At 43.7% G+C, this 1,153,433-nt stretch overlaps 1 pseudogene; it reads right to left on the bottom strand.

Moving 5' to 3' along the window:
• Window positions 1-102,619: 102,619 nt before the first annotated feature.
• Window positions 102,620-102,737, bottom strand: LOC126093177 (5S ribosomal RNA; annotated as a pseudogene).
• Window positions 102,738-1,153,433: the final 1,050,696 nt, after the last annotated feature.

Below are 1,153,433 nucleotides of genomic sequence, written 5' to 3'. Positions count from 1 at the left end.
TATCCAACCGCCATACGCTGTTGCCATTTTTCGGGGTGCACTCAGCCTCGTGATGCCAATCGAGGAGCTACTCGACCGAATAGTAGCGGCTTCGGTATACCATCATAACGACTGGGAGAGCGGCGTGCAGATCCCATGCCCCTCCTATCTGCGTCCTCCTCTGACGATGACACGGCGATCGGACGGTCCCGGTAGGCCACTCGTGGCCTGAGGACGGAGTGCTATTCCAACATGACAATGCCAGACCACACACGAGTGTTGCGAGCCGACCCCTTAGGTTCACTGTCATCAATTACCCTCCATGCAGTCCCGACTTGTCCACATCCAATTTTTCATGTTTCGAAAAGTGAAAGAACACTTCACTGTAATAGAAATGAAGCGGTGCAAGCAGAGGTGAGGTTGTGGCTACGTCAACAAAGTGAAACATTCTACAATGACGGTATCAACAAAGTGATCTCTCGTCTGGGGAGGGGGGGGGGGGGGGGCGACGTGTTCGTCATCAGGGTGGGTGGCTATGTTCAGAAATAAATACGTAGACATATAGAATGGAAATAACATTTGTTTTATTTAAAAAGCTTTAAAAGTTTCGTCATAAAAAAAATTGGTGGCTTACTTTTCAGCTGGCCCTGGTGTTTTATCACTCGACAGCAGTAACTTATCTTGTATTTCATGTTGTTTGACGTGGGTTACAATATTGCGGTGTAAGTCATTGTAAATGACTTAAGATATGAAACTTCGTGGCATATTAAGACTGTGTGCCGAATCGAGACTCGAACTCGAGTCCTTTGGCTTCCGCAGGCAAGTGTTCTACTGGACTCGACATTTGGTCGGGAGGACGTCTCATGACACCTGTACATGATGATCGTTGAAAATTTCGCACAGCTTTTTTGTTACATAGAGCAACCAGCCGTCTGACCGAACAGCTGAGCTACCGTGCCGGCACTGAGCTACCCCAGCACAACTACCACCGTACTCAAAGATTTTCTGCCGGCAGTACCTCGTCTCCTACATTCCAAACTTCTCCTGCGGAACTTGCAAGACTAACACTCCTGGAAGAAAGGATAGAGCGGAGACACGGCTTAGCCACAACTTGGGAGTCGTTTCCAGAATGAAATTTTCACTCTGCAGCGGAGTGTACGCTGATATGAAAGTTCCTGGACAGGCAAAGGCTGAGCCATGTCTCCACTGTATCTTTTCTTCCAGGAGTGTTAGACTTGCAAGTTTCGTAGAAGAGCTTCTGTGAAGTTCGGAAGGTGGGGGACGAAATACTGGCAGAAGTAAAACGGTTTGGATCGATCGTGAGGCGTGCTTGGGTACCTCAGTCGGTATGCTTATTTCTGTTTTCAAGAAATATTGTTTATTTTAATTTTCAAACAATAGAGATTTTAATTTTTGTCTCATTACCTGCAACATTTTGCTCATGTATCTGGTGTTCATTTTTTGTTCTCTACAAGGAAGGCATTATTATTTATTTCAAGAAGAGATCATTTTTTACTTCATTCAAGACGCTTCTGTTATGGGAATGGTAAAAAAAAGTCGGTAGAGGACTTTTCCGTGAAAGGCAAAGGCCTCGAGTTCGATTCTCGATCCGATATACAGTTTTAATCTGTCAGGAAGTTTAATGTCAGCGCACACTTCGCTCTGGACATTAAGATAACTAATGATATCTCATGCCAATATTTTACGTTCCGTTGGGGCCCCTGCATAGATTACGTCAGTATAAGACACAATGAAAATGAATGCCCCAGAACTAGCTGCAAGAAGGTAACACAGTTTCTTTACATATTTTACACGACAGGCGTGTTTCGTCTTATTACCGATAATAAGTGACCTGCGAAAATGACATTAGTAAGATTCTCTACACGTAAATCGTGGCTGTTTTATGTTTACAACTGCATTGGTACTTAGGTCTAGTTGGAAGTGACGACCGTATTGCATTTGTAGTAAGTATTTTCTGTCGCGTCTTCGTAAGTATTTAGCTTTTTGTAGTTACGGAACGTAAAAATACGTTCTTGTCAGGTACTTTTATAGTACTTTACTACGATGCTATACGTTTACAAAGTATATACAGCTTACAAGAGATGATGTTTCATTTGATTGTTTTTATTTCCCTTTAAATTTTATCTGTGATGTGTGTAAGTTTCGTTCATCATATAACTACTTCTTCTCGTATTCTGTTATGTCAATAAAGTTCTCGAGATAGTTTTTATGTTTAAAATCTGTGCGTTCATTTAGAATTTCGTGTATTTCCTTGTATGAATTAAAATTTCCAGTTCTTCGAGAATATCCAAAGTAAGTCCTTTCGTTATATTGTGTAATATTTCTAACACGATTTCAATTTTTTCAGGTTTGTGGTATTGAGTTTTTAGATGTAAAAAGAAGCTTGAGGGCTTACTATCACTGTTTCTAGTATGTTCTTTAAATTTGGTGTTAAAATTTCGCCCGTTTGACCAGTATAGAAATTGTTACAATCGTCACAAGTGATTTTTGTATATTCCGGAAATGGCATATTCTGAGATTTTTGTCGTGCTTTAACGTAATTTCGTTATAAGGCTGTTGTTTGTTCGGAAAGCCACTTGTTGTGTGTGGTATTTAATAGTACATTTATCTTATTTGGTATTCGTAATAGGTAAATTGTGGGTGTGTAGGTTGTTCTACGTTTTGTCAAGGTTTCTCTTGTAAGATGTATGACGTTATGTTCCGAGATGTGTTTGAGTTTTGTGTGTTTTTTATGTAATTTTGTTACTATATCTGGGCGAAAAAGACAGAAAAATGAAACTGCGCCAGAGATATTAATACCGAAAGGACTTATAACGAAAATTGTCAAAGAACTGAAAATTTGCATCGATAGAAGGAAATATTCACACGAAATTCCTAATGAACAAACGGGTTTTAGAGATAAATATTGTCTGAGAAACTTTATTGGTATAACAGAATACGAAAAAAAAAAATAGTCTCATAGTAAGCAAAACTTACATAGACCATAGATAAAATTTAAAGAAAAATAAGAACATCGCGCAGACTTAAATTACTTGACTGGCAATACCGTTTACAGTATCACTGGTGTCACTGAAGCCAGCAGTTTAGGATAGCAATATGGCGACGAGCGCAAAGGCCGTGTAAGCAGCTGTTTATTTACTGATAAAACATTCTTAAGAAATGAGAATAAACTGGTTCTAGTACGTTATCTTTAGAGTTTTGACATAATGGTCAAGACAAGCGTCGTGTGTAGCTGTAATTTTTCGTGCAGTAGACGGATGCTGCAAAGAAAGGAACATAACTCAGTGCACGCATAACTATATAGATCTTATGTGTTTTTATTTTTGTACTGTATTTAAGCGTAAATAATAACATTACAATTTGTCTTATCCGACATACCGGCAGTATTTAAATAGTTCATATATATTTTAGGGGTTTAATAATCTAGTATTGACAGACATAAGTAAATGATGTGATTTTCACCATTTTTGATCAACTTCGGCTTTTCTTACGTCCTCGTTATGAAAGTGCTCCTATAAGTAGAACGTGCTACTTGTCTTCGTTATCAAGTTTCTTTATTCATTTGAGTGTTCTTACGAAAACTACAGTCTGCTTTACACGCTTATGTATGTAACTTGATTCTCTTCTCAGAACACGATTCTACATTGAATGGGTTGAACTCAACTAGTACGCAAATATTTGCTCAGCTGCAGAAAGTCTGTAAACCACCTCGTGAAGCTTACAATGTCATTTCATTTGAGAAAATCATGTTAATACCACGTACATACTTCCTGATGTCACCATCTTTCCTCACCACACGTCAGACTTTAATAAAAGTTTGGTCTTTGCCAGTCTAGTAATGTATGTTTGCGGAACAACGAAACGTAACGTCATCTCTGGCAAGCTGTATATACTTTGTAAACATATAGCTTCGTAGTAAAGAACTGTCAAAATTGAACTGTCAAAATATCTGATAAAAACGTATTTTTACATTTCGTAACTACAAAAAGTAATATGCTTACTACAAGATGACAGAAAAAACTTACTATAGATGCAATGTGGTCGTCTCTTCCGACTAGACATAAGTACCAATGCAGTTGTAAACATAAAACAGCCACGAATTATGTGTAGATGATCTTACCAATGGAAATAAGCCAAAACAGTTCTGTCGTGCAAAATAGGAAAATATTTTTAAAAATGTTGCTTATTGCAGCTGGTTTTGGAGCGTTCATTTTTATTATGTCTCGTACTGATTATCTGATTATTAAAACCGGTGGTGCTAAAGCGCTGTTTACTACCACTCCTCGGCGGTGGAACTATGATGTTTCTGCTGAGGGCCGTGAGTTGCCAGACAGTAGAGCTGGTGCACCCTGAGAGATATTTCCCGTCGCCAGAGACGGTCGCCTCGGTGCCAGAGTTTTGAGGCCGCGCTTGCACAGAACGCCTGTGGGTCATTACGAAATGCCATTACAGACGGAAAATCGTGACCCCCTGGTGGGAAGCCGAGGCAGTCTAGCTCGCGGTGCGCGGGACAGGACACCTCCCAGGCCCGTAATTGGCCGCTAATGAAGTCAGCGCAATTAGCGGCGGGCAACGCAGCTGGTGGAGCGGCGCCGGGACTGCGACCCCAACAGCTGACAGCAGTCTTCACCGGTCGACGCATCGTATAAGTTAATAGCAGACACTATTAATTACTGCTACTTCGTGGATATGCATATCGCAGCTTACGTCTGCGTCAGTCATACTGTAACAAAGATAAAAATATCGCGTCTGTCGCACAACTGTCTTCTATAGGGCTTCTACCGCAATGAGACATAAAACAATTGAAAAAAAATGTTGAGTACATTTTCACTTCTGTAAAGCTGCTAAATAATTCGTCACACAAACTAGGAGCACAGCACTCTGTGTGATCTGCTCAGATCTAACAATTGCGTGTCTTACAATGGAGGGGCAGTTGTCTGTGAGAGTGTGACAAATCACTTCACGCAGGAAAGTGTGCCCAACTGTTCGAGACACTACTTAAAAAGGGCGTCACACCAATGGGGTCCATTAACTGCTTGCACGTGGGAAAAGATTGACGAGAAATGGGTACCACAGACAGCGTCAGGCTACGATAAGCAGAGCAGAATTCGAATACATTGAAAAAATTAAGGCAGAGATGCATAAGAACAAAAGTTCCGTCACCAGTAGCCTTGTGTGTGATACATGGTACAGTTACCGACCAGTGGAATATCCAAGAAGACTGCAGAGACTGCACTTACATTTCCTATCGTGGATGTTTGTTTATGGAGAACAGCAAGGGAAGTGTACAATCCAGACTTATCCCAACTATGAAACATGGTTGACTTTCAGTACTTATTTGGGCAATTACATCCTGGTTTTTGGTGTAATTCCAGTGCAGATCCCATGATGATAATGTCCCCATGTCCAAGATCGTTTAGATACACATGGTAACGGAAGAAACCCTGTCCTGTTCTCCAGAGTTATTGTCAAATCGGCCTGCATGTGACAGGAACCGAATGGGGGCTATTCCGGAATCTTTAGCCAAGACACTTTTTTAATTACAGATCACATGTGCTGTGGATACACGCTATGTGTCATTAATACAGTGGTTTCCATTGCCTTCTGTATTCTCATGCCCCTGATAATTGCTGATCCTCCCACTCCTCCGCCCTCTTTGACGAGGTCGGACATGTCCGAAAGAACAGATACCATTGGTGACCATGCAGCTCTCTTAGAATGAAATGATATTTAAATCAAGACCCTAAGCTGCCTACAGGCGTTGATATACATCAACGGGAACAGTTAGAAATGTGTGCCCCGATCGGGACTCGAACCCTTCTTCTTCTGTGCTGGATGCAGACGTATTGCCCGAACTCTTACGGGACTTGGTAAGATTGTCTGCCGTGAGTAATGAATGTAATGGGCAGGGGCATTACGAACGTAGTGTGTGGACCTTACGTTGGGAATGTGGGTTAAAATGGCTCTGAGCTCTTTAGGACTTAACTTCTGAGGTCATCAGTGCCCTAGAACTTAGAACTATTTAAACCTAACTAACCTAAGGACATCATACACATCCATGCCCGAGGCAGGATCCGAACCTGCGACCGTAGCGGTCGCGCGGTACAAGATTGTAGCGCCTAGAACCGCTCGGCCACTCCAGCCGGCGGGAATGTTGGTCTTACGGGGAGCGTGCAAGGGATAAATCCCTGCAGTCGCACTATCCACTGTGCCCTCGGTGGCTCAGATGGATAGAGCGTCTGCCATGTAAACAGGAGATCCCGGGTTCGAGTCCCGGTCGGGACACACATTTTCAACTGTCCCTGTTGATGTATATCAACGCCTGTCAACAGCTTAGCGTCTTGATTTCATCATCACTTCTTTCTAAGAGAGCTGCATGGTGACCGATGGTACATGTTCTTCCGAACATGTCCTAAAGGACAGATAACATCTTCATATATTAATGTAAATGGGCTATCTCTACGCCTTTACGTCTCAACAGCATAAAGGGTGCCATTGAGCTTAACATCCCCCCGAGGTATGGATCACCATTGGGCAGTACCAAATGCCCTCCTCCCGAGGCAAGCTGCAATGCTAACGAAGCGCATTAATGTAACGAGAAATGAATGCCACGAACTCCTTTACCCGTTGTTACTATATAATACGGTAAGTGATTTTACCTTGAGGATTCGATCCAATTACTCGTACATTCCAATTAGGAAGCAGGTGTCACAGCTGCATAGACGGAGGGCAGTGGATCTCTACCAGTTAGCAGGCTGCTGCTTGAGCGTCTTTGAGGAACGAGTTTAGAGAAACATCGCTGCCGTGGACTATACGGGTTGATATACGTGAAGCGCCAAAGAAACTGGTATAGGCATGCGTATTCAAATACAGAGATATGTAAACAGGCAGAATATGACGCTGCGGTCGGCAACGCCTATATGAGACAACAAGTGTCTGGCGCAGTTGTTAGATCGGTTACTGCTGTTACAATGGCAAGTTACCGAGATTTAGGAGAGTTTGAACGTGGTGTTACAGTCGGCGCACGAGCGATGGGACACAACATCTCCGAGGTAGCGATGAAGTGGTGATTTTCCCGTACGACCGTTTCACGAGTGTGCTGTGAATATCAGGAATCCGGTAAAACCTCAGATCTCCGACATCGATGAGACTGGGGAAAGATCCTGCAAGAACGTGACCAATGACGACTGAAGAGAATCGTTCAGTGTGACAGAAATGCAACCCTTCGGCAAACCGCTGCAGGTCTTAATGCTGGGCCATCAACAAGTGTCAGCGTGCGAACATTTAACGAAACATCATCCATATGGGCTTTCCGAGCCGAAGGCCCGTCCTTGTACCCTTGATGACAGCAAGAAACAAAACTTCATGCCTCGCCTGGGCCCGTCAACACCGACATCGGATTGTTGAAGACTGGAAACATGTTGCTTGGTAGGACGAGTCTCGTTTCAAATAGTGTCAAGCGGATAGATAAGGGCATGGAGGCAACCCCTTGAATCCGTGGACCCTGCATGTCAGCAGGGGGACTGTTCAAGCTGGTGGAGGCTCTGTAATGGTGTGGGGCTTATGGAGTTGGAGTGATATGGGATCCCCTCATACGTCTAGGTACGACTCTGACAGGTGACACGTACGCAAGCATTTTGTCTGATCACCTGCATCCGTTCAAGTCCACTGTACATTGGGCAGTTCGAGCAGAACAATGCGACACCCCACACGTCCAGAATTGCTTCGGAGCGGCTCCAGGGATACCCATCTCACTTTAAGTACTTCCGCCACCAAACTCCCCAGAGATGAATATTATTGAGCACTGAGCGTATCTGGGTTGCCTTACAATGTACTGTTCAGAAGAGAACTCCACCCCCTCGTACGCTTAGGGATTTATGGACAGCCGTACAGGATTCATCGAGTGAGTTCCCTGCAGCACTATTTCAGACATTACTCGAGTCCATGCCACGTCGTGTTGCGGCACTTTTGCACGCTCGTGGACGCCCTACACGATATTAGGCAAGTGTACCAGTTTCTTTGTCTCTTCAGTGTGAAGCTTAGGTGTTAATTCAAATTTATGGAAGTTATTTCAAAGGATAATATAGGAAGGATATTAATTAATCGCCCCTACCAAGAATTTATGTTTAAACCACCCATATCCTCTTACGGAGTAAGAGGCAAGTCGAGTGACCTCTATTCCGCAAATGTAATTTCACATTTGTGAAGCTGGTAGTAAGTGACTGTTAGTGATTCTTGCACTCACATATAAAGAAAGTGAGAAAAGTACAGACGGGCCAATCGACCACCGTGTCATCTTCAACCAGTGGCGCCATCGAACTGCGGTATGGACTGGCGTGGGCTAAGCACACCACTGTCCCGGCCGTTGTCGGGTTAGCAGGCCTGGTGCCGCTGGTTTTCACTGAAATAACTCCTCAGCTTGCACCGCTAGGTCGTGTGGACCCCATTCCAGTCCTCACACCAAGGAGAAATCCCTGGCAACACCGTGAATCGAATCTGAGCTCCCCGCATCAGACGTTCAAGCTGGTGGAGACTCTGTAATGGTGTGTAGCGTGTGCAGTTGGAGCGATATGGGACGCCTGATATGTCTAGGCATGATTCTGGCATGTGACACGTACTTAACTATCCTGTCTGATCACCTGCATCCATTCATGTCCATTGTGCATTCTGACGGACTTGTACAATTCCAACAGGACAGTTCGACATTCCACACGTCCAGAATTGCTACAGAGTGGCCCCAGGGATATCCTTCTGAGTTCAAGCACTTCCGCTGACCGCCGGACTCTACAGACGTGAGTATTATTGAGCATATTTGAGTATTTCTAGATTTCCGGAAAGCGTTTGACACCGTTCCTCACAAGCGATTTCTAATCAAGCTGCGGGCCTATGGGGTATCGTCTCAGTTGTGCGACTGGATTCGTGATTTCCTGTCAGGAAGGTCGCAGTTCGTAGTAATAGACGGCAAATCATCGAGTAAAACTGAAGTGATATCAGGTGTTCCCCAGGGAAGCGTCCTGGGACCTCTGCTGTTCCTGATCTATATAAATGACCTGGGTGACAATCTGAGCAGTTCTCTTAGGTTGCTCGCAGATGATGCTGTAATTTACCGTCTAGTAAGGTCATCCGAAAACCAGTATCAGTTGCAAAGCGATTTAGAAAAGATTGCTGTATGGTGTGGCAGGTGGAAGTTGACGCTAAATAACGAAAAGTGTGAGGTGATCCACATGAGTTCCAAAAGAATCCGTTGGAATTCGATTACTCGATAAATAGTACAATTCTCAAGGCTGTCAATTCAACTAAGTACCTGGGTGTTAAAATTACGAACAACTTCAGTTGGAAAGACGACATAGATAATATTGTGGGGAAGGCGAGCCAAAGGTTGCGTTTCATTGGCAGGACACTTAGAAGATGCAACAAGTCCACTAAAGAGACAGCTTACACTACAATCGTCCGTCCTCTGTTAGAATATTCCTGCGCGGTGTGGGATCCTTACCAGGTGGGATTGACGGAGGACATCGAAAGGGTGCAAAAAAGGGCAGCTCGTTTTGTATTATCACGTAATAGGGGAGAGTGTGTGGCAGTTATGATACGCGAGTAGGGATGGAAGTCATTAAAGCAAAGACGTTTTCCGTCGCGGCGAGATCTATTTACGAAATTTCAGTCACCAACTTTCTCTTCCGACTGCGAAAATATTTTGTTGAGCCCAACCTACATAGGTAGGAATGATCATCAAAATAAAATAAGAGAAGTCAGAGCTCGAACAGAAAGGTTTAGGTGTTCGTTTTTCCCACGCGCTGTTCGGGAGTGGAATGGTAGGGAGATAGTATGATTGTGGTTCGATGAACCTTCTGCCAGGCAGTTAAATGTGAATTGCAGAGTAATCATGTAGATGTGGATGTAGATATCTGTGATGCCTTGCAACGTACTGTTCAGAGGAGATTCCCCCCCCCCCCCCCTCCTCGTACTCTTACGGAGTACAGCCCTGCAGGATCCATGGTGTCAATTTGTCAGTTCCGTCCAGCACTACTTCAGACATTCTACATCTACATCTACATCCATACTCCGCAAGCCACCTGACGGTGTGTGGCGGAGGGTACCTTGAGTACCTCTATCGGTTCTCCCTTCTATTCCAGTCTCGTATTGTTCGTGGGAAGAAGGATTGTCGGTATGCCTCTGTGTGGGCTCTAATCTCTCTGATTTTATCCTCATGGTCTCTTCGCGAGATATACGTAGGAGGGAGCAATATACTGCTTGACTCTTCGGTGAAGGTATGTTCTCGAAACTTTGACAAAAGCCCGTACCGAGCTACTGAGCGTCTCTCCTGCAGACTCTTCCACTGGAGTTTATCTATCATCTCCGTAACGCTTTCGCGATTACTAAATGATCCTGTAACGAAGCGCGCTGCTCTCCGTTGGATCTTCCCTATCTCTTCTATCAACCCTATCTGGTACGGATCCCACACTGCTGAGCAGTATTCAAGCAGTGGGCGAACTGTAACCTACTTCCTTTGTTTTCGGATTGCATTTCCTTAGGATTCTTCCAATGAATCTCAGTCTGGCATCTGCTTTACCGACGATCAACATTATATGATCACTCCATTTTAAATCACTCCTAATGCGTACTCCCAGATAATTTATGGTATTAACTGCTTCCAGTTGCTGACCTGCTATTTTGTAGCTAAGTGATAAAGGATCTATCTTTCTGTGTATTCGCAGCACATTACACTTGTCTACATTGAGATTCAATTGCCATTCCCTGCACCATGCGTCAATTCGCTGCAGATCCTCCTGCATTTCAGTACAATTTTCCATTGTTACAACCTCTCGATACACCACAGCATCGTCCGCCCCGGTAGCTGAGTGGTCAGCGTGACAGACTGTCAATCCTAAGGGCCCGGGTTCGATTCCCGGCTGGGTCGGAAATTTTCTCCGCTCAGGGACTGGGTGTTGTGTTGTCCTAATCATCATCATTTCATCCCCATCGACGCGCAGGTCGCCGAAGTGGCGTCAAATCGAAAGAGCTGCACCAGGCGAACGGTCTACCCGACGGGAGGCCCTAGCCACACGACATTTCCATTTCCATTACCACAGCATCGTCTGCAAAAAGCCTCAGTGAACTTCCGATGTCATCCACCAGGTCATTTATGTATATTGTGAATAGCAACGGTCCTATGACACTCCCCTGCGGCACACCTGAAATCACTCTTACTTCGGAAGACTTCTCTCCATTGAGAATGACATGCTGCGTCCTGTTATCTAGGAACTCCTCAATCCAATCACACAATTGGTCTGACAGTTCATATGCTCTTACTTTGTTCATTAAACGACTGTGGGGAACCGAGTCCCTGCCACGTCGTGCTGCGGTACTTCTGCGTGTTCTCGGCGACCCTACACGATATTAGGCAGGTGTTGCAGTTTCTTTGGCTCCGCAGTGCACCTTCAGTACGAGGTCCCCAGCGAACACAGAGGCGCCGCCGGACAGGAGAGGTGTTCTGAGCTGCCAGTAGCTGATCCGCGGACAGCCCGCTGCGCGACACGCCCGCGACACGGAGGCGGGAATACGGAATGAGGCGGCGGGCCGCTCGCCAGGTCGCCGGCGATTCAGGCGTCAGTCAGGCTCGCGCGGCGGCCGCCCACGTGCCGCGCCGGCAGCGACGCTGCGCTCGCACTGCCAGCACACCCACACCTCCTCTGAAAAGCCGGACGAGGCTGCCGAGCGAAGCACAATGCGTGTGAGGTCCCACACAACTTCTTACAAGCTCGTATTCATAAACACTGAGCTTTTCTTTTGAACCAATGTGATACATGATGTACTTGATTCCATAAAGCTGACGATAATAGGAAAAGCGGTAATAACTCAAGAAATTTATATGCTGAATACCATTAAGGTAGGGACAGGCACGGACACGTGATACAGTGTGAATACAAAAACGCCGCACTGGGAGATTTTATTGAAACTTATGACTCTGATCATACAATGAAGGCTTTCACGACCGGATGTTTCAGATGCTGAGAATTTCTCCGGGTTGTACGGCCGTGGTCCATGGAACTCTTCAATCACTGACCTTTCGTACAAGGCTATGTTGGACGAAAGGTCAGTGACTGAAGAGTTCCATGGACCACGGTCGTACAACCCGGAAAAATTCTCAGCAGCTTATGACGCTGGACCAGTACAGTGTGGGTGTTTCAATTTGGTGCGGCACAAACGACATTAATATTGAACGTGGAGGCGTCGAATTGGAATTTACCATCAGCAAAGGCCGTGACTAGGCAACGGCCTTGACGCAGTGGATACACCAGTTCCCGTGAGATCACCGAAGTTGAGCGCTGTCGGGCGTAGTCGGCACTTGGATAGTTGACCATCCAGGCCACCGTGCGCTGTTGTCGTTCTTCCGGGTACACTCAGCCTCGTGATGCCAATTGAGGAGCTACTCGACCGAACAGCTGCGGCTTCGGTCAAGAATACCATCATAACGACCGGGAGAGCGGTGTGCTGACCTCACGCCACTCCTATCCGCATCCTCCACTGAGGACGACACGGCGGTCGGATGGTCCTCGTAGGCCACTCTTGGCCTGAAGACAGAGAGCTTTTATATGGTGTGACTGGAGGTTGCGAAGGTGTAACTATAATCTAGCCTTGATGTCGTTGTTAACAAAATTACTGTCAAACGTAATCAGTAAAATACATGGCGTTTCAAAATGAATGTACGGGTTCCAAGGCTCTGCGCAATTTATTACATTCAACTTATAAATAACACATCGGATGAAAGAGCAGCTGAAACAGTTTTTCCTACGTGTGTTCAATGAGACCACCATTCGTCTGAAATCGAGTCGGTATGGGAGTTCTTCCCAAACCTCGATCCGTCGGTCCGGTATAATTGTTGGAACGATGCTGTTTCTAAAGTCATGTGGCTCAGTAGGTAGCGGAGACACATACACAAGATCCGTTATGAATTCCCAAATGGAAAAATCGCGTTGAGTCAGCTCGTGTGTGAACGTGGAGGTCATGCAAAACATTCGGTCTCTTGTGCCAAATCCAGCGTTAAGGTAGAACGTCAAAAAATGGTTCAAATGGCTCTAAGCACTATGGGACTTAACATCTGAGGTCATCAGTCCCCTAGACTTAGAACTACTTAAACCTAACTAACGTAAGGACATCACACACATCTATGGCTGAGGCAGGATTCGAACCTGCGACCGTAGCAGCAGCTGAAGCGCCTAGAACCGCTCGGCCACAATGGCCGGCGGTAGAACGTCGTTTAACCAATCGCGCACTGAATTATGTCAATGAAGAGGCGCGCCATACTGCTGCCAAATAAAGTTCTGTGCTTCAGCTTCTTCCATTTGCGGAAAAGAACGATAATTCTAGAGCATCAAGATAAGAAACATCAGTTACAGTTGCATCACCGAAATAGAAAGGCTCATGAACTTTCCGCCGGAATACGACACAGAAAAATTCAGGGTAGTCTCTTTCCAACCATAATACCTAATGGTGACTTATTGACCCCAGATGCGCACTTTACTTGTGTTCACATTTCCACTAAAGTGAAATGTTCGAATCTTCACTGAAGACAACACGATCCTGAAAAATCTTCATTGCCATGCAGCAGCGTTTCGTTTGCAAATTTTGCACTAAACCGTATCTTGTAGGCTTTAGAGCTTGTAACAACTGCAAACGATGAGGACGTAGTTGTTAGCGTCTCCTTAAAAGTCTCCGCACACACTTCACTGGAACTACTACTTGACGACTAGACTTCCGAACTGGTTTCTTGGGGCTACGCGCGAAAGACTCTCACTCATTTAACACGTTCTTCAGTAACTCTTGGCTAATTCCATTCTATTCCCTTTGCGTACAAGTGCACAAACAAAACTGTTTCAGTTGCTCTTTCATTTGGTGTATTATTTATAATTGTAAGTTGAATGTATTAATTGCTACAAACCCTTAAAATGCGTATACTCATTTTGAAACATCCTGTATAAGCAAAACTCCACGACAATTATTGTTAAAGGGGCACAATAACTAAAAGAAAAATCTTACAGCTCTAAATCAATAATAATAACATTAATAATAATAATAATATCCAAAACAATAATACAAAAAATGGATCTGATATTGATCTTCGGCCGGACATGGCTGCTTGTCCTGTTCCAGAGGTTGCCCCTCAGTCTGCAAGATCCGGGCGGTCGCAGAGGGTGGGCTTACTGGTAGTTGGGAGTTCCAACGTCAGGCGCGTAATGGGGCCCCTTAGGGATATGGCAGCAAGAGAGGGGAAGAAAACCAATGTGCACTCCGTGTGCATACCGGGGGGAGTCATTCCAGATGTGGAAAAGGTCCTTCCGAATGCCATGAAGGGTACAGGGTGCACTGCAGGTGGTCGCTGATGTCGGCACCAATGATGTGTGTCGCTATGGATCGGAGGAAATCCCCTCTGGCTTCCGGCGGCTATCTGATTTGGTGAAGACTGCAAGTCTCGCTAGCGGGATGAAAGCAGAGCTCACCATCTGCAGCATCGTCGACAAGACTGACTACGGACCTTTGGTACAGAGCCGAGTGGAGGGTCTGAAGCAGAGGCTGAGACGGTTCTGCGACCGTGTGGGCTGCAGATACCTAGACTTGCGCCATAGGGTGGTGGGTTTGGGGATCCGCTGGATAGGTCAGGAGTCCACTACACGCAGCAAGCGGCTACACGGGTAGCAGGGGTTGTGTGGCGTGGACTGGGCGGTTTTTTAGGTTAGATGGCCTCGGGCAAGTATAGAAAGGGCAGCAGCCTCAAAGGGTGCGGGGCAAAGTCAGGACATGCGGGGACCAAGCAGCAATCGGTATTGTAATTGTAAACTGTCGAAGCTGCATTGGTAAAGTACCGGAACTTCAAGCGCTGATAGAAAGCACCGAAGCAGAAATCGTTATAGGTACAGAAAGCTGGCTGAAGCCAGAGATAAATTCTGCCGAAATTTTTACAAAGGCACAGACGGTGTTTAGAAAGGATAGACTGCATGCAACCGGTGGCGGCGTATTTGTCGCTGTTAGTAGTAGTTTATCCTGTAGTGAAGTAGAAGTGGATAGTCCCTGTGAATTATTATGGGTGGAGGTTACACTCAACAACCGGGCTAAGTTAATAGTTGGCTCCTTTTATCGACCTCCCGACTCAGCAGCATTAGTGGCAGAACAACTGAGAGAACATTTGGAATACATTTCACATAAATGTTCTCAGCATGTTATAGTCTTAGGTGGAGATTCCAATTTACCAGATATAGACTGGGACACTCAGATGTTTAGGACGGGTGGTAGGGACAGAGCATCGAGTGACATTATACTGTGTGCACTATCCGAAAATTACCTCGAGCAATTAAACAGAGAACCGACTCGTGGAGATAACATCTTGGACCTACTGATAACAAACAGACCCGAACTTTTCGACTCTGTAAGTGCAGAACAGGGAATCAGTGATCATAAGGCCGTTGCAGCGTCCCTGAGTATGGAAGTTAATAGGAATATAAAAAAAGGGAGGAAGGTTTATCTGTTTAGCAAGAGTAATAGAAGGCAGATTTCAGACTACCTAACATATCAAAACGAAAATTTGTGTTCAGACACTGACAATGTTGAGTGTTTATTGAAAAAGTTCAAGGCAATCGTAAAATGCGTTTGAGACAGGTACGTGCCGAGTAAAGCTGTGAGGGACGGGAAAAACCCACCGTGGTTCAACAACAAAGTTAGGAAACTACTGCGAAAGCAAAGAGAGCTTCACTCCAAGTGTAAACGCAGCCAAAACCTCTCAGACAAACAGAAGCTAAACGATGTCAAAGTTAGCGTAAGGAGGGCTTTGCGTGAAGCGTTCAGTGAATTCGAAAGTAAAATTCTATGTACCGACTTGACAGAAAATCCTAGGAAGTTCTGGCCTTACGTTAAATCAGTAAGTGACTCGAAACAGCATATCCAGACACTCCGGGATGATGATGGCATTGAAACAGAGGATGACTCGCGTAAAGCTGAAATACTAAACACCTTTTTCCAAAGCTGTTTCACAGAGGAAGACCGCACTGCAGTTCCTTCTCTAAATCCTCGCACAAACGAAAAAATGGCTGACATCGAAATAAGTGTCCAAGGAATAGAAAAGCAACTGGAATCACTCGACAGAGGAAAGTCCACTGGACCTGACGGGATACCAATTCGATTCTATACAGAGTACGCGAAGGAACTTGCCCCCCTTGTAACAGCCGTGTACCGCAAGTCTCTAGAGGAACGGAAGGTTCCAAATGATTGGAAAAGAGCACAGGTAGTCCCAATATTCAAGAAGGGTCGTCGAGCAGATGCGCAAAACCATAGAACTATATCTCTGACGTCGATCTGTTGTAGAATTTTAGAACATGTTTTTTGCTCGCGTATCATGTCGTTTTTGGAAACCCAGAATCTGCTCTGTAGGAATCAACATGGATTCCGGAAACAGCGATCGTGTGAGACCCAACTCGCTTTATTTGTTCGTGAGACCCAGAAAATATTAGATACAGGCTCCGAGGTAGATGCTATTTTCCTTGACTTCCGGAAGGCGTTCGATACAGTTCCGCACTGATGAACAAAGTAAGAGCCTACGGAATATCAGACCAGCTGTGTGGCTGGATTGAAGAGTTTTTAGCAGACAGAACACAGCATGTTGTTATCAATGGAGAGACGTCTACAGACGTTAAAGTAACCTCTGGCGTTCCACAGGGGAGTGTTATGGGACCATTGCTTTTCACAATATATATAAATGACCCAGTAGATAGTGTCGGAAGTTCCATGCGGCTTTTCGCGGATGATGCTGTAGTATACAGAGAAGTTGCAGCATTAGAAAATTGTAGCGAAATGCAGGAAGATCTGCAACGGATGGGCACTTAGTGCAGATAGTGGCAACTGACCCTTAACATAGACAAATGTAATGTATTGCGAATACATAGAAAGAAGGATCCTTTATTTTATGAGTATATGATAGCGGAACAAACACTGGTAGCAGTTACTTCTGTAAAATATCTGGGAGTATGCGTGCGGAACGATTTGAAGTGGAATGATCATATAAAATTGATTGTTGGTAAGGCGGGTACCAGGTTGAGATTCATTGGGAGAGTCCTTAGAAAATATAGTCCATCAACAAAGGAGGTGGCTTGCAAAACACTCGTTCGACCTATACTTGAGTATTGCTCATCAGTGTGGGATCCATATCAGATCGGGTTGACGGAGGAGATAGGGAAGATCCAAAGAAGAGCGGCGCGTTTCGTCACAGGGTTATTTGGTAAGCGTGATAGCTTTACGGAGATGTTTAGCAAACTCAAGTGGCAGACTCTGCAAGAGAGGCGCTCTGCATATCGGTGTAGCTTGCTCGCCAGGTTTCGAGAGGGTGCGTTTCTGGGTGAGGTATCGAATATATTGCTTCCCCCTACTTATACCTCCCGAGGAGATCACGAATGTAAAATTAGAGAGATTCGAGCGCGCACGGAGGCTTCCCGCGAACCACACGCGACTGGAACAGAAAAGGGAGGTAATGACAGTGGCACGTAAAGTGCCCTCCGCCACACACCGGTCGGTGGCTAGCGGAGTATAAATGTAGATGTAGATGTAGTCACTCTTTAACATCGCTTACAAAACCTCACAAGCCATAATTGAGTCCTAGAAACACTCAGTCACGGCTAACTCAACAAGTTATCACTGAAATCATAATCTAAGAGGCATTGCAAATGTAAGACTTTAAAACTTAAATTACACTGAATAGCCGGCCGGAGTGGCCGAGCTGTTCTAGGCGCTACAGTCTCGAATTGCGCGACCGCTACGGTCGCAGGTTCGAATGCTGCCTCGGGCATGGATGTGTGTGATGTCCTTAGGTTAATTAGGTTTAAGTAGTTCTAAGTTCTAGGTGGCTGATGACCTAAGCAGATTAGTCCCATAGTGCTCAGAGCCATACACTGAATAATACAATATGCAACGAGGCATTATATGCAACAAGGCACTGACAACCGCTGAGCCCAGCCCCCTCGCCGCTAACGAAGTGATTGCTGTACTGCTAGCTTGAGACAAATTATCACACTAAATGAAAACATTCCTCCTCACACACATACATGTCGTCCAAGATTATCAAAGCCATCCGATAGTAAGAATACAAGCCCCTAACAAGGCTGTACATCAATGCGGAAAGGTATCTTCATACCAAACACAAAACTTGGTAATTTAAGAAACAATGTTTTAACAGTATCAACACGAATCTTCCCCACGACCTTCCCCCAAACAGGTTGCAGTGAGACACATCAAGCTAGACTGTGCAGTAACGATAGACTGTCAGCAATCGCTTCCTTGTATTTTTTATTCGCTGTTATATTTTTATTTATTTACTGAGTCATCAGTCCTCTGACTGTACTGATGCGGCCCGCCACAAATTTCTCTTGTGTGCCAACCTCTTCATCTCAGAATAGCACTTGCAACCTACATCCTGAATTATTTGCTGGATGTATTCCAATCTCTATCTTCCTTTACCGTTTTTGCCCTCTACTGCTCCCTCTAGCAACATTGAAGCTATTACGGGACGTCCTAACGCGTGTCCTATACTGTCCCTTCTTCTTGTAAGTGTTTTCCACATGTTCCTTTCTTCTCCCACTCTACAGAGAACATCTTCATTCCTTACCTTACCAGTGCAGCGAATTTTCAACATTTTCCTGTAGCACCACATCTCAAATACTCGAATCTCTTCTGTTTCGTTTTCCCACAATCTGTGACTCACTACCATACGATGGTCCAAATATACATCCTCAGAAATATCGTCATCAATTTAAGGCATATATATGTTACCAGTAGACTTATCTTGGCCAAAAAAGGCCCTTTTTTGTATGTGCTCGTCTGCTTTTTATCTCGTCCTTTCTTCGTCCATTATGCGTCATTTTGCTTCGAAGGTAGCAGAATTCTTAAACTTCGTCTACTTCATTAGTACCAATTTTCATGTTATGCTCACTTTTCTGCTACTGTTACTTCTTTCGTCTTTACTCTGTTTACTTTCAATCCACTTTCTGTACTCATTAGGCTGTCTGTTTTATTCTTCAGATCCTGTAACTCTTCTTCACCTTCACTGAAGATAGCAATGTCAGTAACAATGTTATCATAGATATCCTTTCACGATCAGTTTTAATCCCACTCTTTAATCTTCCTTCTATATCCGTCATTGGTTCTTCGATGTATATATTGAGCAGCGAGGGTGAAAGACTACATTCCTGTCACATTCCCTTTTTAATCCAGTCTTATTGTTCCTCTTGGTTCTTGTATGTATTGTATATTACCCGTTTTGGCCCTCGGCGTACACCCATATTTCTCAGAATTTCGAACATGTTGCTGTCGAATACCTCCTCCAAGTCGACAAATCGTATTGGAGTTGTATTCTGCCCACACCTCTAGTATAGGGCACCTAGGAAATCGGCTTGCTCGATCGCTAAAAAATGGCGACTTGCAAACAGTGTTCTTCAGTATACACAATTCCAAAACAAGCAAAACTATACAGTTCATAAGTCACTGCTGTAGCGTCCGGAGGACAGCTCGTCTTCAATTCGGGCCGCGGCTGGGCGGAGCGGCGCTTATATTCCCTTTGTGTGGAGCCCGATCCTGTCTGGGTCGTCCTAGAGAGGGGCGCGCCAGCCTTCTATTGGCTGACGTCGTCTCACTGCCCTCTCTGCTGTATCGTTCTCGGTCGTCCATTGCGTTTATTTTTCCGCCCTTCTTCTAATTTCATTGATAGTTATTTTGACTTTTCTATATTTCTGAGTCAACGATCATTTTCTTTTCTATTTATTCACATTTTTCCTGCAGCCACTACGCCTCGGTCTCGTTGCACTTCGTGTTTATTCCATTTTGTTCTCTTTTTGCGGTCATCTGTCTTCTGGCTGCTTTGATGCAGCCCACCGAGAATTTCTCTCCTGTGCCAACCTCTTCGGGCTAGTCTTGTGTTTATCTAGTTTGGGCTGATTTTACCAGATATGTCGTGCTCGTACAGCAATGTGCTGGGTTCCTAGAAGACGTTAATTTTGTACCATTTGCATCAATGTTAAGCAAAAATACTGAACTGTTTATTTGTCATCCTGCACAGTATGTAGCAAAATGATATTAATGGTCTAAGAACATTTTACTCGATAATTATGTGAAAGCCGTAATATAGATTGTACAAAAGAAAAATACAGTTACGTACAAACAAATGGCAGTGGATTTTTTTAAACTGCTACGACACGGACATGTAAGAAGGTTGAAGGACGGAAGACGGCCCGAGTAAATACTGTAGTACTGACGAGAAAGACTCAGAAAAAGCGCTTCGCCAAGAAAACCTGGATTGGAAGGAGTGAGAGGGAGTATGCGGGTATGCGGGAGAGAGACCTACAGACGAAAGAGAAAAATGTGGCGTTCAGGATACGGGAAGCAAAAGAAGAAAGACTGGAGTTTAATGTGTTGTCGACGTGATTAAAACAGAATAAAAGCTTCACGTCATTTAAGGAAACCACGAAAAAACTAAATGTGGATCTTGGGTGGTGGTTTGAACCATCGGTCTCGCGAATCCGAATCCAAAGTGCGTCTTCGCCGTCAATCATACGAGAAGCGGACCAATCCGTATGATTTCCCATCCAAAAATTATAAAAAATTATGAAGTTAAGAGCTATTAGAATATCCGAATGTAGAAAGTTGTCGAAAATCTTTACCAGAATACAACGAAATTTACAGGAACATGTGCTACATGATGCATGAGTAGTTGTTAGTGTTATAAAGATAGGGGAAAACGTTTAGAGCACACAAACATTAGAACATTTAAAACAGTCATTTTATCTGATGGATACACAGATATGGAGAGATTAGCACAAGGTATGAAGCGACATGACTGAAAACAATAAAACTCGGCTTACTGTTGGATAAATCAAAACGGCAGTTATCGCGATTTAAAATTAGAAACAATTTTTTGTTTCTAAGCGCAATTACTGACACGAACAAGACACAGGATCGATATTTTTTCTCATTCTATTTTTGTCTAACTCGCAGGAACGTGTTTGCCTTATGCGCCCGCAGGGGCAGCCGACTTAAAGAGCGTCAGTGACGCTCGTGTGGTCACTCGTGTGCTGGAATTAGTTGGGATACTTACAACGGTGATGAGCTACAGGCGCTTCACTGCCGTATGACGTCATGTTGTTGCCGAGTGAGAAAGTTCTGTTTAGCGCCTTTTACTTCCGGTGCTGTTCCTGGAGGCTATTCCTGGCTGTTAACTAGCAGAAGCATCTTAAGAAGGAAATTATTCTTACAATAAGTTGGTCAGTGTTGGGCACACGACGTGGTCGGCTATGAAACCATTACTCCAGGACTATCACAAGAAAACGAAACTGTTTGGTGACAACTTTATGCTAAAATTATGCCTGTAGATCTCACCGTAAAACTGGCTCTCAACATCCACTTATTGCTGCTTGCCATGTTTGATATTTCATGAGTGTGTTTATCGCTTTCATTTACTGTGAGTGGTTACATTTTCCTTACCTCTCTCTCTGGGTCGAAAGATAACTGTTGAATACAGCATTAAATCTTTTAAATTATTATCTCAACTGAAGACCTTTCATGGTTATGAAAGGTCTGTTTATATAAATTATGTGATAATTTCAGGAATGTCGATACAGATCATAGTTTCTTCAGCACTTAAGAACAACAGTGTTGTGTATATTTGCTGCAACCTTTAAATTTGTCAATGTACATAATTTCATCTCCCGTGTGTTGGTAAGCAGATTGCATCACTTGTTTAAACTGCCGTTTTAACATCGTAAACCCTCATTCTACTGGTGCTTCCTCCTCTCCGTTATAGTTCAACATTATTTATTTCACTGACTGGCTGTTATTACTATTCCAAGGCTCCAGTGGACTTGTTATGATAATGCCAGTGACCCACAAGTATCTCGTTGCTTTTCTGAAATAAAATTGTTCAGTTAAATCAATTTTATAGATACTACTTGAATCGAATGAAGTAAATGTTTACTTTTACAATTAAAGGCTATATTACACTGAAGCGCCAAAGAAACTGATATAGGCATGCGTACTCAAATACAGAGGGATGTAAACAGGTAGAATACTGCGCTGCGATTGGCAACGCCTATATAAGGCAACAAGTGTCTGGTGAAGTTGTTAGATCGGTTACTGCTGCTACCATGGCGGGTTACCAAGATTTAAGTGAGTTTTAACGTGATATTGTATTTCGCGTACGAGCGATGGGACACTGCATCTCCGAGGTGGCGATGAAGAGGGGATTTTCCCGTACGAACATTTCACGAGTGTACCGTGAATATCAAGAATCCGGTAAAACATCAGATCTCCGATATCGCTGCCGCCGGAAAAATCCTGCAAGAACAGGACCAACGACGACTGAAGAGAAGCGTTCACCGTGACAGAAGTGCAACCCTTCCTCAAATTTCTGCAGGTTTCAATCGTGGGCTATCAACAAGGGTCAGCGTGTGAACCATTCAATGAAACATCGATATGGGCTTTCGCAGCCGCCGGCTCATATACTCTTAAGGACTGCATGACTCAAAGCTTTACGCCTCGTCTGGGCCAGTCATCACCGACGTTGGACTGTTGATGACTGGAAACATACTGCCTGGTCGGACGAGTCTCGTTTCAAATTGTATCGAGTGGATGTACGCTTGTACGGTTATGGAGACATCCTCATGAATCCATGGATCCTGCATGTCAGCAGGGGACTGTTCAAGATGGTACAGGTTCCGTAATGGTGTGGGACGTGTGATATGGGACCCCTGATACGTCTAGACACGACTGTGACAGGTGACATGTACGTAAGCATCCTGTCTGATCACCTACATCCATTCACGTCCATTGTGCATTCCGACGGACTTGAGCAGTTCCTGCAGGACAATACGACACCTCACACGTCCAGAATTGCTACAGAGTGGCTCCAGGAACACTCTCTCTTGAGTTTAAACACTTCCACTGACCAACAGACTCGCCAAGCATGGACATTATTAAGCATATCTGGGATGCCATGCAACGTGCTGTTCAGAAGAGGTCTCCACCCCCTCTTACTCTTACGGATTTATGGACAGTCCTGCAGGAGTCATGGTGTCATCTCACTCCAGCACTACTTGAGACATTAGTCGAGTCCATGCCACGCCACGTTGTGTCACTTCTGCGTGCTCGCGGGGGCCCTGCACGATATTGGGCAGGTGTACCAGTTTGTTTGGCTCTTCGATGTAAATGTAAATTGAAGGTGGAAGAGGAAAAATGGAAAGGAATTACTGTCAGCTCCATCAGCACTTTACGCGAAATAAGCGGCGACGAGTGAATAGGCTTGCGAGACCTGCACTTGAACCGAGAAGCTCCTGCTGACTGGAAAGGTGCACTGACCACTGCGCCACCGGCGACACAGCGTTCATCGCAACTGCACGTAGTACCTCGGCACGCCTCACGGCCGATACACTCCCACCGAGTGGCTCCTACCCGCAGTCCCCGTCTATTTTCTCCATGCTCGTTACTCTGAGATTCCCGCAGGAGGTCGTACGTGCTTCTGCATCTGCAATGAAGAAGGTGGATCCACTGCGCAGCTAAGTGAATCAGTTTTATGAACGCTTGGTGTCTGCTCTTTCGGGCATGTTCGAAAACAATTCATATAAATGTCTATATGTTTTTTTCAGAAACTGTATGATTGTTATTTAGGGTCGAAGGCTAAGCTAATAAAATTTGATGCTAATTTCCTGGTCAGAATTATTTCTGGCACCTTGCCATTTACTTGTCTTCTACCTGTCAATTATAATGTACCTGTTAAAGAGATGTTCCACTTTTCACATGACACTTTTTGAACGAAAATGTGGACAAAAGTGCAATGTCAGGCTATTAAACGCTGTGAGGAGATTTTTTTGTATGTCTTCTAGCCGCCCGGCTAACAACAAAATGACGGATTTTTCCAGCAGCGTAGCACTAGTATTCAGTATTCAAGCAGAATTGTTCATTATTCATGCAGTTATTCGTTCGATAAAGTGATGTCGTGTCAATATTCTTGAAGTCACCCAGTTGATGCGCGTTATTCGTTTTGCCCAGCGTCTCTGTAAGAAACAAATTATGGACACGTAGTATTTACGTAGTGATTATTCTATGATAAAGGAAGCAGTCGAAAAATGGAAAAGAGTAAGGATACTCACGTAGAGAGTCACAACTGCTAAAACAATGCAAAGGGAACAGGCAGTGGCAGTGGCAGTGGGCGAGAAAACAAGTCAGACCGCTAGCTTTATCTGAATGCGAGTGCGTGCGTGCGTGCGTGTGAGCGTGTGTATATGTGTGACCGTTGTGGGAGGGAGCGCGTGCCGACTCGTTGCAGTACCACAGGGGCCTTCGGACCGGTATCTGCCCGGCTACTGAGTCGCCTACTATCTGAACACGCTTGCTTCAAGACGTTCCCCTCCCACTCCCCACCCCCATCAGTTTTCAGAAATGGTTCAAATGGCTCTGAGCACTATGGGACTTAACATCTGAGATCATCAGTCACCTAACTAACCTAAGGACATCACACACAGCCATGCCCGAGGCAGGATTCGAACCTGCGACCGTAGCAGCAGCGCGGTTCCGGACTGAAGCGCCTAGAACCGCTCGGCCACAGCGGCCGGCCCCATCAGTTTATAAAGACATGTAACGTTAACTCAGACGTTTAGTACTTCTTTAGCTGAAAAACGAGGTGACATTTCTAAGGAAGTAGCATTTCTGTAGATGAGTGTTGCTACGCCAAAATAAGATATAAACATTTCTACGTCTACATCTACATACATACTCCGCGATCCACCATAAGGTGCGTGGCGGAGGGTACCTCGTACCACAACTAGCATCTTCTCTCCCTGTTCCACTCCCAAACAGAACGAGGGAAAAATGACTGCCTATATGCCTCTGTACGAGCTCTAATCTCTCTTATCTCATCTTTGTGGTCTTTCCGCGAAATATAAGTTGGCGGCAGTAAAATTGTGCTGCAGTCAGCCTCAAATGCCGGTTCTCTAAATTTCCTCAGTAGCGATTCACGAAATGAACGCCTCCTTTCCTCCAGAGACTCCCACCCGAGTTCCTGAAGCATTTCCGTAACACTCGCGTGATGATCGAACCTACCAGTAACAAATCTAGCATCCCGCCTCTGAATTGCTTCTGTGTTCCCCTCAATCCGACCTGATAGGTATTCCAAACGCTCGAGCAATACTCAAGAATAGGTCGTATTAGTGTTTTATAAGCGGTCTCCTTTACAGATGAACCACATCTTCCCAAAATTCTACCAATGAACCGAAGACGACTATCCGCCTTACCCACAACTGCCATTACATGCTTGTCCCACTTCATATCGCTCTGCAATGCTACGCCCAAATAATTAATCGACGTGACTGTGTCAAGCGCTACACTACTAACGGAGTATTCAAACATTACGGGGTATTTTTTCCTATTCATCTGCATTAATTTACATTCATCTATGTTTAGAGTTAGCTGCCATTCTTTACACCAATCACAAAGCCTGTCCAAATCATCTTGTATTCTACAGTCACTCACATTTATTTAGAACAGACACTGACTTCAGATACGCAATACGTCATCAGTCTCCAGAGCGGTATTATGCAATGAGAAAACGTTTTATTGCTCCACTGATGCAAATAGCTCAGTGACCTCAGAGACAGCAATGCACTATGTGCTTGAGAGGCTGACAAGAAGTTATGTTCACATGCTCCCTCAATGAGTTTGGCAGATTCCGAACGACACGATGCTGTAGAATCCTTTCTTCCGAAATTGTTTCACTCATTTTCCCTTCGAGTGGTATGTCATACTTGTAACAAAACTTCCTTTGATAAAGTTTCACTTTCGAATTTTGACCACGTTAGTGATTAAATATTTAACTCGGGGTCGTAATGAAGTAAAATTTAACGATTTTTTAGACCCTGAAGATCTCGTATTGCTATCAAAGTTACTGTAAAGATCACGGTAGAATTTAGTATACAAAATCTAAAAAAAAGACATAAATTACAAAAATGTCACATACCTTTGAAAGAAATATTAAAAATTTGCAATATCACCCAAGGATAACCGCAAACCAAGTAAGCACACTCACGACTTTGAGAATACTGCAATATGACGAGTTCCAGAACATAAACATAAGTTCCGTTCATCATACAGCTGTCAAATTTAAAATTCACACTGTGTTTGTTCAAAAATGGTAAAATGGCTCTGAGCACTATGCGACTTAACTTCTGAGGTCATCAGTCGCTTAGAACTTAGAACTAATTAAACCTAACTAACCTAAGGACATCACACACATCCATGCCCGAGGCAGGATTCGAACCTGCGACCGTAGCGGCCACGTGGTTCCAGACTGAAGCGCCTTTAACCGCACGGCCACACCGGCCGGCACTGTGTTTGTACCTTGCTCTAAAGAGAAATGACTTGTTTTATTATGATTGGTCGTAGCCAGAAAATGAATGATGGATGCAACAGCTCACGCAAATATAACATTTAAATTTAATGGTTAGGCAGAGATTTAAGAACCAGATTTTAAGTTGTAAGACATTTCCTGGGGCAGACGTGGACTGGTCACATATTATTGGTCATGAACTGTAGATTAAAACTGAAGAAATTTGAAAAAGGTATGACATCAAGGAGATAGTACCTGGATAAAATGAATGAACCAGAGGCTGTTGAGAGCTCCAGAGGGAGACTTGAAGAGGGGGAAGGAATAAGTGGAAGACGAATGCGTAGCTTTAAGAAATGAGGTAGCGAAGGCAGCAGAAGATCAGATGGGTACAAAGACAACGTCGAGTAGGAATCCTTGGACATCACAATATATATTGAATTTAACTGACGAAACAAGGAAGTTTTAAAATCTAGTAAGTGAAGCAGGCCAAAGGGAAGACAAACATTTAAGAAATGAGATTGACTGGAGGTGCAAATTGCTGAGCAGGAATGGCTAGAGGATTTAGAAGAATATTTCATTAAGGGAAAGATAGATACCGCCTGCAGGCAAATTATAGAGAGCTTTTGGGAAAAGAGATGCAGCCGTATGAATATGAAGAGCTCAGATGGGAAACAAGTCCTAAGCAAAGAAGGGAAAGCTGAAAGAAGGAGTATATAGAGGATCAATAAAAAGGACATGTACTTAAGGGCAATATTATAGAAATAGAAGAGGACGTAGGTGAAGAGGAGATGGGAGGTACGATATTGCGAGAAGAATTTGACAAAGATTTGTAACATCTAAGTCGAAGTAAGGGAGTAGTCGATATTCCGTCAGAAGTACTGACAGCGTTGGGGAGATAGCCACGACAGAACTCTTCGATCCGGTGTGCAAGACATTAAGACAGGTGAAATACCTTCAGGCTTCAAGAAGAATATAGTAATTCCAATTCCGTAGAAAGTAGTTGCTGACCGGTGTCAAAGTTACCGAACAATCAGTTTAACAAGTAATCAGAAGCAGACATCAGCGAAGATCAGTATGGGTTCCAGACAAATATAGGAACACGCGAGACAATATTGACCCTACGAATTCCCTTAGAAGATAGGTTAAGGAAAGTCAAACCTACATTTATAGCATTTGTGTATTTAGACAAAGCTTTTGACAATTGGACTGGAATACTCTCTTTATATTTCTGAAGGTAGCAGAGGTAAAATACAGCGAGCGAAACGCTATTTACAACTTGTACAGAAAACAGATGGCAGTTATAAGAGTCAAGGGGGTTGAAAGGGAAGCAGAGGTTGAGAAGGGAGTGAGACAGGGTTGTAGCCTATCCCAGATGTTACTAAATATGTACATTGAACAAGGAGTAAAGAAAACCAAAGAAAAATTTGGTGTAGGTTAAAGTCTAGGGAGAAGAAATAAAAAGTTTCACGTTTGCCAGTGACATTATAATTCTGTCAGAGACGGCAAAGGACTTGGAAAATCAATTGAACGGAATGGACAGTGAAACTTCCTGGCAGATTAAAACGGTGTGCCGGACCGAGACTCAAACTCGGGACCCCGAGATGGAGTCTCGGTCCGGCACACAATTTTATTCTGCCAGGAAGTTTCATATCAGAGCACACTCCGCTGCAGGGTGAAAATCTCATTCTGTAATGGACAGTGTCCCGAAAGGAGGGTATCAGATGAACATCAACAAAAGGAAAACAAGGAGTAACCAAAATAAGAATAGAGTGAAGTTAGCAAAATGGCATGGTAGGCAAACTAGGAGTATAGTATATCAAATTTACCATCCACTCACTATTAACACAACATTTACTGAGAGAAACACATATTTCATTAAGTTCGTAAACAAAATGAAATTACGTTAAAATGCCTGGAATTGCTTTCCTTGTCTTGAGTTAGGGAGAGATTATTGGTGGTGGAAGTTGCTTATCTGTGTATGGCAAGTCATGTAGCTGTACGTAGTCAACTGCTAGGCGCTGCCGTAAGCGAAATTCCTGTAGAGCCGTGAGCAGTAAATTGCAGCCGTTACATCCCCCTACCGGCTGTATGATCTACGTGGCGGTAATATTACAGCTTCGTCGACTCTCGTTGGTTACAGGCTGGTCGGAATCAAAATATTACTATATACGAGAGCTATCCAGAAATCAGATTACGTTTTGGTATTAAAATAAATAAATAAAATGAAATAAAGTATAGGAAAAAAGATGTTTTACTCATTTGAAAGCTACATTTAAATACTGCTTTTCTGCATCGTCTCGAAACAAATTTAGTAGTTAAATTATATCGGCGAACAAGCTTAGAAATTCCATTGTCATAAAACTCTGCCGCCTGAGACATTAACCAGTTAGCAGCTGCGCGTGGTCGCCAAAGAGCTGCGTTGTGAGCCAGGCCTTCATAGTTGCAAGATGCAGACTGCACGGCGGATGCGGAAATACCTCCCACATTGAAGCATAGAGTACTTCTCGTGTGTGATTATCCATGTGTTCAAAATGAGATTTTCACTCAGCAGTGGAGTGTGCGCTGATATGAAACTTCCTGGCACCATCTTTTTTCATAGCAATCCAGAAATGGCATTGCTGTAGCCATACGTTTTTCTTGTGGTCTTCTGTAAAGTTTTGTGATATCCTAGCTTCTGTGCAACGATTTGATGCAACAAATTCTGTAAAGTTTGTGGATGACTGATCGAGAGCTCTGGCATTGTCGATCGGCGGTTTTCTTTAATCTTCTCATCAACTTTTGCGACTAGTTCATCAGTCATAATGCAAGGTTGTTCATCTCGCTCTTCATCACGAACATCAGTTTGACCACTTTTAAACCTAATCCACCACTGGCGCATTTCATCTTCAGTGATTACGTCGTTTCCGTACACTTAAGAATCATTTCTAGCGCAAAAATCGCAATTTAATAAAATGTTACCGGAGAATTTTTGTTTTACAAAAAAACATACTTCTTGTATTTGAATACGAGCTACACACAGTTGCCGATACTTTCAATCGACTTGTGGTTTCTTGCCAACAGAAACCCTCTTACTAACAGTACTTCACAACTCGCTGGATTTTCTGTTGCGGCACACATTTAAAATTTTGGTTATGATGAAGTCCCATCTTAACAGAGCGTAGGGGAACGATGAGGGAGACCCGCACCGCCATACTACGCAAGGTCCTAATGGAGGTGGGTTGCCGTTACCTTCCTCCGACCGTAATGGGGATGAACGATGATGGTGAAGACGACAAAACAACACCTCGTCATCTCGAGGCAGGTGAAAATCCCTGACCCCGTCGGCAATCGAACCCGGGACCTCGTGCTCGGGAAGCGAGAACTTTACCGCGAGACCACGTGGTGCGGAGTTTAAAAATTTTATTATGGAATAACAGGAAACGACACGAAGCTCTCGCTGGCACCGCTGGATGTCGACTGAACCACTGTTGCCAAGTCACTTTCCACCACTTCCCTACACATGTGAAAAGCCACTGTTTTCTAGCAAAATATTCACAATGTTATTTGGGAAGCTTGCTGCTGTTAGCCTCTGCGCCATATGCGGCAGTACAACATTTTGTGTTTCCTACGAACGGTACCAACAGATGCAGCTAAATGAAGTCTGCCTTTAGGAAATGACGCAATAAATTTTTATTTCTTCAAATGACTAGTTTCGTTATTTGACGTCAAATGACTAGTTTCTTTATTTCAGAAAGTCCCAATCTTCTGATTATTATATTGTCAAGCCCCGAAATAATTATTTGAAGAAATACAAATTTTCATCTGAAAACTGATCTTTTTTTGTGGTAATGGTAAAACAAAACAGGAGCAGGGTGAACGCTGAAACTAGTACTACTGCCAAGATTCTCAAAATATTCCGGAGTTCTAATAACTTACTGAGCTCGCGATTCTTATCGAACACTTGCTGTGACGAAGCACAGAAGTATCAGCGTTTGATAAAACCGTATTACACGGACGTTCATGCACATCTGTGTTAGCATATTCACGTGGGGTAAATATGAAAGCTTCTTTTAAACTATTTTATTATTTCGCACCACTGGTTTCGGGCCCTACTGCGCATCTTACACACTTCACTAACGTACAGCTCGTTGTGAGATAGGAAGTACTTGACAACGTAAAGGTATGTCCACATGCTGCGTCTTTCTTTGTGCGCAGTCTCTGACGTATGGGAACAAAAGGGCACAAAGATTAGTCGCCGAAAGAACGCACGTAAGCATGCGCGTTCTCGCGTCCAGAATTTGCTCACTGTGCAAGCGGTCTGCTATACACCTGTTACTTTGCTCGGCAATTTGTATTGCGTTTATTGCGATGAAAGGCGACAGAAAACAGGAACACAAGACGACTATGGATAAAATAGCAACTAAATAGCAGAGATACGAGAAAGGGATAATGTCGTTTTGTTAGCATCTTTCCAGGAAAGTTGGGCGTAGAGAGATTTTAGGATTTCTGCTTAGGAAAAATGTAGGTAAGGCTAACTTCCCCAAGAAATTGTACCTTATGAGGCAGCAACTCATCAGCTGGAGGAGTGCTAACCAACAAACAAATCAGTATCTCCCCTGTCACGCACCCTCTCGAGACAGTGGCTAAAATGCATGCTTTCTGCATTTCGTTTCGTCACTGAGGTGGGCCCTTATAGGCCATCTTTCCTTACGTAACCGTGTCAGATGTGTACAATGTTTAAAATTTATACCGATTGGTAACATTTTCTTTTTTAATTTCTTATTTTGTGATTTTCCTTTCTTGACATAAAAGTCCCTACGTTTCGCAGAGGGATCGGAAAGCCGTCACTATGTCCTAACATTTTGGAAAAATAAGAGACAAAAGTCCCTAGGGACGTGTTCCTAGGGTTGGCAACCATAGACTGATAGGACAAACGCTCAGACAATAATATGACCGCGCTAGTCTCGCCCATTGTTGCTGTAGGCGAAAACGTAATCTGCTTTCCGGATAGCTCTCGTTGATCAATTTATGTGTAAGATGACATGTCTGACACGCCATACAGTTATTAATGTCAAGTACATAGTTTTTTTGTTTTTAACTGTGCAAAATTCACGTCAGCTCCTGATTTTGAAGCAAGAGTCGCCCGCGTTGCCACATATGCGAATTCGCACTCGGGGGAACAACTATCAAATGTGGAAAAGTGCTTAACTGTTTTGAAAGCGACTGTTACTATCTTAACGAGCGCGGATCGTTCTTAGGTTTCAAATGAAAAGTTTTAGTGCACATTGGTTGTTTTGCATCTCACGCCACAGCAAGCAATTCAGTCGAGCGGAGAACAATCAAAGCTTACCCGCTTTTGCGTAGCAATTCAGTCTGCAACCAGTCACGAAACTCTGCCCACTCTAAACAGTCCAACAGTTTCTTTCCGCAGTGTCTATCTCGATATTAAGATAATGCCGCGTTAGGAAGATCGTGCGGCGGTGTTTGGCGTACGTTTCATTCAGACATCGACTGCTGCTCGCTGCTTAAACGAGAACTCGCACCCACACTCTGCTCTCGCTCACCCGCGCCCTCCCTATTCTCAAAGCAATTCACTTCTCTGCATTACATTCTTAAAATTTTGCTAGAAACATAAAATTAAAATTATTGCGTACCCAAAAGTGAATATAATCCTATTGACAAGAAACTCGCACCTAATATAAAAAAAATAAGAAGCTTAGTTGCACTTTACACCATAGAACAAGACGTATACAGTGAATGTTAACGTTGTTTTGGAGAGACTGGCTAACAACTGACAACTTTAAAAAAATATCACTCGGAATTAGCAACGTTGTCGTTCTAGGAGACGCTTAATTCACGTCCGCCAGAGGAAACCAAGCAGTCGTAGCGATGTGCGGCGCGAGAGGCTAATTATTACTCATCCGGAGATTCGCATGCAGACATTTATCGGCGGATCCTGGTTACGTCTCAGCGCTGCCAAACCTTATGAAATTGTTTAATAACGCTCGCCAGCCCCACTTTGACCCATGGCCCACGTTTTATATTCTCAGTACCCTAACAGCAACTACTCTAACAGCAATGATTAGTGCCCTTTATCTATATAATTGCATTTAGAAAGATTCCGAGATACGATCATCGGACAGAAAGACGGACGGTGCTCTCAATACTCTGCCACCACGTAGTACCTAGCAATTTCTGTCGATGATCTCCTAGAAGACAAAACACGATAACAGTTCAAAGTCAACAGGTGAGCAGTTGCACAAAAACACCACTCTTAAAGTATCTTTTGGAAGAAATGTGATTTATTGGCAGCAATTTGATCTCCACAAATCTGTCCCTTTAAATAAACGGCACCTCCAGGTAGCTAACGTTTCCAAATTCCCTACCGAGCCCACGGACAGTCACTAAACACCAAAAGGTGCCAAGAAAAGAGGAGAACCCCACGCTCGCACACGGGAACGCGCTCTCAGATTCTTGTAGGCTTACTTTGTAGGAGTCCGTCTCCGTAGCTGAGCGGTCCAAGTCTGATGATGATGATGATGATGATTGGTTTTTGGGGCGCTCAACTGCGCGGTGATCAGGCTCTGTACAAAGTCTCAAACTTTGCTCAGTCCAAACTCGCCACTTTTATGAATGATGATGAAATAATGAGAACAACACAAACACCCAATCATCTAGACGCAGGTGAGAATCCCCGACCCCGCCGGGAATCGTACCAGGGACCCCGTGCTCGGGAAGCGAGAACGCGACCGCGAGACCACGAGCTGCGAACGTCTGATGCGGAGAACTCGGATTCGATTCACGGTGTTGGCAAGGAATTTCTCCTTGGTGTGAGGACTGGAATGGGGTCCACACAACCTGGCGATGCAAGCTGAGGAGTTATTTCAGTGAGAACCAGCGGCACCAGGCCTGCTAACCCGACGACGGCCGGGACAGTGGTGTGCTTAGCCCACGCCAGTCCATACCACAGTTCGATGGCGCCACTGGTTGAAGATGACACGGTGGTCGATTGGCCCGTCTGTACTTTTCCCACTTTCTTTATATGTGAGTACAAGAATCACTAACAGTCACTTACTACCAGCTTCACAAATGTGAAATTACGTTTGCGGAATAGAGGTCACTCGACTTGCCTCTTACACCTTCTGAGGATATGAGTGGTTAAAACACAAATTGTTGGTACGGGTTATTAATTAATATCCTTTCTACATTATGCCTTGAAAGAATTTCCATAAATTTCAATTAATTACTAAGCTTCACACTGAAGAGCCAAAGAAACTGGTACACTTGCCTAATATCGTGTAGGGCGTCCACGAGCGTGCAAAAGTGCCGCAACACGACGTGGCATGCACTCGAGTAGTGTCTGAAATAGTGGTGGAGGGAACTGACTCGATGGATCCTGCACGGCTGTTCGTAACTCTTCTGAGCAGTACGTTGCAAGGCAGCCCACATATGCTCAGTACTCAATAATGTTCATGTCTGTGGAGTCTGGTGGCCAGACGAGGTATTTAAACTGTGAAGGGTATTCCTAGAGCCGCTCCGAAGCAGTTATGAACGTATGGGGTGTCGCATTGTTCTGCTGGAACTGCCCAATGTCCAGTGGACTTGAATGGATGCAGGTGATCAGACAGGATGCTTGCGTACGTGTCACCTGTCAGAGTCGTGCCTAGACCTATGAGGGGTCCCATATCACTCCAACTGCACACGTCCGACACCCGTCCACACGCGGAGTCATGAGGTAGTTCCCATATCGGTACGCGTCCATCCGCTCGACACAATTTGAAACGAGACTCCTCCGACCAGGCAACATGTTCTCAGTCATCAACAACCCGATGTCAGTGTTAACGGGACCAGGCGACACGTGAAGTTTTGTTTCTTGCAGTCTTAAATGGTACACGAGTGGGCCTTCGGCTCCGAAAGCCCATATCGATGTTTCGTTGAATGGTTCGCACGCTGACACTTGTTGAAGGCCCAGCATTGAAATCTATAGCAATTTGCGGAAGGGTTGCACTTCTGTCACATTGAACGATTCTCTTCAGTCGTCGTCGGTCCCGTTCTTGCAGGATCTTTTTCCGGCCGCAGCGATGTCGGAGGCTTGATGTTCTACCGGGTTCCTGGTATTCACGGTACACTCGTGGAATGGTCGTGCGGGAAATCTCGAGTTCATCGCTACCTCGGAGATAGCTGTGTCTCATCGCTCGTGCGTCGACTACAACAGCACGTTCAAACTCACTTAAATCTTGGTAACCTGCCATTGTAGCAGCAGTAACCGATCTGACAACTGCACCAGATACTTGTTGTCTGACATAGGCGTTGCCGACCACAGCGCCGTATTTTTCCTGTTTACATATCTCTGTACTTCGATACGCATGGCTATACCAGTTTCTCTGGCGCTTCAGTGTATTACATGGTGCATCTTGAGAAAATACTACACATCCAATTGAACATTGGAGGTTTGTACATCTTTCTTTTTCATGTTTGTCATTGTTATTTCTTACATCCTTGGAAATCCCTAGTGGTGGTGTAATCTGAGGTGTGTTCCTTGGCAGTTGCACGCACTACGTAGTGTGACGTAGGGATGTCAGTTGATGAACTCCAACCGCCGCGCACCATTCAAGGGAGACATCATAAGAAAATTTAAATAAATAACTAATATCGTATGTCATTTAAATAAAAATAGCGCATTTCTCTGCTTTTTCTTTACCATAAACTCCACAATAAAATTAGTTGTAGACACGCTGGCTCATTTATGCCAGAAGCCATACGATACAGAAAATTTCGTCCCCCAAATGCTTTTGGGGAAGAATTCCAAATTTAATTCAGCTACGTTCTGTACCCTCAAAATCTGGGAGAGCTGCTGACCGACTAATTGATCTCACGAGGTGCCAGCTACTCGAGAAAATGTTGAGGCATTACGGCCACCAGCCAGCCTCAGGAGCAGAATGTAAGTACAGGGTTATTACAAATGATTGAAGCGATTTCACAACTCTACAATAACTTTATTATTTGAGATACTTTGCCGGCCGAAGTGGCCGCGCGGTTCTGGCGCTGCAGTCTGGAACCGCGAGACCACTACGGTCGCAGGTTCGAATCCTGCCTCGGGCATGGATTTGTGTGATGTCCTTAGGTTAGTTAGGTTTAACTAGTTCTAAGTTCTAGGGGACTAATGACCTCAGCAGTTGAGTCCGATAGTGCGCAGAGCCATTTGAACCATTTGAGATATTTTCAAAATGCTTTGCACACACATACAAAAATTCAAAAAGTTTTTTTAGGCATTCACAAATGTTCGATATGTGCTCCTTTAGTAATTCGGCAGACATCAAGCCGATAATCAAGTTCCTCCCACACTCGGCGCAGCATGTCCCCGTCAATGAGTTCGAAAGCATCGTTGATGCGAGCTCGCAGTTCTGGCACGTTTCTTGGTAGAGGAGGTTTAAACACTGAATCTTTCACATAACCCCACAGAAAGAAATCGCATGGGGTTAAGTCGGGAGAGCGTGGAGGCCATGACATGAATTGCTGATCATGATCTCCACCACGACCGATCCATCGGTTTTCCAATCTCCTGTTTAAGAAATGCCTAAAATCGTGATGGAAGTGCGGTGGAGCACCATCCTGTTGAAAGATGAAGTCGGCGCTGTCGGTCTCCAGTTGTGGCATGAGCCAATTTTCCGCGGGCTACGCGTGAAACTTGCCCGCACGCGTTCAACCTTTTCTTCGCTCATTGCAGGCCGACCCGTTGATTTCCCCTTGCAGAGGCATCCAGAAGTTTTAAACTGCGCATACCATCGCCGAATGGAGTTAGCAGTTCGTGGATCTTTGTTGAACTTCGTCCTGAAGTGTCGTTGCACTATTATGACTGACTGATGTGAGTGCATTTCAAGCACGACATACGCTTTCTCGGCTCCTGTCGCCATTTTGTCTCACTGCGCTCTCGAGCGCTCTGACGGCAGAAACCTGAAGTGCAGCTTCAGCCGAACAAAACTTTATGAGTTTTTCTACGTATCTGTAGTGTGTCGTGACCATATGTCAATGAATGGAGCTACAGTGAATTTATGAAATCGCTTCAATCATTTGTAATAGCCCTGTATATGTGTTCCTCATTTCCTCTTGCCGCCAACAGCACTACTCTGGAAAGAACTGCTTCACTCCAGGACATTTCACAAGTTTATTTACAATTCGTGCTGGAAAATATCCACTGTTGTAGTTCTGGAGCCAGCGTAATATCCTTCAACCACAACGCACTTTAAACGCGTTAGAGGAGATCCATCAGCTACGTGGTCGGCAAGGCTCCTAGTTCCACTGGATGCCATATGCCATTCCTGTCTCCCAAACAGCCACGTACACGACCCGATAGCGTAGCCGGGAACTATATGTTACATGGAAATGAGCGTACGGCATAGTGGGCCTCCATTCGTGGAAGTTCGGCAGCCGAGGCAAGTACTTATTGCATTCGACGCCACATTGGGCGACTTGCGCGTCAGAGATGGGGATGCAATGGTAATGAGAACAACACAACACCCAGTCCCCGAGCGGAGAAAATCTCCTACCCCAGCCGGGAATCGAACCCGGGCCCCTAGGCGTCGCATTCCTCCGCGCTGACCACTCAGCTGAACGGGGCGGACATATACACTCCTGGAAATGGAAAAAAGAACACATTGACACCAGTGTGTCAGACCCACCATACTTGCTCCGGACACTGCGAGAGGGCTGTACAAGCAATGATCACACGCACGGCACAGCGGACACACCAGGAACCGCGGTGTTGGCCGTCGAATGGCGCTAGCTGCGCAGCATTTGTGCACCGCCGCCGTCAGTGTCAGCCAGTTTGCCGTGGCATACGGAGCTCCATCGCAGTCTGTAACACTGGTAGCATGCCGCGACAGCGTAGACGTGAACCGTATGTGCAGTTGACGGACTTTGAGCGAGGGCGTGTAGTGGGCATGCGGGAGGCCGGGTGGACGTACCGCCGAATTGCTCAACACGTGGGGCGTGAGGTCTCCACAGTACATCGATGTTGTCGCCAGTGGTCGGCGGAAGGTGCACGTGCCCGTCGACCTGGGACCGGACCGCAGCGACGCACGGATGCACGCCAAGACCGTAGGATCCTACGCAGTGCCGTAGGGGACCGCACCGCCACTTCCCAGCAAATTAGGGACACTGTTGCTCCTGGGGTATCGGCAAGGACCATTCGCAACCGTCTCCATGAAGCTGGGCTACGGTCCCGCACACCGTTAGGCCGTCTTCCGCTCACGCTCCAACATCGTGCAGCCCGCCTCCAGTGGTGTCGCGACAGGCGTGAATGGAGGGACGAATGGAGACGTCTCGTCTTCAGCGATGAGAGTCGCTTCTGCCTTGGTGCCAATGATGGTCGTATGCGTGTTTGGCGCCGTGCAGGTGAGCGCCACAATCAGGACTGCATACGACCGAGGCACACAGGGCCAACACCCGGCATCATGGTGTGGGGAGCGATCTCCTACACTGGCCGTACACCACTGGTGATCGTCGAGGGGACACTGAATAGTGCACGGTACATCCAAACCGTCATCGAACCCATCGTTCTACCATTCCTAGACCGGCAAGGGAACTTGCTGTTCCAACAGGGCAATGCACGTCCGCATGTATCCCGTGCCACCCAACGTGCTCTAGAAGGTGTAAGTCAACTACCCTGGCCAGCAAGATCTCCGGATCTGTCCCCCATTGAGCATGTTTGGGACTGGATGAAGCGTCGTCTCACGCGGTCTGCACGTCCAGCACGAACGCTGGTCCAACTGAGGCGCCAGGTGGAAATGGCATGGCAAGCCGTTCCACAGGACTACATCCAGCATCTCTACGATCGTCTCCATGGGAGAATAGCAGCCTGCATTGCTGCGAAAGGTGGATATACACTGTACTAGTGCCGACATTGTGCATGCTCTGTTGCCTGTGTCTATGTGCCTGTGGTTCTGTCAGTGTGATCATGTGATGTATCTGACCCCAGGAATGTGTCAATAAAGTTTCCCCTTCCTGGGACAATGAATTCACGGTGTTCTTATTTCAATTTCCAGGAGTGTATGATTGTGTGGGAATCTACTTCGTCGATTACCAAAGGAAATCAGGGCTCACAGCACAGTGTTGTTCATAGAACTGATCATTACACCTCGATTCTACTTCCACCGTAACTGCCATGTTCCACGACGTTTTGGTCATGTCAAAGTATTCCGCCTTCTCCGTACAGTAGCTGATGTCCAGAACCAAGGCTACATTGATCTGACGTTCACCACAAAATGTTGCATTTGCTCGCTGCCGTTGGCCTTAGCGGAGATTTAGCTTACATCACAGTCAAGTGGAACGTACATTATGGTCTTATTAGCTTCAAATTAGACAGCGCATAGTCATTGCGAATGGCCTTCTGGGATGCTTCGATGGCTTAGTTATCAGGAAGATCTGGAATTCTCCTGTAATAGCACCAAGCGAGGTGGCGCAGTGGTTAGCACACTGGACTCGCATTCGGGAGGACGACGGTTCAATCCCGTCTCCGGCCATCCTGATTTAGGTTTTCCGTGATTTCCCTAAATCACTTCAGGCAAATGCCGGGATGGTTCCTTTGAAAGGGCACGGCCGATTTCCTTCCCCATCCTTCTCTTACCCGAGCTTGCGCTCCGTCTCTAATGACCTCGTTGTCGACGGGACGTTAAACACTAATCTCCTCCTCCTCCTCCTGTAATAGCGAACCTGCCTTTTATATATTGCCAGTTAAGCTGTCTATGTATCTTGCCTCATGTACAGCTTTCATGTATATTACTATGTGCAGGGACAACTCGTCCTCCGGTAAACCAGATTTCCTCAGTGGTAAGATCACTATTTTTAGTATCGGCATCCTACACACGAATACTGTGCGATAATGCTGTATATTTAAATACCATAAGCTTCTAAAAAATGTGACATTTAGGCGCATCTTAAGAAAACTTTGAAAATGCGTTACTGTCGTAATATAAAAGGGCGGAGTCTGCAAACTTAGTGACTGCCATAATGGTACAGTAAGGTTTTAGGCTGTAGGTTTTAGTCTATCGCAGAGTGGCTGGCTCATCTGTTTTATTCCAGCGATCAGCCAACTGCACATTTCTGATGTCTTTCTTAAATTCTTAACTACTTTTACCTTTCTTGCTGAATGTTAGACCCGACAACGTGATTTTCGTTGTTTTGTGTGTGTGTGTCGTCTCGGAAGGCGGGAGTGTGCACAACATGCTCCCACATTTTGGTTCAAATGGTTCAAATGGCTCTGAGCACTATGGGACTTAACATCTATGGTCATCAGTCCCCTAGAACTTAGAACTACTTAAACCTAACTAACCTAAGGACAGCACACAACACCCAGCCATCACGAGGCAGAGAAAATCCCTGACCCCGCCGGGAATCGAACCCGGGAACCCGGGCGTGGGAAGCGAGAACGTTACCGCACGACCACGAGATGCGGGCCCTGGCGCACCCACATTTGATTACCGAGAATTTTGAAATAAACATACCGGTCTTGTCCACGCTAAACTGAAAGAGCGCACCCAAGTCATGTCACGAAAACTACCTTCAAAACTTCACAGCGTCACCTCCGGCCCGAACTACACTCACCACTCACTGCGGGATACACACCTCATTATGCTTTCGGTGCAGTCGACCCCTTCCACCATACTGCATACTGTGCGTGTACAGTCCAGCAACTACTTCAGACGGTAAGTTTTTGATCGCCCTTTTATTAATGCGAAACATTGAAAGAGGACTGTTCTATTTACCATCTCGATTGTAAAGAAGTTTCGGCGACACTTGTGAATTAAGACGCGAATTTGACAAATGTACTCAGTCTCTGCAATATCGATATAATCATATTCTTTGTAAAACTGTGAGAGCAGAGATATTGGGCAGAGTGAGTCAAAGAGTAGTTGCAGTGTGTGTTGGACAGTCTGGCGATGTACTTTGTTTGAAAGTAGCTGGTCTATCGTGTAGTGGAAACAGCTTTATTTAAGAAAGATTTTGTAATAACATGTTTTGAGGAAAAATGTTGAGTAAATGACATGGTATGAATGGAAGAATGACAAAAGTAAATTTTTAAGGTAATCCAGTCTTAAATTTGTAACTGTGTAATTTCTTATTGTTGGAACATTGCGTATGGTTTGAAATTCTATGTAGAAATCTTGTAATGCAACATATGCTTTTGTCTTACAGCTGAAGCAAGTTTCAAAGAAGGTTACTGTACACAGTAAAGTTATGAAGAAATATTTTATTAATTTGTCTAGCTCTGTTGTCATGGCTTAATTAAGTGTAGTTAAACTTAGTATTGTTCTCATTTATCATTCGTTAAAATTATTTCCCCATCTTCGTTTACTTTCATGACAGTGTCTGCATAGTCGTGTTGCACATCATTAGTTGTGTACTGAGAACCATTTCTATGAAAGCTGGTAAGACACCGTCTTGCATTGCACATCGCAATTATGGCAAATGAAATTTGGCTTTTGACAGTCACATCATTATTCTTAATAGCAGCAGGTTGCATAAAGAACAGGTACAAAGTGACACAAGTGTTATACATCAGTTGAAACACGAATAACAGTACCTACATGCAAACATATGTACAAAGCTTCCAGTAATAAATCATTTCACATGTTTGTCATGGTACAGAAGACATAGCATAACAAGATCCTTCCTGTGGTAAATCAGTAATCTAGTTCAGTAAAAAATAATGGCATACATACAGTAAGTTTTCAATAAGGTACAAAGCATTACGTAGACATTGCAATTAGCTGTACAAATGTTTAAAAAAAATCTTATTAAGACAAGTTCGAATTCCCGTCAATTCAGATGAAGTAAGAAATATATACACATTTCATGCGACATCGTAGAAAGCTTTACAAAAAATTTACTATTATCTGTACAAATGTTTAAGAAAATCTTCTGATGACAAGTGAGTATTCTAGTCAGTTAGGTGAGAAATTATCATCTTTTCACTATGGTACAAAACTTTATAAAACTTAGCACAATTAATTGTTCAAATGCTCAAGAAAGATACTCATTTACAGTACGATACAAAAATACTTAGAATTTTCTGTTCAAAATAATTGAGAAAGCATATGAGGACAATATTATGCAATTGGGGGAAAATCATCAACATCATTATTTTCTTGGGCCTTTGTCCCACTTAAATGCGGGTTCGGCCCTGTTACTATAGATTTGGCAATGTTGGTGTCAGAGGGCGGGCAGATTCCCTTCCTGTCACCACCCCATACCCTCTGGGATGGAAGTAGTGTACCCCAGCTGTCTCCATCTAGTGTAAGCTATGAAACAGTGTAAACGTTTTCAAATGTCTGTGAGTCATGTAACTAAGGCGGGACATGGGGACCAGTCCAGTATTCGCCTAGTGGGATGTGGAAAACCGCCTAAAAACCACATACAGGCTGGCCAGCACACCGGCCCTCTTCATTAAACTGCCTGGCTGGCGCGCCTACCCGAGTCCAGAAAGCAGCACATTAGTGCTCTCAGCTGACCTGGCAGGTATGCAATCGGGGGAAAATATCACAAAAAATGTCACATGCATCACTGTTTTGTAACACACACAAGTATCATAGCTGCATCAACATGGTAGCATGCGCACATTCTGGGGCACACTTAGGGCATGGTACGTTGCCTTCAGTTTCTCCACTGACAATCCACAGAGCTGAAGATAAGTATGTTATCCAGGCAGACAGGGAGGGTATAGTGTCTTGTCACAACCTCCACTGACAACCAAGAATTAGAAGAGCTACAGTCATTGCTAGAGAATTTCTATAATGAGCAATGTTTCCATTGGTCCATCTTTCATAAGATGAGACATGGTGTGACACCCAACTTAGTGCCACAGTAAATTCTATATAGTCACCCAGTGTCATTACTTCCATTAGGCTTTGTGTGTGAATTTTAACTAAAATCAGCTCCCACGCATGTTGAGAATACATGAAACAAATTTACAAAGGAATTAGGTAACTACACTCCTGGAAATGGAAAAAAGAACACATTGATACCGGTGTGTCAGACCCACCATACTTGCTCCGGACACTGCGAGAGGGCTGTACAAGCAATGATCACACGCACGGCACAGCGGACACACCAGGAACCGCGGTGTTGGCCGTCGAATGGCGCTAGCTGCGCAGCATTTGTGCACCGCCGCCGTCAGTGTCAGCCAGTTTGCCGTGGCATACGGAGCAGTCTTTAACACTGGTAGCATGCCGCCACAGCGTGGACGTGAACCGTATGTGCAGTTGACGGACTTTGAGCGAGGGCGTATAGTGGGCATGCGGGAGGCCGGGTGAACGTACCGCCGAATTGCTCAACACGTGGGGCGTGAGGTCTCCACAGTACATCGATGTTGTCGCCAGTGGTCGGCGGAAGGTGCACGTGCCCGTCGACCTGGGACCGGACCGCAGCGACGCACGGATGCACGCCAAGACCGTAGGATCCTACGCAGTGCCGTAGGGGACCGCACCGCCACTTCCCAGCAAATTAGGGACACTGTTGCTCCTGGGGTATCGGCGAGGACCATTCGCAACCGTCTCCATGAAGCTGGGCTACGGTCCCGCACACCGTTAGGCCGTCTTCCGCTCACGCCCCAACATCGTGCAGCCCGCCTCCAGTGGTGTCGCGACAGGCGTGAATGGAGGGACGAATGGAGACGTGTCGTCTTCAGCGATGAGAGTCGCTTCTGCCTTGGTGCCAATGATGGTCGTATGCGTGTTTGGCGCCGTGCAGGTGAGCGCCACAATCAGGACTGCATACGACCGAGGCACACAGGGCCAACACCCGGCATCGTGGTGTGGGGAGCGATCTCCTACACTGGCCGTACACCACTGGTGATCGTCGAGGGGACACTGAATAGTGCACGGTACATCCAAACCGTCATCGAACCCATCGTTCTACCATTCCTAGACCGGCAAGGGAACTTGCTGTTCCAACAGGACAATGCACGTCCGCATGTATCCCGTGCCACCCAACATGCTCTAGAAGGTGTAAGTCAACTACCCTGGCCAGCAAGATCTCCGGATCTGTCCCCCATTGAGCATGTTTGGGACTGGATGAAGCGTCGTCTCACGCGGTCTGCACGTCCAGAACGAACGCTGGTCCAACTGAGGCGCCAGGTGGAAATGGCATGGCAAGCCGTTCCACAGGACTACATCCAGCATCTCTACGATCGTCTCCATGGGAGAATAGCAGCCTGCATTGCTGCGAAAGGTGGATATACACTGTACTAGTGCCGACATTGTGCATGCTCTGTTGCCTGTGTCTATGTGCCTGTGGTTCTGTCAGTGTGATCATGTGATGTATCTGACCCCAGGAATGTGTCAATAAAGTTTCCCCTTCCTGGGACAATGAATTCACGGTGTTCTTATTTCAATTTCCAGGAGTGTAGTTACACATATTTTAGTGCCAAATTGAATTGTCCTGAAAAACATTGTAATTTCCTGTACATGTGCCTTATCCAAAAATCCTCATCTCACATACATACAGTAGAAATGGTTATCTTATAAAATTGGCATCATATAAATTGCGTAAGGCTTGCCAGTAAAGTTTTGGTGTCATTTAAACAGTTGCTTAAACAAGTACACTGTTAATCAAAATATCCACGGGTGTACTGCCGGTCTACAGTGTCCAACGGGCACAATATTTCGGCGATCATGCATGTCGCCATCATCAGGTGAACTGGGTTCGGTCGCCTCGACCCTGTTCCCTCTAAGCAGCCATATCGTACGGATCTCCGTGCCGGCACGTTCACAGGAGCTCAGTCCGTCAGTTCACCTGATGATGGCGACATGCATGATCGCCGAAATATTGTGCCCGTTGGACACTGTAGACCGGCAATACACCCGCGGATATTTTGATTATCAAATATGCTGGGAGAAGCTTAAGAATCACAAGTACACTGTTAATCATCAGTCTGTCATCAGATGTGAATCTTGAACTCTTACATTCATTTTACAGTACCTCACGCAAATGAAAAGACTGTGGTCCAGTTTCTTAAGTTATGTACATTTATTTATCCAGCCAGAATGGTAACTACCACGTAGCTCGTATACAATAACATCATGAATATGTATGGCGATCACCAAAATAGCTAATTATACACACTGAGAATAGTAAACCTTACTATAGCACAATTAATGTCAGTCAAACATCAGTCGACATTTCATACTATTGGAGCAAAAATCTCAGTTGTAACATCACCTTAGCATTTGTAAAATTCACTGATATCATTAAAACTCCAAAACCATTGCCATTTCCCGTGATAAAAGAATAACATGTTAATTATGATTTCATTAACAAACTGCACGTTCCTAAAAATTCAAATATCGGGTGTCAACCACAAAGCAGCTCTATGATCTTGTGAGTGAATTCCTCACAAAGACTACATACAGAACACAGTTCTGAACCAAAAATATTTTCGTTCAATGTATTTTGGTTCTTGTTTCCGCTGCTACACAGCGAACCTGTAAAGTTAATATTAAACCACAAACATCATTACTGAAGCAAAAAACTTCCTTTACCCCTTATTGAGTACCTGAAATAATAATCCATAAAAACATCCACATATATCATCACTGCTGAAATAACATCATCCTCTACTCCTCATGGGCTTCCTGATATACTTATTCTTAAAAGTATACACACACACACACACACACACACACACACACACACACACACACACACACCATAATTCAATGCGTATTATTCCTTCAGTACTCCTCAGCACAAGTATGATTTACATTATTGTATAATATCCACATCTTATTATATCACGCAAAAACAGCTACATTTTAAGCATATCATTTCTTAACTTTCAGCGTCAGTATTTTTTTGCATAAATGTGGTACTGTACCCTTTTTCTGTCATTGTTTACACTGTGTACAGTTTCTCACAATATACAGGTCTAGCGGAAAAACTGTCACTTAATATCACTATATTAATCAGTAGCTGAGGATTGTTAGCTTCATTTGACCATTTTAAAATATCTCAAAATGGCATCAATACAGTAGACTTCCGAAACATCACTCGCAAATTACCAAAAGTTCAATGCAAATTACATTTACCATCAGTTAAGAACCTAATTTCTTGTAATGGATGGCCAACCAGTCTTCAAAATAACTTCGCTATACTTACACTATGATGGTAGAAACGAGTTACTTATACTTATTACCTACAAAGAACTGTAGAAGCATAGTTAAACTTGGAGTCTTGTTCTCATTTATCATTCATTTCATTTATTTTCGTGGCTGTGTTTGCATAGTCGCATTACACATCACGAGTTGTGTACTGAGAAGCATTTTTACGAAAAATGGTAAGATACCGTCTTTCATTGCACGTCGCAATTACTGCAAATGAAATTTGGTTTTTAACAATCACATCATTATTACTAACAGCAGCAGGCTGCAGAGCAGACGAGCGCTCCGTGCGGACAGGTATGCCAATAGATTTAATTACCGTCAAAGTTCTTGTCCATTGTAAGACAGTGATTGTCAGACCGAAACCGGTGTCTGATGACAAAAAAATTTGTGACCATAGACGTGAACTAAAGGAAATTTATTCTATATTCGGGTCACTGTTCAACTCGCGACCATTCGCAGCTTGTAAAAATATGTAAATGTCTTTGAAAACGGATCGCTTTCTCGCTTGATATATCGGCTAGTCTGGATTTCGCATTGTGTAGCGTGAGCCCCACTTCCTTCTACTAAAAATTAAATTTTCGTGTAGTACTGTGCCCTGCGCCGAAGATTACTTATTTCAATATGAAAATAAATTTTACAAATTTTTTTTTGATTCCAACTTCACACTACAAACACGAGTTTAGAAGTATAGCAAGAAACATTCAACATTGTTACCTAAAATCTCTAAAGTTCTTCGATGTACTTCAGATTTTTACACCAAAAAGGTGCAACCTGTGACGCAGTGAGATCCTTGGTGCGAAGTCAGTCACAAGGATTGCATGGACTCGTTGTGAGCCGGCCGAAGTGGCCGTGCGGTTAAAGGCGCTGCAGCCTGGAACCGCGAGACCGCTACGGTCGCAGGTTCGAATCCTGCCTCGGGCATGGTTGTTTGTGATGTCACTAGGTTAGTTAGGTTTAACTAGTTCTAAGTTCTAGGGGACTAATGACCTCAGCAGTTGAGTCCCATAGTGCTCAGAACCATTTTTTTGACTCGTTGTGGGTGTTACGGGTGTAATTATTGTTCGTGGAGCACTTGCCACACGCTAGTGTGTGTGGCCCCATTTCACGTTCAATACAACGAGTACTTGTTGTGGGGTCAAAGTGGTCTTCCGTTTCCAGGGCCCTCGTTTCTTCTTTCCAACGAAACAGTGTCCCCCATTAGTCGATCGAGTGAAATAAACACTCGCCACGACGGATGATGCCTGTTAGGAAGTAGTTCCCTGCATAGCCTTTCACCAGTGTCAGCATTGCAACGTACTTACCCATACAAAAGGTGCATGTCTGTGAGCTCCGCGAACCTGTACCGGTATTGCTCCATCGTCTTGTATTGTACGTCTCTGAATAGAACTGAGTAATGAATGGGTCTGTCGTTGATTCATAGCACGTTCTGTCATGGGACAATGTAAATACAACAGAGCCACCTTACGGGCAAGTAAAGTAAATAAGACCTGCATCATGACTTCCTAATAATCAGGCTCATTCTCCTTCTTTCGTTACAGCAAATAAAGAATGTACATTTAAACAAACAGCACAGTACATGTAAACTTGTACGCACCTCAGTTTGTAAGTAAGCTGTAAAGCAGAAATGGTCGACAAAGCAGTAGACAAGTTCCTTCTACATTTCCTTCTGCTGGCTTCTCCGATCCCAAGTTCCCTATCTCAAATTGTTAAGTCTATATCCTGTTTCATTTTTGCCCGCTCTTACGGAAAAACCCTGTGTGTGAGGATAATCACAGTTTAATTAAAGAATGATAAAATAAACGTATGTTATGTAAAGTAAATCACTGTTTCCTTAAACAATAATAAAAAAAACTTCCATTGCGTTACTCTGTTGCCGCGTGCAAGTATTACCTCACAGTGATGACCCATTCGGAGCATTAAACGGCGCAGTTGCATCAGATCCCAGCCAAACGCTTATTTGATAACTACACTCCTGGAAATGGAAAAAAGAACACATTGACACCGGTGTGTCAGACCGGACACTGCGGGAGGGCTGTACAAGCAATGATCACACGCACGGCACAGCGGACACACCAGGAACCGCGGTGTTGGCTGTCGAATGGCGCTAGCTGCGCAGCATTTGTGCACCGCCGCCGTCAGTGTCAGCCAGTTTGCCGTGGCATACGGAGCTCCATCGCAGTCTTTAACACTGGTAGCATGCCGCGACAGCGTGGACGTGAACCGTATGTGCAGTTGACGGACTTTGAGCGAGGGCGTATAGTGGGCATGCGGGAGGCCGGGTGGACGTACCGCCGAATTGCTCAACACGTGGGGCTTGAGGTCTCCACAGTACATCGATGTTGTCGCCAGTGGTCGGCGGAAGGTGCACGTGCCCGTCGACCTGGGACCGGACCGCAGCGACGCACGGATGCACGCCAAGACCGTAGGATCCTACGCAGTGCCGTAGGGGACCGCACCGCCACTTCCCAGCAAATTAGGGACACTGTTGCTCCTGGGGTATCGGCGAGGACCATTCGCAACCGTCTCCATGAAGCTGGGCTACGGTCCCGCACACCGTTAGGCCGTCTTCCGCTCACGCCCCAACATCGTGCAGCCCGCCTCCAGTGGTGTCGCGACAGGCGTGAATGGAGGGACGAATGGAGACGTGTCGTCTTCAGCGATGAGAGTCGCTTCTGCCTTGCTGCCAATGATGGTCGTGTGCGTGTTTGGCGCCGTGCAGGTGAGCGCCACAATCAGGACTGCATACGACCGAGGCACACAGGGCCAACACCCGGTATCATGGTGTGGGGAGCGATCTCCTACACTGGCCGTACACCACTGGTGATCGTCGAGGGGACACTGAATAGTGCACGGTACATCCAAACCGTCATCGAACCCATCGTTCTACCATTCCTAGACCGGCAAGGGAACTTGCTGTTCCAACAGGACAATGCACGTCCGCATGTATCCCGTGCCACCCAACATGCTCTAGAAGGTGTAAGTCAACTACCCTGGCCAGCAAGATCTCCGGATCTGTCCCCCATTGAGCATGTTTGGGAGTGGATGAAGCGTCGTCTCACGCGGTCTGCACGTCCAGCACGAACGCTGGTCCAACTGAGGCGCCAGGTGGAAATGGCATGGCAAGCCGTTCCACAGGACTACATACAGCATCTCTACGATCGTCTCCATGGGAGAATAGCAGCCTGCATTGCTGCGAAAGGTGGATATACACTGTACTAGTGCCGACATTGTGCATACTCTGTTGCCTGTGTCTATGTGCCTGTGGTTCTGTCAGTGTGATCATGTGATGTATCTGACCCCAGGAATGTGTCAATAAAGTTTCCCCTTCCAGGGACAATGAATTCACGGTGTTCTTATTTCAATTTCCAGGAGTATAATTAGCTTGTAGACAACTGCCTCGTTATGGGGTTGAGCTGCTAGCTCGGGATCTGTGGCATTTTCTGCGTGGTTCGTATTTTTTTTCTCATCTAGCTCGCTCTTTGTTTATAGAAGAGTTGCTCACTTGGAGGTACGACGTTAAAATCGTTGTTTGCTGAAGCTATAACATAGATTCAAATATGTACACGCAGTTGCAAAACATCATTAAAACCTAAGAACAATAAAACGTTTGAAAACAATTGCACATATGGTAAATTTCTTTTACGTAATGCCGTGTTTACTTGACGGTTATATGACAATGTACAGATTTGCTGTTAAAACTGACTGCGAGAAAGGATATACCGTGCTGTGCTGTGGAAATGTATGGTTTCGTTTACTTTCTTGCAGTCTGTTTCATCTACGATAATAAGGCATGTAAGCCGTTAGACGTACTCTTTCTCACATGTATGTTATTTCTCCCCATATATAATTTCGAACAAATATTGTATACGGAACAGTGTGCTGTTTTATTTTTTTCTCGCTATCGGTTCTACAGAAAAGCTGTATCTATGACTTGTCGGTTTATGATCAGAATACTATGGACTCTGAAACGCACGAAACTTTAATCCTACCCATTTGCAGATTAAAACTAAGCAAATAATGTCATTGAAGCTCCTATCCTCACAGATGCAGCAGCACAAGAGGTCTCTCTCATTATAAAGCAATGACCCGAACCGGTTTACCCACTCGTTTCAAACTACCTCAATTCCCAACGAAGGTTTTGTTTGCAATAACAATAAACAAGACTCAGACACAGAAAGAGAATATATGGAGACGTGGGGGAAGAGGTGACGAGCAGAGAGAGGGCGGAAGAACTGATGGGACAGAGGGAGGGGAGTGTAGGTGATGCACAGAGAGGAGAAGATGGATAAATAGAGAGGGTAGGAGGAGATGACTACACAGAGAGGGGAGGAGGAGATGGGCAGAGAGGGGAGGGGGCGAAGGAGTTTAGTATGTATATCCAATTCCCATACATATTTAGCCATTTGTAATATTTCTCGCTTTGTAGCCATCACGTACAGGTAGAAGGCAGAAGTGGTAAGATGACATAATGTGGTGTGAGGTACTGGTGACAGATGGTTTATTAGTTACTGGTATCGTGAGAAAGACCACCTAAATTGTGGTCCCTCTCTGCGACTGGTTGTTGGGTTCGGAAGTTGCGCGCCAAAATGGTAATATTCTATTATTAATATTAGACAAACTAAACAGCGTATTTACTTGAACTTCAAATTAAAGAATCTCTCAATAGCGTGCCACCATTCCATTATTTCACCAATAGCGTGCCACCATTCCATTATTTCACAAGTATTAATAACCAGCCGAATTATAAACAACTGCTAAACGAAAAGGTAGACGAAGCACTTCGGTGATCTTCGGATCGCGCCTAACTTGGATGGCGGGCGAACTGGTTCGTCTGTAAGATAAGAGATCGTTCGGCAGTGTCGGAGGACAGACATGTTGTTTGCCGCGGTTAGTGTCACGTTAAGACTTTATTAGCAATGTGTGGTTATATGGACGTGTAGTTGAGAACATTATAATAGTAATTGCAGAAATTCGCACTTCGTTAATTTGTTGCAGAACACAAATTATTTGTGACTCTAAAGTGGAATGTAATTGTGCAGTTTCTCGTGTTCTGCTAATAAAAAGCGAGTGGCATCCCATATAAACAAACTGATTGGAAATTTAATTATTTGTAAAATAAAAAGCCTCAAGCTAACAGATTCACGACCGAAGTGCTGTTAAGACAACAACTACAGAAGACTGCAGGTTGGTGGACATTTATTAGAATTTATGCACTCCACCCAGGGCGGTGGAAGCAAATAGGCACTTCGTGTGTACTGCAATCTTAGTACAAGTCAGATCAGTGACACTTCATCTGTGGTAACGCAGTGGAGGTATGAAGGAGAGAAATAGTTTTGAGGGCAGAGGCTTATAATAATTCAAGTATTTACCCACGAGTATCTCCCTCTCTCCGTAAATTGTGACGCAGTGCGCGTTCATTAGTCTACCATAAAGCTTGGATGTGTTCTTTCGAGTGTACTGCAATAGCTCTGTCAGGTGCAACTGAGTCCGGAATCAGGACGCCATCACAAGGTGTTTTTTGCCACCGACAAATGGCAAATTGCTCTTGTGCAGCAAAGGCAGAGGCAGTCGAGATGAAAATTGGGTACAGACGACTGGTATTATAATGCTGCCACGTCTATGTTTGGGAGTCGGCGATGAGGTCCGTGCGCCAGTGTATTCGACTAGTTCATTTTTTCAACGCGGTGATGGCTGAACAAGGAAGCGACTGGAAACACATTATTTTGGCACGGGTCTGAAAATGTTCACATCCACTTTGACTGCAGATCAGCGCCGAAACCGCAGCCACACTGAGAAACAGGCATAATTTCCTGCGAACAGAGCGACAACTAAGAAAATCCAAGATTTCTAAGGCTACGGTATTTCTCGTCGCAGATGATAATGTTAAACACGCAATGGAGTCGCAGTCTTGGACTGCTAGAAATTCGAGAAAATTCTATGATGAATAAAAGCGCTATAACGACATTCCAGAAGGGACGCGTATCGTTTTGCGATCATTGTTCGTACGCCATGTTAATGACTGCGAGTGATACGCTAGTCCTTGTAGGGCCTTCGTTGCTTCACCGACAAATCGCACCAGGATGTGGTCGTAGGGACGTCCAATACGATACCTGCTTTCTGCCACTGTGTCACGTCACGGCGTCAACCCATATTACTGCACTGATTGCTTGTAACCGACAGGCGCATACACACCGCCTCAGTGCCCACGAGCTACGTCAGCAGTAGAGAATCACGTGACTTCTGCTAGGGGATCAGCAAGACGTACTGTGCTCCAAAAGCGACCTGGGTGTTCTTTTAAAGGGGACCGGAAGGGGCTGGGGATGGGGGTGATAAATATGTTGTCCGGTGTACGTATGTAAATTGTGGCTAACAGTACAGGGATTTTCTTCACACCGAGACTGCGTTGGGACAAATGCTGCGGTGTGACATCGCCGATAGTGGTTGTGGCAGTGTGGCAGCTGAAGCTGCGGCAGCCTCCAGAGCGGCGGCGGAAGGGCCCGGCCTTCCGGCAGATGCGCAGTTGTCGGCGTGTGGGCCCAAGGCCGCCGGCTTGCCTAGCCTCACCTAGGCGGGCCTCGCCTAGACGAGTCGCCTAGCCTCGAGGCAGGCCGCCGCAGAACAAAGCCCGCCGCAGGGGCTCGCCGCCTGCCTCATCGCGCTCTCGCTTTCCAGCCGCACGTTTCGCTATTTCAGCCCGCGGTAGGATAAACACTTCACCGTCTAGCATACTAAAGGCAGTTCTAAGCAGTGTTAATGCTTACCAGATATGAATTCCGTAGGCGACTCGAACTGTGGGTGGTGACCTTGGGGACTTGTCGACTGACAAAACGCAACACTTTTGAACTTGGAAGAAGAATGCGTTACAGAAACGTAAGTTATTTAGGATGTTCGTCAGGGCAAATGTAAATACCGATTTTACTGTTGGCGGGGATATCCACTGTGGGTGGAGCTCCATAAGTACGAAATCGCAAATTACCATATGTTCCAGTTTTCGGGACAGTTCCCCTACCAGGTTAAGGAATTCAGTGTTCCAAAAAAATAATTTCGGGGCGGCAGTTTGTCCTGGATTTCGGATTTCAGAGATATATTGTCACATCGCCCACTTTTTCCCCAAATTTTGCATGGATTTATATTTCAGCTTCCGCTGGTAAGCTAAATAAGCATTATTACGTAGTAACGCTGCTGAGTTTCTATTATTGTCCCTTATCTCGGGTCACTTTGCGCCTTGCAATAATGTGATTCTCTGTTTCACTGCTTCAGTCGTGTAGCGCTTAATTTTTTATTAAAATGGTTGGTTTTTCGAGAGAACTCAAAATGCCAAAGAGGAAGTGTTTCTCCCAAGGAAAATAATTAGAAGAGTGATTGTTCGTAAAACAATGCACAAGTAACTATTAAGTAAGCCAGCCCGGTTAGCCGAGCGGTCTAACGCACGACTTTCCGGAGCGGGAAGGAGCCCCTGGGTCCCCGGCAAGAATCCGCCCGGTGGACTAGTGTCGAAGTCCGGTGAGCCGGCCAGTCTGTGGATGGTTTTCGGCCGTTTTCCCATCTGCCTCTGTGAATGCGGACTGGTTCCCCTTATTCCGCCTCAGCTACACTATGTAGGCGATTGCTGCGCAAACAAGTTCTCCACGTACGCATACACCACCATTACTCTACCACGCAAACATAGGGTTTACACTCGTCTGGTGAGAGACGTTCCCTGGGTAGGTCCAACGGGGGCCGAACCGCACAATAACCCTGGGTTCGGTGCGGGGTGGCGGAGGGGTGAAGTGGTCTGCGGTAGTTGTCGTGGGGTTGTGGACCACTGCAACTGCGGAGGGGACGGAGCCTCTCCGTCGTTTCTAGGCCCCCGGTTAACATACTTACAACTATGAAGTAGAATACTATGGAGTAGAATATGTAATCTGTTTTGCGTTGCTATTGCACATGGGGGAACTGAAGATGCTACGAAACATTTAACTAGCGTAAAGCATAAATCAAACCTGTACTCCGCAAGCACTTCAAAAACTGGACAGTCATTTTGTTTTAAATTCTTTTAAAAAGGGCAAATTAGTGACAACCGCGGAATTAGCAATGTACACTCCTGGAAATTGAAATAAGAACACCGTGAATTCATTGTCCCAGGGAGGGGAAACTTTATTGACACATTCCTGGGGTCAGATACATCACATGATCACACTGACAGAACCACAGGCACATAGACACAGGCAACAGAGCATGCACAATGTCGGCACTAGTACAGTGTATATCCACCTTTCGCAGCAATGCAGGCCGCTATTCTCCCATGGAGACGATCGTAGAGATGCTGGATGTAGTCCTGTGGAACGGCTTGCCATGCCATTTCCACCTGGCGCCTCAGTTGGACCAGCGTTCGTGCTGGACGTGCAGACCGCGTGAGACGACGCTTCATCCAGTCCCAAACATGCTCAATGGGGGACAGATCCGGAGATCTTGCTGGCCAGGGTAGTTGACTTACACCTTCTAGAGCACGTTGGGTGGCACGAGATACATGCGGACGTGCATTGTCCTGTTGGAACAGCAAGTTCCCTTGCCGGTCTAGGAATGGTAGAACGATGGGTTCGATGACGGTTTGGATGTACCGTGCACTATTCAGTGTCCCCTCGACGATCACCAGTGGTGTACGGCCAGTGTAGGAGATCGCTCCCCACACAATGATGCCGGGTGTTAGCCCTGTGTGCCTCGGTCGTATGCAGTCCTGATTGTGGCGCTCACCTGCACGGCACCAAACACGCATACGACCATCATTGGCACCAAGGCAGAAGCGACTCTCATCGCTGAAGACGACACGTCTCCATTCGTCCCTCCATTCACGCCTGTCGCGACACCACTGGAGGCGGGCTGCACGATGTTGGGGCGTGAGCGGAAGACGGCCTAACGGTGTGCGGGACCGTAGCCCAGCTTCATGGAGACGGTTGCGAATGGTCCTCGCCGATACTCCAGGAGCAACAGTGTCCCTAATTTGCTGGGAAGTGGCGGTGCGGTCCCCTACGGCACTGCGTAGGATCCTACGGTCTTGGCGTGCATCCGTGCGTCGCTGCGGTCCGGTCCCAGGTCGACGGGCACGTGCACCTTCCGCCGACCACTGGCGACAACATCGATGTACTGTGGAGACCTCACGCCCCACGTGTTGAGCAATTCGGCGGTACGTCCACCCGGCCTCCCGCATGCCCACTATACGCCCTCGCTCGAAGTCCGTCAACTGCACATACGGTTCACGTCCACGCTGTCGCGGCATGCTACCAGTGTTAAAGACTGCGATGGAGCTCCGTATGCCACGGCAAACTGGCTGACACTGACGGCGGCGGTGCACAAATGCTGCGCAGCTAGCGCCATTCGACGGCCAACACCGCGGTTCCTGGTGTGTCCGCTGTGCCGTGCGTGTGATCATTGCTTGTACAGCCCTCTCGCAGTGTCCGGAGCAAGTATGGTGGGTCTGACACACCGGTGTCAATGTGTTCTTTTTTCCATTTCCAGGAGTGTATTATCATACCGTTAAGCATGAAATGTCTTTAAAATTAGTGGACTATACATCTATGCTAAGCTCCAAAGTTTTCAGTGATTCCGAAGCAACAAAAGGTCTGACTTAAGGCAAAACAAAATTAACAGTAGTTGTGAAATCAGTGTTAGTGCCGTACAAATATGCGATGATCTTTCAAAGGTACGTTGGGAATGCTTCAGATGATAGTAATCCCAAAGTCGAGAAAATAATTAATTCACTTTTTTAAGCTTAAGAGATATGTCCTGATATGTCCCCGAAAATTATCTCCAGTTTTAGTCAGTTTAGGAGAAATGACCCGGTTTAGCAGACAGAAGTTATGGCAAGTCTAAGCGTGAGTGATCTTTTCAACTATGTTGTTTTTTTAACAAAATTTGTTAATTATAATTTTACAAAATATAGCACATAGTGAATTACAACAAAGGGTTAACTTTCAGAAGTACAAAAAATTTTTGGCTTGCGATCTATCGAGGATTTCTTCTGCCATGTGCATGAACTATCAACACTTTGCATCACTTCATTCTCAACCAACCATTGTTGCAGTTCCTCTTTCTTCTTCTTTTTCCTTTTTTTCCTTCTGCTTCGCCGACTTCTTTTCAATTATGGTGCTCTGACCAGATTACCAAATAATTCTGCATAATGCTTATGCAGACTTACCGTTCGATGTTCTAATTGTATGTACAGTATGAAATCGGCTGGCTTATTTGGAACAATATACATAGCCCTGTGTCCGATCATCCAAATTGCCGTGTTCCTTTTGGATCGTGTGAAAGGGAGCTTTTGCAGCCTTCTCGTTTCCATTATAATCATTATTGTTATTATTATTATAATTATTGTGAGCCATAGATCTTCTGATTGGTTTGATGCGGTCCGCAACGAATTCTTCACATGCGCCAACGTCTTCATCTCGGAGTAGCACTTGCACTGTACATCCTCAGTTATCTGTAGTACGTGTTCAAATCTCTTCTGCCCCTACAGTTTTCAGCCTCTGCAGGCCCCTCTAGTACCACAAAGGTTATTCCCTCATGTGACACATGTCCTATCGTCCTGTTCCTTCTTCTTGTCAGTGTTTTCCATGTATTCCCTTCTTCGTTGATTCTGCGCAGTACCTCCTCATTTCTTATACTATCAGTTCACATAATTTTCAGTAGTCTTCTGCAGCACCACGTGTCAAACGTTTCTCTTCTCCTCTGTTTCAATTATCCCACTGTCCACGATTTACTGCTGTACAATGCTGTAGCTCAACGTACATTCTCAGAAATTTCTTCCTCAAATTAAGGCCTATGTTGGGTAAAAATAGATTTCTCTGTTACGAATGCCCTCTTTCCCTGTGCTAGCCTGCTTTTTGTGTCCTTGCATCGTCTGCCAAGCGTAAATTTGTATCCAACGTAGCGGAATTCGTTTACTTCGTGTGCTTCGTGAGCACCAATTTCGACATTAAGTTTCACGGTATTCTCGTATCTGCTGTATCGCAATACATTTGTCTTTGTCCGCTTTACTCTCAATCCATATTCTGTAATCGTTAGATTGTTCATACCATCCAACGGATGTTGTAATTCTTCTTCACATTCACGAAGGATAGCAATGTCATCGACGAATTCTCATCAGAGATATCCTCTCACCCTGAATTTTAATCCACCCTTGAATTTTTCTTTTATTTCCGTCGCTGCTTCTTCGATACGTAGAAGTAAGAGAGAAAGACTGCGTGCCTGTCTCACACACTTTTCAAACCGAGCAGTTCGTCCTTCGAGTTCCAAACTAACTATTCCCTCTCGCTTCTTATACATGTCGCGTATCACCAATCTTCCCCTATATAGCCGGCCGCGGTGGTCTAGCGGTTCTGGCGCTGCAGTCCGGAACCGCGGGACTGCTACGGTCGCAGGTTCGAATCCTGCCTCGGGCATGGGTGTGTGTGATGTCCTTAGGTTAGTTAGGTTTAAGTAGTTCTAAGTTCTAGGGGACTTATGACCTAAGATGTTGAGTCCCATAGTGCTCAGAGCCATTTGAACCATTTTTCCCCTATATTCTCACCGTTACGAAGATCTTGCACCAGTTCATACTGTCAAACGCTTCTCCTACGTGGACGAATCCTATAAGCATGCCTTTATTTCTCTTCAGCCTTCTTCCATTATCAAGTATAGCGTCGGAACTGCATCTCTAGTGCCATTACCTGTTCTAAAGCCAAATCGACCGTCATCTTTTCTAGTCTTGTATACTATTCTTGTTAGCAGCTTGGATGCATGAGCTGCTAGTCTGTCTGGGCGATAGTTTTCGCACTTACACTAAGTGATCAAAAGTATCCGGACACCCCCAGAAACATACGTTTTTCTTATTAGGTGCATTGTGCTGTCACCTACTGCCAGGTACCCCATGTCAGCGACCTCTGTAGTCATTAGACATAGTGAGAGAGCAGAATAGGGCGCTCCGCGGAACTCACGGACTTCGAACGTGGAAAGGTGATTGGGTGTCACTTGCGTCATACGTCTGTACGCGAGTTTTCCACACTCCTAAACATCCCGAGGTCCACTGTTTACGATTTGATAGTGAAGTGGAAACTTCATGATGCTGGCAACAATCAGAGCAAAATGCCTCGGACCTTTAGAGGTGACGGAGTGCCAACTCTAACTGACAAACCAGGGATTCCTAAGATGCGACTTGGCAAACAAATGGTAATGAGATGGGGAGCTATTAATATCAGTGGGGGCTTCTCTGGGAAGAAGGTAGAGCTGGCAGAGGCTGCAAGTAAGATGGGGCTGGACGTTTTAGCTGTTAGTGACATTCGGGTAAGGGGTGAGAAAGAAGAGGAAGTGGGAGAATACAATGTCTACCTGTCAGGAGTCAAATCAGGAATAGCACAATGGGGTGTAGGGCTTTACATCAGGAAAGAAATGGAACCCAGCGTAGTTGCAATAAGGTATGTAAACGAACGACTGATGTGGATAGATTTGACAGTGTCTAGCAAGAAAATTAGGATTGTGTCAGTATATTCGCATTGTGACGGGGCAGATCAAGATAAGATGGATAGTTTTTATGAGGCACTCAGTGATGTAGTTGTTAGAGTTAAGGAAAATGACAGTGTTCTGCTCATGGGTGATTTTAACGCCAGGATTGGAAATCGAACAGAAGGGTATAAAAAGGTTATGGGTAAATTTGGAGAGGATGTGGAGGCCAACAGGAACGGGAAACAACTCTTGGATTTCTGTGCCAGAATGGGCTTAGTAATCACAAACCCCTTTTTTTAAACATAAGAACATTCACCGGTATACTTGGGAAGGCAGGCCCGCATCTCGTGGTCGTGCGGTAGCGATCTCGCTTCCCACGCCCGGGTACCCGGGTTCGATTCCCGGCGGGGTCAGGGATTTTCTCTGCCTCGTGATGGCTGGGTGTTGTGTGATGTCCTTAGGTTAGTTAGGTTTAAGTAGTTCTAAGTTCTAGGGGACTGACGACCTAAGATTATAAGTCCCATAGCGCTTTGAACCATTTGAACTTGGGAAGGCAGGGGAACCAGATCTGTCATTGACTATATAGTAACAGATCAGGAATTCAGGAAGGCTGTGAGGGACACACGTGTATTCAGGGGATTCTTTGATGACACTGATCATTATTTAATCTGCAGTGAAATTGGGATTGTGAGGCCGAAAGTGCAGGACGTCAGGTCCATATGTAGGAGGATAAGAGTGGAGAAACTTCAGGATAAGGAAATCAGGCACAAGTACATAACAGCGATGTCAGGAAGTTACCAGTTAGTTGAATGTAGTCAATTACAGTCATTGGAAATGGAATGGACAAGGTACAGGGACACAGTACTAGAAGTGGCTAAAGAATGTCTTGGAACAGTAGTGTGTAAAAGTAGGATGAAGCAAACAGCTTGGTGGAATGACACAGTCAAGGCAGCCTGTAAAAGGAAAAAGAAGGCGTATCAAAAATGGCTACATACTAGAACTCAGGTAGTCAGAGAAAGTTATGTTGAAGAAAGAAACAAAGCCAAACAGATAATTGCAGCATCCAAGAAGAAATCTTGGGAAGACTTTGGAAACAGGTTGGAGACTATGGGTCAGGCTGCTGGAAAACCATTCTGGAGTGTAATTAGCAGTCTTCGAAAGGGAGGTAAGAAGGAAATGACAAGTGTTTTGGACAGGTCAGGAAAACTGCTGGTGAATCCTGTGGATGCCTTGGGCAGATGGAGGGAATATTTTGAAGAGTTGCTCAATGTAGGTGAAAATACGATGAGTAATGTTTCAGATTTCGAGGTAGAATGGGATAGGAATGATGATGGAAATAGGATCACATTTGAGGAAATGGAGAAAATGGTCAATAGATTGCAGTGCAATAAAGCAGCTGAGGTGGATGAAATTAAGTCGGAACTCATCAAATACAGTGGAATGTCAGGTCTTAAATGGCTACACAGGATAATTGAAATGGCCTGGGAGTCGGGACAGGTTCCATCAGACTGGACAAAAGCAGTAATCACACCAATGTTTAAACGTGGAAACAGAAAAGATTGTAACAACTACAGAGTTATCTCTTTAATCAGCGTTGTGGGTAAAATATTCTCAGGTATTGTTGAAAGAAAAGTGCGAGTATTAGTTGAGGACCAATTGGATGAAAATCAGTGTGGGTTTAGACCTCTTAGAGGTTGTCAGGACCATCATCAGATCATTAGCTTACGGCAAATAATGGAGAAGTGTTATAAGTGGAACAGGGAATTGTATCTGTGCTTTATAGATCTAGAAAAGGCATATGACCGGGTTCCTAGGAGGAAGTTATTGTCTGTTCTACGAGATTATGGAATAGGAGGCAAACTTTGCAAGCAATTAAAGGTCTTTACATAGATAGTCAGGCAGCAGTTAGAGTTGACGGTAAATTGAGTTCATGGTACAGAGTAGTTTCACGGGTAAGACAAGGTTGCAACCTGTCTCCACTGTTGTTCATATTATTTATGGATCATATGTTGAAAACAATAGACTGGCTGGGTGAGATTAAGATACGTGAACACACAATAAGCAGTCTCGTATATGCGGATGACTTAGTTGTGATGGCAGATTCGATTGAAAGTTTGCAAAGTAATATTTCAGAGCTAGATCAGAAATGTAACTACTATGGTATGGAGATTAGCATCTCCAAAACGAAAGTAATGTCAGTGGGAAAGAAATATAAACGGACTGAGTGCCAAATAGGAGGAACAAAGTTAGAACAGGTGGACGGTTTCAAGTACTTAGGATGTATATTCTCACAGGATGGCAACATAGTGAAAGATCTGGAAGCGAGGAGTAGCAAAGCTAATGCAGTGAGCGCTCAGCTACGATCTACTCTTTTCTGCAAGAAGGAAGTCAGTACCAATACTAAGCTATCTGTGCACCGTTCAATCTTTCGACCAACGTTGTTGTATGGGAGCGAAAGCTGGGTGGATTCAGGTTACCTTATCAACAAGGTTGAGGTTACGGATATGAAACTAGCTAGGATGATTGCAGGTACTAGTAGATGGGAACAATGGCAGGAGGGTGTCCACAATGAGGAAATCAAAGAAAAACTGGGAATGAACTCTATAGATGTAGCAGTCAGGGCGAACAGGCTTAGATGATGGGGTCATGTTACACGCATGGGAGAAGCAAGGTTACCCAAGAGACTGATGGATTCAGCAGTAGAGGGTAGGAGGAGTCGGGGCAGACCAAGGAGAAGGTACCTGGATTCGATTAAGAATGATTTTGAAGTAACAGACTGAACGCTGAAAGGCATAATCAGTCTTAAATGATGATGATGATGGTGGTGGTGGTGGTGGTGGTGGAAACTTGAAGGGATACGTAAAGCACAAAAGCATACAGGCCAACTTCGTCTGTTGGTTGACGGAGACCGCCGACAGTTGAAGAGGATCGTAATGTGCAGTAGGCAGACATCTATCCAGATTATCACACAGGAATTGCAAACTGCATCAGGATCGTCTGCACGTACTATGCCAGTTAGGCGAGGGGTGAGAAAACTTGTATTTCATGGTCGTGCATTTGCTCAAAAGCCACACATCACGCCTCGCTTGGTGTAAGGAGCGTAAACATTGGACGACTGATCAGTGGAAAATCGTTGCGTGGAGTGACGAATCGCGGTACACACGATGTGGCGATCCGACGGCAGAGTGTGGGTATGGCGAATTCCTGGTGAACGTCATCTGCCTGAGTTAGTGCCAACAGTAAAATTCGGAGGCTGTGGTGTTATGGTGTGGTCGTGTTTTTCGTGGTGGGACCTTACACCCCCTGTTGTTTTGCGTGGCACTATCACAGCACAGGCCTACATTGAGGTTTTAAACACCTTCTTGCTTCCTACTATTGAAGAGCAATTCGGGGATGGCGATTGCATCTTTCAAGACAATCGAGCACCTGTTCATAACGCACGGCCTGTGACGGAGTGGTTACACGGCAGTATCATCCCTGTAATGAATGGACTGGCTTGCACAGAGTCCTGACCTTAATCCTATAGAACACCTCTGGGTTGTTTTGGAACGCCGACTTCGTGCCAGGCCTCACCGACCGATATCGCAGCATTACGTGAAGAATGGGCTGTCATTCACCAAGAAACCTTTCAGTGACTGATTGAACGTATGCCCGAGAGAGTAGAAGCTGTCATCAAGGCTAAAGGTAGCCAACACTATATTGAATTCCAGTATTACCGATGGGGGGTGCCACGAACTTGTAAGTCATTTTCAGCCAGGTGTCCGGATACTTTTGATCACATAGTGTATCTGCCCTTCCTATCTTCGGAACTGTGTGGATAATATTTTTCCCGAAAGTCTGATGGAACGTAGATTCTAAACATCAACTTGAAGGAGGTCTTGGACGTACTTCATCCTCCTGTTCGTTCTCTTTTCTGCGTTTAACAGTGGAATTCACGCTCAATGTTATGACAATTTCACCGAACGTTCTTTCGACTTTTATATACGCTGAGACAGCCGTCCCCGACAGTCAAATCTTTTTCGATTTCTTCACATCTTTCTTGCAGCGACATCGTTTTGGCTGCCCTGCACTTGCTACTGATTTTGCTCAGTGGTTTCAGTTCTGTGTTCCTGTCTTTCCCTGAACATTTCTTTATCTTTTACGCATCGATCAATTGAAGTATTTCATTTGTTACCCAAGGTTTCTTCACTGTTACCTTCCTTGTACCTTTGTCTCTGTCTGTCCAACATCTGTGATTGCCCTCATCAGAGATGTCTACTTCTCTTAGCTGAACTGCCTACTCTGCTGTTCCTTGTTGCAGTATGCACATCCTCAGCCAACTTAAAATGAGTCTCGTCATTCCTCAATACTTGAATATTCCACTTTATTTCGGAATCTCTGCGTGAGCATGATGTATTCCAACGGAAATCTTTCCGTTCCTGCAGGTCTTCCCCAATTATACAACTTCACCTTGTGATTCTCGAACAGAGTATTCACTATTACCGTGTGAAATTTATTGCTAAACTCATTTAGTCTGTCTGATTCCTAGTACCCTGCCCATATTCTCCCGTAACCCGCTCTTCTGTTCCTTCCTCACATACTTTCTCTATCTCTTCATCTTCTCTTCCGACGTTGGCATGTATACTTGAGCTATGATCGGTGTCAGTTTGTTGTCGAATCTGTTGAGGACAGACGTATCACTGAACTGTATACGGTAGCCTACTCTCTACTTTCGTATTCATTATGAATCTTGATCCTGTTATGTCATTCCTGCGGTTGTTGATATTACCCTACATTCGACTGGCTGAAAACATTAACTTCTTTCCTTTTTACGTAACTGATCCCCCTACATCTAGAGTGAGCCTGTGCACTTCCCTTTTCAGGATTTATAGCTTTCCTACAACATTCGAACTTCTGACATTCCATGCACCGACTCGCAGAATGTTATCCCGCCGTTATTTTTCCCAACTTTTTCTCATGGTCACCTCCCCATTTGCAGTCTCCTCACGGAGATCCGAATGGGGGAACGAATACGGAATACAACTTTTTCTAAGGATGGTTTCCCACCACAAGGGCAGGAGAGTGCACTGAACCTGCGTCCGCTCCTCCTGCCTGCCTCTTTGATGAGGCCGTTGGCAGAACGTTGGTGACATCTTATGACTAAAGTCTTCGGCTGCCATTGCTGACGAATTTTATTCAAAATTTAAGCAATGTCTTAGTTCTAACCTGTGACCCAACACGTTTGATTAGCAAAGCCGCTATCAGTAGAGGAGCACGGGTCCGTTATAGCAATGCAGCTTGGGGTTCTACGATCAATGATTCGAGGTTCCACAGATGAAACTGAATGTGCCAACGAGACAACGTGTTCCACATGTGAAAGTAGTGCTGAGGTGAACTGCATGAGTGGTCGTGCGGTAGCGTTCTCGCTTCCCACGCCCGGGTTCCCGGGTTCGATTCCCGGCGGGTTCAGGGATTTTCTCTGCCTCGTGATGACTGGGTGTTGTGTGCTGTCCTTAGGTTAGTTAGGTTTAAGTAGTTCTAGGGGCTGATGACCATAGATGTGAAGTCCCATAGTGCTCAGAGCCATTTGAACCATTTTTTGAACTGCATGATTTTTCGTTAGTTGCTATGTTTTCTTTGACGATCACGTACCAGATGACTGTAACAATGGGTGATAGAACATTGCTGTGTAAATTGCTCCAGATGATATTCCGATTTATCTGAGGGTAGATTCTCTCTCTTGATTTTCTTGCTTTTCTTCATTAAAATATCATAGATCTGTTTGTCTGGTAATATATAATACTTCTTCTGTATGTACATGAACTTGAAATAAGTACGACATATCGTGTGTTAAGGCTCTTGCTACCGTTATTATGTCGACTGGCACCTGCATGATTACTTGCTGCCGTCTGATAATTCTACGGCACCCGTTACACGCACTATTTTGCATCTGGTTGATCAGGAAAGAATTGCATTTTGTTTCACATTCTTTAGGGCTAGATCTCACCTCATGGTTGCCAGCGTTAAAGCGTCGCAATGCACTTTAAAAATATTCCCCCTCATGATAAACCTGCATAAACTCGTCGGATGTTATCTACAATGGCACCAGGCGCTAGAAATATCTGCGCCAAGTGCAACGTAGCCTGGTTTTAAATGAATTGAAAAACTGGCAGGAGTCGCAAAATTTAGGGTGCCCTCCAAAATAATCAATGAGGAAGCTTAAGTCTGCTAAATGAGACACGAATCACAATTAATTTGATTTATTGCGATAAAATTATTGAGAAAACAATGATAATCAATGGGAACGTTAATAAAATAAGGCCTTGGCGTATCCGACATAGCAATCGGTGTTTGGGTGGGGTGGGGGAGGGGGGGGGGGTGAGAGGTGCTAATAATCACGCAAGTTACCAGCGGTAGTTGTGGAGTTAAATGTGTCAGACTTGCGGTTGGGGTTGAAAGCAGATTGTTTATAGATTCGAAATGCAAGAGTTCGAAGTGAAGCTTGAAGTGATTGAAATGTTATGAAATGGCTCAAATGGCTCTGAGCACTATGGGACTCAACATCTTAGGTTATAAGTCCCCTAGAACTTAGAACTACTTAAACCTAACTAACCTAAGGACATCACACACACCCATGCCCGAGGCAGGATTCGAACCTGCGACCGTAGCAGTCCCGCGGTTCCGGACTGCAGCTTGTTATGAAATGTCTTTAATTTCCCTGTATATCGTCTCGCTGTTGCGGCTCAATTTCATCACAGTGTTGCAGGTGGGGCTAAAATGGCTGCAAAATAAGTCACTGGCGGCACCAATGACCACGCCAACGGCAAAGTGCAATTCAACCCCAAATATCTCAAAGTCCCTCGATATACCAGTTCTGGCGGTGGCAAGCTAGCAGAGGCCTGCTGTAGCATTGGAGACTCCCAAAGAGCCAGAGGAGTAGAAGTTCAATCTGGAGAAGAAACTGAAGTTATTTCTGCTCGAATGTTTACTACACGCTATTTTACGTATCTTATTACTGTATGATTCTTACGTCGTATGATTTTTTGGTCAACATTTCTAGTTGTGTCTCACGTCTCCAAAGACCCAAAACTGCGGCCCCCTTTCCATTTTAGAGATTATTATCTGTGGCGTCTGGCGCTATCCACAGAAAAACTCTTTCTGCTTTTGTGCACAGTAGTGCTTTCTGTTAAAACATTTCACTCTTTCTGGGTAGAAAGATTTGGCGGTGGGAGCAGGCGCCATGGGACGTCCAATCTCCGTGTCCATGAAGTTTTATGTACCCCAGGGTGATGTCACAAAGCACTGTCTGGCCGTGGGATTTTGCACCTTGCCTCTCCCTCGGGAGACCTTCTGCCAAATGGCTCTGAGGGCGGTGACCAATTCTTAGTGTCCCACCACTTCCCAGAACGTTTTCAATGTTGTGTCTCAAAAGTCATGCAAATCTGAATCAAGAGTAAATGAAGAGTAATGTTACATTAATCAGTTACTATCCACCATAAAATATGTTCTTCAGATGAGTCTTTCATTACGAGTTTTCACAAAAACGGTCACGTAGCAAAAGTAACTAAGTTCAATTAATAATGAGATTTTTACTGGTCGCACCTTTTTGTAACAATTTCTGCTACCTGTCGGAGTACAATTTGCATTGGCTCCAGGGGTGTGTAGCATGTCTGTCGAATTTCGTGCTGACAACTTTCGGATATTGCTTCTAGGTGTGTACTGAGGGTTTTTTTTGGCAGCTGCTTTGTCGATATGAGTCATAAAGTCCTGAGTCACTGATGCCTCTATCGACGTGCAGAATGGATGCTTTATGTAGCTTAGCACCCATTGCAACAGTAGAATCACTGAGGATTGGGTCTGCCAAAACGAGATGTTTTGACGATGATATGGCATACGTGTGTCATCAGGAAGCTCAGCAAAATTTTCTAACTTTTCTGGCGCTCATACCAGGTGATGTGGCCGTGGTGTTAGTTAAGAGGGGCTCTGCACTGATCCATCGGAATTGGGCATTCTTGCTCAGAAATATCTTACTTTTTTAATGTTTCGTGGATGATGGCATTAGAAACAGTGTCTATCTCGGATTGCGGCAGAGTAGTTTTTCAAAACAACGATTTTGGCATTTGCCTCGAGCTATTTTGGGAATTTACGGAAATGTAAACATAGGTGGCTGGATTGTAATATGAGTCCCGATCATGAGGCAGTGAAACTCAGTGCAGATAATTAAAAAAAAAATTACAAGGTGCCGCAAATACTTGACGAATGCTAAGCAGGGACTGTGAGGTATTTTGAGTGAATTTCATAACCAATTTTGTTGAATGGGTTTTACGTTCTGTTGCATCAATTCTGCCCTTACTTACCTCATATTTCTGTATGTACCGCATGAGAATCAGTGTTTTCCACATCGATAAGTATCAGTGTTTTTGTATTTCATATGCAGCACTTCAGATACTGGTGAATAAATCGTGACGATTTTTTTCTGTTGGTACTGACCGGTTTGGTTGTTAAACCAACAGCAGACCAAAATTAAAGTACTCATATCCGCCGCCGTTTAGGCCTACCATCAGGAGTTAGCCGTCATTAACAGCTTTGGCAATGACAAATTTTTATATATGTAGTCCGCTGAGCTTCTCACATGAACTTAATCGGGAATTCAGTTTCTTTCCTGAGGTGACAATTTGTGTCCGGAAATCTGCGTCCACATTTTTATTCTATAGATAATTTCGAACGCGTTCACCTTTCCTTTTGAAACTTCCTGACAGATTAAAACTGTGTGCCCGACCGAGACTCGAACTTGGGACCTTTGCCTTTCGCGAGCAAGGGCTCTATCATCTGAGCTACCGAAGCACGACTCTCGCCCGGTACTCACAGCTTTACTTCTGCCAGTATCTCGTCTCCTATCTTCCAAACTTTACAGAAGCTCTCCTGCGAACCTTGCAGAACTAGCACTCCTGAAAGAAAGGATATTGCGGAGACTTGGCTTAGCCACAGCCTGTGGGAGGTTTCCAGAATGAGATTTTCACTCTGCAGCGGAGTGTGCGCTGATATGAAACTGCTTCTGTAAAGTTTGGAAGGTAGGAGACGAGATACTGGCAGAAGTAAAGCTGTGAGTACCGAGCGAGAGTCGTGCTTCGGTAGCTCAGATGGTAGAGCACTTGCCCGCGAAAGGCAAAGGTCCCGAGTTCGAGTCTCGGTCGGGCACACAGTTTTAATCTGCCAGGAAGTTTCATATCAGCGCACACTCCGCTGCGGAGTGAAAATCTCATTCTGGAAACCTTTCCTTTTATTTAATTTTTTTAAATACCGACTTGCTATGCCTAACTCAGCTCTTGTCATTCATTTTGAGACAGAAATTTCAGCCTGCCACCTGCTTAGAAGATGTCTTAATTTTGGTTGTTGACAAAATTAGTTACAGTTTGGGAAACCAATGTAAAATTTTAAAATTTGTGGAACACAACGAAAACCATCTCCAGTGGGATATTCCCAAATTATAACGACACTGTGTGTCTCGGACGTTTTGGGTCAAATTCAAACATGCGACAGTGGGTTGAATCGATTGTATTGAGATAGAGAACCAATAGCCGAAAATGCGTATTTGTTGAGTTATGGACATACACAGCGTACACCGCATTGCTACAGTGTAGCTCGTAGTAACTGTTCAAAGCAACTACCGCCAGTCTGAGTGCACGTATTGCAGTGTCTGGAGTAAGGACGATTGCCACGCTACCCACTACCCACATCGGTGGCCACCATCAGCGATTCTCTGTCAGTTTATCGGGGACATTGTCCTACGTCACCTAATACGACATTATTTGTTGCTTCTTCGTTTGACCGGTCCACATTACCTGCGAGATGTGCTTCCACAGCTCTAGAAGACTGTATACTTTGCCGTACGTGAAATGACAGGGTTTCAACATGGCAATGCACCAGCACGCTTCAATGTTAATGTCCGCGAGCACCTGAACAACACATACCCTCACTGTTAGGTTGGAATTGCCGGATCTCACACCTCTTAGATTATTTCCAAACTTTGGTGTATGAAACCCTCGTAGAAGCGCATGAAGACCTGCTACCTAGGGTCCAGGCGCCTGTCTCATGGTACAGCAGACACCAGGGATCTTTGAGAGAGTACAGCAGAACTTCATGCGCCATTGCCATGCAAACTTTGAGACTGCCGGTCGTCACCATGTATAGCTGTGTGCATTTTCGACCATTGGTTCCCTACCCAAATGTAACTGGTTTTGAACCCTCTGTTTCAATTTGACCTAAATGGTTTGAGACACCCTGTGTATTGGGTAACATGTGTCTCGGCTCTTGGGGAATAGCTACTGCCTATGTTCACAAGCGCAAACGGAATCGACACCTTGGTCTGTCTGACGATGGTAGTGTTCCGCCTCGGTGGTAACCTCCAATGGGGCCTTTATCGTCTGGCTGAGCCGTCACTGGGTCGCTGATGCAACACTGCGCCGCCGCCGCCGCCGCGTATCACACGGAGAAAGGAGCGAGCAGTAATTGCGAGCCGCGGCGGTTCAGCTTAGCCCGGTAGCCGCGTTTGCCAACCGTCGCGCCGCCAGCGCAGCCCCAGCTGCCTGCGTTTCGGAGGCGGCGCTTCACTCGCAGCTCTTAATAAACGGTGAAAGCGAGCCGGCGCGCCTCTGATGCGGGGGCGGCCTGATTGTGGCGTGGCCAGGTGCCGCGGTGGGGCGGCGGCGCCGCAGTTACGTCACACTGAGGCGGTTAGATGTGGCCCGCCACCAATTCCTCTCTTTCTCGAACTTCTTCGTCTCAGAGTATAATTTGCACCGTAAATACCAATTATTTGTTGGTTGTTTTCCAATATCTGTCTTCCTCTACATATTTCAACTTCTATATTTCCCTCCAGTACCATGGACATTATTCCCTGATGTGTTATTCTGTTTGATGTCTTCCATCAAAATGGTTCAAATGGCTCTGAGCACTATGGGACTTAACTTCTGAGGTCATTAGTCCCCTAGACTTAGAACTACTTAAACCTAACTAACCTAATGACATCACAAACATCCATGCCCGAGGCAGGATTCGAACCTGCGACCGTAGCGGTCGAGTGGTTCCAGACTGTAGGGCCTAGAACCGCTCAGCCCCCCCCCCCCCCCCCCCCCCCCCCGGCTGGCCGGCTGGCTCCTCTTACTTCAAGGTTCAGTTCTGAAGTGTACCGTGCTACCCTAAGGAAAATGAAAAAACGTCTTCAGCTTGGTCGTCACCACAAAAATGCAAACGAACTTCTACTCCTCTACCACAAGCAAGCCTTCACACGAATCTGTGCTCCCTAGAGGGGCTCACAGACCTTTATTGGAATGTTCTTCCTTATCCATCCTACAGCCAGGATCTCCCACCTTCCGACTTCCATCTGTTTGACCCAACGAAGGATGGACTCCGCGAGAAGCAGAAAGTGAATAATTGGGAAGTTACTGATGGAGAAAGACGTTGTCTCCGACGTCGATCCAGAGTGGTACCATGCGGGCATACAGGCCCTCCCATTAAGGTGGAGTAAGGCCATCACATTGAACGGAGATTATTATTATTATTATTATTATGTAGTATTCTGCCTAGTGGCAGGTCCATGTCTTCGTACGGAGAATTTCTGATTCCACTGTTTCCTTCCTTCAGCTTCTTCCTTGAGTCTGTTGTATCTCCTTCCATCTTTCATGTCGTCCAGATGTTGAATTCTTCTTCTTCCCGGCCGCGGTGGCCGAGCGGTTCTAGACGCTTCAGTCCGGAACCGCGCGACTGCTACGGTCGCAGGTTCGAATCCTGCCTCGGACATGGATGTGTGTGATGTCCTTAGGTTAGTTAGGTTTAAGTAGTTCTACGTTCTAGGGGACTGATGACCTCAGGTGTTAAGTCCCATAGTGCTCAGATCCATTTGAACCAGTTCTTCTTCTTCCCCGTTCTGCGTTTCGTCTGAGTTTCCCTTCGATGACATCATGTATGAGTCCTTCGTGTCTAAGTACATGGCCAATCCAGTTGGCCTTTCTCTGAAGAACTGTACGCAGAATACTTCTCTTCTCTCCTACTCTTCGCAGTACATCGTCATTTTTTATGCGATCTGTCCACTTGATCTTTCCCATTCTCCTCCAGCACCACATTTCAAAGCTCTCTAAGTATTTTTTCTCCTTCTTTTTCATGGTTCATGTCTCTGCTCCATACAGTGCAATGCTCCAAATGCAGCACTTTATCAGTTTTTTCCTCAATGCCAAAACAACTTGCTGGTCAGCAGAGTCCTCTTCTTATTGAAATCAGCTTTGGCCATGGCGATTATTGCTCGTATTTCGTTGGTGCAGTGGGCATCCTATGTGATAAAACTTCCCAGGTACTTGAACTGATTCAAATTTTCCAGTTCCCGATTGTCAACACTTATCTTCAAGTGTTTCTCACGTTTTGGTATGCGCATCAGTTTTGATTTTTCGATGTTGATTTCCATGCCGTATTTTCTTCCCGTTTCCAACAAACTGTTCATCATGTGTCGCAGCTGTCTCTGATTTTTGGCGAGCACTACCAGGTCGTCTGCATACTTGATGGTGTTGATGAGACGTCCTCCTACTTTGAAGTTTCCGCATCCTTTCAGCGCTTCTCTAACCAGCATTTCTCCATACAGGTTGAAGAGACTTGGCGACAGACAACATCCTTGTCTCACTCCTCTTCCTATTTCCATTTATTCATAGTTCAGTCGTACCATTACCCTTTGTCCCAGGTACAAGTTTCTTATAAGTCTCCGATCTCTGCAGTTGATTCCTATTTCCTTGAGGATGTTTATCAATATATTGCAATTGACTATGTGAAAGGCCTTCTGCCAGTCTATAAAACAAGCGCAAACTTCTTCGTTAACGGCCAAAACTCTCTCTGACAATATCCTCGTCATGCAAATAGCGTCTCTGGTCCCTTTTCCTTTCCTGAAGCCAAACTGGTCTTCTCCCATCACTTCTTCAATTTTGTTTTCCAACCGTCTATTTAGTATTCTTGCAATGATCTTTGCCACATGTGATATCAGACTAATTGTCCTATAATCACTACACTTCTTGGCTTGCTTTTTCTTCTCAAGAATAACCATTGTGATGTCCAAAAAGTCTGCAGGCCATTCTCCAGTTTCATAGATTTTGTTTATGAGTTGTGTCAGAACTTTCAAACTTTCATTTCCGATTTCTTTAAGCAAATCCACTGGTATGTCGTCATCCCCTGTAGCTATCCTACCCTCTACGTCCTTTATCGCCTTCTCTACTTCCCTTGTTAGTATACTGGTCCCTATTTCATCTTCGTCAATAGCTTCCTCTGGTTCTATGTCGATGTCACCTGGCCGATGTTCTGTATCATATAGTTTCCTTATATGTTCTTCCCATGTTTTCAGCACTTTCACTTGTTCAATAATCACTTGTCCTCTAGAATCTTCTGTTCCGAACGTCCTTACACTTTTGTTCTCTCCTTCTCCCAGTTCCTTCGCTTTCTGGTACATGAGGTCGTACCTTCCTTTACTTTGTAGTTCTTTTATTTCGTCACACATTTCTTCTAAGTACTTTTCCTTCGCTTTGTCTGTTTCCCTCCTGAGGGCGTTGTTAAGTCTTTTGTATTCCTCTTTATTAACATTTTTACACTTCCTCCTTTCCTCCATCTTCTCCAGCATCTCATTGGTGTTCCAGGGTTTTCTCGCTCTCTTTGTTTCCCTCCCAACTTCACTCTTCAGATTATTTAACAAAACCATTTTAACATTTTGCCACTGATCTTCCGCACTTGCACTTGTATTTTTGTGTCTCACTTCGTTAAATTTTCCTCTAACAATTCTATTACTGCCACGTTATTCTCTCTTAGTTTTTCCAAGTCCCATCTCTGTTTTCTCCTTCCATGCTGTCGGATCTTCTTCAGTCTTATGCTGATATCTGCAACCAAAAGGTTGTGATCCGAGTCGATGTCGGCAGCCGACATAGTCTTTGCGTCGTTCACAGTGCCCCTAAACCTCTGTTTGACGAACGGAGATTATGTTGAAAAATAGGATTTGGCACCCGTAAGAGTGGGGGAATAATGTGGCGTATTGGAATTCTGAACAAAACCAACTTGAGAATTTGTGTCGAGGAGGGAGACGTGCCAGGGTAATCCGTGCAGTTATGTGGACCGCTGTGCCAAGGTGGCTTAGTGGCTAACGTGTCTGCCTGGTAAGCAGGAGACCTGTGTCCGATTCTCAATCACTTCTGTCTTTATACATAAAACCAACCTGTTTTCAGAAAAAAAAATGTGTTGCATAGCTTATTGAACGCCCCTCGTATAGCGTCCAAGCAGTTAAGATGCGGTTAAGCAACTTGACGTTGATCTCGGTTGTAAAGGTCTGCATCTCGGCTGTTGATGAGAGATTCCGCATCGAAAATCACTTCGTCGTCAGTCTCGAAATACCTGCAACACTGTTGTTTGTTCGAGGAAAGACAAAGCACTTACTGGGTGCAGTGTAAAGAGAATACCTGATAGCCCAAAGAAAAAGCCTGTGCGGAATGAGACGGAGCGCTGTCGTGGAGGAAATCATAGACAGCTTATCGTCACGTTTTGGCTTGACAGCCTCACATAATCTCGTCAGGAAAACTCGACAGCGTTCTTTTGTGGAGCTTTACATCTTATGAGCGTAATTTGTCAACATCATACCATGGCAACTCCAGAAGATAATCAGTATCACCTAGTCCGATGATGGTTGGGTGTTTGCTTTTTAGTGGGATGATGAATCCACATGTTTCCGCTGCCTGCATTGTTACTATGTGTTGGGGCATAGTGATGTGCCCAAATCTCGTCCATGGTGGTCAGATGACTAAATATATCATCTAGATTGGCCGGATGCAGCTACAACGTTTCCAATTCTATCTTGTTTCGGGGTGGTTTTTCAATGGGTCAGAGCAGTCATAGAATTCAGCAGATGGCGACTTCGTAATGTCCAAAATTTCGCGCAAGATGTTGACAACTAATTCATGATCGATCTTCACTATTTTTTTACTATGGCCTCCACTTTTCAAACGATTCCCGGTGCTTGAGAGGCATGCAGTCTGCCACTTGATTCTTAATCATTCAGAGTTACGTGAGCACACTGGGAACGTGTATGCTACCTAGCAAACTCAACTCTGTTGTTCCCCTTCAAATACAGAAAACAAAACACAATATTCCATTTTATTAATGGCCTGTGCCATTTTGATTCGGCTTTAAGGGCTTGTTACGTTGCGGTGGCAGAGGGATTTCAGTGTGTACCAGCACTACAGACGTGGACCTGAAAACAAGAAAAAAAATAATTACGTAACTTCTTTCCGAGTTATAATTCAAAACTATGGCTACCCGATCGTATGCACGGATTTCCTTACCTCTTCATTCAATATCGACGACTTATTTCAGATAATGAACATTGTCATATTTGGTCTTATCGTGTTCGCTCTTTACTTTTCCAAGGTAGTGCGATGAGACTAGTCTCCAGCGGCGAATTTGTATTAACTGACCCGTTCCACAGCATTTCGATGAAAACAAATTTTTAAAATGATCATGGAACTTGTAACTAAGAACCTGCGTTAATGATTTACACGTCTGTTTGGACTCTTTCCATGTCATTGCAATAAAGACAAATCGTTAAAAATGATGGATGGAACATACAAGTAGCTAAACTAACTACTTAAATGTATCTTTCAAAATTAAGTACAATGAGCGCCTTTTACCACAGAATGCATACTTCTCCCTATAACATTCTCATGGGCATCTAATTGTGTGTTTAGTCCACACTGGATCAATTATGCATCTTCGCGCTAGTAATATAAAATCCTACTGCTTACACTCTTCGAAAACCGTCCATGTCTCTCACCGATTTCTCAAAAGCTCTCAAAGATTCTCAACTTCTGTCATTAGACACATGATTCGGATTCCACCTTAGACTATAGGTGCCCTTTCCTCGGCTAGATAACAGCCAGGGTAAGTTAGGGACACAAAAGTCGTCGAAGTTGCGTCCAATAGAAATACTTGCTCGACCATTGAGTCCCCTTCCCTCCCTAAACCACACACCTCACTAGGGTGTTGCTCCTGAACGCTCTGCTCATTTAAGTAACTTCCCTCTGTGGACAGAAATTTGTGAGAGGTCTTTCTGAATTCACAGTTACCGCAGACTGGACCAAATTTTTTCACCAGTTACGAAGACGTGTTCAAACTGGATGAATTGTGAACAAAGTAGTATTGTACAACACTTGTAGTAGCAAGTGTTAGACGATCGTGTTTTAATTTCTGACGAGAGGAATGACTTATCAATCAAGCAGTCCTATGAATGGATATATAAAACGTAACAGATAAATGTCATAGACAATGAGACAGTGAGACGATCACGCAAAGTAATGCAAATTCTTATTGCAAAGAGTGGTTGTGATCGTAGTAGACTTCGCAACGACGGAGACTGTATCGTATTTATTAAATATTGTGGAAATTGCTTGCAATTAATAGTAGATGCTTGGCGTTAATAATAGATATACGAAGGAAGAATAACGTTAGAAACTTTATTATGCTACACATTTTTCAGTTACCAATATGGTTTGTATATTTTAGGGTAATTGGGGGGGGGGGGGACGCAACTGTTATTTGTGGCGGCCGCACCGTACCCTCAGTTTGGCGCATATACAGGGTGTTTCAAAAATGACCGGTTTTTTTGAAACGGCAATTAAAACTAAACGAGCAGCGATAGAAATACACCGTTTGTTGCAATATGCTTGGGACAACAGTACATTTTCAGGCGGACAAACTTTCGAAATTACAGTAGTTACAATTTTCAACAACAGATGGCGCTGCAAGTGATGTGAAAGATATAGAAGACAACGCAGTCTGTGGGTGCGCCATTCTGTACGTCGTCTTTCTGCTGTAAGCCTGTGCTGTTCACAACGTGCAAGTGTGCTGTAGACAACATGGTTTATTCCTTAGAACAGAGGATTTTTCTGGTGTTGGAATTCCACCGCCTAGAACACAGTGTTGTTGCAACAAGACGAAGTTTTCAGCGCAGGTTTAATGTAACCAAAGGACCGAAAAGCGATACAATAAAGGATATGTTTGAAAATTTTCAACGGACTGGGAACGTGACGGATGAATCGTGCTGGAAAGGTAGGGCGACCGCGTACGGCAACCACAGAGGGCAACGCGCAGCTAGTGCAGCAGGTGATCCAACAGCGGCCTCGGGTTTCCGTTCGCCGTGTTGCAGCTGCGGTCCAAATGACGCCAACGTCCACGTATCGTCTCATGCGCCAGAGTTTACACCTCTATCCATACAAAATTCAAACGCGGCAACCCCTCAGCGCCTCTACCATTGCTGCACGAGAGACATTCGCTAACGATATAGTGCACAGGATTGATGACGGCGATATGCATGTGGGCAGCATTTGGTTTACTGACGAAGCTTATTTTTACCTGGACGGCTTCGTCAATAAACAGAACTGGCGCATATGGGGAACCGAAAAGCCCCATGTTGCAGTCCCATCGTCCCTGCATCCTCAAAAAGTACTGGTCTGGGCCGCCATTTCTTCCAAAGGAATCATTGGCCCATTTTTCAGATCCGAAAGGATTACTGCATCACGCTATCTGGACATTCTTCGTGAATTTGTGGCGGTACAAACTGCCTTAGACGACACTGCGAACACCTCGTGGTTTACGCAAGATGGTGCCCGGCCACATCGCACGGCCGACGTCTTTAATTTCCTGAATGAATATTTCGATGATCGTGTGATTGCTTTGGGCTATCCGAAACATACAGGAGGCGGCGTGGATTGGCCTCCCTATTCGCCAGACATGAACCCCTGTGACTTCTTTCTGTGGGGACACTCGAAAGACCAGGTGTACCGCCAGAATCCAGAAACAATTGAACAGCTGAAGCAGTACATCTCATCTGCACGTGAAGCCATTCCGCCAGACACGTTGTCAAAGGTTTCGGGTAATTTCATTCAGAGACTACGCCATATTATTGCTACGCATGGTGGATATGTGGCAAATATCGTACTATAGAGTTTCCTAGACCGCAGCGCCATCTGTTGTTGAAAATTGTAACTACTGTAATTTCGAAAGTTTGTCTGCCTGAAAATGTACTGTTGTCCCAAGCATATTGCAACAAACGGTGTATTTCTATCGCTGCTCGTTTAGTTTTTATTGCCGTTTCAAATATACCGGTCATTTTTGAAACACCCTGTAAATACTGGCCGTCCGGCCAGGCTGCTCTTATAAGCGGCGACTCATCGAATCGGCGAGTCATCGAGTCAGCGTCTGATGTACTGTGAGTCTCCACTGGTTGGCCATCTTGACCGCTGCCAGGTGTTCCAGCCACAGCGTTGATGGGCCGAACGCTGGACTGAGGTCCTCCGAGCCACTGAGCCACCAGGCATCAACCAACACTGAGCGATAGCGATGGAAATGTTACCGATGATGGTGCCACTAAAGCTGAGTTACTAAATACACTTTTCCGTAATTCCTTCACGAAAGAAGACGAAGTAAATATTCCAGAATTCGAAACCAGAACATCTGTGAGTGACATAAAAATATATATCTTAGGTGTTGCGAAACAACTCATATCACTTAAGAAAGGCGTCTTCACGTCCAGGTGGTATACCAGTCAGGTTCCTCTCAGAGAACACATACACAATAGCGCCTTTGTTATCAATCATATAAACCGCTCACCTGACGAAATGTCTATTCCTACAGACTGGAAAGTACAACAGGTCACACCAACATTCAAGAAAGGAGATGGGAGTAACCCATTGAATTACAGACCCATATCACTGACCTAATTTGCAGTAGGATTTTGGAGCATATCCTGTACTCAAACATTATGAATCACCTTGAAGAAAATGACTTATTGATACATAAGCAACGCGGATTCAGAAAATATCGTTCTTGTGCAACACGTGAAGTAATGAGTGCTGTCGACAAGGGATCTCAGGTCGATTCCATATTCCTAGATTTCCAGAAGGTTTTTGATACCGTTCCTCACAAGCGACAATTAATCACATTGCGTGCATATGGAGTATCGTCTCAGTTGTGTGACTGGATTCGAGATTTCCTCTCACATAGTTCATAGACGGTAAATCATCGAGTAGAATAGAAGTGATATTTGGCCTTCCGCAAGGAAGTGTCATAGGGCCTCTGCTGTTCCTGATTTATATAAATGATCTACGTGGTAATCTGAGCAGCCCCCTTAGATCGTTTGCAGATGACGCTGTAACCTACCATCTAGTAAAATCATCAGACGATCGATTCCAATTACAATTAATCTAGAGAGAATTTCAGTATGGTGCGAAAAGTGGCAATTAGCACTAAACAAAGAAAAGTGCGAGGTCATCCACATGGGTGCTAAAAGAAATCTGATAAATTTTGGGTATACGATAAATCGCACAAATCTAAGGGCTGTCAGTTCGACTAAATACCTAGGAATTACAATTACGAGCAACTGAAATTGGAAAAACCACTTAGATAATATTGTGGGGAAGGCGAAACTGTAAGAACGCTGTTTAGGATTTTATGTTGGTAACGCCACGTAGCGCTCTATATGAAAATCACTGACTGTGCTGTGTGAAGTCTGTGGCTGGTTGGCATTGTCGGAATAGTCGCTATTGTAGTGTTGGGCAGTTAGATGTGAACAGCGCGTAGCGTTGCGCAGTTGGAGGTGAGGCGCCATCAGTGGTGGATGTGGGGAGAGAAATGGCGGAGTTTTGAGAGCGGATGATCTGGACGTTTTCCATCAGAGAGAGTAAATTTGTAAGACTAGATATTATATATATATAATGACTTTTGAACACTATTGTCGTCCTTGTCGTGGTCTTCAGTCCTGAGACTGGTTTGATGCAGCTCTCCATGCTACTCTATCCTGTGCAAGCTTCTTCATCCCCCAGTACCTACTGCAACCTACATCCTTCTGAATATGCTTATGCTTAGTGTATTCATCTCTTGGTCTCCCCCTACGATTTCTACCCTCCACGTTGCCCTCCAATACTAAATTGGTGATCCCTTGATGCCTCAGAACATGTCCTACCAACCGATATCTTCTTTTAGTCAAGTTGTGCCACAAATTTCTCTCATTAGTTACGTGATCTACCCATATAATTTTCAGCATGGTTCTGTAGCACCACATTTCGAAAGCTTCTATTCTCTTCTTGTCCAAACTATTTACCGTCCATGTTTCACTTCCATACATGGCTACTCTCCATACAAATACTTTCAGAAATGACTTCCTGACACTTAAATCTATACTCGATGTTAACAAATTTCTCTTCTTCAGAAACGCTTCCCTTGCCATTGCCAGTCTACATTTTATATCCTCTCTACTTTGACCAAAATCAGTTATTTTGCTCCCCAAATAGAAAAACTGCTTTACTACTTTAAGTGTCTCATTTCCTAATTTAATTCCTTCAGCATCACCCGAGTTAATTCGACTACATTCCATTATCCTCGTTTTGCTTTTGTTGATGTTCATCTTATATCCTCCTTTCAAGACATTGTCCATTCCGTTCAACTGCTCTTCCAGGTCCTTTGCTGTCTCTGACAGAACTACAATGTCGTCGGCAAACCTCAAGGTTTTTATTTCTTCTCCATGGATTTTAATACCTACTCCGAATTTTTCTTTTGTTTCCTTTACTGCTTGCTCAATATACAGATTGAATAACATCGGGGAGAGGCTACAACCCTGTCTTACGTCTTACTCCCTTCCCAACCACTGCTTCCCTTTCATCTCCCTCGACTCTTATAACTGCCATCTGGTTTCTGTACAAACTGTAAATAGCCTTTCGCTCTCTGTATTTTACCCCTGCCAGCTTTAGAATTTGAAAGAGAGTATTCCAGTCAACATTGTCAAAAGCTTTCTCTAAGTCTACAAATGCTAGAAACGTAGGTTTGCCTTTCCTTAATCTTTCTTCTAAGATAAGTCGTAAGGTCAGTATTGCCTCACGTGTTCCAGTATTTCTACGGAATCCAAACTGATCTTCACCGAGGTCGGCTTCTACTAGTTTTTCCATTCGTCTGTAGAGAATTCGCGTTAGTATTTTGCAGCTGTGGCTTATTAAACTGATTGTTCGGTAATTTTCACATCTGTCAACACCTGCTTTCTTTGGGATTGGAATTATTATATTCTTCTTGAAGTCTGAGGGTATTTCGCCTGTTTTATACATCTTGCTCACCAGATGGTAGAGTTTTGTCAGGACTGGCTCTCCCAAGGCCGTCAGTAGTTCCAATGGAATGTTGTCTACTCCGTGGGCCTTGTTTCGACTCAGGGCTTTGAGTGCTCTGTCAAACTCTTCACGCAGTATCGTATCTCCCATTTCATCTTCATCTACATCCTCTTCCATTTCCATAATATTGTCCTCAAGTACATCGCCCTTGTATAGACCCTCTATATACTCCTTCCACCTTTCTGCTTTCCCTTCTTTGCTTAGAACTGGGTTTCCATCTGAGCTCTTGATGCTCATACAAGTGGTTCTCTTATCTCCAAAGGTCTCTTTAATTTTCCTGTAGGCAGTATCTATCTTACCCCTAGTGAGATAAGCGTCTACATCCTTACATTTGTCCTCTAGCCATCCCTGCTTAGCCATTTTGCACTTCATGTCGATCTCATTTTTGAGACGTTTGTATTCCTTTTTGCCTGCTTCATTAACTGCATTTTTATATTTTCTCCTTTCATCAATTAAATTCAATATTTCTTCTGTTACCCAAGGATTTCTAAGAGCCCTGGTCTTTTTACCTACTTGTTCCTCTGCTGCCTTCACTACTTCATCCCTCAAAGCTACCCATTCTTCTTCTATTGTATTTCTTTCCCACATTCCTGTCAATTGTTCCCTTATGCTCTCCCTAAAACTCTGTACAACCTCTGGTTCTTTCAATTTATCCAGGTCCCATCTCCTTAAATTCCCACCTTTTTGCAGTTTCTTCAGTTTTAATCTACAGGTCATAACCAATAGATTGTGGTCAGAGTCCACATCTGCCCCTGGAAATGTCTTACAATTTAAAACCTGGTTCCTAAATCTCTGTCTTACCATTATATAATCTATCTGATACCTTTTAGCATCTCCAGGGTTCTTCCATGTATACAACCTTCTATCATGATTCTTAAACCAAGTGTTAGCTATAATTAAGTTGTGCTCTGTGCAAAATTCTACCAGGCGGCTTCCTCTTTCGTTTCTTAGCCCCAATCCATATTCACCTACTACGTTTCCTTCTCTCCCTTTTCCTACACTCGAATTCCAGTCACCCATGACTATTAAATTTTCGTCTCCCTTCACTATCTGAATAATTTATTTTATATCATCATACATTTCTTCAATTTCTTCATCGTCTACAGAGCTAGTTGGCATATAAACTTGTACTACTGTAGTAGGCGTGGGCTTCGTGTCTATCTTGGCCACAATAATGCGTTCACTATGCTGTTTGTAGTAGCTTACCCGCATTCCTATTTTCCTATTCATTATTAAACCTACTCCTGCATTACCCCTATTTGACTTTGTGTTTATAACCCTGTAGTCACCTGACCAGAAGTCTTGTTCCTCCTGCCACCGAACTTCACTAATTCCCACTATATCTAACTTTAACCTATCCATTTCCCTTTTTAAATTTTCTAACCTACCTGCCCGATTAAGGGATCTGACATTCCACGCTCCGATCCGTAGGACGCCAGTTTTCTTTCTCCTGATAACGACATCCTCTTGAGTAGTCCCCGCCCGGAGATCCGAATGGGGGACTATTTTACCTCCGGAATATTTTACCCAAGAGGACGCCATCATCATTTAATCATACAGTAAAGCTGCATGCCCTCGGGAAAAATTACGGCCGTAGTTTCCCCTTGCTTTCAGCCGTTCGCAGTACCAGCACAGCAATGCCGTTTTGGTTATTGTTACAAGGCCAAATCAGTCAATCATCCAGACTGTTGCCCTTGCAACTACTGAAAAGGCTGCTGCCCCTCTTCAGGAACCACACGTTTGTCTGGCCTCTCAACAGATACCCCTCCATTGTGGTTGTACCTACGGTACCGCCATCTGTATCGCTGAGGCACGCAAGCCTCCCCACCAACGGCAAGGTCCATGGTTCATGGGGGGGGGGTGAACACTATTAAGGTAAATAAATTGTTTGTTCTCTATCAAAATCTTTCATTTGCTAACTATGCCTATCAGTAGTTAGTGCCTTCAGTAGTTAGAATCTTTTATTTAGCTGACAGTATTGGCGCTCGCTGTATTGCAGTAGTTCGAGTAACGAAGATTTTTGTGAGGTAAGTGATTCATGAAAGGTATAGGTACTGTCAGTCATGGCCATTCTTTTGTAGGGATTATTGAAAGTCAGATTGCGTTGCGCTAAAAATATCGTGTGTCAGTTTAGTGATGATCAGAATAAGTAAAGAGAGAAATGTCTGAGTACGTTTAGTTCTGCTCAGCTGTTTGAAAATCAAATAACGTCAGAGGTTTATCAGGACAGTAATTCATAATATTTCTAAGGGGACGTTTCAAAACAAAGACTGCGCTTTGTTGGCATAACACTTAGAAGATGCGACAATCCCACTGAAGAGACAGCCTACATTACATTTGTCCGTCCTCTGCTGGAATATTGCTGCGCGGTATGGGATCCTTAGCAGTTAACGATTGACGGAGGACATCGAAAAAGTGCAAAGAGGGCATCTCGTCTCGTGTTATCGCGCAATAGGGTGAGAGTGTCACTGATATGATACGCGAATCACTGAAACAGTGGCGGTTTTCTTTGTGGCAAGATCTATTTACGAAATTTCAATCACAAACTTTCTCTTCCTAATGCGTAAGTATTTTGTTGACACCCACCTGCATAGGGAGATATGATCATCATAATAAAATAAGAGAAGTTTGAGCTCGAACTGAAAGATTTAAGTGTTCCTTTCTCTCACCCGCCATTCGAGAGTGGGATGGTAAAGAAGTAGTATGAAAATGGTTCGATGAACCCTCTGCCAGGCACTTAAGTGTGAATTGCAGAGTAACCTAGTAGATGTAGATGTAGACACCAGGTACCCAAAGCCAGACTGTGGTCTGTTGTTCATACCAGTGTATGTAGGCTGTTTATGTTTTCTTTATGTAAGTAGGCTGTTTATGTTTTCTTATCGGCAACGTTACGTAGCGCTCAGTATGAAAATCACTGGTTGTGCTGTGTGCAGTCTGTGGCTAGTTTGCATTGTTGTCTGCCATTGTAGTGTTGGGCAGGGGCAGCTGGATGTGAACAGCGCGTAGCGTTGCGCAGTTGGAGGTGAGCCGCCAGCAGTGGTGGATGTGGGGAGAGAGATGGCGGCGTTTTGAAATGTGTAATACTGGATGGCATGAACTGTTACATATATTATGATTATTAAGGTAAATACATTGTTTGTTCTCTATTAAAATCTTTCATTTGCTAACTATGCCTATCAGTAGTTAGTGCCTTCTGTAGTTTGAATCTTTTATTTAGCTGGCAGTAGTGGCGCTCGCTGTATTGCAGTAGTTCCAGTAACGAAGATTTTTGTGAGGTAAGTGATTTGTGAAAGGTATAGGTTAATGTTAGTCAGGGCCATTCTTTTGTAGGGATTATTGGAAGTCAGATTGCGTTGCGCTAAAAATATTGTGTGTCAGTTTAAGCACAGTCCTGTACTATTTTTCTAAGGGGACGTTTCACCAGGAAGCCTTCATCACGCCACACCGAGTCGACCTCCCGCCAGCCTCACCTACAACTACACCCAGCCGCGCCACCTCGTCCTGCGATTGAGCCGGTACCACCAGCCGCCAGGATATGCACACATGGTCTCCTCTCCGCTATGCTGAATTAGACGAGCAGCAGTCACCTATGTCACCTCATCGCACCGTACACCATAGTCTGTGGGGATTGACGCCTACCGCCAGACGCTGCCTAACAAAGGCACGTGTTACCAGTTTACCGGGTGATCAAAAAGTCAATATAAATTTGAAAACTGAATAAATCACGGAATAATGTAGATACAGAGGTACAAATTGACACACATGCTTGGAATGAGATGGGGTTTTATTAGAACCAAACAAATACGAAAGTTCAAAAAATGTCCGACAGATGGCGCTTCATCTGATCAGAATAGCAATAATTAGCATAACAAAGTAAGACAAAGCAAAGATGATGTTCTTTACAGGAAATGCCAAATATGTCCACCATCGTTCCTCAACAATAGCTGCAGTCGAGGAATAATGTTGTGAACAGCACTGTAAAACATGTCCGTAGTAATGGTGAGGCATTGGCGTCGGATGTTGTCTTTCAGCATCCCTAGAGATGTCGGTCGATCACGATAATACACTTGCGACTTCAGGTAACCGCAAAGGACTGAGGTCTGGGGACCTGGGAGGCCAAGCACGACGAAAGTGGCGGCTGAGCACACGATCATCACCAAATGACGCGCGCAAGAGATCTTTCACGCGTCTAGCAATATGGGGTGGAGCGCCATCCTGCATAAACATCGTACGTTCCAGCAGGTGTTTATTGGACAGGCTGCGGATGATGCGATTCTGTAACATATCGGCGTACCTCTCACCCGTCAAGATAGCAGTTAAAAAAAATCAGAATCACGCATTTCCTCGAAGGAAAAAGGCCCGATAACGGTAGATGTGATAAATTCAACCCATACCGTGTCTTTCTCGTCGTGCAATGGAGTTTCCACGACAGTTCTAGGATTTTCGGCAGCCCAAATTCTGCAGGTGTGGGCGTTGACTGACCCTCGGTGCGTGAAATGAGGTTCGTCGGACCACAACACGTTACTCAACCAATCGTCATGTTCCGCCATCTTTTGAAACGCCCACACCGCAAATGCCCTCCGCTTCAAAAATAGTTCAAATGGCTCTGAGCACTATGGGACTCAACTGCTGTGGTCATAAGTCCCCTAGAACTTAGAACTACTTAAACCGAACTAACCTAAGGATAGCACACAACACCCAGCCATCACGAGGCAGAGAAAATCCCTGACCCCACCGGGAATCGAACCCGGGAGCCCGGGCGTGGCAAGCGAGAACGCTACCGCACGACCACGAGATGCGGGCCCCCTCCGCTTCACTAAATCGCCACGTAACAGTTCATGATTCCGATGGATTTTGCGCGGATAGCATCGGAGGGTACGCCTCAGCGCCAACCAAACAGTAGTGTATGGAATGCCGGTGCGACGTGCGACTGCACGAGCGCTCACTTCCCCGTACATAGACGAACCCGCTACAGTCTCCATTTCTTCCTGAACTGTCTCAGCAGCATTACGCCTTGTGCTCGGTCGGCCACTACGGGTCTATCGTCTAAACAACCCGTGGCTTCGAACTTCGAAATCATTCTCGCCACAGCCGCATTTGTCAACGGACCTTTACCCGTTCGTATCCCCTTCCTATGGCGATAGGATCGCAACGCTGAACTAGCACATTGCCCAATCTGATAATACAGCTTCACTAAAAGCGCCTTTTCAGGTAACGTCAACATGCTGCGACTGCTGGCGCATCGGATTCTCTCTCTCATTACAGCTCCTTTTATACACGATTGTCATGCCCAGTCACTGACGTTTTGCTGTCCAGCGCAATATGTAGGACATTTTGTGAACTTTTTTCTTTGGTTCTAAAAAAAACCCCCATCACATTCCAAGCATGTGTGTCAATTTGTACCTCTCTATCTACATTATTCCGTGGTTTATTAAGTGTTAAAATTAATACTGACATTTTGATGACCCGGTATACCGTTGGGACGTAAACAAAGGCTTCTCCTGTCAACGTAGTTGTTTTGACACATCCTGACCCACCAACCTACACCAGAGGACACCAGCAGCAGCTACACTGAGATATTGGAGTAAGGATTTATTTTAGCAAGCGTGGTAGTGTGGGGAATTTTGCTATAATTTTTGCAGTGACGAGACGCGGGCCCTGTCCCGTGGCAGTGGCTTGGAGGGAGCCCGCTGTTGGCTGCGCAGCGGCTCGTCGGTATGCGCCGGCGGCAGCGCGGCCTCTGGCGCTGAGCAGGCGGCCGGCGGCCAGCAGCCAGCGGCGCCCACGTGCGGCAGCGCCGCCCCTGCCAAGTCGGCCGCTCTAGCCTGCAGCCTAGGCTAGGCACGTGGCGCGCAATGCAGCCTCCAGCAGGCGCAGCAGCGCCAAACACACCAGCTCTTTGGATCGAACAAGTAGTCCAACATGTCGTTTGGCTATGCGAATAAAGTACAGTAGAGTGTCGATTATCCGAAGTAATTGGGGGACATGGGTGTTCGGAAAACTGGTTTGTTCGGATAATCGAACTGTACATGTTTATTTGCCAAAAATTTGTTCAAAATCTGCAGATGTAGAGGTAATTTCGGGAGTACCGCAAGGAAGCGTGATAGGACCTTTATTGTTTACAATATACATAAATGACTTAGTTGACAACATCGGTAGCTCCGTGAGGCTATTTGCAGATGACACGGTTGTCTACAAGAAAGTAGCAACATCAGAAGACTCGTACGTACTCCAGGAAGACCTGCAGAGGATTAATGCATGGTGCGACAGCTGGCAGCTTTCCCTAAACGTAGATAAATGTAATATAATGCGCATACATAAGGGGAGAAATCCATTCCAGTACGATTATGCCATAGGTGGTAAATCATTGGAAGCGGTAACGACCGTAAAATACTTAGGAGTTACTATCCGGAGCGATCTGAAGTGGAATGATCACATAAAACAAATAGTGGGAAAAGCAGGCGCCAGGTTGAGATTCATAGGAAGAATTCTAAGAAAATGTGACTCATCGACGAAAGAAGTAGCTTACAAAACGCTTGTTCGTCCGATTCTTGAGTATTGCTCATCAGTATGGGACCCTTACCAGGTTGGATTAATAGAAGAGATAGACATGATCCAGCGAAAAGCAGCGCGATTCGTCATGGGGACATTTAGTCAGCGCGAGAGCGTTACGGAGATGCTGAACAAGCTCCAGTGGCGGACACTTCAAGAAAGGCGTTACGCAATACGGAGAGGGTTATTATCGAAATTACGAGAGAGCACATTCCGGGAAGAGATGGGCAACATATTACTACCGCCCACATATATCTCGCGTAATGATCACAACGAAAAGATCCGAGAAATTAGAGCAAATACGGAGACTTACAAGCAGTCGTTCTTCCCACGCACAATTCGTGAATGGAACAGGGAAGGGGGGATCAGATAGTGGTACAAAGTACCCTCCGCCACACACCGTAAGGTGGCTCGCGGAGTATAGATGTAGATGTAGATGTAGAAAAAGGAGTACTGTACAGCAAATTTATCCATAAAAACAGACATTTCCATTAACAATACAAACAGTATACAAAATTAAAATTGGATAAAGTGGTTGCAGATTCACCTTCTTCTAACCTTTTAATAATCTCGTAGTTGTCCCTCATAGGAAGGACAACACGTTTACGTTTAAGCATTTTGTATCGTCAAGTTCACTTCTTCACGCAGCAGCACACGAGTGGTCGTAGCAGAGAACAGAAGGTGACTGTTTACACTGTGAGAAGCTCTTCTTGGGGGCGCGCAATCCTTTAAACTGCGCGGAGCGGCACTCCTCAACTGTAAGCCGGCGCAGCTGTTGCTGTGAACAGCTTCGATACTGCCACTACTTCTACTGCCAGTGCCAAGCCGGCAGAAGTGTGCTGATTGTTGAAACACAGCGACTGGCGGCTTGGCCGGTCAGCAGCGCCTTGTGAAGGCCCCATTAGAAGCAATGTTCCGCCAGCGGTGGCCCAGTGCGGCGACTACTGTGGGAAACTTGGCTTGGGAGAGATGGGGATGATGGACGGTAAGTTGGGAGAGTAACAGGTGCGAGCGAGTACACAGTTCGGTTAAGCGGTCGTTCAGTTGATCGACGTTCGGATAATCGACGCTCTACTGTACTAATTTCCGAGGAGTATATCCAAAAACATTCCACATATGCAGTTGAAAAAAAAATTAAACAATTTTTCTTTTTAAAATTCAGTCTTGATCGCACCACGTATACTACAAGAACATAGGTGACAGGTTTCGGTCATATCACATGACCATCATCAGACCTGTAATTTAATTTAGAAAGTAATAGAAACCTTACTACACTATTGGCCATTAAAATTGCTACACCACGAAGATGACGTGGTACAGACGCGAAATTTAACCGACAGTAAGAAAATGCTGTGATATGTAAATGATTAGCTTCTCAGAGGATTCACACAAGGTTGGCGCCCGTGGCAACACCTACAACCTGCTGACATGAGGAGAGTTTCCAACCGATTTCTCATACACAAACAGCAGTTGACCGGCGTTGCCTGGTGAAACGTTGTTGTGATGCCTTGTCTAAGGAAGAGAAACGCGTACCATCACGTTTCCGACTTTGATAAAGGTCGGATTGTAGCCTATCGCGATTGAGGTTTATCGTATCACGACATTGCTGCTCGTTCCGACGATGTTTGCAGCAGCATGGACTATCAGCTCGGAGACCATGGCTGCGGTTACCCTTGACGCTGCATCACAGACAGGAGCGCCTGTGATGGTTTACTTAACGACGAACCTGGGTGCACGAATGGCAAAACATCATTTTTTTCGGATGAATCCAGATTCTGTTTACAGCATCAAGATGGTCGCATCCGTGATTGACGACATCGTGGTGAACGCATATTGGAAGCGTGTATTCGTCATCGCCGTACTGGCGAAACACCCAGCGTGATGGTATGGGGTGCCATTAGTTACACGTCTCGATCACCTCTTGTTCGCATTGACGGCACTTCGAACAGTGGACGTTACGTTTCAGATGTGGCTCTACCCTTCATTCGATCCCTGCGAAACCCTGCATTTCAGCAGGATAATGCACGACCGCATGTTGCAGGTCCTGTACGGGCCTTTGTGGATACAGAAAATGTTCAACTGCTGCCCTGGCCAGTACATTCTCCAGATCTCTCACCAATTGAAAACGTCTGGTCAATGGTGGCCGAGCAACTGGCTCGTCACAATACGTCAGTCACTACTTCAAGTGGCTCTGAGCACTATGGGACTTAACATTTGAGGTCATCGGTCCCCTAGAACTTAGAACTACTTAACCTACCTAATTAACATAAGGACATCACACACATCTATGCCCGAGGCAGGATTCGAACCTGCGACCGTAGCGGTCGCGCGGGTCCAGACTGAAGCGCCTAGAACCGCTCTGCCACAGCGGCCGGCCCAGTCACTACTCTTGATGAACTGTGGTATCGTGTTGAAGCTGCATGGGTAGCTGTACCTGAACACGCCATCCAAGCTCTGTGTGACTCAATGCCGAGGCGTATCAAGGCCGTTGTTACGGCCAGAGGTGGTTGTTCAGGGTACTGATTTCTCAGGATCTTTGCACCAAAATTGCGTGAAAATGTAATCACATGTCAGTTCTAGTATAATATATTTGTCCAATGAATACCCGTTTATCATCTGCATTTCTTCTTGGTGTAGCAATTTTAATGGTCAGTAGTGTAGATTGACAATAAAATATGACAAAATGCTTGTAAGAATAAAATATAATAAGACTTGTTATACCCATGACATCCTTCGAAGATAGTAGGTGGAGCAATCTTTTCAGCTGCTGTGATGTCAGCTGGTGCCAGAAAGTGACAGGCATACGGTTAAATACGAAGATGCTGCGCCTATCTCTTCTCCCTCTTCCTCACGGCAACCAATCATTGTAAGATGAGTTCACATAATCGTCAAAACGTCAAAAGAAGGACAATAATAACATAAAACTAGTTATGTATAAACTATCTCTTTACAGGTGGTGGTTAGTGTTTAACGTCTCGTCGACACCGAGGTCATTAGAGACGGAGCGCAAGCTCGGGTTAGGGAAGGATTGGGAAGGAAATCGGCCGTGCCCTTGCAAAGGAACCATCCCGGCATTTGCCTGAAACAATTTAGGGAAATCACGGAAAACCTAAATCAGGATGGCCGGAGACGGGATTGAACCGTCGTCCTCCCGAATGCGAGTCCAGTGTGCTAACCACTGCGCCACCGCGCTCGGTTATCTCTTTACAACCATGGAACTACTTAAACAGGCCGGAGCTTTACTATACGATACAAAGAACATACATCAGGTACCGCACGATCAAAATCAGTCTTCGGCCATCATATAACTTTTAATAAGCATGCCGAAGGGACGGTACAACAGTATTTGCAAGTCCTTCATTACGCTAATAAAGGCTTATTATTAAATATTTTGGAGGAGATCGAGATATATGCCCATTATAGAGATGAACCGTCAGTGCTTCTCAATGAACAGTTGGATTTTCGTGAAAAACATTTTTATGATCTCTCTGACGAAATTCTGTGAACACGTATGTACTCTTTTCTTCAGAAAATTGGAAGAACCAGTTGTATCGACGGCAGAAATGTACCTTAGAACAGTACGTAAATATTTATATTACAATCTTAAACTTCCAACTAGAAACATGACTCCATTTTTAATAAATCAGTGTTTTGACATTTTAAAAAGTGTATGTAATATCATACCACTCTGCAGCTGATCATTCCATTATACATATGTCACCAGTGGCAAATAAAGTTAATATCAGACAGACTGAATCTAGCATAGGTGTATACTTGCAGTCGAGTTACAACTCACATATCGATATGACGCCACAATGCCAAAGACCTTCACAACATCGTTGACTTTGAAACCATTGTGGTAGCACCGCCTTAGCCCATAGAGAGCACACTGAATATACATCGTCTGTACAGTTATTTTAAAGTTTTTAATTGATATTTTATGCAGTATTTAAGTAGTTCCGTGGTTGTAAAGAGATGTTTTATACATAACTATTTTTATGTTATTATTGTACTTTGCGAAGGAACCGACTAAGAGGAAGACCAAGGGATAAAAGACTGAAAGGGGTGGAGGAGTGTGTTAAAAGAGGTGAGGACTGAGCCAGAGTGAACAGAGAAAAATGGTGAGAAAACAGGACTAGAATGGCGGGTCTTACGTTCCAAACAAACCCAGCCTGGGGCCGGAAACTGTTGAAGATGATGGTGATAATTATCGATGGCAGATAGTATATGTATACCAAATACATTAATAAAAGATGGTACTGATTACTCATGGTACACAAAACACTATTACAGAAGCAACAAAGAAGCAGGCAAATTTAAAAGAATGTAAAATCCCATATATTGGTGGAGTTTTACAGAAGTTCGAAATTTAGAGCGCAATAGTGACGGTTATGTTAGCAGACTTACTAATCGTGGTTTTCCGAAGTTCCTTCAACGAAGAAGACGAAGCAAATTTTCCAGAATTCTAATCAAGAGCAGCTGCCAACAAGAGTAACTTAGGCGTAGGTGTCCTCGGGTAGCGAAACACTGTGATCATTTAATAAAGGCAAGGCCTTTGGTCCAGAATTGAATACCAGTTAAGTTCCTTTCATTGTATGCTAATATAATAGCTCTATACTTAACAGTCATTTACAACCAGTCGCCAGTCGAAAGATTTGTAGCTAAGTACAGGAAGTTACACTGGTGAACCAATACTCACGAAAGAAAATATGTAGAATCCGCTGAATTACAAACCCATGTCACTAAGTCATTTTGGATTCTGGAACATGTGCTGCCTTCGAACATTATAAATTACCTTTATATATTGATAAATAGCCAATACGCATTCAGCAAAAATCGTTCTTATTGAACACAATTAGCTCTTTATTCGTAGGAAGTAATGAGTACTATCGAAAGTTATGTCAAATTGAGTGCGTATTTTTGGATTCCCAGGAGGCTTTTGACGGGAAGTCATAGTCTAAAGGAGAAGTGACACTTGGAGGTCGCCAAGGAAGTGTTACAGACCCTCTGCTCTAATTGCTCTACATGAAAGACTTAGGAGACAATCTGAGCAGCCCTCTTAGATTCTTTGCAGACAATTCTGTCACTTACAATCTAGCTAAGTCATCAGAAGATCAAAACCAACTGTAAAATTATTTACTCAGGATATTATATAATGTGTGTGAGAAGTGGCAGCTGACTTTAATTAATGAAAAGTTTGAAGTCTTTCACACTAGTACTAAAAGAAATTTGCCAAATTTACATATCACTATAAATCACGCAAATGTAAAGGCTGTAAATTCAATACTTAGGGACTACAATTACGAATGGTTTAAACTGGAACGATCACGTAGATAATATTGTGGGGAAAGCGAATCAAGGCTGCGATTTATTGCCAGAACACTCAGAAAATTCAGCAAGTCTTCTAAAGGGACCAGCTACACTACACTCTTCCGTCCTCTTCTGAAGTAATACTGTGTGAGATCAGCATCAGACAGGATTGATTGAGGACATCGAAAAGTTCAAAAAGGGGCAGCTTACTATGTATTCTCACGAAATAGGGGAGAGAGTGCCACAGGTATGATACGCCGATTGGCGTAGTTACGATCAAAACAAAGGCGTTTTCTGTTACGGCAGGGTCCTCTCATGAAATTACAACGACCAGCTGTCTCCTCCGAATGTGAAAATGCTGGCGCCCACCTACACAGGGAGCAATGACGATTGTAATAATGCAAGTTAAATCAGGCAGAGCTCGTGCGGGAAGATTTATGCGTCCGTTTCTCCAGCGCGCACTTTCCGAGTGGAATTGTAGAGAAATAAACTTCATTGTATATGACCGTCAGCTATTTATTTTTGTGCTGAATACTACCGGTAGCACAGAGCATAAAAATGAACAGCTGTTGGTTATCTACAATGAAGTTTCACAATTATATGACAGCTGTAAAACCCCACCTCAAAACAAATGTAGAGAAATAGCTTGAAGGTGGTTCTAGGAACCATCTGCCAGGTATTTAATTGTGAACTGCAGAGTAATCATTTTGATGTAGATGTAGACGTACATATTTAACCCACAGGTGGACAACCTGGCGAAGACCTTTGTTATAGCAGTCTGAATTTGGCTTTTACAGAAATGTTCCACCTCAAAAATGACCACACTGTGATTCTTGAAAAGCCAGCTTTCTTCATTCGAGATCCAGTCTGTTATTTTAACCAAACAGGAACAAGTCACTCGGTGCCACGTGAGGAGAGCACCAAAGACAGGGAAAATTTATCGCCCAAGGAAGCAGGCCTTACTGAACAGATGTGAGCAGCCAACGAACCTAGTGCCAGAGCCCTTTATCATTTTCAAAATGTTATGCAAGATGAAAACTGTCGCAGAACCGGTTTTCACTCTTTTTCTAAGACGGTGCAGTATTGACATACACTTCCACCAACTTAACATGGACTGTTGCAGCGTTGTTTCCCTTCATATGGAGAAAATAGCTATCGCAAGATATTACATTTCATAGAACGGGCTGCTCGTTTCATACTGGCTGTTCTAGTCGTGGTAATGTGGCGCCAGGATTTCGCTGTGTGCTGGGACTGCAGGCATGTAGCCGAAAACAAACTAGAAAGTACTTACTATTGGTAAACCTTTCGCTATACAAGGACGTGGTCCACGAAACACTTCTGTTCTTAACGTTTCGTCCAGAACTGCACTGGATATTTTCAGAGGTGTTGCTCCTCCACTGAGTCCTGCCGACTGACTGGTCGGATGTCTGCGAGCGACATATGTAGTCCACAAGAGGGGTCGAGGGCGGAGTTACAGGTAATAAGCAGAGATGATCTCTATCAAAGATGAAACTTAACTATCAATTGTCGTCTTGTCAGCGATAAAAAAAAACTTTCTAGCGATTCTGCAGAGCTACTGTCAATGTGTCGCTAAGTTTCATGGTCTCTTCTTTCGCATTAAAATTATCCCTATGTTTATATAGTTCATCCCTATGTTTATATATTTCATAGCCATAGATAACAGTTTGTCGCCGAAGATAAAATGTTTTTCAGAAAACTTCACTTCGTGACTTTGGATAGCATGCTCCGCTACTGCCAATTGTCAAAAATTCCTAGTCGGCAAAGACTTTCGTGTTCCTTTAGCTGTGTGTTCGCGCTTCTCTTGGTTGGTCCAATATATACTTTACCACATTTACACGGAATTTTATTTATGCCACATGTGGATAGAGGAGGGTGTTTCTCCTTTACAGATAGGTCTGCTTGACCTATTTTCTTTGTTGGTCTAAAAACCGTCTAATGTCATGTTTCTGTAAAATCTCTCCGATCCGATCTATTACTTTATTTATTAAAAGGGAGAGAGACTGTACTCTTCCCGTGTTGTTTTTCATGGTTGTCCTTCGGCCTTGCGTTATTTGGTCTCCGTTATTTGATAGTAGAATTCTGTTTATTTCTTTCCTCGAGTAGCCATTTTCCTCGAAAACCTGCTTCAGATGTTTTAATTCAGCGTCCAGGTATTCCGGCGGGCAAATCCTTGGAACAGTTTTACACATTTGTAGAAACGTTACTTATACGGAGTATTTTTTTGTAATTTCGGAGAAACACTACAGCTAACATAAAGTGGATGCTATTATTTCAAAATGGAATAAGAAAACATATTTAATTTCTGTTACAGAGCTGGCAAAGGAGAAGGTCTGAAAAGTGTTCCAAGGTACAACGTTATCCGCCACTCATGACAACTTACGTCGATGAAAATCGAAATCATGCGGTTATAAAAGGAACGGTTCCGTATTTGCTATACGACAAACCGAAATGCGAGTCTTTTAGAAAAAAAGCGTGGGAGTCTGTTGAATAAATGTAAAGAACCGGTATTCGAGATATACTGCCCAAGTACTTCCATCATATGCGTCACGTAGTCATCGTAGGAGTTAAAAAAAGAACGGAGTGGACTTTCGGTATCGCGACAGTCATTTTTTCAATTTCTGTTAGCGAATGGAGTAGAAACGTGTAGCTAGTACTGGAGGAAAATACTCTCCAGCACGTGCAGAGTACACTCCTGATTATAAAACTATTATAAAATATCACTGGGGTCTTTAGATGCTCACAAGGTTTATCAGTAAGAATAAAAAGCGCATTTTAAGGAAAAGCAACACCACAAGCAATATTAAAACGTCATATCAAGAACAGAACACCATCGATCACCCTTTAATGCAATGTCATCACGGCTCAAATTTACTGCATTCCTTAATCTCATATAGTTGTCGGATCATTGAACCGTACCTTTGTTTTCTTAGTGTGTACGTCCGAAAAAAGCTAAATGATGTATGGAAATGGGTATTTCTTTCCGCAAATAATATACTGCTTGTGTAATAAAAGATTCCACATGTTTGTATGACCACTGTAAGGCATAACACATTACAAATTACAGACTAACATTACATTGCCTTGGTGACTGTTTCCATGTCTGCTGGCGGCTTCATCTCTCACTGAATTCTACTATGCACTTTGCGCTGGAGGCAGGGACGCTGTTACGTTCCGAGGTACGGTTAAGCTTATTTACTGCTGGCGATACCCTGCAATTTCAGTGCGTTTTACTGGCAGCGTGGGTGTGGCGCAATTCCAAGACGCTAGTCGCGTTTCGAAACTGCAAAGTCACGGCAAACAGTCCGTCCCGCCTAGCACTTGCGATGAGGAACAGCTCGTCTTTAACTTGCTCGTTTCTGACTTCATTAACGACGTGCAATCCCAGCAATTAATTATTAAAAATACGAAAATACTGAGCTACCTGCTGGCTTAGTGGTAAGACACTGGCACCTTTGAAGGAACAACTGTTAAAAAATTCCCATTATCAAGATTCAAGTTTTCCATGCCTTCTACAACTGCCTTTTGATAATGACTTGGCCGATTTCCTACCCAGTACTTTCCTAGACCAATCATGTGCTTTGTCTCCAATGACCAAGTCATCAACAGAGTGTCAAAACGTATCTTTCCTTCTGAGACCGATGTCCACAGGTATGCAGCACCAGTCTAATGGAATGTAACAATAAGAAAATACAGTTCCATTGACCTTCTGGCTATAGTTTCTTAACGAGAAGAAAAAGGTAAATATTTTATCAGGTCTAGTGGAGCGTTAGGTTTATACTATGGGATAAAAAGAAGTGCAGTTTTTCATGTTGTTGAAGGATACTTTTTAAAAATTTATGTATCTGATCGTGTGAAAAATACTGTGACATTATTGTCTCATACCGCTGTGTGATATTGCTTCATTTTCTGCCACTATCTGATCATGTTACCTTGGGAGGAAGGCTTTTGCATTTTTCGTGCTGTTAAGTTGCTCCTTCGGTGTGGTCTCAGCATCCTGTTGTCAGCAGAAGGCAGTCAGTGAATCTCACTAGGAGAGGCAGGCCTACCCAAGGAGAGAGTCTTCACGGAAGTGAGGCTGTGGCTTGCTTCGTGCTTGTGTGGGCAGATGCGGCGTCAGGGCTGAGGGCAGGAGATGTCGTGCCACCACTGTCATCCCCAAAGAATAACCAAGAGTGGCATTTTTGCCTTTTCTACAGAAACATCAAAGGTCGAGACGCCATGGTGCTACCTGCCCTCCCTAACAAGCTGACCAATCGAAGAGAGAATGCTCTGTCAGTACCTACCTCGTATTGACAAGAGTGCATAGTTTCTAATGCGTTCTTCTGTTGTTTTTTTCCATTAAATAAGCGATATTCTAGTCCATCACATACTGGGTCATCCTCTCGGTGAGGAGTTTGTAACGTATTACTATGTTTACGACGTTTCTCATCGAGACATATACGTTATCTCGGATTTCTAGCTGCTTCTCTCACAGAAATAATGATAAAAATTCAGAAATTCAGGGTCTCCACCAGCCCAAGCCCTTCCTAACCATTAAGGAAAAAACGGAGCTGGAAAATTATTAGTTTAATTACTTTAATAATTTAATTACAAGTACGCAAATTTCTTTAAGCAACCAGATAAATAGCACTCCATGTCGTGCATGAAGCAACTTGATTAATTCAGGAATGGAAATCAGAGTAAGGGGGTAAGATCGACACCAAAGAATTTATCTTTCAAGTAAATTATTTATTGTAACTAAATTTCTGGTTGCACATCCTAACTACACGTAACTGGTGCCTGACTCGAAATATTTAAGTAAGAATTACGTGAGAATGAAACAGAGTACAATTTAACTACAGCAAGAAGAAACACAGAAGACGGGGTGGGAGACAATTATACTATAATCTCCTTTGCATTAATACCATAAATATATCTAAGTGAGATTTGCATTACGATTCTACGCATGCTCTATTCTGGACAGAGGTTTAACCAATACACAAGGCTGTGCGATAAATATTTAATATACTAACTGCGTCTGCTGCTTGCAAACGGCCGAACTAGAGCACGTGGTGCATTCTGACTCAAACTGTTGTGCTGCTTTGTAGAAAGCGCACGAAAGAACAGATATTCTTGCAGAAATTGTAGCTCATTAAACAAGCAAGCTGGTAAAATAAAGCATATTGCGGTGCCGTGGTGAACCAGAAGGGTCACTGATGACCAAACACGTGGCACAAAATCGACACACAAAGACAAAAGCAATTTCCACAAAATATAAGATTAAAAATCATTAAAAAAAATAACTCGCTTCTCACGCTTCAGATAAGCTAAATTTCTTAAGTATTTCACCAGTTAAACATAACGAAGTCCTAACTCAACCTGATTCCTATTACCTGAAACCCCCCTTAAGAGCTACGATCCGTACTCACCAAGCGTTCACCGAAGAGTGCCCCTTTCTCTTTAGAGATTTCCCAGCTCCCCGTGCAGCGGAAGCTACCAGAGGGGTAGCCCTCCGTCACCAACCTCACACACAAAAACAGCCTTTGACACAGCCCTCGACTAAGATGGGTAAACTTCTCTGTTCAGGTATTGGAAACCTAAGTTGGTCATCCTGTACTCTCCTTCGAACGAGAAGCAACATCGTCTGCTCCCAGCAGACGCTGATCAACTCAGCGTTTCCCACAAAACAAAACCGAAACCCCACATTAAAACACACATATAACATTCACTAGGCCTTACTTGAGTGCTCAGTCTTTCTGGAAGAGTTCATGAATTGAGCTGAAATCAGGTAGTAAAGTGAATAAGTTGTAACGAATTCGACAAGCTTCTCATGAAACGACTTCACCGAGATGTTTCTAGTTTTTTGAAACTACAGAGCAGAGGAGGGAGAAGTAAGTTTCACTGAGTTTGTTTTCCAGTCACCATGCGACCGGTCTCCCAGCCACCATCCGGTGCTGATGGGTCCACGCCTTTGCGATTTTGGGGAAATTTGAGTTTTGTAATCTGCAGTGGAGTGATCCGTACTTTAAGCAGATCGCTACTTACTTTTTCTGACACTCTACTTGAATTACCTATTTCACTATAATTTGTGATTCTGTTTCATTAAAGTTGAGTTCGTGAGCTGCTCACTAAAGGACAACTTGCAGCATTTCTCCATGCAGCCTTCCTTGTAATTTCGTGCCTTCCCACAATGTTAGCATCATTTTGTGTCAGTTGTGTACTGTGTCCAATAGTGCGAGAAATTAAAACTACTGTATGTTGTAATCAGTTTAAATTAGAAGATCGTTTAAATTGTCCTACAAGTTTTCTATGATTAGGTGGCATGTGCAGCCTGTTGCACACCTAAGCTTGCTGTACTCGCTGTGACGGGGTTACAATCTTTAACGAGTATTGCACTTGATTATAAGTCTGTGTATTGACTAGGGAGAGCTGTGTCGATTTCCGCTAGGGTTAAAACTTTGTTGGTATTGTCTCATAACTATTTGGTTATCCAAAGACCATTCTACTGTAGTCAAAGAGATTCCAGGCCGAAAACCTGTCTCGAGACGCCCCGGTCAGCGATGGGATGCAAACTTGTCGTCAGCCATACGGCCCTTCATCTAGGAGTAATAGTCTGAGTTGCCATTTCTTTTCGTAGCAAGACCCTTTTGGTTTTCATCCGCGGCACGCTTACAGCATGGCGGTACGTCGAGGACATTCTACGTCTCTTTTTGTTGCACTTCATAGCAAACCATCCTTGACTTACGTTTCAGCACGATAATTTCCGCCTGTCTTCGTGCTTGCCAGTTCCTACCCTGGCCAACAACGTCACCGGATCTCTGGCCAATTGTGAACGTGTCGAGCATTATAGGCAGGGCCTTCCAACAACCTCGAGATCTAACTACCCGATTGGACAGACGTAATAAGCAACAACGTTTTATTGCAACGCCATAGCATAACGCAGATCCAGGCTCACTGCCCACGCAACAGCTCAAACTTGCAACAGAGCTCCTATCCTCGTGAAAGATTGGCATTTTGTGCCGAAAGTGCTGTAGACATGTAACTCAGCTATCTTCTGCGATACCAACATCATTAAAGCAGATATTTGTACATCGGATAGACAGGCACCAAACCATCGTTGTATTAAAAAATGTACTGTTGTTACATATTCGTAACTAAAAAAGTTACAATAAAGGTACTCAAGCTAGCTGATGTCCAACTGGTAGCTGAACAACGTCTGAAACGTTATTTGAGTACTGAAGATAAATTGCACAGCCAGTGTTTACACTTTATTCATTTTTGTGTGTGCTTTTCAATCGCTTTAGATTAACATTGGGATGTTTCCTGTATCAAAGCCACGGTTGTTTCCATTCCCCCATCCTCTGCGACAAACGTTTATTTTTATTACGCTTCAGTCAGAGCCTATTTCACGATATAGAATTATTGCATATAATAGATTTCATCCTGTCTCTCCTGTCTTGTGGTTATGAGTCGTCAACCTCTCAATTTTCTCCGCGTCTTTCTGCCGAATGCCACGACAGACACTGTCATTTAGCTCCCTGGTCCAGATGCTTTGGATCCCTCATGTTGCGCAAGAGAAATCACCTCAAAGGTCATCAAGCACTCCTAGGACAATGGCGTTTCTCCTGGCAACATCAGAACAACGCTATATCTATCGCTTTTTAATCATCCGTATTACCTCATAAGCCCTCCGGTCAAAACGCGGCCAGGCGCCTACGGTAAAGGTTTCGTTTACTGACCGTGGGAGAATTTCACACAGGCCTCGTCATTGCCGATCCCGCAAAGCAATGAGAGTAGCTCAAAACAACCGGTTCTCACGTGAAACTAGATTCCCTTCTAGAGATATCTGCACACTTGGTCACTGGCGAATTCTTCTCTGTATCGACTTTGTTGTGGTGGCTTGTTGCTGTTCTCCAGCACGCCACAAACTATGGGTTATTATACGCACTGGGGACAGCAATAAAGGCAGTGTTACAGGATAATACGCATTCGGCAATAATAACGAGAGGGCAGAGCACGGCAATAAATTTCAAATAGTAATAAGAAATACGTTGGTCAAACTATGACACGAGAAGGAGGTATAGTTGAAAATGACTCGTAGACACGACAAATACGAGCTGCATATCCGCGCCACTATACAGGGTGATTCAAAAAGAATACCACAACTTTAAAAATGTGTATTTAATGAAAGAAACATAATATAACCTGTTATACATCATTACAAAGAGTATTTAAAAAGGTTTTTTTTTCACTCAAAAACAAGTTCAGAGATGTTCAATATGGACCCCTCCAGACACTCGAGCAATATCAACCCGATACTCCAACTCGTTCCACACTCTCTGTAGCATATCAGGCGTAACAGTTTGGATAGCTGCTGTTATTTCTCGTTTCAAATCATCAATGGTGGCTGGGAGAGGTGGCCGAAACACCATATCCTTAACATACCCCCATAAGAAAAAATCGCAGGGGGTAAGATCAGGGCTTCTTGGAGGCCAGTGATGAAGTGCTCTGTCACGGGCTGCCTGGCGGCCGATCCATCGCCTCGGGTAGTTGACGTTCAGGTAGTTACGGACAGATAAGTGCCAATGTGGTGGCAGCTCTCTGCTACCTCTGCGAGTCGATTTTCCTGGGCTGCGAACAAATGCTTGCTGGATGCGTGCTACATTTTCATCACTCGTTCTCGGCCGTCCAGAACTTTTCCCTTTGCACAAACACCCATTCTCTGTAAACTGTTTATACCAACGTTTAATACACCACCTATCAGGAGGTTTAACACCATACTTCGTTCGAAATGCACGCTGAACAACTGTCGTCGATTCACTTCTGCCGTACTCAATAACACAAAAAGCTTTCTGTTGAGCGGTCGCCATCTTAGCATCAACTGACGCTGACGCCTAGTCAACAGCGCCTCAAGCGAACAAATGTACAACTAAATGAAACTTTATAGCTCCCTTAATTCGCCGACAGATAGTGCTTAGCTCTGTCTTTTGTCGTTGCAGAGTTTTAAATTCCTAAAGTTGTGGTATTCTTTTTGAATCACCCTGTATAATTTCGAATCGACTACTAGATGTCACGAAAGGTGGGGTATCCAGTATAGACAAAGACGGGAACTGTTGTATTGTCAGTAAATGGCATGGTATTTTCAGCAGAAATGGTTGGTCAGGAGAGCGATCGTGGACTGTCATTGTGTGTCATCTGAGTAACAAATCCATCAGAGGCTGTCAACCTCTCTTAAGCTGCCCAACGCGAATGAACAGACACAGCTAAACAAGATCAACCAGACATCATGTACTGACAAACAGGCATCGTCGAGAATTGCAGACGGTAGTTGTAAAGAATCACGTGAAATCGGCTAAAGGAATTGTTCGTCAGTTCCAGAGTGCTTCCAGGAGTTCAGCTAGCACGACGAGTGTACTTAGGGAATTTTGGAAATTTGTGATAAGTTCCTATGGAACCAAACTGTTGAGGTCATCGATCCCTAAGCTTACACACTACTTAATCTAACTTAAACTACCTTGGAGTAAGGGCAGCACACATACCAATGCCCGAGGGAGGACTCGAACCTACGGTGGGGGCAGCCGCGCGAATCGTGGCAAGGCGTTACCCCGCGCAGCTTTAGGGAATTGAAAAGAAAGGTGTACAGTGATCGAGCAGCTACTCATAAGTCATACATTTTTGCACAGTGCTAAGTGACGCTTGATGTAAAGAGCGATGGCACTAGAGAGTGTATAATTGGAATCGTGTGATTTGGATTGATGAATCACGTATATCATGTGGTAATGTGATAGAAGCGCTGGATCTGGAGAAATGCACAACGTACAGTAGAGGAAAAATTAGGAGACAATGAATATATCAGCATTATAGTGCACCTCATCATAAATCAACATCTGTAAAAAATAAATTGCGGACATTAACATTCCCGAAACGGCTGATCGACCCAGAGTCCCGACCTGAATCCAATGGAAGACCTTGGCATAAGTTAGAACGTCGTCTTTAATCCACACAGCAGCGTCCAACATCAGTACATTCTCTGGGTTCGACGATAAAGGAAGAATGTACTGCCATTCCTCGACAGACATTAAGAAACCTCACTGAAAGCGTCGCTAGCACAGTTAAAGCCGTAATAACGGGGAAGGATGGACACATCCCTTGTCATTGTCGACTAATAGATGTTCGGTACATTTTACCTGATCAGAAGACGCCCCTATCTAATTTAGAATTAACCACTAGATGTAATGAGAGGCGGACCCGCGGACCCGAGAGTGTAAAACGAGGTGGAGAGCGCTGTGTTTTAGTAGAGAGGAAAGAAACTCATATGCAGACTTCCGGTAATACGACCTTGGTTGGCTGCCAGGGCACTTGGAGCGCTGCAAGTTTATCAGTCCATGGAATCGCATTCTTATAGACTGATATATAGTCTTCCATGTTTGTTTTCCTTCCATAGTTAACAGATGTTGGATTGGTAACATTATACTTCTGCTTATTACTTCTTGTGTGTGACGCTCTCTGTGACCTCCACCGCAAATATTTTGCTCGTATTCTGCTTGCGTTCTTCTCACATCCGTAATATTTGGTGAGGTAAATGTTATCATATTTTATTCGTTGCATGATGTTCTGTGGATCTATATGCAGGCCACTGTGGCCGAGCGGTTCTAGGCACTTCAGTCCGGAACCATGCGGCTGGTACGGTCGCAGGTTCGAATCCTTCCTCGGGCATGGACGTGTGTGATGTCCTGAGGTTAATTAGGTTAAAGTAGTTCTAAGTCTAGGGGACTGATGACCTCAGATGTTAGTGGTTAGAGCCATTCGAACCATTTTTTGCACCTATATCGAACTGTTATTGCTTACGAATCGGTGTGTGAACTCGATTTAAATGCGTTGTAAGTATATTGCATATTGCTCCATTCTACATTATTTCTGTTTGCATCCATTTTGCCTAACTTCTCGCATTTAATGGATAACTCCATGTTAACAGATTTTGACAGTATTGGGAATCAATTTTATTACACCTTGTCACGGATTGAGTATGTGTTTCTGCTTTGAATGGTATTTCTTATTGCCACAGAGTGCCATGCTTCCCACAGCGGCTTGCAGAGTATGAATTTTCGTAGATGTTTGCAGTCTTGGTGACTAGAGCATTCTTCCCTGCAAAGGTTAAAATGGCGATAGTAGTTATGAAAATGTAGGTGGTCTCCATAGATGGGAGAGTAAGAAAAAAGGGCTGGGAAAGAAACAGAATACAAGCAATGTACTGACTGTATATTTAAACTGAGCAGTTCACATCTGGACACGTAAGCAATAACAAATAAACGTGAGTCCTTAGAACATCATGGACAAAACCAGCTTCTGTTTCATAAAAAGAACTCAGTCTTCAGGTCACGAGTGGCCTACCGGGACCATCCGACCGCCGTGTCATCCTCAGTTGAGGATGCGGATAGGAGGGGTGGGGGGTCAGCACACCGCTCTCCTTGTCGTTATGATGGTATTCTTGACCGAAGCCGCTACTATTCGGTCGAGTAGCTCCTCAATTGGCATCACGAGGCTGAGTGTACCCCGAAAAATGGCGACAGCGCATGGCGGCGTGGATGGTCACCCATCCAAGTGCTGACCACGCCCGACAGCGCTTAACTTCGGTGATCTCACGGGAACCGGTGTAGCCACTGCGGCAAGGCCGTTGCCCGGAGTTTCTGTTTCATATGAAACAAAAACAAATCTGGATCGTTTACCCACCAGTATTACGGATGAGAGCAAAAACCCAATATTATCATGTAGCGCTTGTTTTTGACGAAGCAAGAGTACAGATCAATAGCGCCATATTTTCCCGAATTCGAAGTTCACTGCCAGGCCACCCAGAGCGCTAATGTCGATCTCCGTTTCTGTATCGTTACATGGGCCTTGCACTTCTGTTATTCTGGCGGTCCGCGGGGAGGGAGTAGCAGCAGAAAAGGTCACGGCCACACACCCGGTCGAGGTACGAGTTTCGTGTGAACGAGAAATTCGTGTCCGAATGTACAGGTGTACCGGTATGAAATGAGCGTTAAGATACAAATATGTCGATAGAGAACATTTGTTGTGAACGAGCCTTAATTTTTTGTTTGTTTGGTTGGTGTGACATCTGTCAAAGATATTTAGTATACATCAAGTCATGGAACAAACAACATCATATGTTTTAATCGTGTTAACAATGTCGAATTTTGTACCAGAAAGTGATGATTTGCGAAAAATATTAATTTTTTGATTTCATTTTTTAAAAAAAGTGCTAAAGAGTCGCATCGAATGCTTGTCGAGATATATGGTTATCATGCTCTATCAGAAGCAACATGCAAAAGATGGTTTCAACGGTTCAGAAATAATGATTTTGATGTAAGAAATGAAGAACGTGGAAGACCACCAGAAAAGTTCGAAGACGCCGAATTGCAAGCAATATTGGATGAAGATGATACTTTGAGTCAGAAGCAAATGGCAGCAATGGTAAGTGTTGCACAACAAAAAATTTCTTACCGTTTGAAAGCTATGGGAAAGATCCAAAAGTGTGGGAAATGAGTGCCACACGAATTGAATGAAAAACAGATGGAAAACCGAAAAACAATTTTACAAATTTTGCTTCAAAGACATGAAAGAAAATCAATTTTGCATCGAACTGTTCCTGGCGATGAAAAATGGAATTATTTTAAGAATCCTAAAGGGGAAAAATCATGGATTAATCCGGGACAACCATCAACGTCGACTGCAAAACCAGTTCGATTCGGCAAGAAGACAATACTCTGTGTTTGGTGGGATCAGAAATATGTGGTGTATCATGAGCTTCTAAAACCCGGTGACTCTGTGAATACTAATCGCTACAAACAACAAATGATCAATTTGAACTATGCATTGATCGAAAAAAGACCAGAATGGGTCAGAAGACATGGCAAAGCAATTTGTTTTATACTACAATGCACCTGCACACAAAGCAAAACTGGTTCAGGATACAATCAAAACACTTGGCTGGGAGCTCCAATTCACCAGACTTGGCCCCTTCCGACTACCATTTGTTTTCATCAATGGGACACGCATTGGCTGACCAACATTTCGATTCCTACGAAGAAGTCGAAAATTGGGTGTCTGATTGGTTTGCTTCAAAAGATTAACATTTCTATTGACGTGATGTCCAGAAATTGCCAAAAAGGTGGTCAAAATGTATAGGAAGCAATGGTCAGTACTTTGAATAAATTGTTTTTACTTTTCAATTCAAAATTAGTGTTTCATTTTCATAAAAAAAACCTCTCATTTCATACCGGTACACATGGTATGTGTGTGTGGAGACCTTGCCCCAGTGTTGGGAGCGGTGTGGGCGGCGTGGGCAGCCGGACATCTGGAGCTGTGGTGAGGTGCGCCAGTAGCGGGCCAGTGGCCGCCCTCGCCCTCGCCCTCCCCCATGCCCTCGCCACGCGGCTTTACGAGCGGCCCACGAGGCGGTAAACACGGACAGGTACAGAGCGTTCACCCGGCCGCCGGCCACGCGTCCGCTCGTCCACCTGCCGGCTCGTGCCTTATTTACGCCCGGCCAGAGATATGCGACATGTTTACTGCCACGCCGCGTGTCTAGAGGCTCGTAACCGTCCGTCCGCCTGGGCGATTACGCAACTTCGCTGCACTCTCATCTGCACGTCCCCGACTGCACGACGGCCGGGCATGGCGCTTAGACAAATGCGTCCTCTCGCCGTCATATTATGTCGATCTCTAAAATCAAGCTGAAGCTTAGCGATACACTGTGGAAATCGACGTGTGAAATACGGAACGTCTACGGCGAGTAGCGTTAATATTCGTACATGATGAGAACTTTACTTTGTAGACTCATTACTTTACTCTTACCAAAACAAACATTATAACCAAATATACTGAAGAGTCAAAGAAACTGGTAGATCTGCCTAATATGACATAGAGACACGTAGAAGTGCCGCAACACGACGTGGCATGGACTCGACTAACATCTGAAGTAGTGCGAGGTTTTCACTCTGCAGCGGAGTGTGCGCTGATATGAAACCTTATGGCAGGTTAAAACTGTGTTCCGGACAGAGACTCGAACTCGGGACCTTTGCCTTTCACGGGCAAGTACTCTAGCAAGGACGACTCACAACCAAGGACGACTCACAACCCGTCCTCAAAGCCACAATTCTGCCAGCACCTCGTCTCCTACTTTTCCAGACTTCACAGAAGCTCTCTTAAGATTTGCATTGTCCTACTGGAATGTCCCATTTCCTTCTGAATGCACAGTGGACTTGAATTCCTGCAGGTGATCAGAGAGGATGCTTAAGTAAGTGTCACCTGCCAGAGTCGTACCTTAAGGTTCACAGAAGAGCTTCTGTGACATTTGGAAAAGTATGAGGCGAGGTACTGGTAGAATTGAAGCTGTGAGGGCAGCTCGAGAGTCGTGCATGGATAGCTCAGTTGGTAGAGCACTTGCCTGCGAAAGGCAAAGGTCCCGAGTTCGAGTCTCGGTCCGGCACACAGTTTTAATCTTCCACTAAGTTTCATCTGAAGTAGTGCTCGAGGGAATTGACACCATTAATCCTGCAGAGCTGTCCATAAATCCGTAAGAGTTGGGTTGGTTTGTTGTGGGGGAGGAGACCAGACAGCGAGGTCATCGGTCTCATCGGATTGGCAAAGTAAGTCGGCCGTGCCCCTTCGAAGGAACCATCCCGGCATTTGCCTGGAGCGATTTAGGGAAATCACGGAAAACCTAAATCAGAACGGCCGGACACGGGATTGAACCGTCGTCCTCCCCAATGCGAGTCCAGTGTGCTAGCCACTGCGCCACCTCGCTCGGTTCGTAAGAGTACGAGGGGAGATATCTGCTGAGCAGCTCGTTGCAAGGCGTACCAAATAGCCTCAATAATGTTCATGTCTGGGGTGTTTGGTGGCCAGATGAAGTGTTTAAACTCAGAAGTGTATTCCTGGAGCCACTCTGTAGCAATTCTTGACGTGTGGGGTGTCGCATTGCCCTTCTGGAATTGCCCAATAAGTTTTTTTTAGTTTTTCACATGTGCCTTAAAAGTTTGAACAATAAATATTTTTTAGATAAAATTAGAGTTTCATCTCACACCTTATGTCGTTCTCCGCATCCTGTGCTTGCATTGAACCAAAAGGTACATTAAAGTAAAGTTCCCATGAGTAAAGCCAATAATTTCATTTATCAGAGTAAAATAATCTATATGCCATTGCACAGTTGGCAAATTATTCAGATCAGGACAGAATTTTTATTAAGTAACAAACAGAGCCAAAATGTGTAAAGTTATCTAGAATGACAATTTTATGCCATTGCACTACGGCTGAGTTGAATATATGTTTTATTATCGGCTAAACGGGAAGGAGTGCACGAGCTAAGTCCACAGACGCAGTCAGATGCAGGTTGGTGACTTTCATTTATTGTTACCACTAAACTTTCATGCAGTCAGATGTGTATTTTTAGTATTAATTTTCCAACAATATTTTCATGCAGTCAGAAAAAGTTAGGTTTAGTTAAATACGCAGTCAGATGCAAGTTTGATTAAAGACTAAAGCAGTCACATGCAGTTCAGTCTAGGTTAAATAGAGAAGTTTTATTAACAACACTTTCAAAGTCCTTCTGAATGCAAAATGGACTTGAATCGATGCAGATGACCAGACAGGCTGCTTATGTACGTGTCACCCACCAGAGTCGTATCCAGAGGTATCAAGGGTCCCATGTCACTCCAGCTGCACACCGCCCACACTATTACAGAGCCTTCACAAGCTTGAACAGTATCCTGCTGACATGCGGGGACCATGGATTTATCAGGTTGTCTCCATACCCATACATACAGGGTGTTTCAAAAATGACCCGTATATTTGAAACGGCAATAAAAACTAAACGAGCAGCGATAGAAATACACCGTTTGTTGCAATATGCTTGGGACAAGAGTACATTTTCAGGCAGACAAACTTTCGAAATTACAGTAGTTACAATTTTCAACAACAGATGGCGCTGCGGTCTGGGAAACTCTATAGTACGATATTTTCCACATATCCACCATGCGTAGCAATAATATGGCGTAGTCTCTGAATGAAATTACCCGAAACCTTTGACAACGTGTCTGGCGGAATGGCTTCACATGCAGATGAGATGTACTGCTTCAGCTGTTCAATTGTTTCTGGATTCTGGCGGTACACTTGGTCTTTCAAGTGTCCCCCACAGAAAGAAGTCACAGGGGTTCATGTCTGGCGAATAGGGAGGCCAATCCACGCCGCCTCCTGTATGTTTCGGATAGCCCAAAGCAATCACACGATCATCGAAATATTCATTCAGGAAATTAAAGACGTCGGCCGTGTGATGTGGCCGGGCACCATCTTGCATAAACCACGAGGTGTTCGCAGTGTCGTCTAAGGCAGTTTGTACCGCCACAAATTCACGAAGAATGTCCAGATAGCGTGATGCAGTAATCGTTTCGGATCTGAAAAATGGGCCAATGATTCCTTTGGAAGAAATGGCGGCCCAGACCAGTACCTTTTGAGGATGCAGGGACGATGGGACTGCAACATGGGGCTTTTCGGTTCCCCATATGCGCCAGTTCTGTTTATTGACGAAGCCGTCCAGGTAAAAATAAGCTTCGTCAGTAAACCAAATGCTGCCCACATGCATATCGCCGTCATCAATCCTGTGCACTATATCGTTAGCAAATGTCTCTCGTGCAGCAATGGTAGCGGCGCTGAGGGGTTGCCGCGTTTGAATTTTGTATGGATAGAGGTGTAAACTCTGGCGCATGAGACGATACGTGGACGTTGGCGTCATTTGGACCGCAGCTGCAACACGGCGAACGGAAACCCGAGGCCGCTGTTGGATCACCTGCTGCACTAGCTGCGCGTTGCCCTCTGTGGTTGCCGTACGCGGTCGCCCTACCTTTCCAGCACGTTCATCCATCACGTTCCCAGTCCGTTGAAAATTTTCAAACAGATCCTTTATTGTATCGCTTTTCGGTCCTTTGGTTACATTAAACCTCCGTTGAAAACTTCGTGTTGTTGCAACAACACTGTGTTCTAGGCGGTGGAATTCCAACACCAGAAAAATCCTCTGTTCTAAGGAATAAACCATGTTGTCTACAGCACACTTGCACGTTGTGAACAGCACACGCTTACAGCAGAAAGACGACGTACAGAATGGCGCACCCACAGACTGCGTTGTCTTCTATATCTTTCACATCACTTCGGGTAATTTCATTCAGAGACTACGCCATATTATTGCTACGCATGGTGGATATGTGGAAAATATCGTACTATAGAGTTTCCCAGACCGCAGCGCCATCTGTTGTTGAAAATTGTAATTACTGTAATTTCGAAAGTTTGTCCGCCTGAAAATGTACTGTTGTCCCAAGCATATTGCAACAAACGGTGTATTTCTATCGCTGCTCGTTTAGTTTTTATTGCCGTTTCAAATATACCGGTCATTTTTGAAACATCCTGTATTTATCCGCTCGATACAATTTGAAATGAGACTCGTCCGACCAGGCAACATGTTTCCAGTCATCAACAGTCCAATGTCGGTGTTGACGGGCCCAGGCGATGAGTAAAGCTTTGTGTCGTGCAGTCACCAAGGGTACAAGAGTGGGCCTTCGGCTCCGAAAGCCCATATCGACGGTGTTTCGTTAAATGGTGCGCACGCTGACACTTGTTGATGGCCCAACACTGAAACCAGCAGCAGTTTGCGGAAGTGTTGCAGTTCTGTCAAGTTGAACGATTCTCTTCAGTCGTCGTTGGTTCCGTTCTTGCAGGACCTTTTTCCGGCAGCAGCGGTATCGGGGAATTGTTGTTTTACCTGATTACTGATATTCACAGTACACTCGTGGAATGGTCGTACAGGAAAATCCCCAGTTCATCGCTACCTCGGAGATGATGTGTCCCATCGCTCGTGCGCCGACGTTCAAACTCAATTAAATCTGGATAACTTGCCATTGTAGGAGCAGCAACCGATCTAACAACTGCGCCAGACACTCGTTGCCTTATATAGGCATTGCCGAGCGTGGTTTCGTATTATGCCTGTTTACACATCTCATACCTCTGTATTCGAATACGCATTCCTGTACCAGTTCTTTTGGCGGTTCAGTGGATGTCTTGTGAATAATAGCATAAATGTTATTAACATAACTTACAAAAGTCATTTAATAACAAGATTCAAACAAAATTTGGAAAGTTTTCACGTTACATTAATATACGGACTCTTTTCAGAAGTAATTATTTCAAGACAAATTTTTGCGAAAATTGTATACTGAGGTAAAGTAAGTCATGGATAACGACATGCACATATACAGATGATGATAGTGTGGGGTACACAAGGTATAAAATAGCAGTCATTTGTACTCATCTGAATCATAATGAAGCGGTTTTCGATGTGATTATGGCCGCATGATGGGAATTAACAAACTCTGAATGCGGAGTGGTAGTTGTGCATTTCGGAAATCGTTTGCGATTTCAACGTTCCGAGATCCACAAACTCAAGAGTGTGACGAGAATGCCAAATGTGAGGCATTAGCTCTCACCGCGGACAACTCATTGGCCGACGGCCTTCACTTAACGACCGAGAACAACGGCGTTTGCCTAGAGCTGTCAGTGCCAACAGACAAGCGACACTGTATGAAATAACCACAGGAATCAATGTGGGGCGTAAGAGGAACGGCGCAATTTGGCGTTAATGGGTTATGGCAACAGAAGACCGATGCTAGTGCCTTGGTATCAGAAGGACAGCGCCTGCAGCGCCGTCTCTGGGCTCGGGACCATATCGGTCGGATCCTAGACGACTGAAAAAACGTGGCCAGGTCAGACGAGCCCCGATTTCAGTTGGTGAGATGTGAGGGTACGGTTCGAGTATGGCACAGACCGCAAGAAGCCACTGACCAAAGTTGTCAACAAGGCACAGTGTAGGGTGATGGTGGCCACATAAGGTGTGGGCTGTGTTTACATGGAATAGACTGGGTCCTTTGGTCCAGCTGAACCGGTCACTGTCTGTAAGTGGTTATATTGGGCTGCCTGGAGATGATTTTCAGCCATTCATGGACTTCATGTTCCCAAACAACGATTGTAACTGTCTCTGGGTCACTATTGTTTGCGATTATTTTGAAGTACATTCTGGACAGTTCGAGCGAATGATTTGACCACCCAAATCGCCCTGTATGAACGTCATCGAACATTTAACGGACGTAGTCGAGAGATCAGTCTGTGCTTAAAATCCTGCACCTGGAACACTTTCGCGATTATGGTCATCTATAGAGGAAGGATGGTTCAGTATTTTTACAGGCGACTTTCGATTATTTGTTGACAAATTACACGTCGAGTTGCTGCACTAGGCCGGGCGAACGGAAGATGTTCAAATGGGTGTGAATTCCTAAGGGACCAAACTGCTGAGGTCATCGATCCCTTGACTTACACAATTTAAACTATGCTAAAAACAACACACACACCCATGCCCGAGGGAGGACTCGAACCTCCGGCGGTAGGAGCCGCGCAGTCCTTGACATGGCGCCCTAAACCGCACGGCCACTCCGCGCGGCGGGCGAAAGGAAATCCGACACAATGTTAGGAGATCACCTCAGTGTACGTTTCGGTGTCTTGTGAGGTATCCATTCTGCTATACCACTTCTTCCAGATGTTGCGGTATTCTGCTAATGATCTTTTTTAAATAGCCCGTTCCATTCTTCTTTTAATCGACGCTTCGAAGTTTCTTTAGAAGATATTGGTGTTGTTCTAAAACGTAGTTCTAGTTCTCCTCACACATTCTCAATAGGGTTGACGTGTGCTGACTGAGGTGGTGGTTGTAAGAATTTCAGGAAATTGTGCATCAAGTATTCCTGCATAGTGCAAGCCTTATGTTGCCGGTCATTGGGCTGGTAAAACTTGAACGTGTTTGATATCCCCATTTCTCAGCACTTTTGCGTAAATTGTTTTTTAATAAGTTCAGGTAGACATATTTGTCCATAATACTGTCGGTGAACATTAATTCACCTGGTCCAAATGCGGATATACAGCCGAAGTAGAAACACTGCCACCTCCATGCTTTGTTCAAATGTTCAAATGTGTGTGAAATCTTATGGGACTTAACTGCCATGGTCATCAGTCCCTAAGCTTACACACTACTTAACCTAAATTATCCTAAGGACAAACACACACACCCATGCCCGAGGGAGGACTCGAACCTCCGCCGGGACCAGCCGCACAGTCCATGACTGTAGCGCCTGAGACCGCTCGGCTAATCCCGCGCGGCCCTCCATGCTTTACTGTCGGCTTAACGTCTGTGACTTTAAATTTTTCATCCTGCCTTCGACACACGATCCTCCGTCCATCCGAACCAAAAACGTTAAATTTACTTTCGTCGGTAAGAATTACGTCGTTCCTCCATGTTTACTCCTTCGCAACACACTATTTAGCAAAGTCTAATATGTTCCCACGATTCTATTCATTCACGAACGGTTTCTCCGTAGCCATTCTTCCCTTGTAGCCACCATCTTTCAGTGCTCTGCGAATCGTTTGAGGACGCACCTTTCTTCCAGTCTCATTTAGAAGCTCACTTGCTAATTTTGGTGCACTTCGTGTCGGATCCTTCTTTATTTTTCGTATTAGATTTTTCTAGTCACACGCATCCAAATTCTTTGGTCGACGCTCTTAAGATATAAAGAGTCTATATGGTAGTCGTTTTTGAATCGTCTCACCATGTCTGCCACAGTACTCTTACTCACGTTGAGCATGGCAGCAATTTGTCTATCTCATTTACCTTTCGCGCTGTGAAAAACCACAAGCTGTTTTGTATCACATCTCGTATTAGTTTTGCGTGGCATTGTAACGTCATGACTGTCGACCGCGCTTGTAAACAAACACTGCCTTCTAACTCAGAGTAAGTAACTAGGCGTGAGTGATCAAAACAAGTACTACACTGTCAAACCCTTGAATATTTAAAGTAGCGTAAAAATCGAACGGTGAAAAGTTCATACTGTTATTTACTGGGCATTTGCCTTAATATAATACTTGATTATTTTTATTTTTGTTTCGTTAAGAAAAAAACTTACGATGCTACTAGGCAAAAGCCTCAGTGTGTCGGAATATTAACGCTACTCACAGTTTATCTGAGAGACTACTCTCCAATTCTCGCAGAAGTTTTTGACAAAGGGTTCACAGGAACACTTGCACACCATTTCTCAGCCGTTCCACTTTCAAACAGCAGTTGATAAAAATGAAAACCCAAATATTTCCGTGCAAATGCTCATGTCTCTTATAAGATTACGACAGCCATTTCTACCTATGCAGATGGAAGTCAAAAGAATATTTTGACATTCGGAGGAGAAAGATGGTGACTGAAATTTCCTGAAGAGATTACGCTACAATGAAAAACGCTTTGGTTTTAATATCTGAAACGTCCCCTTAGAAAAATTGTATACGACTGTGCTTAAACTGACACACAATATTTTTAGCGCAACGCAGTCTGACTTTCAAAAATCCCTACAAAAGAATGGCCCTGACTAACATTAACCTATACCTTTCACAAATCACTCACCTCACAAAAATCTTCATTACTCGAACTACTGCAATACAGCGAGCGCCACTACTGCCAGCTAAATAAAAGATTCAAACTACGGAAGGCACTAACTACTGATAGGGATAGTTAGCAAATGAAAGATTTTAATAGAGAACAAACAATGTATTTACCTTAATAGTCATAATATATATAGCAGTTCATGACATCCAGTCTTACAAATTTCAAAACTCCGCCATCTCTCTCCCCACATCCACCACTGCTGGCGGCTCACCTCCAACTGCGCAACGCTACGCGCTGTTCACATCCAGCTGCCCAACACTACAATGGCTGACAACAATGCAAACTGGCCACAGACTGCACACAGCACAGCCAGTGATTTTCATACAGAGCGCTACGTAACGTTGCCAATAAGAAAACATAAACAGCCTACTTACATATCTTCCAGTCCAATCTGCGTGTCCACTTTGTCCCCTGTTTGGCGACAGCCGCCCTTTCTTGAAGGATCAAATACCGCACAGCAACACTGCGAAAGGGGGAGAGGGGGAGACAAACGTAGTAGATTTGTTGGATCTTCTAAGATGCACTTTCATGATCGCTTTCTGCACTTTTTATGTGACGGTTCAAATTTAATATGCTCGTAATTGTAATCCTTGCATTTGGTTGAATCGACAACTTTTAAATTTTTGTGATTTGTTGGGTAACAGAAATTTAACTGATACTTTGTAGTACTTGAGCCGTGCTTGGCTAGTGTTCCCACCATCGTGTATTTTACACCTTGTTTTTAACGTACTTCCACCTCACAACGTTAATTTAAATTACTACTGTCACTGAGATGACGCTTTGGCTATCCGTGAGCGGTGTTAGCAGCGCGTATCGATATATCCCCTCTCGTACTATATTTGCTCGACTGTGTAAGAGGTCCATGAGTAGGGAATTTATTGCTAGCGCACTCGGACAGATATACATAATTTCGATAGATTGCTCACGCGCTGCCTGCGATATGTAAGCTATAAGAGAATCGCAGACCAGAGAGCAGTGCCGGCAGCAGTAGTAGCTGTAGCTCTAGCAGTAGGAGTGCGTAGTAGCTACCAGTCTGGATTTGGCGGGGCCAGTCGTGGGGAGCGATGTAGTATAAGGTAAAAGCAGCCGCGCGCATGTGTAGTTTGTTGCAACTAAATTTGTACTATTGTTATATCAAGTCCATGTAAATGTTGTAAAACATCTTTTAATAATAATATTTTTTATAAAATTAACTCTTTGACAATCATTCATCTTAATTTAAAGAATTTACTAATTTCTGCAATCCATGGTCATCCCGATTAACGTAAGGAAAAATCAGTTGTTTCTTTTTATACATGACAGATCTAGCGGCCGGCATTGCACTGGGCTGTACCAGAAAAATTTCTTACAGGAGCAGATATATATGCGTTATACCGGCCGCGGTGGTCTAGCGGTTCTAGGCGCTCAGTCCGGAACCGCGCGACTGCTACGGTCGCAGGTTCGAATCCTACCTCGGGCATGGATGTGTGTGATGTCCTTAGGTTAGTTAGGTTTAAGTAGTTCTAAGTACTAGGGGACTGATGACCACAGATGTTTAGTCCCATGTGCTCAGAGCCATTTGAACCATTTAATATGCGTTATCCGGCGACTTCGTTGAGGTAAGAATTTTCAATTTATTCAGAATGATCTTTCAGGGCAATGACGCAGCACTGCTGACGTCCAAATTTACCAGTTTGTATTCACAGCCAGTTAATTATTGAAAGGTTATATATGAGTCACATTTTTTATTAGGTGGTTAGTCACGTTATTATTGCGAGGTTACGGAATAATAAACTGTTGGGAGGTTACACTGAATGTGAATGCTATACATATTTTTAATGTTGGGAAGTTACAACTGCTATTACTTCCCTGTCGTTGTCGGTCGTAAGCGAGTTGCGTGCCCAGTTCGGGTCTGCCGGTCAGTTGGAACGCGTTTGGAGCGCAGTCCGGACCTGCCAATCGGGGAGTTGCAATGCAGCACTAGTGCAGTCGGGTTGGAGTAGCAGTGAGGCCTGCGTCGACCTGACTAGCCCGGCCATTGACGCCACGCATCACTTGACGCGGGCCTGACTTTTGGTGGATTGTTGGTCGTTCGGTTCGTCCGAGGACATCGTGCGGCGTAATCGACTGGGCCCCTGGCAGTCTCTGCGCGGTGTCGGAATCTGTCTGAAGCTGTCCGATCGGTACGAGCATCGTCGCTCGCCGACCCAGGACGTGAAGGTTGAGTGGTTTTGAGCATTACGTTGTTGGTTCCGGGATTTCTGTTGTGGAGGTTTTCCTGTGAGCAACAGCGAGTGAAGTGCTCGAGATAGCCGCCGTCAGGTGGAATGGTTCAAATTAATTTATCCATAGTCAAGTGTACCAGCAGAATTTTCTGCCCTGGCTGCTAACGCAGTTTTTAGGCAGTGTCTTTTCCTCACCTGTTGTTGCTGCCCAACATGATGTGTAGTTTTGGCAGCACAGTTTTCAGACGCGTTTGTTTGGGGATAGTGATACTTGTAATTTTTTTTTTTTGGGGGGGGGGGCTTTGAATTCTCATGTACTCCTTGGTGGTAAGCAAGCGGTTGGACGATCAGTCCGTGGCTGTCCCTTGGTTGGGTTCGCACGAATTAAGTGCAGTTGGACTCACCACCTGTCTGACCTAAGTGAACGAGGGCAGACCCATCCACTGGAGACTCCTGAGTGCCGTTCTCTTAATTATCCCTTTGGCAGTATTAATGTTGTTGTAATTTAACTGTATTTTATATTTTTAATTTGGCAAGGTTAGTTGTGGACCTTCAGTCCTGGAAACATATTCTCAGAGTTTACTTCAAGTCCAAACATTCTCGCCTTCTGCTCTTGAAAGGTTATTATGATTTCCTATGAAAGATTTTACAAGTTATTGTGGGCCTTCCGCCGTTGGTGTTGCAAAAGGAAATTCTTAAACTTAATACATTGTTTTACCGATTGTTGCAATATATATTTCCTTAATTTGCAGGATTTAACCTTTTGGCCTTCAGCCATCTTATTGCGTTTGTTTATCTTTCTGTGCACCTTGTGGGCCATCAGCCCTGTTACAATCTTAAAACATTGTGGCCTTCTACCTTCAGTAATCATCATAGTATATTTGAAATTTTAAAGATTTAATCCGGCGGCCTTCAGCCTCTCCGCATGCTGATGTCATATATGTAAACGATTTATCTTATTTGTAAATTTAACTGTGTGTCATATTTTTTCAAAATTGAACTTATGCTGAAGCATCTGTTTGGAGGCCTTCAGCCGCGAAGCAAATTTAATTCTTTCAAAAGTGTATTTGTGAACTAAATGATAAAAAATTACAATTGTAAAATGAATCCGACCGCAACTCCTTTGCTCCTTTCCACAATCCTAATCACCCGTTAGCCCTGCGTGATTTAGCGAGAGTTTCAGTACTTACGTGGAGGACCTCATGCTTCTTGTTTTTTATGGTCGATTGCCACTTTTCGCATCGTACAGACATGTGTTTAAATAATTTTGCGATTTGTCTCAACTTCTAATGACTTGACTAGACGGTAAACTAGAGCATCATCTGTAAATAGTATAAGAGGGCTGCTCAGATTTCCTCAATCGTTTATGTACATTGGGAACTGAGGGAAAAGCGATATCGCTTCTGTTTCACTAGATGATATCCTGTCAGTTACAACGGACTGTGATCTTTCTGACAGGAAATCGTGAATCCAGTCGCACAAGTGAGACGATACCCCTCAGGCACGCAATCTGAACAATTGGATTCAAGGTAAAAAAACTGCGGAATAAGTCCTTCCTAGTACTGTCTGTTCCTCCCAAAATCGGCATCTCCTTAAAACTTCTTTTCTCTAAAGTGAGCCAGTAATCAATTTCTTATCGTACTTTCAAGTTTAATGAACCTTAGCCTCTCGCTTAAACAGTGTGGTTATGATCGAATTACTAACAGTAACTAAGAGCAGGAGGGGACATCGCAACTCTGTATAAATAAGATTCGTCGACAGACTCAAAGAAAGAGATTCACAGAACCTCCTGATACAGCCACAAGAATTTCTCTTATTGTTACTCGAGTAATGTACTGAAACAAGAGGGAAAACAGAATATTACAGGAAATTTTACAGTATGCGATAAAATAAACGTAAAGGACAGAAGAGAGCGGTTAGTTGGAAATATTACATTAAGGGCTACTATGAGGGAGAGGATGTTTATGATGACGTGATAGCAGAAGAAATAGAAGTCGATAAGGAAGGGATAAAAGATCCAATATTAGAATCCGAATTTAAAATAGCTTTGGAAGACTTAATATCGAATAAGGCAGAAAGGATAACATTATATCAGAATTTTTAAGGCCGTTGGGGGAAGTGGCAACAAAACTACTATTTACGGTTGTGTGTAGAGTATATGAGTCCGGCGATATGCCATCGGACTTTCGGAAAAACTTCATCCATACAATTCTGAAGACTGCGAGAGCCACCAAGTGCGAGAATTATCGTACAATCAGCTGAACAGCTCATGCATCCAAGTTACTGGCGAGAGTAATATACACAAGGATGGAAAAGAAAATCGGGGATCCGTTAGACGACGCTCAGTTTGGCTTTAGAAAAGAGAAAGGCACAAGAGAGGTAGTTCTGACGTTGCAGTTGATAATGGAACAAGCCTAAAGAAAATTAGAGACACGTTCATGGAATTTTTCGACGTGGAAGAAGCTTTCGATAACGTCAAACGATTCAAGTTGTTCGCAGTTCTGAAAAAAAAATAGGGGTTAGCTGTAAGGAAAGATGGGTAACATACAATGTGTACAAAATCCAGGAGGGAACATAGGAATGGAAGACCAAGAAGGGATTCCTTGGATTAAACATGGTGTAAGACAGGGATGTAGTCTTCTGCCCCTACTGCTCAATCTTCATATGGAAGAAACAATGATGGAAATAAAAGTAAGGTTTAAGAATATTTACTATTAAAAATAGTCTTGATCGCAATTTATTTAGTACGGTGACCGGTTTCGACCACTACTGTGGTCATCTTCAGACCAATGAGTAAGAACCTCCTTCTGCTAGAGAATCACTACTAGTAGTGATTCTCTAGCAGAAGGAGGTTCTTACTCATTCGTCTGAAGATGACCACAATAGTGGTCGAAACCGGTCACCGTACTAAGTAAATTGTGATCAAGACTGTTTTTAATAGTAAATATTTGTAACATATTGACCACTGTCACTCCCATAATGTATTCAAAAGTAAGGTTTAAGCGTTTATTAAAAATGCAACGTGAGTGATAAGATTCGATGATGACACTGCTATCCTCCGTGAAAGTGAAGCTGTATTACAGGGCCTGCTGAATGGAGTGAACAGTCGAAGGAGTACAAAGTACGGATTGAGAGTAAATCGAGGAAAATCGATAGTAATGAGAAGTATCAGAAATGAGAACAGCGTGGAACTTAACATTAGCATTGATGGTCACGAAGTAGATAAGGCATTCTGCTACCTAGGCAGCATAATAACCCGTGATGGACGGAGCAAGAAAGACCTAAAAAGCATATTAACACTGGAAAAAAGGGCATGCCCTACCAAGATAAGTCTACTAGTATCAAACATAGACCTTGACATAAGGAAGAAATTTCTGAGAATGTGCGTTTGGAGCACACCATTGTATGGTAGTGAAACATGGGCTGTGGGAGTAATGGAACAGAAGAGAATCGAAGGATTTGAAATGAGGTACAGGACAATCTTGAAAATTAAGCAGACTGATAAGTTAAGGAATGAAAAAGTTCTCCGCCAAATAGGCGTGGAACGTAAGATATGGGAAACAGTGATAAGAAGAGGGGAAGGATTATAGGACCTCTGTTAAGACATCAGGGAATAACTTCCATGGTACTAGAGGGAGCTGTAGAAGGTAACAGATGCAGAAGACGACAGAGACTGGAATACATCCAGCAAATAATTGAGGACGTAGGTTGCAAGTGCTACTCTAAGATGAAGAAGTTGGCACAGGAGAATAATTCGTCGCGGGCTGCTGGAGGGATGTGTTGACACCACGCCCCTCCAAAACGCATCCAATGACGCGATTGGCGGACGTTAACACGTTGGTAAGTCGGTACCGATGAACTCGCCAGAGCCTTTGGATGGAGTTTACGTTTACATGTCCCATGTAATACAAAAGCTACTCCCAAAATTCAAGACATCTAAATAAATAGATCTGATCCCCAAAAAGATAATCTGGGAAGATTAATCACGTTTTCAAAACCGCGGATAATATAAAATGAAATGAAAAGTAAAGTAGCGTGTGGGAGGTACACGACCGTGATTGGCTGGCGGAAACGTTCTTTGTGCGAGCCAGTATGGAGACGATACTGCTTGAGAAAGGCATTGCATCCAGGGCTCTAGTGAGCGGCAGACCCACAAGTCTCCTTGGAGTATAGGTCTGAGTATTTTACAGCATTGATGAGATGTTGTGTATCAGTTACCTTGCTCCATTGTTATTTGTTTTCCCTGTCCAGGAACAATTTTTGACCTAGCCGTTGTAGTGTAAAATTATTAGTCTAACACATAAATAGTGCTTCCAAAAGATTAAACAAAAATGTGTCCTCGATTGTTTGTTAGTACTGTGATAAAGTAAGTCTTATTCTGACTTAGATTTGCTTTTTCCAGGTTGCGCTCCAGTGGCTACTTTGGCATTTTTATAAGTTCCTGCTAGGTAAATAGAGCTGATTTCCAAACAAATCATCTGTAAAGATCAACCATATATAACCACTCGCTAGACGAAAGATCCGTATACAGAGAGTGGAACGTTACACAGGTCACACGTTATTCAAGGAAGGTAGTAGAAGTAATCCACTAAACTACAGGCTCACATCATTGACGTCGATATGCAGCAGGATTTTGGAACATGTATTGTGTTCGAGCATTATGAATTACTTCGAAGAGAACATTGACACACGGTCAATACGGATTTAGAAAACATGGTTCTTTTGAAACACAACTAGATCTTTACACACACGAAATGTTGAGTGGTGTTGACAAGGGATTTCACACTGATTCCGTATTTCTAGATTTCCAGAGGGCTTTTGACACTGTACCACACAAGCGGCTTGTAGTGAAATTGCGTGCTTAGGGAATATCGTCTCAGGTGTAGGACTGGATTGGTGATTTCCTTTCAAAGAGGTCAGGTTCGTAGTAATTGACGGAAAGTCATCGAGTAAAACAGAAGTGATTTCTGGCGTTTGCTGTTTCTGGCCGTCTGCTGTTTCTTACCTTTACAAACGATTTAGTAGACAATCTGAGCAGCCGTCTTAGGGTGTTTGCTGTCATTTATCGTCTAGTAAAGTCATCAGAAAATAAAAAAAATTGCGAAACTATTTAGAAAAGATACCTGTATGGTGCGAAAAGTGACACTTGACCCCAAAATAATGAAAAGTGTGAGGTTATCCATATGAGAGCTAAGAGGAATCCTTTAAACTTTTGTTACACAATAAATGGTTCAAATGGCTCTGAGCACTATGCGACTTAACTTCTGAGGTCATCAGTCGCCTAGAACTTAGAACTAATTAAACCTAACTAACCTAACGACATCACACACATCCATGCCCGAGGCAGGATTCGAACCTGCGACCGTAGCGGTCACGCGGTTCCAGACTGATGCGCCTAGAACCGCACGGCCACACCGGCCGGCCACACAATAAATCCTTCAAATCTAAAGGCAATGCGTTGGGGAAGAACACATAGAAAATGTTGTGGGGAAGGCAAACCAAAGACTGCGTTTTGTTGGCAGAACGCTTAGAGAATGTAACAAATTTACTAGACTGCCTACACTGAGCTTGTCCGTCCTCTTTTGGAGTACTGCTGCGAAGTCTGGGATCTTTACCAGATAGGATTAACGGAGTACATCGCGAAATGGGGAAGAAAGAGTCGCGGACATAGTACAGGATTTGGTGTGGACATCATCAAAACAAAGGCGTTTTTCGTTGCGGTGAAGTCTTCTCACGAAATTTCAGTCACCAACTTTCTCCTCCAAATGTGAAAATGTTTTGCTGACGCCGACCTTCATAGGGAGGAAATGTCATCATAATAAAATAAGGGAAATCAGAGCCCACACGGAAAGATATAGGTGTTCGCTTTTTCCGCGCGCTATTCGAGATTGGTATAACAGAGAATTATTGTGAAGGTCGTTCGATGAACCCTCTGCCAGGCACTTAAGTGTGATTTGCAGAATACCCATGTAGATGTAGATGTTGTTGCACATGCTACGTGCAGAGTGTTGGATGTATCCGTTGTGCGATATGGCACTGGGGTGAAGGTACACATGGGGGTCAACTGTGCTTGAGCAGCACAAAGCAAGTCAAGTCTGTTGCTTTCCGCAGGTTAAAGAATCCGCACGCACAAATACAATAAAACAGCCGACTTCTGAACTCCTAGTGCGTGAGTCTTTCTATCATAGCACGTGAAGTATTCCTTTTATCTGAATGATCCATTAAGGCCTCTACATGTGGTCTACGTGCTCCCGACGAGTGAATCCATCACCATCCCATGACTGACTACTCGACTGTCAGCAAAGAAAAAAAAAATTGTTGGCGTACACAGATCACCCGCCTCCAGTTGTAACCAGTCTGTTGCACCCTGTTACCATTTATCAGCGCTCAGAAATAATGCGATGCGCCCACTGCTTATGAAGATTTAAATCGGTAGGCCCATCTGAACTAGGAGTTCTATCCGTGTTACTCACACCTCTCTCTGTTGCTCCTTTGAGTCCTCCCTCGATAGTTCTCCGTAAATCAACGTCTCCAGTCAAGGGTCCCCGAAGCCCAGTAAAGAAAATATGGTTGAGAACAATAATAGCGTCATTGCTGGATCAACCCGGAGACAAAGCAAAAATAAAAATATTTACCGAAGACTGGTGAGCAAGAGCGAGTCTAAGAATGAAGGACTGCTTGCGAACGGAAAAGACATTTAAAAAGTCGAGTCAGTTATGTAATGGCAGTCCATGGGTAGCGGTCACAATCAAAAGATATTTTAAAAAATCAATATCTAACGCAGTAATCAGCGAGTACGAAATGATAACTGATTTCCACTACGCTAACTTGTAGCTTATGAGAAAGAGAAATAACAGACAAACTTAATAGGAATAATCGGTATGTTCTAAACGTTGATGTAATGTGTCTGTCATGATGGGAACGTCGTCGTTCAATTTGTGCCGTGATGGATACGACACCGTTCAACTTGCATTAACCTGGCAGCATTATCGGGCGGGCCCTCTGCAGTCATAGAAGGTGCTGTTGCCCTCCCAGTGGCCGAGGTGGACGCATATTCACCGCCCACAAGGAGTCTTCAGCGGGACTTCTAGACTGGACAGCAACCAGCAAGCCTGCGTGACCCACCTGGCGAGTTTGCGTTGGTGGCTGGGGAACTGAATGACTTTGCCGATGAGGACAACCATGTGTCGGCTATCCAGCCCTAAATTTTTGGGTTCACCCACGGCACGTCATTTTAAATTGCGGACAGAAGCAGCCAAATTTCAAAATTTTAGAGGTCACGACTGGTTTCGTGTCAACTGAAGACGCATGCTCAGATGACTTCCACAAAAAATTAATAAGCAAAAAAAACTTAGAAAGAATTCTTAACAATGGTTTGAAAAATAGGAATACTGAAGTTTGGTGTCTTATACCAGTACCTGAAAAGTACTCACAAAGATTCTGTTTCACAACTCATAGCGGGAAGCTTATTGCCTTACGCCCATTCCCCTTGATCACGTCAAGTTAAAAAACATGTGTGAATTCGTAAGGGATCAAACTGCGCAGGTCATCGGTCTGTAGACCCGAGGGAGGACTCGAACCTACGGCGGGCTGGGCCGCGCAATCCGTGACATGGCGTCTCAAACCACACGGCCACTCGACGTGGCTCACGTCAAGTTACAAACACATAGCGTGCTAGAAGCGGTACACCATAGTTAAAATTTTGGGTATACCACGAATAAAGATCATGTGCGACAGACAAAGCTTTAGGCCTGTAACGCACCTAGACAGTTTCACTTTGTGAATCCAGTCAACGATAAGAGTCTTACGGAGGTTGACAAGCGGCAGCAGACAAGGCAGTACTGACCGCTCTGCAATACAGAAGATGTTTAAAGGTTTTATTAATATGTTACATTTCAATTGTCCTCTTTCAGTTACTTATAAACGGGGCTCAATCTTTTCTGTACTGTGTTACATACACTCCTGGAAATTGAAATAAGAACACCGTCAATTCATTGTCCCAGGAAGGGGAAACTTTATTGACACATTCCTGGGGTCAGATACATCACATGATCACACAGACAGAACCACAGGCACATAGACAAAGGCAACAGAGCATGCACAATGTCGGCACTAGTACAGTGTATATCCACCTTTCGCAGCAATGCAGGCTGCTATTCTCCCATGGAGACGATCGTAGTGATGCTGGATGTAGTCCTGTGGAACAGCTTGCCATGCCATTTCCACCTGGCGCCTCAGTTGGACCAGCGTTCGTGCTGGACGTGCAGACCGCGTGAGACGACGCTTCATCCAGTCCCAAACATGCTCAATGGGGGACAGATCCGGAGATCTTGCTGGCCAGGGTAGTTGACTTACACCTTCTAGAGCACGTTGGGTGGCACGGGATACATGCGGACGTGCATTGTCCTGTTGGAACAGCAAGTTCCCTTGCCGGTATAGGAATGGTAGAACGATGGGTTCGATGACGGTTTGGATGTACCGTGCACTATTCAGTGTCCCCTCGACGATCACCAGTGGTGTACGGCCAGTTTAGGAGATCGCTCCCCACACCATGATGCCGGGTGTTGGCCCTGTGTGCCTCGGTCGTATGCAGTCCTGATTGTGGCGCTCACCTGCACGGCGCCAAACACGCATACGACCATCATTGGCACCAAGGCAGAAGCGACTCTCATCGCTGAAGACGACACGTCTCCATTCGTCCCTCCATTCACGCCTGTCGCGACACCACTGGAGGCGGGCTGCACGATGTTGGGGCGTGAGCGGAAGACGGCCTAACGGTGTGCGGGACCGTAGCCCAGCTTCATGGAGACGGTTGCGAATGGTCCTCGCCGATACCCCAGGAGCAACAGTGTCCCTAATTTGCTGGGAAGTGGCGGTGCGGTCCCCTACGGCACTGCGTAAGATCCTACGGTCTTGGCGTGCATCCGTGCGTCGCTGCGGTCCGGTCCCAGGTCGACGGGCACGTGCACCTTACGCCGACCACTGGCGACAACATCGATGTACTGTGGAGACCTCACGCCCCACGTGTTGAGCAATTCGGCGGTACGTCCACCCGGCCTTCCGCATGCCCACTATACGCCCTCGCTCAAAGTCCGTCAACTGCACATACGGTTCACGTCCACGCTGTCGCGGCATGCTACCAGTGTTAAAGACTGCGATGGAGCTCCGTATGCCACGGCAAACTGGCTGACACTGACGGCGGCGGTGCACAAATGCTGCGCAGCTAGCGTCATTCGACGGCCAACACCGCGGTTCCTGGTGTGTCCGCTGTGCCGTGCGTGTGATCATTGCTTGTACAGCCCTCTCGCAGTGTCCGGAGCACGTATGGTGGGTCTGACACACCGGTGTCAATGTGTTCTTTTTTCCATTTCCAGGAGTGTATTTTTAAGTAGTTTAGCCTCTGTGCAGCCATCCCCCACCCACCACACCCTTCACGCCTTATTTGCAGATCGGTCAGTATTGCCTTGCCAGCTGCTGCTCAACCACATTCCTGTTGTAAGGGTCTTCTCGTGTACTGAGTTCATATGGCGCTGAGCACTATGGGACTTAACTTCTGAGATCATCAGTCCCCTAGAACTCAGAACTACTTAAACCTAACCTAAGGACATCACACACAACCATGCCAGAGCAGGATTCGAACCTGCGACCGTAGCGGTCGCGCGGTTCCAGACTGCAGCGCCTAGAACCGCTCGGCCACCCCGGCCGTCTGTACTGAGTTCATGCACTGAAGTTGTCTAGATGCTTTACCAATCTACACCTCTGTTTGTCCCACATGGTCTTTATTCAGGTTCTATTTCTAAAGATTCCATGCTTTCCCATCATTTTAACTATGGCATACCGCTTTTAGCGCTCTATGTGTTTGTAACATGACGTGAATGATGGGGAATGGCTATGTGGCAGTTACCTTCCCCCTATGAGTTGTGAAGTGGAATCTTTGTGGGTATTTTTCAAGTACAGTTACACGATACTGTACGTAAGTATCCGTTTATTGTTCATACTGTTTGTAAATTTTTTTCCTATATTAATTTTTGTACATATCACCTGAGGATGTGTCTTCGGTTGACGCGAGGTCAGTCGTGACTTTGAGTAAAAATATTCTCCAGCCACGTCGAATCATTTCATTCCAAATCTCCCGCGGCGATTACGTGTGATGTGGGTTTGTCGTTCGAAGTAATTTTGTTGATTAAGTCACTTCCGCTGCGTCACAACAGTCAAGACTTCCAGCCTTAAGTGTCGGTTTCTCTCGTCAGCGTTCTGCTGATGGAATCTTGCTCACGTTTGCCCACTTTTTATGACATCTGTAACTAAGCTGATGCCTAGCTGATCTTGTATATGAAATTAATTTAATACTATGAAACACTGATTAAGAGGTTCGCCCAGAAAGTAATTCACTAAATTTCTTTCTCAGCCGAAAACAATGCTACGAATTCGAAACACTATGCATACAGGGTTATTACAAATGATTGAAGCGATTTCACAGCTCTACAATAACTTTATTATTTGAGATATTTTCACAATGCTTTGCACACACATACAAAAACTCAAAAAGTTTTTTTAGCCATTCACAAATGTTCGATATGTGCCCCGTTAGTGATTCGGCAGACATCAAGCCGATAATCAAGTTCCTCCCACACTCGGCGCAGTATGTCCCCATCAATGAGTTCGAAAGCATCGTTGATGCGAGCTCGCAGTTCTGGCATGTTTCTTGGTAGAGGAGGTTTAAACACTGAATCTTTCACATAAACCCACAGAAAGAAGTTGCATGGGGTTAAGTCGGGAGAGCGTGGAGGCCATGACATGAATTGCTGATCATGATCTCCACCACGACAGATCCATCGGTTTTCCAATCTCCTGTTTAAGAAATGCCGAACATCATGATGGAAGTGCGGTGGAGCACCATCCTGTGGTACGTTTAGCTCCCTGCTTGCTTTATTCGTCGACTTCCACGGGCTACGCGTGAAACTTGCCCGCACGCGTTCAACCGTTTCTTCGCTCACTGCAGGCCGACCCGTTGATTTCCCCTTACAGAGGCATCCAGAAGCTTTAAACTGCGCATACCATCGCCGAATGGAGTTAGCAGTTCGTGGATCTTTGTTGAACTTCGTCCTGAAGTGTCGTTGCACTGTTATGACTGACTGATGTGAGTGCTTTTCAAGCACGACATACGCTTTCTTGGCTCCTGTCACCATTTTGTCTCACTGCGTTCTCGAGCGCTCTGGCGGCAGAAACCTGAAGTGCGGCTTCAGCCGAACAAAACTTTATGAGTTTTTCTACGTATCTGTAGTGTGTCGTGACCATATGTCAATGAAAGGAGCTACAGTGAATTTATGAAATCGCTTCAATCATTTGTAATAGCCCTGTATATTACCTGAAGTCTCCTGAGTGAGCGCGCCAAGTTTCTGTCACTTCCGACAGATAGCGTCACACCTGACCCAGCCGCCTCGGATTTCCACCATTTGGGCCATTAAAGGATGCCATTCCTGGAAGACATTTTGAGTACGATGAGGAGGTGATTCACACAATGAAGTACTGGCTCCGTCACGAGGACAAAGATTGGTACCGACAGGGCATACACACCCTTGTTTCGCGCTCGAGGAAGGCCATCATAGAACGGGACGGAGATAATTATGTTCAGTAAAGAATAGTTGAAGAAAAGAAATGTGTTGAATTACTTTCTGGTGCTCTGAGCACTATGCGACTTAACTTCTGAGGTCATCAGTCGCCTAGAATATAGAACTAATTAAACCTAACTAACCTAAGGACATCATTCACATCCATGCCCAAGGCCGGATTCGAACCTGCGACCGTAGCGGTCGCTCGGCTCCAGACTGTAGCGCCTAGAACGGCACGGCCACTCCGGCCGGCATTTCTTTCTGCGCAGCCCTCATAAATCGGTTAGTTTATGAGAAAAGTTTTGCCTTTAAGGTGATGATAGGTATACAATTCTACTGAAACATCAGGTTACCTTCCATTCCGAAAGCTGTTGCTCTCAGTGACTGTTATATTGGCTTGTAAATTATATATTGCAGCGATCAGTCGTTCTATTTAAATTTTATTGTGCAGATCTAGATTTCGGCAAGAAGCTAGCCATTCTCAATGCACTATTATTTTCGCTCAATGCATGTTATGCCTGTTGGTCGGGCTTCATCCATAGTTAATTGAATATTACCCTGAATGAAATGTGGATGAAGCCCAACCAACAAGCATTACTTGCATTGAGCGAAAATAATAGTGCAATGAGAATGGCTAGCCTGTAGCCGAAATCTACACTACTGGCCATTAAAATTGATGCACCACGAAGATGACGTCCTACAGAGGCGAAATTTAACCGACAGGAAGAAGATGCTGTGATACGCAAATGATTAGCTTTTCAGAGCATTCACAAAAGGCTGGCGCCGCTGGCGACACCTACAATGTGCTGACATGAGGGAAGTTTCTAACCGATTTCTCATACACAAACAGCAGTTGACCGGCGTTGCCTGGTGAAACTTTGTTGTGATGCCTCGTGTAAGGAGGAGGAATGCATACCATCACGTTTCCGACTTTGATAAAGGTCGGATTGTAGCCTATCGCGATTGCGGTTTATCGTATCGCGACATTGCTGCTCGTATTGGTCGAGATCCAATGACTGTTAGCAGAATATGGAATCGGTAGGTTCAGGAGGGTAATACGGAACGCCGTGCTGGATCCCGACGGCCTCGTATCACTAGCAGGCGCTGACAGGCGTCTTATCAGCATGGCTGTAACGGATCGTACAGCCACGTCTCGATCCCTGAGTCAACAGATGGGGCGTTTGCAAGACAACAACCATCTGCACGAACAGTTCGGCGACGTTTGCAGCAGCATGGACTATCAGCTCGGAGACCATGGCTACGGTTACCCTTGACGCTGCATCACAGACAGGTGTGCCTGCGATGGTGTACTCAACAACGAACTTGGGTGCTCGAATGGCAAAACATCATTTTTTCGGATGAATTCAGGTTCTGTTTACAGCATCATGATGGTCGCATCCGTGTTTGACGACATCGCGGTGAACGCACATTGGAAACGTTTATTCATCATCGCCATACTGGCGTATCACCCGGCGTGATGGTATGGGGTGCCATTGGTTACACGTCTCGGCCAGCTCTTGTTTGCATTGACGGCACTTTAAACAGTGGACGTTACATTTCAGATGTGTTACGACCCGTGGCTCTACCCTTCATTCGATCACTGCGAAACCCTACATTTCACCAGGATAATGCACGACCGTATGTTGCAGGTCCTGTATGGCCCTTTCTGGGTACAGAAAATGTTCGACTGCTGCCCTAGCCAGCACATTCTCTCACCAATTGAAAACGTCTGGTCAATGGTGGCCAAACAACTGGCTCGTCACAATACGCCAGTCACTACTCTTGATGAACTGTGGTATCGTGTTGAAACTGCATGGGCAGCTGTGCCTGTACACGCCATCCAAGCTCTGTTTGACTCAATGCCCAGACATATCAAGGCCGTTATTACGGCCAGAGGTGGTTGTTCTGGGTACTGATTTCTCAGGATCTATGCACCCAAATTGCGTGAAAATGTAATCACATGTCAGTTCTAGTATAATATATTTGTCCAATGAATACGCGTTTATCATCTGCATTTCTTCTTGGTGTAGCAGTTTTAATGGCCAGTAGTGTGGATTGTACAATAAAATTTAAAATGGACGACTGATCGCTGCAATCTATAATTTACAAATTCTACTAAAAGTTCCACGCATCATTCACGTCATGTATGGAAGTGAAACATGGACAATAAATAGTTTGGACAAGAAGAGAATAGAAGCTTTCGAAATGTGGTGCTACAGAAGAATGTTGAAGATTAAGTGGGTAGATCACGTAACTAATGAGGAGGTATTGAATAGGATTGGGGACAAGAGAAGTTTGTGGTACAACTTGTCTAGAAGGAGGGATCGGTTGGTAGGACAACTCCCGAGGCATCAAGGGATCACCAATTTAGTATTGGAGGGCAGCGTGGAGGGTAAAAATCGTAGAGGGAGACCAAGAGATGAATACACTAAGCAGATTCAGAAGGATGTAGGTTGCAGTAGGTACTGGGAGATGAAGGAGCTTGCACAGGATAGGTTAGCATGGAGAGCTGCATCAAACCAGTCTCAGGACTGAAGACAACAACAACAACAACAAAAACAACTAAAAGTTGCAAAATTAATTCCTGATTTTCAAAATAATTCGTTATTGTTAAATGGAATTTGCTGTTTTCTCAGTGTTACATATTTTGTTTAGTTTAAAGGTTGAATTCTCAATTTCGGAGCAAATGAGGCTGCCGGGCATAAACATTTTAATTATAATTGTAAAGGTGTTGTTTATAGCCACTGCCTAGTTCTCCCATCCCACTTGTGCTTTGAATCATGTATCAATGTCTGCTAATGCCAGAATACCAGGTTGAAACCAAACTGAAAATATAAAGTCGCATTAAATATGACACAAGAAACAGTGATTTAAATTTAAGTTATGAGCATATTACTGGTAGAAAAACTATTTGGTTCTGCTGCCGCTTCAATATAATCGTTTGGCCGTGTTACTATGCTCGATGGATATGGATCTGCTGTGACGCCGCCCGCTCGTTTAGTGCGAGTGAAGACTGCGATGTCGGGCCACAACTCAAGGAGGCGCGAGGTGAGGAACTGACGCGGCTTCACCACTCAGCCCAAGCGATCATGTCTTAACGAGTATTTATACCCCAAAGGCTTGTGCGTAAACTGGACAGAAACCTGTTCCAGAGACGGACGTGACAGATACTGCTTGCGTAGGCGACAGAATATGAATTACTGCCGCTCGCCGGTGCTGTTAGTGAAACAATTTGGGCCCTGGTGGCCACTTAAAGTGTTACTGCTCCTAAGTTGCGTGTCGCTGCACTGCCACACCTCGAAATTAATTCTTCAAGTATACAACATGCATTTAAAAACTGACGATTTACAGCACGTGCAAAGTTAAACAACATTATTACCGTTTGTGTCAGTTTTGTCACTAATTAGTACAAGGAAAACAGTAATTTGTTGTTTCTGAAGTGTGCTCGCATTTGTCAGACTAATAAAAGTCTACCTCCACCATTAAGGTCAATATATCGTGGATTTGTAACACATAAGACGTAAGGTGGGACAAGCCAGAAAAACACGGCGAGAATGCGGAACTTAGACTTGTCTCAAACGATGTATAATAAACAGTATACGCAGACTGCTCGGCTGTAACATGGCGCCGCGCCGATATCATTTCACCCGACTGAATATTAAGGTACTCTTTTATTTACACACACACACACACACACACACACACACATCCACATCGCCATATCTTGACTGTACTGCTGTCTGAACAAGTTTACATGTCTATAACGTAATTATTTCCAAGCATAAGAATACAAATTGTAACCTTGCCGTAGTTGTAGCCGTAACCCGTTATTCTAATGACATTCGGATTAATGCGAACAGTATTGTCAGCACTAAAATCGAACGGAGCGTTTGTTGTCACAGCACAATAGAAATCATGCTTCCACCGCCTCAAATTAGTTATGGTCAACAAAGTTTACGAAGAATAAACTGTCAGCTAATTTCCACACAGACTGAGAGATGCTGGTTCAATAGTATTCTTGTTTACAATGTCGTTTAACTAGCAACATGTATTTTGATGTTAAGATGACTCACTGACTTGCGCATTCGTTTAAACATACGTCAACCAGGTAGCTACTAAGGGCACGGAACTACACCCCTGGAAATGGAAAAAAGAACACATTGACACCGGTGTGTCAGACCCACCATACTTGCTCCGGACACTGCGAGAGGGCTGTACAAGCAATGATCACACGCACGGCACAGCGGACACACCAGGAACCGCGGTGTTGGCCGTCGAATGGCGCTAGCTGCGCAGCATTTGTGCACCGCCGCCGTCAGTATCAGCCAGTTTGCCGTGGCATACGGAGCTCCATCGCAGTCTTTAACACTGGTAGCATGCCGCGACAGCGTGGACGTGAACCGTATGTGCAGTTGACGGACTTTGAGCGAGGGCGTATAGTGGGCATGCGGGAGGCCGGGTGGACGTACCGCCGAATTGCTCAACACGTGGGGCGTGAGGTCTCCACAGTACATCGATGTTGTCGCCAGTGGTCGGCGGAAGGTGCACGTGCCCGTCGACCTGGGACCGGACCGCAGCGACGCACGGATGCACGCCAAGACCGTAGGATCCTACGCAGTGCCGTAGGGGACCGCACCGCCACTTCCCAGCAAATTAGGGACACTGTTGCTCCTGGGGTATCGGCGAAGACCATTCGCAACCGTCTCCATGAAGCTGGGCTACGGTCCCGCACACCGTTAGGCCGTCTTCCGCTCACGCCCCAACATCGTGCAGCCCGCCTCCAGTGGTGTCGCGACAGGCGTGAATGGAGGGACGAATGGAGATGTGTCGTCTTCAGCGATGAGAGTCGCTTCTGCCTTGGTGCCAATGATGGTCGTATGCGTGTTTGGCGCCGTGCAGGTGAGCGCCACAATCAGGACTGCATACGACCGAGGCACACAGGGCCAACACCCGGCATCATGGTGTGGGGAGCGATCTCCTACACTGGCCGTACACCACTGGTGATCGTCGAGGGGACACTGAATAGTGCACGGTACATCCAAACCGTCATCGAACCCATCGTTCTACCATTCCTAGACCGGCAAGGGAACTTGCTGTTCCAACAGGACAATGCACGTCCGCATGTATCCCGTGCCACCCAACGTGCTCTAGAAGGTGTAAGTCAACTACCCTGGCCAGCAAGATCTCCGGATCTGTCCCCCATTGAGCATGTTTGGGACTGGATGAAGCGTCGTCTCACGCGGTCTGCACGTCCAGCACGAACGCTGGTCCAACTGAGGCGCCAGGTGGAAATGGCATGGCAAGCCGTTCCACAGGACTACATCCAGCATCTCTACGATCGTCTCCATGGGAGAATAGCAGCCTGCATTGCTGCGAAAGGTGGATATACACTGTACTAGTGCCGACATTGTGCATGCTCTGTTGCCTGTGTCTATGTGCCTGTGGTTCTGTCAGTGTGATCATGTGATGTATCTGACCCCAGGAATGTGTCAATAAAGTTTCCCCTTCCTGGGACAATGAATTCACGGTGTTCTTACTTCAATTTCCAGGAGTGTATGTAAAGCCGGCCGGTGTGGCCAAGCGGTTCTAGGCGCTTCAGTCTGGAACCGAGCGACCACTACGGTCGCAGGTTCGAATCCTGCCTCGGGCATGGATGTGTGTGATGTCCTTAGGTTAGTTAGGTTTAAGTAGTTCAAAGTTTTAGGGGACTGATAACCTCAGATGCTAAGTCCCATAGTGCTCAGAGCCATTTGGACCTTTTGAACCAACTATATAAACATCTATCGGGACAGAACATTCAATACAAGTTAACAAGAAGCCACTATTGAGCAATGTCTATGGATTTGCTGCGACATTGTGTAAATGCAATTCAACAGTTACACTGCAAATTTCAATAGACTTTATTTGAATGTGTTGCTGAATGCTTTAGTTAACGATATCAACAGTATTTTAATCAAAGACGGTATTTAGTAAATGGTATATGGGTAGGACACAGGGGGAAGATGGCGCAGTGGGTACCACACTGTATTCACATTCAGAAAGACGCCGTTTAAATTCCGTCGGACCATCCAGACATAAGTTTTCAGTAGTTTCCTTAATTAGCTTGAGGCTTGAAGACGGTCCACTTCGTAAGACTTCAATCCAAGCTTGTGTTCTGTGTCTAATGGCATCGTCTTCGGCAGAGTGTTAAATCCCAATCTGCCTCCTACAGAAGAAAGTAGGAATGAGTCAGGGGGAAAACATCAAACCGGTAAACATCAATGTGAGCCAATCCTGGGTTGCTTAGTAAACAGAGATGAATTTTCTCTTCAGTGATCCACTGTTGTGGCGATACCTGTGAACTACAGATGAATCACGTGAAGAATTTTGTCATTGAACAGTAACTGCGGCCTCGTGGGGTAGCCGCATGGTCTTGGGCGTCCTGTCACGGTTCGCGACGCTGCCCCCGTCGGAGGTTCGAGTCCCCCCTCGGGCTTGTGTGTGTGTGTGTGTGTGTGTGTGTGTGTGTGTGTTTGTGTGTGTGTTGTCCATAACGTAAGTTAGATTAAGTAGAGTGTAAGCTTTGGGAGCGATGACCTCAGCAGTTTGGTCCCATAAAATCTTACCACAAATTTCCAATTTACAGTAATTACGGAGGTTTTCGTGAAACGGTGATTTTGATAAGATATGCATCGTTTCGTATTATTATTGTCAAAACAACACAACAACACTGTGCAAATCAACTTCAGTTCAGAACGTGTAACAGATACGTTACCGAATATGAGATGGTTGGTTGGTTGGTTCTGGGGGAGGGGACCAAACAGCGAGGTCATCGGTTCACTTCGGATTAGGGAATGATGGGGAAGGAAATCGGCAGTACCCTTTCAGAGGAACTATCCCGGCTTTTGCCTGAAGCGATTTAGGGAAGTCACGGAAAATCTACATCAGGGTGGGCAGACGCGGGTTTGCAGCATCGTCATCCCGAATGCGGGTCCAGTGTGCTGACCATTGCGCCACCTCGCTCGGTAGATATTGGTTCTCGAAATGTCTTTTGTAATAAGACTTATTAAACTATGGTTACCGCGTATAATACGTTGGTATTGTGATATTTTTTTAGAAATAAATCACTAGTCTACCATAGAAGTTTTCTGATTAAGACTATACTGCTGCTTAAAAATTGATTAGTAGTAAGCGTTACCTTCTTACGCACCGTTAGAGAAAGACACGTGTCGGTTACTGTTTTTGACCAATTTCTTCCCGTAAACGATAGCTTATTCACTGACTTTGCATAGCTCATTCACTATGATTTACTCAATGAGATTTTGAGAGAAACAAATTTCACCGCCATACATCACGATTCTGCCACGTGCCTCAGTACTTCACCATGTTTAGCAATGAGATGGTTTCATTAGCATTACAATAGAAGCAGGCTGTAGGTGGTGTTAGGAGTAAGGTATGACACACTTTTCGCTTTGGCGTCATTTTGGTGAAGCCATATCTGAACACATGCCGTACGAAGACTGATAGTTTGAGAGCACTGTCACGCTGTTTCTCTTGGTAATTTTGCTGTTGATGCCTGCCTTCTGTCAAGTGATTTCCATAGGGTGCAGCACTGAAACCTTTGTCCTACACGGACGTGATGCAAACTCCAGAAAGTTTATGGTATCTGCTAATGAAATGTTCAGAGAAATCTGTACCCTTAAACATGCCTTATAAAATATTTACGTAATATATAAAAGATCAATAATTCATCTCTACAATAATAAGTTGCAGTGTTCGTGGCGAGAAAGCTCCTTTTGCAGAGTATCTACTGTAGTCGTCCTGTTGGTCTAGATACGGCCCATGTGACATGGCTATGACTGTTACTGGTAGCACTGAAATCAGTGTAGTTCATTTTCCGAAAGCAATGTAGTTCATTTTCCACTTCTCTCATCATATTGCACACATTCACTGTATACACAATGGGTTTATCCCTCGCTAAGCAGTGTGGCAAATACACTCCTGGAAATGGAAAAAAGAACACATTGACACCGGTGTGTCAGACCCACCATACTTGCTCCGGACACTGCGAGAGGGCTGTACAAGCAATGATCACACGCACGGCACAGCGGACACACCAGGAACCGCGGTGTTGGCCGTCGAATGGCGCTAGCTGCGCAGCATTTGTGCACCGCCGCCGTCAGTGTCAGCCAGTTTGCCGTGGCATACGGAGCTCCATCGCAGTCTTTAACACTGGTAGCACGCCGCGACAGCGTGGACGTGAACCGTATGTGCAGTTGACGGACTTTGAGCGAGGGCGCATAGTGGGCATGCGGGAGGCCGGGTGGACGTACCGCCGAATTGCTCAACACGTGGGGCGTGAGGTCTCCACAGTATATCGATGTTGTCGCCAGTGGTCGGCGGAAGGTGCACGTGCCCGTCGACCTGGGACCGGACCGCAGCGACGCACGGATGCACGCCAAGACCGTAGGATCCTACGCAGTGCCGTAGGGAACCGCACCGCCACTTCCCAGCAAATTAGGGACACTGTTGCTCCTGGGGTATCGGCGAGGACCATTCGCAACCGTCTCCATGAAGCTGGGCTACGGTCCCGCACACCGTTAGGCCGTCTTCCGCTCATGCCCAAACATCGTGCAGCCCGCCTCCAGTGGTGTCGCGACAGGCGTGAATGGAGGGACGAATGGAGACGTGTCGTCTTCAGCGATGAGAGTCGCTTCTGCCTTGGTGCCAATGATGGTCGTATGCGTGTTTGGCGCCGTGCAGGTGAGCGCCACAATCAGGACTGCATACGACCGAGGCACACAGGGCCAACACCCGGCATCATGGTGTGGGGAGCGATCTCCTACACTGGCCGTACACCACTGGTGATCGTCGAGGGGACACTGAATAGTGCACGGTACATCCAAACCGTCATCGAACCCATCGTTCTACCACTCCTAGACCGGCAAGGGAATTTGCTGTTCCAACAGGACAATGCACGTCCGCATGTATCCCGTGCCACCCAACGTGCTCTAGAAGGTGTAAGTTAACTACCCTGGCCAGCAAGATCTCCGGATCTGTCCCCCATTGAGCATGTTTGGGACTGGATGAAGCGTCGTCTCACGCGGTCTGCACGTCCAGCACGAACGCTGGTCCAACTGAGGCGCCAGGTGGAAATGGCATGGCAAGCCGTTCCACAGGACTACATCCAGCATCTCTACGATCGTCTCCATGGGAGAATAGCAGCCTGCATTGCTGCGAAAGGTGGATATACACTGTACTAGTGCCGACATTGTGCATGCTCTGTTGCCTTTGTCTATGTGCCTGTGGTTCTGTCAGTGTGATCATGTGATGTATCTGACCCCAGGAATGTGTCAATAAAGTTTCCCCTTCCTGGGACAATGAATTCACGGTGTTCTTATTTCAATTTTCAGGAGTGTATATCGCTTGTCGCTTGGATGACCTACTGCTTTGAGGCGAATTTTGCGGGAGATGGTTGATGGGGAAGTGAATACAACATGGAGCCCGAGACTAACAGGGAGTTACCACTAACTGTCTTTGTTTATTCTTCTGTTTCCTGTCATTATGCTGCAGTATAATCAGTATGAAGTCACATATTTTCCTGAGCTTTTTAGATGGCATGTATGTCTGAGGAATAATCAGGGCCATGTAGTGTGAAGGAGAAATCAATGGACATCAGGACGTTTTTTGGGCTTAAAGCTTTTCGTGCACCGGCCTGATGATATTGTTGAAAGCCATGCGGGCTTGTCACGACACTTCAGTACACAGTACAATAGTTCTTCCCTTCTTTGATGTGTGATTACTCATATCACCCTCAGGATGATGAGATGACTCAAAGGCTGCCGGGTGAGCTTACACTAGCTATTGTTATGACAGATTTGGAACTGCGTTTACATTTGGTGTAATACTGCAGCACAGCTCTGTAAGATTTGTTCTCACTTTTGTCAGTTACTGGTTTTAGTCAAGTGACCTCTATCTACACCTGGAAAACGATGTAATAAATATATCTTCAACGGCGCCGGCCGCTGTGGCCGAGCGATGCTAGGCGCTTCAGTCCGGAACCATGCGGCTGCTACGGTCGCAGATTCGAAGCCTACTTCGGGCATAGATGTGTGTGATGTCCTTAGGTTAGTTAGGTTTAAATGGTTCTAAGTCTAGGGGACTGATGACCTCAGATGTTAAGTCCCGTGGTGCTTAGAGCCATTTGAACCATTTTATCCTCAACGTTTTACTCATGCGCTTTGTGTCTTCTGGCTATGCTTTTATTTACTTCTTTATCTATTTTGTGTCATTTCCACATATTTACGACAGCATAATTAAATACATAATTCGGCTCAACTTAGTTCAGAGACCCTTATTAACGTTGTACGGAATGTACCAGAGATAATTTTCCAGGTTGTTGTAATTATTAAACTGCAGTTAGTCACGAAAGCCCAGTGTTTACTGCCAGTTTTATCCGCTAGGTGCGAATCTGGATCTGTACATTGTTTCCATGGCGGTATTCATCGACGCCGTCATTCTACAAGCCGTAACATGAGTGAACATTACGGCTATCGAGAAGAGAGACCGTGCGCTGTTAGTGAAATTGTTTTACGTGAATGCCAGCAAGAATAGTGCTGCAATGAAAAAGTATCGCCGACTGAAAGGTCTGAGGATTAGCGGGATGTCATTAAATTGCTTAAAAAAGATGATAATGAAATTCGAAAACACGGTGAGCTTGGGGTGACACCTGGAAGAAGAAGGCATCCTATTCCAGTGGAAGTTATTGAAGAGGTTGCTATTGCGTAACTGACCATGCAGCACGTGCCCTGGTTAGTGTTAGCGTTCGTGCAGTGGCACGAGAATTTTCCATCTCATGGTCAACGATACGGAAAGTTCTGCGGTTACGCATGTATCCGTCCAAGATCCAGGTGGTGCAGCAACTGAAACCTCGTGGTCCATTGCATCGTTCTGAATTCACTCTTCGGTTCCTGGCAGCAGTAGAAGTTGATGATACGTGGCCGCGCAATATTTAGTGGAGTGACGAAGCACATTTTACACAACAGAGTGCAGCGAATACACAGAATTGCCGAATTTGGGGTGCTATTAAACCGCGTGTTGTGCACGAGCAGCCATTGAATTCTCCATATGTGACGGAGTAGTGTGCTTTTTCCAGCACCTTTATTCAGAAATGGTTCAAATGCCTCTGAGCACTATGGGTCTTAACATCCGAGGTCATCAGTCCCCTAGAACTTAGAAGTACTTAAACCTAACTAGCCTAAGGACATCACACACATCCATGCCCGAGGCAGGATTCGAGCCTGCGACCGTAGCGGTCGCGCGGTTCCAGACTGAAGCGCCTACAACCGCTCGACCACTCCGGCCGGCTCAGCACCTTTATTCTCCGTCCGTTCTTCTTTGAAGAGAATACAACCAAAGCACCGGTCAAGTGTACAGTGATGTCTGCGCGTTACCGAGACCTTATACAGCATGTGATTCCTGCTGCGGAAGAGCGAACCTGTGTTGAAACGGCTCTTATCATGCAGGATGGTTAATAATAAAATTAACATTATTCTTTCCTCACTTGTTTGACCTTTTCTCCCTACGTCCCGTTCCTAATCCACTACGCATGGAAACACTTCTATACGTCTTTCTTGCATTCACAGCTCCAGATTTGCACCTAGTGACCAAACTTTGAACTAATCTTTTCAAGTGTAAAGGAGTTTCACATTAACGCGTTAGCACTGGACCTGTACTTTGCAGCACTTTATTAATAGCCAACCAGGGTGTTAGACAGATGGGAAATTCGGGAACAGTAATTCGGCAGTCCATTGAGACATTCTGCTACCAGTTTGAAACATGCCTCCACTGCTGTAAACGGCCACAGGTCACTTAGTGTAGACCATGCAGATGTAGGTTTAGTGTCGTCTCAAGGATATTTGATGACAGGAATGACATTCTCCCTGGGTAGATGCTCTGGCGAGAACTTTGTACCTCACTTGCGCCACGCCATCTCATTAATAACTATCTGTTATCTCTACAATGTCCCGTGATGGCTCGACAAACGCAACAGTTGAACAAATAGGTAGTGTTCACGGTAAATGATAACAGCCAAACAGTGCAGGATAAAGATTTATTGAAATCCTTGACCACGGTTTCGATGTCTCTAAATATACCTTGATCAGAATGAAAAATACACCTTAACAAGACGACACCTTCATCAGAAAAAAAAAAAAAACTTAACATCATAACTGAGATAAAGGAGGGGAAAAACGCTTATAGATATAAGTAACCATAAAATTACCAAAGTGCTTAGCCTGTGAACTAGCGTGAAGAGGGTGTTGATGCACTAGCGCAGACAGTTTCACCGAGAGGGGGTACTTGGGGTATGCGCGAGACACTCGCGCACAATAAAACCCGGGATACACGCTCATGCGCATCAAAATTTTTAAGGTTGTGCTAAATCAAACCGTCTGTCTTAATAAATAAAACATATCAGAACCATTTAAAACACCTGCATACAGTATAAAATATGAACACCAATTTGCCTGCGTCCTGGTGTCAAGCAGGTGAAGGAACATATTCAACCAGAGAGGGCACTAGCGTTATAAGCGAGGATCTCGCGCAAATTAAAGGCTATGATACATATTAGCGAAAAAGAACAAAATTTTGTAGTAAATTGAAACCATCTGTCGTCATGAATAAAAAACCTAACAGAATCGTTTAAACCACACATACACATCGAAAACCGCTAACAACAATCATCAAAATACGCAAAATTCCAACAAGACAGGAAAGGAGCATCTCACTAGCATCAGCAGACAAGAAAACTATCTTCTAGTCAGCCAGACTATATTACTTTACAGCAAGAAGGGTTATTTTAATTTTACCTACTGACGACGCTTTGGCACGATTGTTTCATGCATGTCCACTGCAGGATGTGATTTTAGTAAGTGATTAAAAGTTTTTGTGCTTCTAATACTTTGGTAATTTTCATGGTTACTTACAGCTATAAGTGTTTGTTTTTTCTTCTATTTCATATATACCGAAACCGTGGTCAAGGATTTCAGTAAATCTATATCCTGCAACTGTTTGGCTGTTATCGTTTACCGTGAAGATTTTCAAAAGTTGCTACTTCAGCCATGTTTATGGGACCACAGATTTACGCGAGCCGCAGCTGATCTCCACTGACGAGCGATCTTGGTAGGCGCTAGTAACGAGCGACGTTGCACTTTTCCTAGTGATATGCAATTTCAGCGCGCCTTGACATATGCGCGACGCTGCAGCCCTCGACTTACGCATGACTCTGTAGCCCCAAAATAATCTACGACACCACTCTTTCGAGCCTCGATTGAGATGAGTCTTGTTGCCACACGATTGTGACACTCAGTAGTGACTGCCGATTCTATGAGAAATTTGTCTGATTGTAACGCCGGAAATGTATATCCTCCTATTTCCATCTATTGTACTATAATTTTTTTTTCCTTGCTTTGTTACCTGAAGATATGACATTTCTGTCTCTTTATATATTGTAATTGTTTTACTGTTTGTATATATATATTTATGCATTTATGTTGGTTTGTTTTGTGAATATTATTTGTATTTATACGCTGGGTCTGGCCTAGGGAAAACTATACTATCGAACGAATACATCGATAGGTCGTGTGGAGAACGAAAGTGTTTAGGATCTTTGGTACAGTTAACTCTGTCGCGTGGAGCGCGGGCAGAGGGGGAGTCTGGCTGGAGTAGCGAGTGGAGCAGGTGTGTTGTGTGAAGCTCCCGCGAGTTGCCGCGCCTTCGGGATTTGGCAGCATGTAATTGCGCTCGACTTGCGATGATAGTTTCTGACATGGTGTCGCGGACGGGAAGCATTCTGGCGCACATCAAGAGCCCGTCTCGTCTGGTGACCGTGTCGAGAAGAAGGCGCGCCAACATCCAGCTTCTGCAACAGCGACGGCCGACAATGAGTGACTGTCGCCACCTCCTCGATCGACGGCTTCAAACCTTCAATCAACCAACAAGGAAGACTGGAAGCACGTAAAGTTTTAGAACTGTATGGCAGACCTCAGCTTTTCAAACTTTTAAAATTGTTGCATCACAAAATTACAGCTACTTAGCATGAACCTTTGTTGCTCATTGTCCCAATTGCATAACCAAGCAGGGTCCCTTCCTTTTCCGGAATGAACCCGAGTGTCGTTGAAATTCAGACGCCAGCATTAAAATACAATCATTCCATTTCAGTACTTTAATTTCAAAGTTCAGTTAAAGTATTCATAGCTGGCTACAATACTTAGATTACACAAGCACAAATTAAGAGTGCTAGTTTTGTTACCATATTTTAGCTTACCTGTGACTGCAGCTCAGCTTGGTACGTACTAAATTTTACTATTGTTAATTGTTCAGAATCATTTAATTCAAGTTCAAAGTTAAATCCCTTATTTCTAAATTGCGTAGATTCAAGTAGCTTTTGAAATGATTGTTGAGGTAGTCCAAGACTAACCGCATTTTACTGAATTTCGTTGTGCTTCAGAAACAAAGCTCACTGTTAATTTCAGTCACTAAGTTAACTTTCAATTTTCCGGTTTTATTAATTCTTTTGCTAAATTAAGTCAGAGTGTAGCGAAATTTATTACTTCCGACAAACTTTCAGTTTTCACACTACACGTGTCAACCTTCAGTTGCTACGCTTCTAGTGCTAATTATATGTGTAATAACCTTTCTTTTTCAGTTACTATAGGAATTGTCCTTAGCACTGGCGACCGTAATTTCCCACAAAAATCAAATACCTAACTACCGCTAATTAATTGTTAACGTAACGTCCGCACATTTACTTTCTTTATTAACTTTACCCCTTTTTCAAAATTAATTTCCACTAGTTTCATTAGCATTTTTACTTTCATTTAGATGTAACCCTTTCCTCCCTCTTTATCGACAAATTAACCTCGGTGACGATTGCTTTTCCCAAATTTCCATTAGGTACACGCGGTTTAATTCTTCACTGTCATTAAGGTCGATAAGTGAGGGGGAGGTTACACGATGCATGACTCTGTGAGGGACGAACAATGCGTCGTTGTGCGATACACCGTACTACAGACCCAAAAATACAAGATTTTATTACTCCCATCCCCCCAATGAAATGCGAGTGATGAACAGCTTTGTGGTGCAGTAGCAGTTCAACACTCTCGAGTGTACCCGATGTCATGACACGATTACTACACAGTTCAGTGTTCCCTCTAGTGTATACTGTGGCCTCTAACAAAATTACAGCTCTTAGTTTTTATGTGACTCTGTGGTCTGCAACTAAAGCGCAACTGTGTAATCCCAAGTAAACCATGACCGCCTGCTTGAGTAATGTTGCCGCCCTGTCGGCTGTAATCCATCAGTGCTGATTGATGCAAGACTCTGTTGCCTATTGAGTCTACCGAATGTTGTCACTTTCAACTGATGTGCAATTATGTGTCTCCTGGAGTCATATACAATGCTAATTCCCTCGACTATTGCGCAGCTCTGTGACTTCAGACTGGTGTCTCAACTGCAGTGTAAGCAACCTTCTAGCCGTCATGACTCGGTACCTCTTTGAGCGATGTGCAACTCTGAAACGCACCCTAACCCTGCCCCCCCCCCACCCCCACCCCCCGCGCCGACACCAATAAACGAGTGATTTTCCACCCAACTAATGTGAAACTATTCAACATTTCCACTGAGCAGCCCCTACTTATGCAGTACTTCTTAGCCCAGATTCCTGATCCCAATTAGATAGGGACTCATGATTGCATTTGTACTAGCTAGGACAATATCTCATTCTGAAGTCAGCAGTGGCTTGCAACCAGCTCGTTTGCAGACCGGTGTTTTACTGGAACTTTTTACGTGTGTTGTCTATACCATCTGTGTCAGGTTTCGCTTCTAATTACGGTACACGCAGTGAATTACACCCACCACCTACACACACGCGCGCGCGCGCCCACACACACACACACACACACACACACACACACACACACACACACACACGCACGCACACTGCCGTGTCGAATGATACAATTTATTTCTCTGCTGCCAGGGATTCATTTTAGTGGAGTGTCACACTGCAGCAAGAGAGGGCGGACATGGACACATGATAGTGAAGACAATCGTCGTCACAGCTGAGGTGGATGCAAGCACGAACAGCGTTGTGGTCAGCCAGCTGCATATAACGGAATTAGCAACATATGGAAGTCAGCACCATCACCATTGTCTTCAACGCATCACCAGGGGCTGGGTTGATGAGAAGGCCAAGGTATCCATAATGGTGGGCTGGGCCTGAAGGTGGTATCGTCAGTCGCTGCATAGAGATGTATGAGTGAGTTCTGGGTAGCACCTCTTGCCACAGCCTCCAGAACCAGGTGTGCTGTGGCTCTGTCAGCTGGATATCACTATTGTCTTTACGGGTCATGGCCCACTGTGTGGACACAACAGTGTCCTGGAGTAATTGGTGTCTTTTCCTGGCTGAACGCATAGCGACCCCACTGGAGGTGGATAAAAGGGATTCTACATGACAAGAGGAGCACAACCTGTGTGCTTTGGCAGCTGACAGTTGCACAATGGTGGTATCATGGCTAATACAGTATATTGTGTGCTATACAAGTGATGTGTTGTGTGTATTATTTGCTCTTGACAACATTCAAACGAAGTCTGTGGTTGTCATGTGACTACTTGTGGTTGTTTATTGAAAGATGAGTGCAGGCGTTGGCGCTGTGAGTGGCTCTAGGCGCTACAGTCTGGAACCACGCGACCGCTACGTCGCAGGTTCGAATCCTGCCTCGGACATGGATGTGTGTGATGTCCTTAGGTTAGTTAGGTTTAAGTAGTTCTAAGTTCTAGGGGACTGATGACCTCAGCAGTTAAGTCCCATAGTGCTCAGAGCCATTTGAACCATTTTTGAACCCAGCGTTGGCAGGCTGTTGTAAATAGCGAAGTCTCTATTATATGTGTCTGTTGTGTTTATTACACTTACGGAAAAACGCTACGAACCTATGTAGCAACCCAATATGTGTTATGTCGTTCAATATATTACTATATATTTATTTTATGTGTAAGAGAAATGAAGTAGTAATGATGAGGATGTAAATGGTAAGTAGGTGGGGAGGGAGGTGGTCAGAATGTGGGAGGGTGGAAGGGTACGCAAAGGTGAGTGAACAGTAAATTCAAAGTAGGGAAATTGAAGGTGAGTTGGTAATGACATGGAGAAAATGGGTGAGAGAGAAGAAGTGAAATGAAATGGGGATGGCGCGAAGAGGAAGCAGGAATGGAGAGATACACTGACAAAGAGTAAGCGGCCGGGAAGGAAGGCATCAAACAAAGAGGCAAAAGCTAAAACTTAGAGAAGCAAAAGCAATGTCCATGAATAAAAGGAAAATGTTTTTCTCAGTCCAGACTGAAGTAAGGAAACAGTGTGGTCAGGAGCTGCATGTGGAGCGTATTACTTTGTGGAGACAGGACAGTAGGCAGAAATGAAAGGTAATCTGTGGGATTATTTGAGTTATGGTGCTAGAGACTACCGTTAAAGAGGATAGATAAAATCGCCAACCAGGCAAAAATGGTTCAAAGGGCTCTAAGCACTACGGGACTTAACATAGGAGGTCATCAGTCCCCTAGACTTAAAACTACTTAAACCTAACTAACCTTAGGACATCACACACATCCATGCCCGACGCAGCATTCGAACCTGCGACCGTAGCGGTCGCGAGGTTCCGAACTGAAGCGCCTAGAACCGCTCGGCCACAGCGGCCAGCGCCAATCAGGAAGTCCTGCAAAGAGCTGCTGAAGGAAGGTCATTTAGGAGAACAATAGAACGGAAAAGACATGAGTGGACTGGTTACAGAATGCAACACAACTAGTTTCTTGTAACTGTAGTAGGTACAAGGAAAGATAGCTCGAGGAAGATCGTGAGTGGCATCTTTAAAACGAGCTTTGCATTATGTATGAGTCTGATGTAGATGGAGAGCTACCAACCAATCGAAAGATTTACGGTGATGAAGAAGTTAGATAGTTAGTAGATGGAGGTGAGCTTTAGCCCAAGATATTTTAGTGTGTTTGTAAGATTGATGGAATGGTTAACATATACTGAGGTGAGAAACGTCGTCGGACAGCGATATGCACCTATATATATGGCGTCAGTATCGCGTACAGAAGATATGTGGGCAGTGCATTGCTGGAGCTGTCATTTGTTCTGAGGTGAATCATGTGAAAAACGTGTCCGACGTGACTATGGCCGCACAGTGGGAATTTACAGACTTTGAACTCGGAATGGCAGATTTAGCTAGATGCGCGGGACATTTCATTTCGGAGATCGTTAGGAAATTCAGTATTCCGAGATCCACAGTGCCAAGAGAATACCAAATTTCAGGCATTTCTTCTCACCACGGACAGCGCAGCGGCCGACAGCCTTCACTTAACGACCGAGAGAGCGGCGTTTGCATAGTGTTGTCAGTGCTAACAGACAAACACCATTATGTGAAATAACTGTAGAAATAAATGCGGGACATATCCTTTAAGATAGCGTGGCGAAAATTGTCGTTAATGGGCTATGACAACAGACAACCGACGTGAGTTCCTTTGCTGACAGCATGCACTGCCTAGCCTCGTGACTGTACTGGCTAGAACATAGACGAATGGAAAACCGTGACCTGGTCAGATGAGTCACAGTTTCAGTTGATAAGAGCTGATGGTTGGGTTTGAGTATGACACAGATCTCTCTCTCTCCCCCCCCCCCCCCCTCCTCCACGAAGCCATGGGCCCAAGTTTTCAACAAGGCACTGTGCTAGCTGGTGGTCTACATCTACGTCTACATCTACATGGATATTCTGCAAATCACATTTAAGTGCCTGGCAGAGGGTTCGTCGAACCACCTTCACAATTCTCTATTATTCCAATCTCGCATAGCGCGCGGGAAGAACGAACACATATATTTTTGCGTACGAGCTCTGACTTCTCTTATTTTATCGTGGTGATCGTTTCTCCCTATGTAGGTCGGTATCAACAAAATATTTTCGCATTCGGAGGAGAAAGTTGGTGATTTGAATTTCGTGAGAAGATTCCGTCGCAACGAAAAACACCTTTCTTTTAATGATGTCCAGCCCAAATCCTGTATCCTTTCTGTCGCACTCTCTCCCATATTTCGCGATAATACAAAACGTGCTGCTCTTCTTTGAACTTTTTCGATGTACTCGGTCAGTCCTATCTGACAAGGATGTCACACGGCGCAGCAGTATTCTAAAAGAGGACTCACAAGTGTTGTGTAGGCAGTCTCCTTAGTAGGTCTGTTACATTTTCTAAGTGTCCTGCCAATAACACGCAGTCTGTGGTTAGCCTTCCGCACAACAGTTTCTATGTGTTCCGTCCAATTTAAGTTGTACATAATTGTAATACCTAGGTATTTAGTTGAATTTACGGCTTTGACATTACACTGATTTATCGTGTAACCGAAATTTAACGAATTCCTTTTACCACTCATGTGGATGGCCTCACACTTTTCGTTATTTAAGGCTCAACTGCCAATTTTCGCACCATTCAGATATCTTTTCTAAATCGTTTTACAATTTGTTTTGATCTTCTGATGACTATATTAGTCGATAAACGACAGCGTCATCTGCAAGCAACCTAAGACGGCTGCTCAGATCGTCTCCCAAGTCGTTTATATAGATACGGAACAGCAAACGACCTATAACACTACCTTGGTGAACGCCAGGAATCACTTTTGTTTTACTCGATGGCTTTCCGTCAATTACTACTAACTGTGATCTCTCTGACAGGAAATCACAAATCCAGTCACATAACTGAGACGATGTTCCATAAGCACGCAATTTCACTACAAGCTGCTTATGTGCGTACAGTGTCAAAAGCCTTCCGGAAATCCAGAAATACGGAATCGATGTGAAATCCCTGGTCAGTAGCACTCAGCACCTCATGGGAATAAAGAACTAGCTGTGTTTCACAGGAACGATGTTTTATAAACCCATGTTGACTGTGTCAATAGACACTTTTCTTCGAGGTAATTCATAGTGTTTGAACACAATATATGTTCTAAAATCCTGCTGCATATCGACGTTAATGATATGGGACACTAATTTAGTGGATTACTCCTACTACCTTTCTTGAATATTGGTGTGGCTTATGCAACATTCCAGTGTTTGGGTACGGATCTTTCGTCGAGCAAACTGTTGTTTATGATTGTAAAGTATGAAGCTATTGCATCAGCATACTCCGAAAGGAACCTAATTGGTATACCGTCGGGACCAGAACACATGCTTTTATTCAGTGATTTAAGTTGCTTCACTACTCCGAGGATATTTACTTCTACGTTAGTCATGTTGGCAGCTGTTCTCGATTCGAACTCTGCAATATTTACTTCGTCTTCCTTTGTAAAGGCATTTCGGAAGGCTGTGTTTACTAACTCTCCTTTGGCAGCACTGTATCCGATAGTATCTCCATTGCTACTGCGCAGAGAAGGTGACTCTATAATAGTATGGACTGTGTTTACACGGGATAGACTGGGTCCTCTGGTCCAACTAAAACGGTCATTGACTGTAAACGGTTATGTTCGGCTACTTAAGAGACAATTTTCAGTCATTCAGTGACTTTGTGATCCCAAACAGCGACGGAATATTTTTTTCTGGATAATGGACCGTGTCGCCGGACCACAACTGTTCGCGATGGTTTGAAGAACATTCTGGACGATTTGAAGAAATCATTTGGCTACCCTTCGAACATTAGGAGGGTGCAACATAACTGAGAGGTCAGCTCATGCACAAAATTTTGCACCGGCAACACTGTCACAATTATGGAAGGCTTTAGAGCAGCATTGGTCATTATTTCTCCAGAGGGCTTCCAGTGACTTGTTGGGTCTGCAGCTGAACTGTATCGGACAAAAGAATGTCCGACACGATATTAGGAGGTACTTCATGACATTTGTCACCTCAGTGTAAACGCTAGTGTGGACAGTTTATTTCTTAGTTCGTTGTGGAATGTGGTTCCCATTTACCAGTCCAGGTGGAAGTCAAAACTCGTTACCAGTGGGCGAGAAGTGAGCGACGCCGGAGCAAGCCGCGCCGCTGTGTTCGGGTCGCGCCGGCCGGCTGCGGGCCGCGAGGAAGTGCCGCTTAGGCGGCTAACTCCCCGCGTCCGCTGCCGCTGCCGCATCCGACCTGTCCCCGCATTCCTGCGCCGTCGCGGCCGCCTGCGCAGAAAACCTACAGAGCCACCTGCCGCCTCAGGCTCGCTCCGAACCACTTCCTCATTGCTGGCCACTCAAACTGAAGCACCATCCAGACTTCAAATTGGTAGGAACGACTAACACCAACAGTATTGTTTTATGTAAACTGAGGTGGAGGTGGTGGAAAGCAGAGAAACGGAACTAATGATATCAACAAAATCGGGCCTTAATGAGGAATCAGCGGCGAAATGAAAATCTGTGCCTTACCGGAACTCGAACCCGGGATCTCCTGCTTACTAGGCCGTTGCGTTAACCACTGCGCCACTCGGACTACCTGGGCACGCTTCCCGGCCGACCCACACTCCCACCTGGCACCACTTATCGCATCCCTTACCGTTTCCTCCATGCCCACTAATTTTAGATTCCTGCTGGAGGTCAAACGTAAATCTGCGTTCGCACTGAAGGTCCAAAAGAACAGACACCACGCATGCACATGATTGATTGGCCTCGATGGGCAATGAATCCACAACATTCTACATCTACATCTACATTCCGCAAGCCACCCCTTCTATTCCACTCTCGTATTGTTCGTGGAAAGAAAGATTGTCGGTATGCTTCTGTGTGGGCTCTAATCTCTCTGATTTTATCCTCATGGTCTCTTCGCGAGATATACGTGGGAGGGAGCAATATATTGCTTGACTCCTCGGTGAAGGTATGTTCTCGAAACTTTAACAAAAGCCCGTACCGAGCTACCGAGCGCCTCTCCTGCAGAGTCTTCCACTGGAGTTTATCTATCATCTCCGTAACGCTTTCGCGATTACTAAATGATCCTGTAACGAAGCGCGCTGCTCTCCGTTGGATCTTCTCTATCTCTTCTATCAGCCCTATCTGGTACGGATCCCACACTGGTGAGCAGTATTCAAGCAGCGGGCGAACAAGTGTACTGTAACCTACTTCCTTTGTTTTCGGATTGCATTTCCTTAGGATTCTTCCAATGAATCTCAGTCTGGCATCTGCTTTACCGACGATCAACTTTATATGATCATTCCATTTTAACACATTCCTAATACTTACTCCCAGATAATTTATAGAATTAACTGCTTCCAGTTGCTGACCTGATATATTGTAGCTAAGTGATAAGGGATCTTTCTTTCTATGTATTCGCAGCACATTACACTTGTCTACATTGAGATTCAATTGCCATTCCCTCCACCATGCGTCAATTCGCTGCAGATCCTCCTGCATTTCAGTACAATTTTCAATTGTTACAACCTCTCGATATATCACAGCATCATCCGCAAAAAGCCTCAGTGAGCTTTCGACCGCCGGCCGCGGTGGTCTAGCAATTCTAGGCGCTCAGTCCGGAACCGCGCGACTGCTACGGTCGCAGGTTCGAATCCTGCCTCGGGCATGGATGTGTGTGATGTCCTTAGGTTAGTTTGGTTTAAGTAGTTCTAAGTTCTAGGGGACTGATGACCACAGATGTTACGTCCCATAGTGCTCAGAGCCATTTGAACCATTTGAATTTTGAGCTTTCGATGTTATCCTCAAGGTCATTTATGAATAAAGTGAATAACAACGGTCCTACGACGCTCCCCTGTGGCACACTTGGAATCACTCTTACTTCGGAAGACTTCTCTCCATTGAGAATGAACATTCAATGCAGACGCACATTTACATTCGACCTCCAGTGGGAAGCTAAAATTACTGAGCATGAAGGACACGGACTGCGAATACGTATCGCTCGGTGGGAGTGTGCGCCAGCCGGGGAGCGTGCTGCGACTGTCTGCACATTTGCAATAAACACAGTGTCTGGGTGGTGCACACTACCTAGTGTGCAGGAAATCCCGGTTTTGAGTCTCGGTCGGGCACACACTTTCGCTCATCGCCGCTTATTCCACAAAAAGTCACTATGCAGCTGATATCATTACTTCCTTCCCTTTCTTCCCCCCCCCCTCCCCAATAGATCTCCAGTTTAGATAATATGTATCACACCTGTGGATTCCAAGTGTAGTGTCTATCCTTCTCGACATGTTCTCTATGGAACCCTTTCTAATGCAGAAATCGTATCTGATTGTTGTTTGGATGTGAGAGCGTCGTGTTGCATCCCATATAAGAAGACGAAACGTCTGCCAGCACGTATGGAATTTCGTCAGTGCTTTATAATTCCGCGATTCTGCGGCTCCCCTCGGTCGGCATCCCACCACCGCTGTGTGGATTTGGAATCCATAGATTCAGGAGAGCCATACTCAGCGATATACAGAATCTCAGTGATCCCAAGTAACTAGTGCTGAGAGGAACGACATATTGTTCGCCAGGCTGACAGCACCGTATAGTCACGCCACATACCTTGAGTCGGCCAGTGGACGTTTTTGCAGCAAGTATCCACACAGACAGTACGACGACGTCTGGAGCACTATAGACCTTCAGCTCGGTGGCCACTGTTGTTTCTTCCCTTCCGTTGCCAGCACAGTCTGCTGTTGAGAATGATGGGTCCAGCTACAATACTGGACACACGTGTCACCGTGTTGACTTTACGGGCGAGTCCCAATTCAGCACACAGCCTTATGATGCGCATATCCATCTATGCAGTCTCTCAGGACAACAAACATTTCCACAGTGCATTTGTCACACACAACCATCAGAAGCAATGGCATTGGTTGCTGTATGACGCACAATACGGTCATCTCTGGTTTGTAAGACTACGAGTTTAACGTGTTCTGCTGACCTACCGCGATACAGGGGAAGTTGGAATACTGCGCTAATCAGCACATTCCATTAAAACGTCTGGTCATGGTTTGCTGACATAATGTTCCACCACCATTGTCGGATACTACGATTATTCAACTCTGACAGAGTTGAAGCAGCATGGAATGACATAGATTCATGTCGTCCAAGCTCAGTTCGACTCGATGCTCAACCGTTTGAGAGCCATTGTTGCTGGTACCTCTTTACTAAATTTTGTATCTTGTATACTCCTCAGTCGCCTACAAGTTTAATCGAGCATTTATTTCTATACTGTATAAGCACAATAAATGTCTGCAATTGATACTGTTTATGTTATTTTCAAAAATGTTCACCATTCTCAGACTGTTGACCATAAGTTCTACTGTGACTTATTTTAGATACGATATATTATAAAAGTCAGAATCGGTGGATAAGGGAATATATAGAAAACAGTGACCAGAAGAAGGGACACTCAAGATCGTTTACAAAATTACAGTGCTGCTGTCTTCACTATAAGAATAATCTCTGTCACTGAAACACGAAGGCCTGTGTACTTTGGTTACTTTTACCATATTATCACCTATGGTCGTCTCTGAGAAAGGTTATCACAAAAGTTGGACTGACAAATAATAGGCGAAATGACTGCAGGAAAAATGTAAAGAAATCGAAAGAGAAATGATCATCAGAAGGGCTGATTCAGCATACAGATTAGTCGATACGACGTTTTGCGAAATTTAAAGTAAGGTGAAAAGCGGTAAGCTAATTGGCGTGCCCCGATTCGTTTAATATGAGAATTACATTCAACTAAGAGCATAATCAGTAGAAGGAATATTACAACTGTAGCTTAGGAAAGCAAACTGCAGCGTAGTCACTGTATGTACTGACCTCTAAATTCTTGCCTTAACCACATTTAATATGGTGTGGGTCTTCGGTTTTTCTTTGGTTTCTGAAAGTGTTTAGGAACAGGGCACACGCTGGATTTTTGGCAGGCAAGACAGTGTCCATAGTAAAGATAAAGTGGGCCTGATCAGCGAGCAGGGACTCAGGCATTCGCAGAAGACAGAGCAGGTAGTACGAGGTGTTGTCAGTGTGAAAATTGCATCACTGGGAGAGTTTCTGGGAGACCAGTGCTATCCTTTATAACACGCCTCCAGCCTAGCGGATGAGCATTACCGAGCGAAAGAAAACTTTTATCAGTGGGAGACTGGTGTTCTGTCGTGTTCAGAGTAGTGTCTCCATCAGAAAATCATCTCGCGCTTTCCAGAAGAAATATGAGAGGTCGCAGAATAAGAGCCTAGTTACGAACACAGATTTTTAATTTTTTAGAACCCGTAGTTTAGGGGCAACGTCTTTGATTTATAATCACAACGTCATCAATCCCTGGTTGGAAGCCAACCATCACTTAAATTATGATTCACAATCAGCATTGGCAGCCGAAGACTTCCGGCATAACAAGTCACTCTCATTCTGCTAAGGGTCCTGTCGAAGAGGGTGGAGGAGCGGACGGAGGTTCAGGGCTACCTCTTGTCTTTGGGGTGGGAAACTGCCTCTAAAGGCGAAGTATCAGCAATGAGCCACGGCACTGGGATGCTGTGTTAAAGACACATAACGTGTATCCACAGGACATGTAGCCTGTAATTGAAAAAGTGTCATGATGATCTCTCCATTGGCAAGAGATTCCACAGATTCGGATCTCCGGGGGTGGTCTACCGAGGGGATGTGACCATTAGAAAAAAGACTGAATAATCAACGAAAGGATATCATTCTATGACTCAGGGCGTGGAATGTCAGAAGCTTGAACGTGATAGGAAGTTAGAAAATCTGAAAAGGGAAATTCAAAGGTTCAGTCTGGATATAATTGGGGTCAGTGAAGCTAAATGGAAGTAAAACAAGGGTTTATGGTCAGATGAGTATAGGATAATATCAACAGCAGCAATAAATGATATAACAAGGGTAGGATTCGTTATCAGTAGGAACGTAGGGCAGAGAGCGCGTTACTGTGAACATTTCAGTGATAGGATTGTTCTTATCAGAATCGACAGCAAACCAACACCGACAATGACAGTTGAGATATACGTGCCGACGTCGCAACATGAAGATGAAGAGATAGAGAAAGTATTCGAGCATATTGAAAGGGTAATTCAGTACGTAAAGGGAGATGAAAATCCAGTAGTCTTGGGGAACTGGAATCCAGTCATGGAAGGAGTAGAAGTAAGGGTTACAGGAGAAAATGGAATCGGGTCAAGGAGTAGGAGTGTGATAAATTTCAGCCAACAATAGCGAATATCTGTTCAAGAATCACAAGAGGAGGAGGTATACATGGAAAAGGCCTGGTGATAAGGAAAAATTTCAGTTAGATTACATCATAGAGAGATAGAGATTTCGGAATCAGATACTGGATTGTTAGGCGTACCCAGGAGCAGACAAAGACTCAGATCACAATGTATTAGTAATGAAGATTAGGCTGAAGTTTAGGAGATTAGTCAGTAAGAATCAATACGCAAAGAAGTTGGATACGGAAGTACTAAGGAATGACGAGATACACTTGACGTTCACTAACGCTGTAGATACAGCAATAAGGAATGCTTCTGTAGGCAGTACAGTCGAAGTGAAATGGATATCTTTAGAAATGGCGATCACAGAAGATGGGTACAAAGGAGGTAACTACCAAGAAACCATGGGTAACAGAAGAAATGCTTCAGTTAATCGATGAAAGAAGGAAGTACAAAAATGTTCAGGGAAACTCTGTTAACAGAAATACAACGGAAATAAATGGGAAGTGCATGGAAGCTAAGATAAAACGGCTGCATGAAAAATGTGAAGAAATCGAAAAGGAAACAATTGTCGGAAAGACTGACTAAGCATATACGTAAGTCGAAACAACCTTCGGTGAAATTAAAAGCAAGAGCGGTAACATCAAGAGTGCAACCGGAATACCACTGGTAAATGCGGAGGAGAGAGCGGATATGTGGAAAGGGTACATTGCAGGCATCTATGAGGAGGAAGATTTGTCTGATGTGATGGAAGAAGAAACAGGAGTAGATTTAGAAGAGATAGGGAATCCAGTATTAGAATTTAAAGCAGATTTGGAAGACTTAAGATCGAATGAGGCAGAAGGGATTCCGTCACAATTTCTGAAATCATTTGGGGAAGTGGTAACAAAACGATTATTCACGATGGGGTGTAGAATGTATGAATCTGGCGATATGCCATCAAATTTTCGGAAAAACTTCATCCATACAATTCCGAAGACTGCAAGAGCCGACAAGTGGGATAATTATCGCACAATCAACTCAACAGCTCATGCATCCAAGTTACTGACAAGAATAACATACAGAAAAATGGAAAGAAAATTGAGAAATTGAGGCTGTGTTAGACGATGATCAGTTTGGCTTAGGAAAGGTAAAGGCAACAGAGAGGCAATTCTGACGTTGCGGTTGATAATGCAAGCGCGACTAAAGAAAAATACAGACACGTTCATAGGATTTGTTGACCTGGAAAAAGCGTTCGACAATGTAAAATGGTGCAAGATGTTCGAAATTCTGAGAAAGACAGAGGTAAAGTATAGAGAGGGACGGGTAATATACAACATACAGAAGGGCCAAGAAGAAATAACAAAAGTTGACGACCAAGAACGAAGACCTCGTATTAAAAAGGGTGTAGGACAGGGATGTAGACTTTCGCCCCTAGTGTTCAATCTCCACATGGATGAAGTGATGACTGAAATAAAAGAAAGGTTCCGAAGTGGAATGTAAAATCCAAGGTGAAAGGATATCAATACGATTCGCTGATGGCATTGCTATCCTGAGTAAAACGACAAAGAATTATATGATCTGCTGAGTACAGAACATGGAGAGTTAACCGAAGAAAGACAAAAGTAATGATAAGAAGCAGAAATGAGGATAATAAGAAACTTAACATCGGGTTGATGGTCACGAAGTAGATAAAGTGAAGAAGCTCTGCTACTTCGGCAGCAAAATAACCATTGACGAAGGAAGCGAGGAGGACTTCAGAAGTAGACTAGCACTGGCAAAGAGGGCATTCCTGGCCAAGAGGAGTCTACTAGCATCAAACATAGGTCTTAATCTGAGGAAGAAGTTTCTGAGAATGTACGTTTGGAGCACCGCATTGCATGGTAGCAAAATATGGACTGTGGGAAAATCTCAACAGAAGAGAATCGAAGCGTATGAGATGTGGTCCTGTAGACGAATGTTGAAAATTATATGGACTAATAAGGTAAGGAACGCGAAGGTTCTGCACAGAATAGGAGAGGAGAGGAATATGTGGAAATCACCGATACGGCGAAGGGCCAGGATGAAAGGACATGAGTTAAGACATCAGGGAATAACTTCCATGGTACCAAAGGGAGCTTTAGAGGGCAAAAATTGTAGAGGAAAACAAAGATTGGAATACATCCAGCAAATAATTGAGGGCATAAATAAAAAAAACACTTCTCACTTCAGGAGGAAGGGTTATAGGGGGAAGCTTTTTGGAAAAGTGTGGTAAATCGAAAAGTCATTGGAGTTTTAATGCGACCCGTTTTTCGTGGCAGGATGTTTGTGGAAAAATCAATTATGGCATTGGTACATTGGGAGTGTTTAAACAATGATAGGCGGTCATGTCTTGCTTGGCACGAAGGAAATAACTGGCTGCACGATTCAGTTAGAAGATTCGGCGTTCAACGCTGCTGTTGGCACTGAACACATCTCTGTGCTGTGTGGACTGCACTCGAGCTGTTGACTTGGAGTCCACAGTTTGTGTCAGTGGAAGCACAATCATCACCTTGTACTTCATAGAGTAAGTTGCAATGGTAGCACTCTGCACATCCAACAGGATAACGCTTGTCCACTACCACTGCTCTACAGAATGTTGACATGTTGCCTTGGGCTGCTCGATCACCAGGTTTGTCTCCAATCGAGTACATATGCAACATCATCGTAGGACAAATACAGCGCCAGACACAACCAGCGTTAACCGTCCCTGGATTGAACGACCAAGTGCAACAGGCGTGGAACTCCCAACCCACATACTGACACCCGGCACGTACCCAACACAATGCATGAACTATTGCAAGTTTGCGTTCAATATTCTCGCAGCTACATCGATTGTTAATGTACAAGCACTTGACTTTTGCAATGACAGCACGCGCTTACATTAACCTGTGATCTTGCAGCGTTAATCACATAACTATGTTACCTAGACAAATGCAATCCACAAATTTCATTACTCTACATTAATTATTTTTTTGGTGTTGCGTTATTTTCCGTCATTATACAAGTCCAGTTTAAACCTAGCTCAAATAATTCCGACCGACGATAACAGGAACAAGTTCACAGGTGGAAGCAGTTTAGCGCCAAACAATAAATGATGAACGGTCTTCCAGTCTGTCGACGGCACTAACAAACACCAAGTACGAAAATGACTGCAGACTAGTAGGCGGTATAGTTCCAGCAAACAGCACTAAAACAGGATTGGACTGCACGATAACGTCGGCACGGGAGATGTTGTGAAACGTGCTCACCGAGTTCAGTTCTTTTTGGTAGAACAGGTGCTATTCCGTGTGGTACCTGGTACACCAGTTTTCCTTTGGTCGCACCCCGCAACCTGATGAATCCTTCGCCCCCAAGCGCAGCCGCCAACTTCGCCAACCTGTCCACAATCTCGTAAAGCCACCATGCCGGTGTCGTGCACTCATCCACGTGGTGTTCAGGAGGCGCCGACTCGGAATGGACTCCGAGCTACCCAGTACACCTGTAAAAGGTGTACTCGGGAGACGGCCGCGAAGCCGTAACTGGGTAACAGCCAAAGAGTTTAAGCAAATCTGATTTCAAACGACTGGCACACCTTGAGAACAATATGTATGGAAGATGAAGAACGAAGTACTCGGATTAAAAAAGAGTAAGGCAGGGATGTAGTCTTTTGCTCCTACTGCCGGCCAGAGTGGCCGAGCGGTTCTAGGCGCTACAGTCTGGAACCGCGCGACCGCTACGGTCGCAGGATCGAATCCTGCCTCGGGCATGCATGTGTGTGCTGTCCTTAGGTTAGTTACGGTTTAAGTAGTTCTAAATCTAGGAGACTGCTGACCTCAGCATAGTCCCATAGTGCTCAGAGCTATTTGAACAATTTTTTTTTTATGCCCCTACTATTCAATCTATACATCGAGAAAGCAATGGCAGAAGTAAACGGAAGGTTTGAGAGTGGAATTAAAAAGGAAGGGTATCAATGAGAATATTTACAAATAATCTATATCATATATAAAAGGGGGAAAGTGTTATTGTGTCTGCTGAACTGAAAGAACTGTTTTAAGGGTACAGAAAGTGGATTGAGAATAAACTGAAGAAACACGAAACTAATGAAGAGTAACATCAAAATTACTTGTAGTAGACTAAGTGAAGGGATTCTGCTATCTTGGAGACAAAATAACCCATGAAGGACGAAGCAAGGATGTTATAAAAGGCAGTCTAATACTGAGAAAGAGGGCATTCCTGGCCAAGAAAAGAGTGCGAGTATTAAACATATCCCTTAATTTGAAGAAGTAGTTTCTTAGAATGTAAGTTTGGAGTACAGCTTTATTTGAAAGTGAGTTATGGACTGTGGGGAAATGGCAAAAGAAGGGAATCAAAGCTTCTGAGATGCGAAGCTACAGAATGCTATTGAAAATTAGGTGAACAAAGTAAGAAGTGAAGAGTTTCTGTACAGACCTAGCCACGAAAGTAATATATGAAAAACATTAACAAGAGGAAGGGAAAGGATGGTATGATATGTTTTAAAACACCAGGGAATGGTACTAGAGGAAGCTGTAGAGGGTAAGAACTGTAGGGGAAGCCAGAGACCTGAATACAAGCACATCTAACAAATAATTGTGGCAGTCGGATGGAAGTGGTATTCTGTGATGTACAGGACGCAAGAATTATTAGCAAGTTCAACCAAAACAAAACAAAAAATTGTGACATCTTTGCTCATTCAACAAGAATATTCTTATCTCAGAAAAGGGCGGTGAGGCAAATCTGCAGTGTCAGTTCGTGAACTTCGTGTAGGCTTTGTTTATACGTGTGGAATGCTAACTCAGTCCCCTGTACATACACGCCACCATTTGTTGTTGAAGATACCGACTCATTCTCAAGAATTTGCAACTTCCATTCCGTGAACACAAAAAAGATTTTCCCCCTGTGTGGGGCTTCAACTTCTTATGTGAGACGAACGTTGGAGTAGCGAAAACAATTTGCAGTTTTTCGGAAACGATAGTTCTTTAAACTTCAAACCTTTTGAGGCTTTAGTGGGCATTTATTGACGTATTGCCGGTTGGCGTCTGTCTCCGAATCTTGGGCCGAAGTCTGTTGCTAACGTTTCGCCAGCGTGAGGGGTTGGCATTCTTAGAGGTTCACCATCGACTATCCCCCACCAGCAGTGTAGGCTGAATCTTAGACAATGGCCACTACTCGTGATGGCGAAGCGTAGCAAAACTAGGTAGACGTCAGTCGAAGATACCGAGAAGCCAATAGGAAATACGCCTCTAAACTTTCTCGATAGCGCATAAGGAAATGGTTGTCCTTTTCCCTAGAAAGATTTCCGTCTAACGTCAAGAGTCATTTCCGTAACATTCTCCTAACGGTCATATGGGGGGGGGGGGTTGCAGATTTAGCAATACATCTCTGAATCGCATCGCTGCCTTCGTTCAGTCCGACCCGATAGGTATTTCAAACCTTCGAGCATTAATAATATTTCGCACAACCGGTTTCCAGCTATAAGTGCTCTCAACCTTCTCAGAATTCCGCCGGTCAGTCATAATCAGCCATTTGCCATCCCTACAACTGACGGTATGTAATGTATAATATTAGAAGCCAAGATCACTTCCCGTTAACCGGTTTATTTCATGATCGGTTTCGACAGTAACTAGATATCATTCTCAGATTCTCAGATCTCCCAGAAATGTGTTCCAATTATATATTCCCAGTGGAGTCGACAAGACCTGAGTAGTCATATTTCTGGGAGATCAGGAATCTGAGGATGACAACTAGCCATTATTTAAATTATCCGATCTTGGCTTCTAGTGTGATAAACTGACGCGACAAAGAAACTGGTGTAGGAATGCGTATTCAAATAAAGAGATACATAAACAGGTAGAATACTGCGCTGTGGTCCGCAGTGCCTATAGTAGACAACAAGTGTTTGGCACAGTTGTTCGATCGGTTCTTGCTTCTACAATGGCAGGTAATCAAGTTTTAACTGAGTTGTAACGTGGCGTTATTGTTGGCGCACCAGCGATGGGGCACAGCAGCTCCGAGGTAGCGATGAAGTGGGGATTTTCCCGTACGACCATTTCACGAGTGTACTGTGAATATAAAAAAAATCCGGTAAAACATCAGTCTCCGACATCGCCGTGGCCGGAAAAAGCTCCTGCAAGAAAGGGGCCAACGACGACTGAAGAGAATCGTTTAACGTGACAGAAGTACAACCCTTCCGCAAATTGCTCCAGATTTCACTGCTGGGCCATCAACAAGTGTCAGCGTGTGAACCATTTAACGAAACGTCAATCATATGGGTGTTCGGAGTCTAAGGCCCACTCATGTACCTTTCATGAATGCACTATACAAAGCTTTACTCCTCGCCTGGATCCGTCAACATCGATATTGGACTATTGATGACTAGAAACATGTTGCGTGGTCGGACGAGTCTCATTTCAAATTCTATCGAGTGGATGGACGTGTTCGATTACGGAGAGAACCTCATGAATCCATGGACCGTGCATGTCAGCAGGGGACTGTTCAAGCTCGTAGAGGCTCTGTAATGGTGTGGGGCGTGCGCAGTTCCAGTGATATGGGACCTCTGATACGTCTAAGTACGACTCTGACAGGTGACATGTATGTAAGCATCCTATCTGGTCACCTGCATCACGTCATATCCATTGTGCGTTCCAACGGACTTGGGCAGTTCCAGTAGGACAATGAGCCACCCAACACATCAAGAATTGCTACGGAGTGGCTCCAGAAACACTCTTCTGAGTACAAAAACTTTCACAGGCCACCAAACTCCCCAGAAATGAATACTACACTACTGGGCATTAAAATTGCTACACCACGAACATGACGTGCTACAGACGCTGACAGGAATAAAATGCTGTGATATGCAAATGACTAGCTTTGTAGAGTATTCACTCAAGATTGGCGCCGGTAGCCACACCTATACGTGCTGACATAAGGAAAGTTTCCAACCGATTTCTCATACACAAACAGCATGTGCCCGGCGTTGCCTGGTGAAACGTTGTTGTGATGCCTCGTGCAAGGAGGAGAAATGCGTACCATCGCGTTTCCGAGTTTGATTAAGGTCGGATTGTAGCCTATCGCGATTGCGGTTTATCGTATCACGACATTGCTGCTGAGGTTGGTCGAGATCCAATGACTGTTAGCAGAATACGGAATCGGTAGGTTCAGGAGGGTAATACGGAACGCCGTGCTGGATCCCAACGGCTTCGAATCACTAGCAGTCGAGCTGACAGGCATCTTATACGCATGGTTGTAACGGATCGTGCAGCCACGTCTCGATCCCTGAGTCAGCAGATGTGGACGTTTGCAAGACAACAACGATATGCACGAACAGTTCGACGACGTTTGCAACAGCATGGACTATCAGCTCGCAGACCATGGCTGCGGTTACCCTTGACACTGCATCACAGGCAGGAGCGCCTGCGATGGTACTCAACGACGAACCTGGGTGCACCAATGGCAAAACGTCATTTTTTCAGATGTTTACAGCTTCATGATGGCCGTATCCATTTTTGGTGACATCTCGGTGAACGCACATTAGAAGCGTGTATTCGTCATCGCCATACTGGCGTATCACCAGGCGTGATGGTATGGGGTGCCATTGGTGTCTCGGTCACCTCTTGTTCGCATTGACGGCAGTTTGAACAGCAGACGTGGCTCTACCCTTCACTCGATGCCTGCGAAACCCTACATCTCAGCAGGATAATGCACGACCGCATGTTGCAGGTCCTGTACGGACCTTTCTGGATACAGAAAATGTTCGACTGCTGCCCTGGCCAAAACACTCTGAGATCTCTCACCAATTGAAAACGTCTGGTCAATGGTGGCCGAGCAACTGGCTCGTCACAATACGCCAGTCACTACTCTTGATGGACTGTGGTATCATGTTGAAGCTGCATGGGCAGCTGTACCTGTACACGCCATCCAAGCTCTGACTCAATGCCCAGGCGTAACACGGCCGTTATTACGGCCGGAGGTGGTTGTTTTGGGTACTGATTTCTAAGGATCTATGCACCCAAATAGCGTGAAAATGTAATCACATGTCAGTTCATCTACATCTACATCCATACTCCGCAAGCCACCTGACGGTGTGTGGCGGAGGGTACCTTGAGTACCTCTATCGGTTCTCCCTTCTATTCCAGTCTCGTATTGTTCGTGGAAAGAAGGATTGTCGGTATGCCTCTGTGTGGGCTCTAATCTCACTGATTTTATCCTCATGGTCTCTTCGCGAGATATACGTAGGAGGGAGCAATATACTGCTTGACTCTTCGGTGAAGGTATGTTCTCGAAACTTTGACAAAAACCCGTACCGAGCTACTGAGCGTCTCTCCTGCAGAGTCTTCCACTGGAGTTTATCTATCATCTCCGTAACGCTTTCGCGATTACTAAATGATCCTGTAACGAAGCGCGCTGCTCTCCGTTGGATCTTCTCTATATCTTCTATCAACCCTATCTGGTACGGATCCCACACTGCTGAGCAGTATTCAAGCAGTGGGCGAACTAGCGTACTGTAACCTACTTCCTTCTAGTATAATATATTTTTGCAATGAATACCCTTTTATCATCTGCATTTCTTCTTGGTGTAGCAATTTTAATGGCCAGTTGTGTACTTTCCTTACTGTAGCTCCTGAGCGTCACGCTCCAGGGACTCTCATTCTCACGGTGGGCAGCCGTCGGAAAGTCCATCGGCGTAGACGGCGGACACCGAGGTATCAGCAGAGGATGCTGGCTGCAGCCACTGGCTGGAAGATGCGGCTCGGCTGCGTGGAGGCATAGCGCACGGCGGCGGCCGCCTTGCGTAAGAGCGGCGAGTGAAAGGCGGTCGCGAGATCGCATCTCTTCCTTTCTTCCCGCCGCGCCCCTTCCCGTCAGGCACAGCCAGCCCGCTAGCTGCGAGCTGCGACCCACTTTCCGCGCCGCCTTCCGAGCTCATTAAACGGCTGTCACATTGACTACAGTACCCCGTAATATGCCGTAAAATCTCGGCCGCTTTGCAGAGGTTACAATAAAATTCCTTACGCGGAAGTAGTAAGAGTAGGTTGTCTGAATCCATGAAGAGAATAAGTATTTGGAATATCATGATTATTCACACAGCTTCTTTATTCTAACTACCAGCCTGAGAACGTACACTGCAAATACTTCGTTAAATCAACTTCGTTTCTGATTTGAATCACAATTTAACACATTGTTTGAAGTGCTGTATCGAGTATTGCAACCGTTTATTTGAATTTTATCTAGAGAATGATCAAAGAGGAAGTTCTTACGGCATTATGACAACGACAGCGATACTCAAGAACGAATCATAGGATTTATTGAACTACAAAATGCATATGACAAAATGGGAATCTAAGATCTTTTAAATACTCAAGAAAGTAGATGTATGCTTTAGGGAACGACGGTCAACAAAAACGGAAGACCAACGGTGGAGTACTGGGACTAAAAATAGGACAAACCAAGGACGACGTTATTCTTCTCTACTGTTCAACATGTGTGACACAGAAGTAGGATTAAGACTCAGACTACGTAATATCAATCCTAAGATTCCCTAATGATAGTGCTATCCTCTGCTAAAGTATGGAGGAACTGCAGGACCTGTTGAACAGAATGTGCTGTATAATGAGAATACATATGAATTAAGAGTGAACTATTTTATTTTCATCAACAGCATTAGTGGAACAGTACGCAAAAGAAGGAACTACAAGATGAGGAAATAGACTATCAAGAAAGTGACTGACGACTAATTTAATATGAAAATAGGGATCAGATTGTAGCTGAAACGGAACAATTCCACTACCTTGAAAGACAAGTAATGCGTGACGGTCAAAGCAAGCGGAATAGAAGTGCCATCCTAGCACAGGGAAAGAGAGCATCCTCTCCAAATGAAGTTTAATAGTATAAGGAAAAGGCCTTGACTTTAGAAAGAAATTTCTGAAAATGTGAAACTGGCCTACAGTGTTGTGCAGAAACCGAAAATTGTGTAGAAACCGAAAACGAAAAGGCTCGAGGCGTTGAAACCTCCCCTTAGAAAAATTAATGAATTACTGCGCTGATAAACCTCTTACGTTATTTGATTTGCAAACAGCTGAACAGAACTGAACGTACTCAGACATTTCTCGCTTTACTTATTCTGATCAACACAAACTGACACACAATATTTTTAGCGCAACGCAATCTGACTTTCAATAATCCCTACAAAAGAATGGCCCTGACTAACAATAACCTATACCTTTCATGGGTCACTTACCTCACAAATTTCTTCGCTACTCTAACTACTGCAATACAGCGAGTGCTAATACTGCCAGCTAAATAAAAGATTCTAACTACTGAAGACAGTAACTGCTGATAGGCATACTTAGCAAATGAAAGATTTTGATAGAGAACAAACAATGTATTTACCTTAATAGTGTTCAAAAGTCATAATATATATATCAGTTCATGACATCCAGTCTTACAATTTTACTGTCTCTGATGGACATACGTCCAGATCATCCGCTCTCAAAACTCCGCCATCTCTCTCCCCACATCCACCAGTGCTGGCGGCTCACCTCCAACTGCGCAACGCTACGCGCTGTTCACATCCAACTGCCCAACACTACAATAGCGAATATTCCAACAATGCCGACCAGCCACAGACTGCACACAGCACAGCCAATGATTTTCATACAGAGCGCTACTTGGCGTTACCAACATAAAAACCTAAACAGGCTACTTACATAGCCCCCATGCTCCCCACAAAAAATTTTACAAATTGTTTTGGGCAGTGGCCAATAATGATTTCGAAAAATTTTTCATAATTACAATAACAAAGATATCAAATGCACACACGTAGTGATGCACTGTTGGTGCAAAGCAAAAATTGTTCTCATAAAGACAGTCCTGATCATTTATTACAATAGTGATTGCGTTGCACAAAGTCTGATCAGAAAAAGAAAATGCACATGGAAGTAGTGGATTTCCATGCAGTCTTGAAGAAGTAGTGCTGTCCTTCCAACGGAAAGACAGTGCTGACTCTTGACATGCAGACAGGTAATGGGCCATAACAGAGCAAACCCACAGCAGAGTCAGTCGAAGTTTTGAAGAATATTGGTAGGTAGGTCATCACAGAGCAGACCCACTGTAGTCCTGATAGAGAGTGTGGTATTGGTGGGCCACCAGAGGTGCAGACCCACTGGAGTCCTTGTAGAAATAATGGTATTGGTGGGTCATCAATGGTGTAGACTTACTGTAGTTCTTGTAGACGTGGCCAGCAGCCATCTGTTGCGACTGTGCAGGTGCCCTATCACCATCGAAGAGTCTTGAGGACAATATAGCAAGTCCATAAACCACCACTTGGGCACTCACAAAGTTTTTGGAATTGTCCTTAGAACCAGCAATGCTGTTAACCAGTCCCTTGCTGAATTATTAACACACATGCAAACAATAACAGTCCCAACTTCTCACATATTGTGCATATACTATGACCAACAGAAGTGTGTGCACTGAAATGAATGCTTACAAGTTACTTAATTTGATGAACTGTTGTCAATTACAACTTTTATAACATGAGAATACAATCACAAAGGTACATAAAACATCATAAAAAACATAATAGTACAGATAACATTTGTATTAATACAGGCTTTACAAAAGAATAGAAATAAATATGTACATCAGAGTTACAGGAATTATGACATAAGTAAATAATTAAAATAATGAGAAGAGCTTTCGAAACATTAATTTCACACATGAGCATTAAAATAGAACAGAATAAATAATGTCTAAACATCTTTACAAAGTAAATAACATATTATTTAAAAAATTCTACAAAATAACTCTTATCAGATAAACACATAAAGACAGGAAAAACACAAATACACAAGAGTACACAAACACATAGATGAATAATACGAAAGGAAAGGACAGGGTTTGTTTTACTGCAGTTTTTTTGCAAACAAAACTTTCTTTACTTCTTGGAGATCTCCCTTCGTTCATCATTATTCCCAAAAAGTCCTATCTATACCAGTTGTCCCAAAACCCTACTGTTTTGTTCATATCTTCTTTCAAAATAATTATTCTTCAATGTAAACTACTCTTTTGGCCCATATCTTTTTCATATACCTTCTCAATGCATTTCTTCCAGTTCATCACAACTCATTCTCTTATAGCCTACCCCCTCTGAAGCTAACTTAAACCTACTGAGCTCAGATGCATAAACTAAGGGACGAGGCAATGCAACAGCACAAAACAACTAACACAAATAGCAATGACAAAAAAATGCAAATTGGCAAATCAAGCAGCAGTATATCTAAATTAGCAAAACAAATGCAACATTACAACGAATATGAGCCAATGTGCAGCAGAAAGAAAAATAAATCAGTAGTAAAACTGTCTTAACAGATTAATACAAAGTGAAATTTAGTAGCACTATGCCTGGCAAACAGCAGCAGCAAATGCTATAACATATACCTAAACATGACAAAGCTCAAGGAGAAAAAATATTACTGTAACGATGGCCATGTCTAATACCTATGTCACATCTTAACACTAGAGTGATGCATCACGATAACTTAATCTAGCAGAAAAGTTACCAAATCGTAAAAAAAATTATTTATGCAATTCCTGTGAAGGGAAATGTCCATTTGTGTTCCCCCCCCCCTTTTTTTAAGAAAGTGGATCATAAAATTATTGTCTAATGGATCTGTAGACAGAAAATACTTACATTAGTACATCTATTAAATTTTATTTTTACCAATGCTGCAGTGCAGCTAGAAACTAGATATTGAACAATATGGCATATCATAAGGCAGTAAAAAAATCTCTCAACTAGAAAGACAAAAATGGTTGGTTCAGATGGCTCTGAGCACTATGGGACTTAACACCTTAGATCATCAGTCCCTAGAACTTAGAACTACTTAAACCTAACTAACCTAAAGGCATCACACACATCCATGCCCAAGGCAGGATTCGAACCTGCGAGCGTAGCAGTCCTGCGGTTCCGAACTGCAGCGCCTAGAACCGCACGGCCACTGCGGCCGGCTAACTAGAAAGACAGTAGTCATAATCAGGTGTATAGACATAAAATATTTCTCATTATTTCCGTAGGCATTTCAGTAAATATCAGAAAGTATGAGCTCAAAACTGTAATCATATGTTTCAAGTATGAGCGTGTCTTATTTGAAATGCTTTCTACAAAGAAATGTCAATAGCGAGGTTAATGGCCTCTTTTTTTCACCTAATGGCTTTTTCTCCAGGCGACTGGCACAGCTGGGCGTCCATAACGTATTACGTCAAGGTCACTTAGCTTTCTTACCGAAATATTTACGACAGCAGTTAGCGCTACAGTGACAGTTTCATATAAATTTCATTGGTCGAGAATTTGCGTTACAAATGTGTAGAAACAAAATCCCATAAATATAACAGTGTTCAAAAAATTTTCGTCGACATTGTGATACATTCACGCATTTACACACATTTCATAACTCTTAAAGTACGATTCTTGGTTTCCAAAATCCTTTTTCACAAATCAGAGCCCCTAACCACTACTCATTATTCATTACCTTATAACACATATACATATTTGTCGACACTTCTTCAATATTTCATTATAATAAATACATAGCATAATCAAACTCCTCATATAGCATCAGCTTATTGATCATAATCATACCTCAACAGCATAATGGTCATCTTTCTGCAATAATTTCAAAACCTAAAAAAAATTCTCTGCTCATTTCAATAGTGTCATCTACCTCAAATGTACTTTAAAAATAATGGTCCCATATCAAATACATCATTCAAAGCTCTTATCGTATCACAATGGTTCCAAAAAAATATGAGCAGTTCGCAAAGTACAGACAAAATATACTTTCATAAGTGTCAGGTTATCCAACTGTGTAATTACGTAAACACCTGTCACTGACGTAGTAAAAAAAAAAATTGTCTCTCTCAGTTAAATGATAGAGAGAGCTGTGTAATTATGTGTTAGAGAAATTTGGTACCGATGCGTAAAGTTGTATAAGCAAATACCATATTAGCTAGAGCTCCTTGTGCTTGCCAAACACATGGTACACAAAGTAAGCGTGTACCCCCCTGAGGATTAATGTAATTATACCCTTAGGTGTTACAGATTACAGCAATGGAATGAAATGTATCACAGAAAACCTTTGTATCATTGTAATTCAAAAATCTTTAAAAATAAATGTTTTAAGTACAAAATTAATCACTTAAATACGTATACTGTAGCGCCAAACTGTGCATCTGGTTGTAAGATAATCTCTGTCATTACTTAAGGGTAAGAAATGTGCCAATGTCGTAATTATCGTCGTCTGTAAGCAAAGTTCTGTAGAAGTCAATGTACTTACCTCGTAATAAGCAAAAGTGAAATGCTATGCGTATAGATATCGTAGTTATTACGTACATTACCGTGATCAAGAAAGTACTATACTGTAACATATTGTTGTGCTACGAAAAAGGCTGTCTCATTGTAGCTAAACCACAAAAGTTACTACTAAACATGTTTTACTTTCCAGAAGAATTAAGAAAAACTGTGAAGATACAAAACAGATAAAGCACAAAAGCAATAATATAAATTGTGTCACTCATTAGTAGCTTCGTGATATAATCGTGTAGCTGTCAAATAAACTAACCACTGGGTCATCTGGTATCTTTCAGAAAATACTTTAAATCGAGAATGCATTTTCAAGTAAACCAAAATGTTGCATTAAAATCTCATTAGCAGTGCCGGTATATTTTCTAAGTATGTGAACCTTATAGTCGTTACGTAATCGTCCAACTAACACGCAAGGATGTACACACACAATAACACTGTGTCATCTGTTCACTATAAAAATGCATTCGTAATTACTGTCTACACCATTATTTGCCGCCCGCTCCATTTCCGTATGCACAATTACCAAATTACTACTTTGAATGTCTGTTAATTCATTACGCGGTGGTGCTGATAATCTACAATCGTCGTCACTATCATTTCTCAGTTAACTTTGGAGCCTAGTGTTACGTTTTTCACACGCCATAATTATCAAGTGTTTCACACGGTAGCAAGAAAAGCACGATCTGAAGAGCAAAATCAAGAAAACACATTAGTATAGCACAGAAAGTAATATCTCGTTAATTGCAAGCGCAGCTGCGAAATACTTGGTGCAAATCTACATGCATGCCACAACTTTTTTACTGTACAGCAATGAAAATCAACAACTACAAAGGAAATTCTCTCTATAATTACGCGCTAGCAATAAACAATAGCTACACTAATTACACACACTACAAGAAAAAATCAGAAGACTCCAGTAAGGTATCCTCGGCTACGGGTCGACATATGAAACATCCCCTTAGAAAAATTAATGAATTACTGGGCTGATAAACCTCTTACGTTATTTGATTTTCAAACAGCTGAGCAGAACTGAACGTACTCAGACATTTCTCGCTTTACTTATTCTGATCAACACTAAACTGACACACAATATTTTTAGCGCAACGCAGTCTGACTTTCAATAACCCTACAAAAGAATGGCCCTGACTAACAATAACCTATACCTTTCATGAGTCACTTATCTCACAAATTTCTTCGCTACTCTAACTACTGCAATACAGTGAGTGCTAATACTGCTAGCTAAATAAAAGATTCTAACTACTGAAGACACTAACTACTGATAGGCATACTTAGCAAATGAAAGATTTTGATAGAGAACAAACAATGTATTTTCTTTAATAGTGTTCAAAAGTCATAATATATATATCAATTCATGACATCCAGTCTTACAGTTTTACTGTCTCTGATGGACACACGCTCTCAAAACTCCGCCATCTCTCTCCCCACATCCACCACTGCTGGCGGCTCACCTCCAACTGCACAACGCTACGCGCTGTTCACATCCAACTGCCCAACACTACAATAGCGAATCTTCCAACAATGTCAAGCAGCCACAGACTGCACACAGCACAGTCAGTGATTTTCATACAGAGCGCTACGTGGCGTTACCAACATTAGAACCTAAACAGCCTACTTACAGCGTCTGAGATGTGGAGTTACAAACAGGTGCTGAAAATTGTTGTGGACTCATAAAACAACAGGAGATTCTCCACATATTGGCAGAAGAGGAAATAGGGTGGATACATGTTACGACACCAGAGAATAAGTTCCATGGCGTTAAGGGGCGCTGTAGAGCGCAAAGGTTGACATATATATAGCAAATCATCAGAGCCGTTAGGTCTAAGCGCCACTCCAACATGTACAGGTTGGCACAGGAGAGTACGGGCCGTATCAGACTAGTCAGAAGACTGGTCATCCAGAGAAAAATGTCATCTGTGAGCTAAAGAGGGTCTGTATAGTAATTAATGAGCAACTCATTCAATCAGTGGAACAGTATGAATTAGTTTTACGTCATCCTGTGGGTAGCAGAGTCGCATGAAAAAAAACAAAAAATAAAAATAAAAATAAAATAAAATAAAATAAATTAAAAAATCTTTCCACTCTGCTTTTCTCATAATAGTAAGTAATGGTACGTAAATCAATGGATATTGATGATAATGATAATAATAATAATAAGAAGAAGAAGAAGAAGAAGAAGAAGAAGAAAAGCAATGGAATGCTGTGTCGCTAACTCATGTTGCAGGCACGCTCCTTACAGCAAGGCAAGTTATTCTGCGAGGATATAAATATTTGCGTACGAATTACGTTCTCTCTCTCTCTCTCTCTCTCTCTCTCTCGCGCGCGCGCGCAATTGCTTGTGTAAAAATATTACGGCAACACTACACCAATTCCTTAAATCCGTTACTCTCCTGTATCAACATCAGCTCACATAGAATATCACTAACAATGAGATAACAAAGGTGCACTGCAATTAAATACACAAGAACTAAAATTTTTCTTCTTTGATTAGCTTTCTGATGGAACGTCAACATTACATAAATGACGTCTTCCTGAGTCAGTCTCTCAACAGACGTTTACTTCAGTAAGTGCATTTATATATATGAATGATGAGACTAGTCGAAATTTGCGCTCTGCTCCTACGAAGACTCATACAGGAAGAATAGCGACAGAGAGGCGAAAAGCTCTCGCATCTGAAAAGAAGCGCTAGGCGATGGACTCGCATCAGCGATTTAACATTAACTTTGGATTTGCTGATCTTCTGTAACCTATTACTTCGTTTAAATTAAAAAATATTTAGACAAAAATTACATTCAAAATATTGATGGATGCTGCTGGTCAACAGTAATTTTACCAGGTCCTTTGCCTAATTCAGTTCAGTTAATACGCTAAGAAAACGTAGCATGGTCGATTGTTGTGACGGCCGCTACATGACCAAAGTCAGCCATTACATCTTTGACCTCATATGAAGAACGAAGGCTGTACAGTGAAGAAAAATGCACCTGGATTACGAACAATTTTCCCAGTCATTACGTTCACCTGAATGTTGTAATTTATTTTAGTGAGTTTTACAAAGTTCCTGAGGTATGACGCTCCTATTTCTTCTGTAGCATGTATCAGTTGGGACGACAGAGAGAACGCTTATACAGCATAGTTTTCTATTTGGAGTGTTGTCGTTCATTACGAAAATTTAAGAATATGGTTGGAGAAAACTCGTAGCCCGGCCATACTAGATGCGAATGAAGGGGAGACGTCTGGGCTGTCTGACATATTCACTGCTGAAATAACAACACGTGGGCGTCGTGGACTATAAGTTGATTGAGAAGGTCCAAAGAAGAGCGGCAAGATTCGTGACTGGTACACTTAGCCATCGGGAGAGCGCTACAAATCTCATAGAAAGATTGAAATGGAGCACTCTTGCAGATAGACGGCGCGCTAAACGGAAGGGCTGCTCACTAAATTCTGAAACCCGATCTTCACCGAGGATGTAGAGCATATGTTATTACCACCAACTTTCAAATCGCGCAATTATCACCATTGAAAGATAAGGGAAATTAGAGCTCGTACTGAGGCGTTCAGACAGTCGTCTTTCCCTCGGTCTATCCGCGAGTGGGACAGAGGGATGGAAATATGACTTTGGCGAGAATTGTGCCCTCCGCCACACACCACTTGGTGGCTATCGGAGTATATATGTAGATGTAGATATGTTTCTTCTGCCAGTCGTATCCGCTAATGGAAGTCAATGCCGAAACCCGAACATCAGTCGACCTTTCTCGATACAGCACTCTGTTTAGTTCTTTACTGTCCAGTCTTGGAAAATCCATATGCCCATTCTGAATGCGTTGCATTACAGTCTACTTTACAGTTCTGTAATAAATTCAAGTTCGCTGAAATGACAAGGAATATTTCCTAGCTTGTATCGATATGTAAACCCACTGATTTATAGTATACATTACATTGATCAATTGCTGTAGCTCATCTGCATTATCAGAGATTCGGACCGCGTCGTCAGCAAAGCGGATGTTGTTAAGTTACTTTATTTTCACCTTATATCTGTACCCATAACCATACTTGGCAAGCCAGTTTTTGATGTCGGGCTAATTGTACTCCTCGTACTACTATCTATTTCCCCTTTTCCTGTTCCATTCGCGAAAGGCGTGTTGGAAGAATGATCGTCGGCATACATCTTCATTAGCCTTAATTTTTCTGATTATCTCGTGCTGATCATGTAGCGAGATGTATCTGGATAGAATAATATGATGCTTATCTCTTTGTGGAACGTGCGCTTTCAGAATGACAACAGAAAACCTCGCCATGATGCACACCGTCTTTCTTGTAGCATATTCCAAATGAAAGAGAGCTGTCCTATTTGCCATGACGATTTTCAGTGAGCTCTGGCCGTAAATGTGAATGATGTTGCGAATTTGAGAAATTTACTCAATCACTGTAGTATCGATATAACCATTTTCTTTGCAAGACTGTGTTTGAGACCAGAGATGATGGTCAGAGTAAGTCAGAGACTATCAGTCAGTGTATGCGTTGGACAGTCTGGCGATTTACTTGGTTTGAAAAGGATTGGCCTGCTATGTAGTGGAGACTTTTAGCCGGCCGCTGTGGCCGAGCCGTTCTAGGCGCTTCAGTGTGGAATCGCGCGACCGCTACAGTCACAGGTTCGAATCCTGCCTCGGGCATGGATGTGTGTGATGTCCTAGGTTAGTTAGATTTAAGTAGTTCTAAGTTCTAGGGGACTGATAACCTCAGATGTTAAGCCCCATAGTGCTCAGAAGCATTTGAACCATTTTTTATACAGCTTTTTTTCAGAAAGGATATTGTAATGATATGTTTTGAGGGAAGATCTTGGGCAAATGAGATTGTATTAATGGAAGAATTGTAGAGTCTTGTTTTGCAAGGAAGCAAGGCATAAGATGTTGTTATAGGTGGCCGGTATCCCCTTTCTAGAACACAAATACACACATGAATTAACATGGTTCTTTATTTACTTTTACCGGATACTTAAGTTGAATAGAGTCCACGTGTTGTGGTGCAAGCTCATCAGTGATGGTCCTCTTGCAGATAATATCGGTAACATTGCTATTACAAACTTTAGTCTCACTGCTAGTCCCGCTATGGTCACCAATCTGGTACGTACACCGTAATGTGTGACGTGAACTGAGCCCGCTCCGCGATTGAACTGACAGACACCAAACTGGAGTAGTGAGTCGAGTGAGGCCTGTTCACATCCAACTGCCCAACACTACAATAGCGAATATTCCAACAATGCCGACCAGCCACAGACTGCACACAGCACAGCCAGTGATTTTCATACAGAGCGCTAATTGGCGTTACCAACATAAAAACCTAAAAAGGCTACTTACATAGCCCCCGTGCTCCCCACAAAAAAATTTACAGATTGTTTTGGGCAGTGGCCAATAATGATTTCATAAAATTTTTCATAATTACACTCCTGGAAATTGAAATAAGAACACCGTGAATTCATTGTCTCAGGAAGGGGAAACTTTATTGACACATTCCTGGGGTCAGATACATCACATGATCACACTGACAGAACCACAGGCACATAGACACAGGCGACAGAGCATGCACAATGTCGGCACTAGTACAGTGTATATCCACCTTTCGCAGCAATGCAGGCTGCTATTCTCCCATGGAGACGATCGTAGAGATATTGGATGTAGTCCTGTGGAACGGCTTGCCATGCCATTTCCACTTGGCGCCTCAGTTGGACCAGCGTTCGTGCTGGACGTGCAGACCGCGTGAGACGACGCTTCATCCAGTCCCAAACATGCGCAATGGGGGACAGATCCGGAGATCTTGTTGGCCATGGTAGTTGACTTACACCTTCTAGAGCACGTTGGGTGGCACGGGATACATGCGGACGTGCATTGTCCTGTTGGAACAGCAAGTTCCCTTGCCGGTCTAGGAATGGTAGAACGATGGGTTCGATAACGGTTTGGATGTACCGTGCACTATTCAGTGTCCCCTCGACGATCACCAGTGGTGTACGGCCAGTGTAGGAGATCGCTCCCCACACCATGATGCCGGGTGTTGGCCCTGTGTGCCTCGGTCGTATGCAGTCCTGATTGTGGCGCTCACCTGCACGGCGCCAAACACGCATACGACCATCATTGGCACCAAGGCAGAAGCGACTCTCATCGCTGAAGACGACACGTCTCCATTCGTCCCTCCATTCACGCCTGTTGCGACACCACTGGAGGCGGGCTGCACGATGTTGGGGCGTGAGCGGAAGACGGCCTGACGGTGTGCGGGACCGTAGCCCAGCTTCATGGAGACGGTTGCGAATGGTCCTCGCCGATAGCCCAGGAGCAACAGTGTCCCTAATTTGCTGGGAAGTGGCGGTGCGGTCCCCTACGGCACTGCGTAGGATCCTACGGTCTTGGCGTGCATCCGTGCGTCGCTGCGGTCCGGTCCCAGGTCGACGGGCACGTGCACCTTCCGCCGACCACTGGCGACAACATCGATGTACTGTGGAGACCTCACGCCCCACGTGTTGAGCAATTCGGCGGTACGTCCACCCGGCCTCCCGCATGCCCACTATACGCCCTCGCTCAAAGTCCGTCAACTGCACATACGGTTCACGTCCACGCTGTCGCGGCATGCTACCAGTGATAAAGACTGCGATGGAGCTCCGTATGCCACGGCAAACTGGCTGACACTGACGGCGGCGGTGCACAAATGCTGCGCAGCTAGCGCCATTCGACGGCCAACACCGCGGTTCCTGGTGTGTCCGCTGTGCCGTGCGTGTGATCATTGCTTGTACAGCCCTCTCGCAGTGTCCGGAGCAAGTATGGTGCGTCTGACACACCGGTGTCAATGTGTTCTTTTTTCCATTTCCAGGAGTGTACAATAACAAAGATATCAAATGCACACACGTAGTGATGCACTGTTGGTGCAAAGCAAAAATTGTTCTCATAAAGACAGTCCTGATCATTTATTACAATAGTGATTGCGTTGCACAAAGTCTGATCAGAAAAAGAAAATGCACATGGAAGTAGTGGATTTCCATGCAGTCTTGAAGAAGTAGTGCTGTCCTTCCAACGGAAAGACAGTGCTGACTCTTGACATGCAGACAGGTAATGGGCCATAACAGAGCAAACCCACAGCAGAGTCAGTCGAAGTTTTGAAGAATATTGGTAGGTAGGTCATCACAGAGCAGACCCACTGTAGTCCTGATAGAGAGTATGGTATTGGTGGGCCACCAGAGGTGCAGACCCACTGGAGTCCTTGTAGAAATAATGGTATTGGTGGGTCATCAATGGTGTAGACCCACTGTAGTTCTTGTAGAGATGGCCAGCAGCCATCTGTTGCGACTGTGCAGGTGCCCAATCACCATCGAAGAGTCTTGAGGACAATATAGCAAGTCCAAAACCACCACCTGGGCACTCACAAAGTTTTTGGAATTGTCCTTAGAACCAGCAATGTTGTTAACCAGTCCCTTGCTGAATTATTAACACACATGCAATAGATGTTTGCCCATCATGGGCAAACATCTATTAGGTGCACTACGAATGTAGTGATGTGGACATGTTGGGAATGTGGATCTCACGGGAAGCGTGCAAGGGATAAGTCCCTGCAGACGCACTATCCTCTGTGCCCGCAGTGGCTCAGATGGATAGAGCGTCTGCCATGTAAGCAGGAGATCCAGGGTTCGAGTCCCGGTCGGGACACGCATTTTCAACATGTCCCCAATGAAGTAAATCAACGCCTGTTTGCAGCTAGGGTGTCCATTTAATTATCGTTTCAAATTGAACTGCCATCAGAGTTCATGTCCACTGTAAGGCACAGGGATTGTCAGAGTATATTTGTGAAAATATCATATCAGTTAAGAGGCTTAATACCAGTAGAATATTTTAGTAAAGTGCTATCTTGTGAATTTTCAAGCAGTTTTACTGGAGCGTGAGACGCTTTAATTTTTTTGTTCATTTGATACAATGATTGTTTGCAAGACGAAAGATAAAGATCGGCAGTATCCAGGCCCAGGTTTTTAATCGTAATAGTTTTGTTCTGCAGTCAGATGCCATACGTAAATTTAATTGAAAATGAATTGCTTTCTCGCAGAGGAATTGTTTGATGTACCAGCTAGTCTGGATTTTGCATCGTGTAGCGAGAGCTCCAAGTATTTCCGTTCACAATTAAATTTTAGCGCAGTTCTGTTGCCCTGCACTAAGATTTACATATTTCGATATCTAAATAGGTTTTACACATTTCTCAGATACCAACTTGACACTTACAAACGCGAGCAAAAAAATCGATAAGAAACTTCACAAAACCTCATATGGTAGATCACGTGTGTGGAGGATGTTTCAGGAGGAAATGTCAGTATTAAGGCATATGGGTGGAACGATCATTCAAAGCAAAAATGTCTAGAAAACATGGATTCAAAAATGCATAGGTCAAGAGCTATGAGCACTTCTTCAGCTGTAAGTACTCCTCTATCTTAGATACTCTGAAATACGTCTCTTCTGCAAGCTCACTGCTTTCCGTATTTTTAGAGGTAGCAGAGGCTGCGCAAAATACCGTGGCCGGTAGATGCGCAGCCGGCAGGGTACACGTGGGGAAAGCAGTAGTGCTAGGGTTTGTGAGGAGGCACTGTAGGGAAAATGCCGAGCGCTCGAGGGAAGTGCTGTTCTAAACTGAAACTCGTATTTCTTGTAAACATTAAGTGGAGCCCCTCCACACCCACACTTGCGTGGTGACCACTCAATAAGATCTGTGAGCTCTGCGTTGGTTAGTATCTAAAGAAAAACCAGTTGCAAATGCAGCGATTTTTTTTCGTTTTGCTTGTTAACCATTTGTAACTTTGAGGGAAGTGTCCTGAGAGGCTAATTTTGAGTAGAACTTACACATTTCTCTTGTTGTCATGTTAAAATTTACTTCTTTTGCCAAGACACAGCAGAGTTTGCAAAATGTCACCTCACTAACCTGCTGTGCAGACAGAATTGCGAGAGACTTTTTAAACAGTGGTTTAATAAGTTTGCTAAGTGAGGAACTAAGGAAAAGTAAGGTAAGTAGTTCATCAAAAAGAGTACTCGCGGTACAAAATATGCGTCTAATATCTTAAATTACGTTGTTACCAAACCAATAGCATTTCTCTTTTCGCCAGCTATCGATGACCCTTAAAAATTAATTTCTTTCACTAAAAAGCCTGTAGTTAGTGGAATAACACCGTAGATAACGAAGTTTTGCATAATAAACATGTGGCAAAATACTCTTCTATTCGCGTGCTATCATTTGCCAAAATCCCTTTTCTACATCTCAGATATGAGGAATGGTTTTATCGCCGGCATGTCGTGATCGCTACATCAGACGAATTTTCTCGAGATTGGTGACAGATTGTGACCTACATCCGAATCGAAAGAAAAAGTCGAAATGTTAGCGTAATTTCATACACAACATCATGTTATGTAATATGCAGCAAATGCAAAAACATAGCGACCCCTAGTTTTCATTGCAAACTTTTCCAAATTTTTCCCAGTGTCTTAGTTAAGCGTAAATATCACTATAACTGTCACCGTTAACGAAATAGTGGGCACATCATCATGAACCTGACGTATAAAGCTATAAGTAACGAAAGATGAATTTTTTGTACCGAATAGTTTCACGCCCAAAGGCGGAAAACACTGTCTACCTCCCCTTTTGAACAAACAAATAAATTCAGCCAGCGCTTTGGACGGAATTTGGTCACTGTGTATAGGTCACGATATCCTGTACGCACTCTAGTTTGGACCGGAAGATGTGTGAGAACTAGTTCATCTTCTGTTCAGTGAAACACATCTGTTCTACTACTGTCAGTTCTTAAGCCAAGCATTTTAGAGCTCATGTTTACCAGACAATTTTTTCTTGTTTTGATCCATACTATCTACTCTCAAGATTTGTAAAGCAAGGAACTCAGAATGGAAGATTTCCCGGGACACTCTGCACGCGACTTGTATTGTCAGCATACATAATCAATTGCGACGTTATTTCATAAAGGTTCAGGAAATACTCCATAGACAGATTGTTCCATGCTCTGTAGATTTGAATAATTCTTGTATCGAAATGATGTGGAGCGAATCAGTTAACACGAAATGTATACATGGTTAGTGTCAGCATTAATGAATATTTTTTAATCCTACTCATGCATCTACAGTTAAAACCAGTCTTCTCTTGTTCACAGACTACCAGTTATTAAATAAAGAATTCGACCTTGGAGTAAGAAGTTTCCAGGAGAGATGACGTAGAGTTAGATTTGAAATTTGCGTTTCTACCTGTCAAAAACTTAATGCTATTGGCCAAATGATCAAAAATTTTTCTTGCTGAATATTGAACACCTTCGAGCCACTGACAGCTTTAATAATGGGAATGAAGGTAGTTTTATCCTTTTTTGTTTCGGGTATGATCATAAATATTGTAGGTGTGGACGTAAATATTCTTATCAAATTGTGATGGAGTATTTATAACGTATTTCGTTACTGAATATATGTGTTGTGATGGTCCAATTAAATCGTCTAAATAGTTGAAGAGGTACCTGCAAGATGACTGCTGGTGAACACCACATGTTATTCTTACCTCTCGCTTTTATGCTATCAGTACTTTATTTCTAAAAAACGAATTGCAACAGAGAGTTTTTCTACAAGACATTATTGAGTGGAAATAAGCAAAACATGTCAGTAGGCTCATAAGTTTCTTTCCAAGATTAGCAATTATATGAATAACAAAAGAAGCTGAACTTAATTGTTTAAGTAGCTCAATAATATGCTTCTTCCAATTGAAGCTACATAAATATGTGCACCCAAAAATTTGGATCACTTTACCCTATTTATTGACTCCTGTTTATGTGCTGTATTAATTGTTGGTATGACTCTATTTGTTGTACAGAGTCAAATATAGCGTATTTTCTCAAAAATTTAGGGATACGCCGTTTTCAGAGACCCACTTACTTATTCTATGTAAAACATCGTTCACAATCTGTTCTGTTGGTTTCTCTCTCATGTGATTTATTAAAACACTTGCCTCATTTGCAAAAAGTACCAATTCCGCTTACTGAATGTTAAGTGAATGGTCGTCCACAAATAGAAAGAGTGGGTGTGGAGCCATTATTGAATCCTGCGGTACTCCTTTTGTTGATTCCTCTACAGTCATTAAAATTATCTCATGTCACACCTTTCTCTGTCCTGGGACTTGGTGTTCATGTTGTCTTCATTATCATCGTCATCATATGTGACAGTTATTAGAGTGGAATGTGAAAAATTGGTCTGTGTGAAAATTGGGACTTTGTACAGTTGCCGATGACCGCGCAGTTGAGCGCCCCACAAACCAAACATCATCATCATCATCATCACGTCACACCATTGTTTGAACTATTCAGCACAATTTGTTCGCATTCTGTTTGTTAAGTGTGCTTAAAACCAGTTGTGTGTAAGGTCATCAACTTAAAAAAAAATTGTTTATAAGACAAGATACACAATCAAATGTCTTAGAAAGATCACAAAATATAACAAATTGCTTGTAATATTTGGTGTGTGAATATATAAATAGCATCCTCAGCTGATTAACCTCTCTGGAATTCAAACTCTGATGGGCTAAATAGACTGTTTCTACTTAAATGTGAGACTACTCTTCGGCACATTCATTGCTTTTTTTCAATAATCAGGAAAAAGATGTAAGGAAACCGTATGACAATTATTTTAGTCTTCCTTGTCATCTTTCTTATAACGGGGTTTAAAGATTGCATATTTTAACTTGTCTGGAAAAATCACCTGTGCCAATGATGCATTTCATCTATCACTGACCATATTACTAATTAAGTTGCAAAACTTTTTCGGAATTCTGTTTGAAATTCCAACAACACCATAAAAGGTTTCACTTTTTGAATTTTCAGAATTCTTTTAATGTAGAGGAGAAAGTAGGTGCTACTTCTATTTGCTTAAAGTTTTGTGGAATGACATATTTCATATATTCTTTCGCTTCTTTAGTTGAATTACTTAGCCCTACTATTATTGCTACAGGTAGAAGTGATTGTTGAGAATAATCACAACTTGTGAATTATCAGACGCAACATTGTCATTTAGTTTAACTATTATGGTATCTTATAAACTTTCTGGTTATCTTGTCTCACACTTGACAATATCCTATATAGTTTTAGTCTTAACTGTATTATTATTTTCTGTCAGGACGTGTTTATTACTGAACATTTTAATGAGTTTCCTTAGAAATTCTTTTTTTAGAATGCAAATAAAGCCCCCTTAAAAAAACACTGTACCCTGTTCTCATTAATAAGCCTCACTGTTTTGTGTCTCAGAAATGTAAGGTGCTACATAATCTTTTCCATGAATTGTGTATCATGGTCAAATAGTCCATTAAAAAGTAGGTACACATAAATTGTTTTAGCGGGAGCCCTGCAGCGAGGGTCCTGTTATCTTGCTGCACATGAGCAGCAATTAACTACTGAAATCAGATTGAAGCAAGCTAATAATGATTTCACTTCATTTTTCTTGGCAGACTCTTTTAAGAATTCTACATTGAACTCTTCAAAAAGTAATAACTGTTTTTGCTTGTCTAACAGGCAGTTCAATAGTGCATTTAGATTTCTCATAAGTAGATGAAAATTTCCAAAAGGGACCTGTAGAAAGTTCCAAGAGAAGTATTTTGCTTGTAAGATATGATCTACACAAAAATTGCTTGTTTCAGTATTTTTGACTTAGAGTCCAACTTTTACGTATGTTACGACACCTCCTTTTTCCATGTTAACTCTACACGAAAATGGTGGCAGGTTAAACATTACTTCATAGAAAGTGAAATAAAGGTATCGTAAAAGGATTTTTTTTTTTTGTCATCAGTCTTCTGACTGCTTTGATGCGGCTGGCCACGAATTCCTCAATTATTTGCTGGATGTATTTCAATCTCTGCCTTCCTCTACAGTTTTTGTCCTCTACAGCCCTCTCTAGTACCATGGAAGGTAATCTCTCATGCCTTAACAGATAGCCTATCATCCTGTCCCTTTTCCTTATCAGTGTTTTCCACATATTCTTCTCTTCTCCGATTCTGCGCAGAGCCTCTTCATTCCTTACCTTATCAGTCCACCTAATTTTCAACATTCGTCTGTAGCACCACTCTTCCCACAGTCCAGCTTTCACTACCATACAGTGCTGTACTCCAGACGTACATTTTCAGAAATTTATTCCTCAAATTAAGGCCGATATTTGATATTAGAACACTTCTCTTGGCTAGTAATGCCCTTTATTCCATTGCTAGTCTGCTTTTGAGATCCTCCGGTCTCCGTCCGTCATTGGTTATTTTACTGCCTAGGTAGCACGATTCCTTAACTTCATCTATTTCGTGATCGTCAATTCTGATGTTAAGTTTCTCGCGGTTCTCATTTCTACTGCTCCTCATTACCTTCGTCTTTCTTCGATTTATTGTCAATTCATACTCTGTACTCATTAGACTATTCATTCCGTTCAGCAGTTCATGTAATTCTTCATCAGTTCCACTCAGGATAGCAATGTCATCAGCGAATCGTATCATTGATATCCTTTCACCTTGAATTTTAATTCCACTCCTGAACCTTCCCTTTATTTCCATCATTGCTTCCTCTATGTACAGATCGAACAGTAGGGGTGAAAGGCTACATCCTTGCCTTATACCCTTTTTTATACTAGCATTTCGTTCTTGATCGTCCACTCTTATCATTCCCTCTTGGCTGTTGTACATATTGTATACGACCCGTCTCTCCCTATAGCTTACCCCTACTTGCCTTATACCCTTTTTTATACTAGCACTTCGTTCTTGATCGTCCACTCTATCATTCCCTCTTGGCTGTTGTACATATTGTATGCGACCCGTCTCTCCCTATAGCTTACCCCTACTTTTCTCAGAATTTCGAACATCTTGCACCATTTTAAATTGTCGACCGCTTTTTTCAGGTCGCAAATCCTATGAACATGTCTTGATTTTTCTTTAGTCTTGCTTCCATTATTAACCGGAACGTCAGAATTGCCTCTCTCGTGCCTTTACCTTTCCTAAAGCCACACTGATCGTCATCTAGCGCATCCTCAATTTTCTTTTACACTCTTCTGTATATTATTCTTGTAACCAACTTGGATGCTTGAGCTGTTAAGCTGATTGTGCGGTAATTCTCGCACTTGTCAGCTCTTGCCGTCTTCGTAATTGTGTGGATGATGCTTTTCCGAAAGTCAGACGGTATGTCGCCAGAGTCATACACTCTACACACCAACGTGAATAGTTGTTTTGTTGCCATTTCTCCCAATGATTTTAGAAATTCTTATGGAATGTTATCTATCCCTTCTGCCTTATTTGATCTTAAGTTCTTCAAAGCTCTTTTAAATTCTAATTCTAATACTGAATCATCTACCTCTTCTAAATCGACTCCTGTTTCTTCTTCTATCACATTAGTCAAATCTTCCCACTCATAGCGGCTTTCAATGTATTCTTTCCACCTATCCGCTCTCTCCTCTGCATTTAACGGTAGAAACCCCGTTTCGCTCCTGATGTTATAACTGTTGCTTGCAATGTCACCGAAGGTTGTTTGGACTTCCTTGTATGCTGAGTCTGTCCTTCCGACAATCATTTCTTTTTCGATGCCTTCACATTTTTCCTGCATCCATTTTGTCTTAGCTTCCTTGCACTTTCTATTTATTTCATTCCTCAGCGACCTCCTGACTGTGTCTTAAGCTTCAGCCTTCTCTTTATTATTTAACGAAATTGGAGCTATAGTGAATTACAGCAACATGTGTACACAACAAGAATACTAGAAACCGGAACATCGAAATCATTGTTATTCCTATGCTTCTCGCGACATTTTTGTACTTCCTCCTTTCATCGATCAATTGAAGTATTTCTTCTGTTATCCACCGTTTCTTCGCAGTTACCTTCTTTGTACCTATGTTTTCCTTCCCAACTTCTGTGATGGCCCTTTTTAGAGATGTTCATTCCTCTTCAACTGTACTGCCTACTGAGCTATTCCTTGTTGCTGTATCTACAGCCCTAGAGAACTTCAACCGTATCTCGTCATTCGATAGTACTTCCATATGTCACTTCTTTGTGCATTGATTCTTCCTGAATAAGTCTTAAACTTCTGCCTATTCTTTGTTATTCAGCGAAACTGGAGCAAATGTGTATGAAATCTTATGGGACTTAACTGCTAAGGTCATCAGTCCCTAAACTTAGACGCTACTTAACCTAAATTATCCTAAGGACTAACACACACACCCATGCCCGAGGGAGGACTCGAACCTCCGCCTGGACCAGCCGCGAAACTGGAGCAATAGTGAAGTACAGCATCATGTGTACACAACAAGATTACTATAAACCAGCACATCAAAATCATTGCTGAAGTATAAACCAAAAATATGGCAAAGGAAGATCACTCTGACAAACCATGTCAAGTAAATTGCTCTGCCCATCTGTTGCTTAACTGTTGATGGTGATGAATATTAGTACTATTCACTTACAATACAGGACACAACAGACTTTAGTGCAAGTGAAGCATCAATGCTGAAGTTTGCAAACAATCGTGTCCTTCCACTGGACGTAAGGATGGCTTGGAAGACATGCTGAAAGGAATGGACTACGTACGAGGGTCGTCCAATAAGTAACGCCCCACATTCTTTTAAAAGCCATTAATATAGATAAACATCCGTGTTGGTGCTTCACATTTATTCTGTGCGCCGGTGAAGTTTCGAACGGTTCTGACAGATGGCAGAGCCGTAGTACAGCGTCAAAACGGCTTCTACATATGACTGTCGTTACAAGCAGCGTGCTGTTATAAAATTCTTGTGTCCAGGAAAAGGAACCGTGGTAATATCCATAATCATGTATGTGCAATTTATGGCGATGCTGCAGTTATTAGGAGTACAGTTGGGCGATGGGTAAAGAAAGTTACGGCCTCAGGAAATGCAGAAACAGAGCTCCATGCTCAGACACGCTAGGAACGTCCTGTCACAACCACTGCTTCAGACATGCTGAATTTCAATCAACTCAAGAACCGTTTCCGACGTGTTCGATCTGACAAGAATCCAGCAGAAATCTAGCTCCAACACGGTAATGCACGCCCACATACACGTCTGAGAAATTTGCACATCCACCCTACAGTACCGACCTGGCATCCTCGGACTTCTATCTCTTTGGGCCGCTTAAAGATTCTCTACGGGGATCAGATTTTGGAGGTGAGTAGAGTATCAGTCACTCAGTGAAAACATGGCTACGACTACAGGACAAGATCTTTTACCAGCAGGGAATACATGGTCTTCCACAACATTGGCGTCTGGCCACAGAACGTGCGGGAGACTACGTAGAAAAATAGGACATGTTGATGTATATTGTCACCAAATTCTGACTCTTGACAATAAATACGTTCTGAGAAAAAAATATGGAGCATTACTTATTGGACGACCCTCGTACTTAGAGCAGCGTAAACGCCACCTAATCAAAAGTATCCGAACACTGTATGTCATGAGGAATTGACCACTAAATCTCACGAAATGCGGACCCGCCAGTATAAAATCAGGCAAGCATTATTCTGTTGTCAGTAAAGAAGCTGAAACAACAGAAGGGGTCGGTCAGTAGAGCTCACTGACTTCGAAAGCGGACGACTTATTGAATGTCACCTGGGTAACATGTCCTTCAGGGGGCCGGCCGAAGTGGCCGAACGGTTCTAGGCACTACAGTCTGGAACCGCGCGACCGCAATTTCGAATCCTGCCTCGAGCATGGATGTGTGTGATGTCATTAGGTTAGTTAGGTTTAAGTAGTTCTTAGTTCTAGGGGACTGATGACCACAGATGTTAAGTCCCATAGTGCTCAGAGCCATTTTTTTGTCCTTCAGGGATATTGCAACCCTTCTAAAGCTGCCAAGGCAGCTGTTGGTGATATCATCGTCAAGTGGAAACCCGAAGGAACAACCCCAGATAAACCCTGACCAGGCAGATCTCACTTAATCACGGCCAGGGACGATCGAATATTACAGACGGAGGTAGTAAAAATCGCATGAAATCAGTGGAAGGAATCACTCGTGTACTGCAGATTGGTACCAGTAGTCCAACTGACACAGTGCCTGAGCGAAGGGGGTTTAACGGTCGAACAGCTTCTAGTAAGCCACGCACTTCCGTAGTCAAGGCTAAGCGGCGCTTGATGTGGTGTACAGAGCGACGGCAGTGGACAGTAGATGACTGGAAACTACCAATGAAAACACGCTATACCCTTTGGCAGTCTGATGGACGAGTATGGGTGTGGCGAACGCCTGGAGAACGTTCTCTGCCCTTTGTAGTGGAGTGTGGAGGAGTTGCTTTTACGGTTGTTTGATCACCTCATCACGCTTAAGAAAACACTAAGTACGGAAGGGCATGAAGAAATTTTACACCAATGTGTACTGAGTACAGTGGAGGAACAGATAGGAGGTGACGACTGTATCAGTATGACACTGCACCGTGTCTTGAAGTAGCATCTGTGATGCAATGATTAGTGGACAATAACTTCTTCTGGAATGAACTGGCGTGCCTATATTTCCGACCTGAGTGAAATGGAACACCTTTGGGATGGGTTAGAACGTCTAACTCGCTCCAGACCCCAGTGTCTATCGTCACTACCTTTTCTGGATTCGCTCTTGAGAAAGAATGGGATGAAATACCTCTACAGACATTCAGACACCTCACTGGAAGTGTTCCCAGCAGAGGTTACTCCGTCAAAAAGACGGAGAGTGGACACACTTCCTATTAATGTTCACTAGTAATTTTGTGAACTCTCGTCGCCAAGTTGTATTGGTCTCGTCGTTAGCGCTTTGGAGGCCGAGTTGCCACTGTTGTTACAGTATGCCGAATTGGTGAGTTCGTGTAACGGCTTCTGGTACAGTGCACCGCTAAGACAATTTCTCCCTGTCACTATTACACAGTTATGTCCCAGGGTCAGGTAACAGGATAGGAGAACGAAGGTTGTACAACACTCCAACAAATTAGTAACAAAGTCACACAAATGAATTAAAAAGGAAAAATTTGGAAATTTGTGTTAAGGTCTTATGGGACCAAACTGCTGAGGTCATCGGTCCCTAGGCTTACGCACTATTTAATATAACTGAAACTAACTTACGCTAAGGACAACACCCACGCCCAGGCCCGAGAGAGGACTCGAACCTCCGACGGGGGGGGGGGGGGGGGGGAGGGGGAGGGGGAGCCGCGCGGACCGTGACAAGACGCCTCAGACCGCACGGCAGTTAAAAGGGTTTACTTGTCTTTGTGAATTGTCGAATAATGAAGTCTACAACACTGCATGTAATATAATACAAAAAAAGGCCCTTAGTAGCTAAGTGTAAATAACCTTGGGTAGACTTCACAGTACATAGCAAATGCAATGTACAACAACTGTCTGTTCACTTGTAAGAGTTCACTATACGATCTCTCCTGTCTAAGTCAGCCCTAGACGATGCTCTGTAAGCAAGTGGGCGAGAGTAGCTCTTCTATCTCCCGAGTTGGCTCCTGTCCGTTGTCGTCCGGACTGTACTCGGCTGGCAATTGGCCGAGGCGAAGTCGATACCTTTATTGTCAGCGCTGCCCGTGGCGCTGGTGGAACTCGCGCAAGTGGCGAGTCGCTACTGCCCTGCACCAGCTCGCACCTTTGCGCCCCTGTTGGGTTTGCCGTGGCTGTCTCTTGTTCGGGCGACACAGCAAGTAATTGTACAGATACTTTTGATCACATAGTGTACTTTACATCAACGTTGGCAACGACGCAGAAGTGGAATTGGTGAAAGATTTCTCCTTCTTAAGAAGTAAGATTTCACAGTACGGACAAAGCAAGAAAAACGTCAGTAGATCGGTACTGGTGTAGAAAGCTTTCTGAACTAAAAGTGTTATATGTGCACCACTTACTGATAATTAACTGAGGAAAAATTCCTGAATCTATTTTCTGCAAAACAGCTTCGTTTAGAAGTAAAAGATGGAAGGGAATGCGAAGACACTGTAAGCATCTGAAATATTTTGCTCCCGATGAGTCTTAGAATCTAAACGTAAACACAGGTTACGGAATGAAGAAGCGCCTAAAATTACAACTGAGAAAACAAGTCTGTTTTAGAGAAGAAGAGACAGTTTACTAGAACATGTGCTACTGCATCGAGTAATAGCTAACTTGGAGCTGGAAGGAGCAGTAAGCCGGAAAAATAGAAGGGGCAGACTAGATTATGCAAGATACACTGTCCAGTCACATGAATGTGGCCACCTGTTAAAAGCCTCAATAAGCATCTTTTGCAGCTCAGGCGACTGTGTGACGTGCAGGAAGAGAGTCATTGAGGTTCTGGTAGGCATCGACAGAGGAGTGGAACCACGGTGGCTACAGCGCTGTGGATATCTGCGCTAGGTTTTTTGGTTCAGGATCCGCGCCACGTACGGTCCAATCGAGCCGGTCCCATAGATTCTCGCCTGACTTCAAGTCCGGGGGATTTGGTGGCCATGGAATTCGGCAAATTCATCCTGGTGCTCTTCGAACCACGCACCTGCACTGCAAGGTGTCAGACAACTTGCACTGTTCTGATGGTAGATGCCATGGTGCCGAGGAAAAAAAAAAAAAAAGATCCAAATGGCTCTGAGCACTATGGGCCGTAACATCTGAGGTTATCAGTCCCCTAGACAGAAAAAATGGTTCACATGGCTCTGAGCACTATGGGACTTAACTTCTTAGGTCATCAGTCCTCTAGACCTTAGAACTACTTAAACCTAACTAACCTAAGGACGTCACACACATCCATGCTCGAGGCAGGATTCAAATCTGCGACCGTAGCGGTCGCGCAGTTCCAGACTAGTCTTAGCACTACTTAAACCTAACTAACCTAAGGACATCACACACATCCATGCCTGAGGCAGGATTCGAACCTGCGACCGTAGCAGCAGCGCGGTTCCAGACTGAAGCGCCTAGAACCGCTCGGCCACAACGGCCGGCTGCCGAGGAGAAACTAACTGGTTGGATGAACATGGTCCCCAAGGATACATACACACTTGGGTTGATCGACTGTGCCTACAGGAATTACGAGATCACCAGGGAAAGTCATAAAAACATTCCCCAGCCCAGAACTCCCCTTCCTCTGCCCTGGACCCTTTTGACGATTCTTACAGGATGTTTGCTTTCAGACGTTTCACGCCGTGCACGCCGACGGCCGTCTGTACCATGGAACGTAAAACGTGATTGATCTGAAAAGGTCACCTGTCGCAGCTCAGTGGACGTCCAGTTACGGTATTGGTGTGCAAATTCCAATCTTCGTTGTCGATGAACCGCAGTCAGCATGTCAGCACGGGTGCTTGAACCGAACGCCTGCTGCGGTGATCTCGTAATTCTGGTGGGCTCAGTCAATCAACCCTAGTGTGTATGTATCCTTGGGGACCATGTTCATCCAACCAGTTAGTTTCTCTTCGGCAGCTGGCCGTTGTGGCCGAGCGGTTCTAGTCGCTTCAGTTCTGGAACCGCGCGACCGCTACGGTTGCAGGTTCGAATCCTGCCTCGGGCATGGATGTGTGTGATGTCATTAGGTTAGTTAGGTTTAAGTAGTTCTAAATTCTAGGAGACTGATGACCTCAGATGTTAAGTTCCACAGTGCTCAGAGCCATTCCGTGTAGGAGCACCTGCTGTACAAAGGAACCCGGTCATAGTAAGAGCACAATACAGTTACGCAGAAGAAATCGGTCATTTCTGTTATTTAATAAGGATTGCATGACCTTAGCTGTTTTAGGACCAAAAAAATGGAAAACAAATAAGTTCTCTTAAACAATGGATTTATTTTTTCTAAATCGCTTCACAAGAAAAGTGAATATTTTCTCGAAATGAATGTATGAATAATTTCTTATTTAATGTTCAGATAAGAGTTAAGTTGTCTCTGCAAAATCTAACAAATCAAATTCCACAGTGCATGATGACGTGTCCACAAGTACAATAAATAATTGAACGAAGCTCGCTTCGGATGGACTGTTCTGCCAGTAAGTGGTGGACGCCTCTAAAATTGAGCAAACGATAGCTATGCAACTGTGTAAGTAGGCTGTTTATGTTTTCGTTATGTAAGTAGGCTGTTTATGTTTTCTTATTGGCAACGTTACGTAGCGCTCTATATTAAAATCACTGGCTGTGCTGTGTGCAGTCTGTGGCTAGTTTGCATTGTTGTCTGCCATTGTAGTGTTGGCCAGCGGCAGCTGGATGTTAACAGCGCATAGCGTTGGGCAGTTGGAGGTGAGCCGCCAGCAGTGGTGGATGTGGGGAGAGAGATGGCGGAGTTTTGTAATTTGTCATGAACTGCTATATAAATTATGACTATTAAGGTAAATACATTGTTTGTTCTCTTTTAAAATCTTTCATTTGCTAACTATCCCTATCAGTAGTTAGTGCCTTCAGTAGTTTGAATCTTTTATTTAGCTGGCAGTAGTGGCGCTCGCCGTATTGCAGTAGTTCGAGTATCGAAGATTTTTGTGAGGCAAGTGATTTGTGAAAGGTATAGGTTAATGTTAGTCAGGGCCATTCTTTTGTAGGGATTTTTGAAAGTCAGATTGCGTTGCGCTAAAAAAATATTGTGTGCCAGTTTAAGCACAGTCATGTATAAATTGTTCCAAGGGGACGTTACAACTGCAATTGGCTTTCCAAAATCTTCGTAGCTCGCAAACGCAAATTAAACCCGGATCCAAGATCCAAACAAGTAAAGACACAGAAAAGCAACACAAGTTGCGGAATTCACCTTGGGAATAGTGATCTGTTCAGCGTAAAAGCAGCATTAGCGCTGAAAAGCGACAGTTATTCGATCGGTTTAGCGAAAACTGCGCCAAGCTGCGAACGGATCTCTCTCTCTCTCTCTCTCTCTCTCTCTCTCTCTCGCTGTGACCTCTCGGCCGCATGTCACCACACCGACTCGACTCCTGGTACCTCTCCGCTCCAAGAAGAACACCGCTTGCAGGGCAGCATTCGCAACATTCGCCACAATGACAATGACGAAGAATTCCTCTCAACACCAACACATTAACTCCACAGAGGTTGGTACTCTGTATATGCTGTGTCGCCACTCATTGATCAGACATTTCCGATACAGCGCCTATGCCGATGACCCTTCTGATTGGCTGCCATCATCCGCACAGTTAGATTCTGGAATTTTCCCACATTGATCAGAGTACAATGTTGGCATAGCGTATTTACAACCACCGATAGGAAATGCAGATTCGTCACGCCAGAAATGCTCACGGGACCTCTGGTGACCCTGCTATGACTTTCAAGACCGCCTCGTTGACAACGGAATGGAACCAGCGTGCAGCCGCGAACATTTCTGCGAACCAGCCGAGCAGTTGGAAGGGGGAGGGGGGGGGGGGGATGCTTGAGCCGTTCCGCATTCTTAACGTTGCGACCAACCAGGCCGTCAGTACACCCTCTCAGGCCTTCCGAAGTGAAAGTATTTTCATGAATCTTACACTAGAAGTTATAAACGATGTGTTTACCTCCAATACAGTTAACAACATTAAATCGAAAAGCCATATATGTGGTGGTAATGTCACACTAGAAAGCTTATATCCTACACAACGTCAGTCGAAAGCTGTTGCCAAGAGGAAAAGGTATATACTATGTCTAGAATTTCTTCTTCTTCTTCTTCTTCTTCTTCTGCCTTCGTGGATTAGTTGATTTCAATTGTTCAGGTCAACAAGGGCCAGCCATCTCATCTGCGGCTGTCCCCTCTGCCTTGTTCCTTCACATTTGTAGTCAAGAATTTATTTGGAAGCCCATTTTGAAGCGCTCTATCTCCATGCTCCCACCAGCTGTCGCTGTTTAGATCTAATTCATTGTGCACTAAAATAACTTGTAATTCATTTCTGTCGTCTTCATTTCTAGAAGCAATATTCTCCAGTGCACTCCCTACCATTCCCGCAGCCTGGATCCTACTCACATACTTTTGTGTGGAAACCCAAGTTTCATATCCATGTAGCATGAATTAGTAAAACTCTATCTGAGTCTCTTCCTTGGCTCTTTATATAGCGTACTACTAATTCTTCCACAAACTACTTTCAACGTTCGCATCTTGTCATCAATCTCAGAGTCGAAATTTCATCCTGTGTCACAACCGAGAAACGGAAAGTGGATTACCTGTTCCAGTATTACACTACTTATCAAAATTTTCAGATCTTATGGGTGGTTTTCCTTTGAATCCCAGATCTTTCTTTTATTAGTGGTAATGTTAATGTTATATTTAGAAGTTACCAAATTAAGTTGATAGACGGCTCTTTGAAGATTATCTTCAGCGTATGCTACAGAATTTAAACACACCTCCATGTGATTTTTATGCCGTAGGTTATAGTTTGTTCCCGAGACCTGACTAGCTCATCTGTGTAGATACTGAAAAGAGTTGGAGACACGTCACATCCTTATCTCTTATCTAGACACATCCCGTGTGGTTGTCCATGGATGGGCAATGGTTTCGATCCGGCCCGCGGAAGTAATTCGTGGGAGACAAAGAGAGCGAGGCGCTTATATTGTTCTCCGCCCGGAATGCATTTTCAGGTATTCGCCACTCTGTTGTCGGCATCTCTCCAGTTTCGCTTCTGTGTAGTACAGCTTCTGTATAGTACAGCCGATAGGTAGTACGCTAAGTTCAATCAGTTTAAACTTTTTAAAATGAACAAAGAAATTGTGGCTTAATTTATTTAGTGTTACAGTAACAACTGAGGCCCAAGCGAACAGTTATAAAAAGTGCTTGCCAGTAGTGTTTGTGGATATTAACCCACTAAATTTCAAACACTCTAATGACCTGCGTGAGGCTACAAATAGCAAAGTTATTCATAAATTATTGTGGAGTGGGATTTCCTGTCTCATTGCTGTATTTTGCATTTCTTTTCTCTGTTGCATAAATATTGTCACGTATAAGAAGGTGTAATTAGATGAATGACGAACACTAACTTCACTTAACGAAGGTTTATTCAGCACTTGCACATACAAGAGCGCGAAGTGAACTGCCTCCAGCCAGAACACATACAGTATATATACAGCTACAGAATATTCCAGTACAATGATTCTTGACATTTGTGGGTACTTCTAGAATGTACTCGATCCGAATATAGAAATTAAAACTGTACAGTCCAGGTGTGTTTTGAACTCACGACTCTCCATGGAACAGTTTAGTATCACAATCACTATACCATGCAGCTACTTCCTTTTTTTTTTTTTTTTTTTTTAATCTGATTTTGTTCGTGTTTGTTCGTTGTATCTGCTCGGGGCGGACGTCGCAAGACACCCGTTTCAGTTCGTCGGTGACCCATTGACTCAGTTTTTTTTTTATTACAGAGGGCAGCTAACCCTCTGACCTTACACGCTGAAATTCTCCTGCGACGTTACTGTTAAGTAATTGCGGAAGTATTAGAACATTGCAACTGTTGAAATTGAAGGTAATTTAACGTGAATAGGCTACAGCCAATTGCAGCACGATGATATTTCATGATGCCTGGAATCCCATCTCCTGGTCTTTACATTTATTTACGTGTTGTGGACATTATCTCCTTACTAACGGCGTTGCTGAATTTTCGAACTGAAATTTGTGAGACAGCTACTGCAAAAAATCGCAAGTTTAGAAACAATGATCAATGACACGGTAAATGTAAACGTCTTAAGATGAGGTGAAAATAAAACGTATGTACGATAACAAGAGTGTGTTTTGGTGCACAGTTTGTTGAGGTGACGTTTCGGGAAAGGTGTGTCATTCATATTGGTGCGTTACCCAATTAACTTTAACGTAACGGACGCTATAGTTTTCACTTTACGCGCTAGGAGCGCTGCTGTTGCGTCACGTGACAATCGACCCGAGAGCTGAAATAAGTATCTGAATCAAGCCCGCGGGTCGCGAAAGGTTGCCGAAGTCTGCCGCAGGCCACATTTGTTTCCACGTTTTGACTGCGTCATCTGTGTAGATGCTGAATAGAGTTGGAGACAAGCCACATCGTTGTCTATCTCAATGTGTTGTCGACTGTTTAGACAAGTTATCTCCATCTTCGGTTATAAAAATGGTTCAAATGGCGCTGAGCACTATGGGACTTAACTTCTAAGGTCATCAGTCCCTTAGAACTTAGAACTACTTAAACCTAACTAACCTAAGGACATCACACACATCCATGCCCGAGGCAGGATTCGAACCTGCGACCGTAGCGGCCGCGCAGTTCCAGACTGTAGCGCCTTTAACCGCTTGGCCACCACGGCCGGCTCTTCGGTTATAATTATTGTCTCTCCATAAAGAGTTCTCACAGAGCTAATTACATGAACTGGATGCCTTTCTTTTCATAATTTGCCACAATAGCCATCTGCTGACTTCATCAAAAGCTTATTCACCATGTGCAAATACTGTGTTCATCTATAAGTTAAATTATTTCTTTTTCTCTGTCAGTTGTTTTAGTCTAAAAATACCATCAGATCTAGTTTCTTTAATTCGAGTCTACGGATATAAAAAATATCGTAAGACTAAAGACACAGGCAGATATATACGATACTGCAGTGCCTGTGTTATTAAGGAGATGGATGCAGTGTTCTGTTGGACATGCATGGATGGCACTGGGGCGACTACAGCTGTCATTAAATACATGGAATGTATTCGTAGTAGTGAATACAGACAACCATCAGCCGTTTAAGAATATGACGACAGTGAAAATATGTGCCGTATCGGGGTTTCGAACCCGGATTTCCCGCTTCACGCGTAAGGTCGCCTTCATCGCTTCCACGACATTTTAAATGAAAGTCGCTGCCCGCTTTCGGCGGATAAATACAATATTGCAGTGCCTGTGTTAAGAAGAACGACGCAGTTTTCCTTCGGACGTTTAAGACGACCGTTCAAGGAAAGCGGGAAATCCGGTTTCAAGTTCCTGTAGGGCCCAGATTTTCATTGTCGTCATTTCCTTATAAAGCTGATGGTTGTACGACTTCGCATCTACGAATACAGTTGATATATCTTCAGATATGGTTTAAGCAAGTGATGCCTTACTTTATCCTAATATGATTAATCCAAAGTGGCAAAATAGCTTAGAATTCTCAGGATAATGAAAGGCTTAAATCAGATCTGAAGATGTTCATTATAGACCGAAATCGAAAGTCTGAAAATTTTTGTGCTGACAGACTGGCACCAAGGAAACAAACTCTATAATTCGTGAATCACTGAATTTATTCGTACCATGCCGCAACTTGTAAATGCTGTTCTTGTAGTTGTGGGAAGGATATAATAAGCGCGAAGTACTTTTTGCTTATTATTTACGTGCTGGAGGAACGGAGTTACGTATGAGAACAAGCAGTCTTTTGTCACATACCACAGTCTACGCATCATAATCCTCCGAAGTTTCGCATTCTAGACACATGTGGTGTGGCGAGAGTCAGAGGCTGTAGCATCGTAAACTTCAAAGCTTCCAAGGGTAAAACGGATGGCCTTCCCCGATAGCGTCTTACGATCCCTCATTTCCTGTAGCGCAGTCACCAACAATTGACTCAACACTACCACGCGGGAACGTAAACTGCAAGGTCTCGGCCGCTCTCGAGTGCTCTGCCGTAAAACGAGACCGATAGCGCTGCATCGCCTTCTTAACGGCCGTGCCGCCGACGTTCTGCAAACAAGCGAAAATAATTTCTTATTATCTCGGTTGAAAGTCGTATTTCCCTCGTTCTGTGCCGAGTGTCGGGTTACGAGCATTCCTGTCCCGGCGCTGTGACAGCCGTGAACGGCTTGAGCACTTTGCCGAGAAATGGGTGCGTCGAAGGGGAAAAAAGACGGCACGTGGCAGAGGCCTTCCGCGAACGGAGGGCCGTAAAGCCGTCACCGCCGGCACTCCGTCCACTCCGGCTTTGAGCGCTCGCCGTGACTCACGTCCGGCCCGCGAAGGCGACTCGCGGCGGCCCGGTCCACCCCCGCCGCGGGGCATTATGGGGCACGCCTTGTCGCTCGGCTCTCCGCTGGCCGCAAGGCCGCTCGCTAATGCAACGACCCGAGCCCTGTCGCTCGAGCAAGGTCGTTGCCTCGCTGAGTCAATAGCAGGCGGCTGCTGTGCTGTGCCCGGTCAGCTGATCTGTCGGCGGCGCGCCCAGTCAGCGCTGATGCGGCGGGGCGGCTTGAAGGCTGCCTTTGTGCTCCGAGGATCAGTAAACACTCCGTCCGAGTCTGTCGCTAAGTCGCAGTAGTCGGTACCGTCGCATTTGTTTTACTTTTATTCCGTCAAACCAGTGTTAGTCTCTTGCAGGCGTATAAAATTCAACTTATACTTACTTACGACTTTTGACAGTATTTCGTTCTTATTTCTGTGTGTGTGTGTGTGATTTTTTTTTTTTTGAGGGGGGGGGGTGGGAGGAGACCTCGCCAAGAATCCTGCGATACAGATGGTATCGATAACTTCAGTTATATACACTGAAGAGCCAAAGAAACTAGTAGACCTGCCTAATATCGAGTAGGGTCTCCGCGAGCATGCAGAAGAGCCGCAGCACGACGTGACACAGTCTCGACTAATGTCTGAAGTAGTGATTGAGGGAACTGACACCACGAATCCTGCAGGGCTGTCCATAATTCCGTAACAGTACGAGGCGGTGGAGATATCTACTGAATAGCACATTGCAAGGCATCCCAGATATGTCCAATAATGTGCATGCCTGGGGAGTTTAGTGACCATCGGAAGTGTTTAAACTCATAAAAGTATCTCTGGAGCCACTCGGTATCAATTCTGGACGTGTGGGGTGTTGCATTGTCCTACTGGAATTGCCCAAGTCGTTCGGAATGCCCAATGGACATGAATGGATGCATCATACAGGATGCTTGCGTACGTGTCACCTGTCGGAGACGTATCTAGACGTATCGGGGGTCCCATATCATTCCAACTGCACACGCCCCATACCATTATGGAGCCTCCACCAGCTTGAACAGCCTCTGCTGAGATGCAGGGCCCATGGATTCTGCCCAATACAATTTGAAACGAGACTCGTCCAATCAGGCAACATGTTTCCAGTCATCAACAGTCCAATGTCGGCGGTGACAGGCCCAGGTGAAGCGTAAAGCTTTGTATCGTGCAGTCATAAAGGGTACACGAGCTGGTCTTCGGCTCTGAAATCCCATATCAATGATGTTTCATTGAATGGTTCACAGGCTAACGCTTGGTGATGGCCCAGCATTGAAATCTGCAGCAATGTGCGGAAGGGTTACACTTCTGTCACGTCGAAAGATTCTCTTCAGTCGTCGTTGGTCCTGTTCTTGCAGGATCCTTTCCCGACCGCAGCGATGTCGGAGATTTGCTGCTTTTCCAGCCGGCCGTTATGGCCGAACGGTTCTGCGCGCTTTAGTCCGGAACCGTGCGACCGCATGGATGTGTGTTAAGTCCTTAGTTTAGTTAGGTTTAAGTAGTTCTAAGCTCTAGGGGACTGATTACCTCAGATGTTAAGTCCCATAGTGCTCAGAGCCATCTGAACCATTTTGCTGTTTTTCCGGATTCCTGATGTTCGTGGTTCAAATGGCTCTGAGCACTATGGGACTCAACTGCTGAGGTCATTAGTCCCCTAGAACTTAGAACTAGTTAAACCTAACTAACCTAAGGACATCACACACATCCATGCCCGAGGCAGGATTCGAACCTGCGACCGTAGCGGTCTCGCGGTTCCAAACTGCAGCGCCAGAACCGCGCGGCCACTTCAGCCGGCGATGTTCGTGGTACACTGGTGAAATGGTCGTACGGGAAATTCCCCACTTCATCGCTACCTCGGAGATTCTGTGTCCTATCGCTCGTGCGCCGACTATACCATCATGTTCAAACTCACTTAAATGTTGATAATCTGTCATCGTAGCAGCAGTAACGGATCTTATAACTGCGCCAGACACATTTTGTCGTATATAGGAGTTGTCGACAGCAGCGCCGTATTCTGCCTGTTCACATATCTCTGTATTTGAATAGACATGCCTATACCAGTTTGTTTGGCGCCTCAGTGTATTTTACTTACAATTTTATAAATTCATTTCTTTAACTATTTTAAATGATGTACCAGCTATTGTTGTTGTCAAAGATATGAACCCTTCGATTTATGTGTTATATCTCTTGGCGGAAATGTATTTGTAAATGGAGAGCCGTGGCGGGAGGTTGTTTTCATACTTAAACATTCATATTCTTCATATTTATTTAATATTGAAGCGCTGTACTTAAAATTTTATAAATTCATTCCCTCGGCCCATGAATCAGGGACCTTGACAGTGGTGGTGAGGCTTGCGTGCCTCAGGGAAACAGATAGCCGTACCGTAGGTACAACCTCAGCAGAGGGGTATCTGTTGAGGGGCCAGGCTAACGTGAGGTTCCTGAAGAGGGGCAGCAGCCCTTTCAATAGTTGCAGTGGTAACAGTCTGGATGAGTGACCGAACTGGCGTTGTAACACAACAAAAAGGAATTTACTGTGCTGGTACTGCGAACGGCTGAAAGCAAGGGGAAACTACATCCGTAATTTTTCCCGAAGGCCTGGAGCTCTACTGTATGGGCATGGAAAGCTGCATCAAACCAGTCTTTGGACTACAGACCACAACAACAAATGCATTTCATTTATTGCTTTAAAACATGTACCAGCGATTGTTATTGTCAATGATGCCAACTCTTTGGTTTATATATTATATCTTGCGAGATGCCGGGGCTAGCAGTGTATGTAACACTAAATTCTTCTAGGATCTCCATATATGGAAATGATGCTCTAAGCCCCCCCCCCCCTCCCCCCTTTTCTAACTCCGACTTTTGCTGTTGCACATGGATTAAGAAGAAACACGAACTGAGTGTGATCGACCCTGCAAGTGGAGAAAAAAAGAGTTTGGCACCTGCAATAATTTAATTTGATATAAATTAATTAGATAAAGGAAAGTTTCATTAACATAGTGAGAAATGAAAGGGTTGTTATACCGATTAACAGAATGGAAGTTCTGTCCAAAATAACAAACTAAACTCAAAACAATAAAAAAAACACATGAAACATTTACAATACATCAAATTGGGTACTCAAATAAATGCTGTGAATGTAAGGTTGACCATAAACTAGATTGTGACATTTATGACCAAGTGGTATGTGGAGCCAATTCCTTGCAACTCAAATCTTAAGAGAAACACCCAGCCAACTCAACATTAATTGCTGCTACAGTAGTGAGAACTTACACAATGAACAACCAAGACAGGACAAAGTTAGAAGAGACGAACAGGCGCGCTCTGCTGAGCTCTGATTATCACCTAGCAAAATTTCCTAATCTGCTGGTGCTGCGGACATACATTACCAAGCTGTCTTCTTAACTGCAAGGACACGATATGGCGTACCGGAGGCGATGGCTGGTTGCTTCGATGTCCCGTCATGGTGAAGATAATTGTCGCCTGAAACAAATTATCCCGCTCTGGTTGTTCCAGACTAAAGACTTCCTAGCAATACAAATGCGCCTCTGAGGGAGACGAAGAAGGCCCGCCACACAGTCACTGATGGTACAGTGATTGATTTTAACAAGCGAACTCACACAGTAACTCTGATACAGTCAACTTCAGCCGAAACTGCTCAAGACAGACAACATAGGCCGTTTGTATGCAGAACGCTCAATTGCCTACTGTACTCAGAAAGTTACGTTGAAGTCTAAACTTCAGCAAATCCGTCAAACAGTGACAATTAAATGAAAGTATATTAGACAGCCAACGAAAGGCAGGCTGTCCAGAGCAGCGAGAGCTCAGTCTTGTAACCAACTATGACTGAAAGGCGAGAGTCGACCCCTCAAGAGCACCCATAAAAGCCGAACACAGAAGATTCCCGCCCCCACGACAGTGGCCTTGGTTAAACGTTCCAATCAGCAACTCGAAAACCGGCGGAAAATTCCACTCTATTGCCGACGCACTACTATTACACCAATGGAGATACTTGGCGCCAATATATGCGCTGATTTTGTTACGTCATGGAGCTATCCCGTGAGCAAGCCGATCACAGTTATGATTTTGCAGAAAACGTGGGAATTGGCCTGTCAAGACTGCCTGGTAACACAAGTCATTCCCACGCCTCGCTGGTAGCCCGCCAGAAAGTGTTTTCACTAAGTTTCTGTGAAGTAACGGAATCTCTAGCCCAGCCGTTCCGTCAGGCCCCTGTGAGCGTGTCGCTCCCGCTCTTATGACAATGTCGGCGTCCGCAAAGCATCCACTCGACTCCCTCACACCCGTCGGCTTAACCCTCTCAAGATCAGCAGTACCTGCCTGTCACCGGACCACATGGGTGATCAGAGACACTGTGTGGGAAGTCCGTGTGTGAAGGAATAGCAACTTTTCACCGCATGCAATTAGAGAGGAAAATCGAATTACTCAACGTAAGATATAAATATGAGAAGGGGCTCATGTCACCTCTGAATCCCTGTTCTTCTTCATTGTGCACCGTATTGGCGTGAATGTGGTTGTAAATGGACGGCCTTGGCGGAAAGTTGTACCAAATGGAGCTGGTGCGCATTTCAGAATTACTGAAGGCAGATTTACTTTGTATTATTAGCTCAGAGTGTGAAAATTGCTCACGTTAACTATTTCAAACTTCAGAAACTGTGTTTCGTTCATTGATGTTTAGAAGCCACTTGAATATCACAAACCTTTGATCAGTTAATGTTTTATTGTAAGAGAAGATGATCCGCAACCAACATAGTGTGCTGCAGAAGATGAGACCACCAACGAGATAATCAGTGAAGTTCAAAAAATGGTTCAAATGGCTCTGAGAACTATAGGACTTAACATCTGAGGTCATCAGTCCCCTAAAACTTAGAACTACTTAAACCTAACTAACCTAAGGACATCACACAACACCCATGCCCAAGGCAGGATTCGAACCTGCGACCTTAGCGGTCGTGCGGTTCCAGACTGAAGCGCCTAGAATCGCTCGGCTACACTGGCCGGCATAATCAGCGAAATAATTTCCTATAAATTTAAATGTGGATGCGCAATTCAATGCAGTTTACTTAAGAATATTGACTAAATTCCGGTCTGAGACAAGCCATTGGATATTAATCATTGCAGAAGTGCAACACAGTGTGACATTAGACAGAACGCTGACGTCGACAGGACACTGAACAACAGTCTTTCTTCCTTCCTTCCTAGAACACTGATAAACACATTTCCAACACAGCTAAGAAGGTACTAACATGAATGAAAGTGAGCAGGAAGTTGACAGGTAGTACACGGGGAGGAAATACATTACCTCCTCTTCTTTAATGAAGTCACGATAGCCATTAGCGGCACAGTCGCATCTACACCTAGACGCTGCCTGCTAGCAATCGAAGTACGTCCAGTTCAACGTCGCCGAAAGGCGGCTCTTTACAGTCTTTGCCCGCACATTTCTAACAATTGAATCAGTCTCTCTTCGAGATTTACTGTCGCTGCATAGAAAACGCTTCAAATCCAGCAGACCAGCATATCAAGAAGGCCAAATTCTTTCCACTGGGTTCATCCGGGACGCTGAATGGAAGCGCGAGTGGCAAGCCAGGAACTCTTTAAACCACGAAATTAATGACAACCCAACAACTAAAGTTCCAGGCTTTCATCACGCTAGGGAGGTGTGGCTAGAACTAAACAGATTTCGTACTGGAGAACCCACGTGCAAGTACAACGTGCACGAGTGAGTCTTTTATACTGACAGTCCGAGTGACTAGTGCTATTCACACAATGACCCACATTACCCTAACAGACTTTTCCCTGGTGGCATCAAACATCTAAATGAAGCATAGCTACGGTCGCAGGTTCGAATCCTGCCTCGGGAATGGATGTGTGTGACGTCCTTAAGTTGGTTAGGTTTAAGTAGTTCTAAGTTCTAGGGGACTGATGACCTCAGATGGTAATGTGCTCAGAGCCATTTGAACGAATGAAGCATAGGACGATGCGCTCCACTACACCGAGTCTTCCGACAATCGTGTATAGTCCGGCCCGTTGAACGGTTATCTAGTGTAAATGGCTGCACTTTTCTAACTTTTGCTTAAATGTACACAGAATTTGTTGTTGTAATTGATGCATGTGATAATAACAATAACAATAATAATAATAATAATAATAATAATGTGTTTCTAAGGCTGCGTTCATACACGCAACTTAATTCACACCACAGCTTTTGGCATAGGGTAAGGGCACTGCGACCTAACAGACTGCACGCCACAAATTCTACGCAGTGGCACGGTTTTCACTGTGGCGTCAGCTGAGGTGATTCGCGCTGGTATTAATGCTATAGTGCGTATTATAACTTTACAGCTACACAATAGTTAAACGCAAGATCCAAATATTACTTCCGACAAGGTATTTCATGAAGGAACGAATTGGAGGAAAACACACATTTATAAAAGCAATAAAAGACTGAAGTGCTGTCTGCTGTGGCAAACCAACCAATACTAGGCTTGTACACTTCACGTACAGACGCAGTACATTTCCGAGATTTCATAGTTTTAATGTATTAGATGCACACTGAATGATCTAATATTTATTTTCGAAACTGTCACGTCATTCTCGGGGGCTATTTCCGGCATACAGTACAGAATTCAGCAGTGTCTTGTCTCTAGATCACGATCTTCAAACAAATCTCATTTATAACAGTGATATTCAAATATCTTTCAGCACTAACAATAAGCTACAATAGCAATTATCCACTGCAGGAAAAAATCTGTCTCACAGCAAATCACAGCTGACAGTTGACAGTTATCCACAATTCTACATAGGCCAGGCAGGAAAGAGTTACTCTATAAGCTACCAGGAACACATGAGCACGTTCCGGCTAAATAATTTTGATAAATCCACTTCTGCAATACATCTGAAAGAACAAGACCACTCAGCCACATCCATTAAAGACAGAAAAGGAGAGAAAATTAATCTTCTTGACGAGCTCGAAATTTTCTTTCATAGCTCCAAGTCACTACACCTAATTCTCAATGAATAAGTACCCCTTGCATAACTTAATCATAGCTAACACTTGGTTCAAGAATCATGAAAGGAGGCTGTATACATGGAAGAAGCCTGGAGATACTGACAGGTTTCAGATAGATTATATAATGGTAAGACAGAGATTTAGGAACCAGGTTTTAAATTGTAAGACATTTCCAGGGGCAGATGTAGATTCTGACCACAATCTATTGGTTATGAACTGCAGATTGAAACTGAAGAAACTGCAAAAAGGTGGGAATTTAAGGAGATGGGACCTGGATAAACTGAAAGAACCAGAGGTTGTAGAGAGTTTCAGGGAGAGCATTAGGAAACAATTGACAGGAATGGGGGAAAGAAATACAGTAGAAGAAGAATGGGTAGCTCTGAGGGATGAAGTGGTGAAGGCAGCAGACGATCAAGTAGGTAAAAAGACGCGGGATAATAGAAATCCTTGGGTAACAGAAGAAATATTGAATTTAATTGATGAAAGGAGAAAATATAAAAATGCAGTAAATGAAGCAGCCAAAAAAGAGTACAAACGTCTCAAAAATGAGATCGACAGGAAGTGCAAAATGGCTAAGCAGGGATGGCTAGAGGACAAATGTAAGGATGTAGAGGCTTATCTCACTAGGGGTAAGATAGATACTGCCTACAGGAAAATTAAAAAGACCTTTGGAGAGAAGAGAACCACTTGTATGAATATCAAGAGCTCAGATGGCAACCCAGTTCTAAGCAAAGAAGGGAAAGCAGAAAGGTGGAAGGAGTATATAGAGGGTTTATACAAGGGCGATGTACTTCAGGACAATATTATGGAAATGGAAGAGGATGTAGATGAAGATGAAATGGGAGATACGATACTGCGTGAAGAGTTTGACAGAGCACTGAAAGACCTGAGTCAAAACAAGGCCCTGGGAGTAGACAACATTCCATTAGAACTACTGATGGCCTCAGGAGAGCCAGTCATGACAAAACTCTACCATCTGGTGAGCACGATGTATGAGATAGGCGAAATATCCTCAGACTTTAAGAAGAATATAATAATTCCAATCCCAATGAAAGCAGGTGTTGACAGATATGAAAGTTACCGAACTATCAGTTTAATAAGTCACAGCTGCAAAATACTAACGCGAATTCTTTACAGACGAATGGAAAAACTGGTAGAAGCCGACCTCGGGGAAGATCAGTTTGGATTCCGTAGAAATGTTGGAACACGTGAGGCAATACTGACCTTACGACTTATCTTGGAAGAAAGATTAAGAAAAGGCAAACCTACGTTTCTAGCATTTGTAGACTTAGAGAAAGCTTTTGACAATGTTGACTGGAATACTCTCTTTCAAATTCTGAAGGTGTCAGGGGTAAAATACAGGCAGCGAAAGGCTATTTACAATTTGTACAGAAACCAGATGGCAGTTATAAGAGTCGAGGGGCATGAAAGGGAAGCTGTGGTTGGGAAAGGAGTGAGACAGGGTTGTAGCCTCTCCCCGATGTTATTCAATCTGTATATTGAGCAAGCAGTAAAGGAAACAAAAGAAAAATTCGGAGTAGGTATTAAAATTCATGGAGAAGAAGTAAAAACTTTGAGGTTCGCCGATGACATTGTAATTCTGTCAGAGACAGCAAAGGACTTGGAAGAGCAGTTGAACGGAATGGACAGTGTCTTGAAAAGAGGATATAAGATGAACATCAACAAAAGCAAAACGAGGATAATGGAATGTAGTCAAATTAAGTCGGGTGATGCTGAGGGAATTAGATTAGGAAATGAGACACTTAAAGTGTCGAAGTAGAGAGGATATAAAATGTAGACTGGCAATGGCAAGGAAAGCGTTTCTCAAGAAGAGAAATTTGTTAACATCGAATATAGATTTAGGTGTCAGGAAGTCGTTTCTGAAAGTATTTGTATGGAGTGTAGCCATGTATGGAAGTGAGACATGGACGATAACGAGTTTGGACAAGAAGAGAATAGAAGCTTTCAAAATGTGGTGCTACAGAAGAATGCTGAAGATAAGGTGGGTAGATCACGTAACTAATGAGGAGGTATTGAATAGGATTGGGGAGAAGAGAAGTTTGTGGCACAACTTGACTAGAAGAAGGGATCGGTTGGTAGGACATGTTCTGAGGCATCGAGGGATCACAAATTTAGCATTGGAGGGCAGCGTGGAGCGTAAAAATCGTAGAGGGAGGCCAAGAGATCAATACACTAAGCAGATTCAGAAGGATGTAGGTTGCAGTAGGTACTGGGAGATGAAGAGGCTTGCACAGGATAGAGTAGCATGGAGAGCTGCATCAAACCAGTCTCAGGACTGAAGACCACAACAACAACAAGTACCCCTTGCAAGCAGGTCGTATCTACACATATTTAATGGAAAATTTTAAAAATCAAAAACAGCAACTTGGGACCACCACAAAACCAGCAATTTTTTTTAGAAAAAAACAGTCTAGTTACCCACAGCCATTATAGATATTACAAATGGAAGTGTGGTTCCACAGTCATGTAACAATTTCATTTTCATAATTTATAATATCTGTTATGTTCCTGTATGTGTAGCCTCTCTGTACCTGCTTGAGTTAAGGTCTTTGACCACAACCTCTGTTTTTAAAATGTAAAAACGTTGGATGATGTGAGTACATGTGTGTTTGAAGTTGCCAACATCTAAAGGGTCACTGCTGCATCAAAGACATATTATGGGAGCACCAATAATTAGCATGGTGACTAATATACATTTAACGTGTAAAAAAACGAAATAGTTTTGTAAAAAAATTTATAAATGTAATGTGGAAACGATATCGATACACCAGCTTTGAATAAGCACTATAATATATTGCAACACATGTCGCTTATCCAGTCCGAGATGTTACATTTGTGTCCACTTAGTCATCATCACATTATTTGTTTTTGATTTAAGCGTTGATCTCCGGCACTGAGTAGGAAAGCCTGTATCTGAATGTAAATCACCGGAAGATCGGAACAAGCCCGAAACCGGTTAAATAAAATCATCTTTCCTGTGACTTGACCTCTTATTATTGTATATCCTATAAAGGAATAGTCAGTGAGTTCAACTGCATCCACTATGGATTAAAAAAAAAAAACATTTAAATGTTACTGCAGTGCGCACAGGATACGTGACACTGAATCGTCGATCTAGGTAAACTTGTCCCCTCGTCGAATAAACTATGGTTTCTTGTCACACTACGTCGATAGTCGGATCCAGATATGACGTCAACCTGGTGAACTGTTGCTCGAAACATTCCAAGATGCTACTCCAGGAGGGTGTAAAAACAAATGAGAGAACAGAAAATAATAAACGCTAAAATGAAGATTTGGCCATGTCTGACTACCCCCTGAAGCAACAAAACCAAAATTTTGCTGACAACAATCAACAGTTTCAGCGCCTGTTATAAATTATTCTGATAACTCTGACTATTGCCGTACCGTCTGTTGTGGCTGTTATTAAGTGATTTGTTGTAATCTTGATTTCTATTGCCATTGTAACCTCTGTTGTTTCGAAAGACATTTTTGTCAACGAAAGAATAGTCAGACTTCTGAATATCAAGTAACTGAAGTAGCTCGCGAAATGCATTAATACCTTCTTTTTGCTGACCTGCGAGTAAAGAAACACGTAGTGAATGCGGAAATGTTGAGATACACAGCTGAATGAGAGCTGACTGACTGTGTGGCTCTGTTAAATGCTGATTCTACTGTAACATGCAACAACTGCGTAATTATCACTAACTGCGAATTTTCGAAATTGGGTAGGCTGATTAACTGATCCTTGGCGCCTCGTTGTGTTGTTTTCTACCAATACGCTGCTAAAAATGCGTTCTGGAATTATTCAACACAATACTATTGTATGGGTATTGGGCGCATTCACATGGCGGGTTCGCCTTCTAACAATATTCAAATGAACCCGTAATTTGTGAGTTGCTGGCCAAGCTGGAGGTAAAGAAAAATAGAACTGCTGGATCCAATCTAATGACTACAAGTCAGTATTTCCACTTTTAAAAACTTGGGATTTTCGTACAGAAAGAAAATGTTTATAATTGAATCCATCGTGTCTTGGAGAATTCTGCAGATCGTTTCTATTGTGAAATGTTTGCGGGTGTCGCTGTCCTGTTTCAAGATCCCTTACTTTTCTCATTCTGCCTACATTTTATTCATATGTAAATCCACATGACTGTCCATGAAACGTATTTGGAGAATCAAAATTTCGCAAGTTTGGCAAAATTACTTTTTAATCTGTTAATCTCCCGTGCGTTGATGTCTTTTACTATTTTCTGGTCATGTTGAAAACGCTGTAATGACAGAAATTGTGCTGTTTGTATAAAAGATGTGGGAAGTGTGTCTGACGAATTTGAGTCTGTGTTGAGCTCTAATTGTTCGACTTTCTGAGAAATGTATTGTATTTCTGCTGTTAGAGACTGTAATTGTCTGGTAGTGTCATTGTCGACTATAATTAATTTCCGATTCCTAATGACTGATGTGTTCCGAATGCTTGAGTGTTTTACGTTGTAGTCTGGCTACTGCAGCACTGGGGGCTGCTTTGTTTATTTTGTTAAGAAGAAAATCTTTTTCTTTGTGCATTGATACTTTAATATTTTAACTGATTATTTACTTCAACAACTCGCTGCGAAAATAAAGTATGAAAATTGTCAGGTTTTCTGCAACGGCTTCTGAATGATGAAAAATATTGTTTAATTTCGTGTCAGTGGGGTTTGTTAGACAATTCTCAATTGTTTCACTGTGCTTTCGTAATTTTTGGTCAATATAACTTGATAGAATTTTGTTACTTTCTTGTTGTTGAGTCACGAGAATTTTGTTCTTTTCTGCGAGAAAAATCTGAGGCATAGTAGAAGATGTTTGATCTGTAACGAAATGCCGTTAATCATTGTGTGATGAGCGGATTGTTCATCGGTATTCGCATTGTCTACTTCTGTAGTGACCTGACTTTGTAATATTTGTGTTGTAAATTGGAAGTAGGTGCATCTTTGATGTAAGAAATATTTAGACTTCCAAACACATTGCTATCCGATTTCGGTAACCTTTGCATATTTGTTGGAACATGACTGTCCATGGAGGAAGAATCTACCTTGTGCAATGTCGAGTTTGTACGATATTCTAAAATAGGATGCAATAATTCGTCAGAAATTGCAGCATTATTTTCTGTTGAACTGGGCATAGCTATTGGAGTGAGACATTCCTTTACATAAAAATGACTTGGATCGAGGATGTGGACAATGTTCTTAGTATATGGCTCTAAGCACGATGGGACTTAGGTCATCAGTCCCCTAGACTTAGAACTACTTAAACGCAACTAACCTAAGGACATCACACACATCCATGCCCGAGGCAGGATTCGAACCTGCGATCGTAGCAGCAGCGCGGTTCCGGGCTGAAACGCCTAGAACCGCTCGGCCACAGCTGCTCTTAGCATAAATATTCCCTTAACAAAATGTTTTTTGAATTATCTGTTACATTATTACTTGTCATTTCATGTTACAGCACATATTAACACCGACGAACATTGATAATGTAGTGTTACACTCACAAATGTTAGACCAATAATTAATAAACATGAAAAAAACCTTACAGTGAAAATTACTCAGTCCTTAATGGAAAATCTAAACTTCCCTGATATTGATGTCTCATTCAACAATGATTCTATCTATTCGCGACTGCAGTGCCAATAAATAACACTATTACCTTCATTCCTCTTCATACTCTTTTGCTTCTAGATCACTAATGAAATACTTCTCGTCGGTTTCTCAATATTCAAATAAAAATCATTTTATTTAAACACTGATGCACTTACCTTTGCCTCTACATAGCCACGAGCTCTCTGCTCGGCGTCTGTCTCATAACTCAAACGATAGAACTCCCACGCTCCTCGCTGCCAAGCAGCTATGACAAAAACAAAAACATCTTCCAGCGACAGAGCTAACCTGGCCAAAGACTGCGTGAGAATAATAAGCAATCCAAAAGTGTCACTTTGCATTTGAGACATCCATAGCACGTACAAACTCCAGAAATGCAAATAACAAACTCGCACCTGTTTCAGCTTAACACAGTTAAGTCACTTGAATATCTAGGTGTAACGTTGCAAAGCGATATGAAATGGAACGATATGATGTCGGTAGTAAGGAAGGCGAATGGCAACTGCCGTTTGTTGGTACTACTATAGAACAGTGTAACACATCTGTAGAGCCGAATCGATAAAGAAATCCAATGCGACCCATTCCTGAGTACAGCTCGAATGTTTAGGATCCTTATCAGGTCGAATTTGTGGAAACCCTTTGATATTTTTTGCCTCGTGAGTTTAGCACGCTCGTATCGCTGACGTATTGGAGCATAATCTTTGCCACTGTTGGCATAGTGACCTAGAGTTTAGAGTGTGAAAGTAACGAAATTTTAGAGTGTGAAAGTAATAAAAGTTATTCTGAACAACTGCGTATTATTCTACAGTTCGGGCGTATTAGAAAGTCGCCACAAATTAATGGAAGACGTCCAAACAGTTCAGACGCGTGCTACTAGATTCGTTAGCAGTATGGTCGACCAGCACGCGAGTGTTACGGAATTGCTTCGCGAACTCCAATGGGAATCCCTGGAAGGAATCATCATTGAGAAAATTTAGAGAATCGGTATTTTCGGATGGGTGTTGTAACGGAACATATTAAAGGCTTTACTATACCGAAGTATGCGATACCCTCCAAATTCAACCGGTTTAATGAGTATTTATGATTATAGAAAAGTTATTGTGTATGTTAACAATGATTGCATAACATGTCTGCATAAACAGTCAACCCATTAAATTATACTGAGTAACTGACCCACACAAAAGTTTATATCACTTGATCACTGATACAGCAAATGTCATCATGTAAAAACACTAAGTTCATCTTAAACAATTAATATGAAGTACGAAAATTAGTGGCCAACTTAGGTATTTTGGATCTCCTTAAATAAAAATCACCCAGTGAAACCTATTTGTTCACTAGGAGCGTTTTCACTCAGTATTCACGTAAGCAATCCTATTTTAGACGAAAACCAATGTAATTCTTAATAATTCATGTTGTTTACTTATTTATGCAAATTAGAGAAGTCAATTGACAAACTTCTAAAAAACGGCCTTTTTGTAACAAAGAATTATTCTGTCAAGTCAACAAATCTGTCTGTCATTTTAATAACATGTTAAATTATGTCACTCGATGCAAATTAATAACTTTTCTGCACAAATTATGATAACAGATGTACATGTGACTTGTAAACTATATCTCTTTTTAGTAGTTCTTTGACAATGTTATAAATACAAGCAGCAAGAACGGTCGGGAGGCAGTCGGAATGTCACTTCGCTAAAGTGTGTTTGTGTGTTATTGTTTGAGGTGGATAAACAATGCAAAGAACATGTAACAGAAGTATTACTTTGTGTTGTGTCATGGTCTTTGGTGGACAGTGGAATTAAGATGGCCACCAGAGTAATAAATATTTGAAGTTTACATATTTGTTGGTTTCGCTCGTTCTTTATCATCAAAAGCATACAAAAAACACGGGACCTCATGTTTTTAACCCTAGACAACCAGATATAGAGCCAGCATCAGCATCGAGACACAGCAGCGGTCCAGCAAGTAGCAGCGATTACCACAACACAATGCATTTTAATGGCGCCAACCTAACATCAAGTGCTAACAAGCTCCGTACATGGGAGTGAAATAGTGCGATTATAGCAATCAGCAATATCTACGACCAGGCGACCATTACAGTGTACAACGATTCTACGTACATTTCTCGTAATGACTGGAGACCAGATAAGAGAAATTAGGGCTCGTACAGAGGCAAATAGCAGTCGTTTCTCCCCCCCCTCCATTTTCTAGTGGAACAGCAAAGGAAATGAGTTGTTGTGATGAAAGGTACTCCCCAACGTACACCGCATGGACGGTTGCGGCGTATGTATGTAGATGTAAAAAGTGTGATAAACTTAGTACTGTTTTCTCATTGTGAATAACCTTCCATTTCCGATGGCTTAGTTGGACGAAGAGTACCGAAAGACAAACGATAAGGGACTGAGATTGGGTCCCCAGATGGCCGTGGAGATACAGGCTCAGTGCTGGACTGATTCATCGTGCACGTGTTGTCGCATCTTCAATTTGAGCACGCACGGAAGCGTTCGCGGAAGGTGCTCCATATACATTCCATTTGCATGGACGTGCGGCGCCTCAGGCGCTGGCTTCGGCTTGTGACTGTCTTTGGAGAAAATCCCTTTTCCTCCAAACAGGACTGGACAGCTGCTTTAGTATATGGCAAATGCTGTAATGGTGCACGACGTCTGGCTGCACCTTTACATTCCTCTTTAACATCTCGTTACCTACATTCAATCGAACAGCGAACACAACAAATAATTTCCATCTACGAATTCATCGCCTTTTTCTTGATGAAATGTTAGTATTCAGCTTTCCAGATTTTCACTTTTATACAAAGGCTTCTTCATTCTTACACTGTTTGCCGATGATGCTGTAGTCTACAGGAAAGTAGTATCACACGAAAGTTGTGAACAAATCAATGAGGATTTGCAGAAAATAAATACGTGGTGAAATGACTGGCAGTTATCTCTCAATATTAGTACGTGTAACCTACTGCGTATTGAAAGGTCTCTGTTGGATTCCTATCATGTTAATTTCTTAAATCTGTTGTCATTTATGGCATAAATTCCTCTTCTAAATTTACTGTGGCGTTTCTGACTAACTGGGAGGAGACCGAGCAGTGGAACGTGTTACTTTTACACATAAACAAGAGCGATCTGTCACACTACTACACTTCAAAACACAGTTTATATGTAATTCTTATATGTAATTCATGTCACACAGTCTCATACGGAACCTACATCCGCTTTCTTTTATATACTGTATATGATAAGATACTGTCATCCCCCTTCCCTTCTGTGTGAGAGGATGAATGAGCAAATGTATTTCTAGTTGCATGCTTGAGGGTAGCAGACAAGCCTGTCTGCTAGAGATCAGTAGGACCAACGTCGGAACAGGTAGCCACGCTTTCTAAAAGCAAAGAGGTTTCTATCCTTAGTATGGTCCTGTCCGTCTCTTGTCATGTTGGTATAGGAAGCTGCCCCTCTGGCCACTTCCGTTTGTATTTGTGAGCCACCCTCAGAAAGGGACCAGGTCAGCCTGTCCGTGGCGAGCGTCTGAAGTGGTAAGATCTCCGGCTAAGCGCGTGTCTGCTAAGTCCGTAGGACAATGGATTTCTTAAGTTCAGCCTAACTGAAAATTTAATCACCTTTATTTCAGGTTTAGCTCTAAAATATCTAATGTTATCTTAAATTGCAACGCAGTGTATTTCGAGTGTGCAGTTCAGAACATCTTCCAGTAGTTGCTTTGTCACTACCTTGTGAGTAAAGTGGAACCACGCGTTGATCAGTAACTCTAACTAAGATCATCAATCTTAAATGCGAGTGTGCGTGAGATTATAACATCTCGTCTTGACAATATTTTTCAACATAGCAACTTTTCTTTATGTTCAACCCACGTGGGGTGTACTTTGTGAGACCACTACCACGTGCTTATACAATTGTTTGACCCATCAAGTTAATAGTAAGACGTTAGTAACCAGTTCGAGGTTTTTCTTTTGTAAATTGCTTTTCGATCTAATTTATTTTAATTATCAAAATTATTGTGGAGTTGCACGCTTTGTGTAAACCAAGTTGACCACGTGAAGCATGTGGTGTAATCATCATAGTAGCCCTCAGCTATTCTTTTTGGGAAGATTTCACAGAGAGTTAGTATGAATTTAGTATACCAGTGTGTGGTAATTACATGACGTACAGGATTGTGCTACGAACGTAACTTCTTTGGGTGAAAATTGAATCGATTGGTTGTGGTTAATTTCCTCTTGCATATGTTTCAACGTTCTTCGTGTGTTATTTTATGAATGCAGTGTTGTATGCAGTCTCCCAATCTTGGCTCCATATTTGATGTGTTCCGTAAGATTACAAACTCACATTTTCCACAATTCTAAATAAGGCACCAGTTTAGTTATGAATCAAATTTAATATGCTGAAATTTCAATGATCAATGTTAAAATAAATTTCCAAATACAAACTGATTTATTTCTTTTTATTTAAATTCTCTTTATATATATATATATATATATATATATATATATATATATATATATATATATATATATATATATATATATAAATCACCGGTTGTCGTATGACTACTAAAAGATTATAATTAATGTTACTCTGGTTGGGAATTTGGTAAGCTAGACTGGATACCTGGTAAAACAGTTGCGCAGTAATGCAAGGTTAACTTCCCCAGACAGCTCACAGCTTTTAACCCGCTTTTATTGTCTATCAGCACCGCTTTCATAACAAATTAATGCAAAAATGGTTCAAATGGCTCTGAGCACTATGGGACTTAACAGCTGTGGTCATCAGTCCCCTAGAACTTAGAACTACTTAAACCTATCTAACCTAAGGACAGCACACAACACCCAGCCATCACGAGGCAGAGAAAATCCCTGACCCCGCCGGGAATCGAACCCGGGAACCCGTGCGTGGGAAGCGAGAACGCTACCGCACGACCACGAGATGCGGGCAAATTAATGCAACAACGTTACAGTATAACAAGGCGAAAATCCCCATTAATGTATGAATACAAAATAAATGATCAGTCCTTGGAAGCGGCAACATCAGTCAAGTATCTGGGTGTGACTATTCGAAATGATCTCAAATGGAATGATCAGATTACACAAGTAACGGGTAAGGCGAACTCTAGATTGAGGTTTATTGGTAGAATCCTGAAGCGATGCAGTCCTTCAACAAAGGAAATAGCTTACAATACGTTAGTTCGTCCAATCTTAGAGTATTATTCATCTGTATGGGACCCTTACCAGTTGGGTCTGATTCAAGAGATTGAGAAGATCCAAAGAAGAGCGGCAAGATTCGTGACTGGTACATTTAGACATCGCGAGAGCGTTACAAATCTCATGGAAAGTTTGAAGTGGGTCGCACTTGGAGATAGACGACGCGCTAAACGGAAGGGGCTGCTCACTAAATTCCGAAATACAATCTTCATCGAGGATGTAGAGCATATATTATTACCACCAACTTTCAAATCGCCCAATGATCACCATTCAAAGATAAGGGAAATAAGAGCTCGTACTGAGGCGTTCAGACAGTCGTTTTTCCCTCGCGCGATCCGCGAGTGGAACAGTGGAACGGGGGGGGGGGGGGGGGGGGTAATATGGCTTTGGCGCGAGTTGTGCCCTCCGCCACAGACCGCTTGGTGGCTAGCGGAGTATACATGTAGATGTAGATTGCGTTTTTCTGATATCATATGCAGCTTTGTTTTTACGTATACACGGTGTGCCTCCTAGGAGTCGTCAGGCGAATTTTCTCTGGTGGTTCAGAACGTATTTGCATTTTCTTTTTTGCTATGTGTAGCTGGAGTCGGCCCAAACAAATACATCTCGTCATGTCTTTCATGAGTTGCCCAGTGCCGACAAAAAGCGCTGTTCTCGTTACAAGCAAAATGAGATTTGAAGCGTGATTTTACTGTCCAGTTCTGTAGAATGGTCCCATATTAGTCTGGAACGAGACTAGTTTTGTCTACATGTAGCAACAGAGACAGTAAAATACGAAGACTAGCCAGTAGCTCGGCAACGACAGCACCATCCCCCCCCCCCCCCCCCCCCTCTTCACTGCTACCAGCATGCAGCAGCGCTGCTCAGTCGCTACTGGAGTACTAGTTATTCTTCGTGTTTTACTGCCCATGTTAATACATATTGATGAAATGAATGTCTCACTAGACTTATTTGGGACCGCTCTACTGAATGGCTAAAATTCCACCTTTAAAACCCATTAATTTTTTTTATAATCGGAAACAAATCGATGCTTTCCGTCGTCACTAGACGTGATGAGTATTATTTGTTTGAGCTGACTCCAGCTACAAGTAGCAAAACCTAAATTGTAGCTGTCTACTGAAGCATTAGAGAAAATGCACCTAACTACTCTTAGTAGCGACATTCCGTTTACGTGCACGTCCAAACTATTTCGAACAAATAAAACCGTGCTACCGTTATGTCCTGAAATTGTTTGCATTTTCTCTCAAGCGGCTGCTGACGCACTTCCTCTTAACATAAGACATTCTACAGATATTCTACAGATATTCATCTCGAAGTATTCTGTTTCATTATTTTACAACACATTTTCTTGCGTGTACTATATAACGGAAATACTTCACTAGTGATCCCACCCGACTGAATGTTAGATAACACGATTAGTGTGATGATTTTGACTGTAATTTTCTTGAGTTTTGTCCTGTTTACATGTAGAAGTGTTGCCAATCGCTGCCACTTTTTATTTTCATTGTTTTTGTGTGTCTGGGGAAGAAGGGTTGAACATTCCTTTAATAGCGAATGAGAGGATGAAATGCTTCTTAAAGAATGTTAAGATTGTGTCAGAACACACCAACGAACTTACAACAGATAAATTAGTTCGTTATGGTCAGGTTTGTAGGCTTATTGACGTAAGAAACACATCGTGACCACTATATTCGCCGTTGTATCGCATGGTTGAGAAGTAGTACTAGTTGTAGAGCAGCTGTCTACATGATATTGTAAGTCACTCCATTAATTACACTACTGACCATTAAATTTTCTACACCAAGAAGAAACGCAGATGATAAAGAGGTATTCATTGGACAAATACACTATACTAGAACTGACATGTGATTACATTTTCACGCAATTTCGGTGCATAAATCCTGAGAAATCGGTACCCAGAACAAACAAGTTGTGGCCGTAATACCGGCCTTGATACGCCTGGGCATTGAGTCAAACAGAGCTTGGCTGGCGTGTACACGTACAGCTGCCCATGCAGCTTCAACACGATACCACAGTTCATCAAGAGTAGTCACTGGCGTATTGTAACGAGCCAGTTGCTCGGCCACCATTGACCAGACGTTTTCAGTTGGTGAGAGATCTGGAGAATGTGCTGGCCAGGGCAGCAGTCGAACATTTTCTGTATCCAGAAAGGCCCGTACAGGACCTGGAACATCCGGTCGTGCATTATCCTGCTGAAATGTAGGGTTTCGCGGGGATCGAATGAAGGGTAGAGCCTCGGGTCGTAACACATCTGAAATGTAACATCCACTACTCAAAGTGCCCTCAATGCGAACAAGAGGTGACCGGGACGAGTAACCAATGGCATCCCATACCATCACGCCCTGTGATACGCCAGTATGGCGATGACGAATACACGCTTCCAATATGCGTTCACCGCGATGTTGCCAAATACGGATGCGACCATCATGATGCTGTAAACAGAACTTGGATTCATCCGAAAAAATGACGTTTTGCCAGTCATGCACCCAGGTTCGTCGTTGAGTACACCATCGCAGGTGCTCCTGTCTGTGATGCACCGTCAAGGTTAACCGCAGCCATGGTCTCCGAGCTGATAGTCCGTGCTGCTGCAAACGTCGTCGAACTGTTCGTGCAGATGGTTGTTGTCTTTCAAACGTCTCCATCTGTTGACTCAGGGATCGAGACGTGGCTGCAAGATCCGTTAGCGCCATGTGGATATGATGCCTGTCATCTCGACTGATAGTGATACGAGGCTGTTGGGATCCAGAACGGCGTTCCGTATTACTCTCCTGAACCCACCGATTCCATATTCTTCTAACAGTAATTGGATCTCGACGAACGTGAGCAGCAATGTTGCGATACGAGAAACCGCAATCTTGATAGGCTACTTACGACCATTATCAAAGTCGGAAACGTGATGGTACGCATTCCTCCTCCTTACACGGCGCATCACAACAACGTTTCACCAGGCAACGCCGCTCAACTGCTGTTTGTGTATGAGAAATCGGTTGGAAACTTTCCTCATGTCAGCACGTTGCAAGTGTCGCCACCGGCGCCAACCTTGTGTGAATGCTCTGAAAAGCTAATCATTTGCATATCACAGCATCTTTTTCCTGTCGGTTAAATTTCGCGTCTGTAGCACGTCATCTACGTGGTGTAGCCATTTTAATGGCCAGTAGCGTATTTGCGTACTCTAAGTATAGTATGACGCTGACTATATTCTAAGTATAGAATGAAGTTACCTGGAAAGGGCTCAGTCCTTGTGTGCGCTCGACTTTCTACCGAGCTGACAGTTTACAGTGTGTTGATACACGAGCCGCTGGACGACACGATACGGCGCTATAGGCACACTGATGACAACCGCATCTCGGCACATTTATATACGTGGTCAGACATCTGCGAGAAGATACGTCTTTTCATGTTGGCAGTTATTTCTTGTGAGTCTTGTTACTTGGAACTGTAATAAACAATGATTTGTGTAGCTCGCCTATCAATGCCAAACTGCTATAAGCACCGACGCAATGGTGGTATACACACGTGCCTTTGAAAAGCGTTTGCAAATATTCAAAAACTTCCCCATGTGATAGATGAAGTAGTTACGAAATGTGATTTCAGTTCCTTGTATCAGTAATCACCCTTAATTAAGTGAGAATATTTGTAAAGCATGGAATTTGTCTGCTACTGTTGTCTCGGATATCAACAGTTACCAAGAGCGATGCTGCACTCTCTGGATTCCGAGTATTCTCAGCGGCGACGACAGGAATCTGTTACGATACATCAATGCGTTTGTCAGAGCTATAATGTTCGCTTTTTTTTTTTTTTTTTTTGCGGTCAGCGGTCTTCTGACTGGAATGATGTGTCTCTCCACAATGCTCACTCCTATGCCAGTTTCATCTCTAAAGAGTATCATTTACACCCATATGTTGTACGAAATGCTTAGAATCTATGCGCGGCACAGCAAACAGAGCTACGTCCACTCACAGCGTGTGTAGATCAGGGTACGTCAGCAGGTAACTCGCCTGAGTCCATTAGCCAGTGCAGATGAACTTACATACCAGGTAGAAACTAACAGAGAAAAAGTCTGAATGTACGTCACGGTATTTAGAAACGCAATACGGTAGCTTTTTTGGGCATTTCACTACATTTATTTTTCGCAGCTAAGTATTTACATTCATTTTTGTGACTATTGCACACACACCTAATGATTAGTTCGTGATACTGACATCTTCAGCAAAGAAAGTAAAAAAAAAAAAAATACTCCTTGGGAGAAATGAATTAAAATGTTTTGTTTACATCACGAAGAAAACGTTCAAATGATATCGCAAATTGACAATACGAGGTGCATTCAGGTTCTAAGGCCTCCGATTTTTTTTCTCCAGACTGGAAAAAGATAGAAACGTGCGCATTGTTTTAAAATGAGGCCGCGTTCATTGTCAATACGTCCCAGAGATGGCAGCACCGTACGGAAGATGGAATTTTACCGCCAGCGGCGAGAATGAGAACTGTTTTAAATACTTAAAATGGCGACGTTTTCCTTACTTGAACAGCGTGCAATCATTCGTTTTCTGAATTTGCGTGGTGTGAAACCAATTGAAATTCATCGACAGTTGAAGGAGACATATGGTGATGGAGTTATGGATGTGACGAAAGTGCGTTCGTGGGTGCGACAGTGTAATGAAGGCAGAACATCATGTGATAACAAACCGAAACAACCTCGGGCTCGCACAAGCCGGTCTGACGACATGATCGAGAAAGTGGAGAGAATTGTTTTGGGGGATCGCCGAATGACTGTTGAACAGATCGCCTCCAGAGTTGGCATTTCTGTGGGTTCTGTGCACACAATCCTGCATGGCGACCTGAAAATGTGAAAAGTGTTATCCAGGTGGGTGCCACGAATGCTGATGGACGACCACATGGCTGCCCGTGTGGCATGTTGCCAAGCAATGTTGACGCGCAACGACAGCATGAATGGGACTTTCTTTTCGTCGGTTGTGACAATGGATGAGACGTGGATGCCATTTTTCAATCCACAAACAAAGCGCCAGTCAGCTCAATGGAAGCACACAGATTCACCGCCACCAAAAAACTTTCGGGTAGCCGCCAGTGCTGAAAAAATGATGGTGTCCATGTTCTGGGACAGCGAGGGCGTAATCCTTACCCATTGCGTTCCAAAGGGCACTACGGTAACAGGTGCATCCTACGAAAATGTTTTGAAGAACAAATTCCTTCCTGCACTGCAATAAAAACGTCCGGGAAGGGCTGCGCGTGTGCTGTTTCACCAAGACAACGCATCCGCACATCGAGCTGACGTTACGCAACAGTTTCTTCGTGATAACAACTTTGAAGTGATTCCTCATGCTTCCTACTCACCTGACCTGGCTCCTAGTGACTTTTGGCTTTTTCCAACAATGGAAGACACTCTCCGTGGCCGCACATTCACCAGCTGTGCTGCTATTGCCTCAGCGATTTTCCAGAGGTCAAAACAGACTCGTAAAGAAGCCTTCGCCGGTGCCATAGAATCATGGCGTCAGCGTTGTGAAAAATGTGTACGTCTGCAGGGCGATTACGTCGAAAAGTAACGCCAGTTTCATCGATTTCGGGTGAGTAGTTAATTAGAAAAAAAATCGGAGGCCTTAGAACTTGAATGCACCTCGTAATGCTATTCAGTCCTCCTACCACTGTCTATACGACTAATTAATGCGGTTTTAGTTTTTGTACTTATAGAAACGCTGGCTACACTTTTTTTTTAACTAAGGCGAAATTTACTGTGTGGTATTTAAGAATGAAGGAGGTAGAGCTACAGAAAAATAAATTTAATACATAATTTATCTTGAGATTGTAATTATCATAATGCTATCTTAAATCGCCAATATGAATCAGCAGTAATGTGTTTGTCATAGGGTAAGTTGTTATAATTTTAAAGTCGATGCTCTGGGGGAAAGTCACAAATACAGTGATACGTCCAGAGCAGCGTTATCTCCACAGGCTAAAGATAAATATCGTGTAGAAATATTCCGTTATTTTTACAAGTCCGTCTTGATCACACAGATTTCTTACACTTTATTACCGGTTTCGGCTACTGCGATCTTCAGATCTGTTACAAAAGTAAGTATTGTGTAAGCGACAGGTTCAATTAGTTGACGCCAAATCTAACAAGTACTAGTGGTACGTAAAATATAAAAGTAACAAGTATAAAATGTTTATAGCCACGTATAGTAGTCATACATACGATTAAAACATTCTGATGTAAATCATCGTCAAGTTAAACATGTGAGTACATGGTACCTGCTGGTAATACTCAGATTGCGTCTCGTATTTATACAAGAAACTAATGCCAGCAGAGGGCACTTTAGCTAGAGCGCATACTAAACCAGTGTCGCTAATGTGATGATTAAATTGCGGTATGAAGACATATCGTCTGTAATGCTATGACGTATTCTGAAGGTCAGCGCAATTCTGTCGGAAAACGGACCATTGTACGTCATAGCAACAAACTTCTTGCCCTCTGGTTCTATTGACTCCTTCCTCTTACATATCTTTAATTTTAGTTTGTAATGAAGTTTCATTACATCACGATCTTTATTTCCGTTTGCCTTATCTACTTGTCTAATCGCTATTAATTCTTCCACCTCATCATTAGGGGTAAGTGGCAGTTTTAGCATCCTGTTGATCATAGACCTAAAGTATGCCCATTTATGCTTCCTGGGGTGACAGGATTTCGCATTTATAATAGTGGCCGTTGCCTTCCTAAATATGCTAATCTTATGTCTTCCATCTCTTTTACTTAACCTAAGATTCAAAAAACTTATACTTCCTTCTTCTTCAAATTCCACTGTGTATTTAATATTTTCGTCCATCTCACCCACCCTTTCCGCTTTCTCGCGTATTTTACTTTAGTGACCTTTATGCAGTAGTGGATACCCCCTGAATATCGTCTGTAATAGACAATTTTCTCGCCGACGTCAGGTTTTAGTTCAAAAAACCTTATTTTCTAGCTCATTTACAAATATCTCAGCCAAAGTACCAGACAAACTGTTGCCCATTGCGAGTCCGTCCTTCTGATAAAAAATCTTGTTGTTAAATTTAAAATAATTAAATGACGACACAAGTTCTAAAACTTGCAAAAGTTCTACTATTTCACCCTGACGAATCTTCTTATACGTTAGCAAATTCTTCCTTATAATTTTTAACGTATCGTTTATTGGGACGTTGGTATATAGGTGAACAATGTCAAAAGAAGCCCAGGTAACTCCAGCTGGGATTGGTACATCTTTAAACTCATTCGAAAATTCATAACTATTTCTGACATTAAATTATTTTCTGTAAATATATGCTGCTCCTAGTTTCTTGTTGCATTCCCGGCTCAATTTGTAATTAGGAGACGACATAGTATTAACAATCGGCCGAATCAGTTCCCCTTTCTTGTGTAATTTCATTTGTGAACGAAGCGCAGCAATAAAGAGGTTCATCATTTTTAATCTACGTTTCTCTTTTACATCTGGGAACATAAATATACTTCTCTTAATTGCTTTCCTTATATGTGACTGAAATTTGTTCACAGGATTTCTCTTGACCTCAACTATGTTATTATCCGCAAGAAACTTTTCGGTTTTATGAATGTAATCGCAAACATAAATCATGGCAACCGAATTACCTTTGTCAGCCCTCATAACTAAAACCTTATCAATTTTCAATTTTTGATTCAGGCTTTCAACTGCTTTCAAATGTTTTGGATTTTTAACTAATGGCTGTGCATACCGTAATTTAATCATCACATTAGCGACACTGGTTTAGTATGCGCTCTAGCTAAAGTGCCCTCTGCTGGCATTAGTCTCTTGTACGCCGGCCGCTGTGGTCTAGCGGTTCTAGGCGCTCAGTCCGGAACCGCACGACTGCTACAGTCGCAGGTTCGAATCCTGCCTCGGGCATGGATGTGTGTGATGTCCTTAGGTTAGTTAGGTTTAAGTAGTTCTAAGTTCTGGGGGACTGATGACCACAGATGTTAAGTTCCATAGTGCTCAGAACCAACCAGTCTCTTGTACAAATATCAGACACAATCTGAGTATTACCAGCACGTACCATGTACTCACATGTTTAACTTGTCGATGATTTACATCAGAATATTTTGATCGTATGTATGGCTGCTATATGTAGCTATAAACATTTAATACTTTATACTTTTATATTTTATGTACCACTAGGATTTGTTAGTTTTAGCGTTCACTAATTGAACCTGTCGCTTACACAATACTTACTTTTGCAACAGATCTGAAGATAGCAGTAGCCGAAGCCGGTAATAAAGTGTAATAAATGTGTGTGATCGAGACGGACTTATAAAAATAAAGTGCAAAAAAATGATTGCGGACTCGTTTACAGACTTTGTCTTCAATGAATAAGAAATATTCCTAGCCAGACGAGTCCTCAGCATGAATTCCAGTACCAGTGTTACAAGTGCGCAACTGAAGAGCAGTTCAGGAGAAAGCAAGTCTGTATAAGGAGAAGCAGCGAGCAGGCTTGCATCGTTAACAGTAAACGTAATATTGGAGGTGTGCTGTCTTAAGTATATGTTTTCTACTATTACACGTAAAGTGGGTTGTTGTTCTGACCCAGTGTAAAGCCACAGTCTTTTCAGTCAAACACAGCGCGAGCTGATAGTGACGCGGAGATTGTCTCACAAGAGAATATTTGGGAGGGGATTTCCAGTTATGATGCGAGCCTCACAAATAAAGAAGTCTACTAGGAAACATTGCACACGACGTTGAGTTGGGGACAGATTTTAATTCAGTTCTGGCACAATGTGTCCCAAACAAAAATCGAGTACATATTTTTGTTAAGATGTACACAGAGTAAGGTCGATGTCTTGGTCGGCACGTGCAATGTGCCTACTTTGCTAGTGATCATAGAGAAAGCAGTCGACGGCGATGGTCGTGACTCTTTGCTGCCGATCCATCCTCTTTCCCTCAAAGTCACAGGCGGAGATGTTGCTCAGGAGGCGTGGTGGGGGCCGTGCTTACGGCAGTAGCTGGAACCACGAGTAACACTGACTTGCAAACGATGTGAAGCGCCCACATGTCTGATGCCAATGTACCTTCGTACAGGTGAACACCATCGGTGGATATGATGAGAGCTGCAGTTGTCTGTGGCAGATAGAATGGCCCCAAAAGTGCATTAGTGTTGTCCGTATTTTGTGTTCTTACTACGCCTGGCTGGTAGGGTGTATAAGGGGCGTGAACAATGTCAGATATTTTATGATCGCTGTGAAGGACACGGACAGGCCGCTATTCGTGTTAAAGTTATCAGCTCCTGACGGAGTCTGAAAGGGGCATCATTTTGTCTCCCACGTTTATCGGCTGGTCGAATCGTGGAATATCCAGATTTGTGTGGCATTATGATGTGTCAGTGGCCCGATGTTAGACCACACGGAACGTGAGGGTAGACGTATTCATCGTCGAAGTTCCAGTCGATCACGTCTGACCATCATACAGAGGATCACCTTATTGTGTTCCGAACCCATCGTAACCTTTCACATCTGCGCTTTTCATCCGAGTAAAAGCAATACACTCCCTGGAACGTAGTGTATCATTTCACACCATTTGAAACTTCTTTATTTAAATGAGTTTGTCTGTACTTAAATTGCTGAATGACTGAGACCAACAATATCCTAGCGCAACGCAATCTGACTGCTCAAAAAAAGATAACCTGACTTAAAATAATTAATTCAAAAGAATGGCCCTGACCAAAAAGAAATCCTAACAATAACCTATACATTTCATTAAGCACTTACCTCACAAAAATCTTCATTATGCGAGCTACTGCAATACAGTGAGCGTCAATAATGCCAGCTAAATAAAAGATTATAGCTACTAAAGCCACTAACTACTAATAGGCATGTGGTTAGCAAAGGAAAGGTTTTGTTATCTTAATAATGTTACATCCAGTTCAGACACGAATATAAATCGTCATTGACATCTAGTACAAAGGCCTATAATCATGAATAACATTCAATCTCCAAGTTGAACATGTACAGATCGTTAGGCTACGCTAACACTTCAGACCTCTACCCTCCATCAGTGCTAACTTCTCACATCTAACATCCATCACTCCTGGCTGTTCATCTCGAACTGCCGAACAGTACTTCCAACACTGCTGGCGACTAACTTCTAACTGCCCCACAGTGCTGGCGATTAACTTCCAACAAGAAGTCCACCCTGCCACAGAGTCTCTTACAAAGAAAGCGCAGTCAAGAGATCTAGTGCAAAGCGCTACACAGCGCTGCCAACACAGAAGCACCCCACTTACACATTCCCGTAGTCTTGGAGCAGAATCGCTGTCCCAGGAGTAGGGTGCTGTTAACACTGCAAATCAAACAGCTATGTTGGAGTGGTATAGTTTGCTGGTGCATGCTTTCGCATTGCGTTCAACGATGAGTCGCGGTTCTGCACTAACCCGGATGACGATTGTCGGAGATTACGGCGGCGGACTGCTGGGAGGTGCAATTCTTCCACAGCTGTGTTAATTCTACTCAGACGGCACGCTGGACATCCTGCAGCCTTACGCGTCTTCTCTTAAGCGACATTTTTCTCGTGCCTTTTTTCAACAGCGCATTGCTCGTCCACTCATGTCACCTGTCTCTAGGAACTATCTGTGAGACGGTGACGTACTCCAGTGGCCGACAAGATTTCCACATACGCCCCCGATAGAGCTGCTCAAACGTCATCTCCGTATCAAGGTACAGTAACGACAGCTGGGGGTAGGTTGCCTCAGGAATAGATACACTAGCTTTATGACACCATTATCAGCCCACTCTGTGAATGCATCCATGTCAGAAGGGGTACAACGCAATAAAATGTTCAATTGTGTGTGAAATCGTATGGGACTTAAGTGCTAAGGTCATCAGTCCCTAAGCTTACGCACTTCATCGGAGGTGAGGGTATCATCTGGAGTGCCCCAGGGAAGTGTGGTAGGTCCGCTGTTGTTTCTTATCTACATAAATGATCTTTTGGATAGGGTGGATAGCAATGTGCGGCTGTTTGCTGATGATGCTGTGGTGTACGGGAAGGTGTAGTCGTTGAGTGACTGTAGGAGGATACAAGATGACTTGGACAGGATTTGTGATTGGTGTAAAGAATTTGATACAGTCACGTCGATTAAATATTTGGGTGTAGCATTGCAGAGCGATATGAAGTGGGACAAGCATGTAATGGCAATTGTGGGGAAGGCGGATAGTCGTCTTCGGTTCATTGGTAGAATTTTTGGAAGATGTGGTTCATATGTAAAGGAGACTGCTTATAAAACACCAATACGACCTATTCTTGAGTACTGCTCGAGCGTTTGGGATCCCTATCAAGTCAGGTTGAGGGAGGACATAGAAGCAATTCAGAGGCAGGCTGCTGGATTTGTTACTGGTAGGTTTGATCATCACGCGAGTGTTACGGAAATGCTTCAGGAACGAAGAAAGAAATTCGTGGCGGACTGCATCAAACGAGTCCGCATGAAACCAGTCAGAAGACGGATGAATCAAAAATAAATAAATAAATAAATAAATAAAAATAAAAATAAAAAATATAAAAAATCTCTTGCTTCATATCACGTGTCAGTGTTTTTGCCTTCGAACTTCCGTTTTTTACTCATTATCACCTATCCCAATCGCAATTAATTAGCATACGCTATCCGAACATAAGCAAATACTTCCAAAGAAATCACATGTAGATCTTTCACGGAGAGATTCGTTGTAAGATGAATGGTATTGAAGAGAGTGTAAACTTGTGGGGAGATGTTACAAAATGCCAGACCGACTCATATAATTATAGATGGAACATTTAAAGTATTTATGTTCTTCGAGGGTTTTGCATTTTTTGTCTCCAATTTGGTTTATATCATATCAGATTTCTAGTCTGTATTCTGACGAACTGGCGAGAGTAAAAATTTGGATAGCTTTATTGTGAAATTTTAATTGTATCACGCCACGTAAAAAATGGAGAAGGAAATGTCAGTTTCACTGAAGGTACGCACTTCCCAATATCTATGAATGACGTAACTTTTTTCGGTTGTCGTGGCCAAAGTATTTGTTTTAATAATGAATTCGATAGGGGGTTAGGGGAGGTATGTAGGAAACGAAGATGTTGCTGTATTAGGTCATCGCTTTTACATGCTATCAGTTTACCAGCTGCATCTGTTTAGCCGTAGATTTCAAGTTAACACTTGTGATTGTAGTAAAAAATGAAAACGAAAAGTAGGAAAATAAAATATTTTTGTCCGTTCTGTGCACTAGTTTTTCTATTTTATCTTTCTCGTCTTCTTATTCACTTCATATATAAGACAAATTGCCTGGTACAGCGCTCCATCTCTTCTATGATCTTTCTACATTTCTCCTTCCAGTGCTTTTATAAGTGAGAGCGTTTACCGAGACTCTTTCTCCACCTTTACGGTCTACAGGTACCTTCTGTTTTCTCCTACTTTCCTTTACTTCCTCTTTTATGTTATGCATTCCTAAATATTCCTTATATCCTTATTTCTCTTTCGATCTTCTTTGCTCATCCATCCACTCTTCTTCGAAACCTCATTTCTTGAGCCTGTATTCTACTTTTTTGGTGACTTCTTGTTGTCCGTGCTTCACTTGCATAAGTAAGGTATGGTTCCACTATTGTTTTATAACTTCAACTGGTTTTTTTTCCTGACAAACTTTCTACTGTATTTCCACATATGGAAGTAAATCTATTTAACTTTTGTCCTAGACATGGTTATATACGTAAGTGACGTCGCATCTTAGATATTTAAAATGTTTCACTTGACCCAAGATTTTATGATTGAAGACTATTTTAGAGACACCGAGCGAGGCGTTGCAGTGGTTAGCACACTGAACCCTGCATTCGGCAGGATGACGGTTCAAACCTGCATCCGGCCATTCTGATTTAGGTTTTCTGTGATTTCCTAAACCGCTTCAGGCAAATGCCGGGATGGTTCCTTTGAAAGGGCAAGGTCGACTTCCTTCCCCATCCTTCCCTAATCCTATGGAACCTGTGACCTCGCTGTTTGGTCCCCTCCCCCAAATCAACCACCCAACCAACTATTTTAGATCTTACTAATTGTCTGACCTGAATCCCATCACTTTCGTTTTATTTACTGACAATGTTAGGCTGTAAATTTTCCAATTGCCTGCAACATCATGCATGTACAGGGGGCTCAAAAATTGTCCTTACAAACTTCTAGGACTTGTAGAGGGGACTGAGTAGATAATATTTTGGATTGGAGCCCATGTCCGGAAACGTACCGTTTTCGTGCTACAACCATTTGAAAACATGTTGGTGCGCGATAACTTTTACAAGTAATTTATGAGGCGTGACCCAGTATATCATATGTTTCACAATTTCACTTCTTAATAACCAAGGCAACAGAAAGGAAACTTAATCAATTTCCACAAACACTGTTGCATACTGTTCAACTTAAACCTTTTGTGTCATTTTCAAGGGAGGGTTAGCATTTTGATCCACTATAAGTAAGGTTCGATGTGGCGACCACCAAGTTCGGTGCACACATTTTATCTACGAATGATGACACATTCTATCACACCTGGTGTCTCTGCAGTCTGTCCTGCGACGATCACAACCAGTGCCACCAAATGTTCTTCTGTTTCAAGCAGGTTTCTCATAAACCAAACTCTCCATTCGACCCCAGAGGAAAGATTCAAATGGAGTCAAATCCAGTGATCGTGGAGGCCGTGCTATTGACTCTCCTCGGCCTATCCATCTGAACTTCGCCATACAGAAGGATCTTGTTGGTGTATTCTGCAAACGTGTACTCAACCATATTGCTCGAACAATCGCAGACTTGTGAATGAGGCTGGGAACAGAGTGCCGGATGTGAAATAACATCGGCCAATCAGATGTAAGCATCCTCAGCCATCAATACCCTCTTGCATACCTATCTACCAAACACGTTTCCAAACGGCTGTAGCACGGTAATAGTACGTTTCCGGAGGTTTGTACCAATTCAAATTATTGTCTACTCAGTCCCTTCTACAAGTCCGAGAAGTTTGTAGGGGGAATTTTGGAGCGCCCTGTGTATATTGAAAAGATGTACTGCATCATTCTTATAACCTTTCTTGTGTTTATTGACTCTGATGTTGCATTTCTCACCTCTGTAACAAGTTTGGTGTTTGTGTATAGACCCTTAATAGCAATTATAAAGTGAGAGAGATAACGTCGTTCAGCCATGAAATTCTATAGCATTTCTCTATTCTCATTGTGGATTTCTTTCTCAAACTCCACAAAAGCAAGTTGGGTTTCCTTATTAAACTCTCTTTCTTATAACTTCTTGCTGTGTAAAACATTGTTGACCGTCCTTTCCTATACCCTGATTATTCTTCATATATTAAGTTTTCCATTAAATTTTTAAATTTGCATTCAGGATTTCAGCAATTAATTTGTAGGCTAAATCCAGGAATTTTTATCGCCTTTTTAAAGACAGATATTACTTTATCTCTTAGCCACTCTTTTCGACCTAGTTATTTCTCCAACATAGATTAAATATGTGAAGATTAGATGTAGGAATAAGCCTCCGTATTTCTATTTTATTTTCTTTAAATTTTCTTTTCCTTCATTCTATAGCCAGTATGGCAACTGCGTGGCTAACGTTTCAACAATATCGAGGAACAGTTCTGTATTCTGATTTGTTACGAAAGTTCACGTAATGAGTACTTAGTGAAAGCGTATTTGTTATTTGTCTTCGTGTGTCCCTCGCGCATTACGCTTTAACTGTAGCGCGGCAGGACGATTCCCAGGAAGTGAGAGCGTATTTGCACGGCCCACAAGGACGGAGGCTTTCACCTTCATCCGTATGCATCGGCGCCGCCAATTCGCCATTAGGATGCGCGCCACCGATCTGGCAGCGCGGCGGAATGTCACATTGTTCCCCGGGCTAGTTCCAGAGCGTCTGATTTCGAGATGCGACAGATAACGAATGACAATACCGTATTTAAATTCCCCTGGATATTGGGCTCATGATGAATGCAAACACACAATTGTATCAGCCCTGGACTTACTCCTGAAGCATCGCTGTTTTTCAACACTACACCACAGTCCTCTAATACAGCATTACGCGACCCAATGCAGTGAAGTAATCTCTCAGGAAATGTAAGACCACTATGTAAACACTATTTGTTGGCAGTATTGCGTAGAAAAAGAAAAAATGAGTAAAGAATTATTTACCGCAGACTTGCCAGTGACATGTAATTAGGAAGGAACTACAGTAAGTACGGCAGTAAAGCGTTAATGAACTGATTCTGACTCATTACAACTGCTGATTGTTTTATTCTGTCGGTTACGGTAACATAATCACCTTTAGCTACAGGCATACATGGCAATACGTCATTCCATGTACACATCAAACAGCCATTTAATCTGAGGTGGCTGTGATTTACAGCCTCTAGAGATTCTTGAAAAATCATAGTTTTCCCACAGCTGTATTGTCACTTTTTTAAACAGCCAATTTTGGTTATAAACGGACCATCCTCAGGTATAACGTGATATAATTTATTGCGTGACAAATCACAACTATTAACAAGCATCATTCCATAAACCAACGCGTTAATTCAACCACGATCCTCGAGCACTTACAGAACACGGTAGGTCTGTCATGCCATGTGATACGTGCATCGCCACAGATCTACTGTGTACTACATGTGCTCCAGGATTATGGTTGAATTAATGTGTTGGCTTATGGCAACACGTATAGTCACTCATCAAGTTATGATGCCACACTACACCAGAGTATGATCAGTTTAAAACCAGAATGAGTTGTTGATTGACAGCATGACTGCGTACAAACCGTGATTTTTCAAATATACTTAAAAACATTAGTTTAAGGGTGTAAGGGAGATGCACAGGACAGAGGAAACTTGGGAGTGTCAGTTCTTTTCTACATTTATGGTTGTTCTCCACTTCGACTTACACGAAACTCTGCGTCTTAAATTGTGATTCTTCATCCGATTCAGCCAGCTGTGCTCGGTGAGCACCACACTTAACTGGATTCACTCTCTCCTCCTACTGTTCTGTATCTTGTTCCATTCTAAAGCTTCCTCTGTTACTTTTTCAGCATAAATATCGAAAAGTGTTCTCGTGATCGCAGCTTGAAGTGGAATAAATTAGAGTTGTGCTGAACGAGAATGAGTTTAATATGAGTGGCTAAGCACTGAAAATTAGAAAATAATCGTTTGGGCATTAGACTGCGGCATTACAAAATACTGAAACCAACTAAGAAAGCGAAGTAACCTCCTTCTTTAAAAAGGTCCTCCTCAGGGCGAGTTTTTAATGAAATATCCTATTGTCAGGGTCATGCTATCATCCGTGGTACACTCAACTTAATTATCGTCACACTCAGAGATGGTCATGTTTAAAAACAAAATTTTTATCATTATACCTAAAGATCCTGGTGGCTCTGCGCACTATGGGACTTAACATCTGAGGTCATCAGCCCCCTAGAACTTAGAACTACTTAAACCTAACTAACCTAAGAACATCACACACATCCATGCCCGAGGCACGATTCGAACCTGCAACCGTAGCGGTCTCGCGGTTCCGGACTGAAGCGCCTAGAACCGCTTGGCCACCGCGGCCGGCCTAAAGATCCTAATGGGGGCAGCACAGGCTACTGGTTTTCGTGTTAAACATGTCGTTCACTTTCCCATTCTACAGAGAGATATCTGAAACCGGGATAGTTACATAAACGGTTAGTGGTGTGTAGCAGATAAATGCAAATGCACAGGCTCATCCAAAGTATGTGGTTTCCTCCCAGTGGTTGTTACTGCGGTCTTTAGTCCGGACCTGGTTTGGCGCAGCTCTCCACGCTAGTTTATCTTATGCAATCCTTTTCGTCTCTGCACAGCTCATGCGAGCTACGTAGGTTTGGGTTACCTTACTACAATTTCTAATCCCGCCCTTCCCCCTCCCCCCCCCCCCCCCCCACAAACACACACGCACACACACTTTCAGCCCACCCATTGCCAAACTGAGATTACTTGATGCATCGGGATGTACTCTGTCAACAAGCCTCTTCTTTCAGTCAGGCTGTACCGTAAATAACTTTTTTTCCCAGTTAGATACATACCTTTTCATTAGTTATCCGAACTACCCAACTAATCTTCAGCTTTCTTCTCTAGCATCACATTTAAAGAAGCTTCCCTTCATGTGTGAGCTATTTCTCGTTCAGGTTCGCTTCCGTACAAGCCTTCAATCCCCGTAAATACCTTGAGAAATACTTGGTAACACATAGTTAATATCCGATGTTAATAAATATCACTTTTTCAGGAACAACTTTCTTCCAATTGTCGATCTCTATTTTATACCATCTCTACTTAGGACGCCATCAGCTATTTTCCTGTCAACATAGCAAAATTTATCAACTGGCTTCAGTAGTCACAGGTGTCCATAAACTGATCTGCAACTAAACCTTAGCAATAGCCGCGTTTCAAGATTACCGCTAGTAATAATTTGTTGGCATTGATTACAGAAGTTACTTAGAGTGGCTGCTTCTGTTCTTTAATACATAACTTGTTTCATTTCACATCCCTCAAGGTTGTCTCTCGTAATGTGACTATAGGAACACGAAGCGGGCATTGCATTTATTAAATTATTAATTTAGAGTTCTAAGTGGACTCTTTTGGTCCAAATATAGTTTATGCACCGTTCAAGATCAACAATCACATGCAAGGGTTGAAAAGTTTCATTAACATTAAAAATTATCGAATGAAAATTTTGCAACATGGACATAAATCTTTCAAGCAAGATTAGTCATCATTAAAAGTAGGTATTCGTACACTACATTAGCTACTCCTTGAATAACAGAGAAAAAATGATGAGAGGGGAAAAAAACTAAATAGTAAGAAGCCAACAGAGATAAGATTTGAGAGAGTCATCTACCTGGACGTAGGTGATACAGTAAAGTCTACTGAAAAACTAGCTCATCTATTTTAATGTACTTAGGGTCCTCAGAGCCGGCCGGTGTGGCCGAGCGCTCCTAGGCGCTTCAGTCTGGAACCGCGCGACCGCTACGGTCGCAGGTTCGAATCCTGCCTCGGGTATGGATGTGTGTGATGTCCTTAGGTTAGTTAGGTTTAAGTAGTTCTACGTTCTAGGGGACTGATGACCACAGATGTTGAGTCCCATAGTGCTCAGAGCCATTTGAACCATTTGTCCTCAGAAATAAGCTTGTAATGTTGTTGTGGTCTTCAGTCCAGTGACTGGTTTGATGCAGCTCTCCATGCTACTCTATCCTGTGCAAGCTTCGTCATCTCCCAGTACCTACTGCAACCTACATTCTTCTGCATCTTCTTAGTGTATTCATCTCTGGGTCTCCCTCTACGATTTTTACCCTCCACGCTGCCCTCCAATACTAAATTGGTGATCCCTTGATGCCTCAGAACATGTCCTACCAACCGATATCTTCTTCTAGTCAAGTTGTGCCACAAATTTCTCTCATTAGTTACGTGATCTACCCATGTAATTTTCAGCATTGTTCTGTAGCACCACATTTCGAAAGCTTCTATTCTCTTCTTGTCCAAACTATTTATCGTCCTTGTTTCACTTCCATAAATGGCTACACTCCATACAAATATTTTCAGAAACGATTTCCTGACACTTAAATCTATTCTCGATATTAACAAATTTCTCTTCTTCAGAAACGCTTTCCTTGCCATTGCCAGTCTACATTTTATATCCTCTCTACTTCGACCATCATCAGCTATTTTGCTCCCTAAATAGCAAAACTCCTTTACTACTTTAAGTGCCTCATTTCCTAATCTAATTCCCTCAGCATCGCCCGACTTAATTCGACTACATTCCATTATCCTCGTTTTGCTTTTGTTGATGTTCATCTTATATCCTCCTTTCAAGACACTGTCCATTCCGTTCAACTGCTCTTCCAAGTCCTTTGCTGTCTCTGACAGAATTACAATGTCATCGGCGAACCTCAAAGTTTTTATTTCTTCTCTATGAATTTTAACACCTACTCTGAATATTTCTTTTGTTTCCTTTACTGCTTGCTCAATATACAGATTGAATAACATCGGGGATAGGCTACAACCCTGTCTCACTCCCTTCCCAACCACTGCTTCCCTTTTAGATCCCTCGTCTCTTATAACTGCCAACTGGTTTCTGTACAAATTGTAAATAGCGTTTCGCTCCCTGTATTTTGCCCCAGCCACCTTCAGAATTTGAAAGAGAGTATTCCAGTCAACATTGTAAAAAGCTTTCTCTAAGTCTACAAATGCTAGAAACGTAGGTTTGCCTTTCCTTAATCTATCTTCTAGTATAAGTCGTAGGGTCAGTATTGCCTCACGTATTCCAAAATTTTTACGGAATCCAAACTGATCTTCTACCAGTTTTTCTATTCGTCTGTAAATAATTCGCGTTAGTATTTTGCAGCCGTGACTTATTAATCTAATAGTTCGGTAATTTTCATATCTGTCAACACCTGCCTTCTTTGGGATTGGAATTATTATATTCTTCTTGAAGTCTGAGGGTATTTCGCCAGTCATACATCTTGCTCACCAGATGGTAGAGTTTTGTCAGCAATGGCTCTCCAAAGGCTGTCAGTAGTTCTAATGGAATGTTGTCTTCTCCCGGGGCCTTGTTTCGACTTAGGTCTTTCAGTGCTCTGTCAAACTCTTCACGCAGTATCATATCTCCCATTTCATCTTCATCTACATCCTCTTCCATTTCCATAATATTGTCCTCAAGTACATCGCCCTTTTATACTCCTTCCACCTTTGTGCTTTCCCTTCTTTGCTTAGAACTGGGTTTCCATCTGAGCTCTTGATATTCATAAAAGTGCTTCTCCTTTCTCCAAAGGTCTCTTAAATTTTCCTGTAGGCAGTATCTATCTTACCCCTAGTGATATATGCCTCTACATCCTTACATTTGTCCTCTAACCATCGCTGCTTAGCCATTTTGCACTTCTTGTCGATCTCATTTTTGAGACGTTTGTATTCCTTCTTGCCTGCTTCATTTTTGTATTTTCTCCTTACATCAATTAAATTCAATATTTCTTCTGTTACCCAAGGATTTCTATTAGCCCCTGTTTTTTTACCTGCTTGACCCTCTGCTGCCTTCACTACTTCATCCCTCAAAGCTGCCCACTCTTCTTCTACTGTATTTATTCCCCACGTTCCTGTCAATCGTTCCCATATGCTCTCTCTGAAACACTGTACAACCTCTGATTTAGTCAGTTTATCCATGTACCATCTCCTTAAATTCCCACCGTTTTGCAGTTTCTTCAGTTTTAATCTGCAGTTCATAACCAATGGATTGTGGTCAGAGTACACAACTGCCCCTGGAAATGTCTTACAATTTAAAACCTGGTTCCTAAATCTCTGTCTTACCATTATATAATCTATCCGACACCTTCCAGTATCACAAGGCTTCTTCCATGAATACAACCTTCTTTTATGAGTCTTGAACCAAGTGTTAGCTATGATTAAGTTATGCTCTGTGCAAAATTCTACTAGGCGGCTTCCTCTTTAATTTCTTACTCCCTATCCATATTCACCTACTACGTTTCCTTCTCTCCCTTTTCCTACTGGCGAATTCCAGTCACCCATGACTATTAAATTTTCGTCTCTCTTCACTATCTACATAATTTGTTTTATGTCATCATACATTTCATCAATCTCTTCGTCATCTGCAGAGCCAGTTGGCATTTAAACTTGTACTACTGTAGTAGGCGTGAGCTTCGTGTCTATCTTGGCCACAATATTGCGTTTACTATGCTGTTTGTAGTAGCTTACGCTGACTCCTATTATTTTATTCATTATTAAACCTACTCCAGCATTTCCTCTATTTGATTTTGTATTTATTACCCAGTATTCACCTGACCAAAAGCCTTGTTCTTCCTGGCACCAGACTTCACTAATTCCTACTATATCTAACTTTAACATATCCATTGTAATACAAAACGCATTACATATTTGGGAGAAGGAAACGTGACCGAATTTAGTTCACATATTTAGGGAATAGCTACACTGTGTGATCAAAAGTATCCGGTTACCCCCAAAAACATACGTTTTGCATATTGCCATCTACTGCCAGGCGCTCCATATCAGCGACTTCAGTAGTCATTCGACATCGTGAGAGATCAGAATGGGGCGACCCGAGGAACTCACGGACTTCGAACGTGGTCAGACGATTGGGTGTAACTAGTGTCATACGTCTGTACGCGAGATTTCCATACTCCTAAACGTCCCTAGGTCCACTGTTTCCGATGTGATAGTGAAGTGGAAACGTGGAGGGACATGTACAGCACAAAAGCATACCTCGTCTGTTGACTGACAGAGACCGCCAACAGTTGAAGAGGCAGACATCTGTCCAGACCATCACACAGGAATTCCAAACAGCATCAGGATCAACTGCAAATACTATGACAGTTAAGCGGGAGGTCCGAAAACATGGATTTTATGGTCGTACGGCTGCTCATAAGCCATACGTCACGCCGGGAGATGGCAAACGACGCCTCGTTTGGTGTAAGGAGAGTGAACATTGGACGGTTGAACAGTGGAAAAACGTTGTGTGGAGTGACGAGTCACTATACACAACATGGCGATCCGATGGCAGCTTGTGCGTATGGCGAATACCTGGTGAACGTCATTTGCCAGCGTGTGTATTGCCAACAGTAACATTCGGAGGTTGTGGTGTTATGGCCTGGACGTGTTTTTCATGGAGGGGGCTTGCACCCCTTGTTGTTTGGTGTGACACTATGGCAGTAAAGGCCTACATTGATGTTTTAAGCGCCTCCTTGCTTCCCGCTGTTGAAGAGCAATTTGGGGATGGCAACTGCATATTTCAACAGGATCGAGCACCTGTTCATAATGCACGGCCTGTGGCGGAGTTGTTAAACGACAATAACATCCCTATAATGGACTGGCCTGCACAGAGTCCTGACCTGAATCCTATAGAACACCTCTGGCATGTTTTGGAACACTGATTACGTGCCAGATCCCACCGAACGACATCGATACCTCTCCTGTGTGCAGCACTCCGTGAAGGATGGGCTGCCATTCCCCAAGAAACTTACCAGCACCTGAGTGAGCGTATGCCTTCGAGAGTGGAAGCTGTCATCAAGGCGAAGGGTGGGCAACACCATATTGAATTCCAGAATTATCGATGGATGTCGCCACGAACTTTGAGCCAAGTGTACGGATACTTTTGATCACATAGTGTATGTTCGCATTACTAGATTGATTTTATGTTTGCACACTTGCTACTGTCTCTATGAAATATGAATATCTTTCCAGAAATCTGAATACCTTTGCAGTCTTGTACACTGCCTGGCAAAAAGTGTGAAGCACCCAGAAGACATGGTCAGATGTCAACGTAACTCCGTACACGTGCACACTATCGGCCGGTGTAAATTACTACATTTGCAACTCTCAGTGACACGTAGAACGGCCACCAGTGTGCATTAGTGCTGTTCAAGTTTACTGCTGTTACCAGGCCTGGTATGGAATGCAAGTGGCGTGAATAGCGTCACTCGTGTGAGACAGCGCCATCAGCACGTGACAGAGTTCGAAAAGGGTTACGTTGGTCTCCACTTGGTTGGCTGGTCCAGTCGCCCACTATCCAGATTTGTGGGGTATTTAGAAAGAGCAATGGCCCGACTGAATGAGAACGTGAGGACATGCATACGTGATGTCAAGATTCCGGTCGAACTCACAATAAAACTGACTCGCCGTATTGCGCACCAAATGCATCGTAGCCTTTTCACATATATCCTTGCAATCCGAGAACTGGTACACCTGCCTAATATCGTGTAGGGACCCCGCGAGCACGCAGAAGTGCCACATGGACTCGACTAATGTCCAGGGATGTCCATAAATCCGTAATAACACCAGCGTGCGGAGACCTCTTACGAACAGCGCGTTGCATGACATCTCAGATATGCTCAATACTGTTCATATCTGGGGAGTTTGATGCCCAGTGGAAGTATTTAAACTCAGAAAAGCGTTCTGGAGCCTCTCTGTAGTAATTCTGGACTTGTGGAGTGTCGCATTGTCCTGCTTGATGTAGCAGGGTTCCCGTATCATTCCAACGGCACACGTCCCACACCATTATAGAGCCTCCACCAGCTTGAACAGTCTCCTGGTGACATGCAGGGTCCATGGATTCATGAGGTTGTCTCCATACCCGTACACGTCCGTCCACTCGATGAAATTGAAACGAGACTTCTCCGGCCGGGCAACATGTTTCCAGTCAACAACAGTCCAATAACGGGCCCGCTGCGTAGCGTAAATATTTTTGTCGTGCGGTCATCAAGGGTACACGAGTGGGCCTTCAGCTCCGAAAGCCCACATCGATGATGTTTCGTTGAATGGTTCGCACGCTGACAGTTGTTGATGGCCCAGCACTGAAATCTGCAGCAGTTCGCGAAAGGGTTGCACTTCTGCAATATTGAACAATTCTTTTCAGTCGTCGTTGGTCCCGTATTTGCAGGATCGTTTTCCAGCCGCAGCGATGTCGGAGATCTGATGTTTTACCGGATTGCTGATACTCACGGTAGACTCGTGAAATGTTTGAATGGGAAAACCCCACTTCATCGCTACCTCGGAGATCCTGCGTCCCATCGCTCGTGCGCCGACTATAACACTACGTTCAAATTCACTTACATCTTGATAACTTGCCATTGCAGCACCAGTAGCCGTTGTAGCTCTAACAACTGCGCTAGACGTCTTATATAGGCGTTGCCGATCGCAGCGTCGTATTCTGCCTGTTTACATATCTCTGTATTTGAATACTCATGCCTCTACCAGTTTCTTTGGCGCTTCAGTGTACTCCAGGCCAGAGAGGGTGCAACTTTTTAATTACATAAATAATATCACACTTCACTTTTTGTCAGGCAGTGTAAGTGAACTATTTCTTACGACTGTGGCCACTGCCATACTCATTCTTAATTCACGTACTGGGTTCAAAAAAAATGGTTCAAATGGCTCTGAGCACTATGGGACTCAACTTCTGAGGTCATTAGTCCCCTAGAACTTAGAACTAGTTAAACCTAACTAACCTAAGGACATCACAAACATCCATGCCCGAGGCAGGATTCGAACCTGCGACCGTAGCGGTCTTGCGGTTCCAGACTGCAGCGCCTTTAACCGCACGGCCACTTCGGCCGGCTACGTACTGGGTACTATGTACAGTGGATGACCATATCGATTCATGCAAATGACTGTTGATGTTGGAAAGAGCTCCAGAGACGATATAATTTTGACTTTAATATCCAGTGAAGAAAGAGATATCAGCTGTGGCTTCATCAATTTACAGAGTGAACTGGGAGTATAGGATCAACGAAATATAGGTTAGGGAAGTAGGTATTACTTTGAACACCCGATGTTCTTCGCCATTGGGCACACAGTCTGATGCTAGACCCTTTACGAGCGATATCCGCTGTACTGGGTATCCGTTATACTGGTGTCTATGATAAAAAGTGCATGTATGTTGCGTCTCCATTAATGGAGCTTCTACTTACAGATTTGCACAAATCATGACAAAATTTTAGTCTGAGGGGGTTTTCTTCATGAAACCTGTCTTCGTAGGCGTTTGCCGGGTCAATAACTATATTTTGAGGTGTCCACCTTAAGAAAAATGTTGTTTTTTCTTTTTAGCATTACTTGTATCTGTCATGACACATCACATTCAATTGATTTTCTTTTATCATACTGAAAACCATATTTAGTTGTTCATATAGATGCCTGCAACGCGCATTACGGCTGGTCTTTCACACAGTTTGTCAATTGTAGTTTTGTTAGTGGTGACAGCGGTTCTCACAAAATTGTGACATTATAAAATGTTTTGATAATATACACTGTTTCTATGTTTACAACGCTGTTTCACCGTTTTCAATACGTTCAAGATGGAATAGATGAATGTGTCGGAAGCTGAAATACATAATCGATCCAACTTTCTTGCAGGAAATGTGCTGAAGTTGTGTGTTTGATGTGCTTCTAGCGCTTGATTCGAAAGAAGTTCTTGAGCAAACGCGCGATCAGATTTCGAACCCCGATACGGTCCACAGGTTCAAACTGCGACGCTTCTTAACGAGAAGTAGATACAATATCGACGCTATGGCAAGGTTACTGCGTTTCAGCATTTCACCAAACTTATCCTTGTAACTGTTCGGTATTTTGAACATTTTCATGATGTGTCATTTTAAAGTTACAACCACGCAATCGAAAGTCTGGGATTACTAGATTAACAACAATGTCTCATGTGATGAATGAAATATACTACCTTACAAAGACGACGTTTTAATATATTTCAGTGAAAGTAACAGGATACAAAACACAACCTCGTTAAAAGGGGAAACATTATCAAAACCATTTCGTCTTATTCCATCGTATTTAGTCAAGCCAGTCTCTCGAAACGAGGGTAATGCCAAAAGTAAGGTCTCCAATTTTTTTGTAAGTTCATAGACCTGTTTATTTCTACAATGGTTTACATCAGTTTACAGCTTGACCATTTAGCTATTTTTCCTCATAATCATCATTTCGGTCGATGCACTTCTGTAGACGCTGTGGCAGTTTTTGTATGCTCTTGTCATACCAGCTCGCCGCCATGCCGTTCAGAAAGTTATGAACCTCTTCTTTCATTTCGTCGTCGGAGCTGAATCGCTTCCCGGCCAAATGTTCTTTTAACCTAGGGAATAGGTGATTCCACTGTCACTGGGTGCCAAGTCAGGACTATAGGGTGAGTGGGTCATTATACTCCACTGAAACTGTTGCATGAGAGCAACGGTTTGCCGAGCGATGTGTGGGCGAGCGTTGTCATGGAGAATGTGTACGCACTTGCTCAACATTCATCTTCTCCGGTTCTGAATTTCCCGTTTGAGTTTTTTTTTTTAAGTCACAGTACCTGTCAGCGCTGGTTGTGGTCCCAGCGATTGAGCTCCGACGAAGAAGTGAAAGAAGAGGTTCATCACTTTATGAACAGCATGGTGGCGAGCTGGTATGACATGGCATACAAAAACTGCCACAGCATGTACAAAAATGCATCGACAGAAATGGTGATTATGTAGAAAAATAGCTACATGTTCAAGGTGTAAACTGATGTAAACCATTGTAAAAATAAACAGGTGTATGTACTAATAAGGAAACGGGAGACCTTACTTTTGGGATTACCATCGTAGAAATGAAATCATACGAAATTAGGTTCATAAGAAAATCTGTACTTCATACTTTCGCATGATTCAGCAAATACTTCCAGAAAATGCTTTCACAGTGCTTTGGCAGGTATATCTGTCTTGACATCTAATTTTCAGGTTCCTCATTTTCGGAATTATCGTGTGTTCACTGATGTATTCGAAGGAAAGTAATGTAGAATTTCCGAGAGGTTTTCGTCCTCATTTTGTAAATATCCGTGCTCTGTATATATTTGGTCGACGTTTTCTTCCGGAGGCCGAAGTGCGTGTTCAATCCAGAGGAATCTCCTTGCTATGATTTTGGATATGATGTCCAGATCTTTATGTAAATCACAGACGTCCCTTTTTGTTATTATGCACCATTGTTTTTTGGTTTTTATCTTAGATTCCTACAAATGTCTGTTTCAAAAGTTTCATTCGAAAGATGTTTATTTTTACCTCTTATGATTTAGTTAATGTCCAAGTATCACAAATGTATATTCAGAACAGAGTTTTATGCACGTATACCTTTGTTGGACTTAATAGAAAGCTAACATATAAAATTCTGTGTACGAATGTGACTCAACCCATTTGATAGGAACTGTGGACAGAAACAACTACAGTTTCTGATTTTAAAATTGTTGAAGTATCACATGACTTTGAATACCAAGAAAGCATATTGCGAACGATCGCTAACGGCTGCAGGACTAAATAGCAGTTGAGCGACAGGAAGTCGCCGGCACTTGTTTGTGGAAGCGCTTGGCGAGACTCGTACCGAAGCACGTTCGCAGAACGCCACTGATCCCTGGAAAGGACTCGTTGCCGGGGGCGGGGTGATAGTCCGTGCAGGAATTTTTGGGTAGCAACAGGTACCGCACTGCAGTCCTGAGTAAAGCGTCAGGAGCGGATGCACCGTGCTACGCGGCACGCGGACTTGTACGACCGTGGGACCGGAGGTCGTCGTATTTTCTGAGAAGCAGTGATGGAGACCGGCACAGACGCGCATGTGCAGCACAGTGAAAAATGCCAGAGTCATCAGCTGCTGAAGACGCAAGTCCTATAATCTTCGCAGCTTCTCTCCTTCAGACGTGACTGTAAATCAACAGATTAAAGTACCCACTACACCTGAGTTCGTAATTACCTGTCAGATATTATTAATTCAATTACCTGGCTCCCACATTCTCCTGCAATTCCTCATGGTGAGCAATTATCTAACCTGACGTCAGGGAGCAGCAGTAAAATAGCCGACCCCAACCAGAGCTCTGCAGGGGAAAGGCTTCACAAACGGCCAACATACCTCAACGCAACGCTCCAGCATTATTTAACTTCTGTTCTCCTCCTCTCACTTTTACGAGAGTTCTCATGTTCGTCTTGCACGGGAAAAATATCAGGTGGAGACCTCACTGAAAAACTACCTTGAACAAAATGCTTTGAAACCTGTCAAGATGTAACCTATTTTCCTTAAATCAAGGAAATATCAAAAACACACAGCACTTGCCTGGGAAATATAACGTCAGTGACTCAGTAGTTGAAATACACTGAAGCGCCAAAGAAACTGGTAAAGGCATATCCTATTCTAAAACAATGTAAAGAGGCAGAAACCGGCACTGTGGTCGGCAACATCTGCACACATCAAAAATCGTTATGCATCACCTCGGTTCCGAAAGTTGCGGAACCTGTACAGAAAATTGGAGTAGAGATCAACATAAATACCATTTCCGCCTTTTTTATCTATCATGAAAACCACATATTGCATGTTGAACCACCATACAGCGAAACCTTCAGAGGTGGTGGCACAGGTTACTGTACACACCGGTACCTCTAATACCCAGTAGCACGTCCTCTTGCACCGAAGCATGCCTGTATTCGTCGTGGCATAATATCCACAAGTTCATCGGGGCACTGTTGGCCCATATTGTTCCACACCTTAACGGTAATTCGGCGTAGATACCTCAGAGTGGTTGGTGGGTCCGTCGTCCAAAAATAGCCCTTTTCAAACTATCCCAGGCATGTACTATAGGATTCATGTCTCGAGAACATACTAGCCATTCTAGTCGAGCGATATCGTAAACCTGAAGAAAGTCATTCATAAGACGTGCGCGATGGGCGAGCGAATTGTCGTCCATGAAGACGAATGCTTCGCCAATATGATGCCGATATGGTTACACTATCGCTCGGAGGTTGACATTCACGTATCGTACAGCCGTTACGGCGTCTTTCATGACCACCAGCGGCGTACTTCGGCCCCACATAATGCCAACCCAAAACGGCAGGGAACCTGCACCTTGCTTCACTCGCTAGACAGTGTGTCTGAGGCGTTCAGCATGACCGGGTTGCCCCCAAAGATGTCTCCTACGATTGTCTGGTTGAAGGCATATGCGACACTCATCGGTGAAAAGAACGTGACGCCGATTCCGAGCGGTCCATTCGCCATGTTGTTGGTCCCATCTGTACCCCGGTGCATGGTGTCGTGATTGCAAAGAAGGACATCTTCATGGACATCGGGAGTGAAGCTGCGCTTCATGCAGCCTATTGCGAACAGTTTGAGTCGTAACACGACGTCCTGTGGTTGCAGGAAGAGCATTATTCAACTTGGTGGCGTTGCTGTCAGAATTCCTTACACCCATAATCCGCAGATAGCAGTAGTAGCCCTTGGACGGCCTGAGCGAAGCATGTTATCAACAGTTCCTGTCTCTCTGTATCTCCTCCAACGAACATCGCTTTGGTTCACTTCGGGACGCCTGGATCCTTCCCTTGTCGACATCCCTTCCTGGCAAAGTAACAATGCGGACACGATCTAACCGAGGTATTGACCGTCTAGGCATGGTTGAACCACAGACAACATGGGCCGTGTACGTGCATCCTGGTGGAATGACAGGAACTCATCGGCTACCGAACCCCCTCCGTCTAATAGGCGCTTCTCACGCATGGTTGTTTACATCTTTGGGCGGGTTTAGTGACATTTCTGAACACTCAAAGGGACTGTGTCTGTGATACAATATCCAGTCAACGTCTAGCTCCAGGAGTTCTGAGAACCGGGGTGATGCAGTACTCTTTTTTGATGTGTGTGTATAAGACAACATTTGTTTGACTGGTTACTGCTGCCACAATGGCAGGTTATCAAGATTGAAGTGAGCTTGATCGTGGTGTTACAGTCGGTGCACGACCGATGGTACGCAGCATCTCAGGGGTAGCTATGAAGAGGGGACTTTGCCGTACGACCATTTCATGAGTGTGCCGCGAATATCAGGAGTCCGCCAAAACATCAAAACTCCGGCATCGCTGCGGCCGGAAAAAGATCCTCCAAGAACGGACCAACGACAACTGAAGAGAATCGTTCAAAGTGACAGAAGCGCAGTCCTTCCGCAAATTGCTGCAGATTTCAGTGCTTGGCCATCAGCAAGTGTCAAAAGAAATATGATTTTTATGGGTTTTCAAGGCCCGCTCGTGTACCCTTGATGATTGCACATCACGAAGCTTGTAACCTCCCCGCAAAAAATAAAAAAAGTCGATGATAATAAAAATGTGCCAGAATGTTAAGTTCCTTACAAAATTAAAGAATGATGATTGATCATTAACCCACAATAAAATTAATTAGATAATGAAGCATGAACCGTGTGTAACATCTGAACAGAAATAATTAAACCTGATAAATTTTATAAGGACAACAACGCTGACCTTCGGCCCTGTATTCAGAATAAAAAAAAGCAAAAAATGTTACCTCAATAAAAAAAACTGCATCTATATCTGCTCTTAATTGTAGATTCTACTACACAGCTTCGTGCAATGCTGGCTTATATTTAATTTTGATTCTTGGAGGAAATGCATAGGAAATATTCTTTAAATTGCAATGAATGTTTTTCTTTAAAGGAGTTACTTTATAAAAGAAATTATTATTGGGGCATTTTTTGAACAAATTAATTACAATTAACATACATTATTAGATTTGCGCAATGCTGCTTCATTACCTTCTATAACAATATACATCGTCCCGAACCGTGACCAGAGTCGCGAGAAGAGGACGCCGCCGACGCATGCCGACGCCCGCCCAGTACAATCGTCCACTCGCTACTACTGTCGACTGACTACTACCTCTCCCGACTCGCTACATATAACAACTATTCCTGCCGACTCGCTACGTGCTACTGTTCCTGCCGACTCACTACACGCTACTACTGTCGTCTCGCGCGGTCAAGCGCAGACTAGCAACGATAAATAACTCTCTGGTCAGAGATTCTGTCATGCCTCGCCATCGCTGGTAATGAATACATACGCGTTTCAAGCTTCACGCTTCGCCTGGCCCCGTCAACACCGACATTAGACTGTTGATGACTGGAAATATATTTTCTGGTCGGACGAGTCTCGTTTCAAATTCTATCGAGCGGATGCACGTATACGGGTATGGTGACAATCTCATGAAACCATGGACCCAAGATGTCAGCTGGGGACTGTTCAAGCTGGTGGAGGCTTTTTAATGATATGGGGCGTGTGCAGTTGGAGTGACATGGGACCCCTGACAAGTCTAGATACGACACTGACAGGTGACACGTACGTAAACATTCTGTCTATTCATACCCATTGTGCGTTCCGACGGACTTGGGCAATTCCACAAGGACGATGTAAACCTCACACTCTTCTCAGTTTAAACACTTCGACTGGCCATCAACCCCTCAAAAATGAACATAATTGAGTATATCTGGGATGCTGTGCAACGTACTGTTGGTAAGAGATCTCGAACTCCCCCTACTCTTACGAATTTGTGAACAGCTCTGCAGGATTCATGGGGTCAGTTCCCTCCAGCACTACGTCAGACATTAGTTTAGTCCATGCCACGTTGTGTTGCGAGGCTCGAGGGGGCTGTACATGATATTAGGCAGGTGTAACAGTTTCTTTGGCTCTTCAGTGTATTTTACTAACCCAACAGTGACACAAGGACCTCGCTTGTGCATACCAACGGCATTGCATTCTCTGTACATAACGTGCAACAACAGGTCTGAGCCTAGGGATATAATTGCGCTGCGACACTGACTGGCGTCAGCTACGATGTACATCAACGAACAAAGGTGTCAGGTCATCATTTGATAGATGAGCTTAGTGGATGTACCGCCTCAGGTCACCATCGTATATACACTCCTGGAAATGGAAAAAAGAACACATTGACACCGGTGTGTCAGACCCACCATACTTCCTCCGGACACTGCGAGAGGGCTGTACAAGCAATGATCACACGCACGGCACAGCGGACACACCAGGAACCGCGGTGTTGGCCGTCGAATGGCGCTAGCTGCGCAGCATTTGTGCACCGCCGCCGTCACTGTCAGCCAGTTTGCCGTGGCATACAGAGCTCCATCGCAGTCTTTAACACTGGTAGCATGTCGCGACAGCGTGGACGTGAACCGTATGTGCAGTTGACGGACTTTGAGCGAGGGCGTATAGTGGGCATGCGGGAGGCCGGGTGGACGTACCGCCGAATTGCTCAACACGTGGGGCGTGAGGTCTCCACAGTACATCGATGTTGTCGCCAGTGGTCGGCGGAAGGTGCACGTGCCCGTCGATCTGGGACCGGACTGCAGCGACGCACGGATGCACGCCAAGACCGTAGGATCCTACGCAGTGCCGTAGGGGACCGCACCGCCACTTCCCAGCAAATTAGGGACACTGTTGCTCCTGGGGTATCGGCGAGGCCCATTCGCAACCGTCTCCATGAAGCTGGGCTACGGTCCCGCACACCGTTAGGCCGTCTTCCGCTCACGCCCCAACATCGTGCAGCCCGCCTCCAGTGGTGTCGCGACAGGCGTGAATGGAGGGACGAATGGAGACGTGTCGTCTTCAGCGATGAGAGTCGCTTCTGCCTTGGTGCCAATGATGGTCGTATGCGTGTTTGGCGCCGTGCAGGTGAGCGCCACAATCAGGACTGCATACGACCGAGGCACACAGGGCCAACACCCGGCATCATGGTGTGGGGAGCGATCTCCTACACTGGCCGTACACCACTGGTGATCGTCGAGGGGACACTGAATAGTGCACGGTACATCCAAACCGTCATCGAACCCATCGTTCTACCATTCCTAGACCGGCAAGGGAACTTGCTGTTCCAACAGGACAATGCACGTCCGCATGTATCCCGTGCCACCCAACGTGCTCTAGAAGGTGTAAGTCAACTACCCTGGCCAGCAAGATCTCCGGATCTGTCCCCCATTGAGCATGTTTGGGACTGAATGAAGCGTCGTCTCACGCGGTCTGCACGTCCAGCACGAACGCTGGTCCAACTGAGGCGGCAGGTGGAAATGGCATGGCAAGCCGTTCCACAGGACTACATCCAGCATCTCTACGATCGTCTCCATGGGAGAATAGCAGCCTGCATTGCTGCGAAAGGTGGATATACACTGTACTAGTGCCGACATTGTGCATGCTCTGTTGCCTGTGTCTATGTGCCTGTGGTTCTGTCAGTGTGATCATGTGATGTATCTGACCCCAGGAATGTGTCAATAAAGTTTCCCCTTCCTGGGACAATGAATTCACGGTGTTCTTATTTCAATTTCCAGGAGTGTAGTTATGTCTGGCAATGACGAAGCCCGAAAATTGTTTTAAAAATCATCATTAAGGCAAAATTTTATAAATAGTTTGTTAGAAGTGTAACACTACAACGCAGAGCCTCAGGTATTTTATTTTACTTTCACTTGATTCTATGGTTTTAAAAGTATTCTTTTTTTTTTGTGATGACATGAGGTTATGAGTGTTGTCAATAATTAGTGCGTATGAAAATGTACAAGAACAAGCAAGAAATAATGATGTCAAAGTTGTGTAGTAAAAGCGCTAGCAGTGTCAGGGAAATTTTCATTATGGACCTCAAAGAATATCTTTTAATGTAACAATATCATCGTTGGCAAAACGCTGTCAGTCATCATAGTGGAGGCAAAGAAGGGAGTTGCGAATCATTTGTGGTGGAACTCAGACGTGAACAGTTGGCGTGGTGATGCCAATATGGAGATTGTTCTGGAGTTGGTTTTGTAATATGTGGCAAGGCAAAATATATAAGTGAACGAGCTCTTGTGTGGGTACAGTACGTGGTTATAAGAAGGTTTGGGAATTAAAGAAGATTACTGTGTGACCCAAAGTTATTCACGCTGATCGTTAACCAAGAAGAGCCTGTTGCCAATAACAGACCAAATGAAAAGCATTACATCGCGCTACGAGCAACTCGTCGCAAAGTAAGGTCAAGCCAGTTATTTTGCAGTTGTGTACAAGGTTTGCCTGCGTATTAGTTAACTTTTTTAACATTATTGTGTTGTTTAGTCAAATCATAAACTTAGTGATTGAAGCTAATTGACCCTAGTCAGGGTCCCATCCTTTCAACAGTACTCTTCAGAAACTCACAAGAGAAAGAAATAATTAAAAGAAGATAAATTTAATTAATTTTACAGCTAACTTTCATTCAAATAATTATTGGAACCAAAGTCAGAAGAAATTACAGTACTTCATACAGGGTTTCACTACTACTGCCGACAATCAGTCAGACCAAAAGTTATTTAAAAGCAATTTATGTTTAGGTGACAAAAATACGTTGACTCTGTTGCAGCCAATGTAATTTCATGGTTTTGTGTTGTGTTTCACAAATAATTTCATGTGGCTATATCATCGAAGCACTGGCGTTGCCAAATTGTTATCACGACAAATGAATCCATTTGCGACCATAATTTTAGTAGTAAGCATTGAGGAACAATAATTATTTTTGATCATGTTTTAGAAAATTTTCTTACGCACTGTATTACCGCGTGTTCGTAATTTAGTACAGTTTCCATAAAGTTTAGCTGGTCACTACCTCTTATTGCTGTCCGAAACTACAAATAATATCAATATATTCCAAATCAACATTATTTTGTTCATTTTACACGCGTGTTTAACTTCTAAGCTCGCGCGAGTGGATTTTGTTCATTTGCTGCGTTAGTATTATGATTTCAAAGTCGCTTCAGTCATTAATTAAATTTGACGTTTGCTAGTTTTGAGCTGGCGACTAATTGTTCTACAACCTAAATTTACTCTACCTAACTACAGTGAATCATCCACTAATTATCGATTATTGTTGTTCTTAAAATTCCATGCGGTCCCGATCATAATATAAGTACTTTGATAATTTATGCAAATTCATACTCTTTCAGTTACAATTGACTGTATTTATTGAGAAATCGGAGAGAACACTTATCGACTCAGAAACACCTATATTTAGCAGTAGCAGAATGTAAACAAATACTAGTTCATACCTTTAGACGATAAGGACAAAACTGTGGCTCTTCCGCAGTATTAATTTATTTCCTCAACTGGTTTTTCGCCTTAGAATTTTATTCACCAGTACTGTATCCTCTTTTAGAGAGATAGTCTGTTGAAGTCTGGTGAAGGCCTTCTTCACCAGAGTCCAACAAACTACCGCCCCAAAAGAGGCTAAAATACTGGTGAATAAGATTCTAAAAATTATTACACAAAGAGTAAATGTCACCTTCGACACCGGTATTGTAAAAAAATTCAAAACGTTGAAGCTAAACAGAAAAGAAATACGAAGGGGCGAAACCAGAAAAACACCAACAGTAAATATGGAGAAGTGTGTGTGTGTGTGTGTGTGTGTGTGTGTGTCTGCTGGTGCGGACGCGTGCACTCGCGCTCGAAGATGAAGTGCAAGAAAAGAAAGATATTACCACCTATGAACTATAGTCAATAGAGGACGAGATGTAGAAGTGGTTTAACCAATCTCATAGCCTGTATAACAATTTAAATTAACAATCAGAATAAAATGAAATTAATGCAAGACTAGATTACTGGAGTATTTCTTGATGTGGTATTAAATACAAAAAGCTATGCAAGAAACAAGGAATTGACAATGGTAACAGCACACACATAAACTAAATTATATTCAGTAATACGGAAGACATACATATAGCAAAACAAGGGACAATGTGGAGGGCATAGACAATCACCATAAAATAAATAAATATATAAAACTAAATGGAAGGATAAGACGACGATAATTATGTAAGGTCTGACAGGGGCCTTGTAAGTCGAAAACCGGTTAACGAAATCAATTAATATTGTTGAATGTCCAGTGTTGTGTTTTTATTTATAATAGCTGGGGTACTCAGCTTCGCTCATGGAGGTGATATGAGGATAAACTTTAAAATAATAGGGGTAATAATGTTTTACGGACTACACTACTGGCCATTAAGATTGTGACACCTCGAAGATGACGTGCTACAGATGCGAAATTTAACCGACAGGAAGAAGATGCTGTGATATGCAAATGATTAGATTTACAGAGCATTCACACAAGGTCGGCGCCGGTGGCGACACCTACAACGTGCTGACATGAGGAAAGTTTCCAACCGATTTCTCATACACAAACAGCAGTTGAACGGCGTTGCCTGGTGAAACGTTGTTGTGATGCCTCGTGTAAGGAGGAGAAATGCGTACCATCATGTCTCCGACTTTGATAAAGGTAGGATTGTAGCCTATCGCGATAGCGATTTATCGTATCACGACATTGCTGCTCGCGTTGGTCGAGATCCAATGACTGTTGGCAGAATATGGAATCGGTGGGTTCGGGAGGGTAATACGGAATGCCGTGCTGTATCCCAACGGCCTCGTATCACTAGCAGTCGAGATGACAGGCATCTTATCCGCATGGCTGTAACGGATCGTGCTGCCACGTCTCGATCCCTGAGTCAACAGATGGGGACGTTTGCAAGACTACAACCATCTGTACGAACAGTTCGATAGCGTTTGCAGCAGCATGGACTATCAGCTCGGAGACCATGGCTGTATCACAGACAGGAGCGCCTGCGATGGTGTACTCAACGACGAACGTGGGTGCACGAATGGCAAAACGTCATTTCTTCGGATGAATCCAGGTTCTGTTTACAGCATCATGGGGGTCGCATCCGTGTTTGACGACATCGCGATGAACGCACATTGGAAGCGTGTATTCGTCATCGCCATACTGGCGTATTACCCAGCGTGATAGTATGGGGTGCCATTGGTTACACGTCTCTTTCACTTCTTGTTCGCATTGACGGCACTTTGAACAGTGCACGTTACATTTCAGATGTGTTATGATTCGTGGCTCTACCCATCATTCGATCCCAGCAAAACCCTACATTTCAGCAGGATAATGCACGACCGCATGTTGCAGGTCCTGTACGGGCTTTTCTGGATACAGAAAATATTGGACTGCCGCCCTGGCCAGCACATTCTCCAGATCTCTCACCAATTGAAAACGTCTGGTCGATGGTGGCCGAGCAACTGGCTCGTCACAATACGCCAGTCACTACTCTTGATGAACTGTGGTATCGTGTTGAAACTGCATGGGCATCTGTACCTATACACGCCATACAAGCTCTGTTTGACTCAATGCCCAGGCGTATCAAGGCCGGTATTACGGCCAGACGTGATTGTTGTGGGTACTGATTTCTCAGGATCTATGCAACCAAATTGCGTGAAAATGTAATCACATGTTAGTTGTAGTATAATATATTTGTCCAATGAATACCCGTTGATCATCTGGATTTCTTCTTGGTGTAGCAATTTTAATGGCCAGTAGTGTATTTACAATATTTGTTTATAAACAACATTTTTCTTTTGTTATCCGGGGGATACTTGTACAAATTTTTCGAATAAATCTGAGAGAAGAAGTAGTCTCAGTAGTTGATGCCGCAATATTTAAAAGTTTGTCCTGCCACTTTATTAATTATGAAACTGTAGGCTAATTTGATGGGAAATTACAGTCTTTTTAATTGGAATGGCAGTTTATTAGGGATCTGTAGTGTTCTGGGGATAATCAGAGAACGTACTTTTCAATTACCAGTCATAAGTTAGGCTTTCATGATGGTATTAGACAGCTGTTTGACGATCAGCCTTGTTCCATTACATTGTTTTGGTGAGTAGTAAGATCGAAGATCCACTTTTTAAGTCGAAGGGATTGTAGTGCCGTTCCTGGTACCTGCTAAGAGTTTAGAAATTCTGTAGGGATGAGTTCACACTTTCTTCAATGTCTACCATTGTGTCGATCGAGCTGTATATTCTCTTTTCACCGGGAATTTTCTTTTGAATATTAAAAGTTGATATCGTCGACAATATTATTTTTGGTTGTCCTTTCAAATAGCCAGTCCAAATTGGTATAGTTGTTAAGATTGTTTGAATAAATTTGGTCGATGAGTTCGTTTTCAATAGTGGATATGTTGCAGAAATCACTGTTGAGTTTAATGAGGCCGATGGTCTGGTCAGTAGGACATGTGCTTTCACCCATTTGTAAAAGTTGTTGAGCAAAATGTGCTGCCGTTTCGTCCTTCGACAGTTCGACTCTTATGTTTTTTGTTAGTTGCTGTACTTGAATGTGTGGCCAGAGATGTGATTTATTTTCTGCATGCATTGATCGCGACTGCTAGTGTTGACTGGGGGACAACTGGATGTGTTGGTCGAAAATCTCTTGAGAGTATGCTAAGAGCTCCTCCCATCACTTCAGAATTCCTCGTAAGTCTTGTAATGTTTGTCCATGGCTTCGAGTGATTTTTTATGTGCCATTGTGCATTCCTCCAGTCCAGATGCTCTTGAGATTTTACATATGTGAATTGTTCTTCGGCTATATTCAGCGGTAGTTGTAGGGCGGAATGGGCAGTTCGTCCTCCTTCCGTAAGTGTGGCTGCCGTGCTGGATGATGCAACTGCAAGTGCGATGTGTTGTTTAGCACGTATTCCCGCCAGCAATAAATTAATTAGAAACGTTTTCACGGTGCCATCTGGTGCGTCCAAGTAAATAATTCCCCCAATGTTGTTGTCGATCGAGTCCACGATAATGCTGTAAATTTCGTTTTGACTGTCACTGAGAAGTAGTTTGTTGTGAGCAATGTACTGAAGTAGTTTGTTGATGTTGTATGTTTTTGCCTTTGTAATTTCGAAGTTTATCGTACCGATAACATCTTTTCGTGGTGCTTGCATCCCAAGTTGTATTAAGGTCCGGTTGTTTATTGCTAAACATTTATCTTCTACGCGAATGAGTGTTTCATTGAAGATGTCTTTGATTTCCATGGTCAGTTCAGGATGAGCTTGTCGGATATTGTACAGTATATCATGTCTCATACGCTCTTTGAAAGTGTCCCATAGCTGTTTTGGATTCGATATTTACATGTTAGAATTATGGCGAACAAGTCTCCCATTTCTCTAGCTGAGGCTGTGAATGAGGTTTCTTGTAAGTGTTAATTCTCAGTGGTTGTCGTTTCGCAGTAGTCCTAAGCGTTGGCATGCTTCTCTGTACGTCTGGCATAGTAACCGTTAACAGTCTTGAGATCTGTGAAACATGTTGATCCCGTGCAACAACATCCTGAGATAAAAATATACGGCGTTGTTCGAATTTACGGTGTATACTCAGCCTAGTGGGGCAGTTTTTATGATTAGTGGATGATATTCTTCTGGAATTCCTTGTTTGCGTTGTTGAAAGATTTTTCTTGTTGTGTTCCACGTATACCAAGTAAGGACGTCGATATACAGTAATTTTTTCGCGAATGGATCCGTTTGGCACAGTTGGTAAAAAGCTGGTAATGTTTTGTTCTGAGGTGGTTCGCTTGCAGTTTTTCTGGTGGTGTCTTTTGTGAAGTGTACTCTCTGTCCATTCCCCAAATGTACTGCGAGTTGTTGCACAGTTGGTTCTCGTCCGTGTATGGGAAAACCGAAAATCCACAAAGCTGCTTCCTTACTGGTGTTGTGTCTTCCCATCCCATTTGTTACCTGAGGATCTCGTCGTTTCTTCTTCCTTTTTCATTTTTTTTTGTACGCAGTCTTTCCCTATTTGAAATATTGCCATGTCTCTGCCTTTGATCATATACTTTTGGTATTACCACTCTTATTATCTACTTCTAGTTCGTCGCTGGTTTGTATTCTTGTATATGCTGTGAAGTCACCCTTTTTGGCCGATTAATTTTGGATAGTTATTACTCGTAAGTACGATTTTGGGTATATTTTGTACATTTACCATCACTCATACACGGTGAATAGCCGTTTAATGACCCGCATGGTCCATGAATTGGAAAATTCAGCTTGGATGATTTTGTCGATATCCGTGGAATGAATCCTGTCGTGTAGCCATACGAGATTGTGTGAGTGAGGCAGTCCTCCTTTTTGCCATTAGATTGTGTACATTGAGCATCTAACGGTACCACAGATGTGGCGTTTTGTGGTGACTTCAATAAATCTCATTCGTTTTTGTCGGAAAACTCGGGCTGTTATTTCGTGTCGATGCATTGGGGCTTGTCTGTATCTTAGTTATTCTTTGATTACTGGCCACGACGGCTTGCATGTGAATGTTATGAAGAGGTCAGGTCGTCCTTATTTTCTTACATAGATCTTGGAATCTTGCATGTATTCGTGCACGTGTGTCGGACTTCCTATATATGATTATCATTATTCCAATGTCCTCAATGTTTCCATCTCGAAATATATTCTTCCGTGCGTGGTTCCTTCTGATTCAGTCTTATGTAAAGCATTTGTTCCGCTTCAGTTTATGCATATATATCTACCAGGAGTTGTGGGAATGGAAAATGGAAATGAGCATATGACATCGTTGGCCATGAGGCCCCATCCGGGACGTTCGGCCGCCAAGTGCAAGTCTTATTTCAGTCGACGCCACAATGGCCGATTTGCGCTCCCGTGATGAGGATGAAATGATGTTGAGGACGACACGACACCCAGTCCGCGAGCAAAGGAAATCTCCTACCCGGCCAGGAATCGAACCCGGACCCATTGGCATGGGAGGCGAGCACGTTACCACCCAGCTAAGCAGTCGGACATTGTTGGAATAAACGGCTAGTGCTGAGAATGTGGCTGTATCTTCCATCGTCTCTGTTCATTAAGCGGTAAGCACAGGACTCCTTGGAAGTGACTTTTTTTAGTTGTTTCCACGCCTGTTTCAGGATGAATTTGTTTCATATGAAAATGATATCCGTCCTCTCCGTGCAGAAATATTAACAGATATTGGAGGGCATCATACGAACGATGTGTCTCTGCAATGCGTTGTGGTCCATCTCTTCTTCGTTGTCCAATTATGTCACGGCTTGTATTTTCATTGTCCACGATTATGATGGTGGTTTCACGTCTCCGAGGTGCATTAAATCAACGTTCGTCTTCTCCAGGTGGTCTTGTAGCTTTGTAGTCATCAGAAATCATTCGGTCTAGTGCTGTTATGAATATGTAAATCAGTTGATTGTATTTGTGTAAGATTCTCTGTACATCTTGAACTATTTCTCGTCTCAGTCCACTGATATTTGTGCATCGTTGATCAGTTTCTCTTTCATTTCCGATAAAACATACTTGCAGAAATTTATGGTCTTCGTTGAGTAGTGGTAGTAACGATCCCATGTTGTGATAGATTTATTCTTGGACGGAAAGAAAACATAATCGATTTCATCTCTGACAGTGTTGATCAAAGTGACACTGACAGAAGTTATTTGGAAACAGTCGTTGTACGCTTGTATATTTTGATGAAAATGTTTTGATTCTGGGATTTCCCCGGTCATGTAATGTAATGCAGGTACTTCCAGTGGTGATAATCGAATTTTTCCATTCATGCAACAGAATCCTCGTGTTTCTCTACTGAATTTTTTCACGTTGCAATTTTTCCGATTACGACGTGTTTGTGTTTGTTATATTCTTTCGTCAGGTCGTAGTGGAATGTTTCATTTGTTAGGTTGTACTTTTTACTTGTCCGCGTCCGCGCTTCTCATAGTGATATTTTCATGGCTGGCTTGAGTTCGCAGTCTTTTGTTATTCGGTTTCTCTGCTTCTCACGTTGCTCATAGTCGTTCGTTGGAAACTTGAATGTGCTTCGCGCTCTCCGTCTGCTTCGTTTTCCCGCTGTTCTTTTCGTTTTCGCCGTTTTTCTTCAGAATTGGCAATATCTCCACCTCTTTCGTCTAGGCATTGTCTAACATATAAATCAAATCATCTGTTTGTTAACAAATACACTCTTCACACTTTATTTTCGATTTATATTTAGTCACTGTAGCACTTTGACTACTCACATTTCACTGTTTGTTTTTATTCGCTCAAAGCACTTTTTTTTCGGTTCCTCCCTCGTCACAGATAGGAAACTGACGTTCGAATCCACGACGGTTCTTTCTTTATGTACCCCTACTAATCGATAGCCCCCATTAGTGGCGAATTCCAGAACATACCAAAAAGACTTCGACTGCTTCCCGAACATTCTGGAATCTTCCCGAATGTCCTAGACTCTCCCGAACATTCTTATGACAGCATCATCTGCAAACAATCTAAGAATATCTCCTAAATCGTTTATATAGATTAGGAATAGGAGAGGGTCTATAACACTTCCTTCGGGAACGTCAGATATCACATCTGTTTTACTCAATGATATTACGAACTGTGACCTCTCTGACAGGAAATCATGACTCCAATTCCACAACTGAAACTGTACTCAATAAACATGCAATATGATAAGATGCCTCTCCTGGGAAACGGTATCGAAAGCCTTACGAAAGTATAGAAATATGGAAGCAGTTTAAATTAACCTGTCGATATCACTCATTACTTCGCGACAATAAAGGGCTAGTTGTGTCGCAAAAGAACGAGATTTTCTGAATCCGTGCTGACTGTGTGTCAACAGATCGTTTTCCTCGAGATAATCCATAATGTTCGAACAAGGTATATCTTCCAAAATCCTACTGGAAAACTGACATTAGGGATATGGGTCTGTGATTTATCGGATTATGTCCACTTCTTTTGTTGAATATTGATGCGATATGTGCAAGTTTCAAATCCATAGGTAAGGATAGTTCGTCGAGCGAGCGGTTGTACCCGATTGTTGAGTACAGAGGTATTACACTCAAGAGCCAAAGAAACTGGTACATCTGCCTATTATCGTGTATGGCCCCGCGAGCACGTAGAAGTGTCGCAACACGACATGTCATTGACTCGACTAATGTTTGAAGAAGTGCTGGACAGAACTGGCACAATGAATCCTGCAGGGTTGTCCGTAAACCCGTAAGAGTGCGAGTGGGTGGAGACCTCGTCTGAACAGCACGTAGCAAGACATCCCAGATGTGCTCAATAATGTTCGATTCCGGGGCAACAGAAGTGTTTAACCGCAGAAGAGTGTCTCTAGAGTCACTCTGTAGCAATTCTTGGAGAATGGGGTGTCGCATGGTCCTGCTGGAAATGCCCAAGACCGCTGGAATGTAGAATGGACATGAATGGATGCACGTGATCAGACAGGGTGCTTACGTACGTGTCACCTGTCACAGTCGTATCTTGACGTATCAGGGGTCCCACATCACTCCAATTGCACATGCCCCAAATCATTACAGAACCTCCACCAGCTTGAACAGTCCCCCTGCTGACATGCAGGGTCCACGGATTCATGAGGTTGTCTCCAGACCAGTACACACCCATCCGCTGGATTCAATTTGAAACGAGACTCGTACGACCAGTAAACATGTTTCCTGTCATCAACAGTCCAGTGTCGGTGTTGACGGTCCCAGGCAAGGCGTAAAGCTTTGTATGGTGGAGTGATCAAGGGTACACGAGGTGGGCCTTCGGGTCCGAAAGTCCATCTCGATGAAGTTTCGTTGAATGATTCGCACGCTGACATTTGTTGGTGACCTAGCATTGAAATCTGCAGTAATTTGCGGAAGGGTTGCACTTATGTCGCATTGAACAAATATTTTCTTCAGTTTTCGTTGGCCCCGTTCTAGCAGGATCTTTTTCCGGCCGCAGTGATGTCGGAGATTTGATGTTTTACCCGACTGCTGATGTCCACAGTACACTCGTGAATTGGTCGTACGGGAAAATCCCCACTTCATCGCTACTTCGGAGATGCTGTGTCCCATCGCTCGTGCGCCGACTATAACACTATGTTCAAATTCACTTAAATCTTGATAACTTGCCATTGCAGCACCAGTAGCCGTTGTAGCTCTAACAACTGCGCTAGACGTCTTATATAGGCGTTGCCGATCGCAGCGTCGTATTCTGCCTGTTTACATGCCTCTGTATTTGAATACGCGTGCCTGTACCAGTTTCTTTGGCGCTTCAGTGTATATCAGCATACTATGGAAGGAATGTAATAGGTATACAATCTGGACCGGAGGCCTTGCCTTTATTATGTGATTCAAGCTGCTTTGCTACTGTAAGTAGGCTGTTTATGTTTTCTTATTGGCAACGTTACATAGTGCTCTGTATGAAAATCACTGGCTGTGCTGTGCGCAGTCTGTGGCTAGTTTACATTGTTGTCTGCCATTGTAGTGTTGGGCTGTCGGCTGTTAACAGCGCGTAGCGTTGCGCAGTTATAGGTGAGCCGCCAGCAGTGGCGGATGTGGGGACAGAGATGGCGGAGTTTTGAAATTTGTAATACTGGATATTATGAACTGCTATGTATATTATGATTTTTCAGCACTATTAAGGTAAATACATTGTTTGTTCTCTATCAAAATCTTTCATTTGCTAACTATGCCTATCAGTAGTTATTGCCTTCCGTAGTTTGAATCTTTTATTTAGCTCGCAGTAGTGGCGCTCGCTGTATTGCAGTAGTTCGAGTAACCAAGATTTTTGTGAGGTAAGCGATTTGTGAAACGCATAGGTTAATGTTAGTCAGGGCCATTCTTTTGTAGGGATTTCTGAAAGTCAGATTGCGTTGCGCTAAAAATATTGTGTGTCACTTTAGTGAATGTTTGAGTACGTTCAGTTTTGCTCAGCTGTTTGAAAAGCAAATAATGTAAGAGGTTTATCAGCACAGTAATTCTGAAATTGTTCTAAGGGGACGTTTCACTACACGCAGGACATCTACTTCGTCTTTTCTGGTGAAATAATGTCGGGAAACGGTATTTAGTACCTCCGCTTTAGTGACACTGTCATCAAAAACATTGCCACCGCTGTCGCGCTCTGAAAGTATTGCTTGTTGTGCACTCCAAATACGACTAGAGTCTCTTTGGATTTTTTTACCAGATTTAACGACATAGTTTCGGTGTGTAAGCTGTTAAAAGTATCTCGCATTGAAGTTCGTGTTAAATTTCGAGCTTCTGTAAAGCTTCGCCAAAATTGGGGGTTTTGCTTTCTTTTAAATTTTGCCTGCTTTTTTTCATTTCTCCTGTTCTGTTTTGTTTACCATGGCGCATCAGTTCCGTCTCTTATTAATTTATTTGGTATAAATCTCTCCATTGCTGTCGATGGTATTTATTTGAATTCAGCCACATCTGGTCCACACTTTAATAGATACTTGGGAATGAATGGACACTGCTTCTTAGACAAACTTAGCATCAGAACTTGGTATCACAAAGTAGATGAAGTGAAGGAATCTTTGCTACCTTGGAAGGAGGTAATACACGATTGACCAAGCACCAAGGTCCTAAAATCTATTAGTAATGGCAAAGAGGGTATCCCATGTCAAAAGAAGAGTGCTCATATGAAACATAGGCTTTAATATCAAGAAAAGTTTCTGAGGATGTACATTTGGAGTATAACATTGTTTGGAAGTGAATGATGAGGTGTGGGAAAACTGGAAAACAAGAGAAATGAAAGGTTTGAGGTGTTGTGCTATAGAACGATGGTCAGAATAATGTGGGCTGATAAAGTAAGTAATGAAGAGGTTTTTTGTAGAACCGTCCGCAGCTCGTGGTCGTACGGTAGCGTTCTCGCTTCCCGCGCCCGGGTTCCCGGGTTCGATTCCCGGCGGGTGGTGTTCCCGGGGCGTTGTGTGATGTCCTTAGGTTAGTTGCGTTTAAGTGTTCTACGTTCTAGGGGACTGATGACCATAGATGTTAAGTCCATAGTGCTCAGAGCCATTTGAACCATTTTTTTTGTAGAACCGATGAGGAGAGTAACACGTGGACTAAATGATGTGGCAGGATGACAGGAAAGGACATGTGTTTGGATATCAAGAAATAATTTGCAGTAGCTAAACACTGTAGGGAAAGACATTATAATTTGCTGAGGACATTGGCTGCAAGTTCTATTCAAAGATGAAGAGGATTGCACAGAAGAGAAACTCAATGCAAGCCACATAAACTAGTAAAAATAATGGTAACTCAAAAAAAGTTGTAAGGTGGCAGAATAAATGGAGATAAATTTCGCACCTTACATAAGAGATTTATTCTTTTTTATCGTAATGGGAAGGTGAATATGACACCTAACTTACTTCGGCTGTCATGAGCTGATTTGCCTGCAAGTATGTAATGCAGAAAGGATGACACTCAATCGACGGTATTAACACACCGATCCTATATAATGCCTGTCAATGAGCAGAAGGTGAAACAGGCAGCGAGAGGAAACGTTTTGTGTGGAATCAAGTGTGGGCAGAAGCAGAGGCCGCACCATGGGAGGCACCATGGGAAGCTCTTCGGGGGCGTCCCGTGGCCGGAGTCAGTGATCGGACAGGTGACGCATACTGGAGCGCAAGTAATGGGCCACCAGAAGTAGGACAGAAAGAAGCTTTAGAAAACTGCGTGTCAGAATTCCAAATGGATACGAGCAAAACCAGTGATGCAGTTGTTAGGAGGAGGAGGAGATTAACGTCCCGTCGACAACGAGGTCATTAGAGACGGAGCGCAAGCTCGGGTGAGGGAAGGATGGGGAAGGAAATCGGCCGTGCCCTTTCAAAGGAACCATCCCGCCATTTGCCTGAAGCGATTTAGGGAAATCACGGAAAACCTAAATCAGGATGGCCGGAGACAGGATTGAACCGTCGTCCTCCCGAATGCGAGCCCATGCAGTTGTTTACGTGAATAATGAATAGTACACATATGATGTACACATGTAACTTTTAGGCGTCCGGAGTGGGCACAAAACGTCTGGTTGGCGGAAACGAAATAGGAAGGAGTAAGGTGCCGTGATTTCGACACAGTTCAATGGAAGGACCCTTGCGATTGGCAGAGAGACTTTCCACAAAATAAGAGGAACGCTCCTATTGGTCGAAAAAAGCCGTGACATGGACAACGAAGAACCCACGTGGAGAAACAGTTCGGTTATGATAAAAGGCAAGAGCGAAATTTTCAGGGACTCTTATCTGAACTGGTGTCAAGTGCAGAACGGGGCGCATAATGCTCTCTACGACGCAGAGGAGAAATTTGTGTGAACACTGCGGTCACTGTGGCTGACATTCAGCTAGATATTAGTTGAAGCGTCGTTGAGCTCCCACTGTGGAGAAACGAACTAGGCAGTCAGTTAATTGTTCTTTCAAGGACTGAGAGGGCATTTTAATATGCACGCTGCACCGGCCATGCGCGTGCATATTGACATATTCCAAGACTAGGGATGAGTACATGTTTTCTCGCATGACGAGAAACATAGGGAGCGTTTCTGCTGGAAAAATCAGCAAAGGCTTAATTAGTTTTTATAGGAGTTTCAGAGGATAAGAACAGCCATGCAGACAACAGCTCATCACAGCTAAGGTAAATACCACGAGCAGAGGTGTAAACTTCTTGGTTTACCAGTTTGCGTCCACTGTAAACTCGAGTGAACTTGGGTAATCTTCTGCTCAACTTGTCACAAAACTAACCATCATCTGATGATTGTCATCCTAAATAGTGCCGAACTTTGAACTGGGATCGGTTGATTTATCGTAATACTGGCCAACTTTAACATTTTTTAAATGTTAAGGATAATAAGTTGCCGTCTCTTCATCTAAGAATAGATGATGAATGCAGCTAGCCGCTAACTCTGTGTAATGTCTTGTCTGTATAGACGTGTATCTGTTGCCTTTAAGATCCCTTCACCTTCACACATAAATCTATACAGTAAAGTAAGGGCCTCCCATTTCTTGGCTGATCCTTGATAAGACAGCGAAAAGTTAGACTAATGGAGGATTATTAGTATTATTTTTATTTTCATTCGCTCTCTCTCTTTCTCTCCTTTATCTATGTACAGTTTTTAATATAATATTTCATTACGTGAAATCAGCCAAATAGAATCTTTGGCGGAGTCCTTCGTCTTGGTAATCAGCGGCTGGCTTGCTGTAAGAGATCTTTATATTTATTATTACTGTTAAACACTGCATTCAGTCGGGAGAATCAATCGGGTGGACAGTTTGTTCCTTTTACGAAAGATTGCGAATTCCAGATGTGTACGAAGCCTTTTTGGACGATTTAACACAGACTCAGTGATTGCAGGCTCTCTTCGACACAGCTGAAGCTTCCCCACTAATTACAGGGCCAACGTGATCATCAAATGATTCAGAAAACTCATTCGTTCATTCACTCCAGAACAAAAAAAGTCACAAACCTTATTTATGAAGGAAATTGTGTATTAAATCCATCTCCATTACATGTCCAGATCTCCGGTGATTCCACGTCTTAATTATTTCCCGTTTACAGTCTCTTTCTCTTCAAACAAACCGCTAGCGGCACAAATGTTAATCGGCTCGCTTTAGCGAGAAGAAAAGCAGAATATGTCTCTCTCAGAAACACGTAAATCCCTCAACAGATACTCCAGAAGCTGTTCTAGTTACCACTCTAACAACCATGGAGAATGCATCTATGCATCTCTGTTATTTCAAAGAATAAACGCACTAGAAAATACTTTGGCGTCGTCGAGCTGTCGCCGCATATGTTACGAGAAAATCAGATCAGATACTTTTCCAAAGTTAATGAATGTGGATGGTTTGATTGACAATGATTAATTGGTGCGTGGTAGAGGGTATTTTCTGTGGGGACATTGCACAACCTCACGACGTAGTTGTAAGAATAATTTGTAAAGTACTTCCTGTTAAATTACCATTGTTGTGTTTAGGATCATTTCAGTTTCTGAGGACGAGAGGCGTTCGTTTGACAACTGTCCTAATACTGTCACAGTGTAAACTGTGTAAATGCGTATATTTCTGTGATAAGATTGCAACATTAAAACAAAAAATATTTACAGCTTACACAGTTGTTGTTCTGACCTCAAAACCTTACAAAGTGAAAGAATATGTTCCTTGAATTTCGTTAAAGGACTGTGATGCACACCGACAGACGATTTCTACTAATCATCACTGGAAGATGTAGGACCTTGACCTATTGCCCTTATCGGCAGTGATAATCGTTTACTCATTTCAAACATAAATTGTAACATTTTGCACAATAAGTTACACGATTACAGTTTCTTTTTTGTGTTTCATGTGTACCGCAGTCGACACTTCTATAAAGATTCATCACATTCGATGTACAAATTTTTTGATTCTTGCTTGAGATGTTTCCCAGATTTATTTATTATGACATGGGCGTCGTTCAACATTTATTCTAACTTACGTGATGAAATTGATTAAGAACAGAAATTTCCTTATTTTCTGAGAGCGACATTGCTCCTGAGATATAGAAGTTGTCGAAGTCGTTAAATGGATATTTTTTTTTTAGATAGGATCACATTTTGTTTTAGGCACAGGCCTTCGCGAAAACTTTGGGGGCTGGACTACGTGGAGTGGTGGATGGGGGAAGGGGGGGGTATGGGGGGAGGGGGGGAGGGGGGGGAGGGGGGAGCGGAAATTGAAAATAATTTTAACTTGTTTCCAGGAAAATTTTGCCGCGTATCCCAGAAGACCGTGACTAGGGCAGTCGGATTTCCAATTACGATTAACAAGAAAAGGATTTCTAGTTCTGAGTGTTTTATTTTAAATCTGTGTTGAGCGGTGGGAGGCGGAGGATGGGGTGGGTTTATGTTCAATGCTGTAGAATGCTTTTCAGGCAAATGTACCAGTAGCCTGCGAGTGGGGCAGAGGGATCCTCAGTTTGGTATATTTAGGAGAAGATTTCCAGCCTTGACGATCACCTGATAGCCAGCAAAAACCTACTGAAAACTGTCTTCATAAATACCTTCGAACAACGACTGTTTAATGGGATCCCACCTGTACCTGCAATATTATATTTAAGGAACATTTACATCAAACGCACAACAAAATTAATAATTTCGGGCTCGAGTGATAGATATATCGGACACTTTTTTTTTCAAATATATTATAGTATTTCAGTACATTGGCCATTATGCAGGAGCTAATATTTTCTTATGGCTGGAAAAATTGAAACACGGTTTTCATCAACTTCTGTTATTAATTACCTTTTATTTTCGAAATATTAGGTTGTTGTTGTGGTCTTCAGTCCTGAGACTGGTTTGATGCAGCTCTCCATGCTAATCTATCCTGTGCAAGCTCGTTCATCTCCCAGTACCTACTGCAACCTACATCCTTCTGAACCTGCTTAGTGTATTCATCTCTTGGTCTCCCTCTACGATTTTTACCCCCCACGCCGCCCTCCAATGCTAAATTTGTGATCCCTTGATGCCTCAGGACATGTCCTACCAACCGATCCCTTCTTCTAGTCAAGTTGTGCCACAAATTTCTCTTCTCCCCAATCCTATTCAATACCTCCTCATTAGTTACGTGATCTACCCACCTAATCTACAACATTCTTCTGTAGCACCACATTTCGAAAGCTTCTACTCTCTTCTTGTATAAACTGTATATTGTCCATGTTTCACTTCCATACAAGGCTACACCCCATACAAATACTTTCAGAAACGACTTCCTGACACTTAAATCTGAACTCGATGTTAACAAATTTCTCTTCTTCAGAAACGCTTTCCTTGCCATTGCCAGTCTACATTTTATATCCTCTCTACTTCGACCATCATCAGTTATTTTGCTCCCCAAATAGCACAACTCCTTTACTACTTTAAGTGTCTCATTTCCTAATCTAATTCCCTCAGCATCACCCGACTTAATTCGACTACATTCCATTATCCTCGTTTTGCATTTGTTGATGTTCATCTTATATCCTCCTTTCAAGACACTGTCCATTCCGTTCAAGTGCTCTTCCAAGTCCTTTGCTGTCTCTGACAGAATTACAATGTCATCGGCGAACTTCAAAGTTTTTATTTCTTCTCCATGGATTTTAATGCCTACTCCGAACTTTTCCTTTGTTTCCTTTACTGCTTGCTCAATACACAGATTGAATAATATCGGGGAGAGGCTACAACCCTGTCTCACTCCCTTCCCAACCACTGCTTTCATGCCCCTCGACTCTTATGACTGCCATCTGGTTTCTGTAGAAATTGTAAATAGCCTTTTGCTCCCTGTATTTTACCCCTGCCACCTTTAGAATTTGAAAGAGAATATTCCAGTCAACATTGTCAAAAGCTTTCTCTAAGTCTACAAATGCTAGAAACGTAGGTTTGTCTTTCCTTAATCTTTCTTTTAAGATACGTCGTAGGGTCAGTATTGCCTCACGTGTTCCAACATTTCTACGGAATCCAAACTGATCTTTCCCCAAGGTCGGCTTCTACCAGTTTTTCCATATTTTTCCATATTAGGTAAAGGACATAATAAATGTGAAAACTGATATGCTGTACAACCACTGAAATTTATAGGTCTTCATTCATAAACGCTCCTTATACGGCATGAAACACTTTTTTAGGGAACAGTGTTCTAGCGTTCAACAACTTTATATGAAGTGCCTCGCCGTTGGCAGGATTTTCCGAGTCACCAGACAACGCTTTAACAGCTTTCGTCCTCTTCCTAGCTTGCCTCTCCAAGGTTTTCTTTCAGATTTCTTCTTCTTCTCATTGTATTTCATTTTGTGTATGTGGCAGTAACATGTATGCCAAAATGTAGAGTAATATTCTATCCACAGATCTTGAGCTTTACAATAGTTGCGTAAAAAGGATCCAAGCACATGGTAAAAATACAGCAGATACCAAGCACGAAAGCATGTTTACATATTTGACCCCAGTCTACTAAAAGCTTTCACGGAAACTATAAACCTAGTGTCAGAGATCTGATACTGAGACCTTGAAAAAATGTTTTCATGGTGGTAGAAAAAATGTTTTTGGGACTTTTTCTTGGTTCCAAACTGAAAGACGGAATTTGAAATACTCTTCCAGATATTCACAGTTGGGACCTCTTGCCCCACTACAAGCGAACTGGGATATTTCGCTAAAAGGATCAAAGTTTATTCTGTAACAGCCGGCCCAGCTCTCAGAAGTAGGGAGTGCGAAAAAGATTCCAATTTGTGTTTCCCTCTGCCCCACTCCCGGCTTGTTGTGATATTCGGCTGAAAAGTACGAACCGTCGCGCGGGCTAGCCGAGCGTTCAGAGGCGCCTAGTCACGGTTCGCGCAGCTCCCCCCGCCGGAGGTTCGAGTCCTCCCTCGGACATGGATGTGTGTGTGTTGTCCTTAGCGTAAGTTAGTTTGAGTTAGATTAAGTAGTGTGTAAGCTTAGGGACCGATGACCTCAGCAGTTTGGTCCCATAAGACCTTACCACAAATTACTAAAGTACGAACTTCTAAAAAAGGAGTTGAGGATGAAATATGCAGCGAATGGAAGATGAACATTCCCTGGTTCTGACCGACGTTTCCCTTGGTTTTTAGATGATGCCAGAACTGGAAGCCCCCTCCCAAATACTATCACCGGCAGTGCTGAGGCCCCCGATAGCTGAGTGGTCAGCGCGACAGAATGTCAATCCTAAGGACCCGGGTTCGATTCCCGACTGTGTCGGAGATTTTCTCCGCTCAGTGACTGGGTGTTGTGTTGTCCTAATCATCATCATTTCATCCCCATCGACGCGCAAGTCGCCCAAGTGGCGTCAAATCGAAAGACTTGCACCTGGCGAACGGTCTACCCGACGGGAGGCCCTAGTCACACGATGATAATGTAGTGCTGAGGCTGTGTGAGAGGAGCCATCAACTACAGCATCGTGGGCAGAAAATGTTCTTGGATGTGAGGACCGGAGACCTGGTCACGATCTCACTCTAATCCTATGTACGTCTATGAAGACAGACCACTTGAAACTCGGTTTATAATGCCCATGAAAGCCTTTAGTAGCCCATGGTTCTGGATGTGTGTATGGAGACATCAACTCCAACAACCAACGCAAAAAAGCTTCATTGATCTGGTGACCAGACTTGTGGTCCAACGGACATTCAGTGTTCTTCATTCTATGTTTTTCATTCTTCAACACATAAATCCAAATGTACGTGTGTGCATATTTTTCTGTTTTCTTTCTTTTTTTTTCAACTCTTGAAAGCAGTGCAGGCCGTTGTAGAACTTGGTTCTTTTCAGACATATATCTCAGCAAGCCTTGATTGGGGGAAGGGGATCCCAATTGGAATCTTTAGGAGGGTATTTCCACCTCCAGCATTTGTCTGTTGACCAAAGAAAAATTCCGGAAACCCTTTGTCGGGACCGAGTATTGGAACAATTTTAAATTACGGTCATATTCCTCATATAGGTCACCATAGTCGCGAATTTGTTAAAGGAAATGCTATGGTTCCACGTCAGCTGTTACTTGTTTTTTTATGTCATCAGTCTTTTGACTGGTTTGAGGTGGTCCACTACTAATTCCGCTCCTGCACCTACCTTTTCATTTCAGTGCAGCACTTGTACCCTTCGAGCCAATTATTTTCTGGATGTATTCCAATTTCTCCTCATGCCTTACTTTATCAGTTCACCAAATTTTCAACATTATTCAGTGGCACCACCCCTCAAACGCTTCGATTCACATCTGTAGCGTTCTTCTGATTCTCCATGGTACACTACCACACAATACTGTGCTCCAAACGTACATTCTCAGAAAATCCTTCCTCAAATTAAAGCTTATGTTTGACACTAACAGAATTATTTTGGCCAGGAACGTCCTTTTAGACTGTACATGTCCGCTTTTTTGTCCAGATTGCTTCGTCCATCATGGGTTATTTTGGTTCTAAGGTACGAGAATTCCTTAACTTCGTCTATTTCCTGAACACCAATTTTGATGTTTAGTTTCTCATAATCATGATTTCTGCTGCTTCTCATTATTTTTGATTTTCTCCGGTTTACTGTCAATCTATATTCTCTACTCAATTGACTGTTCATTCCATTCAACAGATCTCGTAATTCTTCATTACTTTCACATACTTAATTCATAAGTATTCATTTCCCACGATTGACCAGTTTTGACCTTGCAGTCCATTCTCAACAAGCTGCCATGTTATCAGTACCTATAACGCTTGAGAATGGCTTATAAGGCCATTATTGGCCAGTCGCGCAATTCATAATTAATACTCGTTAAGTGAGCAACAGCTGATAATGGACCATGACGTTCTCCGTTAACTTTTTTTTTAATTATTAGGAACACATTGTCCTATAAATACATTAATTTTTCTTTATGACGAGAAAAAATTCGCAACAGCAAAAAATTGTTGATGCAGAGTAATTAAATTAAAGTGGGAAGACATTTCTCGAGGTAACATCTTTAAGTGATTAACACTGGAAGATCATAGGTTAATGTAAGCTGGAGATAGCCTGCCCAGTTGGCCGTGCGGACTAACGCACGACTTTCCGGGCGGGAAGAAGCGCCTGGTCCCCGGCACGAATCCGCCCGGCGGCTTTGTGTCGAGGACTGGTTAACTGGCCAGTCTGTGGATGGTTTTTAGGCGGTTTTCCATCTGCCTCGGTGAATGCAGGCTGGTTCCCCTTATTCCGCCTCAGTTACACTATGTCGGCGATTACTGCGCAAACAAGTTCTCCACGTACGCGTACACCACCATTACTCTACCACGCAAACATAGGGGTACACTCGTCTGGTGTGAGACGTTCCCTGGGGGGTCCACCGGTGGCCGAACCGCACAATAACGCTGGGTTCGGTGTGGGGCGGCGGCGGGGTGAAGTGGACTGCGATAGACGCCGTGGGGTTGCGGACCATTGCGGCTGCGGCCGGGGACGGAGCGTCTCCATCGTGTCTAGGTCCCCGGTTAACATACAATACAATACAATACAAGCTTGAGATAGGCCATTGAAAATGTGAAATGCTGGTACGTTAACAACCAGTGTAATCGCCATAATTTTGAATGCAAGCATACAAACGTGCTTGAATTGTGTTCTACAGGTATCGGATGCCTGTTGCCCTTAGTCGGTCAATACAGGGACGGTTAGTGCTGTCTGTGGATGACACTGGAATTGTCGTTCGATGATGACCATTACATACTCGGTTGGAGACAGATTGGTGCTCGAACAGGCCAAGGTAACATGTCGACACTCTGTAGAGCATGTTGGATTACAACAGTGGCATGTGGGAGAGCGTTATCATTTTGGAAAACACTCCTGAAACGCTGTCCATGATTGACAGCAAAACAGCTCGAATATCCAGCTTTCATCAGAAAACACAGCAGATCTCCAGCTTGCCCTCTAACAAACTCTCCCTTTACACCACTGAAGTCTGGGTCAGTAAAATACACGGTATGGCGTGTCAGACTCGGAGCTGTCCTTGAAGTAACCGATCTGTAACAGTTCGTTGTATCACTATGGTGCCAACTGCTACTCAGATTGCAGCTGCAGATGCAACACGATGCGCCAGAGCCACAGGCCGAACACAATGGTCTTCTCTCTCCGTAGTGCCACGTGGCTCCCGCTTGTACATTCCCGTGACCACCGCTGCCAGCAATCTTGCACAGTGGCTACATGTGTCCCAAGTCTTTCGCAGAAGGGACATCCAACTTCTCGTAGCCCTATTACACGGTCTCTTCCAAAGTCAGTAAAGTACTGATAATGGCTTCTTTGTGACGTAAAGGCATTCTTGACTAACATCAACTCACCACTTCCAGGCTGGTTCAAATGGCTCTGAGCACTATGGGACTCAACTGCTGTGGTCATAAGTCTCAGAGAACTTAGAACTACTTAAACCTAACTAACCTATCACACACATCCATGCCCGAGGCAGGATTCGAACCTGCGACCGTAGCGGTCGTGCGGTTCCAGACTGTAGCGCCTTTAACCGCTCGGCCACTCCGGCCGGCTCACCACTTCCAGTCACGACGGTAATAACAGCCCACAACCATTACAGCATGTATTTAAAGTAAATCTGACTTGCATCCTCGTAGTGGCGCTACTTGTGCCGCCCTTATGTGACTGGCGCGAAAATGGAAACGACAACACCTTTCAGATATAGAAACACGCCAACTTCTTGGTGTTGCGGTTTTTTTCCGGCAATGCTTCGCATTTTCTTAATGCGGTATGCCTGGGAACTGGACACATGTCCTAATCTCCTTCTCCCCCCTCTCTCTATCCATCTACTCTTTCATCCTCCCTATGTACAATTGCTCCTCCCACAATTCTGCTGACTCGCATTCGGGAGGACATCTGTACAGTCCCGTGATTTCTCTAAATCGCTTCAGGCAAATGCAGGGATGGTGCCTTTGACAGGACACGGCCGACTTCCTACCCTAATCCCATGAGACCGATGACCTCGCTGTTTGGTCTCTTCCCCAAATCCACCCACCACCCACACCTCTGTGTCCACGGAGCCTTGAGCCTTGTTTAATGTTATTGTAAGTCTTGACTGGCATCTGAAGTTACTTAAAATTAGTCGGTCGTTGGTATATGGAGTATCAGAGAGACCTCTGCAGCTGCAGTGTCTGTGAAGATAGTACCTTCAATGACAGTATTTTGCGTAGTTTTAATTTGCGAACGGGTAGGATTATAAAATTCCGGACGATTGAGATTCCTTAGTTTTATTGTGACCTTAAGCTGGTAACCTATGAATAACGCTGTCCTGTTTTCTGTTTACACCAACTGCGACGAAGAAATGAAAGAAGCGTTTTTTGTGTATAATTCAACAACCTGCTCTGCTGCCCAGGGGGGAATAAGCACTAAGGCTCGCTCTTGCCACATATACTTGGAGGTACTCACAAACCTAAAAACATCCAACTTGTAATGGCTATAATTATTAATGTACACTACTGGCCATTAAAATTGCTACACCAAGAAGAAATGCAGATGATAAACGGGTATTCATTGGACAAATATATTATACTAGAACTGTCGTGATTACATTTTCACGCAATTTGGGTGCACAGATACTGAGACATCAGTCCCCAGAACAATCACCTCTGGCCCTAATAACGACCTTGGTACGCCTGGGCATTGAGTCAAACAGTTCATCGAGAGTAGTGACTGGCTTATTGTGACGCGCTAGTTGCTCGGCCACCTTTGACCAGAAGTTTTCAGTTGGTGAGAGATCAGGAGAACGTGCTGTCCAGGGCAGCAGTCTAACATTTTCTGTATCCAGAAAGGCCTGTACAGGACCTGCAACATGCGGTCATGCATTATCCTGCTGAAATGTAGGGTTCCGCAGGGATCGAATGGGCAGAGCCACGGGTCGCAACACATCTGACATGTAAACTCCCCTGTTCAATGTGTCGTCAATGCGAACAAGAGGTGACAGAGACGTGTAACCAATCCCATACCGTCACGCCGGGTGATACGCCAGTATGGCGATGACGAATACACGCTTCCAATGTGCGTTCACCGCGATGTCGCCAAACACGGATGGACCATCATTATGCTGTTAACAGAACCTGGATTCATCCGAAAAAATGACTTTTTGCCATTCGTGCACCCAGGTTCATCGCTGAGTACGCCATCGCAGGCGCTCCTGTCTGTGATGCAGCGTCAAGGTTAAGACCAGCCATGGTCTCCGCGCTGATACTCCATGCTCCTGCAAACGTCGACGAGGTGTTCGTGCAGATGGTTGTTATCTTGCAAACGTCCACATCGGTTGACTCAGGGATCGAGACGTGTCTGCACGATCCACTACAGCCACACGGATAAGATGCCTGTCATCTAGACTGCTAGTGATACGAGGCCATTTGGATCCAGCACGGCGTTCCGTATTACCCACCTTAACCCACCGATTCTGCTAACAGTCATTGGATCTCGACTAACGCGAGCGGCAATGTCGCGATACGATAAACCGCAATCACGATAGGCTACAATCCGACCTTTATCAACGTCGGAAACGTGATGGTACGTATTTCTTCTCCTTACACGAGGCATCACAACAACGTTTCACCAGGCAACGCCGGTCAACTGCTGTTTGTGTATAAGAAATCGGTTGGAAACTTTCCTCATGTCAGAACGTTGTAGGTGTCGCCACCGGCGCCAACCTTTTGTGAATGCTCTGAAAAGCTAATCATTTGCATATAACAGCATCTTCTTCCTGTCGGTTAAATTTCGCGGCTGTAGCTCGTCATCTTCATGGTGTAGCAATTTTAATGGCCAATAGTGTACAAATGACACAAGTACTGATGTATTGCTGTTCAGAACATCGTCTTCAGTCATCAGTACAACTGTCTGGACGTACACGCTATAGAGTCTGTGTGTGTGTGTGTGTGTGTGTGTGTGTGTGTGTTGTTGGAATTCTTTCCCGCTACCTTAACGCACCAGTGGCAATTGTTGCCTGGTGGCGGGCGTACGGGTCAATTCCGGGAGCGCGGGCAAGGAGTCCAAGGCCTGAGGTGGCGGCGGCTGGTTGTCTTGGAGGCTCCAGCCGCGGCGTGAGCGAGAGTGACGCCTGGGCACGGCCTCTGGAGGCCGCCAGCTGGACCGTTAGCCGCACGCCGGGGCCACCGGCCTCCCAGCCGATGACGGGCCCTCGTATTTATACCCCAGCCGGCTCGTTCTTTGGGCGATGACATTTATCCGACAATAAGCAACTAACTCATTCTCCGCGCCGCGCGTCACTTTCTATTGCGTTCCACACAGCTCAGCACGACAGCGCACACTCGGCAAGGAACTTTTAATTAGAGGTAAGTCGTTCCTCATATTGAAAGGCACGATTTATTAGCCATCTATTTTAATGAATAGCAGTATTTCTCGAAACCAGTGTCCTAGATTACTGTTTGAGCTTCATTACGCCTTGGTAAGTGGGCAAGTATTTATCTGCTTATTCTGGACGTATTGCACTATTGAACTAAGTAAGCAGAGTGTACTATACGACAGTGCTCGTTGTGCGCGTAGCATGATTCCATCCATGTAGTGTTTACTACGCTGAAGAGCTAAAGAAACTGGTACACCTGCCTAATATCGTGCGGTGCCCCTGCGAGCACGCTGAAGTGCCACAACTCGACGTGACTAGACTCGATTAACGTCTGATGTAGTGCTGGAGGGAACTGACACCGTGAATTCTGCAGGGCTGTCCATAAATCCGTAAAACTACTAGGGAGCGAAGATCTCTTCTGAACAGCACGTTGCGATGCATCCCAGGTACGCTCAGTAATGTTCATGTCTGGGCCGTTCGATGGCCAGCGGAAGTGTTTAAACTAAAGATTGTTCCTGGAGCCACTCTGTAGGAATTCTGGACATGTATGGTGTCGCACTGTCCTGCTGAAATTGCCCAAGTCCCCCGAAATGCGCAATGGACATGAATGGATTCAGGTTATCAGACAGGATGTCACCTGTCAGACTCGTATCAAGACGTAACAGGGGTCCCATATCACTGCAGCTGCACACGCCCCATAACATTACAGAACCTCGACCAGCTTGAACAGTCCCCTGCTGACATGCAGGGTCCATCAGTACAAGAGGCTGTACACATCCGTCTGCTCGATACAATTTGAAACGATATTCGTTCGACTAGGCAACATGTTTCCAGTCATCAACAGTCCAATGTCGGTGTTGAAGGGCCAAAGCTTTGTGTAGTGCAGTCATCAAGGGTACACGAATGGGCCTTCGGCTCCGAAAGCCCATATCGATGATGTTCCGTTGAATGGTTCGCACGCTGACACCTGTTCATGGCCCAGCACTGAAATCTGCAGCAGTTGGCGGAAGGGTTGCGCTTCAGTTGAACGATTCTCTTCAGTCGTCGATGGGCCTGTTCTTGTGGGACCTTTTTCCGGCGGAACCGCCGTCGGAGATTTGATGTTTTACCGGATACCTGATACTCACGGTACACTCGTGAAATAATCGTACGGGAATATCCCCACTTCATCGCTACCTCGCAGATGGTGTGACCCACCGCGCGCACGCCGACTATAACACGACGTTCAAACTCACTTAAATGTTGATAATCTGTCACTGTAGCAGCAGTAACCGATCTAAGAACTGCGTCAGCCGCTTGTTGTCTCATATAGGCCTTGCCGACCGCAGCGCCTTATTCTGCCTGTTTACATACCTCTGTATTTCAGTACGCATGTCTGCATCAGTTTCATCGGCGCTTCAATGCGTTGTATGCAATCAGCGCATTAACGTATGTCACGTGAAGAGGTGGAGAGATCCACTGTTATTCGATTACACTATTGGCGACAACTTACAGAAATAGTAACTACCATAAATTACCTTGGAGCACCCACGCGGAGCGAACTGCAGTGGAAAAGCGACATAAAAAAACTGCAGGTAAAGTAGATGCAGATTGAGATTACTGGGAGAATCTTACGGAAATGAAATTCATCCACGAGAGAAGCGGGTCTCAGGTCAGACGTCCAATCAATTCTTAAATATTTTTTAACACTCTGGGATCGTTACCCAGCTGAATTTATAGAAGTGATAGACAAGATCCAATGACGAGCAGCGCGTTTCGTCACGGGATCGTTTAATCGGCGGAGTATGTTACGGACATGCTTGTTGAACTCGGGTAGCCGACGGTATATGGAAGGCATTGTGCATCACGGAGAGATTTCCTGTTCACAATTAGAGAACTTACGGTCCAAGAAGAGTTAGACAACATATTATTTTCACCCACATCTCTTGAGAAATGATCATGACGAGAAAATTAGGAAAATTAAATGTCATAGGGAGATTTAGCAATAGTAATTTTTTCGACGCACCGTTCGTGAACAGAAATGTAGCATACATACCGTAATATAGCCTGCAGAAAATACACTGCACTAAATAATTAAATGGTCACTTTTTTAAAACCCTCCATCTTTTTCTCCCATTGCGGTGCAGAAGGTTGAAATTTGACTCAAAAGTCGCTACCACCGTCCTCTGTAAGAGCGTGGTGCTTAGTGACGACTCAGAGAGCAGGCTGTCGATACAGGCCAAAAAAAAAAAAGGCCAGAGGTCAGTTCATTTGAGGCTTAAGGTCGTTTAATGATGTCACCTTGACACCAAATTTGATCACAATTCTGTCCAACACCAAGGTGTTTGTGTCACACTATGGGAAAGCCATTATAATTCTCTTAACCCATATCTCACTCACTCCCTTGACACCTCCTCGAGGGTGGTCAGAACCGCGATGCCCAGTGTTGATATCGTAGATGACTGAGGAAACATTTCAGACACACAGCTGCTCAGAATAGAGACGAAAGGGCCTCATGAAATAGCGTTGAGGGAGTCAATGAAACCACCCCATCCCTTGGGGCGTTCATTTGCATAAATTTCGCGGTCTAAAACGCAAGTTTGCAGTGAGATGTGCAACAGAACAACCTTAAGGAAAACCTTTGACACTGTCAACACACACGAACGATTTGTCCTTTTTTTAACAACATGTAGCTGCATGTGCAATGGACACGATCTGACGCTTTGGAGTGTAGCACCACCCCAAGTTTTACTCTGTTGCAGGGTGGAACCACAAGGGCCCGTTCAAAACCATTCGACGAAATTTGAGCGTGATCCAATGCAGCCAAGAGTGTACGCTTTTTCAATCTTCGTAACTCCCCCTCCCGTGGCGTGATAATGGGGCGAGCGGCTGTGACATTGACACATGCATAAGACGGCAAAGGGTCCCTGTACGATCAGATCAGCCGCCCACCTTCGTTGAGAACTTCAAGAATGTTCCTCTACAGAGACAACTCTTGATAGATTCATATTTGCCCTTGGGCAGGCAATTCCTTCGACACTTCTCAACTTCCACGTGCCTGCAAGCAGGCAAAATTGTAGCGCCTCACAGCTGAAGAGTGTCGAAGGGATTACCTGCCCACAGGTGCCTAGACATCGTTCATTGGCTATGTCTGTAACTAGAAAGAGCAGTAATTATGTTGTTCCTTGTGTTCTAGTGGTAAAATGCGTGCCTTTGAAGCAAAAGACAACAGGATCGAATCCTTGTTGCGCAGCAGACTTTTTAGTAAGCAGTTTAACCTAGCATTCACCTCTCAGTGATGCAGAGAGTCGCCGTAAACAGCACACAATTGTCACCAGTTGGATAACCAGAGTAGGTTAGGGACACTCAAGTCACTGAAGTGGCATCCAATTGAAAGACTTACACCAGGAAATTAAGCCATAAGAAATTATTTTCATTAGAATCTACCCATTCTTTTTGCTCTGTGCCTATTACAAATTAAAATCGCCTCCCGCTATTACCTTTCTGCAGGTGAAGGCTAATCCCAGGAACTATTGCAGGGATTTTGGTAACGGCTTTTACTAGCAGAGGGACTAATTTCCAATATGCCAGACAAGTCGTTCGGCTGTAGATAATGTTGTCGAAGCAAAGCCGGTCTGGGTCACTGCTATATATTAATTCTAATAAAACATACCGTATAATAAGTGACCAACATTTATCGGTTACAAATATACAGCTGTTAGAAAAAAAACAAATAAAAATTCACAGAAGGTGTTAAGCAAAGGCAATTGAATAAGTTCCTTTTCATGAATTCCAACTAGGACATCAATGCGCTTTGAAATACTCTTAACAATAGACGATTTGCAGTTCGTTTATGGGGACAGCATTATTACTAATCCGTTGTCTCTTGCGTTTACTTAGTATATGTAGACTTTGCCATTCAACCATTCACACAAGCAAAAGTCTTAAGTGTTAAAGTACTGGAACTGTGGTGGCAACGAAACACTTATGCCTATCCGTCTTTCAGGTAATATAATATTTAGATTGTTTGTCGCATTACGACTGCAATACGCAGGGGCTCCGTCGCACCGGAACAACACACCCGTCGGTGTAGCCAGGCGAACCTCTTTCAGTACTGTTGGAAGTTCATTTTGAAGAGTCTAGATAACAGGATCTTGTAAGACGGTGGACTAACACAACAGTCGGAATTAACTGACTGTTTAATATTCCATTCCACACTTTTACAGAGAATTTCTTTTTAAAATGTACCTCCAGTAACGCCCAATCACGGGCAAGAGTGGCTTCATCGGAAAACAGTGTTAATGGGATTACTTGGCGATTTGCAAATGGCCAACGACAAAATACCCATCGTCTACCTTCACTCCACATCGAAGGTGTAAACTGTAAGGATAGGAGCCGGCCGTGGTGGCCGAGCGGTTCTAGGCGCTCAGTCCGGAACCGTGCTACGGTCGCAGGTTCGAATCCTGCCTCGGCCATAGATGTGTGTGATGTCCTTAGGTTGGTTAGGTTTAAGTAGTTACAAGTTCTAGGAGACTGATGACCAAAGCTGTTAAGTCCCACAGTACTCAGAGCCATTAGAACCATTTATTTGTAAGGGTAGGTGCCGTTCATAATGTCTGTCGTATTCTTGAATGTGGAAAACTTATATGTGTAGAAATACTACGAGTCCTTGTTGAAGGACAACGTTCTACCACATGAATAACTTTTATTCCTTCCACACTCTGTTCACTTCCACGTTTGAGATGAGATATAACTGTTGTGCACTGCATCAGACTGACGCAGTTTAGTGAAAATATGCATTTTCCATGACAAAATCCATACACAAATATCATATCGTTGTATTCAGAATTTGTAAATACGTGCGGCATGCATAAGCAATGCAGTACAACGTGCCAATAAAGCGTAATTACAACAAAGTTAAAAAGTTCAGTCATGTAAACTCAAGCACGACTCACAATTTAAACTTCAAAACAAAAATTCCAGTTGATAAATAAATCTATAGAAACTGGAGTGACAATACGTGAAATGAAAACTTATCTCTGTAACAAGCTGTATCTCTGTAAACAATAAAGATTGGATACGTTATATAGCATTTTTATACAAATTTGTCTATGTACAACCTTCCTGGCCATCCAGTCTAAGTTTACCGGTATTTCCCTAAATCACTTACACGGATGGTGATGTGTTTCCTTTGAAATGCACAGTCCATTTCTTTCCTCCTCTTTTTCCAGAGCTTATGCATAGTCTATAATGAAGTCGTTGACACTAATCTTTCTTCCTTCCTTCCACGTGTGCCTTGGGCTAGATGTGCTCGCTATGAAGCCGAGATCTCATAACTGGTTTTCTCAGATACACTTTGTGAGCTACAGATTTTACAATGCCGGCTGAAGGTTGGATTATAATTCTGCGAAGCTGGCTCAACAATTAAGACTTTCCGACGATACAGTCGAGAAGACAGACATCTTATCCGCATGGCTGTAACGGATCGTGCAGCCACGTCTCGAACCCTGAGTCAACAGATGGGGACGTTTGCAACACAACAAACATCTGCACGAACAGTTCGACGACGTTTGCAGCAGCATGGACTATCAGCTCAGAGATCATGGCTGCGGTTACCCTTGACGCTGCATCACTGACAGGAGCGCCTGCGATGGTGCACTCGGATGGATGCAGGTTCTGTTTACAGCATCATGATGGTCGCATCCGTGTTCGGTGACATCGCAGTGAACGCACATTGGAAGCGTGTATTCGTCATCGCCATACTGGCGTATCACTCGGCGTGACGGTATGGGGTGCCATTGGTTACACGTCTCGGTCACCTCTTGTTCGCATTGACGGCACGCTGAACAGAGGACGTTACACTTCAGATGTGTTGCTACCCGTGGCTCTACCCTCCATTCGATCCCTGCGAAACCCTACATTTCAGAAGGATAATTCCGACCGCACGTTGCAGGTCCTGTACAGGCCTTTCTGGATACAGAAAATGTTCGACCGCTGCCCTGGCCAGCACATTCTCCAGATCTCTCACCACTGAAAACGTCTGGTCAAAGGTGGCCGAGCAACTGGCTCGTCACAATACACCAGTCACTACTCTTGATGAACTGTGGTATCGTGTTGAAGCTGCATGGCCAGCTGTACCTGTACACGCCATCCAAGCTCTGTTTGACTGAATGCTCAGGCGTATCAAGGCCTTTATTACGGCCAGAGGTGGTTGTTCTGGGTACTGATTTCTCAGGATTTATGCAACCAAACTGGGTGAAAATGTAATCACATGTCAGTTCTAGTATAACATATTTGTCCAATAAATATCCGTTTATCATCTGCATTTCTTCTTGGTGTAGCAATTTTAATGGCCAGTAGTGTATATAAAAAAAGTCGAACTGTAGACAATTGTAGCGAAATGAAGAAAGGCCTACGGAGGACTGAGGATTGGTGCAGGTGTTGGCACTTTGCCCTCAACATAAACAATTGTAGCGTATTTCGGAAAAAAGGGCGGGAAGCTGCATTATTGCATGAATACACAATTGCCCAGCAAATACTGGAAGCAGTCAAACCCATTAATGTCTGCCAGTATGTATGCAAAGAGATTCAAAGTGGAAATGACATATAAAAAGTATCCTAGGAATGAGACTGGTTAGAAGAATCCTCACGAAGTGTATCCACCCAGAAGGTAGCTATCAAAACCCTCGTTCGAGAAATACTTCACTATTGCTCTGTCTTCTCGAACACTTATGACGAGGAATTGCAGAAGGTCCAAAGAAGAGCAACGCTCTTCGTCACAGTTTCGTTGAGTAAGAGCGAAAGCATTAAGTACATCCAGTTTCAGTCACAGGCGCTACAAGAGGAGCGTTGTGAAGCGCGATGTCTTGTTCTGTTAAAACTCGGAGAGCTAGTGTCCCTATAGGAGTCAACCAGTGTATCGTTTCCTCCAACGCGCACCACGCAGAAAGGCTTGGGGATAGACTCACACGGAGTCTTATAAAAAATGTTTCTTTCTTCCCGAGTGCTGTCGTCAGTTTCAACAGGAAAAAGGGAAAGTAACAATGGTACAGGAAGTTTGCAGAATACAGATGTAGATGTACACTGGAATGAGAGCAATGTTACTTTTAAACTGATGCATTTATTATAACATCTGGTGAATGCAGTGATTGTTTCAAATAGCGAGGAAGATCCAAAAGTTCTACCAGTCAGTCGGTTTGCAGTGGATAATTGTATTTGGGCACCGTTGTTTTGATGTGGCTTCATTCATTTCCATTTCATAAGAGGCAGTATGGGCAGACTAAAAGGAAGAACGAAGGAAGGAAGACTGGTTTTAACGTCCCGTCGACATCGAGGTCATTAGAGATGGAGCACAAGCTCGGCGAGGTCGTGCAGTGGTTAGCACACTGGACTCGCATTCGGGAGGACGACGGTTCAAAAAAATAGCTCTGAGCACTATGCGACTCAACTTCCGAGGTCATCAGTCGCCTACAACTTAGAAGTAATTAAACCTAACTAACCTAAGGACATCACACACATCCACGCCCGAGGCAGGATTCGAACCTGCGACCGTAGCGGTCGCTCGGTTCCAGACTGCAGCGCCTAGAACGGCACGGCCACTACGGTCGGCTGACGACGGTTCAATCCCGCGTCCGGCCATACTGATTTAGGTTTTCCGTGATTTCCCTAAATCGCTCCAGGCAAATGTCGGGATGGTTCCTTTGAAAGGGCACGGCCGACTTCCTTCCCCGTCCTTCCCTTATCCGATGAGACCGGTGACCTCGCTGTCTCGTCTCCTCCCACAAACAACCCAATACCCAACCCCACAAGCTCGGATTGTATCAAGGTTGGGGAAGGAAATCGGCCATGCCGTTTCAAAGGAAGCATCCCGGCATTTTCTTGGAGTGGTTTACAGAAATCACTGACAACCTAAATCTAGATGGCCGGGCACGGGTTTGAGCCGTCGTACTCCCGAATGCTAGGGCAGTGTGCTAACCACTGCGGCACCTCGCTCGGTGTGGGGAGACTATATGGCGGGAATCCGACGTAGCCGAGGTCACGAAGACTGGTACTGAACAGGCTCTGGGTGAACGGGGAACTGCAACTACAAGCTGCAGTTGGCATCGACAGCGGCCCTGCCCTTGACATTCGATAGCCGGGAACCCACACACGCTACTGCAGCTCTTTCCAGACCAGGGGGCTCTGGTCGGCCTTAGTACTGGCTGCCGGAGCCATCTACGGGCAGACTGCTAGTATGCCCACCAGGAAGGCCCGAGCCAGTGAATCCTACCACTTAATTCGTAGGATGAATCGTCCTTCGTTGTTGTCAGAATGCGGAGTCTCGCGGTGGTAACATTGAACAAAATATTCTCAAGCTTCCAGCCGCGTCAAGTCGTTAAAATGCCATGAGCTTTCGACCAAGCACTCGTAGACCATTTTCAAGTGGAATGACTGCTGATGGGCTGGTGGTAGGCCCATAGATACTCAAGCTGCTGGTGACGTCACTGGTTCACACGGCCATATGTTGGTATATGTTGACTCTGTGCGCCCGCTTCACCCACGCGAGGGCTGGTTCCCACACCGCGGTGAACTGAAGGCCGCCTTCTCTATTATGGGTGTTATTGGAGATTTTCTTTTCAAGAACTTCTCTAATTATACAGCCTCAGTGCGAGCTACGACAGTAGTTTCGCGAAATTTTATTCGGTCACCATTTTATAGAACACTCTCAGCTAAAACAAACTTTTAGGGTAGCGTAGGCGATGTCTCATGCTCCTTTCTTGCTCATTCTTGCGCTGTTTTACAGTGCTCACTGTTTATGCGGCGTAAGATTGGCCTCCCTCGCAACGTATCTTGTAGTCCCCAAATGTGCTCCATCTTGAACCGGTCTGAATAATCGCCGGAGTTTTGAAGGAGGTTTGTCTTGCACAACTCGGAGCCACAGAATGGCAAACATTATTTTCCTGCCCCGCGTCTGTGGTCTTATTATGACTCACTTATGAGAACACTTCATTTGCTGAAGAAAATTTTGGAAATTTGTGGAAGTTCCTATGGGACTAAACTGCTGAGGTCATCCGTCCCTAGGCCTACACGCTACTTAATCTTAAACTAACTTCCGCTGAGGACAGCACACATATACCCACGCCGAGGTGAGGACTCGAACCTCCGACGGGGATAGCCCTGCGAACTGTGACAAGGTCCCTCGGGGACCACGCGTCTTCCCAGCGCGGCCATTTGCTGAAGACCTTGCATCGGTGGCTCCCCTCATAGGGCACGTTAATGGCGTCTGATTTCGTTCTTTCTCGATGTACCAGTGTTTCTACCACAGTGCGCTTTTGCGCCGGTTAATGATGGCTCTTGCTATGTAAATAAAGATCGATGTGCGAAGGTTTTGTTTAGACTCTATAGCCAAGGTATCTATTTCGCTTGCAACGGACAAAGATGTCGAGGAAGGGCAATGCATCGGCTTTTTCTACTTCCATAGTAAAGTCGATGTTTCTGTTAATACTGTCGTGATATTCCAAGAACTCGTCAAGTTTTTTTCTGTGGGGCCATACGACGAACGTTTCGTTAACGAATCGGAAGAAACAACTAGACTTTAATAGACCTTATCGAAGGCAATATTCTCGAAAATCTCCACAAAGAGATTTGAAACAGCTAGAGCTAATGGGCTCTCCATCCCAACGCCGTCTGTCTGATCATAATACTGCCCTTTGCACAGAAAATAAACTAAGGTAAGAGTCTGTCAAAATACACTCCTGGAAATGGAAAAAAGAACACATTGACACCGGTGTGTCAGACCCACCATACATGCTCCGGACACTGCGAGAGGGCTGTACAAGCAATGATCACACGCACGGCACAGCGGACACACCAGGAACCGCGGTGTTGGCCGTCGAATGGCGCTAGCTGCGCAGCATTTGTGCACCGCCGCCGTCAGTGTCAGCCAGTTTGCCGTGGCATACGGAGCTCCATCGCAGTCTTTAACACTGGTAGCATGCCGCGACAGCGTGGACGTGAACCGTATGTGCAGTTGACGGACTTTGAGCGAGGGCGTATAGTGGGCATGCGGGAGGCCGGGTGGACGTACCGCCGAATTGCTCAACACGTAGGGCGTGAGGTCCCCACAGTACATCGATGTTGTCGCCAGTGGTCGGCGGAAGATGCACGTGCCCGTCGACCTGGGACCGGACCGCAGCGACGCACGGATGCACGCCAAGACCGTAGGATCCTACGCAGTGCCGTAGGGGACAGCACCGCCACTTCCCAGCAAATTAGGGACACTGTTGCTCCTGGGGTATCGGCGAGGACCATTCGCAACCGTCTCCATGAAGCTGGGCTACGGGCCCGCACACCGTTAGGCCGTCTTCCGCTCACGCCCCAACATCGTGCAGCCCGCCTCCAGTGGTGTCGCGACAGGCGTGGATGGAGGGACGAATGGAGACGTTTCGTCTTCAGCGATGAGAGTCGCTTCTGCCTTGGTGCCAATGATGGTCGTATGCGTGTTTGGCGCCGTGCAGGTGAGCGCCACAATCAGGACTGCATACGACCGAGGCACACAGGGCCAACACCCGGCATCATGGTGTGGGGAGCGATCTCCTACACTGGCCGTACACCACTGGTGACCGTCGAGGGGACACTGAATAGTGCACGGTACATCCAAACCGTCATCGAACCCATCGTTCTACCATTCCTAGACCGGCAAGGGAACTTGCTGTTCCAACAGGACAATGCACGTCCGCATGTATCCCGTGCCACCCAACGTGCTCTAGAAGGTGTAAGTCAACTACCCTGGCCAGCAAGATCTCCGGATCTGTCCCCCATTGAGCTTGTTTGGGACTGGATGAAGCGTCGTCTCACGCGGTCTGCACGTCCAGCACGAACGCTGGTCCAACTGAGGCGCCAGGTGGAAATGGCATGGCAAGCCGTTCCACAGGACTACATCCAGCATCTCTACGATCGTCTCCATGGGAGAATAGCAGCCTGCATTGCTGCGAAAGGTGGATATACACTGTACTAGTGCCGACATTGTGCATGCTCTGTTGCCTGTGTCTATGTGCCTGTGGTTCTGTCAGTGTGATCATGTGATGTATCTGACCCCAGGAATGTGTCAATAAAGTTTCCCCTTCCTGGGACAATGAATTCACGGTGTTCTTATTTCAATTTCCAGGAGTGTAGCTCAACTTCACTTTCCAAGAACTGCGTACTAGATCCAGAGAATTTCCTACAGGCACACCACCACAACAAAATGTAGCACAATGTCACTCTCACGAAGTCGAAGACTGTTAATTCGACTAATAAAATCGGCTGAGTTCTTAATAGGATGTTCACAGCGATATTTGTTCGGAGTGAGGAGATTGTCCAAGTACTGAGTTCTTAGTAGGATGTTCATAGCGATATTTGTTCGGAGTGAGGAGATTGTCCAAGTGCTTCATCGGCTTGTATGTCGGTGAAACAGTTGTGGATGAGACGTAGTGGTAGGACGTCCCATCCTTGTGGATCTTCGGTAGAGCATAGCCAGTAGGCAATCTAGGAGCCTGACGGAGAAGATTTTTGATTACAGTATCTTCCAGAGAAGAGCACTTAACAATCTCATATCCCTTTTTGAATGATTTCGTTATTCCTTCAGCTGCCATTCTCTTTATTTCATGAAGGACTATACAATTTCGGCCTTTGGCCATTTTCAAGTATCTGAAACGGAAGTATTACACATGGGATACATTCTGTCATTTTTTGTTATTGTGAACGTTGGATCGTGTGGAAGCTTCAGGTAAGTATCTTCCATTGTTGTTAATTCGTTTCGGATTAACGTTACGTCGTGTCAAACGGCATCACAATTTGCACAAATACGAGTGGAGGACCAACCCTCCTCACACAAACAGTAAGTCCCGCGCTGAGGGAACTGGAAGCACAGTAAGAGAAATATAAACCTCTGTGGAACGTAATATAACCTCTGTTCGGTTTGACCAACTGCAACTATTCTCCTTCACACTTTATTGCCAATATTAATTACTAACTTTGGCCCGCTGCTTCACTCGCATAGGCCTAAGGGCCTGCAGAGGTTTCTTTTGTTTTTATTTAATAAAAGTTTTCTGTCGTTCACAAATTGCAACACCTTCTAAGGTTTCCACACTAATTACGGTCTTAAAAAGCATGGGTTTTGCTGCTTCTACTTCTGACCAAAAAGCGATTCTGGTACCTTAAGTCCATAGTTTTTGTTAATCACGCATTTGCGTTCTTGTGGAGGTATTTCCATAGCAACTTTAATCATGTAACGAATATTTCTTTATATCTAACCGAGAAGCGAAATAAGTTTTCTTAAACTTGCCTTTAAAATTTATTTAATATAACACAACTTTTTATTAAAAATTTTCATCCCCTATTGTACTCCCTTAAGGGGTTGCATTTGCAGAAACACTGAAACACTTTTTTTTTTTTTTTGCTTCTAACCGAGACGTTAAATACCAGTTTCCGTAGATGTAGGCGTAAAAATCGTTTAGTAGTTCTCTAGTAATTACCCTCTTAATGGTTGAATTTTCGAAAATGGTGAAACGCGTATTTTCTATTTTCTGACTGAGAAACCAAATACTAGATTTCGTAGTTCTGCCTTCAGAATTCCCTTAATAGGGATATACGCTCAAAAAGCCTTTCGTCCACTATTTCATCCTCTTAGGAGTGGAACTACGAACAACCCCTTCTTAAGCGATCACTACAGTGTAAGATCCACACCTCCTTCAAACTTCAAATTTCTATCCTTAGCGTTTTGGGCTGGGCGATGATGAGTCAGTGAATCACTCTTACCCTGTTTCAGCCCTTTAGGGGTTGAATTTCCAAAAACAGTGAAACACGTACTTTTTCGTCTGTAACTGAGAACTCAAACATAGATTTTTAAAGTTTTAGCTTTAAAAATGGTTTCCCAATGAAATATTTTAATAAAACGTTTCGCCCCCTATTTCACAAGCTTAGAGGTTACATTTCCAAAAACAGTGACATGTACATGGCTTATTTCTAACGGAGAAACCAAATGCAAATTTTCATAGATTTAGTTTAACGGAGAAACCGAATGCAAATTTTCATAGATTTAGTTTCAAAAATGTTTCGCATTGAAATATTTCCATAAAAAATTTCATCCACTGTTTCATCCCCCTTGAATTTCCAAGAACAGTGAAACATATGTAGCTGTGAAGACAAAATTAAATGTTCATAGATTTAGCTTTAAAAATTATACATAATAAAATATTTTCATAAGAAATCTCCTCCCCTGTTTCAATCTCTTAGTGATTAAGTTCCTTAAAACATTGCACACACTTTTTTTATTTGTATCCGAGAAGTCAAATGCCAGTGTTCATAGATGTAGCTTTAAAATTATTTTAACTTTTCTGTACTAATTAAATATTTTAAAAAAAAAGCTAGCACGCGCTATTCCATCCAATAGGGTTAAATTTCCAAAAATTCTGACACACGTATTTCTTTATTTCTTTATTTCTGACCGAGAAACCAAATACAAATTTTCGTAGGTCTAGTTCAAATTTTTCGTAATAGCGTCATTTCTCAAAAGAACCTTTCATCCTGTATTTCACCCCCTTAGGGCCGGAATTTCGAAATATCCCGTCTTAAACAACGCCTGCTGTATAAAATCCACACCTTCTCCAGATTTCAGGCATCTATCCTTAGCGGTTTGTGTTAGGCGATGGTGAGTCAGTCAGTTAGTCAGGACATTGCCTTTTATACATTATTAATAATTGGCACACCCATACAGCATAATTATATTTCATGATAACACCAGTGTTTGAAGACCAAAGCACGAGAACTGCGTTCCCCCTGATTATGCAAAAAACGAATCTCTTTCTTGCCCAAACACAGCCCTTTTTACGACCACTTAAAGGAACACATTATTAATAATTGGCACACCCATACAGCATAATTATATTTCATTATAACGCCAGTGATGGAAGACCAAAGTAGGAGAACTGCGAACCCCTGATTACGCAAAAAACGAATCTCTTTCTTGCCCAAACACAGCCCTTTTTACGAACACTTAAAGGAACACATTATTAATAATTGGCACACCCATACAGCATAATTATATTTCATGATAACACCAGTGTTGGAAGACCAAAGTACGAGAACTGCGTTCCTCCTGATTATGCAAAAAACGAATCTCTTTCTTGCCCAAACACAGCCCTTTTTACGACCACTTAAAGGAACACATTAATAATTGGCACACCCATACAGCATAATTATATTTCATGATAACACCAGTGTTTGAAGACCAAAGTACGAGAACTGTGAACCTCTGATTATGCAAAAAACGAATCTCTTTCTTGCCCAAACACAGCCCTTTTTACGACCACTTAAAGGAACACATTATTAATAATTGGCACACCCATACAGTATAATTATATTTCATTATAACTCCAGTGTTTGAAGACCAAAGTACGAGAACTGTGAACTCCTGATTATGCAAAAAACGAATCTCTTTCTTGCCCAAACACAGCCCTTTTTACGAACACTTAAAGGAACACATTATTAATAATTGGCACGCCCATACAGCATAATTATATTTCATGATAACACCAGTGTTTGAAGACCAAAGTACGAGAACTGCGTTCCCCCTGATTATGCAAAAAACGAATCTCTTTCTTGCCCAAACACAGCCCTTTTTATGACCACTTAAAGGAACACATTATTAATAATTGGCACACCCCTACAGCATAATTATATTTCATGATAACACCAGTGTTTGAAGACCAAAGTACGAGAACTGCGTTCCCCCTGATTATGCAAAAAACGAATCTCTTTCTTGCCCAAACACAGCCCTTTTTATGACCACTTAAAGGAACACATTATTAATAATTGGCACACCCATACAGCATAATTATATTTCATGATAACACCAGTGTTTGAAGACCAAAGTACGAGAACTGCGTTCCCCCTGATTATGCAAAAAACGAATCTCTTTCTTGCCCAAACACAGTCGGCTTTACGACCACTTAAAGAAACACACCCAATTAATAAAGAAAGCTAAAATCCTACCGCAGCTTATACCAAAATCTTAGCTAAGTAGAAAGCTTCCAATAGCAGAAGGAAAACATTACAGAGGACTGCACTATGCTAGAGAGGGGGAGAGGAGAGGGGGTGAGCGAGTGTGTGTGTGTGTGTGTGTGTGTGTGTGTGTGTGTGTGTCAGAGAGAGAGAGAGAGAGAGAGAGAGAGGTGAAAAGCACTTGAGAAAACGAAAGTAAGTAAATGAAGCTCAACGCAGAAGTCGGGACCAAGCACAAAGCAGGAATGTAAACATTGTGTTTTGGAAGCTCAACGTTTTAATTCATTACTGCTGTTCACTAAAATAACACGCGCCGTTTTTCCGTGGCAGTTTCTGCAGAACAGGAATGTGCAGATGAGGGCAAAAACAACCAGAAAAACTGCAGGTAATCACTAAACACTATTTTGACATATGTTCGCGCAACGAAATTACTTTTAAAGAGAAAACGATTTGACCATCTATTTTCAAAAAAGCAGTATATTGCTGCCAATGGCAAATTGAACGACCATTTAAAGAAGGTCCTACAAGATGTAACCTTCTACAGGATGGTTATAGGTCACAATAATATATTCTGAGGTTTGAAATCTCATCAGATTCTTGAACTTTTTGCAAAGTAATGAACATTACACGAGGTTTCAGTATTCGGTATTCAACCATCATCGAAGTGTGTTTTACATTTCAACTTGATGATGGCTGAATGGTTGTCAGCGGAAATACCGTGACAAGATGTCGACGTCAGCCAGCCGAAATCCCGAAATCTAAAATTTCACTCAAGAATGATTCCGTATTATGTGCTGAATTTTCTAGTACCAAATAAAACATGACCCACTGATGAACGCACAAATTAAACATGTCTGAGCAATAATAAGATTAGTTGCTCGTGGTATCAGTCAGAACGCAGTTCCAGAAATATACAGGGTGTTACAAAAAGGTACGGTCAAACTTTCAGGAAACATTCCTCACACACAAATAAAGAAAAGATGTTATGTGGACATGTGTCCGGAAACGCTTAATTTCCATGTTAGAGCTCATTTTAGTTTCGTCAGTATGTACTGTACTTCCTCGATTCACCGCCAGTTGGCCCAATTGAAGGAAGGTAATGTTGACTTCGGTGCTTGTGTTGACATGCGACTCATTGCTCTACAGTACTAGCATCAAGCACATCGGTACGTAGCATCAACAGGTTAGTGTTCATCACGAACGTGGTTTTGCAGTCAGTGCAATGTTTACAAATGCGGAGTTGGCAGATGCCCATTTGATGTATAGATTAGCACGGGGCAATAGCCGTGGCGCGGTACGTTTGTATCGAGACAGATTTCCAGAACGAAGGTGTGCCGACACGAAGACGTTCGAAGCAATTGATCGGCGTCTTAGGGAGCACGGAACGTTCCAGCCTATGACTCGCGACTGGGGAAGACCTAGAACGACGAGGACACCTGCAATGGACGAAGCAATTCTTCGTGCAGTTGACGATAACCCTAATGTCAGCGTCAGATAAGTTGCTGCTGTACAAGGTAACGTTGACCACGTCACTGTATGGAGAGTGCTACGGGAGAACCAGTTGTTTCCGTACCATGTACAGCGTGTGCAGGCACTATCAGCAGCTGATTGGCCTCCACGGCTACACTTCTGCGAATAGTTCATCCAACAATGTGTCAATCCTCATTCCAGTGCAAATGTTCTCTTTACGGGTGAGGCTTCATTCCAACGAGATCAAATTGTAAATTTTCACAATCAACATGTGTGGGCTGACGAGAATCCGCACGCAATTGTGCAATCACGTCATCAACACAGATTTTCTGTGAACGTTTGGGCAGGCATTGTTGGTGATGTCTTGATTGGGCCCCATGTTCTTCCACCTACGCTCAATGGAGCGCATTATAATGATTTCATACGGGATACTCTACCTGTGCTGCTAGAACATGTGCCTTTACAAGTACGAGACAACATATGGTTCATGCATGATGGAGCTCCTGCGCATTTCAGTCGAAGTGTTCGTACACTTCTCAACAACAGATTCGGTGACCGATGGATTGGTAGAGGCGGACCAAGTCCATGGCCTCCACGCTCTCCTGACCTCAACCCTCTTGACTTTCATATATGGGGGCATTTGAAAGCTATCGTCTACGCAACCCCGGTACCAAATGTAGAGACTCTTCGTGCTCGTATTGTGGACGGCTGTGATACAATACGCTATTCTCCAGGGCTGCATCAGCGCATCAGGGATTCCATGCGACGGAGGGTGGATGCATGTATCCTCGCTAACGGAAGACATTTTGAACATTTCCTGTAACAAAGTGTTTGAAGTCACGCTGGTACGTTCTGTTGCTGTGTGTTTCCATTCCATGACTAATGTGATTTGAAGTGAAGTAATAAAATGAGCTCTAACATGGAAAGTAAGCGTTTCCGGACACTTGTCCATATAACATATTTTCTTTCTTTGTGTGTGAGGAATGGTTCCTGAAAGTTTGGCCGAACCTTTTTGTAACACCCTGTATGTAACACGCTCAATAGAACCTCTGAAAAGCTTGTGCTGCTACGTGTCGAATGGGTTTGTCGAATGTGTTACAAGTCGTATTCATCAGATTTAAACACCACGTTCGAGAGGCACAAAAAATTAAATCGTAATCGATTGTAAGATAAAGAATGGGTCGGGTCTAAATTAAAACTACAATAAAATTATAATACACACTCATGTTCAGAAAAAAACGAAACCTTGAACGACTGGAAGTAGGACGTTCATATTCACAGGACATGTTGTAAGTAGTTTGTTTATGTGTTTGTATGTTGGCAGTGCAATAGACTGCATTAATAACTGGCAGCGCTGAGCACCCTCTGTGAGAGACTCTGTGTGGCTGGTCGTACTCGCAGTTGGAGGTGAATAACTAGCAGCGATGGCAGTTGGGAGTGTATATTCAGCAGTGATGGAGGTTGGAAGTTAATAGTTAGCAGTTATGGAGGTTATAGGTATGAAGTGTTAGCGCGAGTGGACGGTCCTGCCGTGTGTCCGTCATGGAAACGTAAGATTGTTGGTGATCATATAATTATTTTTGGAACTGGATGTCATGGACTGTTATATAATTTTTTGAACTGGATGTCACATTATTAAGGCAAAATTCGCTAAATACTATGTTTGCTCCGCAACAAAATCTTTTCTTTGCTAACCACATGCCTATTAGTAGTTAGAGCCTACAGTAGTTAGCATCTTTTATTTAGCTGGCAGTATTGGTGATTGCTGTATCGCTGTAGTTCGTGTAATGAAGATTTTTTGTGAGGTAAGTGTCTTATGAAATGTTTAGGTTATTGTCAGGATTTCTTCTAACTCAGGTCCATTTATTTATGTTAATCATTTGAGCAGTCAGATTGCGTTTGAGTTGTATTTGTCAGGAATAATTCTGTGGGTCAGATATGAAATGGTAACTATTGCGACGTCGGCATGTATACCTGAACTACCGTTGTCGGCGATGGGTTACTATAAAATCCGATAAGAACAAATATATTATTCTAAGTTTCCCACTGCGTTCAAACTTCTTACATTCTATGCTCCGACTAGCGGAATGTCATCCCTTCATTGATTATTCCATCTTTTTCTCATGGTCACGTCTGCCTTGACGGTCCCCTCACGAAGATCCGGTTGGGTTCTAATCCGGAATCTTTTGCCAATGGAGAGTTCATCATGACACTTTTCAATTACAGGCCACATGCAGTGTGGATACACGTTATGTGTCTTTAACCAATGGTTACCATTGCCTTTTACATCCTCATGCCGTTGATCAGTTTCCACCTTTTAGGGCAATTTGCCACTCCAAGGGCAAGAGAGTGTCCTGAACCTCTGTCCTCTCGTTTGACAAAGCCACTGACAGAATGAAGGTAACATTATGCCGGAAGTCTTCGGACGCTATTGCTGATGAATATCGTTCGACGTATAAGCAATAGCTGAGTTCTAACGCGGGACCCAGGACGTTTTGATTACTAGTCAAAGACGCTACCCTACACTACAGTTGCTACAGTACTTATCTTACATACGTCACCTCTGATGTGTCAGTATTGTGGTGAAATTTTCAACAGGACAGTGAGGAAGTCATCTGTTGGCTAGGGAAGGCCCCAATTACCCAAATGCCGGGAACAGGCTCTGTTATCTGTTATTCCCAAAAACGAAGAGGAACAGACGGGTACGTCCAGCAATGATGCGTTTCAATGCTTATACGATTTTTGTGACTGAGAACAGTACACTGTAGATTCTACAGAAGGTCACAGTACACTGTAGATTGTACAGAAGGTCGATAGAAGAGGGTATGAAGAAGAGAAAGTGGATATGGACCAGAACAGCTTGAGGCAACCACAAACAGGTGGAAGATGCAACATCGGTGGGAACTGGACTGATGTTGAATGACAAAGTATATCTGTGGGGTATCCAGTAACTGTTGTGGAAAAGTGCAAAAGGTGTAGCTTGCTTCAGGTCGCTGTTTTGACCCTTAGAAGAGTTTTGGTAAATAAAATATCTGACGACGCCCTGAACGTATGTAGTGTGAAGAACGGCTGCAACTAAAATGGGCTCAGCAGCAACGGCCGCTTATCGGAGCTCTGCGTAGAGTTCCACCTGCTGGTGTGAGTAACAGAAAGGGAAAGGAACGCTGAGCGAGCAGAAATGCGAGGAGATGACGTTACGAGCGCGCGGCCTCTACAAGCCATTAGTGAGGAGAAATGCCTCGGTTATGAGATTGCTTCTCATGGCGGCGGCAAGGTCAGGATTTGGCCAGCAGTTCCACAGCGGCGAAGAACGGCTTTCGCGTGACCGGTGGTAATCATGAAGGCTTTACCGTTTCCGTTATGCGCTTTCAGGCGATCCGAATCACTTCTGGTAACAGCTAATAGTGTAAAACATCACAGGTGAAAACTCATCGCCTTAATGGCAACGTGCTAACAGTCCTGCTTGCGGTTTTACTGACCTTCTGAAGTGAGAAGAACCGGGACCACTTAACGTCCACGATTTCCTTTCCTGTTATTTTCTGTAGGAGTATTTGTCACAGGTGGACGGATGCAGTTAATCACTGAACCACACATGCGGTGCAAAGGCTGATGAGGAGACTGCTTTCGAACAACGGTATTTTTAAAACGCTTCTCATTAAAAGAAACTGATGGAATAATATTGTCAAAGTACGTTGTAATACGATGACTATCTAAAGTGTCAGTGCCATTCTTTATGATACTTAACACCAGCCAGAAGCAGTGCTTAAGCGCATGTATTTCGCTCACTCTTCAGTCCAATTTTTCCTGGTCGCTTGAGCCTGTATATTTGTAACAGTTGGCCTTAGTCTCTGGCATGACGTACACGTAACTTACGCAAATATTTTATCCTGCGACGCCTATTACAAATTTATGTTGACAAGAGCTTCTACCTGTAAGCATTTACTAGTGAGCATTCATTCTGAAGTATGATATTGTAAGTAGGCTGTTTAGGTTTTTATGTTGGTAACGCCACGTAGCGCTCTGTATGAAAATCACTGACTGTGCTGTGTGCAGTCTGTGGCTGGTTGGACTCATTGTTGGAATATTCGCTTGTGTAGTGTTGGGCAGTTGGATGTGAACAGCACGTAGCGTTGGGCACTTGGAGGTGAACCGCCAGCAATTTTTCAAAAAATGGTTCAAATGGCTCTGAGCACTATGGGACTTAACATCTATGGTCATCAGTCCCCTAGAATTTAGAACTACTTAAACCTAACTAACCTAAGGACATCACACATCACCCAGTCATCACGAGGCAGAGAAAATCCCTGACGCCGCCGGGAATCGAACCCGGGAACCCGGGCGTGGGAAGCGAGGAAGCAATTTTTCATTTGCTAACTATGCCTATCAGTAGTTAGTGTCTTCAGTAGTTAGAATCTTTTATTTCGCTGGCAGTATTGGCGCTCGCTTTATTGCAGTAGTTCGAGTAACGAAGATTTTTGTGAGGTAAGTGATTCATGAAAGGTATAGGTTATTATTAGTCAGGGCCATTCTTTTGTAGGGATTATTGAAAGTCAGATTGCGTTGCGCTAAAAATATTGTGTGTCAGTTTAGTCATGAATAAGTAAAGAGAAAACTGTCTGAGTACGTTGAGTTTTGCTAAGCTGTATGAAAATCAAATAACGTAGAAGTTTATCAGCACAGTCATTCATAATTTTTCAAGGAGACGTAATCTGGCTGCTATCTAAAGCCATGGCTTTGAATAATTCTTGTTTTGTCAATTTTATATATGACAAGAGCCACTCGGCTTCATCTAATCTAATGTACCATCATGTGATGTACCAAGTGCTTACCCTTACCTCACAAATATTTTTCTATTAATATTTTGTTATGTTTGTAATAATAATTTTGTAACTGGTTGTATATATTTTTAGGGCCCACTACTTCTGAAGAAGACATTTTTACAAATATAGAAACCTAGGTCAAGGGCTAATAAACTTTTGTTTGCAACAACACAAATGTATAACAGACGCAAATGTCGCATATATTTTGTTAAGATACTACAGTACGACAGTAAATTGACCCAGCAGTGGCAGTTATGAATTGAACCTTAAATTGTTTGTTAATCGTAGAATTTAATATATAGATGCTGGATAAAACGATGTAAACAGCTAAAATATGGGTATTATGAGCTAGTATAACGAACACTTAACTGTTGGCCATTGCGTAGAGCGAAAATGTGTCGTCCGCATGGAGTATTTTCCTATCAGAAAAGTGGTAATTGGTGCTAGTACGTCGTACCAGTTTAACCGTAATTTAGTTGCAGAGGTGGAACGTGGTTCACATAATGTTAACATTTCTTATTGCGTGAAGGAACAATAAACGTGAAGTTAAAGTTACGATTACGGCTTTTGATCACGTAGTTTAATCTTCTGCGGTATAAATTTTCTGATCTCCCACTTTCGTGAAGTGGTTTCGATAAATGTCCCAGCCGCAGTTACACCCGCGAGACAAATTTAGGCGGTAGCAGCTATTACACTACTTACTATTATGGATATCTGACTCCACTCAGATTCTATGGTCTGTTCACTGGACCACAAACAGAAACCAGCGTAATCACAAATCTGTTTTTTCGCTGCGCTAAAGTCGCTGGATAACACGAGATATCAGTCAGAACATTTGCAATGAATCACTCAGTTTAATTCTGAGTAAACAATCTGGTTTATTTCCACATTAGAAAATCGTACAAAGACTGTTTCATACGCTAACTGCTCCTGCAAAGAAAAATATTCTGTATTTTGCTCGGAAATATTGAAAAAACATAGCACTTCAGCGCCAAGAGCTGATAAAAAAACAAAAGCGTGTTAGTTCACCGGCAAGAATAATTACTATTTATAAGAATAATAATTATTTATATTATATTATTTATAATAAATATAAATAATTATTATTGTCAATAATAGTTATTCTTGCCGGTGAACTAAAATGCTTTTGTTTTTTTGGGTGTGTTCTACATTCCAACACAAACCAAACGTAGAATAATAAAGGGTATCTCAGTCTATCACAACTCACTTGCCTTCTACATCAGAAAGACTGATGTAAATCTGCTCCCGTAAAGGATGCGTAACTGCTATTTGACGATAATTCCCTACTTATGGAACGTGAAATTCCTATGGAGTGCGGTTACTGTTTTAGGAAAATGGACAATCATCGATTGTGTTCACTATGTTATATTTCCCAAACGACAAAAGGGTTTTCCACTAATTACCACGTCCTCAAAAATGACAACAGCTCTAAGATATTAACATTCCAGCCTTCTAGTTACAAGTTGTGACTACAGAGTAACTGGCTTTTGTCAAAATAACAGATATTACTCCAGAGTGTGTACCACCGACTGCCAGAGTTTCAAAGGTCACTGCATCAATGGGAATTTTTTTTAACAAATCGGACGCAGAATGTCTGCACGAGAGAGACCTGAAGACCAAGGAAAATACCTCATCAGACAACAGTGCTCCAGGTGAGGCTTCCTATGTCATTGAACCTGTGCAAGGGAGAGCCACTGGATTCGCCAATAGGTCAGGATGATGCGTGAGACTAAGGACAAGAAGAATTACAACTGAATAGAACACAGAGTTTGGAGATGTTGAAAGCATTACTTAGGAATTGTTTTAGATATACAATTCTTAGGAAGTGAGTGTTTCTCTTACAGTAATCGGGACGGTGTTAAGCAACAGTAACAAAAGTCGCTAACTAAGAAATCGAGCTGGGCAGTCAAATTCAACAAAATGCACTGTCGAAATTTGGAGTATTCCAGGTGAAAGAGGAGACAGAGAACTTTGCTGCCAGGACTGAAGTGAGGCATTTTAACTTCCGCTAGAAGATTGCTCCAAGCTGTGATTCTGTGTGCAAGTCAGAATCACTGCTGGCTCTCTACGTCCTGGCTGCTGCCACCATGCAAATGCAACTTCTACCTGGCACACAGCTCAACCACCACTCAACAGCAACTGCTGCCAACAGACCGGTCGTCGCCTGGGAATGGCATGCACTGAAGCACTCCAAGGCGTGGTAACAACCGATGATGCCAGGTTCCAGCTTGACAGCCCGATTAGAAGAATCAGCGTTTGAGAATGAGAATGTTACCACGAAATCGTCCGCAAAGAATCAAATAAATAAATAAAATAAAACAATGAAGTGAATCTTTGGAACTTTTATTTACAGAAGTCACTTTATGACCCACAGAACGCCAAATAAAATTCTCCCTCGAAAGTAATGACGAAGGTGCATCCAGGGCCGTAGCCTGTTTATGGGACAGCGCCACAAACATTTAAAATAAACAAGCCTTTGTTTTAATACTACAGTGTGGGCCCCTTGTAAAAGAATAGACGGGTTTATTTTGTAAAGATTTATTCGGCTGGTATGAATTACTCCAGCATCCACCGCTCAAACCTTGTGCTCCTCACAATGAATGCCCAGAGACTGCCGGCGAAATGTGTGGCTCTGCAGCTATCAAAACCACTAACAAATCTTTAAAAGAATAGTTAAAAGGATTTTGTCAGTTTGAAATGAGTTAGATTTTGAGAAAAACCGATTTCTTCCATAAATCATTTCATACAAATAAGGCCCGTAAAACGTCAAAGGTGTTTCCATAATGTCGAGACCGCTGTAAGAATCTACCCGTCACGCGTCACCTCAAACTGCAGTAGAAAAGGTCATTTTCAAAATAAAAGTTGATCAACTACGTCAATGTTAGAAACCAAGCTCAAAATGTTGCCTTCAATCAATAATGAAAGGCATGTTTTAAAACAACTAAGTTATGAACGTATTATAAGTAGCTTCATTAAGATGAGGCAAAGGTGCAAATCAATTTTAGATACTTAGGTTATATAAAACTTCCATTTTAAGCCTCATTACTCGGGATATATGTCGTTTCAATTAAATATTGGTAAATTTTTCTTGGTTGGTACATTAGTTTTATTGTCTCGAATTTGGCTATAAAATGTTTGCTTATAGTTACAATGATATTTTTAAAACTGAAATATTGATTTTTAGGACTCGTATCTCGACTTTTTGTTCAATTTTTGTTTTGGTTCAATATAATTTTTCATAGAAATTTTAATAAGTGGTGTTGAAATCTTTTCGTTTTTTAATCTCATAGATTCACTAAATCATAAATTGTGTAGTAACATACTATATAGTTGACTAATAAACGTTAAATCTTACGTTTAAGCTTTTAGTTCGAAACTACTCTAAAATTCAGTATTTTCGGGTCAGTTACTACCAAATTCTTTCGGAAAGGACCCACACCACCGGCACCTGGAGGTGCCCTGTCCACGACCATGCAAGACGAGATAGACTCAACTTACATTTACCAAGAAAAAACTCGAAACAGCATTTTCTACCAAGGAATAAAACTGTACAATAAATTACCAAAAGAGATTAAAGAACTCGCCAAAATACACTTATTTCAAAAGACAGCTAAAATGTAGCTGTTATGCAATACATTTTATACATTGAAGGATTACTTAGTTACGACAGAGCAGGGGTTTGATACAGAATGTTAGACAAATAAATAACAATAATAATGATTATAAAATATCCAACATTCCACATAACAAAAAAATGGCTCTGAGCACCATGGGACTCAACTTCTGAGGTCATCAGTCCCCTAGAACTTAGAACTACTTAAACCTAACTAACCTAAGGACATCACACAGATCCATTCCCGAGGCAGGATTCGATCCTGCGACCGTAGCGGTCGCGTGGTTCCAGACTGTAGCGCCTAGAACCTCTCGGCCACCCCGGCCGGCGGCATTCCACATAACACCTTCATTTTGTTTTGTTTTCCTTCTTTTTTCCTTTCTAGAAATGCTTACCCCCAAGCTTAGTTTTTTTTTTTTTTTTTTTTTTTTTTGTCATCAGTCTACTGACTGGTTTGATGTGGCCCGCCACAAATTCCTTTCCTGTGCTAGCCTCTTCATCTCAGAGTAGCACTTGCAACCTACGTCCTCAATTATTTGCTTGACGTATTCCAATCTCTGTCTTCCTCTGCAGTTTTTGCCCTCTACAGCTCCCTCTAGTACCATGGAAGTCATTCCCTCATGTCTTAGCAGATGTCCTATCATCCTGTCCCTTCTCCTTATCAGTGTTTTCCGCATATTCCTTTCCTCTCCGATTCTGGGTAGAACCTCCTCATTCCTTACCTTATCAGTCCACCTAATTTTCAACATTCGTCTATAGCGCCACATCTCAAATGCTTCGATTCTCTTCTGTTCCGGTTTTCCCACAGTCCATGTTTCACTACCATACAATGCTGTACTCCAGACGTACATCCTCAGAAATTTCTTCCTCAAATTAAGGCCGGTATTTGATATTAGTAGACTTCTCTTGGCCAGAAATGCCTTTTTTGCCATAGCGAAGCTGCTTTTGATGTCCTCGTTGCTCCGTCCGTCATTGGTTATTTTACTGCCTAGGTAGCAGAATTCCTTAACTTCATTGACTTCGTGACCATCAATCCTGATGTTAAGTTTCTCGCTGTTCTCATTTCTACTACTTCTCATTCCCTTCGTCTTTCTCCGATTTACTCTCAAACCATACTGTGTACTCATTATGTAGTGTTGGCAGAAGAGCCAACACTGTGTTGCTAGAGGAGGCCGAAATGCACGCGTTAAGCTCACGCAGACTGGCGTTAGGTCTGGAACAGTTAAAGGAGTTGAGTCTAGTAAATAAAGTACGTAGTTGCTTGAATACTTAACTTTAATCCATAATTGTAGAACATCGCTCTTGATGATACATAATTTGAATCTCAATATAAACTGGTAATGGCGCCTTGCTAGGTCGTAGCAAATGACGTAGCTGAAGGCTATGCTAACTTTCGTCTCGGCAAATGAGAGCGTATTTGTCAGTGTAGCTTCGCTAGCAAAGTCTGCTGTACAACTGGGACGAGTGCTAGGACGTCTCTCTAGACCTGCCGTGTGGCGGCGCTCGGTCTGCCATCACTGACAGTGGCACACGCGGGTCCGTCGTATACTAGCGGACCGCGGCCGATTTAAAGGCTACCACCTAGCAAGTGTGGTGTCTGGCGGTGACACCACACATTAGACTTGAAAGGTCTCTGTTGGATTCCTTTCATGTTTAATTTCTTAAATCTGTTGCCATTTATGGAATAAATTCCTCTTCTAAATGTACTGTGGCGTTTCTGACTATCTGGGAGGAGACTGAGCAGTGGAACGTGTTACTTTTACACATAAACAAGAACGATCTGTCACACTACTACACTTTAAAGCACAGTTTATATGTAATTCTTATATGCAATTCATGTCACACAGTCTCATACGGAACCTACATCCGCTTTCTTTTATATACTGTATATGATAAGATACTGTCATCCCCCTTCCCTTTTGTGTGAGAAGATGAATGAGCATATGTATTTCTAGTTGCATGCTTGAGGGTAGCAGACAAGCCTGTCTGCTAGAGAACAGTAGGACCAACGTCGGAACAGGTAGCTACGCTTTCTAAAAGCAAAGAGGTTTCTGTCCTTAGTATGGTCCTGTCCGTCCGTTGTCATGTTGGTATAGGAAGCTGCCCCTCTGGCCACTTCCGTTGGTCTTTGTGAGCCACCCTGAGGAAGCACGCTCGGCAGTAGGGAGTTGCAGGGTGGCCGTGGCGAGCGTCTGAAGTGGTAAGATCTCCGGCTAAGCGCGTGTCTGTTAAGTCCGTAGGACAATGGATTTCTTAAGTTCAGCCTAACTGAAAATTTAATCACTTTTATTTCGGGTTTAGGTCTAAAATATCCGATGTTAGCTTAAATTGCAGCGCAGTGTAATTATCGTGTGAAGTTCAGATTATTTTTCGGTAGTTGCTTTGTTACTACTTTGTGAGTAGAGTGGAACCACGTGTTGATCAGTAACTCTAACTAAGTTCATCAATCTTAAATCCGAATGTGCGTGAGATTATAACGTCTCGTCTTGAGAATATTTTTTTAATATAGCAACTTTTCTTTATGCTTTTCTTTATGTTAAACCCACGTGGGGTGTACTTTGCGAGACCAGTACCACGTGCTTATATAACTGTTTGACCCATCAGGTTAATAGTAAGACGTTAGTAACCAGTTCAAGGTTTTTCTTTTGTCAATTGCTTTTCGATCTAATGTATTTTAATTATCAAAATTATTGTGGAGTTGTACGCTTTGTGTAAACCAAGTAGACCACGTGAAGCATGTGGTGTAATCATCAAAGTAGCCCTCAGCTATTCTTTTTGCGAAGACTTCACAAAGAGTTAATATGAATTTAGTATACCAGTGTGTGGTAATTACATGACGGACAGGATTGTGGTATGAACGTAATTTCTTTGGGTAAAAACTGAATCTGTTGGTTGTGGTTAATTTCTTCTTGTTTATGTTTCAATGTTCTTCGTGTGTTATTTTATGAATGCAGTGTTGTATGCAGTTTTCCAAATCTTGGCTCCATATTTTATGTGTTCTGTAAGATTACAATCTCACATTCTTTTCAATCGTAAATAAGGCACCAGCTTAGTTATAACTCACGTATAATATGCTGAAATTTCAATGAACAATCTTAAAATAAATTTCCAAATATAAACTGATTTCTTTCTTTTTATTTAAATTCTCCTTTTTGTATATATATATTTTACCGGTTTTGTATGACTATTAAAAGATTAACATTAATGTTAGTCTGCTTGGTAAACCTAGACTAAATATCTGATGAAACAGTTGCCCAGTAATCCACGGTTAACGTCCCCAGACAGATCACGGCTTTTAACTCACTTTCATTGTCAATTAGCACCGATCTCAGCATACCAAATTAAAGTTACAACATTACAGACTGTTCATTCCGTTCAGCAGATCATTTAATTATTCTTCACTTTCACTCAGGATAGCAATGTTCAGTGAATCGTATCATTGCTATCCTTTCGCCTTGTATTTTAATTCCACACCTGAACCTTTCTTTTATTTCCATCATTGCTTCCTCGATGTACAGATTGAAGAGTAGGGGCGAAAGGCTACAGCCTTGTCTTACACCCTTCTTAATACGAGCACTTCGTTCTCGATCGTCCACTCTTATTATTCCCTCTTGGTTGTTGTACATATTGTATATGACCCGTCTCTCCCTATAGCTTACCCCTACTTTTTTCAGAATCTCGAACAGCTTGCACCATTTTATATTCTCGAACGCTTTTTCCAGGTCGACAAATCCTATGGAAGTGTCTTGATTTTTCTTTAGCCTTGCTTCCATTATTAGCCGTAACGTCAGACTTGCCTCCCTCGTCCCTTTACTTTTCCTAAAGCCAAACTGATCGTCACCTAGCGCATTCTCAATTTTCTTTTCCATTCTTCTGTATATTATTCTTGTAAGCAGCTTCGATGCATGAGCTGTTAAGCTGATTGTGCGATAATTCTCGCACTTGTCAGCTCTTACCGTCTTCGGAATTGTGTGGATGATGCTTTTCCGAAAGTCAGATGGTATATCGCCAGATTCATATATTTTACACACCAACGTGAATAGTCGTTTTGTTGCCACTTCGCCCAATGATTTTAGAAATTCTGATGTAATTTTATCTATCCCTTCGGCCTTATTATAACACTGGATCCCCTATCTCTTCTAAATCGACTCCTGTTTCTCCTTCTATCACATCAGACAAATCTTCACCCTCATAGAGGCTTTCAGTGAATTCTTTCCACCTATCTGCTCTGTCCTCCGCATTTAACAGTGGAATTCCCGTTGCATTCTTAATGTTACCACCGTTGCTTTTAATGTCACCAAAGGTTGTTTTGACTTTCCTGTATGCTGAATCTGTCCTTCCGACAATCATATCTTTTTCGATGTCTTCACATTTTTCCTGCAGCTATTTCGTCTTAGCTTTCCTGCACTTCCTATTTATTTCATTCCTCAGCGACTTGTATTTCTGTATTCCTGATCGTATCTCGTTATTCCTTAGTACTTCCGTATCCCACTTCTTTGCGTATTGATTCTTCCTGACTAATGTCTTGAACTTCAGCCTACTCTTCATCGCTACTATATTGTGATCTGAGTCTATATCTGCTCCTGGGTACGCCTTACAATCCAGTATCTGATTTCGGGATCTCTGTCTGACCATGATGTAATCTCATTGAAATCTTCTCGTATCTCCCGGCCTTTTCCAAGTATACCTCCTCCTCTTGTGATTCTTGAACAGGGTATTCGCTATTACTAGCTGAAACTTGTTACAGAACTCAATTAGTCTTTCTCCTCTTTCATTCCTTGTCCCAAGCCCATATTGTCCTGTAACCTTTCCTTCTACTCCTTCCCCTACAACTGCATTCCAGTCGCCCATGGCTATTAGATTTTCGTCCCCCTTTACATACTGCATTACCCTTTCAATATCCACATACACCTTCTCCATCTGTTCATCTTCAGCTTACGACGTCGGCATGTATACCTGAACTATCGTTGTCGGTGTTGGTCTGCTGTCGATTCTGATTAGAACAACCCAGTCACTGAACTGTTCACAGTAACACACCCTCTGCCCTACCTTCCTATTCATAACGAATCCTACACCTGTTATACCATTTTCTGCTGCTGTTGATATTACCCGATACCCATCTGACCAGAAATCCTTGTCTTCCTTCCACTTCCCTGACCCCTACTATATCTAGATTGAGCTTTTGCATTTCCCTTTTCAGATTTTCTAGTTTCCCTACCACGTTGAAGTTTCTGACATTCCACGCCCCGACTCGTAGAACGTTATCCTTTCTTAGATTATTCAATCTTTTTCTCATGGTAACCTCCCCCTTGGCAGTCCCCTCCCGGAGATCTGAATGGGGGACTATTCCGGAATCTTTTGCCAATGGAGAGATCATCATGACACTTCCTCAATTACAGGCCACATGTCCTGTGGATACACGTTACGTGTCTTTAATGCAGTGGTTTCCATTGCCTTCTGCATCCTCATGTCGTTGATCATTGCTGATTCTTCAGCCTTTAGGGGCAATTTCCCACCCCTAGGACAAGAGAGTGCCCTGAACCTCTATCCGCTCCTCCGCCCTCTTTGACAAGGCCGTTGGCAGAATGAGGCTGACTTCTTATGCCGGAATTCTTCGGCCGCCAATGCTGATTATTTATCAAAATTTAGGCAGTGGCGGGGATCGAACCCGTGACCGAAGACGTTTTGATAGTGAATCAAAGACGCTACACTTTTTTTTTTTTTTAATCTCATTTTGTTCGCTATTGTTCGTTGCATCTGCTCGGGGCGGACGTCGTAAGACATCCGTTTAAGTTCGTTGTTGATCGGTTAGCTCAGTTTTTTTTTATTACAGAGGGCTGCTAACCCTCTGACCGAACACGCTGAGCTACCGTGCCGGCATCCTCTGACCAGAGATTTATATATCGTTGCTAGTCTGCGCTTGACCGCGCGAGTTATGAAACGCGTACGTCGCGTATGTATTCTGTAACAGCGATGGCGAGGCATGACAGAATCTCTGACCAGAGAGTTATTTATCGTGGCTAGTCTGCGCTTGACCGCGCGAGTGCGGAGTTGCACTCTGTCTACAGTAGTAGTCAGTCAGTAGTTGTGAGTGAGGAGTCGGCGGGCGTCGACATGGGTCTCTGGTCACGGTTCTGGACGAGGTATATTGTTATCGAAGGTAATGAAGCAGCATTGCGCTCAGCTAACAACATATGTTAATTGTAATTAATTTGTTCAAGAATTGCCCCAATAATAATTTCTTATAAAGTAAATCTTTTAAAGAAAAGTAATCATTTCAATTTAAAGAATTTTTCCACCCTTTTGAAGAAAAAGATTCATTTCAATTCAAAGAATATTTCCTATGCATTTCCTCCAAGAATCAGAATTAAATATACGACAGCATTGCACGAAGCTGTGACAAAAATAAGAGCAGATGGAGTTTTACTGAGGTAAGAATTTCGGTTTCTCTATTCAGGTTTAATTATTGCACAGGGCCGAAGGTCAGCGCAGCTGCCCTTATAAAATTTATCAGGTTCATTTTAGCGTTAATTTTGTGGGAACTTAACATTTTTTGCACATTTTTATTATCATTGAATTTTATTACTGTGGGGAGTTTACATTTGGGCCATTATTATTCTTTAATTTTGCAAGCAGGTTACGCTTCGTTCATTTTTATTATTCACTTTTGTGGGAAGACAACATTTAGCACATTTTATATAATCATTGAATTTTTAACAATATTGCGGGGAGGTTACACTTGGCAACATCCGGACCGGGATCGTATTTCTTTGTGAATCTTTTGAGAAGTAGTCAGATATCTGCTCTTATTTACTTAATATAATTAGCATTTGGCGCAACGCTTTTACTAATTTTGTGTCTTCCTTTCACAGGTCATCGGCAATTCGTTGCTCTTTGTTGTATTTGTGTTTGTTGCTTTTTGCATTGTGCTTATTTCATTTGTGATTAATTTGTTTTGAGAAAAATGCCGCGAAAAACTGTTAATAGTACATCGCGAGGTATAATGAGTGAAATAACCGACTTAAACAACTTGACCGATAGTACTTGTGACATGCAGTGTAATGATGACAATCATTCAGTTTCAGACAATCAGTGCGTACCGACCACTAATAATGATTTTGATCTTAGAGATGAACAGACGAATTTAATTGTGTCCTCTGTTAATTTGCGACAATTGATGACGCGGGGCGTTCTGTTGTAATGAGCGCTGCCGAGCTCAACACAAGCGGTTTGCAAAATTTAAGTAATGAACAGACAAATTTGTCTAATGAAAATGAACAGTGTAATCAGAGTGCGTCGGATTTATTTAATTCTAAGGTAGGGACTAACAGTGCACATCCGAGTAGCAAACCTTTTCAGTTATCGCAGAATATCCAGATGGATACACAAAACGTGACAATTTTAGATACACCTTCACACAGCACACAGAATAGAAATGTTAATTTTGGGTCGGATCAAATTATGGCAGTGTTACTACAATTTAGGGAAGAATTCAAACAACAGAGTGAAAAACAAGACAACCTTAGTAAAAAATTAGACAACAATTCCAAACAACAGAGTGAAGATAACAAACAACTTAAAGAAGATCTCAAACAACAGCTTAATGAAAATAACGAAAATCTCAAACAACAACTTAATGAAAAATTAGACAACAATTCCAGACAGTTAAATGAAAAATGAGACAACAATTCCAGACAGCGTAGAGAACAGATTAGAGCCGTTGCCGCGCAGTGTCGTGATACTAAGGAACAATTGAAAAGGAAATTGAGACTTGCGCTAGGAAAATTAGTGAAGAAATTAGATCTGTTGCGCAAGAATTAAGAGATATGCAAACAACTGCAACAGAATCTCTTAGAGAAGAAATTAATGCAGTCGGTAAACAATGCTCTGAAAAAGCAACACAATTACGCGACGAGTTTAAAGTAATGACAGCAGAACTTTCGCGCACAATGGATGCAAAGATAGACGCGAAAGTCGAACAACAGAACAGTCAAATTGACGAGCGTTTTAATCACCACATACAAAACTGTGATACGCGTTTCCGTAAATTTATACAGGAACAGAATAAAGTAAAACGACAAGTCATGGAAACAATCACCGCACAGAGACAAGAAGATAAACGTAAATTGTTCGCGAAAGCAAAGACATACGTAGATAACAATATTGCTACAGTGTCCGACGAAATTAATACCATCAAGCGGTTGAACACAGAATTACGTGATGAAATTTCCGATCTTCAGTCGAAAACAGATACACACACAGTAGATTTTCAAACAGTGACCGACAGACTCGAACAATTAGAACTAACACAGGATTTCGATGTCGTCAAAGCTGACGTTAAAAAAATTGAACGAAACCACACGTAAATTACAAAAACAGATTAATGCTTCTGACACTAAGAACGATGATCAGGTAAAAATACTGACTGAAAAATGTGATGAATTGGCCAGTCGTATTGATATTATTGAAAGTAATAATGACAGCAAATCGGACGATACTGCACCGATTTTGTTTAGCCAAACACCTGAATTCCAAAATTTACTGCAGACAATCAATGAGATCGATTCGTCTAATAACACATTGCTTAGAAAATTGTCAAGTTTACAGCAAGAGGTAACAGAGATAAAAAATATTTCAGTCAATAACACATCACAGCAGACGCCACTTTGCGAACATTTGTCAGACCCACGCAGCGCGTATAATTTAGGTAATCTACAGAGAGTACGTGAGTTAGATTCAGAACAGTCACAGTCAAACAGATTCCCATACAATCCCGAACCTGTTCCGTCATACAGAGATGATAATTTTGATTACCAACATTTTCTGTCAGTGAGAAAATTTAAAGTGTTTAAAAATGACAGAACACAGATTCACCCACTGGATTGGATACAACAATTTAGCTTTGCTTTTCCACCGTCTTGGCCCGTAACGCATAAACTTGAATTTATTTGCAGTTTTTTGGAAGGCGAACCGGCAACTCGTATGAGACCGATCGCGAGGCAATGCAATTCGGTAGAAGAGTTTCAGAATGCTTTTCTGTCAGCGTGACATTACTGTTCCTACGACGAAAAAGCAACTACGCAGCTTTTTGGGCTTAATTAACTATTTTCGTAAATTTATTCATTACTCTGCTTTAGACACCCCCAGATTATGTCAATTGACAGGTAAAAACACTATTTGGTCCTGGGATAAGCAAGCACACTTTGAATTTATCAACCTGAAACATGCACCCAGACCTTACCAGAAATTTTTCCATTGCGACCGACAGTTCTAACACCGCTTTAGGCGTACATATTTTTCAGGAGTTTGAAGCAGATGGCTCTACAGTAATTAAAAACATCGCATTTGCAAGTCGCATTCTGTCACCTGCTGAACGAAATTATTCTGTTACAGAACTAGAAACATTATGTGTTGTTTGGGCTTTTACAAGATTTAGGCATTTTCTTTATGGAAGACATACCACCGTTTACACAGACTACAGAGCGATACAATTTTTACTTTCGGCTAAATTCACACACGACAGATTAAGCAGATGGAAACTTTATCTGCAGGAATTTAATTTTACAATAGTTCACATTCCCGGCACACAAAATGCTGTAGCAGACGCATTATCTCGTTCTCTTAGCAACAATCAGCAAGACGTCGCAACCAACTTCTGCAAAACAAATTCCAGCGTCATGTACATTCAACAAGTTGCATTTGAACATTTTATTTCGTCGTCATTACAGAACATAGCACAGGAGCAAAGTAAAGACAACGTGTGGAAAGAGATTAAACACCTCTGGCAAGATAGGAATAATGTTACGATTAGGAACCATTACACTGTACGCAATGACATTCTGTTTCGCCGCTCTCACCCTGACAGCAACAATTGGTTATTATGCATTCCTGACGAACTTGTTAACAATTTAATCTGGTACACTCATTTAAGTTACGCACATTACGGAGCTAGAAAATGTTTTCTTATACTGAGACAGAACTGTTATTTTACCAACATGGAGAAACGTATTCGACGAGTTCTTGCGTCATGTAAAATCTGCCAGAAAGCTAAGTCAGACACAATTTCACATATTCCTCCATTATATCCAATTGTACCTGTTAAATTGAGACATATGGCCGCTGTAGACATTTTTGGTCCGATTCCCAGAACTAATAGAGCTTTTTGCTACATCTTTGTCGCTGTTGAACTCACTTCAAAATTTACCTTCACTCCGTTACGCAAAGCAACTGCTAAAACTGTTTCGAAAGCATTTGTAAAACATTTTCTATTTCATGTAGGGCATGTGTTGAAAGTAATTTCCGACAATGGACCACAGTTTCTATCTGCTATATGGACACGTATGTTACGAGCTAGAAACATTTCTCCGATCTATATATCCAGGTACCATGCTTCTTCGAACCCTTGTGAACGATTAATGAAAGAAATTGGTAAACTGTGTAGAATATACTGCCATAAAAGACATATTGATTGGGACACACACATACACTCATTCCAGGATGTAATTAATTCCATACCAAATGAATCCACTATGCTATCTCCGTATGTTATACTGAAAAATGTTGAACCACCTAACGAAATTAAAGAATTAGGAAACTTTCCTATATCTCGTCGACTACGAAACCATGAAATAATTGACATTGCGCTGAACAACATCAAACGTGCCGCAGAGCGCCGGAGAAGACAACAAAAACAGGTTTGTATACGTCGTAACTTTCACATTGGACAGAAGATATTAGTACGTACACACCATTTATCTAATAAAGGAAAAGGTAGGTGCAGTAAGTTTGAGCTTCTATACGCAGGTCCATATCGGATTCGCAGCATTCCTCACCCCTATGTAGTACACGTCGAAACTTTGAGAACCAGAAAAACCAAAGGGAACTACCACGTCTCCAACATCAAACCTTTTATTGAATGAACATACATTATGATTTATCAAACTGTAGTGCCATTTCCTAAATTTTTTTTATGACCACTCATGCAATTATATTTATGTGAATACTTACTGATGTTTGTCGTATTTTTTCTTGGCAAGTGCCCGGCAAGGTAAGGTTAGCAGATCGCTTTTCTTGTCGTTACACATCAGACCGTGCACATTTTTCATTTTTTTCTGTATGTATGATTGTTTTCCTGTTTTGTTGTATGTGCTATGAAATATTTAAGATATAGCGAACACCAGTTGACTTTGACATTTTTGCCTTAAGATATCTCAACATCGTGACTATTTGTACATTTTTTGATGCTGCATTGTGATATTCTGAGTACATTTTTGCATTTGAACACTGTCTATATTTTTTTCGCATATTACGTTTTCTGTCATGTTATGCTGTATGCTTAATTATGTTACCATAAACCAGTCATTATTTAGTGAATATATGATGTAAATGCAAGACATTAATCTTTGTTCATCAATTTCAGAAAGAAATGATGCGTGAAAGAAAGAAATTAAACAAAAATGGGAATTTCACCTTCGGAATGGTCGAAAGAAGATGCAAACCTTGTGAGGAAGAGTAAATGGATCAGGATTAACAATCATTAACAAGAATATACTATACACATCGTAGAATAGCAGTCTTAACTATTTTTTTTCTTTCAGAATACGAGGCGATTGATGCAGGCTGTCAGACAGAACTACACATCTTAGTTTTAGTGATGAAATATTCTAGAGATAAGGAATAGTTGTATAATGAGTAATGAAGTGATTTTTTTTGCAGATGATAATGAATGATGATGAATAATGATGAAGAATATGCTACTATGAATAATGAAGTTTTTTCTTTACAGGTGATGATAATAATGGAGTTATGATAATATGGATAGTGAAGTGATGGATAATGAATTTTTTCTTTACAGATGAGGATAGTGTTGAAGTTATGTATTTATGCTATGTAGTTATTTAAGTATTTGTTGCAGTTCGTTTTTGACAGTATGTGTTTTATTGCATAGTAGGATGCATGAAGGTTTTGGAAGGGACAGCTATGGAACACATTTTATCCACATTTCACTGCCTGTTAATTCGAGGTCACTACTTAATGCGTTTCTTCCTTCGGATTAATAATCCATTATTTTTGTATATTTTTTGCAGGAGAAATTATTTATGAAATTAATGTGCTATAAGCAGTTGTTCATTAAGTCTGTCATTTATGAATGTGATCACATATACTCTACTTGTTTCATAACCTTGCTACAGCTGACTCATGACGAATGACGTTACACATCTTCATTTGCAGCAATAAGTCAAATGCAAATATTATTATCCCCCAGCAATTAGTTATCGATCTCAACGCAATGCATTGCTAGCAAATAAAAAAAATGTATATAATAATACTTTGTAACTAGGAAATGAGTGCCAATGTTCTCTGTAAATCATTATATGAATATTATTATGTAATGACTTCTGATGATTTATAATTAGGCAATGAGTGCCAATGTTCTTAATGACTTCTGATGATTTGTAATTGGGAAATGAGTACCAATGTTGTCTGTAAAGCACCACATGAATATAATGACTTCTGATGATTTATAATTAGGCAATGAGTGCCAATGTTCTGTGTAAAACGCCAATTTATGAACATTATTCTGTAATACTACATACATGGTACAGAAATGTTCAATAACTGGGCAATGAATGCCGCAAACTACTAATGTAATTCTCAGTGAAGACTAGTATGTAACTTAATGTCCTTCACCTTCTGGCCTAACTACCCTGAATTACTGCAATATCCGTTTATCCTGTATATCCACTTGATCATGGAGCACTATATTTGGTTTTGCACTAATTCTACGTTGGTGTACCCTACAAGAACGTGGTGTTGACACGACATGCTGTCCACCACCTTGAGCGATTGAGATGTTATTATGGTCCCACTGTTTGGTGTACCTAATGTACTGCTAAAATGATAACATAGAATATTACTACGACATTTCAGTGTCTTGGCTACGCTGATAAATACTTCTGGGAAAAGAAATGCAGAGTGTTTCACTTAGTGTTGTGCAACAGTAGAAAGATATGGACTTTCGGTGCAGCTGCGTGCAACCTAAAGTGCTACAACCATGATGCAATCCTTCCCTTTCCTATCCTAATTCTTGTAATATAGTGAAAATCATTTTTTTGCTAATATGATTTGTATTCATGACTAATACATTTTTTATTTGATTTGCTGATATGTTCTGAACTTCAATACATGTGCACTAATGTCATTTGTCAAGAAATTTGTACTCATTATGTCCATTTGTTGCGAAGACTTTGAAGAATTTTTCAGTGCATGTGCACTTATGTGTTAATATGTTTTGTGCTGAACGTTAGTAAGTGTGCACTTTTGTCATTTATCAATATGATTTGTATATACATTTTTCTGATTTGCTGATACGTTCTGTACTCATTGTATATATATTTTTTGTCATTGTCTGATATGTTATGTACTTGGTGCATGTCCACCATATTTACTTCATGTTCTACATCTGTATATTCTCTGTTTGTAAAGTTAATTAGTTAAGAAAAAATTTGTTGCTCGTGGCAAGTCCAAATGACTCACCATCGCTGCCAAATTTTTGCCCCCCCCCCCCCCCCCCAGTGGAGTGTTATGAAACGCGTACCTCGCGTATGTATTCTGTAACAGCGATGGCGAGGCATAACAGAATCTCTGACCAGAGAGTTATTTATCGTGGCTAGTCTGCGCTTGACCGCGCGAGTGCGGAGTTGCACTCTGTCTACAGTAGTAGTCAGTCAGTAGTTGTGAGTGAGGAGTCGGCGGGCGTCGACATGGGTCTCTGGTCACGGTTCTGGACGAGGTATATTGTTATCGAAGGTAATGAAGCAGCATTGCGCTCAGCTAACAACATATGTTAATTGTAATTAATTTGTTCAAGAATTGCCCCAATAATAATTTCTTATAAAGTAAATCTTTTAAAGAAAAGTAATCATTTCAATTTAAAGAATTTTTCCACCCTTTTGAAGAAAAAGATTCATTTCAATTCAAAGAATATTTCCTATGCATTTCCTCCAAGAATCAGAATTAAATATACGACAGCATTGCACGAAGCTGTGACAAAAATAAGAGCAGATGGAGTTTTACTGAGGTAAGAATTTCGGTTTCTCTATTCAGGTTTAATTATTGCACAGGGCCGAAGGTCAGCGCAGCTGCCCTTATAAAATTTATCAGGTTCATTTTAGCGTTAATTTTGTGGGAACTTAACATTTTTTGCACATTTTTATTATCACTGACTTTTATTACTGTGGGGAGGTTACATTTGGGCCATTATTATTCTTTAATTTTGCAAGCAGGTTACGCTTCGTTCATTTTTATTATTCACTTTTGTGGGAAGACAACATTTAGCACATTTTATATAATCATTGAATTTTTAACAATATTGCGGGGAGGTTACATCACCAGTGTGTGTGTGTTTGTGTGTGTGTGTGTGTGTGTGTGTGTGTGTGTGTGTAGTGTTATGAAACAATGTGTGTATAGTGTGTGCAATGACTGATAGCGAGATATGAGTGAACAATGTGGCATCACATTATATAATAAGTTATTTGTAAAAAAAGTATTGTATATCAGGAGTAAATCTAATGATTGTCTCTAACTAGACATCTGAAAATATATGTGTACATGAATTAGCTTATTTTAAATTGATCTAAATTTGTAAATACTTTGAGATGTCCTATATCCTTGCAAAAAGAGATCTACGGAAGAATAAAGCTACTACTACTACTACTACTACGGTAGACCCTAAGCACACGCCTGCATGCCATCAGTCGGAAGCACCTGCTGTGACCAACGTCTTGTCCGCTGTGCTCATGATTAACTGCATCTGACAGTGATGACGATTATGACGAATAGGTTGAGGAGGAAGAGGAGGAAAAGAGCTGTTAATGCCTAGGCAAAAGACAAAGAACGAACAAAAGCAAACTGCTTTCGTAGAATTCCAGTTGTGTTTGAAAATGCCCTGAACGACGTGTTACGACGTCAGCGCCCCCATGCCGTGTTGTTTGACAGGCAGGTGTTCGCCAGCTGCCGTGTGACACGTGAGTTGCAGCAGACAGAAATACTGCTTCAGTTGGTGTTCCGCTGCGTCACGCACGACATACCCTGCAGGCACGGAGAACGTCACTAATGATGTCCAAATGTAGAGCAGCAGATTTCTCTACCTCCGTTCATTAGTTCTTCGATAATTTCGCCGAACAGCTTGACCGTCATCGTGTCTAAGCTACAGGTTGGCGCTTATTGTATCAACCAACTTCAAAAGATAACAGAAACATAATGAACGCAGGTAGTAGTTTCACTGAGTCATGAAATACAAGTATATAAATTGGCAGTTACTGCAGTATGTAGCGCATATCGGGAGACCGCACTGCAACTTGAAACTAGCTTCCTCCAGATATACCCCCATTTGCCTGAATGTACTGCAGAAGTCGTCGGAGGTAGGCTTCCATAACACGCCTTAACATCTCCTAAGGAATGCCGAATGGCAGTGTGAAGTTCGTCAAACAGGTTGCCTGAAAACGACTGACAAAAGCTCTTTCCTTCACATAACCCCACAGGAACTAATCCGTGGCCTTTAAATCTGGGGAAAGGAATGGCAACGACACACCACCAAAAAAACGATATCATTTTGTTTGGAACCACTGCCAGAGTATTGCCATACTTTGACGTGTTGTGGGACCTGTTGCATCGACCAGCTGAAACCTAATGCCACTCAGTAACACTCTGGCCTGCAATTCTGGAATGAGAAAATTCTGCGGCTTTTGCTTTGCTGTCGGCATTCACGTCCGGCATCATCTTCAAAAAATAAGCGTAACTAATCCCACACATGCCAATTGCACACCCTACCATAGCTTTTGAACTTGCCTGCGCCTTTTAAACGCTGTGGATTCTCCTGAGACCTAATATAAAAAGTTTTACTTGTTAACATATGCAGTCATTAAAAAGTTTGCTTAATCGACTTCATTTGATGGACAAACAGTGGTTCTCATTTAATCATTGTAAGATTGCCAGTGGAGTTTGTAATTCTGTTTTGCCTATCCATGTATCTCAGCTACTGAACAGCCTATAGTTTACGAGAATGACAAACGTTCCTGTTATAGCTCAAAAAATGCGAATATGTCCTGGGCAGAATGAGGGATGCAAAAGAAGGGAACTAGCTTTTCGATATATCTGGCGGTTTCAAAGACATTTAAACATATCTGCGTTTTTTTACTTATTAGTATTAGCACCCATGTCATGTAACATAGTGTCAAGTAAAGTAACATGATGTCATGTCGTTTAACGTGACATATTCCGTCATTTCATCCATTATGGCATTTGTCATTTCGTCCAATATGTCACAACATGTCATTAAAGTTCAAGATGCGTGCGTCCCCACTCTGGGATACTTCCTATTGTTGATGTATTCCGATTCTGGGATACTTCTAATCACAGATGTACCTCGATTCTCGGATACTTCCCATTGTAGATGCACTCCAATCATTAGAGGCCCATAACTTTGTGTCTATTTGTTCTTACGCCTCTCACCACGCATGTAACAGAGGATGGACCTAAGAGAGCTCACTACTCTGCGGAAGTAGGCTTAACTCGTAAAAATGCGTGTAAATGTCCAGATGTTTCGATTTAAATGTTTTAGAAAGTATCAGATGTGTTGAAAAGCAAGTTCCCTTCTTTTACATCCCTAACTCTACCCAGGACAAATTCACCTTTTTTATAGCTTGGCAACCGAAGTAGATTTTTGTTGACTTGTCCGACGGCAGGTCCGGTATATGTTTTTTATTGTCTTTCGAATCATGATGCTTATATCGTGGCAACGGATAGAACTTTCACGAAACAACACGACGATCATTAATTACATTTATTTGTCTACCATCTTACAAAATTTGAACCAATTCGCACAGGTTGAAACATAGAAGTGACAGGCGTAAAAAACTCACAAGAAACCTATTTTTTGCGCATAAAATCCGAACGAAGCTAGACTTCTGTGCGCGAGTTTTCCATTTAATCATAATAATGCACTTTCCATTTATATGCTTCACTCTAAACCGTTTCCGCGCTTTCAGTTTACATAAAGACGAATTTTACAGGCTGCATTTGGCTCGACTTTAAACCATCGTTTCTCGACAATGGATTAAGATTACTGGACAAAAAAATTCATTTTGACTTTGTCCATATTTCTGCCTCCACGCAAAGTTTGCACCGATTTGTACAAGTTTAGGGCATACAAGTGGTGTCTTTCAAAAACTCCCAGAAAAACGTCTTTTTTTGCTCGTGAAATCCAAATGAAGCAAGATTTTTTCAAACGATTAAACCCTATTTTAGGTTATGGTCTATGAACTGGTGGACGAAATTTGAACAATCAGTCTCGCTCCAGTCTGGAGCTATTAAGGGTGACTGTTATTGCTCGTAAAATCCAAATGAGGGTGCACAAGATGGTGTACATACAAAACGTGCCATTAGCTGAGCCTTAATTTATGCCCAATTAAAAACCTTTGCAGAAGGAATTAACCGATCGCAAAATTTTCCTTGGAGCCAGGTCCGATTCGTCATTCAAATTTTGCTTAAATAACAAAATTCTGTAACATAGCTACAGCAAGAAAGATGTTCGAATGGCTGTATAATGGTCCAGGCTAAATCAAAAATTTCGTGACCCGTGTTCCTTGCCCAAATAGGAACCGAGCACCAAGACCCCTCAGACCGCGATTTTTCAGACATATCTGTTGCAGCTCTTCTTGTCCGTAACGATATGGATGAACTTCAAACCATCCGCTAGACGGCCCAACAAACGTCGCAATAGATGTAACGTTTATGCACGACTTCTGTTTTCAAAAGCCGCCATCACTCGTTCCAGGTTCTCACGTATTCGACCACTACTTTCTCGACCTGGTACCTGGTTGTTCAAAAGGCTACCAGCTGCCTTCCATTCTCTTACCCATCAGAGAATACTGTGTCTTTCCGTAACAGCAAAATGACAATTACTGTTCCGTCACAATGCTCGGTGAGACTGCATGATAGAAGCAGTTCGGATAAAGACTTCCTCCGTCGCATTTCGCGTGCGCACAGGCCACCACTCCATGGCGTACTGCTTGCCTGATGCCCTCCAATTCAGCTAAGTACGCAGACACAAAATTCAACGTATAATTGGTTAAGGCTGCCAACCGCATTTTCTAAATACAATACACCCACCCTGTATGCTCATGTAAGGGTATCAGAGTACTGGAGGGAAGGAGATTGGTAATCCATCGTTGGATAAATCAGAGTGTATATCCAGCTACTTACCTTGTATGTATACATACAAGGATCTGGAGTAACTCTCTGGGAAATTATGTGGTATAACAGCAATCTATTTCCAGTAAGCTTTCCATCAGAAATGAATGTATGAGAAAGTGAGAAATGTCATAATCCCTAATTCTCTTTATTAGTGAAATCCCTGAGCTAGTAGGACAGAGCGGATGCTGTTATATTAGTAGAAAAGGGCCAAAATAAGTTAGTGTCAGTTGCGCTCAACATATAAATTTATTTCTTAAAACACACAATCACATAAGCAACGAAAGACCTCCTTTGATGAAATTCGGCTGAAGGCCACATCGAAAATCCAAAGCACAAGGCCTAAGCAAGGAATTGAGGTACAGTTCTTCTGGAGGCTTCCTTCTTTAGAGAAAAAATTTTATCTTCAATACAAATAGGCTGAAAGCCTTAGCTTAAATTTTTCCCATAGAACTCGTCTGAAGGCCACACATTAATCAAGAACAGTGCTGCGGCTTAAGGCCGAGACAAAGATTTTAAAAGTTTAATCTAAATAGGCTAAAAAACTCGGCTGAAGGCCGCATATCAACAAAAAATTTAACGGCTTAAGGCCTAGGAACAAGAGCTTTCAATTTGAAAAGGGTGAAGGATTTATGTTAAAATATTTCGTGTAAAACTCGGCTGAAGGCCTCATACTAAAGAATAACAACCTAATGACTTAAGGACAAGACAAGGATTTTTAATTTTTAATTTAAAAGAGATTAAAACTCGGCTGAAGGCCACACACCATGCAGAAAACAATTTTACAGCTTAAGGCCTAGAGGGAAGAGCTTCTAAATTTCAACTAAAATAGGCTAAAGGCTTTATCCTAAAATGCTTCATATAACTCTCGGCTGAAGGCCACATATGAAATCCAAACAATCTCACGGCTTAAAGCCCCGACAAAGAAATTTCCAATTTTTAATTTAAGCTGGAGAACTCGGCTAAATACCACATAAAACTAGACAACATTTCTTGCGACTTAAGGCCTGGACAAAATTTTTCAACTTTTGATTTGAAAAGGCTGAAAACTCGCTTAACACCTAAGAAGAAAAGCCTTGCAATTTTAATGAGCTAAAACTCAGCAGAAGGCCACACAGCGTATCTAAGATTAAAAAGGAAATCACTATGTAAAACACAAGGAGCAGCGCTCGGAAGGTTCCAAGGATCGGCCTAGGAAGGTAACACTAACGGACGTTAAGTGAGACAGGCAGCCAGACCGACAACCTCTTAATCGGAAGGCAACCCAGCAGAAAGCCAGCCAACGAACCAAACAACAAGATCAGTTCTGCTCCACCCGACCAGCAAATCGACAACAAGATGTCAATAGCACAACGTTCTGGATACTGGTGCCCAATGCAGCCAGAATAAACGCCCAAAACTACCAAGAACACCTCAGCTGTCGAACTACACAACGTGCTCGACAGCGTCAATACACTGCCAAAAACGACGTCAACGACCAGGGCAGGTCACCGGAACGTCAACGGCCACAAGGCAGAAGATACAACTGGTACACTTTATTAATGAAGGAAAGAATTAAGTTAAACACCACACAGGAAGGCGGCTGCAATTCTAGCTGACTTCAATGTACACACGTTGTTGCTCGCAGGAATCTCTCAGAAAGCGAGAACCAGGATCAAACGAAGAGATGTGATAGCAGTTGAGGCTTGATAGTAGGTTAAGTGAGCACTCGACTTTAGTGTCCAGGATCGGCGGGCTACGAACTCTGCAACCCTCGCAAGAAAGTCCTCACAACTCCCATCGCACGTGCACGCCGCCATCGGCTCCGGCCTGACTACGCGCCACGGAGACTTCGTCGCTGCTCTGCCCCAACCGACCGACTGACACACACAGCACACCCGGAAAACATATTCACCAAACCAAAGATAGTAGAGCAGTACTAGTATCGATAAACGCTGCTGCTGCCACTCACGGAGAGAAGACAGCAGCGTTATGGCAGTAACTGAAGAAGAAATAAGACACCACTGGACTGCAACCAATAATAAAAGAACAAGGCATGACGTGAGCATGCCACGGCTCAAGTAGTGACAGGTCCATGCTACCATATAAATACGCGTGTCTTGCAGGAGCAGTTGTGCTTCAGCGTATAACAAAGAGCGGTGTTAAGTGTTCAGCAGTTCTCATCTACTCCCATTACAAGAAACTTCGATGTGCACCAACAGAGATCTAAGCAGCTGTTCAGGAAGAGTGGTGTTAGGGTTTCTTTGAGATTACAATGGCAATGCCAAACATACAAAGAGTCTACAGGCAAAATACTCTTATGATTTAAAGAAATTTTTGCTCAGTAATCTGCAGCTAGTTGCATGCTTGGTATATCATTTATTTGTTGTTGTTGTGGTCTTCAGTCCTGAGACTGGTTTGATGCAGCTCTCCATGCTACTCCATCCTGTGCAAGCTTCTTCATCTCCCAGAACCTACTGCAACCTACATCCTTCTGAATCTGCTTAGTGTATTCATCTCTTGGTCTCCCTCTACAATTTTTACCCTCCACGCTGCGCTCCAATACTAAGTTGGTGATCCCTTGATGCCTCAGAACATATCCACCAACCGATCCCTTCTTCTAGTCAAGTTGTGCCACAAGCTCCTCTTCACCCCAATTCTGTTCAATATCTCCTCATTAGGTATGTGATCTACTCATCTAATCGTCAGCATTCTTCTGTAGAACAACATTTCGAAAGCTTCTATTCTCTTCTTGTCCAAACTAGTTATCGTCCATGTTTCACTTCCTTACATGGCTACACTCCATACAAATACTTTTAGAAACGACTTCCTGACACTTAAATCTATACTCGATGCTAATAAATTTATATTCTTCAGAAACACTTTCCTTGCCATTGCCAGTCCACATTTTATATCCTCTCTACTTCGACCATCATCAGTTATTTTGCTCCCCAAATAGCAAAACTCCTTTACTACTTTAAGCGTATCATTTCCTAATCTAATTCCCGCAGCATCACCCGATTTAATTCGACTACATTCCATTATCCTCGTTTTGCTTTTGTTGACGTTCATCTTATATCATCCTTTCAAGACACTGTCCATTCCGTTCAACTGCTCTTCAAAGTCCTTTGCTGTCTCTGACAGAATTACAATGTCATCGGCGAACCTTAAAGTTTTTATTTCTTTTAGTAGCACACAGAAATGGAATTCTTATATATTAATTAATCCCTTAGTTGCAAATTTCAATTTAATCGTAACACAATGTGAGTGTGAAGCCTACAGATAATATAGCTCGAATTTTGCATACCTCAAAATTCTGTCGTTTGCATTGTCCTTACAATTATTTTCTTATTACTGGTCATAAACATTATGTCGTGGTAAAAGCGTCTGAAGCAGAACACTATCAGATCAATACAAGACTGCGATAGTTCATAACTAGAGTAATTACTTCCTTCATGGAAGCTGATAATTTCACAGTCTGGCTTGTGATTTTATTCCTCCTAATGGTATCAGAAAATGGAGTCTTCTCTGTATCTTTACTGCTTACTATACTGCGGGAACTTGACAAACATCTCCTACATTATTCCACGAAACCATTTCTGATCCCTTACACACGTATCTCTGCTGTCAAAATAAATCACATGTGGCACTCATTAGTTCAGATAACCTTTCTGAAACTCAGCATTTACTGTTCTGTTAAGAGAAGTAGGTTGTCCTATTAGCAGCAAGAGTTCCTGTAAAATTAATTGGCAACATTAATATTGGCAAGAAATGAATCACTTCAGATATCAAGTATGTAAAAATGAATTCTGCTTTAAAAATTCAAGAACATATCCTTATACACACTGATTTGTGTTTGTACTTGAGGAGTACTTGCATAGTTCATTAGTGATTTTTATCATCACGGGTGATATAGCTGAACAAAGAATATCATATTTGTTCTAGAAAAGACTACGTTGTTTGCGGCACTTGGTTTTAAGAAATACACGAAGACTGTTTAAAAACTTAACTAATACAGTATCTAATTCATCAATTTCTATTGCATTTCAGGGCATGGTTTTGCACGACAACGAATTTGTGAGTACAGGGTAAATAATATAGAGCAGAATCAGTTTTCCAATCAACGTCACAGTCCAGGTTGCACTCGAGTTTTGAAATGGTACAGAAGAACTGTCACCGTTTCAGTACTAATTCTGAAACAACTGACTTTGTCTTTCTGCACAAATCTGTAACATAACATGCAAAACGCTCATGTGGGCGCAGAACTGGAAAGTATTTATCTTCAAGGCTGCCATACTGGAATTAGAGAAGTAAAGACGTACCATAATAAATAAAAATACATTCGTATAGGTTCCAGCTTAATACCAAGAGTGCGAAGATCTTTGACCAGCACGCTGAGACAGTTACTGTTCAATATCCGCTTACATAGGAATCACGTAACATGAATGTCTACGGAATGAGCACATCGTACTGTGCACGTCAAGAGACATACTCATAACACTCTTTACATTTTAAGTAAGATTTAAGCTTTAACATTATACTTATTTGCTCTGTTTTTACCTATTTATTAGTAACCCCAGTGGTGAATAGCTTTGTCACCGGATCCAAATCGAAGTACGTCAAAAGAAGAGAAATTACTTTTCGTAGGCAAATACCATAAACGTCTAATTCCGATACCACGCCGAGAGAACCGGTTTATGCGTTGAAAAACTGAAATAATATGATCGTATCACAAGCGTAATTTATGTGATTGTATTGCTGCTACTGTATATACCAGGTGATCACAAAGTCAGCATAAATTTGAAAACTTAATAAACCACGGAATAATGTAGGTAGAGAGGTAAAAATTGATACACATGCTTGGAATGACATGGGTTTTTATTAGAACCGAAAATAAAACAAAGTTCAAAAATGTCCTACAGATGGCGCTGGACAGCAAAACGTCAGTGACTGCGCACGACAATCGAGTATAAAAGCAGCTGTAATGAGAGAGACAATCAGATGTGCCAGCAGTCGCAGCATGTTGATATTACCTGAAAAGGCACTTTTAGTGAAGCTGTATTATCAGAATGGGGAATGTGCTAGTTCAGCGTTATTATCCTATCGCCATACGAAGGGGATACGAACGGGTAAAGGTCCGTTGACAAATGCAGCTGTGGCGAGAATGATTTCGAAGTTCGAAGCCACGCGTTGTTTAGACGATAGACCCCGTAGTGGCCGACTGAGCACCAAGGCGTAAGGCTGCTGAGACAGTTCAGGAAGAAATGGAGACTGTAGCGGGTTCGTCTATGCACGGAGAAGTCTGCGCTCGTGCAGTCGCACCGGCATTCCATACACTACTGTTTGGTTGGCACTTATTCGTACCCTCCGATGCTGTCCGTACAAAATCCATCGGCATCATGAACTGTTACCTGGCGATTTAGTGAAGCGGAGGGCATTTGCGGTGTGGGTGTTTCAAAAGATGGCGGAAGATGACGATTGGTTGAGTAACGTGTTGTGGACCGACGAAGCTCATTTCACGCTCCGAGGGTCTGTCAACGCCCACAACTGCAGAATTTGGGCTACCGCAAATCCTAAACCTGTCGTGGAAACTCCATTGCACGACGAGAAAGACACGGTATGGGTTGAATTTATCACATGTACCGTTATCGGGCGTTTTTTCTTCGAGCAAATGCGTGATTCTGGTTTTGTAACTGTACCGTGACGGGTGAGAGGCACGCCGATATGTTACAGAATCGCATCATCCCCAGCCTGGCCGATAAACACCTGCTGGAACGTACGATATTTATGCAGGATGGCGCTCCACCCCATATTGCTAGACGCGTGAAAGATCTCTTGCGCACGTCGTTTGGTGATGATCGAGTGCTCAGCCGCCACTTTCGTTATGCTTGGCCTCCCAGGTCCCTAGACCTCAGGTCGTGCGATTATTGGCTTTGGGGTTACCTGAAGTCGCAAGTGTATCGTGATCGACCGACATCTCTAGGGATGCTGAAAGACAGCATCCGACACCAATGCCTCACCGTAACTCCGGATATGCTTTACAGTGCTGTTCACAACATTATTCCTCGATTACAGCTATTGTTGAGGAATGATGGTGGACATATTGAGTATTTCCTGTAAAGAACATCATCTGTGCTTTGTCTTACTTTGTTACGCTAATTATTGCTATTCTGATCAGATGAAGCGCCATCTGTCGGATATTGTTTGAACTTTTGTATTGTTTTTTTTTTTTTGTTCTAATAAAACCCCTTGTCATTCGAAGCATGTGTTTCAGTTTGTACCTCTATACCTACATTATTCCATGATTTATTGAGTTTTCAAATTTATACTGACTTTTTGGTCACCCGATTTATTTACGAGTAGCGCTAGATAAGAGGGCGTGCTGGAAAACAATGTCTCCGAATTTCTTACGTGAAAACTCTTAAAGTGTTTAAATAAAACAAACGTTATTAACATTCTACTTCTGTATTGTTCATGTACACGTATTCACCTCCTTCTGCTGCTCGAGGGCTCTGAAGTCTAGCGTGTAATATGACGGTGTCAAATGTAACTACGTCGGTACGGGAGAAACAGTATACTGTAATCGAGTTTCGTATTCGAAGGGTTCGTCCACATATAGAGCACCCTCTCCCTCAGCTTGACAGTGCCGGGCCACACACCAGCGCTGCGACATGTGCAATTATCCGACGTCTTGGGTTCAGTGTCATCGATTATCCTGCATACAGTCCCAACTTAGATCCACCCGAGTTTCATCTGTTTCCAAAACTTCGAGAACTTCGCTTTGGAAGTGATGAACCCGCGGATCCCATCCCAGAAAAATAGCTTCACCCTCAAGACAAACATTGTGCCTATTTTTCGAACACAACCTATGACCAGTTTAGAGACAGACGTGATGACACTTTCTGGAGGATCTGACCATCAATTTGTAGGGCAATGCTGAAGCAAGTACAGTGCAAGCTGTTACTGATTTGTTTGACTGATAGGGGCTGCTAACTGCTATACCACCTACTGCATTCCCCTGATTTAAGCCCTCGTGAGTTCAACTCGATTTCTAAACTGAAAGAAACACTCCAAGGCATTCGTTTCAGAACTGCTACAAATTCGTCGGACAATAATAGAGCTCGCCGCTCGAACTGTCAACACAACTGGCGCTGCTAAGAGTATCCTACGACTTCCACGTCGCTGGCAACGGGTCATACACAATGCTGGTGACTACTTCGAAGGTCAGTAAAACTTTGAGACACGTATCTATTTTGTACGAGGTGTAGATAAATAGTTGTAACTATTTAAGCTCCAACCCTCGTATATACTGAGCTATTCCTTCCGACAATCACTTCTTTTTCGATTTCTTCACATTTTTCATGCAGCCATTTCGCGTTAGCTTCCCTGCTCTATTTATCTCATTCCTAAGAGACTTGTATTTCTGTATTCCTCAGTTTCGCTGAACATTTTTGTACTTCCTACTTTCATCGATCAACTGAAGTATGTCTTCTGCTATTCATCGTGTTTTCGCCGTTACGTTCTTCGGACACGAAAGTACTATGGAATGAGGAGACACAACTGAAGTTCTCTGAGGCCTCAGAGAACATCAGCCGTGTCTCTTCATTCCTTACAAGGGAACCTCCCCATCGCACCCGCCTCAGATTTAGTTATAAGTTGGCACAGTGGATAGGCCTTGAAAAATTGAACACAGATCAATCGAGAAAACAGGAAGAAGTTGTGTGTAACTATGAAAAAATAAGCAAAATATACAAACTGAGTAGTCCATGCGAAAGATATGCAACATCAAGGATTGTGTGAGTTCAAGAGCACCGTGGTCCCGTGGTTAGCGTGAGCAGCTGCGGAAAGAGAGGTCCTTGGTTCAAGTCTTCCCTCGAGTGAAAAGTTTACTTTATTTATTTTCGCAAAGCTATGATCTGTCCGTTCGTTGATTGACGTCTCTGTTCACTGTAATAAGTTTAGTGTCTGTGTTTTGCGACCGCACCGCAAAACCGTGCGATTAGTAGACGAAAGGACGTGCCTCTCCAATGGGAACCGAAAACATTTGATCGCAAGGTCATAGGTCAACCGATTCCTCCACAGGAAAACACGTCTGACGTATTCTATACGACACTGGTGACGGCATGTGCGTCACATGACAGGAATATGTTGTCGACACACCTAACTTGTACACTTTGCGAATGGGTAAAAAGATTCTTCTACCTTGCCCGATTTAGGTTTTCTTGTGGATGAGATAATCACTCCCAAAAAAAGTGATGAAAACATAAGAGTTTGTCATATAAACTGCAACAAATGAATGCAACAGTTTCACAGTTTTCCCTGTGCTCTATCAGATAATAATTGTCTGCAAATAAAAAATTTAACTTTTCAGTCTAGGGAAGACATGCACCAAGGACTTCTCGTTCCGCAGCTGCTCACGCTAACCACGGGACCACGACGCTCCTGGGCTCACTCTCTCCTTGATGTTGCCTATCTTGCACATGGACTACTCACTTTGTGTATTTTGCTTATTTTTTTCATAGTTTCACACAACTTCTTCCTGTTTTCTCGATTGATCTGTGTTCAGTTTTTCGAGGTCGATCTACTGTGCCAACTTTAACTAAATCTGAGGCGGGTGCGATGGGGAGGTTCCCTTGTTAGTACTTTCGTGTTCCACTTTGCGCATTGATTCTTCTTGACCAGTCTCATAAAACTCAGCCCATTTCTTATCTTTACGAAATTGTGATATGATTTTATATCTGCTCCTGGGTACGCCTTACAATCCAGTATCTGATTTCGGGATCTCTGCCTAACCATGATGTAGTCTTCCGGTATGTCCCGGCCTTTTCCAAGTATACCTCCTCCTCCTGCGATTCTCGTACAGCGCACTCGTTGTTTCTAGCTAAAATTTATTGCGGTACTCAATTAGTCTTTCTCTTCTCTCATTCCTAGTACCAGGCCCATATTCTCCCGTAACCTTTCCTTCTTCTTTTTCCCCTGCAACCGAGCTCCAATCTGCCATGACTGTTAAGTTTCCATTTCCCTTGACATACTAAATTACCCATTCAGTGTCCTGAAATGCTTTCTTTATATCTTCATCCTCTAGTTGCAGTGTTGGCACGTATACCTGAACTAGCGTTGTCGGTGTTGGTTTGCTGCCGATTCTGATTAAACAACCCTACCACTGAACTGTTCACTGTAACTCACGGTGTGCCCAACCTTCCTATTCATAACGAACGCTACTCTCGTTATACCATTTTCTGCTGCAGTTGATATTACCATATACTCACATGATTAGATATCCTTGTCTTTTTCCCATTTCACTTCTCTGATCCATCTATATCTGGACTGTGTCTTAGTGTTTCCCGTTTCAAATTTTCTAGCTTCCATACCGCGTTGAAACTTCTGACGTTCCACGTTCCGACTCGTAGAACGTTATGCTTTCTTTGGTTATTCAATCTTTTTGTCATTCTCACCTCCGACTCGGCAGTCCCCTTTCCAAGAAATTCGAATGCGAGACTAGTCGGTACTCTCTTGCCAAAGGAGAGACCATCGTGACACCTTTTTAGTTACAAGCTACCTGTCATGTGAATGCACATTATACATCTTTAATGCAGGTGTTTCCATTGCCTTCTGCATCCTCATGCCGTTGGTTATTGATGATTCTTCCGCCTTTAGGGACAATTTCCCAACCCAAGGGCAAGAGAGTACCCTGAAATTCTAGCCCCTCCTCTACCCTCTTTTACAAGACTGAGGGTGACTTCTTATGCCGGAAATCATTTGCCGCTGTTGCGATTTTTTATTCAAAAATTATGCCTTGGGGATGGACGCGAGGGGTTCGAACCCGGGACCGAGGACGCTATTCGTAGAAAGGTTTAATGCAAATGTCGTATACAAATTGTTAAAACGGCAATAGAATACACGTATATAATTTATGGTACTTTTGAACTACATAAGTCTGTGATAGCAATGTAATATCATTCAAAACCAACATACCGCTTTTTAAGAAAACATTACGCCGCTCGACAACCACATGGCTTTTGAGGTAATGTATATTGGCGACAAAAATTCTGTACTGTGCCTCTGAATGCTCACTCATTAAATATTCCCAGACCATGATAGTCATTATTGACTACAATAGTGCTGTAGTATGTAATATGTATTGTCTAGCGATTGCTCTAAGAGCCGAAAACAATTTTTTAAGGAAAACTGACTCTGTGGAATATTCAGTTTGATGTTTCTTTCTAACAAAAGCCCGAACAGCTTCTTGAATTGCTCTACATTATTACACTGATTTTAAATATTATTTCGAGTGTTTTTTCCGGTTGGGTAGCCAACAAGTACGAGTTACAATTGTTTACATTTATTGATAGTAGTGTTCATTGTCCGATATGAAGATAATAACGGAATCGCCCGTTCGAAAATCTTCACTGAAGCTCGGTTTAAGTGTTTCTCGTCCTAAAATCTACGATTTCGAAATTATGGTATGACATTATTGACCGGAAGACCTCGACCGGGGTATTTCGGCAGCCTGGCGCCAATCTTTCTATTCAACGCTACATTGGCGAGTTGGATGATGACGACGAGATGACATGAGGAAGACAATATAAATAATTACCTGACCCTGTCGGCAATCTAAACCGGGACACTAGGATCTAGACGCGTGAATGCTATCCATCAGGACACGGGCTGCGGACGATTTGGATTCGTGGTTGCCTGAACAACGCTCAAATAATAAGTGTCATCGTACAGGAGACCGCAAGCTCCCCAGTGAAGTAGCTGACGAAATATTGCGTGAAAAGCAAAGCTACCAACACCCAACATGATTAAAGCTGAGCGCATGTCCTACGGGCGCTACGCAGTGATGAGAGCATTGTGGTTCCTCCTGTGGACAAGGGCAATACAGTCGTAAGTATGGAATACTATGATACGAAGAACTGCGCGCTCCTGGACGATATACGAGTACTTAACGGAAACTCTCATGCGGCGCTACATCGAGAATAATAAGAAAGACGTCCAAGGTTCTTAAACACTCTTTCGAAGAAGACGACGCGTTCAAGAATCTTCTCCGTCACGCACCTAGACCACCTGCTGTTTATGCTTTACCGAAGTTACGAAAGAATGGGACGCCCTCATCGTACCCACCGTTGGCTCACTGACATACTATCTGGCGAAGTATTTGGCTAACTCCTCGTTCCACATGTGGGACACTGTGAACATTATATTAATGATTTCAAGAGCCGAATTAACCGTCGTCAACTTAGTGAAGGTGACACTGTCGTCAGTTTTGATGAGGTGGCGCTGTTTATGCATATGCCTCTCAAAGACTATTTGGACATAGTATGCCAATTCTTTGTAAGTCGCCTAGTCGAACTATTTAGTCACTCAGACCCTTACGTTTTTCTTTTTTCTATACAACTGTCTGTATCACGATAAGGTGGATGGCGGTGGGATGGGATGGGTGAATTTCAAGGATATTGCCTTGACACAGCGCCATTAAAGCGTAGTTGTTTCTTCCGAAACTTTGATGATATGCTCGTCATTTGGCCCCACGGATGTGAAAAACTTGACTGCTTGGAACATTTCAACAGCATTAACAGCAACATTCAACTCGTCAAGGAGGTGGAAGAAGGCAATGCATTGTCCTTACTTGACCCCTCGTCCGTTGCAAGCGAACTGAATGCCTTGGCCAACAACGTCTTTAGAAAACCTACTCATATCGATCTGTACTTGCACACCATCAGCCATCGCCACCCGGCGCAGAAGCGCATTGCGTTACAAACATTGGTGCATTATGTAAGAACAATATCAGAAGCCGATAAACTGCCACGTGAGCTGAGCGACCTGGTCAAGGTCTTCAGGAACCACTGCTACAATGTTCACCAAATACATGATGTGATATCAAGCGAGAATCGCAATGAGACAACCGACGAAGAGCAGGAGAAGAGGAAGTGCATTTTTCCCGTTAAGGGACTCGTTGGGAAAGATAAGCTGTCTGCTAAAATGACGCAAGATCAGATCGATCTTCAGACATCCGACAAAAATGCGTCAACTACTAATACCAGTTAAAGATGACTCATGCCTCACAACACCTGGGGTCTACAACACACTTTGCAATTTGTCGCCAGCCTTGCGTGATACTAACACTACGCACAGTAGAAAAATTCAGGAAGGAGCTTAAAAGGTTAAATCGTCTAAGCTAATCTGAGAAGTCTGCTTGACTGACGTCTTTTGGAACTGTGCAATTAAAGAAGCCATTGAAATAAAAATCACCGGCAACACCTTCAACAGATATGGCGGCCTGCAGCACGGCACGTTGTGGAATCAAGCGATGGCGAAGTTAAAGTGGCACATAGGACGCCGAGTCAATATATGCCCATATGTGAGGATGCGACGAGCACCAGTGACGTCACAGCTGGCAGCTAGTGTATCCAAGAGGTCACCAGCAGCCCTTCGGCCGAGGAGAGTTTGGTCGAAAGCTCGTGGAATTTTAGCCACTTGACGAGGCTACAATCTCGAAAAATTTTTATTCAGGGTCACCGCCGCTGGCCGTTGTGGCCGAGCGGTTCTAGGCGCTTCAGTCTGGAACCGCGCTTCAGCTACGGTCGCAGGTTCGAATCCTGCCTCGGGCATGAACATGTGTGATGTCCTTAGGTTAGTTAGGTTTAAGTAGTTCTAAGTTCTAGGGGATTTATGACCTCAGATGTTAAGTCCCATAGTGCTCAGAGCCATTTGAACGAGGCTAACCGCAGCGAGACTGCATTTTTACATGGGGTTTACAAACATCAAAAAAAGTTTTGCATCACCACGGTTCCCAGAACTCCTGAAGATAGACGTTGACTGTCGATATTGTATCGCAGGATGTCGAGTCAACGTATGAAGACACAGTCCCTTTGACTGTTCAGAGATGTCACTAAACCCGCCCAAAGATATAAATAACAGTGCATGAGCAGCGCCTATTAGACGGAGGGGGTCCGACAGACGATCAGTTCCAGTCATTCCACCAGGAAAGAGGTACACGGCTCGTGTTGTCTGTAGTGCAACCACGCCTCGACGGTCAATACCGCGGTTCGACCGCGTACACATTGTTACTTTGTGCCAGGAAGGGCTCTCAACAAGGGAAGTGTCCAGTCGTCTCGGAGTAAACCAAAGCGATGTTGTTCGGATATGGAAGAGATACAGAGAGACAGGAACTGTCGATGATATGCCTCGCTCAGGCCGCTCCAAGGCTACTACTGCAGTGGACGACCGCTACCTACCTATTATGGCTTTGAGGAACCATGACAGCAACGCCACCATGTTGAATAGTGATTTTTGTGCAGCCACAGGACGTCGTGTTACGACTCAGACTGTGCACAATAGGCTGCATGATGCGCAACTTCACTCCCGACGTCCATGGCGAGGTCCATCATTGCAACCACGACACCATGCAGCGCGGTTCAAATGGGCTCAACAACCTGCCGAAAGGGACCCTCAGGATTGGTATCACGTTTCTTCACCGATGAGTGTCGCATATGCCTTCAACCAGACAATCGTCGGAGATGTGTTTGGAGGCAACCGGGTCGGGCTGAACGCTTTAGGCACACTGTCCAGCGAGTGCAGCAAGGTGGAGGTTCCCTGCTGTTTTGGTGTGACATTATGTGGGGCAGACGTACGCCGATAGTGGTCCCATGACCACCAAGGTGACGTAGCGGCTGTACGATACGTGAATGCCATCCTTTTACATATAGTGCAACCGTAGCGGCAGCATACTGGCGAGGCATTCGTCTTCATGGACGACAATTCGCGCCACCATCGTGCACATCTTGTGAATGACTTCCTTCAGGATAACGACATCGCTCGACTATAGTGACCAGCATGTTCTCCAGACATGAACCCTATCGAACGTTCCTGGAATAGATTGAAAAGGGCTGCCCGACGTGACCCACCAACCACTCTGAGGGATCTACTCAGAATCGCCGTTGAGGAGTGGGACAATCTGGACCAACACTGCCTCGATAAACTTGTGGATAGTATGCCACGACGAATATAGGCAGGAATCACTGCAAGAGGATGTGCTACTGGGTATGGGAGAGGTACAACAATCTGGACCATCACCTCTGAAGGTCTCGTTGTATGGTGGTACAACATGCAATGTGTGGTTTTCATAAGCAATAAAAATGGCGGAAATGATGTTTATGTTGACCTCTACTCCAATTTTCTGTACTGGTTCCGGAACTCTCAGAACCGAGGTGATAGCAAAACTTTTTTTGAAGTGTATAGATCGGTTAATCCTCATAACCTGTAGTATACAATAAACGATGTGGTAGCTTGGAATCACCGTCTCGGTTTGGTACAGTTTACATTGTTTATGCACTAAGTATTTTAGTGCTGAAAAAAATATCCGAGCCGTGTTGAGAGATCTAAAGAACGATATTCCATCCTTTGTGAATATGCTTGGGTTCAACACATTAGTCGTACACGAGAGGTAGCACCGTAGATGTACTACTTGTGAGCCGAATGCACCTGTTGAGCTGCCAGGACAGCGCAGTTCCCCCCCCCCCCCCCCCCACTCCCCCCTCCCATTCCTGTATCCAGTGGACTCATTTACACAGTCTTACGCCTATGCACAAGGAAGCAGATAAACTTTGACATGACGGAGTTTCCCGCTGTAGTCCCGGAATTCCGGTTCACTAAAGTATGCGCTTACACTCAGTGCAATCATGTGCTATTTGACGAAATATGTTGTACAAGGCCAAATAAAAGCTCATCAGGGAGGAGAATTTAGTAAGATCTTAGCTTAAATATAGAGTGTCAAATCACGTCTTCTCCGAATGGTTGGGTGTCGCAATCCGACTTTTGTGAACGATGTCACCGAAGAAGCAAAAAGTAAACTAGTAACCGAAATCATAGCCCACGAGAAATATTACTACAGCAGCCTCTACCACAAACAAGAGTTTAAGTAACACCTTTATGAGACGGTAACTGAATAATTTATCTGTCACCTTCTACCGAAGACGACATCAAAAATTCTCCGCAAAAGGAACACCACCGGATCCGGAGAGGCTTCCTGCAGAATTTCATTTACTAATTTTTTTATTTGTAAATAAATACTAGATACAAAATTTTTCTACTAAGCAGATACAGAAGACTCCGTTAGTTAACAAACGCAGCTCTCACGCTACCCTTCGGATTCGCTCACTAGTGTGCTATATTTGCGAAGTACATCAACGCTGTTGAAACATGCATTCGTTGTTTTGTATACGAGACAGTTTGTGTAAACTATCTTGGATTATGAAGAGGTGGAGACAGAATATCTACAGTTCGAGACCACTCTTGACAATCTATTTTGCAATATTCCAGCTGAAATTTTGATGTATGAATGTGAAGCCACAATCTGTATCAGTCGCTATGTCTGATGCGATATCGTACCTTTCGTTCAGAGCCCCCACACTCAGACACACACATTGCACAAAGGCAGCTGCACAGTCCTCTGGGCTCCGAGGGCAGTGCAGAGAGTAAGACGGTATTCGTGACACGAATACCTCCGTTCTGGAGAGCTGTCGTACTGGCTGCTGGAAAAAAAAGGAAAAAAAAGCCTCGTAACACGCCAGTGGAAGCCGGCCCTGCGGCAGTTAAGTGTTAGTGTTGGAGGGCATCCGTAAATTTGATAAGAACTAGGAAAGGACTCGCTGGTGGCCCTATTTGAAACCTGTTCTGGAATTCTCTTACGCTCGTTTACAGGAATAACATTACAGTGATCGGACCAGGAATGAAATCCCCATCCGCGGGATTGTTAAGTAGGGCATTTCATTACCGCAATTGTAGAGTCAGTTTGTGGCCGTTCCGTTAAAATACCTCATAATCCCTGGATGTTTTCGATCGTTGTTCTGTCGGTAGCAGCAGAGGCAGTGGTAATAGTATAGTATAGTTGTAGCAGTGCTAGTTCAGCTTGTGGTGCAGCAGGCATCTTTGTTGGGTGGCGACAGTGTTTATCGCACTGATATCTTAGCCTAACTGCTTACCGTAGTGCTAGGACATACGGTAATAATAAAGGCTGCCCCGTTTAATTCTTTATTAAATAACTCACCATCACGTTTGTTTGCTGCAATTTTGAGATGAATTGAGAAATATTATGTTCATAAATGCATAAAACAAGTTTCCCCTAAAAATGTACAGAAGCCACAAACTGAAGAGTTACATCAGATCTTCACTAAAAAAAAAAAAAAAAAAAGAGTAATGGAGGTTTTATTGTGTATGTGCGCTTTTACAATCGCAAAACATTCTTCATATTCGAGAACTGGAGCACCGACGGTTTTCTGTAAGAGCTATTTGGCACACAAGTATATATGCCACAATTATTCTATTATGAACGCATTTAATATATAGGGCACAATACAGAAGCCACTAATCCTGTTTTAGTGTGAATTATGCATTTTATCATCCAATGGAGATTAAGAAGACTAAGAGGGAGACCAAGAGATGAATACACTAAGCCGATTCAGAAGAAGTAAGTACTGAGAGATCAAGAAGCTTGCACAGGATAGAGTAGCATGGAGAGCTGCACCAAACCAGTCTCAGGACTGAAGACCACAACAATAACAACAAGTGTAAATAATTTGCGCCCACCTGCTGAAAATCACGATTTCCAGCGAGCAAATACAATTGAGTTTATCAAACTTCCGGCTGTTTACCGGAAATTACTCGGTTACATAATTATTACAGTGTTACTTTACTTCTTCGTCATCACCGCCTGTGACAACTCGACATCACTGTTTGATAAAAATCTCCCACTATTCAGTAAATAGAAGTCTTCAAATATATAAGTCTTCCTCCTCCATGTTGTGTAGTGCCATCCATTCACATCCCATTAAGTCTTTTATTTTCTACTGTCTTGGAATCCAGCTAGATCTTCCTTGGTTTATTGCCAAATCGCAGAACTGCATTACCCGCCCTGTTGCATTTTATTTTTCCTATAGCCTTTATTATGTCTTCCAGTCTGTTTTATGATTTACTTCATTGTTTTCCTGCTCCTCCCACTATTTTTCAACACATATCACTCCACACCTCATTAAGCAACCGTCAGTTACCTAAAGTTTTCTCACTAAAATCAATTTCTTCATGCCATAAGTCTAAACTGTTACATCATCATCTCAGAAATATCAGAAGTACATGTTTTTATAAGTTTTATAAATTCCCTGGAGCATTAATAAACACAGATTTGAATTTAAAATAACATTTTAACTTAGGTCAAAAAGCAAGAATAAATAAATTCTTATACCAACCCAACATGCAGCAGTCAGCATAAAGTAGCCCGTAATAAAAACATAATGATCTAATATACTCTATCGAATATGTAATGGGTCGCCGGGGGTAACTAACAACGAAATTCTAGCTGAATATTGGAGACTCTCAAACCTAGAGATTTAACAGAGTGAGTGGCATCCGTGGAATCAACGGTGAATCATCTGCTCGCCCTGCGATCGAGGAAGTCATATTGCCCAGTAACTTCGTTAAACAGTCTTGTAGAAATGCAGTTTTTAGCAGGTCTAGATATTGTACTAAAGCTATTGAGGATCGCAGTATAAATAAAAGTCGTTGTTGTGCCATATGACACGGATCTTACATATTTAGTTCCTTATAGAGAAAGTTCTGTGGACTTGCGTCGTTATCTAAAGGGAATCCAGAAAATTCTACAGAGTTCCACTACACCTAGTTTAAACATCATCTACACAATCACCAATGAGCCTTGTGACTCAAAAACCTATGAGTCCGACGCTATTATTGGTCATTTCCGATTAAAGGAACCGGGGGCATAATCGGGTATGGGGGTGATACTTGGAACCCTCATATTTCTCTTTACGATATTTTTCTTTATGAGTTGCTAATATTGTTTTTTAGTCGTTAGACCATGAAGACCACTGGCAACTTCAATACCATCATGAGACCTGGTACTGTCAGACGAGTTGTTGTTGAGAAAAATAATTTGTTAAATTTTTTTGGTTGTGTTTCTTACTTTGTGATGTTTTGTGTTCCATAACGAACTTTTACCGTCGTTCAGATGGTTCAAATGGCTCTGAACACTGTGGGACTTAACCCTGAGACCATCAGTCCCCTAGAACTTAGAACTACTTATACCTAACGAACGTAAGGACATCACACACATCCACGCCCTAGACAGGATTAGAACCTGCGGCCGTAGCGGTCGCACGGTTTCAGACTGAAGCGCCTAGAACCGCTCGGCCACTGCGGCCGGCTTTTGCCGTCGTATTAGACGTTGAAACTAGTAATACAGTGAATAATACTTTTAACGGACTCCATGAACATAGGCCACGTTAAACAATTATTCACCTTCTTTCTTAGGCAGAAGGAATTTGACAGGTTAAGTACAGTTGGGGTGAAACCGATTAGAAGCAATGAGGTAGAGCCGAACTACCTGATATTACCCCTTAACTTCGTACATATCATTTTTATCTGTGACATAAGTACTGTACGCTTCTAACGCACACTACTTACGTGTACACGTTTTAATAACTACAATAATTACATACAGAATTTACAATTACCTTGTGCCAATTTTTAGATTATTTTTTCACTAATAATTTGATTATCCCGTATCGAAGAGGTATATTTTCATTTGTGATAGGACCATTAAGTGCTTTATACAGCCAGGGTTAGTAGTCTTTCAGGAAGAGGTGGTAACCCAGTAACAAATAGCTCAGTTGTTCGGAATTCCGTATACTAGAACAGCAATAATGGAAAGTGATCTTTGTTTAAAAAGACGGGTATTTTTCCGTTTAATGGAAATATCTTTTACGAAAAGGAATTTTCACCATCGGATACAGTAGAAATAATAATGTCAGATTCCCAGAACACAATTGAGTCAGTTACGGCTTTTTCTCCACATCCTGATCCATGGACTGAGGTGCAGACACAGTCTTCATTAACTATATCACCGGAAAGTGTAAAGCCAGTTCCTCACTACGAGATACCATCGTCAACCAGGTGAAGAGAAAAATGAGCCATGATTACGGAGTCTCCCTACAAAAATAAACTCAATGGAACAAAAGCGTCTCCTCGGCAGATTAAAAAAATTGTTTGAGGCACACCGAGTCTAGACCATAAAAAATACTTAAAAGGGTCTGAAGACGTGTGAGGCAAACGGCTTTTCTGACGATGAGAATGAAATGCCTTGCCTTCTCTGCAAAGAGACCTACTCGTCAACAAGACAATCAGATGATTCGTTAAAGTATTTAAAGTGTGAAATGCGTAGCGTAGACAGAAGACGACTTGCATGAGTATCGATAAGTCACATGTCTCAGACAGAAAATGTAACACTGACTGTCCGAAAGTGTACCTGCTTTAACTCCAAGTTAGGGGGGGGGGGGGGGACAGCCATATACTGCAAGGCGCTGAGTAATAATTTAAACCACCAAAAACAAGTCATCAAAGTTCATTTAAAATATGGAGTTTCAGTCTTCGATCGCTATTCTTTATTTCCAATTACCGGTTTCGGGCTAGCTGCCCATCTTTAGATCATATGTTGTAGTTACAGAGTAACATGTCCGTACAGAACACACTGTTCACTGTCATAAGTAAAGTTTACTTTACTTATGACAGTGAACAGTGTGTTCTGTACGGACATGTTACTCTGTAACTACAACATATGATCTGAAGATGGGCAGCTAGCCCGAAACCGGTAATTGGAAATAAAGGTTCAAATGGCTCTGAGCACTATGGGACTCAACAGCTTAGGTCATAAGTCCCCTAGAACTTAGAACTACTTAAACCTAACTAACCTAAGGACATCACACACACCCATGCCCGAGGCAGGATTCGAACCTGCGACCGTAGCAGTCCCGCGGTTGGAAATAAAGAATAGCGATCGAAGACTGAAACTCCATATTTTACTTATTGAACGATCGCGGAATTCCCAGTGAGACAACTATGTCTAGTTTTGATAAAGTTCATTTATGTTGTTAATGCCTTTTATATGTTTCACTGAAATAAATTTGAAGTTTCATCAATGAAAATTGTCATCATTATGTAGCTTTCTGCTTAGCTACCCGATTATACTCCACCTTCCCCTGTCTGCACTCGTATGTATCAAATTTGACGGAAACTGTTACAGACGTTGACAGTTCCCACTCTCAGACCTGCCCTTAGGGGTGTAGGTAATCAGTTTCAGAATTACCAACCTCGTTCACAGCTGTAGGGGTGTCACAGGTGCCTCACCCTTACAGTATACTTGTATGGATAGCAAGAGTTACGTGTACCAAACACCAAATCTGATGGAAGTTACTACAGTGGTTATACAGCTACGCTGAAATAAATACCCTCAAATACACTCCTGGAAATTGAAATAAGAACACCGTGAATTCATTGTCCCAGGATGGGGAAACTTTATTGACACATTCCTGGGGTCAGATACATCACATGATCACACTGACAGAACCACATGCACATAGACACAGGCAACAGAGCATGCACAATGTCGGCACTAGTACAGTGTACATCCACCTTTCGCAGCAATGCAGGCTGCTATTCTCCCATGGAGACGATCGTAGAGATGCTGGATGTTGTCCTGTGGAACGGCTTGCCATGCCATTTCCACCTGGCGCCTCAGTTGGACCAGCGTTCGTGCTGGACGTGCAGACCGCGTGAGACGACGCTTCATCCAGTCCCAAACATGCTCAATGGGGGACAGATCCGGAGATCTTGCTGGCCAGGGTAGTTGACTTACACCTTCTAGAGCACGTTGGGTGGCACGGGATACATGCGGACGTGCATTGTCCTGTTGGAACAGCAAGTTCCCTTGCCGGTCTAGGAATGGTAGAACGATGGGTTCGATGACGGTTTGGATGTACCGTGCACTATTCAGTGTCCCCTCGACGATCACCAGTGGTGTACGGCCAGTGTAGGAGATCGCTCCCCACACCATGATGCCGGGTGTTGGCCCTGTGTGCCTCGGTCGTATGCAGTCCTGATTGTGGCGCTCGCCTGCACGGCGCCAAACACGCATAAGGCCATCATTGGCACCAAGGCAGAAGCGACTCTCATCGCTGAAGACGACACGTCTCCATTCGTCCCTCGTCCCTCCATTCACGCCTGTCGCGACACCACTGGAGGCGGGCTGCACGATATTGGGGCGTGAGCGGAAGACGGCCTAACGGTGTGCGGGACCGTAGCCCAGCTTCATGGAGACGGTTGCGAATGGTCCTCGCCGATACCCCAGGAGCAACAGTGTCCCTAATTTGCTGGGAAGTGGCGGTGCGGTCCCCTACGTCACTGCGTAGGATCCTACGGTCTTGGCGTGCATCCGTGCGTCGCTGCGGCCCGGTCCCAGGTCGACGGGCACGTGCACCTTCCGCCGACCACTGGCGACAACATCGATGTACTGTGGAGACCTCACGCCCCACGTTTGAGCAATTCGGCGGTACGTCCACCCGGCCTCCCGCATGCCCATTATACGCCCTCGCTCAAAGTCCGTCAACTGCACATACGGTTCACGTCCACGCTGTCGCGGCATGCTACCAGTGTTAAAGACTGCGATGGAGCTCCGTATGCCACGGCAAACTGGCTGACAGTGACGGCGGCGGTGCACAAATGCTGCGCAGCTAGCGCCATTCGACGGCCAACACCGCGGTTCCTGGTGTGTCCGCTGTGCCGTGCGTGTGATCATTGCTTGTACAGCCCTCTCGCAGTGTCCGGAGCAAGTATGGTGGGTCTGACACACCGGTGTCAATTTGTTCTTTTTTCCATTTCCAGGAGTGTATATGACAGGAAGAGGTGGACAATGAGTCTGGAATTAAGCTTTACAATCAACTTATGTGCCCTATTGCAATTTGTTCCTTGAGTCACTTGTTTGTAATCTTGTAGCTTCATTTAATTCTCAATTATGTACCTCTCTATTGGTTGCTGAATAATCTCCCTGTACCGTAAACCTTAACCGGTCTGCATCACTGATTGTAAACTTACAGCGTCAGACTTACCAGAAAAGGAACCTTTTGTGAAATCTAACCTGAGGCCGAAAAATGTTATCGCTAATAATCGTGCCTGAATCTAAATCAACATTCATACTCTGCAAACTGCTCGTATGATTTGTCTCACAGAGGGAATTTCCCATCGTACCACGATTAGAGTTTCTCCCCTTCCATTCGTGTATGCAGTGAGAAAAATGACTACTGAAAAGTTTTTGTGCCGGTAGTAATTGGTATAATCTTGTCTTCGCGCTTCTTTTGCTAAGGATACCCTAATAACACTAAGAAATTCGTAAGTTTCCGCGGTTTAGTAGGCCTCTCTCTATCCTCAAATGTCTCTCTATTCAAGTCAGCATTTTCGCGACGTTCTCCCTTGCATCTCACAAACCTGTTACCATTCATGGCAGCCATCTAAGTACTCGTTAAATAATCCCTGTTACTTGTATTTGGTGCGGGCCTTGTACTCTTCATCGGTATTCTAAAATGTGTTGCACGAATGTTTGTAAGCAATATTCTTTGTAGACTGGCTTCATTTCCCAGTATCTTACTAAAGCCACCTGCTTTCTATACTACTGAGCCACATGTTGTTACAAGCAAGTGTTTGTATCGATAACAGATTCCGATTGTGTCTCATTCATATTGTACTCATACCATGTATTTACGCTCTGTGGTGTGCAATTTGCCACTTCCGAGCATTGAAAGCAAGTTGCCTGCCTTTGCACTCATTTTAAACCTTATCAGAACCAGAAAAAAATTCCGTTATCAAGATCTGCCTGAATTTCTGTGCAGCCATTTTGAGACAGTACTTCATAGTAGATAACTGCATCATCCACAAAAAGTCTACGGTTGCAATTAATATCGACTACCATGATCAACAAGCGTCAGAACACACTTCCTTGGGGTACAGATTAATTTGCTTCTACATTTTACGATGACTCTCCATCCAAAATAACATGCTGTGTTATCCTCCCTACCAAGAAAAAGTCAATAAAGTTACAAATTTACTTGGATACTGCGTATGGTCGTACCCTTCGTAAATTTAGTTGTCGTTCTGAGTCAATAAATACAGCACCATAGATTCTACAACGGAAGGATGTCAGTGATACTGGATGATAGATCTGTGTGTCCGTTCTGCTACCCTTCTAAAGATTGTTTTCTCTTGCGCTTTCTTATAAAAATTGGGCACAGGCTTGTGTTCCAGGAATCTACGGTATAAAATTAGATGGAAGGTCAGTGTTGGCCGTAACTTTGATAATTTATTAACAGCAAAATCGATTTTCGATCACATAATGACCATCTTCAGTGCTGGAAGTTAAAAATTTTCACATAGCTATCAGCAAAGAAGAAACAAAAAACCACAAATACACCTGAGTATAAACCAAATGTTGGTAAGAATATACCTTTAGCGTACAAATTAAAGCTCGTGGGCACTGGCGTCTAGTTATTAGCAGTAACAGAAGCTATGAAACGATCACAATAACTGAAGCCGCTGTTTACACCCACCTATACAGCAGACCTCGGAGTGACATGGGCTTGGTACGCGCTCTATGTAACATGGGTAACGTGAAGATTTAATATTACTTTATTTGGCAAGAGATACCACAAAATACCGAATGTATACTTGCAAATAACCAGAGTGCGTTGTATTTCTTGGGACAAAGCTTTTATACTTTAAAGAGAATACTGTTTCCTTATACCCAAGGTCTGTTTGTATCATATGAGGAAATTTTTTCTGTAAATAATAGGTTTGGTAGTGGAGGTTTCTACTAGGCCGCTACGGTCGCAGGTTCGAATCCTGCCTCGGGCATGGATGTGTGTGATGTCCTTAGGTTAGTTAGGTTTAAGTAGTTCTAAGTTCTAGTTCAATCTATATATTGAGCAAGCAGTAAAGGAAACAAAAGAAAAATTCGGAGTAGGTATTAAAATCCATGGAGAAGAAATAAAAACTTTGAGGTTTGCCGATGACATTGTAATTCTGTCAGAGACAGCAAAGGACTTGGAAGAGCAGTTGAATGGAATGGATGGTGTCTTGAAAGGAGGATATAAGATGAACATCAACAAAAGCAAAACGAGGATAATGGAATGTAGTCGAATTAAGTCGGGTGATGCTGAGGGAAATAGATTAGGAAATGAGACACTTAAAGTAGTAAAGGAGTTTTGCTATTTGGGGAGCAAAATAACTGATGATTGTCGAAGTAGAGAGGATATAAAATGTAGACTGGCAATGGCAAGGAAAGCGTTTCTGAAGAAGAGAAATTTGTTAACATCGAGTGGAAGTGAAACATGGACGGTAAATAGTTTGGACAAGAAGAGAATAGAAGCTTTAGAAATGTGGTGCTAGAGAAGAATGCTGAAGATTAGACGAGTAGATCACATAACTAATGAGGAAGTATTGAATAGGATTGGGGAGAAGAGAAGTTTGTGGCACAACTTGACCAGAAGAAGGGATCGATTGGTAGGACATGTTCTGAGGCATCAAGGGATCACCAATTTAGAATTGGAGGGCATCGTGGAGGGTAAAAATCGTAGAGGGAGACAAAGAGATGAATACACTAAGCAGATTCAGAAGGATGTAGGCTGCAGTAGGTACTGGGAGTTGAAGCAGCTTGCACAGGATAGAGTAGCATGGAGAGCTGCATCAAACCAGTCTCAGGACTGAAGACCACAACAACAGTAACAAGTTCTAGGGGACTGATGACCTCAGAAGTTAAGTCCCATAGTGCTCAGAGCCATTTGAACTAGTTTTTTCTCCTAGGCTAGCGTATTTCGTACACTTGTCTCTAGCCAACATAGCACTAATTCTTTGAAATTTGTAACATGAGTGCGCTAAACGATCTCTGCATCCACAATGTGCTTTTATATCATTCTGCTTTTCATAATTACGATGATTTTTGTAATAAAGCCTCAGAAATAGTCATAATGTGCTAACATGTCCCGACGGGACGAATGAGATGTGTGCATCATCATGTCGTTAAATACGATAAAAAGTTGTTAGTCTGCACCCTAAAAAAATTTATAAAGCACAATGTGTTTCATGACAGTTTGACCTGTTAAATCGTGACATATATTGTATAGTCACCACTATTTATGTATCTGACTTCTTAGTTTCAACGTAATATTTTACGTAAATTAAGAACTTTGCAACTATGACTTCCCACGCCAGATGGCGGTTACTGTGCTATAACAAATTCTGTTATATCTGATGTCATGTTATTTCCTTTTACTAGTCCTGTAATCTGACACCTTATAATTTTACCTGTTGATTCTTATTCTTGCATGTTTTCTTCTAAGTTGTTTTGTAAGTATTACTTTACTGTAAGTTGGCAAGATGTGCATTTCCCCCTTCCTTTCTGCTATGCGTTTTTAATGTACAATTTTAAATTTGAAATATTCAATTAATGATTTGCAAGTGCACATTTGGTATTTTGTGGTAATCTCTTGCCAAATAAAGTAATATTAATTCTTCACGTGACACATGTCACATAGAGCGCGTGCCAAGCCCATGTCACTCTGAGGTCTGCTGTATAGGTGGACGTAAAGAGCGGCTTCAGTTATTGTGATCTGTTACTGCTAATAACTAGACACCAGTGGCTACGAGTTTTAATTTGTACGCTAAAGGTATGTTCTTACCAACAGTCGGTTTATACTCAGGTGTATTTGTGGTCTTTTGTTTCTTATTCACTGATCGCTATGTGAAAATTTTTAGCTTCCAGCACTGAAGATGATCATTATGTGATCGAAAATCGATTTTGCTGTTAATAAATCATCAAAATCACGACCAACGCTGACCTTCCTTCTAATTTTATTTATCATGTGGTCGTTGTGCACACAGCACTCTATGGAGTCGCCAATCAAATCTACGGTATGTTACTGTTAAAAAAGGCCCTGTCCTAATTCTCGCCGTTGCCTCTGGTGCATTCAGCTGGACAGAAAACAGAACTAAAATGTTGAAGCATTGTGGCTGAACTTTATAAGTTCTCAGATGCACGGAGTCACATCAGACTTTGGGCCTCATGGTGCAGAGAGTCACATGCCGTTCCTCGGCGCAGCGCTCACATTTTCTTTCCTGCTGGTGCCCTCAGTCAGCTCCGCTGGCGCCACGGGGCTTCTCCTAGACCCGTGTGGCTAGCGGCGCCCGCCGCGCGCCTATGACAGGCCGGAGGTGAGTGCTCCCGCGACCCACTTCACGCCGCACGTGCTCTGCGCCTGCGCAGATCTGCGCTCACGCTGAGACCACGGGATGTGGCAGATCACCCACTCACGCTCCGTGCGCGCGTCTCTGTCTTCCCTCTCCACTACACCACTCTCCTTGTCGAAAGGAACGGAATCTAAAAATGGTTCAAATGGCTCTGAGCACTATGGGACTTAACAGCTATGGTCATCAGTCCCCTAGAACTTAGAACTACTTAAACCTAACTAACCTAAGGACAACACACAACACCCAGTCATCAGGAGGCAGAGAAAATCCCTGACCCCGCCGGGAATCGAACCCGGGACCCCGTGCTCGGGAAGCGAGAACGCTACCGCGAGACCACGAGCTGCGGACACGGAATCTAAACAAAACACCTATGTATGTACCGGGCAACAATTATTGACCCATATCAAATAGGTAGGACACGTTCTGAGGCATCAATTTAGTATTGGAGGTAAGCTCGGAGCGTAAAAATCGTAGAGGGAGACCAAGGCTTGAATACACTAAACAGATTCAGAAAGATGTAGGGTGCAGTAGTTACTCGGAGATGAAGAAGCTTGCAAGGGATAGAATAGCACGGAGAGTTGCATCAAACCAGTCTACGGAGTGGAGACCACAAAAACAACAACATCAAATAAAATCGTAGCAACCTAAGGACCGTTTGCATTAGGACGTTAAAACTGCAGGGTTGGCCGCGGGGCATGATGAGAGTTGTATGGTTTGGTTTAGCAACGAACGACACTTTCAGGTGGATGAGTTCGTCAATAAGGAAAATTCGTTCATTTGGGGGACTGAGAGAGAAACCACATTTCGCGGTCGAGAAGTCTCTTCACCCTCCACACGTGACAGAGTGGTGTGCAATGTCCAGTAACGGAATAATCGGTGCGATATTCCTTGATAGCTCAGTGGCTACCTCTAGAGTTGGCTCAGTGCTTGCTGACCAGGTTCCAGGCGTCATCAGCTGCCCTTCCTGCAACTCGCCGCTATCAATACATAATCCAGCTGGAAAACTGCGGCCAACTTAACAACTCGCTGCTTCGCGAGCTCCACGCCGGGCAAGCAAGAGTGCCGCAAAAACCACCTCGCCAGCCACGTGCGCACCAAAACCCAACAAGACATTTACGGTCTATTGATAATTTTTACTTTTATGGACCGTCTGACAGCAACTGAATAAAACAGTTTTAGTGCCATACGCTTTTCGCCTTTATTTTCTGCAAGGCATCTTCAGTGGCCTGTAATATGTACATACGTTTCCTATTTCGTTTACATTTTGGTCACTGTGCCTATAGGTTACAAACAGTTCTGGTGGTTGGTATTTACTATTAAGTAGTAATGTTTTGAATTGAACTTACAGGTCGCGTGGACGATTTCCTACATATTACGCTCCTGTTGCATTTTTGGTGTTGTTGTTCTTCTTCTAAATACCAATTTGCGTTTTTTTTTCACATTTCACAGCACTATGAACTTGACACTTATTTCGATGCAATGTTTTGGTTTGTGTTGCCGACTGTCAGATTTTGTTGCCAAAGATCGAATGTTATTGCCTAATTACTGAAGTATCTGTGATCTGTTGGTGTAAAAGTGCAAAACTAAAAAACCGTTGAACTTGTTTATAAAATTGTCATTGGTCGCAACTCGCACTGTCTGCAGCAGTTGGCTGACAACATTGCTATGGTAGCAGAACCAGACAATTTTCGAAGAGCAGACAGAGACTTCGAAGTGTACACTTGCTTCAGGGACGCCATCGAGGGTACGCCTTAGACAGCCATATATCTTCCACTTAGAGCAAAGTACAGATCCGAAGCTGGACTCATAATTTTCTGCTGCTACTCCAGTTGTTTTCCACACCCACATCATTTGGTTGTAAGGGGGAGCCGTCGGCGCAGCCACAGAGGAGAGGAGGCTGCGAAGCGAGTAATTTACATCACGGTTTTGTTGCACAGATTTAACATTCACTGCCAACTAATTGCGTCCATCATCTGCTTACTTTTCCAGGTATCTTCCTTCAAGTCACTAACCATTTTTCCAACCTTTGGTCATATCTGAAATAAAGTTTCATATTATAGTTTCATATGTACACTCACCAGTGCAAGGCTATAGTTCGTAGTTTAACTCTCTTATCAACTTATTAAATGCTCAAATGCTTCATTCAGTGAATTAATAATTTTGTTTGATGTTTTAAGGTGCTAAACCAAACTATTATAGTGACTGCTTGTTTTCTTTTGTAGGTCGATGAATCCCTTTATTAATATACCTGTGTGAGATGTAATACCCATACTTTCAAACTAAGTTGGGCCACCCCTAATAATTTTTTTAACAGGACTTTAACCACTGCGTGACATTATTTCTCCTAAATTCGCATGATCTTATGGGAAACTTCGCTTCTCTCTAGATCACTGGGCACCAGACCTGTAGCACTTCAGGGGTATCCTAAACACCTCAACCGACACGTCACACAATAATTAACAAAAACTGACAAAAATATTTTTTCGTTGGTTTGTTGTCATTTTTTAATTATTTTCTTTTGCTAGGTTTATGTCCTTTTTCATTATTATAATTTTTATTTCATTACGATGGAAAATATCATACATTTCGAAAAACACTACAGTTTTCTTGTTATGTCAGTAAATACTAAAAAAAGAAGAAGACATCTATTTCTTTCCTTTGTGGCTGACATTGAGATGCGTCAGCCACTAATGTGGCAACAGGCCTCATAACTCGAGCCACATTAAGCTCCACAAAAGTGTAAAAGGAGGAAGAGATCCATATAGTTCAAGAAATGAATTTAGTAGAACTGAAGGCATGTTCCACATTCTTTTAGTAATATCAATCTGGCAGTAGTGGACAATTTCTTCTCCTAACGACTCGTAATAACTCCACCAACTTTAAAACGGAACTGCGCAGCCTGTCTTTGTTTCTGTGTTGCACACACGGCTCTTTGGCCAGAGAAGTCTGCGAAGCTGTAGAAATATTTTCTGACAAATCTGTCAGTAACAGGGTAACGGTAAAATAGCGAGAGGCAGGAACTGCTGTAGAGGAGCGCGTCCGCAGCTCGTGGTCGTGCGGTAGCGTTCTCGCTTCCCACGCCCGGGTTCCCGGGTTCGATTCCCGGCGGGGTCAGGGATTTTCTCTGCCTCGTGATGGCTGGGTGTTGTGTGCTGTCGTTAGGTTAGTTAGGTTTAAGTAGTTCTAAGTTCTAGGGGACTGATGACCTCGGAAGTTACGTCCCGTAGTGCTCAGAGCCATTTGAACCATTTTGTAGAGGAGCGAGTGGCCTCGCCAGTGGACAAAGGACACGTCTTCTTTAGTCGCGTCGAGGCGCGGATGCAAGTGTAGTTGGTCTCTTAACGAAAACTTTGGCTCGGAGCGAGGAGCTAGTGTGTTTTCTCCAACAAATTTTTGAGTGCTGTTTAACTGTGCAAGGTATTACAGAAGTGTTTTGATTTCTACATGTTCTGATCTAATTACGTAAACTGATGTAGTTTTCATTGTGCATTGAAACACGTGGCAGTAAGACAGGATGTTCACGTTATAATATCAGTAACTTTTTCGAAAATTGTTCCATACACTACCTTAAACCTCATTTCATATACAAACATCAAAAAAAGTTTTGCATCATCCCAATTCCTAGAACTTCTGAAGACAGACGTTGGCTGTGGAAATTGTATCACAGACGCAGTCCCTTTCACTATTCAGAGATATCACTAAACCCATCCAGAGATATAAACAACCTTGTTTGAGCAGCGCCTATTAGACGGAGGGTGTCCGACAGCCGATCAGTTCCAGTCATTCCACCAGGAAGGAGGTACACGGCTCGTGTTGTCTGTAGTTCAACCATGCCTAGACGGTCAACACCACGGTTCGATAGCGTCCGCACTGCTACTTCGTGCCAGAAAGGGCTCTCAACAAGGGAAGTGTCCAGGCATCTCGGAGTGAACCAAAGCGATTTTGTTCGGATATAGAGGAGATACAGAGAGACAGGAGCTGTCGATGACATGCCTCGCTCAGGCCACCCAAGGGCTACCTACGGATTAAGGCTCGAAGGAACCCTGACAGCAATGCCACCAAGTCGAATAATGCTTTATGTGCAGCCACAGGACGTCGTGTTACGACTCAGACTGTGTGCAATAGGCTGCATGATGCGCAACTTCACTCCCGACGTCCACAGCGAGGTCCATCTTTGGACCACGATACCATGCAGCGTGGTGCAGATGGGTCCAACAACACGCTGAAGGGACGCTCAGGATTGGCATCACGTTCTCTTCACTGATGAGTGTCGCATATGCCTTCAGTTCCCTGATGTTTTGGGGTGGCATTATGTGGGGTCGACGTACGCCACTGGTGGTCATGGAAGGCGCCGTGACGGCTGTACGATACGTGAATGCCATCTTCCGAGCGGTAGTAAAACCGTATCGGCACCATATTGGCGAGGCATTCGTCTTCATGGACGACAATTCGCACCCCCATCGTGCACATCTTGTGAATGAGTTCTTTCAGAATAACGGCATTGCTCGACTAGAGCGGCCAGCATGTTGTCCAGACATGAACCATATCGAACATGCCTGGGATAAAGAAACTTCCTGGCAGGTTGTTTGCCGGACCGAGACTGGAACTCGGGACCTTTGCCTTTCTCGGGCAAGTGCTCTACCAACTGAGCTACCCAAGGACGTCTCACGCCCCGTCCTCACAGCTTTACTTCCGCCAGTACCTCGTCTCCTACTTCCTAAGCTTTGGGATAGATTGAAAAGGGCTGTTTCTGGACGACGTGAACCACCAACCACTCTGAGGGATCTAAGCCGAATCACCGTTGAGGAAAGGGAGAATCTGGACCAACAGTGCCTTGATAAACTTGTGGATAGAATGCTACGATAAATACAGGCATGCATCAATCCAAGAGGACGTGCTACTTGGTATTAGAGGTACCGGTGTGTACAGCAGTCTGGACCACCACCTCTGATCGTCTCGCTGTATGGTGGTACAACATGTAATGTGTGGTTTTCATGAGCAATAAAAAGGGCGGAAATGATGTTTATGGTGATCTCTATTCCATTTTACTGTACAGGTTCCGAAACTCTCGGAACCGAGGTGATGCAAAAGATTTTTTGATGTGTGTAGATTAGTATTTAATGAAGTGTATTTATGCCACTTTTCTTGCATATTCGACCATGTGACAGTATTTTAGTTTAGGCTCTGTTAGAGTACGAGAGCAGGTTTCATAATCTTGTGTGTGTGTGTGTGTGTGTGTGTGTGTGTGTGTGTGTGTGTGTGTGTGTGTGTATGAGTATGCTTCTCGATTATCTGATAGCAAACAAGTACTCGTTTCTCCAATCTATTCAGTTTTTTATGTCGTGCAATAAATTGTCACCTATCAATTTTCCTGTCGACATCCGAAGCTTGTGTTCCGTTACTGTCGGTCGAAAACTTGGAAATGGACTATGGGACTAAACTGCTGAGGTCATCGGTCCCTAGGCCTACGCATACTTAATCGAACTTAAATTAACTTACATTAAGGACAATATCCACACACCCATGCTCGAGGGAGGTATCGAACCTCCGACGTGGGGACTGTGGGTGGAACGATGTGCTCTCCACCTACATATTTTGTTCCTAACAAATTGTTACCTTTTGTTTTAACGAATATTATCTCATGGGATTTATGATGATGGTTTCTAGTACACAGTTCAAGGTATCGACCCTGTAATCTCCCCCCTCCTTCCTAATTACATCTATTGTCCACATTAGTCCTTAATGAAGGTTTGAGAGGAGCGAATGTTACAGTAACCTTTCTAGTTTACTTAGCTTTCATGTAGAGTTGGCTCCAGTTATTCTTCTCTTGGGGTCCGATTCTTGAAGCTGAAAATGTCACATTTTAGGTCATACGGATGGATTTATCTAAATAAATTTGAAGATTGTTGTTGCAGAATTTTTGTTTTCACGCAAATCTGTTTTCTCGCATTTTAGTATGTCGTACAATTTTTACTGTTTTTTCACATTATCAAAGCCGAAATTACATAGTTCGTACAAAATACAAAAATACGATCACATCAGAGGCATGCTTACGACTCTCAAACACTGCGGAAATAACCATATTCCAAAGGGTTTAGAATTTATCTTAAAAAATGAATATCCACTGGTTTCTGTTACATTATTAATTTTGATTATTATTTCGTACGTGAATCCAAAAGAACACTAAAAGTTCATACAGTAATTCATTTTTATAAATTTTAGCTTGAAATATAACCCACTGTGTATAAAATTATAAGAAAGTTTTCAGAAAAGCAACTGAGAGAATACTGACGCGCCGGCCGCGGTGGTCTAGCGGTTCTAGGCGCTCAGTCCGGAACCGCGGGACTGCTACGGTCACAGGTTCGAATCCTGCCTCGGGCATGGATGTGTGTGATGTTCTTAGGTTAGTTAGGTTTAAGTAGTTCTAAGTTCTAGGGGACTGATGACCACAGATGTTAAGTCCCATAGTGCTCAGAGCCATTTGAACCAGCCAGCCAGAATATTGACCTCTACAAAATTCGAAATAAATACTGGCATCGACAGCTGCTGTTCAGGAAAAATAATTCTAGAGGAGGATGTCCCGTTACAACCTCAGGTATCCGTACAAGAAATTTCTTAATATGTCATTACTCTGTAACATATAAGCAGTACCCACTGCACCCTTTTGATAATGACTAATTCACCAAATTGCATGGTGGCTCTTTTATCATTCTCATTTTACAGGGAAAAAGTCTCCAATTTTTAAGCTGTACATTTTGCAACTTTCACAGAATTAAAAAGTCGAGTATTAGACTGCTTTCACACTCGATGTCCTAATCGTGTTTGCACATTTATTATGCAAAGCAACATGTGTTACTGGCTGCGATGAAGAGAGCCGTATGTTTGCACGGCACTGTCTCCCGTGACCCATAATGAAAGCGGCTCCTGTCACGCGTGACACGCATTGGACATTCCCTTACGCAGCCGCAAGTCTCGGATGAATAAATAATTGTTGGGCGACGCCCGGTGCGTTAAAGAAACATGCACGTATCGCGGGGTGACGCAAACTGTCGCCGCGAAGTCCCCCGCACAAAGGTGCGTTAGAGACGCAGACGTTGACGGTCGCCGCGTGACTGCGCCCGCAGGGCACGACCTGCGGCGGGAAAGTGGGCCACGAGTGCGTGTCAGCACACGCACCCAGATGCGTGATCTCGCGACGCCAACTGCGTATTATAGTGTAGTCGGCGGTTACTGCGTACGCGGGCGTCGTGGAACGCACGTCCTCTAGGTACACGCGGCGAAAGTGGGAATTAGTACAAGAGTTGCCAGAAACCAAGCTGACGTGTGAGGACAACAGTATCAGCAGGCCACAAGGGCCATGCACTATGACGATGGGGATGGAGTTTGCGGTCAAGATAGGAGTTTGTAATGTACATGGCAATATATATACTGAAGCGCCAAAGAAACTCGTGGAGCTGCCTAATATCTTGTAGGGCCCCCACGAGCTCGCAGAAGTGCCGCAACACGACGTAGCATGCACTCGACTAGTGTCTGAAGTAGTGCTGGAGAGAACTGACACAATTAATCCTGCAGGGCTGTCCACAAATCCGTAAGAGTACAAGAGGATGGAGATCTTTTATGAACAGCACGTTGCAAGGCATCCCAGATATGCTCAATAATGTTCATGTCTCGGCAGTTTGGTGGTGAGTGGAAGTGCTTAAACTCAGAAAGGTGTTCCTGGAGCCATTCTGTAATAATGCTGGACGTGTAGGGCGTCGCATTGTCCTGCTGGAATTGTCCAAGTCCGTCGGAATGGCCAATTGACATGAATGGATGCAGGTGATCAGAGAGGATGCTTACGTACGTGTCATCTGCCAGAGTCATATCTACACTTGTCAGGGGTCCCATATCACTCCAACTTTACACGTCCCACACCTCAAATCCTTCAAAAGCTTGAACAGTCCCCTGCTGACATGTAGGGTCCGTGGATTCATGAGGTTGTCTCCATACCCGTACACGTCCATCCACTCGATATAATTTGAAACGAGACTCGTCCGACCAGGCAACGTTTCCAGTCATCAACAATCCAATGTCGGTGTTGATGGACCCAGACGAGGTGTAAAGCTGTGAGTTGTGCAGTCATAATTGGTACACGGGTGGGATTTCGGCTCCGAAACTCCATATCGATTATGTTTCGTTGAATCGTTCGCCCGCTGACACTTGTTGATGGTGCAGCATTGAAATCTGCAGCAATTTGCGGAAGGATGCACATCTGTCACACTGAACGATTCTCTACAGTCGTTCTTGGTCCTGTTCTTGCACGATTTTTTCCTGCCGCAGCGATGTCGGAGGTTCGATATTTTACCCGATTTCTGATATTCACGGTACACTCGTGAAATGGTCGTACGGGAAAATCCCCCCTTCGTTGCTACCTCTGAGATGCTGTGTCCCACCGCTCGTGCGCCGAGTATGAGACCACGTTCAAAGTCACTTAAGTATTGATTAGCTGCCAATGCAGCAGCAGTAACCGATCTAATAAATACTTGTTGTCTTACGTTGGCGTTGTCCACCGCAGCGCCGTATTCTGCTGGGCTTATCGCTTAAAAAATTAAGTAATTTTCAGTCAAATGAGACACTGAAGATCCTCAAGATCCAGTTAAGTAATTCTCCTGCAGGGTGTTCAACGAATGAGTCACTGATTTTAAAATTAAATATCTCGAAAACTAAGATCGATAGACGAATACAACAAACGGTAGGTTTATTGCGATTGCACTTATTTCGGCACCCGGCTGGTCGATTCACTGTGGCTATTAGGTGGGGAAGCGTTGACATCTCTCCTAGAACTGGTTTAAGGTGAGTAGTTTGTACAGGACCAAATGAAAGTATTCTTCTACCTTGATAGCAGAATAACGCATGAAGGACGAAGCCAGGATAGGAGCCTGCTAGTATCATACAAGAGTTAATCTAGGGCGTGAGGTAAAAGCTTCCATGTTATTACAGAGAGTCTGAGGTAGAAATGGTCCAGAAACTCAAAGATAACCGTTTATGTAAGGAATAATTAAGGACGTTGTGTGTGTCACTTTAAGATGAAGCCTTTGGTGCATGAGAGGAAATGGTGACAGTTCACATCAAATCGTCTAAAGAAATGGCGTTCAGCAACGATTTATGTTTGATCTTAAGCTGTGTACACATTCCCGACATTGCTCACGCGTAGGCGCTTAAGTGACCATGCCAAAATGGAGCCGGCCTGTGTGGCCGAGCGGTTCTAGGCGCTTCAGTCTGTAACCGCGCGACCGCTACGGATGCAGGTTCAAATCCTGCCTCGGGCATGGATGTGTGTGATGTCTTTAGGTCAGTTAGGTTTAAGTACACCACTGGCCATTAAAACTGCTACACCACGAAGATGACGTGCTACAGACGCGAAATTTAACCGACAGGAAGAAGATCCTGTGATATGTAAATGATTATCTTCTCAGAGCATTCACACAAGGTTGGTACCAGTGGCGACACCTGCAACGTGCTGACATAAGGAAAGTTTCCAACCGATGTCTCATACACAAACAGTAGGTGACCGGCGGTGCCTAGTGAGGCGTTGTTGTGATGCCTCATGTAAGGACGAGAAATGCGTACCATCACGTTTCCGAATTTGATGAAGGTCGGATTGTAGCCTATCGCGATTGCGGTTTATCGTATCGCGACATTGCTGCTCGCGTTGGTCGAGATCCAATGACTGTTAGCAGAATATGGAATCGGTCGGTTCAGGAGGGTAATACAGAACGCCGTACTGGATGCCAAAGGCCTCGTATCACTAACAGTCGAGATGGAAAGCATCTTATCCGCATGGCTGTAACGGATCATGCAGCCACGTCTCGATCCCTGAGTCAACAGATGGGGACATTTTCAAGACAACAACCGTCTGCACGAGCAGTTCGACGACGTCTGCAGCAGCATGGACTATCAGCTCGGAGACCGTGGCTGCGGTTACCCTTGACGCTGCATCACAGATAGGAGCGCCTGCGATGGTGTACTCAACGACGAACCTGGATGCACGAATGGCAGAACGTCATTTTTTCGGATGTATCCCGGATCTGTTAATAGCATCGTGATGGTCACATCCGCGTTTGGTGACATCGCGGTGAACGCACATTGGAGGCTTGTATTCGTCATCGCCATACTGGCGTATCACTCCGCGTGATGGTATGGGGTGCCATTGGTTACACGTCTCGGTCACCACTTGTTCGCATTGACGGCACTTTGAACAGTGGACGTTACATTTCAGATGTGTTACGACCCGTGGCTCTACCCTTCATTCGATCCCTGCGAAACTCTACATTTTAGCAGTATAATGCGCGACCGCATGTTGCAGGTCCTGTACAGGCTCTTATAGATACAGAAAACGTTCGACTGTTGCCCTGGCTAACACATTCTGCAGAGCTCTCAGCAATTCAAAACGTCTGGTCAATGGTGGCCGAGCAACTGGCTCGTCACAATGCGCCAGTCACTACTCTTGATTAACTGTGGTATCGTGTTGAACCTGCATGTGCAGCTGTACCTGTACACGCCCTCCAAGCTTTAATTGACTGAACGCCCAGGTGTATCAAGGCCGTTGTTAGGGCCAGATGTTGTTGTTCTGGTTACTGATTTCTCAGGACCTATTCACCCAAATTACGTGAAAATGTAATCACATGTCAGTTCTGGTATAATATATTTATACAATGAATACCCGTTTATCATCTGCATTTCTTCTTGGTGTGGCAATTTTAATGGCCAGTAGTGTAGTTCTGAGTTTCAGGGGACTGATGAACTCAGATGTTAAGACCCATAGTGCTCAGAGCCATTTTTGAACCAGCCAAAATGGAACTTGTTCAGAGCATGTGTATGGACGAAAGTTTTACTGACATCACATGAAATTTGTTTTGTGTCACGACTATTTGACTATTTTTATGTTCTGATGTAACAGTTTACAAGTGGTAGTATACTTATTGTATTTTAGGGGCAAAATGGTTCTGTTGTAGATTTTTAAATCTGCCAAAACGTTTACAGTCACATTGCAATTATGATTTTAGCCTTCAATCTTTTTAGTTTCAATGTAACTGGTGCATCCGGTAGCAATATTCTGTCTTACGTACTCACATCTATGCCTTTCCCTTGCTTCATCCCTTCTACTGCAGTTGTCGGCAGTGACTCACGTAATGTGTGACCTATCACTCTATCACTTCGATTCATTACGTTCTTTATTAGGCATTTTTTATTGTATCACACTATAAAGCTTTCACAACGGCACGAAATAAAGGCGTTGCAACTTCGGTCGAAGCTCACTGGCATAAGAAAATTTCTAATTAGCGTACATCACCAAGCTCTTGCGCTAACGACTCCTGTGAATTATCTAACGGGTCATTCCTAATTAATACCTAGCCTATTGATTCGACTGTATTGTTATGCAAGCAAATTTCTTTGCTTTGTGCCGATCTTTTCTCGAAATGTCCATTATTATCCCTCTACTTCAAGCATTCATGACAGTTTCAAATGGTTCAAATGGCTCTAAGCACTTTAGGACTTAACATCTGAGGTCATCTGTCCCCTAGACTAGAACTAGTTAAACCTATCTAACCTAAGGACATCACACACATCCATGCTCGAGGCAGGATTCGAACCTGCGACCGTAGCAGCAGCATGGTTTGGGACAGAAGCGCCTAGAACCTCTCAGCCACAGCGGCCGGCCATGACAGTTTCATGGAAGTGTGTCTCCTACAAGGAAGACATTATCTGTTTCACCTGTTGTTAGCGGAAGATGAGTCATCCTGTGCTAAAGGCGTCGTTCGACGCGGGATATAGCGAACCATTTTGTTAGCACATTGTTCTCCTGGTAGTACATGCTCGCACTTGAAAAAAGCACCAACAAAAACTTCTCTCTTTAGCCGGACCCAATTCCAGTTCTTTCATAAAAAGTAAAAGAAAAGGAAACAATTAAAAATATTGACAACAGCAGAGAACTAGCGAGAGTTCTCGTTGAAGCAATCACACACACTAAACTCTCACTTCCTGAGGCGTACGAGGAGCATTCAAATGACTCAAAATACATTGAGGAAAAAAATCGCAAGAAGGAGTTGTGCGACATAAACGACAATTGGTAGCCATGTTTCTACATCTTAGAGATGGTGTCTGTTCAGATTTCGCGCCAGTCGCGTAAGAGTGGCTCTCGTAGCGTAGGTTTGATTTAAATAGACGCTGTAACGGTCGTGAGCATTAGTTTTGAGTTTGGACGTGATTAACTGACGTTATGTCTCTAAGGCAACAAAGACGTCTAAGGCAACGAAGAGTTTGACGAGGCCGTGTAATAGGGTTACGAGAGGCTGGATGTTCCTTCAGCGATACTGCAGTAAGACAAGGAAGGAATGTAGCAAACTTTACATGATTGCTGGCTGCGGTCGTCTCGAGAATGAACTTTCGCGAGAAGACCGAGCTCCGTACTGCCACACGCCACTACCGAGAGGGAAGACCACCGTCTTCGGCGTATGGCGTATGGCTTAGGCGCTTCTGCAGCAGCAATGTGAGCGGAAGTTGGCACCACAGAGTCACAACGAACTGATATAAATCGGCTATTTCAAGGACAGCTCCGAGACAGACGCCCTGAAGCGTGCATTCCACTGACCCTAAATCAACGTTATTTGCGACTCCAGTGGTGTCAAGAAAGAGCTGTTTGGAGACATGGTGGAGGTCAGTTGTGTTTTCTGATGAAAGCCGGTTCTACCTTAGAAGGAGGCCCGTTGAGGACCTGAAAACAACCTACCTGCGTGCTGGATGCACTGGTCCTATACCTGGGATTACGGTCTGGCGTGCGATTCCGTATGACAGCAGAATCACTCTTGTGGTTTCCAACGCACCCTGACTGCAAAACTGTACGTCAGTTTCGTGACTCAACGAGTTGTACTGGTATTAATGATCAGCATTCCAGCGGATGTTTAAAAACATGATAACGCTCGCCCACACACCGCTGTTGTAACCCAATATGCTCTACAGAGTGCCGACAAGTTGCCTTGGCCTTTTAGATCACCAGATCTGTCTCCAATTGAACACACATGGGTCATCATGGGACGACAACTCCAGCGTCATCCTCAAACAGGATTAATCGTCCCTGTACTGACCGACCAAGTGTAACAGGCATGGAACTCCATCGCAACAGAGTTCCTGCACGTTGGCATGCTTGCACTGAACTTTCTGGCAATTACACCGGTTATTAATGTACGAGCATTTCACAGTTTCAATAGCTTAACTCGCGCTTACACTAACCTGTGATCTTGCAATGTTAGTCACTTACATATGTTAGCTAGATAAATGTATTCCCGAAATTTCATTACTCAACATCAACTATTTTTGGGTGCACGGATTTTTTTCCATCAGTGTAGTTTTTCACCATCTGCATATCTATGAACGAGTGTGGCCATATATACAGTACGAGCAAGGAAAGAAAGAATAAGGCTTTTTTTTATTACGAAATAAAAATAAATTTAAAGAACGATCTTCGAAACGACACGTCTTTGTACATTAGTAAAATCAGACTCTGCTGGTGGGAAACATTCAGTTGTAGGTATCTACACTCTGATCATTATAAAGTGATGTGATGTCTAAGGCTTCTTCGGCGCACTTGTTTGACAGCGTGCTTGTCGGTGTTCTTCCGAGTTGTTGTTTCTATTTTCTGCAGTTTTGCGGCGATTGACCCAGTCGCCTGAAGAAGACTTCTGTGTCGGTCGTCGAACTGTGGTGCAGAAAATGGAAAGAACAATTCGGCGTAACACCCGAAAACATACTGTGAACCATTCTAACTTTCTTGAACCCTCCAAAGCAGACATCGCAGACCAGTCCATTCGCTCTATTTCTGCCTCCTGCAGGAATCTCGTAAGGAAATGTGATCGCGCATCATCGTCGATCGGCATTCAATCTGTATACTGAGCAAGCAGTAAAGGAAACAAAAGAAAAATTCGGAGTAGGTAATAAAATCCATGGAGAAGAAATAAAAACTTTGAGGTTCGCCGATGACACTGTAATTCTGTCAGAGACAGCAAAGGACTTGGAAGAACAGTTGAAAGGAATGGATGGTGTCTTCAAGGGAGGATATAAGATGAACATCAACAAAAGCAAAACGAGGATAATGGAATGTAGTCGAATTAAATCGGGTGATGCTGAGGGAATTAGATTAGGAAATGAGACACTTGAAGCAGTAAAGGAGTTTGGCTATTTGGGGAGCAAAATAACTGATGATTGTCGAAGTAGAGAGGATATAAAATGTAGACTGGCAATGACAAGGAAAGCGTTTCTGAAGAAGAGGAATTTGTTAACATCGAGTATAGATTTAAGTGACAGAAAGTCGTTTCTGAAAGTATTTGTATGGAGTGTAGCCATGTATGGAAGTGAAATATGGACGGTAAATAGTTTGGACAAGAAGAGAATAGAAGCTTTCGAAATGTGGTGCTACAGAAGAATGCTGAAGATTAGATGGGTAGATCACATAACTAATGAGGAGGTACTGAATAGGATTGGGGAGAAGAGGAGTTTGTGGCACAACTTGACCAGAAGAAGGGATTGGTTGGTAGGACATGTTCTGAGGCATCAAGGGATCACCAATTTAGTATTGGAGGGCAGCGTGGAGGGTAAAAATCGTAGGGGGAGACCAAGAGATGAATACACTAAGCAGATTCAGAAGGATGTAGGTTGCAGTGGGTACTGGGAGATGAAGAAGCTTGCACAGGATAGAGTAGCATGGAGAGCTGCATCGAACCAGTCTCAGGGCTGAAGACCACAACAACAACATCATCGTCTTGGAAGACGAACCCATCACTAAAATTATTTGGATAGAGCTGGAGAAGCAGGTTGGTGGCTCCTGCGCTGATACTGTGCACACTTGATCGCGATGGTAGGCATCACATATCAATAGATTATATTAGCCCAAAGTTAGCGAGAACGCATGCCTGCGACGGGCATTGATGACTTGGTTCCTCCATACATCTAGGCGTGTCTAAGAAAACTGTAAGCGACATGCGTTTTAAGATTGGTCGAAAATTCTTCAGAGTCTCCAGAGTTATACTTACATGACGCTCCCTGTTTCCCCAAATCTCAACCCATCCTACGGGTCTTAGTGGTGTCCTAGCCTCGAAGTGTTTTCCTCTCGAGTTTTGTCGAAATTGCTCCAAGCGTTCCACGCCTTCCTAATGCTTCCGACACCGTTATCGAATGGCAGTACACATTTACAAAATGAGAAGTATGTTACTAATGTAATCGTAGTTTCCTTTGCAGTGTACATTAGGTGGGAAATAGCACAGGGCAGGATAAGGAGTTTCGTTGGTTGGTTGATTTGGGGGAGAGGACCAAACAGCGAGGTCATCGGTCCTACATCTACATCTACATTTATACTCCGCAAGCCACCCAACGGTGTGTGGCGGAGGGCACTTTACGTGCCACTGTCATTACCTACCTTTCCTGTTCCATTCGCGTATGGTTCGCGGGAAGAACGACTGTCTGAAAGCCTCTGTGCGCGCTCTAATCTCTCTAATTTTACATTCGTGATCTCCTCGGGAGGTATAAGTAGGGGGAAGCAATATATTCGATACCTCATCCAGAAACGCACCCTCTCGAAACCTGGCGAGCAAGCTACACTGCGATGCAGAGCGCCTCTCTTGCAGAGTCTGCCACTTGAGTTTGTTAAACATCTCCGTAACGCTATCACGGTTACCAAATAACCCTGTGACGAAACGCGCCGCTCTTCTTTGAATCTTCTCTATCTCCTCCGTCAACCCGATCTGGTACGGATCCCACACTGATGAGCAATATTCAAGTATAGGTCGAACGAGTGTTTTGTAAGCCGCCTCCTTTGTTGATGGACTACATTTTCTAAGGACTCTCCCAATGAATCTCAACCTGGTACCCGCCTTACCAACAATTAATTTTATATGATCATTCCACTTCAAATCGTTCCGCACGCATACTCCCAGATATTTTACAGAAGTAACTGCTACCAGTGTTTGTTCCGCTATCATATAATCATACAATAAAGGATCCTTCTTTCTATGTATTCGCAATACATTACATTTGTCTATGTTAAGGGTCAGTTGCCACTCCCTGCACCAAGTGCCTATCCGCTGCAGATCTTCCTGCATTTCGCTACAATTTTCTAATGCTGCAACTTCTCTGTATACTACAGCATCATCCGCGAAAAGCCGCTTGGAACTTCCGACACTATCTACTAGGTCATTTATATATATTGTGAAAAGCAATGGTCCCATAACACTTCCCTGTGGCACACCAGAGGTTACTTTAACGTCTGTAGACGTCTCTCCGTTGATAACAACATGCTGTGTTCTGTTTGCTAAAAACTCTTCATTCCAGCCACACAGCTGGTCTGATATTCCGTAGGCTCTTACTTTGTTTATCAGGCGACAGTGCGGAACTGTATCGAACGCCTTCCGGAAGTCAAGAAAAATAGCATCCACCTGGGAGCCTGTATCTAATATTTTCTGGGTCTCATGAACAAATAAAGCTAGTTGGGTCTCACACGATCGCTGTTTCCGGAATCCATGTTGATTCCTACATAGTAGATTCTGAGTTTCCAAAAACGACATGATATTCGAGCAAAAAACATGTTCTAAAATTCTACAACAGATCGACGTCAGAGATATAGGTCTATAGTTTTGCGCATCTGCTCGACGACCCTTCTTGAAGACTGGGACTACCTGTGCTCTTTTCCAATCATTTGGAACCTTCCGTTCCTCTAGAGACTTGCGGTACACGGCTGTTAGAAGGGGGGCAAGTTCTTTCGCGTACTCTGTGTAGAATCGAATTGGTATCCCGTCAGGTCCAGTGGACTTTCCTCTGTTGAGTGATTCCAGTTGCTTTTCTATTCCTTGGACACTTATTTCGATGTCAGCCATTTTTTCGCTTGTGCGAGGATTTAGAGAAGGAACTGCAGTGCGGTCTTCCTCTGTGAAACAGCTTTGGAGAAAGGTGTTTAGTATTTCAGCTTTACGCTTGTCATCCTCTGTTTCAATGCCATCATCATCCCGGAGTGTCTGGATATGCTGTTTCGAGCCACTTACTGATTTAACGTAAGACCAGAACTTCCTAGGATTTTCTGTCAAGTCGGTACATAGAATTTTGCTTTCGAATTCACTGAACGCTTCACGCATAGCCCTCCTTACGCTAACTTTGACATCGTTTAGCTTCTTTTCTTCTGAGAGGTTTTGGCTGCGTTTAAACTTGCAGTGAAGCTCTCTTTGCTTTTGCAGTAGTTTCCTAACTTTGTTGTTGTACCACGGTGGGTTTTTCCCGTCCCTCACAGTTTTACTCGGCACGTACCTGTCTAAAACGCATTTTACGATTGCCTTGAACTTTTTCCATAAACACTCAACATTGTCAGTGTCGGAACAGAAATTTTCGTTTTGATCTGTTAGGTAGTCTGAAATCTGCCTTGTATTACTCTTGCTAAACAGATAAACCTTCCGCCCTTTTTTTATATTCCTATTAACTTCCATATTCAGGGATGCTGCAACGGCCTTATGATCACTGATTCCCTGTTCTGCACTTACAGAGTCGAAAAGTTCGGGTCTGTTTGTTACCAGTAGGTCCAAGATGTTATCTCCACGAGTCGGTTCTCTGTTTAATTGCTCGAGGTAATTTTCGGATTGTGCACTCAGTATAATGTCACTCGATGCTCTGTCCCTACCACCCGTCCTAAACATCTGAGTGTCCCAGTCTATATTCCCTGGGAATTAGTGAAGGATGGGGAAGCAAGTCGACCTTGGCCTTTCAAAGGAACCATTCCGGCATTTCCTGAAGAGATTTAGGGTAATCACGGAAAATCTAAATCAGGATGGCTGGACACGGGTTTGAACCGTCGATCTCCTGAATGCGAGTCCAGTGTGCTCACCACTGCGGTATCTTGCTCGATGGTCGTACTGTTCGTCAACATTATTGTGTCACAAATCGCAATGGAGCAATATCTCTAAATAATGTATTCAACTCATTTTCCAGTATGTTTTGAGGGAAAGAAAAGTGTGTGTAAAAAGAAATTCACTTGAAGGATCAGAGCTCTGACGACGTAACCGACATTCAAGCCATCGTGACCCCCGAACTGAACACTATCCCAAAGAACGACTTTTACAAATCCACGCGGTTATGCGAACGTTGTGTGCGTTTTGCTCAAGTGAGGGGAGGACACCTGAAGCAATGAAAGCACCATCTTAACTTTCCCCTATTTTTTGTTAATCCCGTACAAAAACTTTTTTGACTATTATACATATATCTACGGAATGGAAGCGAGCGAGTTTGTCAGTACGTAATACTGATTGCAACTGAAAGCACCAGGACCGAACACAACGTTATCATCCAACTTAATAGTGCACACGTTGTTGGGACTCAGTCTGGGACATTGGGCTAATACGATCCGCTTTGGATTACCATCTTTGCTCGTCTATCGCACCCATTATTAATGATGTCGGACATTAATGGTTCCACCATCATGATGTGAACCTTACACTGTCATGTTGAATTCGATAGCACTATTATTAGTTCTAATGCGGTCACATGTTGCATGTTACTGCACAAAACAGAATTGCATTGAATTTAATATCATTAATTGATAGTTTATTGCGGGTAAAAAAAGAAAAGAAAAGAAAAACGGAAACATGACTAACGCGATCTATTTACAAATGAAGGCCTATGAAAGTGTGTCGTGACTTCAGCAAACGGATTCGGTCATGAGGGAAGCAAGTCCTCGGGCCTTATGGCGAGTCGAGTATACAAAATGGTTTTATTAGCTGAGATGCTTACACAAGCGCGAGCACCGCTGACATTTGGAGCCGTAGGCATCGTTAGTTGGTGAATGGCTCGCTTCGATTCGCTCAGCCGCCAGCAACAGGGATTAAACGCCGCTGAGCGCAGACCACAGGCCTGCAGTGGGCCTTGAGAGGAGATCGGGGAGAAAGCAAATAGAATTCAATTGCCTGTGACAGTCAGCATATCCCATTAGAATCCCGTTTCCCCGATATTCAGCCAGGCATCAGTGAATTTATCGGCGACAGTAAACCTGACATAATTATGTTGTTGATTATCGAATGTGAAAAAAAAATTAGCTAGCAAATAATCGCTTATAGCAAAAACTTTCTGTTCGAGCATTGTACATCTTAACTACTGGCAATCTCAGTCTGTTCATATTTATATATTAGTTGCTATTTGTTTCACCACTCTTACATCTAAACAGCAATCCTTGGTGAGTGAACATTACAATAGGAATTATAACTGATACAGTAATGAATACATAGTACTTTAGAAACGCCAGTTTATTGACTTCATTCCAAGTAATTTCTTCAGCACATTCCTGCTGAACGTGAAACCATGGGAGGAATACAGAAGGAATCAAATCTGGAGAAAAAAACTGTTAAAGGAAAGACCGAGCTATACTAGGGAAGGATTAGGAGATGGTACAAAAATAGGCAAGTATGAGGAAAGCATGCGCCAGAAATTGTGGCACACTGTGGGATTGGAGAAGGACTGTTGGGACACTCGTGTAACTTACCGAGAGGAAAGCTGCGCCAATGATAAGCATTAATCTCATCTTGTACGCAGATTTGGATACGAAACGAGTTACCGTGTAATTTGTTCCATAATCATATGACTGAAATGAACAAGTAGATGAAGAAACATTTAGTGTTATATATGTCAGATGTTGTACTGCAGGAATTGAAACGTCCCCTTTGAACAATTATACAAGACTGTGCTTAAACTGACACACAATATTTTTAGCGCAACGCAATCTGACTTTAAAAATTCCTTACAAAAGAATGGCCCTGACTAACATTAACCTATACCTTTCACAAATCACTTACCTCACAAAAATCTTCATTACTCGAACTACTGCAATACAGCGAGCGCCACTACTGCCAGTTAAATAAAAGATTCAAACTACGGAAGGCACTAACTACTGATAGGGATAGTTAGCAAATAAAAGATATTAATAGAGAACAAACAATGTATTTACCTTAATAGTCATAATATACACTCCTGGAAATTGAAATAAGAACACCGTGAATTCATTGTCCCAGGAAGGGGAACCTTTATTGACACATTCCTGGGATCAGATACATCACATGATCACACTGACAGAACCACAGGCACATAGACACAGGCAACAGAGCATGCACAATGTCGGCACTAGTACAGTGTATATCCACCTTTCGCAGCAATGCAGGCTGCTATTCTCCCATGGAGACGATCGTAGAGATGCTGGATGTAGTCCTGTGGAACGGCTTGCCATGCCATTTCCACCTGGCGCCTCAGTTGGACCAGCGTTCGTGCTGGACGTGCAGACCGCGTGAGACGACGCTTCATCCAATCCCAAACATGCTCAATGGGGGACAGATCCGGAGATCTTGCTGGCCAGGGTAGTTGACTTACACCTTCTAGAGCACGTTGGGTGGCACGGGATACATGCGGACGTGCATTGTCCTGTTGGAACAGCAAGTTCCCTTGCCGGTCTAGGAATGGTAGAACGATGGGTTCGATGACGGTTTGGATGTACCGTGCACTATTCAGTGTCCCCTCGACGATCACCAGTGGTCTACGGCCAGTGTAGGAGATCGCTCCACACACCATGATGCCGGGTGTTGGCCCTGTGTGCCTCGGTCGTATGCAGTCCTGATTGTGGCGCTCACCTGCACGGCGCCAAACACGCATACGACCATCATTGGCACCAAGGCAGAAGCGACTCTCATCGCTGAAGACGACACGTCTCCATTCGTCCCTCCATTCACGCCTGTCGCGACACCACTGGAGGCGGGCTGCACGATGTTGGGGCGTGAGCGGAAGACGGCCTAACGGTGTGCGGGACCGTAGCCCAGCTTCATGGAGACGGTTGCGAATGGTCCTCGCCGATACCCCAGGAGCAACAGTGTCCCTAATTTGCTGGTAAGTGGCGGTGCGGTTCCCTACGGCACTGCGTAGGATCCTACGGTCTTGGCGTGCATCCGTGCGTCGCTGCGGTCCGGTCCCAGGTCGACGGGCACGTGCACCTTCCGCCGACCACTGGCGACAACATCGATGTACTGTGGAGACCTCACGCCCCACGTGTTGAGCAATTCGGCGGTACGTCCACCCGGCCTCCCGCATGCCCACTATACGCCCTCGCTCAAAGTCCGTCAACTGCACATACGGTTCACGTCCACGCTGTCGCGGCATGCTACCAGTGTTAAAGACTGCGATGGAGCTCCGTATGCCACGGCAAACTGGCTGACACTGACGGCGGCGGTGCACAAATGCTGCGCAGCTAGCGCCATTCGACGGTCAACACCGCGGTTCCTGGTGTGTCCGCTGTGCCGTGCATGTGATCATTGCTTGTACAGCCCTCTCGCAGTGTCCGGAGCAAGTATGGTGGGTCTGACACACCGGTGTCAATGTGTTCTTTTTTCCATTTCCAGGAGTGTATATAGCAGTTCATGACAAATTACGAAACTCCGCCATCTCTCTCCCCACATCCACCACTGCTGGCGGCTCACCTCCAACTGCGCAACGCTACGCGCTGTTCACATCCAGCTGCCGCTGCCCAACACTACAATGGCAGACAACAATGCAAACTAGCCACATACTGCACACAGCACAGCCAGTGGTTTTCATACAGAGCGCTACGTAACGTTGCCAATAAGAAAACATAAACAGCCTACTTACATAGCCCCCATACTCCCCACAAAAAATTTTACAAATTTTTTTGGGCAGTGGCCAATAATGATTTGATAAAATTTTTCATAATTACAATAACCAAGAAATCAAATGCACACACTTATTGATACAATGTTGGTCAAAAGCTAAAATTTTCTCACAGCCCATAAAGACAGTCCAGATTGTTCATCACAGTAAAATTTCAGTGGTTTTTTTTTTTTTTTTTTTTTTTTTTGCAAAGTCTGAGCAGTAAAAGACAATCCACACGGAAGTAATGGCAGACAACAATGCAAACTAGCCATATACCGCACACAGGACAGCTAGTGATTTTCATACAGAGCGCTACGTAACGTTGCCAATAAGAAAACATAAACAGCCTACTTACAGAATCAAAGTAAGAATTTGCTATGTGAGGAGTAGTACTGTGGAAATCAAAGAGTAAGAAACTGATTAACTAAGTGGAGAGTGTAAAAAACAAGTCGCATTTCCTGTCGCATCCACATTACCTGAGCGCAGCAAAGGCTGATGTGAGAAAACAACTGAATGTTACATTACGTACGCAAGCATTCATGGCTGATTCGAGTCATCTGGTATTTACACCCTCAAACTTTAACGAAAAAAATAAAAGCCGTAGAACTCCGTTGCATAGACGACTGAACAAAAACTCGAGTGAAAAAGGAAGGAAAATAGTTCCAGTGATGGAGAAATAGTGGCTGCAGTGAGATGAGTAACAATAATTTTATCCTCGACACAAATACGACCAGCCGTACGCAAGCCGCGTGCGAAGTGACGCTTGGAACAGAACAAGAATCTCAGTAAGTCACACTGAAGCGTTAAAGAAATTGGTATAGGCACGCGCATTCAAATACAGAGGTTTGTAAACATGCAGAAGACGTCACTGCGGTCAGCAACGCCTATATAAGACAACAAGTGTCTGGTGCAGTTGATAGATCGGTTACTGCTGCTACAATGGCAGCTTATCAAGCTTTAAGTAAATTTGAACGTGATGTTTTAGTCAGCATACGAACGATGGGACACAGAATCTCTGAGGTAGCGATGAAGTGGGGACTTTCCCGTTCGATCATTTAATGAGTGTACTGTGAATATCAGGAGTCCGGTAAAAATCCGAATCACCGACATCACTGCGGCCGGAAAAAGGATTCTGCAAGAACGAGACCAACGATGAGTCAAGAGAAGCCTTGAGCGTGACAGAAGTGCAACCCTTCCACAAATTTCTGCAGCTTTCAATGCTGGGCCATCAGCAACTGTCAGCGTGCACACCATTCAACGAAACATCTACAGGGCTATTACAAATGATTGAAGCGATTTCATAAATTCACTGTAGCTCCATTCATTGACATATGGTCACGACACACTACAGATACGTAGAAAAACTCATAAAGTTTTGTTCGGCTGAAGCCGCACTTCAGGTTTCTGCCGCCAGAGCGCTCGAGAGCGCAGTGAGACAAAATGGCGACAGGAGCCGAGAAAGCGTATGTCGTGCTTGAAATGCACTCGCATCAGTGAGTCATAACAGTGCAACGACACTTCAGGACGAAGTTCAACAAAGATCCACCAACTGCTAACTCCATTCGGCGATGGCATGCGCAGTTTAAAGCTTCTGGATGCCTCTGTAAGGGGAAATCAACGGGTCGGCCTGCAGTGAGCGAAGAAAAGGTTGAACGCGTGCGGGCAAGTTTCACGCATAGTGATGTGAAAGATTCAGTGTTTAATCCTCCTCTACCAAGAAACGTGCCAGAACCGCGAGCTCGCATCAACAATTCTTTCGAACTCATTGATGGGGACATGCTGCGCCGAGTGTGGGAGGAACTTGATTATCGGCTTGATGTCTGCGAATCACTAAAGGGGCACATATCGAACATTTGAGAATGCCTAAAAAAACTTTTTGAGTTTTTGTATGTGTGTGCAAAGCATTGTGAAAATATCTCAAATAATAAAGTTATTGTAGAACTGTGAAATCGCTTCAATCATTTGTAATAATCCTGTATATGGGTTTCGGAGCCGAAGGCCCATCCGTGTACCGTTTATGACTGCATGACACAAAGCTTTGCGCCTCGGTTGGTCTTGTCAACACCGACATTGGACTGTTGATGACTGGAAATATGTAGCCTGGTTTCAAATTGTATCGAGCGGATGACATGCGCGGATATGGAGACAAGCACATGAATCCATGGACCCTGCATGTCAGTAGGGGACTGTTCAAGCTGGAGAAGGCTCTGTAATGGTGTGGGGAGTGTGCAGTTGGCATGATGTGGGGCCCCTGATACGACTCTGACGTGTGACACGTACGTAAGCGTTCTGTCTGATCAGCTGCATCCATTCATGTCCACTGTGCATTCCGACGGACTTGGACAATTCCAGCGAGCCAATGTGACACCCCATACGCTCAGAATTGCTACAGAGTAGCTCTAGTGTCCGTGGCCACACCATTGGTCTGTAGTTTTTGCTCTGTCTATTCTGCACGATTTGTCTCACTTATTGGTTGACAGGGTAGTATTACAATGGTGTACTGGTTTTAAAACGTAAACTTTCATGGTCGTAAATGTCCCAGTTAATAAAATATTCAGGGCTATTATTCCGTGGTCGAATGGATTTCATTTTAAAACCTGCCGTTTCTTCCCCATCTGCGGAGGACATTTTCGAGGAGGGTCGTAGCTTTGTTGTTTAGTTTAAACACTTCCGCTGACCAGCAAACTCTTCAGACTTGAACATTATTGAGCTTATCTGGGATGCCTTGCAATGTGCTGTTCAAAGAGATCTCCGCGCCCTTGCATTCTTACGGATTTATGGATACCCCTGGTATCAGTTCCCTTCATCACTACTTGAGACACGGTAATTGCTGGTAATGCTGTTCAGATTGTTTCAATTAAATGTCCATCAAGTATGTTTCGGTTTGTAGCGCCGAAAAAACAAGTCTGAACAAGAATCGCAAACACAATCTTGCACGACCAGATGACACGTATAAAATCTGAACCTTCTTTTTGCCACAAGAGTGTGAAACGTCACTGTAGGGCACTTACAGCAATGAGCACAAAGAGGGAGAGAGTGAACGATCCACGGCTTGCTATTACCTCAGTCCAGAATGACAGCAGTACCATGCGACAACTCTGGAACAACTGATGTGGCCTCACGCCGTGCTACCGCATACCATCAGATGCAGACAATATTCACATTGTTCCGCGTCCGTTGATGCTGCACGTGACCCACCACACAAAGTTCATAGTTAATTTGTAGCGTCTGCTGTTGAGGCGCTTCCAGAGAATTACAGTCCTGGTCGCTACACACGCTATAGCGCCTCTTTCCACTGTAAGAAATTTTCTCTAAACCAGTAGCGAACCCTAGTCAAAACAACTAATCCGAGGCGCTCGCAGTAACAACAGCGATGGAACAGAATCCACGCCAATGCCAATTCTGCTGACCCGAGCGGGCCTACACAAGACAGCAAACAACTACGGCGACGAAGTTAACTCAAACACTGGTTAGCGAACCTAAGATAGGACACAAATCGATCAGACTCAATGTAAATGGATGGTCTCCATTCAGTAACCGGGTATTTGCTTTTTGCATCATACACTATTCATAATTAATAAAATGTTCTGGGCTATTATGCCGTGGACCTGGAAGAGCAGTTGAACGGAGTGGAGAGTGTATTGAAAGCAGGATATAAGATGAACATCAACAAAAGCAAAAAGAGGATAATGGAATGTAGTCGAATTAAATCAGGTGATGCTGAGGGAATTAGATTAGGAAATGAGACACTTACAGTAGTAGATGAGTTTTGCTATTTGCGGAACAAAATAACTGATGATGGTCGATGTAGAGAGGATATAAAATGTAGACTGGCAATGGCAAGGAAAGCGTTTCTGAAGAAGAGAAATTTGTTAGCATCGAATGTAGATTTACGTGTCAGGAAGTATTTTCTGAAAGTAGTTGCAAGGAGTGTAGTCATGTATGAAAGTGGAATATGGACGATAAATAGTTTAGACAAGAAGAGAATAGAAGCTTTCGAAATGTGGTGCTACAGAAGAGTGATGAAGATTAGATAGGTAGAGCACGTAACTAATGAGGAGGTACTGAATAGAATTGAGGAGAAGAGGAGTTTGTAGCACTACTTGAATAGAAGAAGGGATCGATTGGTAGGACACGTTCTGAGGCATCAAGGGATCATCAATTTAGTGTAGGCGGGAAGTGCAGAGGGTAAAAATTGTAGAGGGAGACAAAGCAGATGCAGAAGGATGTAGGTTGCAGTAGGTACTGGGAGATGAAGAAGCTTGCACAGGATAGAGTAGCACGTTGAGCTGCATCAAACCAGTCTCAGGACTGAAGACCACAAAAACACCATTATGGCCTGGTCGAAAGGAACTGAAAGGTGAGCCAGGGTGTGAATCGGACATTCAACAAAGCTACGACCCTCCTCGAAAATGTCCTCCGCAGATGGGGAAGAAACGGCGGGTTTTAAAATGAAATCCATTCGACCACGGAATAATAGCCCTGAATATTTTATTAACTGGGACATTTATGACCATGAAAGTTTACGTTTTAAAACCCGTACACTATTGTAATACTACCCTGTCAACCTATAAGTGAGACAAATCGTGCAGAATAGACAGAGCGGCGCTGCAGTCCGGAACCGCGGGACTGCTACGGTCGCAGGTTCGAATCCTGCCTCGGGCAAGGGTGTGTGTGATGTCCTTAGGTTAGTTAGGTTTAAGTAGTTCTAAGTTCTAGGGGACTTATGACCTAAGATGTTGAGTCCCATAGTGCTCAGAGCCATTTGAACCATTTGAATAGACAGAGCAAAAACTACAGACCAATGGTGTGGCCACGGACACCGGCCGGCCGCTGTGGCCGAGCGGTTCTACGCACTTCAGTTCGGAACCGCGCTCCTGCTACGGTCGCAAGTTCAAATTCTGTCTCGGGCATGAAAGTGTGCGATGTCGTTAGGTTAGTTAGGTTTAAGTAGTTCTAAGTCTAGGGGACTGATGACCTCAGATGTTAAGTCCCATAGTGTCAGAGCCATTTGAGCCACGGACACCGAACACTTACACCTTGCTCTGTTACGGCTGAGCCGCACTCCGGTACTTCTACGACGAACAGGGAGGTCTCACTCTCACTGAGCCACAGGGTCGGTCCTCGCCTCAGTAGTGCAACGCTTGTCCACCACAGTTGGTGCTCTCTCGGCAGACGAGAAGCTCGGTTGACGCTCAGCGCCTCCAAGTAGGCCGCCCACCTGGCAGACACGCGAATTCAATCCGATGAAGCGATGGACATCCGGCACAGATGGAAACGTGGAACTGACGATCTCTATGCCACCTGAAGTGAAAACATAACGATTTTGCATATACCGTACTGTACTGAGTACCGTACGTTGCTTGAAAGAAAGAGGAGAAGGAAACAAACAATGAATCCGGATACACCCAAGATTGGGAAAATGAGGGTCACATAAACGAGTTTGATTGAAACCAGTTGTGCATAAGCCCATAAATTCCGCATAACTTCAGCTCTTATAAGAGAGAGAGAGAGAGAGAGAGAGAGAGAGAGAGAGACTACCCACAGGCTGGAGAGGGTGATTTATCTGCATGTACCGATAGGTTTTATGCATCCCATAATGCCTTCAGAAACCACTTGCTAGATTTTCATATTTTCTCTCTCGCTGTACGTGAACTGTTAGCCTACAGAAAAAACTGTGCGGGACCTTTTTGTAGGAAATTTAATGTATCTAAATTTTGAACTGGAATACGTTTTCATTAAGCCACGATTTTCGAGTTGTTCAACAACAACAAAAACTGGTTTGAATGTTACTGTTACACATTTTTCTTGAATAATTCGAAAATTGCAGCCTCTAGTGAAAACGTATCTCAGAACAAAATTTAACTACATTTCATTTCCTACAAAAAGTTTATGTCCATAATCTCTGTAGGAGTAACAGTTTGCACGTTGCGAGCGAGAGAATTTGAAATTTTTGCATGTGGTATTTGAAGCCTTTGTGAGTAAGAGCAGCTGAATCGCCCTGCGTGTTAGCACGCAATCTGAATAAATATTTTGACTGTCAGTGGCGCCTAATTTTTGTTCTTTGCTTAAGAAATATTGTGAAACATTGCGGACATTATGTACTGCTACTTCCTTACAGATAATCTTACCTTTCATGTTACTTCACTCTCTGAAATTCAGTTGAGAAATCTGGAAATGGTTATATGTCTCTCTACACTTGTAGCATCAGTATTGTTATGTAGGCAAATAAGTTTGGGTAAAGATACTATACTGGGTTGTAACAATTTACTTGTGTTGTCAACTCACACGGCTACCTCTAAAATACGAGTGGTTTGTTTAAAACTGTAGTACTTAATGCCCGATAAATAAGTTTTATTGTAGAGAGAGACACGATATAATTCACCTACGTAGCTGCACAATTATTCTCAGTGTTATGTGAACTGTTCGTTGAACTCAGACTTTTTTATACTGTTAATTATGATTCGAATAATATTTACGGCAGTGAAAACAAAATTTCCACCAGTCGGTGATTTACTCATAAGCAAACATGAGCCTCGTGTTATTATTTATTATCTTTGCGTACGTCGTCTACATTTAATGAAACTTTTCCGAGAAAAAAAATTATTTTCCTGATAGAGAAAATATTTAAAGAATTTTTTCCTGTTATCTTGTGGATGAAGCCCGAAAATCTTGTGATTAGTTATATTTCCCGCGCTGGCTACCAATGCACCATTATTGCAAAAGAATGGCAGATGCCCAATGATAAAACTTGAGTTCTGGAGATAGTTAATTATTTTCACTTAATTATATTCACACGGAAGGAAAGGTACGAAATGGGATTACAGGGACAGATATTTTTCATACGTGTACTGCGAAAAACTGAAGTGCAATTAACAAAATCGTACGTTGAGAAGCAACCTCGTACAAAAGCATCTAATAGGTTCGAGAGCTGACACCAGAGTGATCATTTTATTCATCGAAGTCTTTATCCCACAATTGTACAGAAATTCCTTGACCTGATATAATCTTTGTTATTCTTTGAATTTGTTGCTCAGAAATATGTTTTTAATTTTTTTTTATTTATTTTCGTTACAGCCATCTATAGGCTACGTTTACTCAACTTCCCTCACTTTCTAAAGTTCTCTTCCTTCCTCTTTCGCCAGTCCTCCTTCATCCGTTGGCTCACTCGTGCACGCTCTTCTGCCGAGAATACTCTGTTCCTCTTCGTTTTCTCCTCGAAGAATTCCTTCACCTCCGTAACCTTTTTCCTAAGGATCTGCAAGTTTGCAATTTCTTCTGCCGTGATCCCGCATTTATCTAGGTCCCAATACATTTCTTTCACACATGGAACATGTGTCTTCCTATTCTCCTGGAAGAGAATAATCTTGCTGGCAAGCCTCTCTCATTCCATTCTTTTAATATAGCCACAGAAAGTTTTCTTTTCTTTATTCTGGAGGTGATATTTTCAAATCGTTGATAAAGTTCTTTATTTGAACTTAGGTGGAGCGTAAATTCATTTGATATTTTTCTGGGCCGAAGAATCTTTCTTAGGAATTTCCTTTCTTTCTTTTCCAAGTCTGAAAGCCCCTTCCTGGCCATTGTCTCAGATGCATATAAACATTCAGGTTTGACGACTGTGCTGTAGTGTTGGCATTTGGCCTGGTGTGAGAGTGATTTAGATTTGTATCTGTTCTGACACAATCTGAATGCTCTTTCCATTTTTCTTGCCCGTTCTTCAAATGCTACCTTTTTATTGAAGTTTGGAGGTACTTGAACCTCTGAACACTTTTCATGTCGCCATACTTGGTCCTCATTGTCCTGCCATTTATGTTCATATATTGTGTTTTCTCACAAGATATTTGCAATCCTGTCTTCACTGCTGTTTTCTTTAGGACTTCAATCTGTTTAGTTGCAATTTGCAGATTCTCTGCAAAAAAAACACTATATCATCTGCAAACGCGAGACGTTCAAATGTAAGCCAAACCTGTTTGCGGCCTAGCCTGATTCCCTTTGGAAAGTCGAACTGACTCATTTCTTTTTACCATTCACTGATAACCTTTTGTAAAATACAGTTAAACAAGATCGTCTACAGACTGTCTCCATGTCGCAAACCTGTTTTGATTTCAAATGGATCTGACAGTTCTCCTAAAAATTTAATTTGCAATTGGGTGTTTGTTAGTGTTTGTCTGATCATCTATTCCTAAATCTTTCAGCACTTCTAGTAATGTGTATCTATCTACGAAATCGTACGCTTTTTTAAAATCCACACATGTTGTGATCACTTTCTTATCAGCTACTAATGTCTTTGTTTTGATTAAGGTTTTGATGGTAAAGATCAGCTCTGCACACTTCCTGTCCTTTCTTATCAGCACTTCCTGTCCTAAAGTCGGCTTGATATTCACCTAGTTGTTGATCTATGTGTTGTTCTATTCTATGTTTGAGAGCAATGGCAAGGATCTTGTATGTAGAAGTGATATTCCTTTGTAATTATTGACATTGGATTTGTCTTCTTTCTTGTGTAATGGGAGGATGACAGCATCTCTCCATTCTTCTAGGGTCTCTTCCGCGAGCCAGATTTTTTGAAAGAGTCTTTCAAGTCATCCCAGGAAACTGTCTCCTGCGTACTTCAAAAGTTCTGCAACAATTGAATCTTTGCCAGACACTTTGTTGTTTTTCAAGCACCTGATGATCTCTCGTATTTCCCTTTTATCTGGTGGGGTGGAATCAGAAAGTTTGTTTTGTGGTTTCTGCAAAGTTAATTTTTCTGGTGGTGGGTCACAGTTGAGCAACTCTTTGAACTATCTAGCCAAGTGTTCACGATTCTGTTTGTTGTTCATAACCAATTTGCCCTGATCATTTTTTAAACAGGTGTTGGGTGATGAGTAACCCCTAAGTTTTAATTTAAATGCCTGATAGAAACTTCTGGTGTTGTTCTTCTGGAAATTCTCTTCTAGCTCAATTAATTGATTTCTTTCAAACTTTAGTTTGGCGTTCCTAAATACTTCTGCTGTCGTCTTCCTTTGCGTTTTAAATTCTTCGAAGTTCTGTTTGGTAGAATTCCACTTGTTTCAAGCTTCAGAACGTTTCCGTAAGGCATTTTCACATTGATCATCCCACCATGCATGTTTCTTTTTCTTAGCTAGGAAAATTATTTGTTTCACTGCTTTCTCAATCTTCTGAGCCATTTTGTCTCACTCGTTGGAGTTTAACGTGTCAAGTTCATGCTGATACTTGCACTACTATTTCTTCACTGATTTTCAGTTCTTCATTTCTGTACTTCTGTATTCTGAGGGTTTTCCTTTCCTATTACCAGGGATTGGCTTCACTTTGACCCTTGTCAGATAATGGTCGGAATCAAAATTAGCACCTTTCTGCACTATAACGTTCATTATTTCCTTCGGGCTGGTAGTCGCTACGTGATCAGTTCTCCTAACATGGGATTGGGAGATCGCCTTGTTTTCATCTGCTTTGGAGCCCTCTCAAACTGGGTGGACATAATTTTCATTCCAAATGATTCACAAACATCAGTCTTTCACCATTTCTGTTTGTCCTTCTGTGAGCTACAAATTTGTCCACAATGTTCCGGAATTTTCTCTCTTTTCCAATCTGGGCATTGAAGTCCCCCATAAGGATCTTGACGTGCTTGTCTGGGGTTCTGAATAGTTCTTCGAGTTGAGACCAAAATTCTTCTACCTTCTCTGGGTTCTTTCTAGTGGCTTCATTGATTGGCACATGGGCATTGAATATGGTGTATAATTCGTTTCCACTTGCAAGAGTTACTATAGACAGTCTACGAGATGGAGATCTGAACTCTACTATAGATTCAGTTATGGAATTATGAATGAAGAAGGCCGTTCCAAGGATTAACACTGCATTCTTCGTTTTCTCTGTTTTCTTAACCTTGATAGCTGGTCGTCCTTTCAGTATTGTCCATTGCTGACTCTTCATATTTTGTGAATTTTGTTTCTTGGACTGCCAGAAGTTTGATATTGTATTCCTCAAGAACTTTGATCAGTTCCTTTTGTTTTCCAATTTTCAATAGGGTGTTCAGGTTAAGAGTACCAAAGAAATGTTTTCCTTCGTTCTGAGATTGCGGGGTGATGGATCCTCCGACTGATCTAAACATGATGGTGTGGGGCCCCCGCCGGCCGAAGTGGCCGTGCGGTTCTAGGCGCTGCAGTCTGGAATCGCGAGACCGCTACGGTCGCAGGTTCGAATCCTGCCTCGGGCATGGATGTGTGTGATGTCCTTAGGTTAGTTATGTTTAACTAGTTCTAAGTTCTAGGGGACTAATGACCTCAGAAGTTGAGTCCCATAGTACTCATAGCCATTTGAACCATTTTTTGTGGCGCCCCCAGAATGCATTGCCCTTCTCGAACCAAAATTTTGTCCCCGGATTGAACCGGCTGGGGTACTAGTTTCCGTACGTTATGGCATCATGATAGTTGCGGGGGTTTAGATTTGTTGGATAGGGTGAAATCCTACTCAAAAATAAAACCAAGGTGGTGAGACCTGGAGAAACTAGAACAGCCGTCCTCAATATACAGGGTGGTCCATTGATCGTGACCTGGCCAAATATCTCAGGAAATGAGCGTCAAACGAAAAAACTACATAAAACGAAACTTGTCTAGATTGAAGGGGGAAAACAGATGGAGCTATGGTTGGCCCGCTAGATGGCGCTGCCATAGGTCAAACGGGTATCAACTGCGTTTATTAAAAATAGGAACCCCCATATTTTATAACATATTCGTGTAGTATGTAAAGAAATACGAATGTTTTAGTTGGACCACTTTTTTTGCTTTGTGACAGATGGCACTGTAATAGTCACAAACGTATGGCTCACAATTTTAGACGAACAGTTGGAAACAGGTAGGTTCTTTAAGTTAAAATACGGAACGTAGGTACATTTGAACATTTTATTTCGGTTGTTCTAATGTGATACATGTATGTTTGTGAACTTATCATTTCTGAGAACGCATGATGTTACAGCGTGATTACCTGTAAATGCCACATTAATGCAATAAATGCTCAAAATGATGTCCGTCAACCTCAATGCATTTGGCAATTTGTGTAACTACATTCCTCTCAACAGCGAGTAGTTCGCCTTCCTAAATGGATCACGATAGCAAATATCCTTCAACTTTCCCCACAGAAAGAAATCCGAGGACTTCAGAACGTGCGGGCCATGGTATGGTACTTCGACGAGCAATCCACCTGTCATGATATATGCTATTCAATAGCGCTTTAACCGCACGCGAGCTAAGTCCCGGACATCCATCATGTTGGAAGTACATCGCCATTCAGTCATGCAGTGAAACATTTTGTAGTAACATCGGTAGAACATTACGTAGGAAATCAGCATACATTGCACAATTTAGATTGCCATCGATAAAATGGGGGCCAATTATCCTTCCTCCCATAATGCTGCACCATACATTAACCCGCCAAGGTCGCTGATGTTCCACATGTCGTAGCCATCGTGGATTTTCCGTTGCCCAATAGTGCATATTATGCCGCTTTACGTTAATGCTGTTGGTGAATGACGCTTCGTCGCTAAAGAGAACGCATGTAGAAATTCTGTCATCGTCTCGTAATTTCTCTTGCGCCCAGTGGCAGAGCTCTACACGACGTTCAAAATCGTCGCTATGCAATTCCTGGTGCATAGAAATATGATACGGGTGCAATCGATATTGATGTAGCGTTCTCAACACCGACGTTTTTGGGATTCCCGATTCTCGCACAATTTGTCGACTGCTGATGTGCGGATTAGCCGCGACAGCAGCTAAACCATCTACTTGGGCATCATCATTTGTTGCAGGTCGTGGTTGACGTTTCACATGTGGCTGAACACTTCCTGTTTCCTTAAATAATGTAACTGTCCGGTGAACGGTCCGGACACTTGGATGATGTCGTCCAGGATACCGAGCAGCATACATAGCACACGCCCGTTGGGAATTTTGATCACAATAGCCATACATCAACACGATATCGACCTTTACCGCAGTTGGTAAACGGTCCATTTTAACACGGATAATGTATCACGAAGCAAATACCGTCCGTACTGGGGGAATGTTACGTGATACCACGTACTTATACGTTTGTTTATCTTCTCATGGTTGGGATTCACAGTCATATAATATTTCTTAAAAGACATCATAGTCGCCGTTGACTGTATAAAATATTTATTGTTACTATTGCTATTTCAGCCTTATGGCCATTTTCAAGTAACACTAACAAGTTACATTCTGTCAGAATATAATATTATCGGACATGGGTAGATGTCGTACTCATCAGATCTTGTGAGACTCTCACAGTCAAAAGGCTGCATTTTGACGACGATATGTACTCAGGTCAGATAGTTTTATATTCTGACAGAATATAACTTGGCAGTGTTACTTGAAAATGGCCATAAGGCCGAAATTGCAATAGTAACAATAAATATTTTATACAGTCAACGGTGACTATGATGTCTTTTAAGAAATATTATACGTTTGTGACTATTACAGCGCCATCTATCACAAAGCGAAAAAAGTGGTCCAACTAAAACGTTCATATTTCTTTACGTACTACACGAATATGTAATAAAACATGGGGGTTCCTATTTATTAAAACGCAGTTGATATCCGTTCAACCTATGGCAGTGCCATCTAGTAGACCAACCATAGCGGCATTTGGTTTACCCCTTCAAGTTAGACGAGTATTGTTGTTTGTAGTTTTTTCGTTTGATGCTTATTTCGTGCGATATATGACCCGGTCACTATCAATGAACCACCGTGTATTTATTATCAGTATTTTTATGCTCAAAGCACGTAAAGATGTAGAGTTTTTTGTTCCAAAATAACATTTAATCATTGATAGCACATTTACCCCATAAACAAGTAGTTTTTCTTCTTTATTGACACAGTTCACCTGTGGTTATCGTAATATTTTACTACGGTTTCTAGAAGGCTTTCCAGGTATCGGTGCATTGTATACGTCGAAACATAAATGGTTTTTCTGAGGGGGTGGGGTCACGACCCGCCTCGGACGCGCGCCAGCTGCAGCCGCAGATGTGAGCCGCGCGCGGGCCCGTGACGCGTCCACGGCCTTCCGCAGGAACAGCGACCCCGCACGCGGCAGGCCGCGGTGATGTAAGGAGCAGGGCCGATGAATTGGCAGTGCGGCGCTGCGCGAGTACTACGCGGCTCGCGTGTAAACACGTCTGGCCGCGGTATTTCGAGAACGCGGTTTCGACATGGCCCGTGCGCCGCCTCGTTCATCTGCGAATGCGACCGCCTCCAGAACCCCTCCCCCCCCCCCCTCCCACGCCCCTCGGCGCGCCAAAAAAAATCTGCAGCGCGTGTCCCAGTGCTTGTTGATGTCGGCGGCCGAGGTTCTCTGAACTGAGTGTGGAATGGCGTCGTTATAGTTGTCATATATCCACTCGGAACGTACGAGTACTTCTAAAGCAGTGCTACAGAACTGACAATTTTGCCTCGCAAGACAAATTTTGTAACCATTCACATACATCGTAACTAAGGACAGACTATGGCAATTAATACCTCCAAAAAATTTTGGAACCCAATGTCCTATTGGCATAGAGGTCATTGCAGAGTCATAGAATAAGGCGGATCAAACCAGAAATAGATCCTAAAACTAATAAAAGCCAACGTACAATACTACGAGAGTCATTCAAAATATAGCAGAAACTATTTTTTGTAAGGCATATACTTACAGATACAAACAAGATGTCATTTTTCAACATAACTATCTCATACCGCTGCACAATTTTTTTTACTCCATTCGAATAAAAGGATTTTCCAGAATGAGATTTTTACTCTGCAGCGGAGTGTGTGCCGATATGAAACTTGCTGGCAGATTAAAACTGTGTACCGGACCGATATTCGAACTCGGGAACTTTGCTCTACCAACTGAGCTACCCAAGAACGACTCACGCCCCGTCTTTGCAGCTTTACTTCCGCCAGTACCTCGTCTCCTACCTTCCAAACTTTACAGAAGCTCTCCTGCGAACCTTGCAAAACTAGCACTCCTGAAAAAAAAAGGATAAATCAGGAGACGAGGTATTGGAGGAAATAAAGATGTGAGGACGGGGCGTGAGTCGTACTTGGGTAGCTCAGTTGGTAGAGCACTTTCCCGCGAAAGGCAAAGTTCCCGAGCTCGAGTCTCGGTCCGGTACAAAGTTTTAATCTGCCAGGAAGTTTCAAAAGGATTTTCGGTGGTGCCCGCAACCAATAATGCATTTCTTCCTCATCAGCAATTTCAAATTGTCTTTCGCTGGGAGCGTCCTTCAGGGGTCCAAACACATGGAAATCCGAAGGAGCGAGATCAATGCTATGTGGCTGATGCAATGTGATCTGAAATCTCAATCTCCGAATAACGGCAAGAGTTGCAGCGTGTGCGTGGTGGCGCGCGTTGTCGTGAAGGAGAAGACCGCCTCTGGACAGGAGTCCTCTGCGACGGCTCCGTATTGCTGGCCTTAGCTCATACTCCAACACGGCGCTCTACCGGGCGCTGTCCACTGTATCACCCCTTTGCTAACAATGCTCCAAAATCGACACATTCTTATCCCACGACAGGGTGGAAAACACCTTTCCGGCAGAGGTCTGAGACTTGAATTTCTTCTTGGCTGAAGAATATGTGCGTCACCATTCTAAAGACCGTCTTTTACTTTCTGGTTTATGCTGATGCACCTAGGTTTCGTCTCCGGTGACGATACGTTTTAGGAAGGCATGTCGTCCAGCTCCTTCCGTCAACTGATGGAAGAAATTTGGGAGTATAACGAAAGCGTGATAATGGTTTTTATAGACATAGGAAAGGCATATGACTCAGTTAACAGGGAATGACTCTGGGAAGAAATGAAGAAGATAGATGTAGAAGATGGATACATTAATGTAATAAAGACAGTGTACAGAAGAGACAATTATAGAATTAGAATACCACTGCGGAACTCTGAATGTTTCGAAATAAGACAAGGACTTAAACAAGGAAGTATTCTATCTCCTGCACTTTTTAATGTTGTGATGGAGGGAATGAATGGGGCAGTTAAAGATATAGTAAAAGAAAAAGAGAAAAAGACGATTTTTGCAGATGATATGGCAATATGGGGTGATAAAAAGGTAGATGTACAGTTACAGCTTGAGGCGTGGAAGGAAATAATGAAAAGGTATCGATTAAAAATAAATAAAGATAAGAGTGATGTGGTGTCACCGCCAGACACCACACTTGCTAGGTGGTAGCTTTAAATCGGCCGCGGTCCATTAGTACATGTCGGACCCGCGTGTCACCACTGTCAGTAATTGCAGACCGAGCGCCACCACACGGCAGGTCTAGAGAGACGTACTAGGACTCGCCCCAGTGGTACGACGACTTTGCTAGCGACTACACTGACGAAGCCTTTCTCTCATTTGCCGAGAGACAGTTAGAATAGCCTTCAGCTAAGTCCATGGCTACGACCTAGCAAGGCGCACATTAACCATTTCTGGAGAGAGTCTCACTTGTATCATCAAGAATGCTGTATACAAATGATGGATTAAAGTTAAGTATTACAGAAGCTACGTACTTTTCTTTATAGCATTCATTACGTATCCTGTTTCAGACCTCAGCAAGCCTGCTTGAATTTAACGCGTGCATTTCGGCTACTTCCGAGTGGCGTGGCTGTCTTGATACGCCACAACAAGTGAAGTAATGCTATTTGGAAGAGAGAAAGGGATCAACGGAAATATTACCTTGAATGGAGAACCCCTCAAAGTGATAGAAAGTTTCACTTATTTAGGGAGTGAAATATCTACGGATGGAAGAATAACTAACGAAATTAATAGGAGGTTACAGAAGGGAGGCAATTTCTACCAAACAAAAAAACACCTGATTTGGAATAAGGAAGTTTCAGAAAAAGCAAAACTCCTTATGTATAACAATTATTACTTCGCTATTGTCACCTATGTTGGAGAAACATGGACAGTGACACAAAGGGGCTGGAGCAGACTGCAAGCAGGGGAAATGAAATCTCTCAGAGCAGTTAAGGGAAAAACAAGAAAGGACAGAGTAAGGAATATAGAGATTATAGAGGACCTTAAACAAGAAAGTATGAGAGAAGAAATTGAAAAGAAAGGAGATTAAGATGGTATGGGCATGTTAAGAGGATGCATGGGCAGAGACTCCCTAAAATTATGGAGAACTAAAGATGGATGGGAAAAGACGTAGAGGGCACCCTAGAAGACGGTGGAAAATGGGAGTGAGAATATCTGTAGAAAGGAGAGGTTTGACCTGGCAGCAAGTGGAGGAAGAAAAGTGGTGGTAGGTCCGAGCCAAATGGAGAGGACTCGTGAGCACCCAGACCCGGCAGTAGCTGGAGCGGGATTCGGATATAGATAGATGTCCTCCAGCGTTACATCGCGCCAGAAATGAAGTGGCAGCTTGAACACGCATCATCTTGTGTCCACCAGTGAGCATCCTAGGCACCCTTCGCATACACAGGCAACGGTACTTGAGAATTCTCTCAAAGCGTGCATCTTCACTTCCCGGAAGTTTCAAATGCCTCGCGTGTTAGTTGCATTTAATAATGGTAGTCTGCTGCTACTTTTTGAACTGTCCTCGTAGATAAATACACCAAACTGCACCAATAGACCGTACGAGAGACATTTTAGAGCCTTGAAGTGTGAAAAAATACGGTCAAAAGTGGAGAAACACGTAAGGAAAAATAATCACGAGCCAACAACTGAAGAGAAAATTGGAAATTTGTGGTAAGTTCCTATGGGACCAGACTGCTAAGGTCATCAGTCCCTAGGCCTACTTAATCTGACTTAAACTAACTTAGGCTAAGGACGACACACACACCCATGTCCGAGGGAGGACTCGAACCTCCGACGGGTGTAGCCGCGCGAACCGTGGCAAGGCGCCTTAAACCGCCAGGCTACCCCGCACGGCAACTGAAGAGAAAATATGACAGTCATCAGAACTGATAACAAAATACTTTAAGTTTACAATAGATTTCATTGAGATGACAAAAGTGATGAGGTACATCCTAAAATCGGACGTCCTTCTCCCCGGCTTAGCACATAAATCGACGAGGCATGGCCTCTACGAGTCGTGTATGTTCCCTGTAAGCCATCCTGCCTCTAAAGCCGCCCATAATTGCAAAACTGTTGTCGGCACAGGATTTTGTGCACGAACTGACCTCTTCATTATGTCCTATAAATGTTGGACGGGATTCTTGTCGGGCGATCTGGGTGGCCAAATCATTCACTCGATTGTCCAGAATGTTCTCGAAACCAATCGTGAACGATTGTGTCGCATTAACATGGGGCATTGCCATCCATAAAAATTCTATTATTGTTTGGAACATTAATGGCTGCAGACGGTTACTAAGTAGCCGAATGTAACTATTGCCAGTCAATCATCGGCTCAGTTCTAGAAGAGGACCCAGTTCATTCCATGTAAACAGTGCCCACACCAGCGTTCACAGTGCTTTGTTGACAAACTGGGTCCATGTCTTCCCTACCGTCAACGCTTACCAACTGAAATCAGAACTCGTCTGACCAGGGTTTTCCAGTAGTCTGGAGTCGAACAGATATCGTCACGAGCCCGCTTTAGCGGGCGCTTCAGTGTGTTTCTACCTGTGGCTTGACATGTATGAGCAGCCCATTGTGGCTCACATTCCATGTGTTCTTTTTCTTAATTTTGTGACTAAAGCTTTATCGCTTGACATTTACAGGGTGTTTCAAAAATGACCGGTATATTTGAAACGGCAATAAAAACTAAACGAGCAGCGATAGAAATACACCGTGATTTGCAATATGCTTGGAACAACAGTACACTTTCAGGCAGACAAACTTTCGAAATTACAGTAGTTACAATTTTCAACAACAGATGGCGCTGCGGTCTGGGAAACTCTATAGTACGATATTTTCCACATATCCACCATGCGTAGCAATAATATGGCGTAGTCTCTGAATGAAATTACCCGAAACCTTTGACAACGTGTCTGGCGGAATGGCTTCACATGCAGATGAGATGTACTGCTTCAGCTGTTCAATTGTTTCTGGATTCTGGCGGTACACCTGGTCTTTCAAGTGTCCCCACAGAAAGAAGTCACAGGGGTTCATGTCTGGCGAATAGGGAGGCCAATCCACGTCGCCTCCTGTATGTTTCGGATAGCCCAAAGCAATCACACGATCATCGAAATATTCATTCAGGAAATTAAAGACGTCGGCCGTGCGATGTGGCCGGGCACCATCTTGCATAAACCACGAGGTGTTCGCAGTGTCGTCTAAGGCAGTTTGTACCGCCACAAATTCAAGAATAATGTCCAGATAGCGTGATGCAGTAATCGTTTCGGATCTGAAAAATGGGCCAATGATTCCTTTGGAAGAAATGGCAGCCCAGACCAGTACTTTTTGAGGATGCAGGGACGATGGGACTGGGGCTTTTCGGTTCCCCATATGCGCCAGTTCTGTTTATTGACGAAGCCGTCCAGGTAAAAATAAGCTTCGTCAGTAAACCAAATGCTGCCACATGCATATCGCCATCATCAGTCCTGTGCACTATATCGTTAGCGAATGTCTCTCGTGCAGCAATGGTAGCGGCGCTGAGGGGTTGCCGCGTTTGAATTTTGTATGGATAGAGGTGTAAACTCTGGCGCATGAGACGATACGTTGACGTTGGCGTCATTTGGACCGCAGCTGCAACACGGCGAACGGAAACCCGAGGCCGCTGTTGGATCACCTGCTGCACTAGCTGCGCGTTGCCCTATGTGGTTGCCGTACGCGGTCGCCCTACCTTTCCAGCACGTTCATCCGTCACGTTCCCAGTCCGTTGAAATTTTTCAAACAGATCCTTTATTGTATCGCTTTTCGGTCCTTTGGTTACATTAAACCTCCGTTGAAAACTTCGTCTTGTTGCAATAACACTGTGTTCTAGGCGGTGGAATTCCAACACCAGAAAAATCCTCTGTTCTAAGGAATAAACCATGTTGTCCACAGAACACTTGCACGTTGTGAACAGCACACGCTTACAGCAGAAAGACGACGTACAGAATGACGCACCCACAGACTGCGTTGTCTTCTATATCGTTCACATCACTTGCAGCGCCATCTGTTGTTGAAAATTGTAACTACTGTAATTTCGAAAGTTTGTCCGCCTGAAAATGTACTGTTGTCCCAAGCATATTGCAACAAACGGTGTATTTCTATCACTGCTCGTTTAGATTTTATTGCCGTTTCAAATATACCGGTCATTTTTGAAACACCCTGTATTTTATACGTGACATGCCAATTTGAGTGTTTAATTTCTGGTGAAGGCACTCATAGAAATACCAAAACCAGGTCAAAAGACTTAATTTTTGCCACCGAGAGCTGTAATTGCTTTAACTGTCGTATACTCTGTCTCTCATTATCACTGGCACCTACCCACTTCCACTTCCTCTTTATTCCTCCTCCACCCTAGGACTTTCTCCTTCACTCTTTTGCTAGCATTGTTCGGTCACTGTCAACTATGTTCCACTGCCACTGTGACCCTCTCTTTCTCTCACGCTGCCATTATCTCCATTGCTCCTTCTATAACACAACAACTGTCTACTATCTTTCAATATACGAGGTGCGACAATAAAGTAATGAGACAGATTTTCTTTGCAAGATGTGGCAACCCTGCAGGCTTGCGTAGGCACAATATTTTTGACCTCGGTCTCTAAGCTGCTTCTAGTCCAAGCGGCACATCGATGCAACTGCTCAGTCGTGAATTGTGCTGTAATAAGTCAACACGTGTTTGCGTCTCTCATCACGGAAATGGAACCGCGCCTTGGTATATCATTTCTTCTGCGTTAAATTGGATGAAAACGCGACGACAACTTACGGCTAGCTTCAGTAGGCTTTTGGAGAGGAGGTTATGTCAAGAGCTAAAGATTTTAGTCGGCATAAAATGTTTAGTGAAGGCAGAACGAATGTTGAAGATGAAGACCGCAGTGGACGACCATCAACTTCACAGATGGATGTCAGCTTGGCCAGGGTGCGTGAACTCGTACGATCTGATCGAAGATTATCTGTGAAAATGATAGCACAAGAACGGAACATTATTCGAGAAACGGTTCGTCTAATAATAACAAAAGATCTTGGTATGAGAAAGATTTATGCAGAAGTGGTCCCCAAAAATCCAACACTACAACAGCAATTTTTAACCTCAAAACAAATTTCAGTGCTACCACAGCCACCTTATTCACCAGATATCACTCCGTGCGAGTCAAAACGACGGTCAAAGGACACCATTTTCAAACAACACAAGATGTCCAAAAAGCTGTGACGAGGGTCTTGGAGAATATTACACAAGATGATTTCCAGGATGTTACCATCAATGGCAGAAGCGCTGGAAAAAGTGTGTGCAATCAGAAGGGAACTACTCTGAAGGAGACAACACTAGATTTGGCTAAAACGGTGAGCAACTTTTTTTTCACATCAGGCTCATTACTTTATTGTCACACCTCGTATATTACTTTTCTGTCTCTTTGCCACTCCCATTGTCTGCATGAAAATGCACGAAGACGTTCGTATGCTGACACTGGACTCGCATTCGGGAGGACGACGGTTCAATCCCGCCTCCGGCCATCCTGATTTAGGTTTTCCGTGATTTCCCTAAAAATCGCTCCAGGCAAATGCCGGGATGGTTCCTTTCAAAGGGCACGGCCGACTTCCTTCCCCGTCCTTCCCTAATCCGATGAGACCGATGACCTCGCTGTCTGGTCTCTTTCCCCCAAAAAACGACAACGACAACGTTCGTATGCCAAAATTTTTGGGAAAATTTTTAAGGTTTCTGAGGAATGTAGAATAAAGCAGCTGGACCTCATTTTTCAGTTAGAGTATTTGAAATCAACAGGAACATATTCTAATTTTTTTGGACTGCGACAAGAGCATTTTTTGCAGATTCCCTTCTTTTCCTTGCTGCTGTTATGAAAAGAAATTTATTGATCAGTAAAATTTAGGTGGTTTACTTGTGTGAAATTGAAATAACGCAAAACCAATTTTACACCTCAGACCGGATTTTATGTGGCAAAAATTTTGCATGTGTTTCAGTACTACAAAAGTGGTTCTTAGATGATAAAGGAAACACTTTATAGTATATTTCTCTGTGCTACATCACTTTATCGCCTCACAGCGGATTTTACTTCGGTGTTTTACGTCTACAAGTCGGGTTACGTCGAACGTCTGTATCACGCAAACGGATAAACATAGGAAGAAAATTTACAAGGTTGTTCGAGGTCGGGATCTTAGAAATATATCGTTAAAATTTCAGTCATTTGATGCGCATAGCCACCCTGGAATACTCGGCTGGGTTTTGGTCCACTGGCGACGACGAAACTATAATGAAAAAACCCTTTTTACGGGGTTTTCCGAGGAACCGCCCTTGAAATAATGGTGCCTTTGTAAGTCCCATCAAGCCCCAATCCCACCTAGACCACATCAAATAGAGAAAGAATCAACCGATGTGCTGCATTTGCTAATGCAGGAGGATGTGTAATATTCATAGTTTGATCCTGCACTGCAGGTAAAGACACTAAGAAGATACTTCTGTTGGGTACACAAATGGTACCAAGCCCAAGGGCTATGCAAAACACTTGATCCTACCTTTTTGTCACCGATAGAAACCAAGGTATGAGCACTGGATAATCCCGTTTTTATGCGTGTCATTTTGGAACATATTACGTACTCATGCTGCCGTTTGCATACCGATTTTATTAAAAAAAAAGATTCAGGATATTCAGTGCATTTGTCTACGATTAATATATATAATATCAGAACCTACATAATATGAAAATGGTCCCGATCGTTCCTTTTGCATAAAGACGAAAGGACTTTGCAATAACAGATATCGAAATTGCAAAAGGAAAAAGCATTTTTACGAAATAATATTTATAGACAGTCACTTTTTTAAATAATTTTGCAAGTTAGTTAGAGAAAAGTCTGGTAATGAGGAACACGATACACCACCTCTCCTGTCCTTGCCCACCAAACAATTCTGAAGAAAATTTGTCTCATCACTAGGATTCGAAACGGATAACGGAGTCGAGCGCCGCCCCAATGGCGTGTCTTAGGGACATTACCGACAGTTTTGAAGATTTCTAATGCTACGGAGGCGGACAACATACGAATATTATCATTTTGTAGTCGGAATTGCTGTCATTTACCAGTTCCTGCAGTCGTATGTACAGGTGTCCTACTGTATCATCATAACTGAGTACATTGGTGCATAGACTGTAATTATTTCCATGGTAATTCTTTTTAAATTTTTAAAATTACTCTCGCTATTCTCCATGAATTTCATTCAAATTGGTAATATAATTTTTTATATTCTGGTGTTTCACTCTGAAAGACGAAAATTTATGGCAAGCGACTGGGATTCGTGTCGGCTGTCGGCTTCTGTAGCCCGTACGTTACGGTTGTTCCCATATGGTCTAGGGGAAAATTCGTTCCCAACGCCCCACATTCTGACTCACCGCAGATCGAAGATATCCCCGTACGGTCGTGGGAGACATGACGTCAGATCGTCAAACACTTGGTCCCTCTGTGTTGCATGTTTTTTGAGTCATCGCTCTCCTGACTAGTTTGAAGCGGCATGACACGAATTCCTCTTCTACACCAGTCTCTTCACCTCAGTACAGCACTTGCACGTTACGTCCTCAATTATTTGTTGGATGTATAGCTACTACTAAGTAAAACTAAACTAAAAACTATTCCAATCTCTGTCTTCCCCTACTGATTTTACACTCTCCAGCTCTCTCTAGTGCCAGGGAAGGTAGTTCCTAATGTCTCAGCATATGTACAATAATCCCGTATCTTCTACTGGACATTGCTTTAGACATGTCCCATCCTTCGCCCATTCTGCAGAGAACCTCCGAATTTGGCAGTCCAACAGATTTTCAATATTGTTGTATAGAACCACATCTAAGACATTTCAAAACTTTTTCTGTTTACCATAGCCTATTATTCACTAGCATAAAATGCAGTTCTCCAAACTATTCTCGGCAATTTCTTTGTCAATTGAAGGCTACTGTGTGATACCAATCGAATTCTCTTGGCCAGTAATGGCCCCTTAGGCTGCGCTAGTCTGCTTTTTCTGTTCTCGCGACGTACGCCATGCGTCATTTTGCTTCCAGGGCAGCAGAGTTCCTTAATATCATTCACTTCGTAGTTACCGAATTTGGTGTTTGGTTTCTGGCTGTTCTCATTTACATTACTTTTCATTATTTTCCGTCGTTATTCGGTGTACTCTTAATTTATATATTCTGTAGTCATTAGACTGTTCGTTCCTTACACACTGTATTCCTCTTCACCTTCACTGTGGATAGCAATGTCATCAACGAGTATTGTTATCTTTTTACACTGAAATTTAATCATGCACTTGCACTTTCTTTTATTTCCAGCATTGCTTCATCGATGTATAGATTCAACAGCAAGGGCGAAAGTCTGCGTTCCTGTCTAACACCGTTTTTAATCAGAGCATTTCTTTCAGTCTTATTCCTGGTTCTTGTAAATAGTGCATGTTACCCGCCTTGCGGTGCGGCATAGGTGTTTTCCTACTTCTCTCAGGATTTGGAACATTTTACACGATTTTACATTGTCAAACCCTTTTTATGTGTGGATAAATCTTAGGTTCTTGTCTTCATTTTCTTTCAGTCTTGCATCCACAATCAAGCGCTACGCCGCAACTACCGCTCTGGTGTGTTTACCTTTCCTAAAGCGAAACTGGGGCACCCTTCAGTTTCTTTTTCATTCTGCTGTATATTATTTTTGTCACCAGCTTTAATGCATGCCAAACATATTGTGTCATAATTCTTATCATTTAGCAGCGCTTGCTGTCTTCGAAATTGTGTGGATGCTATTTTCCGATGTCTGACGATATGTCTCCATAGATTCCAGACACCAACTTGAATAGCAGTGTGTTTGCCACTATTCCGTATCCGTTTCCCTTTCGCTTTATTTTAACTCTATTCTTCCAAAAGTCTGGTAAATTCTTATGCTTTATCCCTTGTTGTTGTTGTTGTTGTTGTGGTCTTCAGTCCAGAGACTGTTTTGATGCAGCTCCCCATGCAACTTTATCCTGTGCAAGCTTCTTCATCTCCCAGTACCTACTGCAATCTACATCCTTCTGAATCTGTTTAGTGTATTAATCTCTTGGTCTCTCTCTACGATTTTTACCCTACACGCTGCCTCCCCAATACTAAATTGGTGATCCCTTGATGCCTCAGAAGGTGTCCTACCAACCGATCCCTTCTTCTAGTCAAGTTGTACCAAAAACTCCTCTTCTCCCTAATCCTGTTCAATACCTCCTCATTAGTTATGTGATCTACCGATCTAATCTTCAGCATTCTTCAGTAGCACCACATTTCGAAAGCTTATATTTTCTTCTTGTCTAAACTATTTATCGTCCACGTCTCACTTCCATACATGGCTACACCCCATACAAATACTTTCAGAAACGACTTCCTAACACTTAAATCTATACTTGATGTTAACAAATTTCTCTTCTTGAGAAACACTTTCCTTGCCATTGCCAATCTTCATTTTATATCCTCTCTACTTCGATCATCATCAGTTACTTTGCTCCCCAAATAGCAGAACTCTTTGTAGCAAAACTCTTTTACTACTTTAAGTGCCTCATTTCCTGATCTAATTCCCTCATCATCACCCAGTTTCAAGCGACTATATTCCAATATCCTCGTTTTGCTTTTGTTGATGTTCATCTTATATCTTCCTTTCAAGACGCTGTCCATTCCGTTCAACTGTACTTCCAGGTCCGTTGCTGTCTCTGTCAGAATTACAATATCATCGGCGAACCTCAAAGTTTTTATGTCTTCTCCATGGATTTTGATTCCTACTCTGACTTTTTTTTTGTTTCTGTTGTGTCTAGACAAGACAGCCTAGACAATGAGAGGAAGCCGAAAGGCACGCGCTTAAACTCACGCAGGCTGGCGTGAGGTCTGAAACAGGATACGTAATGAATGCTATAAAGAAAAGTACGTAGCTTCTGGAATACTTAACTTTAATCCACATTTGTAGAACATCGCTCTTGATGATACATTAATAGAATCTCAATATCACTTGAATACGGCGCCTTGCTAGGTCGTAGCAAATGTAGCTGAAGGCTATGCTAACTATCGTCTCGGCAAATGAGAGCGTAGTTGTCAGTGAACCGTTCCTTGCAAAGTCGGCTGTACAACTGGGGACTAGTGCTAGTACGTCTCTCTAGACCTGCCGTGTGGTGGCGCTCGGTCTGCAATTACTGACAGTGGCGACACGCGGGTCCGACGTATACTAATGGACCGCGGCCGATTTAAAAGCTACCACCTAGCAAGTGTGGTGTCTGGCGGTGACACCACAGTTTCCTTTACTGCTTTCTCAGTATACAGATTGAATAACATCGGGGAGAGGCTACAACCCTGTCTCACTGCTTTCACAACCACTGCTTCGCTTTCATGCCCCTTGACTCTTATAACTGCCATCTTGTTTCTGTACAAATTGTAAATAGCCTTTCGCTCCCTGTATTTTACCCCTGCCACCTTCAGAATTTGAAAGAGGGTATTCCAGTCAAAATTGTCAAAAGCTTTCTCTAAGTCTACAAATGCTAGGAACGTAGGTTAGCCTTTCCTTAATCTATTTTCTAAGATAAGTCGTAGGGTCAGTAGCTTTATCATTATGTCTTCTATATTGATTCCCAATTTTTCTTCATGAGAGAAGTTCTCAGCGTAGAGGGCTTCAGTGTGTTTTTCTACCTATTCGCTCTGTCCCCTCAGTTTAAGAGCGGAATTCCCACTAAACTCTTAATGTTACTGTCCTTCCCTTGTTTTGATTTTTCTGTACGTCGAACCAGTAGTTCCGACGACTATTTCTTTTACATTTTTTTCGCATTTTTCCTGCAACCATTTCGCCTTGGCTTTCTTTTACTTTTTACTCTGCGTAACAGGATGAAGTATCACTTTTCCGAAACCCCATAATTGCCTCCCACAGCCACGCTTAAGCTTGAAATTTGGCTCAAGAGTACCTGCAATTCCCCCGTAATGGTGCAAAAGCGTGGCCCCTGTGACGTTACCCTGGGGATCGGCGACGCATCAGACAGCAAGACGTCGACACATTTCAGAATAAAACCACACATCGAAAGCTAATGTGGCCTGTAGGGTGGATTAATCATGTCACATTGGCACTAAATTTCACCACAATTCTGCTCAACGCCACCGTGGACGTATCACATCGTGAGAATGTCGTCACAGCACCTCTTACCCGTAGTTAACCTCTTCTTTTGACGTGTCTGCGATAGAAGTGAGAACCGCGACTAACAAAATAGTAATCACGCGATTTTCTTATGGGTTACCGAGGAAAACATTTCAAACACACCGCCGCTCAGAATCGACTCGGAGAGACCTCGGGGGGTGGAATAAAGGGCGTTAATTAAACCATCCCTTCCCTTAGGGCGTTGGTTCTCACACATTTCGTGTTCGAAAACGGCAGTTCGTAAGTCGATGAGCAACAGGAAATTGTTCTTGACAACTTTTGTCACTGCTGACAACCTCGAACGTTTCAGCCCTTCTCTAAAGACATTGTGCGGCTACATCCCCATTGAACATGATCCAACACCTTTGCAGTGTGGAGGACCGCAGTTTCTGCTCTCGTGTAAGATCGGAACCGCTAGCGGCCGTTCACCTTTCGACGAAATTTAAACGTAATCCACTGCATCAAAGGGTACCTACGCTTTTACAACGCTGTTTTCCTCTCTCCTCATACGTGACCACCAGAGACTGCAACATTAACATGTGCGTAAATAAAAAAAGCAAAAGCTCCCTCTAAAACCAAGATGATCGGCAGTACGCTAGGTGCCACCCACGTCACTTTGACGAGTAAGTTACAAATGTACCTGTCGGGAGATTCGGCACCAATGCAGCCTGGCGGCTGCTCTATCGCCTGAAGGTAGGAAAACCGCACCAAAGGAGTGTCGGAGGAGTTGCCTAACCCCAGGTGCTAGTGCAGCCGCCAAGCTGATTTGGTCTCAAAATTTCTGGAGGTACATTTGTAATGTGCTTCTCAAAATTTATTGGGTGGCATTGAGGGTGTTGCCAAATTCGGGGTCTAAGAGGGACCCCAGCCACGTCAGGACATTTCGGTAGTAAGCTCCTGTGTCAATTTGCCCTTTACGAGCACAATCTGACAACATAAGACCGTATCAGTTCCAGAAAACACCGAGTTGCAACTTGCCCGACGATGGTTGGGGTCTCCAACTTTTTCAGCTTTGCAGATCCACATGTTTCAAAAAAAATGGTTCAAATGGCTCTGAGCACTATGGGACTTAACATCTATGGTCATCAGTCACCTAGAACTTAGAACTACTTAAACCTAAGTAACCTAAGGACATCACACAACACCCAGCCATCACGAGGCAGAGAAAATCCCTGACCCCGCCGGGAATCGAACCCGGGAACCCGGGCGTGGGAAGCGAGAACGCTACCGCATGACCACCACATGTTTCCACTGCTTGCTTTACACCTTGCGCCGAGGTTATAGTAACACACAAAGCTCTCGTTTATGTGATAAGACATGTGAAGAAATCATCTAGACTGGCCTGGCACAGCTGCAACATTTCCACTGCTGCTGCAGTAGGGTGAGCAGTCGCGCAACCCAGCGGACGGCGACCTTCGTCATGTGCAGAATACCGCACTTTTGCAAAATGGATTCATGACTGATTTTCGCTTTCTGCTCTGTCGCCCTGATTTTGATACACTGGTCTTCGAGTACCAGGGGCTTTCCTACACTTTCGAATCCCAGTTCTTCTCACAGATGTGGTCTGCCACTTAGACTTTTGCCATTCATATTTATCTGACCACTCTGTAAGCTTCTGCGCCCCGTAAGGGCTGTATCATATGATGGTGCATTGTGAACGCACACTTCCACCACCTCACCAAAGACTGTTGCTGCTTTGTTCTCCTTCAATATTTGAAAACGAATTTCTAGGCAACATCAAATACAAACGAGATTTTACTATTTTTAAACAGAAAAATAAAAGTCAAAAACAATTTATTTTTCTACCTAAACTTTTCCCAACAAGAAGGAAGGTTTTTTTAACTCATCAACTGCGCACAAATCCCTACACGCCCTCATCGTTGCCCTCATAGAGCTTCTTTAAGCTTTCCCAGAAAAACGAAACTCGGGGGACGGTAGGTTCGGGCCGTAGGGAGGACGATCAGGTTGAATCCAGTGCATTTCTGCAGGTTCTGAGACCTGTAGAACTATAGTGTGGCGCGTGGCTTGTCGAGGGTGATATGGCCCCTCGGATCGGTTGGTCTCGACTTTTGTGGCGATATAGAGCCCTCACTTGATTCAGCAGCTCGCATTAGTAAACAACATTGATTGCACGTCACTCATGCAAAAATCTGCGAGAAAAATACCTCACCAGTCGAACAAAACGTTTGTAAGAACCTTACCAGCTGCTACCAAGACATCGAATGAAGCACTTCTGTAACGGTTTCAATTCACGAAATCAAGGGATACATGGCACCGCATGGCGTTATTGTTTAATTTGAGACATGCGTGTGACACCTGAAGGTGGCATAGTAGAATGCCGAAACTGGTTGTCGTCTCAATAAAACAACGTCTTGGTTACACGGTTATTGCAGAATTTCATTGATATTGCCTATTACCAAACGATAGTCGAATCTCGGCTTTCACTGGGGCTGTCCACCCTTACCTCCGCCACTCCATACTGTCTTGTTTTGAGTTGTGAGCATAGTGGTGCACCAATATTTCGCCGCAGGTGACGATCAGACAGACCTCCTAACGTCTCAACTTATGGTCAGCGGTCAAACGACGAGGAATCAGTCTGGCGCTGACTTTGTGGAACTTAAGGGCGATTGTGATGATCGCTTATTCCGACCTGTTCCGCAATTTCGGGTTCACTCATCCGTCGATCTTATTCAAGAATTTGTAGAACTAACGAATACCAACCACCACACTTTTTACAAATTGTATTAAGAACACTATCAGTTGCGGCACTACATTAGTGTCATCTTCAGATGCCAGGCTGAAAGGTGATATCTAATCCACGGTGCATTAGGACAGGTACCATGTATATCCATGAGACCAGTGAATATATATGGTACTTATCCTAGTACACCGAGGGTTGGATATTGGCTTTCAGTTTGGACAGGAGCCTGAAAACGGTTCAAATCGCTCTGAGCACTATGGGACTTAACTTCTAAGGTCATCAGTCCCCTAGAACTTAGAACTACTTGAACCTAACTAACCTAAGGACATCACACACATCTATGACTGAGGCAGGATTCGAACCTGCGACCGTAGCGGTCGAGTGGTTCCAGACCTTAGCGCCTAGAGCCGGCCGTTGTGGCCGAGCGGTTCTAGGCGCTTCAGTCCGGAACCGCGCTGCTGTTACGGTCGCAGGTTCGAAACCTACCTCGAGCTTGGATGTGTGTGATGTCCTTAGGTTAGTTAGGTTTAAGTTGGTCTAAGCTCTAGAGGACTGATGACCTCAGATGTTTAGTCCAATAGTGCTCAGAGCCATTTGAACCATTTTTTGTAGCGCCTAGAACCGCTCGGCCACCCCGGCCAGCTAGAGCCTGAAGATTACACTAATGTCGTGTCGAAATTGGTAGTGTAATTAATATACTTTATAAAAAGTATGATTCTTGGTATTCTTTATTTCTACAAGTTTATAATCTGTCACTGTCCCTCCTCCACTTAGTGATGGATCATCTAATTTTTCTAGAATGTCTCGAACCGTGCGTATCTATTCGTCAATATTGCTCGTCCGAGGAGGGGGATGTGTTCCTGATTGTGCGCTCGTTCTCGTACTTTTTTGAACTATCCAAGCGCACTAGAAACATAGACCTAATCCTACCAGCTATAGACACTAAGGCTCAAAAATCTCGTTTATATTTTATTTACCCTTGTACCGCACGATACTCCGCTTTACCAATGGACTGTATCGTTTCTTTTTGCTCGTTTAGGATATGCGATGTTACTGTGGTGTGGTGTCTGCAGTCATGTACCTGCAAATAAATAAAAAAAATAATTACGTAGCTTAATTTTTCGGGATGATGATTCAAACTATTGTCAACCCCACTTACACGGTTACATACACTACTGATCATTAAAATTGCTACTCCACGAAGATGACGGCTACAGACGCGAAATTTAACCCACAGAAGAAGATGTTGTGATATGCAACTGCTTAGCTCTTCAGAGCATTCACACAAGGTTGGCGACGGTTGCGACACCTACAACGTGCTGGCATGAGGAAAGTTTCCAACCGATTTCTCATACACAAACAGCAGTTGACCGGCGTTGCCTGGTGAAACGTTGTTGTGATGCCTCGTATAACGAGGAGAAATGCGTACCATCACGTTTCCGATTTTGATAAAGATCGGATTGTAGCCTATCGCGATTGCGGTTTTTCGTATCGCAACATCGCTGCTCGCGTTGGTCGAGATCCAATGACTGTTAGTAGAATATGGAATCGGTGGGTTCAGGAGAGTAATACGGAACGCCGTGCTGGATCCCAACGGCCTCCTATCACTCACTAACAGTCGAGATGACAGCCATTTTATCCACATGGCTGAAACGGATCCTGCAGCCACGTCTCGATCCCTGAATCAGCAGATGGGGACATTTGTAAGACAACAACCACCTGCACGAACAGTTCGACGACATTTGAAGCAGCATGGACTATCAGCTCGAAGACCATGGCTGCGGTTACCTTGACGCTGCATTACAGACATGAGCGCCTGCTATGGTGTACTCAGCGACGAACCTGGGTGCACGAATGGCAAAACGTCATTTTTTCGGATGAATCCAGGTTCTGTTTACAGCATCATGATGGTCGCATCCGTGTTTGGCGACATCGCGGTGAAAGCACATTGGAAGCGTGTATTCGTCTTCGCAATACTGGCGTATCACCCGGCGTGATGGTATGTGGTGCCATTGGTTACACGTCTCGGTCACCTCTTGTTCGCATTGACGCCACTTTGAACAGTGGACGTTACATTTCAGATGTATTACGACCCGTGGCTCTACCCTTCATTCGATCCCCGAGAAACCCTACATTTCAGCAGGATAATGCACGACCGCATGTTGCAGGTCCTGCACGGGCCTTTATGGAAACAGAAAAGTTCGACTGCTGCCCTGGCCAGCACATTCTCTAGATCTCTCACCAACTGAAAACTTCTGATGAATGGTGGCCGAGCAACTGGATCGTCACAATACGCCAGTCACTACTCTTGATGAACTGTGGTATCGTGTAGAAGCTGCATGGGCAGCCTTACCTGTACACGCCAGCCAAGCTCTGTTTGACTCAATTCCCAGGCTTATCAAGGCCGTTATTACGGCCAGATGTGGTTGTTCTGGGTACCGATTTCTCAGGATCTATGTACTCAAATTGCGTGAAAATGTAATCACATGTCAGTTCTAATATATTTGTTCATTGAATATCCGTTTATCATCTGCATTTCTTCTTGGTGTAGCAATTTTAATGGCCAGTAGTGTAGCTTGCGTATGGTATTCTGCTGAATATTGCCATAGGACCTCGCTTACTCCCTGAAAACATTTAAAATCGCACCCTAGTGAACCTTCAACGGCTCTGCAGTTAAGGCCAGATTTTTAAGAGAATGTAGTTATCTGGACTGAATTTTGAAGGGTATTGCACACAGCAAGTGTGTACAAGGCAGTGAAACTTTCTGCTGTAGCGAAAGCAGTGTCAAGGATAACCGCTACTGGCGAGTGAGATAACAGTGCCGGCTGGCTGGCTGGCATGTGCTTGGTCGCCCGGCGTGTCCTCGCAGGAAGCGTGGCTGCTGATAGGCCGCCGGCGGGGCGCGGTTCCAACACGTGCCGCTCCTCTAGACCACGTCCCAACTGCTGGCGTTTCACTCCTCAGCAGGTGCGCGCAGGTTGGCAGTCTGCTGAACATTCGGCGGACTCGGAGTGGTTTAAAAGCTGGCACCACCAAAAAGGCGCGCGGCGTACCCTTTGGGCCGATGAACGACAACCAGACCAACCGCTCCACTGGTCTAGATTTTCTCGGTGTGTACCGGAAAAAAAAAGCCTTGGTTGCGTTTTGGACTGCAGACGCTCGCATCAAACCGTTGGCGGTAGACCTAGCTTGGGACCCCTCTCTTAGTTTCGACGCCGGGTCTAACATTCGTTGCTTGAGTAGTGATTTGCTGTGTCCGTTCAAAAGATGTGTATTTATAGTATTTCAAAATACCGGACTGTGGAGTGGATTACAGAGAGAGAGTCACACAGCTGACTGAATTTTTTCGTGAACGGGAAATTTTAATCAGATCCTATAAACTGCGATTATAAAAACAAAATCGATAGATCAGACACTTGGTAATAAATCAGCTGTTAAAAAGTGATGTTCACGATGTGAAAATGAAAATGGAGACCTTACAGACATCTTTCCAAGGTCAACTTACCTTGTGCTCCTTGAATTATAGCTGAACATAGTTCAGGCACAATCTTGAATTTGAGCCGTTTTGATATTTTAAAGGTTTACAATTAAGCTGTCATTAGTTCTTAATATCTGATGCTGTTGGTGCCCCCCACGTCCTACCCCCTCCCCCCCACCCCCCCCCACAGCTATGAAAATCGCCAGTTTAGATTTCTGAAAACTTGTGATAAAACTTACAATGAGAAATTTTTTATCCAAATAATGTTCTGAAATTCAGTTTTTTAAAACACAATTTCCTATAATCAAAATAATAAAACCACAAGACTTAATATAAACAACAGGTTCTACCGTCCGTTCCCATAGCAGAGTCACTTTGCTCTCTGGTTCAGCTCGATATGCATCGGGACATCTCTGTGATTATGACGTCATGACAACCACAACGTTCCAACAGCTTTGTAGCTGCTCGGTGAACGTGTGCCCAGTACTAATTAATAAAGCATTTAGCGATGAATGACGATGAAGATATTCCTTACCTATCGGGGTCACGTACAATTTAGACTTCAGAAGAAGGAGGAAAAACAAAACAAGAGGCTCCGCTAAGCTATTAGCTGGCAGTTGAAAACAAAAGGTGGTATGTACCGATCACAACTTCGGATAGAAGCTCAATGTATCTTGGGTATAATGAATACGCACACACGCGCACACACACACACACACACACACACACACACACACACACAGTATCTCGTTCCACGCCTCTGCCCATCGCATCACGTATTGTCACGTTCACTGGCACCAGCGCAGTGGCAAATTATAATTACGTTGCGATTTAATACAGTGTATCATTTCTGTTCCAGTTACTTAAAAGAAATCACTGAAAAGTGCTTTAAGGTCTTGCAGCCGAAAATAACTCCTGACTGTTGTATGAGTTCCCAATAGCTAAATATTTCAGTGACCATTAACCTTTCTCCTATAGGTACATCGCTCGAAAAGAGTTGTCATCTTTGGAAATTTTAGGGCCTACACAATTCAATAACAATTCGAAATCTGTAGCTTTGTATCGGAAAAAATATAAATTATCCCCCTTAAAATTCATCTTTAAGGTACCTACCTTTTAAAAGTGATTTCGCCCAGCAGCGTCGTTTCTTCTTCTTTTTCTTGATGGTCAGCTTCTTGCAGTAACATAAATGCTCCACGCAACGACTCCTAAATTGTTTTCTTGTCTCATAGAATCAGACGGTGAAATTATAATAACTTTATAACAACAAAATGAGAGCAACATCGCCAAGTTACACGCGCCAACTGTGATGCTAGAATGAATGAGTCACTGTGTGTTGACGCAAGGAACATATTCGCAAAAAGAGCATATTACATTACATTTTGTACGAAAGAGGAAGCATCAAACTAACTGTCAATAGTTTCTCTAGACGAATTGTGGGTCATACACACAACTTTGAATAAATGTTTTAGAGTGATAGTGTATGTGGTGTGCGTACTATAAGACCTTCAGTACACACACCATCAGCTTATTTGACTTGTCGCTCTAACGAAGTAGGCGAGTGTCAGCAATATGTCTCGTGGTCTTATCGTGGCGTGTTTATCTTCTGCCGTTAGGTCAGACGATAGAAATGCCACTTGCACGCTTAGAGTAGCAGATTGACGGTGACCAACTTTAAACAGAACTTGATTAACTTTCACACACATTTATTAAAATAATAAAAAGCATAGATATTACGTAACTTGATTCTGGATGCTGTTTACAATTGATAATCTGAAGTTCCTTTGGTCCTGGTATGTTAATCTTATTCTCACATATCTCTGATACTTGACAAAGTGTCTATTCATTTATCTTCATGGCTATGTACAGGAATATGGTAATCTTATTAGGCGCAGACTGAAACTTGACTACAAACTAATGCAGACTAATGCAGACTGGTACAGACAGGTGCAGATAAATGCAGACTGACTAATCGGAGGTCTGTACACTCGTTATAATACCTCGAGCGTTTAGGTATCACTGCGCGACTGTGATCCGCAAGGAGAAGAGGTTCTACGTTAGCAGCAATCTCATTGGCTGCGTTACATATTAATACGCGGATAGGCGGAAGCAGAATTTGGTCCGCCTCTAAGACAGCGCTATCTCGTAGTGTGGAGAAGGACGAGAGCTGCGCCTGTGCTGTTGTGATTAGCGGGGCGCGCTCTGGTGGGAAAGTTGTGTACGCGCTGACTACGCGGAACTATGTACACAACAGTGTGCGAAGAGTATTTTAAAACAACAGTGCTTATCAATATTTAATTGTTCGAATGCAGGATTCCGATCTGTTTTCACATCCCCTCTATGGCCATAACAGGAAAACGCAGTACTACCATGTAGAAACGGAGAGAAAACAAAAATATATACAGATACAAGAAAAGCCGGATTTTTGGCGTTAATTAACGAGTACTAACCATCTCCTGTTTATTTCACTGACAAAATTTTGAAAATGATTCTCTTCCTTCATACCATCGAGACCTTTCCTGACAAATTCCAGACAGACCTAGACATCAGACTCCTCTCCGAGGTATCGAATTTAACAAAAGATGAAAGAAGTTAAGGCGACAATATGACATTACAAGTTTTGGCAGATACAGACTGCAAAGATTACCCACTAAATGAAAAGTGTATTAATATACTAAAATAGCGTGTTAAGATATTGCAGCTTCTGTAAGTTTATGGTCTGAATTTCATAATTTAAACTTTGATTTGTTTGTATCCTAAACGCTGAACAGTTTCTATAAACTGCAGCGGCTGTTTCACTGCATCGTTGACCGTCTTCCGCATTCCAATTCCCTTGCGTCTTTATTCGTACAAGAATCTTTTGCGAACTCTCTTTCCTGCAAGACCTCTGCAATTACTGCATTCCAGTCTTTCCTAGGCCTACCCCTTTTTTTCCTTTCTAGACGTCTCCATGCTCGTACTTTTTAAGGTATTCTATTTCCAAACATACATATCGTGTTGCCACACCTTTCTGGTTGTTTTGTACCTAACCCGCATCTGCTGACGGTATTTTATTGTTAGAATACTTTACAGCTACACTTCCTGGCGTTTTGTGAGAAAAATTGAATAGTAAAATTGAGCGAAAACTGTTAATATACAGACCAAAATGTAAATACGAGGGTTATTCGGAAAGTAAAGAACGATCGGTTGGGAAATGGAAACCACAGTGAAAATCCGATGAAGTTCTGCATAAGTCTGTTGGCCAGTGTCTCCTAGTATGCACGTCGATCGCGCTACGTCGTTCTTTTTAGTTCTGAGCACACAGGGAGCACATAAAGATAAGTAGAACAATAGTATCTCCCGCCAAGCACGAGGGCCTGGTGAGAAATTTCGCCTGAAGCTATGCAGCCAACATTGCATAAATGTCGTGCGTTTTCTTCCTCAAGACAATTCTCAACCGCATTCTGAAGGGGCAATGAAGGTGCTCCTGCATCGTTTTCAATTGTAAGTGTTTGATTACCCACAATATAGTCCGTAATTGTGTCCCTCAAAGTTTCATCTCTGCTTACATGAACCGCTGACTATGAAGACAATATTTTGGCGCAGATAACGAGCTGTAGGCCGGCATAGAGCATTGGTAGAAAGCACTGGCGACTGCCTTCTATAATGAGGGTATTGGAAAGTTGGTACAAGGCTCGACAAACGTCTACGTCGTATCGGCGACTGTGGAGATAAGTAGCTGAATTTGTAGCTAACTGTTGCAAATAAAACAGTTTTGATTTTCACTGTGGTTTCCATTTCGCGACCTATCAGAATTGTGCTACCAGTTTTATCCTGAAGCAAGGCAGACGACGCATGTCGCATAGGTGGACGCTTGTATTATTTGCGGAAAGGAGAAGACGAGCATAATAAGATGGTAGCTGATTGAGCCCTTGAGTGGGTGAAACGTTTTCTCGGAGATCGCTGTGAATTTATGCGTGTGTCTGAGACGTCTAGGGCAAAAAATTGAAAAATGATTATGGTTACTTTACTGTCAGGCAATATGCTGTGACACATAGCTTGTCACCAGAATCCATTAATATACCTGTAGCGTGTACGGGTCGGACGAGTGGCCGACGGATGGCTTCCCACCATATAGGTATACAGACCCGCAGTACGCAGTTGGCAGGTCCACTGCTTGCTGAGCCTATCCACCGTCTGACGGACATTGTACGTTCTCATCTGACGGTCTTCTAGCACTCCTGCCAGAATTGTATTAAAGTAACAAATACGACTTAAAACGTAGACTACTTGCGTCACCAACATCAGTTATTGTATGTACTCGCAGCAACTAGTTAATATCATGTTCCGACCATTCTTGGTAGGTATATTCTGAAATCGCAAGTATAATCAAAAAACTGACGACTTACTAATTGTAACAATTAGATGGAAATGTTTTGATGTTCAGCTCACTATCTGAACAAACCCGAGTATATGACCAATTTGTGACACATACTGCCATAGTACTGAAATATCAAAGTAGTAGATGAGGTTCCCTCTCAACTGGGAAAACACTCCATAATGAAATAATTGCACTTAATATGCAAGACCAGTAACAACACACCTCGACTCTTTAAAGAATCGAACTCCCATGAAGAAAGCAACTTCAAACGTCTCATTAATTTACGAATATAGTTAATGTATTAGATGTTTGTTGGAAGTTGGTAAGTGCTCCAATTATCAAACACTGGATGAATACAGTTGGGTTAATTTGCACCCCTTTTCAAGAAAAGCGAGTTGTTCTAGGGTCTTAGTGTTTATGGCGTTATACTTCCTCAAATTTGTGTCGTACAACGACATAATTTTTCAGGTACATTCAGTGGTATATACGGATACTGTCTGCAAAATGTGTTGCAATCAGAATTAGTAGAAAAAAAGTAATAAATTTAAACAGCTTGCTTGTAGCAGAAGTTTTACTGCACGAACATCGGCAATGTAATGAGTGATAAACATTTCTTCTTTCGTTATTTTGTGAGGAGTGTCAGCTTCGAAAAGATCTGAAATTATGTGCAACGCTTGTGGGAAGTCACTAACAAGGAAATCAACTGGACGTCATATTTTAAGGAGAGAAAAGCATATCTGCAAGATGTCAGCCTCAGCAATCGATCCCGAGCGAAATTTTGGGAGATAATTCTGATAGTACGGAGTTACGACCTTCCGAACTTACAGCTTTTAAACTTTCCGCGCCGCTTATTCGTCATTCGTGCCGCCCTTCTGCAGCCGCCTAATACCCGAGTGCGAAGTACTGTGCAATGGAGTGAGAACCAGAGCTCTTCTATTCGAGAGGTGAAGGCGAGGGAAGAGGTGGGGATTTTTAAATCTTGTCCGGGAACACTTGTTAGTCTATGTGAAAAATAGCAAGTAATATGAATACATAACATGTCAACCTCAAGCACGTATACATTTAACATTATTTTAATAGTGTTCTCGTAATGATATTCTGCCATTATATATATGCCTCAAAATCGGAATTAATAAATGATTTTCAGTTTAAAATTTCGTCGTCGAATCGCGTTGAAGAATAGAGTATCTCCTGCAAAAATACTTCACTTTAACGGCGCCAGGTTTAAAACCCAAAGACAACAACGCACAACGACGATGTTAATACTAAACAACTCCCCCTACTTCTTTAACGACACACTCATACGCTCCATTCATTTGAACTGCTCTTGTGGCTCGCAACATAAGAAGGTTAGAAACAAATAGCCCTATGGCAGCAGCTATAGGCTATTAGGAACTTCACACTCTGACGCAATGAAGAAAGCATGTTATCAACGTCAAAACAGTATTTCACAAACCTCTAACTCACTCCACTGTACAGTACTTGGCACTCGGGCATTAGGTAGCTGCAGTAATGCGGAGCTAGTGACAAACAAACAGTGTGCGTGAAAATTTAAAAGCTGTACTTTCAGCGGGTTATAACTACGTGCTATCGAAAATATGACCCAAATTTTCGCGCGAGTTCGATCACTGGAGCTGACGTCTTGCAACTGCGCTTCTTTCTCCTCCTGTAGTTTCCTTGTTTGTGATTTTATTCCTAAATACTGGATGAATATAGCCTGGGTAATTTGCACATCATGAATTACCACTGCCCCAGGCATATACACCGATTCCAACCTTATTACTTGCCTTACTGTGTTAAACATTTTGCAGAAGAGTAGACCTCTTAATGAGTAGATTATGATGGCAATGTAAAATTTTTAAATTCGATTAACAGTTATAAGAGATAGAGAAAATCAAACTTTTGTTGCTCGTGTAAGCTGTCAGACAGGCAATATGGGTGACTGGCTCACCGTTCTATCCGTATATATAGATATACGAGTTAGGCTGAATACCCGCAGACATCAAGAACAACGTAAAAATTTCAGTTCCAGATAATTTACTGGCTGACAAAAAATAAATAAATAAATAAATGTTGAGTTGTGTGTGAATTCCTAAGAGTCCAAACTGCTGAGGTCATCGGTTCCTAGACTCACACCCTACTTAAACTAACACACACGCCTATGCCAAAGGGAGGACTCGAACCTCCGCGGGGAAGGGCCGCAGTATCCGTGACATAGCGCCCTTAGACCGCGCGGCCACTCCGCGCGGTTGGTGGCTGACAGATGTGAATATTACCGAATAATCAATTTAATACGTCATGGTTGGCGAATACTCGTACAACCTATTTCCAGAGGAACAGAAAGACAGGTACACGACCACCTTGGAAAGGATCAATTTGGGTTCCGGGAAAATGAAAGAAAACGCTCAGCAATACTCGACTTATCTAAGGTAATAGACTAAAGCATGGCAAACCCATCTTTATAGCATTTTTAGATTTAGATGGCGCTTTTATGTTGTTGATTGGAATATTGACGATAGCAGGGATAAAATACAGATAACCAAAGACTATTTACAATTTATACAATAGCCTGAAAACAGTTACAAATGTCGAAGGACGTAAAAGAGAAGCAATAGCTGAGAAGGGAGTGAGACAGAGTTGTAACTCTCTAACATAATTCAGTCTGTGTATTGAGCGAGCACTATAGGAAATCAAGCATTAATTTTGATAGGAAGCTAAAGTTAACGGAGAAGAAATAAAACTTTGAAGTTCGCCGATAATATTGTAGCTCTGTCAGAGGTGGTAATGAAAATCAGTTGAACGAAATATATGTTGTTTTCAAAAGAGGTTATAAGTAAAACAAGGGTAATGGATTCTATTCGAATGAAACCAGGGGATGATGAGGGGCCGGCAACTGACTGTGGCCGAGTGGTTCTAGGAGCTTCAGTCCGGAACCGCGGTGCTGCTACGGTAGCAGGTTCGAATCCTGCCTCGATCATGGATGTGTGTGATGTCCTTAGGTTAGTTAGGTTTAAATAGTTTTAAGTTCTAGGGGACTGATGATCTCAGATGTTAAGTCCCATAGTTCTCAGAGCCATTTGAACCATTTGATGGTGAGCGAATTAGATTAATAACTGATCCTTACCGAGGTGGAGAGGGTATAAATGCAGATTGGCAAGACCACAGATAACGTTTATCAAAAACGGAAATTTAGTGACACTGAATATAAATTTATGGCAAGAATGTGTAGTCTTGCTCGTAAGATTAGTAAGTTATATCATTTGTCGGGTTTATTCCTAAATCATGTGTCACACTTTAGTGTAACAAACAGTCAGAAAATGTTAAATTCGTATAGATTTGTTTCCGCATTACAATAACATGGGATATCATTTGTGCTTTTAATGTTTGGAGGACTCATCATATCACTGAAGAGGAACGTTAAATTTGAACATTAATAACTGCACGCTGAAGACCCGGAACTGCTGCAAATACTAAAACGACAAGGCACAAAGCAAGACAGAATCACGGTGAACATCTGTAACACGATATTTCAGAATGATCAACAGAAAGTGTCTTATTTTTACTTAATACATTACTAAAAAGGCTTCAGTTTTACTTAATACATTACCGAACCAAAGCAGCGCCTCTGCACTCCGAAACACGTCGACCGGAAACCCAAGCAAGATTAGTTTTTGTTTCCTCCGCTTTAACGGGAAGCTTCTATTTGAAGACGCGGCGCGTACGTCTGTGATCGGCTGAAGTTACTATTCGCCGAAGTGCCTTTACCCCCACATATATCCCAACTAATTTCGTCAAAGGTAGTGGTACAGACATCGACTACTCGGTACAGCAACGTCCTTGCAGAATATTTGCTATTTAGAAAGCGCGGGGGAAAAAGCAGTTCTGAAAGTTGTGATTATGACAGACGACTTACAACGTACAGCACTTGGATCAAATGAAACTATATGGTTCGAGAAACCTTTTCAAGACACAGATATCTATGATGTATAATGAAGACTGAAGCGACGAATGAAAATTTGTACCAAGGCCGGGAATCAAACCCGGAGCTGAGGAGTGAATGGAAATCTGGTTTGAGGAGGGAAGTGTGCTAGAGCAGCCCGTGCAGTTGTGCAAAGCCAGTGTGCCAGTGTGACGTAGTAATTAGAGCATCTGCCCAGTGACCTGGAGGTCGGGTTTCGATTCCAGACTTCGGTAAAAATTTTGATACGTCGCTTCAGTCTACATATACAGGGTGGTCCATCAACCTCAATGCATTTGGCAATACGTGTAACGACATTCCTCCCAACAGCGAGTAGTTCGCCTTTCGTAATGTTCGCACATGCATTGACAATGCGCTGAAGCATGTTGTCAGACTTTGTCACTGGATCACGATAGCAAATATTCTTGAAATTTCCCCACAGAAAGAAATCCGGGGACGTCAGATCTGGTGAACGTGTGGGCCAATCCACCTGTCATGAAATATGCTATTCAATACCGCATCAACCGCACGCGAGCAATGTGCCGGACATCCATCATGTTGAAAGTACATCGGCATTCTGTCATGCAGTGAAACATCTTCTAGTAACATCGGTAGAACATTACGTACGAAATCAGCATACTTTCACCATTTAGATTCCCATCCATAAAATGGGGGGTAATTATCCTTCCTCCCATAATGCCGCACCATACATTAACCCGCCAAGGTTGCTGATGTCCCATTTGTCGCAGCCATCGTGCATTTTCCGGTGCCCAATAGTGCATATTATGCCGGTTTACGTTACCGCTGTTGGTGAATGACGCTTCGTCGCTAAACAGAACGCGTACAAAAATCTATCACTGTCTCGTAATTTCTCTTGTGCCCAGTGGCAGAACTGAACACGATGTTCAAAGTCGTCGTCAAGCAATTCCTGGTGAATAGAAATAGGGTACGGGTGCAATCGATGTTGATGTAGCATACTCGACACCGACGTTTTTGAGATTCCCGATTCTCGCGCAATTTATCTGCTACTTATGTACAGATTAGCCGCGAGAGCAGCTAAAACACCTACTTGGGCATCATCATTTGTTGCAGGTCGTGGTTGACGTTTCACATGTGGCTGAACACTTCCTGTTTCCTTAAATAACGTAACTATGCGGCGAACGGTCCGGACAGTTGGATGATGTCGTCCAGGATACCGAGCAGCATACATAGCACACTCCCGTTGGGCATTTTGATAACAATAGCCATACATCAACACGGTATCGACCTTTTCTGCGATTGGCAAATGCTCCATTTTTACACGGGAAATGTATCACGAAGCAAATACCGTCCGCACTGGCGGAATGTTACGTGATATCACGTACTTATACGTTTGTGACTATTACAGCGCCATCGATCACAAAGCGAAAATAGTGGTCCAACTAAAACATTCATATTTCTCTACGTAGAAGTAATCCATCGAACTACAGGCCTATATCATTGAAGTCAGTAGAGTTTTGGAGCATATACTGTATTCAAACATTATGAATCACCTCGAAGGGAACGATCTATTGATACGTAATCAGCATGGTTTCAGAAAACATCGTTCTTGTGCAACGCAGCCAGCCCTTTATTCGCACGAAGTAATGGCCGCTATCGACAGGGGATCTCAAGTTGATTCCGTATTGCCGGCCGCGGTGGCCGTGCGGTTCTGGCGCTGCAGTCCGGAACCGCGAGGCTGCTACGGTCGCAGGTTCGAATCCTGCCTCGGACATGGGCGTGTGTGATGCCCTTAGGTTAGTTAGGTTTAAGTAGTTCTAAGTTCTAGGGGACTTATGACCTAAGATGTTGAGTCCCATAGTGGTCAGAGCCATTTGAACCATTTTTTTTTATTCCGTATTTCTAGATTTCCGGAAACCTTTTGACACCGTTCCTCACAAGCGACTTCTAGTGAAGCTGCGGAGCTATGGGGTATCGTCTCAGTTGTGCGACTGGATTCGTGATTTCCTGTCAGGAAGGTCGCAGTTTGTAGTAATAGACGGCAAATCATCGAGTAAAACTGAAGTGATATCAGGTGTTCCTCAGAGAAGCGTCCTGGGACCTCTGCTATTCCTGATCTATATAAATGACCTGGGTGACAATCTGGGCAGTTCTCTTAGGTTGTTCGCAGATGATGCTGTAATTTACCGTCTAGTAAGGCCATCCGAAGACCAGTATCAGTTGCAAAGCGATTTAGAAGAGATTGCTGTATGGTGTGGCAGGTGGCAGTTGACGCTAAATAACGAGAAGTGTGAGGTGATCCACATGAGTTCCAAAAGAAATCCGTTGGAATTCGATTACTCGATAAATAGTACAATTCTCAAGGCTGTCAATTCAACTAAGTACCTGGGTGTTAAAATTACGAACAGCTTCAGTTGGAAAGACCACATAGATAATATTGTGGGGAAGGCGAGCCAAAGGTTGCGTTCCATTGGCAGGACACTTAGAAGATGCAACAAGTCCACTAAAGAGATAGCTTACACTACACTCGTTCGTCCTCTGTTAGAATATTTCTGCGCGGTGTGGGATCCTTACCAGGTGGGACTGACGGAGGACATCGAAAGGGTGCAAAAAATGGCAGCTCGTTTTGTATTATCACGTAATAGGGGAGAGAGTGTGGCAAATATGATAAGCGAGTTGGGATGGAAGTCATTAAAGCAAAGATGTTTTTCGTCGCGGCGAGATCTATTTACGAAATTTCAGTCACCAACTTTCTCGAATGCGAAAATATTTTGTTGAGCCCAACCTACATAAGTAGGAATGATCATCAAAATAAAATAAGAGAAATCAGAGCTGGAACAGAAAGGTTTAGGTGTTCGTTTTTCTCGCGCGCTGTTCGGGAGTGGAATGGTAGGGAGATAGTATGATTGTGGTTCGATGAACCTTCTGCCAAGCAGTTAAATGTGAATTGCAGAGTAATTATGTAGATGTAGATGTAGATTTTAAGAAACGCAGTTGATATCCGTTTGACCTGTGGAAGCGCCATCTAGCGCGCCAACCATAGCGCCACCTGGTTTCCCCCTTCAAGCTAGACGAGTTTCGTTCTTTGTATTTTTTTCGATTGATGCTTATTTCGTGAGATATTTGGCCCGGTCGCTATCAGTGGGTCAGTGGACCACCCTGTATACATCATAGAACACAGATGGACTGTATGTCCAAATTTTAGCCACACCCAACGTGCTGTGGAACAGGCTGTTCCAGCAGACCCTACAAGGTCTACGACCGCTCACTTTCAGAATCAACAGAAGGTACCGCGCCAATTGCTCAGTGGCAAAGACAAATCGGACGAGGAACACAGATGGACTGTATGTCCAAATTTTAGCCACACCCAACGTGCTGTGGAACAGGCTGTTCCAGCAGACGCTACAAGGTCTACGACCGTTCAGTTTCAGAATCAACAAAAGGTACCGCGCCAATTGCTCAGTGGCAAAGACAAATCGGACGAGAACATCACGAGCACACAGATGGCTGCACCCGTGGCCGGCAGGCATCGCTGACCGCAGCGGAGGGAGCCGCGAAAAGGCGCGCAGAGTGCAGGTGTGGTGTGAGGAGGCACGCGGCCGGCCGCTATTCCTGGAGCGTCTGCCGGCCGGGCGCGTGGGAAGTAGGTGCGCCGCCCGAAATACGCGCCGCGAGTGTTGGGGGCTGCGGCGGAGGCTGCGGCCGTGCCACGCCGTGACTCACGCTCAGACGCCGGCCGAGTGCCCCCAGGGCGCAGCCGCGCAGCTTCCGTCCCGCGCGGCCTGCCCGCCAAGTACGCAGATGCGGCGCTCGCGTCACGCCGAATACCTGCGAGCGAACGTCTCCGGGCTCCCAGCGGTGCTATTACCAGACACGTAATATGGCGTCTGTCATCTCGCTTTACTACACTACTGGCCATTAAAATTGCTACACCACGAAGATGACGTGCTACAGACTTGAAATTTAACCGACAAGAAGAAGATGCTGTGATATGCAAATGATTAGCTTTTCAGAGCATTCACACAAGGTTGGCGCCGGTGGCGACATCTACAACGTGCTGCCATGAGGAAAGTTTCCAACCCATCTCTCATACACAAACAGCAGTTGACCGGCGTTGCCTGGTGAAACGTTGTTGTGATGCCTCGTGTAAGGACGAGAAATGCGTACCATCACGTTTCCGACTTTGATAAAGGTCGGATTGTAGCCTATCGCGATTGCGGTTTATCGTATCGCGACATTGCTGCTCGCGTTGGTCGAGATCCAATGACTGTTAGCAGAATATGGAATCGGTAGGTTCAGGAGGGTAATACGGAACGCCTTGCTGTATCCCAACGGCCTCGTAACACTTCAGTCGAGATGACAGGCATCTTATCCGCATGGCTGTAACGGATCGTGCAGCCACGTCTCGATCTCAGTCAACACATGGGGACGTTTGCAAGACAACAAACACCTGCACGGACAGTTCGACGACGTTTGCAGCAGCATAGATTATCAGCTCGGAGACCATGGCTGCGGTTACCCTTGACGCTGCATCACAGGCAGGAGCGCCTGCGACGATGTACTCAACGACGAACCTGGGTGCACCAATAGCAAAACGTCATTTTTCGGATGAATCCAAGTTTTGTTTACAGCATCATGACGATCGCATCTGTGTTTGCCGACATCACGGTCAACGCACATTGGAAGCGTGTATTCGTCATCGCCATAATGGCGTATAACCCGGCGTGACGGTATGGGGTGCCTTTGGTTACACATCTAGGTCACCTCTTGTTCGCTTTGAAGGCACTTCGAACAGTGGTCGTTACATTTCAGATGTGATACGACCCGTGGCTCTACCCTTCATTTCAGCAGGATAATACACGACTGCTTGTTGCAGGTCCTGTACGTGTATTTCTGGATACAGGAAATGTTCGACTGCTGCCCTGGCCAGCACATTCTCCAGATCTCTCTGGTCAGTGTTGGCCGAGCAACTGGTACGTCACAATATGCGAGTCATTACTCTTGATGTACTGTGGTATCGTGTTGAAGCTGCATAGGCAGCCGTACCTGTACACGCCATCCAAGCTGTGTTTGACTCATGGCCCAGGAGCATCAAGGCCGTTATTACGGCCAGAAGTGGTTGTTCTGAGTACTGATTTCTCAGGATCTATGCACCCAAATTGCGTGAAACTGTAATCACATGTCAGTTCTAGTATAATATATTTGTCCAACGAATACCCGTTTATCATCGGCATTTCTTCTTGGTGCAGGAATGTTAATGGCCAGTAGTATACTAGTTGTTGTGTATGACTTTGTACACAGCAGTAAGGAGAGGTGGGTGGGAACTGTCATCGTAGGAAACTGGACGGGAACAGAAATGATTTTCGAAAACGTTGACAAAACAGAAGCTTTACTTAACCTGTATTTCTCCAAAGGTACGACGATTCATTTCAAATAATGCAGTAAGGAACAGAGTCCAGCTATCTCAGTGGCAACAAGAGTGAAGAAGGAACGAAGTTGTCGTAGGAGAGTATCTCCAAGCACAAATAGGCTGAGCGGCTACCACCGACCTCCCTATATTGCAGTGGCACAGGGCGCTCGTAGTACAGAGCTACTGCATGTGTGACTCAGTACACGCGCATCAAAAATGGCTCTGAGCACTATGGGACTAACATAAGGACATCACACACATCCATGCCCGAGGCAGGATTCGAACCTGCGACCGTTGCGGTCGCCCGGTTCCAGACTGTAGCGCCTAGAACCGCTCGCCCACACTGGCCGGCGGACGCGCATCATTCGGTCTGCCAGATCTCGCGCGATCGCTATCGGCCTCACAAGGGAATTTGCCTTTTCGGTACGAAACTTGATACACTGTGGGGTGGTACTGGTGCATGATACCACACTAGCACTCTACACGTACTCGCTGTGGACTTTGCACTAACGGAGTGATATGGACATTAGATACGTTACCAAAACAGCTAACAACCACTAACTTGACGATACTTTTCTTGCCATTACCAGTTTCGAACGTTTTTTTTTATTTTCAGTTGGCCACATTGTATTTACAGAACTACCTGTTCAAAAATGTTCAAATGTGTGTGAAATCCTATGGGACTTAACTGCTAAGCTTACACACTACTTAACCTAAATTATCCTATGGACAAACACACACCCATGACCGAGGGAGGACTCGAACCTCCGCCGGGATCAGCAGCATAGTCCATGACTGCAGCGCCTGAGACCGCTCGGCTAACCCCGCGCGACAACTACCTCTTAATTAGCTGTTGAACTGCTGTGAGTCTCATGGTGCCCTGCACTGAAAACATTCGAACCTCTTAAACTTTCACCGACCAGCCGAGCGGTTTTAGCCGCCTCAGTCTGGAACCGCGCGACCGCTACGGTCGCAGGTTCGAATCCTGCCTCGGGGAATCGATGTGTGTGATGTCCTTAGGTTAGTTAGGTTTAAGTAGTTCTAAGTTCTAGGGGACTGATGACCTCAGAAGTTGAGTCCCATAATGCTCAGAGCCATTTGGACCATTTGGATTTTAAATTTACGAAAACAAAATGATAATGGAAGATAACTTCAGCTTGGACTGTATAGTACATGTACGTGAAATAAATCTGTCGTAATTGTATTGAAGGCTCGATTATTTATCGATGTAGTACAAAGTACTCTATTGAATCAACATACAGGTATTACGATATTCCGAATTTCTTAATCACAATTACGAGTGCACTGAGTCGAAAGTGGAGTTGTTTATAAATTGACTTTCTTTTATTTATGTTTTACACTACGCGTTTTCGAAATGAATATCATTTTCGAGTGCGTTTTTCTCTGTAGACTACGCATTTTTTACGAAATGTTTTCTGATGTATGGCTTTCTGGTTTGTTCTGTTGACTTTACTGCGATATACAGAACTGGAGATATATTCACATTACAGAAATTATGTAGATGAAATATTAAACGAAAAACTTGAAACTGAATCAATGAATTCCTTCAGATGATTCGACAGTATATTTAAATGAAAATAGTAACACCACTGTAATAGTAAGCACCACTGTAAAATAGATACAAGCAAATTATGATCCAGATTGTTGAGGTAAATGCCTTCTCTGCAACAGTATATCGTACTCTATGGAAGGCCTATAACATTATCTCTGTCGACTACATCTGAAAAAAAAACTTCGTAACTGTTTGTTTATGCAAGTTATTGTCGATTTGTAACGTGCATAGAAAATTGCGTGCGTGTTTAATATCTGTGAGGCTCTGCACAAATAGACCACAAGAAAACTGCAAGAACAACTTCTTCCAAATTTCGCCACTAAGTACATATAAAGAGAGATAACCAACTACAAAACCAAAACCTTCGTGTTTTTCATGTATTGCAGTCAAGCCAAAAGAACAAAGCAGATCCACACACATTAAAAAAATTACCTATAATTGGCGTAGTACTCAGAGGCAAACGCACTTCCCGAAAAGCGTCGTGTAAAATATAAATAAAATAAAATAATGACTGACAGCAGAAAAGTCATTTATAAACAGACCCATTGTTTTCACAGTTGCAGGCTTTCACAAACGATTTATAATGCACGAAATCAGATTAAAAGTGGGTCGTTAAGTCTATGCAGGAGTTAGACAAAAATACGCAAATACTAAAAACATAACCCTTTACCACACCTAAAACGGTGTAGGGCAACCCTTGGCATTCAAAATATCTACCATTCGTCTAGGAATGGATAATGTCAGGTCCTGTGTGGTTTTCAAGGGTTTCTTACACCAGTCTTCTCACAAAATAGTGGCAAGTTCAGGTAGCCTTTCTCCAAAGTAAAGAACATGGCCTCAATAATACTGAGACCTGGTGACTGTGTTGGTCATTTGAGATGTGACAATCACCGTCGAGCTCATGAAACCAGTCATGGGCGACGTGAGCTGTGTGAACTGGGGACCCGTAATCCTGGAACACAGCATCCCCACGGGGAACAGACATTGTACCATGGGACGAACATAATGAACTAACATGGTGGCATAATACTTAGGCAATAATACGACCTTGCAGAGTAATCACTGGGGCCATGGAATATGGTTGCACAAATCTTCACCGAACTCCCGCCATGCTTCACTCTTGGGACGTGCACTCGACCAAAAGTTGGAAAAAGTGTGAAACAAGACTCATCCGACCAAATGACTTTCTTCCGTTGCTCCACACTCCAGGTTTTATGGCTTCCGCAGGCTTTTTTAACGGCAATTGCATCAGTGATGTGTGGTTTTGGAATTTCAGCTCGGCCGGCATTTCACTGCTTACGGGGCCTCCTTCGTGTTTCTTTGGTGCTAACAGGGCTCGCGAGTGTGATATTCAGCTCTGCAATGGCTTATGCAGCTGACACAATACTCTTCAGCGATCGTCTGCCACGATGTCTCAACAAACACTTTCGTCCGCATTGTAAATTAGCGGACGGTGTTTTTTTTTCTTGTATGCGGTATAAATCTTAGGTACAGTGCTTCTTTAATACCAAACACTTCGGCTCTTTGGGCACGGAATCACCCACCATATGAGGACAAATAATTTGCCCACGTTCGTATTCACTTAGCACTCACAACTATGCAGAATACAGTTCTGTCACCGACTGACACCCGGAACGCACTGCGGACATTGCACAGGTGTCGCCCGTGGTCAAATACAACAGTGCGACCTGGAGGCCTGGCTAGCATCTGCATATAAGTTCAAGTATGTATTTCTCGCGGTGTTTCTACATTTTTGTCCACCCTCTGTAAGTAGATATGGTGATTTTAAGCAGGTTCAAAAAAAAAAAAATGGTTCAAATGGCTCTGAGCACTATGCGACTTAACTTCTAAGGTCATCAGTCGCCTAGAACTTAGAACTACTTAAACCTAACTAACCTAAGGACATCACACACATCCATGCCCGAGGCAGGATTCGAACCTGCGACCGTTGCGGTCGCTCGGCTCCAGACTGTAGCGCCCAGACCCGCACGGGCACTCCGGCCGGCTAAGCAGGTTCAAAATGGTTCAAATGGCTCTGAGCACCATGGGACTTAACTTCTGAGGTCATCAGTCCCCTACCGAGCGGGGTGGCGCAGTGGTTAGACACTGGACTCGTACACGGGAGGACGACGGTTCAATCCCGCGTCCGGCCATCCTGATTTAGGTTTTCCGTGATTTCCCTAAATCGTTCCAGGCCAATGCCGGGATGGTTCCTCTGAAAGGGCACGGCCGACTTCCTTCGCAATCCTTCCCTAATCCGATGAGACCGATGACCACGCTGTCTGGTCTCCTTCCCCAAACCAACCAACCAATCATCAGTCCCCTAGAACTTAGAACTACTTCAACCTAACTAACCTAAGGACATCACACACATCCATGCTCGAGGCAGGATTGGAACCTGCGACCGTAGCGGTCACGCGGTTCCAGACTGAAGCGCCTAGAACCGCACGGGCACACCGGCCGGCTTTAAGCAGGTAATCGTGTTAAATCCAAATCCATGCTATTTAAATTTTTACTCTACTTGCGAAACACTACTGGGTAACAACGCAGTCACTTTCCCTCTATTGTTACCAGACATTAGTATGTACAAAATCTGCAACCACTTCGCTGTGAGATCGTAACAACGGAATACTAAACAAGTCTCTTTCCTTTTTATAACAGTGTTGACACCAAAAGTTGTGAAGCTGAAAAATGAGTTGACGTCTTCTGTTAACTGGTCGGTGAAGGTAAGTACTTTTGCAACAGACGAGTAGCCGCCTGATAATACCCGTAGCTGTTGCATAACCCTGTGGATTTCGCCGCCTGTTGAGCAATTCTGCTACATAGAATATCAGTTTGCTTTTCATTTTTTGTCGCAATGGAATATCTCGTCATTTTTGTTTCTTCAGTCATCAGTCTTCTCCCCGCCACAAATTCCTATGCTGTGCCAACCTCTTCATTTCATAGTAGCACTTGCAACCTACATTCTCGATTATTTGCTGAAAGTATTCCAGTTTCTGTCTTCCTCCACAGTTTTACCCTCTGCAGCTCCCTATTGTACCGTGGAAGCTATTCCTCGGTGTCTTAACAGATGTCCTATCATGCTGGCCCTTCTTCTTGTTAGTGTTTCCCATACATTCCTTCCCTCTTCAAATCTGCGCGGCACCTCCTAATTCCTTACCTTATCAGCCCCCTACTTTTCAACATTCTTCTGTAGCACCACATCTCAGACGCTTCGATTCTCTTTTTCTCCGGTGTTCCTACAGTAAATGTATCACTGCATAGAATGCCGTGCCTCAAACCTACATTCCCAGAAATTTATTCTTCAAATTAAGGCCTATGTTTGATACTAGCAGACTTCTCTTGGCCCAGAATGCTCTTTTTGCCAGTGGTTAGTCTGCTTCTTATGCACTCCTTGCTCTGTCCATCATTGGTTATTTTGCTGCATAGGCAGCAGAATTCCTCAACTTCATCTATTTCGTATCCTCAATCCTGATTGGTTATTTTGCTGCATAGGTAGCAGAATTCATCAACTTCATCTATTTCGTATCCTCAATCCTGATTGGTTAGTTTGCTGCATAGGTAGCAGAATTCATCAACTTCATCTATTTCGTATCCTCAATCCTGATGTTAAGTTGCTCGCTATTCTCATTTCTGATACTTCTAATTACTTTCGTCTTCGTTTTTCTTTCAATCCATATTCTGTACTTATTATTCATTCCATTCAGCATATCCTGTAATTCTTCTTGTTCAATTTCACTGTAGATTGCAATGTCATCAGCAAATCACGTCGTTGATGTCCTTTTACCTTGAAATTTAATTTCATCCTTGAACCCTTCTTTTACTTCCTTCATTGCTTCTTCGATATATAGATTGAACAGTAGGGGTGAAATACTACATCCCTAATTTACACTCATTTTAATCCGAGCAATTTGTTCTTGGTCTCCCACTCATTTGTTCCCTCTTGGGTCTTTTACATATTGTATATTACCTGTCTTTCCCTATATCTTACCCCATGTTTTTCTCAGAAATTTGAACATTTTGCACCATATGACGCTGTCGTCATTCTGCGGTATCAGAATAACGACATCTATGAAGCGTTTGCATCTAGTTATGTTTTGACTACTTTCCGGGAATTCCCAACTTTTTCAGGGATCTGTTTCACTGCCTAAATGAGAATGCAGCACATGATAATAGCCAGGATAAATTTGAAACAGGGCTCTGCACTCCCCTCTTCGAACACTTGCAACCTGTGCGAGAACACGTGCTGTCTCTCCAGTAAACGTTTACGTTTTCGAAACCGCCTGCCCCCCTCTGGCGAGCGCGTGTGTCCTTGGACAAGATCTAGAAAAACAATCGTCCACTGCTACTCGCCTAGACCTAGACAGTTGGCTGCTCGCAGGTGATCAGGCAATCACGCAAGCGGGTTCTCTATTTTCACCTCAGAGTGAGAGGCCGCACTGCGTTTAAATGGAGCGGAGCAGACTTTTTGTTTTGTTTAATCTCGCGCACATACAGAAGGAAGTAAAGGTAATTAACAGTACAGGACGTTATTTATCTGGCTGTGGGTGTCTGGGCTTTCTAGGTCGTAACATCACGATCATTTGCATTTAATGTGTAAGTTTTTTCTGTGGCAAAGCAGCAAACTGTGAGTGTGTTAATGAGTAGATTTAAAGACCTTAAACAAACATATTGCGAGAGTCACAGTAACGGAATGTATTTGGCGCCTCATTAAATGTGATTAGTCGTTGGAAAAAGACTAACAGCGCTATACAGTTATCAGCAACGAAATGGGAGAACGACTTTACGTGTGACGCCACAAGCCGCTCTCTTTAAGACTGCTAGAGAACAATTGTTGACCGGGAGGTGACATTTAGAGACAACGATGTTGACATTCAAGACAATTGCTAATGACTGTTTCCCGTCACGGCTACAAATACCTCTCTTTATATATATATATACAAGGTGGTTGGTAGAGGTAGCACCTTTGCTTGGGGTTGACTCAGTACTGGTCCTCACCACCCCAGGGATGAGCTGAGGAGGTATGCAAGACCTTTGCCTCCGAGGAAGCTACGTCCAAGACCGTCCGTGCGTGGTGAAGAGCCACATCCTACACGAGGTGACCCTGTTAACGCAGAACACGGCGGATCTATAGGAGAAAGCCTTGAAAAAAAATCTCACATTCCAAATCCTCAATGCGTCTGTACTCGAGTCGAGCGGCAGCGAGGTCAGCGTCTGTCCATCTAGTAGGTGCGGCTGTATTATATGCTCCAGGAACTGGAATCCCTGGTTCTAAACACCCAGTGGAAACACTGGACCAAAACTTACAAGCTATCATGATTCGTGAGAGTAATGACAGAATTACCCCAGGTGGTAACCAATCCACTCGTCGACAGACGACAACTGGGTTTTCGGATTCTGGGGAACCCGGGCCATCACGATCAGAGTTCTCAAGCAAACTTCGTCCCAAGGTTCCCATGTACATTGGTACCTTTAACATTCAGACCCTAATTCAACCTGGAAAATTACACAACTTAGTAACAGAGCTAGACCAACAAAAAATTAAGATCTTTGCGTTACAAGAAACTAGATTCACGGATGAAAATACAATAGACTATGGAAACTATCGCATCTTCAAGAGCAAGACTGACAAACGAATTGCCAATGGTACGCCACTCCTGGGCATGGCATTTGCGGTGCACAGAAATATATTAGGCTCAATTAGAGGGGTCTCTTCCATAAATAATCGCCTCATGACCATGCGTATCCAGTGCGCCAACAAGAAATACACATTGATAAATGTTCATGCACCCACAAACATAGACAACAAAAAACGCCAACTACAAACTGAAAAATTCTGGACTAAACTTGAAGATGTCATGGCCAAAATTCCCCGGGATGATATCAAAATCTTAATGGGAGATTTCAATGCACAAATTGGCAGAGAGAAAGAACACCAAAAAACTGTAGGAAAATATCCAGCACACAGATTCACCAACAGAAACGGACTAAGATTTATTGAACTATGCCAACAAAATAATCTAAAAATAATGTCTACATCTTTGAGAAAAAACCTAGAAAACAAAAGACCTGGAGGTCCCCCATACAAGAGATCGGCGAATATCAGATTGACCACATTGCCATCTCCTATTTCGTACAGAAAGTGATCCATGATGTCCAAGTCCGCAGAGGGGCGAACATTGACTCAGACCACTACTTAACACGCATTAAAGTGAAATTCACTCCAAAAAAATTCTATCCGAAGAAAACACACATGATGAAATTTGACACACGAACAATCAAAGAAACCAATCTGAAGGAGGAGTGGGAAAAGGAACCAGCTGACTCTTGGGAAAAATTTCGAACAAAAATTACAAAGAAGGCAAAAGAACTGATCCCATTGAAAAAGAACACAAAACACCCCTGGTGGGACTCTGGATGTGAAAAAGCGCTGGAAGAAAGAAAGAAAGCCTTTCTGAAGTATAACAGTAAAAAATCCCCAGAAAATCTAGATCACTTCCACAACACCAGAAGACAAGTGGCAAAAACAATCAGACAAGTCAAGAGGAAGTACCTCAAGGAACAGTGTGAGTCTATTGAAGAAAACTTCCGTAACTATAATGTACGAGACTTCTATAAGACCTTTGCTGGGAGAATCAATGGATACGGCTCACGAAATCTATGTTTCAGAAAACCAGATGGAAAACTAGCGCTCACAAATCGGGAAAATTGTGAGGAGCTGGCAAGATACTTTTCCGGACTCCTCAATTGCCCTGAACCTTCTTCAAGATTCCCTCAAGAAACTGCTATCTACACAAATCCAGAATCCCCACCACCTACACTAGAGGAGATCCAAAGACATATTCATAGACTGAAAAACAACAAGGCATCCGGAGAAGATAATATCACTGCAGAACTACTTAAAAATCTTGGACCAAATTCCCTCAAAGAACTCACTCAAATCATCACAGACATTTGGCAGACAGAAAAACTACCAGAATATTGGAAATGCGCTCTAATTCATCCACTGCATAAAAAGGGAGACATGACAGATATAAACAACTATCGAGGAATCTCCCTTCTCCAAGTCACTTATAAAATCCTCTCAGCTAGTCTTCTTCAACGAACACAAGAACAACTCGAACACAGTATTGGTGAATACCAAGCTGGCTTTCGCCCTCACCGATCCTGTGCAGAACAAATTTTCAATTTGAAGACAACACTAAAATACAAAGCAGTCAGAAACAGCCCGATCATTTGTTCCTTTGTTGATTTCGCAAAGGCTTATGATTCAGTCGATAGGCAATCTCTCTTTATTATCCTTGAGGAGCTAGGACTCAATCCGAAAACCCTAAACCTTATCAAAGAAACGCTCACAAACACAACTTCTAAGATAAAATTCCTGGGTGAAATATCAGAGCCCTTCCTGATCAAAACCGGCGTCAGACAAGGTGACGGCTTGTCTCCACTCCTCTTCAACCTTGTCTTAGACAAAGTCATCCGAGAATGGGAAAAAGAACTGAATAATCAAAATTACTGGAAGCCTATACAACTAGGAAGATCTAAAGATGGTATTAAAATTTCATGCTTGGCATTTGCAGATGACGTGGCCATTCTAGCAGAAAACGAGACCACAGCAATTAAACAGATAGACATTCTCAAAGAATGCGCCGAAAAAGTTAGGCTACAAATTTCCTTCCAAAAAAACAAATTCATCTGCTCAAAATTTGAAACTCAAAAACTGACTACAAAATATGGACAAATTGAGAGAGTTCCATTCTTTTAAATACTTAGGCGAGGTCCTAGAACCCACAGGGGGAGAGAAAACTGCACAAAAAGTTCGACTGCAAAAACTGAAAAGAGCATACTGGAAAACCCACAACATCTACAATAAAAAGTGTCTCTCCATTCACTCAAAAATACGACACTACAATACAGTAATCAAGCCCGAAGCACTATATGCCAGCGAAACACTCACACTCCATAGAAAAGGCGACCTGGAAGGCATCCTGAAAGAGGAACGCAAAATTATCAGAAAGATTCTTGGCCCAAAAAGAACGGAAGATGGATACAGGTTACAGTCTCGGAAAACTACAGAAAAATTATCTAACCTCGCCGCAGACATCCGGAAAAGAAGACTAAAATTTTACGGTCATATCCACAGACTCCCAACACCCAGACTCTCCCACAAAATTTTAATATACATTGAAAAATTGAAAACCATACCCTGGATACAAGAAACCAAAACAGATCTAGCAAATGCACAAATAAATTCTTCAGAAGTTATAAACAGAAATGTATACAGGCAAAAAATCAATAGTTGGAAAGTACTACCCGAGAATGAAGTTTGCAAGAGACAGGGGACAAAATGGACAGAGGAAAGAAAGAGAATTCATGGGGAAACAATGAGAGAAGTTTGGAGAATTAAAAAATTGAATCGGAAAAGCTTTGCGTGATCCGTATGGGTCCAATCGCACATAATATATATATATATATATATATATATATATATATATATATATATATGGTTCGTTTTATTAACGTTTAAGAACCCGCGACGTGATGTAGATGACACTGAGACAAGTAATTATTAATTGGACACACGGGGCTGCAAATGTCAGGAAATACCCCAAAGTAGATGAGAAATGATGAACATGTGCCGTCACCAGATGACGTACGTCGTCCCACGTGCAGCGGTTGGGTCTCATGTGTCTTCATCTGTCTCAGACTAAACTACTTGTCTCAGTGCTATCTACGTCGCCTCGACGGTTTTTAATGTATATTTACGCTCTTTTGGTCCATTTACTTGCAAGTCCAATAAAGTTTATAGAATATCTGATTGACCTACAACAGGTTATTTAAGTTGTAGTAAAATGTTACTGACACGCACAGTAAACTCCACCGAGTTAAGTAGTTCTAGGGGACTGATGACCTCAGAAGTTAAGTCCCATAGTGCTCAGAGCCATTTGAAGCCATTTAAACCTTCCTCTATCCAGTGACATACGCGACGTCTTTCTGTGTGTCATATTTTGTCAGTAATACAATGAAATCTGTTCGTTTTGAATCACGCCGTATATTATCTGTGTTTATACAACGAAGCGCCAAAGAAACTGGTACAGGCATGCATATATGCATATTCAAATACAGAGATATGTAAACAGGCAGAGTACGGCGGTGCGTTCGACAATGCCTGTATAAGACAACAAGTGTGTGGCGCAGTTGTTAGATCGATTACAGCTGCTATAATAGTAAGTTATCAAGATTTAAGTGAGTGATTTAAGTGAGTTTGATCGTGGTGACTTAGTCGGCGCAGGAGCGATGAGACACCGCAATTCCGTGGTAGCGATGAAGTGGGGATTTTTCAGTACGAACATTTGACGAGTGTACCGTAAATATTAGGTATCTAGTAAAACGACAAATCTCCGACAACGGTGCGCCCGTGAAACGAACCTGCAAGAACGGAACCAACGACGGCTGAAGAGAACCGCCAACGTAACGGAAGTTGCTGCAGATTTCAATGCTGGGACACCATCAAGTGTTAGCGTGCGCACCGTTCAACGAAACATCATCGATGTGGGCTTTCGGAGCCGAAGGCATGTCAGCAGGGGACTGTTCAAGCTGGTGGAGGCTCTGTAGAGGTGTGGGGCATGTGCAGCTGTGGTGATACGGACCCTCCGATACGTCTAGATATGACTGTGAAAGATGAGACGTACGTAAGCATCTTGTCTGATCACCTGCATCCATTCATGTCCATTGTGCATTCTGATGGACTTGGGCAATTCCAGCAGAACAAAGCGATACCCCACACTTGCAGAATTGCTACAGAGTCGCTCCAGAAACACTCATCTGTGGTGCCATTAAGTTAGTAGACTCTTCTGTCGGCGCCACTAGCTCAAGGATAGTATCCATGTACCCCTACAGAAAAAAAATCGCTAAGTGCTCAAAGTGGTGACCCGGGACACAGATACACTGGTGCACTCATTGAATGAAAGAATTATTTACTGCTTCCAGTGTTGTCTGCTGAAGATAATTACAAGCAAGCACGATACGTTCCTGCATGTCCTCTGGAGTTGTTGAAATATCGCGATAGATAACGTCTTTAATGCATCTCCAAAGAAAAAAGTCCAGAAGATTTAAATCAGGAGATCTATAAGGTCAAGTAACTGTTCCTCCTCGACCAGTCCATCTGTCAGGATACCTTCGGTTCAGAACACGACATGCACGCGAGGCATTATAGGCTGGACATCCATCGTGTTGATACCACATGAGCATTCTGGTTCTTAGCGGCACTTCATCCAGAAGAGGAAGAAGAATCCGTCTTAGGAAGTTGGCATACGCTGTGCCGTTGAAACTACCATTGCAGCACCAAGCATCACACGCCAGACGTTAACTCTCCATTGACGCTGATGCTCCACCTGTTGAAGACATCGTGGGTTGTCGCTGGACCAATAATGCATGTTCCTTGTATTTATCTGTCCTTTGTTTGAGAAGGAACATTAATTGGTAAACAGTACATTGAAGAAGTTAGCGTTGGCGGGGATTTGCTGCTGTGCCCACTGACAGAACTGTACACGATTCTGGAAATCATTCTCATGCAATTCTTGATGTAAGTGTCCATGGTAAGGATGGAACCGGTGACGTGTAAGAATACGATGTACACTGGTTTTAGGAATGCCAATCTTGTGTTCAATTGTCGTGTGCTCACATGTGGATTCATAGCAACGGAAGCGAGAACAGTAACTTCGACAGCTTCGTCTGTGTGAGTGCTAAGACGGGTGCGTTGTCGTGGGTTGAAACGTCCCGTAAAAAAAGTCATACCGCTGTTCACATCTTTGTAAAAAACAAAGCTACAATGAAAGAAATCATGCCGATTGATGTCCCTGTGACGGCTAAAGAACATTAGCTTGAAACATTTTGTAATTTGCATCTGGATAAACAGTTATTTAGGGTGGTCAAGGTAAATGGGACACCCTGTATATACGGGTTCCCTGGCCCGAGGAGAGAGACTCCAAGTTTGGGGATTGGCGGTAGAGTCGAGACAAGAGGCGGTCACGAGGTCCGAGCGGCCGAAGCCACGAGCTGCACAAGGAGGGCCTGCGCAGAGGAAGGATGCCGGAGTACTTCACCGCGGTTAGCGTCGACTACAAGCAGCAGGCCGATATCCTGTCGGTTGGTTGGCAATATTTGTCTTTTGAAAATTTGTTCTAATATTATATTGCCGCTCCTTTCTAGTTCATACCCGATCATTAATGTTTTAATGAATCAGCTCCTGGTCGGAAATACAGTCGGAACAATTGTACTAAGGTACAGGTTGCCGTTAAACAAACAGGGGTCTTGCGGTTACATTTAGACGTTAACCGGTTCAATTCCCTCATTGTAATTGTGTTTGAGATAGTCTGAACTACATGTTTTACTAATCTGTTCGTCCCTGTCTTTGAAAGACACCATTCGTGTCGGACGACCGCTCGTGGACTGGCTGCCCCCTTCTACCCGGGTGTCATCGGTAGCACTCAGTAACAGCCGCCACGCACCGTGGATCCATGGAGCTGCTTGCTTATAAAGGGAAGTGAAATTCTGTAATCCTCGTGGTGACTTGTGTCATTGTCTACCTGACCTAATTATTTTCTGCTTTGCACTCGATCCTCAGAGTTTTACTCGGTCGGCTCTTTGCTCGTAAATATAGAGCGTAGTATCGTAATAGGCGCTAGTTGTCTTTTGAAAATTTGTTCTAATATTATATTGCTGCTCCTTTCTAGTTCATACCCGATCATTAATGTTTTAATGAATCAGCTCCTGGTCGGAAATACAGTCGGAACAATTGTACTAAGGTACAGGTTGCCGTTAAACAAACAGGGGTCTTGTGGTTAGATTTAGACGTTAACCAGTTCAATTCCCTCATTGTAATTGTGTTTGAGATAGTCTGAACTACATGTTTTACTAATTTGTTCGTACCTGTCTTTGAAAGACCAGGTCATTACTGATGTATTTTCAACTGGATCCTGTGGGTTCCGCCGAGTGAGTTCTCTTGTAATAAGTGCTCATACGTAATGTTTTAAAACGTTCCTTCAGAGGGTCCTTCGTAACTGAGAAGCACCAACTGTCACCAAGGCTTTAGTCAGAATAAGATTGTCAAAAGGGACGGGTTGGGATCCAGTCGCACCTTGTTGCTGATTGAAATGAGAAGGTTGATCGCTTTGAAGCAAGCCTTATCATTTCGTAATTGTTTCCTGTTTTGTTTAACCTTTAAGCATAGGTATGCATCTTAACCCCGAACCTTTCTACATAGAGTTTCCATATAAAAAAATTACATATTTTGTTTGAGCAACTGAAACACGCTTATCATTAATATTACTTACATGTTTTCATGTGTTGCAGAAGGTCATTTAATATGAGAAACTGTGTCCAGCGCGGTAGTAAAGACCGCTGTTCTCCCGATAACGGGCGGGCTGCAGGTCCGGGCCCTTGTAATTATTGTCATGCTGTTCTTGTTTGGATTTCTCTTGTAAGAGCTTATTCTCATTTCACAAATTTGTTGATTTGTAAAGAAAACAAATTTATGATTATATGTTGTTAAATAAAAAGTTTGAGTGAAAAGAAAGTTACATTGGTGGTTCCTCGCTTCCACGTTTTCCTTAATACCAGTAAATATCACGTCTCAGCGTGAAATAGGAGATGGACAGTGGGTAAGGAGGAGGAAATGGACATAGAAAGTGGACATAGAGAGCGGATAGGAGTGGATGGAGAGAGGTGCTGGAGAAGATGAACAAAGAGAGGGGGGAGGAGGTGACAAAGAGGGGAAAGTAGGAGCAGATAGAGAGATGGAGGAGGAGAGAATATTAGGACACATCCGATTCCCATACTCTCTTATCTCTTTTTCATGTTTCACTGCATTGAGCCACAGTAATTCGTGGCGCGGAGCAGATAGTTGTAAATATATTCGTAAAGGTACTTTTCGTAATTTGTGATAATGTTCGAACCGTTTGACACTTTAATTAACGATTACTAGTGCACACTAATGGATAAAAAAATATGTTTATTGGTGTGCTTCCCGGTGTCCTGCAGAGATCATGTTTCCATTTTATGCACAAAAAGGGCCAAAAATGGAAGCACAGCATCACTCAATCACGCCAAGAACATAAAAGTCAAAAAAGATATTGTTTGATATTGCGTTAATGAGCCCAAATGCGCTTATATCTGTGCCTTTGGTTGGTACGTAACTCTAACGGTTCACATTTTATAAAAAGGAGCTTGTTTTGTAATCATCAGTTAACGATGATGGACTTGAAAATTGCAGTGCAGGGCTAGAAACAGATGATGGCCGGAAGCAGTGCTCTGGTTCTACCTGTGTTAGAGGCAGACCCCGCTCACACTGTGGAGAGATTGGTCCGTTTGCTATTAATACTCTAACATTTTCGAGTAGACTTTATGTGACTCAGAGTACGATAGAGTTTTGAAATTTTATTGAGGCACATGAACTGGGCTGCAGAGTTTAAATATTATGGATAAATTTGGTTCATATGGTACACGACTTTGTCATGGAAATTATTTACAAGACATTCTAGATAATTGCTCAAATGTATGAGATTCGTACCATAACAGGGGTTATTGAACATACACAAATAAGGGTAACAAAGTTCACAGATTTTTTTTGACCCACGGGAGAGCGTGACTGCGATGTTGAAAGCATTAACTCGCCAATTCTTGAAGATATGACGCCAACCCAACCATCCACCCACGAAAGTCTGTTTACGAAGTTTCAAAAAAGGAGTATTAAGTGAGGAATAGAGGAATATTCTATATCGCCTCCCTTGTAGACCACGAAAACGGAGAGCAGCGCACTTCGTTACAGGATCATTTAGTAATCGCGAAAGCGGTACGGAGATGATAGATAAACTCCAGTGGGAGACTCTGCAGGAGAGACGCTCAGTAGCTCGGTACGGGCTTTTGTTGAAGTTTCGAGAACATACCTTCACCGAGGAGTCAAGCGGTATATTGCTCCCTCCTACGTATATCTCGCGAAGAGACCATGAAGATAAAATCAGAGAGATTAGAGCCCACACAGAGGCATACCGACAATCCTTTCCACGAACAATACGAGACTGGAATAGAAGGGGAACCGATAGAGGTACTCAAGGTACCCTCCACCACACACCGTCAGGTGGCTTGCGGAGTATGGATGTAGATGCAAAGTAGATGTAAAACAAGATTAATTGCAGCTGGCAACAAAACATTTAAGAAATCATTCTACCAACGCACCACACGCGAATGAAACAGGAAGAAATGTTCATACGTTGTTCAGTGGGAAGTATCCTTTCTCATCAACCTCACAATGGCTTGCAGAATGTTGACATGGGCGTTATACTTTTAATGTTGTGTTGAGTGTGACCCACTTCATTTTCACGAGAACAAACTAAAAAACGTATCAAGCAAATTTTATTGATGAACCTAGGAGACATTAAGAATCATTGTTGCCTTTCTTGTAACTTTGTTCGTTATGATGACATGAAATAGCATACTGTATTTTTTAATTCCATAATCCACTTCCTCTCCTCAAGATCTTTTGAAAATCGTACCAACGTGTGCCATGACGTTATTAAAAACGAAACACAAAGTTAACTTTCGCTCTCTTGTATGAGCAAACAGTTCAGGCACCCTTGGGAACGAAGCTCGTCTACTTTCTGGATTTGATAATGATCAAATGGAATCACAAGGAAAATTGTAAATAAGAAAGTATTACTCCAATTACTGTTCTGGTAACTTACATTCCTCATAGATGAGTCTCATTTCTACTTCCTCTTCGTTAGTGTACATTGTATTCGCACAAGCCTTCAACTGAAGACGGTTGACTGATTGGCCGATGTGCATTTTCCTTGTGTTTCCATTTGTTTGCTCTGAACTCCACCAAGTGCACGAGTTACGTTACGCCGTGTACTTGCAATATGGCATATGTGCTAGTATCGGATAGTCCATAAATTCTGTGTTATGTTCTTTTTAACGTCTCGTTTACGAGAATATTGTGACTTTTGCATGCAAAGGAGATCAGGAAAATTACACTCCTGGAAATTGAAATAAGAACACCGTCAATTCATTGTCCCAGGAAGGGGAAACTTTATTGACACATTCCTGGGGTCAGATACATCACATGATCACACTGACAGAACCACAGGCACATAGACACAGGCAACAGAGCATGCACAATGTCGGCACTAGTACAGTGTATATCCACCTTTCGCAGCAATGCAGGCTGCTATTCTCCCATGGAGACGATCGTAGAGATGCTGGATGTAGTCCTGTGGAACGGCTTGCCATGCCATTTCCACCTGGCGCCTCAGTTGGACCAGCGTTCGTGCTGGACGTGCAGACCGCGTGAGACGACGCTTCATCCAGTCCCAAACATGCTCAATGGGGGACAGATCCGGAGATCTTGCTGGCCAGGGTAGTTGACTTACACCTTCTAGAGCACGTTGGTTGGCACGGGATACATGCGGACGTGCATTGTCCTGTTGGAACAGCAAGTTCCCTTGCCGGTCTAGGAATGGTAGAACGATGGGTTCGATGACGGTTTGAATGTACCGTGCACTATTCAGTGTCCCCTCGACGATCACCAGTGGTGTACGGCCAGTGTAGGAGATCGCTCCCCACACCATGATGCCGGGTGTTGGCCCTGTGTGCCTCGGTCGTATGCAGTCCTGATTGTGGCGCTCACCTGCACGGCGCCAAACACGCATACGACCATCATTGGCACCAAGGCAGAAGCGACTCTCATCGCTGAAGACGACACGTCTCCATTCGTCCCTCCATTCACGCCTGTCGCGACACCACTGGAGGCAGGCTGCACGATGTTGGGGCGTGAGCGGAAGACGGCCTAACGGTGTGCGGGACCGTAGCCCAGCTTCATGGAGACGGTTGCGAATGGTCCTCGCCGATACCCCAGGAGCAACAGTGTCCCTAATTTGCTGGGAAGTGGCGATGCGGTCCCCTACGGCACTGCGTAGGATCCTACGGTCTTGGCGTGCATCCGTGCGTCGCTGCGGTCCCGTCCCAGGTCGACGGGCACGTGCACCTTCCGCCGACCACTGGCGACAACATCGATGTACTGTGGAGACCTCACGCCCCACGTGTTGAGCAATTCGGCGGTACGTACACCCGGCCTCCCGCATGCCCACTATACGCCCTCGCTCAAAGTCCGTCAACTGCACATACGGTTCACGTCCACGCTGTCGCGGCATGCTACCAGTGTTAAAGACTGCGATGGAGCTCCGTATGCCACGGCAAACTGGCTGACACTGACGGCGGCGGTGCACAAATGCTGCGCAGCTAGCGCCATTCGACGGCCAACACCGCGGTTCCTGGTGTGTCCGCTGTGCCGTGCGTGTGATCATTGCTTGTACAGCCCTCTCGCAGTGTCCGGAGCAAGTATGGTGGGTCTGACACACCGGTGTCAATGTGTTCTTTTTTCCATTTCCAGGAGTGTATTATACTAGAACTGTCGTGATTACATTTTCACGCAATTTGGGTGCACAGATACTGAGACATCAGTCCCCAGAACAACCACCTTTGGCCCTAATAACGGCCTTGGTACGCCTGGACATTGAGTCAAACAGTTCATCGAGAGTAGTGACTGGCTTATTGTGACGCGCCAGTTGCTCGGCCACCTTTGACCAGAAGTTTTCAGTTGGTGAGACATCAGGAGAATGTGATGTCCAGGTCAGCAGTCTAACATTTTCTGTATCCAGAAAGGCCTGTACAGGACCTGCAACATGCGGTCGTGCATTATCCTGCTGAAATGTAGGGTTTCGCAGGGATCGAATGAAGGGTAGAGCCACGGGTCGCAACACACCTGAAATGTAACCTCCTCTGTTCAATGTGTCGGCAATGCGAACAAGAGGTGACAGAGACGTGTAACCAATGGCACCCCATACCGTCACGCCGGGTGATACGCCAGTATGGCGATGACGAATACACGCTTCCAATGTGCGTTCACTGCGATGTCGCCAAACACGGATGGACCATCATTATGCTGTAAACAGAACCTGGATTCATCCGAAAAAATGACCTTTTGCCATTCGTGCACCCAGGTTCATCGCTGAGTACGCCATCGCAGGCGCTCCTGTCGATGATGCAGCGTCAAGGTTAAGACCAGCCATGGTCTCCGAGCTGATAGTCCATGCTCCTGCAAACGTCGTCGAAGTGTTCGTGCAGATGGTTGTTGTCTTGCAAACGTCCACATCTGTTGACTCAGGGATCGAGACGTGGCTGCACGATGCACTACAGCCACACGGATAAGATGCCTGTCATCTCGACTGCTAGTGATACGAGGCCATTTGGATCCAGCACGGCGTTCCGTATTACCCACCTGAACCCACCGATTCTGCTAACAGTTATTGGATCTCGACTAACGCGAGCAGCAATGTCGCGATACGATAAACCGCAATCACGATAGACTACAATCCTACCTTTATCAACGTCGGAAACGTGATGGTACGCATTTCTTCTCCTTACACGAGGCATCACAACAACGTTTCACCCTCGCTCAAAGTCCGTCAACTGCACATACGGTTCACGTCCACGCTGTCGCGGCATGCTACCAGTGTTAAAGACTGCGATGGAGCTCCGTATGCCACGGCAAACTGGCTGACACTGACGGCGGCGGTGCACAAATGCTGCGCAGCTAGCGCCATTCGACGGCCAACACCGCGGTTCCTGGTGTGTCCGCTGTGCCGTGCATGTGATGATTGCTTGTACAGCCCTCTCGCAGTGTCCGGAGCAAGTATGGTGGGTCTGACACACCGGTGTCAATGTGTTCTTTTTTCCATTTCCAGGAGTGTAGATAGATTGACACACATGCTTGGAATGACATGGGGTTTTATTAGAACAAAAAAAGAGAAGTTCACAAAATGTCCGACAGATGACTCTGGACAGAAAAACGTCAGTGACTGCGCGTGACAATCGTGTATAAAAGGAGCTGTAATGAGAAGAGATGCGCCAGCAGTCGCAGCATGTTGACGTTACCTGAAAAGGCACTTTTAGTGAAGCTGTATTATCAGAATGGGGAATGTGCTAGTTAAGCGTTACGATCCTGTCGCCATAGGAAGCGGATTCGAACGGGTAAAGGTCCGTTGACAAATGCAGCTGTGGCGAGAATGATTTCGAAGTTCGAAACCACAGGTTGTTTAGACGATAGACCCCGTAGTGGCCGACCGAGCACAAGGCGTAATGCTGCTGAGGCAGTTCAGGAAGAAAAGGAGACTGTAGCGGGTTCGTCTATGCACGGGGAAGTCAGCGCTCGTGCAGTCGCACATCGCACCGGCATTCCATACACTACTGTTTGGTTGGCACTTAGGCGTACCCTCCGATGCTGTCCGTACAAAATCCATCGGCATCATGAACTGTTACCTGGCGATTTAGTGAAGCGGAGGGCATATGCGGTGTGGGCGTTTCAAAAGATGGCGGAAGATGACGATTGGTTGAGTAACGTGTTGTGGACCGACGAAGCTCATTTCACGCTCCGACGGTCTGTCAGCGCCCACAGCTGCAGCATTTTGGCTACCGAAAATCCTAGAACTGTCCATTGCACGACGAGAAAGTCACGGTATGGGTTGGATTTACCACATCTACCGTTATCGGGCCTGTTTTCTTCGAGGAAATGCGTGATTCTGGTTTTGTAACTGCTACCCTGACGGGTGAGAGGTACGCCGATATGTTACAGAATCGCAGCCTGGCTGATAAACACCTGCTGGAATGTACGATGTTTATGCAGGATGGCGTTCCACCCCATACTGCTAGACGCGTGAAAAATCACTTGCGCCCGTCATTTGGTGGTGATCGTGTGCTCAGCCGCCACTTTCGTCATGCATGGCCTCCCAGGTCCCCAGACCTGAAGTCGCAAGTGTATCGTGATCGACCGACATCTCTAGGGATGCTGAAAGACAACATCCGACGCCAGCGCCTCAACATAAGTCCGGACATGCTTTACAGTGCTGTTCACATTATTCCTCGACTACAGCTACTGTTGAGGAATGATGGTGGACATATTGAGTATTTCCTGTAAAGAACATCATCTTTGCTTTGTCTTACTTTGTAATGCTAATTATTGCTATTCAGATTAGATGAAGCGCCATCCATCGGACATTTTTTGAACTTTTGTATTTTTTTAGTTCTAATAAAACCCCATGTCATTCCACGCATGTGTCAATTTGTACCTCTCTATCTACATTATTCCGTAATTTATTCGGTTTTCAAATTTCTACTGACATTTTGATCACCCAGTATATGGGTTCATTCTCCCGTTAATAAATTCCAGGACAGTTCCTTTCATAAATACACGGCTGATTCTCCACTCCATCCTTCAACAGTCCGAGGTTGTGCGGCGCCTCTGATGGCCGCGTCGCCATCGCCACTCTAGACGCTGATCCTGCTTCCTCACGGCATGCGGAGGTCCGGTTTCGCGTCGCCGCTGGTGGACAGCCACGGGCAGCGTGATGCTGATGGCGAGGGGGAGGGGGAGGGGCGGCCGTTTTCGCGAGCGGCCCGGTGCGGCTGTGGCTGGTCGCGCGGCGCGGGTCCAGCTGGCGGAGAGTCAGCACGCTTTTAGCCGCAGCGGCAGCGGCAGCCGCGGCCAGAGCTCCAGCCAGCTCCGCAGGGGGCCGCCGCAGCGCGCCGTGACGGCTGCTGGCGGAAAAAGGCGATTGTCACCCTGGTGGCCAAGACAGCCGCAGCGGCCGCTCCGTCGCGAGCAGCAGCCGGTGGCAAGACTCGCGCTGCTGGGCTTTTGGCGAGCCCTAAATACCTCTGGACGTAGTCGTAGAACCAAGTGAGGGTGAGCGGGGAGGTATCATTATGGTCACTACCTCCAGCTAGAAACATTTTAGTTTAGTTAATAACCCGAGGACACACAGTGCAATAAGAGTGAAAGCAGGTAAAGGTAATGCTGTAGTTATCACAACTATACCGCACAACACAACTAACACATTTGCTTCAAAAATGAAACAAACATTGAAAAAATATAAAGCAATATTTTCGGATCAAAATAAGATATTATGTATTGTTACAAACTGCTGAACCCCATCCTTACATGCAAGCCCAAAATTCGTAAGGAATTGATCCCAGTGTCACTTGGGATGAGGGGTACACTTAGCATGGAAGGTCATTCCTTAACACAACAACTAGCAAATCAGTAATTCACTATTTATTCAAAACAAGCTTTTATAAAACGGATAAGAGGCAATCAACACGTGGCCGTGTTTATGACAATATCAAAATATACAATCACAACAGCTGACTTAAAAGATGATCCACGGATATTTCAATACTTAAGAAACATAAATTACAATCTGAAAGTAATTTTTTAAGGGATCCGGAAAGGCTCAAAATCATGAAAAGTTCAATTTTTACTTTTTTGCGTTTTCTGAATCTGCTGACTATTACCTTTTAATAGATATATAATTTATTCAATTCCGAAGACTACAACTATTTTTAAATTTTTTTTGAATTGTGTTCTACATGGGCGTGACCCACTGTGGCGCTGTTAAACTGCTGTCAAATGGTGTTATTATTAACGTCCGTGTTCATCACGTACATTTTAGTGATGTGAGATAAAGTATGTGTTGTGGCTAACCTATTTTCAGAGACTTAGCAGCACCTGAACTGTTGAAAAAGTGTATTCACGGAAAAACTCAAAACCCCAATGAAAGTGTAAATAGTGTTATATGGTCGAGAATCCCCAAGACTGTATTTGTTGGAATAGAAACACTTCACTTTGGTGTGTATGATGCTGTTGCGACTTTCAATGAAGGCAACATTGTAAGGTGCAAGGTTTTTAGAAATATGGGAATGAAGATAGGTTCTAACATGGTACGAGCGATGCTTGTTTTAGACAAGGAACGCCTTCGCGCTGCAGACAGGGCTGTAAAGAGTCTAGAAATACAAGCAAGAGTAAACAGGAGGAGGAACAAGAGGAAGCAGGAGGAGGAGTTTGCAGAGGATGAAGATAATCCATCCTATGGACCTGGAATGCACTAAAAAGTTAATCCAATCTTTGTCGCTCGATTCCCAAAACTTTTATTTTCTCATACTAATTACATGTTTTCTAAGGATCTTCCAAACATATTTGTTTCAAACTTTCAGTAAATGTTACACAGTACCTTCTGCATAATTTAACACAGCCTTTTTCCAAAAAACTGTATATTTTTTGATATATAAATAAAAAATTGCAAAAAAAGTTGTGAATTTTCATTACAATTGAAAAAAAATCATCTTTAATAACTGAACTAAAATTTTGTAAAATCCCTGTGTTAAGTTGTAGCCCATATTCCAATAAATAATCTGTAAAAAGTTCAACTTCCTACCTCAAATACTTTGTGAGGAAAGATGTAATTTATAAGCGTTATTTTAACATTGCAAGTATAGGGCGTTCCGGAGCCCCTTAAAAAGGTTGCATAGGTAGTTTTTGTAAGGCAATAATCTGCAGTATGAAAGTGATTTACAAGTACACCAGTTAGTTACGAACCAAAATAACACAAGGAGCACAACAAGTTAATTAATACAACTGATTCACAAGCAAATTAAAATCTCCTTTTTTTTACCTATACATGAAACAGGTTAAATGTCATCCATACAGGCGGTGACGCCAGGCTGGCCTGGGCAAAAGGTGACCTAATTTAAACGGCAGACCAGCAGTCCAAAACAACACCTTAACGCCGGGGCCCAACCGGGAGTCACTTCCCGTTAGACGACACGTCACAGATTCTGTGCACCGAAGCGGAACGTGGCGCCGCTCCCGCACACTGCAACTCATAGAAAACTGGAACACAAACAGACCGCAGAAAACACGGCAAACACCAACCAAACATCAATTAATATAAGTTAAGAGATCAATTAACAACAATATAAATGAAGAACCAATAAATGCCTTCAATAGAAGTGACTCAATACCTTAAAACATTTAAACTAAGAATTGTATACAAATCCAATGCTAAAAATATAGTATCAGACTTTTACAATCTCATAGTTTGCCAAACAATATTTCCACATATGATTGAGGCCGACAATGTGTACAAATATCAAATGGAAAAAATATCAAGATAATATGACGTTGTTCAAATGGACAACTTCACAACGAAACTAGGCTTTGTGCGCCTTCATTTCTTTTCATAGGTTTGTAATAAAGCTGCCAATTGTGTAAGCTTGGTATGCAGAAAATTACAACTAGACTATGTCATAATATCTTCAATACCTTACAGTTACTACATCATTTGGGAACACTGATTTTTTAAAGGAAGTAGTGACTGCTGTTCTCCATGCGGTCACACACCTTGCCGGCTGCTCTTACTTGAGCAACACGTACATTAGGGCAACCAACCAACAAGTACGCTCGATGCAACGCAAATCATTCAAGGAAACGAAGGCACAAAAATCACTTACACCTCCGGTGGAGAGCGTTGTTCGAGATGGTCTCGAGGGATGGGTCTCTCCTAGAAAACAGGCACCAAAGCAATGCGACGAACAACGCCCGGAGTTGACATCAGGCAGGTCCACCACAAACTCGCGACCGTCCTGCGAGGTAGATCGGCCGCGCCGCTGCTGGCCGAGCCCGTGTGTTTTCCTACTTCGTTCCGGCTAAAACGTCCTTCGGCCTCGTAGCGAGTGCGAACCCAACTGCCTCGACCGCGAAACAGCACCCAGATCGCACCAGGAGCAAAAATCGTAGTACAGCCGAGTAATCGATAGTGACGTGCCAAAGAGCTGGTGAGCCACAAAAGGCGCTCCACGGCTCGCCCAGTATGACCCATTATTAATTGCATTGCTACCCCAACCTGTATTTAATAATCGAGTTATATTGAGATGACAGAAAACACACAATAAAAATTCTAGAGTGTTATCTCTCACCAAAAAAGGCAAACTGATCCCCCAAAGAGAAAAATTTGTGTCATTCGATATAATCAACACAACGCAAATGTGCCGGTGACAAAACAATTGAGATAATAAAGAAACCCCTTTAAGCCACGGAAAGTATGTACTATCACACCATACGAAATAATATAATTTGTGGAACTCTCCCTATCATAAAACTATTTCCAATTTGAGAACGAAGTTTACAAACAATTGGAAGGAGTAGCAATGTGCAATTGCATTGCAAGCACAATTACTGCTATATTTATTAATACACTAGAAGAAAATATTTTCAGTTCGAAGCGGCTCAGAAACAGAGCTTACATCCTAAAACAAAATTCACAATAAAATTTGAACAAAACAAGTCAATAAACTTTCTGGACCTAACAATAAGCAGTAATACCAACCACCAAAGATCTGAGGTGTATAGGAAACTTAACACGACAGACATTACTATTACCAATCATTCCTATCATAAAAAGTCTTTAAACCAGTGATCATCCGCATCACGAAGTTATCACTCGACACCGACGAAACACGGACAGAAATAGATTGATACATAGCACAACAGAATTTTTTCAACCCTACAATAGTACTCTGAGTGTACGATCAATGCATACAACCAAAAATTCAAGTAAAGCTAATAAGAGAGGAAAAAAATAACAAAAAGCTATTTTCATAATGACACCACACATTGGTCACATTTCAGGTAAACTCAACAAAATCTTAAAAAGGCGAAGTTGAAAGTAGCAGTCGGTACCAGTACCACTTTTCAAACGAAATTACTTTCAGTAAAAACAAAGAGCCTAATTTTCTTGAAGCTAGGAATTCATAAAATCTCATCAGGTGATTATAACCATTTTACATTGAACAAACCGATAAGAACATCTCAGTTAGATTTACGTATGGTACGTCATGTCTGTGATTACATAATCGGGTCAAATTTACACAAACTTGGCAGTATAAGTATGGCAGTATCAGTATGATGTTGCATCTCCTATGACCTAAATGGATGCTCTGATTCATGCCATAAAGTCGTCGTGTTGTCTCCTGAGGCAAGATGGCCCACAGTTATTGTACCTGGTCCTTGATATCCCGGCTATTGGCACTGGGATGGAGCTGACGACCTAGTTCGTCTCACACATCTTCTATCAGAAACAGTTCTGGGGATCTTACTGGCCGTGGGCGTACCTCAACATCATGCACGCAGCTCTTAGAGACACCATGTGTCCTGTAACGTCCTGTTGAAAAATGTCACCCCTATGCTGTCACATGGGAAGTAACATATGAGGGCCCACGTTGTCCATGACGTATCACTGTTCCATCAGAGTTCCCTCAGTCACTACCAGCCGTTACCTGAAGTCACACACCATAGCGCGGTTGGAGTAAAACCACTGAGCCCCTCCAAAACGGCACCTCTTCCTAGGTCGCTGCCAGTGACGATGGCCATCTGGGTAGTGCACGTCCACGATTTCATCGCTGAATGCATTGCGATTCCATTCTTCAGCACTCCATGCCGCCTGGTCACAACTCCCCTCCTAATGTGGTTCAAAATGGTTCAAATGGCTCTAACCGTAGCAGTCGCACGGTTCCAGACTGAAGCGCCTAGAACCGCTCGGACACACCGGCCGGCGGACATACAAAAGCGTATGGAAGAGGACAGGAGCAGATTAACTTAGTGCTTCAGCGAAAGTAGAATCGGTCTCTGGCCATAGGGATCTCCGTTCGTTTCTGGTGTTGACGTAATTGTACTCGCACCCTATGATTGACCACCATCGGACTCTTCACTTGTGAGCCGTGGACGGCGCGCGTTTATCCCATTTATTGTTTTTCATCTTATTAAGGTACTGCCGCCTCGTTTTCTTATTCGATTTACTGGCGTCACTAACTTCCTGCCTTACTTGCCCGTGAGCGACAGCAGCAGTGCGTATCGATAAGTGTGATAAGCCCTGCTAAACCCCCAGGACAGGACAAGTATTAGGAATTGTGGAAGCGGGTCAGAATGAGCGGCTCTCAGTTACACTCTAAACATGACACTGTATTTAATTGTCCGAACATTATAGCGCAACTTCTAAGCTTGACTGCCGGCCAGTGTGGCCGAGCGGTTCTAGGCGCTACAGTCTGGAACCGCGCGACCGCTACGGTCGCAGGTTCGAATCCTGCCTCGGGCATGGATGTGTGTGGCGTCCTTAGGTTAGTTAGGTTTAAGTCGTTCTAAGTTTTAGGGGACTGATGACCTCAGCAGTTAAGTCCCATAGTGCTCAGAGCCATTTGAACCATTTTTTTCCTAAGCTTGACTATCTAGACAAAACGTCTTTAATTCTAAAAAGGTTGAAGGCCCATGAATTACATACAACTTATATATTGTGAGAGAAGGCTCTAAGATTTAACCTTAAATAGTATTTTAAGGCCAAGGGACGTAAGACTTGACTAGTCAGATAGATTACGTTTTTTTAAAAGACGCTGAAGGCCGATAAATTTAAAACAACTTAACTGCAATAACCTTTCAATAGTCAGAAGGCCCAAGCTTTATGACCAATAACAAACCTTACTCCAAAACGGCTGAAGGCCCTTGTTTAAAAAGAAAAAAAAACAACCAATTTTCCAAGGCAGAAGGCTCAAAGCTTTTAACCTTAAACAGTATTTAAGCCCAAGTGATGTAAGACTTGATAAGTAAGAATCCAAAATTTTAAAGCAGCTGAAGGCTCATCATTTTAAGAACAATACAACTACGATAAATTTTCAACAGGCAGACGGCCCACAGCTTTATCTTGAAAGAACGTAATACTTTATAAGTAAGAACCATGAAATTTAAAGCAGCTGAGGGCCCATGCTTTAAAGAAACAATACAACTACAATAAATTTTCACGAGCCAGAAAACCCACAGCTTTATCTTCCAAAAGCAACTGATGGCCGATACTTTAAAACAATTCAATAAATTTTCAACAGGCAGAAGGCCCAAGCATTATCTTCAGACAGTGTAAGACTTGCCCAATTTAGAAAAACTTACTTTTAAAACGGCTGAAGGCCTTTGATTTTAAAAACACAATTACAAGCATACAAATTCTAACCATCGACTATGGGCCATTAAAAATACACAATTAAACGCCAACAACAAAAGGCTTCTAGCCGATTTTTTGAATTAAACTTGTTCTGCTCTTAAGCTGTCAGATGGTTTGGGCCTTCAGTCCAATTCAAGAACTGTTTTACGTAAAGCCTTTCTCATTTTTAAAATTAATGTTATTGAGTCTTAAGTGTTGGGCGTTCAGCCGATTTTGAATTGTTTGCTCTTATTGTGTCAGATTCTTTGGGCCTCCAGCCCAATTAAGGAACTGTTTTATGATAAGGCTTTGCCTTTTAAATTTCTGATTTTGGTTGTGCTTTAAGTTATTGCCTTTCAGCCGTTTTTAAATTGAAGTGTTCTTGCTCTTAAGTCATGAGATTGTACGGCGCATTCAGCCGCTAGTTAAGTTCCAAAACTAAAGCTGTGTTTTTTTTAAATATTTTTTGACTTTTGTTTGATCAAATAAAAGGTTGTATGTTCGAGTGTACCTGACAGCCGCTTGTTTGGGCCCCTTTCCACAATTTAAACTACCTCTTCTGTCCCGCGGGTTTAGCAGGACGTCTCAACGTGTTTCAAAATAAGGTAAATAAGCAAGTGGCAAACTGTAACTCAAAGCAAAGCGGAGCGTGGGAAGTACAATTTCGGTGATGACTGCCACACAATTGCTTCTTTAGGTTGGCAACGTCTTAAACGAGGTAGTACCGGCTCGACTTCACGCAAACATACTTCAAAACACCCCTCACCTGAAACTGTCACGTTGAAGTCGCATTGAAGTTTATGCACAGTAGCAGACCAAGCACACTAGCGCGGATTCAAACTGGGTCTGGCTCGCAAGCTAGCGGGATAAGCTATACGCGCCGGCCAGTTGTCAAGCCGTACTACGACCAGATTTGAACGGATTGGAGAAGAGGGGAAGTGTTTAGTAGCGAGAGTGGATGACTTGTCAGACGTGAGGCAGGCCCGGAGGTGTCACGCAGTAGGCAGCGGCAGACGGCAGACGGAAACGGCAGCCGCCCCCGCGGGGAACAAATACGGCCCCGCCTGCCTCCGCCTCCGCCCCCGCCTTCCCGGAACCCCGTGCGTCTCATGGCGGACGCTGCCTCACGTGACCTACCGCAGCACTCACCAGCGCTATTTCTCACTCCCAGACAACCTGACCAGCACACCGCGTCGTATTACGCCACTGTTCCTCTCCGAATAAAATCCTTGTGGGCACAGTGTCATGTTGTGCTGTAAAACGAAATAAAATACACTGCCGGAGAAAAAAGCAACACATTCAAGGACAAGGTCATTTCATTGGCAAGCGAGGTCATAGGTAGTTCATCATTATAGGGGTATATGACAACAAGTTCAGGTCTAATGAAACACAAACAGTTTCATCAGTACAAGTAGTAGCGGCGACACTGGCGTGTAATCTCCCTTGCAAACGATCATAAAAGCGACGAATGGCATGCTGCAGTGAACTGTCACAAGCATCTTGCACTTTTTGTTGCAATCCGGCAATGATCCTTACCGGCCATGGAGAGCGACTAAGTTTCTACTTCTACATGTCCCATACGTGTCCAGATGGAGGGAGTTGTGGTGATCGTGATGGACAAGGCAAATTTTTGTACACGACGAAAAGCACGTTGCGTCACGCCAGCCATGGGCAGAAGTGCACTATCCTGCTTGATAAGGCACGTCATCTTCCTATCGAATAAATGGTAGTAGCTCCTGTGCAATATATCGAACACTGTTACTTTACCCTGCAGAAACATCAAATGTGACCGCTATTTGTAACTGATGCACCATTTACCCCAATACCATGAAGTCTAGGATGGGACCTGTGTGTCGCCGGCGAATGCACTCTGGGACAGGTCCGTGCCATACACGCGTCCGTCTGTCTTTCGCATACAGTCAGAACCTACACTCATCCCTGAAGACGATAGGGCGCTGTTACTCTCTGTAGCTACCTCTTTCATGACGTCAGAGTAGCCTTGCTTGGCAGTGTCGTGGTATCAGTGGTAGCGTAGTCAGAAGCACACGAGAAAGCAATCCTGCTGCAAGCAGACGGACACCAATGATACTTGATGATGTAGCAGGTACAACATGTTCCGGGACTTGGACGTCACTGGATGATGTTCGGGGCGTCTGTATCATGCGGACATCCAGAACCTGATCTACACGTGTGGAAATGTTCCACAGACCACTCGTGAAAACAGCAACAAACCACCGATACAATGAGCCCATCATGTGCAGCAATTCGTCAGTACGTCCATCCAGCTTCTCCTCAGGCCCATAATACGACTCCGTTCAGACGGCTGAAGCCGTTCAGCACGAGTACGTACTGGTCAGTGTGACATGGTTCTGCCACAGAATGAATGTTGCAAACACCGTACACCTCTAAACTAAGCACAGTTACTGCTTTGAGCCGAAAAAGATGGTGCACAGACAGGTCTCCCGAGAGCAATCTGATCGCCGAAGATCGTGACAAAAGAATCACCAACATTACAACCGCGCAGAAAGTACATACTATACTCTAGTGCAATTCAATACAGTGGTTGAATGTGCTGCATTTTTTCCGACAATGCAGTAGCCGGTGCTCGACACGGTCTCCTTTGGTGGGTCGTTGCGCTACTCTGCGATGTTCAAGTGTATTACGGGAATGCAGCCGAGTAATGTTGAAAGCTGAACACACCGCCATTTATAATTTGAAAATGACTAGACGTCCACCTGTCGAAATATCACCGGTTGTCACTGGGCTTACACGGCTGCATTCCCGTAAGTTATCTGAAAATTCGACATGCTGGAAGTAACTCAAGTTTCATATAAGATATTTTACACAAACAGGCACTGGCTTCAAAAGACTACTCGTAAACGTTATTCAGCTGTTATGACAAAAAATACCAGGTACACTATGTGATCAAAGGTATCCGGACACCCCCAAAAAGATCCGTATTTCATATTACGTGCGTTGTGCTGCCATCTATAGGCGGGTACTCCGTATCAACGACCTCAGTAGTCATTAGACATCGTGAGAGAGAAGCATGGGGCGCTCCGGGGAACTCATGACTTCGAACGTGGTTAGGTGGTTGGGTGTTACTTAAGTCATACGTCTGTAGGCGAGATTTCGACTAAACATCCCTAGGTCCACTGTTTCCGATGTGATAGTGAAGTGGAAACGTGAAGGGACACGTACGGCACAAAAGCGTTCAGGCCGACCTCGTCTGTTCAGTGACAGAGACCGCCGACAGGTGACAAGGCAGAATCTATACAGACCATCACACAGGAATTCCAAACTGCATCAGGATCAACTGCAAGTACAATGACAGTTAGACGGCAGGTGAGAAAACATGGATTTCATGGTCGAGCGGCTGCTCATAAGCCACACATGACACCGGTAAATGCCAAAAGACGCCTCGCTTGGTGTAAGGTGCGTAAACATTGGACGATTGAACAGTGGAAAAACATTGTGTGGAGTGACGAATCACGGTGCACAATGTGGCGATCCGATGGCAGAGTGTAGGTATGGCGAATGCCCGGCGAACGTCATCTGCCAGCCTGTGTGGTACAAACAGTAAAATTCGGAGGCGGTTGTGTTTATGGTGTGGTCGTGTTTCATGAATGGGGCTTGCACCCTTGTTGTTTTGCGTGGCACTATCACAGCACAGGCCTACACTGATGTTTTAAGCATCTTCTTGATTCCCACTGTTAAAGAGCAAGTCGGGGATGGCGATTGCATCTTTCAGCATCATCGAGCACCTGTGCATAATGCACCGCCTGTGGCGGTGTGGTTACACGACAATAACATCTCTGTAATGGACTGGCCTGCACAGAGTCCTGACTTCGTGCCAAGCATCACCGTCCGACATCGATACCTCTCGTCAGTGCAGCACTACGTGAAGAATAGGCTGCCATTCCCCAAGAAACCTTCCAGCACCTGATTGAACGAATGCCTGCGAGAGTGGAAGCTGTTGTCAAGGCTAAGGGAGGGCCAGCACCATACTGAATTCCAGCATTACCGAGAGAGAGTGCCACGAACTTGTAAGTCATTTTCAGCCACGTGTCCGGATACTTTTGATCACGTTATGTATCTTAATTCCAGAATGAATTTTCACTCTGCAATAGAACCTGTGCTCATATGAAACTTGTGAAGCTTCTGGGTTCGAATCCGGTCACAGCATATAGTTTTAATCTGCGTGGAAGTTTTATGTATCTTCATGTTTTCGCGGTACAATAACCAATCCATTAAACTGCGGGATTGCATCCATCTTCACATAGTGAGCTGACAAACTGAAGCTTCAGTAATCGTTCCGTAGTTTTAAAACGCAGATGCACAAGCTTCAGAGACGTGGATCGGCGTCGAAGGGTGAGCAAAAATTGACTTTGTCGCTACGAGGCCAGTCCGTGCCGGAATATCGATGTATCATTATTAGCCGTACTGTAGCGACGTGTTGAAGCAGCATGGAACATTGTATACATAATAGAGCGTCATGTGTTCCCACTATGTAATTGATATGTATGCACTTGAAATCTGGGAAGGTAAGTAATTTATTGTATTATATGCCAGCCAATTTCTGCAAAACTGTTACAGTATTTAAAAAAATCTCATTTTAATATTATTCAGATCAGATGATGACAGCAAGCTTCTGTCGGAACCGGATACAGCGATCTTGGCTTCAGAAGAAATGTATTTCCCAATACCCAATACATTGACCGACGGGACCCATCACACAAACGCGTGTAATCTACGTACCATTCGTTCTTTCAAAACCTGATCCTACTTTTGTGAGTACGGAATATTTGATTGCATCGTTTATATAGCTATTATCGATTCAGCGTGTAACTGATTCAATGGTACAAATGTTTTATGTGAAGTAAAGTTATGGGCAAATGACGACAGGTCACTGGGAGAAAATTATTTCCTTTTCTTGTAAAACTACTTTCTTCAGTGAAATATCTGGGAACAGGAAGAAGACTGCAGATTGCTCTAAGAGATTCCCATGACCAGAGGGTGTTTTCTGGAGCGCTGGTCAACTGGTTTACGTCTCACTTCAGTAAACTGGCTATCATTGAAGGAAACTGAACTCCTTACTAGAAGCTTTACGGTATATTCCCAATAGACTCATACTAAGCTGACAGCATATATTTATGAAGGCACTGAAACCACTAAATTGAGACTTGCCGAGGAAGATTTTTTGATGCGCAGACTTTTTGGAAGGAAATGTCTGGCCAGACGGTACATTCTGCAAACGTTTCATTGTTACTGGGAAACAGAAAAAAAAGTACCCAATTTCAAAAAGTATTACTTGCTGGAGAACACCTGTACTTAATAAACATGAACATTCACATATTCTCCGTTACAAATATTCATCTGATGAGCGCCCATTAAAGGTTATATTTGTTTGGTCTTGTCTTCACACTTGTACTGTCAGCTTCACTAAACTCTGAAGATATCTGCTTCTACATCTGCATAGATATTCCGAAAGCCACCGCACGGTGCGTGGCGGAGGGTAAACTGTACCACTAACAGTCATTTGCTTTCCCGCTCCACTCACAAATACAGCTAGGCAAAAATGACTGTCGGTATGTCTCCGTATGAGCCCTAATTTCTCGTGTCCTTACGCGCTATGTATGTTGGCGGCAGAAGAATCGTTTGACAGTCAGCTTCAAATGCCGGTTGTCTAAATTTTCTCAATAGTGTTTCTCGAAAAGAATACCGCCTTCCCTCCAGGAATTCCCATTTGAGTTCCTGAAGCAACTGCATAACACTTACGTGTTGTTCGAACCTACCGGCAACAAATCTAACAGGCCTCCTCTGAATTGCTTCGATTTCTTCCTTCAATCCATAACACTCGAATGCTATATGCGATCTCCTTTAAAGGTGATCCACTCTCTCTTAAAATTCTGCCAATAGAACGAAGTCGACCATTCGCCTTCCCTACCACAGTTCTTACGTGCTCGTTCCACCTCATATCGCTGTGCAACGTTACGCCCAGATATTTAAACGACTTGACTGTCTCAAGCAGGACACTAGCAATACTGTAACCGAACACTACAGGTCTGATCTACCTATTCATCCGCTAGCTGCTATTCATCAGATCAACTGGAAATTTTGTCTAAGTCGTCTCGTATTTTCCTACAGTCACTCAGCTTTGACGTATTATCGTTCACTACGGTATCCTCAGCAAACAACCGCAGGTTTCTGCCCTCCCTGTCAGCCAAATCATTTATGTATCTAGAGAGTCCGGATTTCATTTTTCAGTTATTCCTAATCCACGAACCTAATCCAGTCATCATCATCAGTTATCTGCTATATTAGCAGGTCCTTTGCCTCTCCATCTTCTGCGATCCATTGCTTCCTTCTTAAGCCTGCTGTATGTTGTACCGTCCATCATGTCATCCAGCATCTGGAATCTCTTCCTTCTTCGCTTTCTTTTCCCTTCTAGATAACCTTCTAAAACTTTTTTATCAGTCCGTCATTCTTTCTTAATATATGCCGAATCCAATTTCTTTTTCTTTTCTTTATTACATCTAGTAACTGTCTTTTCTTTCCTACTCTTCTCAGTACCTCTTCCTTTTTTACTCTGTCCATTAAACTTATTCTTTCCATTCTCCGCCATGTCTAGATCTCAAAAGTCTCCAGCCTTTCTCTTTCTTCCTCGAAGTCCATGTTTCAGCGCCATATAGAAGAACACTCCTTCTCTGTCCAGACCGCTGCAGAAAGTTCTCCTTTTCTTATAAAAGGCCTCTTTTGCCATTGCTATCCTTGTTTTAATTTCTGTGGTGCACTTCCAGTTGGTGTCTATCCTGCTTCCAAGATACTTAAAATTTTGCACCTGTTCTAGTATTTCTCCATTCACCATAATTTTTATTTCCTTATTTCCTCCTAGTGCCAATACTTTTGTTTTATTTGTGTTAATTTTCATTCGAAATTTTTTCCGTTAGTTTCAATGGTGTCCACCAAATCCTGTAATTCTTTTTCGCCTGTGACTAGAAGCACCATGTCATCAGCAAACCTCAAACACCCCTCTTCTTCCTCCAATTTCTACTCCTTCCTCATCTAATGAGCATTGGAGCATTGGTCAATCATATTTTCCAAGTAGAGGTTGAAAAGAGTAGGTGATACACAGCATCCTTGTCTTAATCCTTTTCCTAGTCCGATCCCGTTTGTACTTTCTCCTCTCACTTTAATTGAGGATTTTTGAATAAGATATAATGAGTTTACAAGTGTTCTGGTTTTCCTGTCCACTCTCTTTTCCCTCATTATATCCTCAGGGAGTCACACCTAGTGATTACGTGGCTGGCGACCATTGGGCCCAGAGCTGAGTCCTGGCATTGCTTCCACTTACTTATGCCAGGCTCCTCACTTTTATCTTTCCTATCTGGCCACCCTCGGCCAGCTCTTGTTCTTTTCCGACCCTGACGCTGTTAGGTTTCGAGGGCTGGGGGTCTTTCATTTTCCAACCTATACTTCTCATGCAGCGTCTGACCCGGAGCGGGCGGCTGCAAAAGGCGTCTGTATCCCATGTTAGGGGCGGCCTCCAGAACTGTGGAAGGCAACAGAATACCACCGCAGATTGTCTTCCCTGCATAATGCAGTCTCCATTTTATGCACAAAAATGGCTTCGTCTCATGTTAAATCAGTGTCCGGAGGTAAAATAGTCCCCCATTCGGAACTCCGGCGGAGGGGGGGGGGGGGGGGGGGCGGTGGAAGAAGGCAGGCAACTTGAAAGGAGGCAAAAATCAAAACAAGAATTTATACCTAATCCAGTGGGATGATTTAAACGATTTTTCACATTAATACTGGTACGTGACGTGATAACATACGGTAAGTGCGTCATGTGAGTTGTTATCACACGAAGGTAGGAATTTGCACTATCTTGAGTGTTCTGTGTAGATATTGTGACGTATACGTTTGCTTATAGGAGAAAAAGTTTGTTAATTGTAATTAATGACGCAGGTGGTTCTGCGTGTTACATTTGTTGCGGACCACCGGAAGACGTCAGCAGCAGTGGCGGCAGTGCTACGCCGAACCAGTGACGTAGCTGTGACGCATGGCGCAGCCTGCTTGTACTGGTTTTCGTTACAGTTAATCGGGTTGGTGCCAGACCGTCAGCGTCTTACCGTGAGGTCGATGTTCCTGCAGCGCTCCCAAAACTAAGCGACGCAAATCAGAACAATGCAGCGTTTTTTCTTTCGAAGAAATTGATGGCCATGCCACTTTTTCGAAGATTGGAGTGATTACAACAGGACAAAGGTACTCAAACGTAAAGGGGTTCAATTCAGTAAGCGAAGTAGAGACGAGAAAAGGTGTGTCTGCAGAGTACTGTTTAGTCCACCACAATTGCTGTTTACAGGTATAACAGAGCACAGCATTCGGAACGCTGGTTTATTCGTGGATTACGCTTTGGTAACATATGACACCTATGTTGATTTCTAGGGCAGCATCGACAATAGCTCGATTCGTTACGTACCTACCTGCAATCAGCTTCATCAGAGACAGTGCAGTCTCCTGCTGAGCAATGATTAACGCTGTCCCTACTAAGCGGCAAAGACCTTGGTTACCTAAACCAGAGAGGGCAGGCAAGAGTAACAGAATTTTGTGACTATTGCTTTTAAAATACCGCAACTGCAACAATTAGTAGATTTTTCTCTATCAGTGCCGGCCGGAGTGGCCGAGCAGTTCTACGTGCTACAGTCTGGAACCGCGTGACCACTACGGTCGCAGGTTCGAATCCTACCTCGGGCATGGATGTGTGTCATGTCCTTAGGTTAGTTAGGTTTAAGTAGTTCTACGTTCTAGGGTACTGATGACCTCAGCAGTTAAGTCCCATAGTGCTCAGAGCCATTGTTTCTTCTCTTTCATTTTCGCATCATTTTCATTCCCATTTTCAGGTGTAAACGTTCCATGCTTCATTGAATCCGTTCGAAGAACTTACACTACTGGCCATTAAAATTGCTAGACCACCAAGGTGACGTGCTACAGACGCAAAATTAAACCGACAGGAAGAAGATGCTGTGACACATAAATGATTAGCCTTTCAGACCATTCATACAAGGTTGGCGCCGGTGGCGACACCTACAACGTACTCACATGAGGAAAGTTTCCAACCGAATTCTCATACACAAACAGCAGCTGACCGGCGTTGCCTGGTGAGACGTTGTTGTGATGCCTCGTGTAACGAGGAGAAATGCGTACCATCACGTTTCCGACTGTGATAAAGGTCGGATTGTAGCCCATCGCGATTGCGGTTTATCGTATCGTGACATTGCTGATCGCGTTGGTCAAGATCCAATGACTGTTAGCAGAATATGGAATCGGTGGGTTCAGGAGGGTAACACGGAACGCCGTGCTGGATTCCTACGGCATCGTATCACTATCAGTCGAGATGACAGGCATCTTATCCGCATAGCTGTAATGGATCGTGCAGCCATGTTTCGATCCCTGAGTGAACAGATGGGGACATTTGCAAGACAGCAACCATCTGCACGAACAGTACGACGACGTTTGCAGCAGAATGGACTATCAGCTCGGAGACCGTGGCTGCGGTTAGCCTTGACGCTGCATCACAGACAGGAGCGCCAGCGATGGTGTACTCAACGACGAACCTGGGTGCACGAGTGGCAAAACGTCATTTTTTCGGATGAATCCAGGTTCTGTTTACAGCATCATGATGGTCGCATCCGTGTTTGGCGACATCGCGGTGAACGCACATTGGAAGCGTGTATTCGTCATCGCCGTACTGGCGTATCACCCGGCGTGATGGTATTGGGTGCCATTGGTTACACGTCTCGGTAACCTCTTGTTCATTTTGACAGCACTTTGAACAGTGGACGTTACATTTCAGATGTGTTACGACCCGTGGCTCTACCCTTCATTCGATCGCTGTGAAACCCTACATTTCAGCAGGATAATGCACGACCGCATGTTGCAGGTCCTGTACGGGCCTTTCTGGATACAGAAAATGTTCGACTGCTGCCCTGGCCAGCATATTCTCTAGATCTCTCACCAACAGAAAACGTCTGGTCAATGGTGGCCGAGCAACTGCCTCGTCATAATACACCAGTCCCTACTCTTGATGAACTGTGGTATCGTGTTGAAGTTGTATGGGCAGCTGTACCTGTACACGCCATCCAAGCTCTGTTTGACCCATTGCCCAGGCGTATCAAGACCGTTATTACGGCCAAAGGTGGTTGTTCTGGGTACTGTTTTCTCAGGATCTATGCACCCAAACTGCGTGAAAATGTAATCACATGTCAGTTCTAGTACAATATATCTGTCCAATGAATATCCGTTTATGATCTGCAATTCTTCTTGGAGTAGCAATTTTAATGGCCAGTAGTGTATAATGTTCCAGCGTGATAAAAGTTTGACACATTAATACATAAAGAAATATATGCCGAAAGTGGTTCCAAAAATAAATGGAAATTATGACAGGTGTGGTGTCTTAATACCCGTAATGCTAATTAGTCTGTTACCACAGCAACTACTTTAAAAACAAAAAATATGAACGTAACTGTTAATAAATTAAAACGCTAGGCTCAATATAAGACTAAAAGGCAGCGAGGCCACTTACCAATGAAGTGTAAAGATAGGATTGTAACAGCCGTTACTTTTATAGCTTCTTATTTAGTCTACCAGTTACGGCTCCTCAATAGAGTCATCTTCAGGCCCTGCAGTATGAACGACAAATGCATGCAGTCGTACAAATACACATTGACGTGACAAAAGTCTCAGTATACCTCCTAAAATTGTGTCGGATCTTCTTCTACCCGCCGTCGTGCAGCAACTCGACGCGACATGGACTCAACAAATCGCTGGAATACCCCTACAGAAATATCAAAAATGGTTCAAACTGCTCTGATCACTATGGAACTTAACACCTGAAGTCATCAGCCCCTAGAGCGTAGAACTACTTAAACCTAACTAACCTAAGGGCATCACACATATCCATGGAGGCAGGATTCGAACCTGCGACTGTAGCGGTCGCACGGTTTATAACGATATGTTTACGTAATGTGTATACATAAACATACAGTTATAAATGTCCCCGTTCGTAGTCGCTAATTATAACAATATGTTACTTTTGTGCTGTAACATATAGCTATAATCAGCGGTGGAAACATATTTGCGAACGCCGACTGTGTGCGGCTGTTTCTTGTTGGATCGTCTGATCAGTCGGAAGTTGCAGTGCAGAGGAGAGTAAACGCCTATTCAAAATATAATTATTTTGGATAGCTCAACATGAATTTCCTAAGGGACCGTAGTTTATCATGCATTTACCAGTAGAATATGGCGCGGAGAAAATATTTCGCCGCATGCAACTTCCGTCCGAACTCGACGAAAGAATTCGTGACTGTGAACTCTCTATTTGGCAGAAACATATAGAAAATTAAATAATTTCATGAAGAAGTGAGACATAGATTCTATAGTAAATGAGTAGTCCATACACCAGTTCCATTTAATTCTGAATTTATGGCAATTAATAGACGAAGTTACACTGCAATGAAGGATTTAACATGGATGTCGTTTTGACTGGAACTTCTCTTAATGAAAACAATTCCTTCGACGTTTTCACATACACGTCGCAAAATAAATCTACTGCTAGGCACTTTTAGTATTACACATTCACTTTTCACAAAAACAATATTATTTTTAACGATAATAATACGGCGGCAAGACATGCGCGTCCGACACAAGAGACAAGAGAAGAATGAGTAACTGTTCATCGAGAATATCTCGTACCTCAAAAAAAAAATGTGTAAAAGTGTTCTTCTTCTGTCTGTTTTTCGCGCCGCGGTTTTCAAAGTCAATAACTCACTGCATCTCTGACGGCGCTTCGACAATAAACAAGTTACGTCACAGGTCGTTCACCTTTTACATTCTCGTAACATTATTTGCTAACTGTAGCTGTTGCCGAGCGACTGCTCGATTAGTGAATGATTTAAAATGATAAGACAATCACATAATGTTACAGGTTCCAGACTGAAGCGCCCAGAACCGCTTGGCCGCAACGGCCTGCAGAAATATCAAGCCAAGCTGCCTCTATAGCCGCCGATAATTGAGAAAGTGTTGCCGATGCAGGATTTTATACACGAACCGACGTCCCAAAAATGTTCTATTGGATTCAGGTCGGCCTATCTGGATGGCCAAATTATTCGGTCAAATTGTCCAGAGTATTCTGACAAGGCTCACTGTTACCATAAAAATTCCATCGTTAGGAACATGAAGCTCATGAATGGCTGTAAACAATCTCCAAATAGCCAAACACAAACATTTCCAGTCAATAATCGGTTCACTTGGACCAGGGATCCAGTCCATTCCATATAAACACAGGCCACAGAGTTATGGAGCCACCGCCAGCTTGCACAATGCCTTGCTGACCATTTTGGTCCACGACTTCGTTAGGTCTGCGCCACTCTCGAACTCTACCATCAGCTCTTAGCAACGGGAATCGGATCTCATCCGACCAGCGCTCTAGAGTCCAACTTCACAGTCACGAACCTAGGAGAGGCGCAGCAGGCGATGTCGTACTGTTAGCAAAGGCACTCACATCGGTCTTCTACTGCTGTAGCCCATTAATGTTAAATCCCCCCCCCCCCCCCTCTCTGTCCAAACGGATACGTTCTTCATACGTCCCACATTGATTTCCGCGGTTATTTCAAGCAGTATTGCTTGTTTGTTACCACTGATAACGCTACGCAAACACCTCTGCTCTCGGTTGTTAAGTACAGGCCGTCTGCCACTACGTTGTCCGTGGTGAGAGATAAAATCAGAAATTTGGTATTCTCGGCACACTCTTGACACCGTGGATTTCAGAATATTAAATTCCTAACGATTTCCGAAATGGAATGTCCCATACGTCTTACACCAGCTACCATTCTGCGTTCAAAGTCTGTTAATAACCGTCCTGCGGCCATAAACACCGCAGAAATATTTTCAAGTGAATCACCAGCGCGCTAAAGACAGCTCTACCAACGCACTGCCTTTTTTTACGTCGTGTACGCGATCACAATGTTTCGTATTAATATGTCATTCAGTTATCTTTAATATAATGGCTAAACAAAGATGTATAATAGTTACAGAACAAATCACATGTTTTGACAGTCATTAGCCTACCTCTGAGCCTGTTGGGCCAGCTACGTCATCTCTCTGCGTCGTTTTCTCATCTACTTTTCGACGATGCCGTAGCTCTAGCATTCACTCGGCTCTGGACATTTTAGGATTTTTGGATTCCTTACGACGCGAGTTTTCCCTTGACTTACATTTTCTACAATTCCGAACATATTTACGAGTCAAAAACCGAGCGGGGTGGCGCCGTGGTTAGACACTGGACTCGCATTCGGGAGGACGACGGTTGAATCCCGCGTCCGGCCATCCTGATTTTGGTTTCCCGTGATTTCCCCAAATCACTCCAGGCAAATGCCGGGATGGTTCCTCTGAAAGGGCACGGCCGACTTCCTTCCCAATCCTTCCCTAATCCGATGAGACCGATGACCACGCTGTCTGGTCTCCTTCCCCAAACCAACCAACCAACAAACGAGTCAAATGAGATGACATCGTTCATTACTTCGTAATTTTCAGTTTACTGCCGATTTTCACTTATGTTCCGGCGAATATTTTTCTTATCTGACTTGGAGTCGTTGTAGTACTCTGTAGGCTCTTCATCAGACCCGGACCAACGTCCTGGCTAAACGCGTTTCCACGCTGCGCCAGTTTGTAACTTTACACAAAGCTAATTCGCAAACAATCACGCACATGCCCCTAAACTTTTACGATGACGTCACAAGCAAAGAAGATACTGCACGACGCACACGTACGGACGTGATCAATTATGGACTCAGGTACTGTTTACGCATTGTTAGTCTCTTACTTATTGGAGATTCAAATCCAACGGTATTGTTTCACACAAAAAGTTTGACTGACGAGCGAGTAGATGTTTTCGCGTCAGTATGCAGGATGACCCAAAAGCCTGTTACCAGGAAATATTATAGGTAAAGAGGCAAGACTTTACACGCATGCACTAAATGGTATGAATGACATGGGGTTCCATTGACAACAAAAACGAGTGCAAATACCGGCCAACAGATAGCACAGGACAGCAACACGTCGGTGACATCGCATGAGAATCGCGTATAAAAATGAGCTGTAGTTAGAGAGGGAGTCAAATGCGACTGCAGTCGCAGCATGTTGACGTTACCAGAAAAGGCACTGTTGGTGAAACTTCAGTATGAGAATGGAGAATAACTACTGCATCGCCGTAATAAGGATATTGCAACGGGTAAAGGTCCTGTGACAAGTGTCGCTATGAACAAAATGACCGCGAAGTTCGAAGCCACGGGCTATTCTCGTAGTGAGGGATCAGACAAGTGCTCCTGCTGCTCAGATAGTTCAGGGGAAAATGGAGACTTTAGCGGGTTCATCTTCGCATGGTGAAATCAGCGCTCGTGAAGTCGTGCGCCGCACAGATGGTTCAAATGGCCGTAAGCACTATGGGTCTTAACATCTGACGTCATCAGTCCCCTAGACTTAAACTACTTAAACCCAACTAGATTAAGGACATCACACACACCCATGCCCAAGGCGGGACTCGAACCTGCGACCGTAGCAGCAGTGCGGTTCCGGACTGAAGGCTGCACACACATTCCAAGTACTACTGTTTGGCGAGCAATCAATAATTAGCTCCCAATACCTCAAAGATTTCCCCCCAAGTCCCAAATTCCCAGAAAAGTGAATAAGCGAACGACGTTCCATTTATCACTATTATTAGGACAATAATAAGTAATTAAATCAGGAATCTAAGACTTGACAATTTAGCAATCTACGAAAGAAAGATTAAGTTTCAGTAAAATTAAAATCAAAATAAAAAAAATGGTTCAAATGGCTTTGAGCACTATGGGATTTAACCTCTGTGGTCATCAGTCCCCTAGAACTTAGAACTACTTAAACCTAACTAACCTAAAGACATCACACACATCCATGCCCGAGGCAGGATTCGAACCTGCGACCGTAGCAGTCGCGCGGTTCCGGACTGAGCGCCTACAACCACTAGACCACCGCGGCCGGCAAAATCAAAATCATAATAAATCGCAAAATTAGCATAAATTAATATTCGCAAAGTAGAACCAACGATCCCAAAGAATACCCCGTGTGAGTACTCTTTGGGAATCGTGAGTAATGACTAAGTATAATTCAATGCATTGTCACTACGTTACGAGAGTTAGCCGAAGCAGGTCACATATTTGAATGCTCCTACATGTAGGCGCGCTTAGATTGTTTTTGAGATTGAATAATTGCGATATACTATGACGCAGTAATACGATCTACTGACTTCAAATATCACGGCATTAGATTTCGAACTGAGGACTTTTACCTACTAGAATAAAGTGAACTTTTAACTATATAATTGAACTAAACATAACTTAGACAGTGATTTAGGCAACGAAGACTGATAGACAATTTTCATTCATAATAGCCAGTGGTTTATGGAACTTCAGTGATAGGTCCGAAGCATATAATTTAAATCCCCCCTCCCAACACCTGGGAAAGTTTTCTTCTCAAGGCTCCGTTAGGAAGTGACTGATATTGTGCTGTAAAACACCCTCTCGTGCCAAGTCGTGCATTTGTGATTTAAAATTCTATCAAATTATTGACATGAAACTCCCGAGTAATAATTACGCGCAGCGATAATATTTGACTGTAGCGCTCGGCGCTTGTGTAGAATCTTTGACTCAAGTAACAAGCCCACTGTTACGATTTCTTAGATACTTGAAATTACGACCAGCTTGTAGGGAATTTGTTGTGGATGTGACTGTATTGGTTTTATCATTAATATTTCATCATTAATCAGTTAAACATCGATTAAGACCGATTAATTACGATTCTTGGTGAAGTAAATATCTCACGCACGTCGACATTTCGGTTCAGCACTGTTATTTTGTGTAACGTCGTCTTCGTAACTTGATAACCATCTCAACACTCTACCGACTATCTCCGAGTTTTAGCCGAAGCCAAGTACAAATCAAACCAAATCATCAACAAGAAGAGGCGTTATACGCTCCAAAGCTATGCACACAAAATCCAGCTTCATCATGAACTGTTAGCCACCGATTTTGTTACGCGGAGAGCGTTTGCGGTGTGTCACTTCAAAAAGCGGGGGCAGATGACGTTGTCTAACGTGACACTCCGACGATCTGTTACCACCCAGAACTGCAGAATTTGTGCCACCGAAAATTCTGTAACTGTCGTGGAAATTGTATTGCATGGCCAGGAAGTCACAGCTTGGTGTCGATTTACCAGTTTTATTCTAGGAGATGTAACGTACCGTTTCTCAAACTATCAGCATGATGGATTCGAGGTACACCGATATGCTTCAGAATCGCGTCATCCCTAACATGCCTGATAAGCACCTGCTTTTATGCGGTATGGCGCTCCACCCCATAACATTATACGTGTGAAAGATCTCTGATCCCTTGCCCACATCGTTTGGTGAAGATCGCGTCCTGAGCAGCCGCTTTTGTCACGCTTGGCCTCCCAGATCCGCCGAAATCAATCCGTGTGATTATTAGTTGTGAGTTTACCTGAAGTCGAAGTCTACCACGATGGTCCGACCTCATTAGAGATGCTAAAAGACAACACCCGATGGTAGTTTCTCACCATAGCTACTGATATGTTGTACAGAGCTGTTCACAAAATTGTCCCTCGTCCGCAGGTGTTGTTGATATCTGACGTCTGATACGTTGGCCACTTGTTGTAAACAACATCGTCTTTCCTAGAAATGGTCCAAATGGCTCTGAGCACTATGCGACTTAACTTCTGAGGTCATCAGTCGCCTAGAACTTAGAATTAATTAAACCTAACTAACCTAAGGACATCACACACATCCATGCCCGAGGCAGGATTCGAATCTGCAACCGTAGCGGTCGCTCGGTTCCAGACTGTATTTCCTGGAAATCAGTACGCCTTTATTGCTTTTGTATCATATGAAGCGCCGTATGTTGGTCATTTTGTGCACTTTCTTTGGTTTCAGAGAAACCTCATGTGATTTCAAGCATGTACCTACATTATTCCGTGAAGTATTGAAGTTCAGATCTTAGCGGTCTCTTGTGTCACGTTATATACAGGGTGTTACGAAAAGGTACGGCCGAACTTTCAGGAAACATTCCTCACACACGAAGAAAGAAAATATGTTATGTGGACACGTGTCCGGAAACGCTTAGTTTCCATGTTAGAGCTCATTTTATTACTTCTCTTCAAATCACATTAATCATGGAATGAAAACACACAGCAACAGAACGTACCAGCGTGACTTCAAACACTCTGTTACAGGAAATGTTCAAAATGTCCTCCGTTAGTGAGGATACATGCATCCACCCTCCGTCGCATGGAATCTCTGATGCGCTGATGCAGCCCTGGAGAATGGCGTATTGTATCACAGCCATCCACAATACGAGCACGAAGAGTCTATCATTTGGTACCGGGGTTGCGTAGACAAGAGCTTTCAAATGCCCCCACAAATGAAAGTCAAGAGGGTTGAGGTCAGGAGAGCGTGGAGGCCATGGAATTGGTCCGCCTATACCAATCCATCGGTCACCGAATCTGTTGTTGAGAAGCGTACGAACACTTCGACTGAAATGTGCAGGAGCTCCATCGCGCATGAACCACTTGTTGTGTCGTACTTGTAAAGGCACATGTTCTAGCAGCACAGGTACAGTATCCCGTATGAAATCATGATAACGTGCTCCACTGAGCGTAGGTGGACGAAACTAAAATGAGCTGTAACATGGAAATTAAGCGTTTCCGGACACATGTCCACATAACATCTTTTCTTTATTTGTATGTGAGGAATGTTTCCTGAATGTTTGGCCGTACCTTTCTGTAACACCCTGTATAACTGCAACAGATACCTTTTTGGTACCAGTACTTTACGCTGTCATGAAACTGAATGTGTATGAAATAATCTCTGCAGTTAATAACTTACAGCGCATTGCTCGTGCGCAAAGAAAGTAGAAAGGAAGAGGCCTGCCTTGTAACATTTGTGTGTTTGGCAGCAAACCGAATGCTCAGTGTGGGAGGTATTTGCGACGGGCGCGAGATGGAAAATATTTTGACGGGGAGACGGGAGCGCCGCAGACGCAGGTGCGTGGCGTCACGCGCCGCCGCCGCCGGCGCCTAAGTTTACTCCGCGGCTGCGGCGGACTTTGGCTGCTCCTGGTTGGCGTCGAACCAGGGCCGCTGAATGTCAAGTGCCGCCCCCCGCCCCTCGCCCCCGGCTATTCCTGGCCCACCGCCGCACACCTGGGCCCCCGTCACAGCCGCCATTCATCTGCTCGTGCACGCTGGCCCACCACGCCCCGACAATTCCTCAACCCAGACACTACCTTACACTACCCACTAGAGATCAGAAACGGAGCGAGTACGAAGCAAGTGTTCGGCTAGCATACGCCACAAATCAAGGCGCCGCTGTTACACTACTGGCCATTAAAATTGCTACACCACAAAGATGACGTGCTACAGACACGAAATTTAACCGACAGGAAGAAGATGCTGTGATATGCAAATGATTAGCTTTTCAGAGCATTCCCACAAGGTTGGCGCCGGTGGCGACACATACAGCGTGCTGACACGAGGAAAGTTTCTAACCGATTTCTCATACACAAGTAGCAGTTGACCGGCGTTGCTTGGTGAAACGTTGTTGTGATGCCTCGTGTAAGGAGGAGAATTGCGTACCATCACGTTTCCGACTTTGATAAAGGTCGGATTGTAGCCTATCGCGATTGCGGTTTATCGTGTCGCGACATTGCTTTTCGCGTTGGTCAAGATCCAATGACTGTTAGCGAATATGGAATCGGTAGGTTCAGGAGGGTAATACGGAACGCCGTGCTAGATCCCAACGGCCTCGTGTCACTAGCAGTCGAGATGACAGGAGTCTTATCCGCATGGCTGTAACGGATCGTGCAGGCACGTCTTGATCCCTGAGTCAACAGATGGAAACGTTTGCAAGACAACAACCATGTGCACGAACAGTTCGACGACGTTTGCAGCAGCATGGACTATTAGCTCGGAGACTATGGCTATGGCTACCCTTGACGCTGCTTGACAGACAGGAGCGCCTGCTATGGTGTACTCAACGACCAACCTGGGTGCAAGAATGGCAAAACCTCATTTTTTCGGATGAATCCAGGTTCAGTTTACAGCATCATGATGGTCGCATCCCTGTTTGGCGACATCGCGGTGAACGCACTTTGGGAGCGTGTATTCGTCATCGCCATACTGGCGTATCACCCGGTGTGACGGCATGCGGTGCCATTAGTTACACGTCTCGGTCACCTCTTGTTCGCATTGACGGTACTTTGAACAGTGGACGTTACATTTCAGATGTATTACGACCCGTGGCTCTACCCTTCATTCTAACGCTGTGAAACCCTACATTTCAGCAGGATAATGCACGACCGCATGTTGCAGGTCCTGTACGGGCCTTTCTGGATACAGAAAGTATTCGACTGCTGCCCTGGCCAGCACATTCTCCAGATCTATCACCAACTGGAAACGTCCGATCAATGGTGGCTGAGCAACTGGCTCGTCACAATACGCCCGTCACTCGATGAACTGTGGTATCGTGTTGAAGCTGCATGGGCAGCTGTACCTGTACACGTCATCGAGGCTCTGTTAGACTCAATGCCCAGGCGTATCAAGGCCGTTATTACGGCCAGCGGTGGTTGTTGTGGGTACTGATTTCTCAGGATCTATGCACCCAAATTGCGTGAAAATGTAATCACATGTCAGTTCTAGTATAATATATTTGACCAATGAATACCCGTTAATCATCAGTATTTCTTCTTGGTGTAGCAATTTTAATGGCCAGTAGTGTACTTCTGTGCTAACGGGCTTCCTTCGTTCCCTGTGCAGTTCCGTGAATTGACGAGTCCGAGAACTGCGGCGCTGCGGTCTCTTCATACTTGTCGACTCGTTCTCTCCCGCAAGAGTGTAAGGCTAGTCGTGATATTGTTAGTACGAAAGACGAGTACACGATCTTGCTGCTGTGCAGTAGCACTGCCTGACGAAATTACCGATTGTCTGGATCGGACGTTCTTTAATGAAGCTGTGTTTTGTGAGACTGTGGAGGGTGTAAGACGAAGATTAATTTATGAAAGTGCACAACTGCAAATGCGTTCCATTATAGGAGGAGTGATATCTGGAATGTGTTTCACGCTATAGTGCACGCTCTAGACGAAAAACATTCAAATTCCAATAAAGACAAAATGGTTGGATTCTTGTTTATTACACCTCCGCCATTAGAAAACGTATGTGCTAAGTCAAACGAAAACTGAGCACAGAACAACATCACTCTTATATCTCTGTGACAAAAATGTGCGCTATTTTGGTATTAATTTGGTCATCACATCTTACTTTAAGGGGCTGACAACGAGTTTCGACGCCGTAAATCCTTGATACTCACAGAATAAATATTAAAGCACATTTACAGCTGTCTTTGAAAAAGTTTTATGTCTATAAATATATCTATAAACAGAACAATATTCGCTACTAAACGATCAGTTTAAAGAACGGTATAAAACTTACGTCCATTATTAATCAGGTCGGATATTTTCTGACATTTCGTTCTGCACCTGAGATGGCTATAAAGTCGAAATCATAATTTCGTGAAATAAATGTTTAGTAATTTATAGTTTACTGGCGGAAATTTCTTCCAAAACAATTGCGTATGTAGCGGGTATGTCGCGCGTCCGCTGTTATACCTGCGAACTCGTGTTGTGTTGTGCCCGACAACAGACTCAGGTGACGAGTGGGCTGCAGCGAAGACTCGCGAGTCAACAGGTAATCGGAGACTGTGTGTTCGGCGATAACGTCACAGGACTCGCTGGCAAGTTTATAGCGAGTATACGGGGCTCATTTCTGATATCTGCTACCTACCCTCTCTTGTCTTATCCGCCGCTCCTGCACTGGACCAGTGAAAGTGTCTAGAACTATAGATGAAAGCCCGAAAGAGTGATTGTTCTACTGTATTAATTTACTTCGTTAATTGGTTTTCAGCTTACTAGGCCGTCATCTCTCTGTAACTGACTGTCGTCGTCAATGATGGTGCAGTTAGGTGAACAACATTGAAAAAGATGTTACAGGTCGAATGTGAGGTGCAAACAAAAAAGTAAATGTCATTACTGACAGCGTAGTCATAGCTTAATTGAAAATGTTAAAGGTAAACAGTAACTAAATACACAGAGAACGGTCCAGAGAAACATTAACATTAGACATGATGAAAGTATGTGTGTATGTGCGTGTGTGTTGTGTGTGCGACGCGTGCAGGCGTTTCTGCATGTGCGTCCGAAGATAAAGTGAAAGGGAGGAAGACAACGTTAGTAAAGAATTACACTTAACAGAACGGAGGATGTACTGTCCGCTCCACAGCTGCGGGCTGACTGGGCAGTCACGAAATACACTCCTGGAAATTGAAATAAGAACACCGTGAATTCATTGTCCCAGGAAGGGGAAACTTTATTGACACATTCCTGGGGTCAGATACATCACATGATCACACTGACAGAACCACAGGCACATAGACACAGGCAACAGAGCATGCACAATGTCGGCACTAGTACAGTGTATATCCACCTTTCGCAACAATGCAGGCTGCTATTCTCCCATGGAGACGATCGTAGAGATGCTGGATGTAGTCCTGTGGAACGGCTTGCCATGCCATTTCCACCTGGCGCCTCAGTTGGACCAGCGTTCGTGCTGGACGTGCAGACCGCGTGAGACGACGCTTCATCCAGTCCCAAACATGCTCAATGGGGGACAGATCCGGAGATCTTGCTGGCCAGGGTAGTTGACTTACACCTTCTAGAGCACGTTGGGTGGCACGGGATACATGCGGACGTGCATTGTCCTGTTGGAACAGCAAGTTCCCTTGTCGGTCTAGGAATGGTAGAACGATGGGTTCGATGACGGTTTGGATGTACCGTGCACTATTCAGTGTCCCCTCGACGATCACCAGTGGTGTACGGCCAGTGTAGGAGATCGCTCCCCACACCATGATGCCGGGTGTTGGCCCTGTGTGCCTCGGTCGTATGCAGTCCTGATTGTGGCGCTCACCTGCACGGCGCCAAACACGCATACGACCATCATTGGCACCAAGGCAGAAGCGACTCTCATCGCTGAAGACGACACGTCTCCATTCGTCCCTCCATTCACGCCTGTCGCGACACCACTGGAGGCGGGCTGCACGATGTTGGGGCGTGAGCGGAAGACGGCCTAACGGTGTGCGGGACCGTAGCCCAGCTTCATGGAGACGGTTGCGAATGGTCCTCGCCGATACCCCAGGAGCAACAGTGTCCCTAATTTGCTGGGAAGTGGCGGTGCGGTCCCCTACGGCACTGCGTAGGATCCTACGGTCTTGGCGTGAATCCGTGCGTCGCTGCGGTCCGGTCCCAGGTCGACGGGCACGTGCACCTTTCGCCGACCACTGGCGACAACATCGATGTACTGTGGAGACCTCACGCCCCACGTGTTGAGCAATTCGGCGGTACGTCCACCCGGCCTCCCGGATGCCCACTATACGCCCTCGCTCAAAGTCCGTCAACTGCACATACGGTTCACGTCCACGCTGTCGCGGCATGCTACCAGTGTTAAAGACTGCGATGGAGCTCCGTATGCCACGGCAAACTGGCTGACACTGACGGCGGCGGTGCACAAATGCTGCGCAGCTAGCGCCATTCGACGGCCAACACCGCGGTTCCTGGTGTGTCCGCTGTGCCGTGCGTGTGATCATTGCTTGTACAGCCCTCTCGCAGTGTCCGGAGCAAGTATGGTGGGTCTGACACACCGGTGTCAATGTGTTCTTTTTTCCATTTCCAGGAGTGTATTTTGCCTGATCCCGCTGTCGCGGGGACAAATCCTGGCAGAGGTACTCGTGCCAACCTGAATGGTGTACTAACGAGTAAGCTGTTTGATCGGCAGCAGAAGCAGATACGTGTGATCTCCACCTTTTATGCAAGATATGTTCAGTGGAAACTTTGTGGTGAGTGTTTTAAGCGAGCTTTTCTCCCACAAAGTGCAATTTTCCACACATTCAATCAATTTGTTATTTCCCTCCAAATATGCAAACGATTTGCAGCGGTCAATCCAGTCGAGTTCATCAATCAAAAGTGTGTCAGTATTTTCAGAAGGGGGTGGAATCGAGGCATTCAGGATTTTGACCTAACTGCACCAGTATCCACCAATAGGATAGGAGGGGACGTCTGCATTTGAGTTATTTCCCACCAACTTTTTTGTCAAAATTTAGGAGGGGAAAAGTGGTTCAGAACTGAACAATAGATTAAGAGGAATGTGTGACAAAAAAAGTGTCTCAGGATTGGCATAACTTTTCCCAGATGGATGAGGGTGGGAAGGAGAAGGGGAGGGAGAGAGGTGGGGGTTTCTCAGAAGGACGGGTTAACACCTGTGGGCCGTGAATTAATGAAAGGTTAAGGGATTACATTATCAGTTTAATGAAAGAGCATATCAGTTTGGTATCGACAGAGTCCGAGAACGAATATTATCCCACTTCTGTCAGTTCGTGGACAAATTCCTGCACTGGCAACGCTTTCGTAATTATTCGCCGCGTGGCGAAATATTTCTGCAGGGGACTTCTACTTGTTGAGTCCATACCACGTCGAGTTGCTGCTCCATACTTGGGAAAAAGAGATCCGACACGATGTTACGAGGTGTCCCATGGCTTTTGCCACTGCAGTATTAAATAGTGACAGAAAAATATGGGTGCTCTTGACATATTTCAAATGTGCATCGGATGCACAACATTGGAACTGCAATAACATTAACAAAGGTTTCTTTTAATTTCCGTATGACTGGAATACTCTCTTTCAAATTCTAAAGGTGGCAGGGGTAAAATACAGGGAGCGAAAGGCTATTTACAATTTGTACAGAAACCAGATGGCAGTTATAAGAGTTGAGGGACATGAAAGGGAAGCAGTGGTTAAGAAGGGAGTAAGACAGGGTTGTAGCCTCTCCCCGATGTTATTCAATCTGTATATTGAGCAAGCAGTAAAGGAAACAAAAGAAAAATTCGGAGTAGGTATTAAAATCCATGGAGAAGAAATAAAAACTTTGAGGTTCGCCGATGACATTGAAATTCTGTCAGAGACAGCAAAGGACTTGGAAGAGCAGTTGAATGGAATGGATGGTGTCTTGAAGAGAGGATATAAGATGAACATCAACAAAAGCAAAACGAGGATAATGGAATGTAGTCGAATTAAGTCGGGTGATGTTGAGGGTATTAGATTAGGAAATGAGACACTTAAAGTAGTAAAGGAGTTTTGCTATTTGGGGAGCAAAATAACTGATGATGGTCGAAGTAGAGAGGATATAAAATGTAGACTGGCAATGGCAAGGAAAGCGTTTCTGAAGAAGAGAAATTTGTTAACAACGAGTATAGATTTAAGTGTCAGGAAGTCATTTCTGAAAGTATTTGTATGGAGTGTAGCCATGTATGGAAGTGAAACATGGACGGTAAATAGTTTGGACAAGAAGAGAATAGAAGCTTTCGAAATGTGGTGCTACAGAAGAATGCTGAAGATTAGATGGGTAGATCACATAACTAATGAGGAAGTATTGAATAGGATTGGGGAGAAGAGGAGTTTTTGGCACAACTTGACCAGAAGAAGGGATCGGTTGGTAGGACATGTTCTGAGGCATCAAGGGATCACCAATTTAGTATTGGAGGGCAGCGTGGAGGGTAAAAATCGTAGGGGGAGACCAAGAGATGAATACACTAAGCAGATTCAGAAGGATGTAGGTTGCAGTAGGTACTGGGAGATGAAGAAGCTTGCACAGGATAGAGTAGCATGTAGAGCTGCATCAAACCAGTCTCAGGACTGAAGACCATAACAACAACAACAACATGACTGGCATTTACGCACAGAGTGTTCCAAACCTTTAGGCTCACAATTATACATATGAGAGAGGTGCCTAAACTATTTTACGATGGGGACCAAAAAGTCGAAATGAATTTTTCCGTTGGTATGAAGTCCTCAACGAGTAATGCGTTTCAAGCACGTATTGATAAATTGCTGCCTTGAAGAACAATACTTAATAGTCTTTGAGATGTCATCATCATTTTCTTTGGGCCTTTGTCCCGCTTCAACGCTGGGTCGGCCTTGTTACTATGGATGTGGCAGGGTTGGTTGCAGAGGGTGGCCGGACACCCTTTCTGCTGCCACCCCGAACCGCCCGGGACGGAGGTGTTGTGTCCCAGCTGTCTGCGTCTAGTGTAAGCCATGAAATAGTACGAACGTCTGCAAATGTCTGCGAGTCGTGTAACTGAGGCGAAAAGTAGGGACCAGCCTTATATTCACCTAGCAGAATGTGGGAAACCGCCTAAAAACCACATCCAGGCTGGCCGGCATACCGGCGCTCGTCGTTAATCCGCCTACCCGAGTCCAGGAAGCAGCGCATTAGCGCTCTCGGCTACCCTGGCGGGTAGTCTTTGAGATGTGGTTGGTGGTTATTTTCGTGTGGGGCTACATGAAGTCATCGGTCTATGAAAACATAATACACGGAGGAACTGAAGCGTTCTAGCTGTGCAACGGGAATATTTCTAAGAGTGGCAAGATTTTATTCGTAGTGGTAATGCATAAATTGAGAATGACGTTCGTCAGTATCAACAAATACAATAATCTGAAGTTGTAACTGTTGAGCGTCAGTTATTTATACCAATATATTACTCAAGATTCCTTTCAGAGCGCAGCTCCTTATCTTGAGGGGTTCAGTTTAGGATGCTTTACCATCTGCATAACTTGTTTGATGTTGCCTGCCATTATTTCTTGTTTTGTACTAATAGTTTTATTTCTGCTTAGCTGCTACATCGAACATAACTGATTATTAGTGTTTTTATATATTCTAAATCTAGTATGGCATCATAACTTTCCATTTTTTTTTCATTTCTTTATTCCTTAGAGGATGTCCAAATATCCTGTAATTCCGGATCTAACAGTTCTCCACATTTTTTCCTAGCCTACTCATTCCCATATGTTTCATTTTCCTGTTTTGTTTTGCCACTTCCACTTAGCAAAATCAGTTGATCAGTAGCCGTAGCGGTACGTACACTGGAACTCCTTCCACCTTCGCCCCTGCATCCCTCACATTAGCTGGTAACAGGTGCTTCCTAGCACTCATGAGTAAGATCTGACGCTAGCGGAGTAAGAAGAATCAAAGGTTCTAGCATACAGAGATAAATGGCTGGGCCATTCATTCGAGCGCCATCTGAAATCTCACAAGTGTCACGTTCATCGCTACGGACTTTGCAACACGGGTCCTCATTGCATCAGCCGCATACCATGGTGTTTTCCGCTGTTTTTGTTTAGACTATCCAGCTGCGGGAGAGTCCCCGTTCCTTAAGTTACTAACCTAACCATCATCTACGCATCTTCCAGAGAACGGGTACTTTCGGTGACAAACGCCGATCGTTAACGACCTCATTTATCTTCTTCATAGTTTTCGCTTACCTACCTGACGCACGTCGGAAAGTTTATCGTTATTTCCCCAGATCCAGATACTAACAAATCTCTCTCTCTCTCTCTCTCTCTCTCTCTCTCTCTCTTTCTCTTTCTCTTTCCGTGTGCGTTATTCAAATTAGATACCACCTAGAACACTTTGTTAGCTTACAAAACCTAGCGACTGATCATGTTAATGAAATCATTCCTTTATTCTCATGACCTCATAAAAACCACATAAAAGTCACGTTCAGTTAATTTCTCTTGCACTCATTCTTCGAATTAACATCGATAAAACGTACAGATATGGTCTCGATCCACAGGTCCACTTTTGCAGCTGTGTTTGTGGAGGACCTACATTCGATCCACGGTAGTGTTAAGAATTTGACCGCAACGTGAAGATGGCAGTGAGACTATAATTGTGTAATCCCGTAGATTTTCCCGGCGTATTACATGATTATGTTCTTCACAGGTATGTTGCTGAATATAATCGTCTCCAATACACGATATTTCAGCGATCCATCTGGCCACCTTCAGGTGCGATCGCTGAGACACAACCACGCTGCAACTGAATGAACATCAGAAACGGCGGCTCCTTTATATCCCGGGTCCAGTCCACTGAGCCTGTGCGAGAAGCGGAAGAGCTGCCTCTTGCGAAGCGAAGAATTGCAGCTCCGTCGGCGGTAGAAATTGGCGGAAGTGATAAATCGGAAATTAAAATGTGACGGGTCGAAAAGCAGACCGTTATTGTTTTATAGCAGACAAAATAAGGTTCCATATCTTGCTTAAAGGAAAACATCTATCTCTGTAAATAATGTCATCCGATAATCGTATTTCGATGGATTCCTTGACTACACAATCCCAGTAACGAGAAGCCGGAGCAACAATTTGCCTCTCTTTAAACGACATGTTATGCCCTTCGTTGAGACAATGTTCGGCGACTGTAGATTTTTCAGGCTGGAACAAACGTATGTGACGCTGATGTTCCACACATCGGTCGTGAACAGTGCGAATAGTCTGTCCAACATTGACTCTTCCACAATGACAGGAAATTTTATAAATTCCAGGCTTTCTCAATTCCAAATAATCTTTAACATATCCAAACAGGGCTCTAGTCTTGGCCAAAGGCCAAAAAAAACTTTTAATATCATATTTCCTGAGAATTTAAGACATTTTTGAAGAAATACTTACAGCAAAGGATAGGAAAGCAACTGATTTACTAGTATCCGGCGCTGGTTCACGTGACGGTCCAAACTGAAAAGCACGATTAATTTGATGATCGGTATATCCGTTGAGCTTGAAGACGGCCTTAAGATGATCCAGTTTCTTTGACAAATTTTCTGAATCAGAAATGGCATAAGTTCTCTTGACCAATGTACGTAGAATTCCCATGCGCTGGTGTGGTGGATGACAGCTCGTAGAATGAAGATAGTGGCCCGTATGTGTGGGTTTATAGTATACGCCATGTCTCAAGGTAACATTTTCTTTTTTGTGTACTAAAACATCCAAAAAAGGTAATATGCCATCTTTTTCAATTTCCATTGAAAATTTGATGCGTGGATGAAGAAAGTTAAAATGATCTAAAAACCGATTAAGAGCTTCCATTCCATGTGGCCAAACAATGAAAATGTCATCTACGTATCCCCAAAAATATGTAGGTTGAAGTCCTGAGTGCGATATCTTCAAAATCTTCCATAAAAAGATTGGCGACAATGGGGGAAAGAGGACTCCCCCATAGCCACACCGTCAGTTTGTTCAAAAAACACGTCATTAAATAAAAAGTATGTCGTTGTCAACACATGGCGACGCAGATTAGTAGTTTTATCATCCAAAAGTTGACCAGTTAACAACAAAGATTCTTCCAAAGGTACCTGGGCGAAAAGAGAAACCACATCAAAACTAACTAAAAGAGCAGATGTTCAAATGCGTAAGGACTTCAACCGTTGAAAAAAATCAGTCGAGTTGGATAAATAATGTTCACATTTCCCAACCTAAGGGCTGAGAACGGGAGCAAAATATTTAGCTAAATTATAAGTGAGAGCGCCCAAATTACTATCGATAAGACGAAGAGGAATTCCAGGTTTATGCACCTTCGGTACATCATACAACCTGGGTGGTACTGCCGCCCCTGGATGAAGTTTTTTGATGGTGTCTTTCGGCTGGGAGCTCTTCTGAAAAAGTGAAATGGTCTTCCGCTTTATCCGGTCTGTAGGATCGCTCCGAAGTTTACGATAAGCACAATCATCCTATAAACAGGCCATTTCTACATCTACATACATACTCCGCAATCCACCATACGGTGCGTGGCGGAGGGTACCTCGTACCACAATTAGCATCTTCTCTCCCTGCTCCACTCCCAAACAGAACGAGGGAAAAATGACTGCCTATATGTCTCTGCACGAGCCCTAATCTCTCTTATCTTTGTGGTCTTTCCGCGAAATAGAAGTTGGCGGCAGTAAAATTGTACTGCAGTCAACCTCAAATGCTGGTTCTAAAAAAATTCCTTAGTAGCGATTCACGAAAAGAACGCCTCCTTTCCTCTAGAGACTCCCACCCGAGTTCCTGAAGCATTTCCGTAACACTCTCGTGATGATATTTTAGCCAAATAAACTTAACGACACAAAAGAACAGTGGCACTACGTTTAACAGTAGCAAGAACTAAAAGATCCTTATCTTCCCTCAATGACCGAATGGCCTTCCTTTCACTGGAAGAAGTGTTACTCTGTGGTGGCAGTGCACGACTAAGTTGATAAACTTCCTGTCTAATTTCCTCTGCCACATCTTCAGGAAAGCGAGCAACGGCCTGCTCAACAGCCCTAGTAAAATCAATAGTAGGCAAGTTCCTTGGCGCAGGAACAAAGTTCATACTTTTCTCCAAAACCGAAAAAGTAGCATCATCCAATTCCTTGTCGGTTTAATTAATAACAGTCCGACGACATGTCATCGGACGTGGATAGTTGTTGACGAAGTCAAAGAAATTTCGAAGATCGTTTCTTAATAGTGTTGTTCGGCGTAGAATCCGAATAGACCCACGAAGCTTCATCAACCCACTTCCAGGATGCGGGAGACAGACGAGAAGAAAGTTCTAAATGAAGGAAATACAATTCTTTGGATATCAGATCCAACTGCTGACGTGTGAAACGAATTCTCTCCCGTACTAATGCCAAACTAGCACGTTTCTTGATCCTTTTTGTCATTCTAGTATCAATAAAGTGAGAAAATTTAGCAAATTTTGTAACAACACCTTCATCACGGCATCTCAATAGAAATATAAGTGAACTCAGAAACTTCCTTTCTTCTTCCGAGATTTATCAAACTTTTTAACAATAATGACCATCACTCCCCGTAGAGGTTTCTGATGTAATTCCGTAGATTTTCCCGGCTTGTTATATGATTATGTTCTTCACGGATATGCTGCCGGATATAATCGTCTTCAATAAACGATATTTTGACGATCCATCTGGCCGCCATCTTCAGGTGCGATCGCAGAGACGATTGAAGACCATTATATCCGGCGGCATACCCGTGAAGAACATAAAGACTGTAATTGTATATTTTGGTATCATAGCACTATCGATTTAATGCCAGGAATATTTTATTACTTCTATCTTCGTTCTCATTAACGATAGTATTTTTCAATCCGAAAGCGCACGTGCGAAGAATAGTTGGGCAACGTATCATTTCGTCCCACACAGGGCTCAAGAAATGACCACGATGGGAAAACCCGAGAAACTGAAGCACATACTAAGACTTAACCGGTAATCATTCTTCTCTCGTGCCGTTCGCGAATGGAACATAGAGGAAGTGAAGGCACAGTGGTATCAGACAACCATTTTCCGTTGAAAAAAATCAATGCCATCTGAACACTCAGGGAGCGCTGACATTCGACGATGAACCCAGAAGACACGGTCGGATGTCAGTGTAACTTCGTGCACGTAAACATCACCGGCGGGTAGGTATGTGATTAGAGTTGCGATTCCCTGCGACAGGTAGAACTGCCACCAAGGTTGATTAATGTTGTTCGTGTTTAGTGTTGTTACTAGGCCTGGTAGTGAGCATTAGAGTCTTGAGCAGCATCAGATGTTTGATGACTGAAGCATATGGAGGCGCTGCGTACTCAACTGAGACAGCGTTATCAGGATCTGACAGAGTTTTAAAGGGACTTCATTTTCGATCTTCGTTTGGCCTGATGGTCGAATCGTGCAATATCCAAATTTGTGGGGCATTTGGAGGTGACAGTGATCTCACGTTGGAGGGCAAGGGAATGCGAGGTCAGGCACCTACATTATCAGCGCTCCGGACGATCACGTCTGCTCACCGCAAGGAAGAATTGTCGTACTGTGTACCAAGCAGATGGTAACTCCTTCACATCTGCGCCTGTTATCCAAGAACAAGTAATGGGCCCCCTGCAACATTCTGCGTCATTCCACACCATTGGCCGGAGACTCGCAGCAGCCGGCCGCCCCATGCGTAGACTACCGGTAACACCAAAATACCAATGGCTGTGTTGGAGTGGTGCCCGACGCGGAACAATGGGCTGCTGACGAGTGGCGCCACATTGTGCTCAGTGATGCATCGCGTTTCTGCACTACGCCGGATGACCATCGTCGGCGAGCATGGTGGCGACATGTGGAAGAGGTCCCAATCTTCCAACGTTTTGGAGAAGCGCAGCTGTTTGTTACTCTAGGCGTTCTGTTGTGGAAGTGACTGAGGGAATTCTAACGGCACAGCTGTTCCTCGCGGTCATCCAGCGTCCTTACTCCTTACGTCTCGCCGACAGCATCGAGGTGCCATGTTTCAACAAGACAATGTTCATCTACACCTGGCACGTGTTTGCACGAATTGTCTGCGTGATAATGACATACTCCTGTGGCAAGCAAGATCTCCAGATCTGCGCCCGATAGAACACTTGTGGGAACGGCTGGGTCAACGGCCAGTACCCAGAATATCAAGGACCAGTCACAAGTTGCTGGCGACCTTGCGTCAGGAGAGGACACAAAGGCTTTACAGTACTCTTTGAAATACCATCACATACCATCTGAACCCGTGAAGTTTCATTTCTTGCCCCCGCCCCATCCGGATGTTTCTGTTTTTATTTCGTATACTGTGTTTTTCATATCGTTTTACAAAGCTTTCAGGTGATTCATTTCAAACGTTGCAAGTGGCGTCAGACAGAATAGACAAAAAATATGACCATGAAGACCCGCGGTAAATAGTCCAAAAGACGGAGAATATTTTATTCTGAAGGAGGGACTGAGGTGATTTTCTGACATAATTTTAGCAAGAAAATCAGAGAGGAGTCTCGATCTAGTGGTGCCACATACGTTGTCCACTTGCCTTCTGATGCTTTAAGACAGCCTAGCGAACAGAGAAGATGCAAGTTCCACCCAGTTACTACCACACACGCAGCCAAAAAAGAACACAATTCTATTGAAGCCCAGTCCTTGATGTGCTTTTCAGCCCAGTATTAAATGCATATTCAGCTGTGATATAGCCACATTTCATCCCCCTGTCGTTTCCCGAAATACCGCGTTGCGATTTTGAGAGGGTGTTCGCTACAAAAACGATGGCAAACGTTTGAGGGCTCAAGTTCCCTCTCCAACAGGGCGAAGTGCCGCACTACTTAGGAGTCTGGACTTTCATAGGATGGAGGGTGCGTCGAATCCTTGACGGGATATGCAGATTTACGTTCCGAGCCTGTGTTTCTGTAAAGTCATCGTTGGCGAAAGGATGATTAATACTAATATTTCAGTATGAATCTTTTCCTCTACAGCGGTGTGTGCACTGTTTTGAACTTTCTGGAAGATTAAAAATAACTGACTGATACTCGAACCCAGATATTCTTTTCCGCACAATGCTCCCAGATATTCTTTTTCGCACAATGCTCTCACCTTCTGAGTTTTCTAAGCATTCAAACCTCTCTCTCACGTTTTTCAAATTTAACAATATTCTCCTGCAGTCTCGCTGGACTAACACCTCTAGAAGAAAAGATTTTGCGGAGAAATGGGAAGTGAGGGAGAAGTATTAGTAGATCTAAAGCTTGAGGGCGGAACACGAGTTGTGACTGATCAGTTCAGTCGCTTAGAGCTAGCAAACTTGTTCACTGGTGGCCTTTCCAGTTTTCGACCTCTTAATTCTCAGTCGTTCACCATTTCACCAGTGAGTATATTATCTTGGCGCTTGAAATCTATGGTCAAGTTAACAGGGAACATCATTGCAGGCTGACGGAAGCTGGCAAGACGTTCTTTTGCAGGAAAGTGTGTGCGGTCTGTGCTGACGTAACAAGAAACACTGCCGGGCAGTACAGGATAGTAAGTTACCACACATTCAAGCCCCGATGGCGCAGCCAGGACTGTAACACCGCTGACCATACGGAAACGGAGAAGCCAGATTGTAGCACTGTTGACGTTATCACTACATGAGAAAGCCTTGCACTGCAACTCTGCTGTGGCCTAAGTGATGCAGAATGATGTCCTGTCAAAAGAGGGGGGAGACGACACTGTAGACAGCGCCAGTTTCAGCGATCAGTGACCGTCTCCGCCTGAAGCGAGCTGCGAGAGGCACTCCTTGCCAGCCATCTGTCAGAAGAGGGTAATCCAGTATGCTGTACTAGACGCTGCTTCCGCAAGCTGCAGAGCTATGAAATGGACTGATGCCACGTGCTGGCTGACTTCTATCGACTGCAGGACGCCTACTTTTCCGAGTTCACGGTTCCTGTTTGGGCCCGACTAGCTGCTGAACCACCTCTTGCGTTGGGCCAGCACACTCTGCTGTTGCTGGCTTACCTTCTGTAGAGATATTCTACTATTGCTGGCCTACACGGGGGTCCCTGGTTTCATCCGTGCAGACGTGTTTCTTGCAGTGACTGCGAGACTGCTACAGCCAGTGAAGACGACTTGTACACTGACCAGCGAAGCTGCCTGCTGCCCTTGCCTGCCACAGTGCCGAATCTACCGATTTCCGAAATAGAATGTCCCACACCTCTCTCCATCTGCCAGTAAGCGTTCAAAATCTGTCAATTCTCGTCGTATGGCCGTAATCAGGTCGGAAAACTTTTCAGATGAATTACCTGAGTACAAATGACGGCTACGCCGATGCACGTCCTTTCATACGTTCTGCACGCGGTACTACCGCCATCTGTATACACTACTGGCCATTAAAATTGCTACACTACGAAGATGACGTGATATAGACGCGAAATTTAACCGACAGGACGGAGATGCTGTGATATGCAATTGATTAGCTTTTCAGAGCATTCACACAAGGTTGCGACACCTACGACATTCTGACATGAGGAAAGTTTCCAATCGATTTCTCATACACAAACAGCAGTTGACCGGCGTTGCTTGGTGAAACGTTGTTGTGATGCCTCGTATAACGAGGAGAAATGCGTACCATCACGTTTCCGATTTTGATAAAGGTCGGATTGTAGCCTATCGCGATTGCGGTTTATCGTATCGCAACATTGCTGCTCGCGTTGGTCGAGATCCAATGACTGTTGGCAGAATATGGAATCGGTGGGTTCAGGAGGGTAATACGGAACGCCGTGCTGGATCCGAACGGTCTCGTATCACTAGCAGTCAAGATGACCGGCATCTTATCCGCATGGCTGTAACGGATCGTGCAGGCACGTCTCGATCGCTGAGTTAACAGATGGGGACGTTTGCACGACAACACTGCATCTGCACGAACAGTTCGACGACGTTTTCAGAAGCATGGACTATCAGCTCGGAGACCATGGCTGCGGGTACCCTTGACGCTGCATCATAGACAAGAACATTTGCGATGGTGTACTCAACGACGAACCTGGGTGCAGGAATGGCAAAACTTTATTTTTTTTGGGATGAAAGTAGGTTCTGTTTACAGCATCATGATGGTCGCATCCGTGTTTGGCGACATCGTGGTGAACCCACATCGGAAGCGTGTATTCGTCAGCGCCATACTGGCGTATCACCAGGCGTGATGGTATGGGGTGAAATTGGTTACACGTCTCGGTAACCTCTTGTTCGCACTGATGGCACTGTGAACAGTGGACGTTACATTTCAGACGTGTTCCGACACGTGCCTCTACCCTTCATTCGATCCCCAGCGGGATAATGCACGATCGCATGTTGTGGGTTGGCAGGAAAGCCAACACCGGGTACTAGAGGAAGGCGAAAGGCACGTGTTTTAGCTCACGCAGGCTGGCGTGAAGTCTGGAACAGGACAAGGAATTTAAACTTTAGGAAAACGGACGTAGCTGGTGGAATACTTAACTTTAATCCATTAATGATGAGCGTCGCTCTTGACGGTACATGATTACAGCATCAATAGTAACTGGTAATGGCGCCTTGCTAGGTCGTAGCAAGTGACGTAGCTGAAGGCTATGGTAACTATCGTCTCGGCAAATGAGAGCGTATTTTGTCAGTGAACCATCGCTAGCAAAGTCGGTTGTACAACTGAGGCGAGTGCTAGAAAGTCTCTCTAGACCTGCCATGTGGCGGCGCTCGGTCTACAATCACTGATAGTGGCGACACGCGGGTCCGACGTATACTAACGGACCGCGGCCGATTTAAAGGCTACCACCTAGCAAGTGCGGTGTCTGGCGGTGACACCACATCGCATTTTGCGGGTCCTGTACGGGCTTTTCTGGACACAGAAAATGTTCTATTGCTGCCCTGGCCAGCACATTCTCCAGATCTCTCACCAACTGAAAACATCTGGTCAATGGTGGCCGAGCAACTGGCTCGTCGCAATACGCCAGTCACTACTCTTGATGAACTGTGGTATCGTATTGAAGCTGCATGGGCAGCTGTACCTGTACACGCCGTCCAAGCTCTGTTTGACTCAATGCCCAGGCGTATCAAGGCCGTTATTACGGCCAGAGGTGGTTGATCTGGGTACTGATTTCTCAGGATCTATGCACCCAAATTGCGTGAAAATGTAATGACATGTCAGTTCTAGTATAATATATTTGTCCAAAGAATACCCCTTTATCACCTCCATTTCTTCTTGGTGTAGCAGTTTTAATGGCCAGTAGTTGTATGTGCATATCGCTATTCCATGACTTTAGTCATGCGACGCTGTTTCCTCAGATGTATGGCGAATAAACTTCATAGGTATCTTAGGGACGTTCAGAGAACTGTCGTACGTCCCATATGTGAATGGGACACTGAGGGTTGTGAACGGCATCGGAGAGAAGAATACGATTTGCAAGTCACTGGAAAGTTGCTTCAGAAGTGTAGTGTGTGGCTTCCTCGTGGGACACCACCGCACGGGCCGGCATTGCGTGGTCCAGCGGACGTCACGCGGAAGATGGGCGCGGCCGCCGGAAGACGTCGCAGTACGCAGTTGCGACGGCCGGGGGCGTCGGCGGCGCTGCCGGGTTCGCCATTGGCCGGCGCGGCGGGCCGGCCAGTGTCCTGGTCTCGCCTTATGCAACGGAGCGTAACGCTGCGGCGAACAGCGGGAAGTGGCGCGCCGCGCCGGGCCACGTCACGCCTCTTAGTTATTCCCCTTATCCGACCGCCTTCCGCCGGCCTTGAACGCGCGCCTAGCCTTGACGGAGACGTCATTCCAGGGACTGCTGCAATTGAGTGAACATATGGAGTCATCCGCAGCGACGACGACTGGAACACACCGTTACGTAGTTCGGCAGTTCTGGAAAAATACAGGGCGTCTACAGATGAGGTTGCATACGATAATTCCGTACGGCCTGTTCTCGAATACTGTCGAGTATATGGGATACTCACCAAGTTCACCGAAGATACTCGCCGGAGGTAAATAAATACAGTCCAACTAACACTTTCGCTATCTGGACTGTGCTTTTTTTGGGGTGCTATTGGAACACGTGAGGCAATACTGACCTTACGACTGAAGAAACTGCAAAAAGGTGGGACTTTAAGGACATGTGACCTGGAGAAACTGGCTAAACCAGAGGTTGTACTGAGTTTCAGGGAGACCATAAGGGAACAATTGATAGGAGTGGGGGAAAGAAATACAGTAGAAGAAGAATGGGTAGCTTTGAGAGATGAAGTAGTAAAGGCAGCAGAGAATCAAGTAGGTAAAAAGACGAGGGCAAGTAGAAATACTTGGGTAACAGAATAAATATTGAATTTAATTGATGAAAGAAGAATGTGGTGTCACCGCCAGACATCACACTTGCTAGGTGGTAGCTTTTAAATCGGCCGCGGTCCGCTAGTATACGACGGACCCGCGTGTCGCCACTCTCAGTGATTGCAGACCGAGCGCCGCCACACAGCAGGTCTAGAGACACGTCCTAGCACTCGCCCCAGTTGTACAGCCGACTTAGCCAGAGATGGATCACTGACAACTACGCTCTCATTTGCCGAGACGATAGTTAGCATAGCCTACAGCTACGTCACTTGCTACGACCTAGCAAGGCGCCATAGCATTTGATGTTGAGATTATAACATGTACCGTCAAGAGCGATGTACACCAATTGTGGATTAAAGTTAAGTTTTATATCAACTACGTACTTTACTTGCTACTATTAATTCCCTTAACTGTTCCAGACCTCACGCCAGTCAGCGTGTAATTAAACGCGTGCATTTCGGCCTCCTCTAGCAACACAGTGTTGGCTCTTCTGCCAACACTTCAGAGAAAATATAAAAATGCAGTATATGAATCAGGCAAAAAGGAATACAAACGCGTCAAAAATGAGATCGACAGGAAGTGCAAAATGGCTAAGCAGGGATGGCTAGAAGACAAATGTAAGGATGTAGAAGCTTATCTCACTAGGGGTAAGATAGATACTGCCTACAGGAAAATTAAAGAGACCTTTGGAGAAAAGGGAGCCACTTGTATGAATATCAAGAGCTCAGATGGAAACCCAGTTCTAAGCAAAGAAAGGAAAGCAGAAAGGTGGAAGGAGTATACAGAGAGTCTCTACAATGGCGATGTACTTGAGGACAAAACTATGGAAATGGAGGAGGATGTAGATGAAGATGAAAGGGGACATACCATACTGCGTGAAGAGTTTGACCGACCACTGAAAGACCTGAGTCAAAACAAGGCCCCAGAAGTAGACAACATTCCATTAGAACTACAGACAGCCTTGGGAGAGCCAGTCCTGACAAAGCTTAACCATCTGGTGAGCAAGATGCATGAGACAGGCGAAATACCCTCAGACTTCAAGAATAATATAATAATTCCAATCCCAAAGAAAGCAAGTGTTGAGAGATGTGATAATTACCAGACTATCAGTTTAATAAGTCACGGATGCAAAATACTAACGCGAATTCTTTACAGACGAATGGAAATCTGTTAGAAGCCGACATCGGGGAAGATCAGTTTGGATTCCGTAGATTTATTGGAACATGTGAGGCAATACTGACCCTACGGCTTATCTTAGAACCTAGATTAAGGAAAGGCAAACCTACGTTTCTAGCATTTGTAGACTAAGAGACAGCTTTTGACAATGTTGACTGGAATACTCTCTTTCAAATTCTGAAGGTGACAGGGGTAAAATACAGGGAGCGAAAGGCTATTTACAATTTGTACAGAAACCAGATGGCAGTTATAAGAGTCGAGGGGCAAGAGAGGGAAACAGTGGTTGTGAAAGCAGTGAGACAGGGTTGTAGCCCTCCCCGATGTTATTCAATCTGTATACTGAGAAAGCAGTAAAGGAAACAAAAGAAAAATCCAGAGTAGGTTTTAAAATCCATGGTGAAGAAATAAAAACTTTGAGGTTCACCGATAACATTGTAATTCTGTCAGAGACAGCAAGGGACTTGGAACAGCAGTTCAACGGAATGGACAGTGTCTTGAAAGGAGGATATAAGATGAACGTCAACAAAAGCAAAACGAGGATAATGGAATGTAGTCGAATTAAGTCGGGTGATGCTGAGGGAATTAGATTAGGAAATGAGACACTGAAAGTAGTAAAGGAGTTTTGCTATTGGGAGAGCAAAATAACTGATGATGGTCGAAGTAGAGAGGATATAAAATGTAGACTGTCAATGGCAAGAAAAGCGTTTCTAAAGAAGAGAAATTTGTTAACATCAAATACACATTTACGTGTCAGGAAGTCTTTTCTGAAAGTAGTTGCATGGAGTGTAGTCATCTATGAAAGTGAAAAATGGACATAAATAGTTTAGACAAGAAGAGAATAGAAGCTTTCAATATGTGGTGCTACAGAAGAGTGATGAAGATTAAATGGGCAGATCACGTAACTAATGAGGAGGTACTGAATAGAATTGAGGAGAAGAGGAATTTGTGGCACAACCTCAATAGAAGAAGGGATCGGTTGGTAGGACACGTACTGAGGCATCAAGGGATCGTCAGTTTAGTACTGGCGGGAAGTGTGGAGACTAAAAATCGTAGAGGGAGACAAAGGCATGAATACAGTAAGCAGATTCAGGAGGATGCACATTGCAGTAGTTACTCGGGGACGAAGATGCTTGCACAGGCTGGCTGGTGTGGCCGCGCGGTTCTAGGCGCTTCAGTCTGGAACCGCGTGACCGCTACGGTCGCAGGTTCGAATCCTGCCTCGGGCATGGATGTGTGTGATGTCCTTAGGTTAGTTTGGTTTAAGTAGTTTTAAGTTCTAAGGGACTGATGGCCGCAGATGTTATGTCCCATAGTCCTCAGAGCCATTTGAACCATTTTTGCTCGCACAGGATAGAGTTGCATGGTGAGCTGCATCAAACCAGTCTCAGGACTGAAGACCACGACAGCAACAACAACAACATAGCATTTTCGACTCTGCAGCAATTTCCGAGTGAATCCTATGATAATTAGTCACTTTGCACTCCGAAGCACATCTCAAAAACATCATATTCAACATATGGCACTAGAGCGAATATCATGTCAACGCCAGTTACACGGAACTAGCGATATGCCCAGATTCCCATTAGTTATTAATCAAATTGCGTGCATATGGAGTATCGTCTCAGTTGTGTGATTGGATTAGTGATTTCCTCTCAGAGAGGTCACAGTTCGTAGTGATACACGGTAAATCATCGAGTATAACAGAAGTGATATCTGTCGTTCCGCAAGGTAGTGTCACAGGCCCTCTACTGTTCCTGATTTACATAAATGATGTAGGTGATAATCTGAGCAGCCCCCTTAGATTTTTTGCAGACGACGCTGTAATTTACCGTCTAGTAAAATCATCAGACCATCAGTTCCAGTTACAAAATGGTCTAGAGAGAATTTTTGTATGGTGCGAAAAGTGGCAATTGGCACTAAACAAAGAAAAGTGCGAGGTCATTCACATGGGTACTAAAAGAAATCCGACAAATTTTGGGTATACGATAAATCGCACACATCTAAGGGCTGTCAGTCCGACTAAATTCCTAGGAATTACAATTACGAGCAACTTAAATTGGAAAGACTACATAGATAATATTGTGGGGAAAGCGAAACAAAGACTGCGCTTTGGTGGCAGAACACTTACAAGATGCGACAAACCTACTAAAGAGACAGCCTACATTACACTTGTCCGTCCTCTGCTGGAATATTGCTGCGCGGTGTGGGATCCTTACCAGGTAGGATTGACGGAGGGCATCGAAAAAGTGCAAAGGAGGGCAGCTCGTTTCGTCTTATCACGCAATAGGGGTGAGAGTGTCACTGTTATTATACGCGATTTGGGGTGGCAGTTACTAAAACAAAGGCGGTTTTCTTTGCGGCGAGATATATTTACGAAATTTCAGTCACCAGCTTTCTCTTCCGAATGCAAAAATATTTTGTTGACAGCTACCTACGTAGGGTGAAATGATCATCATAATAAAATAAGAGAAATCAGAGCTCTAACGGAAAGATTTAGGTGTTCCTTTTTTTCACGCGCCATTCGAGAGTGGTAAGGTACAGATGTAGTATGAAAATGGTTCGATGAATCGTCTACCAGGCACTTAAGTGTGAATTTCAGAGTAACCATGTAGATGTAGATGTAGGTAGCGTCTGCATCCAAACGACTTGCCTGGCGTAGTGGTACTAGTATTACATACACAGACCTCCCTCGAGAATCTGTCTACATGGTCCAGCTACATTAGTCTGACCACCGCCTATGTCCGACGCCACCGAGCAATAACCATTCACAGCTGGCGGGAGCACTGTCAGTGCATGGTATAAAAATCATGTCGAGGAGTAACGGAGTGATTTATCTGACGTCCAAATCGGTATAAGCATTGTTTTTCACTCCAAGGGTGTAAGCATTTTCGAAATGGTTAAGTTTGTACACTCTTCGGGAGCCGCCATCGTCAAAGTATATTGTGCATGGCAAAATGACACTGTCCAAAACTGGCGCCTAGACAACTGTGTTGTACCAAGGGCCTTAGATGACAAACGTGAATGCCCGCATCTCGTGGTCGTGCGGTAGCGTTCTCGCTTCCCACGCCCGGGTTCCAGGGTTCAATTCCCGGCGGGGTCAGGGATTTTCTCTGCCTCGTGATGGCTGGGTGTTGTGTGCTGCCCTTATGTTAGTTAGGTTTAAGTAGTTCTAAGTTCTACGGGACTGATGACCATAGAGCTCAGAGCCATTTTTGACAAACGTGAATGACGGCTGCAGAGATGTGTACGGACAGTTGTTGAGCAAGTGACCGCTCATATGAATAACGTTTCGCGCTGCATCGGACGGATGACTATTGCCGTGTACGGCTTGAAACGTCTGAAAGCAAAGGGTCGAGGCGGAAGCAGGAAGCGTTACGGTCTGGGGAATGTTTTTGTGGCATTCCCTGGGTGATCTTGTCATTCTGGAAGGCACAATGAAACAACACAGATATGCATCTGCCCTTGGGGACCATGTCCACCCCTACATAGAATCTGTTTTTCTTCGTCACGTGTACCATACAGCACGCAGTATACGTGCGTCGTTTGAAGAGCACCAGAATTGTTTTACCGCACTCCTGTGGGCATCAAACCTACCGAATTTAAACCCAATCGAGAATCTGTGGGACCATCTATACATGGCTGTTCACACAATGGATCCTCAACCGAGAAACGTAGCGCTGCTAAACATAGCACTGGAGACGGCGTTGCTTTTCCTTCCAGATATCACCTTCTGTATAGCTCACCAGCTCCTTTCATTGCCATGAGATGTCTCTCAAAACAACAAATGTTGAACGGATAACAATACATCCAGGGTTAATCACCTAAAACTTTTACCGCAAATATTGCGGAAATGGAAAGTGCTATTGATGTGCAGTTTTCAAAAAAATCGTTCAAATGGCTCTGAGCTCTATGGGACTTAACATCTGAGGTCATCAGTCCCCTAGAACTTAGAACTACTTAAACCTAACTAACCTAAGGACATCACACACATCCATGCCCGAGGCAGGATTCGAACCTGCGGCCGTAGCAGTCGTGCGGTTCCAGACTGAAGTGCCTAGAACCGCTCGGCCACAACGGCCGGCCTGATGAGCAGTTTTCATAGAATGAATTGGTAGTCAGGGGCTAGTATTGTCAGCCAATCATCAGACTGTAATAATACAGTACACAGTGTATTTTTTATGCAAACATACACTTTTTTTAAATGGAACATTGGCCATTGGTTGTGGGGAAAGTTGGAAGACGCTGACTACAAGGCCATACCAACTACACCCAATGATATGCAACGACGTATTACTGCTGAAATGATAAGGGGTGTGCATGAGTCGTTCCATATCAGACTGGAAGCATGTATTGCCGCTGCCAGTGAATATTTTGAACACAATCTTTGATGGTCAACTGTCTCCTTACTGGTCAAAAGCCATATGACTAGGGTATGCTCTTGCATTGTCCTTTAGAGTATGCCAAAACATGTATTGTACAAGTGTCGGTGTGGAAACGTGTCTAAATGAAACATCTCGTGAACGACTCGCACTAGAATCGAGCAACAAACATCAGTTTCTTTCTCTGATAATATGCATTGTTCCGTTAAAAAGTGTATTTTTGCACAAAAATACGCTTTCTGACTATTATTAGCAACTGTTTATTGACTAACAATACGGTTCCCTGACTGCCAATTCATTCTGTGAAAACTGCGATCAGTAGCACTTTCTATTTTCGCAATATTTGCGGTGCAACGTTCTACATCTACATCTACATCCATACTCCGCAAGCCACCTGACGGTGTGTGGCGGAGGGGAGTCACGCCTTATATTACATTCTCCTCATTATTTAGCTGCAATAAATTTTATACAAAAACCATCCTCGTGAATCAGTCTGTTAGTTAAAAGCCATATGAAGTACTTCCTGAGATTAGCCATAACATAAAAATTCCGGGTCCCACTGAAGAAACCATTGAAGAACTGGGCACAACGTCATGGGAAAATTATACAGTCCTTCATACAGAATGTTCTGGTCCTTTCCTTCATTCTGAACCCGAATATGACAGGATCCAAAAAAACCTCACACTTCATGAAAGTAGTTGCAGAAGACATGTACGAAGGTGCTCTGGCAAGGAATGTCACAACAGTGTCAAACAACCGAGGAATTCGTCAAATGGTGCCAGTGTGTCGAGGAAATGCAACGAAAAATGTATGACCGGCTCCAGGATGTGTAACTATGGCAGTTGTAGAAGACCACCACGAAGTCACCTCCCTCATACGCTTGTTAGTGAGAGAAGAGCTACAACATTTTATAGCAATCAGAACTGTCGGATCTAGTAATCAAGAGATATCAGCCTTGAATGTCGATTCCATAAGTCAAGAGGTAATAGAGAACGTTGAAGAACAACTGTGTCGATATTTCTCTCCAATCTCCGCCACGTGTCGAAGGCGTCTGGAACAGTGGGCTCGACCAACACGGACTTTTTCGACAGCCGTTAACGACAGTCCCGTACTATTAACTCCTCCTTGTATAACGCCCCGCAGAAGAATAGGCATTTGGAGAACAGACGACAACGAGCTGGTGTGCTTCCGCTGTGGACGCCCTAGTCACGTAGTACGCTTCTGTAGAACAAGAAAGCGAGTTTTCGGTGACTACCACGCCGCCAGACAGTTCTATTAATGGCAGCCATATGCAAATGAATAAGTTGGCAGGTGGGGCGAGGACAGTCGCTGTACGCTGGACGAAATCAGTCCCCAATACGCCTTTTGCCATTTCCCGACGCCTTTCCCGACGCCTTGCAGAGGTACCAGCAGCTCGCTTAGCTGACGAATTCAGGAAAACTAAAGACGGCCATCTGTGGAGGTGCAGCCCTCACACGTGTAAGCCCTCCGTGGACATCACGCCGTAAGACGACGGGAAAATCCATTGACGTCATCGAAGGCCAACCTCGCCAAGTGCTAGTCGACTCCGGGGCTTCCTTTACTATAATGTCGAGTGCTTATAGTCATCAGCCAAGAAGAATGTATTCTGTGATCCGAATGTGATTGTGCTGAATGTCACGAATGGGAAATATGTCCACCAGATGGGAACATGTATTACAATATTAACTATCAATCAAAGAACGCAGCAGTCCTTTGAATTGTCGTTGTACGAGGTGCATTCAAGTTCTAAGGCCTCCGATTTTTTTTCTAATTAACTACTCACCCGAAATCGATGAAACTGGCGTTACTTCTCGACGTAATCGCCCTGCAGACGTACACATTTTTCACAACGCTGACGCCATGATTCCATGGCAGTGGCGAAGGCTTCTTTAGGAGTCTGTTTTGACCACTGGAAAATCGCTGAGGCAATAGCAGCACGGCTGGTGAATGTGCGGCCACGGAGAGTGTTTTTCATTGTTGGAAAAAGCCAAAAGTCACTAGGAGCCAGGTTAGGTGAGTAGGGAGCATGAGGAATTACTTCAAAGTTGTTATCACGAAGAAACTATTGCGTAACATTAGCTCGATGTGCGGGTGCGTTGTCTTGGTGAAACAGCACACATGCAGCCCTTCCCGGGCGTTTTTGTTGCAGTGCAGGAAGGAATTTGTTCTTCAAAACATTTTCGTAGGATGCACCTGTTACCGTAGTGCCCTTTGGAACGCAATGGGTAAGGATTACGCCCTCGCTGTCCCAGAACATGGACACCATCATTTTTTCAGCACTGGCGGTTACCCGAAATTTTTTTGGTGGCGGTGAATCTGTGTGCTTCCATTGAGCTGACTGGCGCTTTGTTTGTGGATTGAAAAATGGCATCCACGTCTCATCCATTGTCACAACCGACGAAAAGAAAGTCCCATTCGTGCTGTCGTTGCGCGTCAACATTGCTTGGCAACATGCCACACGTGCAGCCATGTGGTCGTCCGTCAGCATTCGTGGCACCCACCTGGATGACCCTTTTCGCATTTTCAGGTCGTCATGCAGGATTGTGTGCACAGAACCCACAGAAATGCCAACTCTGGAGGCGATGTGTTCAACAGTCATTCGGCGATCCCCCAAAACAATTCTCTCCACTTTCTCGATCATGTCGTCAGACCGGCTTGTGCAAGCCCGAGGTTGTTTCGGTTTGTTGTCACACAATGTTCTGCCTTTATTAAACTGTCGCACCCACGAACGCACTTTCGACACATCCATAACTCCGTCACCACGTGTCTCCTTCAACTGTCGATGAATTTCAATTGGTTTCACACCACGCAAATTCAGAAAACGAGTGATTGCACGCTGTTCAAGTAAGGAAAACGTCGCCATTTTAAGTATTTAAAACAGTTCTCATTCTCACCGCTGGCGGTAAAATTCCATCTGCCGTACGGTGCTGCCATCTCTGGGACGTATTGACAATGAACGCGGCCTCATTTTAAAACAATGCGCATGTTTCTATCTCTTTCCAGTCCGGTGAAAAAAAACCGGAGGCCTTAGACCTTGAATGCACCTCGTAGTACAATGATATGATAATGTTACAGGACTTCTTGCAGGTGTTGTTTCGTGAACCAGTAAGGTTAGAGGTAAGCGTTGAAATTTGTGGATTCTTCTAAATGATCCTTTATTAATTAAGATTGCAAAAATTTTATATATTCATTGATAACTAGTCTCGGCTAGAACAGTTTGCCATCTTCAGGTCGGACTTTTACAGACAACTGAGCATGAGGGAGAGTCATGATGAAGGTTATGCAAAGTCAGTACATAAGACACACATTGCTGTCTAATGTAGTAGATTAGTATGCCACCTGGTTGTACATAGTTTTCCTGTCGCGAGGCAGAAACGACAGGGATACACTGTTCCCATCTGAACCAGACGATACACAAGATGGCCATGTGAAGCAGGTGATCATCAGGACCGAAAAAACGGAATGGCCCGGTACGTGTATGAGAGGGACTGTGCGCGCTGTAGCGCCGCTCATCTGCCGGTGAGTTACGGACCTGGAGATTTGGTATGGATTTCTACGCCTTTGTGGAAGGTGGGACTCTCAAAAACGTCACCAAAGCAATGCTTTGGACCCGTATCGTATCCTTCTTCGTTTTTCGGAAGTCAAGTTCGGATTATGACGCCCTACAATCGTGATCGACGATGGGTGCTTTCCGTTCAAGGACACTGAAGACCCGCTCGACTATCTGGAAGCTTCGACGGGAGGGACTATCTCAGATGTTCATCATAGTGAAGAGGATGTGACACAAAGTGAGAACCTGAGGATCTGTCAGTGCTCCCACAAACAGGACACTTGACAAGATTTAGATCCAGAATGCTGCAGTCGCCTCCTATGGGAACGGAAGCAGCGGGTCGCTGTTTTTCTACGAGAGGGAGCAACAGAGCAACCTGCTTTCATGTGGCATAGTGGTTAGATACCATGGCTGGCGTGCTCTAGGTCGCTAGTTCAAACCCGATCACCAGCAATTATATAGTATTTAGGATTGTTGGAACTTCCTCGAAAATTCTTTTGTTTGTCGTGTTTATAATTTTTGAAATATTCGGTATTTGTGTCGAGTTCTGCTGTAAGATTGAGTTCTTAACGTACTTTTAGTGCTCAGTGTTGTACTTTATTGACGAGACTACTTTCGAATTTTGATTTGGCTGAGGTTACGTCGTGTGAATACGACTTGCTTGACAAGCGCAGTATGACCAGTTCCTTACATCCATTGTGGATGACGACAGTTTCTGTAGATATGATACGCAACAATTCGCTTTTTCAGTTTTATGCACTTTATTATACTGTTAACTAATGTCACTTTTTCAGTTTTATGCACTTTAGTGTACTGTTAACTAATGTAGCTTTTTCAGTTGCAATTTATTGTAGTGTTAACTAGCTTTCGAGCCACTGCAGGTTCATCCTCAGCAGGTGATGGAAATGCCGTGTGGCTAGGAACTCCCTTCGGGTAGACCGTTCGCCCGGTGCAATTCTTTCGAGTTGACGCCACTTCGGCGACTTGTGTTGTCCTTATCATCTTCATTTCATCTTCATCGACACGCAACTCCCAGTCCCTGAGCGGAGAAGATCTCCGCTCCAGACGAGAATCGAACCCGGGCCGTTAGGTCTGACATTCCGTCGCGCTGACCACTCAGCTACCAAGGGCGGACAGGAGGTATTACATGAATATTATTTTCTGGACCTTGTGCATCTAGAAGTTAGGGTTGTGGTGAATGCATTGTTTTATGATAGCCCTGACGAAATCATTCCGATATTGTATATTTATGTCAATCTACACACGCGCGCGCGCGCGGTACAAAGAGTAAGATGACGAGAACAATTATTGTAATTTAACAGCTGCTGTATTTTTTAGTGACTGAGTAAACGAAACAGAAAGAAGAAGAAGAAAAGGTAAAAACTCGATAACGCACCAAAAATATTGCATCAATACGAACAATTTTTTAATTAAAACTGTATTATTATAAAATCCCAGCAACTGCGCTGTGTTGGCCATGAATTTCATCAGACAAGGGGACCTTGTGATCTTATAAATTTAGTTCAGGGTGAGACTTCGCAGGTTAGCAGTATACCTCAAAGGTATCCATCCATAAAAGCTGTAAAGTTCAGTGGCCAGAAGATTCCAAGCACAGCGAAATGACTCCGCATGTAGCGTCATTACTTACCACGTGCTCGATCCAGGTTCGAATGCAACTTCGGCTAACTTAAAAACTTAATAGTTTTAAAAAATATAACAACTTTTAAATGAAGTTAATGACCTAAATTGTTATTATATTTGTTTGATAAAATGAAATTTCTGTTACAGCTAATTAACAAAAAAAAACTGAATATGTTTAATATTTCCTTTCTCAAAAGTCAAATAATTTCAAATGCAGTTTGTAATGGAAGTAAACTGAAGTTACAATTACCACTGCAACAAAATTTCGGTTAGCGTTTTATTTATATAAAAAGTATTACAATATCATTTTATTTGCAAGTTTCGTATACTAAATACAAGCACCAGCATTATAACTATCGTAAAAACCTGCTCTCGCAGCTTTACTTTCGCCAGTACCTCGTCTCCTACTTTCCAAACTTCACAGACGCTCTCCTGCGAAACTTGCAGAACTAGCACTGCTGGATGAAAGGATATTGTGGAGGCATGGCTTAGCCACAGCCTGGGGGAGGGGGATGTTTCCAGAATGAAATTTTCACTCTGCAACGGAGTGTGCGCTGATACGAAACTTCTTGGCAGATTGAAACTGTGTGGTCCATTGAGACGTGGTGCTGGTGCAAGATAAGGTGTGAGGTGGGTTGTGAGTCGTAGTTGGATAGCTCAGTCCGTAGAGCACTTTCCCGTGAAAGACAAAGGTTCCCAACTTCGAGTCTCTGTCATTCATTCTGGAAACATTCCCCAGGACGTGGCTAAGCCATGTGTCCGGAGTATCCTTTCTTCCAGGAGTGCTAGTTCCGCAAGTTTCGCAGGAGAGCTTCTGTGAGGTTTGGAAGATAGGAGGCGAGGTACTGGGTGAGGTAAAGCTGTGAGGGCGGATCGTGAGTCGTGCCTGGTGCAGTTGTGGCCTTGAGGAGAACAATATTCATTCACATGGAATTACGAACAGTGCAGGAATTAAGATTTTTATGATTCTTGAAAGACGTACGTAAAAATATACAGAAAAAACATTTGTCATTCAATGCAATTGTTTTTAAAAACAATATCGATTTATTATGTATGTCATTCTTTGTTCTATGTTTAAAATATTAATAACTGTGAAATAGTCGGATGATTTTATGTAATTGCTTACTCTGGGTTGATCTTGGGTGAGGATAGACGTGAGAGACATTGTAACTATACTTAGGTTGCACTTTGGTTAAATATATGTGTTTATTTGCCCTTAAAACCTTTATTTGCGTATATTTAGCATCCGTACATGTTAGGAAACTAATGACTGTTTTTTTTTTTCAGAGTATCAGAACGTGCAATATAGCACTAGCCTATGATTGATTGTAGTCGTCCATTTACGAGACCGCAAGGCTTAATTTGATTATTGCGAATATTAAACGGCACTGAGCCGCGGAAATAACTTACAAAGTTTCCATTTCAATTATATTATTTAATTTCGTTGTAATTTTAATTTATTGGCAAAGATTAATAGCAGTTTTTGTTAAATTCTTGTGGTTGCCGCATAGCGCCTATCTTTCGTCTCAACTAGCTAAATTCACAGAAATTAGGTTACTCCTAAACGATCAGTGATAAATGTACCACAGATTAATATTTTTCTATGCGAACCCACCACATTAAAGCAGTATTAGTTTCAATGAAACTGCAATGGAGACATAGCGTTACATGTTTTGTTAACAAACGAGTTAGTACGGTGCTTCACAGCGCTCATTACGTTTTTCACATTCTGGGCATTAAATCTTCAAGGAATATTTCCATAAAAAAGACTGTGTAATTTGCCCGCGATAAGTTGTTTTGTCATTTTAGTGTGTGTGACTTCATTTGATGTGTAACTATACGTATATGTGCCTACAAATCACACAGTTTAATAAACTGCACATGTACACACAATTAAAGCATACCACTTGAAGTACAGAAAAGGGCACAACAACATATACATTAAAAACTACACACTGGGTTGGTCAGACGGTAGAGCACATGCTCGCGAAAAACGAAGTTCCCCAGTTCGAGTCTCGGTCCAGCAGACAGTTTTAAACTGCCGGGAAGTTTCATTAACAACTTTAATTTTGTAAGCCAAAAGCAAATAGTGTACTTCTCTTCCTTTCTTTTTGTTCTGGTCCGCATTCATCTCATGAGCTATGGCCTTCGACATTTTCAAAAGGTTCCTCGTCACAATTTTCATTTTCGTGAGCAGTTTCATGATCAGTCACAATTCCTCCTGAAGCACTGTTGATGAGTGAAGAAATTTACGAACTTACTGTGGACATGCTGACTGAAAAAGTCAGCGTGTCTCCATAGTAAGTTCGTGAATTTCTTCACTCATCAACAGTGCTTCAGGAGCAATTGACGTAGGAGATTCCGATGTAATTAAATTATTTTCAGGAAGCAAGCTTTCGTTATAAACGACCGCATCTTTTAACCTCATCTTTGACATTTCGCCGCGTAAAGAATCTTGAGTGATTTTATTTGCAGCTTCTGACACTTTCGCGATTTTTTCATTAACAGGCATTTATGATTCACAATAGTTCAAAAATTCCGATAGTATTTCACAGTACAGAACGATCCAACCACTGCGAACGTCAAGAATGAATTGGCACGTCAGTTCGAGTTTCTAGAGAAATAAGGGCGGATACAACTGTATATACCATACCGTAGCTGGTAAGGACCATTGGTCGATTAGTTCCGTGAAGATCGTGATGCTTCCTAACCATCTGCCTATTTAGGGCAACAGCTATACTCTACTCTTCCACGTAGAAACTCCTTCCTGAAATTTACAATGGAAATTTTTATCTCTCCAGAACTTACAATGACAATAGTAATATTAATTAAAGCTTTAATTTACCTGCATTAAAATGCATTTGAATTACTCAACTTTTTAAAAAGAAAATATTAATTGCAATTCACGTTTTATGTTATTAGTTTCGTCAGTATGTACTGTACTTCCTCGATTCACCGCCAATTGGCCCAATTGAAGGAAGGTAATGTTGACTTCGGTGCTTGGGTTGACATGCGACTCATTGCTCTGCAGTACTAGCATCAAGCACATCAGTACGTAGCATCAACAGGTTAGTGTTCATCACGAACGTGGTTTTGCAGTCAGTGCAATGTTTACAAATGCGGAGTTGGCAGATGCCCATTTGATGTATGGAGTAGCACGGGGCAAAGCCATGGCGCGGTACGTTTGTATCGAGACAGATTTCCAGAACCAAGGTGTCCCGACAGGAAGACGTTGGAAGCAATTGATCGTCGTCTTAGGGAGCACGCAACATTCCAGCCTATGACTCGCGACTGGGGAAGACCTAGAACGACGAGGACACTTGCAATGGACAAGGCAATTCTCGGTGCAGTTGTCAGCGTCAGAGAAGTTGCTGCTGTACAAGGTAACGTTGACCACGTCACTGTATGGAGAGTGTTACGAGAGAACCAGCTGTTTCCATACCATGTACAGCGTGTGCAGGCACTATCAGCAGCTAATTGGCCTCCACGGGTACACTTCTGCGAATGGTTCATCCAACAATGTGTCAATCCTCTTTTCAGTGCAAATGTTCTCTTTACGGATGAGGCTTCATTCCAACGTGATCAAATTGTAAATTTTCACAATCAACATGTGTGGGCTGACGAGAATCCGCACGCAATTGTGCAATCACGTCATCAACACAGATTTTCTGTGAACGTTTGGGCAGGCATTGTTGGTGATGTCTTGATTAGGCTCCATGTTCTTCCACGCTTAATGGAGCACGTTATCATGATTTCATACGGGATACTCTACCTGTGCTGCTAGAACATGTGCCTTTACAAGTACGACACAACATGTGGTTCATGCACGATGGAGCTCCTGCACATTTCAGTCAAAGTGTTCGTACGCTTCTCAACAACAGATTCGGTGACCGATGGACTGGTAGAGGCGGACCAATTCCATGACCTCCACGCTCTCATGACCTCAACCCTCTTGACTTTCATTTATGGGGGCATCTGAAAGCTCTTGTCTACGCAACCCCGGTACCAAATGTAGAGACTCTTCGTGCTCGTATTGTGGACGGCTGTGATACAATACGCCATTCTCCAGGGATGCATCAGCGCATCAGGGATTCCATGCGACGGAGGGTGGATGCATGTATCCTCGCTAACGAAGGACATTTTGCACATTTCCTGTAACAAAGTGTTTGAAGTCATGCTGGTTCGTTCTGTTGCTGTGTGTTTCCATTCCATGATTAATGTGATTTGAAGAGAAGTAATAAAATGAGCTCTAACATGGAAAGTAAGCGTTTCCGGACACATTTCCACGTAACATATTTTCTTTCTTTGTGTTTGAGGAATGTTTCCTGAAAGTTTCGCCGTACCTTTTTGTAACACCCTGTATACGGAATGAGCTCATTGCTTGCAAGTGAAACAGTTGAATCACTTTTGAATAAAATAGTTTCCGGTATTAGGCTGCGTTATTATGAAACACGAAAACAATTAAAATCCCGAAGTTTGGACGGACTTTGCAGCTGTCTTCATCAGCATGTCTAACTGATGAACTTAGTATAAGAGAAATCATAGGTCCGTTTTTTCTTGTCTGGCATTAATACTACTGTTTTCTCCATGGTCAAAGATTTTCCGGTTGTTATCTGTATAAAAGTACAGGACATCAGTGTATCAACGAACTATGAGGACGTGCTGCAAAGTAACGTCTCTAAATTTATTATATGAAATCTCTGAAAGCCACAGTTGGGCAATATCGTTTGAAATAATAAAGCGCCATTTGACCGTGTATTATCGTATTTATCTTGTGTACTACCTATATTTCGGCTTTTACGCCTTTGACGAGAACAATGCTAAAAGTTCTTAGACCATTAACACGTGATATCTGGTAAAGTAAGTCCAAACCAGCTTTGAACTTAGTTTACCACATACGACGTGTTAATGGTCTAAAAACTTTAAGGATTCTACACGATAATGTCGTAAATGCCGAAATCCAGATAGTACAGAAGATAAATACAGTGATATAGTGTGAAATGGGGGTTTATTCTTTCAAAAAATCTTTATTAACATTCTGTATCCTTATTCTTCATATTTATTCTACATTTTTATTTCTCAACGTAGTCACCCTAGTGATGAACACATTTCTCTTAATGAGAGAGCAGCTTGTTGATAGTGACTTTGTTGATGCAGCCACCCCCTCACCTCTGCACCGCTTGGTCACTATCAAAGTGATGTCCTCAAAGGTTTTCCTTAAGTTCTGGAAACAGATTAAAATCAAATGGGGCCAAGTCGGGACTCTATGGAGGGTGATATACGACACCGTATTGCTGCAGCTGTCGCAACGCTCGTGTGTGGTCAGGCGTTGTCATGCTGAAGGAGATAGTGATCCATGCGTGGAAGAACTCTTTGATTTCGGAACTCGACTAGAGCACACTGTTCTCACGCAGCGCCATAGTTACGTTGTACACGTCATGTTACGCGCTACGATTCCGGGTTCTCTACTGGTGGAGGGTTGAAACTTGCGTCAGCAAAGTAGGAATGTCTACCCAGTAATGATATGTAATATCTCAATCGCTATTGAGAACTAAATAAGAAAATCGTAGACACTACTTTTCAGCACTCCCTCATACGTGCGTGGCAGGGTCAAACGTTTCCGCTTGAGACTTGGTTTTCTCTACAGGTCTCTGATGATACAGGCACAAGACCGTAATCTAGTATCACCTCCGTGAATTTTATTCCTGTGTGCTCTCATGATGAATGTAGTACGAAGAGTTTAGAAAATGGGCCCCAACACCAAAATAAGTGCTGTGGAACATGTATGATCTTAGATTTTGTATTTATAATTGAAAATAAAGCGTTTCCAGATCTATGTCCCTATAACAGATTTTCTGTTTCTACGTGTGAGGTATCCGTCCTGAAAGTTGGCATACATGGGCTTTTGAAATTCTTTCTTTACTTTTTGCAGCTGTCTGTATGACTTTTGCAAGTGGAAGATATCACTTGCGGTCTTCTACTACTGATAGAGTTCGAACTGGACTGTGGCTCGTTCACAGTGGCGCGGCGCAGTACCAAAGTCTAGCTTCCCGAGTGCGACCAACTAATGCTCTGACTTGGAGATGACAGGCGCGTTCCTGGAAAAGGGAGCAGTTATCTGGAGGCGAGCAGGAACTGACGTCACGACGGCTTAATGCTCCAAGGAAAACGGGCGCAGGGTGCTAGCAGTTCCGTCAGCGACATGGAACCCCACCCACGAGGGAGGCGGAATTCCCCGAAGCTCTAATCGAAAACTTGGAAGTCTCACGTACACTTTTTTTTTCTCGCACGCCGTTCTACACCAGGATTTCTGAGTTCTTCGTGATTTACTTCCTTTATGTTCACAGACTTCATCGCAGTTTCTTTTTAATACCGTAGTGCACGCCACAAAAAGCAACTCTTTCGGAGACATAAATCGTGGCACATATTCTTATTGCAATAATACAACAGAGTCATTAGAAAACAACAATTAAGTGTCCATTTACAATATGAAATGGTAATGAGTTAATCAACGCAGTACCTTTCCGTTACTTTGTCCTTTATGGATTAAGCACAATGTTTCCTGAAATATCGGTAAAGAAAAAACTGGTAAGACACCTTTTTTGAATTAATGATTTATTTCACAATAACTAATTTCGGACCTAGGCCCGTCATCAGACGGCGATGACGATTCTTCATACAAATTTAACATTTTCACAAATTTGAAAAATATGTAAAAATCTGCCAACCGGTTGCATAGGTTTTCTATATACCTTGACAAGGTTTCGTCACCTATAAGGGTAACTTCATCAGAAGGTAAGGTAGTTACATGAAGAACATATCGTCAAAGATGTACAGTGATTTAAGAGCTGAGTTGCTGAAGTCATATATTAAAATATAAGACATAATGTTCAAAAAGTCAAACATTAAAACGTAGGTAACACCGATGTGGTGTGAGGAGACAGTAATATATGACTTGAGCAACTCAGCTCTGAAATCACTGTACATCTTTGACGATTTGTTCTTCATGTAATTACCTTACCTTCTGATGAAGTCACCCTTATAGGTGACGCAACCTGGTCAAGGTATATAGAAAACCTATGCAACCGGTTGGCAGGTTTTTTCATATTTTTAAAGTTTGTGTATACGGTTGCTGCAAACGTCATCCATGTTCAAAGTTGTAACATTTTCACATTTAAGTTAATAGAAGGAGAATGAAGAACTGGGAAAGGGGATAAAAATTCCAGTGTCCAAGAAGGGAGACAGGAAAGTATGTGATGACTATCGAGGGATCACACTCATATCAAAAGTAGCAAAAATGATGGAGGGGATACAGGAAAGAAGATTCAGGCAAAAAGAGAAAGGTCAGTTAGAGCAGCAAAAATAATTCAGAGGATACATGAAAGAAGATTCAGAGAAAAAGGGGAGGGTCAGTTAGATGAGAATTAGTGTGGCGTTAGACGCGGTAGATGAATAATGGGCTCAATCTTTAGTGCGGGAGAGTTGATGGAAAAAGCACCAGGAATATGGGGAAGACCTGGTAAACACATTTCTTGACTTAGTGAAGGCTTACAATAGCGTCCCCAGAAAAAAGGCATCGGTAAAGTTGGAGAGAAACTGAGTTGTAAAACAAACAACTGAAATTCTTCAGGCAATGTATGACAGAAGCTTCAGCTGTGTCCAGACCCAAGTTGGAAGAACTGATTGCTTTATTAAAGTTACGGAGGTTGAGACTAGGAAGTGTAGTTCACCATTATTATTTATTATGGTGATGGATGAAATTGTGAACGCAACAAAAGAGGCTCACTGAGAAAGAGAGATGAAATTATTGGTATTTTTCGATGATATTGTGGTATGGGGACCCAAGTGTAAGGAGATACAAAAACAAAGAGACATCTTAAATGGAAAGATCGAGAAGTATGGAATCAAATGCAGTGTGAAGAAAAGCATGGCTTTGGTAGAAGAGGAGTCAGAGACGGCAATGGATCAGTTAATATTGAAGGACAGGTTATTGAAGTTGTGGATAACTTTAAATATCTAGGAAGCGTGAAGGTAAAAAATGAAAGAATGGAGGCAGAAGTGAGCAGAAGGGAAAAGCAGAACAGTGCATTTTAACATTGTCAGAAGGGCTTGGTTTTGGAAGGTAGATGCCGATGAAGTGTAAGGAAGTGTTTTATAAGACATGCTTCACACCCATACTGCACTTTCAACATGTTCACCAAGTCTCTGTAAGCAACAGTCGGAACGTTCGACTAGTCGCTGGATTCCGGTGTGAACGTTCTTATCTACGGAAAATCTGCGACTGCTGCAAATTAGTTCCTCGGTTGCCTTCAGAGTGTGGTCCGTGGTCGATGTCAGTCGCCTTCCTTCTCGATCAACATCACCCAAGTCTGTGCTGCCTTGATCAAATTGTTGGCATCGTGTCACAATGGCTGTACGTGACGATGCATTTGGTCCGTATATCTCCAGAATTTCACGATGAATATATGAACAACTTAGACGTTTATCTCGTACAGTAGATTATTTGTGGTTTACAAAAGGTTTGCTCGTACATTGTGAACAGGTCTATACATTTTACCTACTCGAGGTAAAATAAAAGAAGTGGCCGAAAGTCACGGGAAGGGTTTTACCATTTGAAGATGTGTCGCTTATGGCGTCCGCTTGTTGCGGCTAGGTGCGACGTTTGAATGACACACCGAAGATTAAACAAGAATTTACTTTCTCTGCAGCAACAGTGTCCACGATAAACATCCAGTATCGCAATGATTCCACACATGTGAAAGCAGTCGTGCAGGACGACGAAACGTGTTTGACGAACTGATGTTACTTCGCTTCCGCACGAGGCCCACGAGAAAGACATGCCTTGGCGCGAGCGTCACAGCACGTGACAGTACAGGTCTTACGAGTGCCAGCACCCGTCTCTGGAGGAGAGCGAGTAACTATTTCAGATGAGTTTAATAACTCTTGACTGCGTGTTTAAATGCATGCAAGATCTCACACGAAAAAATTACGGCCTTTAGAGCACATCTCTCCAATTAAATACTGACTTCTCGTGGGCCCTGCAACGAGCCGAACGCTTGCCAAGTGTGGCAGACTAGCCGAGTCACGAGTTCGTTGCAGGGCCCGTGCATCTCGCTGGCCCCGCCTGCGCAAAGCCATTGCAGCGATCGACCTCCTGCCGGAAGTCAGATAGCCGCCGATTTCAGTATGAGTCGTCAGGGACCCATTGCTTCCAGGACTGTGAAGAGATAAATTCACGGTATATCTTCCGACTCGTTATTCTCAGCCAGACCTTCCCAAGACTTTTGGCAGTCGGTGTACATTACAACACAGAGAGCAGCTTCACCGATATTTGACTTGCTGAACCATGAGCTAGACTAATGGTAGGTTGGCGGATACACGTGTTTATTTGCGTTACTTTCACTGACATCTCAACTAAATTATTTCCTTTCCAAAATGAATTTTATACTTTGCAGTCACGATGGCGCTGATATCGAACTTCCTGCCGAATTTAAAACTGTGTACCAGACCGGGACTCGAACCCGGAATCTTTGCCTTTCGCGGATTCTACCAACATAGTTAGCCAAGCAGGACTCACAAGCCGTCATCACAGCCTTACCTCCGCCAATACCTCATCTCCTACCTGCCGAAAGTTCTCCTGCGTTAACTTGCAAGACCAGCACTTCTGGAAGAAAGGATACTGCCTTGACATGGCTTAGCCACAGCCTGGAATATTGTTTCCAGAATGAGAGAACTTCTATGAAGTTTGGACGGTAGGAGATGAAGCACTGTCGGGAGGAAAGCTGTGAGGATGAATCGTGATTTCTCCTTGGGTAGCTCAGTCAGTAGAGCACTTGTCCGCGAGTATCGGTCCAGCACACGGATTAAATCCGCCGGGAAGTTTCGTAACTGAGTTGGTTGTCCGTAACAAAGGACGAGATGGTTCAGTGATAGAACATTTTTACGACTGTGAGGTGTATTAGTACAAAGATATTTTTACCCAGCCGAGATCGTGATGAAAGTTATGCAGTGGATTTTTAAAACTAATAGCAATATCTAATACAATCTTTTTGTTTCTCTTTTCGACTGACTAAATTGGTAGTACACATATTCTCTTTCTTTAATGCTATTCTCTGTGTCTACATGTTTACTTTGTGTGAGCGGCAAAAGTTGATTTATTTATGTTATTCATCTTGAGTGCGTACATATGTTCCGAGTAGCGTTTGCTGGAACTCCTACCATTTTGACCAACTCAAAATTTGACGTACGCTGAAAAATTCACTTCATAAATACTAAATATTTTCTGTGCCTCGTTCTGATTGAAGCTATTAATTTATTTATTTCCTGTCTGTGACGATAACATCAGCGAAAATGTGGATACGAAGAAGTCCACCGCGTAGCTGAAGAATACGTAGAAGAACGTAGGATACTTGCCCCCAACTACCACGCATTATTGCATGACACTTGATGGCTTTCCATTCATTGCAGGACGACACCATCTCGATGTACGTTGTAAGATTACTTGTAATTCCAGAACAGTTCAACAAGACCCTTATGATTCAATTTCGTCAAACTCCTCTGGCGACAGCGTGCTCTTTGATCTGAGCAATCCTTACTCTCCTCGATTGTAAATACAAAACTTAACCAAGATAATAATCTGAAATATGTGTGCTAAAGAAATAATTACCAGTCTATACCTACAATAAGACACTAAACATGCCAACATTTGACGGTTTGTGCGTTGTTCACGGCATGTCCATACTCCGATTCGGTGTCCATACGTAGATTGTTGACATCTGCTCAATGCGGATGTGCAGCTATGACAACAGTTCTCAACAGAATCGTCACTACAAGAATCACTGTTTGGGTATGAATTTAACGAAAAGCATTTCAAGTTGCCGTGACGTCAAACTCGTCTACAGAGGCATACTCATCGACTAGTGTGGATGGTAAAGGCGCATACCTGTGATCGCTATGCATTTGACAGTCGGCGATACGATATCCTCAAAAATGTGTGTGCGTGAAGGATGCCACTTTTTCTTGAGGCTCGTGTGATTCACCTCTGTCGTTGTCTTCGCAATGTGTATGTGAAACAGAGTGCATATTGGGAAATCTCTGGAATGGCTGTATAGGTTCGTCAACAAGCTCTAGTTGTTGATTCTGTCCTGAAAATATGATCCTTATTGGGACTAGCACTCTGATGTTCCAGTTCCTAAGGCATCAACGCACGTTAGTCGCAGCATCATTTGCAACAGTCGCATTAATCGTTATACGTTTCTCTTGGTTCACTTTCTCCGCGTAAGTAGCAACTAGTCTAGCACGTTTAGTTTCTTATTTTTGTCTACATGAGCTAGATTCACTTTTATCTTTCAGTATTATATACGAGTATAGACTGAAGCCGTTGCGAGACCTTAATGGGTGAATTCAGGTATCGAAAACCCAAGCGGGCTTAAGTGCACTTTTTGAAGAATATGAGTTAAAAGCAGAAGCCTATAGTTAAAGTACATAAAATGTTGTGCCCTAGGGCTATAAGTGCTGATATCTAGTGGCACCAAGTTGAAATACGAAAAAGAAGCAATGATCTCCGTCGAAGCCTGTAGCGGTAAAGCTCCGTCTGGAGGCCAATTGGAATATGTGAGGCATTCACGTTCATTGGCTTCTAACAAAACAACTGTTTCACGAGGTATTTTAGTGACACGCCTCCAATTTTGTGGTGTTTATTTTGAAAGAGTTTCATGTCTGTTTAGCTCGTGTAGCTACAAATGAATACAAAATGGAAAACGAAGTCTGTTTTGGTTGCTTAATTAAAAAACGTATTATTAAATGAGTGTTAAGTAGTTTTCAAATGGAGGTCATTAGGCTATGATCTTATGTTGTAGCCAATACCCACAATACCAAGGTCTATTGTGTTTATCACCATCTTTTTGTACTAGCTCATCCATTTCTGGAGTGCAACCAGGATTTTACTGTTACTGAAAATACAAAGAAAACATGTCAACAAGAGATCTTAGTCCCAGAACACTGGCAAAGAGTTTCAGCAAAGGCCAGCTGCAAATTTCTAGTACTAATACGCAGAGTTCCTTGTTCAGCTTGGGAGGCTGTTTAAATACCTTCCACCAAAGGTACCATGAATACGAATGATGACATGGTTACGACTGGAAAATAAAGACCAATTTACTTAAAAGATCTCAAACTTAAGTAAAACACAAATTCAAAGATTTCCAAAACTTGAACGACAATCTGTATCTAGTCCTATCAAATTAGCAAAATACAGCAATCTTCGAAAGCTTCTGGTCTTCACCCGCCACATTCACCAAAAATTTCTGCAAAGAGCTAAAATACATAGCAAAGTCAGGAAAGAAAAGACAGAAGAGAAGGAAAAGCATGACGAAGGGAGTTATAATGACGAAGAAAGCAGGACTGTGAGGAACCAGATTTTATTTGTTTTGCCGATTCTAATCAAGAACAAAATGCCTTCTATAAGTAGGAAGACAGATATTGTTGTTAATCGGTATTAATATCTTAAGTATTCCTTAAAATGCTTTGCTATGCTAATGCTTTTCCGTTCTTGTATTCGTCTTCTTGTTTCGAATGGGTCTAATTCGGACCACGCTTGTTCAACTGTTGGGCTTTGATCTTTGCCCAATACTGTGGCACACGTTACTGATGTGACTCCTTCTTTTCTTCTGTCCAGGGGATGCCTATCCTTTGGGGCTTTTCCTGAAATCCTCGGGCTTCCTTCAGGGTACGTCTCACAGACTGTCTGTTCTCGAGATCTGTTATCCCCAGTTCTTTAATGTCCTTTTCAGTTTCTGTCAACCAAGTGGTGCGAACCTTCTTGTTCTGCCAGGAAGTGAGCAGGCAGTTGGTTAATCTGTCTGGAGCAGTCTTTTAACACGGCTACAGAAAGCTACCCTTCTTTTTCTTGCACTGTCATAGAGCCTCTCGATATGTTTTTAGAGCTCCGAACTATGTCGCCATCTAAATTCCCCATCTTCTTCTTCCGGGCCTAGAATCTTCCTGAGAATTGTCTTCTCTCTGACTTCCAGTTTCTCCAACAGACCTCTCCAGTTAATGGAAAGACATTCCATGGGATGCAGGGCTTCTGGCCGTATGACTGATGCGTAGTGCTTAAGTTTCTGTTGCGTGACAGGCATTTTGTGTTGTAGGTGTTCATTGTCAGTCGATAGGCAGGTTCCAACTTGTTGACTATCATGGATAACGACTTTTTTCTGATAAATTAGGTTCAATCCATTCACAGAGATACTTAAACTTCTCAGTCCTTTTGATGTTTTCCTGATTTAGTAACACCTCTTTGTTAGATTCTTTGATGTTGGTGAAGAACTCTGTTTTCTCCAGCGACACTTGAAGACCCACTTTGGCTGCCTGTTTTCTGAGGCAGTTTACCTGCATTGTTGCAATTTAAGTAGAATCAGGAATCAGTGCCATGTCATCTGCAAAAGCCAGGCAATCTACAATCAGTCCTTCGTTCTTATTGCGCAAGTAGACACCACCCTGAACACCCAAACTGGTCAGTTCCTTGTGCCGTTATCTCATAACCTTTTCAAGGACATAGTTGAAGAGAAGTGGGGAGTGTCCATCCCCTTTTCTGACTCCAGTTTTTATCTCGAAGCTTTCTGAGGTCTCACCTCTAAACTTGACCTTGGAATGGGAGTTTGTCAAGGTTTCTAGAATGAGTATGCAGGTTTTGTTGCCTACTCCTAGTTCATGGAGTATTTTGTCAAGCATTTCTCTATCAACAGAGTCTTAGGCCTTCCTGAAATCAACGAAGGTGACGACCACCTTGCATATTCTCATCTGGGAGTATGACATTACAGTATTATGGTTGAGGATCTATTCAACACAGGATCGGGACCGGCATGGCGGTAGAACAGACAAGGTTTTCGAAAGTTACTGAAACCGACGTAAATAATCACAGGAGATACTTATCGAAAGCAATTGATGCATTTGAGCCGAGTACTGCTAAACAACCGGACACAATACAGCGATAGACATAAAAAGGTGATTTTGCAGCATGAAAGTGCTCCACGCCATGTTTCAGTACCTCTCGAAACATATTTCGAAAATAAGATGTCATAGCCCATTCCCTGTATACTCCAGACATTGCTCCTTCTGAAACGTCACGGCAGATTAAAACTCTGTGCCCGACCAAGACTCGAACTCGCACTTGCCCGCGAAAGACAAAGGTCCCGAGTTCGAGTCTCGGTCAGGCACACAGTTTTCTTCTGCCAGGAAGTTTCATATCAGCGCACACTCCGCTGCAGAGTGAAAATCTCATTCTGGATTGCTCCTTCTGACTACCCCCTTTCTCGCAAAATGGTACGCACTCTGGTCTAAAGCTGTCTGGGAGTTGAAGTGTTTAACATCATTCGTATGAAGACTTTATTAACACTTGCCAGCAAAATAATTCTGTTAATTAGGCCAACAGGACCTTCACATACAAAGACAAAACTTTTGAATATATTATTGGAGTGGCAGTGATCAATGAGTTACAAATATTTACTATCAAAAACAGTCTTAATCACGATTTATTTCTTAAGGTGACAAAACTGTTACTTTAAATAAATTTAGTGAAAAACAATTATTGATAGTCGATCAACACCTAGATATTTCAGGGAGATCAAATAACAAAAGGCAATAGCATTAATTCAAATACTTGCTCTCAACTCCCCAAAAGCCATTCATGGGAATATGATGCACGACAATTTAAATTTACTACAAATGTTATTCTCTTTCCAAAAATATACAAATTTGTGTGCTTCTGGTTACTATTCTTGAAATATTTAAAGAAAATTTTAATAAGAAAAGGAAGATAATATTTTAGCAATTGAATTCACATAACAATCTCATCAAGGGTTCTGAGAAAACGGTCGTCACATAGATAGTCCATAAGCATTTCTTGAATGTGTTTAACTTAAATACAATACATAATTAATGTTTACCTAAAAGGGGTTCTTTAAAAGAAAACAAAAACAATTAAAGCTTCTTGATATGAAACCACCACACGTAGGGCGATGTTGTCCGGACGAACGGACCCGAAATTACTTAGAGCAGGCTCGATACGTTGCTCACCACACTACTTTTATAAGCAACCAGTGGAACACGCCCAAAGGCACAAACGTACAATGATAGCCTGATGAAAATAGAAGTAATTTTTAATTAAAGCGAGTAAAAACGTAAGTTATCAGATTACACCCTGGCATTGCCTACAAAACAGCTGTGGAAAGTTGCTATGAGATAATGAGGTAACTGGCCAAGGCAACTGTCGCCCACCTACACTTGATGGAGAAGAAGTTCAGCGGCCAACCGACATCCTGTCTCAAATCACGCCACGAGGCAGAAACCTTATAAGCTTAACCGTAGCGCGGGACGGGAAACATTGTTGGAAGGAAGGCGCGAGCGGTTGGCTGATAAACCTCACCTTTGGAAACACCTACTAAAATACATGTACGAGGACAGTTCAATAAGTAATGCAACACTTTTTTTTTCTCGGCCAATTTTGGTTGAAAAAACCGGAAACTTCTTGTGGAATATTTTCAAACATTCCCGCTTCGTCTCGTATAGTTTCATTGACTTCCGACAGGTGGCAGCGCTGTACGGAGCTGTTAAAATGGCGTCTGTAACGGATGTGCGTTGCAAACAACGACCAGTGATCGAGTTTCTTTTGGCGGAAAACCAGGGCATCTCAGATATTCATAGGCGCTTGCAGAATGTCTACGGTGATTTGGCAGTGGACAAAAGCACGGTGAGTCGTTGGGCAAAGCGTGTGTCATCATCGCCGCAAGGTCAAGCAAGACTGTCTGATCTCCCGCGTGCGGGCCGGCCGTGCACAGCTGTGACTCCTGCAATGGCGGAGCGTGCGAACACACTCGTTCGAGATGATCGACGGATCACCATCAAACAACTCAGTGCTCAACTTGACATCTCTGTTGGTAGTGCTGTCACAATTGTTCACCAGTTGGGATATTCAAAGGTTTGTTCCCGAACTTCTCCTTCTTCATGACAACGCAAGACCTCACACAAGTCTTCGCACCCGAGAGGAGCTCACAAAACTTCAGTGGACTGTTCTTCCTCATGCACCCTACAGCCCCGATCTCGCACAGTCGGATTTCCATATGTTTGGCCCAATGAAGGACGCAATCCGTGGGAGGCACTACCCAGATGATGAAGAAGTTATTGATGCAGTACGACGTTGGCTCCGACATCGACCAGTGGAATGGTACCGTGCAGGCATACAGGCCCTCATTTCAAGGTGGCGTAAGGCCGTAGCATTGAATGGAGATTACGTTGAAAAATAGTGTTGTGTAGCTAAAAGATTGGGGAATAACCTGGTGTATTTCAATGCTGAATAAAACAACCCCTGTTTCAGAAAAAAAGTATGTTGCATTACTTATTGAACTGCCCTCGTAATAAGATTTGTCCCTCTAAGGCGCATAAACTTGAGGGCTAAAAAAAAAAAAAAAGAAAAAAGAAAAAGTTTCGAAAGTCCTAAAAATGATGCATTAAACATTAAAGCAATTTACAAAACCTCAACAATTTAAGATACGTCATCAAATAACAACTCTATGATACTTACCAAAACCGAGCGAGGTGGCGCAGTGGTTAGCACACTGGACGTGCACTCGGGAGCACGGTGGTTCAAACCTGCGCCCAGGGATCCTGATTTAGGTCTTCCGTGCTTTTCCTAAATCGCTTCAGGTAAATGCCGAAATGGTTCCTTTGAAAGGGCACGGCCGGCTTGCTTCCCCTATCGGGTGGGACCTATGACCTCGCTGTTTGGTCCCCTCCCCCAAATCAACCAATCAACCAACACTTGCCAAATAGAAGCTATTATGTTTTGACACGAGCGACGCGCTCCTCAAAGTGCCTGGACATACGCAGGAACAGGGAACAACAAACATGGAAGTGAGCGTATGGCGTCAGTGGCCGGAGTTCCCAGGCGGGAAGTTCTGCCGCCAAGTGCAAGTCTTACTGAGTGCGACGCCACGTTGGGCGACTTGCACGTCGACAATGTGGATGAAATGATAATGATAACAGCACAACACCCAATCTTTGAGGGGAGAAAATCCCCCACGTCATACGGCAATCGAACCCGGGCCCCCGTGCGTGGCAAGCCAACGCGCTGACCGTTCAGCTATTTTTTTTAATCTCATTTTGTTCGTTTTAGTTCGTTGTATCTACTCGGGGCGGACATCGCAAGACACCCGTTTCAATTCGTCGTTGACCCATTGACTGAGTTTATTTTTATTACAGAGGGCAGCTAACCCTCTGACCGAACACGCTGAGTTACCGTGCCGGCGCTATTGGGGCGGACAGGGAACAACAACAACAACAGAAGGCTGACCCGGATCGGATACAGAATCGGAGGGTACAGACACGACCAGGAAGCGAACCAGTCACAATTATCACGCTTACAGCAGAGAACAAGAACAGTCTCTGAGAAAGCCGCATGGTCTCGGCGCCGAAACAACGGACTGAAAGCCCACCGGGCATAGAAAGCCGCTATGGGATGACAAGTAGCGGAAAACTTGGAACCACCAGAAGATGTTTGGTTTACGGCGACCCACCGCTCGCCTCCAGACCTGGTCGGCCAAAGGAATAATGTGTTCACTCCCGTTTCCTGTGCGGGTCCCTGGCGTCCAGAAGATGGTCAGCCAGACCAACTTGGAAGTCACACGGGCGGCAGAGCAAACAGCCGGCCCGGTGCCCCAGAGACATGCACTCTCCGTGCTGTTCCACACACCGCCTCTACCCGGAAAACGGTTCAAACTTCTTTAATTAAATGTGTGTGTCTGTACTTAGATTGCTGAATGACTGAAGAGATGAAAATTCTACGTTATTTGATTCTGAAACAGCTGAGTAAAACTGAACGTACTGAGCCTACTTTCTCTTTACTTCTTTTTATCATGTCAACACCGGCCCACAATATTCTAGCGCAACGCAACGCGAATGCTCAAAAAAATTACAACCTGACTCCAAATAATTAATTCAAAAGAATGGCCCTGACTAAAAATAAATCTTAACAATAGCCTATACATTTCATTAGGCACTTACCTCACAAAAATCTTCATCACGCAAACTACTGCAATACAGCGAGTGTCAATACTGCTAGGTAAATAAAAGATTCTAACTACTAAAGCCACTAACTACTAACAGGCATGTGTTTAGCGAAGGAAAGATTTTGTTGCAAACCAAATAATTTATTTTTTACCTTAATAATGTGACATCCAGTTCAGACACGATCTAAATCGTCATTGACATCCAGTACAAAGATATATAATCATGAATAATTTTCAGTCTCCAAGTCGGATACTTCCAGGTAGTTAGCCTACACTAACACTTCAGACCTCTACCCTCCATCAATGCTAACTTCTCACATTTAACATGCATCACTGCTGGCTGTTCACCTCCAACTGCCCAACAGTAATTCCATCACTGGTGGCGTAACTTCCAACACTACTGGCGATTAACTTCCAACAACGAATCCAACCAGCCACAGAGTCTCTTACAAGGAAAGCGCAGTTAGAGATCCAATGCAAAGCGCTACACAGCGCTGCCAACACAGAAGCAGCCCACTTACACGATCTTACCGATACTCGCAGCAAACGTGCCACGCCCCCTACAATCCAAACTTTGTGTTCCACGAACGTTGTGGGAGCTATCGGTCGCGTCTGGCCACGCAATTTGAGGAGAACGTCGCTCGCATCAAAACATAATAGTTTTCATGTAGTAAATCTCATAGAGTTATTTGATGGCAGAGGGTCTGGTTGACCAGCACTGCTGGTCATATAAATAAGTGTAAAATTATATCGATTCATGGACGTACTCAAAAGACGCCCATTTCTTCCGCCGTGTTATTCATATGCTGCCCGAAAGATGGGAGAAAGTAATGGTTAGCGATGAACAGTATTTTTAATCGTAATTTTTTGTAACTTTTTTGCTATAAAGTTCCTAACTTCAAGAAAGAACAGCGGAAGAAAATTTGTAGACCTAATAACAAGACCTATTTCTTATCTTATCGCCTCAACAGATGGTTCCACCACCTTAATAACTATAACTGGGTTCAAAAAGTGAGATGAGACCACGCCGGGAATTAATAAGTTGCAAGAGAAAGGAGAAAGTCAGACAACAGCTGAAATCTGGAGTATGCCGGTCAGTCAGCAGCGAACTGTTGTGTCTCGTTCAGCCTTACGCTGTATGGACATATTAATACTAAGTAAGGCAGAGATACAGTTGGGATCAGTGTTGTGCAATCTTTGTGTACATTTTGATGTCATGTAACTTATTCGTTTGACGACCAATGCGAGTCTTCATTTGCTTTTTTTCTTATACGTTACGGGCGAGACGTGTACTGTGCTGTTGTTTACACAACGCATGAGACTTCAGATATGTATTAACAGCTTTTGCCAAAAGTTTTCCCATCATGAATAAATTACACTCCTGGAAATTGAAATAAGAACACCGTGAATACATTGTCCCAGGAAGGGGAAACTTTATTGACACATTCCTGGGGTCGGATACATCACATGATTACACTGACAGAACCACAGGCACATAGACACAGGCAACAGAGCATGCACAATGTCGGCACTAGTACAGTGTATATCCACCTTTCGCAGCAATGCAGGCTGCTATTCTCCCATGGAGACGATCGTAGAGATGCTGGACGTAGTCCTGTGGAACGGCTTGCCATGCCATTTCCACCTGGCGCCTCAGTTGGACCAGCGTTCGTGCTGGACGTGCAGACCGCGTGAGACGACGCTTCATCCAGTCCCAAACATGCTCAATGGGGGACAGATCCGGAGATCTTGCTGGCCAGGGTAGTTGACTTACACCTTCTAGAGCACGTTGGGTGGCACGGGATACATGCGGACGTGCATTGTCCTGTTGGAACAGCAAGTTCCCTTGCCGGTCTAGGAATGGTAGAACGATGGGTTCGATGACGGTTTGGATGTACCGTGCACTATTCAGTGTCCCCTCGACGATCACCAGTGGTGTACGGCCAGTGTAGGAGATCGCTCCCCACACCATGATGCCGGGTGTTGGCCCTGTGTGCCTCGGTCGTATGCAGTCCTGATTGTGGCGCTCACCTGCACGGCGCCAAACACGCATACGACCATCATTGGCACCAAGGCAGAAGCGACTGTCATCGCTGAAGACGACACGTCTCCATTCGTCCCTCCATTCACGCCTGTCGCGACACCACTGGAGGCGGGCTGCACGATGTTGGGGCGTGAGCGGAAGACGGCCTAACGGTGTGCGGGACCGTAGCCCAGCTTCATGGAGACGGTTGCGAATGGTCCTCGCCGATACCCCAGGAGCAACAGTGTCCCTAATTTGCTGGGAAGTGGCGGTGCGGTCCCCTACGGCACTGCGTAGGATCTTACGGTCTTGGCGTGCATCCGTGCGTCGCTGCGGTCCGGTCCCAGGTCGACGGGCACGTGCACCTTCCGCCGTCCACTGGCGACAACATCGATGTACTGTGGAGACCTCACGCCCCACGTGTTGAGCAATTCGGCGGTACGTCCACCCGGCCTCCCGCATGCCCACTATACGCCCTCGCTCAAAGTCTGTCAACTGCACATACGGTTCACGTCCACGCTGTCGCGGCATGCTACCAGTGTTAAAGACTGCGATGGAGCTCCGTATGCCACGGCAAACTGGCTGACACTGACGGCGGCGGTGCACAAATGCTGCGCAGCTAGCGCAATTCGACGGCCAACACCGCGGTTCCTGGTGTGTCCGCTGTGCCGTGCGTGTGATCATTGCTTGTACAGCCCTCTCGCAGTGTCCGGAGCAAGTATAGTGGGTCACACACCGGTGTCAATGTGTTCTTTTTTCCATTTCCAGGAGTGTAGTTCTCATATTTAACTACGTTAGCCGGCGCGAGGCATTAGCCTTCGTTCCTAACATCTCTGCCTCTTTTTTTTTCTTGTTTTAAGTAAGTTATCTCATGCGGCCCACATACCGCTACCACACTTCTTTTGCGCTCTCGTGGTCCCCGTTAGCTCGTCTTGATACCGATAACAAGTATTTGAGCGGTACTTAAGTACGGAGGTACAAGTGTGACGTCATTCTTTAGTCATTTCCAATCCGCTCAACACCTCGCACCTATGCAAAACGCTATCTCGAAGTTAACAAGAAACTGATGCATTCATCACTGTTGACGAACAACTTGTAAATTAAAAGAGGGAAGAAAGCGCTGCCTAACGAGAAACATTCGTTAAGATCACTGGACAGCAAGATAAAACTACGTATCGGAAGTAACATAGCTGGCGTCGTCAAGTGTTACGTAAAAAGTGGAGAAGTACCCATAGCTGTAACGAGGTCATCCAGAACAAGGACGTTGCGCACGTGCCTAGGCGATATGGATCCTGTTTTTTAATCTCATATGTACGTGTCTGACAGACGACTGTTAGGAAAGCTGGGTTATTGCACTCTGTTCCGGTTATGTAACGTGTCTTCGCACCAAGTAGCTAGGACGTATAAATGAAAAAATCGTTAATAGAAATCTTTCCATACGAAATCAGAACTGCATAAAAACAACTAATGCCGAATCCACAGTGATTTCCCTAAATTGCTCCAGGCAAATGCCGGGATGGTTCCTCTGAAAGGGCACGGCCAACTTCCTTCCCTGATCCGACAAGACCGATGACTTCGCAGTTTGTTCTCTTCCCACAAACAACCCCCCAACCCCCCCGGATCCACAATAACTTGCAAGAGCCATCGAGCTGCTGTCGGTATCTCGTAAATGTAAATTTAATGAGAAACCATCTACCTTAAGTAAGTAAACAAAAAAATCGACATAAAATATTTCATGATTTCTAAGCGCCATTCTTTATTTTCCATATTACTCAAGGGACTTGTTACGGTGCCTGCTCCACGCAATGCGCCTTTTATTCGTAGGCCGAAGCTAGGATTCCTGGAGTAGTGGTTCTTTACTTACCATTTCTTAAAACACTTTACCCCTGTGTGGTTAAGGAAGTATGTGTAGCTGGTCCCACCTCAGTCGGTAAGCACCTCTGTAATCGGTCCGTGCACCCGGATGGTTTTGGTTGCGAGAATAAGCATTCCCAGCGCTTCCGCATGACAAACTTTCATTGTAAAAACATTCGAAAATGGTAAAAATTGTTTACGTAATAACCTTGCAATACTCTGTAAGACGAAAAAAAGTGGCTCACGATGAAAGAATTTTCCGAATGGGACGGAAATTCGATAGATGTGCTCTATAGGTACAGACAAAAATTTCAGAAAAAATTGGGTGATTTATGCAAGAGAAGTAGCTTCACAATTTGAGAAAGTCAAGAATGCGTTGGTCTTACGCAAGCAGTTATTCGGTTCAGCATTGATTGACAGAGTTGTTAGATATCTTGCTGAGGAATATCGTGGGAACTTGTGTTAACCGGCTCGTTAGATCGTCACAGTACCGAGCTGTTTGGAGGGCGCCGCCTATAATGCTTCTAACGTTCTCTTTTTGGGAGAGATCCGGCGACATTGCTGGCCAAGGTGGGGTTTGGCAAGCACAACAGTAGAAGCACACGCCGTGTACCGGTTGGCATTATCTTGCTGAAATGTAAATCCAAGATGGCTTGCCACGATGGGCAACAAAACGGGGTGCAGAATGTCGTCGATGTATCGCTGTGCTGTAGAGGTGTCGCCGACCGGGGTGGCCGAGCGGTTCTAGGCGCTTAAGTCTGGGACCGCGAAACCGCTACGGTTGCAGGTTCGAATCCTGCATCGGGCATGGATGTGTGTGATGTCCTTAGATTAGTTAGGTTTATGTAATTCTATGTCTAGAGGACTAATGACCTCAGCAGTTAAGTCCCATAGTGCTCAGAGCCATTTTTTTGTGGAGGTGTGGCGGATGATGACGTAAGGGGTTCTGCTATGAAATGAAATGGCACTCCAGACCATGATTCCTGTTTTTATGGCAGTGCAGTGGGTGAAAGCCTGGTTGGTACCCCACAGCAACCGGTGCGTCTCCAGACACCTAGTCATTGGGGCGAAATTTGAAGCGGGACTCATCACTGAAGACAGTGCTACTCCAGTAAGTGAGATTCCAGGCCGAATATGCCCAACACCACAGCAAAAATTTGTATACAGAGGTCAATGGCAGTCAGCATATTCGCCTATCACTGAAACGAACAGTAGAAGCGTAAAATAATTGACATGAAGAGTAGGACGGAGGGTTGATGCTAGGGTTGAGACCCGTCGAGGTGTGGCTTGAGCGCGATTGCGTAAAGGTACAACGGGGGAAACCCTGTCCTGGAGACCTCTTGATGGGAACCGGGCCCACCGTTCGTCCGCTGACCTGAGTGCTGGCTGCTGCCAGAAGTCGCTGCAGGGTGTCGATGAACCGTGAGGGAAATCCCATAGACTGTAAAAGGAAGTTAAGAAGAAGTTGTGGTGCACTCTACCGAGGGCCCGACTGAAATCAATGGATAAGATCGGAGCTCGTAGGTGCCATGCCGAGGCGGTCCCTATTAAGTCCTTGTAGTCGCCAGTGGCCGTTTATATGGTGGCACCTCCGCTCTGCAATGTTATAGGACGAAAATCAGCGGTAAATCCTTCGCCCTGCAACGTCTGTTATCGGGCGAAAATCATCGGTAAAGTCTTCTAAATTCGGTCTGCCAAGAGCCTGGCGCAGATGTTGTAGTCGGTAATCAACCCCTAGACCAGGGGTAAGAACGACCGAACCTCAGTTTCATTTTAACTAATGGTGTGGTGGTAATACTGGTTACAGCGAACTGATGTTTTACTCGTGTTTTTGATTTTGGTGGAAGTAAAGAATAAACGAAGATTCAGTGCAGTTCGTTTTCTTCTTTCAAATCATAGTATCGCCTCAGACTTCAAATGAATCCATAAACATGTAACTCACGACAAAACGAAATCAACAATATTCGCAAAGGAATTTTGCATTTGTTTATCTACGAATAGGGGTTCGATCAAAATCAAAAAACATAAACATAGGTAGTATTTCACATTTTTGCAAATGAAAACCGGCAGTTGAGTTTGTAAATGCCAAAACTATTTTCAGTGCCGACTGTATGTTGTCAGAATTTTTTTTGCACATCAACTTTATTGCATCATGCATTACATTACTGACCAATTTCATAGAGTAGACATTTGCAAATAGAGTTGCGTGGGTGAAATGTGTTTCCACGTAGCACCAATTAGGTTTTACATATGACACTCATTTCACCAACGCAATTGCATTTGAAGATGGCCAGTAACGTATTACATGATCCAAAGTTCATCTGCATACAAATTTTCTAGCATCCTACGGTGGATATTTAAAATGATTTTAGCATTTGAAAATTGCTTAGAGGCTCTGGACTCGTACATGAAGAAACTAGCGACCCACAAGTATTGCCCACTACAATGAGGTGACAAAAGTCATGTGACACTGATATTCACACATACAGATGGCGGTAGAATAGCGTACACAATGTATAAAACGGCAGTGCATTGGCTGAGCTGTCCCTCCTCTCTGCATACCGCCGCTTCCCCTGCTCCCCCTTGCTCTCCCCTTCTTTTCCATCCTCTCTGCCCTTTCCCTCGGCAGGTCCCGCCTGGCAGTTTTATTCTTTGTTGTGTGTGTTCCAAGTGGGTTTGCAGTGTGTTGTTCCGGAGTGTTGTTACTACTGTGGCCGACTTTTAACGTGTGCATATCCATTCAGTGTCTTCTCTGAGTTTTGAAGAATCGCCAAATGTGTTTTTTAACTTTCTGGTGACTTTTTTTTAACTGTCCTCCATGAACGTCTCCGTGTTAGTCTCTTTTTTACCTCCATTTTCTCCCATTATTCTTTTTTAAGTTCCCCTTTCTCGCCTTATGTATGTAACATTTTATTCTTATTTTAAGTTGTCATGTCACTCGGCTGAAGAGCGGCGGATTGTGCCACTGACAACCCTCCCCTGCCCATATGGGGTAAGGGAATGAAATCACAATAAAGAAAAAAAAACGGAGCTGTGATTTTTATTCAGGTGATTCATGTGATAGAGTTCCTGACGTGATTGTGGCCGAACGCTGGGACTGAACAGATTTTAAATGCGGAATAGTAGTTGGAGGTATACGCAAGGGACATTCCGCTTCGGAAATTGTTAGGGAATTCCGAGAGCCACAGTGTCAAGACTGTCGATAATATCAAATTTCAGGCGTTACCTCTCACCACGGTCACCGCTGTGGCCGATGGCCTTAGCCTAACACCGGCGTTTACGTAAGTTGTCAATGCTAACAGACAAACAACATTGCAGGGAATAGCCTCAGAAATTAATGTGTGACGTATGACGAACGTATCCGTTAGGACAGTGGGGCGAAATTTCGCGTTGATCGGCTGTGTCAGCAGGCGACCATCGCAACTGCCTTTGCTAACAACACGACCATCACCTGCAGCGCCTTTCCTGGGCTCGTGACCGTAGCGGTTGGACCTTAGACGACCGGGAAATCGTGGCCTGGTCAGGTGAGCCCCGATTTCATTTGGTGTGAGCTGATACTGCAGTTAGTGTGTGGCGCTATCCCAAAGAAGCAGAAGGCACTGTGCAAGCTGGTGGTGGCGCTATAATGGTGTCGGCTGTGTTTACATGGGATGGATTGGGTCATCGGCCCAACTGAACCGATCATTGATTGGAACTGGTTATTTTCGGCAGGCTGGAGACCATTTTCAGTCATTCATGGACTCCATTTGGCCATCCAGATCACCTAACATGAATTCGCTCAAACATTCATGGGACATAATCGAGAAGTCAGTTCGGCAACACTTTCTCATGGATGACTGTAGAGGCAGCGTGGCTCAATACTTCTGCAGCCGGCCGCTGTGGCCGAGCGGTTCTAAGTGTGTAGTCGGAAACCGCGCTGCTGCTAAGGTCGCAGGTTCGAATCCTGCCTCGGGCATGGATGTGTGCGATGCCCTTAGATTAGTAAGGTTTAAGTAGTTCTAAGTCTAGGGGCTGATGACCTCAGATGCTAAGTCCCATAGTGCTTAGAGCCATTTCAGTACTTCTGAGCGGGACGTCCAGCGATTTTTTGAGTTCATGCACGTCGAGTTGCTGTATTATACCGGGTGAAAGGAGGTCCGACCGATATCAGGAGGTATCTGACGACTTTTGTCACCTCATTGTATTTTCGATGCATATCATGTAGCACCCTGTCGTTTCTCTACGGCGATGTAGAATGTACGTTTAGTCAACATATTGAGAAAGAGATGGCGCAATACGGCCTATCGCGGGGTACTTCCAGCTGTAATGAGTACTGTGCAGTCGACAAAACAGTAGTTACAGCCGATAAAGGGCGCGTGCGAGGAACAAACTTTCGTGTCCCTCCCAAAGGAGGAGCAGTGTCACTACGGGGGCTAGAGCTTCTTCCACATTAACTTTCTTTCATAATACCTAGTCCCCATGAAATCTAGAAGTGGTAGTCTCTTTGAAAGCATCGCTCTTGCGTAGAGCTTGAAGGCAGGAAACAAGACCTTGCGACTCTTTATGAATGAAGGCGTACATTCCATTATCCTACAACATTTATGGGACCGCAAGCGTTATCGCATTTTCTATAGTTTTGCCGAGCGGACTGTTCAGAAACTGCGATTGCTTTCAGGAGAACAGCGACTCGGATTCACGTCCATTCTTTCGGATTTCGGTTTTCGATAGTTTCCCTAACACGATTAAGGCAAACATCGGCGAAAAGATTACTTTGATAAAAGGACACTACCACATTTCTACTCGATCTTCCGTAATTCCAGCTTTTTTTCTAATGACGTCCTTGTCAACGTGATATTAAACCCGACTCTATTTCCCTTTTGCCTTGTTTTCAAATTTTTTAGAAGCATAGTTCATTTAAATGCTATACTTTGGATCCTAAAAATTCTTCCTGTGATATATAATTGTATAACAGTTACGTAGAACGAGATCTGGACCTTTGTGTACCAAATAATAAAATAAGATAACAGACTTCACCTTCTACACAATGCTGCCTTACTAAGAATTGTACGTGTCTCCTTATTTGTGGCACGAATCTATCGGAACAGTGACTGAACTCGACAACAATTAAGGGTGACATAAGAATAGTAGACAAGCGAGATAGTCCCATCCCCCCCCCCCCAATATCCCCCCAAGAGAAATCACGCTAATACCGTGTAACACCACCACATAATCAGTTCAGCCAGGAAGAGAACCTGCAAGTTTCTTCGGGGTAGCTGAAACCAAGCACTGATGAATTCCCCTGCTGTGCCGACCTCTTCATCTCAGAGTAGCACCTGCAACCTACGTCCCCAGTTCTTTGCTGGATGTATTGAAATCTCTTGTCTTCCTCTGCAGCTTTTATCCTCTGCAGCTCCCTCTAGTACCATGGAAGTTATTCCACGACGTCTCAACAGATGTCCTACCATCCCATCCCTTCTTATTGTCAGTGTTTCCTAGACATTCCTGTCCTCGCCCATTCTCCACCTTATTCCTAAACTTATTAGTCCACATAATTTTCGACATTTTTCTGTAACACCACATCTCAAATGCTTCGATTCTCTTCTGTTACGGTTTTCCCACAACCCACGCTTCACTACAATACAATGATATGCTCCAGACGTAAAGTCTCAGAAATTTGTTCTTCAACTTAAGGTTCCATTTTGGTACTACTAGACCTCTGTCGGCCATTAATGTCCTTTTTCTCAGTCCTAAACTGCTTATTACACTCTCCTTTCTCCACCCATCACGGGTTATTTCGCTGCCTAGAGACCAGAATTCCTTAATTTCATCCACTTCGTTATCACTAATACTGGTGTTAACTTTTTCGCTGTTCTCATTCCTGCTACTTCTCATTACTTTCCTCTTTCTTCGATTTACTCACAATCCATATTCTCCACTCATTCTACTGTTAATTCCATTCAGTGGATCATGTAATTCTTCTTCACTTACACTGAGGATAGCAACGTCATCAGCGAGTCGTATCATTGCTATCCTTTCACCTTGAATTTCAGTTCCACTCTTGAACCATCCTTTTATTTCCGTCATTGATTCTTCTATGTACAGACTGAACAGTAGGGGTGAAGTCTACTTACCTTTTTAATTCGAGCACATCGTTCTTGGTCGTCCATTCTTATTACTCTCTCTTGGCTCTTGTACAAATTGTGTATTACCAGTCTTTCCCTACAGCTTATCCCTATTTTTCTTAGAATATCGAACATCTTGCACCATTTGACATTGTTAAACGCTTTTTCAGGGTCGACAAATCCTATGAACGTGTCTTGATTTTTCTTCAGTCTTTCTTCCATTATCGATCGCAACCTCAGAATTGCCTCTCTGGTGCCTTTGCCTTTCATAAAGCCAAACTGATCGTTGTCTAAGACATCCTCAGTCTTCTTTCCCAGTCTTCTGTGTATTGTCCTTGTCAGCAACTTGGATGCATGAGGTGTTAATCTGATTTTACTATAATTCTTGTCAGCTCTTGCAATCTTGGGAACTGTGTGGATGAAGTTTTTCCCTGAATCAGATAGTATACCGCCAGACGCATACATTCTACACACCAGCGTCAATAGTGGTTTTGTTGCCGCCTCCCCCCAACGATTTTACAAATTCTGATGGAATATTATCTATCCCTGCTGCCGTATTCCATATTAAGTCTTCCAAAGCTCTTCTAAATTTTTTGTCTAATACTGGATCCCCTATCTGTTCTATATCGACTCCTCTTTCTTCTTCTATCATTCATCAGACAAGTCTTGGCCACCATGGAGGCCTTCAATATACTCTTTCCCCCTATTCGCTCTCCCGTCTGCATTTAACAGTTGAATTCCCATTGCACTATTAATGTTACCACTGTTAGTTTTAATTTCTACAAAGGTACTTCTGATTTTTCTACATGCCGAATCAATTCTTCCAACAATCATTTCTTTTTCGATTTCCTCGTATTTTTCATACAACCATTTCGGCATTACCTAATTATTTCATTCCTAAGAGGCTTGTATTTCTACTTTCCTGAATTTCCCAAAACCTTTTTGTACTTCCTTGTTTGGTCCTTGAACTGTTCTTCCGTTACCCATGTTTTCTTCGCAGTTACCTTCTTCGTACGTACGTTCTTCATTCCGACTTTTGCGATTGTCCTAAAATAGAGGTGTCCTTTCCTCTTCAACCGAACTGCTTTCTGAGCCATACCTTACCGCAGTATCTATAGCCTCAGAGAACTTCAAGCGTATTTCTTCATTCTCTAGTACATCCGTCTCCCATTTCTTTGCTGACTTATTCTTCCTGACTGGCGTCTTGAGTTTCAGTCTCCTCTTCGTCACTGTTATGATCTGCGTCTGTATCTCACAACTCAGTATCCGATTTCTGAATCTCTGTCTGACCATGATGTAATATAACTGAAATCTTCCTGAATCTCCCGGTCTTTTCCAGGTACACTTGTACCTCCAAGTCTTCTGATTCTTAAACAGAGTATATGCTATAACTAACTGAAATTTATTGCAGAGCTCCATTAGTCTTTCTTCGCTCTCGTTTCTAGTACCAAATGCATTTTCTCACGTAACCCTTTCTTCTACTTCTTTCCCTAAACCCGCATTCCAGTCGCCCATGACTATCAGAGTGTCATCTGCCTTTACGTAGTGAATTACCCATTCAATATTGTCGTATACTTTCTCACTTTCTCTGTCTCATCATCTTCAGCTTACGATATATATATATATATATATATATATATATATATATATATATATATATATATATATATATATGAGAACAGCCCTATCAGTGAACTGTTTACAGTAACTCACCCGCTGCATTTTTCGATGCTGCTGTTGTTACCCTATACTCATGTAACCAGAAACATCCATCTTCTTTCCATATCACTTCACTGATTGAATAATATACAAAACATCAGGGATGTTGACTGCCATGTTTCACCCACTGTTCCCAATTGTCACAGATATTTTGCTGTGGATTAACATTGTGTGATTGGTGGACTAATCTGAGTGGGTTAGAGTGCCTGAGTGTTCTTTAAACCACGAATGTACCCTTGCAGCTTTGAACACGGCTGTTATCATCTGCTGTGAGATATTGCCATTTCGGAGGTATCGGCTCCAAACATCTGTTGTATCCAACTCCCTCTTAACATTCGCTCGGAAGCTGGATTGAGATGAACTCACTGTCAGCAGCAATTGCTGTCGGGTTGGAAACCGATAGTTACTGGCTAGCCCTGACACACATCTCCCGTCCCTGTCGATTAGGATATTTTTACTACTGCTATTGTTAGGCACCTGTGGTCTAGGGAGCCGGCACGGTAGCTCAGCGTGTTCGGTCAGAGGGCTGGTTGTCCTCTGAACTCGACACTGCTTAAATTTTGATTAATAACCATAATTGGCGGCCGAAGACTTTCGGTATAAGAAGTCACCCTCATTCTGCCAGAGGCCCTATTAAAGAGTGCGGAGGAGCGGATTGAAAAAGTGCCATGATGATCTCTCCATTGGCAAAAGATTCCGAAATTGTCCCCCATTCGGATCTCCGGGAGGGGACTGCCTAGAGGGAGGTGACCATGAGGAAAAGATTCATTAATCAAGGATAGGAGCGTGGAATGACAGAAGCTTAAATGTGGTAGGGAAGCTATAAAATCTGAAAAGGGAAATGCAAAGGCTCAATCTAGATATAGCAGGGGTAGCGAAGTAAAATGGAAACAAGACAAGGATTTTTGATGAGTGTAATATCAACAGCAGCAGAAAATTCGTCATGAATAGGAAGGTAGGACAGAAAGTGTGTTACTGTGAACAGTTCAGTGATAGGTTTGTTTTTATCTGAATCGATTGTAGACCAACACTGACAACGATAGTTCAAGTACAAATGTCGACGTTGCAAGCTGAAGATGAAGAGAGAGAATGTATATGAGGATATTGAGAGAGTAATGCAATACGAAATGGGGGATGAAAATCTAATAGTCAGAGAGGATAAGTGCAGTTGTAGGGGAAGAAGAAAAGGTTACAGGACAATGTGGGCTTTGGACAACGAATGACAGAGGAGAAAAACTAATTGAGTTCTGTAATAATTTTCAGCTAGTAAAAGCAAATACCCTGTTCAAGAATCACAAAAGAAGGAGGTATACTGGGAAAAGGACTGGTGATACGGGAAGATTTCAGTTATATTACATCATGGTCAGACAGAGATTCAGAAATCAGGTACTGAATTGTGAGGTGTACCCAGGAATATATATAGACTCAGATAAAAATGTAGTGGTGATGAAGAGTTAGCTGAAATTTAAGATATTAGTCAGGAAGAATCAATATACAAAGAAGTGCGACACGTAAGTACTAAGGAATGACGAGATACACTTGAAGTATTCTAAGGCTATAGATATAGCAATAAGAAATAACTCAGTAGGCAGAACTGTTGAAGAGGAATGCATGGCTCTGAAAAAGGCAATCACAAAATTTGGAAAGAAAAACATAGATACAAAGAAGGTAACTGCGAAGAAACTGTGGGTTACAGAAGAAATACTTCAGCTGATGGATCATAGAAGGATGTAGAAACATGTTCAGCGAAATTCAGCAGTGCAGAAATACAATTCGCTGAGGAATGAAATAAATAGGAAGTGCAAGGAAGCGAAGACGAAATAACTGCATGAAATATGTGAAGAAATCGAAAAATAAATGATTGTCGGAAGAATTAACTCAGCACAAAGGAAGTCAAAACAACTTTCGGAGAAATTAAATGCAAGGATGGCAACTATAAACTTTAAGAGTGCAACGGGAATTCCACTGTTAAATGCAGAGGAGAGAGAGCTGATAGGTGGAAAGAGTACACTGAAGGTCTCTATGAGGTGGGGGGGGGGGGGAAGGGGAGATTTGTCTGGTGTGATAGAAGAAACAGGGGTCGATTTAGAAGCGATAGGGGATCCAGTATTAGAATCATAATTTAAAAGCGCTTTGGAGGACTTAAAATCAAATACGGCAGAAGGGATAGATGACATTCCATCAGAATTGCAAAAATAATTGGGCAAGTGGCAACAAAAGGACTATTCAAGTTGGTGAGTAAAATGTATGAGTCTGGCGACATACCATCTGATTTCCATAAAAACACATCCACACAATTCCGAAGATTCAAAGAACTGTTAAGTGCGAAAATTATCGCAGAATCAGCTTAGGAGCTCATACATCCAAGTTGCTGACAAGAATAGTATACAGAGGAATGGAAAAGAAAATTGAGGGTGTGTTAGATGATCAGTTTCGCTTTAGGAAAGGTAAAGGCACCAGAGACGCAATTCTGACGTTGCTGATGATAATTACAGCAAATACTAAAGAAAAATCGAGACACTTTCATAAGATTTGTCGACCTGCAAAAAGCGTTCGACAGCGTACAGGCCGGTCGTTGTGGCCGAGCGGTTCTAGGCGCTTCAGTCTGGAACCGCGCGACCGCTACGGTCGTAGGTTCGTTTCCTGCCTCGGGCATGGATGTCTGTGATGTCCTTAGGTTAGTTAGGTTTAAGTAGTTCTAAGTTCTAGGGGACTGATGACCTCAGCTGTTAAGTCCCATAGTGCTCAGAGCCATTTGAACCATTTGACAGCGTACAATGGCGCAAGATGTTCAAAACTCTGAATAAAATTAGGGTAAGCTATAGGGAGGGGCGAGTAATATACAATACGTACAAGAGTCAAGAGGGGATAATAAGCGTGGACGTACAAGAACGAAGTGCTCGGATTAAAAAGGGTGTGAGGCAGGGTTGTTGTCTTTTGCACTTACTGCTCAATCTGTACATTGAAGAAGCAATGGTGCAAATAAAAGAAAGGGGGATTAAAATTCAAGTTGAAAGGATATCAATGATACGATTTGCTGATGACTTTGGTATCATCAGTTAAAGTGAAGACGAATTAAATTATCTTCCGCATGGAACGAACAGTCTAATGAGTACAGAATATAGATTGACAGTAAATCGGACAAAGAAGAAAGTAATGAGAAGTAGCAGGAGTGAGAGCAGCGAGAAACTTAACTTCAGGATTGATGGACACAAAGTACATGAAGTTAAGGAATACTGGTATCTAGGAAGCAAGATAACCTATTACGGTGGGAGCAAGAAGGACATCAAAATCAGACTAGCTCTGGCAAAAAAGGAATTCCTGGCGAAGAGAAGTCTACTAATATCAAACATAGGCATTAGTCTGAGAAACAAATTTCAGAGAGTGTACATATGGAGCACAGCATTCTATGGCGTGTGGACTGTGGGAAAAGAATCGAAGCATTTGAGATGTGGTGCTACAGCCGAATGTTGAAAATTAGGTGGACTGATATGGTAAGGAACGAGGAGTTTGTACGTAGGATTGGCGAGGAAAGGAATATGTGGAAACCACTGACCAGGAGAAGGGACAGAATGATAGGACATCTGATAAGACATCAGGGAATGACTTCCATGTTACTAGAGGGAGCTGCCGAGGATAAAAACAGTAGAGGAAGAGAGAGATTGGAATACATCCAGCAAATAATTACGGAGAGGAAACGAATATGTGGAAAACACTGATAAGGAGAAGGGAGATGATGATAGGACATCTGCTAAGACATGAAGGAATGACTTCCATGGTACTAGAGGGAGCTGTAGAGGGCAAAAACTGTAGGGGAAGACAGAGATTGGAATACGTCAAGCAAATAATTGAGGACGTAGGTTGCAAGTGCTACTCTGAGATGAAGAGGTTAGCACAGGAAAGGAATTCGTGGCGGGCCGCATCAAACCAATCAGTAGACTGACGAAAAAAAAAAAAAAGATTGCAAGTGCTACTCGAAGACGAAGAGGTTGACACAGGACAGGAATTCCTGGCGGGCTACATCAAACCAGTTGAAAACTGATGACTTATAAAAGAATTATTAGGCCCTGTTACAAGGCTGCAAGTGGTACATCATTTCTTGGAGATATCTTGAACAGTTCACATTCATGCGTCATGGTATCGGAATGCTTCATTCACGGTGTCGTATGGTCACGTCTCTATAAGACAGCCCCTTTCTGCTATTCTGTAACGTCTCGATGTCGACCCATCTTAAATGCGTTTGTTCCGTACAGCCGACTGGCACACACACACACACACACCACGTGACTGTTGACGGCCCATTTGAAAGACAGGCCGTCACGAGTACTCCACAACATGTAACACTGTAGATCTTAAGAGTGCCAGCGAGTAACTGTTTCAGCAGAGTTTAATAATTCTTGGCCATGCGTTAGATGCAAACAAGCTCTCGATAGCACACGGCGAAGTTAAGACCTTTAGTGGGTACCTTTTAAATTACATATTAATTTCCCGCAGGCCCTACAGCGAGCCGAGCCTTCGCTCAATGTGGGAGTCAAGCCCACTAATGTGATTTCACAAGTTCGTTGTGGGGCCCATCTTCCTAGTGGGCCTCCACTATTGTGACTTACATCAGCACGTGGAGCGTGACGTGGCCCCTGGTGCCGTTTCTGTACCATCTACTGGGCTTCAAATTGACCCAGTTACTCTTTTAAGGGTATAACTATTATCGGGTGATGCTGAGGGAATTAGATTAGGAAATGAGACACTTAATGCAGTAGATGAGTTTTGCTATTTGGGGAGCAAAATAACTCATGATGGTCGAAATAGAGAGGATATAAAATGTACACTGGCAATGGCAAGGAAGGCGTTTCTGAGGAAGAGAAATTTCTTAACATCGAGTATAGATTTAAGTGTCAGGAAGTCGTTTCTGAAAGTTTTTGTATGGTAAGTAGCCATGTATGGAAGTGAAACATGGATGATAAATAGTTTGGACAAGAAGAGAATAGAAGCTTTCGAAAAGTAGTGCTACATAAGATTAGGTGGGCAGATCGCGTAAGTAATGAGGTGCTGAATAGAATTGGCGAGAAGAGGAATTTGTGGCACAACTTGACTAGAAGAAGGGACCGGTTTTTAGGAGATGTTCTGAGGCGTCAGGGGATCACAAATTTAGCATTGGAGGGCAGCTTGGAGGGTAAAAATGGAAGAGGGAGACCAAGAGATGAATACACTAAGCAGATTCAGAAGGATGTAGGTTGCAGTAGTTACTGGGAGATGAAGAAGCTTGCACAGGATAGAGTAGCATGAAGAGCTGCATCAAACCAGTCTCTCGACTGAAGACCACAACAACAACACAACTATTATTTTGTCTCACGACTTTTCAGACGTACATATCTTCATTTTCCACATTGCTTCTGTATGTCACAATTCTGTCAGCTATAAAAGCTGGCATAGATAGTTTCCACATGTGCAAAATGCACAACTGAATGTATTTTTGACAGGTCTTTGACAACCTAAGAAATGATGAGAAATTCTGGTCATAACTTGAAATTGCTTCTGATATTTTTCTGGATTTACTGTTATCAGATAACTTAAGACAGCTTCAGCCACAGGAAAACATTGAATGTGTTGGTGCAGTGGTTATGACAATGATATATTGGCCGATTCAGAAAATCCATAAGCTTTATGCGACTTTCATATGGTCTGGACAATGTAGTCCACTCTTCCTTATGTTGTTAGATAATTGTTACAGACAGCTCCATTCTATAGGCTATTTCAAAAAGATTCATCTGACTTCACAAGATTATCTATCTTACTTTCTCTCTTGATACAGCTTCTCCTCCCAAACCTCTGGATCGATTTTAGCCAATATCTCCTACAGGAGCAGAGATACAGGAATCTACATGGCATGCAGATTACCCCGAACAACAGGCATGTGAGAATAATATCAACCTGCCTTGTCGATCTGTTTTACTGTGCAGTCTACATATCAGGATCAAAAAAATGGTTTTAAACCCCTCACATGTAGGTTGCCCTGCACGACAGGTTTTTTGTGGGAATAATATTGGCCTGTTTAATCGACCTGTTTTGCAGAGGCCATTCATGTTGAGGGGAAGGTAAAGATGGATAGAGGAGGGAATGGGCAGAGCGAGGTAGCCAGGAGAGGATAGACAAGAAGAGAGGGGCCAAGGAGAGGATGGGGAATGAGAGTGGAAAAAGGTGGTGTACGGAGAGAAGGGACCAGGAGATGGACAGAGAGAGGGAGGAGGAGTTCTCAGTCTCTGTTGGTAGAAGTATCGCCCTTAAGAGGCAAGGTTCCGTGTTTGTGTCCCAGTCCAGCATGCCGTTTTAAAGTAGTGGACATTCCTCTGCAGAATGAAAGATTTATTCTGTAAAATGCCACTTATGTATTATAATGTTTTGTAAATGAATTACATTTCTTGGGGCATTCTGTAACATCACTGAACTTATTTGAAATTACAGCAAAATGCACAAAAAGAGAAACAGGGACAGAGGAAGGGGACTAGCAGAAGGAAAAACGTGACACACACACAGCAGAGGAGAGGGGGAGGTGGGAGATGGGGAGAGAACAAGTGGAAGAAAGGCAAATTTAAACAAATCAGTCCGCAGTCATCCATTCATAATCTGTCCATATTTGAGCAGCGAGTATATGTATACACACACAGACTCGAAGCGCCACTCCTGAAGAGCTGAACTACGAAAGCACTGCGTATTTACTCTACACATGGTGCAAGCCTGACATTGTGTGTGCCTTGGCGAGAGGCATGATGCTGTTTGCCCACAGCCACCACACCAGGAAAACTCGCACTTGGGCTGCCAAGATGAACACTAAGGTATTCATTAACGGATTATCTATGAATGGTAATTTGCGAAACGTTCCTGCTGTGCTGGCATTCATTCAGAAGGTTCGACCGTTTCAGTACCACTCCAGTCATCGCAGTTTAGGCTCGACGTGATCCCCTTAAGTCCCTTGAGACCCATACCTGCTACTACGTTACGTTTGACCACTTACCTCCTTTTTTCACGTTTGATTACGCTTTTAACGTAGAAATTTTGTTTTTGAAAGGGATGGATTCCGTTAAGTGGTATGATATGTGTCTGTAGAAAATCAACCCATAGGGCGAATCCATGATGGAAGAAAACCTTGAAAATAGTGTGGTTGAGAACATACACATACACACACACACACACACACACACACACACACACACACAGAGAGAGAGAGAGAGAGAGAGAGAGAGAGAGAGAGAGAGAAATCCGAATATCAGACAATAAATCCAAAGGCCTCGAACGCGATCGCTAGATTTTCATAAGGTTTTTGCTGGCACTTAACATGATTTTATCTTGTTGAACAGATCCTAACCCTGCCACTTCGTTTGGTATCAATAACTGACTCTGATTACGTGTACCTAATCTGTCGCCATAGCAACAATTCCGAAATAAATTGTTCGAAATGGCAAGGTAAACTGTATAACTAATCACCAATATGGCAACAAAATACATTGTTCTAATAAAGACTGAGTGCAGAGTTTGACAGTGTATTACTGAGACCAGCTGGTTATCCTCAGTCTCAAGTTCACTTATGAATGAGTTACACATGTAATGATCACCAGAGTCATTACATACGCGGTAGTAACTTCTCGTATTCAGAGATTCAATTAAATTTAGTTCAGGCAAATTAGAACCATGCAACGTCACTATTAGAAATTTAAGTCCGCAATTAAAGAGTGCACAGTGCCAATCTATTTTCTTATCTTGGTGGAACACTCAAGACCACGCTTCTACAACCCACACTTCTTAAGAGCGTTTGTTACCGAGCTCTTAGCTGCAACTTATATGGGAGATTCGTGACTCACAAGCAAGATCTTGTCAACAAAGGTGTGCCATAAGTCCCAGGAGGAAGGCGTGGTACGTAGTCTGCAATTTTCTGAATTGGTCTCAGATGACGGAATGGTAACACAGAGAAGATTGGAAACCAGTGCTCCCTTATTTGATAATCCAGTTTTACGTGTTTCGGCCATAATCGTAATTCAGATGAAAACCAGAAGATTACATAGTTACATGGTAGACTTGCAACAGACATGAGCAGACTGGTACTAGTTGTATGATGGTGGCTTGACACCTTCTTGTAACCCTGTTTAACTACACAGCAGAGGTCACATGTCTACGTGCTGACTACTGCAAAAACAAATTGTTGAAATATTCCACAACCGAATATCTGGCCAGGATTTATCGTCAGATGCCCAGACTTGTCTCTGCTTCGTTTTTCTGCGACATTTGAAAAATTGCTTGCAACCGTGATAGGTGTGCTGGTGAAACAGTGAAGTATATTGAACGGCATACTGAATGTCGTTTGGGCTAGTAAGTACATAATTCATTTCCTATAACGCGATTTGCGAAACATCATTCTAGTTAATTACTGTGTTATGCTATTTCACTGTCATAAGCTGCAGTACGTTAGCACAAACGAAGTGTACAAAAGACATTTACAATTATAATACGATTTTCGAGTTAAGTGACACATCAGTTCAATATCACACTTTTTAGTTTATCTGGATTATTGTCACCTAAAACATCTAATTTGTATTCCAATCCATCAACATGCGGCGCAACCTCTCTGCGTCAACAGTAGTAATGGTATCAACGATTCAAATCATATACTGAGGATAATAACGGACGTGGGATATCATGCTTAACGACAGTTAAAAGTTTCACGTATGTGGACAGTGAAAGTGACGGGAATTCTACATTCAGTCCAATGTCTTTCATTACCTTCTTCAAAAGTAAAAAAAAATATATTTCTTACTTCCTTTAATTTTGCATTACTATAGTTTTTCAATAGTTATACAGCAAATGCAACCATTTCTATACTTATGTAGTAAAGAAGCACAAAATAAAAAGAAAGTGATGTAATGTGGTTCACTTCAGGAAATACGACACTTGGAATGCAACAAAGCACAGAAATAAATAAATATAGGATAGAAATAATGTTGTGAGTACTGAAGGCGTTCGTAGCCGTTTTGAAAATAGAAAACTCTACGATGCTTGATGTAGGGTCGTTTAGCTGGCCAGGGAATCCGTCACACCTACCAATCCAACATAGTGGAAACACAGGTACAATTCATCTCACATAATCTTTGTCGAACGTGATGGAGCTTGTTTTTAGAAAATTGGTATCGGTTGAAGTACAGTAATAACAATTATAGAATTAATAGTATTTCCTAAAAGATGAGGAATACTATTGACTGTCCTCCATTCCTTTACTCTCGGTGGGTTTGGTTACTTGTAAAACTTTGTTATAAAGATGCTTAGTGTTCAACCTGTTTCTTGATTATGCAGAACTAAAAAAGTCAGCAACCAGCGGATTGAAGAGAACATAATATCTTGACTGCCTTAGAACATAGATACGGATTGTATGCACAACTATCGCTGTCATGCCGACATTCTAAACTGACATGAAAATCATGAGTGGAAAATGGCTGAGTGACTGCCGTTAATTAATCTATTTTGAAACTGGAGATGAATGTAACAGTGTAAGATTGTAACTCTAATTTTCTTAGCTGAAATCGGTGCTAATTGACAATGAAAGTGGGTTAAAGCCGTGATCTGTCTGGGGACGTTAACCGTGGATTACTGGGCAACTGTTTCATCAGATATTTAGTCTAGGTTTACCAAGCAGACTAACATTAATGATAATCTTTTAATAGTCATACAAAACCGGTAATATATATATAAAAAAGGAGAATTTAAATAAAAGGAAAGAAATCAGTTTATATTTGGAAATTTATTTTAAGATTGTTCATTGAAATTTCAGCATATTATACTTGAGTTATAACTGAGCTGGTGCCTTATTTACGATTAAGAAAATGTGAGATTGTAATCTTACGGAACACATAAAATATGGAGCCAAGATTGGGAGACTGGATACAACACTGCATTCATAAAATAACACACGAAGAATATTGAAACATAAGCAAGAAGAAATTAACCACAACCAACTGATTCAGTTTTTTACCCAAAGAAATTACGTTCATACCACAATCCTGTCCGTCATGTAATTACCACACACTGGTATACTAAATTCATATTAACTCTTTGTGAAATCTTCCCAAAAAGAATAGCTGAGGGCTACTTTGATGATTACACCACATGCTTCACGTGGTCAACTTGGTTTACACAAAGCGTACAACTCCACAATAATTCTGATAATTAAAATAAATTAGATCGAAAAGCAATTGACAAAAGAAAAACCTTGAACTGGTTACTAACGTCTTACTATTAACCTGATGGGTCAAACAGTTATATAAGCACGTGGTAGTGGTCTCGCAAAGTACACCCCACGTGGGCTGAACATAAAGAAAAGTTGCTATATTGAAAATATAGTCAAGACGAGACATTATAATCACACAAGCATTCGCATTTAAGATTGATCTTAGTTAGAGTTACTGATCAACACGTAGTTCCACTTTACTCACAAAGTAGTAACAAAGCAACTACCGGAAAATAATCTGAACTTCACACGAGAATTATACTGCGCTGCAATTTAAGATAACATCGGATATTTTAGACCTAAACCCGAAATAAAGGTGATTAAATTTTCAGTTAGGCTGAACTTAAGAAATCCATTGTCCTACGGACTTAACAGACACGCGCTTAGCCGGAGATCTTACCACTTCAGACGCTCGCCACGGCCACACTGCCACTGCCCTACTGCCGAGCGTGCTTCCTGAGGGTGGCTCACAAAGACCAACGGAAGTGGCCAGAGGGGCAGCTTCCTATACCAACATGACAACGGACGGACAGGACCATACTAAGGAAAGAAACCTCTTTGCTTTTAGGAAGCGTAGCTACCTGTTCCGACGTTGGTCCTACTGTTCTATAGCAGACAGCCTTGTCTGCTACTCTCAAGCATGCAACTAGAAATACATATGCTCATTCATCCTCTCACACAAAAGGGAAGGGGGATGACAGTATCTTATCATATACAGTATATAAAAGAAAGCGGATGTAGGTTCCGTATGAGACTGTGTGACATGAATTACATATAAGAATTACATATAAACTGTGCTTTAAAGTGTAGTAGTGTGACAGATCGTTCTTGTTTATGTGTAAAAGTAACACGTTCCACTGATCAGTCTCCTCCCAGATAGTCAGAAACGCCACAGAACATTTAGAAGAGGAATTTATTCCATAAATGGCAACAGATTTAAGAAATTAAACATGAAAGGAATCCAACAGAGACCTTTCCACAGTAACTGAAATTAAGTATTGAATTTCGCTATTGGTTGACCTAGTGTATTAGTATCATACAGGGTTATTCATAAGTACTTCCGCGACTTCAGAAGACTGCACGTAAACTACAAGACACACAGAAAACAGACGCATGTCAGTAGACGGAGCATCTCTACAACTTTCGATTCGTAATACACACCTTGGCGTAGCTGCACAGTGTAACACTAGGAGGCAGGCTGAAACATCCCCTTAGAAAAATTAGTGAATTACAGTGCCGATAAACCTCTTACGTTATTTGATTTTCAAACAGCTGAGCAGAACTGAACGTACTCATACATTTCTCTCTTTACTTATTCTGATCATCACTAAACTGACACAATATTTTTAGCGCATCGCAATCTGACTTTCAATAATCCCTACAAAAGAATGGCCCTGACTAACATTAACCTATACCTTTCATGAATTACTTACCTCACAAAAATCTTCGTTACTCGAACTAGTGCAATACAGTGAGCGCCAGTACTGCCAACTAAATAAAAGATTCAAACTGCTGAAGGCACTAACTACTGATAGGCATAGTTAGCAAATGAAAGATTTAATAGAGAACAAACAATGTATTTACCTTAATAATGTTCAAAAGTCATCATATATATATATATATATATATATATATATATATATATATATATATATATATATCAATTCATGATATCCAATATTGCAAATTTACTCTTTCTCATGGACACAAGTCCAGATCGTCCGCTCTCAAAATTGTGCCATCTCTCTCCCCACATCCACCACTGCTGGCGGCTCACCTCCAACTGCGCAACGCTACGCGCTGTTCACATCCAACTACCCAACACTACAATAGCGAATATTACAACAATGCCAACCAGCCACAGACTGCACACACCACAGCCAGTGATTTTCATACAGAACGCTACGAGACGTTACCAACATAAAAACCTAAACAGCCTACTTACAAGGCTAGTCAGAACTTGTAGATGACATTGCCGCTTCAAATTAGATCGCGCCCGGAGACAGGCAACCAAAGGAACAGATTTCTAAAATCAGCTGCTCTAATGTATTTCCAAAGTGAGCTGGTGTCGTTATCGTCATCCTGATTATCAGCAACTTCAGTGGATTACACGCACGTGCCCTTCTGGCGGTACTGGCGTTAGCAACAGTCACAAGCGGTGACCATTTTGAGCACCTTTACGGAGGTACTTATGAATCACTCTTTATACGGATGTGGCATTATAAACAAGTTAATTTTTGCGAAATTGGTAATATAGATGTGATGCTCGATATTTTAAATTTCTATGAGGAAATGCACGAAAAATAACTTGTTTTTTGTACAAAGAGGTGCTGAAAAGTAATGCCTCCAAATTCTCTATGTGAAAACAGCATACTTTTTAAAATAAACCAATTTGACGAAGCTGCAACCGCACTTCTGCTTTCACCGCTTCATCAGTATCAAAGTATACTCCTCAAAGGTGTACTTTAAGCTATAGAAGCAGGTGGAAATCAGAGGGAACAAAGTCGGGATTGCCGGCCGCTGTGGCCGAGCGGTTCTAGGCTCTTCAGTCCGGAACCGCACTGCTGCTACGGTCGCAGGTTCGAATCCTGCCCCCGGCAAGGATGTGTGTGATGTCCTTAGGCTAGTTAGGTTTAAGTACACTACTGACCATTAAAATTGCTACACCACGAAGATGACGTGCTACAGACGCGAAATTTAACCGACAGGAAGAAGATGCTGTGATATGCAAATGATTAGCTTTTCAGAGCGTTCACACGAGGTTGGCGCCAGTGGCGACACCTACAACGTGCTGACATGAGGAAAGTTTCCAACCGATTTCTCATACACAAACAGCAGCTGACCGGCGTTGCCTGGTGAAACGTTGTTGTGATGCCTCGTGTAAGGATGAGAAATGCGTACCATCACGTTTCCGACTTTGATAAAGGTCGGATTGTAGCCTATCGCGATTGCGGTTTATCGTATCGCGACATTGCTGCTCGCGTTGGTCGAGATCCAATGACTGTTAGCAGAATATGGAATCGGTGGGTTCAGGAGGGTAATACGGAACGCCGTGCTGGATCCCTACGGCCTCGTATCACTTGCAGCCGAGATGACAGGCGACTTATCCGCATGGCTGTGACGGATCGTGCAGCCACGTCTCGATCCCTGAGTCAACAGATGGGGACATTTGCAAGACAGCAACCATCTGCACGAACAGTTCGACGACGTTTGCAGCAGCACGGACTATCAGCTCGGAGACCATGGCTGCGGTTACCTTTGACGCTGCACCACAGATAGGAGCGCCTGCGATGGTGTACTCATCGACGAACCTGGGTGCAAGAATGGCAGAACGTCATTTTTTCGTATGAATCCAGTCTGTTTACAGCGTCATGATGGTCGCATCCGTGTTTGGTGACATCGCGGTGAACGCACATTGGAAGTGTGTATTCGTCATCGCCATACTGGCGTATCACCCGGCGTGATGGTATGGGATGCCATTGGTTACACGTCTCGGTCACCTCTTGTTCGCATTGGCGGCACTTTGAACAGTGGACGTTACATTTCAGATGTGTTACGACCCGAAGCTCTAACCTTCATTCGATCCCTGCAAAACCCTACATTTCAGCAGGACAATGCAGGACCGCATGTTGCAGTCCTGTACGTGTCTTTCTGGATACAGAAAATTTTCAACTGCTGCCCTGGCCAGCACATTCTCCAGATATGTCAACAATTGAAAACGTCTGATTAATGGTGGCCGAGCAACTGGTTTCGTCACAATACGCCAGTCACTACTCGTGATGAACTGTGGTATCGTGTTAAAGCTGCATGGACAGCTGTACCTGTACACGCCATCCAACCTCTGTTTGACTCAATGCCCAGGCGTATCAAGGCCGTTATTACGACCAGAGGTGGTTGCTCTGGGTACTGATTTCTCAGGATCTATGCGGCCAAATTGCATGAAAATGTAATCACACGTCAGTTTTAGTATAATATATTTGTTTGATGAATACCCGTTTATCATCTGCATTCTTGGTGTAGCAATTTTAATGGCCATTAGTGTACCTTGAAGCGCTTTTGCTATTACGTTTAGATTGAAAGTTTTCATTTACCTTTCAGAAATGTTCATTGTGTATTGCACCGGACGAATGGCAGACGGTCAAACTCGTCCTATACTTCTACGAGCATGTCTGCAGTTACTGTGTTCGCTGCTATCGCCACGTGGTGTCGCATTTCACCCGAAGTTGTTGGAAGGGAAAGTATATCGACGGAGTCTTCGACAAACCTAAAAAGTCTCATACCGTGAGATGAGAAGACATTGGAGGCCAACGGTACAACTGAAGATCTGTACGATCTTTAAGGGGCCTTCATACATTCAATATTTATTGTGCAATTATATTGGGTCAATATATGCGAGAGACTGCAAGTCCAAGAAGGGCACAATACTGTTGCTCAATATTTATGCCAGAGAATCGTATTGTAGAGAATTGCATTCATACCGAACATGTCGAACCTCGCTTCGTAGAGCTCACATGTATTGCGATTACTATCGCTTCGATCAGCCAATACAGAAACATGAGGTACCTCTGATGCGCATAAAGTGGCTTGGAAAGCGTTTCATACAAGGCCATACTAACATGCTTTGAGAACTTGATGCAGAGCCAGATGACTATGGAAATTTTGTGAGGACGAACATGGGATCCTTCAAATGGTTCAAATGGCTTTGAGCACTATGGGACTTAACTACTTTGGTCATCAGTCCCCTAGAACTTAGAACTACTTAAACCTAACTAATCTAAGGACATCACACACATCCATGCCCGAGGCAGGAGTCGAACCTGCGACCGTAGCTGTCACGCGGTTCCAGACTGTAGCGCCTAGAACCGTTCGACCACTCCGGCTGGCTGGGATCCTTCAGTGAATTAGCCAACCTAGTTGAATATTATGTACACAAAAAAAATACTGTTCAAGAACTCATCAGATTTCACTTTTCACAATGCTGGAAGTGACAAAAACTTCAAAAGAGTAAGATACATTAGTGTAAAGGATAGGTAGCTTGTACTGTTAAGTACTTCTGCGGTAAATAATGTTAAAGCTTCCGAAACGAATAATTTCCCTAGTCAGACACTTTTATCGAATGTTTCTATAGCTAATTACTGAATCAGTGCTAGTCGCCTGAATACACTTCAGCAGATATTTCCTTTCATCGGTCTTTCAAGTATTCAGATACGTTCATATCGCGTTGTTTACACGTCCGCAAATCACTTAGTCTCGGCAGAACAACCGTGTATTGCGCTATATCACCTGTAACAGTGTGCTGAGCGAACATCAATATTTCTAAAGCTCTGCAGTCTCCGTCAGATTATTACGCACACCAGCAATACCGCTCTCAGACGGTCGATATTACTGCACATTACTAAGTATTGTGCAATAAATATTAAGTGTATTAAAGCCGCTTTATAGGTGATCTACCGTCGAAGCAGTTCTTTGTTAAGAGATGCTCTTACATGCTGATATCAATGCTTCGTCCTGTTGAAAAATAAAATTTTCGCCGTGCTATTGTAATTGTAAAAATATCCAGATCTCCAGTGCATTCGGGTACATGATTCGTGTAACCGAACGCGCATGCTAGCCATACCAAGGAAAAATTTACCGGTAACGACACGAACGGGTGACTTAACAACTGACTGCAAGGAGAATTGTTTATTTCGATGGGAAAGTTAAAGCTTACCCTAAATTTCTATCTTCATTCCTATAGAAGTTATTTTTTTTTTTGGAATCAGGTTAATCTTTTTGAAACACCCTGCATTTATAGTTCTTTATGTAGATTCATATTGTTGGGCTTGGTGGTCTAGTGGTAAAGTGCATGCCTCTAAACTGAAAAGTTGATGGATCGAATCCTTTTCAGACCTTGTGAATTTTCAGTTTGTATGTATCCTATACCTCAAACCTTAGTGATTTGCCGGGAACAACACCACATGCCTCGTACACCACGTTAAACTTGAAATCCCCTTCCCTGGTTGGGCAACTGCGATACGTTAGCAACACGCAAGTCGCCGAAGTGGCGTCCAGTTGAAAGACCAGGTGGCTGAACATCCCTCTTCAGCGACTTCCATTCAATCATGCCATACTCTTTTCTTAGAGGTACGTGGTTCACCTTTTATACAGAGTTTTTTAGGGTTCTTAAGGTGCAGTTTTCACACAGAATAACCCATTACGTTGTATGATTTTTACTAAATCCAGTAGTGACAATGAAAAAAATTACTACAGTAACCAGATTATATATTAACTGATTCTGAAGGCGACTGTTGTATTGAGTTGAATAATAGTAACAGGTTGTCACTTCAGTGTGCTCGTATGTTTTCTTTACATTCAAACAGATGAAAGTACGGACAGAAAGCGTCTTACATTTCACTACTCAATAAAGATCAAACTTTTTATGTACGTCTTTCAAATAGCTGTTTCCTCATTTTCCCCGTAGATGCGAAATATGCTGTAAAATTAGAAGTTAATGGCACAACGTCTTTTCTTCTCAGGGCTAAAACAGGCGTAAAATAGCTCCTAGATAGATTATTACGGTCGTTCTCTTAAAAATTCTTGTTTTTGAAGGGAAGAGTCCAAACATTGCTGTGTGTATCTCACCGGCGGAAATATTATTACCAGTAATGCCGTAGAACGAAGTGAAAAATTTAGAATTATGGGTAGATCAGAAACGAAATGGTAACTTAATTAATATTTCATATATTTCTGAACATTTCTACAAACAGTGTATTAATTATAAGTTCGCCGATCGGCTCCCGAGACTTAAATCGCTAGAAGTCAGAAGGCGTCGGCCGGAAGTCATTTGTTTTTGCTTGCAACCAACATTACCTAGCTGTTCTCTGCTGTATTACTGTTTTGTACTTAGATGTCCCGAGTGATTTTCTTTTTTCAGTACAGGGGTTTCACTTAGGATCCTTATTAAATACGCCAGTACGTAAGACGTTTTCATTTACGGTTAGGAACAACATTTAAGTGATCTTCACCTCTGTGCGTCACTCTTGCTTTCGTGGAAGCATGAAGCGGACGTTAAAGTGTCTGCACTGTGGCAGGCGGGTGGCGTTTGTAACCCCTGCACGGCCTCTCACCCCGCAACGGTCCTCGGGCAATCAGCCAACTTTCAGTTAAAGCACTGTAATCATCTGTATCAACCAATTCATTACATTTATACACGAATAAATTCTGTTAAAAAGAAAATCGTTTGCATTGGCTCTGAAAAAGACACTAGTTCGCAAGTTCAGCCTACAGTTTAATGACTTTATCACGAAAAGTATTTTACAATTTTTCTCATGTTTTTTAAAACGTTACCTGTTGAACAAAATACATGACGAGCCAGAAGCCAATTGTAAAAATTGCTTTGGATGTAATAATAAATAATACTAAACTTATGAAAATACATTTAATAATAGTAAACAAATAAAAATACAGATTTATTTTCAACAAATAAATATGTGTAGAAATCAACGAACCTACAAAAGATGCATAAAGTGGTTTTCATGCTGTTCTATCAAACATTACATCGTTTCAACGCTGATTTCCAAATGTTGTCGCAAATCTTCCGGGACTGTTGGTTTTCAAATTCTGATTGAATAATTTTTTTTCTTTGGCTTCTTGTTCTTCTTCAAATGGTCAGCATCAGGAATCTTGAGGAAATAAACCTTGTCATTATACATTCCCAAGACGGAAAAATGTGCTGGTGTGGATTCTGGAGATGGCGGAGACCATTCAATAGTTCTCTGTCTTCCAATCCATTTGATCTAGTGGCAAATGACTTATGTCCCATCCCAAATTGCCTTACATATTTCAATGTACAACTGAAAGCTGCAAAAGACTAAAGAATTATAATAAAAGAAGCTGACAGTTAACGCTATAGCAATGTAATAAATAATAACATAATAAGTACTCTATAAGCTGCCCACAATCGGTATTCAACTTCGGGCTGATCGAGATGTTCGTAGATAGAATAGTTTCACATGCTATTCTGCCTCACCTGTGGTCTAAACAGACTGCTATGGTTGTAGTGGGTGCCACGAAGGACCAACACAACTTGCGCTAAATGACAAATAACCACTGTCGCCAAGATTTCACAACACGAAAGTGCTACATAGTACATAACTGGTGTATCAACTTAAGTTTCGGCATGCTAATTACTCGTGGAGAGAACATCTTTTAGTATAAGTAGACCTAAATAAACTTTATACCTTTCTGTCTACATGCTCGTTTCTGATGTTGACCTCTGCATCAAAGGTTGCACTACATTACATTTTCTATTACACAGATAATTTTGTTAAGTGTTAACATTATAACTAACAAATTTATAACATACAACTGCGACAGAATTTACACTGCTATCACTTTAGTCCTATACATCACACGCACCTCTGCAGTTGAGTACTATTAAACAGAATCATGGAAAACAACAGTGTTTGCGTATAGCACCAAATTCATTCCTCACCTATTCAGTCGCAATTAAAGCAAACCCTGTCTTTACTTGCATTATTTACTGGCGGTAAATCAAGTAACAATAATTCGTAGCAAGTTTTAGCTCTTCAAAAGTGTACAGCTTTCCTACGCGCCACATATTCTGGACCAGAAAAATTCTGATGCGCTATGTCAGATACATTGACTGTTTGATTTAATCCATAAAAAATACTGTTCTGCAAATCACCACACTCCTCTCTCCCAAAGGTACACACTCGCACATACAACAAATGAAATGCTTCTATGTTCAAAAAGGTACCAAATTTAAAGTGTTATTCATCACAGTCCCTTCGCCCTAATTACAATTGCGCAAAAGATTACAAAGGACAGTTTTTTTTCTACAAACAGCTTTCACGAATGTCATGACAGGCAGTTAACATTGATTCATACATATTCTCTATTTCTGATTCATAAGTGTACATATATCATATTTTACATAGAAACATCCTCTGTGTAATGAATGGGCTTCTGTTATGCAACGATCAGCCGAAAAACAACAGAGCTCATTCTCTTTAGAGCTGTCACACTGATTTTCCATTACAGTATACATACTGGTTTCGGTGCAGACGCTAGTGTTGTTTTCTTCAACTGTACAGTACGAACTCCTCAAGAAGTTTCATTTTGGCTGGAATCTACACAAAACTGTCCACGGGAAACGACAATCGTAACTGTTTGTTATTAGTTTCCGACGGTTGCAACAACTGAAGCTCGTATGGATGAAAGGGTGTTAGCAAAAGCAATGAAAGAAAAGCATTTGTTGGTACAAATGTTTTCATTGTTTCTCAAAATATTCGACTTCGAAGTTTAAGCACTTTTTCTCGCTTTGGAACCAATACAGAATTTTTTTCCGATTTGATGCTGGTACCTCAAAACGATGATTCTTGAATAATTCAACAGCTTCTTGATGCGACAAAAATCGACAGCTTTAAATCGCTATTCTTCGGGCAAAGGGGTTTAAGTGCAGAAATGTGTAAGAATGAGATAATGCCACTCCCCTATAGAGGATAGTGACAATTTTATACGAGAGAAATTGTACAAGGCTATTTGCAATACTGTAGCCAGGCTGCTTTGTGCATTTGGGGTAACATGCATAGATGTAAATAACCTTCAGACAAAGGGGTATAAGTGCATCCCCCCATCCATTCGTTTCCAATGTGGGTGGAAGATTATAGGTCTACAAACACCCTTCTGCACAATCTGATATAACAATGCCTCACAGCGTCTTGTTGTTGTTACTATCCACGATATTCAGTGAGTCACAGTTTCTCGGTCTCATTGTCGGCTTCAATGTTGTATTCGCTACTGACGAAATTCCAGGAACCATAAGGCACTGTGGCATTGTTGACAGTGCATATTATATGATGAGGGAGGTGCTAAGTGGAATTCGTCGTGAATGTGTTCTCCATGGTGGTCTTACTTGAGTAAATACAGTATCTTCTTCTTCAGTATCGCAAGTGCGTGAAGAGTGATTACGATTAGTGAAAGGACTCGCAAAATAGTTTCCTTAGGGAGAAAGAGTGATGACAACTTGAAAACAGTAGAAACAACAAAAGTGAGTTCCGGAAGTAAGGTTGAATGGAATCTCTTTCTGTTATCCACATGGGGATCAGAATGCCATAGATGTCATACGCTCTGAAATAACATTCTGAAATGACGCCACATAAGTTTTGGCAGTCTTAACGTGCTTAGATATGCTTTGTTTTCTTCATTAGATTCAAACCTGACTCAATCACAGCCTAATGACACTTTGAATGTTTTCTTCAATTCTGATGACTCTGATGTAGATCCATCATATGAGCGAGAGTGCAATTCCGGTAGTTCAACAGATAGTGGTACTCTAATTGGAACTCCATGAAAAAGGAATCGCAGAAACAACAAAGCTGACGCTCAGGGAATATTTACATATGAATTACATGATGTAAGTAATGAAGAGTGATACAAAGAAAGAAACTATTACACATCAAAGGCAAAACGAGTGATATAAAAATTAACAGAAAACTGAGTAGAAATAGAGGGGAGGGATACATAATAACCAGTGGAAAAAGATTGAAAATCAAGCAGTAGAAAGAAAAGAGCGAATGTAGATATAAGTGTAGAGGCCGTTTGCTGGATAATGGAAGGGAAAGAATTTTTCAAGAAATTTTGAATATGGGTCACTACCGTATACGTGCTTTCCATGTTGCCAACATTATTGTGACTGCAGGAAAGCAGACATAAGGAAACAGAGTTGAAGATATTAGCAAGCAGAAAATTAGGTTCATAAACCACATGCATCACTTCCAGATCAATGAACAAATACTTCGTATTTGTAAAGCATGTTTCAAGAGGATTCTTGATATCAGTATCAAGTTTATAGCCAATGTTTTTTTCAAAAATGCAAGCATCATGCTCCGGCATTATTGACAGGAATATCACAGGGAAGAGTCCACCTAAAAAAAACCTTTCTGATTCAAAAAGGGACTAAGCCAGGCAGCACATACTTTCCATACCATCACAACGACAGCCACTATACAAATAAAACTTCAACAAAAAGTTACCTCCCATTTCTCAGTGTAGCTGTATGTTTACAAAATGGTTATAGCTGACTAGCTATTGTTTGGGTTGCTTATAATTCAGTTGTTTGTATAAACTTTGGTCCTTTATTTTTTATCCATTGTCATGCTTCAGAATGTCAGTAAAATTTTCTGGGTAAAATTTGTTTGAAGTCGGTCGTTTCGTTTAACATATCGTGTGGATAATTTTTCAGGTGCATATTCATTTCAAATTTTTTCAGTATATTCATGGAAAGTCCTTTTCTTATCATGTAGAATATCTGAAGTGCGCTTTCGACTTTGTCGTCTTTATGGTTTTGGTTGTTAAACCCATGAAGAAACTCTATTGGCTGCTGTAACTATCTCTAGTATGTTCTCTAAATCTGATGTTAAAATTTTAGCCGACCGCGATGGCCGAGCGGTTCTAGGCGCTTCATTCCTGAACAGAGCGCCTGCTATGGTCGCAGGTTCGAATCCTGCCTCGGGCATGGATGTCCTTAGGTTAGTTAGGTTTAAGTAGTTCTAAGTTCTAGGGGACTGATGACCTCCGATCTTAAGTCCCATAGTGCTCAGAACCATTTGAACCATTTTAAAATTTTGTCCAGTTATTCCTATGTAAAATTTTTTACTGTTGTCACATGTAATTCTGTATATGCCTGGAATGACATATTCTGGTATCTTTCTTCTTCACTGCGGAGTTTGGTGTTTAGGTTGTTTGTAGTTCTGAATGCTAATTTTGATGGGTGCATTTTTTAGTATTTGGTCAACTAGGTTGACAGTTTTCCGATGCAGACTGCTGGTACCTACATGGTAATTTGTTTGATTGAGGTTTCTCTTGTTCGTACTACTTTACGCATTATTGGTTGGTTTGTGGGTTCAGTTTCTTCTTCATATAATTCTTGTACTATGTTTGGGTTGAAACTGATTTGTAGGGCATGTGTTGGAGTATAGTTATTTCTTTGTGTACTGCTAGTTGTGCTGTCGGTATGTTTACAATCTTATTAGTCAGTGAGTGGAAGCAGACGTACTTTTTGGCTTTCGGATTATGGTGTCTGTTGTAGTTGGTTTGTTCTTAGTTTCGTTAATATTTAAGTCTAGGAAGATTATAGATTTATTTGTTTCCATGTCCATGATAAATTTCACTTCTGGATGCAAGTTATTCAGTGCTTGATGGATCATTTGGGAATCTAAATTGTTTCAGACTATAAGTAATAAGGTGTCTTTGACATATCTGTAAGAGTATGTAATTTTGTTCAGGAGCAGGGATTGAGAATCAAAAAAAAAATTTTTTTTCCAGTGTGTTAAGAAAGATGTCTGCTATCGTGATGGTTTTGCTGTTGCCCATTGTCACTCTGTTGGCCTGTGTCAGACTTTTTGATTACATTTTAAATAGTTTAGGTTTTCAATAATTTGTATTGTTTCTTTCATGGAAATTTTAGTGTATAAGTTTGTAATATCATAAGAAACGAATTCGGCGCTGTGTGGAATTGGTATGTAGTTTCTGGTATTTGCCAATGTTCTAGAATTTTTTGTTTTAGGTATATATTTTCGTTAGTAATGTGTTGAGTATGTCTTCAGTATGTAAGATGGGCTGCTTATATAGTTTAAAATGTGGCGTTTTCGGGGTTAACGGTTAATATATATTCGGTTGGCCTCGTAGTATTGTTGTTCTTGGTATCTTAATTTTAGTCTGTTAGAAGGCAGCAATGTGACAATTTTATAGCTTTTTTTGCCTGCGCTTCGTGTTTGTTGGTGAATTATTTGGTAATTCTGTAATGTTATTGGCCCTGAAAAAGTTTTTGCTTTATTTATCAATTCATTGTGGCTTAGGATAATTATAATATTATCCTTTCGGATTTTACTGCAATTGTGTTGTTATTCATTAGTTTATGATTTACTTAGTGAGAGTAACGTGTTCTGTTTCCGATTGGTGAGTGTATACTTTAATTGTTAATTCCTTTTGTTTTCATTTTGGTAGATTTTCCTTGTCTCTGGCACGTCACGGTTGGCTGTAGCCGTAACGTTTTGGATTTATTTATTATGCAATTTTGTTTCAGTTTTGTATATTAGTCCTTTTTGTCATAGGTCCTTCTAATCTTCTGTGAACTCTATATTAGTGAGAGATTTTTATGCATGTGTAGAAGGCGATAAGTATCCGTGTGCTGGATTAGTTGTTTGTTGTTGGATGTACATGAGGTTATTAATTTTCTTTGTATGTATAGCTCGTACGTTTCGACTAGTGTGCCATAAATATTTGTCTATAAATGTAGTTATATAATCATACATTACTTAGCCCTAGGTGTGCTACAGACGAGTCTTGAATAAGCTCTTCTGTATAGCAAATTTTATCCTTAATTTCTTGATTCATTTGTAATTTTCTATAGTTCATAATTTGTGTCACCAGGTTGGGTTTTGTAGTTATCTTGATATGCTTATATTTAAGATGATTTTTTTCTCGGGATGTTGTTTCTGATATCGGATGCTTTCGATTATTTTCAGAATCTTTATTTTTAAGCGTAACAGTTTATACCCCTTTAATCTAGAATTTGTCGCTGTTATCAATTTTGCTTCCATTCTGGAAGAACCAAAATACCAGATTACGCTAATTCAGGCATATGCAAAATTCCGTGTGACAACTGGAGTTAGTCCACCATTGTACATCATTCTTTAGAACTCCCTACACACAGACATTGTGCTATATGGGCTGCTGGCAACACTTTGGAACTCACGACTGATTCCTTCTGCTGATTTCATGCGATTTTTTACAACAGCCCTCCTCAGTGCTCGACAGCCCCTGTCCGTCATCACGTTAAATCTTCCTGGTCTTAGCATAGCTGCCGTCGTATGTTCTCGAATCCTACAAAATCACAATACCAACAGTCGACTTGGACAACTTTAGAAGGGTTTGAAGATCCCTGATGGATCTGTTACTCAAGTGACATCGTATAACTGATACAATTAGGAAGTCACTGAGTTCTCATTACTGACCTATTTTGTTGTATACTGCTTCTCTATTTTTATACTTTTTGGTCCATTTCTCATCACATATAATCGTCAGTTTTGCATTGCATAGGTGTGACCAGATACTTTAGATCAGTTAGTGTATGTACCACATTCGAACATAACGACAGTTTCTGCTGCTTGGTTAACACAGGAGGAACACTTACCATGAAAACTAGTGGCTTAGATGAAGTTTACACGTCTGAGTCAATCAGGACAAAGATATGATTTAGCAGATACATGAATGTTTTATATCTCTGCAAGAAGGGGCTGGCACTACACTAGAACTCTGAAATTATATTGGTCACCAATTCAATCACTTTAGTCAGTTCTAACGTGGCTACGTTTGTGATGGAGCAACATGATACCGGAGAAACCGATGTAACCACGGCACCAGTTGAACTCAACTACGACAGTGAGCGATGTTAACTTATTCATTACGAACGGATGACAACACGAGAAAACGTTAATGTGGAAACTAAACAAGGGAGGAAACACTTCTCCAAGAACAAGACCGAGGCGCGAGTGTCAGTGTGAATCCATCGGACGAGTCTTCTTGCCCTGATCCAATTACGCTCGCAACAGATACGGAGAGCAAAGCGCGTGACCTCGGCTACATCCCGGAAGGAGAGAGAGAAAGCCGCGAGGAAACGATGTCCCACAGTGATAGGGACCACAGGAAAGGGAAAGGGAAGCGGCGCGCCCGTGGGAAAAGGCGGAAGAGGCAAAGAGCAGCCCGATAAGGGACCGATAGCGCCAGCGGCTCTGCAGGACCTCCCAGGGCCGCCAACTGTGCCACACCTCTGTGACAGGCTTCTCAAATCCCAGACAGTCCAAATTCGCTGAAAGATTTATTCAGTTTCTATTCAATTGAGTATCTCCCGATATTCCGAGAGATGTAGTAGTAGCAACGGATACGTTTTCTTTACATTTCCATGATGACCCGTAGTAGCTTATAAAAAAATTCGCACTGCATAAGCATTCAGTTGCTGCTAATTCACGTATATGACTTATCATCCAAATTTCTAGGCGAAGGCACATTACGTTTCGGCAAATAAACAATTTTTTCAGCCTTCAGTTTTCGAGCCGCTTACGTGTGGTCCTGATTTATGGCCGGCGCAGCTCCGTCTACGTTCGCCCTAATGGTTTTAATTTTGACTGACATAATCTTATGATTATGCGTCTTTAATGTTTTAATTTTTAATCTGTGACATGGCCAGTGTTTGGCTCACAAAATAATTTCATTTTTTGTTCTGAAGAAGATTCCATTACTGGAATCGAAACCTAGGTAAACGAGTAAAATTACCTTGCAACTGAAGGCTGAAAAAATTGTTTATTTGCTGTACATTTCACAGTTGCTGACACGCTGCAATATGTTAAAGATTTGCACATTACGTTTATTACTAGCGTGCTAAGGTGTTTCAAACTATCACAAACCTCAATAATGAATACATGGTTTCAGTGAGTCACGTACGCTGTACGATATACGTTAGGAAAGTAAGGGACATATGATTTTTTTTCTTTTTTCGCTGCACGACAGTCCCTTTCAGAACAGAGGGTGTCCCATAAAGAATTCAACTTCATCATCAAGCACATTTTCGAGACAGACATGTTTGCTTGTTCCGAAACCAGCAATTTGAAATTGGCCGTTCCATCTTTTTCGTGGTCTTTCTATTCTCCCGTTTGGTCTACAGCGATGGGTTTCCACTGGTGTCCGGCTTCGATCCATACGTAGTAGCCGGCCGGGGTGGCCGAGCTGTTCTAGGCGCTACAGTCTGGAACCGCAGGACCGCTACGGTCGCAGGTTCGAATCCTGCCTCGGGCATGGATGTGTGTGATGTCGTTAGGTTAGTTAGGTTTAAGTAGTTCTAAGTTCTAGGGGACTGATGACCTCAGAAGTTAAGTCCCATAGTGCTCAGAGCCATTTGAACCATACTTAGTAGATAATCACATCGTTGCCTTCTGTGTCGTTCAATCTTTTCTACTATTCCTACAACACGAGCTTCTCTCTTATCTCACTGCTCATCTTTTAATTTGTATTCTGCTCTTAGAAGTCTTATTTCTGCCACTTAAACTCGTTGTTTCTTCGTTGAAGTACGTATCTCTAATCCACAGAGACGTAAAGATAGGGTCATAGTATTACAAAATTTAAGTACTGTCTGTTTCGTGGTTTTATTCACGAGTGTTTATTAATAGTACCCAACAACTATAGTCACATTAATTTGACTGACACCAACGTCCGACCTCTAGGTGCAGAAGTTGAGCATATAAAGTGTTTTGGAGTACGAGGAAAACAGAGCACACTTTGTCGTAATGTAGAAAAGGAGCGATTTATCTGACGTCAAAAAGGGCATGATCAGTGGCTTTCGGGTCAAGGGTGGAAGCATCTCCGAAAAGGCTGTCTGTAAACTATTCGCATGCCGTCGTGATTAAAACACATCGTCCACGACGAAGGGCGCTATCCAAAACAGCCGAGACAACTGTGATGCACCACGGACCACAGTTGACATGGGTGAACGACGGCTGCGGAGATGTGTACGGGTGAACAGACGTGCAACTGTTGGGCAACTGACGGCCAAGATCAACCAAGGGACTACCAACAGTGCCTCCTCAATGACTGTTCAACGAAAGTTGATGTGTATGGGCCTCTGCAGCAGGTGTCTCGTTCATGCACTCTTCCTGACTGCAGCGAAAGCTGGAATTTGTACTCCAGTATTGCAACTGGACACCCATTGAGTGGCGACAGTTGGCCTTTTCAGATGAATCACGTTTTACTCTCCATAAGCCAAATGGTCGTTGGCGTGTACGGCCCTGCAACAATCAGCGGAATGGTCCAAGACGAAGGAGGGAGCGGTATCAGCTGGGAAAGGTTTCCGTGGCTTTACTTGGATGATCTCGTCACTCCGGAACACACAATGGGTCAAGAAAAGTATGCATCTACACTCCTGGAAATTGAAATAAGAACACCGTGAATTCATTGTCCCAGGAAGGGGAAACTTTATTGACGCATTCCTGGGGTCAGATACATCACATGATCACACTGACAGAACCACAGGCACATAGACACAGGCTACAGAGCATGCACAATGTCGGCACTAGTACAGTGTATATCCACCTTTCGCAGCAATGCAGGCTGCTATTCTCCCATGGAGACGATCGTAGAGATGCTGGATGTAGTCCTGTGGAACGGCTTGCCATGCCATTTCCACCTGGCGCCTCAGTTGGACCAGCGTTCGTGCTGGACGTGCAGACCGCGTGAGACGACGCTTCATCCAGTCCCAAACATGCTCAATGGGGGACAGATCCGGAGATCTTGCTGGCCAGGGTAGTTGACTTACACCTTCTAGAGCACGTTGGGTGGCACGGGATACATGCGGACGTGCATTGTCCTGTTGGAACAGCAAGTTCCCTTGCCGGTCTAGGAATGGTAGAACGATGGGTTCGATGACGGTTTGGATGTACCGTGCACTATTCAGTGTCCCCTCGACGATCACCAGTGGTGTACGGCCAGTGTAGGAGATCGCTCCCCACACCATGATGCCGGGTGTTGGCCCTGTGTGCCTCGGTCGTATGCAGTCCTGATTGTGGCGCTCACCTGCACGGCGCCAAACACGCATACGACCGTCATTGGCAACAAGGCAGAAGCGACTCTCATCGCTGAAGACGACACGTCTCCATTCGTCCCTCCATTCACGCCTGTCGCGACACCACTGGAGGCGGGCTGCACGATGTTGGGGCGTGAGCGGAAGACGGCCTAACGGTGTGCGGGACCGTAGCCCAGCTTCATGGAGACGGTTGCGAATGGTCCTCGCCGATACCCCAGGAGCAACAGTGTCCCTAATTTGCTGGGAAGTGGCGGTGCGGTCCCCTACGGCACTGCGTAGGATCCTACGGTCTTGGCGTGCATCCGTGCGTCGCTGCGGTCCGGTCCCAGGTCGACGGGCACGTGCACCTTCCGCCGACCACTGGCGACGACATCGATGTACTGTGGAGACCTCACGCCCCACGTGTTGAGCAATTCGGCGGTACGTCCACCCGGCCTCCCGCATGCCCACTATACGCCCTCGCTCAAAGTCCGTCAACTGCACATACGGTTCACGTCCACGCTGTCGCGGCATGCTACCAGTGTTAAAGACTGCGATGGAGCTCCGTATGCCACGGCAAACTGGCTGACACTGACGGCGGCGGTGCACAAATGCTGCGCAGCTAGCGCCATTCGACGGCCAACACCGCGGTTCCTGGTGTGTCCGCTGTGCCGTGCGTGTGATCATTGCTTGTACAGCCCTCTCGCAGTGTCCGGAGCAAGTATGGTGGGTCTGACACACCGGTGTCAATGTGTTCTTTTTTCCATTTCCAGGATTGTATTCTTGAGGACCATGTCGTCATCTACATGCACTTTGATTTTCCTCGGCACGATGGCATATACCAACAGGAGAATGCAAAATGTCACACAGCTCACAGTGTATTTGTGTGGTTAGAAGGGCACCAGGATGAGTTTACCGTACTCCCCTGGCCACCACACTCCTCGGATTTAAACCCAATCAACAATCTCTAGGACCACCTCGATCGAGCTGTTCGTGCCTTGGATCCTCAACCGTGAAACGCAGTTCAACGGTATTGGTGTCGACATGACTCCACATCCCTGTCGGCACCTTCCAGAAACTTAATGGCTCTCTTCCTGCACGTCTCGGAGCGCTCCACGCTACAAAAGGTGGTTATTCAGGCCTCTGACAGATGGACACGTTAAGTTGACTGGACAATGTAGTTTCTCTTCAAGATCATTGTCGTAAGCATTAGAGATACCACAGCCCAGCTACTGTGATTTTACCTCTAAGATACACGGCACTCCTCAGCATTTAACACGGACAGTTCACAGTTTGTATGGCGATAACATTATCAAGATGCACGTCAGCTTAACCATCAACACGGGAGCGAGACTAACCACACAAGGAGTCAGGCAAAAGTGTCCTTTATCGTCCACACTATTTATCATGTACATAAATGAAATTGTCAATAAATAGCAAAAGATACGGCAAAATTCCTAACAACCGAGGTGTACTGTTTTTTAAATCACTCCTTTCTGCAGATGACCGGGTTATACCCGCGGGTACTGAAAAGAACCTTGACCAAGCAATATAGTCCTTAACATAATGGCAAAACAATAATGCATAATAACATAGAAGTTCGATGATGAAATTAAATAATTTGTGATCATGTATGAAGTATGATATTATTCAAATTCCTTCAACGAGTCTGCAGACACACTCTCGTTCTTTCGTTGAAGTTTTCCATAACTGTTGGGCATACTTCCACTTAACTTCCACTTATAGTTCTGAAATTCCATGCTGAATTTCGGCGTTGAGCTCTGCAACTGATCGTGGTTTGTTGGCGTACACAAGTGATTTCCAATACCCCAGAACTAAAAAGTCAGTCGGAGTCAAACCACAAGATCTGACTGGCCAATTCAAACCGACCAGGGAACCTCTCTCTCGTCAGCTCCATTTTTGCAACCGGTGTGTTACAGGGTGAGCCATGTTATTGAAACTAAACCTATTCCTCAGTCACAGATCCAGTTCCGAGTACAGGAACTCACAAAATATATCGCAGTAGCATTCGCCGTTACTGTTAATGAGTTTTCGGTGCCACCTTAGAAGAAGAACGTCTCAGTAACGCCCTCATTCCGAACCCACACCACAGATTAGTTCGTTGTGGATGTAATGACTTTTCCATAATTACTGGAGAGTTTTCTGTGCCTAAAAACTTGCAAATCTGCTTATTCACAAGGTATTCAACAGAAAGTGTGTCTCTTCAATGAAATTTATTTTCTTGATGCAATTGTTGTCCGCTGCTTGTTTCATAAGCACCCATTGGCCCAAATGTGCTGATATTCTTTCAGAATATCGTTACTTGCTGCTTCTGGGAATATCCAGTTGTTGTGAACGTCGACGAATATACACTCCTGGAAATGGAAAAAAGAACACATTGACACCGGTGTGCCAGACCCACCATACTTGCTCCGGACACTGCGAGAGGGCTGTACAAGCAATGATCACACGCACGGCACAGCGGACACACCAGGAACCGCGGTGTTGGCCGTCGAATGGCGCTAGCTGCGCAGCATTTGTGCACCGCCGCCGTCAGTGTCAGCCAGTTTGCCGTGGCATACGGAGCTCCATCGCAGTCTTTAACACTGGTAGCATGCCGCGACAGCGTGGACGTGAACCGTATGTGCAGTTGACGGACTTTGAGCGAGGGCGTATAGTGGGCATGCGGGAGGCCGGGTGGACGTACCGCCGAATTGTTCAACACGTGGGGCGTGAGGTCTCCACAGTACATCGATGTTGTCGCCAGTGGTCGGCGGAAGGTGCACGTGCCCGTCGACCTGGGACCGGACCGCAGCGACGCACGGATGCACGCCAAGACCGTAGGATCCTACGCAGTGCCGTAGGGGACCGCACCGCCACTTCCCAGCAAATTAGGGACACTGTTGCTCCTGGGGTATCGGCGAGGACCATTCGCAACCGTCTCCATGAAGCTGGGCTATGGTCCCGCACACCGTTAGGCCGTCTTCCGCTCACGCCCCAACATCGTGCAGCCCGCCTCCAGTGGTGTCGCGACAGGCGTGAATGGAGGGACGAATGGAGACGTGTCGTCTTCAGCGATGAGAGTCGCTTCTGCCTTGGTGCCAATGATGGTCGTATGCGTGTTTGGCGCCGTGCAGGTGAGCGCCACAATCAGGACTGCATACGACCGAGGCACACAGGGCCAACACCCGGCATCATGGTGTGGGGAGCGATCTCCTACACTGGCCGTACACCACTGGTGATCGTCGAGGGGGCACTGAATAGTGCACGGTACATCCAAACCGTCATCGAACCCATCGTTCTACCATTCCTAGACCGGCAAGGGAACTTGCTGTTCCAACAGGACAATGCACGTCCGCATGTATCCCGTGCCACCCAACGTGCTCTAGAAGGTGTAAGTCAACTACCCTGGCCAGCAAGATCTCCGGATCTGTCCCCCATTGAGCATGTTTGGGACTGGATGAAGCGTCGTCTCACGCGGTCTGCACGTCCAGCACGAACGCTGGTCCAACTGAGGCGCCAGGTGGAAATGGCATGGCAAGCCGTTCCACAGGACTACATCCAGCATCTCTACGATCGTCTCCATGGGAGAATAGCAGCCTGCATTGCTGCGAAAGGTGGATATACACTGTACTAGTGCCGACATTGTGCATGCTCTGTTGCCTGTGTCTATGTGCCTGTGGTTCTGTCAGTGTGATCATGTGATGTATCTGACCCCAGGAATGTGTCAATAAAGTTTGCCCTTCCTGGGACAATGAATTTACGGTGTTCTTATTTCAATTTCCAGGAGTGTATTTCACAGGGCTTACAGCAACAATATAATTCACAATGATGTTTTTTTCGGAATGGCTAACACGTGGACGCCTCGAGGGTTTAATGTCCACAACCGAATCTTTTTTTCAGATTTAGCAGTCTGTCTCATCAAATACCGTTCGAACAGGCCATCAACGCCCAAGGGTACCGACCAGCCGCCGTGTCATCCACAACCCTTTAGGCATGTGGTCAGCACACCGCCCTCCCGGTGCCGCTGCTTCTCAGTCAGGAATCTCCTCAAGGGCTGAGTGCACCCCGCTTGCCAACAGCACTCGGCAGACCCGGACGGCGACCCACCCAAGTACTAACCAAGCACGAGGGCGCCTAGTTTCGGTGACACTGGTCTCAGCACAGTCGGCTTATTCGGTAAAATGGAAACGAGCGTTTGGCGTCATTGACCACGAGGCCCCTTACAGGGCAGGTCCGGCCACCTTGGTGCAGGTCTTATTACATCCGACGCGCCGGATGGGGATGAAATGAAGACAACACAACCCCAGGCCTTGAGCGGAGAAAATCCCCGACCCAGCTGGGAACCGAACCCGGGCCACTTACGACGGCAGTCCGTCATGCTGACCATTCAGCTATCGGGGCGGACGGCATAGTCGTTGAGTTACACTGGCCAAACATTTCACAGTGTTTGCGAACAGCCTCTTCACAACATTCACCACATTTGTAACACTTTTTTCACTATGACGACGCTCTGTTCCGTCGTAAAGCACTCCATTACCAAGCAAGATGAAAATCATGCAACGCTCACTGCTGTCAACGTAGTGGAACAGAAATGGTGAACATTTGAAAGCTACGTTCGTTATGGGACACTCTTTAAATCCCTTTAGCAGTTACAAAGCGATGGATGTATTCATCTCAATGTTTGTAGCGCTCCTGGAGTGCTTCGGATGGAATACTTTCAACTTTTTGGTTACGCTCTTTTGGATATTAACCGAACTACGAAAGTGCCGACCTTTCGAGTAGTTTTTGAAAAAAAAAATGGTTCAAATGGCTCTGAGCACTATGGGACTTAACATCTATGGTCATCAGTCCCCTAGAACTTAGAACTACTTAAACCTAACTAACCTAAGGACAGCACACAACACCCAGCCATCACGAGGCAGAGAAAATCCCTGACCCCGCCGGGAATCGAACCCGGGAACCCGGGCATGGGAAGCGACAACGCTACCGCACGACCACGAGATGCGGGCAGTAGTTTTTGAACAGAAAGAATTAAACTATAGGGAATGAGATCTGTGGAAACACAGAAATGCTATTTCTTGTCAACAAAAAGTGCGCTGATAGTGATTGACCTGTGACGGTGCGTTGTCGTGGTGCAACTCATCTCACCTTTCCGCTTTTCCTGACTCCGTAAAGTTCCCGATAAAAAGCTTTTATCGACAGTTTCTACTGAGGGCAAAAAATCTCTACGAACTGTTTTCGGAAGGAGAACGAACGCTGGTTTCATTGAGACGTTGTTGATTCTCGCATTCTGGAGACGGCGAAAGTTTGCAGTGCCCCACTCCCTACATATTTTGTCTCGGTTATCGTATTTGAAAATCCGTGGTTCGTCAGCTATAACAAAGCGGCTGAATAGTGGAAAGCGGTTCAGAAAATCAAGAGACACATATTTTTTATTGTTCTTTTGTTCAGTCGTGACGTTCACCATCTTTTCGCAAGCAGATTAATTGCAGCCCGCAAAGAGGCATTTAAGGGGCTCCGGAATGCCCTATACTTGCAATGTTAAAATAACGCTTATAAATTACATCTTTCCTCACGAAGTATTTGTGGTAGGATGTTGAACATTTTATAGATTATTTATTGGAATATGGACTACAACTTAACATAGGGATTTTACAAAATTTTAGTTCAGTTATTAAAGATGATTTTTTTTCAATTGTAATGAAAATTCACAACATGTTTTTGCAATTTTTTATTTATATATTCAAAAATACACAGTTTTTTGGAAAAAGGCTGTGTTAAATTATGCAGAAGGTACTGTGTAACATTTACTGAAAGTTTGAAACAAATATGTTTGGAAGATCCTTAGAAAACATGTAATTAGTATGAGAAAATAAAAGTTTTGGGAATCGAGCGACGAAGATTGGATTAACTTTTTAGTGCATTCCAGGTCCATAGGATGGATTACCTTCATCCTCTGCAAACTCCTCCTCCAGCTTCCTCTTGTTCCTCCTCCTGTTTACTCTTGCTTGTATTTCTAGACTCTTTACAGCCCTGTCTGCAGCCCGAAGGCGTTCCTTGTCTAAAGCAAGCATCGCTCGTACCATGTTAGAACCTATCTTCATTCCCATATTTCTAAATACCTTGCACCTTACAATGTTGCCATCATTGAAAGTCGCAACAGCATCATACACACCAAAGTGAAGTGTTTCTATTCCAACAAATACAGTCTTGGGGATTCTCGACCATATAACACTATTTACACTATCATTGGGGTTTTGAGTTTTTCCATGAATACACTTTTTCAACAGTTCAGGTGCTGCTAAGTCTCTGAAAATAGGTTTTATCACCTCCATTATTGCATGAGGCAGACTATGCTTATGAGTGTACACTTCACCAGTTAGCAATCCTTTGTTATATTTACACCAACTGTCTTCTTCTTTGGGACACAAGCTATGTTGGGGATTTTCATCGGTTGAAGAAGTATGAAAAAAAAAGAGCCCAAACAGCATTCTTCATTTCGTCGACACTTTGTGTACTCATTATTATACTTCAACAAAACAGAGACTCAAGAGACAGAATTAATTACGAATATTTTCGAGATAACGACAGAGTAAATAAACATGAAACAATCGACAATCACACCAGCGATATATATTGAACCATCACAGGTTAGCCACAACACATACTTTATCTCACATCACTAAAATGTACCTGATGAACACGGACGTTAATAATAACACCATTTGACAGCAGTTTAACAGCTCCACAGTGGGTCACGCCCATGTAGAACACATTTCAAAAAAAATTTAAAAATAGTTGTAGTCTTCGGAATTTAATACATTATATATCTATTAAAAGGTAATAGTCTGCAGATTCAGAAAACGCAAAAAAGTAAAAATTGAACTTTTCATGATTTTAAGCCTTTCCGCAGCCCCTTAAGTCGTTATACCTCTCTGAACTTTACTGGCAGTTCGAGTATGAAGAAACACTAAAGCCGTCGGCAAATGAGACGAGTTAGCTAACGCTGACGTGAGTTTTGTGACGCAGTTTACTGCCATTTCACGTTGAGGAGCCATTTCGTCACGTGAAACATAAAATAAGTTCCGCGATATTTCGGTGACGTGTCATGTAAAGTAGAACCAATTCGAAACAAGGACACTCCCTACGTCACAAGCAGAAAGCCTGAGGCCCGCAGAAAGCAAGAGGCAATATTGTATTTGTGTTGTTCAGAAGAAGCCAATATTCGGTGGGTTTTATTTTATACCTTACACCCCATGAACATATGCTGTTTCTTAGTAACAGCAGATTGAATGTTTCGTGAACGAATCATTGATGACGCGCGGAGTAGCCACGGGGTTTGAGGCGTCCTGTCACGGACTGCGCGGCCACTCCCACCGGAGGTTCGAGTCCTCTCTCGGGCATGGATGTGTGTGTTGTTCTCAGCATGGGTTAGTTTAACTTAGTTTAAGTAGTGTGTAAGTCTAGGGACTAATTACCTATGCAGTTTGCTCCCTTAGGAATTCACACACATTTCACATTCTTGAATCATTACAGGTATGACTTATTGTGATAAAACTACGGGAAACGTCATATTGGTTGTTAAGGAACTTTAGTATTTAGTTATTCTCGCATTATGACTCGCGTGTTGTCAGAGTAAGCCGTTTTAAGGCAACGGCACATTAAAAGATTCATGAAAACCGTGTCGCTCTTCGTATGATTTGTTATAATTAAATGTAAACTAATAACGGTAATTTTAATTTTAATAACCAAAAACCTCAGTTGCACCGTTTACCTAGAATTTATCTAGGTTTCAGTCGGGATAACCCAACCTTCTTCAGAATAAAAGTAACTACCGTTTGTCCATAGTGGACATCGTCAAGCTAAAACTACAAATCCATAAATTATCGTCAGACTGTAAAAATTTATCTGAAACTGCCTCGGCCTCACTTCGCGAACGCGATGCGGAAGCCACGAGTGCTGTACTGGAACTTAAGTTGGGTTATCCCGACTGAAACCTAGGTAAATTCTAGGTAAACGGCGCAACTGAGGCTGTTGGTTATTAAAATTAAAATTAATATTTATACAGTTGCTAACAGGGCCGCGAAATGTTGAAAATATTTAAAACTAATAACGTATCGTCCATTAAACCCTATAGAAGATTAGAAGATAAAATACAAAGTCTCTTACAACGAAGCTACAGCCTAGCGGTCTGCCGACAAAGCAGCTCAGCGTGTTCAGTTAGAGGGATGGCTGCCCTCTGCATTAAAAGAAACTGGAGAAGTATTCAATGATGAACTTGAACGGGTGTCATATGAAGTTCGCCCGCACCAAATGATGACAACAGTGATAAGTGAAAAAAAAAAAGAAGCGTAGAGAGTAGAGGCACCACATCACAGTGCAGAGATTAGGTTGGTAAAGGGTTCTCGCCCTGTTGTATCTAAATTTTGTTTTCTTCGTCTTCATCTTTTCCAACAGGTTGAAGGATTTTCTTTGGCAGTTACTAGAAATGATTTCTGTAATATTTAATGTTACGTAAATATAAGTGCGTTTTCTGCCAGAAGTTATTTTTTTTCGATTTGGTCAGCTTCATAAGCCGATGTCCTGATTGACCTGGACATACGTCTCTCCTTTTTACCTCATTAGATGTACACAGATACTGAAGTTTTTGATATTCAAGTTTATATCCATGTATACAGCAGACAGAACAATACGAGTAGCATATAGACAAGGAAGAAAACGTAGTATTTTAAGAGCGTTCATTTTCGAGGACAAATTGTATTTTTTGTGAGCCAAATATAGCCTCTGGAAGGCACAAATAGCACAAAATCACGTTAGCCAGCTCGCCCCGTGTGCCGACTGCGCTGTCTTTCGTCGCGTTGGACATCCCGTCTCCGTGTACGTTAACGTTAACTGCCTCATCCCATGCGCCGAGAGCTTAACAAGTGGTACAATTCTAAGTACATTCTGCCATGCATTTCATAGTGTTAATAGTATGAATACAAAGTACTTATGTGCCATAATAATAGTTAGTTATCAACCGGCCTTCGGCTTCTTAGGCCATCGTCAGATCACTTAACACTAAACAGATAGCCCACACAAATTCAGCGAGAATTCATGGCTGTACAAAGATTGCTGTACAAAAATATGTGACATTTTATGACTATATCAATACAAAACAGAAGCGTAATATAATACACGAAGAGAGACTGAAGAATAAATCTTATAACAGTATATTCAGTATATTCAAATATTGAAACTATATGAATGCATAAGCCAAAGATCTTCTCCAAGTGAGTAACGGCAGAGGCTGCTATGTAACCTGCACTAACTGCTGAATGTGACGAACAGGCCGAAAAAGGAGGGGGGAGTGACAGATAGATATTTGTGGGGTGTTCGTGTGGAACAGTTATAGGAAACTTACTGTCAAACAGTGAAATAAATAATAACTGACTTTAATAAGGCTGAGTAATGGAATTGTGTTTGATCATTAATGACCAGGTCAAGATTCTTTGATGTTTGTTAATGGCCAGAATTTCAAGTTAGTTTCCTGCCCTTAACTCCTTCATGGAAAACCTCAAATTTCGCGTCATATGAATGACATTCATTCAAAGCATGTTCAGCAAAGATGAAATCTTTCTTTTTCAGTCTGCAAATCCTTTCTTTATAAGTCAGTCTAGTAGTTATAGCCCTACCTGTTTGGCTGACATATAATTTGCCACACATATTGCAGAAAATTGTATATATTCCACTTGTAACAACACTAACGATATCCTACTGTATATGTAATAAATTTTTGTCTTCTGAATTTCGATAAATTAATATAATCGATATTCTGGTTTCATTTCTTTTTTGTTTCATGACATTATGTTGAAAAAGCTATAAACAAATTTCGATGTAAATTTTAATATTTATGTCAAATTTCAAGTAATGTTGTAATCGAAGGGAAGTGTACCTAATGTTCAAACTATTGTAAGATGTGAAAGTTATAATTGGATGCCTGGTCCATACGTAGGCAATGTATTAGGATAAGTAGAATGTAAAACCTTTGGTGAATACCCTGGCTGTAGGGGAGCGGTAAAAGGTGGAGGCAGGCGAGCGCGGGAAAATGCACACGGGCGCTGCACGGCATAACGGGCTCAGCAGAGTTAGTCGGAGTTGGGCATCGATCTGAGAAACACGTGCTGGATCGAGGAGGCTCTCCTGGAAAAAGTGGTTTCGTTGAGCCTCGGATGCGCTGTTTCCGACCCCTATACAGCATGGCAATATTCCATAGGCACTAAATGGAAAAGTATTGCGACGCTATGAAGAAGTGAAGTGCCAATATTTCAAGAGCCATTGCTGTAATTGCATCTGTGCTTTGTGCCTCGCCATCTCGCCGCCTGCCGACCGCCTCATCGATATGAACAGATTGAAACTTTCAGTACTGTATTTGTGTGGACCAGTGTCACCTTTGCTACATACTGTTCAATAACTAGTTAAATTTTACCAGAACTGTCCTATCAATTAATTATCCTCACAACTAACCTAGACAGGGTCCTTTCCACATGTTGTGCAATCCGAATATCCTAAGATGAAAATTTGAAGTTTATGTTAATAATAATTACCTGCAGACCTATCTATGTTAGAATGATGTTTAAAGAACTTTGTTGTTAATGAAATACTGGATGAATAATATAGGTCTGACCAAGTTGGAAGATAATATTGAAATTGGTTTAGTAATGAAGTTTATTTAAATTGAGACAAAAATAACGGTAGTTAAATGAGCAGGAAATAAGACAAAAAGAGTGGTAAATCATATATTGGGAATCTAGAATGCTTAAGGCTCTCAATGATCAAACTTTCACTACAGTGCTCAGAACAGTTTCAGGTTCCCCCCCCCCCCCCCTTCTCCTTTCTTTCTTTTCTATTCATTTGAATCCTGAAATGTACTGAACTGCTTTGGCCAGCAAAGTTAAAGTCAATATAAAACCTAAATTTATCAGTGTTTTACCCTTCTTAAAATTGACATTGTATGTGTGTTTCAAAAGTCCTGTTTCTAGGGTAACCTATGCCCGATTTCAGTCGGATCAATAGACAAAACGCAGTTTGTAGTAATCATTATAGTGTAATGTTGTGTATTTATAGCTTGTCCAACTTAGTACAGAAAGTGAAAATATTAGTTCAGTAGATTTTTCTGGTTCTAAAATTTACCATATAATGCAGTATTACTACGTGTTGTTATGCTTGAACGTACTTCCTCTTGTACAAGGAAGAAACTCAATTAATGCCTAATTAGGCTGGCGACCGTATTATTAACAATTGGTAGCATCCGCTGTGTATGTTTCTTGCCCGTCCTAACGTGTAGTTGCACTTTAGACTTGCTTGACGTATCATTGTTGTTACTGAGTGGGTGTAGGTCTGATTTTGCCTCCATTCAGGTACACGCGGTCAACATATTTACTAAAAACCTTTCTTATAAGGTGAAGCCCGTCAACTTACCATAGTACAGGCTTTAAAGAGTTAACGTGCGCCAGAGCGTAGACGTTACACACTCTGTTCTAAAGGTGGAACCTTTATCTTTACCGTTGAACGCAAGGGAGGCAACGCTATTCCTAGTGTAAAAAGATGGTATATATTTCTTGGATTTTAGTATCCTGGCAAGAACCTTAGAAATCCTACCCACATATGCGATGGGGGCCCTTTTATTATCAGTGTGGTTTTGTGTTGTCTGAGGTGGATGAAGGAGTCCTATTATCCTCTTTCTTTGCTGAATATGTTGTCAATTAGGGCGATAACCAGTGTTGTATGCTGTTGTTGTTGTTGTTGTGGTCTTCAGTCCTGAAACTGGTTTGATGCAGCTCTCCATGGTACTCTATCCTGTACAAGCTTCTTCATGTCCCAGTACCTACTGCAACCTACATCCTTCTGAATCTGTTTAGTGTATTCATCTCTTGGCCTCCCTCTACGATTTTTACCCTCCACGCTGCCCTCCAATGCTAAATTTGTGATCCCTTGATACCTCAAAACATGTCCAACCAACCGATGCCTACTTCTAGTCAAGTTGTGCCACAAACTTCTCTTCTCCCCAATCCTATTCAATACCTGCTCATTAGTTACGTGATCTACCCACCTTCTCTTCAGCATTCTTCTGTAGCACCACATTTCGAAAGCTTCTATTCTCTTCTTGTCCAAACTAGTTATCGTCCATGTTTCACTTCCATACATGGCTACACTCCATACAAAAACTTTCAGAAACGACTTCCTGACACTTAAATCTATACTCGATGTTAACAAATTTCTCTTCTTCAGAAACGCTTTCCTTGCCATTGCCAGTCTACATTTTATATCGTCTCTACTTCGACCATCATCAGTTATTTTACTCCCTAAATAGCAAAACTCCTTTACTACTTTAACTGTCTCATTTCCTAATCTAATTCCCTCAGCATCACCCGATTTAATTCGACTACATTCCATTATCCTTGTTTTGCTTTTGTTGATGTTCATCTTATATCCTCCTTTCAAGACACTGTCCATTCCGTTCAACTGCTCTTCCAAGTCCTTTGCTGTCTCTGACAGAATTACAACGTCATCGGCGAACCTCAAAGTTTTTACTTCTTCTCCATGGATTTTAATACCTACCCCGAATTTTTCTTTTGTTTCCTTTACTGCTTGCTCAATATACAGAGTGAGTAACATCGGGGAGAGGCACAACCCTGTCTCACTTCTTTCCAAACCACTGTTTCCCTTTCATGCCCCTCGGCTCTTATAACTGCCATCTGGTTTCTCTACAAATTGTAAATAGTCTTTCGCTCCCTGTATTTTACCCCTGCCACCTTCAGAATTTGAAAGAGAGTATTCCAGTTAACATTGTCAAAAGATTTCTCTAAGTCTACAAATGCTAGAAACGTAGGTTTGCCTTTTCTTAATCTTTCTTCTAAGATAAGTCGTAAGGTTAGTATTGCCTCACGTGTTCCAACATTTCTACGGAATCCAAACTGATCTTCCCCGAGGTCCGCTTCTACCAGTTTTTTCCAATCGTCTGTAAAGAATTCACGTTAATATTTTGCAGCTGTGACTTATTAAACTGATAGTTCGGTAATTTTCACATCTGTCAACACCTGCTTTCTTTGGGATTGGAATTATTATATTCTTCTTGAAGTCTGAGGGTATTTCGCGTGTCTCATACATCTTGCTCACCAGATGATAGAGTTTTGTCATGACTGGCTCTCCCAAGGCCGTCAGTAGTTCTAATGGAATGTTGTCTACTCCCGGGGCCTTGTTTCCACTCAGGTCTTTCAGTTCTGTGTCAAACTCTTCACGCAGTATCTTATCTCCCATTTCGTCTTCATCTACATCCTCTTCCATTTCCATAATATTGTCCTCAAGTACATCGCCCTTGTATAGACCCTCTGTATACTCCTTCCACCTTTCTGCTTTCTCTTCTTTGCTTCGAACTGGGTTGCTATCTGAGCTCTTGATATTCATACAAGTGGTTCTCTTCTCTCCAAAGGTCTCTTTAATTTTCCTGACCACTAGTGAGATAAGCCTCTACATCCTTACGTTTGTCCTCTAGCCATGCCTGCTTAGCCATTTTGCACTTCCTGTCGATCTCATTTTTGAGACGTTTGTGTTCCTTTTTGCCTGCTTCACTTACTGCATTTTATATTTTCTCCTTTCATCAATTAAATTCAATATTTATTCTGTTACCAAAAGGTTTCTACAAGTCTTCGTCTTTTTACCTACTTGATCCTCTGCTGCCTTCACTACTTCATCCCTCAGGGCTACCCATTCTTCTTCTACTGTACTTATTTCCCCCATTGCTGTCACTTGTTCCCTTATACTCCCCCTGAAACTCTGTACAGCCTCTGGTTTAGTCAGTTTATCCAGGTCCCATCTCCTTAAATTCCCACCTTTTTGCAATTTCTTCAGTTTTAATCTACAGTTTATAACCAATAGATTGTGGTCAGAGTCCGCATCTGCCCCTGGAAATGTCTTACAATTTAAAACCTGGTTCCTAAATCTCTGTCTTACCATTATATAATCTATCTGATACCTTTTAGTATCTCCGGTATTCTCCCATGTATACAACCTTCTTTTATGATTCTTGAACCAAGGGTTAGCTATGATTAAGTTATGCTCTCTGCAAATTTCTGTCTGCTATTTCTTTAATTATTTTCAATTGATTTTCAAAATCTGGATTGGTTTGGGGTACAGATAGTAACGGTGCACATTGGAGTGGCAGGCTGCATGTTTTTGCGTTATGATATTGTGGGAACTGCCTAGTATTACTGTGTCTTTTGAGGTTACATACCTATACATCTTAAGTAAATGCTGTTGCTTATTGATGTCAATGGCGAGGTCTCAAAAGCTGATAGTCTTCTCCCAACTCCATTATAAACTTGATTTTACTGTGGTTTGGATTCAAATATTGAAAAAAATTATTTAATTGTCCACAAGCATAGTACATTACCGACATACCTAGTTCAATATTGTATTTTAGAACTAAGAGTCCCTTTATCTAAAACTGTTTGCTCAAAATTTCAGCTAATAAGGGGCTTGGTGGGTACCGAATTGCTAACCCTTCTGCTGGAATTGGATAATTTTGCTTTAAGCATGCTTCGGTTTGCCATTCCTTTACCTTCTGTCCCCACTGGATATTTTTAGGTTTTATGAAACCGTTTTATTAAAATTTCCATTGCCTCTGCAGCAGGAATATTAGATAAAGACTGCTAACATTAAGAGATACTAGTGTTGCACTACGTGGAATGGATACATCTTTTAGTTTTATCACTCAATATCCAAATTATAGACGAAATTTAGTTTTAGTTTCAATTAGCAAATCTGTTATTTTGCTAATTTAAGGCAAGGTGCTGAAACTGGAGACACAATAGGCATTGTGGAACACCTTCTTTGTGAGGTATTGATGAGTATGTAAATATAAGAATGTATGTGTAGATAAGAATGGTAAGACGAGCAAGGCGTCTTACACAGCTTCGTCTCGCGAGCATTTATCGATTTCCGCATTTTCATGGCTGCTTCGGCTACACAGCGTATCTAACTGTGATCTTTGAAGCGCATGTAGCTTCTAGTGAGAGCGTGGTCACCACACATGTCTTTCTGGTTTGGAAGGAAAATGAGGCGATATGCTTCAGTCTGTTCCTTTTGTGCTGCACTGGAGTGAAGGTGTGTTTTGCTCATGTGTGATATGGTGTGGTAAGGATCGTGGTTGCATTCATATGTACTGAGAGAGAGGGAGCCATGCATAAAGGCAGCAGTGGGCTTGTATTGAAGTATGTGCCTATTCTGCACTACAAGGTATTGAGTTTCCTTGCTTTACTACCTGCCGAGCTATACTGGAACAGTGTGGTTGCTTAGGCTATGTTATATGAATAGTAGAGGCAGCCACGGGTACGATCAGTGTGGTGGACATCCCGTTTTGTTTACATGATATTTCTGATTCTTAATTGTGTTTAGCAAGCCGATCTCTCATTCATCATTTGTTGTTTTTTTTAAAAAAAACTACGTTATGGAGGTCTTTGTGCTGAGAGCACAACATAGATTATGTAACATTAATATTGTTTGTATGTGTAGAATCCTGGTGCTTTTTAGGTTCAAATAATAACACTGAAGTTAAAATAAAATTTCGTATCTTTATTGCTATTTCCTTTCTTCCATAAATTTAATTAAAATTTATTAAACTACTTTTGTAGTACTGGACAGTCACGAAGCTTGCAGGGGCGCTTTATCCAAAGGTAATTATTGAATCATTATCTGTTTTAATTCGATCCATCGTTCATTGGAACTACTTACTTTCCAAGAAACCGGTTAAAATATCAAGCACTTCTTAGCATAAGAGAATTATTTTCGAATAGCGGGAATATGAGTTTGCGTCGAGAGCTTTTGGGCAGCAGCTTGTTCGTAGTTTCGTTATTGCGCTCTATAACAAGTTTACGTTACTTATCACCGTGCAGAACTGGCACTGCATAGTTCGCAGGAGAGCTTCTATAAAGTTTGGAAGGTAGGAGACGAGGTACTGGCGGAAGTAAAGCTGTGAGGACGGGGGGTGAGTCGTGCTTGGGTAGCTCAGTTGGTAGAGAACTTGCCCGCAAAAGGCAAAGGTCCCGAGTTCGAGTCTCGGTCCGGCACACAGTTTTAATCTGCCAGGAAGTTTCATATCAGCGCACACTCCGCTGCAGAGTCAAATTCTAATTCTGGTATCACCATAATGTTCGCCCGGATAGCTGAGTGGTCCGAGTGACGGATTGCCATCCTACAGGCCCGGTTTCGATTCCCGCCTGGGTCGGGGATTTTCTCCGCTTAGGGACTGGGTGTTGTGTTGTCTTCATCATCATTTCATCCCCATCCAGCGCGCAGGTCGCCCAATGTGGCGTCGAACGTAATAAGACCTGCACCTAGGAGGCCGGACCTGCCCCCTAAGGGGCCTCCCGGCCAATGACGCCAAACGCACATTTTCATTTTCCATCACTATAATGATAGTAGGTCATTTCCGGCGCCAAGAGAATATCCGGTCTGTATGCCTGTCTGTGATGATCTATGCCTCAGGACAGTCAGATCGCGTAACAATATCATTTCATTTGGGCTTTATTCACTTTTAAAGAGCGCATTTTTAATCAGGACAATTTTAAATGTAACTTTAATGTTCACTGCTACTAGCGACGTCACATGCAATTTAACAGGTACCATACAGACTCGAAATTCTTCTTCAGTCTTCCTGAGCCAGAAGTGAGCTGAAGACGCTGCCGTTCGTTTTGAGCAGTGCGCTCGCGTACCTTTCTGTGAGCTGAATTGAGAATAGAGCGGCGTGTGGGCAGAAAAGGCAGAGCGTGGGAGTTGGGGCGCGAACGATCAGGACGTAAACTGGACCGGAGCGCGCACGTGACCCCTGGGCACGACACGTGCACGGCCTGGGAAGGCCGCGACGTGATTGTCGCCGCGGCGCCAGCATCACGTCAGCATCTCGGCTGCGCTGGTCTGCGTCGTCTGTTGCCGCCTGCACACCAAAGGAGCATCCACAGCGTTCTCTGCAAGAGCTCTTCTGAATGTGTGCTCGTTATAACAACTATATATACAGGGTGAGTCGCGTAAGACGTAACACCCCCATTATTCCGTTGGCGATTGCACGTATCGACAAGCGGTGTTCGGCGAATCATAGCCGACTATGGTGCACATACTTTGGTACATGCACAATAATCACAACGTTTATATTGACCGAGATAATGAGGCAAGTACATGTTTTTTAAATGGGCCATTATACTTTTTTTATCATCATTCGAACGCTCTGGAAAAGAAGCGTATAGTGATGTAACGCATGTTGCTATTGTGATTCAAACTTTGCTTAAAAGAGGGCGGATGAGGATTTACCTACGTAGCGTAGACCGTGCATGCTACACAGAGCACAGCAACTCAGCCTGCGGATCGCGCGAGGCGTGTTTACAGTCTGCAGCCGCTTCCGACCGCCTCGACCTTCAATCGTACAATATTTCCCAGCGCCTTTTAAGTGAAGTTTCAATCACAATAGCAACATGCGTTACATCAATATACGCGTCTTTTCCAGAGCTTTCGAATGACGCTAAAAAAGGTATAGTGTCCCATTTAAAAAACCATGTACTTGCCTCATTATCTCGGTCAATATAAACGTTGTGATTATTGTGCATGTACCAAAGTATGTGCACCATAGTCGGCTATGATTCGCCGAACACCGCTTGTCGATACGTGCAATGGCCAAGGGAATAATGGGGGTGTTACGTCTTACGCGACTCACCCTGTATATAAAAACCTAATAAGAATTCTGATAATGTTATGAATATTTGAACGAGGGGCATTTAGTAAGTAATGCAACACATTTTTTTCTCGGGTAGTTTCAGTTGAATAAACGTGAAATGTGTTGTGGAAAGTTTCGACAGGTTGCGACGCTATGCGCAGCCTTCAAAGTGACATCTGTAAGCGAAATGCGTTCGAAGCAGAGAGTTGTCACTCAGCTTCTTTTGGCCGCAAAGCGGAACATCCGATATATTCATAGGCGCTTGGAGAATGTCTACAGAGACCTAAAATGAACAAAAACACGGCGATTCGTTGGGCGAGGTGTCTGTCATCATCGCAACAAGGTCTCACAAACCTGCCCGATCCCACGCCTGCCGGTCGGCCCTCAGGGAGTTGAAGAAACGACTTCGCCGCCACAAAAATGTTGATGAACTTCTCCTTCTCCATCACAACGCAATGCCTCACAAGTCTGCGCACTCGGGAGAAGCTCAAAAAACTTCTTTGGACTGTTCTTCCTTATGCACCTTAGAGCTCGGATATCGCACCATCCGACTTCCATCTGTTCGGCTCAGTGAAGGGTGCACCCCGCGGGTAGCAGTACGTGGATCATGGGGAGATTATCGACAGGGCGTTGGCTTCGATGACGACCAGTAGAGTGATACCACGCGGCATGTAGACCCTCCCACAAAGGTAGCGTAAGGCAATCGCATTGAATGGAAATTATGTTGACAAAATGGGTTTTGTAGGCAAAAGAGTGGGGAATAATATAGTATATTGGAAAACTGAATAAAACCGACCTGCTTTCAGAAAAAAAAGTATTGCATTACTTATTGAACGGCCCTCGCAGAAACTATAGAATCTATGATCAGAATTACGTAGTCATTTCGTTTAAAAAATCAGCTTCTGAGTCTTGGTCAGTTTTCCTCTTCACATTTTTTTATTTGGCCTTCTCTGTCAGAACTTTCAGCATTAGATGATCTAGTAGTTTTGTTTGTATTAATTAGATAATATCATTTGTTTTCAATGGTTCTAATTAATATTATCGTTATTTTTTATCCTGACTTTGATTTTTAAATATTTTTGCAGCTTCTTTTAACGATGAGTGTCGAGTAAAACTGGATGCTACTACTATGATTATGCTATCGATCGGTTGGCATTGCTGCAACCTTGAATGTATATCGCTTGGTCAATAAACGAACCTGAATTTTCTCCAAATTCACGTTAACTTTTAAAAAAGTTTTGCAATGCAAAGCAACCCCTGGCATCGTATTACTGATATTTATTCTCAAGGTCATACCTCACCCAGTTAGCGACGAGCTAGCAATCACTGATTACGCCGATTTACGCCTCAGCTCCCGTCATTGAGTCAGTTCCGCTTTCTCTTATTGTTAGTAATCGAATACCATCAACCTTTAATATTCAATTTAAGAGAACATCTACCTCTACATCTACATGATTTCTCTGCTATTCACAATAAACTGCCTGGCAGAGGATTCAATGAACCACCTTCAAGCTGTCTCTACCGTTCCACTCTTGAAAGGCGCGCGAGAAAACCGAGCACTTAAATATTTCCGTGCGAGCCCTGATTTCTCTTATTTTATCGTGATGATCATTTCTCCCTATGTAGGTGGGTGCCAACAGAATGTTACAGAAATCAGACAATTGCAGAATCGGAGGAGAAACCTGATAATTGAAATTTCATGAGAAGATCCAGCCGCAACGAAAAACGACTTTATTTTAATGATTGCCATTCCAAATCACATATCATGTCTGTGGCACTATCTCCTCTATTTCGCGATAATACAAAACGAGCTGCCCTTCTTTGTACTTTTTCGATGTAATCCGTCAGTCGCACCTGATGCGGATCTCACACCCCACAGCAACACTCCAGAATAAGGCGGACAAGCATGGTGTAACCATTCTCTTTAGTAGATCTGTTGCACCTTCTAAGTGTTCTGCCAATGATTCTGAGCCTTTGGTTCGTTCTACCCACAACATTATCAATGTGATCGTTCCAACTTAGTTTATTTGTAATTGTAATACCTAAGTATTTAGTTGAATTTACAGCCTTCAGATTTGTGTGGCTTATCGCGTAATCGAAATTTAGTCGATTACTTTTAGTGCTCATGTGAATAACTTCACACTTTTCTTTATTCAAGCCGGCCGCGGTGGCCGAGCGGTTCTAGGCGCTGCAGTCCGGAACCGCGGGACTGCTACGGTCGCAGGTTCGAATCCTGCCTCGGGCATGGGTGTGTGTGATGTCCTTAGGTTAGTTAGGTTTAAGTAGTTCTAAGTTCTAGGGGACTTATGACCTAAGATGTTGAGTCCCATAGTGCTCAGAGCCATTTGAACCATTTTTTGAAATTCGTTTTGGTCATCTGATGACTTTACAAGACGGTAAATGACAGCATCATCTGCAAAAAATCTAAGACGGCTACTCAGATTGTCTCCTATATTGTTAATGTAGATCAGGAACAATAGAGAACCTATAACACTTCCTTGGAGAACGCCGACTATTACTTCTATTTCTCGATGACTTTCCTTCTATTACTTCGAACTGTGACCTTTCTGACAGGAAAGTCGCACAACTGAGCCGATATTCCATAGGCACGCAGTTTGGGTACAAGACGCTTGTGAGGTACGGCGTCGAAAGCCTTCTGGAAATCTAAGAGTTATTATAGCACTCAAACATTCCCTGCCATATTCCAGATCACATCTACTAGTGGCCGACAAGTTTCGTACTACAAACAAATCAAAGAATTCCCTTAGACCATCACCCGGATGTTCACACGATTATTTCCGCAACCCTAGCCCCATTTGAAATTAGTCACTGCAACATTTTCAGTTTCTGTCTTTTAAGTCGACTAATCATTCTCGCTCTTTTCTGTTATTCCAGCATGATTCTTTCAAATTCTACTTCGGCAACTCCCAGATTATTTATTTAGTCGTTTCCTCATTTATCGTGTCAGAAGCAAACAACAGAAAACACATACGGGGTGAATATTAACTAAGAGGACGAACTAAAGGAGGTGATTCCTAGCAGGAAAAGAAAGAAAAAAGTTCGTATCAACATAAGAGCACTGCTCACCGCCAGAATGCCGCCTGGTGGCACTGCAGACAAATGGCGCGGTAGCGAAAGTACACTCATGTGCAAACTTGAAGACTAAAGTAACTTTTGCATGATGTTTTACTGCTGAGTAGCACAGATCCATGAAACTTGAACCATACGCAGAAGTAACTGCTGCAGTGTAGTATACAACTGAAAGAAGTACGCAGTGAGAAGAAACAGAAATTACAGCTTTATTCAGACACAATTATTACACTGAAGCACAGACAAATATATATATAGGGTGAGTCACCTAACATTACCGCTGGATATATTTCGTAAACCACATCAATTACTGACGAATCGATTCCACACACCGAACGTGAGGAGAGGGGCCAGTGTAATTGGTTAATACAAACCACAAAAAAATGCACGGAAGTATGTTTTTTAACACAAACCTACGTTTTTTTAAATGGAACCCCGTTAGTTGTGTTTGCACATCTGAACATATAAATAAATACGTAATCAGTGGCGTTTGTTGCATTGTATAATGCTAATTACATCCGGAGATATTGTAACCTAAAGTTGACGCTTGAGTACCACTCCTCCGCTGTTCGATCGTGTGTATCGGAGAGCACCGAATTACGTAGGGATCCAAAGGGAACGGTGATGGACCTTAGGTACAGAAGAGACTGGAACAGCACATTACGTCCACATGCTAACACCTTTCTCTGGTCTCTTTCACTGACGCACATGTACATTACCATGAGGGGTGAGGTACACGTGCACACGTGGTTTCCGTTGTCAATTACGGAGTGGAATAGAGTGTGTCCCGACATGTCAGGCCAATAGATGTTCAATGTGGTGGCCACCATTTGCTGCAAACAACTGCAATCTCTGGCGAAATGAATGTCGTACACGCCGCAGTACATCTAGTGTAATGTCGCCGCAGGCTGCCACAGTACGTTGTTTCACATCCTCGGGGGTTGTAGGCACATCACGGTACACATTCTCCTTTAACATACCCCACAGAAAGAAGTCCAGAGGTGTAAGATCAGGAGAACGGGCTGGCCAATTTATGCGTCCTCCACGTCCTATGAAACGCCCGTCGAACATCCTGTCAAGGGTCAGCCTAGTGTTAATTGCGGAATGTGCAGGTGCACCATGATGCTGATACCACATACGTCGACGCGTTTCCAGTGGGACATTTTCGAGCAACGTTGGCAGATCATTCTGTAGAAACGCGATGTATGCTGCAGTGCTCTCCCATACACACGATCGAACAGCGGAGGAGTGGTACTCAAGCGTCAACTTTAGGTTACAATATCTCCGGATGTAATTCACATTTTACAATGCAACAAACGGCACTGATTACGTATTTGTTTATATGTTCAGATGTGCTAACAAAACTAACGGGGTTCCATTTAAGAAAACGTAGGTTTGTGCTAAAAAACTTCCGTGCATTTTTGTATGGTTTGTATTAAACAATTACACCAGCCCCTCTCCTCACGTTTGGTCTGTGGAATCGGTTCGTCAGCATTTGATGTGGTTTACGAAATATATCCAGCGGTAACGTTAGGTGACTCACCCTGTATATACACTCCTGGAAATTGAAATAAGAACACCGTGAATTCATTGTCCCAGGAAGGGGAAACTTTATTGACACATTCCTGGGGTCAGATACATCACATGATCACACTGACAGAACCACAGGCACATAGACACAGGCAACAGAGCATGCACAATGTCGGCACTAGTACAGTGTATATCCACCTTTCGCAGCAATGTAGGCTGCTATTCTCCCATGGAGACGATCGTAGAGATGCTGGATGTAGTCCTGTGGAACGGCTTGCCATGCCATTTCCACCTGGCCCCTCAGTTGGACCAGCGTTCGTGCTGGACGTGCAGACCGCGTGAGACGACGCTTCATCCAGTCCCAAACATGCTCAATGGGGGACAGATCTGGAGATCTTGCTGGCCAGGGCAGTTGACTTACACCTTCTAGAGCACGTTGGGTGGCACGGGATACATGCGGACGTGCATTGTGCTGTTGGAACAGCAAGTTCTCTTGCCGGTCTAGGAATGGTAGAACGATGGGTTCGATGACGGTTTGGATGTACCGTGCACTATTCAGTGTCCCCTCGACGATCACCAGATCACCAGTGGTGTACGGCCAGTGTAGGAGATCGCTCCCCACACCTTGATGCCGGGTGTTGGCCCTGTGTGCCTCGGTCGTATGCAGTCCTGATTGTGGCGCTCACCTGCACGGCGCCAAACACGCATACGACCATCATTGGCACCAAGGCAGAAGCGACTCTCATCGCTGAAGACGACACGTCTCCATTCGTCCCTCCATTGACGCCTGTCGCGACACTACTGGAGGCGGGCTGCACGATGTTGGGGCGTGAGCGGAAGATGGCCTAACGGTGTGCGGGACCGTAGCCCAGCTTCATGGAGACGGTTGCGAATGGTCTTCGCCGATACCCCAGTAGCAACAGTGTCCCTAATTTGCTGGGAAGTGGCGGTGCGGTCCCCTACGGCACTGCGTAGGATCCTACGGTCTTGGCGTGCATCCGTGCGTCGCTGCGGTCCGGTCCCAGGTCGACGGGCACGTGCACCTTCCGCCGACCACTGGCGACAACATCGATGTACTGTGGAGACCTCACGCCCCACGTGTTGAGCAATTCGGCGGTACGTCCACCCGGCCTCCCGCATGCCCACTATACGCCCTCGCTCAAAGTCCGTCAACTGCACATACGGTTCACGCCCACGCTGTCGCGGCATGCTACCAGTGTTAAAGACTGCGATGGAGCTCCGTATGCCACGGCAAACTGGCTGACACTGACGGCGGCGATGCACAAATGCTGCGCAGCTAGCGCCATTCGACGGCCAACACCGCGGTTCCTGGTGTGTCCGCTGTGCCGTGCGTGTGATCATTGCTTGTACAGCCCTCTCGCAGTGTCCGGAGCAAGTATGGTGGGTCTGACACACCGGTGTTAATGTGCTCTTTTTTCCATTTCCAGGAGTGTATTACTCGGTGGCCGAAGCCATTGCGATTTATCATGCTCACCAGAACATTGTAAAAGACAGGACATGGTTCTTAACAGGATTTCTTATCACCACGGACGGCAGTGCACCCAGCAGCGTTGTCCTATATGACGTTGTCCGATATGATAGGCAGGCACAACATTGTGTGAGCATACTGACCTCTAAATCATTGAACAGGCTGTTAGGGATACGTTGGGGGACCTATAGCAGAACGTCCATGTGCACAAACAACCAGCCAGTAGTTTTCAACCATCCTAATAAAGGAACTGAACACCCTACCGGAAGAGTCCGCTGCTCGTGGTCTCGCGGTCGCGTTCTCGCTTCCCGTGCACGGGGTCCCGCGTTCGATCCCCGGCGGGAATGTCCTCATCATTTCATCATCATTCATGAAAGAGGCGAGACTGGACTGAGAAAAGGTTGGGAATTTGTACGAGCGCTGATAACCGCACAGTTGAGCGCCGCACAAACCAGACATCATCATCATCACCTACCAGAAGAAGTCCTTGCCGTTCTTGTGGCCAGCGTCGGATACATCGCAGGGCATGCACTGCCGTCCGTGGTGATCACACACCTTGGCCCACCTTCGCAATGTCCAGGAGGCCTTCATAAATGGCATTGACGTCAGTGCAATTAACGTCTTTGAAAGAAATGTGTGAGGTGACAAGGCAGGAGATAGCGATATGTACGTGTACAGATGGTGGTAGTATTATGTACAGAAGGTATAAAAGGACGGTACATTGGCCGAGCTGCCATTCGTACTCAGGCGATTCACGTGAAAAGGTTTCCCACGTGGTTATGGACGCACGACGAGAATTGACAGATTTGAATGCGGAATGATAGTAATTGCAGCTAGACGCATAGGACATTCCATTTCGGAAATCGTTACAGAATTCAATCTTCCGATAGCCACAGCGTTAAGAGTGCGCCGAGAATACTAGATTTCAAGAATTACCTCTCACCACCGACCACTCAGTGGCCTACGGCCTTCACTTAATGGTACGGGATGGGTTTACATGGAATGGGCAGGGTCCTATGTTACAACTGAACGGATCATGGACTGGAAACGTATTCTTTCGGCGACTTTGAGACTATTTGCAGCCATTTATGCACTTCGTGTTCCCAAACAATGATGGAATTTTTATAGTTGACGGTGTACCATCTCACTGGGCCATAGTTGTTTGCGATTCTGGACAGTTTGAACGAATGGTTTGGCCACCCTGATCGCCCGAGTGAATCTCATCGAACATTTATGGGACATAATCGAGAGGTTAGTTCATGTACAAAATCCTGCACCGACAACACTTTCGCAATTATGGAGGGATACCACGTCGAATTGCTGTACTACGCCGAACAAAAGGAGTTCCGACGCGATATTAGGATGGTATCCCATGACATGTCACCTCAAAGTAGTGTCCACTAATGAGTGTCCGGATACTTTTTATCAGACAGTGCACAGTCGTACTCCTTCAGTAGACCAAACAGTACATAAATTCGACAGTGACTGGAGGCGTGTACACTACTCGCCACTAAAATTGCTACACTACGAAGATGACGTGCTACAGACGCGAAATTTAACCGGCAGGAAGAAGTTGCTGTGATATGCAAATGAGTAGCTTTTCAAAGCATTCACACAAGGTTGGTGCCGGTGGCGACACCTACAACGTGCTGACATGAGGAAATTTTCCAACCGATTTCTCATACGAAAACAGCGGTTGACCAGCGTTGCCTGGTGAAAGGTTGTTGTGATGCCTGGTGTAAGGAGGAGAAATGCGTACCATCACGTTTCCGACTTTGATAAAGGTGGGATTGTAGCCTATCGTGATTGCGGTTTATCCTATCGCGACATTGCTGCTCGCGTTGGTCGAGATCCAACGACTGTTAGCAGAATATGGAATCGGTGGGCCGGCCCGTGTGGCCGTGCGGTTCTAGGCGCTTCAGTCTGGAACCGCGTGACCGCTACGGTCGCAGGTTCGAATCCTGCCTCGGGCATGGATGTGTGTGATGTCCTTAGGTTAGTAACCCTACATTGCAGCAGGATAATGCACGACCGCATGTTGCAGGTCCTGTACGGGCCTTTCTGGATACGGAAAATGTTCGACTGCTGCCCTGGCCAGCACATTCTCCAGATCTCTTACCAATTGAAAACGTCTGGCCAATGGTGACCGAGCCACTGGCTAGTCACAATACGCCAGTCACTGCTCTTGATGGACTGTGGTATCGTGTTGAAGCTGCATGGGCAGCTGTACCTGTACACGCCATCCAAGCTCTATTTGACTCAATGCTCAGGCTTATCAAGGCCGTTATTACGGCCAGAGGTGATTGTTCTGAGTACTGATTTCTCAGGATCTATGCATCCAAATTGCGTGAAAATGTAATGTCAGTTCTAGTGTAATATACACTCCTGGAAATTGAAATAAGAACACCGTGAATTCATTGTCCCAGGAAGGGGAAACTTTATTGACACATTCCTGGGGTCAGATACATCACATGATCACACTGACAGAACCACAGGCACATAGGCACAGGCAACAGAGCATGCACAATGTCGGCACTAGTACAGTGTATATCCACCTTTCGCAGCAATGCAGGCTGCTATTCTCCCATGGAGACGATCGTAGAGATGCTGGATGTAGTCCTGTGGAACGGCTTGCCATGCCATTTCCACCTGGCGCCTCAGTTGGACCAGCGTTCGTGCTGGACGTGCAGACCGCGTGAGACGATGCTTCATCCAGTCCCAAACATGCTCAATGGGGGACAGATCCGGAGATCTTGCTGGCCAGGGTAGTTGACTTACACCTTCTAGAGCACGTTGGGTGGCACGGGATACATGCGGACGTGCATTGTCCTGTTGGAACAGCAAGTTCTCTTGCCGGTCTAGGAATGGTAGAACGATGGGTTCGATGACGGTTTGGATGTACCGTGCACTATTCAGTGTCCCCTCGACGATCACCAGTGGTGTACGGCCAGTGTAGGAGATCGCTCCCCACACCATGATGCCGGGTGTTGGCCCTGTGTGCCTCGGTCGTATGCAGTCCTGATTGTGGCGCTCACCTGCACGGCGCCAAACACGCATACGACCATCATTGGCACCAAGGCAGAAGCGACTCTCATCACTGAAGACGACACGTCTCCATTCGTCCCTCCATTCACGCCTGTCGCGACACCACTGGAGGCGGGCTGCACGATGTTGGGGCGTGAGCGGAAGACGGCCTAACGGTGTGCGGGACCGTAGCCCAGCTTGATGGAGACGGTTGCGAATGGTCCTCGCCGATACCCCAGGAGCAACAGTGTCCCTAATTTGCTGGGAAGTGGCAGTGCGGTCCCCTACGGCACTGCGTGGGATCCTACGGTCTTGGCGTGCATCCGTGCGTCGCTGCAGTCCGCTCCCAGGTCGACGGGCACGTGCACCTTCCGCCGACCACTGGCGACAACATCGATGTACTGTGGAGACCTCACGCCCCACGTGTTGAGCAATTCGGCGGTACGTCCACCCGGCCTCCCGCATGCCCACTATACGCCCTCGCTCAAAGTCCGTCAACTGCACATACGGTTCACGTCCACGCTGTCGCGGCATGCTACCAGTGTTAAAGACTGCGATGGAGCTCCGTATGCCACGGCAAACTGGCTGGCACTGACGGCGGCGGTGCACAAATGCTGCGCAGCTAGCGCCATTCGACGGCCAACACCGCGGTTCCTGGTGTGTCCGCTGTGCCGTGCGTGTGATCATTGCTTGTACAGCCGTCTCTTTTCCATTTCCAGGAGTGTATTTGTCCATTGAATACCCGTTTATCGTCTGCATTTCTTCTTGTTGTAGCTATTTTAATAGCCAGTAGTGTATTATGGTGTGACAAGTTTTATTTTTTCCTCTTTTCAAATGATGCGGGGCGAGAGTGTCTAATCACTAGTTGACTTCAGCTGAATGTGACTTACCTGAAGAGACTTGTGCATACTCTTCCTAGCTGGATAGAGGTCATTATCAAATCTATACTCGCATTTAGCACGATGTCCCTATGAGGTGACAGATTTATAATTCGGTATGTTTGTCAATCGAGGGTTGCTATCAGTGTGTGATAAAGGAGGGCGACAGATTCAGTGATGCTCCGTTAGAAGGTCCGTAGCAAGGAAAGGTGATCTCGCCTGGGGACCTGCCGAGCTGACAAACAGCTGGCTGGCCCATTAGGAGAGCTGGAGAGCCGGTGCCAGTCGGCTAATGAGTGGCTGAGGCCGGGTCGTTAGCTGCTGCTGTCCTCCGCTGCCAGATAACGCCCCAGCCGCCGCCGCCGCCGCCGCTGCCGCCGCCGCTGCCGCTGCCGAGCCTCCTCCGTGCCGTCCCGTGGCTTCCCGAGCCTTCTGGCACAGCGGCACCGGAGGAACTGCTGCATAGCATTCGAGGATATTGCGCTCTCGAGCGCCCAGTCACTACTGCCTGGTACGAGTGTCAGGCTTTTTACGTTTCTTACTAACAACCACGAGAAGACGCTCAAGGGATGTCGCATCACAAATTTGTCGTTTGTTTTCGTTAAAAACAACAAAACCACATAAATTTCCCCAATAGTTTAATTGCAGTGAAATTTTGAAGGAGCAGTGCCAAGGAAACATGGTAAATATCACGTGCTGGTTTCCGTTGCAAGATTTTTAAGAGTTTCGTGAAGGTCACGAATGCCATGAATCGTATCGTTCAACTTTTGGAAACCGTTCATCTGAAGAAAAGACTGTATACAATTCTAACGATTATAGCTTGAACGTAGCAACCCGCCACAAGTATCGTACAATAATTTTATGTACAGTCTATTATTATCACTTTCGGATTCTTTTTTAATTTTCTTCGATGGGCTATTACTGGAGGCTCGCTTTTTGATAGTTAATTCGTTGGTGCACTGAGATAAACAATATTTTCGTTAATTTAAATTTCCGTAAACATGTGGACAGGAGTTGTAATTTGAGGATTGAAATGGGAAATGGTTTTCGTCGACCATTTACGTAGTGTTTGTTTTTGAGCGTCGCGTTTCTCATATGCGAGTTTCTCAGTTTTCCCTTCCGTTGGATTTCAACTGAACTATACAGGGAGTTCATTTTAGCTGAATACATTGGAATAACTCGAAAACTAAACATCAGATCAAAAAAAGTTGTAGTTCCAATTTGCTTGTCTCGGAGGGCATTCAGTGATACCACAATGGACACCTCACTCCACACTATGCGTGGCTAGCGAGGAGCAACTTTGAAATCTTTAGTGGGAACCCCCGTTTTTATTGGAGATTACGATTCAACGGCAAAATTTTCATACGTTTTATGTTAGTCATTTTCTTCGTTTCACCACATATGGGGCTGCACTCGGAGGAATAGAAATGGGTACACAATCGTAAGTTTCACCCTCCTATCCAATAGAACGTGGGAGCCCACTTCCATGCTGCGAAGGCAGGGAAAGCTAGTATTTCATAAATTCTAATTGGAAACCCCATACACAACATTGTATTCCTCCGACATGTCGAACAGGAGACTACTACATGTGCCACTATGGCCGTGACTTGAGGCGAACGCTTCGTGGGGTCTACGACGTACTCGAAACTTACCGTCAACTCTTCAAAAATTGGACTCATCTGATCAGGTCACGATTTGTTCAAACGGTTCAAATGGCCCTGAGCACTATGGGACTTATCATCTGAGGTTATCAGTCCACTAGAACTTAGAACTACTTAAACCTAAGTAACCTAAGGACATCACACACATTCATGCCCGAGGCACGATTCGAACCTGATACCGTAACATTCGCGCGGCTCCGAACTGAAACGCCTAGAACTGCTCGGCCAACGCGGCCGGCTTAGTTTTCCAACCAAAGTAAGTGTTCAAATGTAGTACCATCAAGTTCAATACTTTTACTGAATCGCTTTTCAAATGACCGCACACAGGGCAGAAACATATGTGCGGTAATGTTTCTGATGCGGTAGACCATGTCCTCACGGCCTGTTGGCACTTGCTTGTCCAACTTATTTTTTAAATATCCCCACAGAAAGAAATCCGGTGACGTCAAATCCGGCGACCTATCTGACCAATTAATAGGGCCTACTCTGCCGATCCACCGGCCACTGTACTTCAGTTGCGTAATGCGCTGTGAAACCATCATGCTGAAACCTCATACGTTGTAGAACGTCCAGGGCAACATCGTGTAGTAGTACCGGTAGTTTCTGTTCCAAAAACGTTCGATATTTTCGTCTATTCTTAGAATCGTCGATAAAATGCTGACCAACAAGTTTGTTCCTTGTGATGCCACACCATACATTAACCGACTAAGGACGTTGATGGTCGACATGCCTTATTTAGCGCCCGTAAAATTCAGACATGCCTTATCCAAGGGGGGGATTGTCTACACTCCAGTAATGCATGTTATGGCGGTTAACGCTGTCATGATTTGTAATTGTAGACTCATCGGGAAATAGTACATCGGCAAAGACCTTGGGGGTCGTTTGCATTTATTGACGTGCCCATTCACAAGACACTACCGGGTTATGGAAATCGCCGACATCAAGTTCTTGATGCAGTGACATGTTGTATGGATGATACTTATGACGATGCAGTATTCTGATAGTGTTATCCACGGATATACCGCAATCACGGTGTAATTACAAGGCACTTATCCGTGGGTTGTGGTGCACTGCGGCTAGTACAGGTATTTCATTAGCTTCTCCTGTAACACGTTTGCCTCGTTTTTTTTTGCTGGTCTGTCAGATATAAAGGAGTTCACAATCATGATAAAGAACGATCGAGACCGAGCTTTCTCTGGAAAACGCTCGGCATACAAGGCAATAGCAGCTTCAACAATTTTCCTTCATTTTCCGTAAATCAGAATCATTTCAGTCTTTTCTTCTGTGGTTGCAACATTCATCGTCCACTTCCACCTTTGTTCTCTAAATGATAGTTAGGTGTGCAGGCATAAACACTGCTCAAGTATTGTAATGTTTAGAGCCGATATCTGTTCTGCGCCTGTACGATACGTGAGCTGTGGTCGCAGCGTACTTACTCTTACCATACGCTGTAATTCGCTACACGGCCACGGTGGTGCATCGAGTAACCCACTGCTCTATATGTCATAGGAATATAACGTTGCGAAGGGATTTCCAATTATCAGCATGGTAGTGGAGTCCCATGTGCTATTTAGTTACATGTCGTAATGTTCTATTCCTCTGAATACAGCGCCATCTGTAGCAAAACGAAGAAAATGCTCCAGACAAAGTGTATGTAGATTTTTCTATAGAAATGTATTCTGCAATAAAAAAAAGGGGGCTCCCAGGTCCTAGGGAATGCCAGATGACCATTCCCCTGCCACTTATACGTGGGGGGGGGGGGGGGTGGGATGAGGGTACGAGGGGGGGGGGGGGGTGGTATCTAATGTGGTATCGTTCGATGTCCACCTCAGAGACAAACAAATTGGAATTATAATTCCAATCCCAAAGAAAGCAGGTATTGACAGATGTGAAAATTACCGAAGAATCAGTTTAATAAGTCACGGATGCAAAATATTAACGCGAATTCTTTACAGACGAATAGAAAAACTGGTAGAAGCCGACCTCCGGGAAGATCAGTTTGGATTCCGTAGAAATATTGGAACACGTGAGGCAATACTGACCCTACGACTTATCTTAGAAGCTAGATTAAGGAAAGCCAAATCTACGTTTCTAGCATTTGTAGACTTCGAGAAAGCTTTTTATAATGTTGACTGGAATACTCTCAAATTCTGAAGGTGGCAGGGGTAAAACACAGGGAGCGTAAGGCTATTTACAATTTGTACAGAAACCAGATGGCAGTTATAAGAGTCGAGGGGCATGAAAGGCAAGCGGTTGTTGGGAAGGGAGTGAGACAGGGTTCTAACCTATCCCCGATGTTATTCAATCTATATATTGTGCAAGCAGTGAAGGAAACAAAAGAAAAATTCGGAGTAGGTATTAAAATCCATGGAGAAGAAATAAAAACTTTGAGGTTCGCCTATGATATTGTCATTATGTCAGAGACAGCAAAGGACTTGGAAGAGCAGTTGAACGGAATGGGCAGTGTCATGAAAGGAGGGTATAAGATGAACATCAACAAAAGCAAAACAAGGATAATGGAATGTAGTCGAATTAAGTCGGGTGATGCTGAGGGAATTAGATTAGGAAATGAGACACTTAAAGTAGTAAAGGAGTTTTGCTATTTGGGGAGCAAAATAACTGATGATGATACAAGTAGAGAGGATATAAAGTGTAGAATGGCAATGGCAAGGAAAGCGTTTCTGAAGAAGAGAAATTTGTTAACATCGAGTATAGATTTAAGTGTCAGGAAGTCGTTTCTGAAAATATTTGTATGGAGCGTAGCCATCTATGCAAGTGGAACATGGACGATAACTAGTTTGGACAAAAAGAGAATAGAAGCTTTGGAAATGTGGTGCTACAGAAGAATGCTGAAGATTAGATGGGTAGATCACATAACTAATGAGGAGGTATTGAATAGAATTGGGGAGAAGAGAAGTTTGTCGCACAACTTGACTAGATGAAGGGATCGGTTGGTAGGACATATTCTGAGGCATCAAGGGATCACCAATTTAGTATTGGAGGGCAGCGTGGAGGGTAAAAATCGTAGAGGGAGACCAAGAGATGAATACACTAAACAGATTCAGAAGGATGTAGGTTGCAGTAGGTACTGGGAGATGAAGATGCTTGCACAGGATAGAGTAGTATGGAGAGCTGCATCAAACCAGTCTCAGGACTGAAGACCACAACAACAACTTTATTTGACCCGATGTGTAGTTTTCGAGATATTTCAATGACTCCAGTTGTAATGTACACCCTGTATATGTACTGAACAATTCATTAAATATCGGTTTAATAAGCATAATTTTTAGTCTATCACACAACTCGCCCAACATTCACAAGACAAGGCATCGTTTCGCAAATACTTTGTCCGTTGCCTATAACTTAATATATTGTTTTCTGACTCATTACTCTTCTGACTGGATTGATGTGCCACGCCACAAAATTCTCTCTCGTGTCAATATTTTCATCTCAAGTAGCAATTGCAACCTACATCGTCGGCCCAAAGTTTTTGCCATCAACAGCTCCCTCTAGTACCATGGTTATTTTCCTTGATGTCTTAACACGTATTCCATCGCACTACACCTCCTTCTTCTCAAGGTTTTTCGTATGTATCTTCTTCAACGATTCTTATCAGTCCGCCTAATATTCCACATTCTTCTTTAGCACCTCATCTCAAAGGCTTCGGTTCTCTTCTTTTCAAGTTTTCACACAGTCCACATTCCCGTCCTTCAAAAGTACATTCTCAGGAGTTTCTTCCTAAAATTAAGTCTTATGCTTGATAGTAGCACACTTCTCTTAGCCAAGAGTGCTGTCTTTACCTGTTACAGTTTGCTCTGTATGTCCTTGTTTTGTTCGCCAAGTGTTATTTTGCTCCTAAGGTTCCAGAATTCCTTAACTTAGTGTGTTCACCAACTCTTATGATCAGTTTGTCGTTAATCTAATGTTTGCTACTCCTCTTTACATTGGATCATTCTAAACCCTTATCTGTATTCATTAGACCTTTCATTCCTCTCAAAAGGACTTGTAATTCTTTTTCATTTACGTTGAGGATAGCAATGTCATTAGAGAATCTCATCACTGATATCCTGAATTTTAATCCCACTCTTGAACGTTTCTTCTGTTTCAGTCATTGCCTCCTCAATGTACAGACTGAACAGTAGGGGCGAAAGACAGCATCCCTGTCTTACAAACTTTCTGATCCGAGCACTGCTTTCTTAGTCTTCCAGTCTTTTGTTTGTTCTACATATACATTCCCCTATAGCTTACTCCTGTTTCTCTTAGAATTTCGATCTTGCACCATTTTAAACTGTCGTGAGCTTTTTCTAGGTCAGCAAATGTTATGAACATGTCTTGATTTTCCTTCAGTCTGGAATTCATTATCAAGCGCAACTTCAGGACTGCCTCCCTGGTAGCTTTACTTTTCCTAAAGCCAAACTAATCTTCATCCAGCAAAACCGCAAGTTTCTTTTACATTCTTCTGTATTTTAGTCTTGTTAGCATTTTGGATACATGAGGTGTTCAACTGATTGTGCGATAGTTCTCGAACGCGCTAAAAACAACTCGAACTTTGAAGAATGCATTGTGGCGCTGAAACTAATGCAATAATTAGATGGTTTTTGCATATCTTTTATACGTCTTGCACATTAAAGCCATTAAAAATAGTAATACCATTCTCTCTGAACATGGAAAAAGAACATATATAATAATGAATCCAAACAGCCAAAATTACGAGCTCAACCAAAGACACATAAACCTATGGTTCTGATTGACCCCGTAACTAATTGCACAAATAGCCCATCATATTTGATAAGCCAGAAAACTATACACACTAATATCAAAACAATATACTTGCAACAAAAAGTACGTAGACAAAAATTGGCGTAATCTGGAAAGAGATATGAAAGAAATACAAATACGACCTAGTGGTACGTTTATTTCTTTGCTGTTGCTAATCTATATATCAGTGCTCCAGTACAGGAGACTACCCACATCATAAAATATAGCCTCATACAGTATAGGAAAATATCCATGACTGGAACACGTGATATTAGAAATCATTTTTAAAAAACCCTGTCACAAAATTATTCTGAATTTAAGAACAAAATTTATACCCAAGCAGATGAAGTAGCTGTTGGTAATAGAGTATCAGGCACATTATCCGATGTTTTCTTAAATACAGGAATAGTTATGCAAACGTTTTGAGGACACTAGCAATCTTATATCTGCTTTTGAGCAGTTTTCGAGACAGTTTGTGGTTTCAGTTAGGAGCGCCCCTGAGCTTATTAAACTGACTGACCTTAAAATGTATTTCCCTTTTAAAAGATTCTTTTGTATTAAAACTGTCCAGGAGTTTTGCTATATTCTTTTCTTCTGGTAGAGTTTCCACATCTCCATAATGAGGTCGCGAACATGATACAATGTTTCGATCAACATATACGCCGGAAAGGCTTTTTTCGATTGTGAAACTAAATAAGTCACAATTATGTGGCAATCTGAGTGTCGAAAACTGCGAAATTGTCTGCGTGTGCATGTACGCTGACATTTTGTACAGATATAAATTTTTACTGTGTTTGTAACTAGCCGGAAATAGTAAAATAACGGAAAGTTGGCGTGCATTCCGCTTCCTCATCTCTTTCTCTTCTTTCCTCTCTTCTCACTCTGACAGCGTGCTGTAGTAGTGAGGGTAGAGTTCACACGATCGACAGAGGTCCACACGCGTGTAAGAGCTCCACACGCGTGCACAATTCTGCGCTTTCCTTGAGACAGATGACATAACTGAAAAAAGAAGAAACGACAAATACACTACTGGCCAATAAAATTGCTACACCAAGACGAAATGAAGATGATAAACGGGTATTCATTGGACAAATATATTATACTAGAACTGACGTGTCATTACATTTTCACGCAATTTGGGTGCATAGATCCTGAGAAATCAGTACCCAGAACAACCACCTCTGGCCGTAATAGCGGCCTTGATACACCTGGGAATTAAGTCAAACAGAGCTTGGATGGCGTGTACAGGTACAGCAGTCCATGCAGCTTCAACACTATACCACAGTTCATCAAGAATAGTGACTGGCGTATTGTGACGAGCCAGTTGCTCGGCCACCATTGACCAGACGTTTTCAATTGGTGAGAGGTCTGGAGAATGTGCTGCCCAGGGCAACAGTCGAACATTTTCTGTAGCCAGAAAGGCCCGTACAGGACCTGCAACATGCGGTCGTGCCACGGGTCGTAACACATCTGAAATGTAACGTTCACTTTTCAAAGTGCCGTCAATGCCAACAAGAGGTGACCGAGACGTGCAACCAATGGCACTCCATAGCATCACGCCGGGTGATACGACAGTATGGCGATGACGAATACGCGCTTCCAATGTGCGTTCACCGCGATGTCGCCAAACACGGATGCGACTGTAAACGGTACCTGGATTCATCCGAAAAAAAAATGACGTTTGTCATTCGTGCACCCAGGTCTTCGAGTACACTATCGCTGGCGCTCTTGTCGAGATGCAGCGTCAAGGGTAACCGCAGCCATGGTCTCCGGGCTGATAATCCATGCTGCTTCAATTGTCGTCGAACTGTTCGTGCAGATAGTTGTTGTCTTGCAAACGACCCCATCTGTTGACTCGGGGATCGAGACGTGGCTGCACGATCCGTTACAGCCATGACGATAAGATGCGTGTCATCTCCAGTGTTAGTGATACGAGGCCGTTGGGATCCAGCACAGCGTTCCGTATTACCCTTCTGAACCCACCGATTCCATATTCTGCTAACAGTCGCTGGCTCTCGACCAACGTCGCGATACGATAAACCGCAATCGCAACGGGCTACAATCCGACCTTTATCAAAGTGGGAAACGTGATGGTACGCATTTCTTCTCCTTACACGAGGCATCACAACAACGTTTCACCAGGCTACGCCGGTGAACTGCTGTTTGTGTATGAGAAATCGGTTGGAAACTTTCCTCGTGTCAGCACGTTGCAGGGGTCGCCACCGACGCCAACCTTGTGCGAATGCTCTGAAACGCTAATCATTTGCATATCGCAGCATCTTCTTCCTGACGGTTAAATTTCGCGTCTGTAGCACGTCATCTTCGTGGTGTAGCAATTTTAATGGCCAGTAGTGTAGTTAACCAAAGAAAATTCCGTGGACGCACGCGAGGTTGGTAGTATGGCATGTCACATAGCAACGTTTGTCGAAAACGACGTTCGTTTTTTCCTTGCGGCCTACGACTTCATCGTATCCGCATTCTCACAGGATGACGGACACTAGTGGAAAAAACGCTGGCCCGGACTGTTCCCGTTGTTAGCCGCGGTGTAAATCCGCAGTCGCGCGTCCCTGCCACGCAGTGCTAAGCAGACTCACATCGCGGCTGCCTGTAACAAACGGGAGGCGTTCCGACGGAGCGAACCCGCTTGTCGGCGGAGCCATTCCGCGGCTGCGGCGGAAACCACCGGGCGGCGCGCGACGTGCGCCGTCGCTCACACGCAGTGGCCCGGCTGCCCACGTGCGCGCGTAACGCGGCCGTTCGCCCGCGCCGTCACCGGAAATCTGGGGGTCGGCGCGTAAACAACAGAAAATTACAGGGGTCGCCTCACCACTCCCGTCCACCACAAAAATAATGATAAGAGCGCCGTACGTCGCCGACGGCACGTCCTTACAATGCGCAGTGCCCTCCGTACTCAGCTTCTGACAGCTTACGGAGCGGCCGCCATCTCTCGGGACACTTTGCGATGTGCTTTCGACTCTCCACTAGCGCATAGTAAGGCCGTCGGCACGCAGGGCAATTTGGCTAACGTTAACGCCACTCTCTAGGAGTTTTGGAACGTCACGTCCTACTACAATGAAGAGCCAAAGAAACTGGTATCTCTGCCTAATATGGTGTAGGGCCCTTGCGAGCGTGCCGGCCGGAGTGGCCGAGCGGTTCTAGGCGCTACAGTCTGGAACCGCGCGACCGCTACGGTCGCAGGTTCGAATCCTGCCTCGGGCATGGAAGTGTGTGATGTCCGTAGGTTAGTTAGGTTTAAGTAGTTCTAAAATCTAGGGGACTGATGACCACAGTAGTTAAAGTCCCATAGTGCTCAGGGCCATTTGAACCTTGCGAGCACGCAGAAGTGCGCAACACGACGTGACATGGACTCGACTAACGTCTGAAGTAGTTTTGGAGGCAATTGACATCACTAATCCTGCAGGGGTGTCCATAAGAGTACTAGGGGGAGGAAATCTGTTCTGAGCAGCACGTCGTAAGGCATCCCAGATAGGCTCAACAATGTTCGTGCCTGGAGAGTTTGGTGACCAGCGGAAGTTTTTAAACTAGAAGAGCGTTCCTGGAGCCACACTGCAGCGATTGTGGACGTGTGGGGTGTCGCATTGTCCTGCTGGAACGCACGATGGACACGAATGGATACAGGTGAACAGAAATCATGATTACGTACGTGTCACCTATCAGAGTCACATCTAGACGTATCAGTCGTCCCAATCCACTCCAACTGCACACGCCCCACACCGCTTTAAGAATCCCCTGCCGGCATGCAGCGTCCATGGATTCATGAGGTTGTCTGTATACCCGTACACGTCCATTCGCTTTTCTAGGAGTTCCTTGCATGGAGGGCGAATGGCTATGTGTGTAAAAAACAGTGTTTCATTTGAGTCCGTAGACGTATCACGGCACTGCATTGAACAGATATTTGAATGCTTTGCAGGGGCAGCTCAATTTAGTGAAACTTTCTAATTGTTGCTGTTTATAGGTCCCTTAACTCTGACTTCAGAGCATTTCTGCTCAAGCTAGAGAGAGTTCTTGATTCACTTTGTAGGAAGTACCAGAAATCAGTTACATGTGGTAACTTCAATATAAATTTTGTATGTGATGGTGCAAGAAAAAGGATGTTGGTATGTCTCCTAAATTCATATGATCTGATGCAGATTGTGTTTTTTCCAACCAGGGCGCAGAGGAACAGTAGCACAACCATAGACAATATTTTTATTCATTCTTCATTACGAGATGGGCATTCTGTTAGTAAAAGGGAGAAGGCCTTTCAGACCATGATACGCAAATTTTAACACTAAAAAGCTTTTGTACTCAAACAGATGTCACAAATAATTACAAACTATGCAGGAAAGTTAGCCCAACAGCAATAGAGAGTTTTTTAAACCTTGTGAAGGAACAAGAGTGGCAGCATGTTTGTAGTGCCGATAGCATAAATGATAAATACAATGCTTTCCTTAACACATTTCTCATGCTCTTTGAGACTTACTTTCCATTAGAACGCTTTTATTGGGGTACTAGCAGTAAATAGGCAGCCCAGGTGGCTGACTAGTGGCATAAGGATATCAAGTAGAACAATGCGGGAATTATATCAAAATCTTAGAAGTAGTCAAAATCAAGTTACAGTATCCCATTACAAACAGTATTTTAAGGTGCTTAAAAATGTTATTAGGAAGGCAAAGAGTATGTCATATGCAAATAGAACAGCTAATTCACAGGATAAAATTAAAACCATATGGTCAGTTGCGAAGGAAGTGTCTGGTCAGCAGCACAAGGACGACGATATAAAGTCAGTTCGTAGTAAAAATATTTAAGTTACTGATAAATCTGATATATGTAGAGTATTTAACAAACATTTTCTAAGAATTGCTGGCGAATTAAATAAAAATTTAGTTTCGTCATGGAATCGTGTAACTTTCGTGGCAAAAGCCTTTGATGTCTGAAATACTCCTCTGTGATACAAACAAGGGGGAGATTGAGTCAATAATTAAAGCACTGACGACAAAGAACTCTCATGGATATGATGCAGTGCCTAGCAGAATATTAAAGTATGTGCTGCACATGTTAGCCCAGTATTTAGCCATATTTGTAATCTTTCCTTTAGGAATGGTCAGTTTCCTGAACGATTACTCAGTAGAAAAGCCGATTTATAAAAAGGGAGGTAGGGATAATGTAGTCAATTTTAGACCTATTTCTTTGCCATCAGTCTTTGCTAAAGTTAATGAAAAGGCTGTGTATGTAAGGATAATTGATCATTTTATTTGACATAATTTGCCATCAAATGTACAGTTCGGTTTTCGAAGCGGTTGCAACGCGTATGTATTCATTACCATCGATGGTGAGGCATGACAGAATCTCTGACCAGAGAGTTATTTATCGTTGCTAGTCTGCGCTTGACCGCGCGAGACGACAGCAGTAGCGTGTAGTGAGTCGGCAGGAATAGTAGCACGTAGCGAGTCGGCAGGAACAGTTGTTATATGGAGCGAGTCGGGAGAGGTAGTAGTCAGTCGACAGTAGAAGCGAGTGGACGATTGTACTGAGCGGGCGTCGGCATGCGTCGGCGGCGTGCTCTTCTCGCGACTCTGGTCACGGTTCGGGACGATGTATATCGCTTTAGAAGGTAATGAAGCAGCATTGCGCAAATCTAATAATGTATGTTAATTGTAATTAATTTGTTCAAAAAATGCCCCAATAATAATTTTTTATAAAGTAACTCTTTTAAAGAAAAACATTCATTTCAATTTAAAGAATGTTTCTTATGCATATCCTCCAAGAATCAAAATTAAATATAAGCCAGCATTGCACGAAGCTGTGTAGTAGAAGCTACAATTAAGAGCAGACATAGATGCAGTTTTTTATTGGCATAAGGATCTTTTGCTCTTTTTTATTCTGAATACAGGGCCGAAGGTCAGCGCTGCTGCCCTTATAAAGTTTATCAGTTTTAATTATTTCTGTTCAGATGTTACATTCAGTTCATGGTTCATGGTTCATTATTTAATTTAATTAATATTATGGTGGGTTTAATGATCAATCTTCGTTCTTTAATTTTGTAGGGAAGTTAACATTTTGGCACGTTTTCATTATCATTGGCTTTTTACTATTTCTGCGGGGAGGTTAAGCTTGGCTACATTTCCATTAGCATTTATTGATGATAGACGTTTTTCTTTGCTGGGAGGTTACACGGTTTAACATCTGAAGGCCCTATATTCTCTTTTCTTTCTAAGGTACTGGATGGATTGAACTTAAGGTTTCGAACGCTAGGCATATTTTTTTTTATTTACCTAAGACCTGTGGTTCATGGTGTGGGTTCCTGTAGTCATGTCCTAGTTCATGAACCACGGGCAACGTATGAGTGGCCAAGTAAGTGGTCCCGACAGTCGGGATACCAATTACTTTGGAATAAGGCTGAGCATCTCGGACATATTCTGAGTCGTGGTCACCTTTGTGCTCATACGGCAAAGACTACCAAATCCACCGGTTAGTCCCTCAGCCGTTAGGGACTCGGGGCGAGTAAGGCTAGCAACCTGCTTTCCTGGTACTTTAGATATGATGCTGGCAACAATCAGAGCAAAATGCCTCGGACCTTTGGAGGTGACGGAGTCCCACCTCTAATTGACAAACCAGGGACTCCTAAGATACGACTTGGCAAACAAATGGTAATGAGATCGGGAGCTATTAATATCAATGGGGGCTACTCTGGGAAGAAGGTAGAGCTGGCAGAGGCTGCAAGTAAGATGAGGCTGGACGTTTTAGCTGTTACTGACATTCGGGTAAGGGGTGAGAAAGAAGAGGAAGTGGGAGAATACAAGGTCTACCTGTCAGGAGTCAAAGCAGGAATAGCACAATGGGGTGTAGGGCTTTACATCAGGAAAGAAATGGAACCCAGCGTAGTTGCAATAAGGTATGTAAACGAACGACTGATGTGGATAGATTTGACAGTGTCTAGCAAGAAAATTAGGATTGTGTCAGTATATTCGCATTGTGAAGGGACAGATCAAGATAAGATGGATAGTTTTTATGAGGCACTCAGTGATGTAGTTGTTAGAGTAAAGGACAAGGACGGTGTTCTGCTCATGGATGATTTTAACGCCAGGATTGGTAATCGAACAGAAGGGTATGAAAAGGTTATGGGTAAATTTGGAGAGGATATGGAGGCCAACAGGAACGGGAAACAACTCTTGGATTTCTGTGCCAGTATGGGCTTAGTAATCACAAACTCCTTTTTTAAACATAAGAACATTCACCGGTATACTTGGGAAGGCAGGGGAACCAGATCTGTCATTGACTATATAATAACTGATCAGGAATTCAGGAAGGCTGTGAGGGACACACGTGTATTCAGGGGATTCTTTGATGACACTGATCATTATTTAATCTGCAGTGAAATTGGGATTGTGAGGCCGAAAGTTCAGGAGGTCAGGTCCATATGTAGGAGGATAAGAGTGGAGAAACTTCAGGATAAGGAAATCAGGCACAAGTACATAACAGCGATCTCAGAAAGGTACCAGTTAGTTGAATGTAGTCCATTACAGTCATTGGAAAAGGAATGGACAAGGTACAGGGACACAGTACTAGAAGAGGCTAAAGAATGTCTTGGAACAGTAGTGTGTAAAAGTAGGATGAAGCAAACAGCTTGGTGGAATGATACAGTCAAGGCAGCCTGTAAAAGGAAAAAGAAGGCGTATCAAAAATGGCTACATACCAGAACCCAGGTAGACAGAGAAAGTTGTGTTGAAGAAAGAAACAAAGCCAAACAGATAATTGCAGCATCCAAGAAGAAATCGTGGGAAGACTTTGGAAACAGGTTGGAGACTATGGGTCAAGCTGCTGGAAAACCATTCTGGAGTGTAATTAGCAGTCTTCGAAAGGGAGGTAAGAAGTAAATGACAAGTATTTTGGACAGGTCAGGAAAACTGCTGGTGAATCCTGAGGATGCCTTGGGCAGATGGAGGGAGTATTTTGAAGAGTTGCTCAATGTAGGTGAAAATGCGATCAGTAATGTTTCAGATTTAGAGGTAGAATGGGATAGGAATGATGATGGAAATAGGATCACATTTGAGGAAGTGGAAAAAATGGTCAATAGACTGCAGTGCAATAAAGCAGCTGGGGTGGATGAAATTAAGTCGGAACTCATCAAATACAGTGGAATGTCAGGTCTTAAATGGCTACACAGAATAATTGAAATGGCCTGGGAGTCGGGACAGGTTCCATCAGACTGGACAAAAGCAGTAATCACACCAATCTTTAAACATGGAAACAGAAAAGATTGTAACAACTACAGAGGTATCTCTTTAATCAGCGTTGTGGGAAAAATCTTCTCAGGTATTGTTGAAAGGAAAGTGCGAGTATTAGTTGAGGACCAATTGGATGAACATCTGTGTGGGTTTAGGCCTCTTAGAGGTTGTCAGGACCAGATCTTTAGCTTACGGCAAATAATGGAGAAGTGTTATGAGTGGAACAGGGAATTGTATCTATGCTTTATAGATCTAGAAAAGGCAAATGACCGGGTTCCTAGGAGGAAGTTATTGTCTGTTCTACAAGATTATGGAATAGGAGGCAAACTTTTGCAAGCAATTAAAGGTCTTTACATGGATAGTCAGGCAGCAGTTAGAGTTGACGGTAAATTGAGTTCATGGTTCAGAGTAGTTTCAGGGGTAAGACAAGGCTGCAACCTGTCTCCACTGTTGTTCATATTATTTATGGATCATATGTTGAAAACAATAGACTGGCTGGGTGAGATTAAGATATGTGAACACAAAATAAGCAGTCTTGCATATGCGGATGACTTAGTTGTGATGGCAGATTCGATTGAAAGTTTGCAAAGTAGTATTTCAGAGCTAGATCAGAAATGTAAGGACTATGGTATGAAGATTAGCATCTCCAAAACGAAAGTAATGTCAGTGGGAAAGAAATATAAACGGACTGAGTGCCAAATAGGAGGAACAAAGTTAGAACAGGTGGACGGTTTCAAGTACTTAGGATGCATATTCTCACAGGATGGCAACATAGTGAAAGAACTGGAAGCGAGGTGTAGCAAAGCTAATGCAGTGAGCGCTCAGCTACGATCTACTCTCTTCTGCAAGAAGGAAGTCAGTACCAAGACTAAGTTATCTGTGCACCGTTCAATCTTTCGACCAACTTGGTTGTATGGGAGCGAAAGCTGGGTGGATTCAGGTTACCTTATCAACAAGGTTGAGGTTACGGATATGAAAGTAGCTAGGATGATTGCAGGTAATAGTAGATGGGAACAATGGCAGGAGGGTGTCCATAATGAGGAAATCAAAGAAAAACTGGGAATGAACTCTATAGATGTAGCAGTCACGGCGAACAGGCTTAGATGGTGGGGTCATGTTACACGCATGGGAGAAGCAAGGTTACCCAAGCGACTCATGGATTCAGCAGTAGAGGGTAGGAGGAGTCGGGGCAGACGGAGGAGAAGATACCTGGATTCGGTTACGAATGATTTTGAAGTAATAGGTTTAACATCAGAAGAGGCACCAATGTTAGCACTGAATAGGGGATCATGGAGGAACTGTATAAGGGTGGCTATGCTCCAGACTGAACGCTGAAAGGCATAATCAGTCTTAAATGATGATGATGATGATGATGATGACCTAAGGCCTTTCATCGTGTTTATCACAAAATATTGCTCCAGAAGTTGGATCATTACGGAATACGGGGAGTAGCTCGTAACTGGTTTACCTCTTACGTTAGCAACAGGTCATTATTCACAATGTTGAGAATGGTTGTGATGTGGGGTCCGAGTGGGGTACAGTCAGGTGGGGGTTGCACCAGGAATCAGTGTTGGGACCACACCTGTTCCTTATTTATATAAATGATATGCCTCCTAGTATTATGGGTAACTCTAATATATTTCTGTTTGCTGATGACACTAGCTTGGTAGTAAAGAATGTTGTGTGCAGCATTGTCCCGGCCCCGGTTTCAACTAGTACAGTTCATAACTTAAGTTCATGGCTTATAGGAAATAAAGTAGCACTAAACCACAGTAAGACTCAATTTTTACAGTTTCTAACAAAAAGTTCAACAAAACCTGACTTTTTAATTTCACAGAATGGGCATATGGTTAATGAAACTGAATATTTCAAATTTCTAGGTGTTCAGGTAGATAGTAAACTGTCGTGGAAAGACCACGTTCGGTATCTTGTTCAAAGACGTAATGCTGCCATTATTGCTATTGGAATGGTATGTGAAGTGAGTGATCGTTCGACACAAAAATTATGGCTTTCGCTTCTCATTATATAAATATTCTTTACTGTCGCTTGTTGTTGACAATATCAGCTTATTCCCAAGAATAAGCAGATTTCACTCAGTTAATAGTCGGCGGAAATCAAACCTGCATTTGGATCGGACTTCCTTAACTCTTATGCAGGAAGGTGTGCAGCATACTGCTGCTTCGATTTTCAGTAAGCTATCGTTCGAATTCAATATTCTTAGCAGTAATCCACGCGCTTTCAAATCGAAACTGAAGAGTTTCCTCATGGGTCACGCCTTCTATTCTGTCGAGGAGTTCCTTGAAAAATTAAGCTAATTCGTCTTGTATTGTTGATTGCGTTTACTTAAACTTATGGATTGACTTTTTTGGGTCATAAACATTTTGTTTTTACCTGTTATTACATTTGTGCTGTAATTTCATATACTGACATGTTCCATGACCTTGGCGATTTGCTCCTCAATTTGGCGCTACGAAACTTGACGTGTAAATAAAATACATAAATACAATTTGAATCGAGACATGTCCGACCAGGTAACATGTTTCCAGTCGTCAGCAGTCGAATGTGAGTGTTGACGGGTCCAGGCGAGGCGTAAGGCTTTGTATCGTGCATTTCTCAAGAGTACACGAATGGGTCTTCGGTTCCGAAAGCCCATATCGATGATGTTTCGTTGAATGTTCGCAGGGCCCAACATTGAAGTCAGCGGCAATTCGCGGAAGGACTGCACTTCTGTCACGCTGAACGATTCTGTTCAGTCGTCGTTGGTACCGTTCTTGCAGGATCTTTTTACGACTGCAGCGACGTCAGAAATTTGATGTTTTACCGGATTCCTGATACTCACGGTACACTTGTGAAACGGTCTTTCGGGAAAATCCCCACCTCAACGCTGGTTCGGAGATGCTGTGTCGCATCGCTCGTGCGCCGACTATAACACCATGTTCAGGCTCACTGAAATCTTGATAACCTGCCATGATCAACGGCATGAGGATGCATTAGTCAATGGAAACCACTGCATTAAAGGCACGTAACGTGTATCCACAGGATATGTGGCCTGTAATTGAAGAAGTGGCATGATGATCTCTCCATTGGCAAAAAATACCGAAATAGTCCCCCACTCGGATCCTCGGGAGGGGCCTGCCAATGGGGAGGTCATCATGAGAAAAAGATTGAATAATCAACGGAAGGATAACGTTCTACGAGTCGGGGCATGGAATGTCAGAAGCTTGAACGTGGTAGGGAAACTAGAAAATCCGAAAAGGGAAATGCAAAGGCTCTACCTCGATGTAGTAGGGTCAGTGAAGTGAAGTGGAAAGGAGACAAGGATTCACTGTCAGATGAGTATAGGGTAATATCAACAGCAGCAGCAAACGTTGTAACAGGAGTAGGATTCGTTATGAATAGGAAGGTAGGGCAGAGGGTGTGTTTCTGTGAGCAGTTCGATCTCATCAGAATCGACATAAAACCAACACCGACAACGATAGTTCAGGTATACACGTCGACGTCGCAAGCTGAAAATGAAGAGGTAGAGAAAGTGTATGGGGATATTGAAAGGGTAATACATTATGTAAAGTGGGATGAAAATCTAATAGTTATGGGGGACTGGAATGCAGTTGTAGGGGAAGGAGTAGAACCTAAGGTTACAGCAGAAGATGGGCTTGCGACAAGGAATGTGAGAGGAGAAAGACTAATTGAGTGCTGTAACACGCTTCAGCTAGTAAATACCCTGTTCAAGAATCACAAGAGGGGGAGGTTACTTGGGAAAGGACGGGTGATACGGCAAGATTTGAGTTACATTATATCATAGTCAGACAAAGATTCCGAAATCAGATACTTTATTGTAAGGCATACCCAGGAACAGATATAGACTCTGATCACAATATAGTAGTGATGAAGAATAGGCTGACGTTTAAGTAAGACATTAGTCAGGAAGAAACAATAATCAAATAAGTGGGATACGGAAGTAATAAGGAATGACGAGATACGCTTGAAGTTCTGTAAGGCTATGGATACAGCAATAAGGAATAGTTCAGTAGGCAGTACAGTTGAAGAGGAATGGATATCTCTAAAAAGGGCCATCACAGAAGTTGGGAAAGAAAACATAGGTACAAAGAAGGTTACTGAGAAGAAACCATGGGTAACAGAAGGAATATTTCAGATGATTGATGAAAGGAGGAAGTACATAAATGTTCCGGGAAACTCAGGAATACAGAAATACAAGTCGCTGAAAAATGAAATAAATAGGAAGTGCAGAGAAGCTAAGACGGAACGGCTGCAGGAGAAAAGTGAAGACATTGAAAAAGAAATGATTGTCTGAAGAACATCCTCAGCATACAGGAAAGTCAAAACAACCTTTGGTGACATTAAAAGCAAGGATGGTAACATTAAGAGCGCAACGGGAATTCCACTGTTAAATGCAGAGGAGAGAACGGATAGGTGGAAAGAATACATTGAAAGCCTCCATGAGGGCGAATATTTGTCTGATGTGATAGAAGAAGAGACATGAGTCGATTAAGAAAAGATAGGGAATCCAGTATTAGAATCAAAAGAGATTTGGAGGACTTAAGGTCAAAAAAGGCGGAAGGGATAGATAACATTCCATCAGAATTTCTAAAATCATTAGGGGAAGTGGCAACAAAACAACTGTTCACCTTGGTGTGTAGAATGTATGAGTCTGGCGACATACCATCTGACTTTCGGAAAAGCATCATCCACATATTTCTGAAGACGGCAGAGCTGACAAGTGCAAGAATTAGCATACAATCAGCTTAACAAGTCATGCATCCTAGTAGCTTATAAGAATAGGATACAGAAGAATGGAAACGAAAATTGAGGATGCGCTAGATGACGATCAGTTTGGCTTTAAGGAAAGTAAAGGCACGAGAGAGGCAATTCTGACGTTGCTGTTAATAGTGGAAGCAAGACTAAAGAAAAATGAAGTCACGTTCATAGGATTTGTCGACCTGGAAAAAGCGTTCGACAATGTAAAATGGTGCAAGATGTTCTAAATTTTTAAAGAAGTTGGGGTAAGCTATAGGGAGAGACTGGTCATATACAGTATGTACATCAGCCAACAGGGAATAATAAGAGCGGACGACCTAGAACGAAGTGCTCGTATTATAAAGGTGTAAGGCAAGGATGCAGCCTTTAGCCCCTGCTGTTCAATCCGTATATCGAAGAAGCAATGATGGAAATAAAAGAAAGGTTCGAGAGTGGAATTAAAATTCAAGATGAAAGGATATCAGTGATACCATTCACTGATGGCATTGCTATCATGAGTGAAAGTGAAGAAGAATTACATGATCTGCTCAACGGAATGAACAGTCTAATGAGTAAACGGTATGGCCTGAGAGTAAATCGGACAAAGACGAAGAAGAGCGAGAAACTTAACATCAGGATTGATAGTCATGTAGTAGATGAAATTAAGGAGTTCTGTTACCTAGGCAGGAAAATAACCAATGACTGACGGAGCATCGAGGACATCGAAAGCAGATTATTTACGGCAAAAAAGGCACTCCTGGGCGAGAGAAGTCTACTAATATCAAATATCGGCCTTAATTTGAGGAAGAAATTTCTGAGAATGTACGTCTGGAGCACAGCATTGTATGGTAGTGAAACACGTACTGTGGGAAAACCGGAACAGAAAAGAATGGAAGCACTTGAGATGTGGTACTACAGGTGAATGTTGAAAATTAGGTGGACTGATAAGATAAGCAGTGAGGAGGTTTTACGCAGAATCGGAGTGGAAAGGAATATGTGGAAAACACTGATAAGGAGAAGGGACAGGATGATAGGACATCTGTTAAGACATGAGGGAATCACTTCCATGGTACTAGAGGGAGCTGTAGACGGCAAAAACTGTAGAGGAAGACAGAGATTGGAATACGTCAAGAAAATAATTGAGGACGTAGGTTGCAAGTGCTACTCTGAGATGAAGAGGTTAGCACACGAAAGGAATTCGTGGCGGCAGCATCAAACGAGTCAGAAGACTGATGAAAAAAAAAAACCTGCCATTGTACCAGCAGTAGCCGATCTAACAACTGCGACAGATACTTGTCTTATATAGACGTTGCGCAGCGCCTTATTCTGGCTGTTTACGTACCTTTGTATTTGAATGCACGCCTATGCCAGTTTCTTTGGCGCTTCGGTTATTTCGCATTGGGGAGCCATTTTATAACATGAAACACAAAATAAGCTCCGCGATATTTTGACAACGTGCCACATAAAGTAGAACCAATAGGAACCTAGAAAGCACTCTACATCACAAACAGAAAGCAAGGCGCCATGCTCGATTTGCCGTATTCAGTCAAAGCCCATATTCGATGGCTTTTATGTTACACGTTAAACGCTATGAATACATGCTGTTTCTAAGCAACAGCACATTGAACGTTTCAAAAACGAGTTGTTGTTGGTACGGTTTGCTGGAATAAAGGGAATGTGAAGAATCCAATTGACGGTTAAAGAATTTAGATGTTTAGTAATTTTCACATTGTAACTCGCATGCGGCATACATGAAAATTAAAGACACCTTTGGAGGAAAGCGAACCACCTGTATAAATATCGGAAGCTCAGATGGAAAACCAGTCCTAAGCAAAGAAGGGAAAGCAGAAAGGTGGAAGGAGTATATAAAGGGTCTGTACAAGGGAGATGTACTTGAGGGCAGTATTATGGAAATGGAAGAGGACGTAGATGAAGATGAGAAGGGAAGTATGATACTGAGTGAAGACTTTGACAACGCTCTGAAACCTTAGGTCGAAACAAGGCCCCAGGAGTCGACAACATTCTGTCAGAGTTGCTGATAGTCTTGGGAGAGCCAGCCATGCCAAAACTCTACCATCTGGTGAGCAAGATGTATGAGACAGGCGAAATACCCTCAGGCTACAAGAAGAATATAATAATCCCAATTCCAAAGAAAGCAGTTGCCGACAGATGTGAAAATTATCGAAATATCAGTTTAATAAGTCACGGTAGCAAAATACTAACAAGAATCCTTTACAGAAGAATGGAAAAACTGGCAGAACTCGGGAAATATCAATTTGGATTCAGGAGAAATGTAGAAACACGCGAGACAATACTGACCCTACGCATTCTCATAGAAGATAGGTTAAGTATAGGCAAACCTACGTTTGTACCATTAGTAGACCGAGAGAAAGCTTTTGACAGTATAGAATGGAATACTCTCTTTCAAATTCTAAAGGTGACAGGAGGAACACACAAGGAGCGAAAGGCTATTTACAATTTCTACAGAAACCAGACGGCAGTTACAAGAGTCCAGGGGCACGAAAAGGAAGTAGCATTTGAGAAGGGAGTGAGAGGGCTGCAGCCTATACCCGATGTTTTTCAATCTGTATATTGAGCAAGCAGTAAAGGAAACAACTGATTTTTTTTTATAGGAGGAATTAAAGTTCAGGGAGAACAAATAAAAACTCTGAGGTTTGCCGATGACATTGTAATTCTGTCAGAGACAGCAAGGGACTTGGGTGAGCAGTTGAACGGAATGGACAGTGTCTTGAAGTGAGGATGTAAGACAAACATCAACAAATCAAAACAACGATAATGGACTGTAGTCGAATTAAATCAAGTAATGCTGAGGGAATTAGATTAGGAAACGAGATACTTAAAGTAGTAGATGAGTTTTGCTATTTGGGAAGGAAAATAACTCATGTTGATCGAATTAGGGAGGATATAAAACGCAGAGTGGAAATGACACGAAAAGTTTTCCTGAAGAAGAGAAATTTGTTAACATCGAGTATAGAGTAAGTGTCAGGAAGTCTTTTCTGAAAGTATTTGTATGAAATGTAGCCATGTATGGAAGTGAAACAGGGACAATAAACAGTTCAGACAAGAAGAGAATAGAAGCATTTGAAATGTGGTGCTATGAAGAGTGCTTATTATTAGAAGAGCATGTCACGTAACTAATGAGGAGGTACTGAATAGAATTGGGGAGAAGAGAAATTTGTGGCACAACCTGACTAGAAGAAGGGATTTGTTGGTAGGACCCATTCTGAGGCATCTAGGGATCACCTATTTAGTACTGGAAGGAAGCTGGGGGGGGGGGGGGGTAAAAACCGTAGAGTAAGGCCCATAGATGAGTACACTAAGCAGATTCAGAAGGATGTAGGTTGCAGTAGGTACTGTGAGATGAAGAAGCTTCCACAGGATAGAGTAGCAGGGAGAGCTGCAACAAACCAGTCTTTGGACCGAAGAACACAACAAGTCGCATGTTATGAGAATAAGCCATTTTAAAAAGATTCGTGGAAACGTGTCACTCTTGATAGGATCTGTTAAAACTAAATATCAATTATTAACGTTTCAGTCATTAAAGCCTTTAGAAAACCGTAACATAAAATACGAGTTTGGTAGAAGCAGAATTGCAGCACAACGTAGTTGGATGATTCCCCCTCTTACAGAACCAACAGTGGATCGATATAAGGTTCGCGTCCTGCTATACACAGGTATTACTTTTGTCACCTGAAATGTTCTGGGACTTTCCTTTGAAATTAATATAATTAATTTCTATAATTCAATGTATTCAATGAACTGTGAACAAAGCCATTACATGCATTGACCAAAAGTGATAGTGCATTGAGAATGGCTAGTTTCTAGCTGAAATCTGAATCTACCAATAAAAATTCCAAAGGACGACTGATAGCTGAAATCTATTATTTACAAATCAAAAATAACGGTCACTGGGTGCAACAGCCTCTAAATGGTGGGTAACCCAATTTCTATAATATTTAATGTTACTTAAAATATAAATGCGCTCTCTGTGAGTTTGTTTGATTTGGTGAACCTTTATAAGCTGACGTCCTTAGTGAGTGGACACGTATCTTTTATTTTTGTCTCATCACACGTTCACAGTACTGAAGTGTTTATTTATGTACACCACAGATAGAACAACATGACTAGCGTATGGTCAAGAGAGGAAATGTGCTTTTTAATAGAGCTCATGTGGGCATTCTGTACATGTCCATTTTCATGAACAAAGTGTTTGGTTTTCTAGCCAAATGAAGCCGATAACTGCCGTTGGAGAGTGCTGAGAGCGCAAAATCACGTTGACCAATTAGTGCGCCCGCATCTCGTGGTCGTGCGGTAGCGTTCTCGCTTCCCACGCCCGGGTTCCCGGGTTCGATTCCCGGCGGGGTCAGGGATTTTCTCTGCCTCGTGATGGCTGGGTGTTGTGTGATGTCCTTAGGTTAGTTAGGTTTAAGTAGTACTAAGTTCTAGGGGACTGATGACCATCGATGTTGAGTCCCATAGTGCTCAGAGCCATTTGAACCAATTAGTGCCGTGTGCTGACGGCGCTGTCTCTCGTGACGTTCGATATCGCATCTGCGCTCACGTCAACGCTTGCTGCCTCGTCCCGTGCGCTGACAGTTTAAGCTCCGCATTGGTTATTAAACCCCGTAGAGGTCATGGTGCTGTGAGCGGTGGTTGCTGCTTCGAATACCGGTGGTGGCAGGAGCGACGGTAATGAATAGGCGTGCTAGACAGCCCCAAAATTTTAGGGATGTCTAACTTTGTGCGGAACTGCGAAAAATATCAACAAATGTGGTTTTCTGACAGTTCACGTTTTCAACGATATTGTCTCCTGATCACCAAAACATAGAAGCATGACTTGCCAACCACGCTCGAAAGGAGACTGTGAGCTGGCTACGCTAGTAATGTGCTGACTAAATATACGAATTGTAAAAGATAATGTTCACAATGTACCACAGCGATATAGGTTACCTAGGGTCTATGAAGCCATGCCGCTCGAGATACTGGATAAAATCTCATTGAATGTTAAAATCCCCTTTTTCTTGCTCCTACAAAACGTAAAGTTGACTTCTCTGTAAAACAGTGTGAAATTTAACAACACCAAGATAATAGTTACTCAATTTGGTTTGTCTAGGTTTCTTACTGCGACACAACTGGGCTTATAAGAAATAAGTTTAGATCGATTTAGAAAGGTAATTACTTTTCATAACGTTTACAGAAGTATTTTCTTTATCGTTACCAGCACGGTAATAGTTAAATTTATAATGATAACGAAATAGCTGACTAAGCCGGTGACGTAAGAGAGTGTGTGGAAAAGTTGCAAATGGCAAGAAAGTGAAGTTCATTACATTTATTTACTGTATGCACATAAATATCTGACATGGAATTCGCAGGTTAACACAGTTCAACGGTAGGATATTACACAATGTCACTATTCTCAGTCAAGGAGAACGCAGACTCACATTTTATCTTCTAATAAACTTATAATAAATATCTGGTCTAAATAATAGTGACAAAACTCTTATCGGGCATACGTGATTCAGCCACCATCGTGTGTTGTGGCATTTCCTACGGTGAGAGAACTGAAGATCAGTCATTGGTGAAAACTTACTGAAACACGTTTAGCGTAGCGAACGAGGCTTACACAAGTATTCACGTACTGTACAGCTGCCCATCATAATATAAGCATTTAACAACATTTAACGGTAAGAAGACCAATTTCTAGCAAGGAAGAGTTTAATAATGCTGCGCTAATGTAAGAAACGGATGAGGTAAATTTAATCGAAGATTCTTGAGCTAAATAACAGCAGCTTCGTCCAGAACACAAAAAACTTCAAGACTTGCCAAAGTGCTAGGTTTGGTTTCATCTACTGACTCGACAGGTCATATTTAGTTATCATGTAATTCTTCTTATTTCTCCTAGACAAAATTACAGAACTCGCTTTGAATCGTGACTGGTTTCATCCATACATTCGTCATTATCGTAAACAATACGGCTTACGCAGCACATGGTGAGCGCAACAAGCATTTTTGTTACGTTCAAATGGTACAAATGGCTCTGAGCACTATGGGACTTAACTTCTGAGGTCATGAGTCCCCCAGAACTTAAAACTACTTAAACCTAACTAACCTAAGGACATCACACACATCCATGCGCGAGGAAGGATTCGAACCTGCGACCGCAGCGGTCGCGCGGTTCCAGACTGTAGCGCCTAGGACCGCTCGGCCACACCGGCCGGCTCTAGTTACGTCATTCGACTGAACTGATATTTGGGAAACATCAGAAAATGCAACTCGGAATCGCCGGACGGAGATTTCAGCCCGTCCAGCATCCCACCTGTATAATTGTACTGTAGTATTAAACAGTGCAATGTGAATTTCGTACATTTAATGTTATTATTGTAGATCAGTGCAACGCCTCGCCACTATTCCAGAGTGTTATTCCATATAAACGCGCGTTCAGTCTGTCCCCTAATACGTTAACAATATACACCTTCCCAAAAATTAATCGTGCTGTGGTTTTCTCAACGGCTGAAAATGAAACTGTCGTACAAAAACAATCAGACAGTGACAGGAAATGTAGGGCAGGGTAAACGTACTGTCGATAGTGAGATCGTTAGAGCCGGAGCTCAGCCTCGGACTGGACAAGGATGGGAAAGGAAATCGAGGATGTCTCACCCACTGGAACCATCCTGGCATTCGCCTTAACTAATTTAAGGTGACAATAGAAAACTTAAATCTCTCTGGGTCGGACTTGAGATCTGTATACCGCTGCTCTCCATCGCAATGTCAAGAGACACACCGCAGAACGGAAGTGGTTGTAAGATATTCACGTTTACACTTTCATTGCAAAAATCGTCCCACTACAGTTGACATGTAGTCGGTGTAAATACTCTCAAGTGTTGCACTTTATGGGTCTCGACAGTATCCACGAGCAATAACAGAAAGTAAAGATCGACACGCCATTCTGTGTGTAGGCAGGAAGAACAACCTGTTCACTTACACAGGGAACGAGTTTACATATTTGTCTTCACTTTCGTAAATAATTGTTTCTTTATTCACACGTTGCTTTCCCTGAGAATTGGCTGCCGTAATTTTCAGGAGACTTGTATGCATTTTAAATCACTGAAATGTTGAAGCATAGAAAAGAGTTGTTTTATGTTGAAAACTGGTACAACTGCCTAATGTTGTATAGGGCCCCCACGAGCACGCAAAATTGCCAAAACATGACGTGGCATAGATTCTGAGGTAGTGCTGGAGGGAATTAACACCATGAATCCCGCAGGACTGTCCATAAATCCGAAGGAGCACGAGGGGGTGGAGGTCTCTTTTGAACAGCGCGTTGCAAGGCATCCCAGATATGCTCAATAATATCACGTTTGTTTGCGTGGCCATACTCCGCAGCAAGCATAGAAATAGGTACTTGTTTTTAAATAAAACTTGCTTTTCCTGCTGCCACATAATTTATTTATCACAGACGCATTTCCTTTTCTTTGTTCTAATGCATCATCAGTGGGATCTCTAACGATATAACTTTGTTGTTTTTAGATTATTAAACAGTTCACGTCGCAGTTTTTTATGCAAAAAAGCAATTACTTACGATTTGCTGATCTGCGTTTCCTCTCAACTGGTCTGGAGGTCGCACTACCGCTTTATTACTGACGTATAAGCACAATTTTGCGTTCTGACCTTCTTCACACTGTTCACCATGTTTCTCCTTCTTTCTTGTGGTGTACTAGTGTTCTTTGGCCACTCGATATAACTATTCTGTCGGACACTACCTTTAACAGCGTAAATATTGCAACTTCATTACGTGTGTCCTCCTCTTTGGCGTGTTTATCTACTTGTTGCTAACGTAACTAAGTATATGCTCTATTCATGATGTTTATACCGTGTGTGTGAGTGTGTGTGTGTGTGTGTGTGTGTGTGTGTGTGTGTGTGTGTGTGTGTGCGATAGAGAGAGAGAGAGAGAGAGAGTTGCAGTGGTTTAGTGGTTTATTTTTATTTATTTATTTATTTTTAAAATGTGCGGTGTTGAATATGAATGAACTAGCTGTCTGTTAGCGAGGCGTTGAAAACTTTGGTGAAAGCTGATTTGATTTTTCGTTTCAGTGTTCTGTGGAGGGCCTCATGGATAAGTTAGTGTAAAGATGTTGAGTGGTATTATTATTGTATTGGATGGTATTATTATATTAATCCTCTTTGTGAGCGTTATTCTATTATTTTATCTATTAGCGTAAATAATCAATTGCTTGGCATGTGTGCTTGGTCATTCAACAGGGTTTTCCTTTCTGCTTTAGTTTTTTGTAAGTGTTAATTTTCTTGCAGGGTTAGGAGGTGCTTGTGTTGTTGATTCTAATTATTTTCACGTCATGTTCTCTAGTGATTGGTTTGTGGCCATGTTCTTATCTGTTCTGCAAATGTGGAATGGTTTTTCCCATATTCCCAGGCTCTCATGTGTTTTTTGCATCTGACATCAAATGTTCTACCTGTTTGTCCTTTGTATCTGCCTTCACAAGTGTTACACTGTAGTTGATATGTACCTGATTTCTGGTATATGTCTCTGTTTTTTGTCAGTTTTGGGTTGTATTTTTGTATAGAATTGTCTGCTGTATATGCTATGTTTATTCCCTGTCTTTTAAAAGTGTTAGTGATTTTATGGGTGAGTTTGTGTTTGTATGTCATTGTGAACCATCTAGTGTTTTCTTTCATCTTTTTCTGATTATCCTGTGTAGTTGTTACGGGATTGCGTGTCTGTGTTTGGTTCTGTTGTGTTGTTGTCTGTGGTTTAATGCTTTCTGCTTTTATTTTACTTTTAATTTTGTTGTTTAGCTTTGTGACTATGTTATTATTGTAAACATTATTTTGTGCTATCTGCGTTATTATATCCAGTTCTTTTAGGTAACTTTCTTTGGTGAGTAGCGCTGTGTTGAGTCCATGGAGCATGTGTCGAAGTGCTGCTTGCTTTTGTGAGTGTGGGTGTTTCAAGGACTGGGGAATGATAATTTCCGTTGCTGTGAGTTTACGGTAAAATTCAAACGAATACTTATTGTTTTGTTTTTTTAATGTTATATCTAGAAAGTTAATTTGGTAGTTGTGTTCTCTTTCAGTTATGAATTTGATATTTTAATGTATCTTGTTGATGTTAGTATGTAGTTTTTCAGTTTTTGTTTGTGGTTGAAAAACAAAAAATCAATACGATGAGTGGAGTTTTTATTTGTTGTATTAGTAACAGGGTGGAAAGAAATATTATACAGCAGAAATGATGATAAGTAATGTATTTATTTATGTCTTATTAAAAGTTGGATTGTGGAGAGGATTATTATATTTTATTATTATGACAGAAATGAAATAAGAGGCTACGCCTACCACAAAACAAGTGGGTTTCCCACTGATTTAAAAATCATTGTAGCCACCAATAGATTAGAAATATTGTTGGAAGGTTGTGATAAAGAGTAATGTAAATGAGTAGTTTCTATAATGACCACACAGTTTACAACTTAATGTAGAAAATGAAGGGAATATTGTAAATGATCCGGCTCGTGGTGAGTTTGATCAGACTTAGTAGTTAAAACGACTTCACTATATCTTAGTGGGGACGAATGTGATGGACAGCCTAGTGCGTCCATCAACATTTTTTTTATTCATCCATTTTGAGGAGGCTTTTTGTAAATGATCACTGCTGAACGGGAAATCTTGCTACGAACGCAGGGAATATGTTTGTATCAATGTTTTTCGAAAACGGATTGCATAATTTTTTTTTTTTTTTGTAACACCTCGCTACATCCTGAGGAGCTCGAAAAAGTATTTAGCCATGATTGCATAAGTGGTTGCAGCTGGCGTACAATACATCAGGAGTCATGGGATGTTAGGACGAATGCAGCGTTGCGAAGCCTTTTAAACGATGATTCTACAATTTTAGTGTCCTGCTTGTATTGTGTATTGAAAGCCGTTTGTGCCACGCAAAGGCTTTAAACTAATGAACATTGTGTTTTTTGTTTTCTTTTTCTTTGTTTAAGTGAAAATACTTACCTTTAGCCAGGGACTTGAGAGGTTCTCTAGAAAAATGCAGACAAAACGGTTTCTTCAGTTGTAAACTGACGTGTTTGACTTGGTTTATTTGGCAGTTATCGCTTATTTGTGATTAACTTTGAACACCGTATTCAGTTTTGAGTGAGAATAATTGCATATCTAACTTTAGCAGTGCATAAATATTATTAGCTCTTTATACAGGGCGTTAATTTTAAGTTGACAAACCATAATAACTCGAAAAATAATCTTCACACGAAAAAATCCAAAGTTGATTATTTTCAAGGGGGACATCTGCTGGTGGTAAAATTAGCCCGATACCCGCCCCCTGTGGTGTGAGGCGAGAGGCAACTTTAAAATTTCAAATGGGAACCCCATTTTTTTATTGCAGAATCAGATTCTGCATAAAAAACTACGTACATTTTGTCTTAAACATTTGTTTTATTTCTTGGTAGTTGGCGCTCTAATTCAAGAAATTCCATGTTCCCACTTTTGCGTGGAAAATGGTTACGGATAAATAAAAAATACTTACTTACTTCGTAAATTCTGATTCGCTAAAACTAAAACTCTAACTCTGTCGCCATAGCATGGGGTTTGGGAGAGATTAATTAGAATTTTACAAATGTTGTCCCAAATATTAATTTAATATTGTGGATAGAGGGAGAGTTTTAGTTTTAGCGAATCAAAATTTGCAATGTAAATAAGTATTTTTTATTTATCCGTAACCATTTTCCACTCAAAAATTAGAACATGGATTTTCTTGAATTACAGCGCCAACTACGAAGAATCATAACAAACGTTTAAGACAAAGTGTACGTAGTTTTTTATGTATAATCTGATTCTGCAATAAAAAGTGGGGGTTCTCATTTGAAATTTTATAGTTGCCTCCCTCCCCACCCACCCAGGAGGCTTGGGTGGCGGGCTAATTTTAGCACCAGCAGATGTCCCCCTCAGAAATATTCAGCATTGTATCCTACACATTTTTTCGTGTGGAGCTTATTTTTCGAGTTATTCTGGTTTGTCAACTTAAAATTTACACCCTGTATAATCGCTATATAGCTTCAAATTTAACATTTGTGAGCAGTTACGAACTTTAACTTGAAGCCCAGATAGCTAAATGAATTTTTTTTATCAGGCCTCTATTATTTATTACACCTTGCTCATTCTCTGGGGATTTGTTGTAGGCTGCGACTGATCCAGTTCTTAGAATTTTTACGCGTACAGGTTCGAGAAGGCGGGAAGTGAACTGGCTACTAACACCGAATACTCACCGTCCAGACAGGCAGACAACCCCAAGTTTTGTACGCCAGTGTATTTTCATCTTTCGAGGGCTTGAAGCTGTCATTCTCTTTCTGGGAAACATACTGAACATTTTCATCAACGAAAAGCCTCAAAACTGCTTCATGAAAAAAATTCTTCAATTCGTTCAACAAGTGTCTTTACGAATTTTCCGTTAATCATTTGCTTCCGAGTAATGATAGCTACTATTGTAGGCAGCGTCTTTTTTTATCCACACTGAACTGATGTCAGTCTTCACTTTCTTGAGCTTTTATTACTTTTCGTAGATTCCTCAACAGTCTTGTTTTCGGCTCGCGTGCTGCTCCAGATTACCTGGAACATCAGATGAAACCACAACATTTTCAATCAGTACCCCACAATCTGATGTTTCATCTTCATGATTTGGAGGAACTTCGACGATATCAAAGGATTCGCTCACATCAGAATCGCCACAGCAATTCAGAAAGTCAGGATCACTGATAATTTCTTCAATTTCACCATAGCTGTGACGACTCACAACCGTCTGAAAGGAAATGAGAGGAAACGGCGTTTTTAGACGTAGTCTATTAGGAGCACCAATTTGGAACAAAATTAGTGATGCCCTCGTAGCAAAATATAGAGATGCAGGCAGTCGTTTGAAAATGAACTCAATCGTTCGAAGCTACTCGCCATTAAACATTACACGCAACTGTTACAGAAAACTAAATAAATAATAAATAAATTGAGTCACTGCTAATTTATGCCAACGCAGCAGTGGAATTGCTTAAATAAATAATAAATATAAGCTATTTATAAAATAAAAAGTCGTGAAATTTACTGAAAAGAGATTAGAAAAAGAAAAGACTAAGGTGCAATGGATTATCTGTTTCAAACAAGGGAAAACACGCTTTTACGTACAGAAAAAGCCACTGCATTACCCGTGTCTAAAATCCAGTATCAGTTAACTAAGGACTCTGCAACAAAGTGCCCGTAAGCTACTCTACACTGTTGTCATCCTATTGATAGTAAAAGAGTCGCTGTCAGAAACAAAATCGCCAAATGCTATTAATAATAGCTAATGCTTTTATTGCTTCTTGCCTCGATATATATTGGTTATTATACCTCGGACTTTATTCGAGCCTGTTACTCTAGGCAGAAATTATTAACATTTGTTCTCTCTCTCTGCCGCCACGAATTCCTTTGCTGCGCGAAACTCTTCATTTAAGAGTGGCATTTGCAGCCAATGTTGTTGAATCTATTCCAATCGCTCTCTTCCCCTACAGTTTGTACCCACCACAGCTCCTTCCAGGCCACGGAAGCTACTCCCTGTCGTCTTAAAATATGTTTTGTCACCTTGTGCCTTCTTTTCCCACATATTCTTTTCCTAACCTACTGTGTAGGGAATCTCATCAGTTACTAGATTTATCACTAACCTCATCCCCGTAGCTCCTTATTAATTCTGTCTGTCTTCAATTTACACGCAATCCTTTTAATCCGAGCACTTCGTTCTTGGTATTCTACTTTTATTTTTCCCTCTTAGGTCTTGTACTTGTATATGACCATCTTTCCCTACAGTTTATACCTAGTTTACCTAAGAATTTCCATCACCTTATATAATTTTACTTCGTCCAATAATTTTTCTAGCTCGATAAATCCTATGAGCGAGCCTTAATTACTATCAGCCCCAACTTCAGAACTGCCTCTCTGGTGCCTTTACCTTTCCTAAAGAAAAACTCATGGCCATCTAACAGACCCTCAATTTTCTTTTTCATTGCTATCATACCCTTCTTGACAGTAATGTAGACGCACGATCTTTTAAGCTAATTGTTTGATATTTCTTATACTTTCCTCCTCTCGTTATCTTCGAGAGTCTATGGATTATATGTTTCAGAAAGTCTAACGGCACACCACCAGATTAATCGATTCTGCAAAACAACTACAATAGTTTTTTTCCCACTTCCCTCAATGATCTTAGAAATTCCGAAGGAAGTTCATCTATGCGTTCCACCTTATTTGATAGTAAATTTTGCAAAGCCCTGGTAATCTCTGACTATAACAATGGACACCTTATGTCTTCCATACCGACTCCCATTTCTTCTTCCGTCTTCTTATCAGACATGTCCCCCCCTCCCCCCTCGTAAAGACCGGCAGTGTTATTTTTACACCTGTCTGCTATATCCTCCACGTATAGCAGTAGAATTTCAAATGTACTCTTTAATGTTGACGCATTTCTTTTTAGTTTCTCCAAAGCTTGATTGGTATTTCACTCTAACGTCTCCTGTGTCTACTTGTACTCTAATGTCTACTGTGTGCACTTAATAGTGCGTCTACTTGGTTATTGTTAAGGGTTCCTTTGGGCCCTATAAGCTAGCCTTTTGCATTCCTCGTTAGTTCGTTGTTGAGCACTGGTGACAAGGCTTGTGTGCTTATATGCTGACACTGAATCCCACTTATAAAGGATATAAATCGTTAAGTTACTCCCTAACTGCAAATAATATGACAACTCATTGGTCCAGTGGCAGCTATTGTGTATATTAAATGGTTCAAATGGCTCTGAGCACTACGGGACACTACGGGACACATCTGTGGTCATCAGTCCCTTAGACTTAGAACTACTTAAACCTAACTAACCTAAGAAAATCACACACATCCATACCCGAGGCAGGATTCGAACCTGCGACCACAGCAGCAGTGCGGTTCCGGACTGAAGCGCCTAGAACCACTCGGCCACAGCGGCCGGCTGTATATATTACTTAGGAGACATCCGAGGCGAAGTGACTCACAGTCTCATAGGTTGCACGAGCCTTTATTAGTTTCTTCACGCTCAACGAGCCGCTCCTGCAGCAGCGTTCGTTTACTGCTAGCCGTACAAATAGTACGGTACTATACGGGTGCCACTGACACAGCCATAAGCCAGCTGGCGCGGAAATTGTCAGCGACATCCCCAGACGTTTAGCCGTGCACACGCGGCCTCGCTCTAGCCATGCTGACCTTGTCGCGCTGCGTCCTGGATGAGACGCCATCTTACTGATAAGAGAGGGGAGGGGGAGGGGAAGAGGGCGTGGGTGTTCCCCCCAGAAAATACCGACGCTGACTCAGCGACCACAGCCCTGCCCAAATACCGCTATACTGCCAGCTGGCCGTCAATCAGAGATCGCTTTGCGAGGAGTTAGCTTATTGCTCCCATATCTCGGGAACCTGCACTTAGGTTACGTAGCTCCGTTATGAACCCACACGCAATCTCTTCGGCACTGTGCCAGGCGCTATACCTCATCCTGTACAATAGATCAGTGTAGTACATAATGTATTTTTTCTTCTAAATATAAAAAGATACGCTGCAAATATAGTTTTCGTTTTCAACATTTAGTAGTCGAACTAAAAAATGTCGTTAAGGGTGTAATTCGACGAAGTTTATTTCTGTGTCGACTCATAATTCAAAATGTTGCTGTTGTACCGTTGTACCCTCAGTCAATCTGAAGCTGGGATCGGTGCAACCATAGGCTAAGGGGGTGAGATCTATGGTTATGGGCTTCACACTTATAACGATAGTCTGGCCAGTGTCGAGCAATCTGTTGATTCTGCCACAACGCAGTTCCAACATTACTGGGCGCAATGAGAAATATGTGATTTTTAAATTTCAGTGCAATTTCTCTACTTTCAGGGATAATAATTTGGCATATTATCGTGATTATTTTTGTTCCTATGCAACTGGATTTTGTCTGTCGTACTGATAATTTTTCAGGTTTTTAATTATCAGTGAGAACATAGCATTATTGACATATGAACAAAACATTTTCTTGCATAACACAAAAAGGGAATAATTTTACATCACTGAATAAAGGTGTTGGTATTTAGATTCATGTTAACAACATAAAATATGTACTTAGTGTATACTCATGAATACACTTAACATTTGGTATAAAAGCAATGTACCATAAAACTTGAATGGATACCTGTCAGTTGTTTGAGATCCAATAATTTTTTTTTTGTACACTCAGGTGACAAAAAACATGGGATAGCGATATGAACATATATAGATGGCCGTAGTATTGCATACACGGTGTATAAAAGGGCGCAGCTGTGGTTTGTACTCAAGTGATCCATGTGAAAAGATTTCCGACGTTATTATGTCCACACGATGGGACTTAACATACTTTTTACGCGGAACGGTAGTTGGAGCTAAACGGATGGGACATTCCATTTCAGAAATTGGTAGAGAATTCAATATTCCGAGATCCACAGTTTGGGGAGTAGAACAAATGAGGTATTAACTCTCACCACGAACAATGCTGTGGCCTGCGGCCTTCACTTGCCGACAAAGAGCAGCGGCATCTACGTAGAGTTGTCAGTGCTAACGGACAAGAAACACTGCTTGAAATAACCGCAGAAATCAATTTGGGACGTACGACAAACGTATCCATTAGGACAGCGGGGCCAAATTTGGCTTTAATGAAAATGGCAGCAGACGACCGTTGCAAGTGGCTTTGCTAACTTCACCACATCGCCAGCTCTCGTGACCACATCGGTTGTACCCTAGATGTCTGGAGAACCGTGACCTAGTCAGATATGTCCAATTTTAGTTGGTAAGAGTTGATGGTAGGTGTCAAGTACGTCGTAGACCCCACGAAGCCATGGACCTAAGTTGTCGTTAACGCAATGTGCAAGGTGGGGGTGGCTCGATAATGGTGTGGGCTGTGTTTAAATGGAATGGAATGGGTTCTCTGGCCCGATTATTGACAGGAAATGGTTATGTTTGGGTACTTGAAGACCATTTACAGCCATTCGTGAACGTCACTTTCAAGAACTACGATGGAATTTTTATTGATGACAGTGTGCCATATCACAGGGCCATAATCCTTCGCGATTGATTTGAAGAACATTTTGGACCGTTCGAGCGGATGATTTGGCCACCAAGATCACCCGACAAGAATCCCATCGAACATTTATGGGACATAATCTAGAGGTGAGTTTAGACACAAAATCCTGCACCGGCAACGTTTTGGCAACTATAGACCGCTGTAGAGACAGTATGGCACAATATTTCTGCAGGGAACTCCCAAGTACTTGTTGAGTTGATGCCACGTCGAGTAGCTGCTGTCCGCCGGGCAAAAGAAGGTCCGATATTATATTAGGAGGTACACCATTACTTTTGTCACCTCGCTGTATGTAGCCTTTTGGTCACTACACGTTCTCACACTCACCGAATTAGTTGCATAAAAAATAGCAGTTTTACATTCTTGCACGCTCTTGGAAAAATTTATGCGGACACCCATGGCTTTAGCCGTCGACTCCAATCAACTCTCCGCACGTCTCACTACTGCAACCTACGTCCATCTAAACGTGCTTACTGTACTCGAAACCGAATCTCTCTCTCTCTTATTTCCACACTTCGCTCCATTGCAAAACTGATGTTTCCTTCATGCCTCAGGATCTGAACTATCACCGGTCCTTTTTCGTGCTCTAAATTTCTTTTTTCCACTGTTATATTCATATGCTTCTTGTTACTTAGCCGGTCAAGCCCAAGTTAGCTTCATCGTTTTCCTATCGCACCACATTTCAAGAGCTATTTCCCTGTCGTCTGAACTGTCCATCAAAAATGGTTCAAATGGCTCTAAGCACAACGGGACTTAACATCAGAGGTTATCAGTGCACTAGACTTAGAACTACTTAAATCTAACTAACCTAAGGACATCACACACATCCATGACCGAGGCAGGATTCGAACCTGCGACCGTAGCAGCAGCGCGTTTCCGGAAACTGTCTATCGTTCGCATTTCTGTTCCATACAAGGATAAAGTCCAAACAAATTCCGAAATGACTTACTAAAACTTATATCTTATGTTAAAAATGACTCGCTTTCTTTAAAGCTTTTCTTATTACTTAAAGTCTGCATTTTACGAGGGCTGTCCAGAAAGTTAGTTACAATCGGTCGCGAAATGGAAAGGACTATGAAAATCCGATAAAGCTTTGCAAAGATGTGTTGGGCAGTGTCTCTAGTATGCCTCTAAGTGGAATTATGTCGCTCTTTTCATTCCTGAGCTCTTAGTGAGCGTGTAAAGATGTTATAGAAAATAGTGTCTCCCGCCAAGTACGAGGGCCTGGTGAGAATTTTCCCCTGAAGCTATGCAATCAACATTCATAACTGTCGTGCGGTTTCTTCTTCAAGACAATTCTCAGCCTCATTCTGCAGGGGCAATAAAGATGTTCCTGCATCATTTCAATTGGAAATGTTTGGTTACCCACAATACGGCCCGCAATTGTCTCACGCTGAGTTTCATCTCTGCTCAAACGAACCGCTGGCTATGAAGACAACATTTTGGCACAGTCAACGAGCTTTAGGCCAGCGTAGAGAATTGGCGGAAAGCACTGACGGCTGCCTTCTATGATGAGGGTATTGGAAAGTTGGTACAACGCTACGACGAATGTCTGAGTCAGAACGACGACTACGTAGAGAAGTGGCTGAAAGGTGGCTCTAACTGATACAAATGAAACATTTCTGATTTTCACTGTGATTTTCATTTCGCGATGAATCGTAACTTACTTTCTGGACAGTCCTCGTATATCTTTTCCATATCGGCCATCGTCAGTCATTTTGTTGCCCAAAAAGCAACCCTCAACAACCACTTTCAGTCACTCATTTACTAATATAAGCAAGCATCGCCTGATTTAATTCATTTACTTTCTTTTACCCTTCTTTTACTTGCCCTTGTGTCCTTCATTCTTTTGATGACAACGTTCCTTCTTCCTTGTGTCCACGGATTTCAGTTACACCACATTGTTTACTGCAGTGCACCTTATTCTTTTATCCCGCTCAGAATTAAATCATTAACCTCTTCTTGGTGCCCCCTAGTTTTACCTGTTGTTCCGAAACCTAGAATTTGATCCAAACGTAACCCTTACAGTAGTTTCTTAGTCAGAAGGCCTGACGAATACAGCTGTGTAGGCTAACTGTTTATTTTATGCTGTTAAAATTGACGAAATTGTTAGGTAGGATTTACACAAACGTCAATTTTACAATTTTTCAGTGCTCAGCTAAGACGATGGTGTAATAAGGCCAGTCAATGAAGACCAAAATTGTGCGAATGTGGGAAATAAATTATGGAGTCACAAATAGGGAGAGGTCGCGCTTGTAGGTCACTTTTGTACGTTTTTCTGAAATGTCTCGAAAACGTAACCTGTAAGAAGATCCTTTAAAAAAAAAAAAAAATAAAGGGGATGGGGGCTAATGGTTCGTGTGTGGCGAGAAAGGGAATATGAAAATCTCGCGTGTAGTTTATGTAAGCCAGCTATAATATTGTGGGTTGGGTTGCATAAAACGACAGCAGTAGGGATCGCTGAATCATTCTATATAGTGCTTCATGTTAATTTGTAGTAAAAGTTTCTAAAATCGTTACGATGGCACATTTTACGCAAGTTAATCGTCATGCAACTCTGTTTTCCTTCTTAGATCAGAGCGAATGTAGAAGAGTTTGAACATTTGTGCTGTGTTCTACAGCAGCGAAACGAGCTTTGCAGTGTTTGTATGTTGGTGCAACCATCAGTCATCTGATTTTGTGTGAGTCTCGGAATAACTTCCTGACTGGTCTGTGAAAGAGACCGAGATCTCTGCAGCGATACCTTATATATAAAAAACTTGCAGATTTAGTGGCGGTTTCCTTAAAAAAACAGTCCAATATGGATGACATACATACATAGATATACTGAGCTGATCTAGTTTATGTTACTGTCATATATTTTGCAAAGTAATACTTTTAGCAAGATTCTGTAAAGAAAGAAATAATTTTATAACTGCTACCCGCTCGTATATGTATCTCTGATCCACAATGTAAACTAGCTATGAATGATCTCTGAGGCAAAGTACGAAATCATCACATCCGCTAAAATTTTGGTATGTTTGTATGAGTGATTCGTGTTTCTGTGTGAAAAATCAAGTCAAAAATGTTCATGTATGACGAACTACATGTTTCTGTAAAGTAGAACAAATTGGAAGTAACTCCATCGCCATTCCAAATGTATAATCTTAATGCCATACGACGATAACAAGTGCTTGTTACACTTTTTGTAGCAAAATGATACCAAAATGAACAACTAGGCCGGCCGGATTGGCTGAGCGGTTCTAGGTGCTACAGTCTGGAACCGCGCGTCCGCTACGGTCGCAGGTTCGAATCCTACCTCGGGCATGGATGTGTGTGATGTCCTTACGCTTGTTAGGTTGTTCTAAGTTCTTGGGGACTGATGTCCTCAGTAGTTAAGTCCCATAGTGCTCAGAGCCATTTGAACCATTTTTTTAACAACTAACTGCTTCCAGTTGGTACACACGTAACAAAATACCACTGTTTGCACCTGAAGATGAGAGTTTAAACTCTCGAAATGCATCGTGTGAGAAAATAAAAAGAGAATAACACAGATAAATTGTTTCATTTAAACTTTTACTCTGCAACGATGTTTTCTGCGTAATGTAGGACTTGAACGCAGCCTGGCAGGAACGTCGAGCTATCATATTTTCATTACATTCTTCGAGGTATTTCTATTGTAATTAGAAACACCGAAAAATTTCCGGTCTCACAGTGCTGGCGAGAAAGGCGTCTCATTCCGCACGTCATGGTCGTGGCATGTTGTTTTGTGACTCCTAGCTGGTACTTATCCGGAAGGACACAAACACGCCGCCTAGTGATAATCGGATTTCGGTGAAGCGGTATCACCAGGAAATATTTGTACGCACTTCAGGGTCCAATAGGCAGGCCGCATGTCACTTGTTTTTTTCCTCTCCATTATCGCTCGCGGCTTAGACTTCTTGCGGAGAACGCGCTTGAAGTAAATCGCCTAGGGAACGTCTTTATCATCTTTTACGTCACGTAATTCGTGTCTGGCACCATGTGACGTCTTATTACGGCTGACAAAGCAAGGAACGACCAGCAGCTTTCAACATCGCAATGGGTGACTCAAACAACAGTTTTCTTCACGTGACCAGTGACATCGGCGCGAGTGCGGTTCAGGGACGTTCAACGAATTCCAGATCAACATCTGCACCAGAGGAGTCGGAAATCAAGAGAAAGACTCCCACCGAAATAGGAAAAGCTAACTAACAAGGAAACGTCACCAACTTGACCCTATATTTTGAGGAGAAAAAAGAAAACTTGCGCAATCGATCCTGCGCGAAAATTTGTTCCATAATTCTGATATGACGCAGTTATGGCCTGAAAGCACAGATTTGAAACTTCGGCGCGCTCCGGGTGCTTGTCACTCACTTCGCCCCCACTGGGGGCTCCTAATGCCAGAGCGCGAAATACTGTTCAACGGGTGACAGCCAGAGCCCTCCTATGTGTGAAATGTTGAAGCCGAGGGAAGAGGAAGGGGGGAAGTGGACAAATCTGCCCAACGTGTTTTGAAATCTCATTAGAGAACACTTTTTATTGTGCGAGAAGAATAGTAAGTGACGCGAGTGCGTAATATGTCAACGTTACGCACATACACCTTCAATACTATTTAACAGTGTTCTCATACTGTGAAACTTCTCCTTTCAATGCAAAGAATGGCAGAGCTGGAAAAACTCTAGGTTATTTCATTTTCAAACAGCTGAGCAAAACTCAACGTACTCAGACAGTTTTCTCTTTACTTATTCTGATCATCAATAAACTGACGCACAATATTTTTAACGCAACGCAATCTTTCAGTAATCCCTACAAAAGAATGGCCCTGACTAACAATAACCTATACTTTCATGGATCACTTACCTCACAAAAATCTTCGTTACTCGAACTACTGCAATACAGCGAGTGCCAATACTGCCAGCTAAATAACTAACTACTGAAGGCACTAACTACTTATAGGACTAGTTAGCAAATGAAAGATTTTGATAGAGAACAAACTATATATATATATATATATATATATATAGTTTGTTCTCTATCAAATATATATATATATATATATATAGGGTGTTACAAAAAGATACGGCCAAACTTTCAGGAAATATTCCTCACACACAAAGAAAGAAAATATGTTATGTGGGCATGTCTCCGGAAACGCTTACTTTCCATGATAGAGCTCATTTTATTACTTCTCTTCAAATCACATTAATCATGGAATGGAAACACACAGCAACAGAACGTACCAGCGTGACTTCAGACACTTTGTTACAGGAAATGTTTAAAATGTCCTCCGTTAGCGAGGATACATGCATCCACCCTCCGTCGCATGGAATCCCTGATGCGCTGATGCAGCCCTGGAGAATGGCGTATTGTATCACAGCCGTCCACGATACGAGCACGAAGAGTCTCTACATTTGGTACCGGGGTTGCGTAGACAAGAGCTTTCAAATGCCCCCATAAATGAAAGTCAAGAGGGTTGAGGTCAAGAGAGCGTGGAATTGGTCCGCCTCTACCAATCCATCGGTCACCGAATCTGTTGTTGAGAAGCGTACGAACACTTCGACTGAAATGTACAGGAGCTCCATCGTGCATGAACCACATGTTGTGTCGTACTTGTAAAGGCACATGTTCTAGCAGCACTGGTAGAGTATCCCGTACGAAATCATGATAACGTGCTCCATTGAGCGTAGGTGGAAGAACATGGGGCCCAATCAAGACATCACTAACAATGCCTGCCTAAACGTTCACAGAAAATCTGTGTTGATGACGTGATTGCACAATTGCGTGCGGATTCACGTCAGCCCACACATGTTGATTATGGAAATTTACAATTTGATCACGTTGGAATGTTCTCTTTACATCCGTAAAGAGAACATTTGCACTGAAATGAGGATTGACACACTGTTGGATGAACTATTCGCAGAAGTGTACCCGTGGAGGCCAATCAGCTGCTGATACTGCCTGCACACGCTGTGCACGGTACTGACACAGCTGGTTCTCCCGTAGCACTCTCCATACAGTGACGTTGTCAACGTTACCTTGTACAGCAGCAACTTCTCTCACGCTGACATAAGGGTTATCGTCAACTGCACGAAGAATTGCCTCGCCCATTGCAGGTGTCCTCGTCGTTCTAGGTCTTCCCCAGTCGCGAGTCATAGGCTGGAATGTTCCGTGCTCCCGAAGACGTCGATCAATTGCTTCGAACGTCTTCCTGTCGGGACACCTTTGTTCTGGAAATCTGTCTCGATACAAACGTACCGCGCCACGGCTATTGCCCCGTGCTAATCCATACATCAAATGGGCATCTGCCAACTCCGCATTTGTAAACATTGCACTGACTGCAAAACTACGTTCGTGATTAACACTAACCTGTTGATGCTACGTATTTGAGTCTCGTAACAAATAAATACACACTCATAAGGTTATAGTTGGTGGGGACTTCAACCTTCCCTCGATATGTTGGCAAAAATACTTGTTCAAAACGGGTGGTAGGCAGAAAACATCTTCCGAGATTGTCCTAAATGCTTTCTCCGAAAATTATTTCGAGCAGTTAGTCTACGAACCCACGCGAATTGTAAATGGTTGCGAAAACACACTTGACCTCTTAGCCACAAACAATCCAGAGCTGATAGAGAGCATCATGACTGATACAGGGATTAGTGTTCACAAGGTCGTTCTAGCTAGACACAAGGTCGTTCTAGCTAGTCTCAATACCGTTTCTTCCAAATCCACCAGAAACAAACGCAAAATAATTTTATTTAAAAAAAAAGCGGATAAAGTGTCACTAGAAGCCTTCCTAAGAGACAATCTCCATTCCTTCCGATCTGACTATGCAAATGTAGACGAGATGTGGCTCAAATTCAAAGATATAGTAGCAACAGCAATTGAGAGATTCATACCTCATAAATTGGTAAGAGATGGAACTGATCCCCCATGGTACACAAAACAGGTCCGAACGCTGTTGCAGAGGTAACGGAAAAAACATGCGAAGTTCAGAAGAACGCGAAATCCCGAAGATTGGCTAAAATTTATAGATGCGCGAAATTTGGCATGGACTTCAATGCGAGATGCCTTTAATAGGTTCCACAACGAAACATTGTCTCGAAATTTGGTAGAAAATCTGAAGAAATTCTGGTCGTATGTAAAGTACACAAGCGGCAAGACGCAGTCAATACCTTCGCTGCGCAGTGCCGATGGTGCTGTTACCGACGACTGTGCCGCTAAAGCGGAGTTATTGAACGCAGTTTTCCGAAATTCCTTCACTAGGGAAGACGAATGAAATAATCCAGAATTTGAAACACGAACAGCTACTAGCATGAGTTTCTTATAAGTAGATACCTTAGGGGTTGCGAAGCAACTCAAATCGCTTGATACGGGCAAGTCTTCAGGTCCAGATTGTATACCGATTAGGTTCCTTTCAGATTACGCTGATACAATAGCTCCCTACTTAGCAATCATATACAACCACTCGCACACCGATAGATCTGTACCTACAGATTGGAAAATTGCGCAGGTCGCACCAGTGTTTAAGAAGGGTAATCCATCTAACTACAGACCTATATCATTGACGTCGGTTTGCAGTAGGGTTTTGGAGCATATACTGTATTCAAACATTATGAATCACCTCGAAGGGAACGATCTATTGATACGTAATCAACATGGTTTCAGACAATACCATTCTTGTGCAACGCAGCTAACTCTTTATTCGCACGAAGTAATGGTCGCTATCGACAGGGGATCTCAAGTTGATTCCGTATTTCTAGATTTCCGGAAAGCTTTTGACACCGTTCGTCACAAGAGACTTCTAATCAAGCTGCGGACCTATGGGGTATCGTCTCAGTTGTGCGACTGGTTCGTGATTTCCTGTCAGGAAGGTCGCAGTTTGTAGTAATAGACGGCAAATCATCGAGTAAAACTGAAGTGATATCAGGTGTTCCTCAGAGAAGCGTCCTGGGACCTCTGCTATTCCTGATCTATATAAATGACCTGGGTGACAATCTGAGCAGTTCTCTTAGGTTGTTCGCAGATGATGCTGTAATTTACCGTCTAGTAAGGTTATCCGAAGACCAGTATCAGTTGCAAAGCGATTTAGAAAAGATTGCTGTATGGTGTGGCAGGTGTCAGTTGACGCTAAATAACGAAAAGTGTAAGGTGATCCACATGAGTTCCAAAAGAAATCGGTTGGAATTCGATTACTCGATAAATAGTACAATTCTCAAGGCTGTCAATTCAACTAAGTACCTGGGTGTTAAAATTACGAACAACTTCAGTTGGAAAGACCACATAGATAATATTGTGGGGAAGGCGAGCCGAAGGTTGCGTTGCATTGGCAGGACACTTAGAAGATGCAACAAGTCCACTAAAGAGACAGCTTACACTACACTCGTTCGTCCTCTGTTGCAATATTGCTGCGCGGTGTCGGATCCTTACCAGGTGGGATTGACGGAGGACATCGAAAGGGTGCAAAAGAGGGCAGCTCGTTTTGTATTATCACGTAATAGGGGAGAGAGTGTGGCAGATATGATACGCGGGTTGGGATGGAAGTCATTAAAGCAAAGACGTTTTTCGTCGCGGCGAGATCGCCAACTTTCTCTTCCGAATGCGAAAATATTTTTTTGAGCCCAACCTACACAGGTAGGAATGACCATCAAAATAAAATAAGAGAAATCAGAGCTCGAACACAAGGGTTTAGGTGTTCGTTTCTCCCGCGCGCTGTTCGGGAGTGCAATGATAGGGAGATAGTATGATTGTGGTTCGATGAACCCTCTGCCAAGCACTTAAATGTGAATTGCAGAGTAGTCATGTAGATGTACTGATGTGCTTGATGCTAGTACTGTAGAGCAATGAGTCGCATGTCAACACAAACACCGAAGTCACCATTACCTTCCTTCAATTGGGCCAACTGGCAGTGAATCGAGGAAGTACAGTACAAACTGACGAAACTAAAATGAGCTCTAACATGGAAATTAAGCGTTTCCGGACACATGTCCACATAACATTTTTTCTTTATTGTGTGTCAGGAATGTTTCCCGAAAGTTTGGCCGTACCCTTTTGTAACAGGGTGACATCCAATTAAACAAATTTCGTTTTTCTGACGGACACACGTCCAGATCGTGCCTTCATAGTAACCTCTCGAAACTCTGTCATCTCTCTCTCCACATCCACCACTGCTGGTGGCTCAACTCCAACTGCCCAACGCTGTGCGCTGTTCGCACGAACTGCCCAACACTACAGAAGCGAATATTACAACAATGAGCCCAACAAGCCACAGAGTGCACACAACGCAGTCAGCGATTTTCATACAGAGCACTACGTGGCGTTACCAACAAAAAAACCTAAACAGCCTACTTGCAACTGATATACTGCAGCTTTGTAAACACCTCAAAATCAAAATGAATAAACCTAAACAACTGAAGAATTACTAAGAAATGGAGATAATGATTATCGTTTTGCAATTTAATCGTGCCAATAATGTTGAAACACAGTGCATCTCCTGCAAATGTACATCATTTTAACAGTGCCAGCTTTAAAAGATCCAAGGAAAAGGACGCACAACAGCGATGTTCACAAATGGTCCTACGCTACTTCTTTAATGACACAGTAATTCATTTCATTCACTTACACAGCAATTATAACTGGCTACATTGCTACATACCGCGCACTACAACACAGTGAAGAAGGCTTGTTACTAATATCTTAACAGTATGTCACAAACCTGTCATTGATTTCACTGTAGAGTACTCCGCTTTCACGCTTTAGGCGGCTACAGTGGTGCGGAGCCAATGACAAACAGCGATTGAGGCCCGAAGTTTAAACGCTATACTTTCAATATACATGTGGTATCTGTTCTTTCGTCACCATTTTGATCATGCAGTCACTGTGAATTAACAAACAAAGGAATTGAAGACATTATCTGCTAGTGACTTTTAGTTTAAATCAATGCGGAAAGTTAAAAATTGGTACTGTACCTGGAGTCGAACCCGGCTCGCCTGCTTACTTTTTCTATTTTTTTTTTTTTTGTTCTAGTTTGGTTCGATGTTGTTCGTTGCATTTGTTCGGTGCGGATGTCCCGGAACAGCCGTTCAAGTTCAGTGTTGAGCCGTTGACTCAGTTTTTTATTACAGATAGCAGCTAACTCACTACACGCAACAAGCGGCTACACGGGTAGCAGGGGTTGTGTGGCGTGGGCCGGGCGGTTTTTTTAGGTTAGATGGCCTCGGGCAAGTGCAGAAAGGGCAACAGCCTCAACGGGTGCGGGGCAAAGTCAGGACATGCGGGGACCAAGCAGCAATCGGTATTGTAATTGTAAACTGTCGAAGCTGCGTTGGTAAAGTACTGGAACTTCAAGCGCTGATAGAAAGCACCGAAGCTGAAATCGTTATAGGTACAGAAAGCTGGCTGAAGCCAGAGATAAATTCTGCCGAAATTTTTACAAAGGCACAGACGGTGTTTAGAAAGGATAGATTGCATGCAACCGGTGGTGGAGTGTTCGTCGCTGTTAGTAGTAGTTTATCCTGTAGTGAAGTAGAAGTGGATAGTTCCTGTGAATTATTATGGGTGGAGGTTACACTCAACAACCGAGCTAGGTTAATAATTGGCTCCTTTTACCGACCCCCCGACTCAGCAGCATTAGTGGCAGAACAACTGAGAGAAAATTTGGAATACATTTCACATAAATTTTCTCAGCATGTTATGGTCTTAGGTGGAGATTTCAATTTACCAGACATAGACTGGGACACTCAGATGTTTAGGACGGGTGGTAGGGACAGAGCATCGAGTGACATTATACTGAGTGCACTATCCGAAAATTACCTCGAGCAATTAAACAGAGAACCGACTCGTGGAGATAACATCTTGGACCTACTGATAACAAACAGACCCGAAATTTTCGACTCTGTAAGTGCAGAACAGGGAATCAGTGATCATAAGGCCGTTGCAGCATCCCTGAATATGGAAGTTAATAGGAATATAAAAAAAGGGAGGAAGGTTTATCTGTTTAGCAAGAGTAATAGAAGGCAGATTTCAGACTACCTAACAGATCAAAACGAAAATTTCTGTTCCGACACTGACAATGTTGAGTGTTTATGGAAAAAGTTCAAGGCAATCGTAAAATGCGTTTTAGACAGGTACGTGCCGAGTAAAACTGTGAGGGACGGGAAAAACCCACCGTGGTACAACAACAAAGTTAGGAAACTACTGCGAAAGCAAAGAGAGCTTCACTCCAAGTTTAAACGCAGCCAAAACCTCTCAGACAAACAGAAGCTAAACGATGTCAAAGTTAGCGTAAGGAGGGCTATGCGTGAAGCGTTCAGTGAATTCGAAAGTAAAATACTAGGTACCGACTTGACAGAAAATCCTAGGAAGTTCTGGTCTTACGTTAAATCAGTAAGTGGCTCGAAACATCATGTCCAGACACTCCGGGATGATGATGGCATTGAAACAGAGAATGACAAGCGTAAAGCTGAAATACTAAACACCTTTTTCCAAAGCTGTTTCACAGAGGAAGACCGCACTGCAGTTCCTTCTCTAAATCCTCGCACCAACGAAAAAATGGCTGACATCGAAATAAGTGTCCAAGGAATAGAAAAGCAACTGGAATCACTCAACAGAGGAAAGTCCACTGGACCTGACGGGATACCAATTCGATTGTACACAGAGTACGCGAAAGAACTTGCCCCCCTTCTAACAGCCGTGTACCGCAAGTCTCTAGAGGAACATAAGGTTCCAAATGATTGGAAAAGAGCGCAGGTAGTCCCAGTCTTCAAGAAGGGTCGTCGAGCAGATGCGCAAAACTATAGACCTATATCTCTGACGTCGATCTGTTGTAGAATTTTAGAACATGTGTTTTGTTCGAGTATCATGTCGTTTTTGGAAACTCAGAATCTACTATGTAGGAATCAACATGGATTCCGGAAACAGCGATCGTGTGAAACCCAACTCGCTTTATTTGTTCATGAGACCCAGAAAATATTAGATACAGGCTCCCAGGTAGATGCTATTTTTCTTGACTTCCGGAAGGCGTTCGATACAGTTCCGCACTGTCGCCTGATAAACAAAGTAAGAGTCTACGGAATATCAGACCAGCTGTGTGGCTGGATTGAAGAGTTTTTAGTAAACAGCACACAGCATGTTGTTATCAACGGAGAGACGTCTACAGACATTAAAGTAACCTCTGGCGTGCCACAGGGGAGTGTTATGGGACCATTGCTTTTCACAATATATATAAATGACCTAGTAGATAGTTTCGGAAGTTCCATGCGGCTTTTCGCGGATGATGCTGTAGTATACAGAGAAGTTGCAGGATTAGAAAATTGTAGCGAAATGCAGGAAGATCTGCAGCGGATAGGCACTTGGTGCAGGGAGTGGCAACTGACCCTTAACATAGACAAATGTAATGTATTGCGAATACATAGAAAGAAGGATCCTTTATTGTGTGATTATATGATAGCGGAACAAACACTGGTAGCAGTTACTTCTGTAAAATATCTGGGAGTATGCGTGCGGAACGATTTGAAGTGGAATGATCATATAAAATTAATTGTTGGTAAGGCGGGTACCAGGTTGAGATTCATTGGGAGAGTCCTTAGAAAATGTAGTCCATCAACAAAGGAGGTGGCTTACAAAACACTCGTTCGACCTATACTTGAGTATTGCTCATCAGTGTGGGATCCGTACCAGATCGGGTTGACGGAGGAGATAGAGAAGATCCAAAGAAGAGCGGCGCGTTTCGTCACAGGGTTATTTGGTAACCGTGATAGCGTTACGGAGATGTTTAACAAACTCAAGTGGCAGACTCTGCAAGAGAGGCGCTCTGCATCGCGGTGTAGCTTGCTCGCCAGGTTTCGAGAGGGTGCGTTTCTGGATGAGGTATCGAATATATTGCTTCCCCCTACTTATACCTCCCGAGGAGATCACGAATGTAAAATTAGAGAGATTAGAGCGCGCACAGAGGCTTTCAGACAGTCGTTCTTCCCGCGAACCACACGCGACTGGAATAGGAAAGGGAGGTAATGACAGTGGCACGTAAAGTACCCTCCGCCACACACCGTTGGGTGGCTTGCGGAGTATAAATGTAGATGTAGATGTAGATGTAACTCTCTGACTGAACACGCTGAGCTACCGCGCCGGCTTCCTAGGCAGATACGTTGACCACTACGCCATCCGGACACAGTGGTCGTTGCAACTGCACAGACTACCCTATCACACCTCCCGTCAGACCCAAATTCTCAACTTACCACCACTACTGATGCAGTGACCCTTGCCCATCATCCTCATTCCACATATTCCCGTATTAGTTCAAGCTTGGTGTGCATCTACACTGAAGTGATCATCGGTCGTCCTCGCTCTAATTGTATAATGTGGTGTCTGTTCTTTCGGTCATGCGTACTGGCAGCTAACGTCTTTAATTCCTTTGTGTTCTGTATTTTCGTGTAATCATTGCATACTATCAGAATTATGGCAGAACTTTTCGCGCGGGATCGCCTGATATCTTGCAAGTGTGCGTTCTTCTCCTTCAGTATTGTTTCCTTGCAAGACTCTCTTACTTCACAACCACACGGGCCAACTTTGTATTCTTCCTGCAGGGATCTCAGTGCAAAACTGAATAGTCCCTTCTCAAAATGGTTTATTGTTCTGCACAAACAAATCATATTTCAGATGGAAATTGCTGGTGTATGTAAATTACTGGTTTCGGCCATCACCAGCCACGTTTAGACGATAAGAGAGAGCGGTAGTTCTCTCACAAGCACAATGAGAAAACCGCATTGGCAGTCAATGTTTAAAAAGGATCTTTTCTCAATCACAAACGTCTCCTACACTAATAAAATGTCGTTTTCTCGTAAATTCAACAGAATGATTTACATGCAGAGCTAGTATCATTTCTCCCTAAATCTCCGAGAAAGCATTGGGAAGAAGGTGTGTTAGGAGTGAACGAGAATCATCATCCAGTGTTTCTAGCTTTGCGAACGGCGGATTTCACGAACAGGTATCTGCAAATCTGCAACACAGACTTCTAATATGACTACAGCCTATTTGTCATAAAAAGTTTCCCATCGGTTTTCCTTAGTATACAGCGCAAAAGGCAACAAAACTACGACGTACCAAACAGGCGGTCTCACTGACTAAACTGAGAATGCGACCCGAAATATAGCACATCAGATGAATTCGCAATTACAATGACTACCATCGGCTGTAGAATGGAATGATTACAATGAAAATATGTGCCGGATCGGGACTCGAACCCGGATTTACCACTTAGCGTTGATGGTAGTCATTATTCGCAATTGCGAATTCATCTGATGTGTTTAGTAACGGCTGTGCTCGCCGCAGTGTACCGTCATCAGAATAACACCTGCACTGCAGTATCGAAATATAGCAATCTTGGCCGGCCGGAGTGGCCGTGCGGTTCTAGGCGCTACAGTCTGGAGCCGCGTGACCGCTACCGTCGCAGGTTCGAATCCTGCCTCGGGCATGGATGTGTGTGATGTCCTTAGGTTAGTTAGGTTTAAGTACAGGGTGACTCAAAAAGAATACCACAACTTTAGGAATTTAAAACTCTGCAACAACAAAAGGCAGAGATAAGCACTATCTGTCGGCGAATTAAGGGAGCTATAAAGTTTCATTTAGTTGTACATTTGTTCGCTTGAGGCGCTGTTGACTAGGCGTCAGCGTCAGTTGATGCTAAGATGGCGACCGCTCAACAGAAAGCTTTTTGTGTTATTGAGTACGGCAGAAGTGAATCGACGACAGTTGTTCAGCGTGCATTTCGAACGAAGTATGGTGTTAAACCTCCTGATAGGTGGTGTATTAAACGTTGGTATAAACAGTTTACAGAGAATGGGTGTTTGTGCAAAGGGAAAAGTTCTGGACGGCCGAGAACGAGTGATGAAAATGTAGCACGCATCCAGCAAGCATTTGTTCACAGCCCAGGAAAATCGACTCGCAGAGCTAGCAGAGAGCTGCAGATTCCACAATTGGCACTTATCTGTCCGTAACTACCTGAACGTCAACTACCCGAGGCGATGGATCGGCCGCCAGGCAGCCCGTGACAGAGCACTTCATCACTGGCCTCCAAGAAGCCCTGATCTTACCCCCTGCGATTTTTTCTTATGGGGTATGTTAAGGATATGGTGTTTCGGCCACCTCTCCCAGCCACCATTGATGATTTGAAACGAGAAACAACAGCAGCTATCCAAACTGTTACGCCTGATATGCTACAGAGAGTGTGGAACGTGTTGGAGTATCGGGTTGATATTGCTCGAGTGTCTGGAGGGGGCCATATTGAACATCTCTGAACTTGTTTTTGAGTGAAAAAAAAACCTTTTTAAATACTCTTTGTAATGATGTATAACAGAAGGTTATATTATGTTTCTTTCATTAAATACACATTTTTAAAGTTGTGGTATTCTTTTTGAATCACCCTGCAGTTCTAAGTTCTAGGGGACTGATGACCACGGCAGTTAAGTCCCATAGTGCTCAGAGCCATTTGAACCATAGCAATCTGGTGGAAGGCAGAGACTATGATACAGAAGCAAAGTCATGTGGAACCAAACCGGGGGGGCTGTAGAGGTAGAAAAACGTCAAGCTAGTCTTTTTCCATCCTGATGCCGATGCATCAGTGCACATATTTTGCTGTTTCAAAAGCACACCTTTGCTGCATTAATGATGATGGCTTCTGTAAACTGTCCCACAGTCTTGCAATAAAGAGAACCACTTTTCTGTCTTGTTAAAAGTATTCTGAAAAGAATTATATGGTATATGAAGGTGGTATCTGTTCCCGAAAGAACAGATACCATTGATGACCGTGCAGCTTCTCTAGAATGAAATGATAATTAAATCGAAACTCTTAGCTGCGAGTAATGAGTGAATGGGCAAATATCTATTAGGAACACTACGAATGTAGGTTGTGGACAGTTGGGAATGTGGGTCTCACGGGAGGCGTGCAAGAGATAAGTCCCAGCAGTCGCACTATCCTCTGTGCCCTCGGTGGCGCAGCTGGCTGCAGGCACGGTAGCTCAGCGTGTTAGGTCAGAGGGTTTATCTACCGTCTGTCATAAAAAAACTGAGTGAATGGATCAACAAACAACCTGAACGAGTGTCATCGGACGTCCGCCACGAACAAATTCAATGAACAATATAGAACAAATTAAAATCAACAAAAAAAAAAGATGGATAGAGCGTCTGCCATCCCGGGTTCGAGTCCTGGTCGGGGCACAGATTTTCAGCTGTCCCCATTGGTGTATATCAACAACACCGGTCGGCAGCTAAGGGTTTCGATTTAGTTATCATTTAATTATATGGTGCCTTAATATGTACACACCTCAGTGCGTTGATTGCTTTTTATCTGCATCGAACAGCCTTCCCACAAGCACATCGCGAACTTCACGACCTGATGTTTTGTGCATGGTCATGCCTGAACCGCGAAGTTACATTACAGACTATCTGTTTGCGACCACACATCCACACAACACCTGACTCAATGTCCAGCGGAAGATAATGACTTGCCCTTCTCACAAGTTCTTGAAAGTATGGGGAAGTGAAATAATCCAGAATCAATTCAATTGAAACACTTTTAATGAGCTGCTACATCATACCATTTCATACCGGTACCATTACTGCTACATAAGGGGTTCAATATGGCGCCCATCAGTGTCCAGAAGTATTTAAAATCGCAGGGTTTCATGTCCTTTGGTATGCTGCGCTTCAGATCAGCACATGTGTGAATGTTCCCCTGGTAAATCCTGTCCTTCAGGTAGCCCCACAATCAGAAATCACATGGAGTGAGATCAGGTGATCGTGCCAGTCAAGCATTTGGAAACGATCGGCTGGTAATTCGATCGTTTCCAAATGCGTTTCGGAGAAGTAGGTGAACACGAGTGATGTACGGTGGGGCCCATATTGCATGGAAACAGTTGAGTTCAATGCATCTCTCTCCTGTAGGGCGGCATGACATCGTGGCGAAGCATATTGTAGTAACGTTGGCCAGTCACAGCGCACGTCTTTGGTCCTTGAGCGCCAGGCTTTTAAATAAAGAATTGGCCAATGATGAACGTAGCCGTGATGCGACACCATACGGAATAACTTTCATCATACAGAGGAACTTCATGCACAGTGACTGGAGGTGAAGATCTCCACACTCAGCAGTTCTGTGTGTTCATCTCACCCGTCAGAGAAAAAGGAGCTTCGTCTCTCCATAGGAGAGTCCAGGGACAGCCGTCGTCAACTTTAATCTTTGCGAAGAAGTCGAGAGCGAAGTTAACACGTGCGTCCTGTGACCACGGGATGTAGCACACGCACTGCCTAACGATCGGGAATTTCGAGCAGTGTTGTCTTCCATAGCGATAGCGATTTCATCAACCTACTGTGGTGCAACCGGTCGTCGGCCTCTTCCCGGAGTGACGCCCAGTTCTCCAGTTGATTCGAACTTATTCATCATGCTCCGCACAGCAGGTGGAGAAAGAGAACACTTCCGTAATCCTCTCAGCCGGCTATATTCTCAAGGTGCAGCTGCAGCATTACTGTTGTTTTGATCACAGAGCTTATTTTGTCCAAGCTCATGTTGATGTCCGCCGCTCGTGGTCTCGCGGTAGCGTTCTCGGTTCCCGAGCACGGGGTCCCGGGTTCGATTCCCGGCGGGGTCAGGGATTTTCACCTGCCTCGAGATGACTGGGTGTTTGTGTTGTCCTCAACATTTCATCATCATCCAGGAAAGTGGCGAAATTGGACTGAGCAATGATTGGGTAATTGTACGGGCGCTGATAACCACGCAGTTGAGCGCCCCACAAACCAAACATCATCATCATCATCATCATCTCATGTTGACACGTCAACAAGTGCACTGCGACTGGTCAGGTGTGTGAGACTATGAATCACGATGGCTGATCACGACACATGATGGCCATAGATGGAACTGGACGGTGGCGCTGTGAAGAGTGGAAATCAAGCATCCCATACTCCGGACATTACAGCTACCAAGTCGGTACTCGTACGGCAGCTAATTTCCGTGTTATAACGTGATGCATAGGGAAAGTTTAATTATAACCAGCCGGTATATGAAGCTATCAATAGTATGAAATAACGAATGATTCAACTGCAATAAACTTAGTAGCAGATAAATACATCACAATTTATAACAAAAACGCTGAAATGGTTTATAGTATCCACCGACTGGGATTGTAGTAATACTGTAGTAGTATTAAAATAATGATAACGATGATAATTACAATCTTTTGTTTGAACATCTGGTTCATTGGATGATCTATAAAGTTCATTGTTGTGTAATAGACAACTCGATATCCGGTTATTCATGGTGTCTCTTCCAAGCAGTTTTTTAAGACTTTGCGTTCAAATAAATAAATTCTTTTCCTTTTTTGTGAAAGTAGACATTCCTTATGTTAAAACTGACAAAATTAATGATTTGTTTATGAGCAGATTCCATTTCCTAGAATCTTATTTCATTTTAAAATCGGTCGTAAGGGTATAGTAGAGTTACGTAGGCTTTTGAAACCTAGACTCTGTTCGAACTTCTTACACAGATTTTAGAGATTCCTAGTGTAAAAAGTCAGTTAAATTCTGAAATTTGTGCTACTGATTTCCAGTACCTTGTCATTTGATAGCTGGCAAACTGGAGAACACAGTTCGTATTCAAAATAAAACTTGTGTCCTTCTTATCGGTTATTAATTGTGCTGCAAGCAGGTTTTATTCATTTTCATACACACCTACGTGTAGAACGACAGTGTAAGTATGTGTTTTAAGTTACTCCAGTAGATTAATTGCTGTGATGGAAATCCAATTCGTCATCGACTGTGAATTTTCTCCTCTGCAGCAGGGACGACGATTCAATTGTTACCCCAATATTTCGATGGGACCACATCACCTTGGTCAGATGTACTCTTAGCACCAGTTATCAAACAATAGGATGTGTGTCCAAACATGGAATCGTTTAATAGTTTAAGAATCGGAAAATACACTCACCACGAAGAAACTCCCCGAATGGGACGGAAATCGGTAGATGTGATGTACATGTACAGGCGAACTAATGATTACAATTTCAGAAAAATTGGGTGATTTATGCAAGAGCAAGAGCTTCACGAATTAAGCAAGTCAATAAAGCGTTGGTCCACCTCTGGTCCTTATGCAAGCAGCTAATCGGTTTCGTATTGATAGAAAAAGTTGTTGGATACCATCGTGAGAGGTACCGTGCTGAATTCTGTCCAAATGGCGCGTTAGATCGTCAAAATCCCGTGGTGTTTGGAGAAAACTGCCCATAATGTTCCAAAAGCTCTCAATTGGTAAGAGATTCGGTGACCTTGCTGGTCAAGGTAGGATTTTACAAGAACGAAGACAAGCAGTAGAAACTCTCAAGGCGTATGGCGCTTCAGTCCGGAACGGCGCTGCTGCTACGGTCGCAGATTCGAATCCTGCCTCAGATCATCAGACCTTTTTCTCTGGCCGTCCTTTTGACTGGAGGTCTGAGGGTCTACGGTCGTTCGATATTGTAAGAAAATGAAACACCTACAGCCGTCCTTGTGATGTCATTCATCGTGGAGCTACTAGTTTCGGCACTTCAATGCACCATCTTCAGGCCTATTTTTAATGCTGAAGGAATTATTACGATCCACATGTATCAGGGGTTTACATGACTTGTTTACACCGACCATCTGTAATTGTGATATTATCTCTCCAACCATCAACAGTCAACTGTGAACTGAGTTGATGTTTGGAGAGACGACATCGCAGTTACAGATAATCTGCGTAAACTATTTATGTTGGCCACTGATGCATCGTATAAATGAATCGAGATAACCACTTCAGCATCAACTGAGGCGTGAAGATGGTGCACTGAAGCGCCGAAACTGCTAGCTACACAATAAATAACATTACAAGGCGGGCTGCAGGTGTTTCATTTTCTTACAGTCATCATTCCTGGTCGTCGGGCCGTATCAGGTTGGTATCCCACCATTGCCTGGCACGTCTCTGGGCATCGCGGCTGGGTCCGAAGAAAATTCTACCCCAGTCAGTAAAATTCCAGACTGAAGACATGTCTGGATACTCCCCGAATAGCGGTGAGATACCAGCGTGACTGTCGCCAGCTATAAAGCTTGAAAACAAGGAGTGATGATCGGGTTTGCCATTTCTTTTCATAACAGGATTCCTTTGATTGCCATCCGTGCTACCCTTACAGCACAATGGTTAGTGGACGATATTCCACGTCTTGTTTCGTTTCCCTTCACGGCGAGCCATACTGAGCTGACATTTCGGCAAGATAATGCCAGTCCACAGCCCTCGAGATTTTCTTGGCCAGCAAGGTCGCCGGATCTCTCCCAATTTGAGAACTTTTGGAACCATCTCGGGGGGATTTTGATGCTCTAATGTGCCAATAGGGCAGAATTTGGCACGATATCTCTCAGGAGGATATCTAATAACTCTGTCAGTCAGTGCCAAACGGATTAATAGCTTGAATAAGGGCCAGAGGTGTACCAAAGTGTTATTAACTTGCGCAATTTTTGAAGCTCTTTCTCTTGAATAAATCATCCACTTTTTCTGAAATTGTAATCATTTGTATGTGCACATGTACACCGCATCTGTAGATTTCCGTCGAATAATTACTTTCAATAGCCACTGTAAAATTTACGGAATCACTAAATACTTCTGATTTTCTCCCTTAGGTGGTCTCGATATCGTCAGAAAACGATTAATTTCGGACTCGGATGCGTCTTCATATCGCTGCGAGCATTTATTGTGCGGGTAACTGATATTGCTCCTGTGTTATGAAAAAAGAATCTGTTTAATAATACATTCAAATCCAAAACAAATTTATTGCAAATGTTCCGTAATGGGTAAAGACAAAATAAATCGTTCATTTGTCAAAACTGATATCGTTCACAGCAATTTGTACCTCATCGTTATAAATCATTAGTGACGAAAAGATTTGTATTTTAATTTAGAGAATACGCCGGCTTCTGAAGAAATAAGGGAAACTTCAATGTTCTGTCGACAGCAAGATCGTTGGAGAAGAAGCACAGGCTTGATTTTTGTAGGGGTAGGACAGGACACCCGCCTATGGCTTTCTCATAGTAACTATCTCAGTGTTCGTGTTACACGACTCAGAAAATCCAAGGAATTTGATTCTGAAGGATAGCTGAATGTGGATCTGAAACCAGATTTCCCCAAATGCAATTTCAGTGCCCCTATCACTGCTTCACGTTATTCGGTCCTCTAATGAAGGGAAGAGTGTATGGTACTTTTCACAGGTACTGTGGGTTAGCATCAACGCCATTAAAACGTATACCAGGTATTCTGTTGTCGAGACGCATCAAAGAGAAAAATTGGTCGGTTGTGACTAAGACTCTTGCTCTTACGGTTACTTAGTTACGTATATATACAAGTCATCCATACCGGCAATCAAAAATCTGTTAAAAACTTTGATACCGATGAGTTATCGGTCCCGGAAATTCCAAGACTTTCAAGAATGTTTTAATTTTAAGTTTGAAGACGGATAACAAACGACAAAATAAATAATTTTTGCGTGTGATATACTTATAAATAATAATTTTCTGATTTTTTCCTTTACTTGTACTGCAAAACCTTGCTTCTTCCAAATTTCATGATGAAGTACCCTGCAGGTTTAAGGGGTAAGTTTGCCAGTATCAAATAAAATGACATACAAGGCAGCATTTCTGATTGAATTGACTCAGAAGCTTAGCTTGTTTACACCTACAGGACACTATAAATCTTAGTACGTGACATAAATTTCATCTTGATACGGCTACCCATTCATTAGGGAAAGGAGTGTTAACAGTCGGTCGGGCAGACAGAGAGACAGATAACTGACAAAAAATAGTTTTTCGTGAGCTATAGTGACAAATTAACAATTTTTGACTTTTTCTTTTAGTTATGCTGTGAAACCTTGGTTGAAATGGCTCTGAGCAATATGCGACTTAACTTCTGAGGTCATCAGTTGCCTAGAACTTAGAACTAATTAAACCTAACTAACCTAAGGACATCACACACAGCCATGCCCGAGGCTGATTCGAATCTGCGAACCTAGTACCGCCGGCTGTGTAATCTTGCTTCTTGCCAGTTTTCATGATTCTAGATTAATGGGAAGTACCCAATAAGTTCTGATGTGTGAGTTTACAAGAATTAAAATATGTGGCGAAAATGACAGTGACTTTTCACTGCATTGACTTACAAGCTTCAACATTCTACACCGCCAAGGGACCATAGAACTTAGTATGTGACATAAATTTCATCTTGATACATCTAAACGTTTCTGAGAAAAAGTGGGCTTAACAGACGGACCGACAGTCGGATAACAAATGAGAGAAAATTTTTTTTTCGTGTATGTAGTTACGCTTTGAGAGTCCTCCTGCTTAGCTGGGTGGTAACGTGCTCGCCTCCCACGCAAGCAGGCCCAGGTTCGATTCCCGGCCGCGTTGGAGATTTTATCAGCTCGAGGACTGGGTGTTGTGTCGTCCTCACCATCATTTCATCCTCATCACCGGCGCGCCAGTCGACCAATGTGGCGTCGACTCAAATAAAACCTGCACTTGGCTGAACTTGCCCGGTTGGGGCCTCCCGGCCAACGATGCCGCACGCTCATTTCATTTTTTACAATTTAAGAATTTTAGGAGCATTTCATTTAGTTTTACTGTGAAACCTTCTTATTGCCAAATTCCATGCTTCTAGGTCAACGCGAAATGCCCCACAAGTTTTGATGTGTGAATTTGCGAGTATCAAAATATGTGAGGTAAAAGGTCGTACCTTTTGATTGCATCGACATGGAAGTTTCAATTTTTTTACTCCGCTAAGGGACCGTAGAACTCAGTACGTGTCATAAATTTCTACTTGATACTTTTACTCATTTCCGAGAAAAAAAGGCCAGACAGACAGACAAACAAATCCACAACAAAGCAATCCTATAGGGATGCCGGTTTACCGATTGAACTACGGAATCCTGAAAACAGGAACTTATGGAAAGATTTTTTAACGATAGCACTCTAGACGTGATAAATTTCCTGGTGTCCTTGTGGCGCGATGGCGGCCTGAGTGTTCCTGTAGCTGTACCAGTCACCAGGTGGGCTGGCAGTGGAAGCGTTACGTGGAAACGTACCTCGCCGCCCGGAATATTCCCTGCCTGCCTAGCCAGCCGGCGCCGAAGACATTCTGGACAGCTCTGCGGACAGAGCGGTAGCTGGATGCAGGTACAACATCGCTACTACGTGCGCTCCTATCAAGCAAGACCCACCTCTCTTGTACCTAACCGGTTCTCGTGGCCATGGGCTCCTGAATAACTGCATTATTTCTGTCGTTTTCGGTGACTTACACTACAGGTTGACAGTGTGCGACAATTATACGAGATGCAAAGGCACCTTTTGCATCTACATGCATACTCAGCAAGCCACTTTACTGTGCATGGCGGAGGGTATGCTGCATCATTACTACTCATTTCCTTCCCTGTTCCACTTGCAAATGTGCGAGGGAAAACGACTGTCTACATGCCTCCGTTCGAATCTTAATTTCTCGTATCTTATCTTTGCGGTCCTTACGCAAAACATATGTTGGCGACAGTAGTATCGTTTTGCTATCAGCTTCAAACGCCGGTTCTCTAAATTTTCTCAATAGAGAATCCTTGCCTAAAGGGAGTCCCATCTGAGTTCCCGAAGCATCTTGCATGTTGTTCGAACCCACCGGCAACAAGCCTAGCAGCCCGCCTTTGAATTTTTTCGATATCTTCCTTTAATCCGATCTGATGCGAATCCCACACAATTCTTACTCAAGAATAGGTTGCACCAGCATTCTCTATGCAGTTCCCTTTACAGATGAACCACATTTTCTTAAAAGTCTCCCAACAATCTGAAGACGACAATTTGCCTTCCATACCACAGTTCTCTCACGCTCGTTCCATTTTATATCGCTTTGCAACGCTACGCCCAGATATTTAAACGACGTGACTATGTCAAGCAGAACACTACTAAAGGCATATCCGAACATTACGGGTTTGTTTTGCCTATTCGTCTGCATTGACTTGCATTTTTTCTACATTTAGAGCTAGTTGACATTCATCACCCCAACCAAAAAATCTGTGTAAGTCATCTTGTGTCCTTCTATAATCATTCAACTTCGACACTTTCCCGTACACCACAGCATCATCAGGAAACAATCGGTGACTGCAACCGACCCTGTCCGCAAGATCATTTATGTATATCGAAAATAATAGCGGTTCTATCACACTTCCCTGAGGAACTCCTGGTTTTACTCTTGTCTCTGATGGACACTCACTGTCGAGGACAACATACTGGGTTCTATTACTCAAGAAATCTGCAAGCCACTCACATATCTGGGTACCTATTCCATATCCTCGTACCTTCGTTAAAAGTCTGCAGTGGTGCACCGTGCAAAATACTGTAGAATCTGCCTGTTGCCCTTCATACTTGCGGAACTGCTAAAAGAAAGGATATAGTGGAGAAAGGTCTTAGTCACAGCTAACGAGATTGTTTCGAGCATGAAGCGTAGCGTAGTGCGCGCTGCATTGACACTTAGAGGCAGATTAAAACTGTGTGCCGCGCCGGAATTCGAATCTGGGACATTTGCCTGTCGCGAGTCGGTGCTCTGCCGACTGAGATATGCAAGCACGACTTAAGACCCGCTCTCACAGTCTCACTTCCATCAATAACCTCTATCCTGCCTTCCTTCACAGCAGCTGCATACTTCGCAGAAGAAAGGATGCTGCGGAGAACTGGTTTAACCACAGGCTAATGAAATGTTTGCAGAATGGTATGGTTGGATAGCTTGGTCGGCAGAGTACTTACCCGCGAAAGGCAAAGATCTCAGCTTCGAATCCACCAGGAAGTTCCAATTCAACACCCACTCCGCTCCAGAGAGAGAAAATTCATTCTGGAAATTATTGCATTACCATCTGTGACAAAGTGATAAATTTTTATAAAATATTGTAGTCTTAAATTTAAAATAAAAATCTTTTTGAAAAATCTCTGAAGATTTCGATGTGAAAATGGAAGTCAAACGACCAATTGCTATATGCAGTTTTGTTTAGCCTTGTGAACAATCAAATAATTGAATAAGTAAAATTATTACCACACTGATCGCAGCTGAAAAGAAAAATTAATATTCTATCGTACACCTATGGCATTGTTCTATGAGAGCACGAAAGTTCTGTGCAACCCCAATTCTCTCTAAGAGGAACAAGTAGCGTCATTTATTTAGCGTTTTCCAGACAGTAGTTATTGAGTGAAGTTGCCAGACATTGGAAATGAGTTACAGCAAGTCTACTAACGGCACCGCCAGTAATGGAACGGACTTTTCGAGTGAAGATTATTATTGTCCCTGGTATGATTTCTAGTATTTTATGTGTACTTTACAACAGTAAGTACTTTTACTGTTATTGTTACTTGTATTTCCGTTTCCTTCCGGGAGCAACCCAAGTATAAGTGACACTGAGTCGATTTTTGCCCAGGAGTAGTTGTTTTCATGATCGACAGGTTCCGCAATGTGTCACTATGTAAAGAACATACTGAAAAGGATCCGCAGACTTTTTTTTGTATCTTTCAATCTGTACACAAGAGTGCAGGGAGGGCATTTGCAACACTTGTTTCTTTTTCTTTTTTCTTTTTTTTTTCATCCAAATCCCAACAACATGAGACTGACACAAGGTGATTTCTAATTGGGAATAATTGGAAGTGGAGTGGGGGAATTTCGCATTTCGGCACACAGAAGGCAATCTTTTATACGGGGCTATCAAAGAGTTTCTGTTTGAGGGCGTGGGTGCGGCTTATCTGCAACGTAGCGCGTCTTCGATGCGAGTGCACAGGGTGACTCACTAACTATTGCCACCTAGAATATCTCCGAAAGTATGATAGTAGCTGAAAAGTTTGTGGGACAAATGTTGCATGGGACAACGGGGGCCATAATATGACGCTGGTTTTTTTTTTTTTGTTGCTAGGTGGGGTCAGAGATATGAAAGTCAACTTTGTGTCTTTAAATGGTATGCTATAGTTTGGTACATATCTTCTGATGGCGGCCATCGAGACGGATCCAATGATGTGTAACAGTAACGTCTTTGGAGGTGGCATAAACGTCCATTTGCAGAAGGTGTTCAAAGTGATGACCACTGGTATCAATGCAGTACTGAAATCGTCTTATCATGGATTAAGTGGTATTCCTTATCACTTCGGCACTTATCGAAGCACATGCTGTGACAATTTTCTCTCGTATATTGTGCAAATAGTAAATATTCGCCCAATACGGCTGTAAGACGAAATAACTTGTTCACTTCATAATTAAAAGTGCCATTGTGATTTCTCAGAATTTTTGCAAAATAAATAATAATTATAATGTTACTTACAATCCGTCTTGATTGCAAAAAAAATTTTTTTTTATTATTCATATGACCGGTTTCGGTTCATTCAGAACCATCTTCAGATGGTTCTGAATGAACCGAAACCGGTCATATGAATAATAAAAAAAAATTTTTTTTGCAATCAAGACGGATTTTAAGTAACATTATAAAATCATTGATTGCTGTTATCCCATAAGACATTATGTCTGTTTTTGTAAATAATAATTTTCGTTAGTTTCATGTTTTTCTTACACTAGCTAGCACTACTCCAGTACCCAAGTATCCCACTAGTTACGTAAGATATTTTGTGAATTTTTGTGTCATTTCCTTACAGCGGACGACTCCAGAAGATATTTATTGCTGAAAGTTTTTCATCACTTTCTCTTTAGAACGTTAGGAGCGTCTGTCTGACTTCTGTAGTAGTGTCGGGGTGGAAATTGCATCTTGCAGGAGCCACAGGGTAAAGGGTACATCTCAGATTAATCCGTTGCGCAGAATGACAGAACAGCACCCACACGCTAACACGGCGTAACCATCTAATGTGCCATTGACATGTAAACACCATTCGACGCTTTCGCAATACAACACTAATAGGAACTATAAGATTAGTATCGTCGAATCAAGCGAATGTGAATGATGTATTCCTTCGGAGAACAATTCGATAAGCTTCTCATTTTCAGAGAATGCCAACGAAATTCAGTGAGAACTAGGGACTCATACGTTTAAAAGATATCCTCAACGTACTCACCCTATAAGTCGTACATTTAAATATGTGTATGATAAATTGAGAACAACTGGATCTTTAACGCATCGGAAAGCTACTAACGAGGAAACAGATACTGGTACTCTTGCCACTGTGGTTAGAGATCCTTGTGTTAGTTCGCGTCAAATTGCAAGGGAATCTGGCACGAGGCAGAGTGGCGTTGTTCGTGTTCTGCATTATCGTAAATATCATCCTTACCATATCAGTCTCCACTAAGAATTAACTGGTACGGATTGTATGCGTCGCATTAAATTCTGCCGATGGGCTCAACTTCAGATTTAGAAGGATCACACATATACTAATTTGATTTTATTTACTGACAAGTCTACAGCCACGAACCATGAAATGTAAATTTGTATAACATGCGTTATTGGGCAACTGAAAATCCGTGTTGGCTGCGGCAAATTGCTCACCAAAAACCATGGTCGGTGAACGTGTGGTGTGGGATTCTGGAAGACAGAATTATAGGCCCCTATTTCATCGAAGAAAATCTAATGGTAGAAAGTACACCACATTCCTGCTAGAATTATTAGGTCTGTTATTGCAAGAAATACCTTTAGGAACAAGGACAGAATGTAATATCAACACTATGGGTGTCCGGCACATTTTTCGTTGATCACTAGAAATGAGTTGCAGAGACAATTCCCAAATCATTGGACGCGGAGGAGATGTGTCGTGGCCGGCTCGTTCGCCAGAGATGACGCCTCTGGATTTTTTCTTGTGGGGATTCGTAAATGACATTGTGTATAAAGACGTTTCAACTACAGCTGAAGATATGCGAGAGAGAATTGTCAGAGCATGTGCTTCGATAAGTGCCGATGTGATTAGGAATACCACTCAATCGAAAATAGAAGATTGCAGCAATGGTCATCACTTCGAACACTTTCTGTAAATGGACGTTCATGCCACCTTTGTGAACTTCGTTGACCTTCAAAGACCATACTGTTACACATCATTGCATTCGTCTCGATGGCAGCTATCAGAAAATAAGTACCAAACTATAGTATCTCATTACAACAAAAAAAGTTGACCATATCTCTGAAGCCACCCCACCCAGCAACAAAAAACAAGTCATATGATGGCCCCCGATGTCCAATGCAATATTTGTCCACAAACTACTCAGCTCCTATCAGACTTGCGGAGCTATTCCAGGTGGCAGCAGTTAGTGACTCACCCTGTATAAGCATTGAGATGTAGGCATGGTATTAGTGTGGCATTCGTATCTTCCCGATGTACGTGCGGTAAATGCGGAAACGTGAAATATGGCGACGCTATTATCAAATGCGACAAATTCAAATTCAAATGGCTCCAAGCACTATGGGACTTAGCATCTGAGGTCATCAGTCCCCTAGACTTAGAACTACGTAAACCTAACTAACCTAAGGACATCACACACATCCATGCCCGAGGCAGGATTCGAACTTGCGAGCGTAGCAGCAGCGCGGTTCCGGACTGAAGCGCCTAGAACCGCTCGGCCACAGCGGCCGGCCTCTCTATCTCGACGGATGCTTTAACTTCAACGAACTGCGTATATGGAAACCAGAAATTCTTGAAGGATGTAACATATGGCTTCATTTCATCAACATATAAATTATTATTTGATTTTCATCTGTTGTGTTCGCGACCATCGTAAGTCGGTGGTTAATGAGTTTTCCTTTACAACAGGCGCAGACGAAGGTTGTAAACTGCACAGTTTGCTCTTTGAACTGGCAAGGTCCCCAACACTTCACAAACCACCGGAGTGTCTCCCTTAGAGACAAGCATGAAGTCCCACAATTTACCACTATTTATCAGACATCCTCTGTATAAACTTACAATCGGCGTTGCTTTGGTACTGAGGCGCAAATCTTCGGTATGACGCTGAACAGATGATAGATATAGTTTTACAATAAAAAGAATACCCAAAGCAGCATACAGGCGTTGGTATAAGTCAACGAGGACAGTTGAAAATGTGTGCCCCGACCGGGACTCGAACCCGGGATCTCTTACTAAGATGGCAGACTCAATCCATCTTCTTTTTTGTTTTTATAAATCACATTTTGTTCGTTTTTGTTCGTTGTATCTGTTCGGGGCGGACGTCGCAAGACACCCGTTTCAGTTCGTCGTTGATCCATTAACTCAGTTTCTATTTTTTTATTTTTTATTTTTTGTTTTTATTACAGAGGGCAGCTAACCTTCTGACCGAACACGATGAGTTACCGTGCCGGCAATCTGAGCCACAGCGGACACAGAGGATAGTGCGACCGCAGGTACTTATCTCTGGCACACCTCCCGTGAGATCCACATTCCCAACGTATTGTCCCGCACAATACTCATAGTGCCCTAGCCCATTATACTCATTACTCGTGGCTCTTTGCCGATTCCCATAAGAATTCGAGCACTGTTTGCGCATCTCCACAGAAGAAAATGGTCAAATGGCTGGTAAGCCCACAACATGGGGTTCATGCACGATGGAGCTCCTGCAAATTTCAGTCGAAGTGTTCGTACGCTTCTCAACAGATTCGGTGACCGATGGATTGGTAGAGGCGGACCAATTCCTTGGCCTCCACGCTCTCCTGACCTCAACCCTCTTGACTTTCATTTATGGGGGCATTTGAAAGCTCTAGTATACGCAACCCCGGTACCAAATGTAGAGACTCTTCGTGCTTGTATTGTGGACGGCTGTTATACAATACGCCATTCTCCAGGGATGCATCAGCGCATCAGGGATTCCATGCGACGGAGGGTGGATGCATGTATCCTCGCTAACGGAGGACATTTTGAAAATTTCCTGTAACAAAGTGTTTGAAGTCACGCTGGTACGTTCTGTTGCTGTGTGTTTCCATTCCATGATTAATGTGATTTGAAGAGAAGTAATAAAATGAGCTCTATCATGGAAAGTAAGCGTTTCCGGAGACATGTACACATAACATATTTTCTTTCTTTGTGTGTGAGGAATGTTTCCTGAAAGTTTGGCCGTACCTTTTTGCCTTTTTGTGGAGCAACAGCATTGGTGAATGACACCCAGCCACACGCGCTGGCGAAACGCCAGAAACGTTAATAAAAGACGGCCGAATAACCCCAGACGAGAGCCAACAGGTAGTATATCTATAAGTCAGTACGAAAGCATCAACACTTTTGCTTCAGGTGATCACCAATTAAGCGGAAAGGAAAACTGACGGTACCTTCGTACAGTGTGGCTTCTGCAGTTTACCTCACGGTAGACTGCGATGTATAAGCTTGCATTAAGATTAAGTCGCTAGTCCCTGATAATCACGACTCCAAAAGGCAAGACGTATCATTTTGTGAGTTGTTATTTCTCAGCTGCAATACTTAAGTGCCTGCAGTCTCATTTTTATTTACTGTTATTTTCCGTTACAGCTGGAGATAAATGGCGGGTGTTAAGCTGCCACCAGTAGCTGAAATCAGCGCGTGGACAGCACAAATGATATCATGCAGAAGCTCGGCATTTTGCAGACGTGGCCACTGGGCAGATGGGCCTTTTTTACCAGCGCGGCGCCCGCCGCCGGGGTAAATGTCAGAGCAGTCGCTTTCACGCCACTGAAGGCGCGCTCATCCATCACTCCAAGGCCTGCTCTCGCACCACGGACGCGGCCAGTCTGGCAGCGGCGTCGTCCAACAGCGGAGAGCGCCGGGTCAGCCGAAGAAGCCGTTGCTAGGCGTCTCCAGATGCGACAGCTCATCGCAAATTAAAGGCACTGTCCATTTAGTTTACAAGATAAGAAAACGTAACCTACCCGTATAATTTCCTCGGGGGACGTTCATTAATCACGTGAATGGTTTCCCGTAAGCCCTCTTGGCGATATTTGGTGCGACATGATGATCCTACAAACCCCCCACCCCCCACCCCCCTATACCCGTCACGAGAGGTTTACCCTGTAGTCGAGTAAAAATAAATAAAAACAAAAGTTTACAGTTGGTCTTAGACATTGAGTAAAACACGTTAATAAAACCATATTTTATTTATAAAGCGTATTAAACAGCGTATAAGGTGGGAATTTAAGGAGATGGGACCTGGATAAACTGAAAGAACCAGAGGTTGTACAGAGTTTCAGGGAGAGTATAAGGGAACAATTCACAGGAATGGGGGAAAGAAATACAGTAGAAGAAGAAGGGTAGCTTTGAGGGATGAAGTAGTGAAGGCAGCAGATGATCAAATAGGTAAAAAGATGAGGGCTAGTAGAAACCCTTGGGTAACAGAAGAAATATTGAATTTAATTGATGAAAGGAGAAAGTATAGAGATCCAGTAAATGAAGCAGGCAAAAACGAATACGAACGTCCCAAAAATGATATCGACAGGAAGTGCAAAATGGCAAAGCAGGGATGGCTAGAGGTCAAATGTAAGGATGTAGAGGCCTATCTCACTAGGGGTAAGATAGATACTGGCTACAGGAAAATTAAAGAGACCTTTGGAGAAAAGAGAACCACTTGTATGAATATCAAGAGCTTTGATGGAAACCCAGTTCTAAGCAAAGAAGGGAAAGCAGAAAGGTGGAAGGAGTGTATAGAGGGTCTATACAAGGGCGATGTACTTGAGGACAATATTATGGAAGTGGAAGAGGATGTAGATGAAGATTAAATGGGAGATATGATACTGCGTGAAGAGTTTGACAGAGCACTGAAAGACCTGGGTCGAAACAAGGCCCCCAGAGTAGACAACATTCCATTAGAACTACTGAGGACCTTGGGACAGCCAGTCCTGACAAAACTCTACCATCTGGTGAGCAAGATGTATGAGACAGACTAAATACCCTCAGACTTCAAGAAGAATATAATAATTCCAATCCCAAAGAAAGCAGGTGTTCACATGTGAAAATTACCGAACTATCAATTTAATAAGTCACAGCTGCAAAATACTAACGCGAATTCTTTACAGACGAATGGAAAAACTGATAGAAGCTGACCTCGGGGAAGATGAGTTGGGATTCCGTAGAAATGTTGTAACACGAGAGGCAATACTGACCATACGATTTATGTTAGAAGAAAGATTAAGGAAAGGCAAACCTACGTTTCTAGCATTTGTAGACTTAGAGAAAGCTTTTTGACAATGTTGATTGGAATACTCTCTTTCAAATTCGGGAGGTGGCAGGCGTAAAATATAGGGAGCGAAAGGCTATTTACAATTTGTACGGAAACCATATGGCAGTTATAAGAGTCGAGGGGCATGAAAGGGAAGCAGTGGTTGGGAAGGGAGTGACACAGGGTTGTAGTCTATCCCCGATGTTATTCAATCTCTATATTGAGCAAGCAGTAAAGGAAACAAAAGAAAAATTCGGAGTGGATATTAAAATCTATGGAGAAGAAATAAAAACTTTGAGGTTCGCCGATGAAATTGTAGTTCTGCTAGAGACAGCAAAAGACTTGGAAGAGCAGTCGAATGGAATGGACAGTGTCTTGAAAGGAGGATATAAGATGAACATCAACAAAAGCAAAACGAGGATAATGGAATGTAGTCGAATTAAGTTGGGTGATGCTGAGGGAATTAGATTAGGAAATGAGATACTTAAAGTAGTAAAGGAGTTTTGCTATTTGGGGAGCAAAATAACTGATGATGGTCGAAGTAGAGAGGATATAAAATGTAGACTGGCAATGGCAATGAAAGTGTTTCTGAAGAAGAGAACTTTGTTAACATCGAGAATAGATTTGTCAGGAAGACGTTTCTGAAAGTATTTATATGGAGTGTAGCCATGTATGGAAGTGAAACATGAACGATAAATAGTTTGGACAGGAAGAGAATAGGAGCTTTCGAAATGTGGTGCTATAGAAGAATGCTGAAGATTAGATGGGTAGATCACATAACTATTGAGGAGGTACTGAATAGGGTTGGGGAGAAGAGGAGTTTGTGGCATAACGTACCTAGAAGAAGGGATCGGTTGGTAGGACATGTTCTGAGGCATCAAGGGATCACCAGTTCAGTATTGGAGGGCAGCGTGGAGGGTAAAAATCGTACAGGGAGACAAAGAGATGAATACACAAAGCAGATTCAGAAACATGTATGTTGCAGTAAGTAGTGGGAGATGAAGAAGCTTGCACAGGATAGAGTGGCATGGAAAGCTGCATCAAACCAGTCTCAGGTCTGAAGACCACAACAACAACAACTCGTGAGTGGTATGTAGAGGGAAAGACAGACACAGACAGACAGATAAAAAAGGCGCCACGAAAATAATATTAACCGCGTTGACGGATTCCTAAAACCGATCTTTTATTGGTACATTATGCAGGGTGTATCAAAAAGAATCATCCGATAACTATTATGTTATTTCATATATGTGCGTGAACAAAACACTGTTGAGAAGAGCAAACTCTCGAGTTGTACATGGTTCCCGCTAGGTAGCAGCAGTGTCCGCCCACTTCAGTTCTAGTAAAAATGGCGTCGGGACAACAAAAACCGTTCTGTGTCCTACGCTTTGCGCTGTGCGGCTAAGTAATAACTGTTCAAAGTGCCTTTCGTACTAGGTATGGTATGGGTCCTGCTAGAGCACAGAGCATTAGACGGTGGCATGAACAATTCCATGAAAGAGGTTGTTTGGGTAAAGTCCCCGAGTGTCTGATACAGACGTCGAACGCATCCACCAGAGTTTCGCAAGGAGTTCGCAAAAATATGCCAGCCTAGCCGCTCGGCAGCTCAACGTGCCCCCGATGTCCGTCTGGCGTGCGCTGCGTCGACGATTACACATGAAACCATACAAAATTCAGCTACTGCAAGCTCTTCCTGAAGGTGACAAACAACAACGTGTGGAGTTCTATAATTTCGTTCTTGGCAAGATGGAGTATGATAGTTTTCTTCCACGATTAGTGTGACGAGGCAACATTCCATTTAAATGGAAAGTTGAACCGTCACGATGTGAGAATATGGGGTGCAGAACAACCACATGAATTTGTACAACATGAGAGGGACTCTACAAAATTTAATGTGTTTTGTACAAAAAATGGTTCAAATGGCTCTGAGCACTACATCTACATCTACATTTATACTCCGCAAGCCACCCAACGGTGTGTGGCGGAGGGCACTCTACGTGCCACTGTCATTACCTCCCTTTCCTGTTCCAGTCGCGTATGGTTCGCGCTAAGAACGACTGTCTGAAAGCCTCCGTGCGCGCTCTAATCTCTCTAATTTTACATTCGTGATCTCCTCGGGAGGTATAAGTAGGGGGAAGCAATATATTCGATACCTCATCCAGAAACGCACCCTCTCGAAACCTGGCGAGCAAGCTACACCGCGATGCAGAGCGCCTCTCTTGCAGAGTCTGCCACTTGAGTTTGTTAAACATCTCCGTAACGCTATCACGGTTACCAAATAACCCTGTGACGAAACGCGCCGCTCTTCTTTGGATCTTCTCTATCTCCTCCGTCAACCCGATCTGGTACGGATCCCACACTGATGCACAATACTCAAGTATAGGTCGAACGAGTGTTTTGTAAGCCACCTACTTTGTTGATGGACTACATTTTCTAAGGACTCTCCCAATGAATCTCAACCTGGTATCCGCCTTATCAACAATTAATTTTATATGATCATTCCATTTCAAATCGTTCCGCACGCATACTCCCAGATATTTTACAGAAGTAACTGCTACCAGTGTTTGTTCTGCTATCATATAATCATACAATAAAGGATCCTCCTTCCTATGTATTCGCAATACATTACATTTGTCTATGTTAAGGGGCAGTTGCCACTCCCTGCACCAAGTGCCTATCCGCTGCAGATCTTCCTGCATTTCGCTACAATTTTCTAATGCTGCAACTTCTCTTATGGGACTTAACATCTGAGATCGTCAGTCCCCTAGAACTTAGAACTATTTAAACCTAACTAACCTAAGGACATCACACACATTCAATCCCGAGGCAGGATTCGAACCTGCGACCATAGCGGTCGCCCGGTTCCAGACTGAAGCGCCTAGAATCTCTCGGTCACACCGGCCGGCCCTTTTGTAAGGTTTCACGGAAAAGTGTATGCTCCATTTTTCTTTGCCGAGGACGCTGTTACAGGAAGCACATATTTCGATGTGCTTGAGAACTTTCTTTTCTCACAGTTGGAGACTGATTCGAATGACTTCATTTACCAACAGGATGGGACACTGCCACACTGGCATCTGGAAGTGTAAGAATTGTTAAATCAAAGGATTACTGAACGATGTATCGGTCGCACTAGACCAAATGATTCAGCCTTACATTACAGGCCTCCAAGATCAGCGGACGTGACAATGTGATTATTTCATGTGGGGGTTAATAAAAGACTGTTTATGTGCCTCCGTTAGCAACAACAATGAATGAACTGAGACATCGCATAACAGCAGCTGTGATAGCTGTAACTAAAGACATGCTAGCTGCAGTGTCGGAACAATTTCAATACCGCATTGACATATGCCGTGTATCTCAAGGGAGGCATATTGAACACCTATGAAAAAGTATGAAGAAAAAAAAACGTTTTGAGTTTCCTGTTCATCAAAAAACCAAATTCATTGTATATGTTTATTAGTTTCAGAAATATAGAGGTGCCAAATTGGATGATTGTTTTGATACACTCTGTATACATTAAATGTCATTAACTTTCATTTACACTGTAGTTGAAAGTCAACATTGTATGTAGCTTTCTTTGAACCGTATGATTACGCACCTTTTCAATCTTTTAACTTATATGATCGCAAAGAGAATTCTTGTCGGTGAACTTCAGTATAGCTTGCTCACACGTGTGTTTCCACTTGTATGCATGCCACCTAACATATGCACTGCAAAAGTTTTGATACAAATTCATGTTGACCAAAATAACATCAGCTTTATACTTGTTTCAGATCCGGGAATCCGGGGCCTGTACACGTGTAAAGCATTCAGTTCAGTTCACAGAGACCATACCCCCTTCTTAAATGAGATCTGGTGGGCTTTTGGCAGATCCCTTCCCTCCCCAATTTCAGCTCACGAAATTAATATAGATCCCCTTGGAAGACAGACACATTATCGGGTCATCGAGCTTCAGTATCTCTCCACAAGGTGTGTTCAAAACGTAAAAGCAATTTTACACTTTCGCATCCTCTATTAATCCGAACCGGCGCAATATTTTCGCCGCTGTGTTGGTAAACGTGTATGATATATTTGCAGTGGGTAGACATAAATATGTAAACTCCGAAAACACATTACCATGACTAACATGGTGTAGGTAAACACTGACATTCAAAACAACGGAATGGATAAATACAGGTCCTGTATTGTTTTCAAGGGAATTTTATGCCGTCCTTCCTCCAAAGAAGTGGCAAGCTCAGGTAAAGGTGGTGGAGGTGATAGCGATCATACAACCTTCTCTTCAAAGTAGATCACTAAGGCTCGATAACATTCTGATCTACTGACTTTGGTGGCCATGAGTGGTGTGATAATTTATGATGAGAGAGCTACAAGTTATACGAAAGACAGAGTTCTAAAAGTGTTTCGGGGATTGGAAAAACCATTGGCATAGGTGTATAGATAAAAGTTCTCTTTATTTTTTTAATACGCTTTGGAAGTAATGGGATGTTCTTATTTTTTAACGTAGTCGCCCCTCGGGGCAACGATGGTGTCCAAATTTTTTGCAGTGAGCAGAGTCTATCACATAACTGCGATTTAAGGTCTATGACTAAAACCATTTCGTTAGACTCAGAAACGTTTTCGAGCCACGAATTTCGGCTAAACTTGACTATTAATCGGAAAGTTGGCAACGATAAACATGATACTGCTACTTCCAGATATTACACTAAGTGGCTTTTAATCGTCAAAGATATTCCTTATCTTGAAGAAAATATATGAACTTGATGCAATTTGTTGGGATACTGTTCTGGGTAAAAAAGCGTTTGCCTACAGTGACACCTTATTAAGCGGTGTACGGTGTACAGCGTAAGGCTTGTCTTATTTTTTGGGAACTGTAGGAAATTTTTTGTTGGCACCTAATATCATATCTTAAATTGCTGCGAGTTGAAAAGTCAGAAATAACATTTAAATCGTGATTGCCATACGCTTTTGGTGGTTCTTACGAAATACGCCCAATTTATTAGGTGGTGCTTACACAATTATAGTTCATTATTTCCCGGAGTATATTCGTGCTGATGACCTTATGACGAAGGTTATCGAATATCATTCTCTCACTGGTCCCGCCACTTCACGAAATCACTTAGTATCATCCGCTTCCAACTTCTATCCCCTAATTCGGATAATTTTCTTTTAAAAAATCATTTTCTTATGTGTGTTACAGCAATAGGATGACTTCTTGACTGCAGTTTAGTATCATATGCAGAGTACAAACGATAATTGTCTGCAACATACCACGGTGACCAGGTGAAGTGGAGACGAACGAACTGGTACAGGACCGTGGCTGTCTATTCCGGGAAACGGCCCAGAATTGGACTGCAAAAACCATTTAAGATATGGCGCATGCACGCCAAGAGAGATTTTATCTATAATGGTCCTTGAATATTAAAAAAAAAACACCTTATGCTTTCTCTTACAAAATGTAAATTTGACCTTTGCGTTAATATTATCTCAAAATATTGTGAATTTTAGCAGGATAAAATTGACAATTAAATCGTTCTGTTTGTTTGGCCTTGTTACGACGAAGCTCCCCTGTGCTTGTAGAGGTTAAGCTCAGATCGAATAGTAAACATAATTAGTTTTTGCGTAACGTTTACAAAAGTCTATTTCTTTCATTACCGTCACGGAAAATTTTAAATTAATAATGTTAAAGACATAGCCGGTTAATTCGGTGGTGTAGGAGAGCGAGATGTTTTTCAAATTTCGCGTGATGCGCATGCGCTGTAGCTTAGGCGCTCTTGTAGGCCTACATGAGGTTATCTGCAAGCGTGATCGATCGCAAGTGTCGTATATAAAATTTTCCTTGTCGACTTCCTCTACACCACATCGTACGTTCTTAACAGTTGTCATTTGTATCCTCTGTAATTATGAATTTAACGCAAGTGCATGTCTTGCAATTGCCTACAGACGTTTGATGAAATTGTGCCCAAATTGCTATCGTATGGGAACGGCTGGAAGTCTAAGAGAGCCACATCTAATGATTATGTTCAATGTTTCAATAATTCGTACTAGAAGTCTCTAGCTTTTCTCATTGCCAAAGTATCTTCATTGAAAGTGCCATCTGCCATTTCTCTTTGTCTGTATTAAAATATCAGTTTTTTCTGTAGTCTTTTTAAGGCATTCGACTGTGCAAAGAACAACATTATTTTTGAGAATGTTACAATTTATGGGAACGCATTATTGTGGCCAAGATAGATACGAAGCCCACACCTACTACAGTAGTACAAGTTTATATGCCAACTAGCTCTGCAGATGACGAAGAAATTGAAGAAATGTATGATGAAATAAAAGAAATTATTCAGATAGTGAAGGGAGACGAAAATTTAATAGTCATGGGTGACTGGAATTCGAGTGTAGGAAAAGGGAGAGAAGGAAACGTAGTAGGTGAATATGGATTGGGGCTAAGAAATGAAAGAGGAAGCCGCCTGGTAGAATTTTGCACAGAGCACAACTTAATCATAGCTAACACTTGGTTTAAGAATCATGATAGAAGGTTGTATACATGGAAGAACCCTGGAGATACTAAAAGGTATCAGATAGATTATATAATGGTAAGACAGAGATTTAGGAACCAGGTTTTAAATTGTAAGACATTTCTAGGGGCAGATGTGGAATCTGACCACAATTTATTGGTTATGACCTGTAGATTAAAACTGAAGAAACTGCAAAAAGGTGGGAATTTAAGGAGATGGGACCTGGATAAACTGAAAGAACGAGAGGTTGTAGAGAGTTTCAGAGGGAGCATAAGGGAACAATTGACAGGAATGGGGGAAAGAAATACAGTAGAAGAAGAATGGGTAGCTTTGAGGGATGAAGTAGTGAAGGCAGCAGAGGATCAAGTAGGTAAAAAGAAGAGGGCTAGTAGAAATCCTTGGGTAACAGAAGAAATATTGAATTTAATTGATGAAAGGAGAAAGTATAGAGATCCAGTAAATGAAGCAGGCAAAAACGAATACGAACGTCCCAAAAATGATATCGACAGGAAGTGCAAAATGGCAAAGCAGGGATGGCTAGAGGTCAAATGTAAGGATGTAGAGGCCTATCTCACTAGGGGTAAGATAGATACTGGCTACAGGAAAATTAAAGAGACCTTTGGAGAAAAGAGAACCACTTGTATGAATATCAAGAGCTCAGATGGAAACCCAGTTCTAAGCAAAGAAGGGAAAGCAGAAAGGTGGAAGGAGTATATAGAGGGTCTATACAAGGACAATATTATGGAAATGGAAGAGGATGTAGATGAAGATGAAATGGGAGATACGATACTGCGTGAAGAGTTTGACAGAGCACTGAAAGACCTGAGTCGAAACAAGGCCCCCGGAGTAGACAACATTCCATTGGAACTACTGACGGCCTTAGGAGAGCCAGTCCTGACAAAACTCTACCATCTGGTGAGCAAGATGTATGAAACAGGCGAAATACCCTCAGACTTCAAGAAGAATATAATAATTCCAATCCCAAAGAAAGCAGGTGTGGACAGATGTGAAAAATTACCGAACAATCAGTTTAATAAGCCACAGCTGCAAAATACTAACACGAATTCTTTACAGACGAATGGAAAAACTAGTAGATGCCGACCTCGGGGAAGATCAGTTTGGATTCCGTAGAAATACTGGAACACGTGAGGCAATACTGACCTTACGACTTATCTTAGAAGAAAGATTTGTAGACTTAGAGAAAGCTTTTGACAATGTTGACTGGAATACTCTCTTCCAAATTCTAAAGGTGCCATGGGTAAAATACAGGGAGCGAAAGGCTATTTACAATTTGTATAGAAACCAGATGGCAGTTACAAGAGTCGAGGGGCATGAAAGAGAAGCAGTGGTTGGGAAGGGAGTAAGACAGGGTTGTAGCCTCTCCCCGATGCTATTCAATCTGTATATTGAGCAAGCAGTAAAGGAAACAAAAGAAAAATTCGGAGTAGGTATTAAAATCCATGGAGAAGAAGTAAAAACGTTGAGGTTCGCCGATGACATTGTAATTCTGTCAGAGACAGCAAAGGACTTGGAAGAGCAGTTGAAAGGAATGGATAGTGTCTTGAAAGGAGGATATAAGATGAACATCAACAAAAGCAAAACGAGGATAATGGAATGTAGTCGAATTAAGTCGGGTGATGTTGAGGGTATTAGATTAGGAAATGAGACACTTAAAGTAGTAAAGGAGTTTTGCTATTTGGGGAGCAAAATAACTGATGATGGTCGAAGTAGAGAGGATATAAAATGTAGACTGGCAATGGCAAGGAAAGCGTTTCTGAAGAAGAGAAATTTGTTAACATTGAGTATAGATTTAAGTGTCAGGAAATCATTTCTGTAAGTATTTGTATGCAGTGTAGCCATGTATGGAAGTGAAACATGGACGGTAAATAGTTTGGACAAGATGAGAATAGAAGCTTTCGAAATGTGGTGCTATAGAAGAATGCTGAAGATTAGATGGGTAGATCACATAACTAATGAGGAAGTATTGAATAGGATTGGGGAGAAGAGAAGTTTGTGGCACAACTTTACTAGAAGAAGAAGGGATCGGTTGGTAGGACATATTCTGAGGCATCAAGGGATCACCAATTTAGTATTGGAGGGCAGCGTGGAGGGTAAAATCGTAGGGGGAGACCAAGAGATGAATACACTAAGCAGATTCAGAAAGATGTAGGTTGCAGTAGGTACTGGGAGATGAAGAAGCTTGCACAGGATAGAGTAGCATGGAGAGCTGCATCAAACCAGTCAAAGGACTGAAGACCACAACAACAACAACAACAATTTATGGCTTCCAAAGTATAGTGACTAAATAAGTTATTCATATGGAAATGGTTGGAAGCAAGGGTTCTTCTTAAACAGCTGACGTAGTATTCATCATGAATCATCTTCTGGTGAAGGGAAAGGTACTACTGGCGCTCCACAGTGTTCAATGTTGGCACTGTAACTGTTCTTTCAAAAAAAATTGTTCAAATGGCTCTGAGCACTATAGGACTTAACTTCTAAGGTCATCAGTCCCCTAGAACTTAGAACTACTTAAACCTAACTAACCTAAGGACAGCACACACATCTATTTCCGAGGCAGGATTCGAACCTGCGACAGTAGCAACTGTTCTTTCTGTGTACACTGATAACCAGAAATGCCTGCTCATGACACACAAGCATCGTAACAAACACAACAGATATTCAGTAACAAAAGGTACCATAAATAAAATATCTAAAAAAAATTGTTCGTTCATGGTAAATGACCAAGCCCTTAACTTAGACAAGAACACAGCTTGTTGGATTCTGACAATGAAGATCTCTAAGAAAAAAAAAAGAACTCCACTGCTCAGAAGTTTAAACTACTCTTGGACAGAGAGAAGCTACATATGAAGCCAGAAAAATATTTGAACACCTCTCTTCTGGGTTAAGGTGCTAGAAATAATGAAAACAATTTTTAAAAATTAAAGTAATTTCTGAATGAAATTTTCACTCTGCAGCGGAATGTGCGCTGATATGAAACTTCCTGGCAGATTAAAACTGTGTGACGGACCGAGACTCGATCTCGGGACTTTTTGCCATTCGCAGCCAAGTGCTCTACCAACCTTTATTTTTCATTTTGTTCGTTGTTGGTCGTTGTGTTTGGTAGTTGCGGACGTCACATGACATCCGTTCGTTGTTGATCCTTTCTCTCAGTTTTTTTTATTACAGAGGCCAACCAGCGCTCTGACCGAATACGCTGAGCTACCGTGCCGGCATACCAACTGAGCTACCCAAGCACGACTCACGACCCGTCCTCACAGCTTTAATTCCGCCAGTACCTCGTAGGGCACTTGCCCGCGAAAGGCAAAGGTCCCGAGTTCGAAATAATTTCTGTTTGATAATTCCTTAGATACATTTTTGAACTGAACCATAGGATGTGCTCTTCAGTTTGAAGACACTAACAAGCCTATCCTGTGCAAACCTCTTTGTCTCTAAAGAATTACTCAGCCTACATCGATTTGAGATAGTTTATTGTAATCAAACTCCCCCATCACACTCAGAAACATAAATAATGAACAGAACGCGTCAGAATTCCCACTCCATTTTCGAAAAACTTCTCGCAATATGCCATACATTCTCACAACACACGCGAACAACTAGATAGTGTAGTGGTTTGGATTACGACCATGGTGAAAAAGCAATGTTTTTTCTGTGTTTAAAAGCAACTGCGAGCTGACCAATGAATGTAACAACCTAGTGCACAACAAAACTGTATCCAAAACACCGCCGCAATCCCAATAGTATAATGCTGACGTGCATAAGTTCATTTTACATATTTGTTTACTAACAGCCGCTCATACAGTTGCAGGTAACATGCAGTATGCCGAAGAAGCGGCAACAAAAACGTATAAAATATGCCGGAAATAACGGCAACGAACGTAAAAACCACGCTGTGGCCAAAAGTAAATAAGGCGCTATGAAACTACTCGCAGTATACAAATTGGGAACCTAACACTACACATGCAAAAATGTTTTATAAAATTTATAACTATGCTATCTTTTGCGTGTTTTAGAATTAAAGAACCTACTGATGATGGTGTTATTGTCGATGAAACTAGCTTGGGAATAAATAAATAAAAACAGAAGTGTTTTGCATCAAGGTGGACCCACAATCGCATTTGTTTTTTTACGCAAACACAGACCAATGGAAAAGTTTCAAGATAAAATGCCTGGTCTCTGCAGTTCTACCACTCCCCCTGCACCATACACAGTTCCCCTCCCTACCAACAAAATGACGATCCCCTACTGCCTCATGGTGTGTCCTCTCCACTGATCCCTTCTTCTAGTCAAGTTGACCCACAGAGTTCTTTTCCGATCCACCCATCTTAGCTAAAAAAAAATTCTGTAGCGTCAGTTTTCAAAAGATTGTGTTGTCTTATTGTCTGAACTGCTCATCGTCCACGGTTCGAAATTTTGAGCTTAGGTGAGTAGATCGAAAATGAACATTATGGGTCACCTTGACTAGAAGAAGGGATCAGTGGATGGACACACCAAGAGGCAGTAGGGGATCGTCATTTTGTTGCTAGTGAAGGGAACTAAGGCTACGCGCCACACAAATGGCTTCCGGAAAAATTTCCTAATCTTAAATTTATATCTGAAGTTAACAAATTTCTCTTTCTTAGAAACTTAGTTTTGCTATTTTGTATCTTCTCAGTTTCGGCTATCACCAGTTATTTTTAAGCCTAAATAGAAAAATTGATCGACTACTTTTAGTGTCTCATTTCGTAATCTCATTCCCTCGGCATCGCCAGATTTAATTCGACTACAATCCGTAACTTCTATCTTACTTTGGTGACTGGGTACATTTATTAAATTCGATTATAGATTAAAATACAAATTCTAGTGTTTCTCAGAAAAAAATGTATACTTCTTCAAACCTACTGATACATCCGAACGAACTGTCACAAATTTGTTCGTATACGAGGGTTGGAACTTAAATAGTGACAATTATTTATTCACAACTGGTACAAAAGAGTTACATATTTGCACCTGTTACTGTCCTTCAAAGTAGTCACCAGCGTTATGTAGAACCCGTCGCCAGCGATGTGGAAAGCGTAGTATACCGTTAGCAGACCCTATTCTGTTGATGGTGTGAATGCTCTACTGCCTGTCGAGTCTCTGGAATGGTTCTGAAGCGAATGCTATGAAGTGGTTCCTTCATCTTCGGAATCAAATCAAAGTCACAAGGACTGAAGTCCGGGGAGTATGGCAGATGGTACAGTACTTCCAAGTCCCATAGACCATACAGAGCAGCCACAGCTTGCGCTGTATGTGCCCGCGCATTGTCGTGGAAAATGATGGGTGGGTTGCGCAGAAAGTGTCACCGGTTCTTTCGCAAAGCTGGTCGCAGGTGATGTTCCAGAAAGAACAGTAATACTGTACACTGACGGTGGCATTCGCTTTAGACCGCTACGGTCGCAGGTTCGAATCCTGCCTCGGGCATGGATGTGTGTGATGTCCTTAGGTTAGTTAGGTGTAAGTAGCTCTAAGTTCTATGGGACTGATGACCTCAGAAGTTAAGTCCCATAGTGCTCAGAGACAGTTCAACATCTCTTTCTCAATACATACTAATCGTACAGGATCAAATTGGCGTCATCAGAAAAGTTTTTAAATCGACTTCTGACATTGAATTCCGATTTTGAGCTAGTTGTGGAAAACTGTAAGATAAAAGAAACACAATTATCATACTCAAAAGGATATCCAACTTCATACCTATATTTTATCATCATCATCATCATCATCATCATTTAAGACTGATTATGCCTTTCAGCGTTCAGTCTGGATCATAGCCCCCCTTATACAGTTCCTCCATGATCCCCTATTCAGTGCTAACATTGGTGCCTCTTCTGATGTTTTACCTATTACTTCAAAATCATTCTTAACCGAATCCAGGTACCTTCTCCTCGGTCTGCTCCGACTCCTCCTACCCTCTACTGCTGAATCCATGAGTCTCTTGGGTAACCTTGCTTCTCCCATGCGTGTAACATGACCCCACCATCTAAGCCTGTTCGCCCTGACTGCTACATCTATAGAGTTCATTCCTAGCTTTTCTTTGATTTTCTCATTGTGGACACCCTCCTGCCATTGTTCCCATCTACTAGTACCTGCAATCATCCTAGCTACTTTCATATCCGTAACCTCAACCTTGTTGATAAGGTAACCTGAATCCACCCAGCTTTCGCTCCCATACAACAAAGTTGGTCGAAAGATTGAACGGTGCACAGATAACTTAGTCTTGGTACTGACTTCCTTCTTGCAGAAGATAGTAGATCGTAGCTGAGCGCTCACTGCATTAGCTTTGCTACACCTCGCTTCCAGTTCTTTCACTATGTTGCCATCCTGTGAGAATATGCATCCTAAGTACTTGAAACCGTCCACCTGTTCTAACTTTGTTCCTCCTATTTGGCACTCAATCCGTTTATATTTCTTTCCCACTGACATTACTTTCGTTTTGGAGATGCTAATCTTCATACCATAGTCCTTACATTCCTGATCTAGCTCTGAAATATTACTTTGCAAGCTTACAATCGAATCTGCCATCACAACTAAGTCATCCGCATATGCAAGACTGCTTATTTTGTGTTCACATATCTTAATCTCACCCAGCCAGTCTATTGTTTTCAACATATGATCCATAAATAATATGAACAACAGTGGAGACAGGTTGCAGCCTTGTCTTACCCCTGAAACTACTCTGAACCATGAACTCAATTTACCGTCAACTCTAACTGCTACCTGACTATCCATGTAAAGACCTTTAATTGCTTGCAAAAGTTGGCCTCCTATTCCATAATCTTGTAGAACAGACAATAACTTCCTCCTAGGAACCCGGTCATATGCCTTTTCTAGATCTATAAAGCATAGATACAATTCCCTGTTCCACTCATAACACTTCTCCATTGTTTGCCGTAAGCTAAAGATCTGGTCCTGACAACCTCTAAGAGGCCTAAACCCACACTGATTTTCATCCAATTGGTCCTCAACTAGTACTCGCACTTTCCTTTCAACAATACCTGAGAAGATTTTACCCACAACGCTGATTAAAGAGATACCTCTGTAGTTGTTACAATCTTTTCTGTTTCCATGTTTAAAGATTGGTGTGATTACTGCTTTTGTCCAGTCTGATGGAACCTGTCCCAACTCCCAGGCCATTTCAATTATCCTGTGTAGCCATTTAAGACCTGACATTCCACTGTATTTGATGAGTTCCGACTTAATTTCATTCACCCCAGCCGCTTTATTGCACTGCAATCTATTGACCATTTTTTCCACTTCCTCAAATGTGACCCTATTTCCATCATCATTCCTATCCCATTCTACCTCGAAATCTGAAACATTACTGATCGCATTTTCACCTACATTGAGCAACTCTTCAAAATACTCCCTCCATCTGCCCAAGGCATCCACAGGATTCACCAGCAGTTTTCCTGACCTGTCCAAAATACTTGTCATTTCCTTCTTACCTCCCTTTCGAAGACTGCTAATTACATTCCAGAATGGTTTTCCAGCAGCTTGATCCATAGTCTCCAACCTGCTTCCAAAGTCTTCCACGATTTCTTCTTGCATGCTGCAATTATCTTTTTGGCTTTGTTTCTTTCTTCAACATAACTTTCTCTGTCTATCTGGGTTCTGGTATGTAGCCATTTTTGATACGCCTTCTTTTTCCTTTTACAGGCTGCCTTGACTGTATCATTCCACCAAGCTGTTTGCTTCATCCTACTTTTACACACTACCGTTCCAATACCTATATTTCATGAAGCTAATTATTAATCATGCATAATAGACTCCCTTTTCATGTTATCTTATTACAAATACCACTTTACTTGTTCTAAAGTATTTATTAATTGGATAATTCATATAGCCCATTGTCATAGTTAATAACAGTGAATACTACACAGTCCATTATCTCTGCCCATCGTACACCTTGACTTTTCTAAACAAATATGCTTTCGAAACGACAAATATATTTGTCATGGCCTCCTTTAATGTGATTTACCTATTGCTACAACGGTCTAACGTGCTTGCTATAATTAAAATTGGGTGTCGAGTTAAAGTTATAGGTCATGTGGCGCTAATGACAGTCCGTGATCGCTGCCCGTCGTACAAGCCAGGATAAGCATTCCGAATTCAAAACACATTTTTTGACCCATGAGAATGTACATAAAACGATGTTATCAGAAATTCATGATTATTACTTCACGTCGTTCGGGTCACTTTTAAAGATGTTTTCTCTTGATTCCCACAACTACACATATCCCAACGACTACACTTACTGCAAATACTGTCTTTACTTAAAACTATACAAGCGCGGAAGTCAATTCTTTTTTCCTCTAGTAATGAAATCATCTTCACACAGTTTTTTTTTCATCCAGTTAATCCAAAACAGATGCGTAAAATAAGTTTAATATTTTCTAAGTTAATCAGCAGAGGTTTTCATTTCGCATCTGGCTATAATGATTTCGGAAAACGAAACGACTTTGCTTTTTCGGGGCAAATACAGCAGATTTGATAGCTGTTTCTTCTGGCATCAAGTGATGTACTAACATGGCTGTCATGCTCATTGACAAACGTGTGCACACGTCAGCTGAATTGCTTTTAAGACATCCAGACCCTATGGAGACCATTACACATTTGCTCTTGGTCAACGTTCAGTAAACGTGGCACCCACTGTGCTCGAAACTTTCTTACAGTAAAACATACGCTCTTCTTTTCCCTGTTGTCTCTATGTCCTCTGACATTTCATACGTCTTTAACTGCTAATCTTAGAATAAAATACAAGGCAATTTCAAGATTGCTTTTCGTATGAATTTAAATATTTCCTGTCTTGTTGGCGCCAGTAAACTGGCATATATTGTTCTTCGTACATCCATATTTAAATTGGATGAAGGTGGGACACGGCTGGTATAATTTCTATTAAAAATGAAACTCCTCCAGCTGTACTTATGATTTTATATTTACTTGACTACTAGTTTCGACGTTGCATCAACCCCATCTTCAGGCCAGTACGCCTTGATGAAATCAATTTGTGTGGCTCAGTACTACAAGTCCGCGGTGAGGCAAACACGTGCTCTACATGGATGGTGTGCAGTAACCAGTAGCCAAGTAAATATAAAAGCTTAAGTACATCTGACGGAGTTTCATTTTTAATAAAAAATAAAAAAATGGCATATGTTGGTCGTTTTTCTCACTTACGTGGTACAGTCCGTACACAGTTGTAAAAGAGAATACATTACGTGCTCTGTTTGGTGATACTGGGTACAATGACGAATATTGACAGTATAAAATATTGTTGCACATTACTGGCTGATTTTTGATTATGACTTATGGAGGGGCGCTTTAATCACTTGGGCATAACATACATTCCGCAATATATCTCAAAATACATTAAACGGCATACCTCCTAGTGTCATTTCATTTCATTTTTATCTGAGGTTGCTGATTTTGAGCACTCTGCAAGTGGCTCACCTTCAAGGTTGAATACAGCTTGGGATTTCTTAACTGTGGAGAAGGAATTGCCATGCTCGTTCAAACCTTAAACAAGTTTGGACGAATTCGCTTTGTAGATAAGTTGTCCACGCTACATAATTTTAATTTTGTGATAGCAGGGAATTATAATTTATCCTTTTTTGTGTAATACATACAGAGCGACTAGATTAAACAGTCATACAAACTAAATCATTCCACAGATCATGCTCACACTTGAGTCACATTATTGTGCAACTTGTAGCAACTACAACTGATATTTCATAAATATCGACGCCACCTTTCATCCAGGCCGAGAACTTTCTACCACCCCCTCGTCGAATTTCATTATCTTTGATGTATATGTGACAGTGCAACGCCTTTGTGAATAGACCAGAAATGTAATAGCCATCCGGTGATAACTGGAGTCTGGGCTGGAGATTATGTAAAACTTCAAATTTCAAACCTACGATTGTACGAAGATGTACATCGTTATTATGCGACAGTAGAGTCTGGACAAAATTCCATGCATCAGGTCTCTGTTCATTTAGAAGCAATGCACTGTTTGGCCTCTATTTAAAATGTCCATGTATAGATAGAAACTTTCATGACGGGCGATTACTTCGCCAAGCTCGAAATCGTTCGATAGACGAGTACATTTTCCATTCCTCGTGTTGTCTTCTTATTGCGACACCATTCAGTGGAGGATTTCCGTAGGTTTCATTCCCTCTAACCACAGAAATCGCATTACGACATACTGTCCCTCGGTGGTGCAATCTCTCAACGCAGCTTCCGTATGAATGGTGATGCTGCCATGCCGCTACGCTATAGCAGCCGAATAATCCTCTGTCCGCGATAAAACTGCCCGATTGGTTTTCTAAGTGGTTACCCCATTCATCAAGCATCAAATGGTTACCGTGAAACTGTAACTAAACGTGTGTCATTACTTTTACATTTTACATCGTGCATATGCGTTGCTGGGAAAGAAAATCGAAAGGACATGAACAAATCACTGTATAGCATCAATATGAGATAGTAATGACTGATGGTCGAATAAGTTAAGTAACACAATTTTAAGTCAGTAACACTAAATCATCACTATATAAGTAGTATCTTACGAATCTGTTGTGGATTGCAGGTGCAACATCGAATCAAAGAAAAGAAATAACTCACACATTTCCGAATTATTTCGTCGCAAACAACTCTCGTCCAATTCTGCGCTCCTGCTTACTGTTGAAACACACTTATTATCGAATTCCCAACTGAAGATGATCCGTACAACTGTCGGACAGCTTAAAAGTTACATAATTCACGACAAGTGTCGTTTAGTCCTCCGGAAACACTACATCGCCGTCGTGGCACAAGCTCTCAAACAATCTGTGGACAGACGCAAGGAAATCATTTTACCTTTGGCTTCAGTGAGGTGGTTGATATTGTTGGTTTCAGTTACTTACATTTGAAAATGAGACTACAGAATTTCTCAAATAATGCACTCACATGGTTCAATCGCTAACTGCATAACAGATGTTGACCGATGCTGTGAATGGTAACCTTCATAAAGAATCAAGATGGCTACATCACTTTGGCCGCAAAATAAGCCGTAAGAACACAAGGGTGATATTTATATCACAACAGAAGCTGTCAAGAGAAAATTTTCGCGAAGCGTTTCCTCACCTACGTGATGATAGCCATTCGATGTTGTTGTCGCCGTCAGTTTTTTTTACAGTCCTCCATGCTATTCGACCTTGCACGAGCCTCTTCACTTTCGTATAACTACTCTAACTCTCATTCATTATTGCATTAGAATCTCGGCCTCCATTGCAATTAAAAACAGAAAAATAACTTGGCTTACTCCTCGTGGAATATTTAATTAAAAAAAAAAACAATAAACCGCTCAGCAAGCAGAAAAGCTGTCTCTCAAAATTCAAAAAATTTTAATAATATTTCCACCTAAAATGAAACAAAGAACAGGATAAAAGGAGGCACGAAGTATTGTATTGTTTGTAGAGGAGCAGTAAGCAGAGGCTAGACAGCGGATGTCACCTAACAAGGGAAGTCCGCCCCGACAGCTGAGTGGTCAGCGTGACGGATTGCCGTCCTGCGCGCCCGAGTTCTATTCCCGGTTGGGTCGGGGATTTTCTCCGCTCAGGGACTGGGTGTTGTGTTGTCTTCATCATCATTTCATCCCTAAAAAGGGAAACTCCACATCTCACCCCCTCAGATTTAGTGGTAAGATAGCCTAACGTATAGCCCGTCAAAAACTAAACCCGGGTCGATTATGAAAACAGGAAGAAGATGTACTCAAATGTGAAAAAAGCAAAATACGAACAGTGAACGGTTCGAAAACAAGAAGTGCTGTAAAGAGGAGCCAAAACAGCAACGGCGCTGTGGGTTAGCATTGATGCTGTTGGACTACCACGTGGGCGAGCCATGTTCAAAACGCTCTCTTTTTTTCTTCACAACATTATGAACTGTCCGTCCGTCCATTGAAATGTTTGTTCCGTTTCTGTAGTCGTGGCGGTTGTTACACTATACACTGCTTATAGAAGATGAGTCAGGTGGTAAGAATACGTTACCGTCCCAAGTAAATGTGTTGAATTGTGAGAGCAAGCAAGAAACCACATAGGCGTCTTATGAAAATGAAAACAACAAATAAACGGATGGGAACTACGTTACAACAAATGAATTCAAGAGTTAAGACATCCGAAACGGAACGCAACATTAAAAACATATGTTTTGACACCACAGAGAAATTGCGTGATTGTGAAACTGTTGTGTCCATTGTTTGCTTATTATGTGACAAACTATTATGTTCTAATATAGTTCGTGTAAAACTGTTCTGGACATCAAAATGGAGGCAGACAGATACGAAAAAAGCCGCCTATACTGTCGCAAACCAGCACCCAGCATTATGCTACTACCAGTAATGATGTAACTTGCCGGATTTTGCCGAAATCATCTGAAGATGAACCTGAAAGGGTTCGAAAACCGGTTAATGTAATAAAGCATTATTAATGAAAAAGTGACTGGTTGCAGTTGTGTATAATTTATTTACATATTATGTTTTCGTCATTTCCTTTGGAGCGATCACATTCACTTTCATAGGAACACCTAAACCGAGGAAGGAGGCGTATCTCACTCACTTACGAGGCCTACAAATTAGGTGCGTCGATAAGACATTCCTAAAATATGACACACGCACTGTCACTAATGCCTTATATGACACACCAGACGGGTTTTCCGGTGGAGTATTCTGTTGACTTGTCGACTTCTCATCAAATGTTTGCGGTTCCCTTTCTAAAGCCGCTTCCTTTTGGCTGGTAATAGAGTAGTTGTCCACAATCACCTGTCATTAAAGACCCCTTCCTTACACCTTGCATTTGCAAACGGACGTTACACCATGACACAGAAATAGAACTGAATAAAGGGAAGAGTGGAAGAAAAAAATGGCACGAGAAAGGTATGAATACGGCTAACGCGCTTGGCAGTCCAACACCACAACAACTTAACCAAGACGCCATTTCTCTGGTCACTTCATCTACGAGGGTTGGAACTTTAATAGTGGCAACTATTTATTTGCAAAAATGGTTCAAATGGCGCTGAGCACTATGGGACTTAACTTCTGAGGTCATCAGTACCCTAGAACTTAGAACTACTTAAACCTAACTAACCTAAGGACAACACACACATCCATGCCCGCGGCAGGATTCGACCCTGCGACCGTAGCGGTCGCGCGGTTCCAGACTGTAGCGCCTAGAACCGCTCGGCAACCCCGGCCGGCTATTTATTTACAGCTCGTACAAAATAAATACGTGTAACAAAGTTTTACTGACCTTCAAAGTAGTCACCAGCATTCTGTATAACCCGTTACCAGCGATGTGGAAGTCGTAGGATACTCTTAGCAGAGCCAGTTGTGTCGATAGTTCGAGCGGGCCGGTCTATTGCCCGACGAATTTGAAGCAGTTCTGATGCGAATGCCGTGAAGTGTTTCCTTCAGATGGTCAGGTCCTGCAGAAACCACTTCTGTCTCTATCTGTTAATCTCTAGAACACAAACTACGACCAGCTTAGAGACAGAAGGGGTGACACTTTCTTCAGGACCTGAGCATCATTTTGCACGTACAGTGCAAGCTGTTACTGATTTGTTTCACAGATAGGGCTGCTAAGTAATATACCACCTACTGCAGTCCCCTGACTTTAGCCCTCGTGAGTTCAACTGGATTTCTAAACTGAAGCAAACACACCACGGCATTCGCTTCAGAGCTGCTACAAACTCGTCGGGCAACAGACCGCGCCGCTCGAACTTTCAACACAACTGGCTCTGCTAAGAGTATCCTACGAATTCCACATCCCTGGCAACGCAATGCTGGTGACCACTTTGAAGGTCAGTAAAACTTTCAAACACGTACTTATTTTGTACGACCTGTAAATAAATAGTTGCCACTATTAAAGTTCCAACCCTCGTATACTGCACTTTTTGTTCTTGCACCGTTCACTGTTTCTATTTGGCTATCTTTTTTCATGGTCTAGTACACCTTCCTCCTGTTTTCATGCTTGATTTGTATTGAATTTCTCACGGGCTGTCCACTAGGCCCTCTTACTACTAAATTTGAGATGGATGGTATGGGGAGTTTCCTTTTGTGAGTAAGAAATCCATCAGGAAGATTTCAAACCTTCTAAAGCTGCCCTAATCGACTGTCAGTGATGTGATTGTGAAGCGTAAAAGCGATGCAACAACCACAGCTAAACCAAAATCGTGCATACCTCATGTTCTGATCGACACTGATGGTCGAATTGCAAAAAATCTCATGAAATCAGGAGAAGGAAACATTCTCGAGCTCCGAAGTACTACTAGCAGGCCACGTAGGACTAGTGAGAAACAAAGAATGTGATTCGATGGTCGAGCGACTCCACATAAACAACACGTTCCTGTAATCAGGGTTAAACGACGCTTGATGAGGCATAATAACTGACGCCACTGGACGGTGGATGACTAGAAACTCTACCTTTCTGAACACCGTCATCGCCGTGATTTCATGTGTTATCATTACTACGATTCGGAAACCAAATGACTGCCTATGGAGTTGCGACAAGCGACTTCTCTAACGAAGAAAAACATTCAAGACACAGTCATTTGCTGGCAACGTGATGTGTACATTCTTATGGGATAGACGGGGTGTGGTTCTCCTGGAACGTAAGGCAGCTGTCGTTTCAGTACGCAACAAGACGACCGTAACTAGGTGAAAAGCTTGATTTTATAGGCAGGACAAACTTCCGTTTCCAACACGATGACGCCAGATCCACAACAGTTCTGGTCTTATTACCAAATTTGGGTGGTGTTCCTATTACATCCATTGTACAGTTGTGATTTAGCACCTCCAGACTTAAATCTCATTAGGCCTATGAAAACTACACTCCTGGAAATGGAAAAAAGAACACATTGACACCGGTGTGTCAGACCCACCATACTTGCTCCGGACACTGCGAGAGGGCTGTACAAGCAATGATCACACGCACGGCACAGCGGACACACCAGGAACCGCGGTGTTGGCCGTCGAATGGCGCTAGCTGCGCAGCATTTGTGCACCGCCGCCGTCAGTGTCAGCCAGTTTGCCGTGGCATACGGAGCTCCATCGCAGTCTTTAACACTGGTAGCATGCCGCGACAGCGTGGACGTGAACCGTATGTGCAGTTGACGGACTTTGAGCGAGGGCGTATAGTGGGCATGCGGAAGGCCGGGTGGACGTACCGCCGAATCGCTCAACACGTGGGGCGTGATGTCTCCACAGTACATCGATGTTGTCGCCAGTGGTCGGCGGAAGGTGCACGTGCCCGTCGACCTGGGACCGGACCGCAGCGACGCACGGATGCACGCCAAGACCGTAGGATGCTACGCAGTGCCGTAGGGGACCGCACCGCCACTTCCCAGCAAATTAGGGACACTGTTGCTCCTGGGGTATCGGCGAGGACCATTCGCAACCGTCTCCATGAAGCTGGGCTACGGTCCCGCACACCGTTAGGCCGTCTTCCGCTCACGCCCCAACATCGTGCAGCCCGCCTCCAGTGGTGTCGCGACAGGCGTGAATGGAGGGACGAATGGAGACGTGTCGTCTTCAGCGATGAGAGTCGCTTCTGCCTTGGTGCCAATGATGGTCTTATGCGTGTTTGGCGCCGTGCAGGTGAGCGCCACAATCAGGACTGCATACGACCGAGGCACACAGGGCCAACACCCGGCATCATGGTGTGGGGAGCGATCTCCTACACTGGCAGTACACCACTGGTGATCATCGAGGGGACACTGAATAGTGTACGGTACATCCAAACCGTCATCGAACCCATCGATCTACCATTCCTAGACGGGCAAGGGAACTTGCTGTTCCAACAGGACAATGCACGTCCGCATGTATCCCGTGCCACCCAACGTGCTCTAGAAGGTGTAAGTCAACTACCCTGGCCAGCAAGATCTCCGGATCTGTCCCCCATTGAGCATGTTTGGGACAGGATGAAGCGTCGTCTCACGCGGTCTGCACGTCCAGCACGAACGCTGGGCCAACTGAGGCGCCAGGTGGAAATGGCATGGCAAGCCGTTCCACAGGACTACATCCAGCATCTCTACGATCGTCTCCATGGGAGAATAGCAGCCTGCATTGCTGCGAAAGGTGGATATACACTGTACTAGTGCCGACATTGTGCATGCTCTGTTGCCTGTGTCTATGTGCCTGTGGTTCTGTCAGTGTGATCATGTGATGTATCTGACCCCAGGAATGTGTCAATAAAGTTTGTCCTTCCTGGGACAATGAATTCACGGTGTTCTTATTTCAATTTCCAGGAGTGTAGATACTGAGTATCGCTTCAGTTAACGGCCGATTGTGTTTGAAGGAACACTGACGGTACAACGGTACGTCAAGAGCATCCTGCGTCTTCATGCGTTATCTCTCGTAACGCTATTAATCAAATCGATAATACTATTCCACACACCAGACGTGCCTCTGTGGACTGTGATGCCCTGTGGCCAGCAGCATCCCCTGATCTGTTTCCAGCAGAGTAAGTGTGGGACCAGATCGGACGTCAACTCCGTCCCAGTGCAAGTACCTGGGATATCAATAGGCAGTTACAACAGTTGTGTTCCATCTTTAAGATGCCTTTCCCTTCCGAAACAGTGTATCCACCAGTCTAGGAGGCTAACTAGTAGCCTCATAGTGGCAAGTTCTTTGTAAATTTGACTCGATTTTGTCGTCTTCTCTTCTTCACTTCATCTATTAAGTATACTGCCTGTTTCGGTACTCCATCTCTTGTATGGTGTTCCTACATTTCTTCTTCCAGTGCAGATATTTCTGAGAGCCCCTACCGGGAATCTTTCTTCACCCATACTGTGTATATGTTCCTTCCATTTCACCTATTTTCCTTTATTTTTTTCGTTTAGATTATATACTACTAAATATTTCCCTATATCCTCATTTTTTCGATTTTATCTTGTCCATCTTTCCACTCTTCTTGGAAATCTCATTTCTTGAGTCTGTATTCTATTTTCTTACTATCTTGTTGTTGCCCATGCTTCACCTCCGCAAGGACTGGTATTGCTATTGTGATATAAAACTTCAGCGATGTTTCTTTCCTGGTTTTAGCAAAGGTTGCACACACGGAAGTAAATTCATTTAATTTTGCTCCATATCATGGCTATGTTCATAAGTATCGTCGCCTACTAGATACTTAAAATGTTTTACTTGCTCCAAGATTTTATTATTCAGTACTATTTTAGTGCTTATTGCTTGTCTGCCCTGGAATACAACCACTTTCGTTTTATCTACCGAGAATGTGAGGCAGTAATCTGAGGCTACCTGCCGCAACTTATAGACTCACATCTAAGGGTCATATTCGTTCTCTTTTATCAGAGCTGGGTCATCTGCTTATGAAATTACGTTTAGGTTAGTGTCACAATCTAGAGGAACTCACTCGTTTTATGTTCATCATTTTCCATATGCTGATAGCTTGTCCCCCCCCCCCCCCCCCCCACACACACACACATATACACATACATATATATATAAGAATGGTGGAGAAATGAAACTTCCTTGTCGAACCCCTTTTTTGTGGTCATTGGCTTTGTTGTTATTTTTCCCACATCTACAACACGTTCCGTGTTCGTGAATAACTCTTAACACCATTTATGAGTTGACATAGATATACTCGTTCCCCCACGATAGAATTTTTCTATTCAGACTATCGAATGCTTTTTGGAAATCCACAAAAGGAAGATGAATTTCCCTACTGAACTCTAGTCTCCTTTCTATAACGTGTAAAAACTTTGGCTGACCGCCGTTTCTTAAAACCTGGTCTTCAGGTATTAATTTTATCATGATACTTTTAAGTTTTGCATTCAGGATTCTGGTATATAATTTACAGGTTGTCTCCAGGAGACTGATGTCTCGATAGTTACTACACTTGTTTTGATAACTCTTTTCAAAGTTAGATATTACTTCGGCTGGAGCCTTCACCGAGCGAGGTGGCGCAGTGGTTAGTCACTGGACTTGCATTCGGGAGGACGACGGTTCAATCCCGCGTCCGGCCATCCTGATTTAGGTTTTCCGTCATTTCCCTAAATCACTCCAGGCAAATGCCGGGATGGTTCCTCTGAAAGGGCACGGCCGACTTCCTTCTCCATCCTTCCCTAATCCGATGAGACCGATGACCACGCTGTCTGGTCTCCTTCCCCAAAACCAACCAACCAACCTGGAGCCTTCTTATGTCTCCAAAATCGATTAAGTATGTGAAGAAGCCTAAGATGCAAGTATAACCTTCCATATTTCCACAGTTCTATGTAAGTTCCTTCTAAACCAGCGTTCCTATTTTTTGCAGCTTTTGCTGCTTCCGTCAATAGCGTAAAGGCTTTTGGCGTCATTTAGTTCACGTAATGTCCGAATTAAACTATCATCATATCATAATTTTTTATAATGTATGCATTCACTCTCCCCTATATTATTGATAAGTATACGTATATTTTCTTGTCTGTTGAGTGATTTAATCGATTTTGTAGTAACTGAAATAACATCGTCTACCCTATCAACCCGTGGAGTTTCATTCCCTTTTTTCCTGCCCTGCCGGGTGCTTCCCTTTTTTTGTCAGACACTACATCAGGCGTCCGCCTCACTAGCTGAGAATAGTCATCGTACATGGCTGCCATGCAGAAGATCCAAGTTCGGTTCCCGATACTGCCTAGGAATTTCTATTTCTGGGAGGACTGATACGGAGTGCACTCAGTCTCGTGTTTCTAACTGAGCGACGTGGCCGAATATTAGCGACCACACGGCCTGGAAAATCTGAAAAAGGCGCGATAGCGGTGTACCCACCAGATGCCCCTCCTACAATTTCCACATGACGTTCAAATGTTTCAAATGGCTCTGAGCGCTATGGGACTTCTGATGTCATCAGTCCCCTAGAACTTAGAACAAACTTAACTAACCTAAGGAGATCACACACATATATGCCCGAGGCAGGATTCGAACCTGCGACCGTAGCGGGCGCGCGGTTCCAGACTGTAGCGCCTAGAACCGCTCGGCCACCAAGGCCGGCTCCACAGGACGTTGCAATGGAGAGGACGACATGGCGGTCGGTGGACATCACTTGCGTCTCCACGACCTTCTGAGAAACTTGTTTTAGTGTATATTACGAGCTAATAGGAGGAGTACTCTTAAATTCATGTGTCTGATTTAAACACAGGTCCGCTGTGCATATATCAAGGGTGAATAACGACAACTAACTTACAGAATCTAAGGTCCCTTGTAACTGAATAAGCAGTAGTTTTCTTTTTTTTTATCCTGACATCATGTATGAATGAAGAAGGAGGCTGAATGAAGGAGATGAGATCGGCTGCCGCTCTCTTCCTTATCTCGGCTCGGTGTCCAGGTGTGAGGCGCCCTATCGGTGGACGCGCCGCGACGCCATCGGCCGCACGACTTCCCGGGAAGACGAGGACGTCGGCCGCTTCCGTGAAGGCCGCAGCTATCTGCCAGGCCACCAGTTCTTCCCCGCGCCTCGCGGGTTCGCAGCACGAACTCCGTTTCCAGGTACGGCTAGCGAGTGTTTCTTCCTCATGCTGAGGGAATCCACTCGCAGCCCGAGTACGGCGTCTCGATCGCCAGATACGTCAATGTGTCCCCAGAACTCCCGGCAGCGAGCATTACCCGCACAGTTGCGTTACACAATCTGCATTGGTATTGCGTAACTGTTCATTAATGCCCTAAGTAGGAACGCTCATAATCGTGATCTATTAGAATTGTACAAACAAGACCATGTGTCATTTGTACTCCCTAAATGCTAATGAACGTTTCACCAAACAACCACTTCATAAGGGCTAAGAGCCAACCCCCAACCCTCACCTCCCAAAAAAAAAAAAAAAATCGATGGAGTAAGACATTCTCTGACACGGGTAGAACCACTGTCTCTCAGAGAAGCTTGGTGGAAAATATGGGAATCAGTAGTTCTGAGGGGTACAATAAGATTTTATTTGTTCCTTTCCTGCATTCTCCCCAAAATACAGATAAAATTTGAGATATCAATAAAAAATATATATTTAGATAGATGCACACTAGTTGAGCTTTTATTACGAAAACACAAACATGGGAAGTGAAAAGGAGCAACTAGCCAACATCACCGCCAAACCTTACCTACGAACCCTACATATTTGCTCTAAATAGGAAAGGAGTACTCCGTGCTGCGAATAGCGGAGTAACCGAAAGATAAAAACAAACACTTCTTGAGACCACTCATGCCTCAGTATTGTTTGTCCGTTCGCAGTGGGCAGAGTGTAGTCTCTTGGTGAAGGTACCATTCGGATCCTGTTTTGCAGGGTAGAGTACTCGGCCTCCTGAAAGCAGACCGAAGTCTCAGTATCCTCGGATGCCACACAAAGCGTCATTTCGGGACTTTGGCGACAGTTGAGAGAGGGGACCTTCTACGTAGGCCAGTACAAGGTCGATAAAAATCGGAGTTCACTCGCAAGGTAATTGGTTGGAGAGTTTACAGCTGCCTCAGGAGCTGATGTTTCCCAACAGACTGTGTATCGAAGTTTCAGTACAGTAAGGCTCGAGTGCATCCCACTCGCTCCAGCACACAGACGGGACCGTGTACTGTGGAGTCCGCAACATCAAAATTGGAACATGAATGAATGAAGGGATATGATATGGGCAGATGAATCCCGCTTCAGTCGGATATTACTTAGGAGAGAAGCTGGTAGGCGTTACATCCTCAGGAATATCGTGGAAAGAGACAGGTTTGATAGTGATGGCATCATGGTATGTGGAGGCATCATCTTAAATGGCCTTAAGGAGCTGCACATCTTCGTTGGTGTCGGAGGAGTACTGTAAACGTTCAGAGGTAAAGAGAAGAGGTACACGTTTGCCGTTTCAGTGGTGCAGTTAGTCCAGACCTTCTTTTTATGGGCGATAACGCCCGTCCTCATTGAGTTGCTCTGGCGCACGGATCTCTTGAAGGAGGAGACCTCCGTCGCATGGACTGCCCGGTCACCAGATCTGAATCCTGTAGAACGTGCCTAGGATGCCTTAGGGAGACCAACTGCATCCTGTCAGCCTCCGCCAAGCACACTTCCGGACCTCCGCACCACTCTGATGACCAGTGGGATCGACTGCCAAGAGAGCTCTTGAACCATCTCGTTGAGAACAAAAATGGTTCAAATGGCTCTGAGCACTATGGGACTTAACATCTGTGGTCATTAGTCCCCTAGAACTTAGAGCTACTTAAACCTAACTAACATAAGGACATCACACACACATCCATGCCCGAGGCAGGATTCGACCCTGCGACCGGAGCGGTCACGCGGTTCCAGATTGAAGCGCCCAGACCGCACGGCCACACCGGCCGGCCGTTGAGAACATATCACGCAACTGTGTATCGTGTGTGGCGGTTAGGGGTAACCATATCCAATATTACAAGGCCTTTTGTTGTGGAAGAAATTTCCCAGTTGTGTTATTTTCTTACAAATGTGTATCTTAGCTATCAGAACTTTTCTAACATTATTTTTTGAGCAATATTGTATCCAAAGGCGTATGATAGAACTGTAGCTTGTTCAGTAATCGTTTCGACGTCCTGACATCTACATCTACATCCATACTCCGCAAGCCACCTGATGGTGTGTGGCGGAGGGTACCTTGAGTACCTCTATCGGTTCTCCCTTCCATTCCAGTCTCGTATTGTTCGTTGAAAGAACTCTTCGCGATATATACGTAGGAGGGAGCAATATACTGATCTACTCCTCGGTGAAGGTATGTACTCGAAACTTCAACAAAAGCTCGTACCGAGCTACTGAGCGTCTCTCTTGCAGAACCTTCCACTGGAGTTAATCTATCATCTCCGTAACGCTTCCGCGATTACTAAATGATCCTGTAGCGAAGCGTGCTGCTCTCCGTTGGATCTTCTCTATCTCTTATATCAACCCTATCTTGTGCATATCCCACGCCGGTGAGCACTATTCAAGCAGTGGGCGAACAAGTGTACTGTAACCTACTTCCTTTGTTTTCGGACTGCATTTCCTTAGGATTCATCCAATGAATCTCAGTCTGGCATCTGCTTTACCGACGATTAATTTTATATGGTCATTCAATTTTAAATCACTTCTAATGCCTACTCCCAGATAATTTATGAAATTAAGTGCTTCCAGTTTCTGATCTGCTATACTGTAGCTAAACGATAAAGGATCTTTCTTTCTATGTTTTCGCAGCACATTACACTTGTCTACGTTGAGATTCAATTGCCATTAAGTGCTCCATTCGTCAATTCGTTGCAGATCCTCCTGCATTTCAGTACAATTTTCCATTGTTACAACCTCTCGATATACTACAGCATCATCCGCAAAAAGCCTCAGTGAACTTCCGATGTTATCCACCAGGTCATTTAATTATATTGTGAATAGCAACGGTCCTACGACACTCCCCTGAGGCACACCTAAAATCACTCTTATTTCGGAAGACTTCTTTCCATTGAGAATGACATGCTTCGTTCTGATACCTAGGAACTCTTCAATTCAATCACACAATTGGTCTGGTAGTCCATGTGCTCTTACTGTGTTCATTAAACGACTGTGGGGAACTGTATGAAACGCCTTGCGGAAATCAAGAAACACGGCATCTACCTGAGAACCCGTGTCTATGGCCCTCTGAGTCTCGTTAGGTAATGTTTTTTCGTAATTATGCTTAACTTTTGGACACTAGCATGCATACAGTTTCGATTTTACATAATAAGTGAAATATACATGCTCATACGTAAATCGACGAAAAAAGCTTGGCATTTCATGAAACCACCTCCTAAATTACGTTTGTCATCAGTCTATAGATTGGATTAGCGACGGCTCCACGAATTCCTCTCGTGTGCTACTGTCTTCAGCTCAGAGTAGCACTTGTACCCAACATCCTCAGTAACTTGTTGGATATATTCAAATCTGTCTCTAGGCTGGCCGTAGGTTCTGCTCCACAAATGAACAGATAGAGACAGAAGTGATGACACTTTCTGCAGAACCTGACCATCATTTGGCAGGACAATGCTCTTCGAATCCTTACCCTGACTTACTATATAAATAGACGTTCCGCTTTCATCCTTCACCGAAATCTTTGAATCTGTCGATAAGATTTCTGTACTCTATTCGGTGAGATATCTTCTCGCCTTAATCGTTCCAGTGAGTAAAAGATTTGGACAATACAGAATTTTTTTAAATGTTTTCTTTGTCGCTTCTCGTTCACTCTCTGTAGTCTTTTTTAAAAAGTTTTCATATTGGTTACATCATTCGTTCGCAACTCCAGGCAGTTGTTTTCTTTCTTCTGCCAGTGGCTTTGCTGCAGTGGTAACACCGATTCCAATGAGATCACCGAGGTTAAGCCCGGTTGTGCTTGGCTAGCACTTGGATGGGTGGCCGTCCAGGTCTGCCAAGCTTTGTTGGCCAGCGGGTTGCACTCAACCTCTGTGAGGTCAATTGAGGAGCTACTTAATTAAGAACGGCGGCTCCGGACACGAAAGCCGGCCGGAAGAACGGTGTGCTGACCACATGCCCCTCCACAACCGCATCCACTGACGCCTATAAGCTGAGGATGACAAGGCGGTCTGTCGGCAGCGTTGGGCCTTTCGTGGCCTGTTTGGACGGAGTTTAGTATCAGTCTTCTTTTTAATAAGATTTTTGAAATTGTTGGAAACATATTCAGCGATCTTAAAAGTGGTTAAAATTAACTGCTGTTGCACGAGCGTCGAGGGTCGACGGAACTCATCTAGCAGTGTCCATCCACCGCTCCAGAGTCGAAACCGGTCACTCACTCCAATAAAGAAATATTTTAAGGGGCTCCGGAAAGGCTCAAAATCATGAAAAGTTCAATTTTTACTTTTTTGCGTTTTCTGAATCTGCAGACTATTACCTTTTAATAGATACATAATTTATTCAATTCCGAAGACTACAAATATTTTTAAATTTTTTTTGAAATGTGTTCTACATGGGCATGACCCACTGTGGCGCTGTTAAACTGCTGTCACATGGTGTTATTATTAACGTCCGTGTTCATCAGGTACATTTTAGTGATGTGAGATAAAGTATGTGTTGTGGCTAACCTGTGATGGTTCAATATATATCGCTGATGTGATTGTCGATTGTTTCATGTTTATTTACTCTGTCGTTATCTCGAAAATATTCGTAATTAATTCTGTTTCTTTAGTCTCTCTTTTGTTGAAGTATAATAATGAGTAAAAGTAAAGTTGCTGTTGCGACTTTCAATGATGGCAACATTGTAAGGTGCAAGGTATTTAGAAATATGGGAAAGAAGATAGGTTCTAACATGGTACGAGCGATGCTTGCTTTAGACAAGGAACGCCTTCGGGCTGCAGACAGGGCTGTAAAGAGTCTAGAAATACAAGCAAGAGTAAACAGGAGGAGGAACAAGAGGAAGCTGGAGGAGGAGTTTGCAGAGGATGAAGGTAATCCATCCTATGGACCTGGAATGCACTAAAAAGTTAATCCAATCTTTGTCGCTCGATTCCCAAAACTTTTATTTTCTCATACTAATTACATGTTTTCTAAGGATCTTCCAAACATATTTGTTTCAAACTTTCAATAAATGTTACACAGTACCTTCTGCATAATTTAACACAGCCTTTTTCCAAAAAACTGTATATTTTTGAATATATAAATAAAAAATTGCAAAAAAATGTTGTGAATTTTCATTACAATTGAAAAAAAATCATCTTTATTAGCTGAACTAAAATTTTGTAAAATCCCTGTGTTAAGTTGTAGCCCATATTCCAATAAATAATCTGTAAAAAGTTCAACTTCGTACCTCAAATACTTTGTGAGGAAAGATGTAATTTATAAGCGTTATTTTAACATTGCAAGTATAGGGCGTTCCGGAGCCCCTTAACAAGATAGAGATCAAGACTGTTTTAAATTTTAATTTCTTTTTCCTAATTTATCCTGGCCACGTTCAATCTGTGGCCCTCTTAATTTGCGGAAAACTTTTTCTCGGACTTCTGCGCTTCTGTTAGTCCTCCTGCCCAGTGATGCGGAGTGTTTCAGTAGTGTAAAACCACTCTGGACTTACTATCGCGCTGTAGCTATGATATAACATTTAGTTTATTAGCGAATTAAGTTATGTATTAAAATCTTTTCTGTGTTTCCCCGAGACGAGAGAGAGACGACAATACATAAAATTTTTCTTTCTCTACAGGAGTAATTTTGGGTCAGTTTAAGACAACACCTTTCAGACTATAACAACTGTCGATCACTAAATTTGGCGTTGATCACTAGAGACGCACCTTGGCCTGAAGAACGACCCAAGGAGCGAAGAGATACATTGTTGGTATGTAGCTGGTGGTTAGGACCAGCCGGGTAAAGTCAGCCTAACAGGTCCGGAGAGTGCCCCTGCTGGCAAAACAGACAAGCTTTTCGTAGAAATGGCCGTTTTGGTTGGGAATAGAAAATAGTGCCTACCCTGAAAGTCTGCTGTTTTGTTGCTGGGATGCGTTTCTAAATAAGACTCAGCATGGTCACTCAGTTTAGCGTTTGTTGGTGTATGGGAGCAGTCTAGACGCAACGTCCGGGCCCATGACAAACGCCCTCGTGGACGACTGCCATCCGCCGTGAACACAACACGGTACGATACTACGGCCTCCAGGCTAGATAACGCGCCACTATGCTTCACTGTTGTTCATCATAGCTGGAATGTATCTATCTCGCTCGTCTCAGCCTTCCTGGGACTCCAATGACTGCAATTTTTTAGCTTTTATTCTAAATGATGCCTAATAACTTGTGAGCTTGATACTGAATGCTTCTTTTTTTATACTGGCCACGTTTTTCTTCCGATTTCAGTGCTTAATGTTCGTTTTAGGTTACGTTGTAACTCATTAACGCAGAGTATATCTCAGTTATGTGGTCGAATTTGGGTTCTTCCTATTGCTATGATTGTGGTACTGCTCATCCTGTTCACCTACTCCCCACGATTAGCTTCGATTAATCCTTGTTTAAAGCAACTGCTCGATTAACGATTGCAAGCAATCGTCATAACGCCTGAACAGTTTGTGTTGCGACGTTCAAACTACACGTTTGGCCGCGTGTCATGATGGTAGTTAGTATGCGCTGTATGGTTTGGTTTAGCGACGAAGCCCACTTTCATTTGGATGGGTTCTTCAATAAGCAAAATTGGCGCATTTGGGGGACTGAGAATTCGTATTTCGCGATCGAGAAGTCTCTTCACTCTCAACAGGTGACTATAAAGCGTGCAGTGTCCAGTCACGAAGTAATTGGTCCGATATTCGTTGATGACACGCTGACTACCGAACAGTACGTGAAGTTTTGGAAGATGATTTCATCCCCATTATCTAAAGTGAGCATGATTTAGACAAGATGTCGTTCATGAAAGACTGAGCTCGACCCCATCAAAGCAGGAGACTGATGTCCTGGAGGAGCACTTTGGGCACGGCATTCTGGCATGGGCCTCGATTGGCCACCATATTCTCCGGAAAACATGCGACTCCTTCTTGTGGGGCTATATAAAAGAGAAGGAATACAGTAATAACACCAAAACCATTGATGAGCTGAAAACAGCCATTTAGGAGGTCATCGACAGCATTGATGTTCCGACACTTGGGTCATGTGGAATTTCGCTGTTCGTCTGCGCCACATCGTCGCCAAGGATGGTAGGCATATCGAACATGTTATAGCCTAAATCTGAATGTCTGTAGAGACGTTGAATAAAGGGTTTGCACGCTGTAGTTTGTAACTACACTCCTGGAAATTGAAATAAGAACACCGTGAATTCATTGTCCCAGGAAGGACAAACTTTATTGACACATTCCTGGGGTCAGATACATCACATGATCACACTGACAGAACCACAGGCACATAGACACAGGCAACAGAGCATGCACAATGTCGGCACTAGTACAGTGTATATCCACCTTTCGCAGCAATGCAGGCTGCTATTCTCCCATGGAGACGATCGTAGAGATGCTGGATGTAGTCCTGTGGAACGGCTTGCCATGCCATTTCCACCTGGCGCCTCAGTTGGACCAGCGTTCGTGCTGGACGTGCAGACCGCGTGAGACGACGCTTCATCCAGTCCCAAACATGCTCAATGGGGGACAGATCCGGAGATCTTGCTGGCCAGGGTAGTTGACTTACACCTTCTAGAGCACGTTGGGTGGCACGGGATACATGCGGACGTGCATTGTCCTGTTGGAACAGCAAGTTCCCTTGCCGGTCTAGGAATGGTAGAACGATGGGTTCGATGACGGTTTGGATGTACCGTGCACTATTCAGTGTCCTCTCGACGATCACCAGTGGTGTACGGCCAGTGTAGGAGATCGCTCCCCACACCATGATGCCGGGTGTTGGCCCTGTGTGCCTCGGTCGTATGCAGTCCTGATTGTGGCGCTCACCTGCACGGCGCCAAACACGCATACGACCATCATTGGCACCAAGGCACAAGCGACTCTCATCGCTGAAGACGACACGTCTCCATTCGTCCCTCCATTCACGCCTGTCGCGACACCACTGGAGGCGGGCTGCACGATGTTGGGGCGTGAGCGGAAGACGGCCTAACGGTGTGCGGGACCGTAGCCCAGCTTCATGGAGACGATTGCGAATGGTCCTCGCCGATACCCCAGGAGCAACAGTGTCCCTAATTTGCTGGGAAGTGGCGGTGCAGTCCCCTACGGCACTGCGTAGGATCCTACGGTCTTGGCGTGCATCCGTGCGTCGCTGCGGTCCGGTCCCAGGTCGACGGGCACGTGCACCTTCCGCCGACCACTGGCGACAACATCGATGTACTGTGGAGACCTCACGCCCCACGTGTTGAGCAATTCGGCGGTACGTCCACCCGGCCTCCCGCATGCCCACTATACGCCCTCGCTCAAAGTCCGTCAACTGCACATACGGTTCACGTCCACGCTGTCGCGGCATGCTACCAGTGTTAAAGACTGCCATGGAGCTCCGTATGCCACGGCAAACTGGCTGACACTGACGGCGGCGGTGCACAAATGCTGCGCAGCTAGCGCCATTCGACGGCCAACACCGCAGTTCCTGGTGTGTCCGCTGTGCCGTGCGTGTGATCATTGCTTGTACAGCCCTCTCGCAGTGTCCGGAGCAAGTATGGTGGGTCTGACACACCGGTGTCAATGTGTTCTTTTTTCCATTTCCTGGAGTGTAATTTATGTATTTTTTTCATATAGTTCAATAAACGTCACTTTGTAGGATCGAATCCGTTGCTTCCGAACCTACGTTGTATGACACCTCCTTCATTTGGTGCCATTGGAAGAAGCGGTGGGCGGCCGAGATCTAACGCCACACACTGGATTTATGTGGCTGGCCTTGCACGGATTTCACAGTGTGAACGATTTATGTTCTATGAAAAATACCACTCATCTTGTCACCTAATTACCTATGATCTTTAGAGATATCAACTCTTTCAATCCTAGCAAACAGTGTCGTAAGCAAGGCAGTTGCTACCGAAACCGTTCTGCACTTCCCCAATATATGTTTGCCGCAATAGTCTCCTCACGAATCCTGCTTAGCGGATTACATTCTCCGGTATCCAGATGATTATAATTCTTAACAGTCCCATTTTCAACTTTTATGTCAAATTATATTTAGTAATAGACATAAAGTAAATGCATTTTGTGCAAGTGGTGCTTGATAGTACACTACTGACCACTAAAATTGTTACACCACCGAGATGACGTGCTACAGACGCGAAATTTAACCGACAGGAAAAAGATGCTATGACATGCAAATGATTAGCTTTTCAGAGCATTCACAAGGCTGGCGCCGGTGGCGACACCTACAACGTGCTGACATAAGGAAAGTTTCCAACCGATTTTTCCTACACAAACAGCAGTTGACCGGCGTTGCCTGGTGAAACGTTGTTGTGATGCCTCGTGTAAGGAGGAGAAATGCCTACCATCACGTTTCCGACTTTGATAAAGGTCGGATTGTAGCCTATCGCGACTGCGGTTTATCCTATCGCGACTGCTGCTCGCGTTGATCAAGATCCATGACTGTTAGCAGAATATGGAATCGGTGGGTTCAGGAGGGTAATACGGAATGCCGTGCTGGATCCCAACGGCGTCGTATCACTAGCAGTCGAGATGACAGGCATCTTATCCGCATGGCTGTAACGGATCGTTCAGCCACGTCTCGATCCCTGATTCAACAGATGGGGACGTATGCTAGAGAACAACCATCTGCATGAACAGTTCGACGACGTTTCCAGCAACCGACTATCAGCTCGGAGACCTTGGCTGCGGTTACCCTTGACGCTGCATCACAGACAGGAGTGCCTGCGATGGTGTACTCAATGACGAACTTGGGGGCAGGAATGGCAAAACGTCATTTTTTCGGATGAATCCAGGTTCTGTTTACAGCATCATGATGGTCGCATCCGTGTTTGGCGACATCGCGGTGAACGCACATTGTAAGCGTGTATTCGTCATCGCCATACTGGCGTATAACTCGGGGTGATGGTATGGGGTGCCATTGGTTACCCGTCTCGGTCACCTCTTGTTCGCATTGACGGCACTTTGAACAGTGGACGTTACATTTAAGATGTGTTACGACCTGTGGCTCTACCCTTCATTCGATCCCTGCTAAACCCTTCATTTCAGCAGGATAATGCACGACCGAATGTTGCAGTTCCTGTACGGGCCTTTCTGGATACAGAAAATGTTCGACTGCTGCCCTAGCCAGCACATTCTCCAGATCGTCAATGGTGGTCAGTGGTGGCCGAGCAACTGGCTCGTCACAATACGCCAGTCACTACCCTTGATGGACTGTGGTATCGTGTTGAAGCTGTATGGATAACTGTACCTGGACACGCCATCCAAGCTCTGTTTGACGCAATGCCCAGGCGTATCAAAGCCGTTATTAAGGCCAAACGTGGTTGTTCTGGGTATTGATTTCTCAGGATATATGCACCCAGATTACGGGAAAATGTAATCACATGTTAGTTCTAGTATAATATATTTGTCCAATGAATACCCTTTTATCATCTGCAATTCTTCTTGGTGCAGCAATTTTAATGGCCAGTAGTGTATTAGAAAATGGAGACATGAATAACAGGAATCCGCAGTATAACCTTACTTTATTCGCCCACTAGTTTCGATTGCCCCATCTGCATGTTGTCGAAATAACTGAGTCATATGTAATACCTATTGCAAGTTATTTCCATCTACACTCCTGGAAATGGAAAAAAGAACACATTGACACCGGTGTGTCAGACCCACCATACTTGCTCCGGACACTGCGAGAGGGCTGTACAAGCAATGATCACACGCACGGCACAGCGGACACACCAGGAACCGCGGTGTTGGCCGTCGAATGGCGCTAGCTGCGCAGCATTTGTGCACCGCCGCCGTCAGTGTCAGCCAGTTTGCCGTGGCATACGGAGCTCCATCGCAGTCTTTAACACTGGTAGCATGCCGCGACAGCGTGGACGTGAACCGTATGTACAGTTGACGGACTTTGAGCGAGGGCGTATAGTGGGCATGCGGGAGGCCGGGTGGACGTACCGCCGAATTGCTCAACACGTGGGGCGTGAGGTCTCCACAGTACATCGATGTTATCGCCAGTGGTCGACGGAAGGTGCACGTGCCCGTCGACCTGGGACCGGACCGCAGCGACGCACGGATGCACGCCAAGACCGTAGGATCCTACGCAGTGTCGTAGGGGACCGCACCGCCACTTCCCAGCAAATTAGGGACACTGTTGCTCCTGGGGTATCGGCGAGGACCATTCGCAACCGTCTCCATGAAGCTGGGCTACGGTCCCGCACACCGTTAGGCCGTCTTCCGCTCACGCCCCAACATCGTGCAGCCCGCCTCCAGTGGTGTCGCGACAGGCGTGAATGGAGGAACGAATGGAGACGTGTCGTCTTCAGCGATGAGAGTCGCTTCTGCCTTGGTGCCAATGATGATCGTATGCGTGTTTGGCGCCGTGCAGGTGAGCGCAACAATCAGGACTGCATACGACCGAGGCACACAGGGCCAACACCCGGCATCATGGTGTGGGGAGCGATCTCCTACACTGGCCGTACACCGCTGGTGATCGTCGAGGGGACACTGAATAGTGCACGGTACATCCAAACCGTCATCGAACCCATCGTTCTACCATTCCTAGACCGGCAAGGGAACTTGCTGTTCCAACAGGACAATGCCCGTCCGCATGTATCCCGTGCCACCCAACGTGCTCTAGAAGGTGTAAGTCAACTACCCTGGCCAGCAAGATCTCCGGATCTGTCCCCCATTGAGCATGTTTGGGACTGGATGAAGCGTCGTCTCACGCGGTCTGCACGTCCAGCACGAACGCTGGTCCAACTGAGGCGCCAGGTGGAAATGGCATGGCAAGCCGTTCCACAGGACTACATCCAGCATCTCTACGATCGTCTCCATGGGAGAATAGCAGCCTGCATTGCTGCGAAAGGTGGATATACACTGTACTAGTGCCGACATTGTGCATGCTCTGTTGCCTGCGTCTATGTGCCTGTGGTTCTGTCAGTGTGATCATGTGATGTATCTGACCCCAGGAATGAGTCAATAAAGTTTCCCTTTCCTGGCACAATGAATTCACGGTGTTCTTATTTCAATTTCCAGGAGTGTATTTCCATGAATCACTGAACATTATATACAAGTGCCTGTAATGTTTAACGGTTCATGACACATAATGACAATGGTTCATCATAGTTAAGCAGTATAAGTGAATTACATACTACCGGGTAATGACAACGCTTTCGTAGGCAGTCGTTGAGTATTGAAGGGAACAAATTTCCTAAGTGAGCCTGCGGTCACTCCACATATTTTGTACATAAATCCGTCTAGGTCAGTCATATATCATTTTATTTGTAACGTTGTTTCGACTACTGCCATCATCAGAGCAAAACTTAGAATTTGTAAAAAAAAAAGAAGAAGAAGAAAAAAAAGGTCAGAGTCAGTATCAATAAATCTGAAGAATAAACGGGACGTCAACCGCAACTACCGCGGTTAGGCATAGGTTTTTATTGATTCTTTCTTTCTTTCTCGGGCCTTTGCCCCTCTCCAATGCAGGGTCGGCGTTGTTATGACGGATTTGGCATTGTTAATGAGGGTGGCCGGATGCCCTTACTGCCGCCACCCCAACCCCCCCCCCCCCCCCCCCCCGGGACGGACGTAGTGTACCCCAGCTGCCTGCGTCTAGTGTAAGTCATGAAATAGTGCGAACGTTTTCAAATGTCTGTGAGTCGTGTGACTGAGGCGGAACTTGGGGCCATCCCGGTATTCACCTAGCAGGATGTGGAACACCACCTAAAAACCACATTCAGGCTGGCCAGCATACCGGCCCTCGTCGTCAATCTGATGGCTGGACTGCATCTGGGGCCGGCTCACCCACCCGTGTCCAGGAAGCAGCGCATTAGCGCTCTCGGCTACCCTGGTGGGTGCATAGGTTTTATTGATATTGACTATAAACGTTTTTTTACGAACTAAGTTTTGATCTGATGATGGCAGTAGTCGAAACGACGATAGAAATAAGAAATATTTTACGTGATCTAGATGGCTTTATTCACAAAATAGTCGTCGAAAGACTAATTGTCATAGTAGAGCTTTCTGGCGGTCATGTGTTCCTTTTTACCATAAAATATACCTGTGTTTACTGTCTGCAGCGTCCTATGTGTAGAACAGCTTTTAGAGAGAACTGAATTGAACCGTTGAAGGAATATGGTAAATGAAATTCTGAAGCTGAAATAATCCATTAATCAAATTAATACTTCATACTGTCTCTTACAATGCTAGTAAGTTTTTCTTTGCACTACAAACACGGAAATAAACTGTCATATTCGGGGAAAAAACGAAAGACCCGCCAGGGTAGCCAAGAACGCTAACACGCTGCTTCCTGGACTCGGGTAGGCGCGCCGGCCCTGGATAGAACCCGCCCGGCGGATTAACGACGAGGGCCGATGTGCCGCCCGGCCTGGACATGGCTTTTAGGCGGTTTTCCACATCCCGCTAGGTGAATACTGGGCTGGTCCCCACGTTCCACCTCAGTTGCACGGCTCGCAAACATCTGAACACATTCGTACTATTCCATGGATTACACTCAACACAGAAAGTTGGGGTACACTAATTCCGTCTCAGGGGGTACGGGGTGGTGGCAGGAAGGGCATCTGGCCACCCCTTAACCATTAACGTGCCAAATCCGATTAACGATGGCTGACCCTGCGTAACTGCGGGACAAGGCTGAAGCGATAGATAGATAGATAGAATTCGGGAAAAAACGAAAACAGTTAACATCATTACAATCTATTCATACCCCGCATTCGCAAGCACGGGAGTACGAGCTGCTAAGTATAGACGCGACATTGCATCATCTAGGATGTGGCTCGGCGCTAGGACGCGTCAGTGGAGCTGGTGTGGTATCTCATAAGACAGGCAGGCCGCGTCAGCCACGGCGACCTTGCCACGCTGTGGGACGGCAAGCTGGCAGCGGCCGAGCCTGGCGGCTGCTGACTCACGACCGCTGACACCTCACGACACGCCCCCACTCCCGCTAGGCCATACACAGCGACTCTGAATCCGCGTTCTGGCCCGCCACTAACGGGAGCCGGTACTCCCCATCCCACACGTATTATACTCTGAAGCGCCAAAGAAACTGGTATAGGCATCCGTATTCAAATACAGAGATTTACAAACAGGCAGAATACGGCGCTGCGGTCGGCAACGCCTATATAAGACAACAAGTGTCTGGCGCAGTTGTTATATCGGTTACTACTGCTACAATGGCAGGTTATGACGTTTGAACGTGTTGTTATAGTCGGCGCACGAGCGATGGGAGACCGCATTCCCGAGGTAGAGATAAAATGGTGATTTTCTCGTACGACCATTTCACGAGTGTACAGTGAATACCAGGAATCCGGTAAAACATAAAATCTCCGACACCGACCGAAAAAAGATCCTGCAAGAACGGGACCAACGACCCCTGAAGAAAATCGTTCAACGCGACAGAAGTGCAACCCTTCAGCAAATTGCAGCAAATTTCAATGCTGGGCCGTCAACAAGCGTGTGAACCAATCAAGGAAACGTAATCGATATGGGCTTTTGGAGCCGAAGGCCCACTCGTCTACCCTTGATGACTACACGACACAAAGCTTACTGCCTCACCTGTGCCTGTCAACACTGACACTAGACTGTTGATGACTGGAAACATGTTGCCTGGTCGGACGAGTCTGGTTTCAAATTTTATCGACCGGACGGATGTGTACGGGTATGGAGACAACCTCATGAATTCATGGGTGCTGCATGTCGGCAGGGGACTGTTCAAGCCGGTGGGGCGTGTGTAATTGGAGTAATATGGGACCCCGGATACTGTGACAAGTGACACGTACTTAAGCATCCTGTCTGATCACCTGTATCCATTCGTGTCCATTGTGCATTCCAACGGACGTGGGCAATTCCATCAGGGCAATACGACACCCCATACGTCCAGAATTGCTACAGAGTGGCTCGAGGAACAATCTTCTGAGTTTAAACACTTCGCTGGCCACCAATCCCACCAGACATGAACATTATTGAGTGTAGCTGGGATGCCTTGCAACATACTGTCCAGAAGAGATCTCCACCCCATCGTACTCTTACGGATTTGTGGACAACAGGATCATGGCATCAGTTCCCTCCAGCAGCTTGTTGACTACCGCCCAAGGAGCGCACATGCCCGTGGGAAAAAGAAATATCCTCAGGACAGCAGTTGACAGTGCTGCATTGATTTCTAACACGAAGGTTGCCCGATATATGCCGGCCTGAAGATGGAATAATGTAACGCCGAAACTGGTTGCCTAACAGATAAAACCAAAATGACAAGTGCTGGTATTTTACTATTGGAAATCGACCAGTCGAAGTCCCGCACTCCGGACATAGGATGGAGTTAGATTTATAGAACCTGAATACGTCACGCAATTTAAGTGAAACCGAACATGTCCAGTGAGACTACCCTGTGAAAACACGTGGTTCAGAGCAAACACGAACCTCTCCACATTGAGATCTTGCTAATTCATTACGGCTAATAGGCAACGCTGATTCCAGTCACATGATTTCCGTTCCAGTCGCGGCCAGATTACCCCGCACAGAACAGCTGTTAGCATTATTTTCTGTTTCTGTTCTCTCTCGTAATAATATTGCATAGTACTAACATCAATAATTATTGTTACGAGGATACAGTTACTTACCTACTGACGGCATTTTCGATGGAGTAGAGAGACTTCTACGAAAAAGGCCGAGAATTGTAATAGAAGAGGAATATACGAGTCTGTAGGTGACGCATGAAACCTTGATGAAGACTGGAGAATGATAAACGTCAAATTCCTTTGTAATGGCCTACGAAATTTAGATTATGTAAGTGAATTGATACACGTAGTTACGAGAAAGACTCATGTAGATATGGAAGTAAATGCATTTTATTTATTTTTTTTTATTTGTCATCAGTCTACTGACTGGTTTGATGTGGCCCGCCACGAATTCCTTTCCTGTGCTAACCTCTTCATCTCAGAGTAGCACTTGCAACCTACGTCCTCAATTATTTGCTTGACGTATTCCAATCTCTGTCTTCCTCTACAGTTTTTGCCCTCTGCAGCTCCCTCTAGTACCATGGAAGTGATTCCCTCATGTCTTAGCAGATGTCCTATCATCCTGTCCCTTCTCCTTATCAGTGTTTTCCACATATTCCTTTCCTCTCCGATTCTGCGTAGAACCTCCTCATTCCTTACCTTATCAGTCCACCTAATTTTCAACATTCGTCTATAGCACCACATCTCAAATGCTTCGATTCTCTTCTGTTCCGGTTTTCCCACAGTCCATGTTTCACTACCATACAATGCTGTACTCCAGACGTACATCCTCAGAAATTTCTTCCTCAAATTAAGGCCGGTATTTGATATTAGTAGACTTCTCTTGGCCAGAAATGCCTTTTTTGCCATAGCGAGTCTGCTTTTGATGTCCTCGTTGCTCCGTCCGTCATTGGTTATTTTACTGCCTAGGTAGCAGAATTCCTTAACTTCATTGACTTCGTGACCATCAATCCTGATGTTAAGTTTCTCGCTGTTCTCATTTCTACTACTTCTCATTCCCTTCGTCTTTCTCCGATTAACTCTCAAACCATACTGTGTACTCATTAGACTGTTCATTCCGTTCAGCAGATCATTTAATTCTTCTTCACTTTCACTCAGGGTAGCAATGTCATCAGCGAATCGTATCATTGATATCCTTTCACCTTGTATTTTAATTCCACTCCTGAACCTTTCTTTTATTTCCATCATTGCTTCCTCGATGTACAGATTGAAGAGTAGGGGCGAAAGGCTACAGCCTTGTTCTTCACCCTTCTTAATACGAGCACTTCGTTCTTGATGGTCCACTCTTAGTATTCCCTCTTGGTTGTTGTACATATTGTATATGACCCGTCTCTCCCTATAGCTTACCCCTACTTTTTTCAGAATCTCGAACAGCTTGCTCCATTTTATATTGTCGAACGCTTTTTCCAGGTCGACAAATCCTATGAAAGTGTCTTGATTTTTCTTTAGTCTTGCTTCCACTATTATCCGTAACGTCAGAATTGCCTCTCTCGTCCCTTTACTTTTCCTAAAGCCAATCTGATCGTCACCTAGCGCATTCTCAATTTTCTTTTCCATTCTTCTGTATATTATTCTTGTAAGCAGCTTCGATTCATGAGCTGTTAAGCTGATTGTGCGATAATTCTCGCACTTGTCAGCTGTTGCCGTCTTCGGAATTGTGTGAATGATGCTTTTCCGAAAGTCAGATGGTACATCGCCAGACTCATATATTCTAGACACCAACGTGAATAGTCGTTTTGTTGACACTTCTCCCACTGATTTTAGAAATTCTGATGGAATGTTATCTATCCCTTCTGCCTTATTTGACCGTAAGTCCTCCAAAGCTCTTTTAAATTCCGATTCTAATACTGGATCCCCTATCTCTTCTAAATCGACTCCTGTTTCTTCTTCTATCACATCAGACAAATCTTCACCCTCATAGAGGCTTTCAATGTATTCTTTCCACCTATCTGCTCTCTCCTTTGCATTTAACAGTGGAATTCCAGTTGCACTCTTAATGTTACCACCGTTGCTTTTAATCTCACCAAAGGTTGTTTTGACTTTCCTGTATGCTGAGTCTGTCCTTCCGATAATCATATCTTTTTCGATGTCTTCATATTTTTCCTGCAGCCATTTCGTCTTAGCTTCCCTGCACTTCCTATTTATTTCATTCCTCAGCGACTTGTATTTCTGTATTCCTGATTTTCCCGGAACATGTTTGTACTTCCTCCTTTCATCAATCAACTGAAGTATTTCTTCTGTTACCCATGGTTTCTTCGCAGCTACCTTCTTTGTACCTATGTTTTCCTTCCCAACTTCTGTGATGGCCCTTTTTAGAGATGTCCATTCCTCTTCAACTGTATTGCCTACTGCGCTATTCCTTATTGCTGTATCTATAGCGTTAGAGAACTTCAAACGTATCTCGTCATTCCTTAGTACTTCCGTATCCCACTTCTTTGCGTATTGATTCTTCCTGACTAATGTCTTGAACTTCAGCCTACTCTTCATCACTACTATATTGTGATGTGAGTCTATATCTGCTCCTGGGTACGCCTTACAATCCAGTATCCGGCTTTTTCAAGTATACCTCCTCCTCTTGTGATTCTTGAACAGGGTATTCGCTATTACTAGCTGAAACTTGTTACAGAACTCAATTAGTCTTTCTCCACTTTCATTCCTTGTCCCAAGTCCCTATTCTCCTGTAAACGTTTCTTCTACTCCTTCCCCTACAACTGCGTTCCAGGCTCCCATGACTATTAGATTTTCGTCCCCCTTTACATACTGCATTACCCTTTCAATATCCTCATACACTTTCTCTATCATCTTCAGCTTGCGACGTCGGCATGTATACCTGAACTATCGTTGTCGGTGTTGGTCTGCTGTCGATTCTGATTAGAACAACCCGGTCACTGAACTGTTCACAGTAACACACCCTCTGCCCTACCTTACTATTCATAACGCATCCTACACCTGTTATACCATTTTCTGCTGCTGTTGATATTACCCGATACTCATCTGACCATGCATTCTATAGGTACCTAAAAGATGTACGAGTGCGGAAGTCTCTTCCGAAACGCGGATGAACCATTAAGAAACTCTTTTCTTAACTATGACCTGCAGTCCTCCTCAGCCATTCTACCTGTGATGACAAGAAGAAGAATGTTGAGGGTTTATCGTAAACTATTTTCGGCGAAGTCTAGCAAAATCAAGAGGACTTACGTTATCACACTGGCGTCATTGACGGTATAAATGGCTCTGAGCACTATGGGACTTCTTAGGTCATCAGTCAGTCCCCTAGAACTTAGAACTACTTAAACCTAAGGACATCACGCACATCCATGCCCGAGGCAGGATTCGAACCTGCGACCGTAGCTGTCGCGCGGTTCCAGACTGTAGCGCCTAGAACCGCTCGGCCACTTCGGCCGGCATTGACGGTATACCCATGTTTTTTAACACGGAAGGAGCTTCTTGTTGTGTGTTTAAGTGTAACAGTTACCTCATAGAAACATTCTGTTAACAGTGAATAACACTGTTACATCATTGTATTCTGTTATGCTGATTTGAAATATTTTAAATAATTGTGAAAGAACAATGAAATCAGAACTGACGGTAAAACAAGCAATATCGATGTTAGGTTGCCATTTTATAATTTTTGTCCATATCGTACTGAATTGTATCCTGGAAATAAGTTTTGTGCTAATTGCGAAAAACTGAATTTATTGGACATGTTCGTCTTGGCAAGTCACCTCATCAGTTGTCACCATTATGCAGCTGCTCCTAAACAACCATGGAACATCAACTGGTGCCCCCTCTCTTCCCCTTCTTGTCTAATCCCTATCGTCGGTGAGCCCACAGCTCCCTTTACTGGGATCACAACGATTTTACATTGAAACAAAAGGCAGCGGAGAGTTTTGCACCTTGGAACACTTTCCATACTTTTACCTCTAGCCAGCTCTGTGGTAGAAGTTTAATATATTTTTATTCCGTTTTGAAACGATAGAGTTCACTTTACGAGTGCTGCGCTTTTTATTAAAAAAATCACAAAAATTACTCCAGAAAATAAAGATATTTAGAAATTAGTAAACATATTTCATGATACAACATGCTCATGTACCTTCGAACAAACATTTTATTCTAATTTAAAAGCGTTGCAAGCGAGAAAATCTTCTCAATGGTGTATTTAGAAGTTAATCTGTTACATTATTACTCTCCTACACACTAATAACCATGTGGCGTGGTATAGTTTGATTGCGTGTTCTACTATTTCTGCAAGATTACCAGAAACTAGTTATTTATTATTAATGTAACATGAGGTTTTATTCAATCACTGCTTTGTTAAAGAAATCTCCACCTGGGAGCGTGTAGTAATGCTGTCTGTCAAGAAGAGTAAATGGCAGTAAGTTCTGCACAAAGGTAATCATATATAACCAGCAAACAAGCTCAATGTATGATAAGTAACCTGAACTAAACAAGAGTAATGATTTTTAGTAATTTTCAATGCTGTTGCATAATAGTCTCTTTACTAGTCACAGATCGTTTATCGAATTTAACGCTACTGTTATTCGAGGTGGCAACACTTTTTTTTTTTTAAGCAAAATGAACAGTTTTGTCACACAGTACCACATGTTCACAACACTAATGAATTTTTCCTGCCAAAATATTTCATAAAAATTGTTGCGAAATAACCAGGCTTCATAAATCAGCAGATAAGAAACTATATCACATAATATGCTGTTTGCATTCATAGAAGTTCACTGCATTCACAGTCTAACTGGAATTTATTACTTGAGAGTGGGTTCTGGGCCAGCAGTACACAATTATTATCGCACTTATGACCAACAACATTTATGTGTGTATAGAAAAACAATTTAAAACTGGCGCTGCAATATTTCACTAAGATGGCGGCTGACTTAAGACAATCACTTATCGATTCTGCTTCAACTCCTGTTTTACTACTAATAAATAACATATATTAAACCTTTTTGTAGCTTCACTATATGCATTAACATTTGAAAATATTTGTCAATGTTAATCGCTTATTATTCAGAACTAGTCAATAAACCGCGCTGTAGATGAATAGCACTAATGGCTGCGCTCTTTTGTAGCTGATCAGAAAACTTAACATTTATATAGGACGAGAATTTCAATGAAATAAAACTCCCTACAAGGCAGATTCATTTCAATGACACATAAACTCTATTTTTCAAATATTAAAATAGCAACATAATACAGTTCTTACAGACCTCTGTGTAACAAGACATCAGTCACATCGTATCAATACAAAAGTCGAACAAAAAAACAGGACTTTTCAAGTAGAATCATAGATAGCAAAAGACTGAGATTTTGATTTTGTTTTTCCATGGGCGGTGTCTGAGATGTAATTTTTTACGAAATATTAAAATTATTTCACTGACAATAATTATTTATTATTTTATTAACGATCAAGTCCTTTTTCTTTTTTATTAATATCATGAGACTGCGATTAATGTTCATTCACATTCCACACAAAATGCCGTCGTGAATATTGTTCTGAATAAAATATACTCGTGGATATTACAACCAGTGAAATCAAATTAAGCAGAAGTATTATCAAAAAGCAGTTACAAGTTGTAAATAATTAAATTAATTTTTGTTGAACTGAATTGAGATGGATGGAAATATTTAAAAATCAGTGAATATATTTAAACCATGATAAGGTGGCATCGGACATATACTTTGAAAATTTCGTCGCCGTAAGAAGGAGGTTCATGGGCCACGTTATTTCTGAGCTAAAATGAGATAAATACTGAAAATACAGTTTACATATAATGTTGAAATTTTAGGATCATGGATTAAACAAATAATGAAATCACAATAGCGTTAATCATAACTATAATTACTGAAGTTTACTATGCTACTTACATTGGGAATACAATATTAATCACTAGTGATATGTTGATTATCCGCACGTCGGTATCTCGTCCGTGCGCAGTGGAAATTTCCTTATATAATTACTAGTATGCGCGAATATGCGCCCTGCAGTGACTATTTATAAAATTAAAAAGTTTAAATTAGAGCGGCCAGTCTAACGCGCGAGGCTCTCCCTCGACTCCATTCCAGAACAGAAAACAGAAGCAGTAATTAAGGAAAGACTAGACATCCTTTCTGTGTCTCACCAGCGATCACATGCGACCGCGCACAAGATAATTTGCATTGGCTTTCATGCTTTATTAAACAGGGTTCTCTGATTTAAAAAAAATAGATATACACGCTATGGCTAAAAATGTGCCTTTAAAAAGTCAAACACATTCTGAAATAGAAGCTACGGTACTCGCCGCTATCCTGTCGGCCGCTAGTTACGCCGATGCATTTCCTACACCCGCCACCGCGGCACGCGGCCGCCGCCACGCTTACGTCGCTACCAATGACATGCAAGCATGCTCTCTCCGGAGCCCCAGATGTGGGTCAACTTACTGCGAAAGTTTATGCACTGAGCCGTTTATAGTGTGTATTTGCCAGTTGAATGGCATTAACAGACTTTCAGATTGGTCAGAGCAAGATGTCTTCCAAATAGGCATTGTCTATAAATCTGTTACATCTGTACATATTTCTAAACTCAGATCTACAATGTGATCAAAGCGCAGAAGAATTTTATTGACATTTTCAGTCAATGATCGGTCCAGTTCGACCAGAGGACCCAGTTTGTTCCATATAAACACAGCCCACACCATTATGAAGCCACCACAAGCTAGCACAGTGCCTTGTTTACAATTTGTGTTCATGACTTCGTGGGGTCAGCGCCACACCCGAACGCTGCCATAGGCTCTCAGCAACTGGAATCGGGACTCAGCTGATCAGGCCAAGGTTCTCCAGTCGTCTGTGGCTCAACCGATGTGGTCACGAGTCCAAGAGAGGCGCTGCAGGCGTGCTCTTAGCAAAAGCACTCGTGTTGGTCGTCGGCTGCCATAGCACATTAACGCCAGATTTCGCCGCACTGTCCCGATGCGTACGTTCGTCGTACGTGCCACAATTATTTCTGCGGCTATTTCACTCAGTGTTCCTTGTCTGTCAGCACTGACAACTCTACGCAAACGCCGCTGCTCTCAGTCGTTAAGTGAAGGCCATCGGCCACTGCGCTGTTCGTAGTGGGATGTAATTTGGTATTCTCGGCATGCTCTTGACGCTCTTGGATCTCGGAATTCCGTAACGATTTCTGAAATGGAATGTTCCATGCGTCTAGCTCCAACTACTATTTCACGTTCAAAATATGTTAACTCCCGTCGTGCTGCAGCAATCACGTCCGAAACCTTCTCACTACCTCAATACAAATGACAGCTCCGCCAATACACTGCCCTTTTATAACTTGTATACACTGTGCTAACGACGTCTGTATATGCGCAAATCGTTATCCACTGACTTTGGTCACCTGGGTGTAATCGTTACATTTTTACTTTGTGATGGCATCTGCTAGTCACGAAGGCCGTACCCTCGGCGTATTGTATCAGGTTGATATTTTTGAGGCTCGGTTTGCCATTATGTAAACTGTGCACAAAATCGGCGTTAAGACAGAATCTTTTTCCCTTTATTTTAACTGTCATTGACCTGTCTTTTAGAAAGCTGACGATGAGCTTGCTATAGTAGACTGGTTGTTGTTGTGGTCTTGAGTCCTGAGACTGGTTTGATGCAGCTCTCCGTACTACTCTACCCTGTGCAAGCTTCTTCATCTCCCAGTACCCACTGCTACGTACATCTTTCTGAATCTGCTTAGTGTATTCATCTCTTGGTCTCCATCTACGATTTTTACCCTCCACGCTGCCCTGCAATGCTAAATTTGTGATCCCTTGATGCCTCAGAACATGTCCTACCAACCGATCCCTTCTTCTTCTAGTCAAGTTGTGCCACAAGCTCCCCTTCTCGCCGATTCTATTCAATACCTCCTATTTAGTTATGTGATCTACCCATCTAATCTTCAGTATTCTACCGTAGCACCACATTTCGAAAGCTTCTATTCTCTTCTTGTCTAAACTATTTATCGTCCATGTTTCACTTCCATACATGGCTACACTCCACACAAATACTTTCATAAATGACTTCCTGACACTTAAATCTATACTCGATGTTAACGCTTTCCTTGCCATTGCCAGTCTACATTTTATATCCTCTCTACTTCGACCATCATCAGTTATTTTGCTCCCCAAATAGAAAAATTCCTTTACTACTTTAAGTGTCTGAGTTCCTAATCTAATTCCCTCAGCATCACCCGACTTAATTCGACTACATTCCATTATCCTCGTTTTGCTTTTGTTGATGTTCAGGTATCTTCCTTATAAGGATGACTTGGCCGAACCTGATGATTCGTTTTCTCTACTTCGAGGAACACAGCCACTGAGGACTTGGAAAGGTTGAAGTCATTAGTAGTGTGCTCCGCGAGCATGTGTACTAGGAGCTCAGAGGAGCGGCTGACGTCACGCCAGATAAGCTGCACGACGCACTTGTCTGCTTTGGCAGCGCGTGTCGGTGACTCCCATTCACAGTTGAGGTCTGACGTGGCGGACGAGCACGCCTGAGCAGTGCGTAACGTCTCGCCAGCGATGCGTATCAATGGTATCGTCTCCGTCTTCCCATTTTCCTTTCCCTAAACAGCTCTCTTCATTACTTTATCTTTGAGATAACTACTTTAGATCGGTCAGTGACGTTACGGACATTCAGACTGATAAGGACAACACTGAACTAACGAACGTCTCTCCAGACACACCCCATATTTATACGCTAACTATTTCCTTTGTCCTCTCCCGACCTGACCATAACCTGAAGACCTTATCCTTTGAAATATCAGCATCACCCACCTTATACCAATTAGATCCAGCATCCAAGTTGCTGAAAAGAATGATATATAGAAGAACAGAAAATAAAATCGAGGATATGTTAGATGATAACCATTTTGGGTTTAGGAAAGCAAAAGGCACCAAAGAGGCAACACTGACGTTGCGATTGATAAAGAAAGCAAAACTAAAGAAAAACCAAGACACTTCCATAAGATTTGTCGACCTGTAGAAAGCGTCGACAATGTAAAATGGTGCAAGATGTTTGAAATTTTGAGAAAAATAGGAATAAACTACAGGGAGAGACGGGTAATATACAATATGGAGAACAGACAAGACGGAATAGTAAGAGTGGACGACCAAGAACGAAGTGCTCGGATTAAAAAGGATGTAAGACGAGGATTTAGTCTTTCGCCCCTATTGTTCAATCTGTACATCGAAGAAGAAATGAATAATGAAACGGTTCAGGAGTGGAATTAAAATTCATGGTGAATGGATATCAATCGCACGATTCTTTAATGACATCGTTATCCGCAATGAAAGTGAAGAAGAATTACAGGATCTACTGAATGGAATGAACTGTCTAATGAGTACAGAATATGGATTGAGAGTAAATCAAAGAAAGTCGGAAGTAATGAGAAGTAGGAGAAATGAGAACAGCGAGAAACCTAACATTAGAATTGATGGTCACGAAATAGATGAAGTTAAGGAAATCTGCTGCCTAGGCAGTAAAATAACCAATGACGGACGGAGCAAGGTGGACATCAAAAGAAGACTAGCTATGGCAAACAGGGCATTCCTGGCCAAGAGAAGTCTAATAATATCAAATATCGGCCTTAATTTGAGGAAGAAATTTCTGAGAATGTACGTTTGGAGCACAGCGTTGTATGGTAGTCAAACATGGACTGTGGGGTCCGCCGCTCGTGGTCTCGCGGTAGCGTTCTCGCTTCCCGAGCACGGGGTCCCGGGTTCGATTCCCGGCGGGGTCAGGGATTTTCACCTGCCTCGAGATGACTGGGTGTTTGTGTTGTCCTCATCATTTCATCATCATCCAGGAAAGTGGCGAAATTGGACTGAGCAAAGGTTGGGAAATTGTACGGGCGCTGATAACCACGCAGTTGAGCGCCCCACAAACCAAACATCATCATCATCATGGACTGTGGGAAAACCGAAACAGAAGATAATCGTAGCATTTCAGATGTGGTGGACTGGACTGATACGGTAATGAATGAGGAGGTTCTGCGTAGAATCGGAGAGGAACGGAATAAGTGGAAAACATTGATAAGGAGAAGAGACAGGTTGATAGCACATCTGTTAAGTCATCAGGAAACGACTTCCATGGTACTAGAGTGAGCTGTGAAGGGTAAAAACTATAGAAGAAGACAGAGATTTGAATACATGCGGCAAATAATTTAGGACGTAGGTCTCAAGTGCTACTATGAGATGACGTCATAAGTTTTTATATATTTTTAGGTTTCAGATACATATTTTAACAGTTTTTGTGATAATATTTACTATGTAAGTGACTTATTAGTGGTTTCTTCATTCATATCTGCCTTTCTTGTGTTGTGACCTGATATTTGTGAGTGTTTCGTATCTAGCAACGTAACCTCTTATCTGTGTTTACATTCCGCGCTGACCAGTTGCATCTGTAGCGGCGCATCGAAAGCTATGCACTACTTAATTGTGTACAGTGTTTTATTTAGGAACTTTAGTAGTCTTCAACCGGTGTCTTTTGTGTTTTCTGGTGAAATAATTTCAGAACAACCTTTTGGGGACTGTTTTCAGCTTCGTTACTGTGTCATTAGACGTTTGATTCTCTTTCTGTATTAGTCTTTTGTTATATTCACATTTGTTGTTTATTAATACTGTTAATAATAGTAGTTGCTTCCCTTGTAGAGTAAGTTTGTGATTATTGTAGTCAGGTTTTTAACATCTTCTTATTGTAGTAGCGGAACTTAGAAAAAGTAAAATTTTACCATGAGTGAGACGTGTGGGCTTTGCCGTAGGTTCGTGAGTAGTGGATTGCGGTGTGAGACTTGTTCGAAGTATTTTCACTGGGGGGAATGCAGTGGGGAAGCCAGTGGGCATTCTGGTCAGATCCTCTCCTGGAACTGCAGGTTCTGTAGCAATTATAAGTTGATAGAGGAGCAGGAGCGTAAGATCTGTGCCCTTCAGGTGCAGTTGAAAAACACACTGGAGGAGCTAGATAGGATGAGGAGGGAGAAGGTGGTTGGGGGATAGGAGCTGGCTGTTGGCAAGAGATATGCTAGGAGAAGAAGATTTTCAGATAGTTTTACTATTGGTGTTTACAATAGATATGACCAACTGTCAGAGTCTAGTGGATAGGAATCTCTAGTAGCTGTAGATGTAGGAAGTATGCAGCAGACCTCAGTAGTTACGGTGGGTAGAACAGTTGCAAAGTCGAAGAGGAAGAAGAAGGTTCTGCTGTTAGGTAGTTCTCATGGCAGAGGTGTAGGCCAGCAGTTGCAGGAAGTGCTAGGGAGTGAGTACCAGGTCACCAGCATTGTGAAGTCTAGTGCAGGATTGGCTCAGGTGACTGTTAACATAGGTGGGGTACGTAGGGATTTTACTAAAGAGGATCAGGTAGTGATTGTGGGTGGGGCTGGTAATAGCATTGATAGGGATGGGGAGTATGACATAGATGGTGACCAGGAAAAGATAGCCACTCAGACTGGCAACACGAATGTGCATTTCGTGGAACTGTTTCAGCGTCACGATCGGCCTCATCTTAATACAGCCGTCAGACGTAATAACATGAGCCTTGGGGGTGCGCTGATGACAGAAAGCATGGGTCACATTTCAGTGGTGTTGGTGGAGTCTATCAGCAGGACGGGTTTCACTAGACATGGCCTGCACCTCAACAGGTATGGGAAGGGGAGGTGGGCAAAGCTGATAGGTGACAGCAAACGTGGGGTTGGTGGGATAACTCATGGGATAATTCCTGCAGTATTGGATGTTAGAGCTGCACCTTTTTTAGATTGAAGTCAACTGATAGGTATTCCTGCTTAGGGGAAGTCTCTTTAACAAAGGAACCACTTTTGACAAAGCTTAGGTATCCGAGTAATGAGGGAATTAGTATATTTCATCAAAATATACAAGGTATTAGAGATAAAGTTAGTGAACTGCTTATGGATGTTGACTCTGACATTATTGGTATATCTGAACACTTCTTTAATAAGGAGATAATTCAGACGCTTCCTTTACCAGGATACAGGTTGGCTGGCAGCTTTTCGAGGAGCTCTTTGCGGTGTGTGGGAGTAGCCATGTACGTGAAAAACGGCATCCCATTTGAGTCAATTGATGTGTAAGTAGGCTGTTTAGGTTTCCTTATTGGTAACGCCACGTAGCGCTCTGTATGAAAATCACTGGCTGTACTGTGCGCAGTCTGTGGCTAGTTTGCATTGTTGTCTGCCATTGTAGTGTTGGGCAGCTGGATGTGAACAGCGCGTAGCGTTGCACAGTTGGAGGTGAGTCGCCAGCAGTGGTGGATGTGGGGAAGTGAGATGGCGGATTTTTGAGAATGGATAATCTGGAGGTGTGTCCATCAGAAACAGTAAATTTGTACGAATGGATGTCATGAACTGCTATATATAATATGACTATTAAGGTAAATACATAGTTTGTTCTCTATCAAAATCTTTCATTTGCTAACTATGCCTGTCAGTAGTGCCTTCCGTAGTTTGACTCTTTTATTTAGCTGGCAGTAGTGGCGCTCGCTGTATTGCAATAGTTCGAGTAACGAAGATTTTTGGTGAGGTAAGTGATTTGTGAAAGGTATAGGTTAAAGTTAGTCAGGGCCATTCTTTTGTAGGGATTTTTGAAAGTCAGATTGCGCTGCGCTAAAAATATTGTGTGTGAGTTTAAGCACAGTCACGTATAATTTTTCTAAGGGGACGTTTCATATGTTGACACTTAGCCAAGGATGCCTCACTGGAATCTTCTGATTTTTTCTTGTAGTTTGTGTAATTAGTGTAGCTTTTGTTTATTGCTAGCGCGTAATTGTAGAGAGAATCTCCTTTGTAGTTGCAGTCTTTCATTGTTGTGCAGTAAAACAGTTGTGGCATGCATGTAGATTTGCACCAAGTATTTCGCAGCTGCGCTTGCAATTAACGAGATAGTATTTTCAATGCTATGTTAATGTGTTTTCTTATTTTGCTCTTCAAATTGTGCTTTTCGGTGTTGTCGTGTGAAATATTGTGACAATAATGGGGGGTGAAAAACGTAATACTAGGCTCCAAAGTAAACTGAGAAATGACAGTGTAGACGAAAGTAGTGTGTTAGCGCCACTGTGTAATGAATTAACTAATGATCAAAGTAGTAATTTGGTATTTGTGCATAGGGAAATGGAGAGGGCTGCAAATAATGGTGTAGGCAGTGAAACAATTAGTGCACAGGGAAGCATTATCGATCGATCGGTCGGCAACAGCTTGCCTCAGGAATCCGAAATGACAGGACACAATCCTGCAAATACTGTAGATTCAGGTTTTGCGTCCTCGCCGTTTTCTCAAATAAGTCAAGACACATTTCCTGCTTTTCAAAATGCGAATATTGCCGGTTCAAATTCATTGCCAAATAGCACTGAGGAACATGTTTCTGACACCAGTGCATTGTTATTACAATTAATGCAACAAATGCGACAAAAGCTTCAAAAGTTAGACACAATGGAACAAAATCTTCAAAAGTTAAACACAATCAAACAACACCAGAGACAAACACAGCAACAGTTAGACACAATGCAACAAAATCTTCAAAAGTTGGACACAGTGGAACAACACCAGAGACAAACACAGCAAAAGCTTCAAAAGTCAGACATCACACTTGAACAAACACGTGAAGATTTAACTACTGAGTTACACCACATTGAATCGAAATGTCAAAAAGTCTGTAATGACGTAAAAACACGAATTTGTGAGCATTTTCAACCTATTTTTTCGCGGCATGAAAATGCAATACAGAATCACGAAGCAGACATAAAAGAACTGCAAACCATTGTTCATGAAAATCATGAGACCTTGTGGGCTAAATTGACTCAGTTGGATCTACCGATTTGGTTACGCTATTTGCAAAAACTCAGGAAAACTTAAAGGACACAGTAGATACGATTTCAACACAAATGGACACTCTGAAACTTGGTTCAGAAAAACACACAGAAGAAATAATTTCACTATCGCATAAAGTAGCCGAACTTTCAGTTCACTAACTTATCTGCAAAGGTAGACGATGACCTGAATGACACAAGACCTGTAGCCATCACTGACAGAGAAGAGTATGAACAAATTAAGAAATTCAAACAAAATCAGAATCAAATTAATACGCTACACAAAAGAGAAATCCGGGAACTACACGATCAGTTGGCACAAGTAATACAAAAATTACATATTTCAGAGGACACTCGCGCTCCAACACGGGAAGAGGGACATAGAAATACGGAAAAACCACAAAATAATAACACAGGACATTTCGGAAATTATGAAAGAAATTGGCAAGGTGCACCGAATTTTGAGATGGAACCGCCGACACGACGTAACAATGACCGACATGCGACTCGCCGACACGATGATTTTAAGCTGTTCATTACTACACGCAAATTCAAAACATTTAAGAATTCTGGCAACGACATTCATCCACAATCGTGGCTTCATCAATTCTTACATTGTTTTCCTCCCAACTGGTCATTAGAGCACAGATTAGAATTTATGTGTGGCTATTTAGAGAATGAACCAGCAGTAAGAATGCGATCGGTCATTCACGATTGCCACAGTGAAGGAGAATTTTACCATGCCTTCCTCTCAGCATATTGGTCTCAAGCTACACAAGACCGAGTAAAACATGGTATCATAATGATGAAACATTTCGAACAATCTGAATTCTCCAGTCTTGTGAAATATTTTGAAGACATGTTGCACAAGAATCAGTACCTGTCAAACCCATACAGCCCCTCAGAACTCATCCGCATTTGCTTAATCAAATTACCTGAACATTTACGACATATCATATTGGCAGGACGTTGCAAAGACGACATTGAAGCTTATCAGGGACTCTTACAAGAATTAGAAATTGACACTGACAATCGCGGAACGCGAAAACAGGAACACAACAATTACAGGTCACATCCGTCACAATTCCACGATGAAAGAAATAATAACTGGACACGACAAGGCTATTCTCACAACACAAATCGTGACCAAAACAGACACCACCCGCATGACAACCGTTGGCAGAGTAGTAATAATTACAGGGAAAGATCACCTCTCCGCAGTAGTGACTATCACAGAGACAATCAGAGAAACAGACAATATGGGAACAAAAATAATTATTATCAAGGGAGACAGAATAACTTTAGACACAACAGTCCAGCACGCAGTTACGATTCAAGGAGAAATTCTCCACCACGTGACCGACAAACAAGAAACTATGTAAACTACCAACAAAACGACAGACCTGAATTCCATCAGAACTGGCGGGATTCAAACATAGCAGGGCGCTCTCGACAAGGTGAATTTGTAGAACTTAGGTCTCCTAATCCCAATAACGATGCACGCCAACAAAGAGACAGACAATGACTCGCACTGCAGGCAGCCACGTGCGCCGGCTGGCTCAGGGAAAAATTACATACACGCTAACCTTGAGAAAAATTCCAGTATTCTTTACCGACATATACCACATCATAATTGCGTTGAAGTCGAAACTCTGCGTACTAGAAAGGGTAAAAGATTGTTCCACATTTCACATGTGAAACCGTTTATTGAAAGATAATCTGTTTGTTACCTTAGTCTTTGCCATAAAACTTTTCATATCACGCTACTAGTACATTTTGTCACACTGAGAAACTGTTAACGTGCAACTGTTTCGAAGTTAACTATCCCGCCTAGAATCTAGGGAAAATTTTTAAACAGAAATTAGGAACGCATTTTTATAGTGAACAGACGACACAGTGTTGTTATTTGTACATTCTTGCTTGTTAGTTGCATGATTACGGAACGACTATCAGGCTTACATACTTAGAACATATACTGTCACTGCTAATGAGATTTTAATGCAACATTTTGGTTTACTTGAAAATACATTCTGGATTTAAAGTACTTTCTGTGAGATACCAGATGACACAGTGGTTAGTTTATGTGACAGCTACACGATTTTATCATGACGCTACTAATGAGTGACTATTTACAATGTTGCTTTTGCGGTGTTTCTGTTTTATATCTGCACAGTTTTTCTGAATTATTCTGGAAAGTAAAACATGTTTTATTAGTAACTTTTGTGGTATGGCTACAATGAGACAGCCTTTTTTGTAGCACAACAATACGTTACATTATAGTACTTTCTTGATCACGGTAAGGTACGTAGTAACTACGATATCTATACACAAAGCATTTCACTTTTGTTTTATCATGAGGTAAGTACATTGATCTCCACAGAACTTTGCTTACAGACGACGATAATTACGACACTTGGCACAATTTTTACCCTTAAGTAATGACAGAGATTATGTTACAACAAGACGCACAATTTAGCGCTACAGGACACGTATTTGAGTGATTAATTTTGTACTTAAACCATTTATTTTTCAAGATTTTTGAATTATAAAGGAAGTTTTCCGTGATACATTTCATTTCATTGCTGTAATCTGTAACACCTGAGGGTATAATTACATTAATCCTCAGGGGGGTACACGCCTGCTTTGTGTACCATGTGTTTGGCAAGCACAAGGAGCCCTAGCTAATATGGTATTTCCTTATACAAATTTACACATTGGTACCATATTTCTGTAACACATAAATTACACAGCTATCTGCTCATTTAACTGAGAGAGACAAACATTTCTTTTTACTACATCAGTGACACATGTTTACGCAATTACACAGTTGGATAACTTCACACTTATGAAATTGTATTTTGTCTGTACTTTGTAAACTGTTCATATTTTTTCGGAACCATTGTGATACTATGAGAGCTTTGAATGATGTATTTGGTAAGGGAGCATGATTTTAAAGTATGTTTGAGGTAGATGACACTCTTGAAATGAGCAGAGAATTTTTTTTAGGTTTTGAAATTATTGTAGAAAGCTACAACGTTTTTGAGATTTGACTGAGGTGTTATGATGTTATTTTTACAATGACGATGTGTATTACGCTGTTGCAGTATGTTTATGATCAATAAGCTGATGCTATATGAGGAATTTGATTATGCTACGTATTTATTATGATGAAATATTGAAGAAGTGTCGACGAATATGTATATGTGTAATAAGGTAAGGAATAATGAGTAGTTGTTAGGGACTCTGACTTGTGAAACAGGATGTTGGAAACCAAGAATCGTACTTTAAGAGTTATGAAATGTGTGTAAATGCGTGAATGTACCAAAATGACGACGAAAATTTTTTTGGACACTGTTATATTTACAGGATTTTGTTTCTACAGTTTTGTAACGAAAATTCTCGACCTGTGAAATTTTTATATGAGACTGTCACTGTAGTGCAAACTGGTGTCGTAAATATTTCGGTAAGAAAGCCAAGTGACCTTGATGTAATGCATCTTGAGCGGCCAGCTGTGTCAGACGCCTGGAGAAAAAGCCATTAGTGTGTGCCTTTTCAGAGGCACAGGTAGGAAAAAAAAGGGGCCATTATCCTCGCTATTGACATTCCTTTGTAGAAAGCATCGCAAATACGACACACTCAAACTTTAAAATATATGATTACACTGTGGAGCTCTTAATTTATGATATTTACTAAAATGCCTAATGAAATGATGAGAAACATTTTACATCTATTGTCTTTCTAGTTGAGAGATTGCTCAATTTGTTTAATGTCTAGTTTCTAGCTGCCCTGTATCATTGGTTAAAATAAAATTTTATAGATGTACTAATATAAATATTTTATGCCTTCAGACCCAGTAAAGAATAACTTTATGATGTACTTAAAAAAAACGAAGGAGCACAAAAAGACATTTCCCTTCACAGGAATTGCATACAGAATTTTCTTTTCAATTACTTGGTTATTTCTTTTGTAGAATAAATTGTGATGCATCACTCTAGTGTTAAGATGTGACATAGGTATTAAACATGGCCATTTTTACTGAAATATTTTTTTCTGCTTGAGCTTTGTCATGTTCAGATATAAGTTATTGCATTTGCTGCTGCTGTTTGCCAGGCATAATGTTACTGAATTTCACTTTGTATTATCCTGTTACGCCAGTTTTACTACTGATTTATTTTTCTTGTTGCTGCACATTGGCTCATATTAGTTGTAATGTTGCATTTTCTCTGTTAATTGACATTTACAGCTGCTTGCTTTGCCGATTTGCATTTTTTGTCATTACTGTTTGTGTTAATTGTTTTGTGCTGCTGCATTGCCTCGTCCCTTAGTTTAGCATCTGAGCTCAGTAGATTTAAGTTAGCTTAAGATGGGGTAGGCCATATAAGAGACCAAGTTGTGATGAATTGGAAGCAATGCATTGAGAAGCTATAAGAAAATGGTTTGGCCAAAGAAGTATTTTGAAAGAGTATATGAACAAAACAGTAGGGTATAGGGACAACAGGTTTATGTAGGATTTTCTTGGAAATAGATGATGAGGTAAGATAATGGAAAATAAATAATGAGGTAAGAAAAATGTGCACATATAAGTACAGAAAGCATGCTTGGATAGGACTTTTTTGGTGGAATCAAATGTTGAAATAAGAGGAGAGATATATGGAATGAAGTTTTGGGGTGGACTGCAGTACCAAATGTCACATTGAAAACAAACCCTGTCCTGTACTTCTGTGTTATTATGCTATGTGAATTTGTGTTTTTCCTGTCTTAATGTGTCTAGCTAATAAGAGTTATGTTGTAGAATTTTTCTGATAATATGTTATTTTCTTCGTAAAGATGTTTAGACATTATTTATCTGTTTTGTTTTAATGCTCATGTGTGAAGTTGATGTTTCGAAAGTTATTCTGATCTTTTATGTATGTACTCATGTCATCATTCCTGTAACACTGATGTATTTGTTATTTCGATTCTTTTGTAAATCCTGTACTACAAATGTTATCTGTATTGTTATGTTCTTTAAAGATGTATTTTGTACCTTTGTAATTGTATTCTTATGTTATAAAATTGTAATTGACACCTGTTCATCATATTATTAACTTGTATGTTCCATTTCACTGCATACGTTTCTGTTGGTCATAGTATATGGACAATATGTGAGAAGTAGGGACTGTTAGTGTTTGCATGTGTGTAATTAATTCAGCAAGGGACTGATTAACAGCATTGCTGGATCTAAGGAGAATTCCGAAAACTTTGTGAGTGCACAAGTGGTGGTTATGGACTTGCTATATTCTCCGCAAGACTCTTTGATGGTGGTTGTGCACCCACACAGTCGCAACAGATGGCTGTTGGCCGTCTCTACAAGGTCTACAGTGGGTCTGCACTTTTGATGACCCAACAATACCGTTATTTCTACAAGGACTGCAGTGGGTCTGCATCTCTGGTGGCCCACCAATACCATACTCTCTACCAAGACTATAGTGGGTCTGCTCTGTGATGACCTACCTACGAATATTCTTTAAAACTTCGACTGACTCTGCTGTGGGTTTGCTCTGTTGTGGCCCATTACCTGTCTGCATCTCAAGAGTCAGCACTGTCTTTCCATTGGAAGGACAACACTACTTCGTCAAGTGTGCATTCTCTTTTACTGCTCAGACTTTGAAAAAAAAAGAGAAAAACACTGCAATTTTACTGTGATGAATGATCAGGACTGTCTTTATGGACTGTGAGAAAATTTTAGCTTTTGAACAAAATTGTATCAATAAGTGTGTGCATTTGTTATTGTAATTATGAAAAATTTTCTCAAGTCATTATTGGCCACTGCCCAAAACAATTTGTAAAATTTTTTGTGGGGAGCATGGGGGCTATGTAAGTAGGCTGTTTAGGTTTTCTTATTGGTAACGCCACGTAGCGCTCTGTATGAAAATCACTGGCTGTGCTGTGCACAGTCTGTGGCTAGTTTGCATTGTTGTCTGCTATTGTAGTGTTGGGCAGCTGGATGTGAACAGCGCGTAGCGTTGCGCAGTTGGAGGTGAGCTGCCAGCAGTGGTGGATGTTGGGAAGTGAGATGGCGGATTTTTGAGAATGGATAATCTGGAGGTGTGTCCATCAGAAACAGTAAATTTGTACGAATGGATGTCATGAACTGCTATATATATTATGACTATTAAGGTAAATACATTGTTTGTTCTCTATCAAAATCTTTCATTTGCTAACTACGCCTATCAGTAGTTAGTGCCTTCCGTAGTTTGAATCTTTTATTTAGCTGGCAGTAGTGGCGCTCGCTGTATTGCAGTAGTTCGAGTAACGAAGATTTTTGGTGAGGTAAGTGATTTGTGAAAGGTATAGGTTAAAGTTAGTCAGGGCCATTCTTTTGTAGGGATTTTTGAAAGTCAGATTACGTAGAGTTAAAAATATTGTGTGTCAGTTTAAGCACAGTCATGTATAATTTTTCTAAGGGGACGTTTCAGATGTTTCAAAGTATTGCACTAAAAAGGTGTTTCAATGTTGTGCAGGTGTGGTTAAATTTATTGGTGCTAAACTTCTAACTGTTGTTATTTATCGATCCCCAGACTCTGATTTCACAACATTTTTGCTAAAGCTAGAGGAGGTTTTTGGTTCACTTTATAAGAAATACAAAGAGTTAGTTATATGTGGTGACTTCAATATTAATTGTATAAGTGATTGCGCAAGGAATAGGATGCTGGTAGACCTCCTTAATTCATATAATGTTATGCACACCGTATTCTTCCCAATGAGAGTGCAAGGGAACAGTAGAACTACCATAGACAACATTTTTGTTCATTCCTCAGTACTAGAAGGGCCTTCTGTTAGCAAAAAGGTGAATGGCCTTTCAGATCATGATGCACAAATTTTAACTCTAAAAGATTTTTGTGCTGCAACACGTGTTAAATATAGTCATCAGCTGTTTAGGAAAGCTGATCCAGTTGCTGTAGAGACCTTTGTAAACCTTATCAAGGAATAAGAGTGGCAAGATGTTTATATCGCTGATACAGTAGACGATAAATATATTGCTTTTCTCAAGACTTTTCTCTTGCTCTTTGAAAGTTGCTTTCCCTTAGAACGTTCAAAACACGCTACTAGCACAAACAGACAGCCTGGGTGGCTGACTAGAGGGTTAAGAATATCTTGTAGAACAATGTGGCAATTATATCAAAACGTTAGAAACAGTCAAAATGTAAGTGCAGCAGCCCATTACAAACAGTATTGTAAGGTGCTTAAAATGTTATTAGGAAGGCCAAAAGTATGTGGTATGCAGATAGAATAGCTAAGTCTTAGGATAAAATTAAAACCATATGGTCAGTCGTAAAGGAAGTGGCTGGTCTGCAGAGACAGGTCGAGGATATAGAATCAGTGCGTAGTGGGAATGTCCGTGTTACTGATAAGTCGCATATATGTACAGTATTTAATAATCACTTTCTGAATATAGCAGGTGAGCTAAATAGAAGCCTAGTCCCAACAGGGAATCATATAACGCTCTTAGAAAAAAGTGTTCCAAGACTTTTACCTGAAATGCTCCTCCATGATACTGACAAGACGGAGATTGAGATAATAATTAAATCTCTAAAGACCAAGAACTCTCATGGATATGACGGGGTATCTAGCAGAATACTGAAGTATTGTTCTATGTATGTTAACCCAGTACTTAGCCACATCTGTAACTTTTCCTTTAGGAGTGGTCGGTTTCCTGACCGATTAAAGTACTCGGTAGTGAAGCCACTTTATAAAAAGGGAGACATTGACAATGTTGACAATTTTAGACCTATTTCTATGCCATCGGTGTTTGCTAAAGTTATCGAGAAGGTTGTATACACAAGGTTACTGGAGCATTTAAATTCACATAATTTGCTGTCAAATGTTCAGTTTGGTTTGAGAAATGGTTTAACAACTGAAAATGCTATATTCTCTTTTATCTGTGAGATTTTGGACGGATTAAATAAAAGGTTGCGAACATTAGGTGTTTTCTTTGATTTAACGAAGGCTTTAACTGTGTTGACCACAAAATATTACTGCAGAAGTTGGACCATAATGGAGTAAGGGGAGTAGCTTACAATTGGTTCGCCTCTTACTTTAAGAACAGAAAGCAGAAGGTGATTCTCCGCAATATTGAGAGTGGTAGTGATGTTCAGTCCCAATGGGGCACTGTTCAGTGGGGCGTTCCCCAAGGGTCGGTGCTGGGGCCACTGCTGTTTCTTATTTATATAAATGATATGCCTTCTAGTATTACAGGTGATTCAAAAATATTTCTGTTTGCTGATGACACCGGCTTGGTAGTGAAGGATCTTGTGTGTAATATTGAAACAGTATCAAATAATGTAGTTCATGAAATAAGTTCGTGGCTTGTGGAAAATAATTTGATGCTAAATCACAGTAAGACTCAATTTTTACAGTTTCTAACTCACAATTCAACAAGAACCGATATTTTGATCAGCCTGAATGGGCATATTATAAGCGAGACGGAACAGCTCAAGTTCCTAGGCGTTCGGATTGGCAGTAAGCTGTTGTGGAAAGCCCATGTCCAGGATCTTGTTCAGAAACTAAATGCTGCTTTATTTACCATTAGAACAGTATCTGAAATAAGTGACACTTCAACACGAAAAGTAGTCTGCTTCGTATATTTTCATATGCTTATGTTGTATGGTATTATTTTTTGGGGTAATTCTTCTGATTCAAAAAGGGTATTTTTGGCTGAAAAACGGGTTCTTCGAGCTATATATGGTGTAAGTTCGAGAACCTCTTGTCGACCTCTATTCAATAGTCTGGGAATTCTGACATTGCCCTCACAGTATATATTTTCTTTAATGTCGTTTGTTGTTAGCAATATTAGCCTATTCCCAAGAATTGGCAGCTTTCACTCAGTTAATACTAGGCAGAAATCCAATCTGCATGTGGAATGCACTTCCTTGACCATTGTGCAGAAAGGAGTGCAGTATTCTGCTGCATCCATTTTCAATAAGCTACCATAAGAACTCAAAAATCTTAGCAGTAGTCCAAACTCTTTTAAGTCTAAACTGAAGAGTTTCCTCATGGCTCACTCCTATTCTGTCGAGGAGCTCCTGGAAGAGCTAAAAAATTAAGCAAATTCCTGTGTAACATTGTTGATTTTCTTTATTTAAACTTACGACTTGTCACCTTAATATGTTTTTTTTTTATATTTCATTTTATCTGTTTCTAATATGGTGTTATAATTTCATGTATTGACTCGTTCCATGACCATGGAGACTTCTCCTTAATTTGGTTCCACGGAACAATAAATAAATAAATAAAAAATAGAAAAGAGGTTGGCACAGGATAGGAAACAGTGTGGGGCCGTATCAAACCAGTCAGAAGCTGGATGGCTAAAAAAAGAAAAAAGATCCCATAATCATCGTCCTCAGTTCGCGTCTTCACGATATCCTGTTGTGCAAACTCCGCCTTCACAACTTTCCGTCTGCTTTCTTCCTTGCCCCTTCTTGGTCCCCTGCGTCCCGAGCAACCACAACTCGCTCCCTGCCTACGGAACTGCACTGGTGTTGTCACACTGTGGAGCTCGACTGGACACCTAATTCCAGTCCTGAAATCCAGAGTCGTGCAGCTCTCCGCATCCACAACAGCTACTGATATCCTCCCCTCTTATTTACCACTGCAGGCACCATGTAAAATTTTTCAGGTCTCAAACTCAAGTATACCATTGTCAAAAGTATTTTACATCCAACTGCCAACTAACTGATGAATATAATATACGATATCACACATCTCTCCCTATGACAAATCCGTCCATATTCCAAAGCTACGCTCTACTTTGCAATTACTACATCAAGTAATACAATATGTACGTTACCTCACGTGACCTACTGATAAAGTGTAAACCAGAAATCTCTCTTACCAAAACTAGAATGACTGTTTTCACTGACACATCACCTGATTCAAACGACATGTCCCATTCACACCATTGAAGATCTGCTCCATTATATTGCCCACATGATCTACTGCTACAACTGTGAACCAGAGCTCTCTCTTACCAAAATTAGAATGACTGCGCCCAATGACAAGTCACCTGATGAAAATGATGTGTCTCATTCACACCACTGTAGCCTTCCCCTATTGACTTATCCCACACGACCTACTGCTACAAGAGTAAACCAGAGCTCTCTCTTACAAAACTAGAACGACTTTTGTGGCTGACGCATCACCTGATGCATTGACGTGTCCCATTCACACCACTGAAGATGAACCCCACTGAGTGACTCCTTACTATACACAAATAAGAAACACTAGCTCCCCTTTCACCTTAATACCTTAGACACATACTCTGACCACCACTCACTTCTCACTTTCTTCTAATTATATGCCCTTGTTTACCCTATTCACTCCTATCCAGTGCACTATCTTCTAATGACGCAGCCGCTCACACTCTTCATAAACACAGAGACCTGTTAATCCAAGCGTCACTGATGGTCACCTGTCAAATTACCTTTTCTGACCATCGCGTGGGCGTCTTTCTACTGGGTATTGGGCACACATGGGTGTTGTGGGAATGAGGTTGCGAATGTAGCAGCCAAGAAGGCGTGTCGCGGTCCTCTGCTAGTTCAGTGTGCCATACCTCTGCATGCTCTCGCCTCGCTGTTGCGATTCAGAGTCACCGATGGGAACAAGAATGACTCAAAGTGGCTGATAATAAGCCACAACGCTACCGTGGCGTACCTCTTTCCAACCACTCAAGAGGGCGAAGTCCTCCCTACTCGTCTTCCCATGGGACACAACCCTATGACGCATGATATGTTGTACCGTTGAGAGGACCCTCCAATGTGCTGTGTTTTGTGTCGTACAGATCACAGGCTGCCACATTTTACTAGAGTGTGGTTTATTTTCGCTCCAAAGGGTGGCAGCCCCTTTTCCCTTCAGATTTGGTATCTATTTTAGCTGACAATCAGAGGAATATTCTATAACTTTTAAACTGTTTTGAACCGTCCGATCAATTCCCTGAAATCTTGGGTGCCATTTTTAGTGTGTAATCAGGGTGACTGGCTCCTCCGCGATTTTAGTAAGCGATCAGCCAGCCACATTTTGCTGTGGGTTTCTTTTGGAACCAATATCTGGAAATGAATTTCGGCTGCCGTCATTTTGAGAGAAGTTATTAATTTATTCAAGAATGCGGGTACCATTAAGAACTCTTCAAGTTGTAAACGGTTCTTTATTCTTCTGCGTGGAGGTACAGATAGACAGACTGCTGAACTGGGCCGGAGTGGGAAACTTGTATCCACAAAAGACATGATCAGTTCCTTGTGTTGCAACAGCTAGTTTTTCCTCCTCTGGCCCATCACGAAAGTTGCCAAGGGCCCCACTTTTTGGGATCAGATGCTCAAGGTCGGGCCACCACCGCCCCACCCCATTCGGCTGTTCCGCCAACAAATGCCTTGCAGTTAGTAACAGTTTAGCTGCCTAACACCTTGAACAGGACTCTGCAATGTCGCTCGTACACGCACGCCGTTTCGTTCGCCTGGTGACCGCGACCATCTCGTACTACCGCCGTAGACTGACGTCTCCAGTCACGCCGTAAGATTTTACCATTACCTCCCTGCTTTGTCACCCACAGTGGTATCTTGTGGCTCAGCGCTCTTTCTCACTTAAGCCATTTCTTTCAAACGTCCTCTATCTATAGCCGGCCGTTGTAGCCGAGTCTTCAGTCTGGAACCGCGCGACCGCTACGGCCACAGGTTCGAATCCTGCCTCGGGCGTGGATGTGTGTGATGTCCTTAGGTTAGTTAGGTTTAAAAAGTTCTAAGGACTGGATGACCTCAGATGTTAAGTCCCATAGTGCTCAGAGCCATTTGAACCATTTTTGAACCTCTATCTACAGTCCGATTATAATTACTTGGTAGTTGACGCCTCACGCGATGGGCTGGTTTTCTCGAATCAGAGCGCTCAACGTCACGCCCAAACCGTTCGCTGTTGCCAAATTATCACAAAAATTGGTCAGTTCACTTGCAGTAAATTGTCCGATTTTCGTTTGGATCCTGAACCCTGCGTCTGGCCCTTTTACTTCGTATTACGTCGCACATGATAACCACATCAAATGCAATACACATACAAAACACGCACACAAGCATACACACACACACACACACACACACACACACACACACACACACACACACACTCACACACACACATAGACGGCGATGGTAAAAAAATAACACACGTCTCATACACAGCACTAACCAAACACTGCTGGATCCTTCACAATACGCGATTCACATTACAATATAACGGAGATCAGCTTACATTCGATTAGAATAGTGTGAAGCCGAATTTTTGAAAGCTGCGATTCATCATTGTGACTGGGTCAAGAGTGTACTAAATACAACAACCTGACATAGTGCAGAGGTTAGTGTCTAAACTTGTTGTGTACAAGATCGTCTGTTCGAATCTCACCAAAAGCAGTGATATTGTTCTTTATTTCTAAATCTAATCCAAGAATTACGATTATTATTTTTATTCAATTAATTTCTTTAACTGCAATTACTTTTTAGTTTTACTACTTTGCTGCGTTTTTTTATTATCATATTAACTTTTTTATTTGCTCTTATTTTTCCTTCTTATCACTCTTTCTTCATTTGTAATGTGCCAGTATCGCCTATAATATGTAACCAAGTACCATCCAGGACTGCTCATCGGTTGGTAACGTGGCAACTCGTGTAGCCAGTGTGAGGATAGTTTCAGATAACCAATGACAGCGAGAAATTACTGTTTGCTTTTAGTGCTGAGACTGCAGTTTTTCAGTCTTGAGCTTGGTCGTAGAGGTAAGCTTTAATCGCCGTGAACCTTAAAGCGATAGTGATTTCAGCTCTACCGTACAGGGGTTGACGGTCGTTTTCCAGGTAACAGTACACATCACAATGTCGTTGTTATGTTAGGACATGGGTTTAAATTCAGGGCTACAAACACGTCTTCTTAGGCAGTTCAGTCACTGATCGTGAGCCTGAGCAGTCGACAGAGCATTTCGCTTTTCCGTCATACCACGGGGCGGTCCATTCCAACATTGCTCGGCGTTACAAATTAATGGCACTTCTGAGGTGACCCGCCGTGTTTGTGTCGCCTTTAAAAGTGCGGTACCCGACAACGTAGCATCACTGTAGTGGGAGGGGACTGGAACGCAGTACTCCGAACGACCTTGGCGTGGTGGTAACACCGGTTCCCATCAGATCACCGAAGTTAAGCGCTGTTAGGCTTGGCTAGCACTTGAATGGGTCACCGTCCGGATGGATGCCAGAGGGCTTCAAGGAGGAGCCCGGCGTGATCGTAGAAAGTGGAATACGGAAAACGAGCTGTGTAACACTCACAAGGTGGTGATGATCATTTTGTTATGGTATAGAACTGAATATACTTCTGCTTTTTGCTGAATTATGTGAGAGCTACTCAGTAACTATTTGGAGAACATGTCGCCTCCCGACGCAGTTTCCCTACAACAATTTTTATTATTATTATTTTTTTTTGCTTCGTTATCTGCGTGACGCAATCAGAGCGTTAACGAAAATATGGGTTTATTGTTATAATTCGTGGTGAACCCTTCAGCTGTCCTTTATTTTACACAATTCGTTACTAGTTTCGGTCAATGAGCACTATCAAGCTTGATCTACGAGGGTCACTCCAAAAGAAATGCACACATTTTTTTTTTAAATCCATCTTTTATGCTACATGTTTGAAAGTCTTACAGTGTGTAGATACATCCTTTAGGAACAATATTTTCATTTCTTCACATAATTTTCGTCCCTGTCAACTGCCTTACGCCATCTTGGAACCAGCGCCTCTATACCCGCACGGTAAAATTCTGGACCAACCTGTTGGACCCACTGTTTGGCAGTGTGCACAAGGGAGTCATCACCTTCAAACCTTGTTCCATGAAGAGGGACCTTCAGTTTCCCAGAGGTGATAGTCACATGGAGCCAGTTCAGGACTGTAAGGCGGGTGTTTCAGTGTTGTCCATACGAGTTTTTCGATCACTTCCATGGTTTTTTGACTGACATGTGGCCGTGCATTGTCGTGCAACGGCAAAGAAACATCCAGCTTTTGCCGATGTGGTGGAACACGACTCAGTCGAGCTTCAAGTTTCTTCAGTGTCGTCACATATGCATCAGAATTTATGGTGGTTCCACTCGGCATGACGTCCACAAGCAAGAGTCCTTCGGAATCGAAAAACACCTTAGCCGTAACTTTTCCAGCAGGAGGTGTGGTTTTGAATTTTTTTTTCCTTGGGTGAATTTGCATGATGCCTCTCCACTGATTGCCTCTTGATATCTGGTGAAAAATGATGGAGCCATGTTTCATCACCTGTCACAATTCATCCAAGAAATTCATCTCCACGATTCTCGTACTGTTCCAAAAGTTCGCTGCATACCGTTTTTCTTGTTTCTTTGTGAGCCACTGTCATCATCCTGGGAACGCATCTGGCACAAACCTTTTTTAACGCCAACAGTTTCAGTATTCTGCAAACACTTCCTTCCCCTATCCTAACGTAGCGTGCCAATTTGTTCAAATGGCTCTGAGCAATATAGGACTAAACTTCTGAGGTCATCTAGAACTTAGAACTACTTAAACCTAACTAACCTAAGGACATCACACACATCCATGCCCGAGGCAGGATTCGAACATGCGACTGTAGCGGTCGCGCGGTTCCAGACTGTAGCGCCTACAACCGTAATTCGTTCACTGCGATGCGTCTTTCAGCAGTCACCAATTCTTTAACTCTCTGCACATTGTCTGGAGTGTGTGCAGTACGAGGCCTGCCGCTGCGAGGACAATCCTCAATATTGCCATGCCCGCTTTCATCACGTAACCTGCTTGCCCACCGACTAACTGTACTGCGATCGACAGCAGCATCTCCATACACCTTTTTCAACCTCTTGTGGATGTTTCCCACTGTCTCGTTTTCACAGCACAGGAATTCTACGACAGCACGTGGCTTCTTACGAACGTCAAGTGTAGCAGCCATCTTGAAGAAATGCTGTGACGGCGCCACTCACGGGAACAGGTTGAATAAAGTTTGAAAACAAGCGGGAAGGATGTATCTACATACTGTAAAACATGCAGAATGAAAACTGTATTTTTACAAAAATAGTGTGCATTTCTTTTGGAGTGACCCTCGTAAAACGAATAAATCAAATCATTAGGGATTATACGGTTTACAGTGAAATGTAAGGTTAAATAGCATATCACTTACTGGCATAAACGACAGGAAAGTTATGCCAAATTTGAATAAAAGTAGTTTGCTTTTTTGAGCCCACCATTTTACGTAAAAATTTTTCACAATAGTTATAGTTTTCATGAAGAAGCAAGTCCACATCGATAGCAAGTACACACTGACACATGTAACTAGGCCAAACAGTCAAGGATACGGTCAGAGACAATGAGATGTCAGAGATAAAAATTATAAAACATGCTAGCTAGATAGGGAAATTCCATATATACAAATGTAATACATCCAGAAATGCCACACTGGAAACATTTGCAATCTAAAATACATCGTAACTGCCGAAAATAGATCGCTGAAACTGTATCAGTACACCAGGTAAAGTCACATTTGCGAAATGTGGTGTATTACAAAACATCGTAACTGCTGATAAACTAGTCCGCCAGGACATATTACTGGGCTAGAATGTTGATATGTTAACAGATAAAAACCAAAATAGCACTTACTAGCAAGTAAACACAAAATGGTGCATCGTAAAATTTCATGTACAGCATGAATGACCTCACACAGTATGCTATACCAAAATATAGGGAGGTGAACCTTTCTAAACAATATATTCCTTTTTATTTATTTTTGATGAATGTGAGTGTAGAACACACTACAGACGAAAAAGGGGAAAACATTGATGTGTGCTGGGTCAGGAATGGATTTGAGGGCTCACGCCTAAAGATCAGAAAAAGTGGCTGCGAAGTAGAAAATAAAAAATACCATAGAGCCGGTGCTACTCAGTCAGATGCGGGCCAGATGTGTGTCACATATACACTCCTAAAAATATCTAACACACGTTTCGAAACAACATACCATAACCAGTATCTGTTAAGTTTGAGAAATTAATCATAAAATATAATTATCAAAATGTTGCATTTAATATTTAAATATTTGTTACCAGAATATATTCTACTTCCAAAAAAGAAGTTACCAGGAGATACTCTGTTTCCAAAAAATGAGTCAACCATTAGAAACCACATTTTGTATTCAAAAAAGTTAAAATACAGCTTTGGTCAAACAGTGTAAAATAAGGCTAACATGGGGAACATATATATACTTAAAGCTTGTGTTCAATAGTGGAGTCCAATAAGAGAAGCCCCGACCTCCAAACGTCTCAATAGTCACAATAAGAAATCCAATCAGTCTTTAGTTTCAAGACTTTCACATAGAATAGATTTCTCATAAGTAATATTATCAAGCCATATCGGAAATAACACAATATTGCAATATTACAATATTTCAGAAGAATCTACAGCACGACATATATGAACTTTATATTTGCACTGTCTCTCTTTTCGATATACTAGAAGGGGAACGCATCACCACTAGAGAGTAATGGATTTAAGATGATGCAACATAATTACAAAAGCCTTGAATTTATAGAAAAAGCATGCATGATAATTTCTAGAAATAACTGACAGGTATTTATGTGAACATATCTCCAATAAATATGCTTACAAGGAGAGACCATCAGTTTACAAATACTTCTATTCTTACAGGAAAAATTCAAAATTGTACACACACACACACACACATAGACACATAGACAGACAGACAGACTTTGTACCTAGAATACACTTCATCTAGTGTACCCCATATAATATTCCCGTAACTCAGTTCTTTGAGACAGAGACAGGTGTCTCTGTTCAGTGCTATTGCAATGAATACTGAAAATCGCTACTTCGACTGCAGTAGCCATGTGTCCACCAGAACCTCTCACCGTCTTCTCGTAGTTGAAGTGTCTATTGCTCCGTCAGGTGTTGTTTCGGGTGTCACTGCTCTCTGACAGCTATGATTACTTTACTCTCTTTTAATCTCTCTTTTTAATCTGTCCCTCTCTGAGCTTTTATTCCGTTCTACATTTATTATGGGTGCACATGGCCTGTGCAGTGTCTGTAGAGAATATTCCCTTGGAAGCTCTCCTCGATGTGTGGCCGTCTTAATGTTTGACTGTCATTTTAGCTTCCACTAGAGATTCCTCCATCGGGGGGTTAATACAGACGCTTGTAACCTCGACCTTCATCACCTTGTCGAACCATCAAGAATAATGCTCTCTGGCGTGTTTGGTCATCCGCGGAGAAGCAGACAGTTTTCGGTTGCCTTGGGACTCCTTGTCTCATCCTGTTTGTCACCCATCTGTCCTATGCTCCTGAAAGACTCTGTCCACCTCTAGTTATGATCGAATATGTAATTAACATTATTAACATTTTCTATGGTCATGACAAACATTAATAATTGTTGCTTTCTCTCTAATTGGTGTAATTACAGTTATTGTGCCGTCCGAAGAAAGTGCTGCCTACACATGGTGGTCCATTAATAGATACCGGGCCAAATATCTCAATAAATAAGCATCAAACGAAAAAACTACGAAGAACGGTACTCGTCTAGCTTGAAAAGGGGAAACCAGATGGCGCTGTGGTTGGCCCGCTGTATGGCGCTGCCATAGGTCAAACGGATATCAAAAGCGTTTTTTTTAATAGGAACCCCCATTTTTATTACATATTCGTGTAGTACGTAAAGAAATATGAATGTTTTTGTTAGACCACTTTTTTCGCTTTGTGATAGATGGCGCTGTAATAGTCATAAACGCATAAGTATGCACCAGGAATTGCATGACGACGACTTTGAACGTCTGTGTACAGTTCTGCCACTGGGCACAGTGGAAATTACGGGACAATGACCGATTTTTTGCACACGTTCTATTTAGCGACGAAGCGCATTCACCAACAGCGGTAACGTAAACCGGCTTAATATACACTATTAGGGGAACAGAAAATCCACGATGGCTGCGACAAGTGGAACATCAGCGACCTTGACGGGTTAATGTATGGTGCGGCATTATGAGAGGAAGGATAATTGGCCCCCATTTTATCGATGGCAATCTAAATGGTGCAATGTATGCTGATTTCCTACGTAATGTTCTACCGATGTTACTACAAGGTGTTTCTCTGCATGACAGATGTTCAGATGTGTGTGAAATCTTATGGGACTTAACTGCTTAGGTTATCAGTCCCTAAACTTACACACTACTTAACCTAAATTATCCTAAGGACAAACACACACACCCATGCCCGAAGGAGGACTCGAACCTCCGCCGGAACCAGCCGCACAGTCCATGACTGCAGCGCCCTAGACCGTTCGGCTAATCCCGCGCGGCGCTGCATGACAGAATGACGATGTACTTACAACATGATGGATGTCCGCACATAGCTCGCGTGCGGTTGAAGCAGTATTAAATAGCATCTTTCATGACAGGTGGACTGTTCGTCGAAGCACGTTCACCGGATCTGACGTCCCCGGATTTATTTCTGTGGGGAAATTAGAAGGATATTTGTTATCGTGATCCACCGACAATGCCTCGCAAAATGCGTCAGCGGATTGTCAATGCATGTGCGAACAATACAGAAGGCGAACTGCTCGCTGTTGAGAGGAATGTCGTTACACGTTTTGCCAAATGCAATGAGGTTGACGGAATCATTTTGAGCATTTATTGCATTAATGTGGTATTTACAGGTAATCACGCTGTAACAGCATGCATTCTCAGAAATGATAAGTTCACAAAGGTACATGAATCACATTGGAACAACCGAAATAAAATCTTCTAACATACCTACATTCTGTATTTTAATTTAAAAAACGTACCTGTTACCAACTGTTCGTCTAAAATTGCGAGCCATATGTTTGTGACTATTGCAGCACCATCTATCACAAAGCGAAAAAAGTGGTTCAACTAAAACATTCATATTTCTTTACGTACTACACGAACATGTAATAAAAAATGTGGTTCCTGTTTTAAAAAACGCAGTTGATATCCGTTTGACCTATGGCAGCGCCGTCTAGCGGGCCAAGCATAGCTCCATCTGTTTTCCCCCTTCAAGCTAGACAAGTTTCGTTCTTTGTAGTTTTTTCGTTTGACGCTTATTTCGTGAGATATTTGGCCCGGTCACTATCGATGGACCACCCTGTATAATGTATTTGAAGTATTAAGACAGTAGAATGCCATATGTCGAATGTGAACCGGCGGATCTCTTTCTGTGAATTCCCCTCGGTCGCTAAAATTAAGACTCCCAGGTGGTGAGTGTGTGCTATACTTGCAGGGGCCGGTGTAGCGGGAGGCACGGAGTGCGTGGACGGCGCCGCCCACCAGGTGCGGCGGTGACGCAGGGCGGGTGCTGGCGCCCTTGGCTTTGACGCAGGTCCAGCACCAGGAGGAGGCAGCGCGGGACGAGACAGGATGTGACGTGAGGCCGTGTTTGCTCTCGGGCCGTGACGTCCCACCCTCACAATAGGCGCCGCTATTTCGGTCGGCGCCTTACGCACGCACCTCGCCTCGTTTACACACGCAGGCGCAGCGGTTACGTCTCACGTCTCGGCTCGCCAGCTCTCTGGCGTCACATGCAGCAGCCGATGCCGTCGCAGTCTTAATGAATCGGTAATATATATGGCCAGCAGCGTTTGGGGCCACTGAAGCTGAACTACATGTCACCAAAGCAACAGTTGGTGTTGTGTGGGGGTCAGTCCCGAGACTGGTTTAATGCACCTCTCCATGCTGCTCTATCCTGTGCAAGCTTCTCCATCTCCCCGTATCTACAGCAACCTACATCCTTCTGAATATGCTTGGTCTCCCTCCACGATTTTACCCTTCACGCTGCCCTCCGATACTAAATTGGTGATCCCTTGATGCCTCAGAGCATGTCCTACCAACCGATCCCTTCTTCTAGTCGAGTTGTGCCACAAAAATCTCTACTCGCCAGTGCTGTTCAATACTCCCTCACTACTTATCTGATGTACCTAAATAATCTTCAGCATTCTTCTGTAGCACCACATTTCGAAAGCTTCTATTCTCTTCTCGTCAAAACTATTCGTGGCCCATGTTTCACTTCCATACATGGCTACACTCCATACAAATACTTTCAGAAACGACTTCCTGACAAATCTATACTCAATGTTAACAAATTTCTCTGCTTCAGAAACGCTTTCCTTGCCATTGCCAGTCTACATTTTATATCCTCTCTACTTCGACCATCATCAGTTATTTTGCTCCCCAAATAGCAAAACTCCTTTACTACTTTAAGTGTCTCATTTCCTAATCTAATTCCCTCAGAATCACCCGACTTCATTCGACTACATTCCATTATCCTCGTTTTGCTTTTGTTGATGTTCATATTATATCCCCCTTTCAAGACACTGTCCATTCAGTTCAACTGCTCTTCCAAGTCCTTTGCTGTCTCTGACAGAATTACAATGTCATCGGCGAACCTCAAAGGTTTTATTTCTTATCCATGGATTTTAATTCCTACTCCGAATTTATATTTTGTAACCTTCACTGCTTGCTCAATATGCGGATTGAATAACATTGGGGAGAGGCTACAACCCTGTCTCACTCCCTTACCAACCGCTGCTTCCCTTTCATACCCCTCGACTCTTACAACTGCCATCTGGTTTCTGTACAAATTGTAAATAGCCCTGTGTTTTACCCCTGCCACCTTCCCAATTTGAAAGAGTGTATTCCAGTCAACATTGTCAAAAGCTTTCTCTAAGTCTACAAATTCTAGAAACGTACGTTTTCCTTTCCTTAATCTAAGATAAGTCATAGGGTCAGTATTGCCCACTTGTTCCAATACTTCTACGGAATCCAAACTGATCTTCCCCGAGGTCGGCGTCTATCAGTTTTTCCATTGGTTTGCAAAGAATTCGCGTTAGTATTTTGCAGCCGTCACTTACTAAACTGATAGTTCGGTAATTTTCACATCTGTCAACACCTGCTATCTTTGGGACTGGAATTATTATATTCTTCTTGAAGTCTGAGGGTATTTCGCCGGTTTCATACATCGTGCTCACCAGATGGTAGAGTTTTGTCAGGACTGGCTCTCCCAAGGCTGTCAGTAGTTCTGATGGGATGTTTTCTACTGCCGGGGCCTTGTTTCGACTGAAGTCTCTCAGTGCTCTGTCAAACTCTTTAGGCAGTATCATATCTCCCATTTCATCTTCATCTGCATCCTCTTCCATTTCCATAATGTTGTCCTCAAGTACATCTCCCTTGTATAGACCCTCTATATACTCCTTCCACCTTTCTGCTTTCCCTTCTTTGCTTAGGATTGGGTTTCCATCTGAGCTCTTGATATTCATACAAGTGGTTCTCTTTTCTCCAAAGGTCTCTTTAATTTTCCTGTAGGCAGTATCTATCTTACCCATAGTGAGATAACTTTCTACATCCTTACATTTGTCCTCTAGCCATCCCTGCTTAGCCAATTTGCACTTCCTGTCCATCTCATTTTTGAGACGTTTGTATTCCTTTTTGCCTGCTTCATTTACTGAATTTTTATATTTTTTCCTTTCATCAATTAAATTCTGTATGTCTTCTGTTACCCAAGGATTTCTACTAGCCCTCGCCTTTTTACCTACTTATCCTCTGCTGCCTTCAGTATTTCATCCCTCAAAGCTACCTATTCTTCTTCTACTGTGTTTCTTTCCCCCATTCCTGTCAATTGTTCCCTTATGCTCTCCCTGAAACTCTGTAAAACCTCGGGTTTAGTCAGTTTATCCAGGTCCCATCTCCTTAAATTCCCAGTAATCCAACCATACCAGCATTAAATGTATCAGCAGCATGAATCGGATAAGAAGACGTCCTGCAACCAACAAAGACACGAGGACCAGAAAGGAGAGTAGTATGGGCAGTTCCTTTCACAGCTCCTTTGTTTACTGGCATGGAGCTAGAGGTCACGTTCGCACTCTTGGTAGACCGCTGGCACTGAAAACGATGTCGTAGATTCCCGTGGCGTGGGCTGTCAGTGCGATGATCTGGACAGCAATTCCGACATAGCCGCTCCGGGTCCTACTAGGGGCGAAATTGTTAAACAGTTGCCACCGTCCATATCACGCTGGATACTTCTGGCAAGATTATCATCAGGTGACACAGTGCTAACTCAATGGACTCGCATTCGTCAGGACAGCGGTATAAGTCCCCGTTCAGTAGCCTAATAACCGCAGCAGGTATTTCTGCGCGAGTAGGGAGTGTAGTTTAGTGTTTTCTAACGAGCCAGTGCGTATGGTGTGTGCAGACGCGGGAGGAGCTGACCGAAATTCGCGAACAGCTGAAGACACAGTTGGCCACGGTCGGTGGTCTGCATGCTGTTGGCTCAGGGTGTAACGCTGTCATAGTTACTGGCGAACGTTGCGTAGGTCATCTAAGCTGTCGCTTGTTTCGCTGATGGAGTCTGTTACCTAGCACCTTCCAGCGTACCCGATATGGAGAACCACGCTCACCGATCGCATCGCTGGAGCCAGTGGATGAATGTGCGGAGTGGCCTTCTGGCCTCGCCATTTCGCCTTTCGACATTTGGCCGCTCCTTCCAAGCAGGCAAACGGGCCTGGAGGTTGGTTATTCGAAGCTTCAATGTTAGGCGCGTTATGGGGTCCCTTAGGAAAATGGCCTCCGTGGCTGGAAAAAAGTCCAACGTGAGCTCAATATTTCTACATGGGGCGTCATTCGATATGTGGAGGGTACCCTGCCTGCCGCTATCGAGAGTCACCTTCAAGTTATGGATCATGTCAGAACCAGTGACGCATGTCGTTTGTATTCTGTTAAGGCCTTCCTCAATTTGTATGGGCGGCTGGTCGAAATGGTGTAGACATCTGCCCTCACTCATGGCGTGCAAGCTGAGCGTACAGACTACAGTATTGTATCCAATATTTATTGGGATCCTTTGGCTTGGAGTCGAGTGGAGGAAATCAACCAGAGGCTCCGTCGATTCGAGGGTCTTGACTATAGACTTCTGGGCCTGCGTTAGAGTGTGGAGGATCGCCCTTGATAGGTCAGCTGTGCGCAGTACAGGGGAAGTAGTTTCTCGGGTGGCAGAGGTGGAGTGCACATGGGGGTTTCTTAGTCCAGGCGATAGTATGAACCCTTTAGACGAAAGCTCCCTCATCGATGCGCAGATATCGAAATCCGTTCGCCTACAAGGTAAAGACGCTTAAATGTAAAAATTTTGTCAGTAGATTGCCGAAGCTTACATAACAAAGTTCCTACTAATTTATCGCCCTCCGCAAAAGCTGTCGCGGTAAAGCTGAAACTCGAAGTAGGATACTACGGAATATTTAGCGAGAAATTGACATATATCGAAAACACAGGTTAAATGCCATATGAAGGCGAGTGTTCAACAAAATTATTGTCTTTCTCGTGTTCTGTCTGACTGTGAAGTTATCTGAACCTGTGTAACCAGCCAAGGTGAAAATTTTGTCATCGGATGTTCCACAGGCACTCGATTCCACCATAACAACTGTAGAATTATTCAGAGAAAGTGTACAGTCAGTAGCGTGGATATACCCCGATCATGTTGTACTTGTTGGGGGCGACTTTAACCTACCGTATATAGAGTGGGACTATAGATTTGGTGCAGGGGCTACAAGCCGACAGTCTTGTGAAGTAGAAAATTGTCTTGAGCAGCTACTTCGACAGCTCACATGCAAAGGAAATATTTCAGACCTTGTGGCTACGCAATGAGGCCTGACATCGACAGTGTCAGTATGAAGACGGCGATTAGTTATCGCGATGTCATAGCGACGATATTTACTAAAGTTAATAAACGCATCAAGAAGACTAGAAAAAGCACGTAGGGATTTGTTTCCATCCTACTTAAACAATGAATGGACATTATTTATTGCTTTTGAATACATTGTGGGAGTGAACAGTGATCAATGTTGTTACAAATATTTATTATCAAAAACAGTCTTGATCACAAATTATTTATTCCGATGACCGGTTTCGATCACAACTGTGATCATCTTCAGACCAATGAGTAAGAACCTGCTTCTGGTGGTAGATCGCTATTGATTTTTGTCATAATAGGATATGCACCATTTGATACGAGAAGTGTTGCCTTCCACTTGTGCTGTTGTTGTGAATAACCTATTCGTGGCCTAGTATCCAACGTCATACAATGCAAATGCAAAGCTGCGATATGGAACCATTCTTTTCCTTTCTTTTTTAAGCTGTATTCCGTCTGTCTGCTAAGGGCACCAATCTGACAGAAGGTCAGAGACGGTTTAGTCCATTTCATAACCAGTCAGGCAGTGAGTGTGCGTCTGGTTACGATTGTGAGTGCGCCCTTGTACTGAGTCCACAGGGCACTTGTAATTGAGGAACAACTGCACCGTGTATCGACGGAAATCTGCTTTTGCATGTCTTCATTCACAGTTCCACTGTACCATTCTAACATATGAACATTGTATTGAATCAGAAGGTGAATGTATTATTTTCTGTGGTTTGTGATTAATGAGGAAATGAAGCAAGTACATTCTGTAATCCAGCAGGCGAGTGCGATGTTAGTGACTGATATCTAAAGCTTGGTTTAAGGAAGCTCCGTCTGTTGTTCAACGGATCTCTCGGTGATAAAGATTATTGCCTGCTCTTTCACTTGCTAAGGGACGTTGCTTCCTCAGTTCACTTCTTGTTCGGCTGTGTTCAGTCCATATTCCACTGGGCAGTTCAGGCTAAGAGTTATCTATTTTTAATGAGATTTGTTGGTGTAAAACTATTCTGGTTATTACTGGAAAGTTGCATTTAAGAGTATTCCTGAGACTATTTTAAGAATTGTGGCTTGCTAGTTTCTTAATTATAACAAAGTACAAAACTAATCTGGGGATTACACCTCCTGATACAGAACTTGTGTTTAACATTATTTTAAGAAATAAAGAAATGTTCTGTTACGCATACTTCTCGATCCCATTATCACCACTTCTACTAGAGTTACGTATTCTGTCCTCTTGCCATGACTCTATTTGTGTGTAGATGTAGATGAATGTTTTGGAAGATCATACACGCATATAAGGAATAGGAATGGACCAAAAACTGAACCTTGTGGGACTCGTTTCGTGATTTCTCACTAGTCACTAGAATTTTCTCTCCTTCCAAGACTGAAACATTCGGCAAAACATTTTTTTCATTTTGTTTGTTACGTTCGACTGAAACCAGTTTTTTAAAGCTATCAGTGCGATAAAACAGTTCTTTTTCTGAGGGTAATATGATGTACTTAATCAAACGCCGTGGATAGATCGCAGAAAATACCATATGCGTATTAGGTATGATTAGAGAGTTTGTAGGAACGAAAGGAAAAGTGTACCAAGTGGACTGGAACTGAATACCACTTTGTGCTCGCAACTCGTCGCTGCTTGCAGAGCACGGCGTCCATTGTGGCGGGCACGTAAAGAATAGCAACAGAAGGCGGCGCGGCGCGCCCTGGGAATGAGAATGGTCGCGTTAGCGGTGTGCGACCCGGCCGGGCGGCCTCATGCATTATTCGGGCACCCGCGATTCAGCGGGAGAAAGCGCGATACCGCCACGTGATAACGCCTTACGCAACGAGGTCCACCCGGCGCCTCGCCACGCCACGTCACAGCGCCGGATGCGTCGGCCGGGTCGCGGACCCCAGCGGGCGTGCGTCTCTCCGCGTGACGCCCAGCAGGCTGCTGCAGGCCAGGAAACGTACGCCTGTCCCACGGGACTGCTGCTCTGTACTCCGCAAGATACCTTCGGTGTGTCGTCGAGAGTACAGGGTGTTTCAAATATGACCGGTATATTTGAAACGGCAATAAAAACTAAACGAGCAGCGATACAAATACACCGTTTGTTGCAATATGCTTGGGACAACAGTACATTTTCAGGCGGACATAGTTACAATTTTCAACAACAGATGGCCCTGCAAGTGATGTGAAACATATAGAAGACAACGCAGTCTGTGGGTGCGCCATTCTGTACGTCGTCTTTCTGCTGTAAGCGTGTGCTGTTCACAACGTGCAAGTGTGCTGTAGACAACATGGTTTATTCCTTAGAACAGAGGATTTTTCTGGTGTTGGAATTCCACCGCCTAGAACACAGTGTTGTTGCAACAAGACGAAGTTTTCAACGGAGGTTTAATGTAACCAAAGGACCGAAAAGCGATACAATAAAGAATCTGTTTGAAAAATTTCAACGGACTGGGAACGTGACGGATGAACGTGCTGGAAAGGTAGGGCGACCACGTAGGGCAACCACAGAGGGCAACGCGCAGCTAGTGCATCAGGTGATCCAACAGCGGCCTCGGGTTTCCGTTCGCCGTGTTGCAGCTGCGGTCCAAATGACGCCAACGTCCACGTATCGTCTCATGCGCCAGAGTTTACACCTCTATCCATACAAAATTCAAACACGGCAACCCCTCAGCGCCGCTACCATTGCTGCACGAGAGACATTCGCTAACGATATAGTGCACAGGATTGATGACGGCGATATGCATGTGGGCAGCATTTGGTTTGCTGACGAAGATTATTTTTACCTGGACGGCTTCGTCAATAAATAGAACTGGCGCATATGGGGAACCGAAAAGCCCCATGTTGCAGTCCCATCGTCCCTGCATCCTCAAAAAGTACTGGTCTGGGCCGCCATTTCTTCCAAAGGAATCATTGGCCCATTTTTCAGATCCGAAACGATTACTGCATCACGCTATCTGGACATTCTTCGTGAATTTGTGGCGGTACAAACTGCCTTAGACGACACTGCGAACACTTCGTGGTTTATGCAAGATGGTGCCCGGCCACATCGCACGGCCGACGTCTTTAATTTTCTGAATGAATATTTCGATGATCGTGTGATTGCTTTGGGCTATCCGAAACATACAGGACGCGGCGTGGATTGGCCTCCCTATTCGCCAGACATGAACCCCTGTGAGTTCTTTCTGTGGGGACACTTGAAAGACCAGGTGTACCGCCAGAATCCAGAAACAATTGAACAGCTGAAGCAGTACATCTCATCTGCATGTGAAGCCATTCCGCCAGACACGTTGTCAAAGGTTTCGGGTAATTTCATTCAGAGACTACGCCATATTATTGCTACGCATGCTGGATATGTGGAAAATATCGTACTATAGAGTTTCCCAGACTGCAGCGCCATCTGTTGTTGAAAATTGTAACTAGTGTAATTTCGAAAGTTTGTCTGCCTGAAAATGTACTGTTGTCCCAAGCATATTGCAACAAACGGTGTATTTCTATCGCTGCTCGTTTAGTTTTTATTGCCGTTTCAAATATACCGGTCATTTTTGAAACACCCTGTACCTATGGTACTACGATCATTCCCCGCCCCCTCTTGTCTGTTACAATCTCGACTGGTATGTGTGTGTGAGTGTGTGTTGGGAGGGGGGGTTGTAGAGCGGTTGTCTGTAAACTTCCGAGTGAACTCTAATTTCGCTGATTACGTGGTCAGTTCTGGAGTCATATCGCACACCGGCAAGAACAATGCCACAACAAATTCAATACTTGCAAAAAATCGATTTAAATAATTCTATGAAATCATTCCTGAAATGTTATAAGATTTCCTTTTTTCTATTTTCCGTCTTTCCTTAAGTTGCTTTAAAATCCTTGGAAGTATGTTCCGCCTACGCAGCTAATTGAAGGCTGTTTGTTTATCACCATATTCGTGTCGCTTCTCTATTTTTGAAGCAGTGGCTTTTAATACATGTTTCTTTGTATACACTCCTGGAAATTGAAATAAGAACACCGTGAATTCATTGTCCCAGGAAGGGGAAACTTTATTGACACATTCCTGGGGTCAGATACATCACATGATCACACTGACAGAACCACAGGCACATAGACACAGGCAACAGAGCATGCACAATGTCGGCACTAGTACAGTGTATATCCACCTTTCGCAGCAATGCAGGCTGCTATTCTCCCATGGAGATGATCGTAGAGATGCTGGATGTAGTCCTGTGGAACGGCTTGCCATGTCATTTCCACCTGGCGCCTCAGTTGGACCAGCGTTCGTGCTGGACGTGCAGACAGCGTGAGACGACGCTTCATCCAGTCCCAAACATGCTCAATGGGGACAGATCCGTCGATTTTGCTGGCCAGGGTAGTTGACTTACACCTTCTAGAGCACGTTGGGTGGCACGGGATACATGCGGACGTGCATTGTCCTGTTGGAACAGCAAGTTCCCTTGCCGGTCTAGGAATGGTAGAACGATGGGTTCGATGACGGTTTGGATGTACCGTGCACTATTCAGTGTCCCCTCGACGATCACCAGTGGTGTACGGCCAGTGTAGGAGATCGCTCCCCACACCATGATGCCGGGTGTTGGCCCTGTGTGCCTCGGTAGTATGCAGTTCTGATTGTGGCGCCCACCTGCACGGCGCCAAACACGCATACGACCATCATTGGCACCAAGGCAGAAGCGACTCTCATCGCTGAAGGCGACACGTCTCCATTCGTCCCTCCATTCACGCCTGTCGCGACACCACTGGAGGCGGGCTGCACGATGTTGGGGCGTGAGCGGAAGACGGCCTAACGGTGTGCGGGACCGTAGCCCAGCTTCATGGAGACGGTTGCGAATGGTCCTCGCCGATACCCCAGGAGCAACAGTGTCCCTAATTTGCTGGGAAGTGGCGGTGCGGTCCCCTACGGCACTGCGTAGGATCCTACGGTCTTGGCGTGCATCCGTGCGTCGCTGCGGTCCGGTCCCAGGTCGACGGGCACGTGCACCTTCCGCCGACCACTGGCGACAACATCGATGTACGGTGGAGACCTCACGCCCCACGTGTTGAGCAATTCGGCGGTACGTCCACCCGGCCTCCCGCATGCCCACTATACGCCCTCGCTCAAAGTCCGTCAACTGCACATACGGTTCACGTCCACGCTGTCGCGGCATGCTACCAGTGTTAAAGACTGCGATGGAGCTCCGTATGCCACGGCAAACTGGCTGACACTGACGGCGGCGGTGCACAAATGCTGCGCAGCTAGCGCCATTCGACGGCCAACACCGCGGTTCCTGGTGTGTCCGCTGTGCCGTGCGTGTGATCATTGCTTGTACAGCCCTCTCGCAGTGTCCGGAGCAAGTATGGTGGGTCTGACACACCGGTGTCAATGTGTTCTTTTTTCCATTTCCAGGAGTGTATATTACATTTTGTCATGTTATTTTTAGGTTAGAATCAACTTTTGTAGCAAAAATTTCGTGACGTGAAATTATCGTTCGGTGTTACGATTTAGAGCGCTGTTAAGCAATGTATGTGGTCTTGGAGATATGGTCATTAGTTTCCTGAAATCGACCAACTGGAGCATGGAAATTAACGAATACATCTCCAGGACCTCACACATTGGCTAACAGCGCTGTAAATCGTAAAAAAAAAAAAAACGCCGAACGATAATTTCACATCACGAAATTTTTGCTACAGAAGTTGATTCTAACCTTTAAAAAAAAAACGACAAAATGTAATCTAGTTACATATTGTAACCGTAACATAACATGTTTATTATATGTACACAAAGAAACATGTATTACAGGCCACTGAAAATGTTTCACAAGTAAATAAGCGAAACGCATATAGCACTACACAAACTGCCTTAAATTAGTTGCATGGACGGAACGTACGAATTATAAGATTCTTAGGAATTTCAAGTAAGTATTTTTGGCAGTAAATTCCATTAAACAGTGTACAACACTAATATGAACATGTAATTCTGTTCTCGTCGAATGTGAGGTGTTATCGGACAGTTATTAATTAGTTCTCTGAATTGTGTCACTTTTCTTGCTTTTCTAAAACCTATTTACTTCGTGATACTTATGCCACTTTTCCACCCAAAATAATATATATTATTTTTAGATAGTGTAATATAATGAAACATTCGAACATCTGTCACACAAAATCAGAACGTAAGTTAGAGTAAGTAATGAAAACCAAGTTTAAATCGTTTTATTAGAAAAAACAGAAATACAGAATTATAATTTATAAAAATTATTAAAATCGGCTAAGAAATATCAGTTAATTACAGTTTAAAGAACACACTTTACGAAAACATAGAATCGTAAATGGTCTTAGGTAACATAGAAATACTTTTCGTCGACAAAATGGATACAATACAAACTTTATAGCAGAAATTTCCGTTTTCTCCTGTACGCTGTAATACACGAAACTGCGAATATCTACATCAGCTGTAATGGCCAAAACAATGTCTGTTTCTTAAGAAATGCGTGACATGCATGCATGTCTGAAGGAGATTGTAATGGTATTATACAGACACACCATAAACACAGACACTGAAATAATCAGTGACATTAAAAATTACATTCAACATACCTGACACATGACAAGTGTCAGAGCATAGAATGTGCCGTTCTTCCTGAATAACCTATTATGTACACCTGCCAGTGGTAACGCTAAAGCGACACTGTTCTTGGCGTGGCGAATCATGAAGTAGCCTAGGACAAAAGTGGTAGAATTGCCCTAAAGTGGACAAACCACGAGATAGAGATGTGCCCTTTTTCGAGTTCATTAGGGCACTTCACCGGTATATTTCAGTGATATAAACAAAAAGTTGCCTTTTTTTTAGCTTGTGTCACTTTTCTTGCCGGGGTCAGATGTGGGAAGAATAGTTTGTCCTACTCTTCTTCTAATGTGTGAATAGCATAGTCTCCTTTACACTGCTACACTCACACCGACACAGCCGCCACTACACTCTGAACCGGTGTGGATCAAATGGCGGGCGTACACGTGGTTTGTGTGTCACGGTGCGAGGTTAAATACATACATTCACGTCCAATCGTGTTGACTCATCTGGGGCACTTTTATTTGCCACATCATGTGCAACAACAATAAACAAATCAAACTGATGAGCGGCACTTGTTACTCTGACGAAAAAATTGGTTTTATAAACATGACGACGCAGTGGTATGCCCGGAAAGATGACAATCATCACGGAAGCCTACTCTCGACCAAATACTGCTCATTTCGTTTTTTGTGCGTCTCGCATTGTCTACGGAAAACTGGCATCTCTTGTTACAAATGAAATGGTTTTTAAAGTGGAATTTTATATGCACATCCTATCAGCCTTCTAGGAACTTGTCAAAGCTATTCGACAGGTCTTCGATGCACGACTTGCCGTTTCTCGTTACAGGTGCGGCGCACCCTGTCAGTTACCGCCATGCGGCAGTGCTACTCAGTCCCTGTGGAGTACTGGGTATTCTTCGCCTTCCGCCCTGCTTGCAAGGATATAGTGTTTAACGGATTATCGCAGTAGACTAGTTTCAGAGTATTCTCGTGACTGGGCTCATAAAATTACACTTTAAAATAATATTTTGTTGATAATCAAGTTTTCTGTTGGTACTGGGTGTGACACTGATCACTCAGTGACCAGTATTTGTTTGGGCTGACTGTACCTGGACAGTGCAATACGACGTTGCAAGTATTTTCTGAAAGACCAGTGGAAATGCTCCTAAATACCCAGTATATGGACGATTATAAAGCCTGAAGCGTCTAACGATTTCCTTTCAAATATCTGTTGACACAGAAAAGGCTATGATAATTTCTTCCGATGTTCAATGAGAGACAAACATTAACTTCCTTCGTTCTGAACGTTACTATGCTAATTTTTTGGTCAAAAATAGTACTTGTCTGTGAAATGTCTTATGTAAACTTTTTATGGGCACGATAGAAAATCAGGAAATAAAACTGTATTTAAAATGTGAATTTTTGTCCTTGTGGATGAAGCCTTATTTCGTTGAGAAATGAGGGGAATGGCGTATTAATGGCAAACAACATTTTCATGCAGAGATGTTGTCATTTGAAATTCCAAAATCGAGTTCGTTATCTATTCGTGCCACCGGTATTACAGGCACTGTTACGTTTCACCATTTTCACCGCTTAGGTCGCCCTAACCGATTGGTCTAAATGTATTTCGCACGAAAAATATCGGACGCATCGTTTCCTATAAAAAGGACAGGTATGGGTCTGAAGGATAGTGGTAATAGTTTTTAGAGCATTGGTTGAAGAAATGAGCAACACTGGAATTGCTTTAATCAAGATAAAATTTAAAGAAGTTGTTTTATCTCACAGTTTAAGTAACTTTTACAAGTGCATCTGTTTTTAAGACCCACACGCCTACTTCTTTGTTAAAAAAATATGTGTACGAAGAGTGAAAAGAAAGAAACTGGACTACTAACGCCATACCATTGGTCGATCGTGTGTATATCGGACGAGGTAGCACTGTGGTAAGTCATTGGATACGTATACGAAAGGATGCCGGTTCAAACCGCTCTCCAGGCATTCACGTTTACGTTTTGAGTGATTTCCCTAAAATCACTCAGGGCAAATGCCGAGGTTGTTCCTTTGAAAAGGAAAGGCCGATTTTCTTCCCTATTCTACCTCAGTCCGAGTTACATCTCTAATGAACTCGTCATCGATATATTCCTTCCTTCATTTCTTCTTAGTGCATATGACTTATTTCCCGACCTTGTACTCAGTATTTGGATTGAGATAAGCTTCAACTTGCTAGGTATTCGAGAAGCATTTTATTGGCTGTAGGTTTCTGCGCTCTACCGATAGACGAAACCGATGGTAAAACGGCAAGCTAATATATTTCACGTGTGTTTGGGCTTTAATGATGTAACCTCCCCACAAAAATTTTAAAGGAAATAGACAATATTTAATAAAAATGGAGCCAAGAGAAACCTTGCCACAAAAATGTTGACCGGACAATAATTTGAATGTTAACAAGAATACAACCTAACGTAATGTCCCAGCAAATAAATTTACTGACAATGACAATTAAACAAAAATTAGCAATCTGACACAAGTATAAGCTCCTCACAAAAAAATGAAAGTCAATTCAGTGATAAGAAAATCTCAGTGATAATGAAAATTCAATTAAACCGAAATATCGGTCTTTGGCCCTGTGCAAATCAGAATTAAATTCTTACCTCATTGTAACTGCTAGTCAAATTTCTGCTCTTATTCTTGCGCACAGCTTGGAGGAACTGCATTGCAAATAATAATATTCCTTTTTTTTTGTAATTTAACTGAAACTTTTCTTTAAGGGAAGTGGAATGAAATCGTTAATTCAATTAAATAAATTTTTTTTGTAAAATTGCTTTTGAAATCAAAATTATTATTGGGGCACTTGTTGGAAATTAATTACAATAAATAAACTTTACATTATCTGATGATTACCTTAATTAACAATATACCTCATTCAGCATCTTGACCAGTGTTGCCGACAGACTACATCACACAACCGCACTCGGCTGCTACTACTGACCGACCGCTCTGCATGACGACTACTACAGAACTGCTCTCAACGACTACTGACTGAGTACTGCTCGCAACACTCGCGCGGTCAAGCGCAGACTAACTACGATTATAGGCTCTCTGGTCAAAGATTTTAACGTGCCTCACCATCGCTGCTATGTTACATACGTGTTTCATAACCCTCCACTGGGGGGGCAAAAATTTGGCAGCGATGGTGAGTCATTTGGACTTGCCATCGCAAGAAATTTTTACAATTTACAGAATATTCAAATTTAGTACATAAATTAAATGTTGTGCACCGAGTACAAAACATTTCAGACAAAGACAAAGTGAGTACAAAACATAGTAGCAAATCAGAAAAATGTATATAAAAATTATTTGACAGATAAAGTGCACAGGCACTGAAAAAATTCTTTAACATTTTCAGAACAAATAAACAGAATGGCAGAAAATCGTGTTGATAAGTGACATGAGTGTACTCACACTGGAGTTGATAACATATTAGCAATTTACGAAATGTATATATATAATTAGTAACAAATGACATAAGTGCATATGTACTGAAGTATTAAATATACAGAATGAGTACAAATCATATTGAAAATGCACAGGCACTGAAGTTCAGTAGAAATCATTTTAACACACAACATAAGTGCACATGTACTGTAGTTCAGAACACATCATTAAAATAAAATAATAAATAAAAAAATGTATATACAATATAAAAGACAAGAGTGCATATACTGTACTTGAGAACAAATCGAAAAAATGTCTTAGGCATTTTTGCAATAAATAAACATAATGGCAAAAATCATGTCGACAAGTGACATAAGTGTACTCGCACTGGAGTACAGCGAATCAAAAAAAAAAAAATGTATAACCCATGAACATAAATAATGTTAGCAAAAAAATGATTTTCACTATGTGACAAGAATTAGGATAGGAAAGGGAAGGATTGCATCATGGTTGTAGCACTTTAGATTGCACACAGCTGTTCTGAAAGTCCATATCTTTCCACAGAAGTATAACACCAAGTGACACAATTTGAAGTTTCTTTCCCATCAGAATTTACCAGTGTAGCCAAGACACTGAACTCTCGTAGTAACATTTCATGTTCTCATTTTGGCAGTACATTAGGTACACCAAACAGTGGGACCATAATAACGTCTTCATCGCCCACGGTGGTGGACAGCATGTCGTGTCAACACCATGCTCTTACAAGGCACACCAACGTAGAATTAGTGCAAAACTAAAGATAGTGCTCCATGATCACTAGGATAGACAAGACAAATGGACATTGCAGTAATTCAGGGTAGTTAGCTCATGAGGTGAAGGACATGAAGTCACATAATATTGACAATTACAGTCTTCATTAGTAGTTTGGGGCATTCATAGCCCAGTGATTGAACATTTCTGTACCAAGTATGTAGTATTACAGAAAAATGTTCATTAATTGTTTTACATAGAATCAGTATCCTTCTTTTCCTAGTTACAAAGCATTATTAAATAATCGCAATCTTTTTCAGTTATAAAGTATGGCATAGTTAATTAATTATCTGTCATTCCAATATAGTATTGATTATTAGCCTTTTCCTAATTACAAAGCATTATGAAGCAATCGCATTCTTTTCCAGTTACAAAGTATCAACATTGAAAACAAGAGCTAATTAATGGCATAATTAATAACATAATTCATTGAGTGACATTAATTATTGGCACTCAGTGGCCATCAAGTATCGAATAGTATAAAACATTGTTCCTCATTCAGTATTATTCAGATCATTAAGAAGTAATAACAATTCATTGAGTGACTTTCAGATCATTACGAAGTCATTATTAAAAATCAGCTAATTACAGTCATAGCATTAATGATCATACACATTATAAGTAGTCTCATTACAATAAACAGTGGAGTTATTATAAGGGAAAGCAAGAAGAGAAAAAGAAAAAAAAATTGGGTCTGGGTTGTTCCTGTAAATGAAAAATGTGTAACGTCATTCGTCATGAGTCAGCTGTAGCAAGGTTGTGAAACAAGGCAGTAATGTGATCACATGTATAAATGATAGACACAAATGGGTAAAAAATGTAAATGCTAGTACAGGTATAATAAGTAACAGGTTTAGTAAGTATCTTGAAAAGCTTCTGCTGAAAAAAAAAATACAAAATGGATTATTGACCTGAAAGAAGAAACGCACACTATGCTGAAAAGTAGTGAACTTCGAATTAACAAGTAGTGAAATGTGTATAAACACGTGTTCCATAGCTGTCCTTTCCAAAACTTTCCAACATCCTACTATGCAATATAACACCTGCTGTCAAAACAAACTGCAACAAATACTTAAATAACTACGTAGTATAAATACATAACTTCAACATTATCCTCATCTGCAAAGAAAAAACTTCATTATTCATCACTTCATTATTCATAACTCCATCATTATCATCACCTGTAAAGAAAAACTTCATTATCCATAGTAGCACACTCTTCATCATTATTCATCATCACTCATTATCATCTGCAAAAAATCACTTCATTACTCATTACACAACTATTCCTTATCTCTAGCATATTTCATCACTAAAACTAAGATGTGTCGTTCTGTCCGACAGCCTGCATCAATCACCTTGTATTCTGAAAGAAAAAATTAGTTAAGACTGCTATTCTACGATGAGTATAGTATATTCTTGTTAATGCTTGTTAATCCTGATCCATTTACTCTTCCTCATAAAGTTATTGCATCTTCTATCGTTTATTCCGTAGGTGAAATTCCCATTTCTGTTGAATTTATTTCTTACACGCATCATTTCTTTCTGAAATTGATGAACAGAGATTAACGTCTTGCATTTAAATCATATACCCACTAAATAATGACTGGTTTATGGTGACACAATTAACCATACAGCATAACATTACAGACAACGTAATATGTCAAAGACATTGACAATGTTCAAAGCCAAAATGTACAGAGAATATCACAATGCAGCAGTAAAAAATGTAAAAGTCACGAAGTTGAGATGTCATAAGGCCAAAAAAAAAAAGTCAAAGTCGACTGGTGTGTGTTATATCTTAACTATTTCACAGTGCATATGGACAAAACTGGAATACAATCGTACATAAAAAAGTGGAAAATGTGCATGGTCTGATGTGTAACTACAAGAAAAGCGACCTGCTAACCTTACCTTGCCGGGCACTTGCCAAGAAAAAATACGATAATCATTAGTAATTAGTCAGGTGAATATAATTGCATTAGTAAATGGCATCATAGCATGTTACATCATAAAGCGATTTCATTCAATAAACGGTTTAATGTTTGAGACATGGTGATTGCCTTTCGATTTTCTGGTTCTCAAAGTTTCGACGTGTACAACATTGGGGTGAGGGATGCTGCGAATCCGATATGGACCTGCGTATAGAAGTTCAAATTTACTGCACTTACCTTTTAATTTGCTGGATAAATAGTGTGTACGTACTAATATTTTCTGTCCAACGTGAAAGTCTCGGCGTGTACAAACCTGTTTTTGCTGTCTTCTCCGGCGCTCTGCGGCACATTTGATGTTGTTCAGCGCAATGTCAATTATTTCGTGGTGTCGTAAGCGACGAGATGTAGGAAATTTTACAAATTCTTTAATTTTGTTTGGTGGTTCAACGTTTTTCAGTATAACAGACGGAGATAGCATAGTGGATTCATTTGGAATGGAGTTAATTACATCCTGGAATGAGTGTATGTGTGTGTCCCAATCAATATGTCTTTTATGGCAGAAAATTCTACACAGTTTACCAATTTCTTTCATTAATCGTTCACAAGGATTCTAAGAAGCATGGTACTTGGATATATAGATCGGAGAAATGTTTCTGGCCCGTAACATGCGTGTCCATACGCTACTACGAAATTGAGATCCATTGTCAGAAATTACTTTCATCACATGCCCTACATGAAATAGAAAATGTTTTACAAATGCTTTCGAAACAGTTTTAGCAGTAGCTTTGCGTAACGGAGTGAAAGTAACAAATTTTGAAGTGAGCTCAACAGCGACAAAGATGTAGCAAAAACCTCTGTTAGTTCTCGGAATCGGACCAAAAATATCTACTGCGGCCATATGTCTTAATTTAACAGGTACAATGGGATATAATGGAGGAATATGTGAAGTGGTGTCTGATTTAGCTTTCTGGCAAATTTTACAAGGCGCTAAAACTCGTCGTATACGTTTCTCCATGTTGTTAAAATAACAGTTCTGTCTCAGTATAAGAAAACATTTTCGTGCTCCGTAATGTGCGTAACTTAAATGAGTGTACCAAATTAATTTGTTAACAAGTTCGTCAGGGATGCATAATAACCAATTGTTGCTGTCAGGATAAGAGCGGCGAAACAGAATGTCATTGCGTACAGTGTAATGGTTTCTAATCGTAACATTATTCTTATCTTGCCAAAGGTGTTTAATTTCTTTCCACACATTGTCTTTACTTTGCTCTTTTGCTATGTCCTGTAATGACGATGAAATAAAATTTTCAAATGCAACTTGTTGGATGTACATGACACTGAAATTTGTTTTGCAGAAGTTGGTTGCTACGTCTTGCTGATTGTTGCCGAGAGAACGCGATAGTGCGTCTGCTATAACATTTTGCGTACCGGGAATGTGAACTATTGTAAAATTAAATTCCTGTAAATATAGTTTCCATCTGCTTAATCTGTCGTGCGTGAATTTAGCCGAAAGTAAAAATTGTATCGCTCTGTGGTCTGTGTAAACTGTGGTATGTCTGCCATAAAGAAAGTGCCGAAATCTCGTAAAAGCCCATACAACACATAATGTTTCCAGTTCTGTAACGGAATAATTTCGTTCAGCGGGTGACAAAATGCGGCTTGCAAATGCGATGTTTTTAATTACTGTAGAACCATCTTCTTCAATTTCCTGGAAAATGTGTACGCCTAAAGCGGTGTTAGAACTGTCGGTGGCAATGGAAAAATTTCTGGTAAGATCTGGGTGCGATAAAAGTGGAGCATTCAACAAAGCATGTTTCAGGTTCACAAATTCAAAATGTGCTTGCTTATCCCAAGACCAAATAGTGTTTTTACCTGTTAATTGGCATAGTCTGGGTGTGTCTAAAGCGGAGTGATGAATAAATTTACGAAAAAAGTTAATTAAGCCCAAAAAACTGCGTAATTGCTTTTTTGTTGTAGGAATATTAATGTCACGTAGAGCTTGAATTTTTTCCGGATCAGGTGCAATGCCTTCCGCTGAAATTACGTGTCCAAGAAATTTTATAGAAGTTTTGCCAAAGTGCGATTTACTTAGGTTAACTGAGAGTCCCTGCGCATGAAAAGTTTGCAACAGTCGTTCTAGAATCAGATTGTGTTCAGTCCAGTTAGCTTCTGCGATAAGAATGTCGTCTACGTACGTCGTAATTCTGTCCTTAAGTTCTGTCGGAAGTATTGTGTTCAAACCGCGAATAAAAGCTGCAGAAGAAATAGTTAAGCCAAATGGTAATTTGCAAAATTGATAACAGTCGCCGAAACAGAGAAAAGCTGTATATTTTCTGCAATTTGGATGAAGTTGAATTTGCCAAAATCCCGATTTCAAATCTAATGTAGAATAAATAGCAGTACCGTGAAATTTCTGTAAAAGTTCCTCTAGTGTCTGTGGTCGATCTGTTTCATTAATAATAATGTCATTAATGTGACGTGAATCAAGTACGAGGCGAAGTGAGCCATCTTTTTTCTTAACAATATATAGCGGGTTTATGTACGGACTAACTGCTGGTTCTATAATTCCTTGATCAAGCATATCCTGCAATTCCTTTTTAACTTGTTCTCTGTGGATATGCGGAATAGGGTAATGCTTTGCTTTAAATGTGTCGTGCTGTTTCACTTGAAATTCATACATAAAACCGGACATAGTACCAGGAATGTTGTCGAAAACTGGAGCTTGCTGTAAAAGAATTTTGTGTAATTGCGTTCGTTCGTCGTCTGTAGTTGCACTGCTTTGTCTAACTTTATCGGAAATCATTTGCATTACGTCGTAGTCAACTTCGTCTGGAGTATTATAGTTGTGTACGTACGTATCCGTGAACAATGTGGGATTACAGTCTATGCTACGTGACACGGAAATGACCTCTGTGCGGTTAATTGTTTGTTCTTCCGCAGATAAAGAGTGCTGAAATTCTAAAGCCAATTGTACATTTTCATCCTTTAACATTAAATAAGAATTCTGAAAATCGATAACTGCGTCGTGTTGTACCAGAAAATTCGTACCTAAAATTACGTCTGTTGTCAATAAAGGAACAATCCAAAAATTAGAGTGGAAAGTATGACCTCCAATACAAAATGATAAATGCGTCTGTAATTTAACGTCTACTCCTTTACTCGATACTGCTCCCTTCACTTTTGTTTTGCCTAAAGGTAATGTCGGATAGGTATTCTCTTTGTTGCACTCATTAAAAGTCTCCTCATTTATTACTGATATAGGTGATCCAGAATCAATTACTGCTGAGAATTTTGATGAACCAATTTTAATTTCGATGACAGGATGTGAAATAGTTTTCTGAACAAATGGTCTTTCCTGCAAGAGTGTGTCTCTGATATCGTCAAAAGTAATTACATTTTCGTGAACAACATTTTGCGTGTCAAACGTAGTGCTTGTGTTATTGGAAGATGCGTCCTGTACAGTATCTAGTCAGATTCTGTCTGTCGTGTTATCATTATTAGGAGGATTCTGTGGCATTTCGACTATTTGAACTGTCCTATTACTTCTTCCAGACGTGTTACGCTCTGGATGGTACCTACTGTCGGGTTCATTCATGAGAATAGGTTCTTGTGTAAAATTTTGCTGTTGGTATGTCCGACTGTTGTTAGATGTATGCTGAAAATTGTTCTCATTATTTTTACGTCTGTCGTAATAGTCATTCCTATACGGTGTATTTCGATAGGAATTGAAATACTGCCTTCTTTGTACGTAGTTGTTTCCCTGCTGCCGTACGTTACTATTTCTTGTATCAGGGACTATACGTGCACGCGGCGGAACATTAAAGCCTGGTTGACCTTGTGCATTCCACTGTTGGTTAGGTATGCTAACCGGCTGGTTTTGATGTTGTTGTTGTGAAATACCTCTATTGTTACTAAACTGTGGTTCCTGCTGCTGAAAATTTTGACGATATTGATAATTAGAATTTTGTCTCTGATTTAAGTTCTGGTAGTTGTCGTTCCTAAAGCGTCTGTTACTTTTCCTATTGAAATTACGTCCTTGATCATAATTACCGTAAGTTTGTTGACCTTGGCTATTATACGAAAAGTTTTTGTTTACAAAAGAATAATCAGATTGCTGTACTTCTAAAAGCTGTAAAAGATCTCTGAATGCTGAAATGTTTTCCTTTTGCTGACCAGTAAAAGTGACACTCGTAATGACCATGGTAATTTAGAGATGCATAATTGTATAAGTGCGGATTCGCTGTACGGTTCACTTAGGTACTGGTTCTGTTGCACCATGTGCTCAAAAAATTGCGCGACACTGGGAAAATTTGTGTTCTCATAATTTGGTAAGCTAATTAACTGATCTTTAATTCCGCGCTGTGTCGTCTTCGACCAGTACGCTGACAGAAAAGCATTCTGGAATTCTTCTACCGAGTAACATTGCCTCGCGATCGGTCTCATACGAGTTGCCGGTTCGCCTTCCAAAAAACTGCAAATAAATTCAAGTTTATGCGTTACAGGCCAAGTCGGTGGAAGAGCAAAGCTAAATTGTTGAATCCAGTCCAGTGGGTGAATCTGCGTTCTATCATTTTTAAATACTTTAAACTTTCTCACTGACAGAAAATGTTTGTAATCGAAATTATCATCTCTGTGTGATGCAACAGGTTCAGGATCGTAAGAGTATCTATTGAACTGTGGTTGTTCGGAATCGAAGTCCCGTACTCTCTGTAGATTACTCAAATTATACGCACTGCGTGAGTCTGGCAAATGTTCGAAAAGTGGCGCCTGCTGTGATGTGTTATTAACTGAAATATTTTTAATCTCTGTTACTTCTTGCTGTAAACTCGACAGTTTTCTACGCAACGTGTTGTTAGACGAGTCGATCTCATTAATTGTCTGCTGCAAATTTTGAAATTCAGGTGTTTGGTTAAATGAAATCGGTGCAGTATCATCTGATTTATTATCATTGCTACTTTCAATAGCATCAATACGACTGGCTAATTCATCATATTTTTCAGTCAGTATTTTTGCCCGATCATCGGTTTTAGAATCGGACGCATTAATCTGTTTTTGCAACTTACGCGTAGTTTCGCTCAGTTTTTTAACATCAGCTTTGATTACATCGCAATCCTGTGTTAGTTCTAATTGTTCGAATCTGTCTGTCACTGTTTGAATATTTACTGTGTGTGTATCTGTTTTTGATTTAAGATCAGAAATTTCATCCCGTAATTCCGCGTTCAACTGTTCTATGGTATTAATTTTGTCGGACACTGTAGTAATATTATTGTCTACATACGTCTTCGCTTTCGCGAACATTTTACGTTTGTCTTCTTGTCTTTGTGCAGTGATTGTTTCCATGACTTGTCGTTTTACTTTGTTTTGATCTTGAATAAATTTCCGGAAACGCGTATCACTGTTTTGTATGTGGAGATTAAAGCGTTCGTCAATCTGAGTGTTCTGTTGGTCGAATTTCGCGTCGATCTTTTCATCCACTGTGCTTTAAACTCGTCGCGTAATTGTGTAGCCTTTTCAGAGCATTGTTTAGCGACTCCGCTAATTTCGTCTCTGAGTGTTTCTGTTGCGGCTGTTTGCATTTCCCTTAATTCTTGCGCAACAGACTTAATTTCTTCGCTATTTTTTTGTGAACAAGACTCAATTTCCACGCGTAACTGTTCCTTAGTGTCATGACACTGCGCGGCAACGGCTCTAATTTGTTCACTAAGCCGTCTGGAATTGTCGTCTAACTTTTCATTTAACTGTCTGGAATTGTCGTCTAATTTTTCATTTAACTGTCTGGAATTGTCGTCTAATTTTTCATTAAATTTGTCTTGTTTTTTATCTAGTTGTTTGATATCTACACTAAGTTGGTTCTTAAACTGTAGCATTATTGTCATAAATTGATCCAAACCTAAAGTAGCTGTTGCATTCTCAGTACTCTGTGATGGAGTACATGCAATTGTCACGTTTTGTGTGACCATTTGGTCATTCTTTGGTTCACAAAAAGCTGTCCCTGTCAAATGTACACTCTCATTCTCTATTTCGGAATTAAATAACTCCGGCGTACTTTGTGTATCCTGTTCATTTTCATTAGACAAATTTGTCTGCTCGTCACGTGAATTTAGTAAACCGGTTGTATTAAGCTGGGCAGCGTTCATTACAATAGTGCGCCCATCGTCATCAATTGTCGTCAAATCAACACAAGACACGATCGAGTTCGTTTGTTCATCATTAAGGTCTACATCATTATTTATGGTTGGAACGCCTTGATTGTCAGTGAACGCAGGATTGACATCATTACACTGCGTGTCACATGTCCTATCGGTCACGTTGTTTAAGTCAGTAATTTCGTTCATAATACCTCGCGATACACTATTCACAGTCTTTCGCGGCATTTTTACAATAGTCACAATTATTCACAAAACAATAAGCACAAATGCAAAAGCAACACACAAATACAATAGAGCAACGAATTGCCATTGACCTGTAGAAAGAAAGTCACAAGATTAGTAAAAGCGTTGCGCCAAATCCTAATTATATCTAAGCAAATAAGAGCAGATATCTGACTGTTGTTCAAAAGACTCTCAACGAAATACGATCCTGGACTGGGTGTCGCCAAGTGTAACCTCCCCACAATAATTTACACCACAATATTATATAGAAATGGAGCCAAGAAGGAACATCGTCCCCACAGAAATATTTAAATAAAAAATATAATAATAAATGGGACCCAAGTATAACCTCCCTGCAATGAAATGTACTGACAAAGGCAACAAAAATGTGAAATTCGCTATCTGACTCTGGTGTAAGCTTCCGCAAAATAATGAAAAACAATTCAGTGCTAATGAAACTTCAGTGACAATGAAAATTCAACTAAACCGAAATATCGGTCTTTGGCCCTGTGCAAATCAGAATTAAATTCTTACCTCATTGTAACTGCTAGTCAAATTTCTGCTCTTATTCTTGCGCACAGCTTGGAGGAACTGCATTGCAAATAATAATATTCCTTTTTTTTTGTAATTTAACTGAAACTTTTCTTTAAGGGAAGTGGAATGAAATCGTTAATTCAATTAAATAAATTTTTTTTGTAAAATTGCTTTTGAAATCAAAATTATTATTGGGGCACTTGTTGGAAATTAATTACAATAAATAAACTTTACATTATCTGATGATTACCTTAATTAACAATATACCTCATTCAGCATCTTGACCAGTGTTGCCGACAGACTACATCACACAACCGCACTCGGCTGCTACTACTGACCGACCGCTCTGCATGACGACTACTACAGAACTGCTCTCAACGACTACTGACTGAGTACTGCTCGCAACACTCGCGCGGTCAAGCGCAGACTAACTACGATTATAGGCTCTCTGGTCAAAGATTTTAACGTGCCTCACCATCGCTGCTATGTTACATACGTGTTTCAATGACTAGTATTTTGAAGACGCTTAATATTAACTGAACATGTTTTTGAAGTGTACATTCAGCTATTGTGGACTAGCTGCAGTCTTGTTTGAGCTCGTACTTGATACTTCAAGGTAGAGCGATAGTAACGTCTTCAAAAAAGCCACTAGTCCGCTTCTACAGTGTGGGTGGAGCACCTTAAAACCCGTCATAATCTAAGGAGGAAAAGTGTGGTTGATAAACGTTGCGCACTAATGCGCTAAAGACACTTAATCTACATGTACAAGATGTTCAGAAATTAACGTTCTTAAGTTCCTGGACTTGTGGAGAGGAGTGAGTACATAACATTTTGATAGGAACTCATGTCCGGAAATGTACCGTTTCCGTCCCACGACTATTTCAATTCATATGTTTAATTCATCCAATTGGGCTTGAGGAACTGAATTAGTTGTGAAGCAGTACAATCATTAGGTAACAACTCTAAAGGAAACATAATGGAACATCCATGTAACACATAAGGACATTTGTTTGTACTAACACTTAAACATTATGAGTTTGCATTATTCCAAAACAAAAAAGAACCGAGCATACTATACGTACAGAACAGTACTGATGCACTAGAACAGTGGTTCAATGTGGTGATCACCAACGGTGTTACAGACACTGTACCTACAAAACATGGCCTGGTGCACACTCTCCATCCAGTTTGGTGTCTCTTCAGTTTCTAGTGCAGCGGCCGGAAATAGTGCCAGCAGAACTTCCTCTGTCTGTAAAGGAGTCCCGTAAATTAAAGTTCGCATACCACCCCACAAGAAGTAGTCTGACGTAGTACACATTATCCTGTCTATCTTACTGCATTTCAGGACATGCAGCTGTGACACTTTTCTCTTTCTCTCAGAAAAACTGATTGCGTCGTAGGACGGAAACGGTACGTTCTGGAGTTTCTATTGAAAATATTATGTATTCAGGCCTCCCCAAAAGTCCTAGAAGTTTATAACGGGAATTTGCTAACAACCTCTGTCAAAGGAAATCTGACTGTTTCACTGACGTATCGCCCATCCCAAATCGCTAAACATAGAAAAATGAAATTTTAGAGATTGTCAAATTTACAGTGTACGCTGTCGTTGCTGAAGAAGTACAAGAAAGGGTTACAGGAGAATATGGGCTTGGTGCTAAGAAGGAGAGATGAAGACTGAGTTCTGTAATAAATTTCAGGTAGTAATAGTCAATACTGTGTTCAAGAATCACAAGAGGAGGAGGTATACTTGGAAAGGCCAGGAGATACGGGAAGATTTCAGTTGATTACATCATGGTCAGACAGAGATTCCGAAAGCGGATATTGGATTATAAGCACTGCCCAGGAGCAGTTGCAGACCCAGATCACAGTTTAGTAGTGATGAAGACTAGGAGACTAGTTAGGAAGAATCAATACGCAAAGAAGTGGGATACAGAAATACTAAGAAAATTCAAGATAAGCTTGAAGTTCTCTAAGGCTATAGACACTGCAATAAGGAATACCTCAGTACGCAGTAAAATTGAAGAGAAATGGGCATTTCTAAAAAGGGCAGTCACAGAAGTTGGAAAGGAAAACGTAGGCACGAAAAAGGTAACTGCGAAGAAACCACGGGTAACACAATAAATACTTCAGTTGATCGATGAAAGAAAGAGGTACAAAATGTTCAGGGAAATTCACGAATACAAAAAAATGAGTTTCTTAGTAATGGGAATAAACTGGAAGCTCAGGGAAGCTAAATGATAGCATGAAAAATGTGAAAAAATCGAAATGGTTGTCGGAAGGACTGTCTCAGTATAGAGGAAAGTCAAAACAACCCTCTGTGAAATTAAAAGCAACGGTGGTAATATTAAGAGTGCTACGGGAATTCCACTGTTAAAGGCAGAGGAGAGAGCGGACTGGTTGAAGGTTACGTTGAAGGCGTCTATGAGGGGGAAGATTTGTCTGATGACGTTATAGAAGAAGACATAGAGTCGATAGGGAAGAGCTGAGGGATCCAGTAACAGAATTTAAAAGAGCTGCGGAAGACTTAAATAAGGTAGGATGGATAGATAAAGTTCTATCAGCATTTCTAAAATCATTGGGAGAAGTGGCAACAAACCGAGTATTCATATTGTTGTGTAGAATCTATGAGTCAGCGATACACCATCTGACTCCGAAAAATATCAACATCACAATTCCTAAGACTGCAAGAGCTGACAAATGCGAGAATTATCGCACACTCAGACTAATAGCTCATGCATCCAAGTTTCTGACAGGAGCAATATACAGAAGAATGGAAAAGAAAATTGAGGATGTATTAGATGACTATCAGTTTGGCTTTAGGGAAAGTAAAGGCACCACAGAGCCTATTCTGACGTTGCGGCTGATAATGGAAGCAAGACTGAAGAAAATCATGTTCGTAGGATTTGTCGACCTGGATAAAGCGATCGACGGTGTCAAATAGTGCAAGATATTCGAAATTTTGGCGAAATTAGGTGTAAGCAGAGAGAGATGGGTAATGTACATCATATACAAGAGCCAAGAGGGAATAATATGAGTGCATGACCGAGAACGAAGTGTTCGGTTTAAAAAGGGTGTAAGACGGGTATGTAGTTTCTCGCCCCTATTGTTGAATCTATATATCGAAGAAACAATGGTGGAAATAAAGGAAAGGTTCAGGAGTGGAATTAAAATTCAAGGTGACAGGATATCAATGACAAGATTCGCTGATGACATTGCTACCCTCAGTGAAAGTGAAGGAGGATTACATTATATCCTGAATGGAATGAACAATCTAATGAATGGAGAATATAGATTGATAGTCAATCGAAGAAAGAAGATATTTATGAGAAGTAGCAGAAATTAGAACGGCGAGAAACTTAACGTCAGAATTGATGGTCACGAAGTAGATGAAGTTAAAGAATTCTACTGTTTAGACAACAAAATAACCAATGACGGCAGAGCAATGAGGACATCAAAAGTAGACTAGCCAAAGCAAAAAGGGCATTCCTGACCAAGAGGAGTCTAGTAGTATCAAACATAGGTCTTAACAGAGGAATAAGTTTCCGATAATGTACTTTGAAGAACAGCATTGTAGAGCAGTGAAACATGGGCTGTGGGAAAACAGAAAAGAAGAGAATCTTAGCATTTGAGATATGGTGCTACAGACGAATTTGAAAATTAGGACTAATAAAATAAGGAATGAGAAGGATCTGCGCAGAATCGACGAGGAAAGGAATGTATGGAAAACACTGAAAAAAAGAATAGACAGGATGATATGACATCTGTTAAGCCACCAGGGAATGACCTCCGTAGTACTGGAAAAAGCTGTAGAGGGTAAAAACTGTATAGGAAGACAAAGACTGAAATACAACCGGCAAATAATTGAGGACGTGCGTTGCAAGTGCTACTCTGAGGTGAAGAGGTTGGTCAGGAGAGTAATTCGTGGTACGCCGTATCAAACCAGTCAGAGAAGGGATTTTTCTAAATTCCACCCCCGAGGGAGTCAAACTGAGAATAAAGGGTTTTTTTATAACATATCGCTATTAATGTGATTTTGAAGTTAGAACTACGAAAATTGGTATTTGGTTACTCGGACAGAAATAGAAAATTACTTTTCTCTGCATTCTTGTGTCCCTCTCCCTAAGGGAGTGGAACAGTAAGTAAAAGATTTTTTAAAGATATATCTTTATTAAACAAATACTAAAGCATGTTTAAAGCTACATCTATGAAATTTCGTGTTTCACTTCTCGGTTAGAAATAAAAAGGTACATGTTCCAGATCCTTCTTTTTTTTTTTTTTTTGAAAATTCAACCTTGTGAAATAAGGAATTAAAAGTTTTATGAAATTTATTTCGTTATATTACAATATTTATAAAGCTAAATATATGAAAACTTGTATGATCTGTCATTTAGAAATAAAGAAGTATGTATTATGGGATGAAAGTTTCTATGGAAATATCACCACAAGAATTCTACAGGCAGGCTTAACAAAAACTTCCGACTCCAGCTACCAGATTCCCTTTTTGGCATGAAGTACATTCCGAAAATACCATGCTCGTTGCACTTAATTAGCTTGAAAAGTTTAGATGGTGTAATTTGTGAGCTAAATCAAAGAAAGCTATTTAATGGTCACTACGACAAGTCGGCTTTCTGAGAACTGTGCGCAAGAAGAAACGTATTTTCATACACTAATTTTTCAGTAGGACTAAGATGTCTTTGTAACATAATTTTTGTTGTAATTAATACGTAAACTAGTCATTTCTCATGATAAAATTGATACCACGTCGAAACATAGAAATTCTTTATAGCAAAACCGATTAAAAGAAAGAAATCTGAGTAGATCGTAAAATCCAAGCGAGTGAAGCAGCGGGCGTTCAGGCAGTTCCAAGTAAATGTCACGAATGGCTCATTTTGTGTGTCACATCTCATAATTGATTCGTTATATTTTTTTGTAATACCGTATTTTTTCCTATTTGAAATGTTCTTTTTCAAATGAAGCAAGTTTTGAGTTTCAGTGACCCAATTATTGTTCTTTATTGCCATCTTCATCGTAAGTATGTTGTGGATCAGTCTTCCAAATTAACGGCAGCTGGGTTCAAAGGGCTGCACAAGCACGATGCTGGTTTGGCGACCACGCAGGCTTCGTACAGCACATCTACTGGCCCGTTAAATCACCCGATGTTAAACCCATAGAAAATGCCTGAGATGAAACGTACTCCCGCGGTTTTGTAGCTCTGTGAGATCGTGCCCTCGGTGACTGGTTTCACCTGGATCTGGCGCAACGTATTGATTCTCTTTCTCGCCGAATTGTGGCTGTTATGAAGACTAGAGGGATTGGCTTCAAAAAGTAAGTAACATGCTGTTATGGTGGGCCAAGTAAGCTTTACTTCAAAGTGATACAGATACATGCTACGTTTTTCAACATAGTCACCAAGTTTCTGCAGCCAATAGTCGGAGCATTGTAACAGTCGATTAATTCCTCGACGATAGAAATCCGTTTCTTGCTCCCGGAAACATTCGAAAACGTGTACACGTCCTCATCATGGGTAAATCACCCCCCCCCCCCTCCCGCTATTCCAGATGTCCTTGCCGGAAAGACACAACAAATCGCATGCTGTAAGATCTGATCTGCCCTATCGGTGTCACTCACGTGTGTGCAGCCTTGGTCACATTGTTGGCACCTTTTCAGTACGGCTGGAAGCGACATTACATTTGGTCCATATACAGACGGAGTTTCACTGTCAGTCTGTGTGTATTTGGATATTTTGACCACGAAACTGTCCCGTGTACTTCAACATTGGAGCACCTTTCCAGTTGCCGTTCCACTTCAATGGCACACCTGTTATCCGTGCCGTAGCAGAACTGTGTCTGCAGAAAACTCGGACAGTGTTTACTCTCTTCTGACAAAGCATCGTTCTGCGGAGCAACGGCCTTAGCGTGGGACGACATGTGTAACTTAGACGCTATGTGTACGCAAGAGAGAGAAAAGTTCTAGGATATCATTTATACACTGAAGAGCCAAAGAAACTGGTACACCTGCCTAATATCGTGTAGGGCCTGCACGAGCTCGCAGAAATGCCGCAACACGACGTGGCATGGACTCGACTGATGTCTGAAGTGTAGCTGGAGGCAACTGACATCATGAATCCTGCAGGGCTGTCCATAAATCCATAAAAGTGCGATAGGGTGGAGATTGCTTCCGAACTGCACGTTCCAAGGCATTCCAGATATGCTCAATAATGTTCATGTCTGGGGAGTCTGGCGACCAGCGGAAGTTTTTAAACTTAGAAGAGTGTTCCTGTAGCCATTATGCCGCAATTCTGGACGTGTGAGCTGTCGCATTATCCTGCTGAAATTGCCCAAGTCCGTCGGAACGCACAATGGACATAAATGGATGCAGGTGATCAGACAGGATGCTTACGTAAGTGTCACCTCTCACAGTCGTATATAGACGTATCAGGGGACCCATATCACTCCAACTGCACACGCTCCACACCATTATAGAGCCTCCATCAGCTTGAACAGTGCCCTGCTGACATGTAGGGCCCATGGATTCATGAAATTGTCTCCGCACCCGTACGCTTCCATGCTCTCGATACAATTTGAAACGAATCTCGTCCGACCAGTCAACAGGTTTCCAGTCATCAACAGGCTAATATCGGTGTTGACGGGCACAATGAGGCGTAAACCTTTGTGTAGTGCAGTCATTGAGGTCACACGAGTGGGTCTTCGGCTCCGAAAGCCCATATCGATGATGTTTCGTTGAATTGTTCACACGCTGATCTTGTTGATGGACCAGCATTGAAATCAGCATCAATTTGCGGAACAGTTGCGCTTCTGTCACGTTGAACGACTCTCTTTAGTTGTGATTGGTCCCCTTCTTGCAGAATCTTTTTCCGATGTCGGAGATTCGATGTTTTACCGGATTCCTGGTATTCACGGTACACTCGTGAAATGGTCGTACGGGAAAATCCGTCGCGCACCGACTATAACACCACGTTCAAACTCACTTAAATCTTGATAACCTGCCATTGTAGCAGCAGTGACCGATGTAACATCTGCGCAAGACACGTATTGTCTCATACAGGCGTTGCCGACCGCAGCGCCGTCTTCTGCTTGTTTACATATCTCTGTATTTGAATACGCATGCCTATACCAGTTTCTTTGGCGCTTCACTGTATTTACGTAGGCATAACGTGCATCTAGTTACTTCTGATAGTAAACGTTATAATGAAATGTTACGTAGTAAAAAATTAATTAAGTAACTTGACATTTTACTTTGACACAGATAAGACAGGTACTGAATTTAAATTCTCTTTTTTTTTGCCTAGATGTCGGTCTATTATAAAAAACTGTGAAATAAAATTGACTGTAGATGATTATGTTTTATTCGTCGCTGCTGCAAGGAGAAAACTGGTTAGGTACAGGATGAGATGGCGGTCGGACGTTTCCTTTTCTCCGGCTCTCAGAGAACGCCAGGTAAAGTCGGAAAAAACTGCTACAACTCGCATTGAAGACTCCGTCTCTCTTGGCAGCTAAAGTACTCACAGTCGCCGAAAGATTTTCTGGAAACACCTTCAGAGTGAGAAGGTTGAACAACAGTGGAAGTGTGGTATCTTCTGACTAACAAACTGGTCGCTTAGGGAACGTCTTGAACACGCAAGCTGACGGCGAAATATTGCGCGTTCTTCAGACCGTGATAGTAGCAGATTCGCCCAGTATTGTTAATTTGCAAAGACATCACTATGCACTGTATTGCTAAACACACTAATAGTTGCCGGCCGAAGTGGCCGTGCGGTTAAAGGCGCTGCAGTCTGGAACCGCAAGACCGCTACGGTTGCAGGTTCGAATCCTGCCTCGGGCATGGATGTTTGTGATGTCCTTAGGTTAGTTAGGTTTAACTAGTTCTAAGTTCTAGGGGACTAATGACCTCAGCAGTTGAGTCCCATAGTGCTCAGAGCCACTAATAGTTTTTATGAAGGTCCGGGGATCCAACATGGAATAAAAGTTCGTAGACGATATTTACGTCCCTTTTAAATAAGAGTAATTTTTTATTCTTGATATCTGCGATTACAAGTTGTATCACCTCTGCACTTCAAATTACGTCTAAATGCAAATTTATCTGACCCCCTCCCCCTCCGAAAAAAAAGAAAATCTCCGATACTCATGCCTTGTCTCCGCAAAACAGACTAGATGCTTTTTTTTCGGACATTACAACATCCTCATATATAGTTCCAGATTGTACCCTTATTATTTCTTCCATAAAAAAGACTACTCCAACTACTTCCGACAACGTGTCGCAGGAGAAAGGTCAATATTCAGGGATATGACAGAGACCGTCATTTGGTGCAAAAATCTTCGTGAGTAGGCCTACATTAGCCAACTCCGACTGGTTTCAGAATTTAATATCACTTTTTGTACGTTGTTCTCGAATAACTCGAAAATCGCGGGACAAAGTGAAAACGTACAAAATTAAACTATACTAACTTTCATACAAAAAGGTAATATTGGGTTTTCTCTTGGGCTAATATTTGGCGCCAAGACAGAGAGAGAATATTGAAAATCTCGCAAGAAGAGTATGTGCTGTAGCTTACAGAGTTTTTATAAGCCAGTTTGAGATCACTTCCCACTTGACACAACACAATCGCCACGTATCGAATTGTTTGTATTAGTGTGGTATGTTGTAAACAATGGCGATGTACTAAATAATGCAAGAAATAAATAACAGTATCCAATAAATGTGTTCTAACTCGAAAACCGTTCGTAACACGGAATACGTCCATACGAAGGTTTTTGCTTTAAATGATCGTTGCTCTCATACCCTGAATACCGACCATTCCTCTTGGAAAATGGTGTACAAAAATGCTATAATGATCATAAACGGTACTGAAAACAGTTAAAGAATAACAAAAAAGCATTCTCATTGGTCACGGATGAAGTTAGGAGATACAATACTGTTCGAAAGTAATATTTCACATCTGCCTGCTTACTCTAAAGACTGGTGAAAGTCAAGTCACTTCCCCGTCTAAGTTTCACCCTTGGGCGCCCTAACTCTGAGACACTCGACAGCGTTGTGACAGAGAGAAATGGGAACGCCCCGCCGGACTTGTGCAACATCCTGGCGTCCGCGGGCGCCGGGGAAAGGACGGCGAGGGAGCCTATCGGAAGTCTGCGCAGAGCCACCGGCACGCTGCCTGCTTCGTATCACCGGCTTCCTGTTTTTCGCAGGATGCTCCCTGCACCCGTGTCGCAAAGATTCGTCCTAATCTCCTGGCGGATATTAGAGAATCTTTCCTCTCTCCACGAATCTCATACGTCACATCCGTAACCACATCACGTCCTGAGACGTTACGACCAACACTTCGCTCCCCATGGACAAGTTGCTATTGTCTCTACGTTAATGGATTCGTTGTCAGTACCATTAAGCCCTGAGCGCGTAACTAGCAATTCAGTATAAATACTCTACGATACTACAGGCTGGGAGACCCCGAGCGATTGTACAGCCACCTCCATAGAAAGAGTATTGCTCCTGCGAACACAATGTTCACTTTCCATGCGATATAGGAGAGTTGTGGCTTACTTTTACCTATTATGATAAGAGACTGTGGTGTGTGCATGTATTTGTGTAGTGTGGCGTCATGTCTATTTAGTATGATAGGTTACATATCAGTTGCTGACCAAAACGTAGGCAGTACTGGTCCTTATTGTGAAGACAAGTGCTAGTTCCTATTTCTAGGGGAGGAGACTATTCTCCACTGTTGAGACAGTCAGTCGATCTGCCTTAATCTGACTAAATGGATGGTACTTTGGGCCAACCACGCTGTTTTCAACGCCAAGTGCTGTTTCCTAACATCCTTTGGGAAGCAAAGTTCCGAAAAAATGTTCACATGTGTGTGAAATCTTATGGGACTTTAATGCTAAGGTCATCAGTCCCTAAGCTTACACACTACTTAACCTAAATTATCCTAAGGAGAAACACACACACCCATCCTCGAGGGAGGACTCAAACCTCCTCCGGGACCAGCCGCACAGTCCACGACTGCAGCGCCTAAGACCGCACGGCTAATCCCGCGCGGCACAAATTTCCGAAGGTCCTCGCAGGAAATAGCAGCTACAGAATTTAGTAGGAAGTGGCCTGTTGAACTGCCTATACTCCGCTCTGGAGATTAATTGACCGGAAGGTCTGATTGTTAAAATAATTTCCTGGAGCGACTTTGGAGGTAGCACGACCAGGAATCAACAGCGGTCCTAGTGAGGGCGGGGTGGGACTCTTGAGCCCTGTGGGAAAGATTGGCTCTCGAAAGTGTTGCGTGTTATGAAAGCGCGAATAAAGGATTTTCAGAGATCAGTTAAGTAGTTCATCTGCTACTGAAAACTCAGAGAATTGGCAAGTGCGTTTCTAGGGTATGAGGTGTGAAATACTCAGCTGTGTGATGGGTGTGTGTCTGTGTTATGCTGTCTTGTTCCTGCTGTATGGCGATACAGTGTGTAAGTAGGCTGTTTAGATTTTTATATTGGTAATGCCACGTAGCGCTCTCTATGAAAATCACTGGCTGTGCTAAGTCGCGGGACTGCTACGGTCGCAGGTTCGAATCCTGCCTCGGGCATGGGTGTGTGTGATGTCCTTAGTTAGGTTTAAGTAGTTCTAAGTTCTAGGGGACTGATGACCACAGATGTTAAGTCCCATAGTGCTCAGAGCCATCTGAACCATTTTGAAGCTGTGCTAAGTAGGCTGTTTAGATTTTTCTATTGGTAATGCCACGTAGCGCTCTGTATGAAAATCACTGGCTGTGCTGTGTGCAGGCTGTGGCTAGTTTGCATTGTTGTCTGCCATTGTAGTGTTTGGCAGCGGCAGCTGGATGTGAACAGCGCGTAGCGTTGCGCAGTTGGAGGTGAGCCGCCAGCAGTGGTGGATGTGGGGAGAGATGGCGGAGTTTTGAAATTTGTTATACTGGATATTATGAACTGCTATATATATTATGACTATTAAGGTAAATACATTGTTTGTTCTCTATTGAAATCTTTCATTTGCTAACTATGCCTATCAGTAGTTAGTGCCTTCTGTAGTTTGAATCTTTTATTTAGCTGGCAGTAGTGGCGCTCGCTGTATTGCAGTAGTTCGAGTAATGAATATTTTTGGTGAGGTAAGTGATTTGTGAAAGGTACAGGTTAATGTTAGTCAGGGCCATTCCTTTGTAGGGATTTTTGAAAGTCAGATTGCGTTGCGCTAAAATTATTGTGTGTCAGTTTAAGCACAGTCGTGTATAATTGTTGTAAGGTGACGTTGACTCTGCTGTGGGTTTACTCTGTTGTGGCCCATTACCTGTCTGCATGTCGAGAGTCAGCACTGTCTTTCTGTTGGAAGGACAACACTCCCTCTTCAAGACTCCATGGAAATCCACTACTTCCGTGTGCATTTTCTTTTACTGCTCAGACTTTGAGAAAAACACTGCAATTTTACAGTGATGAACAATCTGGACTGTCTTTATGGACTGTGAGAAAATTTTAGCTTTTGACCAACATTGTATAAATAAGTGTGTGCATTTGATGTCTTTGTTTTTGTAATTGAAAAATTTTATCAAATCATTATTGGCCACTGCCCAAAACAATTTGTAAAATTTTTTGTGGGGAGCATGGGGCCTATGTAAGTAGGCTGTTTAGATTTTTATATTGGTAATGCCACATAGCGCTCTGTATGAAAATCACTGGCTGTGCTGTGTGCAGGCTGTGGCTAGTTTGCATTGTTGCTGCCATTGTAGTGTTGCGTTGCGCAGTTGGAGGTGAGCCGCCAGCAATGGTGGATGTGGGGAGAGATGGCGGAGTTTTGAAATTTGTTATACTGGATATTATAAACTGCTATATATATTATGACTATTAAGGTAAATACATTGTTTGTTCTCTATTAAAATCTTTCATTTGCTAACTATGCCTATCAGTAGTTAGTGCCTTCAGTAGTTTGAATCTTTTATTTAGCTGGCAGTAGTGGCGCTCGCTGTATTGCAGTAGTTCGAGTAACGAAGATTTTTGGTGAGGTAAGTGATTTGTGAAAGGTACAGGGCCATTTCTTTGTAGGGATTTTTGAAAGTCAGATTGCGTTGCGCTAAAAATATTGTGTGTCAGTTTAAGTACAGTCGTGTATAATTGTTCTAAGGGGACGTTGCAAGTGGTTGAATAGAAGAGATACAGATGATTCAAAGAAGAGCGGAGCGTTTCATCATAGGATTATTTAGTCAGCGCGAGGTCTTAATACAAAGCTGCTAAGATAATTACAACGGCTACTGCTAGTTGAGATGCGTTGTTCATCACGTACAAGTTTCCTATCGAAATTGCGAGAGCATATGTTGCGAGAAGAGTCGCACAACATATTACTTCCTCCGAAATATGTCTCACGGAGAACTTACGGGCGCTCAACGGCGAGGTCATCAGCGCGACATGTCTCGCAAAGAGAAAATCAGAGGATTTCCACTCGTCAACGTAAGAGGGAAGGGACCAAACGGTACCGGTACCGAAACCACCCTCCGACACACAAAGGAAGGTGACTTGCGGAGTATAGAAGTAGATGCAGAGGACGAAGTCAGAAGCCAGCACACAGCCGACATCTCGGATAGCACCAAGGGGAGTGACAACTTTGGGTTTCGCATTCGACGGACGGAACGTGATGAAGAGGCCTCACTTCTTCAGACACTGAGGAGAGGTTTAGAATTTAATCCAGGTCACTGGCACAGAGTCTGGTGATCAGGAACTTCACGCCAGCCAAACACTGGTGGTGAAAATTTCTTCCACCAACCGATATGCGGTGGATAACTACGCATAGAGACCGCCTTCGGTAGCTAAGTGGCCAGCGCGACAGAATGTCAGTCCTAAGGGCCCGGGTTTGATTCCCGGCTGGGTCGGAGAATTTCTCCGCTCAGGGACTGGGTATTGTGATGTCCTAATCATCATCATTTCATCACCATCGTCGAAGTGGCGTCAAATCGAAAGACTTGCACCCAGCGATCGGTCTACCCGACGGGAGGCCCTCGTCACACGACATTTATTTACCCCGAATGGAGCGCCACGGTACAGGTGTGCACTAGCGACGTCAGGATAAATTAGTACTGTCATCAAAGATATTTCCAGTTGTGGACTTACGTACCGTCTATGTAACTAAATGCAGGCAGTTTGTTTCTTGCCATATGCGTTTAGCTTCTTTTATTTGGGAATCATCATCAGTTGCCTGAGATACATGTTTCTTTTTATACGTACAATAAACGTATTATGTGATAGATCTAATATGCTGTTATACCACATTTTTTCATGTTTTTCTTGCTTTTTTGGTTAGAAGCAACTTTTATAGCACAATTTCCGTATTGTGAATGTATCGTTCGGTGTTACTTACGATTTCCAGCGTTCTTAACTGGTGTTGTTTCATCCACATTTGTCATATCGCACGTTTCACTTTCAATTCCATTTGATGGTCAACATATGTGTGTTTTCGGTGTGCAGTGTTGCTAACTGTTGTTGTGTGTTTGTCTGTCTTTTGTTTTTATTGTGTTTGACGTTTTTCATTTGTTGTTGTTGTTGTTGTGTGTGTGTGTGTGTGTGTGTGTGTGCCTCGCGCGTGTGTGTTTTCTGCTTTTTTTAAAACAATAAATATGGGTTTGTGTGTGTGTGTGTGTGTCTGTGTATTTCGCTGTGTGTAAATGTAATTTTTTTAGTGTGTGTGTGTGTGTGTGTGTGTGTGTGTAGTTTGCTGTGTGAAAATGTATTGTTATGCATATATGTAAATATGAGTTTGTGTGTGTGTGTGTATCTTTTGACATAGATAACATATACACCTCAATACCCACTCTAGACACAATAAAACTAATTGAAGAAAAGTTACTAACATACAACAAACTACCTGCAGACAATATTAATTAAACAACTAAAACCTTCAAAGCAATCACATCCCAAAATTACTTCTGATTTGAAAAGGGATTTTACTTAGAAGAAGATGAGCTTCCAATGGGATCCCCAATTTCAGGAACAAACATATTCATCAACCGCATCGAAAACACAATCTTTGATAGAAAATTTTTTACTGATACAGATATGTGGATGACATAATCTGTATGGTAGATGAACCAACAGAGAAAATTGATAAACTTCATACAGATATTAACAACACACACAAAAATATTCAATTTACCATGGAAAAAGAAACACAAAAGCAAATACATTTCTTGGATATAACGATAAAGAGAGTGAGCAATTAATACACATTTGACATCTTCAGAAAGCCAACAGCCACAGACATAATTACACATGCTTCATCCAACCATCCGCAAAATCCAAAATTAGCGGCCCTGCGACACACGTTACACAGATTAAATAACATTCCACTCAGCGAATAAAATTTGAAAAAGAGTTACAAACAATACAAGTCATAGCCACAAACAATGGTTACAGTACCCATATAGTACAAAAAATCAATCAAAAAATTAAAACAAAACTAAAGAAATATTAAAAGAAGCAGAGGGCACAGAAGTCCATAGACACTACAGCACATATGGAAACACAAAAAAATAGCACTGATAACATCAATAACAGGAAAAATGGTACACTCTTACATACAAACACAAAGCAACACACAAGATAACAAATATACTAAAGAAACAGGGATTACAAATAGCTTACAGAACACGAAACACACTCCAATTACATTTAAAAACAGCAGAAAAACCAGATAAATACCAAGGAGCGGCTATGTACCAGCCAGAGTGCCAAGAATGTAAATCAGCATATCTGAGGATGACAAACAGTAACTTTAAAACTAGATACAAAGAACATGTAAGAAGTTGGAAATATGAAAATAGCGATTCTACCTTCGCCGAACACCTGACAAAACATGGACATGAACCATCCAACATGGATTGTAACATGACAGTTATCAGAGTGAATAATCTCAACAAAAAGCTCCTGACTTTGCAAAAAAAACTGTCACATACAAAGAGCCATTGCAACGGAAAATAAGGTACTCAACGGCCACATCCATATAAACAATAACTCTCTGATCATGCTATCCACCAAAACAATAACAAACCAAAATGTAACCAGGATAAATAAGAACTCATATAAAAAAACACACATCTACACACACACAAACCCACATTTATTACTAGAAAAACATTACACACAACAAAATACACACATACATAAACTCATAAACACACAACAAAATACACACACACACACAAAAAGTCAACAAGAATTACATTTGCACACACCGAAATATGCACCCATTCCAAACTCACATTTATTATTAAAAAAAAAAAACAGTACAATACACTAAGGCGAGCGTGCACACACACACACACACACACACACAACAAATGTAAAACATCAAACACAATAGAAACAAAAGACAGACAAACACACTATAACAGTTGGTAACACTACACACCGAAACATACATATGTTGACCATTAAATGAAAGTGAAAGTGAAACATGCGATGTCACAAATGTGAATGAAACAACACCAGAAATCCGCCAGTTGGTGTATGAAGACTAGCAAATACATCTCCAGGACCACACGCAGGTCTTAACAGTGCTGAAAATCATAACACCGAACGATACATTCACAATACGGAACTTGTATTACAAAAGTTGCTTCTAACCTAAAAAGCAAGAAAAACACGACAAAATGTAATATAGCACCATATTGTATCTGTCACATAGTACGTTTATTGTATGTATAAAAAGAAACATGTATTTCAGGCTACTGTTGATTCTTCCCAAACAAAAGAAGCTAACCACGTATGGCAAGAAAAAAACTGCCTTCATTTAGTTGCATATTCAGTACATTTGAATTTAGAGCAACTAAAGAAAAAGACGGAAAACAGATAAAAATTATGATATTTCCAGTTGTTCTAGAAATATAAAATTTGGACTATGTGTACGTCTCGGTTACCAGAGACTCGCACATTTATATGAGAACCACACAACTATAGGTAGAAGTCTCAGTCTCGTCGTTAGCAGATAGCTCCTGTCGAATCTTCACTTTAAATACGGTGTTTAGAAGTGTGGAAAGGCAGTAAATGTTATATGTTCAATAATAGAAATTATCTCTCTCTCTCTCTCTCTCTCTCTCTCTCTCAATCTCTCTCTCTCTCTCTCTCTCTCTCTCTCTGTGTGTGTGTGTGTGTGTGTGTGTGTGAGTGAATTAATACTTGAAGTATACACGGAAGCGCTACAGAAACTGGTACAGGCATGAGTATTCAAATACAGAGATATGCAAACAGCCAGAAGACAGCGCAGTGGTCGGCAACACCTATATAAAACAACAAGTGTCAGGCGCGGTTGTTAGATCGGTTACTGCTGCTATGGTAGGTTATCAAGATTTGAGTGAGTTTAAACGTGGTGTAACATCAAATCTCTGATATAACTGCGGCCGGAAAAATATCCTGCAAGAACAGAACCACTGACTAGTCAAGAAAATCTTTCAACGTTATAGAAGCGCTACCCATACGCAAATTGCTGCAGATTTCAAAAATGGTTCAAATGGCTCTCAGCACTATGGGACTAAACTGCTGAGGTCATCAGTCCCCTAGAACTTAGAACTACTTAAACCTAACTAACCTAAAGACATCACACACATCCATGCCAGAGGCAGGATTCGAACCTGCGACCGTAGCGGTCGTGCGGTTCCAGACTGTAGCGCCTAGAACCGCTCGGCCATCCCGGCCGGCTGCAGATTTCAATGCTGGGCCATCAACAAGTGTCAGCGTGGAAACCATTCAACGAAACATCATCGATATGGGCTTTTGAAGCCTGGGCCCGTCAACATCGACATTGGACTGTTGATGACTGGAAACATGTTGTCTGGTCGGACGAATCTCGTTTCAAATTATATCGAGCGGATGGACGTGGATGTCAGCTGGGGACTGTTCAAGCTGGCGTGTGCAGTTGGAGTGATGTGGGACCCCTTATACGTCCAGATACGACCGCGACAAGTGACACGTACTTAAGCATCCTAATCACCTGCCGCCATTCATTTCCATTGTGCATTCCGATGGACTTAGGAAATTCCAGCAAGACTATGCGACACCCCACAGGTCCAGAATTGCTACAGAGTGGTTCCAGGGGCACTCTTGTGAATTTAGACACTTCCGCTGGCCACCAAACTCCCCAGACATGAACATTATCTGGGATGTCTTGTAACTTACTGTTTAGAAGAGATGTCTACCCCCTCGTACTCTTACGGATTGATCGACAGCCCTGCAGGATTCATGGTGTCAGTTCCCTACAGCACTACTTCAGACGTTAGTCGAGTCCATGCCACGTCGTGTTGTGGTCCTTCTGCGTCCTCGGGGGGCCTACATGATATTAGGCAGGTGTACCAGTTTCTTTGGCTCTTCAGTCTAGGTTAAGACAGATGACTACTGTAAATTTAAATACAAAAATCTTTGCCCCTGTCACATGTAAATTGTCTGCTTGTTGCTGTCTAGGGAGAGAGCGTACGTTCATCAAAGAGACATATCCCATACATGATCCTTGGAATGTACAAATAATCCGGATTATCGGTGAACACAATCATATAGACTTTTCCTACATGTAGACCATAATGTAGCACCTCGCTGCCAATGGAGAAGATTGGCTTCAGTGTAGTCAGTTCGGAACTAACGACGTCCAGAACAAGCTGTGCCGTTGGCTCAACGTGGGCAGCGGCAGCGGCAGCGGCAAGCCGGTCACGTTTTTCCAAATATCAGCCATCAGCGCGCGGGCGGACCGGCCGTTCGTTCCGCCGTTGCGGCACGTCGTACAGCGCACTGATCTGAAGTATTGCCTGTCAAGCATGAACAGCTGCTTGTACTTTATCGCTCGCTTCAGACTTCTCGGAACTCCACAGATCGTCAATAAAAGCATTCGTGACTTGACAGCTGACTAAGAGAGGCCAAAGACAGGAGGCCAAAAAATGGCTTGGACTTCATTCGGGAAACTGAATGTCGTAGTCAGAAGTAAATGTCCCACGGAAAGACTAACATGCCTATTCTGCCAGTGAAACATGAACTTAAAAGGGGCAAACAGTTCCAACAAGGAATGCAAAGATACAATTTTTTCAAAAACCTCATGACACTGAACTGCATTAACTGGATTTTATATAGTACCGATTTCGCCAGTAAGCCATCATCTGGTAAGAAAAAACATTTCATTTGTCATAAATACAGAAACACAAAGCATTTAATATCTTAATCAGCATGAAACACTTTAAAAAGTTCATTCATAGCATTTACAAGTGCAGCAGCCGTCCTATCATATGAGATGAAAACAACAAATACCAGATGATGGCTTACAGCTGAAAACGGTAGTACTAATAAAATCCAGTTCAAATGGTTCAAATAGCTCTGAGCACTATGGGACTCAACATCTGAGGTCATCAGTCCCCTAGAACTTAGAACTACTTAAATCTAATTAACCTAAGGACATCACACACATCCACGTCCGAGGCAGGATTCGAACCTGCGACCATAGTGGTCGCGCGGTTCAAGACTAAAGCGCAGCGGCTGGCTAAAATCCAGTTAATGCAGATCAGTGTCATGAGCTTTTTGAAACATATAACGACTGCTGAAAATTGTCTGAAAAAATACACTCCTGGAAATTGAAATAAGAACACTGTGAATTCATTGTCCCAGGAAGGGGAAACTTTATTGACACATTCCTGGGGTCAGATACATCACATGATCACACTGACAGAACCACAGGCACATAGACACAGGCAACAGAGCATGCACAATGTCGGCACTAGTACAGTGTATATCCACCTTTCGCAGCAATGCAGGCTGCTATTCTCCCATGGAGACGATCGTAGAGATGCTGGATGTAGTCCTGTGGAACGGCTTGCCATGCCATTTCCACCTGGCGCCTCAGTTGGACCAGCGTTCGTGCTGGACGTGCAGACCGCGTGAGACGACGCTTCATCCAGTCCCAAACATGCTCAATGGGGGACAGATCCGGAGATCTTGCTGGCCAGGGTAGTTGACTTACACCTTCTAGAGCACGTTGGGTGGCACGGGATACATGCGGACGTGCATTGTCCTGTTGGAACAGCAAGTTCCCTTGCCGGTCTAGGAATGGTAGAACGATGGGTTCGATGACGGTTTGGATGTACCGTGCACTATTCAGTGTCCCCTCGACGATCACCAGTGGTGTACGGCCAGTGTAGGAGATCGCTCCCCACACCATGATGCCGGGTGTTGGCCCTGTGTGCCTCGGTCGTATGCAGTCCTGATTGTGGCGCTCACCTGCACGGCGCCAAACACGCATACGACCATCATTGGCACCAAGGCAGAAGCGATTCTCATCGCTGAAGACGACACGTCTCCATTCGTCCCTCCACTCACGCCTGTCGCGACACCACTGGAGGCGGGCTGCACGATGTTGGGGCGTGAGCGGAAGACGGCCTAACGGTGTGCGGGACCGTAGCCCAGCTTCATGGAGACGGTTGCGAATGGTCCTCGCCGATACCCCAGGAGCAACAGTGTCCCTAATTTGCTGGGAAGTGGCGGTGCGGTCGCCTACGGCACTGCGTAGGATCCTACGGTCTTGGCGTGCATCCGTGCGTCGCTGCGGCCCGGTCCCAGGTTGACGGGCACGTGCACCTTCCGCCGACCACTGGCGACAACGTCGATGTACTGTGGAGACCTCACGCCCCACGTGTTGAGCAATTCGGCGGTACGTCCACCCGGCCTCCCGCATGCCCACTATACACCCTCGCTCAAAGTCCGTCAACTGCACATACGGTTCACGTCCACGCTGTCGCGGCATGCTACCAGTGTTAAAGACTGCGCTGGAGCTCCGTATGCCACGGCAAACTGGCTGACACTGACGGCGGCGGTGCACAAATGCTGCGCAGCTAGCGCCATTCGACGGCCAACACCGCGGTTCCTGGTGTGTCCGCTGTGCCGTGTGTGTGATAATTGCTTGTACATCCCTCTCGCAGTGTCCGGAGCAAGTATGGTGGGTCTGACTCACCGGTGTCAATGTGTTCTTTTTTCCATTTCCAGGAGTGTACTTATGCAAAGATAAAAATTAGGCGTAACAAGAAGATAAAAAAATTGGTGTTTAGAGAAAAGACAGAAGCTGAGGAAGTAATGGTGACTTTCATCAAAGTGAAATGAAGATGGACTGGGCATATAGTGAGGCGAAATATGATTCTGTTTTGGAATTCTCGTGGTAAGTACAAACCTAGCGGAAGGTAAAGCGACGACATGAGGAAACAGGCGAGACAAATTCCGAAGTGAAAAGCTGAAGATCGTAAGTTGTTAACGAGCCCCTCATCCGGCAAAAGCAAACAAAGCACGGCTTCACCACGCTCATCGCGACCTACACGACCGCCGTGTCCACCTCAGCCAATGGCTCATACATGGGGTCAGCACACCGCTCTCTGGCCGTTGCGGCTTCCTAGACCTTTGAGCCGCTACTTATTATTCAAGTAAATCGTCAACTGGCATCAAGCGGTGCTCTGAACCTCTTTCCGGTTCTCTCACGAAGAAAATGTTCCTGGAAGTACAAGGATTTGAACCCAGACTCTCCGCATGGCATCCAGCAAAACTGAGCCAGCCAGTTACGGAGGTGGATCCTGTAGCAGGCAGTGGATGGTAAATGGCTGATTATGCTGCTGTTCCTGTGATGAAACTAGAACGTCCCTTTAGAACTTCAGGGGTCTACCTGACTGTAAGGCAATTTATGAATCGTAGCGAATATACGGGCTGAGATCGCAAGGTCCAAATTCTCGTCCACAGCGATGGACTCCTTTTTACAACGTACGATGCTCTATATACGATGTTTCTAGGAATTTTCTTAAGTAACCGCTCCCCGGTTATGCGTTAAAGACTTCTATACTAATGGAAGCTTCCGATGAAGCAGATTTCAGTCTAGATTTCCGTTCCTGGTCGTTTCACGATCTAACCTTTTTATGGAGTTTCAAGGACCAGAGCAAAACTTGAGTAAGTTAGCAGTTCTCTTTTTTTTTTTTTTTTACCAATTGCTCTGACCAGCATATGTCGATCTTCTAGATACAGTACGCCTTGTACAATGGTGATGGAGTACTGACTGCTGACGACAGTGAAATTCGAATACCTCCTCTTTATACACTTTCAAACTGTCAGAAAGATTAATGTTAGCGCTGTGTTCGCTACAGAATGAGAGAGTCATTACTGAACTTTGATTATGGCTGACAGCGCGCTTCATCTGGTGAAAGATAACTCCTCGTTTAACATATACTCAGCTGAAGTAACATAGATAACAAATATAATACTTTCCTTAACACATTTCTCATGTTCTTTGAGAGTTGCTTTCAATTAGAAGGTTCTAAACGGGGTACTAGCAGTAAAACGCAGCCTGGATGGCTGACTAGTGGCATAAGGCTACCAGGCAGAACAAAGTGGGAATTATATCAGAATGTTAGAAGTAGTCAAAATCAAGCTGCAGTAGCTCATCACAAACATTACTGTAAGATGCTTAAAACTGTTATTAGGAAGGCAAAGAGTATATGGTATGCAAATAGAATAGCTCATTCACAGCAGAAAATTTAAACCACATGGTCAGTTGTGAAGGGAGTGTCTGGTCAGCAGCACAAGGTCGATCGTATAAAGCCAGTTCGTAGTAAAAATATTTCTGTTACTGATAAATCAGATATAGACACAGTATTTAACTATCATTTTCTGAGCATTGCAGGTGAATTAAATAAAAATTTAGTTTCTGCAGGGAATCATATAACTCTCTTGGAAAATGCCTTTCCGAGATTGATGTCCGAAATACTCTCTGTGATATAGACAATGGGGAGACTGAGGCAATAATTAAATCACTCAAGACTAAGGACTCTCATGGATATGATGGAGCGCCTAGCAGAATATTAAAGTACTGTGCTGCACATGTTAGTCCTGTATTTAGTCATATTTGTAATTTTTCCTTTACGAATGGTTAGTTTCCTTAACGATTAAAGTACTCAGTAGTAAAGTCGCTTTATAAAAAGAGAGAAAGGGGTAATGTAGACAATTTTACACCTATTTCTATGCCATCAGTGTTTGCTAAGTTATTGAAAAGGTTGCGTGTGTAAGAATAATTGATCATTTTATATCACACGATTTGCTGTCAAATGTACATTTCGGTTTTAGAAGTCATTTAACAACTGAAAATGCTATGTTCTCTTTTCTCTGTGAGGTACTGGATGGGTTAAGCAAAAGGTTTCGAACGCTAGGCATATTTTTTTGATTTAACTAAGGCGTTTGATTGTGTTGATCACAAAACATTTCTCCAGATGTAGGACCATTACGGAATATTAGGAGTAGCTCATAATTGGTTCTCCTCTTACTTTAGCACCAGACAGCAAAAAGTCGTTATTCACAGAGTTGAGATGTGATGTGGGGTCTGAGTGGGGTACGATCAAATGGGGGGTAAACCAGGAATCAGTGTTGGGACCACTCCTGTTCCTTAGTTATATAAATATAGTATTATGGGTAACTCTAAAATATTTCTGCTTGCTGATGACACTAGCTTGCTAGTAAAGGATGTTGTGTGCAACATTGGCTCTGTTTCAGATAGTGTTCATGACATAAGTTCATGGCTTGTAGAAAATAAACTAACTCTAAATCACAGTAGGACTCCGCTTTTACAGTTCCTAACACAAAATTCAACAAAACCTGACGTTTTAATTTCACAGAATAGGCATATGATTAGTGAAACTGAACAGTTCAAATTTCTAGGTGTTCAGATAGATAGTGCTTATTTTCATTCGTTTATGTCGTATAGTATTATATTTTGGGGTAACTCTGCCCATTCTAAAAGGAAATTTTTGTCTTTTCCTTACCCTCATTTCTTGTTAATAATATCAGCTTATTTCCAAGAATAAGGAGCTACCACTGAATTAATACTTGCCAGAAGTCAGACCTGCACTTGGATCGGACTTCCTTAACTCTTGTGCAGTATAATGCTGCATCGATTTTCAATAAGCTACCGCTCGAATTAAAAAATCTTAGGAGTAATTCACGCGCTTTCCAATCGAAACTGAAGTGTTTCCTCATGGATCACGCCTTCTATTGTGTCGAGGAGTTCCTTGAAAAATTAAGCTTATTCTTATTGTATTGTTGATTACGCTTACTTAAACTTATGGCTTTACATTTTGGATTCATAAAAATTTTATTTTTATCTGTTATGACTTTTATGTTGTAATTTCATGTACTGACATGTTCCATGACCTTGGATATTTGCTCCTCAATTTGGTCCTGCGGAACTTGACGTGTAAATAAATAAATAAATAAATAATGTAGTATTTGACCCTTAAAAATTCAGTTGCATGCCTGTAAGAAACACTAACGATTTTTCTGCTTGTTACGCTTCAAGAAAAAGCTGAGGTGCTTTGTAACTGTGGTATGATGGAATGTAAAATGATCTTTCTTTTATGTTTTACAAAGTCACATTTTATGAGGTAGTCATAACCGATTTTGTCCTACATTCGCTACCTTCAGATACTGTTAGCCACGGGCGGCAATTAATAAACAAAACTTCCATACATGCGTTGTAAAACTAAATTAAATGATCTTTTCATCAAACGTGACTGTGTCAGAAATAGAAATATGTTCACAATATATAAGTCATGTATCTCCCCCTTTCCAAAAGGAGTTCTGAATGGTTAGGGACAATGACAGTTTTCTATTTTCAGCACATGTCGTGCCATTGATCGTTAAATCGTCAAATGCATCTCAAGTGTTCTCTCTGTTGCTGTATAAGCCACTTGATCACAGGCTGATAGATGCTGGTAGTGAATAAGTGTTAATTTCATAAGCAGCCCTTGGTGGGTCTTAAATATACTTTCCTTGAGAGAGTTGGATAGTGACATTATTCTCAACAAAGTACAGGGTTCCATTTAAAACCAGTATTTAATGAAAATCGCTGTTTTAGCATAGTTTAAAAGACCACTCAAAAATTTAACCTTTCCTAATAACTTGTTGCTTGTAAACTGTCTAGAAGCCCACGGCAACAAAAAATGCTCTAAAATTTCAGCATTAATGTAATACTACTTGAATAAAAAATGGAGTGTTTATATAATTCACCTAGATGCCATTCTTATATCCCGCTGGTCAGAGGGGCTCATTTGTTAGCGGAACTCATCTCTGAAGACAATACTACTCCAGTAAATAAGATTCCAGGCCTAGAATGTATTATCTGTGGCATGGAAGCAAACAGTCCCCAACTGCTATCTTGAATGATTTCTTGTCATGCCTAAATTACATAGAATTTAAACTGGTGATAATTACCAGATGGACGCTGTTTTGAAAGTATACGTCTTCCCACGGCATCCCAGGGATGACAGATCACCGAACCATTTAGGCCACTCGAGGCTATGTGCATTCCTAAAGGTATTTGTTAAGTGACTTGTATCATTCTAGTAGAATATATCATCTGTTAACCTAGTCAAGAAGGGTATGACTACAAGGTTTGCCATTTTTATTACACATTAACCTCCCTATAAAAAACATCAAATTTTTTCTGCTGCCAAGTTCAACGGTTCCCTCACAACGCCGGCCGAAGAAGCCGAGCGGTTCTAGGCGCTTCAGTCTGGAACCGCGCGACCACTGCGGTCGCAGGTTCGAATCCTGTCTCGGGCATGGATGTGTGTGATGTCGTTTGGTTAGTTTGGTTTAATTACTTCTAAGTTCTAGGGGACTGATGACCTAAGAAGTTAATTCCCATAGTGCTCAGAGCCATTTGAACCATCCCCCACAACATGATTCCAGGAGCTGTAGCGCTATACATCTTGAGAATCTCTGCGATCTGACTACCAAAAAGAGAAGCAAGTCTCACCGCTGAAAACCACGGAATGCCGTTAAATGACCAGTTAACTCTCGCCGAGACATAAGGCAGTTTTTCATGGTACGTTGTAAACGATACATTTCTTTCTTTCTTGGGGCATTTGTCCAGCTCCAACGAAGGGTCAGCTTTGTTATTACGGATTTGGCAGTGTTAGGTGCAGAGGGTGGCCAGATGCCCTTCCTACCACCACCTCAAACCCTCGGAACGTAAGTAGTGTACCCCAGCTGTCTGCATATAGTAGAAGTCTGAAACAGGACGAACTTTATTCAGATGTCTGTGAGTCTTATAACTAATATGGAACGTAGGGACCATCCCGGTATTCACCTGGCAGGATGTGGAAAACCACCTGAAAACCACATCCAGGTTGGCCAGGATAGCAGCCCTCGCCAGTTTTCCGCCGGGCAGGGACGATCCGGGGCCGGCGCGCCTACCTGAGTCCAGGAAGCAGTGCATTAGCTCCCTCGGATATCCTGGCGGGTTTGTAAACGATAAATCTCAAGTCGAAATCTCAACCCAGATGACGGATTACGGTGCATGTACGCTGTAGGAAAAAATTAGTACATCAAAAAATGGTTCAAATGGCTCTGAGCACAATGCGACTTAACATCTGAGGTCATCAGTCCCCTAGAACTTACAACTACTTAAACCTATCTAAGCTAAGGACACCACACACATCCATGCCCGAGGCAGGATTCGCACCTGCGACCGCAGCTGTCGCGCGGTTCCAGACCTACCTAGAACCGCTGCCATCTCGGCCGGCCATAAACACAAGAGCGTTATCTGTTTCTACCGTTTAAAACGGAATTCTCAGAGCCATTTGAACCATTTTTGTGTTTATGCTACTACGCTATCCTTTAAATTACGACGTTGTAACTATTAGCAGTACATCTTCTATTCCCCAGGTAGGGTATGCCGTCATCGGATCAAAATAGATGTCGCCTTTCCAGATGTACCAAGTTTTTTTTCCAGCAGTGAACAGCTGTTGCTGCCCGTCTATTCGTCACAGCCAATCGAACAGCCGTATGTTCTTCTCGTGGTGTAGTCCTTCTGGAAGGACCCACGGCTATTCTGCTTCGTCACTGTTGTCCTGAGTCCACCTCCTCAACACTCGTGCTGTAGCCATTTCACTACAGCCAACTGTCTAGACGATCTGCAGGTTGATGGTCCCATGTCCCTCATGCCAGTGATGTGACCTTTCCCAAAAGGACCACTAGTACATATATTGCTTCTGGGCATGTTGCGATCTCCACCTAAAAAGTTACACCAACGTTAAACACACCTAACAGCCACCACGTCTGAGGACTGTCCTTTTCCCACACTGAAAATAAGCTCGCAAAAGGATTACATTTTAATCAACATGCTGTTGTGTTCGCTAGAATATTTGAGAGGCTGATAAGCAAATTTCCTTCATCACATAGTCGTTCAGTACACTGCTCTGTCGTTGCAGATCTAGATTGGCATTTCCACTGTTTGTTTTTCGCTTCACTTCTGCCTTTCTTGTGTAGTTGACAGTGGTTCCAGAGGCTAGAAATCTCACAAGATGGATGTGTGAGCGAAGTCTCGTTTGAGAGGAACTTGCATCTATAAAACTGTAGCACTTTCGGTTTTGGTCTGTCCGAAGGTAGTGAGGCTGAGATCCTCAGCCAGCCTCTGGCAGAGCGGTTCTAGGCGCTTCAATCTGGAACCGCGCTGCTGCTACGGTCGCAGGTTCGAATCTTGCCTCGGGCATGGATGTGTGTGATGCCCTTAGGTTAGTTAGGTTTAAGTAGTTCTAGGTCTAGGGGGCTGATGGCCTCAGATGTTAAGTCCCATAGTGCTCAGAGCCATTTGAACCATTTGAGATTCTCATCCTACTATGCGCTCTCAGGAAGGGAGGGCGAAAACTCATTCCTTCATCAAAGGAAACGTAGAAATCTTTGCCGAAGCGCCCGAAGCCCGATAAGTAGCAAGTTGTGCTGTTCTCTGGGCGTGTGAATGTTGCGAACCCTCGGAAAAATGTTGAGTTCAAGCTTTTAGCATAGAGCCGCCTCATTGGCTCACACTGACGTTATTGTCAGTGACAGCGTTTTTGTGCTGTTGTTGCGTCCAAAGTCGTTCACTTGTCCTTTTCAGAATAATGTCTTGGTGTGGGAGTAGGTTTCTGGCTCCAACTATCCGCCTCTGGACGACTGGTTGAGAATATAATGAGACAGAAAACAGTAGGGAATAGTTCAATGCTGCTAAGCGTTTTTCATTCTTCGGAACTCGGAGTCTCCGCCTTCATTGGACAGTGATTACCAGTTCTGGCAGCAAGACAGCAAGTGTCAGGTTGTATTAAACACTTCACCTTAGGTCTTCGTGCAGTGATGACTTTGCTTCAGGTTGTAAGAGGAGATATGATGGATGAAACGTGGTTTGCTACCGTTGGAAGGACGTCTGTACTCACGCATTAAGTCCGGGAGGCGGGCTGAAATGTATGTTGTAGCCATTGCTGCCGGCAGCCTGTTTATTTACGTACTGACCGATTGCTAAATGGTACACCGTCGCTCCTGCCGATGCAGTATAGAAGCGAGTCTAACTTGCTCCCCTCAGGCGGCGAGTCCGCGACCTTAAAGTCACGCAATGGCCATTTTGACAGTCTAATGATGTTTACTCCTATCTTTCGGTCTACTTTCTACGCTTCGTTAACAACCTGCGCTGTCGCTGGCCGTGTCGACAACGTACTAAAGCAACTGTGTTTTATCTTCCCTAGCCACCTATGCCATGCCTATACTTCGACTTGTATTTCCCTATCCCATTATTAATGTTTCGTTTTAAGACGTCAGTGTGTAAATTTCATGTTAAAACTCAATAAATCTGTTTGCGATAGTGTCCATTTGCTTCCATTCACAGCCAGAAGATCCGTCTTCCCATTAATATGTCTATGTGAGTGGTGTAGCACCCATTTGTTTCCTGCTTATGTGGCGCCCCTAGTAAACTCATTTAAATGAGACGTTTTTCGCTGCACAACTGTATCCACGTTTTCAGTTAATTTGCGTGATCATGTGGCGTCGTTCCACATTCTAGTTTTGTTCATTGTAGGGGTACGGTCCGACCACAACCGGCACCCCACAATGGCGCACAATCGTGGAAGTGTTGGAGTATCAGGTTAGTACCACTCGGTTATTTTGTTCAAGGCATAATACTTTCGATTCCCGTCTGTATAACACCGATGTCTTAAGCACTTAAATTTATATACGATGGTTATAACTAAACTTTCGCTGCTTGAGGAGGCCTCTACGAAAAACTAGTGATCGTGGGATAAGGAAACTTCATGGATATACACTCCTGGAAATGGAAAAAAGAACACATTGACACCGGTGTGTCAGACCCACCATACTTGCTCCGGACACTGCGAGAGGGCTGTACAAGCAATGATCACACGCACGGCACAGCGGACACACCAGGAACCGCGGTGTTGGCCGTCGAATGGCGCTAGCTGCGCAGCATTTGTGCACCGCCGCCGTCAGTGTCAGCCAGTTTGCCGTGGCTTACGGAGCTCCATCGCAGTCTTTAACACTGGTAGCATGCCGCGACAGCGTGGACGTGAACCGTATGTGCAGTTGACGGACTTTGAGCGAGGGCGTATAGTGGGCATGCGGGAGGCCGGGTGGACGTACCGCCGAATTGCTCAACACGTGGGGCGTGAGGTCTCCACAGTACATCGATGTTGTCGCCAGTGGTCGGCGGAAGGTGCACGTGCCCGTCGACCTGGGACCGAACCGCAGCGACGCACGGATGCACGCCAAGACCGTAGGATCCTACGCAGTGCCGTAGGGGACCGCACCGCCACTTCCCAGCAAATTAGGGACACTGTTGCTCCTGGGGTATCGGCGAGGACCATTCGCAACCGTCTCCATGAAGCTGGGCTACGGTCCCGCACACCGTTAGGCCGTCTTCCGCTCACGCCCCAACATCGTGCAGCCCGCCTCCAGTGGTGTCGTGACAGGCGTGAATGGAGGGACGAATGGAGACGTGTCGTCTTCAGCGATGAGAGTCGCTTCTGCCTTGGTGCCAATGATGGTCGTATGCGTGTTTGGCGCCGTGCAGGTGAGTGCCACAATTAGGACTGCATACGACCGAGGCACACAGGGCCAACACCCGGCATCATGGTGTGGGGAGCGATCTCCTACACTGGCCGTACACCACTGGTGATCGTCGAGGGGACACTGAATAGTGCACGGTACATCCAAACCGTCATCGAACCCATCGTTCTACCATTCCTAGACCGGCAAGGGAACTTGCTGTTCCAACAGGACAATGCACGTCCGCATGTATCCCGTGCCACCCAACGTGCTCTAGAAGGTGTAAGTCAACTACCCTGGCCAGCAAGATCTCCGGATCTGTCCCCCATTGAGCATGTTTGGGACTGGATGAAGCGTCGTCTCACGCGGTCTGCACGTCCAGCACGAACGCTGGTCCAACTGAGGCGCCAGGTGGAAATGGCATGGCAAGCCGTTCCACAGGACTACATCCAGCATCTCTACGATCGTCTCCATGGGAGAATAGCAGCCTGCATTGCTGCGAAAGGTGGATATACACTGTACTAGTGCCGACATTGTGCATGCTCTGTTGCCTGTGTCTATGTGCCTGTGGTTCTGTCAGTGTGATCATGTGATGTATCTGACCCCAGGAATGTGTCAATAAAGTTTCCCCTTCCTGGGACAATGAATTCACGGTGTTCTTATTTCAATTTCCAGGAGTGTATTTGTAAGGACATGCGGAAGAGAAATAACGAATAAACCATTGAAAGAAACACGTTTTAATTTCCCCGCGATTGGATAAAATTTGTTAATTACGTACTACGTTTACGTACTCGAATGTTTGCGTCACGCGGGAAAAGTTGGTGAATATTGTGAAGTTTGTAAGTATACCATTTCACAATCGTTCGCAGCACTTTTAGAACGGTCGACCACGAAATCTTATGCTGTCGTGACACACATCATGCACTACTTGATGATTGCACATTGCGCCCAACATTCTCAGCCACGGCAACAGTAACTTCTTCAACAATTTGTGGCGCAATTAGCCATCGACCTCACCTAGGAGCAATACAAATCGCCAGGTAAATCGAACTTTCGAATACTGTTCTTCAGCCCTGATGAGGAAAGAGGACCTCTCCGTATTCCTTTCATACGTCGGTGCTCGTAGCAGCACAACTGCTGTTGTTCTGATAAAACTACTTTGCGAGTAACGCGTTGCTCACCCCGTCCAGACCCATGTTGACTGTTAGCAACTGCGCTGCATAATGGTGCTTGTGCTTCAATCTTACGTCGCCGTATCTGTAGCGGTTCCTAACGGCACGTCATGGCGCTAACACATCTGACAACGCAAATCTTGCAGCTCACAGTCTGAAAATAATTCCTATGATGTTCGGTACTCATACTGTAAATACTTTTCCTTCTACACTGGCTGAAACAGCTAAAGGTTAATTATAACCACCATGTATAGCTCGTGCAGGATACGTTAGTCGATGGGTAGTGAACAGTTTTCGTCCAAAGCGCTGGACGAGTTCATTCCTTTGTTCGGAAGGGGCGGTCGGTTAAGTGTTTCCCACTTTTCGGCCGGCCAGGGATGAGAGAATCAAGGCGCGAACCCTGCAATCTTTCTCAAACGATTTTACAGAAACTATTCGGTAAAGAAATTCATTTTTGCTTTACTTATAGCTTCATATGTCAGGTTCGTGATGATGTGCCTATCATTTCGTTGATGGTCATAGTTGTTGTGATATTTACGTGAAAGGAAGACACTTCGCGAAATTCGGAAAAGTGTGCGATGAAAAGTAGATGTCGCTATGATTTTGAGTTTGGTGCTTATTACATAATATGGTGCTGCGTATGAAATTTAGCTAACATATTAAATTTTTCTTTAGACGTAGGTAGAGGTATCTGTCACCGATCTCGGGAAAATTGATCTGACGTAGCACACTCATTTCCGATCGCGCCGTGCCAGTGATAAAGCCAGAGTGAAATATCCACAACATTCCTCATATTTCATAAACGTTTTCAGATATACAAATAAGATTTCGGCAAATGAAAGCACGCAGGGAAGAGAGTATTTTATCACATTGTTATTATGTACAACTTTAATGTCTACCGTGTTAGTCCAATTACTACAGACTTTTTGGGGAGAGTACGTAAATTTTAAGGGTCATCGATAGCTGGTGAAACGAGAAATGCTTTGGGTTTTGAAAAAAACGTATGTGAAGAAATTACACGTTTTTCTGGACCGAGTATGTGGTTTCATAAGCTACTGACCTTACTTTTCCTGAGTTCCTCACTTAACAAACTTAATAAACCACTGTTTCAGGATTCTCTCGCATTTGTGTCTGCACAAAATGTTGGTGAGGTGAGACAGTGTAAGTTCAGCTGTGGTTTGGAAAAGAAGCAATTTTGATATGGCAACCAGAGGAATGTGTAGGCTTTACTCAAAATTCGCCACTTATGACACTTCTCTGAAAGTTACACATAGTTAACAAGCCAGGCGAGAATAAATAGTTGCATTTTCGGCGGAATTCGTTTTAGATACTAACGAAAGTAGAAGTGACAGTAGATCTTTTTGACTGGATACCATGGGAGGGGTGTGGAGGGGCCCCACTTAATGTTTCCAAAAATGTGAGTATAGACTTCAATTTAGGACGTTCAGCGATCTGAGCCCCCACCCCCCACCCAACAACCACCACCAGCACCACCACCATTGCCGCTCACCCTACACTTCCCCAGCCGACTGCCCATCTAGCGGCCACGACATTTTGCGCGCACTATTCATGGCTGTCGCCGGATAAACTTGACTGTTCTCACATCATTCAAGCTACTAACTTTTGGTGGTGGGGGGAGGGGGGGAGGAGCAGGACGACAAGCCAGGGCTTGCCTGCCCTCTACGGTCCTCACTGCTCGAAAGAATGCCCACAGCTGATGTAACTCGGGGATTGCATCGCACGTTTCCCGTGGGCTCCACATCCCACGAGAACAATGGCTGAAGGAGGCACTGCAAAACTAGACCAGAGCGGAGTCGCAAGAGTTGAGAAAGCGCTGCCGGTAGCCGGCCATTATGTGCGATATGGGAACGGGCTGCGCGAGGAGCTTTCGAAGATTAGGTGCGATTTAAGGCGCGACCGGTTCTGGTACGCTCAGATAAACATCGACGGACACCATCGCCCGGTCTGGCTCGCCTTGGCCGGGGCGTACCAGCGGAAATTGCAGCGATATGCCTCTCTTCTAAGAAACTCACGTTGCGCTATCTAATTGTGTGCAGAGGAAAGAGGTGCGGCGTTAGGCCGTTAGATTACTGGAGCAGACAAATTGTGTCCAATTATCTACTCGGTCACGCTTGTATAAGACAGCACAACAGGCTACAAATCGCTTCACGTAGTTCAAGGAGATTTTCTTAACAAACTCTCCTCACCTGTACAGTCATAAATAATCCTACCGGCCGAACCTGTACAATCAGCAGCTGCATATAAAAGTTTCCGGAGTGTGTTCAACTGTCATCCCACCTAGGGCGTACAATATCGCATGTAGTACGTTCATATTTCTAGAAAACGTTTGCTATGTCTAATGGCGGTGTCCTTGCACTAGAGTATGCTTCTATTAGGTTATTTATCTCTTTACATTCGAAGAAGGCCTACACTAAAACCGTATTAGCAGGCTCATCATCAACACTTACACAGATTAATATCTTTGGTATATAACACATATAAAATAGAGAAGTATGCAGCACCGTCAACACCGTTAAAATGAATTTTAATTCTATTTCTGGAAGTCATAGTATGAAAAGAGTATTTTAAGTTAGTTACATCTTAAAAATTTCACTTCCTTTTAGTACTGTCCAGACAATAATACTTTCTACGTTCGAAACAGTCTGCCTTCGTAGCCGAGTGGTCAAACCGACAGACCCTCATGTGGATGATTCCTTGTAATACCAGGGATTTTTTTCTTGGTGAGAGGACTGGACTGCAGTGCGCTCAACTTCGTGAAACCAAATGAGGAGCTACCCGACTGAGAGGTCGAAATATTGGAAACACCCAGGAACGCGGTGTCCTGACCCCATGCCCTCTATACCGCATGCGATGGTGAATGACTGACGTTGACACGGCGGTCGGTCGACTATCCTGTGGTCTTCTGGGCCTCATCCCGGCGTTTTCACATACGTCATTCACTATATTTTAATTCTAAATACAACGTTGACTGGTAACGTAAACTATTCTCATAGATTTCACCCTTCCAATAAGGCCGTTGAACCCACTGTAACGACGAGCTTACGGCTCAGACCATAACAGAAGCACCATTGCCTATTAAAAAAATGGTTCAAATGGCTCTGAGCACTATGGGACTTAACTTCTGAGGTCATTAGTCCCCTAGAACTTAGAACTACTTAAACCTAACTAACCTAAGGACATCACACACATCCATGCCAGAGGCAGGATTCGAACCTGCGACCGGAGCGGTCACGTGGTTCCAAATTGTAGTGCCTAGAACCACTCGGCCACTCCGGCCGGCATCGCCTATTACAAACCGAACCAGAAAGTGTGTATGCATATTATAGGTAATAGTCTTCAAACATAAACAGCTTGTGATGTAAGGAACAGTGCAAAAGTGAGCTCGCTGGCTCACAATACGTGACTCCCTTGGTTGTTGGAACAGATTTTGTTCCCCATTTTGCATCTGACCCTTTTCTTTGCAATCAGCTGTTTTCCAAGTGCTTTGATAATAGGCGCTAAACCAAGAATGTTTAGTTTATGCAGTAAAAAATGCGTTGTCACCATTGACTCTGTGTTCACCATATAGCTGAGATGCTGAGTCGCGATAGGCACAATAAAAAGATTCACACAATTAAAGCTTTCGGCCATTAAGGTCTTCGTCAACAGTAGACACACACGCACACGCACACACACACACACACACACACACACACACACATAAACGCAACTTGCACACACGTCTGCAGTCTCAGCTCTGTGTGCAAGTTGCGTTTATGTGTGTGTGTGTGTGTGTGTGTGTGTGTGTGTGTGTGTGCGTGTGCATGTGTGTCTACTGTTGACAAAGGCCTTAATGGCCGAAAGCTTTTTACTGTCTTACTGCCTTATTAAGTAACTTTATCAATGTTGTTGTTGTTGTTGTGGTCTTCAGTCCTGAGACTGGTTTGATGCAGCTCTCCATGCTACTCTATCCTGTGCAAGCTTCTTCATCTCCCAGTACCTACTGCAACCTACATCCTTCTGAATCTGCTTAGTGTATTCATCTCTTGGTCTCCCCCTACGATTTTTACCCTCCATGCTGCCCTCCAATACTAAATTGGTGATCCCTTGATGCCTCAGAACATGTCCTACCAACCGATCCCTTCTTCTGGTCAAGTTGTGCCACAAACTTCTCTTCTCCCCAATCCTGTTCAATACTTCCTCATTAGTTATGTGATCTACCCATCTAATCTTCAGCATTCTTCTGTAGGACCACATTTCGAAAGCTTCTATTCTCTTCTTGTCCAAACTATTTACCGTCCATGTTTCACTTCCATACATGGCTACACTCCATACAAATACTTTCAGAAATGACTTCCTGACACTTAAATCTATACTCGATGTTAACAAATTTCTCTTCTTCAGAAACGCTTTCCTTGCCATTGCCAGTCTACTTTATCAATAACAGAACCAAAAATCGCAAGGCCTCTGGCCTACGTGACATGAGAGTGGAACATTCTAAACATATCAGCACCACCGCAACAAAACATATTGTTGACGTCCGAAAGAATTGCACGTCACGTATATTGATACCTAAGATGAGATAGTGTCGAATGATGGCGTTTATGAACGAGGTCGAGTTGGGCCAGATTTTTTAAGAGCTACATGCCGGTATGCCACACGTTTAAGATATTAAAGGGAAGTTTCTTTCAGCGACAGACAAAACAGGTGAGTGTTTTATCCCAGGACAAAAAATGGTTCAAATGGCTCTGAGCACTATGGGACTTAACATCTATGGTCATCAGTCCCCTAGAACTTAGAACTACTTAAACCTAACTAACCTAAGGACAGCACACAACACCCAGCCATCACGAGGCAGAGAAAATCCCTGACCCCGCCGGGAATCGAACCCGGGAACCCGGGCGTGGGAAGCGAGAACGATCCCAGGACAGATACGATCTAGTTCAGAAGGAAATACCCGTGGTCACCTAGTACATAGACGATGGCTTTGGAAGACAGATCACTAGAGTGGCATTTGTGAAACTTTGAAAAAAACGTTTCAACCAAAAACAGAATTTTTCGGAAAATTATCTCCAGAAAGTGCTAACTGTAACCGAGTGAAACTGTATGATGGCTTGCGGAGTATGTGTGTAAATTCAGATGTAGCTGTAGCTATTATGGTTGCGTCCTGACACTACGATCTGATTTGCTCCTTTCCTCTCCTCCCCTTATTATCCTCTACAAGTTTACACTAATAACTTACTACTTATTATTAACGACTATCAAGCGTAACAGACACACTGTGGTCTAAGCCCTTCATTAACCCACCGGGAATAAAACTGAACTACACGAACTGAATGGTATGTGCACTGTCTCGCTGTTTTCCGTTACTGCCGTGCGTAAACGTTTCGTTTTGCATGATCTCCTGTAACGCAGTATTCTTACAGCTAAGCAATTCAGAAAAATAGGCTTAAAACAATAAAACATCCATGGAAATTTTGCTTTGGTCGCCTTCTCGAGATATCGGGTGTGAGGAATCTACCAAAACTTTCATAAAGTATCACTCTTTACATCGTCTCCAACCACGCTGGACAATAATCCTATAATTTTCCTAGTTACCGGTGCTACATTAACCCACAAAAATTCGTTTAATTCCTTTAGTTCCGCGTATCTTCCTAATATCTGGTAGACTTTGCCGCTACGTCACATCTTTCGCTTCGTCGCCCATTGTTGGTGATCTTCAGCTGTTATGAACTCTGTTTCTGGAGGGGCCTGGAGCGGTTTAGCTGACGACGTCGTGGCCAACGAAGCCTATCGAGACCTTGCGGCACTGCAGCAGTTTTGCTGTCTTGGAACAATGCCGCATGACGTGGAGGCAGTAAAACCTAACCAAACAATACTGTTGCCTCTTCTTATTATTGTTCCACTCCATCAGCGCTGTACCATGGCGTAACTTTTTCTCATCGAACTAAGTAGTACCTTTAACTGTTTTCCCTGGGGGTCACATTTTTCCCATCTCCTAATATTCCTGACTTAGTAGCCATGACTTTAAATCCTACATCATGCCTATCTTTAGTGATATACATGTTACTCCTTACGGCCTTAATTACTGTAAAACATTTATTCTACACAATTAGTATTTAAAATAAAATATATGGGTATTTTGGCTTATTCTTAAAAAACGCAACTACTGTTTTCAGAGTACCCCAGATTTCTCACGCCTTAGTCAACCGCGCTCTGGGCACTGAGGGGGAAGGGGGAGGGGGGGAGGGGGGAGGGGGAGGGGGGATGACTTGCCTGAGACCTAGGCGTTTTAATCAAAGGAAGCTATATGGTAGCATTTCAAAGTCTCAAACCACTGCTTTGTATGTATGAAAACTGAAGCAACGAATGAAAATTTGTACTAGGGCACGATTTAAACCCGGTTCTCTCCTGCTCGCTAGGCAGATGCGCGAACCACAATGCCCCCGACACATTCTGTTTGAATTCAGGGGAAATATCAATGGGAATTTAGATTGAAGAGGGAGGCGTGTTAGGATAGTCCCTGCAGCTGTGCAAATCCCACTGTGGCAGGGTGGCGTAGTTGTTAGTCCATCTACCTAGTGAGGCTTCGAATATTGGCCTCAGTACAAATTTTCATTCGTCGTTTCAGTTTGCATATTTACATCGTAGATGTTTGAGACTTGAAAAGTTCTCTGGAACAATATACACTCATGGAAATTGAAATAAGAACACCGTGAATTCATTGTCCCAGGAAGGGGAAACTTTATTGACACATTCCTGGGGTCAGATACATCACATGATCACACTGACAGAACCACAGGCACATAGACACAGGCAACAGAGCATGCACAATGTCGGCACTAGTACAGTGTATATCCACCTTTCGCAGCAATGCAGGCTGCTATTCTCCCATGGAGACGATCGTAGAGATGCTGGATGTAGTCCTGTGGAACGGCTTGCCATGCCATTTCCACCTGGCGCCTCAGTTGGACCAGCGTTCGTGCTGGACGTGCAGACCGCGTGAGACGACGCTTCATCCAGTCCCAAACATGCTCAATGGGGGACAGATCCGGAGATCTTGCTGGCCAGGGTAGTTGACTTACACCTTCTAGAGCAAGTTGGGTGGCACGGGATACATGCGGACGTGCATCGTCCTGTTGGAACAGCAAGTTCCCCTGGCGGTCTAGGAATGGTAGAACGATGGGTTCGATGACGGTGCCGGGTGTTGGCCCTGTGTGCCTCGGTCGTATGCAGTCCTGATTGTGGCGCTCACCTGCACGGCGCCAAACACGCATACGACCATCATTGGCACCAAGGCAGAAGCGACTCTCATCGCTGAAGACGACACGTCTCCATTCGTCCCTCCATTCACGCCTGTCGCGACACTACTGGAGGCGGGCTGCACGATGTTGGGGCGTGAGCGGAAGACATCCTAACGGTGTGCGGGACCGTAGCCCAGCTTCATGGAGACGGTTGCGAATGGTCCTCGCCGATACCCCAGGAGCAACAGTGTCCCTAATTTGCTGGGAAGTGGCGGTGCGGTCCCCTACGGCACTGCGTAGGATCCTACGGTCTTGGCGTGCATCCGTGCGTCGCTGCGGTCCGGTCCCAGGTCGACGGGCACGTGCACCTTCCGCCGACCACTGGCGACAACATCGATGTACTGTGGAGACCTCACGCCCCACGTGTTGAGCAATTCGGCGGTACGTCCACCCGGCCTCCTGCATGCCCACTATACGCCCTCGCTCAAAGTCCGTCAACAACACATACGGTTCACGTCCACGCTGTCGCGGCATGCTACCAGTGTTAAAGACTGCGATGGAGCTCCGTATGCCACGGCAAACTGGCTGACACTGACGGCGGCGGTGCACAAATGCTGCGCAGCTAGCGCCATTCGACGGCGAACACCGCGGTTCCTGGTGTGTCCGCTGTGCCGTGCGTGTGATCATTGCTTGTACAGCCCTCTCGCAGTGTCCGGAGCAAGTATGGTGGGTCTGACACACCGGTGTCAATGTGTTCTTTTTTCCATTTCCAGGAGTGCAGTTTCGTTTGATCCCTGCTACACAACCATGGAATAAATTGCTGTCTTCGGTTGGTCATTATCTTCAGCTTCCGACGTTCTTCTGACTCTGGTTATAAGGCGCTGTCTAGGATGGCTTGGTGTGGGCGATGATTCTCTATTCTAAACGGATGTAGGTGTAGCAGAAGAGGGCAGTCCGTGTGTTTTGGAATCTGTTTATTGCTGTTTATTTACGTTCGTCGCCTTTTATGCTGCCAGTATAGATCCCTGGCGAGCACAGCACATAGACTGATACGGCATCTCCCAGTGAGTTGCCCTCTCACAGTGCACCGATCGGTCCTAACGATGGGCGTCGCAGCCGACGACCCATGCATGTTGCAATGTTAACATCACGACATCGGCAACTACGACTGAAATGGGCACGTGGCCATCGGCACTAGATTTTTGGAGCAGTGGCAAAGCACTGCATGTTCTGATGAACCCCGATACTTTCGTCATGCCTATGGGAAGGCGCAAATGCGTCGTCTTCCAGGGGAACAGTTCCTTGACTAATGTACTGCAGAACGGCGATAAGCTGGTAGCGGCTCCATGATGCTTTGGGGAACATTCACGTGGGCATCTATGAGTCCAATGGAGCTCGTGCAAGGCACCACGACGGCCAAGGAGTATCTTTAACTGGTTGCAGACCACGTACACTCCGTCACAACAGCAGTGGCAGTTTTCAACAAGATAATGCGCCATGTCACAAGGCCAGGAGTGCGATGATGTGGTTCGAGGAACACAATGGCGAGCTCCAGTTGATGTGCTGCAGATCTGAGCCCGATCGAACGCATATAGCAAGCACTCATCGCCCCGCTTCCAGGAATTTACCGGAATTTGGTAATTTGAGAGTGCAGATTTGCTGCCACCTCTCTCGGCCGACCTACCAAGTCCTCATTGCTTCCATGCCACGACGCGTCGCCGCTGTTATCCGTGCAAAAAGTGGACATACCATTAGCTAATGTTCTGACTGATCAGTGTAGTCCAGATCATTTGCGCGCAGTGAGTTACGTTCCTTCAAGATATATATACACAATTTGCAACTTTAATAAGTGACTTCTTGTGTTAAATTAGGATAGCGTGCTAAATTTTTAAATTCGGTCAATAGCTATACAAAATATTGTAGATCAGTTTTCTGTTGCCCCGCAAGCCATTATCAGGACAACATGCCACATCCATCAACTGTTTTAGCGATTTTGGAACGCAGAGGTTATCCCGCCATACGGCGTCCAATGTTTTTCATGAAATGCCGAATTTATTTTTAATTTAAACCAGCTGAAAAGTACCTGCTTCGTTTGGTCTTCCAATTTCCACTTGTTTTCTGAACTGGGAAAAATGTGCAATTAATCATCTCACTTGTACAGCATATAATTTATTCAAATTATATTGTTGTAGATACATGAGCGTGTTGTTTTCAAGTGCGAAGGCGAATAAAATTCGTGGTTGTCTAAGGCAAGAGAAAGCTACCAATAGTTTTACGCGCAAGACATACGATTCTTATAAATACACTTCGCAACAAAGGAATGTTTTTGCTTGTTCTTATTTGATAGTCATACTTAAAGCTCATCTTACCGCATATTTGAGCCTTTTAAAGCTGAATGGTAAGATATTGGAGTTCGTGATATGAATACTTACTTGCCCGTTTCTTTTAAGGTTAATGTTTCCGCTCATGTCTTGTTGTTTAGAAGCAGTGTTGCCAGCGCGTACCGGGAACACTGAGCGAATTTAGGAATTATGTTTATAAGTTTACAACTAAGATTTGGTTGTATAAACAGATTTGATATTTTGCTCTACTCCTGCTGTTATACTACTTATTCGCTAATTTATTTGTTCCTTTACTCGTACATCATTTTTGTTCCTGAAATTGCTAGCTTGCACGATCATTCTTTATTTACATAGCTTCTCTCTATAAGCGGGTACATTTGTTCATAGTATACTATGTGTATACTATGTAGAACAAGTCATAGGTGTAAACGATTTTGACCGAATGTGGATCAATATGATATGTGTCGTTTCCACATTATAATGTAGAATATTTAAGAATATTCGAAAACACACGTTAGCATTCAAGAAAATTCGTAAAAGCTCAAGAACAGTATAGAACAAACTCGAATTTGTTCCCTTGAAAAGTACATTGAAGCGTAAGAGACACAAGATGTCCTGATGACCAACACGATGTGACGGCGACAACACATCACAGACCATAGACACAGAAACCAATGATTGGCGGAAGATGATTTTGGAGTTATCTTCAACCACACACATTTTATACACGTATATCAGACTAGCCGCTGTGTCAGAAGATCGATCCTAAAAAGTCAGTTTGATTATATTTGGGTTCAGCTTACTTTTCAAGCTAGGACGGTGCACTTAAACAGTACGACTATTATGATAGCGTTTGATGTGCGCTTGTACTGTGTTTGATGTTTCATTTGGCCAGAGTTGCCATTCATACTACCATCGACTGTTTACGAACTGGTTTGGTAATACATTGTTTGCAACTTTGTCGTACTTCGTTCAGTACAGACATTCTGTGGTATGATACACCAAAAGAACGTTTAGATGGAACAGGTTTCAACCATACTTCTGCACTTTCCCATATACAGTATATCCTGGGGAGATCAACACTGCTGCTGTTGATTATGGATGAAATGCTGCAATGTGATGGGCTTGACTAAAAGATTTTCTTAGTTAGATGTTGGACTTGCAGAGAGCCTGAGCAAAATGACTCAGTGTTACAGGAAAATTCTGAAGGAATGGGGTACAAGATCATCAGCCATTGGCAAATGTTAGAACAGTTTCCACAACCATACTACAGGAGATTCCTTTGACATCCTGTTACTAGGATTACTAGCACAGATCGTAGATAGAGAACGAAATGATGAAAGATTAACGAAAATATTAAAACTCTGGTGTATTTCTAGAATCTAGACAAACAAGAACACTGAGTCTTTCTGAAACATCATGAGGCACTCACGAACAACTGGCGTGATTACTTTTACAGCTTGTAGATATTATGATTCCGAGAAGAATGGTATTTGAAAGTGTATAAAATGTTCCCAGCCGTGGAAATATCACCGGAGGTTGCTGACACAACATATCAGCGATTTTTTACTTGAATCACTTCATTTTGTTTCGGCGATACTTCACACAGACGTTTATTTCCAAATAAGTGAACTTCCGTTATTTCTTGAAATTAACCACTCAAGTTGCCAATTATGCTGCGATTTTATTCCCATGACCGATTTCGACTCAACTACGAGTCATTTTCAATTGTATTAAGTGTTTAAGCCGACGACAGTTGGTCATATATCACAATAACATAACGTAATTACGGCTCCAAAAACGCTGCTAAGTCAGGTCGTTTGATTCGTTACAGTAAGCCTGTTTCGGCAAATAGCCATCGTCAGGTTATCTGTAATTAGATGGTACATAATTCTAGATCAATAATTCTAAAATTATAAATAAATGTTAATTAGAAAACACTGTTATAAAATTTGTTACATACGTCAGATGGGTTTGACACGCATACGTTATCGCAGTCCTGCCACGGTCTCCTTATTTTCTTTAGAGTGATAATTATGTGACAGTTTATTTGACATATGTACCCCCGATATTACAATAAGTTTTGTTCATTATGTTGTAATTTCGGTAATCTTTGCTAGTGGTATCGTTGGTAGTCTTGCCTAATCTTTGGTTGTTTCGTAATATTTTGTTTCTCTCTCCATTTTCTTGATTGACAGTTTCAACAAATTTTTCAATACTTCTTTTTGTTTTAGGTCGATTTGTTCATTAAGTATTTTTAGCTGGCAGTTGTGTGTATGTAAATACAGTTCCATTTCTTCCAACATGTTGATTAGTGGTCCCTTGGATGTTACCTATAGTGTGTGAACAGCTTGTTCTAAATGTCTGGTGTGTTGGTCGGGTTTAATTAATCGCAGTGTTCGTATGAATTTTGTGAGATGCACAGAGAAATGTAGTACACAATTTTCACTGTAACCTCGGATTTGCAAATCCAGGCTGCATTGATATGTCACTCTCCTATCTCCTCAACCTAATTCAGCATGCTTCCCACCACATTGTAACACATACAAGAAGTGAACAGCCAGGCCCAAACAGTACAGAAAGAAGAAGCTTTGTTCATCTTCAAACATGGAAGCCATATTGTATGCAGAGCCGCCTTTAACTCGAATTGGCTGAATCAATGCTGACAGCAAAGACCTTAGTGCAGCAGAAGCGCCAGTGACCACATATATAGTCAACTAGTTGGCACAGATATCACAGCAAAAATTGCTCTTAAGGAACATATAACTAAAACACGACACGTGATAGTTGGCAACTATAACAGACAACTTTCAATCTACAATAAATTGCTTCAGAAGTTGCTGCACCCTTGGCAATCAACGTAATCGCATCATGACGATTGAAGAGGGACAGAATATATGCTTGGAAACAATGATAATATGCTTCCATCATGTCTATCACAATGGAATTCAATGGTGACAACACTGACGCATTCAGAAGAAACTGCAACATTCATTCAGCGAACACTAGACGTAAAAATTATATTAACTTAGAAAACTCTTCCTTAAGTATTACACAGAAGGATTTGCACTATTCAGCAGGCTTCTTTTTCAGTAGGTTTCCAGTAAAATTGAGAAAATTTAGTCACAGACAGCAGGAACTGCTATTCAGGTTGAAATGTTCCTTTGTGGTACAAAGTTTTTTTCTATTCTATTCAGGATATCCCCATAATAGTTTAGGACTTATCACTAGCCTCCCAATTTCTAACAAATTTTATTGACTCTTTTGTTCACAAATTTTCTACTTAGCGTTCTGATAAATTATACCGAAGAGCCAAACAACCTTGTGCACTTGCCTAATATCGTGTAGGGACCCCGCGAGCACGCACAAGCGCCGCAGTACGTCGTGTCATGGACTCGACTAATGTCTGAAGTAGTCGTGCACAGAACTGAAACCATGAACCCTGCGGGGCTGTCCATAAATCAGTAAGAGTACGAGTGGGTACAGATGTCTTCTGAACACACATTGCAAGGCATCCCAGATATGCTCAATAATTTTCATGTTTGGGGAGTTTGATGGACAACGGAAGTGTTTAAACACAGAAAAATGTTCCTGAGCTCATTCTGTAGCAACTCTGGACGTGTGGGGAGTCGCATTGTCCTGTTGGATTTTCCCATGTCCGTAGGAATGCACAGTGGACATGAATGGATACAGGTGATCAGACAGAATGCTTATATACGTGTCACCTGTCATAGGTGCATCTAGACGTACCAGGGGTCCCATCTCACCCCAACTGCACACGCCCCACACCACTACAGAGCCTCCACCAACTTGAACAGTCCATGGATTCGTGAGGTAGTCTCCATACCGTACACGTCCACCCGCTCTCTACAATTTGAAAAGATACCAATCAACAAGTTTCCAGTCATCAGCAGTCCAATGTCGGTGTTGACCAGCCCAGGCGAGGCGTAAAGCTTTGTGTCGTGCAGTCATCAAGGGTACACGAGGGGGCCTTCGGCTCAGAAAGCCCGTAACGATGATATTTCTTTGAACGGTTCAGCGTGCTAACTATTCAACGCTTACACTTGTTGATAGCCCAGCACTGAAATCTGCAGCAATTTACGGACGGAAGCGTTGCACTTCTGCAAGCTTAAAGATTCTCTTCAGTCGTCGTTGGTCCCGTTCTTGAAGGATATTTGTGCGGCCGCAGAGATGTCGGAGAACAGATGTTTTACCGTATTTCTGATATTCACGGTACACTCGCGAAATGGTCGTACTGGAAAATCCCCACTTCATCGCTACCTCCGAGATGCTGTGTCCCATCGCTCGTGCGCCGACTGTAACACCACGTTCAAACTTACTGAAATCTTGGTGACCTGCCATTGTAGCAGTAGTAACCGATCTAACATCTGCGCCAGACACTTGTTGTCTTATATAGGCGTTGCCGATCGCAGCGCCGTATTCTGCCTGTTTATATATTGCGTATGTCTATACCCTTTTATTTGGGGCTTCAGTGCAAACGAAATTTAACAAACGTAATATTCACAGCAGCTACTGACAATGGCAATACCGCCGAAATAGAGCTATCGTACGAAATATAATAGAACTAACAGCAACTAACTTGGAAGGTTCAAATTAAAAGTTACTGAAAAACATTCATTATATTTTCCACAACAATGTGTGCATCAAGAATATCCAACGGATACTCAAGATGTAAATAATTATCGCCACATTCAGTCCTTACTTGTCTCGTTTCTACATACGAGTATATTTCCACAGTTACACGACTCACACAATTCTCCATAGACGCAATGAATTTGTACCATCCCCTAATGAATCGCTAGGCGATCAGGAAACGATCATGACAAACAAAAATTGAATAACTACAACGCCACTGGTTGCATTAATTTCTTGAAACATTTATTGTCATTTTATGAAGTTTTAAGGCAATGCGTTCACTGGGAATATTTCAGCAAACAAATCCGTCGCAAAAACTTCATCGTTTAGTCTCTTTTTCTAAAAAAAAATCGGCAGCAAATTAACAAATGCTGCCCTCCTCGCCTACAACTGACCCTATACTACAATGTGAAATTATGATTTGGTGGCCACAGCAGACATACATACACTGGGATGACAAAATTCATGGGATAGCGACATGCACACATACAGATGACGGTATCGTGTACACAACATATAAAAGAGCGATGCATTGGCGCAACTGTCAATTGTACTCAGGTGATTCATCAGGAAAGGTTCTCGACGTGATTATGGCAGCATGACTGGAATTAACAGACGCTGAACACGAAACAGTAGTTAGAACTCAACGATTGTTACTTTTCATTTCGAAAATCGTTAGGGGATTTAGTACTCCGAGATCCACAACGTCAATAATTGTCAGTAATACCACATTTAAGGCATTGCCTCTCACCAAGGGCAATGCAGTGGCCGATGGAGTGGCCGACGGCCTTCACTTAACGACCTGGAGCAGCGAGTTGTCAATGCTAACAGAGAAGCAACGTCGAACGAAATAATCGAAGGAATCATTGTGGAACGTAGGACGAACGTATCCTTTAGGACAGTGTGGTGAAATTAGACATTAATGGGTTATGGTAGCAGACAACAGATGCAAGTGTCGTTTCTAACAGCACTACATCGTCTGCAGCGGCTCCCCTGGATTCGTGACCATGAAGTTATGGAACCAGGATGTCAACAAGGAACTACGCAAGCTGGTAGTTGCTCCATAATGGTGTAGGCTGTGTTTACATGGATTGCACTGGGTCCTCTGGTCCAACTGAACCGGTCACTGACTGTGAATGGTTATGTCCGACTACCTGGATGCCATTATCAGCTATTCGCGGACTTCATGTTTCCAAACAACGATGAAATTTTTATGGATGACAGTGCGCCATGTCTCCGAACCATAATTGTTCGCTACTGGTTCGAAGAACTTTCTGGATAAATCGATCGAACGATTTGGCCACCCACATCGCCCAACATGAATTCCAACGAACATTTATGAGACGTAATCGGTGGGTCAGTTTGTGCACAAAATCCTGCACTGGCAACAATTTCGCTGTTATGGACGTCTTCAGAGGCAACATGGCTCAATATTTCTGCAGGGGATTTCCAACGACTTGGTGAGTCCATACCACGTCGAGTTGCTGTGATACGCTGGGCAAAAGGAGGTCCGACACTATATTAGGAGTTATCCCACGATTTTTGTCACCTTAGTGTGTTCCAGAGTGCTGCGTTATGCAAAAAACTTTAATGTTAAACTTGGGGAATCTGCGAGTGTCAATTTCAAAAGTTGCAACGGGCCTATGTGGAACATTCCTTATCAAGAGCTCAAGTTTTTCGCTGGCACATATCAGTTTTGGAAGGACGAGAACACGTTGAAGATTAACCTCGTTCGGTGAGACCTTCAGCTTCAGAGCCCAGACGAAAACGTCGAACTTGTGGGCGCTTCTGTGAGAACAGACTGACGTTTAACAATACGGATGATGGGCGACCTGTTAAACATAAATACTTTCACCGTACTTCAAATTTTGACCGAAGTTTCGCACATGCAAAAGGATTGTGCCAAAATGGTGCCGAAAAATGTCACAATTAAGAAGAAAGCCAATCGAAGAAAGGTGTGCGTTGATGTTCTGGAACGGGCTGCCGATGACCACGAATGGTTCAGTCGTGACTGGATTTTTGAGTACGACTCTGAGACGAAGAGAAAAAGTGAGCAGTGGCACACCGAGACATCTCGTCGATCGAAAACAGCTCGAATCAGCAATTCAAATATCAGAACAATGTTGATTTGCTTCTTTAGCGTTAGGGGTATCGTGCACAGAGAATTTGTTCCTCCCGGACAAACTGTGAACCAAGTGTTTTACAAAGATGTCTCTGAAAGGCAGACAGGTGGATTCTGAATCATGAGAACGCCCGTTATCACACGGCCATTTCCATGTCGGAAGTTTTTACCCCAGAAGGCATTCCCTGGCGTTCCACGACCCCCTACTTACTTCATCTGAGTCCTTGTGACTTTTTTCTTTTCCCGAAACTGAAAAATGTCTTAAAAGGACCTCTGGGCCTCTGGAGGACATTCGAAAGAGTGTGACTGACATGTTAAAAACCTTGGGCTGAAGCCTTTCAGTGCTGCTACCAATACTGGGGACTACGATTCAGTCGGTGTGTAGCTGCGGTACGGAATTGCTTTGAAGGAGAAGTAATTGTTGTTTGAAAAAAATAAAATCTTTGGTAGACAAAAAAAGTCAGTCTCACTAATTTTCTCACACACAGACCACCCTAAATAACTGTTTGTCTAGATGCAAATTACAAAATGTTTCAAGAAAATGTTCTTTAGCCGTCAGGGGGACATCAATCAGCATAATTTCCTTCGTTGTGAAACGTCCCCTTAGAACAATTTGTACAATATGAAACGTCCCCTTAGAACAATTGTACAAGACTGTGCTTAACCTGACACACAATAATTTTAGCGCAACGCAATCTGACTATCAAAAATCCCTGCAAAAGAATGGCCCTGAGTAACATTAAACTATACCTTTCAGAAATCACTTACCTCACAAAAATCTTCGTTGCTCGAACTACTGCAATACAGCGAGCGCCACTACTGCCAGCTAAATAAAAGATTCAAACTACTGAAGGCACTAACTACTGATAGGGATGGTTAGCAAATGAAAGATATTAATAGAGAACAAACAATGTATTTACCTTAATATTCATAATTGACATCCAGTATTACAAATTATCAAAACTCCGCCATCTCTCTGCCCACATCCACCACTGCTGGCGGCTCACCTCCAACTGCCCAACGCTATCTGCTGTTCACATCCAGCTATAGCAGTTCATGACAACAATGGCAGGCAACAATGCAAACTAGCCACATACTGCACACAGCACAGCCAGTGATTTTCATACAGAGAGCGCTACGTAACGTTGCCAATAAGAAAACATAAACATCAAACTTACATAAAGAAAACATAAACAGCCTACTTACATAGCCCCCATGCTCCCCACAAAAATTTTTACAAATGGTGTTGGGCACTGGCCAATACAGATTTGACAAAAATTTTTCACAATTACAGTAACAAAGATATAAAATGCACAGTTACCGAATTACTACTTTGAATATTAGTTAACTCATTACATGGTGGGGCCAACACACTGCTTTCGTCTTCACTGTCATTTCTCAGTTTACTTTGGAGTCGAGTGTTACGTTTTTCACACGCCATTATTTTCACAATATTTCACACGATAACACAGAAAAGCACAATTTGAATAGCAAAAATAAGAGAACACATTAACATAGCACTGAAAATAATATCTAGTTAATTGCAGCTGCGAAATACTTGGTGCAAATCTACATGCATGCCACAACTGTTTTACTGTGCAACAATGAAAGTCTGCAACTACCCAGGAGATTCTCTCTACAATTACGCACTAGCAATAAACAAAAGCTACATTAAATACACAAACTACAAGAAAAAATCAGAAGATTCCAGTGAGGTATCCTAGGCTAAGGGTCGACATATGAAACGTCCCCTTTGAACAATTTTACATGTGAAACGTCCACTTACAACAATTATACAAGACTGTGCTTAACCTGACACACAATAATTTTAGCGCAACGCAATCTGACTATCAAAAATCCCTGCAAAAGAATGGCCCTGAGTAACATTAAACTATACCTTTCAGAAATCACTTACCTCACAAAAATCTTCGTTGCTCGAACTACTGCAATACAGCGAGCGCCACTACTGCCAGCTAAATAAAAGATTCAAACTACTGAAGGCACTAACTACTGATAGGGATGGTTAGCAAATGAAAGATATTAATAGAGAACAAACAATGTATTTACCTTAATATTCATAATTGACATCCAGTATTACAAATTATCAAAACTCCGCCATCTCTCTGCCCACATCCACCACTGCTGGCGGCTCACCTCCAACTGCCCAACGCTATCTGCTGTTCACATCCAGCTATAGCAGTTCATGACAACAATGGCAGGCAACAATGCAAACTAGCCACATACTGCACACAGCACAGCCAGTGATTTTCATACAGAGAGCGCTACGTAACGTTGCCAATAAGAAAACATAAACATCAAACTTACATAAAGAAAACATAAACAGCCTACTTACAGTTGTAGCTTTGTTTTTTGCGAAGATATGCACAGCGGTATGACTTTTTTAAAATGGCACCCTGTATTTTTTATTTGGTAATTCGTTTCCTCTCCTAAAGACCCATTCAAAAATGTATCACAGTGTACCATTCACTGAAACACAACGTTATTAATTACATAACACAACACTGACTTTGAGCCCGGGATCACAAACTCGTCCACTTGCTGGAGTTTTCAGAAAACAAATGAAAACCAAGTAAAAATATAACACAAAATTGACTTTGACTCTCCTGTGCCACTCCCCTTATATGTAGCGTGATAGTTTTTGTCAGCGATAGTTGCTGTTACAGGTTTCGTATTTTTTATGCTCTTTTTTTGTACCATGTGTCCTATCGTGGTAGAGACGTACTGCCGTAAAAGTAGCGGACATGCTCTCGAAATGTTCATTTTGCCTTTTGGTGTCCCAGTCCCACAGTTAACAAAACTATTGCAGACTGTGTATTGTGCGTTAGCTGTTATCAAGGAGGATAGTTTTTGATCTGTTTTTATGTTCTTAATGTCAAGTCATCGGTTCTTAAGTAACATTAGCGGAGAAGGCACCCTGTGGAAAGCTCTGAAGCGTTGCTTCCCTCCGAGTGGAATGATGATATACGGCCGAGCGCTGTGTAGGAGTCGTGTTCCCTCGCAGCCTGCCGCCTGCCACAGGTAGGCACACTTTGTCATTGCGCCACGCGAGAAGTCTTCGCGAGTGAGGTGGCGCGAGTGCTGAAGCGCGACCGGCCACGGCACGGCGCGCTGTGGAGATGGTAATCTGTGTGTTTTAGCAGGTCCCGGCGCCCAGTAAACACGGCGCGAGATTAAGAGTGGCTGTCACGCTGCGAGCCGAGTTCTCCGGTTACTGAGACCAGCGCAGCCGCTTGTGCAACGACCGCCAGTCGCCCTACACCAGGCGCTGGACCCACTGAATTGCTGCCTACCAGCTTCTCGCTTTACTCGTAAAAATAAAGTGCTCTTTCACTTCAGCTAAGTAGGTGGTAGGCGGAAATACGAAGGGGTAATGTAGTGATATCACATGCAGCACTGGTACTTCATTATGACTGATTATAATTAAAATTGCAGCCGGCCGTTATGGCCGAGCGGTTCTAGGCGCTTCAGTCTGGAACCGAGCGACGGCTACGGTTGCAGGTTCGAATCCTGCCTCGGACATGGATGTGTGTGATGTCCTTAGGTTAGTTAGGTTCAAGTAGTTCTAAGTTCTAGGGGACTGATGACCTCAGATGTTAAGTCCCATATTGCTCAGAGCCATTTGAACCATTTTCAATTAAAATTACATTTGTCGGCCGTTTACAGCTATGTGTAAACAACCACTTATGTATTTACTAGTTGGCGATTTCGTGTTCTCCACACAGAATAAAAGTGAAAACGTAAAATGACTTCTTGAAAGAATTTTTCTATTAAAGTCGTCGTAATGAAATACAGTAGTTAATTGCCGTATTACTTAGAAAACCAACGATTAGTTCACTAGAGTCCTCACCTAAATACTCTGGATCTCTGGTTTTATCGCAGTTATTAAACAGATAACACTATTCGTTTTATAATTGTTTTCAATTAAGTGAAAATTGGAGAAGTTTTCTTTACCGCCCAATAGCATATTACTTTGTTCTTTACATCGAAACCTCCAGATGTCAGACACTTAGATCGGTACCAAACGTTGTACAGCGATAGAGTATCAGCTAGAATTCCGATTTAAGTTTGTATTATGCACTGTCGCCTAGCAGAACTTTAAGTAACGCCAGGACTATGGAGCTCAGGAAAAGCATAAGTGTGAGTGACTTACTTCTTTGGAGAAGTTGGTAGAACGTTAGATTGTCGTACCTAGGGTCTTGGGTTCACAGCTGAATATTGTCAATATTTTAATTGTGTTATGTGTGAAAGTGTTATATAGGTCTATTAACACATCCGCACGTGTGATGCAACGGTTTCTTTATTCTACTGTTCTGATTGGTTATGTTCATTCCGTGGAACTATAAATGCGCTAGCTGCTTCATCACGAGTAGTGTCTCTTCTGTCGTACATGTCCGACAGAACACCGCACCTATCTATACAAATGTACTCTGTAGGTTTGCTGCTTTCAACGAACAAAGCGAAAGGATGGTTCAAATGGCTCTAAGCATTATGGGACTTAACATCTGAGGTCTTCAGTCCCCTTGAGTTATAACTACTCAAACCAAACTAACCTAAGGACATCACACACATCCATGCCCGAGGAAGGATTCGAACCTTCGACCATAGCAGCAGCGCGGTTCCGGACTGAGGCGCCTAGCATCGCTACGCCGAAGCGAAATGACACTACTGCCAAGAGTACGGTGCTACAAACACCGAAAAGTCGTTTTACACGGCATGAAAATGTTCTCCCATATAATACACTCCTGGAAATTGAAATAAGAACACCGTGAATTCATTGTCCCAGGAAGGGGAAACTTTATTGACACATTCCTGGGGTCAGATACATCACATGATCACACTGACAGAATCACAGGCACATAGACACAGGCAACAGAGCATGCACAATATCGGCACTAGTACAGTGTATATCCACCTTTCTCAGCAATGCAGGCTGCTATTCTCCCATGGAGACGATCGTAGAGATGCTGGATGTAGTCCTGTGGAACGGCTTGCCATGCCATTTCCACCTGGCGCCTCAGTTGGACCAGCGTTCGTGCTGGACGTGCAGACCGCGTGAGACGACGCTTCATCCAGTCCCAAACATGCTCAATGGGGGACAGATCCGGAGATCTTGCTGGCCAGGGTAGTTGACTTACACCTTCTAGAGCACGTTGGGTGGCACGGGATACATTCGGACGTGCATTGTCCTGTTGGAACAGCAAGTTCCCTTGCCGGTCTAGGAATGGTAGAACGATGGGTTCGATGACGGTTTCGATGTACCGTGCACTATTCAGTGTCCCCTCGACGATCACCAGTGGTGTACGGCCAGTGTAGGAGATCGCTCCCCACACCATGATGCCGGGTGTTGGCCCTGTGTGCCTCGGTCGTATGCAGTCCTGATTGTGGCGCTCACCTGCACGGCGCCAAACACGCATATGACCATCATTGGCACCAAGGCAGAAGCGACTCTCATCGCTGAAGACGACACGTCTCCATTCGTCCCTCCATTCACGCCTGTCGCGACACCACTGGAGGCGGGCTGCACGATGTTGGGCCGTGAGCGGAAGACGGCCTAACGGTGTGCGGGACCGTAGCCCAGCTTCATGGAGACGGTTGCGAATGGTCCTCGCCGATACCCCAGGAGCAACAGTGTCCCTAATTTGCTGGGAAGTGGCGGTGCGGTCCCCTACGGCACTGCGTAGGATCCTACGGTCTTGGCGTGCATCCGTGCGTCGCTGTGGTCCGGTCCCAGGTCGAAGGGCACGTGCACCTTCCGCCGACCACTGGCGACAACATCGATGTACTGTGGAGACCTCACGCCCCACGTGTTGAGCAATTCGGCGGTACGTCCACCCGGCCTCTCGCATGCCCACTATACGCCCTCGCTCAAAGTCCGTCAACTGCACATACGGTTCACGTCCACGCTGTCGCGGCATGCTACCAGTGTTAAAGACTGCGATGGAGCTCCGTATGCCACGGCAAACTGGCTGACACTGGCGGCGGCGGTGCACAAATGCTGCGCAGCTAGCGCCATTCGACGGCCAACACCGCGGTTCCTGGTGTGTCCGCTGTGCCGTGCGTGTGATCATTGCTTGTACAGCCCTCTCGCAGTGTCCGGAGCAAGTATGGTGGGTCTGACACACCGGTGTCAATGTGTTCTTTTTTCCATTTCCAGGAGTGTTGTTTCAAGCGTAAACAGTTAAAACGAGCTGTCATCAGTTGAGTATGTACGTGGGACCTTAGACGCGACGACCTTATGTTCTACCAACTTACCAAGCGAGGTCTGCAAAGCAATCAGTCACTGATACACCTTTCCTGTGCCACGTAGTTCTTGCGTTACTTTTAATTACCATTTGCCCATGTTCTATTAGATGGCGGCACATGGCACAAACTAAATCAAAATGGTTCAAATGGCTCTGAGCACTATGTGACAACATCTGAGGTCATCAGTCCCATAGACTTAGAACTACTTGAACCTAACCAACCTAAGGACATCACACACATCTATGCCCGAGGCAGGATTCGAACCTGCGACTCTAACAGCAGCACGGTTCCGGACTGAAGCGCCTAGAACCGCTCGGCTACAACGGCCGGCAGATCATTTTCCTCAGTGCTTAATTGTTTCATTTGGTTTCGGTATAATTACTCATCTGAGCCATCATTCATTATGATTTAAAACAACTTCTCACATATACACTTCAAAAATTTTCTCTCCTGAAGCATTGCTTTTTATCTTCAAATCATTTCAGCTTGATTCATTAACATCGAAGTGCACATCACAGTGCCATGTATAAAAACATTTTGAGTAATTTTAATAATGTAAAGGTGGGACAGACGCCGTACATTTTTTTTTCAAATTAATTTTTATCAATATATAAACACTTAAATCGCAATAAAATTAGGCAAGGTTGATGGTTTGAACATTGTATTTTATTATAGATACCATCGCATTACAAAACACTTTATAACAAAAGAACATTCTTATGATGTACAAAGGATTGTAAATTTCAATTAATTAGTCAGGGGCTGGAAATATGCCGCAGAAGGGAGGGACAGATGACCAATGGCAAAATACATTTAAAATGACATTAACTTTGATTTTTGTTTTTCAAGTTTATTTTTAAGTCGTCCACACAAACGACAAATGTTCTCATAGAGAGTTCATGATTCATGAATCCACCAAGCCATCCTACACATTGAATCCAGTCAGAGGTAGGCGTTGTTTCTTGATAAAGTTCAAGGTACTCTACACTTTCGTTTTCTTCGAAATTTAATTCATCGGAGGAACTACCGTGTGAGGAAATATCATCATCATCTTCTTCTGAAACTGAGTTTTCAAACAGACGCCTCTTTGGCAGTTTTTTCCCTCTGGTTTTCGGGATTTTATTTCTTTCAGCTGCTACGTTTTTGTGGGCAAGAGCTTTTCCTTTCTTGTTTCTTTCGGTGATTTTCTTTCTTTTCGTTGCTATAAAATCGTCGGATGTTACATTTGTTGCTGATTGCTTTCTTTTGGATTGATTTCTCTGTGGCAGTATAGGAACAGGTGAAATATTTTCCAGCACCTCCATGAGGTGTCACTGAGTTGTCATTTACACAGCAGCTGCTTTGATCAGTTGGGCGATGAGTAAAGAAATTTTGGCAAGGTTTGCAGGTAGGAGGGTGTTCTCTTAACATATTTGTTTCAGACCTTTATGTTGATGGCTCATCTGGAGTCAGATCATTAGAGACATCTGCAGTAGTTGGGAGTTCAATATTATTAATGTCCGAAACAAAGGCATGATTTGGAATTACTGCTCTGTCAAGCGGGATAATTCCAGTAGCTCTAAATCCGGATACACCAATCTGGACAGCGGCAGCACGAATCCATGCTTTGAAGAGCAACTCTCCATTTTGCTAGCATGTTAAATTCTTCTGTCTTTGCTTGCATTACCTACAATCCATGAATGACATGCTTCTTTAAAGTAGGATTTCAGCGGCTTGAAAAATGATGGGTCTAGTGGCTGTAAAAAGTGTGTCATGTGGCAAGACAAACAAATTATAGACGATTTATTTTCAACTGCTATATTCAAAAGAGTGACACAATTCATATGAGAGGCATGACCATCTAACAGAAGCAGAGAAGGGCCAGGCGCCTTTCTGGGAAGGAAATGGTTTTTGAACCAATCCCTGAAAATATCACAGTTGACATAAGCGGATTCTCTCCTCATAACAACAACTGATCCTGGAGGCATGTTGTCTTCAGAGTCTTGTTTTTTATTCACTCCTTTGTAAATGCAGTAAGGTGGGAAGAAAATTCCCTCGCCATTACAGCACGCAATAACTGTTATTGTCTCTCCTCTTTCAGCAGAAGTAATGACATGGACATCTCTGCTTCCTTCTGCCGCAAAACCTTCCCATGCTCATTGTTTAACTGTAGACCAGTTTCGTCTGCGTTGTCGATACTACCTGTTTTATCCAAAAGCCCATTTTCGGTCAACGCTTGTGTTAATAGATCAAAGTAAGAATTGACTTCGTCTCTGTTCATTCCAATCGCTCTGGCGCTTTTCTGATGCTTAAGCCTGCATTGTGTTCTAAAACTGAGAGAAACCAATCTTTCCCTGCAAGTTTCCTTTCCGTTTTGAATTTGTTTTTCAGTCCCATCTGATCAGTTAAATTGAAAGCTATATGCCTGAAGTCTGACGGTTTGGGACCAAAGCCACATGACTGCAATTTCTTTATATGAGCAACTAATTTACATTCTGCATCTTCATCCAAGTATGATGATGGTACACACCCTATTTTCTTGAAATTGTGCGTAGCAAGTCATCTCCTTCATGTTCGTTCTGGTTTATTTTTCATTGGAGCTGCTTTCCTTTTAGCATAACCTTCCTCTTTGACTGGTTTCACTGCCTCTAATAGATCTTCTGCAGTCCATTTTCCCCTGTCTGTTGTTCTAATGCGTTTTCTCGGCATTTTTCTGTAAAACAAAAACGTATGGACTCCTGTCAGCATTGCAAGCATTGCGGCATCTGTCCCACAGTAATGGTCCGTCATTTGTCCGTTTTCGCAGGGACAGATACCGCACCCCCATTTTCACCAAAGATGTTATCGGAAGAAGCTATTACTTGACCGACATAACCTACAATGTTTCTACTGCACAAATACAAGTTATAAGCTACTAGGCGCGTATCTACTAGTACATACTATTAAGAAGGAATTGTAAAAAATTTCCTTGACTTACCTTGGTCTCGATATGCTATTTTCTTAAATTTCTTCTGTAATTTCAGCTCCTGAAGTACAATAACTTAGGAGTAAACTGATCTCACCAGCTGTTACAACAACAATGAGCAAAACAATGTCTGCTGACGAATTTCTTGGAAGTTCGGCGTCTGTCTCCCGCGTCATCTGTCCTGCTTTTACCTTACATTACCTTACTTTACATTGTGCAGTGCTGATGGACGAACGGTTTGATGGTTTTGGAGAAATGTGTCATAATTGTGGTAGTGCGATTCACTTCTGAGCAGCTCATTACTGGCTTACTTTTCCATGCAACTTGTATTGCTTATTGTTATTATAGGTTGTGGGGTGTTGTTGCCCGTTAACTTTGATTTGCAAGCTAGACGAGCAGATGTTGCTGCACTTTCTCCATACAATCTCTGCTCGTTTTGGTACCTCCTTACAACGTAAATTTCACTTTGTAATTTGATTAGATTTTCAGAGAACTCTGTCAACTTTTATTGTAATTTTTATCAGTCAGTAGAGCAAATAACTACAACATTCCATGGTTCGGCGTCCTCCTAATAATAATTATATTAATAAAAGCCTCGTGCACACCTAAGCCCATTGTTTTCACTTTGACGGCATTTTCGTTCTGCACAGTGGCCAAACTCAACTATCACCGTATATTGAGAATTTAGAAAAAAAAAGAATAACGTTGCAGTCTCTTGTTTTTTATGATCAAAGTATTGTTTCATAATGAGCACTGTACTTAAACTCCTCGACATGGATCCAGACTGGGCCTCAACTATCTGTAGTTTTATTTAAATATTTGCTACTGTGAAAGTAATTAGCTTTCGTATACAGGGCCGTCAGAAACAGCCTGGAAGGCTTGTGAGGATGTTGCAGGGACGTTTGTGCTGATAAATAACTTATAATTAGATACGTGGCGCCCTTTCCGATTTAATTGACATTGGCATTAGCCAATCAGGTCGTTGCGGGCGCAAAACCAAACACCTGCACTCACTAAAATGCGGTAATGCACAGACATCTGTGGGGCAATGAGTTACTATTTGTTCAAATGCTCATCACCAGTTAAAATGTGTCTTCTCGGAAGTGATAAATTTAAGCTAGGTAAGCAAAAGCTATGTCTGTTCTGTTTGAGAAAACCGATCGAAGAACACGTTTGGCAACACTATTTCTGGCAGGCTGCTTGAATTTGTATATGCAACAACCTGACTGGCTAACTTCAATGCTAATTACAGCGGAACGGTGCAACGTATCGAATTTTTTTTCTTAATACTTACATATCAGCGTAACCTACCCTACAACACCATTACAAGCTTTTCAGATTATTTGTGACCACCGTGTATAACGTATTATACAGGATGTTACGGGCGTAAGAGCAGACATTTTTTTTTTGTGACTGACGACAGTGTACTGAACAGCATTACATTAGTATTTACTTCATTTGCAGACTAATAATTATAACTGTTACAAGTAGTAATTTTATGCTGCTAAATACTTCAAAAAAGGTGTGGCAAGAGTAAGCCATTAATGTTTATTTTCCCCTGGGCACCAGGTAAGTTGTGGAAATGTGGACACGTGGACGCAAAATGGTTAGTCTATACTGACACGCTTTGATGAATATATATATCTCGAGGCGGTTAGTAGACCCGCAACCGAGCGCCTCCCTAGGTGGCGGATAGGGGAATGCCTCCTAGATATAGGTGGTACCGAGGAAATGAAATACTCGGGGTGGACCAAAACTACTAGTAGCGCCTGTTCTCACAGTGGGCGGCTACAAAAGCCATCTGCTCCACATGTCAGTGGCGGCCTCAACCAACCTCCTGATCTGGAAAGTCTGGTTGTAGTCGGCAGCATGCCATACTAAACATCATGACGGTACAACGAGAAAAATCTCATTACCCCGGGCCGCAGTCGATAGACTGGGATCGTCGTGAGCATCGGAATCCCGGGGCTCACGGACATCATGAGAAGAATCGGAGCTTCTCAAACTCCCTCAAGACCAAACGCAAACACTACATCGGCACACTCAACGTGAACACACTGATGAAGACAGGAAAGATGAAACAACTGACAGACATTCTCGAAAAATTTGAAATCAAAATATGTGCACTGCAAGAAACACGATTCACGGACCAAGACCATTTCAACACGGAGAATTTCAGAATATACAAAGGAAAACCATCGAGACAACTGAAAAACCTAAGGATTTTTGCCACAGGATTTGTAGTACACAGGTCCATCACGGACAGCATAATCGACTTTTCGTCACCAAACGAAAGAATCAGCACCATCACAGTGAAATCAGCCAATAAATCCTACACAATAATCAACGCACATGCACCGACTAATGACTACAACAGGAAAAACCCGGACGAAATTGATGACTTCTCGACGACAATAGAAGAAACTATCAGAAAAATTCCTGCACATAGAGTCAAAATAATACTGGGAGACTTCAACGCTAAACTCGGAAAAGAAAAGATATACACACATATCACAGGAAAACATACTCCACACAAGGACACCAACAAAAACGGAAAACATCTGATAGACTTTTGCAAAAGCCACGACCTCGCCATTATGTCAACAAAATTCAAGAAACCAACACGAAAACTTACCACATGGAAATTCCCCAGCGGAAAGCAAGAACTACAAATCGACCACGTAATAGTCCAGAAAGAATCACAAAAAGAAATTTTGAACATAGACACCCGTAAAGGCTACTTCGACTCAGACCACCACCTACTACAGATCAGGATTCGTCTTTTGCCCAAGAAAAAGCTCCAGAAGAACAAAATTGTTAGACCAGATCCAGAATACGTTACTTTAAACCAAACACAAATATTACACAAAATTAAAATGGACAAAACGACAGACTGGACACAACTTTCACGAAGAATCCGAGAGGCCATGAAACTAGCACAAGCACCACGCACACGGAAACACCGTTGGTGGAACCATACATGTGACCAAGCTATTGACCAACGAATCAGTGCATGGAAAAAATTTAGTAGCCATAAATCGCAAGAGAATTGGATGATCTTCTTGAAAACACAGAAGCAATCAAGCAAAATCATTCGCAGTGAAAAACGACAGTATGACAAACGGCGACTGACAGAGATCGAATCGGACTTCATGAAGAACAATACAAGAAACTTCTACAGAACGTTCAGAGAAAATGTAACTGGATATCAACCACCCAACTTGTGCTTCAGAAGACCGGATGGAACCCTAGAAACCAATACCAAAAACAATTGTGACATTCTGGCAAAGTACTTTGAAAAACTGCTCAACACGGACCCCCCTATGGAAGAAATGATGACAGAAACGAGCACATACAATCCAGATAGTGAACCTCCAACTCTAGAAGAAGTTAAAGAAATAATCAAGTCACTCAAGAATCGTAGAGCACCAGGAGAAGATGGCATAATCGCGGAAATCTGGAAGTTACAAGACCCAGAACTCACCAAAGACATCCACAGGATCTTGGAAGACATCTGGAAGACCATGAAAATTCCTGACGACTGGAAAACTGCCCTGATACACCCACTACACAAAAAAGGTGACAAGACTGACCCGAACAACTACAGAGGAATATCCCTACTACCGGTCACATATAAGATCCTCTCTAAAGCTTTACTGAACAGACTAGAATGCCAGACCGACCACTTGATTGGGGAATACCAAGCAGGCTTCCGTAAAGGGCGGTCTTCTGCGGAACAAATTTGGAACCTGAAAATGATTTTACAACACAAACAGAACCTCATCATTACCTTTGTTGACTTCAAAAAGGCGTACGACTCTATCGACCGGAAAACTCTCTTCAAAATTCTAGCTAGACAACAAAACACGGGCTATCATAGAGCAAACTTTAACCAACACGACCTCCAAAGTAAAGTTCTGTGGGGAACTATCAGAGCCCTTTGAAATTCGCACAGGTGTCCAACAAGGCGATGGCCTCTCACCTCTCCTTTTCAATCTGGTGTTAGATAAGGTCATAAAAGAATGGGAAACATCACAACAGGGGATAACCTTAGGAAACCTACAGATTAAATGCCTGGCTTTTGCAGACGATTTGGCGATTGTCACGAAAGGTATAAAGGAAACAAAAGACGCTATTGAAAAACTGCACGAAATCGCTTCCAAAACTGGACTACAGGTCTCTTACGAAAAGACACAGTTTATGAGCACAAAGAAACTCTCATCTCTGAACACAAAGTATGGCACGATTTACAAAACGGCGAACTTCAAATACCTCGGTGAAACACTACAAATGAGTGGACATAACAGACACTCAAACGAAGAAAGAAAGACTAAACTGGACAAGGCATACAAAGTAGTGTGGAATCATTACAACAAGAAGTCTATCTTACAAAAAGCCAAATTACGCCATTACGACACGGTGGTGCTCCCCGAGGCACTATATGCAGCAGAGACCACACTAATCCTAGGGCATACACGTATCAGACAATTAGAAAAAGTAGAACGGAAAATACTTAGGAAAATATTTGGCGCAACTAACAACAATGGAATATGGATCAAGAAACCTACAGAGGAACTGTACAAACATACGGAGACAATCACAGAAAAGATTAGAAAACGCAGACTACAATTCTATGGACACCTATACAGAATGCCATCACACAGGCTGACCAAACAGATCTTTGACTGGGTAACCACTAAAAACAACAAATGGGTGGCAGAGGTAGAAAACGACCTGAACCAACTCAACATAACAGCAGACACAATTAACGACAGAATAAAATTCAGAAACATCGTTAAGAAAAGTAAACTACATGAGATACAATGTGACAAACGAACAGGCATAAAATGGACCGAAGAACGCAAGCAAGATCACAGCCAGAAGATGAAAGAAATATGGGCAACCAAAAGGCAATCAAGATGAAGCCGAAGACACAAAACCAACAAGAAGCATGGACGGAGGACCGGAAACAGAAACACAGCGAGCGAATGAGGGAAGTTCGGGCAGCAAGGAAGGCAGCAAAAGGAACTGGCCATGTAGTTTAGTCCAAATGCGCTCTTTAAGGGCAAAACACCAAAAATAATAAATAAATATATATATATATATATATATATATATATATATATATATATATATATATATATATATATATATAATATTTATTATGTAAAATGAATGGATGAAAATGGGGAAGAAATGGCTTTAAATATTTTTGTTATTTACTCTTTCAGTACGAAGTTTGTTGTAGAACCCCTTTTTTACGTGTGGTTATAAAACTTCATTTAGACAGAATTAAGCACATTTAAAATTACGTGAACTTTAGCAACCCTCTCATGCTGATAAATTCAAACTAACTGATTAATAACATTTATGACTTTGAAAATTATTTGAATTAAATTTTTTACGTATTTCGGCCTTGGCACATATTTTTCTAGATGCAGTTGGTTTTTAAGTATTTACTGAATTCTTTCCCGGCGTTAGTTACAGAACCCAAGACTGTCTCTGTTAGCATAAAATGGTTAAATATTGCCAAGCCGACCTGAACGTTTAATTATCATTGACAAAACACACTTCACTATACGTTTAAGTTATTTGCTTTAGAAATTGAAAGAACCAACAGATTAACAACTTCAACGTTAATTATCCGCCTATGAATGCACAAATGTAAAACCAGTAATAAATTCAGTCAGCCTCAGGATCGCTGTAAAAGAAAAATATTTTGTAATTCACTGCTAATTTTACCTGCTCCCGATTTACGGGTTTGGTTAATTTTTAAGCGGAACAATTTTTTAAATGTGCCGCCGCTGCAAATCGTTCGGTCGCGGCACAGCCCAGCAACACCAACGATAATCGCTAAAAATGCTGAAAATTCTTTAAAGAAATATTATAGATGACATGGGCAAGCTCATTTACATTAGTAATACACAATTTTGATAAATTATAATGTATTTAGACCATAACAATAATTAAAATTACACACCTTTGTAATTTCTCCTCTAATGGCGGCTAAAGATAGATACAGACAAAAGAAGTCTACTCATTCATATAATGCTACGTCACAGGTTCCTCTCTCTCTCAGCTCTCTAGGAAGACGACAAAGAATGCACATTATGTAGTGCTATTTATAGTATTGCTCATAATGAATATCTCTTTGTAATCTTACAACATTATTTTCCTCTGTGGCTATATTTTACATTTTTTCATCGCAGACATTAACATATTTCGTAATTACATTATGAGTATAGAAAATTACAATCATAAATACATCGAGAATATTATTACAGAAAATATTACAATAATAACCAACGTCCTTTATAAAAAATCAAATAATATTTTTTGTTAAACAATTACAGTATACATGAATTGCTTCATAGCGGCGTACATAGTACAATTAAATGTCATTTTAGTTTATTAATTGTGTGTGTGCTGCCAGGGAACGTTACATTGCCCCCTGGCAGCATTTGGCAAAGAGTTTCTATACTTAGACACAATGGTGCCAGTAACGTCCTTTACAATTCTGTTTTTTTTTTATGGAATGGCTCTTTTAATTAGTCCCAGGGTTATATATATGTTCATGGCTCCTCCATTTGGGCGAAGGCAGACAGGAAACCTGGGCAAAATTCTGCCGGAGCCCAGCCATCCCAGTTGGTTCATGGTTAATCTTGTCTCTTTAACAGTAATTGTTTTGAAATGATTTAGCAGTTTGTCATCAACGGTTACACAACATCACAGTCACATACAGTTCAACGAAAGTTTGTTGTGTGAGTTTAACAATTCGTAATTATCATTTTGCGATATACTGCAAGGTCACTTGTCCTAGGATATATCACTTAGTTTTTTGAAATCATTTAGTACAACGTCACTTTCATAATGTTCTCATTACCTACGTGTTACAAATCCATCTCCTACACTTGTTAGTGTTCATTTTCTCTCGTCAATTTACGGGTATACATAATAAGTGTTCAATGTTTGTCAAAAATCGAGTTCATTGACATGTTATGCAGTTTGTGTAAATATTTTGAAATATGTCAATAATGCTGTAGTTGGTGAACGTTGCGGCGTGATTGTTGAGCGGCGCTCGGCGCGGCGCGTCTGCTCCGTGTAGGTCACCGCCCCCGGTGTTGACAGCTACGGCGCGGAGAGGCGTGTAGTTGTCTGGTCTGCTACGGATTGCTGCGGCCGCTGCATTGCTGAAGTAGCCGGATGCGCGTTGTATATCAGCTCGCCCGTGTGACATCTTCTTGCAGTGCTCCAGCAAGCATGCAACAAGTTATAGTGTACTATCCTTATGGGCATTTGTCCTGCTGTGGGAAAGAACGCACACAGTTATTGGCAGTTATTATTCAGTAGGCCTTCACTAGTCTGGTTTGCACAATGTTCCGTTGTCACAGTAACGCGTTTTATGGGCACACAATATTTTTTCACCATGTCATGTTTTGTCATTAGTCACACGCAAGTTTTCACCTTAGAACAAAATGTATCTCTTTAGTCAATGCGCTTTCCTGGCATCCCTTGACACACAAAGAATATTTTTTTTTACACACGCACAGTACAAGTTTGACACTAGCTTGGTCCACCGTCTATTATCGGCTCACTGTTCGTGTCGTGTTAGTTCCTTGTCCACTTGCACACACGGCGATGATACAGTTTCTTATTGCTTGTTCAAAACAACCTCGTGACGTATTGCCCCAGTTTTAACAGTCACTGTCTGTCTCTGCCACACAATACTGCACTTTTGTTTAAGTTTTTTACAGTTACAATGTCCGTTGTGCAATTTTTGTAACAGCACATTCGTAACTTCTTTGTTCGCTCTTTACCAAGGTGTGTGATAATTGCGTACATGGTAACAAATATTAAAATTTCGTATTAGTTTGCCCAAAAATCATCTATATGTATGTTCGAGTAGATTTTATTTGTGCATTCCAGCCGGATTCAGGCATATTGTTCAATAACTCATTTGAAATTATGTCTCACTTTACTTGCAAGGTCCTACGTAACTACAGTGTAGTCTCTGTAGGCTAAAATGGACTTGGACTGTATCAGGCTAGCTCTTTTTACTGATTCGATCTGCACATGCTTCAATTGAAGCTTCTTTGTGCGTAACTTTGCGTTACTTAAATTTGCAATAAGTTTGCCTCCCATGGTGCCCTCGGGTCACTACTGGGTGCATTATTCTCTTTGATAATACTGGTTTGAAAATAAAGTTCTCAGGGTCTCATATTATTAATATTATTCTGGGTTCGAACCTGTCAATCTGACAGCTATATATATATATATATATATATATATATATATATATATATATATATATATATATATATAATAGAAAAGACTGTACCAAGAAATATTTCAAGTTTGACACACATATAGAATATTATGCAGTACACAAACTAATCACTACTAAAATGTTCCTCCTGACTGATCTCTGTCACAATTTAACACTACAAATAATTGCACTAATCAGGTTATCTGTGCAGACATTTAGAGCATGTTTAAGCTAACACTAATTAAAAAGAAGACATAACACAAATAATCATAAACAAAAGAGAAAGTCAATCATATTCTTATAACTAAATACTTCTACGCTAGTACATTATCTCTACAGATCACAAATCATTAATGTTAATTCATTTCCAAAAGAATGGTGTACCTTTTTACACATAACACATAGGACTATTAGTCATTTATTGTAGGAATATTTTCACATCCTTACGCGGGTACAGTCGCCGTACTCTCCCTGATTGGGGATCTGCTAAGAGATAGCTACACTCATGTGGCACACTTACTATTCTAAAAGGTCCATTGTACACCAATTTCCACTTGCTATTCTGTTTCAAGGGTGCCGAGGACTTAGGATGATTGTGTAAGAGCACCAAGTCCCCAACACTAAGTTTTTGATTATTCGTCACATGTCGATTATATTTTTCTTTCCTTTTTTGAGCGTACCTGGTAAGGTTGCACCCTGCTTTCCTTATCCTCTCTTCCTTAGGCTCAGGAATGACTGGGACCTTAGGCAAAGGTGCCAGTCACTCATTCAGTACTCTATTATTATTCATTATAATCTCGGTTGGTGGATACCCCGTAGAGGCATGCGGGGTTGCGTTGTGAATTTCCAAAAATTTAGATATCAGATCTGGCCATCTTGTGTGATTATATGTGATATATAACCTGAAAAATTTATTTAACTCTCCAAATGTTCTTTCTACTAAACTTGCCTGTGGATGAAAACGGGATATTAGTATGTGATTTATGCCTTGTTCATGTAAATAGTTCTTCCAGGTATGACCTGTAAAATAGGAAGCATTAATCTGATATTATCGCTTCAGGCTTACCCACCTGTGTAAAAAATTCTTTCCCTAACCATTCGACTATTCCACGAGCGGTGGCTGATTTAAGGCAGTATATTTTAAAGTATTTAGAGAATAGGTCATATACCGCTAAAATGTACTTTAATCCAAACCCTGGCTCGAGGGTAGGGTCCTGCTATGTCTGTAGATACTAACTGAAGTGGCCGCTGAGGCACTATAGGGTGCAGTTCAAACCTTGTGGATTTATTTTGAAATTTAGCTTTTTGGCACAGAGGACAAGTACTGATAATGGTGTGAGTCTGCTGGCTTATTCCCTTAAAGTAACAGTATCTGGATAAAATCCTTATTGTTTTGCCTATCCCAGCGCAACCACATGCAAAGTACGTGTGCCCCACTACAGTTGGGATAGCCTGTTGCAGTATACACAGGACTCCATGGTCATTTGACACACCTGTTTTATAATACAGAATATTATCTACTATTGTGAAGTTCTGCACACTTTTAATATTGGTACCTTCTTTCATTTTGCTAATGACATCTTGCCAAATCGGATCAGTTTCCTGCAATGTAGACATATTCTTACACATACGTAAAAAGTCCCTCCTATGTACCTTATCTTGTACTAAGAGTATTCGATATTCCTCCGATTGTTTCAAAATCTTTGACACTGAGGATAGCCCTAGTGGGAGCCTCGACAAGGCGTCAGCTACAACATTATCTTGTCCTTTTATGTACATAATCTTAATTTTATATTCCTGCAATGCTAACCTCCATCTTAGCAAGCGGGTATGGTGTAATTTTCAAGACATTAAATAGCTCAGAGCCTAGTGGTCACTGAATACTTTGATTTCTTTGCCATGGATGTAATAGTTGAATTTCTTTACCGCCCAAACCACTGCAAGAGCCTCTAACTCGGTAGCGGAATATGCTCTCTCACAGCTGTTTAGTGTGCAGCTGGCAAAACCGATTACATTGATTGTTGTGTGGTCGTTGCTCCTGTCCTACTGAAACAAACAAGCGCCCAGACCGTATGAACACGAATCTGTCGCTATGCAATTATCTTTTGTCATGTCTGGGTGTCGCAGTATGTTTGCATACACCAAGACGTTTTTGATAGCGTCAAATGCGCGTTGACATTCTTCTGTCCACAGCCAGTGCGCATTTTTATGCAACAGGCTCAATGACGACTCGTTATACATTAATTGGTTTGGAACAAACCGTCTAAAAAAGGATGCAAGACCTATAAATGCTTTGAGTTGTCTCTTAGTTCTCGGGCTTGGAAACCCACGAATAGCGTCAAGTTTTTTGCTGTCAGGTTTGATGCCTTGTGGTGTTATTGTGTGACCTAGAAATTTAATCTGATTACGTCCAAATTTGGATTTCTCAAGATTCGCTGTTACTCCCGCTTGCTTAAACCTTTCTAAGGCTCTACCCAGTAGTTCTACGCGCTCCTCCCAGGTGGCAGTAGCAATCACCAGATCGTCTACATACACTGTTACCCTTTGCAGCAAATCCTGACCCAAAACCGCGTCGAGGGCTGTTATGAAAACTCCTGCACTTACATTTAGGCCAAAAGGTAGTACCCTAAATTGGTAGCTCCTTCCCCCAAATATAAATGCAGTATATTTCCTCGATTCGGGTGTGAGCAGGATTTGCCAGAATGAACTTTTCATATCAACAGATGTCAAATATTGCACTCCATGGAATTTTTTAATTTGCTCATCTAAGTTTTCCGGATGCGTCCTGAAACGTACAATAATTTCGTTTATGTCTCTTGCATCTAATACTAACCGTACCTGTCCGTCTGCTTTTGCCACCGCCACCAAAGGACTACTATAAGGGGACAAAGACGGTTCTATTATTCCCCACTCGATCAGCTTTCTAATTTCTTTAGCTACTATTTCCTTCTTGGACCAAGGAATGGAGTAGGAGGCTCGACAGTAGGTTTTGTGTGGCTTCACCTCGGTATTGTATTGATATCCCTTAACAATTCCTGGTCGATCTGAAAATACATCTGCATAGTCAGATAATAACTGAACCAAATCCTGCTGTTGCATTGAGTTCAAGTTTTCGGACTGTGATACTTTGTTCACAAGTGCGTCCACATTTGCTTTTAATTGATCACCTTGTACGTCTGGATAATAGAGATTTTTTCCTAGAGAATGATTGTCTAAATGTAGTATCCACTGATTCCTACATTTTATGTTAATAGCATTACAATTAGTAACAGGTACCTCTTCATATCTGAGCATGGACAATTCTATCCTCCTACCCGTGTTCATCAAACTTAATTTTTCCCGAGAAAGGTCGATTACTGCGTCCCTTTCTCTCAAAAAATCTACCCCCAAAATGCAGGCTACCTTTAAACCCTTTACTACCAGGAACGAGCACGCTATGGCTTCTCCCCCTATATACATCTCTACCCGCACTTGGAGTTTAATTATTTGTCGCTGTGCACTGATAGCTCCAGTGACTTTGCAATTGTTCACAGGATAAGTCAGCATACGCTTTTCTTTCCCTAGTACTCTGAATAGGTCCATACTCATGACACTGACAGTAGCACCTGTATCTACGATTGCTTGCAAATCAATATTGCTAATTTTGATCTCTATTATCGTTTGTACTTTGTCTTTGTGCTCCTTTATGCACGTGGGTGGTTCAGTTATTAATTCATGTCCCATCTGTACCCCGTCATTATACCTGAGGATACAGATTTCCGATGTTTTGTTCTGTGTCGGGCTGCTCTCACTCCAAACCTCAGCCGACGATGGAGAGCGTATCTCGGCTGAATCTAGTTTGTTGGATTATTACTGGTGGATGGGTGTGGCTGCTCTGTGTCACTGACCTCCACTATATGTAAGTTGTGTTGCGTCGGCCGCCACGGTTGCGCAATTGGAGCATTTTGTGGTGGCGGTCGGTTATTGTCATATCTTTCACTGTTTTGCCGGTCCGGACTGGGCCTCTGGTTCTGTGGCCAAGTTCGGTTTGCATCGTTATAGGTATTGGTGTTTCACGGCCCCCTGGCATTTTTCCATCTACTATTGCTTGGTGGGCCTGTTTCATATCGGTCATCGAACCTCCTTTTCCGGTCATTGTTCACCAGGGAACTATTGCCGTTCCGGTCTCTACCTCTATTCCCGTTTTGTACATAATCTTGTCTCCTATTGTTACCTCCGCCGTTTCCATTATTTGGTGGAGGCGTGTTATTTCGACCATTTCTGTAACCGTTTCCGTTACTTCTAGCCTGTTCAGAGGCTGCCTTAACATCCTCCTGAATCAGGTCAATTGAGTCCAGAACAGACAAGAATTGTTCCATGTCGTTCTCCGGTACGTGTATAAGTTTTTCCTTTACGTGTATCGGCAAGTGTTATTTCAAAAGTCTGATCAAATCCCGGGATGAAATCTGCTCGTCCCAGTAACGGGTCTTATTAATGAATTTCTCAAAATATTTTCACAAATTACCTAATCGTGGAGAATACGGCTCTGGATTATATACCTCTTTCCGTAATCTCTCCTGAATACATGTTGACCAATATTTGGCTAAGAATGCCTTTTCAAATTGCTCATATGTGTCGCAACTGTCAGCTGCTTCGGTTGCCCATAATGAAGCATCTCCTTTTATGTAAGACATAACGTACTGTATTTTCTGTGTATGACTCCAAACACTAGGCAAAATGTTTCTAAATCCCTTGGTAAATGCTACAAGGTGATCAGATTTCTTCTCCGTTGTAAAGATCTGAAACTGTCGGTTTTTAATCAGGCTTTCTCCAATCACTGTTATGGAGTGACATTTGTTTGTTTCGCTAACATTGGTTGCCTGTTCTGTTTCGCAGTCGCAATTTTTCACTGCTGTATTTATATGCCTATCATTGTTGAACCTGGCTGGCGTCACACACGCCTGCGCGTCGCCGTGCAACAAGCTGTTTTCCAGCTCCGCAAGACGACGGTTGACTTTCCGCTGCCACAGCGGAATGTCAGTGTGCACCGCCCTTCTTAGGTCCTGCACTTCGGCACTCGAGCCCAAGTCTCTGGCCTCAATCGCGGCGTGCACCTTCTCGTATATTTTTTGATTAACGTCAGTGTCTTTTGCCTCTAACCAGTTCGTAAATTCCTTTTCAATTTTGTTCGCCTGTTCGGACATTTTCTGCTCTATTGCTTGACTTGTGTCAATTTCTAATTTTTCCATCCTGTTAACCAGTACACTGATTTCATCTACGATACTGGCGTTAGCCACCTGGATATTATCTACTCTTTCGCTCAGTTCTTGCACCACTTTGGGTATGGTTTCATAGTTTTGTCTCAAACTAACAATCTCACTTTGCATAACTTCCAAAGACTGCATTAACTGCAAGTCTCTCTCATGCTGGCATCGACCACGCTCTGCTTGTTCATGCATAAACGTACCTTGGAAATTGAGCATGCGCTCGAACATAACTCTTAATGATTGCACTTCTGACACCTAACCACTCTCTGGTCTGTGTCTAGTGCGTGTGGGTGGCTCAGTGTTTCTACTTTCAACTGAATCACTGGCTGGCAGTGGCAACATTTCTTGCCGTTCTGCCCCCAGATTCTCACATTATACTTCCTGAACTACGCCACTAACATTACTTTGTGCCCCACTTTCTAACTCGGTATCACTGCTTGCTAACTGTTGTTCATTATCCTTGTTTATATTTTTCTGACTACGCAATCTAACCATAGTCAACAAAAGAAACCAAATCTGAACTAAATATCCTAACACTCAGGTTTCACTGACATAATCACACAAGAAATGATCATTTGATGAAACGCACTTATTATATACTACAATGACTAACTACTCAAATGTCCTGTTATTTAAAAAAAACACTTAACAACAAGCACAGCACTAATGATCCGAGAACACCGCACTGAGGCTACTTTACTACCCACAGGACAACTACACTGTAGCTTTACCTTTTGGTGATCTACCTTGGGTGCAGCTGCCCCCTGGTATTGTGGTAGGTAATTAATTTTTCGATACAATGAGCTCTCTTCTTCAGCTTGCCTCTGGGTATATAGTGTTCTCATGCAAAAAATCATATACAGGTATTACCACACAATATTGGTTAGGCTATACATACATTCCCTAATTATCTCATGGGTATTTCGTGGCCACTGCTTATTCGGGCCCCGCGTTATTGGGCGCCAGTTTGATGTATATATATATATATATATATATATATATATATATATATATATATATATATATATATATATATATATATATAATTTTAATTATTCACCATATATATACACTCCTGGAAATGGAAAAAAGAACACATTGACACCGGTGTGTCAGACCCACCATACTTGCTCCGGACACTGCGAGAGGGCTGTACAAGCAATGATCACACGCACGGCACAGCGGACACACCAGGAACCGCGGTGTTGGCCGTCGAATGGCGCTAGCTGCGCAGCATTTGTGCACCGCCGCCGTCAGTGTCAGCCAGTTTGCCGTGGCATACGGAGCTCCATCGCAGTCTTTAACACTGGTAGCATGCCGCGACAGCGTGGACGTGAACCGTATGTGCAGTTGACGGACTTTGAGCGAGGGCGTATAGTGGGCATGCGGGAGGCCGGGTGGACGTACCGCCGAATTGCTCAACACGTGGGGCGTGAGGTCTCCACAGTACATCGATGTTGTCGCCAGTGGTCGGCGGAAGGTGCACGTGCCCGTCGACCTGGGACCGGACCGCAGCGACGCACGGATGCACGCCAAGACCGTAGGATCCTACGCAGTGCCGTAGGGGACCGCACCGCCACTTCCCAGCAAATTAGGGACACTGTTGCTCCTGGGGTATCGGCGAGGACCATTCGCAACCGTCTCCATGAAGCTGGGCTACGGTCCCGCACACCGTTAGGCCGTCTTCCGCTCACGCCCCAACATCATGCAGCCCGCCTCCAGTGGTGTCGCGACAGGCGTGAATGGAGGGACGAATGGAGACGTGTCGTCTTCAGCGATGAGAGTCGCTTCTGCCTTGGTGCCAATGATGGTCGTATGCGTGTTTGGCGCCGTGCAGGTGAGCGCCACAATCAGGACTGCATACGACCGAGGCACACAGGGCCAACACCCGGCATCATGGTGTAGGGAGCGATCTCCTACACTGGCCGTACACCACTGGTGATCGTCGAGGGGACACTGAATAGTGCACGGTACATCCAAACCGTCATCGAACCCATCGTTCTACCATTCCTAGACCGGCAAGGGAACTTGCTGTTCCAACAGGACAATGCACGTCCGCATGTATCCCGTGCCACCCAACGTGCTCTATAAGGTGTAAGTCAACTACCCTGGCCAGCAAGATCTCCGGATCTGTCCCCCATTGAGCATGTTTGGGACTGGATGAAGCGTCGTCTCACGCGGTCTGCACGTCCAGCACGAACGCTGGTCCAACTGAGGCGCCAGGTGGAAATGGCATGGCAAGCCGTTCCACAGGACTACATCCAGCATCTCTACGATCGTCTCCATGGGAGAATAGCAGCCTGCATTGCTGCGAAAGGTGGATATACACTGTACTAGTGCCGACATTGTGCATGCTCTGTTGCCTGTGTCTATGAGCCTGTGGTTCTGTCAGTGTGATCATGTGATGTATTTGACCCCAGGAATGTGTCAATAAAGTTTCCCCTTCCTGGGACAATGAATTCACGGTGTTCTTATTTCAATTTCCAGGAGTGTATATGGTGAATAATTAAAATTACACACCTTTATAATTTCTCCTCTAATGGCGGCTAAAGATAGATACAGACAAAAGAAGTCTACTCATTCATATAATGCTACGTCACAGGTTCCTCTCTCTCTCAGCTCTCGAGGAAGACGACAAAGAATGCACATTATGTAGTGCTATTTATAGTATTGCTGATAATGAATAAGCTGGCCGGAGTGGCCGTGCTGTTCTAGGCGCTACAGTCTGGAGCCGAGCGACCGCTACGGTCGCAGGTTCGAATCCTGCCTCGGGCATGGATGTGTGCGATGTCCTTAGGTTAGTTAGGTTTAGTTAGTTCCAAGTTCTAGACGACTGATGACCTCAGAAGTTAAGTCGCATAGTGCTCAGAGCCATTTGAACCATTTGATAATGAATATCTCTTAGTAATCTTACAACATTATTTTCCTCTGTGGCTATATTTTACATTTTTTCATCGCAGACATAAACATATTTCGTAATTACATTATGAGTATAGAAATATTACAATCATAAATACATCGAGAATATTTATACAGAGAATATTACAATCATAACCAACGTCCTTTATACAAAATTAAATAATATTTTTTATTAAACAATTACAGTATATACGAATTGCTTCATAGCGGCGTACATAGTACAATTAAATGTCATTTTAGTTTATTAATTGTGTGTGTGCTGCCAGGGAACGTTACAGCGCATAGGCCAGTTAGTGATACAGTGACGAACGTGCAGAAAACTTCAGATAACAAACTATGTGACGTATTTGTAGTAATATTGTTAGATGTAGAGAAAAACAACTAACACACTGTAGTGGGGATAATGTCTCCTGTACAGTATACAGGCATATTCTAAATGATGGACCCGTTTTCAAAACTTCGTATTTATTCAAGTACAAATGCAAAATGAACAAGTTTCATACCAATGAAAAGAGGAAGTTCCGAACCTTTTTTCATAATATTTGACATCAAGTTAATAAATTAATAATTTGTAACTAATTATTTTTCAATAACTATTTAATACTTAGAAATGTGATAAATGTTATAAATGTTCAATGTGGCCACCGTTGGCAGCACGGCAAACATCGACGCAGTAGCCAAACTCGTCCCACACACGTGAAAGCGCATCTGCTGTTACTGAATGCACGGCAACAGCGATCCGGTTCCGCAGTACGTTCAGATTTGTTGGTAGAGGCGGGACGTAGACATCTTCCTTCACATAACCCCATAAGAAATAGTCGCAGGGTGTGAGATCAGGAGATCTCGGTGGCCAGGAGTGCAGAGCCAGTCCCCCGCGACCGATCCAGCTCTGAGGAAGACAGTCATTCAAAAAGCCTCGTACATCATTATGCCAATGGGGCGGAGGTCCATCTTGTTGGAAAATGAAGTTCTGGAAATTTTCCATAACTCGAGGGAACAGCCATCGTGATTCCCGTTACAGTTATTTCCGCAAAGAAAAATGATCCATAACCTTTGTACGGGATACTGCACAGAAGACGTTCATCTTCAGTGTGTCTCTTTCGTGTTGCAGTGGTGGATGTGGATTTTCCAAACCCCATATGCGAACAATGTGTCAGTTGACTTTTCCACTAAGGTGGAAAGTCGCTCCATCGCTAAAAATTAAACGTTGTAGATATGCATAATCCTCCATTTTTGCTAGTGCATAACCATAAGATGAGAGACGCTTCTCTTTGTCACTGGGGTTGAGAGCCATCACAAGTTGTGATCGGTAGGGCTTGTACACAAACGCTGTCTCAGAACTTTCTATACAGTTGGTTGGGGTATTCCAACTACTCGACTGGCTCTATTGGTAGACTTACTGGGGCTGGGCACAAAACTTTCTTGAATCCGTTGGCCATCATCCTCTTGACAAGTAATTTGTCTTCTTCATTCTACCGTCATGGGACCGATGCAAGCTGTAGTTTATTAATGAGAACCCTTACTCTAAAATAATATATTGAAATACACGTGTAGCGGCAACCTCTCCCCCCCCCCCCCCCCACTCTCCCTCCTCTATCCCCACAATCTTCGCCATGATGCAGATCCGGCCCGCTGTAGCGTGGACTTCCACGAGTTACCAAAGGAGTTCGGAGCCATCACGGTGCTCGACCATTCAGCCGCTGCTCTCAAATAATGCAGATTTTGGAAATGGGTCCAGCGTGCCCAAATCGCTAAACGGCTTCCCAAGATTGAGGTTTGTAACATTACGCACCACGCACCTTCACGTCTGTGGAGTCTACCTAAAACACTTTTGCACAATTCCGTCGAGACGATGTACTGCCAAATCGGGCTGTGGGTTGGTTCACTTTATACTCGGTGTGCAGTACGTGAATAAACGGATACAGGTGACTGAACAGTCGGTTACTGTATCGTTCGCCAGACGGAGGTGAAACCAGACGTTTAAGGAGATGCGTTTCACCCCACGTGAACATCGCTCATTGCGAGGATAAGTAGATCACTTATCTAAACGGTACTTTTATGGCAAGGGAAATGCATCTCCTCGTATGGTCTCTGACATGTGCGGCCATCAGCCTGTGATAACATGTACGGCGCACATGTGACCCTTTCCAGATTCGGGAGCCCATTACAAATTTTCTGCACCAATTCACGTGCAGTGAGGATAGGTATCAGTATAGGTCAATTGCTACTGTACATGATAGCAACAGATGGTTGTAGCTGCTTCAGACGCCCATTGGCTGCAGCTGTCCAGCGCTAACGTGGTGAGTGATTTTCTGCTCCGTTCATTCGCTGTTAGATTCCGCAACAGTGTAAGCAAGCCGCAGTCATCAAAATATTGTTATACACGGAAGCTATTTTCTCTGTACCAAGGTAATCACGGTATGATCTCGATACCATGAAAGGTGAGAAGCCTGGAAACACCTTGGAAATGGGATGTACGTTGGGGTCTCACAATCAGGTCGCGATCAAATTAGATGATAGTGTGTATCTTGCTAGTCACGGTGTGACGATAGGAGCGTTCTTCTTCCAGTTCTTTCTCTAATTCAGTTTGGCGAGTTGTTTGATAAAAACAAAAACCAGTTGTGGTATCGATAGCAACGATGCAAAATGGTTCAAATGGCTCTGAGCACTATGGGACTCAACATCTTAGGTCATAAGTCCCCTAGAACTACTTAAACCTAACTAACCTAAGGACATCACACACACCCATGCCCGAGGCAGGACTCGAACCTGCGACCGTAGCAGTCCCGCGGTTCCGGACTGCAGCGCCAGAACCGCTAGACCACCGCGGCCGGCAGCAACGATGCCACGGCATAGTTTCAAAGGTTGGCTCTACCATGAGACACCGACGACAGTGCCCTGTAGCTGGTGCTGTGCAGCTCTACCAGCTCCACTACAGATTCAGCCCATTTTCATCAGGTGCAGCCAGCCAGGAAACTTCGCTTCAGCTTTGCTCTCCATACGACGGGTCTAAGACTTCGCATCTGTACGAAGTTATGTATTATTTCTTGCACCAGTAAACCATTTTTATTCACTGCAGTACCGATGTATTTTTCCTGCTCCTGCTCGTACGCACGCGCCGCCTGCCAGGCGGGATACAAACCCAATGACCGAAACACCTTTCCTCGCCTTCAGTGAATAACCATAGTTGAGGGATGCTAAAAGCCGAGAGGAGAGGAGAAGAGAGGATTAATTTACAAACGAGAAGGTTCAAGTAAGGTGTGTGGTATCGAAAACTTCTCCGCCGACCGCACCCAAGTTGCCGAGCGCCGCTCCGTGCTGTGTGTAAGACGGCGCTTTTGAATGCCCACCAGCGCGCCGTCGCACAGTGGGCCAACTCGCTTCAAAAACGTAGACGGGATAGAATAAAGGATACCGGTTCCGACTTCAGTCCAGCGGAATCTTGTGTAGATTGCACTGCTGAATACTTCCCCCATTGCTGCGATGTCGTTCCAAAGTCAATGTAATACGTGCTGTGACAGTCGATGGCAAACAATGAATCAGGCAAAGACTCCTTTTCAGATACAGTTCGTGTGGCCTGTTTAATATTTAACAGCGATCCTGCCTAGATATCAAGATAAAATAAAATGGGTAGCACTGCAGAAGGTGCATTTATGACATATTTAACCCGTGTAATGACGTATATCGACTTAAAACTAAACTACTACCGATATTGCCCGAAATCGTTGGATACCAAATTTCTTCTACGAGACTCCACTTTTCTAAATGGCTCTCCCAGCACCCTAAAACTATAGTTAAATAGTTTAAATATATTTGCATGCACATATTTGCATGTTTTTAATGTACGGTCACTTTTGTACCGTGCGGCAGTGTCACAAGGCAAAAATGAGTCCATCACTATACCAGTTATTTCATAAACTATTATCTGCACAAAAAAATTCTTTAAAACTTTCTTTAGATTTCTTGAAGACCGATTCGGATTGTGGTCTTTTTTTTTTTTTTACAAGATTAACATTTCGTCTTTTTTTTGTGAAATGCCGCTAAATACTCAAATTTCGCACCAAGGACTCTAGAAGTAAAACATATCTATCAAGAACTCAGAAAGAAATTATATTCCTCGGGAGTCGGGTACCGATGTTCACCGGGCTCACAGTATTCTGCAGTAATGCTCGATGCCATCAGTCCTCATAGTTTTCATACACGAATATACCGTAATCGGAGCTCCTCTGTTGCCGATTGGTCGGATATCTGAAGATGCGGGAGAGATCGGAATAACAATCTGGTGTTGTCGAGAAGATTTTACACGCAAGTATTCAAATGGTTCAAATGGCTCTAAGCACTATGGACTTAACGTCTGAGGTCATCTGTCCCCTAGACTTACAAGGGAATGGTCAGACTTGTCATGCCGAACATGTATTGCTTTTTTTAGCACTGTTATTTAACTGTGCAAAAGATCCGTATGCAAAATTGTAGCTGCTGACATGAACTGGAAGTCACCCACAAAAAATCAGGAACATGGCTGTGTTTCCTGCTTGGCGCTTGCCGTGACGGCTGGCCACCCCTGGAAATGGCGAGTCGCGAGCGTTGTGCGCATGGTCGGGAAGTGCGGCCGTCTTATCGCGGCGTTCACTAAAGAGGAGTATCGCTGCACGGTTTTGGTGGAAACGGGAAACGAATATTCGTTTCTGTGGCATCCACGTCCTTTTAATTTCTGGTACGTATTTCGAGACATTCCGTCCTGAAACTGGTTAGAGATAGGAAAGATGTTCTGTACATGTTCATCTATGCTCCTCAAGCCACTTTACGGTGATCATTCAGTCTCCCCTCACAGGTGATGGTGAACCCTGTAAATGTTTTGCTGCTTGCCATGGAGATATGCCACAGACGCCAAATGAAGCAATTAACAGAAAACACGCGTGAAGACTATGTGTTGTGCGACATGGTTGTTAAACTTCCAGACGAGCATGTAAATGGCGCAGACATGTGGCTAGAAACAACTGAAACACTCGATATTGCAGACTGTGAATCTACAGACGGCGAAGACACCGACGAAAGTTGCACTCATGAAGACTCTTCGAGTGATAGTGCCACGTACCATCATCAATTATCTCCGAAAGTAACACCAGTAACTATAATTACCTTATCAGACAAAGAAAAAGCGGTGACGTATTGGTTGAACGAAAGTGGTAACAAACGCCTATGTGTAAGTACTGTTCAAAATAAGTATCGGTTTGTCCGTTCTGAACGTGAATTGTCTAGATGGAAAAAGGAAGTCGGTGGACGACGTAAGAGTCGACTGCAAATTGCGACGGAGATAACTGCGCGACTTTTTGAGCTATTTACCGATGCCAGACAACAGTCATTTAATGTCAGCGATACAACTTTGCGTGATTCGGCGTTAGAGATTGCCAACGCGATAGGCGCTAAAGAATTTACAGCTTCTCAAAGTTGGATTAGTCACTTCAAAAGATCACATAAAATTGTGGCAATAAAAATAATAAAATTTGTATCGAGAAACAGGTCGGAAAATGAAGTGACACAAATCGAAATGATAGCTTTTCTTACAAATGCAAAAAATAAGATTGCTACTTTTAGTGAATCGTACGTGTACAATGCAGATCAGTCAGGTTTTCAAAAAGAAATGCGTGCGAAAAGAACACTGTCATTCAAAGGGGAAAAACATATTGAGGCGATTGCGCAGTCAACGACTGCACTCACCCATTCATACACTATAATGCCCATAATTAGTCTGGACGGTTCATTTCTGCCTAAACTAGCCTATATGTGTGTCTTCAAGAACCAACTGGACGTTTTGGACCACGTGTCAAAAGAACAATGTTCTACGCAAACAATCTTGTGGTAGACGCATCGAAGTCTGGAAAAATGGGAAATGAAAACGTTACACTTTTCGTGCGTCATGCTTTTCTTCCGTTCTGCGGGAACAAATCTCTTCTCCTTCTAGATTCGTGGTCAGGTCATAAAAGGTCTGATTCGTTAAAAGCTGTATTTCGAGCCCACCCTGACAAAGAAGTAGAGATACTTCAGATTCCACCCGGCACTGCGAACGTAATTCAACCTTTGGGCAGAGAATTTTTCCGTCAGTGGAAGGTATTTTACAGAAAACTAACAGAGAAAATTATTGTGTGCAGATCACTGCAATTTCCTGTGTATCACCGCGACAATATTCTCAAGCTGCAATCAGTAGTACATTATCAATTTTCCTCCCCATGGTTTCAGAATTTGATTAAATATGCGTGGCACTCCTCGAAATATACTGATACTAGGCCTGATTCATTCCTAACGCCAGCCAAGTTTTGTCTACGGACATCTAACAACGTCTGTGATTCGCAGGGCTGTCATATGTCGTCTTTGCTTGTATGTTCTTGGTGCACAAAAAACCTGTTTTGAACATTGTATCAATATTTCGCATTTTCGAGGTAATTACAAGAAATAAAATTTGGACGTGTTCTAAACCGTATTTTTATTTGTGTCTATTTCATAGCTATTTGGAAAGAATGTTGTAGATAACATATCAGCCGTATTTGTCAACGAATGTTTAATTATCATACGATCCCTTTCACTGGGGGAATCAGCTCTCACACTGCTGTGGCAAGAGAGCGGCGCGTAGCTATCGCCACCTGGTCCCTAGATGGCGTTGGTATAACGTAGCGAGAGAGGTCAGGGTTGTACAAGAGGCAGTTATAAGCGCGGAAACCATGCGACAATAATGTCTTACTTCATCAAATTGTTTACAGACTTCCAGTTCATGTCAGCAGCTAAAATTCTGCGTACAGACTTCTTGCAATGTTAACTCACAGTGGTAAAAAAAGCAACACAGGTTTCGACATGACAAGTCTGACCATTCCCTTGTTAGAACTACTTAAACCTAACCTACGGGCACCACACACAACCATGCCCAAGGCAGGATTCGAACATGTTACCGTACCAGCAGTGTGGTACGCAAGTATTCAAATGGTTCAGATGGCTCTGAGCACTATGGGACTTAACATCTGAGGTCATCAGTCCCCTAGAAGTTAGAACTACTTAAACCTAACCAACCTAAGAACATCACACACATCCAAGCCCGAGGCAGGATTCTATCCTGCGACCGTAGTAGTCGCGCGGTTCCGGACTGGAGCGCAAGTATTCCCGTAAGAAAGCGATGCATGTTGTATTCCATCGGTTTCTGGTATCTTCGAATCCATTGATCTCGAGACTCCAGAAAACGAGAACTGAACTAGATAAACAGCTTCCATTTGAGGTAAATGACAGTGGACAGTCCCGCAAGCGATCTTTCTGTAAGAAATATGACAAACGACGAATGTGACAACGATTTCGATCGAAAAATGTAAAATGACGAATAGAACATTTCACTACGGCTACTTCGTCTTCTAATTCGTCATCACAAACCTCAAAATTTTTCGTATGTCGAGTTCCACTCTAATCCACTTCATAATTTTTGATCCGCGAAATTGGTTCCGCCATTTTGAATTTTGTAATTCTGATATCAGAAACCTAATCAGCAACCGAAGAATTTAAAAAGAACACAGTTTTATGGACTTTTATATCCATTTCCTTTATTATGTTCAGGTTTTGAAGTAAGCTGTGCGCCGGGGCGAGTACGCTATCCATCGTTCGCTGTTCTTCGTCGGGTGACGCCACGAGTACGCTCCACCAGAGGATGCCAAAGTGACATGTCTTCAGTGCACTCGACTCTGACTAGCCGGCGCATAATTTTAATCCTCTGCTATTCAGCGCTTTGCCCTCACATCAAGTGCGTGTACAGTCTTAAGAACATCAGTATGGAAGACTGCAGTGAGGTACTACAAACCAACATATCACGACCGTGCTAAGCATTACTATTGTTCTGTCTTATACACTGTCCAGTGGCATGGACGTATGTGATGTCCTTAGGTTAGTTAGGTTTAAGTAGTTCTAAGTTCTAAGGGACTCATGACCACAGATGTTAAGTCCCATAGTGCTCAGAGCCAGCCACTGTCCAGTCATGTCAGTATGTCCATACCTAAAAGCCTGCAGCGCTGCAAGACGTGAAGGAAGAGAGTCAGTGGGGTTCTGGAAGATGCCGACACGTGTGTGGTGTCATGCCGCCTCCAGTGCGGTGGCCAGTCATCCTAGGTTTCTTAGTTGAGGATCCATGGTGCGAGCAGCCCTATCGAGGTGGTTCTATAGGTTCACGATATGGCTTTAATCCGGGGAGTATAGTAAACCCATCGTGGTGCTCTTCAAACCTTGCACATACACTACGACAGGTGGCATTGTCGTGCTGGTAGATGCCATCGTGACGAGGAAAAAATTGCATGTAGTGCTGGACATGGTCCCCAAGGGTAGACGCAAAACTGTGTTGGCCCGTTGTGCCTTCCAGAATGACGACATCATCCATGGAACGCCACGTAAACAATCTCCAGATCATAACGCTCCCTCCTTCGGCCTGGACTCTTCCGACGACTGTTGGAGGGTGTGAGCTTTCAGACGTTTCAATCCGGTGGAGCATAAAACTTGAGACACCAGGAAAGGCCACCTCACGCCACTCAGTGAACGTCCCGTTGCAGTCTTGGCGTCAAAAATCCAACCTTCGTTGCTGAACAGCAGTCAGCATTGAGTGCATGAACCAGACGCCTGCAGCGGAGGCCCGAACCTGTCAACGTTCGCTCAGCGGTCTTTCAGGAGACGCTGTTGGTAGCCCTTTGGGTCGTGTGGGCGGTCAGTTGCTCAAGAGTTGCACGTCTATTTGCCCGTACACTTCTCCGCAGGCGTCGTTCAACCCGTGGTGCACGACAATTGTCTCGGCGCCGACTTCCCATTAGCGCCATTTTGCCACGCACGGTGCACTTTGTAACGTCCCCTTAGAAAATTTAATGAATTACTGGGCTGATAAACCTCTTACATTATTTGATTATCAAATAGCTGAGCAGAACTGAACATACTCAGACATTTCGCTCTTTACCTATTCTGATGAACACTAAACTGACACACAATATTTTTAGCGCAACGCAATCTGACTTTCAATAATCCCTACTGTGGTGCCGCCGCCGGACACCACACTTGCTAGGTGGTAGCCTTTAAATCGGCCGCGGTCCGCTAGTATACGTCGGACTCGCGTGTCGCCACTGTCAGTGATTGCAGACCGAGCGCCGCCACACGGCAGGTCTAGAGAGACGTCCTAGCACTCGCCCCAGTTGTACAGACGACTTTTCTAGCGATGCTATACTGACAAACTACGCTCTCATTTGCCGAGATAATAGTTAGCATAGCCTTCAGCTACGTCATTTGCTACGACCTAGCAAGGCGCCATTACCAGTTTATATTGAGATTGTTATTAATGTATCATCAAGAGCTATGTTCTACAATTAAGGATTAAAGTTAAGTATTCCAGAATCTATGTACTATTTTTGGCTACTATAATTCCTTTTCATTTTCCAGACCTCACGTCAGCCTGCGTGAGCTTAAACGCGTGCCTTTCGGCTTCCTCCAAACTCTGTGAATTGGCAGGCCCTTTCACAAATCACTTACCTCACAAAAATCTTCGTTACTCCAACTACTGCAATACAGCGAGCGCCACTACTGCCAGCTAAATAAAAGATTCAAACTACTGAAGGCACTAACTACTGATGGGCATAGTTAGCAAATGAAAGATTTTGATACAGAACAAACAATGTATTTACCTTAATAGTGTTCAAAAGTCATAGTATATATATCAGTTCATGACATCCAGTTTTACAAATTTACTGTCTCTGATGGACACACGTCCAGATCATCCGCTCTCAAAACTCTGCCATCTCTCTCCCCACATCCACCACTGCTCGCGGCTCACCTCCAACTGCGCAACGCTACGCGCTGTTAACATCCAGTTGCCCAACACTACAATAGCAAACAACAACGCAAACCAGCCACAGACCACACACGGTACAGCCAGTGATTTTCATATAAAGCGCTACGTGGCGTTACCAATAAAAAATCCTAAACAGCCTACTTACAACTTTAACCAGGCAGAAAGCGTCCAGTTTACAAAGTTAGTCGATTTGAAATGCTTCCGCCCCTGGCCAGTGTTCATATCCTTTTGGATGTCAGTTAATTCGCTCCATTTCCACACTACGACGATGGCTGCACTGTTTTCCGCGTCCCCCCGACACGCTTTGTATATCCTCCACTGTTAGTTCTGCCACCTGCTCTCTGTGAGCGTTCTTGCACGCTCACATCGAACACACACTTCGCTTACAATAACGTGACTGGAGCGACTCATAGCTCTACCAGCATTCAAGCCTATATGTTAGAATCAACTGTGTTACTATCATTCGTATGTAATTCAGCACCACTGAAGAACGACGGCATTCAAAGTTATGCTAGTCCGTTATTAAGCGCACATTTTGTAGATGAACGTATTAAGGGGAAGTTTACTACCTTTGGCCCGAAAAAAGCATGTTCTTTGATAATTTTTTTCTCGGGATGTGTTATAGATATCAACGTCAAATTTGGTCAAAATGTTTATTGACATTTTATCTACAAACTGGAATTTTTTCGACCGGAAATGTCGAAGGCGGAAGTGCCGTTGGAACGAAGCAAAATTTCGATGTAGACCTCCACGCGCGGTATGTCACAGGTCAGCCAGCTAGTCTGAAATAAAAATTGAGTTGACGTTAGCGAAGTATAGAAGATTCTTTAGGAGTTGTACCTCGCTTAAGTTATTTGGACCAGAGGAAACAAAATGGCGGCCATTTGAAAAAAAATAGTCTATTTGTCAACGATTTTTCGACGTCGTCGGCCAAGTAAAAATATTTATACTTGATGGATCGGAATAAAAGTGGTACAACTCCGTGAGAATTTAGTTAGCTTCGTCGGAAACAAAGAATCATGCCAGTCGGTTCAGTAGATTTGAAGTTACGATAAAAAAAGTCATTTCGAGAAAAACGCGTTTCAAGTTTTGACTACAAATAAATGCAATATTATGCGACTTACGTTCAATCTGCTATTCCGGGTCCATAAACTAGTCCTTCTTCTTCCTCATAGAGGGCCTTCTGGTCGGTCTGGGCCATCCTGCGCTGCTCCAGAGCCGCTCGTACGGCCGGCGACAAGCGGTTTTCGGCCGCTTGAATCCGGTGGTCGCCCGAATGCTTGGCGAACTGCGTCCCAGGGTGACGTCCATCGTTTTCATTGTCTTCAGAATTTCTGAATACCCTTCGTTGAAGCTGCTCACTGCCAGGGAAGTCGCAATCTCCCCAGTCTTCGCACCAGAATGCAAATGCTTGGGGGATAACTTCCAAACACACGCGTTCATTCATTTGAATTTTGTGTGTTGCAGGGGTGGATTCTAAACACTTTTATGGATCCAAAAATGCAATTTACAAAAATCGATTTTTTGAACCAAAAGATAGTAAATCTCCCCTTAATATGTCATCTTTCTGTAAATGTAAGTGTCTCATACGAATATGGAAGGCTGTTGATGTCGCCTGTATAAGGTATTCAGAGTCGAAGAAAGCTAAGCAGAATAGGAAGAGATGCAGATTTTCTCAAATCGGTCAAACACTGATGACTGTAAGACTGTAAAAGACCAATAGTACACTCCTGGAAATGGAAAAAATAACACATTGACACCGGTGTGTCAGACCCACCATACTTGCTCCGGACACTGCGAGAGGGCTGTACAAGCAATGATCACACGCACGGCACAGCGGACACACCAGGAACCGCGGTGTTGGCCGTCGAATGGCGCTAGCTGCGCAGCATTTGTGCACCGCCGCCGTCAGTGTCAGCCAGTTTGCCGTGGCATACGGAGCTCCATCGCAGTCTTTAACACTGGTAGCATGCCGCGACAGCGTGGACGTGAACCGTATGTGCAGTTGACGGACTTTGAGCGAGGGCGTATAGTGGGCATGCGGGAGGCCGGGTGGACGTACCGCCGAATTGCTCAACACGTGGGGCGTGAGGTCTCCACAGTACATCGATGTTGTCGCCAGTGGTCGGCGGAAGGTGCACGTGCCCGTCGACCTGGGACCGGACCGCAGCGACGCACGGATGCACGCCAAGACCGTAGAATCCTACGCAGTGCCGTAGGGGACCGCACCGCCACTTCCCAGCAAATTAGGGACACTGTTGCTCCTGGGGTATCGGCGAGGACCATTCGCAACCGTCTCCATGAAGCTGGGCTACGGTCCCGCACACCGTTAGGCCGTCTTCCGCTCACGCCCGAACATCGTGCAGCCCGTCTCCAGTGGTGTCGCGACAGGCGTGAATGGAGGGACGAATGGAGACGTGTCGTCTTCAGCGATGAGAGTCGCTTCTGCCTTGGTGCCAATGATGGTCGGATGCGTGTTTGGTGCCGTGCAGGTGAGCGCCACAATCAGGACTGCATACGACCGAGGCACACAGGGCCAACACCCGGCATCATGGTGTGGGGAGCGATCTCCTACACTGGCCGTACACCACTGGTGATCGTCGAGGGGACACTGAATAGTGCACGGTACATCCAAACCGTCATCGAACCCATCGTTCTACCATTCCTAGACCGGCAAGGGAACTTGCTGTTCCAACAGGACAATGCACGTCCGCATGTATCCCGTGCACCCAACGTGCTCTAGTAGGTGTAAGTCAACTACCCTGGCCAACAAGATCTCCGGATCTGTCCCCCATTGAGCATGTTTGGGACTGGATGAAGCGTCGTCTCACGCGGTCTGCACGTCCAGCACGAACGCTGGTCCAACTGAGGCGCCAGGTGGAAACGGCATGGCAAGCCGTTCCACAGGACTACATCCAGCATCTCTACGATCGTCTCCATGGGAGAATAGCAGCCTGCATTGCTGCGAAAGGTGGATATACACTGTACTAGTGCCGACATTGTGCATGCTCTGTTGCCTGTGTCTATGTGCCTGTGGTTCTGTCAGTGTGATCATGTGATGTATCTGACCCCAGGAATGTGTCAATAAAGTTTCCCCTTCCTGGGACAATGAATTCACGGTGTTCTTATTTCAATTTCCAGGAGTGTACATAAAGCCTGTGAAATATTTAAGAGTGCCAACACAGCGACGATTGTAGGAGTTGTGTCTGTGACAATGAATTCCCTGACATTCCATAGTGGAGCCGGCGTCAGTGGGTGGCTTGCTAGTCCTTTGGCTGGGAAACGGCGCGAGAGCAGCATACCCCGCTACCTGTTCCCTCGCCGCGCCGGGGAGGAGCGTGCTGGGCGTGAGCCAACGCTGTTAGAAGGCTTACACTTGAACAATAGGCAATTCAGTGCAACAACGGATGGATTGCTTGGCAGCCAGATACACCACTGGCACGATATCGCTACAGGAGTCGTTAGAAAAATTGCGCGCTTTATTTTAGACCTCACACGTGTCTCTGTTCAATGTAAGCAATAAGTTTTGATTTCCGAGGTTTCCCCAGGCGTGACTGGTATGAGATATACACCAAGTGAGCCAGAAACTTCCGATATTCCGCTCGAAAAGCGTTATGTGACGTAATGTTTCGGACACGACGATATACCGGAATGTAGCCACACGACTGTACAGGAACTCGAGACATTCGAACAATCCGCTCATACAAAATCTGAGCACGATCTCAATCATAGGTTGAAGCATAATTGCCCAAAGCCACTTTGTACTAGGGACGCTCAGCCACCTATGGCAACTTGAAGGCAGGCAAACAACGCAAATAACGATGTTATTTATAATCCGTTTTGATTGCAAAAAATGTTTATTCACATGACCGGTTTCGGTTCCTCTAGAACCATCTTCAGATCTGCAATTTCGGTTAAGGAGTAACCCGTCCGTTCACAGCCATACACAAACAATTTTGTGTGAGGCAGCATGTGAAGGTTGCTGTATAGGGACGGGTTACTCCTGTAACCGAAGTTGCAGATCTGAAGATGGTTCTAGAGGATCCGAAACCGATCATGTGAATAAACATTTTTTGCAATCAAGACGGATTATAAATAACACTGGAAAAACCAGTGATTGCGGTTATCCCATCAGACATTATGTCTGTTTTTACAACGCAAATAACAGTTGGCAACAGCGCACACTCCGCTGCACAGTGAAAATCTCATTCTGGAAACATCCCCCAGGCTGTGGCTAAGCCATGTCTCCGCAATATCCTTTCTTTCAGGAGTGCTAGTTCTGCAAGGTTCGCAGGAGAGCTTCTGTAAAGTTTGGAAGGTAGGAGACGAGGTACTGGCAGAAGTAAAGCTGTGAGTACAGGGCGTGAGTAGTGCTTCGGTAGCTCAGTTGCTAGAGCACTTGCCCGCGAAAGGCAAAGGTCCCGAGTTCGAGTCTCGGTCGGGCACACAGTTTTAATCTGCCAGGAAGTTTCATATCAGCGCACACTCCGCTGCAGAGTGAAAATCTCATTCTGGTAACAGCAGGGAAGTTTGTTTGCACACTAAACTCAAACAAACCGCACATAGCCTTCACATTGTGAGATAGATTTACGACTAATGCCACTGATATGACAGCCATGGCATGTCACAGGTACGCAGATACTGCGACTGGTCCAGGGGACATCGTCGGTACACAGCTTGAGCAGTACCTCACATCGATTCGGAATGATAGCCTTCATGGCGAACCTAAGCTATGACACTGGCACCGAGCATTGAACAATGCCCAATAACTGACCATAACCTTACCCTTGCATGATCCATGGCAGCGAAAAAAAAAAAAAAAAACCACTGCTCTTACTCCCCGTCCAGACTCTCGCAGAGATTTTCTTCCCTAGACGCTGTCCTCAAACCCATTTTTCATCCACTTTCAATTAGCTCGATGGGCTCGTATTAAAGGGTAGTCCTACCCAGACGCTCGGACAACATTACAGACCCGAATCGTGTTAACTCCTCGATCAAAACTGACAAACGCAGAAGTAACAGCAGAACTTTAGTGATTGTACCATCCCGGTGAGAGCGTGGAGACGATCCACTCTATACCAGAGATGTGCTTCCACAATGCATGAAAGTCATAACAAGTGTTTGCTGTCATAGGTAGTCAACGGGGAGTTGTTTGATGTATGTCATGATTGGAAAAGACTTTGCAATCAGTCATCATGTCAGAGGTTCCGCAGGAGTTACATGGAACTCGCTTAGGTCCAAGACATTCACTGCGGCTCTCCAACTCTGCAATACTCTATGAGAATCATACGTCACCGTCAGCTTTTGTAGACGACTACATCTGCAGCTCTCATACACAGATTACTGACAGAATTACCAGTCGCCAGGCAATAGGATTCTTTCATAACCCTGCGGCTTCCCAGAAGCCATTGCAAGTATGAATGCGCCACAACACTTAAAGCGATTCAAATAATGTCGTTATTGGTCAGTTCAGGCTTTTATTGAGTCACATTACGTCATAAGACTTATTGAATCAGAGCGGCAGCAAATTGGCACAAAAATAAAAACTCCGGTATATCAAAACGGAACTAAATGCAACTCCGTAACGGTAAACACAAGCCATCCTGTAGTCACCCAGTCATTAATCACCCAGTTATTCTAAGAAATTATTATTTCCTGCTAACACGTTATGACAACCGCTTTTCTCTATCCTAGACCATTATTAAATGTTTAAAATAAAGTACGTCCTTATGGTCCTTAAGTCATATTAACAATGTCTAACACCACATTACTCAAAGTTATACGTTATTGCCGGCCGGAGTGGCCGAGCGGTTCTAGGCGCTACAGTTTGGAACCGTGCGACCGCTACGGTCGCTGTTTCGAATCCTGCCTCGGGCATGGATGTGTGTAATATCCTTAGGTTAGTTAGGTTTGAGTAGTTCTAAGTTCTAGGGGACTGATGACCTCAGAAGTTAAGTCCCATAGTGCTCAGAGCCATTTGAACCATTTGAATATACGTTATTCCTTATTACATTTGTGCTTAAATAAGGGGCTCAAGTGCACAAAATAAGGGTGATAAGAATAATAACTGGAAAAATAGTGTGGCTCATTATAATTCTTTTTAAACAGCTAGAGATTCTATCGCACCTAAGTCGAAAAATATCAATCCATTAACGGTATAAAGTAAAACATTAGAAATTACACACTAATAGCTGTACTCATGATCATAGAAAAAGATTTAAAACTACTGATAAAAATTAAGCAAAAACATCGAAACAGTTTTTTTTTCATCAAAATCTACAATAAATTCCCCAATGAAATAAAAATAACTAAAACCAGTATTGCTAAAAGGATAGTTAAGGAATTCCTCTTAAATAATTCACAGTCTTCAGTAAATGGTTACCTACGTAATACAAAACAGCGGTTTGTAAAAAAGTGTTACGGTTGATAGAAATTGATAAACTATATCTCCGCCATGCCACAATAATCTTTCGCTGTCCGTCTGTAATTCACGATACTGGAAAATTGTCAGCCCGATTTCTATGATGGATGAAGCTAACACGTGTGCAGAAATAATCTCCTCTAAAAATATAGATGGATGCTGACAGTAATACATGCTGGTGTTACCGGCTCAGATGTGAATAAATAGAGTAACATTGGTTTTGGAACTACGTAGGCGTGAAAGTAATTACAGGCTTGTAAGTTGTTAACTTTAAATTATGTTTTAATGTTGTGTTATTAGGACGTACCTGATGTTACTATAAAATAATACGTGAAGGCTCTGAGCACTATGGGACTTAACATCTGAGGTCATCAGTCCCCTAGAACTTAGAACCACTTAAACCTAACTAACCTAAGGACATCACACACATCCATGCCCGAGGCAGGATTCGAACCTGCGACCGTAGCGGTCGCGCGGTTCCAGACTGAAGCGCCTAGAACCGCTCGGCCACTCCGGCCGAAATACGTGAAAAATAAATAACTAACACGCTGCAAAACTATTGCTCTAGGCCTATTATTTTACGCTCAAGAGCCAAAGAAACTGGTATAGGCACGCATATTCAAAAGAAGAGATATGTAAACAGACAGAATACGGCACTGCGGTCGGCATCGCCTATATAAAGCAAGCATCTGACGTAGTTGTTAGATCGGTTAGTGCTGGTACAATGGCAGCTTATGAAGATTTAAGTGAGTTTGAACGTGGTGTCATAGTCGGCGCACGAGCGATGGGACACAGCGACTCCATGTAGCGATGAATTGGGGATTTTCCTGTACGATCATTTCACGAGTGTACCCCGAATATAAGGAAGCCGGCAAAACATCAAATCTCCGACATCGCTGTGGCTGGAAAAAGATCCTGCAAGAATGGGACCAACGACGACTGAAGACATTCGTTCACCTTGACTGAAGTGTAACTCTTCCGCAAATTGATGAAGATTTCAATGCTGGGCCATGAACAAGTGTCAACAAAACATCATCAATATGAGGTTTCGAAGCCGATGGCCTACTCATGTACCCTTCACGGTTGCACGACACAAAGCTTTACGCCTCGCCTGGGCCCGTCAGCACCGACTTTGGGCTGTTGATGACTGGAAACATGTTGCCTGGTAGGACAGGTCTCGTTTCAAATTGTATCGAGCGGATGGACGTGTATGGGTATGGAGACAACCTTACGAATCCATGGGCCCTGCATGTCAGCAGGGCACTGTCCAAGCTTGTATGGCTCTGTAATCGTGTGGGGTGCGTGTAATCGGAGTGATATTGGAAACGTGATACGTGTGGATACGACTCTGACGGGTGACACGTACGTAAGCATCATCTCTGATCACCTGCACCCCTTCAAGTCGATTGTGCATTCCGATTGACTTGTGCAATTCTAGCAGGACAATGCGACACACCACTCGTGGAGAATTGCTACAGACTGGCTGCAGGAGCACTCTTCTGAGTTTAAACGCTTCCGCTGGCCACCCAACTCCCCAGACATGAACATTATTGAGCATATCTGGGATGCCTTGCAACGTGCTGTTCAGAAGAGATTTGCATTCCCTCGTACTCTCACGGATTTATGGACATCCCTGTAGGATTCATGGTGTCAGTTCCCTCCAGCACTATTTCAGACATTAGTCGAGTCCGTACCACGTCGTGCTGTGGTACTTCTGTGTGCTTGCAGGGGCCCTACACTATATTAGGCAGGCGTGCCAGTTCCTTTGGCTCTTCAGTCTTTGATGGATGAAGCTAACACCTGTGCACAGATAATCTTCTCTAAAATTATAGACGGATGCTGAGAGACAAACGTTCTTAGTACAATTAAATGAATACCCTTAGCTGACAGGCGTTGACATACGTCAACGGGGACAGATGAAAATGTGTGCCCCGACCGGGACTCGTACCCGGGATCTCCTGCTTACATGGCAGACGCTCTATCGTTCTGAGCCACCAAGGACACAGAGGATAGCGCGACTGCAGGGATTTATCTCTGGCACGCCTCCCGCGAAACCGACATTCTCAACGTTTTGTGCCGCCCTACGTTCGTAGTGCCCCCGCCCATTATACTCATTACTCGCGGCGCGTTGCCCATTCCCCTTCGGGCACTGTTTATGCATTCGCACAGAAGAAGAAGATGGTCAAGTGGGCGGTGATCCTTATATATATATATATATATATAAGATGGTATCTGTTCTTTCGATCATGTCCGAAAGAACAGATACCATCTTAGTATACATAAACCGTCCTTATGTTACCCGATGAGATGCGAATATATAGAGTAACGTTTTGGAACTAAGAAGCCCTATAACTAATTATATGCATGTGAGGAGTTTAATGTAAATTATGTTTTATTGTTGTCTTATTGTGACATATCAGATATTATTGTAAACTAATGTGTGAACAAGTAAGTAACTAAAATACCACTGTAGTAGTATTACACTAGAGATATTATTTTATTACTTGCAGTGTTGTTTTCATTTTATAATTCTGTAGATTCAAATTTCATTAATCGGTTTCCTGCTCTCCTAATTATTTGTGGACATATTATGAGTCTTTTTTTTTTTGCAATACTGACCTTCAGTGAGGTACAGAACTGAATAAAAGATTAGCAAAGCAAAAAAACGCCAGTCAGTGTGCGGCGCGCCAGTTATGTCAGCGGAAGAGATGTTTGTGTGCCGGCATCGCGGTGGCTGGAGCGGCGCGCCGGCATCGCGCGAGAGCGGAATACGCAAAGAGCCGGCCGAGGCGTGGCGCGGCGCGGCGCGGCAGGAAGGGGTTACGTAACGCGCAGCCAGCAGCGTTTCTGTGTCAAGGTAGCCCGGCGTGCGCATGCGCGGAGCTGGCGGTCCGCCAGCCGCAAGTAGCAGCCGGCCAGCACGCAGGCGGTCCGCGAGCTAGCCAGGCTAGCCGCGGCCGCTGCCTACCTGTTGCGCCCGCGCGGCCCGGGTCGCAGGTATTTCTGGTGGCGCGCTCGCGACCTCCGACCCCATACTGCAGCGGACGCGGAGAAGAGCCGCTTCCTACATCTCCATGTTCCTACTCCGCGCAGCACTGTGAAATGCGTTGATGAGGGTATTTTCCATTTTACCACTTACTATTGCTCCTTTCCGTTGCATTCACTTCATCTACCCACATACACTACTGGCCATTAAAATTGCTACCCCAAGAAGAAATGCAGATGGTCAACGGGTATTCATTGGAGAAATATATTACACTAGAACTGGCATCTGATTACATTTTCACTCAATTTGGGTGCGTAGATCCTGAGAAATCAGTACCCAGTACCCCGTAATAACGGCCTTGATGCGCCTGGACAATGAGTCAAACAGAGCTTGGATGGAATGTACTGGTACAGCTGCCGATGCAGCTTCAACACGATACCACAGTTCAGTGACTGGCGTATTGTGACGAGCCTGTTGCTCGCCCACCATTGACTAGACGTGTTCAGTTGGTGAGAGATCTGGAGAATGTGCCGGCCAGGGCAGCAGTCGAACATTTTCTGTATCCAGAAAGGTCCGTACAGGACCTGCAACATGCGGTCGTGCATTATCCGGCTGAAATGTAGGGTTTCGCAGGGATCGAATGAAGGGTAGTGCCACGGGTCGTAACACATCTGAAATGCAACGTTCACTGTTCAAAGTGCCGTCAATGCGAACAAGAGGTGACCGAGGCGTGTAACCAATGGCACCCCATACCAACACGCCGGGTGATACGCCAGTATGGCGATGACGAATACACGCTTCCAATGTGCGTTCACCGCGATGTCGCCAAACACGGATGCGACCATCATGATGCTGTAAACAGAACCTAGATTCCTCCGAAAAAAATGACGTTTTGCCATTCGTGCACCCAGGTTCGTCGTTGAGTACACCATCGCAGGCGCTCCTGTCTGTGATGCAGCGTCAAGTGTAACCGCAGCCATGGTCTCCGAGCTGATATTCAATGCTATGCAAACGTCGTCTAACTGTTCGTGCAGATGATTGTTGTCTTGCAAACGTCCCCATCGACTCAGGGATCGAGACGTGGCTGCACGATCCGTTACAGACATGTGGATAAGATGCCTGTCATCTCGACTGCTAGTGATACGAAGTCGTTGGGATCCAGCACGGCGTTCCGTATTACCCTCCTGAACCCACCGATTCCATATTCTGCTAACAGTCATTGGATCTCGACTAACGCGAGCAACAATGTCGCGATACGATAAACCGCATTTGCGATACAATCCGACCTTTATCAAAGCCGGAAACGTGATGGTACGCATTTCTCATCCTTACACGAGGCATCACAACAACGTTTCATTAGGCAACGCCGGTAACTGCTGTTTGTGTATGAGAAATCGGTTGGAAACTTTCTTCATGTCAGCATGTTGTAGGTGTCGCCACCGGCGACAACCTTGTTTGAATGCTCTGAAAAGGTGATCATTTGCATATCACAGGCTCTTCCTCCTATCGGTTAAATTTCGCCTCTGTAGCACGTCATCTTCGTGGTGTAGCAATTTTAATGGCCAGTAGTGTACATATACACGCGAGCGTGAATGTGGTGATATTTTTATTGGTGACTGGGTAACAGTATATTTTAAAACATTAAATCAGTATATACTGGGGGGACAAGAAAGGAGCCTCCACGAAGAGTATGTGAATGCAATACACATACTCGGGCGTCCCCTGGGCGGTTGTATACCGGCTGATCCTTTCACTCCAGAAGCAACATGATAATCCTACAGAAAAGGACCTTATCAGGCCCAGCACTGACAATTATCTCAGTAAATATTGAAGGCCTGTCTGCATGCAAAGAACGTCTACTACAAGACCTCTGTCAGAAAGGTATATGTGACGTCCTGTGTCTACAAGAAACTCACAGAGATAGCACACTCAAAAGACCCAAGATAAACGGCATGCGACTAGTAGCTGAAATGCCACACCGACAGTATGGCAGCGCAATCTTTACCAGGCCAAACATACAGATCCTTTCAAGCAGTATAAACGACATCAATGATACTGAAGTGCTAACCATTGAACTTAGTGACTGCACTGTTACACCAGTGTACAAACCACCAACTGTGGACTTTTCCAGCTCCAACGTAAACAATTTTAATAAAGACAGAATTAATTTTGTAATCGGTGATTTCAATAGCCACAGTACGTAGTGGGGCTACCAAGAAGACGACGACAATGGCACGGCTGTGATCTGCTGGGCCGAGCTAAACAACCTAAAACTGATACATGACAATAAACTGCCTGCTTCCTACAACAGTGGCAGATGGGGGAGAGGTTATAACCCGGACCTCATCTTCGTTAGCCATCAAGTAACGTCCCAATGCTCAATAGGAGTTTGCTCACCAATACCAAACACCCAGCACCGTCCAATAATGTGCCAGATCTCATCTCTTGTTAAACCCCATAGCGTACCTTTTCGCCGTAGGTACAATTTTAAGATAGCAGAATGGTCAACCTTTCAAAACCTCATGGAAGATTCTGTAAACAACCTACCACCTGAGCCAAAATTCTATGACAATTTCGTGAAGGCTCTGCAGTGGTGTTCCAAGCAATCGATCCCTAGAGGATGCAGAAGCAATTATGTTGAAGGCCTTACGCCAGAATTAGAGGACCAGTTGCAGCAATACCTGACACTGTTTGACGCAAACCCTCTATCCGCGGAAACTATCACTGCGGGCGAGCAGCTAACCGAGTCACTAGCTAAAACCAGGAGAGAGAAATGGCTGAGGACAATAGAGGAATTGGACATGAAAAGGAGCAGTCAGAAAGCCTGGACACTCCTTAAACGTCTCAACAATGACCCGACTTTCTCTCCAGGACATGCTCCCGTCAAAGCCGACCAAATAGCCCACCAGCTTCTCAAGAATGGGAAACCCGACACCAAAATCAGGAAGTCGGAGACCAAAATAGACAGGATTGAACACCAAGAAAATTCAGTTCTGACCACCCTTCTCACAATGGCAGATCTGGACAAAGCCATAGCGAAATGCAAGCTAAGGAAGGCCCCGGGCCTGGACAGGATTTTTGTGGAACTGATTAAACACTTTGGTCCCAACGTTAAACAATGGCTACTGAAACTGTTTAACAATTGCATGGAAACATGTCAGATTCCCACAATCTGGAGGAAGGCTAAAGTTATTGCCATTTTAAAACCAAGCAAAAATGCTGATGACCCCAGAAATTTCCGACCCGTATCACTTCTCTGCCATATCTTTAAAATCTTTGAAAGAATACTCCAGGATCGCCTCTCCAGTGCCATAGAACCCTACCTAATCCCCCAACAAGCAGGTTTCCGCCCAGGGAAAAGCACTACATCTCAGGTAATTAACCTCACGCAGCTGATTGAAGACGGCTATGAGAACCGGAAAATAACCGGTGTCGCCTTTATGGACTTGACAGCCGCATATGACACCGTCAACTTACGTCTGCTAATGAAGAAGCTGTATGCCATTACCAGGGACTTTAAATTCACATCCACAGTTAGAAGTCTGTTAGAGAATCGTAGGTTCTCTCTGGAATTCCAGGGGATGCATAGCGGGTGGCGGGTCCAGAAAAATGGTCTCCCTTAGGGCAGCGTACTGGCACCATTACTTTTTAACATATACACCAACGATCAAGCAGTGACAGCTGGTACGGAAAACTATATCTACGCCGATGACCGTGCTATGGCCGTACAGGGTGACTCCTTTGAGGATGTTGAGACAAAGCTCACGGATGCGCTAGACATGCTCTGTCAGTACTACGCCGACAATCAACTCAAGCCGAACCCTAGAAAAACACAAGTTTGCGCCTTCCATCTCCGTAACAAGCAGGCATCCCGTAAGCTGCGTGTCTTCTGGAAGGACACACTCCTCGAACACTGCGTTAACCCCAAATACCTAGGAGTAACCTTAGACAGGGCTCTGAGGTATAAACAGCACTGTATTAACACCAAAATGAAGGTGAGCGGCAGAAATAATATTCTTCGGAAAATAACGAACTCCTCCTGGGGCGCAAAGCCAGAGGTAGTGAGGACCACAGCACTAGCAGTTTGCTTCCCAGCAGGCGAATATGCAAGCAGTGTCTGGTACAACTCTACCCACGCTAAACAGGTCGACATTGCTCTGAACGAGACCTGCAGGCTCGTCACTGGATGTCTGAAACCGACGCCAACAGACAAGCTCTACCATCTTGCTGGGATTGCACCTCCTGCAGTGCGAAGAGAAGCGGCAGCCTATAGTGAAAGAGCGAGGGCTGAGATGGCAGAGAGCCACCTCCTCCACAAAACTCAGCCAGCCACCAAACGCTAGACGCAGTTTTCTCAGAGCATCCGAAGATTTTAGCGACCAACCTGGATCTAGGGTGGAGAGATGGAAGCGGTCGGGAGAAGGGCACTGGATGGAACCAAAGGAAGACTTGGCACCAGGCTACGATGAGGACTGGGTGGTCTGGAGATCACTAAACAGGCCAACACTGCACGGTCAAGAGATAACCTTCTGAAGTGGGGATATTCTACAACATCTAATCTCTGCGACTGTGGAGAGGTGCAGACGACCCAGCACATGTATAACTGCCCTGAATGTCCTTCACACTGCACTTTAGAGGATCTGATGTTGGCAACCCCAAATGCTGTCGACGTAGCCCGCTTATGGGCCAAATGCCTATAACACTTTGTTTCTGTGCACACATATTTGTGTGTATATATATATATATATATATATATATATATATATATATATATATATATATATATATATATATATATATATATATATATATATGCCTGTAATTAATTTTTTTCTGTGTGCTATTCATTTTTTTATATTCCTGTATCCATGGTGTTTCTGACACGAATAAAAAAAAGTATGTACTTCATTTGGAGACCAATAATTAGAGCCGTCTGGAATAGTATATTTTTGAGTTGGTTGCTACATCCGAATACACGTGTCAAGAGCAAACTTTTAACGCTTATTTTCACCTGGGCAGCATGTCTGGTGTTGAAGTGTGACACATGGACGCAAAACGGTTAGCCTATACTGACAGGAGAAGTCCACATAGTGGCGCAGTTACGACTGTGCAGAATACATGAGGTAGTAAGTTATGTGACATGTTTGTAGCCAGATTGTTCAGTACAGATGTGTGTACATACTAAGGTAGCACATATACTGAAGAACCAAAGAAACTGGTACACCTGCCTAATATCGTGTAGCGCACCTGCGAGCACACGATGTTGCATAGACTCGACTAATGTCTGAAGTAGTGCTGGAGGAAATTGACACCATGAAACCTACAGGATTGTCCGTAAATCGGTAAGAGTACGAGGGGGGTGTAGATGTCTTCTAACAGTACTCCGCAGGGCACCTCAGATATGCTCAACAATGTTCATCTCTGGGGAGTTTAATGGACAATGGAAGTGTAAACTCAGAAGGTGCTCCTGGAGCCACTCTGTAGCAATTCTGGACGTGTTGGGTGTCGCATTATCCTACTGAAACTGACCAAGTCCGACAGAATGCATAATGGGCATGCATGGATGCAGGTGACCAGACAGGGTGCTTACATACGTGTCACCTGTCAGAGTCATATCTACACGTATCAGCTATCCCATATCACTCCACTGCATACGCCCCACACATTTACAGCAGACTGCAAGGCACCCCAGATATGCTCAGAAATGTTCATGCCTAGGGAGTTTGATGGCCAGTGGAAGTGTAAACTCAGTAGTGCGTTCCTGGAGCCACTATGTAGCAATTCTGGACATGTGGGGTGTCTCATTATTCTACTGAAACTGGCCAAGTCCGACGGAATGCACAATGGACATGAATGGATGCAGGTGATCAGACAGGATGCTTACATGGTTATTACAAATGACTGAAGCGATTTCACAGCTCTACAATAACTTTATTATTTGAGATATTTTCACAATGCTTTGCACACACATACAAAAACTCAAAAAGTTTTTTTAGGCATTCACAAATGTTCGATATGTCCCCCTTTAGTGATTCGGCAGACATCAAGTCGATAATCAAGTTCCTCCCACACTCGGCGCACAATATCCCCATCAATGAGTTCGAAAGCATCGTTGATGCGAGCTCGCAGTTCTGGCACGTTTCTTGGTAGAGGAGGTTTAAACACTGAATCTTTCACATAACCCCACAGAAAGAAATCGCTTGGGGTTAAGTCGGGAGAGCGTGGAGGCCATGACATGAATTGTTGATCATGATCTCCACCACGACCGATCCATCGGTTTTCCAATCTCCTGTTTAAGAAATTCCGAACATCATGATGGAAGTGCGGTGGAGCACCATCCTGTTGAAAGATGAAGTCGGCGCTGTCGGTCTCCAGTTGTGGCATGAGCCAATTTTCCAGCATGTCCAGATACACGTGTCCTGCAACGTTTTTTTCGCAGAAGAAAAAGGGGTCGTAAACTTTAAACCGTGAGATTGCACAAAACACGTTAACTTTTGGTGAATTGCGAATTTGCTGCACGAATGCGTGAGGATTCTCTACCGCCCAGATTCGCACATTGTGTCTGTTCACATCACCATTAAGAAAAAATGTTGCTTCATCACTGAAAACAAGTTTCGCACTGAACGCATCCTCTTCCATGAGCTGTTGCAACCGCGCCGAAAATTCAAAGCGTTGGACTTTGTCATCGGGTGTCAGGGCTTGTAGCAATTGTAAAGGCTTCTGCTTTAGCCTTTTCCGTCAGATTTTCCAAACCGTCGGCTGTGGTACGTTTAGTCCCCTGCTTGCTTTATTCGTCGACTTCCGCGGGCTACGCTTGAAACTTGCCCGCACACGTTCAACCGTTTCTTCGCTCACTGCAGGCCGACCCGTTGATTTCCCCTTACAGAGGCATCCAGAAGCTTTAAACTGCGCATACCATCGCCGAATGGAGTTAGCAATTGGTGGATCTTCGTTGAACTTCGTCCTGAAGTGTCGTTGCACTGTTATGACTGACTGATGCGAGTGCATTTCAAGCACGACATACGCTTTCTCGGCTCCTGTCGCCATTTTGTCTCACTGCGCTCTCGAGCGCTCTGGCGGCAGAAACCTGAAGTCGGCTTCAGCCGAACTAAACTTTAAGAGTTTTTCTACGTATCAGTAGTGTGTCGTGACCATATGTCAATGAATGGAGCTACAATGAATTTATGAACTCGCTTCAAACATTTGTAATAGCCCTGTACATACGTGTCACCTGTCAGAGTCATATCTGCACGTATCAGAGATCCCATATCACTCCACTGCATACGCCCCACACATTTACTGAAACTACACCAGCTTGAACGGTCCTCTGCTGACATGCAAGGTCCATGGATTCGTGATGTTGTCTAACGATACATATCCATCCGCTCGATACAATTCGAAACGAGACTCGTCTGACGAGGCAACACGTGAACAGTCATCAAGAGTCGAATGTTGGTGTTGACGGGCTCAGGCGAGGCATAAAGCTTCGTGTCGTGCAGTCATCAAGGGTACATGAGAGGGCCTTTGTTTCCGAAAGCCCATATCGATGATATTTCGTTGAATGGCTCGCACGCTGACACTTGTTGATGGTCCAGGATTGAAATCTGCAGCAATTTAAGGAACCGTTGCACTTCTGTCCCGTTGAATGATTCTCTTCAGTCGTCATTGGTCCAATTCTTGCAAGATCTTTTTCTGGTCGCTGCGATGTCCGAGAATTGATGTTTTACCCGATTCCTGGTATACACGGTACATTCGTGACATGGTTGTACGGGAAATTCCCCACTTCATCGCTACTGTTATGGCTTGGCAAAAGAGCCAACCCACTACGAGAGGAAGCCGAAAGGCACGCGTTTTAGCTCACGCAGGCTGGCGTGAGGTCTGGAAAAGGTCAAGGAAATTAGACTAGCAAAAAACGTACGTAGCTGCTGGAATACTTAACTTTAATCCATAATTGGTGGACATCGCTCTTGACGGTACATGTTTTAAAGCATCAATAGTAACTGGTAATGGCGCCTTGCTAGGTCGTAGCAAATGACGTAGCTGAAGGCTATGCTAACTGTCGTCTCGGCAAATGAGAGCGTAATTTGTCAGTGAACCATCGCTAGCAAAGTCGGCTGTACAACTGGGGCGAGTGCTAGAAAGTCTCTCTAGACCTGCCGTGTGGCGGCGCTCGGTCTGCAATCACTGATAGTGGCGACACGCGGGTCCGACGTATACTAACGGAGCGCGGCCGATTTAAAGGCTACCACCTAGCAAGTGTGGTGTCTGGCGGTGACACCACAGCTACCTCGGAGATGCTGTGTCCCATCTTTCGTGCGCCACTATAACACCACTTTCAAACTCACTTAAATATTGATAACCTGCCACTGTAGCAGCAGTAACAGATCTAACAAAATTGCGCAGTTTGTGTTTGAATGTGGATGCGTATACCAGTTTCTTTGGCGCTTCAGTGTATAAAAATATCTGCAGTTATAACCCTTATATACTGCAAACGCTGCAAGCCACCATATAGAGCGTACCACTACTTCCTTTCCCATGCCACTCATCAATAGAGCGAGGGAAAGATGACAGTCTACAAGACTCTACATGAATCCTAATTTCTCTTATTTTCATGGTCCTTAAATGAAATTTACGTTGCGGCAATAGAATTTTCTGCACTGAGCCTCAACAGTGTTTCTCGAAAAGAACGCCGCCTTTTCTCTAGAGGTCCCCATTTGAGTTCCCTAAACATCTCCGTACTACTTGCATGTTGATCAAAACTACCAGCAACAAATATAACAGTCCGCCTCGGAATTGCTTCGATGTCTTCCTTTAATACTCAAGAATGAGTGGCACGTAAGTTCTATATGGCGTTTCCTTTACAGATTAATCACACTTTCCTAAAATTCCTCCAACAATTCGAAGTTGACCTTTCGTCTTCCTACTACAATCGTTACATGCTCGTTCCTTTTTGTACCGGTTTGTCACGTTGCGTCGACCTGACTGTGTCAAACAATGCTGTACTCAAAAATTACGGGATTGTTTTTCTTACTCATTCACTCTGGTTTGCATTTTCTACATTTAAAGCTAGCTGCGATTCATGACACTAACTATAAATTTCGTCTAAGTTATCTGCTATCTTACCACAACATCATCTGGAACAGCCGCAAAATTGCTGCTCACGCTGCCGTCAGATCATTAATGTATACAGAGAATAACATCAGTGCTATCACACTTCCCTGCGGCACTCCTTGATGATAAACTTGACGAACGCTCGCCGTCGAGAACACCGTACTGTGCTGTACTGCCTAACAAGTAGTAGAGTCCCTCACATACCTGGGAATCCATCCCCTATGCTCTTACCTTCGTTAACAAATGTGCAGTGGAGCACCGTCGCTAACGCTTTACGGAAATCTAGGCATATGAAATATGTCTGTTAACCCATGGTACACAAGATATCATGTGAAGAAAAGACAAGTTGAGTTTCGCACGAGCGATGATTTCTAAATCTGTTAATTTGTGGACAGAAATCTTACCCTCTCAATGAAATTTGTTATATTCGAACTGAAAATCTAAATGGTTCAAATGGCTCTGAGCACTATGGGACTCAACTAACCTAAGGACATCACACACATCCATGCCCGAGGCAGGATTCGAACCTGCGACCGTAGCGGTCTCGCGGTTCCAGACTGCAGCGCCAGAACCGCGCGGCCACTTCGGCCGGCGAACTGAAAATCTGTTCACGAATTACGCAGCAAACCGATGTTAAGGATGTTGTTCTGTTATTTTGGGGGTCCGTTCTTTTACCCTTCTTATATTCAGGAGTTACTTGCTCTTTTTGGGACCTTGCGCTGTTCGAGTGATTCGCGACAGTCACAAGCTAAGTAAATGACCAGAGCTTTAGAGCTCTCTATGTAGAACCGAAGTACGATTCCATGTAGACCTGGAAATTTTCTGATCCCATCTATTTCAGCTCCTTTTGCTATTTTGTATTGTCACACTAAAAACGAGAAGAATGACTGCTTAAATATCTCTATCCACCCTGTAAACCCCTCTGTGAGCATTTCATACTGTGTTGTAGTGTATTCCTACGTTCATCATTTAAAGCCGGTATTTGAAACTTTGTAAGTAGACTCTCGTAGGATAGTTTATGTCTCTGTTCAAGCATATGCCAATTGAGTTTTTTCACGTCTTGGTGACGCTGTCCTATGAGTCAAAGAATTCTGTGAGCATTCGTGCTGCCCTTCCTTGTATCCGTTAGTATTTGGTACGGGTTCCACAAACTTGAACAAAATTCCAGGATGCGTTGCACGAGTGTTTTGTAAACAATCACCTTTGTAGACATGGCATTTCCCTAGTATTCTGCTAATGAACCGCCGTCAGCGACCTGCTTACCCTATGACTGAGACTACACTGAGGTGTCAAAAGGCGTAGGATAGCGATTTGCATATACACAGATAGCGGTAGCCTCACGTACAGAAGGTATAAAAGGGCAGTGCATTGGCACAATTGTCGTTTGTACTCAGGTGATACATGTGTAAAGGTTTCCGGCGCAATTATGGGCGCACGGTGGGTATTAACAGAGTATCAACGCGGAGGAGTAGGCCGAGCAAGACGCATGGGACATTCCATTTCGGAAATCGTCAGGGAATTTAGTAGTCCGAGATCTACAACGTCAAGAGTGTGGCGAGAATACCGAATTTCTACACAGTGGCCGACGGTCTTCACTTAACGACCGAGAACAGTGTTTGCGTAGAGCTGTCAGCGCTAACAGACAAATGACTGCATGAAATAGCAGCAGAAATCAATATGGGACGTACGACGAACATATCCGATAGCACACTACACTAAGTTATATTAAACTCCGTTCTAACAGGCCTTGGATGGCTCAACGACACCGACCGGCCGCCGTGTCATCCTGAGCCTGCAGACGCCTCTGGATGCGGATATGGAGGGGCCTGTGGTCAGCACACCGCTCTCCCGGCCGTATGCCAGTTTCCGAGACCGGAGCCGCTACTTATCAGTCAAGTAGCTCCTCAGTTTCCCTCATAAGGGCTGAGTGCACCTCGCTTGGCAACAGCGCTCAGCAGACTGGATGGTCACCCATCGAAGCGCTAGCCCATCCCGACAGCGCTTAACTTCGGTGATCTGACCGGAGCCGGTGTTACCACTGCACCAAGGCCGTTGGCATCCGTTGGTACACTGCGGCGAAATTTGGCTTTAAAGGTCTATGACAACAGACACCCGACGCGAGTGCCTTTGCCAACAGCACGACTGACTGCGATTCTCCTGGGCTCGTGACCGTGCCAGTTGCGGAGTTAGAAATTCGTGGCGTAGTTGCCGCTTCATTCATCCGCCAAACAAATTCCCTCCGGAAACGTTTCGATCGGGATTTTCGTGATTTCCGTTTCGTGGTTCTGCCCTCGGGAAAGTTCATTACTACAACTACCAAGCTAATTTAGTGTAGCTGATCCTGAACGCCGCAGTTCATTGACGGTGGTTTCCTGTATCCAAGTAGACGCCGGAGGACTAAAGGGACTTTAGAGGTACGTCAAGACCACTGCCAAAAAACTGACAACGGGAAATTTCGAGAAGGAAAGATACTTGATTTAGCGCCTTGCTTTTCCACAAAATGGTGTCGAGGAACTGAATCACGCACAGTGCCTACATCAGCGAATAGAATCAAATCACATGCAAATAGTCATAAATTGGTGATGGTGTACAGCAACCAACTACAAACTGGTTTTAGGTTACTTTACTGAAAAAGTGCAGTTACCGGTATCGAATTTTTCACAATTCACCATTAGACGGTTTTTTCATGCTTTCATCAAAACAATTATAGACCAGTCTCCTATGAGCTGCCCTAGGATAAACAATAATTCACAATTACAAACGTGTAACCAAAGTGGTTGCACTACAGATCTGTATTGGATTGCAAATTACTTGAAATGTCCATCTAGCGCATAGAAATACATACATACAAAAACACTTCCCCTGATAATATCCATAAAGAGCAGACTGAATTGACTAACACTCCTTTCCTGAAAAACGTTCAGAAAGTACTTTCAGTATTTTAATAGAAATAACGTTTGTACCACTATCAGTGGATCACGTATGTGTACCTACAATAGTCAGTATTATTTACAACATTAAATACAAATAAATTTTAATGTACTATCACCATCAATGTTCAGAAAGCACAAAGGAACTCACACACTACTTGAGCACTTTTGTAACTCTAACGTTATAAAAAAATAAATTTGTAATGTTATAATTCAAAAAATTCCATGAATTTTTTCCATGTGCTGTAAATCAAAACTTGTGGTGTGCATCGAAAATTCGTTTTGTGACTAAAAAAAGTGTTTTACATTGTAAACCAGTGTATGTGATTTGAAAATACGAACATTCTTGAGAGTGGTTCAAATGGCTCTGAGAACTATGGGACTCAATATCTGAGGTCATCAGTCCCCTAGAACTTAGAACTACTTAAACCTAACTAACCAAAGGACATCACACACATCCATGCCGGAGGCAGGATTCGAACCTGCGACCGTACCAGTCACGCGGTTCCGGGCTGAAGCGCCTAGAACCGCTCGGCCACCACAGCCGGCTCCTTGAGAATGTATTTCATTTCAAGAAAGCTGCAAAAACGGATCGCAGTCATTTGGTTACACGTTTGTAATTGTGAATTATTGTTTATCCTAGGGCAACTCGTATGATACCAATGTATAATTTCGTTTAATCAAAGCATGAAAAAACCGTCTGATGATAAATTGTGAAAAATTCGAGGCCGGGCGGGATTATCCGAGCGGTCTCGGGCGCTGCAGTCATGGACTGTGCGGCTGGTCCTGGCGGAGGTTCGAGTCCTCCCTCGGGCGTGGGTGTGTGTGTTTGTCCTTAGGATAATTGAGGTTAGGTAGTGTGTAAGCTTAGGAACTGATGACCTTAGCAATTAAGTCCCATAAGATTTCACACACACTTTTTTTAAATCAGTGTACGTTATCCATATCGGTTAGTTATAGTGACGCACGGGGCAACAGTGAGGACTCCAATTTTGTGACCTCGTCGTACGCACCACATTTCCATTCAGATGACCACGATCATTCCAGTGTCCATCTTCCACAGTAATCGGTAGTTGATTGGCAGTATCGGCAGTTTCATTTGGTGTAACACGCCGGTATCGGAAATAACATGGACAAAGGTCTGTTGGTTTTGCTGTTGCATTAAGCTTAAATACACTCCTGGAAATTGAAATAAGAACACCGTGAATTCATTGTCCCAGGAAGGGGAAACTTTATTGACACATTCCTGGGGTCAGATACATCACATGATCACACTGACAGAACCACAGCCACATAGACACAGGCAACAGAGCATGCACAATGTCGGCACTAGTACAGTGTATATCCACCTTTCGCAGCAATGCAGGCTGCTATTCTCCCATGGAGACGATCGTAGAGATGCTGGATGTAGTCCTGTGGAACGGCTTGCCATGCCATTTCCACCTGGCGCCTCAGTTGGACCAGCGTTCGTGCTGGACGTGCAGACCGCGTGAGACGACGCTTCATCCAGTCCCAAACATGCTCAATGGGGGACAGATCCGGAGATCTTGCTGGCCAGGGTAGTTGACTTACTCCTTCTAGAGCACGTTGGGTGGCACGGGATACATGCGGACGTGCATTGTCCTGTTGGAACAGCAAGTTCCCTTGCCGGTCTAGGAATGGTAGAACGATGGGTTCGATGACGGTTTGGATGTACCGTGCACTATTCAGTGTCCCCTCGACGATCACCAGTGGTGTACGGCCAGTGTAGGAGATCGCTCCCCACACCATGGTGCCGGGTGTTGGCCCTGTGTGCCTCGGTCGTATGCAGTCCTGATTGTGGCGCTCACCTGCACGGCGCCAAACACGCATACGACCATCATTGGCACCAAGGCAGAAGCGACTCTCATCGCTGAAGACGACACGTCTCCATACGTCCCTCCATTCACGCCTGTTGCGACACCACTGGAGGCGGACTGCACGATGTTGGGGCGTGAGCGGAAGACGGCCTAACGGTGTGCGGGACCGTAGCCCAGCTTCATGGTGACGGTTGCGAATGGTCCTCGCCGATACCCCAGGAGCAACAGTGTCCCTAATTTGCTGGGAAGTGGCGGTGCGGTCCCCTACGGCACTGCGTAGGATCCTACGGTCTTGGCGTGCATCCGTGCGTCGCTGCGGTCCGGTCCCAGGTCGACGGGCACGTGCACCTTCCGCCGACCACTGGCGACAACATCGATGTACTGTGGAGACCTCACGCCCCACGTGTTGAGCAATTCGGCGGTACGTCCACCCGGCCTCCCGCATGCCCACTATACGCCCTCGCTCAAAGTCCGTCAACTGCACATACGGTTCACGTCCACGCTGTCGCGGCATGCTACCAGTGTTAAAGACTGCGATGGAGCTCCGTATGCCACGGCAAACTGGCTGACACTGACGGCGGCGGTGCACAAATGCTGCGCAGCTAGCGCCATTCGACGGCCAACACCGCGGTTCCTATTGTGTCCGCTGTGCCGTGCGTGTGATCATTGCTTGTACAGCCCTCTCGCAGTGTCCGGAGCAAGTATGGTGGTTCTGACACACCGGTGTCAATATGTTCTTTTTTCCATTTCCAGGAGTGTAGTTAACCAACGGTAGAATGAAAGTTGAGACAACGTTATCCCAGAATGTCGTCTCGAAGACCTTACTGTGATCATGGCATGTTGTGAGTTCTATAGTGAGAGTTACAAGACAGTAATAACATTTACGATAAAACAGACAACAGCCACAGTGAACACTTGGGAAGTGAGCTCCCTATCGGACGATGTGTATTGAGTGTTTCGAAATAATTCCGAAAAACTGCGAAAGATTTGCAACTCGAGGAACAACTTGAGTATACAGCAAACGTATCTGTAGATCCATTACGAATGACGAACTGCAACTGTTATTTAAATGGCGTTATATTTGGGAATAAATATGCAACCACTCGCTTTTTTGGAGTTTATTGTGCCATTAACATATTTTCAAGCCACTTTAGGCTGAGCATCAAATGAAGGAATTACAGAGACATTATGTCGTGGGCTAAGTGTAGCTAGACGTTTCGGTGACGGGGCTGGCGAAAATGACGGAAACTTAGTTGTCGGTGATGAAACGTTTGTGCAACAGCAAAGTTGTTGTGTGTTGCGTACTTACAGTGCACAGCTTCGTGATATCCATAGCAAATACGTTCCCATAACGTACTTTTTCAGGTAACACACACAAATATACAGAGCATTTAGCTGCAGTCAGTCTTAGACTTACTGGAAGGATGTTATTAGAAAGAATATAAATATGGTAGATTTTACGCTTTACTACATCATAATATTTGGCCTGAGTATTACAGTATAAATATGACAAGTTGAGATAGTATATTTAAGTGCATTTTATTCCATATCAGATGTGTATTTCCACTTTACACTGAAGCGCCAAAGAAACTGGTGTAGGCATGCGTATACAAATAGAGAGATGTGGAAGCGGGCAGATTACGGTGCTGTGGTCGGCAACGTGTATGTGAGACAACACGTGTCTGGCACAGTATTTGATCGGTTACTGCTGCTACAATGGCGGGTTATAACGATTTAACTTGGTGTTATAGTCAGCGCACGAGCGATGGGGAACAGCATCTCCGAGGCAGCAACGAAGTGGGGATTTTCCCGTACGATCGTTTCACGAGTGTACCGTGAATATCAGGAATCCGGTGAAACATCAAATCTCCGACATCCCTGCGGCCGGAAAAATATCCTGGAAGAACGGGACCAACAACGACTGAAGAGAATCGTTCAGCGTGACAGAAGCGCAACCCTTCCACAAATTTCTGCAGATTTCAATGCTAGGCCTTTAACGCGCGTCAGCCCGCGAACCATTCAACGAAACATCATCGATATGGGCTTTTGGCGTTGAAGGCCCACTCATGTACCGTAGATGACTGCACAACACAAATCCTTACGCCTCGCGTGGGCCCGTCAACACCGACATTGGAAGTTGATGACTGGAAACATGTTGCCTGATCGGATGAGTTTCGTTGCAGATTATATCGAGTGGATGGACGTGTAGGGGTATGGAGACAATCTCATGAATACATGGATCCTGCATGTCAGCAAAAGACTGTCCAAGCTGGCGGTGGCTCTGTAATAGTGTGGGGCGTATGCAGTTGGAGTGATATGGGACCCCCGATACATCTAAATACGACTGTGACAGGTGACACGTACGCAAGCATCCTGTCTGATCACTCGCATCCATTCATGTCCATTGTGCATTCCAACGGACTTGGACAATTGCAGCCGGACATTGCGACCACCAACACATCCAGAATTGCTACAGAGTGGCTCCAGGAATAGTGTTCTGAGCTTAAATACTCCACCGGCTGCCAAACTCCCCAGACATGAACATAATTGAGCGAATCTGGGATGCCTTGCAACGTTCTGTTCAGAAGAGATCTCCACCCACTCGTACCTTTACGGATTTACTGACAGCCCTGCAGGGATCTTGACTTCAGTTCCCTCCCGCACTACTTCAGACATTAGTCGAGTCGCTATCACGTCGTGTTGCGGCACTGCTGCGTGCTCGCGGGGGCCCAACACTGCATTAGACAGGTGTACCAGTTTCTTTGCCTCTTCACTGTAGTTTTCATTGTATAATCATAGATTCACGTTGATTCACTTCTGTGTTATTAAAGGGATAAGAAAACCATTTCACATTAAATAATCTTTTCACTCACTGAGTTTATCGTCGCACTTTGAATGCAAATCGTGTAATTAATGCACTGTCACGCCTTGTATTACTGCGTGGACGGAGAGCTGAATTTTTGAAAACATAACGAAATTATAATTTGACAAAGCAGCCTTAAGTAAATATTAAGGCAATTAGCCGTGCAGTGATTTATTTTAGGTACATGCAGTTCGACATTCTATATTATTGCGCATGTCAGCATTTCATATAACAGATCTGGGCTGTCTGTCGCGCAGATTAGAACGTAAACGAACGTTGTGAGAGGAAGTTAGGAACTGAGGCGACAATTAGCCGGTGTGTTGTGACTGTTTGGTGAAGAAACATTGTGTGTACTATTGATGGCCGTTCTTTGTATTCAATTTCATGAACAGAAAATCAAATTCAGTTTAGAATAATTGGTACCACACACATTGAAAGTACTCTACACAAAAAAATGGTTCAAATGGCTCTGAGCACTATGGGACTCAACATCTTAGGCCATAAGTCCCCTAGAACTTAGAACTACTTAAACCTAACTAATCTAAGGACATCACACACACCCATGCCCGAGGCAGGATTCGAACCTGCGACCGTAGCAGTCCCGCGGTTCCGGACTGCAGCGCCAGAACCGCACGGCCACCGCGGCCGGCGTACTGTACACAGTTAAGGTGTTCAAAAGTAGGGTAGCGACGGCTATTCTAGATCAGAGCACATGTGCGAGACTGGAATTTGAATTTAAAAGTCACACAGTTTCGAATCACAAGTTCTTTTATATACCATGCTACGAACTAGTAAGTTTCATCCTGTTCCGACTTCTCATCCCTGGAAAAATCGGGCACAAGTATCTGAAGCATCCACCATTACTGTGCAGAACTTCGGTGAACTGTTTTATCAAGTCAAGCTCGATGTGCAGCTGTGGAAAGAGTATCTTATCTCTCTTCACCAGAGCGTGGTTGATAATATTCACCGATCTGTCAGGCACGAATTCGTCCAGGATAGGCACGGGTACTTGGTGTACTCTGACTGTTGTTCCAACATAAAGTTCAACATCTTCAGGTCTACACAGATCAATCACCCATGCTTATCATAGAAAATTTTCTCCAACACGTGCCTTACCGCTGCATATTTCTCCTTCACTGTGGTCGAGTGAATGAGGGAGGTTTATTGGTTGCGGTTGGGCAGCCATACACATTTTCGTGATGTCTTTCTGCTGCAAGTGAACAGTCTCCAAGCTTTCGGTTGGTAATCAGGTACTCCAAGCGTGTGCATAAACTCACCAACATCTGTACAAAACCCCAAGTCCTTTTCTTCTGAAGAAAAAAAAAATTGAGTAACTGTTTACGTCTGTTGCGATAGAAAGTGATTCGAACACTGTAAGACAGGAGTATTTTTCTTTCAGTCTTGATATCAACAGTTCGGCAGAGTATTTTGACAGATTTTAAAAAGCTGAGATCGTGAACTAGAGTTTTGAGCTCCCGTTGTGAAGAAGGAATTAAAGCACCATCATTTACTTCTAAATATGCTTCTTCTCTTTCTTCACAAGTATAGTTTTGTCAAAAAGCGCACCAAAGACCGATGCTGGTATTCCTCATAATGAGATGCAGGACAACATGCCGATGCAAGGTCGGGATAAATGAGGCTACTCCCGTTCTTTCTGTTGATTCCACTTCGATCAACAGCGCAGAAGCAGCAGTGTGGGCCATGGTTTGTCGGCTCCCTTCAACCATGAGAATTCCAAATTCCGAACTCTTCTTGCCCTTGTTCGACTAACGCAGATACCCGGTGCATGTCTTGCGTAGCTGGCCGGAGTGGCCGAGCGGTTCTAGGCGCTTCAGTCCGGAACCGCGTCACTGCTACGGTCGCAGGTTAGAAACCTGCCCCGGGCATGGATGTGTGTGATGCCCTTAGGTTGGTTAGGTTTAAGTAGTTCTAAGTTCTAGGGGACTGATGACAGATGTTAAGTCCCATAGTGCTCAGAGCCATCTGAAACATTTTTTGTCTTGCGTACCTTGTGTGGCACACAAGTTTTTTCTTGGTCATTAGTCGGCATACCAAAATAAGCTAGGTAACCACACGTTATCAGACATGTGGCCGCATCCCTCTTAGTGACCGTGGAGTATTCCCCACAGATGTACCACAATGTATCTGGTTTAATTTTGCAACATCTTCTTGTTTAATCCATTTAACTTGATTGCAAATTTAAAAAATAAACTTTTAATGTGAAATAATGCAAATTGTGAAATAATAAATTAGTATTTGCTCTGCTTTTTGCTATATGTGTCATAACACAAGAAAATTCAATAACTGGAAAAGTTGGCCTGGTGTCGAAAACCAGAATCATTGTTTTTAAACTAGTGCATTATAATGATACAAAATCAGCAAAAAGTCTTCGATTATTTTTTCACTATCCTCCATTGTTAACAATACTTTCACTCGTGCAAGTTCCCACCATTACTTGTGATGCACGTAGCAGATCACCAGGCCCTGATACCTAATGCAACGACACTAAACACCAACAAAGATGTGCCGGTCGACGCCTCGAGACTGGCATGAGCTTTACATTTGATTCCGTTTTTATAAAAAATATGGTAGTAGGCCATCACCATGAAGACGCCCATCGACGCTATATGGCATCATTCTTAACGCGAACTGTACTATACGCTTCATTAATCCTACTACCTGTCAAACATTTACCACATCGATTGTTCCGTTTCGTCTTCCACTAAGTCGCTTCATAATCACGTAAATTGCAGCTTAGACCGGAGTAGATCATAGAATAAATTATCATCTTCTCAGACAGCTGCATGACTAAAACGTTACGTTTCCAAAAATACGATTCGACTATGTCACCGACCAAAGAAGGATCTCTATTCTTCTTTCTTTCTTTCTCTATCAGCGTGACTGATCGTTTCCAGCGCTGCAAACTTACGATGTACGTAATCCAAGTCTTCTTTGATGTATGTATGTGTTCACGTTTACTTTCCTTTAATGGGATATTCAAACATGTATCGTTATTCGTGGATCCAGACTGATGGACACGTTACCTGGAGTCGAAACTGATGATAAGTTTCACTAAACCGAATCATGGCGTGCTGTTTCCGTAAGATAGTGCAGTTACTTTCGGGAAGATCAGAATTCACATCTTCGACGAGTATCCGAAGTATGGATGTTCTGTACTCTTCCTGAATCACTCAAGACAAGCATCGAGTCAGTTGTAGTCAATTTCTTTTCGCACCTTTCTCCAAATCGGGACTTTTTTCCGCGCCTACTAGTCCCGTCTTCGGTGGAACACTCAATACTAACATGCTTTCTTCCTTCCTAATAAGGTAGTTGGATTAATGAAGCGTATAGTACAGTTCGCGTTAAGAATGATGCCATGTAGCGTCGATGGGCGTCTTCATGGTGATGGCCTACTACCATATTTTTAAAAAAAACGAAATCAAATGTAAAGCTTATGCCACTCTCGAGGCGTCGACCGACACACCTTTGTTGGTGTTTAGTGTCGTTGCATTAGGTATCAGGCCTGGTGACCTGCTACGTGCATCACAAGTAATGGTGGGAACTTGCACGAGTGGAAGTATTGTTAACAATGGAGGATAGTGAAAAACTCTTTGTTAAGGCTGTTCATAACCACTTGAAAACGACCGTTTAGGCTGAAATAAATAAAGGAATAAATTATCATACATCGTCTGTCGGAAAAACTCCGAGATTGTTTTTATTTCTGGGTTAGCATCTAAGGTGACAACATCAACTAAGAACTGTAAAAACAGATCTGCTCTCGGCAAGACGGTTGTGAGCAGGCAACGTTCGTCAGTGGCGCGTCGAAGGCTTTATGGCAGAAATCCCAGTGGAACAACGAACTGAGCATCTCTAAGAAAAGTGTTCATGACATTCTACAAATGTAGAATACCTGAAGAGTTAAAACCACAATCTTAACGTTTCCCTGTTTTTGTATTTATCTGCTCTCGAAGCTTTTTGAACACGGGAGATACTTTAGACAGCCGTCTGGAAAAAATGTTTGTTTTCCATAAAGGCGAAAGGAATGAGTGTGGTGCATCTGACGCCTCACACTATCGAGGAATGCGTCTCTCAAACGGGACTATCGTGATGCGGACTGCTTTATGTATTGCATGTATCATGCGGAATAAGACATGAGTGGATTTTGTTTCGTTATGTATAGCTGAAATAAAAATGTATGGTTTAGATTATGTCACGAGATGCTGATTTCCATTTCTTCGATACTTTCTACCGTTAATAGATGAAATGTTTGCTCGTTATTTCCCATCTTCCAGATACCCTTTCCAATAGAAGCTATTCTGTATAATTTCGAAACATCGTACACATATATTTTGTTGCCTCCTGTAGCGGCTGCAAACCTTGAAGTTCGTTTGAACAAACCTCTACATTTTCTTCGGAGCTAAATAAAAGCTGTATTCTGTTGTTGTGAAAGTTAACGGTCTTGTCGCAGTGGTAACACCAGTTTCCATCGGATAACCAAAGTTAAGCGCTGGTGGGCTTGGCTAGTATTTGTACGGGCTACCGTTCGGGTGTGCCGAGTGCTGATGGCAGCGGGCTGCACTCAAGCGCTTGTGAGGGCAAGACAAGGGCCAACTGACTGAAAAGGAGCTTCTCAGCTCAGGAAAACTGACGACCGGGAGGGCGGTGTACTGACCACGTGCCCCTCCAGAGCCAAATACACTCCTGGAAATTGAAAAAAGAAGACATTGACAGTGGTGTGTCAGACCCACCATACTTGCTCCGGACACTGCGAGAGGGCTGTACAAGCAATGATCACACGCACGGCACAGCGGACACACCAGGAACCGCGGTGTTGGCCGTCGAATGGCGCTAGCTGCGCAGCATTTGTGCACCACCGCCGTCAGTGTCAGCCAGTTTGCCGTGGCATACGGAGCTCCATCGCAGTCTTTAACACTGGTAGCATGCCGCGACAGCATGGACGTGAACCGTATGTGCAGTTGACGGACTTTGAGCGAGGGCGTATAGTGGGCATGCGGGAGGCCGGGTGGACGTACCGCCGAATTGCTCAACACGTGGGGCGTGAGGTCTCCACAGTACATCGATGTTGTCGCCAGTGGTCGGCGGAAGGTGCACGTGCCCGTCGACCTGGGACCGGACCGCAGCGACGCACGGATGCACGCCAAGACCGTAGGATCCTACGCAGTGCCGTAGGGGACCGCACCGCCACTTCCCAGCAAATTAGGGACACTGTTGCTCCTGGGGTATCGGCGAGGACCATTCGCAACCGTCTCCATGAAGCTGGGCTACGATCCCGCACACCGTTAGGCCGTCTTCCGCTCACGCCCCAACATCGTGCAGCCCGCCTCCAGTGGTGTCGCGACAGGCGTGAATGGAGGGACGAATGGAGACGTGTCGTCTTCAGCGATGAGAGTCGCTTCTGCCTCGGTGCCAATGACGGTCGTATGCGTGTTTGGCGCCGTGCAGGTGAGCGCCACAATCAGGACTGCATACTACCGAGGCACACAGGGCCAACACCCGGCATCATGGTGTGGGGAGCGATCTCCAACACTGGCCGTACACCACTGGTGATCGTCGAGGGGACACTGAATAGTGCACGGTACATCCAAACCGTCATCGAACCCATCGTTCTACCATTCCTAGACCGGCAAGGGAACTTGCTGTTCCAACAGGACAATGCACGTCCGCATGTATCCCGTGCCACCCAACGTGCTCTCGAAGGTGTAAGTCAACTACCCTGGCCAGCAAGATCTCCGGATCTGTCCCCCATTGAGCATGTTTGGGACTGGATGAAGCGTCGTCTCACGCGATCTGCACGTCCAGCACGAACGCTGGTCCAACTGAGGCGCCAGGTGGAAATGGCATGGCAAGCCGTTCCACAGGACTACATCCAGCATCTCTACGATCGTCTCCATGGGAGAATAGCAGCCTGCATTGCTGCGAAAGGTGGATATACACTGTACTAGTGCCGACATTGTGCATGCTCTGTTGCCTGTGTCTATGTGCCTGTGGTTCTGTCAGTGTGATCATGTGATGTATCTGACCCCAGGAATGTGTCAATAAAGTTTCCCCTTCCTGGGACAATAAATTCACGGTGTTCTTATTTCAATTTCCAGCTGTGTACAATGATGCCTATCGGCTGAAGAGCACACGACGGTCGGTTCGTACCGTTGGGCATTCCAAGTTCTGTTCTGACGGAGTTGGAGAGTTTTGGTGTTGTGGACAAAAGTTTTATCATGTATCATACAGTTCCTTTTTATTTCTTAAAAAAAATCGCACTAACAGACTCCTCACAGTGATCAATTGTGGCCAGACATTCGCTGTTTTCTGAAACCACGCCTTTTTCAGTAAATGGAGAATAAAGTTTCAACATATACGTTACCACACTATGACAGAGTGAACACTGGAGGACTGTTGATATTTTTAAAAATATCGGGAATCCTATACATCGATATTTAAAAACATATCATTGTCGGCCCTCGATACATCGAAAAAACCGATGCACGTTCATGCTTGGCGATAACAACATTACTAACAATGGTAACTGCATGTAACTGGCACATTAAAAGGTGTCCGATGGATACGTCGTTCAGTTTCGTCATTTACCGTATTTCCCTGGAACACTCCATGTCATCTCCCCTGTTCTTGCATTTCTGAAAACGCTAGCGATCTAGCAGTTGTAGTGTCAAAGTAGGGTGGCGAAACTAAACGTTTCAGTTTCTATTGATAGCGCCGAGCGCCGATTACGTCAGCATTTTCCCTCACACATCTACACCCCCCACAGAGACTAATCTTGTCATTTAGATTTTGTTCATTATTTTCAGCCAACTGTTTTCGAAGAATGCCGATGTCAAGAAATACAAAGTAGCACGCTAGCTGCGTTAAATTTTTTTTATTTTTTTTACCGCAACTGGTGTGCTGTTTTATACGATAGCTTGTTATTCAATTCACATCGCCACCCCCAAGTGCAGTCGCACATTTGCTTTGTGCCATCTATGCTTGCTTCACACAGTCAAAGAGGAAAACTCGACATGGTGAAAACTCAAAAAGTAGTGAGACTCCTTTACACAGAGAAAGTAAAATTATGCTCTACTACAGATTCAAAAGAACAATTTCAAATATATGTCGTAAATTGCAAATAAATAAATAACTAAATAAATAAATAAAGTGAATAAAAATCTCGGCGCTAGATATTGCCATTTCGAATCCGTGTATCAGTGAAGAAGACGTCGGCGATATGTATCGATACCTTTTGGAAAATATCAATGTATCGATATTCTATCAACCACAATAGTATGACGGTGAGTCAAATGAAAGCCTTAAATATTTTTTAAATATTATTTATTGTGCAGAAGTGGTACAAAGCTGTATCACCTATCAACATAATCTCCCCCACGCTCAATGCAAGCCCTCCAGTGCTTCCAAACTGCATAAATTCCTTTAGAAAAAAATTCTTTTGGTAGTCCGCGCAACCACTCACGCACCGCGTGGCGTACCTCTTCATCAGAACGGAACTTCTTTCCTCCCATTGCGTCTCTGAGTGGTCCAAACATATGGAAATCACCTGGTGATGAGGAATGGCGCCATTCCTTGCTCGCTGTCTTCGTTTCCGGTTGGTGGAAGTGAACCCAGGTTTCGTCCCCAGTATCGATTCTTGCAAGGAAGCCATCACCTTCTCGTTCAAAGCGCCGAATAAGTTCTTCACAAGCATCAACACGTCGTTCTCTCATTTCAGGAGTCAGCTACCGTGGCACCCATCTTGCAGACACTTTGTGAAACTGGAGCACATTGTGCACAGTGTGGTGTGCTGACCCATGACTAATCTGTAAACATGCTGCAATGTCATTCAGTGTCACTCGGCGGTTTTCCTTCACTATGGCTTCAACTGCTGCAATGTTCTGTGGAGTCACTGACCTGAACGAGGAACATCCTCCCCTGAAGTCACACCATTTGCGAACTTCCTACTCCATTCGTAGACTTGCTGCTGTGACAAACATGCATCACCGTAGTGAACCTTCATTCGTCTACATCTACATCTACATCTACATCCATACTCCGCAAGCCACCTAACGGTGTGTGGCGGAGGGTACCTTGAGTACCTCTACCGGTTCTCCCTTCTATTCCAGTCTCGTATTGTTCGTGGAAAGAAGGATTGTCGGTATGCCTCTGTGTGGACTTTAATCTCTCTGATTTTATCCTCATGGTCTCTTCGCGAGATATACGTAGGAGGGAGCAATATACTTCTTGACTCTTCGGTGAAGGTATGTTCTCGAAACTTCAACAAAAGCCCGTACCGAGCTACTGAGCGTCTCTCCTGCAGAGTCTTCCACTGGAGTTTATCTATCATCTCCGTAACGCTTTCGCGATTACTAAATGATCCTGTAACGAAGCGCGCTGCTCTCCGTTGGATCTTCTCTATATCTTCTATCAACCCTATCTGGTACGGATCCCACACTGCTGAGCAGTATTCAAGCAGTGGGCGAACAAGCGTACTGTAACCTACTTCCTTTGTTTTCGGATTGCATTTCCTTAGGATTCTTCCAATGAATCTCAGTCTGGCATCTGCTTTACCGACGATCAACATTATATGATCATTCCATTTTAAATCACTCCTAATGCGTACTCCCAGATAATTTATGGTATTAACTGATTCCAGTTGCTGACCTGCTATTTTGTAGCTTAATGATAAAGGATCTATCTTTCTGTGTATTCGCAGCACATTACACTTGTCTACATTGAGATTCAATTGCCATTCCCTGCACCATGCGTCAATTCGCTGCAGATCCTCCTGCATTTCAGTACAATTTTCCATTGTTACAACCTCTCGATACACCACAGCATCATCTGCAAAAAGCCTCAGTGAACTTCCGATGTCATCCACCAGGTCATTTATGTATCGTGAATAGCAACGGTCCTATGACACTCCCCTGCGGCACACCTGAAATCACTCTTACTTCGGAGGACTTCTCTCCATTGAGAATGACATGCTGCGTCCTGTTATCTAGGAACTCCTCAATCCAATCACACAATTGGTCTGATAGTCCATATGCTTTTACTTTGTTCATTAAACGACTGTGAGGAACTGTATCGAACGCCTTGCGGAAGTCAAGAAACACGGCATCTACCTGGGAACCCGTGTCTATGGCCCTCTGAGTCTCGTTTACGAATAGCGCGAGCTGGGTTTCACATGACCGTCTTTTTCGAAACCCATGCTGATTCCTACAGAGTAGATTTCTAGTCTCCAGAAAAGTCATTATACTCGTCGATGAATTTCAGTAGGTTTCACACCTTCACTACGCAAAAACCGTATAACAGAACGATGTTCTTCCCTGGTTTAAGTCGCAAGTTGGGCGGCCATCTTCGTACTGGTACTGCGACAGCATGTGTGCATGTGCACCATGCTGCCACCTACAGGCCATTCTACACGCTGTTTGTAGCACGCTTACCAACTTACAGGATAACGGCGCGAAATTTAAATTTGTTATTACAAATTTAAGGTTTTCATTTGACTCACCCTCGTACGTGACATGAGATGTGTCGTTCTCCCTTTGCCTAGCAGTTGCGTTTTCTGAAAATGTTCAATGGACGACCGAAACGTGTGCCTCTAGAAGAAATGATTCTACAGCCAAGTTTCCAATGCATATGCTGCAGGAGAGTCAATGGGCCGAGAAATTCCGAGCAAGCCACGACAGATCAAATGAATTCGCAATTGCGAATAATGACTACCACCAGCTGTACAATGGAATCACGACAGTGAAAATTTGCCGAGACTCGAACCCGGCTTTCCCACTTACCGTGAGCGGTCGCCTTACCATTTGGCTACCCGTGCATGACTCGCTGAAACACCCAAACTTCCATATGTCGTCAACCATACGTCTACGATCTGTACTCGCACATCCATTATGTGAATGCCCGTAAAGAACAGTCGCATCGGCCGATAAATACGATATTGCAGAGTCGGTGTTATTTTGATGACAGCAGAATAACACCGGCACTGCAGTATCGTAAGGCACGACAGTGTTGAAAGGAAAACAGCTGAGGAGTGACGGCAGGTAAGCATCGCTCGGTTGCGGCAGTGTTCCGTCCGCCCTGACCTTGCACTCGTGCACGCGCTAGCTCGCGCTGGGATTTATTTTAACGCGCCGCCTTTTCCGCCCAAGCCGACTCTATTTGCGGACATGGCCCCACCGTACATGGGATATTTCTGCTGCTGTAACACCCCGCGCAGCCGCCACCGTCAACAAGCTTCATACGTGTAGCGTTTGATAACTTGGAAAGGGTGTGACGTTGTCACAGTACACTGCCTGGCAAAAAGTGAAGCACGTAGAAGACACGGTCGGATGTCAGTGTAACTTCGTAAAAGTACATATCACCGGCAGGTATGTAAATGTTAGAGTTGCAACTACCGGCCGGCCGGTTTGGCCGTGCTGTTCTAGGCGCTTCAGTTTGGAACCGCGTGACCGCTACGGTCGCAGGTTCGAATCCTGCCTCGGGCATGGATGTGTGTGATGTCCTTAGGTTAGTTAGGTTTAAGTAGTTCTAAGTTCTAGGGGACTGATGAGCACAGATGTTAAGTCCCATAGTGCTCAGAGCCATTTGAACCATTTTTTGCAATTACTTGCGACAGATTGAATGGCCACCGGAGAGCATTTATGCTGATTATGTTCAGGGAAATATTATAAAAATGGAAGAAGACGTAGATAAAGATGAGAAAGGACGTATGATACTGTGTGAGCAACAAGGCCCCGAGAGTAGACAACACTACGTTAGAGCTACTGATAGCCTTGGGAGAGCCAGCCATGACAAAACTCTTCCATCTGATGAGCAAGGTATATGAGACAGGCAAAACACCCTCAGTCCTCAAGAAGAATATAATAATTCCAATGCAGCAGGTGGTGACAGGTGTCAAAATTGACGAACTATCAGTTTAATAAGTCACGGTTACAACTACTAACACGAATTCTCTACAGAAGAAGGGAAAAACTGGTAGAAGTAGACTTCGGGGAAGATCAGTTTGGATTCCGGAGAAATGTAGGAACACGTGAGGAAATACTGATCCTACAACTTCTCATACAAGGTAAGTTAAGAAAAGGCAAACGTACGTTTATAGCATTTGTAAACTTAAAGAAAGCCTTTGAAAATGTTCACTGGAATATTCTCCTTCAAATTCTAGGGTAAAATACGGGGAGAGAAAGGCTAGTTACAATTTGTACAGAAAACAGATGGCAGTTGCAAGAGTCGAGGGCCGCGAAAGGGGAGCTGTGGTTGAGAAGAGAGTGAGGCAGGATTGTGGCCTATCACCGATGTTACTGAATCAGTATGTTGTGCAAGCATTAAAGGAAACAAAAGAAAAATTTGGAATAGGAACTAAAATCCAAGGAGAATAAATAAAAACTCTGAGGTTTGCCGATGACATTGTATTTCTGTCAGAAACAGCAAATGACTACGAAGAGCAGCTGAACGGAATGGACAGTATCTTGAAAGGACGATATAAGATCAACATTAACAAAAGCAAAACGAGGATAATGGAATGCCGTAGAAATAAATCAGGTGGTGCTCAGGGAATTAGATTGGGAAATGAGACACTTAAAGTAGTAGATTCGGAAACAAAATAACTAATGATGGTCGTAGTAGAGGATATAAAATGTAGACTGACAATAGCAACAAAAGCTTTTCTGAAGAACGGAAATTTGTTAACATCGAGTATAGATTTAAGTGTAAGAAAGTCCTTTCTGAAAGTATTTGAATGGCGCTTAGCCAATATGGAAGTGGAACATGGATGATAAACACTTTAGACAAGAAGAGAATAGAAGCTTTCGAAATGTGGTGTTACAGAAGAATACTGAAGATAAGATGTGTAAATCATGTAACTAATGAGGAAGTAATGAACAGAATTAGGGAGAAAAGAAATCTGTAGTACAGCCTGACTAGAAGAAGGGATCGGTTGGTAGGACACATTCTGATGCATCAAGGGATCGCCAGTTTAGTTCTGGAGGGAACCGTGGGGGAGAAAAAAATGGTATAGGGAGACCAAGACACGAATACAGTAAGCAAATTAAGGCGTATTTAGGTTTTCAGTAATTACCTGGAGATGAAGAGGCTTGCACAGGATATAGTAGCCTGGAGAGCTGCATCATACCAGTCTTTGGACTGAAGATCATAACATGTTTGGTGTTGTTTCTTGGCCAGTTAGGGTATATATGGAGCGCCGACAGTGTCAGAAGTGGAGTAACCATTGTGAAGGACGCGGAGATGCCGTCTAATCAGCCACTGACAGAGTGTCAAAATGGCCTCATTTGGCTGTCTGGTCGAATCGTGCAAATGATTTGTGACAGTGGCCCGATGTTGGACTGCATGGGAACTTGTAATCTCTTTCAATATTTGAAAGTTGCTTTCCTAAAAAATTATCAAAAATCCGTTACTTGGATAACTCAGGGAATTAAAATCTCGTGTAAGAGGAAGGGGGAAATTTATGTAAAGGCTAGAGTAATCCAAGATGCAACATTACCTGCATACTACAAAAAGTACTGTAGCATTTTAAGGAAAGTCATTAAAATTTCCAGAAATGTACGTGTACTGACAGAAATAAATAATGCAGGTAGTAAGATTAACACTATACGGGACATTGTCAAATGGGAGACATGACATAGAGTCAGAGTGCAAGATTCCATAATAAATAAACTAAATGACAATGTATGACTGATAATTCACCAGTTGCAAGTACTTGTAACAATCACTTTCTAAGTGTAGCACTTAATACACTTAATAGAGGATTAAATGCTTCAGTTGAAGAAGCAAGAGAAATTAATAAAGTTATAAAGGTTTAAAAAACAAATACTCTTGTGGGGTTGATGGAATTTCAAATAGAATTCTGAAAAGTTGTTCCAGCTTAATAAGTAATGACTCAAGTGATATATGCATTGCATCACTGACACATGGAATTTTTCAGTGGAGGTTAAAATATGCAGTTATTAAATCAGTTCATAAGAAAGGCGACAAGACAGACTTCAAACAATTATCGTGCGATTTCCTTACTGACATCTTTTTCCAAAATATCCGAAAAAGTAGTGTATTCAAGAGTAGTCGCACACTTAAGTGGAAACAATTTACGTAGAACGTCACAGTGTGGGTTCCAGAAAGATTGCTCGACTGAGAATTCTTTATACATTCCCTCATCAATTAGTACAAGCCTTAAACGATAATATATCACCAGTTGACATTTTTGTGAACTCTCTAAGGCGTTAGATTGTTTAGATCATGATACTCTTTTAGCAAAACTCAAGTTTCAAGGATTTGGTTGGTTTACACACAGCTGGTTCGAACTATACTCGACATACAGAGTACAAAAGGCTGTACTGCGTAATACGGACAATGCAGTTCTGGATCCACTCCTAATCTTTATATTTGTGAATGACCTTCCATTTAACATTCAACTAGCAAAATTGGTAATTTTTGCAGTCGTAACTTTAGAATAAAACTCGTTAGAGAGAAAGCAACAGAAGTGCTGGTAAATGATATATTCTAAGGAATTACTAAGTGGTTCTCGGAAAACTTTTGGAAAAACACACTATACTCAGATGTGTACAACAAATACCGTCATACCAACAACTGATGTAGAATATGAGCAGCTGTCAGTAAGCACGGTGCAGCACTCCAAATTTTGGGTGTACGTACTGATGAACCGGAAGCAGCATGTTACTGAGCTTCTCAAACGATTAAGTTCAGCTACTTCCGCTCTTCGTATAACTGCTAACATTATAGACAAACATATCAGCCTCCTGATATATTCTCCATATTTCCCTTCACTAATGTCGTATGAATTAATTAACAGGGGTAACTCATCACTCAGAAAGAGCGTTGATTGCACAAAACGAGCAATAAGAGGTGTTTACGAATGTGAAATTTTGTGGGACTTAACTGCTAAGGTCATCAGTCCCTAAGCTTACACACTACTTAACCTAAATTATCCTAAGGACAAACACACACACCCATGCCCGGGGGAGGACTCGAACCTCCGCCGGGATCAGCCGCACAGTCCATGACTGCAGCGCCTGAGACCGCTCGGCTAATCCCGCGCGGCGAGCAATAAGACTAACATGTGATGTTCACCCATGGACGTCATGTGCGTACGTCTTCAAGGAGCGATTCATTTTAATTGCGTCGTTACAATACATATTTTCGCTAATGAAGTTAGTAATAAATAATCCATCACAACTTGCGACTAACAATAGAGTACATGCCTACAACATTAGAGGGAAAAATTATCTTTATTACCCTCTGTTAAAGCCGTAAGTGTCTCAGAGAGGGGATCAGTATGCAACAAGTAAAATTTTTGATCATTTACCCAGAAACAAACGTATCTGAAAGGTTCAAATGGCTCTGAGCACGATGGGACTTAACATCGGAAGTAATCAGTCCCCTAGAACTTAGAACTTCTTAACCCTAACTAACCTAAGCACATCACACACATCCATGACTGAAGCGCCTAGAACCGCTCTCCAAAAGGCAGCGAAGCAAGTTTTAAACCAATATAAAATGATTTCTACTAGACAACTTCTTCTGTCCAACTGACGAATTTCTGCTTAGAAACTCGTCGCCACTAAAAAGAGAAAAAAGATTGTTCTAAGTACAGTTGCATGAGTAAGAATAAAACGCTCGTTTGTCCATTAACGTTAACAGTAATCGTGTGTACATATCCCATAAACTGACTCGTTCCACATCATTTGATAAAATAATCGTTCAAATGATCTATGGAACACGTAACTAACTAACTAGCTAACGCTGGCCGCTGTGGCCAAGCGTTTTAGGCGCTTCAGTCAGGAACTGCGCAGCTGCTACAGTCCCTGCCTCGTGCATGGATGTGTGTGATGTCTTTAGGATAGTTAGGTTTAAGTACTTCTAAGTCTAGGGGACTGATGACCTCAGATGTTAATTCCCATACTGCTTAGAGCCATCTGTACCATCTGTTAAGACCCATAGTGCTTAGATCCATCTGTACCATCTGTTAAGTCCCATAGTGCTTAGATCCATCTGTACCATCTGTTAAGTCCCATAGTGCTTACATCCATTTGTACCATCTGTTAAGTCCCATAGTGCTTTCAGACATCTGTACCATCTGTTAAGTCCAATAGTGCTTAGAGCCATCTGTACCATCTCTTAAGTCCCATAGTGCTTAGAGCCATCTGTACCATCTGTTAAGTCCCATAATGCTTAAGGCCATCAAAATGGCTCTGAGCACTATGGGACTCAACTGCTGAGGTCATTAGTCCCCTAGAACGTAGAACTAGTTAAACCTAACTAACCTAAGGACATCACAAACATCCATGCCCAAGGCAGGATTCGAACCTGCGACCGTAGCGGTCATGCGGTTCCAGACTGCAGCGTAAGGCCATCTGTACCATCTGTTCAGTCACATAGTGCTTAGAGCCATCTGTACCATCTGTTAAGTCCCATAGTGCTTATAGCCATCTGTACCATCTGTTAAGTCCCATAGTACTTAGAGCCACTGTACCATATGTTAAGTTCCATAGTGTTTAGAACCATCTGTACCATCTGTTAAGTCCCATAGTGCTTAGAGCCATCTGTACCATATGTTAAGTTCCATAGTGTTTAGAACCATCTGTACCATCTGTTAAGTCCCATAGTGCTTAGAGCCATCTGTACCATCTGTTAAGTCCCATCGTGCTTAGCTCCATTTGTACCATCTGTTAAGTCCCATAGTGCTTAGAGCCATCTGTACCATCTGTTAAGTCACCTAATGCATAGAGCCATCTGTACCATATGTTAAGTCCCATAGTGCTTAGAGCCATCTGTATTATCTGTTAAGTCCCATAGTGGTTACAACCATCTGTACCATCTCTTAGTGCTTAGAGTCATCTGTACCATCTGTTAAGTCCCATAGTACTTAGAGCCATCTGCACCATCTGATAAGTCCCATAGTGCTTAGAGCCATCTGTACCATCTGTTAAGTCCTATAGTGCTTAGAGCCATCTGTACCATCTGTTAAGTCCCATAGTGCTTAGAGGAATGTTTACCATCTGTTAAGTCCCATAGTGCTTACAGACATCTGTACCATCTGTTAAGTCCCATAGTTCTTAGAGCCATCTATACCATCTGTTATGTCCCATAGTGCTTAGAGCCAATTGTACCATCTGTTAAGTCCCATAGTGTTTAGAGCCATCTGTACCATCTGTTGTCCCATAGTGCTTAGAGCCATCTGTACCGTCTGTTAAGTCCCATGGTCCTTAGAGATATCTGTACCATCTGCTAAGTCCCACAGTGCTCAGAGCCTGTTTAACCATTTAACTAACTAATTGTCGTCAGGACAGGCATGCCCATCGTCAAGGGGAAAGTCGACCATATCTGACAATGTTGTGAGTTAAACTCGCTATAGCCCCTCCACATCCGTGCCTCCTATCCGAGGACAAGTAATTCATACCCTACAACACTGTGTCATCCCGCAGATATTGGTTGGATACCTGTATCAGCCGGACTAGGGAAGCTCGATCTTCCCATGAATTGCATCGGATTGTGATGGGCAATGAGTCACGGTTCCGCATTGCCCCAAATGACCATTTTCGGTGAGTGAGTTGGTGACCTGTTGAGATCTCCAATTCTTACATTGCCTTCGACATTCACACAGATGTTATTCCTGGTGTGATGTTGTGGCGAGCCGTTGCGTATGACGGTTGGTATTGACTGGGGAATGACGGAACAGCGTTACGCCATGGATATCATGATATGCTGGGTTCTCAATCGTTAACTCTCAAGCGACAGCAAAGTAGCCCTTTTTCAACAGGAGAACGCTTGTCCATAAATAGCAAGCAGTTCTTGAATATAATTGGAAATTGGTGGTAAGGACTATGGGACCAAACTGCTGAGGTCATCGGGCCCTAGGCTTACGCACCACTTAATCTAACTTAAACTAACTTACACTAAGGACAACACACACACACACACACACACCGCACATACACACACACACACACACACACACACACACACACACACACACACACACACGCACACACACACACACACACACACACACATATCCTTGTCCGAGCGAGGTCTCGAACCTCCGACGGGAGGGAAATTCTTGAATAATGATGAGAAAGTCAGTGGCTGTCTTTGGATCTAGTGTTGTTGGTTATTTTTAAACCATGCTATCTGTTCCGACACCACATTGTGTCATCATCAGGTCCCGTACTTAACATGCCATCCACAACTGTTTTCATCTGCAATGAACAGAATCGTATGGAGCTGGCCAAATGTAACCGTATCCTGTACCTTCAGTGGCAATAATAATCCCAGGGATGGTACGGAATCCACTTAATTTTGGCCCGCTGCATGTTCATTGTACATGAAAACGGTTGCGGATGGTATATTACATTCGGGTCTGAAGATGAGACTATGTGGTGATGAAACTGGCAGCATGTTTTAAAAAGCCGTAGTGGCTGCAGTACATTAGGACTTTGTTTTTATGAAACAGATATTATTATGGTCATTAAAAACCGAAACCGGTAATCTGTTAACAAAAAGTTTGTGACCATAGACGTGAATTAAAGGAAACTTATTACATTTACAGATCACTGTTGTTTCGCGACGATGTCGCAGCTTAAGTAAAATTTAGTTTACGCGTGTATCCAGAGTTCTATTCACCCAAGTCATACCACTTGCAATAAGTGAGACCTGAGTTTCTCCTGGCGTATACAACTTTCAAATAACTTCCGGGAATTCAGCCAGGTAACACTTTCAGCGACCGCCGATATTTCGGCGGGAGAACACCCCGCCATTTTCAAGGCAATAAGATTCCTGGAATATACAAGTGTCACAGCAAAAGGAAGAGCCAGAGAAAACAAATGCTTGAGAAATAGTTAATGGTTGAGCAAAAGTAAAAGGCGGTCGTTGAAATGTTGCACAGTATTAAAATATGATTTGAATTACCTAAAAATTTAAACATTAATATCAAAATATTTGATTCTTAGAGTGTTATTCAACAAATGTCAAGACAAATGATTAAATTTTGTTTTGTATTCCATTATTTTGTAATTTGGTAAGACACGATTCTGCTGCTGTTGAATCGTTGTGATTCCTGAATGAGAATCTTCTGTAATCTTTACTTTAGAGTGTAAGTGGCGATACCTCTAAATAATATGCACGATTTCTCTGAAATAGTTTTCGCTTGCGTGGTGAAACATGTAGAACACTTCGTGCCAATTTAGCGTTAGCTGCACGCTGTCTTCGTGGTTTTATGGCTAGCTTTGTATTGTTATGTCTGCCGCAGAATCTTTTTTATTTGTAGTATGTTGTCAGTCACAGGTCTCAGACTGCGTCCATTACGGACGCATTAATAGGATAGTTTAATAAGATAGTTTTGTGATTCTTTAGTTAACAAATGGTTCAAATGGCTCTGAGCACTATGGGACTTAACATCTGAGGTCACCAGTCCCCTAGAAATTACAACTACTTAAACCTAACTAACCGAAGGACATCACACGCATCCATGCCCGAGGCAGGATTCGAACCTGCGACCATAGTGGTCGCGCGGTTACAGACTGAAGCGCCTAGAACCGCTCGGCCACAACGGCCGGCTCTTTAGTTAACGTACAGAGGTTACATATTTACCTACATTCCGAGAGCGAATAGCTTACAAATTGCTGAGATGTTATTTAACCTTAGTACGGAGCAGTAGCAATAGCAAACACCAACTTTTCTCTAGTCTTATCCCAAGACCCCCCCACTGTCGAAAAAATAAAGTCCCTCGTTGTGGGGGCTATGGTAAATACAGTGAAATGCTATGGGTTTGCGCATTGGTCAAGGGCAGGGACGCTTTTAGTTTGATACATCACTTAACGAATGTTTATTTTCCCGAGAAGTGTGGGAACAGTGCCATCACGTAACATAACGCGAGCCATGTTATCGCAGGAGACCAAAGTCCCCAAAATAAACTTACACGTTATTGGCGCACTAGTGTCTGTATGTTGGCTCGGAGAGCGCAGGCGTCACGAGCGAGCCAGTCTCGTGTGTGTTTTCGGGTGTGTGTGTGTGTGTTTGTTTGAGTTTTTCGCAGTCCAGCAAACTGATGGAGCGGAACCACCAGAGCTGGTCCGTTTCTTTAAGACGCAGTTCTGCCTCGCCGTGACCACAAAGCGAGCAGTTTTTATTACGCTTCACACGTACTGACAGGTTTCGCGAACTAAAGGCTAATACTGACTGAGCTGTCAATTTATACGAATTCTTTTTTGAAGAAACGTCACTTGTATACTACAGTTTAACTAGTAACGACCGCGGCTTAAAACCTCATATATCACTGCTTTCGCAGATGTAGTTTGATGGGAAGGCGAGTAAACAGTCTCGACTTCACTAGTTTACTGTGAGAGAGCATTCTATGCAAACAATTGCAAAATCCGTAAATAAACAACACGCTGGCATACTACATGATCTACAGTGTATCCAGTCACAAGTTTCTTCTCTCTATATCTATCAGAAACTATTTACACTTCGTAGTGCTTAGTGCAGCCAAACCTCGGTCATTCTGCAGTGGCGCCACTCAGGCAAAATTGCTAAAAAGAGGCTCTCTCCTCTTTCCGCCGCTGCAGGTCGAACCCCCAACTTCTTCGTGCTGATTCTATCCTGTCTCGTCATTCAGCTCTGCTACTTCGCACTCACGGCCGCCAACAACAGACTAACACCGACTGCCCATGCCCCTGTACTACGACACACTTTTAATAATCGATTGTCTCGTGGTCTTGCGGTAGCGTTCTCGCTTCCCGCGCATGGGGTCCCGGGTTCGGTTCCCGGCGAGGTCAGGGATTTCTCCTGCCTCGAGATGACTGGGTGCTGTTGTGTCGTCTTCATCATCATCATCATTCATCCCCATTACGGCCGGAGGAAGGCAATGGCAAACCATCTGCAGGAGGACCTTGCCTAGTACAGCGGTGCGGGTCTCCCGCATCGTCCCCTGCTCTCCTCGGAGTATGGGACCTCATCATCATCTCTAGAATCCATAAAACTGAGCGCCCATTAGACACTCTGGTCCCACGCTACTTCCCACTGCCGTACTAAGTTCTCTACATCTACAAATACATACATAGCCCAGAAGCTACACTACGGTGCGTGTCGGAGGGTACCTTACACCACTACTACACGTTTCCTTTAATGTTCTAATCGCAAACAGAGCGAGGAAAAGACGAATGTCGGTGTGCCTGTGTACGAGCCCTAATTTTTCTCATCTTCATGGCCCTTGCGCAAAACTTACGTTGCCGGAAATAGAATCATTCTACAGCGTGCCTCAAATGCCGGTTCTCCAAACTTTCTATACAGTGTTCCAAGGAAAGAACGTCGTCCTCGCTCCAGCGATTCCCGTTTGACTTTACGAAACATCTCCGTAATATTCATGTTGATCGAACGTGCCGGTAGAAAGTCTAGCAGCCCGCCTCTGAACTGATTCGACACCTTCATTTAATCCGAATTTGTGAGGATCCCAAACTCTCGACCAGTACTCAAGAATGGGTCAAACTAGTACTCTATACATGATGTCCCTTAAGGGGCTCCGGAAAGGCTCAAAATCATGAAAAGTTCTATTTTTACTTTTTTGCGTTTTCTGAATCTGCAGACTATTACCATTTAATAGATATATAATTTATTCAATTCCGAAGACTACAACTATTTTTAAATTTTTTTTAAATGTGTTCTACATGGGCGTGACCCACTGTGGCGCTGTTAAACTGCTGTCAAATGGTGTTATTATTAACGTCCGTGTTCATCAGGTACATTTTAGTAATGTGAGATTAAGTATGTGTTGTGGCTAACCTATTTTCAGAGACCTGAACTGTTGAAAAAGTGTATTCACGGAAAAACTCAAAACCCCAATGAGAGTGTAAATAGTGTTATATGGTCGAGAATCCCCAAGACTGTATTTGTTGGAATAGAAACACTTCACTTTGGTGTGTATGATGCTATTGCGACTTTCAATGATGGCAACATTGTAAGGTGCAAGGTATTTAGAAATATGGGAATGAAGATAGGTTCTAACATGGTACGAGCGATGCTTGCTTTAGACAAGGAACGCCTTCGGGCTGCAGACAGGGCTGTAAAGAGTCTAGAAATACAAGCAAGAGTAAACAGGAGGAGGAACAAGAGGAAGCTGGAGGAGGAGTTTGCAGAGGATGAAGATAATCCATCCTATGGACTTGGAATGCACTAAAAACTTAATCCAATCTTTGTCGCTCGATTCCCAAAACTTTTATTTTCTCATACTAATTACATGTTTTCTAAGGATCTTCCAAACATATTTGTTTCAAACTTTCAGTAAATGTTACACAGTACCTTCTGCATAATTTAACACAGCTTTTTTCCAAAAAACTGTATATTTTTGAATATATAAATAAAAAATTGCAAAAAAATGTTGTGAATTTTCATTACAATTGAAAAAAAAATCATCTTTAATAACTGAACTAAAATTTTGTAAAATCCCTGTGTTAAGTTGTAGCCCATATTCCAATAAATAATCTGTAAAAAGTTCAACTTCCTACTTCAAATACTTTGTGAGGAAAGATGTAATTTATAAGCGTTATTTTAACATTGCAGGTATAGGGCGTTCCGGAGCCCCTTAAAGATGAACCACGCTTTCGCAGACCATTTTCCTTCTTTACTATCGTCCTCACGTATTCGTCCTATTTTTACTGTTACACCTAGACACTGAAACGACATGACTATGTCAAGCTCGGCACTACTAATGCTGTATTCGAACATTACGGAATTGTTTTTCCTACTCAACTCAAGTAACTTACATTTTTGTTCATTTAGAATAAATTTCCAATCATCACACCAATTTCATATTTTGTCTAAGTCATCTTTCATCCTCTTAAAGTCACTCATTGACGGCTCCCTCCAGTAAACAGTGTCGTCAGCATACAGCCGCAGAGTGCTGCCCGCCCTGTGCGTCATATCATTTATGTACTCGTATGTACAAAATAAGAGCGGTCCTTTCACACTTTCCTCGTACACTCCTGACAGTACGCTTGTCTGCGATGAACACTGGATGTCGAGGACAACTTGGTTCTACTATTATGTTAATAGTCTGTAGTGGGACACAGAGTCAAACGCTTTCCGGAAGCCTAGGTAGACGGAATCTGCCTGTCGCCCCTCGTCCATGGTTAGTAGGATATCACGTGGGACAAGTCCAAGCTGAATTTCGCACGATATCTCCAGTACAGTCGTCCTCTGGAGACAACAGGCGTAACTTTATAAAAGCAAAGCAACACTTCTGCCGTTATAAAAAGCCACATCTGTCTAGCATTCGCAACTAACCTCGGAGGTCCCGGATCAACTGCTGTCCCGTAACTACTCCAGGTACCGCCTTGACTTCGTACCAAAATTGCCATGGCCGCGTTTAGTTTGCAGTGCCCAGCGACCGTAAGGCATTAGTACCTGGGTGCACAGGGAAGCCTCCCTTCCGGTTTCACCAAATCGCTGCAAAATATACACATACACTCCCGGAAATTGAAATAAGAACACCGTGAATTCATTGTCCCAGGAAGGGGAAACTTTATTGACACATTCCTGGGGTCAGATACATCACATGATCACACTGACAGAACCACAGGCACATAGACACAGGAAACAGAGCATGCACAATGTCGGCACTAGTACAGTGTATATCCACCTTTCGCAGCAATGCAGGCTGCTATTCTCCCATGGAGACGATCGTAGAGATGCTGGATGTAGTCCTGTGGAACGGCTTGCCATGCCATTTCCACCTGGCGCCTCAGTTGGACCAGCGTTCGTGCTGGATGTGCAGACCGCGTGAGACGACGCTTCATCCAGTCCCAAACATGCTCAATGGGGGACAGATCCGGAGATCTTGCTGGCCAGGGTAGTTGACTTACACCTTCTAGAGCACGTTGGGTGGCACGGGATACATGCGGACGTGCATTGTCCTGTTGGAACAGCAAGTTCCCTTGCCGGTCTAGGAATGGTAGAACGATGGGTTCGATGACGGTTTGGATGTCCCGTGCACTATTCAGTGTTCCCTCGACGATCACCAGTGGTGTACGGCCAGTGTAGGAGATCGCTCCCCACACCATGATGCCGGGTGTTGGCCCTGTGTGCCTCGGTCGTATGCAGTCCTGATTGTGGCGCTCACCTGCACGGCGCCAAACACGCATACGACCATCATTGGCGCCAAGGCAGAAGCGACTCTGATCGCTGAAGACGACACGTCTCCATTCGTCCCTCCATTCACGCCTGTCGCGACACCAGTGGAGGCGGGCTGCACGATGTTGGGGCGTGAGCGGAAGACGGCCTAACGGTGTGCGGGACCGTAGCCCAGCTTCATGGAGACGGTTGCGAATGGTCCTCGCCGATACCCCAGGAGCAACAGTGTCCCTAATTTGCTGGGAAGTGGCGGTGCGGTCCCCTACGGCACTGCGTAGGATCCTACGGTCTTGGCATGCATCCGTGCGTCGCTGCGGTCCGGTCCCAGGTCGACGGGCACGTGCACCTTCCGCCGACCACTGGCGACAACATCGATGTACTGTGGATACCTCACGCCCCACGTGTTGAGCAATTCGGCGGTACGTCCACCCGGCCTCCCGCATGCCCACTATACGCCCTCGCTCAAAGTCCGTCAACTGCACATACGGTTCACGTCCACGCTGTCGCGGCATGCTACCAGTGTTAAAGACTGCGATGGAGCTCCGTATGCCACGGCAAACTGGCTGACACTGACGGCGGCGGTGCACAAATGCTGCGCAGCTAGCGCCATTCGACGGCCAACAGCGCGGTTCCTGGTGTGTCCGCTGTGCCGTGCGTGTGATCATTGCTTGTACAGCCCTCTCGCAGTGTCCGGAGCAAGTATGGTGGGTCTGACACACCGGTGTCAATGTGTTCTTTTTTCCATTTCCAGGAGTGTATTCAGACGAGGCCGCTAGCCGGGAAGGTGTCATTTTTCCAGCGACCGAGGTCTGGTAGCAGTTGAAAACAGTTCTCCCACACAAAATCATGTTTAACCCAAATGATAGACATTTCGATAAGGTCCCCTTAAATGAACCATCGCTTATGTGAAGTGCAAGTCTTTTACATCTACATCACGAGTAACGTTCTCCCGTCTGAGCTGCCAGAATCCGTCTCATAGCCTTATGCAGAACTTGATACTGCCGTTGCGTGTCTCCTACTTTACCAATGTTATGCAAAAGTGTAGGTTCACGTCTGCCTGATAAGTTTGAATCCGTCAAAGAGTTATCCTACGTCCCGCACTATGCAGCAAAAAGCTCTCCGGGAAATTACCCTCAGGGCATTGCACAGTCAGTCTCCCCTGTGTCCTTACTTATGCAATCGCTAATTCTTTACGGATGAAAGAGAACCCTGTGAACTTTGGAACAGTGTTATTCAGTCAACCCTTGCGCCTTGTAAGGTTTGAATTCGAGGCCCAGTAGGCGCATAGTCGGTAAAAATGCTTCGCTGGTAATGGCCGTTTTAGAGCGCTAAATTAGGAGAAAACAAGAAAACTTTCAAGAAAGAATTTCTCACTTTGGAATGTTTTCTGTAATGAATTTTCTGCAGACTGAAAAGCAGACCAGGAATAGAACCCATAAATTTGTTATTCATAGGCAACTGACGTGCTTATTCATCTAACCAGGCGTGGTTTACAGTCACTAAAAACTTCAGTCTCCAGAATAAGCCGGCCGCGGTGGCCGTGCGGTTCTAGACGCTGCAGTCCGGAACTGCGGGACTGCTACGGTCGCAGGTTCGAATCCTGCCTCGGGCATGGATGTGTGTGATGTCCTTACGTTAGTTAGGTTTAAGTAGTTCTAAGTTCTAGGGGACTGATGACCATAGATGTTAAGTCCCATAGTGCTCAGAGCCATTTGAACCATTTGAGCCTCCAGAATACCTCTATTCTGTTTTCCAACTCCACACACAGTCTCCAGCACAACATGATGCACTAAAAACCCTAGGACAAAGCATATGGCATAGTAGAGCTAAGACACAGTCCATGTAGTTTTCAGACCCTCTACATGCTGTAATACTACCGGAAAAGGAAGATTTAATAACTAAATTAAATTCATATTTCCGAACACATATTCTGGTCGCTAGTGACATAACTGATCAAATGACATCAACCACGTGCCGATCTAGCTATAAATTCGAAAATCTTTTAAGTAATGAATAAATGGTATTAAATCAATTTTCCTCAGCAATACGACACTACCGATGGCCAGCCTGAGTAGAGAACTATCTATTGGTGAGGGCGGAGAAAGTTCCTTAGTTTCTGATAACTACGGACAAGAGGGCGAATCCCGCAGACGTTCCGAGCAGTAATTTGAATTTCAAGCTACGGATACTTGGAAGCGCTTGCTCACTTTCTGGTCACTGGTGCCACTTCAGGCTCCCCAACTCCCTCACTGAGAGATTGAACCTGTCACTCCCCATTAGATTGACTGCGGAAACTGCCGGTGTACCCTTACTGGGCAAACTGACCGACGTGCATAGAGCCGTTCTTAGGATCCCATTCCACCGCAGCTCTAAGTTGGATTTACTTAGTAAAAGCAATAGCGGGAAGTTGCCGCTTTTTTTCGGTACTTGGTAGCATCCTACACCGAGCAGGCAGATTTAATGCCACAGTTTCAGTATAATACGTTTGTGGTAATTTCGATCGCGATTTTACAAACAATATAACCGTTGGTATTTGGATTGAGAGCCATAACGACTCTTTCCATGCTGACACAGTAAGCTAGTCGTGCTGACCCTCAATGGGCTTCTATTGAATCGCAGATCTCATGACTTTCATTTATTTCCCTCCTGGAAAGAAGTGAATGAAAGGATAATCAATGCAACAATAAAAATTTATGGAATAAAGCTGTTGGGGTGTATGGCCCTAACGAAGGTGCGCCTGACCAGAAGAAAAGGGATTTCTTCGATGACTTACAACACGTGCTTGACGAATGTCCAGATGGACGTGAATTATTAGTAATGGGGGACTGAAATGGACGAATTGGAAAAACTGATGACGCTGTAGGAGCGTGGCGAGAGGTTGAAGAAAACGAAATGGAAGACGGCTGATTAACTTCTGTAAGGTTAAGAGGTATACTGTCATGAATATCATATTCCGGCATAAAAATATAAATAAGTACGCCTGGGCTAGTCCGTCAAGGAATCCAAAATCAATTACAGACTATGTAATAGTGCGGAGACAGCGGGTGATTAAGGTGCAAGATGTAAGGATAGAAAGAGAAACAGAGCTTGGCTCGATCGTTTTATAGTTATTTAAAAAATTGCTATTCCGATTAAGAGCAATGAGGAGAAAGAGGAGAATGTTCGAACTATACTATAGACGATACAAAACATAGGATACAACAATAAAGTGTGAAAATTTGTATCAGCAAAGATCTCAGGACTGAAGACCACAACAACAACAACAACAAAGATTAAATCTAAAATTGGATCCAATGGAAGAGACTGGAGTGCTAGTGAGCTATACAGTTCCCTGAAACAATCAATTAAGGGAGCGGTGGAGGAGGTTTTAGCAAGGGAGAGGGAGAGAAGGATAAGAACGGAGTTGCCGGAGGTGGTTTAGGAAAAGAAGAAATTGTATCATATAAGGTTAAACTCAGGAAGTGTAAAGGACTGGGATAGGTACAGGGTATATAGAAAGAGGGCTGAGAAATTAATATCAAAATCTAAGGAAGATGAATGGAAAAGTGTATATGGGGAAACAGAGCATTCGCTTGGATTTAGGAGATCGGCAGAAGCATGGAGGATGATATGGAAATGAAATTGGTCGGCAGGCCCATATCCACAATACAGCCCAAATCCACTGGACAGTGGAGAAAGGTTTTGAAGAACTTCTAGTAGAAAAAATAAGAGAACACGTAATAGAAGTACACAACAAAAGCAGTACATTAGGTAATTCAGAAGTTATACTAGAGGAAGAAGTAAAAGAGATGCTGAAAAAGTGGACTGGGAGGAGTTGTGAGAGAATTGTGGAAATAAGGGCCCCTTAAAATGGTGAGACTTTTTTGCAAATTGCTCAGTCAGATTGTGGAGGGAGAGGAAATACCAAGAGAGTGATGTGAAACAAGAATCACCCAAATAATTATTGGGGAATTAATATAATGGCTTCTATCAGCAAACTCTTAGCGCGGTACTGAAAAGCGGGTTGGAGAATAAGATTGGGTGAAAGATGGGAGAGGAACAGGCAGATTTTACGGTTGGACGATCTTGTATGGACAATACTTTTAACCTTAGACCAACAGCTGAGAAGGTGCATTCTAAGGGTCAGGAAATAACTGTGGATTTAAAAAAAATAGTTTGAATCTGTACCCATCAACATAATACGGGAAGCGAAGGAGTGTAAAGGTGCAGAAGCACAACAGATACCCCTGATTCAGAGAATGTACTACTAATCGTTCGCAGCAGTTAAAGTAGGGAAAAGTTGAGTGAGACCTTCTAAACAACGAAAGGACTTAGACAGGGCTGCAGTATGTCGCCGACCCTGTTTATACACTGATCAGTCAGAACATTATGACCGCGTATCTAATAACCGGTATGTCCACTTTTAGCACGGATATTTGATTCCCGGCGGGGTCAGGGATTTTCTCTGCCTCGTGATGACTGGGTGTTGTGTGATGTCCTTAGGTTAGTTAGGTTTAAGTAGTTCTAAGTTCTAGGGGACTGATGACCATAGATGTTAAGTCCCATAGTGCTCAGAGCCATTTGAACCATTCAGCACGGATAACAGCGGCGACGCGTCATGGCATGGAAGAAGTGAGGCCTTGGTAGGTGGGTGGAGGGAACTGACACCATATCGGCACACAAAAGTCACCTAATTCGCGTAAATTCCGGGGAAGGGGGTGATGAGCTCTGTCGGCAGGTTCAATTACAACCCAGATGTGTTCGATCGGATTCAGATCTGGCGAGTTGGGAGGCCAGCACATCAATTTTATCTCGTCACCGTGTTCTTCTAACCACTCCATCACATTCCTGGCCTTGTGACATGGCGCATTATCTTGTTGATAAATGCGACTGCCGTCGGGAGACATGATCGTCATGAGGGGGTGTACGTGGTTTGAAACTGTGTACGATACTCCTTGGCGTCCTGGTGCCTTGTACGAGCTCCACTGGACCCATGGATGCACATGTGAATGTTCCCCAGAGCATAATGGTGGCGCCACCAACTCATCTTTGCTCCGCAGTACAGATGTCAAGGAGCAGCTCCTCTGGAAGACGAAGGATTCGCGCTCCTCCATCGATGTAATGGAGAAGGTATAGAGATTCGTCAGACATTGCAACACTCTGTCACTGCGCTAAAGTCCAGTGCGTCACGTGTCCAATGTCGTAGTGTTAACATTGGCACATGCGTGGATCATCGGCTGCGGAGGTCCATTGTTAGGTGTGTTCGGTGCACTGTGTGTTCAGACACACTTGTACTGTTTCTAACATAAGAGCCTGATGCTAGTTCCGTCACAGTTGGCGCCTGTCCTGCTTTACTAATCCGCCCAGCCTACGACGTCTGACACATGAATGAGGGGAAGTCAGCCAACACGACGACGTCTGGACGTGGTTTCACCTTGGTTTGGCCACGTGTTGAAGACACTCACCACAGCACTCCTCGAACACGCGACAAGTAGTGCAGTTTCCGAAATGCGAGTGCCGAGCCACCGGGCCATCACAATATGCCTTCTGTCAAAGATAGATCACACGCCTTCCCTATTCTACACACCGACAACACCCTCGCTGCATATACAGGGTTATTACAAATGATTGAAGCGATTTCACAGCTCTACAATAACTTTATTATTTGAGATATTTTCACAATGCTTTGCACACACATACAAAAACTCAAAAAGTTTTTTTAGGCATTCACAAATGTTCTATATGTGCCCCCTTTAGTGATTCGGCAAACATCAAGCCGATAATCAAGTTCCTCCCACACTCGGCGCAGCATGTCCCCATCAATGAGTTCGAAAGCATCGTTGATGCGAGCTCGCAGTTCTGGCACGTTTCTTGGCAGAGGAGGTTTAAACACTGAATCTTTCACATAACCCCACAGAAAGAAATCACATGGGGTTAAGTCGGGGAAGCGTGGAGGCCATGACATGAATTGCTGATCATGGCCTCCACCACGACCGATCCATCGGTTTTCCAATCTCCTGTTTAAGAAATGCCGAACATCATGATGGAAGTGCGGTGGACCACCATCCTCTTGAAAGATGAAGTCGACGCTATCGGTCTCCAGTTGTGGCATGAGCCAATTTTCCAGCATGTCCAGATACACCTGTCCTGTAACGTTTATTTCGCAGAATAAACGGGGCCGTAAACTTTAAACCGTGAGATTGCACAAAAAACGTTAACTTTTGATGAATTGCGAATTTGCTGCACGAATGCGTGAGGATTCTCTACCGCCCAGATTCGCACATTGTGTCTGTTCACTTCACCATTAAGAAAAAATGTTGCTCCATCACTGAAAACAAGTTTCGCACTCAACGCATCCTCTTCCATGAGCTGTTGCAACCGCGCCGAAAATTCAAAGCGTTTGACTTTGTAATCGGGTGTCAGGGCTTGTAGCAATTGTAAACGGTAAGGCTTCTGATTTAGCCTTTTCCGTAAGATTTTCCTAACCGTTGGCTGTGATACGTCTATCTTCCTGCTTGCTTTATTCGTCGACTTCCGCGGGCTACGCGTGAAACTTGCCCGCACGCGTTCAACCGTTTCTTTGCTCACTGCAGGCCGACCCGTTGATTTCCCCTTACAGAGGCATCCAGAAGCTTTAACCTGCGCGTACCATCGCCGAATGGAGTTAGCAGTTGGTGGATCTTTGTTGAACTTCGTCCTGAAGTGTCGTTGCACTGTTATGACTGACTGATGTGAGTGCATTTCAAGCACGACATACGCTTTCTCGGCTCTTGTCGCCATTTTGTGTCACTGCGCTCTCGAGCGCTCTGGCGGCAGAAACCTGAAGTTCGGCTTCAGCCGAACAAAACTTAAAGAGTTTTTCTACGTATCTGTAGTGTGTCATGACCATATGTCAATGAATGGAGCTACAGTGAATTTATGAAATCGCTTCAATCATTTGTAATAGCCCTGTATATTGGAACGGTGTAATCAGTCATGTGGAGGTATGGGATTTCTCTTCCAGCAAGGTACTATCTACACATCATTATTTGCCGATGGTCAGATACTGATAACACAAAGTAGAAACGACGTCAGATTTATGATAAATCGGGAAATGAGGGAATCTGTACGAGGTGGGTTTAGAATAAAATAATATGAGCAAATCAGTATATCTATTATTGGGAATAGGTGAAGAGGATATGTAGTCCTATTGCGAGGAAATACTAAAGGTTTAAAGCAGTTTAAATACTTAGGATCGATTATCCAGTCCTCGGGAATCTATGAAGCATATTTGGAACGCAGGATCCAGCGGACAGGAGCAGCAATGGATTTCGGGTAGTGTACGGTGCAGAAGTACGGACCGGGTGGACCGGTAGAGAAGCAGAGTACAGACAGTAGCAACGGATGGAATAAGGACGGCAGCCGAGGTACCCAGAAATAGCGGAGAAGAAATGAGGAAATCAGGGAGATAGTGGATATGGAACAACTACTCGTGCTAGGAACTGAGACTAGAACTCTTCAATGGTATAGGCATGTATGACGAGTGAAACAAGGTTGATCAAAAGCAATACTGGACTAGTAGGAGGAAGCGTGGACGCCGAGATTAACGTGGAGAGCGGGAGTTATTATAGTGAAGAGGAAAAAGAGATCTGAAAGAGGGAGACTGCCTTGATCGTGAAAGCTGGAAAATGGGAATATAGGGCATCTGCTGAAGAGTGGAGAAGCCCTTTTAAAGCAAAAATAAGTAGATTTCAAATCCTCAAGATTCTTCATGATTTTCCTCTGGCACTCTCTCTTATAGGGGCTGGACGATGTGTTCATATTTCATTCTGTGTTCAGCGATATTTTATTGTTTTGTCTTCACCTACAGCGAGGCATTTCCTTCATTGTGAGTGGATTGATGTTTTATAGGACGTGATAGGCTGAATCTCATATGAAGTAGTACTGTATCACTGCCGTTCTCGTGGCGCTAAAAGCCACATCCTCAGGTGAACATATGTTGGAAACATTAGAGTGGAAAACCTCGGGATATTTTTGTTCGCCAAAACATAACATCTCTAAAATCAGTGACATGCTGTCTTTTAGCGGTGTTTTGGTTTGACGGACAACGAATGTTGGGGAAAAAAGATCCAGAGCTCTTCCGCTCTAATGTTTTAATCGTAAGTTCACCTGACGATGTGCCTTTTAGCGCAACGAAACCGATAGCTCTTATCAGGTGTTTTATTTGATGAACGTATATGGTTTGTATATCAGATATGTCTGTCTGTTGGTCTGTAGCACTCCCCTGTTGCCCAAAATCGATATTGTTTTATTTAGTTACCAAAATCTCTGCTTGACCCAGACATCATCACAGGTGAGGTAGCAGGAAACAGGCAAGTGAAGTTAATGTTCCAGCGAACAGGAAATTAGCAGCCAGCAGTTCATTCGCTTGTTTCCGAATAACGCCACATCCATTATACACTCCTGGAAATTGAAATAAGAACACCGTGAATTCATTGTCCCAGGAAGGGGAAACTTTATTGACACATTCCTGGGGTCAGATACATCACATGATCACACTGACAGAACCACAGGCACATAGACACAGGCAACAGAGCATGCACAATGTCGGCACTAGTACAGTGTATATCCACCTTTCGCAGCAATGCAGGCTGCTATTCACCCATGGAGACGATCGTAGAGATGCTGGATGTAGTCCTGTGGAACGGCTTGCCATGCCATTTCCACCTGGCGCCTCAGTTGGACCAGCGTTCGTGCTGGACGTGCAGACCGCGTGAGACGGCGCTTCATCCAGTCCCAAACATGCTCAATGGGGGACAGATCCGGAGATCTTGCTGGCCAGGGTAGTTGACTTACACCTTCTAGAGCACGTTGGGTGGCACGGGATACATGCGGACGTGCATTGTCCTGTTGGAACAGCAAGTTCCCTTGCCGGTCTAGGAATGGTAGAACGATGGGTTCGATGACGGTTTGGATGTACCGTGCACTATTCAGTGTCCCCTCGACGATCACCAGTGGTGTACGGCCAGTGTAGGAGATCGCTCCCCACACCATGATGCCGGGTGTTGGCGCTGTGTGCCTCGGCGTATGCAGTCCTGATTGTGGCGCTCACCTGCACGGCGCCAAACACGCATACGACCATCATTGGCACCAAGGCAGAAGCGACTCTCATCGCTGAAGACGACACGTCTCCATTCGTCCCTCCATTCACGCCTGTCGCGACACCACTGGAGGCGGGCTGCACGATGTTGGGGCGTGAGCGGAAGACGGCCTAACGGTGTGCGGGACCGTAGCCCAGCTTCATGGAGACGGTTGTGAATGGTCCTCGCCGATACCCCAGGAGCAACAGTGTCCCTAATTTGCTGGGAAGTGGCGGTGCGGTCCCCTACGGCACTGCGTAGGATCCTACGGTCTTGGCGTGCATCCGTGCGTCGCTGCGGTCCGGTCCCAGGTCGACGGGCACGTTCACCTTCCGTCGACCACTGGCGACAACATCGATGTACTGCGGAGACCTCACGCCCACGTGTTGAGCAATTCGGCGGTACGTCCACCCGGCCTCCCGCATGCCCACTATACGCCCTCGCTCAAAGTCCGTCAACTGCACATACGGTTCACGTCCACGCTGTCGCGGCATGCTACCAGTGTTAAAGACTGCGATGGAGCTCCGTATGCCACGGCAAACTGGCTGACACTGACGGCGGCGGTGCACAAATGCTGCGCAGCTAGCGCCATTCGACGGCCAACTCCGCGGTTCCTGGTGTGTCCGCTGTGCCGTGCGTGTGATCATTGCTTGTACAGCCCTCTCGCAGTGTCCGGAGCAAGTATGGTGGGTCTGACACACCGGTGTCAATGTGTTCTTTTTTTCATTTCCAGGAGTGTAGTTCAGCAGCTACATCATGTCATAAACTTCATAACAGAATTACTCACAGATGCATCAAATTCTCCTTTCATACAAAAACCGGATGTATGGAAACGTTTGTACGGAAATTTTTAAAGAACAGCAGACAGCTTAAAATTGTGTGCCGGACGGGCTCTTGGACCTGGGAGAATAGCCATTCACGGGCAAGTGCTCTGCCGACTGCGGTACCCAAACACGACACACCTTCCCTGCTCATAGCTTTACCTCCTCCAGGACCTCATCTCCTACCTTCCAAACTTCACAGAAGTTCTCATGTCTAATTTGCGGGACTAACTCTCCTGGAAGAAAAGATATTCCGAAGACGTGGCATCCCATGTTGTAGTCCTGGTCGAGCACACAATTTCATGGCAGCCCGCACTCCGCTACCGAGTGAAACATTTATACTGGAAACAATGCCTCAAGCTAAGCGTGTCGCTGCAGTATCCTCTCTTCCAGGCGTACTAGTCCCGCAGTTTAGGCAGAAGAGCTTCTGTGGAGTAAGAAGGGCGGGAGAGGAGGAAATGGCGGAGGAAAAACTTTGAGGACGATTCTTCACTGTTGGTTGGATAGCTCAGTCGGTGGAGCACTTCCAAAAGGCAGAGGTACTACGTTCGAGTCCCGGTCGCGCACACGGTTTTAATCTGCCTGGAAGCTTCAGACCAACTAAAACTGCACTGGAGAAATTTATTCTGTACTAACTAGGTAGCTACCTATTAATAAACGCGATTAGTTTTTAGGGCTGGTATATCGACCACTAAGATGTGCATGAGAAAAGTTTACTTAATATTAATCATGAATTAATGGAAAAAATAAAAACAGGTTGTCATCTTTTAGCGTACAAAGCAAGATTCCCCTTTCCACATGGGGGAGTGTATTTTACCTCCACGTAGTACTATTTTGACCGTGGCATGACAACTGAACGGTTTCATTAAAGCTGACCCACGACTACAAACTGGACCTTCATTCCGGATGTACGGTGTGTTAAACGAAATCGCAGCAGCTATGTGCAAAACATTCATCTGGCCAGTTCAGGCAAAAGTAATGTAATCGTCCGGAAGCCAGCTTGCTCATCTCTTCTCCATATCTGTGTACCCTGCCGCGCGACAAGTTCCGTGAAGTGAGTACTCAGTGATGACAGGAGTTCGCCACGTCTCTGCACGTTTCCAGCTTCCGCGAAGTGTTTATCGGCGTTATCACGGCCGCCACAGTAAACAGGCACAGGCGCCGAACACTGGAGGCGCCGGCGGGTCGCACGCCCGCTGGCTGAATCAACGCTGCTCCCATTGCCTGAAGTATTCCGAGCACACGACCACCTCAAGGCCGCGAAAACTCATACAGGAAATACCTGACAGCGCTGCGACACTTTCCCAAAGAGAACATGTCGCACAATGACATTGCTCTTCAAAATGGTTAAAATGGCTCTAAGCTATATGGGACTTAACATTTGAGGCCATCAGTCCCCTAGAACTTAGAGCTACTTAAACCTAACTATCCTAAGGACAGCACATACATCCATGCCCGAGGCAGGACTGAAACCTGCGACCGTAGCGGTCGCGCGGTTCCAGACTGAAGCGCCAAGAACCGCTCGGCCACAGCGGCCGGCTAATGACATGGCACTAAAGGAAATAAGTCTACGAAAGTTCCCAGGATCGAGTCCCATTCCAGTACAGAGTTTTAACCTTCCTCGCTGTTTCAGTTCAACACACACTCCGCTACAGTGTGACCATGATGGGCCAAAATAATCTTTCTATTTCACAAAACTGTGAGGGCCTTCTTTTTATTAACAGTTCGGGTAATGACCCATTGGAGAGACAGGAACTTCGCAGTCATATACTATGCTAGTTAGTAGTGGAAATATTGGTTTGGAGATTACCAATTCCAGGTAAACCACCCAGAAACCTTAATTAGAAATGGTGGGACGAGAACTGGACCGCACGAAAAATACTGCAACACCCTCAAGAACAAGGTCATTTTATTGACGAGTGAGGTGCTGGTAGTCCATCATTGGAGCTCGTATATGATAACAAATTCAGACCAAATGAAGGACATATGTCACAGCAAATGGTGTCCAAATAGCATCAATACACAGTGTCCACCATCCCCTCGCCCAGCCCATTCCCTCCGGCGGCAATGCAACTGTGTATTCTCGTATGAAAACGTTCATAAAAATGCCGAATGGCACCCTGCAATTGATTGTTCCAAGCATATTGGGATTTTTTGTTTCAATTCGGCAGATTCTTGCAGACCTTGGAGAACGAGTGAGTTTCCGTTTCTTCCTGTCCCATTCGTGTTCAGTTCTAGAGGGATCTGGTAAGCTTGCTGGCCAGGGCTGTTGTACACAACGAAGAGCTCACTGCGTCGCTGCAGCCGTATGTGGAATTGCACTGTCCTGCTGAAAAACAGCACCACCCTCCTGCCGGAGAAATGGAAGTAGCACGGAGATAACAGAATGTGTAGCGTAGCGCACACTGGGTACTTTACCGTGCAGAACACCGAATGTGACGGCGAATGATAACTGATGACTCTCCACACCATGAAGATCTTGTGTGGTGGGCGAATCCATTCGGGAACTGGCAGCTCACCACGTCTACGCCTGCATATAAGAAGGGTAGAAGGACGGATCCTCAAAATTACAGACCAATATCCTTGACATCGGTTTGTTGCAGGATTCTCGAACATATTCTCAGTTGGAATATAATGCGCGGTGGTCTCGCGGTTCTAGGCGCTCAGTCCGGAACAGCGCGACTGCTACGGTCGCAGGTTCGAATCCTGCCTCGGGCATGGATGTGTGTGATGTCCTTAGGTTAGTTAGGTTTAAGTCGTTCTAAGTTCTAGGGGACTGATGACCTCAGAAGTTAAGTCCCATAGTGCTCAGAGCCATTTGAACCAACCTTGAGACAGAGAAGTTGCTTTCCATGCATCAGCACGATTTTAGAAAGCATCGCTCCTGCGAAACGCAACTCGCCCTTTTTTCACATGATATCTTGCAAACCATGGATGAAGGGTATCAGACTGGTGCCATGTTCCTTGACTTCCGGAAAGCGTTTGACTCGGTGCCCCACTGCAGACTCCTAACTAAGGTACGAGCATATGGGATTGGTCCCCAAGTATGTGAGTGGCTCGAAGACTTCTTAAGTAATACAACCCAGTACGTTGTCCTCGATGGTGAGTGTTCGTCGGAGGTGAGGGTATCATCTGGAGTGCCCCAGGGAAGTGTGGTAGGTCGGCTGTTGTTTTCTATCTACATAAATGATGTTTTGGATAGGGTGGATAGCAATATGCGGCTGTTTGCTGATGATGCTGTGGTGTACGGGAAGATGTCGTCGTTGAGTGACTGTAGGAGGATACAAGATGACTTGGACAGGATTTGTGATTGGTGTAAAGAATGGAAGCTAACTCTAAATACAGATAAATGTAAATTAATGCAGATGTATAGGAAAAAGAATCCCATAATGTTTGAATACTCCATTAGTTGTGTAGCGCTTGACACAGTCACGTCGATTAAATATTTGGGTGTAACAATGCAGAGCGATATGAAGTGGGACAAGCATGTAATGGCAATTGTGGGGAAGGCGGATAGTCGTCTTCGGTTCATTGGTAGAATTTTGGGAAGATGTGGTTCATCTGAAAAGGAGACCGCTTATAAAAATCCCTATCAGTACGGATTGAGGGAGGACATAGAAGCAGTTCAGAGGCGGGCTGCTAGATTTGTTACTGGTAGGTTTGATCATCACGCGAGTGTTACGGAAATGCTTCAGAAACTCGGGTGGGAGTCTCTAGAGGAAAGGAGGCGTTCCTTTCGTGAATCGCTACTGAGGAAATTTAGAGAACTAGCATTTGAGGCTGACTGCAGTACAATTTTACTGCCGCCAACTTACATATCACGGAAAGACCACAAAGATAAGAGAGATTAGGGCTCGTACAGAGGCATATAGGCAGTCATTTTTCCCTCGTTCTGTTTTGGAGTGGAACAGGGAGAGAAGATGCTAGTTGTGGTACGAGGTACCCTCCGCCACGCACCGTATGGTGGATTGCAGAGTATGTATGTAGATGTAGATGTACATGTACATGTGTACGCCCATCACGCCCATTCAGACAGTACACTCATCGCTGAAGACAACAGAGAGCTATCCCACTCTCGCTTCCCCCCTCTCCAGTCAACTCCTTCACGACACCAACGTACCCATGATTAGGTGGTGTCGTGTCCCCTGATGACACAGAACGTGCAAGAAGTGCACGGATTTCGTCTCTGGATGATGTTCGGTAGGTGACCGCTACTTGCACAATGTGTTGGTCTGGAAATGCGTCGGTACTACGTGGACGTCCAGAACCTGGTCTACAGGTGTGAGAATGTTCCACAGACCGCTGCTGAAAGTAGAGACATAACTCTGTGCATACCAAGTGCGAATCCGTCCATACGCCCCTCCAGTTTTCCGCAGGTCCACGGTGCGAACCCGATCAAATGGCTGAAGCTGTTCAACACTGTTCAACTCTAACTCAGCACAGTTACTGCCCGCAGAAACATAATGGAGAGTGCGCAGATAGGCTTCCTGTACGACATCACTTAGCCGACGACTGTGACAAACGAATCACTAACATTACAAACCCTCAGTATGTCACTGAACACAGTCCTTCAGGATGTTACATTTTTTCCCAATGGTGTATTTTTATTTTAACTCTGGGAGGATATCTCCCAGAGAAAAAGATATGAAAATTAGTATATGCACTCATGTAACAGTTTATATGCACCCAAAGTAAGGTCAGTGTTAGCACGTGCAGTGTATCAATGAACAGTGGACTACAAGGGATAGTCAATAAGTTTTAATTACCACCTCTAAACGCTCTACTTGCGACTATAAATCTTGTGATGGTGTTTGCCCTTCTACGCGTATTCACTCTTCAGTGCAACACCTGTAGATAACTTGGCAATCCTCACTTGTATTTTTTACAGTATGATTCAGTTTGCTAACAGCCGCCTAAGGCTCTGAGATGAAACTTATATCGATAACGTGGCTATGCCTGTCTGGTTACCGTTCCTGATACAGAAGTAATGCCGGTTACTTAAAACGGACCGGTAGGGGCAGCTGAATTCACTGTATATGGAAAGCCTTTTTCCTAAGAAGATTTGCATTGATATTTCGCCCACTGCTGTGACGAATTGTTCGAAGGACTTTATATAGACTGCAGCTGTCATCCTGTTCTGTATTTGTGTACCATGGTACAATTTCGGTCTTAGATCGTTTTCAAATATCCGTACAAAAGTACAGCTATGGCACATTATGCCATAGCAGCCTTTGCCCTTGTATACTTGAATGGCGTCCACTGTCATTGCGTTTGTGAGCGCAAATGTTGTTGTTGTCCAAACCAGTGTCATTATCTTCATTATTATGAATGCACGTCACATGTTTAAAGTTGTGCGTGCCTCCACGTACATTAACCACTGAGCGGTCACACCGTTGAAGACGATTGCGATGGTACATGTCCGTATTAAGTATCTCACTGAAAACGGTTGCTGTTGATTATAATTCCCTGTCTTTATCGCCTGTTCTTGTACCAGAAAAGCATTGTCAATAAAAGTGTACAGCTGAGGCTTACGTCTGTGAATATATAACAGTGCCATTAAGCTTCGCAATTTTGCTGTCCCTCATTGTAATAGATAGGAAGCTAACGACCACCACTGACACATATCAGTACAGCATCTTTATCATGACATCAGTTTTGACTTAAAGCTATTTACATGCACAAAGGAGCGCATATATAGCTAAAGAAATGTGTCTTAGAGTTGAGTCTGTGGCAGTGATATTTTTCATGTCTGGTGCAAAGTGATATCAAAAGTGCGCGAGAGTTTTTTTTCTGGTCATGTGTTGTTTTTATCTTTGCCGTAAGACAGTAGAGTCTCCTAGTTTTTGTTACTTCTCTGTTGTTTTTTTAGTTTCTTCTCATTGTGGGTTTTTGCGAATAAATATTTTTTCGTTAACCATTATACCGGACGGCTATGCAATTATTTGTTGTAGGCAAGTCGCCTACATAACTGGTGACCTCCGATTAAGGAACTTTAAACCTTTCGTTAGCTACGTCGAACATTAACTGCAAAAGCAATGAACGACGACGGCAAACGATACGGTTCGATAACGGAAGAAATTCATAGGCTTCAGAATGAGAGAGAAACTTAACAGTTGCATATTTCGAAAGTTATGAACTACACGCATATACCGGACCAAAGGAATGACACTGGTTCAACAACCATGGCACACACCGGCAAGGCAACATTATCGGAAACTGGGACTACTGCAGCACAACCACAGCAAGTAACACCAATGGATCTACCCGCTGGTTTCAACGCTTCACCAACTCAACGGTTGCAATTACGAGCGCCCCCCTTCATGCCTTCTCAGCCACACACATGGTTCGCGGTAATGGAAAATATATTTCTACAACAAAGAATAGTCAGTGATCACGAGAAGTTCACCTTGGTGATAAGTAATTTGGACCATCAGGCCTCGGCTTTGATATGTGACATTATAGTGAACCCGCCTACAGTAGGAGCATACTGTAGACTGAAAGAAGAATTAATTTCTCGGTGTGTGAAGTCAGTCGACATCAGGGTCAAACAAGTACTGTACCAAGATAAACGGGGAGTTAGGACCCCGTCAGGATACTGGCGTCATTTACGCAGCCTGGTAGATAGTTCGACAGTCTCTGATAGACTTTACTCCACGTATGGCAACAACAGCTACCAACGCAAGTAAGAACTACACTAGCTATATACGACGAAAGATCAGTTGACAAATTGCTGCTCGCTGCAGACGGAATCTACGAGACGCACGAGCCTACTGCAACAGTCGCAATAGTCGATATTTCAGCCGAAACTACTGCGAAGACGTTTCTGTGTACGTGGGTTGCCCGTTTTGGATGCCCCCTTCATGTCACAACTGGCCAAGGACGTCAGTTCGAATCAACGTTTTTCCTCGAGCTATCCAAAATGTGCGGTTTCCAACGCCATCACACGACTACCTATCACCCTGCCAGTAATGGTATGGTCGAACGATGGCACAGAACACTCAAAGCAGCATTAATGTGTCATCAAGAGAGATGGACGGAAGCATTACCATTAGTGTTGTTAGTCCTGCGGACAGCTCACAAACCCGATATTGGCGCCTCAGTTGCCGAGATGGTTTACGGCGAGCCGCTACGGATTTCTGCAGATTAATTAGTACCAACCTCACTACCTGGATCAGAGGGCCTCACACACAGGGTGCAGCAGCTAAAATATCACTGCACAAATATACGTTGCCCGCCACCTTCTCGCCATGGCAACCGTATAATGTGTTTGTACACAAACACTTATACGTTTGCTCTCACATAATGTTGCGAACAGACTCAGTCAAATCGCCTTTACAACCACCATATACGGGCCGATTTCAGGTGCTGAGTAGAAATAAGCATACCGTGGACATAATGTACAATGGTGTTCCGACAAAGGTATCGATTGAACGTGTGAAGCCAGCATGGGTTTTACCCTCTCCGACCTCTGACACCACGCCTGTGCGTCAAAACATGATGGGCGCAGAGCACACCGAAACACCGCTCAGTACATCGTCCGAGACAGGTGAATCACCACCACAAACAACAACGTAACCGCCTCCGAGACACCCGACGCACACCAGAGCTGGACGTCGAATAAAATTCAAGTATCAAGATATCCATGGGACTCCGCACTTTAAGGGGGGTGGGGGGGTTGGGTGGCAGTGATATTTTTCATGTCTGGTGCAAAGTGATATCAAAAGTGCGCGAGAGTTTTTTTCTGGTCATGTGTTGTTTTTTATCTTTGCCGTAAGACTATAGTGTCTCCTAGTTTTTGTTACTTCTTTGTCGTTTTTTTAGTTTCTTCTCATTGTGAGTTTTTGCGAACAAATATTTTTTGTTAACACATTATACCGGGCGGCTATGCAATTATTTGTTGTAGGCAAGTCACCTACAAGTCATTAAATAATGTACAGTTATGCTGTGCTGAAAATTACGTCTAGGATACCAATTTCGAAATAAATAGTTATATATTTCACATGACCCTATCAGTTATTTACATTGGTAGTTTCGTATCTATCATGAATTCTACAACTCGTCTGAAAATAAGGAAAAGTTTCCTATTTTTTAACATAGGTTTAAGACAGAAAAACCCTATACAATATACCGTTATTTAGCGTGTTACGGTTTTCTGCTGCTGTGTTCTGTGTTTATACGTTTATTTCTTTTGTGATTGCCGTTTTTAGTTGATACACACAAATCTGATTAGTTTTATCGCAAAATACAAGCATTCTTCCACCATTTCTCGTGTTTTTGCAGTTAAGTGACGTTCATTTATTTCGTTGCGTGTTTGTTCCGAGAATGGTGAGCGATTTGAAAATGTTATTCAAAAAATGTTCAAATGTGTGTAAAATCTTACGAGACTTAACTGCTAGGGTCATCAGTCCCTAAGCTTACACACTACTTAACCTAAATTATCCTAAGGACAAACACACACACACCCATGCCCGAGGAAGGACTCGAACCTCTGCCGGGATCAGCCGCACAGTCCATGACTGCAGCGCCTAATACCGCTCGGCTAATCCCGCGCGGCAAACTGTTATTGTCATCTGGGATACAAGATCCAGTCACTTTAAAGTGACCACCGCCTACGTTCGAGGTCAACGTGCAACGTGCAATAACCACTCACAGATCGCATGTGGCAGCACTAGCAGTGGAGGAGGTATTAGCCGTATCGGTGAGATGCGGAAAACAGTGCAGGCGTTGTAATGCGGAAACGGAACGATTTATGTGACGTGCAAAAGGGCACTGGCTGTCTTGCCAACGGCGAATCATTTCCTAAACGGCCAAGTTTGTAAACTATTCACATGTCACCGTGTTTAAAGTATACCGTGCATGGCACAATGGCGCTATGCAAAGCCGGTGCCGCCGAGAGAATTGTGGTACGCCACGCGCCATAGACGACACGGATGCAGCTAGTGAAGATGTGTACGGGCGAACGGCTGGGCAACCGTTGAGGTACTGACCGGCCTGACAACCGAGGTGCTACCAACAATGTCTCCTTGACGGATCAACAAACATTGCTGTGTACGGGCCTCCGCAGCAAGTGCCTGGTTCATTGACACATGCTAACTGATTTTCATCGGCAACGACTGGCTAGAATGTGCACGCCAGGTCCGCAACTGGGTGTCCACTGAATGGTGACAGAAGATGAATGGCGTTTTATGCTCCATCGGACACATGGCCGTTGGCCTGTCCAGCGTGAAACCTCTGAAAGCAAACACCTTGCATGCGTTGTGATCTGGGGAATGTTTTCGTGGCACTCGCTGGATTATATCGTCATTCTGGATGGCATAATGGATCATTACGAATATGGATCTACCTTTGGGACCACGTCCACTCCTATATGAAGTTAGCTTTTCCTCAGCACGATGGCCTCTACCAGCAGGAAAATGCAACGTGTCGCGCAGCTCACAGTGTACTTATGTGGTTCGAAGAGCTCCAGGAGGAATTGACCGTACTTCTCTGGCCCCAAACTCCCCTGATTTACACCCAATCGATAATCTACAGAACCACCTCTACCGGGAAGTTCGCGACATCGGTCCTCAACCGCGAAACCTATCGCAGCTGGCCACGGCACTCGAGGTGACGTGGCTCCGCATCCCTGTCTTTACCAACCAGAACCTGACGGACACTCATCCCGAAATTCGCAGCGTTCTGCACTGCGAAAGGTGGTTATTCACATGGTCACATTGACGTAACTGGACTGTGTATTTAGCTTACTTATGTATGTGTGGATATGTTTGTGTGTGTAAGATGGAGAAGCAGCTACCAGTGACAGGGAAGAAAAAGGGAGGCAGGGGGGGGGGAGTAATAATATGTTGTTTTGGGGGAAAGGGAGAAGGTTTATTTATACAATTTTTGTATTGGTGTAAGCAGTGTTTTGTTGCACAGCGAAGTGTATTCGTTTAGTACATTTTTCATTATTGATATTTCTATGCGCTAGTGCCTGCTATTTTTTGATTCAAGAGGTTGCTAGTTTCAAAAAATTTTAGATAGGTTTCATATGTTCGTTGGGTGATGATTACGTGCTACTAGCTGATCAGCTAATGTTGATAGGGTGCTCTTACTTCTTAATGCTTTGAGTTGTTTTCTGTAAATCTCATTCCCTAAGATTAATGGTTCAAATGGCTCACAGCACTGTGGGGCTTAACATCTGAGGTCATCAGTCCCCTAGTACTACTTAAACCTAACTAACCTATGGACATCACACACATCAATGCACGAGGCAGGATTCGAACCTGCGTCCATAGCGGTCGCGCGGTTCCAGACTGAAGCACCTAGAACCGCTCGGTCAACCCGGCCGGCCCCTAAGATTACTTAAAGTCTGTCCCAGACATACAGATTGGCACAATTACAAATTAAATGATAGATTCGATCAGTGTTGGTGGTTTGTGCTCTATTGTGTTGTTAGTTGTATGTTACGTGAAGCCCCTTTCTTTTCAGTCAATGCCCACCGTGAGCTACAACATCCAGAATTGGTTACAGAGACTTAACAATAGCCGGGCAGAGCGGCCGAGCGGTTCTACGCGCTACAGTCTGGAACCGCGCGACCGCTGTGGACGCAGGTTCGAATCCTGCCTCGGGCATGGATGTGAGTGATGTCCTTAGGTTAGTTAGGTTTAAGTAGTTCTAAGTTCTAGGGGACTGATGACCTCTGAAGTTAAGTCTCGTAGTGTTCAGAGACATTTGAACCATTTGAACTTAACAATAATGTGTATGAAAAATATGAAATGTTGAGTCGAAAACAAACTAAAAGTGAGGGCAGTAAGCATGGAAGGCGTGGTTGGGGAGGGGGGTGGGGAATCCAATAAGTCTCTGGTATAGAAACCCGATTCTGTCGACCACCTGTATAGTTCCACCTCCCCAACCCAGAAAGCCCTAAGTGTGTTTCCGAGATCTCTTCAAGCGGCATTACTCAACACGTAGGTTGATAGTTAGCGTGGCACGTCACACGACTGCTGCAGTCACCACGGCGGGCCGACGAGGTGTGTTATCTCCCAGTCCCAGCATGACTCAGAGCGAGCGGCCGCAGCCTCCAGCAGCGAGCAGCGGCCAGGTGGCGGGGTCCTCGCGAGGGCACCAGATCGGCAGACGCGGCTCGCCGCGCAGACAGACGCCTACTATGTGCGGTGCGGCCAGTTGGCATTCCGCGGCGCCACGCCGGGAATCGAAATAGTCCGCCAGCGTCGAGCGTCGGACGGACTAATGGGTTTCTTAAAGTGGTGCACTTCTTTCTGGAGAACGGCCAGCGCTGTTCTTCTTTAACGCATGACTCTGAAGCTTTCGCCAAACTCTAAACTGGTAGGTTTCGCCGGCAGATAAGCGAACCGCGGGCGTCACCAGCAGTGGCTTCTAAATTCATCTCACTGCAGCCGGCTGAGCGAAATTGCCTATTCTGCCTCTACGGTGAAGGAACCACTCAGAATGTGGAGGATAATGGTATGAACAATTTTAATGGCTTCAGAAGCAAAATTATCTCTCTCTCTCTTTCTCTCTCTCTCCTTCTCTCTCTCTCTCTCTCTCTCTCTCTCTCTCTCTCTCTCTCACTCACATACACACAGAGAGCGGGAGAGAGAGAGAGAGAGAGAGAGAGAGAGAGAGATTGTTTGTTAAACAGGCTACAGCAATTGTACAATTGTAGAAGGATTTATTAGTCAAAATTCTGATAAGGAACCCATGTCCGGAAACGTACCATTCGGATATACACTACTGGCCATTAAAACTGCTACACCAAGAAGAAATGCAGATGAGAAACGGGTATTCATTGAACAAATATATTATACTAGAGCTGACATGTGATTACGTTTTCAAGCAATTTAGGTGCATAGATCCTGAGAAATCAGTACTCAGAACAACCAGCTCTGGCCGTAATAATGGCCTTGATACGCCTGGGCATTGAGTCAAGCAGAGCTTGGATGGCGTGTACAGCTACAGCTGCCCATGCGTCTTCAACACGATACCACAGTTCATCAAGAGTAGTGACTGGCGTGTTCTGACGAGCCAGTTGCTCGGCCACAATTGACCAGACATTTTCAGTTGGTGAGCGATCTAGAGAATGTGATGGCCAGGGCAGCAATTGAACATTTTCTGTATCCAGAAAGGCCCGTACAGGACCTGCAACATGCGATCGTGCATTATCCTGGCGAAATTTAGGGTTTCGCAGGGATCGAATGAAGGGTAGAGCAACGGGTCGTAACACATCTGAAATGTAACGTCCACTGTTCAAAGTGCCGTCAATGCAAACAAGAGGTGACCGAGACGTGTAACCAATGGCACCCCATACCATCACGCTGGGAGATACGCCAGTATGGCGATGACGAATACACGCTTACAATGTGCGTTCACCGCAATGTCGCTAAACATGGATGCTACCATCATGATGCTGTAAACAGAACCAGGATTCATCCGAAAAACTGACGTTTTGCCATTCGTGCACCCAGGTTCGTAGTTGAGTACACCATCGCAGGCGCTCCTGTCTGTGATGCAGCGTCAGGGGTAACCGCAGCCACGGTCTCCGAGTTGATAGTCCACGCTGCTGCAAACGCAGTCGAACTGTTCGTGCAGATAGTTGTTGTCTTGCAAACGTCCCCATCTGTTGACTGAGGGATCGAGACGTGGCTGCACGATCCGTTACAGCCATGCGGATAAGATGCCTGTCATCTCGACTGCTAGTGATACGAGGCCGTTGGGATCCAGCACGACGTTCCCTATTACCCTCCTGAACCAACCGATTCCATATTCTGCTAACAGTCATTGGATCTCGACCAACGCGAGCAGCAATGTCGCGATACAATAAACCGCAATCGCGATAGGCTACGATCCGACCTTTATCAAAGTCGGAAACGTGATGGTACGCATTTCTCCTCCTTACACGAGCCATCACAACAACGTTTTACCAGGCAACGCCGGTCAACTGTTGTTTCTGTATGAGAAATAGGTTGGAAACTTTCCTCATGTCAGCATGTTGTACGTGGCGCTTCCGGCGTCAACCTTGTGAGAATGCTCTCAAAAGCTAATCATTTGCATATCACAGCATTCTTCTTCCTGTCGGTTAAATTTAGCGTCTGTAGCACGTCGTCTTCGCGGTGGAGTAATTTTAATGGCCAGTAGTGTAAAATAAGTTTGAAGGTCGGATGGCTTTCAAATCTCCCACTTCGCTTTACGCACACAGCGAAGACGATGTTTACTTTGCAGGAGCCCATAGCATGGGAAATGTTTCGAGTACTCGTCGTCTGGTTCCCTTCTATGTGACGAAGGATTCGACTTTAACGTGTACAGTGCGGCGCGTCCATGGGGAGGCAGAGTCAACCACAGTTGCGAACGTCCTCGGAGCCGTTGCTTTGTCGGACGAATGTGATACGTGCTGTCGTAATTACAACAGGATTTGACGACTGTGCCATCTTCTCAATTTGTGTGTGTACAGTGAAGCACGAGATGTGGAAGTAATACGATCTTTAAACTTATGCGCGGGGTTAGCCGAGCGGTCTAAGGTACTGCAGTCAGGGCTTACGGCTGGTCCCGGCGGAAGTTCGAGACTTCCCTCGGGCATGGGTGTGTGTTTGTCCTTAGGATAATTTAGGTTAAGTAGTGTGTAAGCTTAGGGACTGATGACCTTAGCAGTTGAGTCCCATAAGATTTCACATACATTTGAACATTTTTAAGCTTTTTTTGTATCCAAAGAATACATATCCAGACATACAGGGCGACAGTTACTGAACTATATGAAAACCCGTGGTCTAGGGGTAGCGTCTTTGATTCTTAATCAAAAGCGTCTTCGGTCCCGGTTTCGATCGCCGCCACAGCCTAAATTTTGATAAATAATCAGCATTGGCGGCCGAAGACTTCCGGCATAAGAAGTCAGCCTCATTCTGCCAACAGCCTTGTCAAAGAGGGCGGAGGAGCGGATAGAGGTTCAGGGCACTCTCTTGTCCTAGGGGTGGGAATTGCCCCTAAAGACGGAAGAATCAGCAATGATCAACGACATGAGGATGCAGAAGGAAACGGAAACCACTGCATTAAAAACACGTAACGTGTATCCACAGGACATGTGGCCTGTAATTGAAGAAGTGTCATGATGATCTCTCCATTGGCAAAAGGTTCCGGAATAGTCCCCCATTCGGATCTCCGGGAGGGGACTGCCAAGGGGGAGGTTACCATGAGAAAAAGATTGAATAATCTACGAAAGGATAACGTTCTACGAGTCGGGGCGTGGAATGTCAGAAGCTTGAACGTGGTAGGGAAACTAGAAAATCTGAAAAGGGAAATGCAAAGGCTCAATCTAGATATAGTAGCGGTCAGTGAAGTGAAGTGGAAGGAAGACAAGGATTTCTGGTCAGATGAGTATCGGGTAATATCAACAGCAGCAGAAAATGATATAACAGGTGTAGGATTCGTTATGAATAGGAAGGTAGGGCAGAGGTGTGTTACTGTGAACAGTTCAGTGACCGGGTTGTTCTAATCAGAATCGACAGCAGACCAACACCGACAACTATAGTTCAGGTATACATGCGGACGTCGCAAGCTGAAGATGAACAGATAGAGAAAGTGTATGAGGATCTTGAAAGGGTAATGCAGTGTGTAAAGGGGGACGAAAATCTAATAGTCATGGGCGACGGGAATGCAGTTGTAGGGGAAGGAGTAGAAGAAAAGGTTACAGGAGAATATGGGCTTGGGACAAGGAATGAAAGAGGAGAAAGACTAATTGAGTTCTGTAACAAGTTTCAGCTAGTAATAGTGAATACCTTGTTCAAGAATCACAAGAAGAGGAGGTATACCTGGAAAAGGCCGGGAGATACGGGAAGATTTCAATTAGATTACATCATGGTCAGACAGAGATTCCGAAATCAGATACTGGATTGTAAGGCGTACGCAGGAGCAGATATAGACACAGATCACAATGTAGTAGTGATGAAGAGTAGGCTGAAGTTCAAGACATTAGTCAGGAAGAATCAATACGCAAAGAAGTGGGATACGGAAGTACTAAGGAATGACGAGATACGTTTGAAGTTCTCTAACGCTATAGATACAGCAATAAGGAATAGCGCAGTGGGCAGTACAGTTGAAGAGGAATGGACATCTCTAAAAAGGGCCATCACAGAAGTTGAGAAGGAAAACATAGGTACAAAGAAGGTAGCTGCGAAGAAACCATGGGGAACAGAACAAATACTTCAGTTGATTGATGAAAGGAGGAAGTACAAACATGTTCCGGGAAAATCAGGAATACAGAAATACAAGTAGCTGAGGAATGAAATAAGTAGGAAGTGCAGGGAAGCTAAGACGAAATGGCTGCAGGAAAAATGTGAAGACATTGAAAAAGATATGATTGTCGGAAGGACAGACTCAGCATACAGGAAAGTCAAAACAACCTTTGGTGACATTAAAAGCAACGGTGGTAGCATTAAGAGTGCAACGGGACTTCCACTGTTAGATGCAGAGGAGAGAGCAGATAGGTGGAAAGAATACACTGAAAGCCTCTATGAGGGTGAAGATTTGTCTGATGTGATAGAAGAATAAACAGGAGTCGATTTAGAAGAGATAGGGGATCCAATATTAGAATCGGCATTTTAAAAGAGCTTTGAAGGACTTGCGGTCAAATAAGGCAGAAGGAATAGATAACATTCCATGAGAATTTCTAAAATCATTGGGGGAAGTGGCAACAAAACGACTATTCACGTTGGTGTGTAGAATATATGAGTCTGGCGATATACCATCTGACTTTCGGAAAAGCATCATCCACACAATTCCGAAGACGGCAAGAGCTGACAAGTGCGAGAATTATCACACAATGAGCTTAACAGCTCATGCATCGAAGCTGCTTACAAGAATAACATACAGAAGACTGGAAAAGAAAATTGAGAATGCGCTAGGTGACGATCAGTTTGGCTTTAGGAAAAGTAAAGGGACGAGAGAGGCAATTCTGACGTTACGGCTAATAATGGAAGCAAGGCTAAAGAAAAATCAAGACACTTTCATAGGATTTGTTGACCTGGAAAAAGCGTTCGATAATATAAAATGGTGCAAGCTGTTCGAGATTCGGATAAAAGTAGGGGTGAGCGATAGGGAGAGACGGGTCATATACAATATGTACAACAACCAAGAGGGAATAATAAGAGTGGACGATCAAGAACGAAGTGCTCGTATTAAGAAGGGTGTAAGACAAGGCTGTAGCCTTTCGCCCCTGCTCTTCAATCTGTACATCGAGGAAGCAATGATGGAAATAAAAGAAAGGTTCAGGAGTGGAATTAAAATACAAGGCGAAAGGATATCAATGATACGATTCGCTGATGACATTGCTATCCTGAGTGAAAGTGAAAAAGAATTAAATGATCTTCTGAACGGGATGAACAGCCTAATGAGTACACAGTATGGTTTGAGAGTAAATCGGAGAAAGACGAAGGTAATGAGAAGTAGTAGAAATGAGATCAGCGAGAAACTTAACATCAGGATTGATGGTCACGAAGTCAATGAAGTTAAGGAATTCTGCTACCTAGGCAGTAAAATAACCAATGACGGACGGAGCTAGGAGGATATCAAAAGCAGACTCGCTATGGCAAAAAAGGCATTTCTGGCCAAGAGAAGTCTACTAATATCAAATACCGGCCTTAATTTGAGGAAGAAATTCCTGAGGATGTACGTGTGGAGTACAGCATTGTATGGTAGTGAAACATGGACTGTGGCAAAACCGGAACAGAAGAGAATCGAAGCATTTGAGATGTGGTGCTATAGACGAATGATGAAAATTACGTGGACTGATAAGATAAGGAATGAGGAGGTTCTACGCAGAATCGGAGAGGAAAGGAATATGCGGAAAACACTGTTAAGGAGAAGGGACAGGATGATAGGACATCTGCTAAGACATGAGGGAATGACTTCCATGGTACTAGAGGGAGCTGTAGAGGGCAAAAACTGTAGAGGAAGACAGAGATTGGAATACATCAAGCAAATAATTGAGGACTTAGGTTGCAAGTGCTACTCTGAGATAAAGAGGTTAGCACAGGAAAGGAATTCATGGCGGGCCGCATCAAACCAGTCAGTAGACTGATGACCAAAAAATAAAAAAAAGGAAAATAATTACAAGCGAGGGCATGTACACACTTTATTCAGCGTGTAAACGTCACTACAGATATTCGAATTTAGATTATGATATGTTCGATATGCGTGCCATCATCGGCGGTGATGTGGCGCAGACGGATAACGAAATTCTGCATGTCCCGCTGAAGTGTTGGCAGATCGATTCTGTCGATGACCTCCTGAATGGTTGTTTTTAGCTCAGCAATGATTGTGAGGTTATTGCTGTACACCTTCTCTTTAATATAGCCCAACAAAGAGGAGTCACATGTGTTCACATCCGGAGAATATGGCGGCCAATCGAGGCCTATGCCACTGGCCTCTGGGTAACTCAGACCCAGAATGCGGTCCCCCAAATAAACATATTTGAGTACTTTTATACTCGATATTCAGCACTATCTTCCGCACTCAGTATTTTGTTTGTAAACTCTCAGTTACCTTACTATTGCTTCACATAAGTCGACCTCATAAACATTGGAATGCGTGAAAAAGTGCTGTATCACGCATGCCGTTTTAATTTATTACTTCTTTACGACTAATTCTATTCACAACACATTTAACATGCAGTAGACACATATGCCTTTGGGTGTATGTCCAAATTACATCATTTTGTGACTCATAGTTCAGGCCAGCCAGAGTGGTACGGTTGCAGGTTCGAATCCTGCCTCGGGCATGGATGTGTGTGATGTTGTTGGGTTAGTTAGGTTTAAATAGTTCTAAGTTCTAGAGGACGGATGACCTCAGAAGTTAAGTCCCATACTGCTCAGAGCCATTTGAACCATTTTTTCATAGTTCAGAAGATACGAGGTCGTAAACATTGAGCTGCGTGAAAATGAAACTGCAGGGTGAATTTCGCTAGAGATACAGGTGAAATACGTCTACAAATACGTGTGAAATATTTTAAATATATGTGAAATATATATGACATGTACGTACACAGACAAAGCACAGATAAGCTCTTGGAATGATTTCAGTCGAAAGGTGGAGGTGATAATACGGACAGGGAAGGGTCTAGGACGAGATGGACAGAGAGGGGAAAAAGAGGAGGGCACGGATAGGGGGAGCGAGGAGATGGACAAAGGAAAGAGCAGGAGATGGGCAGACGGGAGGAAGGAGGGCAATGGGAGGGGGAGGACGAGATTGACAGAGAGAGGAGGAGCAGTAAACGGACAAAGAAAACGAAAGAGGAGGTAACGGACAGGCAAAAGAGAGTGGAGGAGACGAACAGCAAGAGGGAGGAGGAGGAGATGAGCAAGGAAAGAGGGTAGGATGAGACTGACAGAGGGGGAGGAGCAATTGGACAAAGGGAGGAATATGAAGATTGACAGAGAGAGGGACAGCAGAAGATGGACAGAAAGTGGGGAGCGGGTGGTGGAGGTGGACGGAGAGAGGCGGTGAAGGAGATGAATAGGGAGTGGGGAGGAGGAGTTGGAGAGAGTGAGAGAGAAAGGGAAGGTGGAGAATAAATACATACTCGGACAACGCCGGGCACTCAACTAGTAAAATTATAAAACTCGTTGTCATAAGAAGATATAGTCATTGAATATTTAATATTTTCCCACCCCTTAGTCTTTTTATCGTTTAAATTTCTGGCTGATTGTGTCGGACATGAAGCTGCAACATGCAGGAAGGTCATTTCTGTTGCAAAGAAGTTTTCATTGGACAATAAATGACTGTATAAGTTGCTTGATTTGCGAGTAGAGAACCAAACAGCTAGGCTATAGGTCCCATAGGATTACAGAAGGATGAGGAAGGAAGATGGCCCTTTCAAAGGAACCATTCCGGCATTTCCCTGAAGCCATGTAGGGAAATCACGGAAAACCTAAATCAGGATGGCCGGACGCCCTTTTGAACCGTCGTTCTTCCAAATGCGAGTCCAGTGTGCTAACAACTGCGCCACCTCCCTCAGTACAAATGGTAATAAACTGTACAATGAAGTAAGTACGAGTTATTCCTCCTAGTTCTATGTTTCCATGTCTGGAGAAAGTTGGCTCAAATAAGCGAAAATTCATAATAAAATTATTCATTTACAGTTCCGAGCAGAATAGGCCTGAATCAAAATAACAGTTTAACGTTTAGCGAAACATTTCACCTGATTCGAAAGTTTCATTAATCTTACAGTATTCTGTGTTGTTCCTCACTGTATGTTCTCGGAAAAAGTAACTATTTTCTATAAGAGGCTGCGTGGGCTCCATGATTTCCGTAAAGCATTAAATATGTGACTAAAAGGTACTTCTTGGAAATGAGTGTTTCTCACTCCCTTCCCTGGTCGTCACTTCCGGAAGTCTATTTCCACTGCTTCCTTCATGCTATTTCCATCTAGTTTATATCGTGGCTTTTTCATGCAAAGGTTTAGAATTTTAAGGTGTTTATTTTGCCCAGTACGGTACAACCCGAAATTGTTTTGTCTGATACAACTCGAACGTACTTTTGTGGTAGCTGAACACTCCCATGGCTATTTCTTCCGCTGGACATTGTTATAGCCTTCCGTATACAGAATAATACCGTTTGTATCTAGACCACAATAAGAAGTAATATTCCTTACTTGTATGCAAAACATAGCATCTCAATGTTAAGTTCGTGCCACCGAAAAACTTACTAGGAACAGGTAACCTGTCACCACTCAGAAACGCATGTTTATTGTGGTTCAAAAGCGAGTGAGCAGTGTTTTTCCTCCACAGGTCACATTTCTGTGGCCCGACAGGTGCCTCAACAAGCGCCAAAACTTAGAAACAACTCTTATCCGATACTACGCGTCGTTTTCCTGCTAGTAAATCAACCGCCTTTGCGATCGTGCGCCAGTACCTGATAAGTCACTAAGAGCATCATCTGAGAGCGGCGCCGACATCTGTTGCAACTTTTCAGAGACGGGCATCAGTCTTACACCTACCAAAGGCTTGCCTTTGATTGGACGAGCATATTGCAACACTCCTGCAAGAATAGCAAATGAACGTCAAAACCTCGAAAGTGGAATTCTGAGAAACATGAAAGTACACAACAAAGGAGAAAAAATGTAGCTTCCAGAACTGTACGTGACTAATTTGAAGACTGGCCCACTGAGGCCTCACCTTTCATAACAGGTGGTGCAGCTCTAAAGAAAAAGGAAGCAGTTACGGCATACAAACTATGAAATTCAATCGATATTCGTTCTCGTAATTCGATTTATAGCGGTTCTGAAACAGAAAAAGGAATGGGATGCGGCTTCAGTATTTTTACTACTGGAGTTTACAAAACGACTGCAATGCCAAGACAAACGTCCATCTATACAGCGGAGCTACAGGGCAACAGATATACAATTTATTATTTAATGCAAACATTCAAGACCACGATGATGCTCATGTAATCCAAATCTAGTGGGACGAAATTTAAAAGAAAACAGATAAAGTCTGTAAATATTGAAAACCATCAGAGGAACAAAGAAAATTTGTGCAGAATTCCGTTTGTTATGGATAAACCTTGGGAGAGCCAGTCCTGACAAAACTCTACCATCTGGTGAGCAAGATTTATGAGACGGACAAAATACCCTCAGACTTCAAGAAGAATATAACAATTACAATCCCAAAGAAAGCAGGTGTTGACAGATGTGAAAATTACCGAACTATCAGTTTAATAAGCCACGGCTGCAAAATACCAACACTAATTCTTTACACACGAATGGAAAAACTGGTACAAGCCGACCTCGGGGAATATCAGTTTGGATTCCGTAGAAATGTTGGAACACGTGAGGCAATACTGATCCTACGAATTATCTTGGAAAATAGATTAAGGAAAGGCAAACCTACGTTTCTAGCATTTGTAGACTTAAAGACAGCTTTTGACAATGTTGACTGGAATACTCTCTTTCGAATTATGAAGGTGGCAGGGGTAAAATACAGGGAGCGAAAGGTTATTTACAATTTGTACAGAAACCACATGGCAGTTATAAGAATCGAGGGGCATGAAAGGGAAGCAGTGGTTGGGAAGGGTGTGAGACAGGGTTGTAGCCTCTCCCCGATGTTATTCAATCTGTATATTGAGCAAGCAGTAAAGGAAACCAAAGAAAAATTCGGAGTAGGAATTAAAATCCTGGAAAAGAAATAAAAACTTTGAGGTTCGCCGATGACATTGTAATTCTGTCAGAGACAGCAAACGACCTGGAAGAGCAGCTGAACGGAATGGACAGCGTCTTGAAAGGACGATATAAAATGAACATCAACAAAAGTAAAACGAGGATAATGGAATGTAGTCGAATTAAATCTAGTGATGTTGCGGCAATTAGATTAGAAAATGAGACGCTTAACGTAGTAAGTGAATTTTGCTATTTGGGGAGCAATATTACTCATGATGGTCGAAGAAGAGAGGATATAATATGTAGACAGAAAATTGCAAGGAAAGCGTTTCTGAAGAGGAGAAATTTGTTAACATCGAGTATTGATTTAAGTGCCAGGAAGTCGTTTCTGAAAGTATTTGTATGGATTGTAGCCATGTATGGAAGTGAAACGTGGACGATAAATAGTTTAGACAAGAAGAGAATAGAAGCTTTCGAAATGTGGTGCTACAGAAGAATGCTGAAGATTAGATGGCTAGATCAAATAACTAATGAGGAGATATTGAATAGAATTGGAGAGAAGAGAAATTTGTGGCACAACTTGACTAGAAGAAGAGATCGGCTGGCATCAAGGGATCGCCAATTTAATACTGGAGGGCAGCGTGGAGGGTAAAAATCGGAGAGGGAGACCAAGAGATGAATACACTAAACAGATTCAGAACGATGTAGGTTGGAGTAGGTACTGGGAGATGAAGAAGCTTGCACAGGATAGAGTAGTATGGAGAGCTGCATCAAACCAGTGTCTGGACTGAAAACCACAACAACATGGATAAAAGAACATCATAGTATCTTTATAAGAACTGATTTCTTAACAATAAGGAGCACTGCAGATCAGCTCCAGCTAATTCCGAGTCAACACAATGATTTCAAAACTAAGACCCGCGAATATAATTATAAGAAATGGAACAACGCATGCTGTAATCTTAGCAGCGTAAATGCAGACAGTGTTGCAACCAAGCGCATCCCTAAGAAACTGCTTCGAACTTGTAAATCTTATCAAACAACATCTGACGTCCTATGCCGGTATGAGGATGGGGTAAGGTATTTGTCCCACACACTTTCGTCAAATAAAAATTATTCGTTGTGGAAGTGTTGTTCAGGCCGGCCTCATCCACTTAATACTCTCAAGCAGTAAATACAAGAAAGCACGGGATAGATTGAAAAGCAAATTGATTGCAACTAGTATTTTTAAACCTTCCACGGTGACAGATCAACAAAGGAGTATACCTCCATCTACAAGTGTTCCTGACAGGTTTGATATAAATAGGTACAACGTGATTGTCACAAACGTGACTGAGGTCGATACGGGTTGAGAACTGCACTCCAAATTCAACTGACTTAAGAGATATTATGGTGACTATCAAGTAGCAGGATATACTGCCTTTCACCTCTGTATTAATATTTCAAGATTCATGGACAATTTAGCGATGATTTAAAAAAAAATCTTTTATATTTGTATATGAAGAATGAAACTACAGTCAAACTGATACACTAAGGAAACTTCTCCCAGAAAAGATGTAACTTGAGCATAAAGTTGTATGTAGTTATCATATTTGCATAATTCAATCCAATAACTACGTTATACTTGTACGCATGGAATTAATGCTAACTGTGTGGATGATGTGGACTAAGGGCAATAAATATTGTACACAAAGCAATGAGGTGACAGAGTATAGCAGCGCAGTGTTGCAGGCACTAGACTTATCTTCAGGGAGAGCAGATAACAGCAGAACCGTGCGGCCCTAAATTATGCGCTTTGTCGTTTCCGTAAATCATTCTAGCGATTATTCCTAAAACGAGAGCGTGGGTGTTTCCCTTCTCCACCCTCGTCGCTAATGATCTCGCTGCCGACAGGATGTAAAACTCTAACGCTCCTACTTTCCTTCCTTCCTCTTCATAGAAGTTAATCCTAAGTGTTTGTGATTCTGTGGTAACTACAACAGTTTCAAAAATTAGTGCATAATCTCCAATAAAAAAAAACTACGTTGAATGACCATGTATCACTGACAACAAAAGCTCTTCTCAGTCCATCGCCTCGCCTCACGGAAGTATTATTACAAATAAAGAATATAAAATATAGTATTTACTTCCCGTGAAATCACGCTTTCAGTAACAAGAGGTGCAAAAACAGCTATTCAGTCACCACAAGGAAACTCAGGTCAAGCCCCAGTACTATGCTGTTGTTGTTGTTGTTGTTGTTGTCTTCAGTCCTGAGATTGGTTTCAAATGGTTCAAATGGCTCTGACCACTATGGGACTTAACTTCTGAGGTCATCAGTCCCCTAAAACTTAGAATTACTTAAACCTAACTAACCTAAGGACATCACACACATCCATACCCGAGGCAGGATTCGAACCTACGACCGTAGCGGTCGCGCGGTTCCAGACTGTAGCGCCTAGAACCGCTCGGCCACTCCGACCGCATTCGGGAGGACGACGGTTCAATCCCGCGTCCGGCCATCCTGATTTAGGTTTCCCGTGATTTCCCTAAATCACTCCAGGCAAATGCCGGGATGGTTCCTCTGAAAGGGCACGGCCGACTTCCTTCTCAATCCTTCCCTAATCCGATGAGACCGATGACCACGCTGTCTGGTCTCCTTCCCCAAAACAAACCAACCGACCGGCCTGAGACTGGTTTGATGCAGCTCTCCATGCTACTCTATTCTGTGCAAGCTTCTTCATCTCCCAGTAACTACTGCAACCTACATCCTTCTGAATCTGCCTAGTGTGCCGGCCGGTTTGTGGCCGAGCGGTTCTAGGCGCTTCAGTCTGTAACCGCGCGACCGCTACGATCGCAGGTTCGAATCCTGCCTCGGGCATGGATGTGTGTGATGTCCTTAGGTTATTAGGTTTAAGTAGTTCTAAGTTCTAGGGTACTGATGACCTCAGATGTTAAGTCCCATAGTGCTCAGAGCCATTTGAATCTGCCTAGTGTATTCATCTCTTGGTCTCCCTCTACGATTTTTACCCTCCACGCAGCCCTCCAATACTAAATTGGTGATCCTTTGATGCCCCAGAACATGTCCTGCCAACCGATCCCTTCTTCTAGTCAGGTTGTGCGACAAGCTTCTCTTCCCCCCAATCCTATTCAATACCTCCTCATTAGTTATGTGATCTACCTATCTAATCTTCAGCATTCTTCTGTAGCACCACATTTCAAAAGCTTCTATTCTCCTCTTGTCCAAACTATTTATCGTCCATGTTTCACTTCCATACATGGCTACACTCCATACAAATACTTTCAGAAACGACTTCCTGAAAGTTAAACCTACTCAATGTTAACAAATTTCTCTTCTTCAGAAACGCTCAGCACTATGTAATAAAAGGAAATCACAGAATTACTACCTTATCCTCCCTCACTCTGCCTTTGTGCTCCGTCCCTAATAGCCTCGTCATCGACGGTATGTCAAACTAACCTTTCTTCCTTTTCGATGGGATGAAGGCGAGTTTAACAATTCCACAACGAAGGTGGTCAACAAACCGAACTCAAGGCGCGGTTCGCAAGTGTTTCACACCTAAATTTTGTGTATGTTCCAACTGAATTCATCATGAGTATTTCTCTGTTGTTTTTTTAGTTTCTTCTCATTGTGAGTTTTTGCGAATAAATATTTTTTCGTTAACACATTATACCGGACGGCTATCCAATTATTTGTTGTAGGCAAGTCGCCTACATAACTGGTGACCTCCGATTAAGGAACTTTAAACCTTTCGTTAGCTACGTCGAACATTAACTGCAAAAGCAATGAACGTCGACGGCAAACGATACGGTTCGATAACGGAAGAAATTCATAGGCTTCAGAATGAGAGAGAAACTTAACAGTTGCATATTTCGAAAGTTATGAACTACATGCATATACCGGACCAAAGGAATGACACTGGTTCAACAACCATTGCACACACCAGCAAGGCAACATTATCGGAAACTGGGACTACTGCAGCACAACCACAGCAAGTAACACCAATGGATCTACCCGCTGGTTTCAACGCTTCACCAACTCAACGGTTGCAATTACGAGCGCCCCTATTCATGCCTTCTCAGCCACACACATGGTTCGCGGTAATGGAAAATATGTTTCTACAACAAAGAATAGTCAGTGCTCACGAGATGTTCACCTTCGTGATAAGTAATTTGGACCATCAGACCTCGGCTTTGATATCTGACATTATAGTGAACCCGCCTGCTGTAGGAGCATACTGTAGACTGAAAGAAGAATTAATTTTTCGGTGTGTGAAGTCAGTCGACATCAGGGTCAAACAAGTACTGTACCAAGATAAACGGGGAGTTAGGACCCCGTCAGAATACTGGCTTCATTTACGCAGCCTGGTAGATAGTTCGACAGTCTCTGATAGACTTTACTCCACGTATGGCAACAACAGCTACCAACGCAAGTAAGAACTACACTAGCTATATACGACGAGAGATCAGTTGACAAATTGCTGCTCGCTGCAGACAGAATGTACGAGACGCACGAGCCTACTGCAACAGTCGCAATAGTCGATATTTCAGCCGAAACTACTGCGAAGACGTTTCTGTGTACGTGGGTTGCCCGTTTTGGATGGATTTTTCGTTCAAATGTTCAAATGTGTGTGAAATCTTATTGGACTTAGCTGCTAAGGTCATCAGTCCCTAAGCTTACACACTACTTAACCTAAATTATCTTAAGAACTAAGACACACACCCATGCCCGAGGGAGGACTCGAACCTCCGCCGGGACCAGCCGCACAGTCCATGACTGCTGCGCCTTAGACGTATTTTTCGTAATTTTACAAATTGAAACATGGAATTGTGGGTGTCCTGACTTACGTTTTGCGTTACTGGCAATAGAAAAACACTGTCTCTGTTTTAGGCATTATATCTTACTGGTTAGTAGCAAGTGGTTTCACTAGCTGTAAGTAAATAATTAATGGATGTCACAGTCTATATGCTCCACAGCAATGTAAGTTACGTTTAGACCCGAAACCCCACGGTATCAAAATCTAAAATTGTGCTGATTTAATTATTAAATTACTGTAGTGATCCCGACAGTGCCACTTCTCGTCCGTTATACACTCCTGGAAATGGAAAAAAGAACACACTGACACCGGTGTGTCAGACCCACCATACTTGCTCCGGACACTGCGAGAGGGCTGTACAAGCAATGATCACACGCACGGCACAGCGGACACACCAGGAACCGCGGTGTTGGCCGTCGAATGGCGCTAGCTGCGCAGCATTTGTGCACCGCCGCCGTCAGTGTCAGCCAGTTTGCCGTGGCATACGGAGCTCCATCGCAGTCTTTAACACTGGTAGCATGCCGCGACAGCGTGGACGTGAACCGTATGTGCAGTTGACGGACTTTGAGCGAGGGCGTATAGTGGGCATGCGGGAGGCCGGGTGGACGTACCGCCGAATTGCTCAACACGTGGGACGTGAGGTGTCCACAGTACATCGATGTTGTCGCCAGTGGTCGGCGGAAGGTGCACGTGCCCGTCGACCTGGGACCGGACCGCAGCGACGCACGGATGCACGCCAAGACCGTAGGATCCTACGCAGTGCCGTAGGGGACCGCACCGCCACTTCCCAGCAAATTAGGGACACTGTTGCTCCTGTGGTATCGGCGAGGACCATTCGCAACCGTCTCCATGAAGCTGGGCTACGGTCCCGCACACCGTTAGGCCGTCTTCCGCTCACGCCCCAACATCGTGCAGCCCGCCTCCAGTGGTGTCGCGACAGGCGTGAATGGAGGGACGAATGGAGACGTGTCGTCTTCAGCGATGAGAGTCGCTTCTGCCTTGGTGCCAATGATGGTCGTATGCGTGTTTGGCGCCGTGCAGGTGAGCGCCACAATCAGGACTGCATACGACCGAGGCACACAGGGCCAACACCCGGCATCATGGTGTGGGGAGCGATCTCCTACACTGGCCGTACACCACTGGTGATCGTCGAGGGGACACTGAATAGTGCACGGTACATCCAAACCGTCATCGAACCCATCGTTCTACCATTCCTAGACCGGCAAGGGAACTTGCTGTTCCAACAGGACAATGCACGTCCGCATGTATCCCGTGCCACCCAACGTGCTCTAGAAGGTGTAAGTCAACTACCCTGGCCAGCAAGATCTCCGGATCTGTCCCCCATTGAGCATGTTTGGGACTGGATGAAGCGTCGTCTCACGCGGTCTGCACGTCCAGCACGAACGCTGGTCCAACTGAGGCGCCAGGTGGAAATGGCATGGCAAGCCGTTCCACAGGACTACATCCAGCATCTCTACGATCGTCTCCATGGGAGAATAGCAGCCTGCATTGCTGCGAAAGGTGGATATACACTGTACTAGTGCCGACATTGTGCATGCTCTGTTGCCTGTGTCTATGTGCCTGTGGTTCTGTCAGTGTGATCATGTGATGCATCTGACCCCAGGAATGTGTCAATAAAGTTTCCCCTTCCTGGGACAATGAATTCACAGTGTTCTTATTTCAATTTCCAGGAGTGTAGAAAGGAACGAGGGTTAGAGCTTAATGTCTACTTACATCTTCATTCCTTTGCATTCGGAAGAATCAGGCTTCAAAACAACGTTAATTTTTGCTTGCTTCATCTAACTTGTTGACAGTTCCTTTGAAAAGGATAGACTTCTACCATTGTACGGTGGTAAACTGAAAAGTATCATCTAGGGAACCGTCACAGCTTTCATCTGAATAGATTTAGGAAGATCATGGAATAGCTAAATCAAGATAGGATTTGAGAGCCCCACATCACCGGAGTACCCGTTCCTTTTTTTTTACCACTGCCCCAACTTGGCAATTTTCTTCGTTTGTATAAGCTAAAAGGAAGCCACGAATGTTCTCTTGTGTCAAAGAAAAATATTAAATCTTTCAGAGCTTCCCTCAGTCACTCCAGATAGGGTTTCTTGAAAGAAGACATGAAATGTAACAGCCCAGTAGTCATTATATTTCGAAGGTAATTTGGATAACTTCATCAAATGTTAAGTCATTTTGTAGGACCTATATACCTAATTTCGACCTTTGAGCTCTGCAATGTAATTTTCAACAACTTCATGACACTGTATTGGCTAATATTACGTCCATCCATTGGTAAGAACATGTATCATCGACTCATTTAGTTGCAATTAGGGCTTTTCTTTTACAAACATCTAGATAACAAAAGAGTGCCAAAAACATTGTATCTGCTAATGTTAGAAGCCTGTAACAACTCTGTTTGACATACTGTCAGCTTGATTTACTATTCTTTAACACAACGATATCTAATTACTTCGCAGTTTCTATCATTTACAATATGAAACTAATTGACAATGTGAACAAACTGTTATACAGGCTGTTGGATTATATGTTAAAATTTCGTCTACACAAAAATATAATGTACTCATATTTGAAACAGGAAGCATGGTAAAAATACTTGGCATAACGTAGTTTCAGTGCAGTTAACAAAAATGTAATCAACGTTGTTTATTTGAATTATTTCAAGTATTTTTTCCACGAAAATGACAAAAATTTATTTCACTTTGTATCCTTTTTCACGTACTGCAATTTTAAACACCGAATGATATCATTTTCTGTAATTTCGAATGATTTCTGTGGCTACAATTAACGAAATTACTGATGGCAAGAATGTTTGAATTGTTTGCGAGAGCATGTACACTGAAGAGCAAAGAAACTGGTACACCTGTCCTCGTGTATGGCCCCCACAAGCACGCAGAAGTGACACAACACGATGTGGCAAGCACTCGATTGATGTCTGAAGTACTGATAGAGGGGACTGACATCATGAATCTTTCAGGGCTGTCCATAAATCCATAAGAGTACGAGGGGTTGGAGATCTCTGCGAACAGCAAGTTGCAAGGCTTCCCAGATATGCTCAATGATGTTCATGTCTGGGGAATTTGGTGGCCAGCGCAGGTACGTAAACTCAGAATATTGTTCCTGGAGCCACTCCGTAGCAATTCTGAACGTGAGGGGTGTCGCATTGTCCTGCTGAAGTTGCCCAAGTCCCTCGGAATGCACGATGGACATGAATGGATGCAGGTGATCAGACAGGATGCATTACGTACGTGTCACCTGTCACAGTTGCATCTAGACGTATCAGGTGTCCCATATTTCTCCAATTGCACACGACCCACACCATTACAAAGCCTCCCCCACCTTGAACAGTCCGCTGCTGACATGCAGGGTCCATGGATTCATGAGTTTGTCTCCATATTCGTACACACCCATCCACTCGATCAATTTGGAACGAGACCCGTCCGACCAGGCAACGTGTTTCCATTCATCAACAGTTCAATGTAGGTGTTGAGAGCCAAAGGCGAGGCGTAATGCTTTGTGTCGTGCAGTCACAAGGGTAAACGAGTGGGCTTTCGATTCCGAATCCCTAATAGACGATGTTTCGTTGAATGGTTCGCACGCTGACACTTGTTGATGGCACAGCATTGAAATCTGCACCGATTTGCGGTAGGGTTGCACTTCTGTCACGCTGAACGATTCTCTTCAGTCGTCGTTGGTCCCGTTCTTGCAGTATCTTTTTCCGGCCGCAGCGATGTCGGAGATTTGAAGTTTTACTGGATACCTGATATTCATGGTATTCTCGTGAAATAGTCGTATGGCAAAATCCCCACTTCATCGCTATCTCGGAGATGCTGTGTCCTAAAGCTCGTGCGCTGACTATAAGACCACTTTCAGACTCACTTAAATCTTGATAACCTACCACTGCGCCAGACACTTGTTGTCTTACGTAGGCGTCGCCGTAGACAGCGGCGTATTCTGCCTGTTTACGTATCTCTGTATTTGAATATGCATACCTACACCTGTTTCTGTGGTACTTCAGTGTAAGACCCGCGAGAAATTGTGCGGAGAGCCAATGTGAGATTTTGAGCTGCACTTTGTGAAGCGACGTCAAATAAATTTGTGTACACCTTAATCTTTCCTTGACTTTTCACGTTGTTAGAGAATCAATGTGTTCTCTGGTCCGTTATCGGTTACGAAATTTACAAGGAAGACTAATCTGCAACGGAGCAAGTATGAGGAGTTAAGTTGACACCAACATACCTATTTTTTCACAAATCTGAGTTATACCCGCCTAGCTTCAAGATTAACATTCATAAGGACTTCTACTTTGATTTGCTTTTATTTGACAGTTATCCCCAGCAAACTGTATACACCGCAGTCACCCACGTTGTAAAACCTAAATACCTGCTGTTTTTCTTAATACACTATTTTTAGGAAACGAGCACATATTTCCGCAAGTGTTTCCTTCCTTCGAAAAACAAAGTTCTGCTTATCTCGCGGCCTTCTTCACGATGAAGTGTCAAATCTCTGAGGTGGCAGACATCTTAAAGGTAAGCAGAATATTAGGGCCTGCATGTCAACAGGTGCTGTAGCTGTTGGCGATTGGGCCACGTGAAAGGCGCGTGGTTTCCTGCTGTTCTACGAGTCGCAACCTTATCACGTCGACCACTTCCTCTCTGCTGGTGTGCTTGACCTAATTAATGAGAAATTCCTTAGACAAAAGTTTTCCTCGTGTTCCAAGGGACACCCTGCGGTTTCATGCTCCGTGGAACGAATTATCGACTTTCTGTGTAATTTAGTGGCTTTGCGACGAGGAACTGGAATGGGCAGCTTATTCTTTACTTACACAAAGTCGTGCAATGGTTAGTGATGATTTCAGTACAGTATCACAGCTACCATTTAATGTGCAATAAGGTTCTTAATAACAGACATTCGTTTAAAATGTTAGATGCTCTTTAATTACATTACATGAAATGTTGATAGATGTCAGCGATCATACTGGTCAGGACTTAGTTATGGTAAAGGTTTGATCGCAGAATTAATTTACTTGACATATTTACGAGTTTCAGTGCATTTACCATCATCAGAATATACCATACTGTTCATGAAAATAAATAATTTTAAAAAATTACTTAAATGACCACAAATGATGATGGTTGTGAACAGATTGATTATGTGGTCCAGTTTTACCGCCGGCCTATGTGGCAGAGCGGTTCTAGGCGCTCCAGTCTGGAACCGTGCGACCGCTACGGTCGCAGGTTCGAATCCTGCCTTGGGTATGGATGTGTGTGATGTCATTAGGTTAATTAGGTTCAAGTAGTAAGTTGTAGGGGACTGATGACCTCAGATGTTAAGTCCCATAATGCTCAGAGCCATTTGGACCATTTTGAACCAGTTTTACCGCAATTATTTAAGTGTTTAATTCTTTATTACCTAGTGTGTGAGTTGTATTTCACGTCTATCGACGCAGCTAAAAGAATTTTCCCTTACTAACGGAGGAGGAGATGATTAGTGTTTAACGTCCCGTCAACAACGAGGTCATTAGAGACAGGGCACAAGTTCGGATTAGGGAGGGAAGGGGAAGGAAGTCGGCCGTGCCCTTTCAAAGTAACCATCCCGGCATTTGCCTGAAGCGATGTAGGGAAATCACGAGAAACCTAAATCAGGACGGCCGAACGCGGGTTTGAACCATCGTCCTCCCGAATGCGAGCCCATTGTGATAACCACTGCACCACCTCGCTCGGCACCTCACTAAAGGCAATTACAACAAGAAGAGGAACAATTTCAAATACAGAGCTTTCCATTTATCTTAATCACCTCAAATATCTTTACATACAGGAAGGAGATGGTAAAAATGTACCAAATAATTACATGAAAGTACAAGTTTACTGTACCAGTCACTATTTTATTTACTTCCACGACGCGTTTCAAGGTTTTGAACCTCCATCATCGGTTGGATTTACATTAGTTAGTATGATATTTGTTTGTGTGTTGGGTTACGATTTTTGGAGGAACTTGTGGCACTGTCTAGTGGAGAAACAAGACACTATTTCAGATCATGGTTTTGGGTTTCTTCTGACAAAAAATTAAACTCATATCTAACGGTGAACATAAAATAAGTAAAATAGAGTACCTCCAGTGGTCAGGTACTCTATTTTACATATTTTATGTTTACCGTTAGATATGACCGCTTGAGGTACTCTGTTTTACTTATTTTATGTTTACCGGTTGATATGCGTTGAGTTTTATGTCAGAAGAAACCTAAAACCATGATCTGAAATAGTGTCTTGTTTCTCCACTAGACAGTGCCACAAGTTCCTCCAAAAATCGTAACACAACACACACACAAATGTCATACTAATGTAAATCCAGCCGATGATGGAGGTTTAAACCCTTGAAACGCGTCGTGGAAGTAAATAAAACGGTGAGTGGTAACAGTAAACTTGTTGTTTCATTTAATGTCAATAACATTCACAGTAAAGCCTAACCTAAAATGTTCGCATTTAAAGTGTACCGAGTAAGTGTTGTTTAGGTACCAGGGAGATTAACCAGAATGATTGTCTTTCTTGTAACTTTTTACTCGTTTTAAAGATCCAGGGGATGGACAAAAATATCGAAACACCACGAGAAATGCATGGACACCAAAGCCTGCAAGTTGCGGTGATGCATTTGACCAAGAATGGCACCTTTGCAACGTACTCAATATGTTGCAACTGTCAGACGTGGTCAGAACAGTGTAGTTGTGAGTGTATTATATAGGAGCTAAGTGAACTCGAAAGTGGCCAAATTCATGGTGCTCATATGGTGAATGCTTCTTTAACGAAAGTAGTCAATGTTTTTGGTCTGTCAAGAGACACCGCATCGAATATTTATATCGCTCGCAGCGAAAGCGGGTAACATCATCTGCTAAGTTCCAAAGTGCGTGTTGAGTGATTGTGGCAGACGGTTATTGAAGAGTACTGTCACGAAAAATAAGGGGGCAACAGTTGCAGTCCCTCGAAAACTGAATGTTGCACTCGCGAACATTGTCAGTGCCGAAACAACACGAAGGGGGCTCCAGAAGCGGGGAGTTACACAGCAACGTGAGCTCATCAGCTTGGAAAACGTGCTGCCGAACCCATAAGACTGGACTGTGGGGCAGTTTATTACTTATTTCGATTTTCACACAACAAGAAATCAAATAAGATTCATATTTTGCAAATGTAAAATTTCATACGACCTGTATTACACTGAAGCGCCAAAGAAACTGCTATAGGCATGTGTATTCAAGTGCAGAGATACGTAAACAGGCAGAATACGGCGCTGCAGTCAGCAACGCCTTTACAGGGCAACAAGTGTCTGGAGCAGTTGTTAGTGAGTATGAAAGTGGTTTTATAGTCGGCGCACTAGCGATAGGACACAGCATCTCCGAGGTAGCGATGAAGTGGAGATTTCCCGGTGCGGCCATTTCACGAGTGTACCGTGAATATCAGGAATCTGGTAAAACATCAAATATCCGACATCGCTGCAGCCGGAAAACGATCCTGCAAGAACGGGACCAACGACGACTGAAGAGAATCGTTCAACGTGACAGAAGTGCAACCCTCGCGCAAATCGCTGCAGATTTCAATGCTGGGCCATTAACCAATGTCGTGCGAACCATTCAACGAAACATCATCGATATGGCCCACTCGTGTCCCCTTGATGACTGCTCAACACAAAACTTTACGCCTCGCCTGGGCCCGTCAACACTGACGTTGGACTATCGATGATTAGAAATACGTTTCTTGGTCGGACGAGTCTGGTTTCCAACTGTGTCCAGCGGATGGACGTGTACGAGTATGGAGACAGCCTCATGAATACATGGAGCCTGCATGTCAGCAGGGGATTGATCAAGCTGGTGGAGACTCTGTAATTTTATGGGACGCGTTCACTTGGAGAGATATGGGACCCCTGACACGTCTAGATACAACTGTGACAGGTAACACAATTGTAAGCATTCTGTCTGATAACCTGCATCCATTCATGTCAATTGTGCATTCCAACGGGCTTGGTCAATTCCAGCAGTCCAGCAGTACAAGGCGACACCTCACACCTCCAGAATTGCTACAGAGTGGCTCCAGCAACACTCTTCTCAGCTTAAACACTTCCGTTGGCCACCAAATTCCCCACACATGAATAGCATTGAGCATATCTGGGATGCCTTGCGACGTGCTGTTAGAAGAGACCTCCACCTCCCCGTACTCTGTCGGATTTATGAACAGCCCTGCACGATTGATGGTGTCAGTTGCCTTCAGAATTGCTTCAGATATTAGTTGAGTCCACGCCGCGTCGTGTTGCTGCACTTCTAAGTGCTCGGGTGGGGGGTCATACACGATATAAGGCAGGTGTACCAGTTTCTTTGGCTCTTCGGTATAGATGGCAAATCATATGTAAATGGCAGCAAATACTACGGAGCAATGGCAGAAAGTAATTTAGTCACATGGGTCTCGCTTCATACTGTCTCCACGCCAGATTTACATCCCGAGAGCCAACCATGGCTGGGTTTCAGTGATGATTTGTGCAGACCCATGGCATAGCCACTCTGCAAGGTCACGTTACTTCAAAGGATTATGTGACTACTTTGGTTGTTCATACCCATCTCACGGTTCAGTGTTTGTTCCCCAATGGTGATCCTATTTTCCAAACCGGCAGGACCCATGTCTGTGTAACTCACAGCATCCCGGAGTGGTTTTGTGAGCACCAAGATGAACTCTCGCATCGTTCACGTCCACCAAAGTCGCTGCATGTCATTATTTCTTACCTTTGTTGTCTACTTTGGAAAGAAGGGTACATGATCACCAAGCATCTCCAACATCGTTACCTGACTTTGGCAATATTTTGCAGGAAGAATAGTACAAGATTCCCTTGAAAACCATTTGGGACATGTATTTCTCTATTCTGAGACGAGTGGAAGCACTTTTGAATGCCAACGGTTTTCCTACACCCTATTAGGCATAGTGATGTGTTTTTGGTGTTTCCATACTGCTTGCCCAACGCCTGCACCAACAGGGGTACGCCTTTTTTAAACTACACCCTATATTTTTCATTCGCTAAACCACATCCTCTCCTCATGGCCTTTCCGAAAACGTATCGCAACATATAATTCATGTAAACACTACATTAGGAAAAGCGTAACACATAATGTATTTGGTCTTGACACCATGGATAACGTAACTCGTCCACTTGCTGGAATTAATAAACAAAGCACAATGCACACTAGTCAATCAGTCAACTGTCCCCAGCTGAAGGTTCGTGTGATTTCAATGAACACTACAGAGGTAATGCAGAAGCACTACCCGTCTATAGAGGATTTAAAAAGGATTGTGATGTGTTAGTATGTGACGAACACTGGTTTTAGAAATGCTAGTCTCCCATTTAAGCTGTCGTGTGCCTAAGTGTGGACTGACTGCAACAGAAGCGAGATCAGTTAATTCGACGGCTTCGTCTATGCGAGTTCTATGATGATGCTGTTCCTTCGGTTGCCTTTTCCCATCATCTTCAACTTCACAGGAAGACGCCAGAACATCCGTCGGGAACGTGGGCTCTTGTCAGGACGTTGATCTCTGTTAAATTCCTCTTCTGGGTATCATTACACCTACCTCGAACCACAATAAAAGAAGAGTAATGATGATGAAGTTTTTGATCAGGCGTTAACATTACTGTACACAACATCTCTTAAGAGTGCCGCAGTATTATACTACACGCATTCCTGTTGTAAATGCGAAAACACGACGACGAACAGCCACTGAGTTCACGAGATGGAGCATGCGTAAAATAACATTATTATAATTACTGTTCTGCTATAAGCTGTATAGGTTACTTGTCATCTTTAGCAGCTGTAATAAAGTCTTATTAAGACAAGATGCTTTTTGCTTTGTTTTAAAGCATCTTCAGTGGTTACTGTAACAATATTGATTTTTTCCTTACAATTTGTTTGTTATGATAATTAACAATTCGCAAGCACTTTGCTTACTAAGATATTTGTAATAAACATTATGTTTATTACAATTTTTTTAAATTTATAGAGAGAGAGAGAGAGAGAGAGAGAGAGAGAGAGAGAGAGAGAGATGTTTTTTTCTGTAAAGTATCTTCTGTAATATACTTTTTCATTTATTTTCCGGTTTTTTGTTATTTTTAATTTTGTTAGAAGAGGGTAGTTATCTTGCTTTATGTGGTGAGTATTATATGTAATTTTGTGGTGTCTGTGGAGGTTTTTCTTTCTCAACAATGTTTTATTGGTTTAAATAGGGTCTGGTTGCTGATGTTTGCCTAGTCATTTATTATGTGTTTCTTTTCTATTATTGCTATTTGAATTTGGAAGTTTTCTTATAAGTCTAGGAGATGTCTCTTGTTGATAAATCTGACTGTTTTCGTGTCCTTTTTCCATTGTGGTAGGTTTTCTTGCCGGAGATGATAATGTTGAGTGGTGGTGCCATACTTCCATGGTCTTTTGTGTGCCTTATACCTCATTTCAAAAATTCTACATGCGTGTCCAAGGTGTTTAGCACCACGGCTGTCACGCTGGAGTTGGTAAATGGTAGATTTTTGGTAGATTTTCTCTTCCATTTTTAGGCACTTCTGTATATAATTGTTGCGTTGGTATGCTATTTTTACTCCCTGATTTTTGAGGATGTTCCCAATTTGGTGTCTTAGTTTGTTTCCGTATGTGAATGTGTACCAGCTTATCCGTAGAGTTTCTACTTTGTTCCCTAATTGTATAGTGGTGGTGATGTCTGTATGTTTGTGGTGGATGATGTGGATCTCTGGATTTGTGTGGTGTTTTTTTCAGTTGTCTCTGGATATTTTTGTTCAGTTTTATTACTAGGGATTCTTGCTAGCCATCATTTTTTGTTGTCTGAATAATTATGTCTAACTGCTTGTTATAATTATGTTGATAAAATGGTTTTGTGTTTGATCTGTGGATCATATATCTTTTGAATTTGGGCTCCATAAGGTTCTCTTTCTGTGCAGCGACTGTGAAATATAAAATTATAAAGAATGAGGAGGTGTTGAATAGAATTGGGGAGAAGAGAAGCTTGTGGCACAACTTGACTAGAAGAAGGGATCGGTTGGGAGGACATGTTCTGAGGCATCAAGGGATCACCAATTTAGTATTTGAGGGCAGTGTGGAGGGTAAAAATCGTAGAGGGAGACCAAGAGATGAATACACCAAGCAGATTCAGAAGGATGTAGGCTGCAGTAGGTACTGGGAGATGAAGAAGCTTGCACAGGATAGAGTAGCATGGAGAGCTGCATCAAACCAGTCTCAGGACTGAAGACCACAACAACAACAAAGAATGTAGCAACCAGTCGCGAAAACATAATTTATTTATCTTGTTGCAAATCGATTTCGACTGATATCAGTCATCATCGGTGCATTTTTCTAACCGATACATGCCATAAGTAGAAGTACTGTCCTTGGCAGATTTCTATCATGAAGTTCTGCTAAATTAACGTCCCCCATAGAAGAGTAATATTTTTGGCTTTTCTTCGATGGTGTTCATCTCACACACACGAACTTCGATTTAAGACGGTTCACTGAATGTTCGGTGTGCATTTACCTTGTGATTCCATTTGTTTACTGTCGACTCTACAAATGGACGAGTTAGTTATCCCGAATATATGAATTACGTCTTAGTACATCAGAGTCAAAGTCAACTTTGTATTACGTTTTGAATCACGTCATGTCTATGTGAAGGAACGCCGTGGTAGATTTTTGAACATGTGTTGAGGAAAGGAAGTGGATTGTCGAACTAAAAATCTAAGGAGTTAATTAAAAAGACATACTGCTACCCATTTCTTCGTAACGAACAAAATTACAATAAAGACAATTGTGCTGCTTAGTGCCCCCTGGTAGCTAAACAACTCTGTCCTCATACATTTTCTTCTGGAAGAAAGATATTTGGGGTTATCAACATAAATGGGAGAAATCACTTCTGTTTTACTCGATGACTTTCCGTCAATTACTACGAAATCTCTGACAGGAAATCACGAATACAGTCACATAACTGAGACAATATCTTATAAGCAAGCAATTTCACTACGAGCCGCTTGTGTGGTACAGAGACAAAAACCTTCCGGAAATACAGAAATACGGAGTCAAATCCCTTGTCAATAGCTCACAACAGTTCAGTGAATAAAGAACTAGTTGTGTTTCACAAGAACGATGTTTTCTAAGTCCATGTTGACTGTGTGTCAATAGACCGTTTTCTTCGAGGTAATTCATAATGTCCGAACACAATATATGTCCAAAATCCTACTGCATATCGACGATAATGATATGGGCCTGTAATTTAGTGGGTTACTCTTACCACCTTTCTTGGATATTGGTTTGACCTGCACAACTTTCCACTCTTTGGGTACGGATCTTTCGTCGAGCGAACGGCTGTGTATGCTTGTTAAGTATGAAGCTATTGCATCAGAATACTCTAAAACGAACCTAATTGGTATACACTCTGGACCATAAGACTTGCTTTTATTAAGTGGTTTAAGTTTCTTCACTAATACGAGAATATTTACTCGTATGTTACTCATGTTGGCATCTGTTCTTGATTCGAATTCTGGAATATTTACTTCGTCTTTTTTTGTGAAGTCATTTCGGAAGGCTGTGTCTAGTAGTAGATGCACATGAAGTTAAAACTGGACGTCGTGAGTGAAGAGTGGTGAGTGAGGTCGCACTATATGAAGAAACTGGGAGACAGTGAACAGTTTTGATACAGAATGCCGAGGGCGGAAGATATGGCCGAATACTCAATGTAAAAGTACTCGAGCAAGTTTATTTTTGTCAGTCTGACACAATGAAAACATTTGGTGCAACAGGTAATAACAACAGTACACAGTAACAGTTGTGTCATAATACGTATAACGGTGGAGAAATAAGTGTCGAAGCAACAGGAATAAAGGTAGGCCTCTCTTATTTCAGTAAACTATGTGTTTAGGAGAATGCAATAGAACTGCCACTGCCTTTTTGGGGGCAATAGGGAGAGCTGTGTTTTCCAGACAGTAAACAGTCTTCTCCATCCCATCAATTTGGTCAGTAGGGGTCCATTACGAATAACAGTAAAAACCACACAGCACTGTGGTGAACTTAAACGACTTGTCTGATCGTCGAGGAAGCATTTTGAGGCTCCGGGCACTAGTGCACATCTACGGCATGCAGTTCCACGGCTTCAATAGGAAAGTGATATTTTTGGCTACTTCTCATCGCAGTCGAGAGTGAATTGAGGACAGTGCAGTATGGAGACAGGATCCTCCGAACTATTGTCCAGCCCTACAGACAACATAGTTGTGATGCGTTCGTTTTTCAAGACGATAGCACACAATCGTACCGCTGACACGAGCCCAAGTATCCTCGGGACAGGTGAAACTTACAGTGGAGCACCACAGTTACAATTCCCGGACAGTGGATAACCTCAAGGGCTTCACCGTGGATCAATAGGATGGGATTCAGCAGCAACGTCTGGACCACCATGTGGAGAACTTATCAAGGAGGAACCAAGCATGTTACAACGCGCGGGATGGAGTAGTATGGCGCTGAATGGTATCTGTTAGCAGATTTTGATTTCACAGTCCTGCAAAGACTTCCTATACTTTGTTTACTTGTTTTATTGTACAGAAAATGATTCTGTGATTTTAGTTCTATAAGGCTTATTCTTTCATTCCCTGTTCACCTTCTACATCTCTACATCTACATACATACTCCGCAGTCCACCATACGGTGCGTTGCGGAGGATACCTCGTACCACAACTAGCATCTTCTCTCTCTGTTACACTCCCAAACAGAACGAGGGAAAAATGACTGCCTATATGCGTCTGTACGAGCCCTAATCTCTCTTATCTTATCTTTGTGGTTTTTCCGCGAAATATAAGGTGGTGGCAGTAAAATTGTACTGCAGTCAGCCTCAAATGCTGGTTCTCTAAATTTCCTCAGTAGCGATTCACGAAAAGAACGCCTCATTTCCTCCAGAGACTCCCACCCGAGTTCCTGAAGCATTTCCGTAACACTCGCGTAATGATCAAACCTACCAGTAACAAATCTAGCAGCCCTCAATCCGACCTGATAGGGATCCCAAACGCTCGAGCAATACTCAAGAATAGGTCGTATTAGTGTTTTATAAGCGGCGTCCTTTACAGATGAACCACATCTTCCCAAAATTCTACCAATGAACCGAAGACGACTATCCGCCTTCCCCACAACTGCCATTACATGCTTGTCCCACTTCATATCGCTCTGCAATGTTACGCCCAAATATTTAATCGACGTGACTGTGTCCGGCGCTACACTACTAATGGAGTATTCAAACATTACGGGATTATTTTTCCTATTCATCTGCATTAATTTACATTTATCTATATTTAGAGTTAGCTGCCATTCTTTACACCAATCACAAATCCTGTCCAAGTCAAACCTTCACCTCAGTCACCTTCATCCTTCAGCAAGTCACCTTCACTCTCAGTAGACACGTGTTTGCAATGTAAGCGGTTAATGCAGAAATTTTTAGCAGTTTATTTACCAAGAGGCAAACCTAAGTATAACTTCTCTTGTGGGAGCTTTAAAACGAGATATCGCGTGAATAGGAACATGCACACCAGGACGGTAGAATTCTGAAAAGAGAAGAAGACAGAAATATGCAACTAACAGTAGGTCACAAATACCAACAGACTGGACCAATCCCAGCTATCAGTCACCATGTGAAAACTATACCGTCAGATTGACGATCTTGTACAAAATTTCTTCGAGGTGCAAGCACACACTTGATTCCGCAACAAAGGATCGTGTGAAATCTAGTTCGCTTCAGTTGTTTACGCTCACTACCGTATTACTTGTTTTACGGAAATATTCTTTTTCAGTCCATCATTAGCAACCAAAGTACCCGATAGTGGGATACCGGGCCCAAGTGGCGCTGACTGTGCCGTAAAGAAAAATAGGTCCGAAATGGACGAAGACCTAGAACGCGGACTATGTGTTGCTACCTGACACTCGACTCAAGTAAACACAGTGTGCTTACATAAGTGGAAACACTCTTTATCGTTTGTTGCGCTCAGTCTCTACCGTAAAACATCATTCACCACAACTGAGCTCCAACGGACACAAATGTGACAACCTGTCAAAAAAAAAAAAAAAAAAAAAAAGACAACAGTGCTGGATTCACTGAAGTGATACTAAGGTTGCGTAATTCGTACACGAGAGTGATGGCTTCTAGGAACAGTTGTCTCTCTACCGAGTACTCATTGTCAATCAGTGGCCCTAATCCGGTGGGATTAACGAGAAAAATAAAGAAATGAAGGAAAAGATTTGTATTTTTTAATGTGCTCGCTTCTAGTGGCAACAATGGTTAGTGATAAGATACGTACAGCATTGATACTGAAAGGTGCTTGTTTACACTTTCGTTTTTCTCGCATTATATCTTGTTTTCTGTGGGTCGCTATACTTACACGGCCACAAAAATAATATATTTTTTTTGTTATTAATTTATTGACTTCGATTTTAAAGTCTTGCATTCCCAATATACACTGCACAGTCACATTAATGTGACCACCTGTCGAAAGCCTGAATAACCAGCTTTTCCAGTGCGAGAAGTGCAGGAAGAGTCAGTAAGGTTCTGGAAAGTGCCGACACGGACGCAGAGCCACACCGACTCCAGTAACTTTGCCAGCTGCGCCAGGTTTCTCGCTTGAGGGCCCAAGGCGCCATCAGCCCGATCGAGGCGGTCCCACATGTTCTCGATTGGATTTAAATCCAGGCAGCTCGTAAGCCAGGAGAGCGCGGTTAACTCGTCCCAGTGCCCTTCGAAACACACACGTACGCTGCGAGCCGTGGGGCACGTTGTATCTTCCTGCTGATAAGAGGCCATCATGCCGAGGAAAAACAAACTGTATGTAGCGGAGAACATGGTCCCCAAGGACGGATTCATGCCTGAGTTGATTCATTTCGCTTCCAGGGAATGCCACAAAACATTCTGAGCCGTGGGCGCCTCGTGTTCATTCCGTTTATTGTTTGTCACCTTCTCTTACGGTACAGCCATCTCTTTTTCTTATTCCATTTACTGGCGTCACTGACTTTCTGTCTTACCTGCCCTTGAGTGGCAGCAGCAGCGCTTATCGATAAGCGCACTGTCGTACCAACTCTGGAGCGACCGATAGTATTTCCAAGTCGTCGTGTGTCTGGAGTTCAGTTGGGAACTCAATCGGGGCGCAGCAGCGGTGAAGTCGGGACGGAGCAGCGGGTGAGTCGGCGACGGTGCGCCAGTGAGGTGCGGACAGCCAGTGCTCGACGGACGGACGGAAGGAGATTGGAGCGGGACGACCGTTGGTTGGTCTTTCGGTTGGTCGCCTCATCTGGCGACATGTACAGGGCTATTACAAATGATTGAAGCGATTTCATAAATTCACTATAGCTCCATTCATTGACATATGGTCACGACACACCACAGATACGTAGAAAAACTCATAAAGTTTTGTTCGGATGAAGCCGCACTTCAGGTTTCTGCCGCCAGAGCGCTCGAGAGCGCAGTGAGACAAAATGGCGACAGGAGCCGAGAAAGCGTATGTCGTGCTTGAAATGCACTCACATCAGTCAGTCATAACAGTGCAACGACACTTCAGGACGAAGTTCAACAAAGATCCACCAACTGATAACTCCATTCGGCGATGGTATGCGCAGTTTAAAGCTTCTGGATGCCTCTGTAAGGGGAAATCAACCGGTCGGCCTGCAGTGAGCGAAGAAACGGTTGAACGCGTGCGGGCAAGTTTCACGCGTAGCCCGCGGAAAATTGCGTCATGCCACAACTGGAGACCGACAGCGCCGACTTCATCTTTCAACAGGATGATGTTCGGCATTTCTTAAACAGGAGATTGGAAAACCGATGGATCGGTCGTGGTGGAGATCATGATCAGCAATTCATGTCATGGCCTCCACGCTCTCCCGACTTAACCCCATGCGATTTCTTTCTGTGGGGTTATGTGAAAGATTCAGTGTTTAAACCTCCTCTACCAAGAAACGTGCCAGAACTGCGAGCTCGCATCAGCGATGCTTTCGAACTCATTGATGGGGACATGCTGCGCCGAGTGTGGGAGGAACTTTACATATCCCCACAGCCGTCTTTCAGCCCTATCATCTACGGCCCATGGTGTACGACAAGTGACTCGGTCCCGGTTTTGCGCAGCACCATTTTGCAACGCAAGGTACATTTTAACCACGGCGGCACGCGGACAGTTTACAGACTTTACCGTTTCGGAAATGCTTCCATCCCGAGTCAGAAAGTCAATGCTCATGCCCTTGAGGACGTCAGATAATTCGCTCCGTTTCCGCATTGCGACAACGACTGCACTGTCTGCACTGTTTTCCGCGCCCCCCCCCCCCTCCTCCTCCCACCCTGCCCGACACCCTTTATATACCCTACACTGCTAGTGTTGCCACCTCCCGCCTGTGAGTTGTTATTGCACTTTGACATCGAACATAGACGGTGGTTGCATTAATCTGAGTGGGCCGTATATTTTCTATACTCTATGCGAACCTGTTCTAGCCAGTTTCAGTAAAGTCGCGCAAGATCCGTAGCAACCTCTTTGCTTGGTCATTGTGACGAAGTCGGTTTCACTTTCGGCCAATAGGATTTGTAGTGGACTGACAAGACAGCCAGTCCACAGTGACGGGTAACCGAAATGCACGCGTTTACACAAGCCGGCTGGCGTTAGGTCTGAAACAGGATACGTAATGAATGCTATAAAGAAAAGTACGTAGCTGCTGGAATACTTAACTTTAATCCATCATTTGTATACAGCATTCTTGATGATACAAGTGAGACTCTCTGTAGATATGGTTAATGGCGCCTTGCTAGGTCGTAGCCATGGACTTAGCTGAATGCTATTCTAACTGTCTCTCGGCAAATGAGAGAAAGGCTTCGTCAGTGTAGTCGCTAGCAGAGTCGTCCGTACAACTGGTGCGAGTGCTAGTCAGTCTCTCTAGACCTGCCGTGTGGTGGCGCTCGGTCTGCGATCACTGACAGTGGCGACACGCGGGTCCGACATGTACTAATGGACCGCGGCCGATTTAAAGCTACCACCTAGCAAGTGTGGTGTCTGGCGGTGACACCACAGGATTCATCCACGGGTTTGGAGCGATGCGGTTCTGTTCGTTTGAACGGGACAGGCGTTTTCCAGTTACATTGTGTTACCCAGTTCTTTATCTTATATTTCTTCAGAGAAGTCAAAGAGACTCTGTGCTGTGTTCTGATGCTGAGAAGAAGGCTAACTTTTGTGTTACACAGTCGCAGGTATGTGTGAGGAACTAGAGGAGATCATTACAATTTATTTGCTATAGTGAAAGTATTTTAAAAAAATGGCTCTGAGCACTATGGGACTTAAGGTCATCTGTCCCCTAGAACTTAGAACTACTTAAATCTAAATAACCTAAGGACATCACACACATCCATGCCCGAGGCAGGATTCGAACCTGCGACCGTAGCGGTCATGCGCTTCCAGACTGTACCGCCTAGAACCGCTCGGCCGCCCCGACCGGCGAAAGTATTTTCATTGCGTGGTTAGTGTGGCACTATTTAGTCAAGATTACTTCGCGTATAAGCCGGCCGCTGTGGCCGAGCGGTTCTAGGCGCTTCAGTCTGGAACCGCGCGGCCGTTACATCGCAGGTTCGAATCCTGCCTCGGGCATGGATGTGTGTGATGTCCTTAGGTTAGTTAGGTTTAAGTAATTCTAAGTTCTAGGGGACTGATGACCTCAGATGTTAAGTCCCATAGCGCTCAGAGCCATTTGAACCATTTTTGAACTTCGCGTATAGGTTTCGAGGTGTGTGCTTGCGCACAGTGGAATAGGTGCTGAGAGATTGCTGATGCATAGCTGTTTGGAAACTGTTCATTCCATCTCTCATACATTATTTTGCTTCGTCGTATTGTGGATTTGCAGCGATTATCCTCTCATGAAGTATGAAGATTAGTTTCTCTTTTAGTTATGGTTATATGTTACGAAGACGATTCTCCCTCTGCTAGTAAATTCAGATCTTGGAACTTAAGTTTGAAATATTCCTACGAGGCTGTAAAGGTATCGTTTCGTATTTAGTGGCAACATGCTGCTCATTAATCCATTTCTCTTGGTTTCATTTAACCACAAATCTTATCTTTTTATTCTTCGGCTGTCTGAGTGTTCTGTGGTGTCACCGCCAGACACCACACTTGCTAGGTGGTAGCTTTAAATCGGCCGCGGTCCTTTAGTACATGTCGGACCCGCGTATCGCCACTGTCAGTAATTGCAGACCGAGCGCCGCCACACGGCAGGTCTAGAGAGACTTACTAGGACTCGTCCCCAGTTGTACGACGACTTTGCTAGCGACTACACTGACGAAGCCTATCTCTGATTTGCCGAGAGACAGTTAGAATAGCTTTCAGCTAAGTCCATGGCTACGACCTAGCAAGGCGCCATTAATCATTTCTAGAGAGAGTCTCACTTGTATCATCAAGAATGCTGTATACAAATGATGGATTAAAGTTAAGTAGTCATGCAGCTACGTACTTTTCTTTATAGCATTCATTACGTATCCTGTTCCAGACCTCACGCCCGTCTGCGTTAGATTATAGCGTACATTTCGGCCTCCTCTATCTACAAGGTGTTGACACATTTGCCAACACATCATGTTCCACGTTGCTTGGTCGCCATCGTATTGTCTTATATGAGCTCACTTCACAACTCACAAGTACGCTGGTGAATAGGCTAAACAGTGCCAGTATTGTGCAGTCCTCTTCTGCAAGCTATGAGCTTTCGTGTGCCGATAAACATAGGTCTACATGTGCTTCATTGGTGACTACTGTTTATGAGACACTGTGCTACGTAAACTCAATGTTACGAAGTTATGCAGAAATGAGAGTCAGAATTTAAAGCTTCACTTGATAATTGCCTGTTTTTGTGTACTGAATGTATGTTGACACACATGAGCATACAGTACACTTCTTTCGTTGCGCTAAATTTATGGACGCGTGTTTTCAGATCATGTTTCTAAATTGTTTCTGTGTCATTATAATTACACATTCTGCCTCTCTTGAAAGTAAAAAAATTATAAATTTGTGGTAAGATCTTATGGGACCAAACTGCTTAGGTGATCGGTCATTAAGCTTACACACTACTTAATCTAACTGAAGCCAACTTACGCTATGGACAACACATACACACCCATGCCCAAAGGAGGGTTCGAACTTCTGACGACTGCTACGGTCGCAGGTTCGAATCCTGCCTCGGGCATGGATGTGTGTGATGTCCTTAGGTTAATTCGGTTTAAGTAGTTCTAAGTTCTAGGGGACTGATGACCACAGATGTTAAGTCCCATAGTGCTCAGAGCCATTTGAACCATTTTTTTGAACCTCTGACGGGGCGAGCCGCGCCGACCGTGATATCGCCTGAGACCACGCGGCTACCCTGCGTGGCCTCTTGAAAGTATCAGGGCTTAATTATCACTACTTCTGGGAATAATCTATGCTCTTCTAAACACACGCACACACACACACACACACACACACACACACACACACACCTTGCAACATGTCACATTACATATCTGATGTCTCTTCTTCCAGAAATGATCAGGATTTTATTTGACTACTATAATAAGGGTTAGCAATATTCATTTGTTAATTCATAAAGAGTTTAACAGTGTCGTGAGTCACAATGAATTATTGACACTCTTGTGTCTGATGTAGGAAGGACTGGAGCGCAAATGCATCGTTTTACATATTTGTACCCGAAGAACAGAAAGAATCCTTCGATGGACACAGATTCACACACAGATACTTACCGCCTAACACTCTATACATGTGCCAAGGGCCTGGAAAGGAAATTTAATGAGAGACTACGACTATGTTTCCTTTTCTGGCATAGGTTGCGTATTACTGCGTTTTGACGCGTTACACCTCAGTAGCTTGTCAATGAAATTACAAAATGGTATCGAGGTTCTGTGAGAAATGAGAGGTGCCAGTGGATTCTCAGGAAAGTTCTATCGTCGTTTAGGCAGACACAAAGCACGAGGACGTAAATGTGACAGTTGTTGCGGTGAGAGATTCTCTTATGTTGCAAATGTATTGCAGACTACAGTAACGTTTGTAGTAGAAAGAAACGTTCACTATTTGCTAGATTTCTTTTTATATTATAAATAGAGTTATACTATTAATCTTTCGTTCTAGACAACGCTTAGTCCGCTTTACAAAATGTGAAGGGGTCTTATTAAGGTCTATTATTTCTAGTATTTTGGGGTTACGTTAAGTAAAACCAAGATGTATCCTTGACATACGAAGACATACACTATTGGCCATTAAAATTGCTACACCACGAAGATGACGCGCTACAGACCCGAAATTTAACCGATATGAAGAAGATTCCGTGATATGCAAATGATCAGCTTTTCAGAGCATTCACACAAGGTTGGCGCCGGTGCCGACACCCACAACGTGCTGACCTGAGGAAAGTTTGCAGCCTATTTCTCATACACAAACAGCAGTTGACCGGCGTTGCCTGTTGAAACGTTGTTGTGATGCCTCGTGTAAGGAGGAGAAATGCGTACCATCACGTTTCCGACTTTGATAAAGGTCGGATTGTAGGCAATCGCGATTGCGGTTTATCGTATCGCGACATTGCTGCTCGCGTTGGTCGAGATCCAATGACTGTTAGCAGAATATGGAATCGGTGGGTTCAGGAGGGTAATACAGAACGCCGTGCTGGATCCCAACGGCCTCGTGTCACTAGCAGTCGAGATGACAGGCATCTTATCCGTATGGCTGTAATGGATCGTGCAGCCACGTCTCGATCCCTGAGTCAACAGATGGGGACGTTTGCAAGACAACAACCATCTGCACGAACAGTTCGACGACGTTTGCAGCAGCATGGTTCGGAGACCATGGCTGCGGTTACCCTTGACGCTGCATCACAGACAGGAGTGCCTGCGATGGTGTACTCAACGACGAACCTGGATGCACGAATGGTAAAACGTCATTTTTTCGGATGAATCCAGATTCTGTTAACAGCATCATGATGGTGCATACGTGTTTGGCGACATCGTGGAGAACGTACATTGGAAGCGTGTATTCGTCATCGCCATACTGCCGTATCACCCGGCGTGATTGTATGGAGTGCCATTGGTTACACGTCTCGGTCACCTCTTGCTCGCACTGACGGCACTTTGGACAGTGGACGTTCATTTCAGATGTGTTACGACCCGTGGTTCTACCCTTCTTTGGATCGCTGCGAAACCCTACATTTCAGCAGGCTGCAGGTTGCAAGTCCTGTACGGGCCCTTCTGGATACATAAAATGTTCGATTGCTGCCCTGACCAGCAAATTCTCCAGATCTCTCACCAATTGAAAACGTCTGGTCAATGGTGGCCGAGCAACTGGCTCGTCACAATACGCCAGTCACTACTCTTGATGAACTGTGGTGTCGTGTTGAAGCTGCATGGGCGGCTGTACCTGTACAAGCCATCCAAGCTCTGTTTGACACAAATCCCAGGCGTATCAAGGCCGTTATTACGGCCAGAGGCGGTTGTTCTGGGCACTGATTTCTCAGGATCTATACACCCAAATTGCGTGAAAATGTAATCACATGTCAGTTCTAGTGTAATATATTTGTACAACGAATACCTGTTTATCATCTGCATTTCTTTTTGGTGTAGCAATTTTAATGGCCAGTAATGTAACAATAAACGTCGTAACTGTGGAACTTTATCGAAAATTACCTCTATGGAAAAGTACTGGAGCCGCCGTATGGCATCAGTTGGTAGAAAACTTATTGCGATACCTTCAGACGTGGTTAAAGGTATCCACTTTACGGGACACGTCTTTGTATAGCATAGAAACGCAAGCGAGAGCGACTGTTTTTATAATTCGAAGCTACGTGCTTTGCTTGCGAGGCAGCGGCTGCAGCGGCCGTACGCGGGCGACGTCTGGCGGCGGGTCGCGGAAGCAGCGGAGGGGGCGTGTCCGCGCTTCCTGATCTGCCAAGGACGCCGCGTTGGCTGCTGGGTCGCAGGCTCGCCGCGCCAAACAAGTCCTCCGCCACTCACCGTGTTCACAACACGCGCAGGACGCGACAACAAACCCGCCTGTTCCACCGACGTGATGGTGTTTTCAGTACGTTAACCGACATTCCAAGATACCGAACTGTTTTTCAACGTAATCCGCATAACAATTTCAGTTTTTTGCGCCAGCGTGTCAGTAATTTCAAATTGGCCTTAGTTGAAATATTTAGTTCCATGCCTGTTCAATACTTTACTTTTTAGTAAGTAAACGAAATTCACTTCTCTGACTTATAAAAGATAAGATTAGTCATACCGCAATGGTGGCTCTTGACAGTAAACGCAGTGTTCCGAACTCTCATAAGTAATGTCCATTATGGCCTACTTGTGCCGTCTCCATCGAAAAGTGATGATGACCTAACAGCATCCCATAGTCACCAATTCAAACCTAAGGACATTTTCACTTTGTAACACTCTTCCTCATATTTCGTTTTTGTTTAATCCGGTCTCAGTAAATAATTTCTTTGGCCATGTATCCTCCTTCTCTTTTTTGGGGCTTAGAGTGTTATAAACACTTAATTTCGTCCTAAATCAAGGTCTGTAAACTAAGCTCATATTTTGATTGTTAAAATTCACAGGACACTGAAGACAGTTCGCATTTACCCGTAATTTATTTTTAAAAAAATTTATAACCAATTTACTGATATGTGACCTTGCATAACAATTTCTCCATGAAATTTATGTTATTATTATTGCATAATTCGCAGTACCTATGCAAGCTCTATATCGATAGACTTGCATGCTCTACCTAATATGTTCCGCATAAAAACGGTATTCTTCGGGAGCATATACCTCGGGTTCTATTGGCGATAGAAAGGTATGGTCAAGTGTTTTGGATAGCCCTTGCGCTGGGAACCATTTGTATACCCAACAGAAGGATCATCTTAGAGTTACTATCCTACAGTACCGGGTCAAATTATGGATATGACACACTTCCTCCTGCTTAGCCAAATGCATTAATTTGGCTGATTCTTTTTTGCTTTCGATGTGATCTACGGTGGCTCTAAGGGGCATATAGAGCCACCATTAGTTCATATGCGATTCCTTAGAAAACAAAAAGCGTATTTTTTACCATTTTTCGTTCCAAAACAGAGCCGTGGATTCCAAGACGGCTATGCACAGCAATTGGGTTGCAATTTCACGATCTGTTTCTAAGATACCGATATCTAACTTCCTTGAAAATTTTCTTGATGTCTTTTATCAGTTTCCGAGATACAAAGATTCAAGATTACTCTACTCGCACGCGTAAAACACGCACGTAAACCCCAGTGTGAGGCGAAAACGTAGATTATACAGTAAAGTGAAGTAGCAGGAAGAAATAGGTGCAAAGTTTCCCCGTTATCATCATAAGGGTTCTAGGAACCTCATGTTGAAGTACTGAAGCACTTTTCAGGTTTTTGTTCGCTTATCATCTGTTCTGAGGTGTAAAATTACTTTTGCGCTGTTTCAGTTTCTTTTTATATGAGTAAAACGCCATACTATGGCAAGAAAAGGGAGGGAACTGGCAGGAAAATGTTCCTATCGGAGCACAAAAAAGGTGAATATGCTATTTTGACTAAAAAGTGGGATGCCAGCTGCTTCGTTCTATGTTCCCTAACACCTTTAAAAAAATTTCCCAAAAATATTGGCGTGCGGACAAATTCGTGCTTTTTGTGCTGAAAGAGAAGGAGACAATGGCAGTGGGTCAAAGACGGGAAAGAGGAGTCAATGGTTGTGGTGTAGAAAGAAAGGAGACAGTAGTGTGAGAGAAAGAAAGGGACATAGCTGCAGTGGAACATAGTTGACATTGAGAAAACTGTTCTAGCATAGGAGTGAAGGAGACAGCGTCAGTGGGAGAGAAATAAAGAGAAGGAGATAGAGGAAATGGTTGACAGCCAGTGATACTAACAAGCCAAACGCCCCATCACCCCCCCCCCCCCCCCCGATTTAGTAGTAAGAGGACCGAGTGGACAATCCGTCAAAAACTGAACACAGACTAATCATGAGAACAGGAAGAAGGTGTACAAGACTGAGAAAAAGCAAAATAGAAACAGTGAACAGTCCAAAAACAAGAATTGCAATGTACAGGAGTTGAAAAAAGAGATAGCGTCGTGCTTAAGTGGTTTTCTTGATTTTTATCTCATTTGGTTAAGGGGTCACGGTGTTGGATTGCCAAACGGGTGAGCCGCATTCAGACCTACTTTCTAATTTTTTCGTTTTTTCACGCTGTTCGCTTTATTCAAATTTATGTCTGTGTCGTGATGTAACGTCCGTTTTAAACAGCGAGGTGTCAGGCAGGGATTTTAAACAGCGAAGTGTCAGGCTGGGACCTATAATGACACTTGATTCTGCACAGCTACTCTAATAGAAGCAGAAAGGAAGTGGCTTTCGAACTGGAACCGCAAACGTTTGATGACAAGACGACAAGTCAGCTGAATCCTCCACCGGAAACCACGTCTGGTGTGTCATACACGACATTAGAGACAGTACGTGTGGGAATGTCTCATCGACGTACCTAATTTGTACGGCTTGTATGTGAATGAGATATCCCTCCGTGTCCGACGTAGGTGTTCGTATGTATGTGAATGTGATCATTCCCAAGGAAATGGTGGAAACATAATAGTTTGTCACATAAGTTGCAACAAATGAACGCAACAATTTCTCTGTTCTCTGTCAAATATATATCTATAAGGTTTTTTTTCTGCGTTCCGTTTTGGAAATCTTGACTCTTGAATTCCTTTGTGGTAACATAGTTCACCCCGTTTATTTGTTGTTTTCACTTCTATAAGACGTTTATGTGGCATCTCTCCTGTTCTCACTATTCATCACATTTACTTACGTCGGTATCGTATTGTTACCACATGACTCATATTCTACAGCCGATGTATAGTATGACAACTACCAAGACTACAGAAAGAGAACAAACATTTCAATGACCGGACGAACACTTCAGAAAAAATGAACATGGCTCGCCCGCTTGGCAGTCCAACACCATGACCACTTACCCACGACGCCATTGCTATTTCACGCTGCTCTTTATTGCACTTCTTGTTCTAGGACTGTTCATCGTTTCTACTTTGATTTTTTTTTCACAGTTCAATAGACCTCCTCCCTGCTTTCATGCTTGATCCGCATTCAGCTTTTGATGATCAATCCAATGGGCCATATTGACCCCAATATGTGAGGGAGGTGTGAGAGGGTCTACGACAGTGAGAATGGGGAAGAGAGTGAGAAGAGACAGCAGCGTTGGGCAGGAATGAATGAGATAGTAGCAGTCAGAGAGAAGTGGGAGACAGTGACAGTCAGAGGAAACAGTAGTAGTAGTAGTAGTAGTAGTAGAACAGAACGGAAGAGACCATGCCGGTGACACCGGACACAATGACAGAGGGACACAAAGAAGTAATGATAATGACTTAGGTTGAATGAGTGCGTTAGGATAGACGAGTACGTGTGGATGGGTATGAGCGATTTATAGTGCTTCACTAGTAAGTGAGAGACAGTTACAGCTAGGGGAGCTTGTTGGAGTGAGAGGTGAGTTGCATGTTAAAAGGAGCGCGAATATGATGGCATGCCAGAATTTTTGGAAGAATTTTAAAGGTGCCAAAGAAGCTAGAATGAGTCACGTGGTACCCCACTGTTCAGCCAGAGTCTTTAGACAGGAGCGCATTCCCCTTTCTTGTTCTCCTATAGGAGCATTTTTCCGTGGTCATCTGCTGCATCAGAATGCGTCAGACGTATTTCAGTGCCTTGCTAAACTGAGCTCTGTCTTCATCGTCTCCTTCTTTGGAAAAAGGGAGACAAATGAAGGGAGCCATAGATGAATTACAATTATCATCTGGGGTGTACGTTATCTGGTATTTTCTTTAATATGTGTTGGACAATTAGCGATCTAATCCATACCTACGACGGAGGCTGAAAATTAGAACTGCAAAACTGTAAGAACTGCTGCTCTTTTCTTCTGTATGTGACTGATTTACTGGTGATACATCCATGTCACTAAACAAGATGGTTAAGAGGCGCTAATGTGATGGCATGCATTCGGATATACACTCCTGGAAATTGAAATAAGAACACCGTGAATTCATTGCCCCAGGAAGGGGAAACTTCATTGACACATTCCTGGGGTCAGATACATCACATGATCACACTGACAGAACCACAGGCACATAGACACAGGCAACAGAGCATGCACAATGTCGGCACTAGTACAGTGTATATCCACCTTTCGCAGCAATGCAGGCTACTATTCTCCCATGGAGACGATCGTAGAGATGCTGGATGTAGTCCTGTGGAACGGCTTGCCATGCCATTTCCACCTGGCGCCTCAGTTGGACCAGCGTTCGTGCTGGACGTGCAGACCGCGTGAGACGACGTTTCATCCAGTCCCAAACATGCTCAATGGGGGACAGATCCGGAGATCTTGCTGGCCAGGGTAGTTGACTCACACCTTCTAGAGCACGTTGGGTGGCACGGGATACATGCGGACGTGCATTGTCCTGTTGGAACAGCAAGTTCCCTTGCCGGTCTAGGAATGGTAGAACGATGGGTTCGATGACGGTTTGGATGTACCGTGCACTATTCAGTATCCCCTCGACGATCACCAGTGGTGTACGGCCAGTGTAGGAGATCGCTCCCCACACCATGATGCCGGGTGTTGGCCCTGTGTGCCTCGGTCGTATGCAGTCCTGATTGTGGCGCTCACCTGCACGGCGCCAAACACGCATACGACCATCATTGGCACCAAGGCAGAAGCGACTCTCATCGCTGAAGACGACACGTCTCCATTCGTCCCTCCATTCACGCCTGTCGCGACACCACTGGAGGCGGGCTGCACGATGTTGGGGCGTGAGCGGAAGACGGCCTAACGGTGTGCGGGACCGTAGCCCAGCTTCGTGGAGACGGTTGCGAATGGTCCTCCCCGATACCCCAGGAGCAACAGTGTCCCTAATTTGCTGGGAAGTGGCGGTGCGGTCCCCTACGGCACTGCGTAGGATCCTACGGTCTTGGCGTGCATCCGTGCGTCGCTGCGGTCCGGTCCCAGGTCGACGGGCACGTGCACCTTCCGCCGACCACTGGCGACAACATCGATGTACTGTGGAGACCTCAAGCCCCACGTGTTGAGCAATTCGGTGGTACGTCCACCCGGCCTCCCGCATGCCCACTATACGCCCTCGCTCAAAGTCCGTCAACTGCACATACGGTTCATGTCCACGCTGTCGCGGCATGCTACCAGTGTTAAAGACTGCGATGGAGCTCCGTATGCCACGGCAAACTGGCTGACACTGACGGCGGCGGTGCACAAATGCTGCGCAGCTAGCGCCATTCGACGGCCAACACCGCGGTTCCTGGTGTGTCCGCTGTGCCGTGCGTGTGATCATTGCTTGTACAGCCCTCTCGCAGTGTCCGGAGCAAGTATGGTGGGTCTGACACACCGGTGTCAATGTGTTCTTTTTTCCATTTCCAGGAGTGTAGTTGGTTAGAATTTTGATGGTGGAACACGTGTGTACTACGTGAAGATAGCCGGCGCGAGCAGCCAGTACGATGGTGTCCGTTTCCTGAGCTCCAGAAGCTCCAGAATCTACGTCACTGTACTGGCTCGCATGTCTGACGAACGGTGCAGTCCATCAGCACGTGACGTTAAGTTCAGAGCTCTCTCGTTCCTGTTCAAACGGAGTAGTTGATGTGCCGGTATCAGGTCGTAATATTTATTCGTTTTCATTTCATATTCACGTGTAACAACACACCAAGCTTCTGTTAAATTCCTCACCCCATAACAGTCTAAATCAGGAGTGACCAACCCGCGGACTGCACGCGGCCCAAAGAAAGTATCAATGCGGATCACACGATCGGTGAAAAAAAAATCTATGAAATTCTGTTATTGTAAAGTTATGATAAACCGAAACATTACGCCAAAGACGATATGAAATATGCAGCCATTCTTTTCGATTTGCTGCAAGACTTTGAAAATCGGTTCCAGTATTTTCGGAAAAATAGTCAAAATTTCTGTATTTACGCAAAACCTTTTGACAACAATACAGATACGCTGCCAGAAGATTTGCAGACATAATGCGTACGGTTGCAGTCTAACGTCAAGGTGAAAGAAAAATATAATCATGTATCTTTGTTGGACTTTCGCAAATCATACCCGCCCCGAGACAAATATCCCTTGATACACATTTAAGCGTTGTATAAGTCGTCTTTGCCTGGAAGCACGTACTTTTACGGTCAGTGTTATTTTCGAGAATAAAGCACACAAAGAACCAAAATCTCTGATGAACTCCTTGAGAATACCCTGAGAAATGCAACCACTTCCATCGAACCTGATATCTTTACGTTAGTTTCCCAAATTCAAAATCAAATGTCACAATAATTCCGTGTTTTTTTTCTTTTTTTGCTCAGCGGTTAATGTTAGCACTAAGTATATTATGTGCGGCCAAAAGATACTCGTCTTCTTCCAGTATGGCACAGGTAAACTTAAACGTTGGACACTCCTGGCCTAATTCATTACCTCTGGACCTTAAAGATCTTCAAGCAATTCCGTTTGTTTTAAAATCATCACAGTAGGATACTGCAGTACCAGAACGTACGTCATGAAGAAAGAAAAGTGTACAATTAACAGTTTAGTCTCTGAAAACCGAATGGCGTGCAGTTCATCGATAAGTGTTTTGAAGGTTTTGAATGTTATTATGTGGACAGTACAGACAGATCACGCTGAAAAGTATCATAGATTTCGTGTACGCTATTCATAGGCAAGATAAAAATTTGCATTTGATATCTGCAATGAACTTTGTTTAAAGTTTTGAAGAGAGAAACGCAAGGATATTTCAGTTGAGTGTGGTAAGTGTTACAGCCTAGACGTCGCTGTTTTTCCATGTTTGGTACTGCACTTTATCGTATTGCAGTGACATTTCGAAATGGCTTACTAGTCCGCCAAAGAGAAATTAACCGTAAAAAATTTAAGTTTGATGCTATGAAACGCAGAAAATTTACTATTTATTACATTTAGAAACATTTTTAGATTGGAAAACAAAAATATCTGCGATTTTGCTGTACTAATACCAGTTTATTTCGAACTGGTTTTCACCTTATTGGGGCGTTGTCTGGAAACAACTGACTAGCGATCACAAGAGACACCAGTGTGTAGGAAACTAAACATTAGAAACAAATGGTTCAAATGGTTCTGAGCACTATGAGACTTAACATCTGAGGTCATCAGTCCCCTAGAACTTAGAACTACTTAAACCTAACTAACCTAAGGACATCATACACATCCATGCCCGAAGCAGGATTCGAACCTGCAAACGTAGCAGTCGCGCGGTTCCGAACTGAAGCGCCTAGAACCGCTCGGCCACCGCAGCCGGCCATTAGAAACAAAAACACTGCCAATACACATAGAATCTTGATCATAACATTAGGCGAGAAATGTCAGTTTGAGTGCTCGGAACACGTGTTACGCACTAAACATGTTAAATTGCAGTTTAGAAAGTAGATAGTACCGCGAACAGTATATAACAACAACACATAATTCTAAAATATTCAAACTGTAGGACTGTAACTCTAAGGATTGTGAAGAAAACAAAGTAAGCTATGATGACAGTTCAGTGGTGGTACAAGTATGTGGAGATGAATGCAATCTTTCGGATTGATGTGGCTGGTTGGCTGGTTGGTATTAAGCTTAAGAGTGGGGGCGTGTTCATTTGTAATTAATCATTTAGAAGCAGGTGGTGGTTATGAACTAAATGCTTATTTATCTCAACTCCTTCTGATTGGTTATGATTTTCATTTTGATGGCAATGTATAGCACATGTGTGTTGACTTTGTCATGATCAGCGTATATTACTTCAGGACATGTTCAGCAAACTTACAGTCTGGCTTGTACATTTTCCAGCTACGTTCATGCTCATTCGGTCTAGCTGTGGACTGGCACAACCTGACAGCTAGCCGTACTAACATCTAAACAGACAACACAAAATCGTGGCCCTGTACTCATTGCACTACAGCGACACTATCGACTTTACGAAGACTGTTCAAAAATAACCATAAGTGTTTAATAATATCATAATTTAGCTTGCAGACACTTAGATCTTGCTCACATCAAAGTAACCACATGGTATTCCATGAAGTTGATTTCGAGCATGTCGGCTTAATAGCGGACCAGTAACTTCTGTTAACCAGTATGATTTGGAAACCGCCAAAGTTGCTCGATTCACTTTTCATTTAACTGATGACTGGTTTAGGGTTACCTGAACCCATTCTCAAACTATCCTGCGAGACCCGAAGTTAAAATTACAATTAATTCGATAAACTGCAACAAACTTTACTGAGTGCCTGTAACAAGACACAGGGGTATCGTACCAGGATATACGTACCAAACGGACAAAACAGCATTTTCCGAAGCAGCGCAGAGCCATGCCAAGATTTTACATATAGGCCTGTAGTACAACAAAGTCAAATTTAGCGCTGAACACTGACAGAACAACTGCATAACTGAAATCTGCTTCCTCCACCGTCACAAAGAAATCGCAGATAGAGAAAGCCCTATCAGGATTTAGGGAACGTCTTTATTACAATTTCAACGTCTTTATTACAATTTCCAATCATCAAGGGCAAAACAACGCATAGAATAAAAGTACAGGTCAACTACAACACTTAAGCTTTTTTAAATTTTTTCCAAAAACTGCAGGACATTTAAAATCAATGAGTAGTAAACAGCAGCAGCACCACAAACGGCATATACATACGAAAAAGTCTTAGTGAGACGTAACATCATTCAATGTGAACAATAAAACAATGCGGAAAGAAACCAAAATAATATGACATTAAAAATTATCAACATTTATGAAATGCAACATACTGGTAAACAGCTTAATCTAGAAACAAACCTAACAGAATATATTCGTACAAATACCTTTTAAATGACACTTAACAGGTAAGACAGAAATGAAAACCCGATGTTGTCCCTTACACCGTACCAAATGGTACCAATGAGCCTTAACATTTGGTACAGCGAAGGAAATACAGTATCAGTTACACGATTGTTCCTTCACTGCTTAGAGTTTAACTTGACTTTGTTACACGTGTACTCATAATCTTCATATGGTTTACATGCTCCTTCGGAAAATATTGTTTTCTCTGTTTAGTACGTATTGTAAGTGGGCTGCTTTTGGATTGGCAGAGTTGTGTAGCACTTTGCATTGGATCTCTGACTGCGCTTTCCTTGTAAGGGACTCTGTGGCTGATTGTACTCGTTGTTGGAAGTTAAACGCCAGTAGAGTTAGGCAGTTTGAAGTTAGTCGCCAGCAGTGATGGAAGTACTGTTGAGCAGTTCGAGGTGAACAGCCAGCAGTGATGGATGTTAGATGTGAGAAGTTATCATTGCTGGAGGGTAGAGGTCTGTACATGTTCGACTTGAAGATTGAAAATTATTCATGGTTATTTATCTTTGTATTGGATGTCAATGACGATTTATATTCGTTTTTGTACTGGATGTCACATTATTAAGGTTAAAAAATACGTTATTTGGTTTGCAACAATATCTTTCCTTTGCTAACCACATGTCATAAGTAGTTAGTGGCTTTAGTAGTTAGAATCTTTTATTTAGCTTGCAGTATTGACGCTCGTTGTATTGCAGTAGTTCTCGTAATGAAGATTTTTGTGAGGTTAGTGCTTAATGAAATGTATAGGTTATTGTCAGGATTGCTTCTTATTCAGGGCCATTCTTTTGTACGAGGGCAGTTCAATAAGTAATGCAACACATTTTTTTTCTGAAACAGGGGTTGTTTTATTCAGCATTGAAATACACCAGGTTATTCCCCAATCTTTTAGCTACACAACACTATTTTTCAACGTAATCTCCATTCAATGCTACGGCCTTACGCCACCTTGAAATGAGGGCCTGTATGCCTGCACGGTACCATTCCACTGGTCGATGTCGGAGCCAACGTCGTACTGCATCAATAACTTCATCATCCGCGTAGTGCCTCCCACGGATTGCGTCCTTCATTGGGCCAAACATATGGAAATCCGACGGTGCGAGATCGGGGCTGTAGGATGCATGAGGAAGAACAGTCCACTGAAGTTTTGCGAGCTCCTCTCGGGTGATAAGAATTGTGTGAGGTCTTGCGTTGTCATGAAGAAGGAGAAGTTCGTTCAGATTTTTGTGCTTACAAACACGCTGAAGTCGTTTCTTCAATTTCTGAAGAGTAGCACAATACACTTCAGAGTTGATCGTTTGACCATGGGGAAGGACATCGAACAGAATAACCTCTTCAGCGTCCCATAAGACTGTAACCATGACTTTACCGGCTGAGGGTATGGCTTTAAACTTTTTCTTGGTAGGGGAGTGGGTGTGGCGCCACTCCATTGATTGCCGTTTTGTTTCAGGTTCGAAGTGATGAACCCATGTTTCATCGCCTGTAACAATCTTTGACAAGAAATTGTCACCCTCAGTCACATGACGAGCAAGCAATACCGCACAGATGGTTCTCCTTTGCTCTTTATGGTGTTCGGTTAGACAACGAGGGACCCAGCGGGAACAAACCTTTGAATATCCCAACTGGTGAACAATTGTGACAGCACTACCAACAGAGATGTCAAGTTGAGCACTGAGTTGTTTGATGGTGATCCGTCGATCATCTCGAACGAGTGTGTTCGCACGCTCCGCCATTGCAGGAGTCACAGCTGTGCACGGCCGGCCCGCACGCGGGAGATCAGACAGTCTTGCTTGACCTTGCGGCGATGATGACACACGCTTTGCCCAACGACTCACCGTGCTTTTGTACACTGCCAGATCACCGTAGACATTCTGCAAGCGCCTATGAATATCTGAGATGCCCTGGTTTTCCACCAAAAGAAACTCGATCACTGCCCGTTGTCTGCAACGCACATCCGTTACAGACGCCATTTTAACAGCTCCGTACAGCGCTGCCACCTGTCGGAAGTCAATGAAACTATACGAGATGAAGCGGGAATGTTTGAAAATATTCCACAAGAAATTTCCGGTTTTTTCAACCAAAATTGGCCGAGAAAAAAATGTGTTGCATTACTTATTGAACTGCCCTCGTATTAATTATTTGAAGTCAGGTTGTAATTTTTTTTGAGCAGTCAGATTGCATTGCGCTAGAATATTGTAGGTCAGTGTTGACATGATAAGAAAAAGTAAAGTAGGCTCAGTACGTTCAGTTTCACTCATCTGTTTCAGAATCAAATAACGTAGAAGTTTCATCTTCTCAGTCATTCAGCAATTTAAGTACAGATTCACAGATATAAATAAAGAAGTTTCAGTATATCCTAGTACGGTATGTTTTGTATCTGGTTACATGCATACAATAACTTTTGTAAAAGGTTACTGGATAAATTTTAACTTAAACTTTTGTTCTCGCAATCTAATTTGAAAATGGCTTCAGGTACGCAAAACTAGCCATCAATCAAATAAAAAGTGAATCTTTCAAATTTGGCGGTTTCTATATCATAATGGATTCCACAGAGTGTTTCTTCTTTTGGAATGTTTCAGTGTCGTACAGAATTATCCTCGGTTTCACCACCGGTATGGAAAGCACGTCATTCCATCGCTTATTTTAGTGTGAGTAACTAAAACAAACCACATCGTGTGAGGTCTGTGGAGAAGGGCGGCAAGGAAATGACAGTCATCTGACTTTCGGCACACAATTCGCGAATAGTCGAAGCTGACTGGACCGACGCATCGTTATGGTGAAGGAACCACGACTTGTTTTGGCAATACTGTGGCCTCTGCTGTGCAATGTTGTCAATATGAATCCATAGTAACGGACATCACTGTCTGCCTTGTGGCACAAATTCGAGTCGCCCAGATGCACTGACTTCGAAAGAAACCGTGGTCATCACTTCGGCACTGGATCGAGAATCCACTTATTTTAGGATTGAAGGTCGCTAGGCAACCACCTGCGATGAATAAAATTTGTGTCAGTGTCACAGCCCGTGATGACCCTTCACCGTCTGTTTTTTCAATAAATTCACTACAAACTTTCTCTTGGTATTCCTACTACTCTTTGGTCATCAAATGAAGAATAAATTTTCCTGCTAGTCAATGCACATTAATATCTCAAAACATAAACTGAGATTTCAATCGACACCGACTGAAGAAAATCGCTGCATTAAAAATAATTTAGAGTAGCAGTACATTTGTCTAGGTAACATACTTAAGTGATTTACACTGCAAGATCACAGCTTACTGTAAGCGCGAGATAATCCATTGTAAATGTTACATGCTGGTACTTTAAAAACCGGCAAGCATCATACGCGCATGCAGTCTGCTGTACAGGTGCCAGTTGTCAGTTTGTGTGATGGAGTTCCATGACTGTTGCACACGGCTGGTCGACACAGGGACGGTTAATACTGGTTGTGGACGATGCTGGATTTGTCGTGCTATGGTATTCCACATGTTCTCGATTGGAGACAGCTCCAGTGATCGGGCAAGTCAAGGAAACATGTCGACACTCTGTAGAACGTGTTGGGTTCCAAAGCGGTATGTGGACGAGCGTTATCCTCCTTGGGATGCTGTTCATGAATGGCAGCACCACAGGTCGAATCACCAGAGTGACGTACAGTTTTGCAGTGAGCGTGCGACAACCACTAGAAAACTCCTGTCATACGAAACACTGGCCATAACTGCACATAAATATCCAGTGTGTCTAGCAACGGTGGTAACATTAAGAGTGCAACGGGAATTCCACTTTTAAATGCAGAGGAGAGAGCAGATAGGTGGAAAGAATACATTGAAAGCCTCTATGAGGGTGAAGATTTGTCTGATGTGATAGAAGAATAAACAGGAGTCGATTTAGAAGAGATAGGGGATCCAGTATTAGAATCGGAATTTAAAAGAGCTTTGGAGGACTTACGGTCAAATAAGGCAGAAGGGATAGATAACATTCCATCAGAATTTCTAAAATCATTGGGCGAAGTGGCAACAAAACGACTATTCACGTTGGTGTGTAGAATATATGAGTCTGGTGATATACCATCTGACTTTCGGAAAAGCATCATCCACACAATTCCGAAGACGGCGAGAATTATCGCACAATCAGCTTAACAGCTCATGCATCAAAGCTGCTTACAAGAATAATATACAGAAGAATGGAAAAGAAAATTGAGAATGTGCTAGGTGACGATCAGTTTGGCTTTAGGAAAAGTAAAGGGACACGAGAGGCAATTCTGACGTTACGGCTAATTATGGAAGCAAGGCTAAAGAAAAATCAAGACACTTTCATAGGATTTGTCGACCTGGAAAAAGCGTTCGACAATATAAAATGGTGCAAGCTGTTCGAGATTCTGAAAAAAGTAGGGGTAAGCTATAGGGAGAGACGGGTCATATACAATATGTACAACAACTAAGAGGGAATTATAAGAGTGGACGATCAAGAACGAAGTGCTCGTATTAAGAAGGGTGTAAGACAAGGCTGTAGCCTTTCGCCCCTACTCTTCAATCTGTACATCGAGGAAGTAATGATGGAAATAAAAGAAAGGTTCAGGAGTGGAATTAAAATACAAGGTGAAAGGATATCAATGATACGATTCGCTGATGACATTGCTATCCTGAGTGAAAGTGAAGAAGAATTAAATGATCTACTGAACGGAATGAACAGTCTAATGAGTACACAGTATGGTTTGAGAGTAAATCGGAGAAAGACGAAGGTAATGAGAAGTAGTAGAAATGAGAACAGCGAGAAACTTAGCGTCAGGATTGATGGTCACGAAGTCAATGAAGTTAAGGAATTCTGCTACCTAGGCAGTAAAATAACTAATGACGGAGGAGCAGGGAGGGCATCAGAAGCAGACTCGCTATGGCAAAAAAGGCATTTCTGGCCAAGAGAAGTCTATGAATATCAAATACCGGCCTTAATTTGAGGAAGAAATTTCTGAGGATGTACGTCTGGAGTACAGCACTGTATGGTAGTGAAACGTGGACTGTGGGTAAACCGGAACAGAAGAGAATAGAAGCATTTGAGATGTGGTGCTATAGACGAATGTTGAAAATTAGGTGGACTGATAAGGTAAGGAATGAGGAGGTTCTACGCAGAATCGGAGAGGAAAGGAATATGTGGAAAACACTGATAAGGAGAAGGGACAGGATGATAGGACATCTGCTAAGACAGGAGGGAATGACTTCCATGGTACTGGAGGGAGCTGTAGAGGGCAAAAACTGTAGAGGAAGACAGAGATTGGAATACGTCAAGCAAATAATTGAGGACGTAGGTTGCAAGTGCCACTCTGAGATGAAGAGGTTAGCACAGGAAAGGAATTCGTGGTGGGCCGCATCAAACCAGTTAGTAGACTGATGACAAAAAAAAAAGTGTCTAGCAGATAGACAGGTTGGATGCTGGTCCTCAACTGATCTCCTTGTAACCAACATACGGCCTTCGCTGGCACCGAGGGAGAAGCAGCTTTCATCAGAAAGCACAGCAGACCTCCACCCTGCCCTTCGACGAGCTGAACACGCTAATAATAGTGGTTTGGGGTCAGTGGAATGCACGCTACAGAGCTTCTGGCATGGAGTTGTCTTTGATGTAATCGAATTCTAATAGTTCGTTGTGCCACGGTGGTGCCAACTGCTGCCCATATTGCTGCTGCAGATGGAGTACGATGCGCCAGAGCCGTACGCCGAACAAGATGGTCTTCCCTCTCGGTTGTGCCACATGGCCGTCAGGAACCCGGACTACTTGCAACTATAAATTCTCGTGACCACCTCTGCCAGCAATCATGTACAGTCACTACATTCCTGACAAGTCTTTCTGTGGTACCGCGGAAGGAACATCCAACTTCTCGTAGCCCTATGGTTCAAATGGCTCTGAGTACTATGGGACTTAACTTCTGAGGTCATCAGTCCCCTAGAACTTAGAACTACTTAAACCTAACTAACCTAAGGACATCACACACATCCATGCCCGAGGCAGGATTCGAACCTGCGACCGTAGCGGTCGCGCGGTTCCAGACTGTAGCGCATAGAACCGCTCGGCCACCCCGGCCGGCCGTAGCCCTATGACACGACGTCATTCAAACTCAGTGAGCTGTTGATAATGGCGTCTTTGTCACCTTACAGGCCTTCTTGACTAACAACATCTCACCACGACCAGTCTGAATGGTAACCAACGCTCACGAACGTTACACCGTGTATTTAAAACAAACCTTATTTGCATGCTCATAGCGACGTTACTAGCGCCACTCTACAAATGTAGAAACAGGCCTACCAACTTCCCTTGTGTCGCACAGCTGGATCTTGGGTTGCAATTTTTTGTTTTGGTCAGTGTGTGCTGCAACTTTTCGTACATTTAGATGGCTGTTAGGATGAACCAGATTCTTGATTTTCCGTATATGGATACCGCAAAAAGAGGTCGATAGACTTCCCTGAGGAAGGTCCTCTTCAATTGATCGACGTCTCCTTTCCTATTGGAAAAACTACCTGCTACGTTGCACATTACGTAGAATATCGACCCACGTAAGATATGGCAGAGTTGGCTGGTACGTCCCACAGTGTGGGTTCAGCCACCTGACGGACAGGATGTTCTTCCTCCGCAGACATTGGCCCCCTTTCCTAGTCTGTATGTGATAGTCCTCTCGTATGTGTATTTATAGAGTGTAGGTGAGTGTAACGATCGCGTGTATAGTGTAGTCTTATGCTTGTGTGCGATTTTTTGGACATTGAGAAATTAGGAGATATCTTCTTTATTTAGTAAAAAAAACTCTCTACAGCCGAGATCGCATAAATCGGTTTCGACAGGTATAACTGTCATCTTCTGGTCTTCAAAAATTTGTTCGTTATAAAACTTGTTGATTGTTAAGATAGAACCTCATGCCACGTCGTCATTATGATGGATAAAATGTAGCACACTATAGAAAGATTTGTCAGAAATAAAACATGCACAATTAAAAATCACCTTGGGCACATGACCATGTCCGTATACGTACCGCTCACAGATGATTATTAAAACTTAAATACCACAATATACAGTATATCTGTGAGCGTTACATATATGGACATGGCCACATGCCCATTGTGCTTTTTTAATTGTAAATTCTTTAATTCTGACAAACCTTTGTGTAACGTATTACATTTTATCCACCATAATGTCAACGTGGCATATTCTAACTCACAATAAACATGTTTTGTAACAAATAAATTTTTGAAGACCAGAAGATGACAGTTATATCTTTCGAAAACCAGTAGTCAAAAATAAAGATGAATTTACTCGATCTTGGCTATAGAATGTTATGTCTGTGTTACATGATGATGATGATGATGATAAAAGAAGGGAGAGGTGGGAACCCGTTGCCACGGGGGGTAGCCGCGTGGTCTCAGTCGCCTTACCACGGTTCTCGCAGCTCCGACGAGGTTCGAGTCCTCCTTCGGGCATGTGTATGTGTGTTGTCCTTAGCGTAAGTTAGTTTAAGTTAGATTAAGTAGCATGTAAGCCTAGGGACCGATGACCTGAGAAGTTTAGTTCTACAGGAACTTACCACAAATTTCCAAAAGAGAAAAGAAAAAAATTGGGAATCCTTTGTCGGCACTCCTCTCGAGTAACACCAAGGCGACCGCGGAACCTAACGTTCCACCCGACGGATGATCACCCGCACTTAACAAGTCGCTGTGGAAGGATTTGGAATTTTATCCAGGACACTGGTGCTAAGACTGATGATCAGCAAATCTACACCACCGCCTCTTCCCTTGCCTGCGAAACATTCGCAGTGAAAATTTCATTCTCCAATAGAATTCTAATCGACTCACTTGTGAGTCGAGCGCAACCCCAGATGGGTGCGTTAGCGACCGGAGGCCATTATTGTCTCCATAAACTTGGCTCAGAAGTTTCCGCAAATTTTTAACCCACTGTCACACAAAATTTCAATTTGCATCTTTGCTCCCGCAATCCAGACGTGTCAAAATTGGCTACTAGCAGTATACAACATTTCACTCTACTAGTCACGGAGGGTAGCCGTCCGGTCTAGGCGTCTCGTCACAGTTCGCGCGGCTGCCCCGTCGGAGGTTCGAGTCCTCCCTCGGGTATGGGTGTGTGTATTGACGTTAGTGTAAGCTAGTTTAAGTTAGATTAAGTCCCATTGTCCTTACCACACCCTACTATCAGTAGGTTAGAAATTAACCGAGATATCTACAACAGAAACAGTGTGGCTACTTCGGAGATGGTGATGTGCTGCCAAAGGCACGTCGATAGGACGCTGCGCTGCTATACAAAGAAAAAGTTCGTTGCATTTTGAACGGAGTTCACCTACCAGAGGCGGCTGGCTGAACTAGGTTGTCCATGAGTTTTAGTTCCCTGTTTTATTTATTACGCCGTTGGACCCCTACAAGGTGCTCCCGCAGCCCCGGAAACGTGTTCCTCCGCGACCATTACCGCCCGTCAACTGGACAAAGCGGACGTGGGGATGACGACACACGTGAGTGGGCCGACTCAGTGGATCTTCTAAGCAGCACTGTGGTGGGCGGCCCGTGACGAAGCGGGCGAGACTGGAATTCCGTCGCGTCCCCTCTCTCACGTACGGCGAACGCCAGAAGCGTGGCGTCACGGACGTACCGCCAGATTTTCCTGAAGAATCACACATTCCGAATACCCGAATAAAGTAATCACACCTGCCAGGAAACAGTCACCTCCTGGAGACGTCGCGAGAGCTATAAGAATGTTCACGACTTTCTCCAGGCATGGCACATCTAGCTGAAGCCGGTCATTGGTAGACCCCACCGAGCTACCAGATTGTGTAGATCTTAGTTACTACAATACCAGTCATTTTCTGTAGAATTGAGACCTAAGGGCTCGTAGAACCGGCCCGCAGCCCTGAGAACAGGGCTGTCGTCGTCATGGACAAAAATATGGGAACACAACAGCCGGCCGGGGTGGCCGAGCGGTTCTAGGCGCTACAGTCTGGAACCGCGCGAACGCTACGGTCGCAGGTTCGAATCCTGCCTCGGGCATGGATGTGTGTGATGTCCTTAGGTTAGTTAGGTTTAAGTAGTTCCAAGTTCTAGGGGACTGATGACCTCAGAAGTTAAGTCCCATAGTGCTCAGAGCCATTTGAACCATTTTAAACACAACACATTACCATGCCTAATACGGTGTACGAAAACCATTGGCATCCAAAACAGCCTCTATGCGTCTTGAAATGGATAAATATAAGTTCTGTATGGTTTTCAAGGAGATTTCACTCCATTCTTGCTGCAAAGTAGTCACAAGTTCAGGTAGCGGTGACGGAGTTGGATAGCGATCACGAAGAATTCGTTCAGAATTAGACCAAAAATTCTCAATAATACTCACATCTGGTGACTGCAGTGGCGAGGGGAGACGCGACAGTGTACATCCTCGTGCTCTCAAAGCCACTCCTGGATAATGCGAGATGTATAAAGAGGGGCTCTGTAGTCTTGGAACGCGGCTTCACCATTATGGAAAATTGTACCATAGGATGGACCTGACCAGCCAAAATGATCACATAACCGTTGGTAGGACTGCGACGTTGTAAGGTACACATGGGGCCTACGGAATAACACGTTATGACAGCGCAAATCATCACCGATCTCTCGTCATGTTTCATTCCTGCTACGTAAATTCGGCCAGAAGTCGAAAACAGTGTGAATCAAGACTCATTCGACCAAATGACTTGCTCGCATTGCTCCAAAGTCCAGGTTTTACGGTTTCGGCGTCTCGATTTCCTGTTTCATGCAGTTGCGTCGTTAATGAGTGGTTTTGGAAATCAGCTGGCTCTGCAATTCCCATACCATGGATTCTCTTCGTATTGGTTTGGTGTTCACGGGGTTCGCTACTGCTATATTCCGTTCTGCAGTGACTTCTGCAGCTGTAGTTCTCTCATTTCTGGTCACAACCCTCTTCAACGACCGTCCGTCGCTATTACTCAACACACTTTCGTGTGCGGTACGTATCTTTGATGTGGAGCCTCTTGAAACACCAGAAACTTCGGCATCGTTGGCCGCCGTCATAGAAGCACCAACAACGTACCCTCGTTCGATTTTAATTAGCTCCGATATAATGCACTCAAAAATATGCGGAACACAGCTCTGAACGTGACTGACGTTTGCATCGTGCCGAGGAGATTGCGCAGGATCCGTTAGTGCTCAAATACGACAATGCCACATCCAGGCTTGGCTGGAATTTGCATTTATGTTGAAGTATGCTTTTCTCGTGGTGTTTCCATGTTTTCGTCCAACCCCGATATTTATAGTGTCCTCATTAAGGGGCTCCGGAAAGGCTCAAAATCATGAAAAGTTCAATTTTTACTTTTTTGCGTTTTCTGAATTTGCAGACTATTACCTTTTAATAGATATATAATTTATTCAATTCCGAAGACTACAACTATTTTTAAATTTTTTTTTGAAATGTGTTCTACATGGGCGTGACCCACTGTGGCGCTGTTAAACTGCTGTCAAATGGTGTTATTATTAACGTCCGTGTTCATCAGGTACATTTTAGTGATGTGAGATAAAGTATGTGTTGTGGCTAACCTATTTTCAGAGACTTAGTATCACCTGAACTGTTGAAAAAGTGTATTCACGGAAATACTCAAAACCCCAATGAAAGTGTAAGTAGTGTTATATGGTCAAGAATCCCCAAGACTGTATTTGTTGGAATAGAAACACTTCACTTTGGTGTGTATGATGTTGTTGCGACTTTCAATGATGGCAACATTGTAAGGTGCAAGGTATTTAGAAATATGGGAATGAAGATAGGTTCTAACATGGTACGAGCGATGCTTGCTTTAGACAAGGAACGCCTTCGGGCTGCAGACAGGGCTGTAAACAGTCTAGAAATACAAGCAAGAGTAAACAGGAGGAGGAACAAGAGGAAGCTGGAGGAGGAGTTTGCAGAGGATGAAGATAATCCATCCTATGGACCTGGAATGCACTAAAAAGTTAATCCAATCTTTGTCGCTCGATTCCCAAAACTTTTATTTTCTCATACTAATTACATGTTTTCTAAGGATCTTCGAAACATATTTGTTTCAAACTTTCAGTAAATGTTACACAGTACCTTCTGCATAATTTAACACAGCCTTTTTCCGAAAAGCTGTATATTTTTGAATATATAAATAAAAAATTGCAAAAAAATGTTGTGAATTTTCATTACAATTGAAAAAAAAATCATCTTTAATAACTGAACTAAAATTTTGTAAAATCCCTGTGTTAAGTTGTAGCCCATATTCCAATAAATAATCTGTAAAAGTTCAACTTCCTACCTCAAATACTTTGTGAGGAAAGATGTAATTTATAAGCGTTATTTTAACATTGCAAGTATAGGGCGTTCCGGAGCCCCTTAAGAAGATGCAGAAGACAGAGAAACGCTTGGTCAACTGAAATACTGCAAGTGCACAGCCCTGTTCCCAGTAATCTAAACGTTCGGGCTCAAATGATACTAAGAAAAACACCCCCAATACAAGACAACCAGCCCCAACCTGAACAGCACCCTACACACTCTCCGGTTTAAACGGCTCAGTGAATCGTGCGTTTATTCGATGCCCCACATCAGAAGCGGCAGTATCGCAACAAGTCGGACAACAATGTCCATCTCCAATCAGTTTAGTTTGTGGGTGTCTTGGTCCAAAACGACCAGTAGGCTCTTTTCAGGCGGTATCTAATATCGTGTTCGGTGAGCTTACTTATGATTCATCTGCATGTAAAAACACTTTCTCGGTTAATATACACTTAGGGCAACTTGGTGGTTATTTTAAACGGTCCGGACATATCCAAAAGAACCATTTTGATGCTGCAGCCACTATGAATCAACACACCAAGGAATTAAAGACATTACCTACCAGTGGGTATAATTTATATCAATGGGGTAAGTCAAACAGGTCGGTCGGACTGCTCTAGCGCGCCTCCCTTTAAACCCAAAATCTCAACTTACAGTGGTTGTAGTGACCACTGTCTTAGGATGGTGTAGTGCTGCCTAGTAAGCAGGAGATTCAGGATCAAATCCCGACTCGCCACAAATTTCCAGCTTGCTCCGTTCATGTAAATCAATGCCCTCTGGCAGCTAATGTCCTTAATTCCTTTGCGTCTTGATTCATACTGGCTGCAGGATCAAAACTGTTCTGGCTGCAAGGCGTCGTGATATGCTGGCGAGCACCATCAATTTGCGAAGCTGAATGCAGATATCTCAGAAGACTAGGCAAGTGTCCGATGAATGATATCAGATAGTAAAAATGAGTCACTGTTTGACGTTCACTTTTCCACTGTAAGATTCCAAGAGCGTTCCGTTTCCTGTCATTTAAGAGCTACCACTTCTGTGGATGATTTGAGAAAACGCGGGCGTATTTGCAACTTCGGCCCTTCAGATTTTGCATAGCTCGGCGTATCTGTTAACCGAGTGCTCTGGACTGTCTGGACAACAGCCCCAGTTATGCTTAGAGCATTCCTAAACGTTGCAGCTGCTGGCAGAAAATAATGTCATCTCTGGGGCGTCCGCTCGTTTTGTGTGAAATTTCATGGGGCCTCGTTATAAATGAACTCATATCTCGCTGCGTTTCTCTCCATTAAATACGTTCGCAGAAGTCGCGCTCCTAGTGAACCGTGGCGTTTTCGGATTCCTGGGTCCCGCTTTGATGTAGCGGCCCTGATTTACCGACTTCTTAGCGACTTCTATTTTTGCCCTCTGACCGTAGTAAATAATGTTTAAGCCCATTAGCCCGAGAAGAAAACGTGGGGCCCGGCCAGAATCGCCGATTTATATGGGCGGGAGGTGCAGTCTTAAGGACGGGTGCGAGTGTCGTACGCATCTGTGTTTACACGTCATAAATACGCGGCCCGGACGCGTAATTCAGCAGCGGCGCCCGGCTGACGGAAATGCTGCCTCCGGCACCCGCCGTAAATCTGAGCGCTGATTCACGCGCCACTTGTTTTTTCACAGTGCGGCGCCTCCCACGCCAGCGGAAGAGCATCGGCGGCCGATTGCCAACGCAGCCGCTCCGGTGGCCGTCCTCGTGACGTCATCGCCCACCCGTTTACTGACCCCATAAAATTTTGGCCTGCTTCTATGAGCGCCGACCCCAGTGTACTCCATAGCGCGTTGCTCTATGAACTCGGAGCTTGACGGCATTCGTCTCAAGTCAAGAGACTAGCTTAAGAATCACCAACACTATTGTCCGTCACAAAGCAGCGAGGTGAGATACACCTGGAGTACAGACATCGGGACTTCTATAACTGTATGCTGTTCTTGGCCAGATCAGGCTGAGAGGAAATCTTAATGCAGTGATGTAGCGATTACGAGACGCGGATCCACTATCGGAGCCGCGTTTAGGAGTCAGAAACTTCTTAGGATGCAGATATCGACACTGCTGCGATCTATCGAATCGTAATCTTACCGATTTCTGCTGGACCATAGATCACGGGTGCTACGGGGATGTTCCGTCAGGTAGTGAGTGGCGCCTGCAGAGAAGGGCATAGGTACTCAATTTGCTCAAGAGTTTCCCGGTTATTAATATGGGATGTGTACCCTTCGCCTTCATGACGGCTTCAATTAAGCCGTAGTCACTTTTAATGACACGTATGAATGTCTGTGGAGGAATGCGTGCCCATTCTTCCTCAAGAGTCGAAACCAGAGGTAGCAATGTTGAATGCTGGTGTCTTGAGCTGAGTCGACTTTCTACGTCGTACCGAAGGTGTTGCATTGGATTAACGTTGGGACTCTGCACGGACCAGTTGATCACGAATGCCGGCCGACGTGGCCGAGCGGTTCTAGGTGCTTCAGTCTGGAACCGCACGATCGCTACGGTCGCACGTTCGAATCCTGCCTCGGGCACTGATGTGTGTGATGTCCTTAGGTTAGTTAGGTTTAAGTAGTTCTAAGTTCTAGGTGACTGATGACCTCAGATGTTAAGTCCCATAGTGCTCAGAGCGATTTGCACTTTTTTTATTTTTTTTTAACAGGAATGTTATTGCTTATCAACTGTTACCTCATAGATGCTTTATGTCATGCTTCACTGTCAAGTTGATCCAATAACCACCGTATTGAACGGTTTGTCTACTGAAAGCAGAATACGATGGTATAAAATGTGTTCCTATCCTTACGAATTTATCATTTTCTAAAGAGAAAAAAGTGGACTGCCGCACGAACCACGAAAAACATCCTCGTGATGTAATACTATCTTCTCTTTACTTCAGTTTTGGTACTACGAGTGCTGGCAAAGTACAGCATGATTCATCACTCCAGATCACTCGTCCCAGTCATCCACAGTCCATTGACGTCGCTGTTTACGCCACATCGGTCATTGCTTAGCATTGAATACCGAAAGCTGTGGCTTATAAGGAGCTGCTTAATCACACTACCCTGTTCTTTTTAAAGACATTCGCACAGTCACTGCGCTAACTGGACTGCTAGAGTAGCATTCTGAAACTTCCTTCCGCTAAATTAATGCAGTTTTGTACAGCTTAACTCCGCAATGTTCGTCGGTCCATGTAGGTCAATACATGAGGTCTACCTGGTCTTAGTTTAGTTGTTGCTCCCCCATAGCTTTTCCACTCCACAATAATATCACCAACAGTCTATTTGGGCAGCCTTAGAAGGCTTCACACGCCCCTGAGGGATTTGTTACTCACAAGAAGAGGTCTCCAGCGGTGGGCTCAACTTTTTATACCATCTGTACTGTCTTATACAGCTATCACACACTGCAGCCATTCGCCCAGGTGGTTCTACGCTTGTGAGTAACTGACGGAAGAAAATCGTAGTTGTGTGTGACACTGAACAGCATTAAAAAGGTTGTGTTTTGTGGTCTGGTTCCGTGATATGATGGGTAGGATAATATACACATCAAAAAAGTTTTGCATCACCTCGGTGAAACCTGTGCGGAAAATTGAAACAGAGAACAACGTAAACATCATTTCCGCCCTTTCTATTGCTCATGAAAACCACACGTTGCATGTTGTACCACCATACACCGAGACCTTGAGAGGTGGTGGTCCAGATTGCTGTAGACCGAGCGAGGTGGCGCAGTGGTTAGCACACTGGACTCGCATTCGGGAGGAAGACGGTTCAATCCCGCGTCCGGCCATCCTGATTTAGGTTTTCCGTGATTTCCCTAAATCGCTTCAGGCAAGTGCCGGGATGGTTCCTTAGAAAGGGCTCGGCTGATTTCCTTCCCCATCCTTCCCTAATTCGAGCTTGTGCTCCGTCTCTAATGACCTCGTTGTCGACGGGACGTTAAACAGTAATCTCCTCCCCTCCCACCAGATTGCTGTACACACCGGTACCTCTAATACCCAGTAGCACGTCCTCTTGCACTGATGCATGCCTGTATTCGTTGTGGCATACTATAAAAAAGTTCATCAAGGCACTGTTGGTCCAGATTGTCTCATTCCTCAACGGCGATTCGGCGTAGATCCCTCAGAGTGGTTGGTGGGTCATGTCATCCATAAACAGCCCTTTTAATCTATCCCATGCACGGCCGATAGGGTTCATGTCTGCAGAATATTCTGGCCATTATAGTCGGGCAATGTTGGTATCCTGAAGGAAGTCATTCACAAGATGTGCACTATGGGGGCACGAACTGTCGTCCATGAAGCCGAATGTCTCGCCAATATTTTGCCGATATGGTTGCACTATTGATCGGAGGATGGCATTCACGTATCGTACAGCCGTTACGGCGCCCTCCATGACCACCAGCGATATACGCGACCCCATATAATGCCACCCCCAAAACAGCAGGGAACCCCCACCTTACCGCACTCGCTGGACAGTATGTCTAAGGCGTTGAGCCTGACCGGGTTGCCTCCAAACACGCCTCCAACGATTGTCTGATTGAAGGCATATGCGACACTCATCGGTGAAGAGAACGTGATGAGCGAGGTGGCGCAGTGGTTAGCACACTGGACTCGCATTCGGGAGGTCCACGGTTCAATCCCGCGTCTGGCCATCCTGATTTAGGTTTTCCGTGATTTCCCTAAATCGCTTCAGGCAAATGCCGGGGTGGTTCCTTTGAAAGGGCACGACCGACTTCCTTCCCCATCCTTCCCTAATCCGATGAGACCGATGACCTCGCAGTTTGGTCTCTTTCCACGAATCAACCAATCAAAAGAACGTGATGCCAATCCTGAGCATTCCATTCGGCACGTTGTTGGGCCCATCTGTACCGCGCTGCGTGGTGCCGTGGTTGCATAGATGGACATCGCCATGGACGTCGGGAGTGAAGCTGCGCATCATGCAGCCTATTGCGCACAGTTTGAGTCGTAGCACGACATCCTGTGTCTGCACGAAAAGCATTATTCAACATGGTCGCGTTGCTGTCAGAACAAAGTGCTGTCAGAAGAAAGTGCTCGGATTGAAAAGTGTGTAGGACAGGGATGTCGTCTTTCACCCCTACCGTTCAATTTGTGTATCGAAGAAGCAATGATGCAAATAAAAGAAAGATAAGGATTTGGGATTAAAATTCAAGGTGAAAGGATATCAATGATACGATTGCCTGATGACATTGCTATCCTGAAGAAGAATTACATGCTCTGCTGAATGGAATGAACAGTGTACAGAGTAGAGAATGCAGATTGAGAGTAAATCGAAGAAAGACGAAAATAATTAGAAGTAGCAGAAATGAGAACTGCAAGAAACTTGACGTCGGGACTGATGGTCACGAAGTTGATGAAGTTAAGGAATTCTACGATCCGGGTAGCAAAGTAACCAATGACGGACGGAGAAGGAAGGACATCAAAATTAGGCAAGCACTAGCAAAAAGGACATTCCTGGCCAAGAGAAGTCTACTAGTATTAAACAAATTCCTTAATTTGAGGAATAAATTTCTGAGAATGTACATTCGGAGCACAGCATTGTAAGATAGAAAAACATGGACTGGGGGAAACCGGAACAGAAGAGAATCGAAACATTTGAGATGTGGTGCTACAGACGAACGTTGAAAATTAGTTGCAATGGTAAGGCAAGGAATGAGGAGGTTCTGCCCAGAATCGTAGAGGGAAGAAATACACTCCTGGAAATGGAAAAAAGAACACATTGACACCGGTGTGTCAGACCCACCATACTTGCTCCGGACACTGCGAGAGGGCTGTACAAGCAATGATCACACGCACGGCACAGCGGACACACCAGGAACCGCGGTGTTGGCCGTCGAATGGCGCTAGCTGCGCAGCATTTGTGCACCGCCGCCGTCAGTGTCAGCCAGTTTGCCGTGGCATACGGAGCTCCATCGCAGTCTTTAACACTGGTAGCATGCCGCGACAGCGTGGACGTGAACCGTATGTGTAGTTGACGTACTTTGAGCGAGGGCGTATAGTGGGCATGCGGGAGGCCGGGTGGACGTACCGCCGAATTGCTCAACACGTGGGGCGTGAGGTCTCCACAGTACATCGATGTTGTCGCCAGTGGTCGGCGGAAGGTGCACGTGCCCGTCGACCTGGGACCGGACAGCAGCGACACACGGATGCACGCCAAGACCGTAGGATCCTACGCAGTGCCGTAGGGGACCGCACCGCCACTTCCCAGCAAATTAGGGACACTGTTGCTCCTGGGGTATCGGCGAGGACCATTCGCAACCGTCTCCATGAAGCTGGGCTACGGTCCCGCACACCGTTATGCCGTCTTCCGCTCACGCCCCAACATCGTGCAGCCCGCCTCCAGTGGTGTCGCGACAGGCGTGAATGGAGGGACGAATGGAGACGTGTCGTCTTCAGCGATGAGAGTCGCTTCTGCCTTGGTGCCAATGATGGTCGTATGCGTGTTTGGCGCCGTGCAGGTGAGCGCCACAATCAGGACTGCATACGACCGAGGCACACAGGGCCAACACCCGGCATCATGGTGTGGGGAGCGATCTCCTACACTGGCCGTACACCACTGGTGATCGTCGAGGGGACACTGAATAGTGCACGGTACATCCAAACCGTCATCGAACCCATCGTTCTACCATTCCTAGACCGGCAAGGGAACTTGCTGTTCCAACAGGACAATGCACGTCCGCATGTATCCCGTGCCACCCAACGTGCTCTAGAAGGTGTAAGTCAACTACCCTGGCCAGCAAGATCTCCGGATCTGTCCCCCATTGAGCATGTTTGGGACTGGATGAAGCGTCGTCTCACGCGGTCTGCACGTCCAGCACGAACGCTGGTCCAACTGAGGCGCCAGGTGGAAATGGCATGGCAAGCCGTTCCACAGGACTACATCCAGCATCTCTACGATCGTCTCCATGGGAGAATAGCAGCCTGCATTGCTGCGAAAGGTGGATATACACTGTACTAGTGCCGACATTGTGCATGCTCTGTTGCCTGTGTCTATGTGCCTGTGGTTCTGTCAGTGTGATCATGTGATGTATCTGACCCTAGGAATGTGTCAATAAAGTTTCCCCTTCCTGGGACAATGAATTCACGGTGTTCTTATTTCAATTTCCAGGAGTGTATGTGGAAAACAATGACAACGAGAAGAGAGAGGATGATAGGATCTCTGTTAAGACATCAGGGAATGACTCCCTTGGTACTAGAGGGAGTAGCTGGGGGCGAAAACTGTAGAGGAAGAAGGAGATTGGAAAACTTCCAGCAAATAATTGAGCCGAGGAAGCTGTCACACGAGAGGAATTCGTGGCGGACCGCATAAAACCAGTCAGCAGACTGATGACAAAATAAAAAGGTGTAAGAATACAAGGAAGAACAACAAATAACGAATTCCAGCTTATTGTTTATATACAGCAGAGTAGGATGAAGACATGATTTATAGGCGATTTGGCGATATAGAGGGAGCGACATTTAGTACACAGAACTGCCACAATGGCGCTGACCCTGTTGGGCATCGAGCTGAACTAAACTTGTATGACAGATGTGGGAAAATCACTCCACGCTGATTCGCGGCTCTGAGCCAGGGCTGGTGTAGTGGCTGGCGAGTGGTGGCACGCCAGTCTCTCGGCAGCTCGTGAGCAGACGGTTTCGGCGGATGAGAGATCTGGAGAACGCGATGGACGTAGCAGCGCTACAACACCCTCCGTGGTGAGCTAGGTCACAGCTACACGGCCAGTCGCTGCCTTTCATTATCTTGTTGAAAAGCAACACCACAGAGACCTCGAAAGTAGAACTCAACCACTAGTCTCAACATACCACAAATGTAACACCTGCTGTTCAAATTACCGGCTAATGCAAACCAGAGGTGACTGTGTTGTGTACGCAGATGTTACAGGGTGTTTCAAAAATGACCGGTATATTTGAAACGGCAATAAAAACTAAACGAGCAGCGATAGAAATACACCGTTTGTTGCAATATGCTTGGGACAACAGTACGTTTTCAGGCGGACGAACTTTCGAAATTACAGTAGTTACAATTTTCAACAACAGATGGCGCTGCAAGTGATGTGAAAGATATAGAAGACAACGCAGTCTGTGGGTGCGCCATTCTGTACGTCGTATTTCTGCTGTAAGCGTGTGCTTTTCACAACGTGCAAGTGTGCTGTAGACAACATGGTTTATTCCTTAGAGCAGAGGATTTTTCTGGTGTTGGAATTCCACCGCCTAGAACACAGTGTTGTTGCAAGAAGACGAAGTTTTCAACGGTGGTTTAATGTAACCAAAGGACCGAAAAGCGATACAATAAAGGATCTGTTTGAAAAATTTCAACGGACTGGAAAGGTAGGGCGACCGCGTACGGCAACCACAGAGGGCAACGCGCAGCTAGTGCAGCAGGTGATCCAACAGCGGCCTCGGGTTTCCGTTCGCCGTGTTGCAGCTGCGGTCCCAATGACGCCAACGTCCACGTATCGTCTCATGCGCCAGAATTTACACCTCTATCCATACAAAATTCAAACGCGGCAACCCCTCAGCGCCGCTACCATTGCTGCACGAGAGACATTCGCTAACGATATAGTGCACAGGATTGATGACGGCGATATGCATGTGGGCAGCATTTGGTTTACTGACGAAGCTTATTTTTACCTGGACGGCTTCGTCAATAAACAGAACTGGCGCATATGGGGAACCGAAAAGCCCCATGTTGCAGTCCCATCGTCCCTGCATCCTCAAAAAGTACTGGTCTGGGCCGCCATTTCTTCCAAAGGAATCATTGGCCCATTTTTCAGATCCGAAACGATTACTGCATCACGCTATCTGGACATTCTTCGTGAATTTGTGGCGGTACAAACTGCCTTAGACGACACTGCGAACACCTCGTGGTTTATGCAAGATGGTGCCCGGCCACATCGCACGGCCGACGTCTTTAATTTCCTGAATGAATATTTCGATGATCGTGTGATTGCTTTGGGCTATCCGAAACATACAGGAGGCGGCGTGGATTGCCCTCCTATTCGCCAGACATGAACCCCTGTGACTTCTTTCTGTGCGGACACTTGAAAGACCGGGTGTACCGCCAGAATCCAGAAACAATTGAACAGCTGAAGCAGTACATCTCATCTGCATGTGAAGCCATTCGGCCAGACACGTTGTCAAAGGTTTCGGGTAATTTCATTCAGAGGCTACGCCATATTATTGCTACGCATGGTGGATATGTGGAAAATATCGTACTATAGAGTTTCCCAGACCGCAGCGCCATCTGTTGTTGAAAATTGTAACTACTGTGATTTCGAAAGTTTGTCTGCCTGAAAATGTACTGTTGTCCCAAGCATATTGCAACAAACGGTGTATTTCTATCGCTGCTCGTTTAGTTTTTATTGCCGTTTCAAATATACCGGTCATTTTTGAAACACCCTGTAAGTCCCATAGTGTTTAGAGCCATTTGAACTATTTTTTTGAAGTTCTTATCAACTGAAGAACTGGGCGTCGCTCCAGGAAGAGGCCGACGACCGGTTGCACTACAGGTGGTTGATGAAATAACTGTCGCTATGGCAGACAACGCTGCACGCAATTCCCGATAGTCAGGCAGTGCGCGTGCTGTGTCACGACAGTTGAACGTACCGTGGTCCAGGCGCTTCGAACCATTCTCAAATGGTATCCGTGAAAGATCCCACTCCCTGTGATTTCTGGTTGAGGGGCTACCTGAAGGACAGGGTTTACCAGGGGTACATTCACTCATCTGCTAATCTAAAGCGCAGCATATGAAGCAGCATAACTACGGAGATACTTCGTTCTGCTGTGCAGAATGCAATCCTGTGCTTTCAGACTCTTCTGAGCACTGATGGGCGCCGCATCGAACCCCTTTCGTAGCAATAAAGGTACCGGTATGTAATGGTATGATGTACCGTAGCATTACATTGTAAGTAGGCTGTTTATGTTTTTCTTATTGGCAACGTTACGTAGCGCTCTGTATGTAAGTAGGCTGTTTATGTTTTCTTATCGGCAACGTTACATAGCGCTCGGTATGAAAATCACTGGCTGTGCTGTGTGCAGTCTGTAGCTAGTTTGCATTGTTGTCTGCCATTGTAGTGTTGGGCAGCGGCAGCTGGATGTGAACAGCGCGTAGCGTTGCGCAGTTCGAGGAGAGCCGCCAGCAGTGGTGGATGTGGGAAATGAGATGGCGGATTTTTGAGTACAGAATGGATGTCATGAACTGCTGTATATATTATGATTATTAAGGTAAATACATTGTTTGTTCTCTATTAACATCTTTCATCTAAGGGCCTGGGATCGATTCCCGGCTGGGTCGGAAATTTTCTCCGCTCAGGGACTGGGTGTTGTGTTGTCCTAATCATCATCATTTCATCCCCATCGACGCGCAGGTCGCCGAAGTGGCGTCAAATTGAAAGACCTGCACCAGGCGAACGGTCTACCCGACGGGAGGCCCTAGCCACACGACATTTCCATTTATTTGAAAACTATGCCTATCAGTAGTTAGTGCCTTCCGTAGTTTGAATCTTTTATTTAGCTGGCAGTAGTGGCGCTCGGTGTATTGCAGTAGCTTGAGTAACGAAGATTTTTCTGAGGTAAGTGATTTGTGAAAGGTACAGGTTAATGTTAGTCAGGGCCATTCTTTTGTAGGGATTTTTGAAAGTCAGATTGCGTTGCGCTAAAAATATTGTGTGTCAGTTTAAGCACAGTCCTGTGTAATTGTTGAAAGGGGACGTTTCATAACATTAAGAGCTTTTCAACTGAATTGATTCTCGATTATTTCTCTTCCCCATGTCGCCGACATTAATGCTACGTACTTTGGCACTCGTACGGTAATTAGTTTCCGTGTTATAACGCGTTAAACAGGGAAAGCTTAATTGTAACCACACCGTATAAAGGATGCCACAACGACAGTCGCTGTGCTGCAAGTCTCTGGTGTCCGAATCGTCGTCGCATTGTCTTGCTACGAAGACGCCCCTTACATGACTCAAAGTACGTGACGACTCCTACGCGTAGACTGCCACTGCAACACAGTTCGGAAAAGTCTTTGTTCCATACCGTCTCCATGGTGTTCCCATTCTAATGGTAATAAGTGTTGCTGTATCGTCTAGTAGCTGGTTCCTTCGAATATTACCTACCGAATAGATGTCATTTATTACAGAATCATTCGAATCGTACAGTAGCAGAGCTTGCTGTTGTGGCGTAGCAAGACAGCCACGCCACTCGGAAGTAGCCGAAATGCACGCGTTACACACGCCGGCTGGCGTGAGGTCTGAAACAGGATACGTAATGAATGCTATAAAGAAAAGTACGTAGCTGCTGTAATACTTAACTTTAATCCATCATTGTGGTACATCGCTCTTGACGATACAAATGAGACTCTTTAAATACTAGTGAGACTCTCTCTAGAAATGGTTAATGGCGCCTTGCTAGGTCGTAGCCATGGACTTAGCTGAAGGCTATTCTAACTGTCTCTCGGCAAATGAGAGAAAAGCATCGTCAGTGTAGTCGCTAGCAAGTCGTCCGTACAACTGGGCGGAGTGCTAGTACGTCTCTAGACCTGCCGTGTGGTGGCGCTCGGTCTGCAATTACTGACAGTGGCGAAACGCAGGTCCGACATGTACTAATGGACCGCGGCCGATTTAAAGCTACCACCTAGCAAGTGTGGTGTCTGGCGGTGACACCACACTTGCCATGCCCAAATAAGTATAATAACCCGAAATCACAAGAAACTGCCTTTTGTTAGGGGGAAGAGACATGAAGCTTGTGGAGAAGATGGTAAAGGCGCTGTCCAACTTGCCATGAAATTTAAAAATAAGCTCATGTGCAGGTCTGGAAGCAATTATACTTAAAGAATTTTGTAGCAGATTAAGGCACATATACCCTGAAGCGCCAAACTGGTATAGGCATGCTTACTGAAATGCAGAGGTATGTAAACAGACAGAATACGGCGCTGCGGTTGGCAACACCTATCTAACACAACAAGTGTCTGGCGCAGTTGTTATATCGGTTTTTGCTGCTACAACGGCAGGTTATCAAGATTTAAGTGAGTTTGAACGTGGTGTTATAGTCGGTGAACTAGTGATGGGACACAGCATTTCCGAGGTAGCGATGAAGTGGGGATTTTCCCGTACGACCATTTCACGAGTGTACCGTGAATATCAGGAATCCGGTAAAACATCAAATCTCCGACATCGCTGCGGCCGGAAAAAGATCCTGCAACTAAGGACCAACGACGACTGAAGAGAATCGTTCAACGCGACAGAAGTGCAACCCCTCTGAAAATTGCTGCAGATTTCAATGCTGCGCCATCAACAAGTGTCAGCGTGCGAACGATTCTACGAAACATCATCGATATGGGCTTTCGGAACCGAAGGCCCACTCGTGTACCCTTGATGACTGCACGACACAAAGCTTTACGCCTTGCCTGCACCCGTCAACATGGGCATTTAACTGTTGATGACTGGAAACATGTTGCCTGGTCCGACGAGTCTCCATTCAAATTGTATCGAGCGGGTGGACGTCAAGGGTATGGAGACAACCTCATGAATCCATGGACCCTGCATGTCAGCAGGGGTCTGTTCAAGCCCTTGGAGCTCTGTAATGGTGCGGGGCGTGTGCAGTTGGAATTATATGGGACCCCTCATACGTCTAGATACGACTCTGACAGGTGACACGAACGTAAGCATCCTGTCTGATCACCTGCGTCTATTCATATCGTTTGTGCATTCCGACGGACTTGGGCAATTTCAGCAGGACAATGCGACACACCATACGTCTATAATTGTTACATAGTGGCTCCAAGAACACTCTTCTGAGTTTAAACAATTCCCCTGTTCGCCAAACTCCCCAGACATGAACATTATTGACCATATCTGGGTTGTCTTGCGGCGTGCTGTTCAAAAGAGATCTCCACCGTCTCGTACTCTTAAGCATATATGGACAGCCGTGTAGGATTCATGGTGTCAGTTCCCTCCAGCACTGTTTCAGACACTAGTCGAGTCCGTGCCACGTCGTGTTGCGACACTTCTGTGTGCCCGCGGGTGCCCTACATGATATTAGGCAGGCGTACCAGTTACTTTCCGGGTTCTATTCCCGGCGGTGTCAGGGATTTTCACCTACCCTGGGATGAACGGTTATTGTTGTATCGTCTTCATCATAAACATTCGTCCCCATTACGGTCGAAGGAAGGCAACGGCAAACCACCTCCGTTAGGACCTCCCTAGTACGGTGGTGCGGGTCTCCCGCATCGTTCCCCTACGCACCGTCAAGAAGCATGGGACTTCATTTCCATTTCCATCAGTTTCTTTGGCTCTTCAGTGAACATCTAAATCACGGCACATAACGGATTTTGCAACAGTATTTGCCTGTCGTGATGGAGACAGTTTGATGATAATGTGTTTTATTTACATATCTATAGTGTTACATCGTATATAATAAATCACGAATGAATGTGAGTTCACATTTACTTTGTTCTGAAACTTAAAATTTCCAGTGGAGTAAAAGACATATTTTGCAAACTACAATAATGTGTTTTCATACTTGCAAACCAGCCCATCAAAACCTATAGATGAATTACGCTTGTACGGCATCCTCAGAGAGAGAGTCCTACGCGCACTTGTCCTGGTTTTCATCATAGCCCGCTAGAAGGCTCCTAAAGCAGTTTCATGGTTGAGTGGATCCCTTGCTAACCGCTAACCTTGTCGCTGAGCAAAGAGTAAGAAAAGAACATTTTCGTTTTTCGTCCGGCATTACCAGTAATGTTTGATGGTAAATTTGTTCGAGTATCTCTTTCTACAAAGTCATTCGTCCATTTACTGACGATAGTGTAATACCTGCTCTCAAATATTGACCATGTTTATTTTCACCGTTGTCGCCGCTGCGGTTTACTTCACCTCTAAAGCCGCAGTTTCCATATTCTGTTTGTTTGTATTATCATTCACTCTGTTGAAGGTATAAAGCATGAAATACCAGTTACCGCGTTGTTTCAATACCATGGAAGCTGCGTCCTTCCAGTCCATTACATGACAGTTCATACTCAACCGAATAGCTGTTGCGCATGCATTAGATACCGGATGAGCCCAATATTATGACCAACAGTTTAACAGCGTGCTCATCCAGCTTAGGAAATCAATAAAGCAGCGACTCTGCGTGGCATTGATTCCACAAGTCCTTGCTAGGTTTCCGGCTCCGTGTGGCACCAGACGTCTAACGACAGGTCACACAATTCTCGTAAATAGCGGGTTGGTGGTTTGCGAGCGTGGAGATGGCGCCCGACAACGTCTCAGACCCATTACGGTCAGATCAGGTGACGTCAACGTCCGCAAACCACTGCAGCCCGATTGAGGCTTTGTGATATGTTACCAGGGTGGCTCACTCATTCACGTTTTATTCTTCGTTTACTGGAATGCCACACTGACAGCATTCTGCACCCTGTGGAAGGGACTCTGTGGCTGGTGGGACTCTCAGTTGGAGATGAACAGCCAGCAGTGATGGCAGTTGGAGGTGAACAGGCAGCAGTGATGGCAGGTAGAGGTGAATAGCCAGCAGTAATGCAGGTTGGAAGTTTATAGTTAGAAGAGGTGGGGGTTAGACGTCTGAAGCGTTAGCACGAGCAGATGGTCTGGACATGTCCATCATAACGATTTAAAATTATTGACAGCTATATAGTTTTTTTGGTACTGGATGTCACGGACGATTAAATAATTTTTTGAACTGGATGTCACATTATTAAGGTAAAATTTTCTAAATACATTGTTTGCTCTGCAACTAAATCTTTCCTTTGCTAACGACATGCCTATTAGTAGTTAGAGTCTACAGTAGTTAGAATCTTATATTTGGATGGCTGTATTGGTGCTTGCTGTATCGCTGTAGTTCGTGTAATGAAGATTTTTTGTGAGGTAAGTGTCGTATGAAAAGTATAGGTTATTGTTAGGATTCCTTCTAATTCAGGTCAATTTTTCGTGTTAATTATTTGAGAAGTTAGATTGGGTTTGAGTTGTATTTGTCAGGAATAATTCTATAGGTCAGATGTGAAATGATAAGACAAGCAAAGAGACAATACTTTCAATTTCACTCAGATGTTTGAGAACTAAATTAAGAAGTTTTATCTTTATTCAGCTTTAGTAAAAATTTAATAAATAAGTTTCAAGATTAGCATCCAGTACACATCACTTTTCGTTTCTACCACCAAGAAAACTGGCTTGAAAAATGGTGAGGAGAAATCTCAGAATCGTCAAAGTGCGACTCGCTAATAAAAATATGTAATGTTCAGACAAATTTTATCGCTACTAAAGGAAAGTCTTTCGGAGAATTCTATTAAAATCATGTCAAGCGATGTAATACTTTCTGAATTGCTGATTTTCACTGTTCTCTGTTTTTACACTACAAGGGAACATTATCAAGTGTCAGTAAATTACCTTGATGAATGTTGGCATGTGTACAGAGGATGAAAACAATGCAAAAGATAATTTTTTGTTGGTGCCCAATTTCACTTTTAAGAGGTAAAGCACAGCCTGAAAAGTAATTTGCAGTATTAGGTTTGGAAGGAATATCTTCAAAATGATGATGTACAAAAAAATGTTTGCCATATAAAAGTTGATATTTAATTAACATCCTGGAAAACTATATAACAGAATTTTGTAATAATTTGAAATATTGTAAAATACCACAGCACCATTAATTAATTTTTAAAAATGAAAACTTTTGTTACAACACATATATTAAAGAAGCTTTCAAGCTACATACATCCATGTCTAATGAAGCTGGTTTCTTAAATACCATTTTCGGAAAATAAGCTGCACACAATGTTCTTTCAGAGTATATTCCACACACCTAATTAACTATCTAAACATTCATTACCATTCTAGTTATTTATTTTACTCATATTTGTTTTATGTTTTAAATTGTTGCTTTGCGATTTACATTCATTTTTGTTGTCAATGTGCACTTGAGAAAAAATATAATTATGCTGTAGGTACACAAGTATAATCAATTCTTTTCGCCACATCTTACCAACAACTGGATCACCTGAAAAAATTTGTAATCTTGCTGCACTTTGTTTTATACTTCGTTTTTTGTCGTGTATGTATGTTATGATAAGAAATTTCGTTCATTTAGGTATGTGGTGTAAGAAAACGTTGTGTTTCAAGCATTTATTTACAGATTATTATTATTGTAATGATTTTCTACCATAATAAACTTACTTGCTATTTTAAATTAACAAAGGTACTTACATGAACCGGTAAACTAAAAAGAAGTAAAAAGTGAAGTAACACTTTAAAACAAAAAACAATTACAATTTAAATAAATAACTATACTATTAATGAATGTTTGGATATTTTAATTCTGTGTGTTCAAAATACTCTGACAGCACGTTGTGTACAGCTTATTTGCCAAAAATGGCATTTAAGAAACCAGCTTTACTACAAGTGAATGTACGTAGCTTGAAAGCTTCTATAATGTATGGGCTGTAACAAGAGTTTTGTTTTCAAATTTAATTAATGGTGGTGGGGTATTTGCAAAACTCCAGATTGTTACAAATTTCGGTTCTACAGTTTTCAAGAACGTTAATCATATTTTAACTTTCATATGATAAGCATTTTTTTGTATATCATAATTTCGAAGATGTTCCCTCCAGACCTAATAGGGCAAATTACTTTACAGGGTGTGTTTTACCCCTTAAAAATTAAATTGTGCACAAATAAGAAAAATACGTATCGCATAAATTTGCCCCTGTGTCAAGCTTCACCAATATCATTTATTGACACTTTGGGATATTCCCTTGTTAATAGTAGTAGGGGCTAGAATAAATCGTTGAACGCCTTTTCATTGCAGGATTGTGCGTGAATTGTGTGATTCTTTTGTGTCCTAGAGGAGCTTTGATAATTGTGATGTGAGCCTGAATCCAATCTCATCTTGCATTCGTACAGCTCCATTCTAATTAAGTGTTAAGGGACCCCTGTGTGATATTTATGATCACGTGCTCTTACTTGGACCATGAGTTTTGTTTAACTAATGTGTTTCAGAGAGTGTTGTTGATGACAATCCCATGTGTTTATCTAAACAAATCGTCCCCGTTCATACTGAAAGACTGACACTGACTTCACAAAAAATTTCAGCCTCCCACTCCGCTTTCTACCCTCTCACATGCACTAACTTCTGAAAGATCAACGTGCAAGCAATATTAGAACAGATATAAAGAAATAAACGGAATGAAAAATGTGTAATGCGATATAGCCCAGAACGATTTCCGTTACATAACCTTCCCTGACATGCTTGCTTAGTTTTGTGCTGTCAGTTGTGCTAATTAGTAGTTTATCTTTCTTATTGGGCCATTTCCGTTGCGTTATCAATCAAGCATGTTAGGTAACGAACGTGACGTGACCGAGACACACGTACTGATCTGCATTTACTTTAATTTTAATGCCGTTATTCTGCACCTGCGTTCAATTTCCTTTATTGCTAAGATCAGACACATTAAAACAGAGGTCGTACCCTTCATATAACGACCGTGCTACAGATCTTTTCCGAATGTATTTACGGTTTCTTACACCTACCTTTTCTGTGGAGACGCAGCTCGGGATCTTTTATGAAGGACAAATGGCGCTAGTAATTAAAAAACCTTACTTCCAGTTTTCACTTCCTGTAGCAATGTTCCTCAAACTCTTTGTTTTCCTTTTTTGTTTCCCCGCAATCAATGATTCACTACCACAAAATTCTGTGCTGCAAACGTATGTTCCAGAAATTTCTTCTTCAAATTAAGGCCCATGTTTGACGCTTCTCTTTGCCTGTGGTAATCTGCTTTTTCTGTTCTCCTTCCTTCGTCTGTGGTGTGTTAATTCGCTTTCATGGTAGCAGACTTCCTTAACTTGGTTCACTTCGTGGTCCCCTTTTTCTGCTTTAAGTTTATCGCTGATCTAATTTCTGCTACAACTCATTGCTTCATTCTTTTTTCGGTTTAATCCCAATCCATATTCATTACTTATTAGACTGTTATTTCACTCAACACTCCCTGTGGTTATTCTTCACTTCCACTGCATGTAGTAGTGAATATCATCGTTGCTATCTTTTCATCCTGAATTTTAATCCCACACTTGGACCTTTCTTTATTTCCGTCATTGTTTCTTCGATGTATGGATTGAACAGTGGAAGTGAAAGAGTACGTCAGTGTGTTACACTCATTTTAATGTCCGCCCGTCGTAGATGAGTGGTCAGCGCGACGGAATGTCATACCTAACGGCTCGGGTTCGATTCCCGGCTGGGTCAGAGATTTTCTCCGTTCAGGGACTGGGTGTTGTCCTTATCTTATCATCATTTCGTCCACATCGGCACGCAAATTGCCACGGCGGCGTCAACCCGAAAGACTTGCACCAGGCGAACGGTCTACCCGTCGTGAGACCCTAGCAACACGGCGTTTCTACTTTTACTCATTTTAATGTAGGCACTTAGTTCTTGGTGTGCATTATACGTCCTCTACAGTGAAAATTACTTACAGCACCAGAAAATAACTGCCTACCAGAATAAAATTGTACAGCAATTTACCCTGTTGGTGTTCATGTACGAATTCATCTTTCCCTCTCAATCAAATCCATATTCACGTGGCATCTTATTCGAGTCACGGTTTATTTTTCTACTTACTTTTTAACGCCTGGTTATAAGCGGAAAGTTAAAACAGAAATTGACATTTTGAGACTCGCTTTAAGGGAGCGAGGTTCCTCGTTTTCTAGTTCTGTATTTGACGAACCGCCATACATCATCCACAGCCTCCCCATTCCATGAAATGTACACTACTGGCCATTAAAATTTCTACACCACGAAGATGACGTGCTACAGGCGCGAAATTTAACCGACAGGAAGAAGATGATGTGATATGCAAATGATTAGCTTTTCAGAGCATTCACACAAGGCTGGCGCCGGTGGTGACACCTACAACGTGCTGACATGAGGAAAGTTTCTAACCGATTTCTCATACACAAACAGCAGTTGACCGGCGTTGCCTGGGGAAACGTTGTTGTGATGCCTCCTGTATGGAGGAGAAATGCGTACCATCACGTTTCCGACTTTGATAAAGGTCGGATTGTAGCCTATCGCGATTGCGGTTTATCGTATCGCGACATTGCTGCCCGCGTTGGTCGAGATCCAATGACTGTTAGCAGAATAAGGAATCGGTGGGTTCAGGAGGGTAATATGGAACGCCGTGCTGGATCCCAACGGCCTCGTATCACTAGCAATCGAGATGATAGGCATCTTATCCGCATGGCTGTAATGGATCGTGCAGCCACGTCTCGATCCCTGAGTCAACAGATGGGGACGTTTGCAAGACAACGACCATCCGCACGAACAGTTCGACGACGTTTGCAGCAGCATGGACTATCAGCTCGGAGACGATGGCTGCGGTTACCCTTGACGCTGCATCACAGACAGGAGCGCCTGCGATGGTGTACTAAACGACGAACCTGGGTGCACGAATGGCAAAACGTCATTTTTGGATGAATCCAGGTTCTGTTTACAGTATCATGATGGTCGCATCCGTGTTTGGCGACATCGCGGTGAACGCACATTGTATGTGTGTATTCGTCATCGCCATACTGGCGTATCACCTGGCGTGATGGTGTGGGGTGCCATTGGTTACGCGTCTCGGTTACCAAATGTTCGCATTGATGGCACTTTGAACAGTAAACGTTACATTTCAGATGTGTTACGACCCGGGCTCTACCCTTTATTCGATCCCCTCGAAACCCTACATTTCAGCAGGATAATGCACGACCGCATGTCGCAGGTCCTGTACGTGCCTTCCTGGATACAGAAAACGTTCGACTGCTGCCCTGGCCAGCACATTCTCCAGATCTCTCACCAATTGAAAACGTCTGGTCGATGGTGGCCAAGCAACTGGCTCGTCACAATACGCCAGTCACTACTCTTGAAGAACTGTGGTATCTTGTTGAAGCTGCATGGGCAGCTGTGCCTGTCTCTATACTCGGAACTCCTTAAAACACTTCCAGAGGTAGCATTACGCCAGAGGTGCATTACGTCATGACTCCCACTGGATACTGTTGAGCATTTTGCTCTCGTGCTGCTGCGCAAACCTGTAACCGAGTGCCTTCTTTTGTCTCGTAGGTGTAGCTAACTTGGAGAGGGTAGCCATATACATAACCCCTGGTATCGGTCGGTTGACATCTGCCTGTTCAACGTATTTCGTAGTTGAATCCTTTCAGTGAATCCTAGCGCCTAATGTACGCCCCGTACTACTTCATTTATCTAACTGTTTCACATCTGTAGGAGGTCATTTATATTGTGAGCACTTGCAATCATATCTCTTTTTATTTGCGGGTCGCTCGTATAATTTTCGCTTCTAACGAGGTCTCGTCATTGAGAGCGATGTCTTCGATAATCCATGACATTGTGTAATATTCCGTGACATGTAATCGTGTTCAACGCACAGGAGTGTGTACCTAATGCGTACCTGTAACGAAGCAACATGGCATATTAATGTATGGGTACCTTTGATGAGGTAGTATAGGCCTGCTCGCCTTGAACACTCTAACGCTACGCCAAAGAACTCTGCATTTCTTCAAACATATGGGACTGGGAGTTGATCCCGACAGCTATTATTAAGTGTTGTTAGAAGAGGAGGGAGTTGTTAACGGACACTTGTATAGTTCCAGTAACTATCTCTTGAGATCCAGTAGCATGTCCTTTACTGACCGACTTCATTTGCAAAAATGTTCAAATGTGTGTGAAATCTTATGGGACTTAACTACTAAGGTCGTCAGTCCCTAAGCTTACACACTACTTAACCCAAATTATCCTAAGGACAACCACGCACACCCATGCCCGAGGGAAGACTCGAACCTCCGCCGGGACCAGCCGCACAGTCCATAACTGCAGCGCCTCAGACCACTCGACTAATCCCGCACGGCTTAATTTGCATTTCGGTTTTGCAACTATATATAATTTGAACAAACCAGCCCTCCTACGGAGAAATTGTCGGGCGATCGGCTTCAGTGAATAATTTCATGTTATATTAAGCGGAGAAAGCGGTGCTCAAATACATGTGTAGTAATCCTGATTAAGATTTTCCGTGGTTTCAGTAGAACGTACCAGATGAATGCTGGGATAATTTCCTCACATTCCTAGGGCCTATTTGCTTCTCAGTCAGAGCTACTGCTTCGTGTCCAACTGTTGCGTCTCTAGCATAGGAGACGAGTACGTGGGCCAGATCTAAAGCGAATCGTGAGCCATCGTAAAAGCATAAAAAAGAGGATTGAAATTCTTATAAGACTAGAGCTAAGGAACGTTTGAACTTTGTAGCAGCTCTGCGACGATTTTTCTAGCAGAAACACACACAGTTTCAAAAAATTATGACTACTGGCCACCGTCAGATCGTAATACGGAAACAACAGAGCCGAAACCGGAAATTTCTTACTGAAACTGGTGGCTGCGTCGGAACATAAATTGCTTCCAAAACTAGTATTTGAGCAATCAGTAACGTCCCCATTGTGATCGAAATAACGTTCGTTCCAAGACGATTTTTCCACTTCCGGAAACAGGTCTTCTTTGACTGCCTTATTTTTATGCCACACAGACGCAAGACAGCAATCTCGCGATACAGCAGCGATGTTTACGGCGCCAGTGCGAGAAGCGCCGTATTGCCCGCAGTAAATGTTAACAGCTAAGCGTACCAAACGCGAGTCTTAACAGCCGCTGTTAAGAGGAAATTACATGCAAAGTGGTTGCCGAAACATTCTCTTTCCTTTAGGAAAAAGCTAATGGGCAGACTATGTGTGTGTGTGTGTGTGTGTGTGTGTGTGTGTGTGTGTGTGTGTGTGCGTGCGCGTGCGTGGTGTATGTATGTGAGGTTCTGTTCGTGCCGATTTACAGCTAATCAGAAATGTTACATCTTCTGCTGTTTATAGCGTGCCGTTAACTCCCAATAAAGTTAAAAATAACCCCACATCCGTCTGCATGCTGGTAACTAAACCAAAATACGCAGTCGTTGTTTGCTGATTACATCTGCAACAGTTTAACAAATAGTTCATAATTTGTCCCTCGTAAGATATCACGTTGTGTTACATAGTAGCAAACCGTAACTGCTATCGCATTTAGTGGCAACAATAGCCGGCCGGAATGGCCGTGCGGTTCTAGGCGCTACAGTCTGGAACCGAGCGACCGCTACGGTCGCAGGTTCGAATCCTGCCTCGGGCATCGATGTGTGTGATATCCTTAGGTTAGTTAGGTTTAATTAGTTCTAAGTTCTAGGCGACTGATGACCTCAGAAGTTAAGTCGCATAGTGCTCAGAGCCATTTGAACCATTTGAAGTGGCAACAATACCCAACCAGCAGTATGCGACGCTTTCCACTGTCGTTCAGTTGTTTTGATTAGTCACTTTGTTTTGACCGAAATAAGAAAACACGAATATCAGATAGTGACCACTTGCATATTATAACTGTGCAATGTAAAAACATTGGAAATTGGAAATTTGTGGTAAGGTGTTATGGGACCAAACTGCTGGGGACATCGGTTCCTAAGCCTACACACTACTTAAACTAACTCACGCTATGGACAACACACACACACCCATGCCATAGAGAGGACTCGAACCTACGACGGGGGGAGCCGCACGGAACGTGACAAGGCGCCCGAGACCGCGCGGCTAACCCGCGCGGCTGTTTAAACATTGGGAAGTGCGAAACACTGTAAATAAATGGCAATAAAGAACCTGCGCCAAAGCTGAAAGTTCTTATAAGTGTGCGCAACGCTATCCAGACGCGGAAATCAATCGAATGAAGGCATAGGAAAGGAACTACGAGTACAGCCATCAACTGAAAAAATCATCCAATTAAAGCAGAGTGGAAAGTGCATGTATTGCGTATATCACACAGAGGATCCCAAGACATGCAGTAGAATACAACCATATTGGAAGAAGGAATATGGGAAGGGCGAGGAAGAGATCGTGAGCCCGAACAATCCACAAGGTGTAATTCTTGACTGGCCAAGGAAGGAGAAGGTATACTACTACGAAGGGCCGGACAGCTAACAAGAACAGAATGTCAAATCAAGCACCTTTCAGCTGTCTGCCTTCCAAACTGTTATTTTATTGGAAAATTTGGAAATTCGTGGTAAGGTCTTACGGGGCCAAACTGCTGAGTTCATCGATCCCTATGCTTACTCACTACTTAATCTAACTTAAACTAACTTACGCTAAGAACAACACACAAATACCCATGCCCGAGGGAGGACTCGAACCTCCGACGAGGGGAACCGCGCAGATCGTGACAAGGCGCCCTAGACCGCACGGTAACTCCGCGCGGCGTTAATTGATTGGGGTACCAGTTTCGACGATATATTATGCCATGTTCAGACCCCCTGACCGACATGTACGAGCATTCCAACCTCGGGTCCGCTCAAAATAGGGGTGTGCAGTCAAAGACTGGTATATGTAGATTCCTGCTTGATACAGCGATTGGCCGGCCTGTGTGGCCGAGCGGTTCTAGGCGTTTCAGTCTGGAACCGCGCGACCGCTACGATCGCAGGTCCGGATCCTGCCTCGGACATGGATGCGTGTGATGCCCTTAGGTTTAACTAGTTGTAAGTTCTAGGGGACTGGTGACCTCAGATGTTTAGTCCACTAGTGCTCAGAGCCATTTGAACCATTTGGTACAGCGATTACTTCACTCAAGGCGGCAGATGATGTTTGAAGAGTTCACTGTATCAAGCAGGAATGTACACGTACCAGTCTTTGAATGCTGGCCCCTATTTTGAGCGGAACCGTGGTTTGCAATGTTTTTACACGTCGGTCAGTGGACCTGAAGATAGCGTAATAAATCGCCGAAACTGGTAGCCCTATAAAATAACCGGGGTCAGGGATTTTCTCTGCCTCGTGATGACTGGGTGTTGTGTGATGTCCTTAGGTTAGTTAGGTTTAAGTAGTTCTTAGTTCTACAGAGGCTAACAAGAACCTCTGACCACGCCGTGCTGGCCCAATCTGTAAGTTCTTCGAAGGGACAGCAGTCGCCGTCTGACCACAACCGCATATTTGCTGTAGGCATTCACCGCAATGCTGCAGTAAATTCAATTTCAATACCTTACACAATTATTAATGTCGATCGATACCGAACATCACTCCATTCGTTTGACAATCGCGAAAATTTCGCGATACAACGGCAGAGCAGCGGTAAGACACCGAAGTCTGCCCGTCCCCCTCCCCACCCTCACGGCAGTTCTAAGTACTGGATATGGACGGCAAACAAAGGCAGTGAGACGTAGCAGAAATGGAATAACGAGAAACTTAACATCAAAATAAGTGATACAAAGTTCACGAAGATGGGCGTTTTTGCAACCTAGGCAGAAAAATTACCCATGACAGAGGAAGCACGTTGTTGTTGTTGTTGTTGTAGTTGCGGTCTTCATTCCTGAGACTGTTTTGATGCAGCTCTCCATGCTACCCTATCCTGTGCAAGCTTCTTCATCTCCCAGTGCTTACTGCAACCTGCATCCTTCTGAATCTGCTTAGTGTATTCATCTCTTGGTCTCCCTCTACGATTTTTACCCTCCACGCTGCCCTCCGATGCTAAATTAGTGATCCCTTGATGCCTCAGAACATGTCCTACCAACCGGTCCCTTCTTCTAGTCAAATTGTGTCACAAACTCCTCTTCTCCCCAATTCTATTCAATACCTCCTCATTAGTTATGTGATCTACCTATCTAATCTTCAGCGTTCTTCTGTAGCACCACATTTCGAAATCTTCTATTCTCTTCTTGTCCAAACTATTTATCGTCCACGTTTCACTTCCATACATGGCTACACTCAATACAAATACTTTCAGAAAAGACTTCCTGACACTTAAATCTATACTCGATGTTAACAAATTCCTCTTCTTCAGAAACGCTTTCCTTGCCATTGCCAGTCTACGTTTTATATTTTCTCTACTTGGACCATCATCAGTTATTTTGCTCCCCAAATAGCAAAACTACTTTCCTACTTTCAGTGTCTTATTTCCTAATCTAATACCCTCAGCATAACCCAACTTAATTCGACTACATTCCATTATCCTCCTTTTGCTTTTGTTGATGATCATCTTATATCCTCCTTTTAAGACACTGTCCATTCCGTGCAGCTGCTCTTCCAGGTCCGTTGCTGTCTCTGACAGAATTACAATGTCATCGGCAAACCTCAAAGTTTTGATTTATTCTCCGTGGATTTTAATACCTACTCCGACTTTTTCTTTTGGTTCCTTTACTACTTGCTCAATATACAGATTGAATAACATCAATGCTAGCTCAGGCAAAGAGGGCATTTCTGGCCAAAAGAAGTCTACTGGTATCAAATATAGGCTTCAGTCTGAAAGAAGAATTTCTGAGAACAGCAATGTAAGGTAGTGAATTATGTACAGTGGGAAAATCGGAGCAGAAGTCGGCCGCGGTGGCCGAGTGGTTCTAGGCTCTTCAGTCCGGTTTCGTGCGACTGCTACAGTCGCAGGTTCGATTCCTGCCTCGGGCATGGATGTGTGTGATGTCCTTAGGTTAGATAGGTTTAAGTAGTTCTACGTTCTAGTGGACTGATGACCTCCGATGTTAAGTGCCATAGGGCTCAGAGCAATTTGAACCAAAACCGGAGCATTAGGTTAGGTTAGTGTTAGTGTTTAACGTCCCGTCGACAACGAGGACATTAGAGACGGAGCGCAAGCTCGGGTTAGGGAAGGATTGGGAAAGAAATCGGCCGTGCCCTTTCAAAGAAACCATCCCGGCATTTTTCTGAAACGATTTAGGGAAATCACGGAAAACCTAAATCAGGATGGCTGGAGACGGGATTGAACCGTCGTCCTCCCGAATGCGAGTCCAGTGTGCTACCACTGCGCCACCTCGCTCGGTCGGAGCAGAAGAGTATCGAAGAAGAATGTTGAAAATTAGATGGACCGACAAGACAAAGAATGAAGAGGTTCTCCGCAGAATCGTCGGACAAAGTAACATATGGAAAACACCAGAAACAAGAAGGGACGGGTGACCGGACACGTGTTCGGCACCCCGGAATGGTCTCTATGGCACTAAAAGGAGCTGCAGAGGGGAAAACTTGCAGGGCAGGTCTGAGATTTGAACACATTCAACAAATAACTGAGGACTGAGCGTGCAGTTGGTACTGATGAGATGAAGAAGTTAGCACATGTGAGGGTTTCACGGCGGGCCGCAACAGAAAACTTTTGGGAAAAAAAAGGTTTGTTTCTGACGGCGTAGCAGTCCTATTCTATCTCCGACGTATTATCAGTTATGTACGTGTAGCTCTACTTCACTACTCGTTTTCTGCGACGTGTTATGATTGTGATGATGATGTGGGGCGCTCAACATCGTGGTCATCAGCGCCCTTCCAATTTAAGTTGTTCGTAATTGTAATTCCTAGGTATTTGGCTGAATTTGCGACTTTTGGATTTGACTAATTTATCGTGTAACCTGAATTTTACGGATTCTTTTTAGCACTCATGTGGATGATCTCATCGTTTTCGTTATTAAGCGTCAATCGCTAATTTTTTCGCCATAGAGATATCTTTTCTAAATCATTTTGTAATTGCTTTTGGTCTTCTGATGACTTTGCTTGTCGATAAAGGACAGTGTCATCTGCAAACAAACTAAGACGGCTGCTCAGATTGTATCCTAAATCGTTTATACAGGGTGTTACAAAAAGGTACGGCCAAACTTTCAGGAAACATTTCTCACACACAAAGAAAGAAAATATGTTATGTGGACATGTGTACGGAAACGCTTACTTTCCATGTTAGAGCTCATTTTATTACTTCTCTTCAAATCACATTAATCATGGAATGGAAACACACAGCAACAGAACGTACCAGCGTGACTTCAAACACTTTGTTACAGGAAATGTTCAAAATGTCCTCCGTTAGCGAGGATACATGCATCCACCCTCCGTCGCATGGAATCCCTGATGCGCTGATGCAGCCCTGGAGAATGGCGTATTGTATCACAGCCGTCCACAATACGAGCACGAAGAGTCTCTACATTTGGTACCGGGCTTGCGTAGACAAGAGCTTTCAAATGCCCCCATAAATGAAAGTTAAGATGGTTGACGTCAGGAGAGCGTGGTGGCCATGGAATTGGTCCGCCTCTACCAACCCATCGGTCACCGAATCTGTTGTTGAGAAACGTACGAACACTTCGACTGAAATGTGCGGGAGCTCCATCGTGCATGAACCACATGTTGTGTCGTACTTGTAAAGGCACACGTTCTAGCAGCACAGGTAGAGTATCCCGTATGAAATCATGGCGGTGAATCGAGGACGTACAGTACATACTGACAAAACTAAAATGAGCTCTAACATGGAAATTAAGCGTTTCCGGCCACATGTCGCACATAACATCTTTTCTTTATTTGGTGTGAGGAATGTTTCCTGAAAGTTTGGCCGTACCTTTTTGTAAGACCCTGTATATATAAGGAACAGCAGAGGGTCTGTAACACTACCTTGGGGAACGCCAGCAATCACTTCAGTTTTACTCTTTTTTCTAATGTTTGCAGCTCCTCTTGATGTTCTTCCATTCTACTCGATGACTTTCCGTCAGTTACTACGAACTGTGACCTCTCTGACAGGAAATCACGAATCCAGTCACATAACTGTGACGATATCCCACAAGCACGTAGTTTCATTTGTGTATTACATTGTCAAAAGGCCTCTGGAAATCTAGAAATACAGAATCAAATTGAATCCCTTGTCAGTAGCACTCAACACTTGTGTTTCACAAGAACGATGCTTTCTAAATTTGCGTTGACTGTGTGTCAATATTTTTCCAGAAGATTTGACCGTTCTTTTCAGACATTGTCTTACATCAAGTCAGTTCCAGTGGGATAATGAATTTTATGAACAACTTGATGGAGTAGCAATGGGTAATCCATTAGGCCCTGCGATTGCGAATCTTTATATGGAGAAATTTGAACAATCAGCCCTAGACAAAGCTAATAAACCATCTCGTTGGTATCGATATGTAGATGACACATTTGTGGTTTGGTCCCATGGCAGACAGGCCTTGGACGATTTCTTTGATTATCTAAATAAAATTCACCCAAAAATACAGTTTACCATGGAAATAGAAAAGGAAAACAGAATATCTTTCTTGGATGTCTTAGTTATGAGACGACCCGTTAGAAGCTTGGAATATAAAGTTTTTCGGAAGGCAACACATACGGACAGATATTTACATAAAAATTCTAATCATCATCCTCAACAAAAAAGAGGTGTCATAAAAAGTCTCGTCGATCGAGCGGAACGGATATGTACACCTGAACGTTTGGATGCTGAAGTGAAACATCTGAAGCAGGTTTTTGAAAAAAAACGGCTACTCAAGAAAAGAGATAAATAGAATTTTGCGTCCAAGGAACAGAAACCCAAAAGATAAGAATGAACCACAACGACAGAAAAATACAGTAGTTCTCCCTTTTATTAAAAAAGTAACAGATCGGATCGGTAAGATTTTACGAAAACATGACATAAAACCGATCTTTAAACCAACAAAGAAAATAAGTCAAGTACTACGTTCTGTGAAGGATAAACGCCCTCCCCTGTCGACATGTGGTGTGTATAAAATTCCATGTACCTGTGGTAAAGTTTACATTGGTACTACCAAAAGAAGCGTAAACAGGCGACTGAAAGAGAATAAAAGTCTTTGTCGACTTGGAAAAATAGAAAAGTCAGCTGTAGCGGAAAATGCTCTTCAACCAGGCAACCACCAAGTGAAGTTTTCGGTTACCGAAGTTTTATCTACAACGTTAAATTACTATCCACGGCTTTATAGAGAAGCTATCGAAATTTATAAACATAACGATAATTTTAATAGGAAAGAGGAGGCTATGAAACTTAGCGATATATGGACAGTGGCTCTACAAAATTGCTAACAATTTTTATCTTTGACAATGTGGTAATCGATAGTCAACCATATCTTTGCTATGGATTATCACTGCTCATCACGTGTCACCTGAACCACGCCCCCCTTTCTCACAATATGTAAGTCGCTCTCAGACACCCGACCAGTCAGTCGGCAAGACTCAGCGGAGCAGCGCCTCTGAGGAAGTCCTGCGCAGTCCTGGACGAAACGTAAGGAGCAGAAAAGTTCTTGGACCACGACCTCACATCCCGGAAAGTATATCAACAGCCATGTCAATAGACCGTTCTCTTCGAGATACTGCATAATGGTCAAATACAATATTTGTTCCAAAATCGTGCTTCATATCGACGTTAATGATTACGAGCCTGTAATTTAGTGGATTACTCCTACTACCTTTCATCTTCGGAATGAATGAGAACATCTACATCGCCCCAGATGCCATTGTTCAACATCAGTACCTTACCCGGTTTTTCCTCTTGGTTAAAGTGGGTTGCCATTCCTCCATATACATTCAGGCACCTCACTGTACGCGGCCCCAGCAGAGTTAAAGCCGCCGTAAAGGTTGGTTGGTTGGTTGGGTTGGGGAAGGAGACCAGACAGCGTGGTCATCGGTCTCATCGGATTAGGGAAGGATTGGGAAGGAAGTCGGCCGTGCCCTTTCAGAGGAACCATCCCGGCATTCGCCTGGAGTGATTTAGGGAAATCACGGAAAACCTAAATCAGGATGGCCGGACGCGGGATTGAACCGCCGTCCTCCCGAATGCGAGTCCAGTGTCTAACCACTGCGCCACCCCGCTCGGTCGCCATAAAGGGGAAGGGTCGATACGACCTATATTAATGTCTGGTAATAGATGTTCGGATAATTTCGATCAGATATGGCATAGGATACTGTCGACACATGTCAAGATAGCAGACACTTTCGGAGTAGTGTTCTTCTTTCTAGGAGTAACAGTTCTCTTCAATTAAATCTAACACTGAATATCAGTTTTAGAAGCGATTCGACATGCACTAAATGTGATGCGATGTGGCCAAGGCACGGGCCCTATTACTAGTCGCCAAGACTAATACTAGCGGCAGGTCATTCTTACGTACAAGATTCGCTCGTCAGAATGTTTCTTTTTTTCCAAAAATATTTTGAAAATTTTCGATTTTCCCAAAGCCGATCTTGAAAGTTAGTGGTATGGCCAATGTGCCAAAGGGTTTCCCATGGCTTCAGTGGAAATTTTCCTGTACGTAAACAGATTTACACAGAAGAGCCAAGGAAACTGGAACATCTGCCTAATATCGTGTACGGACCGCGCGATCAAGCAGAAGTGCCGCAACACAACGTGACATGGACTCGATTAATGACTGAAGTTGTGTTGGAAGGAACTGACACCATGAATCCTGCAGGGCTGTCTACAAATCCGTAAGAGTACGAAGGGGGCGGAGATCTCTTCTGAACAGCACGTTGCAAGGCATCCCAGATACACTCCTGGAAATTGAAATAAGAACACCGTGAATTCATTGTCCCAGGAAGGGGAAACTTTATTGACACATTCCTGGGGTCAGATAAATCACATGATCACACTGACAGAACCACAGGCACATAGACACAGGCAACAGAGCATGCACAATGTCGGCACTAGTACAGTGTATATCCACCTTTCGCAGCAATGCAGGCTGCTATTCTCCCATGGAGACGATCGTAGAGATGCTGGATGTAGTCCTGTGGAACGGCTTGCCATGCCATTTCCACCTGACGCCTCAGTTGGACCAGCGTTCGTGCTGGACGTGCAGACCGCGTGAGACGACGCTTCATCCAGTCCCAAACATGCTCAATGGGGGACAGATCCGGAGATCTTGCTGGCCAGGGTAGTTGACTTACACCTTCTAGAGCACGTTGGGTGGCACGGGATACATGCGGACGTGCATTGTCCTGTTGGAACAGCAAGTTCCCTTGCCGGTCTAGGAATGGTAGAACGATGGGTTCGATGACGGTTTGGATGTACCGTGCACTATTCAGTGTCCCCTCGACGATCACCAGTGGTGTACGGCCAGTGTAGGAGATCGCCCCCCACACCATGATGCCGGGTGTTGGCCCTGTGTGCCTCGGTCGTATGCAGTCCTGATTGTGGCGCTCACCTGCACGGCGCCAAACACGCATACGACCATCATTGGCACCAAGGCAGAAGCGACTCTCATCGCTGAAGACGACACGTCTCCATTCGTCCCTCCATTCACGCCTGTCGCGACACCACTGGAGGCGGGCTGCACGATGTTGGGGCGTGAGCGGAAGACGGCCTAACGGTGTGCGGGACCGTAGCCCAGCTTCATGGAGACGGTTGCGAATGGTCCTCGCCGATACCCCAGGAGCAACAGTGTCCCTAATTTGCTGGGAAGTGGCGGTGAGGTCCCCTACGGCACTGCGTAGGATCCTACGGTCTTGGCGTGCATCCGTGCGTCGCTGCGGTCCGGTCCCAGGTCGACGGGCACGTGCACCTACCGCCGACCACTGGCGACAACATCGATGTACTGTGGAGACCTCACGCCCCACGTGTTGAGCAATTCGGCGGTACGTCCACCCGGCCTCCCGCATGCCCACTATACGCCCTCGCTCAAAGTCCGTCAACTGCACATACGGTTCACGTCAACGCTGTCGCGGCATGCTACCAGTGTTAAAGACTGCGATGGAGCTCCGTATGCCACGGCAAACTGGCTGACACTGACGGCGGCGGTGCACAAATGCTGCGCAGCTAGCGCCATTTGACGGCCAACACCGTGGTTCCTGGTGTGTCCGCTGTGCCGTGCGTGTGATCATTGCTTGTACAGCCCTCTCGCAGTGTCCGGAGCAAGTATGGTGGGTCTGACACACCGGTGTCAATGTGTTCTTTTTTCCATTTCCAGGAGTGTATGATCAATAATGTTCATGTCTGGGGAGTTTGGTGGGCAGCTGAAGTCTCTAACTCAGAGGAGTGTTCCTGGAGCCACTCTGTAGCAATTCTGAAAGTGTGGTGTGTCACGATGACTTGCTGAAATTGCCCGTCGGACTGCACAATGGACATAAATGGATGCAGGTGGGCAGACAGGATGCTTACGTAGGTGTCACCTGACTGAGTCCCATCTACACATATCAGGGGCCCTTATCACTCCAACTGCACACACTCCACACCATTACAGTGCGTCCACCAGCTTGAACACGCCCCTCTTAACATGCAGGGTCCATGGATTCATGAGGTTGTCTCCATACCCGTACACGTCCATCCACTCGTTACAATTTGAAACGAAACTCATCCGACCAGGCAACAAGCTTCCAGTTATCAAAAGTCCAATATCGGTGCTGACGGACACAGGCGAGGCGTAAAGCTTTGTGCCGTGCAGTCATCGAGGGCTGGTTCAAATGGCTCTGAGCACTATGGGACTTAACATCTGAGATCATCAGTCCCCTAGAACTTAGAACTACTTAAACCTAACTAACCTAAGGACATCACACACATCCATACCCGAGGCAGGATTCGAATCTGCGACCGTAGAGGTCGCGCGGTTTCAGACTGAAGCGCCTAGAACCGCTTGGCCACACCGGCCAGCCTTCGAAGACACACGAGTGGGCCTTCGGCTCCGAAAGCCCATATCGATGATGTTTCGTAGAATGGTTCGCACGCTGACCCTTGCTGATGGCCCAGCACTGATATATGCAGCAATTTGCAGAAGGGTTGTACTTCAGTCACGTTAAAGAATTCTCTTCAGTCGTCGTTAGTCCCGTTCTTGCAGGATCTTTTTCCGGTCGCAGCGATGTCGGAGATTTGATGTTTTACTGGACCGCTACGGTCGCGGGTTCGAATCCTGCCTCGGGCATGGATGTGTGTGATGTCTTTAGGTTAGTTAGGTTTACGTAGTTCTAAGTTTTAGGGGACTGATGACCTCAGCTGTTAAGTCCCATAGTGCTCAGAGCCATTTGAAGCAACCTAAACCAGTTTCTTTGACGCTTCAGTGTATAAAAGAAATAATTTTCAATGGCAGGCTCAAGAAAAATCGTCTTAGAAAAAAAAGGCTTTGTTTATTCACTTCGTTATCTTCCAGCTGGTGGATGATTCTTAACAAATGAACTCCATCTTCCTGAATTTCTGAAGTAGTTCGACAACGTACCGAATAGTCGAGTTAATATTTAATACTAAGATACGATCATATCGAGTATATAGACAGGCATACGATTGGTTCGATGAATGTTTAACTGACAAAATGGGTTCAAATGGCTCTGAGCACTATGGGACTTCTGAGGTCATCAGTCCCCTAGAACTTAGAACTACTTAAACCTAACTAACCTAAGGACATCACACGCATCCATGCCCGAGGCAGGATTCGAACCTGCGAACCTGTTATTGTTTGAACGTACGTCACGTGAGTGTTTGTATTGTTTTGTTCAAACCAGGTACGTCGCACTGCATCTCTTGTGCCGAACTGAGGCGATTTAAAAGCTGAGCCGTGCAGGAGACAGTCGGTCTTCTCTTTGTGTTGACACGCCATTCGCCGCAGTTAAGGGCTGCTCGGGTTTCCGGCGCACTTTTTCCGCCGGCCGTCGGGTGATTTACGACTGCAGCGCCGCCACCGGCGCTGCCTCGCTGCAAGTCGTCAGCTGTCCGCCAAGGACGCCACGCGCAGCCTGCATCTGGCTGCAGCTGGCGCCGCGCCAACCGCAGCCGGCGGGCACACGTGCGCGACCTGTTCGCGGACCCGCCTGCCTCCCTCCCCCCCCCCCCCCCTATTCCCCACGCCAGTTCCCTGTAAGATGAACGGCTGCGACGTTCTGAGATCGCTGGCCAATTTGCCAAAGAACCTACTGCATACCTGCCACCATCAACAGCAGTGCATATTTGAGATCAAATCAACAGTGAAGTTCCACAGGGTTACGATTTCGGTCCACAGTGTTGTCCTCAGTGACAGTCGGGAGGAATTACTTGTTGTTGAATGGACACAGTCTAATCAGAATACAATATGGTTTTTGATTTAACCTAATGAGAAAAGAAAATGGAGTGAACCTAAGAAAGACAAAAGTACGAGTTTGCTTTTGTTCTACAGTATTACTTTCATTGTTTTAACCGGGTTTCGGCTTACAAGGCCATCTTAAGACATTTACTGAGCGTTGTCACCAAAGAAGTTACAGTGGTTTTGAACAACACTGGAAGTTACACGTATATTCTGAAGCAGAGGCATACAGCAAGTAACATCTTTGACAGTGTGGTGGTACTGCATGAAAAAGTAAAATATTGAACAGTAAATAAAAATGGAGGACAGGAAAAGACTTTAGCACAAAATAGGAACAGCATGCATATATAACAGTTTCTATTAATAAACAAAAATAATAAAATAAAATAAGTGCTTGACAAGGCTAATTCAGGAAGTATGAAACGTGAAGAGTGAAAACAAACCAATTAAAAGAAGAAATAATTATCAATGTAACTTCAGAATACATAAGGAGCTTAAGCAGTATCAATAAGATAAACATAAATAAATAAATGAACGTAGCAAAATGGAGGAGTTTAAGGGAACTTACAGCAAATGTAATCCCTAAGAGTGTGGTCATACTGCACTATTAAAAAGTAAAAAGGCTGAACAATACACAAGTACAAAAAGAGCAGACAGGTAAAACATTAACATTATATTCAAAACTGTGACTATGAAACAATTAGCATTAAATAAATGAACCAAGTAAAATATAAACAATATTTGATGAGACAATTACAATAAGTATTGAACTTGGAATGTCACACAAGTACCAGTTAAAAGAAAGCCTTAACAATTGAAACTACAGTCTATATGGAATACAATACTAAAGCAAACTGGTGATTTTCATTTATTATAATGTTGTTCTACCAAGAACCGACGGACGATTCAGTTAAGAGTAGCGGAAATGAAAATTGGGGGCTAAGTAGTGGACTGAGTGAAGATATGCTGCTACTTTGGAAGCAAATTAACGCATAAGAGACGAAGCAACGAATATGTAACATGCAACATGTCCCGCAAAAGGTTTCTGTTAATATTTTTTTATATAGGACTAGCAGTTCGTGCACAGTGAGCGAGAGAACATGAAAAATCGCGCTCTTGATATCTGAAGCTGTTGTGAGTTGCATGAAACCGAACGGTAGGGGCACCTGAATCGCCCTGTATATCATATTAACAGGATCGACTAGAAATAGAAATGTAACGATTCTTATGTTACAAGTGCAAGTAGAATTTTAGATGATGATGGACCAGAGACACTGGTAGGTAATTTCAACATAGGTGAGAGGTAATTTCTTGATAGTTGTAAGATGATTAATAATCAGTGAGGTAGGACAATAATATCTCCCAGCCATGGTGTCCCAAGACTCTACAAGCCCTTTCATCAACTGTGGTCACAGTAATTTAACAAACTACACTACACCATGAAGAAACGCAGAAGATAAACGAGTATTCATTGGACAAATATATTATACTAGAACTGGCATGTGATTAAATTTTCACGCAATTTGGGTGCATAGATCCTGAGAAATCAGCACCCAGAACAACCACCTCTGGCCGTTATAACGGCCTTGATACGCCTGGGCATTGAGTCAAACAGAGCTTGGATGGCGTGTGCAGGTACAACTGTCCATGCAGCTTCAACACGATATCACAGTTCATCAAGAGTAGTGACTGGCGTATTGTGACGAGTTGCTCGGCCACCATTGACCAGACGTTTTCAATTGTGGGGAGATCTGAAGAATGTGCTGGCCAGGACAGCAGTCGAACGTTTTCTGTATCCAGGAAGGCCCGTACAGGACCTGCAACATGCGATCGTGCATTGTCCTGCAGAAATGTTGGGTTTCGCAGGGATCGAATGAAGGGTAGAGCCACGGATCGTAACACATCTGAAATGTAACGTCCACTGTTCAAAGTGCCGTTAATGCGAACACAAGGTGACCGAGACGTGTAACCAATGGCACCCCATACCATCACGCCGGGTGATACGCCAGTATGGCGATGACGAATACACGCTTCCAATGTGCGTTCACCGCGATGTCGCCAAACACGGATGCGACCATCATGATGCTGTAAACAGAACCTGGATTCATCCGAAAAAAATGACGTTTTGCCACTCGTGCACCCAGGTTCGTCGTTGAGTACACCATCGCAGGCGCTCCTGTCTGTGATGCAGCGTCAAGGGTAACCGCAGCCATTGTCTCTGAGCTGATAGTCCATGCTACTGCAAACGTCGTCGAACTGTTCGTGCAGATGGTTGTTGTCTTGCAAACGTCCCCATCTGTTGACTCAGGGATCGAGACGTGGCTGCACGATCCGTTACAGCCATGCGGACAAGATGCCTGTCATCTCTACTGCTAGTGATACGAGGCCGTTGGGATCCAGCACGGCGTTCCGTATTACCCTCCTGAATCCACCGATTTCATATTCTGCTAACGGTCGTTGGATATCGACCAACGCGAGCAGCAATGTAGTTTTACGATAAACCGCAATCGCGATAGGCTACAATCCGACCTTTATCAAAGTCGGAAACGTGATGGTACGCATTTCTCCTCCTTACACGAGGCATTACAACAGCGTTTCACCAGGCAACGCCGGTCAACTGCTGTTTGTGTATGAGAAATCGGATGGAGATATTCCTCATGTCAACACACTGTAGGTGTCGCCACCGGCGCCAACGTTGTGTGAATGTTCTGCAAAGCTAATCATTTTCATATCACACCTGTCGGTTAAATTTCGCATCTGTAGCACGTCATCTTCGTGGTGTGGCAATTTTAATGGACATCAGGATACAAAGAAACCTAGCTATAGCGCAGAACAATGGGCTGCAAGGGAAATCCACCTGCACAATTGCTAGGAAGCTTAGAATTTCCTACAAAACTTGTGACGTAAATAACAAAACTAGGTGCGATGCCTAACGCGTCAGCAATATTCATGGGTAAAAAATGCTATGTACTTTACGCACTTACCTTGACTGGTTATCTCAATTTTTCAGAAGGACACGCGTACTAACATTTTTCTCTCTCGACTGAGCACTTGCAACCAGGTTAACAATATCGCCTACTACCGAGAATGATGTCCTACGGAATTACAAGCCGAAATGTTGCATTACTATTAAAAATAGGCCTTAATTTGAGGAGGAAATTTCTGAGAATGTATGCCTGGAGCACAGCATTGTACTGAAGTTATTGATGGTCTGAGGAAAAATCGAGAAAGAAGAGACAAATGTGTAAAAAAAATCAGGGAATAGTTTCTATGGTACTAGAGGGAGCCGTACAGAGCAACAAAATCCTATTTTTGAACATATCTCTGTCCAATGCGATGGCCTTAACGGCACCATCTTCAAATGTTCAAATGTGTGTGAAATCTTATGGGACGTAACTACTAAGTTCATCAGTCCCTAAGCTTACACTACTTAACCTAAATTATCCTAAGGACAAACACACACACCCTTGCCCGAGGGAGGACTCGAACCTCCGCTGGGACCAGCCGCACAGTCCATGACTGCAGCGCCTAAGACCGCTCGGCGAATCCCGCGCGGCGACGCCACCTTACTGCCAAAGACTGTATGAGCGCAGGGTGCCAATCTACTGGTCGACCTCGGAGCCAATGTCTAGCTACATCTATAACCTCACCACCATCTACGCACTACTCCTCGCGGAGTGCGCCAAACAGATGGAAATCGAAAGGTACGAGATCCAGGCCTTAGGGTGGATTAGGAGGAACAGTGCGCGAAGTCTTGTGAGTTCCTCTCGAATGTGCAAAACCTTGGGTTGTTACGGAGAAGGAGGAGGTTGTGTACCTTGCGTTGCCACGGAGATGAAGAAGTTCGTTTGCATTTTTGTGGCGACTATTCATTCCTGAGAGTAGCACAATATGTACATTTCAGAGCTGATCGTTACACCATGAAAGAGGGTATGAAACAAATTAAATCTTGCAGAATACCAGAAGACTGTCGCCATGACTTACCAGCTGAGGGTGCGCCTTCGAACGTTTTCTTCAGAGGAGAGATGATCTAGCACCACTCCATGGATTACCGTTTTGTTTCCAGTCCGAAGTGACGAACCCCTGTGACGATATTCGACAAAAAAAAAATTGACACGATCTCCCTCGTAACGTGCAAGCAATTCCGCACAGATGATCCTCGTTGCCCCTTTTGGTTTTCTATTATAGAAGAGCATGGTAGTCACTACTGTTTTTCTTGCACCTAAATACAAGTTTACTCTCAGAAACAAAGTGGGATAAAGCGCCAGCTCGCAGAACAATTGTCCGAGAACCTTTTCGTAAGGGAGCTTTAAAAGCGCCAATAGTATCACTCATTTTCCAGCAGGTATTCGTGGAATGATTCTCCTCTTAATATATTTGAAACGAATATCTCAAATTTCTTTGCGTTTACGGAGTGCTACCTTTGAAGCCAGTTTTCTCGTGCGTAACTGTAACAGCCTTTCACATCAAATTAATTCACAATTGCAAATAAGGTCAACCATTAGCTGTAAAATGGAATGACGACAGTGAAAATTTGTGCCCGACCGATATCCGAACCCGGATTTCCCGCTTATCGCGAGCGGTCGCCTTATCATTTTTCTTTAATTATATTGCCTCTCAAATTTCATAAATTAAATAATATGATCAGTGACGGAAAAAATAGATTAAAAAGTAAGTAGTAGAACCGCCGCCTCGTTCACGACCCGCTTAGAACGCGCGAATGCTACCGGCTTGACTATTTTTGTTTTTTTATCTTTGCCTTTCGAAGACAAATGCTCCACCATCTTCATTTATTTATTTATTTATTTATTGAATAGATTTTTTCTTTAATTCTTTAATCGAAAAAAGAGAGATTTTGCGTGCTTTATGGCAAAATCAATTACTGCATTTCTTCTATCTCTTGCGTACGGAAACGGACTAATAAATTAAAAACAAATGCATCGCCCGGAAATTAACCAGGGCTGTCGACAAAGCTTTTTTCCATTTTTTTTAAGTAGCACTAGCACAGTCAACGCCAGCTTGGAGGAGGCAAAGCGGGTAGGGGTCGAATTCCGAGGCCTAGCCACGATGTCTCTCCTGTCCAAGCACATTTTTCTTTTTATTTATTTATTTATTTATTTATTCGTTGTATGGGAGAAGTACCAAAAGGAAGGGAGCCATACGCCAATAATTATGCCGAAATTGCGAACAAAAGGGGCCATCTTGTCCTTTGGGATCACCTTACTGAAGCGGGTGACCAGTAACAGGCGGTCGTCATTGCAATGAAGATCACCAGTCATTAACCGACGGAGCGTCCGGGGCCGCTGCACACAGTCTGTTTCTACTACCTTAGGGGAATCGTGGAAACATAATGTCTGTAGATCAATTTCTTCTCACACCCGGCACATCCCAGCTGGGCGGTGGGTCCATGAATGACGATCCCAAATAGTTGGTGAAAAGGTTCTGGTATTCCGTTTTATTCGTTAAAACCAGTGAGCCGTACGTAGCTCGTGTTCCCGCCATCATGTATTTTACACACTGTTTTTAACGTACTGCCCCCCCCCTCACTACGTTAATTTAAATTACTACTGTCACTGAGTTGCTGCTATGCCTGACCATGTCGGACGCTAGCAGCGCCTGTCGATATATCTCCTCATTTCCTCGACTGCTATTACTTCCTGGTCGTTGGCAGGCCGGAGTGGCCGAGCGGTTCTAGGCGCTACAGTCTGGAACCGCGCGGCCGCTACGGTCGCAGGTTCGAATCCTGCCTCGGGCATGGATGTGTGTGATGTCCTTAGGTTAGTTAGGTTTAAGTAGTTCTAAGTCCTAGGGGACTGATGACCTCAGAAGTTAAGTCCCATAGTGCTCAGAGCCATTTGAATTTGAACCCGGTCGTTGTCTGTCGTGAGGGAGTTCAGGTGGCGAGTTCGGGCTGCCAGTGAGTTGGAACGCCTCTGCAGTGCAGCCCGGGTCAGCCAGTCGTGGAGTTGCAGTGCAGTCGGGTTGGAGCAGTGAGCTCTGCGCCGACACGGCTCCCCCGACCTTGCCGCCACGCATAACTTGAGCCGGGCCGCGGTGTAGGTGGATCGTCGGTCGGTCGTCCTGCCGGACGACGCGTTTTGGTTCGTCGATCGTTCATGAGTCGGCTGTATGTGTGTGCATCGACTCCCGATTTGTCTTCGTGCGTGCTTAGTGACTGTTGGGTATCGCGTTCAGCTCTTCGTGCAGTGTTTGTCAGATTGTGTGTGTAGTTGGTGTTATTTCCACTGACGACTATTTTAGACGTTGTAGGCATTCTGAGGCGAGTGAGTCGGAACGTGCGAGGAGGAGAGTTGACGGCGGCAGTTCGGGTTGTGGGTTGGGCCCTGCCAGGGAGTTGGTACGCGTCTGGAGCCAGCCAGTCGCCGGCTTGCAGCAGCAGTGAGCCCTGCGTAGACGTCGCCCGCCCGACCGTTGCCGCCCCGCATCATTTAAAGCCGGGCTTGACCTTTGGTGGATTGATGGTCGGTCGGTTGGTCCGAGGACATCCCCGTGCGGCGTAGTCGACTGGGCCGCTGGCGGTCTCTGCGCAGTATCGGAGTCTGTCTGGAACTGTCCGATCGGTACGAGCTTCGTCAGATGCCGACCCAGGACGTGAAGGTTAAATAGTTTTGAGCTTTACGTTGTTGGTTCCGGCGTTGCTGTTGTGGAGGTCTTCCTGGGAGCAACAACGAGTGAAGTGTTCGAGATAGCCGCCGTCGGGTGGAACTGATTAAATTAATTTATCCATAGTTAAGTGCACCAGCGGAATTTTCTGTCTTGTGGCCGTCAGTGTTCTGGTTACCCGCCCCGGCCGCTTACGTAAATTCAGGCAGTGTTCATTTGAGGTGAACTTGAGATATACAGCGCTAAGGACAACAGATAAGTGGATACCTAGCTGCTCGTTCGGGTCGACATGTATCACGTCGCGTAAATATCTCTCTCCTCCGTGGGCCGTGGGTCTAGAGTACGTAGTGTCGAACTGCAGCTTGATCGTGGCTTTCCGATACGAAAGAGCCATCGGATGTCAGGAAAGTAACTACAACACTTAACACTAGCGCGGTGGTGCGGTAAACAACAACACACGCGGAAACACGACACGGAGCGGCCGGGCCGCGCAGGATTAGCCGAGCGGTCTTCGGCGCTGCAGTCATGGACTGTGCAGCTGCTGCTGGCGGAGGCTCGAGTCCTCCCTCGGGCATGCGTGTTTGTGTTTGTCCTTAGGATAATTCAGGTTAAGTAGTCTGTAAGCTTAGGGACTGAAGACCTTAGCAGTTAAGTCCCATAAGATTTCACACACATTTGAACATTTGAACGGAGCGGCCGGGAGGTACCGCACTGCTCCACAGCCTATGGCCGACTGTTCCATTTGGTTATCCGTGCACGACACATGGCCAAAACGAAACTTGCCTATGTCTTGAACCATGCGTTTACGGCCTGAACTCTTACATCCTTTATGTGTATTCCTGTACAGATAAGACGTTGTACTTGAAAGTCGCTTGCCCGTTATCGGCAGATAAATACGATATTGCAGCGCCCTTGTTATTCTGGTTACGATGCGAAGTTCCTTTGGACAAGCATGCATGTCCAAGGAACTTTGCATCGTAATCAGAATAACACAGGCACTGCAATATAGTATATAGTAAAAAGTTTTCGTGATGTCGAGTATTCGCTACTTTTATAGGCTACATTTCGAACACGGAGCACTTTGAAATATCATTGTGAGGTTACAGGTTACAGGTTTCTTGTGATTTCTGTGGTTTCCAAACAACACGAAGCTAAATTTTCTTGAAGTTTCTACAGTTCTGACATTTTGGTTTACTAATCTTTGTACCGTTCTCTTGCCGACACGTGCTTCTGCAGTTCGTTCTTGTGACTTCAGAATGTTAGGACTCACGCTTCCAGGTTCTCATTTGAACAAGTTAAGAATGGGGCGAACTGTCCTCCTCGCCAGCTTGTGGAACGCTTCACGTTTGTTGACGTCACCTGACATATTTATTTTGGAAACCGCACTAACACATTTACAGATACACATAAACAACAGTACTGCTACAAGAAAATAAATAACGTCGACAAATTCAAAAATGTTTCAAAAGGCTCTGACCACTATGGGACTTAACATCTGAGGTAAACAGTCCCCTAGACTTAGAACTACTTAAGCCAAACTAACCTAAGGACATCACACACATCCATGCCCGAGGCAGGATTCGAACCTGCGACCGTAGCAGTAGCGCGGTTCCAGACTGAAGCGCCTAGAACCGCTCGGCTACAGCGGCCGGCTAACGTCGACATCTGAATGAATAATTCGGTTCTTCTGTGAATGCAACTACATTGTACGGCAAGAGTGCAGCATTCGGGAGAGAGATTGTCGCAGTCTGATTGTAACTCGCGGCTAACCGCTCGGAGATAGAATGAATCTTACTGGCTGCTTGCAGTTAACGGAGGGGGGTGCACAGAACAGCGGATACACACGTTTGAGTATCCAAACTGGTGGACGAGTTTGTCAGCACTGCCTATAGAGACGTACCTTTGAGCAGCAAAGTGTTTGATTGTGATTCGTCGGTCACCTCGAATGAGAGTGTCCGCACGTTCCATACATTGCAGGGGTCACGGCTGTGTGTAGCTGGTCGGCACGCCGGAGATTAGAGATGTTTACCCGACATTGATGCGTTGGTAATAGATGCCTCACGAACCGTGCTTTTCCTTCACTCCCAGGTCTCCGCAGACATTCTGCAAGCGCCCATGAATATGCGATGATGTGGTTTTCAGCCAAAAGAAAATCAGTGACAGCACTCCGCTTGAAACGCATCTCCGTTGCAGGCGCCACTTGAAGGCTACCTAATGGAGGCTGAAGCGGGAATATTTCACGGTGTCTCAGAATAAATTCCGCGTTTTCTCAATCGAAATTTGCCGAGAAAAAAAGTATACCATTACTTATCTAACGCCCCTCATAAATTTTTCTTAAATTTAATTTTTTTAGTACAGAACGCAGTGATGCACTCGAAGGAATTCAGTATTCTAAACATGGCAATTCTGTGCTTCTTGATGTTTTCTTTTTGCCGTGCATGCAGTACAGCTTCGGGTGACCGGTATTGCATTTCGCAAAACACAAACTTGTTTTTTTGCACTACTGCGTCATTATGAGTGAGAGTTGTGATTTACTGTCGCATTGTACACACGGTGGCACTTGGATATTTATATGACATTGTATTCCATATAAAAGAGAGGTATGGAATACAATACCAAGTAAATTCTGCAAATGACATTCACTGAACAATACGCAAATAAATATCCGTCCTCCAACTATGGTACATAAATGTCGAGAAATTATGAAAAGGTATAGTTTTATAAAGGGTGTAATCTTCAATCCAGCCCTAATATATAAATTAGTAAAGATGATACCAAAGTACAGCAAATTCAGTTCAATTACGTCAGTATTTTTTCAGAGGCCTGCTTGTTTCCTATATGGCGCATTTGAGTGTTAACAGTTGCAAAGACGATCACCTGGTAGATGAAACTTTGGAGGCATGTGAAATTATTAGACTTTACCGATGTTGTTCTCCACGAATGGTGTTAACAGAAATAACGGCAAGAATAGGGACAGCCTGTTTCTAGAAACACACAGGCACTGTCATATATTTACCATATAAGAGGCTCTAGTTTTTATTTAATGTATCAACTGATACTATTTCTGGTCACATAATATTTATTCATGGTATTATTTTGTCAAATATTGACTGCGGCTGTTTAGAGATACCCACGACTGAAACTTTGAAATTTTATATTACAAATTGCCAGCTTTATCAGATTTGTACAACACTTGTTTTGGTGACAGAACTAGTTCCCCTTTCAAATTTCATTTTTGTAGCTGTTATAGCTCTGTAGGGACAGGAAAAGTAGTAGTTCTTATTTTATGTCACCATAAACAGCCTCTTGCGATACAAAACTGATTTCATTGAGCTCATGTTTTGTGGCTCACCATACATGTAATTTTTCAATTTGTCCTGTGTTTATATGTATCCATGTTGGATAGGTGTCTGCAATTTTGTGAAATCAATTCACACTATTTTTATGCAAATATGTCAAATTCTTGTTACATTATTTCAAAAATATTAACAAAATACAATGAGATCGAGTGCATATGTCCAGATTCAGCGGTCTCTATGAACGTATATGCTCAGATTCAGCGTTCTGTCAAGTAAACTGCTACGCAAGGAACATTTGGTACGAACAAAAATGTTGAAAATAGTTCAAGAAAATAGCAATAAAGGATTTTCATTGCCCCAGAATAATATCTAAAACTTCATGGTCCTTTTTTTTTGGTCGTATGTTTTTTTTCCTCTCTTATTTCCTCTTTTTTCCATCTTCTACTTCTTCTCTCCCTTTTTTCTGCAGAACTCTCTGCTTAGTACGGCTGTGATCACACTGCAGTGAAATTTTTCTTGCAGAGTCTGCAACTGCTTCTCCCCTCAAACCTTGTGTCTCAAACGATTTCACATCCCCATATTAAAGTTACTTAAAGCCTTATTAATTGCAAAATACAGTTTTGGGGACATATACTTCTTTTGGACATTTGTTCTTATCCGTAAACTAAAAAGCAAAATGACCTACGGATTTGATGGTATCCCTGAAAAAATTATTACATATAGTACCGATAATATTGTCTCTCAACTTGTGGACATAATCAATGACTCCTTTGAAACTGGTGTGTTTCCAAGTACAGTCAATAGTAATACCAGTTTATAAAAGTGGTGAAAAGTTGGAAATTAAAAATTTCAGACCACTCATTATTATCTGTATTTTCGAAAATAAGTGAAAGAATAATGTATGACAGGTTGCTAGACTTCCTAAACAAAAATAAAAGTACTGTAAATACACAGAATGGTTTCAGAAAAGGCAAATCCACACAGACGGTTCTCTTCAGTTTCCTAAAATTTGTTTACAAAGCTATTGAGGACATGGAACTGATCTGTGGGTTGGTTTTGGACCTCTCCAAAGCGTTTGATGTTATAAATCATGATACTACTGTGAAAGCTATATAATTATGTTGCCTGTGGTGTTTCCTATGAATGGTTGAAGTCATGTTTAACTAATAGGAAACAAAGAGTACAAATTTCTCAGTATGGAAAAGTGTACCATTCTGAATATAAAAGAATTAATTATTGGGGTGCCCCTGGGCTTCGTATTGGGACCATTGTTATTCTTGATTTTTATTAACGACCTGCCACAACGGTTTTCAACAGCTAATACCATATTATTTGCTGGTGATACCAGCTTCATTATTAAAGGGAAGAATGATTATGAGATGTAGCAAAAAAATCAACAAAACAGCAGAAGTGGCAGAAAAATTGTTCATAGATAACTGTCTAGTTGTCAATGACAAGAAAACCGGATGCACTTCAGCCACATAAGGAACAAAAATAGGAATAATGTAAAGTTCACATTATCGAATAGCCAAATTCAGCAAAAGAATCAGATAAAATTTTTAGGATTATGGTTGGATAAGCATCTGAGATCGGGAAAACATGTAGAAATGCCAGAATGAGATTTTCACCTTGCAGTGGAATGTGTGCTGATATGAAACTTCCTGGCAGATTAAAACTGTGTGCCGGACCAAGACTTGATCTCGGGACCTTTGCCTTTCGCGGGCAAGTGCTCTACCATTTGAGCTACCCAAGCACGACTCACGCCCCGTCCTCCTTTATTTCAGGAGTGCTAGTTCTGCAAGGTTCGGAGGAGAGCTTCTGCCAAGTTTGGAAGGTAGGAGACGAGATACTGGCAAAAGTAAAGCTGTGAGGACGGGGCGTGAGTCGTGCTTGGGTAGCTCCGATGGTAGAGCACTTGCGTGCGAAAGGCAAAGGTTCCGTGTTCGAGTCTCGGTCTGGCACGCAGTTTTAATCTGCCAGGAAGTTTCATCTAGAAATGCTTAATAAAAAGTTAAGCAAGTACTGCTACATGTTAAGAATGGTTAATAATTGGTGCAGTACAAAAACAGCGTTAAGTGTTTATCAAGCATACACGCATAGTGTACTGAGGTATTTTGGGGAAATACCTGTTTCGCAAAGCAATCTTTTTAACTTAAAAAAAAAAAAAAAGCTGTAAGATTAATAAGTGATACTGCTTTCAGAGAATCATGTGAAGGTACCTTTAAGCAATTTATAATCATGATCTTACCATCTATACTTATTTTTGAAAGTATCTGCTTAGTTAAAAACCATTAAGTTTCCCCTTTGAATGCTGAGATCTACAATTATCAAAAAAGGAACGGGGATGACATAATTGGAATGTGCTCAGAAAATCAGTATATCAAGATAATGCTATTTACGAACCAAAAATTCTCTACAGTGCATTGACAGATAACATCAGAAAATGCCAAGCATTAACACATTTAAAAATGGAGAGATTCATTCACAGCCTGCGTACTTCTAATGGTATATCTTTCCAGTAGCGCAGTCACTGTTATCTGGGCAACATTTTTGCCACAATTTTTTCAGATAGCTACAACTTTCATTTAATGTGTTTAATTTGTATGCCGAACCATCACAATGAACTCGTACTTTCTGGATAAAAAATTTGGGCTAAAGAAAATCAAAAGAAAATATTTTTTGTTTACACGCTGTTTTTATCGCTTCTGTTGGCATGAGACATATTACAAATGGAGCGCGTGAGGAATACCGCTAGTGTGAGAGTACAGTAACATTTACAGACCACATTGGCGTCATAGATTTGGAACTGTGTGGTTGAGAAACAACGCTGATACAGATTTCAAACAGCAAGGTCCATCACCAGATGGCTATTCCCACGTATAACTTTATTTAACTATAAACAGCCGACTTTTGGGTTTAAACTAAGCTAAATGAAATTATAAAGGCAAATACCCAGCAATGAACTTGTATGGTCTAAACTGCTAACGATAAAAATTGTTTTCTATAAACAGGATTATTAAGAGTTGCTGTTTTCTGTCTTCGCTTTTACATGCGTTAACGTTTATTCAGCGTGCATGTATAGGATAATGTCGTTTGGCTTATCCGCTATACCACTATCTCCACATAAAGGGTTGCACAAAATTATGGAAGCACCAAAAATACATTATCATGCCTAATAAGATGTAGGAAATCCGTTGGCATTCAAGACAGCTTCCAGTCGTCTCATAACTGATAAATACAAGCCTTGTGTGGTTTTTAAGGGAACGTTGTACCGTTATTCCTAAGAAATCGTAGCAAGGGCAGGTAACTATGATGGAAGCATGCAACGATCACGTACTCTTCTCTCCAAAGCACACGACAGGGGCTCAACAATTTTGAGCTCTGATGACTATGTTGACGAGAAGAGATGAGAAAAATCACCCTCGTGCTCACAAAACTGGTTCTGGACGACGCGAGATGCGTGAACATGATCCCTGTCGTCTTGGAACACAACATCACCATTGGAAACCAAACATTGTACCATGGGATGTACCTAATCAGCCAACATGCTCGTAAAAATCCTAGTCAGTAATGCGACCTTACCGAGTAGCCATAGGCCTCATGGAACACCACGATACGGCAGCCTAAATCATCACCAAAGCCCCGCCACATTTCTCTGTTGGTACGTAAACTCGCCTAAAACTTAAACCGTCAAACAAGACACATCCGACCACATGACTTTCTTACATTGTTCCACAGTCCGGGTTGTACGGCTTCGGTATAACGTTTCCCTCTTACAGGCAGTTCCATAGTTGATGAGTGGTTCAAATAGTTCAAATGGTTCAAATGGCTCTGAGCACTATGGGACTTATCATCTGAGGTCATCAGTCCCCTAGAACTTAGAACTACTTAAACCTAACTAACCTAAGGACATCGCACGCAGCCATGACCGAGGCAGGATTCGAACCTGTGACTGTAGCGCCTGGAACCGCTCGGCCACAGCGGCCGGCTGATGAGTGGTTTTGGAATTTCAGCTCGCCAAGCAATTTACTGTTCCTGAAGCTCCCTTCGTGTCGTTTTGGTGCCGACAGGGTTTGAGAGAGCGACATTCAGTTCTGCAGTGACTTTTGCAGCGGTTGTCACCTTACTTTTCATTACCATCCTTTCCAATGACCGTTCCTCAATATCACTCGCGTTGTGACTTAACGGATGGTGTTTCCCGACTTTCGCTGTGTACGGTATAAATCTTTGCCACGGTGCCACTTGAAAACCCAAATACTTCGTCCACTTTGGTTACGGAAGCGCCCACTATACGAGCACCAAAAATTTTTCCACGTTCGAATTTACTCAGTTCCGACATGGTGCATTCACAAGGCAGGAGACAGTTGTGACTACGAGTGCTGTTCGGAATGTTGGCTGTTCATAACATTACACAGGCGCAATACGTGGTCACATACAACAGCCGAACCTGCGGACATTGATGTTCAAGCATTTATTTCTCGCATTGATCCCATATTTTTGTCCAACTCCTGTATATGTTCGTGCCTTGACGAGATATTCAATGTGCGCGTTTCTTTTGTGATGGCCCTAGTGTTTGCATAACTGTCAAGTATTTAGTAGTACACTGTTTTTGTTTTTGCTATACAGCGTAGTAGGTCATTCATAGCCAATGTTTCGAGTTGTTATAACACGAACTGTTGTTTGGACATAAAAGCAACAGCCACAGGTTATGCCGTAGTAGGAAGTAAAAAGAAGTACACTCATGCTCATAAATTAAGGCTAAAGCTGATACGTGGTGAAACAACGCTCTGGTGGGCGGTTTGCAGGTTTAAATCACCTCGGGGTATGACCATGCGGTGAATTTCACCTGCGGTCGTCGCACGGTGGCGCTGGCATACGCAGAGGTATGTTGGCGAATGTCAGAGTACGGTGCAGCGAGTAGGTGTGCAGACGTTTTAAGACGTGCTAATAGTGACTGTGTTGAAAATGGCTTAAATAACACATATTGATGACTTTATGAAGGGTACAATACCAGGGCGACTGGAGGCTGGTCAAACACAGCAGGTCGTAGCACGGGTCCTCCGTGTGCCACAAATTGTGATCTAAAGATCATGGCAACGATTCTAGCAGACAGTAAATGTGTCAAGGTGCTACAGTACGGCACGTCCACAGTGTACAAGACCACAAGAAGACCGATATTTCACCATCAGTGCCCGCAAACGGCCACGGAGTACTGCAGGTAGCCTTGTTCGGGTCCTTACCGCAGCCACTGGAACAGTTGCCTCCAGACACACAGTCTACAGACGACTGAACAGACATGGTTTATTCGCCCGGAGACCTGCAAGGTGCTTCTACTGACCTCTGGTCACAGGATAGCCCGTAAAGCCTGGTGTCAAGAACACAGTACATGGTCATTGGAACAGCGGTCCCAGGTTATGTTCACGGATGAGTCTGAACAGTGATTCTCGCCGGGTTTTCATATGGCGTGAACCAGGAACCAGATACCAACCCCTTAATGTCCTTGAAAGGGTCCTGTATTGAGGTCGTGGTTTGATGGTGTGGGGTGGGATTATGATTGGTGCACGTACACCCCTGCATGTCTTTCACGAATGAACTGTAACAGGTTAGGTATATCGGGACGTCATTTTGCACCAGTATGTCCGTCTTTTCGGGGGTGCACTGGGTCTCACCTTCCTCTTGATGGATGACAACGCACGGCCCCACCAAGCTGGCATCGTGGAGGAGTACCTTGAAACAGAAGATATCAGGAGAATGGAGTGGCCTGCCTGTTCTCCAGACCTAAACCCCATCGAGCACGACTGGGATGCTCTCGGTCGACGTCTCGCTGCACGTCTTCAAATCCCTGCGACACTTCAGGAGCTCCGACAGGCACTGGTGCAACAATCTACATCTACATCTACATTTATACTCCGCAAGCCACCCAACGGTGTTTGGCGGAGGGCACTTTACGTGCCACTGTCATTACCTCCCTTTCCTGTTCCAGTCGCGTATGGTTCGCAGGAAGAACGACTGTCTGAAAGCCTCTGTGCGCGTTCTAATCTCTCTAATTTTACATTCGTGATCTCCTCGAGAGGTATAAGTAGGGGGAAGCAATATATTCGATACCTCATCCAGAAACGCACCCTCTCGAAACCTGGCGAGCAAACTACACCGCGATGCAGAGCGCCTCTCTTGCAGAGTCTGCCACTTGAGTTTGTTAAACATCTCCGTAACGCTATCACGGTTACCAAATAACCCTGTGACGAAACGCGCCGCTCTTCTTTGGATCTTCTCTATCTCCTCCGTCAACCCGACCTGGTACGGATCCCACACTGATGAGCAATACTCAAATATAGGTCGAACGAGTGTTTTGTAAGCCACCTCCTTTGTTGATGGACCACATTTTCTAAGGACTCTCCCAATGAATCTCAACCTGGTACCCGCCTTACCAACAATTAATTTTATATGATCATTCCACTTCAAATCGTTCCGCACGCATACTCCCAGGTATTTTACAGAAGTAACTGCTACCAGTGTTTGTTCCGCTATCATATAATCATACAAAAAAGGATCGTTCTTTCTATGTATTCGCAATACATTACATTTGTCTATGTTAAGGGTCAGTTGCCACTCCCTGCACCAAGTGCCTATCCGCTGCAGATCTTCCTGCATTTCGCTACAATTTTCTAATGCTGCAACTTCTCTGTATACTACAGCATCATCCGCGAAAAGCCGCATGGAAATTCCGACACTATCTACCAGGTCATTTATATATATTGTGAAAAGCAATGGTCCCATAACACTCCCCTGTGGCACGCCAGAGGTTACTTTAATGTCTGTAGACGTCTCTCCGTTGATAACAACATGCTGTGTTCTGTTTGCTAAAAACTCTTCAATCCAGCCACACAGCTGGTCTGATATTCCGTAGGCTCTTACTTTGTTTATCAGGCGACAATGCGGAACTGTATCGAACGCCTTCCGGAAGTCAAGAAAAATAGCATCTACCTGGGAGCCTGTATATAATATTTTCTGGGTCTCATGAACAAATAAAGCGAGTTGGGTTTCACACGATCGCTGTTTCCGGAATCCATGTTGATTCCTACATAGTAGATTCTGAGTTTCCAAAAACGACATGATACTCGAGCAAAACACATCTTCTAAAATTCTACAACAGATCGACGTCAGAGATATAGGCCTATAGTTTTGCGCATCTGCTCGACGACCCTTCTTGAAGACTGGGACTACCTGTGCTCTTTTCCAATCATTTGGAACCTTCTGTTCCTCTAGAGACATGCGGTACACGGCTGTTAGAAGGGGGGCAAGTTCTTTCGCGTACTCTGTGTAGAATCGAATTGGTATCCCGTCAGGTCCAGTGGACTTCCCTCTGTTGAGTGATTCCAGTTGCTTTTCTATTCCTTGGACACTTATTTCGATGTCTGCCATTTTTACGTTTGTGCGAGGATTTAGAGAAGGAAATGCAGTGCGGTCTTCCTCTGTGAAACAGCTTTGGAAAAAGGTGTTTAGTATTTCAGCTTTACGCTTGTCATCCTCTGTTTCAATGCCATCATCATCCCGGAGTGTCTGGACATGATGTTTCGAGCCACTTACTGATATAACGTAAGACCAGAACTTCCTAGGATTTTCTGACAATGGGAGGCTATACCCCAGCAGCTGCTCGACCACCTGATCCAGAGTATGCCAACCCGTTGTGCGGCCTGTGTACGTGTGCATGGTGATCATATCCCATACTGATGTCAGGGTACATGCGTAGGAAGCAGTGGCGTTTCGTAGCACATGTGTTTCGGAACGGTTTTCTCAACTTATCACCAACACCGCATACTCACAGATCTGTGTCGTGTGTGTTCCCTATGTGCCTATGCTGTTAGCGCCAGTTTTTTTTATATTGCCACGTTGTGTGACACCACATTCTTTAATTATTCTTAATTTATGAGCATGAGTGTAGTAAGAGGGAAACACACGTACATTTCATTGCTGTCACTATTACAAATTAGGAGAAACGCGTTTTGGAACTGAAATTACATAAAGGCTTTGTGAAAGTATTATATTATTTCCATTCCGTGTTCCTTGTAGGAGAGGTGTTCAGTAGGTAATGCAAGATATATTTTGTGAAAGCAGGTTGATTTCGTTTAGAATTCCAGTACACCATATTATTCTCCTCTCTTTCGGCTACAAAAGCCCTATTTTTCAACATTGTTCAGTGCGAAGATCTTACACCACCTTGCCGGAAGAGACTGTATTCCCGCATTGCACCACTCAACTGGTGGACGTCGGATCCAACGTATTGCTGCATCGGTGACATATCCGTCATCCACGTAATGCTTCCCACGGAGAACATCCTTAGTTGGACATCTCCCCACACTTGTTCCTTAATTGTTCTATAACATGGGTCCCCAAACAGTGTAGCCTAAGTGTCGCAATGTCTCTGCCACAAGTCCCGAGAACTATAACCCAGCTATAGTTTAAATTTTCTGAGGTCTGACACTTTAGTACAGTCACTACGCAGAGAACTCCTTATTGTTTGACTTTGAGCTGTGACCTTAATATCATTTCATATACCTTGCTACAATTAAATACCACTCGTGAAGGCCGTTTAACGCACGTTCACGGAACGTTGTTACTTCCATGACTAATCAACATCACAGGAAAGCAGTGCGAGCTGCATTTGGTACCAGCACTCTGGGATGTCTTCCCACAGCAACACTTGTCGCCTCGCGGCGGCATAATCTTGTACGTAGAGACAACTTGAAAGATATGAAAAGAAAAATGTTGTGGGACTAGTGTGTTTTGTGACTACAGTTTCTTAATGTAAATACGGTGTATTTAACTGTGATTATTTAGTTTTTTTTTAAATTGCCTTAAAGGTAAATCCAGTGTAATTCTTTACTCAGAACCCTTGCTCTTAATGTCATTAATTGACATCATTTTGATTTGCAGGTACATCCATTTTGTGTGTATTTGTGTGAATGTAGAAACGAAATGGAAGAGAGATAGTGAGTGCAGAAATATTAAAGAGCAGTGGGGACACCGATATGTATAGATTAAGTGATAAGGGAAAGTGTATAGTTTGCTATGAAACAGCATCAGTTCTCAAAGAATACAACAAGAAACGTCATTATGAGACCAAACAGTCTCAGAGTAATTCCAAATTTACCAGAAGCTAAAAGTTACGAATATACGCTTCTTTCAAATGCGATTTGAAATTTCAGCAAATGTTGTCCACGAAAATAAATTCTGAACGAGATGCAGCACCTCGTGCTAGTTTCCCGTGGATCATTCAACTGCAAAACATGAACACCATTTACTAACGGAGAATAAATAATGGATTGTATTACTGCAGCAGCTGAAGAAATTTGTCCAAATAAAGCTACTTTACACAACTGGACATTAAAATTGCTGCACCAAGAAGAAATGGAGATGATAAACGGGTATTCATTGGACAAATATATTATACTAGAACTGGCATGTGATTACATTTTCACGCAATTTGGGTGCATAGACCCTGAGAAATCAATACCCAGAACAACCACCTCTGGCCGTAATAACAGCCTTGACACGCCTGGGCATTGAGTCAAACAGAGCTTGGATGGCGTGTACAGGTACAGCTGCCCATGCAGCTTCAACACGATACCACAGTTCATCAAGAGTAGTGACTGGCGTATTGTGACGAGCCAGTTTCTCGGCCACCATTGACTAGACGTTTTCAATTGGTGAGAGATCTGGAGAATGTGCTGGCCAGGGCAGCAGTCGAACATTTTCTGTATCCAGAAAGGCCCGTACAGGACCTGCAACATGCGGTCGTGCATTATCCTACTGAAATTTACGGTTTCGCAGGGATCGAATGAAGGGTAGAGCCACGGGTCGTAACACATCTGAAATGTAACGTCCACTGTTCAAAGTGCCGTTAATGCGAACACAAGGTGACCGAGACGTGTAACCAATGGCACCCCATACCATCACGCCTGGTGATACGCCAGTATGGCGATGACGAATACACGCTTGCAATGTGCGTTCACCGCGATGTCGCCAAACACGGATGCGACCATCATGATGCTGTAAACAGAACCTGGATTCATCCGAAAACATGACATTTTGCCGTTCGTGCACCAGGTTCGTCGTTGAGTACATCATCGCAGGCGCTCCTGTCTGTGATGCAACGTCAAGGATAACCACAACCATGGTCTCCGAGCTGATAGTCCATGCTGCTGCAAACGTCGTCGAACTGTTCGTGCAGATGGTTGTTGTCTTGCAAACGTCCCCATCTGTTGACTCAGGGATCGAGACGTGGCTGTACGATCCATTACAGCCATGCGGATGGTTGCCTGTCATCTCTACTGCTAGTGATACGCGGCCGTTGTGATCCAGCACGACGTTCCGTATTACCCTCCTGAACCCACCGAGTCCATGTTCTGCTAACAGTCATTGGACCTCCACCAACGCGAGCAGCAATGTCACGATACGATAAACCGCAATCGCGATAGGCTACAATCAAAGTTGGAAAAGTGATGCTACACATTTCTCCTCCTTACAAGATGCATCACAACAACGTTTCACCAGGCAACGCCGGTCAGCTGCTGTTTGTGTATGAGAAATCGGTTGGAAACTTTCCTCATGTCAGCACGTTGTAGGTGTCGCCACCGGCGCCAACCTCGTGTGAATGCTCTGAACAGCTAATCATTTGCATATCACAGCATCTTCTTCCTGTCGGTTAAATTTCGCGTCTGTAGCACGTCTACTTCGTGGTCTAGCAATTTAAAGGCCACTAGTGTAGTTAGAAACATCAGCTGATCAGCAAACGCCATGTGTCAAAGATTCAACACTATGTCTCAAAGATTAAATGATATTTCTGAAAATATATTAATTCAGTTTTCTGAGACTACTCGACACTTAGAATGGTTCTTGGTTCTGAATGAATCAACAGATGTTTCACAAACAGCACGAGTGTTAATTTCTATTCGAGGGATAAACATAAATTGTGACTTGTATGAAGAGCTTGTTGACGTTCATGGTGTTATAATGTTACTTAAAATCGGTCTTGATTGCAATTTTTTTTTATTATTCATATGACCGGTTTCGTTTCATTCAGAACCATCTTCAGATCTGTAAAAATAATTATACTAATTTACTATTTCACGGAAGCAAATCTTTTTCATCCTATCTAATCAACATCAAATGTACCAGAACGTACCTGATATTTCAGTTACAGGAGGAACCCGTCCAAATCCAGCAACTTTCACATGCTACGTCACATAAAATTGGTTGGCAGAGTGCACGTCATTTATATTAATTATAACACTATTACCGACAGGTGGCGTCTGGTACATTTGTTACATTCCATTTGCACATACTGTATTCAGTAGATCTTTTTTATATTAAAAATATTTAATTAAAATATGTAGATGTCAAAGTTAAAATCTGTACTTGTCAGGATTAAAAAACAGTAAAATTATCATTTTTATACGATCTAAAAAGCATAGGGCGATTTATATATCTATGGTGCTGGTGTGAACTTGTTTTCCTCTACGGTCTGCTTCCGTGGTTCCCGCCATTTTGGTGTTGTGCCGCGGTCCGCTCAGTCGTCTGATGTCCATCGCCGCGGGCAAGAGGGCCGCACAGGAGGGCCCCGTCAACGACGCCAGGCGCTGCACGCGTCTTCCGGCTTCTCCACCGCGCGCCATCTCTCATCCCTCGGCCTGGATCTCCACACGCAACAGTTGTCATCTTAGTACGTCGTCATAAATGCTAAAATAGGCGTTATGATTGAATTGGCTTTGCTCGTTGAGGATTAAATCCGGATCCTGCCTCGGTCACGGATGTGTGTGATGTCCTTAGGTTTAAGTAGTTCTAAGTTCTAGGGGACTGATGACCTCAGAAGAGCCATTTGAACCATTTTTGCTCAGAGCCATTTGTTTTGAATAATCTATATAAACTTTTTCATCTGCATAAATATACTTTAAATATATTCCGCATTTTTCGTTAAAAATAACGAAACTGCTCATATATCGTGTTAACAAAGCCCGCATCTCGTGGCCGTGCGGTAGCGTACTCGCTTCCCTCGCCCGGGTTCCCGGGTTCGATTGCCGGCGGGGTCAGGGATTTTCTCTGCCTCGTGATGGCTGGGTGTTGTGTGCTGTCCTTAGGTTAGTTAGGTTTAAGTAGTTCTAAGTTCTAGGGGACTGATGACCATAGATGTTAAGTCCCATAGTGCTCAGAGCCATTTGAACCATTTTTGTGGTAACAAAAAACAGAAAAATTCGTAAGACTTACATAAAGCTCAATACTATCATTTTTCTTCAAGGTCATTAACAGCAGTAGGAAACTGATGCGGACAGTTGTACTTCACCACCACCGTAACCCACACTGGCTCTCGTCCCAGTCACAAGAGTAAACTACCAGCGAGGCGTGAGCGTGTTGGACGCGAAAAGCCTGGAGTTCTGATGTTCCTAACACCTTTTATGACAGCGTCTTCTGACTCACTATATGTTTCGAGATACGGAATCTTAGAGTATGTCATTTAAGACTTGTGACGTTAATTTATCGCATACGTGGACGTTTCCACTTCCTCAGTGTACACGCTTGCAGGTAGGCGGGGTGCTACAGAGGTGTAACCGGTTAGAGGCGGAGCACCGCCGGCTGGCGGCCGCCCAGAACAGACGGCGGCGGCGTGCCGGGGCGTGACCCACTGACCGTGACGTCTACCAGCCCGGCGGCGGTCTATTCCGGTCCCCGAGGAACACGTACCGGAGTTTGAACCCGGGACTCCGAGGTCGATCTCCAGTTATACATCCTCCACCGCACGTGCTTACGAACAACAAGCAATGAGTCTCTCAAACATGTACTCGGCGACAGAAGCGCAGTACACTGATTTAATCAATTACGCCTGTCTGGTAATAGAAAGACATGCAGAGGGGGGCGGGTGGTTAAAATTGTAGAGGAAGACAAAAGCTTAAATACAGTAATAAGATTCAAATGGCGTCGGTTGCAGTGATTATGCGGAGAAGAAGATTTTTGCACAGCATAGGGAAGTTGAGTATTTTGCAGTGTCAGAGAAAATGCCTCTCATTTTCGTAGTTCCACAGGCGGCCTTTTGTTGCCGGGAGATGTAAACTTTACGCCACGTATTCTTCCCTGTTCACTTGAATCTCATTGGATTTCGTTTCACGTGGAGCGGAAGCCAAGTTGTGACCAATACAGTCAAGTACGGTTATAAGGATACCTTTTATGCTGTTACACGCATATACAGGGTGTTACTAAAAGGTACGGCCGAACTTTCAGGAAACATTTCTCACACACAAAGAAAGAAAATATGTTACGTGGACATGTGTCCGGAAACGCTTAATTTCCATGTTACAGCTCATTTTATTACTTCTCTTCAAATCACATTAATAATGGAATGGAAACACACAGCAACAGAACGTACCAGCGTGACTTCAAACACTTTGTTACAGGAAATGTTCAAAATGTCCTCCGTTAGCGAGGATACATGAATCCACCCTCCGTCGCATGGAATCCCTGATGCGCTGATGCAGCCCTGGAGAATGGCGTATTGTATCACAGCCGTCCACAATACGAGCACGAAGACTCTACATTTGGTACCGGGGTTGCGTAGACAAGAGCTTTCAAATGCCCCCATAAATGAAAGTCAAGAGGGTTGAGGTCAGGAGAGCGTGGAGGCCATGGAATTGGTTCGCCTCTACCAATCCATCGGTCACCGAATCTGTTGTTGAGAAGCGTACGAACACTTCGACTGAAATGTGCAGGAGCTCCATCGTGCATGAACCACATGTTGTGTCGTACTTGTAAAGGCATATGTTCTAGCAGCACAGGTAGAGTATCCCGTAACGTGCTCCATTGAGCGTAGGTAGAAGAACATGGGACCCAATCAAGACATCACCAACAATGCCTGCCCAAACGTTCACAGAAAATCTGTGTTGATGACGTGATTGCACAATTGCGTGCGGATTCTCGTCAGCCCACACATGTTGATTGTGAAATTTTTACAATTTGATCACGTTGGAATGAAGCCTCATCCGTAAAGAGAACATTTGCACTGAAATGAGGATTGACACATTGTTGGATAAACCATTCACAGACGTGTACCCGTGGAGGCCAATCAGCTGCTGATAGTGCCTGCACACGCTGTACATGGTACGGAAACAACTGGTTCTCCCGTAGCACTGTCCATACAGTGACGTGGTCAACGTTACCTTGTACAGCAGCAACTTCTCTGACGCTGACATTAGGGTTATCGTCAACTGCACGAAGAATTGCCTCGTCCATTGCAGGTGTCCTCGTCGTTCTAGGTCTTCCCCAGTCGCGAGTCATAGGCTGGAATGTTCCGTGCTCCCTAAGACGCCAATCAATTGCTTCGAACGTCTTCCTGTCGGGACACCTTCGTTCTGGAAATCTGTCTCCATACCAACGTACCGCGCCACGGCTATTGCCCCGTGCTAATCCATCCATCAAATGGGCACCTGCCAACTCCGCATTTGTAAACATTGCACTGACTGCAAAACCACGTTCGTGATGAACACTAACCTGTTGATGCTACGTACTGATGTGCTTGATGCTAGTACTGAAGAGCAATGAGTCGCATGTCAACACAAGCACCGAAGTCAACATTACCTTCCTTCAATTGGGCCAACTGCCGGTGAATCGATAATACATATATATATATACGGGGGGCCCATTTGTGATAGATGGCACTGTAATAGTCACAAACGTATAAGTACGTGGTATCACGTAACATTCCGCTTCCCGGTTCCCCCCCCCCCTTCGCTTTTACTCTCCTTTCCCCCCCTTTTTGTTTTCCCATCTCCTGTCCAGTTTCCCCCCACCTGCTCTCGACTGTGGTGTCACCTTTGCCGACTTTTTCGTGCTGTGTTCTAGTGACTATTCAGTGTTGTGTTGCGAACAGAAACCATGCTGTCGCTGGGTGTGCATTTTATATACTTTGCGAACAGAATCCAGACTGTCGCCGTGTTTTTTTAATTGTCTATTGTTTCCCCTGTCTGCTCCGTATGTATTTTTATTCGCTTCATCCTCCGTCTGTTGTTTGTTTTAATTTCCCCATTTTCTTTTCCCCTTGTTACTCACTAAGTCCCCGATTTTATCGCCTGTTTTTTTTTATTATTGTTTATTCTCCTGCTCTTTATCAGAAAATCTGTAGGCTGCAGAGCGGCGTCCTAAGCTGCTGCCAGCCCGCCCCCTTCGGGGGGAATTGAAATTCAATAAAGGAAAAAAAAAAAATAATAATAACATTCCGCCAGTGCGGACGGTATTTGCTTCGTGATACATTACCCGTGTTAAAGTGGACCGTTTACCAATTGCGGGAAAGGTCGATATCGTGTTGATGCATGGCTATTGTGATCAAAATGCCTAACGGGCGTGTGCCATGTATACTGCTCGGTATCCTGGACAACATCATCCAAGTGTCCGGACCGTTCGCCGGATAGTTACGTTATACAAGGAAACAGGAAGTGTTCAGCCACATGTGAAACGTCAACCACGACCTGCAACAAATGATGATGCCCAAGCAGGTGTTTTAGCTGCTGTCGCGGCTAATCCGCACATCAGTAGCAGTCGAATTGCGCGAGAATCGGGAATCTCAAAAACGTCGGTGGGAAAAGTGCAAATGCTGCGTTTGTATGGTGTGCTCGATGTTGTGGAAATGATTGTTTTTCATGTTTCTACGACACATATCTACATCTGTGATGTAAAACACTGGACATAGTCCAAATGAAGAGTTCTTAGTTTTTCATTTTTGTCTCAAAAATTAAATTGTTATGCGTTCTTAATTTAACCAACCATTATTAAAATTATTTCATAAAACATCGATAATTTACAATTTATATTTGAAATGAAAACAGGAATTTCGCGTGCAATATGTAATTGAAATCAAGAAGACGTGCATTATTCACAAAAAACAATGATGAATTTATAAGCCCGCCGGAGTGGCCGAGCGGTTCTAGGCACTACAATCTGGGACCTCACTACGGCTACAGTCGCTAATTCGAATCCTGCCTCGGGCCTGGATGTGTGTGATGTCCTTAGGTTAGTTACGTTTAAGTAGTTCTAAGTTCTAGGGGACCGACGACCTTAAAAGGTAAGTCCTATAGTGCTCAGTGGCATTTGAATCATTTAGGCGGTTTTCCACATCCCACTAGGTGAATATCAGGCTGGTCCCCACGTCCCGCCTCACACGACTCGCAGACATTAGGTACACGTCCGCACTATTTCACGATTTCCACTAGACGCAGACAGTTCGGGTACACTGTTTATGTCCTGGTGGGTACGGGGTGGCGGCAGAAAGGGCATCCGGCCATCCCTATCCCTAACACTGCCAAACCTGTTGTAACCACGCCGACCCTGCGATCGCTGCAGGACTATGGCGTATGCGAAAGAAAAAAGAAAAGATATATGTATTTCAAATAGAACGAGAAAAAACATTCACTCGGGCGATACTTGAACGAGTCATTCAAACTACCGTAAAGATCCCGCTACACACGAATGTTTGCATGTGTGTCAACTGTATCAGTTCCTCGGAAAAATTCGACGCCGGTTATCTCTATAAATTTACGACAAACATTAAGAACAACCTATAACTCGACAGTTTTAACCGTGTACCACGTGTGTGTTTCACTTTGAAACAGGAAGAAGCCTCAGCCATTTTCATACTGCGTTTTAACAAGGCGACAATAAGCGCACAACAATGCAGAAGCTGTAACTATAGACGACTTTAGAAATACAAACTAATGCGTGGTTAAGGAATCGTTGATGGCTGCAAATATCTTAAAGTGTCATTTAACGTAACTTAGTGATAATAAACCTAATACACTACTGGCCATTAAAATTGCTACACCAAGAAGAAATGCAGATGATAAACGGGTATTCATTGGACAAATATATTATACTAAAAATGACATGTGATTAGATTTTCACCCAATTTGGGTGCATAGATCCTGAGAAATCAGTACCCAGAACAACCACATCTAACCGTAATAACGGCCTTGATACGCGTGGGCATTGAGTCAAACAGAGCTTGGATGGCGTGTACAGGTACAGCTGCCCATGCGGCTTCAACACGATACCACAGTTCATTAAGAGCAGTAACTGGGGTATTGTGACGAGCCAGTTTCTGGGCCACCATTGCCCAGACGTTTTCAGTTGGTGAGAGATCTGTATCCACAAAGGCCCATACAGGACCTGCAACATGCGGTCGTGCGTTATCCTGCTAAAATGTAGGGTTTCGCAGGGATCGAATGAAGGGTAGAGCCATGGGTCGTGACACATCTGGAATGTAACGTCCGCTGTTCAAAGTGCCGTCAATGCGAGCAAGAGGTGGCCGAGACTTGTAACCAATGGCACCCCATACCATCATGCCAGGTGATACGCCAGTATGGCGATGACGAATACATGCTTCCAATGTGCGTTCATCGCGATGTCGTCAAACACGGATGCTACCATCATGATGCTATAAAGAGAACCTGGATTCATCCGAGAAAATGACGTTTTGCCATTCGTGCACCCAGGTTCGTCGTCGAGTACACCATCGCAGGCGCTCCTGTCTGTGATGCAGCGTCAAGGATAACCGCAGCCATGGTCTCCGAACCATGCTGCTGCAAACGTCGTCGAACTTTTCGTGCAGATGGTTGTTGTCTTGCGAACGTCCCCATCTGTTGACTCAGGGATCGAGACGTGGCTACACGTTCGGTTACAGCCATGCGGATAAGATGACTGCCATCTCGACTGCTAGTGATACGAGGCCGTTGGGATCCAGCACGGCATTCCGTATTACCCTCCTGAACCCACCGATTCCATATTCTGTTAACAGTCATTGGATCTCGACCACTGCGAGCAGCAATGTCGCGATACGAGAAACCCAAATCGCGATAGGCGGAAACGTGATGGTACGCATTTCTCCTCCTTACACGCGGCATCACAACAACGTTTCACCAGGCAACGTCGGTCAACTGCTGCTTGTGTATGAGAAATCTACTGGAAACTTTCCTCATATCAGCACGTTGTAGTTGTCGCCACTGGCGCCAAATTCATGTGAATGCTCTGAAAAGCTAATCATTTGCATATCACAGCATCTTCTTCCTGTCGGTTAAATTTCGCGTCTGTAGCACGTCATCTTCGTGGTGTAGCAATTTTAATGGCAAGTAGTGTGCATAAGTAAGACCTACTTTCAAGGGCACATCAACACCAGTGTACTTGTGCTACGTCTTTTACCAATCATCGCGTTTGTGTTTGTTCACATCAGGTTTATTCTTATGATGAACGGATTAAAGCCTGTGGCAGTGGCGAGGCTGGGAGGTGATCTTTCCGGCAGAGCTGCACTGCGCAATCGACATAGCCGGCCGCCCACGTGCGCCACCTCCGAACCCACCACCGCGGCCAGCGGAGTGGCACGTGCCGCAGTGCTGGCCGTGCACCACCACCACACCGGCAGCCCGCTATTTCGGACGCCTCTGTGCCGCCACGCCCTGTCCGCTCCCTTACGATCCTCCGGAGTGAACTTGCTGAGAAAAGTCTGCCGCCGCGTCTTGGAACACACTCAAACGGGGAACCGTGATGCAACACCACGTGCGGTTGAAACGTCCCCTTAGAACAATTATACATGACTGTGCTTAAACTGACACACATTTTTAGCGCAACGCAATCTGATTATCAAAAATCCCTGCAAAAGAATGGCCCAGACAAACATTAAACTATACCTTTCACAAATCACTTACCTCACAAAAGTCTTCGTTGCTCGAACTAATGCAATACAGCGAGCGCCACTACTGCCAGCTAAATAAAAGATTCAAACTACGGAAGGCACTAACTACTGATAGGCATAGTTAGCAAATGAAAGATTTTAATAGAGAACAAACAATGTATTTACCTTAATAGTGTTGAAAAAGCATAATATACATAGCAGTTTATGACATCCAGTATTACAAATTTCAAAACTCCGCCATTTCTCTCCCCACATCCACCACTGCTGGCGGCTCACCTCCAACTGCGCAACGCTACGCGCTGTTCACATCCAGCTGCAGCTGACCAACACCACAATGGCAGACAACAATGCAAACTAGCCACAGACTGCACACAGGACAGCCAGTGATTTTCATACAGAGCGCTACGTAACGTTGCCAATAAGAAAACATAAACAGCCTACTTACACGGTGAGCGGGTGGAAGCCGTGCCTCCAGAGAAGCTGCCGCACTGAAGAATTACGACTGTCTTTCCAAAGAACGTATTTTATCCAGACAATTCTATTCAAGATAATAGAGGAGGACTTAATTTTCAGTTTATTGTGATTTCATAGCTTGCTCTATAAGTACATTTAATATGTTCGGAATTGCGAATATGGGCAACCGTCACCTGTAGAATGGAATGACGACAGTGAACATTTGTAAAGAACCGGGACTCGAACACGCATTTCCCGCATACCGCGAGCCGTTGACTTACCATCTAGTATTCCGTGCACGATTCACGGCCAGAACCAGACTTCCACAAATCGTTAATTATGCGTCTACAGCCTGTACTCGGACAACTACACTACAGGCCATTAAAATTGTTACACCACGAGTATGACGTGCTACATGCGCTAAATTTAACCGGCAGGATGAAGATGCGGTGGTATGCAAATGATTAGCTTTTCAGAGCATTTACACCAGGTCGGTGCCGGTGGCGACACCTACAACGTGCTGATATGAGGAAAATTTCCAACCGATTTCTCATACACAAACAGCAGTTGACCAGCGTTGCCTGGGGAAACGTTGTTGTGACGCCTCGTGTCAGGAGGAGAAATGCGTACCATCACGTTTCCGACTTTGATAAAGGTCGGATTGTAGCCCATCGCGATTGCGGTTCATCGTATCGCGACATTGCTGCTCGCGTTGATCGAGATCCAATGACTGTTAGTAGAATATGGAATCGGTTAGTTCACGAGGGTAACACGGAACGTCGTGCTGGATCCCAACGGTTTCGTATCACTAACAGTCGAGATGACAGGCATCTTATCCTCATGGCTGTAACGGATCGTGCAGCCACGTCTCGATCCCTGAGACAACATATGGGGTCGTTTGCAAGACAACAACCATCTGCACGAACACTTCGACGACGTTTGCAGCAGCATGGACTATCAGCTCGGAGACAATGGCTGCGGTGACCCTTGACGCTGCATCATAGACAGGAGCGCCTGCGATGGTGTACTCGGCGACGAACCTGGGTGCACGAGTGGCAAAACGTAGTTTTTTGGATGAATCCAGGTTCTGTTTACAGCATCATGATGGTCGCATCCGTGTTTGCCCACATCGCGGTGAACGCACATTCAAAGCGTGTATTCGTCATCGCCATACTGGCGTTATCAACCGGCGTGACGCTATGGGGTGCCATTGGTTACACGTCTCGGTCACCTCTTGTTCGCACTGACGGAACTTTGAAAGTGGACGTTACATTTCAGATGTGTTACGACCCGTGGCTCTACCCTTCATTCGATTCCTGCGAAACCCTACAACTCAGCAGGATAATGCACGACCGCATGGGCCTTTCTGGATACAGAAAGTGTTCGACTGCTGCCCTGGCCAGCACATTCTCCAGATCTCTCACCAATTGTAAACGTGTGGTCAATGGTGGTCGAGCAACTCGCTCGTCACAATACGCCAGTCACTACTCTTGATGAACTGTGGTATCGTGTTGAAGCTGCATGGGCAGCTGTACCTGTACACGCCATCCAAGCTCTGTTTGACTCAATTCCCAGGCGTATCAAGGCCGTTATTACGGTCAGAGGTGGTTGTTCTGGGTACTGATTTCTCAGGATCTATGCACCCAAATCGTGTGAAAATGTAATCACATGTCAGTTCTAGTATAATATACAGGGTGAGTCACCTAACGTTACCGCTGGATATATTTCGTAAACCACATCAAATACTGACGAACCGATTCCACAGACCGAACGTGAGGAGAGGGGCTAGTGTAATTGTTTAATACAAACCATACAAAAATGCACGGAAGTATGTTTTTTTTAACACAAACCTACTTTTTTAAAATGGAACCACGTTAGTTTTGTTTGCACATCTGAACATATAAACAAATACGTAATCAGTGTCGTTTGTTCTCTGCCTCGTGATGGCTGGGTGTTGTGTGCTGTCCTTAGGTTAGTTAGGTTTAAGTAGTTCTGAGTTCTAGGGGACTCATGACCATAGATGTTAAGTCCCATAGTGCTCAGAGCCATTTTTTTGCCGTTTGTTGCATTGTAAAATGTTAATTACATCCGGAGATACTGCAACCTAAAGTTGACGCTTGAGTACCACTCCTCCGCTGTTCGATCGTGTGTATCGGAGAGCACCGACTTACGTAGGGATCCAAAGGGAACGGTGATGGACCTTAGGTACAGATGAGACTGGAACAGCACATTACGTCTACATGTTACACCTTTTTATTGGTCTTTTTCACTGACGCACATGTACATGAGGGGGGAGGTACACGTACACACGTGGTTTCCGTTTTCAGTTACGGAGTGGAATAGAGTGTGTCCCGACATGTCAGGCCAATAGATGTTCAATGTGGTGGCCATCATTTGCTGCACACAATTGCAATCTCTGGCGTAATGAATGTAGTACATGCCGCAGTACATCTGGTGTAATGTCGCCGCAGGCTGCCACAATACGTTGTTTCATATCCTCTGGGGTTGTAGGCACATCACGGTACACATTCTCCTTTAACGTACCCCACAGAAAGAAGTCCAGAGGTGTAAGATCAGGAGAACGGGCTGGCCAATTTATGCGTCCTCCACGTCCTATGAAACGCCCGTCGAACATCCTGTCAAGGGTCAGCCTAGTGTTAATTGCGGAATGTGCAGGTGCACCATCATGCTGATACCACATACGTCGACGCGTTTCCAGTGGGACATTTTCGAGCATCGTTGGCAGATCATTCTCTAGAAACGCGATGTATGTTGCAGTGCTCTCCGATACACACGATCGAACAGCGGAGGAGTGGTACTCAAGCGTCAACTTCAGGTTACAATATCTCCGGATGTAATTCACATTTTACAATGCAACAAACGGCACTGATTACGTATTTGTTTATATGTTCAGATGTGCTAACAAAACTAACGTGGTTCCATTTAAAAAAACGTAGGTTTGTGTTAAAAAACATGCATTTTTGTATGTTTTGTATTGAACAATTACACTAGCCCCGCTCCTCATGTTCGGTCTGTGGAATCGGTTCGTCAGTATTTGATGTGGCTTACGAAATATATCCAGCGGTAACGTTAGGTGACTCATCCTGTATTTGTCCAATGAATACCCGTTTATCATCTGCATTTCTTCTTGGTGTAGCAGTTTTAATGACCAGTAGTGTACGATGTTTCAGTGCGCAGTGCCTGTGTTATTCTGAATTACGATCCAAAGTTCCTTTGAATAAGCATAATTGCAGTATGGTTTGTAGACAAATGGTTGACGACGTATGAAAGTTTGCGACTCGTTGTGAGTCGTATAGCCAAATGGTGAAGTGACTTCTCGCGATAAGCGAAAATACCGGCACATATTTCACTGTCGTCATTCCATTCTACTGCTGATGGTCGTCCATTTTCTAATACATAAAATGTATTTCATAACGTATGCAGTCGTTTGGATATGCATAACACAGGCACTGCAATATCGTAGTTCCGTAAGTACTCTCGGTGCAAATTTAAACATTTGTCGTAGCGATCCAAAAGCTTATCTTTGCCTTCTGCATCCTCATAGCCGCCAAGTTTTAGAAACAGTCACAAACGTCCTCTTCGAAATAGTTGTCATTTCCGCCCAAAACATCCTACAACTTGGGAGAGAGGTGATAATTGATACGCATCTCGTGGTCGTGCGGTAGCGTTCTCGCTTCCCACGCCCGGGTTCCCGGGTTCGATTCCCGGCGGGGTCAGGTATTTTCTCTGCCTCGTGATGGCTGGGTGTTGTGTGCTGTCCTTAGGTTAGTTAGGTTTAAGTAGTTCTAAGTTCTAGGGGACTTATGACCACAGCAGTTGAGTCCCATAGTGCTCAGAGCCATTTGATAATTGATAGGTAAGAGCAGGCATGTTGTGAGGCGCCAGGAATAATTTTGATCAGAGTATTAGCACAAAGTTTGTTTGGCTTAGTCTTCTACCAAAATAAGAAACACACAATTTCTTGCAAAACATCTGTTAACATTTAATCATGACAGAATATTTTCAAAATTCGGTAGTTCCCAGTCTCTGTGAGGTTAATTAGAATAAAACCTTTCACACACGTAATTAAACAGCTTTTACTTCGAGACAGTAAGACATTACATTCTTCAGGTTCACTGGTAATGAGATACGACAATTGCTCCTTGGAATACTGATAACAATTAGTCAAGATAAATAACGCAGGAGTATAACAGGAAGAGAGGAACACAATTAAAAATAAGAAATCATGTCGTTAAAAAACCAGTTTAAACAGGACCTTGAAACATTTACAGATTACAACAGAACGTTAATAAGAGATAATTGTGGTTAAGCGCTGCAGAAACTACGTTCTGCTTTGGCATTCCCGAGATTTTCATATAAGATGAGAAACGCAAGTAATAGTTATAAAAGTGCCCAGCTGAGGTAATAAAAACATTAACAGTACTGACCTGTTATCGTTTCTCCCAGAGGCTTTTAAGGTAAATGTTATCACTCACAATAAATATATTGAGAAATAGACAACTGAAATTTTAACCGTGGCAAGTAGTAGTAAGTGAACTTCAATGCCAATTTTCCTGTGACGTCTGAAGAAACAGTTCTATCATAAAGTTCTCAACAGATAATTTTCGCTGTGATAGTCGTGGAGTAACAGTTCCATAGCTCTCGATGCTGTGTTCCAGACACTATCAACTTAGGCTAGTTACCTATTTCAGGCTCTTCTAAAAATTAACAGCTAGGCCGGACTGCAGGAAGCGCACAGTGGGTTAGAAGGCACATGTATGAATTTCCAACTCGGCCGCAACATGGAATCAAGTGGGAATGTAGCGGCTCCAGTCCATCAGCGTTGCAAAAGTTCCAACTAACTCCAGCACACGGTCGGAAGTTAAGCAAAAGTACAGTAAGACACACTATCTATCCTCTCTCCCACTCCGGTGAGTATCCACTCGAAGCGAAGTCTCGGCTATAAGACGGATAGACAGAAACATGACATAACTGCTGAAGCAAATCTTTCGTCAACGCAGGAGAATGCGGGCGAGCATTACCGCGAAGAAGCAGAGTGTTATTGGACAATAATCCACGCCTTTTGGTTTGAACGGCGAGGCGTATTCGGTGAAGGATCTGCATTTTACTTTCTGCTCTAGGCAAGATGATGTGCAGGACGCCCATCGATCCCAAAAAAATGCGACCGTAGCATTTTTGCTCCTTAGAATTTGTCTGGAATTTTTTGTTCAGGAGGTAATGAATTATACAGTTCCATTGACTGGCGCGTAGGTTTTGGACTTTTAAGGGAAACATAGATCTCGTCATGAGTAAGAACTTGGTTCGAAAACATATCGCCATTCTTGGTATACTGAATGAAAAAAGTCAGCGCAGCTCTCGATCGTTGTCTTTTGTGTACATCTGTCAAAACCGCAGGTGAATCTCCTGGGTCATATGGTCGTGGTCGTTGAAATCTCAATCGTTGTCTTTTGTGTTCATCTGTCAAAACCGCAGGTGAATCTCCTGGGTCATATGGTCGTGGTCGTTGAAAGTTTTCAGTTCCTAACGTTTCATCTGGAGCTGCGCTGGACGAATTCAGAGGTGCGCTGAGACTTGCCTACTCTGCGGAAAAAGGAGCACCCCTGAAGACGTCCAACGCAGTTCTGGATGAAACCGTGGGAACGGGAAAGTTTCACGGACCACTACCATATAACCGGATGATTCACCAACAACTGAGACATCCACTCATGATAGATTTCACCGTGTGATCTTTCGAACCGAGAACGCTACCTCGTACACACATATTTGTAGCTGTAATCAACACTAACAACTTAAAGACATAACTGTGAAATTTCTAGAAAGAAAAAGTTAAGTCTAGCAATAGTGAAAAGTACATCCTGTTGAATTCTTCCCTCAACACTTTAATTGAGCGCGTCAGTCGCAACTGAAGATCGATCAAGTTGTTAATCACGAAAATTCGTCTGTCTGTTATCAAATAGATGCAGCATTTTCGAACTGAAGCTTCTTCAGTCACGTTTCCATAACCTTAGGCTGTCTGTCAGATTATACTATACAGTATATACACTCCTGGAAATTGAAATAAGAACACCGTGAATTCATTGTCCCAGGAAGGGGAAACTTTATTGACACATTCCTGGGGTCAGATACATCACATGATCACACTGACAGAACCACAGGCACATAGACACAGGCAACAGAGCATGCACAATGTCGGCACTAGTACAGTGTATATCCACCTTTCGTAGCAATGCAAGCTGCTATTCTCCCATGGAGACGATCGTAGAGATGCTGGATGTAGTCCTGTGGAACGGCTTGCCATGCCATTTCCACCTGGCGCCTCAGTTGGACCAGCGTTCGTGCTGGACGTGCAGACCGCGTGAGACGACGCTTCATGCAGTCCCAAACATGCTCAATGGGGGACAGATCCGGAGATCTTGTTGGCCAGGGTAGTTGACTTACACCTTCTAGAGCACGTTGGGTGGCACGGGATACATGCGGACGTGCATTGTCCTGTTGGAACAGTAAGTTCCCTTGCCGGTCTAGGAATGGTAGAACGATGGGTTCGATGACGGTTTGGATGTACCGTGCACTATTCAGTGTCCCCTCGACGATCACCAGTGGTGTACGGCCAGTGTAGGAGATCGCTCCCCACACCATGATGCCGGGTGTTGGCCCTGTGTGCCTCGGTCGTATGCAGTCCTGATTGTGGCGCTCACCTGCACGGCGCCAAACACGCATACGACCATCATTGGCAGAAGCGACTCTCATCGCTGAAGACGACACGTCTCCATTCGTCCCTCCATTCACGTCTGTCGCGACACCACTGGAGGCGGGCTGCACGATGTTGGGGCGTGAGCGGAAGACGGCCTAACGGTGTGCGGGACCGTAGCCCAGCTTCATGGAGACGGTTGCGAATGGTCCTCGCCGATACCCCATGAGCAACAGTGTCCCTAATTTGTTGGGAAGTGGCGGTGCGGTCCCCTACGGCACTGCGTAGGATCCTACGGTCTTGGCGTGCATCCGTGCGTCGCTGCGGTCCGGTCCCAGGTCGACGGGCACGTGCACCTTCCGCCGACCACTGGCGACAACATCGATGTACTGTGGAGACCTCACGCCCCACGTGTTGAGCAATTCGGCGGTACGTCCACCCGGCCTCCGGCATGCCCACTATACGCCCTCGCTCAAAGTCCGTCAACTGCACATACGGTTCACGTCCACGCTGTCGCGGCATGCTACCAGTGTTAAAGACTGCGATGGAGCTCCGTATGCCACGGCAAACTGGCTGACACTGACGGCGGCGGTGCACAAATGCTGCGCAGCTAGCGCCATTCGACGGCCAACACCGCGGTTCCTGGTGTGTCCGCTGTGCCGTGCGTGTGATCATTGCTTGTACAGCCCTCTCGCAGTGTCCGGAGCAAGTATGGTGGGTCTGACACACCGGTGTCAATGTGTTCTTTTTTCCATTTCCAGGAGTGTATTAAACCACTAATCTCACACTTGGAGAGATCGTTAATATTGCCACATATTTGAAAATTTCGCAATTAAACGATAAACGATGGTTCCTGCTCGCTGTTAGTGTCAGCGATTAGAAAAGTCTCTGACACGTCAATGGAGTGGGGCGGGGGGGGGGGGGGGGGGAGTGGCAGCGCGAGGGGGAGGAGAGAATTGAGGGGCTCATCATACCAAAACATTCTTTATCTTTAGAGTTTCTAGCTACACACTAGCCATAGCTACATATAACACAAAATGTGAATTAAAAATAAACAAAGCGAAGATGAAAGTGGAGGAGAAGCGTAGAAATTTCCTTCGTATGACACAATAATTGGGTAGGATGTGGTAAGAAATAAAGCAAACAGTTCGCCTATACAGGATGGCAGGTTGGCAGGTAACAGAGGGGACGTGACAAGGAAGACGTTAGAAGCTGAGTAACTCATTCTATCCAGACCCTCAATAAATAAATATATATATATATATATATATATATATATATATATATATAAAATAAACTGAATACTCCTATATTTCTGGAAGAAGAAATCGACAATTACGTGGATTACAGAAGTAAGAAAAGATCTTGAAAGAAACAACATCAAAGAATCAGAAATAGCAGAAAGAAACCGTTTTATAAACAAAATACTAAATTTGGAAGGCTTTCAAAGCAGAAGAAGTAAAAAATCAGGAGCAACATGGACAGAAGAATGGAAGAGACCTCATGGGGAGAAAATGAGGGAATACTGGAAAAATAGGAAACATCAACAAAGGAAGAAGAGTAACTGAAGTACTGAATAGCTTTTCTGATATGAAATGTTAAAAAAGAGAACTTGGAAACATAGTGCTGTTATTGTTGTTTTGATCTTCAGCCCCAAAGCTGATATGATGTCCTCTCCACATAGTCTTACAGAGTTCTATTCACCTCTACATAACTACTGCAACTTACATTGACTTGAAGTGCCTATTGCATTTGTGTTTTGGTCTCTCCCTCTACAACTCGCCTCCTCCTCCCTTCTCTCCATTACCAAACTTACAATTCCTTGATGGGTTAGTATACGTCCTATCAACTGACCTCTCCTTTTAGTCTCTTCTTCTTCTTTGGCTTGTGCCTTTATCCCGCAGTTACGCAGGGTCGGCATGGTTAGGTACGGCTTTGGCAATGTCAGTGTTAAGGGGTGGGCGGATGTCCTTCCTCCGCCACACTTTACCCCCCCCCCTCCCCCCGGGTTGGAATTAGTGTACCCCAGCTGTCTGTCTCTAGTGTAACATGGAATAGTGGGAACGTGTTCAAATGTCTGCCAGTCATAACTGAGGCGGGATGGGGGCACCAGCCCCGCATTAACCTAGTAGGATGTGTAAAACCGCCTAAAAACCACATCACAACCATAATTGAAAATAATTTACTACAATATAGGAAAACTTCAGTAATGGGCACTAAAGAAATTATAGAGTTATTCAAATTGATGCTACATCAAAATTACTTTTTGTTTAATGAAAAATTCTACATACAAACTGAGGGAGTTACCATGGGATGCAGCATTGTAGGAACTATAGCAGATGTATTCTTAAATTCATTAGAAGAAAAACTTTTCAAAAACACAAACCCATTATTAAATGTGTGTGAAATCTTATGGCACTTAGCTGCTAAGGTCATCAGTCCCTAAGCTTACACACTACTTAACCTAAATTATCCTAAGGACTAACACACACACCCATGCCCGAGGGAGGACTCGAACCTCCGCCGGGACCAGCTGCACGGTCCATGACTGCTGCGCCTGAGACCGCTCGGCTAATCCCGCCCGGCAAACCCATTATTAAAAAAAATTGTATATTACAATAGATATGTTGATGACACCCTAATGCTACTTGATGAAAATATCACATGCATCGAGCTAATACACAATGCACTAAATGCACTACATCCAAAAATAAAATTTACAATGGAACTAGAAAACAACAAAGCGAAAGAGTTTCTAGACCTTACCATAAAAAATGTTGGAAATACACACAAATTCGATATATACCGAAAACCTACCACAACAGATAACATTATACGTGCTACTTCGTGCCACTCAAAAGCAAATAAATACGCCTACTTTCATGCCATGATCAACAGGATAATAAACTTCCCATTAGAACGAGAATAAATACATAAAGAAATAAAAATTTTAAAATATGTGGCACTATAGAATGGTTGTAATCCGAAATTGGTCCTACAGATATATGACAAAAATACCACACCATTAAAATCAAAAATACGTAATGAAATAACACTTCAGGGAGAAACACAAACCAAACAGAAATTCACATATATACCAACACCATACATAGGCAACATACCAAACACACCAAACACACTAAACATAATGTTAAAGAAAAAAAAACGTACTCCTCGTATACCACACTAAAGAAAAATTAAAAATTAAATCTGTAAAAGTTAAATTACCAATATACATCCAGGTATATACAAAATTCATTGGAAAGATTGTGATAAGTTCTATATAGGTCAGACAGACCGGAACTTTATTATCAGATGCAGAGAACACACCAGAAACACTTAACGCAGCCCATCAACCTTCTTTCAACATCTACAGATAGAACAACACACCACAGACAATATAGAAAAAGCAATCCAAATTTTGCATATAACACCTAAAGGTCGCGTAATCAATATTCTGGAAGAGGTCGAAATCTACACACATGCACACAAATATCCACAACAAATACTCAACGAGCAATTAGATCTAAATCATAAACACTATATAGAAAACTTTATTAAAATCATCGGTCATGAAAACGGATAAACAACCAAAGACATAAGCTAAGCCAAACCAATAACAAATTCACAGATAGAAATAAACAACAAGGTAACTAAGGGAACTTGATAAGTAACTGCCCTAATGTAAACTTATAACATCGTTAGTTGAACGTCAAACAAAAAATTGTAACATATAACATATAAAATTCAGGCTATAGCTTCCAATAAATATAGCCCATGAAAGCTACGTCATAAAATAGCTTTAAAAGACGCAAGAAAAACGCTTGACTGACTAACCAGCGACGTTATAGGTAAGTTAAGAATTCCATAAATGTATGGTTGTCAATCTCATATATGACAAGTAGGCTATCATCTGCCCTAGAAAATAGTATATAATAAAACCATTACTTTCAGATCACCTGATGATGGCAATAGTGCTGACACAGGCCTGTCGTGATTAAATAAACATCTCAAAATAGAAGCAACTTTTTGGACTTAATTCATAATGTCTTTACACGACTTAAATCGAGCTGCAGACCCATTAGAAACTAAATTCTTTTCTCTCCATTTCTATTCAGTACCTCATCATTAGTTATACGATCTGCTCATCCCATTTTCGGCATTCTCCTGTAGCATCCCATTTCAAAAGCATCTATTTCCTTCTTGTCAGAACTATTCATTGTGTATGTTCCATTTCTTGTGCAAGGATACACTCAATACAAATACTTTAATAACGGATTGCCTAACTCTTTTCTTACTGTCAGTCTGCATTGTATATCCTCTCTCCTTTCACCATCGTCAATTACTTTGCCCCTAATAGCCAAAGTAATGTACTATTTTTAGTGTCACATACCCTAATGAAATTCAGTCTGAATCACCGAATTTAATTCGACAACACTATATCACTTTTCTTTATTTCCTTTCGTAGATGACACTGGACTCGCATTCGGAAGGTCGACGGTTCAATCCCGCGTCCGGCCATCCTGATTTAGGTTTTCCGTGATTTCCCTAAATCACTCCAGGCAAATGCCGGGATGGTTCCTCTGAAAGGGCACGGCCGACTTCCTTCCCCATCCTTCCCTAATCCGATGAGACCGATGACCACGCTGTCTGGTCTCCTTCCTCAAACCAACCAACCAACCTTTCGTAGATGTTCATTTTATAGCTTCTTTTCAAGACACTATCTATGTCACAAGTTTGTTTGCGTGGCCATCCTCCACAGCTGCGACTTACTTTTCCCAGACTCGTTTCGGCTTTTTCTTACTCTGAGGCGTCTCAGTGAGATCTAGAACGATACTATTTTCTTATTTTTAGATTATCAACCAGTTCACGTCCTTTTTTTCTTTTTTTCAAATAAGTAATTACTTACCAGTTTTTTGGCATCTGCGTTTCCTCTCATCTCCTTTGGAGGTCGCACTACCTCTTCATTTCCGAAATATACGCACAATTTTATATTCTGAACTTTTTATTTCACTCTGTTCACCAAGTTTCTCCTTCTTCTTCGTGGTGCACTATTATTCTTTTGCCGCTAGTTATAGTTATTTGTTCGTAAACTGTGCTTTTAAAGACGTAAATATTTTGTGTTCGTTATGTGTTTCCTCGTGTTCGGTTTGTTTACTTAAATACTGACAAACTAGCGAACTGCATGTTGAAAACTACTAACACATATTCATGATGTTCATATCTCTCTTTCTCTCTCTCTCTCTCTCTCTCTCTCTCTCTCTCTCTCTCTCTCTCTCTGTGTGTGTGTGTGTGTGTGTGTGTGTGTGTGTGTGTGTGTGTATGAGTGAGTGTGTGAGTGTGCATGTGTTTGTGTGCATCTATGTGTTTGTGGGGAGTGAGTGGGGGGTTGATGGGTTGAGTTGTAGAGTGTTGAATATAAGTGTAATAGCTTGTAGAGAGTGGTTGAAACCTTTGCTGAGAACCTTATTAATGTTCTGTCATGGGGTGCATGGAGAAGAGAGTGAAAAGGTTTTGTGTGGTATTATTATTATCCTTTGAAGTGTTTTTCCATTATTTTATCTTTTAGTGTAAACAATTAATACCGCGCGACCGCTACGGTCACAGGTTCGAATCCGGCCTCGGGCATGGATGTGTGTGATGTCTTTAGGTTAGTTAGGTTAAAGTAGTTCTAAGTTCTAGGGGACTTATGACCACAGCAGTTGAGTCCCATAGTGCTCAGAGCCATTTGAACCAATGAATTGTTCTGACATCGTATGTTCTGCCTGTTTGTTTTGTGTAGCTGCCATCACAAGTGTTACGCTGTAGTTGATATATGCCTGCTTTCTGATAAATTCTCTGTTTATTGTCAGTTTTGGGGTGTATTTTTGTACAGAATTGTTTGTTGTGTATGCTATGTTTATTCCCTGCCTTTTGAAAATGTTTGTGACTTTGTGTATTATGTCATTGTGTACCATTTTCTGTTTCCTTTCGTATTTTTCTGATTATTCTAAGTAGTTGTTTCGGTACTGAGAGTTTGTGTTTGGTTTTCATGCGTTGTTGTCTGTGGCCTGGTGCTTTCTGCTTTTATTTAACTTTTAATTTCGTTTAGCTTTGTGACTATGTTACTATTGTAACCATTGTTTTGTGCCATCTGCAATATTATGTCAAGTTCTGTTTGGTAATTTTTTTTGTTGAGTGGCAGTGTGTTGAGTCTACGGAACACATGTCAAAGTGCTGCTTGCTTTTGTGAGTGTGGGTGGTTTGAGGATTGGAGAATGGTAATGTCCGTTGCGGTGAGTTTACGGTAAATTTCAAAAATATGGTTATTGTTTTGTTCCTTGATTGCTATACCCAGAAAATTAGTTCGGTTATTCTGTTCCCTTTCAATTGTGGATTTTATGTTTCTTATGTATCTTGCTGATGTCAGTACATAGTTTTTCAATTTTTGTTTGTGGTTTGTCTATTAAGCAAAGGATGTCATCCATATACCTGAACCAATATTATATGTTGTACCTTTTGCTCTATTTTTGTTGAAAATGATCTGTTCAGTGTAGTTTTCAAAAATATTTGCTAAGGTTCCTAAAACTGGGGACGCCATTGGTAATCACGCGATCGTTTAGCGCGCGCGAGAGCCTTACACAGGTGCTCAACAAATCCCAGTGTTGTGCATCATGGAGAGGTTAACAGAAATCTCGAGTCAGGCAACGTATTACCTCATCCTACATACGTACTGGAAAATAGCCACGACGAGAAAATTCGGAGAAATCAGGGGTAATACAGAGGCTTACCGACAATCATTCTTCCCACACGTCATTCGTGAACAGAACTGGGAAGCGGGGGATCAGTCAGTGGTACCAAAGGGGCCGACCGGTGTAGTCGAGCGGTTCTAGGCGCTACAGTCTGGAACCGCGCGACCGCTACGGTCACAAGTTCGAATCCTGCCTCGGGCATGGATGTGTGTGATGTCCTTAGGTTAGTTAGGTTTAAGTAGTTCTAAGTTCTAGGGGACTGATGACCTTAGAAGTTAAGTCCCGTAGTGCTCAGAGCCATTTGAACCATTTGGTACCAAAAGTACCCACCGCCACTCACCAGGAGGTGGCTTGCAGAGTAATGATGTAGATGTAGAGATAATTTTACACACAGAATCCAGTTAATTTGTTTCATCAGGCCATTAGCTGTTCGACTTGTTCGATCCTGCCTCCGTCCCTTGCAGCCGTGTGTGTATCTGATCGTACCTGTTGTGTCCAACACTCAACACAGTCTGCTCTACCTGATCCAGCGATCGGTCAGAGTACAATATTCCCGCAGCACCAGTTACGGCCAGCCAGTCTCGAGCCAGACGCAGGACACGGATGCTGCGGGGAGTGGCGAGGGGTCGCCCACGCGCGGAGATGGCCGCTTCCGCGGTCACACGGAACCGGTCACACCGACGGCGCGCTTGTTACTGTCTCTATTTGCATACCCGGCCCGTTAGCCGCCTTCGTGAATTATTGCACTTCAGTCTAACGCGCTCCATCAGCCGGCGAAAGCGCGCCGTGCCTTCCCCCCTTAATGGACGAGACGAGCCTCTGGGCGCTCGAAATTAACGCGCCATGGGAATTCCTGCAGCCGCCTGCATCTCATTACAGACAACTGCGTAAACAGCTGAGTTCGTTCTCCTCATTGGCGCATTGGCGCTGGCCACACTGCGTGTCAGTACCTGCTGGCTTCATCTGGCCAGCTGTTATCATGTTGGCAAAGGGGACACAGCTCGTAATTTGCAATTATAAGGTGCATGCGCTTACGAGGGGCGTTCGATACGTAATACAGCACTTTATTTTGAAGCTGGTCGGTTTTATTCAGCATTACAACACACCATATTAATCCCCACCCTCCTGGCTACAGCACCACGACCTTAACGCCACCTTACTTTGAAAGTCTGTGTGCCCGATTGGTACACTCTACTGATCGACGTCGGAACATCCCCATTACCCATGCTTCCCGCAGAGTGATCTTTCACTGGGCCAGACAGATGGAAGATGCGAGATTCGGGCTGTAAGGTGGGTGAAGAAGAACAGTCCAGCGGTTTTATGAGCTCCTCTCGGCTGCACATACTTGTGAGAGGCCTTTTAATGGAGAAGGAGAGGTTCGTTCGTATGTTTGTGACGACGAACACGCTGAAGGCGTTTCTTCAGTTTCTTGAGGGTAGCGCAGTATACTTCAGTATTGATTGTTCCACGATAAGGGAGGCCATCAAACACAATAACCTCTTCAGAGTCGCAGAAGACCGTCGCCGTACCTTTACCGACAGGACGATACGGCTTTGAAGTTTTGCTTCGGAGAAGCGGTGTTGTGGCTCCACTCCATGCATTGCAGTTTTGCTTCAAGTTCGAAGTAACGAAGCCATGGTGCATCGCCCCTGACAATGTTCGACAAAAAAATCGGTACAATCAACCTCGTACCGCGCAAGCTATTCCTTCGTTGCAGTTTAATGTCTTCTGTCAGGAGACGAGAAATCATGGGACACACACCGTGCCGGCCGTTTTGGCCGAGCGGTTCTAGGCGCTTCAGTCCGGAACCGCGCTGCTGCTACGGTCGCAGGTTCGACTCCTGCCTCGGGCATGGATGTGTGTGATGTCCTTAGGTTACATAGGTTTAAGTAGTTCTAAGTCTAGGGGACTGATGACCTCAGATGTTAAGTCCCACCGGCCGGGGTGGCCGAGCGGTTCTAGGCGCTACAGTCTGGAACCGCGCGACCGCTATGGTCGCATGTTCGAATCCTGCCTCGGGCATGGATGTGTGTGCTGTCCTTAGGTTAGTTAGGTTTAAGTACTAAGTTCGAGGGGACTGATAACCTTAGATGTTAAGTCCCATAGTGCTCAGAGCCATTTGAACCATTTTTGTTAAGTCCCATAGTGCTTAGAGCCATTTGAACCATTTGATACACACCTTTCAGTATCCCAAGTGGTGGACAAGTGTGTCAGGACTACCAACAAAGACGTCCAGTTGAGCAGCGAGGTATTTGATTGCGATTCGTGGATCATCTCGAATGAGTGATTACGCAAGTTCAAACGTTGCAGGGGCCATAGCTGTGTGCGGTCGGCGGTCACGCTTGAGATCGGACAGGTTTGCCTAATTTGTTGCGATCGTGATAGACGCCCAACGACTCACCGTGCTTTTGTTCACTGCGAGGTCTCCGCTGACATACTGCAAGCGTCCATGAGTATCTCAGACGCTCTGGTTATCCGCCAAAAGAAACTCAACGACAGCTGTCTGCTTGCGGCGCATCTCCGTCACAGACGCCATTTTGAAGCCTATATATAGTGGTGCCACCTGCCGGAATTTCATGAAATTGTACGTGCTGACGTGGGAATATTCCACGATGTCGAACAAAAAATTCCGAATTTTTTCGACCGAAACTGGCCGACAAAGAAAATGTGTTGCATTACTGAACGCCTCTCGTAACTGTTGACATTCAATGACCTCCACTAACCGACGCGTCCTACTGTTACTGGTTCCTAACGGATAACACGATGTACCCTGCCTCTCAACCCATATGAAGGAATTAGGCTACTCATTTTGCACGTCCCGTAACGTCTCGTAATACACTCCTGGAAATTGAAATAAGAACACCGTGAATTCATTGTCCCAGGAAGGGGAAACTTTATTGACACATTCCTGGGGTCAGATACATCACATGATCACACTGACAGAACCACAGGCACATAGACACAGGCAACAGAGCATGCACAATGTCGGCACTAGTACAGTGTATATCCACCTTTCGCAGCAATGCAGGCTGCTATTCTCCCATGGAGACGATCGTAGAGATGCTGGATGTAGTCCTGTGGAACGGCTCGCCATGCCATTTCCACCTAGCGCCTCAGTTGGACCAGCGTTCGTGCTGGACGTGCAGACCGCGTGAGACGACGCTTCATGCAGTCCCAAACATGCTCAATGGGGGACAGATCCGGAGATCTTGCTGGCCAGGGTAGTTGACTTACACCTTCTAGAGCACGTTGGGTGGCACGGGATACATGCGGACGTGCATTGTCCTGTTGGAACAGCAATTTCCCTTGCCGGTCTAGGAATGGTAGAACGATGGGTTCGATGACGGTTTGGATGTACCGTGCACTATTCAGTGTCCCCTCGACGATCACCAGTGGTGTACGGCCAGTGTAGGAGATCGCTCCCCACACCATGATGCCGGGTGTTGGCCCTGTGTGCCTCGGTCGTATGCAGTCCTGATTGTGGCGCTCACCTGCACGGCGCCAAACACGCATACGACCATCATTGGCACCAAGGCAGAAGCGACTCTCATCGCTGAAGACGACACGTCTCCATTCGTCCCTCCATTCACGCCTGTCGCGACACCACTGGAGGCGGGCTGCACGATGTTGGGGCGTGAGCGGAAGACGGCCTAACGGTGTGCGGGACCGTAGCCCAGCTTCATGGAGACGGTTGCGAATGGTCCTCGCCGATACCCCAGGAGCAACAGTGTCCCTAATTTGCTGGGAAGTGGCGGTGCGGTCCCCTACGACACTGCGTAGGATCCTACGGTCTTGGCGTGCATCCGTGCGTCGCTGCGGTCCGGTCCCAGGTCGACGGGCACGTGCACCTTCCGCCGACCACTGGCGACAACATCGATGTACTGTGGAGACCTCACGCCCCACGTGTTGAGCAATTCGGCGGTACGTCCACCCGGCCTCCCGCATGCCCACTATACGCCCTCGCTCAAAGTCCGTCAACTGCACATACGGTTCACGTCCACGCCGTCGCGGCATGCTACCAGTGTTAAAGACTGCGATGGAGCTCCGTATGCCACGGCAAACTGGCTGACACTGACGGCGGCGGTGCACAAATGCTGCGCAGCTAGCGCCATTCGACGGCCAACACCGCGGTTCCTGGTGTGTCCGCTGTGCCGTGCGTGTGATCATTGCTTGTACAGCCCTCTCGCAGTGTCCGGAGCAAGTATGGTGGGTCTGACACACCGGCGTCAATGTGTTCTTTTTTCCATTTCCAGGAGTGTACAATGAAGAGCCAAAGAAACTGGTACGAGTGCTACTATTGTGTAGCGCCCCCACGAGCATGCAGCAGTGCCGCAACACGACGTGGCATGTACTCGACTAATGCCTGAAGTAGTGCTGGAGGGAACTGACACCATAAACCCCGCAGGGTAGTCTGTCATTCCGTAAGATTACGAGGGGGTGGAAATCTTTTCTGAACAGCACGTTGCAATGCATCCCAGAAGTGCACAGTAATGTTCATGTCTGGCGAATTTGGTGACCAGAGGAAGGGTTTAAACTCAAAAGATTGGGGCCACTCTGTAGCAACTCTGGGCGTGTGGGGTGTCGCACTGTCCTGCTGGAATTGCCCATGTCCGTCGGAATGCACAATGGATGTGTATGGATGCTGGTGATCAGATAGGATGCGTACGTACGTGTCACCAGTCACAATCGTATTTACACGTAGCAGAGGTCCCATATCACTCGAACTGCAGACGCCCCACACCATTACAGAGCCTCCACCAGCTTGTACAGTTGTAAGTAGGCTGTTTATATTTTCTTATTGGCAACGTTACGTATCGCTCTGTATGAAAATCACTGGCTGTGCTGTGTGCAGTCTGTGGCTAGTTTGTATTGTTGTCTGCCATTGTAATGTTGGGCAGCGGCAGCTGGATGTGAACAGCGCCTAGCGTTGCGCAGTTGGAGCTGAGCCGCCAGCAGTGGTGGATGTGGGGAGAGAAATGGCGGAGTTTTGAAATTTGTATGATTATTAAGGTAAATACAATGTTTGTTCTCTATTAAAATCTTTCATTTGCTAACTATGCCTACTGGTAGTTAGTGCCTTCCGTAGTTTGAATCTTTTATTTAGCTGGCAGTAGTGGCGCTCGCTGTATTGCAGTAGTTCGAGTAATGAAGATTTTTGTGAGGTAAGTGATTTGTGAAAGGTATAGGTTAATGTTAGTCAGAGCCATTCTTTTGTAGGGATTTTTGAAAGTCAGATTGCGTTGCGCTAAAAATATTGTGTGTCAGTTTAAGCACAGTCATGTATAAATGTTCAAAGGGTACGTTTCACAGTCCCCTGCTGACATGCGGAACCCACGGGTACAAAAATGTTCAATTGTGTGTGAAATCTTATGGGACTTAACTACTAAGCTCATCAGTCCCTAAGCTTACACACTACTTAACTTAAATTATCCTAATGACAAACTCACACAACCATGCCCGACGGAGGACTCGAACCTCCACGGGTTCAAGAGGTTGCCTCCATTACCGTACACGTCCATCCGCTCGATACAACTTGAAACGAGACTCGTCCGACTGCGCAGATCGTCTCCAGTCATCGACAGTCAATCGTCAGAGTTGACGGGCCCAGGCGAAGCATAAAGCATTGTATAGTGCAGCATTCGGCTCTGAAAGCCCACATCGATGATGCTTCCTTGAATGGTTCGCACCCTGACACTTGTTGATGGCCCAGCATTGAAATATGCAGCAATTTGCGGTAGGGTTGCAGTTCTGTAACGTTGAGCGATTCTCTTCACTCGGCGTTGGTCCCATTCTTGCAGGATCTCTTTCCGGGAGCAGCGATGTCGGAGATTTGATGTTTTACCTGATTCCTGATATTCTCGGTACACTCGTGAAATGGTCGTATGGGAAGATCCCCACTTCATCTCTACCTCGGAGATGCTGTGTCTCATCGCTCGAGCGCCGACTATAACACCTCGCTCAAACTCAGTTAAACCTTGATAACCTGCCATTGTAGCAGCAGTAACCTATCTAACAGCTGCGCCACACATTTGTCTTATATAGGCGTTGGAGACCGCAGCGCTGTATTCTTTCTGTTTAGATATCTCTGTATTCGTATACGCATTCCTATACCAGTTTCTTTAATGCTTCAGTGTATAGCACATACTATTCGTATTTTGCTGTCACAAATTAATCGCACCTCCGTATTTTTAGCCTTTTCTAGTCGGGTATTAGTTTGCCAGTTATTTCTCTTACTTTTCAAAAACAGCCTTTTTTCCCGCCAGTATTAGTAACTGATGAGATTTTCACTCTGCAGCGGAGTGTGCGCTGATTTGAAACTTCCTGGCACATTAAAACTGTGTGCCGAACCGAGACTCGAACTCGGGACCTTTGCCTTTTGCGTGCAAGTGCTCTACCGACTGAGCTACCCAAGTACGACTCACGACCCGTTCTCACAGCCTCAAGTTTTCGAGTACCTCGTCTCCTACTCCGCTGCAGAGTGAAAATCTCATTCTGGAAACATTCCCTAGGCTGTGGACAAGCCATCTCTCCGCAATATCCTTTCTTCCAGGAGTGCTAGTTCTGCAAGGTTCGCAGAAGAGCTTCTGTGTAGTTTGGAAGGTAGTAGACGAGGTACTGGAAGAACTGAAGCTGTGAGGACGGGTCGTGGGTCGTGCTTGGGCAGCTCAGTCGGCAGAGCACTTGCCCGCGAAAAGCGAAGGTTCCGAGTTCGAGTCTCGGTCCTGCACACAGTTTTAATCTGCCAGGAAGTTTCATTTCTAACTGATATCTAACATTCACTAAATTTGCAACGCTGTTTCCGAACGAGTGTGCTGGAGACTTGCTTCTCGTACTGGCTAACAAGAAATTGACGTCAGCGATCGGTTTGCCAGGTACTCGCGGTTGTCGAGTAACGCGTTAAACCTTTCCTCGTGATCCTGGAAGCTCTGTGCACCGCTGGTGTTCTGGCACGTGAGGCTGCCAGGGTGGCGCGGATTTGGCAATAGCGAGCTGCAGCCTGCGGTCAGCGCCAGGGGCACGCGGGGGAATCACCGCGGCGCGCGGCTTCCTCCCCGCCTGCGGTTTCCGCCTCCTGGCCGCGGCCATCGCCATTGAGCAGAGCCTGAGGGCCACGTGGCACGGCGCGACGGACACCTGTCGCCGCTGCTCAGCGCGATGCCAGGGCCGTGCGCAGCAGGTGGGGAGGGGTGTTACACCTTCGACGCAGAGGCGCTCGCCGTAGAAAAGCCGCAAGTCACTCTGACCAGTAGCCGAGCTCCTCAATGAAAGCCACGGAATTGCTGGCGGGAACTGTTTTATTAACTCGGTGCGCATACTTAAAAGTCATGAAGTTGTTTTCGGGAGGAGATGATTTACAGCTTCTAGAAATTTTCTGAAGACCGTGCTTTGCACACATGTATTTGACACTTTATTGCAAAACCAGATTCGGTCATAAATGGGACATTCTCATGCATAATATGTCAGAATTAATATGTAGGTTTACACGTGTGAGGTGCCGGGGCAAGCAGTGTATTTAACACTAAATTCTTCTAGAATCTACATATGTAAATGATGCTCTAAGCCCCCCTATTCTAACTCCGACTTTTGCTGTTGCACAAGGACAAAAAAAAAAATACGCGAACTGACTCTAATCAACCCTGCCAGTGGAGTAGAAGAGAGTTTTGCATCTGCAATAATTTAATTTGATAAATAAGTTAAATAAACGAAGGTTTCATTAACATAGTGAGGAATGATAGGGTTGCTCTACCGATTAACAGAATGAAAGTTCTGTCCAAAATAACAATATGATTTATTAAGACTAAACACAAAATAATAAACAAAAACACATGAAACATTTACAATACATCAAATTGGCTCAAATTGGATACTCAGACAAACGCTGTGAATGTGAAGTTGTCCCTAAACTAGATTGTGAGGATTATGACGAAGTGGTATGTGCAGCCAATTCCTTGCAACTCAAATCTTAGAGAAAACACATAGGCAACCCAACATTAATTGCTGCTACCCAAGACAGAACGAAGTTAGAAAAAGATGAACAGGCGCGCTCTGCTGAGCTCTGATTATCACCTAGGAAAATCCCTGTCTGCCGGTGCTGCGGACATACCTTACCAAACTGTCTTCTTAACTGCCAGAACACGATCTGGCGTACCGGAGGCGATGGCTGGTTGCTTCGACGTCCTCGACCGAAAGGCGAGAGCCGACTACCCACAAGAGCACCCGTACAAAACCGAACACAGAACATTCCCGCCCCCACGACAGTGGCCGTGGTTAACCGTTCCAATCAGCAACTCGAAAACCGGCGGAAAATTCCACTCCATTGCCGGAACACTACCATTCCACCAATGGAGATTCTTGGCGCCAGTTTCTGCGCTGATTTTGCTACGTCATGGAGCTATGCCCTGAGTAAGCCAATCACAGTTACGATTTTGCAGAAAGCGCGGGAATTTGCCCGCCACAACTGCCTGGGCACACAAGTCATTCCCACGCCTCGCTGGTAGCCCGCCAGAAAGTGTTTTCGCTAAGTTTCTGCGAAGTAACGGAACCTCTAGCCCAGCCGCTACTTCAGGCCCCTGCGGGCGTGCCTCTTGACAATGTCGGCGTCTGGAAAGCATTCACTCGACTCTTTCACACCCGTCGGCTTACCCTTTCAAAGTCAGCAGAGCCTGCCTGTCACCGGACCACCCGGGTGACGAGAGACACTGCGTGGGAAGTCCGCGTGTGAAGGAATAGCAACTTTCCACCGCATGCAATTAGAGAGGAGAATCGTAAGATAGAAATATGAGAGGGGGCTCATGCCACCTCTCACACGGAGGTGACAGAAGTCATGGGATTGCCATATGCACATATCCAGACGGTGGTAGTATCAGGTACACGAGGTATAAAGGGCAATGCATTGACGGAGCTGTCATTTATACTCAGGTGGGTCTTGTGATTGACCGCGCGACGGGAAACGACAGACTTTGAACACGGAATGGCAGCTGAAGCTAGATGCTCGGGACATTCTTTTGGGTTGGCAGAAGAGCCAACACCATGTTACGAATGGAGGTCGAAGTGCACAGGTTTTAGCTCACGCAGGCTGGCGTGACGAGGAAAGAACTATACTGACGTGAGATCTGGAACATGACAAGGAATTGGAATTCAGAAAGCAGACGTAATTAGTTTGAAACTTAACTTTAATCCATTAATGATGAACGTCGCTCTTGACGGTACATGATTCACAATTTTATCTGTTCAGAATACATACTTGAAGATGAATATGGCGCCTTGCTAGGTCGTAGCAAATGACGTAGCTGAAGGCTATGCTAAACTGTCGTCTCTGCAAATGAGAGCGTATGTAGGCAGTGAACCATCACTAGCAAAGTCGGCTGTACAACTGGGGCGAGTGCTAGTGAGTCTCTCTAGACTAGACCTGCCGTGTGGCGGCGCTCGGTCTGCAATCACTGATAGTGGCGACACGCGGGTCCGACGTATACTAACGGACCGCGACCGATTTAAAGGCTACCACCTAGCAAGTGTGGTGTCTGGCGGTGACACCACACATTCCATTTCGGAAATGTCCGTCCCTTGTAGCTGATTGGTCAGCGCGACGAAATGTCACACCTAACGGCTCGGGTTAGATTCCCGGCTGGGTCGGAGATTATCTCCGCTCAGGGGCTGGGTGTTGTGTTGTCCCTGTTATCATCATTTCATCCCCATCGACACGCATGTCACCGACGTGGTGTCAACTCGAAAGACTTGCATCAGGCGAACGGTCTAGTCGACGGGAGGCCCTAGCCACAGGGCATTTCCTATTATCTTCCCAAAAAATTATAGAGTGCTCTAAGCACTATGGGACTCAACATTTGATGTCATCAGTCCCGTAGACTTAGAACTACGTAAACGTAACTAACCTAAAGACATCACATATATCCATACCCGAGACAGGATTTGAACCTGCGGCCGTAACAGCAGCGCGGTTCCAGACTGAAGCGCCTAGAACCGCTCGGCCACACCGGCCGGCCGCAGTTGTCAGTGCTAAGAGACAAACAACACTGCGTGAAATAACCGCAGGAACCATTGTGGGTCCGCCGCTCGTGGTCTCGCGGTAGCGTTCTCGCTTCCCGAGCACGGGGTCCCGGGTTCGATTCCCGGCGGGGTCAGGGATTTTCACCTGCCTCGAGATGACTGGGTGTTTGTGTTGTCCTCATCATTTCATCATCATCCAGGAAAGTGGCGAAATTGGACTGAGCAAAGATTGGATACTTGTACGGGCGCTGATGACCACGCAGTTGAGCGCCCCACAAACCAAACATCATCATCATCAGGAACCAATGTGGGACGCACCACGAACGTATCCGTTAGGACAGTGTGGTGAAATTTATCGGTAATGGGCTATGGGAGCAGACGACCGCTTCGAGAGCATTTAGTAACAGACAACACCGCCTGCAGCGTATCTCCTCGGCTCGGACCTAGGTGACTCCGAAACCGTGGCCTCGTCACATGAGTCCCGATTTCAGTTGCTAAGAGCTGACAGCAGCGTTCGAGCGTGCCGCAGACCCTACGAAGCCATGGACACAACAACAAGGCACCAAGCAAGTTGGTGGTGGCTCTGTTTACACGGAGTGGATTAGGTCCCCCGGTCCAGCTGAAACGGTCGTTGACTGTAAATGGCTATGTCCCTGCGCGCACACCATTTACAGCCATTCAGGGACTCTATCTTCCCAAAAAACGATGGAATTTTTATAGATGGCAATGAATCGCGTCGAAAATTTATGGGACGTAATAGAGAAATGAGTTCATACACACCATCCTGCACCGGCAACACTTGCACAATTATGGATGGCTATACAGGGTGGTCCATGCATAGTGACCGGGCAAAATATCTCACTAAATAAGCATCAAACGAAAAAACTACAAAGAACGATACTCGTCTAGTTTGAAGGGGGAAACGAGATGGCGCTATGGTTGGCCCGCTGGATTATGATGATGATGATGTTTGGTTTGTGGGGCGCTCAACTGCGTGGTTATCAGCGCCCGTACAATTACCCAATCTTTGCTCAGTCCAATTTTGCCACTTTCCTGGATGATGATGAAATGATGAGGACAACACAAACACCCAGTCATCTCGAGGCAGGTGAAAATCCCTGACCCCGCCGGGAATCGAACCTGGGACCCCGTGCTCGGGAAGCGAGAACGCTACCGCGAGACCACCAGCGGCGGACAGGCCCGCTGGATGGCGGTGTCATAGGTCAAACGGATATCAACTGCGTTTTTTTATTACATATTCGTGTAGTACGTAGAGAAATATGGATGTTTTAGTTGAACTTCTTTTTTCGCTTTGTGATAGATCGCGGTGTAATAGTCACAAACGTATAAGTACGTGGTATCACGTAACATTCCGCCAGTGCGGACGGTATTTGCTTCGTGATACATTACCCGGGTTAAAATGTACCGTTTCCCAACTGCGTAAAAGGTCGATATCGTGTTTATGTATGGCTATTTTGATCAAAATGCCCACCGGGCGCGTGCTATGTATCCTGCTCGGTATCCTAGACGACATCATCCAAGTGTCCGGACCGTTCGCCGGATAGTTACATTATTTAAGGAAACAGGAAGTGTTCAGCCACATGTGAAACGTCAACCACGACCTGCAACAAATGATGATGCCCAAGTAGGTGTTTTAGCTGCTGTCGCGGCTACTCCGCACATCAGTAGCAGTCGAATGGCGCGAGAATCAGGAATCTCAAAAACGTCGGTGTTGAGAATGCTATATTAACATCGATTGCACCCGTACCATATTTTGATGCACCAGGAATTGCATGGCGACGACTTTGAACGTCGTGTACAGTTGTGCCACTGGGCACAAGAGAAATTACGAGACGATGACAGATTTTTTGCACTCGTTCTATTTAGCGACGAAGCGTCATTCACCAATAGTGGTAACGTAAACCGGCATAATATGCACTATTGGGCAACGGAAAATCCACGATGGGTGCGACAAGCGGAACATCCGTGACCTTGGCGGGTTAATGTTCGGTGCGGCATTATGGGAGGAAGGATAATTGGCCCCCATTTTATCGATGGAAATCTAAATGGTTCAATGTATGCAGATTTCCTACGTAATGTTCTACCGATGTTACTACAAGATGTGTCACTGCAGAATGGCGATGTACTTCCAACATGATGGATGTCCGGCACATTGCTCGCGCGCGGTTGAAGCGGTGTTGGATAGCATATTTCATGACAGGTGGATTGGTCGTAGAAGCACCATACCATGGCCAGAACGTTCACCGGAGCTGACGTCCCCTGATTTCTTTCTGTGGGGAAAGTTGAAGGATATTTGCTATCGTGATCCACCGACAACGCCTGACAACATGCGTCAGCACATTGCCAATGCATGTGTGAACATTATTGAAGGCGAACTACTCGCTGTTGAGGAAAATGTCGTTAAACGTATTGCCACATGCTTTGAGGTTGACGGACATCATTTTAAGTATTTATTGCATTAATGTGGTATTTACAGGTAATCACGCTGTAATAGCATGCGTTGTCAGAAAAGATAAGTTCACAAAGGTACATGTATCACATTGGAAGAACCGAAATAAAATGTTCAAACGTACCTACGTTCTGTTTTTTAATTTAAAAAAACCTACCTGTTACCAACTGTTCGTCTAAAATTGTGAGCCATACGTTTGTGACTATTACAGCGCCATCTATCACAAAGCGAAAAAAGTGGTCCAACTAAGACATTCACATTTCTTCACATACTACACGAATATGCAATAAAAAATGGGGTTCCTATTTTAAAAAACGCAGTAGATATCCGTTTGACCTATGGCAGCGCCATCCAGCGGGCCAACCATAGCGCCATCTGGTTTACCCCTTCAAGCTAGACGAGTTTCGTACTTTGTAGGTTTTTCGTTTGTCGCTTATTTCGTGAGATATTTGAACTGGTCACGGTCAATGGACCACCCTGTGAAGGCGGCATGGTACAACATTTCTGTTGGGGATTTCCAGCTACTTGTTGAGTCCACGCCGCGTCGAGCTGCCTCACTACTCCGAGCAGTTGGAGTTCCGACACGATATCGGGAAGTATCCCGTGACTTTTGTCTGCTCAAAGTATTGCACAACCAGTTTCGGTCGTAAACGGACCATCCTCAGGCACAGTGTGGGAGGATTGGCTCTGAGTACTATGAGACTTAACTTCTGAGGTCATCAGTCCCCTAGAACTTAGAACTACTTAAACCTAACTAACCTAAGGACATCACACACATCTTTGCCCGAGGCAGGATTCGAACCTGCGAACGTAGCGGTCACGCGGTTCCAAACTGTAGCGCCTAGAACCGCTCGGCCACCGCGGCCGGCGTGGGAGGTTTAATATGTTGGTTTATATCATGGTGGTTATCAAGGGTTATGATTTGTCATGTATATGACGAGTATAAATGGAAGAGAAGTTGAACGAAATCGAAAGTGCCTAGAAAGGAGGATATAAGATGAACATACACAAAGGCAAAAGGAGGATAATGGAATGTAGTCGAATTAAATCAGCTGATGCTGAAGGAATTATATTAGGAAATGAGACAGTTAAAGTAGTCGCTGAGTTTTGCTATTTGGGGAGCAAAGTAAGGGATGATGGTCGAAGTAGAGAGGATATAAAATGTAGACTCGCAATGGCAAGAAAAACATTTCTGAAGAAGAGGAATTTGTTAACATCGAGTATAGATTTAAGTGTCAGGAATTCTTTTGTCAAAGTATTTGTTTGGAGTGTAGCCATGTATGGAAGTGAAACATGGACGATAAATAGTTTAGACAAGAAGAGAATAGAGGCTTTCGAAATGTGGTGCTACAGAACAATGCTGAAGATTAGATGCATAGACAAAGTAACTAATAAGGAGGTACTGAATAGAATTGGGGACAAGAGGAATTTGTGGCACATCTTGACTAGAAGAAGGGATTGGTTAGTAGGACATGTTCTGAGGCATCAAGGGATCACGATGTTTGTATTGGAAGGCAGCGTGGAGGGTAAAAATTGTAGAGGTTGCAGTAGATACTTCGAGATGAAGAAGCTTGCACAGGATAGGGTAGCATGGAGAGCTGCATCAAACCAGTCTCTGGACTGAAGACCACAACAACATGATACGATGTCACGTGTTCCCTGAGAACAGACCGTTTACGATCGAAAATGGTTGTGTAATAAAGTGACAAAGCAGCTGTGTGAAAACCATGATTTTCAGAAATAATTAACTGTATCATTTAGAAAAGAAGAATTTATAGGAAGAATATACAATTATCCTCTACCACGATACTTTTTCTGAAGACAGTTGTAATAGTCCGAGGCTGATACTCTTTTTACAAATTGAACTGATCGATGCTTATCTTTCTGTTTACGAATCGTTCGATGCCGTTTTTGGTCGGTTTTGAGCGATTTGCTGTTTTTTCATGGGAGCTTGGTTTATTGTTGCATTTACCTGTTGTTTCTGTTTCTTCATGGTTCTTGATATTTATGAGTACAGTCGGTATGTTTTTAATGCAACTATATGTGTACTTTATAAAGCTAGCCAGTGTGATACCACTTAAGCTGAGTTTAATTTAAAAAAAATTAAGTCATACCTTTTGTAAAGAAAAAGTAATTGACTCAGACTAATAATTGCATAAATACAAATTTGATGTACTAGTTTGTAATATAATGAACATAGTAATTTCGATTTAATACTCTAATATGTAACGTTAGTGGAACATTCTACTTATCACACGCTTAGTTATACTGTGGTACATGAAGTCGGTTTTCTGTGGTCGAAAGAATCAGACAACGTTAAGTCAGGCTGTTATGAACTGTAATAGTCAAAGGTTTTTGAGACTTAGGATTTTTTTTTGAAACTTAGGATTATTTTTTGTTACTATCCAGTTTGTGAAGAAATGATTCTTGTTGCATGTGTGCGAGTGGAAGTCAACACAATGAATCACCGACATAAAAATTAAAAATGTATTTCAGTCCTAATTAATTAAAAAACACGATATGTCATATTAGAAAGTATGAATTCTTCATTTCACCCATCTGAACAACTGCAGCCATTCACAGGCTAAACAGAGATTGACTTTTTATGTAAGTTCCATACAAAGGGCTATTGTTACGCGGAAAAAAGTGATGAGTCATAAAAATGTTATACTACAGTTTTTTTCGATTATTTCAACCTCCAACGGCAACATTTCGGAGGATTTTCAGGAACATTTTCAAAGTTTTGTGGAGGTAAAAGGAACCTGCGATCTCCGGTGTCATGTTACGCAGTAATGCATGTATTATTCCTATAAGCACTATGGGAGTTAACATCTGAGGTCATCAGTCCCGTAGAACTTAGAACTACTTAAACCTAACTAAACTAAGGGCATCAAACACATCCATGCCCGAAGCAGGATTCGAACCTGCGACCGTAGCTGTCGCGCGGTTCCAGACTGAAGCGCCTAGAACCGCTCGGTCACAACGGTCGGCTATTCATATTTCCCATTTATCTTTGTGCTGAACTTAAAATATTTACACAAAAGTGAAAATGTCGACAGTATGCGCTGTGTGTCTTGTTTGGGAACAAACGTGTTCCATAAAGTCAGGATATCTGTTATTGTGAAAGGTGTTGTGTCCATCCCACTCGTCGCTCACAGGGTGCCTAAATGATGCTGCGTTGTCGGAGTGCTATACAACAATTCAAGCAAATAAGATTAACAGCTTTTATTACAGCTAAGAAGGCTGACAATACTTAGGCTTTAACTGTGTCACAAACGATGGGCGACATGCAAATAAGTGATGTTCTTCGCTATAGACATTGTCTTAGGAAGCAACGGTTATGGTTCACTAATAACTGTTCTGCAAGTACCGGTCTACAACTGAGGGAATACTATCCTAATATTGAGCGGCCGAGGCTGGCAGGACGGGCTCTTACATTATTCTCTTGTAGAGGCCACTGCTGTCGTGGTGCGGTCCTAATCAGCGCACCATTGGCCGACGTCGTTTCACCGCCTTCTCTTCTCTTACGTTCTTCATCTTCGTTCCGGCGCTTGTGGTACGTAGGTAATGTCCATTTCACTCCGCGCCCTAAAGTCTGCTTTGTTCTGTCTCGTGTTGGTTTTGCCGGCACTGTTCTGTGTTAACAGTGATGCACTACAGTATGGGTCGGTTTACTGTTTGTGGTGTACGTTTTGTTGATTTTCACGGAAACAAAGATAATACAGGTAAAAAAAATCTGAATTACAGTTGCAGACCGAAGCGACGAATCAAAATATGAACCAAGGCTGGGATTCGAAACCGGGTCTCCTGCTCATTAGGCAAATGCGCTAACCCCTTGACCACCAAGGCACAGGTGGTTTGCACAACTGCACAGACTACCTAGCACGTCTCCCTCCTTATTGAAATTCCCACTCACCCGCCCCCCCCCCCCCCCCCGTGCACTTGTGCAAAGCCATTGTGCCCGGGTGGTGTAGTGGTTAGTGCATCTCCAAAGTGAGCAGGAGACCTGGGTTAGAATCACGGCCTTCACAGAAATTTTCATTCGTCGCTTTAGTCTGCATACACACATCATAGATGTTTTTGACTTGAGAAGCTCTCTTGTACATATCGCTGCCCACCTGGTTACCCGAGCGGTCTAACGCACGGCTTTCCGGAGCAGGGAGGAGCGCCTGGTCCCCGGCACGAATCCACCCGGCGAACTTGTGTCGAGGTCCGGTGAGCTGGCCAGTCTGTGGATGGTTTTTAGGCGGTTTTCCATCTGCCTCGGCGAATGCGGGCTGGTTCCCCTTATTCAGCCTCAGCTGCACTATGTCGCCAATTGCTGCGCAAACAAGTTCTCCACGTACGCGTACACCACTATTACTCTACCACGCAAACATAGGGGCTACACTCGTCTCGTGTGAGATGTTCCCTGGGGGCAGGGGAGGGGGGTCCACCGGGGGGGCCGAACAGCACGATAACCCTGGGTTTTCGGTGTGGGGTGGCGGAGGGGTGAAGTGGACTGCGCAGTCGTCGCGGGGTTGTGGCCTACTGCGGCTGCGGCAGGAACGGAGCGTCTCCGTCGTTTCTAGGTCCCCGGTTCACATACAACATGCAACCATATAGTTTGCTTAATTGCATTATCACTCTGTAAAGAGCTACTACATACCACGTGCCTCTTATGACAAATCTCGGAACAATCATCGAAATTTTGTCTTGCAGTTCAGTTTCACCTGTACATGTTGCCTTCCAATATTGATTGTCGGACTTAGTGGTCTAGTGCGAGCATGGAGTTATACATGGTAAAAAGTGTAGGGGTAGACGGAGATTTCCGGCCGGGGTGGCCGAGCGGTTCTACGCGCTACAGTCTGGAACCGCGTGACCGCTACGGTCGAAGGGTTCGAATCCTGCCTCGGGCATGGATGTGTGTGATGTCCTTAGGTTAGTTAGGTTTAAGTAGTTCTAAGTTATAGGGGGCTGATGACCTCAGAAGTTAAGTCCCATAGTGCTCAGAGCCTTTTCAACCATTTTTTTTTAGACGGAGATTGAACACCGACAAATAATTGAGGACGAACGGTGCAAGTGCTACTCTGAGATGAGGAGGTTATTACAGGAGAGAAATTCGTCACGAGCCACATCAAACCCGTCAGAAGACTGATGACTCCAAAAAGAGTAAATAGATAATCAAAAGTCACCACCTCCCTTCGACCCGAGGTACAGGGTTAAAACTGCCTCTACTTTTTTAAATCAAAGAAAAAACTAGCGGCGAAATTGATAACATTACACAAAACACACCGAGACATATGTAGCCAGGCAGATCCAAACATCTACATCTATATCTACATGGATACCCTACAAATCACATTTAAGTATAATTCTCTATTATTCCAATCTCGTATAGTGCGAAAAGAACGAACACCTATATCTTTCCGTACGAACTCTGATTTCCCTTATTTTATCGTGGCGATCGTTTCTCCCTATGTACGTCGGTGTCAACAAAACATTTTCACATTCGTAGGAGATAGTTGGTTCAAATGGCTCTGAGCACTATGCGACTTAACTTCTGAGGTCATCAGTCGCCTAGAACTTAGAACTACTTAAACCTAACTAACCTAAGGACATCACACACATCCATGCCCAAGGCAGGATTCGAACCTGCGACCGTAGCGGTCGCTTGGTTCCAGACTGTAGCGCCTAGAACCGCAAGATAGTTGGTGATTGGAATTTCGTGAGAAGATCCCGTCGCAGCGAAAGACACCTCTGTTTTAATGATGTCTAACCCAAATTCTGTACCTCTTCAGTGACACTCTCTCCCATATTTCGCGATAATACAAAACGTGCTGCCCTTCTTTGAACTTTTTCGATGTACTCCGTCAGTCCTATCTGGTAAGGACTCCACACAGCGAAGCAGTATTCTAAAAGAGAACGGACAAGCGTAGTGTAGGGAATCTCCTTAGTAGGTCTGTTACATTTTCCGAGTGTCCTGCCAATAAAACGCTGTCTTTGGTTAGCCTTCCCCAGAACTTTTTCTATGTGTTCCTTCCAATTGAAGTTGTTCGTAATTCCTAGGTACTTAGTTGAATTTACAGCCTTTAGATTTGACTGATTTATCGCATAAGCGACGAATTCCTTTTAGCACTCACATGGATAACTCCATACTTTTCGTAATTTAGGGTCGACTGCCGACTTTCGCATCATTCAGATATCTTTTCTAAAACGTTTTGCAATTTTTTTTATCTTCTCATGACTTTATTAGTCGATAAACGACAGCGTCGTCTGCAAACAACCTAAGGCGGCTGCTCAAATTGTCTCCCAAACCATTTATATAGATAAGGAGCAGCAAAGGGCCTATAACACTACCTTGGGGAATGCCAGAAATCACTTCTGTTTTACTCGATGACTTTCCGTCAATTACAACGAACTGTGACCTCTCTGACAGGAAACAACAAATCCAGTCACATAACTGAGACGATATTTCATAAGCACGCAATTTCACTACAAGCCGCTTGTGTGGTACGGTGTCAAAAGCCTTCCGGAAATCCAGAAATACGGAATCGACCTGAAATCACTTGTCAATAGCACTCAGCACTTCATGCGAATAAAGAACTAGCTGTGTTTCACAAGAACGATGTTTTCAAAACCCATTTTGAATGTGTGTCAATAGACCGTTTTCTTCAAGGTAATTCATAATGTTCGAACACAATATATGTTCCAAAATCCTGCTGTATATCGACGAAAATGATATGGGCATGTAATTAAGTGGAATACTCCTACTACCTTTCTTGAATATCGGTGTACCCTGTGCAACTTTCCAGCCTTTGGGACCGGATCTTTCGTCGAGCGAACGGTGTAATATTGTAACTTTAATTTTGTTATGTTGATGTGTAAAGTTGTAACTTTAATTTGGTATGCTGAAATCGGTGCTAATAGACAATGAAAGTGGGTTAAAAGCCGTGATCTGTCTGGGGACGTTAACTGTGGATTACTGGGCAACTGTTTCATCAGATATTTAGTCTAGGTTTACCAAGCAGACTAACATTAATGATAATCTTTTAATAGTCATACAAAACCGATAATATATATATATATAAAAAGGAGAATTTAAATAAAAGGAAAGAAATCAGTTTATATTTGGAAATTTATTTTAAGATTGTTCATTGAAATTTCAGCATATTATACGTGAGTTATAACTGAGCTGGTGCCTTATTTACGATTAAAAAAGAATGTGAGATTGTACTTTTACGGAACACATAAAATATGGACCCAAGATTGGGAGACTGGATACAACACTGCATTCATAAAATAACACACGAAGAACATTGAAACATAAGCAAGAAGAAATTAACCACAACCAACAGATTCAGTTTTTACCCAAAGAAATTACGTTCATACCACAATCCTGTCCGTCATGTAATTACCACACACTGGTATACTAAATTCATATTAACTCTTTGTGAAGTCTTCGCAAAAAGAATAGCTGAGGGTTACTTTGATGATTACATCACATGCTCCACGTGGTCAACTTGGTTTACACAAAGCCTACAACTCCACAATAATTTTGATAATTAAAATACATTAGATCGAAAAGCAATTGACAAAAGAAAAACCTTGAACTGGTTACTAACGTCTTACTATTAACCTGATGGGTCAAACAGTTATATAAGCACGTGGTAGTGGTCTCGCAAAGTACACCCCACGTGGGTTGACCATAAAGAAAAGCATAAAGAAAAGTTGCTATATTAAAAAAAATATTCTCAAGACGAGACGTTATAATCTCACGCACATTCGGATTTAAGATTGATGAACTTAGTTAGAGTTACTGATCAACACGTGGTTCCACTTTACTCACAAAGTAGTAACAAAGCAACTACCGCAAAATAATCTGAATTTAACACGAGAATTACACTCCGCTGCACTTTAAGATAGCATTAGATATTTTAGAGCTAAACCTGAAATCAAGGTGATTAAATTTTCAGTTAGGCTGAACTTAAGAAATCCATTGTTCTACGGACTTAACAGACACGCGCTTAGCCCGAGATCTTACCACTTCCGACGCTCGCCACGGCCACACTGCAACTGCTCTACTGCCGAGCGTGCTTCGTGAGGGTGGCTCACAAAGACCAACGGAAGTGGCCAGAGGGGCAGCTTCCTATACCAACATGACAACGGACGGACAGGACCATACTAAGGATAGAAACCTCTTTGCTTGTAGGAAGCGTAGCTACCTGTTCCGACGTTGGTCCTACTGTTCTCTAGCAGACAGCCTTGTCTGCTACCCTCAAGCATGCAACTAGAAATACATATACTCATTCATCCTCTCACACAAAAGAGAAGGGGGATGACAGTATCTTATCACATACAGTATATAATAGAAAGCGGATGTAGGTTTCGTATGAGACTGTGTGACATGAATTACATATAAGAATTACATATAAACTGTGCTTTAAAGTGTAGTAGTGTGACAGATCGTTCTTGTTTATGTGTAAAAGTAACACGTTCCACTGCTCAGTCTCCTCCCAGATAGCCAGAAACGCCACAGTACATTTAGAAGAGGAATTTATTCCATAAATGGCAACAGATTTAAGAAATTAAACATGAAAGGAATCCAACAGAGACCTTTCATAACCCCAACGCTCCGGGAAAAGACTGTGCAGGGAATTTTCTGGCCATGCTAGGACATTCCCAAGCAGGCTTCTCACACCCTACTTAAACCAAAAGTGTAAAAGAAAAGGCAAAAGGACACCAGCTACTTGCTAAAACACAATAATTTCAACACATCTTTAGAATCTACCAATTTCAAACAAAAAAAAGAACACAATCTGTGACACCTATTTAAAAGGTAGTGTAGACCTAATTCGATCAGCAAGTAAAAACAATGGTTCCTGTGTCATTAATATGAAAACAATTTCTGGTTGTTACCCTTATGGAGTTCACCAGTATTTGCTCATTGCAAGAGCCAACTGATCACAGGAAAATTTATGATTGTTTATTAACAAGCAAAATTTATGAAAATAGCAAAGGTGCCACAGCAATTAAAAAAAGAACATCAAATAACATCGGTATTAAAAAGCAGAACATAACAATGCACAATCTGCAAAAGCAACAAAATGATAAGAGAAAAAACATGTATTACAAAGAGGTTATCGCAAAAAAATTCTATATCGTATAAAACTAATAATTTGTAGAATAAAAATAACTATGGGGCACTCATTTAATCACTCTACTATATTTCAATTAGCTAGCAAACAATGAGCACTGTCATTATACTGAAACTACAATAATTATGTGATTGTTACCCTTAAGGGGTTCCTCACAGTAAATATGCCCCATGCAAAGGCTAATCGATCACAGTTCAATGAGAATAAAAAGCTATCTGACTGATAAACGAAGCAATGCCACAGCAATGAATTTACGAAACAAAATATCACAAATCTAATACATCACACAAAAACAAACATTGATAAATAAAACAGTACAATAGTCAACATCTAAAACAAAAAAAAACACCTATAAATAAAACACCTGCAAAACACAAGATTCAAAGTCTAAAAAAGATAAATAGAACACCTGCAAAATACAAGAGTCAGTCTAATAAACACCAATAAATCGAACTCCTGCAAAACACACGAGTCAGAGTTTCTCTGACAGAAACACACGTATATGCACTGGACTAAGAACCGTATAATCACTGTTCACTGACACACTCAGTACTTCCACTGTTCCGAGGCACAATATAGGGGAAAGAGGGGGGGTTCGTCGCCGCAGCTGTCAGTAGGGATTTTTTTTTGTCCATCTGTTGCGTGCGATCCCGCCGTCTCTGCCCTCTCATGAAGTTTCTCCCGTGTCACGTCATCTCGATTTGGTTCCATGTTTGTGTTGTCAAATTCGTGCGGTATCCTCGTTTGACACGTCAGGTTGATATTCCTGGGCAAGGATGACACTTAATGGCTCTTCTTTTGTGCCACCCTTAGCGACCAGAGAACATCGAACCATGATTTACTGTCGCTTGACAGTGGGCATCCGTCAGGAGATGTTGATAGGCGTCATTGAAGTCTGCCAGTTACTCTGGACAGTATGTGTCAAAAGGCTCCACGCCCTTTGTGTTGTTACACCGTGGCCGTCTCGTCACGGTCGCGTGCGTGTGGTGCGTTGCCAGCAGATGGATTTCCGCGCGGTGGACCGCTTGCCCATCTCAGGTCATCGCCTCGAGGAAGGGTCGCCCGGGGCGGCCGCCCATTAGCTCCAGGTACAAGGGAAAGTGTTTGCCGCGTACCTTCTTTTGTTGTCGGCCGCGCTCCCGAAGTGGCCCGGTTGACAGCGTGTCCTGCTGGGAAACCCGCCAGTTTACAACTAGTCCGGCTGCTCCCGCTGTCTCTTAAGAGTTTTGCCGGTTCGCTTTCACGTTGTCAACTGCATTCACAGAAATTTTTCATCATCCTTATGTGATTATACAATGTCATACATAATACCACTTAGTATTGTCTTTCACAATTTTTAAGAACAAAGTGAGACTTAATATTTTTTTTAAAAAAAAATAAAAAAATTAGATGAATCGACAATATAAAATAAAATTTAAATGACTTGACAATGTAAAAAAAATAAAAGTGAAATGACTTGACAGTATAAAAATAAAAATTTAAATGAAATGACAATATAATATTTAAATCCACATCACTAATGTGGTTCACTTACGTTTAAATAAATCAAATGCTATTTATTAATTCACTAAAATGAATAGGATTATGCCTTGTGCAAGTATAGGTCAGGACAGCATAGGGTTCACATGTTATTTACACACACATACATGCACACCTGTTGTCTATTCTACAAACTAACTACCCATAAACATGCATTACTCAATATTCTACTTCTATCCACTACTAGTTAAGCCAATAAGCTACTTCAATGCTATTTCAACACCGTGTATATACCACTACAACATTGTTCTAATTCGTCCTCTTCTTGACGCTCGTGGCATACGTCTTGTCACATGATAAATATGGAGAACTTTCCTTAAACATACACATTAAAAAGAACAATGGTTATTTACACGCCAAAACATTTATACCAGTTCGCACACCTGAAAAGAGACTCGCAATTATACATTTATCATACTCGTATATTCACACATAAAACAGTAAGAAAATTTCACCAAAAATTACGTTATCACAACAATTAATCACGCAGATGACTCTGAGAAGGTAAAAAATATTTGCATTATACAGGTTCTATTACATTTTCTTACCCATTTTGCTGCGATTTCGTTCCTTCTTTACGTTACCTTTCGCTTCCAAATCAGTTATTTCGCCTGTGGTGGTTATTCTGGATTCATTTCTCATGAATGGCAAAATTGTGGTCACCTCTATTCTGTAAAACAGTATCATCTTAACATATTGAACTTACAACAGACACAAAAGATCCGAATCCTCCTGTAGTTTATATGACAAATGTTTTGCTTTATCCTTATTGCCTTAAACCAAGCTTTCCTTCGTTCCCATAATCAAAATTATTTAATCATCCTCTACCTTCAAGAGGGAAATTTCCTCAGTACAAATCATATAGGCTGCAGTGCATCCCGCACCAGCGAAAACAGTAAGCTGTAATGCTCACAGCATCAGCAAAACACATAAACGTCGCTTTTCTAGGACAAGTATTAACGCAGAATATTTTTTTTTTTTTTTTTTTTTTAGGCTTTGGCTCAACATCAATCAAGACTACAAAAAGGATCCATATTTCCGTTCCATTCTCCATTTGCTGAAAAGCTGCTCGTATTTGACTACCACAATAATATTTCAGAGCCACGTAAATTACACAAACCACAATTCTTCTTTCACCTTGAAGGGAATCAATATACTTACGAAATCCACAGACAGCACTTTACGTACTCAGCTATAAAGAACAAAAAAAAGACATATATCATCAATATTAACATATCATCGCATATTGGAAGCCAATGGTTCAACAATCGTATTATCGCATCCTGTTTTCAAGATTCCAAACTTACTCATTCCTTTCTCAGAGTTCTCCTATCTTAAAATATTCATACAGCACGCATACTATAGTAAGAGATCCTCATTTATACTGACAGATATAGAATAGTAATAGATAGATAGTAGCACTGAAAGCAGAAAATCGGAAACAAGGCTACTAACAGCTGGGGACCTGGGTTTGCCAGACCCATAATACCCATAGATCGGATATTCCCCTGAGTTTCATCTTAACATGTATTTGTCACTTGTCCTACGCCCCAGTCTGCTTCAATCGTTCTACTTGCTGTTCCAGCGCATGAATCGCTAGACTGTTGTCCGCTGTTGTGTTGCTAACGGACGTGGGACAATGCGTTTCCGCCTCTTGGACGCTCGAGAGTACCTGCTGGTGTTCCCTTTGGCATTCTTCTCTCAGCTCTTGGAAATTCCTAAGTAGCCGTTCTTCGCTTTCTTCAGACTCGGCATCGCCACTACGCCTGCCCCGTTCCAAGGCTTGCAGACGGTCATCGATTTGTTCAAATGCACGGCCCAACTCCTTCATAATATCACCCTTCACTTCACTTGCCAGACCGCTCATTCTTTGTGCGACACCATCGGACACTCTCTGCATCGACCCGCCAACCTTATTTCTCTGCTGTATTAGTTTTTCGTCTATTTGTCCGCCTAGCTCGCGGATCGATTTTTCAGATTTCTGCGTCATTTGTTCGCCTAGCTCTCGGATCGATTTTTCGGATGATTCTTTTTGTTCTCGGAACGATTTTTCAGATTTCTGCGTCATTTGATCGCCTAGCTCTCGGATCGATTTTTCAGATTTCTGGGTCATTTGTTCCCCTAGCTCGCAGATCGATTTTTCAAAGCTCTGCATCATTTGTTCCCCTAGCTCGCGGATCGATTTTTCAAATTTCTCTGCGTTTTCTTTATTTTGTTGCAATAAGGCTTTCATGAGTTCTGCCAAATCAATTTGGTTAGTAGGAGGCAAATTTATTTCTGGCTCTGATGTAAGCCCGTTCGTGCTGTTTTGCATTTCGTCTGAAGTATTCCCCATTGCATTTTCGGAACCGGCCGACGCGTTAATATTGGAAATCAAATTATCCGCTTGGTCCATGTTGCTTAGGTTGTCGGACCGCTTACTTTTAGTTTGGTTACGTGTCTGCATTAGTGCAATTTATAACCGGTATGCGACACACTAATCAAAATAAATGTGTCCCACAAAAATTACAACAGTCACACGAAAGATACCCAACCTAGTACGCACTTTTTCACACACAAAACAAATTTTTATCTTAGATCGAAACAGTGGAATTTACAAGCGAGAATAAAAAACACACAGACATATAAAACACACAAATATAAAAAACAAAACAAGACAAACAACGCATCGCCGATCAACAACGCCGTGAATCTTTTGAAAGTCTGCTCGGAAACAACGCAGAAGTTGTTTGAGCGCTGTAGGGAAAAAAAATTAAGATTATAACACGCTCGCAATCTAACATTTCAGAGATTCCAGAGTCTAGCGGAATCACAGAACAGGGTCGCCATGTGTAATGTTGTAACTTTAATTTTGTTATGTTGATGTGTAAAGTTGTAACTTTAATTTGGTATGCTGAAATCGGTGCTAATAGACAATGAAAGTGGGTTAAAAGCCGTGATCTGTCTGGGGACGTTAACTGTGGATTACTGGGCAACTGTTTCATCAGATATTTAGTCTAGGTTTACCAAGCAGACTAACATTAATGATAATCTTTTAATAGTCATACAAAACCGGTAATATATATATATATATATATATATAAAGGAGAATTTAAATAAAAGGAAAGAAATCAGTTTATATTTGGAAATTTATTTTAAGATTGTTCATTGAAATTTCAGCATATTATACGTGAGTTATAACTGAGCTGGTGCCTTATTTACGATTAAAAAAAAATGTGAGATTGTAATTTTACGGAACACATAAAATATGGACCCAAGATTGGGAGACTGGATACAACACTGCATTCATAAAATAACACACGAAGAACATTGAAACATAAGCAAGAAGAAATTAACCACAACCAACAGATTCAGTTTTTACCCAAAGAAATTACGTTCATACCACAATCCTGTCCGTCATGTAATTACCACACACTGGTATACTAAATTCATATTAACTCTTTGTGAAGTCTTCGCAAAAAGAATAGCTGAGGGTTACTTTGATGATTACATCACATGCTCCACGTGGTCAACTTGGTTTACACAAAGCCTACAACTCCACAATAATTTTGATAATTAAAATACATTAGATCGAAAAGCAATTGACAAAAGAAAAACCTTGAACTGGTTACTAACGTCTTACTATTAACCTGATGGGTCAAACAGTTATATAAGCACGTGGTAGTGGTCTCGCAAAGTACACCCCACGTGGGTTGACCATAAAGAAAAGCATAAAGAAAAGTTGCTATATTAAAAAAAATATTCTCAAGACGAGACGTTATAATCTCACGCACATTCGGATTTAAGATTGATGAACTTAGTTAGAGTTACTGATCAACACGTGGTTCCACTTTACTCACAAAGTAGTAACAAAGCAACTACCGCAAAATAATCTGAATTTAACACGAGAATTACACTCCGCTGCACTTTAAGATAGCATTAGATATTTTAGAGCTAAACCTGAAATCAAGGTGATTAAATTTTCAGTTAGGCTGAACTTAAGAAATCCATTGTTCTACGGACTTAACAGACACGCGCTTAGCCGGAGATCTTACCACTTCCGACGCTCGCCACGGCCACACTGCAACTGCTCTACTGCCGAGCGTGCTTCGTGAGGGTGGCTCACAAAGACCAACGGAAGTGGCCAGAGGGGCAGCTTCCTATACCAACATGACAACGGACGGACAGGACCATACTAAGGATAGAAACCTCTTTGCTTTTAGGAAGCGTAGCTACCTGTTCCAACGTTGGTCCTACTGTTCTCTAGCAGACAGCCTTGTCTGCTACCCTCAAGCATGCAACTAGAAATACATATGCTCATTCATCCTCTCACACAAAAGAGAAGGGGGATGACAGTATCTTATCATATACAGTATATAATAGAAAGCGGATGTAGGTTTCGTATGAGACTGTGTGACATGAATTACATATAAGAATTACATATAAACTGTGCTTTAAAGTGTAGTAGTGTGACAGATCGTTCTTGTTTATGTGTAAAAGTAACACGTTCCACTGCTCAGTCTCCTCCCAGATAGTCAGAAACGCCACAGTACATTTAGAAGAGGAATTTATTCCATAAATGGCAACAGATTTAAGAAATTAAACATGAAAGGAATCCAACAGAGACCTTTCAACGGTTGTACATGATTGTTAAGTATTGAGCTAATGTAGAAGCATACTCTGAAAGGAACCTAATTGGTATACAGTCTGGACCAGAAGTTTTGCTTTTATTAAGTGATATAAGTTGCTTCACTATTCAGAGGATATTTACTTCTACGTCATTCATGTTGGCAGCTTTTATTGATTCCAATTCTGGAATATTTACTTCGTCTTCTTTTGTGAAGGCACTTTGGGAGGCTGTATTTAGTAACTCTGCTTTGGCAGCACTGTCTTCGACAGCATCTCCATAGCCATCGCGCAGAGAAGGCAGTGATTGTTTCTTGCCGCTAACATACTTCATATACGACTAGAATCTCTTTGGGTTTTCTGCCAGGTTTCGAGACAATGTTTCGTTGTGGAAACTCTTATATGCGTCTCGCATTGAAGTCTGCGCTAAATTTCGAGCTTGTGTAAAAGATCACCAATCTTGGGGATTTTGCGTCTGTTTAAATTTGGTATGTTTGCTTTTATTGTTTCTGCAAAAGTGTTCTGACCCGTTTTGTGTACCAAGGAGGATCAGCTCCGTCGTTTGTTAATTTGTTTGGTGTAAATCTCTCAATTGCTGCCGTTGCTATTTCTTTGAATTCAAGCCACATCTGATCTACACTTACATTATTAATTTGGAGGGAGTGGAGATTGTCTCTCAGGAAGGCGTCTAGTGAATTTTTATCTCCTTTTTCGAATAGATATATTTTTCGTTTATGTTTGAGGATTTGGGGGTTACATTATTCAGTTTCGCTACGACAACCCATTGTTCGCTAATCCCTTTATCCGTTTTGATGCTCGTTATTAACTCAGTAATGGTACTGTGGTGTTGTCTTTCACATTAAGACGGGCATATTTCTCCAAAGCAGTATTGATTAGGTCAAAATCAATAGTCCAGACGAAGGTATAGCTCAAAAATTTGCGAGCAAAGCTATCTATGCCCAGCTTTTGAAGCAATTGTCCCAGGATATACAAAAGAGCATTTCATCGTTATTTTTTTAAAAATAATTTCGTGATGTCTTCAGCTGACATTCTCTTCATTTGATATACGACTTTATAATTTCGGCCGTTTCAAGTTATCTAAAACGGAGGCATTATACACTGCGTGCATTATCACTTACGAATTTAACATAGGTACAAGTCATATACTAGGAATGTTATAACTTACGTTATGGAATATTCTTTAATGGTATATGATACCATGTACCTCTTTCCTCGTAGGACAGCATGTAATTTTCATGAAGTAAATTAGAAACAGTGTTTCGGTATTTTAGGAACACATTATTTTTGAGCAGTTGTTGCAAAGCTCTTATATACAATGTTATTAACGTGCTTCCACTTGGAAGATTATAATTATTTTACGGAAACTTTTTAATTGAGCTATATATGTCTCTGATATCAATTTTATTTAATTGTAGTTCAGCATTGGTGTAAATATGACTGTACGTAATTTCCTAAAAAAACTTGTAAATATTAGTTCAGTTATTGTCGGAGCAAGCCATTATTGAATACTTGTTAGAGAGATCATATATGTTAAAGTCGATCACAGTACTACATTGAAACAGTTAATGAAAATGGACTAAAACCTTTCATGACCTGCGCTATGTCTGCGTGATCTTTCTCATTACAGTCATATTTATTACTTAGTATAACAAAGCTATCTAGAAATTTTTTCATATCGAAGGTCTTTTTCTTCATTTCTGTCTGACAGGTATATCAAATTTCTGTAACTTTTGTAATATATGTGATGATTTATTAATAGTAGACATTTTCTGCCTGGTGTCTTTTTAAGTGTGCAGCAAAGGTGGATGGGCTACTGTCGTTTATTCTCGTTTGTTCTTTGGTTCAAATGGCTCTGAGCACTATGGGACTAAACTTCTGAGGTCAACAGTCCCCTAGAACTTAAAACTACGTAAACCTAACTAAGCTAAGGACATCACACACGTCCATGCCCGAGGCAGGATTCGAAACTGCGACCGTAGCGGTCGCGCGGTTCCAGACTGTAGCGCCTAGAACCGCTCGTCCACTCCGGCCGGCTCGTTTGTTCTTTAAACCATGTACAAATTTTCCTTCCTGTGTGTACAATTATACATCCAATAAAAACGTCAACCGAAGACGTGATGAAATCATTTAAAGAACTCATTGCAGCTGCAGACCCACCGCATTGAAAATTTTATTATTAATATAAGTACATCATCATTAATATTGCTTTAATTGGGAATGTGCATATTGTGTACCAACGGCATTTCATCACCTTTTACTGTGTTACCAGTAGCGTATTTATAGCACACATCTTTGTATCCTGTGTTACATTTTCGTCTCGTTTACTTATTTCAGTATACCCTGGATGTAAATTTTGTTTTATCTCAGAATCTGTCCTTCGTGCCGAGGAACGTCTTAAACTAATGCACACTCTGTGTGATCAAAACAAACATATTTCCAGTGCTGCGATAGCTGTGTTGGTACGTATCGAAAGCAATAAATTAAAAATAATAGCAAAAAGTCTTTCATTGCAGACCACTGATAGTTTTATATTTCAATAAAAGTAAGAGCATTTGGTGGCAAAACATTCATTTTCTTGTAGTTACAAAGACGGAATTAAAATGCTTTCGGTATTTATAAAGCAACAACCGACAATATGACCACACAAATGAAGAGTACTCTCTGAGCAGTTGCCATAATAGGACCCGAATTCTAATTTCTCTCTGACGAGCTTTCAGAGGCCAGCGCTCCCTCGGACCAAAATATCGCTGAACAATATCGAAAATTTTATCGTTGACTTCGCATCTACCTTGTATTTGTATGTCATTAGCCGCCATGGCTCGTGACATATTTTTCCTTGATTCAGACGGTACTCGTCGACCATTGTTTGATAATGGTACATGAAGTTCAGAACTCAAATATCGATTAGTCAAAGCTCTTTGATGCAACTCTAAAAATTCTCGAGATAGTCGGCTTTTAATTTTTCCGATAAAATAAGGTAGATTTTCCGACAAGCAGCGTGACTCTGTCGTAGAGTGCTTGTTTACCACGTGTGGGTTAGCCGGCCGGGGTGACCGAGCAGTTCTAGGCGCTACAGTCTGGAACCGATCGACCGCTACGGTCGCAGGTTCGAATCCTGCCTCGGGCATGGATGTGTGTGACGGCCTTAGGTTAGTTAGGTTTAAGTAGTTCTAACTTCTAGGGGACTGATGACCTCAGAAGTTAGATCCCATAGTGCTCAGAGCAATTTGAACCATTTGTGAACCACGTGTGGGATGGTGGGGAAAGGGGGGGGCGGGGGGGGGGGGTTCGTCACTCGCTTCGCGTAGCAATTTGTTTTTAAACGAAGGTGCACTTTCTAAGGGCATTTTGACATTCAGTAAGTAATGCAACACGGTGCTATCGGCAAATTTCGGTTGGAGAAATGCAGAATCTGTTGTGGGACGTTGTGGAATATTCCCACTTGAGCCTCTATAGTTTCATGAAGTTCCGTAAGGTGGCGGAGATGTATGTAGCCTTCAAAATGGCGTCTGTTACCGAGGTGCGCTCCAAACAGAGAGCTGTCATTGAGTTTCTTTTGAAGGAAAACTAGAGAATCGCAAATATCCATAGGCGCTTGCAGAATGTCTATGGAGACAAGGCAGAGAACAAAAGCACGGTGAGTCGTTGGGCGAGGCGTCTGTAATCATCGCAACAAGGTCGCGCAAACCTGTCCGACTCCCACCCTGGAGGCCGGCCGCGAAAAACTGTGACTGCACTGTTGGAACGTGCGGACACACTTATTGGAGGTGATCAACGGATCATAATCAGACACCTCTCTACTTAACGGAAAGTCCACACACACTCGCCAACCACAGGTGCGTGCCCCCTGTGTTCTTCGCCGCCGAACAGAATACCATAAAGAGCAACGAAGGACTATCTGCGTGGAACTGCTTGCGCGTTACGAGGCTGATGGTAACAACTTTTTGTCGAACATTGCCACGGACGATGAAACATGAGTTCATCGCTTCATCTGGAAACAAAACGGCAATCCATGGAGTGGCGCCGCACCACCGCTCTTCCGAAGAAAAGGGTCAAAGCTTCCTCTCAGCCGGTAAGGTCATGGTGACGGTCTTCTGGAACTCTGAAGGGATATTCTGCTTGATGTGCTTTCTCATTGGACAACGATCATCTCTGTTGTGCTGGTCTCAGCCTCAGCGTACTCGTCGCCACAAAAATGCAAACGAACTTCCATGAAAACGTAAGGCCTCTGACAAGTCTGCGCATCCGAGAGGATCTTGTAAAACTTGTTGTTACTCAACCACCCTACAGTCCGGATCTCGCATCTTCCGACTCCCATCTGTTTGGCCCAATGAAGGATGCACTCCGCAGGAAGCAGTAGGTGGATGATGGGGAGGTCATTGGTGCAGCAGGGCGTTTGTGCCAACATCGACCAGTAAAGCAGTACCGTGAGGGCAAACAGGCCTCCCAGTCACACTGAATGGCAATTATGTTGAAAAACAGGGTTTTGTAGCCATAAGAGTTTGAATATTATGGTGTTTGGAATTCAGGCTGGCAATCGCTCGGTCGAATCTCGTTTCGTTCATTATTTTTTGCGCTTTTTCCGTTCAGTTCGAATATCAAGGCAATTCAAATATAAAATTAATCACATACATGTTAATGAACACATATAATTGTCGTTTTTTAAAAAATGCACATGCTTTTATTTATAATTACATATCGTACACAAAATACAGTTTTCATTGCAGATATAAACTCTTAACTACTGATCTTTATAAAATATTCTTAATCAAGATCGTTTGACTTTTAAAAAAATAATTACAAAATAATGCTTCACGGAAAAGCTCGTATAAGATGCACCTTGGTTTAAAAATTTGATTGTGTGATGAATCGAACTCAGACCACCCTCCTACCCCCCTGCTCCCCGCTACGCCTTCCCCTCACCCCATGTGTACCACAGGGCCATACTGCTTCTCGGAAAAAAAGAAAGATCTTACGTTAGCGTATTAAAGATAATCGGAAAACTTCAGTCGACTTTCTCGAAAGTTTCTCAGGGTTGCAGCGAACGGCTTCGTTTGACTGTTATTCAAGTTCTGAACTTCGTGCACCGTAAATATATATATAAAAAAATGCAAAGCCCTGATTTCTGTGTGGTTGCCTTGTTAGATTGAAAGGTTCTGTATTCTTCCATTTGAGTCATGGTGTAAAGCACTCTAACACAGAAATTTTGCAAAAACAGACATAATGCCTAATAGGATTGCCGGAATCAGTGATTTTACAATGTAACTTTTAATCCGTCTTGACTGCAAAATGTTTATTCATATGACCGGTTTCGGTTCCTTTAGAACCATCTTCAGATCTGATATTTCGGTTACAGCATATGTGAAGCAGCATGTGAAAGATGCTGTATTTGGACGGGTTACTCCTGTAACCGAAATATCAGATCTGAAGACGGTTCTAAAGGAACCGAAACGGGTCATATGAATAAACATTTTGCAATCAAGACGGATTAAAAACACATAGTCTAACACAGAAAAAAACGACGCACCTTGAAAGAATTATCCAAGTGGGACGGAAATCGGTAGATGCGATGTAGATGTACAGACAAACAAATGATTACAGTTTCAGAAAAATATAATGCTTTATTAAAGAGGAAAAATTTCACAAATTGAGGAAGTCAGTAACGCTTAGGTCCACTTCTGGCCCTTATGCAGGTAATTATTTGGCTGGACTGTTGTACGTCCTCCTGACAAGGGAACCTCCCCATCGCACCCCCCTCAGATTTAGTTATACGTTGGCACAGTGGATAGGCCTTGAAAAACTGAACTCAGATCAATCGAGAAAACAGGAAGAAGTTGTGTGGAACTGTGAAAAAATAAGCAAAATATACAAACTGAGTAGTCCATGACCAAGATATGCAACATCAAGGAGAGTGTGAACTCAGGAGCTTCGTGGTCCCGTGGTTAGCGTGAGCAGCTGCGGAACGAGAGATCCTTGATTCAAGTCTTCCCTCGAGTGAAAAGTTAAATTTTTTATTTTCAGAAAATTATCAAAGTTCAGGCACTCAAACATAATCAACTTCAGTCTCCAAAATTCCAGGACATGCTCAGATGTGCTTGAACATGCGCAGGATTTGACGGTCTACACACGGAAAAATTTGAAAACGTTAAAAACACGTTTTGACAGAGCACAGGGAAAACTGTGCGACTGTGAAACTGTTGTATTCATTTGTTGCAGTTTATGTGACAAACTCTTATGTTTTCATCACTTTTTTGGGAGTGATTATCACATCCACGAGAAAACCTAAATCGGCCAAGTTAGAAGAATCTTTTTACCCATTCGCCAAGTGTACAAGTTAGGTGGGTCGACAGCATATTCCTGTAATGTGACGCACATGGCGTCACCATTGTCGTATAGAATTTATCAGACGTGTTTTCCTGTGGAGGAATCAGTTGACCTATGACCTTGCGATCAAATGTTTTCGATTTCCACTGGAGAGGCATGTCCTTTCGTCTACTAATCGCACGGTTTTGCGGTGCGGTCGCAAAACACAGACACTAAACTTATTACAGTGAACAGAGACGTCATTGAACGAACGGACAGATCATAACTTTGCGAAAATAAATAATGTAAACTTTTCATTGGAGGGAAGACTTGAACCCAGGACCGCTCGTCCCGCAGCTGCTCTTGCTAACCACGGGACCAAGGCGCTCCTGAGCTCACACTATCCTTGATGTTGCCTATCTCTCGCATGGACTACTAAGTTTGTATATTTTGCTTATTTTTTTCATAGTTCCACACAACTTCTTCCTGTTTTCTCGATTGATCTGTGGTCAGTTTTTCAAGGCCTATCCACTGTGCCAACTTATAACTAATGGGGGGTGCGATGGGGAGGTTCCCTTGTGAGAAATATCGTGCCATATTATCTGCAACTGGCACATTACAACGCAAAAATTCCAAGCTGGTTGGAGGGCCACGCCCAAGTGCTCGAAACGTTCTGAACTGGAGAGTGATCAGGCGACCTTTCAGGCCAAGGGAGGGTCTGGCAAGTGCGAAGAAAAGCAGTAGCAGCTCTCACCGTGTGCAGGCATCATGTTGAAAAGTAGACCCAAGATGGCTTGCCATGAAGATCAAGAAAACGCTGCGTAGAATGTCTTCGGCGTACCGCTGTATTGTAAGGGTGCGGTGAACGACAACCATAGGGTTTCTGCTATGGAACGGTGCCACCTCACACCATCACTCCTTGTTGTCACTCCGAATGGAGAGCGACAGTCAGGTTGGTACCTCATCGCTGTCTGGGGCGTCTCCATGCAATTCTTCGGCCTGGAATCTCGTTGACTGTAATAGAATTGTGTTCAGTGATGAGTCCCGCTTCGAACTGAGCCCTGATGGCCAGAGAAGACGTGTCTGGACACGCTCCAGGTTCAAAAAGGTTCAAATGGCTCTTAGCACTATGGGACTTAACATCAGAGGTCATCAGTCCCCTTAGAACTACGTAAACCTAACTAATCTACGGACGTCACACACATCTAAGGCCAAGGCAGGATTCGAACCTGCGACCACAGCAGCCGCGTGGTTCCGGACTGTAGCGCCTAGAACCGCTCCGCCACAGCGGCCGGCGACGCCCCAGGCAGCGCTGGGATACCAACCTGACCTATGCCCTCCGTACAGCCTCACAAAGAGGAGCGATGATCTGGGCTGCCAGTTCTTTTCATAGCAGGACCTATATGGTTGTCATCCGCTTCACCTTCACTGCACAGCAGTACGTCGACGATATTCTACTTTCTAGTTTGTTGTTCTTCATATGTTTCAGCAAGATAATAACCAATCGCACTCGGCCATAGTTTCTGCTTCTTGTCTTCGTGCTTGCCGTATCCTCCCTTGGCAGCAAGGTCGCCTGCTCTGTCCCCAGTTGAGAACGGTTGGAGTATTATGGGCAGGGGCTTCCGACAAGCTTGCGATGTTGGCCATGTAACGTGCCAATTTGACAGAATTTGGTACGGCATGCTTTAGAAGGACAACCAACAACTCCATCAATCAATTGAAGAGCCAAGTAACCACATGCATAAGAGGTGGCTCAGTTTGTGAAGGTTTTCTCCTTGAATAAATCAGCCAATTTCTTTGAAACTATAATCATGTGTTTGTCTGTTCATGTAGATAATATCTACCGATTTCCGTGGCATTCCGATAATACTTTCGTGGCGCGTCTTTTTCTGTCTTAGACTGAACAATAATGCATATCTAGATACACTAATGGGCATTAAAATTGCTACACCACGAAGATGATGTGCTACAGACGTGAAATTTAACCGACAGGAAGAAGATGCTGTGATATGCAAATGATTAGCTTTTCAGAGCATTCACACAAGGTTGGCGCCGGTGGCGACACCTACAACGTGCTGACATGAGGAAAGTTTCTAACCGATTTCTCATACACAAACAGCAGTTGACCGGCGTTGCCTGGCGAAACGTTGTTGTGATGCCTCGTGTATGGAGGAGAAATGCGTACCATCACGTTTCCGACTTTGATAAAGTTCGGATTGTAGCCTATCGCGATTGCGGTTTATCGTATCGCGACATTGCTGCTCGCGTTGGTCGAGATCCAATGACTGTTAGCAGAATAAGGAATCGGTGGGTTCAGGAGGGCAATACGGAACGCAGTGCTGGATCCCAACGGCCTCGTATCACTAGCATTCGAGATGACAGGCATGTTATCCGCATGGGTGTAACGGATCGTGTAGCCACGTGTCGATCCCTGAGTCAACAGATGGGGACGTTTGCAAGACAGCAACCATCTGAACGAATAGTTCGACGACGTTTTCAGCAGCATGGACTATCAGCTCGGTTACCCTTGACGCTGCATCACAGACAGGAGAGCCTGCGATGGTGTATTCAACGACGAAACTGGGTGCACGAATGGCAAAACGTCATTTTTTCGGATGAATCCAGATTCTGTTTACAATATCATGATGGTAGCATCCGTATTTGGCGACATCGTGGTGAACGCACATTGGAAGCGTGTATTCGTCATTTCCATACTGGCGTATCACCCGGCGTCATGGTATGGGGTGACATTGGTTACACGTCTCTGTCACCTGTTGTTCGCATTGACGGCACTTTGAACAGTGGACGTTACATTTCAGATGTGTTACGATCCGTGGCTGTACCCTTCATTCGATCCCTGCGAAACCCTACATTTCAGCAGGATAATGCACGACCACATGTTGCAGGTCCTGTACGGGGCTTTCTGGATACAGAAAATGTTCGACTGCTGCCCTGGCCAGCACATTCTCAAGATCTCACCCCAATTGAAAATGTCTGGTCAATGGTGGCCGAGCAACTGGCTCGCCACAATACGCCAGTCATTACTCTTGATAAACTGTGGTATCGCGTTGAAGCTGCATGGGCAGCTGTACCTGTACACGCCATCCAAGCTCTGTTTGACTCAATGCCCAGGCGTATCAAGGCCGTTATTACGGCCAGAGGTGGTTGTTCTGGGTACTGATTTCTCAGGGTCTATGCACCCAAATTGCGTGAAAATGTAATCACTTGTCAGTTCTAGTATAATTTATTTTTTGCAACCAATACCCGTTTATCATTTGCATTTCTTCTTGGTGTAGCAATTTTAATGGCCAGTAGTGTAGATTTTGATAGTATGAGCCTTACTGCCGTACGGCACATCTGCGGAAAGTAACGGAAACTTCGGTTCAGTTCTTGTAATTTCTTCAGCTGGAATGAAAAAAGGAGGATGATTCACTTCGAAGTTCGACAGCAGATGGGATCAATCTTCAGCGTTAGACACTGAAAACCAGGTGGGCAAAGCCGGGGACCGACTCTGGATGTTGGTCTGACGCAATACGGTGGTCACATATCAGCAACAGGGCAAGGATGCGACCGCACGTTGTGTACAGCGGGCAGCTACAGCCGGGGATGCGAGGCGGAAGGAAGCGGCCGCGATACGACGCGAGCCCGCAGCGGCCGCAGCCGCAGCCGCGCACGATACCGGCCGCCGCTTCCTCCCTGCTCACGTCCACATCCTCACCCCGCCTCTTCTCCTCATCCTCCTGCGGTCATCTGTTTTCCCTTCATCTTCTTCTTCCGCTTGCCCCCTTCTCACCTCTCTCCGTTCCCTGCGGTTTGCATCAACAGTCTTCGATATTCACCACATAGTTCCCGCGATAGAGAAAAGGATGAACTAAGTACACATGGAAAACAACGAAAAGCGAACAGTTTAACGTAGGGTACCGTCGACGTTGAAGTCATTAGGGAAGTAGCATATTCTCAGATCTGGGAAGCGTGGAGCAGGAAATCGGTAGTCTACTTCTCAAATGAACTTTTTCTCATTGTTGTAGCCCTCAGTCCGAAGACTGATTTGATGCAGCTCTCTATGCTACTGTAACCTACATCTTTCTGAAACTGCCGGCCGGTGTGGCCTAGCGGTTCTAGGCGCTTCAGTCTGGAACCGCGCGTCCGCTACGGTCGCAGGGTCGAATTCTGCCTCGAGCATGGATGTGTGTGATGTCCTTAGGTTAGTTAGGTTTATGTAGTTCTAAGTTCTAGGGGACTGATGACCTGCGATGTGTATTCAACACATGGTCTCTCTCTGTGGTTTTTATCCCCACACACTTCCCTCCAGTACTAAGTTCCTCATCTCTTGCTGCCTCAGAGTATGTGTCGTCTACCGATCGTTTCTTCTAGTCGTTGCGCCGCAAATTTCTTTTCTCCCCAATTCTCTTCAGTACCTCCCCATCAGTTACGTGTCCGCAGCTCGTGGTCTCGCGGTAGCGTTCTCACTTCACGCGCACGGGGTCCCGGGTTCGATTCACGGCGGTGTCAGGGATTTTCCCTGCCTCGAGATGACTGAGTGTTGTTGTGTTGTCATCATCATCATTCATCCCCATTACGGTCGGAGGAAGGCAATGGCAAACCGCTTCCGCTAGGACCTTGCCTAGTCGGCGGTGCGAGTCTCCCGCATCGTTCCCTACGCTCCTCGGTGTATGGGACCTCTTCATCATCATCATTAGTTATGTGAACTACTCATCTAATCTTCAGCATTCTTCTGTAAAAGCACATTTCAAAACGTTTCTATTCTCGTCTAAACTGTTTGTCGTCCATATTTCACTTCCATATATGGCTACACTCCATACCAATATTTTCAGAAAAAACTTCCTAACACTTCAATCTATATTCGATTTTAACAAATTTCACTTCTTCAGAAACGCTTTTCTTGCCATTGCCGGTCTACATATAATATCCTCTCTACTTCGTACATCATCAGTTATTTTGCTGCCCAAAGAACAAAACTCATCTATTACCCTAAATTCTCGTTTCGTAATCTGATTCCCTTAGCATCAAGTCATTTAATTCGACTACATTCCATTATCCTCGTTTTGCTTTTGTTCAGATGTTCACCTTATATTTTCCTTTCAAGACACTGTCCATTCCATTCTGCTGCTCTTCCAAGTCCTTTGGTGTCTCTGACAGAATTACAATGTCATCGGCAAACCTGAAACTCCTTATTTCTTTCTCCTAGGCAAACTTTAATTCCTACTGCATATTATTCCTTTACCGCCCGGTTTTCAGGCTGAATGACATATGGGACTGGCTACAACCTTGCCGGCCGGGGTGGCCGAGCGGTTCTAGCCGCTACAGTCTGGAACCGCGCGACCGCTACGGTCGCAGGTTCGAATCCTGCTTCGGGCATGGGTGTAGTGATGTCCTTATGTTAGTTAGGTTTAAGTAGTTCTACGTTCTAGGGGACTGATGACCTCAGAAGTCCCATAGTGCTCATGACCCATTCATGACCCTCGAATCTTATAACTGCCTTGTGGCATCTGCAAAGTCGTAAACAGCCTTTCGCTACCTGTATTTTACCTGATACCTTGAGAATTTCGAAGAGAGTGTTCCAGGCATGATTGTCAAAAGCTTTTTCTAAGTCTACAAATGCTGTAAACGTAGGATTGATTTTCCTTAGTCTACCTTCTAAGATAAGTTATAGCGTCAGTATTGCCTCACATGTTCCTACATTTCTCAGGAATCTCGACTGATCTTCCTCGAGGTCGACTTCTACCAGTTTTTCATTTTTTATGTAAAGAATTCGTATTATTAATTTGTAACTGTGACCTGCTAAAGTGATAGTTCGGTAATATTCACACCTGTCAGTACTTGCTTTGTTTGGAACTGGAATTAGTACATTCTTTTTAAAGTTCGAGGCATTTCGCCTGTCTCATGCACCTTGCACACCAGATGGAAGAGTTTTGTCATGGCTGTCTCTCCCACGGTTATCAATAGATCTGACTGAATGTCAGGTGCCCTGTTTCGACTTAGGTGCTTCGGTGCTCTGCCAAATTCTTCTCGCAGTATCGTATCTCCCATCACATCTTCATCTTCGTTCTTTTTTATTTCATTACTAGTGCCTTCAAGATTACCTTCCTTTTGTAGACGCTCTATACGCTTTCCACCTTTCAGCTTTCCCTTCTATGCTTAGGACTAGTTGACCATCTTAATGCTCATACAACTGCTTCTCCTTCGCCCAAAGACTTCTTTAATTTTCCTGCAGGCGGCGTTTATCTTTCCCCTAAGGAAACATGCTTCTAAATCCTACATTTTTCCTCTAGCCATTCCTGCTTAGCCATTTTGTACTTCCTGTCAATCCTATCTTTTAGACACTTTATTCCCTTTCGCCTGCTTCGTTTCCGTCATTTTGAACACCTTTTTAGGACGATCAGTTAATCACTAGATCGATTGATAGTACGTCTCACAACGTTGCATCACTAAACTGATGTATTTTATGGAGACAGAAGCACTTGCAAGATATCACCGCCGACAGACAAGTTTGCGCGAAAATTCGGGCTATAATTCTCACGGTACGCGATAATGACCTTCTGAGTGTACAACTTTTAAGCTCCGTTGTTTGTCACTCGCTCCGCCGCAGCCGCCTATGTTCAAGTGCCTGGTACTGTAGAGTGGGGTAACAATCAGCTCTCTCCTATTCGCGGGATGTTGACGGTGAGGAAAGTTTAGGGTGGGGGGGGCAAGGGGGGGGGGGGAGTACAACTCGTCTGCGGAACGTGTTTTGTAATCTTGTTCGACAACACGCGAAAACAGTACCTAATATTTCAACCTCACGTATACATACACTGATCAGTCAGAACATTGGCCGGCCGTTGTGGCCGTGCGGTTCTAGGCGCTTCTGTCTCACACCGCGAGACCGCTACGGTCGCAGGTTCGAATCCTGCCTCGGGCATGGATGTGTGTGATGTCCTTAGGTTAGTTAGGTTTAAGTAGTTCTAAGTTCTAGGGGACTGATGACCACAGATGTTAAGTCCCATAGTGCTCAGAGCCATTTGAACCAAGTCAGAACATTATGACCACCTACGTAATAACCGCTGTGTCCACCTATGGCACGAATAACAGCGGCGACCCGTTGTGGCATGGAAGCAATGAGGCCTTGCTACGTAGGGAGTTGGCACCACATCTGCACACACCAGTCACCCAATCCCATTAAACTCCGGGGAGTGGGCGATGAGCTCTGACGCCAAGTTCAATTACATCCCAAATGTGTTCGATTTGATTCATATCTTGCGATTTGGGAGGCCAGCACATCAATTCGAACCCGTCACAGTTCCTTGAACCCTTCCAATAACACTCCTGGCCTTGTGACATCTTGTTGAAAAATGCCACTGCCGTCGTGAAACAAGACTGTCGTGAAGGGATATAGGTGATCTGCAACCACTGTACGAAACTTCCTGGCCGTCATCGCGCCATGCACGAGCTCCAATGGACCTATAGATGCCCACGAGAATGGTCCCTATAGCATAATGGAGTAGCTGTCAGCTTGTCTCTGTCCTGCAGTACAGCTGTCAAGGAGCTGTTCCCTGGAAGACGACGGATTTGCACCGTCCCATTGGCATTGTGAAGAAGGTATCGGGATTCATCAGACCATGCAACGCTCTGCCACTGCGCCAATGTCCAGTGCCGATGGTCACGTGCCCATTTCAGTCTAGATGCCGATGTCGTGGTGTCAACAATGGTACGTGCATGAGTCGTCGGCTGCGGAGGTCCATTGTTAGGAGCGTTCGGTGCACTGTGCTTTCTCACACACTTGTACTCTGGCCAGCATTAAAGTCTGATGTTAGTTCCACCAGAGTTTGCTGCCGTCCTGCTTTACTAACCTGCGCATCCTACGACGTCCGACGTCTCTCATGAGGGGTGGCGGGCCAACTTCAAGACGTCTGGATATGGTTTCTCCTTGGTTCCGCCACATGTTGAAGAAGTTTACCACAGCACTCCTCGAACACCCGACGATTCATGTCTTACCCATTCTACACATCGACAACACGTTCACTGATACTACATGATACAAATCAACTGACTAGCATACATCCCTCGTCAGGGGACACTGTTATCGCCTGTACTGGTTTATATTGATAGTAGGTCATAATTTTCTGGCTGGTCAGTGTATACTCAGTACTACGTCTCAAAATCAAGATGAATAAACCCAAGGACATAAGGAATTATTAGAAAAGTGTAACTTGTTGGGTTTGGTTTTTTATTATGAACTAAACTGAATCGAACTAGTTTCCCATTTTTTGACTTCGTGGTGCTTGCGTTGTAATCTGAAGAGGTTAAGTAGTGTGCTTACGTATCACTGCACGATAAAAAAAGCCGACAGAAGAATCTGGAACACTATAACTGCATTTTAATTAACTTTTACCAAATAATTAGGAAACATAAAAGTGTGAACTAAATAAGCTATCCTGTGAAATTCTGTATTACGGATTGCAGTGAACATTCTACAATGCGTGACGTCACAGTACGTAACTTGCAGCTCCAACACTCAAAACTAATAATCTTACATAAATACAATCTTACATAAATAATCTTACATAAAGTTACAAAACTTATTTGTGAAAGAATAACTATCCAAAATGCTTTTGTCAAAATGCCTTGTGAATTTACGTGTGCAGATTGAACAAAGAAAAATCCAAACTTTAAATGATCCACACGCAACTGTATCACTCCACTGTAATGTAATCTGGCTTGAACTATACCTAAGTTAAACCTTGTATTAAAATGCAATGCCTAACTACGGATGACTTTGTGGTTTCCTAACTTGAGTTACGTTGCTGCTAACAAATGTTTATGTCTTATCTGTACTCCGGTACTGCTCGAATGTGATGAGTATTACAATACGGCGCAGCAACAAATCAGCTAAAGGAAAGAAAGGCCTTGCGCAACTGCAGTGCAAGAACTTGCAGCTATGCTAAGCAGACTACGCTTTAATTTTGACTGTGTTTCGCTGAGTGCAATGCGGCGAAGCAACTGCAAAAAACAAAACCTTCGCGAGGAGACGGTGAAAGATATTGCATTTAATGAATTACTGAAATGGACTAACATTTAAGAAAGTATATTGCGAATTCTGAAAGTCATTCCTCGACAGTTACTGTCATCTCCACAAAATTACTTTTTATTAAAAATATCACTCTGCCACGAAATTAATTACTCAAATTTTGAAGAAGTCTATGACTTCAGAGAGCAGGCCATGTGAATAGATAATTTTAATTGATCTCGACTTGATGAAACTAAGTGATTCAAACCTGTAACGAGAAATCGCCGAAAATTTACCTATCATAAATTCATTATAAACTACGCAATGCAGCAGCAACATTACGTGAAAATCTTCCCAATTCTGAAATCAGTCTTTCATGAGGAGATGGTGAAAGATATTGCATTTATTGAATTACTGATAACGAGACTAACTTTTAAAATCTGTATTGTGAATACTGACAGTCATTCCTTGATAATTACAATCATCTTTACAAAAATTGCTTATTATTAAAAATATGACTCTACCATGAAATTAATTACTGAAACGTTGAAGGAATGGCGAAGCTATAACCTCTAAGTGCAAGGCATGTGAATAGATAATTTTACTTGCCTCCATGTGATCCATCAACTGACCCAAACCAATAAGGAGAAATCACCGAAAATTTACCTTTCACAAATTCATCATAAATTACGCACGAGCAAGCAATGCAGCAACAGTACTACGTGAAAATCTTCTCACTTCTCAAATCAACCTTTACCAAATCATATTACCAAAATTCAACGTACTCTACGTCTTTATCTGTGTGCGCTGTTAGCAATTTACATAGCGCTTAGTAACATGACCAATACCCGATTTACTTACTTCTCATAGAATGCTGCAGGCAACGACAGTTCTACTAGCAGCCAAAGATCACATTGCTTATACTCAGAACCTCTTTGGTGTAACGTATCGACGATTTATAATTTCAGTCCAAAAATATCCAGAGTAAATACATGACGTTAGACACATCGAATGAAAATAGAGCTCACATCACATTCAATGAATAGCAAAAATAAGCTATTAAATTTATGAAAGGAGTTAATGATTTTTGATTTACAATTCAATCGTGCCAGTCATGTTGAAGAATGAATTGACACCGTCTCTGTAATAGTGTCAGGAGTCCAAAGAAAATAGCTACTATGCTACTTCCGAAATCAGACACACATTCATTTAATAAATTTACCCTGCCTTTGTGAATCAGAACATGAAAGTATTCAAGGTAAAGAAATCTTTGGCACCTACCTACAAGTTGGATACGCGCACTTTGAGGCAATGAACAAAGCACAATCGTGTGTTGGTTGTCCGACATTATGAATACAAACATTTTACTCACTCCGTCGTACGGTACTTTGTGCCCGAATACTAAGCGACTACAATGGGAAGGAGAGAGAGAAAAACAACCGGCGTGCGCCAAGTTTAAATCTATACACTCCGAAGGTTATAACAGCATATTATCAGAATTCTGGGGGGGAATTTTCACGTGGATCGATTTCTGGGACTGATATCTTGCTAGTAAGCTTTTATTCTCCTTGAAATATAAGGTCAAGTCGGTGTTGTTTCCTTGCCAATGGATTGGAAACGTGGCTTCGGTTCATAAATACGCTGCCTAATAAAAATAAAAAAAAGACTGAAGCACCCAGAAGACCTGATCGGATGTCAGGTACCAGTAACTGCGTACACTTCCTCACCATCGTTGGATATTTAAATTATTAGAGTTGTAATGCCTTGTGACAGGTAGAAGGGCCACCACAGACATTAGTTTTGCTCCTTTTTAATGTTGTTACCAGGCCTAGTAGCGTGTATAAGGGATGTGAACAATGTCAGATGTTGAGTGATAACTGTGAAGGATACTGAGTTGCTGCGTACTAGTGTGAGACAGCGTTATCAGCATTTGACACAGTCAGAAGGGGCGTTCAATAGGTAATGCAACACTTCTTTTCTAGAAGCAGGTTGGTTTTATTCAGGATTCCAATACATTATAGTATTCCCCACTCTTTTAGCTATAAAAATTTATTGTTCAACACAATCTCTGTGTAATACTATGGCCTAATGCCACCTTACTGGGAGGGCCCGTATGCCCACACGATACCAGTCTACTGGGCGACGCCGCAGCCAACGTCTTGCTGCATCAATAACTTCCCTATCACCCACGTACTGCATGGCGCGGTGTGCATCCTCCTTTGGGCCAAACACAGGGAAGGTGCGAGATCCGTGCTGCAGGATGTATGAGGAAGAACAGTTCAATGAAATTTTGTGACCTCCTCCCGAATGTGCAGACTGTTGTGACGCCTTGTGTTGTCATGGAGAAGGACAAGTTCGTTTGCATTTTTCTGCCGATGAACGCACTGAAGCTGTTTCTTTAATTCCCAGACGGTGGCGCGATACACTTCAGAGGTGGTCGTTGTCCTGCCTACTATGTAGGGAAAACAGGCAGAAACTTCAAAACCCGTTTTCAAGAACATGTAAATGCTTTCAGGCTCAACCACTTTGAAAAATCAGTCATTGCACAACATATGTTGGAAACTAAACACGTCTTCAACAATCTAGAAAACAATTTTGTAGTATTACATAATGAAGCCAATGGTAAGACCATAAATCTATTAGAACAACTGGAGATATACCTCCACAAAGTCGAAAAACTAGATTCGATGTTAAATGAACGAACAGGTTTCTCAAGCCACAGCTATTTCAGTAATTTTGAAGATCTGTTCTTAAGTTATTTCCTGCATATGTCAATTGTTTAATAATTATATCTTTAGCACTATACAAAGCCGGCCAGAGTGGCCGAGCGGTTCTAGGCGCTACAGTCTGGAGCCGCACGACCGCTACGGTCGCAGGTTCGAATCCTGCCTCGGGCATGGATGTGTGTGATGTCCTTAGGTTAGTTAGGTTTAAATAGTTCTAAGTTCTAGGGGACTGATGACCTCAGATGTTAAGTCCCATAGTGCTCAGAGCCGTTTGAACCACTATACAAAATTCATCTTTGACCACACCATGTACAAAAACATATGTGAAATGTTTACAAACATGTGTTTGCGAATGTGCCTCTTGAATGAAGTGATATGCTTGGAAACGTTGGAGGAAAAACTTATGCTGTTACTAAAACGTTAAAAACGCTTTTATTGGGTGTTTGGTAAGTTTACCCTATTCATCTTTTCCACTGTTTCGCACGTATTTTCCGCGTCTGAATTACACGAAATTCATAACCTAACATCAAACATTTTCGTGACAAACATATGAATTACATCTCATTCAAGAGAACAAATAAAGCATGTATTAAGACGAATTACACCCGAAGATGGACCCATAGGGTCCGGAATGCATCGTGTACTGAATAAAACACGAAAAATTGTGACTGAAGGTTTTTTTTAATTCTTACCTCGAGTGTACTGAGTACAGTCTCGTTTGAAGCTGCAAAATATGGATAAAATTAAAAAGCAAACATTACTGTTGCAGCTGCGATAGTGTACTAAAAAAAAATGACATTAGTATTTACATCATTTGCAGACTAAACATTATAGCTATTACAAGTACTATATTTTTAGGTTGGGTAGTAGCTTCATGTATGTGTGCAAGAGCAATTGCTTATTTTCCCCTGGGCAGCTGCTCAGTTGTTATATGTGGACACTTGGACGTAAAACGATTAGTCAATGCTGACAGGTGTGGTGCATCTAGTGGTGCAATTACAACCATGCAGAAAAGACCATGTAGTTAATTTATGTTCCAAATTTGCAGGAAGACTGTACGACGCAGAGAAAAATCAACTAACACACTGAGTGTGTACGTATTAAGGTACCACGCACAAGAATATCTGTGCTTATAGCAGTTACATACTGGATGAACATCAATCGTTTCTACTAAGAAACTGCCGGCCGTTGTGGCCGAGCGGTTCTAGGCGCTTCAGTCTGGAACCAAGCGGCTGCTACGGTCGCAGATTCGAATCCTGCCTCGGGCATGGGTGTGTGTGATGTCTTTGGTTAGTTAAGTTTACGTAGTTCTAAGTCTAGGGGATTGATGACCTCAGATGTTAAGTCCCATAGCGCTTAGAGCCATTTGAACCATTTTTACAAATAAATTCGTCAGTGGAGTCACTGGTGATCACTTAGACTCTTTTTAAAATGACATTTATTAATAGTTAAGCTTTTTATGGATGTCACAACGGAAGCAGCCACTCGGGTAGCAAAGTACTTGTGGAGTGCACATGAGGGTTTTTTAGGCTAGGCGCTAGTTTGCGGTGCTCTAATGAACACTCGCCAGTCGATTCATAGCAAGGGAACTCAAACGTAATTCAGAATAAAGACGCTTCAACAGTCACAATTTTATCAGTAATCTGCCGAGGTATTCGTAATAAGTTCTCGAATTTACTGCCCTCCAGGAAAGTCCTAGCTCTCAAATTATACTTGGGACAGAGAGCTGGCTGAAATCCGAAGTGGAAAGCTCTCAGATATTTAGCGAGCCGTGGAACGTATGTCGAAAACACAGATTAGAGGCAATAGGAGGGGTAGTGTTCATTCCAGTTGACAAAAATATTGTCTCTATTGAGAACGAAGTTGTGCGTGACAGTGAAGTCATCTGGTAGTGTATAGTAGGTATACGTGAAACTAAGTTAATTGTTGGATGTTGTTACAGACCACCCGATTCCGCTGTGACAGTTCTTGAGTCATTCAAAGAAAGTCTACGGTCAACAGCACATAAATACCCAGATCAAAAATGGTTCAAATGGCTCTGAGCACTGTGGGACTTAGCATCTGAGGTCACCAGTCCCCTACAACTTAGAACTACTTAAATCTAACTAACGTAAGGACATGACACACATCTATGCCCGAGGCAGGATTCGAACCTGCGACCGTAGCCGTCGCGCGGTTCCAGACTGAAGCGCCTAGAACCGCTCGACCACACCGGCCAGCTGGAAGATTAACAGGATTAGTTTTAGCAAGTTCATCTATGTCTCTACTTGATCTGATAGTTATTTAAATGTCTGTATCATCAGCGAACAGTCAAACTTGGAATTTGGTGATGACACTGAATTTATTTTACATGAAAAGTGTTGTACAAAATTGTACAATGTGCTGTGTCATCTTAGATTTCGCATACGCTTCGCACAAAGCCATACGTTCAGCGAGCTAGTATATAGCATTTTTATTTAGTTATTTTCTCTTTTTGACAAGGTCTCCGCTGCACTGGCCTAATGTCCTTATGGGGATGAAATGTCTTGGTGGATCTGCGGTTCACCGGCCGCAGTGGTCTAGCGGTTCTAGGCGCTGAGTCCGGAACCGCGCTACTGCTACGGTCGCAGGTTCGAATCCTGCCTCGGGCATGGATGTGTGTGATGTCGGTAGGTTAGTTAGGTTTAAGTAGTTCTAGGTTCTAGGGGACTGATGACCACAGATGTTAAGTCTGTAAGTAGGCTGTTTATGTTTTCTTATTGGCAACGTTACGTAGCGCTCTGTATGAAAATCACTGGCTGTGCTGTGTGCAGTCTGTGGCTAGTTTGCATTGTCGTCTGCCATTGTAGTGTTGAACAGCTGGATGTAAACAGCGCGTAGCGCTGCGCAGTTGGAGGTGAGCCGCCAGTAGTGGTGGATGTGGGGAGAGAGATGGCGGAGTTTTGAAATTTGTATTACTGGATATCATGAACTGCTATATACATTATGACTTTTGAACACTATTAAGGTAAATACATTGTTTGTTCTCTATCAAAATCTTTCATTTGCTAACTATGCCTATCAGTGGTTAGTGCCTTCAATAGTTAGGATCTTTTATTTAGCTGGCAGTAGTGGCGCTCGCTGTATTGCAGTAGTTCGAGTAACGAAGATTTTTGTGAGATAAGTGATTCGTGAAAGGTATAGGTTAATGTTAGTCTGAGCCACTCTTTTGTAGGGATTATTGAAAGTCAGATTGCGTTGCGCTAAAAATATTGTGTGTCAGTTTAAGGACAGTCATGTATGATTGTTCAAAGAGGACGTTTCAAGTCCCATAGTGCTCAGAACCATTTGAACCATTTTTTGGATCTGCGGCTCCCAGCCTTTAACACTCATGTTTCCATCCATCGCAACAGCAATCTTTTTTGTCTAATTGTCAGTTTTAGAGCTTCACTTTGTGCTGATCACTGTTGGAAGTTTCTTTCTGTTCATAACGTATCACTCCGTATGAAATGTCTATGCTACGAGAATTGTGTTTTCCTTAGCGACCCATCGTCAAGGCCGCGGTTTCGTGCACGTGTCCCTGATTTTCCTCCTCGGAGACACAGGGAAGTCTGTGTGTTGAGCGTCAGATAGCCGATAACTCGCCGCAGGCTTCCGTTCAGCGAGCGGCTATCTTCCATATCATTTCTAGAACATCCTCATACGCTTTTTATCAGTATCGCTGTCGTCTAGAAACTATATAGTATCCGAGTCGAAATAACGTTCCTAGCTCTCTTCTTTTGTGTCAACGTATGGTCTCCATGTTTATGAATGCTGAATTCCAAGAAGCCTTCTCCCTTTAGTTATCTAGATAAGTAAAATATCTGCGGAGCCTTCAATCCACAAGCAGCTAGAAAAAAAACCCACATGATCATCCAGGGATGATGGCCGGAACATAGCCGATTCTTGTCGAATGTTTCAACAGTTTCGACTGTTATGACCCATTTTACCCTACGATACGAGATTCTGATTGTGGAGACTGTCAGTTATACATCAAGCCTAACACACAAGCGTTTCTGTATAAGTCTCTTCATTGGCTTTCAGGGTTAATACCCACTTTTACATTTCTGAACAGCATCGCTTTCGTGTCGGTGCGCCTATAAATTCAAACTGAGAGAAAGATGATCACGTGAGCGTTATATCTGGCAGCGATACTTATATTTCAATACTAAATTACCATATATGAATTGTATTTCATTCCACTTTAGTCCGATACATATTGAGAGTTTAATCTGAGACAGAAAAGCATTCATCATATATCTGAGTTGTTATTCTATGTTTTCCTCGCTCACCCCTCTGGTTGTCTGCTTGGAAGCTTTTTTGTCGTCTGCTGGAGTTTCTATATGTCTCTGGACTCGGGGTAAGTTTCTTTGAACATACAGACAGCTTCGCCAACTTTTGTGTGTTACAAAGGGTAACTTCTGAGTCAGACACCAGCGAGCGATGATCGTCGCTTTTGCTAAGTCAGCACAGATAGAATATGCATATTGACTGTGCGCCGGCATGGACTGTGGGTGAGAGGCGAACAGCCTCACAGAACTGGGAACCGTCAAACAGGTAACATCTATTGAAGCCGTTAATGTTGTAATTTTTTTTTAATTTTTTTGCCGGCCGCTGTGGTCTAGCGGTTCTAGGCGCGCAGTCCGGAACCGCGCGGCTGCTAGGGTCGCAGGTTCGAATCCTGCCTCGGGCGTGGATGTGTGTGATGTCCTTAGGTTAGTTAGGTTTAAGTAGTTCTAAGTTATAGGGGACTGATGACCACAGATGTTAAGTCCCATAGTGCTCAGAGCCATTTGAACCATTTTTTGTAATTTTTTGAATGTATAAGTTTAAGCTTAACTGTGTCCTTAATTCTTTTTAATGGGTATCAGTTATTATAGAATAGTTCGGGATATTTGGCATAGGCACGAATTGTGAATAATTTCACGATTTTTGGGACCTGTGGCAGTATTTTCTTTGTGCTCTATAGCCTTGTGACTGTGAGGAACGATGCTACGTGGATATATGAGTGTGACTAGATTGCTGGATAAATCGAGTAACTGATTTGGGCAGAGCGTATGGTTTTAACATTCGGTAGACATATTACTAAAAACGGCACTGCATTTTGTGCATATTTGAGTGAGTTTTTTTTTTTGTGCATAGTTGGTAGCCGTTTCCAAGAGTTTTGTTCCTGAGAATGTGCATCAATATTCTTTTTTAGCGACTGTACCAGTTCCCTTGTTAAGTAAATTATCGAATTTTATTGTTTGATTTCGTAACCTTTCTTGTCGTTAATTTTTGTCATACTTTATCGATTTTTCTTTGTAGTGGGTAGCCATGTGGTTATTATTGATTTTCGGTGGCTTCTACCTTTTGGAAGAATTACTCACAAGTCGTAGTTTCTGTTTATTGTTCTTAATTGCAATGTCTGGATTTTTTTGTAAATTTGGAAACAATATTTTGTTAGAGTATTCGACCATCGAGGCTAGTCTCTCTCTAACCCAGTTTGGGTCTTGTTTCCCTTATTAAATTATTGAACGACTTCTTTCCCTGTGATAAGCGGTTAGTTTGAAAGCTTGCGTGTGTAATCCACCTTTCCCAGGTACTCCCAATTTCAAATAACTGAGTTATTCATGTATGCTTTAGGGACCATTTTAACAACAATATTCAGTACCAACACTCCATTTCAGGTTAAGATTTTTCTGTTAAATAAACATTTGTTAATGTGCTTCAATTTTAAAGATTTAATTATAAAATACATGTATAGTAAAAGCCATTCCTAATGTTCAATAACTCACCCGCTATTTACCCAATTCCCTATGGTGGTTCTTTCAGGTCAGCTTAGCTTACACTTGTATGACTTTTTAGTATGTTGTTTTTGCGGTCTTCGGTCCAGAGACTGCTTTGATGCAACCCTCCATGCTACTCTATCCTGCGCAACCTTCTTTTAGATTATTTAACAGCATTTCCCAAGCTGATTCTCCTACAGAATTAATCAAGAATCATCATGGCAATCAAAATTTCATTAATGTTTCGTGAACTGAAGCCTATCCACTATTTGTTTTTATTTTCCGAGTAAACATTCAGGGTAATTAAGTGGTATGTAAATTCTGGTGGCGACCTGAGATATGTTCTGTAATAAAATTCCAATTTAAATTCTTATAATAATGTACCAGGCTACGTAACAGAATAATATTCCACAGCCAACCTAATGACATATTTAAACAGGTACGTTACAACATAAAACTGCCTAAGTAGTACTGATCATGTCTACCTATATCAATACAGCCATCATTTGCACACTGCTTCTCTGGAATTGCTTTAGAGACAGGTTAGCCGACTAATTTGACCCTTCGTTGGCTAACATCATAAACTGGAGCACGGACGTCTGTTCTTACCGTTATTTATGGTGATCTTCAATGAGGTACTCACTCGGCTGTACCGTATTTGATTCGCATCATATGCGGTATATCAGTTTGGAATACGTATACAAACATTTTAAGGATACCTGGAGTCAGAAGAAGCAATGATGGAAATAAAAGAAAGATTCAAGACTGGCATTAAAATTCAAGGTGAAATGATATCAATGATAAGATTTACCGATGGCATTGCCATTTTCAGGGGACGAATGCCCCTGAGAGCTACAAAACCATTAAGAATCGCTTCTCGGCTTTTGGCAAGATCGATGTGTACTTTTTTAATAGATAATGATTAAGGATAAGGGAAGGAACTTTGTTTAATTTCTATAATAATGAGTCAGGTCACCAACGACGGAGATCTTTTTACAGTTGTCAATACCTTTCACCCGCAATGAGACAGATTTCGATTCATTTATTTTACGATGATACCTGGTCCTGAGAACCAAAGGCATAGTCAACATGTAATACGATGAACCCTTATCTCTGTTGTAAACTTCACAAATCTGAAATGTCCGAAAAGCGATGACATCACGTGGGTAGAAATTATCTAGCCCTTTTACTTTATCGACTTTTGGTCCACGTACAAGAGCAACGGTGACCCAGCCGTTACCGTGTTCATTCGTATCCTTGTTAGAGAGAGTGAAGTTTAAAACCCATCGCAAAACACCGATGGCCCATGCAAGATGACTTGGGCGCCTATGTAGTTATTGGTAGTAATAGAAATGTTGTCCATTGCTTTAAAAACTGTAAGACTCGAACGCCGACTCCTCCGAAAATAACTCGGCAAATTAATCTGTCTCGATGCTGCTGCTTTTGGTTCTCAGGACCAGGAATCATCGTAAAATAAATGAATCGGAATCTGTCTCGGTGTGGGTGAAAGGTGTTGACAACTGTAATAAGGTCGCACTCGTTGGTGATCTGACTCATTATTATAGAAATTAAATAAAGTTCCCTTCCTTAACCTTAATCTTTATCTATTAAAAAAACTAAACCGTTGTATGAAATGAGCAGTCTAATGAGTAAAAATACAGACAGAGTAAATCGAAGAAAGACGAAAGTCATGAGAAATGGCAGAAATGAGAATAGCGAAAAACTTAACCTCAGGTCGCGAAGTAGATGAATTTAATGAATTTTGTATCGTAGGGAGCAAAATAATCCATGACGGACGGAGCAAGCAGGACATAAAAAGCAGTCTAGCACTGACAAAAAGGCCTTTTCTGTCTAAGAGAAATTTACTAGTATTAAACATAGGTCGTAATTTGAGGAAGAAATTTCTGAGAATGTACGTTTGGAGCATAGGGTTGTATGGTAGTGAAATATGGACCGGGGGGGGGGGGGGGCGGAACAGAAGAGAATCGAAGCATTTCGGATGTGGTGCTACAGAATAATGTTGAAAATTAGGTCGATTGATAAGGTAGTGAATGAGGAGACTCTTCGCAGAATCGGCGAGACAAGGAATATACCGGTACGGTAAACATTGACAAGAGGAAAGAACAGAATGATGGGAAGCTTAGGACATAAACTGTAGGGGAAGATAAAGAATGGAACTCGTCCAGAAAATAACTGAGGATGTAGGTAGCAGGTGCTACTCTTAAATGAAGGTTGGCACAGGAGAGGAATTTGTGGCGACCGTTTCAAACTAGTCAGAAGACAAGACGCAAAAAAAAAGTATCATACATGTATGGGTGGTAGTATACCGTAATTCAACTTGGAGCAATGTGATCAGGAAAAAAAAAACAAAAAAAAAAAAACAACGGACAAGAAATTTATTTGTGAATTATCTAAGTCGGATTGCGGAATGGGAGTTAGCGTAAGTGATTATTACAAAAAAAGAAAAAGATACTGACCTAAGAACACTCTTAATACGAGGGTAATCCCAAAAGTAAGGCCTCATTTTTTATATAAGCACAGAACTCTGTGTGGCAGCCGTTGAGAATGGAGCTCCTGTTGGATATTACCGCCAAGTGCGACTTGCGCGCAGTTATTCGGTTTTTGAACGCAAAGGGCACTCCGCCGATTGAAAACCATCTCCAATTGACGGAAGTGTATGGTGAGTCGTCCATGGATGTCAAAAATGTTCGTAAGTGGTGTAGAGAGTTTGCAGCTGGTCGGACCGAAACTCACGACGAACAAAGGAGCGGTAGACTGTCAATTTCTGAGCAGACAGTGTTGAAGGTTGAGAAAACCATGCGTGAAGATCGGCGTCTCACACTGGATGATCTCTACACGTTGGTTCCTGAGGTTTCCCGAAGCACCGCTCACAGAATTTTAATGGAAACATTGACCTAACGGAAGGTGTGCGCGAGATGGGTGCCACGCATGCTGACTGAGGGCCACATGCGGCAACGACTTGATGCTTCCCGGGCATTTCTTCACCGCTTCACAGCCGAACAGAACAACTTTCTGGACTCAATTGTCACGGGTGACGAAACCTGGGCATACCACTTTGCACCTGAGACCAAGCAACAATCACGCCAGGGGTGGCATCTTTCTTCGCCAAAGCCGCGGAAATTCAAAGAAACACAGTCTACCGGTAAAGTCATGACAACCGTAGTTTGGGATCGAAAAGGGGTATTGTTGGTCGACTTTATGCCCACTGGCACCACAAGTAACGCTGACAGGTACTGTTAGACTCTGAAAAAAATCAAAATGGCAATTCAGAACCGGAGAAGTGGAATGTTGAGCAAGGGCGTACACATTCTCCATGACAACGCTCGCCGACACATCGCTCGGCAAACCGTTGCTCTTCTGCAAGAGTTTCAAAATGGTTCAAATGGCTCTGAGCACTATGGGACTTAACAGCTATGGTCATCAGTCCCCTAGAATTTAGAACTACTTAAACCTAACTAACCTAAGGACAGCACACAACACCCAGCCATCACGAGGCAGAGAAAATCCCTGACCCCGCCGGGAACCGAACCCGGGAAACCGGGCGTGGGAAGCGAGAACGCTACCGCACGACCACGAGATGCGGGCTGCTAGAGTTTCAAAGGAACATAATCTTCCACCCTCCCTGTAGTCCTGACTTGGCGCCCAGTGACTATCACCTGTTCCCTAGGTTAAAAGAACACTTGGCCGGAAAGCGATTCAGCTCCTACGACGATGTGAAAGAAGAGGTTCATAACTTTCTGAACAGCATGACGGCGAGCTGGTACGACATGGGCATACAAAAACTGTCACAGCGTCTACAAAAAATGCATCGATAGAAAAGGTGATTATGTCGAAAAGTAGCCAAATGTTCGAGCTGTAAACTGATGTAAACCATAATAGAAATAAACAGGTCTATGTACTTTTATAAAAAAGGAGACCTTACTTTTGGGGTTGCCCTCGTTTTACACTGTAAGAAAAAAAAAATTAAAGAAAAGAAAGCACCACGAAGTAATTACCCAAATGGGACGCAATAGATGTAGGTGGTATACCAACCCGACCATCACGCGCCGTATGAACCGATAGTGAGGAGTGTTGGTTTGGGACGACATTTCTTTTCGAAGCTGGGGCCCTTGGTTTTCATCCGCGGCACCCTTGCAGCACAGCGGTACGTCGACGATGTTCTGCGCCCCGTTCTGTTGCCCTTCACGGCAAGCCATCCCGGGCTTACATTTCAGCAAGATAATGCCCGCCCGCACACGGTGTCTTCGTGCTTGCCAAACCATTCCTCTACCAGAAAGGTTGCAGGATCTCTCTCCAATTGAGCACGTTTGGGCAGGGTCCCCCAAACAGCTCTGTATTTTGGCGATCTAACACACCTATTGGACAGAATTTGGCTCGATATCCCCCAGAAGAACATCTAACAACTCTGTCATCCAAGGCCAAGCCGAATAACTGCTTGCATAAGGGCCGGAGGTGGGCCAACGAGTTACGGGATTGCTCAGTTTGAGAAGCTCTTTCTCTTGAATAAATCATCCAATTTATGAACTGCATTAATCTTTTTGTCTGTGTATGTAAGCACATCTACCGATTTCCATCCCATTACGATAAACTCGCTGGTATCAGAACTTCTATAAATTACGGGACAGTGATCCACAAGGATCCCTTTTAAGTTGTAGTAGACGAGTGAATACATCCTCCGTGGTGAATGTGACGTCACTAACTCCGTACAGAAAGGGGAGTTTGGCAGAAGGGCGAGTTCAGCTCTTCTCTTTTGGCGGTCATCAGCGAAAAATTTGATTATTACAAGGGTATATCTTTTATTTGCATACTCATACACCTTCGAGTACTTTTTACAATTGTTGTTTTGGTCAACTGGTGATAAGGTAAACTTTTTGTCTCGATGTCTAACTGAAATTTTTCCCATGTTTCTTTTATCCCAGTTTAAGGTATTAGTATTGTGCCATTGGATGAATCTTTTTGAGATATCCTATATGCTTCAGGAAAATGTAAATGGGATGGATCTTATGCACAGGAAACTGTGAAGAAGAGAGATTCTCTCTCTCTCTCTCTCTCTCTCTCTCTCTCACACACACACACACACACTCTCTTACACTATGGACCAGATAGTTACAAAGTTTTCCGACGTAAATATTCGGTTATTCGACTGGATAAATTTTGAGCAGCGCCAAGAACGCACTGAAACAACTAATGGAACAGCAGTATTTTGCTCGATACTTGCCAACTCGGCGGATCCGGCGTCTCCACTAACCACTTGATGTTACAGGAAGCCAGGAGCAGGCCAGAAATGTACTAAAAGTCATGTGTTGCTCGAGCACCGCAGAAACGTGGGCCCAAAATTACCTTGCCACAGCTTGGACCAGTCACTTCAAACGTCTTTGTACACCTGTGTTGGATATGGCCCAGCCCAGATAGAGAACTATCTGATTGCTAAGCAGAGGGTCCGGGAGCCGTTCCTTGTCCTGGCAGCGATTTTGGCTTCGACAGCGGGAGAGCGGCGTGCTGACAGCGTGCCCATCCACACTGCACCCGAATGAAGTCTTTGGCAGAGGATGACGTGGAGACTGGTCAGTGCTGAATGATCCGCCAAGACCAGTCCAGTAGGCGGCGTACGCTTTCACTGTGAGAAAGAAACTACCAAACAAAAATTTATTTTTGTAATGACTGGACGATGAGACATTAAGGCAGTAGGTGAAATAGACTCCTCTCAATAAATACTAAGACAGTAGGTGAAGTAGACTCCTCTCAATACATACTGCTTATAATCTGTTTTATAACACTGTCCTATATGCCTTTCCCCTAAAACCAGCCGTAGAGCCGATAAGGCCCAAGACAGTTTGAACTGGTTGAGCCGGAATGCCATACACCACAGCAGGGGTTTCCAAACTTTTTCTTTCACGGAACAATTCGAGAATACTGGTACTCTAATGAAACACTTTGTTTATTTTGAAGGTCAATAGAATTTTTAAAAAGCAGAAAAAAATGTTTTATTTAGCGATTCTAATTTTAAACCATAGCCAATAACACAGGTCAACATCGTGAGAACGTCGAAAGAAACGCCATGTTATTAATACTGATCTGCGGAACAGAGTTTGGGAAACCCTGCGCTAAGGTATCTCTCTCTACCAGGATCCTAGGAATCATGAGGGGGGATTGGGACTGACCGGGGAAAGCGACGTCACCCTCATTTAGGGGAGATAGCATAATAACATAAACAGCACAATTTTGGGGTCTGGGTGTGGCACTGCGCTATGTCTCAACTGTGATGATGCTGTTCTCTTCCTTTATACTCTCGGACCAACAATCACAAAAAAATTAAAAAAAACACGCTACCAGTTTCGAATAGCGGTTGATCATCAGATGCCTAATTTCCACCGTGTTATTAACGTAATATATCTACCAGAGGACTACCACTTCATTATCACTTTAGCACGTTGTTGCATAAATCTGAATGGGTTCTATAGAATATCTGTTATTTAATATGAAAATCATTCTTGTTATTCTCTCTGATACGTCTTTAATATCTGTAAATTTCTTGTTTACAATGAAGCCTACAATAAAATTTTCTTCACGGCCGGTGCTGACTTTCAATGACTGTTCAGCGAGACTAAATGATTAAGTTGATTAGACTCAAGTTGATATGTATTTGTGAAGTGGCTGCCACATTTAATTAACTTCTAATAGTTTTGGTCTTTGTAATCTGGTACGCTAAACAACCAAGCAACAGGAGGAAACGATAAAAGATTTGCTTCGTTTGACATTATCAGCACATTTTACGCTACTGATCTGTACGCAATGTCTAGTTTTGTAAGTGATCGAAATTTAGAGTTCCATGATCACGCTCATATGCGCTGTGGACGCAACAGTGATGTCACAAACTCAGATAGCACTCCCACGTTTCGTCAGAGTTTGTGACAATACTAACAATCTTGTAAATGTTGAAAGATATAGATTTTGCTTTCTACGCCAGCCAGTATTTAGACACAGAGTCGATGGCAACAAGGATGTTCTAGAAAATACATAGGAGAAAGCCGGACGTTTGCGGCATATCATCAGCTATCTAACGCTCAGCTGACTGACTTCCTTACGTTTTTGATCTGGCGATCTGGTTTGCAGTTTCGTAGCTCAAGAACCTTTCCGTTAATCTATTTCGTTATGACTAACCTGTTTCTTACAAATGAGAAGCTGCGCGGGATTAGCCGAGCGGTCTAAAGGCACTGCAGTCATGGTCTGTGCGGCTGGTCCCGGCAGAGGTTCGAGTCCTCCCTCGGGCATGGGTGTGTGTGTGTTTGTCTTTAGGATAATTTAGGTTAAGTAGTGTGTAAGCTTAGGGACTGATAACCTTGGCAGTTAAGTCCAATAAGATTTCACACACATTTGAACATTTACAAATGACATGGTTTGTCCTCATCGCAGTTTGTATTAGTAAGATGATAAGTAACGATTCGTTCATTTTCTTCATCTAACAAAATGAATATACCGAGACCACAGGGAGTAGTATTTCTCACATCAACATCATTAAATGCAGCAGAAAATGGCATTCTTTATCTCAGCCATTGCCCCTTCTGAGAGGTTCCGTAGATGCATGAGCTGCTCAGTTCATAACTGAAGAACCTTCACCGTAAACCAAAGGAAACTGAATCTGTATCAGTTGTCCCTTTCCTTCTTTTCATCCTCATGGGTACATAGAGGCACACACAGACGTTTGATAGCATACTCAGCACAGCAAATTATCCGAAATATTGGTACATATTTTCAGTAAATGTGAATGATGTCAGTGCTGACGGCGTATTGGATGACAAATATGGATTTTTCACAGATATCAGATTTTCAGAATATCACAGACAGAGATTCTCATTTCAGAAACAGTAGTTACGCCCTAAACTGCCATTATTTAAAATTGTTTCTTGAGAGGTCTGTCACTGTTAATTTACTCACAACTTTGGTCAATCGTTTAATTTTTATAAACTATAATTACTTTCAGAGTACAGAAAATTTTTAGAGATCATTCTTTACAATAAGGCTATACTGAGACGTGTCACAAATAATATAGTTCCCAGAACAAAGGACAGGTTGGTAGCACCGTTCCTGGAGCGTCATGGAACCGTTAACCTGGGAATGGAGAGAAGAGTGCGGCTAACGTTTATGTTGGGAGGCCAAATCTTTGTAACAATAACCGGGTACGAATGGTTCAAGTCTGCAGTAATTAGGTAGAGATAGTGAAACTTCCGTAGAACAGACTAGCATTCTTCTGACTGAAAACTACGACAGCAACATTTTACAGGATGTGTGAAAAGCAGTAACCACTTGCGTCTAATAAGCAGTAATAATATATAAAAGTTGGAATTATCAAAGCCCAGCACATCAAGAAAATGCATCGTTAGTGTCGATATACTGACGGTATACATCGATATTCATCCGTGAGAGTGAGATAGTGCTAAATGCGACACACCTCCTACGTTCCTTGACTTCCGGAACGGGTTCAGTAGAGTTCAGCACTGCCGCCTAGTGGACAAAATACGATAACAGCTTTGTCCGATAGAACAGCAAAATGATAAAAAGGTATTAATTCCACAAAAACCGTTCCTCAGAGCTGTGCGACCGAGAGCACAAGATAGTCTCATCGTGGGTTCGTGGTAACACGCTGTCTTTCGCTGCGCTACAGAGAAAAAAGTCAGGGGGCTGGACTCCAGCGCACAACACCTCCCACTCCTGTCCTATCCACCTGTCTGGAAACAATGCATCCACGATATCCGTAATGTGCGGGGCATACATCATGCTGGAACGACGTTGATAGACGCGTTTCCAGTCCCACGACCTCCATGAGAAAGGGAACATCACTTGTAGAAATTATGCATATCGTCGTACAATTAATGTTCCCTGATACTGTTTATTGTTGCGTTTGTACGTTGACACTTCCGGGGTGCCCAGCTACCTGTTTCCATGAGATTTCTGCAGATGAAAAGTTGGAAATGGTACGACGTGAAGGACGCCTTCGATCTGTTTAGCGTTCAGCGTACTCTGCTGCGGCTGTGGTTGCAGTTCTGTGATATTCGCCATACCTACCTTTCCTTCATTGTTGAAGACACCATATAGACGAGACGACCGCAAATGCAACAAGCCACACCGAAACAGGGAAAGCTCTGTCCGAAATGTACATGAAATGCGTGGCAGGGTCCAAGCAGGAGACAATAGTAGACTAAACGATGTAGGCAGAACGTGCATACTGACAATGATCTGTTTTCAGCATGGTGTAGGACAGTGCAGGCAACCCTCACCCTACGCATTACCGCAGAAACCGCGCCGTTCCCGCCGTTTAAAGTCTGATAATTCAAAATGTATGAACCTTAAAACAGTGAAAGCAAGTATGGAATCACTAATCGTACCTCTAATACTCATGTCAAGGGTCTGCCCCCCTTCCCCCCTCCCAATGGATGCTACACATTGATCTTGCAAAACTAAACTTTGTGTTGAATATTGCTTTCGTTGAACTTTATGGGTTATGCATTCCAAACCATTGTGTGAGCCCCTGATATAATTGCATCTCAAGCCAATACATTATTTTTCATTTTGGAAATACAGGACCATTCAAAAAGAAGGAACGGATTTCAAACATGTATTGCTTCCAAATTGCAAAAGACAGAAACAAAACTCCAACATTCATGGAAACAGAAAAGTTCAAACTTTAAGCATTTAATGTGAGAACCATGTGTTACACCACAAATATCAATGCTCATTTCCTGCCACATCCGAAACAGCTGCGCTTAGACAATTTCTCTAAGCATGCCCTACGTTGCCTCAATAACATCATTCTAGGACGTTGGATTGGAAGAGGAGGAGCAGAAGATGAACTTCGCCGCCGGTGGCCTCCCAGGTCTCCAGACCTCACACCTTGTAAGTACGTTGTTTAGGTTTTTGTGTTCGTGACGCCACGTTGCGCTCTGTGTTAAAATTGCTGACTACGCTGTGTGCAGTCTGTGGCTGGTTGGACTCAGTGTTGGATTATTCGCTAGTGTAGTGTTGGGCAGTTGGATGTGAACAGCCCGTAGCGTTGGGCAGTTGGAAGTGAGCCGCCAGCAGTGGTAGATGAGGGGAGAGAGATACCAGAGTTTTGAGATGTTAATATGAGCGGACGATCTGTTCGTGTGTCCGACAGAATTAGGAAATTTCTTAAATTGGATCTCACGAATATACACTCCTGGAAATGGAAAAAAGAACACATTGACACCGGTGTGTCAGACCCACCATACTTGCTCCGGACACTGCGAGAGGGCTGTACAAGCAATGATCACACGCACGGCACAGCGGACACACCAGGAACCGCGGTGTTGGCCGTCGAATGGCGCTAGCTGCGCAGCATTTGTGCACCGCCGCCGTCAGTGTCAGCCAGTTTGCCGTGGCATACGGAGCTCCATCGCAGTCTTTAACACTGGTAGCATGCCGCGACAGCGTGGACGTGAACCGTATGTGCAGTTGACGGACTTTGAGCGAGGGCGTATAGTGGGCATGCGGGAGGCCGGGTGGACGTACCGCCGAATTGCTCAACACGTGGGGCGTGAGGTCTCCACAGTACATCGATGTTGTCGCCAGTGGTCGGCGGAAGGTGCACGTGCCCGTCGACCTGGGACCGGACCGCAGTGACGCACGGATGCACGCCAAGACCGTAGGATCCTACGCAGTGCCGTAGGGGACCGCACCGCCACTTCCCAGCAAATTAGGGACACTGTTGCTCCTGGGGTATCGGCGAGGACCATTCGCAACCGTCTCCATGAAGCTGGGCTACGGTCCCGCACACCGTTAGGCCGTCTTCCGCTCACGCCCCAACATCGTGCAGCCCGCCTCCAGTGGTGTCGCGACAGGCGTGAATGGAGGGACGAATGAAGACGTGTCGTCTTCAGCGATGAGAGTCGCTTCTGCCTTGGTGCCAATGATGGTCGTATGCGTGTTTGGCGCCGTGCAGGTGAGCGCCACAATCAGGACTGCATACGACCGAGGCACACAGGGCGAACACCCGGCATCATGGTGTGGGGAGCGATCTCCTACACTGGCCGTACACCACTGGTGATCGTCGAGGGGACACTGAATAGTGCACGGTACATCCAAACCGTCATCGAACCCATCGTTCTACCATTCCTAGACCGGCAAGGGAACTTGCTGTTCCAACAGGACAATGCACGTCCGCATGTATTCCGTGCCACCCAACGTGCTCTAGAAGGTGTAAGTCAACTACCCTGGCCAGCAAGATCTCCGGATCTGTCCCCCATTGAGCACGTTTGGGACTGGATGAAGCGTCGTCTCACGCGGTCTGCACGTCCAGCACGAACGCTGGTCCAACTGAGGCGCCAGGTGGAAATGGCATGGCAAGCCGTTCCACAGGACTACATCCAGCATCTCTACGATCGTCTCCATGGGAGAATAGCAGCCTGCATTGCTGCGAAAGGTGGATATACACTGTACTAGTGCCGACATTGTGCATGCTCTGTTGCCTGTGTCTATGTGCCTGTGGTTCTGTCAGTGTGATCATGTGATGTATCTGACCCGAGGAATGTGTCAATAAAGTTTCCCCTTCCTGGGACAATGAATTCACGGTGTTCTTATTTCAATTTCCAGGAGTGTATAAGAAGTTTGCATAAAAATTACAGATAATTTTGCAAAGTTACAGCGCAAAAATAAAGCGGCACGGAGGTGACCCAACTCCGCTGGCTGACTCTACAACAAAAGCGTTGTACTGGGGTGTACAAAAATATAGATACACCACAAAAGCAACACATTACCATATTTAATACGGTGTACAAATATCGTTGGCGTTCAAAACAGCTTCCAGTTGTCTCGGTGTGGTTATGGAGGTCCTGCACGGATTTCAAGGAAATCTTAAACCATTCTTCTTGCAAAATAGTGCCAATAATGCGACGAGGGACTTGGATATCAGTCACGCTCCCTTCTCTCCAAAATAGACGACAAAGGCTCAATAACATTGCGATCTGTTGACAGTGATGGCAATGGGGGACTTCATTGTCTTGCTCACTAAACCACACCTGGACGATGCGAGCTGTGTGAACAGATGCCCCGTCGTCTTCGAACACAGCATTCACATTGGGGGATAAATAAAAGGAAGCGCCAAAGTAACTGGTATAGACATGCGTATTGAAAGACAGAGATATGTGAACAGGTAGAATACGGCGCTGCGGTCGGCAACACCTATATACGTAAGACAAGTGTCTGACGCAGTTGTCAGATCGGTTACTGCTGCTGTAATGTCAGGTTATCAAGGTTTTAGTAAGTTTGAACGTGGTGTTATAGTCGGCGCACGAGTGATAGGACATACCATAGATCAAACGATTTAAAAAAAAAAGAAAACACTGATGATGGTGATATTTGTCGCCGAAACTAGTTTGGGATAGTAAAGAAATAAACAAATAACACGGGTTTGCATCAAGGCAGACTCAATTTGTGATATTACTATTTTTCTACGCAAACACGGACCAAATGGAAGAATTCGAAGATAATATTATTGGACACAGCATCTTCGAGGTAGGGTTGAAGTGGGGATTTTCCCGTACGACCATTTCACGAGTATACCGTGAATATCAGGAATGTGGTAAAACATCAAATCTCCGACATCGATGCAGGCGGAGAAAGATCCTGCAACAACGGGACCAACGACAACTGAAGAGAATCGTTCAACGGCACACAAGTTCAACCCTTCCGCAAATTACTGCAGATTTCAATGCTGAGCCATCAGTAAGTGTCAGCGTGCGAGCCATTCAACAAAACATCTTTTATATGGGCTTTCGGAGCCGAAGGCCCACTCGCGTACCCTTGATGACTGCACGACACGAAACTTTACGCCTCGCCTGGCCCCGTCAACACCGACATTTGACTGTTGATGACTGGGAACATGTTGCCTAGTCGAACGAGTCTCGTTTGAAACTGTATCGAGCGGATGGACGTGTACGGGTATAGAGACAACCTCATGAATCCATGGATCCTACATGTCAACCGGGGGCTGTTCAAAATAGTGCAGGCTCTGTAATGGTGTGGGCCGCGTGCAGCTGGAGTGATATGGGACCCGTGATACGTGACACGTACGTAAACATCCTGTCTGATCACTTGCACCTTTGATGACTGCACGACACGAAACTTTACGCCTCGCCTGGCCCCGTCAACACCGACATTTGACTGTTGATGACTGGGAACATGTTGCCTAGTCGAACGAGTCTCGTTTCAAACTGTATCGAGCGGATGGACGTGTACGGGTATAGAGACAACCTCATGAATCCATGGATCCTACATATCAACCGGGGGCTGTTCAAAATAGTGCAGGCTCTGTAATGGTGTGGGTCGCGTGCAGCTGGAGTGATATGGGACCCGTGATACGTGACACGTACGTAAACATCCTGTCTGATCACTTGCATCCATTCATGTCCATTGTGCATTCCGACGGACTTGGGCAATTCCAGCAGGTTAATGCGGCACCCACACGTCCAGAAAAGCTACAGAGTGGCTGCAGGAACACTCTTCTGAGTTTAAACACTTCCGATGGCCCTGAAACTCTCCAGACATGAACATTATTTAGCGTGTGTGAGATGTCTTGCAACGTGCTGTTCAGAAGAGATCTCCACCCCCTCGTTCTTTTACGGATTTGTAGACAGCCCTGCAGGATTCATGTTGTCAATTCCCTCTAACACTACTTCAGACATTAGTCGAGTCCGTGCCACGTCGTGTTGCGGCACTTCTGTGGGTTCGCGGGGGCAGTACATGATATTTGGTAGATGTACCAGTCTGTGTGGTTTTCTGGTGTACTATACCACGCGATGGAGCTGATCGTCTAAAATGGCAGTAATGATACCTAGCAGAGTAGCCATGGGGCCACTAGAATACCGCGATATGGTTCCCCAAATCGTCACAGAACACCTTTCACGTTTCGCTCTTGGGATGCAAACTCGGCCAGAATTTGGAAACAGAGTGAAAAAAGACTCATCTGACAAACTGGCTTTCTTTCATTGCTCCATATCCCAGGTTTTATGGCTTTGGCATCACGTTGTACTGTTATGAGCATTTGCGTCTCTGATCAGCGGGTTTCGATTTCCAGCTTGCCTTGCAATTCTCTGCTCATGGCTCTCCTTTCGAGTTGTTTCGATGCCGACAGAGTTCACTCGCGCGACATTCAGTTACTCAGCGACTTTTGCAGCTGTCGTCCTCTTATTATTCGTCTCAATCTTTTTAAATGAGCATCCGTCGCGATGACGCAAAAACACTTTCATCTGCGTTTTGACATAGCGGGTGATGTTTTTCCGTTTTCCCTGTATGCTGTATAAGCATTCGGTATCGTGCTCCTTGAAAGAGAAACACCTCGTGAACCTTCTGTTATAACCAGTCGAAACTACAATCGTTTGGACATAACTGTGGCTTCTTTGATTGGTCTGGGAGATGTTTGATTGGAACTTCAACATGTGAAATATTATTTCACTTCATTACATGAATGATAAAGAGATGTACTTAACTTGATACAACCCTTAGTCAGAAGAGCGCTTGGAAATTTACAACTGTCATTGACTATTACAGAGTCGCTTGATGCATTAATTATCAAACTACTTTCTTAACGTATAAGTTCAGCATTTACAAAATAACATTTCCATTTGAGACTTGAATAACTCTTTAATCCTACTCGATGATGTCACAAACTGGGTAGAGCGCTTCCATGCACAGCTCTGTATTGACCTCCAAGAAAGGGCACTGCTGTGCTGATAGAGGGGGCGTGTCTTCTTCAGCTTCTCCCATTCATCACTGTGGCTGTAGCGAGGCATCGCTATTGTCTCTGATATCGATGTGCGTTGCTGAGTTTGGAGTGGTGCTGCGATTTTCGGAAAAAACACTTTAGTTATGGGAAGCAACCACTACATGAGCTCTAACAATTTGCCCACATTCGAATGTTCTGAGCTCCTACATACAGCACTCACAACTACATAGAACACTGTTCTCACCACGGCTTACACTTCCAACGTACTGAGGAAACTGCAAGAATGTCGTTGTCGTTCGTGGTCAGATAGAACGGTGCAACCTGCAGCTTTGGCTAGCATCTCCGTTTATATTCAAGCACGCAGTTCTTGCAGTGTTAAAATTCCGAGAGCGTACATCCCCCCCCCCCCCCAAAAAAAAAAATGAGAGAGAGAGAGAGAGAGAGAGAGAGAGAGAGAGAGAGAGAGAGAGAGACGTCGCCCATTGTACTGCTTGTAGCTATATATATCATGTGTAATGACCATAAAGGTAAAGTACATCCTATCAGACACCAGAAGTTGTAGGATTATAGATGTATGAGAGACACTCAGTAAATAACGCAATACATTTTTTTTCTGAAAGCAGGTTGGTTTCATTGAGAACTCCAATACACCATATTACTTCCTACTCTTTTGGCTACGAAACCCTATTTTTCAATATGCGAGGGCAGTTCAATAAGTAATGCAACACATTTTTTTTCTCGGCCAATTTCGGTTGAAAAAACCGGAAATTTCTTGTGGAATATTTTCAAACATTCCCGCATCGTCTCGTATAGTTTCATTGACTTCCGACAGGTGGCAGCGCTGTACGGAGCTGTTAAAATGGCGTCTGTAACGCATGTGCGTTGCAAAAAACGGGCAGTGATCGAGTTTCTTTTGGCGGAAAACCAGGGCATCTCAGATATTCATAGGCGCTTGCAGAATGTCTACGGTGATCTGGCAGTGGACAAAAGCACGGTGAGTCGTTGGGCAAAGCGTGTGTCATCATCGCCGCAAGGTCAAGCAAGACTGTCTGATCTCCCGCGTGCGGGCCGGCCGTGCACAGCTGTGACTCCTGCAATGGCGGAGCGTGCGAACACACTCGTTCGAGATGATCGACGGATCACCATCAAACAACTCAGTTCTCAACTTGACATCTCTGTTGGTAGTGCTGTCACAATTGTTCACCAGTTGGGATATTCAAAGGACAACGCAAGACGCAAGACCTCACACAAGTCTTCGCACCCGAGAGGAGCTCACAAAACTTCAGTGGACTGTTCTTCCTCATGCACCCTACAGCCCCGATCTCGCACCGTCGGATTTCCATATGTTTGGCCCAATGAAGGACGCAATCCGTGGGAGGCACTACGCGGATGATGAAGAAGTTATTGATGCTGTACGACGTTGGCTCCGACATCGACCAGTGGAATGGTACCGTGCAGGCATAAAGACCCTCATTTCAAGGTGGCGTAAGGCCGTAGCATTGAATGGAGATTACGTTGAAAAATAGTGTTGTGTAGCTAAAAGATTGGGGAATAACCTGGTGTATTTCAATGCTGAATAAAACAACACCTGTTTCAGAAAAAAATGTGTTGCATTACTTATTGAACTGCCCTCGTAATTTCTGTTGAACGCGACGGCTTTACGCCACGTTACTAGGAGGGCCTGTATGCCCGGATGGTATCATTTCAATGATCGACGTCAGAGCCAATCTTACTACATCAATAACCTGCCCATCGCCCACATGCTGCTTCCTGCGGAGTGCATCCATTGCCGAACAGATGGAACTCGGAAGGTGGCGAGATCCAGGCTGTAGGGTGGATGAGGAAGAACAGTTTAATGAAGTTCTGCGAGCTTCTCTCGGGTGCGCAGACTTGTGTGACGGCTTACGTCGCGTTGTCATGGAGATGGAGAAGTTCGTTTGCATTTTTGTGGCGACGAACGCTCTGAAGTCGTCTCTTCAATTCTCTGACGGTAGCACAATACACTTCAGAGTTGATCGTTGCGCCATGAGGGAGGACATCAAACAGAATAACCCTTCAGAATCCCAGAAGACCGTAGCCTTTACCGGCTGAATGTGCAGCTTTGAATTCTTTCTTCGGAGGCGTCACTACAGTTATTAACGTTTCGTCCCAGGTTCTAAGTGACGAAGTTATGTTTCATCGCCTGTGACGACGTTCAACAGATAATTGTCACGATTAGTAAGAATTCTGCGAAGAAGATCTTCATCTTCTTTCAAAAAATGGTTCAAATGGCTCTGAGCACTATGGGACTTAACATCTGAGGTCATCAGTCGCCTGGAACTAAGAACTACTTAAACCTAACTAACCTAAGGACATCACACACATCCATGCCCGAGACAGGATTCGAACCTGCGACCGTAGCGGTCGAGCGGTTCCAGACTGAAGCGCCTAGAACCGCTCGGCCACCACGACCGGCTTCATTGCTCTTTACGGACTTCCGTTACGAGGCTGAAAACCCAGTGGGCACACACCCTTCATTATCCCAACCGGTGGACGAGTGTGTCAGCACTACCAAAAAAGACGTCCAGTTGAGCAAAGAGCTGTTTGATTGTGATCCGTCGATCACCTCAAATGAAAGTGTCCGCATGTTCCAACATTGCAAGGGTCAAGCTGTATGTGGCTGGCTGGCTTGCGGGAGATTGGATAGGTTTGCGAGATGATGACAGATACCTCGCCCAACTACTCACTATGCTTTTGTTCACTGCTAGCTCACCGTAGACACTCTGAAAGTACCTATGAATATCTGCGATGTTGGCGTTCCCCGCCAAAAGGAACTACAGACGCCATTTTGAAGGCTACGTATAAAGCTGCCACCTACTGGAACTTAATGGAACTATAGGGACTAAAGCGCGAATATTCCACAATCTCACACATAAATTCCGCAGTTTTTTAACCGAAACTGACCAACAAAAAAAAATATGTAGTATTACTTATTGAACACCTCTCGTAGACGTATGAGCATCGGTATTATTTGTACAATAATCGTTTTTTTTTTCGACATTGATACCTGGTGGTAGTCAAGGGAAGGCAGCACGCGACGCACGCGTACGCGACGCGGCCGCTCGACTCGCTGCGGCTCGCACCGTTACCGTCGCACGCCAACGCCACTAGCCCATCGCCATGTCCGGACGCGGAAAGGGAGGCAAACTTGCTGCTGTGGCAAAGCTTCTGCTCACGCTGGCAGGAGACGGCCGCGGCAGCAACAAGAAGAAGAAGCGCAGCCGACCGCAGCACAAGAGGCAGTGCTACCGCTGCCAGAAGATGGGACACGTCGCCAGGACGTGCAGGGACGCAGTCGCGTGTCTGAAATGTGCAAAGGCACATGATACACGCGACTGCGACAAGCCACCACACGTCGCGGCAACGTGCGTTAACTGTGGCGGCGCGCACGCCGCAAATGCACGCAGCTGCGCATACCTGAAGAAGCGGTACATGAAGAAGAGGCAGCCGTCCCGCCACCCCCGCCCAAGGGGGAAAACGGGGCGGCCGCAATCCCGTCCAGCGCCGCTACCGACGACGCCGTGGCCGCCCTGAAAGCCGCGATGGCGGCAGAGAGAGCGGCCATGCAGAAGGAGATCGTCGGTCTCCACCGGCAGCTGCAAGAGTTGCCGGAAGAAATCCGGACGACGCAAAAGAAGACACCTGCCCCCGTTGCCGCCCCCACGGTGGTACGACAAGTTGGGGTGGATGTGTCCACGCAAACGGATGTGTCCACGCAGACGGATGTGTCCGCGCAAACGGACGTCGCCCCGGAACCTGTAGAAATACAGGAGACCGGGGAGACGCCCATGGACGTGGTACAGTCCGTCTCGCCGCTGCCGCCGGAAGTGGTGAAGCTGCAGCTGCAGGACATACAAGACGCGGGAGGGATGTACTCCACAACCATACCCTTCCCGGACGCCACCAACCTCCCAACGGTCTTGAAGAAGATCGCGACCATGGTGCGAGATGGGCGGTACGACGTCCGAAGAAAACCGTACCTTTTCGCGGAAGCGGAAGGGAAACGGAAGCCACCGCTTCCACACCGGCCGATTGAGATACGTGGCGGGCATCGGGCAATTCTGCTCGAGTTCGTCACAAAGAAAGATCTCAACACCATCAACGCGAACCCGGTCTTCACGCCGAGCGACTGGGGATACATCCTAGACGACGCAGTCGTGCGGCTGAAGAACGAGGTTCGCGACGGCACGGGGAAGCTGTCTGCAGACCTACAGACAGCGCTGCAGAACGTCTCTCGCGAGACGAAGAAGACGTAAAACACCGAAGTCCACTAGTATGCCTGCATGCTAGTAGCCAGGACAGGATAGACACCGGACAACGAGAGGACACACCACACAGTGAGGCCACATTACCATCGCATCGCCAGGAACAGGAGGAACGACTGTAATAAGTCTAAACTCCTACACCCCGGACCAAGGAGGTCCGTTTGTAAAGCGTCAAGCGTCAAGGGAAGGCAGGATTCGGTTACGATTGTGGACGGGCCGTAACAGTTACTATTGGTTGCCTTTTAGAGTTACACACAGTTTATTTTAAACCAGTAATTCCAGACTCAACAATAAATAAAAACGTACCACACGTTATTAATGAAGGAATAAACAACAGAGTAAATAATAGTGTTTTCAATGAGTTACAATTTAGTAAATCACCATTAAATACAGATACAACAGATAATGTTTTAAAAGCAAGCCACTTTGACCTGGGCAGAAGGCCTTACACGCCAGGAATGGCAACAAATTGAGAATCGTTTAAAACTCGCTGCAACTTACAAATTACAGGTATTGAAATATTAAAGACAAGTCGCCAGAAACACAGCAGACGGCTTCAGACGCCAGGAATGGCAGTAAATAAGGTTTTAAGGCTTACTGCGTAAATACAAATACCAAACTAGATTTTAAGGCAAATGACCACAATCACGGCTTATTTATTTTATTTGATCTTGTTCTAGCCATAGACAACCCACATATTACATATACACAAAAATACAAATACAATACACATATGTATAAATAAAACAAACCCAAAATTGGGAGTCACATTACAATATAAAGGCAAACATAATATGTATTTCATATCATGTCCAACCAAAATTCAGCGCATTTAACTGCCACTGCCGTAGCGTTTGCCAGATCTTCTTTCCTGGACACTTCCCCATGTTGCTGCATTCCAGGAGGTGGTCCATTGTTTGGGTCTGTCCGCACTGGCACGTGTCCGTCCCGTCTCGGTATCCCCATTTGCACATGTTTATGTTGCATCTACCCACCCCAGTTCGTAGGCGGTTGAGGGTTCTCCATAATGGCCATTTTAGTTCATTTCCAGACGCCAATTGTTCGTTGGGTGAGATTAGAGGTGCCTGGTCTCCCGTAGGCAGTGTTGCTTGCCATTTTGACAATCTGGGCTTTTGTTATGAGGTTTCGAGCGGTTGAACTGAGGTGAGGAAACTCCGTCTTGATTTTAGACGTGTGTGTAGAGGGTTTTGTCCGAAGAGAGGATGGCGCTGGTCGCCCAGCTGCTTGAGGTGCTCTGCTTCGCTTGCTATATTTCGTCTGATGTTGGGTGGAGCTATGCCACTAAGCAAATAAAGTTGGCTAACCGGGGTGGGTCTTAGGCATCCCCTTATTACGCGACAGGCATCGTTCAGCAGAGGATCCACTCGTTTCGCATGCGCTGACCTTTCCCAAACTGGGGCAACGTATTCAGCAACCGAGTAGCAGAGTGCAAGTGCCGACGTACGTAAAGTATGTGGGTCGGCACCCCATTTTGTGGAGGTGAGCTTACTCAGGAGGTTGTTTCTTGTTGATAGTTTGCCCCTGACCTTGTCTACATGATGTCTGTAAGTAGGTGTGCCATCAAGGGTGACGCCTAAATTACAAGGAGTGCTGCTGATCGCGATCCGTGGGTTGTTCCACGTGATGTTTAGGGTATGTTTGGCGTCTCGGTTTCGAAGATGGAATAGGCAGGATAATGTTTTTACTGCGTTCGGGCGTAGGCAGTTGGCTTCGTAGTATGGCGTTAGACCGTTGAGGGCATTCGTAAGGCTAATTTCTATGTCGTTAAAGTTCCGACCCTGCACGGCTATTGCAAGATCGCCCGCGTAAGCAAAGCTCCTAGTCCCTGGTGCAACTGGTTGATCATTCACATTTATGTTGAAAAGAGTGGGTGCGAGGACACTGCCTTGGGGTAGTCCATTTTTCTGGATACGCCATCGGTTTCGCTTCCCTCCTAGGTTTACGATAAACCGTCTGTTGCTGAGAAGAGTTGATATAATTTGTATCAGCCCGAAATCATTAGTCATAGCGTATATTTTAGTGAGCAGCAGTTTGTGATTTACAGTGTCGAATGCGGATGAGAGGTCGACAAGTACGGCTCCAGTAATTAGACGGTTCTCGTACCCTTGCTCTATGAACTGGGTAAGATTCAAGACTGTCCAGTGCAAGTTTTCCGAGGGCGAAACCCCGCCTGTTCCGGAATTATCTGATGATCAATATTAGGCACAAGTCGATTCAGCAGCATGCGCTCGAACGCCTTGTACAAGCAGCAAAGTAATGTTACCGGTCTGAAATTTTTTGGCTCGTCCAATGGTTTGCCGGGTTTTGGAATGGCTACGTCCTTGCCGTTTCTCCAGATTTTTGGGATGTTGTTTAGCCGGATACAGGTACCGAAAAGTAGGAGCAGCCACTTTTTCGTGTACTCGCCAAATTTATGGATCTGTTCATTCCTAAGGTCGTCTAGCCCTGCTGCTTTGCCAGGTTTCAGAGATTTAAGTGCGGACACTAGCTCTTCGATGGTAAATGGACGGCTGTAGTAGTTCGTGTCACTTTCGCCACTTCTTATTGGGATTGTTTTTGCTGGAGTCTTCGTTTTCCCATTAAGAACGAGTTGGTGCGCTATTTGGTTGGCTGTTACTCTTGGTGCTTCCGTTTGCTGCTTAGGGTCATTATTTAGCTTCTTAATTGTCTTCCAGGCAACGGCTAGAATGTTTCATGTCTACACTTTCAATTAGATGTAGCCATTCTTCTCGGCGCTTCTCGATTAGCTGGTCGGTAAGTGCATTTGCAAGTTCAAGAGTTTCTTCAGAGAATGGGTTCTCCTCATACTTTTCCTTATATGCATCGTATAGTTTCCGGCTGTCTTCCGTTAGGCCCGGTACAAACTCCGTTCTGCAGCCCCTAGGGATAGACTTTCTTGATACATTCTGGACGATTTCTATGAACTTATCGTAGTTTCTGGGTGTTAGTTCTAGAGTTTGCAGCTTTTCGTCGATTCCAATTGCGAAACCTTCCCAGTTTGCCCTCTTGAAATTAAAACTTCGTCTAAATGGAATCCGCACTGGCACCACTGCTGAAGTAACTGTGAGTTTGATGGGTCTATGTTGGGAGTGTGGAATAGGACCCAGGACATCTTTCACCAAGTTCTGGCTGACGAAGACGAGGTCAGGATTGTATCCCCTTTGCCACCTGCCGCTGTTAAAAGATGGGGGGAGTTTGGCGTCGTGTATGAGACAGAGTGATTCAGCATCTGCCCATGTGTCCACCTTGAGTCCACCTTCATTAGATTCATTGTATCCCCAGCGTGTATGGTGACTATTGAAGTCACCCATTACAATACTGCCCGTGGGAAGGGGATTATTGCGCGGCAGGTCGTATTCGAATGGCGTATTTGGAGGCTTATATATTGATGTTATTGTCATATGATTAGTCTCAACTCTGAGAAGTTCAATGTTGTTTTTGTCTGAAAGTTGAAACCGGTCGGAGGTTACACCCTCTCGTATGAAAATTGCATTTCCGTATTGATCGTCAGGCCGTTCGGTTGCCAGTTTCATACCCGTAATTTTAGGGGTATTGCTGTTTGGGCCTCGGTGCGTTTCCTGTAGGCATAGGACGTGACATTCGTTCGATCTGCACAAATCAGCCAGTATATCCTGTTTGGCAGTTGATAATCCCTCCACATTCATGGAGATGTTAGTCAAACGTGGTCTTAAGAAGGACCGATAATGAGAGTCGTCATGCATTTTGTTCTTTCTTGTAATGGCTTGGTGGTAGCAGAATCAGCAGGACTACAAGTAGTCCTCCCAGGGCCGCGACGTGGACGCTTCTGCCGTGGCCCCACAATCACGGCTAAAGGCCTTACACACCAGAACGGCAATAATATAAAAAAATTTTGAAACCTGCTGTAAAACAGCAAATACATTGGCAAAAGTTAATTAAAAAAACAAACAACTGATCCAGACGGTGCTCCAAGAATCGACCTCTGAGAAGGTCCAGAGGTCCAGCAACAAAAACTTTCACGAGCAATTAGATAGGCAGCCAAGAGTTGCATTCACTTCACAAATGGTAGCTCAGACAGTGGCAGTCTAACAAATGACTATCTTGCTGAAGCTACCTGACGTCCGATAAACCAAATGCACATATGAAACAATACGCCAAAGCCGGAACCAGCGGGCTGCACTACGTCCAGAATATTGTGTTTAGAGAACCCGGAACGAGAAAGGAAACATTACCAACAGAGTAGAGGAATCACCAACCGGCCGCTGGTTGAACGTAACAATTGTGACAAGCTGAATGCAGTAAATAGTAATAAGAAGTCGAGGAAAGCTAGTCAGTTCCGCCTTCCCCAAGCACGCCATTCGCTGCTCTTCGCCTCGGTGTCACTATGCGCAGAAACAGGAACCAAAGTCACTGGAGAATCGCGGGATAACACAATGGTGGAGGTGTCTCTACTTGGATTGAAATGCACTCATCTTAAAGCTTGCTGGATCTGGTGTACGACGAAGTCGTGCACCCTCGTGGCCACAGACCTTCCATGCGGCAGTCCAAGCGTGCAGCCACCTATCCCGGCGTGTTTACGCACTGCGCGGACCTGGCTTATCCTTTCCCCAACCGAAGTCGCCACTTACACGAGCCAGCAACACAACGACGTCGCCTCAAAGATAGGGCAACAGTTACTACATATCGATAACTGCCGCTGCTGCCAGTAGCGGACAGGCAACGCTTGCGAAACCGAGTGCCGCCAGTCAACACGAGAAGACGACAAACAACCGCAACCATTCCAACTAAACGATACCGTTTGACCTCCAACAGAGGGCGGAAACCTACAAACTGCACCAACGCGAGCCGCAGCACGGCTCGGACATGTCGATCTATCGTTGATATATCTATATCCAGGCAGTGATATAATAACACAAAAATAAGATAGTGGTATGCAGCGCTTAATTCGGTGCGCTTGGGCGCACAGGAAGTGGAGTCCAGAAGTCGCGCGGAGTGATGCACGGGCCGCAACGTTGCCAAGGAGCGCAGATGCGGCGCCGGGGGCGTGGCCGGCCCCGGAGGAGCGTGCAGTTTGTCAGTGCCCGTGATTCAGCGGCGCGCCGCCGTAAACACTTGTCCCGCCCTGAAATACGCCGACAGCTCCACTAATTACCTCCAGCGAGGGTCCGGGCCTGGCACCTTGCGAAAATAAACACGCCGAGTGCGAAGCGAGCAGCGCGCCCAGCTGCGGCACCGCTAGCAAGCGCTGAGGCACACGGTTACGACTCTGATGACCCGGAAGGCAAATCTCGACAGGGCGAGGTGGTGGGCTGCCTTCATCAAACTGGTGCTCGCTTATAGACCGATAATGACGGCGATAAAATATACAGCTGTCTTTATCACACTGCGCTGTCTAGCCACATTAATGTGACCACCGCCAAAGTTCGACTTCAACGTGCAGTAAGCAGTCACAGACGGCAGATGGCAGCACTAGCAGTGGAGGGTACAAAAACCGTGGCGGACGTGAAAAAGAGTGCAGTCGTTGTCGCAATGCGGAAACGGTTTTAACTGATGTCCAAATGGGCTTGATCATTGGCCTTCGGGACTAATGTGTGTGGAATCTTATGGGACTTAACTGCTTAGGTGATAAATCCCTAAGCTTACACACTACTTAACCTAAATTATCCTAAGGACAAAGACACACACCCATGCCCGAGGGAGGACTCGAACCTCCACCGGGACGAGCCGCACAGTCTGTGACTGCAGCGCCTTAGACCGCTCGGCTAATCCCACGCACCTAGGCAGGCTCTCGGGACAAGGGTGGAACGCCTAAGTGAGACGCCCTGCTTATCCACAGGACAGGACAGGTAGCTTAAGATGTGGAAAGGGGCCAAAATAAGCGGCTGATGTTACACTCGAACATAAAACCTTTTATTCGATCAAACATTACAAGAGCCAAGAAAAATTAAAAAAAAACACAGCTTTAGTTTTGGAACTTAATTAGCGGCTGAATGCGCCGTACAGTCTCATGCCTTAAGGGCAGGGACCGATGACCTTTGCAGTTTGGTCCCTTTAATCTTTAAACCAACCTTAAGGGCAAGCCCATTTTAATTTATAAAAACGGTTGAAAGCCAATAACTTAAAGCTCAAACAAAATCAGAAATTTAAAAGGCAAGGCATTATCTTAAAAGAGTTCCTTTATTAGGCTGAAGGCCCAAAAAATGTGACCAGTCGTGACTTGCTCGTACATTAAGTCAAAACTCAACTTTCATGTCCAGGATAAGTGGGCCACGAACCTCGTAGCAATGGGAACAGCACCACACCCTCGGAAACCACATACAGGCCGCCAGCGGGCCCGGCCAAATTATGCGCTGTGGAGATTTCTTGCTGCTCCACGCCAACCGACCAGCTGCCCGCACATAACACAGCCAGAAACTATAAGCGCCAGGCTAAAGATAGTCTAAGGTGCGAATATCAATACACGCCTCTGCTGCCACCCACGGAAAGAGAGGATAACAGCATAACTGCGATAACTGCGGGAGACTAAACACAGAATAGAAACCAACGTTTAATCCTACGCTTAGCATGAGCCAGTCACGGCTCACTAAGTTTATAAATTGTTCGCGTGTCGTCGTGGTTAAAGTACAATTTGCATGGCAAAATGACGTTATCCAAAATCGGCTCCAGGGCAACTGTGGTGCACCGTGGCCTGTAGGTGACAGGGGCAGAGAGGTATACGAACGAATAAACGTGGAACAGTTGAGCAACTGGGCGCCTAGATGACTCAAGGGGCTACCAACAGTATCTTCTCAACTATCGTCCAGCAGAACGTTGCTGTGTGTCGACCTTCTCATCAGGCACCTGATTCACGCACCTGTGCTGACTGCTGTTCATCAACGACGAAGGCTGAATTTTCATGCCAATACCACAATTAGACGTCCATGTGGCCTCTTCAGATCAGTCGTGTTTTATCCACCATCGGACTGAAAGCAAACACCCTACAACAATCATCTGAAGGGTTCGAGCCGGAGGAGGGAGCACTCTGGTACGGGGAACGTTTTCTAGGCACACCCTGGGTTATCTCCTCATTCTGGAAGAGACAACGGACCAACATAAGTATGCATCTGTCCTAGTGGACCATGTCCATACCTACACGCAGTTTATTCTTCCTCGGCACTAAAGCCTCTCCGAGCTGGACAGTGCAATGCTTAGCATAGCTCGCAGTGTACGTGTGTGATTCGAAGAGCACCAGGTGGAGTTTACAGTACTCCCATGTACATCAGTCTCCCTGGATTAAAATCGAATCGAGAATCTGCGACACCAGCTTAATTGGGATGTTTGTGGCATGCAATCTGAACCGAGGAATCCAGCGCAACTGCCCACAACATTGGAGTTAGCATGGCTCTACATTGCTGTCGGTACCTGCAAGAATCTCATGCCTCAAGAGTCGCAGCGTTCAGCACAATAATGTGGCCGGCCGCAGTGGCCGAGCGGTTCTAGTTGCTTCAGTCCGGAACCGCTCGGCGACTGCTACGGTCGCAGGTTTCGATTCCTGTCTCGGGCGTGGGTGTGTGTGATGTCCTTAGGTTAGTTGGGTTTAAGTACAGGGTGTTTCAAAATTGACCGGTATATTTGAAACGGCAATACAAACTAAACGAGCAGCGATAGAAATACACCGTTTGTTGCAATATGCTTGAGACAACAGTACATTTTCAGGCAGACAAACTTTCGAAATTATAGTAGTTACAATTGTCAACAACAGATGGCGCTGCGGTCTGGGAAACTCTATAGTACGGTATTTTCCACATATCCACCATGCGTAGCAATAATATGGCGTAGTCTCTGAATGAAATTACCCGAAACCTTTCACAACGTGTCTGGCGCAATGGCTTCACATGCAGATGAGATGTACTGCTTCAGCTGTTCAATTGTTTCTGGATTCTGGGGGTACACCTGGTCTTTCACGTGTCCGCACAGAAAGAAGTCACAGGGGTTCATGTCTGGCGAAAAGGGAGGCCAATCCACGCCGCCTCCTGTATGTTTCGGATACCCCAAAGCAATCACATGATCATCGAAATATTCATTCAGGAAATTAAAGACGTCGGCCGTGCGATGTGGCCGAGCACCATCTTGCATAAACCACGAGGTGTTCGCAGTGTCGTCTAAGGCAGTTTGTACCGCCACAAATTCACGAAGAATGTCCAGATAGCGTGATGCAGTAATCGTTTCGGATCTGAAAAATGGGCCAATGATTCCTTTGGAAGAAATGGCGGCCCAGACCAGTACTTTTTGAGGATGCAGGGACGATGGGACTGCAACATGGGGCTTTTTGGTTCCCCATATGCGCCAGTTCTGTTTATTGACGAAGCCGTCCAGGTAAAAATAAGCTTCGTCAGTAAACCAAATGCTGCCCACATGCATATCGCCGTCATCAATCCTGTGCACTATATCGTTAGCGAATTTCTCTCGTGCAGCAATGGTAGCGGCGCTGAGGGTTTGCCGCGTTTGAATTTTGTATGGATAGAGGTGTAAACTCTGGCGCATGAGACGATACGTGGATGTTGGCGTCATTTGGACCGCAACTGCAACACGGCGAACGGAAACCCGAGGCCGCTGTTGGATCACCTGCTGCACTAGCTGCGCGTTGCCCTCTGTGGTTGCCACACGCGGTCGCCCTACCTTTCCAGCACGTTCATCCGTCACGTTCCCAATCCATTCAAATTTTTCAAACAGATCCTTTATTGTATCGCTTTTCGGTCCTTTGGTTACATTAAACCTCCGTTGAAAACTTCGTCTTGTTGCAACAACACTGTGTTCTAGGCGGTGGAATTCCAACACCAGAAAAATCCTCTGTTCTAAGGAATAAACCATGTTGTCCACAGCACACTTGCACGTTGTGAACAGCACACGCTTACAGCAGAAAGACGACGTACAGAATGGCGCACCCACAGACTGCGTTGTCTTCTATATCTTTCACATCACTTGCAGCGCCATCTGTTGTTGAAAATTGTAACTACTGTAATTTCGAAAGTTTGTCCGCCTGAAAATGTACTGTTGTCCCAAGCATATTGCAACAAACGGTGTATTTCTATCGCTGCTCGTTTAGTTTTTATTGCCGTTTCAAATATACCGGTCATTTTTGAAACACCCTGTAGTTATACGTTCTAGGGGACTGATGACCACAGATGTTAAGTCCCATAGTGCTCAGAACCATTTGACCATTAATTTGACTAGAAAGTGTATGTCGCCACCGTTACTGAATAAGCTGAGATGATATCTGTGTGAAGTAGTGACCTCTACCAGATCAGTGAGTTACTGTCTTTTTCTGTGATGCAAGTACAGCTGCACGTCCATATTGACGAGAGTGGTTTGCAGTGGCAGTAATGAGGACACATTAGTTCCACCTGTATGAGAAGGTCACCGTTCCAATATTGGGGGGGGGGGGGATTATGAATGTTCATACTCTGTTTTTCTAAGTAAACACTCTTTCCACACTGTCAATTTGCGCACCCCATCGCCTCGTGCCTGCCTCACAAACGCATTGCACAGCGGCGCTTTTGCTCTTTCGCTGGAAAGTATTCGGTTCGTTGTAAAATTACGAGGTATATGAGATGCAATATGAGAACTGTGGTGTCACCGCCAGACATCACACTTGATAGGTGGTAGCTTTAAATCGGCCGCGGTCCATTAGTACATGTCGGACCCGCGTGTCGCCACTGTCAGTAATTGCAGACCGAGCGCCACCACACGGCAGGTCTAGAGAGACGTACTAGCACTCGCCCCAGTTGTACGGACGACTTTGCTAGCGACTACACTGACGAAGCCTTTCTCTCATTTGCCGAGAGATAGTTAGAATAGCCTTCAGCTAAGTCCATGGCTACGACCTAGCAAGGCGCCATTAACCATTTCTAGAGAGAGTCTCACTTGTATCATCAAGAATGCTGTATACAAATGATGGATTAAAGTTATTCCAGCAGCTACGTACTTTTCTTTATAGCATTCGTTACGTATCCTGTTTCAGACCTAAGCAAGCCTGCGTGAGTTAAGAGCGTGCCCTTTCGGCTTCCTCGCCTTGTGTCTAGGATGTCTTGTCTAGACACAACAAGAACCACTGAAGACCTCACGTTGACAGTACGTGTTTAAACATAGTCACTATAATTGTACTACATTCTATGCCAGTCTTAAACTGCTGCCATTACTTCGGCTTTAATTCGTGCACCAAAACGAGGTGTAAGACACGTGCAAGTAGTCTGTTTAGGTTTTAATGTTGGTAACGCCACGTAGCGCTCTGTATGAAAATTGCTGACTGTGCTGTGTGTAGTCTGTGGCTGGTTGCACTCACTGTCGGAATATTCGCTTATTTAGTGTTGGGCAGTTGGATGTGAACAGCGCATAGCGTTGGGCGGTTGGAGGTGAGTCGCCAGTAGTCGTGGATGTGGAGAGAGAGAAGCCAGTGAAGAGGTTACTATAAGCGGACGATCTGGACGTGTGTCCGCCAGAAAAAAGAAATTTGTAAAGATGGGTGTCATGAATTGATAGATAGATTTTGGATATTATTAAGGTAAATACATTGTTAGTTCTCTATCAAAATCTTTCATTTGCTAATTATGCCTATCAGTAGTTAGTGACGTCAGTAGTTAGAATCTTTCATTTAGCTGGCTGTACTGGCACTCGCTGTATTGCAGTAGTTCGAGTTTTTGTGAGGTAAGTGATTCATGCAAGGTATAGGTTATTGTTAGTTAGAGCCATTCTTTTGTAGGAATTATTGAAAGTCAGATTGCGTTGCGCTACAAAGAAATATTGTGTGTCAGTTTAGTGATGATCAGAATAAGTAAAGAGAGAATTGTCTGAGTATGTTCAGCTTTACTCAGCTGTCTCTGTATCAAATAACGTAGAAGTGTACCAGCACAGTAATTCACAATTCTCCAAAGGGGACGTTTCACACGGGATTCGTATTCTGGAGAACGGCAGTTCAAATTTCCATCTCCTTCCAACCGTGCAGATTTAGATTTCTGTGGTTTCGCTAGATCGCCCAAGGCAAATGGTGGCCGACACCCTTCCGCTTCCTCACACAATCCGAACATGTGATCTGTCTCCAATAACCTTCTCATGGACGTGATGTTTTAATGTACGTTTTTCACAATTAGTGCAACCCACTGTGAACAGCAACCACCTATTCACATCTGAAAATTGTGACTGTCCCAGCACTTTTGGGCCCTTACGTAGCTTAGATCTTGTGACAGCAAAATTATGAACTGAACGATCTCAGACATAAATGTTTGTGTGATTTTCACTTATTCAAGATACATTTTACCAACAGCAACAGCCCAAGCGTCTTTATAGACGTGGAGTAGGAGCGGTAGTCACAAAGTTTTAATCATCACGTCGGAAGTATAAGCTGATGCAGTGAAACGTGGAGATGGTGTTTGTCCTTCTCTACATTTTCATCCTCTAAAGGTACCAATTTTTTCCCAAAGATGGATGACTTGATGAAGACCTTGATTGAACAAGTTTGCATCTTGGCTCCTGACGAAAGGTCGCACGTCGAATTAAGCACCCTATCATTATTCTGGAAATGCATGCCAAGCAAAGTTTCTTCATCCGAGGAACGTTAGGTGCTGGTATTGGCATCTTTTAAGCCTAATGTGTGGAACAGGTACGACAACGATGCATTCATTATGTGGAGACGTCGTGAGGAACAGTTTTCTGACTTCTAAAGTCAGCTGAACAGACTCTATAACAACATAAAATTTCGTATCGACGCAGGAAAGGACCAACAACTTTCCTTTCTAAATGTGCTGGTTACTAGGAATGGTGTGAACCTGGGACACAGCGTATATCGAAAACCGACAAACATGGGCCGAAACCTGCACAGACTGTCGAATCATCACCTGAACCAGATAAAGCGAATTATTAATACGCTCGTAAAGCGCACAAGACGAGTATGTGATCAACTGCACCCCAGAAGTGGTATGAAACACCTGGAAAGTATTCTGAGGAGCAATGGATACTGCATCTGTTGCATAAGTAGTCTCAAGAATTTTAACTCACGGCGTAATGACACGCCAGACGTACAAAAGTGGGGTAGAGACTTTCGTCCATACTTAAAAGGATGACAGACAGAATCCTTTGTATATTGCGCAAATACGGGTAAAGAGCCGACAAGGAAGGGTATCTTAAATCGGCAGAGGACAAAAGGGACCCACCTGCAAAGTCAAGAACAATCGCATACCCTGTACAAGTGGAAAACTCTTTATGGGAATGGCTGGACTGTGCATCAACACAAAGATCACTGGTCACAAAGGTCGCTGCAGGCTGTGGCAGGTGGAGAAATGGGTGAGGATGCGCTATGTGAGACCAACCAGATAATGAATTTCTCCAATATGGACGTTTTGCTGTGGGGAAGCCATCACGCCCGCTTCTTCAGGGAAGCCATAGAAATCCACTGACATGACATCAGCTTCAGTAAGGAGGAGGAAAAGCTAAACAGACCTTGGATTCCGGTTCTGCCACGAAAGGACGCTCCAGGTAGCAAGGGTAGAGCCACAGCGGATAAGACCAGGGAAAAGCCCTCAGACGTCAGCGCAAAAGATACACATAATCTCCGGCAGCAGATTAGACTCCAGTCCATTGTCAGCAATGAAAGGTGACGCTATGATAAAGCCAGACACTCATGCTGGCGAAACGTTAGAAAAATCGTTAAACAAATGTCTGCCGAAGAGCCAGAGACAGAAGACAAAGGCCAATATGTCAAAGAAGAAGAAATCACTGATTTCATCTCAGGACAAAATCTGATATCCTAAACAAGAAGCCCGTATGACTGTCGTGCGCAGAACGTAGAAGTACAGCAAAAACGACCCATTGGACAGTTTCCCGCGATTGTTCGCCTTGACAGACTCCTGTAACTTGATAACAAAGTTCGTCAGTGTGCGCCTTTACCCCTTGTGAGCATAATCTGTTACCACACCACAGTAGCCGCGAAGAAACTCACCATTACGTTGCACGATCATTGTTATGGTTGGTTCAAATGGCTCTGAGCACTATGGGACTCAACATCTTAGGTCATAAGTCCCCCAGAACTTAGAACTACTTAAACCTAACTAACCTAAGGACATCACACACACCCATGCCCGAGGCAGGATTCGAACCTGCGACCGTAGCAGTCCCGCGGTTCCGGACTGCAGCGCCAGAACCGCTAGACCACCGCGGCCGGCATCATTGTTATGTCTTCGCCTTTTTCGGCGATAGTGAATTTACTTGTAGACACTCTTTGCTCCTTTTTCTCGGGAACATAGTGATACATGGAAGACCCGTCCATAGGAACTAGGTAGCTAAGCAATACGGATTTGTCTGATACAGCTACCACATATTCGCTACTGCCTCAGCGGCTTTTTGAATGGGTGCGAGCAGCCGCAGAACCCAACGGGCAGCGACCTTTGTCGCTGTCAGAATGTCGTGCTGGATGATGAAATACGATCTGTGTCTGATATTCACTTCTTCCACTCTCTCTTAGATTGTGATACATCAGCCTTTACGGACCATGGCCTCCACAACTCTTGTGATTGCCAGCTCTTCACAGAAGGATGAGCTGCCATTTCGTTCTTCGTCACGTAGATTCGTCTGTCAGTGGAAGCGTCTGTGCCCCTTAACTACATTGTCATATGATGGTACAGGCCTACTCTTGCCGAACACTTCCACTAGCCCAGTATGAATTGTTGCTGGGTAGTTCACCTTCGAGGGCCAAGGACATTCTACCCGACAACTCCTTACTTTATCAATGGGCTGCGTCATTTTTGTTTGGATCCACCTCAATATTAAAATAAGAACGTAAGTAATTAGGAACTGTATTTTTTAAAGTTCTTTGAGCCGTGGCGAGCTGGCGCCAGTGTTATTTCGTTCACGTATCGTTGAGATCGACTGTGGTTGAGCTACGTTATCTTTGATTTCGCGTGTGTTATCTTCCGGGTTGACGGGCGAAGCGAGTAGGTTGTTAGCCTTCGACGGGTAACCATGGAGATATGGTGACATTCGCGGGGAGACGAGTGTCAACGGCTGCCGTGATGACCGTTGCATGTTGTGGTGTGAAATCGGTTGGGCGTTTTGCCGACATGGGCAGCTTGGAGGTACAAGTTCTGTGACTTTACTGGGAACAAAATTTGAAGGGAAGTGGTGAAGCTGTGGAACCCGCTCCCACGTATTGTGTGCCCGATATGGAATAAGTCGTAGTGATTGTGTTTGTTCACCGACGAAGTCAGAGATTTTAAATTTTATTATTATGGTGAGATTTTCATAGTCGAACCTTAAGACGTTGTCGAAGAGTTGAGTTGGCCTAGGTAAGTGGTGGCCGTTACTTGAAAATTCCGGAGAACTTTTACTAGTGCTTTGTGTCTCTTCCAATCAAATGATTTTATGTTGCCGTTTTCAAAGCCTGCACTCTATTAATACAGTTGTCCATGTGTAAGGGAGTCAAAGGTTCTGCTGGGTGTTTCTATGTTTCAGAGTTACTGGAATGTCTTTGTGATTCGCGCACAAACTTTTGATTGTGCCAGCGCCTTGGTGGGGAGTGAAATGTCATCCGAGGTCTAGGCCTGGCAGTGTTTAAGAAACTATCCACTACCGAAGTTGTATTGCCTTCCAAAGTTTAGTATTTATCTGCCTTCCGTCAAGGTGCGTTAAGCTGGTAGATGGTTCAAATGGCTCTGAGCACTATGGGTTCAAATGGCTCTGAGCACTATGGGACTTAACTGCTGAGATCATCAGCCCCTAGAACTTAGAACTACTTAAACCTAACTAACGTAACAACACCACACACATCCATGCCCGAGGCAGGATTCGAACCTGCGACCGTAGCGGTCGCACCGTTCCAGACTGTACCGCCTAGAACCGCTCGGCCACACTGGCTGGCTAAGCTGGTAGATATATATATATATATATATATATATATATATATATATATATATATATTGTATGTAACTTGTTTGTATATGAACTTGTTTTCTTAAATATTAGGGACTGGCAACTGGCTCAACCTTAACTGCATAGCATCTTCTGAGTTCCTTGTCCAGCTTTTTCTATTAATTTTTTTATTAACACGTCTGAGCACGTGAACATTTATTTTTTAAAGATCAGTGTTTCTGTTGTAGTTTTTTATTTAAGTGGTTCTATCATGTTATGTAATGGCATCTTGCCTTGGCACTAATTCAAGTGTTATTAAGTCACCCTTTACCTGTAATTGTTGTCATTATATCTATTTTGAGGAAAATACTATATGGGAGTTTGAAGTTCTCAAGTTTGTCAGTAACCCTTAATTTGAAACTGTTTGGAATTGTTTGTTAGAGACTGAGTATGTTGTGTTTCTAACTGTATTTGCAAAGTTTTATATAGTGGGTCGTCCACAATTTCTAATTGTCAATGTTTGTTAAAGGGGCAATGTCAATAAACTGCCTTAATTATAATTTGTCACTACCAACCGCTTCCTCTTTTATGGTATTTAAGATATGGTGTGTAAGTGTGGTACGATTAAGGAGTCAGATATCATTTTTAATGAAGCGTTACAAGTACTTCTTGTACCTGAGGGAGACAATATCTATGAAACACAGATCGTATTTTATAGGTACACTGACCTCTCCGACTGGTGGAACGAAAGATACTATAAATTCTGATCTAGGGAAAATATTTAATTTTATTTCGTCACCCGTTCAAAGATACGCCATGTCTGACTTCGCTAAAGCTACGCCAATAATAGACAGACGCCTGTGCTTACGAAGTGTGAGGCTTCGCGTTGCAGACTTGCGTGTTAGACCTAGCCCACGAGTGTCGATTAGACAGCCATTAGCCAGACACAGCTGATAGGTGTACGAGACACCACAAGGCCAGTCGACGCTTCCCGAGCCTACACGGCCCGGACGAAGCAGACAGGAAACGTTAGCTGTGTGGAAGCTGCATGATCGACGTACCCATAATCGCCGCCGCCACCAAGTACTAAAAGTACTAACGCTAACAATTGTAAACTAAAGTGAGTGATCCCTCTCCGGTTGTCATCAAACTAAAGGATTCTTAAACACCAATGATGGGCGTCCTAAATAAAATACGTAAAGTTGAAAAAATGGATGTGTAAGTTCCAACAAACGGGGAGCAGTGCTCATTAGAATTTGCAGAACAAAGCATACCGTTAATTGGATAGTAATGCGTGTACAAAATTCGATGACGACGTTCGTCTGTTGGTTCAGATGGATTTCTTCATATTTATCGTGCAGCCATTTCTTCTTAGGTACAAAGCACTTCGTATTTACGTCAGTCCAAAGTAAGTAGTATTTCTGCATTCTTGAATTTGCCTGAACATTTTTGTATTTCATTCTTTTTCAGCTACGGGCCTTACGTCACGTGTTTAATGCATTGGTTTTCATTGCTTTCTGCATCCTCATGCTGTTTATCATTGCTGATTCTTCGACCTTTTAGGGCAGTTTCCCACCCTAACGGCAAGTGTGTGCCCTGGATCTCTGTCCGTTCCTCCGCCCAATTTGACAAGGCTGTCGACAGTCCTATTGGACCAAACTGTGAGGTCATCGCTCCCTAGGCTTACACACTACTTAATCTAACTTAAACTAACTTACGTTAGGGACAACACACACACCCATGCGCTAGGGACGACTCTCGAACGTCCAACGGGTGGAACCGCTCGAACCGTGGCAAGGCGCTTCAGACGGCGACGCTACCCTGCGCGGCTGAATGGCATAGCTGACAATTTTTATTCAGCATTTAAGCACAGACGGAGGAGGTTTTGATTGCTGGTTTTGTTTGTACCCCTAGTGCTAGTGATAATAACTGTACTTTCAGATTCCCGGCGGGGTCAGGGATTTTCTCTGCCTCGTGATGACTGGGTGTTGTGTGATGTCCTTAGTTAGGTTTAAGTAGTTCTAAGTTCTAGGGGGCTGGTGACCATAGATGTTAAGTCCCATAGTGCTCAGAGCCATTTTGTACTTTCAGAATGATGCTTTCTTTTTACCACAGAATGAACCCTCGTTTATAAGTTCCTGGCAGATTAAAACTTAACTATGGACTAGGATTTAAATGCAGACCTTGCCATTTGTAGCTGTTACCCATAAGAGCACTGCCCGCGAGAGGTAATGGTTTGTGTATTTTACTGAAACGTTCGTAGGTCACTCTTACGCCGTAAAACACGTCACTTTAGCCAAAAGTAATGTACCAGGGACGCTGAGGCAGCGTTTAGTATAATGCTAGCCCATTCATCAGCTAGCCAAGAGCTGAATTTCTGCGTTACCTAAAAAGCGATTCCAACACTGTTAAGGCAGCTAAAACAGGACACTAAGAATATTAATCTCGTTCGGTTCATTCTACTATTGACCAATATTATCCATTAGAAATTGTCTTCTCTTGGACGAGGTGCTTTTAATGTTATGTTCTACATAGTATTGGAGAACATATAGTAAGACTCGCTAAACATTCGCAGGATGCCAATTGGGACCCAGGAAACGTGATTTAAACTGAAAAACGGAAGTTAAAGGTGTGATTATATTGCGCAGCATGAATCAGGCAAGGGAAACTGTATTCGCAGATGCCAAATGTAACACGCCGCCAACGACGGAAGATTACCGAGAAAGGCAGATTTCTGTTGATTAGTACTGAAATACAGCACACACACACACACACACACACACACACACACACACACACACACACACACACATAGTACGTCTTCCAATAGGAAACGCTAGGTTACTTCAACGAAACAAAGAGCTAGCAAATAAAAAGAATAATCTGAAACGTCTCCTCTCTCTCTCTCTCTCTCTCTTTCTCTCTCTCTCTCTCTGCGAGCTAGGTAAAGGAGAGAAGAAAGAATTGGAGAGAGGGTAATAAGAAACCGGTCTAGCAGCTTCTCAGCATGGGATTTCACGCTCTGTGACTTCGGCATGCCTAGGCCGTAGAAACCATTACAGCTTCGCCTACAGAGGCAGGCACGATCGGCTGTGGCCGCAGTCTGTGTGGAGTCGACCCTCCGGCTAACATCGCTTGCCTGTTATGCACTGATCACGCAAATAAATCGTGCTCTTCACAACACTTGATGCCAGAGCAGATGATGATAGGTAAAAGCATCTTCCCCCATTCCAAACTCGTCCTTCACCACGACAGTAACAGCAGAAGCTTTTTCTACAAGGTGAACGCTAACTGATAAAATTTTGGAGTTTGCTCATTCTTCAGCAATACTTTTTGTGTATTTTAGTACAAAGTAACCGTAGCCTCAATTCGTTGGTTACAGAGTAATGATTTAATTCCGATTTATTTAATTATGATTTACTCAGTTTAACAGTGTTTCTGCAAACTCACCTTAACGATAGTGAAAAAGCGCGTTATGCAATCAGAAAATGGTGCCACACTAAATACAGACGAATTCAACAGCCCCCAGAAATACAACTAACATTGTGGGAAAAAGAAAGTCGAAACAGAGCCGACCAGCACCGAATGCAAGCTTGAGGGCAAAGAGTAAAGTACTGCGGGTGAACAGAATAAATTCCTTTCCAAACAAGACACACGACGCATATCAAAGACATTATTGCACTACTGTAGCGATGTTTTCATTTAAATAAGAAGAGGGGAGGGGGAGGTAAGAAAAACGACATCTAAACTCTGTAACAAACCACCAGACATGGCAGGTTTAGGTGCTAACTCTGAATGTAATTTGAAAAAAGTTATTGCTTTTTTACTTTAAGTCAGCTTGGATTAATAATAATAAGTTTGGCAACAGGTTATACAAAGGTGGCATTTTTCATTTGACTATGGGTCATTATACCAAAATAATCAGAAAATGTACGTAAACAATTTCTGCAGTTTTACCAGTGGGCATCCGGTTAACTCCGCTTAACATTCAAAGTAATTGTGATAGTATCACATGTAACTAATAATCTTTTATGGAGTGTTCTGTATATTTAGCTTAAACAAAAGCTGTCCACTCTCTTAAGACGAAGTGTAAAAGAGTAATATCCGTCTCAATAACTGCGGCTTCAAGCGGAAAGGTACTCACAAATGATTATCAGAAATGCAACACTGAAATACTAGGGCATTGCGACGTTCTCACAAATTTCTTCCTTAGTTTAAGATAGATTTTCGATACTAGCATACGTGTCTTGATTAGAAATACCCTCTATGCCTGCAGTAATCTGATTTCTATGTCTTTCATTACACTTTTTTAAATTGCTACGAATCTGAAACTGATTTTTACTACAACAACAAATGTTTCGAAAGATTTAACGTACACTGGAATCGGCGTAAGAATTACCAAGATCTGTGAACTGCCATTGTAAGTGAATGGACTATTTGTGGGATGGATATGTTGGGAGCGCTGAATTAAGGATGAAGGCAGCCAAAACAGTGACAACGGTAGTAAGAGGTAAACCGAAGGACATTTTAAAATTAAACAAGGAATGGCCAATACAAAATAGAACAATTGTCTTATATAGGAAGCACTACAGCTTAAATACTAAAATCACCAGAAAATATCCCCGAGCAAAAGCATCGATTGTTGTAGCATTTTTCAGCATTCAAAATTCAACTTCTAGTGGAGTTATTGGCTTGGAAGTCAGGCAGCAGGAAAACCGGAAAAGAAGAACCAGAAAACCAATGGGATGTGTATGTTTATAATAACATTTGATAAATAAGCCAAGAGGTTATCTATGTGCAGAAAACCTTTGCTACCATAAAAAGGGAAGTTATCGGTGATTTATCATTGCAGTATGCACTACGTAATGTGCCGATGAAGGGGGTAGTATGAAGTAGTCGAACACCAGAGTTCCAGGTGCTTATGTGTATATAATCCAATACAGCAAGTAATTACTGATGACAAGGCTAGAGACGTCCAATATTCAATTTCATTGTTTGTCTGAATCTTTGCTGCGAGCTTACGACCTTTCTCAAGGGTACAAACGTGAACCTTCGTGCGCCCACTCTCGTTAATGTCGTAGTTACTTGTCATCTCTGGCGACGAAGACGTTCTTTCCCGGAAGCGCAGTGAATTATGTTCCCTTCTAGTCTTGTGCAAGGCCTCGGAGAGACATTCTTAATGTGCAGAGAGCTGTGGCTCAGATTTGTGATTCGTAAATGTCAGAAAGGATTGCTACACAGTAACCTCATCAGAACATATGTCGCATATATTGTCTCGCGTTATTGCATCGACGAAAACATGTGTGATTCTTACTATGAAAATAGCCGCTTGTGTTTGCTTCAGTTAGAGAAAGCGAACTACACGTGGTACTTCTGACCTCAATACTTCCTGTCGCCTCACTAAACTCCTTTTTCATCTGTTTAGCTTCGTCGGAAAACTGTGAAACGAAGGCCAGTGGCTTACTACACCACGGAGAAATCACCGGGCCACAATTTCAGGCTAGTATTACCATATAATTCCACAATATGTTCTCATGAAACCTTATTTGACTCAAGACATGAGCTCAGCAATATGCTTCACAAGTCTTAGAATTATTATTATGTTACTAATAGGATCTCACATTTCAATCAAAGTATTTTGTACAGGACACTTTTAGAGTAGCTCCCTTCACAACTGTAATAGCTGTTAGTGGAATAGAAAAGGTAAGAAAAAAATGGACTCTTACCTGGTATTGCCTCTGTTTTGTATCGGCCTGTAAACGACAAAGGAAGAGCCAGTCATAGATTTAGTATTTTATACCTTCTGTGATTGGATGCAATTCCTGTCGCTAAATTGATATTTTTCATGGCAATGGATTGTATATGCCGTGAATCATGTTAATTTTGGTCTGTGTGTTTTAGCTGTTAAACTGTTAGGGTGTCGTAGTTATGAAGCGAAGGTGCGGAACAATGTGGTATTTGCCTGGACTGACGTGAAGAGCCGCATGCCGGCTCGTCGATGTACGAGGGCTGTTCAGAAAGTAAGCTCCGATTGATCGCGAAATGGAAACGACTGTGATAATCCGATAAAGCTTTGCACAGATGTGTTGGGCAGTGTCTCTAGTATGACCCTAGATACCATCACGTCACTCCTCTCATTTCTGAGCTCACAGTGATCGCGTAAATTTGTCTAGAGAATAGTGTCTCCCGCCAAGTACGAGGACCTGGTGAGAAATTTCGCCTGAAGCTATACAGCCAACATTACATAACTGTCGTGCAGTTTCTTCTACAAGGCAATATTCTCAGCCGCATTCTGAAGGGGCAGCGAAGATGCTCATGCATCGTTTTCAATTGGAAATGTTTGACTACCCACAATACAGCCCGTAATTGACTCCCCCTGCGTTTCATTTCTGCTCACATGAACCGCTGGCTATGAATACAACATTTTGGCACAGAAAACGAGCTGTAGCCCAGCGTAGAGAATTGGCGGAAAGCACTGGCGGCTGTCTTTTATGATGAGGGTATTGGAAAGTTGGTACAACGCTACGACAAATGTCTTAGTCAGAACGGCAACTACGTAGAGAAGTAGCTGGATGGTGTAGCTAACTGTTAAAAATAAAACATTTCTAATTTTCACTGTGGTTCCCATTTCGCGATCAATCGGAGCTTACTTTCTGAACAGCCCTCGTATCTCACGATCCCTAGTCTCCTTCACAACCTTGTCTCACAACAGTTGTGAAAACCTTCGAATCAATGATCTCGGAACTGAATATGCTACAATATTTATGTGATATGAAGAGCTTGCGTAAGGAAGGGTCGAGCGAAACTGGGTCATGTATAATTCGATACTGTAGTGAGAAGCTGAATAATCGTGTTTAGGATTACTGAAGCGCCAAAGCAACTGCTACACCTGCCTAATATCGTGTAAGACCCCGCAGACACGCAGAAGTGCCGCAACAAGACGTGGCATGGACTCGACTACCGTCTTGAGTAATGCTGGAGGGAATTGACACCATAAACCCCGCAGGGCTATAAACAAATCTGTTCTTACGGATTTGTGGACAGCCGAGGGGGTGAAGATCTCTTCTGAACAGCACATTGTAAGGCATCCCAGATATGCTCAATAATGTTCATGTCTGAGGAGTTTGGTGGCCAACGGAAGAGTTTAAACTCATAATAGTGTTTCTGGAGCCACTCTGTAGCAAATCTGGACGTGTGGGATGTCACATTGTCCTGCTGAAACTGTCCAAGCCCGTCGGAATGCACAATGGATATGAATGGATGCAGGTGATTAGACAGGATGCTTACGTACGTGTCACCTGTCAGAGTCGTACCTATAAGTATCAGGGTCCCATATCACTCCAGCTGCACACGCCCTATTACACTGCCTCCACCAGCTTGAACAGTCCCCTGCTGACATGCAGGGCCATGGAGTCATGAGGTTGTCTCCATATCTGTACACGTCCACCCGCTCGATATAATTTGAAACGAGACACGTCCGGCCAGGCAACATGTTTCCAGTCGTCAACAGCCCAATGTCGATGTTGACTTGCCCAGGCGAGGCGTAAAGCTTTCTGTCGTGCATTCATTAAGGGTACATGAGTGGGCCTTCGGCTCCGAAAGCCCGTATGGATGATGTGTCGTTGAATGATTCGCACGCTGAGACTTGTTGATGTCACAGCTTTGAAATCTGCAGCAATTTCAGGAAGGGTTGCACTCCTGTCTCTTTTAACGATTCCCTTCCCTCGTCGTTGGTCCCATTCTTGCAGGATCTTTTTCCGGCCGCAGCGATGTCGGAGATTTGAAGTTTTACCTCGGAGATGCTGTGTCCCATCGCTCGTGCGCCAACTATAAAACCGCTCACTTAAATCTTGATAACCTGCCGTTGTAGTAACAGAACCGACCCAACAACAATGCCATACACTTATTGTCTTATACAGGCGTTGCCGACTGCAGCACCGTATTCTGCCTGTTAACATCTCTCTGTATTTGAATACGCATGCCTATACCAGTTTCTTTAGCGCTTCAGTACATAAAATATTGTATCAGTTGCGGCGGACAGAATCTTTAACATGGGTATGGCAGTATGTTATCATGTTTGCAGAAGGGCAATTCTTTTTTGGTAATGATATATGAGAACAACCAACTGTCGGGCGCGTATTTTACTGTGCTTGACAAACCCCTAAAAACATGATAGTTACATGCCTGAACACTTGAAACTAGCGTCAAAAACAAAAAAAACAACACACCTTTTCGGGTGGTGAAAATGCAAGTAAATGGCTTGTCCTGCTGAATCCTGAAGGAGTTTACCGGCCACAGAAACACCGCATGTAAAAGATCTGCGAATTCAGAGTCTTCACGTAGAGCGATTCCTTCCGATAGGAATGAAATTCATATACTACATGGGTAACATTTAAGATCCTGAGAAGTTGTGGACTTAACCAGACGTAGGAGGCGCACTCCACTCAAGAGTGACAGAAAAAATGGAAAGAAAAATTGACACAAGCAAAGCAAAAACACCTCGAGAAATTTCTTCTTTACGTAACATCGGAGGATCAGGTAATGGAAGGTGATAGACATGTTACTGGAAATGGATATGAGTAAACCAGCAACTCTAGAGCTGGTAACCAAGACAATGTTATCCTTTCGTGAACTGTTGGGTATTTTGTCGAAAGCAGACATTACGAGAAGCTGTAATAGAACGATTAAATTTATAACTTAAATACATCAACCAACTACAAATGTTATATAAAAGTTTTATTCACATTTAACAATTTCCGCTTTCGCATTCTTAAAAATCCATCGTGAGATGGCTCTTACAAGCTACAAATGTGGAATTCGCTTCGTGCTTGTCACTTGCTTGGTGCTCTAAGATAAACAACTTTTTCGTTTGAAATTCAGTAAGCCTACCAGAAAGATTTGTATTTTGAGGAATCATGCAGGAAAAGGTCTTATAGCAGACTAAAGTTTAGTTTGGCGGAAACTTACGCAAAATATGTTCCTGAACGTCGCAGTAGTTGAATATTTCTATTCTGCTCTTTTAAAATTCCTCTATGTTGCAATATGTGTCACTAACAATTGTTTTAATGACCACCATTGTATGTTTTAGAGCCTGAACCACTATGTTCACCATTCCAGAAACGTGGCGTATGATGGAAACAAAAGCATTGCTAGCAAAGATGCTAAAGTGGCAATGAACTTCAAACTATAGACACTGCGTACGATACATGAGAATAGTAAAATATGTCTTTGTTACATTTACGGAACTGTTTTTAAAGTAGAATAAAAATTTAAATTGCACAGAATTGCACTGAAGCGACAATGAAATTGGTATAGGCATGCATATCCAAATAGAGAGATATGTAAATGTAAACCGGAACAGGCAGAATACGGCACTTCGGTCGGCAACGCCTATATAAAACAACAGGTGTCTCCCGCAGATGTTAGATCGGTTACTGCTCCTACAATGACAGGTTATCAAGATTTCAGTGAGTTTGAACATGGTGTTATAATCGGCGCACGAGCGATGGAACACAGCGTCTCCGGGTTGTAATGAAGTGGGGATTTTCCCGTACAACCATTTGTACCGTGACTATCGAGAATCCGTTAAAACATCAAATCTCCGACATCGCTTCGGCCGGAAAAAGATCTTGCAAGAACGGGAGAAACGACGACCAAAGACAATCCTTCAGCGTAGCTGAAGTCCAACCCTTCCGCAAACTGCTGCAGATTTCAATGTTGGGCCATCAACAAGTGTCAGCATGCGAATCATTCAACACAACATCATCCACTTGGGCTTTCGCAGCTGAAAGCACACTCTTGTACCCTCGATGACTGAACGACGCAAAGCTTTATGCCTTGCCTGGCACGTCAACTCCGACATTGGACTGTTGATGACTGGAAACATGTTACCTGGTCAGACGAATCTTGTTTCAAATTGTATCGTGTGGTTGGAGGTGTACGGGTACGGAGACAAATTTATCAATCCATGGACCATGAATGTCAGCAGGGACTGTTCAAGCTGCTGGAAGCTCATTAATGGACGTGTGCAATTGTAGTGATTTGGGACTCCTGGTAAGTCTAGATACGACAGGTGACACTTACGTAAGCATCCTGCCTGATTATCTGCACCCATTCTTGTCCACTGTGCATTCCTACGGACTTGGGCAATTCCAGCAGGACAATGCGACACACCACACGTCCAGAATTGCTACAGAGTGATTTCAGGAACACTCTTTTCGCAATGTGCTGTTCAGAAGAGATCTCCACCCCTTCGTGCTCTTAAGGATTTCCGAACAGCCATGCAGGATTCATGGTGTCAGTTCTCTCCAGCACAACTTCAGACATTATTCGAGTCGTGTTGCACCAATTCTGCGTGATCGCGGCGATCCTACACGATATTAGGCAGGTGTACCAGTTTCTTTCGCTCTTCAGTGTAATAATACTTCACCCGGCTGGACAGCTTTGCGCGTTAGCAAGTCACTTCCGAGTTTCGTTGCAGGCACATCGGTTCCTGACTGAATCCAACCGGCTGGTTAACAACGAGGGGCGGTGTGCCAGCCAGCCTCGATGTAGTTTATAGGCGGTTGCCCACACCCAACTACACTCCTGGAAATGGAAAAAAGAACACATTGACACCGGTGTGTCAGACCCACCATACTTGCTCCGGACACTGCGAGAGGGCTGTACAAGCAATGATCACACGCACGGCACGGCGGACACACCAGGAACCGCGGTGTTGGCCGTCGAATGGCGCTAGCTGCGCAGCATTTGTGCACCGCCGCCGTCAGTGTCAGCCAGTTTACCGTGGCATACGGAGCACCATCGCAGTCTTTAACACTGGTACCAAGCCGCGACAGCGTGGACGTGAACCGTATGTGCAGTTGACGGACTTTGAGCGAGGGCGTATAGTGGGCATGCGGGAGGCTGGGTGGACGTACCGCCGAATTGCTCAACACGTGGGGCGTGAGGTCTCCACAGTACATCGATGTTGTCGCCAGTGGTCGGCGGAAGGTGCACGTGCCCGTCGACCTGGGACCGGACCGCAGCGACGCACGGATGCACGCCAAGACCGTAGGATCCTACGCAGTGCCGTAGGGGACCGCACCGCCACTTCCCAGCAAATTAGGGACACTGTTGCTCCTGGGGTATCGGCGAGGACCATTCGCAACCGTCTCCATGAAGCTGGGCTACGGTCCCGCACACCGTTAGGCCGTCTTCCGCTCACGCCCCAACATCGTGCAGCCCGCCTCCAGTGGTGTCGCGACAGGCGTGAATGGAGGGACGAATGGAGACGTGTCGTCTTCAGCGATGAGAGTCGCTTCTGCCTTGGTGCCAATGATGGTCGTATGCGTGTTTGGCGCCGTGCAGGTGAGCGCCACAATCAGGACTGCATACGACCGAGGCACACAGGGCCAACACCCGGCATCATGGTGTGGGGAGCGATCTCCTACACTGACCGTACACCACTGGTGATCGTCGAGGGGACACTGAATAGTGCACGGTATATCCAAACCGTCATCGAACCCATCGTTCTACCATTCCTAGACCGGCAAGGGAACTTGCTGTTCCAACAGGACAATGCACGTCCGCATGTATCCCGTGCCACCCAACGTGCTCTAGAAGGTGTAAGTCAACTACCCTGGCCAGCAAGATCTCCGGATCTGTTCCCCATTGAGCATGTTTGGGACTGGATGAAGCGTCGTCTCACGCGGTCTGCACGTCCAGCACGAACGCTGGTCCAACTGAGGCGCCAGGTGGAAATGGCATGGCATGCCGTTCCACAGGACTACATCCAGCATCTCTACGATCGTCTCCATGGGAGAATAGCAGCCTGCATTGCTGCGAAAGGTGGATATACACTGTACTAGTGCCGACATTGTGCATGCTCTGTTGCCTGTGTCTATGTGCCTGTGGTTCTGTCAGTGTGATTATGTAATGTATCTGACCCCAGGAATGTGTCAATAAAGTTTCCCCTTCCTGGGACAATGAATTCACGGTGTTCTTATTTCAATTTCCAGGAGTGTATGTGAATGCCAGACTGGTGCCAACGTCTCGCATCAGTGACGCAATTTGCAAACATTTCGAAAACGTTCACAAAGTTTCACATGGGATAGCACTTGAGGCAGACAGAGGGGCTACACAAACTCCGTCCCAGAGAGGTTGGCAACATTTGCCAAACAAAGGACAACATGACTACCTTGTGGAGGCACAAGATAACGGCAGGAAAAAGAGAATAAGATGATATGTTCAGTTGAATGGACAAGAAACATTTGAGAGCAACAATTTTAAAAGAGTTCAAGAGTTGGTTACTGCGACGATGGGGTACATACCTACCTAAGTTTCGAATATTGGCCATTTCTGCAACCTCAGTCGTAACCTCCATCGTTACCTAGGTGGCTGACCGTTCAGGATTGGAATTTTCATTCCTCATCGCTTCCGTCAGCTCGGTCTCTGTGTCACACTCTAGGAGTTCGTACGGAGTTACACTTGTGTGGAGACTGAATCTGTTGACATTTCTACGGAGCTAGGACACTTTAGGTGGTTGACCTCGGACCAGTTTGTTCAGAAGAAGACCGCGCAGTGGTTTATTGACAAACGGCTGTGGTGCGTTGCTTCCTCTCAGATCTCAGTGCTGCAGTTGATCTCTCACTGGCAAGCTGTGCTGCGTGTTCTTACCATTGTGAAGTTGGATTTCATCGAGACCACCAAAATAAAACCTCTGCTGAATTAGAGCGAGTATTAATGTCTGGTGGACTATATCAAAGAAGAAGATGTATCTTAATGCGTTTCCAGTCATCAACAGTCCAATGTCGGAGTTGACGTGCCAGGCAAGGCATAAAGCTTTGTGTCGTTCAGTCATCGAGGGTACAAGAGTGTGCTTTCAGCTGCGAAAGCCCATGTGGATGATGTTGTGTTGAATGATTCGCATGCTGACACTTGTTGATGGCCCAACATTGAAATCTGCAGCAGTTTGCGGAAGGGTGGGACTTTAGCTACGCTGAAGGATTGTCTTTGGTCGTCGTTTCTCCCGTTCTTGCAACGTCAAAGAAGAAGATGTAACGTAATGGCGTTGTGTAAAATTTATAAAGAATAAATGCAAAGGAAGAGTAGCCAGTAAAAGTAGGACAGTTTTAGGGGAAGGTAACTGTATTTTTATTCCAGCTGAAGCAGCAAATGGAGTGCCAAAACTTCCTGTAAGCACAAAAAAGCGTGCAAAAGGAGCAGATACTACAATTTTATCAATTTATCTTGAAGAAGTAGGGCAGCTCTTCCATCGAGGCTTTGACTTAGTAACATCGTTATCATCGTACAGAATGCAAAACAATAGCTGCATCGCATTAGATGAAAATATGTGGGAACTGCGAAAGATCTGACCGATTCAGTAGGAACAGTCCTCCAAGAAAATGATTTACGTGTGAATGATGACAGCAATTTTTTACTTGTAGATGAGAACAGGGGACCGAAAGACAAACTTCTGGTGATTGCCAGCGATAAGAGAAAAATCATGTTTATCAAGCTGTGAATTATTGTTTGTGGACGGAATATTCAGGTGTTCGATCAAGCAGTTTGGAAATTCCTTCATTCTCCATGCCAATCTTACAAATTTTATTCCAGCCGTTTATGCTTTGTTGCCGACAAAAATGCGAGAAACAGATACCGTTTTATTTAAAGCTTTTAATACCAACGTACCTTGATGGATCCATGCGTTAGTCAAGATGGACTCCGGAGCTGCTATCGTCCAGTCAGCTGGATGTTTGTTTCCTAGCCGGCCTTTGTGACCGAGCGGTTCTAGGCACTTCAGTCTGGATCCGCGCGACCACTACGGTCGCAAGTTCGGATCCTGCCTCGGGCATGGATATGTGTGATACCCTTAGGTTCGTTAGGTTTAAGTAGTTCTAAGTTTTAGAGGACTGATGACCTCAGAAGTTAAATCCCATAGTGCTCAGAGCCATATGAGCCCTTTTTTTGTTTTCCGAAACACATATTAGGGGTTGTAATTATTATTTTAATCAATGTTGTGTGGAAACAATGTAAGGAAAGCGAAGAAATACGCCGACATGTAAGAATATATTCAGCTCTGGCACATCTTCCCCCGAAATGGGTGTCAGTTCAGGAGAGAACACGTGCGAACCAAAATCTTCAGGATTTCTACGGCTATTTTGTGGACCTGTGACTCGATAACGAGCAATGCCAAGAGGTATGTGGAATCGTACTGGAAGTCACCATCGGACTACCTACGTCTCAGAAGGATGGAACAGAAGAGCAAATCTTCGAGAAACGCAGCATACCGCTGCCAGCAGTTTGACTGATTAGTTTTAAGTTTTAATAGAAAAAGAAGAAAGAAATTAAGACCGATGACGCTGTTGCAAAGGCTTTCAAAGGATTCGTAACTGATGACAACTTAAAATGATTTCTAACTTGTGTGGCCGACGCACAGAAATCACATTTAAAAATGTAGCAGCCATTGAAAATTACGTAAATATTGAAAAGCAGGTTAATTATGCATATCTCCAATTTTGTAAATAAATTTAAGGCAGGACGAAAAGAGAACGCCCTCTCGTGGTGTTTCCTGGAAACTATAAGAACTCGGCTAAATGTCTCTTGAAATTTGTAAAATATTCGCTAATGAAGACCGATAAGACTAAAACACTGGCAAGAGTATCTCATAGACCATGCCTCTTCTAGCGATTCATTGCAGTATTCCCCTTGAGAGATTCTTGGAATCAGATTCTGCATGGGCTGTCAAAGAATACAAATCTTTGCAGCGGCAACGAATGGAAATGAGATGCAGCTACATCCATTCATTCTCCCTCCGTCTGAAACCGGTAAAGGCGAAATAATCATAAAACGGTGACTGATTGCAGTTTTACAAATTCTCAGCATACAAGGAGTCTGAAGATGTACGTTGCAACATCAGTGTGTTATTGTACCTAAACTAATTATTTTAATATATAGGGTGTCTCAAAATGCACGGTACAATTTTAACGAGTTACAGTATCCAAACTAATTAAGATATTCGCACCATGTTCGGCTTATATGATAAACAAACTCACAAAGTATTAAACTTCCTGGAAGATTAAAACTGTGTGCCGGACCGAAACTCGAACTCGGGACCTTTCCCATTCGCGGGCAAGTGCTCTACCCACTGAGCTACCCAAGCACGACTCACACCCCGTCCTCACATCTTTACTTCTGCCAGTATCTCGTCTCCTACCTTCCAAACTTGCCCGCGGAAGGCAAAGGTCCCAAGTTCGAGTCTCAGTCCGGCACACAGTTTTAATCAGCCAGGAAGTTTCATATCAGCGCACACTCCGCTGCAGAGCGAAAATTTCATTCTGGTCACAAAGTATTGTTTGTATGTGTGTTCCAACAATATGGCGTACGGCCACATTAGGTTCAGAGAGTGCGAGATGTTCTAGACCAGGTTTTTATATATCGCTGGATTTGCAGGGATTGTCCAATTACCTGGAATTATAGGTCACCTGACGTTACACCGATGGACTTTATTCTATGGGATACGTCAAGGACAGAGTCTATCGAACGCCTGTCAACCATGTGAATTATTTAAAGAACCGAATCGTTGCTGCTATTGCAGCAGTTGATGCCGACATGTTATGCCGCTTGTGGATAGAAATAGAATGCAGATTGTATGCTGTGCGTGCCTCTAAGGGCGCACATATTGAAAATGATTAATGATACAAAGACTTGGTGATTCATGTAAGTCGGACGGTGTGAATGTCTTAATTAGATTGTATGCTGTAACACGGTTAAGTTGTACCGTACCGTTAGAGACATCCTGTGTATTAGAAATAACTGCTTGTAACACCTGTCATAGAATACAAACAGCACACTTCTTAAGCTATTAAGCTGTGGTCACGGTGGCACCGATATCAGTGGATTCCGCCTTCGACCTAGATCTGTCGAAGACTGCCGATCTTCTCATATCAGGACGCCACTACGTGTGCAGTCACAATGTAGCCTATCCCGCAACCCAAAGTTACAGACTTTGGACGACAATCGGTGAAATTTAAAACAGTTGTTCTTTCGATAATGTTGGCCGACGCGACACGAAACATGGACTGTGAGAAACGAGAAACTGGTAAGTCTAGTCAAAGAATGAGTTTGTGGCATCCTAAAGATGAAAAATATCATAATCGGAGCCCGCCTGCTTAGCTGAGTGGTAACGTGCTACCTTTCATGCACAGGGGCCGGGTTCGATTCCCGTCCGGGTTGGAGATTTTCCCCGCCCGTGGACTGGGTGTTGTGTTGTCCTGCTCTCCATCTCATCACCACCGACGCACAAGTCGCCCAGTGTGGCGTCACCTGAAATAATACTTACATCTGGCGGCCGAACGTTCCCGGATGGGGTCTTCCGGCCAACAAAGTCACGCGATCATTTCATTTCGTCGTAATCGGGGTATAGTTCGGGACTGACGGATCGAAATCGCATGTTTATTGGAAGCCACAAGAAGGCAAAACCTTTATCGGAAATTTTAGGCCTAAATTATAAGCCCAAAATACAATTTGTTCAGATGAGAATGATGTTGCATCTTATCCTTGAAGTTATTGTAGTGGACTTTTTTGGGTTGTGGCAAGGGAACATTAGCTTTCTACAAATTATTATTACTATTTACAGACATTTTTTATACTGGAAGGGTGGTGATTCTGCTGCATGAAGTGGTTTGCAAATTTGGTGTGTGTGTTTTCACTTGTCAGCGCTTTATGTGTCCTTAGGATCTTATTCTAAGCTTTATGTTTGTCAGTGGTGAATGGCAGTAATTGACGACTAATTGACGTATACCTACACAACTTCAAATACACTCCTGGAAATTGAAATAAGAACACCGTGAATTCATTGTCCCAGGAAGGGGAAACTTTATTGACACATTCCTGGGGTCAGATACATCACATGATCACACTGACAGAACCACAGGCACATAGACACAGGCAACAGAGCATGCACAATGTCGGCACTAGTACAGTGTATATCCACCTTTCGCAGCAATGCAGGCTGCTATTCTCCCATGGAGACGATCGTAGAGATGCTGGATGTAGTCCTGTGGAACGGCTTGCCATGCCATTTCCACCTGGCGCCTCAGTTGGACCAGCGTTCGTGCTGGACGTGCAGACCGCGTGAGACGACGCTTCATCCAGTCCCAAACATGCTCAATGGGGGACAGATACGGAGATCTTGCTGGCCAGGGTAGTTGACTTACACCTTGTAGAGCACGTTGGGTGGCACGGGATACATGCGGACGTGCATTGTCCTGTTGGAACAGCAAGTTCCCTTGCCGGTCTAGGAATGGTAGAACGATGGGTTCGATGACGGTTTGGATGTACCGTGCACTATTCAGTGTCCCCTCGACGATCACCAGTGGTGTACGGCCAGTGTAGGAGATCGCTCCCCACACCATGATGCCGGGTGTTGGCCCTGTGTGCCTCGGTCGTATGCAGTCCTGATTGTGGCGCTCACCTGCACGGCGCCAAACATGCATACGACCATCATTGGCACCAAGGCAGAAGCGACTCTCATCGCTGAAGACGACACGTCTCCATTCGTCCCTCCATTCACGCCTGTCGCGACACCACTGGAGGCGGGCTGCACGATGTTGGGGCGTGAGCGGAAGACGGCCTAACGGTGTGCGGGACCGTAGCCCAGCTTCATGGAGACGGTTGCGAATGGTCCTCGCCGATACCCCAGGAGCAACAGTGTCCCTAATTTGCTGGGAAGTGGCGGTGCGGTCCCCTACGGCACTGCGTAGGATCCTACGGTCTTGGCGTGCATCCGTGCGTCGCTGCGGTCCGGTCCCAGGTCGACGGGCACGTGCACCTTCCGCCGACCACTGGCGACAACACCGATGTACTGTGGAGACCTCACGCCCCACGTGTTGAGCAATTCGGCGGTACGTCCATCCGGCCTCCCGCATGCCCACTATACGCCCTCGCTCAAAGTCCGTCAACTGCACATACGGTTCACGTCCACGCTGTCGCGGCATGCTACCAGTGTTAAAGACTGCGATGGAGCTCCGTATGCCACGGCAAACTGGTTGACACTGACGGCGGCGGTGCACAAATGCTGCGCAGCTAGCGCCATTCGACGGCCAACAGCGCGGTTCCTGGTGTGTCCGCTGTGCCGTGCGTGTGATCATTGCTTGTACAGCCCTCTCGCAGTGTCCGGAGCAAGTATGGTGGGTCTGACACACCGGTGTCAATGTGTTCTTTTTTCCATTTCCGGGAGTGTATATTTAGCAGGACAGTATGTTCGTAATCTTACTTTTCAAGGTCATTACGAACGACCTCGAGCGTGTAAATAAATGTGACATAGAGCCCATACGTAGGAAAAGAAATCTATTACTGCGGAGCTACACTATTGATGACAAGCTGCCGGGCGGTGAGGCCGTGCGGTTCTAGGCGCTACAGTCTGGAACCGCGCGACCGCTAGGGTCGCAGGTTCGAATCCTGCCTCGGGCATGGATGTGTGTGATTTCCTTAGGTCAGTTAGGTTTAATTAGTTCTAAGTTCTAGGCGACTGATGACCTCAGAAGTTAAGTCGCATAGTGCTCAGAGCCATTTGAACCACTCTTTCCAGTCGTTCCACCGTGTCGTGTGAAGTCACAAGACGCTCATTATTCAAGTAATAGGAATCCATAATTCCTATGAACTCAGCCTGGCACAGTGCGCATTATGGAACATTCATCACTACTGCCGAGCGCTGGGCCAACAGGCGCGCAGTTCCCTCGCTGATCCACTGTGACACGGCGGCGCAGAAATACCGCCGCCCTTTTGACGCAGATGCCAGCCTCATAACAAATGAGCGGCAGTCTGAGATACAGCACCACTTACGTGGGCTGAAGCCGCACATTTCTGCGACAGTGCAGAATGGCGACGCGGCCGCATTTCTGGCGACGTACAGCAAAATGCAAGCTGCTGTCGCATCCGGGCGCGCGGCTTCTCATTTCCGCGTGCCGCTGTCACAGTATCTGGCACTGGTAGCAGCGCCACGGCAAATTAGTGCCTCCGACCGCGCGCTTGATTTGTACGGTCCGTACCTCTCACGCACACTGAAGCAACACAGCCGCAGCTACTGCGAAACGGACAACTCGGTGCATCAAGGATTGTCCAGCTGCGTCCTCGAGATACGAAATATGACCACTGACGTCTGTCGTAGAATATGACACTAATTGAATTATTGATAAAGAAACTGAATTTCCTGTACGAGTCCCCGATCCCGTTGTGAATATTTTGTGAATAAAACCGTCTACACTGTGTAACGAATGTCTTTATTTATAATGTCGTTTTCGTAACTGCCATCATGAGACCAAAACTTCACAGTTCCATGCCAATATTAATAAAATCCACACCTTAACGGATCTCAGATTGGGATTTGGTTTTCACTGATACTGACTCCGAACCTTGTTTCTAAGTCTTGATCTAAAGTCGCCAGTAGCCGAAATAATGTTAAAAATCTAGGCGCTTTTACTCACTTAATAATTGTTGGAAGTCGTAACAGCGACGAGAATACTACGAAAAGTACGTATGTAAGTAGTAACTACACTACTGGCCATTAAAATTGCTACACCAAGAAGAAATGCAGATGATAAACGGGTATTCATTGGACAAATATATTATACTAGAACTGACATGTGATTACATTTTCACGCAATTTGGGTGCATAGACGCTGACAATTCAGTACCCAGAACAACCACCTCTGGCTGTAATAACGGCCTTGATACGCCTGGACATTGAGTCAAACAGAGCTCGGATGGCGTGAACAGGTACAACTGCCCATGCAGCTTCAACACGATACCACAGTTCATCAAGAGTAGTGACTGGCGTATTGTGACGAGCCACTTGCTCGGCCACCATTGACCAGACGTTTTCAATTGGTGAGAGGTCTGCAGAATGTGCTGGCCAGGGTAGTAGTCGAACATTTTCTGTATCCAGAAAGGCCCGAAGAGGACCTGCAACATGCGGTCGTGCATTATCCTGCTGAAATGCAGGGTTTCGCAGGGATCGAATGAAGGGTAGAGCCACGGGTCGTAACACAACTGAAATGTAACGTCCACTGTTCAAAGTGCCGTCAATGCGAACAAGAGGTGACCGAGACGTGTAACCGATGGCATCCCATACCATCACGCCGGGTGATACGCCAGTATGGCGATGACGAATACACGCTTCCAATGTGCGTTCACGGCGATGTCGCCAAACACGGATGCGACCATCATGATGCTGTAAAAAGAACCTGGATTCATCCGAAAAAATGTCGTTTTGCCATTGGTGCACCCAGGTTCGTCGTTGAGTACACCGTCGCAGGTGCTCCTGTCTGTGATGCAGCGTCAAGGGTAACCACAGACATGGTCTCCGAGCTGATAGTCCTTGCTGCTGCAAACGTTGTCGAACTGTTCATGCAGATGGTTGTTGTCTTGCAAACGTCCCCATCTGTTGACTCAGGGATCGAGACGTTGCTGCACGATCCGTTGCAGCCATGCGGATAAGATGCCTGTCATTTCGACTGCTAGTGATACGAGGCCGTTGGGATCCAGCACGGCGTTCCGTATTACCCTCCTGAACCCACTGATTCCATATTCTGCTAACAGTCATTGGATGTCGACCAAACCGAGCAGCAATGACGCGATACGATAAACCGCAATCGCGATAGGCTACAATCCGACCCTTATCAAAGTCGAAAAAGTGATGGTACACATTTCTCCTCCGTGCACCAGGCATCACAATAACGTTTCACCAGGCAACGCCGGTCAACAGCTATTTGTGTATGAGAAATCGGTTGAAAACTTTCCTCATGTCAGCACTTTGTAGGCGTCGCCACCGGCGCCAACCTTGTGTGAATGCTCTAAAAAGCTGATGATTTGCATATCACAGCATCTTCTTCCTGTCGGTTAAATTTCGCGTCTGTAGCACGTCATCTTCGTGGTGTAGCAACTTTAATGTCCAGCAGTGTAAATGATTATTCATATTTGTATAAAAGTAATAAGGCTGGAGATATACACTCCTGGAAATGGAAAAAAGAACACATTGACACCGGTGTGTCAGACCCACCATACTTGCTCCGGACACTGCGAGAGGGCTGTACAAGCAATGATCTCACGCACGGCACAGCGGACACACCAGGAACCGCGGTGTTGGCCGTCGAATGGCGCTAGCTGCGCAGCATTTGTGCACCGCCGCCGTCAGTGTCAGCCAATTTGCCGTGGCATACGGAGCTCCATCGCAGTCTTTAACACTGGTAGCATGCCGCGACAGCGTGGACGTGAACCGTATGTGCAGTTGAAGGACTTTGAGCGAGGGCGTATAGTGGGCATGCGGGAGGCCGGGTGGACGTACCGCCGAATTGCACAACACGTGGGGCGTGAGGTCTCCACAGTACATCGATGTTGTCGCCAGTGGTCGGCGGAAGGTGCACGTGCCCGTCGACCTGGGACCGGACCGCAGCGACGCACGGATGCACGCCAAGACCGTAGGATCCTACGCAGTGCCGTAGGGGACCGCACCGCCACTTCCCAGCAAATTAGGGACACTGTTGCTCCTCGGGTATCGGCGAGGACCATTCGCAACCGTCTCCATGAAGCTGGGCTACGGTCCCGCACACCGTTAGGCCGTCTTCCGCTCACGCCCCAACATCGTGCAGCCCGCCTCCAGTGGTGTCGCGACAGGCGTGAATGGAGGGACGAATGGAGACGTGTCGTCTTCAGCGATGAGAGTCGCTTCTGCCTTGGTGCCAATGATGGTCGTATGCGTGTTTGGCGCCGTGCAGGTGAGCGCCACAATCAGGACTGCATACGACCGAGGCACACAGGGCCAACACCCGGCATCATGGTGTGGGGAGCGATCTCCTACACTGGCCGTACACCACTGGTGATCGTCGAGGGGACACTGAATAGTGCACGGTACATCCAAACCGTCATCGAACCCATCGTTCTACCATTCCTAGACCGGCAAGGGAACTTGCTGTTCCAACAGGACAATGCACGTCCGCATGTATCCCGTGCCACCCAACGTGCTCTAGAAGGTGTAAGTCAACTACCCTGGCCAGCAAGATCTGTCCCCCATTGAGCATGTTTGGGACTGGATGAAGCGTCGTCTCACGCGGTCTGCACGTCCAGCACGAACGCTGGTCCAACTGAGGCGCCAGGTGGAAATGGCATGGCAAGCCGTTCCACAGGACTACATCCAGCATCTCTACGATCGTCTCCATGGGAGAATAGCAGCCTGCATTGCTGCGAAAGGTGGATATACACTGTACTAGTGCCGACATTGTGGATGCTCTGTTGCCTGTGTCTATGTGCCTGTGGTTCTGTCAGTGTGATCATGTGATGTATCTGACCGCAGGAATGTGTCAATAAAGTTTCCCCTTCCTGGGACAATGAATTCACGGTGTTCTTATTTCAATTTCCAGGAGTGTACAATCAGACTTGCGGAAGAATATCTTCCACACATACCTGAAGACAGCGAGGGCTGATAAATATCAATTCTATTGCAAGTTCACCTTGATTGCCCATGTATCCACGTTGCTGACAAGAAGAATTTAACTTCTCTCCCCACTAAACTCAAGTTAAATTGTTATGGTTGAAATGGCTCTGAGCACTATGGGACTTAACTTTTGAGGTCATCAGTCCCCTAAGAACTCCTTAAACCTAACTGACCTAAGGACATCACACACATCCATGCCCGAGGCAGGATTCGAACCTGCGACTGTAGCGGTCGCGCGGTTCCAGACTGTGGCGCCTAGAACCGCCCACCCACCTTGGCCGACTAAATTGTTATGACTGAGTAGCACTGGTTACTGGAATGGAAACCTTTTGTCCATAGAAGTTGCTTCTCCAAGTTTTTAACATAAGTATCTCCCACACTCGCAGATGTTAATTTAATTCCTGTTTGAATTCTCAAGTCCTGGCATAGACTTCGGCTATTTCTGTTGCTTTCTGTTGCGGAAATATATTGTTCCAAAACTGAGTAGTTAATGGTTGCTGACTATTAGGTTGGACTGGGTTGTATCTCCAGTCACCTCTATTAAATTTGTTTCTGACTGGCCGAAAGCTACCACCATTTCCATTTCCACTGTTGTTCTCCCAACTAATGTTTGGATTATCATTTGGTAAATTGCTTGGATCTGCTTTATCTATTTGGTTTGTTCTGTATATATTACTATACGGCCGGGAGAGCGGTGTGCAGACCACATGCCCCTTCATATCCGCATCCCGTGACGCCTGTGGGCTGAGGTTGACACGGCGGCCGGTCGGTACCCTTGGCCTTCATGGACTGTTTGGATGGAGTTTAGTTCAGTTTTAGTTTGTATATTACTACCATTTCCACGACCATCATTTGGCGAGTGACAGACACGAGTGTTCGCATTATTATACCGTTATTCGATCCTGACATGGACTTCATGTTTTCCTGAATCAGGTCGCTCGAATCTAACACAGATAAAAATTCCTCCAAATTTTCGTCTGACATATTAACTAGCTGATTTGCGACACTAGCCGGTAATATAGCTTTTAATGTTGTCAATATATCCTGGAGTGGTAAAGGAGCGTCCCAGCAGCGACATTTATTAAGATACTTTTCGAAGTTCTTTCGAAACGTCCCTTGTTTGAATGAGAATTTTCGGGGTAAAATACTTTTTGGTGCAACCTTTGTTGAATTCCACGTCACCAGTATTTTGCCAAGAACTAATTTTCATGTTCATCTTAAGTCCCATAAGATTCGCATGCGTCGGTTGCCCACTGGGCACATTCTCCTTGGGTATAAACTGATACATAGCTTAACTTCTGTGCATTCCAGTTCCTTGGCAAAAGCTCCCTTGAAGTTTCGCACAACGCTACGGTATTTAACGTCATCTTATCGGGATAAAATTTCTGAAATTGCTGATACTTGAGCATTTTCTGTTCGATGTTAAGTGTAAAATACGTGCACTAGACCGTAGCGGCTTCTTTTGGCCTATAAGAGGGACTATAGTACGACGGATACACGTTTAGATTTCCGTAACTTGGCGTGTCGTCCGAAGTTTGCTGTCGTCGATCTTGATATACCTTGCTACCGCTGTTCACCGCCCCACGAAACTCCTGTAGGTTTCCTCTGGTCATCTTAACAGATTCCTCGACTTGATCCTTCCATTTCACAAAACCGAAGCCTAGCTGAGTCTTAACTTCTTCTAATCCTTCCTTTAAAAAATTCTCTTCTGGAAATTCATCCGGGAATAAGGATGGGACAGCAGATTTTACACCATCTGTCATCACCTGATTCACCTACTCTTCCTTCCACCTTTGCACCGTTTCGTAACGCTTATGAACCTCAAAATTTTCTTTGGTTTTTTCTTCCTGTTCCGAGGAAATATCTTGCACTGTTTTGCTGACGCTCTTACACTATTTGGCTTAGGCTAGCAACCATTTCCTCTTTCTGATTCCGTCGATTCATAATTTTATTGACAACATCACCTGTGTTTTCGATCTGTGTTGGAAATTTGTCTTAAGCCTGTGGCAATTCCAGTAGCTCATTCGATATGGCCTCGTGCATTTTGACAAGATCAGCTATCTTATTTTGCACCTCGTTTTGATTTTGCACGATCAACGGGAACGGGTTCTGTCATTTCTTTAACCTGTATCTAGTTTTCAGACTGCACTTGTGCCGTAGTTGACTGCAGTTGTGCCCGACTTGAGTTTTCATGTCTTTTTTTGCTTGTGACATGTTTTACTGCACTTGTACCATGGTTGACTGCTTTTGAACTATACAAGGCATATTATCAGATAGCAAACTAAGCTTTTGCATCATTGCGGTGAGGGATCAAGCGCGGATGCTGAAGATCTAGCTAGATCCTGCGCCGCAGCTGTGGGGCCGCCTATGAGTCCATTACGTTAGCTTACAGCGTTTCGCTTTCTTGTTCCGCTTGCATTTTAAATTTGCTCGCGACTTGAAACCATGAAATGCTGCCAGCAGTTCCGTAAATTCTTATTTTTCTGATTAAGACACACAATAAACTGAGTCAATGTTTCGCACGCAATTGAAATCTTTCAACACTTCACAAACTACCGCTAGAAGTTTGTCTGCAGAATGATAGCGAAAATGGAAATTACCTTTACATAGAACAGTAACAGAGTCCTTGCCACTTCTACTCACTACAGGAACGAAGTCGGTGGCATAAAAGATGCAGAAAAATTATTGGTTACAGGTCCTGTCTTTATACGTTGCCTTTTGTCGAGTTTCTGGTCTGAAATTCGCATGTGACGGACCTGCGTTGTGTGCACCCAATGTCGTAGCAGCAGTATTTCTTCCGTTGTGGCATGAAACAGATACACACAAATATTACACACGGAGTCCTGGCCTGAACGACCGCCAGTTTAACTTCTCTCCCCATTAAACCGAAGTTAATTATGATTGAATAATATCTGGATACAGGAATGGAAACTTTCGGGAGAGGTAAGTTACTTCTCCAATATATTTAACACAAATATCTCCCACATTCCCAGATACTAGTTTAATTCCAGTTTGAATTCTCAAGTCTATAAAGCAAAATGATTAATGGTCTGTAACGGGCAGCCAGAGTTCGTAATCATAATCCGTCGGCCTGTCGATGTCAAAGTCAGCATCTGCAATATAATTTTTGTGGCTCTGCAGAATTCCAGCGAATTCCGAAAATTCTTCAAATAGTCAGAGGCTCAATCGTACGCCATGGGGAAGCCGTCTTGGGTGCTACGACGTACTCACTCTGCAGCTTGGGAATCAGTGTCCAAGTTGTGTGTTAATTTAGATAAAAGTCCAGAAATTACCCTCTCAAAGCAGCGCATAAATGACTGTGGTGCAGGCTTTACTGATTTTCCGGGGTATAAAGTTCCCTACTAGTTTCGACACACTAAATAATGCTCCGAGTCACAGACAAGGGAGAAGTTAAAATAACCTAAGAATGAAACTTATCTTTTCCATTCATGAAATTATAAATTTCCATAGTCCGCAGCTCGTGGTCTTGCGGTAGGGACCTCGCTTCCCGCGCACGGGGTCCCGGGTTTGATTCCCGGCGGGGTCAAGGATTTTCTCTTCCTCGTAATGACTGGGTGTTGTGTGTTCTTCATCATCATTTCATCATCGTTGACTCGCAAGTCGCCGAAATCTCGTCGACTAAAAAGGACTTGCAATACGGCGGCCGAACTTCCCCGCATGGGGCCTCCCGGCCAACAATGCCATACGATCATTTCATTTTTTTTTTTTTTCAATTTTCCGTAAGTGATCTTCATAGCTATTTTTCAGGATACATCATCCTCTTGTATGAGATGAAATATTATCATAATTAATCAATATCACTCCATATTCAAATCGGCAGATTGCAACAATGTCGCTAATTACAGTTCAGCTGCGATAATTCCATCCGATTCCTCTCCACAACTCCTAAATCGGAATAAGTTTATAGTAAACGTAATGTTCTACATTACAGCCACACAGTACATGGTGTCCCAAAAAGAATGACCCTATTTTAATCAGAATTATTCTTTAGGAAGAAGGGCTTAACACCAACAAATTGCATACTAAATTACTCATGAAAGACAGAAGTATATAGAAATCCATCATAAATGTTCAATATGTTCTCCATTGGCTGCACGGACGACATCTAGCCAATAGCCCAATTTATTGTTCCACTGTTTGTTCAGGAACGCGTGGCCGGCCAGGACTTATGCCCTTGCAGAGGCACCCTGTTTCTCCAAACTGTTGATACCACCGTCGAGTGTTCTTTGGTGATGTTGGTTTAGCACGAATTCGAATATGAAACGCCCGCTGAACTGTGATCAGTGACAGTACGACTAAGTTCAATAACACACTATGCCTGCTGTTGCGTGAACGCCATGTAGTTGTTGTTGTTGTGGTCTTCAGTCCTGAGACTGGTTTGATGCAGCTCTCCATGCTACTCTATCCTGTGCAAGCTTCTTCATCTCCCAGTACCTACTGCAGCCTACATCTTTCTGAATCTGCTTAGTGTATTCATCTCTTGGTCTCCCTCTACGATTTTTACCCTCCACTATGTCCTCCAATACTAAATTCTTCATCCCTTGATGCCTCAGAACATGTCCTACCAACCGATCCCTTCTTCTAGTCGTGCCACAAACTCCTCTTCTCCCCAATTCTATTCAGTACCTCCTCATTAGTTATGTGATCGATCCATCTGATCTTCAGCATTCTTCTGTAGCACCACATTTCGAAAGCTTCTATTCTCTTCTTGTTCAAACTAGTTATCGTCCATGTTTCACTTCCATACATGGCAACGCTACATACAAATACTTTCAGATACGACTTCCTGACACTTAAATCTATACTCGATGTTAACAAATTCCTCTTCTTCAGAAACGCTTTCCTTGCCATTGCCAGTCTACATTTTATATCCTCTCTACTTCGACTATCATCAGTTATTTTGCTCCCCAAATAGCAAAACTCCTTTATTACTTTAAGTGTCTCATTTCCCAATCTAATTCCCTCAGCATCACCCGATTTAATTCGACTACATTCCATTATCCTCGTTCATCTTATATCCTCCTTTCAAGACACTGTCCATTCCGTTCAACTGCTCTTCCAAGTCCTTTGCTATCTCTGACAGAATTACAATGTCATCGGCGAACCTTAAAGTTTTTATTTCTTCTCCATGGATTTTAATACCTCCTCCGAATTTTTTCTTTCGTTTTCTTTTACTGCTTGCTCAATATACAGATTGAACAACATCGGGGAGAGGCTACAACCCTGTCTCACTCCCTCCCAACCACTGCTTCCCTTTCATGTCCCTCGACTCATAACTACCATCTGGTTTCTGTACAAATTGTAAATAGCCTTTCGCTCCCTGTATTTTACGCCTGCCACCATCAGAATTTGAAAGAGAGTATTCCAGTCAAAATTGTCAAAAGCTTTCTCTAAGTCTACAAATGCTAGAAACGTAGGTTTGCCTTTTCTTAATCTAGCTTCTAAAATAAGACGTAGGGTCAGTATTGCCTCACGTGTTCCCATATTTATACGGAATCCAAACTGATCTTCTCCGAGGTCGGCTTCTTCCAGTTTTTCCATTCGTCTGTAAAGAATTCGCGTTAGTAGTTTGCAGCCATGACTTATTAAACTGATAGGTCGGTAATTTTCACATCTGTCAACGCCTGATTTCTTTGGGATTGGAATTATTGTATTCTTCTTGAAGTCTGAGGGTTTTTCGCCTGTCTCATACATTTTGCTCACCAGGTGGTAGAGTTTTGTCAGGACTGGCTCTCCTAAGGCTGTCAGTAGCTCTAATGGAATGTTGTCTACAGCCGGCCGCGGTGGTCTAGCGGTTCCAGACGCGCAGTCCGGAGCCGCGCGACTGCTACGGTCGCAGGTTCGAATCCTGCCTCGGGCATGGATGTGTGTGATGTCCTTAGGTTAGTTAGGTTTAAGTAGTTCTAAGTTCTAGGGGACTGATGACCACAGATGTTAAGTCCCACAGTGCTCAGAGCCATTTGAACCATTTTTTGTTGTCTACTCCCTGGGCCTTGTTTCGACTTAGGTCTTTCAGTGGTCTATCAGACTCTTCACGCAGTATGATATCTCCCATTTCATCTTAATCTACATCCTCTTCCATTTCTATAACATTGCCCTCAAGTACATCGCCCTTGTATAGACCCTTTATATATTCGTTCCACCTTTGTGCTTTCTCTTCTTTGCTTAGAACTGGGTTTTCCATCTGAGCTCTTGATATTCATATAAGTGATTCTCATTTCTCCAAAGGTCTCTTTAATTTTTTTGTTAAAAAGCAATGAACTCCTACAGTTTTGGTTAAAGCAAAAACCGTCCGCCAATGTAAAGCGTTTCAAGCTGTTTGAAATTCTCCGGGAAGTAGCTATAAACTATACAGGAAGAGGGGTAATATACAAGATTCACGAGAACCAAGATGGAACTATAAGAACAGATGATCAAGAGAAAATTTCTCGTATTAAAAAAGGCGTAGGCTGGGTTGCAGCCTTCGTCCATCACTGTTCAACCACTGTACAGAAAAATCAAAATAAAAATTCATAACTAGGGCTCAGATTGGCCGTAAAACGATATCAATACATAACAACGACATTAAAATCGTATGTGGAACTTGGAGAACCGCAAGATCTATTAAATAAAAAATAAAAACAGTCCACTGAACACAAAATGTTTATTGAGGGGAAAGCAAAGGAAGACGAATGTATTGAAGAGCAGCAGAATTACGAACGGTGACAAACTTAATAACATAACTGGAATGCTCGTGATAGACGAAGAGAAAGAATTTTGCTCTCTTGCAACGAAACGCATGCTGGACAATGTATGTAGTACATAAGAAGCAGCCTGGATGAGAGCGCGTGTCTGGCTAAAATTAGTCTGCTAGTTTTTGAGAGTTAAATTTCTGATCATGTACATATGGACCACAAGACCGTATGAAAATGAAGCATGGATTTTGGGGGACCGAGAAAATATTGATGTGATGGTTCATGAGGATGTTTTAGTACACTAATCAATATATAGTATAAAAGTAGGAGTATGGTGTGCGTGCCGCTAAAACTAGAAACGAATCCCCGTACCGGATCAAGGGAATTATATGGTGTGGTAGCCCTCTATCCCCCACGTGTGAAGAAAGTTTCCATTTTTACCTGTAAGGCGCGCTTTTAAAGATGTAAGGGCTTGGAAGACTGGCCGCCTAGAAATTTCTAGAACATTCCAAAACGTTCGACAGTATTCGAGAACATTCCACAACATTCGACAGTACATACCAAAATGTTCCACAATGATCCGAGATGATCTGGAACGTTCGGGAATAGTCTGGAACATTCGGAAATATTCCAGAATATTCAGAAACACCCTGGAACATTTCAGATCATTCTGGAACATTCCAGAACCCTCTCGAATGTTGTGGAATGTTCTGGAACATTGTGGACCATTGGAAGCCTTTTTTGGCATGTTCTGGAAGTCTACCTATTGGTAGAGGTACATAAAGCGAGACCTGTCGTGGGTTAGAAAGTCAGTTTCTTATCAGTGACAAAGGAAGGAACCGATAAGATACTGCAGTGAGTGAATAACAACAGTGAAGTGTGAGTTGTCAATGTGATATAGAGACTGAATATAAACCGAAAATAAAGTGTGAAAGGCGTGTAAAGTGTACTGAGAGTATTTGTTAATAAAAAGTTGATTTGGTTTGTGTTTTAGACGCCGCCCTAACGTAAAAGAGGAGGGGATCTTGTCAGCTCTAGAGTAAAATGGCGAAAAAAAAAGCGAAAAATCAAAAGAAATGAAGAGCGCGAAGAACGCTGAAGTTCCCAACGAACGACAACAAGCACCGTGAGAAGCAGAGCAGCGAAATAAAGGGACTTAAGAATCAAGAATTGCGGCACAATCTTGTAATAAAACACTGTGAACTCATGCCAGCCATGAAAATATCACCCTACGAGAAGCGCGGACGCGGGCAAGTGAATAGTACAACCTAAGAAATGAAGCATTCCACTACGACTCGACGAAAAAATGTAATAAACACAAACACACCATAATCGGAAAAATCGATAAGTATTACAACGAAAGAAATTCAGTAGAGAAACACCAGGATTGTGTTGCATGAATTTAAAAATTCGATTGCCGCCCCTTCTGCAGGAATTTTTACATTACATGACTGGGGAAACTCCAGAATGAAAACACTTTCTTCCAAATATAAAAGCGTACAACGTCTTCTTCTAAATGATTTCTTTCGGTGTCACTTCGATCAACACCAACAGAGTGAAGTCAATTATGTTTTTTCGATCCAAGGACAAATCTATCACAAATGGGCTCATTAATACCACTACCCAACGAAGACCATAAATTTCTACAAGTATATTTCATCGGAAATCAAGAAACAGAAATGGATCAACGATGTAAAAATATCAGTGAATTGAGACGAGAAGTAGTCCGGGATGTACAGATGATCTTACACGAATACAATCAACTGATTCACATATTCAATTAGGGCCGACCAGACACCAAATGGAGAACACGAACGTCGATTTAAAGCACCTCGGATAGACAAAGTCACCATCGTAATTGTGGACAATGAAAACACAAGCCGTGACATAATTGTACAACGAAGAAGAGAAGGACTACAACCCACTACAGAGACTCACCGTTCGTATGATGCACTCCAATATCCATTATTATTTCTGCACGGAGAGGACGGAGAACATTTTCATGTGAAACAAATGCAACCTGGTAGATATGTACTCATAAATAGAAACAGAACGGATGCTTTACGTCAGACTGAATCAGAAGAAACTACATCCCCTTTCGATACGCAGTCATAAATGACGGAAAGATTGACGACGTTGGAACAATGGTAATCTTTCCCTCATCATACATAGGAAGCCCGAGACACATGCACGAATACACTCAAAATGCTTCACCTACATAAGAAAATATGGAAGACCTGACCTCTTTACCACAGTCACATGCAATTCGTCGTGGCCACAATCAAAGAACAACTAAGATACGGATAGCTCCCCATGCATCGACACGACATAAGGGCCAGGGTTTTACGATAAAACAAATGAGATTTATCGAATTCATCACAAAATACCACATCTTTGAGCGTTAGATGCTAGATGCATTCAGTCGAATGGCAAAAACGGGAACTGCTTCGCTCGCACAAGCTCATATGGCTATATAATATAATTCATTCCACGGATATCGACCAAATCATCCAAGCTGAGTTTCCCAGTCCACTAGAAGATCCCGAACTGAATGACATAGTAGTGTAAAACACGATTCACAGATCAAGCGGTTCATGTGTGAGTGATGTGAAAAAAAAGGATACCCAGCACCGTACTTGGACGACACACAAACCGGAGTTGATGACTATCCCGAATACAGAAAACGATCATTCAACAAGCAAAGCTACAAATACGAGGCAGCGAGAACTGGAAATAGATAATCAATTAGTAGTACCATATAACACACTACTTTCCAAATGTTCCAAGCACACAGAGACGTGAAATTCAGTGAAATCCATAAAATATGTCTGTAAGAATGTGGGCAAAGGCAGTGGAATGATAGTTTTCAAATAGACAAAGACAGCGAACAACCAAACAGAAACGACAAGATCTTCATGTACCAAAAGGGAAGACACATCAGCAGTGGCAAAGCAGCGTGGCAGATTTTCGGTTTTCCCCTACCCGAACGCTAACGGACTGTGCAGCATCTAACAGTACCTCTGGAGAATGTACAGAGGGTTTACTTCAAAAAAAGACACCGCCAGAAAAGTTACAAGTGAACCACCTCAGAACACAACATTAACAGCTTTTTACCAACTAAGCCAAACGGATCCATTCGGGAAAACATTACTATACGTCGACGTCCCTACCTATCACACGTGGAATACAAAAAGAAAAATCTTTCAACGACAAAAACAACGAATTCCAGTAGCAGATCATCCAGAAATCACGAAAACTGGCACATTAGATCGAGTATACAACGACGCCGAATGTTTCTATCTCTGAATGTAGCTACACGAAATATGGGGCCCAGCAAGTTTCACAGATCTCAAGACTGTTGACGGTTACGTACGCCAAACGTACAGAGAAACATGCCAACTCCCAGGATTATTGGAAAACGACAGCCACTGGGAATTAACACTACAAGAAGCCTCCATTACAGCCTCAGCCGGACGAATGAGAGACTTATTCGCCATAATTCTAACAAAACGTAACCATTGGATCAAAATCAGCTTCGGGACTCCTTCAAAGAGAGTATGAGTGATGACAAACTGCAGCAAATCCGACAGGCTCATTCTCAAATGACCTTCGATTACAACGACGACAACTACCATGAAACAGTCATTCGCCCAGTAGATAAATGTTTAGTAGTCTTCATAGATTACTTGGAAACAAGCAGAACCATTAATGGGCATTATTATGCCTCGTTGTTGGAAAGTTTGAAACGCGGTGGCTGAAAAACCACCACGGTTGATAGGCAAAAAAGGTGCTCTTTCACCAGCATATTGCACCATCCCAAACATCAGTGATAACAATGGTGAAAGTTCATAAATTGGGCTTTGAGTTTGTTCCTCATCCACTTTGTTTACCGGACTTAGCCCCAAGTGACTTCCTCCTGTTCCCAACAGGAAACTTTCTTTTGCCGGGAAGATATTTTCATCAAATGAGGAAGTTAATATTTTGCGAAGTTGGACAGAACCTATGTTTTTCGATAGGATGAAAAAGCTGGAGAATCGCTGGACCAAGTGTATATCCCTCAAAGGAGACCGTGTCGAGAATTAAGATGAGGTGTTTACGAGACAAGAATTTTTTCTTAGCTTTTTTACCACACTTATCAAAGCACCCTAGCAACTGAAGTGGAACCAGCGGAAAATAATATGCCCTGATTGGATAGTGATGCATGGTTTGCTCGCCAAAACCTGCAGGTGATATATGTCTCATCCCAGCGAGCACACGACTTTGCGATAAAAGTTTTGTCGGATTCATTAACACCAACGACGTGGCTAAAACAGCTGACATCCCTTGTAAAATTCCATTTACGCCACTTAATAGTCTGCCTTAACATGAATATCGGAGTCATGTATAGTAGCAGTCTATTTCAAACAACAGTATCCGACTAGAAACCGACGCAACACCTATCACTCTGCTGGAGCAGACCATTTGAAGACGCAAGGCTTGTACAGGTTAGAGAATTGAGAATTTTTTTTTCCGAAGCATTGAGGCTCAACCGAGACCCCCTTATTCGCAGTACAAATGTGATCAGTACCGTGGACACATTGATAACATTTATAGGGGAGGTTTAATTTTCTTTTCTTTTACAACATTCGGAGTCTTACCAGAACTACTGACTAATATATACTGACTGAGAACAACACGGCAATTGCCGTAACCCAATTTCCCAGAAACATCGCTCAGTGGAAGAGGAGTCAAAATGAGCGAACACGTGTCTCGGTTTATCCGTACATACTCGATCGTTTCTGAAAATAGCCTTTTTGTGGGTGGTAAACTCAACAACCCCTGCTAGCACAGTGGCTATTGTTTCAACCTCTCACTTTTGCATCCCTTGTTAGAAACGTGATCACTGTTTTTATTTCTTTCATTTATCTTCCAGTGCCCTTAGCAGGTTACTACTCGAATGTTCTTACCTCACTCGGCAAACCTCGCTTTAAGAGCACTTTCCTGAAAACTGTCGCTTACAACTGATTATGAGTTAAGATACATCACAGGAATTTCATCCAAAAGAATTTCAATAATTTTTTCATTAACTTATTGTCTTTCTTTTCTTTTTAATTCATTCACCACGCGATTAGTAGACGAATAAGGACAACGTTATTCCAGCATACAATGAAAAACATTCGTGTTGTAATCTTCTATGGACGTGGGTACATACATGAAAAAAAAATTAGATTCCAGGTTTCGAACAAGGGGTGCAAAAGTGCCACCACTTCGATTGACCTATTTCTTTGCTAAAAGGCACATAAAGTACCTCGAAAACTTTGACCTCGTTTTCTCAGGAACGGTCGATTATCTGTGGATAAGCCGAGACACGTGTTGTCTTATTTTGACCACTTTTCCACCGAGCGAAGTTTCTAGTAAATCGGGTTATGGCACTTGCCGTGTTCACCTCCTCGGTCTTGTCAAGATGTAATGATAATCCGTTTGAACGATGTTTTCAAACATTTTGTTAGCTGCCTTTTCAGGGCTACTTTTTATCACTTGCGAAAAGGGAAAAAAAGTTTGCATCTTCTGACAACGCAAGTGGAAGCACATTTATGTGCATCAGGAGGAGGACCATGTCTGAGTGCTTCGAATTCCGAGTGCCTACTGACCATTGTTTTCCTTGTACCAGGTGCCGGTATCATCCTTGCATCTGGCTGTCGTCCTCTGGACGGAAGGACGCGCCTTGCAGCGCTGCACGCGCCGCGGCCTTGGCCGCCCTCTATTCCTGGCGGCAATAAATCCGTCGCCAGTCGCCAGTCGCCAGTCGCCAGTGGTGTCCCTCTCCTCCCTGCCGCATGCACCTACCGCGGCTCGGCGCGTGCACTTAATGGCTTCCGCGGTGCCGCGGAAACTAGACTCGCCTCCCTGTGTCCTTGAACGCCGCTGCAGCAGCCGTGAACCAGCTCCCTGTATCCCTGCCTTCTCAGCTGCGCCGCACTCTTCCCAGCCTCTTTCCACTCGGCGTGTTGCTACGTGTGAGGAAGCACCGAATCTCCCCACCCACGTTTACCAAGGTTATCCTTAGAGTTGTATTTCCTTATCGAATTATTAATGGTTCTTTTCAAGACGTCAGTGAGTAATTTTTAAGTTCGAAGTCAGTAAATCTGTTTGTGATAGTGTCCATACATTTGCATTAATAGCCATAAGATCTATCTGCCCATTAATATGTGTATGCGAGCGGTGTGGTACCCGTCTGTCTCGTGCTTAATGGGGCCACCCCTAGTAATACTCATTTAAATAACACGTTTCACGATGCGCGACAGTATTCTTGTTTTCATTTAATTTACATGATGATTTACGGTGCTCCATCGATCTGTTGAGCACCAAAACTTGGTTTTGTGCATCCCAGGGATGTGCTCCAACCACAACTGACATCCCACAAGCAGACACACAATGTTCATTGGGATTTTTATCTTAGCTATCTTCATAACCATCACGCAGCAGTAAGAACCCATAAATTGAAACAAACTGACATTGTGTCCCACAGGGTTTTATTTTGGGTCCTCTGTTGTTTGTAATATACGATGATGGGTCAAAACATGATGATCTGACTTCTGAGCGCATTGCAGCAGCGCTTGTGTGGCATGGATTCCACAATTTCTTGGTAGCTAGCTAGCTGGAGTAATGTAGTACCAGATATATGTACACAGATCACGTAATTCCTGTAAATTACTGGCTGGTAATTTGTAGGCATGCACTGGCGCCTGTTAGCGTCCTAAATGTGCTCAGATCAGACGATTTGGTGGCCGAGACATCAACGTGAGTTCACTATTATGCCTCTAAATCCACTTTGGGCTTGTGGCGCAGACAGTTGTCCTGCCGTCCAATTTCGATGACTCCATGGCTACTGCAATACTAACGACGATTTCATTGGGTCAACATAGGAACACCTACGGGTCGTCTGCCGTGGAGACCCGTTTTTAACAAAGCTCTCCCAGCATTGTGTTCTGTCATAAAACCTGCCACAGATCGCTCTCCAGAATGAGAAGGAGAGCGAATTCCTCGTTCTTTGATGAGGCCTGGACGTCCAACATTTTGTTACCTACTCGTGGAATGACCGTCTCTTGATCAGTCTTACACTCACGATAGAAGAACGCTAACAGTCAAAGTTTCGCCGCTTTCGAGGTGCTCATTCTCAGGTGTAGAGTCATAACAATCTTTCCTTTGCCAAAGTTAGTAAGTCCGATGGATTTCCTTATCCGCGGCCTGTATCGTCGCTCCAGTTCGTCTCTGCTCCACTTACTTTCCTTGCCACGGTATGTGGCTGCATTACCACAAGGCGGCATTCAGTCTCTTGGAAGGGAATCTCACTGACTATAGTAGAATTGTCTTCAGTGATGAGTCCAGCTTCCAACTGAACGCTGATGACCAGCGAAGATGTGTCTGGAGACAACCTGTAGAGCATACAGCCGGACAACCAGGAATGATGGTCTGGGGTGCCCTTTCTTTTCATAGAAGGACCCCCTTGATCGTCTTCCGCAGCACCCTCACAGCACAGCGATACGTCGATGGTATTCTACGCTCAGTTTTGTTGCCCTTCATGGCAACCCACCCTGGGCTCACATTTCAGCCCTCCGGCATACGGCAAGAGCTTCTTCTGTTCGTTTTCGTGTTAGCCAAACCTTACCTTGCCCAACAAGGTCTCCCCATTTAAAAAGGTTCGGAGCATTATAGACAGCCTCCAATAAGCTCAGGATTTTTACGATATAACGCGCCAGTTGGACAGTATTTGGCACGATATACCTCAGGAAACTTTATTAATCAGTGTCAAGCCGAATAACTGATGACGTAAGTGCCGGAGGTGAACCAACCCGTTTGTGTACCAACCAGTTTGTGAACAAATCACTTTGTTTCTGAAATTGTAATCATTTGTTTATGTGTACGTGTACATCACATCTACCGATTTTTGTCCCATTCGGATAATTCCTTCGTAGTGTGCTTTTTCTTTTAATTTTATTTTCCAGGTGTATCTGCACACATCAACTGTAAGTTTAAAGGCAAAATACTTCAAATGGCTCTGAGCACTATGGGACTTAACATCTGAGGTCATCAGTCCCCTAGACTTAGAACTACTTAAACCTAACTAACCTAAGGACATCACACACATCCATGCCTGAGGCAGGATTCGAACCAGCGACCGTAGCAGCAGCGCGGTTCCGGACCGAAGCGCCTAGAACCGCTCGGCCACATTGGCCAGCAAGTTTCAAGGTAAATTTCGACAAGACTCAGTATGGTCAATGCAACACCTGTCTAACTTCATAAACTATAATAACGTACAGTGCACTCAGACAATAAATACGCGAAGTAGAATGTGCAACAATATCGTATCTACAGTCCGACACAATTAATGAAGGCTATTATTTGATCTACGTTTGCAGTAGCCATGCTTGCTGCGTCAAGTGATTTAAAAATTCAGAAACTAGTTTATTTTGCATGTTTGCTTTACATTATGAGCTATGAAATAACTTTTGGGTCTGTGCAGCTTACATAGTACTTTCAGAATACAGAAGCGTGTTAAGAGAATTATACACTGAAGAGCCAAAGAAACTGATACACCCTCCCAGTATTGTGTAGGGCCCCCGAGAGCAGGCAGAAGTGCCGCAACAAGACGTGGCATGGACTCAACTAATGTCTGAAGTAGTGCTGGAGGGAACTGACACAATGAATCCTGCAGGGCTGTCCATAAATCCGTAAGAGTTCGAGGGGTTGGAGATCTCTTCTGAACAGGACGTTGCAAGGCATACCAGATATGCTCAATAATATTCATGTCTGGAGAGTTTGGTGGCCAGCGGAACTGTTTAAATTCAGAAATGTGTTCCTGGAGCCACTCTGTAGCGATTCTGGACGTGCTGGGTGTCGCATTGTCCTGCTGGAATTGCCCAAGTCCGTCGGAAGGCACAATGGACATGAATGGATGCAGGTGATCAGACAGGATGCTTATGTAAGTGTCTCCTGTCAGAGTCGTATGTAGACGTATCAGGGGTCCCACAACACTCCAACTGCACACGCCCCACACCATTTAAGTGTCTTCGTCTGCTTGGACAATCAGAGATTTGACGTTTTACCGGATTCCTGATGGTCACGGTACACTCGTGAAATGGTCGTACCCCCACATCATCGCTGCCTGGAAGATGCTGTGCCCCATCGCTCGTGCGCCGACTGTAACACCACGTTCAAACTCACTTAAATCTTGATAGCCTGCCATTGTAGGAGCAATAACAGATTTAACAACTGCTCCAGAGACTTGTTGTCTTATATAGGCATTGCCGACCGCAGCCCCGTATTCTGTCTGTTTACATACAGTATATCTGTGTTTAAATACGCATGCCTATACCAGTTTCTTTGGCGCTACAGTGTATAAGGTGTTAGTTTTTCAGTGTCTTGCAGAAACGTTACAGTAAATTAAAAATTAATTGAAGGATTAAAACAGGGAGAATTATTGTTATTATTTCATCATCTATGTAAACGTAAATCCTGAGACTGAACTGGATGGGAGTGGACACGACTCAGTAACAGGGAAAGTAGAGAGGGGTGGAGTAGACTATCCCATCTCACGACTCGACCATATCAGTCTTGCATGACGACGTGTGAGGCAAATGTAAAGTAGGCGTGACGCATTCGTTACCTCTTGTTGTTTGTGTTGCGGTGGGTTGACTCCTGTCAGCGTTCATATACCACGTTCCGTGGCTTTGCGCCGATGTCGTATGCGGCTTTAGTCTTTCCTTCTTCTGTGCTGGCTGATCACCAGTCTTAATCCTTGAGATGGTGTGTGCTTGGCAGCCGACACCGTGCTTCTTTGTTTGACCTCCTTACGAGTATTGTCTCCGATAGTTATCCCACGGAAGCGGCGTTAGTGTAACATTTGATGGCTGACATCAGACGAGAAAATGCAGTCAGTTGCTTAAAGGTTCGTCAGACTGCGAACTACTCAACATGCAACGAAAATGTATATGTCATTATTGTTATTTAATGACATACACCTTTTCGTTGCACCACAACGAAAGCGGAGCTATGTCTCAAAGACGAAGATTGACTTGACAACATGATGTACATCTACATCTAAATCTATATGGATACTCTGCCAATCACATTTAAGTGCCTGGCAGAGGGTTAATCGAACCACATTCACAATTCTCTATTATTCCAATCTCGTATAGCGCGCGCAAAGAATGAACACCTGTATCTTTCCGTACGAGCTCTGATTTCCCTTATTTTATCGTAGTGATCATTCCTCCCTATGTAGGTCGGTGTCAATAAAATATTTTTGCATTCTGAGGAGAAAGTAGGTGATTGGAATTTCGTGAGAAGATTCCGTCGCAACGAAAAACGCCTTTCTTTTAGTGATTCCACTCCAATTCACGTATCATGTCCAGCCCAAATCCTGTATCATTTCTGTGACACTCTCTCCCATATTTCTCGATAATACAAAACGTGCTGCCTTTCTTTGAACTTTTTCGATGTACTCCGTCAGTCCTATCTGGTAAGCATCCCACATCGTGCAGCAGTATTCTAAAAGAGGACGGACAAGCGTAGTGTAGGCAGTCTCCTTAGTAGGTCTGTTACATTTTCTAAGTGTACGGCCAATAAAACGCAGTTTTGGTTAGCCCTCCCCACAACATTTTCTGTGTGTTCCTTCCAATTTAATTTGTTCGTAATTGTAATACCTAGATATGAAGTTGAATTTACGTCCTTTAGATTAGACTGATTTATCGTGGAACCGAAGTTTAACGAGTTCCTTTTAGCACTCGTGTGGAGGACCTCACACTTTTCGTTATTGAGGGTCAACTGCCAAATTTCGCACCATTCAGATATTTTTTCTAAATCGATTTCCGGTTTGTCTTGATCTTGTGGTGACTCTATTAGTCGATAAACGACAGCGTCATCTGCAAACAACCTAAGACGGCTGCTCAGATTGTCTCCCAAATCGTTTATATAGATAAGGAACAGAAAAGGGCCTATAACGCAACCTTGGGGAACGCCAGAAATCACTTCGGTTTTACTCGATGACTTTCCGTCAATTACTACGAACTGTGACCTCTCTGACAGGAAATCACAAATCCAATCACATAAGCACGCAATTTCACTACTAGCCGCTTGTGTGGGGCAGTGGCATGCTTTGCATGTTGCTCCACCTTCTTATTAAGCTCATTCGCGTAGTTTACCTGTTTGAACTTTAACAGGCAGTTGGACTTAAATGGTTGCACAACATGGAGGCCTAACTTACCCCCATGGTACGCGTACACGATCTTAACAGTGTGCCGGATGACTCGTGCCTTATTTACGAGGGGGGATTCAGTAAGTAATGCAACACATTTTTTTTCTAAGCCAATTTCGTTAAAATATGAAGAATTTGTTGTGGGAAATCGTAGAATGAGCGTATAGTTTCATAAAATTCCGATCGGCGGCGGCGCTATTAGATAGCCTTCAAAATGGCGTCTGTAACGGATGTCCAGTCCAAGCAGTTAGCTGCCATTGAGCTCCTTTTCACGGGAAACCAGAGAACCGCAGATATTCATAGATGCTTGCAGAATGGAGACCTGGCAGTGAATGACAGCATAAGTGATCCTGCCATCATCATAAGAAGATCGTGCAGAAGTTCCCGATCTCGGGCGTACCGGCCGGCCGCACATACACTCCTGGAAATTGAAATAAGAACACCGTGAATTCATTGTCCCAGGAAGGGAAAACTTTATTGACACATTCCTGGGGTCAGATACATCACATGATCACACTGAGAGAACCACAGGCACATAGACACAGGCAACAGAGCATGCACAATGTCGGCACTAGTACACTGTATATCCACCTTTCGCAGCAATGCAGGCTGCTATTCTCCCATGGAGACGATCATAGAAATGTTGGATGTAGTCCTGTGGAACGGCTTGCCATGCCATTTCCACCTGGCGCCTCAGTTGGACCAGCGTTCGTGCTGGACGTGCAGACCGCGTAAGACGACGCTTCATCCAGTCCCAAACATGCTCAATGGGGAACAGATCCGGAGATCTTGCTGGCCAGGGTAGTTGACTTACACCTTCTAGAGCACGTTGGGTGGCACGGGATACATGCGGACGTGCATTGTCCTGTTGGAACAGCAAGTTCCCTTGCCGGTCTAGGAATGGTAGAACGATGGGTTCGATGACGGTTTGGATGTACCGTGCACTATTCAGTGTCCCCTCGACGATCACCAGTGGTGTACGGCCAGTGTAGGAGATCGCTCCCCACACCGTGATGCCGGGTGTTGGCCCTGTGTGCCTCGGTCGTATGCAGTCCTGATTGTGGCGCTCACCTGCACGGCGCCAAACACGCATACGACCATCATTGGCACCAAGGCAGAAGCGACTCTCATCGCTGAAGACGACACGTCTCCATTCGTCCCTCCATTCACGCCTGTCGCGACACCACTGGAGGCGGGCTGCACGATGTTGGGGCGTGAGCGGAAGACGGCCTAACGGTGTGCGGGACCGTAGCCCAGCTTCATGGAGACGGTTGCGAATGGTCCTCGCCGATACCCCAGGAGCAACAGTGTCCCTAATTTGCTGGGAAGTGGCGGTGCGGTCCCCTACGGCACTGCGTAGGATCCTACGGTCTTGGCGTGCATCCGTGCGTCGCTGCGGTCCGGTCCCAGGTCGACGGGCTCGTGCACCTTCCGCCGACCACTGGCGACAACATCGATGTACTGTGGAGACCTCACGCCCCACGTGTTGAGCAATTCGGCGGTACGTCCACCCGGCCTCCCGCATGCCCACTATACGCCCTCGCTCAAAGTCCGTCAACGGCACATACGGTTCACGTCCACGCTGTCGCGGCATGCTACCAGTGTTAAAGACTGCGATGGAGCTCCGTATGCCACGGCAAACTGGCTGACACTGACGGCGGCGGTGCACAAATGCTGCGCAGCTAGCGCCATTCGACGGCCAACACCGCGGTTCCTGGTGTGTCCGCTGTGCCGTGCGTGTGATCATTGCTTGTAGAGCCCTCTCGCAGTGTCCGGAGCAAGTAGGTGGGTCTGACACACCGGTGTCAATGTGTTCTTTTTTCCATTTCCAGGAGTGTACCTGTGCCCCATGCATCATTCGAGGTGATCGACGGATCGCAATCAAAAAGCACGCCGCTTAGCAGGGCGTCTCTGTTTGTAGTCCTGACATACTCGTCCGCCAGTTAGGGTAGTCAAGGGAGTGTGCCCACTGCGTTCTACGCAGAGACCATAAAGAGTAACGTGCGGAATTTCTAGCACGTTACGAAGTTGAACTTGACAGTTTTTGTCGAACGTTGTCACAGGCGATGAAACGTGGGTTCGGTACTTCGAACCATAAACAAAACGGCAACCCAAGAAGTGGCGCCACACCAACGTTCCTGCGAACGAAAAGTTAAAAGGTGCTCCCTCAGCTGATAAAGTCATGGCGACGAACTTCTGCGACTCTGAAAGTACTATTCTGTTTGATGACCTCCCTCATGGTATAACGATCAACTCTGAATTGTGGTATGCTTCCCACAGGAACTTGAAGAGCCGATTTCAGCGCGTTCTCCGCCACAAAAATCTTAACGAACCTCTCCTTCTCCATGACAACGCAAGGCCTCACGTTTGCGCATCCCCGGGGAACTCACATTACATCATTGGACTGGTCTTCCTGATTCACTTTGCATCCCGAATGTCGCACCTACCAACTTTCATCTGTTTGGCGTAATTAAGGGTGCACTCCGCGGGAAGCAGTACGCAGATGAAGTGGATGTTATTGATGCAGCAAGACTTTCTCCCCGACGTCTGCTAGTAGAGCTGTAGCATGTGGTCCTTCAGGCCCCCACAGTAATGTGTCGTAAGCTCGTCACACTGAACGGAGACTACGTTGAAAAATAGTGATTTGTAGCCAATGGAATGAGGAATAATATGGTGTACTGCAATCCTGAATTAAACGAACCTCAATTTTTTTAAAAAGTGTTGCATTACTTATCGACCTCCTCTCGTACACCAAAAATTTGTAAACCCTCATCAAAATACTATCATTAATATGACAAGGTTACCTGAAGTTGACGCCGGCCGGAGTGGCCGTGCGGTTCTAGGCGCTGCAGTCTGGAGCCGAGCGACCGCTACGGTCGCAGGTTCGAATCTTGCCCTGGGCATGGATGTTGTAAGTAGGCTGTTTAGGTTTTTTTAATGGTAACGCCACGTAGCGCTCTGTATGAAAATCACTGGCTGTGGTGTGTGCAGTCTGTGGCTAGTTTGCATTGTTGTCTGCCATTGTAGTGTTGGGCAGCTGGATGTTAACAGCGCGTAGCGTTGCGCAGTTGGAGGTGAGCCGCCAGCAGTGGTGGATGTGGGGAGAGAGATGGCGGACTTTTGAAATTTGTAACACTGGATGTCATGAACTACTATATATATTATGACTGTTAAGGTAAATACATTGTTTGTTCTCTATTAACATCTTTCAATTGCTAACTATGCCTATCAGTAGTTAGTGCCTTCTGTAGTTTGAATCTTTTATTTAGCTGGCAGTAGTGGCGCTCGCTGTATTGCAGTAGCTTGAGTAACGATGATATTTGTGAGGTAAGTGATTTGTGAGAGGTACAGGTTAATGTTAGTCAGGGCCATTCCTTTGTAGGGATTTCTGAAAGTCAGATTGCGTTGCGCTAAAAAATATTGTGTGTCAGTTTAAGCACAGTCATGTATAATTGTTGAAAGGGGACGTTTCAATGTGTGTGATGTCCTTAGGTTAGTTAGGTTTAATTAGTTCTAAGTTCTAGGCGACTGATGACCTCAGAAGTTGAGTCGCATAGTGCTCAGAGCCATTTGAACTATTTGAACCTGAAGTTGACATTGATTTGACAGCATTCAGTTTATTGAGTTTTAAGCACAAGCAAGATTATTCCTAGGAGCCTAATCACACTCACTCTGCAACAGAATTCACACCCTGAACACCGTCTGAATCGAGATTGGCATTGTTGATACGTTCCTTTCCCTTGACCTTTCAAACAAATTAATTCCCGCAAATTAAAGCCACGTACCGCACACACTCACAATCATCCCCACGACGGTTCAGGTGGAACTGACTCACGTGCCAAAGAAAACGGCGGTCGCCAAGCACCTCCCTTCTAGCACAATGGGGCTTCCCCATCAGTGACGCTAACTAGCTGGATCAAAGATACTTAAGGGCAGATCGATCTGCTTAGGAGAGGATCGATATGTGTACCCCAACAGCCTCCAGAAGGCAAGCTCACTGTCTCTTCTCATTGCCTGACTGCTTCCTCACCACCTCTTCGACTATCGACTTTGTCATCTATGCTGACCGGTCAACCTGTTGGTCCTCTGCGTCTTCCTCTCACATTACCCACAAATCTCATCATTGCCTCTGTACTGTTTGTCTGCATGATTCATTCTATGGCTGCTCTTGTTTGTCCGTTTTGTCCTTGGTCTCCCTGTCTTCCAAGACACAACCTTCCGTCGTATCATTATTGTCACTGACAGGCTCAATTGCAATCCCACAGAACGGTCGATCGACGCTGCATGACCATGCTTTTCGATCTCTGCGCCGGGCGAAAATTTCCGATCTAGCCGTGACTGGCGTGTAACCTGGGAACTTCAGCACATCCCTAGGTATTGCCTGAAGTTTTTGTCTGCATTTCTGCGTTGTACAGAAAGTAGCCACGGAACAACTGTCCCACCTTTGGGAAAGTCACACCCACTCATCGTTGTCGGGCTGTCGCGCCGTGTCTTGGTTGGTCATCGGGCTCAGTTCGAAGTGGGATTCATCAGTGAAGACAACTCTACTCTAGTGAAAGAGATTCCGGGCCAAAGGCATGCCTGGAGACGCCACAGACAGTAGTGGCTTACCAAACTGATCCGCCATGTGGCCCTAAAACCAGGAATGATCGTCTGTGCTATTTATTTTCATATCAGGACCGCTTTGGTTGTCATCCGCGGTATCCATACAGCACAGCGTTACGCCGACGGTATTCTACTCCCCGTTTTGTTGCCCCTCATGTCATGCCATCCTGTGGTTACTTTTCAGCAAAATAATGCCCACCCGCACACAGCGAGAGTTTCTTCCGGTTATTTTCGGGCTTACCAAACCCTATGTTAGCAAGGTCGACAAATCATTATAGGCACGGCCCTCCAACAGTCTCAGGATTCTGACGACCGAAAGCACCAATTAGACAGAAACTTGCACGATATTCCTGAGGAGGACATCCAACAAATCTATCAATCAGTGCCATGCTGGAGAACTTGAAGGGGCCAGAGGTGGACCAAAGCGTTATTAATTTGTTCAATTTGTGAAGCTCTTTCTGTTGAATAAATGATACACTTATTCTAAAATTGTAATCATTTGTTTGTCTCTTTTTGTAATTTTTTGCAGTGTATATTCAAGACCAATGTCAATGGAACAAAATAAAGAAATAAACCTCTGTTTTACTTCACCGTACCTTTCGGCTACAAATGTCTGTTTCACTACCACTAGAGGTAAAACAACAACGACGCGAGAACATGCCACTGTGGCAGGGACGTCTATAGTACACTACTGGCCATTAAAATTCCTACACCACGAAGATGACGTGTTACAGACGCGAAATTTAACCGACAGGACGAAGATGCTGTGATACGCCAATGATTAGCTTTTCAGAGCATCCACACAAGGTTGGCGCCGGTGGCGACACCTACAGCATGATGACATGAGGAAAGTTTCCAACCGATTTCTCATACACAAACAGTAGTTGACCGGCGTTGCCTGGTGAAACATTGTTGTGATGCCTCGTGTAAGGAGGAGAAATGCGTACCATTACGTTTCCGACATTAATAAAAGTCGGATTCTAGTCTATCGCGATTGCGGTTTATCGTATAGCGACATTGCTGCTCGCGTTGGTCGAGATCCAATGACTGTTAGCAGAATATGGAATCGGTGGGTTCAGGAGGGTAATATGCTGGATCCCAACGGCCTCGCATCACTAGCAGTCGAGATGACAGGCATCTTATCCGCATGCCTGTAACGGATCGTGCAGCCACGTCTCGATCCCTGAGTCAACAGATGGGGACGTTTGCAAGACAGCAACCATCTGAACGAACAGTTGGACGGCGTTTGGAGCAGCATGGACTATCAGCTCGGAGACCATGGCTGCGGTTACCCTTGACGCTGCATCACAGACAGGAGCGCCTGCGATGGTGTACTCTACGACGAACCTGGGTGCACGAATGGCAAAACGTCATTTTTTCGGAAGAATCCAGGTTCTGTTTACAGCATCATGATGGTCGCATCCGTGTTTGGCGACATCGCGGTGAACACACATTGGAAGCGTGTATTCGTCTTCGCCATACTGGCGAATCACCCGGCGTGATAGTATGGGGTGCCATTGGTTACACGTCTCGGTCACCTCTTGTTCACATTGACAGCACTTTGAACAGTGGACGTTACATTTCAGATGTGTTACGACTCGTGGCTCTACCCTTCATTCGATTCTTGCGAAACCCTGCATTTCAGCAGGATAATGCACGACCGCATGTTGCACCTAAATTGCGTCAAAATGTAATCACATGTCAGTTCTAGCATAATATATTTGCCCAATGAATACCCGTTTATTATCTGCATTTCTTCCTGGTGTAGCAATTTTAATGGCCAGTAGTGTAAAATATTGTTAAGTAATGGTGACTTAAGGTTTGGGCACATAACTTCGAAATCCTTAGCACCCGTGTTATAAAACGTGAAATATGACTTGGCAGTTGACGCTCGGCCGAGCATACGTGACGAGGAAAGTGGAATGTGTGTGGTCACAGGTGCAAACAATTAGTGGAAATGGCTCGCTGAACAGGCGGCGGCGGGAACAGGGGTGCCGACAGAGCTGTCTGGAATGATTCTTGGGACGGTACCGTCAGCAGACTATCTGGAAAACGCTGACGGGAACTGTTCGCTGTTAACACAATGAGGTGGCTCAAACACAATAGCGCCGCTGTTGCTTCCGATAGCTTCTGGTGTGTAGCATCGAACGAGGGTCAATGGTAAATGTTGTTTGTGGTATATGGCTCCCTGTCCAAATGGCTGTAGTTACAGGGAACAAAGAATAACAGAGTACTTTACGCTTGTTACTTCTGAATTCGTGAGTGCATTTGCACTTTATAGACTGACACAATATGTTTTAACCTTTTTTATTTAAAAAAGTATCAATTTCATGCCCATTATCGTCTTTCAAATTAACCTCCATGCTTATTCCCAATACATACCACTAAAACCTCTATCGAAACTTATTGCTGCTAAAACCGATTACTGTGAACGTATGCATTAAAATTACTCTTTCAGATGCCGATGGCAACTCTCAAAATGTGTCTCCAACACAGGCACACACCAAGCTTCCCAATAAGCCTATACACACAGCTTGTTGTTTGCCTCACTTTACTCCATTCCTGTACCGCATATCGCCCCACTTATATCGATACGCTCTAGAAGAGCCTCGTGGTGGACGGAAAGACTGATTAGTGGGCACAGTTCTTCGACGATAATGAATCTCAAAAGATCAACATACGCCGCTATACGATTTCCACTTGTCTGCAGAAGATTACATTGAGATTTTTTTTTTTTTTTTTTTTTTTTTTTTTTGTCTCAAGCAAAACTGTTAGACCGGAATTTACTCACTGTTCAATGTTAAAATGTCGGCTCGTCCATCTACTTAA

This window comes from Schistocerca cancellata, chromosome 7, assembly GCF_023864275.1.
Source record: "Schistocerca cancellata isolate TAMUIC-IGC-003103 chromosome 7, iqSchCanc2.1, whole genome shotgun sequence".
NCBI lineage: Eukaryota > Metazoa > Arthropoda > Insecta > Orthoptera > Acrididae > Schistocerca > Schistocerca cancellata.
This window is presented reverse-complemented; position numbering and strand designations above follow the sequence as displayed.